Below are 1,153,433 nucleotides of genomic sequence, written 5' to 3'. Positions count from 1 at the left end.
GAAGCTGAAGAGGAGCGCAGGTGATGCCTCGCACGAAGGCGGCGGCGGCTGCGCCGAGGATGCTGCGGGGCCCAGGGATGTGGAAGCCACAAAGAAGGGCAGCGGGAGCAAGAAGGCGCTGGGCAAGCACGGCAAAGGGGGAGGGGGTGCCGGCGGGGAGTCCGGGAAGAGGAAGAGCAAGTCGGACGCCCGAGCCTCGGTGTTCTCCAACCTGCGGATCAGGAAGAACCTGTCCAAGGGGAAGGGCGCCGGCGGCTCCCGCGAAGATGTGCTGGACTCGCAGGCCCTGCAGACCGGGGAGCTGGACAGCGCTCACTCCCTGCGCACTAAGACCCCGGACCTCAGCCTCTCGGCGGACGAGACGGGTCTGTCGGACACCGAGTGCGCGGACCCCGAGTGCGCGGACCCCTTTGAGGTGACCCGCCCAGGGGGTCCCAGGCCTCCCGAGGCCGGGCCAGGGGTCCAGCCGGTCGCCGAGGATTTGGAAACTGCGGCAGGGGCGCAGGATGGACAAAGGACCAGCTCGGGCTCGGACACGGACATCTACAGCTTCCACTCGGCTGCAGAACAAGAGGATTTGCTCTCAGACATCCAGCAGGCGATCCGCCTGCAGCAGCTGCAGCTGCTCCAGGACGCCCGGGAGCCTGCAGAGACCCCCAGCGCCGCCTTCGCTCCGCCCGGGGCCTTCCTGGGCCTGGACCGCTTCCTGCAGGGGCCGAGCGGCGAGGACGCGGAGGCCCAGGGCGGTCCGCGCGCGGAGCAGGCGCCGTCCGCGCTCCCCGCCCCGCCGGAGAGCCCGGCCCCGCGCAGCCTCCCGGCCTCCGAGGCGCCCGGCGTCCCCGCGGCCCAGGCCCGTGTCACAGACTCGCCCTCGCGCACGGCCTTCCCGTTCCCCGAGGCCGGGCCAGGGGAGGGCGCAGACGCCGCGCCGGACACTGACGAGGAGGTCGAGGAGGATGCTTTCGAGGATGCCGCCCGAGGCTCTCCGGGGGAGGAGTGGGCCCCGCCGGTGGGGCCAGAGCCGCAGGAGCGGACGCCAGGGCCCGGTGTCCCCGCAGCGGCCGCCTCCCTGCCCGGCAGCCCGGCGCCCAGCCCGCGCTGCTTCAAGCCCTACCCGCTCGTCACCCCCTGCTACATCAAGACCACCACCCGCCAGCTCAGCTCGCCCAACCACTCCCCGTCTCAGTCCCCCAGCCAGAGCCCCAGGATCAAGAGGCGACCGGACGCCTCCCTGAGCCGGGGGCCCAGACCCGCCGTGGCCTCCGAGGCCGCCCCGGCCAAGAAGCAGCGGGCGGACGGGGGCCTCGCCGGGGGCCTCAGCCGCTCCGCCGACTGGACCGAGGAGCTGGGCGCCCGTGCGCCCCGGGCCGGAGGCTCGGCTCACCTGCTGGGGCACGGGCCGGCCGCGGACGGCGGCGGGGTGACCCCCGCGCTGGCCGCCAAGGCGTCTGGGGCGCCGGCGACTGCGGACGGCTTCCAGAACGTGTTCACAGGTGAGCGCGCCGGCCGGCCTCCAGGTGGCGGGTCGCCTGCCAGTCAGGGCCTCCCCCTGCCGCCCGCCCGCCTTCTGCCAGGGAATCCTGGCCAGCCCGTGCCCTCGGGGAAATGCCTTGGACAGACGCGTCGGTTCTGTTTTCTCACAGGGTGATAAAAGGGAGCGATTCAGGAGTATCTGTCCCCAGTCATCTCTACAAAGGGCTGCCCTGCTCATTTCCCCAAATATCGGCTGCTCTCCAGGGTTCTGGGTCCTTCCAGGCAGACTGACTCCTTTTGTGCCTTGTTAGCAAAACCACATTTTATTCCCTCCTTCCTGACTCGACAGCATTAAAAGAACAAGATTGTTTTCCTTCCGTTTTAAGGATCGATGTTGGAGACATAAGCCATTCCGTTACTTTACAAAGGTGATCTCTGACGGCTTGTATGTATGTGTGTATACGTGTGTACGCGAGTACACATGTACACGTATACACGTGATATATACTTTTTATCTTGCAGCCGTCTAACGGTACCTCTACTTTGTGAAGTTGAGCAGTCACCCCTCTTTGCTAATGCAAGCAAATCTGGTACATGCTACTAGAAAATGAAAACAGAATAGTATAATAGGGATGCTTTCATTTGGTTTCATGGTGCAATCAGAATGGCCTATGACAAGGAAGTAGTGAAGTTGAGGAGGCCAAAGGCACCATGTGGTCCAGCTGATACCTCTCTTTTTTACCATCTGTTATAGTCTAACACAGCTAAAACACAGCTGAAGAGTCAGTGTATGGTGGTAAATGTCAAGTAGTATAATGAATTTATCCTTTCTTATAGGCTGATTGGTCCCAAGGCCTTCCCTTAAATATCCATTTTTTTCCTGTATACTACTCTTAATTATTAAGTGAAATAGAGCGTTAGAATAGGAAAAAATACAAATTTTGGGGGCCAATACTAGTAAGTTTGTAATAAATATTTGAATAACTGAAAATTTCAAAAGCAATTTCAAAATCTTACGTTATTTAATAAAGAGGCTATCTGTAAAACACAGATGAAATTTCTCATTGGCTTTTCAGTTGGCTAGATGCTGTTGATATTGTGCTAGCTACTTTTATTGGCTACAATTTTATTTTCAGCTATGCACTGCTTTTATTTTGCATTTATAGAATCTTAAGTAGCTTCTCTATCTGAGCTTTGTTTTTTCACTTTCTTTCCTCCTTTTTCTTTTTTGTATAGTTTCAATACAGTTAAAAGGATATTCAGTTAAAAGGATATTTAGCCTTAAATCCATTAGATAAATTCTTAAAACAAAAACCAAAAGCAAACACACAGACCATTTTTGATGGAAGAAGACTGGAACATTCTTGAGTTTCTTTTTGAAGTCCAGGGGATTAAACTCAGGGCCTTGAGCATGTGGGAAAATGCTCTATTTTTGAGCAAAATCTTTGTGAATTTAGTGCTGGTGAGAAATCATGGATTTTCTCTTTGAGTCACATTTATTTACATAGTTTTCTCAAAATGAAAATTGTTCACTGTAATTATGATTTTCAGTGATTAATAATAATTGCTATTCCTAGTAGTATAAGACTTTGGAAATTTGTTTCATTCACTTGGCATGCACACACATGGACGAGCACACACACATGTGTGTGCAAACACACACTGGACAGCCGTGTTGTGCCAGGCAATATGCTAGATGGTAAGTGTTACACGGATTGTTTTTTTCCTGGTGCTGGGGATGCAACCCAGGGCCTCAGGCATACCAGGCAAACACTTTACCATGAACTGCATCCCCAGTCTGATACGCAGACTATTGAATCATGGTAACCTTTCACTGGGTGAAGAGGAGACACCAGTGAGTACCACCATCAGCGGTTAGAGGTAAAAGTCAGTGGTAGAGTACTTGCCTAGTATGTGTAGGACCTGCATTGCTTTCCCAACATCAGAAGAAAAATAAAGTCCAGTGTACAAGAATCTATATATCGGGGCCGGGAATTTAGCTCAGTTCGATCCCTGGTACCTAAATAAATAAATAAATAAATAAATGGAAATAAAACAAAGAAACAAAGTAGCCAAGACTTAGCACTTTTCAGCCTACAATATTAATCAGCCTTGTTGTGGGTGTGTGCATTAAAAAAAAAAAGAATCTATCTATCTACCTGTATATCTGTCTACAGATATGTAAGAGAGGGTCCTAAAAGCATCAGGGATATAGTGGTTTATCTCTTTGGGGTAGTGGAGAGGGCTTTTCAGATGAGGATTGAACAGAGTTCTGAAAGATCATAGGCCCTATAAAGGTTGAAATTTTGTTTCCTCTTAAAAATTATATTCTTGGACCTTGCATATCTTTTAAATTTCCTAGTGCCATATTCTCAAATTTGAAATTTAGGATCATAAAGGAACCCTGTGGTAGCACTTGGGTTTTGTTGACCTCTCCAAGCAGGTTTTTTTGTGTGTGCAGTACTGGGGATTGAACCCAGGGCCTTCACACTGAGCTAATCCCAGCCCTCTTTACTTTTTATTTTGAGATAGGGACTGGCTGAATTCCCAGGCAGGCTTGAGCTTGCAATCCTCCTGCCACATCCTCCCCAGCTGCTGAGATTACAGGCTGTAGGCATGTGCACAGCCGTGTCCAGGTTTCCAAGCAGATTTTTTATTGTGTGTAGTAAAAGCACAGGGTTAGCTGTTTTTGTGTGGACATTCCCTACTTTGTATTCGATAGTTGGATATAGCAGATATATTTTTGTATAGCAGCTTCATATATTAATCTCCTTCCTTCAAGAAAGGTTTGGTCAAGAAAAAAAAAATCAGTAGATTTAACCTAACCTGTGATTAAGAAGAAATGGTGAAAGAGGAAGAGGGGAAATGACTTTCTCAAGGTCATTCTGTGATTCCAGCAGAGGTAGAATGGAAAGTAGAATCCAAGTTTACTGATTCATGCCTGATCCTCTTGGTTATTTTTATGCAGCACTGTAAAGTAATATATAGAAGAAAAACTATTCTACAATGTTGTAGCATCTATCTATAGTATCTTCCTCTTATGGGATATTTTTTATTTCTGTTGCTAATGGGCACTCCTTTTGTGGTTGAATTTAGCCTTCCTTGGACTAAATGAAAGCTGATTGTTGGCCAGAGTGAATCAGATTCTTTTAAGGCAGCTTTCATGGAAACTCTTGGAGTAGTAGAAGGAATCCAGATCGACACAGGCCTCTATTTCTCAGCTGTTGACTCTTCCCTTGTCATCTGCCACATTTGCTTCTTTATCATACTCTGCTATTTTATGGGTGTCTTGGAAATTACATGGGGCTTGGGGAGCACTCTTTGTCCTTAGGGAACCAGTTCTTTGGCCTTTATTGTGCATGTATTTGGGCCAATTAATTGCCAGCTGCCTTGGAAGCAGGTGATCATTATACATATCTATAGGCTTCCATCAACATCTTTTATCTTTAAACCATAGAATAAAGGTTGTCAGTTCTGCAGGAAAGAACAGATGTTTCTTGCTTTTTACTGCCTTGCAAATTCAGGGAGAATATTCTGGTGAAGAGATTTCCATTTCACATGTTTGTGTCTTTTTTGGGAGATATAAAAACATTAGCAACGAGGGAGACCAAAACATTATCTTGTTTAGCTGTTAAGAAACTGATGATGTCTTAAGCCACTGCTCTTACAAACATCCCAATTAATGTGTTTGAAATATGTATTTTTCTGTGTTGAATAGAAAAGAACTGAGAGGTTTCTTTACTTTGTGGCTCTGGACTGCTAGTAATTATGCCCCACAAGATTGTGAACTTTTAACATTATTACATGATAATTTTTAGTGGTAGTTTTCATGACTCGATTGCACAGTGCTTGAATTTTGTAGGTGTAGGTGACAGTGGAACGCTGTGCAGGGGAGGGAGAAGCGTGGTGCTGACTCTGCCTCCTGTATCTGCCTCACAGTCCCTGTTGAAGCCCACGTGTATCAAATGTTCGTGGGTGAGTAAAGTGTAGTGATTCCTGGTGATAGGATTTCAAGCCACCTATGGGTGTGTGAGCCTACGACATTGGGTGTTTATTGTTATCAAGCAGACATGTAAGTTTTCTTATTTAATTATTAAACATGGACTCATATTATTTTGTAAAATATTTACTAAGTTAAATATAAAAAGGAACTTTTGTGACATATGTATGTATAGATATGTACTCTATAATATATTCTATGCAGGCCAAGACAATCCCATTTCACTCAGTGCTGCCCAGGCAAGTCAAAAGGTTGGACACTCATACTTTACACATTAATCATAGCAGAAGCCGGGTAATAGAGGTTTCTTCTTCCTTGTTTTTCTTTCTCTCCGTGTGTGTGTGTGTGTGTGTGTTGTGCTGGGGACAGAACCCATACTAAGCAGTTACTCTGTGGCTGACAGAGTACATTTCCAGCCCAGTAATACCGCCATGCAGTTGAGGTTTAGACATCGAACATGTTAAATACATGATGCTAAGACCCTTTTTTTTGCAGAGGTGGAGACGGAACCCAGGGCCCTGCCCACGCGAGGCAAGTGATCTACCACTGAGCTGTATCCCTAACCTGCTGAATCACTTTGATAGGACTCCTTCCAAAGTCAATTATGTGCTTATCTGTCTTCTTTAAAAGGCATGGTATAAAAATTTAATCTGTTTGAAAGAGTTTAATGTCATCTTCAGGTACATCATCTTATGAAAATGTTAGTGATTCCCTCAACAGCTATTTCAGGGTGGAGGCTGGTGGACTCAGCCTGCTGTTTCTGAGTTTTAGTGTTTTTATTGTTTCTCAACTCTTCCTCGCTGTCAGCTGTCTATTCTTAGAGCTATCTTTTATTTCTTCTCCAGCCCCCTGTCACACTTCTTCATGACTTGATTTTTCAGGTCAATTTTTTATTGGCTTGTAAAGCCTTCAATGGAGAAGTTAGTTTTACTTACTGCACTTCTACCAATGCCAGGCCCTATGTTGACACATTATATAATTTTCTGTAATCCTTACAACAGTCTTGAAGTAGAGTTGTTTATCCTCATCTTTCCTAGGAGCAAAGCAAGGCTCAGATAAGTGAAGTAACTTGCTTAATGGTATTAAGCTAGTAAGTGGCCCATTTGGGATTTTAAAAAACAAACCTGTGGTTAATGTGTATAGAATAAAACCAAGTGGATCATTGAGCTTCTGGAGGGCTACTTAATAAAATGCTTGGAGTTTAGGACTTGGATAGTGTGTGACTCTCATTTTGGCCTTTCTAAAGTTTATCTTGATTTTTGTATCAGTAAAAGGAAGACCCCGCTCCAGGAGTACACATTTGCTGACATGGCTTGTTAATTCATTATACTGAATTTTTAAAGGCCAGGAACATTCTGAGTTCTATCAGTAGCACTTGACAGAGTACAGATGTCCAGTTAATGTCCAATAAATGAAAAAGTTAGAACTATCCCTGATACATACAATATCTAGCTATAAAAAGAAAGGGGTTATAGGATGCTATCCTTTTCTCTAAATATTGCCATACTGGGTTCTATATATCAGAAGAGAAGGTAACTGCATTAATGGAGACTGGGGACAATGTTTTTAAGTTATTTTAGTTTGATCTGAAACATCCTTTCTTATGGTTTCTTTTGAGATGAGTTCTCACCATGGTACCCAGAATGACCTTGAACTCAAGATCTTCCCATGTCAGGCTCCTAGGTAGCTGGGATTACAGGCATGTGCCACTGTGTCACACTCTTGCCCATGATTTCCTTAGGTCTGTGGCTTGGATCAAAGTCAAGTGCACCAATAGCTTCCGTGATGGATTTTAATAACTGCCTTGTGAACTGAGAACTGGCCTAGTTTTAAGCACATTTAAGCGTTTGGATATAAGCCACGAGTATCTGAAATAGAATAGATGCTTCTAATGCTTTTTCTTCTGATTCTATTAAAAAGTTGCTGAAAAATATGTTGATGATGGCAGCAGAAGTCATTCTAACTATTATTATCATTTATATCCTAGCTTGGCTATTTAGGAAAGCAACTCTCAGATAAATTTTCCTCATATGTATTAAGGTGAAGAACAATTTGACATTAGTAATGTTAAGATTAAATGAAATAGTGAATATAAAGCCCCTATCACTTTGCCTGCTACATTGAATGCATTTAATTGGTGCTAATTACTTTTCTGTCCTGATTTATTTTCTTAATAAACTTCATTGTTCAAAGTGAGCAGAGCCAAATTTGTTATAATTGAACCTACCAACTCTGAAATTGTATAAAAACTTGGCAGGATATAAATTGACCAGATGTTGATTGAAAATTAATATTTATAGTCACCAGATATTTTGATTTGTTGGGGGGGATTTTTACATGTTATGTGATGTTTTCCTTTTATATGATTGTAAGTATTTTCCTCACTTTATTGGGAATTTTCAGGGGGTTAGGAGAAGAAAAACATATGATGGGGGTGTGGCTGTGAGCCTGAGGGAGGGTGATGCCGCCTTCGACAGGAGAGGGCGGAGAGGAGGGGCAGCGGCTGCCACCCTCAGTATTGATGTTCTGCAAGCATCTGGCCACAGCCGCCTGACTTTGCAGCCTTCTCCTCCCACGATTCCTTTCATAAACTACTTTAGACAACTAATCTACTTACTGTTCTACGAACATGTATTTCTTTTTCCCAACTTTGTGCCTTTGTCTTGCTGTTTTATGCCCTTGGAACACACAATTTGTCTCTCTTGATTTAGCATCTGAAAAGGGCTTATTCCAATTTCCTTTTTTGCCTCTTTCCCAGCTAGACCCAACTGGCTGTCATCTCACTGGCTCTGTACTTCCTGTCTCCATCACATTGCATATGCTCCTTGGACTGAGGAATTCTTTCAGTCTTCTTTCCTGTCTGCTTGCCAGATTCCATCTGTCCATCATCTCCTCGTCTATCAATCCATCCACATTTATCTACTCCATGTCTTGCTGTGTGCCAGACAATCTGATAAGCACTGAGTAAACTAAGTGTCTTGACGAATATTTGTTCATGAATCTTTTTGAGGTGTTTATACTGGTGAGTTGGGCATTCAGGCTTCCTAATGACAACTAAGACTAGTTGAATTTAAGCTTAAAATGGCTAACTTATTTGGGCAGTTGAAATTAATTATTTTTATTGAGGTGTGTTTGAGTCAGTGATAAAGGTAGAATGATAACTTTGACAGAACATGTGTTGAGAAAACATCTATTCTTGCTTCTGACAGTTAATTTTAAAATCATAATTATATTTCAGTTACTCTGAGCTTTCACACATATATACATTTCCCTGAGCTACATTTCCTGCATCAAGTATAAATTTTATTGGTAATGGTGAAAGCAGTAAAGGGAAGAGAGAAAATTCTGTTCTTCTCTTCATTTTTGGTTTTGGATTATAAGTCATAATGAAATTTAGCATTAAGGGGCCATTAGGAAGAAACAAATGAGTATTGCCTCTGAGTTAATAGTTATTGGATGTAATTTTAGCAACTGTGAAAACTTTTATAAGGCTTTTCAACATTAAAAATATAAATATATGGAAACTATGATGAATCAATTTGAAACTGTAGTAATGTTAGGTAGTTATTAAAATTATAAGAACAAAGTAACAAAGTTACTAGATGCTATAGAAAGACATTAATCATACTGCAGAGTCATTATTCTTTTGACAGGTACTCTCCTCTGGATAAGAAAGGGGGAAAATGATGCCTTCCACCTTTACAGAGTTGTACTTGGAAATGTTGATTGGGGAAGAAAATTTCCGCTAAAATTCTGTAGTTGACTCAGGCTCCAGAATACCTTGGAACAACTGGAAGCTTTATTATCAATCATGCTCAAGCTGCAGTGGGCTGAAAATGGTCCTCTTGAAATAACATCTTGAGAAGCATATTGTAAAATTATGCTTGAAACTATTTAGATTATCCAGTTGAATGTCTTTGTACATCAGGCAAAAGTTCCTTGTTGTAGTTCTTGGTAATACAGTGCATATGTATGGAAAGTAATTCTGTGCCATTTAAATGTTTGTTTTAGGTCTCTAGGAGGGAGAAGAATGTTTGTTAGTAAGCCCACAGAACATTCTGGCAAGGGTTCAGGCTGAGAAGTCTTTCAATGTACTTTCCTTTTCAATTTTGCCACTGGTTTCCTATAAGGCTTGGGCCATAATTTCTCACCTTTATTTTTGGTGTGTGTGTGGTACTGGGGATTAAACCTAGGAACTTGTACTTGCTTTGCTGCTGACCTATACCCTCCATCCTTGTACTGATTAACACTTTGGTTTCTTAAAGGAAGAGACTTGGGATGTTGCTCATTGATAGTATGCTTGCCTAGTATGCATGAGACCTTGGGTTCTATCCCAGGTGCTGCCAAGAAAGCTGCCTCCTCCAAGTTCCTTTGAACCCATGATTTTAGAGAGGTGATGGTTCCACAGGTGAGGTTAGATAGAGAGGTTCCACTATTTCTGCCTAATAGTGGTATTGTGCATGTGGAGAGTGCTTCTTTCTTGGTAGAACTGAAGAAAATCCTTATGCTAGCGAATCTATTGATCCCATGGGTAAGGATGCTTTGGATTTCCATAATGGTGGTGAGAGCAATGATACTTAGACCTTGATAGTTTTGATTAATTTTTGGCTCAGGCTGAAAGGGATTTGGAATGGTTGGACTGTCATTATCTAACATAAATGCACGACCTTGTGTTTTTGAACGCTGAATAAGTAATTTTGTATGATAGATGATCCTGTGTTGTGAACATATATGAAAGGTAAAGCTACGCTGTATAATGTGTTACCTGGAGACTTAGACAAAATCAAGTCTTTCTAGTATGGGCACAGAATACTGAATAAACCCTATAAGATTCATTCTCAGCAGTGAAAGTCATCTCCTACTCTTGGATGAATTACAAGCTTCACATTTTTTCTCATAGTTTAAACTTCTCAATACAAGCAGTGCTAAGTGTTTGACTTTAATATATTTGTTTTTGTTTTATTTTCAGTTCCCCTACTATGATATGTGTATATATATATATATATATATATTTTTTTTTTTTTTTTAGTAAATTCTTTTATTGGTACATTGTAGGTATACAACACAATTACATTTCTCATTGGGAATTGTACCTTTACATGATGCATCTTGGTTCTTATTTTTTTCCCATTCCTAGCCCTCCCTTCACCCCCTCCACCCTTCCCTATTTACAAAGACTTTATTTCCATTTTTCCCATTTCTCATCATTTTTCCTTTCCCTTCTTTCCTTTCCCCTGCCCCTCCCACTACCCCTACCCCTTTGGACCTTTTCTTCCTATTTTGCATTATTGATTATTCATTCTAATCATTGGTACATTTTAGGTATGCAATATAATGACATTCATCATTGGAAATTTGTACCTTTACATAGTCTCTCTTGGTTCTTATTTTTCACCCTTGCCCAGCCCTCCCTTCAACCCCTCCAGTCCTCCCTATTTACAAAGATTTTGATCCTATTTTTCCATTTTCTCATATTAATCCCATTCCCTTCTATCCTTTCCCCTAGCCCTCCCACTTCCTTCCCCTTTGCCCCTTATGATATGTATATTTACTCAAATAATTTTTAACGAGTCCATTTAGAAGTTTGCCTTGACATTAAAATTTTCTTAGGAAATAAAAAAATTTAAAAAAAGTTTTATTGGCCTTAAACTAGTGCAGCTTAGTGAAAGCTATTAAGAAGGACTAGATGTGAAACCATTTCAGGATCCATTATAAATGCAACTCTTTGTGGAGGGTTTTGTAAGCAGTCTCTTCATTAAGATACAAGTTTTCTTTTAAAAGAATAATAAAAGGAATGGGATAACAATAAGGATAATCTTTTGCAACACATTTTTCAAACTATATATTTGTACATAATCGGCCCCTCTTTTTTCTGTAGACTAGTACTTGCCTGTCTGGAGAAGTTATGTAAACTTCATGGGAAGTGTTCATATTGCAGCTGCCAAGATGTTCTACAAGCCAGTTATATCTTACTGTGCTCGCACTGCTGGTTCAGTTACATGGCTTTGAGGGTGGAAAATGTTTGGAGAGTATCCTGGTAGTTTATCTCAGGATATAGAATTGGATCTACCTCTATTCTAATTTTAGAAAAATTCAGAAGTTTGTTAACTCTTGGACCCAGTGTTTTGGGGTAGGCGTAGATGGTAGAACAAGAACTGCCACTATTTATATGGAGAGACATGTGATTGGGCTGAAAATGTGATACAAGTGGAAAAGTAATCCCAGAAGCCTTTATATTTTGATTTGGACTATTTCTCTGAGGTGCTTCATTTGACTCTAAATTCACAGATCATTTTCCTGTCATTTGTTTTGGGATAATAAAAACTGGGTATGTGATTTAGGTTTAGCTTTTGGGTACACTTATAAGGTTCAGCTCCCAGTTTCCTTTTGTAAGTTTCTTCTTGGTTTCTTTACCAACTTTAATTACCAGTAGACTGCTAGGTTTGTATCTAGCTCCTCTCTTCTGGGCACCAGAGGCATTTCAGTTAGAGACCACAGGGCTAGGGGAGGCATTGTGACTAAAAGTGCATTTATTATTTTCCCACCCTCGAAATACCCTTTTCCTGGGCCTCCCGATTTAGGTACTGCTTCTCAGCCTTGCCATATTATCTGATTCCTCATTCTTTTCATATGTCACACCCAGCTAACCTTCCCATTTTAATGTCTCTTTAAAATGTCTGCAAGTTTCTGTTCCCACTGCCTCTGTCCTTCCTAGTTCAGATCACTGTCACCAGCCTCCTCACCATTCTCCTGACCACAGTTTGGCTATTTTCCAGTCCATTTTTCACAAGGCAAGAGAGTAAACTATTTAAAAAACACATTTAGGAGCTGGGGTATAGCTCAGAGATAGAATATGTACTTAGCATGAATGTGGCCCTGCCTTCAATCTGTAGCACCAGACTCTGATAAATAGAATAAAATAAAATAAAATATACACCTGAGCTAATAGTCCCAGTTTAGAAACATTGCAGCGATCCCATTTTACCCCAAGTTAAAGTTTAAATTCTTTTTTTTTTTTTTTTTTCGGTACCGGGGATCAAACTCGGGTCCTTGAGCATGCGCAGCAGGCTGCGGAAACCACTGCGCTACATCCCCGGCCTTTAAATTCTTTTATATATGTCAAATATATCAATATATCGCGTGTTCTAGATCATCATATTGTTAAAAAGAAGACCTTACTACATTTAACAGAGTTTGAGTGGAAAAAAAAAAGACTGATCAATGGAGTAGCACTCAGGACAAAAAACAGTTCAGACAGCTTCATCCATAGCCTAGGGCAGGGGGCTATGTTTAGCCAGAATGGAGGTAACATACAGCAATAGCCTGTTTGGGTACAAATCCATACTTGCCTTATTTGGGTATATTTTGGTAGTACTCAGTCTATGGTTGGTTGGATGTTTGGTTGCTCTGATTGGCCAAGACTAGGGCCTGGGATTTAGTTCAGCGGTTTTGCCGCCTGCTGCGCAAGCGCAAGGACCTGAGTTTGATCCCCAGTACCAAAAAAACAAAAAACAAAAACCAAAAAAAACACAAGACTTGACTATTTGTTGTACTTCCAAGTTAAATTGTGGTTTGTTTACATATTAAGTTAATTATTGTTCCCTGCATATGGAAGCAGATTCAAGATTAATTTTAATATGTAAATAATATATAACAGATTACACACATATGCTTTGTATAATAGCCATATAATACATATAATGGGTGTTATATGTGGTTCAAAGTGCATTCAAATTTAATGCTCTGCAGCTTTTTTCTCTCATTGCTCAATCTCTACTGCCCTTCAGCCATCTCTTCAACCATCTAAATACTCTGATTTCTCTGCGGATATCTCAGGTTCTTTCTAGTATCATTGACAATATTCTCAGGAGAAAAAAATTCCATTCAGTGATGCTTCTCATTTCATGATAAAACACCCTTCATTAGTCCATACAGAACTCTTCATTTTGTCCTTATATTTGCACATTTTATTTCCCATTCTGAGACCCCAATGGACATAAAAGATTAGTTTTATGAATTTAGTATCCTTGGAATCATGTGTATTTTTGTAAAGTATGTAGTATTTCTGTGTGTGTTTATTTTATCCAAATACAGTACTCTTGAGTTGTAGATCTCATTTGTTTTTTAAGTGTCACTGCCTTTGAAAAAAAGATCTACACATTTTTCTGGGTAAATTTCTTAGTAGCTTATTACTTCTTACTGTTACATAGTATTCCAAAGGGTGAATGTTCTGCTGGGTTGTACAACAGCAGGGGGCGCCATTCACCTTTCATGGTAGGTGCTTAATGTTTTTCCTAGTCTTGCAATGCTGTAGCTCTGGGTGCATTCCCTGGATTTTATTTAAACGATTGTGCAGTGACATCCATCTAGATTCCCTTACTTCTGAGGCTAGCATAGAAAATGCTCTGAGAAATATGTATATTAAGGAGTGAGATAGCTCAATCATACAATAAAGATTTACTTAATTTGTGTAGGTATGGTCAGATTAATTTCCAGAATGTCTCCTCTAGTTTATAATCCATTTGCACAGTAAATTACCATTATATACATTCCACTAGTCCTAGGAGGAAAACTTGTTACTGTTCTACTTTTTAGTATGTGTTTATTGGGTGATGAATGCCTTTGAGAAAACCTGTTTTTTTTTTTTTTTTGCCATTTGGTTTACCTTTCTGTGCATTGCCTGTTCCTATCCTTTTGCTTTTTTCTGTAGGGTTTCTTGATTTTTCTTGTTGTTCACAGGTGTTCCTAAGATGTTCTAAATCTTCTCCTATTACCAGTGCTGGAGGATGAGACATTATACAAAGCCTCCTTCTTACGTTAGAAGTCAGGTATTTAAAAGTGACATTTCTCATAGTCCCTTGGAGGTTTGAGTTTCAGATGTAATTTATGTTTTATAATTTTGTACTACACATAGAAGGCCGTGGTCAGGTCTAAGTCTTCCATTGTTTCTACTGGCGATCACAGCTGAGGAACTGTCCAGCTCTTTCAGGGCAATGTTGGCAGGGTCTTGTGTTGGGCACTAAATTTGTGGAGGGCCTGGGTGGGGCAAGGTGTGTCCGTGCAGCTGGTATGCCTGGTGGCAGACATAGCACAGTTCTGGGGCCAGTAGTAGAGGTAGACCTAGCAGTGGGGTTTCCTGGTCAGGCAGGCAAGGTGTGCTTCTAAGGCCCAGGTCTTCAGACCATAGAGGAAGTAGCTGCTTCTTTAGTGGCCTGGTCCTATGTTGTGGCTTTATGAGTAGTTTCTGAAAAGATATAAGATCCTTTAATACATGCTGTCCAAGATTTCATAAACCTAAGTCATATCCTACAATAGATTTCCTCATGTTTAAAAGATTTAGAGTAGATTCAGTTGTATGTAATTATTGAATTTTGACATGAAGAAATGATCTTAGCAAATACTATCTGCTAAATTTTATGCTTCAAAAATTTGTGGTGTCCTTGGTTGGACAGAAATACTTAAATTTTATATAATTCAATTTATTTCTAACTTACGATTTGTATTGTTTCTCTCATTTAAGAAAGTTTCTTTGACTCTAAGGTAGCAAAAATCTCCTCTCTCTAGTTTTCTATTATAGCTTCATCTTTTACATTTACATTCTTTTTTTTTTCTTTTGGTACTGGGGATCGAACTCAGGACCTCGCACTTGCAAGGCAGGCGTGTGCCACTGAGACAAATCCCCAGCCTTACATTTATGTTCTTGGTTAGAGTCCTCTTCAGTATATAGTGTAATGTGGGAATATAGTTTTATTTTTCTCCACATGGCAAAGCCAGTTTTTCCTGTATAATCTACTAATTTTACTCAGTGACTTTTGATACCACATTTATAGCATTCGTATATATAGATAAATCTGTTTCTGGGGTTTCTGTTCTTTCTTTTTATGTGTTGTTTTCTGTTTTCAGCCAGTACCATATGCTTTTTGTAAATGTGACTTTGCAGAGAAGTATCCCTTTTTCAAAGTTGACTTAATCCTCAATATGTACCTTAGATGTAGTTGTCCATGTAAATTTAGAATAGGCTATTGACTGTCTTTAATAAATCCTAATGGCATTTGGTTGGATTTTCATTGAATTGATAAATTAGGCTGAGGATTGTTATCACTTTTATAATATCAGCTAATCAAAGAATATGAAGGACTTTCTCATTTATTGAAATTGTCTTTAAGTCCTTTTAGTAGCGTTTAGACTTTTCTCTACAGAGGGTTTGTGTTTTCTTTGCTGACCTGGTTTCCAGATACGATTTTATCACTAATAGGATGGCTGTCTTACTTTTATAAGACTTCTAGTTGTTGTTGGGGTAAAGAAATGTTTTTAGTGTCTTTTAGTTGTAAGTATTGTATGGTGTAGCTCATGACTTTCTTTAAACATGAAGTTTACTAGGTAATATAAAGTCATGAGACTTTAAAGGCAGTCCTTTTATTTTTTTTACAGCACAATAATTTAAACATAATCATATATAAGCACTAGGTAACTCTGTTGAAATTATTGTGGCTTTCTTTTCAGCATTATACATTGTCATTTTTTTCTGGACATTCCATGTTGTCTTTTGGGACTCAGAATCCTAAACTCCAGAAACACTAACTTTTAAATTTAGGAGCTTGTGTTATACATTCAACATTAATAAGAATCTTTCTAATTACTTTAAATATTTCAAAAGCACTATTTAAACAACTGTATATTTTATCCAATCAGAAGAACAGCCATCCCTGAATATCCATTACTTCTTTCTTTCTTTCTTTCTTTCTTTCTTTCTTTCTTTCTTTCTTTCTTTCTTTCTTTCTCCCTTCCTTCCTTCCTTTCTCTCTCTCTTTCTTTCTTCTTTTCTCTCTCTCTTTCTCTCTCTTTCTTCTTTCTTTCCTTCCCTTCTTTCTTTCTCTCCCTTCCTTCCTTCCTTTCTTTCTCTCTCTCTCTCTCTCTCTCTCTCTCTCTTTCTTTCTTTCTTTCTTTCTTTCTTTCTTTCTTTCTTTCTTTCTTTCCTTCTTATTTTTTGCTGTTCTGGGATTAAACCCAGAGCTTCACATGGACAAAGAACATACCACCAAGCCACATTCTACTCCTGTCATTTACCCTTTGTGCTGCTTTTTAAATACTTCCATATTGTGTTCGCTTTGGCAGCACATATACTAAAATTCATATGGTCATTTTCCCATCTAATCTTTGCTAATTAAGTGCTGTCCCTCCCCATGCTTCATATGCAGTCTTAGCATTCATCTTAGCATTCATTAGAGTCACTTTTATGGATTTACCTTGTACATAAATATTGTTATTTCTCTTAAAGGATTTTACTCCTGAAATTTCTATATATTTTTCCTTTGAATGTTGTTCTGTTTCAGGATTAAGAAACAAAAAAACAGCCAAAGCCAGGTGTGGTGGTGAGTGCCTATAGTTTCAGGTGCTTGAGAAGCTGAGGCAGAAGGATCAGTTGAGCCCAGGCAATCAAGACCATTTATGAGCAATAGAGTGAGACCTCATCTTTGAAAAAGTCCATAGCCCCTTATTATGTTCTTAACAATGGTGGGTAGTCATTGTCAGCGTTGTCATGTATGTTTTATGATACTCTTGGCCATTGTTTTGGGGGTTTTTTGGTGATGGAGATCAAACTTAGGGTTCTGTGCGTGTTAAGTTTGCATTCTACTACTGAGCTACAACCTCTGCCCAATTTTATTAGGTTTATTGACAAAATAAATAGATAAATGTAATAAACCTAATAGAACTCAGGAAGATGAGGCAAGAGGATCTCTTGATCCCAGGAGTATGAGCAACATAGCAAGACCCTGTCTCTTAAAAAGACTAGTGCTGGGGTGTAGCTCAGTGGGAGAGTGCTTGACTAGCACGCACAAAGCCATGGGTTCCATCCCAGCTCCACACAATGAAAAAGAAAAACAACAACAAAACACACATACATAAAAAGAAAACCATATCAACAACATATTTGTAGGTGCAAAAATGAATTTTAAGACAGATTATTAAAAGTAAACTATTTTTTGTTCAGTAAAATGCTGTAGTTTTCATTAGATGGAACTCATTATGTTTAGTGTTTAGTGTTTCTGTGACAAGTTGGTAGAAAATATATAGCCTGTGTTATGGCTGTATCTAGATGTCCCCCCAAACTCTTTATGTGGTCATAGGTGGGGCTTTTTGGAAGTAGCTAGATCTAGGGTGTGATACTGGAATTAAGGATGTTTGGTAACCTAATGGGTTTAGCACAGTTCTGGATGTGGATAATGGAAGCCCCACCCTGGTTGTTGATGGCATCAACCAATAGGCTTGCAATTTGGATGGAATATAAAGGGAGAGAAGGAAGAAAGATTGCTGCTGCTTGCTGCTTTGCTGCCTTCTGCCTGTTTTGCCATGGACTGTTTCTCCTCTGTGATGCCCCTTCTTCCATGCCACCCTGCCTTGGAGCCAGCTGACTATGAACAGAAACCTCAACAAACTATGAGCCAAATAAACCTTTCCTTGTTAAAAAAAAAAAGTGAATCATATTTTAGAGCATAAACCTCAGTATGAAATTCACACTTGATACTCTTCCACCCATGTATAAACTTATGCATCTTACTGAAATATTTAGGCCTTGATTTCTTTACAGGAGAAATTCAGGGTTTGAGCTAAAAGATTTCTAAGATTTTTCTGGCTCCACAATACTTAGGATTAAAAGTATAGTCATAGAATGTCACCACATAATTTGATCCTGATGACAAAAAATTATTTGTCTTTGGGGTCAATAAAAACAGAAAATTTATATGTATCATCATAACTAATAGGAACAAAACAATACAATGCGACAACAACAACAACAAAACCCACACAACTCTCCTGTTGTTTCCATGGGATGGTTTCTGTATTAAAAGTTTTTATTCTTGTTTAGATGGTTATTAACTCAGGAAAATACAGAGAGCACCAGGGATGCTCCTTGCTCTGTGTCATCATCACCAGTTAGGATTTTGTAGTCTGCATCTCTTCTACAAGAGTAAGATGCATTGACTTACTGTATTATTAGCCAAGGGCAGGGAGCATATTTTCTTTGTGATTGTAGCCTCTGGTGGACCTGTGACATTCTTTGACATATGACGGGTGCCTATATACTTGGTTGTCTTTGCTGCTACCCCCACCCCAATTCTACTAAAGATGTTTAATTAAAGTAGTATGTTCTAAACAGTCATTGTAATTAGGTTGTTAGCCCCTGCAGGGTGCAGACCGCATGGTCTGTTTCTTTTATGTCTTAGTGCAAAATGTTGGTCAGAAGCTTTTCCAGGAGTTGCTGGCTTACTCAGAAGTAGAAGGTCCCTGGAATAAAAATGAGGGGAGCAGAGTGTGTGTGTCCAGTTTTGGCACTGTCACTCTCCAGTCTTATGACCTCAGGCAGATTCTGGAACCTTCCCATTGCCCAGTGAGTTCCTTTGAAATTGGAAAGATAAATCCTTGCTCTGCAGAGACTGGGGGCATGGTCCAATGGTGGTGTGCGTGGTTAGCATGCCCATGGCCTCATGTACTCCACAAAACTCACAATAAATGTGGAACTGCCTTGAACATTGCAGAGTTCTAGCCAAATAAAAGATTTCTACTTTTTTTTTTTCAATGCTGGAGAGGTGAACCCAGGGCTTTGTGCATATGGAGCAAATGCTGAATTTTCTATTTTTTATGGTGTCACTGGTCAGAGAGCCAGTAGAAATCCAATCCAAGGATGGATGATTTCATCTCATTCTGCTAGAGGATTGCCAAGTTTGCTGTGATAATAAATAGTTCTCTCTACTTTCTAGCTGCTATTTCCATGTTTATCAAGCCCTGTGATTTTTGCTTATTAAGCTTAGAAAAGAGTTTGTATGTAGTGTATGACTGCAAAGCTAGTTCTGTGTGCTTTATTTTTTAATATCCATGATGTGGAAGTATATGTGGGAAGAGAGAGAGGGAATTAGTGCAGAAGTTATTGGGGGACATTAATGATTAATAAATTCTCTGTCACTGAATATTATTTTAATATGAATTTAATAAATATAATAAGAAATAATGCAAGCTTTAAAAAAACAAAATTAGGACTTGTAGCAAGCATGATTTTAGACAGTGCCTTATTAAAGTTTACTGAATATAAAAAAAAGCAATTCTTGGGGGACAAAGATGGTTTAAGCTATAATCACTTTGCTTGCTATCATACTTTTGCAGATGCTTTTAGAACCCACTTAATGATTTTCTTCAAGTTAAATCAAATTTTCATCCCAGATTTACAACAAAGAACATGTGAAGTGCATCTTCACAACAACAGTAACATTTACTGGCACTGTATGATGCTTTTTGTTTGTTTGTTTTTGCTTTTTTGAGATAAGGTCTGACTATGTAGCCCTGGCTGGTCTCCATCTCTTAGTCCTTCTGCCTTGGGCACCCGAGTGTTGGGATTACAGGCTGGGCCACAACGCTCACCTTATGTGATGCTTATTATGAAACTGCTTTCAGTTAATTCTCACAACAACTCTAGGAAGTAATGAGAACAATTAATTTCAGTTTAGAGATGAGGAAACTGGGCTGGAGGGTGTAGCTCAGTGGTTGAGTGCTTGTTTTGCATGGCAGAGGCCATAGGTTCATCCCCAGCACTTCAAAAAACAAACACAAACACACACACACACACACACACACACACACAAAGGCAAAGGAAAAGAGAGAGAGACAGAGACAGACAGAGAAGCACAGGATGAGAAGTATACTTAGAAAGTCTGAGTGACTTGTCCAGGGTGGTAGCTCAGCACCTGCACATGGTGATTAGAATCCAGGCAGTGGGCTCCATAGTTTCAGCTCATAACTGCTGCACTCTGCTTCCCCTCCTGGCCACACTTCATGAAGTCTGATTTCCTTTTTTTTTTTTTTGTACTGGGGATTGAACTGAGGACCTTGTGCTTGCAAGGCAGGCGTGGTGAGTAGCATGATTTCTATTGGTTGTATAGATAACCATCATGTGTATAAAGACATCTTAAAAAAAACTAGACAGTTATAATCTCAACATTCTGAAAAACTAAAGCAGAAGGATCACAAGTTTAAACTCAGCCTGGGCAATTTAGCAACTTGTGAGAGCCCACCCTAAAATAAAAAAATGGCTGGGGATGTAGCTCAATGTGAAGGTTTTATGTTCAATCTCCAATATGGGAAAAAATAAAAAACAGCTTTCTTACTAGCATTTATTGGTTTTGTATTCTGGGTGATAGCTATGCTGACTGTAGCAGCTGGAAACTTAATGTAGTTTTGATTTCCATTTCACTAATGGCCAGATGTTAAATATGTATCCAAATACTTATTGGTCATTTCTACTTCTTTTGAGAAGTATCTGTTCAGTTCATTTGCCCATTTATTGATTGGGCTATTTGATTTTTTTTGGTGTTGTTATTTGAGTTCTTTGTGTATTCTAGATATTAATGCTCTGTCAGAAGAGCAGCTGGCAAAGATTTTCTCCCATCCTGTAGGCTGCCTCTTTACTTTGTTAGTTGTTTTCCTTGCTGTGTGGAAACATGTTAATTTGATGTAGTTTCACTTGTTGATTCTTGCTATTATTTCCTGTGCCATTAGAGTCCTTTTCAGGAAGTCTTTGCTTGTGCCTATGGCTTCCAGCATTTCCCCTATGTTTTCTTCTAGCAGTTTTAAAGCTTTAAGTCTACTTATGTCTTTGATCCATTTTGAATTGATTTTTACACAGGGTGAAAGTGATCTAATTTCAGTCTTCTACATATGAATATCCAGTTTTCTCACATCATTTGTTAAAGAGGCTGCCTTTTCTGTAATATATGTTTTTGGTCCCTTGTCCAGAATTAGATGGCTGTAGTTGCATGGCTTTCTTTCTGTGTCCTCTATTCTATTCCACTGGTCTACACATGGGTTTTTGTGCCACTACCATGCTGTTTTTGTTACTATGGCTTTGTAGCATAATTTAAAATAAGATATGCTGATGCCTCTAGCCTTGCTCTTTTTGCTGAGGATTGTTTTGGCTATTCTGGGTCTTTTGTGTTTCCATATGATTTTTAGGATTTTTTAATAGTTCTGTAAAGAATGTCATTGGAATTTTGATGGGGATTGTGTTGAATCTGTAGATCACTTTTGCTAATATGGCCATATTAATAGTATTAATTTTACCATCCATGAACATGGAAGGTCATTCCATCTTTTAGTGTATTCTTCAGTATTCTTTAATTTTCAATGTGGAGGCAGTTCACCTCTTTGTTTACTTGATTTCTCAGTATTTTTTTGGAAGCTATTGTGAATGGACTTGTTTTCCTCATTTCTTAGCTAGTTCATTATTGATGTATAGCAAAACTATTGATTTATTTAGTGTTGATTTTATATCCTGAAACATTGTCTTTATTTTTGTACATTTAGTTTCTTCCAAGTTATTATTATTAATAATCCATGAATTATTATACCATGAACTATGCTAAGCACTTTAGATGCATTATCTCATTGGATCTTCACAATAATTCTGTGATAGGGATTCATAGTTTTCCAGTCGATCTTTTGATTCCACCCATAAATACTTATCTGCCATAGCTTTCCGAGAGTGAATTCCCAGATCAAAAGGGGGAAGTATTTAAAGATCATTGACGTATATTGCCAAAATGTCCCCTAAAACTTTCCCTGTCAGTAATCAGAGGCCACTTCTGGGTTTGGGGCTGCTGTGAATCAATATTGAGGGATACTGGAGGAAAAAAATGGTAAACACATTGCTCATGTGGTGGTTCTTTGAATTCTTATCTTTGTCTTCAGTTCTCTAACTTCTATAATGTAGTTAGAGTCTTTAGTGGTTACCCCAGGCATTCTGTCCAGATATGGTGGCACTTGTGCATACACTTTTAGTTGAGGTAGTCACAAAATCATACCCAATTTCAAGGAGAGGAGTATTTATACATTGGTGAGATTATAGTCAAGAATATGGAAAGAGTTGAGAGAGTAAGCCATAGAATGAGCCAGGAAACATGAAATTGTTGGGTTGACAATCTAGCAAAGAGAACTAGTGAGAAACTAGAGAGAAAATGGTTAGCAAGGTAGAAAAAATAGAAATGAGTATCCTGAAGATGAGCAAGTGTTTTAAGGAGTAGGAGACTATAACAGTGAAAATTTTACTAGTGATTAAGAAACGGAGTAAGGTGAAGACAAATATCATTGGTACCAAGTTGCTTACCAGTCTCTGTTGGATGATATGGATGGAAGTCAAATTAGAATGAGCTGAGCCAGGAGTGAGTGGGTGAAGATAGCAAGAGTAGATAATTTCAGCTAGCAGTTTTGATGTGAAGGAAACCAAGAAATGAGACAGTGGAGTGAGGAGCCATGTAGACCTAAGAAAAATTAGTTTTTCAGTACTAGGTACTGAACACAGGGCTTCACACATACTAGGCAAGCACTCTACCACTGAACTGCATCCCCAGACTGAGATATATTTTAAAGCGTGTTTGTGTGATACTGGGAATCTCTATAAAGAGGGAAGTGTTCCTGGTCCAGGAGAGAGAGTGTGTGGTTAAAGAAGCGAAGTTCTGAGCATGCCACAAAGAATTCCATTAGGAAGGGGGTGGGGAGAACTTGCTTTTGTTTTAGGGCGCATTTGCACTGCAAGGAAGGGAAGAGGGTGGATGCAGGTACTTACAGTTTGTCTTAGATTCTTCTATTTTTCTTGATAAATTAGAGAAGATCATTGTCTTATCATTGGAAGGGGTGGGCTGGCAGAATGTGTAAAACTTGAGTTTATTGGAGAATGTATAATACTTGTACTACCGGAGAGTGGAGGCTTAGATAAGAATGCAGAGCAGTGTTATGTTTGATGAAGGTACTGAAAACAGATGATATGTGTATCTTCTACTGTGTTCACTTGCTCAGGTGCAGGCAAAGAAAAAGTGGCTGGGTAGCCTGAAATAAGTTGTGGTTTTGTGAGGCAAATATGATGGAGGGAGAGGGGAGGGAGCTGAACTTTGATGGTAGGATTTAATTATAGCGGTGGAGCGTGGGACTTAGACTGGTAAGGAAGGAAGTGAAGACCGGATATGGGGATGATACATCATGTGACAGGAATAGCCACAATTAGTTCAAGGTCAGCCATGGTAGAGATGACGGGTTTGAGGTCTGTGTGGGGGAAGGAGCTTTAGACAGGTTTTAGAATAAGAGCTTAAAGGATAAAAGGTTACAGTTAAGGGTTAGATGTTTCATCCAGGCATTTGTACTTATCTTGATTCATTGACATTTAAGAAAATATAATGTATCATTCCCTCTTTGCCAACACTCCTTGAGTTCTTGGGCAAAAGGTGGTAAACAGCAAAGTCTGCTGAGATGGAGTTTGTATTCTACCAAGAGACAGACCACAGTGTTACCTAAATTCAAGGGCTAAGCTCTCTGAGGAGGAATAGGTGAACAACGGGGAAAAAAGATCAACAGGATGTGTTATTTTAGAAAGGGCAGTCAGGAAATTCTGTCAGTGGGAGTGACAATTGAGCAGAGGACTCAATGAGATGGAATGACTCATTCAAGTGTATGGGGGAAGAGAGTTCTGGAGCCAAAGTCTTGGAGAGAGGAGAGTGAGCTCAGTTTGGCCAAAGAAGAAGGGAAGCTTGTGGGCAAGAGCAGACAGACAGAGTGGGGAGAGGGCAGAGGGAAGGAGAGAAGCAGAGAGGAGTTTGCTTTTACCCAGAGGATGATTGGAAGCCACTGGGGGAGGGGCTGGAGTAAATTTTGGAATTCATCTCCTGGAGGTAGTGGAGCTCCTGATGATGATGACTGTATGCCATGGGAATGGGGTGGTGGTGGAGGAAATGCTAGCTGGAGACAGGGAACCATGATTTCAGATGAAGTTTCTATCTCAGTGTTGGATCACATGATGTCAAAACCAGTGCTAATGCTAGAGAGGCATGAGGAAGGTAGGGCAATGAGTCAGGAGTTGAAGGATGAAGTATTCAGTGAACAGCAGGGGTGAGGAGGGAATGAAAAGAATTCTGTAGATGGCCGAAAGGAAGAGGGGTAGCAAGTGACCTAATCAGTGGCAGGAGTTTTCAAAGGAGCTCATGGCTCTGAAGGACAATAATCATGTGGAAGTGTTCTTGGGGATTAAGGGAGTTTCCCACTAACTTTCTGTCCCTTAAATATTCAGCTTTTAAATAAAATGCCTTCACCTGAGAGGACCAAAGGACCAGGAAGTCCTCATGAGTCAGCCAGTTTACTCTTGATGCAAGGTGGTGACATTCCCTTTAGAAAGAGGTGAGGGTGGGCTTCTCAACCTGGGGCTATTTGCTTTCTGGGGGACATTGGCTGGAGACATTTTTGGCTTTTACAACTGGGAGTTGGTGATTGTGCTGCTGGCCTTGTGGTGACTGTGGATGCTGCCTAGTGACAGGTGGACCCCTCTCACACAGCACAGAACTAGCAGGTTCAAGGTGTCAGTAGTGTCATGGCAGGGAAACCCTGGACAACAGCTTTAGAGATATTTTCTCGTCCAAGAACTGGAGTTCCAGCGGGTCATAGTTCTCTCTTCCACATTATTCCATAACCTTTGGTAATTTTTGGCTCAATGTACACATACACATTCACTCCATCACATTTACTCACAGGTATACCAGACCCCATTTCCTTTATATTTTTGTTACACAGTGTGTGAATTGTAGGAAAGAACTAGAGTATTATTAGGGCTGTTTTCTGTCTTTTGGTTATATGTGTACAATGGATATACTGTTAGGATAATTAATCACTTGAGAATTGAGGGGTGTGGTTTCCTGGATATTTAGTTCTAGTTACGTATCATACAGGTAAACTTCAGTTCTGTTGGGGAAAAATCTTTTACTGCCTCTCAAAAAATGACTTGGAAGACCAAAGAGTGCTCTCTAATGACCTAAAGAAATGGAGAAAATAAAGAGACCTCTTTTGTCCTACTTTGTCATTCCAATTTTTGTTTTTGTGCCTGGGATTGGAGCTAAGGTCTCCTGCATGCCAAGCATGTGCTTTACCACTGAGCTGCATCCCCGGCCCTTACTACACATATTAAAGGCAGAGTTTTAGATTAGTTTTGTTTTACTGGCAGAAATAGAGAGAGACAGGAAGATTTCATGACTATTGACATGACTAGTGTGTTGACAAAATTATACATTTATTATGTTTTGAGTTTTAGTTGTTGTCACCAAAGTATAGATCTGTGCCTGGTTTTGGGCAGCTTGGAGCAAAGAATGAATTCTATGTATTCAAAGGTATTTTAAAGCAAAATGAAACCCGAGAATATGCAACTGCAACCTTATGTGGCTCACAAAGCCAAAAATATTTACTATTTGGCCCTTTACAGAAAGAATGTGATGATGTAGTCTGAAATTTCATTTCCAGTTCTGTCCATGTTGCGAATGAATCTGTGTCATAGAATGATAACATCATGTCAGTTCAGAAATCCCGCAAATTTATCAATGCTTTTTCTGTGCAGTTGGCCAGGTTTGCAGACTATATATATGCTGGCCATTAGTTTGTGTTTTAGTGAAGGAGGCTGACATTAAAAAAAGACTGCACAACCAATTAAACAGTTAACATGGTTAATTACAAAAATGCTGGGCACAGTGGTCCATGCCTTTTGGTCCCAGCTCCTTGGGAGGCTGAGGTACCTCTAAGAGGCTCATTTCAACCTAGGAACTGGAGAACAACTGGACAACACAAAAAAAGAAATGCTGTGCTCGCTTCGGCAGCACGTAATACAAAAAAGAAATGTTATTATAGAAAGGAGTATGTATAAAGGGTTCCAAAAGAGTATGAAAGGAAATCATTGAGGGATTTTCTATGCAAGTGATCTGACCTCAAGTTGAATCCATCAGTTAGATGGAGGAGCATCAGGTAAGAACTCAGGAACAGCTAAACACTTTTCTATTGTCTCTGTCATAGTTCATACATACAGAAAAAGTTACATTAATGCATGAAGGTTAGAGAACTAAGAGTGTCAAAAATACGTGAGGGAGCCCCGTGGTTCTCACCCCTGGCTAGAATCAGTGGTGACCAGTAAGGCAGTGATGGCCAGGGTTCCGGTGACTCTGTTCTTCCAGATGATTCTAAGGCACAGCCGGGATTGAGAACCCTGGACTAAGGAGACCCGGGTCCTCTAAGGTCCTCAGCCAGTGTCTTCTCATTGTGCTTCCCTTCTTGTGGGTCTCTTTTAGCAAAATAATAAAGAGTTGGGGTCCTGAGGAGCATCTGAAAACACATTGAACTTCTGGCTTTCTCTCCCTTCAGGATGACTTGGTCACTGACCAACTCTCTGCCCTTCTCATGGATCGGTGCCTTTGTCTGTCTGGTTGTCACATTCCCTGTCCTCCCCTATTGCTAAACCCAAGTCTGTGAATGTCAGTCACTGACATTTCTAGGCCCAAATGGTGGCACATTGGGTTACTGTTGCCTTAGAGAACCTTCTGCAGGGTAAACAACAAAAAAGGAGAATTGCTAATTAAATCCAAAAGGGAGGGGCCTTCCTCATCAGGTGGAGGAGGTACAGCTGGTAACCTGGCCCATTCTCTTGAGAGACAGGAGGTATTTTGGGGGGCTGCAACAACAATACCCTGTGCCCTTTCCTACGAGGTGTCTTCAGCCCCAGATTGCAGTTTTCCCTGGTTGGAGAGGGCCCTTTCTGCACATGTCAGTAGCCTTGGAAACAGAGCTGCTCGTTGCTTGTGTTTACCCTCTGCTCCCTGGAGAGTTCGCAGCCAGGTGATCCACCAGTTCTCCCTTCTAATGACTGTGTTTCCTCTGCAGGGCGGACTCTGTTGGAGAAACTGTTCAGCCAGCAAGAGAACGGGCCTCCAGAAGAAGCAGAGAAGTTTTGCTCCCGGATCATTGCCATGGGTCTTCTACTTCCTTTTAGTGACTGCTTCAGGGAACCATGCAATCAGAATGCTCAGTCAAGTTCTGCTCCATTTGATGTAAGTAGGAGAATTCACTTCTGTCTGTGAGAGAGATTGCAGTTAACACAGCAGTGGGGATGTGTGTCTGCCTGATTGGTTAGTGTATAATTTCAAAACAACACATGATGCAGACCTTTCTCCCCTGGGCCATTCAGTGGATCAGTAAATCTATTTCTACAGTATTACATATATTTGCCAGACCTCCTTTACCGAACAGATGGCCACTGAAGTCTTTTCTAGTCTGGTCTAATCAGCTATGAACTTAAGATTAAATTTTTTAAAAAAGTTTTTCATGATTCTAGGGATAGAACCCAGGACTAGGGTAAGTGCTCTTCCATTGAGCCACATCCTCAGCCCATCAGTAATGATTTTGAAGAGGCTCTAAGTCAGTATTTCTGACTTTGCTGATTATAGGCATTCCTTTGCAAGCAACTCCACAGGGCAAAATGCTGTTCCCACAGGTCATTGGTTTCCATGGGCCCTAAAGTGCCATTTCAGTGCGTTCCTAACTCATTAATGTACTAAATTGTTGTGTAGCAGCATCGTCTGCTTTCTTCCTCAGTTCCCATTCACCAAGAGTTAATAATGTAAAACAGTAATTCAAAAGGCATGTTTATTATTTATAATGAATATCAGTACAGCTGGATTATCACATTCAAGCCAGAGTATCACTGATCTTCTCAGGTACGTGGTATGTGTGTGACAGGGTTTGTGATGAGTATGCATCTGAAACCAGATATGTAAGGATTCTCTTATGTAAATTTCTCTTAAGAAAGGTGAAGATCTGGTTGGTTCCCTGGTACTGATGCCAGGATTTGAAAACTGAGAGCAGTCTTCACCCAAGCAGTTTAATTCCATTTGTTTGGTTGTTGTTAACTGCACCTCATCTCTTGTTAGCCTTCTACGACGTATGTGCTGCAGTTCAGACAGTGAACTGATGAAGTTTTCAAAGACAGGAAAAATGGACAGAAGCTGAGGTCAAAATGTGGTAGTAAATAATAAACTATAGCTGAGCAAGATGGCACCAACCCCTGTAATCCCAGCTACTTGGGAGGCTGAGGCAGGAGGATTGCAAGTTCAAGCACAACCTGAGCAATTTATAGAGATTCTATCTCAAAATAAAAACAAAAAGATGATGAGGGGACCTGGGGATGTGGTGCAGGGCAAAAGCCCTGGCCTTAATTCCCAGTACCGTTACAAAAACATTCTGTATTTGCCTGTTTTTCTTTTTCCTCTTCCCTACTCATGGTTTCCCTCAGTTTCCCTTCAGGATCTGCAGAATAAATCATAAAATATTCTGAGAACTTCTTGATTCTTTCCATCTGAAAGAAAATTCTCTGGTTATGGTGTTGCTTATGAACCTTCCTTATTGAATTTTTAAAAAAAATTTAAGTTTGTTCCTGTGGTAGTTAAAAAAAAAAAATCAGTGCTAGATAGATCTTTTCTTTCTATAGGAAGAATTGTATACTTTTAATTCTTTTCTGCTTCCCCCTCTATGAAAGATCTGTGTTGTCAAGCTGTGTTTTGGAAAATGTATCAATTAGACATGTTGGAATTATAAATAAATATAGTACAGATAAAGGGAATAGCTAGCTATGAATAGCACTTGACTTTTGATTAAAACCATTCCTAAGTTAACTTCAGTTTTCTCCCCTAAAGCTCAGAAGTTAACAGTCCTGTTAGTCAACAGAGTGGAACTGGGATAAGCCGAAAGGAATATAACCCCATTTCCTTTCTCTTTTAAATTGTTTATTACTTATGTTTGCATTATTGAGGATGAACCCAGGGCCTCACACATACTGGGCAAGTGCTTTGCCACTGAGCTACATCCCTAACCCTTCCCTCTATTTTTAAAATCTAGCTAGCCTAGCTCTTCTCTCTCCATTCTTTGTTTTTTGTTTTTTTTTTTGGTACCGGGAATCGAACTCCGGTCCTTGCGCTTTCAAGGCAGGCAGCAGAACCACTGAGCTAAATCCCTGGCCCTCTCTCTCCATTCTTATGTCATTAGCCATGTTATTTTGGAGGGCAACTGGGTGTGGCATAAAGATTGAAAAGCAAACCCACAAAAATTTAAATTCTTCTATGCTGTATGCAGTACTTTCCTTAAAATGGAGGAGTTTCTATCCCCCAGGATAGTGTGATTGTGTTTTCTTACTGTATTTGTAGTCCCCGCACAACATCTCTACTTGCCCACACCAAACTGAACACAAAACAAAAAATACATTAAAGGTACTTTCAGAAGAAGCATTGCTCCACACACTTAAATAGCAGCTCGGTAACCAAACCATGTACTTATTGGATACATGATCAAGGAATTGTTTCAAAATTCAGAGAAATAAGGATTCAGGGGCTGTGGAGACTGAGGCATCAAAATGGGATGGGGAAGAATATGCTTATCCCTGGGTAGAGAAGTTGCTGATAATTAGTCTTTCTGCTGATTTCCAGAAAATAGCTCCTGGGAGCATTTCTAACCAACAGTTCTCTTGACAACAGTTGCCCTACAAGACATAATACTCTGTAGGAATAAGCTCCTAATTGGCAATCTTCCCACCCTTTGACTGTGAAACTTTGCTCCCTTCCTTAACAGAATCTTACCTCTCTTCCATCTTCATGTACACATGAAATTTAAGCCAAAAAATTTTTGATGGGGATCTTATGGATACAGTTTGTGAATTGGCCTACTTCAGTTAACCCTTCTGATTGTAGTCTCATGTTATTTTATACATTCTTACGTCTATGACCTATCATTTTGCTTTATAGCATGCTATGGAAAATATGAAAAGACAATTTTCTCTTATATTCTAACTTAAGGATTTAAGAGGTTTAAAAGATATAAATAGCTCTGAGTGACCATGTTAATTTATTTACATGTTTCCCATATGCAGTCTACATGCCAGGTGTCAAGTTTTCACTGTAAAATAATTTAAAAAAAGGGGAGGCTTTCTGAAGAAAAGGAAAGAAAAGAAAAAAAGTTTGCAAACCAGGAATAGGCAGGGTTTGGGACAAACTGAGAGTGTGTTCCAAACGAATAAGGGTGGGGTGTGTGGTTAGCTTGTGTAGAAAAAGACCTTGACCAAATTTTTACTTATGCAAATGATGGATCAAGCATACTCAGTTCTGATTGGCCAGCTTTATGCAAATGCAGAAATATTCCTGATTGGTTGGTACTTACATATGACTGGACTGTGAGTAGTAGTTCATTGGTCAGATTCAGGTGGCACAATGAGACTTACTGGATTAGACTGTTTAACTTGGTAGTTGAAGCAGGAACATGGTCCAGACAAGGGCTGCAAAGCTGTGTTTTGTTTTTCTGGGAACATCCCATCAAATAAGGGCTCCGGTTGGAATTTTAGGCCCACTTGGGACCCTTCTTGGAGAGTTAACTTTTCTGAAGTTCAGATAGGTAATAGTTTAGGCTTCTGAAACATGTTAGCAATCTGTGAAATAAAATTCTTGTTCTCCTGAAGTGTATATCTTACTGGGGAGCACCAACAAATAATAAAAGCATAGATTAATTTCTATCACATTCTCACAAATGCTATGGAGGAAATAAGCCTGAGTAATGTGATGGAGGGAATGGCTGGCGTAGGATAAATACAGAGGGAGCCTCTCTGGGGACCCATGAGGCCACTTGTGAGGAAAGGTCATTCCAGGCAGCACCAGAGACCAGTTTAGGGAGCATAATGAGGCACAGCAGGAGGGGCTGGATAGCTGAATCCAGCCTGGTGAGCTGGGAATAGAAAGGAAAGATTTCAGGAGCCAGAATGGCAATGTTTTGAAAACCATGAAATGAATATAGATTTTTTATTTCAACAAAGTGTGAGCTTTTGTGAAGTTTTGTGTAGGGGAAGAATGTAGCTGCTTTATGTGTTGCATAGATTGCACCCTCTAGTCTTGAGATAATAAGAGTGTAGGGCAAGAGGTAGAAATAGTACTACCAGGTGGGCTGTCACAGTTGCTGAGTTGTTGAGAGGGAGGTGGTGGCAGCAGCTTGGGTGGGATGTTAGTCAGGGAGATGGAGTCAGTGATTTGTGATTGGTTCTGGAGGTGGCACTGCTGGGTCTTTTGGTGGGAGACCAGGGAGAAAAGAAATCAGGGATGACTTGGCTTTCGAAGTAGCTGGGTAGATGGAAAATGGTGACATTTACTGAGATAGAGAAGGTAGGTACATTTTTAGGAGGAAAATGTGAGGACAAAACTGGTGTTTATTCTATACTTTTCTTGAGGAAAATTCCATTTCTTTAGAAAACACGTTTAGCTTATTTCCCGGCAAACAGGGGTTTTCTTTTGGCTGAGAGGAATGGTGTTGACTTTATTAGCTGATCACAGTGAGAGCCATCATGCTTAAGACGAGTTTAGCTGTAAGAAAGACTAGGGTTGGCTTCCATAAAGCAGAAATTTTGAGTCCCTTGAAGGGCCTAATAATTGTTTTTTCTTTTTGGTATTGGAGATTGAGCCCAGAACTTTGCATGTGCTAAGCAAGTGCTCCATGACCAAGTTACTTTCCCAGTCCTTTTTGTTTGTTTTTTTGAGACGAGGTCTCACAAATTTGCCCTGACCTCTCACTTGCTGTTCTCCTGCCTCTGCCTCCTAAACGGTTAGAATTACAGGCATGTACCACCATGCCCGATTTAAGGGCCAGTACCTTTATTCCAAAGTCTAATTTCACTTCTGTTACTATCTGGAGACCTAGAAACTGTCAACTTCTTATTGCCTCCTAGTATTTGCCTTTAGCTTTTTGTTTGTATTTTGTGCCTCAAATAAGAGTTCTCAAGTAGAACTGTTCCAAAGCTAGCAAGAAACACACACACACTATTATTTGCTGCTTGGTAAGTTATACTGTTGAGTTGTACATTGTGTTTTTTTGGCGTGTGTGGTTAGAGGACTTTTTTTTCTTTTGGAACTTGTTCTAGTTATCTCTTATCATGATTGACATTTTTAGTGCACTTTCAAAATCTCTAAAAATAGTAAAACATTTGTAATCATCACATTCCTTATAATCTGAAGTTTCAGGCCATTGTGATGTGGCCTGTGGAGAAGCATGCTGGTCTTCAGTCAGCTGCCAACCATGGGCCCAGGGTCATTTCCTCTTAGGTATTGATGGAGCTCATATTGCAAGAACAAGTCCAGTGTACGGTTCCCTTAATACTGTTTTTCCTGCCTTTATAGCAAGATCCCTTTTCGTGGGTCATATTCACCAGCGGCTGTTTTCAAACCAATCACACTATCTTACATAATTGTTGATTACCCACTAACAAGCCTAGTTCTAGATTTCTTTAATGCTAACTGTTGGATATCATACTGTTTCTTTATAGCACATAAAATTAGGCAAGTTTATTTGGCTGGAGAATTTTTGTATGAGGATATGTTTATAGCTACTTGATCTTTTGTGAACAGATCATAAATGCCTGTCTGGTAGAATATTTTTAGGTGCATGCTTTTGGATTCTGGACTCCTTTGAGTTGGGCAGAGCTGCTGATTTTGCTAAATGTGGTGAACCCCGTGCTTACCTGATGAACAAGGGCTCTTTGGTGTGGTGTAGACAGCCAAGTATTTGGATGAACATGTGAATCAAGCTACATTTAAGACCAAGAAGACATGAAAATTCAGTCCACAAAGTCATAAAAGAAACTAGATCTTGAACTTGCTGAAAGATATCATTAGAAAAACCAACAGCAGACATTACTAGAAAACTAATGGCCAAAATGAAAACCCTTTTTTTCCCAACAGAGAAGAATACTTAGATGCTATTTGTTCAATTCCATGCAAAAAGTCTTTTCCTGAGAAACAGTGAAATCTATGACACTTCTTCCAGCTCTGAGAGAATATATATGCACATATACATATGTATGCAGTTGTTCCTCAGTATCTGCAGGGTATTGGTTCTAGGATCGTCCATAGCTATTAAATCAAGGCCCTTATATAAAATAGCACAGTGTTCACATTTAACCTATGCACATCCTCCTGTATACTTAAAATCATCTCTAGATTACTACATATACTGTAATATTTATAGCATGTGTACATAATATAGTGTAAATCTTATGTAAATAGTTGTTTAGGGAATAATGACCCCAAATGTGTCTGTTCATGTTTAGTACAGATGCAGGGTTTTGTTTTGAATATTTTTAATCCAAGGTTTGTTGAATCTGCAGATGCAGAACCTATGGATTCAGAGGACTGACCCTGCGTGTGTGTGTGTGTGTGTGTGTGTGTATGTGTGTCCGTGCACACATCTTGCTGTATTTTAATTTCTGAACACTTTTGTGTGTAATAATAACTTCTGGAAAGTTCTTATTTTAAATACGATATAAAATGGTAATTTTCAGACCAGCTTTAAAAATTGTTTTTGATTGACATTTCTTTTCCTTGTAGGTGTCTCTCTAATCTCAACCTAGGAGTCACTGGTATAAAGTCAAACTTTACCATAAATTATTTTGTAGCCATGTATTATGATTACATGTATTCCATTAACCAGGGAATCAGGTTGCAAAAATCTGTGATAATGAAGTGAGAAAAAGAGATTGAAACTGAAATCTCTTCCTCAGTTTGATTAATTTTATTTTATGCTTTAATTTGAAAGACTTAGAAGAGTTTCAAATTTCTATATTCAGAGAGCTAAAGAGCAGAGAGGCTAAATGACGAGCTGCAGCCCTACTCCCGCTTTACACCCTCACCGCATGCTCTTGTCTAGCTGGGCTCACTTGGGACATTTTGTCTTTGCTGATATCCATCTTTGACACTGCTGGTGCCTTCTGACTGTCACAGGTGAGGATTTAGCTTATGTATACCCCTTTCTCATCCCTCCCTGTTCTTCCCAATATAGTTAATATTGCTGTTGCCAAATTTTTGTTCCTTTAAGACAGTCTCACTATCTTTTTCCAGCCTAGTCTCAAACTCCTGAGCTCAAGCGATCCTCCTGCTTCAGCCTCACTGCCTCCTGAGTAGCTATTTCTAGTTTCTCTTTCATAATTCTTTGAACTTTACATAGCTATGCTTTTGATATTTTGCTGTTGTCCCATCAACTTTAGATAATATCTCTTGCCATGCCCCTTGCCTTATAAAATTAGGCTATTTGGCCTCTGCCTTTGCCCGCAGAGATTGAGCCTGCACCTGCTTCCTAGCTTCTACCAGGTGCACTTTTATCTTTAGGGTGTTCTTTTTTCATTTGGTACTGGAGTTTGAACCCAGGGCCTCATGCATGCTGAGCCTGGCTCTATCAGTGAGTTACATCCCTAGCCCTAGGGTATATTCTTAAGGCATATTAATGTTTTATGTACAGCTTTATTCTAAAAGTTGGAGAACATATGGACCCCATATAAATATAGCTTTGCAGAGGCAGACAGTGTGCTATGAATTCATTTCCTTCTCAGTATCTCAGTATCTCAATATCACAGGCCCCATGCAACTAAAAAAAGGGCACCTTCAAGTCCAGTTCAAATGGATTCTGCTTTTTTTTGAGTCAGAATTTCTTTAAGTTGCTCAGGCAGTTTTTGAACTTGTGATTCTCCTGCCTCAGCCTCATGAGTAGCTGGATTACAGGTATTTGCCTGGCTTTTAAAAAATGTTTTTAGTAAACAGTCACTTGCTCAAAAGTATTCCATATTTGGTTTGCATTAGGTTTGTCCCTTTCTTCCACAAGGAACACCACCCTTCCAGCAGAATGGAGTTTTTGATTGCTTTTTATTTTCTTTTTAAAGAGAGGAAATATGTACTTTTCTCCTATATTTTCAGTATATTTGAGTTTGCAAATCATTTTTACAATTTAATAGAATTCCTGAACTTCTTTTTTTGTCTTTTTTTAGTGTTGGCAATCGAACCAAGGGCCTTGCAGATACTAGTTGAGTGCTCTACCATGGAGCTACCCACTCCCCCAGCCCCTTAACTCTGCCCTAAGGCTATTAACCTCTCTTCAATTTAGATCAGGCTATTTGTTTGCCTTTTTCAGCTCTCCTTTTCTCTCCTTTCTCCTCCCTGCAGTTACTAGGAACACAGATGATAAGACTCTATTCTCAACTGGCTTTCAAGAATCAGACATGCAAGCACATTATTGGAGCCCAGGGGTTGAAATAGGATCCAGAGTCAAACTGTCCTAGATTTTCCACTTGGTGTGAAAATTTCAGGGCATCATTTCCCAAGCCCTGTGAAAAGAGGGATAATATAGTAGGTTCTGAGTGAGAGGAAGGACTTGCACATGATGAGGCATATAGAGAGTGTTTTGTGTTACTGTCACTACAGGTCATAATTATGATTGAGGCCCCAGTGGAGGTGTACACAGTAGGAGGAGCAAAGGGGAAGGGTTAACTGAGTCTCCTTGGTAGCTCAGGAGGTAGTGCTTGGGGCAAGACTTGAGGAATGAGTTTGAGTTTGCTACAGGGAGCAGCTATCAGAGGTTTGTACACAAGGCAGCACATAGGAAGGCATGGAGTTGCATGGGAACATAGTTTAAATGTTTCTGGAGTGTTAATTGGGAGAATGTGGGTGGAAAGGAGGCTAGACACGCAAACAAGGAATTTTATGTCATCTTAGTGATGCTTTTGAGTAACTTTGAGTAGTTAAACCATAAACAGATTGGCATTTATAAAATATCACTCAGCTAGCAGAGTGGAAAATAGACTGAAGAATGTTAAAATTAGTCTCTTGGCGATCAGAAAAGAGCTTAAATTGAAAGACAAAGCTCTAGGGATGGAAAGAAGCAGATATGAGGGATATTTAGGATTTAGAATTGGTAGGAATTGCCATTTGATTGGATGTGGGCAAGTGGAGTACATGATTCCTTTGCTTTTTTGATTTGCATGCCGGATAATCTACTAAGAGTCAGAATGCTAAAAGGAAAAGGTTTTAGGGAAGATGGTGATTCTTTTTTGGAAATCTAGAATTTATGATTATTTGGGATATCACAGTGGTAATTGATACAGGGCAAGGGAACTGATATTGCTGGCATAAACCGTAAGTTTTATGCTAAAAGATAAGCAAATCAATAGATTAAGAGAAAGTTAATAAATCCAAAGATTAAAGTTTTTGAGGACCATGAAGAACAGGTGTAGTGAGAATTTAGAGAGAACAGATTTACTGGAGATTGTGGCTGGAGAGAAGGATATTGATGTTTGGGATTTCAGAGGTCGAAGAATGTTCCATTGATTCTGAAGTCCAGCTGTTGTGGAGGGGAATATTTATTGTCGTTAGAATAGAGAGGCTCAGGATGTTGGCAGTTGTGGGTGGGTCAATATTGTGAAGCAGACACACATGACAGTCCTTGATGAGTGTAAGGCTGTACTGATGAGGCCGACAAATGTCTAAGATGAGGAGGGGTAGATCATGACACTACTCGATGCTATGAGTTTGAACTTGAAGAGTTTATTTAGCACAGGGGGGACTTGGAATTTTCTCTAGCTGGTTCTAGAAAGCTAGATTATGAGAACTTTTCTGAGGGGAAGGGGAACAATCACCTGTCACATTCAGTTGCCACTTGCTTGGATTATCACATTGACCTCTCCATTACCTTCTTGGGTTTGCCTGGTTTGGGTCTCTAGGCCACTTTTCCTTATGTACCCTAGTGGTTCTCTGTTCACAGGAATTTTACATTCCAGAGGACATTTGACAATGTCGGAAGATATTTTGGGCTGTCACAGTGTGGGGAAGGGCGGAGCTGACACCTAGAGGGTAGATGCTAGGGATGCTGCTAAGGATTCTGCAATGAACAAGACACCTCCTTCCCTCCCCCAACAAAAAATTACCCAGTATGAAACGTCAGAAGTGTGGCACTAAGAAGCCCTGTGATGTACATAGGATTATATCACTTGTTTTCTATATAAAACCTCTCATGGTTTTCCTGCCAACAGAAAGTCCATATTCCTTGGAATTCTATGGTCTTTCTCTTGCTTTCAATCTTTCCTGCTTCTCTGGCTCGTGGTACGCTTCCCTTTCTGCTCCTCTACTGTTTTCTCTGATTGTCTATATCTTCTCACATCTCTTGGGATCTCACATCTTTGGGATCCACTGATTCTGTTATTTCCCAGTTAAATTCTCCTCTGTTTTGGTGATGCTGCTCAGAGTTAGATGCCAACTCTATCAGACACCCTCTTTTACCAGCTGGGTCTGTACTTTCTCTCTCAAAGGACCTATTGCACATATTCTAATTGACTGTTCACTCTGTACTGTCCAAATGCAAATTAAATTTCATGTGAAAATGTCCTCTCAGCAGTGCAATGCTGTGTCCCTCCCTGTGTTTACCTGACAGGTCTCCCCAGAGTGGTGAAGAACGGATTCCAGTCTCAGACTGGGTGCTAATCCAATTTCCTCCACTTGAGGTTAGAACATTTACCCAGGATCATAGTAAATATCTTTTATGTGTAATAATAAGGTCTACTTCTGTGGTTATCTTGAAGATTAAATAAGATTAATTAATTTATAAGCATTTAACACAATGCCTGTCACATACTAAATGCCACATAATTATTAGTGATTGTCTAGGTTACTTTTCTCATTGCTGAGACCAAATACCCAACACTCAAAGTTAAAAGAGGAAAGATTTAGTGTAGCTCACACTTTGTAGAGGTTTCAGGTCATAAAGGCAGGGTGGCCTGGCAGAGGGGCATTGCAGAGGAGACACAGTTCATGGCGGGCAGAAGGCAGCAAAGCAGCAGAGTGGGGAAGAAGCAGCAGCAGGCCTGCTTTCTTTCTGGCCCTTTATATTCATCCAGGCTACCCACCCTTTGGGTGGTGCCACCCACATCCAGAGTGGGCCTTCCCATTTTCCACACTCAGAACTATGGCAAACCAAACAGAGGACTAATTTAGTAACCACACACACTTAATCCCAGCATCACACAGTCCAGATCCAGGTACATGTGAAAAGCCCCACCTATGACCACATGAGGCTTTGGGGGGACATCTAGACACAAGCCACAACAGTGAACATGTATTTTAATTATTATCATCTAAGTTCATATCACAGAGCCTGGCATAACCATTTGACAGAGATACCTTGATTTTGTGAAGAATAGCTTGAGTAGGGAAAGCTGTGGTGACTGAAGAGAGGAGGAACTGGAGAGTCTATTATCTGAAAGAATCAAGGGTTACCTGTATTTAGTAATCATGAAAATACTTTTTTGTTTTGTTTCGAAACAGGGTCTCACTATGTAGTTCAGGCTGTCTTGAACTCACTATGTAGCCCAGGTTGGCTTCAAACTCACAGCAGTCCTGCCTCAGCCTCTTGAGAGATTGCATTTTAGGTATGTGGCACTATATCTGGCTTCATGAGGAGAGATGAAAGATGTGATGAAATATGGATTTTCTTGGGAATTAATTGGCTTGGGAACTGACCCTATGTTGGATCCCCATTTTTGCTCTCATTGCCATCCTTTCTTATTCCATTTACTGTTCTCGATTTTATTGCTTTAATTACCATCTTCTTATTCCAGCCCTCACTGTCATACAGCTTTCTGGATGTAGTGGAGTGGATATGGGAAGACTAGGAAAGGCTATGGGATATGTTTATGACAATTCTACAGTGCTACATTTCCCTGGCTTTCTCTGTATGAGAATTACACTCAAATATTGGCACATGACTAACTTATTTAGCTCTCTGTGTTATATGTGCAGGGTCAGGCATATTTTGTAGATAATGTGGCATGAAGAAATGAAAGGTATCATTTTCTATAACTTCTCACCAAATAAACAAGGCCAATTAGCTCATCTAAAATTTCTAAGACAGAAAGAGGAATCAAAAAGGCCTGGAAATTGATTTTCTATGCATATATAGCATTGTTCTTCTCTTTCAAAGATCTCTACCATGTAGAACAAGTTTGGTGTTCTGGGTTAGATAATTCTCATGGGTAAAATTATTGATGAGAATAATCAATAAATATCAACTGGAAGACATTTTTTTACTATTTTGAGTTTTTTTCCAAGAGCCATTTTTATCCAATTTTATTTTTAGTTACAAAATAGATTTATTTCATAAAGAATATAAGTGGACATTTATTATAACATTTCAGTTTGATTACATTCTTTGAAGACTGTACACTTGTTCTATGGTTTGGAAAAATTGCCCTGCATTAGTAACTTTTTAAACTACAGGATTGATTGCTTGGTTTCAAATTATATCCTCTGTGCTTGCAATTGATAGTTCAGAGTAAAGTAGAAGGCTTTTAGGGTATATTAAAAAGTTGTTATTTTTCTAGATCATCTTTTTTCTTTTCTTTTTGGTACCAGGAATCGAACTCAGGACCTTGCACTTTCCAGGCAGGTGACAGAACCACTGAGTTAAATCCCCGGCCAGGATTATCTTATTTTTAAAAGGACTCATATTTGTAGCAGCACAATTTCTTATAGCTAAATCTTGGAAGCAGCCCATATGTCCATCAATAGATGAATGGATAAAGAAAGTGTGGTATTTATACACAACAGAGTACTACTCTGCCATAAAGATAAAGCCATTTGTGAGAAAATGGATGCATTTTGAGACCATAATGTTAAATGAAATAAAATCAGACATGCCAGTTTAAATATCACATGGTTTCTCTTATATCATTAGCCCAAGTTATAAAGAGCAAAATAAAAGAAAAATAATAGGCAGTAGGGAGATAGATCTTTCTCAAATAGGAAGGGGATCAACGAATGGAGGGAGGGAAGGAAAAGGCCATGAAAAAACAAATTAAGATGTGTTATGTATGTGTACCAAGGAGTTTACACAAGGAGTGTAAACATTATGTACTGCAAACAGGGACTAATAAAAAAGTTTTGTAAATGCTCACTCAAAAAAAACCAAGCACTCTTGTCACATATCTGTTTATCCCTACAGTCTGTTCCCAGGTCGTCCTCAGTGAAAGTTCGTGTGACTTCATGCCGAAGCAATGAGCATCCAAGTTTGTATACATACATGTTTAAGCACACATATTTTTAGCATTCTTTGAGATTATTGCTTAAGCTTATGGGTTATTTCAGTGTTCTGACCTGATATGTGCTGCTCTTGGTGTATTTATTTCAGAGGAGAAAACAGGTGCTTCCCCTTCTGTTATGTACAATTCAGAAGCATGATTGCAGGGCTGAGAGTAGCTCCACAGGTAGACCAGGTGCTCATTGTGTGCAAGGTACCAGGTTCAATCCTGGAACAACAACAAAAGAACTCCTCCCAACAAACCCCTAAAGAGTAGTGTTGTAAATGTAGTGATGGTAATTATTGTTTTTTCTCTCACCACAAAGCTTTCTGAGCTCGGAGGAAATGCTGCTCTTCAATACTCTGGTGGATTTTGAAATGTTTTCCAACCGTAAAGTTCATCGACGTTTAGAAAAATGGGTCTTAAGAAACACATTCTGTGGCAGTCACACTTTTCAAGGCAGGGACATACTTTCCTGGTTTTTGCACATTTGAGAGGATTATGCTGTTTTGCATATCTGTTTGCTTTCACAACTGGTACTTTTTAATCACTTGTTTGGGAAATCATGTTGAGTGACTCAGAATTCATTCTGAATTCACATGATGGACTGTTATGAAAATGAGTGAAAAGCCCAACTTTCCTTATCCTTTATCCTCTTACTCTTTTCTTATCTTTATTTTCTGGATATGCACTGAATATGAATTACTTCCTGTCAGTATGACTTGATTTCTTGTGGCCCTCAATCCTTTACCAAGAGCCAGGACACATATGGAGTTGGGAAGCTGGTACAAAGTGAAAGTGCAGGTACTTTGTACAAAGAAAGAATCACACCAATCAGAAGCTTACAGCACTTTCTTTTACCCTCTCCCAATTTTTCTTGGACTTTGGAAACCCCTGTATTTTGTAGATCAGAGGTTGTTTTTCTGTAAAGGACCAGATAGAAACTACTTTAGGCTTTGTAACTTTTTACAGATTCTGTCAAACTACTCATCCTGCCGTTGTAGTGTGAAATCAGCCACAGACAACATGCATTATATAAACATGGCTATGTTTCTTAAATAGAACTTTTATTTATGGCCAGATTTGGCTTGCAGGCCATAGTTGGCTGACCCCTGGTCTATGCTCAGGTAATATTCTAGAAAGTGAATTTATTCTGGGAGTTCGACTTTTCTCTGTCTAACCACATGTGTTCACCAGCTAGTCACACCCTATTTACTAAAACTGTGAAAAAATGCATACCCACTTCCTGTTCTTATGTAGCTTACTGTTTAAGAGGATCCTAGCAGAACAAATGCAGTGCAGAGTGTTTACTGGGAGATGGGAGTAAGTGTTGAGGCTGGGAATGGTCAGTGTGGATGGTGTGAAGGGGAGGCACACAGGAGCAGTCTTAGGAAAAGATGCCAGCTGACACCCAGAGCTCTTTCTGCAGCTTCTGGAGGGTATTGGGTGGAGGCGTGCGATACGATCAGAGAGAGTGTCCGGTGGAGCACAGCTGAGCGGTGTGCTCTGAGTGTGGCTTGAAGGCTTGCAGACCAAGGGGCTGTTGTCATTGGTAGTGAAGGACAGTGCGGTAGCTATTGCCCTCAACTATGAAGGAGGTAGGTAGTGCAAGATTATTTTATTTTAAAAAATGACATGTGGTTGCAATCCACCTCTCGTCCTTTTCATTTGAGGTACTGGGAATGGAATCCAGGCACTTCCACACTAGGCAAGTTACTGACCTCTAAGCGACACTCCCAGCCCTCCCTTTTTAAAGACTTCAAGATATCCTGAGAGTTGTACTAGTACAAGAGTCTCAGCTTTTCCTTTAAAAATTGTACATCTTATCTTTCTTCACATATTATGCAAATGGAAAATTAATAAAATAATCTTACTGGTATTTATGAATGAAATTTGGGATAAGAAAAGGAAGATCCTCAGGATACAGTAGACCCTTGACTTATGAACTTAATCAGTTCCGAGGGCTGGGTGGAACTCAAATTGGTGGTAAGTCAATACAGCTGAGGCCTGGATGTTTACCTGGGTACACGCTATAGATAACAAGAGGCAGATGAATCTTCCACTAACCTAATTAACCCAAGTTGTTTGTATGTTGTAACTTGAGGGTCCACTGTACTTAGAATAGTTTTATTACTAGTGCTAATTTCAACTATAGATAGAGCCAGAATCCCCTTCAGGGCTTGTTAAAATAGGAGTTATGGGGCTCCCCCTCCAGAGTCTCAGATTCAGGAGATCTGGAATGGGGCTTGAGCATTTACATCTCTAGCAAGTTCCCAGGTGATACTGTTAGTTTGGGGACCACACTCTGAGAAGCTTTGCTTTAGAAGACAGAAATGACAAGCCTTGGAGATTTGACTGATTGTATAACAGTGAGGGAGAGAGCAGACACAAGGAGGATAGTCTCAGTTTCTGGCTTGAGCAGTGAGGTACAGAGTGACTCTATTTATTGTGTATGAATGAAGAGGGAAGGGCTGGAGTATAGTTCAGTGTTATAGTACTTGCCTAGCCTAGGTGAGGCGTTTGGTTTGATCTCTAGCACTGCAAAAACAAAACCAGACAACTAGGAAAAGGAGCAGATTATGCACAATGTGAGGGCAATTAGTTTGGTTTAGGTCCTACTGAATTTGAGGCTATCCAGTTAAATATATGCAAAGAGCAATTGGTTATTTGTGTCTAGGGGTCAGAAGAGAGCTTCAGGAGAGAGAAGGAGGCATCTTCAGTGTGTTGATGATACTTGAAGCTGTTGTACCCTGGAAGGTGCCCATGGAGTCACAGAGTGAGGAGTGAGAAGGGTCTGGCCTGTGGGTCAACAACTGTACAATGTGTAGAGAAGAAAAAGCTACAAGGAGACCAATAAGGACAAGAAGAAATTGAAAAAAAGATGAGCATATTAAATGTTGCCAAAAGATCAAGTGAGATTAAGACTGAAAGCAGTCACTGAATTTGCCAAAAGCTGCTGTTAATATCCTCACAGAGAGGAGTTTGAATGGAGTGCTGAGAATGCTGTCGGGACTTCCACAGGCTGAGCAGGAGCACAGTATGGTGAGGAGATGGAAGGTGGAGTCAGTGAAGGGACTTGATTACTTCAGGAGCTTTCCTCTGTGTGTGTGTCAGGAAATTGGGCTTTTATGAGTGGGGAAGAAGTAAAGACAGCTCTCCCCCTTCGTAGCTTACAGCATATTTAGATGCTGAAGAGAGGGACCCAAATGGAGAAAGTAACACTGGAGATTGAGGAGAGAAAGGATAATTGATGACACGGGTGTGGAGGTTGGAGGAGCTACCACCTTGATTGGCTTTGGGATCTGCCTGGGGGATTGGTGGAGCACACTTCCGGGTGTATCTGGGTGTGTCCTGCTGCTGTGGCTTTGGGTTTATGTCTGGTCGCTTGCTCCTTCCTCTCTGGCATGCTTCGCCTCATCTGCTTCCTGGCCGCCATGAACCAAGCAGCTTTGTTCTGCCAGGCCCTTCCAGCATGATGTTCCTGCCTCACAGCCAGGTGACCTTCTACTGAATCCCTTTAAAATGTGAGCCACATAAAACTTCTCCTCTAAATTGTGAGTGTAGTGTCCTGTGGCTTACTGAGGAGGAAGCTAATACAATGTGGTTTTGAGGAACCAAAGGGCTGGGCCTGGGATGGAAATAAGAACATCTCTGTGTGTAAATAAAGGCAGGAAGGGGGCATACAGGCAGGCGACTTCTTGAGATTAAGAATACTACCTGACTTGGGTGTTCTCCATGAGTAAGTGCCCCATCCACACAAGATAAAGTGGGATAGATGGGGCCATGTGCTTAAAAACTGTGTGGAAAATGTCCTTATTTAAACCCCACAAAAACTGTAATGAGCACTGAGTAGAATACTGAGGGATGCTTCTGTAAAGCTGGATGAGGTGTGGATAATGAACTAGTATTGCCTCTGCCACAGACTTAGGTATGTATAGCACAGGCAAAGCGTTGGACTGGTCTTAAGTTGGCTTTCCCCCAGGTAGGTGTGTCTGAAGGTTAGTGAGGGTGGGAATTGCGGGTATTGGCATGGGAGTGGTCAGAAAGTGTGGACTACGGAGTCAAAAGCCAACCAGAGGTGGAGTTAATGGTCAAAAGTGGGAACCTAGGATTCTCAAGGTCTACAGGATGAAGAGGCTCAGATAGGATGTCTGTGGGATAGCGAGCGTGACCAGGTGAGTGGCCGAGGTGGTGTGCAGATGAGACCAAGGTACGGGCTGCTTCATTGACGTGGCTTTGTTGCCGTACAGCATCTCGATGAAGGGTCGACTTAATTTCAGAATCCGTGTTGGAAAATGTCCTTTAATAACAAATGCACAAATATAGACTGGTAATTCATACTTAGACTAAATCATACATGGAAGGAACTTTATGAATTGACAAAGAGAAAGAAGAAAAAATTACATTTGCTGTAACTATCACTAGAATATAAATGGTTTGGAGCTGGGTGCGGTGGCACGTGCCTATATTCCCAGTTACTCAGGAGGCAGAGGCAGGATGATCACAAGTTAAAGGCCAGCTGGGCCACTTAGCAAGACCTTGTCTCAAAATAAAATAGAAATAGGGCTGGGGATGTAGCTCAGCAGTAAGGTTCAATCCCTGGGTTCAATCCCCAGTACTAAAAAAAATTGGTTCTGCTTTAATCTTAGACTTTCTTTAGTAGGGAACTGGGGTAAAGGCCCTTGGACAAATGTGCCCTGCCCCAGGGTGGCTGGGAGACTCAGTCCTGTTCTTGTTGTGTTTGCATGTGCTTACTCTTGCTCTTTTGCTTCCCGCCTCTGTGTATGAATTATTTGTTAAGCATAATTCCCATTCTAGTCTGTAACCAAACTGCGGGGTATTAACAGTTCCTTTTCTTGGTAGGTTCATCTTTCTGGTGCTGGGGGTTTGAAACCAAGGCCTCGCTCATGCTAAGCACGTAGTCTCCAACTGAGCTACACCCCTATGTACTTTCTTTTTGGGCGTTAACAGGATTTTTGAAAATGTAGAGCAGCTGATGTACAATAGCTTCCAGGTTAAATGCATTGGGAAAAAACTCCCCTATTTGGCTGATGTTATTGATCTGTGATGTTCCCAGGTTCACACTATCAAACATGCTCTCAGGCTATGGGAAAGATGATTCAGTTTTAACTGCTTCAAGCCATGTGTCTGCACCAGGTACCCACTTGATTAAGTTTTTATTTTTTGTGTTGGAGTAATAAAATATCAAAACTGGAGAATTTAACAGTCACTTAATTTGGTCTAGGCACCTTAAATGGACAAATGAGAATACTCTAGAAAGGTGGAGTGACTAATCTGTGACCAAATTAGCTTTCAGAGAGCCAGAATTGTAGACATCTTTACTCAGGTTAATTCACTTTTCCTCCATGCCACGCTGTTTCCCATTAGAGGAAGAGATTTTCTTCCATTAAAAGCAGATTTTTAACTTTTCTCATGTTACAGTTGGCTAATGGTCCCTGTAATTAATTAACTGTAGTTGGGTAATGAATATTTCTTTCACAAACTAATCATGTGACTTCTGGATCAGGTGAAGGTGCCAAATGAAGAATCTCACATAGTTCTAGAGATCTTGGAAAAGGGTGTCCAGGATACTTTTAGCAAAATATTAGAAATTCAAAGAGAGAACTCAAAGCCTCAAAGATAAGAAGGCAACCTAGGAATGGAGCTTAGTGTTATAGGAATACCCTGAGAAATCTTCATGAAAACAAGGACAGATGACTGTTCTTTAAACACTATAGTGAAATGATAACTGTAGCAGGTTTTTGAATATTGCTTGCTGATAGGTCTGGGCGCTATCCTTGATTTTCCCCTTTAACACGAAAGAGGTTCCACCTTTCTGTTCTCAAGAGTTGTAATTGAATTGAGGAGAGATGTTGTGCTCTGACTAAGCTTAATGATGGAATTTTTTCCTGGATTGCTCATCAAGGCTTTGGTTAACTTCTTGCATGTAACTGAGAAACTGCTCAGCTGAGAGAGAGAGAGGGAGAGAGAGAGCAGAATCTTTGGTAGAATTAATGCTGTTTTTCATTTCTTACAAGAACTCTTTCATTATTCTTATTTGAAGAAAAACAATAAAAGACAACTTGAGTTGTAAAATGCAGATTTTAGACCAGGAAATGTAACTGAATAAAAATCCTATCTTTAAAAAAAAGTATACTGAGCTTAATCTTTTTTGATATTTATTGTACTCGTAGGCCTAGGCCCTGAGGTTTTTCTACTTCATTTACCTCTACATACTTATCAGAATTTATTATTGCAATACAAAGTGTTGTGAAACATTGAAGTTATGGCATCTTAAGATTGATAATAAAATAATAGTTTATGTATCTATCAATTTCAGACAACCTTAGAAATATTTTAAAAATTTATAATCTTGCCTATAGAATACATATTTCAGATTAAGAAGGTATTATGAAATACATATACAGATAAAATTATAGATTTTCATAGACTTTTATCACAAATACTAAATATTTCTTTAATTGTACCTTGTGTGTTTGTATAAAGTGAGAAAGAAACTACTAGTGTAACATTATTCCATTTCTTTGTTCTGTTCAACATTTTTACCACATTAAATTATTTATTGCAATATTCATTCTTATTTCCTCAGTTTGCACTGAAGAGAATATTAGGTTGACATTTCTTCTTGGCCTTTCTCAAAACTTACCAGTATAGCAACTGAGGTGCTAAATTTCTCTCAAAAATAGAACTCAGCCTCATTTTGGAAATTTCTTCTCAGTCACACACAGGAATTGAGTATCAAGTCCTCAGCACTGCCCTCTGCTGGTCACTTCAAATTATACAAGGTGACTTAATACTATTCATTTCCCAATTCACAGGGTTATTAGAAGACATTTAAAAATTTTTGTACTGTAAAATACAGTCACTGGAAAATTAGTTGTAGTAGTTTTTACTTTTAATATAAAAAGTACTTTCATTTAGGTAAATTTTTTTTTAAGTTGGAGAGAAATGGAAGTTCTACATATTGCTCAAGAAAATTTGTGGTTTTCTTTTCCCAAGTACAGAAGAAAACAGATATGAGTATAGTTAAGATAACAGTAATACTAATTTTTCTAAGGTGTGTAAATTCTGATGCTGATGAAGAAAAAGGTTTCCTTTTGTTCTTTTCTGACATGGTACTCCATGTTTAATATAACACACCTTTCTTTTTAGATAAAATAGATTTTTATTTAAATTGAATTTTCTAAAGAATTAACTCTTACTGAAATCTTTTTTCATGCTGACAGACTTGCACAAAATGGTACAGGAGTGTATGTTAAGATATCAAAGTTCATGAATACTTACAAATATGATGGACTACTGGAAATTTGAGGTCAACCATCCAACAATCATAGTCATAGAGTAGTGTGGCTAGAAACTGGCTAGTTTCTTTTGTACTCTGAGCTAAAAGGATTATTAAACATCTGTGTTCTCCTTAGCTATAAACAAGAAACTGTATCTTCAAGCAGGAGAAAAGGTCCTTTGAGCTACATGAAGCAGGGAAGGGATGTCTTGCTCACAACCCTCTTGGATGAAATCTCTAAGGTCACACTGACAATAATAATTTGACACTAAAATCCATGAAAAGAGTACTCAGGTAGGTGACCTCAACTGGTCTTGTTTCTAAACCGTTAACTATGGGACCTCACTGGTAAAGGTCAAGCTAAATGATGTCTACTGACTATTTTCGTAACAATAGTCACGATGTTTGAGCTCTTACATTACTAGGAATGGTATGTCATCCTTACAACACCCCATGGAGATAGTCACTTTAGAGAGAAGGAGACTGGTCCTAATAATTAGAGAAGTGATTCAAATCTAAGTCTGTTAAACTCTAAAATGCTGCTTTTAAGCACTGTGCCTATTATGCAGAAGTCTTTGAGTCTGTTTTAGAATAATCATTACAGGCGATGAATACAAATGTGTTAGCACTTCACAAGTATGTTCAAAGGCAAAGGGACAAGTTCTAACAGCAGCCTTTCCTTTGTCCCTGAGACAGAAAATAACATGTGGTAGAAACAGCATCGTGCTAATGTTGGTGGTCTTCAGAAATAACTTTTTCAAAGTTTCTACTTTATTCTTTTAGATATAGTTGAGCTCCGTGGATCAAAGTACTGCATGCGAAGGCAGACCTTGTTTTTATATGATGATATTACCTCTAGCCATAATGAGATCACATCCCAACTGCTGACTCTGTTCCTGGTCTAAGCACCAACTAGGAACACTCGTCTGTAAGCAGCAGAGCCTAGCACAAATCTCAGTCTCACTTCCAGCTTGCTTCCTGTATTCTAAGTGGTTGCTGACAAATTTTAAGGCTGAGTTTTTATTTTAGCTTCATTTTCTGTGAAGAGAGAGCCAACAGGCATCTTTAATATATGTATTCTGCTTGGTATGTGTTTTTCGGGAACAGATTGATAAACCTCACCTTCAGCTATCACCTTTGAGAAATGTTAGCTATGGGGTGGGAAGTCTGGATTTTGAGGATTGGGGAGGGGGGGGTCTTACAAAATTGTGAATGCAGTTTCTTACAGTATTTCATTTTGCTTAAGAAAATATTCATCATAAGGATTTAAATAGTCCCCACCCGTCCCAGCTTGACACTTATTGCTGTCTAATTGTAAGACTTAGTTACTAAAGAGGGTACGTCTGCCTCCAGGCAGAGCTGTGTGTTCAGCACCAGGGGAAGGACTGAAGGACTCTTCAATAAGTGCCACGTTTCCAAATAAACCCCCACTAACGATACTTTTCTTCTCCCTTTTCTTTTCTTTTCCTTTCCTTCTTTATTTCTTTTGTTCTTTCGTTCTTTTTTTCTTTTTTTTCCCATTAAGTTTATTGGTACATTTTCGGTATAAAATACAGTTACATTCATCATTGGGATCTTGTACCATTATCTGAGTCTCTTGGTTCTTATTTTTTTTCCCCTTCCCTTGCCCTCCCTTCACCCCCTCCACCCTTCCCTATTTGCAAAGACTTTGTTTCCATTTTTTTCCTCTTCTCATATTTTTTCCTTTCCCTTTTTCCCTTCCCCTACCCCTCACAATTCCCCTGCTCTTTTAGACCTTTTCTTCCAGTTACACAGTATCAGTTATACATTTTTTAAATTACAACATTAAGATCTAGGAGACATTACCACAGATTTTACAGAATTTAAAAGGATACAGAAAGCATATTACAAAAATCTTTTTGGAAATAAATTCGACAACTTCTAAGAAGTACTGTGGAAGGCAAATTAATGAAACTAACTCTGGAGGAAATACAAAATTTGAATAGCACCTATTAAAGAAAGTATATTCCTAGCTTGAAAACCTACCTATATGACAACAGCAGGCTCATAAACACTTTAACTGATAAATTATATCAAAGCAGAAAAAAGAAGGACCATGAACAGCTGTAGAATTTAGTCCAATACTTTTTCTGCAACTAGTGACAGGATCATATGGCTTTTTCATTTCCTCTGTTAAAATGATGACTTTTGGGGGTGGATCTTCCAATGCTGAACCAACACTGCCATTCCTATAATAAAACCACTTTCTACATCCTGCCAGATCTGACTTCCAATAGTTTGTTTTGTTAAACAAATTTCTATCTATGTTCATACTTTTTTCTTCTATTGTCTTTATCCAGTTTTAGGATTAGCACAATGTTGAGTTCCTAAAATGAGGGGAGAAGTGTTTGTTCTTTTTTTCTTTAAGATAAGGGGTTTTTCTACTCTGCTTAGGCTGACCTTGAACTTGTAATACTCCTGTACTGCACATAGCTTATCCTTGAAATTTCATATAAATGATTGACCTTTTACCTAATGTAATTAAAAAAAAATTTTTTTGTGTGGTGTTAGGCATTGTACCCAGGGCCTCATGCATGCAAAGCATATGCTCTAGCACTGAGCTACATCCCTAACCATTATTTTTTTAGATTCTCACTAAATTTCCTAGGCTGGCCTTAACCTTGTGAGCTTCCTGCTTCAGCCTCCCTGAGTAGCTGGGGTTAAAGGCATGTGGTTCTGAGTCCAGCTAATGGCCAACAGCACTTTTCATATTTCTTCTTGTGGGTGGATACCTTATGGGATCTGATGTCTACAATTTGTACATTAACTTTCCCTCTAATTCAGTCCTCATACTCTAGCCTTTTTAGCTCCAGTCTGAACCTATGTGCTCTTAGCCCCTTTGATACTATGAATGTATTTTTAAAAATATGGGTCTGAGTTGTAGGTCAGTGACTGAAAAAAAATCTGCTAGTATGCATGAGGCCCTGGGTTGGGTCCCCAGTAGCCCCACCCCAACCCTACTCCTGCTCCCATACCAGTTTTTTTCACTGCTTCCCTTAACTCAAAATTGGTTTCCTTTTGTACTATCATAGATTTTTGAAATCCACTCCTCTGCAAGTCCTTTCTCTCCTCTCCCCTCCCTCTCCTCCCTCTCCTGTCTGTCTTGACTCAGGGAGCCAGGAGGGGTGTGTCTGTGATGTGCAGCTTCTAAATACTTGACCCTTCCATTTCCAAATTTGTTCCTGTGGTTGTGTCACAGAGAAGCTTCATGCCAGGCTCTTCTCTCCCTGGGCTTGTCGCATATTCCTGGGCAGCATTCGAACAGTGGCCCTACCGTGTGTGCCTACATCAGATTTGAGCTGGAGGGTTAGGCAGACAGCCTCCCTAGGAGCTAATGTCTTGCTAGAATATCAATTTAGGAAGTTCTGCTTCTGGAACCCCTTGCTACTCTACTAAGCAGAAGTAGGCAGAGAGAAGTCTGCTACTCTTCTGCTATCCTCAGCCTCCTGACCTCCTGTAGAGTCTACTTGGCTTCTCACGACCTCCCACTTCCTTGTTCAGAGTGGGATTGGTGGAGGAAGCCGGAAAATGGTGACAATGAAACACACGACTTTCCGGGGGCCCAGTCTATGCCACCTCTTATTCCTTACGCTCAGCAGGCATTTTGTTCTGCACCATTTCTGCCTGCTCTCCGCTTTTCTCTGTTTTCAGCACCTTTTAGTCTACCTCTCAACAACAACGCAGCCTGCCCACTGTGACCTGGGAACTTTGGTAAATTTTACTGGGATCTTTGTAGTTTTGATATAGGGGGAATAAATGTAACTCCTAATCGGCTAGATGTCAGATACGCTGAGTTCATGTTCCCCCAAACTGAAGAATGAATTCTAAGGAACAATAGAGGTTAAGAGAAGGAAAACTTCATTGAGAGAGACAGCTCCTGAGAGACAGGAAGTGACACAAAAGTGGGTTGCCAATGAGTCCATTTCTTAAAAGAAGTTTTATAGAGCAAAATCACAAAGTGGGTGCAAAATCACGGGATGAGTACAATGTGGGACAAAACTACAATCAACCAATAAGATTGTAAGTGTAGCTGCTTAGTTAATATTGATCCAGTGGGAAAGTGGGTCACATAGCAAGTGTACATGGAGAGAGTGAGGATTTTTTAAGGAAGAGATGGATCAGGAGGTCCTGGTTATCCACTTGGTTGACTGATGCTTATCTAGACTTTATTGTACCAGGTGATACCAATTGTAGTATAATTTTCAATTTATTGCTTATCTCTTGGGGAGACATGTAGGCTTGGTCATGCTGTCTTTATCTTGAGCCCTATATCTTGAGGCGCAGCCTTACACAGATATGCCTCAGGCCACAGTTGTAATGTGTTCTCATTTTCTGCACTGACTCCCTCAGGGGGCCTAGCCCAGTTGTTGATTCTTTGTGCTAGTTCACTCGTGACTGAGTGACTGAGGTTTTCTTCATGAAATCTTTTCCTACACCAATGTCTTCAAGAGTTCTACCTAATCTCTCTTCCAGCCAGTTTAGTGTTTCTGTTTTAATATTTAGATCTTTGATCCATTTTGATTTTAGTTTAGTTCATGGTGAGAGATGTAGGTCTAGTTTTAATCTTTGGCAAGTTGAAACTCAATTTTTCTGGCACCATTTATTAAAGAGGCTATCATTCCTTCAGTGAGTGTGGTTGGCTCCTTTGTCAAAGATGAGGTGGCTGAGTGTGTCGAGTTATTTCTGCATCTTCTAATCTGTTCCACTGCAATCAAAATGGATCAAAGACCTAAATAAAAAAGCTTCTGCACAGCAAGAGAAACCACCAACAGTGTGAAGAGACAACCCACAATGGAGGAAAAGAACTTTTACCAGCTGGTCCGCAGACAAAGTTCCACTATCTAGAATATATGAACTTAAAAAATCAGACTCCCAAATTTAAAGACCCAATCCAAAAGTGGGCATCTGAAATGAACAGCCATTTTTCAAAGAAGTAGAAATAGCAAATAAACATATGAAAAAATGTTCAACATCTCTGGTCATCCAAGAGACGCAGATGAAAACAATGCCGAGAGGGTCTCCCTATCAAGCCCGAGGCCACCACCATCACTCTGCTGTAGGCCTCTTGGCTGCATTCATCCCCCTACTCTCCTACTCATTTGATACATTTTTGCATTGACCAAGTGAGATTTATTTCACTTTAATTCTCAAGCTTTGAGAGTTCTCCATTCCTGTGTTTTTTTTGGTAACAGATGCTGTCTTGCTGTGTTGGCCAGGTTAACCCTGGACTCCTGGACAAATGATCCTCTCGCCTCAGCCTCCCAGGTAGCTGGGATTACAGGAATGTGCCACCATGCCTAGCTCTAATTAAATACATGACTACATTTGAGGTGCTCCATACTCCTTGCGTCTCCTGTTTTATTTTCTCGACTCCTCTGGGAGGACAGGCGCACTGTTCCACTGCCCTTGGCCTGTCCCACAAGTCTTTGTCCTTCCCTGATTTGCTGATTTTCTCTCCTTTTCTAAAAGTTCTTCCTTCATGGTTTTGGCTTTTAATGTAGTAGTTTTTAAATGTTTTTAATTTAAAATTTTACTTTTAAAACACTTTTAATACCTCTCTTCTTCCAGGAACTTTTTCCTTATAACCCTACCCAAGGGGAATCTTATTTTGACAACATGTGTAGCTTTCCTGAGGCGCACGTTATTCTCTATTTTAGAGTCTGCTTATACCTTTTATATAGTAACCCATGGGATTTGGACCAAAGAACTTTTGGATTTTAAGTTTAGACATGCTTATTCACCCTGTAGCTATATGATTTTGAGTAAATTATTTAGTTTATTCCATCTCTACAATAAGGAAAGTAGAAGGGGTTTTGGTGAGGACCAGAGACAGCATCTGGCACTTATGCAGAGAATGTTGTGGAGTACATGGTAGAATCCCCAGTGAGTTTGAGTCTTGTATTTGCTTTGTACTTACCATGCAGCAGTGGACAGCTCACTTGTTTTGCATGAGCCTTGGTTCCTACTTGGTGACATGAAGAGTTAGTGATGTTTTCTAGGTCATTTCTAAAGGGGCTAATGGACTGACCTGCACAGAATGCCCAGCGCCATTTTATCCTTGATTTTGTTTTTATATTCATGCCAGCCTGACAGAATTCATATACTATATTATCTCATTTAGTCTTCCTTGGTTCTCAAAAAGCATTTTTTGAACTGGTTGTATTTTTTTTTTCTTATGGGCATGGAAGCCAGGGTTACACAGTTAAATTTCTAGAAGAAGATGGAGCCATGATTCCTTCCTTTGAGTTTCATGCACTTTTTATTAGATTTTGATAAAGCTAAGAGATAAAGAATTCAATAAATGGGCACATGTACAGGACCTTCCCATTTAAGAATAATACATTGTCCTGGTCTTGGGAGAGCTTGTATTCTAGCTGGAGTCTGGGGAGGAGACAGACAATGTGTGTGAGAGAACTCCTAGTTCAAACAGCAGAGGTCTTAGTACAAATACTACAAAGTACTGTGGAACACAGTAGTTAATTCTGCCTGGGGAAGAAGGCCCCCACTTTAGAAAGATGGCATTTCAACTTGCACTTAAAGGTTGAGTAGGAGTTTGCAAGTTGGAAAAGGCAAATTGTTTTGGGGAGGAGAAACTGATCTCTGCCTCAGAGGCCTGGAGCTCTGAAAGATCCAGATACATTCAGGAAACGGCGAACCATTCTAGTGGCAGAAACAAAGGGTGACTGTGAACAATGGAAGGAGACAGGGATGAGCAGACAAGCATCACTGCGGGCATCTGCACCTGCTTCTCAGCAGTACTAGTTCTATCTCTGAACCATTACAGGTCTTAGAAGCTTTACTAAGAAAGGAACCTGCTCATCTTTTTTTTTTTTTTTTGGTACTAGGGATTGAACTTGGGACCTTGCGTTTGTGAGGCAGGCAGTAGCACCACTGAGCTAAATCCCTGGCTCATCTTTGTTTTTTGTGGTACTGCAGATTGAGCTCAGGTCCTTGCGCTTGCAAGGCAAGCGGCAGAACCACTGAGCTAAATCCCTGGCCCTCATCTTTGTTTTTGATGAAGATGTCTCATTGCATAGTGAAAGGGAAGCTACAGGAAGCCATGACTATAAGAGATCACTGAAATCTTTAAATCTAAAAAATTCTGAAAGCCCAAAGGATTGGAATGAATGAGAAGGGAGTTCTAGGGCCATATCTGCCATGGGAAGGTTTGGTTTTGGTGACTGAATGGATATAGGAGGTATGGGCTTGTCAAAGATCAAGGCAGATTGAACGGGTAATATTTTGAGAAATAATTTTTGATGTTTCCTATTCTCAAAAGTTTTCATGAAGAATTTGCAATTTGTTAGTCCATAAAATAACTCCTTAATTACTTCATAGAATAAAACCTATCTGTATACTGGTATATTTAAGTCAATTAGATGCTTTAATTTTTTAAATGGTAGCTAAAACTTGGGATTTTTATAAATATGTATTGCTGAGGGATATACTGAAGCAGATCAAAAACTATTTGTTTAAATTCCAAATCGTTCTTGACTTAGAAAAATTTCTTTTAGGATATTAAAAATGTATTGACTACCTGCTCAAAAGGGATGTGTCTGCGGAGGAGTTTTGTTTTAATCCATCCCTGTTGCTCATGCTGCATTTCCAGTGGAAGTACGAGAGAGGGATGCTAAGTCAGGAAGCTGGTTCCGGTAATGGTGTGGGAAGGAAGCAGGAACAGCAGGTTTTAGTCTCTTTAATGGAGACAGTGAACATGCTTCATAGGAGAAATTTCTAAAAACTACCTCCAACAGCTGACTTAAAACAAACTAAAGCTCTCTGGCTGGAGATCCAGGTTCGTCCCAGGATGGTAGGGGAAACAGAACCTACTTTGTGGTGGGAGGGCCTCATGAAAAATAGAAAAGGTCTGTTAGGACCTGTATCAAGAAAAGATAAAGTGAAATGTATCGACCGAGAAGGAGTGGTAATTGAACATCTATCAGTTAGTGAGATAATTTAGATTATTAGATTAATGTGTGTAATTATCAATTAAATAATAGGAAAGACAAGAAAACTAAGTTTTTAAAACTACAACAATGAAAGATTTACACTGATACTTGAACAAACTTTTAAAATCATTAAGAAGAGTGAATAACAATAGTTACTAATTCTTATAGTTCATTTATTCTTTTCTTTGAGACAGAGTCTTGCTATGTAATCCAGGGTGGCCTGGAACTTGAGGTGACCCTCCCAAGTTCTGGCATTACAGGCATGTGCCACCAGGCCTGGCTCTTTTACTCTTAATTGTACTTTCTGAAATCTAAAAAATGAAAGCTAATAAAAACCTTTTTGTATGAAAAAAGACATTTAACTGCTAATTTTATAAGACAAAAGGTATCCTGACAGGATTCATTATTTATTTAAATGACAAGTTGTTGTTCCTATTAGTGGTGTATTAATAGCCAATACTGAAGCTATATTGCCATCTTCTGAAGCTATAGAAATTTTTATAACTAGTTATGTCATTTCCTAGTTTATTTGGCATGAATAGATGCTCATAGTTTCTGCCAGAGAACTGAAGTATGTGTGCAGGGTTAGTAATCTGTAGGAGTATATGGCTTCAGTTAAAACACTTTCTTACTCATAATTATATTAGTTCAGTGTTTTTCTTGGAATCTCAGTCACTGAGAAATAATAGCTTTGGTAATGGCTGTGTACCACTATCCTGTATGATTTATTTTCAGAAGTATTCTAATAAAAAGACCTAAACTTCTTGTCTAGATTATTTAAAGATAAAACTAGTAATGCTCCTAATAACTTACTAATAACTGTGGCTGGCATTATTTATTGAACACATAGTATATAATCGAGGCAGCATATTTGCAAAACTTATCTCATAATGTCCCTATGTTACATAGGGAAAATTGAGTTTCAGGGAGATTAATTAACTTGCTTAAGATTAAACGTAGGATCCAGGGCTTATAATTAATTTTCTTTAACTCCAAAAGTATTCCTTAACTGCCATATGATCTTGCCTTTCTCATTTTTTTCTTTCGACTGGATAGTTCTAAAAGATACTATAAATATTTAATTCAGTCAGGATGCCAAGTTAAATTCAGTTTGGATTTTTAAAAACATTATTTTTCAAGATTCCAGAGTATAAAGGCAACCTTCTAATACAGGAAAGCCTGTATGCTTAATTAGAAATAGGAAAATCATGCTTTGTTTTTCAGGATTTATATGACCTTGGGTAAATCAGCTACCTTCCCTGGGGGATGCTCAACACATTACTAATGTTATAAAATTTATTAATAGCACAAGGTCGGTTAGATATGTTTTCTCACTAATATCTAATTAGGAAAGAGACTTTTAGGGTTGAGTGGGGTTTTTTTCCTCTTTTCATCAAGGTCAAAACAATTCAGGTGTCTGTAGAATGGAAATGAACTTCTAAATATAGGTCAATTTTTTTTTCTTAAAAAAAAGCATGTAACTCCTCTTCTCCTGTAACTAAATTTGATCTACCTGGTGAGAAGCTCTTCCAGGGTACGTCTCAGGCCTTCTTGTGAGGGCATTGCTGACCTAGTATAACCAGCCCACATTTTGTGCCTGACTGATTCATAATTAACTTTCCTCCTGGCCTCTCCAACATCTCCTATACAAATCCATATTCTTACAATGTCTGGGTGGTAGAATTGGACGGGCTTAATATTGTTAATCTACTTTCATTCTGATGTAGCACCTCTTAAAAACCGAGCTAACTAATACCACAGTTGTATTCTTAATATTATATATTCTTTAGTTTCTTAATTCTTACTTTCCTCCTCATGATGACCCCCCACTTCCCAACCCAAAACTAAGATCAGGCAGTGCAGTCTCTAACCTGGCTTTCTTTGCTCCTTTGATGGTGGTAGTTTGGTGCATGGTTACTGTTCAGTTTGATGTGTCTGGGGAAGATAATCACTGGATTACTCAGTTGCCATTTTGCTCTGCCACTGAGATGTAATTTTAAAGGCTTTTGATTATTCCACTGTATGTACATACTATTATTTTTATTCATATTTTTATTTTTTGAAATTGTTTCTTTTTGAATGTGAGTAACATTGGAATAAATATATTCTAATACATGAATATTTTTGCTTATCACTGTTTTATTTTTCCTTTAGGAAGAACTGTAATAATCATTTCCAAAAGGTTCAGTTTTTAAATTCTTTTGTTGCTAAATTCCTTTCAAGAAAATTTCCAGTCTCATTGGTAGTGATATTAGTGCTTCCTTTGAACACAACCAAGAAAATACCTTTATGTTAACCTTAAACATTTCAGTGACTCCAGCTCACCCTGGGAATTGATCTTTTTGGTGTCATTTTATTATTCTTTTGTGTTCATCATTGCAGTATACCCTTCTAGTTTTAGAATTCTTTTAAAGTGAGCTAGAGATGCTTTGGGTGATTGCATTTATGTATTCTAACTAGAATTGCTTAACTGGTAATATTATACTGTTGAATGTATGAAGATTGCAGCAGAAATATAAGTTAAAGGTGTGAGGATAATAGTTATATAAAAAATTTATATGGTGGTATCATGTGAACCATGATTACAACTACATAAAACATTCAAAGATTAGGAAATAATGCACACTGCAAATGCTGTTGCTTCAGTTCTGATTAGTTATTTCTGTTCTTATCTCCCCCACTTCTGACCGGTTCTGTGGAGTTGTGATAATTCTTTAAATAATTAATTGATAAATCTGATCCAAAATATTGTGAGTTCAATTCAGTCTACTATCAATATAACTTATTATATTCAGTCTTCCATCTTATAAATGATTCAAATAAGTTAAAATCAATAAATAAATAGACTTTATATAATTCCCCTAATAGTGATAATGTCTTTATTCACACATACTCCAAAGATTAGTAAGAATAGATACAATGAAAGCAATAAAAATATACTGTCAGAGAAGAAGTTAAAGAAAAAAGAGGGAAAAACATATATTCTGGAGCCCTAAAACATGGGTCAGGTAAGGCATATACTTATTGCAAGTTTTCTGATAGCCATATGAAAAGCAGCTCTAATCAGTACAATGCATGTTGTCCTTAAGATTAAACACACATACATACACACACACATGCACATGCACAAACTAAAATGCCATCCATCTGTTCGAATTCTCTAGGCAGAGGTGTGAAATTCTAACACCAGAGATGAATATCTTTCTAGCGCACCTACAGAAAATATTATGTAAGAATGTGGGCATTTTGGGGGTCTTCTTCAGTAGACTGGGCAGTCTCAGAGGTCACAGCAAGCACAGTCTGCCTGAAGCAGTTCTGTATGAATCAGTATGACAAGAGGTAGAGCCCTCTCTTAGCCTGAGATAGCTTTTACATAATGCCATGAAAGGTCCATTTAAAAGTGTTTGGTGTTCCACCACTCCCAGCCCAGAGGAGGGGGCTTCCTGGCTGCCTTTCCACTGCTCCCAGCCAAGAGGAAGGGGCTTCCGGGCCGCCTTTCCACCACTCCCAGCTCAGAGGAAGGGGCTTCCAGGCTGCCATCCCACTGCCCCCAGGCCAGAGGAAGGGGCTTCTGGGCCACTGTTCCACTGCCCTCAGTCCAGAAAAAGGGGCTTCCGGGTCACTGTCCCACCACCACTTGCCTAGAGGAAGGGGATTCTGGACCACTATTCCATCACTCCCAGCTCAGAGGTGAGCCACATGGGCGCCAACAGCACTCCCCCACACCCCTGGTCAAAATGAGAAGACATGTAAACAAGTCTCAAAACCAGACTTCCAGGTCACCTACAGCAACACCAAAGGGAAATGAGATGGAATACTCTGATACTCAACCACCTGGACTCCCTGAACTGGCAACAAAAGAGGATCTGAAAAAAATGAAATAAAAAATAATTTTTCAGATAGCAGCAGAGATCATGCTTGTAGTGCAAGACATGATTAATAAATCTAGAGAGGAGCTCAGGAACATGATGGAATCCCAACATAGGAAGCAAATGGAATCCATAAAACAGATGCAAACAGATTTCCAGATTAAAAACTCCATTGAAAATCTACACAGCAGAATGAGCCAATGTGAGGACAGAATTTCAGATATAGAAGACAAGATTGCAATTAGTGACCAGGAAAGGAAAAATTGCTTCAAAATTATAAGGGACCATGAGAAATCAATCCAGCAGCTGCTAGACGTTGCAAAGAAGAATAACAGACTGCTCAGAGTCAATGAAGAAACAGGAGAGAGTGCAGATGACATAAAAAAACTTTTTACAGAAGTAATGGCAGAAAACTTCCCAAGCAGGGGAAAGGAACTTGACATACAGATAAGTGAGGCATATAGGACTCCAACTAGACTTGATCAAAAAAATTTACACATAGGCATATAATTGTTAAGATTCCAGAAACCCAACAGAAGAACAAAGTTCTACAAGAAGATAGAGAAAAGAAACAAATCAAATACAAAGGAAAGCCCATCAGAATCGCAGCAGACTTTTCAACACAAACCATCAAGGCAAGAAGAGCTTGGAGTGGCATATTCCAAGCCCTAAAAGAAAACAGCCTCCAACCCAGATTGAAGCACCCTGCAAAACTTTCTTTCAAAATGGATGGAGAAATAAGATACTTTCATGACAAAGAGCACCTTAGGAACTTCATGAATACCAAACCAGCACTCCAAAGAATTTTACACAATATCCTAGGAACAGACATTGAGGATCACAACCCCAGGAAGCAAAGCAGAATGAACCCCTCTGGCACGACAAGAAATTAAATGTAAAGGGGGAGAATCCAATAAAAAGAAAAAGTCATGACAATGATAAGTCAATATATATCAGTTATAACCATCAATGTTAATGGCCTCAACTCACCAATCAAAAGAAATAGACTGGCAGAATGGGTCAAGAAGCAAAATCCAACAATATGCTGCATACAAGAAACACACTTAATTCAAAAGGAAACTCATAGACTGAAAGTTAAAGGGTGGAAAACAATACTCCATGCGATGGGCACCTGAAAAAAAGCAGGAGCAGCTATCCTCATTGCAGATCAAGTAGATTTCAAACCAACACTGATTAAGAGAGACAAAGAAGGACACTACATCCTTGTAAAGGGAACAATCCAACAGGAAGAGATGACCGTCATAAATATCTATGCACCAAACACTAGCATGCCCAACTATATACAACAAATACTAACGGATATGAAAAGTCATATATGCACTAATACAATTGTAGTGGGGGACCTCAATACCCCACTATCACAAATAGATAGACCAACTAGACAAAAAATAAGTAATGAAATACTAGAACTCAATTGAACTCTTGAAAAAATAACCTCAACAGATGTTTACAGAGTGTTCCACGCCACAAAATCAGAATACACATTCTTCTCAGCTGCACACAGGTTGTTCCCCAAAATAGACCACATACTCGCACATAGAACGTATTTAAGTAAGTACAAAGGAAGTGAAATTATCCCCTGTATATTATGGGACCATAGTGCGATGAAATTGGAGATCCAAAGCAGCAAAAACCTCAAAAATTTCATAAACACGTGGAAATTGAACAACACATTTCTGAATAACCAATGGGTCACAGGGGAAATTAAAGAAGAAATCAGACAGTTTCTTCAATTAAATGACAATGACAGTACAACATATCAAAATCTATGGGACACAAGGAAAGCAGTCTTATGAGGGACATTCATAGCAGTGAATACATATATTAGGAAAACAGAGTGAGCCCAATTAAACTACCTGATGCTGTACCTCAAACTTCTAGAAAAAGAAGAGCAGGACAAACTCAAAGCTCATACAAGGGAAGAAATTATAAAGATCAGAGGAGAAATCAATTCAATGGAGACTAAGACAACAAAACAAAAAATTAATGAAGCCAAGAGGTGGTTCTTCGAAAGAAGAAACAAAATAGACAGACCCTTAGACAAGTTATCAGAAAAAGGAAAGAAAAGGCCCAAATTCATGCAATTAGGAATGAAAAGGATGAAGTTACAACAGACCCAGCAGAAATCCAGAGGATCATCAATACCTACTTCAAGAACCTATATGCCAATAAGATGGAAAACACAGAAGAAATGGACCGATTGCTAGATACATATGAATTACCAAAGTTAAATGGAGAAGACCTAAAAATGCTAAACAACCCAATATCAACCAATGAAATTGAAAATGTAATTTAAAACTTACCAACTAAGAAAAGCCCAGGTCCTGATGACTTCACTTCTGAATTCTACAAGACATTTAGAGAGGAACTACTGCCACTACTGTTTAAAGTATTCAATGAAGTTGAAACGGAAGAAAGACGCTCAAATTCATTCCTGGAAGCAAGCATCACCTTGATCCCCAAAGCAGAGAAAGATCCAACTGAAAAAGAGAACTATAGGCCAGTCTCACTAATGGACATAGATGCAAAAATCCTTACTCAGATACTGGCAAATAGATTGCAGAAGATCATCAAGAAGATCAGGCACCCTGACCAAGTGGGATTCATCCCAGGGATGCAGGGATGGTTCAACATACTCAAATCAATCAATGTAATACACTATATCAATAGAGCCAAGGACAAAAACCATATTATTATCCCCATAGATGCGGAAAAAGCATTTGACAAAATCCAACATGCATTTATGATAAAAACCCTACGAAAAGTTGGAATAGGCAGTCTGTACCTCAATCTGATAAAAGCCATCTATGAAAAACCAACATCCAGTATCATACTAAATGGTCAAAAACTAAAATCCTTCACACTGAAATCAGGAACAAGACAAGAATGTCTACTATCACCACTCTTGTTCAATATAGTTTTGGAAACATTAGCCACGGCAATTAGACAGGAGAAAGAAATAAAAGGAATAAAGATAGGAAAGGAAGAAGTCAAATTGTCATTATTTGCAGATGACATGATACTCTATATAGAAGACCTGAACTCTACCAAAAGTCTTCTAGACTTAATAACCAAATTCAGTGGAGTAGCTGCATACAAGATCCACACACAAAAATCAATAGCTTTCCCCTACATGAACAATAGACTCACTGAGACAGAAATAGGGCAAATAATTCTTTTCACAATAGCATCCAAAAAACTGAAATATGTAGTAATCAACCTAATGAAAGAAATCTAAGACCTTTTCCCTGAAAACTATAGCACTCTGAAAAGAGAGATTGAAGACAATATCAGAAAATGGAAAGACATCCCTTGCTCCTTGGTAGGAAGAACCAACATAGTGAAAATGGCCATGCTTCAAGAACTGCTATATAGATTCAATGCAGTCTCAATTGAAATCCTGGCAGCATACTTCATGAACCTTGAGAAAACAATCCAAAAATTCATTTGGAACAAGAAGAGACCCAGAATAGCAAAAGCAATTCTAGGTAATAGAGACATGGCAGGGGGTCTCACAATCCCCAACCTGCAACTGTACTACAAAGCTACTGTGATAAAAACAGCATGGTACTGGCAAAGAAACAGACCTGAGGACCAGTGGAACAGATTAGAAAATGCCAAAACAACTCCAGACACACTGAGCCGTCTCATCTTCAATAAAGGATCCAAACACCCTCACTGGAGGAAAGATAGCCTCTTTAATAAATGGTGCTGGAAAAATTGGGTTTCAACTTGCCAAAGATTAAAACTAGACCTATATCTCTCACCATGCACTAAACTAAAATCGAAATGGATTAAAGATCTAAATATTAAAATAGAAATGCTGAATCACCTGGAACAGAGGTTAGGTAGAACTCTTGAAGACATTGGCATAGGAAAAGATTTTATGAACAAAACCTCAGTTGCCCGTGAACTAGCACAAACAGTCAACAAGTGGGATCTCTTCTTATTAAAAAGCTTCTGCACAGCAAGAGAAACCGCCAACAGTGTGAAGAGACAACCCACAATGTGGGAAAAAATCTTCACCCACTTTTCCTCAGACAAAAGCCTACTATATAGAATCTAATAAAGAACTTAAAAAGATCAGACCTCTCAAATTAAAAGACCCAATCCAAAAATGGGCATCTGAAATGAATAGATATTTCTCAAAGAAGTAGAAACAGCAAATAAGCATATGAAAATATGTTCAACATCACTGGTCATTTGAGAGATGCAAATGAAAACAGTGCTGAGATTCCACCTCCAGAAAGAATGGCTGTTATCATGAAATCAACCGATTACAAATGCTGGTGGGGCTGTGGGAAAAGAGGAACCCTGCTCCACTGCTGGTGGGAGTGTAGACTGGTGCAAGCACTGTGGAAATCAGTATGGAGATACCTCAAAGAACTAGGACTGGAAGTCCCATTTGACCCAGCTATTCCCCTGCTTCCCAAAACAATTAAAAGAATCATACCACAGTGATATATGTGCACCCATGTTCATAGCAGCACAATTTCTAAAAGCTAAAATTTGGAAGCAGCCCAACTGCCCATCAACTGGAGACTGAATAAAGAAAATGTGTTTTTAAAAAATAAAATGGAGTACTACTCAGCCATAAAAAATGAGAAATTAGAGACATTTAGAGCTAAATGGATGCACATTGAGGTGATACTCTTAAGTGAAATAAATAGGACACACGTGTAAATACTGAAGAGTTTCTCCAGTGTGAGAAACTGAAAGTGTAGTTAAGGACTGAAAAGTATAATAGATAATGTGAAATAGGAAGAAAAGGGGCAAAGGGGAAGGGGAAGTGGGAGGGGTAGGGGAAAGGAAAGAAGGGAGTGGAATTAATATAAGAAAATGAAAAAATGGAAACAAAGTCTTTGTAAATAGGGATGGAGGGGTTGAAGGGAGGGCAGGGGAAGGGGAAAAATAAGAACCAAGAAAGATTATGTAAAGGTGCAAATTTCCAATGATGAATGTCATTGTATTGTATACCTAAAATGTACCAATGATTAAAATGAATAATTAATAATGCGAAATAGGAAGAAAAGGTCCAAAGGCATAGGGGAGTGGAAGGAGTAGAAGGAAAGAAGGAAGAAGAAGGGAGGGAAGTAGAAGGAAAGGAAAGAAGGGAAAGGAAAAATTATAAGAAACGGAAACAAAGTCTTTGTAAATAGGGAAGGGTGGAGGGGGTGAAGGGAGGGCAAGAATGGGGAAAAAATAAGAACCAAGATGCATCATGTAAAGGTACAAGTTGCCAATTAAAAATGTAAATGTATTGTGTACCTAAAATGTACCAATAAAAGAATTTAAGGAAAAAAAATAAAAGTGTTTGGGAAGAAACCAAAGAATTGTGTACTTTGAGGTAAATTTGTTTACACTTTTTTCTCTCATGCAGATTTTTGCTATCTACTAGGAGACTGTGCTTCCTGGAGTGTCTGAGTTATGGCTGCCATATTTTGCCACTTGAATGTGGGTCTGGTGGGCTCATGGACAGTGGAAATAGAGTAGTGGGATAGCATCTTATAAAAGAAGTTATCCAGCTAGTGTTTATTCCCATGTAAATGCACATGGCACCTCCACTCACTTGTGGGTCAGTCATAGATGGGAATGGCTACCACTCCTGTCAGACGGTAATTTATATTCTGCATTAATGTACACATTAGTGAACTATAAAACATTCTCACTATGGCAGTACCAGAAAGTTGATGATCTGAAAAAAAAAAAAATATATATATATATATATATATATTTTTTTTTTTTTTTTGGTACCAGCTATTGAACTCGGGGCCTTGTGCTTGTGAGGCAGGCAGCAGCACCACTGAGCTAAATCCCCGGCCCTGAACTGAAATATATTAAGGTGGTAGGCAAATCCTCATCTTAGCTATAAAAATTTCTGTGAAGCATTCTTAGAACTTTGAATATTGTTTCATTCTAAATAACAATAAATATATAATTAAGCTGTATGTGGTTTATAGCTCATTTTGGGAATTATTATTTATAAACTTGTTGAAAGATGAGGAAAAAGCTGCTGTAAGTAACTTGTTTTTCAAATATAGTGAGCCCATGGGCTATTTATGCTACTTAGATTGTGGTATATAAGATTTTGATGTAGATTGGTTTATTTATTCTTTGCTTTTGTTGCCTGTGCTTATGTTGTCATATTTAAGATACTGCTAAATTCAATGTCATTAAGCTTTCCTCCTGTTTTCTTCTAAGAGTTTTACAGTTTTAGATTTTAGATCTTATATTTTGGTCTTTGACTCACTTTGAATTAATTTTTATCTAAGAATTTACTTCATTTTAATGAAAAAAATCTTAAATAAAATTTTGAAATTTTGCCAGACACAGAGACATTTATTAAGCACTCAACAATAATGCTCACAAGAGCCTATAAAGGCCTTCTGAGAGTTAGAGTGTATCCAGCTTGCTACCTGGGTAGGTGATTGATCAAATCTTCCATGAAAAATTCACGTGATATAGACAGAGGAGGCAGCATTCTGTGCCTCATTGCTGGCACTCAGCAAGGAGACATCTTCCTAAACTTATAACTACATGCAGCACTGTCAGGAGGGCTCCCTTTTGGATCGGTTCTTGGCAAAGTTTTAACCTTTTTCAGTTATGGGGATGTTGGCTCATGTATCAGCCAGGCCAGTTTTCTCCAATAAGAGCTCATATCTAACATTTATCTTATTAATTAAATAAGACATGGATTTCATAAATGAGAAACCTTCTGATATTCATTTGGCAAACAGTTAAGCTTCTGTTGTAGGTCAAGTTATGAATAACTGAAAGCAGTATGAACAGCTGAAAATGCTCAGCCAGATCTGAAATGTGATCTTTTCTGATACAGTCCTGACAACAGCAGTCTGAATTCACAGTGAGGGCCAGTGACTGTCCATCAACTTAAAGTTTAAGCTAACTGGTCTATACATTATATTTTACTTTTGACAAGAAAGATTGTATTATGAATTTATTAATTTATTGAACAAATTAAAGAAATGTAACATCTTTCCATGGGTTAACTCATTTACTTTATAGTCTTAACCTGGTGATTATTGTATATTTTTGTTTTCAGTTTTTTCATCTCTATTATATTGGTATTCTCTTTGCTTTACTTGATGCTGATCAAAAAGTATTAGGGAAATATACCTGGGTGAGGAAAATGTCAACAAGAGAATATAGGGCTTACATATGCACCCTCAAATGGCTAAACATGTCATTGTTCTGAAGTCCCAGCGAACAGTTTTCATGATATTTTCAGGGCTCAAAGTGGCCTCCTTGGTGAGATTTTGTTTGTCTTCTGACACTAGGTATAGTACAGTCTCCTCATCCCATCCAAGTTCTGTAACCTCCAACTAGCAAGGCCTTTCTGTGAGAGAAGGTCTAATTCCTTTATTCTTGGCAGATTCATTTACTTTCTCGCAGTTTCTCTCCCAAACAGTTTCCAACCTGACTCATGTTAGGTTGGGCCTTTTGCTGTTGAAGGCAATGAGCTATTTCTGTCTGCACAGCCTGTACTCTGACTTTCCCCCTAGTGTATTAGCAGTGGGCTATCACATTCAAGTGAATGAAAGATTCCAGTTTAAGGAATCCTCTGAGTGCCTGGAGTGTTTTCCCTCTCAATTCTTTGCAGGCCTGTGTGGCCTCTCCTTCCAAAGAAAGAGACTTCGATTTTACTATTAAAAAGAAGTTGGCACAGCACAGTTACAAAATGAAATGACTGTGTGAAAGAATGGGTATCTTATGAATCTCCACAGAATGGTATAAGATGCTGTTTTAATATTTTGTATTTTATGCATATTCATGCAATTTACATAGAAATGATTTTGCAATTTATCAGTCTTTTTTCCTTATAACTGAATTAACTACATATATATATTTGTAATTTTCACATTTAGCAAGATCAGCTTTACACCTGGGCTGCAGTCAGTCAACCCACACACGCCCTGGATTACTCGGAAGGGCAGTTTCCCAGGCGAGTCCCGTCTGTGTGGCCAGCATCGAGACCTCCAGATGAAGAACTCGAGCCTAAGGACGCTAAGACAGGTAGGAGTCCGGGCAGCAAGGGCTCTGAGAGAGTACGATGCAATCGGTACATACAGTACTCACTGGGAGTCTTACGAAGTTGAAGAGTTTTATTCCTCACTTTTGAGGTTGCTGAGTTAGAATGTTGGGGAGCAGGAGCCTGGAGTTCTCCGGCAACTGCTGCTACACTCAAGTTTGAGTGTTCTGCCTTCGCACATTCAGCTGGAGCTATCATTGAAGATGCAGCCCCACCTCCTATTTGAGCTAAGATGGCCCTAAAGAGGACTTTCTGCCCCTGGCCTCTTTGCTTGGAATGTCCTCACTTACTGCTTTCTCTGGCTTTTCTTAACCGTTGTCTTTACTGTCAGAGATAACTGGAAGTAGCAAGATAAAACGTTTCTTCTCTCAGGTTTAAATAACTTTAAAAAATATAAAATGCATATGTAATTTTTTTCTTAAAAATTTTTCTTTTTGTTTTTTCTCTGGGTTCTTTTTATTGTCTTAAAGTATTTTTTGCTGTTGGATGGGAAGATTACAGGAGATTAGCATCATCTTTATTTGCAGGAGCTCAGTAGAATGATGATCTCCAAGCCTGGTTCTGGGCACACATTTTATATTGTCATACAGAATTGAGGATCAGTTTAGTGTAACAGTGCTTTATGGAATTTGGTTGCTTTATGCCCTTTTCTTCATTTTGACACCATAAATTCTTAATTTTCTCTTGGTGGACTGATCAGGACTATTGACTCCTGAGTGAAGAGTAAATAGAAGGGCATCACTGTTGTTCACTGATCTCATCACAGCAGATTTTCATAAATGGTAGCATGGGTATAGAGTTAAGGATTTTGACTCTCTGCCACCCCTTCATTGGCTTATTGAAAGAAAGATATTCACAGAAACTTAATTTAGACTTGTAGTAAAAAAGAATTGCATAATAGCATGAAGCTCGGGTTCTGCCATTTATCAACTTTAGGAATTTAGGAAATTTCCTAAATACTGTACTCTAATTAGTCACCTATAAAATAATGATAAGAATACCATCACAGGGCTATTTTGAAGATTTTATGGGTTGATAAAAATATTAAATGTAGAATGCAGTGCCTTGCTCAGTGTGTTTGCTGTTATTATAATTACAGTGGACCCTTGATTTGCGAACTCAGTTCATTCCTAAGGGCAGTTGTAACTCAAGCTGGGCAAATGAAGGCTCAGGCTCCTCTACACAGCCTTCGAAGTCTCTCTCCTGTATACAGGCAGATCTCAGTGTCCTTAGAGAGACATTGGCCCAAGATTTCTCAACTAACACCACACAGGAAAGGATGCTGTAAGCTTCCTTTCAGAACTCTTTAAGGGTTGAATCTCCATCTGAGACCATCTGGAAACACAAGGGGCCAGCATTTGGGTTGAAACTCAAGACTTTGTTCATAAGTTAAAATTAAAATTCTGGTTGTAACCCAAGTTGTTCATATGTCAGGCCAGTCATAACTTGAAGGTCCACTGTATTTTATATCATCTTTTTACAAGTTCCTTTAAAACCAGTGATGACCTGTAGTGTCCAAGGTTTGCTAGGCCCAGCCCATCCTGTTTTCATCCCAGTCTCTTGGGGTTGGGGGGTTATATTTATTCCTGTCTATTTTCCACCAGTGCACTGTATGTGAGAGCCTAACCTTAGCTCTGTGTGTCCCTTTTAACATGTCTAGTGCTTTTGAAATTGTGCTTAGTATTTACTAGGTGAGCTCTACTTCCTGAAATGAACAGAAAATGAGGCATAGGATATAGAACATTTGTTCTATCATAACTTTAAAAAGTTGTGAAACATATTACGTTATTGGTCATATATACTGGAAGAGCACTTAATTCAGAGTTGTTTGAAAAGCATCATCTGAATTTTAGTTTGAAGATGACAGTTGGATGTCAGACCTTTTTTCTTTGTTATTTGATGTAGCTTGCAAAATGCCAGAACAAGTCATTTCTAATACAATAACTTGTCTCTTTTTAAAATATGCATTCTTGAAGAGGATGATGGAGGTAAGTCAGAAGTAATTCATTTTAGCGCGTTATTTTTCTCTAGCTGATCTGTTATTCACCCGGAAGCCATAGAGCATTCTTGTGTCCAAAGTGATCAGAGGTTGTTTTCTGAACTTTTACTGCTGTGACTTCATGGCACGCATTTGGAAGGACCTTTCTGTGTTCAGTCTCATTCCCAAGGAGCCATGCCGTTCTCTGTCTTCTAGTCAGTTCCAAGAGGAAGAACGCCAGTATTGCAGAGAAAACCTTGCAGAAAGACTAAGGTTGTCTTTTATCAATTGGGAACTTTGACAATGTAATTATTAATAGTATACTTATGGTTACAAATTATTCTTAAGTGACAGAATGATCAAATGGCTAAGTGCAACATATGGTCCCTTTCAATTTTAAATAAGAGCTCAATGACTTTTTTTTTCTTATCAAAGAAGAAAGTCTTTCCAGTGCATCTTAGAAAACTGAGAATTTTTGCCCCTTTTTGTCCTTCACTTTACATAAAACATTGGTTACTAATTCACATGTCCAGATAATTCAGATTTGTGGTACTTGCCTCTTCCACCTTTCTCATGTATCTGACTTTAGTTTTTCCTTAATCTCTTCTATGGAGGATTTTTGCCCCCACTTTCACATGCTGATGAAAGAACTGACCTTTATAAGGTGCTGAAGCCAAGGTGAAATCTCAGGCCCTTTTCTCACCCATGAGTTGTAGAAGGGCTGCTGATTCCTTTGAATCTTTTGCTTTCCTCCTGGATCCCTGTGCAATTGACATTGGTTCCACAGGTGGGATTATGGTGTATAAATTGATATTTAAGTCTGTGGAATACCTCAGACTTAAGGCTGGCTGGAAAGTAAGTTAGGAAGTAATTTGCTCCATTGCTGTTGGTGATGGAAACTTGGATAACAAGAAACCTACCCCCTTCCCCATAGTTTTCTTTTCTGGAGTCTTATGATATTTTATTCATACCAATATCATTTGAATTATTTATGTAATATAATTTTCAGTTTATGTATATTTGTCTTCCTATAGATTTTCAGCATTTCAAGAGCTTTTGGCACATAGCTCATACTTACATATTTGAGTGAATGAATGAAGATCTTTCATTGGAAAGATCTAAATATGTAAAATATCTACTCAATATATGAATGCAAGGTTGGCGGGAGAGTTTTTGTGTGTGTTGAAACAGTTCCTGGACCTTTTTTATGGGGTTAAATTCCAAGCTTCAAAGATCATCCAATTGATTGACACAATCAAAGAGATAATTAAGTTGAGCTACCAAGTTTGATGACACTAGAAACAAGGTGTATGGATATGAACAGGGACTTGCCCATTCTCATGTCATCTATGGAAAATCAAGTCCTTTATCTTTCTTTAAAAATGGACATGGCCAAGAGATCAAATAGGTGATAGAGTTCAAAGCTGGGGGTCAAATCTGGGGCCTCTTACATGCTAGGCAAGTGCCCTACCACAGAACTGTGTCCCTTCCAGAGGACTGATTTTAGGAAGGCAATCCAGGCACAGAAAGTAAGAGAAGAAAAAAAAAAATATAGATAGGGCTGGGAATATAGTTCAGTAATACAGTACTTGCCTAGCATACATGCAAGGCCCTGTGTTCAATCCCAAGCACTTGAAAAAAAGTACATATGTACACACACACACATTTGGATCTGGTAGAAACACAGCTGAATTTTTTTCTTTAGAAATCTTAAAAAATTTATGTACTGGCTGAATGTATAATAACATATGCTTGTTCCAAGAACATCTGAACAGCTTATAAATTTATGTGGTGTCCATAAGGATCGCAAAGGGAAATGGATCAAACCAGAATGGATTTAGGATGAAACAGTAAAGTGCAGCTGAGATAACCTAACACACTGAAGCATAGATCAGAAAAATCTGCAGTTTTTAGAGCTAATTTGGAATTTATCCCTTAGGTTAAAAGCACACAGGAAATGTGAGCAATTCTGTATCATCTTCAGTATCTAAGAGATTGAAAACAACAGTCACTCACAAAAGTACAATTTTTCTGGTCTCTAATATTTAAAAGAAATCACTCTTATGGTTCCTAAGCAAAGAGATTGTGTGATGTAATCCAAGCACAGTCTCACTGGCTCGCTTCCACGTTTTGTCCAAATATTTTAACACATGTTCATTTGAGGTAATGCAGGGATTCTGTGAGGGACCAGTGGTGAGTTGACAGTGTTCTACATCTCTGAACTTGCACTGAATCATGGTAAAATGTTCTAGAATGGACGGACTGTATCTTACAGAGAATATTTTTGTGTGCAGATGCACACTTTTTTAGATGGGATAAAATTGGCCTGTATTTTCCAGCTATGTAGGTAATTCCTGCATGTAAATACCTTTTGATGACTGTTAAGTAAGCAAGTGGAATATAGAGTTGACTCCATTTAGGAAAATTTAAATGTTAGAGCCTATCTTCACTTGTGGAAGAACATGGTGTATCAGAATTTAAAATATCTACCATTTATTAGGCAGCCAGATCTGAGGCATGTTAAATTGAATTTAATGAATTTGATTTCAATTAAATTGACCAGATTTCAGTCAGATTGATGTATGCTATAATTTAATGATTTTATGTACACACCTTTTTTTGTGGAGCTGGGAAATGAACCCATGCCCTCACACATGCTAGGCAGGCAGTCTGCCAATGAGCTATGTCCCTAACCCTTATGTAAAGGCATTTCACTTAAAACTCTTAAATGTGAAACTGCTCAAGACTACTTAATTCATTTTTAGAAGGCATATGTTGTAAATACTTAAAGGGGCAGTTTAATTTATGTTTTTAGCAATGAGGCTAAAATCCTACTAGATATGCCTATCTCTTCGATATAAATACAGTATAAAGTTCATCCAAGAATGTTTTCTTTTATAGTGATAGGTTTATTTTATGATAATAAAAAATCATTTCTGAAACGAGTGAAATTGTATGTAACCTAGAAATTTAGATTATGCCGAGAAATTTCTGAGGTAACTTTAAAAAAATGAACACTGATTGTTTTTCAAGAGTATTCTTTCTCCTTTGCTTCATAACACTTTTTTCTAACCAGTAGTGAGGTTTGAATCCCAAATCTCCGACATGCTAAGAAGACACTCTAACATTGAATTACACCCCTAGCTCCTAGATTTTTTTTAACATTCTAACTTCTTAATTTTTAAAAACAAGGTTAGTAAAAGAAGTGGTAGTTTTAAATGTACCTTTGAATTACTCTAACTCGGTTGCTTTTTTACAAAGAACCATTCTAGTCGATGGATATTTACTAGAGACTGAGTCCCAGAACTGAGGTGAAGGCGGTTGTGGAGAGCGCCCGGGTTCCGGGAGGAGGTGTGTCAGTAGCAAGAGCATCAGTTTGCGTGGGGCCACTGTTGATCTGAGCTGTGTGGATTCCAGCACTGAGCGGCTCCTCAGGTCCACCTGCCCAGGGAATCTTGTGTTGAGCTATTTATTCCCCATTTCTTCCCAGTGTGCCAGCATCTCTGTACTCAAGCACTGCAGGCTACTTTGGTGATTCTTTTGCTTTTTAAAAATTCCTTTTGCAGGGCCAGGGATTTAGCTCAGTGGTTCCACCGCCTGCCCCACAAGCGCAAGGACCCGAGTTTGATCCCTGGTACAAAAAAAAAAATTCTTTTTGCTTCCTATACTTTTCTATTTTCTCCGTTTCTCTTTTATTGTCTATTATTTTCCCTTTCCTTCATTTTTTCTTTCTTTTCATTGTTCTCATTTATTTTCCTTTTATCTTCTAGTAGTTACTCTGTACATCTCTTTCACCTTAAAATCTTTACCCTCTAAAACTCCTCCTACCTTCCAGTTTATGATTATGAATATCTATTTTGATATATAAATTTCTCTTAGATATTTCAACACTTAGATTCAAGAAAATAAAGAGTGTACATTGAAAAGAATGGAGAGGGGGAATCAATTCTATTCTGGAAGTTACTGAATTAGAAGGAGTGATTAAAATCTACCATACATGTTTGAAAAAAAAATTATTACAGTAAAAGACACATTGCCATTAATCTCCCTGAAAATACTCTCCCTCACTTTGAACACATTATCCCATCATTCTTGCCACTTTCTGAAGCAGTTCTGGCTGTCCTCTATGTATCTGTTCAAGGTGTGATTAAAAAGGCAGTGAATGCTGCTACCAAGTGCCATCCAACAGAAAGGCAGCCTTGTGAAAACATTACACTGTGTCCTCATCCACTTTCTTCATTGAATCTGGCATCTTGGGGTTTTGGCCTCATGAGCATAATACAAAGACATTCTGAATTGGTTCAGGACATCAAGAGAGCCATGACAGTATAAGCAAAGACACTGAAGAAAGAGGACCTCCAGAACTGCTTTAGAAGTGGCTAGAACAATGGAATAAGTGTTTTTTAAGTGTGTGTGTGTGTGTGTGTGTGTGAGAACTTTAATAAATACCAACAGCAATGTGTCTTTTCTGTAAATTTTTTTAAAAAATGACCATTTATCATATTTTTCAATTATGTCTTGTAAATGAAGGGTAACTGAAAATTTGGGTATAGGTGTTGAGAATATTTGGTCCCAATTTTTCTAGCAAAGACCAGGAATTTTTTAAAAAATGTGGGTCACCAGGTCAGGGATTATAGAAAACAACTGGGAAGGATTTCTAATGTAAAGCGCAATTAGGGTGCCACTAGGAGATCCTTTGGGCTCATATTGCACTATGTAAATAGAAGAGGTAAAGAAACTTTCCTACATGTGTACAAAGCCAGGACTGGGTGTGTTGGAGAGCATTTGGGAGTGAAGAACACCAAAAAACAGGAGTGTTACTTCATTATTAGTTGCTGACTGGCTTGATGTCAAAGATCTTCATTTAGATTTGGCTTTGTTAAAGTCTGATGTCAATTCAGATTGTAGATTTGTTTGCATAAGAGGGGAGATAGAGCCAAGGAGTGGGGCCTGAGGATACTGGGGAGAAGGAACGTCCTGGGAAGGAACAGCAGACGCTGTGGTTTTGGTGGCCCTGGGGAGGGGACCTGGCTGGTATGTTAGAGGATGACAAGCTGGCCAGGGTAGCTGGAGCGCAGTGAGCAAGTGGGGAAAGGTGCAGGCAGTTGATTAGGAAGCATGGGCTGAAGAAACAATGCTCAAAGGCCTCTGTCAAGGCTGCCACTCATGTGAGTACAGTGAAAACTGTCATGGTAGCTTCACAATCTGTTATGCTATTTAGATAGCAAATGCCTTTTATTTTTCTGTGGCACTGTGACAGCCCCAATGTTTCTAAATTGGGATTGTTGCAGTGATCATGGCTAGTGACTGCTGCATCTTGTGTCCATTGTCTGATCTGCAGGCTAGGCAGGTAAGGGGGAGGAATGTGATAGTCAGGAGACATAAACACTCATTTTCATCTTGCCACCTACTATGCTATGGAGCTTAGGCTCCTTATTTACCACGCTGCGAAGGGATGAGAATTAGTGGTTTTTATACTCTGATCCATGGAACTCTGGGGATTCCTGAAAGCTTTTTTATTTTTATGTTTTTAAATTTGCATGCAAGCTTCATTTAGGAGAAGATATCCTCTAGTTTAAACAAAAATCCTATGCTTGGTTATCTCTTAGGGTTTCCAGCACGATGATTTTGCAATCTCACAGAATCTCAAATGACAAAAATACAAAAGGAATAAAGAGGTTTATTACTGAATTTCTGTTAGTAACAGTATTCCTTCCTTGTCATGGAAACCAGAGGTAGCTTGTGAATAGTTTTCCAAAGGCTTTTGAGATGCCATCCTTCAAGCCTGAGGTGGCTTCCATTGTTGTTAAGATTTCCTGACACAATACAAAAATTAGCAATCGAGAAAAATAGCTATGATTGATGTGCAAAGAAGGCAATAAGACTATTCTAGTTTTTAAAAATAATGATGAGTGTTATTATATGTGTGTTTTATCTTACAAAGTTTTTCTATTTTTATAATCTATTAGTGTAACAATTGCAACAGATTGGATGTTTTTGGTACTTACGAAGATATATTTTACTGAAAGTTTTATTTTTTGACTGAGGAAAATGTTTATTTTTCCTTCCCTTTCTTTTAAACTATTGACTGTCTGCTTCGTTTCCTATCCAGAATCTCAATCTGCTATTTTGGAAACTCCAAAAAAAGCTTCAGATGTTGTTCAGCAGGTAAGATCTTATTTTGGTGTTGAATCACTGTTTTATTTGTCTTAAAATTGTGATAGGCTCTGTGGTTTGTCTTCTCATCTGCCCAGCTGGCTAGGCCACCTTTGTTTTCCTTAGTCTGTGGGAACTCAGTCAGAAGGCAGAAGGGGATGTTTTCTTCCATTTATATTTTGCAAAGAAATCAGCTTTGAAGTGGAACTGAGCACAGGCTTTTCAGAAGCTGCATCAATGGGCCCAAGAATGGGGCCCAACAACTGTTTCCAGCAGGAAACTCGCCACATTCAGGAGGCTTCTGTGCTGAAATGCACCTCATAGAATAGAAGCATGGATACTCTGAAAAAAGGAGAGAGAAGCCGTCAAAGATTTTTGAAATCAAATAAGATTCCCCTCCCCCTTTTCAGAGGACAGTGCTAGGGATATGACAAAGGGCCTAGTGTATGCTCAGCAAGTGCTATACCACTGAGCTATAGCCACAGCTCCTAAGATTCTTAAATTGCTGTGGTGGATAAATATTGATGTCTGTTCAATTTCTGTGGAACTCTTTTCTCTATTATTAAAGAAGCCAAATTTTGTCTGTTTCCTTTCTACTCAAATGGACATACTGTAAAAAAAAATTAAGACAAGAAAGTAGACATTTGTTAGGAACAGTAATTTTGGATAGCAATTGCTGTTTGGGATATAAAACAAAACTTTAAAAACTTCTAAATTTAGTTTTACTTTCACCAACTATGCTTTTGAAAATAATATTATATTAGAAATCAACAGAAAGAAGATATGTTCCGTTCTATTGAGTGTGGTCTAATAGGAAATAAGAGTACTTGTACCTAGGTTCTACACCAAGATCTGTTTCTGGTTAGTGTGTGATGATATATGTAGCTTATCTGGGACATAGTGTTCTTTTCTGTAAAAGAATTGGTGATCTTTGGAAATTTCACTGATTTCCCCTTTACAAAGAAGTCTTTCATCATATATGAAAGTTGTGCTCCCCCTGGAGGAAGAGTAGGGGTACAGCACCAGCTGAAAATTTGGTGCACAGGTAACTTTAAAAAAAAATAAAGCTAGTAGGTTATTACCTTTAAGAGTAAAGCTACGCTTAAAGATAGTGTCATTTAAAAATAAAGCAAGTTTCCCCAGCATTTTTTTTGGTCAGAGCAGAAATTTGCAACAACCTTGAGAGGCATGGTGGTCTCAGCTGTTGGTTATTAATTAACTTCAATGATTAGCCATGGGGGGGGTTAGGAATCAACATTTTTCCCTCAAAATATCTTCTCATATTTTCATTTTTTGGGTAGGCAAACATAGCTAAATAGATTTTTCTGAATTCTATGTCTAGAGCATATATGACTGAATTCTTTATTATATAAGCTAATGCCAAAGAGAACCCAGACATGAAGTATTCTATAATGACAATAAAACATGAGTAACATTGTTCTCTATATTAAGATTACAATTATAATATTTTATGATATATTTCCATGTGCAAAATTACAGAGTGATCTTCTGTTTTTCTCAAGCTATGTAGCATAGCACAATATCTTGCAATAAACAGAAAACCTAATGGACTGGATGATTTAAAACAGACTTAAGGATGAAGTAGATTGAATAAATATCACATCTTATCCTTTCCTTGTTGGCAGTGAAGTGTCTAGAAGCTGGGAAGTACAATGAATTGAGAGGTAATGATATTTGGAAGGAGTTGAGGTTAAGCACTCAACAATGACATTGCTTTTGGAATCATTGGTCTTTTGTCATAAGATTTTTTTTTTTAATGGGCTGGCTCTTTAAATGATACAGGTATGTACATAGGAACCTAAAGTGGCTGACCATAAAGGGATAATAAGGAACTAGAATTAATTATCAACAACTGTGGTTTTTCCTCTGCATTCCTCTTTGTAATCCTTATAATAATCCTTTAACACAGTGTTATAATTCTTATAAAGAAAATGATTCCTGACTATTATTATGCCTACCTGCCTATAGCAGTTAAAAGTAATTTGCTTAAAGCTTTAAAATTGATGAAGGGTAAGGTTAAGATTTGAGTTTATGCATCAACTTTTATACTTCCACTATGATAAAAATTTGTACTTACACATGAATAGTCACCTTATGGCTATTTAGGGCAATCCGATTCCAAAACCTTCAGATGGATGAGAAATTTATTAACAAGCTTTTCTTTTAATTTTAAACTATACCTTTTATAAAAGCCATATGTCAAGATACATTATACAGTGATATAGGTGCATTAAACTATGCATTTTGAAGTTGTTATGACTTAGATGTGCTAGTTTTCCCTGCAAAGCACCTTGCTTTTCTCTCCTCGGTCACTAGATGGCAGCTCTGTATCTCTGTAAAAGAGCACTGCTGAAGGACATGAGAGGTGCTTTCCGCCAGCTTGCTCAGTGTGGATGGACGAACAAAGGTTGCCTGGTCTGTCCCCGCTGCCTGCGTTGTTCTGTGGTCGGACGAGGAGGTCAGGTCTGCCTGGTTAGCCCCGCAGCGGAGCTGGAAAGCCCTTGCTGAGCTTTTCTTCAGATGTGTGCTCGGGCACCTGTTCTCTTAATTGGAGCTCATTGGAGTTTATTGAATGAATTTTGACTTTTATTTTCTCCCAGTAATTAATAATTCTGAGAATTCAATACCCCTTTGAAAAAAACACGTGGCTCTTAAAGCTTATTTTTTTCAACTAAGAGAAATCAAAGGATGTAGTGTTTCCAGCTTAAAGTGAGTGCGACTGTCACTCATGTGAAAGGAAAGGAATACAGCTGCTTCTTAGGTACTTCTAAGTATGTCTTATAGAATTAGGTTTTAAAATAAAACTAAATTGTCTAGGTCTCAATTTTTATTTATGTAATTTTTATTTTTAAAAATTTTGAGATGGGGGTCTTACTGCATTGTCCAGGCTATCCTCTAACTCCTGGGCTCACGCAATCCTCCAGACTCAGCCTCGAAGTAGCTGGGACTGCAGGCATGGACCACTATACCTGGAACTTAATGATTCTTTTAAATTCAAGGAACATGCTCTGAAAACTCTGCGCAGTATAAAGAATTATGGCAGAAAATTGAAACCGGAAGCTTAATTCTTTTATTTTACCTCTGGTATTTGAAATGCTATTTAAACTGTAACTACTCTTATATTCCATAGCATATAAGTAGCTAAAGCTCATTTGTCTTCTCCAGAGACATTTGTTTTAAAGACTCGTGTATGCAGCATGCTTTACCTGATTGCCTCTCAGGTTTTAGCTTATTCTTTGCTTTTAAAGCAATATATAAAATGTTTTGAAGCATTTTCCTAAAACTCCTCACATATTTCTAATGTAAATAGATTACTTGGAAGATAAATAGAATAAAATTTTCATCTTTCAGAACTCTAGAGAAGGAAAGATAATATTAATTTAAAGTTGAATGTCTACACTTTACAATGTAATGAATAACCATGTCTATTACAAAGTGCTAGATAATAAGAAATTGAACAATACAAACTGTCTTTTTCTGGATGTTTTACAATTTATATGCTAATAAATTCTCAAGTGTCAGAAAAATTTTCTGCTCACATCAGTCCTACTGTGTTGCCTCAATGTCCAATTCAATTAGAGATTTATTGAATTGACTACTATTTTCCATTTAATCTCCTTAAAGTATATGTTACAGTATTCTTTATACGATGGCCAGTCAGTATAATTTTAGTTTCAGAGCATCTTTAGGAACAAATCAAGAAAACACAGGAGATTAAAGTGCAGTAGCTTAGTTGATGGTGCCTGAGAGAAGGCATACAACTTTCTCATCATAGAAAAGTTTGAAGAGTAATAGAGCATTGCTTGGATCAAAAAAAAGGTGCAGGGTGAAAGTGTTTCTCAAGATACAAAGATGGAGACTTGCAAAAATAAGCCATTTGAACTGGGGTGGAATGTAGTGGATATGCAGAAGAGTAGGTGAGAAAACATTTAAGGCAAAGTTCTTCTCAAACATAAGAGAAAAAAGTTAATATAAATTGGCCATTTCTAGCCCCAAATGCTCCAAAATCTGAAGTTTTTTTGAGCATCAGCATGACACCAAAGTAGAAAATTCCTCACTATAAAATTTTGTTTCATTCATAACTTTATTAAAAATATTTGTATAAAATTGCCTCAGGTTATTTTTATATGTAGGGTATGGTATACATTCAAACATCAGTGACTTTTGTGTTTAGGTTTGGGTTCCATTCCCAAGACATATCATTATGTATGTGCAAATATTTCAAAATTTGAAAAAAAAATCTTTGGTGTTATAGATGGTATGAGCTACTTTGTGCCATGCCGCAGTATTAATGAGCTATGCAGAAAGACAGCTGGTCAAGCATCTGATCTAAAGAGACAAGGGAGCTCATAAAAGTTCTTTGTTTATAAAGGATGCTAATCTCTTTACCTGCTGACCTATTATTGTACAAGATATTCCTGGTAAATACTGAAGGAAATACAAAGCATTCTAAGACAACATCCCAGCTATTTAGAAGCTGAGAGCTGAGTTAGAGAGCTGTATCACTTTCCTATACATGAAATGATTTGCCAGATACAATTCTGCCAAGATACTCAGTGTGTATTTTGTTACAGACTTTAAAAATGGGAAAGTTGTTGAGAAACCTTCAAGACTGTTTCAAAGGAAAGGGGCTACTTAGTTCAACTCCTTATTTTGGAGAGGTGGAAGAAGAGAGTGAAAGCACAGATGTGGACAGAAAGTGGGCACTGGGTGGAAGGTGGCCCGTGGCCCATCTGCTGCGAGGCGCACCTCAGCTGACTCCTGTGGCGACCCGGCTTGCTTTCAGCCCCTGGGTGGCCTCTGCATGCGGCTTGGCAGTGCCTCAGCCCCCTCTTATCTGGATTCCTGCACAGTCTCCTGATAGGCCTCCCCACTTCCAGTCTTAATCCCTCCTAATCTCGCCACAGTGCCTCCAGAGTTATCTTTCTGGAAATCCAAATTTGCTTCTGTCTGATATCTGCTTAGAGTCATTCAGGGGCTACTCATAGCTTTTGAGAAAATATTCAGGCTCTTGATTCTGATGTACAGGGTTTTCTCTTGGCATCTTCTGTTTGTACCTTATCACTCACTATTTCCTCTGGTTTGGCCTTAAAACATACCCATGTTTTCTGAAAGCTTCCTGCATATCATCTTCATGTGTTTCTTCTCCACGAAATTTATTTACATATACTTGTCTTTGTGTTTCGCCCTCCTTTAAAAATGTCTAACTTCTGTTAATCTAAACTCATCCAACTTCTTAGATACTATTGCTGAGACTCGTTTCCGTGTCCCTGCTCTATGACCACCTATAAATGCTGAATTATCCAAAGACACTGAGCTCCTTAAGGACGAGACTGTCCCTACTTTTTTTACTCCTCCAGTGTCTAATATAGTACCCAACTTTTTCTGAGAATCCCAGAAAAAAATGTTCAGTGAAAGAATACGTGTGAGACCACACTGATGAGAAACTCTGAAGGTGCATTCGGAGACCAGTTTACCTGGGCATAAATCCCAATTATTGCACTATGAACCTAGGAGCTGCCAGAGATAAAACCAGACACTAGTTAAGTGTTAACGACAGATTTTAATCAACAATAACTATTGGAGTGAAGAAAAGAGTTGTTGTAAACTGAACTCAACTTTGATTTGAGGTAACAGGATTTTAAAGGGAAAATGAGGGAACAGAGAGGAGGGGGAGCAGAAGCTCAGGAGAGTCAATCTTGGGTTTTCATACATAAGCACTTTAAAGGGTGCTAGGGTCATCCTAGAGATGTGGCTTTCAGTTAGTAGAAACCATGATAGCATTTTCCTCAAGTCTTTCTAGACCAAGATTGGGGCCTAGTTGAGAAGAGGGCTCAGAGGAGCCTGCCTAGAGTTTGAGATGAGAGAATCTTTGTCAGAATATTTTAGTCTGTTTTCTGTTGCCACAGAAAACAATACCACAGACTGGGAAAAAAAAATAGAGATTTATTCAGCTTACAATTCTGGTGAGTGGGAAGTCCAAAAGCATGTGGCTGGTATCTGGCAAGGGCCTTATGGTATCAAGCAACATTGGTAGAGGGCGGTGGATGGAGACACAGAGCAAGCATGCTAGCTAGGCCTTGCTCCTTCTTATAAAGCCACTAATGCTGTCAAGGTCCCCCCCCCCCCGACTCCTGTGACCTCATCTGACCCTAATTACTCCTAAAGGCCCTACCTCCAAATGGCTCTTCTGGAGATATTTAATTAACTTAATTTGGAGATTAAGTTTCCAGCGTGTGACTTGGGGATATATTGAAACCTTAGCAGAACTTAAGTAGAACTGCTAATGAAATGTAATTTATTAAAGTCAGTTTAAAATTTATTATTCTCCTCAGGGAAAGTATTTTATTAGGTGCTTTATCTATAAACTGGGCATGATAATTCCTATCTCATACAGCTTTTGTGGATTTTAAATGCATTAATTTATGTAAAATGCTTTGAAGAGCTTCTGGGATATTAGTAAACACTCAAAATGTTAGCTATTTACCATTATTGTTGCTATATCTGAACAATACTCTGGTTTTAAAAGTCGATGTCATAATATAAGCAGTCCTTATTATTCATAGATTCTGTATTTGCAGACTTAAATTCTTGCTAAAATGTATTTTAACCCCCAAATCAATACTCCTGTGCCCTGGTCATTTGCAAACATGCACAAAGTGGTAAAGATTTGTTGCACCTCCCAGTGAGGTCGAACAAGCTCTGCTTTCTTGTTTCAGCCTTATTCTGTAAGCAAGTTGCTCTTTTTGCAGTGTGTTTAGTGGTATGTTTTTCATATTTTGGGGCTTTTCCCTGGTGACTTCACTGTTTAAAGTGGCCCCAAGCTTAGTGCTCAGTGTCTTCCAGTGTTCTTAAACCAGGAAGGCTGTGATGAGCCTTATGGAGAAAATGCATGTATTTAATCCCCACAGCACCCCTGTGCAATAGGCTTGGCAGGTAGTGGATTAGCTACATTTTTTAGGCCAGTAAAGCCCCTATGAGCCAAGTAGAGAATTTAACATATCCTGTGTGCAGCACCCAGAATGTAAGAATTTTTGAATAAGGAAGTATCAGGACTTGATAATAGCTAAGTAAAAATTACTTGGCAAGGGAGTATATTTTTGGTTGGAAGGGGGCAAGTAGAGACAGTAAGGGAAAACAGCACCCTTTAAAGTGGTTATGTAAACTCTTAAAGTAACTCCATGCCATGATGAGAATATCAACCTATGTGTTTATGTGAAGCAGGAAAAATAGCAACCAAAGACTGAAATAGTGTTTTGGTAACTTTTCCTACCATATAAATTAGCCTGTGGTTTCCCAAGCGTGGTCCCTGAGCCAGCAAATTGGCATCAACTGGGAACTGGTTAGAAATGCAAATTCTTAGACCTGACTGACTCCAGATTTACTGAATTGCAAACACTAAGGATGGCACCCAGTGATCTGTGTTTTAACAACCCCTCAGCCTGGGGTGATTTTGGTGCACATTCAGCTTGAGAGAAAACAGATTATAAAATGATTTAAAGATTTTAGCAAACTGAAGTAAACAAGGCAGGAGGGTATCGTTTTGATAGAGGATAGACACATTTTGCATTTAAGGAAAAGAGCAGGATAATCAAATACAGTCGCAATAGCTAAACTCACAGTATGGACGTGAAGCACTAATGAGAGAGAAAAACTTGCAGTAATCAGTAGAGGTGGGAAATTGAAAATGTAAAACCAGATGATGTGTCCCATTAGACAGAAAGACGACAGTGGGGCCAAAATGAATTCTTCACTTCTTGCCCCAAACCCAGGGACAGGAAACACAGAAAAATAAGTGGGAAGGCAGGAGTGTAAAATTATAAAAGATGGTGATTAACAGTCTGATTCTTTATAACAGCCAGGGTTAAAGCTACAGTTTTTGGCAAAAAGGAGATTATTAGCAATCCTGAGAGAACCATTCCTGCAGGGTGACAGGGGTAAAAGGCAGCTGCACCAGCCTGGCTAGTATTCCGAATTCATGCCATTCGATTTTCCGCGAGCTTTATTCTTCAGGAAGTTTCTTTATGACATTTAAGAATAGTTAAGTGTTAATGCAAGGAAAGTGCTTAGAAGATAAAAATAGAACAAAAATGATCTGCTCTTTATAGCAGCAGATCTTTAAAGGAATGTGAAAATGTGATAAAATAATGCTTTTCTTCCTTGATTATTTAGGTCAGTTAAGTCATATATTGCTTTTAGCGTTATGGTCCAGGACATTGCACAGCCCTTGTTCAAATAACTAGAGACAAAGTTCAGAAGCCATGAGAGGGAAAACACAGCAGGTTCCCTCTTTTCTGCTTTTTCGTTTTTCTTGACCCTCTTTCCCAAACATATTACTTCCACGGAGTTGATTCACTAGTGATGATTCTTTTAACTTTTACATCAATCTGTTTATCAGCTACGGTGCTAAATATTTGTGATTTCTAACTTATATCTCCCTTGTTCCACTTATACTTTTCACACAGTGAAGGTCTTGGAAAAATTATTCATTCCAGTTCAAGAACATAATTTTCAATAGTTCATTATTTGTTTCCTTATAAAGATTCTGTAGATGCCATTTGAGTTTCCTATGTATGAAGCTTTTCTTTTCTGTTCTATGTTCTACTATTAAAAAGCCCTAGATGAGTTATTTATAGTTTATCATGTTTTGATAGTTCCTTCTTTCTTAATTTCCTTTTAAACCTGAAAAATTTTTACTTTGTTTTGATACATACTCATATCTATTTGAAAGCTGGATTTCTTTTACTATAGAATCATTTCTAGCATGTGTTGGTTTATTGTAGATTTGAAATTCTATTGGTTTATTCCAAAACCTTACAGTGCTTTAGAAGTTAAAACATAACAGAGAATTTCTATGCATCAATGAAGAGTAAGATTCCTATTTTATAGATGTCTACTAAAGTTTCCTAACCTGCCAGTGGTAAATCCTTAGAACTTAATAGTACTTAAAAATCTGAGTATGGTAGAAAATAAATTACAAATCTCTTGCCAAAATTTACAAGGCAAACTATTAGTGTTAACTTACCAATAAGCAGTTTTTTATTCTAGACTCTGAAAGTATTCTGTGTACATAATAAACGTAATAAAGTTTCATAGATGAGCAAATTAACTTTTCAGCAAAAGCTTTACTTGAGTGTATCTTGGCTTCCTTCTTGACAGTTGTAACCTTAATGTTACAGCAATGTTTTCTTTTTCTGGGAATCAGATAATCTTGCATTTGGAAAAATGTTTTTGGTGCATATTTTATTTTTCAATGCAATTTGTATTTCATGATATGCAAGTGTTCAAACAATTTATAAGAACTAACCATCACCACCCACATATAAGGTTATTCAGGAATGGGAGAATTTTGGCTAACTTACTGTGTATAATTATTGAGCCAAAGTGGATGGCAAACTCTACCACTTTTAATGATTTAGGGTTTTGAAACAATATTTTAAAATGTAAGTAATCTCAAATACTACTTACAGTATATTACTTATTGTGTTGACTAAAAATATGTTTCTTTCCTCCATTTATAAGGATCTACTCATTACATAAGTTCTGTACAAAATTGCCAAGATCGTGTTTTTCCATTTCACCTTTTAAAAAAATTATTTAATTTTTGTTTGTAAGAACCATTAACATTGGGTAAATGGTTGCACAAATTCTCGAAATGCTGAGTGTCTTTTTGAAAAGTGAAGTCCAAAGATAATGAAAGTAGATTTCTCCAGTGTCAAGTCCCTTGAGAATGTGATAGGCCACCCTCTAGCTGTACCCTGGAGGGACTCAGATTAGATTCCAGGAACTGGACAGAGGACAGCAGGCTCCTAATTTGAGGGCTTTCTGTGGACTTCTGAGCACCTGGCAGTCTCTTAGAGATTAAATCTGGGCTTTGTCAGTGGGTGGGGTCTGCGCATCTTTTTTTTTTCAATTAATTTTATTGGTACAATTAGATATACATAATGATGTTTTCTTTACTTCCTGTGGATTCATTTCTTTCTTTCTTTGTTTTTGGTACTGGGGATGGAATTTGGGACCTTGTGCTTATGAGGCAGGCGGTGGAACCACTGAGCCAAATCTCCAGCCCTACTTCCTGTGGATTCTGAGAGTAACATGTTTGACTAAATGGTCAGAGAATAAACATATTTTTTCTTAATGATCAATATTTACCATGTAAATTTCTTTATAAATCTCTGGGAAAAAATAACCCTTAGAGAAAATAGCTCTTAGATGCTGACAATCAAGGCAGCCTTCTCCAGGGAGCACTTGAGAAAAAGTCTCTGGTGACACTGAGAATTGGTCCTCTCCAGAGCCAACCATGCCTTAGGCGATGGCCTAGATAAGGAAGGCCAGATAAGATTCTTGATGACTCTCAGCTAAATTCAGAAACAAAAATTCTCCATACATTTGGCCACCTTAACAGTGGTTGGATGGGTTTATTTTACAAGCTATTCAGCTAAGGTTTGAGATGAGCTTAATTGCTGTTTTCCTGGAATGGAAAAAGAGAACTGTAACAGTTGTTCAGGGCCAGCAGTTCATGGAGCAGGTAAAGATAGGCCTTCCAGGAGGATGAAGATTCTAGCAAATTGAATTTTTTTTCTTGCTACAGTGAGAATAATGTGAGAATCAGATAGATAATCTCTCCCCCCAGCTTTTCTTTTGTGATATCCATCTATAAAACTTATCCATATAAAAAGTTCTCTATAAAAATTTTAGTCTTTTGTTTTATAGTTTGTTTATTGTTATCTTCAAGGTTCTTTATCTCTTACCACCTTCCTGGCACCACATGGCTAACGCTGCTCTATCATAGATTTGGTTTTGGAATTTTAGTCTCTTACGGTTTGCTCTGTCATTTCTTGGTTCTAATTCTTATTGTATTTTTCCATTGGAAACCTTTAAAGGTTATAAAGTATATCAGTATCTTATTTTCTAGTTTTTTATTATTATGTGCCCTTAACTATCTCTGTTTAAAGATAAGTAAAATACAAAACAAAAATACATATTAATAATAGACCAGTTATTAAATCAGGTTTAATCCCAACTCCCCCCTCCCCCCAGACCATCTGTTACTATCCATTTGCTTTAGTTTTGGCACTGTGAGTTTACCCATGATTTTAGGGTGTTTTAGGCCATATGATAGAAACATAATGTAAGGTAAAGTTGCTAATCTTACAGAAGGTGTTGGATTTCTTAAAGGCAGGGAAGGTGAGGGTGGAGCACTTGAATCACATGCAAAGTAACTGATTCATGAGTACCTGGCAGAGTTAGTTAATATGGCAAGGGTGATTATGTGACAGATATATTTAAAAAATGAAGCTGCGCATTATAATTGTCAAAGGCCATTGGAAATTAATGAGATTCTCAAATATTACCAAAAGATGACCACCTTTTCATAAACTTTTCATATATGATATATCATAGTATCATATATTTCCCCAAAAGATTTGCAGTGAGAATAATTTTAAATCTAAGAATTTGTATATGCTTCTCCAGTGGTACTTGAGTTCATGATTGCTTGTGTTTCCAAACAATTTGGTTTGCAAACAGAAGTGTTTGGCAAAATTTTGTTTTTGTTTGCAAACTCTACATGGGGTGACAAACATGATCGTGGGAATCTTTTCCACACAAACACAAATGTGGCCAGCTTTTCTAAAATCGCAGAACAAATTAAGTTTGTGAACTAAGATATTACTATACAATAAAATTATTTTTAAAATAAGATGATACAGGTACTTAGTTTTAAATTTCTCTAAGCGGGGGAAAAAACCGAGTATTTTTCACAATTTATTCTGAAATATTGGTATCTGCTTATATCAGTAAAGTCTTGTTGTAGGAACCAAAAAATATGCCAGGCCTATTAAACAGAAGGATTTACTACAAAAAAATGTTCTTAGAGAAATTTGGAAAGCTTAAAGAGTCTGTTTCTACACTGAAACTTTCATGGTCTGCCTGGCAGGCTAAAACCTTGGAGATAAGTTCTGTGAACTGGAGAGTGGATGTTGGAGTGTTGTCCCAGGGAAATTCAAATTTTCACGTCTTCATTGGGAACAGAACAAGTAAGACACAGAGGAGCATGGTTCTCACTTCTAAACCTTTGTGTGACTAGGTCCGTCTAATTGGTTCAACCTGGTTGCAGAAGAGACTGTAAATGTAGTTTATCTTCCCACTTCAGTGTATAGAAGGAGAAGGGGTAGAGGTTAGGAAAGCCACTTAAGCATGACTGAAGTTGCCTGGAGTGGATTCCACTTAAGCAACTGTTCTAGCCCACCCTATTCTCGTGGATGAGAACTGGCCCGAGGCGTTGTGAGCCCAATGGGTAAGGCAGATGACCCAGACTCGCACAGAGTGCAGTGGTCCCAGGCAGCAGCAGGACCAGTGAGTCCCCTCAATTTGGGTGAGGAGTAGGGTAAACACATATTGGTTAGGAGAAATATTTATCTCATGCTTATATCAAAGAGTCAGGGGCGTTCGTAGTAACAGGCTTCATAGTAAAGCTCCATATACCACTCTCATGATTTTTTCTGTTTATAGAATGCTGGGAAACAATGCAGGGAAAACAGACCAGGGTCACTCATGGGCATTCGTGGTGGTAAGACTCAACATGGCTGCAGTAGTGCCAAGCTGTGTTCCTACACAACGTTTTTTCTGGTGCCACTTATCCTGTGTAATAGGATTCTCTTTTATCTTGTGCTGCCTATGTAAATTAAAATTTATAAATCCTGGATATCATTCTAGTGCCTGTACTGTTATATCTGTTGTCAATGGGCTCAGGATCTGTGTTGGAATAGCGGGCCTGTGAATGTGGGAGCGTCAGCCTGTGGAGGATGGAGTGTAATGATTGCTACTGTGCTAGGTCGTTATGGCTTAAGCTCACTTTCTTCATCACGCATTTTTGTGTGTTGTTTTGCTAAGTGTCCTAAATTTTTACACTTTTTTTTTTTTTTGGTACTGGGGATCAAACTCGGGTCCTTGTGCTTGCGCAGCAGGAGGCAAAACCTCTGAGCTAAATCCCTGGCAATACTTTTAAACTATTTATTAATCTATGAGGAAAAAGCACTGGCCTAGGTAATAACATTTAAAAATTGAGTTTTGGAAAACTCTCCCAGAATCTATTTCTGCATGTCATTAAACAGTTAACCTTTCTGTATGATAAGCATTAGTAGGAAAATAAGAGCTCTAGTTACATAACAGGATAATCAAAGAAATATTGATCAATGATCAACAGTCACTTCTAACGGTACACTGGGAAGTTAACATAATCTGTACCTTTAGCTAATCTAGACTAACAATGAAATATTGAATAGTTGTATGGAGTTATATCAGGATAAACTGGAACACTACTATTTTGTCTTTTGTTTACTTGTATTTACTAGCATCATAATTAGAGAATGGAATTAAGAGTGATCAAATAGGATATTAAAAATGTTTATAATAGTCATTTCTTTTACCATGGACTACTTAGAAAATGTAGCACAATTTTCTATATCCTTTTGTTTTTTGTACCAGGGATTGAACTCGGGACCTTGCACTTTTGAGGCAAGCGCCAGAACCACTGAGCTAAATCCTCGGCAATTTCCTAAACTGTATATTATAATATTTTAATCTTCTATGTAGACATTGGTGAAAAATAATGACTGATATATGTGTGTGTGAACACTTAATATGTAGTTTATCTTAAAATATAGCCTGTTTAAAGTGTTCATCCTTATAAATTGTGGAAAACCATCAATTATCACTTTCTGGAATGTCTTGGGTAAAATACTAAAATTGTAGTAAGCATGATGTAAGTGACATGACACGCACTCATAAGGTAACTGCTCATGTTCTTAAAGATGTCAAAAATATTTCAGTTATTACAGACTTAATATTTTGAAAAAAATTTAAGGAATATCCTAATAGCAAATATTCCTAGGGAGGAAAGAAGGTTATCTTAGAAATAAACTGTGGCTCAGAATGTCCTTTTGTATTCTTTGTCATCTGTTTGTCCTTAATATTATTTGTATATGAGATAAATAAGGAACTTACAGTCTGTGGTAGTACGTGTGAACCACTGTAAAATCCAAAGGTTGAAAAAAGGGAGCACAGACATATTAACAGTATCTTTCTGTGGAACGATCTCTCTGTAAACCAATACAATTGTATTTAATTTTATAATTCTCTTTCTGACATTTGGAGTTGTCCTACTTTCATATTTAACTGTTTCTGTCCTTGTTCCTCCTCAGGAAGTTTTTGACATGAAGTCTGAGGGACAGGCGACTGTAATTCAGCAGCTGGAACAGACCATTGAAGATCTGAGGACCAAAATAGCCGAATTAGAGAAGCAGTACCCCACCCTGGACACGGAGGTGGCTGGCAGCCATCAAGGGGTTGGGGATGGAGTGACATTCTCAGATGATGTCTGTCTGGGAGTTCTCAGATTAGGAAGAAAGGATGGACAGCATCAAAGAATTGTACAGGCAAACTCAATACAGACTTCCCCGACAGAAGAGGGCGGGATGCTGGTGCTTCCATCTGTGGGCTCTCCGGGGCCGCCCGGGGCTGAGAATGGGGAGCCACCCGCTCCAGCTTCAGCTTCTGGACCTCAGACGAAATTCTGCTCCGAGATTTCTTTGATTGTGTCTTCAAGGAGAATATCAGTACAGCTTGATGCCCATCAGCCTGTACAGGGTGTATCCCAGCCTCCACCTCCTCCATCCCTTCTATTGCCTGATGCTCAGGGACAGCCTGGGTCACAGCCCTCCGTTCCTTCTCTCCCCACTGACTTTGAAACCAGCCATGAACACTCTGTTGTCTCCTACTCTGGAAACAGCTACAACATCCCACCCCCACCGCCTCTGCCTTGCACAAAGTCCTTCAGCTCCATGCCTGGCCTGGGCGTGGAGACTCTCCCACCACCCCTTGATGTGACAGTGCCTGCTCTGCCCAGTACAACAGTCCCCCTACCACCTCCTCTGCCAGGTTCTGAAATGCTGCCACCCCCTCCTCCCCCTTTGCCTGGTTGGGGAATACTTCCTGCCCCTCCCCCTCCCCCTCCCCCTCCCCTTCCTGGAGTGGGAGTACCCCCTCCCCCTCCCCCTCCTCCCCCCCTTCCTGGGGTAGGATTACCTCCTCCCCCTCCCCCTCCCCCTCCCCTTCCTGGAGTGGGAGTACCCCCTCCCCCTCCCCCTCCTCCCCCCCTTCCTGGGGTAGGATTACCCCCTCCCCCTCCCCCTCCTCACCCCCTTCCTGGAGTGGGAGTACCTCCTCCTCCTCCTCCTCCCCTTCCTGGAGTGGGAGTAGCCCTTCCCCCTCCCCCTCCTCCCCCCCCCCCCCCCCCTTCCTGGAGTAGGATTATCTCCTCCCCCTCCCCCTCCTCTCCCTGGAGTTGGGGTCCCTCCACCTCCTCCATTGCCAGGTATGGGTATTCTGCCTATTCCTGCCCCACCTCTGCCTCCCCCTGGGGCAGGAATTCCCCCACCCCCACCACCTCCTTTGCTCCCTGGATCAAATCCTCCACTCTCCCCACAAGTTGGGACCAGCACTTTACCAACACCACAAGTTTGTGGATTTCTTCCTCCTCCATTGCCAAGTGGGTTGTTTGGATTAGGGATGAATCAGGACAGAGGGAGTAGGAAGCAGCCAATAGAGCCTTGTCGGCCAATGAAGCCTCTTTATTGGACAAGAATTCAACTTCATAGTAAAAGGTAATATGAAAACAAGCTCATCTTTGCACAGTTTGTCAGTATGAGGAGAGCAATGTACTATATGGCTTTTGGGAAAAGTACAGTTTAATGTATTTTTAATGTATGTATTTTTTAAGCTTTTGTGTAGATTTTTACATCAATATTTACTGAAGCAATTTGTCATTTAAATTTTCAAGCTTTTCTCAGGCAATATCAAAGAGATAAAACAAAAAATTTATATCTGTAACATAATAAATATATAAATAGTATATATAATATTTTAACTATACAAAATATATCACTACGTGTATCAGCATATGAGAGGTACATGTATCCATCCATCTGTGGTTACTGACATGTCTGTAAGGACAGAAAGATCTATTTTTCTTTGCATATATGCTTTGTTTCCTGCTTCCAGGACTGATCGCTGCTCATGCCTGAATCCAACTGAAACATTGCTTATATGCAAAATGAGTAAGGGTTGATAAGCAAGACGCTTTTAACCCAACTATTTTCCATGCAAGAATCTATGCTTTGCTTTCACTATTTAAATTTTCATTTCTTACAACAGTGTAAAAATCTAAATTAAATCTTTTTTCACACTGACTCCTGAGGATGGTGTTGACATCCTCTAAAGGCATAAACTTGCTTAACTATTGTGTCAGTTCATAGAAGTCATTTTTTCAGAAACATTATATAAAAATATAGCCACACTCCATGTGTGAAATAATTTAATTTTGAGAATTTCATGGCCCTTCTACAGATGATTAGGGACATATGGTGAAGTCATAAAATCAGAGTTGGGAATGATGATTATAAAAGAATGTTTCACTAGGTTTGCTGGCGGCACACTGCTCCTCCAGGCCTAGTCCACAGCCTGGTCCTCTGCTCCACTGGGACAGTGCTGGGAAACTTGGCTGGGGAGGGGAACACATGCATTTTAAACTTCCCTGGCCTTCTTCCTTCTAATTTATGATTCCCTGAATTTACTTTGTAAATCAGGGTATTTACCAGGTTCCTTTTCATTTTTTGTTAGTTTTCTCTTTACTAAATCCTATCAGGAGGCAAGTTCATTCTCTGTGTAGAAGTCATGTCACTTATATATGCTGATGAATCATTTTAAATTGTGCCCTAAACTCATTTTCTCTAGATACATGATATAAAGTTGTTTTGTTTAAAAAAATACATTTACCCTTTTCAGGTGGTACTAAATGCCAGATAACAGTGGGGGGAGGGGGGATGGAGGGATAGAGGTGCCATCCTGAAAGTATCTATTTAATCCAGGAATAATCTGCCAGACAACCAGCCAGGATGGATTGTGAGATGTCAGGTATATCTTGCCTTTGGAGTCCACTCTGAGAGGGATCTTCCTCTCATGTTTTTATACAGTGATAGCCGAGAATTACTGGAAATTATTTTTAGACAAAGGTTTAATTGTAATGGACGGTATTTTAACTTTCTCTTCAAGGTGATAAAACATTCTTCTTATCTCTCTCTCCCCTCTTCTTCCTCCTTGGCTGCCCTGCCCTTTCCCTTCCCCCTTTGCTTCCCCTTCCCCTTCCTCTTCCCCCTTTCCCCCTTCTCCCTCCCCCCTTCCTTTCCCTTCTTTCCCTTTATAATCACTACAGTGTAGTTCTATTTGATAGCCCTTTGATTGTTCTTTTGCTTAACTTTAGAGATTCCAGTCCTTCACTTATTTGGGAAAAAATTGAAGAGCCATCCATAGATTGCCATGAATTTGAGGAATTATTTTCTAAAACTGCTGTAAAGGAGAGAAAGAAACCTATTTCTGACACCATCTCAAAGACGAAGGCCAAACAAGTGAGTATTCCTGTGCTTTCCGAGATTGGACAGGGTTTCTGGCAGAAGTGTGAACTTTAATTAGAGAAAAACTTCGAAAAGGTTGTGTGTTGTGGACTTTATGCAAATTGTAAATTTTAGAACATGCAGTTAAGTAGGGCCAGCCCAAATACAGCAGCAAGTAACCTACTTCAAGTGATAATGTCCTCTTTTATTTGGAATGTTATAATACGTATTTCCAAAACTCTCTGCCATTGCAGAAGTAGTTGTATAGAAATAAGTTTTTGCTTGATTGAAATCTGAGTGCTAATGTAGGTGGAAATAAACAATGGGCAGAATTAGTGATAATGTGATTGATATTTTGCTATTAGATATTAGGATTCAGCCAAACAGTCAAACTGTACTCAAAATAGAGAAAATCTTAGATCTACTTCTCACCTTTCCATTCTAGGTTAGATCCTTTGATCTAACTTGTGACATGAGTCAGAAAAGAGGTGAGGACCAGCTAACGGTCCTTTTGAATTTTTTTCTCCAACCTAGAAGTTGTAGCTAGGAACATGATCCAGAGTTGTTGCCATTGATACTTGTTTCAGAGCAGAAAACCTCCTAACACCTGGATACTGCCAAATCCAGCCAGGAAAAAGATAGATTTGAATGGGAGAGCCAGACTATTGACTGGTTGTAGGGATAGGCTTGCCCCAGACCTTTTATTATTCTCAGAAGGATGCAAACCCAATCATGATGTAGTTGAATTTTTCAGAAATTTTTATTGCATTACAGCTGGTTTCTGATAACCTTAGGTCAGTGACTATAGTAAATGAGATTGTACCTGACACATTGTAGACAGTAAGTATTTGTTAAGTTAACAAGCTAGCTGATTGAGAGTGGAGGACTTTATAAATACCCATGACTATGCCCAGCAGTGATTAAAAGCCAGAAAATCATTCATGTCGTAACAGTAAGCTCCAGGTGAAAGTGTTAGTGGGAATACAGGAAAATGGAAAATCACATTTTCTCTGGTGGAGATGCAGAGTTTAAAACTCTTCTGTGGTGTATTTGCATGTAGTGCTCTCAGACACTCATCATATCTCTGCTCATGGACTGTGGCAGAGATGGGAAAGCTGCTTGGGCAAGGAGACAGGATGGAGAGTACAGACATTGAGGAGAACCAGACAGCTAGAATTGTCACTTGACAGTGGGCAGATGTGGCACGGGAAATCTCTTGTTCAGGGACCAAATTTTCAGAAAGACGAACCATGCCTTCCTCAACTTCCAATTCCACTTTTTATGCTAAGAGAATTCAGATAAAGAAGATGTCTCACATGGTGTCTGAGACTGTGATTTCATGCTCTGTTTGGCCTAGTAGTCAGTTTTTAGCTTACTGAAATATGATTAATGTCTCATCAAAACTTCAAATTCAAGTTGGAGTGAGATGACCTCTTTGCATGTAATCAGCACATCTGTATTGAGCATCACCTCAGCATTATCACCTCTGTGATTAAGACATTTCATAAACTGTAGGTAAGAAACTGCCAATGTTGTAATTTGCACTTATTGATAGTGACGCTACTGTCGACCTTCAGCTTCAGACACAGTTTATGAAACCGCATGCATCATGACTCCTGATAAGCTTGTTCAGAAGTTCCTTGGCCTGGGTCTTGGTTCTGAGCTCTGCATTTCAGGTCTATTTCTGGAAGGATAAAATTATTTTTCTTTCCTGTATGGTAGGAAAAAAGTGCTGCAAAATGATGTATTACTGAAGACACATAGTTTTACTTAAGTTCATTCTATTGAGAAGAAAAATCTATTCCTTTTATTTCCTTGAGATGTTTAGAATTTCGTTTAAGGAAAGTGTATTTTTTGGGATGCATGTGAAGAGTTCCCTTTTTTATGGGAAATGTATACTTATTGTATGTGCAGACATTTTGGTACCTCATGATTCATTTCCAGTAGCATTAATAGCCTTTAATGCTGTGGCGTATGTTTATGGCGGTAGTTCAAGCGATTCTTCTTATATACAGTGGAAGCTGGAAGTTCTGTTTTTCTTTAAATATTTAAAAATAGCCAAATAATTTTTCTGTGATCTGTCTTCTTGAAAGTAAGACTGTGGTTGAATGCACTGGTATTTAACGAGGTGTCTGTGCTGTTTTTACTGTCATGATAGGGACATTTTCAGGATGATAATAGGAGATTCTTCAGTTGGGCACATTGCCCTTTCCCATAAGGAGACAGCGGGCTATTCTCCGGACAGTCAGGCTAGTAGTAATGATGAATAGCTTGTATTTAAAATCCCCCTTCCTCAAAGGAAATAATGACAAAAGTATTTATATTTTTCTCTTGAAACATATATTTAAGTTTACTCTGTGATGATTTCTTCATCTGTCACTTATTTTGAAATCATACACATCAGGAGAAGATATATGGTAGTTAATCAGACTATAATGTGATACAGTTGTTCATAGGCAAACAAGTGTGACACTTATACACCAGAGTTACATATTAACTTGCTATGTAACAACTCTATCTCTTGAGGAATAAAGAGGAAAATAGAAAAAGCAATCTTATATTATGCCTATGTTTAAATACACACACGCACACACACACACACACACACACACACACACACTTGCCCATTTTTAAGGAATGCTGTAGCAATGCCAGCAAACGTTTAGTCTACCCTCTTCTTTATAGTCAGCACAATCAGTGATTGTTAATGTGAGTAAAAATTTTAAATCACCTCAGGATCTTCCGTGACCAAATAAAGATTAAATTAAATATAACCCAAGCTTAGGAATAGGAAAGACAAGGAATTTGTTTTGGAATGAGTTTGGTAATAAGGACTGCCTCTGAAAGAAGTTTCTGGTCAGCCCTGTGTCTGTGGTAGGACACATGGTGGTAGGAGTAACTAATAGAAATTATGACAAGAACAATAACCATGGAAACCACAAGACGCACTGTACGAGTTGTCCACCATGTGCCAGTTGTTCCTAGTGCTTTGCTTGTGCTAACTCACTTAATCCTGACTCCTGTGAGTCAGACACCATCATTCCCAGTTCCCACTATGGACAGCTGAAGGGTTAGGTGGATTCCATGATGTTTCCATCCTGGGAAAGGACGGAGTGAGAGGTCAGACCCCAGCCATCTGGCCCCAGAACCTGTGTTCTTCCTAATTAAGCCATAAATGTGCATGTGAAATATTTATGTGACTATCATATTTAGTTTATATAGAGACTAGAATGCATACTTTAAAAACAATTTGAATTTGTATTGTTTTTCATATATGCTCAATTTTTAAATAACTATAGTTATGCTTATGAAATTTTATGTGGAAACATTTTGAAAAACATTTCCATATTCTAACAAACTTTGACAAGTACATAAACTATGATGCGACCTAACATGACATTTGCCCAGTTAAATAAAAGTTTATCTGAATGATATGAGCTTTGGACACATAAGCCTCTGTAAGCAGTAAAAATAAGGGCCATTGCTCGTGTGGCATATAAATAGTGGTTACAGTAGCAGATAGCCACTGTGGTGAACCTTCCCCAAATTTCAACCCACGATACTTTTTATTCACCCCATGACACAAAAGAACCAGTTCCATAAAATATTCTTTTAGTAAGTAATGTTTAATCATGCTTAAAATGTCTGCAAAAAAACATGCTACTCATGATGTCAATTTGCACACAAAGAAGTTAATAAGACTGAATAAGAAGAATCTGTGTTATTTTAAATATACACCACCAACATTTGTGCAACCATTTAATGCCACACAAATGAATCTCATTCTGGGTTTCTTCTATTTATCAGATTAAAATACTCTGCCTGAAGAATTAGGGTAAGAACTATTTATTGTTGGGTTTCAGCCTCTGGGAATATGATTAAAAAATGGTTAAATCTGCTGTTTATTATAAATGGGAGGGGGAGTAGTGAAGGGATTCTTTAGAATCCATATTTAATACAGATGTTAAATGTTAAGGAATTGGACATTTAGTATCCTGTTTAACCTTTCCATTCTACCTGATGACCTAGTCTCTAAAAAAGGTTTTTTTAATGTAAAAATTCATAATGATAATGAGAAAAGAAGTATTTATCATTCAGCTGCTTTCATACGTTATGCATAATGTAATGCCCCTAAAGATTCTTTTATGAAGCAGTAATTTCCATTAAAAGGCTTTTTTCCTGCTGTGTTGAGGAATTAGGGGGAATATGCGTGCCTGTCGCTGTAATACTGAAAGCTACAGAAAGGAAAAAAGAGGGGTTCTATTTTATCCGTGCATCTCTACTTCAGCTTTATTCAATTATTACAAGTATTCATTTTTAGAATTTTGAAACTATGGTTTATTATAATCAATGGAGATTTCAGTGTTCACAAGGTGATAGGCTGAACAATAATCTACGAAGTAAAAGTCTAGATTTTTGTATTGGTTTTTAATTTTTTTAGTTGTTTTGGGAAAGGTATTTGGTTGATTTGGACAGTTATATTTGCCTTTTAGGGTGATGACCTAAAATAATGCCTGAAACACCAAATATATAAGAAATTAATTTAGATTTTTTGGGAGGATGCATAGTAAGAATTTGGTACTTTGAAACTTTTAACATCTGCTTTTAATAGAGCACATTCCAATTGCAAGCCTTAAAAATGTATTTACGTAGAAAACCACATCAAAATACAAAGCTATAATTAGACAAACATAGGTCTTGTGGAATCTGGATTTGTTTTAGATGTTGAAAGATTTATTATTTTTTTGAAGATGTTATTCCTATAACTATTTGTAGAGCATACCCAATCAATTCAAAGAATAGAACTGTAATACCTCTATTTTTTTAATTGCATTTCAGCCAAAAAATTTTTATATTTCTAAGTAAATGACTTTTTAAAAAGTCAACAGCCTAATAAGGAAATGTAATTAAGCTAATGATCCTTGGCCTTGGTAGATTTTGTATTAGGGAAATTATTTTTGATTAATTATACTTAGAATTATATAAAGCTTAATCATAATGCCAAAGGCTAATTCTTTTAGACTTTATATTCATATACCATGGTAGTATTAAGATTCTGTTGCATTAGATGGAACTATAAGGAAAGTGATACTGAATTTTAATGTCTGGGACTTCTGTTTATTCTGATTCATAGAAACTGAAGAAAGAGTATGGAATAGAGTATAAATGCTGTACTCTTGGCATAGATTATTTCTCAACACAGCCAGTTAGAGTACAGCAGCTGTTTTGGAGAGCCTCAGAAAGCTAAAGAGAGGAACCTCTCCTTGGTTCCTCTGGGGTCCTTCTGATCTGGTTGCAGCAGTTTATCTATTTCAGCAGGAGAGTAGCAAAGAAAACGAGCTGAATATACCCGAGAGGGTGTAGAGATTCTCTGGAGGACTAATTTATTACATCCAAAAGGAAACAGTTATTAAATAATTCAAGTGGATATTCTTGAATGAGTCTTCAGATTCTACACTACACATATAAGATCATAAGTGCTGTGGGTGGTCAGGAATTGGATAGAGTGTGTAAACTGATGTAGGATAAAGGGGACACAGCTTGAAGTGGGCCTTGAAGAATTTATTTAGTTTAGATATGCACAGAAGATTAAGGGATGATTTTTGAAAGTGATGCAGAGTAAAGATGTCCTTGGAGCTTATTTTAACCCACAGTAAATCAGCCAACATAGCAGGCTTCTACTGTGTGCTCCTGTCTAAGACCTTCAGGAAAGTGAATGTGGAGCATTTATATTCTTTTCCTTTAACTGAATGTTTCCTTCTTACCCTCCTTGCGAGTTTTCAGGATTGTCATCTTAGAAATAAATGAATTTAGGGAAATTGGACTGAAAGTGATTTTTCTGTGTTATGTTACTAATAGCAGAATGTATGTTTCTTTACCATGGACAGCAACAGGATTTTGGATAATCCCAGAGAAAAGAAGGATTTTATTCCTTTTCTGACTCACATAAGTAGAATTATGATAGCTCCAACCTTTTGACTATGGGATACTGATATGATTATACATAGTGTAATTCATTGTGACTTAAGATGAACAACGGTTTTGATTATTTGAAGACACAAATTTCAGACCTACAAGAAAAATTCTTTTTTTTTTAAATATAAAAATTAAATTAGAACATAAATGTCTTTCTTTTTCAATTCATATTTGTAATGGAAGGTTTCAAATATTTCTGCTTAGTTTATTTGGTCAAGTGGTAATATGTGGGTCTTCAAAATTAAATTTGTAGCTTGAAACTCTGTGAAGTATCACTTTAAACAATTGTTTAGAGATGTCTGTGGATAGAGTGAAGAGCTTGATGGATATACTTCTCAGGAAAACAATTTAACTGGTGAAAATTGTAACAAAAATTCATTTAAGGTATCTGATAATTGTCTTAAGGGCATACAGGATATGGAGAAACAAATATTCAAGTAAATCTACTAAAACACAGTAAGGAGAGTGAGAATCTGTGACATTTGACCCACTCCATTACCAGCTGCCCCCAGAATTCCTCCACTTAAGTCATATGCAGCTAGAACACATGGTCTCCCGCTCCTGTAGCTCTGTTTATGGCCATGGTTTCACCCTAAGAGAGACAGGATGCTAGAATTTATGGTTTCTTCAGTCCCCTGTTGCAGAAGCTCTACTATAGGGAGGTGTGGAGACAACCCTGGAAAGAGACAGCCAAAAAGGGCTCACTGGGGACTTCAGCAAACTCTAAGAGTCAGGATGGCTGAGCACAGTGCTGGACTGGACCCATTCAAGAACAAATCAGAGCAAGACGTGGGGCACACATGAAAGCATTCCCTGTCCACACCCAGACTCATGAAAAACTAGTGGAAGATTCACTGGCACAAGTCCTAACCTTATTTCTTTCCAACAGTCACTGAAAAATCAGCTACCGAGATCCAGGGGCAACTTCTAGGAAGCCAGTCATACTCATCCCCAGCAGTCTGGAAGCTGCATGTGCACAGGCTGTACTCTTAGGAGCAACTGGGAGTCAGGGGAAGCCAGGCTACTAGCTCCTGAATGAATGTGGAGAAAAAACTAAACTCCCTAAAATATGAAAAGAGCCTCCAAGGCAAATTTCCCTCCAGATAATGGTTAAAGTCTAAGGAGTTCAGGAAACATAAGCACAATCTTTGACTAATTAATGGCTCATGCCTACCAGAAGCAGACAGGCTGAAAGAGAAATAGGAGGGAAAATGTATGCAGGAATGTTAGAGTGCACGGTGAGGCAGATATAGCCTAGCTAAGTCATTAAGCAAACAAATGACAGAAATGAGCTATAGAATAGGGAAGGGAAAATGAGCATTTGGGATTGTTATACTATGTTACATGAAATGATCAGTTTTCAAACAAATATAAGACATACAAAAGAAACAGAAAAGCATGTCCCATATATAAGAAAACAAGCAGGTAACAGAAACATTTGAGGGGCCCAGATACTGAGCTTAGAGACAATTGATCTGTGGTGGCCAAAGAAACAGTCAGCAGATTTGAAGACAGACATATTTGAAGAATGGAGAGGGAAAAAGACTGAAGAATGACATCCTCATAAAAATGTAAAACATCATAAATTTTCCAGTATATATGAAATGCATCAGAAGGCAGGTCAGAGGGAAAGAGGCAGGAAAAATACTTGAAGATATAATAGCTGAAAACATCCCAACTTTATGAAAAATATTAACACATCCAGGAAGTTTGATGAATTACATGTAGCTAAAAAAAGACTTACATTCTGATAGATGATAGTTAAATTGTTAAAAGACAAAGATAGAAAAAAGTCTTGAAAGCAGTATAAGGAAAACAATACATCACATACAAAAGAACCTCATTATTAATAAAAGGCTTACCAGAAATTTTAGAGGCCAAAAGACAGCAAGATAACATTAAAAGTGCTGAAAATGAAAAGTCAATCTGTAATGTGGTATCTTGTTAAAAATTTTTTCAAAATTGAAAACAAAGACATTTGCAGATTTAAAAAAAACTTACAGAATTTGTTGATAACACACCTGCCTTTCAAGAAATGCCAAAAAATTCTTTAACCTGAAAGTAGATGACATAGGCAGTAATTTAAAATCACACACACACACATACACACACACACACGCACAGAACAAAAATTCCCAAAGAGTTATGTTAACATGATTTTGTCTACACAAAATACAATTAGATAGTTCCTTTCTTTGTTCTTGGCTGATTTTAAAAACAGCTGCATAAAGCAATATTTATATTATTGGACCTGGTACTTGTAAGAATGTCATATATTGGAGAATAACAGCACAAAAGCAATGGGTGGAAACATACCTGTAGTAGAGTTAGAAAATGACATCAGATGGTAATTCAAACATACAGGAAGAAACAAAGAGAATAAAAAAGGTAAATAAGAAAAGTAATATAACAAACTAATTCTCTTTCAACTTTAAGAGTCAAGTTTATAAAGTAATAATTACAATAGTTTGAACCACTTGTACACACATTCATACATAACATGTATGTGTTCAAGTTCAAGAGACAACTATATAAACTAATAATTGTACCATTTGTACACCCATTTACACACATGTATGTGTATGTAGTGTGTTTAGTTGTAATAGCATAAAAGCGTGGGAAGGGGCTGGAGGTGTGAAAGTAAAATTTCCATGTAAATTAAAGCAAGTTAAAGATCTAAATAACGTGAATATGCTATGTCCACAGATGGCAATATTTAATATTAATGAATATCATTTAATATTAAGATGACAGTACTCACCAAATTGACCTGCAGATTTAACACAATGTCTAGCAGTATCCTAATTTTCTTTTTTTTTCTTTTTAAAGAAATAAGCTGATCTTGAAAATTCACATGAAAAAGTAAGGGACTTAAAATAGCCAAAGTAATGCAGAAAAAGAACAATTTTAGAGGACTCATACTTTCTGCATACCAAACTCCCTAATTAAAAAATTTGAACCCCTCTAAAATCTGTAACTTTGCCAGAGCCTTTTGGATATTTGGATTGGTGATGCTTTATTTGTAACGTCTTTACAAACATTCTAAAATCAGAAAAATTCCAAAGGCTGAAATATTTGTTTCCAAGCATTTCAGTTAAGAGGTATTTAACTTGTGCACAGATAGACATAGTGCTCATTGGAATAATTTCAGAGTCCAGAAATAAATCCTTACATGTTATGTTCTACAATTTTTGACAATAATACTAAAGTATTTGAAGAGTAACAATACAGTCTTTTCCATAAAAGGTACTGGGACAACTGGATATGCACATTGAAAAGAATGAAATTAAACCTCTAGCTCAGGCCATTAGCAAAGTCAAAATGAGCATATACTTAGATGTAACAGCTAAAATTATAGAACTCGGAAGAAAACTTAAGAGTAAATCTTTATTACCTTTGTTTCAGCAAAGGTATATTAGCTATGACTCTAAAAGCACATATGACAGCATAAAAAAATTAGAGTACATAAGAATTAACAATTTTTGTGCTGCAGTCAATACCAGAAAGAGACAGAAAATCCACAAAATGAAAAAAAATTGCAGATCATGTATCTAATAAGAGATCAATATTCTGAATATATAAGAACTCCATCAACAACAATCAGAAAATAGGCAAAGGGTTTGCATCAACATTTCTTCTCAAAGAAGATATACCACTGTCTAGTAAGCACACGAAGGATACCAAGCGTTATTATTAGCATTAGGGGAATGAAAATCAAAACCACAGTGCAACACAATTTGACATGTCCTGGGATGGCTGTAATGAGAAAGACCATAACCTGTGTTAGTAAGGATGTAGGGAAATTGGAACCCTTACACATGGCTGGTGAGAATGTAAAAACTGTTGAGCCTTGGGTTTCAATAAGAATTCTGATTCTTATCCTACTAATGCTCTTATTTGCCAGTAAATATCTACATTTCATAAAGAAATAAGTATTTCCCGGTAGCTCTGGTTACCAATCAATGAAATAAAAATCCCAGATGATAATTTCTGGATAAATAATTTTTCAAGTTCAAAAGATGAATTCAAAAAATGTTCTCTGAAAGTGCATGGTTAAAAGTGCAAGCTACTTTAAAATTTTAAAGAACAATAGAATTTTATAGGCAAGCATTCCTTAACCTTTGGAGAAGAAATTTAAATCTTTACTCTTTGTTTGTGATAGAGACTAATGAGAAATGACCTGTGATTTTCTCTTCAGAAATCTGCATCCTGGCAATATAATTAAAGGCCCTTAGGAAACCCTACTGGCTTTCCAGCAAGTGCTCACGGACAGTAGCCAGAACCCCCCGAGGATAGGTTTGCTGTGTTTATGGAGGTTGGCTCCACACTTGGACTCATGTTTGACTACAAACTGATTCATTGTTTGCTTTGATGAAAGAAGAATATTTCTTCCTGGTCCTCACACTGGAAACAGGATTGGAAGTAACGTCTAAGGGCCTCTGTGTTCCTAACTACATGTTGAACGGACACATGTGAGGGAGATTTGCACACGTCAACCTAAATTTAAGTCAATTAAAATGGATCCATGCTGCCCCCTGCCAGGTGCAGTCTCCCCCCCCCGCCCCAGGCCTGCTACCCTTCATCCTCCTTTCTCTTTCTCTCCCCTGCTCAAGACACTGCCTTCCCTCCTGTCCTCCTGCTCCTTTCTCTTTTTCCTCTCTTTCTCTCCTCCTCCCCTCTCTCCTCTTTCTCCCACTTCTTACCTTCCCTCTTAACCTCCTTTCTCCTTTCCTTCTTTTTCCTTCCTTCCTTCCTCTCTCCCACCCTTGTGTGGTGATGGTATTTGATAGAGTTTGATGCTTTTGTGGGAATCAACATCCCTTGCACTTCACAAATATAAAAATGTGACATATATATATATACACACACACACATATATATATAGTGAGTGCTTACATTAAAATTGATTATAGTAAAAGCTACATTGCCATTAATCAACCCCTGAATACTCCCCCTCCCTTAAAACATCCCATCATCCTTGCAGCACTCTCAGGTAGTTCTGGAGAGTCCTCTTTTATGAGTGTCTTTACCAGGTGTGGTAAAAAGTATGGTGAGTACTGCTGCTGCGTGCCATCCAATGGAAAGGCAGACTCATGAAAGTGTCACAGTGTATCCTCACCTACCTTATTCATGGATCTGGCATTATGCAACTTCTGGCTCTTCCCTAAAGTCGAAAAGATCATGAATGATGAACACTTTGAATCAATTCAAGACCTCATGGTAGCCCCAACTGTGTAACTCAAGACTCTCATGAAACAAGACTTTCAGAACTACTTGAGAAAGTTGTAAGAACAATGGGATAAGTGTGTTTGAAGTGAGGGGGAGGATTTTGAGGGGGATTAATGGCACTGCGTCTTTTACTATACCAAAAAATTTTAAAAACTGAAACATTCACTCTATGTTTGGAGCACACATCCTACAGAATGTATGAAAATTTGACCAATACATATTGATTTCTTGATGAAACAGCACTCTCCACAAAAGTATCAGGTGTCAATTTGGTGCTCATAATAGTACCAAGATAGTATATTGTTTATATATATTTAGTCTCAAAACAGAGGAAATGACTCAATTTGATTGTTCTATTGAATCTTTTCATGTGGTATTATGCCAGGTTTGAAAGTGAATGAAATACCAATGCTATCTTTATATAGTTGACAATTTTTAACCAGGGTAGGAAGGTCATTTTAAGTAATTATAAACTTTGCTCCCCAAGATTTGTGGGAAAAGAATTTGAAAGAAGTATAAATGAAGTTAAAATGAGAGCATAAAGGAGTTGAGGTTAGCTTGGGCTTGCAGAGGACTCAGAGTATTTTCTTCACTTTTTCTGTCACCATTAAAGTCATTATGTTTTGGGATGTTTATTATTAGAAATATAGTCAAAATTTTCCTTATTCTACCCATATGGCAATCTTTTTGTGTGTACTGTAGTGTATTTCTCCATCTGGATTCTAATTTATTTTTGGATTCTAATATTGTCACTAAAAAAATTCACAAAATACAAAAAGGGCACTCTTTATAGTTTCTTAACCCTTCTATAATTAAAAAAAAACCTCATGATTTTTTCTTTCCTTACTTTGTTTGTTACTTACTTTGTTGTATAACACTGTTGATATTAGTTACTCACTGTTGATATTACTTACTTGTGGCCCTTTTCACTGAGGTTTTGTGTACTTAAATCAATTACCATTATAAATAAAGATTTTTGGTAATTAGGATGGAATTTCTCTTGCTCCTTTTCTAGTGAAAAAAATGAAACTAGCATATTCTTCAAGGCCAGTAGAAATCAGAATTCAAGTTGAGATCCATGTGAAGCCCAGTGCTTTTTAAATTATCAGCCTTTCTTTTATGGCCTAGATCAGTACAAATTTCCGTAAAAATTGGCTTTGAACAAATCTGCCATTTTAACTGGCAAGGAAAGATAAAGTAGTTTTGCTTTGAAGGTTAGTTTGTAGTATTCTTCTGGTGATACCAAACTAACTCAGCTTATTATTATTTTTTTTTTGTAAGTAAAAACTTTCCCATTTTAGTAATGCCAGCTTGTTTCTGAATACTGCCACATGCAATGCAGGTAGATAAGGAGGCATTTCCAAAACAAGGAAACACTCAAAATACTCTCTCATATGTTTCTCTTTGCATTACACATTAAATTTTCCAAAAAATAATGCAGGGAAGCCAAATTAAGACCAAAACAAAATTTTCCTGTTAAAAACAATTAGATATATGATTCTCCATTTTCTATCAAGTATGCAAAAGTTTGGTTATATTTCAAAATATGATCATTGTAAAATACAGATGAAGGAAATAATTAAATGATAAGGTGGTTCAGTTTATTCAGAATATTTTGGTGACATAGTAAATAAGAAAATAGGTGTTATACAAAATATACAATTTTAAAGCACATTGTACTGCTGACTAAATTAGAATTGTATATTTAGGGGGAAAAATACAGCCTTTGAATAGAGATTTAAAGGCATAGATGTTTGAGACCTTGAGCAGTTTAATCTAGAATAATGTCTGAGGGCCTTGGAGTGGCAGTGGTGATGACTGGAGATAATGATTACATTTTTGAACTGGTACCCTGGTTGACATTTTAAAATTTAAGATTTACTTATTCAGAAATTTTCCACCTAAACAGAGGAAAGCACTTATGTAAGATGATCCTCTTTGGTATTAATGTGATTCAACAAACGTCTTCATGGGCAAGAAATAATGGTTAGGAAAAAATCCTCTTGTCACATTATCAGCTCTTTATCATCCTATGGAGTTTGCTTCCTTAAATAAAAAAAAATCCCATTCTCCAAAGCATTTGCAGGTGGTACTTGAACTAATTTTTCCTCATTGCTTTGTTTCCTTTATGGCAACACGGTCCACTGCAGCAGGAAATGGCATCACCTCTTTTCTGCATTTTCCACGAATATCTCAACATATCTGTAACTGAATCTCTTCAACTTACCCGTCTTCCTAATTTGAAATCATTCAGCAGTATGGAGTTGAAAGCTTACTTTAAACTGTTCATTTTTTTTTCACCCAGACCATGTCAGCACCCAGTATTTCTGAATGAGTGCAGCTCTTTAACGATACTTCAAATTTCAGATGAAGAGTTGATATTCTTTTTTCTGTATTCCATGCTAATATACAATTCGCACTTTGTGGAAAGCAACCAGTATTGCATGCAAAATTCTAGAATGAACATATAACACATGACTCTTATAAAACCATAATTTGTTGTTTTTAGTTTGCTCTCTTTTTGAAAAAATCCAACATAATAGGTAAAGTTTGCCATTTTTGAGGTTACTAATATGGTTTCACAGATTTCTCTGTCCTCTCTCATAAGAGTCTGCTATACATTTTCCCTCCGGGGCCACCCAGGATTATACTCCATCTGTCATTGTCATCATTGTCTTTCTTACTCATCTTACTGTGTTCTTGTTGTTTTGCTCATATTTTTATTTTTATTTTTTCCTATGTTTACTCACATTGATACTGTATTTTAAAAATGTGAGCATTTGTAAATTTCCAGTGGTTGATGTATTGTTCTCACTTTTTAAATTTACTCATTAACTATTAGGCCCTTCGTCAACACACTTTATTAGAAAGCTGCTATGTATGGTTCTAACTTCAAAGTTTGTTTTCTTAAAGCATGTGAAATAATGTCTCTTGCTAAGGATCATGTTTTAAATTTTTTATTTTGTTCAGGCTTACTCACAGAAGTCATTTGGATGGAGTAATATTTTTATGAAAACTCACGCTAAATTTCAGAGTAAAGCAGAAAATAAGCTACTTGTTCTGAAAACTCAATAAAATAATTTTATAAGGAGTGGAACCAAGTCCTAGGGATAAATCCCACTCCCCTTGTGTATGTGTATAAAAAGAAGCAGAAGCAGGCAGATCTCAAACCTTGCACGTTGACCTCCGCTCCGCCTTGACGAGCCCAGTAGGCCACTGCAGTGGTCTGAGAACTTTGGAGATGGGTTCCTCAGAGCTATTGGCAATACCCACTGTCAACAACAGACTGTGCATTTCATAATTACTTAAAACCTGGAGCATATATCAGTGAGCTTTCAGGTGGAGAAAGGGATGTGGGTAGGGATAGAATTGCAATGGGACATGGATTCATTTTGTTCTTGAATCCTGTTTACTCAAGGCGGCCAGTGATAATCAGTTCATTCCCTTTGACTCATTTCAGTCAGACTTCCTTTTAGCCCGTAGAGCCAGCTGGTATTTGTAGGGGGACAAAGCAGGAAAAAAAAAAGGCAGAAAAAATTGGAACAAACTATTGAAGTTATTTTGCATTAACAACCTCCTCAGGTGACACTCAGCCCCTATCCTCGCCATGGTACTTACCTTCTTCCTGATGACCCCTGAAAAGAGGAGCAAAGGGTGAGAAGGGCCAAGGAAGTGTTACTCACTGGGCAGAAGTTCTGTTGGAGAAGATATCAAGGGTGTAGAGATCTTCCAGAAAAGGGAAGGCCCATTGTAGAAGAAAGGGGAACAGGCCCTGGAAGGGTGAGTGTTCCTGAGCAATGTACGTGAAGATGCCCTTTCTCGCCCCAGCCAAGTCTGATTTGCATGTCTGTTTCTATTGTGCCACAGAGAGACGTATTGGTGCTTGCCATCATTGGGATACTGGACAATAATCACGTAACTTCGGCTTTAGAAGATGCCTGAAAATCTTTCTGTAGTCATGAAATAAATAAAATAGTAAATAAAATAAATAAAATAAAAGATATGTGTGCATCAATCTGTGCACAAATTAGTTTTAATTAGTAAAGCATGTTAGTCAGATGAGAACAACTTCCTCTCTTCCCTGTCATTGTTCTGAGACAGACTCAGATTGATTCTTTTTTCCCCCTGACATTACTTTACACTGCCTTTTGGTTTCCCACTCGGAAACGGGAAACAGAAAAAGAGAAAGATTGAGATATTGTTGTCAATCAAGAATGATTCCTTCTTGTCTCGGGATATCCTTACACACAAGTCGAGACATTGCCCAGATGTTGTCCTTGGATGACTGAAGAGAGGAACTTCTTGGTCAAAATATCAACCTAGGATCAAGTTAAAATTGCCCTGATACTCATTTGTTTTTCTTTTAAAAGACTCGTCATTTGTATCATCTTTTGATATGTTAACTCTATTATCTTGCCTCATAAATCTCAAGCCTATCCTGCTTTTCCGTGGTGGAAGTCAACCAATACAGTGGATCCCCGAAATTCAAGGGGGTTACATTACTAGAGCAACTGTAAATTGTGAAAAACTACAAATTTCATATATGATCAGAAAAATGCCTATTTTTATAGTTTAAATCCTTAATATGCTATGTCTCCTGCAGTCATGTGATTTAATTTAACAAAATACTGTGTTAACAAAGCCTTAGAAGGTGCAGGGCATTTTGGTGACATCTTAGGGATCTTGAGGCTTTCAGGAAAACAAAACTGAGAACATTCCAGAGAGCTACAGGTGGTACAACAACCTGTTAAGATACAGGAAAGCTGGTGCATCTGAGGGAAATGGTCACACCCAGCAGCCAATCAGCAGCAAGGAGAACTGAATAACACTCTCGGATTGGCTACTTGCAAACCTCCTACCCCCCCCCCCCAAATTGTGGAGGATATTTGCAGTTTCTGCAAAATTGCAAGACTTTCTGCAAATGCTTATTAGTTAGGGTCTAAGAAAAAATCTGAATGACTGTGGCCACGAACTTTGAACCGTGACTTTGCAGGGGTATAAGGATCCATCTCTACACTCCTTCTCCTAACCCAGTATCGAAGTTGGATTGGCAGAAAGAATACTACCCAGAAAGTCTGGCAATTTGTTCATTAGTCACTCTTGATTTTCCATGTATTTTCTTTTTAAAGTGTCTATAAGCTTTAAAACTTTAGGTTATTATGTCTACTATGTGATATGTATGCCCCCACCTTCCCAAAACTTTTCGGTAAATACAGTGGTATTTGTTACACGAACTTGCCTCTTTCCATGATTCTGGTTGCAAACTGAAGTGGATGAGAACCGAATCAAATTTCCCCATAAGGCCACCTTCCCTTCACATTGAGCCATGGCGTAGTGACATAAGGGAGTTTCATAGGAGCAGTCAGATACCCAAGGATTCTATATGGCGTTAATTTACTTCATAATGTTTAGTGAATAGAAATTGTGTGCCAAGTACTGAGCTTAGTACTTGAGCTTTGTAAGATGGAGTAAGAGATTGCAAAATAAGACTGGACTCTGAGAAGTCATAGTTGAGTTAAGCATACAGAATTCCACTGGATACTTACGTTTCTTTCTTGCTGCCTTGAACTTGAGCTGGGAGAAACAAATTTTTATAATCCCAAGTCAGTCTCTGATTCTAAAATTGCTTTTATGTGACTTCTGAATGAATCTTTTTTTAAATTAATTTTATTGGTACATTTTAGGTAAACAATATAATGACATTCATCATTGGAAATTTGCACCTTTACATAATCTCTCTCGCTTCTTATTTTTTCCCCATTCTCCTGCCCTCCCTTCAACCCCTCCACCCCTCCCTTGAATGAATCTTTTAAAAGATCGTCTGTCTCCTTAGGATTTTGATCTGGTTTCACTTGTTTTCTCTGAACACCTGACCCTTCTAAACACTTTCTAGGGGCTAGATAGAATGAACTGACTGGAAAAATCCAACCCAGAAACAGATATTTCCCAGTAGTATTTTATAACGATGCTTATGTACTTACAAATGATTCAAAATTACTTTCAAGCAAACACCAATATGTAGCTGATAATAACGTTACAGGGAAAATAATGCTCAAATGAAAATGGTGATTAAGAAGAAAGGACTGAGTTGAACATTCAAAAGTTAGCACTGATGTGATTTAGGTCCCCATTAGATATTTATTGAATAGATTTATAGACTATTGAGAGGTGCTTTACACTGTCTATATTTATATCCACTGCTTCTGAATGCTCAGCCAGTGGTTATGGATACAGTTTCACTGCCGAATACCTCATTGTATCTGTCCTTTGCCTGTGTGTCCACTGACATGTTTAACAGCTTCCCAAAAGATTTATCTTCTTTATAGCCTATTGGGTGATATATAAAACTTACTTAGTTCTATGATTTTGTTCAAAGATATTAAATAATTTTATCATCATGATATTTGTAAGTCTTTACAAAAGTTATTGGAAAGTAAGAAGCTCTACTTGTTTATTTCATGAATTGGTCTCCTGAATTTCCAAACAAGTACAACTACTTTGAAAAACTGCTTGGTAGTAAATACTGATGTTTAATATATATACACTGTGGCCCATTAGTTGTAGGAATTGTATTGTTTCCATGTGTATGTCTGAGATAAATGAGTTCCTGTGTGTATAAAAAATATGCATGTAGAAATACTCATAGTGACACTGTTTAAAATATCTCTAAACTGAAAACCTTAAAAATATCAATCAGTATTGAATGAAAGAAGAATTTGTGATATAATGACATGGTGAAATAGTACACAGTAATGAAAAATAGCAGTCTACTATTTCATTTGACAACATTGATGGATTTCATAGACAAAAGCTCATATAAACAGTATGTTTGCATTTATATGTGGTTGATGAACAGTCAAAAGTGATCCATGGCAACAAATCAGAATGAGATTTTAGAGAAGGGATATTGGTAGGAAGGAATGAATGGAGCCTTCAGGAATGCTGATAATGTTCTGTACAGTGATCTGTGTGACAGTTACAGGGTGTGTGTGTGTGTGTGTGTGTGTGTATAACAATTAAGTGAAGTATATACTTGAGACTTACTACTTCACTTTAATGATACTTTAATATCAGTGCTTTAAAAACAGAAATTTCCAAGCAGAAGCCACTTTACTGAAACTATTTATTGAATAGCAAAATACTAATTTGAGGCTTGGGAAGAGTAGAGTTGAAGGTATCTTCAGAGATGAGCAATGAATGATTTGGCTATTGTTGGATCAGGATGTGATAGGATTATTTGGTACCATGTGAAACATTTCTTTACATGGAATTATTGAAGGAAAGAAGCTTACTAAACATATGATCTCTGAAATCGACACCACTAGAAAGTCTGTAAAGACTTAAAGTTGCATATTGAAACTTTCATTCTCTAAAAATGAGCACCATAAATCAGCTCACTGTCAAGTCATTGTTATCTCTTTTTCATTTCTAAACTCTAGGAGGTCTTTGGAAAATCAGCCAGTGCTTAGTCAGTATGTCATTTCCAAAAGTAAAGATTGTAGACTTGCAAGAAAACTGGAACTAGCTTCCTCCATATGGCAGGAAGAAACTCAGTTTTTGCTCTTATATCTTCATGGTGCTTAACAGCACTTGCAGATTCTGTGGATAGAGCCAGAAAGCAAGTCTCATTCCTACCTACAAAAGGCCACAAGGAAATGTCAGTTTAGCACCAAGAGAGCAAAGAGAGAAGCAGAAGGCTCGAATACTCCACAAATTGAATACCTATTTGTGAAATCATTAAAAGTTTACCATGCCATTCTGAATGATGAATGTATGCTTGATGGATCATTGGTTACCTGAGTACTTCTCCCCTGTAAAACCACTTCTTATCAAGTTTATCATTGGCATGTTGGTGTTATAAGAACAAAAGAAGGGGACTATCTTGGTTTTTATTTGTTTTTCATGATTTTCCTGAAATGGAGTAGTACCTAAGGCAGAAGACTCAAATGGGCATTATTGTCTAAGGTTTGCTTTTTTAGCTAACGATATGGAAAATAATTTATTCTCTTTATGTGTTATCTGTCCATTAATTTTATGTGGTAACACAGGACATTAAGGAGATAGGAAAATGAGGCGCAGTGTGAGATTCCTCCGCAAAAGTGTACACTTCATGGCTCCGTGAGGCTTAGAGGTCCCGCAGGGTAGTGGCTCAGAGGCGGGGCCCGGGGGCCAGGCCACCAGGGTCAGGTTCTGGCCCCGCCCCTTCTTGGATATGTGTCATTGAGCAAGTCAGTGCAGCTGTAAAATGTGGGCTGTAATGTCCCCTTCTTCACTAGGTTTTTGTAATGATTACAGGAATAAGAAGAGAAGGTCCTTTATTATGGGCCTAGTAATAATCTCTCAATACGTGGTTGCTGTAAACAACAATAATAAATATGTAAATGTTCTCAATAAGTCTTTTATTTGCTTATATTTTTCATTAACATTAACTTATCTATATCCCGTCTCTTATTTGTGATGATTAGCGTCTCCCATTGAGATACTGAAATACAAAATGGGTATCCATATTTTGTAGACACATTTGATATCAAAGTATTGTTTATTTTTAATGTTTTGGTGCTGAGGATCGAACCCGGGGCCTGATGTGTGGTAAGCACGTGTTCTACTACTGAGTACAATTCCAGCCCTGATATCCAAATATTTTTGGCATGATAATGAAACTTTGAGATGATGTACTTACTTAGAACTTAATAGTTTTCAGATATTTTTATTTTAATTATAGCCTGTAATGCTTTGGAGTGAATTTTAAATGCTAAAAATATGATGTAAAAATTGTAGATAAAACACGTATCTAAAATCAGGTTTTAGAAGGCTTTCTTAAGAGAAGAATATAGTTCAGCAGTCTTGCATGCAATCAAATAGATGAAACATTGCTTTCTGATTACCAAGCTGTTTGAGCTGGTGAAGGGCCAAATTATATCTTGCATATATTCTACATGACAAAGCTAGCTAGTCTGGCAAAAAGCTATGTTCAGAGAATATAAAAGAAAAGATTGTATATTGTTTTAAATTCATGGAGTTTAAACATTTCTGCATGTTTTCTCTGTGTTTTAGAAAAGTGGAGAGGGATGGAGATTTATGATAATTGGTTTTAATTAGAAAAGCATTTTCTTTTAAGAACCATGTCATATTCATTTAAACTTTACTGTGCATTACTGTAATTTTTTAAAATGAAAAATGAACTTTGTAAATGCCACCTATTAGAATAAAAATGTTAATAATATAAATAATGCCATCTTTCATCCATCTTTTTTTTTTTTTTTTTTTGGTACCGGGGATTGAACTCAGGTCCTTGTGCTTGCGCAGCAGGTGACGAAACCACTGAGCTAAATCCCTGGCCCCTCCATCTTTTGGGATTACTTTAGACTTTTGCTTTTTAAAATTGTTTTTTGTTTGTTTCATTTTTCTGGTCAAGATCATCTTCAAAGCTCCAATTTTATCTAAGAAAGAAGTTGATAAAAGCAAGAAATTGAATTTCTAGTTCTTATAAATTTACCCCTTTAAAAACACATACAAGGCCAAAGATGTCCCCCTGCTCTTTCGTTGGTGGGTTCCTGTGCTGGGTGTTGTGCTCTGGCACCCGCATCTGATAAGTGTGTGTGGAGGCAGCTGAGGGGGCTCAGGGCGAGGGCAGAGGAGCAGGAGAGCTTTGGAGGCAGACTTAGCTGAGTAGAGGAAATCCTAGCCTCCCTTGTGTCTTTTTTCTGCTTTGTTTTCAGTTTTTCATGCTAACCCTCCATGCCTTTTTCTGTGAATCAGTGCAGAATAGTTATTATCTGGGGAGGTGTGTTTTGAGTATGTTTCATGCGCCAAACTGTAGGTTGTATCATTCCTCCATTCAACTTGACTTTATTTAACAGGCCTATGGCTCTGCTCCTCTTTAGCACTTTGCTTTCTTTTTAAAAATACATTTATTTATTTTGGTGCCAGGACTGAATCCAGGGCCTGACGCATGCTATGGAAGTGCTTTATGACCAATTTAGATCCCCAGCCCTAGTAGCTTGCCTTGTAGAAATTAAACCCAGGGTGGCTGATCTCAGTAGGAAAGGTAGGTATCACTCTTTTTGTTGTTGTTGTTGTTGTTGTTGTTTGTCTTTTTGAGACAGGGTCTCATTATGTAGCCCAGGCTGGTTGAACTCACAGTGATCCCCCTGCCTCAGCCTCCTGAGAGCTGGGATTACAGGTGTGTACTACCACACCTGGCATTCATTCTTTCTATTTGGATACACCTTCCTCAAAAATATAGGTCACATAAGTCTTAGTTTTCCAAATCACTTTTCTGTAACATACATTTATGTTTTTAAAAATGTCTTTTGTGTATGACTTGGCTGCTGATTTGACAGTGATTTTTAATGGCATGTTGAACAGCAGAAGATGTGAGAGAGAGATGTTATTTTCAAGAAATAGTGGAGACCCAGATGGATAGTAATTTTTACTGGATGAGGAGATACACAGTGCTACTGAGTTACTTGCACATGTTTGAAATTCTTGCTTCCAGCTGATTTGGGAACCAGGAGACCAGTATTAGGATGATGGACCAAATGAGAGTGAAGGCCAGAACTACAAAGATGGTGCTAGGAGAGGTTGAAACAAGGAACACGCTCAGCATCCAGATTCTAAAGCCGAAACACAGCTTTGTAGACTGAAGTCCAAAATATACACCAAGAAACAAAAGGAGTAGTGGCACAGAGGGCAGGAGATGGCCAGCTCTCAAGTACAGAGACTTTTAAGGGTAACCTTCTCCAGATTCCACGGCTGTCAGTTTTCTCCTTCTGAGTCTGTCAGCCTCAGATGCAGCCGGCAAAGCAGGTAGGTAGCTCTCACCTGAGCCATAGATGGACAGCTGTGCCAAAAGGCACGTCTGAGACCCAGTTAAGAAGCAGGTGAGTAATGCCTTTGTAGACTGTGCTTTATTCCTAAGGTTGACTTCTAGATTCTTACTCAGGAAGCGATGTCAGATGGCTTCTCACTCATTAGCACACTGTGCCTGTTTTGTTTCTGAGATTGTGTGTAGGCTGCCCAAGTAGAGAGGATTGTCTGGTGCCAACCAGATAGTCTGGAGATACCACTCCTGGGCATGGTCAGTGTCAGGGTGTTCTGTGGCCTGCTTGGCCTTGGAATGCTGCTGGATGCCTGTGAGGATGCCTGTGAGGTCGGCCACCCTGCCCTGAGGCTTAATGTTAATCTGAGCAGGAGAAGGTGGTCCTGTAAATAAGACTGCAGCCCTCCTGGCTGGTGGGCGTGGACTAAAGAAACCCTGATAACCTCTTGCTCTGCAAAATCCCATACAGGCATTCTTCACTTCTGAGTGTAGATGAGTTATGATCGAAGATGCCTGGTGTTCCATGAGTTACTGTCAGGTCAGAAAAGGCAGTTTATTGGTTCCTGATTCCTATTGGGTCAAAAATCAAGAGAAGAATTTTTTCAAAATAAAAACTTGAATCCAAATGAGAGGGTGATGAACAGAATGCCTAAGGAGTTCTTAGGGGAATAGCACTTTATAAATCTCCAGTAGGGTTGGAAATTAGCCATTTTGTGAGTTATTTGCTCTCTTAAGTCTGGGTGTTTATTCCTTATAACTTTCTATTACAGCGTTCCTCTTCTTGGAATAAACTAAACATGATAATAATCTTACATAATATAATCTTGCATTTGCAAGATGTTTTATACTTTATAAATATTTGGCATGTTACATATGTTTATCTGAAATTATGGGAATATGGCATATGGATTAATAACTGTATTCTCCAGATAGCAAAATTGAAATCTGCAGGCAAAGGAATTTATCTAAAGCTGCACAGCTGCCAATTTAGGCACAGACCTGGCCTGAAATTGCAGAGCTCTTACCTCTACACGGGTGCAATCATTGGATATCTTGAGGTTGGAAACTGGTCTCTCGGTGTTTCCTCCCATTCTTAAGCCTCTCACTCAGTTTGTTTTTACTGTTTCATATTTGTTCACATGCTTTTTGCTTGTTTCTCCCTAGAATGTTCTTGGCTGCTTTGTGCATCTGTCCCTGCTTGAGAGCATTGCATACCATGTGCTCAAATATCTGTGTGAGAAACAGCTGCTTTTACATTGGCTAATTCTTCTCTGAAATTTACCTTTACCTAATCTCTATGGATGACTGTTCTTATCTTACTCTACTTAGAAAAGGATTTGCCTTATTGAATCTGGCCACTTATTCCTCTAATCTAATATCTAGTTTCCAGCAATTCCATGACACACCATTTCAGAAGAAAGTAGTATCCTCCCCTAGCTAGGAATTAGGAAACAAAACTCTTGTTATGACTCTGCATTAGATGGTAAGCAAATTATTCAGTTTTGTTCCTTAATGCATGATTTCACTAGACTGCAAGGAGCTGCAAGAAACTTCAAAGTATCTGCACTGGATATTTAATGTGGATCTCTTTGATGGATCATTTTAATTATCTAGTATTCTGTATAACAGAATACATTGCTTTTCTTTTCTCAGTTTCAAATTAACAACAAACATTATCATTGGTTGAACAAGAAATTATTTAAATGTGGTTTTGTTTACTTAATAAATATAGCTTATTTCATCTTTCTATTTTGTCTTGATGTGATTCTGAGGCAAGTTATTTATTAGCTTGTAGATCTTGACTTTAGTAGTAGAATCAGAGCTCAACCATTATTTGAATATTTCCTTTTCAGTAGTTCTGACATCTGCATCAGCATTAGCTGTGGCATTGTTAAGTGGATTTTTCCAGAGTTCTATATGCTCATGGGTGTGCATGCGAACACATACACACACACACACACACACACACTTTCTAGCCTAGAGAACAGACACCTTTATCTGAGTAGCTACCTAGGGGCCAAGTTGTAGTGCAGTGGTAGAGTTCTTACTGAGAATGCATGATGCCCTGTATTTGATCCCTAACACTGCAAGAATAAGAAAGAAAGAAAGAAAGAAAGAAAGAAAGAAAGAAAGAAAGAAAGATCAAACCACTACCAAGAAAAAGCTCACCTTAGTGATTCTGACCTCCAGCCAGAGTGGGAATAATTTTTCTAATATTACAGGGGGGCTTCTGAGATGGGAATACTTTAAATAAGGTTTACTTATTCAACACACATTTAAGTGCTTGCAACATATCAATTATTGTTCTGAGTACTGGAGTCTAAGTGGTGTGATACAGTCTCTGTCTAGAGGAGCATATATTTCAATGAAAATAGCCTCACTCATTACTGTAGCGTGTGTATATTGTAGTAGGAGAATATACAGTTCTGAGGGTAAAGAGGCTCCTAAGCTGGCCCCCGGGAGGTCATCACGTTGAGGAAAAACATCCCTGAGATTTGAGACTTGAACATTCCCATCCAGTGAGTAGACAGTTTGCTCCTTTGGCAGTGGAGAGTAGAGCAGAATTACAAGGGAGCACCACATTTCCGTTAAACGGGAGAGACAGTGTGAAGGCTGAGAGCAGCACTGGGATCCTGGTGGCAGAAACCCAGTTGGCCTGCACCTCTGGGAAGGGGTGGTAAGAATGTCACCAGGGTGGTGTGAAAGAGAGGACGAAAAGATAGGGAAACCTCAGGGAATTTGCTATGTGGCTGGATGCGAGTGACGAAGAGGAAGGAGGAGTCAAAGGCTCCCGCCCTGCTGAGTGGGGACATGGTGTATCTGACTGAGATGTGGGGATTGTGAGGTGGGATTGTTTGGGGGTCTTCTTGCTGGTGGCCATCTGTGCATTTGCCCCAGTATTTAGTGCGGTGCCTGGTGCTGAGTAGATGTATTCGTTGGAGTATCAGTTTGGCTGTCTCTGTCACGAATTACTTACTTTCTGTCTTTCATGAAGAAGTCTAGGTAGGTAACTGTCCAGAAAGGTATGGTGGCTTTGTGCTATTATGTTGTCCCTAGATTCATTCCCCCACTTTTCTATGACTTCATCTTCAGGGAGTGGAGTATGGCTGAGGGGATGGCCTATTACCATAATTTTGCCTTCAAGCCTGATAGAAGGAAAGTAGAGAGCAACAAGATTCCTGCTGGAAGCTGCATTTTATCACTCTGCTGTAGTTTACATTTTAATTTTTTCTTTTTAAACTTCACCCAAAATTACACATGTTAAAAGCTTGGTCCTCAAGGTGGCGCTGTTGGGAGATTAAAGAGGGGGGTCTAATGGGCCATCTTTAGGTTATCAGGGGCTACTCTAGAGGGGACAGTGGGATCCCAGCCCCTTCCTCTTCCATTCCTTTTTAGCCATAAGATAGTGGTTTTCATTTGCTGTGTGCTCCTGCTATGATGTGCTACCTCACCACAGGCCTAACCAATAGGCCAAGCAATCTTGGACTGAAATTTCTACAACTGTGAACCAAAATAAACCTTTTCTTTTTGGGAGGGTACCGGGGATTGAACTCAGGACCTTGCACTTGCAAGGCAGGCGGTGGCATCACCGAGCTAAATCCTTTCTTCTTTTAAACTGATTAACCTTTTCCTCTAATAAGCTGATTAAGTATTTGTTATAGTAATGCAAAACTGACTAACACATTTGCCCTTCATTCCACTGTCCATAACTCATATAGCTATAACAAAGTAAAACATAAGCTGGAGAAAATGCTGTATTAATAGTCCAGCCATAATATCCAGTTAAAATTCTGAAGTTCTGTTGCTAACGGATGAAGAGATTTTGTGGGCCAGGTTCTTAAGCACAGTATTTGCCACAGTGGTCCTGCATTTTGTAGAATGTAAGTGGGTAGTATTTGGTCATGTGGCATTGAAGGCCTCCACATGGAAGTACCCAGGAGGTGGATTGTGATATGGAATGGTAGCTCAGAAGAGTGAGGTGAGCATGAGATGTAAATAGGCGAGGTCATTGCCTAAGACCATGGAGGTACTCATTAGAATGTTGAGAAAAGCAATAAAAAAGAGCCTGAGAAAGCCTTGGTGGGAGTACACATAGGTTAGGAGGCAGGAAGGGCAAGCGAGAAAAGTAGTCCAGGGACTAATTGGAAATATTTGGAGAAGTAACCAGCTAAAGAATTGAATTTTTTACCAAGGCAGGATAAAAAATGGATGAAATGATATTGTGGAAAGGAAGAAAAGTTAGGGAAGATAAAAAAACAAAGAAAGATGGAAGGCTCAGAGTATGAGGAGAGAGAAAGACTGTTGAAGGTGTCCAAAAGTTTCAGCTACAATTTATGGCATGCTGAAATTAGGTTCTATCCAGAGCATCGGATCCAATGGAGCATTCTTCAGAGGAATGTGATCTGTTACAGGACAAAAATTTAGTAGAGGTTTCACTAAAGATATGGAAATATGTCATGAGTAGTGATTGTACTTGACCGATGACATTGTAATGGATTATTTATGTTCTACTCTTTCTGTGCTGAAATTGACACTAAAAAATAATTTCTATAAATGGTAAAAGAAATTATTTTAATTACTATAAATAGGTTCATTTGGGTTAGTTTTGTAATCAGCAAGTAATGTGAACCATATTTGATGACTAGAAAAATCTCAAACATAGTCTGGAGGGTACAGGATTTGCATTTTTAGTGGTTTTATTCTCTGGAGCATTATAATGTGATGGAAAGGAGATTTTGCTCAGGGAAGAATCTCAAATTCTGGCATCTGTATTGCATTGTTCCCCTAAGCATATTTCTGACTTGTTAATGCTTATGCTAATAGGGAAAAATTTAGCATATAGTTATTTTTTATTTATTTTACTGAGTCAGAAAGGAGGCCTATTCACCAGCCAAAGAATCTTTGACACAGATAGCATCTTTATCTTTTATTTGTTTGAGTTATATTTTGAATTAAAAAAAAATAGGAATCTAGTTCCAGGCTAAATGAGTTTTGTTTTTTATTTACGTGACTAGACTTCTTTTTTTTTTTTTTGAGATGGGAGTCTCACTAAGTTCCCTAGGCTATCCTCGAACTTGTGATCCTTGGTCTCAGCCTCTCCTATAGCATGTGCTACTGTGTCTAACTTGTTAGATCTTCTGGACTCAGTACTGCCCGATAGAAATAGAAGGCACTTTAAAAATTTTAAAATGTAAACCATATATATAATTTTAATATCTCCTAGTAGTCACATTTGTGAAATGTATGAAGAAATGCATGAAATTAATGTTAATATATTACATAGAATGCAGGATATCCAAAATATTGTTTGAACTTGTAATCAATGTAGAAAATTAATGAGATATTTGGCATTCTCTTAAAGAAAACCAAATCTTTGAAGTCTTTGTTTATTTCAAGTTGTTCTTTGTTGGACAGTGCAGTTCTAGAGATGTGAAGAGAAGTCTTGTTCTCTTCTCATTTATTTTGCAGGTCTGCCCCTAAGGATTTCTCCTAAACTTTTATTGTTAATGACATCAGACACTGACTCCAATAGGCGTGTATAGTGTATTAGTATTGTTTTAATTTTTTGATCACTTTTAGGAGGTAAAGCGAATGAATGGGAAATAAGGGTCTGTCTTTTCTTTTCTATAGTACTTTGCTTTCAGTGTCACCTGAGACTTCTTGGTTACATTTCAAAGTACTGAGCTGGGAGTGTAGCTCACTGGTAGAGCACATGGTTAGCCTATGAGGAGCCCTGAGTTCAATCCTCAGTGCCAACAAATAAAAAACAGATAAAAAATAAAATTACTAGTGGGCAGTTGTATGAAGAGCAAAATGAAGGTAAATTTTCTTACATTTTATGTTTTCTTTCATTAGCCCAATGCTTGCTTTGGTTTCCTCTCTATTCCTTTTTCCTGATGACCTGTGTTTCTGGGAGTTTTCCTGGGCTGACATGGAATGGAGGCAGCAATGCAGATGATCTTTCCCATAGGGACCTCTGAGAAGTTGCAGGCTCAACAACAGTTTTTCTTTTTTCTTTACTCTTAAAGTTGTTGAGAAGGCCTGGGAATCATGAGTAGATCTGGGGTTAAGATATTCATTATTGTCCAGGCTCTGCTTCCTTGTATGCTCTCCTTTGTGCCTGAGGAAATACTAAGTGCCTTTCACACTCTACTAGCAGAGGGCTTTTTTGTAGGTCCACTATCCATCTCCTGATACTGTCATAAAATAATATATAATATGCTATGTAAAAAAAAAAGTATATATATATAACTAGAAAAAAAAACCCCAAAACAAAGACCTATAAATCTAGGTTTGGTGGTCAAAACATTGCTCCACCAGGTTGTTGTAAAATTTCTAGCATTTGCTCAGTTTCTGCTCACATTTATTCTTTTGTGGATAAGTGACAGAGCTGGTGGACTGGAGGTGGCCCACCATCCATGTTGTGAGTAGATAACACTGATTTACAGCTACAGTAATCTCCCTCTGGATCACTCTGTGACAGGGCTCCTCCATTTTACATATCAAAATGCAGGATCAAAGAGACTAAGATATGCAGGGATTTGCAGGTGCTGGAGGTGGAAATCAGGCCCAGACTTGTAGCGCCCCCACCCAGGGTCTCTGGTAGAATTAGGGAAAGGTATCTCTTCCCCGAGCCAGCTGGCTCTGCCTTTGCTCCACACACTGTGTACAACACAGCCTGGACCATGATACCCATGTAGCTCTGCTCAAACACACCTGCGCCCTCCCTGCCTCCCTTTGTCAGACTAAAAGGGCCTTTGGGAGGAGAGAAAGTGGAGACCAAGCCTCTTTTCATCACTATATTGTGCATTTTCACAAAATAGCAGTGGAAGGTTGAGGGACATTCAAGTTGGTGGAAATGACACATTTTTAGTATTTCTAGAAAGTGCAAGTTTGCAATTATGCTTTGGGGTACTTATCACTCAATTCCTGTCTGAGACTATTGTTAGAAATTTCCTTATACAGTCAGTCACGTAATGGAGATATAACACATCACCGAAAAATAAATTAATATGTAATGACCTCAAAAATACTTGGGCATATATTCCTCTTATCCTTGCTGCTTTGGTCATTGTACTTCTATCATATCTTCTTGGCACTGGTTTAGTACATAAATGGAATTTTAAAAGATATAGACAGTGAAAATAGACTGAGGATATTAATGCAGCAATCACAACAAAAATTAGTTAATGTTAATTTTAAATATATTTGTAGCTCTGCAGCCAAATTATGTTAACTATAATAAGGTCCTGAAAGTTGTGACTGGGGCCAAAAAATATGAACATTTTGGTTTTGTTCTCTTCATGACCAGCTGTTGCACCTGGTCAAAGGAAATGTCTCACTGGTCACATACAATGCCAGGAAAAGAAATTAAGTGGAAAAGTCATTCTAACCACTGAAAAACTACTCTGAGCCAAATAGGGCCTGATTTTTTTTTTAAATAATTACATGAGAGGAAAGAAAGAGCAGTCATTCTCTGGAAGAATTAAATAGAATCATGAATGTATCAGTTTTCTGTCTTGGTGCGATATCCACATTAGTATCTCAATGGGGTGAGGTAGTCAGTTTAAGGTAAAAGCTGCCAAACATGTTTTCTTTTGTATTTAACCTCTTCTTGCCATCATCTATTGCCATGAGCGCTCCACTATATGCTAAGCCACGGCTAAGCGCACTCGGTGCGCAATCACCTTGATTGTCCGCTGCAGCCCTTTGCAGTTGATGCCTTGCTTTCTGAGGGAGGGATCCCAGGCTTTGGAGCACTGGGGCAGCTTTTCTGAAATGTACTAGGAAGTGAGTTGGAGAACCGAGGCCCCTCACGTTCTGTGCAGTAGAGCACTGGCATTGTCTGGGAGCTTATTAGAGACCCAACCTTAGCTCCATTCACACTTAAACATCAGTATCTGTGTTTTTGAAAGATCCCAGGCAATTTAGGTAGAACTGAAGTTTGAGAAACGTTGCTTTATTTTACAGAGTCGGTGCTCATAATCCCTGCACATTCTTGCCTCCCAGGAAGTCTGAGATAACCTCCTTAAGAGAATTCACTGAACCTGATGTGTCTTAAGGAAGATACAAAATAATCTCTTTTTTCCTGATCATAGTCTAGCTCTGTAGATTTCAAATTTGTTAATTCTACGTTTTCTTCTTTTTGGCTAAGTGATTTGAGATCTAATCTTAGAAGAGTCTATTCTTGCTTCTCCATTGTATCTGTCCTCACTGGATTTTAAAAAATGTTCAATTTGATAGCTTCCTGTTGTTATTCAGGACATTGGAAAAAAGGACACATGGCAGTGGCTCATCATACAAAGGTTGAGTTGCCCTGGGGAATTGTGGCATCTATCTCTTTATTAGGCCTCTGCCCTCTCCTGCTTATAGGACTTCTGTTAGGTGATGGATAATTATCACTCTGCCTATTTTCTTAGGTATTGAAATATTAAATACACTTTGTAATTGAGTACATTTAAGTTACAGTAGAAAAAGCAGCTTTCTTATATGAAAGGTGAAGCATTTTATATATCCTTTTAAGGACTTAACCCTTAAGCATAAGCCACTCATGTTTAAAAAATAAAAGTTAAACATCAAGAAACTGCATGAAATATCAGTTTTAGAGACATAAATTTTTGGACGTAAGTTTGGAGCATGGACAAGAAACGTTAAGACTGGATCAGTGGTTCTAGAATCACTGGGAGAGCTTTTAATGCAAACTAAAGTTTGCCACTTGTGTATGTGTTGATGAGGAGGGTTGTGATACAGTGCCTGAAACTTGGAGCTTTAATAATTTTCTGGATAGTGATGATGATGTCCTCTGAACCAAAGGATACGGATTAAGAAACACCAGACTAGATTTTTAGAAGATGAATTAGAATCTTTTGCATTCATCTATGCAGTTTATAATATAAAACTGTACACTGACAAGAGAGGAGGAGGTTTGGCTTTTAAAGATGAAGAGAAGTTATCACTGACTGGACTGGATAGCAGAGAAGAGTATGCAGGTGAAGGGGAGGCAAGAGTCTAGATTGATTTCTAGGTTTCCAGCCTTGCTGTGTGGGTGGAGAATGATGGTACCTTTCCTCAACATACTCAATAAAAGAGGAGGAGCCAGCTGGAGAGTTTAGTCTTAGACACATAAAATGGAGATTGATGTGGGTAATTTAAGTGAAGATATCATTTAGGAAAGTACAAGACTGCTGAGTTGAAGGTGCAGGCATGTCTATCCATACGGGAGAAATTACAGATCCTGAAGAGAATAAGGTGCAGAAAGTCGGACTCTGGGACATGCCAATGTAAGGTGAATTTAGAATAATTCACTTTCCAAAGGACTGAAAAGAACTGGCAGGAGCTGTGGCCTGAGAGTTTCTATGAGGGTGTGACCAACATGTCGGTACTGCCGGAAGTCAAGTGATGTATGGACTCACATGTGCCCATTGCATTTTGGACCAAAAGATGATAGGAAACATAGTAAATGCAATTTTGTCAAACAGCACGGATGGGACCCAGATTGCATTTGTCTGAAGTTAGAAACCATCTTTCAGGACAGAGTCTATGTGCCTTCTGAGCTCCTTATTTAAGATTTCTAATTTTTCAGTTCTAAAGAAAACAGTGCTAGTGTTAGAAATGCTTTGCTGAATTAGTTGGTGCATAGTTAAATAGTAAGCTAAATTTTCTAGGTGAAATTTAATAAAATGTTTAAAGACCAAATTTAGAATCAAATCTAATATGTAATTTTTCCCCCTTGACACAGCAGCACCTCTTGGAGGTATTGTCCCTTACCCCTGGAAACTTTCAGAGACAGCTGGGGAGGTTTTATGGTTGGTCTTTCTAAAAGTGTTTTGTTTTATTCCCCATCCCCGTACCTGCTGGGGACTCAGAATGCTATTATTGCTATTAAGAATATTATTTTACTCTGTGATTTTGTGTGACAGCTGGGTATGGTTATTTTATTAGTTTCCTGGTTGACCCAGCTTACAGCAAAAAAGCAAGACAAGGTCAACAAAGGTGATAGTTGTTACGGCAGCTGTCACTTCTAGTAATTTAACCATAACCACTTTTCTTTCCTTTTCCTCTAATGTTTTTCTAAATAGATTTAAAACAAAACAGAGTAAATAGAAATCGCTGTCCCTCAAGGATCAGGACCTGGGATGAGTTTCATAAGCAAGATTTATTGGTGGTGTGTTAATGTCTGGAGAACACGGTTTAAATGTGACTGTTCCATAGCAGCGCGCCCACCTCTGTCCCCAGACCTCCTGGGGTGTGTGCACTGACGGTTCCGGTCTCTGGACAGCCAGACCTGAGATTGAGCTGATGCAGCCCTTTCAATCTGATGCTTTCCTCCCTTATTAATTAGTTGGAAAGTTCTCCACAAAATGTGGGTCAAATGCAGAATAAGAGGAACTGCCAGTAAAATAGCCTTCTAACTGACCCAAATAAAAGCACATTTCTGTCTTATGGTACACCTGATCTGACCTAACAGATTCTCTGAGTGCATACTTTTATTTTTCCCTTCACTTATTGACCAAGTTTTCAAAGGTCAGTGTTAAAAACCTAACACTTTCTAAATCATGGGCTGCAAATGATCAAATGTGTAATTGTTATTTCACAGAGACCAGACTTGCTTCCTAGACTATTAGAAATTTTACTTGTTGACAGATCATACTCTTACAAGACTGATAAAGCACATGACTTTGAGGTCGATGGTGAATACCGGGAGAAAGATGGTAGATTTTTAAGATTTATTATAGATAGCCAAGCTCTTTTGAAACATTAAAGAGTGTTTTGAATACTTTAAGTAATGACATAGGTATTTTCTCTTATTTTTTTCATTTAGAATTAAATGTCTTCTTATGTATATTGGAGTTAAAGTTAACATTTTCCCTTTTTTCTTTGTTTCTGGAGCAGGTTGTCAAGTTATTAAGCAACAAAAGATCACAAGCAGTTGGAATATTAATGTCTAGTCTTCATTTAGATATGAAAGACATACAACATGGTAAGTGGAAAAATAAAAGCTCAGCTTTTGAATGCTAAATTTGGGCAGAAGGATATTATGTTTGGTGGTAAAAGTATGTCAAACTTATTTGTGTATACTGAGATTAGTGTACTTCCCATAAGTGCTACCAAACTTTCTCCTGCAACTGTTTCTCGAAAGGCTACTATTAATTAGACTTTTCTTTCTTGATATACCTTGCTGAGAGCCTCTTTTTCACATGACATTATTATCCTCATATTCTGCTGTAACAGAGCACCAAATACTGGATAGCTTTGAAACCATACACATTCTTTCTAAAAGAGGCTGGAAGTCTAAGATCAGGGTGTAAGTATGGATGGGTTCTGGTGAGGACCCTCTTTTCAGCTGCAGACTACCACTTTCTCCTTGTAGTCTCACATGGCAGAAAGAGGGCAAGAAAGCTTTCATGGGTCTTCTTCATAAGAGCGCTGATCCCATTCATGAGGGCTCCCCTCTCAAGATCTAATCAGCCCCCAAAGACCCACCTCCTACTAATATCACATTGAGGGTCAGGATTGCAACATGTAAACTATGGGGGAAACACAAATGTTGAGTCCATTGCAGATATATTTAATCTGTTATGAATAAATATTTAATTTTTATATCATATGATACAGTAGTCCTACTGTGCTCTGTAACTTTGTTAGACCTTATCCAAGGTGTTTACTTGTGGATATTACACTCAAAGAGTTATTGGTAAATACTAGCATGAGCCAGACAGTGGGGGTTCTCAGCCGCTGAAAATAATGCAGAAGATTCTCTGTGGGAGAGTCCAGTTGGTTGAGCCTCGAGTCTCAAGAGTTTGATGAACTAATATAAAGAAGAGATAGTTAACTTAAACTTAAACTTCCACCCAGTGTGAGAGTTACAGGGAAGCCTGTTTCACTTGTCAGTTTAAGGATAGTCTTATGATTAGAGATTTTAAATAGTAAACTAGATTGCCATATTTCATGATTAGCTGAAACAAGTTTTCAAGAGGCCAAATGACCATTGTCTCAGATGTCTTTAAGGAATTCGTTTAGTCCTCCTGTTAGAAGATACTGAAAAGCTAAAGCAAATTTATTATATTTAACTCTTTAGGGTGGAAAACTGGTCCCTCTTCTTCCAGTTACGTGGGACAACTACACATTGCCAACCTCTGGGCTTTTCTACTATAGAAGGATTGAAATATCTTTTTTCTAATGACCACCAAAGATGATTTCAGATTATCTTTTGCCAATTTTTATTATTAATGGTGTCCAGATACATTGAAGCAGTAACATCATGATCTTTCATTATTTCTCTTAGATTGTTGTTTTAAGTTATATTTTTAAATAGGCTTATGACATATTTTCTGTGTTTGGAATTAGGGTGGTTTCTAACATTTTCTAAATGGATTTAGTGTCAATATTTTAATACTTGAATTCTACCCTACGGTTGACAGGAATTCTGGTGCCATTTCCCCTATCACATCTATGCTGAGAAATATTGCTCAAAGGTCCATAGTGGAATTAAATTTATATTCTGAATGTCCCTTAAGATGCCTAGGGCCTTAGAATAGATTTAAAGCAGATTGAATTATCCTGTGGAATGCCAGTCTACCTATTAAAGAAATATGGTTTCAAGTATAATACAGACCTTATAAATCATGAAGACATTTAACTGGCTTTCTAGCTTCCCCCTTTATGAATGTGGATTCTATTTGTTAGGCCAAAAGTATTGTGTGGAATAATTCATAAATAGCACAAGAGTGGTGTGTGCCCTGTCAATTGATGAGTAACTCTTAATCGCAATGTAAGTTTTTATTAAATTGTTTTGATGGCGAGGAGACTTCCTCAAGCTGAAACATTTCGGGTAATAATCATAGAAGAGAACGCCAAGGCTGGCGCCAAGAAAGTACTTGGTGTTTCTAACACTGGCAGATGTAGCCCAGTTAAGTCATAGAATGAAATCTGAAAATAATGATATGGTCCTTTCCTTCAGTCAAGTATTCAGCTCGGGTTGAGCTAATAATGAGAACCTTATGAACAAAGGAGTCCGCCTGACAGCTGTGTCTGTGGTACAGCCAGCAAGAGTTCATTGAAAATTTGCTTGCTTAACATGCAACACGAACAAGAACATAGCATGAATGTCAGTCGTTAAAGGGTCACACAGAATTATGCATAAACTTTATCCTATTAGGATGTGAACTGATTGCCTGAGTCCCTTTGAAACTCTGTGCACCATTTTCTACAAAGCAGCTGCCTTCAAAGTCTGAAGAAGGAAGCAGTTGTGATTTCTGTGGACAAAGTTCTGTTCTGCCTCAGTGTGTTGTCTGGAGCCATGGTTTCCATGTGGGAATCACTTGTGGCCTCTAGAGTAAACTCTACTTCTCTCAGGATATGCCTCCACGGAGAAACCCACAGAAGCATAAACACCATTGATTTGGGATGTGGGAGCAGCCACAGAATTTACCCAGACCTCCAGTCTCATTTTATAGAAGAGCAAACTAAGAGCTGCCAGTGGTCCAGTGTCTTTCTCAATATTGTGCCTCTCGTTAATAGAGTAGGTTGAACTTGCGCTTGGGCCTTCGTTAAGTGGACCTGTTCTGTGCCACTTCCCCAAGGCCCTGCTTTTGCTGTGACCACTTCTGATAGCTCTAAAACCAAGAATGTACCTGTAATGTTGTTCTACTGAGTGATTCCAAACCTCCAAAAATGGAATACCACACCCCCCCCCCCCCAATCATTGTTCGGCCCTGCACAGGTCAGTTCAGGTAGATTTGCTGTTGCATTTCACAGTTCTCGCCCTCACTGTAACTTTTACACACACAAAGTTAATTGTCTGGGGGCTGCCTCGCTTATAATTGCTGCATCTATTATTTTCTTCTTCCTTGCAAACCTCCAGAAAAGCCTATAGTTGAATTTAAAATACCTTTTAGAGTGATGAGTGTGTAAGGCTTGGGTTCTAGGTTCAAATCGTCTGCACCTCTCAAGTGAAGAATCTGACTTAAAGTGCCTGCCAGAAGGAATTTGCCTTTTTTGGTGCCAGCACCCAGGGGCACTGTAGGTTGAAGATGACCTTAAGTCAAGCTTCAAGGATTCTTCAGAAGGTACAAACTGCTCTTCGGCTTCATGCATTAGTTTCCAGCAGTCTGGAGTCTGTAGCACTTTGAGCACCACTTTATTGTGGGGAGGGTCTAAAGCCCTACTTTGGGTGGGCTCTGGGTTTTTGTATTTGGCTCCTGGCCCTGTGACACTGTCAACAGAAAGTTCAGATTTGTGGGGACAGACACAAGGCCTGAGGACAAAAGGGGTCCTGAGCTAGATCACTTCTTTCAGTTCTTTTCTTCCCCTTTATGGGGCATGATAATTCCTTACTATTTAGACACCTCTTTGGTGCCTTTTTGATGATTAACAAATATATCCTACCTAACATTTTTAGTTGTTATTGGTGGAAGGATTGATTCAATGATGTAGCCTCTTACTTGCAGAAATTGATTTCATGCATGTGCCCTATGGCTTTGTAATGGTAGTTTAGTTTTGGGAAATAGATTGATATTTTTATACAGAATTCAGTCACACTTCAGGGATCAATGTGGTATTCACAAATCTTAGGTCCATATTTTAATTTTAATTTTTTTTATTTTTTGGGTTTTTTTTTTTTTTTGGTACTGGGTATCAAACTCGGGTCCTTGTGCTTGCGAGGCAGGTGGCAGAATCACTGAGCTAAATCCCTGGCCCTTAGGTCCATATTTTTAAATAATAGGAGCTGCAAAAGAATTTCAAATTCTGTAAGGCTCAGCTTTATCCCCTACCTCGAATATCCATATAATTTATCATCCCAAATGGGATACTTTTTAGTAACTGGACAGGTGTGCTATTAACAGTATCACCTGGATACCAGGTGTTACCTGGAAATTTTGCAGGTACATCAGGATTACGGTCACTGTACTACCAGATCAAACTGAAACAAGTTTCATATCTAATCCTCCCTCATGACATCAGTATTTACCAAACAGGTATTTATTAATCATGAAGAAGGAAACTGTTTGAAAAACTTGCTCTGTAAAGTTGAGGTTCTTTGCCCCTTGTCTTTTTATTTTTTGGTACCAGGGATCGAACTTGGGTCCTTGTGCTTGTGCAGCAGGCAGCGAAACCACTGAGCTAAATCCCTGGCCCTGCCCTTTGTCTTTATGGGTACTCACACCACAATTTTATCTGAAAGGTTTGCTCCAGAAGGGTGGACACACATCAAAGAGGTAGGAATCTTTTTTCTTATAGTTTGGACAAGGCATGTAGAAATCCAACTCAACCCAAATGTTGATCCAGTACTATATAGGTTCTAAGCCTCAGACAGCTTCCTAAAGATCTAGGCTGTAACCTCTACTAGATTCTCATACTCTTATCTACTATGGATGTCTGTGACTATCTATGCAGAGAGGGTATGGCTGGAGTATTTCTAAGATATCTGAATTAACCCACATACTTTGAATTACTAGTTTCACCAATGACAGCTGATTTTATACATTAGTATGCTAATCAAAAGACCTCAGTTGTTGATTTAGATAGGAAGAGCTGAGCAGTTTGCCTTAGCTGCCTCTGCTGTATCGTCTTTCAGACACAGTGCTGGGCAGCCATCCCTGGGGTGTGGACCTTATCAGTAGGACAACTGACTACCCTTCAGCTGAAGCTTTAACTGGTTTGTGCATACTGTTACATTCCCTCTTCAAATGTATTTCAGAGTAGGCTATAGGTACTGTAGCAAGGGATGCCTACTATGTATTTTATGACCCACCCATAGCAATAAGCTTCTATATCCTGAAGGGATGGCCCTGATTCTTTTCTATATTTTAAAGAAATAAAAAATGCCCTGCCCTGTCTGTAGTGAACTGAATTGCGGACCTGAGGTCAATGCATGGTACAGTATGTCCTAATTGAAATTTCTGCCCTATTAAAGCATGATTTATCAAAATCATGTTTCTTCAAGTTAAATGGATATAACAAAATATAATTTATACACCCAATAAAAATTATAGATTTTAAGTTCTTTGTTCTCTAAGCATAATGACTTCTTTTCAAACACATTTTCCCCACAAGGAATGTAAACATTATGTACTCTGAACATGTACTAATACAAAAAATTTTTTCTAAATACACATGCATATATTTAAGCATTCTTTACAAGGACAGTAGATATGCCCATGAATTTAAATCAAATTCCAGTGAAATCTCAGTTTATTAATTGGAATACCACACTGGAGCATGTGTCATGTTGCTGTTCTCTTGATTTGTCTTAATCTCTTCCAAAAGAACTTAGAACTAGAATCATTATCTTGATAATTATCTAGGAAGGAATTACTTAAGGTAATAGGTATTAAAATGAAACTCACTGTTAAGCAGGATATATATTCTAAGATCATACATAATCAGATCATTTCAGTGGTATGCAGGAAGATGAAATTAACTGTTGGTTTGAGTTTTACTTCTTTCCTTCTTCCCTCTTCCTTCTAGCACTACTACTGATCATTGTGTAAAACAGTGCAGAAGAGGAGAGTTAATTACCATTTTACAGTGGAAGGAATTGAGGCTTATAGATTAAGCCTGCCTAGAATATTAGCTCGATAGGGCCAGAATGGGTGATCAGTTCTTTAGACTCCTAGTTCAGCTCTGTCTGCTCTGTGGATTGTGTTAGCTTATTATAGACAAGGGCATGTGTTACCTAACAAAATGAGAGTATGCAAAAACAAAACTGGCAAGATGACACAATACTTTTGGTCACCATTTGTTTTGTGTGTTAGAGTTATTAAAACATTAGAAAATATAAATTTAGCAAATTCCATTTATTACTTTCTTATCCTAGACAAACTCTCCAGTTTACTTATTGACTATTTTAGAGAAAAGAAATTGTGAATTGTTTTCACATATGTGAATTAAATACGGAAAAACTTTTAAGGAAATTATACATGAAGTTGCCTGTTCTTGATTGAACCAAGCAAAGGCAGCTGAAATATTGACAGAAAAAGCAATCTAGACTATGCTCACCAATGAACAAAAGCAAGCTGTGAGCATGTATAAAATGGGTATAAAATGTACTGTCTCTTTTCTAGGTCAGCAGTTGCTCAGAGAGCACATAGGAAATGAAAGGGCTACCTTTATATAGACTTTAGGGATGCTTGCTTTCAGTTTTTACTCACTCTTTCATCATGTTCTTGTTTTTTACCCTGAGCCATTTCCCCAGCCTTTTTTTTGTTTTTGTTTTTAAATTTTGAGACAATGGCTCACTAAATCACCCAACTGGGCTTGACCTTGCAATCTTCCTACCTCACCAGCCTTCCAGAGTTCTTGGAATTACAGGCGTGCATTACCACGTTAGGCACTTGGCACGCATCCCTGGGTTTTCCGTCTCCTTTCTACTGGAGAATAACAATAGTTCAGAGAGTAAGTTCAGGGCACAGCGCTTGGATTTTGTTATGAGACTAATTGATTGTGTTAAATTCATATGTTAAAACCTAACTCCCAGTTCAATGGTCTTTGGAGATGGAGCCTTTGGAGTAATTAGGTTTACATGAATTTATGGGTGGTGGGGCCCCTGTGATAGGATTAGTGCCCTTCTAAGAATTAGAGAGACTAGACCCTTTCCCTCCCCCCTTTCCTCTCTCTACCACACCCCCCCCCACCATGTGATGCAGTGGTGACACCTATGGCATATGTGCCACAGCAAGCTGTAGCATTGAAAGCTCTAAAAGGTTCGCCATCACTGAGTGATGACTCAGCCATAACGCAGCCATCTACAACTAGAAGAGTGCCTTCACTAGGAATTCCATCTGCCAGCACCTTGGTGTTGGACTTCTAAGCCTTCAGAACTATGAGAAAATAAACTCCCCTTGTTTAAGCTTCCCAGTTTTTAGTGATGGTAGCCTGAGCTGACTGAGATCCATTTGAATCCCAGATCTGCTGGTGGCTGATTTGCTGAATAAACCTGATTACTTCGTATCTCTTTTCTTCAGTTTCCTCTCCAGCAAAGAGCTGTGAAATGACTCCCTATTTTAAGCACTCAACCTTAGTTGTCCTCTTCTTCCTGAATTCCTTAGGAAATGAGCTAAAAGTCTATAGGCTTTAGAGTTATTTGAAATTTAGAGCATGAACAGCCAGCAGGAGAGAGCCTTATTCTTCCTCCATCACCTTGAATAGGTTTGACTACAAGCATTTGTGAGGAGACAGAGGAGGGAGGAGAATGCAAGAGGTGTTCCTTCTGAGGGAATTAGGGGGGAGATGAGAGGGCAGAAATGGAGTTTCGGTTCAAGGGGAGGATATCTGAGTTCTATAGTTTGGGTTTTCAGCCAGTGTTATTGAAATGCTGAGTTTAGTACTGGCCTGCCCCCCATGTCTGCTTTCTGAATGAAGATAAATATGAGAATTATTTATATTAGCAGCTCTTAGAAGTTGAACGTGGCTACGTCTTTGAACTATGGTTTATCTGTAAGGAGGGCAGTTTGTTTTGGAAACTTGAAAGGCTGAGGTCTCTCCCATGATTGTGTGGTTTCTTAAACATTGTGCTGTATGAGTCAGCCGCACTCTGCATGTAGCACTCTGGGCTCTGGGTGGCACAAGAGTGAACACTGTGACAGGGTTTGGCTTTGTCAGGAAATGAATCCTGGTGTGGGGGACAGGAGTAGAGAGGCTAAGTAGAGATCCAGAGGCTTCTGTTTCTTCCTTTGACATCTTATGTTTTCTGGGAGTTAAACTATTTTCTAGCCATGAGTATAATGTGTAAGAATGCCTCTTTAAAAATCTGGGACTAGCCTTTCTGAATTCAAGGCACTTTGAAAGATTGTTTTATGGTGACTTTTTGCACGTGTTTGGATAACCTGCACATCTAGCAGTTCTTTCTCCTGCTGGGCTGCCACTGAATAATGTTTTTCATATGAAAATTTTCTACCAAACAATTTGTAGATTACAAACTCCAGGTCTTTTTTCATAGTTTCTGGTTTCATTCTTGCAAACACAAGCCTTTTCACTGGACTATTAATTACCATAAGAAAGTTTATCCATAATCATTTGTTTATTTTTGTAATATTCTCAAAAATTGCATTCAGTGTGGGGAGTGTTGCTTTTTTTCCCTCCACTAGGTTTTCTAGTGTCTGGTTTCTTTATAGCTCTGAAGTTTACAGGGGTTGCTTAGAAATTGCTTCACTGTACTTGTCTCCTGCCCACCCTTTTTGTTAACCTTTATGTTAAATGTTTTCCTCACATGGGATATAGAATTTTAAGACCTGTTTATTATATTTATTGAGACATTAAAATGTAGTAGATGCTGTTGGAAGGGTGACTGAATGGTTTTCATTGAAATGTAAAGTCACTTAGAATTAGAAATTTGAGAAGAATGTGGGCTGCAGTGAGCTTGTTTAACCTTTTCATCAATTGTAGCCTTGTAGTGGAGAAAATACATGTGAGGTAGTATATTTTCATTAAAACCTAGTTTGTGAAATTTAATATCAAACACACTTTAATTTAAAATAAGGGTTGATTACCCAGAGTTTTGTTATATAAAAAGAAAGATCTCATACATCATTTTAAGTCACACAGAGATTATTATATCAGGATAAACTGAATTATTATGTCTTTCATTGCAGGCTCAGCAAAAAATAAAACCCAAGGTTAAACTGAACTTATATTTTTATGACATTGTTCCACATTTGGGCTTATTATATTGCTATGGTAAGAAGGAACATACTACTTGGGGGCTGTACTGAAGCTGTGAGAATGGTCATTCCTTACCTTCCTTGTACTTGCTATGTGAATTATATATCATTTATTCATTTGTGTGTTTACCTTTCCTACCCTAGAGATCCTCCCCTGGAAGGAGCTCTGTGAACCTGGAGACTGAGCCCCCTTCAGCCCAGGGCATTGCCCCCTGTAATAACAATCCCTGGGTGGTTGTTGACTGGATTACCGTGGACCACGTCGGGGTCTGTGTGTAGGGAGAGCTTAAATCTGAGTGGAGAGCACTTTGTGTGAGCTCAAAATCAATGGCATCAGCTTTGATCCTTGAATCAATCTGTGTTAAGCATAGGTTCTGCAAAAATATTCTTTTTACATGCTCCTTGGTGTGGCATTTGGACTGGTATTTTGGGAGAAGCAGAAAGCCCCTTGATAACGGGAGTTGTGTTTGTCTAGCATCTCAGAGTGGACACTTGCAAGATATTTTCTTGCCTTCTTCATCCATCAAATGAAGGGAGGATCTGAAAGTGGAAGAGGAAGAAATGATTGACATTTTCTGCTTTTCCCTTATTGAGTCACACATGTCCTATTCCTACCAAGGGCATTCTAGAAACATTACTGCAGTGATTTCCCTAAGTTTAGTGTGCTGAGACAGTTGATCAAATCCTAAAACACCAAGGGTATGTTATCTTTTGGCAGCATTGCAGTTATGTTATGCCCATGGTCACTTTGTGTCTTCTATGCTGGTCAAACATGAATACAAGACCTCTAGTGTCCCAGTACCACTTTGCAGCCAAATACCAATGGATACATTTTAAAATTAAACAAGTTTTTACTAAGATTCTTAACATGATTAAAAAAAATTGTACAGTTTAAAGCTTAAAATGAAAAAAGAAATACATGGGTTCCCTGCTTCCTGCATGAACTTTGTTTACCTCTGATGTGGATCACAAAGGAAAAGTTTTCTTCTTTTGTTTGAGCCATTGGAGAATAATAACAAGCTAATTTGAGGAAATGTTGGCGTTTAGAAGGAGACTTTGCTCTCAATATTACTGACACCATGAAATCCTTATGAATCCTTATGAATTGTTGTAAAAGAAATTTATGAATTGATGGGATGTTAAAATAGATTATACTGGTAGTGCTATGTTTTATGGTTCCAAATTTAAAGATTTGCAATTGCTGATAATAAAAGCTAACACTCCTGGTCATTACTGTATATGCCTGCAACCACTCTCGTGAGGTAGGTGATGTTATTATCCCCAGCTTATGGGTGTAAAGCCAGTCACAGAGTGGCAAAAGAATCTCAATCAGCAAGTGGTAAGGCTGTGATTTATACACAGGCAGTCTGGATGCAAGGCTGTGCTCTGAATTCCTGCTGTATTTCTAAGAACACTAAATGCCATTGATTGTATCAGAGACTTAGGCTAAAAAATGGTGCATGACTTTTTTCCCCTCCATGGTTCTTAATTACAAAAAGAGTGTGTTGCTTGGGGGAAGTGGGGAGGAGGGAGAGAAACCCAGAGAGAGAAAAAGACCGCTGCTGTGCAGGCTGCAGAGGGGTTATTTGATGAATGTCTTGGAGGATTTACTATAAAATTTCTCCTATTATCACTAGCTGCTGTATCTTCTAAGTTCTGTGACTCCAGTGATACTCAGGTTTGCATTGCCACATGTGAAAGGCGCGGGTATCTCTGTGTGGCAAACTTCTGTACTGATTTCAGCAATGAGGAGAAGCATTTGTTCAAGACTATGATTACCTTAATGAAATATTTTCTCTTAATGTTAGGGTGGATGATAGGGACTAATTTTGGTATTGGCTCACCAGTCCCTCTTCTCCCCATGTAGGAAGATGTCAATAGTGAATTAATACCAGGAAGGGCGGCCATGCTTCATTCATTCCTGCTGCCTCCTTTCCTTCCTTCATTCCTTCCAACCTTTCCTCATTTGGCCACTCCAGTATTTACTGTGTGCTTACTTTGTGCCAAGCTCCATTCCTGGCCCTGGGATACAGGAATAAAAGCAAAAAAGACAATCTGTGTCTGTCAGAACTTATTTTCCAGTGGGGGATAATTTTTAAAAATAAAGGAAAATATGTGGTATTTCAAATGGTGGTAAGTACTACAGGGGGAAAAAAACAATGAAAGAGAATAGAAACAAGGAACACAGAGTGAGAAGTGAGACAGGAGGTAGGGAAAGACCAGGAGGAGGCGACATATGAAGGGTATGAAGATAGGAAAGTCACAAACGTCTAAGGGAAGAGTGTACTTGAGAAAGGACCAGTTAAGTGGAAAGGTCCTGAGGCAACGTCCAGGGACATTAAATGAGCAGCATGTTTCTGAATGTGCCTGAACATAGTACTTGGGGGGAGGGAGTTAGAGATGTATTTTGGGTAAATAAGGCAGGTAGGAGGGTGGATCATATAGGGCCTTGCTGCATTTTAAGAACTTTGCTTTTACCCCAACAAAGAAATACTTTTAGAGGACTTAGGCAGAAGAATCTGATTTATGCCTTTACCTTTGCTCTGCTGCTGCATGGAAGATAGGGTTGAATAAGGTAGGCAGGAGGACCACGGAGGAGACTATTATAGCAATTTAGATGCAAGATGCTAGTGGGTAGATGAGGGTGGTAGCAGTGGGGGTGTGTGAGATGATTAGATTCTTCATATGTTTGGAAAGATAGAGGCAGCAGGATTTTCCAGTGGATTGGATGTAGAGTGTACAAAAAGAAGATTCTAGAATTACTGGCCTGAGTTAATGAAATGATGTAATTGCACCTACAGTATTATCAGGGACCTTAACAAGAGTGGTTTGTTGAAGTGGTAGAGGCCAAACCTTGTTTGCTGGAGAGTGGAAAGAAAGCAATTTGGAGAATCCAAGCTTAGACTTTTTGTGAGAGGAGATGCATTAATCTGGTCTAGTAGCTGGTGGGGGAAATTGGCCAAGAAAGGGTACTCTTATAGGTAGACAGAAATATAACTTGCTTTTAGACATGTGAATGACCCCTTCTGAATGGGAGAGTCAAGTGTGTTGATTTGCTAACATTGATGTAAAGATAAGCTCAAAATATTTATGTTTATAGATAAAATACTACTAGTAATCAAATACAGATATTTTCATTACCAGTTTGGTGGGCTGTTAATAGCATTGAGACTTTGTCATAACAGCCATTTGGAAGAGAATACAAGATGAGTTCTCTATGGGAACCAAGTTGATATTTCCTTTGAAAACAAACATTCCTTTTAATTCTTAGACTTAAAAAAATCATTTTAAAGTCTAGTATGAAGAGCTTGTTTTAGATTTGTTAGCTCTCATGTTCTTTAACTGTTGTATCTGAATTCAGTTACAGATGCCATCCTTTCTTCTTGGTTTTTTAAATAAATAGAGGGACAAGGCATGTTTCTTAAAGATTATGCCTTACCCAACTTGATGTACCCAGGTCTGCTAACATTACTTTATTTGTCTGAGTCAAGGCTTTCGAAATACTCAGATGTTTGGTAGATGATAATGGAAGAATATTGAGTTTACTTAAAATGAAACCCAAATATTCACTTAAATCTTCACAGCATTGCTGTGTTTTGAAATACTGTATTCAAAATGATTAGAAACATTTTATTTCCAAAATGAACTGAACATTTTAGTTCTAAAAATGCACAGTTTGTACTTTTAAGACAAATTATTCATTTATTTCTAGTTCCAATTTACTAATTAGCAGTCTCCTGAACCTAATTCCTATGATAGTATACATGTGTTCATGTTTATTGTTAAGCAAGCGCCTTCTTTGCAAATCTCAATGTACAACATGGTAAGCAGGCATCGGGGCTCCTGGCCTCATTGCTGCAGGGCAGTTTGAAGCAGGAGTGGAGGGTCAGTTGTGTTTTGGTGATGAACTTGGAGTGTTGTATCCACTCATCTGCTACACATAACCCAAGGGCAGGTGTCATGGGGACACGATGTCACTTTCCCAGCATCTGGGAGTAGTAATTTCAGAATACTTAGTGAAAGGCTTGAAATGCTGAAATATGATGAAGTCTGGGGAAGTTGCAACCCTTAACTCTTTTATTCTATGCCAAAAAGGATTTATGAAAGAGAGAGTGGGTATTCCTTGGTGGTAACCAGGCAGGAGAGGACAATATACTTCCTCTCTTCAGCTAGAAGAGAAGGAAATGAAAGGAAATGTGATGTTCTTTAGGATATTTGTTAGTTGGAAATTGCTGCTGTTTCAACAAGGAGGATCATTATTCAGCTGAGATTAAATTTTAAGTAGTTTGGCAAAGTGTTTTAGTCACTAGTAACTATTTCCCTCCACATAGATATATTTGAATTGACTCTGTCCAACTTGAAAATAAGAAACAAAAACACAAAAGGATTTTTATGATAGATCAACATGAGCTTGAAATATAATTTACTCTAGTTGGGGAAAGGGAATGAAAAAAGACTTAGTATTGCAAGATGGAGCAAATCTGTACTGAAAATACTGGTTGCCCCAGGTAGGTTAACCCTCTCCTACATTGAGTAGTTTCTATCTGAAGCTTTTCCAAGCAGTGATGCCCAGATTATATTTTTAACTTTTACATACATTGCCAATGACTAAGGGATGTTAGGAAGCTCTTCCAATAAAGGTAGTTTTCTTTAATTTAAAAAACTCTTTATAAGCCATGAAAAGAAGATGGATACAGCTTCCCCAATTAAGTATGTATTTGTGAACCATTGCAATTGGAGAAATGCTGAAAGTCACTGAATTTTTAAGCTAACAAAGAAGAAAGTAGCTTTGAGAGAAGCAAAGTTGATAGCCCCTTTGTCAAGGTGTTACACCAAAGCAGGGGGTATTTACTGAACTCTGGAGAATGAAGTGTGAGGATAGGACAGTGGACAGTATCTGTCCAGCAGTTGGCTTTTCATTCATCAGTCACCTGTGGAAGTTCAATTAATCACTGGGTTGCCAAGTTAATTTTTGTTAGAAAGGAGCATCATGTTGGGTATATAACACCCAATGCTTATTTTTTAGAAGTATTTCTATTGATGAGTTACTAATTTCAATTTTATAACTTTTATTATATTAAACAATGTGTACTTCAGGAAAATATCAATAAAATGATGTATTGAATATTTAATATTCTTGAATGTTTATGAAAATCATCAAAATTTTCAACATCAACTAGTTTTTTGTTTACAAAGTTTAAAAAATAACAGAAATGAATTCCTATATGAACTACAATGAAAAGACAAAACTCTACAACAAAAGTAATCTTTGCTCAGTTATCATACAGAGGTGGTTTTCACACATGAAAGCAGCATGTTTCATACAGATGTATCACTTAGACAGCACATGTATTTTGCTTTCCTGCCTTTTTTGGTAGGACATACTTGACGTCTTGCTGATCTTTTCTTTTGTCAGGAAGATCTTATTATATTTACAATGCGTACTTAATGGAAACATAAAATATCAAAAAATAAAGTATTAATTTTTTAACATGTATTGAGTATGTAGAATAAACATCCACATTTTCAACATCAACTGTTTATAAAACCTAAGAGATAATATCAAAAATAAATTGTTACGTGAACTACAATGAAAATACAAACAAAAGTTTACCATAGAAATAATCTTTGCTTCAGTTGTCATACTCATGGAAGTCTTCACACATGAAAACTGCCTATTTCATACACAAGCCTCACTTACACTGATAGCATGTATATCTTGTTTTCCTGTCTTTTTTTTTGTGGGGTACAGTTGACATCTTTTTGGTTTTTCATGGTCACAGCAGGCCTTTGTGATGTTGCACCTGCCTCTATTAGATCACTGGTGTGTTGCAGAATTTTTTTTGCATAGTTCCTTGGGAAGAAGCATTTTGTTCTTCCTCTGTTGTAAGTGATCTTGAATAAATTCCAGTCCCAACTGTCTAAGAAAATCTCTCCATGGTATTTTGGACTTGTTATTTTCTTTGTAAACTATAAAAGTATTTATGTCACACATGTTAGGATAGAGTAAAACACAATCATTGGCCAACACTTGTATTTTGAGTGACATCTTAGTTGCTGCATAATTCATCAACAACATCTGTTCCTTTTTGGTTTTGTTGTAAAAAGGTACCATCTCTGGCTTCAATTCTGTCAAGGTTGCTCTGTCAATCTTGCCATTGTGGTACAATATTGACAGCAGTACTACTTTGTTTTTCTTTGCCATATATGACGTCAGTGTTATGTGTGTCTGAAATCCAATGATTGCACTATACAATTCTCTATTTTGAACTTGCAACATTCCATTCAGAATTTCTTCTTTGCTCTTGTGAATCGTTCACACACTGGTCAAGTTATGCTCTTTTAGCAAATGTAACATCAATTGGCAACTGGTAAACCAATTGTCAAATGTTACATTCTGATTACTTTGGGAGATAGAAGCAACAAGTCTGTTTAAATTATTATTCAGTTTATTACTACACAAATAAGGAGCTGGTGGCTGAGTGCCAGGATAAATTTCTAAATTGAAAATGTAACATGTATGTCTTACCAAAAAAGACAGGAAAAAATTGTATTTTCATTGTAGAATTTCTTCTGGTGTGGGAGTATATTACCCTCCATGATGCCCAGTGACTCACTGAAAAAGTAACATGGACCCTTAGATGAGTGTAACACACCTGTTGACACTTTTGCACACGTGCACACACCTTGCCGTTCATTGTGCCAAGTGGTTTAACATAAAGTTCACTTCCTAATTAGAACAGGGCCAGCTTCATCTTACATTTGAAAACTTGCTATTGTACCTAGAACAAGTCTTTATTCATTAAAAGCACATCAGAGAAATCCTAATATTTAAAATTCCTCCCATCTTTAACTGATTTCTCATTCCTCTAGATAATGAAACATTAATTCTTATATATATTGAAAGAGAAGAAAAACCTTCTTTAGTTGAACAAAGTATGACTTAACACACAAAACTGATGCATCATATTCTGTTTGTATTAACTAGATGTTGATCTAAGAAAATGTGAAATTATTCCAAAAGGTTCATGGTAAATATTACATTGGGTGTTATTTTTTTCCCTATTTTTAAGTGTTTTAGAAAAGTAGTCTTGAAGGATTAGCTAAGGTCCCCTCTATAATATACAGGAAGGCATTGCCACAACACATTTAATTTGGGCATGTAAGTGTTAATCTTCTCTGTCATATAAATTTATAACTGACTTTTCTATGTTTTTGATGCATTTTTGGCTATCAGCAACCAAACCTCTTAGTTCTGTCCCCTACTCTACATGTCTGCCCAGATATAAATGCTTAAATATACTACTAACTGCTTAAATCTACTAAAGAAGCTGACTCTGAATTATGTTTAGGTGAATTATCTTAAAAAGAATTTTTTCTTTAAAACTATTATTATAATCATGGTGTTTATAACTAAACTTTTCTGTTTTGAATTTCGTTTCAAAGTGAGACATGTTTGTGTAGAATTAAACTGAAAAAATGATTACTATGAGCATGAAAGTTTTTTGGCATAAGACATTTTAGATTCCTGATGGATTCTGGACTTATGGAACAGTCTGTAAGCCTACATTCAAAATAAAATTTTGTCCTGTTCCTCTTTTAGAGCATGGGTTAGAAAACAGTGGCAAAATGTGATCACAGAGTTAGGGTCCTATTTCCAGGGGAACTCACTAAGCTCTCTTTTACAAGAGTGTAAATGTTTACCTAAGCAAGAAGGTGAAGTCTGCTATGCCCAATAAAGGACATTTTGCAGTGCTGGTTTACGGAAAACATTCAACAGACAGTGGATGTTTTACACAAAGTACAGTGCGTTGTTTGAAACTATTTGCTCATCTATACACTATGCTTAAAATAAACACTATCTGGGAATATGCCAGTCTTTTTTTTTTTTTCCTACCTCCCTTATTCCACACCCTAGATTTTGTCACCTGCCAAAGTCAAATAAATCTTATCTAAACAGTTGAGATAAGCACTGAGTCTACCCAGCATGGTCAAATCAACAAACCTCTCCAAAAACAGAAATGAAATACAATATCACTAGATTAAACAGTCTACCATGGCAATCATGTTTGCATTTAAAGATTTTTTACTCCAAAAGGATTACAGTCTTGGTATCCATTTTTTTTCCCCCTGCCTAGACAAGAAGGCGACATACCGACTCAAACAAAATGCATTTGTTCTCTAACAATTTAACTTGTACAGTTCTTATAAACATGGCCCATAGGTGTGTGAAACTTCCCGACTTAATCAGTAACTTATGTCGTTAACCTTGTATAAGCAAGTGTGTTTGAGACGTACCAGTGTTGGATTGTGTATCAGATTCATTTTTTTCCCCCAACAGGAAAACCTTTCTTTCTGTAGCCCGAAAAACTTCTGGAATTCTGGCCTCTTATGTCTTTACCTTACAGCAAAGCCTCACCATGTTAAATTTCCTGAAAAACAAAAGACAACATCAATAAATGAGATTTTCTAAATTATAAAATATTATAAAAATGTAATTTTCTTCCTTTTAAAGGGACATAGCACTGTATTTTAGCTGTTTGCTTAAGAAAGTATAAGCTCTACAAGGATGACCAATGCCAGTTTTACCACTGTGCTCCTGAAATTGAGAAGACCTGACTGAAATTATGAGCTCTCTGGATATTTTTGAATGAATGAATATGTTTTCAAAAAGATATTGTTGCCTTTGCAGATGAACACAATTATTCTGTGTGTTTTTGCATCAGTTGCTGATATTTACAGGCATGTCTCTAAGGTGAATATATTTGTCCCAGTGAAATTGTTCCTTTTTATCATCCTGCCATTTCATTAGCAATTTTTAATTTATATGTGATAAGGAAAGAAGACATATCATTCTGTCACTATCACTTTTTGGAAAAATGCTTCTCAGGTATTATCTACATTTATACATTTCTTATTGCAGAGCAATTTATACACTGCTGATTAAAAATAACTAATTTTTCCATTGTTTTCAAAATGGATCTTCACGTACGTTAGCCACAGCCTGCCGTTAGCCCACGTTGATATAGATGTGTGATTCCAATGTGTTGCCATTCTTTTATTTTTAAGGTTGAAACAATATGAATGTATCTTATTATTTTCTAATGTACACTTCGTTTAATAAGAGCAAATATATCTGCAATGATACATTTTTAGATGTTTAGAGAGGAGTAAGAACTTTCCATTTTTGCATGCCTCCTATCACAAAGACTGTGTTCCATAGATGAATAATTTCTAACTTTTGCAATAACCATTTAAAGGAGATAGTAATATTACTTTCAATATACCCATTTCCCATAGGAACAAACTGAGGCTCAAAGAGCTTACCAAGTCTCTCCAAGATATACAGCTATTTAGTCACAGGTCTGTGTTTTCAGTTCAGGTTTGTTTGAATTTCAAAGCCCAGGGCTTAAGTGTCAAGTAATTTTGGAGAACGCCAAAACTTTTGAGTTATTTTGTTAAATTAACATTGCTCATTAAACACGTTAGTGTATACATTAGGGATTTGAATGAGAAGCACAATAATAGAATTTCAAAGTTTTAGAACTATAAGAGAATGTCACTATTTTAATTTGAAATAAAGAGCAGTAGTGGTATATTTGCCATTTAATTTTGATGGTCTGTAAATGATAAAAAATTACTTGAAATGTTATTCAATAGCTTATGTGTTTTATGTGTTGGGTAAGAATGCCTAGCTGCATGTTTTGTGGTAAGATTCCCGCAGTGCAGTTGGCCCAGTTTGTGTTGTTCTGCAAGACCTCCTGCTTCTAGGTGCTTCAGTGTGCTCAGAGGTGGGCTCACAGGAAAGGCAAATGCAGGGCTTCTGCATCACATTATCCGGTGTAAAATATGGCAGTGACTAGGATAGCAAGTATCTCCCTCTCAGAAAAGCTACTTTTCATAAGCTATTGGATATGTTCATCTAAGCAAGCAAAACTAAACAGAATTTTAAAAATCGCTTGACTGCATCTTTAGGAAATTATTGTCATGTAATTCATTTTGACAGTTTTTTTTTTTTGGTAACTTCCCAGGTGTGCAGATTTTCAGTTGGGGATTAATGCATCAGTTTTTCCTTATAAAGGATTGCTGGTTATGATTCTTGCCTCCTCTGTGATCAAGTTGCACAGTGACTTGAGGCTTGTATGCTTTATTAACTTCGAATAAATATTCGGGGGTAATAATTCTAGACATTTCTACCAAACCACTTTTTCCCATTTCTTCTTGCTTTTCACATCTCCTTGCAACACAGTCAGGGCAGTACTAGGAATGCCTCGATGAATAAAAACTGGCCATTTGTGTTCGCTACAGATGTGGAGGAGGAAAGGCAGGTTCTTCCCTAGAAATGCCTGTCTTTTGGTCTTTATTGCCATGCCCATGTTTGTGCTCGTGGTACTGTTGGCAGCAGGTATTGTTGCCCATACCAGCATGTGGCATTTGCTTTTGCTTTGTCAGAAGATTATGCTGCTGTGGAGTTATCAGACGCAGTAGGCAAATGTATGATTTGCAGTCTCTCTCTTCAGGTTAGCTCTCACAGCTTCTCTCTGAAGGCTTAGTAATGACTTTCGTTTTTCGTATTGCACATTTCTTTGCTTGTCTGCAGTATGCAGGGCACTCTTGTGGGAGCTTATGGTATCTAAGAAAAGACCACTTGTCAGGCTCTTTAAAATCTCCTTGGAGGCACAGAGCACATATTTTTATACAAAATAAGGAATCTGAACTGTATCAGATAGCTTTTCTTTATTTTAAAGAGCAGAACTGAGAGGCAGTGGAGTTCATTATGAGCCAGGATAGTTAGGGAGTATTTCAGAGATTACCTAGGCTGTAACTTGCAATTGCTATTTTGTTAGAGATAGCAGTTTGTCCCCATTAAGAAGTATCTTTTCTGTTTAATAGGAGTGCACATCACTTCTCTTTGCTTTCTCCTTTCTTTCTTCATTTTGCCTAGAATCTGAAAGTGATGGGTGGAGCTATAGTGGCTATTATCCCATATGAGGAAACAACATTTAAAAAACACCTAAAAATTTTGACCCTAATTTAGTTTTTAGCCTCTGAATCAATGTTGCCTATCTCAGGTTTAAGTCGCTATTTACTCACTCTTTTCCTCACAAAAGAAAATAATTTTTAACTGATGGAAACACATTTAACACTTTTTCCCTAAATCATGAAGTGGGTATTGGTCCAGAATCGATTCTTATTTGAAATCTCTTTATCACCACAGGCAAACAGTTGCCCACTTCCCTCCTGCAGTAGCCTAACATGAGCCAGTCTCTTAAACTGGAGGGAGGACAGAGTTACAAACATACACAAACAGGGATAGCTGTTCTCTTTGTCTTTCACTTTACTTCCTGCTAAATTCAAAGATGATGGAATTCAGCTCTGATTTCTGATTAATTCCTCCAGAATTTACAGAGGATACTGTTTTTGTAAACCCCCCCCCCCCAATTCTTCACCCTCATGTGTCAGTTGTCCTCAGTTTCCTAGTGTTTGGTCCTATAAAACTCAAAAGACAAGCAGGAATAAGCAGAGGGAACTATTTCTGTTATTAGATAAGGCTTGGAGGAGAGGATAAGCGGAACAAAGTTTTTAGGTTACAATCTGTCTTGTAGTTTCAGATTCCGAGAGTTTTTAGGAGGCTTATTTTAAGGAGCAGGCAATTTCATGCGTGAGTGCTGTGAACAGAGACAGGGTGTGTGGCCAGGCTAGAGCTGAAGCAGGTCCTACATACCTGGCATTTACGTGATTCTGTAGTTTCTGAGCTTGTGAGGATCCACTCTCATCAGCTGGCCACACTTGCTTTTGTTTTTATCTTAGACTTCTATTATTTGGACATTGGCCTTCTGGAATTGGTCTAATTTTCTGAAATTTTTATCTTCCTTTTCTTTTTGATCTACTTTTCAGATATTGTTCCATGTCTATTTCCAAACTTTTATTTCTAGTGCTATGTTTTTTAATGTCTGAAGAATCTTTTATCAAATTAGGCGGATGTTGCAATAGATTGGGGAATAGTCAGGAATGTCTGGGAAGAGAGTGAGGATGGTGAGGGGATGTGTTTGGAACATAGAGCCAACAGGATTCACGATGTGTTGGTTTGGGCTATGAATGAAAGAAAGGAATAAAGGGTGGCTCTTCTGAGCGCATGGAGGAGTCTCCAACATGGGACCCAGGGTGTATGAACAGAGTGAGTGAACCTGTTAGACACCCCAGTGGCAAAGCTGAGAGGGCACCAAGTCAAGAGTCCTGAGGAAGGAGATCAGAGACTAGAGATGAACGTGTGGGAGTATTGCCTGACAACCATGTGACCAATGAGGCCAGCAGTATGTATGAACAGAGGCAGAAGGGATGCCAGAACTGAGCCCCACAACCATCCAGTGTAAGAGATTGGGGAGAGAAGGAGCCACCAGTAGAGACTGAGGAGTGGCGAACAAGTTAAGTTGGGGGAAGAGAAAGAGAGTGATATCCTAGAAGCCAAATTAAACGTGGATATCAGGAGGAAGGAATTTGTAACTGTGTCAAATGCTGCTGGGAAATGTGTACTTGGATTTCACAACGTCTAAATCATTGTTGACTTAGTACTCAGGACAACAGCTTAATTTGGGTTGAGATTAAGAAGGACAGGGGAGAGAATAATGTGAAGACAGCAAGGATTGTGACACTTTGTGTAAGGTGGGGTTTTAATGCCTTGTTTTTTTCTATTTCCTATTTGTGGTCTCTAATATCCCTGCTAGGTCTTCTATAGATGATTTGATCCTTGACTGTCTATGAGAAGCCATGAGTCCTCAGTAGATCTATTAGTGTCTGTATTGTTTGGTCTTTCCTTTGAGGTGGTGAGATTCTTTGGACACTTCTCATTTATGGCCTGGGAAATAAGAGTCTGCTTGACCTCAAACACCTTCCTGAAGCCTGGCTTGGAGGGGAGGGCTGGATTCTGTGTTCAGCATGCAGGACTGCACGTGGTCCCTCTACCTTCAGCACGATTCCCTGTCCTCCAGCTCTGCTTGCTCTACTTTTGCCCGGAGACTATATTTTAACTTCTCAAGAAAAATCAGATTGACAGGAAGGGAGGTATTTTCAGAATGAAGATGTACCTGACTCTTGTCTCTTTCTTCTTCACCATATTGTGAGTTGTTATAATGTAGATGGGGAACATATGTATCTCCAGCTCTCCAAAGTGTTTTAGATGGCATTTATGAAAGAGTTAGTAAATATCATCAAATCAAATCACAATCATTCACCCCCTCTGAAAGGTGAAAGCTTCTACACAGTGAAATACACGTTAACTCTTTACACGGGCCTTTCTGTTCCCAGATTTGAAAGTCTAAATGACAGGTAACTTGCAGTTCCTTAATGAAGTCCTTTAGGGAATGTTGCTTCCAAGTGTCTGGGGTAAGATGAGGTACCTGGGACCATCTTAAATGTGAGGATGCTTCTGTTCCATGTTACTTAAGATGGGTTTCTGCTCAAATAAAGGTCTTTGCTTCTCAGCAATTTGAAAGGTTAACTTCATCTTAGCTTTCATTGCGGCTTCTGAATTTCAGTGGGGTACAGATGGTTTCTCTAAGCCCTTATACTCTTTCTTATTTTGTCAATGAGAAGAGGGCATGAACTGTAAATATGGGCTGACTTGCACTCATTTTGTGTTTAAGCTTCTGCTGACTCCACTTCTCTTCCTATATACCTTAGCCACAATCAGTCCTGATGGTTTCGTTGTGGGCACTTGTTTAGTCTCCCATGTTGCCATCATTGTAACTGAAACTGTAGTTTTTTTCCTAAGAATGTTTCCAACTTAGTTTGTCCAAAATCTCTCAATCAAGATTCATATTTGAAGAGATATTAATGAAATATTTTCCATATAGGAATGTGAAAGCCATTATAAAAATAATACTCTGTACATTTGCTTTGTGCATGGCACTGTCATGAGCATTTTGTTTGGCTGGTACTTTATTTTTATTTTTTGATTGTTGTTTATAGGCAGGGTTTGGCTATGTTGTCCAAGCTAGTCTCAAATTCCTGGGTTCAAGCGATACTCCTGCCTCAGCCTCCTGAGTGCTGGCACATACCACCATGCTTGGCTTTACTTAATCTTCTGTTAAGAACTCTGTAGAGTATGAGCTCTTCTCAGGTCCAATTTGCAGATGAGAAAATTGAGAAGATACATGCTATACAGATAAGTCCTGGAGCCAGTTGACTTCTGTGCCCACTGTTTCTCACTGCCTCCCAGTACTGCTTGTGAGGTGACAGGGTGACATGGCTTAGTACTGTGTGTTTTGTGTTTTCAGACTCTCTGATGGCTAGAGGGAAGTTAGTTGCTTATGAAAGAATAACCAGAGTGATCTCCTGGAACAGTCAGTTTGGCTAGTAATATCAAAGCGCCCATTGGGAACAATTACTAGCCTCAGTCCATTTCATCCCTTCCAGATTCAAGGAAAATATTTTCCCGAGCCTCTTACGAGCTAGTCTCTTCTAGATACAGTGAGGAATCAAGCATGACCATGCAGTTCTAATAGAAATCTGTGTCCACATTATCTCATATGTCTCCATGCCTCTATTATATCTCATATCATCTCTATCTGTAGAAATTAGGAGGTTTGGGTGATTTGATAGGCTAGGCCTGCATGAAACGCCAGGTTTTCTGTCAATACCTTTGTTCTTCCCACTGAGTCGTGAAGCTTTCATGTGTCTTTTGTCAAGTTTGAGCCTTATAGGAAAGTAAAAACATTCACCTAATGAAACACATACAGGGTAAAGAGAAATACAGGGAGAGAATCCCAAGTTGGGACTTGAAGACTCAGGAACAGAGAGCCATAGGTTGGGAGTGTGCTGTGGTGGGGGACCTCTCAGGTGGCCCCCCCCAAAGATCCCACCTCCTTGTGCTCTTGTGCAATCCCAAGCCCTTTTATGGGGCGGGACTTCAAGACTCACAGTGAATAGAATATAACAGGAGTGGTGGTTTTCCACTTCCAAAATTAGATTATCAAAAGAAGGACGCTCTGTTTTGTGTGCCCTTTGTCTCTCACTCAATATCAGCTATGGAGGGACCCATTCTGGCAAGAAACTGGGATAAACTTCCAGCCAATAGGAATGAGATGCTGAGGCCCTCAGCATGGGGAAGTGAACCCTACCAATACCCCGGGAATGGGCTTATGAGTGGGTCCCCCTCCGGAGCCTTCAGGTGAGACATAGCCCCAGACAACGGAGTGATTGCTGTTTCATTGGAGACATTGAGCCAGAGGCACCCAACTAATCTGCATCTGGATTTCTAACTCACAGAAACTGAGATAATAAATACATGCTGCTTAAACCCCTAAGCTTTAGTATAACTTGCTATGCAAAGTGGGTAGCTAATATACTGAAAATAAAAACAATGAGATTTTCTATTTTGGGGGGGGGGCTCTACTTACATTATGGCAGATCACACAGGAAAGATTAAGTCTCAGAAGTCCACACTGTCGGGGATAAGTGTCCAAGGATGGGACAGGGAAGAGACCATTGATCACAGCATGGAAATGGCTCCAAAGCTGGAGAATGGCACTAATGTGATTCATGGTTTAAAATGAGGCACTCAGCAAGAATAATCATATCATGTTGAATTACGATAATAAAGTAGCCTACTTTATCTGGCTTCTAAGATATGTAAAAAGATTTGCAAAGTTGGTTACTAATGTTTTATGTTTTGTTTTAAATCCATTTATTTTAAGGTAAATTCTTAAAATATATCCTTTTCTGTGCAATTCTTTGAAAGCAGAGAAACAGGATTCATTTTATCGTGCAGTCATTCACACCAATACATTGCTTTGCTTTCTGCTCTTTGGTGATTTAATACTGTTGTAAGTTAGAATAAGACACATGTCCCATATCTCTGGTGTTGAAGAAGATGGAGAGGGAGGAGCACATGATGCTAGCAAGGACCAAGTGGCAGGCACTGGACACCTAAGTGCATCTGCTGTCTATGGTGTCATATGTCCAGTGTGAGACTTACTTCCTATAGTAAATCATTGGTTGTTTAATTGCTTTTCTGTAATTCTTTTTGTGTCATGGAATATTGTAAAAATCAAAAGCATTTTTGTTTCTGTTTAGATTTTGCGTTTTCAATTTTTATATTTTAGATTAAAGTTGACTATTTGAGTTCCAAAATGGATGATTTTACTCTTCATTTTGTAACAGCATGGTTGTGTTACTCAGCTTTTTATCACCATGAAAAAATACTTGAGAAAGTCAACTTAAAAGTGCAAGAAACAATTATTTGGCTTATGGTTTCACAGGTTTCAGTCCATGGTCTCCTGGCCTCATGTTTTCTGGGCCTTGGAAAAAGCAGAACATCATGGAGAAGGGCGTGGTAGAGAAAAGCTCCTCACCTCTTGGCAGCCAGAAAACCAAAATGAGGAATGTAGTCAAAGGACAGTTGTGTCTTTTGTGAACTTTGCTTGAACATGAATGATTTCATTGTGTTTCTTTGTGTTGCTTCTAGGATGAAATCTTACACTAAGTTGGCTAAAGCATTTCCTTCATATTTTTTTTGTTAATCTGTCACTTTATCACCTAAGGAATGTAGAGAATTACTGGATTATTACTGAGCTGATGAATTCTAAACTTTTATATTTACTGTTTTTTAAAGAGATTCTTTATAAATCTAAATGTAGTAATTCTATCCATACATGAATTTACTATCTTGTTTTTTGTGCATTTTTGTTACATATTCCCTCAGCAAAAATTATTAGTCTCTTTTAATTTTTGAAATATGGCCAAATATAGTTGGATTCAAATTTAGTTGGATTATGCTTTTACTCTTTTGGAACATTCTTTGTGTTGTCTTTGCCTTACATGGTTTGTAGAATAAGAAAACTTGCCTGAGAATCTTAATCAAATTCTTAGATTTGTATTTGAGATCTCTTTTTTGAAATTGAGGTAGTGGATTATTATTAGAGTGGAAGTATCATGTTTTACTTGAGTACTATTGGTTGGTGCATTTGGGCTCTGTTCCCAGAAATGCTAAATTTCCTTGCTTATATTTCTCATCCATCTTTTGCTTCCATTTCTCACTTTTTTCCTTAATTCGTTGTTGGGATTTTGCCAGAGTCAACCAGAAAAAGTCTCATGTACTTTAAGCTTTCAGAGAAGAGAACTGGTAAAATGCCTCAGTAATCAAAATAAATATATCTAGTTTGTGATTATCCACATTGTGATTTTTCTCCTAGAAATCTCTAATCCACAAGAGCGTCCTTCCCTGGCTACTTGGCACAGATCCATCTGAGTGAATTTGCCTTGTTTCTGGCCAACATGCATGTGTGAAATGCAGAATGATTTTAATTAACCTATCCCTAAGCTTGTAATAAAATGTACCTACTCCAAAATACAGCATAACATTTCCTGGCTAACAAATGTATGTAAAGAGCATATTCCTGGTATCTGATGATCTATTCCACTTCTTCTTTATATAAGGAAGTTTGGATAGTTTGTATTTTAAGATCTATTTTTAGGTTGAATCTATGCTAATCTTGATATCACTATCAAAGAATTATCCTTTGATTATTACTCTTCAAGGAATTATAATAGGAAATGTACCTCTCATTTCTATCCTGAGTCTGTCAGTTTAGTGATTAGATTTAATCTTTGGCAGTGTTTTTAGATAAATTGGCAAGTGTGAATATTTACCAGTACCTGTATAGAACTAGCATGCAGCAGTTTCAGAATGATTTGCCTATTTTTCTGGTAGTAAACAGGGATTTTTCAAATTCATTCAGTGGAGTGGTGAAAGACAGATTTACAGCTTCTCTCTGACCTTTGACTGGGCCTATTTCATGGGATTTAGCACTTGTGGAGCAAGTGAAGGCTTTAGCATTTGACACCAGGCCCATTGAAATTCCTGGCACATGGTCTTTGGAGTGGGGCAGTGGAAGCATTGAAGTTAGAATCCCGATACCCTCCCACTGCTGGGTCATGAACATTACTAAGATAGCCCAACATCTTTTCACAGGTGGCTTATAGCAATTTATATTCTTTGTTTTGTCTTTTTTTCCCCGCAGCTGTTGTGAACTTGGACAATTCTGTGGTTGACCTGGAGACTCTTCAAGCTCTCTATGAGAATGTGAGTAATAGAAGGAATTTTATGTGTGAGTATAAAATACATGCACAGTACCTGTCTATGTACACATAGAGGCTGGTGGTTTTAATACCCTTCAAGGAAATGCGATATGAGTACATTGAATTTACATAAGTAGGGGTTTGTTGCCACACTTTTTAGGAAAATATTAGACAAATGTGTGTGCTCATGTTTTTAGAGACTATAATTCCAAATATGTTGTTTGTGAGGTCACTCCTGTTCCTTCTTTTGAAATAATAGTGCCCATGTGGGAGTTAATTTGGGCCAAGCATAGTTCTGTGCACCTTACACACATAAATGCACACACACACATTCATAAATTTTAAAATATTTAGTTCATAAAGAAAGATTGAATGTATTCAAGATGTATAGCCTGCTGATTTGATCTATATATATTATGTGATCCTTGCCATAATCAAATGAATATATCCATAAGTACTTATTATGTACATTAGAGTTCCAGAACTTATTCACCTTATAACTAAGTTTGAAAGTTTGTGCTTTTGGCTAATATCTCCCTACTTCCCTGACTTCTCACCCTTTGACAGCCACCATCATACTGCTGCTTCTGAGTTTATTATTTTAAGATTTCTTATCTTTTTGTGCCTGTCTTATTTCACGTAGCATAATGTCCTCCAAGTTCATGCATGTTGTTGCAATTGGCAAGATTCCCTTCTTTCTTATGGCTGGATAATATTTCCTGGTGTGTATATGTACTACAGTTTCTTTATCATTCATTTATCAGTGGGTACTTAGATTTTTTCCATATCTTAGCTGTTGTGAATAATGTTTCAGTGAATATTGTGTTGCAAGTATGTCTTCAACATAATGATTTCACTTCCTTTGCACCTCTACGAAGCAGTATTGGTGGACACATGAAAGTTCTATTTTTAATTTTTTTGAGTAACTTCCACACTGTTTTCCCAAATGGCTGTATCAGTTTATATTCCTACCAACAATAAACATGGGTTGTCATTTCTCCACATATTCACCAACACTTATCTCTTGTCTTGTTCATACTGGCCATCCTAAGAAGCGTGAAGCGTTATCTTGCAGTGGGTTTGATTTGTATTTATCTGAGGAACTATTATATCTAGGAAAGAGTCTCAGTGTGGTCCTATTTTGTCTCTAACACAAACCTTGGAGTTCTTTTTTTAAAGTTTACTTCTACTCTTACTTATGATCTGCCTGGTATATAAGCTTGTATGCTCTTTGGGGCATAGCTTTAGTTACTTCTTGGCTTTTCTGTTTCAAGTCAAAGAATTCCTGGCTCTGGGAGGTGCATGTGGTGGCAGGATGAAGGGTTTTTTTCTTTGACTATTCCTTTGACAATTGTGTGTGTGACCTGTTTGTCCACTCTTGAATTAAATCCTTTGAAAACATGCATTTGTGGTCTCCCCTGTGAGCTTGAAATCTTTGTAAGAGAAGTTATTTCTCATAGTGCATCATATAGAATCTATCAATTGAGCTTAGAGTTGTTACCCAGGTAGCACAGTGAGCATAAGCATTTGATGAGACCAAGTCATGAACAAGGACTGAAAAGGAAGGTTCAAGTGATTTATCATATTGTTCTCATTATACGCTAGAAAAACCTGGAAAAACCAATTATGTATTTAGTATATTAGTGTCTGAGTGCAATGAATATTAAAAACATAACCATTTGAATGCAGAGAGTTTCTGTTTCTCTTGGCTCTTTTATACTAACCCTCTCACAACCAGGAGGGCTATATTAGTCAGCCTACTCTTTGTTGCTACCAAATGCCAGACAGCTGCAACTTAAAGGAAGAGAGTTTTAATTTGTCTCACAACTTCACTGGGTTCAGTCCATCGTTGGTGGACATCATGGTGAAGCAAAGCTTACTTGCTAGTAATCAGAAGCAAGGAGGAGGAACTGTACCAGAGAGGAGGGAGCCAAAACCAGATATAGTACCCAAGGTCACAACTGTTTGAGCCACCCAGACACACCCAGAAGTGCACTTTACTGATGCCCTGGGTAGCAATCAAGCTAACCATCCAGCTTAACTGGCCCAAGGACCATGTGGAAGAGGTGAGGAAATACCAGGGGAAAGGAATTTATTCAGCAAATCATAATGAGCTAAGATGTTAGGATATGTGTATTTATTTATCTTTCCTAAATACTACATGTGCATATACATGTGCTTGTGATTGCATAATCTGTGCTCACACATATATGTGTAAATAACTGTCTTATTTAAACCTAGTGTATTAATGTGTGAAAATAGATACAGAAAAAATATAGAGAATTTCATGTGATTATATTCAATAGTGATTTTAGATATTTTGATAGCTTTTAGTCTTTCAAAGTAAGTTAATTTCATAAAAAATTCTGACCATGGGATAACTACGCAGCTACTCAGAATTTGTACCTTTTTAAAAATTGTTCTTTGCAATATTTAAAAACTTTAAATATTGTAAATTTTATGCTTTTATATGGTACAAAATAATATTATGATTAATGAATCAATTACAATGATTGATGATTAGAGAATGCAACAGAGTAGTTGAATTAAGCTTATATATTAACCATCTCAATTATCTGTTGTTTGTGGGAGGAACATTGGAATCTAGTCTTCTGACAGTTTTGAAATGTGCAGTATATTTACCACACTGTGTAATGTATCTTTAACAAGACTTATTTCTGTTTAAATGAGGCTTTATACCCTATAATGATCATTTCTCCATCATCCCCAGCCTCTTTCTCTCTTTCTCTTTCTTTCTCTCTCTTTCTCTTTCTTTCTTTCTTTCTTTCTTTCTTTCTTTCTTTCTTTCTTTCTTTCTTTCTTTCTTTCTTTCTTTTCTTTCTTTTCTTTCTTTCTTTCTTTCTTTTCTTTCTTCCTTTCTTCCTTTCTTCCTCCTTTTCTTTTCTTTTCTTTTCTTTTCTTTCTCTTTCTCTTTCTCTTTCTCTTTCTCTTTCTCTTTCTCTTTCTCTTTCTTTTTTCCACAGTACAGGGATCAAACTCAGGACCTTGCTCTTGCCAGGCAGGTGCGGCACCACTGAGCTGCATCCTCAACCCACCACCAGCCTGTATCAGATAATCACCATTCTACTTTATGCTTTTTTGAACTCAAATGTGAAAACTGGACATATTTGTCTTTCCGTGCCTGGCTTATTTCACCTAGTATAATACTTTCCAGTTCCATCAGTGTGGTTGCAAATGATAAATTTTCTTTGTCTTTTAAGACTTGATAGTGTTCATTGTGTATATGTACCACATTATGAATACTTATGTTGATTCTGTTAACTTGGTTATTGTGAACAGTGCTGCAGAGAGTACAGGTATCTCTTCCACATACCTATTCATGTCTTTTTCTATAAATACCCAGAAGTGGGATTATTGGGTCATATAGTAATTTTATTTTTAGCTCTTTGAGGAACATCCATATAATTTTCCATAATGGCTCTACTAATTTACATTTCCTCTGATGGTATACAAAGGCTCCCTTTTCTCCATGTAATCACCAACATATATTATATTGTCTTTCCTCTCTTCATTTGTGGCCATTCTGGCAGGTGTGAGGTGATAGCACATTGTGGTTTTAATTTGCATTTCTCTAATGATTACTGATGTTGAACAGTTTTTATTATGTCTGGCTATTTGTATGTCTTCTTTTGAGAATTGTCCCTTGCCCATGTTTGAACTTAATTTTTATTTTCTTTCTATAGAGTCAATTAAATTTCTCATGTTTTGGCTATTAACTCCTTACCAGATATATCCCCTTCCATATTTCATGTATTTGAGGTCAGAATTTGTATCACTTTGTAATATATATATATATATATATATCCATTGATGCTTTTGTTAGCTATTTTGTTATTATAGTTTTATTTTTTAATCCTCATACTATGGATAAAATTGCTTCGCATACCATGGTTACAGTCTTAGAAAGTTCTGGTTATGGCTCTGTATTACCTAGACTATTGAGTTTTATGCTTATGTATGATTGCGTTATTAATTAGTGTCTTTTGTTTCAACTTACAGAATTTTTTGTGACAATTGCTCTTGGGGAACATATTTACCTTGTGTTTGTCAAGGTTTTATGTATTTTCCTTATAGGCTGCTCAGCGATTTACTGATCATCATACTGAGACACTTATGTATAGGTTTCTTGTCTACTGCTGCATAAAAATTTTTTGATTGGCTTTGATTTCTGATAGATTATTTTGTGTTTAAGGAAACTTTTTTTGAAGTTGATTGGAGATCTTTGCACTTCTTATACCTGGATGTTGGCATCTTTCCACAAATTAAGGAAGTTATTATTTTCAGTCATTATTTCTTTAAATATGCTTTCTGACCCTTATTCTTCCCCTTCTTAAACTCTTATCATGTACTGGTTAGGTGTCTTGATTGTTTTCCATAATCCTGAAGTCTTTCTTCATTCTTTTTATTTTTATTTTTCTTCTTTCATTGGATAATTGCAAATGTTTTGTCACCAATTCAATTCTTCAGCTTGAGCAAACCCACTGTTGCAGCTTCCCATTGCATTTTATAGTTCAGTTCTTGTGTTTTCTCTCTAGGATTTCCTTTTTTAAATGACTGTTTCTATTTCTTTGTCAAACATTTTTCTTGTTTGTCATCTCATTTAATTAAATCTCATTTAATTTTTTTTATCTCTGTATTTTATAGCTCACCAAAGTAGTGGTCATGGATCCAACTTCAGTTAGGGCTCATTGTTAGAACTTTGTTAGTTTCTTTCAACGATGCCATGCTTTCCTAAGTCTTTCTGTCTTTGTACTGATGTTTGTGCATTTGAGGAGGCAGACTTCTACAGATTTTGCAAGGCTATTCTTTGACAGGGCTAGATCTTCACTATTTAATCTTGCTTGTGAGTCTAGATGGTAAAGCTGGTAATGACTATGGGTAGGTAGCCTTGCTTTCAGGTTTCTAGATCTCCATATTGCTTTCTTTGCTCTGAGTTTGGGTCGGGCACCTGTCTGTGCTCTGCACTCAGGCTGAATTGCAGGATGCACATTGTGTATACTCCCTGGCTGGAGCACATGGCTGTTTGAGTTTAGCAATTGGAGAGCATTATGCGAGTGGTCTTGATGTTAGGTGAAGTCACTCACTGATCAGGACACATGGGATCATCTGCTATGTTCAATGGAAATGTACAGTTGAAGTTTGCTTCCATGACTCAGTGGAGCTTTGGGGTGCATTTTGAGTCTTGACTGAGTACTTTTTCAACTCCCAAATATGGTGGAGCTAGCCCCTACTCTTTGCTCTAATTCCCTGCAGCAGTATTCATCTTCCTCCGGTGAGGTCCTGAGCTAGGGTTCAAGGATATTTTCCATCTAGAGAGTCAAGCCAGATAAAACTTCTGTGAGCGACCAGCTCAGCTTTCCAGAGCTATACTTTTAGCTAGTAGTTGATTGGTGCTATTACTGGTGGGTAAACAGAACTACTGCCAAGATCTACTTGCTGGCTGCTGTGGGTTCTGGCTCCTTGCTTTGTTTGTATATGACCCCAGGTTGTCTGACTGTGCCATTTTCCCTTGCATTCCACATGAGGTGAGACCAGAGTAGGGTTCTTCCAAAGCATCTTGGAATGCTAGGGAAACTGGATGTTCACTTCTGGTTCTATTTTCCCTCTGTAGAAACTATGGGACCAGGGAGTCCTCTCTGTGTGGGTCCTATGCTGACTTGGGTGAGGGAGTGATGTAAGGTTGAAATGAGAGTGTTTCTCTTTCTTTATTTTATGGACCATGCTGGTAACTCTGGGATAGTCTCAATTTTGGAGTCTTTCAGCAAGGCTTTCTTGTTTGTGTATTGCTGCTAGGTGAACTTTCTGTGAGGGCAGTGAAGGCTGGGCCCTCCTGCTTTGCCGTCTTGTTGATCTCACCATATTTAAGGTCTTGTAGTGACACCGTGAAGACAGGAGCTGTCTGTTTGAGCTCCTATAGCAGAACACCACAGACTAGGTGACTTGTAAAGAACACAGATTGATTTCGTACAAGTCTAGAGGCTCATTGGTCCAAGATCAAGGCACTGGAAAATTGGTGTCTGGTTAGGGCCTGCTTCTTGGTTCATAGGTGGTCATCTTCTTGCTGTAATTTTACATGGTAGTGGGGCAAGGAAGCTCACTGGGTTCTTGTGGAAGGATTTTAATCCCACTCAAGGGGATTTTGACTTCTGAACCTAATCGCTTTTCAAAGTCCCTACCTCCTGATACTGTCACATAGGAATAAGATTGCAACATAAGAATTTGAGAGGAACAGGATCACTTAGCTGCCACTGGTTCAGTTTGTGGTTTTGTTTTTATTGTCATTGAACTTGATGATTTGGTCTTTCATTGTGTTAAGATAACAATTACTTTTGGGAGTTATTTACAGTAACATTAGTTTATGTTTTATTAGGCTAGGTTCTTTGATATCCATTTGCAATACAGAAACTTGAAGAATAGATAATTGTATATAGCCTGTATACAAATAGAACTCATATGTGAATTCCCAGCTAATATCCAACTAATATCTATTAAAATACAATTCCCTAAATTTTACTATGCTATTGCTACCTTAAAACAGACTGCAATTTTGTTACCATATAACACAAATATGGGTTCACATATCCTGCCTTTCCTCTGCCACCCTAAATCACACAAGGTCATACCAGCAAAAGTTCTGGTTCCAACTACATAAAAGCCATATGGTTACTATTACCACAAAGAGGGATTGGGATTCTAGGTACTTCTTTTCATTTGTAATGTACTGAGTAAGGGAAGTCCAGCAACCCAATCTTACTACAATAGAAGGTTTATGTTTTCTCTAAACTGTTTAATATGTATTAAATGATTGTTGAATGATGAATGAATGAGTCCTTTGAAATAAGAGCTAAACAAAGTAGAACAATTTGATGAGGAGTGACTCGAATTCTTTTCTCATGCAGTCTCCCATATTTCTAACTCAGGAAAATGTCTCACTACCACCTTCTCTTATCTAAAAGTTCATATGATTATCTTGGTACCACCTTATGTTTCAACCAAAGACCTCCAATCCTTCATTTTAAGGAACATGTTCAGATATTGCTCAGACTGAGAAGAGAGGGAGTGGTGAGAGAGGGGAAGCAAAGGAAGAAAAGAAAGAGGAGAGAGATCTTTTCATTGAAAAATATTTATACAATGCTAACTATACAACAGGCACCATGTTAAAGTTTGTGTTATGTGGCTGGGGATTTAGCTCAGTAGTTTCGCCACCTGCTGCGCAAGCGCAAGGACCCGAGTTTGATCCCCAGTACCAAAAAAAAAAGATAGTAGTAGCCTCTGTCCTTTGATATCCAAGAGTTTAGAGAGGAAGGCACTTGGTAAGTATTGTTTTTTATCAGTCACATATACACATTCAGAGAAGAAGGAGAGATGGAAATGTGTAACTGCAGATATGGTAAGAAAACATCGTCAATAGGGAAAGGATCTGTGAAGAAGGGACATTTGACATGAAAGCAGGAGTTAGGCAAGGAGAAAGTGGAAGTGTTCTCAACAGAGAGAAATGTTTGTGCCAATATTAAGAGACAGGGAAGAGGAATTAGCAAATTCGAGGAGAAGGTTAGTATGAGTAAAGTAAAAATGGGCAGGAGGAAAGGATGTGGGAGCAGACAGTGGCTAGATTTTACCAGTAATTTTAGGATATATTAAGATGATTATGGAATTTCTGTTTTTCCCTTGAATTCTTTCAGTTCTATTTTATGTATTCTGAGACTTTCATACTAGGCACATACATATTTAGAATGGTTTTATTTTTCTGTTATATGTTACTTTTGTCATTATGAAATGTTTTTCTTTACTCTGATAAGACTCTTTGTCTTGAAGTTTAACTGATATTTAAACTGATATCAGTTCCAGGTTTAAAAACTGATTACAAAGTTTTTCTTACTCTGTGTATCTTCAGCTTACTGTGTCTTTATGTTTGAACTACATTTGTAGGCAGTATATACTTAGTTGTCTTTTTATTTCTTAATCTTTTCTGTCTTGCATAAATTGTCAACATTTAATGTAACTATAAGGTCTATCTTTTTTGTTGTTGTTACTCAGCTTTTTAGTTACTCTGATTGCCTTTTCTGCCTCATTTTGGATTACTTACATGTGTTTTGAGTGTATTTATTTATTTATGTGAACTCTGATAAGTTTTATTAAAAATTATTTTGCATGGTTTACTTTTCACCAGTCTATTCCAGCATGCTATTTTTTTGGAAAATTTTTATTAGTGCATATTAGTTATACAGGATAATGGGTTTCATTTTGGTATATTTATACATTTTAATAACATATTTGATCATTTCCACCTTTTCACTACCCCCTTCTTGAAGCTTTTTATTCCCCAGTACTGGGAATTGAATCCAGGTCCTTGTACTTCTAACCACTCTAGCACTGAGCGACATCTCCAGCCCTCTGGTTTGCTTCAAATGATATTAGAATCACCAGGATCCATTGTGCATGCTCTGTAGAACTTTCCACATTCTGTGCCCAATTCAATGTTACTACTGTGGTAGATGGGGACAGTTTTGCCAACATGGTATAATACTTTTAGAATTCCTCAAAACTGGGAGTTGTTGATAAGGAGGAGCAATTTCTCTTTGCCCTGTCCAATCATATTCAGAGTCTGCTTCTAACTCAGCATGTACTTTTCACTTTTTATTGCAAGTTAGCCTAAGTTGATCAACTCTAGACTTCTTTAACATCTTGGTGGCCACCATCTTTGTACCTTGGGTGTGGATGGGATGGCCCCCAACTGAGAATAGCTGCCAGGGTGGCTGGGGAGAGAGGAAGGATTTCTCCCAATGCAAAATTCTTCCCAGCAGAATCAGTATGGCAGGACGTATATTTTAGTGGTGTTCTAGGAATTGCAATATTCATGTGGAATCTTTTGTGAAGGGTGTATAAGGTTGGGGATTAAACCTAGGGCCTCCTGCATGCTGAGCACTGTCTATCCTGGTATACTTACTGTTTTAGTCGACACATGGGTAGCATCTAAATACACTTACAATTCCATAAGGCATTGCTTCCATTTTTGTTCTAAATATCCATATTAAAATAACTTAAATATAGTCTTTTTATGTTTACCTACATTTTCTCCATTTCTAAAACTTCTTCATTTCTAAAGTTAAGATTTATTTTTTCTTCAATATTATTTCCCTTCAGCCTAGGGATACATTTTTAATAATTTTTGAATGCTAGTATTTTCAATAGTAAATTTTGTTAATTTTCCCTATTCTTAGATGTCTTTGTTTCATCTTTATTATTGAAGAACATTTTTATTGGACATAGAAATCTGGGCTGACAATTTTTAAATTTTGACATAGTAAAGATGTTCCATTTACCTTCGGTCTACATGTTTCTGATGAAAGTCTGCCATTATTGTTATTCCCTAAGTAAAGTGTCATTTTCTTCCTTCTGTCTGATTTTATGATTTTCTTTTTGTCTGATTTTAATCGATTTTTATGATATATCTCAGTGTAGTTTTGTCAATATTGAGCTTGATGGACTTCCTCATTCTGTATGATTGTTTTCATATTTGGGAATTTTTCAGTTTTTAAGTTTTCAACCTTGAAATATTATCTCTACCCTATTCTCCCAATTCTGTCCTTATGACCTGAATAATGACACCTTAAATCTTAGATCCTTAAGATTCTATTCATTTGATTTTTAATTTTTTTCTTTCATTTGGATATTGGATACTTTCACTAGCTCTTTTCTTTGTTATCTTTATTCAGCCTATCCAGTAAAAAATACTTATATTAACATTATAATTGTCTTTCTATAATTCTCTGTAATTTTTAATAGTTCTGTATTTTGAAATTCCTTGTCTTTAGAAAAAATTGATACATCTTTTGTTACAAGTTGAACAAGTTGTGTTCAACCCTAGAAATACACATAGACAAACTAAATGATAAACCAGAAGGTGCATCCAGAACTTGTACTACATGGACCTCTCAAAAAATAGGACCCAGAATTTATAAAAATTCTTACATCTATCAAAAACTCAAAAAAATTCCAAAAGATATGAAAAAACAATTCAAAGAAAAGTATGCTTGTTTGTCCAGTATACATGTGAAAAATGTGTATTCCCCATAGTAAACAAGAAAATTAAAAGAAAACATCAATGAAATATGTTTTTATCTCCAATTAAAAAGCCTCACAGTATCAAATGTTGGTGAGCATATGAAAAAATCTAGTAAATTTTATATGGTATGTTGATATAAATTGGTACAACCTCATTGAAAAGCAATTTTAAGCCAGATATAGGGCTGCGTGCCTGTAATCCCATCCCCCTACTCTGGGAGGCTTAGATGGGAGGGTCATAAGTTTGGGGCTAGCCTGAGCAACTTAACAATTTAGGGACACCCTGTATCAAAACAAAAACTAAAAATCGCTGGGCAGGTAGTTCACTGTGAAGGCTCTGGGTTCAATCCTCAATACTGCAAAAAAGTAGGGAAGGAAGGAAAGGAGGGAGGAAGGAAGGAAGGACAGGTGGGCAATTAGGCACCATATAATAAAATGTTCACATTCCATGCAATCTACAAATTATACCTGTAGTTGTTTATTGTGGAGAAACTCTTAACAGCAGACTGCCAAAGGTATCAATAGGTTTAACACGTGGGTCCACTCAGAATTTTCGGATATCTGAGTGCACCTATCAGGAAAATCAACCTAGACTAGAAGAACTAGGAAAATTAATGAACAGTTTGAAACTGTTAAAGTTTAAAATAATTTGTTTCACATAAACAGTTGAGCCTTTTTCATACTTCTCTGTGTTATATATGAATATAAATATAAATACAGTGAAAATAAAAAATGATCATATTACCATTATGCAATGTAATGTAGAATAATATTTTCCATATGGTTAAAGATATTTGTTTTTCTTATTCTTTTAATGACTTAAGGAAACCAGAAAAATAAGTATAGAGGGAAGAATATGTCCCTTCTCATTCCCAGAAAATAGCTGAGTCTTTTGTGTTCTGAAGCTAGGCTTTCATGCTTCAGGTGGTCTTTAGGGACTTTGGTGTTTAATGGTCACAAAGAGAATTTGCTTTGTGTTCATCTATTGAGAAAAGCTGGTTCTGAGAGTTGAAATGACTGAGATGCTCAAATCTTCATTGTGATTTTTTTCTTCATACAATTTCACATTACTATCTAGTGTCCTTTCATCTCATCCAGCAGAATTCCCTTGTCTAGTAGTAATGAACTCCCATAGCTTTGTGTATCTATGAATGTCATAATTAGTTCCTCACTTTTCAGGGGCAGTCTTACTGGATATAGATAGGATGCTTCACTAATTTACAGACCTTTTAACATTTTTGTTTGTTTACTTTTATGTTTTAATGCTTTGACTATATCAAGATACTACTTTCTGGCCTCCCAGGTTTCTGATGAGTAATGTGCTAATCTCTTGTCTGTAACAAATTTCTTCTTTTTTGCTGCTGTCAAAATTCTATCTGTTACCATGTTTCTAATGTTTTAGCATAATATATTTCAAAGTGGTTCCCTTTGGATTCATCTTGGAGTTTGTTAAATATCTTAGGAGTTTATCTTCACACCTTTTATCAAATTTAAAACTTTTTTAAGCCACTTTCCTAACCATTTTCTATTCCCTTTTCTCCTTCAAGCATTCCCACAATGCATGTTTAGTTGGCTTGATTGTGTCCCACAGGTGCCTCAGGCTCTTTTTACTTTTCTTTAGTCTTTTTGTGTTTTTCTGACTTGACACTTTTCACTGTCCTGTCTTTCAAGTTTATGGACCCTTTCTTCTGCCTACTCAAACCTATCTTTGAGTCCCTCTACTGAATTTTCATTTCCGTTACTATATTTTTTAGCTCCAGAATTCCTTTTTGGTTCCTTTTTTAAAGGTTTTCTTCCTCTTTGTTGGTACTGCTATTTTGAACATGCATCTTTTTCTTTCTTCACATCTTTCTTTGGTTTTTTGAGCATGTTTCAGATAGTTGTTATAAAGTTTTTGATAGTATATCTGTTAAGTCATTTTAAGGGACAGTTTCTACTGACCTATCATTTCCCTTTGAAATCCCTTCCCTGGGGTTTATTAGTTTTTGGTCGTCGTCATCTTCGTCATCGTCATCGTCATCATCATCGTCATCATCATCATCATAGATTGTCTTTGGGCCAAGAGTCAGCCTGTGATGTAAATTTAGTCTTTTCTGAGCCTACACCTTCCCCAGGAATGTGTTGATCACATTCTAATTTTTCCCATATATGCAATCATTTATAAGTTCCTAGTCTTTGGTGGCTGGCTCCCAAGGAGTGGCAAGGAGAATAATGAATGACAGATAAAAGAGAATTCTAGACCTTTAAGTCTTCTAGCAGTCATTTAACTGGACAGCAAGGAACTTGAAACATGGAGAGTTACAACTATACTAGCCAACCTCTACTTGCACACCTTTGTACTGAGTCACCACTGAGCAAGAGAATCATGATGGCAGGTAAGGCAAGGATAGGCTGATTGAGGCTGGCATTTTTTAGCTCTAGTTTTCAAGGCTGATTATTTTCCAGTTAGGTCTTCTTTTGGGGGAAGCACAATCTTTCTGATATAATATGAGTTTTGCCCCCCAAAAAGAAATTTAATCATTTTTTAAAACATATGTTTCCTAGTATAGTGTTTTCCAAATTGTATTTGGTGAAACACTATTATTTTTATAGTCTGTAGTAAAAAACATATTGCATAGTCAAATAAGTTGGGGAAAATGTTAAAGAGAAAAAACCAAAACTGCTCAGAGCCTCAACACATTCCTAATTAAATGGCAGTCTTAAAATGAAAGGTGTTGTTAACTGAATCCTTCTTTCAATTAAATTATTAATAGAACAATAGTATTATATATTCTCAAAAATGCTGCTATTATGCTGTTGAAATAAATCCTGACTTGAAGAAACATATCTGTGGTGTAATGTCAAAGAATGTATCTATTTCATAGTTAATAAGTTAACACAGTTACTCTTTTATTTATTACCAAATAATAATGTACATATCCCTTTTAAGTATTCTTCCTTCCTTAAAAATATTATTTGTAAATATCACAGACTAATTATTCCTATATGAGCCAACATTATGAGAAATCAGTATAATTGCTTTCAAATCCTTAAATGTTAAGTTTTCTAAAATAGATGGATTTTTAAAATACTGGAGGCTATACAGAAAGAAAATATCAATTTAAGGGGAATTGTGCTTGCCCAGGGTGAAGGGTACAATTTTATTTTATTTTATTTTATTTTATTTTTTTATGTTGAGAGAATGTTTATTGAATTAAATTACACAGTTATTTAAAAATCTGTAACTGATATACATTTGATTTTTAAGTCTGTAAAAGGTCAACACAAATCAGATTTACATACAACCTTCAACTGCAGATAACACAAAGTTTCTAAGTGAGAAGGGTACAATTTTAAATATTATCATTATTTAAAAGATGCTATTGGACCTAGAGATAGCAGAAAATGAGGAAGAGAAGCCATTTGGAAATGTAGGAGGCAAGGCCCTATCTGAAGTGTGGGAAACCATGAAGGCCCACACAGCTGTCCTAGTATGAGGGAGGGAAATATGTTGGGGCAATTAGAGATATATTGGTGATACCAGCTCTTCTAGTACCTTGTAGGCCTTTATGAGATTTTGACTTTTATTTTGAGTAAACCAGAAAGTTCATATGGGGTTTTGAGTTGAGGACTCATGTTTCAGAAGGAAAACTGTGATGCTAGAGAATAGACTAGAGGAAGAATTCTTCAGGAATTAAAAGATGATCATGGCTTAACTTAGATCTCAGTGGAAACAAGGGAGCTGTGTTGAGAGGTGGTCTAGAAATATTTCTGGATTCTAGAAATATTTGAGGAAAAAGCCAATGGACTTGGATGATAGTTTGAGTATGGACTGTGAGAACAAAAGAGGAATGGAGAGTGATCTCAAGATTTTTAATCAGGCCACAGGAAGAAAGTGTTGCTATTAACTTATAGGTGGCAGTGGTTTGGCGAAGGATGGGGAAGTTAGAATTCTGTTGTAGTCCTGTCAGGTGTTGGTATCTGTTCATCCATTCAGATAAATTTGCAGGAGTCTAGTAGCTTGAAGATAGAATATGGAGGAGGAGGCTCTACTATTAAGTAGCCCATCAGTATGGGTTCAGTTGTGGGACAGAATCAGCAAGTAATATAAACAGGTTAGATTATGAGATTGCATAATTAACCTATGAAGAGAGAGCACAAGAATGTAAAGACACCTGTAATGGCATCCTAGGGCTGAGTGAGCATACCCAAGGATGGATGGGGGTCTGCTCTCTAGACTGCATGTATATCTCACAGGGAAAGGTGTAGTTGTGGCCACTGGCCTGCATGGGCCATAATTGGTCAGTGAACTCTGAGTGAGCAGGAAACAAACTCCTCCAGAACAAGCAAATTACAGCAGACGGTCAAGCGTACAAGAGTCAAAATGTGGCAGTGGATGTGAAGCCTGGAGTTTACAGTATCCATGCTGACAGGGTCCTGTCAGGGTTGAAGGCACACATGAGCCATGGCTGGGTCAGAGCACAAGCAGACGTCCTCATTCAACAGCAGTGTAGCAGGGTGGAGAAGAGGCAAAGCAGCACACTAGAGCTGGAGGAGGAGCCCTCTTCTTCCTGTAGTCCATCTGGTGCTCCCTACTGACAATACTTAATTTTGTGCTCATTGTCGAGGAGGAAATGCTTAGCCCTCCCAGTCTAATATCTCTGAGTGGGTTCCAGAAGTTAAATTGACAATTGAGAAGCAGTAACTGGCACAGATTATAGAAAAGTTTGAAGTTTTGTGAGTTATATCTCATCTAGCATGTGAGTTGCATATAATGTATGACTTTGTATGGCATGAGTCTTACGCATACTTCCAGAAACAAAAAATCGATGTGCATGTTATTAGACGTGGCTTAAATCCTTGCTGGAAATATTTTAAACCTTATTGTTTTGGTATAATTATAATTCTTAATATCAGTTTTGAAACAGTGTTTGAAAGGTGTCTGAATGAAATCTTCACTTTGTCTTAGTTTAGTAATGGCATTTGAGAAAATATGTAAATTTTAAGCAGGAAAAAACTAATGTTTAAATTCAATTTTCGTTATTCAATATAAAAGGAATAATCTTATTTAGTTTTCCACTACTTATCCTTGAGGACAAAAAAAAAAATACCGCTAACCTGAATCTTTTCCCATAAATACATGCTTTCTTTTTGCCAGATGCTTAAATGTCATTGGACTGTTTTAAAGTAGTTCTATTTGATCTCTGTGAAACAGATGGAAGTATTTGTTATACAAACCGTATTTAGAATGTAATCTTTTTTCTCCCCTGATTGCATATGTTTGGCAGTGAGCTTTCCCTTCTAGATGTGAATGAATTTTGGGCAGTCTCCAAATCTAAACACACCCTAATTTCAAAAACCACAATCCTGAGGGCCCAATTCCTGTTTACTGAGGAATTAAAACCTAGTGAAACCACATAGTTACTAAATACAGTATATCCTAGTGAGTTTTTAAAAACAAAAATCTTCATAGTTTATTTAGGGTTATTGACTATCATTAAGTTCAGAGAGTGAAGTCTTTTCATAAGCAGTATATAATATTTACAGTTGGTTAAATATGTAGCTTCCGATTCTTAAAATATACTCTTTCTATGGTGTGGTGAGTTTTATGGGTTGAGTGGGGAGGGAGAGACTGTGGGGGTAGGGAATAAGTGAGTAGTTGGGACATACTCCTTATTTTTTCTTTAATGCATTGAATGATCAATGCCATGTAAAAATGTGTTTGTAAAAATATCCACACATAACTATCGGTTGAATTGTTATCAGGAAAGTTTCAATTTTAAAATTTCATACTCAGGAAACAAAATTAAAAGTTCCAAGACCAAATCAAACCTTGGAAGTGAAACCTACTAGAAGTTCAGTTGAAGAAAAAATAAAAGATAGGAAGGGGAAAAATATTCCACACCCCTTTGTAATTAAACAGTTCTAATCCAGTTAGAAGAAGAAAAAAAACCAGATAGGGTAGAAGGAATTAGAAGTCTAAATTTACACTTCTGAGGATTAGATTTCACAGGCATGCTTTATAGTTTGAGTAATCTGTACTTAGGGAAGTAGTTGACATACTGTAAACTTTAATCTAGAAGAGGGATATACTGTGTGTCACATGATATAGCATCCTCAAAAGTGTATACCGTATTACATTAATGGAAATGAATTGGATTAACCATCTGTGTCCCCATAACTTTCTAGAGGAATTTAATTGATTCATGTTTTAAGCAACATTTAATCATCAGTTTCTTCAAACAAAAATGAATGGAGTATTGACTTTCTCCACATAGCTGTTTTAAAACCATACTCTCATATTTCATTGTTTTATTGAGTTGGTTCATAGAATCTCTGCAAGTGTGCTCATTTTCAACTATAAACGTGCTTAAGGTGAATTTCAGAATTAAAAACAAAAAAAGCTTTAGATCTTGAATCACTTACAGACTGACTCCACAGACTTAATAAAAACCAGGAATTACATTTCTTTCGTGTTCATCTAGGATGTGATATTCCCTGCCAAATCATAAAATTATTGACTGATATTTTGATAGCTATGCTTATTTTGGATAAACCAACTGTACCACATGAATTCCTGGAAAATGAGAGTTAAATGATTAACACTGCTGCACTGTAAATATATGGAAGTAAATGACATGTCATTATTCATACAAGTTTTCTTTTTGTTTTAATAGAGTTTAGTTAGATCAGTTGATATCCAAACTGTTGGTTTATTGTGCAGCAGTGAGTGAGCATTTTCATGGCCAGTGCAGAGCTTATGGCCATTTGCTATTTGCAGATAGGTGCTCTGACCACTGCACTTTCACATTTGTTTTTTGGTTTTGAATGGCCTGGCTTCTTTACCGTCCTGCAGCTTTCTGCCCTCTCAGAGGCTACTTGGCCTCTCTCAGTTTCTGAAAACTGCAGATGTCACCACTAGAAGAGAATTGGCCAAAGGTGTTCTTTCTTTCTGTCTTTCTAGTAAGTGCCTATCAAACCTTCATTTCTCATTCCTTCCTTTCCCGGGAATTCTTCTGTAGATTGCACTGCACTGTGCATTGCAAAATGTACTTCATTTTCAGAGCACTTATCAGCCTAGACCTTCCAGACATATTCCTTTGATTATGTTTGACCTCATCTTCTCTAATCTCATGAAATCCATACCACCACCACTACTAAGGATTGTATTTGCCTCACATATATTAAGTGCTACAAAAATATTTGCCAAATAAATGCACAAAAGTGTTTATAGTACTTAGCACACTAGCTTAGACAAGTTTTCTTAAATAGAATTTCTTTTAAAGTATCAGATCTTTTTAACTCATGATTTTCAATTGATGGTATTGGTTCTTGAAAGAAAATAACTCTAAGATTAGATGTTCTGCTAAGTTAATTTGAATGTCAGTTTTATGTTTAAAATAAAGACCATTTCTTTTTTGCCATTGTTTTAGAAAGCAGAGTCTCTTAGACCATAATATAGAATCTGTTACCTCAAGAAGGATGCAGTTGTTGACCAAGTAGGATTGGTGCCCTCGGTGCTTATCTGCTAGTACATCAAGATTAACATCATCTTTATGTGTTAGTGATGGTGATTAAAAAAGAGATTATTTTTAGAATTTTATGGCACTTCTAAGTTTTGATATTTTCCTTCTCCTTAGCCACCATGGTTTGAGCATGATCAAACCAGACAGCACAATGATGTATTCAGTTATTCTTCCCTGAACTCAGTGTCGCCTTACATACAACAGCTAACAATGGCTTTATCACTTCTGGTGAGATCTTCCAAAATGATGAACCTCTGAGAAAGTGGAAGAATGACTTCTTAGATATATCTAGTGGCTTAATTCCTGGCAATCTCTGTGTATATTAGTATGTATGTTAAAATATAGAATAGTTTCATAGTCATGTGTATTGGAAAATATCCTGAAAAATGTTTTATGTTACATTGCACATGCTTTATTTTCCAACTTCTAGATTTACACACGGTGTGCTGCTGACAAATACACTGGCTACCTTTACCCATCCCTACCAGGAGAGCATGGTTTTGTTGAGCAGCTAAAAATGCATACATACATTAATATGTAACTCAAGTGCTAACATTTTATGAAAAAAAATAGAAATATGTTATTTATTAAATAATATACAAAATATATTATAGGGTGCTTCAAGTACTATTTCCTAAAAAAGGACAGTAGATCACAAAAGCTGTGGGAACTTGGAGAAGGAAATACAGCATCCTTCTGAAGCAAGAGCTCAAGAATTGCTTAAGTAGGAGGACTAGGGGGAATGTTGCTGTAGTCTGCCTATGGCAAGGTCATGTTCTCCTGAGAATGCTGGCCTACCTATTGTGACCTTCAGTTATAATCGCTGACCTGACCAGATTAAGAAATGGCTGTCAGAGTAGTAAAGTGCACTTCTGAATGTGTCTGGTGGGTCACTGGGGTGACCTCGGTGTCTGTGTCTGTATCCTCCTGGACATTTTTTATCTGGTGCTTCTTCCAATCCACTCCACTTTCCAGCCACTGAGAAGTGAATACCTTTCCTCTACCATGCCCTTCCACCATGATGTTTCTGCTCTGGAGCCAGTTAACCAAATTAAACCTTTCCTCCTTTCAATTTTGAGTGTCAGATAATTCATACAAGCAACAAAAACTTGATTATGCATTACTTATAAGGCAGAGACCTATGTATCTCAGTGTGTACTGACCTGAAATGAAGAGAAACTCAAGGTTTCCATGACTTGAAAGAAGAGAAGAAAAAAGACTGCTACTGTTGTCCTCACATTCTTTAGAAAAGTAGATGGAGATTAAATCCTTAATAAATAAAAAATATTATTTCTGGAATATTTTCATGTTGGCTTAATCCTAGCTTTGATCCCCGCTGCTATTTTTTTCCTCATGTTTTAGTTCTAAATGTAAACCTTGTTCAATAATGGAAACATTTGTTTGTGCCTCTTTTTATTACAGCTTCTTTTGGCCCCTCAGGAGGGGCCTTCAGCAGAACATGACTTGTACATTCTTGTGTGTGGCATTGAATAGTTTATAAGTTCTCGGTCTCTCTCCACCAACTATTGTTTTTATGTAAATTCTACTCTTCCATGCCCTCTTGTTTCTCTCTTTGAGAACCTTAGCAAACCTTCTGGCTTGGTGAAGTGCAGAAAGTGTTTCTAGCATACTCACTCTTTTAATAACTGTTCAGTTTTTCAAGGAGGACAGTCTCTTCACACACACACACACACACACACAGACACACACACACACACACACTAAACATTTTCCAGTAATTTTCCATGACGGCAGACAAGCATTAAGGGAATGGTGCAGTTGGCCAGCAAACATAATAAATTTTGAGAACATGGAGCCATTAATGTTCCCTAGACAATCTTGCAATTCTTTTATTCTTCTAGTGTTACAGGAAGGTATTTGAATTTAGGACTATTGTAGTTTGTGTAGGAGACATTCAGGCTTGGCCTGTGTACAGTCACATAAAGGGGTGTCCCCACCCCCAGTGGTAGAAAATGTGACTGTTACTGTAAATGCCTGCTCAAAACGGGTTATTTCTAAAAGTTGGTAAATGGATCCTAGTCCTGACTTGAACAATAAAAATATGGATGGTTTTAATGTATTATAATCAATAGAGTCATCAGCCTTTCCTCCTTATTGCCCATGATTACAACAACTGAAATTTAATGGGGCAATAAATTTATTAAAAGAATAAGCAGTCAGCTCTCGTAATGAGGTTATAGAACTCCTGTCATGTTTTGCTGCGCTGAGCTTATTTAGAAAGTTGAGTGATTCCAGATGGTATCTCATCTGTATTTTGACTCTGAATTTTTTGTTTTCTTATATGTTTGCCAACATAAAGTAGAGTGTTCAAGACTTTCAGGTCCTTGAAATGTCATTCATCCATTGAACATGCACTTTAGGTTGCTATAATGCATATGACTACGATTTTGCAAATTCTCCTCAGCCCTCAGCATGTAAAGGTATTAATGTAGTTTGCCTGGGGAAGAAAGACCTGTGTGGCTGTAGTGTGAGGGTATGTGGACCATAACAAGTATATCTCTTGAAATGCTAGTTTTCAAGATTAACTGAAGTATGAAGTATACAACAAATAGTATATAGACCATTCATAAATTCTCAAAAGTATATTTTAAGTGGTCCCTTAATACTATGTATTTTTCCTTAAAAGTGCTAGAAAGTCCTCAGTCCAATACATGAAGGGTTATTTCATCAATAATCTAATTTATGTATATATTTTTAACTATTCAAACAAAGTGAGAGAACATAACCATGAGGTCTAACATTTTTGTTACCCAATATTTAAATTTTAATGGTATCTGTGTGCCACTAAGTGTTGATGCTATTAAAATCAATATTATACTTGCCTCTTTGAAGAACTTTGGGTACACTGTAGATGACAAATGTAAAAGTAAATGATTATAATTTACTGTGGTAAATGCTAGGATAGAGTTCAGTAGCGAGATGACAATTATTGAAGAGACAACAATTACTGAATCCAGAGGAAGCTGGGAAAGTGTTCCTAGTGAAGCAATGTTTGAGATTGTTTCTAAATGTTGAATAGCAAAGAAATAAGGATATTCCTAGGAGATAATGCAGTATGACCAAAGGTATAGATGTAGAAAATCATTATGCACATTGATTATTTTTGTTGGAAAGCAGTTCATAAGAGAATTAGAATTGGAGAGGGGCAAGGGTTGAGACTAGCAGGGATGGATGTGGCCAGATTGTTCTGAGATTGAGAGGGAGAAGTCTTTGAGATTATTTTCAGGATTAGACTTGACAAGAAAAGTTGCATAACCAATGTGGGAGGGGGATGACCATCAACAAGCTTCTTTCTTGGAATTTTGGAATGGATGGCCATACACCAAAGATTGAATATTGAAAAAGATGAATAGATTGGGGACTAAATGGAATGAATGACCAACAGGCCATTTTGGGTTTTCTTTTCAGCTTTTGTCTTGAAATAATGATAAGTTCATAGCGCAGTACAAAAAGAGTACACTGTGGCTCTAAGTAGCCCTCACTCAATTTCCCTCAATGGAAACATCTTACAAAACTATAGTTGCACTATCAAAACCTGAAAGGTTACATTGGAATGATCCATGGATCTTCATTAGATTTCGCGAGTGTCACATGCACTCTTGGGAGACGATCACCACCATCAAGATACAACACTTTTCCACTCCCACAAAGATCCCTTGTGATACCCTTTTTAATCATGCCACTACCCTTTTCCTTTATCTTCTGTAAACTCTGGCAGTCACTAGTCTATGTCCATCTCAGTGATTTTATTTTGAGACTGTAAACAAGATCATGTAATATGAAAGCTTTTGAGATCAGTTGTTTTTCATTCAATATATTTCATTTGAGACCTGTCAAAGGGTTGAATGTATGAGTAGTTCCTTTTATTTTAAAGCACTGTTCTATGATATCAATAAGCCAAAATTTGTATTTATCTTTCATACTTTAAGGATATCTGGATTGTTTTGAGATTTTGGTTATACAAATAAAACTGTGATGAATATTCATGTACATAGTCTTTCATGTGAATTTAGGATATTTTTCACTTGATCTTAGCCAAAAGGCCGAGAAGCGATTTTTAGGATTTTTTTTCTTTGGAATAATATCCTAGAAGTAATCATTGCTTTGAACATTAAGTACATGTTCACTGTAATTGGATATGGTGGCATACACCTGTAATCCCAGGAAGCTGGAAGACAGGCAGAAGGATCACATATTTGAGCCCAGCCTCGCCTTATTAGCAAGACCCTGTATCAAAATAAATTTAAAAAATTAAAATGGGTTAGGGATGTAGCTCAGTGTAAAAGCCCTGGGTTCAATTTCCAGATCAAAAAACAAAAAAGAGTATATGTTCAATGTTTGAAGAGACTGACAAACTATTTTCTAGAATGGCCATACCATTTTACATTCTCAACAGCAATATATCAGAGATCCAGTGTTGTTATACCCTTGGTATGAGCATTGTTTTTTGTTCTCACTATTCTTATAGGTTTGTAGTGATATTGTTGAGATTTTAATTTGCATTTGCCCAATGGCAAATAATGCTGTCTTCTCAAGGGCTGGTCCTCTGTGTATTCTCTTGTGAAATATCTACTTACATGTTTTGCCCAATTTCTGTTTAGATTGTCATGCTCTGTGGCACCAGCTCAAAAACCACCTCATTCAGCCTTTTGCTGTGGACCACCCTTTTCCTATTCTGTTGGCCGGAGGAGGGAGCCATGATCCTCTCCTCCCATCCCCTCCCCTCTCCTTCCCACTCCTCTCCTCTCTCCTCTTTTGCGTTCCTTTCCTATCTTCATTCTTCCCTCCCTCTCTCTCCCTGCCTGCCTTCCTTTTGCCTGGGTATGCTGGTAGTTCCGGTTCTCCAACATCCCGCCCCCCCCCAACTGAATTAAATGAGAAGGAAACAGAAAAGCCACAGTGCTCACCACCATGCTACTCTTCAAGTTGTGAGTTTCAGATGCAACTTCTGGGCCTGAGAAGACTTGTTCAGCTCAGTGAAGGGCTAACATGAGAACAAAAGTCCAAAGGATCCAAAGAGTGAACAAAAGATGAGAAAAGAAGTCAATGTATCTTCAAGCTATTGTATTGGAAAAATAGAGGGAGAAAAAAAGGGTGGTGGAAGGATTCAAGATGGGGTTGATAACACAGATGTTATCCTTGTGTTCAGGGAACTTTCTAATGTAGGTATGAGGTCTTACATATTCATTAATAGTTGTGTTATATGTTATAAAGGAAAAGTGCATTTGTACAGTGAGGATAAATTAGGATTCAGCATGGATGAAGAAGTTAAGGGAGTCCAGTTGAAAACAGAGAATGAATGAGCTGAAGTAAGGAGGTAGTAGACGTAGGTGAGAGGTTAGGGAATATGTTAGCCACTGGGAACAGCATTTATGAAAGAGACATCTGATTTATTTGAGGAACAGAGAATGGAATGTACCTAGCAGGTGGGATGATGGTGTGGGATGGGATGCAAAGAGAGGCATAGGGTGAACCAGGTGGGTTCCTAGGGATAGCAAGGTCTGTGGTATTATTCTAATAATAATGATTGGCTATAAACAGCTTTAAGTGGGGTGTACATGTTTTGATTTTCATCTTTTAAAAAATCACATCAGTGATATGAGAGAGAGCCAGGGATGTTTAAGTAGCTTGTTGGTAGTATTTTGGACAAAGATAATGGCACCGAAAGTGGATCCAAGTTATTGATTCATGCATGAGGTGTGGAAGTGAACTACAGATGTGTCTAGATGACCCTCAGCTGTCTGGCCAGATGACTGGATTTCCAGTTTACTGGAATGAAGTCCACCGAAGGTTTGGGGGAAGAAAACATGAACTTAGTTTTAGATCTGATCTATCCAAAATGCTTCTAAGATATCCAGATAAAAACACTGGAAGGAAGTTGCCTGTCTAGGCATGGAAGAAAACATGGGCATGGCAAGGGAACATGAGCTAAAGGTACTTGTCATAATGTGGGTAATGACCTGGTAATAGCACATGAGAGGGGTCAACGGAGTGGGGAGAGGAAACCCACACGAAGTGGAATTAATGTGACTCAAGGGAGAAATATTAGTAAGGATCACTGGTAAATATAAAATTGACAGAAGTAATGGTGCTTGAAGAGAGAGGCAAACATTTAGCATAGCTCTTTTGTAAAATTTGAAAGAAGCTGGAAAGCATTTGGCCGGGCTCAATGTTTCCACTCTGTGTTTCTTAGAGGTCCTTAGAGGTCCTTGGGGGATTACAGTTTGTCTCTTCTCATACATGTAAGTATAGACACACACACATTCACACACACACAAACATTTTGTGATGAATTAAATTAGATAACCACTGTTAGGCAAAATTAGTCTTTTCAACAACATAATTTCTAAGAGTATTTAGCATCATGAATCTTCAAAATGGATGTAGTATACAGTTCCTAATAAATCTCTGGACTCTATAAACATTCTCTGGAGTACCATTTGAGAAACATTTGCTTAGTAGTATCATAGATTCAGGCAGCAGAAATGCATATTAATATTCCTTCCCTCAAATCTCTTCCACTCTGAGGAAGTAATCATTTTTCCTCACCATTGAAATACTAGAGTTTGGTGGTAGGGGTTCTCTGGTTCTGGGGTGGTGGCAGTTAAAATATTTGGTGGGATTTAGTGATAAGAGTAAGAAATCTGGGTCTCTGATGGCAGTGATTAGGCAAAGGAGGTACCTGGGGTTTAGGTATGATGATGGGTGGCTGTCATAAGCATCAGGTTAGCAGCAACTGGAATCTAATTCATTTATTAGTGCATGCAGTAAATCTTGAAAAAGGGGTATTCTGGTAATATCTCCTGCAGATAATAAGGATGGGAATAGAAAATGGTATTCAGTTAAAAAAGGGAAGAGCCAGAGATAAATCTTGTAGTACTAGAGACAGAAGTGATCTCATCTTAGAAGAGACATCCCAGAATGGAAGTGACCAAGGGTTGGACCAGAAAGCTTTGTTAGTTGAATGTTTGCAACCTAGACATTCTTTCAATGTTATTAATTGATGTATGTGTGCCAGAAGAATGAACCTATTTCAACAAATGACTCTCACCACTAACAATAAAACTCTAAGTGGACCACTAGCATCCTCTTCAAAGAGAAAGAGCTATGTATAATTTTCAAATCAGTAGAAGAAAGTAGCTATAGAAGGGTCAAGCTAACCACAGTGCTATTATGAACAACTTGGTATGTTGTGTGGTAGACTTTTGCTTGACTCTGAAGTTCAACACATATATATTTTAAATCTCCAATATCCATTGTAATGCCCGGTAAACACTAAGCCTTTGAATGAATAGATAAATCAGTCCCTGAAATTCATCTTTTTAAAAACCTAACCCTTACGTTTATCTCAAAGAAGAACATTCACTTTGGAGGTCAAAACTGAAAATATCTAGGTAACCTCTGGGTTGTAGCAGACATTTCAATCATTGACTTGAAATAAGTTGTATAGTTACAGAGAAGAATAAGAATTTGAGGCCTTAGCAGGTAGAAAACAACAGACTTTTGCTCGACCTCTCACAATTTTGCAAGAAGAATGCCACAATGAGGCCAGAAACAACTGGTCATTGAGTATTAATGAAGAACAACTGTGCAGACTTTATTAGCATTATCTAAAAATCCTATTATATTTTAGACCTTATTCTTGTACCTTTATGTATATTCTGTATATGTTGTGTGTTATGGTTTGGATCATAAATGTCCCTTAAAAGCCTCTATGTTAAAGACTTGGTGGTGTAACCTTTGAGTTGGGTCCCAGTGAAAGACAGGTCACTGAGGACTATGTTTTTGAAGGAAGGATATTGGGACCCCAGCCCCTCTCCTTTCTGCTTCCTGCCATGTGGAAAGCAGACCTTCTCTTCCAGTGTCCTCACCATGATATGCTACCTTTCCACGGGCCCCAAAATGAGAGAACCAATTAACTTTGGACTTGAAATCCACAAATGAGGCAAAATATACCTTTCCTCTTTTAAGTTGCTTGTCTTAGACACAGTATGAAGTAAAGGTTCAAGTAGATCTGTGTTGAATGGCTGTATAGATGAGTGAACTCACTTGTACCTTGGCTGGGCACAGGTTTCTTACTTATCTGTTTCTATATTGGTATCTGAAAGGACTTATTCTATTCCATGTGTGCTCAGCTATCTGTTTTGGAGTTCAGTTAACCTCTTGATCCTTGTTCTACTTTTCGGATGATGATAAACAATGAGCATTATCTGCATATCGTGTCCTCAATGTCTGAGTGTTTCTTATATTACCTTGTCCATATTATTCTTATTCTTTGTACCTTCTCACTCTCTGATTTGGAAGGTCATCATCTTCTCTTTATATAATTTTTTTTTCCTATTCAATTACTGACTTAATTTCTCAATGTTAAAAAAAATCCTGACTGCTGATTATATACCATGAGCCATATCAGTCACTATGACATAGAGATACACAAGACCTGGTCCTTTTCCTCAAAAAACTTCAATTCCAGTCAACAGAGGAAGCGACATATATGCTTTTCAGTAAGACATTGTGGCAAGTGCAGCATAAAACAGAGCAAGCAGCAGGGTCTGTGTGATCCTCTCGGAGAGAGACTAGTATAATGCTGTCAAGACCGTCAGGGCGGGATTTCCAGAAAAGGTTATATCTGAGCAGAAGCAAGCCAAGATGAAAGAGGCGTATTCCAGGCTGAAGGTCTGAAGTGGGGGCATGCGTTACAGGTAGGTGCTGGTGACTTCAACTGTGACTAGGAGTACAGGAAGCACTTCTGCAAGAAGCAGGTCAAATTCAGCAGGAAGTCAGTGAACTTAGTTCTCCACCTGTCTAGAGTCAGGGGGATTGTCCACTCCGAGCTGCTTCACACTCTTTTGCTCCCTGGACATGGGTGAGTGGTTTAGCCAGGCTAAGCACCTCTGCCATGATTGCTGCCTCACCACCACCCAGATCCATGTGGTCAGTTACTTAGGAGTGTAACCTCTAAAACTGTGAGGTGAAAGAAACCTTTCCTCTCTATAAATTCATACTCAGAAATTTACGATAGTAATGAAAAGCTGACTAATATGGCGGGTAAAAATGCTGAACCCAGCATAAATCAGAGCTGTGGCCCGAGTAAGCTGTCATTGTGATTCTTCACCACTAAACACTCTCATGGGGGGAAAAGCCAATTTCTTTGATGGCACAGTAAAATTCATTGATTTTATTAGAACAACTCCTGAGAATATATCTTGTTAATATTTTATGTGACACAGTAGAAAGTACACCTGAAGTGTTTCTAGTAAATGGCAAAGTGCAGTAGTTATTTTGGTAAAAGATATTTTGCATAATTAAGTTGTGAATTGAACTCAGTGGTTTTTTATTTTTTATTTTTTGGACCGGGGATCGAACTCAAGTCCTTGTGCTTGCGCAGCAGGCGGTGAAACCACTGAGCTAAATCCCCAGCCCCGAACTCAGTATTTTTTCACTAAAGATCATTTCAACTTGAAAACTTAACTGGGAAATTGTGTTTATTCATGCCTTCATATTTGCTAGACATTTTCTTGAAACAAGTGTGCCAAGAAAAATAATTCACGGTATTTGTTGCCAATGATAAAATTCAAAGTTTAAAGCAAAAATTTAGAATGCTGTAAATCTCATGTCTTCCATTGTGAGATTGACAGTTTCCCTATATTTAAAGACTTATTCTGATGAGCTTGTGGATGGTATTTAAGAATTGATATTATTTTTAATATCCTAAAATAATATATACCAATATTTAAGGTTTCTGTGTACCTCAGTGAATCAACATTTGCCAGATGACCATTTTTTCTTTTCTTTTTTTTTATTTTGGTATCGGGGATCAAACTCAGGTCCTTGCACTTGTGGAGCAGGTGACAGAACCATTGAGCTAAATCCCCAGCCCTAAATGACCATTCTTATTGGAGGGCAGAACAATAAATTTTTATGTAACATAAAATGTTAATTGATACGATTTTAGATTCTATATCACAACAGTGTAGGATCAATGAAGAATACCCACCAGTGTAATAAAATCTCCAACATATTAAAGTGCTATTCATAGCTAAAAATGTAGAAACAGATACAGGTCCCAACTATTAGACTGACACTAAACCAAAAATCTATAACATTGCCTCTCTCTTACTATAAAAGTTTTTAAAATCAAGTATATTTTTCACATTAACATGTAATGGGTTTTTATGATTATTTTGAGTGCTGTAAATATGTCAAACATTTCTATTTAGTATTTAATATGGTAAATATCAATGGGTATAATCCAAAAATTCCCCAGAATTCTTTGAGGTATTAAGTAATTTTTGGAGAATAAAATATCCCAAGAAAATTAAATGTATGAAAAATGCTTTAGTAGACAATCTTGTGTTTGTTTCTCTCTGACCTTGTACTCTTTTATGATCCTGTGATCCTGTATTAATCTAGTGCTTGCAGAAAGAGTCTGAGGCAGGAAGGCCACAAGTTCAAACTCAGCCTGGACAACTTGGTGATTGAGACCCTGTCTCAAAATAAAAAATGGAATGGGGATGTAACTCAGTGCAAAAGCCCTGGATTCAATCTCAAGATCCCCAGATATATATCTCAGGGGTCTGGAGACTAGGAAGTCTGTGAACACAGCACTGGGATCTAGTGATCTTGCTATATAATGACATAATTATGTACTGTTATCTTGCTACATAATGACATTATTCTGATTTTTCTGTCACGTCTGTACTGCCCCCCCCCCCATACTGTTCCTTGAAAGCCCTCTTCAAGATCTGACCTTGCTAGCTTTTGCCTTTCATTTTCAGTGATCTCTTCATTTGTGGCTTAAGGGTAAGCGCTTCATGATTATTTCTCTTTTGCCTTAGCAGATCTCCAGGAATACTTACAGATTCAAAGTATCTCAAGTTCTCTTAAATGTCATTGTCATGCCACCATTACTTAGTACCACTAAAGGAGCATCCATCACATTCTTTTATGCCAGTTTGTTCATTTCTCTGCCTCCTGTATGGATTTCTTGAATGCAGGAGCTGGGATCTGCTAGTCATTTTTTTCCTCCTCTCTGTAACAGACAAGAGGCAAGTAACTGTCATTTGCTGAATGTAGAAACTCGAGGCCTGTCCCACTTTCATATCACCCACCTGGTAGATATCCCTGCCTGGACATTCCAACACATACGTTGTTGTGGTGGGAGGTTTTTTTCCCCTAAAATAGTCTCAGATTAATAGGAGAGAAAATAGACACTTGACAGTTATGATTTAAACAATTTGTAACTATAAGTAGTGGTTTGGTTTTTCAGCTAGCTCACAAATAACTATTTTAAATCTTGCATTATAAATATAGTCAACAAAATTACAGTTATACTATTTTCTTGTGGATATATTTTATGTACATGTACCAACTCTGCACAAGGAGTGTGATAATTACGTACTACAAACATGTACTAATAAAACTTTAAAAAGCGATAAGTATTCACTGTATAGCTACAATTTGTTGGAATGTATTATGGTCCATTTTCTGTGGCTGTAAGAAAATGCCTGAGAGTTAGGTAATTTACAAAGATAAGAAATCACTTTCTCCAAGATCCAGAGGTCAGAGAGTCCAAGAGCATGGCAGCAGCCCCTGATGAGCATCTTCTTGCTGTATTATAATGTGGCAGAGAGCAAAACTTGGTGACACAGAGCAAGCTTGCTAACTTGAGCCTTCTTGAAAAGCCATGGATACCCTTCTGCGAGTCCAACCCTCATGCCCTTATCTAATCATATTTTTCTGAAGTAATTTGTTGAAAGGAAAAATTAAAGTGATTAAGGGTATACAGTATACATATAATGACTCTCAAATATAAATGTACATGCATGTATCCACAAACACATACATAGATCTGATCCTCATAATTTGTGGATTTCATCCTGACAAATTCATTTCGGTAATATATAACTGTAATCTCGTGCTGGTTTTCAGCTGAGATCAAACCTGACTACAAGTCATTTCTCATGCAATAAACAAGTGTTGTTTTTGCAGCCCATTTATTGCCACAATTTTGTGCTTTTTGTTAGTGATTTTGCTAGCCAAGGTAATTCCCAGTAATAGAGCTGTAGTGTTGTCTTGTGTTCTTAAAGACAACAGTGCTGTGATATACCTTAGAGGGGGCAGTCTGTGTGTTAGGCTTTGTTGAGGCATGAATTGCAGTACTACTGGCCATTTAGCTCACCATTACTGTGGAAATGTCACACTGAAATGCATTAACTTGCACAATTAATATGTGTTAATAAAAATTTTAAAACAACATTTATTAGTCAGCAATATATATTTTAAAGGCTTCTTTTAATCATAAAATATTATATGGTCATTGCTTAATGAAAATGTGACCCCTGGGGCTCACAGAAACCCAGGGTTTCCTTTAGCAACATGTGGGCTGATTCACTGCTGCCATGGGTTGGGTATTGTCTGAGTGTGTCCCCTAAAGGTTCAATCTGGGAAATGATGAAGTGTCCCCAGCTCACTGAGGGAGTGCCCCTCAGAAGGGATTAAGGTAGGTCTCCTGGGACTCCTGAGCGCTCACGAGATCCCTAAGCTTTCTTCAGAGCAAGCTGTTCGAAGAGCAAGGACACCCACGAATCACTCTTTGATCTTTGACATTTGATCTTTGGCAATCACATACATTCCCACTATTTGCTGTGGGACTCTCTTCACAGCCTATACCTTGCTTTTGGACTTGCAGCCTCCAAAGCTATGAGGTAAATAAGCCTCTCTTCTTTATAAACTTATCCTGTTACAGTTATTTCATTATAATGATAAAAATGGACTAATACAAGTATTCAGTACCAAGAATAAGAATTAACTTTCTGTGTATGATAGAGTGAGAGTGATAGAGATTACTGAGGTGGAGCCAGCTATGCTCCAGAGAGAAAAAAGAAAAAGAGAAGGGGCAGCATTAATACAGACAGGAAGAAAGAGTTTCTGGGCCATAAATAAAGAGACCATCCCCTCTGCTAGCCATAAAGTATACTGTCAGTTGAGGGCAGTTTTGTTTCTTCCTGGCAGGAGCAGAAATGACCTGTTTTGCTGTGGTACAGAAATGTTCTAGTTTGTTATAGAATACAGAGCATAAAGAGCTATGTAGTCACTTGTTCCTGTGTGCCCAAGAGTCTGGGAAGTGACTACAGAACTATCAAAGTCACTTTGTTCAGGAGACACTGGGGAGCAATTTTATCCTTTCTCTTGTGCCCCTGAACTTTTCTCAGAGAAAGAAGAAGTATTAATATTTTAATTATATCAACTGAAAACCTGCATTTGGAAATAAAATTCTATTATTGGAATTATTATTAGATTATTATTATTATTGGAATTATTATTGGAATTAACTTGGCCATCATTTTTCTCTTATACCTGCCTCTTGAAGCTTCTGTTAGTTAGTTTAAGATCTAGACTAAGTTACTAGATTCATGGAGTGAATTTCTAATCTTTCAGCCCATGCATCAGCACCTAGGTAGGTTGGGTCCATGTCAGGGTATCAGGAACAAGGTATTTTGTTCAAGTAACAAAATCAAGCCAGTAAACATAGTAAGTTCACCAGATTATAGTAAGATGGATTTCTTTGTTTCTGATGAGATTAAAGGTATAGAATATGGGTGAATTTGAAGATAGCAGATAACCAACTGTTCTAGTAGAAGCTATAATTTCCTCTATTAAAAAATCTTATGTGTTTTATTTGGGTGTTGATTTGTATGTCTTAGCAGCAACCCTTGGTTTGTCAGTACTTTTAGCTTTAATATTCTTTTATAATATTACTATGGTCTTTTGTTTGCCAGTGAGATGGGTCTTGTGATTTTGGCGGGGGGGGGGGTTCTTGTCATTTTTAAAAGTCTTTTTTTTTTTTTTTATACTGGGGATTGAACTTGGGTCCTTGCGTTTCTGCAGCAGGCAGCAAAACCACTGAGCTAAATCCCCAGCCCTTAAATGTCCATTGTGCCATGTGGTTTGAAGTGATACTTTGATGGTATCTGTGGGCTGGCTCTTCAGGAAACTGAGAAGTAAATGAGGTGATATTTACTCCCTTGAAATTTTTGGGGAGGACCTCAATAAATGGGTAGGGAAGTAACAGCACTAGGCAATTGAAATTCTAGAAAAAGTTTCTTAAATTTGGGGGTAGCCTGGGATATTTACAATAAAATTCACCTCTTCCTTTGTGTCCTTTTGATGCATCACATTGCAATGACCAAATGTATCAAACTGTCAAGGATCAACTCTTCTCTTTGGTTAATGTACCATCAGTTTAAAAAAAAAAGGATTCTTTTAAAGTACCAAGTCTTTGTTAATCCTATGAACTGAAACCCTACATTTCAAAATAACCAGTAAATAAAAAACAGAACGCTGTAGATGATGCCTATTGAGTCTCAAGAAGTCCATATTCATACCCTTTAATGCATTTAGAAAATGTACTATTGGGGCTCTTTTACAGCATCTTTGTGAGTCACAAAATAAAGTCAAATGCAAGTGAAAATAGTTTAAGTGGTTTTTCTTTTTGGTATGGGGGATCGAACTCGGGACCTTGTGCTTTGTGAGGTAGGCAGCAGATCCACTGAGCTAAATCCCTGGCCCCTTTAGTGTTTAGGAAAAAGAAATAGATTTGTGTTTCTTGAAGCTCTTAAAAGCTTCTACCTTATATTAAAAATGTGCAGAATCTTCGCCCATAAAGAAACAAATTTAGGATGTTAGATTTTTAGTTCACAGCTATAAAGAGTGAAAGAAGATATTTAGGAAGAAAATAAGCCTGGAGCTATTTTTATATCAAAAAGCAAGTTCAGCAAAAGGATCAAGACCTTTTATTTATTTATTTATTTATTTATTGCTTAAATTCTTTTATTGTTACATTTTAGGTATACAATATGTTTACATTTATCATTGAGTGCTTGTACCTGTAGATGATGCATCTTGGTTCTTATTTTTTCCCCATTACCTTTGCGTCCTTTACCCGCTCCACCCTTCCCAATCTACATAGTCTTTGTTTCCATTTTTTTCTTTTCTCACAATTTTTCCTTTCCCTTCTTTCCATTCCCCTTCCCCTCCCACTTCCCCTACCTCTTTGGACCTTTTTTTCCTTTTATTTTTGTTCCATGTCTTAACAATTTAATTGCACTTTTCTTTCTCCAATATATGAAAAATTCAGAACACAATGATTGTACCAGTTAAATAAGTTATAAAAGTTTTAGGATCGGTTCACTTCCAAATTTAATTTGATTGATTTCAGTATAAGAAATACCATGTTAAAAGGAAATTGTTGTGTTCTAAAGGGCAATAAACAGCCAAAATAAGGAAAACTATTGTCTTAAAACATGCCAGAATGAATAAACATTTTGCAGATCACTAATAGTCAATAACATTATTTGAGAGCTTTAGGGATGATCTGGTTTGTATTAAACATATTTACACTTTAAAATGTTTCATGAATTAAGTCAAGCTTTATTACCGACAGATGCTAAGAAATATGAAAAAATAGAGTTTTGCTCTATTAAAATCATCATTATCTAAGGGATGCAACCAACCAGATTCTGAAAAACTGCTTGGCTTTTGTTTTTCCAGAGAGCACAGTCAGACGAACTGGAAAAAATTGAAAAGCATGGCCGATCCTCCAAAGACAAGGAAAGTGCCAAGTCTCTGGACAAACCTGAACAGTAAGCATGCCTCCTGAGGACCCTGGGCAGGGCATCTGGGCTGGGTGGGCTCTTACCGTTTAGGAAAAAACCATGTCTTGAGTGCATAATTGTTATTAATAAGATGAGGACAAACGTGTTTCTATGAATTATATTTTACCTCTTAACTTGGCTTTATTTCCTTAGGTTCCTTTATGAACTGTCACTAATCCCCAACTTTTCAGAGCGAGTGTTTTGCATCCTGTTCCAGTCCACATTTTCAGAAAGCATTTGCTCAATCCATCGCAAACTGGAATTGCTACAGAAATTGTGTGAGGTGGGTCTGGTCCCAAGAGAGCTGAACTTGAGTTCCGGTATTTAATTTTGTTCAATCATATTCATATATCAAAAAAGTGTTATTTACTCTAAGTACTCATTAAATGTGAGGGGGCAGCAATCCCACCAAAGGGAATATTTTGTGATTGAGCTGTAAGATCAAAGTACATGTTCAGATTGGCGTGCAAGGCTGTAGGACGATATTGTGAGTGTGTGGCTGGTGTGTCTGGCCTCCCAAGTGTTCACTGTTCATGGCCCTCGCACACATCAGACTTCCAAATGAATGCAGTTTGAAGCCATGATATTTATTGTCCATTTTTTTTGGATTGCCCCAAACAAACTTTTATTGTTTGTTTTGGCCAAATGATTTAGGAATGGACTCAACAAAGGATAAACATTCCTCTGGAAAAAAAAAAAAGACTAAATGTTTGGCAGAAATGACCAGTATTAACATTTAAAACAATTTGTCAAAAATGAATAGGACCATTTGTTCTGATTGTATTGAATTATTTTGAAAAGTGGAAAAATATTGTCAAAGACTTTTTCAAAGAAAATTATGTGCACATGGGAGGTAAATTTAGTGTTCTCAAAGAAGCGAGTGTGATCTTCTTGGGGGTACACCTAAATTTTGAAATTAATCTTTACAACTATTTTTTATTTTCTACAATTTACACCAATAATTTATATTATTCTCCACATCCAATTAGGATGATGTTGATGGTACTATTTCATAGTAGTTTGTATATTACACCCTTATTTGTTTACCTTGAAATTACATGGTGGCCATGGCCTAAATTGGCATCTCTCAACTTACAAAGCTTACCTTTATGCTTCTTTGGTGGTGCAGCCTTTTAGGGTTTCTTTGGAGACCCTGCTTTAAAAATATACCTAATAAGAGGAAAGTGTACTGTGGTTATAAACCAAAACAATTAGCATAATACAAAGAGGTGGCGTTGGTCTTGGATGATTGAAGTAAAACTTTGTATAAGAGAAAAATTGTTCTTATCCTGTATTACAGACATTAAAAAATGGCCCAGGGGTTATGCAGGTTCTGGGTTTGGTTCTTGCATTTGGCAACTACATGAATGGTGGAAATAAGACTCGGGGACAGGCGGATGGCTTTGGATTAGACATTCTCCCCAAGCTGAAAGATGTCAAAAGCAGTGTAAGTATTTTGTATCAATGGATGTAGGAAAATTAAGGACATTTTGTTTGATGTTTGGTTTACTAATAGATTTGACTATAAACCAGTGGTAATGAATACTTCTTTTTAATCTAAGATCAAAAGTTTCTTTACGTTCTCAACTAGAGAAAAGCACACTATTGGATATTTGAGGTTTAAGTGAATAATAATGTTTCCTAAAGTGAATAATTTTGAATTCTATGTCTAATGATTAATTATAATATTTTTAAACAAAAGTAAGTATTTTTTCAGTCTATTTTCACCAAGTTTGCTAGTATTTATCTTTTTGGAATCTAAGGGCTAATCATTTTCAATGAATTAGATAGTTTACCTGTTATTTTATTTATTTATTTTTGTTTAGGCAATAGAGGCCAACAGCCCCATGTGTTGAAAACAAAACAAAGATAAATAAAAATAGTCTGTAAATAACAATATAAAAAATAGCCTGCTTTTCTGCATATTATTTCTTCCCTTACACTGGTTTGTATAGGAACATCTAAGCCCTTTTGCAGTCCAAGTTATTTTTTGTTCTACTCTTACAGTTGTGTTTGTTTAAAATTAATATCTAAGAGATTGTAAGAGTGTCAATGGAAATATAAGGTTCGAGATGATGGTTGGAATCACAGACTAAAGTCTGGGCTGGTAAACTGAGAAAATAAAAGAGCTATGTTTCTCTGATAAGAGAATCATCACACAGAACATTATGATGAAGGAAATTATGATCGCATTTTAAAAAACTAAACTTAAATAAACTTATTGAGATGAAAATATGTAGGATTATTTGTCCTGCGTAATGCAGCAATCTTCCTTGTAAGAGAGAGAGATATTTATTTTGGTTTCTTTTGTCAGTCAAAATTTTGTTCATTCATTTTATTCATATGCGTATATGTATACATTTGACATTTTTCTGTTCAGCATCTATGAAACACTAGACACTGCTTACCCAAAGCTGAATAACACATAGTTCTTTCTTGGCATATTATATTTGTGATTTTTATGGTTATTAAAATAACAATATATATTTCAAATGGGCTTGTATTTGATTATAAGCACTTTCATAGGAATAAACTTTCAATATTTGGAACAAATAAATCTCATTTGTTAAAAAAACAAATCTGGAGTTTCACTTAGTTCATTGAAAAGAAAATTTTGTGTTATTATCTGTTTGTTTTTCCTTTGCAAGAGCAAAACTTTTTTGTCTCTGAGTAACTACTTCAAAGATAATGATCTACAGTGTATTAACTATTGTTACTCTTACTATTTTATTATGAAAATTTTTATTTTGAAGAAAATAAAAATCTATTTTTCAAACATTTGATAGTTTAAAAATATTTCTCAGTAAGTGCTTGAAGTGAAACAAGTGCTGTAAATGACATTGGAGTAATATAACTATATCAACATAATGTTCCACTTATAAAAATGGATCTGAAATATATTCTGGTAATTCTAATTATATATGAATAAGAGATTATTTGTATGTTTTGTATTGACTTGCTTTTCTTCATTCTTCTATTAAATCTTAAGAATTTAAATAATTCTGGAGTAATCTAGGAAAAAATAAATACTGAATCAAGGAACAAGATTTATAATTTTATTTATTTATTTATTTTTGGTTCCGGGGATCGAACTTGGGACCTTGTGCTTGCACAACAGGCGCTGGAACCACTGAGCTAAACCCCCGGCCCCAAGATTTATAATTTTACTTGCTGTCTCAAAAGAACTATGTATTCTTCTTCTTCTTCTTCTTCTTCTTCTTCTTCTTCTTCTTCTTCTTTTTTTTTTTTTTTTTTTGGTATGAGGAATCGAACTCAGTTTGTTGCACTTGCGCAGCAGGCGGGGAAACCACTGAGCTAAATCCCCGGCCCCAGGAACTATTTATTCTTACTGAATTGATTTTTCCCCTATAAAACAAATGTAGCTATATCTACTCAGTAATATTTTTAGACCTTCATGCATAGAGCCATTACTTAGATCACTCAGAATTTTCTCTCAGCATGCCTATGAGCAGGCTTTTAACAAATGCTTTATTAATTGATTCATGTATTGTTAACCGTTTCATTGATTTACAAGTTAGAAAAAAGAATGTTAAGTTGCTTAAATCATTTTACAAGCAAATTCTAATGAGGGAAGTCACTAATGAATACATTCCTATCTCATGTCAAACTGAATTATGAAGTAGTGTTAACTATTTTTATAGATAGAAAACCATGGCTAGGTCTATTAATAGAAAAACTGAGACCAATTAAATTTAACATAGTTTGCCTGAGCAAAACAAGTTCTAGAACCAGGTAGCATTTCAAACCAAAGATGATTCATAATACCCTATCCTGTTATACTATGCAGGACATATTTATAGCCAGAGGAAAGGAAGTGACATACAGAAACAACTGGATTGACTGCAGCTGGCAATTACCTCATATGTATCTGGTTTGGCAGCTTTCATTCTCTGATTGGCTAGAATTTCTACTGTCATGATTGGCTGAGACTCATTTGCTTGGTATAAGCATATGTACTCAGGTTAGGTTGCAGTTTGTATACACATCTAGCTAGGTTTTCATTTAATATGTAGGGGTGCCACTCTGGGACAATTTTATTACCCATGTATGGAGATAGGTTTAAGCCAAACTTGCTTCAGTTTAACAGATCAAATATTTCAGAGACTTTAGTTTGTATCATAGGATTTTGATGTTAAATATATGTGTGTGTTTATATTCAGTCTTTCAAAGTTAAATTATCTACATCTAACTTGGAGCAAAGCAAAAAACGTTATTAAAATTAATGCATTTAGGGCTAGAGATGTGACTCATTGGTAGAACACTTGCCTCGAATACTCAGGGCCCTGTTTGATCCCAGCACTGCAAAACAAAACAAAACAAATCTCTATAATTGCCTAGTATGTTCCAGGGCCTGGGCTCAATTCTCAGTACCGCAAGAAATAAAAAAGAAGGAAAATAAGCCTCTAAATGTACAGAAAGGAAATAAAAATCCAATCTTTAAAGACTGTTATATATGAAACAATTTTATATTTTTAAAATATAGAATTAAACAAGGTGTCTTATTTACAGCTACATGGGTATTAATTTCTCAATTTCATTTGCTGATATAATGAATTATAATATGTATTGGTGTTTTAAAAGCTCCCACTTATCCTGAAATGATACTATTCTGTTTCCTTAGTATAAATGCTAATGAGCCTCAAAGTTAAGAGTTGGAGTGATACCTGTTAGTCTAGGTATAAAGAAATGCTAGTGATATTTAATTATTTCATTTAAGGTAGTAATTATAGAACATAAAAGTATTACATTAAAATTTCTAAGAAAAACATTAAATAAAAAACTTATAAATTGAATGAAATTTCTGACCAAGGAAGGTAAAATTAGGAAACTACAGTTGTCCTTGCCCTTATACAACTGTTTCCCCTTGAAGCTTAGATTGAAACAAAGGAGGAAAATCTATGCTATTAAACTTCTTAGATAAAATGACTGGGGCAGGCATGTTTGGTGGCACACAACTGTAATCCTAGCACTCTGAGAGGCTGAGGCAGGAAGATGTCAAGTCCCAACCCAGCCTAGGCAACATAGCTATAGACCTTGTCTTTAAAAAAGAAAGTGCTGGGGATGTAGCTCAGTGTGAAGGCCCTGGGTTCAAGTCCCATTGACCCCCCCAAAAAGACTGAGACAATTCAAAATGTAAAACTTCACATTTCATTCTAAATGTCTGTGTGTGTGTGTGTGTATATATATATATATATATATATATATATATATATGGATTCAATGGAATTTATTTTAATAATGCATACTTAATAATTTTTAAATTATATTGTTACTAACTTTGATCTTTCTGCCTAGGACAATAGCAGAAGCCTTTTGTCATACATTGTTTCATATTACCTTCGAAATTTTGACGAGGTAAGACCATTTTTACAGAATTGCATTTTGTCATTCTTTGTTGGGTGATTAGGTAGTGTTTTCATTGTTGTTGCCTGGTTTTGTTTTCAGCATTGCTGCCACTGTATGGTTTTTAGTTGTATTGACACTGATTGGTTTAAAAATTGTGCTTTCTGATTAGGACGCTGGAAAGGAACAGTGTGTCTTTCCACTGCCAGAACCTCAGGAACTTTTTCAGGCCTCACAGATGAAGTTTGAAGATTTTCAAAAAGATCTCAGAAAACTAAAGAAAGACTTGAAAGGTAATTTATAATCTTGAACTTTTATTTTTAGTTTATTGACATAGTTCTTATATATTCAACATTTTTTTTACACTGAATGTGGCTCATGTTAAATTTTTTATTTATGATCTTTGAACAAAAGATGGCAGCTTGAGCAATGTTTTTGAAGGAAGTAAATTAGTCTTTTATATCTGTGTGGAACAAAATTTTTTATGGCAAAAGAAAAATTTTGTCAATATTCTTATTTTTTTGCTGTTGAAAAAGCCACATATTGGACATTTAATTATTGAATAGTATTTTGCTCATTTGAATAACAATCTATTTCATCAGGACCCAGTTTGCATCTTGTTTTTATTTTATAGCCAAGAACATTTGAACATTCATCATTTTATGGCTGGACACAAATCATGTCACTGTTAAAAGATAAATAGAACCTGCCCACTTTCCCTTGGTATGTTTCCCCAAGATTGTGTGGCTTGTGAGCTTTCCTGGAAACATAGTATCTTCTTGTCCATGTATGGTAAAAAAAACCCCACATATGTGTATATTGTTTTATTGTCTGTCAAGCCTTACACTAAATGATTTTGATAATAGCCTGAAATTCCTCACGTTTCTAAATTAAAAGTAACATTGCACAGGAGCAATTAGTTTACAAAAATTTAATTTTCCTCAACAAAATACCCTTTATCCCCCCTAACTCTATTAGTATAGGCAAGGAGTGAATATATTTATGGGAGATTTTCATTTGATATTGTCTTGCCAAAGGAAAAGTACTAGGCCTGTTTGCCCTGTCCAGAAAAAGACCTAACTTTTAATTTAATAAATTCAATCTCGATTTTGAGATGTGTTTATCCAAAGATGCTGATCTGTAGTAAGATTCATGGAGTTGTTTTGGTCACAGTTCCTTTTACGTGTATTGAACTCAGTCAGTGTAACACCATTATGTTTGCTCACAGTTCTCACATAGCATAATTCATGTGAGGCATGTGCTAGGTGCTGGGTTATACAAAGGTACAGCCATCACTTTTGAGGAGACTGAAATTCTGCCACATAGATGTGTTTGGTTCCTTCAAACCTTACACATAGGTGATCATGGACACCAAGAAAGACTGGTGGGGCTTGGTTTCTTTTTATAATCAATAATACTAATATAAAACTATGTTATATTTGTGTATTATTATTATTATTATAATTTGTATTTAAATTAAAAGTGAATTCCTAAAGCAATAGAAAATAGACCTTTGGGGTAGGGATATAGCTCAATGCAGAGTGCTTTTCTAGCATGCATGAGGCCGTGGTAGTTCAAACCCAACACCGAGGGGGAAAAACCAACAAACTTTTGGCTGTAGAGATTATCATACTTCAAAATTATGTCAGATATTTTTGCTTGCTGATAAAATTTTACACACACACATGCACACACACACACCCTCATGTGGTGCTAGAGGCATTTCTATGGGATTTGGAAAATGTTTCATACTTTGATCAGTATTCAGCTTTGCAAACCAGGGTTTCATAGTTTACAGATGATTTGATAAATGCAAGGAATAATAATCTTATTACCAGGGATTCATGTTTGCTTTAGTTGGAGTATCACTTTGGAATACTACCCTGCTTTCTCTTAGTGTCCACATGCCTGCTTTCTCTAGGTATTAAATCTACCTGTAGCCACGAAAATGCCAAGTTCTCACAAGACTTGGAGCTGAATAAAATGAGCTGACACTACCTAATCCGCTTTATCAGTATGGATAGCCTCTGCCTCTGAATAGTGTTGCTGTGTATTTTCCACCTTGGCAAATGTGATACCTGCAGAAGACTAACTATCAAAGAACATCATCTTAGAAATGGTTGAGTGCCTCAGAAGGCTAAGGAGATGATTTTAAACATGAGAGTTCTAAATTTATGTAGCGAAACGGTGAACTTACTGAAAGACCTATCTTCTCGGTTAGCAAGTGTAATATTTGCCTAGTACAGGAGCTTCCCCAGTTTGCCAATAGGTTATAATAACTCCATGGCCTAGAAACGGGCAGATTCATGACCAAATGAATACAAGAACTCTTGGGTCGGGTTAAATTGGAAAGGAATGCAGAGTCTTGTCTAAAAGAAGGGTTTGCAGCAGTTTTTAAATTTATTTGACCACAGAACACATTTTTCATAGAATCTGTGGTGTGTTCTGTGGTCAGTGTGACATATTAGAACTAATTTTGGGAAATGTAAGCCTGGTACTGTGTTAATAACAAAAGCCTGCACTTGCTCTGAGGAGTTTAAAGCGAAGGTGGGGGAAATGAAACTATAGTTCATGAAATAATGTAAGTATCTATTACTGTTAAACCCTGAGGATTAAAGATGACAAAAATCCTAATTTCTCTCTCTCTCTCTCCTTTTTTTTTTCTTTTGCTTTTCCAAATGTTATGGGATGAGGAAGGAAACCTTACAAATCAAAATTAAAATCCAATTGCCAGGGGCCGGGGATTTAGCTCAGTGGTTTCGCCGCCTACTGCGCAAGTGCAAGGACCTGAGTTTGATCCCCAGTACCAAAAAAAAAAAATCCAGTTGCCGGAAGCTAAAGATTTATGAATAGAGCATTTCATATTAATGCATAAAGTAAAGCAGTCTCATCTATTTAGGAATAAGATGGGTACAAATAGATATATAACTGGTCTGTGTGACCAATTGTATTTTAGATACAGTGATAGTTCCTTAAAAATAATGTCCACTTTGATCAATGTAGCTTATTTAAATGATTTCTTTTAAGTGATTAAATGATAATATTCAGTTAAAAAGAATCAGCCTGCCCACGTATTTTCCCCAGAAGCATATTGATTTTAAACTGGCTTAAATATGTAAAGCATTTATCCAAATACTTTTCATACAATAAATTTCTAGTCAATATCAGCTATCTGTAATTCAATAAAACTAGTGTGGGTAGACAGAAAGCTATCAGCATGGAATCTCTCATCTACTGTCTCACCATCTTTTTTTATTCATTAAATTCATTGGTACATTTTAGGTACACAGTACAACGACATCCGTCATTCAGATCTTGCCATTTTACATAATGTATCTTGGTTCTTATTTTTTCCCCATTCCCCTGCCCTCTCTTCACCTCCTCCATCCCTCCCTATTTACAAAGACTATTTCCATTTTTTATATTTTTTCCTTTCCCTTCTTTCCTTTCCCCTACCCCTGTAGTTTCCCCTTCCCCTTTAGACCTTTTCTTTCTATGTCACATTATCAATTATACATTTTGATCTTTATTTACACTTTCAGTTTCTCACACCAGAGAAACTATTTGGTATTTACACATGTATGTTGTATTTATTTCACTTAAGAGTATGGCCTCAGTGTGCATCCATTTAGCTATAAATGTCTCTAGTTTCTCGTTCTTTATGTCTGAGTAGTACTCCATTTTATAGAAGAACCACATCTTCTTTATCCAGTTTCCAGTTGGTGGGCACTTGGGCTGTTTCCAAGCTTTAGCTATTACAAACTGTGCCACTAAAAACATAGGTACACATATATCGCTGTGGTATGATTCTTTTAACTCTTTTGGGAAGATACCCAGCAGGGGAATAGCTGGGTCAAATGGGACTTCCAGTCCTAGTTCTTTGAGGTATCTCCATACTGATTTCCACAGTGGTTGCACCAGTCTGCATTCCCACCAACAATGAAGAAGGGTTCCTTTCTCCCTGCCAGCATTTAGGTTTTGAGTCTCTAATGATTCTTAGGCAATTTTGTTTTCAGGATATCAGGAAGGATAACTGATTAGATCAGTCATGACACCTTAGCCCAAGTGATACAACCAGCGTAAACAATAGCATCAAACACAGCTTAAAAAATTACAATTTGTGGTAGCTATTAATCTGTCACCTTTAACCGGGTGAACTAGATCAAAATCGAGGACCAGCCAAACATATGTTTGTAGTAAATAAACCCTTCAATATGGCAAATTTACCCTTCAGGGTGAAGACTTAGGAGTTTGGGAGGGAGAGAGAGGTAGAAGGAGAGGAAAAGGTTAGAAGTGAGGGCAGAGGACACAGTAACATCACACAGACTTTGGGAAACTGTTGAAGACAAGAGGAAAAGACAGTGAAGGAACAAATAAAACCAGAATAAACTAACAGCAATAGGGAAGCTAGAAACTGTGTTCACTTTCCTATAAAAATAATGACAATTGAGAGAAGAAAAAAGAAAAAAAATCCAAAATAGCACAGGAACAAAGAGGGAGAGAAATGAAGAACAAGAAGGGAGGGAGAGGGAAAAAAAGAAAAAGAAATAAATTTTTTAAAAAGGGCTTCCTTCAGGGTATGTCTCTGTTGTCCTGGTAGACAATGTGGGCCACAGTGTGCAGGTCTAAGTCAATTAGTCTCAGCAAGCCAGCAGCAGACCCCTCAGATTCAGGCTGATTTCTGGCTGCAAGGCCCAAGCTGAGCTCCCTGACCTCATGCTGGATTGAACTCTGCAAGGTTCTACTGCAGGTTCCAGCTGCCCTGCCCCCTAAGCAAGTCTGGGTTCTAATGGGAGGTGCTGATCCCTCTGACTTACCAACCACAAGGTGGTCTGGTGTGCCTTTATTGCAGAAATTCTCTTCACTTTCCAGTGGTCTTGTTTTCATCAGGGAACCTGAGAAAGGCCCTCTTTCTGTTGTTCACTTCTGGTCTCAGAACAATGGCCTTTATGACCCCCCACCCGCCTTGTGTGATGGTCTGGGGTGGTCCTGGGCATCTGCACAGCTGTCTGGGGCTCACCATCTTTTGTTTCTGCCTAGAGACTTAGATGTTATTTCCAAGGAAAGGCTGGGGAATAATGTGTTATGGCTTAGACATTTTAATAATACAATGGAATCACATTTTAGCATTTTATAAAAACCTCCACTGTTATTGGTTTTCTCTACTTATCCCAAAGATTTCCATAGCTCCTCAGAGTGCTCCTGAGCTCAGTGACTCATAGTTTGTTAAGCCACCTGATCTGCTCTTGCTCTCTTCTGGCTGGCAGCAGCTTTTCTTGATGTAGTTATGCCAGATGATGACTTCTATCCCATCACCTTCCTCCGGTCGGAACTGCAGCACTTGCCACACAATTAAATCAACTTGCACCAAGCATTGAGTTACCAGAACTGGCCAGGAATGTTCTCGTACAAATTCTTCTTTGTGTCCTCAGTCTGTGTGCATGTATGTTCACTTCAGTTAGAAATTTGTTTAAAATGCATTAACTGTATCTTCAGATTGAAGAAATATCTATCTCCAGAGATATGTAAGAAAAATCAGTCTTTAAACTTAATGATTATTAACAACTGTTAGTTTATAACTATTACATTGAAAAATGTATATTTAAAACAACCAATGGATCACAGAGGAAATTAAAGAAGAAATTAGACAGCTTCTACAAGTAAATGATAATGCCAATACAACATACAGGAATCTGTGGGACACAATGAAAGCAGTTCTATGTGGGAAATTCATAGCAGTGAATGCCCATATTAGGACAACAGAGAGAACTCAGTTAAATAACCTAATGCAGAACCTCAAGCTCCTAGAAAAAGAAGAGCATAACAAACCTAAAGCTTGTAAAAGAAAGGAAGTTATAAAGATCCAAACAAAAATCAATGCAATGGAGACTAAGAGAATGACACAAAAAAATCAATGAATCGAAGAGCTGATTTTTTTTTAAAGAATAAAATCGATAAACCTTTAGCCAACCTTATCAAAAAAAGGAACGAAAAGGCTCAAATCCATGCAATTATGAATGAAAAAGGTGAAGCCACAACAGATCCAGCAGAAATTCAGAGGATCATCAATACTACTTTGAGAACCTGTACTCTAATAAAATGGAAAACACAGAAGAAATGGACAGATTCCTAGATACATATGAATTGCCAAAATTAAATGAAGAAGATGTAGAAATTCTAAACACCCCAATAACAATGAGTGAAATTGAAAATGTAATAAAAAATTTACCAACAAAGAAAAGCCCAGGTCCTGATGGGTTCACTGCTGAATTCTACAAGACATTTAAAGAAGAGCTATCACCATTACTCTTTAAACACATCAAGGAAATTGAAAGGGAAGCATGGCTTCCAAATTCTTTCCTGGATGCAAGTGTTACTTTGATTCCAAAACCAGGGAAAGACCCAACCCCAAAAGAGAACTACAGACCATTCTCCCTAATGAACATTGATGCAAAAATCCTAACAAGATACTGGCAAAAAGAATACAGAGTATCATCAAGAAGATCATGCACCCTGACCAAGTCAGATTTATCCTAGGGATGCAAGGATGGTTCAACATGCATAAATGAATAAATGTAATACACTATATTAACAGAGTCAAGGACAAAACCATATGATCATCTCAATCGATGCAGAGAAGGCATTTGACAAAATCCGGCACCCATTCATGATAAAAACACTACAGAAAATTGGAATAGAAGGTCTTTATCTCAACCTGAGTAAGGCTATCTATGAAAAACCAACAGCCAACATCATACTAAATGGTCAAAAACTGAAAACTTTCATGCTAAAATCAGGAACAAGACAAGGATGCCCACTATCACCACTCCTGTTCAATATTGTTCTGAAAACATTAGCCATAGCAATTAGAAAAGAGAAAGAAATAAAAGGAATAAAGATAGGAAAGGAAGAAGTGAAACTGTCATTATTTGCCGATGATATGATACTTTACATAGAAGACCCACAAAACTCGGTCAAACATCTAGACCTAATTGACAGATTCAGTAGAGTAGTTGGATACAAGGTCAACACTCAAAAAACAATAGCCTTCTTATACGCAAATAGCAGGCCCATTGCGAGAGAAATTCAGGAAATAATTCCTTTTACAGTGGCATCTAAAAACATGAAATATCTAGGAATCAACCTAACAAAGGAAGCAAAAGACCTCTACACTGAAAACTACAGCACTCTGAAGAAGGAGATTGAAGAGGATATAAGAAAATGGAAAGATATCCCTTGTTCCTGGGTAGGAAGAATCAATATAGTGAAAATGGCCATACTTCCAAAACTACTATATAGATTCAATGCAATACCAATTGAAATTCTAGCAATATACTTCACAGAACTAGAGAAAACAATCCAAAAATTCATTTGGAACCAGAAGAAACCTAGAATAGCAAAAGCAATTCTAGGCAATAGAGATATGGCTGGGGGTATCACGATCACCAACTTGAAACTCTACTACAAAGCTACTGTGATAAAAACAGCATGGTACTGGCAAAGAAACAGACCTGAAGATCAGTGGAATAGATTAGAATATGCAGAAACAACTCCAGACATACTCAGCCACCTCATCTTTGACAAAGGAGCCAACCACCCTCATTGGATGAAAGATAGCCTGTTCAATAAATGGTGTTGGAAAAACTGGATTTCAACCTGCCAAAGATTAAAACTAGACCCATACCTATCACCATGCACTAAACTAAGATCCAAGTGGATAAAAGAGCTAAATATCAAGTCAGAAACACTAAACTTGCTGGAAGATAAGTTAGGTAGAACTCTCAATGACATTGTCATAGGAAAAGACTTTATGAACAAACTTCAGTAGCAGGGGAGCTAACACAAAGAATCAACAACTGAGATCTCATCTTATTAAAAAGCTTCTGCACTGCAAGAGAAACTACCAATAGATATAAGAGATAACCTACAATATGGGAAGAAACTTTTAGCAGCTGTACCTCAGACAAAGGTCTACTATCTAGAATATATAAAGAATTGAAAAAAATCAGACCCCCCAAATTCAAAGACCCAATTCAAAAATGGGCATCTGAAATGAACAGACATTTCTCAGACAAAGAAGTAAAAGCAGCAAATAAATACATGAAAAAATGATCAACATCACTGGTCATTTGAGAGATGCAGATGAAAACAACACTGAGATTTCACCTCAACCCATGAAGAATGGCTGCTATCAAGAAATCAACCAATAACAAATGCTGGTGGGGGTGTGGGGAGAAAGGAACCCTTCTCCATTGTTGGTGGGAGTGTAGACTGGTGCAACCACTGTGGAAATCCATATGGAGATGCCTCAAAGAACTAGGACTAGAGGTCCCATTTGACCCAGCTATTCCACTGCTGGGGATCTTCCCCAAAGAATTAAAAGAATCATACCACAGTGATATATGTGCACCTATGTTTATAGTGGCACAGTTTGTAATAGCTAAAGTTTGGGAATAGCCCAAGTGCCCATCAACTGGAAACTAGATAAAGAAGATGTGGTTTTTTTTATAAAATGGAGTACTACTCAGCCATAAAGAATGAGAAACTAGTGTCATTTATAGCTAAATGGATAAATCTTGAGGCCATACTCTTAAGTGAAATAAATAGGACACACATGTGTAAATACCGAATAGTTTCTCTAGTGTGAGAAACTGAAAGTGTAAATAAGGATGAAAATGATTAAAACAAATAATTGATAATTGGAAATAGGAAAAAGTCCAAAGTGTAGGGGTGGCGGGATGGGAAAGGGAACAGGAAGAAAGGAAAGGAATAATTATGAGAAAGAAAAAAAAAAATGGAAATGAAGTCTGTAAATAGGGAAGGGTGGTAGGGTTGAAAGGCACATAGGCAATGGGGGGAAAAATAAGAACTAAGATACATCATGTTCAGGTACAAGCACCCAATGATAAATGTAAATGTATCATATACCTAAAATGTACCAACTAATATATAAATTAAAAATAAATAAATAAAATAAAAATTTATATGTATATTTAAGACATTTTCTTTTTTCTTTATATTTGAGAAAAAAAATAATGAACTTTTTAGAAAACACCCTCTTCCCAGGCCTTGTACATACTAAGCACATGCCTTATCACTGAGCTATACCCTTAATCACTCAAAAATAACTTTTAAAAATTATTTTAAAATTAGTGTCAGCTTTGGATAGGTACTTTAGAAGATATTGAAAAATTTAAAGAAGAAAATATATTTACCTGTATTCCTACAGTCCAGTGTTAAATCATATTTATATTTTGTTATATTTCTATCTGGTGTGTGTATATTGAATATCATGAATCATACTTTTAGGATCATGATGTATATGTTTTTTACAATTTTTATCTACTTATTCTCTATGTTATAGAAGGATAATTGAATTTATTTATATTTGCATTCTATTTTCTTGGTGGGTAATCTATTGCCTTGATAAAGTGGTCAATATTCCCTCCTTGATTCCAATAATATTTTGGAAATTGTAGTCTATTAATTTATTGGCTGGTCAGAAATAATAACTATAAAATTGTGTAATATGCTATTAACTTATGTAATTATGTGTTTATCCTTCCAAATAAGAAGAGACTTTAAAATGGTTTAATAATTAAGTGCTTTCCATTTCCCTACTCCAGGATATTTTCAGACTTTGAGTACTATAAATTTCCTTTCAAATTGCTATTTTAGAATCATTAAGTGATAACATTTATGCATATATTTAATGAATTAGTATGTTGAATATCATTTTCCCTCTTTCTGAAGTGGTATTCTTTCAAAGCCAGTTAATAGTTGTTAAACTCTTTTTCCAAAAATGTTTCCTCTTATTCTTTTTTTTTTTTTTGTATTAAATTCTTTTATTGGTACATTGTAGGTATACAACACAATTACATTTCTCATTGGGAATTGTACCTTTATATAATGCATCTTGGTTCTTATTTTTTCCCCGTTCCTAGCCCTCCCTTCACCCCCTCCACCCTTCCCTATTTACAAAGACTTTATTTCCATTTTTTCCATTTCTCATCATTTTTTCCTTTCCCTTCTTTCCTTTCCCCTGTGCCTCCCACTACCCCTACCCCTTTGGACCTTTTCTTCCTATTTTACATTATCAATTATTCATTCTAATAATTGGTATATTTTAGGTATACAATATAATGACATTCATCATTGGAAATTTGCACCTTTACATAGTCTCTCTTGGTTCTTGTTTTTCACCTTTGCCCAGCCCTCCCTTCAACCCCTCCAGTCCTCCCTATTTACAAAGATTTTGATCCTATTTTTCCATTTTCTCATATTAATCCCATTCCCTTCTATCCTTTCCCTTAGCCCTCCCACTTCCTTTCCCTTTGCCCCTTTTCTTCCTATTTCACATGACCTATTATACATTTAGTCCTTATTTACACTTTCAGTTTCTCACACCAGAGAAACTATTCAGTATTTACACATGTGTGTCCTATTTATTTCACTTAAGAGTATTGCCTCAATGTGCATCCAGTTAGCTATAAATGTCTCTAATTTCTCATTTTTTATGGCTGAGTAGTACTCCATTTTATAAAAAAAAACACATTTTCTTTCTCCAGTCTCCAGTTGATGGGCATTTGGGCTGTTTCCAAGTTTTAGCTATTAGAAACTGTGCTGCTATGAACATGGGTGCACATATATCACTGTGGTATGATTCTTTTAATTCTTTGGGGAAGATCCCCAGCAGTGGAATAGCGGGGTCAAATGGGATTTCCAGTCCTAGTTCTTTGAGGTATCTCCATACTGATTTCCACAGTGCTTGCACCAGTCTACACTCCCACCAGCAGTGGAGCAGTGTTCCTCTTTCCCCCCAGCCCCGCCAGCATTTGTTATTGGTTGATTTCATGATAGCAGCCATTCTTTCTGGAGTGAAGTGAAATCTCAGTGTTGTTTTCATTTGCATCTCTCGAATGACCAGTGACGTTGAACATTTTTTCATGTATTTGCTATTTCTACTTCTTTGTCTGAGAAATGTCTGTTCATTTCAGATGCCCATTTTTGGATTGGGTCTTTAAATTTGGGAGGTCTGATCTTTTTAAGTTCTTTATAGATTCGAGATAGTAGACCTTTGTCTGAGGAAGAGCAGGTGAAGATTTTTTCCCACATTGTGGGTTGTCTCTTCACACTGCTGGTGGTTTCTCTTGCTGTGCAGAAGCTTTTTAATAAGAAGAGATCCCATTTGTTGATTGTTTTTACTAGTTCACAGGCAACTGAGGTTTTGTTCATAAAATCTTTTCCTACACCAATGTCTTCAAGGGTTCTACCTAACCCCTGTTCCAACTGGTTCAGAGTTTCTATTTTAATATTTAGATCTTTAATCCATTTTGATTTTAGTTTAGTGCATGGTGAGAGATATAGGTCTAGTTTTAATCTTTGGCAAGTTGAAACCCAATTTTTCCAGCACCATTTATTAAAGAGGCTATCTTTCCTCCAGTGAGGGTGTTTGGCTCCTTTGTCGAAGATGAGATGGCTGAGTATGTCTGGCGTTGTTTCTGCATCTTCTAATCTGTTCCACTGGTCCTCAAGCCTGTTTCTTTGCCAGTACCATGGTGTTTTTATCACAGTAGCTTTGTAGTAGAGTTGCAGGTTGGGGATTGTGATACCCCCTGCCATGTCTCTGTTACCTAGAATTGCTTTTGCTATTCTGGGTCTCTTCTTATTCCAAATGAATTTTTGGATTGTTTTCTCGAGGTCTATGAAGTATGCTTCTGGGATCTCAATTGGAATTGCATTAAATCTATATAGCAGTTTTGGAAATATGGCCATTTTCACTCTATTAATCCTTCCTACCCAGGAGCAGGGGATGTCTGTCCATTTTCTGATATCATCTTCAATCTCTCTTTTCAGAGTGCCATAGTTTGCAGAGAAGAGGTCTTTGATTTCTTTTGTTAGGATGATTCCTAGGTATTTCAGTTTTTTGGATGCTATTGTGAAAGGAATTATTTGCCCTATTTCTCTCTCAGTGAGTCTGTCATTGGTGTAGAGGAAAGCTATTGATTTTTGTGTGTTGACCTTGTAACCAGCTACTTGACTGAATTTGGTTATTAAGTCTAGAAGACTTTTGGTGGAGTTCTTGGGGTCTTCTATATAGAGTATCATGCCATCTGCAAATAATGACAATTTGACTTCTTCATTTCCTATCTTTATTCCTTTTATTTCTTTCTCTTGTCTGATTGCCATGGCTAATGTTTCCAGAACTATATTGAACAAGAGTGGTGATAGTGGACATCCTTGTCTTGTTCCTGATTTTAGTGTGAAGGATTTCAGGTTTTGACCATTTAGTATGATATTGGCTGTTCGTTTTTCATAGATGGCTTCTATTCCAATTTTTTGTAGGGTTTTTATCATAAATGCATGTTGGATTTTGTCAAATGCTTTTTCTGCATCTATGGAGATAATCATATGGTTTTTGTCCTTGGCTCTATTGATATAGTGTATTACATTAATTGATTTTCGTATATTGAACCATCCCTGCATCCCTGGGATGAATCCCACTTGATCAGGGTGTATGATCTTCTTGATGATCTTCTGCATTCTGTTTGCCAGTATCTTATTAAGGATTTTTACATCTATGTTCATTAGTGAGATTGGCCTATAGTTCTCTTTTTCAGTTGGATCTTTCTCTGCTTTGGGGATCAAGGTGATGCTTGCTTCCAGGAATGAATTTGGGAATACTGCTTCCCTTTCAATTTCATTGAAGAGTTTAAACAGTAGTGGCAGCAGTTCCTCTCTAAATGTCTTGTAGAATTCAGCAGTGAAGCCATCAGGGCCCGGGCTTTTCTTAGGTGATAAGTTTTTAATTACATTTTCAATTTCCTTGGTTGATATTGGGTTGTTCAAAATTTTTAGGTCTTCTTCGTTCAACTTTGGTAATTCATATGTATCTAGGAATCTGTCCATTTCTTCTGTGTTTTCCACCTTATTGGCGTATAGGTTCTGGAAGTAGGTATTGATGATCATCTGGATTTCTGCTGGGTCTGTTGTAGTTTCACCCTTTTCATTCCTAACTGCATGGATTTGGGCCTTTTCTTTCCTTTTTCTGACAAGGTTGACTAAAGGTTTATCAATTTTGTTGATTCTTTCAAAGAACCAACTCTTGGCTTCATTGATTTTTTGTATCATTCTCTTAGTCTCCGTTGCATTGATTTCTCCTCTGATCTTTATAATTTCTTCCCTTGTATGAGCTTTGGGGTTGTCCTGCTCTTCTTTTTCTAGAAGCTTGAGGTTCAGCATCAGGTTGTTTAATTGGGCTCGTTCTGTTTTCCTAATATGCATATTCACCGCTATGAATTTCCCTCATAAGACTGCTTTCATTGTGTCCCATAGATTCCGATATGTTGTATTGTCATTGTCATTTAATTGAAGGAACTGTCTGATTTCTTCTTTAATTTCCTCTGTGACCCATTGGTTATTCAGAAGTGTGTTGTTCAATTTCCAAGTGCTTATGAAATTTTTTGAGTTTCTTTTGCTATGGTCTCCAATTTCATCGCACTATGGTCTTATAATATACAGGGGGTAACTTCAATTCCTTTGCACTTACTTAAACATGTTCTATGTGTGAGTATGTGGTCTATTTTGGAGAATGACCCATGTGCAGCTGAGAAGAATGTGTATTCTGATTTTGTGGGGTGGAAGACTCTGTAAACATCTGTTAAGTTCATTTGTTCAGGAGTTCGATTGAGTTCTAGTATTTCATTACTTATTTTTAGTCTAGTTGATGTATCTATTTGTGACAGTGGGGTGTTGAGGTCCCCCACTACAATTGTATTAGTGCATATATGGCTTTTCATGTCCTTTAGTATTTCTTTTATATAGTTGGGTGCACTAGTGTTTGGTGCATAGATATTTATGATCGTCATATCTTCCTCTTGGATTGTTTCCTTTACAAGGATGTAGTGTCCTTTGTCTCTCTTAATCAGTGTTGGTTTGAAATCTACTTGATCTGCAATGAGGATAGCTGCTCCTGCTTTTTTTCAGGTTCCCATCGCATGGAGTATTGTTTTCCACCCTTTAACTTTCAGTCTATGAGTTTCCTTTTGAATTAAGTGTGTTTCTTGTGTACAGCATATTGTTGGATTTTGCTTCTTGACCCATTCTGCCAGTCTGTTTCTTTTGATTGGTGAATTGAGACCATTAATGTTGATGGTTATAACTGAAACGTATTGACTTGTCATTGCCATGACTTTTTCTTTTTGTTGGGTTCTCCCCCTTTACATTTAATTTCTTGTCATGCCAGATGGGTTCATTCTGCTTTGCTTCCTGGGATTGTGATCCTCAACGTCTGTTCCTAGGCTATTGTGTAAAATTCTTTGGAGTGCTGGTTTGGTATTCACGAAGTTCCTAAGGTGCTCTTTGTCATGAAAGTATCTTATTTCTCCATCCATTTTGAAAGATAGTTTTGCAGGGTACATCAATCTGGGTGGAGGTTGTTTTCCTTTAGGGCTTGAAATATGTCACTCTATGCTCTTCTTGCCTTATGGGTTTATGTTTAGAAGTCTGCTGTGATTCTGATGGGCTTTCCTTTGTATGTGATTTGTTTCTTTTCTCTGACTGCTTGGAGAACTTTGTTCTTCTGTTGTGTTTCTGGAATCTTAACAATTATATGCCTATGTGTAGATTATTTTTTGATCAAGGCTATTTGGAGTCCTATATGCCTCACTTATGTGTATGTCAAGCTCTTTTCCCCTGCTTGGGAAGTTTTCTGTCATTATTTCTGTGAAGAGATTTTTTATGTCATCTGCACTCTCTCCTGTTTCTTCATTGAGCCCAATCAGTCTTATGTTATTCTTTTTTGCATCATCTAGCAGCTGCTGGGTTGATTTCTCATGTTCCCTTATAATTTTGAAGCAAGTTTTCTTTTCCTGGTCACTAAGTGCAATCTTATCTTCTATATCTGAAATTCTGTCCTCACACTGGCTCATTCTGCTGTGTAGACTTTCAGTGGAGTTTTTCATGTCCTGGAAATCTATTTGGATCTGTTTTATGGATTCCATTTGTTTCTTATGTTGGGATTCCATCATGTTCCTGAGCTCCTCTCTAGATTTATTAATCATGTCTTGCACTAGGGGCACAATTTCTCCTGTTATCTGAGAAATTATTTCTGATTTCTTTTTTTCCAGATTCCCTTTTGTTGCCAGTTCAGTGGGTCCAGGTGTTTGAGTATGAGAGTGTTCCATCTCATTTCCCTTTGGGGTTGCTGTAGGTGATCTGGAAGTCTGGTTTTGAGACTTATTTACATGTTTTCTCATTTCGACTGGGGCAGGGGGCTGTTAGCGCCTGCACAGATTACCTCCTCTGAGCTGGGTGAGGTGGGACAGGGGCCGGGAGCAGCGGTAGGGATGGTGACCCAAAAGCCCTTTCCTGTGGGCTGGGAGCAGCCGGAGGGATGTTGGCCAGGAAATCCCTTCCTCTGAACCAGGAGCAGTGGGATGGTGGCTCAGAAGCCCCTCCCTCTGGGCCAGCGTGGTGGGAGGGATGGTGGCCCAGAAGCCCCTTCCTCTGGGCCAGGAGCGGCGGGACAGAAGGTGGCCCCAAAGCCCTTTCCTTTGGGCTGGGAGCAGCGGGAGGGATGGTGACCAGGAAGCCCCTTCCTCTGGACCAGGAGCAGTGGGACGATGGCTCAGAAGCCCCTACCTCTGGGCCGGGAACAGTGGGACTCAGTACCTTGGTCTGGTGGTCTGGTGTCCTCTGCGCCTTGGTAATGTGGAATCAGGTGGCTGCCTGTCTGCAGTGGGGTGATCCGGTGTCTTCCGCGTGACTCAGGACCTCGGTAGGGCGTGCACAGACCTGCCTGTCTGCAGTGGGCTGATTCGGCATCTTCTGCGTGACTCAGCGTTTCCTCTTATTCTTGAATGATAGTTGTGCTGGATATACAATTCTAGATTGACTTATTTTTCATCAGTGTTTTGAAGATACCTTAGTTTTCTTCTAGGATCTCTTTTTACTGATTCCTATTTTCAGTCACTATCATTTTTTGTAGAGAAGCTGTCTTATTTCTGATGACATGAATAGCTTTTGCATTACCCTTTTATTTATCTTTGGCTTTTCTGTTGATATGTATAGTACAAAAATATTCTTTTCATATTTTTCTATTTGATCCCATACTTAGAAATTTCAATTTAATGACTAACTCCTCAATGTTTTAGCACTTCATAGCCACTGTCTTCTGAACTTTATTTTATCATTTTTCTCTTATTTTCCTGAACTCCTTTTAGATGTACATTGGAGTAGCTTGGTCTACTTCTCCATCTCTCTTAATTTTTCTTTCATAGTTTTCAAATCTTCCCTTTCTATTATAATTTTCATGCATCTTTACTATTGTCTTCTAACTTATTGATTTTTCTTGATTCTATCCAATGTAGTTTTTACATTATTCATGTAGTTACCTTGACATCATGATCTAAGATTTCTAATATACTTCTATGATATTTATTTTTTGTTTCTAAAACAGTTTCTTCTTATTATTTTGAATATTGTCTTTCTTTTATCTCATTGATACTTTTCAGTTTTGGTTCATTTGAAATGAATTTATCTTCCACTTATTGATTTTTCTAAGTTGTCTGTCTACTCATTTCGAATTCTTTGTGGTGGTAGGATGTTGATTTTAAAAATGTGTTAGAAAGTTATGACCTATGACTTAGATCCAGCTTTCTTCCCTTTTTGATGGTACTGGGGATTGAATTCAGGGGCACTCTACTACTGAGCTACATCCCCAGCCCTTTTATTTAGTTATTTTTTTGAGTCAGGATCTCACTAAATTGCCAATTCTGGTCTCAAACTTTGATCCTCCTGTTTCTGCCTCCCTGGATTCAGACTTATTATAGGTAGAATTCAGTTGGAACACAGTCATGCCCAATCATGTGCATATTATCTTTGACTGCTTTTGTGTTACACCTACAGAGTTAAGTAGTTGTGACAGACTATCAGTCTGTCTCTCCCACTTTTCCCCATTCCTGACCTCCAAATCTTTTACTGTTGATCTTTTCAATTGCTTTAACTTGGTCTGCCTTTCATACTCAGGCCATCACAGCACCTGTCCTGTGGCAGTCATGGCAGGTTGACTGCAGATCCAGTCTACAAGCTAGTGAATGCCTTGGCTGAGCTCTTGGCTAGAAAGCTGTCTGAAACTCTTGCTACCCCAGGCATACAGCGCTCAAGGGCTTAGCCCTAGGAAGCAGTGAAGTGTAGTTGTTTTCATCCTCCTTTTACAAGCTGGGAGACTGCTCATAGTGCTGGGTTCCATTAGTGAGACCTGTTTAGTTCCCTCCAGGGTATGTGGGCTGTCCTTATCCCAGTCCCTAGACTCACCCAGACTTTATCCTCCCTTCCCACTCATGGCCTACTATCTTCCTACTGCAGCCAGGTTTATTAACTTGAGCTTCTCTACTATTTCTGGGCCACGGAAGTATGTACATTTTAAAGAAGCATGCTGTGTATGCTTAGTTTCCTCTTATGTTATTTTTCACTGATGTGCTCTCACCAGAGGGAAAGCTCAGTCTATAAACTTATCATTAACTATTTGATAAGACATTTATACACACTTTTATATCACATTTTTTCTCACTGGAAATTATAGAAGAAACATTTTCCCATGTGATTTAATATATTCCAAAAATTACTATGATGGTTTCATAATAATTCATCTTATGATTATGCTGTAATTTAGTAATTTGATTCTTGTACTGCATTAGTCTCTGTAGTTTTTAGCCATCTTAAATATGTCCTGTTGAACACTCTTATTCATATTCTTTAAAATTATATGTCCAGTCATTTCCTTAAAAGAGGTTCTTAGATTCATAAGTACTATATCAAAGGCAATGAAAAGTTTTTCAGGTTCTTGATGTTACCAGATGTTATCAGACACACTTCTAGGAAGGTAATGTTTAATTTAAATGAGTGGATTGTTTCTTAGACTAGAATAATGAAATGCATGAGTTTTTGATCACTGAGGAATTTACAGACATTATATTTTTCAATACTTTAACTATCATTTAATAGATATTTACTCTTCCCACCACTCATAGACTAACAAGAGGACTGGTGGTGATAGGATTAACAAGTGTTTTTAAAACATTATATTAACAAAATATTATAGAAACAGAGAAGAGGTACCTGGAAAATTATATTTAAATTGCACTTTGAAAAATCAGTAAAATTTTCTCAGGATGGAGAAGAAACAGAAATTTAGGCATGCAGGAAGATGAGCTTGACCACAGGCATCATCTTGTGGCTCTTTGAGCTTTGCTTGTCTATTGATCCAGAAGACAAGAGATTTCTCAATTGGTATCCAAAATATTCATATCTGAGATGTAACTAATTTCAACCAAATTCGCAACCAGGGTCAGGATTGTGCACATGTATGGTTTAAAAGACTTCCCAGCCAGTGATTCTGGTGTATCTTTCAAGATGGCTTACTGCGCCTACTGTGGTCAATGTTTTACATGTATTGACTCATTTGATTCCTATGACAGGGATATTGTCATTAATCTTCTCTTTAGCGGTTAGGTAACTTCAATGTTAAATACCCTGAAAAGGACACATACTATGAGCAGTGGCTGGATTTAAAACTGGGAAATCAGACCTGAAGTTTGTTCTCTTAACTACAACACTAAGATCACTTCTTTTTGGGGTTCAATGAATGGAACCTTTCAGGGAAGGTTCAATGTTGAGTATCCTTAGCTCTTTCTGTTTTTTTGGGATTTTTTGGTACCGGGGATCGAACTCGGGACCTTGAGCTTGCATGGCAGGTGTGGGAACCACTGAGCTAAATCCCGGCTCCTTAGCTCTTTCTTAGCACATACCTGATGTAACCTGGACTCAGTATGTGAATTAATAATGTAATGACAAATAGCTGCTAACATGTGATATAACTAAGCACAAGGTACCCAGGAAAGTACTTCTAGAGAATGTGCAATCATCCTCATGAAGGGTCCTTTGGATTTGATATTGCATTTATTGGTTAGCCTTGGGAATGTTTTTAAGCAAGGAGACAACACACTCAGACACACTTTGAAAGGCTACCTCAGGTGCTTGGGAATGACTGTTTAGGGTGGAAACAGGATACTTAGCCAGTCAGAGATGTTGAGGGCATGAGCTAAGGTCCTTCTGGTAGGAATGAAGAGGAGGAGGTGATTTGTGGGTCTTTGGAAATACAGAGGGTCTGGATTCTGTAATCACACTGACACACAGTGAGAGGAAGAAAGAGGATTTTTAGCTTGAATGCCTAGAGCCAGGCTAAAACCCTTACAGGAAAGAAGGAAGATGCAAAGGAATGAATAGCTTTGTTTATACCCTTCAGGACCAGAGGAAATTATGTCAGAAATGAAATAAAGAATAACAGGCAATAGGAGTGCGGGCAATCATTTTGTGGCTTGGTTAAGATCACAGCTCCAAGCGGGGTCCACCTGAGACTTGCACTTGTCACATAGACATCACAGCAGACTGCTACCCATGGACCTCAGTTTTGGTATGGTGCACTTCAAACACTGACCGTGGACAGTGAGTTCCATAGTTCTTTCCTTTAAATCTAGAATTGCTTCCTGCTAAAAGTCAGGAACATACTTAGCATAAAAATGTACAATGTAAAAGTTCCTATTTTAAGAAAGATTTTAATTAAAATATAGATGAGAACCAGAGTCTTTTAAATTACAATGTGCTTTAGATGTGGAATATGAAAGAGTGGGAGGGATGCTAAGTGAATAATACATTAATTGCTTGAGTTCATTCTTTTTATATGACGTTTCTATAAGCTTCTATCTTTGGTTGCATTATATACATATATGTCTCATGTAATGTAAATGTTTATAATTAGAGTATGAAATTTTCACTTTTACATTCTTATTTAATATAATAGAGCCACATTTTCACTGCATGTAATATTAGTTGCTGGAAATATCAATACGTATCCAGCATGCCTCTAAAGTATTGAGCCTGGTTTTATTTAAGTCAACAGAATTTATCCAAATATGTTCTCCTAAAAGGCAATTAACTCAGAACTGACATTTATTGAGCTCTTTTTATTGCCAAGATATTTTCCTTGATGTCTGGAGGGAAAAGATGAATGATAAATGATCCTTGTCCTCAAAGAATTCACCACATATGTAGTTGAAAAACCAACTATACAAACATGATTGCACCACAGTATAGTAACTGAAGCAGAGTAGAAGGTAAGCATAACCCTGATTTTACCTAATTGCTTAGGGAAGGCTGGAGTTAGATGTTACCATTAAAATTGAGTCATGAGGTATGAATACTTCACCAGGTTAAAAAAAAATCTGGAAAGGAAATTTGGATAGAGGAATCACCAAGTTCAGTAGAATGAGATTGCTGCATTCTTGGAATTTCAAGCAATCCTACATAACTCAAATACTGGCTGAGTCCATGGAAGTAGAAAGTGATAAAACCATAGAAGGGTGTAGTGGTTAGAACAGGAAATCACATATGGGCAAGGTGTGTGGGATGGGGCAGAAGAGGAGATAGATAGTGTTCAGGCAGAGGAAATGTCTAAATGTCCTAGCATTCTTGGAACACCGTGAGCATGAGATGAGAGCAAACTTTTCTGACCAGGGAGGCTCTACAAAGGTCACATGCTGTATGAAGTGTTTACATTTCACCCAGTGTGCTCCTATCCACTGAAGGGGTTTATTCAAGGAATTGAAGTGATATGATTTATGTTTTGAAAACTCTGCATCGGGAAGCATAGAATTTGTGATACTATTTGGGAAGGAGCTCAAGAGGAAAGTGATTTTGACCTACAAGCCAGAAAGAACTAAACTAATCTTTCTAATTTTAGGTGCAGTAAGGATAATAGAGAGTAGCTTTTTAGAACTTTTTGTATTCTAGTGATATCTAAGTGCATCACATACGCATATGTATATATGGATGTGTGTATATCAACTTGTTTTAAGTTGTCCCTGTGGAAAAGTCATTCTCATAGCCTGAAGCATCACCCTTGGCACTTTTTTACATTCAGAGATAACTTTTTAGTTTTCTAATTGCTTAGTGCCAAGGGCAGCAGTCATGGTGTGTAGTGGCATCAGTAATATGGTAGAATAACTAGAATAACTGTTCCATTACCTGTATAAATAATTTGCTCTTCACCACCCCATGAATTGGACACTATAATTATTCTCATATTGTCAATGAAGAAACTGAGGAGGAGAAAGCCAGGATACAAAGCTGAACTACAGGGACGAGGCTCTTGGCCCTGAGGGTGGGCTGCTTTTCTCTTTGTTGTTGCTGCTGGGAATAATGAGGATCACAACAGTGGTGCTAGTTTGAACTTCTATAGCTCTTTCTGCATTCCAGGTGTGGTTTTAAGTGCTTTCCATATGTCAACTTATTTATCCCTCACAGCAACAGTAGGGTACAGTTCTGTTCTTGCACATTTCAGATGAAGAACTTGAGGACAGGAAAGCTAACTACCCCTTTGGAAAGTCACAGCCCGCATGTTTTACTCAGGTGTAACCCACAGACTGGCTTTGGGCATGGAGGTGCATCCTGTTTGAAACCATAGTAAGTTGTGTATTGAGGATGATGAGAAGTTAAGCATTCTCTTACAGGAATAATTATTTAAACAACAAAATAAAAAAGTCACTACAGTGTTCTTTCATTCATTTGAATTTTTAAATTTAAATTTTTACATAGAAATGTTACATACTGGGTGGGTACTAATTAATGTCTAATACGGTTTGTGATATTTAAGTGAGGTTAAATATACTCATCTAAAACATCATTTTTTTATGATGAAAACATTCAAAATATTTTTTCTACATTTTTGAAATGATCAGTACATAATTGTCTGAAGTCACGCTATTATACAATAGCAACCAGAACCACTTGCTCCTAAGTATAACTTAGTCCTCATTCACTAGTCTTTCTTCCTCCTTCACTCTACTCATCCTCTGGTAACCACCATTCTAATTTGAACTTCTATGAGATCAAAGATTCTACACATGAGTGAGATCACTTAATACAGTGTTCACTTTGAAAATTTTTTCTGTTGAAGACTACACCTGTTAAACACCTGATATACTTACATAACCATTCGGCTCTGTTTAGCCTTGTTTTGAGATGTAAACTAGTGAACTCAGAACAAATACAATTTAAGGCAATGAAATTGCCCTGTTCAAACTAAGGTATTATGGAATTTGTATGTGCGTGGTAACTCTGCCCTCTTTCAGTTATAGTTATGTGATAAGTAACTATTTTGAGACTAATCAATAGACATTTGATTGTTAGATATAAGGTTTTTCTGTAATCTATCTTTCCTATAAAATGGTCTAAGTAAATAATATACTTTTCTTAGTATGAGTTAGTCCTAATTGTCCACCACTGGCAAGACTAGAATATTTTGAGTATTTCCTAGAAGTTGTACAAGATTTGTGTTTATGTATTCATTGTGCTTTCCGTGACTGGCAGCACATGTTTGCTGGGCACTTGTTCTGGGGTATTTGTGCTAATTAGCCAAGATGGTAACAGATTCCTTTCAACTCTTGGCTCTTTGATTCATTACTTCTCATTCCTTGCTCATTCTTCTACTTTTGTCTTTTATACCTTCAACTACAGAAACTATTATTATTTCCCAAATTGAATGGACATATTATTTCAACCCACATCCTACGTGGTATCTCTGTTGCATGTGACTCACTCTTTATAACTCACTAATTGGTTGGCTTCTTTAGCCTCATTTCTTATGATTTTCCTCTTAATGTCTGACTTCTTTCTCAGTCTTCTTTATAGATGGCCTGTCTTTCTCTACTACTTCATAAAAGTTAGTATTCCTCAATATTCAGCCTTGACTCACAGCTCTTCTCTCTGTCCATGACTTCCTCAAATGATCTTAACTATATTCAGGATTTCTCTCACACTGATCACAAACTCCCACATTTAGTGCTTGATGGAAAACTACACCTGTGCATTCCACTGACACCTCAAACTCAGTGAGTTCAAAACCAAGTTCACTTTCTTTCCTCTGAAACCCACTCTGCTTCTGCATTCTCTGTCCCCATGCCACCGAGCTTTAGATCCTGTCGGCATTGTTCATCCTCTGCTTATTTCTCTCCTCAGTATGCATTAGAATTATCATAGTTTTATGGGTCTTAACACTAGGCATTCATTTCCTAAATGGCTTGGGTGGATCCCTGGCAGAACGTTCTGAAAGAACTCTTCAGCTGATTCGTAGGTTTGCCTCTTCCTTGAGAACCACTCACATTCTAGATAGTTGCCTTCTGCTGCTAATTTTAAGCTCTAAATATTTTTTGAGTCTGTGCTTTTCTGTGGCTTTTGCTTTTGTCTGTTCATTTGCTTGTGAGAGAGAGGTGGTGGGACTAGACAGCATCTTTTTGCTCTCGTGTGTGGTTTTTAATTTTAAAACTGTTCATTTTTATTTGTATCTCATAACTATGAATTGTCAAGTACAGTTTCCTAATCTTTCCCAATATACCACACATATATAATGGCAGACAAGGTCTCATGAGAAGTCTTCAGTTTTTTAATTGGGAACAACATCACATCAACATTGTATCACAAAGTAATAATTTCTAGATTATGATTATTTTTAATGTGTGAAAATTATTTTATTATCTGCACAAATATACAAAGTAATCCATTTAAAGGAAAAAGTGATAGTAAATTGTGAGAATTGATGCTTTTCTATTAAAACAGTATTAGGTATAAGTCCAATATTAAAATAGTATTACAATAAGATAGTATTAGTTAAAACTCATTACGTGCTTAACTTTAGGTTCTCTGATTTCAGTCATTATTTTTCTTCTGTATTATCTTCACTCCGTATATGTAATCTTTAAAAATTTTTAACATAAGCCAGAACTTATTTAAAAGAATATCCCACAGTATTTGTATATGGGCTATGTAGTAACTCTTCATTTTTAATTTATTTGTATCATTCTTACTGTCATTTTATATGCTATAGAAAATGACCTGCAAGTTTTCTACTGTTATGATGATATTGTCATTTTTTTATTAGTGCATGTTTGCAATACAGAATAGTGCTCGCTGTTTGTTTTGTGGTAATTGGTACATATATATCATATATCTTGATCATTTTCTATTTCTTACTCTATCTCTTTTACTCTTCCCTTTCCATTCTTGTGTGTCTTTTGTTTTGTTTTTTGCTGTTAAGCAATAACATGAAGAGATTGGGTTTTCCCAGATCATTTCAGTGCCTGGGAGGTGGAGAGCAACATTTTATTTGGTGGTATAGATTTAGCAGGTGAAGTTTAGTTCTAAAACCAATGGTTGATTCTGTGGTACCCACCACTCAGCATAGGTCTGATTGGAGCATAAGTAGCAGCTCCTCTGGTGGGGCAGTTCCATGGGGTTTTTTTTGTTGGGATGGTTAGATTTTTGTTTTGTTTTTTTTTTCTCGTAGTCATTTCTAGAGACTAAGTGTTGGGTCCAATTTCTGTACTTATATCTATTTTGTAAGCATCTCATGGTCTGCATTTATCTGCTTTAAGTAGCTAGAGTGGTTTCTTCCCCCCACCCCAATTAAGTTTATTGGTACATTTTCGGTATAAAATATAGTTACATTCATCATTGGGATCGTGTACCATTACATGCGTCTCTTGGTTCTTATTTTTTTTCCCCTTCCCTTGCCCTCCCTTCACCCCCTCCACCCTTCCCTATTTGCAAAGACCTTGTTTCCATTTTCTTTCCTCTTCTCATATTTTCTCCTTTCCCCTTTTTCCCTTCCCCTACCCCTCCCAATTCCCCTGCTCTTTTAGACCTTTTCTTCCTGTTACACAATATCAGTTATACATTTTTTAAATTACAACATTAAGATCTAGGAGACATTACCACAGATTTTACAGAATTTAAAAGGATATAGAAAGCATATTACAAAAATCTTTTTTGAAATACATTTCACAACTTCTAAGAAGTACCTTGGACGACAAATTAATGAAACTAACTCTGGAGGAAATATAAAATTTGAATAGCACCTATTAAAGTATATTCCTAGCTTGAAAACCTACCTATATGACAATAGCAGGCTCATAAACATTTTAACTGATAAATTATATCAAACAAAGCAGAAAAAAGAAGGAACACTTCTCCCCTCATTTTAGGAACTCAACATTGTGCTAATCCTAAAACTGGATAAAGATAATAGAAGAAAAAAGTATGAACATAGAAATTTGTTTAACAAAACAAACGATTGAAAGTCAGATCTGGGAGTATGTAGAAAGTGGTTTTGTTATAGGGATGGCAGTGTTGGTTCAGCATTGGAAGATCCACCCCTAAAAGTCATCATTTAAACAGAGGAAAGGAGAAAGCCATATGATCCTGTCAGTAGTTGGAGAAAGAGTATTGGACTAAATTCTACAGCTGTTCATGGTAAAAGTTAGACTAGAAGTAGAATAGAAACTTCTCAACAGATTAAAGACATATACTCCATACTTCCAGCAAGAACACCTTATATAAATGGAGAAGATACAATGCTTTCTCCTTAAGGTGGGGAACAAGGGCAGATATGCTTAGTCTTTATCTTCCCATTAAACTTTGAAACCTAGGCCCCACCAAAATAGTCTGGCAATAAAATGACATAACTAGGATAGAATTGGCACGGCAGAAGCAAAATCTTTATATGGAGATGAAATGATCATCTACAGAGAAAATATTAAGAAATCTCTAGGAGCCCCTAGAACTTGTACTTGAATTTAGCAGGATTAGAAAACACAAGGTATATATAAAAATTCAGGTCTGTGTATACTTGCTATAAATGAAGAATTGGATATTGAAATTTAAAAGTTATGTAGGAGTGCAAAGGACCTAGAAAAGTTAAAAAAAAACAATGCTGGAAGACGTTTAGTACCTAATTTTAAGACTTCTTCTAAAGCTATAGTAATCAAGGCAGTGTTGGTGTAAGGAAAGACATATAGATCATTGGAATAAAACAGAATCTAGAAATAGAACCACACATATATGGTCCACTGAGCTTTGAAAGATTATTTAACAGTAGCATTTTATAGAATATAAACTCAATTCAAGAGCGGAGGAAGAGTTAGTGTTTTCAGCAAACGGCACTAAAACACCTGGTATCCGTATATAAAAAATTAACCTCAACTCTTTTTTTCCATACATGAAAATAACTTGAAGGGATCTATGAACCTAAATAAGAAAGCCTAAAAGTATAAAACTTTAAGAAGAAATTATAAGGGAAAATGTTTATGAATTCAGGGTAGGCAAGAACTACCTAGGATACAAAAGACGTGGTGTATAAAAGAAAAAAATTGATAAATGAGATTCCATCAAAACTTAGAAGTTTAAATGACATCATTAAAATGAAAAGTAGTCCTTAAACAGACCATATTTACAATGCATATAACCTATGAGCAGAATAGATAAAGAACTCTTACAGCTCATTAATAGACAACCCAATTAAAAAGTAGACATAAGAAGATGATAAATAGCCAGTATAGCACAAGGAAAGATGTGCAACTCTAGAATCAGAAAAATACTAATCAGTACAATAATAAGATTGAATTATACACTCATTAGGGAGATGAAGTTAAAAGTTTTAAAAGCCTTGTCATGACTTTTTCTTTTTGTTGGATTCTCCCCCTTTGAGTTTCATTTGTCATGCCCAGTGGATTCATTCTGCTAGGTTTCCTGGGGTTGTGATCCTCATTGTCTTTTCCTAGGATATTGTCTAAAATTTTTTGGAGTGCCAGTTTGGTATTCATGAAGTTCCTGAGGTGCTCTTTATCATGAAAATATCTTATTTCTCCATCAATTTTGAAAGATAGTTTTGCAGGGAGCATCAATCTGGGTTGGAGGCTGTTTTCCTTTAGGGCTTGAAATACATCACTCCAAGCTCTTCTTGCCTTGAGGGTTTGCATTGAGAAGTCTGCTGTGATTCTGATGGGCTTTCCTTTGTATGTGATTTGTTTCTTTTCTCTCACTGCTTGTAGAATTTTGTTCTTCTGTTGGATTTCTGGAATCCTAACTATTATATGCCTATGTGTAGATTTTTTTTGATCAAGGCTAGCTGGAGTCCTATATGCCTCCCTTATCTGTACGTCAAGTTCTTTTCCCGTGCTTGGGAAGTTTTCTGCCATCACTTCTGTGAACAGTTGTTTTTGTGTCACCTGCACTCTCTCCTCTTTCTTCATTGACTCCAATCAGTCTTAGGTTATTCTTCTTTGCATTGTCTAGCAGCTGCTGGGTTGATTTCTCATGTTCCCTTATAATTTTGAAGCAAGTTTTCTTTTCCTGGTCACTAATTGCAATCTTATCCTCTATATGTGAAATTCTATCCTCACATTGATTCATTCTGCTGTGCAGACTTTCAATGGAGTTTTTAATCTCTTGGAAATCTGTTTGTATCTGGATTCCTTTGTTTCCTATGTTGGGATTCCATCATGTTCCACAGATCCTCTATTTTTTTTTTATCTCTGTCCTCTCTAGATTTATTAATCATGTCTTGCACCATGAGCAAAATCTTCGCTGTTATCTGAGTAATTATTTCTGATTTCATTTTTCCCAGATCCTCTTTTGTTGCCAGTTCAGAGAGTCCAGGTGGTTGCGTATCAGATTGTTCCATCTTGTTTCCCTTTGGGGTTGCTGTAGGTGATCTGGAGCTCTGTTTTTGAGGCTTGTTTATGTGTTTTCTCATTTCCACGGGTGTTGCGGGGGGTGCTTCTGGCACCCACGTGGCTCACCTTCACTGCCCTAGGAGCTTGGGATGGCAGCGGGGGAGCTTCCTTCTGGGTTCTGGGACTGGCTCAGCTTCTATGCCCTAGGAGCCTGGAATGGAGGTGGGGCGCTTCCTTCTGTGTGCTGGGACTGGCTGAGCTTCTCTGCCCTAGGAGCCTGGAATGACGGCGGGGAACTTCCTTCTGGGTGCTGGAACCGGCTGAGCTTCTCTTAGAGTGGTTTCTTTTTGGAAAGTGAACCCTGAATAACATAAAAATAGGTTTTTGTGGGAAACAGTTTGGTTTTGGAAGAAAGACTTTTCTGATCTAACTAACCTTGTTTGTTCTCCTTTGTATCTGTTCCATGGCTTCCCTCATACTTGTTGAAGTAGGTTTATAGATACCAGTGAAACCTTCTGCAAGATCATAGAAAAGGAATTACTCTAAATTGTGATTAACATTGATTGAACTTGGAAACTTATATAAATTATAACTAGAGTATTCCAGTTACCTAAAACAATAACCACACTTCTTATGATCATGGTTCATTTGAGGAAGTGTTGTATGTGATGTTCTCTGTTTATCTGACTGAGATAATGTTTGCTTTGTCCCATGATGTTCCTTCCACGCTGGGGATAGCATTAAAGTGTGGGGGCCCATTTTCCAGTGGGAATAGCTGAGAGATTTTTGTTCCCTCTTTCCTCTGGCTAGATTTTCCTTTGTGTTTGGAAGCTCAGTGTATGCTTTCCAATATTAGCCCTTTAACACGATGCAAAATCTTTTTGGCTTAGAAAACTCTTTAAATTAAACAAAAGTTGACATGATTGAAATTACTCAGTTATGCCAACAGTCTCCTAACAAATGTTTTTTAAAAGTTGGATTTGACTGTAATGCAAGTTTTCCAGGAACTCTATCTTTGGTCTGTTTTTAATAATGTTTCTAAATGACCCTTTAAAATTAAAAAAAAAATTTATATAGTCACATACCAATTTTGAAGATGATAAGCACTGGCCAGGACAATATGTTGCACAACATGATGTGCATAGTTAAGAGAAGAATGGGATCCAATCTTCTAAAGAAATTTATTTATTCTTTATATATTATCTCATCACATTGAGTACATCCATATGCAGTATTGACTATGTAATAATATATGTGAGAATTATACACATAATAAGAATATATAACCCCAAGAACTAGACCTGTTATTTTTACATTTAACCAACATACCCTTCCTTTTTTTTTTTTTTTTTTTTTGGTACCAGGGATCAAACTTGGGTCCTTGTGCTTGAGAGGCAGGCTGCAGAACCACTGAGCTTAATACCCAGCCTGTTATACCCTTCCTTGTTAATATAATAAATAAATAAATCCACAACCACCCACAAATAATAATACAGACTTTATATCATAGTGAAGAGCTCTGGATATTTGGATTTGGGTTTTGGTACACTTTGTGATAGCACAATTCAGCTACCTCCAGAGATATAATATCCAAATTAAGGATATTCATGACCCTGGGTACATTGAAACCATTTTCTTTCATGCAAGGATTTTAATACTTCTGTATTTCAGACACACACAGAGATGAATAGGGCAGCCCTGGGCTTCAAGGAATGTGAGCTGTAATTAGGGACAAAGATAAATAAATGCAACAAGACAATATCATTAACAACTGTCATGTTTTATGAGATTCTGAAAGCCAGATCAGTGGTTAGCATTGAAAGTTCAGCTTCTAATTGGACCTCAAATAATTTAAGAAACTGGCCCAAAATTACATAGCTAGTGGTAGAACTAGACTTGGATTCAGTTCTATTCTATCCAAGCTTTACTTTTATTTCATATCATTCACATGTTCTGTAGAAAAAGAGTTACAGAGTTGAGGGCAAGATCATCCTTTTTAGCTTAGGGTGGCAGTGGGATCAGAAGCTGGGTACAAATAGATAAGTGGAAGTATGACGATTGATTGTAAGGGGTAAAAATATGTCAGATGGGTAAATAATGTGGATAAGGCTTGGGGAAATTTGAATAATATGATATTTTACAAGTTAATAAGAAGTTCTCTATGAAAGGAGGATGGAATTAATTCATCCATGCATCCCACAGATAATTAATTAACTGTTAGATGCACATTTCCTGTTAGAGGATATTATGAGTACTGGCAACACAATGGCATGAATAAATTGAGAATGCTAGGAGATGTGTAGAGGAGAAATCTGTCCTTAATGAGAGCGGATTTGTTCTGATACTCACTGAAGACCTGAACTATCAATCATGGGCTTAATATTTTTTACTTATTTTATAATTGCACACATTTTCTATGAATATTCCTGGAATGTTTTATAGCAACCTCTAGTGATAGCATTCCACAGCCAGTGTACTACACAGTTTTCTGCTCAGCATGTGGTTGGGAAATCTAATGAACAAAACAGCTTAGTAAGGAAGATGTGGATGGATATTGCTGGAAACACTCAGATACTGGGTATATATTTTCCATGGCTCTTCTAGATTAAAAATTCTATTTGATTCCCACTGGGTACAAGAAATTATACTACATAAGGTAAGGGAGAAAGACAGAGGAACCATTTTTATGCTTGCATTTTTGTTAAGAATATAGTTCACACAATTGGGCCAAGGATATTTGTAAGATTAAGTGAAAATCAATTTGTAATACAAAAAAGACTGAAGGGAAATTATTATAGCATGCATTTTCTTATCTGCTAAATGTCTTGTTGATTAAAAATTATTGAGTAAAAATAAAAATCCAGAGAAATTTTGGTGGACTTTATCACAGACAGTCTGGTTTCCTACTTAATGAAATCTTTCTTTCAGGCACGTGACCCATGAGACAAACTTCTGCCAGTTCCTAGTATTAGGGTATTTTTAAAATATCTGGTGCCTCAAGACAGTCTATAGCATCATGAATAAAAAAGGCGGTTGTTAATTCTAGTTTAAAAATTTTTAAATGGAAAACGAACTAGTTGGGATCACAAGTCAAAATATTAATCTCCCTTGCCTCTAGACTTTAAGTTTTGAAAATCAAGCCAAGTGAAAGTGACTAGATATTATATATTATTTTTCCACACTGACTTAAGCTGTTAGGCACTAGGAATTATGACATGATCAAGTATGTCCTTATTATTCAGCTGGAGACATTCAAAATACAGAATGGGGCTCCCACAAATGATATAGGTCACGGGAAACTGACTTCAGTGTCTCCTCATCTGACTCATGTCTTCCACCAGCTAATTTCTGAATAAGCCAGTGATGAAGTACCCCACATACACACACACCTCACAAGGCATGTGACTTCACTGTAGGAGTTCCCTAAATGTTAGCCATCCACTTCACATTGAGTCCACATCCCTTTTTCTAACTTTTGCTCATTCAGCTTTGAAGTAAGTATGACTTTGAGACCATACTTCAGCTTTTAAGCTGCTACTGTATTTCATTATAGATTTCTCTAGCCTGAACTCTGCTGTTTTAAAACAGCAACGAGAACTACTATTTGTTGTACATGCACTTACACATCCCAAGTTCAGTTTTGGGCATTTTTAAATACATTTTGCTCAGCATCTCATTAATGTGAGAGATTTCATTAATCTCACCGTCAGGTAATGCAGCTAAGGTCCTCAGAGGTGAGATAATTAACTTCCATCCCAAGGTGCATTCTGTGGGTGGATGAAGTGGAATTTAAACTTTGTTTGCTAGATTCCACGATCAAGAATATTTCCATTTCTATAGGTAATTATCCAGCCATTCACCCTTTCAACAACGTTTTGCCTGTGTCAGGCACTAGAGGTAAAAATAGGAATATGACAGGTTTTCTCACCAGCAGTTCAATCTAGGAGGGCAGAACAGAAACAATTACAAATACCTTGAATACAATGTGATAGCTGATGTTGAATCCCACTTCCTTAACTTATGAACTCAGCAAATGTGGGCATTTTCTTTGTACTGTATTTTTCCTCTGAGATAAAGTGAGCATATGAATAATATACTTCCAAGGGGTTTTATGAGGATTTAATGGGATAGTACATTTGTAAATCTCTTAGAAAGAGTCCCTGGCACATAAAATTGCTCAGTAAATAATAGCTTTAACTCTATAAATACAGGATGCAGTGGGATCACAGAGGGAGATGCCCAGGCCTGTCTGGGAACAGGTGGCAGAAATGAGGGAGAGAAAGGGGTGTAGGGAGGTGAGGGTTGCCTTTCAGGGACAGTTACATCTGAGCTAAGTTATAAAGTTGTAGTGGGAATTGGCAATTTAAAAGTGAGGGTAAAAAAATCATTTTAAGCATAGAAGGTAGCATGAGCACAGATATGGAGATGAAAATTGCATTTAGTCTGCACAAAATATCAGTTAATAAATGATTTGAATGTTTACCAAAGCCTACATTGTAGTAAGTACTATAGTTCATATTGAAGGCCTTGAAATTGTTCTTCTGTTCCTCTAACAACAGTGTATAGCTGAAAGTGCAGAAGCTACTGAACAGCTTTAGGCAATTTGTCGAGTCTTGTCTGAATAGCTTTGAAAGCTAGGAGGAGGACCATAAACCATAGGTTTGTGTAATGTTGGGGCTAGGAAACCCAGGTGAAGGGTTTTTACAGCAGCCTTAGTAGGAGGGATGAGGGTTTTTGTGCCAGAATAGACCAAGAATTCAGAGAATTGAGCCAACTTAAAAAATATTTATGGGGGAAAAACCGCAGAATTTGAGGGTAAAGAAAGTTACTCAGGAATAACTCTCCTGTTTTGGCCTGAGTTTTTAGGTTAAGTAGTGGTCCCACCAACAAAAGGAGATCAGGGAGGTGATAAGTTTAGAGAAGGCAGTAACGAGTCCTGTGTGGAAAATACTGAGGATTTGATATGGGCAGAAGTTTAGTATGTGTGTCTGGAGCAATAAGATAGCTGAACGGAGGGTATGGATTGGGCAATCTCTGGCATCTTAGGCGGGAGATTGTGCCTGGGGAGGGAGTAGAGCCAGGAGGGAGAACTTTAGATGTTCAAGTCTGGCCTTAGATTTTACTAAGCCAAGTTTTCTCTTACCTTGGATGGAGAAAATGTGTACAAACAATATGGGCCTTCCTGCATTCCACTGCCTAGACAAGTTAATGACCTGGTGGCAAGGGGAAATAAGAGGAAAAAACACTTTTATAAAGAAAAAGAAAACAAGTTAAAGAGCCTAAGAATGAAGTCTTACAGAAATGGCAACCTTTCCTTAAGAAGTTGCATTTAGTTTGCACAAAATATCAGAGTACATTTTCCTGAGGCAAATTTGCGTCTGACAAGTATTTCAGCGTTCAGATATGTACCTTTTTTTTTTTTTTTTTTTTTTTTTTAACAGTTTTGGGGTTTGAACCAGGGCCTTCATACTGAGCTATGAAGCCCCCCAACCTGCCCTTTTGTTTGTTTGTTGATAGGGTCTCCCTAAGCCAACAAGTTGGCCTGGCTGGGCTTAAACTTGTGATCTTTCGGCTTCAGCCTTATGGACTGCTGGGATTACAGGCATGATTCACCATACCCAGCCTCAGATACATATTATACTTTTCAGTTTTGAATTTCTTCCTTTCTGAGTTAGATTTCTTGCTATCACTATGATGCCAGGCACTGCTTCAGAAAATTTTGTAGATATGCTTCTTAAATAGCCCAAATCGGATCTGTAGACTGCCTAAAATATGATGTCCAGACATGGTAGGAAGATTAACTTTGATATCAGATGAGGATTTCAGCTATGAATCTGGCTTTACAGTATACATAGACCCTTGAGAAAATGAGTGACTTACTTGAACCTTAACTTTCTCGGCTGCCAATGAGGGTAATAATGCCTACCTTACTAGCATGTTCTAAGTATTAACTTATTATAGATGAAAAGCTCTTGGCAGATAATAGATACATTGTAATTATTGGTTTCTGTACTAACATTACAAACACTGTTGGTTTTTGTTTTTTCAGAAATTTGGACTTCAGGAATAAACTTGTGTTAGAAGTCAGTTGATGAAAAAATGATGAAAATAGTTATATATGATGGCTGTACTATGTACTAAGCACCATTCTGACATTTTACATCTATTAACAGATTTGATCCTCGTACCTGTACTGTGAGGCATGTTCTAGTAGCTTGCCAATTTTATAAATAAAGAACCTGAAGTTCAGACGTTTGGCAAGTGATCAATTTGGAAGTGAGAGAACTGTGTGGATTCTGAAGAATTTCTTTTCATGATTCTCTGAAAAGAAACCTTAATCATAGACTTCTCTTGTTTCCAAAATACGTGTGCCACATATGTCAATTAAGGTGGTTAGCAAGATTTTCTAGCATTAGCTAATATGTTTGTAAAATTGTTTTAATGCTCCACTAACACCATGACACTCTAAACAATGTGCCTCTCTCATTTCAGCCTGTGAGACTGAAGCAGGGAAAGTGTACCAGGTCTCCTCCAAAGAGCACATGCAGCCTTTCAAAGAAAACATGGAGCAATTTATTATTCAAGGTAAATTTCAAAGAGATGCTTTGTTTTGTTTTCCTTCCTCTTCTGCAGAAAGGTAGAAGGCATTTTTTAAAATACACATTGAGTTGAAAGGGATTATTTTGACATTACAAACAAAACCAGATTTGGTTTAATCATGAGTCACAGAGATGTGAGAGACTAGCAATTTGTTGAACATGCTATTCTGTAGATAATGCTCCTATTATTGTTGCTTTTTATTGCATGACAGTAAGTACACTGGATAGTAATTAAAATAGCTCCTGTTTATAAAGACATTAAAATCCTGGGCTTTATGTTATAGAAAATTAGATATTCTTTTGAGTTTTGACTATACATATGACCTCAGTTCAATCTGGTATTTATTTGGTTTGTCAAAACATTGTACCCAAAGAACAAAGCATAGGGATGTTTTTCAAATTTCAGAACATTATTTGCTATTTTTTATAGGATCTACTAATACCTCTACATATTTAACACCTTTCTTTGAAAGCTTAACATCTTTATAAATACTATCTCATTGACACTTCCTACATTCCTAAGAGATAAACAGGAATAAAACATTTCAGAAGATGCTAAAGAAATGTTTTTTTTTTTAAAGGGAAAAATCTACTAAAAGCCCTGCTGTTTGAAGTCATTGAAACTTACAATTATATTAAAACATTTACTACTCAAAACATTTCAACTTTGGAATGTTCCATCTCCTCTGCAGATCAGATTTGTATCATGCCATGCTCTGGGAAAGTTCCTGCTCTTTCAGGAATTCTCCTAGAGGCTAACATGGCATGAGACTAAGGCCAAGTAGCACTCTAACGGTTGGCTCCGTCCTCTGTGTATTAGGCTATGGTTTTTATAGTTTATTTAAGTGTCATTAATGATGATTTACAATGAATGAGTCATGTTACAATTGGATTAAACGTAAGCACAGCTTTTTTTAGATGGGAAAAAACTTTAATCATGTAAAATAATCATGAAGATTAAAACAGAACTCTGTTGAGGTTCATAAATCAAAGTGATTGTCATTTTCAAATTCAAAGCTCCTGGTGGAAAACATACTGATTTCCTAAAAAGGCCTTTGACCAAAATCGCTAGTCCTGTAGTTACACATGATAGGACCTTGTAAACTCATTTTGTTCTTATGGGTGATTTTTTTCATCCGCTGAAATTTTAGGATCAACAATGTGTAACTTTAAAAAAAATTATATGTAACTTTTGAAAATTATTTTGGTAAGAAAATGGAATATTCACTTGTGGCTTGAGAGACTAGGACTTACTAAAAAAGAAATCAAGAAATTTACTCGGTTTCATATTCAAAATATAGCAAATGTTACATATATTGGTTTTCACATTATGTGACTTATTATGAAATTTTATGAACTTATATCTATATCTCTATCTATCTATCTATCTATATATTTTTTGATACCAGAGATCGAACTCGGGTCCTTGCACTTGCGAGGCAGGCGGCAGAACCACTGAGCTAAATCCCCAGCCCATGAACTTACATATATATATTTTTTTTTCCTTAAATTCTTTTATTGGTACATTTTAGGTAAACAATACGTTTACATTTATCATTAAGTGCTTGTACCTGTACATAATGTATCTTGGTTCTTATTTTTTCCCCATTATCTGTGCGCCCTTCCCTATTTACATAGACTTTGTTTCCATTTTTTTCTTTTCTCATAATTTTTCCTTTAACTTCTTTCCTTTCCCCTTCCCCTCCCACCACCCCTACTCTTTTGGACCTTTTCTTCCTATTTCAAATTGTCAATTATTCATTTTAATCATTTTCATCCTTATTTACATTTTCAGTTTCTCACCCTAGAGAAACTATTCGGTATTTATACATGTGTGTCCTATTTATTTCACTTAAGAGTATGGCCTCAATATGCATCCATTTAGTTATAAATGTCTCTAGTTTTCTCATTCTCTGTGGATGAGTAGTACTCTATTTTATAGAAGAACCACATCTTCTTTATCCAGTTTCCAGTTGATGGGCACTTGGGCTGTTTCCAAGCTTTAGCTATTACGAACTGTGCCACCATAAACATGGATGTATATATATCGCTGTGGTATGATTCTTTTAATTCTTTGGGAAGATACCCAGCAGGGGAGTGGAAGGGTCAAATGGGACCTCTAGCCCTAGTTCTTTGAGGTATTGCCATACTGATTTCCACAGTGGTTGCACCAGTGTGCACTCCCACCAACAATGGGGAAGGGTTCCTTTCTCCCCACACCTCCGCCAGCATTTGTTATTGGTTGATTTCTCATAGCAGCCATTCTTTCTAGGTTGAGGTGGAATCTCAGTGTTGTTTTCATCTGTATCTCTTGAATGACCAGTGATGTGGAACATTTTTTCATATGTTTATTTGCTGCTTTTACTTCTTTGTCTGAGAAATGTCTGTTCATTTCAAATGCCCATTTTTGAATTGGGTCTTTGAATTTGTGGGGTCTGATTTTTTTCAGTTCTTTATATATTCTAGGTAGTAGTCCTTTGTCTAATGTACAGCTGCTAAAATTTTTTTCCTACATTGTAGGTTGTCTCTTAATTCTGTTGGTGGATTCTCTTACACTGCAGAAGCTTTTTAATAAGATGAGATCCCAGTTGTTGATTCTTTGTGCTAGTTCCCATACTACTGAGGTTTTGTTCATAAAGTCTTTTCCTATTCCAATGTTTTCAAGAGTTCTACCTAACTTATCTTCCAGCAAGTTTAGTGTTTCTATTTTAATATTTACATCTTGAATCCACTTCAATGTTAATTTACTGCATGGTGATAGGTACGGGTCTAGTTTTAATCTTTGGCAGGTTGAAATCCAGTTATTCCAACACCATTTATTAAATAGGCTATCTTTCCTCCAATGAGGGTGGTTGACTTCTTTGTCAAGGATGAGGTGGCTGAGTGTGTCTGGAGTTGTTTCTGCATCTTCTAATCTATTCCACTGATCCTTGGGTCTGTTTCTTTGTCAGTACCATGCTGTTTTTATCACAGTGGCTTTGTAGTATAGTTTCAAGGTGGGGATTGTGATACCCCCAGCCATGTCTCTGTTGCCTAGAATTGCTATTGCTATTCTAGGTCTCTCCATGAACTTATATTTTTATAGGCTAGGTTATAAGAATTTTTTTTATTTGCTGTTTTTTTTTCCTTTTTGGTACTGGTGATTGAACTCAGGACCTTGCGCTTGCAAGGCAGGCAGTGGCACCACTGAGCTAAATTCCCAGCCCCTTAAGTTATTTTTGATGACTAAATCTTTGTCATTTTTTAGAAATAAATAGTGAAATTGTATTTTGTAATCTATTTGGAGTTTAGAAATTATGCTTTTACACCAAAGATGATCAGCCATAGTGATAATGTTTGAGAATCATTGTTGGTGAGTCAGTGGTCAGGTAGAGGCTTTTGGAATTTGTGTAGTGTTTGACACCTAGGGAAGATAGGACTGCACAGTCATATTAAATAAGTATCTCTTTAGATTTTTAATGATTTTCCAAGAAGGACATTTAACCTACCATTATGAAATATGGATATTAGCAATTTTATACTTCTGTATATTAAATAAAATCATTTGTATCTCAAGGATAATCATTTACTTTTTGTAAATATTTTAAGTAATAAGTGTTATTTATAAGTAAAGCTAATGCATTAGTTAGCTTTTAATTGTTGGACAAAATACCTGACATTGACAACTTAAGGGAAGAGAGATTTAACTTTGGCTCATGGTTTCAGAGGTTTCAGTCCTTGGCTGACTGGCTCCAAGGCAGAAACATCAGGGCAGCAGGGAATGGCAGAGTAGAACTGCTCCTTTCGTGTTTGCCTATAAACAGAGTACTGTAAGAGCACCTGAAAGGAAGGGGTCAGGGACCAGATAAAATCCCCAAGGTCACACATTCAGGATCCACTCAGGCACACCTAGAAGTGAGATTTACTCTTCCCCTAGGCAGCCCTCAAGCCAACCAAGTCAACAGTTAAAATAAACCATAATAGTTACTCACTTTTTGCCATTATGTTGAACAAGATAAGTCTGTTTTCACAGTTCTTCTAAGGATTTCAATTGCCTTTTTATTTTTTGTCTTGTCCTACTCAAATGTTCTATGACTATTTGTTGATTTAAAATATTTGGAGCTAGAGATGTACCTCTGTAGTAGAGTACATGCGTAGCATGTGTGAGGCCCTAGGTTTTATCCTTTGCACCACACACACACACACACACACACACACATTTTTTAAATTGTTTTCTATGTGTCTGTGCATCTTTTGGATATATATTACAGCAGAGAGTAAAAAAATGTATGTATCTTAATGGATCTTACATTCTGGATTATCTGAAATACAGATGATAACAACTTAAACCACAACAGAAAATCCTTTGGAAAACGGATTGGCCTACTTTGAACATACAGTAAAAATAATAGATTTCAAAATATCTGCCTCTTAAGATAAATCTTTATGAAAGTATTAATTTTTGTCCCCATTTTTCTAGTTATCAGGGTAAAATTCTAAAATCAAATTTATAAACTAGACAAAATACCACAGTAGTACAAATAATGTATGCCAAATCATTGCTTATATTCCAGTTTTAACAGTAATAAAATAGCACTCTTACATCAACCTTTGTGTTCAGATAAATATCTAGAGGCATATTGTTTTCACACCCATAGTCAAATCTTTGTTAACGTGCTTTGTTCTCAAAATCTAAAATCTCTCAAATAATCCAAGAAACAGACTACATCTGATACTGGCTGAAAGTTCTTATTGCATAAATTCCTGCAGTATAACAGATACTTCTTTATCCTCATAATTCAGCTATTGTGTGGTTTGTGGACCACATTCTAACAAGCATTGTGGATTTCACCTAGCCCTGAAACTCATTGGTTCATCCAATTTGTTCCCTCTCTGTTTCCTTTGTTCTACTCAGTCTAAGATTTCATGGTTACTGTTTAAACTCCCCTTCCTCGGGAATGTCCCTCATTTCTTCTCTAAAATAGACAGGTTTTAGGGATTTAGTCCACTGCTGCAAGGCGTTCATTGTTTGTAAAGGCAGAAACATGGAGGAAATTGAGACAGATGGGACCTTAAAGAAGGAGGCCACTTAGAAAATAGTTATGGTAGACTGTTAGGGAAACGAGGAGCCCTGTGGTGAGAGGTGATGAGAGGGGAGATTTAGGGGAGTCTAGCAAGACAGAACCAAATGGACATAGATGATTGTTACATGTATAGACTTCAGGTCCAAGTGGCAGGGAGAGTGATGTTACTAATCACTGAGATGAATACAGATTGAATATCCCTTATCCCAAATGGTTGGGAGCAGAAGTGTTTCTGATTTTGGAATATTTATGTAGAATTTACATGTCGAGAATCCTAATATGAAACATTCAAAAGGCTCCAAAGTCCCACACCTCAACAGGATTTTGAGCACTTTTGATTGCAAGTTTTTGGATTAGAGGTGCTTAACCTGTGTAGGAAAATATTTGAGGTATAAATATGATCACTTAGGAATAAATATATCAGCATGCGTGCCCTATGCAGAGGTGGATGGATGAACTGGACTCAGCATAGAGGTCTGCAATTGAGAATGAGACACCACAGGAAATGACTACAGAGTAGAGGTCATCTGTCACCTAGGATGAAAAGAATAAATAGGGCTAGGGATAGTATTTTGGGGGAGAATAACATCCACTAGGATGGACAGAGAAAAGCACCTACAGGTGTTACTAGTCAGGTAGGAAGGAAACTGAGAGAGGCTGTTGTGTTGGAAGCTTGAGTTGGGAAGAGTTTTAGGAAAAAGGGAACGATGATAGTTGTGTGTGTTCAAATGGATTACACAATATCTAGGACTGTAAGCATGAGGTTGTGGCTCATCGATTACCTAAATAGAGTATGTGTCTTGGGTTGACATAAACATAAGCTAGTTTTCTGAGCTTCAATATTTTAGATAAGTGGGGAGGTAAAATGATACTCTGCAACAATTTTTAAAGTGTGTTATTGAGGGACAAGTGTAACTGAAGCCTAAGTGTTTGAACTGTTTAATCAAAGCTACTATAATTTAGCTTATTATTAATTTTTGTCATTATACGTGATGAATTTGATTTGATGCATTTGTGAAGAAAACTAATTCTTAATCTCCATATTATTATTCAGCATTTATTTGTGAATTCTGTTAAATTTTGTGTACCTTTTTTCAGAGTAGTACCAAACATAGGAAGTAAAAAAAATCAAATTGAGTGTGCTACAGAACCTCATGATTTTTTCCAGAACTCAGCATATTTCTTCCTTTCCCCACCCCCCTCTTTATTTCCGAATTCAGTTGTACTCTGAACAAGGTGCACATGCAATACCATATTTTTGTTGACAAGCTATGGAGGACCTTAGATGTATTGGATTTCTAGTATATATCTATCTGTTTGCGTTGAGGTCACTGGGAAAGAAGTAGGAGCCAGGTTCTCTTTGCTGCCTTTTTTACACATATGACATATTTTGATATGTGTATACTTTAAAATTTAAGAAAAAGGGAGCGTGTCTCTCCCAATGCTAATAAATAAAGTCCCTACTGTGATTTTTATAAATCAAAAGTAGCTAATGAGCTTTTTCAAGAACCTCATTCTCCCTATCTTTCCCCTTTTCCAAACATTTTTTCTATAAACTAAGTGTAGTAAATTGGAGCTGAACAATTCCAGTGTGGGAATAAAACCAAGATGAAAATGCATAAATCTGTAATCACATGCTTATAATTAGAAGAGTGTTGACATCTCAAGCCTTAAATATACAATCTTTACTATTGGTAACACTATACTTAACGATGAAGAGATGGTGAAAGCAGCAGTTGTTCACTGGGCCAAAGACTGTCGAGTCGGCAGAGATGAGGATCTTCCATCAGAAATGTATCCATACCACCCTTACAAAGTTGTTCACATTCAGTTCAGAGTGACCATATTTGGTGTTACTTTTATTTCTGTTTCTGAAAATATCATGTGAAAACTTTTTGCAGGAATGAAAAAGGTAAATTTGATTTTTAAAGTAATCTTTCATTGATCGTTCGCAGTTGAGAAATAAGCATCATTGACTTATAAACAATTGTTTTTACTCATCATCTATGTGATAATGTAATAACTATTGAATCTTAATACTATTTCTGCTGTGCTAAAGAAAGAACTAAACCCATTGATTCGCTTTGTGATTTTAATTTCTTAACTCTTTGGAGCAGTCTGAGCAGCCATAATTAACCCCATTTTACAGTGAGAAAGGTATGGTTCAGAGGGCTCACTCATTAATGGACTAAAATCACACAATAGATGGCTAAGTCACATTGGAACCAAGACTTTTTAAATGAACTGGGAACTATATTAAGTTAAAAACTGTAATAAAATAGGATAGAGCCAAGAAAATAGCAGATCAGCCAATTGTGTAATATCAGGTGGTAGAAACTATAAATGACATGTGAGATATTCAGTTAGACAAAATAATTCCCCAGTTGGGGCCAGAGATTTAGCACAGTGGTTCCAGTGCCTGCCTTGTAAGCTCAAGGTCCTGAGTTCAATCCCTGCTACAAAAAAAAAAAAAAAAAAAAAAAAAAATCCCCAACAACAGGACTAAAAAATGGAAAAACTGTGTAGGTGCAGCATGCATGCATACACCATTCACCAAACCGATAAAGCTCTTCCTTTACTATATCGACAAGCAGTTTCATTTTAGATTCCATTGTACTTTTTCTGTCACTGTTAATATTTGAGAAACAAGGGCCGGGAATTTAGCTCAGAGGTTTTGCCGCCTGCTGCGCAAGCGCAAGGACCCGAGTTCAATCCCTGGTACCAAAAAAAAAATTTGAGAAGCAAGAATTTGAAGTGATTCTCCTGAAAAGAACAGTTGGTATCACCACTTCTTCCTGCGCGTTAGAGTTCCATTATCCACAGTCCTTCCTTCTGCAGGTGTGGCTGAGAATTGATCAAAGAGCCTGTGAGGGAGGAGTGAGGGAGAATCCACCGCCTACACTTGGATACTTCTGCCGACACTACAGGCTAAATATCTCTGCAGCACATCCAATGCTGTATCTTCAGGACCTAGTAATAACAGACTCCCAGTAAAGACTTAGTTCCCCTAAGTGCCGGGGATTTAGCTCAGTGGTTCCGTCGCTTGCCTCGCAAGTGCGAGGACCCGAGTTTGATCCCTGGTACCAAAAAAAGATTTAGTTCCCCAATGAAAGAATGAAGAAATGACTGCCATTTCCATTCAAGGCCTTCAGTTTTTCTGCTCCTGTGTTCGCTGATATTGTGAATGTCATTACTATTCATGTGGTTGTCCAGAATGGGAAGTTTGGCCTGGTTCTTTATTTCTTAGTGAATGAACAATGAGAATATTTAAGTACTTCCTGCATCCATTAAAAAATTCAGGTATATAGTGGAATGTAAGTTTTCCTACTCTTACTTTCCTCCATTTTAACCAACGATGTTTCATTTTTATCCTTTCAGAGATAATTTGCATATATAAGCACATATGTACATTTGTTTTTATGTATATTTTAGTAGTGTATACATGTACAATTTGATTCTATGACTCTTGCTTTTTAATTTTTATCACGAAATATTTCTTATTTATCTTTTTTATATTTTATATATAACAGAGTAAATGTATATGCTTGGGTATATATAGGTATATGCATACATATACATACATATAATGAAATCTTGTACGTAGTTTACATTCATTTTATGTTTAACACAAAAATAAATATAATATTTTATCATTTATACTATCTGCATAATAAATTGATTCTTATTATTTGCTGCAGTTGTGTTTTACAGAGTCACCGTTGCTATGAACACTGAATTAGGGAATATTGAACTATTGCTCCTAGATACAGGGAAGACTGTGGTCACATTTTTGTCAAGTGGTCAATACATAATTTGTGTTATATGCTTCTACTTCTAGGCAAAGCCTTTTAAAATCTTCTTGCTATTTCTCTATTGTTTTTCCTATTGATGTGTCTTTTCATATTGTATTAGTTTTGGGTGGGTTTTTTTGGTAAATTTTATATATTTAGGAAGTAAATCATGGTCAGTTACATTGTTGCCATTTCGCCCACTTTGGAGCTTGTCTTTTCACTTTTCTTCTGCTGAGCATTGATCAAAATAAATTTTTAATTCTATGTAGTGACATTTATCACCCTTTTCTTTGATTATACATAATTGTGTCATATTTAAGAAATTCTTTCTTACTATAAATTTATGAAGATGCTCGCCTGTATTTTCCTGTAAACATGACATAGTTTGCTTTCACAGAAAGCAAATCTATAAATGGTTTCCATAGGTTTTTTTTCAATTTATCTAAATATGATTTTTATTTATGGCCTATAATACAAATCCAATTTTTGTCATATAATTTTTAGTTGCTCAATACCATGCCATGAATCAGCCATCTTTTCTTTATTAACATACATGCCATTGTTGTCATGTAGACATTTCCCATGTTCTTCTTGGGTTTTTTCTGTACAGTTTCATTAGCCTATTTCCATTATTTATTCTCTTAATTTATTCTGTATTACTGCTTTATTTAGTGTAGACATCTGTAGATATCTGGAAATGTGGAAAGGCTAGACCTTCAGCTTGTTCAGGAAGCTTGTATCTCCACTTAGTAATTTATCCTTCTATAATTCTAGTCTTAAATTGTCAAGGTCCACCAAAATAAATCTATTAGGAAAAGTGACACAATTACATATATGGTATGCATGGATCAGACCAGAGAGAATGACATGAACATGGTATGTTTTAATATCTCTTTCAATATCTACCTAAAAAGTTTCAAAGTTTTATTGTTTTCACATTTTTTGTAGATATATTCCTGAGGACATTAGTATTTTTGTTATTGTATATTTTGTGAATTACATTTATTTTGATGTATAAAACTTTAATTATGGTATAAATTGTATACACCCTGTACATTTGCTAAACTCTTATTAATTTTACTAGTAATTTTGGATATTTTTTAGGTTTCCTCTGTAGATATCACTATAAATAATGACAATTTTATCTTTTGTTTTCTCGTTTCTTTTTCCTAACATTTTTTTTTTCTGGACATAATGCTGTGGCTACTCCCTTTAGTGTAATATAGACAGGATTAATAGAAATGTCCCTTTGCAAAGGCGCATGACTAGACGAATAGAAAGAATTCTTTTTTGGTCATTTTTGTAAACCAATTACTATAAATTATTTGAAGGTTTTATTCTCATTTAATTTTTGCTCTCTTCTACTTTAAAAGTTATATTCTTTTTTTCTTTAATGCATAGCTATATTTTAACACAGTTCTTGTTTTTATGAGGCATGCAGTATATCTTAAAATTCATGTTCTAAATGAAACTGGTTACTGCAATGAAGCAAATGAACATATTCATCATTTCACACAGTTACCCTTTTGTGTCAGAAGTACCTAAAATGTACTGGCTTGGCAAATCCACAATATACTGTCCAATTATTTTATTATATAGTCCACATACTTACATTATATCTCTCAGTTTACTCAGTATGGCAACTTTGTATGCTTTCACTCTTTCTACTCCTGTGTACTTGAAGAGTTTTGTTTTGATTTGTTTTATTTCATTTTTGCTCTTTTGAGATTCCACATATAAGTGATATCTTGCATTACTTTCCTTCCAGTTAACGAGTTCTTTATCAAAGTCTGAAGCTGCTATTTTTATTTCTCTTTAAACAGTACAAGTCCTTGAAATATTTTAACATTGTTCTCACCCACTTACATGCCATTCTCTTCCAGTGTTTGTTCCATATTCTGTTTCAGATTCCTACAATACAGAATTTTGTCTTATGTATTCATTTTTTTCAGTTTAACTAGTACCATTTGCTTTGCCCACCATTTCTTCATGTTATGCCTGCCTTCTAAGGTTGTTTTCCTCCTCTCTGAAGTTCACCCTTTAAAAGTCGCTTTGGTGTAAACTTTGGACTGTAAATCATTGTGTGTTTGGAAATATCTTTATATCACACTTGTTTCTGAGAGATAGACTTGCTAATTATGAAATTCTGGGTTCAAAGTAAATTCCTTTCAGCTGTCTGGAAGCCTGACGCCTCCCTTCCCTTCCTGGTTGACAACTCTCCTTGGGTCCAATTTTGTTTCTTGTTTTCTAATCTAAATTTTCTCTCAGGCCCTTTTATGTTTTTATATTTCTCATTATGTTTGTTTTGGCTAATCATCGGGAGGCTCTACCAACTAAGAATTATTGTAAAGTAAATTCTTGCCTTGCATTTCAGAATCATTCATTATGCATGGGGGCCCAGTGCAGCGTGATTGCCTAGGGGGAATTAGGGCTCTTAGGTGAATGGATCCTGCTTCTAACCAGAGCTACCATGATGTGGACATATTTCCTCAGAGTCTAATTCAGTGAGGTGATACTTTTTAGTTTCCTCTTTCAAGATGTTTCTGGACACCTTGGAGGATACTAGGCCTGTTCAAACTTTTTCTGTGTGGCCTTTGAAAAACAGAGTTGCTGGGTTTAGTGATGCTCAGGGGCAGAGCTAGTTTATGCCTCTTTGGAATCCTGCTCCTGTTTGTTTTAATGGCCTCAGAGAATTTTCCTTATTTTTTATCCAACTCAGCCATGCGTTCAATTTTATTTTAATCCACCTTTTTATGCTCCTTGTTGTGAAACTCTTTGGATATCTATCTAACCCATTGTACTGTTGAAAACAGAAGTCTATCTTGTTTGTTCATATTAAAGTATTTTTAAAATCATTTGTACCAGTATGTTCTTCCTAATGACTTTATACTCTTCCATTGTAAAAATGCACCAGAACTTATTTGCTAGTTTCTCTACTTATTAGCCTGTTTTTTCCTACCACATTGCTTTCAAAAGTAAAAGATTATAGTGAATAAATGTATATATTTCTTACAATGCACACTTAAATAGTACAGCCCTAAATGTTGAACTACTGGGTCAAAACAAATATTAGCCTTATTGTTGATGATTCCTTTTCTCATGTGCTCTTCTCAACCTTGCTTTCCTCACCTAATCATTACGAAGTGTTGCGGATTTACTCATACATATCTGCTTCACTCTAATCCCACTGCATTGACCCAATTCCAGCCCCAAATAATCTGTTGCTGTTATCATGCCAATCCCTTCCTTTTCTTGTCACTATCATTCTCTTAAAATCCAATCACCGACAACATCATAATAACCTGCACTCTTATGGAAAAGACTGAATTGTCTTACAGTCATGTTAAAGTACGTGAATATTCATGAGGATGTAGACATGTTTAAAATATTGGTATAGCTAATATCCTTTAAACTATGACATATATATGTCATGTATATATATGATAAATCTAAGTTTTTTTTAAATCTTAGGTTCAGGCTCCTGAGTTCATGACTAGGACATTTAAAATTTTTAAGCCTTTTTTTTTTTTTGGTAAAAGCAGGTCTGACGTAGTCCTAAGAATTTCTATAGTTTTCCATTTCTGTAGTTACTTAGGAAATACCAACATGTTGATTCAGAGGAAGTACCCATAATAAACTTAACCATGTAGAATTAACAAATTTTCTGATTAGTGTCTAAAATCTGCCTGTTTCTTGGCTTTCTGCTCCATATACGGTATATGTTCTCCTTCATGTTATTTGGTCATTTGGACCCCTAGAGACATAAATGCTGAGGGAGTGTCTTAGTTACTTTCTCTTTTGCTATGACAAAATACTCCACACCCACAATTTAAAGGAGGAGAGGTTTGTTTTGGCTCCCAGTTTGGAGACATTACAGCCCATACTCATCTGGCTCTAAGGTAGTTTCAGCATGGGAGAGGGGCACGGTGGAGGAGAGTGCCTCAGGACAGGTCAGCAGGGAGGCAGTGAGTACAAGAAAGAAGAAGCAGGAAAGAGGTGAAGCCTTCCAGGTCACTGCCCCAGTGACCCACCTCTGACCAGATCCCCCTCCTAACAACAAGTCACCTATGAGTCCCACAGCCCAGTCACCTCCCCAAAGCCACACCTGTAAGTGCATGAGGCTTTGGGGAACATCCAGATATAAACCCCAACAGGGAGTATGTCAGTGTAGGGTGTCTCTGGCTGCCTATCTATACTCTGAAGATAAACACCATTGTGAAGCATGGAGCCATGGCACCATGGGTATATAGGTATAACTTCCCCTTTGTGTTGGACATGACAAAATTCTTAGAAGCATGTTAATACATGCAAAAGGTCGTGTAACTTGGTGGCAGACAGTCTCATCTCATATGCCCAATCTGACACCCAGTGTCCTCCTGAACTCCGTTTTGAGGATAATTCTCAGATCTTACCTGGATAAAAGAGTATCTTGAGTAACTGATGATGTTTGTCATGAGGTAGAGAGGGTTGAGTAGTAGTATTTTTTCCTCTAATGTTTGTCATTTTTAAAATTCATAAGTAATTTTTTCTACATGTAGATACATTATATATTTCATATATTTTGTTATATATTATATGTTTATATGAAGGATATATATGTATATAAAATTCATAGAAATTATTATTAAATATTTAAGGAAAGCCATACCTAAATTATTGGGGGAGAAGAAATTTTCTATTTTTCTGAAGATATTTTTAAAAGTTTTAATAATTAGATATTTTAGTTGAGTCGGGGAGAATGGTTACAAGACATATCAAAGAGCTTTCATAGATTCATGGAAATGTTCTTATTTAATTAAACAGTGAATTTAGCTTTATTTATTGCTACAAGTAGGGAAATACCTGCCTTTTGGACTTTTCTGTTCTCACTGATTTCTCGAGAATAAACCTCAGAAGAATTTCCTTCCCCTCCCCCTCTCCCCCCTCCCTTCTTTCCTTCCTCCCTTCCTTAATTGCTTAATTCTTTTGTCTTCTTCCTGCCACCCCTCCTCTTCTTCCTTCTTCTTCTTCCTCTCCCTCTCTCTCCCTCCCTCTCTTCCCTCCCTTTGTATTTAAATTCTTATTGTAGATCATCTCACAGGCTTTCTCATCTTGGTCCACCCTACCTTTCCATATTATTGTGCTGGTTTCACAACTTCTGAATGTGCCTTAGGTCCTCTCTTCCCTTCAATTCATTCTGCACCTGCAATAATGACCTCCCAGGACCTGTGCAGAAGCCTTCATTGCTTCGATAGTGTTCAAATCTTACCTGTCCTTATCCCTATCGTCGTCCCATCCTTACTGATTTTTCTGTCTAATTGGTTCTAACAGTTAATGAGAGAAGAGGATTGAAATCTCTCTACAATTATTTATTATCTATTTTTCTTTTTAATTTAAACAAACAAGGGACTTTGTCTCATTTTTCTTTTAGTTTTGTCATTTTTTGCTTCATATGTACTCCAAAGCTCTGCTTCGGAGTACATACACAGTCAGATTTGCTATATCTTCCTGTTGAATTGATCCCATTCTCCTTATACCATGTACCTTCCTTTTCCTGGTAATTTCTGGTTCTGAAGTCACATTTATCTGACTTTAATATAGCCACTTCAGCTTTGTTATAATTAGCATTTGCCAGTATTCATTTTTATTCTTTACTTTTAATGTAATAAGAACATATGTTTATATTTTAAAGTTTTTTTCTCTAGAGTATATAGTTGAACTTTCCTTTTCTAATCCAGTCTAATAACCCCAGCCTTTTAGTTGGGATATCTAGTCCATTCATGTAATTATCGATATAGTTGGGTTTTAAATCTTCAGTTATCTATTTGCTTTTTTCAAATATTTGTTTCATCGTCTCTTTTCTCTTTTTAATTCTTTTTTTCCCTTCTTATAGATTGGTTGAGTGTTTTTGAATATTCCGTTTAATTTCTGTCATTGGCTTATGTCCTCTACATCTTTGTTTTGTAGTTTTAGTGAGTGCTCTAGTGTTATGTCCCTTGAATTTATCACTATCTTCAAATGAAGTTATACAACTACTTCATTTGATATCAGAACTCTACCACAATATATTTCCATTCTCCTGCCTGTGGTTTGTTTTCGTATTTCATTATACAAAATTATAACTAAAATATCTTCTTCCTACTTTTTCAACCTCTCAGAGCTCCCGTCTATATTTCCTCAACTCAGCAAGACTGGTTGGCTTATGTGGACTTTCTGTTGCAGGTCCCATGATTTGGAAATTGTTTTTAAGCAGAAATTGAGGAAAATTGAAGAATCCAACAGAGATCAGAGTCCTATGTTACTTGTCCAGTATATAAAAGCTGCTCTTTATCATATTTTATCCAGTCTTCTAGCTGATTATAGTAAAGGCTTGAATTTGGTTCCTGGAGAGCCCAGAAGCAAAAGGGCCTTTCCACTACTTTAGATGAAGCTCAGCTCAGTCTCCTTGGCTTTGATTATTGGAACATCACATCATAAAAGGCTGGACCTGCCTCTGCACAGCTTCTTTTGACAACTATTTTCCATCATATTTCTCATCTTTTATCTTTGTTTTCTTTCTTGATACCGTGATCTGTGGTGCACTTTTGCTTCTGAGCCATTTTCTCACTGCTTTTGTTCACTGTCTGCAGTATCTACTCCTTGACTTGCCTAAGCCCTGCTCATTGTGTTAGTTCCTTGTCTTTTTGTCTAACTTCTCTTTCAGCAGCCAAATGGATATTTTCCTTGATTGTGCTCATAAGTAACTTGACAATGTTAGGACTTTGAAGTTAGCCTGCACCATTTTGAATCCTGTCTCTTGCATGTAATACTTCTGATATCATGATTAAATTTTTGAATACTAATTTCCTAATTGTAAAATGGAATAAATATAGTGCCTTTCATGTAGAGATTTATTATTATGGGTTATTGTATATAAAAAATTAGAATAGTAATAATCCACATCATGAATATTAACATTCTCATTTAGACATGTCCATAACATCTACATAACATTAATTATCTCTGTCCTCTTACCATTTTCTTGAAGGAAAAGACTATATAATATTTATTTACATATGAGCCACAACAAAGTATCCAAAAAAATGTACTAGATCTGAAATACTGGCTGAAATACTGCTATGTTGTTGTGTGGCTTTTTCTCCTAAGATAGAAGTGCCTTAGCCTCCAGGCATTGTTTTGGCAAATAAGATTAGGAACAAAAGAAAACTCATCAGGAGGAGCTTTTTTTAGTTTTCAGATTTCTATTTTAAGCCATTTGTGTTTTGATATTTTGAATTAGTAAGTTGGAATTAGTTGTTATTGCCTTTAATATTGAAAGCTCAATCTTAAAGCATGAATTTTCCTATTTTTAGTTAAAGACTCATAGAGATTTTTGTTTCATCTGAAGGATCCTAATGTAAGCTCAGCTTGATACTGCAAAGGGAGTGTTCTTGAATTATCTGCTTCGCTGTGGTGTTATTTCTTGGTAAAGAAAAAAGAAACGAATTACCCTATGTATGCCATTATTTTTATGCTGCATTTGTGAAGATCCAGCACAGATTTGCTTAGCCTTTTCTGTAGATTAATGTGTAGCTTTTACATATGATTTGCTATGAAAGATAAGTGGAGTTAACAATTTTTCTAGTTGGAGATCAACAACTCTTTGACCTTACTGTCTACAGAATGTGAAACTCATTTACGCATATAATATTTGCCCAAATCTTTTCCACTTTTGTGTTTGATGTAAAGATTTAGAAAGAAATTTCACTATTACTTTAATAAGTACATTAGGCTGGGTGATTAGTAGTGCATGGATTTCCTGCATTGTAAAGTTGGTCAAAAGCTGCATATATCAAAATTTTGAAATATGCATGATTTTTTTATATTGTGTATTTTTCTTGAGTTTTTAATAGCAAGCATTAATATATTTATATATATGTGACTTTCTAGAAACAAATATGTATATATATTAATGTACAAAACTGAAATAACTTTCAGTATTAACTAAAAGATTGTTGTGAATTATTGCTAAGACCAAGTTGCAATTTGATACTTCACAGATACAAGCTTACTTCCTCCCAAAAGTATTCTATGGCATTTATTTTATTTTCCCAAGAACATTTGCAGTGCAAAGAAAGGGATGCATTGGGATTTAGCTTTTTCTTTTACAATCTAAGGAAAGATATTTGGATAGTCATACCTTGATATGTACGAACTACCTAAATTTACTTGATTTTTAGTTCATTGTCAAAAGGAGACGTATTTGAAAAGTCACAAAACTAAAGCAATATATCTGCAGTTAAATGGCAATTTTAAATGACTCAGACAAAAGGCACTGCATCTGTCTAAAAAATAACCCATACTGGCTGCACTTAAAAGCAGTCAAAATGCACATTCATAGCTAATTATAAACAAAAACTAGTTAACACTTTAAATAAAAAGAAAAATAGCAAGAAGATTTAGAGCCTAGACAAGCAGATGAAAGGGTTCTGAGTTGCTTTCCATCTGATATTACTCAAATGCAACTCTGTCTCCAATTACCTGGGAATATGTGGTATTCCCTCATGAAAGCTCAAGATGAGAAAGGGCGTCCATTCCGTGCCTCTGCTTACTCACAATCATTTGGAACAAGTTCAGCAGAAATATTTCACATTGCAAAAGAGACTGGAGCCAGACGGTGACTACAGACACTAATCACAGGGTCAAAATATTAACTTAGTAGGACAGCAACCACCGGGAAATATTTGCGGAGGCAGAGATTTTGGGGGAGGAAGTATTAATGCTGTTGGAGAAGGCATCACCAAATGCCAAAGTGCTGAAATAGGATCATTAAAATGCTATTTTTAACCATGTTCAGTAGAATCAGACCTAAAGGATAATCATATCCCTTTACCCTAAAATAAATACATAGGTGGGGAGAAAAGTAACCAAATAAGTAAGTAAAGATTGTGTCCTAAAAAGTTCAGTGGTTTTTTTTGGTACCGGGGATTGAACTCTGATCCTTGTGCTTGCACGGCAGGCAGCAAAACCACCTAGCTAAATCCCTGGCCCCATCAGTGTTTCTTTTAATGTCCCAATTTAAAGGGTTTCTCTGCCCCAAGTTGCACATCTCTACCACTTGAGATTTGGGGGGTTCCAGGCAACATTATCACTAAAATGACAGTTAATTTCTAGGGCCCACTGTTAAGGCTTATATCTAGGTGTTCCCCCAAAGCCTCAAGTGGTCATAGGTACGAAGTTTCAAATGTAGCTGGATTAGGGTGTGTGAATGTAGATGAAGAGTTTGACACTGGGATTAAAGGTGTGATAGGGAAGCCCCACCCTGGGTATGCGTGGCACCAATCAATAGCCTGGATGGAATACAAAGAGACAGAAAGAAGGCAGACTTGCTGCTAGTTGCTTTGCTGCCTTCAGCCTGCTATGCCATGAACTATTTCTCCTTTGTGATGTCCCTCTGCCATGCCCCCCTGCTTTGGAGCCAGATGATTATGGACTGAAACCTCTACAACCTCTGAGCCAAAATAAACCTTTCTTCTTTTTAACTTTGGGTGTTTGATATTTTGTCTGAGCAACAAGAAAAGTAAATAAGATACCCAGTTTGCCTCTGAGAAGTAGCAACTGACTAATCAGTTTCTAGGGTCCATTTTTCTCTATATTTTAAGGCCTATTGAAATAAAAGTTTCATATTCCCTAGAGATAATCTGTATAAACCACTTTTTACTTTGCCTTTTTTCTTATGTTATACCACTCCATTCTTTCCCTTCGAGATCAGTGGAGAATTGATTGCTTTATTTCACTGTCTTGATTCTCATCCCCCACACTAGTTCTCTCTTCAGTACCTTAAATTGCAGAACATTTATTTGGAAGTGGATCTCAAACATCAAGATATGATTGGTTACTACAGTATGTTTGGGATTAAAAGGTCTGTTTTAAAGTAGTGTTGCAGACTTTTTTAAAACATCATTTTGTCTTTTGGATTTTAGCAAATTCTCCCTAAATTGACCAAAATACTGTCCTCTTCCTTACAGCAATTTTATTTCCTGCTATAAGTATTTAAGAATTTTAAAAGTCTACAATGCCATTAGCCTCTGCTTGTGCTATACATATTGGGAATTCTCTGTTTTAGATCTGTTTAAACAACCATAGATCCAGATGTAGTTGCTTAGGTTTGCAATCCCAGATACTAAGAAGGCTAAGGCCGGAGGATCACTGAGCCCAGGAGTTCTGGGGCAGCATAGCAAAACTCATCTCAAAAAAGAAAACAAAAACACATCAAAACCAGCACAAATTTAGTAGAAAAAAAGAAAAAACCTATTAAATATATTTTAGAGTTATTGCTAGATTTTGTAATGCTCTTGGGCCATAATTTCTCCATAGTGATAAGGAAATATCATCATTTTAGCAGAGTATGTGTCTAATTCTGCATCTAGATTCTGTGTAGAAAAATTAAAAAGATTTATGATGCTTCCACCATGGAAGACTTTTCCGATTTTGCAAGCAATGCATTTCTATTGTTTTTAGTAGTAATGGTGACATGGAAATGACAGGAAGGACAAGAAAAGTATTGCTCTGCCCCAGGTGATTTATACATTATATTATTAAATGATGCAGCAACTTAATGAAAATGTATTATCCTGCTTTAATGATCAAGAAGAGGCATTTTACCAAAGTAAAGGTCACAGTTGTTAAAATCTACAACTTAGTGGCTCAACCAGAATTCAAATCCAGGTTTGTCTGACTCGAAATACAATATTTGAGACTTGAACACTGCTACGCAGGCTCTGGAAATGAATAGTAAAGTGGTAAGAACTCCTTGTTAGGAAAGTGTAGCCTTTATGGTGCCACGTATAGACGTGCTTACTCCCTGAGACCTGAGCTCTGGGTGGCCCTGTGGCACTGATGTGGATTAGAAGTCATGCAGACACCTCTGTCAGAGATGGTCCAGGCCACCTGGCTGGGAGGTTTCCTATTAGTCTTATTGTAAATGTTTTGCTAGTTGTCCTGCAGTACTCTCATTATGACTGGTTCCGAGGCTGTGGTCTTCAGTTGATGTGTCAAAAAAGAAATGAACTATATTCTCTGTGCATGAGGAAGTTGATCTTATTTGATATAGCAAATTGAAATCTTTTATATCTCTTTCATGTAATTAATTTAGTATAGTTATTTATTTTGGTTTTTGTTTTGTTCTGTTTTGTTTGCAACACTGGGGATTGAATTCAGGGCTTTCACACTGAGGTACATCCCCAGGTGCCCCTCTCCACTTAATTTTTTATTTTGAGACAGGGTCTAGCTAAGTCACTAAGTTGCCCAAGGTGGGGTTTAAGCTGCAGTCCTCTTGCCTTAGCCTTCCAGAGTGCCGAGATTACAGATGTGCACCATAAAGTAAGCTCAGAGTACTGTATTTTAATCACATTTAGTGGTAGCAGATTATAGGTATGTAGGAAACTGTTGCTAAAAAGAACACTGGCTTTCAAAACTCTTCACAAAACTGGCAGTGTCATCAGGAATTAACTGCAAATAATTTTTATGTTTCTAAAAAATAGGTTAGGAAATTAAAAAATCTACACAGATGTATATGTTATATATAGAAAATCACTGTATTTTCTGTGTCATAAAGCCACATCTATATATGTCACAGTGGCAGCTCACAGCCTGTGCAAGTTGTTTCTCAAACTGAAAAATGCAGATTTTGAGCAGCAAATGCACTTACCTTGCATGTATCCTGAATAAATGGTAGTTATTTATTTTTTCAAATAGTATCTTAATTTTCAATGATTAAATTATATTCAGTTTGATATGTTCATCCCCCAAACCTAAAGCAACCATGCTCTCTGTCAGTAGGTTAGTATCTTTACTGTGTTTTAAAAAATTGTGCAACAGAACAAATGTTGCACAAATGGTGCATTTGTACAAGCAGTGTACTGGTATCTCAGTGTTCCCAGCAAAACACCAGTTGCACCCCAACTATTCAGAAGTTTTTCCTGAGATTACCATACAGAGGAAAATCTGTTCAGTTTGACTCTACATCAAGAGTTGAAACGTAGACTCTAATGTACTTTCATCTCTGTTTCGATTGTTTATTAAAGCTGATTACAGTTTCGATGTACAAATTACCTTAGCTTCATAATCATGTAAAAATAATGGATAGTAGAGAATTTCTAAGTATTTTCTGTGATTTTAATTTGGCTTTTTGGTTGTGGTATGGCTCTTAGGTTTGCCAAGAGAGTCTTTTTGTTTTATTCCTTTGGTATGCATTAATGTTCTGCCACACTGGATTAAAGCGAGTTTTATTAAAAAGGCCAGATTTGTTCATACAAGGAAGTAAGAGCTGTTTTGGTGCACATCATAAGTAACCATTATGAACAAGTGAAATTTACTTTACCCCATTTATCACAACTTAGGAACATATGCTTTGAAAAGCTACAAGTATATGCTTTCTTTATCTCCCGATACTGTTGAAACAAAATAGTGTTTGACTTAGTTAAACATAATTATGTATTCTATCACTGAAAGAATTTTAAGATCATCAAGTCCAAAATTTTCAAGAGACATTTATTTAGTCTCTACTAATTATTAGAGGAATTACGTCAAATATTTTGTATATATTAACAGAGTTATTTTATTTGCCTAAAGTCACATGTCTAATTTTAGTGACAGAATCAGAAACAGGATGCTGATTTCTGGCATATCATTCTTGTGTATTTTAAGTTTTATAAACCATTTACTTGAATCATAAAGTAGTCCAGAAATTCTTTCTTCTAATCTCAGTCTTGATCATTGTATTTTACAAAGAAAAAAAAAGTCCTTCCTGAAAGTGGTATGCATTATGGTGCTTTTTAAAATTTTGCCTTAAACAATTTTTATGTGTTTCTAGAATTGTTTCTGGAAGCAAATCATGTTTTATGGTAGACAACCCAGAAGAGATTTTTATAAGACAGTGTGTTCATACTGGAGACTTTTCAAAGCAATATCACGGAACATGTATTGTGTTTTTTAATATGGCTAACAATTGACCTGTAAGTTTATGTAAGCAATCTAAAGTACAAAAAGGGAAAAGAAAGAAAGAAAAATATTCCCTTGCTGGCTCAAAGGGAGCCTTGTTAAATCCTGACAATCCTGGCAAAGCGTGGAAGCATGGCACTCAGTTATGACTTTGTAGATGCTGTACAGACCTTCAAGAAAATACTGTCTGAAGTTGTAAACATTAACTAGCCCAAGCTGTACTATTGTGTTGTGAGTAGTGACAGAGACACTTTAACAATTCCCAAGTGACTGTGAGTTTTCTTTAAGGTGCACACTTCCAATTTTGTTTTTATAACCAGCTTGCCTTGCTCCATTTTGTCTTCTAATTTCTGCAAATGGCTACAAGTGTGACCCAAAAGGAAATGATTGTAAATAAAAAGACAACTTCTTCATATGCATATGTGCATTTTATCTCATAACTCAAGTGATTTCCAAACTGTGGGTCACCGACTGTGAAATAAATTTACCAGGTCACAATTTACCTTTTTAAAATCTAATAGTACATATTTCAAAATATCAAGATAGTATTATGTGAAATAACCATATGTTTGCAACTGTTGTACCAAATGTAATGTAGAAAAAACAGGTAAGGGTATGTGTGGAGTAATATATAAATTACACAATGCTTATACATAAATTAAAAGACACTACCATACTTTAAATGATAGATTCTTAAGCAACTTTAAGCAAATTTCATTTTTGAAATTTATACAAAGTTGTTATAGTGAGTAAATGGGTATCCCACCCCACCACCCGCCCGTTTCAGAACAGATCATGATCTGTTTACTTGTGATCTCTGTTACAAAGAGCTCCATTGCAGAGTTCACAGTTCTTAATATAACTCAAGAAGGTTAGTTACCATTTGTTTAGTTTTTGACTTGTGTTTGCATCTTTGCTTGAGAGAATTGTTTTTAACTAGTTGAACTAATCATTGGCATTTAAACACTGACACATTTGATGTAAACATGAAATTGGTATTTTCTTTTCTCAAGTTACTGTGACTATTGTTAGGATATGATTTAGAATTTGAAAGTTTTTATTGATTATGTAATATACCAAATCTGTGTTGATATAGTAGTGTCAACTTAATTAAAATTAAATATGCTCACTTTAATTATATGTATCAGTGACATTCATAGATTTAAAATAAATTTCTGGTCAGGATGTATTATAAGTAATAGTTAAAATAAATGTCATATTATTTAGATCATATTTTTCTTGAGAAAGTAAACTGTTTATCTGTCTCACATCCTTTTCTTCATTTTCAGCTAAAATTGACCAGGAAGCAGAAGAAACTTCACTGACAGAGACTCATAAATGGTGAGAAATTGCTTTCTTTTCATATAGCATTTCTTCTCAGGATAGGCTAGTAAAGTGCTTAGTATATTTCATCTCAAACAAATTATTAATTTACTTTTTATTTTCAAGCATAAAACAAAAAGAAATCCCATACAATGGTATATTTGATTTCCAAAATGAACACTAAATTTTATTTTTATGACTACATAATGTATAATTCCATGGAGTACCAAATTACTTTTAGCAGCATAGCATCTTCTCTTTCAGACAATCAGGCATGTTCGGGGTGGGGCGTACGGCTGTAGACTAGCATCTTCCCTTTCAAATAAGGTGTGGACTGTGTAAATGCAAGAAGGAATTTTTGCAAGAATAAAGGTTGATGAGTTTGATTATAGAAAACTATTGAATGCCTGTTCTCAAAAGAAAAACCCAGGGCAGAGCTTCCCCTGGATGCACTTTCACTTCCAGAGTGAAATCATGGGTGAGCAGAGACAAGTGTATCAGAAATCTCTCTGCTTTTCTTACTCAATTATCTTTTCTCCTTTTTCTCTCCATTAGTCATGGTTCTTCAGAAAAACAAAGTGTGTGTTTGAGTGTGTGTGTGTGTTTGGAGGGAGGGAGAGAGAGAGGTGCAAGTACTGGAGAGAGACATTGAGAGAGTTTGAGAAAGAAAAATTGAGAGAGAGTGAAAGATTTATTTTGTGGAATTGGCTCACATGGCTATAGGAGCTAGCAAGCCTAAAATTAGCCAGGCAGGCTGGCAATTCCGTAGGAGTTGATGTTGTAATCTCAAGTCTGAAAGTAGTCTGGAGGCAGAATTCCTTTCTACGTGGGAACCTCCTCAGTCTAAGGCCTTCAACTGACTGGATGAGGCCCAGCCATGTTAGGCAGGGGAATCTGCTTTTCTTAACATCTGCATTAATCACATCTAAAAACTGCTTTCACAACAACCACTAGACTGGTTTTGACCCAAAACTGGGCATCATAACCTAGCCAAGTTGACACATAAAATTAACCATCACACTTTCTAAAGAGAATCTGATTATTCTCTAGGGAAAAGTTTTATTGAAGAAGTTCTTTGTCATTGCTTTATAAGGTGAGATCCTTACCTTTGGAGGTCTTGGTGAAGACCAGTTGAAGAGGGCCCTTGTAGCTGCATAGTACAGTAGCAACAAGCTGAATGGCCAGGCAGTCAAAATTTTAAGAGAAAGAACAAGGGAAGAAGGCAGCAGAGAAGGATCCTTCAGGGATCACAGGGGCTACTAGAAGTTGGGAGGCTGTGCCTAAGCATACTAGGCTCCACCTGCTCATGAATATCAGATCAGGATGGGAGCCCAACCATGTCAAGACCTATTGCCTCTCTGACCCTTGGGATTTCTGCACAACCTCTGGCCACCCATTGGCTGAACAATCAGCTATTCTGACCCAGGGGAACTCCTGGGAAAGCAGGCTTTAAAATAAAATCACATATTACATTCCTGTATACAGTCTTGCTAATACTTACTTACACAGTCAGTGTAACAGCATCAGCTGAGTGCACGGCCTCTAACCCCACTGTTATGAGCAGGCTGAAGCATTGAGGGAATGGTGGACTTTGACTGAGATTCTAGCATTCATTTCTCCTTCCTAGCTGAAAGGCCTTGGCTATTTTGTGTACCTTCCCACCACCAATGGTGGATCACCAAATGTGCTCTGTACTTTTTTTTTAAAATTAAATTCTTTTATTGGTACATTGTAGGTATGCAACACAATTACATTTCTCATTGGGAATTGTACCTTTACATAATGCATCTTGGTTCTTATTTTTTCCCCATTCCTAGCCCTCCCTTCACCCCCTCCACCCTTCCCTATTTACAAAGACTTTATTTCCATTTTTTCCATTTCTCATCATTTTTCCTTTCCCTTCTTTCCTTTCCCCTGCCCCTCCCACTACCTCTACCCCTTTGGACCTTTTCTTCCTATTTTACATTGTCGATTATTCATTCTAGTCATTGGTACATTTTAGGTATACAATATAATGACATTCATCATTGGAAATTTGCACCTTTATATAGTCTCTCTTGGTTCTTATTTTTCACCCTTGCCCAGCCCTCCCTTCAACCCCTCCATTCCTCCCTATTTACAAAGATTTTGTTCCTATTTTTCCATTTTCTCATATTAATCCTATTCCCTTCTATCCTTTCCCCTAGCCCTCCCACTTCCTTCCCCTTTGCCCCTTTTCTTCCTATTTCACATTACCTATTATACATTTAGTCCTTATTTACACTTTCAGTTTCTCACACCAGAGAAACTATTCGGTGTTTACACATGTGTGTCCTATTTATTCCACTTAAGGGTCTCGCCTCAATGTGCATCCACTTAGCTATAAATGTCTCTAATTTCTCATTTTTTTATGGCTGAGTGGTACTCCATTTTATTAAAAAAACCACATTTTCTTTCTCCAGTCTCCAGTTGATGGGCATTTGGGCTGTTTCCAAGTTTTAGCTATTACAAACTGTGCTGCTATGAACATGGGCACACATATATCACTGTGGTATGATTCTTTTAATTCTTTGAGGAAGATCCCCAGCAGTGGAATAGCGGGGTCAAATGGGACTTCCAGTCCTAGTTCATTGAGGTATCTCCATACTGAATTCCACAGTGCTTGCACCAGTCTACACTCCTACCAGCAGTGGAGCAGGGTTTCTCTTTCCCCACAGCCCCTACAGCATTTGTTATTGGTTGATTTCATGATAGCAGCCATTCTTTCTGGAGTGAAGTAGAATCTCAGTGTTGCATCTCTTGAATAACCAGTGATGTTGAACATTTTTTCATGTATTTATTTGCTATTTCTACTTCTTTGTCTGAGAAATGTCTGTTCATTTCAGATGCCCATTTTCGGATTGGGTCTTTAAATTTGGGAGGTCTGATCTTTTTAAGCTCTTTATAGATTTGAGATAGTAGACCTTTGTCTGAGGAAGAGCAGGTGAAGATTTTTTCCCACATTGTGGGTTGTCTCTTCATACTGTTGGTGGTTTCTCTTGCTGTGCAGAAGCCTTTTAATAAGAAGAGATCCCACTTGTTGATTGTTTGTGCTAGTTCACGGGCAACTGAGGTTTTGTTCATAAAATCTTTTCCTACACCGCTGTCTTCAAGGGTTCTACCTAACCACTGTTCCAACTGGTTCAGAGTTTCTATTTTAATATTTAGATCTTTAATCCATTTTGATTTTAGTTTAGTGCATGGTGAGAGATATAGGTCTAGTTTTAATCTTTGGCAAGTTGAAGCCCCAGAATAGCAAAAGCAATTCTAGGTAACAGAGACATGGCAGGGGGTATCACAATCCCCAACCTGCAACTCTACTACAAAGCTACTGTGATAAAAACAGCATGGTACTGGCAAAGAAACAGACCTGAGGACCAGTGGAACAGATTAGAAGATGCAGAAACAATGCCAGACACACTCAGCCATCTCATCTTCGATAAAGGAGCCAAACACCCTCATTGGAGGAAAGATAGCCTCTTTAATAAATGGTGCTGGAAAAATTGGGCTTCAAAATGTGCTCTGTACTTGTAGAAGCATCTTTAGGATGCAAACCCCTAGCCTTTTATGTCATTTCTTTTTAATGTTTAAAATGCCCAAATATGTCTTTATCTACAACACACAACCACCACTAAAATTGCAATAAAACACACGCAACACACACTCCCTCTATTTGACCTCTACATATTTCAATTGCCTCTGAAAGAGGAGAGCCAGGAATATGAATTTATTCAGGCTCATACCTCCTCAGTCTTCCATCTCTCCCTTTATTTTTATTATAGGTTATTCTTATTATGTTCTGTGTACCATGTTACCAGCAGCCAGATGAAATCCATTTTGGAGCCAAGATGGTTTATAAACAGACTGATTCTGCTTGATCTGTTTGTTTAATTAACCTCAAAGTTGATCTTCCTTTTCTAGTCTTCTGTTAGCCCTTTAACCCTGACACAGAAAATACACGGGCAGGTTTTTGTTGTATGATGCTAGCAATGCTTAAAAGGTTTTCTTTTACTCTATACCCTGCAGGAAGAAGCCTAGTGACAAACTGGCAACAAATTAGCATACTTTGATTCTTAGAAATGGTTCAGAGTCATTTACAGGCTATCAGATGCTTTATGGATCAAAGGATGATCATATAGTGACCACACAGCTTTTCTGTACCAAAAAAGAAGTTTCCCAAAAACGTTTCCCGAAGGATCTGGAGCTAATTTAGGACTTCTTATGCTCACCAAGATCACCGTGAAAGAAGGCACGGTTGTGTCAGGCAGGGACTGATTCTTGACATGTTCTGAGTGGATCTCTATTACTCAAGAAGTACAAGTAGATAAATAAAACACATTAAGTGCCTGTGCCGTAGCTTCTTCATTTGTAAAAGGAGTGAAAAACTTCATCTCTCTTTCCATCCTCTTAGGCTGTAGGAATAGAATTCCTTGTTTTTTGCAGTAGGCTAAGCTCTTCCAGGGTGGCGGGTAAGAGACCTTACCAGAAAGGCCTTATTCTTGTGAAAATGTTCCATAAACTGACATTGTCAACTGACTCTGAAAGGAATTCTATTCATTTGTCTTGATGTCCTAGCACTTTTTTAAAAAAGTCCATAGTAGAATATTATGTGTTCTTCATATCATTTTATGATTTCATAACTAAAAATATCCAAAAGAAACAATGGTTTAGTACACCTTTTTTAAAAAATCAGATCTTTTTTCATATTTTACACATTAGCATCATAGTTTTATGTGCTAATTCTGTTTATGCATGCATTTTCCTATTAATCTAAAAAGTGGAAGTTGGAGCTCCTATTTCACGAGAACAAAATATATAGATTTCAGTAAATACTTTGAACTTGTCAATTCTCTCAAAAAGGAAGGCAAATAGGCAAATGAGGCTTGAGCCATATCCAAAACTCAAATAAAAATCATATGAATATATTCTAATCTTCAGATGATTTCATTGGGCAAGCCAAACTATCATATTGTATTACAAGATGGATTTCAGCAGAATGTTGTTAAAGTTGGCTATATCCCCACTGTGTGTGTTTGTTTCAGCTTCAGCTTTTATTTTTAATTAGCATACCTGGCTTTCTTCAATTGTGGAAAAGTATCACCAGACGAAATGTGATTAGTTTTATTTTCTCACAATTACTTAGTATCCATGTCACCTCACAGGTGGAGAATATGGAAATTTTGGATTTGCCTAATAAATGATTATTTCCTTATATAAATTTAAAGAATAAGGAAGCTCGGTGTTATAAAATAGACCTATGCATACTCTGAAATATTTATTACTTTGTAATATGTTTTTCTTTGAATTTCTTCTGTTATTTAAATTCCATGGGTAAAACTCCTATCTTCTGACTTTTGAAGTAGAATAAGGACAAGTTTTAGAAACAGACTTGATTCCAGCTATCTGTTGCTTTAATTAAATTTATTTTTGGCACTAGTAAAGCAGATAGAAATTACTAAAAGCAAAATATGAATTATATTTTAACTATTACATTATATAACTTATTCTCATTAGTTAATTTAGGTGATATTCTGGGCAAAGGGAATTAAGGTTAAAATTGTATAATACTTAATACCCACCCTCTGTGAGCAATGGCAAACAAAGTAAAATGTATGTACCACTAACACTATTTTAAGGGATATTTTTCTAGGTGTTTTGTGATTTTTTTTCCCCCTAGAGATTAAAACATTTGTTTTGATGATGTTTATATTTTCCAATAGGATATATATATCATATATATATGTGATATATATATACACACTAGGATATGTATAATATATAATATATATATTCTGAAGTTTTATATCAAATTGTTTTAAAAAATTTTACAATAGAAGTCTTTCCCTCCTCCAGGACCCAAAAGGAACTAGAAAGATTAGCCCTATTTCCTTTCCCTTCCCTCCCCTTTCTCCTCTCCCTTCCCCTTCTCTTTCCTTCCCTTCCTCCCTCCCTTCCATGTGTATATGATACTAGGGATTGAACTCAGGGCCCCATGCCTGCTAGGAAGGTGCTTTACCACTGGCTGTATCCCACAACTCTTTTAATCTTGTGATCATACCATAAGACCATAGTGAACTTGTTGAATAGAGAAGCAATCATCACAATCATACAGAAGTAATAAATTTATGTTCTTTATTTTAGCATTATTATATGATGAGCATTTGACTGCATATTTTACAAATATATTAATTACCTCATAGAGTCTTTTAACTCTTAAAGAGAATACACTAGTTTCCCTTTTTTCTCCCATTTCACTTCAATATTAGCAATGGCAATTGAAAATAAGCAGCAATCAAAAGTAAGAAATAGTGATAGAAGAAAGCACATTTTAAAAGAACTTTAAATCACACATTTAAAAAAAATAAATACTATTTCTACATGTACTATTACTTAAGTGATATTTCACCAAAGCTAAGATTGTATAACAAATGAGTTGAAATGGAAAATAAATCTTTCATGCAAAATAAGACCATAAAAGAAAGAAATAAAGAAAGAAGGAAGGAAAAAGGAAGGAAGAAAGAGGAATGTTGGTTCCAATGGTTTCATATAGAATGTAACTGTTCATTCGTCATGGGAGAGAAAAATATTTAATCAGTCCTGAACTGATGCACACATATTTTATCATGTTTAGTGACTTTTAGAGTGTCAGTTTGTAAAGTGTTTATCCAAGGAATGGACTTCTGGCACATGGATAAAATGAAAAGTGAAATGTTTAGTTCATAATAGGCATATTTTCCAGAATCTTTCTGAACAACTATCTGGAGATGAATAGAAAGACTACAGGTCTTTGTTTATCTGTCTCATGCTGGCAGACCACGCAGGCTCCAGCCTGGTATTAAAACTGAAGTGACACGGAATGTCTTTGCAAAACCCCAAACAATGACATCATTCCCTTAGCAATATTGATAAAGTACAACAAAGTTGGAGTTTGTTATTTCCCAATTTGGATTTCTTAGTTAACTACTATCAATCTTGCCAAAAGATCTACTGTCTGGAGACCCACCAGAGGAAGGCTTTCTGACTCAATGATAGAAATCTGTATTTTGTGCCTTTTCAGGCCATGTGTTAAGTTTTAGGTATAGGACTTCTCTTTGTACAAATGGGGTTTCTTCTGAGGCTATCTTATGTAAATTTTTACAAAATCCATTGACCTTCAACAATGTGACAGCCCAGGATACCCTTTGTAGATTTCTTGGCCTTTGTCAGTTATAAAAAGAACATTCTGAGATGGTGGTATCTCCTGAAATTTTTGCCTGTTAGCTTTAGAGCATTTTATAGGATTTCAGCACCTTTTGCTTCAGAGAATATTTGTGTGTTTCTTCCAGTTTGTGTTGATAATTGTATGGAAAAATGCACCAAGGAATGTTTGACTTTTTAAAAAGTTTTACTGTAAAAATGGAGACTCTCCTGTTGTGTAGGATCAACTTTCTACTCCACTTTTTAAAAATGTAATCAGATCAGACTAATCTCTAAAAGCTCTATTCTTCTCCAAGTTGATAGAGGTTAGAATTACTAAACTTTTGTCCCTTAAAGCTAAGAAAAAAAGTAATGAAATCATTATTCTTTTACTGAGGATCCTGATTACTGTGTTCTTAAAATGAATGGTATAGAAATGGAGAGGAGAAAATAATGAGAGAAAAAAAGGATATGATATTCTGCTCACTATTTTGTATTTTTTTTTATCTTTGTTGTATTTTTACAACATAGAAAGTACAGAAAAACAAAAGTTAATCACTAAAGTTATCAGGTGTATTTAATTTACTAATATGATTTGTTAGGGTGTACAACTTGAGAAAATAGATTTTTAGCATAGTAGATATGTCAGGAAAACTATTTAAATGAAAGTAGTCTGAGGTCACTCTCAGAGAAGAGAAAGAGAAAGATTTTCTGAGTAGAATGAAACATAGAAAATGAAACAGTTACTGATTTTTCTACGTGCACATTTCATCAGGCAAATTAGAAATCTGCCTTAACCTGGGTGTAGTGGTGCATGCCTATAATCCCAGAACTCAGGATGCTGAGGCAGAAGGATCACTGTGAGTTTGAGACCAGCCTGAGCTACATAGAGACACCCTGTCTCAAACAAACAAACAAACAAACAAACATGCTTTAAGAGGTTCTTCTTAGTACTCCTTTAGATACAGGGTACAAAGAACCATGTTAAATTGTTACAGCCCTCAAAGCATTCTCAGAAGCCGCCAGAAATCAAGGTAGAAGTTGGCAACCTCCAAAGGGGCAGAAATGAGGCTGAGAGATGGAAGCACTCTCTGTGCCTCCATTTTCACCTCATCTTGAAAATAAGGGTAACAGAAGAGTACTTGGCACACGGGAAGCACAGAATAATTCTTTAATGGCATTCTTCCTTTTGGATGTTTATCACCAACTTCCCACTATTCAGTCAGTATTTTCTGTAGGTGTGTTATTGTGAACTCTTGAAATAGTGAATCTGTTGGATTCCTGGACACAAAGAAGCCATGAAGAGCACTGGCTAATCCAGTGTGGGCAATGGGTAAGACAATTTTTTTAAGTCAGTATAAGGAACTAAAAAAAATAGCACATTAACTTTTGGGGAAGGAAGAAAGGACTAAGGTAATAATAAGGCCTATGAATGTAGCTATCTTGCAAAGAGATAATTTGGTGAAAATATTGAACAATTTTTTACATTGAAATTTTTCTTTCATTGTGAGAAATTTTACATCATAAAACTCTTAAAATTTTACATTACAAAACTCATTTTTTGACTTCTATTATTTTTTTCTCTCTCTTTTTTTTTTGGTACCGGGGATTGAACTTGGGTCCTTGTGCCTGCAAGGCAGGCGGCAGAACCACTGAGCTAAATCCCCAGCCCTTGGCTTCTCTTATTGCATACATCAAATATGGATGAACTTGAAGAGTAGCATGAGAGTAGCAGAATTTTTTGACTAACGTGTCATCGCCTGTCTTGAAAGACAATGTAGTTGTGAGCTTGGCTCAGTGGAATTACAGCTATATTTGCCTTTGCAGACTTGAAATCAGAGTTGGAGCAAAGAAATAACCACACAAATTCTACTCTCAATAGGTGGATCATCTGCATAGAATGTCAAGGAAGTTAGTGATGACTTTTAGGTCCATGGCAGGCACAGTCTTTTCAGGCTTAGTTTCCTTCATTTACTGTGAGAATTCAGTATGATAGTGTAAATATTGCATTCAACACAATAACTAAGTATGTAAGTGTCCACTACATACAGATTTTTCCTCCTCAAAATGTATGCATTTTTCACCTTTCAAACAGCAATTTCCCTCACTGACCCAAGATCTCTACAGCCCCTCGCCTTTCTCCTCCACCCTTGAACAACCTCTACCCATCTGGGTGAGAGCAAGGCCACACTCCCATTCTTGGTCACAGAGAATCCCAAGGAGAAGCATTAGCATATTTGCAGTGAAAATACACTTCATTCCCCTGGTTATACTGTGGCATGGCAATTTGCATCTATACTGATTTTTTTTATAGAGCAAAAGGTTATTACTGGCACACAAACCCCTATATTATCGTGAATTGATGTAGGTTTTGCATGCTACTTCCAGAAGATTGGCAAACCCTATTGTGTACTATTTAAACCAGTTAAATAGTTCCCAAAGTGTCTTTGGGTTATTTTACAATGTTATGAAAATATATCCTTGCAAAATAACTTAGAGTCTTTTTTGTTTGTTTTTGGTTGTACTCTTTACATTGTTAGCAGTAAATTATGAGGGTTTTGTGGAAGGAACACATAAATTGATTAAAATTATTCTACTTGAGGATATTGTGATTAAGTTAAAGAGATTGGGAATACTTGACGTGGTTTACAGAGTTGATTTAAGAAATACATGGGAAATTAGGCCAGAAGACCCTGTCTCACTTAAAGTCCAAGTTCATTCCATGCTCTATGTTACAGAGAGAGAGCAGAGAATTAAAAAGGCAATAAGAACAACAGAAGATAGAAGATAACTTCCAATAAATTGAGAAGGAGGGATTAGAAAAATAACGTGATAAAGACATTATAGCAGCTTCTTTTCTCTCTAGTTTTTCCTAGAGTGTTGTAAGTGAATATTCAGGGGCATGTCCTGTGTCTTTCTTGTTCAGTTGCCTAAAATTTAGACTTCAGTTTTCTAAAGTTGATTTTCATTTTAAGAATTTAGTGATAACCAAGCATGGTTGAATACAGGTAACATACAAGGCGTGATTAAAACTACACTGAATGTTTAAGTTTTAAAAATTTGTTATAGTAAAAAACACATTGGTATTAATCCCCTTCAAATGCTCCCCCTGGCTTCAAACACACTTACCCCGCTGTCCTTGACACTTTCTAAAGCAGTTCTGGAAGCCCTCTTTTGCGAGTGTCTTTAGTTTGGGGTATTGTGGTTGCCTCCATTTGCTAAATCGATTAAAAACATTGACCTTTCATCATCGTTTGGACTTTGAGGAACAGTCAGAAGTTGCAGGTTGCCAGACCCAGTGAATAAGGTGGATGAGGATAAGCTGTAATGTTTTGAGGAGACTGCCTTGCTGTTGGATGGCGCTCAGCAACAGCATTCACGGTATTTTTCAACACATCTTATAAAGACAACAAAGAAGGCTTCCGAACTGCTTCAGAAAGTGGCTAGAATGATGGGATAAGTATGCCCAAAGTGAGGGGGCATATTTTGAGGGGGATTAATAATAACATATCCTTTGCTGTAATATTTTCTTAAAAATTTAAACATTCACTATATATTTTATCACACCATGTAGATACAATTTACTCATTGACTTAGAAAACTTAAAATATAGATCCATTAAAATGGAACTGAGAGATGTTTTGACTATTACAACTATGAATCAAAGTGCTTGTATCGCCAAAAGTAAACAGATTCTTTTGCTTCTTTTGAAGGTTCTCACATCCTTCAGAGATGTCTCGGGAAGGAAATAGCACCATATAGGTTAGCATACATACTTCACATACTTCTGTTAAGGGTCTTCTAATTTTAATTCTCGTGGATATGAAACGTAGTTCTCATGACTTTCAAAACGTACAACTTACCTTTCTTTTATTCTTTGATTTACATCTCATTATTCTTGGCTAGATAAGAATAAATTCAAATAATATTCTAAATCCCTCAACTTTATTTGAAATATGGGTTTATCAACTCTAGTCAAAGTGTACTAGAAACGTGAGCAAATGTATATTTAAGAAATTCAATAATGTTAAAATACTTTTAAAGTAAGGATCTGTAAATTATCACTTATTTTAATGCTGTTTTGACCAAAGAAAGTACTGGTTTCAAAAGATAATTAAATATCAAAATCCAAAACTTGATAGCTTATTCCATATATAAAGCTTAGGATATGAGGAAAAATGAATTTAGTGAATATAATTGTAAAATTTACCACATAATGAGTAAAGGATGGAATTACTTCTCTCCCATGTAATAGTATATAAATCAGAAGAAAAGGAGAAGGCCTATAATTAGCTGATATTAAAAATAGATGTAGAAAGATAGTGGCATTTTTTTCCTTTGATAATATTTTAACTCCATCCTAAAATAGTAATATTCAGGAGCTAGATCATATGCAAAATCACTAGTGGTAAGGTTTTCTTTTTGAAATACCTCATTGGGGAAATCTAACAACCCCAAAATATTGCTCACCGATGAGAGCAGCAAAATTAAAATAATTTTAAATAATTGAAGCAAGATTTTAAGATTCAGAGGGCAAAAATCAACTGTAGCTTAATTTCATTCTGCTAGAAGTAGATGTGGATTTCTGGAAGACAAGAGCATGTCTAGATCTCTAGATTCTTATTTCTGATCATCAGCCAAATTTTAAAAGCATTAAGAAATAAATGTTAAAGCTGAATCTTTAATGAGAGGAACATATTGGGAAATATTGATAGAATTTAAAATGGAGAGAATCTTTGCCAGCATCATAGTCCCAGACTATTGATGTTTATTTTTAATCTCTGTAACTTATTCTTAAATGATTCATTGTCATTTGGTCTTCTAAGTAACAAATTGCAGAGGAAGCATACTAATCAAATTAGTTGAGGAAAGTTTTTCCGAGCTTCTTGTCCTCCATGTATTTTTCCACACATATACTACTGCTTCATTTAACTTTATATTTTTATTTCTTGCAAAACTGGTACGTGTAGACACAGTAGAATAAGTCACTTTATATCACAGGCTTATAAAAAAACCCCCACAGCCTCTTGCCCTGCCTTTCCCTATACCCTCGTGTCTCTTAAATGTTTCCTCTGATGCTATTTGCTGTATTTCTCAGCATTATATTTCTCCTACTGATTTTTCATTGTTTATTCATTTAGCCATTATCTGTCAGCTTATGATAATAAGACATGTGATTTTAGCTTTCTCTCTCTTAGTTCCAAGCCCACTCACGTCTTCCTCTTCAGTCTTTTAACGTATGAGTTTATATTGCAATTTTTAGATAGAAAAGTTGTATATAAATATATTTTCAGACATATACATCCTCAATTTATTCTTCCTTCACCCTTGGTTGATAGTTATCCAACGTCCCTCAGAAAAGAAAGCATTGCTTCATGCTTCCTTAGTCTTCAGGATTCCTTTCAAGAAGTCTAGGAGCATTCTTCCTAATGGATAGCAAGTCTTGTATGAAACGTGTAAGTTTCCCTATGTTCCTAATATGAAAGTACATGTCTTGGGCCATGGTGTGTGCCTTTTTATTTACCATACTGGAAAGTTTCTGGTTTTTTGTTTTGTTTTATTTTGTTTTGAGTCTCATGTGTTTCTTTTCTAGGATTTCTCATGTGAGTGATTAAGAGGGTGTTTCTAAAAGTGAGAGCGAGATAAGACATTTGCGTTCTGTATGAGCCTACCATGTAGCAATGCTGAGTATTAGTTTGAGGCCAGCCTGGGCAACTTATCAAGACCATGCCTTTAAAAAAAAAGGAAAAGAAAAGAGAAAAAGCTATGTATTTAGTTCAAATGTGTTGATCAGGGAGGTACCATGGCAGGTGACTGGGCATTGTATGTCGTCATCACAGACACATAGAAGCAGAAAGTGGGAGAGTGTAGCTGATGACCCCAGGAGATGTGTTCACAGATTTTCAGCAGCTGAAGACCAAAACCTTGGAAAATGCCACATCGAAGTTGCTACTGGAGAAAAAGGATCACATGACACAGAGCACGTCAATTCAAAATGAAAAAAAGAGAGAAAAATAGATGACATTCAAAAGTAGCAGAAAAGCTCAAAAGAACTGTGAAGTGTACCTACAGACAAAATACTCATTTATTTTAGTTACAAGAAGATAATGTGCACGCTTATCAAAGACTGTTTTATTTGAACTTAGGCTCAGATGGAGTCACTAAATCAGAAGCTATATTGCAGTACACAGAAGAAAAGAAGAAAGTGGAAAATCTGAGGGCAAGTTGCTTTTGTCAAACGTTTGCAGAGGGACAGAGGGCGGGAGACAGGCGATGTGTACTGTGTTGTTAAAAACACATTTGGTTGCTACCCACACGGATCTAGATAAATGCCATAACTGGAGAGAGAATCTGCATTTTAGTATAGACAACTATTGTAGTCATAAAACACAGGAAAATGATGATCTAATTACTGGAAGTTATCCGCAAGAAGTTGAATAAGTGATGTCAGGAACTTCAATGGGAAAAAAAGGTGTGGAGCAATCCTGGGAAACAATGCTTGGAAAGTGTTGAGAAGGGCACGGCAGGACAAGAACTGGGGAGTCCCCCTGTCTTCCTTCTCTGAACTTGAGAGCCTAGGGGGCCAGGAATGTGAAGCTTCAAGTGAAGAATAGTACGGGTGACATGATTTTTGTATGGTTGAAGACATGCTTTTATTTAAAAAGTAGCAAACAAACATATTAGAAAAAGAAGATATAAAAGGCTTTAAGAATAGTTAGTAGAGCCAGTCAGTGTTGGTGGTTCTGGAACTGCAATCCATGGGGCTGGACACCGGTACAAGAAGAAGGGGAGTTGGGCATGGAAAGATTGATACTTTCGAAGCCAGTGTGCTTAGCAACGAAGAACAGTGGGCTGGACTCTCCTACAAGGAGCATAAGAATGGGAGAGCTTCCTGGGAAAGTGCTACTAGGTTGGCCAGCCCTTCTTGCACGTTGCTGTAGCTCAGCTTTTGCGGATTGGCCCCTGAGACCTGGTGCTCTTAACTGCCTTAGGATGGCTAGTGTGATCCTGCATTTCTATTGAGAGAAGACATAATTTCCTGTGAGTGAAGAAAAATGGGAAAACCAGCTGAAGAACAGAAGGGCATCTTCAGGCTACACAATAGAATATAGGAGAACTATCAGACTTACCCAGTTGCTTATATTACCTTAAAATGGCATCTCTGTAGTGGTCTTTTTAATGGTAAGAAATCAGAGGAGTTAGGCCCTGTTGATATGGGCTAGAAATGGAATGATATTTCCTTATATTAAAAACTTGCATTAATGTCTTCAAAAATGTCAGAATGACAAAGAATCCAGCTAGCTTCCAAATATTTCTATGCTAGTGCTTGTTTTCCCCCTCAACAGCTTCCATAAGGCTCCTTACTCACTGTTATAAAAAGCATATTCTTGTCAGTAGGACAGTGCTATGCAGCTTTCAACATGCCAGGCATATCTTACAAATATTATTGGGCTAGTGAAGCGAGATGTAGCCAAGCACTGAAAGTACATTTAAAAATGCTAAATGCTATTTGATTGTCATTATTTTCTTTGCCTATCCTTACATCTCTGAATTTGCCTCAGGTAAAATTTTAGTTTTTGTGGTTTTGCTTGTGATGAGTTCTATTAGCTATGAAGCTAGGAGTTTGCTCATATATTTCAAATTGTTAATGTAACAGGAGCCAAGAGTGTGTCTTCTTACACTTATTGTGTCCTTTTCTTACATGAGGCCTGGGAGGGATTTGGAGATTTTAGCCAACCAGTTCTCACAAAATTCTTACAATGAATGAGTAGGGTAATTCTTAGCATCCACTTTGGAGATGAGGAAATAGAGGGAAAGAATATCGCTCCTGTTAAACTATTTCTCAGGCTTTTCTCATAGTTGAATGTTATGTGACTCGTAGTCCATTGAAAAGTTCTGGGATTCATTTATGACATTTAAAGCCAAAATGAATGAAATATGGTGTTTGTAGAGATGTTTTGCTACTTAATTCTGCCAAATAATAGTCTGTCCTTTATTTCTTATATTCTTATCCTTTCTACCACTCCATAACCATATAAGGATAAAACTAGCAATATATTAAAATATTTTATAAATTGTATGGTAACATACAAATATAAGATATTTATATTGATATTATGTATATGTATTATTGCTTACCTCAGTGAAAATTAAAGCAGACAGTACAAACAAGAGTATATGTGAGCTTATAGAAGTCTACTTTGAGTCTTAATGGGGAAGACTTTTTTAATCTAAAAGTGGAGGCCACCTACAGTAGTAGAGGTATTTGGAAGGCTACTGGGACTCTACCAGGGCTTTGTACATATGAAATACACTCCCTTTCCCTGAGCTACACCTCCAGCTCCATAGTGGTAGACTGACAGGAAATCTGTTATATATAAGAAGAACTTGGTTATCTACCTAAATCTTTCTGAAAATTAAACCTAAAAATAGATTCTTACATTAGAAACATTATAATCTCCCTGAGAAATAGCTTTAGGATCAATGTAGCATAGAGTACATAACATTGACCCCAAGGCATGCTATTCTAAACAAAAATGGGTAGGAAGAGATGTAATAAAGTTTCCCCCTGACAGGTGACATCTGCCTTATGTGCATAATAATGCTGGCAGTATCGGAGTCACATGCCTCCACTGCATGTATGGAGCTGATGCTGTGAGCACCTGACATACCCGGGGAAAGCCTTAAGTATGAGACAGCAGTGCAATAAGAAGCATTTGTTTAGAAGTATGCTTGACATTTGCAGTGCAAAGCAGTAAATATTCATTGAGTGATTAATATGGGTAAGGACATCATAGCTACTATAAGAGCTACAAGCTTTCTTTAGACAGATCCCTGTCCTAGAAACACTGCCAACATCAGCTGGCACACGGCATTGCCATATGCCTTCCTCTAGGAATACCTTTTCCCAAAATACTCTTGCTTCACAGCCCCTCCAGCCTCCTCATACTTCGGTTCTCCCTGTATTTCTCTGCACAGCTATCCTGCTCAGCCCCATTGTCATCTGTCAGCCCACCCAGCCTGGAACCCGCTCCCCCTCCTTCCTTCTGCATATGCCTGTCTTTTTCTAGTCTAGGGAAATACCTACCCCCTAAGATGCCTCTTCTGAATCCCTTTGCCTGCTGCACTCCCTTATAACCATTAATACATTTGCCTCATCACCACTTAACCAAAAAAGGAAACAAAAGCAGCCCCTTCTCTATGCATTCTCTTTCCTACAAGAGTATAATAGAAATAGAAAAACTAACCAACTGAAACACAAAAGAACTGGAAAATAATTTTTTTAAAAACCAAAATAGCGGGCCAGGGATTTAGCTCAGTGGTACCGCACCCACCTCACAAGGACCTGAGTAATTCTTTGCATTTGTAGATTTGCTTTAGGGTCCAAAGGACCCAATATGTATAATTATACTGATAGTTCTTGGATACAGTGTTCCACTGTTAGATTTAGTGTTTATACTTGTTTACTATTTTAAACAGACTTAATAAAATTCTTCTAATATTCTTTATCTTTCCTGATTTTTTTCTCTTTGTATGTAACAGTTACTAAGAAGATAAAGACTGACTTGATAAATATGTCACTTTCTTCTTAATAGTTCTGACATTTTTGCTTTGTGTATTTTTCCAATGTTTTTGTTTCATATATCCAAATTTAGAGTTGTTCTGTCTTCTTGGTGAACCAGATCTTATTTTGAATCCTTTTTCTGGTACTGTTTTTTGCCCAAGTTTCTACTTAACCTGCTGTCAAAATAAGTGTATGTCAATGCTTTTTGGAAAGCATTTGTTATAGCACTTTCACGATTTTGTTTTTAAACTTTCTACGTCCTTGTGGGGCATATTCCTACTGCCTGAGAGTATAAATTTCAACTGTGTGCTCGGAAAGTGGACATGGGCCACTGGGTAGGTCCTTGGGCGAAGTACACGAGCTGTGCCTTATCCAGGGTTCCATTATTGTCTGCCCCTGAGAGCTGCCACACAAATGGACTTGATATAATGCAGCTGTGAGTCTCTGGATAATGATTTCTGCTTCAACCTTGTGTCCCATAGTCCTTAAAATGTCTAGGTATTTGCCCGGCGTGTATAGTCAGCTGAGTGGTGGCTGTGGGTTCCACCGGGGAAGGACTAGGAGAGTCCTTCCAGTGCATCCTTGGCACAGAATTTCAGGGTCTTTCCTCATGGAGACTTAGTCCCTTTGTCAGTAGACTCTGGTCTGAAATCAGCTCAGTTCTGGGAACTGATCAAGGAACCATGATTTTCTTTCAGAGCAACCAGCCTCATCCTCCTGGCCCTCCATTGTTGCCTTTTTCTTTAACTGCACATGTAGAGAAGGTAACTGTGGCAGAGAAGCAGAGGGAGCACCAGAGTTTGAGGAGGCTGGAGGAGATGTGTACTTGTTGCTTGCCCCAAAGGGTGTTGTGCTCTATGAACCATCTCCATAACACCCTGCTGGTCAACTTTCCTTCGCTGCCCCTTGCTTTGTCAGTTATTAGGGTAATTATGGTCCTGAGCTTCACCACCTTCCTTTAAGGTCCCATTATCCCAGCAGATTTTAATGAGCCTAGCTCTGTGTGCTTGGCCTAGCCACATCATGGCCTGCAGCTCCAGCTGCTCTGTTCAGTAGCACTGGTGCCCAGAAATTTTTATATATTTTGGTTCGAAATACTTTCTAATTTCTCTTGAGACATCTTCTTTGACTTAGGGAATTATTTATTAAATGATTTAGAGATATTTCTGTTCTTTTATTGATTTCTAATTTAATTTCGTTGTGGTCAAAGAGCATACTTTGTATATGTCAGTTCCTTCCACTCCTTTTCATATTCTCTCATAATTATGAGACAACCCAAGACATTTATAGAAATTAAAGCTGATACCAATATGTTGAGTGCACTTTGTGCAAGGCCAGCCAGTGCGAGACTGTGGTGGCCATCTTGTCCATTTCTCCAAGCTCCTCTATGACATTTATGTCATGCAACTCAGACGAAAGTTTGCAGTAGCTCCTGCCTAGAGAATTTCTTTCCCTTTTAAACTACCTTGTTAATTTCCTAACTTTGACAAGTGCGCTATAATTATATAAGGTGTTAATATTCAGGAGGCTGAGGGACGGATATATAGGAATCCAGGTATATCCAACTTTCAGCCCACAGGCCATATGCCCTATTTTTTTAAAAAAAGTTATAAAAACAAATATAAGAAGTAAAGAAAATGTTGTTCTTAATATTCAGCAATTATATATTTAATATGTAGCTCAAGACAATTCTTCACTCAGTGAGGCCTAGGCAAGCCAGAAGGTTGGACATGTGTGTTTTTAAGTTTTCTGTTAATCTAAAAGTAATTCAAACTAAGGCCATAAAGTAATAACTCAGAGCTCCCAGAATTTGGAGTTCTATGGAGGGAAAAATGGAAATGATCTACTTAATTCTATTTTTGTAGCTTCAATCTTAAAGAAAAAAAGCTCTCTCTATTAATGATAATGTCTTATTTTCAAACTTGAGTGAACATAGTAATAATTATTAGATTGTTTAATAACATAGAATGATAGAATGAAAATTGCTGAAGTCCTAGAGTTAAATTTGAGACTTCTGAAAAAGAGTAGAGTGGGAAGATGGTCCGTGAAGCCAGATTAAAAATTAAATACATAGAAACATTAAATTATAAAGCAAGTATACATAAGTAACGGCTTTCCATGAGGTTGCATGCCTGAGAGAAATATATTTGAATGAAGAAATGTGCAAATGTTTTTTGAGATCAGAGGAAGAAGCCAATAGAAAAGGAGAGATTTTTTAGATATCAGAAATAGGAGACAATGGTTATGAAACTTCCCTAAAAGAAGTATTTTGTAGGGTGAAGACCATACAGGTTGAGAACTTGGTCTCAATTGAGAGATAGTGAAGGTTTTCTCCCCTCAGAGATGACTGTGAAATTATATATAGAAAAAAATGAGTGCTGAAAAATTACACAAATTAGTAAAGTGCAATTTTTATGAGAGATTTTATTCTTCTGTGCTTAGAATTCAGAGGATAGAAAGAATGGTGGTCAGTTGAGAAGAAAATATGGAATGTTTACAAGCTGTACGTGGTGGATGAAAAAGAACTACCTTAACATTGTTGATCATAGTTGTAGAGCTCCTGGGTTTAAAAATTTTTCTTTGTTGCTTGATCTTTAGGATCTGCGTGGATCCCATTAAACATTGTCTGCTGAGGGGCAGTCTGTTCCTGAAAATATGTTACGTGGATTTTCAAGCTCCTCTTCCATTTTTTTGTATGAGCTGCTGCTTGTGCTTGTGTGGAAATACCTTTTTAATTTTCTAAGAGCAATTGGCTACTTTAGATCACATTAATTCTGAAGGTTGTAAATACCTTTGTTTTTTGTTTTAAGAGAAAAGAAATGCCAATTTATCCTTTTACCATTCTAAATTCCTTTGATGTTTTTCATTATCTGGAGCAAAATCATTAGCATAAGAGTATGCTTGGTATATTCTTTTTAGAAGACCAGGAAGATCCCATCAAAGATCCTATAGTAAGGAAAGAAAGGGGATTTGTCCTTCCTTACTGGAGCAATAAAATATGTTACACTTCATGTGAGTTCCTATGAGGGGTGAAGGAAGGAGGTGGAAATGAAGAGCATGATTTAGGGTTCAAAAACTGCATTTACTTGTGGAAGGCTTTTACTGAAAATAGAACTTTCTCTTGAGATTTTAGCTTATTTCTGAAGAATAATATTACAAAATTCAACATTGCACAATAAAAAAGCAAAAGCAATGGAAGATTTATAGTGATCATCCTTGGCAGTTCACTTGCTCCCTTGGGCTCGTGTTTAAGACTAAGATACTTTATGTTCTGGGTTCTGTTTCTATGGACTGAACTGAGTGATATATGTGCAGTTCTCATTCTGTGCATAAACTCTATTTGGTACTCAACCTCTTTGTTATACTCCAGAATACAAATTATGGAGAGAAGAAATTAAGAAGAAATATCACTGAAGAACCAGGAAAGGCAGACCCCTAGGTCCACTTAGACGGGACCAGGACTGAATTCCACCTTTCTGGATGCCCATCCTGATCATAGATGTGTGCATAAGAAATGACCAAGCCTGCCCAGGCACTTCATGTCTACCTGGACCCCAATATAATTATAACAGTGCCTCAAAATAGCCTGAACGGCCACTTGGCAGTTGAGCTAAGTGGGAAGCACTTGGTACTAGGGCTTGTTGGCATTAGTGTTTGAGAGAGAGGAAATTAATAAATGACCCATTACTGTCTGCACAGGGCTTAGAGAACTAACCAGACATGAGAATAACTTCTCAAATTTGAATTGTGATTTAGCTGTGCTGATAACTGTATCTATATTTGTGGTGGGAAAAAGCAGAGGTTGAATTAAATGAATTTACTCCTTTCAGCAGCTCTCTAGCTTAGTTGTTCACTGTGATATGTCTGAAGTAGGTGCCAAGAAGACTGTATATGTATGTGTCTGTGTGTGTGTCTGTGTGTGTGTACACAAACTCTACATCATGAAATAAGAAATAGTCTTATGAAATAGAGTCAAGACAAAAAGATGTTATTTTATATTATTCATCTTTCATGTGATTCCAGAGTAAAAGGATAAATGAAATGAGCAGATAAAGGAAGTCCCCCACTCTGTTGGTGGTCCCCTAGTAGACTAACATATTGCCATCAGTTTTAATTGATGTAAATGTCCTGTGTTATAATTATGTAAGGGTAGAGGAATCCTTCTCATTAATTTCTCTATACGAAGAATAAGTTCCAGGGCTTGTCATACTCTGAACACACCATGAAGGCTGAAGGAGAACCTTCTGTGCTGGCTGCTGCAACAATAACATGCCCATCACTTGTAGATCTGACTGTGTGCCTGGAAACCCCATGAAATCCGTTACACACTTGAGTTTGCTTAATCCTCACAAGGATCTGGTTAGCCAGGAAATGCTGTCATCTTCTTTTTAAAATTGAAGTAACAAACCTCAGAGAAGGTCCAACCTGGACAGAGCCAGAACTAAATCTTGGTCATTAAAACCTAAAAACCTCAGGTTATAAAGAAAGAATGTCCTAACATTTCTCCCCCTACAAAGTTTCTAAAAATCAGATTTTTTTCTTCCAGAAAGGTCTAGGCGACTTGTTCAGCACACAATCATTCTTTAAGCTAATATTTATTAAACGAGTTCTCTGTTCCAGGCACTGTTCAGTTGCTAGGGATAGTACTACTGGAAAGGGGCAAAACCCTTAAGACATGGGGCCTCACAGTTGGAAGTTAGGTCATTAATGGCCTGCCCCTCAAAGGGGATATTGGAATCAGGACCTCCTCTTGCTCTCTCTTTGCTTCCCTGCCTTCATGAGGTGAGCAGCTTACTCAAGCGTACACTTCCTGCCATGATGTGGTGATTCACCACAACCCCAAAAGCAACAGGGCCAACCAACCATGGACTGAAACCTCTGAAACTGTGAGCCAAGAAAACCTTCCCTTTTTATAAGTTGATTTTTGTTAGTGATGGATAGTTGACTAACACAGAGACCAACAGTTAACAACTATAGAAAATAACTTTCATTTTTCATGACATAGAATACAGTGGAGGAAAAAAATGAGGACTATGTTGGAGAATCCAGGGTTGCACTTTTACTTTTACTTTTCACGAGAACCTCAATCGGGAGTAACCACCCCCACCCCCCACCCCCCGCCGCAAAGATCTGGAAGAGGTGAGAGAAACAATCACATGGACACCTGGACCAAGACCCTTATAGGCAAGTGAAGAAAAAGAGCAATGTAAGAATGTCGGGCACAAGAAAACACTAGGGCATGAGGAAGATATCAAACAGTCCTTTTTATTCACTGTATTAGTTACTTTTCTATCATTGCTGAGCCAAAATACTTGACACCCAAAGTTAAAAGGGGAAAGGTTTACTTGGCTTACAGTTCATAGAGGTTTCAGTCCATAATCAGCTGGCTTCAAGGCAGGGATGACAAACAGGCAACGCAGAGGAGAAACACCATGGCGCACACAAGGTAGCAAAGGCAATAAAGAACCTTAACAGTGTCTTTCTGCTCCTTTTGTCTTATTCAGACTACCTAGATTAGGGCTGTGGTTTAGTAATCATACTAGTGGTTTAGTAATCACATGCCCTTAATCCTAGCATCACACATTCCAAATTTAGCTATCTTCCAAAAAGACTGCATGAGGCTTTGGAGAGATATTTAGGCACAAGCCACAACACTCACCAATTAAAAACGAAGATCTACTTTTGTTTGGCTCATTTCTCCACTTATTAGAATAATCACATTTGGAGGGGCACAAAGCACTTAAGTTTTACATGACTAAAAAGTCATCACAAATTCCAAACTTTTTAGCCGCAGATATTTTACCTCTAGATAAAAAGCTTTCAAAAAATCCAAGTTAGCTTAATATACCGGCCCTGAACATTTAGGGACTACACAGTTGTAAATGCCTATACTTCCTTTAAGAGGAATCCAGCACACAGGGACTGAAATGTATGCAGGAGTGAAGCAAACGTTGTGGAGAAATGTGAGCTGATCCATGTGACACGGAAGCAGACAGTGTGCACAGAGGCTATGCAGGCCTCATGGGCCATCCGGGCCTACACGACCTGTGTTGCCCTAGAGAATTAGAAAAGCACAGTATCAGACATCAGAAAATAAAAACACCAGAACCCGGATGATTCTGGAAATCAGCCCATGTTTAGATTGCTCAGCCCCAGTTGCTTTTGTTGCCCATGTTGTTCTTATCTATAGTCAAAATCCTTTCCAGAGCCCCACACCAGAATGTGCTCCCCTTTGTTTTTTTAAGGTATACTTCATGCTGCTGAAGAGTAAATACTGGGAGATATTTATCATTTTATGCATGTGATCACGTACAGGTTTACCCTTCTTGATGCTTATATTGTATAGTAGAGAAACTGAGCACCAGTGAACATCTCACAGCCTCAGTCTGGGTCAAAACATGGCAAATGGCTTTGGTTTGGATTTTGACTTATGTATATTTTTTAACTCAGTGGCAGTGTTCTTTAAGAAAGCCATTGTACAGCAATTTTATTTTTATCTTTGCCCTTCCATGTATAGTGCCTGGCATAGAGTTACAACCCGTTGGCGTATGAGTAAATAAAAAGCAGTAGTGCCTTCTGCTAGGACTGTGATGGAATAGAGACCACCTAAATTGTTAGCCTTCAAAGTTTTATATCCAACTTGACAAAGTGAGTGCTTTCATGGATAGAAAATAACTGACAGTCATAACTGACTATTACGCCAAGGTAAACAGAGCAATCTTCCATATAACCCTTCATCTAATTTCAATGAATATCAATTCATAATCAGCTTTCTTTCATCTCGACTTTCCATCTCCCTCTTGTTCTCGCCCATATTATTTTTGAAGCAAATCCCCAAGACATCTAATTTTATCCATATATATTTTAGTATATATCTGCAAAAAGTAAGTCCCTATAATAAGTTGCCCTCCAAGTGTCCTTGCTATTTTTCTTGAAATTTAGTTGTTGAAGAAAATATATCATTTGCCCTGTGGAATTCTCCATAATATGGATTTTCCTGAATCTATCTTGGTGGTGTAGTTTACTATGATCCTCTCTCTTGTATTTGTTAGAGACTAACAGTTATGAAATACTTGGTAAGTTTCAAGCTTAATTGTTTTGGTAAAATCACGTCATAGGTGGTGTGCTGTGCTCTATCAAGAGAAATCATGTAATATTTGTATGATATTTCCAACTTTTGATAATATCCATATATATTAATTTGTATGATTTGTAAAATAGTGACCTTTTGGTAATTTTTCTCGGTCATTAAGTGAAATGGTTTTTTCTTTAAAGAAAAATTTTCTCTCATTTGACATGGTTATTCAGTTTGGTTTGGTTCATATAAGAAATGTATGATTCTTTATGTTAATTTACTAATTTTCAAAACAACAAGGTGGATTTCTAGCATCCTCCAACAGTGAACAAGTTGTTTTAAGCATTGTAATGACTTCAGAGAATTAAATATATTTGATGTGTTTCAGTCCATTATAATTGATGATCTCATTGGTATACAAAATGTTCCATCTTTTTTTTCCATTATGTTTATTTGTACATTTTAGGTAAACAATACAGTTACATTCATCATTGGGATTTTGTACCTTTACATGATGTATCTTGGTTCTTAATTTTTCCCTTTCCCCTGCCCTCCCTTCACCCCCTCCACCCTTCCCTATTTACAAAGACTTTGTTTCCATTTTTTTCCTTTTCTCATATTTTTTCTTTTCCCTGCTTTCTTTTCCCCTACGCCTCCCATTTCCCCTACTCCTGTAGACCTTTTCTTCCTGTTTCACAATATCAATTATACATTTTGATACTTATTTACACTTTTATTTTTTTACACCAGAGAAACTATTCAGTATTTACACATGTGTGTCCTATTTACAAAATCTTCCATCTTTACATTTACTTTTTTTTTTGGTACTGGGGATTGAACTCAGGACCTTGCACTTGAGAGGCAGGCATGGTGCCACTGAGCTAAATCCCCAGCCCTTACTTTTTTTGACATGACTCTTTCTTCTATTTTCTATAAGACACTCTAGGTGCATCTTGTAGATTTTTCCTTACACCTTGTTTGAACTATTTCTTCAAACATTTCTGGGTCTACTGTTTGGAATGGTCTTTAGAGACAATAATTTAAGTCTCCTGTTGTTTTTGTAGTTGTGACAGGACTTGACAGTGGACAGAACTAGAATTACAATACATTGTAAGTTCATACTAGTACTTGGAATTCATTCTTAACTGTGAGGTTTGACATTCTATGTCCCTTTATCATGCTGAGAATCTTGATATGCTAATTCCATGTACATGTCTTTCCTGCCATTTTTTTCTGAAGCCCGTTCTTAATAAATTTCTGAGTAATTGACAATGAAAGTAATATTCCTTGAGTTATTTCACAGTGAAAAATTTTCCTGTGACCTTTATAATGGAAAGTCTGTTTAGTGGGATTTTAAATACTTGGTTCATCAAATATGTTTTTAATGTTGTAAATAGGTCACTTCGTTATCTATATGTGGAAATGTGTGATAGTAAGACTGTCTGCTCTATAATGAACTTGGTCTTTCTACATGATGATCAAAGGATTTTTTCTTTTTCCTTGTAAGTACAGAAGTTTTACTAGGATATGTCTCAGCTGAAGCTACTGTCATGCGCAATATATAGTTTCATTATTTTTATTTCAGGAAAAATTTCTGCAATTATAATTATAATTTATCTCTTTACTGACAAAAATTATTTATAATTACTGTGTACATCAAATTGTTTTGCAACATGTAAATTGTGGAATGGCTAAATCAAGCTAATTAACAAGCATTACCTCATATACTCATATACTTACATATGTTTAAAAAAACCTCACTTCTTTGCACTGAGAACACTTGAAGTCTAATCTCATCAGTCTTTAAGAATGCAGTTCATGGTTACCAAGTAGAGTGATCATGTTTCAAAATAAATCTTTTTTAAATTTATTCCTCTTATCTAACTGAAATTTTGAATCATATTTTCAATATGCCTTGTTTCACTGCTTTGGTTGCTTACTCTGGGTGAAGTTTTATTTTTTTAATTTACACATAATAAGTGTACATAATTTTGAAATACAACGTGATGGTCAAATCAAGTTACTCAACATATCAGCTGCCGGGCCGGGGATTTAGCTCAGTGGTTCTGGTGCCTGCCTCGCAAGTGCAAGGTCCCAAGTTAAATCCCCGGTACCAAAAAAACAAAAAACACATACAATATATCAGCTGCCTCAAACATTTATCATTTGTTTGTAATAAGAATATTCAAAATCCTCTCTTGTAACTATTTTGAAATAAAATCGTTAACTATAGTCACCCTATGGTGGTGTTGAAGGGAAATTTATGTCTCTTACCTAATTTTGTACCCTTTGACTAACCTTTCCTTTTACCTCTAGCTTCCTTGACTGCTGATAACCGTTACTCTATTGTCTCCATATATAGAATCAGCCTTTTTTCTGGGGACTTTCATAGTATACTTGTTAGAATTTCTTGTCTTCTATACTTGTAACTTTTTGTCAAATCTTTTTTTCCTGTTTTCCCTTTGATTTTTAGAGTATTCTTTATTTCTTTTTCCCTTAAGACATTATGTGTTGTTCTCATTAACTGTTGTGTTACTTCTAGTCCAGTTTGTATGTGTAAAATGATTTTATAAATGTCAGGTTCCTTACTAAGTCCTCTTGCCTCCTCATTTCTGAGGTTTTTTTGTATGTTGAATTATTTTTATTTATTTTAAGGCTATATTTCTATCTTTTACATTAGATTACTTATCTTGTATTGAGTGAGGATAAATTTTTCCATACAAATATTGAGTTGTTCTATCAAGATTTGGTAAAGACCTTTTCCTGCATTTAATTGACTTACTATATTTGTCAAAAATCAAATGACTTCATGTATGAGAGTCTCTTTCCAGATCCAAATACAAACGGTAATCGGTTGATTAGTGTAGCTTTAGAACTATAGAAGTTATATAGTAAAATCTCTCAACTTCATTTTTAAAATAAAAATAGTTTGGGACTATTATAGATGTTTTAACTTCCCGCATAAAGTCTAGAATCAGCATCAATTTCTATTAGTCAGTTTTTCTATTACTGGTTAAAAAATACTTCATATTCTCAAATGAAAGGAGGAGAGGTTTATTTGATACATGGTTTCAGAAGGTTCAGGCTGTGGTAAGCCAGCTCCTAAGCAGAAGAATTTGGCAAAGGAGTCCTCATTTCATGGTGGCCAAGAAGCAGGGCAGGGTAAGAGTACCAGAGGGAGAAGGGCTAGGGGACCAGATATATAGTACCCAAGGTCTTTCCCTCATGACCTATTCAGACACACCCAGAAGTGTGCCTACTTCCCAAGGCAACTCTAAAATCAATCAAGTTGACATTTCAGCTTAACTATCACATTCCATCCCCTTGTTACTTGACACCCAAACATATCTCCTCAAAACATACTTAATCTCCAAATAAACCCAAAGTCATAATTCCACCTAAAATGATATAATTATCTTGCATACAACCAAAAACACCTAATGCTAATCTCCAAAGTCTCAACAGTTCCAGCATTTCTAAGAAATCCAAGTCAAAATGTCCTCTGTGACTCAGGGCAAACTCTTAGCAAGCAATCTCTGTAAAATTCAAAAAGTAAGTTAATCCCAAGATATAATAGCACAGGATAAACATTTCCATTCCAAAAGGGGGAATAAGGGAATAGAAAAGAATTAGACCAAGGCAAGACCAAAACCAAGCTGGGAAAACATTACGTCTTATAGCTTCATGTCCAGCATCTGAAGTACATGATGGTAAAATGTGAGTTCCACAGTACTTGGGCTGCCCAACCCCTATGGCCTTTCTTGTTACAACTCACACAACTTCTCTCTTAGAGTGGCTCCACTTGCTTCCTTTGGCTTTGTTTGGAAAACATTCTACATTCCTGGTATCTCCACCTTTCTGGGGTCCCACTGCACCTTTGGCTTCATTGCCACAGCTTCAGATATATCCTTTCTCAGGGCCATGTTGCCTGGCATCCTAGGTCTTCCTTTAAAAATGGTTGGAAGCCTGCATGATAAGACAATTCTGGAAAGCCTCAACAACTGTTGTTATGTGGATGACACCAAGATCTTTCACCAGCTTGAGCAATAGCCAGGGCATCTTGGACCATGGCTGCAGCAGCCTCTGAATGCCTGAATAGCTGATCATGGTGAAATAATTCCCAGGCAACTAATTTCCTCAGTATCCCTTTTCAAGCAGGGGGTCCAGAGGCTCTCTTCTCAAATGAATGATTTACAGTTTTGCACTCTTGATACTGCAGCTCATGAGGTCTTGCTGATTCCTAAGATGGCCTTAAGGAATCTTTCTTCTTGTCTTGGTTCAGAATACTTCATTTCTTTTTAATGATGCTGTTCTCTTTAGCAACTACATGCTTCTTTTGCAGCCCAAATTTAAATCTCAAGGATTTCTGTTCTAAGTTTTGCTCCCTATTCTCATTCTACATCTGGCTAAAGGCAGTCAGAAGTACTAATGTCACAACCTGAACATTGGGCTGCCTTGAAATTTCCCCCGCCAAATCAATTATTCCACCACTCATAAATTCAGCCTCCCACAAAGTCTCAGGACATGTGCAAATGTAGACAAGACTTTTGCAAGAGGGTAACATGTCTGGCCTCCATGTCTTAATCAAAGCCTCCTTCTTAACAGAAATATGAGCCTGACCTTTACTTTCCACATTCTCATAAGTATCCTGGTTTTCTGAGCTCCAGCTAGAATTACTTACGGGGTCTGCATACACTAATTAATTCGTTCTGCTTTCTCTAAACTTTTAAAAAATTCTCCTGCAAACCAACTCCAAAGGCTTCTGAATCTTATGGTAAGGTACAGTTACCGCAACAACACCATCTCTCTCATACCAATTTTCTCTATTAGTCATCTTTCCTATTGCTGGAAAAAATGCTGGACACCTACAGTTTAAAGGAGGAATTATTTATTTGATTTCAGATTTCAGAGGGTTTACTCCATGGTCATCTGACTCCAAAGCAGGAACATCATGGTGAAAGGGCTTGGCAGAGGAGTGGCACTCACCTCATGCCAACCTGAAGTAAAGCAGGGAAACAATGCCAGAGAGGAAGGGGCCAGGGACCAGATATATTACCCAAGATCAAGCTCCCATGACCTTCCTAGACATACCCAGAAATGTGCTTTACTAATCCACTAGTCAGCTGAAAAGCCAGTCAAGTTAATGATCCAGTTTAACCCTCTTAGTTACTTTAAAAAAAAAATGTTTTTATCAGGATTGCTTTTAATCTACAGAGTAATTTCAGGCAAACGGATCTTAACAATGATGAATCTTCTAATATAGGAATATATTATAGTTTTCATTTACAATTTAGGCTTTCTTTAACTTCTCTCAATGATATGTTGTAGTTTTTACACATTTCTGTTTGATTTATTGTTAGTTAATTTATGTTTTGTGATGGTAATGTAAAATTACAGTTTCTCCTGTGGTTGCATTTCCATAGAAATGCATTTGATTTTTTCATATCTACCTTGAAGTTTACAGGGTATATATTAAATTATTTAGTTCTTATAAATTCACTTATTAGTTCTAATAGGGATTTTTTGTTTATAATTTTTATATAATTTGCTTTGTATACAAACATGTTATGTATGTATATGTATAGCAATAATTTTCTTTCTTTCCAGTCTGTCGTTTTTGTTGTTGTTTTTTGCCTATTAATTGGCTAGAGATTTCAGTACAGTGTTGAATAGAATTGAGAAGAGCAAAGATTCTTCTTAAATTATAGGGTTAAAATATCCAGTACTATATTTGATTTGTTAATGTTTTATTGAAGACTGTTTTGATTATGTTCATTGAGCACAGTATCTTTTACAGTTTTTAGTGTCAAGATCAGGATAATGCTGGCCTCATAAAATAAGTTGAGGAATGTACACTCCTCCTTAGTTTTCTGAAAGTGTTAGCATAAATTTGACCTTATTTCCATATCAAATGATCATTAATTTACTGTGAAACAATTTGAAGAAGTATTTGGAGGATGGAGATAACTTTGATTACAAGCTTCTTAAAATAAATGTCATACTTATTTTAAATAATTATTAAAAATAATTTTAATTTCTTAGATATGGAACTATTTATATTTTCTACCTCATGTCAGTTTTGAAAGTTTTACTGATTAAGGATTTGTGGATTTCATTTATAGTCTTAAATCTATTGGCATTAAATTGCTTATAATATCATCACATTATCATTTTAAGCCTATATAATCTTTAGTGACTGTTTTCATCTCTGGTGTTAGTAATTTCTATGTTCTTTCTTTTTTTCTTTATCAGACTTAGTAATTTATAAATTTTATTAAATTTTTCATTAAATCAACTTCTGATCTTCAGCAACGTTCAGTTTTTCATTGTTTTATGCTCTTCTTATCATTTCATTTTTTCTACATAGTTGACTTTAAGTTACTCTTCTGGAATTGAACAGCTCCATCACTGATTTTCTAACATAGGCATTTTAAAACATAAGTTTCCTTCTAAGCATTATTTTATCTGCACCTCACACATTTTGATATTTTGTTTAATTTTTACTATGTTTGAAATATTTTCTGATTTTTTTGATGCATGTATTATTCATAATAGTTTCACTTAATTTTCAAATTGGAGATTCCCTAGATGTTATTTTTTTGTTTCATAATTTATTGCCACTGTGGGCAGAGAACGTACTCTGGATAATTTCAGTCCTTTGAAACTGATTGAGACTTCTTTTATGACTCAGCATATGGTCCATTTGATGGATGCTTTCTGTGCTCTGGTAAATCCTACCATTGACTATAATGTTCTACAACTTCTAGTTAGGTCATTTTGTTGATAGTCATATTCAGATATTCTATATCTTTAGTGATATTTTTGTCTAGTTCTGTTAACTACTGATATAACATTGTTAGAAATATCTAATTGTGCTTGTTTTAATTTTTCTGTTTTTGTTTTGTTTGCTTTGTATATTTTGAAATGCTTTTATTAGGTCCATATAGATTAAGGATTGCTATGTCTTCCTGATGTTCTGATGTTTTTTCATGATGAAATGATGGTCTGGTAATGTTCACCTTGACATTCACTTTGTTTGATGTAGGACACGTGGACTCTGTTATCCTCAGTGTCTAAATGGCATACCTTTCTCCATTGCAGTGATTTTTCTCTTGCTCATTTTTGTATGAAATTAGTTTTACTGAATTTGTAGAAGGAAGAGATGCCTAAAGATACTTCCCAGATTCACTGCTTTGGAATCTCCTCGTTTATTACATTTGTGCAGTGAGTTTAAAAAAAAAAAAACCTCATACTAAGATTTTCCCACTTCGGTTTACCAACATTTTCTATTTCCTTTATCTTGAGTTTATCATTCACTATTCGAGTTATCCTAGGCATTTTGCCTCAGTATAGAGCTTTGCTACAGAAGGGAGTTTTTCTTGGTTAGTACTATGAGTTCTAGATATCCCACATTGCCCCTAGCCCTTTCAGAATTACCTTATATAGATCCTTTCTCCTATTCCAGGAATTAGAGTTTGTAAAACTCCTTCACTTGGAGTTCTCAGGTTGACCCTGACACTTTTCTGGAATACCTGTTTGGGAGTTGGGAGCTCTTCTGTGTTTACAGAGTCCCTCTGTGGCTACCCGCTGCTTCCTTCTATCTGGTGATACTAGCACATGGGTTTTATGTCATCAGTGGTTTGCCCCTACCTATGTGTTTTCTGGGGGCTGGTGGGCAAATTGGATACCTAGTGCCTGTGTACTGTGCTCTCCATGTCATAGTCTCAAGTGACACTTGTTCCTTTACCCTAATCACTTTGAAAGAAGTAGCTATGAACTTGTTTCTTTTTATTGAGACTCATGCCATTAGTTTCACACTGACTCCAAAGCACTGTTAGATATTAATTTGTTCACAGATTTGTAAAATTTTGCACCGGCCGCATTTTAGTGGCAGTTTCTTGCCTCTCAATAGAGTTAGTACATGTACTGCTATTTTGTTTTATAACTGTCGAGGTACTTTTCATTAATGACAACCTTTTTTTCTACCTACGGATAAAGAAACTGAGGCTCAGAAGTTAAGTTCCCTGCCTAAAGTTATGAATGTTATAACAAATCCAAGAAAATATTATTTAATAATTAAAACAGTTGTTAGTATCAGAAGCTCCTGTGCATACCGAGAACTAAGAAATATTTTCAAGGAACATGATCACATAAGTATCAATTAGTAAATCAGCTTCAGTAGAATTAGTTAAAAAATCATTAGAAGATACATTTATTTAACATGTATTATAAAATATACATTTTTAATTAAAATAATATGCAATATAAATAAATTTGTTTTGTGTCAAAACATTCACTCATGCTTTGGAAATTATTGTTTCCCTTTGAACTTTAAAACAATTATTTGATAATATCTGCTTTATACTGGTGAAGAAGTTAAAACACAATGATATTGGTTCACTCCTGTAGCTAGTTATAAGGTCAGGATTTAATATCCCACATCTTTGCCTTCTAAATCCTACATTTTTACCTTTATACAATATTCTTTGTGGTAAAACTTTCAAAATGTTGCAAGACTGCTGAACAGATGAACCAGCTATTACAGCTCTGATATATCTGTTCAAACAGACAAGTTTTGCCGTGTAACAGTCAATTTGATGAAGTCCAAGTATCAGAGAAATGATGAAAAAGAATAAACAAGCAGTTGAAGGATTTGATGCTTAATTTCAGCCTAGCTGGTCACAAATGCCTTTCTAGCATATAAGGAAAATGACCAGTTTTCCCAGGAGGATACATGTGTATACTTTTTCAGTTTTAATAAAATATGTCCAAGATATATCTTAGACCATTTATGCTTTCTGGGCAGTTTTAACTGTATCAGCATAGTCTGCAGACACATTCTAATGTCATCACCATTGCTTGTGGCAGCCAAATTCTCAAATGCTCTATTCACTTCCCAACCTGCCTTTCAGAATAAGTGACTATGCGATGTCATTTTTTTTCTGGTAGGCCAACTAGGGAGAAACATATAATTCCTGAGACCCTCAAATATGATCAGATTAGTATTGTCATCTCTTAGGATCTCAAAACTGGTGTTCCTAGGAATTTTGTTGCTCAGAGAGAGCCACAAGGCAAGTTTAAAAATAGAGCAGATTAGTCACACATCAGTAACCCATATTGGGGTGGCTCTGAAATTTTATTTCATGTGTGGTGTTCAATCTCCTTTACCTTTTGAGCAAACTTACCTTAAAGGTCATGTTTTTAAATTTTTTTGTATAACTTTTCATAGTAGGGATTTGAAATCAACTTTATGACGAGCTAAATACAGAGATGTGTATTACTATGTGTATGTATTTTTTAATCATTGAGCAAAATCAAATTGCCTGAGAATTTGTTACTTTAGAATAAATCAGATTGAGCTTTGTGCAGCAGAAATAGTTGGGGCCTTAGGCCAAAGTAAAAGAAAAGGACAAGGATTGTTCGCATGGCATTTCTGTATGCAGCATCTCTGGCCTCGCTCCAATCAGCTGTCTGGACTGGCATTGTCAACTTTTGGCAGGGACCTTTTCAGGGTATTATTCATGGGACTTTGTTACATTTTAAACCCACCATTTACTGGTTGTATGTTCTTTGTCAAACAACCCTGTTAGAACACCTGAGCCCCATGTAACTCAAATATGTTGCAACCTCTGAATTACACCTTCCAAAGACTGACCCTGATGTCAGCTTCTGGTCACAGTGCTGACTGCCATATTGGTATCTGGTCAATGATAGTACCATGATCTGTGGTGGCAGACTTTGTCAGTGTCTCTTAGGATTCTTGCTTCCCACAGCAACCTCCCTTTCTAAGCAATTTAGGAAGATAAATAGTATACAGACAGTATAACATAAAAATGGAATACATATTAGTTTGGGGACAAATGAGTGATATGTTTTCTTTTTAGAGTTTAGAAAAAAATATAGGTTCACCAGTTGTAATATGTCTCAATTTGACTACAGCCCCATTTCTAAAATGCATCAAACACATACCTATTCATTGAAAATGGAATTGGATTGGGGTATTTATCAGGAAATAGAGAATTCTTATCAGCTGCTGCTCTCTGTATCCAAAACTCTAACATGAACCCATAAAGAACTACTGTTCATACGTGAAGGCTTAGAATCCTCTTGATAATAATAATTGTGCATGAATGAAATCAGCACTTGGATGGAGAGAGAACATCCCATATTGGAAAGTAATCATAGCTTTTATGTTCTTGTGTGCACACACTTTGACAGCTTTTTGGAGACTACAGCCTATTTCTTCATGAAACCAAAAATTGGAGAGAAGGAGGTGTCCCCAAATGTTTTCTTCAGTATCTGGCATGAATTCAGCTCTGACTTTAAAGACTTTTGGAAGAAAGAGAATAAACTTATTCTACAAGAGAGGTAGGTATTTTCATTTGCACAATGGCATTTACAAATGGGTGTTTTATTAGGTGTGACTCTACTGGGGCTGCCAATGTTTATAGCCTGAACGAAAAATTAGATGGCCCTCACCCTGGGATAGCAACTCAAAGAAGGTGCTCACATTTGGCAGAATTTAGAGTTTGAATAAGAAGGGTCAGTTCATGTCTGTGATGCTACAGAGAATAGCTAGGAGTGGGGTGGTTTTCCAAGACTACTGTCTGATAAAACAACTTCTGTCATGAAGAAACCACACAAATATGAGCCGTATAAGAAATGTTGATCCATCTTGCTGGGATACTAAACCCGTCTACCTCTAAAGATGGACAGCAAAGACTACAAAGGTAAGAGGAATAGTTTTTTGTTTGTTTTCACTCAATCCATGTGATATAGTTACCATTCCTGTCAAAATTTCAACCAGACATCTCCAAGAAACACAGAGAATATTTTTCAAATATCTTAATATTCTTGTGGAATCACTTTTTTACAATAATGTTTGCAGAACGAAGGGGAAATTTCTTCCCTTAAATATGTGGAATAATGTCTCTGATTATAAAATTCCACCAAAATAAATATTAAGTCATGAAGAAAGCTATCCCTCCAGGGCAGTCTCCCCAAATACCAGACTGTAGTAGGAAAATAAAAAGGAAACATAATCCAGGCTTTAAAGCAAACCCTAATACTAAACCCATTGCTGCACTTCCTAAAATTTCTTTGCTAGCAGTGACTTTGCTTTAGATCTTTAGAAAATTTAAACCTTGAGGGACTTGGCTCATCACTGCTACAAAATTCCAGTTTTCTGTTTATTGTCTTTTGTTTTAGTTTGCTTACCTACAAAACTATGTTTACCTAGATTTTGATATCTTCTTAAATTAGATTAAATTAATTGCTAGCATTCACCGAGTAGACAATGGCCAGACTTTTGCTCACTGTTGTCATTACAGCCATACCTCTCTTAATCATGAGGATGCATTCTGAGAAGTACATTGCTAGGTGATTTCATGGTTGTGTGTACATGACAGAGTATGTTTCATAAGACAGCTACACACCAGTGATAACATAATCTTATGGGTCCACTGTCATATATGCAGTCCATTGTTGACCGAAGTGTTATGCAGTGAATGACTATAATTTCTTAGATTCTATAGATTTGTCATAGAAGAAACTATACCTCAGTGTATAGCAAATAGGACAAAAGAGCAGTTTGAATAGAAAGAAATCACTCTAAATATCACCCTAAACATGATGGATTGCTTCTGCCTCAAAAGACATCGCTAGGGGATAACATAAAATTTGAGATTTTACTCAACCATCATCACTATAGGTAGGAGAGATAATTGCTTAAAAATAAGCAATCATTATCCCTTTCCCTCAGACTCATCCATATGTTAAGTGATTTTACCAAAAAGGACTCAGGTTAGAAAATTGTAAAGAAGAATCTTTTTTTAATTTTTAAAGAAGGAGCTTTGTAACCATAGAACATTGGGCCCAACCTAAACTTGTTTCCCTGGAAAAGGACCTGAAACCATTTGCACTAAAGTTCATAATGGAAAGAGTAGTATTTCATATTGCACAATTATTTGCATCATACCTGGGATTGGAGACCTAAAAGAGAAAGGAAACAGTGAGGTTTTGGCATCAACAAGATAGGAATAAGCCCAAGAACAGCTGTCTGGATACACATTAGGTAAGTGAGTACGTCACAGCACAGGGTAAATGCAGCAAGGACATAAGGACCCCAAGGACTCTCATTGTTGCTCTCCTCTGTTACCATACAGAGCATAAAAACTATAAGATGCCTCTGGGAGAAAACACTGAGACTGATTTGAATGTACAGCTGCCTAAGTGCGTGCATAGTCTCTGTCCAACATGTGCTTCATGGGAGAGAGTTGTGTGTCTAGGAAACGGTACCAACAGCAATCCTCTTTGATGGTATTGTATGCATCTGACATCCCCCGAATGAGCTTTTCTTCACTTTCTAACTATTTCCTAACATCAGCCAGATCCCTCCTTGATGCTTTATCCTGTACTTGTCATGTCTTAGATATATGCTATGGCTTTTGGCCTCGTGCTTGGCGACCTTTCGTTCTGGCAGTATTGTGAATTGGCAGAATATGTGAGTGCTCTTCACTGCAGACTTCTAATTTTACTAAATCATTTGCTTTTAATAAAATACTAAAGAGAAACATGTGTCACGTGTAACTGCTCCTCTGTCCTTTGCCTTCCAACATCTATTGTGCCTCTTGGTAAATAATAGTCAGACTGCTTTGAAAAGCAAGATTGTTGGTGTGAAGGGTTTGTGGGGCAATTTCTTTTCCTTAGTGCAAGACCAACTACATAGGTTCTGGGGAAGAGTGTAAAACAAAAAATATGGGGTCCTTGGGCCAGAGATTTAGCTCAGTGGTTCTGCCACCTGCCTTGCAAGTGCAAGGCCCTGAGTTTGATCCCTGGTACCAACCCCCCCCCCCCAAATGGGGTCCCTTCTTCAAAAATTAACAATTTCAGAACAGCAAAGTATTAAATCAAGCCGAGAGCTTTTCTAAGAGCTGCACCTTGGGTGGCTGCCCAAATGCACAACCTCGTGGACCTGGTCTTGGTACCATGTATTCTGTAGCAGCCAGAAGGGTACTGGAAGGACACACTGAAGGCCCCAGGACATCCATGGGAAATGAGGATGTGATAAGTTCAGAGTGTAGAGTTTCCTGTCCAGTTACCACTGGTGTGAGTAGAAATTAGCATATGTATTAAAATATTTTTGAAAACAGGACAGGTAATTTGGGGAGTTATTTGAACTTCTGCCTACTTCTTATTTATCTTCTATTTTGCTCTTTATATTCTCTTATAAGAGGTAGCATTTAATCATTTAATCATGAGTGTCTCACTTATTTCACTTAACATTATGTTCTCAAGTTGCATCCATTTACATACAAATGCATCATGTTTATCTTTCCTTGTAGCAGAGCAGTACTCCATTGTGTATAAATACCACATTTTCCTTATTCAGTCATCTGCTGGTGGACATATATGCTGTTTCCAAGATCTAGCTATTATAAATCATGCTGCTATAAACATGGGTATACATATATCCTTGTAATATGCTGATATTAACTCTTTTGGGAAGATACCTAGAAGAGAGATAGTTGGGTCAAATGGAGTTTCTATTTTTAATTTTTTTAGGAATCTCTACACTGATTTCCATAGCGATTATACTAATTTACCTTTCCATCAACAATGTAGAAAAGTTTCTTTAGCCAACATCCTTGCCAGCATTTGTTTTTATTAGATTTTTTGATGATAGCCATTCTTTCTGGCATATGTTGGTATCTCAGTATAGTTTTAATCTGCATTTCTCTAATAGCCAGCATTCATTTTGGCTATTTATTGTTTGATTGGATCTTTTATTTTGGGGAATATAACTTTTTGAGCTCTTTATATGTTCTAGATATTATTTTTCTGTCCAAGAAATAGCTGGAAAATTTCCATTCTGTAGGCTGTCACTTCACTCTGTTGGTGGTTTCCTTTGCTATGCAGAAGCTATTTCACTTGATACGATCCCATTTGTTGATTCTTGGTGTTATGTATTGTGCCACTGGGGCTCTGTTAAAAAAGTCCTTGCCTATACCTGTGTCTTCAAGAGTTGTACCTATTTTGTCTTCCAGCAGATTAAATGTTTCTGTTTTAACATTTAGATCTTTGATTCATTTTGATTTTAGTTTAATACATGGTGATATGTGGATATCCTCATATCCAGATTGAGTCTGTTTTTTTAAATGTCCTCTCTATACCTCCTCCTCTTTTCTACTCCTTCGTTCTCTCGCCCTTCTCCCCCTCCTCTCCATCTCTCTGCCTGTCTGTCTCTGCCTCTCTCTCTCTCTTTCTCCCCCCTCATTGTCCCTCTCCTTCTCTCTCTCCTCTGTCCCCTACCTTCCCCACTCTCCTCTGTGGGTTTGCTTATTTTTCAAGCCAGGCTATTCCTTTGGCAGTGGACTCATGGCCATCAGCCACAGCTATGGCTTGTATTCTCAGAACCCATGATTAACTAACCTAGAAAAATCTCAGGGGTCAACTCCCAATGAGTTGTCACCATTTGGGGATTTGCCACAGTGGCCAGTGGGAGGCTAGAGTACCACAGACAGCTCAGCAGTTCACAAACTCAGTCCTGCAGCCAGGGGTTACCACAATTGATAGCTGCCTTCAGAGCACTATCTTTACAGTGAGGAAAGAATAGTTTTCTCAGAAAAATAAGTTATAATATATTTACCTAATTAATCAAGCTTTTAAAAGTAAACCAGGTAATTATCAAATGTCTTAGCCTTGGTAGATACAACCTGAAAGATGATGTTAGTGGTGTTCTAAAATTTTCCTTTCTGATGAAGTTTTCTTTGTTCTAATTTAGTATTTTTTAGATTGAATAGTATCTCTAAGGTTTAAATTCCTGTATAAAATTTTCTTACCCTTTTATTTCTAATTGGCGTCTGACTATAGAGTGGTAGTAACTCTATTTTCTCACTTTGTCCTGATAACCAGTATGATTTAGTTGATATAGTTCTTGAAATGATGAATTTCTACACATGCATCTTGAGTAAATCTGTCTTTCTAGCAGTTGTGGTTTGGAAAACATGAGGATTTTTGTAGTTTGCTCCACTATTTACTACCTCCAGAGTCATAGGAAGTCATTCATAAGAAGAATCATGGCTTCCTAACCAGCAAAATGGAACTGATGCAATGTTATGCTGTGCACCAGCTGAGATAATACATTAACACATGCAGCACAATAGCCACATGCTAGATGTTCAGTGGCTGTTTCTCCATCATTTAATATAAATGACATCACAATCCTGGCTCCCCACAAGGTGATGGAGTGTACTGATGTTCATGGTAAGCACCTTAAGACATAGTTTGCAGGTACAAGGTATTACTGTGACTCTCTGGTACTAACATAGTCACTTTGTTTTTGCTGGGAGAAAATACACACCAGTAACTTTTTTTTTTTTAAAGATGAAAACCTTTCATTTTAATGAAAGCAAGACAAGTCATTAATTTGACTTGGAGAGATATAGAAAAAATAACTAAAATAAAACAGTATAAAAGCAATACTACAGTTTTTTCTCAATATTTTTGGGATCTCAAGATAAATTATGAACCAAAACACTTTGTATTCTAAAGCAATTGCTCTCCACAAGAATAATGTGGTAACTAAAATAAGCCAATTATTATTAAGCTTATTATTAAGGGAGAAAAGCAACTTTGTAGGAAAATGAGGTAAACGTGTAAGATGGCTCAAATACAGAAAACAGAAATGTGGATGCTCAGGTGTAGGAAGCAAAGGAAATAGAAAATCTTACAGATAATTCTACTTTGAAAATATTACCAGGAGAAAGCTGGTTAAAGGCTCAAGACAGATGTGGCTGGGCCATAGATGAAAGAATAAAGGAGTGGGAGGCCATATCCAGGACACAGTCCACCCTCAAACTCCGTCTGGGGGTGGCAGCACCCAGATTAGCAATCAGGTCTGGTGAGGAGGAGTCCGGAGAACACATACTCCCAGGAAGGGCCTGAAGAAGCCCTTGCTCCACAGCGTGGAGGCCTCCACATGGTACTGCCAGTTTATCTTTGCCTGGAGAAGGTCCCAGACCAGGCCACCACAGCGAGACCACCTTCAGAAGTGACACTGAGACATAAGATCAGCCATGGGGGAGCCAGCCAGGGATTCTTAGGGAAAGTTAACCTGTTTCCTGTAAGGGGGAAGTGAGCAAATCTAATTGCTTAGAACTGTATAGTTCTAACCAGCACTCCAAAAAATTTTAGACAATAACCTAGGAAAAGACAATGAGGATCACAACCCCAGGAAACCCAGCAGAATGAATCCACTGGGCATGACAAATTAAACGCAAAGGGGGAGAATCCAACAAAAAGGAAAAGTCATGACAAGGCTTTTAAAACTTTTAACTTCATCTCCCTAATGAGGGTATAATTCAATCTTATTATTGTACTGATTAGTATTTTTCTGATTCTAGAGTTGCACACCATTCCTTGTGCTATACTGGCTATTTATCATCTTCTTATGTCTACATTTTAATTGGGTTGCCTATTAATGAGCTCTAAGAATTCTTTATATATTCTGGTCATAGGTTATATGCATTGTAAATATGGTCTGTTTAAGGACTACTTTTCATTTTAATGATGTCATTTAAAGTTCTAAATTTTGATAGAATCTCATTTATCAATTTTTTTCTTTTATACATCATGTCTTTTGTATCCTAGGTAGTTCTTGCCTACCCTGAATTCATAAACATTTCCCTTATAATTTCTTCTTAAAGTTTTACACTTTTAGGCTTTCATATTTAGGTTCATAGATCCCTTCAAGTTATTTTCATGTATGGAAATAAAGGGTTGAGGTTAATTTTTTATATACAGATACCAGGTGTTTTAGTGCCGTTTGCTGAAAACACTATCTCTTCCTCGGCTCTTGAATTGAGTTTATATCTATAAAATGCTCATGTTAAATAATCTTTCAAAACTCAGTGGACCATATATATGTGGTTCTATTTCTAGATTCTCTATTTTATTCCAATGATCTATATGTCTTTCCTTACACCAACACTGCCTTGATTACTGTAGCTTTAGAAGAAGTCTTAAAATTAGGTACTAAACGTCTTCCAACACTGTTTTTGTTTTTGTTTTTAACTTTTCTAGGTCCTTTGTACTCTTACATAACTTTTAAATTTCAATATCCAATTCTTCATTTATAGCAAGTATACACAGACCTGAATTTTTATACATACCTTGCGTTTTCTAATCCTGCTAAATTCAAATACAAGTTCTAGGGGCTCCTAGAGATTTCTTAATATTTTCTCTGTAGATGATCATTTCATCTACATATAAAGATTTTGCTTCTGCCGTGCCAATTCTATCCTAGTTGTGTCATTTTATTGCCACACACCAGTAACTTAAAGGAGGAGGGGTTTGTTTTGGCTTATAGTTTTTGGAGAATTCAGTTTGCAATCTGCTGGCTCCAAGACAGGAAGACATGGTGGAAGGGTCTGATGAAGGAAAACTGCCCTCTCGCAGGCAACATGGCGGCCAGAGAGCAAAGAGAGCAAGGAGGAGCCTGGGACAAGAACATTCACTACCTGTTCTGGCCTCCAATGGCCTGCCTCCAACCAGGCCCCACCTCCTAACAGCAATCAGCATGGTGCCCCCTTCATCCAGTCACCTTCCAAATCTATGGGACATTTGGGGAACAGTTTAGATCTAAACTGTAGCAGTTACTTTTGTGATTAGATAAAATGTCTTGATCCAGGGTCCAAGCACGAACTTTTGTTTGGAAATGTTAACACAGCCTCTCCTTCAATATTCACATGGACTCATTAGTTTGTTTACAAGTCAGAAAAAGTATTTTCTTCTTCCATTTAGAGCTAGGGATATGCAATTGTTCATGAGAAATCCTCTTTTTTAAAAAGATCCATCACGAAAAACACAAAACACGTGAAAATAAAATTTAAAAAATGTTTTTCCATTCGACTATATTCCCTAAAAGCTGAGGAATACACTAACATTTATTCTGCCAAGCATCTCTCTAAAGGCCTTACAGAACGTAGTTGTAATATGTAAGAAAATGGTCAAGCTTCATCTCTTTTTTTCCTGAAAACCTTAGCATTAGTGTCATATGGCCATTAACGAGGCCCTGTGGAATTAGGACAGCAAGAGCTGTATTAATTAGAGGAAAGGAGGTACCAATTGGTTGAGACTGTATGTACCTTTGACCTTGACTAAAGGACTGTGGGCTAGGTTCTCAGAGGAAGAAGTTAGTACTCCTAGAACAACCTCCCCTTTCACTCCTGCTTTATTGTAAGTTGGACTCAATTTTCAGAAAGAGTCTTCAGCTAAATAACTATGTGAAGTTTTATTTGTAACTCTTTAATCATTTCATATTGAACTTCAGTAGGCACTGAGACATTCGTGTTCATTTGAAGAAGGCTTCATCTTCCTTGATCTAACAGGCTGGCATTGGTGTGGTATAATGTGTAGTGGAACAAACCAAGAGGGAAATTAATTCTACACAGAGGACTTTTGACAAGAGCTTGGAGCCAGCATAGGATTTTCACAGGCGGTTCAGAGAGGTGAAGGTTATTTTAGGCAAGAAAATCTGGCTCCAGCAACTGGCCTGCAAACCTCATAATGCCTAGTATGGCCTATCATAATTTCATTTTTAATCATCTTGACATTTTAATTTAATAAATCAGTTGTGACATTAGCAAGGGTTATGTTTAAAGTGTTGTCTAACTTAATTTACTGATTTATTTTACTTTGAAACAGGTAGTCTTTGATGAACCCAGAGGAAGGATAGCTACTTCCCTAATTGCACAAGCATGTAGCAATCAAGACTGGTTTCAGCTCAACTGAAATCTGTAATTAGGGGAAAATGATTTGAATGTTTGTCCTTAGAAGGTTATGTGTTGCATTGGAGAATGCCTTGTGCCATGCTGACATTTCCATTTCCACAATTTGTGTTCAAGTGAGTTGTATGATCAGATTTATATATTATATTAGCAGAGTAAGTTTAAAGAGACCTCTTTCACAGCAATTGAGAATCTAAAGAGTGGAGATAAGAAAATATTTATTTTTATGTAATAGCAGATTTTGTGGATACTTAAGTCCCTCTGGAACTGCTCTGTAGTGCTGTGTCACTGCAGGAATAAGTGACTTTGGCCTGCTGTATACCCTTTTCTCTCTGATACAAGTTTCTAGAGAAGTAACCCATAAGAACAATGTCTTCCTAGTGCCAACTTTCTAGAACTATCTTTTGGCAGGACACTTGGCAAAGTAGACACTCAAAATAGTGGCAAATGGAGGCTCAGAATGTGTAGGGGATCTCATCTGCATTCCCGAATAATAATGTACCAAGGGATAATAGACAATTCATCCAACAATTATTTACACTCTACAATGTACTTGACTATGTGGATCTTACCCTCTAACCAGAGAAGGAATGATAAAAAATAGTAACCACATACTCAGATTATAACTTGAAGAGATAAATAGTGAACCATTTTGCAGGATCACAAGAGGAAGAGGTTCATTTAGAAAGAACCTCTTTTTCAAGGAGGCAACATTTGTGTGACATCTAAGAAGTTTAAGGACACAGCTGTTGAAAGGGCAGCATAGGTATGTAAGCATTCCAGAAAGAGGGGAGGGATGGTCAAGGCACTAGGCCAGAAAAGATTGAATGCTCTCAAGAAAGATGAGGGTCTGAGTTAAATTTGATGAAGTAGGCTGGGTCCTGATCATTCAGACCCTTATAGGTCGCAGTAAGAGGTTGAAGTTCATTATGCATGTAATTGAAAAATTATCAAATGGTTTTTTTGTTTTTAGAAAGGCAATAAACAGATAGGGTTCCTGTGATGTGAGGATTATTGGTAGCTGCCACATGGTAGTAGTTTGGAGAATGGTAGTGGAAGTAAGTTAGGAAGTTATTAAAGTTGCCCACGTGAAAGATGTGACAGTCTAGACTGGCATGAAGACAACAGAGATTGTAAAGAGTGGGTGTATTTGGTGTGTATTTTAGAGGAATCCCCATGTAAACTTGGTGTTTTTGGGTTCCTGGCTGGAGCAGGTTTGGGCATCAAAAAATTCTGTGTCAGCTCAGATACTGTCAAGCTAGTATTAACCTCTAGGGTTAGGGTTAAGGTTAGGGTTAGGGTATTAGAGATCAAGAAAGAAAGCTCCTCCTCTGTTCACATTCCCCACAGTTCCTTCACATCATAATGTTTTTCCATGCCATCTTTGATCCCTTCCAGTGGAGCAATTCCACAACAGTGAATCCACCTTCCTTCTCTGCTTCACAATTTCACTCCATTTCTGTTCCCATAATTGGGAGTGAGGATTTGGGGAAACAGAAAATGTTTCTTTTTAAAAATTTGGAGCCTAGAGCAAATAATGGACAATCAGATACTAGTCATGGGAGATCAGGAGGGAGGAGCTTGTGTCCATCATGTTCTAGGTATTAGTCTCTTAAAAAATAACATCATGTAGCTTATAGGGGCTGAAAGCAAGTTCCTATACAAGCTAAATGTTATTTTAAAGAAGTAATTTGAAATTTCTTTAGGATAATTACAAGTAATGTCATGGTTATAATCTGTTAGAAGGTGACAGTGGATCTGTTGGATTTGTATAATATCACATTAACAAGTTCTTAGGTTTATATGAACAGGTTTGAAGCTAATGACAGGTCTTAGGCCCGGACATGTTGGTAGTTATTGTATTTGACAAACAGCCCTCTGGTCTCTGGTTAAGATTTAGAAACAACTTTGATAAGGCATTAAATTCCATTTTAAAAAGAATAATTTATGAAAATATGTGCTGAGTGTGTCAAGAGTGGTTGTGGGAGTCATATGTCCAAAAATGGACATCAAGGTTGAGTCACTTTCAGAAATTTTAATATAGGGCAGTATATATTTCAGCATATTTCAATATAAGACATACAAAGAAAATAAGGTAATACCTGTGTGTTTTAGAAAGTGAAAAATAAGAAAATAAGTAGGATTGCTGTTGTTTATCTCAGGTATTTGTTAGAATAACGGAAAGCTGATTAACACATTTCTGAATGCCTGTCACCACCTCATCTGCTCTCCCTGACCTTCCCAGGACTTCTGGTCACTGTATGGATCCAATCCCTTGGCCTTTTGACTCTGGTTCTTCTTGGGGCTTTTGCTTCTGTTTATCGTGCATAGTCATGATTAGAAACTAGAACACAAGGTAGCTCTTAAGTCATGGGAAGAATTTTGACCTTATAGAGAGGTGGTGTCTCTTGAGGCTGACAATAATAGAGAGGGGGTTTTTATATTGTGCTTACACTAGTGGACACTCAGTGAAGATTAATCATGTTGATGCTCAAAACTGGCACTAGGGTTATAGTGTGGCCTTGGATATTGACATTTCTAGCCAATTCAAGTGTCCATCAAATCAGCTACAATCATCCTAACAAATTGGTATCACATAGCTTAGGTTCTTTGTTTTAAGTAGAAAACCATTGTCGAGTTTCTCTTCCTTAAAGTGAACTTTAAATCATCAGTGCCATCATCATCACTAGCTAAAATATATTTCTTTCTTTCTTTATATTAGTTCCTTGGTTCGTGAACTCAATTCTCTCTCCACAGTTCTGGTCATGAACTGAACTGGAGGAGAACTGAATCACATTTCCCTATAAGGTCAACACTGAACCTAAACATTGAATTTGATTCAGTTCTCGTCCAACTGTGTGACCAGAATAATGGAAAGAATAGAGTTCGTGAAGCAAGGTGCAACTATATATATGTGTGTGTGTGTGTGTGTGTGTGTGTATTTATTTATTTATTTATTTATTTATTTATTTATTTATTTCAGCTTTATTGAGGTATAGGTGATAAATAGAAATTGTATGTATTTAAAGTATACAATGTTTTAGATAGATTGATGACTGCTAAAAAAAGCCATTTAACATATTCATCACCTTAGTTGCCTTTTGCTGTGGTGGTGGTAATATTTTTGTGGTCTACTCTCAGCAAATTTCAAGTATGCAATAAATGTTATTAATTAGAGTCACCATGCTTTACATTGTCTCCTGACCTAGTCATTGTATAACTGAGAGTGTGTATTTTTAATCAATATCTCCCCATTTCTTATATACGTTATAAATTTACTTCAAGATCAAACTCTAAATGTTTTTAGTATTTTAGGAACTATGATTTTGCAATTTTAAGAGTAACAATGTTACAGAGCCAAATAAATGAAAATAATGTAATTAATATATTTAATATAATTAAATATAATTATAATATAATAAATATAATTCCTAAAATAATATAAAAACTTTTCTTAAATGTACACTTTCTAATTACAACTATAATGATAATATACAGATTATATTGCAGAGGTTTTTCTGCTCAATATGTTTTAATATTTTTAATTGAATCTCATGCACATTTTTATCTTATTGTGTCCTATTTAGATTCATGTTGCTGTTCTTTCCTAAGATCTACAATAGAGCACTTGGGATCCCTAATACTATGAATGTCTTTCTAAGTCTGAAAAGTTTGTTTAATCAACTTCATCTGTCATTTTATCTGCTGGCAATGTGAAACATTCTCTAAATAATCCATCAGCATTGTCTCCATCCTCTCCTTGGCCTTGGCCATGTTCCACTTCCAATTGATTATAGAGGCTGCTCCCTTCCTTAAGGACTAGCATTTAAGCTGCCACTAGGATGTCACACACTGTATCTCAATGAAAGAGTTTCTGGCCAACTCGTCTCCACAGCTCATTGATCTCTCTTTTTTAGAAAGACTGGTATGTCTCCTTACTGAGTCCTTCCTGGAATGATTTAAAACTTGATGCCAAGCTATATAAAGTCCTGTTTCAATAGCTCTGCCTTCCCACAAAGGGCGCACAGACCTCTCCTAGCCTGAGCTGCCTCTGACATTGTCTTGTGTGAAATTAGCTAATGGTTATACCGGGCAGAAGGGAAGGGAAGGGTAAGAGGCTAGCAGAGGCATTCTTGTGCTCATGCACCATCAGGAAGTAGACTTGCCTTACTCTTGGAGTTAGCCAGGTTTGAGCTTTGTAGCTTTTTATAAAGAAATACTCATTTTGGCTAAGCAGTCTTGATGAGGACAGAATTCTGTCTCTGCTGGTCTAAGCCTGAGGCAGCTTTGCTGTGAGCAAAATAGACCCAGTGTCATGAGGTCATTCCCTTCTCTTCTCAGGTGTCACAGAGCTCTTCTGCCCCTGGGGTGGTTCTGGGGTGAGCTGGGGCATCTTCCCCAGGACTAGTGTCCTTGGGAGGAAAAGCCAGCAGACTGCAATAAAGAGGGCTCCCTGCTTGCTCCCTGAGAGGGTCTTGATCCCTTGAGCTCCAGTAACCCAACAATGACTGTTGTCTCTCAAAATTAGGAGTCATGGGAAATAGAACTATGGGAAATAGAAGGAGGTACACTTGACTTAGTATTCTACCAGGGTAAGCCTAATACAGGATTAGGTATAGCAGCACTCAGTAATGAGACATGATTGAAATGCAGCAATGTTTTTCTACAAATAAAATATTTTCAGTTACATTAATGACTTAGTATTTTGCTCTGTATATCTAAGGTCTGTTAATATTTCTGTTTTATAATATGGGCACCTAAGATAGGCTGCATTCTTCTTTTTCTTTTTCTTTTTTTTTGCTTAAATTCTTTTATTGGTACATTATAGGTATACAATACGTTTACATTTATCATTGGGTTCTTGTACCTGACATGATGCATCTTGGTTCTTAGTTTTTCCCCATTACCTGTGCACCTTTCACCCCTCCACTCTTCCCTATTTACATACTTCTTTTCCATTTTTTTCTTTTCTCACAATTTTTCCTTTCCATTCTTTCCTTTCTCCATCTCCTCCCACCACCCCTACCCCTTTGGACCTTTTCCTGTTTCAAAGTATCAATTATTAGTTATTAATCCTTTTAATCCTTATTTACACTCAGTTTCTCACACTAGAGAAACTATTCGGTATTTACACATGTGTATCTTATTTATTTCACTCAAGAGTATGGCCTCAATATGCATCCATTCAGCTATAAATGACTCTAGTTTCTCATTATTTATGGCTGAGTAGTACTCCATTTTATAAAAAAACCCCACATCTTCTTTATCCAGTTTCCAGTTGATGGGCACTTGGGCTGTTTCCAAGCTTTAGCTATTACAAACTGTGCCACTATAAACATGGGTGCACATATATCTCTGTGGTATGATTCTTTTAATTCTTTGGGGAAGATACCCAACAGGGGAATAGCTGGGTCAAATGGGACCTCTAGTCCTAGTTCTTTGAGGTATCTGCATATTGATTTCCACAGTGGTTGCACCAGTCTGCACTCCCACCAACAAAGGAGAAGGGTTCCTTTCTCTCCACACCCCCACCACCATTTGTTATTGGTTGATTTCTTGATAGCATAGGCTGCATTCTTATCACTTTAAAAGATGATATAAATTGAAAATTAAACTATATAGACATTTACTTTTAAGCCATTGAAAATTCATGATAAATAAGCATTCATTCCAACATTAAATTGGCCAGAATAGAAATTTACAAATGAGAGTCACCATTACTCTAAGATTTAATTTGTCAAAACAAAATGTGTTGGAGATGAGCTTCTAAAAATTGCTGAATAAAAAAAGAAAAGTACAAATACTCTTTAATCTTTAAAATATTCTATTTATCACTATGTATCTAGATAACACATATTTTGCAAAAGTAAGACTTATTAGAAAAAATGTATTCATAGTAGATCTTAATTTTATTAGATGGAATTATTTTTAAAAATTAACTTTTAGAGTTCAAATTCTAATAGCCTAGGGGTGAACATTTTTGGAAAGTTTGATAAAATTCCATTTGGCCACTTTAAAGTTTTCCAAGTGTGTGGGGGAGGTAAATAAGTTGAGACATAGTTAGAGAAAAAGTGTATTTCATCAGTTAAAAGAATTTCTGATGCCCACAGATAACTCAAAAGCTTTCATTTTAAAAGTCAGACTAGATGTCAGGATACTGATACATTCTTAAACATGTGCTGTTTTTGAGACAAAAGCACTCATAATTCTGTATAGAGTTTATACTTGGATTTATTTCCTGCGACTTTGGATTCATTTTCTCAACATTTTCACTTTATGAAGGCCAAATATAATAGGAAGTAAAAGGCTGGGCTTGTAATTAAAATGACCTGGCTTTGGTATGTCTCTGGAAGTACTTAATCTTCCTGAGCCTCAGTTTACTCATCTGTAAAGTGAGATACTGACAGTACCTAACTCCTGGAGTGAATTAAGTGACCCACTGAATATAACATCTTGAGCACGGTCTCATCTGTAGGAACCTCTCAGCTAACAGCTACTGTCATCATCATTAATATATTAACATTATTCATCAGGCAATAAACTTACCATTTGATTTAAAGCTAAAATTCATAGAAGCCAAATTCTACCCTATCAGTCACTCTTTCTTAAATTTATATTACCAAAGCTGAGTTAAGGTTCTGCCAAACAATTTGAGAAACTATGTAATCTCAGTCAACTTTAGTTTTCTAATTTGCACAACTAAAATAGTGATCTGTAAAGTAGTAATGATCTCTTTGGTATCAGAGCTATTAATGCAAGATTTCTAATACAGTGAATAGCTCATCTCAAGTACTTAATATTATAAGTAGTACTACTGAATTTTTAAACTCTTAAATATTATTTTAAGTATTATATATGAACCTAATGGTCTTCCCTTCAAGTGTAGAACTGTGGGGAAGAACTGGGAAGAGAGAAGGATGAGAGTATTAATTGAAGCATAGAGATAGAAAGGTTATTAGTGCTGAAAACGGAAGGTGTAGATCACATAGAAGCTAGAAATCAGTTGATTTTTTAATTTTTTTGTACCAGAGATCAAACTCAGGACCTTGCACTATCCAGGCAGGCGTGGTATCACTGAGCTACATCCCTGGCTAGAAATCACTTGAAATAACTTCCTTGCCAAGGAGGGGAGCCTATATCTTCTTCAATTAGCAGTGCTTTCTACTACTTAATAATTAGAACTGAACCAAAGATATTCTTACCCTGGAACTCTATGTGTTCATCAGTGTGAATTTATAACAATCATGTAGGATTTTTTTTGCCAACTCAATTAACCACTTGCTGATCATCTTGTTAAGATACAGTTTTCAGTCTCTTAGAGTGTACATCTCTACTTACAGCACAATTGTATCGTGAGCCTTTAAAAGACAAATATCATGCCACTTTGGATCTCTTTAACATCTTGATCTTCTTAGTTAAGCATTAAGCGAAACTACCAGCATAGCATAGGACATAGAAGTTGGAGCTGGGTTTATACAAAAAAGAAACTCAGCCAGGAACTAATGGCTAACTAATACTGATGGCAAATCAAAAATGACTGTGGCAAAGCAATGTTTTTAATATCATGGACAGATGGCTGGATGAGGAGCTAATAGAAATTACACAACCATTCTGAAAAGAATATAAACCCAAGTCAGTGAATGATGTTATTAAAAGGAAACCTCTCTACTTCATCTGTTAGTAGTAAAGAAAATAAAATTACTCATGGCATACTTTGCTACTGATTACTGTGCAATAGGATGTCCCAAATATTCAGATGAGAACCAAGCACCATGCTCAAACTCTTTAACAAAGGCAGAAACATGACCATCAGAATTCTGGTGGACACTAGTAAAGAGGAAAAGTGTTGACTTCTATGAAATATGATGAACAATTATTAAAAGTTGCATAATGATGCTGATCTTAGAAAATCTAAAAGTGAAGTGTTCCCATTCACACTTTTAATTATTCAGAACAGTCTTCCATTTTCTACTTGAATGTTTAATCAATTCTCTAACAGGAATAATGGAACTGACAAACTCTTAAGGTAAAAATTGTAATAAAACTAGATTCATTCCTAATTTTATAGTCCAGACTTGTCTTAGTCGCTTTCTCATCTCCAGGACAAAATATCTGGCACCTGCATCCTAAAGGAAGAGAAGGTTTTTGCACCTCACAGTTTTTAGTGAATTCTGTCCATGATTGCCTTGCTTACCAGAAATGGTGTGGAAGAAGGGCTTGGCATGGAGGAAAGTTGCTCAGGTGATGGAGCCCAGGAAGCAGAGATCGAAAAAAGGAGCTGGAGAGGGAGATAAACCTTTCCAGTCATGCCCTCTGTGCCCCGCCTCTCCTGACCAGGCCCTACCTCCCAACAGCACACTCAGCACTGAACCCATCAGTGGATGAGGACAGCAGTGCTGTGATCCAACCACCTTCAAGCACCCCACCCCCGAGTACAGGGGAGTTTTGGGGGACATTCCAAATCCAAGCCACAACAAGAGTCACAATCTCTTTGTCTACAATTTGGATACCCAAAAACCTAGGAAACCAAAGTTTATTCATAGATTTCTAACAAACTTATCCATCAGCAAAACCTTAACTTTCATGAAGGTATTCATAGTTTTTACTCATCCCACTTAGCATGAAAGTTCTTATGCTTAATACGGAAATACTGATATACGTTTGATTATTCCATGCTATGCGAGAGCCTTTTGATAGTGTTAAATACCATATTCCTGTCTAAAATTGGAAAAGTTCTGAATTCTGTAACCCATTTGCTGCAAGGGTATGGGAAAAGGACTACAGAATGAATAAATGTCTGGTTAACTGAACTCACTGGCCCTCATTTTCTAAAACCACAGAGATGAATCCAGTCCCTTTTCCACTTAATGAATCTTCTGATATTTTGGGTTAACTATGAAGATGCTATTTGGTGTTCTGTTGCCTTGACATAATATCCTAGTTTTATTAATTGTTTTGGAGTCTCTTTAGTATCCTGTTTAGCCTGGGCTTTGTAACCTGATATTTCAGCTATTCCCTTTCTGGTACCATGTTTCTTCACATGCAGATTACACATCTCAACTTCTCATCGCTGCCCAGACCTAACCTTTTACCCTTCTTGCTCTGGGAGCAATTCTCCAAGCTGTACCATTTTAAAATCAGTATTGCCCAACCTGATGTGCATTCCCTAAGAAATAGATGTTCTGAGGCAAATCTTGGGAAACATGAGGGGAACTGGAAGTCAGATTTTCATTTTCCTGTAATTTTCCCCAGAGTTCTGCCTTCCATTTTCTCAGAACCCTGAATGCCACTTCTGTGTTCTTGCCTCTGAAATTAGGACTTGTCCACATACTTTACTGGGCCTCATCAACATGTAACTGGAGTTGTGAAGAAAACCAAATCTCTGGCCTGGTGGAGTTTACGTGATAGTAGGGACAAGTCATCAGTAAATATATACTGGAGTCCTGATAAGAAAATAAAATATTTTCAGGGAAAGACATTATAGGAGGTGAATGGTTTTATATAATCCAGCCAGACAGTATCTCCCTGAGAAGCGTATAAACAGGACTTGAAGGAAGTGAGTGACACTTGTTGAAATATGGAGGAATAACATTCCAGACAGAGGGAGCACCAAGTGCAAAGGCTGAAGGAGGAACATATTTGATGAGGAGCCAAACTGACTAGAACAGAGTAAGCAAGAGAAAAGGAATAAAATATAGGCTCAAGAAGGAGGCCAAAATGTGTAGTCTGGTGAGCCGCATGAAGACAGGACTTTGATAAGGAGGGCACACAGCAAGTCATGTGCAATGAAGCTAGCTAGTATGGGGAAGGTGAGAGTTAAGAACTGACCTTTGGACTAGGTTTTTGGAGGAACTGGTGACACCCACAAGTGCAGTCTCAGTTCAGAGTAGTTAAGCAGAGATACAGGCAGCTTTTCTCAGGAGTTTTGTTCAGGTAAAGGATTGCAGTAGAAGGGGCACTTAGCTGCAGGGGGAGGTGGATTCATGTTTTGTTTTGTGAGGTTTTTGTTTTTTGATGGTAGGATAACAGGCATATTTGTAGCTAGATAGGAATAATCCAGTAGAGGAAAAATTGTGACCTTTATTTTCCCTTAAAATGTGTGTCTTCTTGATCTATTCCTGTCTTCTATCTCCCACATCTTATTCCTTAATTAAGCCACTCTTCCTCTTGCATAATTCTAAACTATTAGGATATAAACAGCTTTATTGTCCTCTTTTATGAGTTTTGTGAAGAGGAAATTGGATAAACTCTCTATAACCTAATTTCTTTGTCTTATAGCCCTTGAGTTCCCCCAATATTGCCCAAAAAAGTCTTTCCAAATAATAAGATACAAATGATCTAAATGTATCAACCTTGCTACAGAAAGTGTCACAATAAAAACCAGTGTATATTCCAACAGAGTTTAAGTTTATATTGCACTAGCTATAATCAAAAATTTTCTGAGCAACTTGCAAAAAAAAAAAAAAGAAAAACCAGATTATGAAAATATCTTAATACAAGTGGAAAGAGTAAAAGGATGTTTGCATGAAACATGTCAAATGTAGTAAACAACAATATTCTTCTATAATAAAAGATGAACTTTGCTGTCAAATATGATTTTGTAATGGTTTTGGCCATCATGTATGGCAGGAATTTGTTTTATTTACTTTCATAAGTTTGTGACACTAGTGATTATTGTTTTACCATTTTGAGGAAATCTAAAACATCCTTAGCATGTACAAAAAGGACATGATCATTCTTACACGACTTAGAGAAACCCACATCAACTGAGCTACTTTTGTAAATTCCATGGAAATCTAAGTCTAACATGGAAATAAAAGATTCAAAAGAAAAACTCATTTATGTTTTCTAAGTCATAGATTTAAAAATCAGTGATATACAGTGTGATCATTTTAATTGTTTTAAACCCACAGGTCATGATTTTTTAATTTTTAAAATTAATTTTATTGGTACATTTTAGATATACATAATGTTCACATTCATCATAGGGTATCTGTACCTGTACATGATATATCTTAATTCTTCTTTTTTCTCCAATCCCCTCCCTTCAACCCCCTCTTCCCCACTTTATTTACAGTTTTGGTTTCCTCATCTGTAAAAAACTGGTTAACAATATCTGCCTTATAAAGTCACCCTGTCGCTCCTTTAACATAGTTATTTACTGTAAATTCACTAAGTATCCTCTCATAAAGCCAAATTTTCTCTACCTGGTCCACCAGCATCCCATGAGAGATTCTTTAAATATATGAAATGAAGATAACTTTAGAAATAAGTCATTTATCTTTCCACTAGCCTAGGAGTTACTGAGGATAGTTTGGCATGATTTCATGTTGAATTTTTACAGTCTTCTTATATTCATACCCTGAACACAGAATCGGTTCCCATCAAGATGGAAGAAAGTATATAATATTCTAAACTATTTCATGAATTTAAATTTTATGTACATTCATGCAAACCAGATTGTTATTTGCAGATGGAATTATAGTAGCAACTCAAAAGTTAAGGCAAATAAAATTATGGCTAGTTTAAACAAACTGTGAATGGGATGTCTAGCTGCTTTGCTGGAGAGATGTAAAAAACAAAATATTTGCATCCAATCCCTAGTTGTTTGCCAAAGTTATTCCTGTGATTTTTTTAGCTCAATCATAATTTGCCTACACATCATCGTACATTCATTGAGTTATTTTTCAAACATCTAGTGAACACTTGGCTGTGTGAGCCTTAGCATTAAACTCTGGGAATATAAACGTGACTATACATGATCACTCAACTCAAGGAACTTACTATTCAGAAAGGGAAAATGATAGATAAATAGCCATAGGTATTCCTTAAAATAAGAATCTGAACAAAAGTGTGTAAAAATGTAGAGTATTGCATATAATAACCCTGCCTAGAGACACTTTGTATAGAAAGCTAACTTCACTCTTGAATGACCTGTGGAAGAACAGAGGAAGAGACAAAGAGACTGGGCTGTCCCTGGGGAGCAGAGTCAGCAAAGATGTCTCTTAATGGTGGGGATGCCCCTATATCAATGGAACCCAGGGAACATTGCAGACAGTGAAAGAAAATATAGCAATGGTTCAGGTGACATGAGAAAGCTTGACAAACAGGGACAGTGGAATTATAGAGGTTGGGACAGATTTTAAAACCATCGCCAAGGAATAATTAATAACAGAACTTGTTAATTACTTGTGCACACATAGAGGGGGTGGTGAAGATGGAGAGAAAAGATTGAAGCTCCCCTGGGAGCTCATGAATGATTATGAATACTTACGCCCTTAACCAGGACTCAGGTGCGTGAGAAAGAAGACTGTCAATGGGGAGCTGGAGCTTGGGTGAAAGGTCAAAGCTAGAGGCATGCATCTAAAAGCCTTTGCATACAGAAAATAAATAGAATCACAAAATTGAGATGTCCTGTAGATACCGTAGAGTTAGATTAAAGTCTTGGGGTAAAAATAACATACGAGGGGTGCTCAAGACACAGGAAGCAGCAAAGGAGATTCAGGAACCACATCGAGAAAGATAGTTGGAAACTCAGAAATTCCATTAAGTTCCAAGAGTGAGAGAGTTAAAGGAATTAGAATCATATGAACCACTGCAGAATAATTAACATAGTGGAGGAAAATAAAAACTAGAAAGTGGCTGATAGAGTAGCTTGTTAGGAAGACTATTGACAGCTATGTGAAAAAACAAGAGGTAGATGTGAATGATGATGCTAGTTGTGTGTATGTGTGTGAATTTTTTGTTTTGTTTTAATATGACATGACTTCATTGGCCCATTTTTATGTCTCTGTAGCCACTTTAAAGTTACAGGGGAAAGGTGTCACATCTGAGTTGGCTCATCCATGAATTACAGTGTTCTGGATCTTAATATAATCTTAAATAGCCATTAAAGAGATTCAAGTTACAGAAAAACAATTAGATTGGTTAGCTGTGTTTTCCTATGAATGAATGATCCTTTCTTCTCTTCACACTTATATGCCCCATACAGATAGTTTCAGGAAACACTGATACAGATAACCTGTACTTTTTGGCTCTTTATTTTTTTAAAGGAATTCATCTGCAGTTTTTGGAACAGCAGCATAGATCATGCATATCTAACTGTCATGGAGTTATAGATTTTGGATTACAAATATTCCTCAAACCTTAGCTTCTGTTGTTGAGAGAAGGGACTGACTTGCCTGTGTGTCTCTGGGGAGTGAGTGGAATGTGGTGTGTGTGAGGCCCCTGTGTTGGCTTCAGCCCCCTGGGGCCATGCAGCATCACATCCTTCTGCATTGCCATCATCACTGAGCCACGTTCTTGCTACCTCACCACTTGCTTCGAGCACTATGAAAGTTTAAGATTGGTTTTCTTCCCATCAGGAACTGCGGTCGTGCTCAACTGAGTTCTTATCTGTTACCACTAGAGATTCAAAATGCAGCGTTTTCTCTGAAAAGGTGAAAACTCTCAGCAATGACATTCAGAAATATGTGCCTGAGGAAACAAGTTCATTTTATTTGTAGTAATCATAAAAAACATTTCAGTTGATTTTGTTTTCATAGCATTTCAGGGTTTGGGGTGGGGTGTGTGTGTGTGTGTGTGTGTGTGTGTGTGTGTGTGTGTGTGTGTGTGTGTGTTTTAAGGGATTATGATAATAAAAGAAAGAAGACAGAGCCAGAAACAAACTTCCAAAAGTCACCTTTAATTGCTCAAAGCATCTGACACCTATATTTGTCTGGAGTGGGAGCCACAACCTCAAGCCAGCAACCCCAAACCCCTTTGTTTAGAGTCTGTGCCTATGGCCTTCCTCTCTCTTTTGGGTAAGAAAAATTAAAACCTGTAGGCAGACTTGATGGTGTTATGTTTCAGCAGAGTACACTGTGAATGGTTATAATGGTAACTCTGTCTGCTCTTAGCTTACTAGAGAACATCTGTCTCCACTCTGTCAAGAATCCTAGACCTGTGGCATCTCTGCTCTGTGCTGCCCCCAAATGTCTCCAGGGACAAAGGTGGTGACTCCCAGCATGCTGAGCTGGAGCCAGCAGGAAGTAGATCACAGGCTGCCACACATACAGTACTTGAAGAGACCTGATTAATAATGTTTAGTAGCAGGAAAGTGGCTCCCTTTCTCATTCCCCTGAAAGAGGAGAGCATATCTGTTTCCCTGATAAGATTGAGGCCAGCTTGGCGTTTGCTCTGGAAGGTAGAAGATGGCTCTGCCTGCAGGCTGCGGGGACATCTGGTTTCTCTTCTCTGTGTTTGTGCCAGAGCGTAGCTCCTTGCTCATCTCGCAAGCTGTTTTTAAACTTAATCACGCTAAACGTTCTGTATATGTTTGCCTGACAGTAAATGGGTCTGGGGCTAGAGAGGGACAGTGCAGAGGGAAATATATCTTTATTAGGAGAGAAATGCGAAACCTCTCTGTTTGGATAAAAATGCTTATTGTAAATGAATTTAGTTAGAATAAGGACACACTTTGAAAATAAAAAATAATGGAAATATAAAACTAGTTTTAACAAATTCTATAGAAAGAATGATTTTTTATTCTCCTACTTATATCTGCCCTTTTATCTTGTAAACTTCAGAAATATTCTGATTCTCCTGAAGTCAAATTGTCTTTGCTTAATAACTTCTAAGCTCAATGTCCTAAAACCAAATGACACTGTTACCACTTAGGCTATTTATATGCAAAGACTCAAATTCTCTCTCTCTATATATATTTTGATTTCTTTTAGTTTCTCTTTAGGTAACACAGACAACTTTCTTTTTTATAAGGTAATTTTTATCTAAGGATCTTTTTCAGTTTATGCTTTACTAATTAAAGATGTTTTGTTTGTTTTGGTTTTGCTTGGGATCAAGAAACCAGTTTCAGCTAGGGGATAACCTCAGAGTCAGAATCCTCACTGAAAGCTTTGCTACTTCTGCTGTTGGTGGGTCTCTGGACACTGCAGCCTCCAACATTATCGATTAGTGGCATCACACATCTTTACCTTGATAAACTTGAATTTCAGGGTTTTCCATTCATTCTAGAATTCCCTTCTGTCCTTAGGGACAAACTACTGATGCCACAGGTGGGGGGTGCAGCATAACCACGTATGCAATATCTCAGAAAGCAATACTCTTAAAAACTCATAGCTTTTATGGCTCCCCATAAGTTAGCCTCCTGCACGCCACCCTCAGCCTCCCAGCCACAGCTCTGCACCCCAAAGTATATGGGAGTTGGGACGTGGGAAGAAGCCTCGTGGCAGCTAAAATTCCCACCTTCAAGTTCAAGAACTCCTTTCATTTAGCTAGAACTAAACTCAATCTCACTAGTCTAATTTGAGGCATCATATAAATCAATCCAAATACCTGTTTTTCTCCTATAGAGAAGATAGAAATCATCACAAGGAGGTTCTACTTAAGGCAAGCATGCTGGCACTAGTGAGAATGATCACAACCTAGCATCCCAAGAAGAAACAGAAAATGTAAAAAGCAGAGCTAGCAAAGTACAGGCTGCTGGGACGTTGCATGACTGTCTTAGGAGACTGGCCTTGTATCAGCACATTTAAGCAGTGATTTGTCCAGTGTGACATAAGACACCAAGTAAAGATTCAGTCTACTTATGGAAAAGAACAACTTGATTCATTTAAAAAGAACTTTATTCTAAATTGGTTATATTAAGATTGGTCCTTGAAGGGAACATGTTACTTTTGGACAAAAATCACTTTCCTACTATTTGTCACCTACTCTTTGTCCAATGTGATACCATGTATCTTTTGGTTATTTTCTTATAACAAGACTTTCCCTTAAATGGAAAGCCTCATTTTCTTTGATTACTATTAGTCCTCTTTCTATGGGCTAAACAGAAGGATAAGCTTAAGGGATACGTTTGAAATTTATTCAGCATAGTTTTCTTTGTGTAGATGCATAGACAAAGATATTACAGAAAAAAATTAACATAAAACTTCATGGCCACTATCTTCCATTTAATATCCTTCTCTTCCTCCTAAAAGATAATTCTGCATTTCCTGTTTTCTAGTCTCCAGTTCTTCTGGTGGTGTTTTATTTTTCCTGCAATCACTAAAAGTGATGAATGAGGAGTTTCTTTTCATTATCCTATGATTTGATCTTGCTCATCTTTTTCTTCTATCTGGATTGCTAATTGGAAATCATAGCTGTTAAAATGAGCCTATCACAGATGTCATCCTAAAATTTCTACTTCCTTCTTTAGGTCCTTTATAGGGCAGAATCTTGATTAACAGATGTCCAGGCAGACCGTTTTTGGGTGAATACAACCATGTTGAAAAGAACAGATCTTCATAAATCGCATACAAGATCTGTCTCTCTCTACAACACCCATAGACCCCACCAAGACTGGAGATTCAACTCAACCTCAGGCAAAATTTGGAAGCTTGTGGACTGCCTTCATTAAACCAGCCATAGTTGCATCTCTCAGGCTGCTTTCTCTGTGGGGATGACTACTTTTTCTCTTTATAAACCAAGTGTTCCTCTTTTTACTTCTATCCTCCTTCCCAAATGGGACATATTAGTCATTTTTTATTTGGAGTTTTAAATACAGTCTCCACCATGCCTTTTCACGTAAAGCCTTTGGTACCTTCCTGTGAAATGAGCACCTTTTTCTAGCTCAGTTTCTGAAGCATTAGGCATCATTGAATGAGGGGTGAGGTAGGAGGAGAAGAGGACAGAAGGCTACAAGTGGTTACTCAACAAGCCTAACCACGCAGCTGCCTACCTTCTTCATGGTAGTCCAGGTAAGCAGCCACTGCTATCGACAGCTGGCTCACCCTCTCCATACTGACTTCTCCCTCTTTGTTTTTCTTATTTTTGCCAGTTCTAGCAATGTATCTGACCTTTGGGGACACATTCTTTATTCCTGTCTCAACTGTGGGAAAAATTTCTTGTCAGAGTTGTATTGAAATAAAACTGGCCTTTGGCAAAAGCAGCATTTGCTAGGAAGCTCATGGGCATTGGGAACCAAGTGCTGAAGTGAGCAAGTTTGTGTGCACTGGGTTGTGATTTGATGAAATGAGGGGTAAGGACGAATTGTCCTACAAGGTCAGTCGGGCTGAACTTGTGGGAGTGTTACTACATCAGTCACAGGGTGCTGTCTCTCAAAGTGGGGCCCACAGGCCATCTACATCAACTTCTCCTAGGTGCTCATTACAAATTTATCCCATGGAGACTAGGGCAGAATATATAAGAGTGAGCCTAGAGAACTATATTTTAACAAATTCTCCACCAATCTGCTGTTCCTAAATGAGAAGAGCAACCTGTTTGACATCCTGGTTCTCTGTTTAGCAGCTCCCTGGAATTACTTACAGATGCATATCTAGAGGGGCTTAGGAAAAGGTAACTCACTCACCTTTGTCAGACATGTAAGAATCTGAGACAGAAACCAGCCAGCTGGAAGTCTGAGCTTTTGTCTCAAGTAGTATGGGGCTCCTATGGCCTCCCAAAGGAGAATTGTTCACAGTTCACAAAGTTCAGTGTGGCATCCTTGACTCTGCTCAACTTTTGCATATGTTCTTCTGGACTTCATATTTCTTTTCTTTTCTCCTCAGGCTCATTTTTGCTTTCCAAGCTAAGTATGAACAACTAATATTTCTCATTTATCCATGGCTCAGCTATCAGCAAACCCAGAAAGACTTTCATATCTCCTGCCCACCACCCTCAGGAACCTCATCCAGGAGAGTTGCACCTTATACAGATTTAGGTGCTTTCTTTAGTACAGCATTGTCAGTTTCTTGCCTGTCTCTCTCTTTCCTATTAGTCACTGAGTTTAATTGTCCTTATATAACTGAGCTGCACCCAGGGCCTGATCTGGAATCATGCTCTATAAATGCTTGTCAAAGGAATGGATGAGCCAGAAGGTCTTGTCAGGCCCCCTGACGCACATTCCCCTCAGTTTGCATTGTCTGCCATAAGAAATGACTGGATTAACTTGTGTGTAAAATGAAATATGTTTGTATTAGAATCAGCTTCCTGTGATTCTTACAAAAATGTGTTTTGAGAACAAAACAAATAGGATAGGGAGAAAACTGGGGTGCTTTAGAGGATCTAAATACTTGTGAAGTACATTTTTTTAAATGCCACAAAATGCTTTAAAGAACTTCAAGTAAATTTAAGAGAGGATCTACTGGATTTTGGCTAAGTGCTGAAAATAAGTTTCCTTAATTCCCTATCCAAATACTTCAGTTTAAATTTACTGGTAGCTATTTCAGAGGAAGATGGGGACTCTGCCATCCTCAGTTTGTTATAAAGAAAATGTTTTTGTCTTCAGATGTTTATAGGAAGGATTAAAGGCAATTTATGGCTTGAACAGAAAGTAATAAAAGTGGTAACAATGGAGTATCTTCTAAATTGTCATTTTCTGGAATTACTAACAATCTCAACCCAGCAGGCATTTTACATCTAAAAGGAATTATGTTCATTTGTCATGCTTTAACATAAACTATGACATCAATCTTGAGCTGCTAACCTAGATTGTTTCATTCTATTGTTTAAGATGAAGGATTGAGTCAGTTGTAGGGAAGATGAATTCTGTCATTAGATCATTTGCTACAAATTCAAGAAATATATTTATAATTTATCTCAGAAAATTGGTCTGGGAAATCTACATGAAATGTATTTTCATAATATCAAGCCACAGCCTGTTTAGTTTTTCCAGAAATGCTTCATTTTGAATTCCCTAGGGGGAAAAAAAAATCACAAGAATTAAAAAAAAAATTAACCTGCCAGGTTATTTGCCTTCTTGCAGTGTTCTTTTTTGTAAAAGAGCCCCAGGTTACAAGATTTCTTGCTATTTGTTTAATTGAAGCAACGATAGCTTCTTTATGTTACTTTACAATTTATGAAGAAATTTAAAACTGAAATTGTATTCAGTCTGTGCAACAAGTATGAGTAGCAATAATATATTTTACATGTAGCTGAGCCCTTTTATTAATTGAGGGAGTACGGAGCTTCAGAGTTGTTAGGACATTATCAGTGTCAAATAATACAGGACCTACCTCCAGACAGCTTCCTCTCCAACTATACCTCTGGTGAATCCAATGCTATTTTCCTTGAACTATGAAATCCTAGAAATGTTATTATTGCTTGTTCTTTTCTGTTATCGATTGAATAATGATTGGTTCCCATGCTTGATGAATCTCAAGTTTTAGACAATGCCCAAGTATTTATTACAAATGACTTTTTTGCATAGTGTAGTGTAGAAAATGAGTCTGAAATAATCTTAAGTTATATAAATTTTATATAATATTCTTTAATTCTGTTAATGGTTCTGGCATTATGTTAATATTTCTGATTGATGTATTGGTGCCAATCCTGGGTATATAATCAAGTCAATTTCCAGGCTCAACTTCATCCAGAGGTTGAAGACACCAACAGTCCATGTTTTATGTCAGTGTCAGACACCATATGACACTTCTCCAGTAACTCAGATCTTTAGTGGGTTGTGACTTGCACACTCATAATAGGGTGCATCCCAGTGATCTATGTAGGTTTCTGTTTAAATCTATTTTCTTCTCCCTGCTCAGAGTAAAAGAAGCTGAAGAAGTGTGTAGGCAGAAAAAAGGAAAATCGCTTTATAAAATAAAACCAAGACATGACTCTGGAATTGTAAGTATTCAACTTTTTTTTATCTTGTGATTTTTCTTGACTTTGAACCTTGTCTTCACAGTGCACACAAGTTCAGTAATTTCCCTCTTAAATGGTGATAAATGATAAGCTTCTAATTTCAAGAATCTCCTTTTCTTTAAGCCTTTAGTCGGACTCAGAAAGTTAAGAGAATCTCAATATGCAGTATTCAGAACTTAAGATTATTAATATAGTAAGCATGTGCATGTGTGTGCACTGCTGGAGACAAGAGATCATCTTACACCTTGTTCATTGCACACGGATCACAACCCAAGGCTGCACCTGATGCCAGAGTGAAGTACTATGGGATTTACTGCAGTGAGATCTAAAACACAACGGGAAATCCATCATACAGTGTTGTGCTTTGCCGGGGGTGCTCAGACCTGATCAAATGGCTCTACAAAGGTGGTCCCTAGGTTGAGTTCAACAAGGGAATATAAGTTTCCTCTTTGCTCATTTTTTCCTTTATAAATGCCAGATTGTGCACCCTTGGAGAGAAGAGCTAGGTTAAAATGACATTTTCTTTGCGATATTGTAGATGTTTTGTATAATGTTTTGAAGGGATCACCAGTAAATGGTGCTGTTTTAAATAAAAAGTTAACTTAGGCCTCTGAACAGGAGCATCTTTTATTGGATTGCTGTAATGTGGCCTAAATGGAAAAGCCATCAAGTTAACCCAAATTGAAATACAATTAAATAGCCCTACTCAGAGAAAGGTAGGAGTTATATCTTCATTTAAAAATCTTATTTTCCCTTCGGTTTTTTCTGTATCCAAATTAATCTTATCTAATGACAGTTTTAATCAGATTAAAGTTCAGTCATAAAGCTGAATTTAATAAGTTAAATTAGTTAACTTCAGTCATGTTGCTATAAGACTACAAGGGAATTAAAGCACATAAACCATGAAATGAAGAACTGATTATGTTTTCATATGTATAAGTTTGTATATAGGATCAAGAATGAGAAAGATCTTTTGGCACTCCTTCACATCAGTCAGAAATTAAATTTTAAAAGCTTTTTTTCTCTCAAAAATATTTGGTGATTTGTCTTGGTAAAATTCAAAAAGATAAGGCAGGCCTTCCTTATATTTTTTTCCTTCAAGGATTGGTGGGTCTTTAATCTTTTCCCAGAGAATTTGACAAAAAGATCTTATTTGATCTACTCTAAACTCTATACTTCTAAAAACTTTTCTTTCTACTATAACTCTTATCTGGCATGTTTATTTTTAGAAAGCAAAGATAAGCATGAAAACCTGAACAGGGGACAGAAGGATGAAAATGAGTCACTGCAACAGCTTCCACAAAATTCAGCTGACCCAAGGGTGGGAAGGAAACTACATCATTCTGATCATTTTTCCTCTTAGCCTCTTGCATAATCTTTGTGTTTTCTAGACAGTTCACCAATTGTTGAATTTTAGTGTATATTGATCAGTGGAGACCAATGGAGAATTGCAAACCTTTTCTTCTTGTAAATGTTTATGGCATCACATTGACAGCCCCCAAACAACGTGTGCAGGCTACAGTGTCTGCACCCGCTCTGCACATGCTCAGCGTTAGCCTCTAGTACCCTTCTGTGAGACCCTTCTTGTCACGGCAGAAACACTTTGCTTTCTACTGACAGCCAGAGCTCCACATCATTGCATTTAGGTTCATGGAGAAATGTTATTTCAAGTGGATTGTTTGTATCTGTTTCATGTCTACTTATAAATTTTCTATTTTAAAAATCTAAGTACCATTTATATATCATAATCAATACTTCCCCAACTCTTGGATTGCTCTCCATAGCTATATATTTGTGAAAGAAGATTATCATTTTTTAACTCAAGTCAGATACTGAATAGAAAAACACATAGCAAAAGAAAAAATAGTTTCCTGTAAGTTATTTAACATAGATGGAATCAGAGTTTTCAGTTTAATGAGAGCCTATAAAAAGCTTAACTGCAGCAGAGGTAAATTAAATCAAGGGTGTGTCTCTCCTTAACTTTTACTTTATACTTTACAAGGAAAATTTCACTCAGTAGTTTGAAGGAATTTAAATAAATGATGCAGATACAATTGCCAAACATGACTATCATTAAAAAAAACAGAAAAGTAAAACTGGGGGATCAACTGGATCTATGTAGAATCTATTAAGAAAACATACTTCCTTGTGTATTTTGACATGATTGAGGTTATCATGGTGAGTTACAGCAGGTGATTAAAGCTAGAAAGTGAGAATATAATGATTCATTATCAAAGGAAGTCAGGAAAGGATTTTATTTTACTTTGAGGAAAAATACATAAACCTTCCACTCATTCCAAGAGTATTTTAAAATCAGCTCATGATACATTTTGATGCTTATATCTAACATTAATAGTTGTTTTTATTTTTACTGCTATTAATGATATTAGTTGAGAGTTATGGTTATAGACAAAGGGGAGAATCTATTGCTTTTGCAAACCAATTATGGAAAGCAATTTTAAAAAACTAAAACAATGTTCTAAATCATGACTATGTTTGTATTTATGTAAAGTATTGTATCTTACCTTTTGGTTCATAGTTTAAGTGCACAGAAACAGTAGTGGTTTTCTTCTGTTGTTCTGTAGTTTTCCTGTCCCCTCAGTCCCATCAATGTGTATATTACCATTCCTCAATGAAGTAATAGGGCATTTAACAAAAATCGCTCTGTGCAATACTGTATGTAGTGTTTCTATTTCAATTTTTTAGGATGTTAATTTATATGAAAATAAAATGAATAATAAAATATTTTTGTGTCTGTCCTGTGCATGTTGCATAAGGATACTTGGAAAATAACAGCTGTCTTAGTCACTTTTCTTGTTCTTGAGACAAAATATCCAACACTGCAACTTAAAGGAGGAGAGGCTCAGTTACAGTCCATGGTCAGCTGGCTCCAAGACTGAAACTGCATGGCAGAGGGGCATAGCAGAATACATGGCTCTGCTAGGAAGCAGTGAAAGATGGGAGGAGCAGGGAGGGATATTAATCCTTCCAGGCCACGCCCCCAGTGACCTGCCTCTTCTCACCAGGCCTGACCTCCTATGAGCACATTCACCTGCTAAACTCACCAGTGAGTGAATCCACCAATGAGTACACTGCTCCCTTGGTCAAATCACCTTCCAAACACATGAGACTTTGGAGGGGATATTTCAGATCCCAGCCATCACAACAGCCACCATATTTAACATTTGAAGGGAGCGAGGACTGAGAGAGGAGTGAAATTAAGTTAGTCTGCAGATTCATATATACAGAAAACTTGCACACTATTTCGTGGATCCAAAAACTTAATTTTATCAGAGATACTTAAATTAAAAATCATGATGAAATATTTACTTTTTTGTGCCTAAACTAGGGTTTCCATCCTGAGCTTGCAAAACCTTCTGCACATTTCCAGTTGGGTGTCTCATGATACCTTAAAAATTCATGGTGTACAAAGCCAAACTTAGCTTGTACTCTTGTCCCTCCAAATCTGATCATTGTTCTGTATTACCTATCTCAGTGAACAAAGCCACCACACACTCATAACCTGAGTTAGGCTCTACATCTTACTTTCCCTTTTGTTGCTACTGATTCGATCACCAGGTCCTATTAGTTTTGCATGCTTAGTATCTCTGGAATGCATCCATTTCCTGCCAGTTCTCCCATTAAAGTTCTAGTTCAGAACCCTAATGAATTGCCTTAATATCCTACTGATTGTTCTCAAATTCCAAGATTGTCTTTGCACCAATTTTTTGCTTACTGTGAACCCAATTTTTTTCTAACATACAAATCTGCTAATCTGAATTTCTTGTTTAAAATATATAAGTGGAAATATACGCTAAGAACATGACCTCAAAATATTAACCAAAAGCTTTACTGCGGCTGAAAGAGTGACCTGGTACCTACCTTACATCTTGAGCCACATGTCTTGATTTAACATCTCTTGAATTCCAGCCTCCAAACAGACTAAAACACTTTTAGTCCTTTCATGTCATACTATTTCTCAACTGCTACAATTTGAATGTACACCCCCCCCCCCAATTCAAGTATTGGAAACTTAATCCCAAATGCAAGTGTTAGGTGACAGATACATAGGAGGTGCTTGGATGGTGAGGGTTTTAAAGATATCAAGGAAACTGCTGTATGCTTTGAAAATAATGGGCACACAGAAAATGTCCTGTCCTCATGAAACTCACATTCTAATAGGGGAGACAAAAAATGGTGTGAAATTATGTCAGGTACTATGGTATTTAAATAGCATGACCAATGACTTATTCTTCAAACCAGAACACCTCTGAGTAACAAAAGCTGGAATATGTTGTACTCCCCACCTTCCTTCATAATGAAGTATTTCCTAGCTGGAAAGGAGTGACTACCTTCTCCCCAGTCCACACCATGTGCAACTAACTGCTGATGGAAAAACCAACAAAGATTAGTCAAGAAGGACACTGGAGACAAACTCGTTTTGAAAATACTATGCACAGTGTTAGCAAATGTCAGGAGAACCAGGAAGAAGAGTGGGTTATTTCTGGAAGGCTAGGATGATCACACACAGATGGCCATTGTCTATTATGTGAGTATGTAAAAGTAATGTATATATGAATTATATTCATCCAAATGTTAAAACATAATTTAGACAACTCAACATCATTTTTGAAGAAAAAAGTATGAACAATATGACTATGTTCTTAAATGATTGAATACTTCAAGGTAAAGTCAGCCCTGTGCATAATGGAGAGGTATTTGAAGTATTCCCATTAGATCAAGGGGGCGTGTGTGTGTGGCTCAGTGCTAAAATGCTTGCCTAGCACCACAAACAAAAAGAAATAATCTCATTAAAGTCTAGGAAAAAGACCAGCATGTCTACTTCTAAAACTGCTATTTATCACTATTCGGGTGATGAATGAAAACAAAGGCATATGATTGAAATGGATGAGATAATTTCTATTTGCTGCTGATTAGATTATATACTCAGGAAGCAGAAAATAATACTATTGTATCAGGGGATGTAGCTCAGTGGTTCTGCTGCTTGCCTCACAAGTGCAGGGTGCCGAGTTCGAGCCCCAGTACAAAAAAAAAAAAAAACTATTATAGAAAATAATGGGTTGTTACAAATTGACTACACCAAAAATTAAATGTATAAAAATCAAGAACTTTCATGTATGCAAACAATATTTACTACCAAGAAAAAATTGGAAATGCCCCCTCCTCACTCACTTGCAAAGGAACCCAGAAGTGGAGGTGTGGCTCAGTGTTACAGCATGTGCTTAGCATGTGTGAGGCCCTGGATTTGATCCCAGTATAGGGGTAAAAAAAAGGAAAGGACAAAGGAAACAGAGAGAGAGAAACTGAGCAGCAAGGAAAAACTTAAAACATAAGTGATCTGTAAGATCTTTATGCAAATAATTGAGAGATCCACAAAAATTAAAAGGCACTGATAATGTCAGCACTCCCTAAAGAGATCTATGAAATTAGTGCAATCCAAATAATAATACCAACAGAATGGCTTTTTGGAGAGGCGTTAAGAGAAGTGGAGAAAGGGCAGGAATTGGGTTGGCTTCAGAGTTCATACATAAATAACAGTCAAAAAATTTGGGGGGCGGAACACTGGAAAGAGGAACTGGGTCCTGTTTATTAAATATATTTAAAAGTGACAGCGTTTGTAATAGCAAAATATTAGAAAGTTCTAAATAATGAAGTGATATGTGGGCTTTAAAAAGAAAAACAGAAACATTTTATGTATGATATAGAAGATGTACAACATTTTGTTAAAGGGGAAATCTGTGAAAAACTCATATCTTTGTCATTTTGGTGTAAAAAGAAATAAAAAAGTATATATCAGTGATGGCAAACCTTTTAGAGCTTTCAATGATACAAACCGCCTGCTGTGGCTTGTGTGCCACAGGTTTGCTACCACTGGTATATATGGTACAAAAGTATAGATAGTGCACTCTTATTTGTGTAAAAATGGGTTCAAGGTGATTACTGAATCTCTAGAAATGGATATACATAGAATTTCTCTGGAAGCACTACAAGAAACTGATAATATTGGTTAATTCTGGAGCAGTAGCAAAACTGGGATTTGGGAGCAGGGAGAGAGAAGAGAGTAGGTTCTTCACAGTGATTTCCTTATATTCTTTTGGATTTGGTATAATGTGAGGAGTAAGTCAGTATAAAAATATTTCATAATTCACTTTTTGGATTCTCATTTGTATCTCATTTCAAATATCAAACAACACCCATCTGGTCAATTCAAGAAGACAGTGTGTCTGGGGTAGTTTATGGTGCTCTGAGTTGCTACAGCAACTCTATCAGCAGAACTCTACCAGGAAGATTAGGAAATTTCTCTCCCTGGATCACCACACAGAGCCATTTGGGAAAGTTGGAAAGCCAAACTTGTTTTTCTGTGGCAAGAATGAAAAAATAAATAAATAAAAGCCAGAGTGATCTGTAAGCACATTTTTTTTTCTCCCCTGGTGGTCTAAATGCCACAGTACCATTAGGTTTTTTACTTCACAAAGAAGCCCATTTTGGTATACCTTCTGCACACCCTCCTACTGAAGCTTTGGAGTTCCTTCAGACTGCCCTCATGCACTCTGTGGATGCTTTAATCCACAGCTGTGCTCCTGTTACACAAGCTAATGTTCTCTAGAGAATCCATGCAGTGGACCATAGGGCCAATTTCCACCTTACAGGCTAAACAACAGTGAGAATCACCTGACAGTGATAGCTTCTTGGAGTCAGAAACAGGTAATAAGTTTAAACCACTTCAAAGAAAAGCCATGTTAGAATGGCTTCACTTAATCAGACCTCACCATGACATTCATTATTTCATATCCACTTATTTTGCTTTGTAAATGCTGCCTGTAAATTTCAGCATCTCCTTAAATTAAGGAGCTCCGATTTTTCAAGCAAAAGGTGAAAAATCAAAAATTTCAATATTCAGCTTATGTAATACCATGATAGATACAAAAACACACGCCATTAATGGGGGCCTTCCAGCACATGAGAAAACAGATGCCATTGGGTGCCTGTGGTTGCAAAAATTATATATTCTTAAGCTCCTCAAATAAAACAAAAAATAAAAATATAAATGTACTGCAACCAAAACAAAAAGCAAGACATTCTAAATGTAAATATTTGTATAACTCTCCAACCTTGCTAAACTTGCTAAAGTTCCCAGCATAAAACTTGAAGTCTCCATTCAACTGACTATCTAGTACCTTCTCCCCACAAATTAGCAACTGCATCTTTTTGGATAGCTACAATCTTATCTCTTGGGAGAGTGCCCTGGCGACAGAATTCTACAGATGAAGGTGATAGTTAGGAAGATATCTTAGTCACTTTCCTCATGGCTGGAACAAAATACGCAACACCTGCAACTTAAAGGAGAGGATGGTTTTGGCTTAAGGTTTTAGTCTGTAGGTGGCTGGGTCCATGGTAGCAAGGCATGGTGGAAGGGGAAGGCAGACAAGAAGCAGAGAGAGAAGGGAGGAGCTACATCTTGTCAGGTCACACCTGCAGTGACCCACTTCTTCAGACCAGATCCCACCTCCTAACATGAAGCCACCCCACAGAAAGTCCGAGTGCCTTCCAAAAGCCCTGCCTATGAGCACAGGAGGCCTCTACAGGATACTCACATAGATATCACAACAGAAGATTCCCTGTGTGTCTACTTGTTTTTAATTTGGGGGGATGAAGTCTTGCTAGGATGCCCAAGGTGGCCTTGACCTCCTGGACTGAAATGGTCCTCCTGCCTCAGCCCCCCGAGTAGCTGGGGCTTCAGGTGTGCATCGCTGCACCCAGTGGTGTGTGTGTTCACGAAACATACTTCCCTTTAGGAATATGAACTGCAGATGGAGGGCAGGCTGTCAGCATTTAATCAGGAAGAAATGAAAGAGAGAAAGAGCAGAGAGAGGCGAAATGGAGGAGCTGAAATGCTGTGTGGCAGCAGAGAGTTTCTGGAGGGAGAGGGTGTAGGCTAGAAGCACTGTCCATAGCAAGAGGGGAACCACTGAAAGAAAGAATAAAAGGTTCCACTGTTGACTCAGATAATAAACAGGCAGACTTCACCTGAGGAATGCAACTCATTTTCTGTGATGTTTTCTCCTCTTCCCACTCTTAAAGGAGTATTTTTTCCAGGTTACTCTGCCCTTTATTCATCTATTTTCCCTCTATTAGATGTCTCATCTATGTTCATGGATCATTTTGCTTTGATTATCTGTTTCTGCATGTCGAGCTTCTCACTCAAATCCTAGTCCTATTTCTTCAAATGGGGGTGAAAATTTCCTTTAGATAATTTCATTCTCACTGCACACCTAACACCCATCAAATCCTTGTCATCTTCATCTAATATCAGGTCCTCACTCAACGTGAAATAAGAAAAAATTGTTCAAAAGGAAGGGGGAACTAGAGAGGTGAGAGGGGAAAAGGAAGGAAGGAAAAAGAAAAAAATGAGAAAAGGAGGAAAAAAATGGAAACAAGGCTTTTGTATATAAGGAGAAGAGGGGTTGAAGGGAGGGGAGGGGAATGGGAAAAAAAGAGGGATCAAGATACATCATGTACAGGTACAAATTCCTATGATGAATGTTATCATTATGCATACCTAAATTGTACCATAAAATTAAAATAAAAAACTCAAAGTTGTATAGATGAGCTCCTAATCTTTTGACATACTCCACTTCTGTCCCCATAGTCTACAAAAATTTCCATTCTTATCTCTTCCTTTCATATCCAATTCTATAACCACGTCTATTCCTAATCACTAGTCTGTGTTCCTACAGGAGCCAATGAATTGGTTTGTCCAATTCTGTTCCTTCCAATTGCCTTGTATATCTGGACTTAAATAACCTAGATCAAATCTGTCCGTGATTTGGTACTTCCTGTGAGATCAGGTGGAATTTCCTCTGCCTCTTTCAAGGACCTTTACATTCTCTACTCTCTGTCTCTTCCCTCCTCCTATGCCCTTCCCCACAAGACACACTCCAAGGAACTATATGGTACTCTGCCCAAAATCCTCTTTAAGACTGATCACGCATCTCATTTCATTCCATCTTCCGATTCCTACTGAAAATATCATGTCCAGAGCACATAGTTGGGTTCCTCACTGAGAGTTGCCCTTACTGGAGGGAAATGCATGCCCCCATTCTGGAGAAGACCTATTGAATAGACAGTGACTGGCTGCTGTGAGTTACAAAGGCCTGTCCTCTTGAATCAACTTATAATGCTACCCCAGCTCCAGAACTCCCTGTTGGATCAGCAAGGCTTCACTTGCAACCAAATTTCTTTGACCTTTGCACAATCCAATTCTCTTCACTTTCTTACCAGTCTGGTCTATGTCCTGCAAATATTACCAATAACCTACTCACAACTCTCAGAATTTAGAAAACCAATCTAAGATAGATCCAGAAGCAGCTCAAGGAAGAGTACTGTAACAAGAGATTTGTAGATGGCTCATTGTCAGTCCCAGCCAGTCTGTCCCAGGGCATTGCTGCAGCTTTTCCCACAGGAGCGACTAGTGAAGGGACTTGCTGGCTTGTAGAACACCTTTGGTGCTTAAAAATTAGGAGGAACTGAGTGCCTATAGGGATGCTGGGGCTGGGTACCTATTTCCAAGCAGCATTGGTTGTTGAAGAGAAAATGAAAGGGTGATTAATGGCCAATGCAGGCAGAATGTGAAAGCTTCAGGTAGTGTTTTCTTGGAGCATTTCATTAAGCCCTAGTTCCTACAGTCAAAGGAAGGCTCTGGCTGTGGGAGTGTTGTTGCAGAAAAGTTTGCCTTGTCAGCTCTTACAAGTCTCCTGAGCGAAGATTAAGGTCATCATAGGGAAGAAATGGGACCCCTGCAATTGAGAGAGCTACACTTGGTGAGGAGTTGAAAATCTGAAGCTTCAAATTTCCCTGGACCTCATAGACCTGTAGTTAGGCTTATAGCCCCATTGGGAAGTGCTGGTGTGGCCAAGTAAAGTTACTGCAGGAGTCAGGAGAAGCAGCATAGGGAATGTGTCTGGAAGCTGCTGGGACAAAGAAGGGAGGAGAACATGAAGTTGGATAAGAGATACTCATCATCAGACATCAGAGACATCTCCCATAATTCAAGACTCAGCTCTGTGGCAAATGCCAGGAATTGTGATAATAAACTGTTAGCATGATTCTTAAAGGATGACAAAAGCTGTGATCCATGTTCAGTAAAATAAAATACAGGGGTTGCCATGGTGTACGGTGCAAAAAACGATCCAAAGGCCCAGGGAAGTAACCATGCTAAAGTGGATTGGCTACGTAAAGTTAAAAATGAACCAAAATAAACAAAACACTCAGCCAACTGCATTCCCAGGATGCCTGTGCTTGTGAGCGGAGAGGCAGTTTTGCGGAGAAGTTGGCAGTGCCTGTTATCTGTAGAGCAGGGCTAACTGTAGAAAGGGATGCTGCTATAAAAACAAGGCTCTTGGATGGATAGGAGAACAGCATGATCTCAAAATAATGTAAGCCAGGTTGTAATGCTCAGCTTTCAGAAGTAATGATCTAAATAAAATAAAATGAAGTTCAGTGTGAATGCTCTGGGTTCAGCCCTCCATTCCATTAAGAAAATAGACAAAGAAAGGTAGGCCAGATAAGGAGCTCGGGACTCAGGGACTATTCTGACAATCAGTTCCCTGGTTTGGTTTGTTTCACTGGATTTTCTAGACCAAATACCAGAGAAGCTAGTAACCCAGAAACACCCATGCATACAACCCCAACTACGAAACAGTACGGTTTTCCGTATTTTGCTTTTGGTAAGGTGGATAGACAGCCTGCTGCACTCCAGAAATAGTCGCCGACAAATTCAACGAGGAGGTGGCAAGGGAAGGGTTCAGGAGTATTCTGGAGCAGGCCTGATGATCAGCAATTTTTAATAGCATCATTTTTTATTTGACCTTATTGTTCTCTCTCACACAGACATTGATAGTCAGTAAACTTTCTAGGAATACATCCTAAGTTGTTCACTTGATGGCAAAAATTCATTTTCATTGACTTCATAACTTAAAAATCAGCCAGCCATGTAAAGTGGAATACCTTAAGCCAAAGCAGAATATCTGGTCCCATTTAATAAATGAAGATGAACTATTTCTCAGTAAGTTGGATTTAATTCTTTTGAATTTCATACAGTGAATCAACCATGTGCAATTTTATGAAGAATCTCACTTTTTATTGATCATTGCGTTTCTCGAATGGCAGATAGTTCAATTAGTAGAAAAATGGCAACATTGTGCAACTAAGAAGTGTTTAAATTAAAAAATGTCAAAACCTGTGAGAGGTTGAGTGTGAAAATGAATGAAACTTGTGACAATTTCTGGCCTGTGCAGGACACAAGAAGAGTGCATTGGCTGCCAAAGGGAAGGAGAGGCTTACAGTGGGCTTCTGCTTGCAGCAGTTCTCCGGGCTTCCTTCTGCAGTATTTCCTACTCAGAGAACACAGTGTGGATGTTCTGTCTCCAGCTGGTGGGGAGTAAGGCAGAAGCGCGGAAGTTCCCCAAACCAGGACTGACAGTCAGTCCCTCGACCTCCACTCCTTCAGCATCTGATTCTGATTCCTCTGGATGACATCAGGCCCCCAAGGAGATCATGTGATGCGGGCCAGGGGTTGAACTCACTGTGGCTGGACAAATCCACTCTGAACACACAGAACTCCTTTGCTCCCCACTGAAACAAGTTTAGAATTCCACTTTTATGGCACATCACACCAGGATCACATATAATCCTAGAGTATCTTTATTTGTTCTATAATTTAATAGGATACCTATAAAATAATTACATTATACTTATAGCTTTTTTTCATTTATAAACAAAACGGAAAACAATTAAATACATTTTGAGCCATTAGAAGGTAAACTTTATACATACAATAACCCCCAAAGGAGCTTCACCCTGCAGCATATCGTATTGCTTTCATTGCTACACCCACAATTGGGTTCCAAGAGAGGGCTCACGTTTGTATTCTGTGAGTTCCTAACTTACTCCTTCCCCTATCTACGTGGGTTCTGTGTTAATAAAATGATAGGGTTGACCTTGCGGTTGGATCCGAGACTCCCTGGCCGCCTTCCCACTCTCCTCCACCGACTTCCATTAGGATTTCCACACATATGGATTTCCTTCCTTCACAGCTTTTTTGAGTCTGACTTGAAGTGTTCTGCTAAATGCAAAACTCAATCCTGACCTTGTAAACCCTCTCTACTTGTCTCCATCCTCAGGTTCCAGCCCTCAATGATTCTTTTTTCTTTTCTGCCTCCCGATTTCAGGCTGTATATATGCATTTCTGAAGCCAAGATGCACTTCACAGGAGTACAGTCTGTGCTCAGGTGTCTTTTTTTAAACGGTAGTAGAGAAATAAAAATGTAAAACTTGTAGTGCAGCAGCAGGAAGTAATCACCAACACGCCACACTTCACCCCAAGCCTTGCTCTCCAGGTGACAGACTCTAGATCTGCCTGACTGGGTAGCGCCAGGAAGCTTCAGTCCCCAGAGCAGCTTGTGGAGCATCTCTCTCATTTACTAAGCAACCAACTCTTCAGCAGGAGCATTTGCTTGAAAGTTGCCAGCAAAACTTTTTTAGTGTAGTTGACTCCTACCAATGACAACTCATTCACATTTATTAGACCCCATGAACATCACTACAGGGAGGCCTTGCTGAGTCAGTTTAGCAAAGGGACTCAAAATAGGTGTAATCTGCAGGAAAATAAATTATGTCAAGGGACCACAACACAGAAACTTCAACAATACCTTAGAGTAATGAAAGGTGACCTAACGTTTGCTCAGTTTTTAAAGTCTATTCTTTGGAAAGGATACTAGTTACTTTCTCTAGGACTGTTCAACTAGATTACTATTTTCTATATATTTATCCTTTACTTCCTCCCGCATCACAAAGTGACTTGATTCCTTCTATTCTTAAATATCTCTTTATTTCAACAGAAAATGGTTTTTTTCCTTAGTATCATGGCGGTAAAAATAGTTCCGCCTCCCCCACATACGCACGTGAAACATTGTAAGGGGGTTAGCATGAAGAACTTCCCAGTAAATCTCCCTCCCTACACTCACTCATCCCAGCTCAATTTCTACATGTGCTGCAATGCTTTAGTACCTTCAGTGATGTAGTATTTAAAATAAAATCATGACTTTCCCCATCTCCCTGCCCAATCTAAAATAGGTGCATGGCAGTGAATTGCTGGCCAGGCATGACTTCTGAGTACAATACCTTCTGGGCAGATCATCACCTGATCTGCACCCTACTCAGAAGGATCCTGCAAAGCCAGGGTCAAGACACGTGAAACAATACATGGATAGATCTAGAATACTTTTTTTTTTAACAGCTCTTTACAATATAGGTCAATTATAAAACCAGCGTTAATATAGAGACCTTGTGTGGGATAACTGCAGCGACAATAGCATGCACACTAGAGTTCATCTCGAGTCCACAGGTGGGGACGGGGGAGGAAGAGGTGGTGGCGTCTGCAGGTGGGGAAGGCGTGGCCTGTCCGGACAGCGAGGCCCCCACTTCCGTGATCCCAGTTGCTCATGGAGTCTTCTTGCTGTCAGGTTTATCAGGAGACTCCCGTCCACCGACATCTCTTTCATGGACAGTGTCCACACCAGCGTCGCAGCAGCAGCCCAGGGCAGCACTGGAATCACAGGAATGCACGCGCCCCACCTGCCAGAGGTCCAGGGACCAGCAGGAGAAGTTTGAGGGGCTCCTCACAAGAGTGATGCCTCCATCGCACGGGAAGGAGCGAGCTGGAGTGTAAAGCGCGGCCAGAGAAATACTCGCCTCCACATGGTGGAAGCATCCAGGCCGGGGTCGCAGCGCATGCCCTGTGAGTCCTTTCTGACTGCCGGGTGGCGCTTTGTCACGCCTGAGCCACGACCTGGTTTGGACGCGCAGGCGGGGCCCCAGTCGGTCGGGAACACAGCAGCCAAGCGCCACTTGGGGTCCACGCTCGTGGCAAGGACTCCGTCAGCCCCGAGAGACTGGCCGCCCAGGGGGACGCAGACAGCGTGTGCGGGAGCTCGGGACACGGGCGGCGGCGGCGGAGGCGGCGGCGGCGGCGCGGAGCTACGTCCCGCCTGCTCACTGCTTGTCCGAGTCGCTCAGGTTCACGGACATGCAGCGGCACTGCTTCACCTTCTGGATCTTTTTGAGTCGGAAGGGCGGGTCGAGCCCCGGGCACTCGAGCTCCACGAGGACCGAGGTGACGCGCTGGGGCTTGCAGAAGGCGCAGGACTGGAAGGACTCCTCCTCCTTCTTCACGTGCCGCGGGATGTAGAAGGAGTTGCACTGGCCATAGCAGAAGCGGTTGAGGATCGTGCGGCTGCGGCAGCCCTCCCCGCTCACCGTCTGCCGCAGCGGCTGCGTCTTGCACCAGTCACTCTTGAGGTACTTGCGCTCCGTCACCACCAGCGCCTCCTGGCTGGAGGCCAGCACCTCTTTGATCTGGTGCTGCCATCTCTCCGAGTGGTTGCTGCTGCCGTCCTTGTAAGGAGAGGGGATGGCGCCTGCCGGCCGGTTCTTCCGGGCTTCAGCCGCCTTCACCAGCACGGCCACCAGGAAGAGGGAGAGAGCGAGCTTCCAGAGCATTCTGCAACGAGAGGAGAGCGTCAGTGGGCGGGGCGGGAGCGACGGAGCACGGCGTCCGCGGCTCGCTCTGAGCCTTTGGGTTTCTTTAGGAGGCGCAGTCAGGTGGGGCTGGCTGACTGCCGGGTGCCCGGGAGCAGCAGAAGTGAGAAAGCATTAAATTGTACCCTCGGACACAGTTGTGAGCTACCCTAAATAGGGCCCAGAAAGCAGAGAGGTCAGGAAGCAATTCATGACACTGTTAGAAAACATATAAATCGAATGACTACAGAAAAAACATTAAAGCAAACGCACTGAAGAATTCTCAGGCCAGCTGGGAGAAGTACCAGTGAAGGTCATCACCTAGCATGTATTGTTTTAATACAGGCCAATGCAAGCCTAAGGGCTTTGCATGCACATCTCATTTGACCCCCAGTTAGAGGTGTCTTAGGATCCTCTTCATGGGGAGATAAACTGAGACCCAGAGTCTGAGTCATCTGCCCAGGTTTGCAGTAACCGCCGAGCAGCCCAGGACTTGGGACCTGGCATCCACCTCGGGGCCATCAGTTAATCATGGATAGGCTGAGAAAAATTAATCAGTTAAAAGTAAAGGGAACATTCACAAGGTTTTCAAGAATGTGTACTGAAGTTAGAAACACACGTGGCTAAGAAAATTAATAATTTCTTCTGGCTCTTTATTACATCTAGAGAGTAAATAGCACTCAGCATTTAACATCTCACATAGAAGTTCAAGTCATTCGAAGGAGTCCTAAATTAGATTTGTATAGTGGAAAGCAATTCCTACATGTCAATTAAGAAATCTCCGAGGCCACATTAAAATTGTCTAAGGCCAATACAAAGGCTTTTTCCCAGTATGAGTATTAGTGACTGTAAGTTCAACAAACATGAGATTTGGAGAGAAATCCTCCTAAAACTTGTCTTGTATGAGGAAAACCAAATTTTCACTTGAGTGAAAGATGGACTTCACAGTTCAATTCACATTTTTAATTTCTGTATTTTCATGAATAATCAAGGACCAATGACACCTAGGAAAGGAGGTGACTCTCATGTCATTGTACTACTGTGCCTCCTAACATGATCCTTGTTATCAGAGTCAGCATCATTATTGTATTCATTCTTTCTCTTTGTATTTTGCTATTCATGGAACTGCACAGATTTCAGTTCATTAACATGCATTCTAAGATGGACAAATCAGTAAAATATTATTTGGTTATATAGTATACATTGGTTATATTGTATTTGTTAGACATAAGCATATAAAATGACTGAAAATTTAATATTATTAGAAACTTCAAATTCTAAGCTAATACAGATATTAACATTAGAGTAACTAATATTTATTGGTTCTCAAAACTTATCAGACATTATAAATTAGTTTCCTTTCATGTGTGAATAGGGTTAATCATCAGAGTTCTATGAAATAAGCTCAACTACTTTCCCCCATTTATAGATGAGGAAACTGAGGCAGTGACAGGATCAAGATCACAAAGCTGGTATGTGAAATATTTGAATTCAAGTATCCCAGCTCTGGACTCCTGGGTCTCCCTGAGTGTACCATAGCTACGCTAAAATTATTTTTGCTGTCACTGTTACTAGTCTAGGTCACAGCAATAAGAGGCTCTGCACATCAACTATTTGTGAAGTATTAATTCAAGAGTGCGCACTGTGATAGGCTTTTTGAATTCCAGTATCTCCCTGCCATGTTTTGGACCTTAAATGCCCCCAAAGTTCTGCTTGCTAAAGGCTTGGTCCTTAGCTTGGCACTAGTGGAAGGTGGTGAAACCTTTAAGGGGTGGGACCTAGCAGGTGGACTTAGGTCACTGAGGGGGTACTTTTTAGAGATTTGGGGACTCCAGTCCCTTTCTCTCTCTTTTTCTCTTTGTTTCCCAGCCAGCAGGAGGTGAGCAGATTCCTTTGCCACACATTCCTGCCCTGATCTTCTGCTTTACCATAGGCCCAAAAGCAGTGGGACCAACCACCCATGAACTGAAACCTCCAAGATTTGAGCCAAAATAAACCTTTCCTCTTTTTAAGTTGATTATCTCAGGTATTTTGTTGCAGTAAAACAAAGCTGAGTAACTCTAGCTCTCATGGCTCTAAGGAATGTGAAGGTACAAGGAAAAAGCTTGGGTTGTGCTTGGAGAAGAAGCGGGAGGAGCCTAGGAATAAATAATTAAATGAGTCCTCTAAAATCCAAGTAGTATTCTTCCAGGTGCTGATACTGACAAAATCATGGGAGTTGGGTATTGTCGGTGACATTGGAAAAAAGGCATAAAAAACCAAGAGCAGAGAGGGGGAAAGAATTTTCCCTTTTTCTTCTCCTCCTCATCCTCTACTCTCTCTTCTTTCTCCTTCTCTTCCTCCTCCTCTTTTTTCTCTTCCTCTTCCCCCTCCTGTTCTCGTCTTCTTCCTCTTCCTCTTCCACCTCTTTCCCCTCCTCCCTCTCCCTGTAAAAACCTTTTGTCCAACACAAGTACTGAAACTTTAAGGCCAAGTTTTTAAAGGGTTTTTCTCACACCTCCTTCGTTCCACACATGAAGTGTCATATGAAAGTGACCACACTTCCAGCAGACTTGTGGCAAGCACTGAGTATTGGATTTGCTGAGCATACATAGCTTATTATGTTTGTAAAATGATTTGTGATCTCAGTTGCCTCTTAAAAAGAAAGTATTTTGGTTCCATTTTAATAATTTCTGAAATTATTAACATTCTGAGTAAACACAACCAAGAGTTTGTGAGTCCCACTAGGCAAGGTTTACAGAGTCCACCTGGTCCTCAGCTCGGGGTTCCTGCCACAGCTTCACATGCACTTTGGAGAAGCTGGCAAAGGCGTGCTCTGGTTCAATAGGTTCAAATTGCCCTCGAGGGAGAACAGAGCTAAAACATGTTCAGATCAATTTGGGACAAAAACTCTTCATGTCAGCGGCATCAGATGTGGTGATCAGCAACATGCATTATTTGAATGCTTTCAATCAGTTTCAGAACATGTGGTGCACATCCCTAGAAGTCGTATGTCACAGGCACTTGGAAATAAGAGCAAACCTCCAGGTTGCAGGACAAGAAAAAGATTCTGATGACATCCAGGTGACAGGGGCCAAGTCAGGCTCTTCTCCCTCTCCTTCCTCACAGCTCATTTCTTTTCTCCTTGACACATGATGACAGCAAGCTCACCAAGGATTGGGCATCTCAACAGCAGGTAAGCAGGCAAGAGGTGCTTCTGCCATAGCTACTGTTAGGATGTGTCTTCTTCACTTCAAGCAGTTAAGCCAGCTGTGGCCAGTGGCACTCCCTGGCCCTTGCTTGTACAGGTTCATTGCAGGAGAGAATGTGCACATGCCTCTGTCTTCCCCTTAGCCAAACTCCCTGCACACTCAAGCCTCCCAGACCTGAGATTATCCCTGCAGAGTCCTGCTCTGTCCTGAATCCCTTTTCTATTCAGAGAAATGCCTGACATACAATTAACCTCTCAGGAATGTTGTCACGACTGCCAGGAAAGACAGCATGAGGATACTTCATTTTACTTTCACATCTTGTGTTTGGCTTGTATCAGAAGAAGCTCGTAAATAAATTCTGTTGGTTTTATTAACCATCCTTCTGGCCTGACATTGTTGGCATTTTGCAAGGGGTGCCAGGACTGTAAATGCTGATGGCCTAAGCAGACTGCGTTGGCCAAAGTTGATTGTGCTACAAGAGAGGTAGTGGAAGGACTTTCCTCTGAAGTGAACGCCCTTGGGCCTGGCCTTTGTAGATACAAGAACAAGGGCTGTCCAAGCCAAAGCTGTCTAGCATCTAGGCAGCTAAATAGTCACAGGCTTCCTCTGTCAGCCCTTCCTAGACACATGAAGACCTGAAGAGGAGCTGTACAATAGAGCAGGACAGCTTCCTCACTGCTAGGAAAGGACACCGCAATGCAGGTTCACCCATCCCAACAGGTACATGCAAATGAGAAAAGGTCACAGGTCATGGGTGCAGTGAACTCTTGTACTCACTCTAGAGTGAGCTTGTTGTGGTTTAGAGGTCCGTGTAAGGCAAGACTGGGCTGTGGAGGAGTGGTGAGTGGGATGGGAGCTGAAAATTTTCTGTGACTTAAGGATCCCAGCACATCATTAGAAAGTTGGAAGAAATCACTCAGGGCTAAATATTCATAGATGCATGTGAGATAAACTTGGTCCCACCACCCAAGTGAAAACAGACTCAAAACCAAACCAAACATCTAAACCAAAGCCCCCAACAATGTTGAACACTGGGGATTATTTTTATGAGTTTTCTATTGCCACAGCCTCAACAACTAAAGGTACTTCCTGTATGATTTTGATTCTAGGCTGAGAGGGTAGTGATTTAACTCCCCAGCTAACGCTCTAGTGCCAGACGTGGGGTTTTCATGGCTTCATGATCATCCTCAAAGCCTATGACTGCTTCTCTGCCGAAACCGCTTACCTCCCCAGCAACTGTAAACTGAGGCACACTATGACCCACAAGCCAAATCCAACCTGAGGTCTGTTTGTACAAAAGAAATTGTACTGGAACACTGCCATGCCTTTTCATTTACTTTTAGTCTATGGCTGCTTTGTGCTGTAAGGGCAGAAGCCGTAGTGGAGTCAGTGACCATAATGCTCACAATGATGAACATATTTACTATCTGGCCTTTTACTGAAAAATTGGCCAAGTCTCACTCCAAAATGTCCTCTCCAATTCAGTTGTGGCTTTCTCTTTAGAGATGAGCTCTTTTGCCAGAAAAAGTACCTTTCCTTCAATTTAAAAGTTTTAAACTATGAAACAGTTCAAACGTAAGGCAAGATAGAAAATATAACAAGCTTTATTTTATTCACCACCAGGATAAAAGTAATATTGATCTTTCTGATATATATATATAAATTTCTAATATATATATATTCCCTATATATATATTAATATTGTCCTTCCTTCTCAGTTCTCTTGCTTTTGCTGAGATGACCAGCATTCTGCAGTTGGTACATATCATTCCTGTTGACACTTTCACTGCTAATGTTTTACGAATGAGTAGGTGTTTGTGTGTGTAAAAAAAAAAAACCTCTCCATAAATACGATCACACTCTACTTTTCTTTTGCATTTTTAAAACTACACATTTGAGATTTTATACAAGTGCGTGTTTGCAGAAGTCTCTTGGCTTCCTTGGCTGAGTAGTGAAACCCTACTTACTCATTCATCTTCCTCAGGAACAGCTGGGTTGCCTCCACTTTTTTCACTATTGCCAAGAGTGCCACACCGAGCTGTTTTTTTATGTGTTTATTTATACTCATCTGTTAAAGTTTTTCTAGTAGAGACTGAGAAGTGGAAATGCTGGGTCATAGGATATGTACAATTTGAGGTTGACTCAGTTTTGCCAAGTTGTTTTCCAATTGCTCACACTAGAATTCTTTCTGGGTAGGACATGAGTCCCTACTGCTGCACATACTGACATACTCGGTGTTACCAGATTTATTACTTTCTGTGTATCTGAAAAGTAGAAATCCCATTCTTACTACTTTAATTTGCATCTTTCTGATCAGAAGAGGATTGTAGCTCAGGTTGCAATACAGTGGTCCTATGTCCAAAAAGAAATGATTTCAACTTATTTGAAGTGAGAGAAATTCAAATATTAGAAGAGAAAAAAAATCAGAAGTACTGACTATAAATCTTCTGCAGTGTCATGAAAAGAATGGGAAGTGGCTAGCAATTTCGAAGCAGAAATATCAGGGCATCCCACATGACTCAGAAGGCTGAAGTCCAAATGGATTCATTTGCTTTTCCAAGTGGCTTTGACTGAGTGGAACATTGACCATCATTTTGTTCCAGGAGAAATTTAATTTCATCTGGAAAAATTATGTTTTGAAAAAAGATTTTTTCAACCAAAGAAAAGATGATACTGTCATTATGTACTTTGACCTCTTTTGGACAGCAAGTATATTATTTGGGAATTTGTAATCAAAGCGCCTAATCTTTGAAGAAACTCTTGGGTAAGTTCAGGATAGGAAATGTAACTCTGAGGCAGAATGGCAGCAGAGCAGCATAGCCAGGAAGGAAAACGCTTTGGTAGCTGTCGAGTTCATGCCCACAGGTTGCTTCTCTCGAGGCCGTGTCTACTTGAGAATGGGAGGGGGAGTGTGATTTCGGAACCCTGAGCTGCCCATGCTATGACCCTTCATGACTCACTTCCAGGCTCTTCTGGGTTCCCTTCTGAAAAGTGGTGTTAATGGCACTTGCTATCCCCATACCAAGTCGCTATTATGAGGCATGTGGCACTGAGATCAAGTCAGAATCCAACAACTCTGCACAAAAGAGAATCATGAGTTTTATTTGAAAGGAAGAAATTAGGAGTGACCTATTAAGGATTTTATAGCTAGCGATGTTGTTCTCTGCAGCCATCAGGCAATTCTAATTCCTTCTTCCTCCTCTTCTTCTTCCTCTTCTCCTTCTTCTCCTCCTCCTCCTCCTTCTTCTTCTTCCCTACCTCCTCCCCCTTTCCCTTCCCCATGCCCAACCCCCTCCTCCTCTTCTTCTTCCTCTTCTTCTTTTCCAAATAGAGATTTGAAGTTGTTGCCTGAGAGACCAGTCATGCTGCAGTGATTCCACACTCCAGAACCCACTTCCTCCACCCAGCCTGGGACAGCACTATATGCTCCAGGAGAGCTAAAATACCAGAATTCCACTTCTTCCTTGGTAGTAGAGTATAGATTTCCTGTCTATGTATACATAAAAATTAGAGAGGTCTGTCTAAAATGCTTTGAGCAAAATCAAAAACATTCTCTCCATGTACTCCATCAACTTCTCCTGTTCACTCTTATTTCAAGCTGCTTCCTTTTGCTTGTTATATCATAGTTCATAGGTATAGTTACAGACAAACTGGCACCATCATTTTTACTTCCTCTCAATTTCACAAGATTGTATTTTTTCTTTCTCTTCAGTCTTTCAATCTCATTTCTTGATTTTTCTTTTTTCACTTTCCACTGAAAGGCTGGAGTTCCCCCCAAGATTTTCCCATAATCCTTCCCCCCCAAGATTTTCCCATAATCCTATCTGCTTATTCCTCACATTCCTAAGAATTTCTTTCATGCCTATAACTTTACTCTGGTTATGACTTTCAGACCCTAGACTCAGCTCTGCCAAATATTCCCCAAATGTCCCATAGCACTTCAAATTCTGCATGTTCCAAGCTTTATCATATTTCCCCACTCACCTGTGCCTCTTCTGACAGTTCATATGTCAATGAACAGCACAACATTCATCCTTTAATTTATGCCAAAAAGCTGAGATTTAGGGGAGACCCTATTAATTTACTGAGAGCCAATATCCCTACTCTTTCTTGTTAACAGAGCCACAACTTTATTCAGATATAGGGTTCCAAATTCTCCATAAACACTTTCACATACCACGGAGTGGAAAGTTGGTTGGTCCAAGCCAATTATCACACTCTCCTTGAGTATAGCTCACTTTGGAATGGGCTCTGATCGCAAGTGTGCTGAATAAGATGTATGGTACAGTCCCCCGTTTGTTCCCCAGAATATTAGGAAAAATTCTTATTTATTTATTTATTTATTTATTCATTCATTCATTCATTCATTTATGGTTGTAGTCATGCAGGGATTTGATGCCTGAGGCTGTGACAACCTCCATGAGTTACCTCCATGGGATGAGAGTCAAATATTTTCATAATACACAGTATACAACACAAAATGGAAAGCAAATGCACTCTGGATTATGTTGTTAAGATATTGAATTAACCAGCCCTGGAACTGCTTACTTCTGTTCTTCAGTTTGTGAGTTAACTCTTTCATGTTTAAATTGTTTTTCCTTATTAGAGATTATGCTAGCTTTTCTTTTCACATGTGAAATTCATCAGCAAAACCTCATTGTCTTTCATGACTCTCTTCTACATCTTACTATTATTACTTTTGTTTAGGTTCTCAGTCTCTTCCCTGACCTCCCTGCCTCCAGGCTCACAGGCCCTTAGATCCATCTTTCAGACTCCTATCAGAATGAACATTCTAACACTGCAGCTTTGTCTCTATTGTTCCTTTAAGTCAATCCCTTTAAAATTTTCCTGTCATTTACAAATTCAAAGTGCCTAGACTTTCTGTGATTTTTTTGTCTCCTTTGTCTCATCATAGCACCCTATTGCCTTACACCTTACATTTGAAACCCACGAAACTGTGTTCTACCTTACAAAGGTGTTTTCCATCTCCAAACATTTGCACAACTATTTCTTTTGCCTGATACATTGTCTTCCTCACCACTGTTAGTCACTGAGGTTTCATTTGAATGTTATTTCCTTTATGAAATCAGCCCAGTTCCTTTGCCACAATAGTAACCACTCTATTAGAACCACAGACACCATGTAACCATTGACTGCACATTTCCACTCCGACATAAATGTACTTCATTGGAAATCAAGGGCATTCAGTCTTTGCTTCCCTAGTGACCTATTGTGGGTCCAGAGAATAGTTTTGAATGTTTATTAGTGTATGAATGAAAGACTGATGATTGATTGGATTTTACCTACAGTGGCATATATTTTTTGAATTATATTTTGAAACTGTAAACGAGCTTGAGACTAGGTTAACTTTTCATAGCGGTGGTATCTTGTTTACCTTTAATCCGAGTAATTTAATACATATCTAGCCATCAAAATCAGAGGTAAACACAACTCTTAAAGTGGGACATTTGAAAAAATGTAATAAGTTATTTTTGCAGTTTCCTATCCTCCTTCTGTTGCAAAGTGCTGTCCATTCCTCCTTGTTCCTTGGACCATTGACCTAATGTTCTTTTTTATCTCTCATTTTAACTCTTACCCCAACTGTCCTGGAAAATAGTCTTCAAAGGGGAATATATGTAGTCCTGGTGGTTACCTACAGGCTTTCCAAGGATAGGTTCAGAGGAATCAATATTAATATCTTCCGTCCCCATCTTTTCCTTCTCTTCTAAGAGATCTGCTTGCAAAGATGACTACCATGGGTCGAGTATGTGATCCTTCCTAACTCTAAGCCTTCTCTTCTGCCACTTCACCACTGAAAGTGTTGACTCCCACACCAGGCTCTGTTTTCATGGCACATTGCTTGTACTTTTTCTTCCTCTTAGAAATAAGTAGTATTCATTCACTAAAACAGACATTACAAAATATCATTCACACTGCAGCCATCTCTTTAAGGGAGGTAAGTCACTGTAATTTATGTTTCTGTATATGGTAATTATCTAGGCACATTTATAATATATTTATGCTATTTTTGATCAAATACTGTTATTTGTTCTAATGAACAATCACATGAAAAATTTAAATATTTCAAGCTTTATGGCCACATGAAAACAATTAAACTTACATGCATGTTTTTTTGCTAGAGAAAAGAATAATGGAATGAAAAATAAAAGACTTTCAAATATAAAGCCTATTAGGAAAATTAGAATAAAATATGAATTTAAGGAGAAAAAGAAATACAGTGGTACCTTGGTTCACCAACCGAATTCTTTGCATGATTCTGGTCACAAACTGAATTGGTCAAGAACCGAATCAAATTCAATGGTTAAGTTCAATGTTGACCTTATGGGGAAATTTGATTTGGTACTCATCCAATTTGGTTTATGACCAGAATGGTAGAATTAGGTTCTTGAACTGAGGTACCACTGTACTGAAAATTTCCTTTAAAAGAGTATTTCTACCTGTATTTTTAAAAGTATGTAATAGTGTGCACAAAATAGCTATGATACTTAGATTTCTCTAGAGACATTTAAAAGACTTTATTTTGAAATATCTAGTTTTTGATATTCTTTACATGACATTCACTGCAAACTTTAGACATCGATTAAAATGTATGAGAGAAATTATATAGACTTAGAGGTCAAAAGAGTTGGGAAACAATACATTAATGCATATTAAACTATTGTATAGTTAAGTATTGCTGGGCAAGAATAAGGCATCCTAAGTTCTATAATACCTAAAAGTCTTATGTCCACATGTAAATGTTATGCAGAAAGACCTCAGGCTTGATTCCTCTCTGATTTACTCACTCATGTCTCTCAAATTCTGCAACCTCTCTTTCCTGACAAGTTTTTCAAAACACTCTGTTGACTAATGGGTCCAGAGAGGACTGGAAAATCCCATATTTAGTAATTTAATTGAAACAAGAAGTCTAGTTCAGTTGGTGTGAAGTCTCAGTCACCCTGCCTTTTCCAAGTTAGCTGCTATTGACAATTGATGCTGAATTCACACAAATTAGAGGGCGAATTCAAGGCTCTTAACCAAAGAAAACAAACATAATCAGAGACAACTAGGAGATTTAAAACATGCCAATGGATATAGAGTTATGGAAAAAGTGAAGGCAAAAGTGTTGAAAACATATTAAAAATGAATAACAAAACCAAAAGCACTTTCCATTTGAGTCCACAATAGAAAGTACTTGTACTAAAGTTGTATTCATTCATTCATTCATTCGTTCATTCATTCATTCTACACACTCTATGCACTTCCCTAGAGTTTGAGATACAAAGAGGAATAAGATACTGACCTCTTCTTGGGAATGAGATTAAAAATTTTGTTGGAAGTATGGAGTACATGTCTTTGACCTGTTGAGAAAGTTCTGCTCTACTTCTAGTCTCCTGAACAGCTGTAGAATTTAGTCCAATACTCTTTCTCCAACTACTGACAGGATCATATGGCTTTCTCCTTTTCTCTGTTAAAATGATTACTTTTGGGGGTGGATCTTCCAATGCTGAACCAACACTGCCATCCATCCCTATAACAAAACCACTTTCTACATCCTGCCAGATCTGACTTCTAAGAGTTTGTATTGTTAAACAAATTTCTATCTATGTTCATACTTTTTTCTTCTATTGTCTTTATCCATTTTTAGGATTAGCACAATGTTGATTTCCTAAAATGAAGGTAGAAGTGTTCCTTCTTTTTTCTGCTTTAATTGTTTGATATAATTTATCAGTTAAAATGTTTATGAGCCTGCTGTTGTCACATAGGTAGGTTTTCAAGCTAGGAATATACTTTCTTTAATAGGTGCTATTCAAATTTTATATTTCCTCCAGAGTTAGTTTCATTAATTTTTCTTCTAAGTTACTTCTTAGAAGTTGTCAAATTTATTTCAAAAAGGATTTTTGTAATATGCTTTCTATATCCTTTTAAATTCTGTAAAATCTGTGGTAATGTCTCCTAGATCTTAATGTTGAAATTTAAAAAATGTATAACTGATATTGTGTAACAGGAAGAAAAGGTCTGAAAGAGCAGAGGAATTGGGAGCGGTAGGGGGAGGGAAAAAAGGGAAAGGAAAAAATATGAGAAGAGGAAAAAAATGGAAACAAGGTCTTTGCAAATAGGGAAGGGTGGAGAGGGTGAAGGGAGGGCAAGGGAAGGGGGAAAAAAAATAAGAACCAAGAGACTCATGTAATGGTACAAGATCCCAATGATGAATGTAAGTGTATTGTATACCTAAAATGTACCAATAAACTTAATGGGGAAAAAATATAAATAAAAGTGCCTATAACCCTGGAGATAGGGGACTTGGTAATTTGGTCTTAGAGTAATTTATGAAGGAAATAACATCAGCATGAACTAAAGAGTAACAGGGACAGAAAATGAGAGAACATTTTAGATATTTGGGCTATGACTTTCTGAAGTGATTGAAGGGACATGAGGGGGGAAAATGTAGGCATTGGCTTCAGCCAGTTGGCTGATGCTGGGGCTGGGCGGGTATTATCATCTGAAGATAAAGCAAGAAGATAAGTGGGCTAAGGGTGAAAGTCTGGCAGCAAAGGCTGCTGGAAGTCAGGTGAGGTTAAGTCTGAAAAGTCTTCCTGGACGGATAGGTGTGGGTGACAGAGGAGTGTCGGATATGGTGGGGCAGGGGGGAGCAACTTTGCTGTGGGGGAAGAAGTGAAAATGTGTACAGAATTCTGTTTATTATTCTTTACAACGTTGCTGACAAACCCTAATTCATCTAGCTTTTCAAATATCTAAGAGTCTACTCTGAGTGAGGTAAGTGAAATAACTGGGGAAAATAAAAAGTATTTTCTTTCTTCTTCTTTTCTTTTGGCACTGAAGATTGTGTTGCCGCTGATTTCCACCCCTCTTTGATTTCAATAGCTTTATTGAGATATAATGAACATATCACACAACCCACCTCTTTAAAGCATATGATCCCAAGCTTCTTGGATTGCTCACCAGGGCCTTCAGAACCATCAGAGTCATTCCCCACTGCACCTCAAACCCCACCTGTCCTCTTCCTCCCGGCTGCAGACAGTTGCTTATCTACTTTATATCTCTCTATATTTGCCAATTCTGGACATTTAAAATTTTTAGTAGTCTCTGGATCATAAGAGATTGAAAACTCAAGCTAAGTCATCTTGAAATGCTGAATAAAATAAGGCAAGTGCCAAGCTGGTGCCTGGATTTGAAGTTTCCTATGCTTTTTCTGAGAGTTTTTATTTGTTTCCCAAAGAATGAATCTTTTTCCAGCATATCTAACTTACTAGTTCTTTCCAGTGGAAAACTACATCAAGGTAGAGACCAAGTCTGTTTTGTTCACCACCATATCCCTGGAATTTACACAAGTCCTGCACATAGTAGATGACTGATAAATATTTATTGAATAAATGAATGAATATCTAATATTTTGAGAGATTACAGATGTTGTACCACCAGAGTATAACTGATATTTGAGAAGAAGAAAGGCTGGGAGGTTCAAACATCATTCCTTTGCCTTTTATTTGGGAAATAAAGCAAATTTAAGTATACCATTCATGCAGCAAATATTTACTGAATGCACATGTGCTCGTGATGTTTGGTGTCCATTCTGTTTTTTATAACTCTGTTTAGATCTTTCCTTGGATCAGCCTAATTATAAATAATGTAAATAAAAAGGACTTCTACTGAACTTTTGAAGTATTTGTAGAGAATGTTTCTTGTTAACATCAAACAAAACCTCTTATACCTTAAAGCAAGCTTATCAAATATTTTCTTATGTATTGTTTCCAAACACAAGTATTGGCAAATTTTTCCACAGAAAAGTTCTAGTAATAATACCTGTTATGGGTATGCAATTTGAATTCAATAAAAGACTCTTTTTCTTTTATATGTAGTCCTCAAACTTCATGATGAACCAGCCACATGTAAGAACATGTTAGAAATGCAGACCTCAGATGCAGACGCTGGGAAAATTCTGATATTCAAGGTCTGAGCTTGAACCTAAAAAATTGCATTTTTCATATGCATCTCATGATCTGATAAACAGAAGCCAGATTACTCATCTAAAATGTGATTATCTGGTCTCTGATCCACCAACCAGGGTGAACTTCATTAATTGTATCCTCATTAATAAAGACGAGAGACTAACACAATGACACATATTAATCAGTGTTAAAGTTAATTGGCATTTAGATTCAGTGCCTCTTCTTTCATGGAGGAATTTCCCCTTGTTTGGAAGAGAGGACTTCTTTAGTGATTTATGACAGGATGGTGTGAGGGAGACAATTTAGAAGTAATTGTGATGTGTGTTTCCACTTAGGATCCCTTTCTTGTCATGCCTGTGTGCTGGGGCCTCCATAAAGCCAGGTCAGGAGAGAACTCTGCACAGGCCCAGCCCACAGGGTGTGAACTGGGGACTTAGCTCACTGCAACACAGATGTTGTGAGGTTGACGTTCATGTACACACACAGGCTTGCCCAAGAACCCATCATTTGAGGCTCCTGACAACCCTGCCTCTACTTCTACCTACTTTTCCACAACATCTAAGTTTCTTTCAGGCAACACACATTGAGTGCGAAGCTCAGGAAGCTGAAGGGAATTCATATCCAGGTATCTGTTATGAAGAAGGAGCCACATGAGGAATTACATATATTTAATATGAATAAGAGCATGTGTACTTGGTGGTACAGGTACCCATGGTGATAGTGATGAGGTGACAAGAGACTATGCTCTTTTTTTTGTTATTTTAGCACTGGGATCGAGCCCAGGGCTTCAGCCTAGTGGTTACTAAGTAGAAAGCTCTGCCAATGAGCTACAACTCCAGCCCACAGACCATCACTTGAGATGCATGGAAGTCAAAGGTAAGCCCTCCTGAGCTTCTCCTTGGCAAGGCGAGGGCCAATGAACATATAGGCAATGGTGGTGGGGAGTATTCTTCTGACTCAATACATACTTTCATAAAAAATAACAACTTTAGCTTTTAAAAAACGGAATGGCTTTCAGAATAGCTAAGTTCATAGAGACAGATTACAGGTTGGTGCTTGCCAGTGTCAAGAGGTGAAGAGAACAGAGGTACCTGTTACTCCATACTGGGTTTCCTTTTCCAGCAGTAAGAATGTTTTAGAACTAGATATATCTGATAGTTGCAAAATTTCGCAAAAGTACTGGATGTTGTGAGTTGTGCACTTGAGGGTGTTAATTTTTTTTTTTTTAAGAGATGGATTGCCCAAGCTAGACTCAAACTCCTGAGCTCAAGTGATCCATCTGCCTCAGTTTCCTGAATAGCTGGGTCTAAGGCATGGCACTACACACTGGGCAATGGTTAATGTTATGTTGTATGAATTTCACTTCAATTTAAAAGAAACTAAGGAATTTACTGAAATGGAGATTTTGCTTGTTTTAAAATATTTGATGAATATAATTCATTTTGTAGTTAAAACATAAATCAATAGAAATCAAATATAATTGTAAGAAACAAAATATATGAACTGATTCACTGCACTTTAAGCACTTTATCTCTCAAAGAGTATGTAAATAAAGGTGCTGTGATTATTCTTCAAGGAGACAAAAGGAGACCTCTGCTTTGGGCAGAAAGTGGCACTATGTATGATCCAATTTAATGTGCTTTATTTAAAAAAATCTTTACAATTCATTTTATTTAATCATAGTTTTGTTACACAAATTTTGTTAGCTATTTGTAGAAAACTTGGGGGAGTCAGAAAACATTTTGAATGAAATAATTTTCATTGCCATTAATCAATTTTGTTGAATTTAGTTTTCATTGAAAGTAATGTTCAATGACTCTGTAATCTAACATATATGAGTGTTCATAGTATTGAATTATTCTTCCATTTAGGTAGCTTCTGGTTTTCAGTTTTACAAGAAATATGGCTATGAACACTTCTGTATGAGCTACCACATTGCTGTAGTTTGGATCTCAAATGTCCCACAAAAGCTCATGTGGTTAAGTCTTGGTCCTCGTATGATATTGTTGGGAGGTGGTAGAAGTGTTTAGAGGTTGGGGCTCATGGGAGCTCTGCAGGTCATTGGGGTGTGCTCTAGAAGCGGACTGTGGGATCCTGGTCTCTTCCTCATGCTCTTTTGCTCCTGGCCATGAAGTGAAAAGGCCTCCTTTGCCATGTGCTCCTATCATGATGTATCACTTTGTCACAAGCCCAAAGCAACAGGGCCAATCAGTCATGAAGGGAAATCTTTAAAACCATGAGGCAAAATAAATCTTTCATCTTTTGAAAGTGATTGACCTTAGGTATTTGTTATAGTCATCGAAAGTTAGCATACATATTACAATAAATACCTAGAAGTAGTACAGTTGGTCACTAAGAGACCACTGGACCATAAGATTTGATGAGTTTGAGTATTTGTTTAGGAAACCAACTGTCTGTGGTCCAGGCAAAGATGGATGATAGAGGTGCTGCTTCTCCCGGAAGCCTGAGGCTGGGAACCATACCCCAGAGCTCCTGGTCAGGCTAAGGCCCCTGCAGATGAGATGGAGTTGAGCAGAGGCAGGGGAAGGAACACTGAGCAACTTCCCATCTTCTCAGTTCACATGTCAAACCAAGGTAATTGTAGGTTTTGTTTACTTGGGCTGTCGTAAACATAATAGGTTGTTGAAGACCCGTCACTGTGTCTGTGCAGAAGAGTAATGAGGAGCAAAGAAAAATAATTTGGAAGAAGTTGTTCTCAAAATAAATTCAGAAGAATTTGCTGGTGAATGACAAAAGACATATGAATAAGGCACCTGTATGAAAACGTCTAGGGGTATGTTAAATAAATCCAGATTGATAAGGGAAAACTGGGCATAGAACAGTACAATCTCCTACAATATTTATACAAAATAAAAGATGTAAAAGAGAAGTGTAATTTGTGGGGATAAATTAATAAGAGGCTATGTGCTAGAATAATTCTGGAAGTTCTAACTAAAATTTCTACCTATTTTCTTACTATCAGGGACTTTTCCTCTTTTCATGATTTAATTACTTGTTAATATTGATCAGAAATTCTTAAAGTGTGGTTTCCTGACTAGTACTAGTTAAAAAATGCATATTTTGCCATCCATTCTACCTCCCAACTTCACTAAATCAGAAACTCTTTGGAGGAGATAGGTGCTTTGCAGCACATAAATCTATATTTTAACAAGCCCTCCAGATAATACTGAAGTTTCCTGTTACATAACTTACTGGCCAAAGATTTTAATTGCATGATTTTAATAATCAGGTGCAACCTATTCCTTGCTAATTACAGCTCCTTCATACTCCCCTGACACATTGATTTAAAAAATAATAAAAGTGAAAGTAATACAACATCTGACATTTCATTTATTTTTAGCCATATATAAAAGGAATATAAAGTTTTCATGTAAAATAGTCACATTCATAGTTTTTTGCCAGTAAACTTTTTTGCATATTTTTCTTAAGTTATTATATGAAAAGCTGAGAACTCTATGCCTTCAACCTTAAAAATTCATGAAGAGAAGGAGGTATCAATGAAGAGAGGGAAGGAACAGCCAGAAGTGAACAAGGTACATAAGAAAAGAGTAACATCATATAAATCGAAAGAAGAGGTTTTAAAGAAGGAGTGGTCAACTCTTTGGAACACTGCTGAGATCAAATAGGCAATGAGAAAAATGTCCCAAGAACTTGGCAACATGAAGTCACAGTCCACATTCATAAGAGTGGTTTCAGCAGAAATATTTAAAAGAAAAGCTATATTCAACAGATAGGAGTAAAGAATGCAGAAACAGTAACTTCATGTCATACCTTTTGTGCAATTTGCTGTGCTTGACCATGAAAATGATGTGGTACCTGGCATGGGGAAGGGCCATATTGCGCAGCTAAGGAAGAGTCATGGATAATTTCAGCACAAGGGGTGTGTGGTTGTACTTCTGACACAACAAATGATTCCAACAAATCCCATAGCCCTCAACACTCAGTATGCTCTTCAAAGTCTGATCAATTCAATAACAACTTTCTCCATTCACCATTTCGATTGTTTATTAAATATTTTTGATTAAATGGATTTTACAAATCAAATTTTAGCCTCAATTTTCCACCTTAAAATTTAAAATAGTAATATCTGTTACTTACCTTTCTGCTTTTAATGAGGTCAAAACACTTCAGAGTTAGATGATATCTCAGAAGTGCCTTAAGTCGCTTGGGCTATTCTCTATCAGTGAGGCTTTTGTTATTTTTCCTCATTTACTCATTTCCTTTCTCTCACTGGGAGAGCACTTTTGAGATTACATGAGGTTGGGATTTATGAGTTAAACAACACAAATACTTAACACAAGCACTAGCACTTGAAGAAAAAGGGATTGGGGTCATTGCAAAATATTGTAAATTTTGGGACTAACAATTTGGTTTTGTGGGTTTTCTTCCTGAGGCTGTGTTCCAGAAAGGGCAAGAAAGGGTAAAACTCATTAGTGCATCATTATCTTTTGTCTGAAGGAAACAATGTGTGGTTTCTGCGCAGCCCACTTGGTGTTTGCATTGGTCCTGGAAATATTTCAAACCAACTATATTGTTTGAACAATTCCCCATCTTGAACATGAAAGGAACCACCACTAAACCACAAAGTTGATGCTAAATTACTAGGTGATGACTCCTCTGGCTCCTAAAGGTTTCTAGATCTCAGTCATTGAAATCATGGATCTTTCTTCTAATGAGAAAGATTTAAGCCTTTTGGGAGACCTCCCATGCAGTCCCCCTCCCCATGCCCCCAGTGTGCTCCAAGAACTTCTGAGAAGTTTGGTTTAGAATCAAGGTCATTGAGTTTTCTCCAACCCTGATTCTTAATTTCAGTTCTTTACAAACTGCGAAGTATTCCCAGGTCAAATCTGAAAATTCACAATTCTAAGGAACTCTATAATGGATTAATAGATTTGATGATGAAAATCCAATCTGTTTTTTGTTTATCAAAATGAAACATTAAATAAATGTTGGTGATTTTGTTTATAGTATGCTGTTTCCCCTGCTTTTTTTTTTTAACCTTCCTTGGGGATTTCATTAGACTTTTTAAAAATGGTGTTATCAAAGGAGCATTTATGAGGAAACCTTAAAAACACATTTGGGAAGAAAACCTCTTTCACAGAAAAATTCAGTAAGTATGATACCATATATTGTGTTTCTCCAGAAGAATGTTTTTTGATTTCCTTCTTGAATTACAATCTCTTGTCTAAATTTGAACATCAAAAATAGTGAATCATCTCTTGACTTATATTATTCCCCAATTATGAGACTGTTTCATGGTTTAATGTCAGAAATCCAGGAAACTGTGGGTGCCAAAGGGTAATAATGTATTAACTGAACCTCAGTTCTAAACCTGAATTGTGGGGTGCTATTTTTATTATTACTATTATGAATCCCACAGTATGGTTCAGTGATGTATCATTTATTAGAAGATGGTGGTCCAATGAAGTCCTAGATCTAGACTGCTTGGGCTCCAACTCCATTTCCAACACTAATTACTAGTGAAAATTTTAGCAAAATTTTAAATTTCTTTGTGTCCTGGTTTCCTCATCTACAAACTGAGAGAGAGAATGGTATCTATTCATAATGTTGTGACAAATATTTAATAATGTACTTCATATAAACCTTCTAGAATAAGTCAATTTCTCAATAAATATTTGTCAAAGGAATGGATTCCCATTTTCCAGATAAGAAAACTGAGCTTCTACCATTATTAAGAGCCAGATTTCAAATTTATGTCTGTCTGAAAAAAAAAATTCCAAACAGATCATGACTTCTCTTTACTTTTTTGAATTTAACAATATTGCTTTTGAACTATATCACTTTGAGTAACTAAGGAAAGCCATAAAACAATATCTCAAAATCAAAATAAACCATTATTGTGCCTTCTTGAAATTTTCAATAAATTTTAAACAAGGAGCCTCATTTTTTTGTTTTCTCTGGGTCCTACAAATTATGGAGGTGATCCTGCATGGAATTTTACTTATTTGGAAGTTTTATCTCACAAATGCAAAAAGGACTGAACTCCCCAGAGCTCTGTATAGGGCTGATAGTGATGCCATGTCAACTATAGTATGGATTCTTACTCCTCATTGGACTTAAGGCACAAAATAGCATAATATTTTAATAAAACAAGCAACAAAATTCTCTTACATCCATTGAGCAAGTCAGACTTAAGAGCTTACAATATGTTTAAATAAGTGGTCCTTGAATATTTTTCATGTCATGGCACATGCATACATGCAAACAGATACAAACAAAGAACTCAAATATCTCCTGGGGGTGAGCATGTGAGTTTGTTCACACCTGGAAACAAAGAATCTGGGGGCTTGGCTGTGCCAGGATTCCCCTGACCATCCTGCATTTCTGTGCTCAACACATTTATAATCTACTGGAGACAATTCAAGTGCCTAAGCACCCAGGATAGCAAATTCTGCTTCATGGAATTCAAGAGAAAGTCCTTGATTAAAAAAAAAAAACTATGAACTACTTGAAAATGATGATTCTGAAACATGAAGTTAGAGCTAGAAACACACACAGTGCCAGTAGAAAGAAGGAGTCACCCCCTAATTCCCCAGTTTTCAGAAGCTCGGGCCCTATATAGCGCCATTCCCAGCATCTCAGAGATGTGGAGACAGCAAACGCAATACCTGAGCAGGCAGCAGCCTTTGGAATCCATGTTCTCTCTCCACTTTCTCTATCAGGGCAAAATTTCATTACCCCTGCAAAGTGTGCCTGTTAAACTCCTTTCACATAAGCCGAAGAGCTAATTTTCACGTACTTGAAAATAATTCAGGCTGTAATCACAAAAGAGTTCTATTCCTGGACAAGCAAGGGATTAGAGAGATGCCAGCGCAGAAGTGGAAACTTCACTTTTGAAATATTGTCACCTCTCAAATTCTACTGTGGATTGGTGAGACAAGCGAATTAAGTCATTTGTAATAGATAAATAATAACTTTTCTTGATATATGTGCTGTTTTTTTCTTTTAAAGGACAAAAATTTGAACAGAAAATATGCCCTCAGTTTATGTTATGTAAAGAGAAATGTGATAATCCAAAATCAACATATGTAAATGTTCATAGCAGTATTAACTTGTAAAACTGAAAATTGGAAGCAACCTAAATAGAAGAACAATAAGTACTTTGAACACACATATGTGTTAGATTATATAGACAGTGAAAATTACTTTTAATGAAAATTGAATAATTTCAATGAAAATTATTTCAGAGAATATTTTCTGAATTCTACAAATTTTCTACAAATAGCAAAAAGAATTTTTGTAACCAAAATATAATTATGTTAAAACATATTTTTACTCTTTTTTCCTCTTTAGCTACTAACTCTTCCCATGTCTGAAGTTCAAAGTTAATAACTGTAGCCTATTTCTGGATTTGCTGTCTGTATGGATTCATAAGAAAAGATAACTAATGGAAACTTATGCTTTGACCAACGAATTCTATCTTATATAGAAACATACACTTCACTAAAAGAAACACCTTTTTCATGATAACAGTTTCACTCTGCTCTTACCTACAAAATCTGTGCTTTTAGTCACAAAAGGTTTTGGATGAAAATTTGTGCACATGATTTGGCATTACTAAAACATCACTAATTGGGAAAGAAATACTCTTGAAGTACATACTGTCTTTTGGAATGACAGCATGTTTTTATTTCTTGATGAATTTATTTCTTGGTAAAATGTTACTTAATTCTTCTCCTAGGTTTTCAGGGGGCATTAAATTTTTGTTGTTGATGGTATGTTGCTTTTTCAGGTTTCCTGAGTTTGGGGGAGGAACACAATTGCAAGAGGTCTTAGTGGAAGCTAAATCTTAGGAACCTTTTTTATATGTATTAGAGCTCATAACTATATGAAGGAATCTTGCAATTAATTAATTTTTTAAAAAATAAGGTAGTTTTGGAAGATAGGAATCACTTCTTAGGTTTTTTAAATGTAAACTTCATATATTAGTTTAAGGGAAATAAAGGTTAATAATATAGAGTCATTTCCTTATACAATGGATGCCTCAGATTGAGCACATAAATATAATTGATAATTTCCCTTTCTCTGCTCAAAATAATAGCTCCTTGATGATGTCACTATTTTTTGGTGTCATCTTTATTTTCTTTTGCTTTGAATCTTTCTTGGTAACAGAACTTACTTTTATGACTATCATTTTCCAAAAATAAAATTACCAAATTCTCATCGATAAACCAATAATACTAAGTTGCTATGTTTATTTTTAGACTCTTGGTCAAGTTAAACTGGATAATAGTATATATGACATTCACTTAATATAAACACATTTTAAAAAAATCTAAAAGCCTTATACAGTAATTAATTTTTCCTCCTTCATCCTTTTATATCTCATGGTTTCCAAGAAGTAATCCATATAGTTTATTAAGCACAAGGAACAGAAAGATACAGTTCTTTTTCTTGATTATATAATCAACTTATTTCCATTTTTCACCAAAGAAACTTAGTGAAAAATAAAAAAGAATAATGTGTCCTAAAAGGGCATCAACTTGTAGTAAAAAATTGCTCTCCAATTTATAAAAGCCAGCACAAATGCACTCACTTCGGGAGACGCCTTTTGTGTGTGGAGTATTCTGAGTTCTGATTTGTTATCTCCTTTGCCTGAATTTCTCTCCCTCTGCATCCCCCTCCCTTCTTCTGGTGACTCAACACCATTGTTCTGAGTTTCCTTGGGCTAATTAGCTCTTAGAGTCTTTGAGTGTAGGAGATTCATCTTCGAGATGGGCCCCACTAGTCCTCTAGTCCAGTCTCCTTCCAACAGGACTCCCAGCTGCAGAGTACGGTGGGACAGATCATCACCCTGAACCCAATTCTGCTTTCCCAGAAGAGTTACAGCTGAATGAGATTTTAGGACACTGTGGTGAGAACTCAGCTTACAGATGAGCCACTCCAGAAGCAGGTATAATATGAAATTTCCCTTTAGTGTTTTTCACTAAAAACAGATTATCACTTCACTAGGTACAATTTTTTAAACATGGATTTGTCTTTTAAAAGATTTTTTAAAAATAATATTTTGGTTTACTGAGCCCAAAAAGGTCAATGTTTTTTGTTTGGTTTTTGTTTTTTTGGCTAAATTTAGCTTAAAGCAAACAATCTGATTCAGTATCCCATCCTTTGAATTTTTTGAAAAATTGAAAACACAGAATAAAATGCAGTACCAGATAAAACTCTTCAAGCTGTGGTTTGGGTAGGATTTGATTTTGACTTCATTGACTCCACTCTGAGCCCCTTGCTTTCTTTCCTTCCTGGTGCTTCAGGTTGCAAAGGCTTTTGTATCTCCCGGGCTCTGTGTTGTGAGTAATGGAGCGACCTGGAAATGTTGACACACTGACTTTTGCATGCTCTCTCTGTGCCCTGGCTTCTCATTTTTATACATTTTAAATGTGAAACAGGAAAAGGCAGTAAGAGTCCCCAAAGAGGCCCAAATGGTGAAATGACATGTGTTAATGACATTTGTTAGAATACTGTCTATTTATCAAGGAGAGTTTTCCTAGGGCGTCTCATTTTGTGCTGAAAGTGACCAACACTTTCTACTTCCATGGCCAGTGATCTTTAAGACATATTGGTGCTTGCATAGGTGATGTTATTTTGTGTAAGGCATGTTTTTAAAATATAATTTTAAATCTCAGACAATAATTGAAATGTCATAGAAAATTTCAAAATGGAAAGAGATCTTTCAAAAGCTTATACTAAAACGAAAACTTAAATTTTGAGATGCTTTCCCTGAATAATGAAGCCTGGGCAATGTCCTATCTTGATCCAAATGAACTTGGCTTCTGGCACATTAAAGACCCTGCTGAATGCTTCAACTTGGTAAAGCAGTTTTGCCATATTGGCAATTAAGAGAAAGGGTAGAGATTTAATTCTAAAGATAATTTTACCAATCTGCTGATATCTAGTGTTGACACACAGCAGGAGTCATTCATAATGACAATTTACAGTAGATTTATGAAATGGCTCTACTGAAATCTTTAGAAGTCCTTAGAGAAAGTCACCATTGTCAGAGTTTTCTAATCAAAAGGCACCTCTACACTATCAGTTCCTTTTGCAGGAATGTTTGTCCTTGCCCCTGAGAAAATGTTGACTTACACATTTGTAACTTTTAGTAATTTAGGTTGCCATTTTCTCTGGTGTTTGCTAATACCAAAGCCTGTTTGATCAGATACAATGCATGGCAATTTATGCTCCTATTTTTTTCTATCATTAGGAGAACCTTTCTAGGACAGTATGCTTCATCTGTGTTAAAACAATCAGTACAAGCATCCTTGACCTTTTTAAAAGAACAAGTAGCCATAAGTGAAGAAGCAAAACAAACAAAATCAAAGACTTTTCTGTCAATCCCCAAAAGGCTTTTGTTTAAAAATGATTCAACAATGGCTTTTGTTTTGTTTTTTTTAAGAAGACACTGAAATTTACTTCTTTTTAGTATGTAGTACACATACATCCAGGTACACTACTTAATGATTACAAAATGGAATAAAGTGAAAGGTTTAATGGAATAAAGTGAAAAGGTTTCTATCCATTTCTGGTTGCTAGCTCAACAGTCATGTAATACAATCAGTTTCTGATCATCATTCTAGAGTTCCTTACCCTCTATGCACACATATTTTGGGATAGAATAATTTGTTGGGGGGGTTACACCTATACATTGTTAGTAGTGTGCAGTAGCAGCCCTGGCTTCTACTCACTACATAGCCTCCCTCCGCAGATATGATACCAGAAAGCTCCCCCAGACATTACCAAATGTCCTTTGGGGGAACACTTAACAGTACATCCTAAATAAAGCTCTTCCACAGTACCTAAAGATTATTCTCCCTGTTGGGAGAGCCGTGTCATTCCTTAAATGTACTGTGGGAATTTATTTAACTAGTAACTTACTAATGATCTTTTAGGGTTTATTTTTGTAGTCACATTCAGGGAAGCAATGAAAAATCTCATACATAGGTCATATTATTATATATAATTTCACCTTTAATATAAATTCTTAGAAGAAAAATTGCTGGGTCAAACGCTATGTGTGTTTGTCATTTTGATAGCTACTTCCAAATAGCCTTCTTTGAGGTCATAACAATTTATATTCTCAACAACAATACATTCTTGCCAACACAGAATGTTATTAACATTTGGAATTTTGCCAATATCACAGTTGAAAAACGGTGTCTCGGTGTTCTTTTAATTTTTACTCCTACATTAAGAAGGTATGTAATCTTTCCTTTGCTTAAGATCAGTTTCTGAATTTCTCTTCCTGCAATGTCTGTTTATATCTTTTACTCATTTCAATTGACTTATAGAAGATTTTACATATTAGGCTCTATGACTTGTCCTACCATTATTTTTCAACTCAGTTTTTGTCTTTTGATTTACTTATAGGACAAAATTAAGAGTTCAGGAAAAAATATATATGAAAATGTAGGAAATGATTATGGAAGCCTTTTGGATAAGTGAGAAATTATAGATTGTTTAATAAATGGTACTGGCACAACTGAAAACTCATCTGTAAAGTACAGTAGACGTTGGTTCCTATTATATCACTATAAACTTCTCATAGATCTAAGATTAACTATAAAGGAAAAATATCACAAGAAGCCATAGAAGAAATATTATTTTAACAGTCTGGTTATGGGGAAGGCCTTCTCAAGAATGACACAAAACAAAAAAAGCCATATTAGATTGAAATGTGTTTACTTTTTGATGACCTTTCTTTTGAACCCTTTTTTCCTACCACAATTTTCTGAACTAGTTCCAAGACAAAAATAGACATATCAGCAGGGACTCAGCCCATTTAGCTCGAGCCCAAAGTGACCTCCTGATAATATTGTTGAAGCAATGAGGTTTAAGAGCTAGAGTAGGAACAACTCAGAGCAGTGAGAAGCCTATGCATGGGATTTTGGATCAGGAAAACCTGGTTCTCACCTTCTTCCCCAGCTACTAAGCAACACTGTGACCTTGGGTGGTTCACACAATAGTTCTGCGTCTTTGTTTTCTTCACTTTCTCAGAAACATCAGCTAAATTAGATGTGATAAGATATGTGAGGCACCCAGCAAATGTAGACTAAATAACTAGTACTAATTCTTTCAGATTGTTTACTAGCTCCTGCCTATATTCCAAGTACAATCTGAGCAGCAAGTGTTGCCTTAATTTCTTCTCTCAATTTTCCTTTCTTGTACCCTGCTGCTGAGTCTCCACTTAAGGATGTTCCATGGTGTGAATCTTAAATGTTCCCCAAAGCCCATTTGTTGAAGGATTGTTCCCCATCCTGTGGCACTGTTGGGAAGTGGTGGAACCTTTAGGAGGTAAGGCCTAGTGGGAGAAAGTTAGGTTATTGGGACATGCCCTTGGAGGAGATATTGAGACCTCAACCCTTTCCTCTCTCATTGCTTCCCATCCTCCATGAGGGGAGCAGCTTTCTTCCTCTACCATGCCCTACTCTCTTCCATGATGTGCTGCATCACCACAGTTCCAGAAGTAATGGAGTCAACCAACAGTGGTCTGAGATCTCTGAAACCATGAGCCAAAACAAATTTTTCTTCCTTTTAAGTTGTTTATCTCAGGCATTTGTTATGGTGACTGCAGCTAGACATAAGATATGTTACGTGCAGGGCTATGGTTCCTTTCCCATCTTCTCCATGGAGTCTTTTGTGGGAGCTATAAGCATCAGATCCTGGTTCTCAGTCTGATCCATGAGGGAGTTTTCTAGGACATAAAGATATGGCAAAGGCTCTGTCTCTGAAACCCATAATCTTCTTGTATTTGCTTCCTTTTGCTGCCAAACCTGGCCACTTAAAACAGCACAGATTAACGGATGTTGGGAAATGGGAAGAAAGTGTTCAAATGGGAAGGGGAACAAGAAAGGAGGGAGGGAGAAAGGAAGGAAGGGACAAGAAAAAAGAAGTGAAAATAGATGGAAACAAAGCTTTTGTACATAGGGAAGGGAGAGGGTTGGGGGAAGAGATAAAATAAAATAAAATTTATTTTTACAAAACAGCACAGACCGATCATCTTATAAGTCAGTAAGTTAGAAGATACAAGGGTCTCACTGGGCTAACATCAAGGTGTTCAAAAAGGCTTTGCCTTTTCTGGAAGTTCTAGGAGAAAATTCATTCTCTTAGCTTTCCTACCTTCTAGGGGCTGCTCACATTCATTATTAGTGTACTGCTTTCTCCATTTTCAAACCAGCAAGGTTATGTCACTGGCTATTTTTTAAATTAATTTTAAAAATTGAGACATAATGGCCACTCTTTTACAGCCACATTTCCATCTGCCCACAGGCGGAAAAGATTATCTTCCTCAAAGGACCCACATGTTTATGTTCCAGGACAATCTTTCCATCTCAAGGTCTTTAACATAATCATAGTTGCAAAGTCCTTCTTTTCATTGAAGGTATCATATTCACAGGTTCCAGAGATAAGGACATGGGTGTCTTTGGAGGGGCACATTTCATCTACCATGCCTCTCTGACAAGACTCTGGGACCCATGTGGTGTGCAACCCACCCTCACACATTAGAAGGCATAGTTTATGATCATGTCATGACAGTAAATACATTATCTGGGCCACTTGGAGTCATTATTTTGCAAAATTAAAGTTTTTCTTACAAATACAACCCGAGTTAAACACGCTGCAGAAATCAAAGCAACTCAATCTTTATCCTGCCTTTAACACTAATCCAGCAAGCCCTTAAAGCCATGTTCTCCCTGGCTTGCTAGCCCATCCAGTCATCCAATCCAAAGGGTCCTCGGTGCAGCTGCTGGCCTCGGTGCCATGGCCTGGATCAGATTACTCCCGCCTCCTTCTCTAACTTGGCTCCCTCCCAAGAAGAACTTTGATTTAAATATTCTATTACTGTTCTATCAGGCACTCTCTGACTCCCATCTGTCTTTGAGGCGATTCCAAATCTCTGTGCTTACATGGATGTGCCTTGAAGAGCATCGGACAGACAGATGAACATTGTTCTTCCAGTGTTCCAAAAAAGTTTGTGCTCCAGTGAATGTCCTTCAGTATTTGCACACAGTAAAACAAAAGGGATAACGGATGTTGCCAGGGTAAATATTGCATTTCTAAATGACTTTTCTGGGCATTTGAAGAGATGGCCTAAATGCACTGGCTCGTGAGAAACTTGAGCCTCTGCAATGGGGTCAGCTATCTTGTTACCTTTTAACCCTATTAGCTGAAGTTCCACTAGCTAAGCAATACTTACTAAATGCAATCCTCAAGGATGGTTGAGAAGTCAGGGAAGAGAAGCAGAAAGAGTCAATGAACAGGAAAAGAAGAATGAAGTCCACTTTGGGGAGAAAGTACATCTTTGAAGACACTCACTTGTCTCCATAACATGTTATACTAAATCTATTGGGATTTTTCTGCTTAGCTTTGTGTCCAATGTGAAATGCCATCAATTTTTATTAAGGGAAGGGAGAGGTAATCCTAACAGGTTTAATAAGATGCACAGTTGTTTACCATCATATATCACTCTCTATTTGTAACTTGTAAGCATTTGTAAGTCTTACTGGGAGTCTTTAATGCTGCATAATGAAATTAGGACAATTTTATATCATCAAAGTGGAGTAGTATTAATTTTAGTGTCTTTTTAAAAAATCAACTTTAAGTGTATGTACCAAGGTTTTACTAAAAATAACTAATTTAGGACAAACTAAAAGAAAGCAAAGGAGAAAATAGAAATATTTTATAATCCTGTTCCTCTATTGACAGTAGGAAATGTTTTGATTGTGAGTGTTGGTGTGTATCTAAGAGTTCTAGGGATGAAGAAGAACAAATGAGGCAAATGTAACAGATCAAGAAAGAGGAGGAATTCAGCTGGAACAAATTGTCATTTATTCGAAATCTCTTATACAGCTACAGAATAATGTCCATGATCTCTAGTTTTTATCACAGTACAAAAATGTGAAACCGTTACACCTACTTCTTAGATAAGCACAGTAAGTCTTCAGTTATTTGTTTAAGATCACACAGTCTCTAGGATGTGGAGACAAAAGTCAAACCCAAAAGTGAATTCCAAGTCTTTGCTTATTCCATTACACAACATATAAAATTACAATAATCACCATGGCCTCACTCTGGTTTCATAGCACTGTGGGAATATGGAATTATAGAAAGAAAAACAAGAATAGAATAGAAAATTTAGAGAAAATTTTCCAGAGAGATGCAGAAAATCTGGATAAAGAAAACACATCTATAATAGTTAATCCTTGATGCTAGGTGTCTGACACTGTGTTAACATCTTACACAGGCTGTTTCATTTAACTCTAGTAAGGAAGTACAGCAAGCTTCCTGTTCTTTTGTTTTATTTGAGGAGACAGTGACTCATGGAAGTTTAAATCTCATTGAAATAGCTATATGAATATCAAATTTTTCTCAGAGGAATATATTTGCCTTTAAAATGATAAGATTTCCTATGAGAATTTGAAATTTCAGAGATTAGATTTTTTTTGGTACCAGGGATCAAACTCAGGACCTTGTGCTAGTGAGGCAGGTGATGGCACCACTGAGCTAAATCCCTGGCTCTCTGGGATTGGATTTTACTATGTGAAAGTAGGTGCTCAAAGATATTTCTTAAATCAGTACGTTCTAAATCCCAAATGGCAATGATTCTCCCCAGCCTGTCATTTTTTTATCTATTTCCAATTGCTAATATTTTTTAAAAATCACTGGCTACAAGAAGAAAGTTATATCTGAATCGAAATGGAAGTATTTTAAGAATGGGTTAAACTATTTACTTTGAATAAACCTAAGTGCTACACTACTATGTTAACTTAATTAAACAAGTTGATTTAATAATTGACACCAAGAGTTTTGTATGGTCAGTGAAAGACTGAGACAAATTTTTCACTTGAAAAAAAATAGCATCTTCCTGGCCCTCCATGCACACGCAAGTGTTCTGGCTTCTGATTCTAGCACTACCAACACGTTGCCAGGGAAATGATAAACAGCCTGCCTACTGGGGTTTTATGACTTTTTAGCCTTAGAACAGCTCTTTCCATCCAAGTTGAGCATTAGATTTAGCATCAAGCTTTGCCAAAGCCACATCAAGAAGAATCATTTAACCTGAATTATTTTCCATCTCTGTCTGCTACATCCCCATGAAAGGGCTCCTGGGACTTTCCTGAAGGGAGCATTTGATGGATCCCTATATTCAACGGCCAAAGGTTCCTTAAGGTAAAATATGATCAAAACTGTTTGGATTTGTTATGCTTTATTATCTGACCATTTCTAATAATGACACAATACTTTTAGGTTTAATTTGGCAGGCAGATGGGGTGTTGAGCAGGAACTCTTCAGGATGTTCTGGTCAGGCTGAGAGGACAGAAACGAGACCAGTGATGTCACTGTAATTGAACTTGAGCCTCTTGCTAGAATCAGTTTAACCACCAGATAGAATTTTCTTTTTAAAAACTGCCAATGATCATAGTTTTTTTCTTATAAAGTTTGCTAAAGTGGTGGCTGCACATTTGCATCGAAGAATTTAGGAAATGACAATAAGGCACAGATAATTGGAACCACGATGAACACAGAAAAGTAGCAGGACATTTAATAAAATAGCAGGGGCATCCCATACTGCCCTCATAGCCTCAGGTAAGGAGCCAACCATCTCTTAGGAAATGACTTCCCAGCAGAATAACCCGTGTGGGGTTCTGTCCTCCAGCAAAATAGTATAAATATATACCTGACACATCTCTTATTCAATATAATAAGCAAAGAGGTGTTTCAGATGAATTTTAAAAACAAAGAACAGAAACAACCTAAGCCTGCTCAGAACACCATTACTCATGAATTTCAAACATTATCAGAAAGTCCTACAATTATACATTTAATGATTTACGAAAATGGTGTGTATTGTTTCCATAAACTTCCCTAAGCTCTCTGGAAGTAGATGTATTGCTATTACACTTCTCAAGTGATGTCACTGTACCCTTAAACCCCCTTAGATGGTCTTTTCCAGTTTTGTTGTCACACACTATAGGACAATGACACTATTGTTGTTGCCTGTGTAAGAATAATTTACTTAATAAGCAAACACACAAAACCCTAATTTTCACTATTTGAGGACTCTGAAAAGATACTCTTAGGACATAGGTTATCTTTAATGGTAATTCACTTTTCAGTCAATATAAGAAATACAGGAATTGAAGTTAGAAGACCAAGGTTTAGTTCTAGATACCCACTGACCATTTGATAACTTCCTTGGGTCCCAGTTTTCTCAGAAAAGAGAGCAAATAGCTCAATATTTCCTAAAACACAAATCTCTGTGTGCTAGTTTCATGGAATAGTAAAGAATTCTATAACCAAATAAATTAAGTCAACCAGGGTTAAACAGAGCCATAGAAACTTCTTTTCGGAAAGACTTAAGTGTGACTAATGTGATGTGTGAGTCTCTAAAAGAGAGTTACAGTGTGCAGAATTTCCTGAATTCACAGACAATGGAAAAGACTAGTGTTATAAGCAAGGTCATACTTTGAGACCTGCCAGACAAGATGATTTCTGGGTCTCTTTCTTGTTCTAAATTCTCTGATAATCTTTGGTACACACACACACACACACACACACACACGCACGCACACATGCACGCACACACACGCATGCAAGCTATTCTCCAGATACATTTATACACCTAGCTGCCAACATTCAATTATAAGACTCTTTACTCATCTCAAAATCAAATGGATCACATGTGGCATGAGAAGAAAGATACCTTAAAATCACAAGGCATACAATATGCAATTCTGGGAGGAACATTACACTCGGTTTCAGTAATGGTTTTCATCACTCACTGCTCTGACATAGAACAATCCTAAGTGAAATTACTCTTTTAGGAAATAAAATATTGAATAGTATATAAGTTAATGTAACAATAAACTGCAGTCCAGGAATTCTTAACACAGGCATCATGTATAAAAGGCTCCAAGTCACATGCTATTCTTTCTGTTGTATTTTGCCTTGAATATCATGGACAAAAATAGGGTTGTGCAGTTTAAAGAGTTATTTACTTTGTCTAGTAATAAAATTCTTATGAACAATATTAAAAAGTGAATGAATTGAATGGAAAAACACAACACCCTGGCCTTTAAAAAATTTCAGAGCATAAATAGACAATTATATAAACTTTGAAATGATGACAGACATCTAGGAGCCTATGTTATTAAGGGTTGTATTTTATTCTGTTAAGTCTTCAGTCGGATTTGGTGACAAATAATTGAGATAACTGAACTTCTGACCAAGAAATTCATGGAACTAGGAAACTCCCCAAACCAAGGAAGATTTATTTAGAAGCTACTGCTTAGAATCCCATAAGAGGAAGAAATATCCTCAGCCATATAACATTTTTCCACCTTTTTCTGGAACAAACTGATATTTTTATTTCATGTTCTTTCAATTTTTCTCCATTTCTATTTGTGGAGATTTCTTTACACTAGCCCACAACAGTACCTCAAACAAATTGGAGATATAATTAAAATTTTGATGTTTATGAAAGATCTCTTAATAGGAGAAGCTCAATATGGCTAAAGCTAGACAGACATGGTGAGATTAAACATGATCACAACTACATGCCAGTCCTGGGAAATGTGTCTGCCTCAACTCAGCATTTACACTTACTGTAATTTTAATCAGATTTGCATGTAATAGTGTTTCATAATTTTCCACTGAGTTTTTTTCCCCATCTCTGGAAACAAAAAAACTTCCAAACAAAGGAAATTAAGAGACAGAAGAGCATAGTTGGTGTGGTTATGTGACAAGATCATTTTATCTTTCCTGCTCCCTAGCATGGACTCACAGTTCCCTAGCATAGATTCACATGCTCTTATTTTTCTTAAAATTTCATTGTCAGTGAGTTTCTTCAATCCAAGTAAATGGAAATGGCAGCCAGGGGTAGATAATTTGGTTCTAATCCTGGATGGTTATCAACTAACCTAGACCCTAAACATTTTAGAACACTGTTTCCCTATGCAAAAGTGAGGACTTTGATTTAAATGATCTGTATTGTCACTTCCATCTTTATAAATCAATGAGTCTTGAACTTAGTGACAATTTTCCAAAGTTAACTCATTGTACAATCCATCTTCATTTTTGTAATGACCTCTAAATAAAAGACTAATCAATTTAGAGTACAATTTAAAGTAATGTGACAGACTTGGGGAGAAATAGTGATAAGTGACATTTACTGAGGACAAATTTTATGTCATGTGCTCTGATAACCACTTTATATACATTATATTAATTGATCCTTGGAAGGATTACCTCAGATATGCTTTGTCATCATCATCTTTGTTACATATTACAAGTAAGGAAAGAATGCGTAGAGAAGTTAAGCACCTATCTAAATATAAACAGTGAATAGGCAAAGCTAGGTTCTTTAATCTCTAAGGTCATGCTAAAGGCAAGCAGTTTACTGCTTATAGCATTTTTCTTTGAGATGTATATTTGTTCCCTTAACATTCTCTAAATCATTAAATTTTGAGCTTTGTTTGTATTCACTCATTTATTCAACCAGTAGCAACTAAGCACTTATGGACAGCAGGTGCGACAATCAGTACTATGATGCAGAGATTACAACATAAAACACACCCAGAAAGAACTTAGATTTATTGACGAGTACTGCTAGAAAAGTAATACTTAGAATACAACATGGTAGGTGCCACGAGTTATAAAGATAGATATAGAGATGAGGGATATGGGAGTGGACATCAGGGAAATAAAAATTGGTTTCAATAGGAATTCTGAATTGGCACTTCGAGAACTAGTAGAAATGAGCTGACTGTGAAAAGGCTGGGAAAGAGAAAGGTGCCCTACACAAAGAGCACTGGTGAGTTGAAGGATGTGTGAGGACATTCTGTTATCCGAGAAGGGAGAAGAAGGCTTCATAGTTGAAGTACAGAGTGCATGACCAAAAGTTGGAGATGAATCTGGGAAACTATAATTTGGAAGTCCTTAGTTTCCACAGTAAAGCTGTAGATCTCTATTTTAAAGATGTTAGGGAATCCTTTGAAAATTTTAAACATAATGTAGTTATGCAATGGGAAAGTCTATTTGGTAGTAGTGAAGTGGTACAACTGGGGCTGTTGGAGGAACTGCACCTGTCTACAAGTAGGAAGAAGATATTGAATCTACTCCAGTATATGTAGCCCCCTCCCAAAAGTTGAAGTAGAATCAACTGTTGGGACATGGAGAAGGAGCAGAATTTGAGACCTGTTTGGAAGATGGATAGGAATGATAGAAAGGATTTTGGGGGTTGAACAGATTGGCTGTGGAGAGAAGGATCTATGATTATACCTCAAGGATTTTTGACATGGCTGACATGGTGAGTGGGGAGGGCTTCATTCTTGGCAGGCTGGTCTACAGAGAGCAAAACCTTAGACAGATGCTCAATTCAATCTGCAGCATGTCATTCTTGAGTTGTCCATGAAGTTAGTGCAAAGGGTAGATGTTCCTATTATATGCCAAATAAGACATGGTACTAGTCTACAATAGTATATAATTGCAGGAAAGATGGATTTGTAAATATAGATAATTGGAATCAAATGTGTAAAATTCACCAAAGTATTTATTAATGGGGTAGAATGGAAAGTGTATGGTGTTGAGTAGAGACCCAGGGTAAACTTGAGTAGGATCTTAGATAATGTAAAACAGCAGTGAGAGATGTCAATGTGGGGGGAGCAGCATAAGTAATGAGAAGGGGCATAAAAGCAGTGATTGGGGGTGAAACAGCCATTTTTGTGGAAGCATTAAAGGGAAAGTAAGGACTGGGTCATGCCCAGGTCTGCAGGTGCCGTACTCAATAGCTTGGATTTTCCATGAATTGTTAGGAGACATAAAAGCATTTTGTTCCAAGAAGTGAGAAGAGTAAATCTGCAGTTAAGAAAATGCAATAAAATGGAAGATAAATTGAGAAAGGGATAATGTGAAATGAAGGAAGCCAGTTAGGAAACTATGGCAATCACCCAACCCAAGGAGGGGCTGCGTAGGATAGGTGGGTGAGACAAAGAGTCAGAAGTATACTTAGAACAGCAGGAACTTTGTGTTCGGGAATCTGGTGAATTCAAATGCTGAGTTATTGATTGGGGAAGGGAATGTGGCAGTAGGAGTGCATCTTGGTGTGAAGGGAAGGGTGATATGCTGGCTTCAGTACACCGTGGTATGCTTGAGTAAAGACCTTTAGCAGTTATAATATCAACCTGAATGCCAGGGAGAGGGACTACTGAAAATGATGGATTTTGGAGTCTATAACCAAAACATATTTAGTTCAATATAAATGTATCAGAAAAAGTATAATAAAACTGTAAGCATTTACTACATGTGGATATGATTACTGTATTCTTTACATTAATGGACACTTAATATCCATTACTATTTGAGACAATAGTCTGAGCAGATATCAAACTGTTTTAATTGCAAAGGTGATAACTGAACTCAGTGAGATTATCTGACTTATGCAGAGTTATATTTTTAGTAAAGCATCTGTAAGAAATTCCAATTCAAGTTATATCTAGGTCCTCAAAATTAGTGTTGCATTTGTTTTTTAACTGTACCAATTCTTTGAGTTTTTAAAGAAGAAATATTATAAAAAGGAAAGATTGTAAAAAGTAGAGAAAGAACCAAGAATGATATCCTTGGGAAACCAGTGTCCAAAAGATGTAAAACATTTATCCAGGAAACACTGGGGAGAAAGATTGAAAGTAAAGCCTGTTCAAGGCTTCTCTGCAAACAAGAGAAAGAAAATTTCAAGCAAGAAGTAGGAAATGATCTGTGGGCTAACAGAGTAAGATAAGGATGAAAGGGAACCTGAGTTGGAGACATGTAGGATGTGAGTGGTCTTACAGCAATGTCACCCCAGCAAGTGTCACAGAAGCTAAGTTGTAAAGAACCAAAGATTGACAAAGATGTGAAGAACTGAAGCCATAATACAGGATATATTTGTAAGAAAACTGATTAAGGAGGGAAGGCAAAAATTTGGGCTTCAACTGAAATGATTTAAAGGAAGGTAGCCCCAGTGAAGATCATCTGTTATTTATTCACTTATTCACTAACTTATTTGAGTGGGAGTATATTTAAGTATATATTTAAAGTTAAGCAGGAAAATCTATCAGGAAGTAAGAAGTGAAGTTTAAATCATGTGAGCATATAACAAAGAACATATAATTATAAGAGCATGTACCAAACCCTAAATCAAGGTCTATAATGGAATGGGAAAAAAAGGCGTGTAGCCTAGTGCACAGTTAGATGTGTTGACTTTAAATTGGTCAATGGTTAATTTATCTTTGACCCTAGAGGAAATATTTCCTAGGATGGAGGAGTAGGAGATGCTAAAAATGTGGGTTGGGAGTTTAAGGAAAATCTGTGGCTGTGGATCTGGAAGTCATCTGTAATTATGTACATGTGGATAAAATCTCTTAGGAATAAGGTGAATTTTAGCAGAGCTAAGCAGTGAACCTTGGAGAACTAATACTTTGGGTGAGCAGAAGTTAGCAAACTTTCAAAGGAGATGAAAAAGTATGGAAGGAGGAGCACCAGAGAATCCAAGCAAAGCAAGCGCTAAACAAGGCGCGAGTGCTAAACAAATTGACAAGCCACCACATGTTAAAAAAGATAGAGCTGAAATGACCAATCAGTTCATACCAATTACATCCCTTTGTTACAGCACTTTCAGTTATGCAGTGGGAGAGAAAGTAAACACAGGTGTTTTTGTTTTGTTTTGTCTTTTAATCTCAGAAGCCAGAAATTGTAGCCTCTCTTCCCTTCTCTCCCCTCCCTCCTTTTCTCCATCCTTTCCTTCCTCCTTCTTTCTCTCCCTTCCTTCTTCTGTCCCTTGTTTCTTTCTTTCCTTTTTTAATTTTAAATTTAAAGTACAACCTATATGAATATATTTAAACACTGAGAGGAAGAAAAAAGAAAAGAAGGAAGAAGAAAATAGAGAGAGGAGAAAGAGAGGAAAGAAAGGACATGTTGGACAAGCTAGCTACTCCATCTTCTGAAATGAAAAGTGAGGAGAAAAATAACTGCAGTAAGAGATAAGCTATAAGGATGAGGGAATTCAAGCTTCTCTACACAGAGAAGGAAATGGTTCACCTCTGGGAGCTTAAAAAGCAAGTAGACTGGTACTGATTAAGAAAGGGGCAAGAAGCTATTGTCTAAAGACACAACAGAGGGAGTCAGTCATGCCTGCAAAAAGTGAGAGGGTATTGCTCTATTATGAAAACAGAAATCATCAATGATATAAATCGTCCAAAATGCCCATGACTTAATCAATGATTTTCATAATGTTCTGTAGAAGTCTGATTTAAACATTGGACCCCAATACCTCCAACGGAATACCAACCCCCCCAAAAGATAGCATTTTGTATGATTAAAACTAAAGAAACATTAAACCTCAATATATTTCACATATCTGGAACAGCAGAATTCAAAGAAGTACAAGTCAATAAATAGAAAGAGGAACAAGTTGAAGTAGGATTGTCTGGAAAGTAAGATTTCTTTGACATGCTGACCTTTAAATTTAACTCTTATTGTCTATCTACTACCCTAAAAAGTTCAGGGATCAGATTGGATGCATTCCTCAAATGCTATTTCCTATGGCTCTGTCTTGATGCTCAAACGCTTTGAAAAATCTTCTTCCTGGGTCTTTCTTTAGTAATTACTCCCCTAAACAAAGCCAACCTCTTTAAGTAAAACTATCATCAAATATCTTCCTTAGCTTTGGTAACCTAAAAAAAATTTTTTTAAAGTGTGGACTAATTCAATGATCTCTTTGCCTACATTTGTATGAAAGACATATAAAAGCTTTTTATAATGGTGTTTGGTAGAATGAATGTATTTAATTAATATTAGCCATTCACAAAATGTTAAATTGAGCAAAATACTATGTGTGCATCTCTCCAAAATGAACACCAAACTTGGCACAATGGCTCAAAATACTTTGAAACATCTCTCAAATGAACCATTTTAGATACTGCATTTTAGAAATGAAATAACAGTATCAGATCATTGGCAGCCAAGTCATTTTCCCAAGTACTGATGCCAAGCACATGGCAGACGTCCACTCTGGGTGGATGTAGATCAGAAGGGGCAGAAACACCATCTCATGCTTATAGAATTTCAGAATTAGAGACATTCTAAAGGGGGAAGTTAGCCTCATTTGCCATGAGAAAGCCGAGCCATGTGCACTGAACTCCTTCCCTTTCCTTGCTAGCCAGGCACTAGTCATTCCAGCTTTATTTACCATCCCCTCTGGATTCCTTAGAACAGCCTGATGCGTGTCAAATTGGTCAAAGCCTAATGCCTCGCTCCAATTACAATGGCTAACTTACAGTCTTCCTGTTGGTAATACTTCTTTCTATGTGCTTGACTACTTGGGATTTTGGCCCCATTCCCCAGATCTATTCTTTGAACTTGCTTGAGTGAAACATCTACCTACTACTACTACTAAAATATCTACCTACTACTTTCAGAGCAGAAGGGAGCTGTACATCTCACTCTGCTTCAACCCACCTTCCCAAAGTCCAAACTTTTCCTATATTATTAGATTTTACTATGTCCTCTGATCATTCAGAAGGTTCTCAGGGTCCTTAACAAAATGAATACATGAATTGATACATAGTTTTAAAATATGCACGAGAACTTCTAGGACTTTGAAAGACTCTCTTGAAATAATGTATTCAGGCTCTCTGGAACACACAATCCTTATACACATGGTGAAGAAAGACTTGGAGCTAATAGGCTTTGGAGGGTGGAAGGAGGTAAAGGGCAATTGGCTTCTCATGTTAAACTGTGTGTAACACGGATGAAGTGGAGATTTTTAAACTACAGTGTTATTGTAAATTTTCCAGTAAGCTAGATCTCTGAATTGCAAATACTGGAAACCAATTCTGCCTTCCTGCTTCACACTGACAGCGACACTTTGCTTACCCACATCTGAGATCCTGTGGCTTTTGATTCATTCTGTTGTTGATGCCTCCTCTTTTGTTTTCTCAAAATGTAAATATTTGTTCTGTCTGCATTCTAATTGCTAGTCTTGGTGTCTTATTGAGTATGAGAGCTGTGGTAACTCAGCTGCCTCAGGATCCCTTGCTGTGTGCTGGGATTTCATGTCTTATGACATTAGTTGGCAGAGCTAACAGCCACCCTGTTCCTATGCCCCTGACTAAATTGCAGTTATGTCTCTAATTGAAACCCAGTATTATTTTATTCCTTTCTACAGAGAGGAAAACCAGAACTATCATTCTGTACACACACAGCAAACCACAGGAGCCTGGGTGAGGGTCTGTAATGACAGGGCCTCCTACACAGCACATTTGCAAGCTTTCTACTAATTACTTTAATTTTCTTTGTCTAGACTAACTTATTGCATTGAAGGGTTGCTTTTCTAGAAGGGGATTGGGGGACAAAGAAACATCCTTAGTGCTTCAACTCCTACCAAACAAGGAGGGGTGAAAAACATGAATAGTACCAAAAGCAAAACAAAAAACAACACACACACACACACACACACACACACACACGATTTGTCTTTGAATGGGCTAGTAGGCTGTTTCTTGAAGCACATCTTGGTTTCAAATTGCCCAGTTGGGACATTGTGTTCTAATATGATTGGAATTACTACTATTAACAGCAAAGAACACATGAAACAATATATGTTAAAAGAAAGGTATTTTTTTCCCAAAGAAATCTGTAACTAAGGAAGGAAGTGCTACTTCTCAGTTCACTGCCTCTCAGCACTCTGGACATTACTCAGTGATGATAGCTCTTCTCTGTTTGTCCCTCTGTTTTTGTGGCACCTTCCTCATTTGGCTTTCCTGAGTGAAAGAAAATGAGCTTGTCCAGAACACCCTCTTTGGCTCGTATTTGTGGAGAAGACTAAGAGAAATTTGGTATCTCAGCTCTAAACCCTTTCAAAACTTTCCCTGGGTAAAAGGGTTGGATTCACTTCAATAAGAGCAAACTCACATTTTTGCCACTCTTAAAAGCCTGAGTACAACATGAGCACTCATGTTTCCAGAAAGCATGGCCTTGGGAAGAGAGACAGGAACTCTAAAGGGGGCTGTGAACTGAAAGGCCACAGGGCAAGTCTAGCCCCCTCTGTGCTGGAGCTGCCTCTGGTTCTACACACCAGAGCCCTGCGAACAGTGGGACTGGCTTGGGCCTTAGAACCACTTATCCTGTGGGACATCCTCTTTAGCCAAATCCTCCAGTCCTGGTTGGCTTACTCACTTTCCACCCCTCCCTGCCCCACTTGCCATGTTCAAAAACTGATTGGTTTCCCAGGATACGATGATGGGTTTCATTTTACTTCTGTCTTTTGTTTCCATTATTCAAGGGTCTATTCCTTTTCAGTTTGGTTGAACTGATATTTGGCAGTGCAAATCTCAAAGGTATTCATTTGTTTGTTTGAGATTTTGTTTTATTTATTACCATTTTACACATTCTTTGTACATGTTAAGAATTTTTCTTTTTAAGAGAAAATATATGTATACATTCTCAAACTGGATACAAATTGATGAAGCAATGCAACATGTTTTGTTTTTGTTTTCCCTTTTGATACTGGATATCGCTGTGTTATACAAACTAGTGTCAAACTCCTGGGCTTAAGTGATCTTCCTGCCTCAGCCTCCCCAGTAGCTAGGACTCCAAGCGTGTGCCACCACACCCAGCCCTGATGCTGAGTGTTGTTTGTAGTAGGGGAAGGAGATGACTTGGGGTTTCTAAATCTGAGGGAACCATTGAGACAAAGGTCATAGAGGGCCCAGGATCTCTTTCTTTGTAACTGGCCCTAGGTTTGGTGCAAATAATGTGGGCTTGGACAGGTGCAGAGTTGGCAGTGACTATTGCCACCACTGTCCTCACCACTGTCCTCACCATTCATTCTCCACACACCTACTCTTTTTCTGGGAGAGAAAATTATGTTTTGGTGAGCTCTATGGTTTTCAGCTGGGGAGACTCTTCCTTGTTCCCCAGGGGAAATCTGTCGATATTTGCAGGCATTTTTGACTATCACTCCCAGAACGGCTGCTAAATCTAGAAGGTAGAAGCCAGAGATGGTGCAAAACATTCTACAGTGCACTACACAGTCCCCCAGGAATAAAGAGTCAGCGTATCCCTTGTTGATGGGATCCAGATTGAGAAACGATGGGTCCAACAGACTGACTTGCAATCCATTCAGACCTGTAGACTCAGAGCTCCAACCACTTTATAACAATTGATTCAACCTTTTAATTTCCAAAGAGTTAATGCATTTTTCTTATAATGCTGGTTATTTTTCACTCTGTTTAGACACAATTGGAATCATCTGATGATTCGGCATAAGACGATTTATGAACCAAGCTAATCTGCCAGAAAACTTTGCTTAGGCATCTATGGACTACTTCCCTGTTGTTTTCCAAAGCATGTTGCAGATCACACCATCCTGAGTATTTGACTATAATTTTATTTCCCAGCCTTGAGTCCCCTTGGAATGTTCTACAGTCAAGGAGAGTAAGAAGAGACAGTGTACTGCAGAATGTGTTAGTTGATGAGTCCCGCAGCTCTCACACACAAAAATTCATGTTAGTTTTAGGACCGAATATACCTTTTTAAATAAAAGTGATATTTAATGATACAGACTGTATCATTAAAGGAAACTTGCTATAATATTAAATATACTCTGACATTGATCTTTCAAAAGAATTGCTGAATAATTACATTTCAAAAGGGATTGATATGTAAGCTTCACAGTTTTTTTCCCTGGGACTCCGTGTCTATCTAAGATACACCATAGATACTATGAGGCTATCATGATTTTGAAAGTATGTCACTTGCCTTTCTTCGGAAACAAGAATGGAAATAAAGGTGATTCCTATTTTCAAATGTTCTAACTATGACTTTAAAACACTATATCAAGCAGAGTTATGTAGCTTCTGTTATTATACAAAAAGTGATTTCATTCTTATATTTTTTTGCCATTTTTCAAGGTTACCTATATCCTTTTCAGGTCTCTTTTGATTGATTTGTTTTGTGATCCTTAAAGCTTCAACATATGTGTTTTTAGTATCTCAGGTGCAATGACTCTATTCTTTCTTCCTATATATATGACCAGTGCTGTTTTATATATGATTTATGTATGTGTTATAAAGAACTAAACTATTAGAACTCTCTGGATGTTCCTCAAGCCTATAAAAAGTTATTCAGTTCTCAAAGTTCAAAATCAACATTATCCATATCAAATAATTTCATAAAAAGATAGTAAAACTGAACATTATGAATCATTGTAGTACATCCTGACCATGACTACTTTGCATAAAGCTAAACAGAAACCACAGAGTTGTTCATTTAACAAAGTAATGCTTATTAATTGGTTATTAGTGTAAGCATCAATAAATAGTGTTTAATGCAGAACAAATCAATTTAACTGCTCTCACTGACTCCATGGCCACCTCCAATTTCTCTAAGTACAATTTGTTGCTTAGTCACTTTCATTATCCACTTTGTGAACGTTTTACAGCTCCATTCCAGCCGTCTGTAGAGTAGGAACATCAGCACAGCATTCCAAGATTAGAGTTCTTCAATGGGATGACTTTGTTGTATTTCTCTCTGCCTCAACTCTTCTACAGTACCCACCATCGATTTTGCACATAACAATTAATCAATAAGTAATTGTTAGATTGAAATCAATTCAGTAGAGGTAGTGACTACAGAGAACTTACAAATGATAGTATTTCTATCTGTGTCATAAGTTGTACATCTTTTTTTGTAGATTTAAAAAATATACCACAATATGCTATCAACATAGTCCCTGGTATCTTTTGGGAGTGAGAAATAAAATAAAATTTTCATTTGATTAAAAGAAAGGGTTACCAATCCATAAATATTAAACACCTGCCATGTCTGCTTATTGTTTTAAAGTATCATCTTACACATCAATGTCACAAAGAGATAACTTGTCTTTCATGTGCTTATAATAGAGTTAGGAAGAGAGAATGCATGCAATGCATGGCAAAAGAAAGGAATAGACAGTGCTGCAGGCATGTGAATAAGAGAATTGACACCAAAAAGTACTGTGTACAGCCTAAGGAGGGAATATGCTGATTCATTCAGCCTTAAAAGGAAGAGAGGGATTTAGGAGGAGTCTCTGCTGGAACAGGTATTCTTGGCCAGAAATGTGGAAGTTGGAATGCACCTAGCATAGTTGCAAAATGAAAAATACATAAGGAAAAGCATCTTGAAGAAAAAAGTGAAAGAAGGTCAGAAAAGATGCAGATGAGGAAGGAATACAGATAGAAATTGAAGGAATTAGACTTAAGAATCTCACACACCAAAGAAATTTAGATTTGATCTTCATGAATGAGAAACTCTTTAGCATAGCACTCATGTTCATGAAGAGGTGTTTTGGGAAGATTAATATGGTAGTTCAGAGAAAAACATTAGGAACAGAAAAATCCTTGCGAGAAAATCCTAACTATATATTCATTATATTTATAAAACACCCACAAGAGGTCAGGCACCAGCATAGAAAATGCTAACTTGTTAGCTGTTGAATAAATAGAGAATGCAAAATAAGTTATTTGTTCAGAGAAGAAAGAAAAAGAGGTAAGAATGATAAGTTGTTGTAAAGGCTCATCAGGATTTGGTGATGAATACTTTTTTTAAAAGGCAGGACTACATATGTATTTTTGTTTTGTTTATATAAAAGGCATAGAAATGGGATCTTGCCTTTCAATCTTTGAAAACATCTAAGATTTTTTTTTTTAACTCCCAGAATCTTTCCAAATTCCTTAGATTTAATTTCTTAGCCAATTGATATTCCATGGAATTTGGATGTAGTTCTCTTAAAGCACTTATCATATACTGGTCCATATTGTATTATTTTTGTACAGGGTTCAAAAGCTGCAGGTTAGTGTTGATGGGAAAATGATGTTTCAAATAATTACATTTTAAGGTTAAGTTGGTTTTGGCAAAAAGTATATATGAATCTAGGTTAAGATATAGGCAAGCTGAAGTAATTGCAGGGGTCTCAGCAAGAGGCATCTGATTTATAGGTAAAGATGAAGAATTTTAGATTGTAGTTTCAGGAAAGGTGACTTTTTAGATCATGAGAATGGATAAGAGCCTCAAGAGAAAAGTAAAATAAAATGACTGTGGATAATAAGTGCTCACATCCAAGAAAAGAATGAGGGGAACAGGTAAAATGAATAATCTTTGTTTAGAAGGAAAACTTCAAAATTAAAAAGATAACTAGTTCCATGAAGAATAATGACCAAACACCACACATTTGGATTTGGTGTTTAAGAAGTCATTGGTAACCACTTAAAGAGATCAAATGGAGATGTCAAGGGTATGATTAAAGTCAGATCCAACTGTTAAGAAGTAAAACAAGAAGTGTGTAGATAGTTAAGAAGGGTGAATATAATATGTCAATTATGCAGTGCAGCTAAAGAAATAAATCACAACAGGGCTAAGGAAAGAACATTTTTAAGATGGGGTAGGAGATTTATAAGGTTAAAACCAGTATAAAGTCAAAGATTTCAGATAAAACAAATATGCATCAGAAAATATCAAATTCAGGAGAAGCCAGTAGGACTGAGATGACTGGGAAGGTTTTGCCCATGGTAAACAGGAGAATGGCTCTTTCCTTGAGGTAAGTTGCAAGAATGAGAAATCCACGAAGCCTGGATACATGCTTGGATGCTGATAGAAAGATGTCACTTTGAGTCATGCCCTTTGAGTCAGAAGGGAAGGGACAAAGAAGGTCCAGATCTCCATGAATGGAAAGCATGGTGGCCATCAGAGGAGAAACACATAGGACAGACTCTGTAAGGAAAATAAGGAATGATTAAGGGACAAATTAAAGCTATATGAACACAGGCAAATTCAGAAATTCATAATTTGCAAAGGAATTAATAGCACAATTTCCTATATTTCTCCAGCAATGCTCAGAAGACTGAATAAATGTGGGTGTGACCCAGAACTGCAAAAAGCATAAGTAAAGGCCAAATAATGAGATGGGGGGGATTTAGGGAGTCATGGGAAAATGGAACAGGAAAAAATGCAGCATCAAATAGAAAGCTAGGAAGGATCTCTGTGGTTAAAAATGAGAAATAGAAATACACCAATAAATATCTTCAATGATTTATACTCTGACTCTCTTCCTTTATAATGGCATTTCCTTTCCCACATTTACCTTGAAGACTGATCTGTTGAGTCACATTGAAGAGATTTTAATATTTTTGTTATAAATTTATTAATTCAAAATAGTTTTCGTGGCATAAGACAACCCAGTGAATGATCCACAGCAGATATTACACTGACATATGCAATAAATGGAGATTTCAAACATTTCGAATCAGTATCACTTAAGTTTCTTCCATATACATTTGGACAAACTGAAATTACTAAAGCAGAAAAATGAAGATCAATTAGATTGGAAACTTGGAATTTAAAATGAATAATAATTTTGGGAAAAAACTCATGGCCAAAAGAACCCACTAAAATTCTTCCAAAATGGACTAAATATTTCTGAATGTTCTTTAATTTGATTTATTCTGTTTTATGCTTAAATTGGGCTAGTTTCTTGTCTTCTTTATGCTTTCTGTGGAGCTAATCCAAACACAGAATCTTCTTAAGCATTAGAAGGAATTTTTCATTTGGATCTCTTCCATGAGGGTTCATAGTTAGATCAAATATTGGTTCTTAGGAATGAGATGATTGTGGATCTTAAATGATTGTGAGAGCAAATCTATTCTTGTTGAAAACTCAGTTTATTGATTTTGAGTATTGAGATCTAATTGTCAACTTAAAAAAAGGTAACTCAATGAGATGTACTTATAGCATGCAAGAAAAAATAAGAAGGAAAATCACAGAAATAAGATCATTCTTTCCTTTTTCCCTTCTCATGCTGAGTCCAGCACTAGGTGAAGATATTGAAGGGAAATGTTTGTGGAATTGAAAAGGAAGGGACAAAGAATATCAGAAGGTCAGTTTTGTGGAGCAAGACAGATTATAGATTATGCCACCTTCTTGCAGATCCTGTAGATCAAGAAAATGATGACCTCATGCAAATAACAGGATATGTCTAAGACTGTGTATGTATTTGGTGACTAAAGCAGAACTATAACTCACTCTTTCTTGTACTATGGTGTCTCTCATAAATTTCTCTTAGTCTTCATAGTTCATTAACGGGATGACCTTCTGCAGAAAGCATAGATTTTTTTTTTTTGCAGTTAATAGCACCAGGACCCCAGGGTATAGATGACTATGAAATGATATATAATTCAGTCCTCTGATTTCAGAAGCCTGTGGAACTAAAAATGCTCTACTAAAGGAGTTTCTGGCGTTTATCTGCCCAGTTTTTAGGAACTTTCATTCTTAAAAATGCACATTTTCCTATGTAGAAAGCCAGGTTATGTGTCAGAAAAATTGGTCTTGTCACAGACTTGTGATCCAGAGGCTGTGTGATACAAGATCCAATCTTTCTGACCTCAGGTCTGTAGCAGAACAGTAATTCCTTCTATGCCACTTTGATGTGGGGGATGTGCCTCATGAGATGGTGTCTTTGAAAGTTCTTGAAAAATTCATATGTAAGGTGATATAATATTAAAACATTCTTTCCCAGTTATTAATCTCTTTTCTTGTGTGGTCTTTCATGGATATTAATAATGGTGACCATATTTTATATATTTGAAGATTCTTAAGCTCATTTTAAGCATTTCTATCCTTTTCATTTCTTGTATTAAATACCACGAAAATATCTTCTAAGAAAGAAATTCAGTGGTATTTCTTGGAGACTCTACTGGAAATTATGTGTGGCCATCTGATCTCAGAATGCTTTGATGCCAAAAAGCAGCAGAAGTCTATCAGAAATCCTGACGTCTTTGAAGTGTCTATGTCCTGACACTGAGCCAAAGTGATCCTTGAATCTCAAGGGAGACAACTGGTCTTTTCAGGCATCATTTAAAGCTACACAAACCTAGTGGGTTTGGCTAGTATGTAGCATAAGTAAAAGGAAAGGTGCTTTCCATCTTGACTCTTCCATTGCCTAAAAGGGGAAACCAGCCTGAGTGTGGGAAGCTAAATTATTCTTCAATTCTCTTGCATCTGGGGGGTGTGCAGTTTCAGGATCACAGAACAAATGATGAATGAATATGTTATTACCATTTTCTCACTCCCCAGAAATCAAGTTATATAATCTATTTTGATATCTTTACAAGGGTACCTACATACCAACAAACTGGTCAGATGCATCAAATCTGTTCCACTCAATGTGAAATATAGATGTTGACAAAATTTAGTAGGTTTCCACCTTTAATTAAACATAAGTTCCCAGCTAGGAACCATAGACAAGTTCATACACTTCAAACATTTAACACTTCGAGTTTAATGTGATATAAGGTCTCAGGGTCATCACCATTTATTTATATAAGGAACACTTTGGAGATGAATTGAACTTAAATGCATGTGAGGTTATACGAAGACATCCTGCACAAGAGCCTGTACAATCCAAAGCTGAATTCATATTCCTCAGTGGCTAACATCTGAATTCTTATCTTTACAGCTTTTGGTGTTATAATTTTCCTCATAAAACTCCACGGGAAAAATCCCCACAGATTTATAGAGAACAAGAATCTGTTTTAAAATGTACTGACCAAGAAAAAAAAAATGAACATGAAAAGCAAATCCCAAATGTGTGAATGAACCCTCAGCCAAGACTGAGCACTCAGCCCTGAGCTGTTGAAGGGCCTGCCTCGATCCAGGAGCCAGTGAAGTCCTCAGCTTCTAAGGTTAACAGCACTAGCAACTACTGAGTTAGAGGCCACACATACTCACAACCTGTCCTCTCCTTTCTATTAGTGCATCTTCTTTTCATTGTGGAATAAAACAGTGGCGTATGATCTATCACTTTCTAGGATGTTTGGACGAGTCTCTAGAGTTGGCAGCTCTTCCTCCAGTGCCACTGATGGCCCCGGAAGGAAGCTGATGTTCTTTGTAACTAGCTGAAAGGTGCTTCCAGAGCAGATGGCTCTCACTGCTTCATAAAAGTGGAACTATTGTGGCGTCTTGGTACTCTCACAAGTTCCATGAAACCAGATGATACGACGAATTGGAGCTATGAACTGGAAGTTGAAAAATTAATTTGTTTTGATTCAAGTGAAAGAGAGAAAAGGAATGATTTTATTTGATTTTCATTTTGCAAACAGAGAAGGCAGAAAATTGTTTGTCTTTTTAAATATACTCTAAACTGAGTTTTCAGTGATACACAATTAGGAGTAAATGATAAATATGGAAACGACCTAAAGTGAAAATTACATATTAGGAAAGCTGTCCTCGTTAGCTATTTCCCTCTTTCTTTCTTTGGGGTTCCTATTGGGACTCTTTTCCAAAAAAGCTGTTCTTCCTTTGCCAGTTCAGATTGCATTCTGCAGTAATCTTTGGAGCATAAACCTTTGACAAATTAAAACAACAACAACAACAACAACAATGATGACAACAACAACACCTGAGTTCTTCCATCTGTCAGCATAAAAATGAAACTTTCCAGGCCCCGCTGGATCATTTTTCTTTGCAACAGGTGTCCTTGGATAAACTGTGCTTCCCCTTCCTGGTAATATTGTGATTTTTATCAATAATTTCTGAGATGATTAATGAAGAAATTATTAGTGAGAATTTAATGACTCTGGAAAAGAAATAAGAAAGGTGCAAAAGATTGACTAGATGAATGAAAGAATAAGTTAATGTGTTAAAAGAAGTATTTATCTGGCACTTTCTATGTATAAAAATGGTGCCAGAAACTGGAGCTGCAAAAAAAAGAACAAAACATATATGGTCCTAGCTTGCAAGAGCACCCAGCCTATATGGAGGCAAATAATTCCAAGAAAGGCCAATAATTTCCCTACTCTAAGAAGCCCCCCAAAACCAGAAGCAATGGTCTCTGCAGTCACATATGCATTTCTCTCACTTCACACACATCTAATGAAGTTCGTCACCTTGTGCCTTTTACTGTAACTATTTTAGGGTTTAGCCTTTCTCTATCTGACTTTTCTTCCACTTTACTTGATTTCAGGTTCTTTTCAGAGCAGTAGTTAGGTCTGATTCGTCTTACTCTCCTATCATAAGTACTAGTGTATATTACGCAGTACCACAATATGATATATATTGTTTTAATTTGAATGTGTCTCTTTTATCTGACTCAAGAAAGTGATCAAGAAGTAGAATAATAGAGAAGGTGAAGTGGGAAAGAATATTGTTTTTTGAAATTTTGAAGCTTTCAGCAACTAAAATTAAAATTCAGATTTTAAAATCCCTAATTGATTTTTTAAAAAGTAGGATTGCAGATGATTATGGAATAAATTAAATAAATAAAAAGGAATGTATTCATGTTCTACAATTTTCAAGTAATCCATAGTCATGAGTTCTATTTGTTAAATTTTCAGTGTTAAGTTGGTAGATATGTAAGAGTGGTCCAACCTCAGTCCAGGAACCCTGTCCACATGAATAGATGAAGAGATGAATGAATGAATGAATGAATTTCCAACCCCAGTTGAATTTATCCTAAAAAGCAATGACTCCCATGAGTGGATACTGACATAGGCAAGCACATTTGCATAGGCAGAGTACCAGCAATTATGAAATTATTACACAAAAAGTGCTTTTTTTTTTTTTCACATTTGTCACAAAATCAACAGAACTGGGATTTAAATTTCACAATTTGCACAATATTTTTCATGCATTCTTAACAATTTTTATCTCATTCCAATAATTACAGCATGTTTGCCTTCTCTGGGAGTTTGGGTTGGCATATTTTGTTCTTTTTTTTCCACTTCTCCCTACGAGTTGTGCTAATCCTAAGAATATTTTTTAACTTAGAAATTATTACTATATACTGGGAGGACTTAGTTTGTGAAGTTAAGAATGCAAGATTTGGAGACAGGCAGACCTGCTTTTCTTATTCACTGATTGTATAATCTTGAGCCAGTCACTTTGCCTCTTGGGGCCTTAGTTTTCACACCTGTAACACTAGATTGTTGTAAGGTTTCAGTACAGTTGATACACCTAAAACACTTTACCTGGGGCCTGGCAGCAAAGTATGAGACCAAAAGTACGAGTTATGATTATTGGCAGTGTGGAAATAAACAGGCATATGTGGTCTCTAAAATTGACTTAAATAATTTACATATTTGTAAAAAATTGAAATGCTTAGGACCAAGTGAACTCAGAGCTTAGTCATATACAATGAAACACAACTGTTTGGTGTGCACTCTGACTCACTCAGGATTAAAAAAAAAGTCGTACATTAACTAGAATCAAGTGCACGCAGCAGGGAATGTTGGTGTCATACATATTTTGGGTGTAGATGATATCATTAGGAGAAACTTATCAGATCAAGAGATTGTGTAAAATGGGCCTTCAATGATTTGAGGGTTTAAAAAATTTGTACTGGAAAGATATTTAAAGCATGTTATCCATTAGCCGCTCACCCCAGCTATCCTTGGAGAATAGCATGATTGAAAACAGATGCAAAAACTGCAGCTAATTCATAATTCCCACAGAGTAGACAGATTTTAATTGCCAGGATATTTTAGTCACCTTTGATTTAATAGCCTTGGCTCTTATTTTCCCTGTTGGATTTATTTTTCTTTTCTTTCCTTTTTTTTTTCTTTTCTTTTTTTTGGTACCAGGGATCGAAATCAGGAGCTTGCACTTTCAAGGCAAGCGACAGAACCACTGAGCTAGATCCCCGGCCCCATGTTGGATTTATTTTTCTAAGATATGACAAAAATTAACTTTGTGACATCTCATGTAGCTTATGTTTCTAGTAGAGTATATCCTAATAATGCAGACTCAGTACCTGCTGAAAATGCTGAGATTGGTGATAGCTGTCAGCTACTATTGAACTCACGAGTTTTCTCTTTCTTTAGCTTCCAATACCCTCAAGTAGCTTTCAATAATCTATTCACTGAAGTTATGTGTTATGTTTGAAAACTAAAATTATAGATAAAGTTGTAAATCAAATCTTTTAAGATGTTTTTATTCTTTATAAATTCTATAATATGAAATCTCTGACAATTTCTGGAAATTTTGCCAAGCAAATAAACAATAGAAATTAAAGTTGTGCTCTATTTACAGACAATAAATTGAAGTTTATAAAAACTGTCACTGCAGTCCATAAAGGCCCTTAAACATATTAAGAAGAAGAAGAGGAGGAGAGAGAGGAACCCAAATGAAAAAGCAGAATAGACAATAGCAATAAACTTTTGGAGGTGCAAGGATGACCATGGGTGATTCTTTGAAGAATGGAAGCCAACAGGGAACAGTAAAAAAGAAAGGGGTACCTTGCAGTGAAGGATGTATTTGAGGCTACAGACTAGGAGATTAGTTGGCCATCTGTTTAGGAAGAAACAACATTTTAACACCCCTATCTCCTTGTGAGGAAGGGGATGGTTCACTTCAGAGGATGCATATATCTATTTGCTGAATATATACACACATATTACACAATGCATATATATGGACATATTTATATATGTGTTTACATATATAAGTGTATTCATTCTTTGGAGATGGTCATAGAAGATCTCTGGATCACAAAATGCAATTAAAAAGTGAGATCAATCCATGCATATTGGCACATGGTTATATTCCCAGCATTTTGGGGGGCTGAGACAGGAGAGCAACTTACCAAGACCCTGTCTCAAACAAACAGATACCCTGTGGCCATGTGCTTAAAAGAGTGCAGCCCAGCAAAAGTTTGAATACTGAAATCCCCAGGCTCCTTCCCCAATTCAGCTCTCAGAAGTTTGCAACCAGCCTTGTACTCCCAGGCCAGTAGAGAAATAGTTTTCCTTGGGAAACCGAGTAGCACAATGAGGAAAAAAGGTCTAATGATACTGGCTTTGGAGCCTCCCATAACAAAGAGCCAAACTAGATCACTCTGCAATATAGGCCACCATCAGTACAAGTCTACTCATTAGAATCCTGCTTCAAATAAGCTTTAGTACTCTAATTTCAAATACTAGCCACAAACTGCCAAGCATCAATTAGCAAACAACTGAGGAAATCCACTAACATTAAAGACAAAGCCTCAACCAAGCCAACCAAAGACAAAAACAATTCACAGGGGAGAGGGCAATATTCAGCGAGAAGAAAACTTCAAAATCTCCAGATAGAGAAGTAGCATGCCTTTTGGAAAAATGAAAAAGATACTAAAAAAGAATTATTCAAAGAATGAAAAAGAGTTCTTGGGTATACAAAAAAAAATTAACAGAAATAGGAAAAATCATATAAATTGAATGTTAATGTTGAAAAAATTTCTACAAACCCCAAACAAAATGACAAAAGATGGATAGTAGAGTTCAAAAAAAATTAAAAGAAGAATTTAAAAATTAAAATTAAAAGAAGAAGAAGAATTTAAAGGACACTCCAAGAGCTCCAAGGTCATACATTTGAATAAAAGGACTTATAAAAGAGGAGACCTCAGGAAGCAGAGGGGAGGAAATCATCAACAAAATCATTAGAGTGTTTGAGCACAGAAGAATCTACCAACACTCAGCATAGCAAGTTAAAAATACATCCCCAAAGCACATTGTTATTAATTTTCAAAAATATGATCAAGAAGATCTCAAATTATTCCAAAAGACAAAAACAAGCAAAAACACAAATATCTTCCATGTTCCCTTTCTGGGGAAGCTACCAGAGTGTTCTATCAAACTAAGGAAGAAAACAAGGAAGAAAAGATGGAGAGATCCACACCAGAGGGAGTGGTGGTGGAAGGGAGCACTCATGAAGAGACTCCAAGATGACTGCCAAGCAGCTGCTGGTGCACATCCACCATGCTGGGAAGTCAGAATGAACCACAAAGATTATCTCAGGAAGAGAAAACAAGAGAATAACTTTCTGGTGACTAAGGGGATATGCAAGTATAGTAATGGAAATTTTGAGGTGGAAAAGATAATAAAATAGAAAAAGGAAAACTGAGGAGAATTACTAATACAGGGAATACCAAAGGTTGTTCTGAAAAGAAAAATAAGTAACTATCATATATTGTTTTTGTTGTGAATTATAGACACATATTCATAACATAAAAATGTAAATTTAAACAAAATACTAGTATTAGGAAGCTGAGAACATGTGGAGTATATGTGTGTTTGGCTGGTTATAGTGACTAAATATGAGGAGCTCAATTCTTATCTTTCGCAGTAGAGAATGAGTAGATAATGCCAACCCCAGAAAAGTTAATGTCTTAATATGTCTTATATAGAGAAATAGAAGTAAATATCAAAAGAATTATCTGGAAACAGAGAATAATTGCTTTTGGGAGCAGAACATTTGAAGGTGTATTGGCAGCTAAGGGAGAACTGATTTCAAGTTTTGTAGAAAAGACTGTGTTTAAACTATGCCAGAACAACTTTGATAAAATTTTTTAAAAAATCTTGAAAAGAAAGAAAGACCTGAAAAGCATACATGACATTCAAATTGCACAAATTACTGACCTTGGAAAGGAATATAAGACATGAAAACAATAGACAGAAGAAGGCAGATTCTGTATTATAATTTATCTGTAATAATTAGTGAGCTCTATTGATTTCCATTAATCAGAGGGTAAGGGGAACAACTGAAAAGTGGGAAACAGACACCTCATTATTGGCTAGATCAGTGGTTTTCAAGCTTGTTAGTATCAGAAGTCATTTTGCTCTTAAAAAATTATTAGGGGCCCCAAGAAGTTTTTGTTTGCATCACTTATAGCTGTCATATTTTTCATTAGAAATTAATATTGAGAAAAATTTTAAATATTTATTCATGAATTCTTTTAAAATAAATTCATGCCATGTTTTATGAAAACTATATTTCTTAAAACAACAAAAATTACTGAGAATAATGACATTCTTTTATATTTTGGCAAATCACTCTTAATATGTGTCTTAATAGGAAACAGCTGCTTATCATAGCTGATTTTGCATTCAATCTATTGTGTTGTTATTTTGGTTGAAGAATATGAAAGAAATCTGGCCTCATACATATATAATGGTCTAGACTTCCTCAGTACTTACTGTGTATATTCTTCGGTAAAACCCCAAAACTTGACAGGAAATAATTTGAATTCAAATGTAGAATGTAAAATGCTACTAGTGAACTTCACCCATTGGTCTGTCATGCACTTCGAGTGAATCTTTTACTCAAGTGTGGTTTTTCCCAACCATCAGCATTGATGGTCTCATTGAAGCATACAGACCTTCAAAATGTTGGCACGTTTCATACACAAGATGAAAGAAATCAGTCATTAATATTACCACCAATCTCATCAGAATTTTGTAACTAATGACAAGCTGTTAACCTACTGGCAGCAGACAAAAGTTTTCAAAATTCTAGAATTTTCTTGAAAGATTGAAAAATTTATTACAAATACTGTCAGTTGCTTTTTTCTTTTTTTTTTGGTACCAGGGATCGAACTCGGGTCCTTGCGCTTGCGCAGCAGGCAGTGAAACCACTGAGCTAAATCCCAGGCAGTCAGTTGCTTTTTTGAAGTGATAGGCTCCTGTTATGGTTTGTGTTTAGATGTCCCCCGCAAAGCAAGTCCCATGAGGTGGGACTTGCTTTTTCAGAGGTAGTTGAATCTAGAGTGTGTGAAGCTGGAATTGATTCATGATGCAATGCTAGGGTCAAGGGCACTAGGATTAAGGGTGTAAGTGCTACCTGCCCTAATCCCGGTGGTCTGAATAAGATAAAAGGGGCAGAAAGATGCTGTTAAACCCCCTTGTTGCCTTGCTACCTTGTGTGCGCCATGTTGTTTCTCCTCTGCAATGCTTGTTTGCCATCCCTGACTGGATGAACTGAAACCTCTATGAACTGTAAGCCAAATAAACCCCTTCCTTTTTAACTTTGGGTGTCAGGTATTTTGTCTCAGCAACAAGAGAAAAGTAACTAAAAGTAACAGCTCATTTTGTTAAATTTTGAAAAAATGTCTCTTAAGTGCCCATGTCAATGGCAAAATGACAAAAAGACAAATAATGTCTCAGTATTTATGAAATTATGAATGCTCAGAACATGTTTGAGGACTTCTGATCTGAACTGTAAGCTCTTTAAGAGATGGGATTTATTCTTACTCATCTTTGTTTCTCTAGGTCTGTATTCAGTACTTTACCGGTGGTTAAGAAAGCAAAGGAATTGAACTAAACTGCGTGAGGATTGCTGAATCAAACAATAATTTATGTGGGAAAGGAGTAGGTAAATTAATAGGAGACCAAGATGATTTGAATAACAAATTTAAATTTCTATTTTTTTTTTTTTTGGTACCAGGGATCAAACTCAGGACCTTGTGCTTGCGAGGCAGGCGGCGGAACCACTGAGCTACATCCCTGACCCTAAATTTCTATATATTATTACTGTGTGTACTGTTCTTAAAACTCATCTTTTGCTTTAACCCTACCTCCCCCAAATGGCATCATATTGTCACAGCATAAAATAGCAAAAAGCTAAGCCTTGCATTCCAGTTAACCCAACCAGCTAACATTAATGTCTCCGTCCATATCATCCAAATTAACCATTTGGCTTCTTTCAAATATCTGGCGATCCAGTCCCCACTCACCAGGTACCATCCTTCACTATTCCATAGTCTATTTTCCCCTAAAATCCCGCTGGTCTGATCCTCTAATGATATGTCCCTTCTCTAATCAACTATTTAAGAAAGGTTAGGTCTTACAACTTATCATTTTATATATAGACAATCAATTGTTTGCTAATTGATGCATATGTGATAAGCTTATTTTCTAAGATTTCAATTTTTTGTAGTGTGAAAATTATCTCTTTCAAGGTGAGACCAAGAAGGAAAGAGACAGGTTCCATGTGTGTCTTGTGGGCTAATAGTTACTCTACAATCTGTTGATATTTATTTTTCTTGCAGATCCCACATTAAAAAGGTCTAGACTCCAGTTAGGTCTTTAATAAACACTTGTAGAATAATTGATTGCAAAGAGCAAAAGCTGTTATTTAGGAAAATAGTTACTTACAAGGGAGTTAAAAGACATGAAAGACTACATGTGCTAAGTTTGAACAGCAAAGCCAAGCAGTTTGCTGAATTCCAATTTTCCAAATGATTTCATGACCTTTTATTTGTTTTATGATAGGTCCAGGTAAAAGGTAGAAGGAGAGTATACTGTTAACGCAAATTAAACCTTTGTTTCCATTATCAAATGACTTCATATTATATAGTTCTTTACATAATAACAAATCAAAATTTCTCAAACTCACTCATTTCAATGCCCTGATAAGAAATTTCTGGGAAAGAATTTTTTAAGACATTTCTTGAAAACCAAGGCAATTTTGTCATCAGTCACACAAAATAACCCTCACTTAGAAAATAAAATAAAACAAAAAACTGCTACAGGAACTGTAAAATGGAAGAACGTATTGATATTTATTAATTATCAAATATATGGATAATTTTAATTATTTCATCTTTGTTTAGAGAAAAGGTAATTGATGTTTTAGAAGAATAAGAAACTTATCCAAAATCACAGAACCAGAGCTATGGATTCTGTGCTGGGAATTAGTGTGGTCTGAATCTCAAAGCCACACTATTTTCGCTCCACTTCTCAAGACCACTTCTTATAAGATGTCAGATAAATAGCCTGATGAAAAATTAAATAACTAAATTCCCAACAAGCCATGAAGTAAACATCAAGCACACAGCTCTGTTCTTTCTTGCAAATGCAAAAGACAGCAATGAATCCTCTGGATGCCGTGTGTGTTTGGGGTGAGGGTGATAATTTGGAAGGCAGGTGATGCAATCACTGGCTTTTTGCTGACTCAGAAATGTCCAGCAATGGTAACCATAAACAGATGGTCCCAGCTCTCTATTCCTTTTGTGAACCATATGACCTCAACTCGACCAGTCCACAGGTGTAGAGCTGGATGCCCTTTTACCTTGTCTGCCTGATAAAATGATTGAGATAAAATGACAGGTCCACCTGTAAATGTTCGAGACAGCCCTGCCTCTGAGACATAGCCATTTTGTGCTCCCAGGGATTACAATTCCTACACTAACAGGTGGTGTCAGAACTCAAAACCTGATCCTCCAGGAGCTGTTTGGTGTTCAATTTCCCCTCTCACTGTAGGTGTAATCCACACCCTCAGTTTAGTATTTCTCTATGGGAAAGACACCAAGAGACATAATCCTAGAGAATGTCCTGGGATTTCCAATATCACTAGAGGAAATTATTTAATCTGTCATAGGGCTTTCCTCTTAGAATTTATTCTACAGACCACTGGGGAACTGTCAGGATTCATTGTGTGTATATATTTGCAGGCACAAGGACATATTTGTTTTTAATTCAATGTCTCTTTACACATCTACTGCAGTATGCTTAAAAGTTAGAAGACTTGTGACTCAAGAACACAATGCCCCTCAGGCTAAATTCACCATGGATGGCTTCTGTCTGTTATTGCATATAAAGGTACAAAGTAAGTTAAAAAAATCACTGCACAAATATGTTCTGTAACATAATGGCATAGCAAATTGATTCAGACAAGAACAGAATAGCTGAAGATGTGTGCCCAGCTATTAATCTAAGTGTGAGATAGAGTTGCTACCTTTTGTCTGAGTTTCCCAGGATGTTAGCCAAGTGGGGTCCCCATGAATATTAGGTGGTTTCCACAGTAGCTGCCTAAGATGCTTGATGACTGACAGTCACCGATGGAGGTAGACCTGGTATCCCATCATTCTGTAAATCTCTGTGTCAGCGGGATCATATATCTTGATGACATATTTTAGCTCATCTCTCTGTCTCCCACCAACCTGTTTCCTTTATCCCTGCTTCTTTTTTGTGTCCTTGTTACATCAAACTTATCAGCAGACATATTCAATAGCCCTTCAGCTTTCAATGTTTGGGGATATATTAAAGGCAAGATCTCTATGAGTACTCAGTGATAAGGTTTTGAAAGTTACCTGTTTAGAGAGAAGTGGAGATTTGACAATTTGAATATCAGCCTGTACATCCACTGTGTTCTCTTGCTTCCTTTTCCCAGAGGTGGACTAAGGCTCAAACTAGTGAAACTGTGCCTCGGGGACCCCTAGGCACTTAGCAATACATGCACATGAACTTATGGTTTTGAAATTTTTGCAAAGATAAGATATATTAATTGCAATTGATTAATACAGAGTGTCCATCCACTCCAATCTGTCCAAGTCCTTGTTTTCCTTTGCATTAGATGGCCCTGTGTGATCACAGGCACATTTTGTATTTTACATCTCTGTAGCACATGAAGTGGAAAAATACTGGTTTGGGTTTGGTAGAGTATATTTATTTGCTTCACAGTCAGTACTACCCATGTGTGAACTAGTCTTCAAGCATTAGAAAGCATTTCAGGAATACTATGTTGACTTCCTTTTTTGCCAGAGTTCTATAGTTGTAATTTGGTATTTTGTTCTTTAAAGAGGATCCCTAAATTGTATAAATTTTAGACTCTACCAAATCTGAATCTGCCTTTGACTTTCTTTTATGTATTTTGATATTTACCTTGTGCTAATATTTTATTCTACATGGATAAATGATACCTTTTTCTTGAATACATGATTGTGGGGTTTGGGGATTAGCTTTATGGAAACTTCTGTCATTATCACACCTTTCTTTTTGGAGGTCAAGACAAAAATCTACTCAGGAGTTATTTATATACTAATCCCATATTGTCATTTGCTTATGAAATGATAACATCAAATTAGCAAAATTAAAATTGAGAGGCCCCCAGTACAGAGCAGCAGAGCCCCATCCAGCACCAAGGAGGTGAGCTGAGAAGGGACTAGCAGCACACCTCCCCTCCACCCTGTTGGAATGAGAAGACACATAAACAAGTCTCAAAACCATACTTCTGGATCACCTAAAGCAACCCCAAAGGGAAGCAAGATAGAACAATCTGACACTCAATCACCTGGACTCCCTGAACTGGCAACAAAAGAGGACCTAGAAAAAAAATGAAATCAGAAATAATTTCTCAGATAAGAGCAGAGATTGTGCCATAGCACAAGACATGATAAATAAATCTAGAGAGGACACAGATTAAAAAAAATAGAGGAGCTGAGGAACATGATGGAATCCCAACATAGGAAACAAATGGTATCCATAAAACAGATGCAAACAGATTTCCAGGAGATTAAAAACTCCATTGAAAGTTTATGCAACAGAATGCCAATGTGAGGACAGAATCTCAGATATAGAAGATAAGATTGCAATTACAGACCAAAAAAAGAAAAATTTCTTTAAAATTGTAAGGGACTATGAGAAATCAATCTAGCAGCTGCTAGACGATCCAAAGAAGAATAACATAAGACTGATCAGAGTCAGTGAAGAAACAGGCAAGAGTGCAGACGACATAAAAAAAACTGTTCACAGAAGTGATAGCAGAAAACTTCCCAAACAGGAGAAAATAAATTGACACACAGATAAGGGAGGCATATAGGACTCCAAATAGACTTCATCAAAAAAAATCTACACATAGACATATTATAGTTAAGATTACAGAAACCCAACAGAACAAAATTCTACAAGCAGTTAGAGAAAAGAAACAAATCACATACAAAGGAAAGCTCATCAGAATCATGGCACAATTCTCAATGCAAATGTTCAAGGCAAGAAGAGCTTGGAGTGACATATTGCAAGCCCTAAAGGAAAACAGCCTCCAACCCAGATTGATGTGCCCTGCAAAAAGATCTTTCAAAATTGACTAAAAAATAAGATACTTTCATTGCAAAGAGCACCTCAGGAAATTCATGAATACAAAACTAGCACTCTAAAAAACTTTAAACAATATCCTAGGAAAAGACAGCAAGGATCACAACCCCAGAAAGCCCAGCAGAATGAATCCATCGGGCATGGCAAGAAATTAAATGCAAAGGGGGAGAAACCAATACAAAGAAAAAGTCATGACAATGATGTCAATACATATCAGTTATCACCATCAATGTAAATGGTCTCAATTCACCAATTAAAAGAAATAGACTGGCAGAATGGGTCGAGAAGCAAGATCCAACAATATGCTGCATATAAGAAACACACTTAATGCAAAAAGAAACTCATAGACTGAAAGTTAAAGGGTGGAAAACAATACTTCATGTGACAGGAAACTGAAAAAAAGCAGTAGCTATCCTCTTTGCAGATCAAGTGGATTTCAAACCAACACTGATTAAGAGAGGCAAAGAACAACACCACATACTTGTAAAGGGAAGAATCCAAGAGGAAGAGATGACAATCTTTAATATATATGCGATCAAACATTAGTGCACCCAACTATATAAAACAAATACAAACAGACATGAAAAATCATATAAGCAGTTACACAATAGTAGTGGGGGAACTCAATACCCCACTGTCACAAACAGATAGTTCAACTAGACAAAAAATAAACAATGAAATACTAGAACTCAATCAAACTCTTCAACAAATGAACAGATGTTTACAGAGTGTTCCACCCCACAAAATCAGAATACACAATCTTTTCAGCTGCACACGGGTCATTCTCCAAAATAGACCATATACTCACTCATAGAACATGCTTAAGTAAGCGCAAAGGAATTGACCTTATCCCCTGTGAATTATCAGACCATAGTGTGAGGAAATTGGACATCAATAGCAAAAGAAACCGCAAGAATTTCAGAAATACATGGAAATTGAATAACACACTTCTGAATAGCCAATGAGTCACAGAGGAAATTAAAGAAGAAATCAGACAGTTCCTACAATTAAATGACAATGACAATACAACGTATCACAATCTATGGGACACAATGAAAGCATTCTTATGAGGGAAATTCATAACAGTGAATACTCATATTAGGAAAACAGAGCAAGCCCAATTAAACAACCTGATGCTGAACCTCAAGCTTCTAGAAAAAGAAGAGCACGACAAACCCAAAGCTCATACAAGGGAGGAAATTATAAAGATCAGAGCAGAAATCAATGCAATGGAGACTACAAGAATGATATAAAAAAATCAATGAAGCCAAGAGTTGGCTCTTCAAAAAATAAACAAAATTGACAAACCCTTAGCCAACATTATCAGAAAAAGGAAAGAAATGGCCCAAATCCACTCAATTAGGAATGAAAAGGGTGAAATTACAATGCACCCAGCAGAAATCAGAGGATCATCAGTACCTACTTTGAGAACCTATACACCAATAAGATGGACAACACAGAAGAAATGGATAGATTCCTAGATACATGTGAATTACCAAAATTGAACGAAGATGACCTAAAAATTCTAAAGAATCCAATGTCAATCAATGAAATTGAAAATGTAATTAAAAACTTACCAACTGAGAAAAGCCCGGTCCTGATGGCTTCAGTGTTGAATTCTACAAGACTTTTAGAGAGGAACTAATGCCACTACTGTTTAAACTCTTCAATGAAATTGAAAGGGAAGCAATACTCCTGAATCCATTCTTGGAAGCAAGCAATACCTTGATTCCCAAAGCAGAGAAAGACCCAACCAAAAAAGAGAACTACAGGCCAATCTCACTAATGAATATAGATGCAAAAATTCTCAGTAAGATACTAGCAAATAGAATGCAGAAAATCATCAAGAAGATCATACACCCTGATCAAGTGGGATTCATCCCAGGGATGCAGGGATGGTTCAACATACGGAAATCAAACAATGTAATACACTATATTAATAGAGTCAAGGACAAAAACCATATGATCATCTCCATAGATGCAGAAAAAGCATTTGACAAAATCCAACATGCATTTATGATAAAAACCCTAAAAATAATTGGAATAGATGGTTTCTACCTCAATCCGATAAAAGCCATCTATGAAAAACCAACAGCCAATATTATACTAAATGGTCAGAAACTGAAATCCTTCACACTAAAATCAGGAACAAGACAAGGATGTACACTATCACCACTCCTGTTCAATATCGTTTTGGAAACATTAGCCACAGCAATTAGACAAGAGAAAGAAATAAAAGCAATAAAGATAGGAAACGAAGAAGTCAAATTGTCATTATTTGCAGATGACATGATACTCTGTATAGAAGACCCCAAGAACTGCACCAAAAGTCTTCTAGACTTAATAACCAAATTCAGTAAAGTAGCTGGATACAAAAATCAATAGCTTTCCTCTACACGAACAACAGACTCACTGAGATAGAATTAGGGCAAACAATTCCTTTCACAATAGCATCCAAAAAATTGAAATACCTAGGAATCAACCTAACAAAAGAAACCAAAGACCTCTACTCTGAAAACTATAGCACTCTGAAAAAAGATATTGAAGAGGATATCAGAAAATGAAAAGACATCCCTTGTTCCTGGGTAGGAAGAATCAACATAGTGAAAATGGCCATACTTCTAAAACTGCTATATAGATTCAATGCAATCCCAGTTGAAATCCCAACAGCATACTTTACAGACCTGGAGAAAACAATCCAAAAATTCATTTGGAACAAGAGGAGTCCTAGAATAGCAAAAGCAATTCTAGGCAACAGAGGCATGGCAGGGGCTATCACAACCCCCAACTTGAAACTATACTACAAAGCTACTGTGATAAAAACAGCATGGTACTGGCAAAGAAACAGACCTGAGGACCAATGGAACAGATTAGAAGATGCAGAAGCAACCCCAGACACACGCAGCCACCTCATCTTCGACAAAGGAGCCAAACACCCTCACTGGAGGAAAGATAGCCTCTTTAATAAATGGTGCTGGAAAAATTGGGTTTCAACTTGCCAAAGATTAAAACTAGACCTGTATCTCTCACCATGCACTAAACTACAATTGAAATGGATTAAAGATCTAAATATCAAAACAGAAACACTAATCTGTCTAGAAGAGAGGTTAGGTCAAACTCTTGAAGACATTGGTGTAGGAAAAGATTTTATGAACAATACCTCATGTTGCCTATGAACTTGCACAAATAGTCAACAAGTGGGATCTCTTCTTATTAAATAGCTTCTGCAGAGCAAGAGAAGCTGCCAACAGTGTGAAGGGACAATCCACAGTATGGGAAAAAATTTTCAACTGCTGTCCCTCAGACAAAGGTCTACTATCTAGAATCTATTAAGAACTTAAAAAAGCAGATCTCTCAAATTTAAACACCTAATCCAATGATGGGCATCTGAAATGGACAAACACTTTTCAGACAAAAAAGTAGAAATAGCAAGTAAACATATGAAAAAATGTTCAACATCACTGGTCATTCGAGAGATGCAAATCAAAACAATGCTGATATTCCATGTCACCCCAGAAAGAATGGCTGCTATCATGAAATCAACCAATAACAAATGCTGGCGGGGCTGTTGGGAAAGAGGAACCCTGCTCCACTGCTGGTGGGAGTGTAGACTGGTGCAACCACTGTGGAAATTAGTATGGATATACCTCAAAGAACTAGGACTGGAAGTCCCATTTGACCCAGCTATTCCCCTGCTGGGTATCTTCCCCCCAAAATTAAAAGAATCGTACCACAGTGGTATATGTGCACCCATGTTCATAGCAGCACAATTTGTAATAGCTAAAACTTGGAAGCAACCTAATTGTCCATCAACTGCAGACTGGATAAAGAAAACCTGGTTTTTAAAAATAAAATGGAGTACTACTCAGCCATAAAGAACGAGAAACTAGAGACATTTATAGCTAAATGGATGCACATTGAGGCGATACTCTTAAGTGAAAGAAACAGGACATGTGTGTAAATACCGAATAGTTTCGCTAGTGTGAGAAACTGAAAGTGCAAATAAGGACTAAAAGGTGTAATAGACAATGTGAAGTAGGAAGAAATGGGGCAAAGGGGAAGGGGAAGATGGAGGGGTAGGGGAAAGAAAAGAAGGGAATGGAATTAATATGAAAAAATGGTGACAAAGTCTTTGTAAATAGAGAGGGATGAAGGGATTGAAGGGAGGGCAGAAGAATGGGAAAAAAATAAGAACCAAGAGAGATTATGTAAAGGTGCAAATTTCCAATAATGAATGTCATTATATTGTATACCTAAAATGTACCAATAAAATTAACTAAAAAAATAAACTAAAATTGAGAACACCTTCAATTTGCCAAAATTTGACTATAACATCATTTCATTATATTTCATCTTTCTCATTTTCATTGTACAAACCCTAAGATGATAAATCATTTTGGAAAACATTTGGGTAATTAAAAAAAAAGTTAAATCAACACAACGTATAATCTTGTCACTCCACTCCGAGGCATTTAACCAAGAGAAAAGAGAGTATTCTTCTAATGAGAGCTGTACCAAAATGTTTGTAGAATCTTTATGTGTAACAATCCAAATGTCAGGAGGTGAATGGATAAACAAATTGTAATAGAGTCATCCATTTTTAGGGCAAAAGGAGTGAAATATGGATGCACAACATCATGGGTGAATTTCAAAATAATCACTTGAAGTTTAAGAAGCCAAACATACTGGATGATTCCATTTCTATAAAATTTTAGAAACTCCAATGGACCATGATGAGATGCCAAATACACAAGAAAAACTTCTGTGGATGATGGCTGTGTTCACTATCTTAGTTGTGGTGATATATGTCAAAATTGTACTTCTTAACTAAGCATAATTTATGTTTATAAATTATATCTCATTAAGGCTTTTTAAAAAGTGCAACTGAAATTTTTGTCATTCCTGAAATAGGATGTTATTTGCTCCCTGATGGGTTCATGGCAGGTACACTAACATACATTCCACTATGTGTTTACCATTCAGTTGGGAATCTCTTGTATTCTTTGGATGCTTCAAGTGGCAGCTGTTTAGTTGATTTTCATAGGCATTAAAATGCTTTTACTGGAAAGTTTACTGCTGTTGGATCCATGCTATTGTCATTTTAAAACCAAATTAATTAAGAGGTACAGTTTTCATGAACAAATCTCAGAAAATCTTTTAAAAACTAAATCAATTAGGATATAGTGGTTTTGTGAACAAGTCTCAGAAAGTCCAGGAAACTAGGGAAGAACAAATATGACTCCTTTTAATGAAAGGCCTAAGATTCTTATTGTCCACTTACAACAGTGCTGTATTGATCAAATTATTTTCTGTGAAGAAGGTTTTAATCTTGCCAGAGAAGATACTGTTTATAATTTCACTTTTTTTGTTCATTACCTACATAAAGGCATTCCGGAAAACAACAGTGTCAAGTGACTGATCTAAGTAATCCGGTGTCTGTAGGTAACATCACAAAATCTTTTTGAGTAAGTACATGAACTAAATAATATGTACATAAATGTGATAATCAGCACAGAGCCTTGCTTTTTCTTCTATATATTTACATCACTATACATTGAGCTTAGTGGTTCATTTCCTGTGGCTATAATGAATAGAAATTGACTATGATTTGGGAAGGAAATAGAACATTTGTTAAAGAACTGGAACACCCGGGTTAAATACCTGTACACCACCATTCTCTCCCATATAGTATTTCAACATTCAGAACATTTTAAAATTATTATCTTTGACAAGGATGATTTTGATACTGAAACAGTGCATCTATAAGACAAAAACCAAAGCTCTTTTTAAAATCTAACATTCATGTATTTTCTCTACTTCATGTGAAAAAATGTTATTCATTGATATTCTAACTATATTAAACTCAATGAACAGCAGAATCTAGTAGTAGAAAAAAACTCTAGAATAGGAAAATTTGGGTTTATCCTAAAAGATTAGGTGATTTTGTGCATGTTTCGTCCTCTGCAAAGCAAGAGCTGTTTGAATGGACGGATTTCTAAGATTCCTCCCCAAGTGAAAATGTCTGATTTGCACTATCTATAGAGAAAGATTTAGGTCAGGTTCTCCTTTGGAATGTTTGATAATTCTTGTCTTGTGGCAAATGTTTTAAGACTTCTAACTGGGCCCTCATATGGTACCACCAGTCACTTTCCACTTTTCAAATGGAGAAGTCTGAAATTAATGATTTACTTAGGCAGTAGGATATTAGGAAGCCAACTGCTAGCACTGGACTCCCTGTCAATCTTCCCATTGTGGAGACATTCTGACTGCCAGGACCTGCCACCTACGTCAGCATGGCCACTTGAAATTGGCTGATTCCAGAAAGGAGTCTGGTTACCCCCACAGGGGCCCCCGGAGGATTTTGGCACCTTTGGATCGAAGATGTAATCAACACTGAATTAATGATAAATATGCATCTTCTTCCTTGTCTCCTGTCTTCTCTAGTTTTATTTACAGGTAGACTATTTCAACAAATTTATTAGGAACAAATGAAGCCCAGCATTTTTATATTTGAAAAGATATGCTTGTGCCATTGGATATTTAAACAAATCTTGTGATTTGCAGAATCCTATGCAAATTATGTTGTACATAGTTTGTAAAAAAAAAAAAACTTCAAGCAGTATCTAATCAGAAAATCAAGTTTTACTATTGGTGTGTTCCTCTCGTTTTAATTATAAGAGCCTGTGAATCAGTAGTACTGGAACAATAATAAAAGTAGTTGACACTACCTGGCAGATAAGACATAGAATGACCTCTAAGCTTTATTCTTCTGCATTCTATGATTTTGGATAAACCACCAGTAGCTCAAATTACCGTGAAGAGTACAAAATCTTCCCCATATGCTGACAAGTTACATTCTCATGTCAACAAAAGGGAAGCACTGCATATAACTAGTCCATTTGTCTCCCACTGAACTTTATCTTTGAACTAATGACTATACAGAGTTAAAACCAAACCATTTTCTACAATTTTGAGATAAGTGTTACCCATAATTCTTATTCCTTGATAATGCCTTGATTTTCTTAGTGAATTAGCCAAAAGTGAAACCTCCAGTTCAAAGTTTTTGATGGAGAAGCATAAATATCTGAGGCAAGCAGATAATTGAAGTAGTTAGCTGAAAAGTGTGATTGGATTAAGCATTGGCTTTTACCTACTAGTCAGCAAGTATGTGTAAGACAATGCTATGGAAAAGGATTTTTGTCTGTGATAACACAGATAAATAATGTTTATCTGACCTGAATAATAAACTCTTGAATCTTATAATTGCTCTTTTATCAAAACAGTGCTAAAAAGAGCTGGAGCTAGGAGAGGCAAAGTGAGGCACCAGCCTTCAGTTCAAAATTTGAGTGAGAACAAAAAATACTCAGTAATTAAATGACAAATAAATACTAAAGAAGAGAAAAAAGACAAAGGAAACACTGGATGTGAATGTGGAGAAAAAATCCATGATGAATGAAATGGCATAATTTTGGTTATAAAATTAGTTTTATGGGTCATTTTTTTGTTTTAGTTTTTGCTTTAAGTTTAGGCTATACATCTCTATATAGCATTGTTGCTGACATTGTCCTTATTTAAAATTGCAAGATTTTGTCCATCTCACATGTTTTCCAATAAATTTATTATAAAATATTGTGTTAAATTTTATTTATCTTGGTTACTTAAATTTTGTCACTGTGCTACATCTTGTGTGAGAGGTTCTAGTCTTGCCCCTGTCCCCACCCTGACTTTCTACAATCTCAATGCCTAATGTGAGGTATGAAATTCCAAAGTCACACAAAATAAGAGTGGTGATGTAGCACTGGATTCAGCACTGTGTCTTACTAGGCCCTCATTTGAGGACTGAGCTTTTATGCTTTCCAAGAGGCTAAGGAATCTAACAGCTCTGCAGAAAGGTCCCCTCCAGTCTAGGCCCTTCTATGGCCTTATCTAAAGATCTCAGAGCTGTTATTACCTTTTACAGGCATACAGGAAAGAGTCAAAGGCCACAAATTCGAGATATGTTTAAACTTTTTGTTGCTGTAAAGTAAGACTCAATCCTAAAGCAACAGTATAAAAGGAACTGGTAATGCAAAAAAGTATTATCTAAGGAGTAAGTTTTCAGAAAGGAACCCACTTTTGCCTAACCTAATAATCCAGGTTCTCTTACATAACATGTGTCCTTTTTTCCCTGGCCTTTCTCCTATTTATTTGTGTGGTTCAATCGAGAGTTCTGAGATACAAGTGCAGAGTTTGAAAAAGGAAGGATGCTTTTCCTTTGAGCCAAGCTAAGAGAAGAAGGAAATGTAGAGTAATAAAGAGAAATGTTTACTCGTAGAAGAGGAATACTGTAATCAAGTACTTCCAGGTACATTTAGAAAGGTTACAAAAGAGCTAATGTCAGAGAGCCTAGAATTCAAGAGTTCGGTGAAGTAGGACCCTGGGATTGACAGTGTGTGTGTGTGTGTGTGTGTGTGTGTGTGTGTGTAGCATGGAGAAGAAGAGGGCAAAGATGAGTAGATGGTTTTGTAATAATCTTTGTGGTTATTGTGAACTATGGTTTGGATAAGTGTCCCCTGAAGGCCCATGTACTGAAAGCTTGGTCCTATGGTCCCCAGCCTGTGGTGCTGTTGAGAGGTAGTGGAAGCTACTTTGAAGTCCTCTGTCCTAAGGTGCCATGTCCTTAATGGAAATATTGACGTCCTGTCACTTTCCTGCTCCTTTTTTGCTTCCCAGCCACCATAAAATGAGCAGCTTCTTCTACCATGTACTCCCATCATGATGTGCTACCTACCTCATGACAGGCCCAACCAACAGGGCCAACCAAATCTGGATTGAAATCCCCCAAATTGTGAACAAAAATAAACCTCTTGTCTTTTTTAACATTGATTTTCCTCATATATTTCTTATAGCTACACAAAGGTGACTAAAACAGTGTGTCCTCTAGTCAACAAAATAAGGATACAGAGAGGAGTTCTCCATATACAAGATCTATTGAGAGACATGCCTGAAATTGAAGTAATATTTTGAACATTATGGTGCTATAAAACTCCTTGACTTGTCTTCTTTTTTAAAATTTAACTATAACAATATTTACCCCTTTGTATTAGCTAAGCATCTCAAGGTCAGTATTGCTTCTACATTTCACCTTTATCTTTTAATTAAAAGTTGGCCACAAGTTTTATTCTTTTTGTTTCTAAAATGGAGGATAAAAAGCCAATGGTTTTCAAGAACCAGGGAGGTACAGGTAAGCAGGCTGGTAATAGGGGTCATGGTTAAACTAGAAAAAAATCCTGTCATAAAGCTGTCTGTTACTCCTGACTTCCATAAAATGATGAAAAGTAGGTCTAATTTTGCTAGATGTACTGTTGGATGGGAAATCTTTATGTCTGCCAAAATATAATGTCTAGAATTTCTCATGTTTATTCTATTTTTTTCCATAAAAACTAAGTCCATGAGAACATCCCTCCAATGGGAATAGAACTGAGATTGCACAGGGGAAATGAATATGAATCTAAGATTTACTTTGTAAAAAATTTACTTTTTAATAATTTACTGGGAATTTTTTAAAGGATAACTTTGCTTTTACATTTCATATGTTGTTGCACTTACTGTTAATATGTTGTTCACCCCAAATATCATGACATCAAGATTGTCCATTAAAATTTTTTTAAGCTTAATAGGAAAATCAATAACAATATCAGAGGTTGGAAATTATGTTGGGCTATGTTGGAGAAAAGGGAAGAACAAAATTGTATCTAAAAAATCACAGAATGTTATTAATGGGAAAACCCAAGAAAGGATATTTGCCCAAAATAAGATTAATTAACCAAATTGCTATGTGTGCTATGAAAATAACTTTCAAAGCATTTCTTCCAACTTCCTCCAGTGGCAAACAACCACACATACACTGCACAAAATAAATTCTCTGGAGAACACAGGCAATAAAGGAAATCCATAAGTTTGATGGCATACAAGGCAGTATAGAAGTTTCACTAGAAATTCGAATTTATAGCTAACTCAGTTTAATTCACTGGAACCAGGAAGAGAATTGTCTGGTTTTTGCAACTTAGTTTGCTGCTCTACTTCATTGTCCCAAATGTAAGTTTTTACTCGTGTTGTAAATGGACCTGCCTTCTCTTTCTTGACTGAACTTCCTAGTTTGACTTGGAGAATGGAATGAAGTCTTTTTGACATTTAGTCACGTTATTTAGCATCATCAGTCATAACCCTGTTTGGGTTTTAGGCAAGCCACAAACCCTTCAGAATTATAGCTTTTATTTGGCTTGCTTTGGTTTGGTGACCAAAAGAAAAAAAATACCCAAAACAAAACAAAACAACAACAACAAAAATCATGCAGCCAAATTAATCCATAACCCTTTTGGCTGCCAAGCAATGCTGATTAACTTATTTATTATTGTGAGGGAACAATGAAACACAGAGGTGGGGGAGCAGTAAAAGAACATAATCCTTAACTAAAATATTCAGACTAAAATTTAAAAAAATTACTTTTTGAAATAAAAACAACTTAATACTTGATCCAGATAGAGAAAAAATTAGACATTAAGACAAACTTTTTCCTTAAATTTCAGATGCCTCAATTAGAATGAAATTAAACTCGATGAGTTAAATTTAACCTGAGTTAAATTTAAATTTTATGAGTTGAGGTTTATTAAGCTCTGCCAGTTGCTTTTACATTAGCTCACACTGTTTAATTTTTAAACAACTGTATGTCAATATTGTTAAAAACAGTACCTGATAAAACTTACTTGGACAGATTTTTAAATTCTGTTTCCTATGTCTGTTGCTTAGTAAAGTGCTACATGATTCTCCTTACTCATTTCTATTATTTATTTAATAAACAGATCAATAAGATTCATATTTGAAACATTTACACAAATTTTCTGAATTATTTTTTGTCTCTAGTCATAGTAGGTGCCAAAATAAGTTTTTAGTTTAGACCGGATCTTTGTATTTTCTTTTACAGGGTCATGCAAAGCAAGGATCTCTTCTTTAACTGAGCTTTGAAAACATTCCTGGCAGTGTCAATATCAAAATAAATAGAAGTTCAATTCCTGACAATGAACATGGAATTGAGTCGACTATAAAAGTGATGTTGTCGCAACATATTTCAACAAAGAGAAGTCCTAAAATTGAAAACATGCTTTTTCTGTCATGTGTCATACAAGAAAAAAATGGAAAAGAAGGAAATCTTAATGTGTTCCTAATTTAGATTCCTCTTCTTTACTATAAACATAACTTTCTCCAACAATGACATGCACAAATATATTATGCCACTCTTGAGTACTGAGGACATTTCTTTTTCCTACTTTGGTTCCCACCAATTATACATTTAAAAAGAAGGATATATGTGTGTGCATGTGTGTGTGTCTGTGTGTGTGTGTGTGATGGTGGGAAGTGGATCTGCTATTTACATGCATGTTTTTCTAAACATAGTTTTGATCTTAACTTGAAAACCAGAACATCACAAAACATATTTTCTTGAGAAATTAGAGTTTGAGATATTAGTCTTACTGTCAAGATTATGTTTCAGTTAATTCACAAGCTAGTGAATTGCCTAGTTAACAATATTCACAATTTTTAAATCATAACTTTTAGTTACTTACATGTGTATTTTGTATGAAATATTTTATAATTTTAACCAACAAGTTTATGGAAATTCATAATGAAAATGAATCAAGTGCAGAGGAAATCTATGCAACCAAAACTACAATTTTAGAATAATTGAACTGAATAAATCACTAACTCCCAAAAGACAAAATATGCAAGAATTCAGTCTCATTTCTTGAGAGTAATTCCTAAGTCTTTGCGATATATGACATTAAATTCAGCTTTTGGGAGATGTGTTTCATTTTTCTCCATGCTCTGATTTTTGGGGTGGCTATTCTCTTTCTCATAGCTTGTTCATTTTAAAAATGGGTGTACAAATACTTGCCACTCCACTGTTTTGTCACACAGGACTTTTTGAACAATGCTCCTGATTAATATGTCATATTTCCCAGGCAATTATTTTGTTTTGATTTGTTTCCAACTTGCCTCCACCCAAGCCCTGAGGCCTCAATTTCACTGCTGGTAAAATAAATGAAATTTGAATTATTAACAGATGCTATGCCATAAATTCCTGTGGGATCTAGTCAAAAGCACGGCAAAACTTAAGGCTGCTTATGAAAGTTAATAAGATAACCATCTATAACAAAAGATCTTGGGGGTAAGCACCAGGGTGAGAATGACCACACAAATAGTCCACCTGCCTACTCACAGAGACACAAGTTACTTCATTACCTTTAAAATTGTCCTATGAGAAAGATTGGGATTGGAGTGAAAAACATCCCTCACTCTCAGGTAGGGCCTTGTTATGGTTTGGATGGGGTTTTGCTTGCCAGCTGATGGGCTCTGGGAATGTGATTGAACCACGAGGACAATGCACTGCATCAGTGCATTCATCCACTAATAAATTCACAGTTTGATGGCATAGTTAGGAGTAATGGAGACAGGGATTGGAGCCTAGTTGAAGGGGGTAGTCATGGGTCACACCCTTGGCTACTATATATATCTTGTTCCCAAGACCTTTCTCTCTTGCTCTTTCTTGCTCTCTTTGTTTTCTGGCTGCTGTGTGGTGAGCAGTCTGCTCTGTACACACTCCTGCCGCCACGATGTTTGGCCTCACCACAGGTCCAAAGTAGTGAAATCAGCACATCATGGACTGAAACCCTTGAAACCGCAAGATAAATCTTTCCTCCTTTAAATTGATTTTCTCAGATATTTTGTCATAGTGCATTTTTGCTAATTTAGCAGATGTCTTTCCCTCAGACACTCATTGTCAGGTTATTAGGCCTAAAACTTCACAGGCAGGGACATGATCTCCTCAGGCCACAATTGTCAGATAAACCCACTCTCTCTGCTACCACTGATGGTAGAGAAGGTTAGAGGAAGGTGAAGTCTAGTAGGTTGTGGAGAAGCCATGGCGGGTTTTAACACTGTACAATAGGATCCCTGGTCTCTGACTAACATCAGAATTCATTAATTCATTTTAAATTTGTCATCTTCACTGAACAAACATTTAAAGACAGATACACATTGGAAAGAGCACAGATTTGATGTCAGAAGAGCCCGGTGACATTATACAGAACACTTCTGAAGCTTACTCTCAGTTCTTCACATATAACAACAGGATCGTGATTATTCCTACTTCACCGGGGCAATGTGAGAATAAAGGGAGCTAAGCAATGAGAGCACTTGAAAGAGCAAACATTCTTATTTTCACATACAGGATGTTGTGATAGAGGTTATGGAAATGTAACATCTTTAAGACACTTTTTTCTCTCAGTAAATGTGCAATCTCATATGGGTATTGACTTCTACAGGAATAACCAGTGAATGTCACTACTGGATGAAACCCTCAAGGAGTTCTGAAGGATTCGGACTGGGGTCATCAGGAGAGGTTCATGGCACAGCATGATGGCATGTCATTTTGGCTTTGAGCTCTGGTTAGGATTTCAGCTGACAAATTCCACGAGAACAAGAGGGTATTTCTGGGAGAGAGAAGGACATGAGAAGTGATATAAGGTTCAAAGAGTGGGAGATGTGCTTTGTAAAGAGTGCATGCCAGTTTGCCCAACATTCCATCTCTGCATTGAGAACACACACGTACAAGTGGTAGTGTGGAGGCACAGATATGAAAACAGAGTGGCTTATGTCAGACATACATACTTGTTGGTCTTCAGTGATACTCTTGTAAATCTAAAGCCCAGAATATCTCTGGAAATGCAGAGTCTCCTTCAAGATATTAGAATTGGACTAGTTTTAAAACAGTATAAAAAGTACATGTTGATGCTAAAATATTTCACAGTAATATGTACATAGGAATGAAATGTGTATACTTAAGTTAGGATTTTTAAATTTCTGTTCTCAGCCTGTTGAAAATAAAAGTGGTTTGAATATTCACAAGCTTTTTTTATAACAATGATCAACTAATATTTTCACCTGCTGACATCCTTCCTGAAGATATAAGTTCTTCTTTAAATAATTGAAGACTTGCTTTAACAAAAAGTTTATAGAAACATTGCCTTGACTTGTGAATTACTACTGCAAACCTAACTTTCATAGCAAAATTGTAGCATAGTTGTAACATATTCAGGATATTGTCTACCTTACATAAACATTTGTACCTAAGAAACTGGAAAAATTGGTCTTGGGATGTAGCTCAGTGGTAAAGCATTTGTCTAACACATGTGAGACCTTGGGTTGGAGTGAATTCTAGCATCAAATTTTTGAAACAGATATTTCTGCCTCTTTAAAGGGAGTCAATGATGGAATACACTGTTAGGAACAGAAGCTTTGATGTTGGTGGTTCTCTAAAATAAAGCACAGTTGTCCTCTATATCTGCAGGTTCCAAATCTGTGGATCCAACCAAAGCATTTCCAAATTATCTGGAAAAAATTCTATCTGTACTGAACATGTGTAGACCTTTTCTTGTCATTTTTCTCTTGACAAAAAAACATAATAATGATTTACATAGCATTTACATGGTATTATGTATTATATGTATAATCTATAGACCACTTAAAGTATATGGGAAATTCTGCATAGTTTCTATGAATAGGATATGCTGTTCTGTATAAGGACTCCACGGATTTTAGTATTCATGGAGGTTCCTGAAACCAATCCACCAAGGATGCCAAGGGACAACTCTATTCACACTAATAATTTACTAAACACTTCAACGCTTTCTACTCAAAGCCTTCAAGATGATTCTGGAAAACAGTAGTTCACAAACTTCAGAATCACTTGGACATTCATTAAATCACACACTGCAGGGCTCCATCTTCAGAATGAATGTATCAGGAAGTCTCTTCATACCAGTAATCCCCCCACCTTGGTGTTACTATGTTGCCCAGCTGGTGTTGAACTCTTGGACTTCAGTGATCCACCCATCTCAGAATTTGGAACTACATGTGGGTGCCATTGTGGCCAGCTGGATTCGCCTTTCTTAGCAGTGTTTGGGTGATGCTGATGATGTTATTCATAAAATAACACTTTGAGAACCACTGCCATAATTTATTACATGAGTAAAAAAATATAGCATTCTTCTTTTCTTCTTACATTTTCTTATTTTAATACACATTCATATTTTTACTGAGATGGGTTATTGTCTGACTTGAATAAAATTGCATTAAGAAACCTGATATATATAACTATATATATATATATATATATTTCAAAGAAAAACTAGCTTTTGAAATAGTACTTGACTTTTAGATTCCAACAAACAAAATCTACTTCTCAAAAAGCTATTTCTGTATTCCATTCTCTCTCTCTCTTTCAATATACACATATGTAGATATTTGCTTTATGAAAACATCTTTCATTTTCTTTCTCTTGCTTACCACACCTTCTAATTCTCTTTTTGTGGGATTTTAAGATTTCATTTCACTTGAGTGAACCCTAAGAAACATCTTTTCCTGTATCTACCTGCACCTTGGCTTGTAATCTATAATTACATTCAATCACCATTTGAAAGTACAATTTCTGGAATGTGGTGACACTTTGGAAATAATTCTTAGTTGCAAAAATAAGTTGCTTAACCAGTATAATATGCATTAATCTCATGGAGAAAAAAGAGGGCAAAAAGAGAATGAGAATATTTTCAGCCTCAGTAAACATCACAGTTATCTAACTACATAAAAATGCAGCCACGGTTTAGAAAAAATATCAAAATATGACAAATAGCCAATGACAGACTCCCAGGTTCCCTCCCTAACCAAGCCATGCAGCTGGTTTCCTCTGCATGCAATGGCATCAATGTACCCGGCCTCGGTGCCTCTTTTGAGGGCAGAGTTGTATTAGCCTCTGCAATTTGATTCTCTTCTATTATTATGCTCTGATCCCCAGATATGCTTCGTGTAAACCCTACTTTCAAAATTGCCTTCTTCTAGTCTCTTTCTCCCTGTGTCCTTCCCATTTGCATTTTTCCTGTGTCTACCTCTTTTTGAAGCTGACCTCTGCCTTGCACCCTTCAGAACGATGCCTTCCCCCTTCCCCACACAGGGTGGTACCAGGAATTTGTGATGAGAACATGTGGGGTCTGTCACTGCCATCATCCTTTTCCACCATCCCTTCTGGTTTGGAAAAGAAAGAGCAGAGAGTGGCCTTAAAATGAAGCTCTGGAGCTGAGAGTGTCCCTCCTGGGTGGTTAGGGCCTTGTCTTACATGAGTGAGCCCTGGGTTCAATCCCGAGCACCGTAGCTCATCCTCAAATAAAAAGCTCTGCATCTCAGTCCACCTTTCAGCCACAAATCTTTATCTGAAGATTTCCTGTTTGTAGTGAGACTCAAATTGGATACTGTAGGTAAAATGTTCTGTCAGTCTGACCTGGGTCAGGGCTGGGACCAGGGTGACTTGAGGGGGGTGGGAAGGGTGACGAGTTTCAGGGGACAAACATTCTCCAGCTCTTGCCAGGGCAGGGGAGGTGAGGTGGCCTCTCATTTTTCGCCTTCAACTAATTGTCATCTGCGACTCAGCTGTGACCAAAGGGCTGCATTCTTAGCATGAAGGACTGCAGTAAATGGATAAAATCCTCTTGTTTCTCTCAAGGCAGATGTACTTAACACAGACTGAAGCCTCAAGATAAAAGAAATAAAGTTCTTAATGGAGGATCCTCTCAAAAATTTCCAATGGATACGTAATAACCTACTTTTCCTAGGAAAGAGCCCAGTCCTTGGTTTGAAGAACCTTGTGCTCAGAGTGCAGGGCCTTGCACATTTAAGAAGAATTTGCAGCTAAGGAGCTCCTTCTCAGAACCATTTTCCCAGTAGGGCCCTCAAAATAAGTTTTAAAGGAATTTTATAATATTTAATTCAGAACCCACACTAAAAAATAAAAAACAAATAAAACCCGCAAAAAAACTTACATCCCAAAGCCCTTTCTACAAGTTATTTTAGAAACTGTTATGCTACACAAGTAGATTTAAAGAAAAATTCTCTCTGCCTCATCATAACATTAAGACAAAGATTACTGCAAGGTGACAAAGCTAAATCATCTCCAGAGGATAAAGTTACTTGCTCACTAATAACTATTACCTGCCAAGAACTAGTATGCTATTAATACTTGTAAAGCTGCCTGGAATAGAAATCCGTTACTAGCAAAAGTGCAAGTCCATTTTTATTCTAGGTAATTCATCTAAGTTGACTTTCTCCTGATCACTGTGTAGCAGAAATGGATGCCGACTCTCCCTTTCCTGTGAAGCACAAACAGATCTTAGAGAGATTTCTCACTCAGTGACCTTAGAGCAACAGTCCTCCCTCTTGTCTATGCCTCTTTGGTGTTTGGTGACTTCTCCAAGTGCAGATGCTTGTCCAGGACAAGCTTATTAGCAGAGTTTACACCTAGTACCTGCCACCGATTTGTAAGGAAGGAGTTGGAGCTGGGGAGAAGAGCCAGGGAAGATTCGGGAGCCATGCTCCCCTAACCCAAAGAAAACAACAAATAACCACACTCCACACCCACATGGTGATTATAACAGAGATTACAGAATTGTGATCAGTTAGGTTTCACTCCCATTCCTCAGCTGCTTCCTTCCAGGAGAGATGAAAAGGCATTTATGTTGCCATAAATAAGATGGCTTTTACAGAAGAAAGTTCAAAAGTGTTGGTTTCAGTTCTGTATCCAATATCTACTTAAGACACCTCTGGCCAGGAAACTACATGGTTGGAGGTGCCTTTCCAGGGTCCCAGTCAGTCTTGCTCTTCTACTGAAAGTACATTAAACTTGAAAAATGACAGACTGCAGTGGCAAAACAGAGAAAGGACTTAATATCTATCAGGTAGCAAAACAATCAGTGGAGAAATTTTGAAAACATGTGACATGAAGACATTTCTGAATCGAACCGATTTTACATTCTAACAGGATTATTATTATTTTTTTTTGGTGCCGGGGATCAAACTTGGGTCCTTGCGCTTGTGAGGCAGGTGGCAGAATCACTGAGCTAAATCCCTGGCCCTCTAACAGGATTATTTGACCCTATGCTCAGGTTTGGTTATTTTTTTTCTAATCTGAAGCTCATACATTCTTAATTATGCGATCAATTAGAGAAAAATTAGAAAAGATAGATGAGCAGAAATGAAAATCATTGAGAAGCCTACCACCCGAAGACAAACCCTGTTGAAATTTGCACTGTATGTATAAATATCTCCTTTTAGACTTTTATGCATATTTGTATACACATACATTTATCCAAACATTTGTCAACCTGTGTTCTCACTTTCATGAGTTTTTTTGTGTAAATACAATATTCTTATCTGCATCACATTACTTCGTGTAGATATAATCTATGGATTTATTAGATTAGATTGAAATATACTATCATAAATGGCATCCTTATCAATCCAGATATATTCCAAAATGCTTGAATTTCTTTTTATTGTGAATGAAAAACTACTGATGCTTAATTTTGAACCCACTCAAGTAGTGTTGGAGCAAAAGTCATCAGTCTTTGCCTTGACATGTACATGAGTTGGATCGGAAGTTGTCAGTTTCTCCATATCCCCTCCGTCCTTCCACCCTTCCTGTGTATTCTGCCCTGGCTCTCTAGGACCAGCACCTTCCTATTTGATGGAAGACAGCTGTCAAACTGCCATCTGGAACCACTGTGCCTGTGAGCACAGGTTGCTGGAAGGGCCTGGGAGCTCATTTCCTTCCAGAAATGATCTTTAACCACTGACTGACAGGTGGGGGTGGAGCGGTATCTCAGCGCCTTAACATCTAGGCAGGGTGTGTACATGGTGTATTTTGCCCTGTGTTTCAGTGATGCCCCACTGGCCTCAGTTTGCCAACTGACTTCTGGTTTCAAATGCAGCGTCTACTGACTGCTTTCCTTCCTTCCTTTCCTTCCTTGATCATTTCTTCTTGCAGCTACCCTTATTTCCTGCCCTTTCCATTGCATTGCTTGCAGTGAAGTCTTGGCTTCATGTTTGCTCTGGGGATGCTCAAACTGACATTTGTTGTGGTATTGTGATGGCAGAGACTCTAAGGGTGTGGCCTGTGGCTGTTAGTGAGGTATTGTGGGAAATCATCTCATCATCAAATGGAAATGCATTCACACTCCACATAGCAATGTTTCAGGGAACAATGATGACATAAATTGTAACCCTAAGACTATAATGAAGGATGTAGCTGTCATACTTTTTAGCATACCACATTACTCATGTTTGTCATGATGCTAGTGTCAACAAATCTACTGTGCTGTCAGTCATATAAAAGGATACCACATACTCTTAGGTACAGTAAAAAATACTTGATAATGACTACAAATGACTATATATCTTATTTAGGTATTTACTATACTTTTCATCATTATTTTAGAATGTACTTCTACTTATTTTAAAAAAAAAAAAGCTTAAAAACAGCGGGTTGATTTTATGTCAGCATCCCATGCTTACCTCGTCTCTTGACTGCACCGGGACACTGTGTGGCGTCTAGGTTTGTGAAAGTGTTCTCTATGATGTCATACAGTGATAAAGCCCCTTACAATGCATTTCTCAGAGGCGTCCCTGTGCTTAAGCAGCACGTGATTGACTACCGTTCTCCTGTCACATCAGGATGGCACTTCATACATTCACACAGAAACAGCACATCGCAGGCCTTCTTTACTTTTCACATGGCAAAACTGTAGTCTTTTTGAGTATAAGATTTTTTTGAGTATGCAAGATCATGAGATAATTAGAAGTGGAAGCACTCTCAGAACCGATGCTTTCTGACTAGATAACTGTACCTCTACAAAACAACACTAATGTGCCAAAAGTGAAGTTGAGTTGGGATGAAAACATTACCTGAATTAATTTTAGGAAGTCTAAACGTTAAAATGTAGAGCACGGTAGTCCCTCCTCATCTCAGGAAATAGGTTCTAAGACTCCGGTAGCTGCCCAAAAAGTCAGATAGTATTGAACCCTAAATATGTTATGTTTTTAAATACATAGATTCCTATAGTAAATTTTAATATATAAAATAGTCACAATATGAGAATAACAATATGGAAAAACAGAAAAATTATACAAATATACCTCAATAAATTTATATGAATGTGGTCACTTCTCTTGAAAGAATCAAAACAAATGCTATTATTTTTGGACTGCAGTTACTTGTTTAATACCTATGTTTCCTTCCTGATCTTCCTTTTCACCTCTCATCCCCTTTCTGTTACTTTCCAAGTACCTCTTTCACTTTTTCTTGGCACCAATGGGTGAATTGTTTCTATAAGGCCCTACTTGAGATGATAAATTTAACAATTGCCATCTAGTGGAACTTTGGTAAGTTGTATTTATGGAGGAGAGTGATGTGCAGAAACAGGTATGGTTCAAACAAAGAGTGTGGTAAGCATTCTAAGACAGGTGCAAAGTCCTTTGGGAGGACAAAGGAAGGAAAGAAACTCTGGCAGAGGGAGAGGGAAGCCTTTCTGGAACAGGTGGCTTTTAAGCTGAGTCTTGAAGGGTGGGTAAGATTTCAACAGGTGGATGTTGGTATGGGAGAGGAGGAGAAAGGAGCAGCACCAGCACAGAAAATGTGGTTGGTTTTTTTTTACAGAAAAATGCAAACACAGAATACTCAAGCAGAGTGCAGGGGATTGGCTCACAGGCACATGGGCAGAGGTAGAAGAGAGGTGTGCATATGATTACATAGGAAAGGACTTTTCCCCTAATTCTTGGCAGTTTCTTTCATTTGATGAACAATGATCTGTGAGCAAGAGAGTGTCATCATTACATCTACATTTTAAGGAAATTTATGTGAAGATGCACTTATTATTAGTTGCTCTTCATTGTGTTGTACTCAGCCATTCATCTAATACAGAATAGAACTTATACAGAGTAACACGGGGTATGGTCCTGATACATCATCCAGCCCTTACCTCCTTTCTGGCCTCAAAGCGGGTCATCAGATCGTCCCACTTCCATTTGCACACTAAGCTCTGAGCATACTTGTCTTGTAGAAGTTCCTAGGACCTGGACCTGCACTTTTTTGGAGCAAGGATTTTGTGCTTATTCTTCTACTAGGTGCTTGTAATAGATTTCTTTACTGGGCCTTTGCTCCAAGAGGAATTCTCTGCCCACCCAGTCTAAAGTGATATGTACACTGTTCTCTACAGAGCAACTAGCAGCATTAAATATTGTTATTTTAAGTATTTATTTTTCATTCTCTACCATTGTAATTGGCTTCATGAGAGCATGGATCACATAGTTATCATCCTCTCAGGTCTTCCCAGAACTTGGCAGAGTGACTAACACATAAGGATTCAATATGTACTTGTTAAATGAAAGAATTGAATGAAGTAGAAGTAATTTGTTAGAAAACTGGAAAGATGTTACATTGCTCAGAGATATACCCAAATAAATTAATCAACATCTGTTGATGGATACTGCGATTGAGGACTGTGGAACCTGCAGGTCCATGTATGTAGAATAACATATCTCTGGCATTCTTTACTTAGTTAATTGATATATCATTTTTAGGTGGAATTTCTTCTTGGTTTGTTTGTTCTTTCTTCTCCACATCTCCTACCTCCAACATTTTCTGACCATTATTTCAACTAAATGCTAGGCTTGGTGATTTTCCTAGTGACCTGGAAATGGATTGCTCTTTTGCAGATGACCATGGATTGGATTACCCAAGACCTGGTCATAAGTCACGATTTGCTGAAAAATGAGGGAGTTTTTCGAAGTGGAAGGGGCCTTTGGAGGTTATCCAGCAGCTTATGAAACAGCTTCAGCAGCCAAAATAGTAAGCCAGTACCTTTCCTGGCAATCTAGTTTCCTGATTTACTGCAAGGTATGGTGCTGTTTATGATGCTTTTGATGGAAAATAAATGGCTCTTAATTCTACTGTATGAAGAACTTCTTATTCAAAATATTTGAATATGGTTTTCAGGCTATGGTTCTTCAGTTGGCTATAAAATTTCACAGTCTTATTCCAAGGATATAAAATCCATTGATAGGAGCCTCCACTTAGGCTATAACTGGAAGAATTTGAAAGGCTGAGGCTACAGCTGAGAGGCATTCGTTTTTAACACTGTGACCAAAAATACCTTTAAAAACGTATAAGTTGTTCATACAATATTAATGTATAAAGTTAGGGAGGTTTGATTTGAGATGACTTTTAAAATTAAATCTCACTTGGAATATGAATGAAATATTACTAATTAATACATCCCATGATTTCTAGAGAGATGCAATCAGAACTATGAGATTATAATTTGTCACATTGGTTCAGATTTTAAGAAACAGTCTAATAAATTTTTACTGTGGCAGTGAACATCATGAGATACCTTCACAACAACAGACTTTGATATTTGAGGCATTTATTTCCCTACCTTTTGAAAATACTTGCACCAAAAATATTGAAACCTAATTAGTAGTTAAAATTATGCTTTTTATTTAGCTTTAAAATTCAAACAGGTGGAACTCCAGTATTTGATGTTATCTGACAAATAGGATTTGCTGATGTCTGTCTTGATGTATTCCTTGATTGGATGCATAACATGGAAAACTTGCAACAACTCTGAAATATAATACAAACCTCTTTCTAAGAAAAGCACAACTCTGCATATGATCATGTATTTATGTCCCTCAAAAGTGTTGAAAACTTTTAGGCCTTCCCTTGGTTTTTATTGCAGAGACAGGCAGACTTCAACACACAGGTCCATTGCTGTCCCTTACATATTGGTGTTGTAGGGGCAAATTTGTTCCCCTGGCCCATATGCCAAGCTGTAAGGCTCGGCACTTTGCTTGTAATGCTCTCACTTGCTTCTCTGCTCCCTGAAGAAATCCTGGGAACTTGTTAAGGCCCATCTGAATTGTCACCTCCTTTGAGAAGCTTTCCTTTCTCTTGGATTCCCTATGCATAATGGGGAAAGGTATAAGGTTTCTTTGTGCTCCACTGTCACATGGCTCCTACCTCTTCCAGGACATAGATTTTGGTGTCCTCTACCTGGAAGCAGTGAAGTATGGTGCTATGCCCTCAAGCTTTGGAACTTGAACCTGGGACAAGTTCATCTAGCTGATGAGTCTCATTATTCTGATTTGAAAACCCTGCACTACTAGTTCTTGGGATTTGATGAAAAGTGAATGAGATAATGAACAAAAATCAGTTAGCAGAGTGTGTGTCAATTAGCAGAAAGTTCCCAATGAATGTTGATTAGCACTATTACTATTTTTTAAAATTAATTTTATTGGTACATTTAGGGTATACAATATAATGACATTCATCATTGGAAATTTGCACCTTTATGTAATCCATCTTGGTTCTTATTTTTTCCCCATTCCCCTTCCCTCCCTTCAGCATCTCCACCCTGTCCTATCTACAAAGACTTTGTTTCCATTTTTTCTTTTTCTCATATTAATTCCATTTCCTTCTTTCCTTTCCTACCCTTCCCACTTTTCCTTCCCCTTTGCACCTTTTCTTCCTATGTCACATTATCTACTACATTTTTAATCTTTATTTACACTTTCAGTATCTCACACCAGAGAAATTATTCAGTATTTACACATGTGTGTCCTATTTATTTCACTTAAAAGTATTGCCTCAATGTGCATCCATTTAGCTATAAATGTCTCTAGTTTTTCATTCTTTATGGCTGAGTAATACTCCATTTTATATTTTTAAAAAACACATTTTCTTTATCCAGTCTCTAGTTGATGGGCAATTGGGCTGTTTCCAAGTTTTAGCTATCACAAATTGTGCTGTTATGAACATGGGTGCAGATATATCACCTTGGTATGATTCTTTTAATTCATTGGGGAAGATATACAGCAGGGGAATAGCTGGGTCAAATGGGACTTCCAGTCCTAGTTCTTTGAGTATCTCCATACTGATTTCCACAATGGTTGCACCAGTCTACACTCCCATCAGCACTGGAACAGTGTTCCTCTTTCCCCACAGCCCTGCCAGTATTTGCTATTGGTTCATTTCATGATGGCAGCCATTTTTTCTGGAGTGACATGGAATTTCAGCATTGTTTTCATTTGTATCTCTCAAATGACCAGTGATGTTGAACATTTTTTCATATGTTTATTTGCTGCTTTTACTTCTTTGTCTGAGAAATGTCTGTTCATTTCAGATGCCCGTCATTGGATTGGGTCTTTAAATTTGGGAGGTCTGATTTTTTTAAGTTCTTCATAGATTCTAGATAGTAGACCTTTGTCTGAGGAACAGCAGTTGAAAATTTTTTCCCACATTGTGGGTTGTCCCTTCACACTGTTGGTGGTTTCTCTTGCTGTGCAGAAGCTTTTTAATAAGAAGAGATCCCACTTGTTGATTGTTTGTGCTAGTTAATGGGGCAACTGAGGTTTTATTCATAAAATCTTTTCCTATGCCAATGCCTTGAAGAGTTCTACCTAACCTCTGCTCCAGCCAGTTCATCGTTTCTGTTTTGATATTTAGATATTTAATCCATTTCAATTGTAGTTTAGTGCATGGTGAGAGATATAGGTCTAGTTTTAGTTTTTGACAAGTTGAAACCCAATTTTTCCAACACCATTTATTGAAGAGGCTATGTTTTTTCCAGTGAGGATATGTGGCTTCTTTGTTGAAAATGAGATGGCTGAGTGTGTCTGGAGTTCTTTCTGCATCTTTTAATCTGTACCACTGGTCCTCAGTTCTGTTTCTTTGCCAGTGCCATGCTGTTTTTATCACAGTAGCTTTGTACTATAGTTTTAAAGATGGGGATTGTGATACCCCCTGCCATGCCTCTGTTGCCTAGAATTGCTTTTGCTATTCTGGGTCTCCTCTTGTTCCAAATGAATTTTTGGATTGTTTTCTCCAGGTCTGTGAAGTATACTGCTGGGATTTCAATTGGGATTGCATTGAATCTATATAGCAGTTTTAGAAGTATGGCCATTTTCACTATGTTGATTCTTCCTACCCAGGAACAAGGGATGTCTTTTCATTTTCTGATATCCTCTTCAATATCTTTTTTCAGAGTGCTATAGTTTTCAGAGTAGAGGTCTTTGGTTTCTTTTGTTAGGTTGATTCCTAGGTATTTCAATTTTTTGGATGCTATTGTGAAAGGAATTGTTTGCCCTAATTCTATCTCAGTGAGTCTGTTGTTCGTGTAGAGGAAAGCTATTGATTTTTGTATCCAGCTACTTTACTGAATTTGGTTATTAAGTCTAGAAGACTTTTGGTGCAGTTCTTGGGGTCTTCTATACAGAGTATCATGTCATCTGCAAATAATGACAATTTGACTTCTTCGTTTCCTATCTTTATTGCTTTTATTTCTTTCTCTTGTCTAATTGCTGTGGCTAATGTTTCCAAAACGATATTGAACAGGAGTGGTGATAGTGTACATCCTTGTCTTGTTCCTGATTTTAGTGTGAAGGATTTCAGTTTCTGACCATTTAGTATAATATTGGCTGTTGGTTTTTCATAGATGGCTTTTATCGGATTGAGGTAGAAACCATCTATTCCAATTATTTTTAGGGTTTTTATCATAAATGCATGTTGGATTTTGTCAAATGCTTTTTCTGCATCTATGGAGATGATCATATGGTTTTTGTCCTTGACTCTATTAATATAGTGTATTACATTGTTTGATTTCCGTATGTTGAACCATCCCTGCATCCCTGGGATGAATCCCACTTGATCAGGGTGTATGATCTTCTTGATGATTTTCTGCATTCTATTTGCTAGTATCTTACTGAGAATTTTTGCATCTATATTCATTAGTGAGATTGGCCTGTAGTTCTCTTTTTTGGTTGGGTCTTTCTCTGCTTTGGGAATCAAGGTATTGCTTGCTTCCAAGAATGGATTCAGGAGTATTGCTTCCCTTTCAATTTCATTGAAGAGTTTAAACAGTAGTGGCATTAGTTCCTCTCTAAAAGTCTTGTAGAATTCAACACTGAAGCCATCAGGACCGGGCTTTTCTCAGTTGGTAAGTTTTTAATTACATTTTCAATTTCATTGATTGACATTGGATTCTTTAGAATTTTTAGGTCATCTTCGTTCAACTTTGGTAATTCACATGTATCTAGGAATCTATCCATTTCTTCTGTGCTGTCCATCTTATTGGTGTATAGGTTCTCAAAGTAGGTACTGATGATCCTCTGATTTCTGCTGGGTGCATTGTAATTTCACCCTTTTCATTCCTAATTGAGTGGATTTGGGCCATTTCTTTCCTTTTTCTGATAATGTTGGCTAAGGGTTTGTCAATTTTGTTTATTTTTTGAAGAGCCAACTCTTGGCTTCATTGGTTTTTTTATATCATTCTTGTAGTCTCCATTGCATTGATTTCTGCTCTGATCTTTATAATTTCCTCCCTTGTATGAGCTTTGGGTTTGTCGTGCTCTTCTTTTTCTAGAAGCTTGAGGTTCAGCATCAGGTTGTTTAATTGGGCTTGCTCTGTTTTCCTAATATGAGTATTTACTGTTGTGAATTTCCCTCATAAGACTGCTTTCATTGTGTCCCATAGATTCTGATATGTTGTACTGTCATTGTCATTTAATTGTAGGAACTGTCTGATTTCTCCTTTAATTTCCTCTGTGACTCATTGGTTTTTCAGAAGTGTGTTGTTCAATTTCCATGTATTTCTGAAATTCTTGTGGTTTCTTTTGCTATTGATGTCCAATTTCCTCACACTATGGTCTGATAATACACAGGGGATAAGGTCAATTCCTTTGCACTTACTTAAACATGTTCTATGAGTGAGTATGTGGTCTATTTTGAAGAATGACCCGTGTGCAGCTGAAAAGATTGTGTATTCTGATTTTGTGGGGTGGAACACTCTGTAAACATCTGTTAAGTTCATTTGTTCAAGAGTTTGATTGAGTTCTCATATTTCATTGTTTAGTTATTGTCTAGTTGATCTATTTGTGACAGTGGGGTATTGAGTTCCCCCACTACTATTGTGTAACTGCTTATATGATTTTTCATGTCCGTTTGTATTTGTTTTATATAGCTGGGTGCACTAGTGTTTGGTGCATATATGTTAATGATTGTCATCTCTTTCTCTTGGATTGTTCCCTTTATAAGGATGTGGTGTTGTTCTTTGTCTCTCTTTATCAGTGTTGGTTTGAAATCCACTTGATCTGCAAAGAGGATAGCTAATGCTTTTTTTCAGTTTCCTGTCACATGGAGTATTGTTTTCCTCCCTTTAACTTTCAGTCTATGAGTTTCTTTTTGAATTAATTGTGTTTCTTGTATGCAGTATATTGTTGGATGTTGCTTCTTCACCCATTCTGCTAGTCTATTTCTTTTGATCGTTAAATTGAGACCATTAACATTGATGGTTATAACTGATATGTATTGACATCATTGTCATGACTTTTTCTTTTTGTTGTATTTTGTCCCTCCTTGCATTTAATTTCTTGTCATGCCTGATGCATTCATTCTGCTGGGCTTCCTGGGGTTGTGATCCTCATTGTCTTTTCCTAGGATATCGTTTAAAATTTTTTGGAGTGCTGGTTTGGTATTCATGAAGTTCCTAAGGTGCTCTTTATGATGAAATTTTCTTATTTCCCCACCAATTTTGAAAGACAGTTTTGTACGGTACAGCAATCTGGGTGGAGGTTGTTTTCTTTTAGGGCTTGAAATATGTCACTCTATGCTCTTCTTGCCTTATGGGTTTATGTTTAGAAGTCTGCTGTGATTCTGATGGGCTTTCCTTTGTATGTGACGTTTCTTTTCTCTAATTGCTTGTAGAACTTTGTTCTTCTGTTGTGTTTCTGGAATCTTAACAATTATATGCTTATGTGTAGATTATTTTTTGATCAAGGCTAGTTGAAGTTCTATATGCCTCACTTATCTGTTCTTTTCCCCTGCTTGGAAGTTTTCTGCCATCACTTCTATGAACCATTTTTTTATGTCATCTGCACTCTCTCCTATTTCTTCATTGACTCCGATTAGTCTGATGTTATTCTTCTTTGCATCTTCTAGTGGCTGCTGGGTTGATTTCTTATGGTCCCTTACTATTTTTAAGAAATTTTTCTTTTCCTGGTCACTAATTGCAATCCTGTCTTCTATACCTGAAATTGTTTCCTTGCATTGGCTTATTTTGCTGTGTAAACTTTCAATGGAGTTTTTAATCTCCTGGAAATCTGTTTGCATCTCTTTTATGAATTCAATTTGTTTCCTATGTTGGGATTCCAACATGTTCCTCAGGTCTTCTAGTTTTGTGTCAGTGTCTGCTCTAGATTTATTAATCATGTCTTATACTATGTGCACAATCTCTGCTGTTATCTGAGAAATTATTTCTGATTTCATTTTTTCCACGTCCTCTTTCATTGCCAGTTCAGGGAGTCCTGGTGGTTGAGTATCAGATTGTTCCATCTCATTTCCCTTTGGGGTTGCCTTAGGTGATCTGGAAGTCTGGTTTTGAGACTTATTTATGTGTTTTCTCATTTCACCAGATGCAGCCTGCTGTGTCTTTGTTGAGGTGACTTTTTGGTCACCCAGTGTCTTGAATTCTCAGGAAGCCACTGAGTAGCCATTACTCTGCTGCTCACTAGTACATCAATTCTTTGGTTCAGAGTGGTGGCCTTCTGGATCCCTGAGCTGACTTGTTGTCTTGGCAGGCTTCTGGCTGGGGCCTGTGCTCACTTAGAATGGTATCTAGGCATGCCTCTCACTGGGGCCTCTATGTAGCTGTTGTCTGGGAAGGCCTTTGGCTGGGGCCTGTGCACCACAGTTCCTGTTGTTTGCACAGGCTTCTGGCTAGGGTCTCCAACCACTTATCAATGGTAGTGGGGCAAGCCTCTGGGTGTTGCTTGTGTGCCTGTGTAGCTCTTCTCCAGGTGTGTCCTTGGCTGTGGCCAATGGTATGGTAGGCCTCTGGCTGAAGCTTGTGCACCTGTGAAGCTCTTTTCTGGGTGGCCCTTTGGCTTGGGTGGGTGTGCCCAAGCCTCTAGGGTCAGGGTGGAGCCCTGGCTGGGATGTGCCTGCAGCTGAGCTGGTCTGGTCCACACAGCTATTCCCCAGGATCTGGACGCACTTATGGATGGAATGGCGGGCCTCTCAGCACTATTACTATTATTAATATGGGTCACCTATGTGTCTTTTTGTACAAGACTATGAGCTTCCTTTGGGGATTGGGTGGGAATCTTTAACAGAACCCAGCCTCAGCCTAGCACTCAGTGGATTCTCATTGCTTGCAAATGAACAGATGAAATTGTTCCTGTTGTCTGTTAAATGACATATGTGATTTGATGAGGATTCTGTTATCTGAAAGGGCTGATGCTGCCTTAGTTACCAGACTTGTCCCTTGTTCGGTGTCCTTCTTTGCCCTGTAGTGGCTAGGCCACTGCTTGTCCTCCAGTGTGATTATAAATAGCACCCTCTTTCACTCTTTGAAAAGCAGTCTAGTTTGGATGATGAACGTATGGTCACCAGGATTTTGAGAGGAGTTTCATCAGCTTGATTCCCAGAAATTGAACTCCTCACTAGCAATGCACACACCACATTCAGCAGCCATTGCTAGGAGCAGCCAATTTTTGCACAGAATTGAAGACCTTTGTGCAGAGAAAATGTTCTATCAATACAGCTGATAAAGGAATGAAAGGATGAAAATTGGGTCATTCTTTATTGTTTTTCCTGGAAATAAACTAGGGATGACTATTGTATATGAGTCTAAGTTTTTTGATAAGATAACTGAATGGGAAACCCTGCCTCCCATATAGAATGAGTAGTGGCATAATCCCAGCTGGTAGAAGAGTTGAGAATTTAGCAATAAATCCAAAACAAGATATAAGAGAAAGAACTCAAGAAAAAAAAAAACAAAGATTATATATATTCTTTGGCATATCACTAAAAAATCATTTCTTCAGGGAACGCTATAGTGAAATTCCATGTATAGGTTCTGAACAAACTATATATATATATATATATATATATATATATATATATATATATATATATATATAAAATATGGCATAATGTGTAATATATGAGATTAATAGAATATATAACACATTATATATCATATATCCCTAATGTTTATATAGCATAAACTATCTATCTATCCACACAATATGAGATTTTAATATACACTGAGTTAGCCCCTAACAAAATGAAGTCATTGTTTTCTTCATCACCTCTAGTCTCCTTTCTTAACCTCCTTTCCTTTATTAGGGTGTGGCCTTTCCCTTCTCTGTGTACACTTTCCCTGGTACCCACTTCTTCCTCTGAAGATCTTGGCAACCCAAGGCTTTTGGGGTCAGTGTTCAAATATCCCAGCAGTGTGTTCTTTTCAGATAATATTCCAAATTTTGGAATGAAGGGAATGAATTCCCATGAAGGGAACCTCAGGCAGCAGAAAGGCCGCTGGGAAACCAATCTGGGAATGAGGATAGCTCCTGGAACTGTCAGGAGGTGGCATATGGAGTAGATGGAAAGCACAAACTTTGGAGTCAGGATGAATCGGGTCTGAATTCTGGTTCTTGCTATTGGTAATGTGGCTTTGGGCTTTCATTTGTATGAAGGGGGTAATAATAATACTGACTCTCAAGTCTGCTTTGAGAATTAAGTGAGATTGTGCTTATAAAATCCAATGGCTTTCCCAGGTCATGGGGTAGCATGAAGGTGAAGAGAAAGAGCTTTGGTGGCAGACAGACAAAGGACCTCATTTTGCTAAAGGGGAAACAACTTGACACCCCATCTTCTGAAGCACAAGGATAATAACACTTTCCTCACAGGGTTGTTGTTAAGGCTTACATACACTTAAAAGATTTACCTCAGTTCTTGGTATAATAAGCACTAAATATGTTGTGGCTATTATGACAACAGTTATTATTCAGTTATTATTAGTTGTTCTCTTCTCTCTGACTTGATGACAGGCATTACTTTTGTTGTCATTGTTACTATTCCATCAACAACATTCCTAAATTCATTTGAGAGATGGATTTAAAAAAATTTGCATACAAGGTAGAATTCTGAATGTAATCAGTTATTTCATATATTTGTTATATGGGGAAAGCTTAGCCAGTGTTTAAGAAATGCATTTTTTTCCCAATGGAAAGTCAGGGAAATGTAAAACCATAGAAGGACAATTTAACTTTTATTGTCCCATTTGCTACTGACCAAAGGTCACCTGCCCAAAATAGAAAGGTGAAAACCTATTTATAATGCCATCTCAGGCTGCTGAGTACAGACAAAAGTGCTCGGGCAAGCCCCTGTTGTGAAATAGGATTTCAATTCAGTTGCCTGTAGTCACCTAGATGAACCCAAACTTATGCTCTGAGAGGAAAACAAACATTTGGTTATCTCCTTGGGCAAATTTGGAGGAGAGAAAAAACAAAAAGACAGGAATCTGACCTTTTGGTAGTTACTTTCCCCATCCTGCATTCTGGCTGGTGCACAAGTAAATAAAGGCTGGAAACTACGCGCCTACTCTGCCATTCCTTCTTATGATCTTAAAATTTAGCCAATGCCAGCTATGAAATCAGAAACAGAGTATTACTGCTCTACCATGGCACATTCCCTTCTTAAGATCCTTTTTTCCAAAGAACTACACCTGAATGTGACTTGCCTGGATTCCAAGAATCTTTTTTTTTATGATTGTTGTTATAGTCCTTCAGGAAAAGCCAGGAATGAAACCAATGCCTCTGGTATGCCACAAAATACAGAAGCCAAAGCTTGCAGGATGCAGTGCCAAAGGCAACTCCTGAGCCACAGGTGAGCAAATTAGAAAGATATTTTAGTTGCTACCTACTGTATGCATTTACTAATACTTCAAGGAATGGGGAGAAAACTGCACAGTGAAGATGCTGTAGTATCACAACAAAACACTCAACTACTGAAAAGATGATGTGTGAGAGCTGTAAACTTCTGAGGAGAACAAGCACAACATGTCTTCCAGGATGACATGTGCATCATAGTCCCTGTTAAACTAAATGAGTGATTCAGATGCCTGTTTTCACCTGTTCTCCTTTTATTTGCTCAGAGGTGCACCTCACTATTAAATGTTGCTGTTGCTTGCTTGCTTATATGTTTATTTCTCCTACAAGTCTGGGTACTGTTGGAAGGAAGGGGCTATACTTTATTCTTTTTTATATTGCCAGTACCTGGCTCATTGTAGAAACTCACTGTTTGTTGAACATATAGAAATCAGAACTCTGACAAAATAGGGAACACATTCTAAGCTGACGACTAATATATGGGCATCACCTCTGACTTTGTTATATTTAAATAATTAGAGATCCTAGCTTTCAAATCAACATGCTTTAAATTTATCACTCTGTGTGTGTGTCTCTCTCAAAACATTTTCTAGGCAATTACCCTGTGCCAGCTACTAAGGGAGTTACACAGATGGAAAAATAATCTCTTTCCTGTCCTTTAGTGCTATTGTTAAGTCTGTGTCATGCATCACATTAATATATTCAGAAGCCATCTCAATAAATATTTGAGAGTTTATTTGATAGTTCTGGCTGTCATTTGTGACTGAAAATCAATTCAACACTCCTGCAGTTAATGTTAGCTATACAACTCCAAGCCTCAATCAGCCAATGTTTTAATCATATGAATACAATCTGAGTTTTACTGCCATCAAGAAACAACAGGAATATCTAATGAAGAATTAGGAATGCATATCAACTTTCACAGTGCAGTTTGGAGATAATGAAAGTACACTTCTGTGCTCTCAAGAAAGGGACTTCTGGTAGCCAAACTATTGTTCTAGTATGTGGTGAGTCGACCCCAACAGTCTCTGTGCCTTTCATCTTTTGATTTCTAAAGTTATGGGATTTTGCATGCTATACTGATAATCTGGAAAAATGTACGATCCCTATACAAGTAAATTTTCTGTTAGTCCAAGAATAATTATTCATAGCAAAAGCACCTGTGGGTACATATCACCCTTATAAAGACCGGAGATATTTTTTACAACTGAGGATTATTTTCTTCCTTCTACATATCTGTATGGTGCCTATTCAGACATCACTTGGTCTTTCATTAAACTCGAAGTATAGAGTTCAGAATTTTTGCTCCAAATTTGGTTAAAAAGAACTTGGTATTAGAAGTTGTTTTAATCTTTCACAGTGCAATTACTTAAAGTCAGTGGTAGGTAACCTCAACTGGACAGGGCTGGCAAGCAAAGACAAAGTAGCCATGGAATATGGCTTTTGTCATGAATGTTTTGCTTCATGTTTTCCCTACTGCCTGTCGCTTTCTCCTCTGGAGGCAAATGTCTGCTTGTCTCTGTAAGGAATAACACTTGCTCCATAGTGAAGAGTCCATCTGGCTGCTGACTTTCATAGTCCCCTAGGGACACCATTTGAGAGGATGCTGTCATCCATCCATCCATCTCTTTTTCCTTCCACCCAATAGACAATATTTGAAGCATCTATTATTTTTAGGGAGTCCATTCTAGGTAAAATGGCTGGTTATGTGGATGTATAATTCTAGAAATAAAAGAGGGAAAGAGTGTTCAAAAGCAGCATTGTACCAACATGATCTGGCTAGAGGCAGGATGATGTTTCCAGGGAATGACCTTCCTTTGACAAACGGGAGGGGAAAAGTTCTGGATGCGTTCTGACACAGACTCATTTCTATCCCTGAATCCTGTCCAGAGGCTGCATTTTCTGGTTAAAGGGATTCAAAGCATGATCCAATGAACCACACCAAATGGGGCATTTGGACTAGAAGAGACACTAGTTTAGGGGTGGGGAAAAGTCTGAGCACAGGTATCACAGCAATGATCCTAACTCCGTTCCAATCTCTTGCTTCAAACAGAAGGGAAGAAGAGTCATTACTATTACATACACGAATAAAAAAAAACCACAATTCTTGGAAACCTGAGAAAGAGCATCAAAGGGTCCCATTGCTACTTTGTCAGTCACACAAACTGTGGATCATGCTGGGCTTCTACAAGTAATTCGGACAATTTTAATGGATCTCAGTCTCAGTCATCCAAGCTCTGGGATTTGGCATTGCACTGAGCAGTAAGAAAAACTATTCAACAACAACAACAATAAACTTTGCTGCATTAATATGAAATTTTTCTATTACCTCAAAGAGAAATGATTTCTCCCCAAATTTGGTACGTATCCTGTGGCCTGTACCTTGGACCTTTGTGAAATTGGTCTTGCAACAGTTTATGTACCAATGACTTAGGTTCATCCTCGGGGCAGATGATTTAAAGGAGCAAGGCATAGTAGAAAGACTCAACAATGAATTAGGAAACCTGGTTCTAATGCTAGTCCAACAAACTAGCCTGCAGTCTTGAAACGCATGCAACTTTTTGTGTCATCACTTACATATCTGTAAAATAAGGATACTAAATAAGTTACTTCTTTAGAGCTTGAACATTCTAGGAGCTAGAAGACATCAAACATATAACAAGTGTCAGGGGTAAAGACAGCAGAAGGGAAATCATGAAAAATTGTGTACTATGATTTCCCAGAAGCACGTCAAGATCTTCCTTGGGAGTAACATTTTCCTGCTCCAACACTCAAGACATCTTATATGTCCACACTTTCACCAGCATTATCCACTTTTTCCCCTGTGTTCTTATTATTTACATATATGTCTTGCTTTTCTCATGAGCTTTAAGCCACTTACTGGCTGTTTGAAGTTAGAAAATTTATTAGACCACAGTGAGCCTCCGTTGTTTGTTGGTAAAATATGGACAGTAGAACTGTCTTCAAGAAGATGTTGTAAAATCTTAATAAAATGTGTTAAAATACCTACACTATGCAGTATGTGATCAATAAATCCTCTCTTACCTCCTTCATGTTCCCTTTTAGTATAACCAGTACCTTTCAAAACAAGTTCCATGACTATTGCAGAATAAAGGGGACATTTGTAGGAACTTCTTGGCAGCCTTTAATAAGGAGGTGTTCACGCCACCTCAGCATAAGTCCCAAATAAAACACTTTACCTCTCTAGAAATCTCCAGAGCCTGCCAAGACTCCAGAAATGCTGAAAGTTATTTGCTGTCAATGCTTCCATTGAGTTGAATGAAAGAGAGGCTGCTTGTTTTATCATCAACGGATTCTTTTCTGAGGTTTATAGTTGTGTACTTGGTAGTCTGGAATGTAGCATTATGGCACAGGATTACTGCTCTCCTTCACCCCATCCCATGATGATATTTAAACTGAATAAAGTCAGAACTATTCTTCACATTTTTCTTCCTTAATTTGTTTAAAAATGTATAAAGTCATTGATTTCATAATAATGGTGACCTCTACAAAGTCATTCATTCATTTATTCATCAAACATTAAGAAGCACTCAGCACAAAAGAGAAGAGAAGAACATGAAAAGAGAATTCCAACATAGCTGGAAGCTACAAGTGGAATACCATCCAGACAGGTTCTGACTCCTTGGGATACCAGCTACACCTGATCCACTGTGGCCTTCATCCATCTGATTCACCCACTCAACAAGAACTGATGTTTGAGACCAACAAGTAACAAATACAGAAATGCAGGGTGTGAGGTATGCCCCAAGGGACTCTTCCTTCCTTAGGAAGCCATGTGGCTCAAAGCAATGCAAATTCAAGCTCTTTTTCCCTTTGTCTTGACCAGAGAGAGCCTCAGTGTTGCGTAGCAGTACTATAAGGATTCCACTTTATAACAGATGGATGAGTCTCTTCAATGATATTCCATTCATCTGATTCTCTAAAATAAGACTTTATTGACTTACATGGTGACCTGTTCCTTTCAGGGCAACTTCAGGTATTACAAAGGTTGACATCTAACTAGCCAAATTTACCATTCGGTTGAGGGAAGTTTTTTACAGCTTATACCTCATGAGCCCCTTCTGGGTGGTTGAAGACTACAGATTTCTCAAAATAATGTTTTATTTGTTTTGTGTTATGGTACTAGGGATTACACCAGTAAACTTGCACATGCTAACATGTGCTCTACCACTGAGCTACATACTCAGCCCTCAAAATAATGGGTTTTTTTCAATTTAGATAGCATATCATATTACAAAGATATATATGTACATATATAAAAGAATAAGAGTTTTTCATATATGCATAGCAAAAGTATGATAAAGAATTACATGGTCTTTTTTTATTTTTTATTTTTTTTTGGTACTGGGGATCGAACTCGGGTCCTTGCGCTTGCACAGCAGGTGGTGAAACCACTGAGCTAAATCCCCAGCCCTACATGGTCTTTTTCAATGAACCATAATTTCAAAGTAGTGATTTAAGTATAAGTGATGTTTTGAGATATCTTTTTAAACTAGAAAGTGATATGAACATACCTTTGGTTTCTATTGATGAAAACTCCACAGTTCTGTTAATACTACTGTGGTTTGTTCAATTTATAACTGCAGAGAATGTGACATTTCAGTTACAGATTAATAGAACCTCCAAAACGCAATTTTTTTCCTCAACCAGGTTCACAAATTCTCTTGAATTCTCATAGACTCCACCCTCACAGTAAAGAACACTTGTTAGAGAGATTTTCTAAAAATCTGCCTTCTGAAAACCATATAGAGGAAAAGTCCTGTTAATCTCTCCTGGTTCTCAAATAACCTTATCACTTTCCTCTGCATGAGCAAGACTTCGTTAATTTTCTGTGATCCCAGAAAGTTAGCATACATTCCAGATTCTTGTGACCAGCCCACCTAATCTCATAGGAATGAAAAATGAACTTGTAGGAACACTTTGGCATCCTCTAATAATGAATAAATTTTCTTTTACTTGGGAAAAAAATATCCCAACATAGTTGATTTAATATTTTAAAGCCTAAGCAATATGGCTTTTAAAGAGGATTGATTTTTTTTGGGGGGGGATTGATTTTTAATAAATTGACTTTCTTACCAAAATGACCATTTAAAACAGTTAAGGAGGGCCGGGGATTTAGCTCAGTGGTTCCAGTGCCCACCTTGCAAGCGCAAGGTCCCGAGTTTGATCCCCAGTACCAAAAAAAAAAAAAAATGGTTAAGGAAGTATGACTAAAGAAATAAGTAACACAAGGCAAAAAGAAAAACTTTCTGAGGTTAAATGATTGAGTCTGTCATTTGTTTAGCCTCAGACAGATGTGTATGTGTGTCGAGGACCATGTCTTCCAGCAGGTAATAGCACTCCCAAATTTTAGCTCTACATTAGGTATCAGCAGATTTACATCAGATAAAGTTCATTATCTACTAATTTTGTGCTGAACAGTAAAATGATGACTATAAAACAACAGTCTGTCTTCAAGGGAAAGTTTAAAATGTAGTGAAAAATGTAAAAATAATTAGACAAGGAAGAGTAAAACCACACCAAACTGAAGGGGGAAAGTTCTTGGAATAATGTAAAGAAAATATTTTGGCTATTATAATAAACAGACTTAAGGTATCAAATAGGTTGATAGCAAGGTAAAAATAATAATGTGGATTTCAAACATCATCATAATTATTAGGTTATTGTTTGTGTTTCCAAGTAGTATTGAGCTCTTTAAGGTAATCTATCTGTCTTCTTCACTATTATAACCTACAATCTTGCACATACTTTGCATATTAGACAGTATTTTCTTAATAACTATTCATGCATAGGTGAATAAAACACAATATATTATAGAAAAGATAGAGGAGATGGGTTTGAAACTCACTTCTGATTCCTGAGACAGAGGACTAATATCTAGAATATATAAAGACCTCAAAAAATTAGACCTTCCAAAATAAAAGACCCAATCAAGTAAAATAAATAGACACTTCATAGAAGAGGTATGAATGCCTAATAAGTGCATAAAGAAATGCTCAACATCACTCACTACTCATTAAAGAAATGCAAATTAAAACAACTCTGAGATTCCATCTTACTCAAGAAAGAATGGTCATTATCAAAAAATCAAATCATAACATATGCTAGTGAGACTGCAGGGAAAAAGAAACCCTTCTATATTGTTGGTGGGAATGTAAACTAGTAAAACTTCTATGGAAGTCAGGGGCCAGAGATTTAGCTCAGTGGCAGCATGCCTGTCTTGAAGTGCAAGATTCTGAGTTCGATCTCCAATACCAAAAAACAATAAATAAATGAACACCTTCTATGGAAATTAGTATGGAGATGCCTCAAAAAATAAAAACAGAAATTCCATTTAACCCAGGTATTATCCTTAGAGGTATCTTCCCAAAAGAATTAAAGTCATCATGCAACAGTGGTCCATGCATACCCACATTCATAGCAGCACTATTCATATTAGCTAAGTTTTGGAAGCAGACTATAATATGTCTATCAACAGATGAATGGATTAAGAAAATGTGATATTTACACACATTGGAGTACTACTCTGCCATAAAGAAAGATAAACTTGAGTCATCTGCAGGAAAATGGATACACCTTGAGTCATAATGTTAAGTGAAGTAAATTAGACACACAAGCTTAAATATTACCTGGTTTCTTTTATATGAGAAACCCAAATTATAAGTCATAGGCAAAATAAAAGATAGATAATGAGAAGTAAAGAGATAGATCTTTCTTAAATGGGAAGGAAATCACAAGATAGAGGGGGCAGGAGGGGATGGAAAGGGAATGAAAAAGAGAATTAAGGTGTGTTATCTACATGTACCAACTCCACATGCACGAGAAAGAAAGAAAAAAGAAAGGAAGAAAGAGAAAAGAAAGAAAGAAAGGAGGAAAGGAAGGAAGGAAGGAAGAAAGAATAAAGAAAGAAAGAAAGAAAGAAAGAAGGAAGGAAGGAAGGAAAGAAAGAAAGAAAGAGAAAGCCCACTTCTGCAAAGTACTTGGTTGTGTAGATTTTTGAAAACCCCTAAATCTTAGTAATCTTATCTATAAAACAGGGATGATAATGATGATATTAGTTAGGATTTTTGTAAAGATTAGATAATACCTACAAATATTTAGCAAGTAGTCATCCTTGAGTCACCTATTTTGACACATGAAAGTATGTGGGACTGATGTTCAGGGCTGGAGGGAAGCGCAGTGGTATGCTCCCACCGTCTCATTGTCAAGAGGGAGCTGGGGAGAGAATGGAGGCTTGCCAGAAGGGTGGGAAATATGGAGACAGGCCCTGTCAGCTGAGTTTTCCAGAATAATCAGATAACTCTCCCCTGGGTCAAAAATGTCTTAGTGTTTGAGCCTCTAAAACAAAGCAATGTTTCTCCCCTGCTTCCTCTAAAGTTTATATTATCTAAGATGACAAAGGTGAGATACCTTAAGTGTATTTTCCATATTTTTTAGGGGAGATTGAAGACTTGAATATGTATGTTGAAGCTCCACATTTCTGCGCTGCTCAAAAATTCTCACAAGGATCAATGAGGGGTGGTCTCTATGGGTGGAGGATATGGCTCCTAGGCATGGAGCACGCCATTATCAGTGGGGCTAAAACTGATGCACTTACTTTACTCTCAAGTATAAGGCTTGAGGGATTTTTTTTAATGTGTCTATAGTTTATCAAATAGATGAAAAACAACTTGTCATTTATACTCCTCTGAATATGAATCTAAAATAATAAATATTCAATCAATCAAGATTTAAATCACATATATAATTTTAATCATTTTGTGATAGTTTACTGTTATAGAAAGAAGTGTATTGTTATCATTTGTGCATATGTGAATGACTGGGTTACATGGCAATTAAATGCAAGAGTGATTATGAATTTATCCTTCTATATTATGCTAGCAATAACCACAGTATTTATTATTACTACACAAAGAAGAAGCTCAATAGTATCTGTTAATGCATGCTTGTATGATTGTATGGCTATATTCTCAATGCAATGTTATGGTTATCACAAAACCTCAAAACAAAGCTTTCAGGGTGTGGTGAAGACTGAAACAAATAATAATAAAAAATGTGTCTACTGTAATTTGGTACATGGAATGCATTCAACAAATGCTAGATGAATCTTAATTTTTCAAACGATTGACATGAGAAAATTAAAAATCACTTGAAAATTTGATAACATTTAGCAGTAGTAAAGGCAGTTGGTAGAGAAATCTCATTATAGAGCTGCTGGATTTTTATTAACTCAACATACTATGTCATGCATTTATCATCTTTCCCAAAATGCTGCTACTATAGTTAGAAAATATACCACATTAACCAGTGTTCATGTTATAATTGCATTCAAGCAGAGGGACATGGCTAGTTTTCCATGGATGATAAGATTAGCTTCCTCTTGGCCCTTTCAGTCACAGCTGTACAGCCAGGTTGAATATTTTTCATGCAGACCGTGTTTGTGCTAGACAAAGTCAACTTAGCATTTCACGTGAGCTAGCCAAGTGTTCCCCTGTGCAGCATGCTGTCTTTTTCCCCTTCTCTCATTGTTTAAATAAATTGTAGAGGAGAATTGTAGCTTGGAACTGCTACTAATCCATACCATGAAAGTCATTTTTGAGAATGTTTGTGTTCTTAACCTCGCATCCTTCAAAACTCCCCATTCAAGAGAACTTTTCAGGAAGTCATTTATTTCCTTTGTTTCTAATTCTCTTGCATTCATAATTCAGAAATGGCTCCTTAATGAAACATGCCCTCATGTTTATCTTCTTATAAAGGTTATTGTATTGGCCAGAACACAATGATCAAACTTACCCTGTTTCACTTCTTAATCAGCACCATAACTTCCAAGGAATTTCCCCTTCACCAATAAGACTTTTGTAATTGAAAAGTAATCTTTTAAAAAAAGAAGATAGAACCTGAATTTTCTCTGATTATGGGAAAAGAGTTGAGAAGTGCTACAATAAAAACTGAAAACTAGCAATGGAGATGCTTGATCTTACACTTTAGGTGATTTATTGTACAATTCCACCCTCCTCCCCCGGGGTCTAGGACTTATTTCTCTTTCTTATTTGCTGAAGCCCTGCTATTGCAGCATAGTGTGGTTCTGTGATGACCTCGGGTGAATCTTTCACAGCCATCCCAGCTTTCCCACTACTAGGGCTATGTAGTTCTAGATAGTAAATGGGAGTGCAGGGGAGGCTAATCTGATTGAAAATGGGGGAGACACACTGGCCGACCTTTCTGCCCGGACACCAAAGAATCTTGACTTTGTCCTGGAAAAAAAACCTTTCCTTTTATTCAAGGACACTACACCTCCCAGCAAGTAAGTAGCACCAGAGAAAGTAGACATCAGCGCTTTCAAGGCCTAATTCAGGCACACAAGCTGCTGACCCCAGGGGCCAGCTCCCTAACAGTCCTGGAATCCACCACCCTGGAAACCTCAGAATCACTCTTTTTCTTGACAAAGTCTTCTTGACTCCCTCTCCCCTCAGTGACCATCTGCAGCCCAAAGTCCCGTCTGCCTTCTCTTCTCTCACGTGTAACCTCAGCTCTCCCTCCCCCAGAAAGCTGTTGCTCTGGGTCTCTCAGATGCGGTTCTAAAGCCCAACTCTAAGCATTCTCCTAGGACACTCACATTCAATGGTGTGCAGTGAGGCTGTGGAACTACAGACAGCAGAGACCAGGGTGCTCCTGAAGCAGGTATCTCTAACCTAGCTAGGTGAGGCTGAACCTCTGAAAAATTATCACTGCACTTTAAGGACCTCCCCTTTAAGAGTGTTAATTCTCACTTCTGTGAACACTGTAGTTTGTACTTTAAATATGACTCACCTCTGAACATAGCAATGGTACAAGAAAACAATCTGTTACCTATGAGTTTTAGGAGAGTTGGACTGGATTTAGGATGGACTATGTTCAGTCACCTGTGAGGTCCTAAGAGGTAGATTTGTTATTCTTATTTTTTAGCACATGTCAAACTCCAGATATCACTATGAGAAGCTATGCCACCCTCCTCTTCTGAAATCCAATTCTCTAGGATTCTGAAGGTATAATTGATTGTCAGTGGATAAAATACATTCTTGTTTCTGTAAACTTGTATTTGAGACATGCTTCAAGGCTAGGTTTCCTGGCAAAGTAGAGCATAAACATTTCCCCTGGAGAGCCAACTCCAGAAATCCTGTTATTTCTTTTCCTGTTTTCTCTGTATTCCATTTCATTTTCTCTCACCTATCTCCTGACAGAATAAAGATAAAGGCTGCTTGAATAGAGTCAAAGAGTGAAGCTCATTAAAAAGACAGGGATATAGAGTTCAATATTAAATAGGTTGTTGTTTTCCTTATTTTGCCAGGCACCATCAATTCTGGAAACCAAACTCCAAATAAATCCCTCGGATGGTGTTTCCCTTTTTAAGACTTTGGACTCTGCTTTCCTGAAGAAGGAGGTTACATACAGTTGGACAGACATTTTTGAGTCATTTGAAGATTGAAGTCGCTTCCTGGTCAAGGACGAGGCATCACTTTTTCAGAGTCTGCATGCTGCCCTCTCCTGGCTTATATGTGCAGGAGCTCAACATCACATCAAACACATTTATTTTAGCCCCACACCTCTGTGCCTTACACCTGTGAGCGCAGAGGAATGTATTTAAAATATCCCAGACATCTCAGAAAAAGTTTATAATTGAAGCTGATTTGAGGAAGTCAATTCATTATTCCTTCGGCTCCAGGATTTATGAATACCCATCCACCATTATACTATTCCACTTCAGATCTTTGTTCTCTAACCCCTCTCATTCTATATCTTCATAACTCGCACATGGTTCTGAGAATCAACTCTGCAAATCAGTGCTCCACCAAGGGCTAGGTCCTGACAATCTTTTGGCCAATCAAAGATATCTTCCCTTCTAGAAGTGGTAGCCATGGGAATTATGCTGGAATTGTGCATTAGTGTTGAGATGAAGAGCCTGGAGACTTTATTTTACCTAATCAAAATTAATTCTACACATTATTAGGTCAGTGTGTCCTAGTCACAAAGACAAGGGAACTATGTAGTAGGAAGAGAAGCAAGAGAAGCAGCTAATCAAAGAAGTAGATGATACCATAGGTCTAATTTACAATTGCGCATCTTTCCCTTCTGAATAATTTGTCTTAGGTTAGTCCTTTTGAAACTTGTCTTAACCTCAATACTGGGTACACTTTCTTTTGAAGCAAAACATTTATTGGTATATTTCAGATATACATAATTATAACACTCATCATTGGGAATTTGCACCTGTACATAAGAAATCCTGCCTCTTCTTTTTTCCCATCCCCCCTGTCCCCCCAGGACAAGAAAAAAAGTGAAAATCGAAGGCAAAAAATGGCAGCAGAGCTTTTCTATATAGGGAGGGGAGGGGAGTAGGCACACTTCCTGGTTGAAATAATTCATTTTTATGCTCCTAAATACTTAAAAGGCCCTAATACTGAGATCGCTTCTCCAACCTGGCACAACTGTGGTAGTACGAACGTGCCTGGCCTAATCTGCCGTGCACCTGCCCTTCTGCAATCTCTCAGTGTCTGCCCTTGACCCAGGAAGGCCAGCCCTTTCCATATCAACAACAACCCAGGGCCCAGACTCAGGCTCCCACCATTCCTTTTCATTAGAAGAGCACTAAGGAAGAGTTATTTACCTTAAGGAGATTTAAAGGCATGTACCTTGTTTAAACTTTGCCAAACTTACAGCCCTAAAGCTGTAGCTGGCGATACTAAGATTTGTAGAGAATGAACCTACTTCTCTTGGTGAAGAACAACACCATGAAACAGTGAATAATTATTGTTTATATTTACCCTTGAAAAGCCCTCTTTGTCTCATAGTCTATACAAAGTCAATATGTTCCGCCTTACAGTTGCTCAGTGAATATCAACATGCCCAGCATTGCTTCAGAGTTTGGATGCTAAGGGAGAAATTGATTCCAATTTACTTCAGATATTTATAGAAGATTGGCAACTACTCATAATAATACAAAACTACTCTTGTAACTACTAATAAAACTTAGTACAGTCAATTGATTTATATTTATTTTAATAGGTATTAATAGGTGTTACAAGCAATTTCCTTTTTGCTGTAAAAAAAGAAAAATATTCATTTATAAAGTTAAAATGCTCTCTCCTAAATATAATATTGTACTTGCCATGTCTCTTCTTTGACACAATTTTTAAAAATACTTTGCTAAATAATTCACACCTGTGAATGGGCAAAAAATGATGTTTTCATGACTCCAGGGTAGTACAGCTAGCTGCTTTTACCTTTTTTGTATTTCCCTTACTGACAAAAGAACATGTTAATTTGACCCCCCAAAAAGTCAACATAAATCCTTCATTGTGATACCTTATCTGGCTTGCAGGCACACAATTGCTCTGAAAATCCAGTACTATTGGAATGGCAAGTTGATTGTGAATTAGTGAATGGTATGGATTTGATCCGCTGAGGATAATGGTATTTAGACTGAAGATAACGTACTTGATTCTCCTGCACCTGCTGCAGTGAAACTGTCTTATTGAACTAGAATCCCAATGCATAGTCTCCACTGCAGAAAAAGGACTGTTTATAAGGATTCAGAGGCAATTGAATACCAGGACATGGGGATTGCCCAAACCAAGACCAATCTTTTAACTGAGCTTTATTCAGTCCCCTCTGGCTTTTCCAGGGAAAGATCAAACTCATTAAGCAATATTAATTTAATCACAAGTAATTATCAGGGGAGAAACATTACATAACTGTCTTCAAAATTGTGAATCCAACATGGTGAAATCCCATGGAAAACAAATTTGTTTTTCTTTCTTTTCTCATTTTTTTTAACAAATTCTTCACCTCAAAAATAAAAAAAATAAAGAAACAGGCAGAACTCTACCAGTTTAATAAAATCACACTCAAAATTGACATTCCTTACAGGTATCAAATTTACTACGTAGTTCTCCAATTCCTAACTTTTTAATGGAGTCATCTATGAGAGCTAGAAACTCATCCTGTTTGGGGATGAACAATGAAAATGCATTTTTAACTCATCAAAAAGGTAAAAAATAAAGTACACAGGAAAAATCACCAACAGTCACATTGAAATATATCTAGCTCTCTTATCTCTTGTCTGCCTTCAACCACAGCAAAACGATCCAGTGATATTAGCCTACGTTGGCCTTATGCCTTAAAAATCAAAACCATGCCCAAGTGGGCTGTAGCTGCATTCCCAGAGGAAGGCTAGTACCCGATTAGGCAGGTGGGAAACGTGTAAAGACTGCTTTCTAACACTTAGACTGTGTGGGATTTGCTCTGGGTCCTCACTATTAATGGAAGTCGGCGGGAGATATTTCTAGGTTGCATGACAACATGCAGGTATTGGTAGCATTTGAAAGAGAGAGAATACAGTCAGGTTTAAAGGTCCTTGCTTTCCACCTACGCATAATTCAATAGCTGTATAAACCTGGTGGCCCCGGAATGCACACTGGCAGGATCCGGGAGATCTTCACTGAGGCTTTCTACCCGGACCAGCCAGGGAACAATGTCAGTTCATTCCCCTCGCCTGGGGCAGGCAGGAATCAGGGACCCCTTCTGTGGCAGATTAGCCATGACAAGCTTGGTACCTGCAATGACGTGATGGAGCCTCCTCCTCGGGCCCCTTCTCTCTCCCTCGCCTTGGGGTGATATAGTCCACAGCGGGGTCCAAGTCGGGTCTCCCGCGGCCGCGCTCCGAGGCACCGCACACGGAGCCCAGCAGACGCCCATAGGAGAAGCGCGGGGCGCGGGGCCGCGGGAGGCGCTCGGTGCCAGCCCGGCCTGGCCTGCAGACGCGAGCGCAGCCCGGCAGACTTCGCTCTGACTCCTCTTGCCGCTGCACGGGATATTATCACGGTCTGGGATTTCTATTGGCTCCCAACACCAAACAAATCACACCAGCTGCCCCCCCTTCTCCGTTTCACTCAGCGCTTGTTTCTCATCTAACCCACAAACATTGCAGCCACACACTTCAGTCGCTTGCAATGTTTCCCCTTTCCTCCTTCCAGTCTGTGGATTTACAACCCTGTGGTCAGCTCTTAACATTTTTTTTAGCAGACTTCCAATCCAAACCTTCTTGTTTATGTAGAGAAATTCTCCATCCCCTAAACCCGCAAAAACCACTCATTCCCTTCAGATCTTCTTCCTACTTTTGTAGATGGGCTTGTAACGTGGAGAGTGTAGAAAGCTTGTGTGTGATATCACACACACACACACACACACACGCACACGCACACGCACACACACACACACACACACGCCAGGCTCCTTTTGTTGTGAATAACTGAGACCAGTAAAATTAAAAGCACGCTGAGCCTCTTATCCTAAGTGAGAGTTTAGCTAATAAAATCTTGAATGAATTCAGGGCGAAATAGTCATTGCTTGGGTTTGCCTTCTGTTCCAAAGAGCATTTCGGTCATTATTATCCTTATTTTTGTTTATTAAACGCAGAGGCCTCTAATGCAAATCAGATTCCTCAGCGTCCAGAGAATACCGGACAATGCCATGCGGCCAGTTCTTGTGCTCCACAGGCTTGGTGTGTCCCATCAGAACTCAGTGAGGCCTGCTTGCTCCCCCGTTTTATTATTTCCTGGTCTTCCCTCTCCCTTGGCCATCTCAGGACTGAGACACTCACTGTCATTCAGTAGCCGAAGAAGACTATTCAGACTCTGCTTGATAAAGGCTCCCAGATGCTAACTTGTCATCTGTACATGTCAACAGAGATAAACATCCGGCCCCTCAGTGGGGAAAGGGCCCGGAAAACTCTTCTGAGACCTCACCTACCCAGCAGGGGAAATTCAGAATACAATCACTTTTCACTGTGTTTTATCATATAGACCTTCCCTTAGTCCACCCCCCAATCAATCTCACTGGCGCTGGTGGCAATTTTAATAATAATTATTCTTGACCAGAAGCCATTGCTTCTGAAATCATGGAGCTCTGTTAGGATATTTCACTTGAATTTTTTTCCAGCATTATTCCCTTTGCATCCTACTTTTCATTTGATACCCTGGTTCCAGCCAACTCACAGCACAGTTTTGTTACAAAATCACAAGACATAACAATTAGTTTTTTGAAATTTCTTATCACCAAACAGACTACCTGTTCTCTTTTCTTACTTGGACACATCCCAGGAATTCTGAATTGTGGTCTTAGTTTCAGAATGGATCAACCTGAAATCAGCTGAAGTTGACAAAAGAAATGCAAAGCAAAACCACATTTGGCTGTTGGTTCCCGCTAACCACAGAGTGGCTTCAAATGGCATATCTGTTTATTACTTAACAACTCTAGCCCATTTTCTTTCTTCTGGTAGCCAGCTAAAAAGATGGTACTGTCATACATCTTTGGATGTGTACAGTGCACTTCTTTAACCAGTCTGATAGTTCTGAAAAGAAAGGATTCTCAGATAAGATTTTCCACATTTTACAGGTGGAGAAACAGTGGGAGAATAATAAAGTGACTTGCTGAAGGTAGACAGCAAACAAACCCAGGAGACTGGATGACTGCGCTCCTTATCTTTTTTAGATCACCTTTTTGTAGGAACTATTCAGATCAAAGGAAAGCAAAGAGTTAAAAGCAGCAGACTCTGATACCTGCCTCCTTTGCTCAGAAAAGCTAATAATTCACGAAATCATGTGTCCAAACTGGTGATTAATCAGTTTAAACATTATTTCAGAACTGGCCATGATATTTTCAGAGAAGTTACCAATAATTTGTCTTAAAATTACCTTTCTAGAAAAAAAGACAGTGACTGGTTAAAATAAAACATAGCCAGCCAGGTCATTATATTTTCTGTATTTTATTTTCAGGGCTCATTATAGCTCTCCATATCTCTGGAAAGACAATGTAAGTACAGACATGAATAACTTAAAGTCACAGATAAATCTTAAATTTTATTTTAGGTAATAATTCAAGTTCTTTCCTCCAGTTAATGAAGAGAAAAACTAGATGATTTAAGAGATAATTTCTTATGCCCAATAAGTAGCATGATTAGGGGGAAATAAATCATGAGTATATATTCTATATCCTTTTGATCATTTGCTACTTTAAAAATACTTTTTGGAGGCATTTCTGAAATGTTATGTGTAGTTCATTAAGCCCTTCATAAATGACATAGACATTGGTACTAATAAAAACTCCTGTGTCTAAAAATATAATAGTAATGGACTGCAATACAGATTAATGACAAAACAACCTTATTTTATTTTCACCTCATTCAGTCATATCAATATCACCCTGTTTACTTCTCTACAGCACTTTTACAGGAAAGAGTCACAAATTGGCATGTATCTAGGGGAGGTGGTAGGACAGTGATTTCGGATATTATAATTTCTGAGAATTGCTGGAGAAAACTGGTAACTTGTCTTAAAAAAGAACATAGGGTGAAGATAGTAACACATTTTCAAATATTAAATGTGGTGAAGAAAATGTGTTTTACATCCATCTAATGCTTCAAATGTGGTCATTTTCATCAATACTGTCACAATTCATTCTTTAAATGACTGCAGGAGAACCAGAGGATAAATATTAGTCAGTTAATTTTATTGATAAAGAAAATTTGACTGATAAAGTCACCTGATTTAGTCGTGTTTATGGTGTGAGAGGCTAAGAACTGGAAGTGGATTCTGAGCCTTGAGCTTTTTCCCTGTAAAATAGGTGGGGAAAATTCACCGTGGGGAAGGACTTCTTACAATTAAAGTTTTTCAAAAACGGAAACAATTTCCTGGCAAACTAATGATTTGGAGATTTAACGTAAGTTACTGAAGTGGTCAAAAAAATACAGTCATCTAAAGAGATTATTAAAACAGTGGTAAAGAGGTCAGATTTATTTAAATTTGGAAGCATTTTTTATTTTATTATTGCCCTTTAAAATATGGTAACAAATTTCTAATTTTATTGATTGATCTTCAATAAAGCATAAAAAGGTCACAGTTATGATTTGAGTATGGACTATGAATGTTGATAGATGATTTTTTGCCCTTGTTTTGACATGCCTATATTTTTCTATGGTGAGTACATATAATTTGTAGTAAAAAATAAGAAAGCAAAAGAGCTTGTAATTCTCCCTGTAGAAAGATGTGAGATTTCTACATGACTATTATTCTGAAGACTTACTATTGTAAGCATTTCCACTCTTACAAGCAACATCTTGATTTTATCTGCATCCTTTCATTTATTTTCTTTCTAATCTAGATTAGATGCCATCCTAATGCTAATATCTGAGTGTCTTTTTCTTTAACTTATCTATTTGTTGAAAATCTATAAATGCTTTTGTAGTCCTTTTATAGCTATAATTGTCTTCCTAAGGTTATCATAGCAGTTCAAATTTAAAATTATTGAATGATTTTGATATATAGTTTAACTTTCTTTACTTTAATGGTTTTTAATTATTCCTTCATCAGCTATCAACCTTTATTTTAGAGAAAACCAGAAACTTTATTGTTAAAGTTCTATATTCACACCACAGTCTCCACATGCAATATTTATGATTCATTGATATATATGAATCTATACTCTCACCACCCATAAATTTCAGCTTTTTGTTTGTATGGAATAATATTTATTTCCCTTGTGTCACAATAGTCCTGCCCAAAATGTATAAGAATGATTTATAAGAGTTTTACAGGAAAAAATATGCCCCTTCCTGTGTTGCAGAATAAACTCCTTAGCCATGAGAGTGCCATCTGTCATGTTTGTGTCACCCCAGTGGAGCAGAGAGCACAACCCACAGATGAACTTGGGGAATTAGTAGGAAAGGGAATGACCACATTTTCAGCTCCAGCCCCATATTTTCCCTGAAGACCCAGGGAGCAGGTGGTGGTGAGAGTCTGTGATTCATTAGCCCATGCTTATTATATGTCAGCAAGGCCTCTGCAACTGTACCCTTACCTCTGAGGCATGGATGGAAAGATGTGCAGAAGGTGAAATCAGAGCAGGGAGACGTCAAAGCCTATAACCTCAGCACTCTGGGAGGCTGAAGCAGGAGGATTGTAAGTTTGAGCTCAACCTGGCAACTTAGCAAGACCCCAACTCAAAAATTTTTTTAAAATGTTTTAAAGGACTGGGGATGTAGCTCAATGAGAAAGCCTTAAGTGGTACAATCCCTAATACTGCCAAAAGAAAAATAAAGGATTATAATCATCCCTTTCTCTCTGGGAAGGATTGATTTCAAGACTTCTATGGATACTACAGTCTGAGGATGCTCAAACCCTTATATAAACTGGTACATTATTTTCATGTTACCCATGTGCATTCTCCTGTATACTTTAAATCATCACTGGATTACTTATAATGCTGAATAAAACATAGATGCTATGAAAATAGTTATTATAGTACATCATGTAGGGAATCATGACTAGAAAGACATGTATGTACATATTTATTACAGATGTAATCTTAAAAAAATATTTTGCCTCGGTCCTTGGTTGAATCCCCGGATGCAGATGCAGATACAGAGGGCTGGATGTGTCCACCTCCTGCCCTGACTGAGGTTGGCAGTTTGCCTTACTCTGGCCATTAGAGTAAGTCCAAAATTTACATGTGTGCCCTTGTGTGGTCTACCACAGCCCTCCTTCTCTTCAGGAGTTCAGTAGGATCCTGGGGTCCCTGAATGAGGACCCACACAGCAAAGCTTCGATCCACCTGAGACACATGGTATAAGGGGAGCGGTGAGTAGGCCAAGGAGATTTCTGGTCATTTCTTGACTGCACCGCAACACAATCTAAGCTGAGTGAAAGCACTTATTTCTATGATCACTTCTCAGGGACTAGAGCTCTTTTGCATAGATAAATCCAGTATGATTGTTAGTACGTAAATATTCACTTACCTTAGTTACACTGGGTAACATCCCATGCAGTGAAATTCCCATTAGAAAGTGAACAAAATCTATTTTAAATTGGGCTCATAAGTCTCTGTTCCATGGCCAGCCTTTCTTCATCTTAGATCCATATCTTTCTGAACATTAATATGTTCCTGGGAATCACTTGGCTACTGTTGCTATAGCTCATTTCCAGAAAAGTGCTTACAGAGGATGCTCTGGGTTCATAACACAGAGGAGTGAGACACTGGGAGAAGCCTGTGGCTGGCTGAATATCCAATCTTTTGATCCCTCTGGGTATATCTTGCTTCACCCCTTCTTTCTTCAAATGAGTTCTCCAAGTAGAATTATGTCCCCTAGGAAGTACGATAACAAAAGTAGGTTCATGTTTATCAGTCTGTTCATAAGTCAATTTCCACATCTGTAAGATGGAAGTATGGATACCAGTATGAACCATCTGATTGTTTTAAAGAATTACCCATAATACAGAAGCAAAATGTTTTAATTTGCATCTCTCGAATGACCAGTGATGTTGAACATTTTTCATATATTTATTTGCCATTGGTACTTTTTCATTTGAAAAGTGTCTATTCATTTCAGATGCCCATTTTTGGATTGAGTCTTTAAATTGCTTGATTTTTTAGGTTCTTTATATATTCTAGATATCAGTCTTTTTTTGAGGAACAACTGGCAAAAAATTTTTCCCACTCTTTTGGTTGTCTCTTTACTCTGTTGGTGACTTCTTCTACTGTGCAAAAGCTTTCTAATAAGATGAGGTACCAGTTGTTGATTCTTTGTAATATTTCCCATGCAATAAGGGTTTGTTCATTAAGTCTTTGTCTACACCTATGTCTTCAAGAGTTCCACCTATTCTCTCTTCTAGCAGATTTAGTGTTTCTGTTTTAATTTTTAGATGGTTGATCCATTTTGATTTTAGTTTAGTGCATGATGAGAGACATGAGTCTAGTTTTAGTGTTCAGCATGTAGAAAGTGAGTTTTTCCAGCACCATTTATTAAAGATGCTATCTTTCTTCCAGTGAAAGTGTTTGGCCCCTTTGTTGAAGATAAGGTGGCTGAGTGTGTTTGAAGCTGTTTCTGCATCTTCTAGTCTGTTCCACTGATCCTCAGTTTGTTTTTTGTGAGTATCATATTGTTTTTAATCACAATAGCTCAGTAGTATAATTTCAGGTCAGGGATTGTGATGCCCCCTGCCTTGCATTTGTTGTCCAGAATTGTTTTTGCTATTCTAGGCCTCTTCTAGTTCCAAATGAATTTTAGAAACGTTTTCTGTAGTTCTGTGAGGTATGCTATTGGTATTTTGATTGGGATTGCACTAAATCTGTATAACAATTTTGGGAGTATGACCATTTTTACTAAGTCGGTCCTTCCTACCCAAAAGCAAGTGAGCAAGTGAGATTCCATCTCACTCCAGAAAGAATGGTTATTATCAAGAAATCAATCAATTAAAAATGCTGGTGAGGATGTGGGGAAAAAAGGAACCCATCTCCACTATTGGTGGGAGTGTAGACTGGTGCCACCACTGCGGAAATCAGTGTGGAGATTCCTCAAAAAATAGGACTAGCGGTTCCATTTGACTCAACGATCTGCCTTCTTGGTGTCTTCCCAAAAGAATTAAAAAAGCATCATACCATAGTGATATATGCACACCCATGTTCATAGCTGCACAGTTGGTAATAGCTAAATCTTAGAAACAATACAAATGTCCATCAACTGATGAATGGATAAAGAAGATGTGGTTTTTTCATACCATGGAGTACTACTCTGCCATAAAAAAGAATACACTTGAGACATTTATTGCTAAATAGATACACCTAGTGACTATACTCTTTTTTTTTTTTTTCCAGTACAGGGATCAAACTCAGGACCTTGCACTTGTGAGGCAGGCATGGAGCCAGTGAGCTAAATCCCCAGCCCTGGAGACCATACTCTTATGCGAAATAAATCAGACACACATGTGTAAATATCCTGTGCTTCTCTGGTGTGAGAAACTGAAAGTATAAATAAGGTCCAAAATGTATAATAGATATTGTGAAATAGGAAGAAAAGGTGTGAATGAGAAGATGCACATGGGAGGGGGCAGAGGGAAAGAAGAGAAAAGAAAAAGAGGAGAAAAGAAAGATAAAATGGAAACAAAGGTCTTGTAAATAAGAAGGAAAAGAGAGGTAAAAGGGAGGGGAGGGGAATGGGAAAAAATATGAATCAAGGTACAAACTCCATACAATGAATGCGATCATTACGTATATCTAAAGTGTACCAATAAGCTTAATGATTTTAAAAAAAGACAAAATGTTGAGCAGTGGCACACACAGTTGTGTGTATGCTTCCATGTTTTCCTTCATGCACTTCCTTCCTTTCTTTCTTTTTTTATGTAGTTTTTAAATTTGCAAATACATGTCCTTCCTTGTAGGCTTAACTCAGCATCACCATTCCCTGCACCTTTCCGTGTTTCTGGCAAGACAGCCATTCTCTCTCTCCACAGTCCTTCTCAAGGAAAGACTCTCTTGTCCTGTTATTCGTAGTGAACTTCATGTTGGTCCCTAGCTGTTTGCTAGCTCCCTAGGAAACAGGGTTGATATCACCATGGGAGACAGAGTAGCTGTGCAGTCAAAATCAGAGGATTCCAGACTCAGACGGCCCAGGTTCAAAGCCCGACTCCAGCAGCATCTTTGTGCCTCTCTTCACCGCAGTTTGCACCTCTGTAAATTAGGGTTATCGCGCTTTCTTAATAATGTTTGGACAGGGCATTTTTCAATGGCACCACTATTTTATTCAGCACAGTTTTGGGTAGTGGATATGAAAATAGTGTTTGTTAAGTGAAGGAAGGATTAGTGGTACCACTACAGTAAGAAACACCACTCTCCTCTCTCTTCTGATATATTCTATACAATGGTCAGGTTGTCTGCCTGCTGCAGAACATCCATTGATGGTATCTCAAAGCAGCTTTTGAATATGTGGGAAGATGCTCTGGAGAGAAATTTTTATCATTTGTTCTTTTGAATAATAGGAAATATTAATTTTTAATCAACTCCTGTAAACGCTGATAGCACATAGTGCTACCATTTCTTAAACCCTGGTCCAGCTTATCTACCAAATAGGTCAGGTCGCCATCTCCACCACAGAGCCAGAATGAAAATAAAACAATCCTCAGTGTGGCTTCTGGTCTCCCCTACTCGCATTCCTGCTGCCTGGAAGGACCCAAAGCAAATGTTCCTGATATATTTGGAAGAGAACAAAAGTTAGCATGGAACAGCATTTGACTTCTGTCTTGTGTTAATGTGAATCTTAGGCTATCCTGCACAAGCTTCCGAAAGCAACATATCTCCCTGTGGGATCAGTGACAGGGGGACAGCTGGCCAGCCTCAGAGTGAGCTTGGCCCCATAAGGACCGCAAGGCTGCCCTGTTAGAAAAGCAAGGGCCAGGGGCTCCTCCCCAGCTGGGGCCTTTGTAGGGCCTTTCTCATCAAGCCATGTGACATAGCCAGGGTCACAGAGTCATGGACCCATGGGGATTTGGTAACAATAAGATTCTGCCCGCTAGTTCCATGATCTCAGAAATTCATGAATATTAAAGAAATGCATGTGACTCATCATAAGGAAATATTGATTAATCCTCTGTAACCAAGTGTCAGCACATTAGGAGTTAATAAAGTGAACTAAATTGATAGGCAACATTGATTTCTAACTCAGGCAGAAGAATGAAACCTTGCATAGGTAAAGAAATCAAAACCAGTAGAAACACCCTGTGACCTTGAAAGGTCTGACATCAGAGTTTTCTTTGGCTTCATAGTAACAAGAAGATTCTTTAATATTCACTCATTTGCATAGATATGTATGTATTTATTGGCAATCATCTTTAAAGGCTGCAGTATGCAATCCAAATTAAGGTGACATTCCAAGGTCTTCATTTAATTCACATTATAAACCTGAGCACCTTGGTCCTTCACCATTCTGCATCATTTTGAACAGAGGGAAATATTCTAGTTCCTTACCAGGTCCCAGCTTATTTCTGCACATACTTTCTTAAATATTCCAGGCCTTAAAGGTTTCCGTGCTCTGGACTCATTGTTTATACGTATGCAGTTGGCATTTCACTGTTTCCTGTATCTTAGTATTATTTTATTTTAGAATATTTGTTATTGCATAAAAATGATATTAATACTCCAGCCCACCTGCCTTATTATCCCAGTATATCATGACCTCCTGAGGGCCAGGGCCTCATGTGCCAGGTGGGGTCTCCATGACACAAATTAATAAGTGTATTCCCTAAGCATGAGAATATACCAGCTGCCACAGAATGCCAAGTACCCCAGCATTAGGTCAGTTCCAGAGATGGGTTCTACAGTCCATCTTCCTTTCTCCACTGGATCTGTTTCCTAGCTTCCCTAACAAAATAACACAAACAATATGATTGAACAACAATAAAACTTTATTTGCTCACAGGTCTGGTGGTTGGGAATCCAAAATCAAGGTTTTGGCAGGGCCACCCTGCCTCTGAAATCCCTGGCAGGATCCTTCCATGTTTTTCCCTGCATTGAGCGGGTAGTTGTCAGTCCCTGATGTTCCTTGCTGTGCACAGCAGCATTTCAATCTCTTTCCCTGGGCCTTGTGTTACTGTCTTCTCCTCTGCTTTGAAGAAAGACAGGCACACTAGATTCAGGTCCCCTCAAATGACCTCATCTTACCTTGACCATATTTGCAAACGCCCTGTTCCCATGTAAGTTTACATTGGCAGTAACCAGGAGTTAGGGTTTCAACATGTGTTTGGGTGGGGGACATAATTCAACCCTAACACCCAGTGTCTGCTGTCACTGGCTCTGCCCAAGGCCTCTTCCAGTGGCCTCCATGCCTCACTTGTATCTGACCCCAGAACTTCGGTTTCGGGCCCCAAAGGAAATGCAAATCCACTCACTGTTTCTCAATTTTGTTTGCCTGTGATAAGATGCATCTTAGACAATGTCAGGAAAAAGAACTTAGATTACCATGAAAGAGTTAACTCCGCAGCAGAGCTGGCAATGTGGGGTGGGATGAAGCAAAAGCAGTGACGGTGAAGAGAAGAGTTCTGACACCCATTCTAACAGGCATCATCATGGTCGCACGGGGCCACTGAGTACATCTTCAAATGAGAAAGATTTTCTCTCCTTGGCTGTTAAAGAAATGCAAATTAAAACAACACTGGAATTCCACCTTACTCCAGAAAGAATGGCCATCACCAAGAAATCAAATAATAAAAAATGCTTGTGAGGCTGCAGGGGAAAAAGGAGCCCTTCTGTATTGTTGCTGGGAATGTAAACTAGTACACCATTATGGAACTAGGCATGGAGATTCCTCAAAAAACTAAAAATAGAAATCCCATTTGACCCAGCTATTCCCCTTCTAAGAATCTTCCTGAGAGCGTTAAAGTTATCATATTACAGTGATACATACATGCCCATGTTTATAGCAGCATAATTTATAATAGCTAAATCTTGGAAACAGCCTATATATGCATCAACAGATGAGTGGAAAATAAAATATGGCATGTATATATAATGGAGTACTATGTTGCCATAAAGAAGGATAAACGAGGCATTTATAGGAAAATAGATGCACCTTGAGACTGTAATATTAAATAAAATAAATCATACACACAAGTTTAAATATCACATAGGGTTTTTTATATGAAAAACCCAAAATATAAGTAAAGGGCAAAATAAAGGATAGTTAACAGAAAGTAGGGAGATCTTTTTCCAGTGGGAAGGGGAAAAAGTTGGAGAGGAAGGAGGGAAGGAAAAGGAAAAAGATTTGAAAAATAATCAAAGAAAAAAATGGAAATAGAGCTTTTCAAATGCAAAGGACATTAGGGTTGGAGGAAGAAGGGACAGATGGGAGAGGAAGGGATATTAAAGAATTAAAATCCACTGAGTATAAACTCCCCGCAATGAATGTCATCATTATGTACTGCAAACATGTACTAATGAAAATACATTAACAAAAAAAATTAATGAGAAAACAAAGATTTTCTTTCTTCTATGCCTGTTGTAGTGTGAGATGGTTTTATTTTAAAGGGGAGCCCAAAGATGCTGTCTTTAGATTTGTCAGTCCTGTGTTGATTCCAGTGTCTCTCTGACATCCTGAGAGTTGTGTTCACTTTGTAGCATCTCCAGTTTCAAAAACATTCAGACAGACATATCCAGGGAGTGCGTCTGACTTTGATATTCAGCAGGCATCTTCACTGTCACAACTCTCATATCAAATGCTCAGCAGGGTATTTTGTTAATGAAATGCATTTGAAACCTTGAGTTTATCAGCTGGAAAATCAGAATCAGCCTTTTAATTTCCATCTCTAGCTGATATTTACCTGGACTCAACGTCTGCTAAAGTTTTATGTCATGGGAGATTTACTGAATGATACCTCATTGCATGTTTGCTTGAATGGGAGTAAATTAAGAGAAAGAAATAACATCTTTTTAAAGGGACTACTGAGCCCTATTTGTGTTCAATGAATGAGCTCACCTAAGCTCAACACATTAGCCTACATGTAACTTTCCCCATTTTATAGGTAAAGAAATTAAGTCACATCCAAACTGTAAATTGAAGAACGATGAATTCAAGATTTCCATACACCAGAACTCACATTTTCTACTTTATAATAAACCTTTTCATTAGAAAAATAAGGCATTCTTATTGTTAAGCACTATGATATAGAAATGTAAAGATAAAAGAAAGCATAATAGTCTTTTTTAAAAGAAAAAGTTCAACCAAATTCTGTTAAGAATTTATTTGAGCAAAAAGCTAACTGGGCAACACCCAGAGCCAGAAGATGTAAAGTTTTACTCTGACACGTGGGCGATACTTACAGACAGAACATGGGAGTAAAGAACAGAAGGCTTGATTGGTCACAACAAGGTGTCACCTTAGTTGGACCGGGTGTGATCAGCTGACCACTTGTCATTGGCTAAAGCTTGGGTACTTGTGTCACTCAGATGTTTTTGTACTTCTATGTCAGGTTTTCAGTTTGTTTACACACCAAAACTGGTAGCAGTTCTTAGAACTCTATTTATGGATTTAGGCTCAGGTCAAACTTAATTTAAAAGTCACAATTCCACCATTATTAATGTTCTAGTATTACCTTTGTTGCCTGCTCATTTGTGCTTAATTATGCTTTATACTATGTATAAAATTTCCATATCACTTTTTTATTTCATATTATAATTGAACATTTTAATGACATGTAAGTAAAATAATTTATAAATCTATTAGTGATTATACAATTCTGGATACATTTTTTCTTTCTTTTGGTGTACTGGGGATTCAACCCAGAGCCTTCACACTGAGCTATATCCTCTGTTTTTAATTAATTAATTTTTTGAGTCAGCATATCTCTAAGTAACTAAGTCTCTCAGGTGAGGCTAGAAATTGCAATCCTTCTTCCTCAGCCTCCTACAGTGCTGGGATTATAGGCTTGTGCCACCATACTTGGAAAATCATAGATGCATTTATCCAACTCCTCTTATTAGATACTTCAATTATTTTCATAATTTTGGTATTATAAATGCTATGGTTTGGATCTAAAATGTCCCCCTAGATTATTATGTGTGATTGGAACCGGGGGTTCTATGCTCATCAATGGACTCATCCACTAATGAGTTCAGTAGCTGTTAGGAGGTGCAGGCTGCTTGGAGTTGGGTCTTGGAGGTTTGACCTCCCTTCTCTCTCTGCTCCCTGGCTGCTGTGGCTTGAACTCCCTTTCCTCCACCGTGCCCCTCTGCCATCCTGTTCCTGCCCTGGAGCAAGCTGAACACAGACCAACCATGAGACCAAAATAAACCTCTCCTCCTTTAAGTTCTTCCTTAGACTGATTCCTAGTTATCTGGATTTTTTGGATGCTACTGTGAAAGGTATTTTTTCTCTAATTTCTCTATCCGTGAGTCTGTTATTCTTGTGCAGGAAAGCTATTGATTTTTGAGTGTTGACTTTGTATCCAGCTATACCACTGAATTTGGTTATCAAATCTAGAAGTGGAGCTCTTGGGGTCTTCTATGGAGAGTATCATGTCATCCACAAATAATGATAATTTAACTTCTTCCTTTTCTATCTTTATTCTTTTATTTCTTTCTCTTGTCTAATTGCTCTGGCTAGTGTTTCCAGAAATATATTGAGCAAAAGTGGTGACAGTGGACATTCTTGTCTTGTTCCTAATTTTAGAATGAAAGCGTTCAGTTTTTGTCCATTTAGCATGATTTTGGCTGTTGGTTTGTCATAGATGGCTTTTATCAGATTAGATAAAGACCATCTATATCAATTTTCTGTAGGGTTTTTTTTTTTATCATGAATGGGTATTGAACCTTGTCAAATGCTTTTTCTGCATATATCGAGGGGATCATATGCTTTTTTGTCCTTGACTCTATTAATATGGTGTATTACCTTTATTGATTTGTGTATGTTGAACCATCCCTGCATCCCTGGGATGAATCCAACTTGGTCATGGTGTATAACCTTCTTGATGATTTGCTACATTCTGTTTTCCAGTATCTTATTGAGGATTTTTGTATCTATGTTCACTTGGGAGACTGACCTGCAAATCTCCTTTTTGGCTGGATCCTTCTCTGGTTTTGGAATCAGGGTAATGCTTGCTTCCAGGAATGCATAGTGAGAAAGTGACTAAGACAATACTGTTTAAAATTTTTCATCATGTAAAAATATGCATACCACAGGCATTTTAAAAGATAAATTATGAGAGGTGGCTGTACATTCTTGTACATTCAACTTTTAGTTAATACTTATTATCTCATGTTGATATCCTTAATCACCCATTATAAACAAAATTTAGGGTTTCTTATATCAATTGACATTTTCCAAACAAGAGTTCTTGGCAATGTCTTCTTTAACGTTTATTTCTGTGTTTTCTTGTTCATTTATTAATTGCTGGTCAACATCAGAAGAATGCTCAAGACAGAGCCAAATATACTGAGAAACCTCAAGTGTTTCTATAAATCACCTATTTGCATCTGTACTTTGTTCTACAATCCTGAATGATTGTACCATTCTGCATCTTCTTGTCTCTAAAAAGAAATGCTAGATATTTTCCGAACTCCAGCTCATTTCTGTGAGAGATCTTATTTATTTCTATAACAGGAAGTTTTGTGAGCAGTGTAAATATTTTATAGCATTTATCCTAATTATTTTACTAAAATGAAAAGAATATACAAAAATGAATACTGATCACTGGGAAATAGGAAATGGAAGTTATCAGATACAGCCAAAGTAGCAAAATTTTGCCCTTATTCCGATCCTTCCCATGTTCCAGTTATTTGTGTTTAATAAGAAAGGGAAAAATTAAAGCACATGTGTGAAATGATGAAAATGCATAATAAAAGATAAAATCTAAAAACTGAAGTACAGTTGGAGATGTTTCACAATTTAATGATTAAATTAACAGGAACTTCCTCTTAGAATTGTTATCATGTGGTCTGTGGCCTGTCTGCATCAGATAAGACTAGAATGCTTTTCAGTAAGGTAAATATCTCTGCCTCAACCAGAGATAACAGCTGGAAATAATAACAGCATTGAAGCAAATTCTCTGGAAGAATCTTAGCCACTTTTAAATCTAAGAACAACTGCTCTGAATACTTATTTTCCTACGGTCAGCCTTTATATGTTTGTCAGTTAAATGGGTTTTCAGAAATGTGTGATAATGTCAAGGAAAGTCTCTGGTACAAAATGCTGTTGAAGGGTATTCATATACATATCTGAAGTGCTTAAGCACTTATTTCCACACATTGCCATCCCATAATGTAGGAGATTACCATTTCTTTTTAGCTGTATCCTTCATTGAGTGGTAGTTTCCTGTGCCCAAGTTGGATTTCTTATTTGTTTGTTGTTTCCTATTTTTAATGAGAATGATTTGACAATCAAGGGTGTGTTTTGTTTTGTTTTTTAAGTTATGGATGTGTCTAACCATTTGATGCATTATAGTTGCCTCTTGCCATCTGGGCATAAGGGGAGTGCATGGCCTTGTGGTTTGGAAGCAGACACACTCCAAGGGGAGACCCTGGCACAATCCCCCAGGTTCAGTGGTGTTTCCATTGGCACTGTTGATGCATTTTCTCCAGTGTTGGTTGGAACTGTGTTTGCTATTCTGTGAACTGTTTATTTGTGTATGTTTTATTTCTTTAACTTTTAAGATCTTAGTATTTTTATGAATCTAATTCTGTAGCTCTGCATATTGTAATTTTAACTCTTTGTCACATTTATCATAAATACTTTCTTAGTATATTGTTCTCCTGTAACCTTACCTGTATTATTTTGGAAATACGGCATTCATGTTTTAAAATATACATTGTTAATATTTTAACATATTTCTTTCATCATTTTACAATTTTAAATCCATTTTCCCTTTACAGATGGAGCTGATTTTTACTGTATTTTCTTCTATTAAGAATAGTAAAATTGTGGGCTGGGGATTCAGTGGTTCCACTGCCTGCCTTGCAAGCACAAGGTCCTGAGTTCAATCCCTGATACCAAAAAAAAAAAAAAAAAGAATAGCAAAATTGTGAAATTTAGCACTTTAACTTAATAAAAATTGTTTATTAATGCAAAGTAAATTTTACATGATGTTAAGTACATATTGACTAAATTTAATTTAATTTAATTTAGATGAAATGAGTTTTATTATATAGTAAAGGGGGTGGTGTATGGTGGATAATATTTCACCACAGATATGCTAGATTTTGCATATATTTAGATTTTATATATAGTTCTCTATATATGTGTACATACATATGTAATCGTATTATGCATGCATGATTCCCTGGTTTAATCTACTCTTAACTAGCACAATTCTGGTCCTGATCTTATTGCCCATGGTGACTTTCACAGGAACCTTGACATTAGTAAGCAACTTTGGTTATTTTCTTCCTAATTTAATAATAATAACGCATTATCATTAACATAGTGTCTCCCCATTTGGTGTAGGATGGATTGTTGGTTTAATACAAGTAGATACTTGTCAATTATAGGAAAACTTCTATGGGTAAAAGAACAGCTTGGAGATTTAGTCAGTGTGGTCTCTTTCTCATATTTATCATGTATAGTTGTAACAACAGAATATGGAGAGAAAGAATAGATTCAGTGCTCAGCTTTTGAGTTTCATATTAGATCTTCATTTATCTTCCAAACCAGATCCTTTCTGATTGGGAAAGGAGGCACAGTCATAATCATGATGGGCCAGATGTGGTGGTGTACACCTGTGATTCCAGTCCTCAGGAGACTGAGGCAGGAGGATCACCACCAGCTCTAGGCCAGCCTGGGCTCCGTAGTGAGTTCAAGACCAGCCTGGATTACATAGCAAGACCCTGTGTCAAAAAACAGAAACAGGGCTGGGGATTTAGCTCAGTGGTACCACCCCGTCTCACAAGCGAAAGGTCCTGAGTTCGATCTCTGGTACTGGAAAAACAAAACAAAACAAATTATGCTGGGACAGCAGACAGAAACCTGGATGGTCTCCAGATAAACAGAGGCTTACAGTGACCCTAACTACGGACAATAAGTTGGACTAGTATACAAAAAGGTGAGAGAAGAGTTTTTCTGTTGAAGGAGAGAAAAAAGTTCTCCACGCTGGCAAGAAGCAGGCTTTGTCTGAAGGAAAGCAGGGAAGTTAGGAACTGTTCAGTACCCTTCAGAACATGTCCAGAGCAGATGCTTCAATCCCTGTTAGAGGCTAAATGACTTGAGGACAGAGGGACCTGTGCTTCATCCTGTTGAATTTAGGAAGGCAAGCAATGTCCCAGAGTTAATCTTATCCTCTGAGTCTGTAGCTTGCATGGCTGCAGGCAGAGGAGGCTCCACCCTTGGGCTGTGGCCACTCTTGGGCGACACAGAGAGCAGGCGAAAGAGTGAGGGCTGCATGTGGAGAGCAAAGCACCTCGGTCAGAGAGCAGGAGGGGAAGGCAGCCTGGAGTGGGCAAGAATAACTTGTTTCAGGCAATAACAGGCAGGGGCCGACCATGGAACAAAAATGTATGTGACAGAATTCCACCGTACTTAGATGATAACTCTAATAAAACTGTAGATGTATCGGGAGAAGGATGTGTATGGCATCTTCAGTCATCCACTAACCCCAAAAAAATATCCTCCTCACCTTTTCCGTCTCCTTTTCCTTCAGTTTAATGTCCTGTATATCTGATGACTGAGTCCAATTGTGATGCTTTTAAGTCTTTTTTTGATCTCTGTCCCCAAAGCCGTTACTCTAGCTCATTCTACCTCTCTCATACACTTTTACAATAACACTTTCAGCCACTCCTCTCCCCCATTTCAGTGGTTCTTAATGTTTTGGTGACCACGGAACCCCTCCAAGAGTTGACTGGTAGGCAGCCATGAGCTACCCAACATGGCGGCTGCTTCCACACAGAGCCCCAGAGCCTTTGGACCTTGGCTTGTACAAATGGAGCTGCACTGGAAGTGCTGGAGGCACACTTGATTTCCGAGGGAAAAAAGAGTGTGAATAAATCATTAACTTTTAAATGATAATGTTGACATAATAATGCCTTGAATAGATTGAGTTAAATGAATTATTAAAATTAATTTCACCTTTTTTTAGTTTTTTAGTTAAAGATTACACATGTGACTTGCATTATATTTTTATCAGGCAGTGTCAGCACAGATCCTTTCTTTAGGAAAACACACAGTCACATACACAATGTAAGTACATATGTTGGTGTTGCTATCCATTACCTTATTCAGGACTAGTGGAATTGAGGTAGAAAACTATATATAGCTTTTGTCTGTTCAGCAGTTCTCTGACAGGGGTTTCAAAAATTAAATATAAAAATGTCATGGGTGTGGCTTAAAATATTGAACAAATATGCCATTGCTTACAGATGAGGTATAAGTTTCTGTAATGTTATGCTCAAGGCTCTTCTCAGTATGACCTAACTTACTTTTCCAGCCTCTTTCCTGATGCATCCTGACAACACACATACATCTGTTCTCCAGCTCCTCGAAACAATTTGATTTCCTCTTAAACAGGCATCCGCATGGCTTCCACCCTTTCCTCATCCTCTGCTCTCAGCTAGGTATGCCCTCCTTTTAATTTTTCACCTGTCTAAGACCTCCTCATTCAACAAGGCCCTGTTCAGATATCATTTCCACTTTTAATCTTTTTCTGTCATCAAAGATTGAGTTGGTTGCTCCTCTAGAGTGGGTCTCATTGCAGCTTGCTCACATCACTGTTATGCCAGTTTGCTTCATGTTGCAGCCATGTATATACTCAAATCTGGGTACTTAACATAGACACATGCACTCTTCCCATAGTGCAATTTAGCCCGTGATCCTGAATATTTCATTTTTGCTTCTGCTGTGTTTTACATATGGTGGTTATGCCATCAAAGTTTGTTCATTGAATGAAAAGAGAAATCCTAGAACAAGTATAACACATGAGAGCCTCCGTAAGTTAATGAAGGAACAAATTGTGTCAATAGAATAGTAGAAATGGAAAAGGAGTCCAGTTTCAGGATTTGTATAGAGGAAATAAGAAAACAGAAGACCAAAGAACCCTTTGAATATACATGACAGAAGTAAATGGTGATCCTGGATACGAGGAGGGGAGGGGTAGAATTACTGAGAAAATTGAGATGAAAAGTAAGGAAGCTGAGATTAGTTAGGTCTCAGGCAATGGCAGTGTCCATAGGAAGAGGTTCCAGCAGACAGCAAACATGTGACTTTGGAACTTGAGTAATACTTGGAAACTGTTACTTAAAATTCGGGGATGAAGCTAAGGAAGAAGATGAGATCAAGGGAGAGAATATGTGGGGAAAAAGATAATCATACTAGCCTGCTTTTTGTAACTATGATAAAATACTAGAGATTGGGTAAGTTGTAAAGAAAATAGGTTTCTATAGCTCATAGTTTCAGAGACTGAAGGTCCAAACAGCAAGGTGTCAATTTTGGTGAGGACCTTATGTAAAAGAGAGAAGTAACACTATGAGAATGGAAGCCAGAGACCAAGGAGGGGCCAGTCTTGCTCTTTTACGATACAGTCTCAAAGGTCCTGCAAGTTCCCTGAGAACTACTTCAATCCCTTCCGAAGGCAGCACCCCCAAGCAAGACCTAACCATCTCTCACTAGATTCCACATCTTCAAGGTTCCCCCCACCTCCTCTCCTCATCACAACACCGGATATCAAGTCTATCACACGAAAACCTTGGGGGCGTAAACCACATCCCAACCATAGCACTAACCAAGGCCAGAGACTGGGGTGACACATATATGGGTTGGAAACAAGAAGTGAACCCAATAAACAAGATAAAGTCAAAGAAGCTAGAGGCAAAGTATTGCCCATTTTATACCTGGATTTCTAATTGCAATGGTCTGGGAATTATAGTTTTAATCCTTTCATCCCCCGCAATATTGAGAGGCCAGTTTAGAAGAGAGAAGAAATCTATCCCAAGTGTCATTGGACCTTACCCAATACTTTGGGATTAAGAGGTTGCACTGAACTCTTACTAGTTTTAGTAAAGTAGCAAGTTCTAAACACAGACTGGATAGGTAAGAAATGAAGAATAGGAAGAGCAGCAATAGATACAGTCTTTCTTTTGGGGAGCACTCTTTTCTTGAAAAATCTAGAGAATCTCCTAATGATTAGGCCTCTGGATGCCAATCCTAGTTCCACCACTTGTTAGCCATGTGATTCCAAGCAACTGCTATAAGCTCTTGGATTCTCTATTTTCACATTTGGAGAATGAGGATAATACCAGTATCTGTAGGATTTACTGTGATCTCTCTTCTTAGTGTTCACAACAGTGCTTGCCCCACTGCAACATACAGGGAGTAGCTGCCCTTAGCATTAATTCAGCTTCATGACTTGTTGAATTGGATCCCTCTGGTTATCAGAAACACCAGTCTCTTAATGGAGTGAGATATGAGGGAATATCTGCTAGAACTGCCTTAACAATTCACTACAGATTGAGTGGTTTAAACAGCAGGAATTTATCTTCTCCAAATTTTGGAGGTGAATGTCTGACTTTAAGGTATCAACAGGGCTGGTTTGGTCTCGGGCCTTCTTGGCTTGCAGATGGCTGTCTTCTCCTTACGTCTTCACAGTGTTTGCTCTGTGCATGTCTGTGTCCTAATTTCCTCTCCTGTAATGACATCAGTCATTATGATTCCAATAACTTCATTTTAATATAATCCCTTCTCCTTTTTACCCCCCTGGATTGAACTCGGGACCTTGTGCTTGTGAGGCAGGCAGCAGAACCATTGAGCTAAATCCCTGGCACGTAATCCCTTCTTTAACAACCCAAATGTAGTCACATTGTGAGGTACTTCAAGTTAGGACTTCAACATATGGGGGGCATGATTCATCCCATAGCAAGTGTTTTGGGCCAAAGAACAAAATTCTCCATCACTTAATTTTTATTCATTAGGGAGACAAATTTTGAAGCATGGTAAAGGACTAAAAGTAAAGTCCTATCAGAAGAAGGGCTCAGAAACTCAGACATGTGAACTACTACTACTATAAGGAAACTGTACTTGCTGGAAACTGGAAGTCCTAGATGTGCATCCTAAGCACTTCTCTCCCCAACGCCATGCTCCCTGGGCCTATATGTGGGCAGGAGTATATGCACTACCCAGGATGTCAACCTACTGAGGGCCAAACTCCAGGAGTGGTGATCCTTGTGTCCTCCGGCCCTTCTGCTGCCCAGTGACTTTGCAAGTCAGTATACACAAAGTATGCATTCATTAAAGGTTTATGTTTCCAGGACACTTAGGTGATAAAGGATTCTAAGAGCTCCAACCTAATGTTCTTACCTACTTGACACAAACTCCTCAACAGCTCTTTTCATGTCATTCTGAACCTCAATACCTCTTCCTGTACCAGAATGATTCTTACCGATTCTGGTATTTGGGTATTGGATTGAATTGTTCTCTTACTTCACTGGGGCTGAAAGCCAAAGAAGTAGGTGGTTTTATAATAGATATTGAAAAATTAAAACACCAGAGGGTGAGGCTATCACACAAGGACTACTTGCTACTGTATACTTGCTCCAATTCTCTACCAACTCCTTGTAAAACCTGGGGCTGAAATCTTCCAGCCCAGGCCCTACAGCTGCTATCACAGTAGCCTGTACCACACATGTGCCTGACATATGTGGCTGGTTAATAATGTCTCTTAGTCTTGCAGACTGTCTAGAAGATGCCAGATTTCCCTAGCTCCTCTATCTGCTGGACTCTCTCTCACTGAGTCTCCAGAGGCTATAAACACAGCTATCTCTGTCTGACTCCTTCATGACCAGGGGTGAAAGATTCTAAAGGTGGAATGTACTCATTCTGCACAGGTGATCTATCAGAACAAGGGCCCAAATTAAACAGTAAATCACTTCTTTCACCGTTGTCTTCTGGGAGGCCAGTAGACTTTGGAAGTTAAGGGAAGAGATGTGAATTCGATCTCCACCTCTGTCTGTCATTTCTGGGTATATAACTTTACTTAAGTTACCTGACAATCCTGCTTTTATTTTCCTTGTCTTTACAGTGGGGAAAATAGCAACCTTAAAGCTTGGTATGCTGATTAAGTAAGAAAATGTAGGTGACACTAGTTATATAGTCTGTGGCACATAATACGTACTTAACACATACTAGCTTTTATTAGTATTATAGTAGTAGTATTAGCTACTATTATCCATCTTGGAGGAGGACGGGAATGAATGTGGGGAAAGCAGCTGAGAAATAAGCTTTTGGTTCTCATAAAGTACCTGGTGTTTGGCTCTTAAGCTTCCAACTTGGTATGCTACACATAAAATTCTTTTCAAATGTCTCATTCCTGTTTCACAGTTCATCCTTATTATATAAATGCACTCAATATTTTTTCTCACTTTTCCATTTGAGTTTTATTATTATGAAAAATTTGTGCATATTAAAAGTAGAGAGAATAATATAATGAGTGGCATTATCTATAAGTCACATTACAAAGCACAGTTGAAGCCGACTGTACAAATGTGCACAATTCCTTAAACTTCTCAGTCTCACTTTCAGGCTTTCAATCTTATATCCTACAAACTGTTATTCTACCTTAAAATAAAAATTCTGTCTGGAGTTCACTATTTGGATAAAACTTCACCAAAATGGTAATTGTATTAATACTTCATAAAGGAAGAAGGCAAAAAATAAGGGGTTGAAAAACTTGCAGCTAGGCCTCAGACTCAAAGCTTTGTATTTTCCTGATTAGGATTGTCCATTTATTCTTTAGTTAGAGAGAAAACTGTCATTAGTTTTCTCTCTCCCAATGTATCAGGGCAATATTTTTGAAACTCTGTTCTAACCCATTAGTGAATCATGAAACCAATTTATGAGTTATGACCAGCATGATTTAAACTAATGAAACAGAAAAAAAGTAGAACCAGAGAAGCAAGGAAAAAAAATATCTAAACCTGCACAGTAAGGTTAAATTTTATGGGAAGCTTGTTTCAGACTTGTTGACGATTACATATTTATATATGTATATCCCTTTCCTGTACAAAATTACATTTCTTCCCATAGGATCTAGCTGGGAGGACACCCTGAGATTTACCACTGTAGTAGACTTTACACTTAGCAGCAGAGCTGCTGTCTCATCTTCACTTTTGGAGAGAAGGAAGCAGTGAGGACAGAGGACAATATTAAGTCAGAGCTTCAAGATCACAGATAGAGCCGGGAAACTGGAAACCCTAGATGTACATCCTAAGCACCCCCCCACCCCCCCACCCCCGCCACCGCAAGCCCACAAGCCACCCACTGCCTGGCCTATACAAGGACAGAAGTATTTGCACCAGCAAGAATGTTAACCCTTTGAAAGCCAAGTCCAGTCACAGGGAGCCTTCTGTCCTCTAGCCTTTCTGCTGCCCGGTGATGGTTCACGTTAGTATGCACAGTGCCCATCTCACAAAAGGCCTGTGTTTTAAGGACACCTTGGATTTGTTTTAATCAGGTATCATAAGTCAAGCAGACATGGACACAATTGTCATGCAGGAAAACTCTGTCATACTTACAAATCTCTAGGAACAGCGGACAAGGCCCACCACTCAGGGCCACACGGGAAAGCACCGAGGTCAGGCAGGAGGCACAGGGGGTGAGGGAGGAAACACTGTGTTTCCACAAGCAGCAGAAGCTAAGCAGGTTTAGCATTAGCTGGTTTGAGAAATTTCCGTGAACTCTGGGATGTGGAGGCTCTTTCTGGTTGCCCAGTGCAGGTTCCTGGGGTGATGAGAACAGTGGATAGTAGCTCTGTGTGACAGCCCTGTCAAAGAAGTGGGTGGGTGTGGGATTTGCATATGAAAAGTGGGTTTCTGGAATAACTGTGTCTACAGCTGGGAATTTGTTAGCCCACAGTCAACAAAATCCAGATGTTGTCAAAGCATCCAAAACACCGGGAAAAAAGTGATTAATACAGTTTGTGAAATAGGGATGGAGTATATGTGGAAGTTATTCTGTGGTACCTACTTTGTGAGACAGAATAGACTGTCTCCTATGGATATGACCACCTTGGTTTTTTTTTTTGGTACCGGAGATTGAACTCGGGTCCTTGCACTTGCGCAGCAGGTGGCAAAACCACTGAGCTAAATCCCCAGCCCTCACCTTGGTTTTTGGTGTATGGTAGGTGCTCAATTTCTTCCCTTTGCATTAAAATGTAATATAAATTTGAATTACTAGATATAAACTAGAGTAGTTCCTATAGATAGGTGATTCCTTAGGACATAATTTTCATCACACCCAAAAGTTGTAATATTATTTAATGAATGTCCCAGCACATGTGAAAGTGAGCTCTTTTTTTTTTGCTTAATAAGGCCAAGAAATAGTAATGGTTTATGCTTGTTAGGGTTGACAGGTAAAATATAGAATACTCAACTCAATTTGAACTTCAGACAGAAAACATAATTTTTTAGTATAGCTATGTCCAGAATGCTGCATGATACATAGAGTAAAAAAAGGGAAAAATGCTGTTTTCTTAAAATTGAAATTTAACTGAGTAGCCCATACTTTTTTTTTATTCATTAAGTTTATTGGTACATTTTAGGTATACAATACGATGATATTCATAATTGGGAATTTGTACCTTTACATGATGTATCTTGGTTCTTATGTTTCCTCTGCCCTCCCTTCAATCCTCCACCCCTCCCTATTTACAAAAACTTTGTTTCCATTTTTCCCTTTTCTCATATTTATTCCTTTCCTTTCCTCTAGGACTTCAACTTCCTCTTCTCCTTTGGGCATTATCTTCCTATTTCATATTATCTATTATACATTTTGATCCTTATTTACACTTTCAGTTTCTCACACCAAAGAAACTATTCAGTATTTACACAGGTACGTCCTATTTATTTTACTTAAGAGTAGGGCCTCAATGTGCATCCATTTAGCTATAAATGTTTCTAGTTTCTCATTCTTTATAGTTGAGTAGTACTCCATTTTATAAAAAAAAATACTCACATCTTTATCCAGTCACCAGTTGATGGGCAATTGGGCTGTTTCCAAGTTTTAGATATTACAAACTGTGCCACTATGAGCATGGGTGCACATATATCACTGTGGTAAGATTCTTTTAATTTTGAGGGGGAAGATACCCAGCAGAGGAATAGCTGGGTCAAATGGGACTTCTAATCCTAGTTTTTTGAGTTATCTCCATACTGATTTCCACAGTGGTTGCACCAGTCTGTACTCGCACCAACAGCAGAGAAGGGTTTCTTTTTCCCCACAGCCCCACCAGCATTTGTTATTGGTTAATATCTTGATAGCAGCCATTCTTTCTGGAATGTGGTGGAATCTCAGCATTGTTTTCATTTGTATTTCTCAAATTACCAGTGATGTTGAACATACTTTCATGTTTATTTGCTGTTTCCACTTCTTTGCCTGTTCATTTCAGATGCCCATTTTTGGATTGGGTCTTTACATTTGAGAGGTCTGATTTTTTTTATAGTTCATTATATATTCTACATAGTAGACCTTTGTCTGAGGAGCAGCTGGTAAAAATTTTTTTCCACATTGTGGGTTGTCTTCACTCTGTTAGTGGTTTCTCTTGCTGTGCGGAAGCTTTTTAATGAGATGAGATTCCAGTTGTTGATTCTTTGTGCTAGTTCATATGTGACTGAGGTTTTCTTTCTTTCTTTTTTCCTTTTTTTTTTTTTGGCCAGAAATAATTACCTTTATGGCTGTGTTTTTCATCTTCCATCCATCCATAGATCCTACTCACAGTAATATGAGCCATTATAAATTAACTTTAGCAACTTCTCATGTAAGTTTTGTCTAAGACATGTGGTTTCCTGTTCAATCTCCTCCAGGAAGTTTTCTCATATAAGGTGCTGTCTGAGTTTCAATTAAAGTCCTGTTTAAATCCTGGTCATCAATTTCATAATCTCAATCTTTATCAGACCAATCAGTAAATGTGTTTTTTCATCCATTTATTTCATCTCTTCATCAAATAGAGAATCAAGTTCTTGTTATTGTTCTCCTGAAAGACACTACTGATTTGATCCTTCTTTAGGTATAGGTATTAATTCCTTTAATTTGACTGGGGACAGGCGATGCCTCTTTACTTCTATCCAAGGTTCTGAATCCAAGTCAGGTAAACTGGTAGACAAACCTCTAACCATTGCTTGAAGACTACTTCTTTCAGTATTTTCCTTTGGAATCAAGGGACTTCCAATTCTTGGAGAATTTGGGGCAGACTCTGATTGTGAGCACAAGGCTTAGCCTGATATGAACCCTGGACAATCAATCGGTTGAGACAAATCTGTTTGTGGTGTGATTCATGGAGCAGGGCCTGGGATTGGCCATTTTTCTGGTTCTACCCTTTTTTTCATTTTATCGTCCATAACTTCAACTTCTGTGCTATCCTTCAGTGCCTCTAAGATGAGATTAAGGTTCGTGGTGAGTGCCTGAACACAGCGAAAACCAGCAATCAGAGAAATAGGCAAGAAACCTTGTTCATCCATTTTTCTCTGAAGAAAGAAGTCTCGTTCCAAATTTTCTATACTCAAGGAATATTCAATTTGGAGTTTAATATATTCTTTAAGCAGTGTTTCCTCCACAGGATACAGCTGTACCCCTGTCCCGTCACCATAGTAGCGCATCATACTGGCATTGAATCCCCTCTGAGATGGCTGATCAGTCCTTTCTCCGAGTTCTCCATAACCATACGTATACTCAGAGTCCAGTCGAGGACTGCCTCTTCCTCTTCCCCATCCTCGGCCTCTAAAGGACCCTCGGACAGTGCCACCCTCACTTCTCACACTGGAGACTTCATCTCGATCATCTCTTTTTTCTCTGTCTTGCCTCCAACTTCATGTATCATTTCTCCTATTATTATGTGCTGACTTATTTGCTTCAGTTTGACACCTTGAGTTATTCTGGGATCCAGGTCTTTCTTGGCTGTCTGGCCTGAGATCATCTAATGGAGCGGTACCCACTTGTGCTAGTTAGCTCTGTTTCACTGATTACTTGATTGGGCCTCATCCTCACTCACATTTTCACCAGGACCATTGAATTTTGTTTCCTGGTTTTCTTTACTCTCACTTTTCAACCTTCTGTTCTTTTTCTTTTCTAATTTGTGGCTTCTTACTTCCTTGGCTTAGGATACTCTGAATCCAGTGTTCATTAATTCACTTGGTTTTGGCCAAAGAGCCATATAGCTGAAATCACTGACCTTGTTGGATTTCTTTGTCTTAAGTATTCCTGCTTTTATGGGTTTTGGGGCACTGAGCTCTGCTTCCAGGGTATCGGGCAGGGGTGGTGACAGCTCCATCGTGGCGGGGGGCAGGTGCTGCTACAGCTTTTGGGATCAGGGGTTCTCTTTAGGCGTCAGAGGTTGCGGCTTCTCCTCGGGACCGGCCGTGGCCAACTCCTCCTCGGCGTCCTGGGCCTGTGGACCCCACGGTGGTGGAGGGGTTGAAGTCGGCGGCTCCCCGTCAGAGGAGCCCCCAGAGCTGCGTGCCTTGTGAGCCAGGTGCAGCTCTGGGGGCGGCATGGGCAGAGCCGCCTGAGGCATGCAGCGCCCTAGCACCACAGCCGGAGACCAACTGAGGTTTTCTTCATGAAATCTTTTCCTACACCAGTGTCTTCAAGAGGTCTACCTAATCTGTCTTCCAGCCAGTTTAGTGTTTCTGCTTTAATATTTAGATCTTTGATCCATTTTGATTTTAGTTTAGTGCATGGTGAAAGATATAGGTCTAGTTTTAATCTTTGACAAGTTGAAACCCAATTTTTCCAGCACCATTTATTAAAGAGGCTATCTTTTCTCCAGTGAGGGTGTTTGGCTCCTTTGTCAAAGATGAAGTGGCTGAGTATGTCTGGAGTTATTTCTTTATCTTCTAATCTATTCCACTGATCTTTGGGTCTATTTCTTTGCCAGTATCATGCTGTTTTTATCTCAGTAGCTTTGTAATATAGTTTCAAGTTGGGGATTGTGATACCCCCTACCTTGTCTTTGTTCCCTAGAATTGCTTTTACTATTCTAAGTCTCTTCTTGTTCCAAATGAATTTTTGGATTGTTTTCTCAAGTTCTGTGAAGTATGCTGTTGGAATTTCAATTGGGATTGCATTGAATCTATATAGCAGTTTTTGAAGTATGGTCATTTTCACTATGTTGCTTCTTCCTACCCAGGAACAAGGGATGTCTTTCCATTTTCTTATATCCTCTTCAATCTCTTTTTTCAGAGTGCTATACTTTTCAATGTAGAGGTCTTTTGCTTCCTTTGTTAGATTGATTGCTAGATATTTCACTTTTTTGGATGCTATTGTGAGAGGAATTGTTTTCCTAATTTCCTAATTTCTCTCTCAGTGAGTATGTTATTTGTGTACAAGAAGGCTACTGATTTTTGAGTGTTGATCTAGCTACTTTACTGAATTAGGTTATTAAGTCTAGAAGTCTTTTGTTGGAGTTTTTTGGGTCTTCTATGTAGAGTATCATATAGTCAGAAAATAATGACAGTTTAAATTCTTTGTTTCCTATCTTCATTTTCTTTATTTCTTTCTCTTGTCTAATTGCTGTGGCTAATATTTCTAGAACTATATTGAACAGGAGTGGCAATAGTGGACATCCTTTTCTTGCTCCTGATTTTAGCGTGAAAGATTCCGTTTTTGACTGTTTAGTATGATGTTAGCTGTCAGCTTTTCACAGATAGCCTTTATCAGGTTGAGTTAAAGACCATCTATTCCAATTTTCTGTGGGGTTTTTATGAATGGGTGTTGGATTTTGTCAAATGCTTTTTCTGCATCTATTGAGATGATCAGATAGTTTTTGCCCTTGGCTCTGTTAATATAGTGTATTACATTTATTGACTTGTGTATGTTGAACCATCCCTGGATCCCTGGGATGAATCCCACTTGGCCAGGGTGTATGATCATCTTGAGGATTTGCTACATTCTATTTGCCAGTATCTTATTGATGATTTTTGCATCTATGTTCATTCGTGAGATTGGCTTATAGTTCTCTTTTTTGGTTGAGTCTTTCTCTGCATTTGAGATCAAGGTGATGCTTGCTTCCAGGAATGAATTTGGAAATATTGCTTCCCTTTAAATTTCACCAAAGAGTTTAAACAGTAGTGGCAATAGTTCTTCTCTAAATGTCTTGTAGAATTCAGCAGTGAAGCCATCAGGACCTGGGCTTTATTTGTTAAGCCTGAAACCTCAGCAATGGTGGGAGAATTCTAAAATTGACCCCCATGATTCTACACCCTCATCTCTGGAACCCAGGAGCTGCCACTTCCATGGTCATGTGTTATACACAGCTTTGTAGGCCACAGTTATCTTAAGGTAGGAAGGTTTCTCAGTGAGCCTGAGCTAGGCACATGAGCCTTTAGAAGCAGAGTTTTCTCTGGCTGATAGAAAAGCAGAATGGAGGAGAAAGTCAGAGAAATTTGGAATGTTCACTAGTTCACTAGTACTCCAGGCTCCGTGGCTGGCTTTGAAGATCAAGAAGGCCCAAAGAGAAGGAATGGGGGCAACTTGGAAGAACTAAGGGCAGTCCTTAGCTGACAGCCAGTAAATGAAAAAGGACTTCAGCACCAAAATTGCAAGGACCCAAATTCTGCTGAAACCAGAAAGAGCTTAGAAATGAATTCTTTCCCAGAGCCTCCAGATAAAAACTGAGCCCAGCCAACTTCCTGGTTTTGACCTTTTGATATCTTGTGTATACCACCCAGCTGATCCTGGGTGGACTTTAGACCTAGACAATTGGGAGCTAATATTTTGTGTTGTTTTCAGCTTCTGTGTTTGTGATACTTTTCTAATGCAGAAGGAGAACATGAATACATCTAGTATTTATACACAATTTTTTTTCTCAAAGTACCACACATACATATTTTCAACTTGATTTTCAGATGCTCAAATGGACAGGATGGATCATATTGCAAATCTTTGGATTATATTCACTTATATTCAGACAAATTAATTTTCTTGCCAGAGGTCCTCTAGTTGTAGAAGCACGAATAGAAACCAGGCTACCAGGAAGATTTTTGAAACTAATAAATGTTGAAATGAAATACCTGAATGGAGGCACAGATGTTTATAAAACTTTAGAGGATTTTCTTTATTCCTTTATTCCTTTCTCTTTTCTTTCACTTTCTGGATGTGGAGTCATCCTTTTGAAGAGGGGCTTCCCTTGCTCAGATGTCCAGGACTTTTTTTTTTTTTTTTTGCGGTACTGGGGATCAAACTCAGGACCTTGTGCTTTCGAGGCAGGTGGCGGCACCACTGAGCTAAATCCCCAGCCCCAAGACTACTTTTCTTAAAAAGAGAGCTTTTATAGAGATTGAACACTAAGGAGAAAATCAGCTTGAAAGTCCAAAGTTGAAGGGCTATCAAGTATTAAAGTCTATACACAAATAATGAGCATAATATTTCAAAAATTATTTTGTTACTTTGGTTACAGAGATAGTCAAAATCTTTGTGTGTGTCCAACAGTCCTATCTAAGTAAATTTCAAAAGCAGCCTGCCCCACTTTTCAATCTGTGCTACAGTCGGTGTCTTAAGTTTTCTGGAAAGCCCCATGTGGTAAAGGCTTAGTCCCCAAGGCGATGATACTGGGAGGTGGTGGAACCTTTAAGAGATGGGGTTTTTATGCCATTGGGGGTGTACCCTGGGAAGAAATTGGGGATCCTTGGTCTCTTTCTCTTTCTTTTCATTCTCTAGTCATAAAAGGAACAGTTTTCTCTGTCACATGCTACTGCCATGATATCCTGCTTCACCAAAGCCTAAAAGCAATGGGGTCAACCTATCCTAGCCTAGAGCCTTTAAAACTGTGAGCCAAAATAAATCCTTTCTCTTTCTAAGTTGATTTATCTCAGGTATTTATTTTATTTTATTTTATTTTTATTTTTATTTATTTTTATTTTTTTGGTACCGGGGATCGAACTCAGGTCCTTGAGCTTGCGCAGCAGGCAGCAAAACCACTGAGCTAAATCCCCGGCCCCAATCTCAGGTATTTATTACAATAATGGAAAGTTGGCTAATAGTTTACATCGGTGCATGGCTGAGGACTAGGATTGAGGAGGTGAGCTGCAGCCAATCCTCCAGTCTTTGTGGCATTGAGAACATAATCTGTGTTTCACAGAGAAAGCAGAAAGTCTAGAGCCTGCCTGAGTTGGCCAAGGATTCACCCTGCTCACTTTTGCCTGCCACACCACTGCTCAGCACAGCACATGGCTCAGCCACAGTGTAGCCTGGTGACCCACAGGGGCCACCTCAGGGGGCTCCTCAGAAGGGGGTTCACACCATTTGCCACTACCCAGCTTCCTCTGATTCAACAAGCAAACTTTCTCTACTTCCAAGATCCAGTTCATGATCGAGAGTGTCAATAATTCTTCTTCTATGCTTCTTTGGACCTCATAGTTAAAATCATAAGCTCCAGTGGTCTCAATAACATGGGTTGATATGCTGTATCTAGAATTAACAATCTTTAATTTTTAGAAAGATGCTTAACTTCTCCAAGCCTTAGTTTCCACATTTGTAAAATTGGAATTACACCTAAATTCATAGGGCATTGGGCCAGAATTAAATAATGCACAAATAAGGTTAGTATTATGCCTGGTATATGTTATATTTTTAATGATTGCTATTCACTCTCTTTATTGATATTATTATGACTTTGTTGTAATTATCTGTTCATTGACATTTCTTTCCAATAAGGCAAGGAGCAATTCTGGAGAGCAAGATTTCTGTGAATTTCCCTTAGCATTTGTCCTGATATCTGGAACATTATAAGCCATCAATAATTGTTGCTAAATAAATGGATCTATAAATCAACAACTGCTTTGAAGTTTCTCCTCTGGAAAATATGTTTATATGTATTTTTTAAAAAGGGAAAATATGCAGTGGGTTGGGGTAAGGCCAGAGGTTTTCTTGTTGTCATTTTTTTCTTTAAATACAAGTCCGAGACATCACATCATCAGAATCCACAAGAACTTCAAGAAAAAGGATTTGATGGCATGCCTTCTAGATATATCACATTAAGTGACAGAAAGCCAGCTGCATTCCCTCTTATCCCTGTTTACAGTGGCATTGTGCTGACCAGCTGTGGCAACTGCCCTGTCCAATGCCTTTTTTTTTTTTTGGTACCAGGGATCTAAATCAGGACCTTGCACTTGCAAGACAGGAGGCAGAACCACTGAGCTAAATCCCTGGCCCTCTCCAATGCCTTTTTTGCCTTCTCTTTGCCCAAAGTCTGTTTCCCTAATTTTATCTCCACCGCCAACACAAGAAAAATTGCTGCCAAATTCCAGGCCTTGTGGACATGCCAGCATGGTGTTAGCTGATATTTTGCCTGAGGTATTGGAGCCATGTGGGTGCACTTGAACAACAGGAAAGCCAAAATGATTCTCAAAAGATTCCAGAAATTACTTTTGGAAGCACATTTTAAAATTTTCAAATTGTATGTAGGTGCAATAAGAAAAGCCTGCAAGCATGTGCACCCATCTTCAGAGTTAGTCTCTCTCATGTCAAGTGTGTGCTTGTGACAGGGCTTATGGTTTCCAAGTGTCTGGTCTGATGTCCTAAATTATGTGTGTCACCACACATTTCTACATACTTCAGTGCAGTTTTCTGTTCTACATCATTATCCTTAGAAAGTACTTTTACATGTTTGTGTGTGTGTGTAGGAAGGTGGTGCTTGTGGTTGAGTTATCAAAATATCTCATGGATTTTTTTTCTGATTTCTAGAAGTGACTCATGTATTTATGATTTTCATGTTGAAAAGATTCATTTGGTTCCTGAAAAACCAGTCACTTATGCCTAGAGGGGATACTTACAGATATTTGGTCAATAAATATTCGTTAAGCATTTCTGTGCACAAGACTGTGGTGAGAATTTTAGACAAATGCACAGGGCTATAAGGAATATAAATCCGGTTGTGTATGATTATCCAATATGCAAGCAAAGACAGAAATCATGCAAGCTACATAGCATGTGCTACCACACCTCATTTCAAACTCAATGTTGAAGTATGGGCAGGATTTTGATTGGTGGAAGAGAAGAGATCTGGTGGAAGAGCATTCACAAAAGGTATACCAAAAAAGAACAGAGACAAAGCTGGCACATTAGCAGACTGGCTCAGTGATACCTGCAGGCTTATTTGTTCAGAGTAAATCTTTTATGTTGGGAAGTAACGGAGGGAAATTTACAAAGGGGCCGAGAGTCACTAGGAAAGGACAAGAATGACAACTGTAATAACAAAGCCTTATTACTTTGTGGGTGGCTAAAAGGAAAACAGTGACTTAGGGCCTTTCGGGGAAACCAACACCAAAACCAAAGCAAAATGAAAACAGCACCCCCAAGATTCAGAAAAAATAAGTTGGGGAGGGAAGTACTGAGGTTTTGTTCATAAAGTCTTTTCCTATGTCAATGTCTTCAAGAGTTCTACCTAACTTATCTTCCAGCAAGTTTAGTGTTTCTGTCTTAATATTTAGATCTTTAATCCCCTTCAATTTTAGTTTAGTGCATGGTGATATATATGGGTCTAGTTTTAATCTTTGGGAGGTTGAAATCCAGTTTTTCCAACACCATTTATTAAAGAGGCTATCTTTCGTCCAGTGAGGATGGTTGGCTCCTTTGTCAAACATGAGGTGGCTGAGTGTGTCTGCAGTTGTTTCTGCATCTTCTCATCTATTCCACTGATCCTCAGGTCTGTTTCATGCCATTTTTATCACAGTGGCTTTGTGGGATCGACAACCGGGATCTGATCTTATTAAAAAGCTTCTGCACTGCAAGAGAAACCACCAAGAGACAACCACCAAGAGACAACCTACAAGGTGGGAAAAATTTTCTAGCAGCTATTCCTCAGACAAAGGACTACTATCTAGAATATATAAAAAACTTAAACAAGTCAGACCCCCCCAAATTTAAAGACCCAGTTCAAAAATGGGCATCTGAAATGAACAGACATTTCTCAGACAAAGAAGTAAAAACAGGAAATAAATATATGAAAAAATGTTCAACATCACTGGTCATTCAAGAGATGCATTCAAGAAAACAACACTGAGATTCCACTTCACTCCAGAAAGAATGGCTGCCATCAAGAACTCAACCAATAACAAATGTTGGTGGGGTTGTGGGGAGAAAGGAACCCTTCTCCATCATTGGTGAGAGTACAGACTGGTGCAACCATTGTGGAAATCAGTATGGAGATACCTCAAAGAACTAGGACTGGAAGTCCCATTTGACCCAGCTACTCCCCTCCTGGGTATCTTTCCAAAAGAATTAAAAGAATCACACCACAGTGATATATGCATACCCATGTTTATAGCAGCACAATTTGTAATACCTAAAGCTTGGAAACAGCCCAATTGCCCATCAACTGGAGACTGGATAAAGAAAATATGATTTTTTAAAAATAAAATGGAGTACTACTCAACCATAACGAATGACAAATTAGAGACATTTATAGCTAAATGGGTGCACATTGAGGACATACTCTTAAGTGAAATAAATAGGACACACGTGTAAATAACCGAATAGTTTCTCTGGTGTGAGAAACTGAAAGTGTAAATAAGGATTAAAATGAATATTTGATAATGTGAAATAGGAAGAAAAGGTCCAAAGGGGTAGGGGGAGTGGGAGGGGTAGGGGAAAGGAAAGAAGGGAAAGGAAAAAATATGAGATAAGAAATAAATGGAGGGGCCAGGGATTTAGCTCAGTGGTGCCACGGCCTGCCCCGCAAGCACAAGGACCGGAGTTTGATCCCAGGTACCAGAATGAATAAATAAATAAATAAATAGAAACAAAGCCTTTTGCAAATAGGGAAGGGTGGAGGGGTTGAAAGGAGGGGAGGGGATTGGGGAAAAAATAAGAACCAAGATACATCATGTAAGGGTACAACTTCTCAATGATGAATGTAAATGTATTATATACCTAAAATGTACCAATAAAAGAACTTAAGAGAAAAAAAATAAGTTTGGGGGGATCATTCAGCTTAGAAACACCCTGAGGCCATTCATGAATCAAAAGAAGAGCCAGGGGCCAGAAGAAAAGAACAGGGATTCAGTGACTATGGAACTCTACATCTCCATCCATTTCTTTTGTATTTTCCCATTTTCTAGCTGTACTATTTGCTTCTAGTATGCAAGTCTTTGCAGTTTAGAATCGGAAACCACTGTAATCCCAGCTATTTCTTCATATCATGATATTAGTGCCACAACTGCTTCTTGTTCAGCTCCAAATCAAGGAATATAAAGGTTGGGCTCTGATTTACTTGGTTTTAATCACATGACTATCCTAGATCAATCACATAAAAATGAGAAAGGTCTTTATGATTGGTCAGACCTGTGTCACATGCCCACTTTGTGATAACTGAGAAAGCTGTCTGGGCAAATATAATAACTTTTATGATTCACTGCACTGTGCTGCAAGCTTTATTCATTCATGAATTAATTCACTCATTTATTTCTCTGATTTTCATTGGAAAGACAGTGGAGAACCATAAAAGAGTTTTTAGCTAGTAAGTAACCCAAGCAAAGCAGAGGTTGTCATGATCTCTAGGATGGATTGGATGGAAAAGAGGATGTTGTTCAGACTACTGAACAAAAAGTGACAAAATTTGTCCAAGATGGAACACTATGAAGAAAGAGAAAGAAAGCAACATAGTGGATACTAAGAAGGTAGACCAATCACAGAATGGGTAAGACTGAGATTGCTAGGAGGAACTGAGGAGTCAAAGATGACCCTGGTTAGCCGAGATGAAAAGGATGAGTACGGTAGTATTAATTGAAGTTGGGAAGCCAAAATGAAAATGAGATTGGATAAGGAAATAGCATTGTAAAATAATCCTGTCCTGGAAATGATGGATTTGAACTGGTAACAGTGAGACTTCTTGTAGACAGCTGCAGCTTGCTCAAGAGGAAACTGAACTGAGGATTTCCACTGGAATCATCAGAATAAAAGATGCTTGAAAGTATGAGGGGGGATGGAAATTCCATGGAAAAGGATATAGAAAGAGAGGAACAACAACAGCAAAATAACACAGAACATGTGTCAAAAAGAAGAAAAAAATTGTTTTTGTAGTGCTGAGGATGGATCCTAGGATCTCAAGCAAGGTAGGCAAATGCTCAACTACTGAGATACATCCCAGTACTAGAAATTCTTAGCCAGTTATGATCCTTGTTATAGGTTGAATTGTGCTCTCCCCAAAAAAGAGAGAAAAACTCTTGTTATGTTGCCCAGGCTGGTCTTGAACTCCTGGACTGAAGGGATCCTCCTGCCTCTGTCTCCCAAGTATCTAAGACTACATGCATGGGCCCCTAACCCTTGGTATCTGTGAATGAGACCTTATTTAGAAATAGGGTTTTTGCAGATAAAATTAGGTTAGGATGAGGTCTTTAGGGTGTAACTTTAACCCAATATGACTGGTTTACTTATAATAAAAAGAAGTATGGCATAGACCTTGATGAAGGGGAATGATAGCCCTGTATAGAGGCAGAGATTCGAGTTATGTTCCCACAATCCAAAGAACACCTGGATCCACTAGAGCTTGGAGAAGACAAGGAAAGTTGCTCTCCTAGAGTCTTCTTAGGGAACATGGGCCCTAGCACCTTGATTTCAGACTCTGGCCTCCAGAAATGGATACAATACATTTCTGTTGTTTTAAGCCACCCAGTTTGTAGTAGTTGGTTATTGCAGACCTAGAAAACTAATACAGCTGGTTTGATACACTGTACTCCCTCCTTCTCCAACTTCAAAGCTCTACCTATTCTTCAGAGAAGTAGGAGAAGGATAAAGCATTATCTCCAGAGAGTGGATTCTGATGCCCAAGTCAGCATCTTGCCATCCGTGGGCAACCAGTGCCTGCTGCTGTGTGGATGCTGTGTGGTGACACCCTATTTGCTACATTTAAGTTCAAGGTAAATGAAGCCCTTTCTCCTTCCTTTTTATCTCTACACTCAGAAATGCACACTCTGAATATGACCTGTTTGTTCAAGAAATATCCCGTGTGTGCATAATATCATAGATGGTGTTACTTTCTTGCTAACACATAAAATTCTCATGGTGCAGAATGGAAAGTCCATTGTCTGAGAAGGGTGTGGTCACCAGCTTCAGTTTCACTAAAACTCTTTAAAAATGTTTTCTTTTATTTTTTATTTTTTATTTTTTATTTTTTTACCAGGGATCAAACTCGGGATCTTGCACTTGCGAGGCAGGCAGTGGAACCACTTAGCTAAATCCCCGGCCCCTAAAAATGTTTTTAAATGACAAGGTCAGACTATATAGTTCAGGCTGCCCTTGAACTCAATCTATAGGCCAGGATGGGATGGCCTCGAACTTGCAGTGATCCTCCTGCCTCAACCTCCCAAGTGCTGGGATTATGAGCTTGTGCTACAATACCCTGCTAAATTCATTTCCAATGCAAGAAAATTAGGAGATATTCCAGGTGCTTCTAAGGTCCTATATAAATTTTGAAAAAGGACACAGAAATCTTATTTTGGAGTGATTCAAGACTGTAAAGTTTGGAAATTAGTTTTCATTTACCATATCTAAGGATAGAATACATACACTACTCTCTAATAGCTCAGACAAGTATGAAGATTCAGAAAAGTCTTCAATTTGGTAGAAATCATTACGGGATTGTTACATATTCAAAGATAAAGTGTAAATGGAATTTAAAAGGCTGAGTAAGAAAATCCTCCTGGTCTCCTATGTCTATCATGAACTGAACAGTTTTGTTCCACCATGCTCTTCTGCCATGATGTTTCTGCCTTGGAACCTGCTGTTCATGGACTGAATCCTCTTAAAACGTGAGCCAAATTAAACTGCCCCTCCCTTATGAGTTTTGAGTGTTTCTGTCCAGCCACAGCAAAGTTTATAGATATAGTCAGGGAAGGTCCAATGTATTGCTTATGATTTGGAGTCTTTCCTTGAACTCCAAAATTTGACCTCTGTACTAAGTTGTTTTAGGAACCAAGATATTGTGTAGGAAGAAATGAGAAGTGTTTTGTACATATCATTTTTAAATGTCTGTAAATGTTTAATACTCTGGTACAGATGCATTTAACATCACCAAATTAATGAAGTCAGCCAGAACACCCTACAACTGGGGATTTGATGAAGCAGTTCTAATATTTTGCTGCTCAGAGAGTGGTCTCCAAAACTTTTGCAGTGAAAATTGTATTCATATAGCATTAGCTCTCATTTGTGGCAGTGATAGCCATTCTTGCATCAGTACACTTATCATTGGAGGAATTACTGGAGTTCGAAAGGAACTTAAGAGTAGTTTTCTTTATTTGTTACTTGTATATTGAGGATAGTGTGATTTTCAATACAGGACCTACCTATTTCACTTACTTATGACTACATTAATTGAGTCAAAAATAATGCTTAAGTACCAAATGTTGTATAGGAGATCTAGTACAGACTGGAAAATAGAGAAGTGAAAGAACTGGTCAATCAACAATTACACTAGAACATTATAATAGATGGAATAGAAAATCTCAACAAAACAGTAAAAGAACACACACTGTATTAGTTACTTTCGAGTCACGGGGGCAAAATATGTGACACAGGCAACTTAAAAGAGGAGAGGTTTATCGGGCTCATGGTTCTTTTAGTCCAGGGTTGGCTGGCTCCAAGGTAGAAATGCCATGTTGGAAGGGCATGGAGGTAGAAAGCTATTCACTTCATGGCAACCAGGAAGTAAGAGAGAAGAGGAGGGGAAGAGCCAGGGACAAGAATACATCCTTACAAGTCACATTGCCAGTGACCTACCACTCCAACCACGCTCTACTTCCTAACAGCACATGAACTGTTAAACCCATCCATGGATGACTCCAATGAGTGTAACACTCACATGATCTCATCACCTTCCAAACACATGGGAATTGGGGAACCTTTTATATCTAAACCATAACACACGTTTTTGTGAGATGGCTCTTATTTTTGTCCTTAAAGTGTTTTTACCATCTGCATCATTTGAATTACTTCAATTCTTTAAAATGCAGTTTCTTAACCCTCTTGTCATCCAATTCCTCTATGCTTTACAACCAGAAGAGTTATCCTGGACTAAGAATGAATTTCTTATTGATGGCATTGTATTGACATGCAATGTAGTTATACCACAGTGACATTATTTATATAGAAATCGCTTTTTGCTAAAAAAAAGTTTCATCCATATTTTTTCTCTCCTCTCATTTCTTTATTTTCCTTTTCTATTCTTTCGCACACACTTAGTCACACACATGGTGCCACTCTGTGACACATATCCATCCCATTTACTCTCTCACATGCTCACTGTCACGGGCACAGGCACATTTGCATCACTCATTCTGTCACAATCCCTTTCACACTGAGTTTCTCACTCTTAAATACACATGACCTCAAATTTGTAATTTTCTACAGATGTACAGCATCCCTGGAGACACATCCTCTGTCCTTTGAGCACATAGACTTTCTCCAACAGTCTTACTCTTGAGTGCACACACCCACATCTGCAGCCACTCAGGCTTTTGTGTCAGGCCTCTCCCACAACTCGGGTGTCTCACTGGAGCTTGTAGTAGGGACAGGAGACAGGAAGGGTGGGGGAGATACCAGTAAGTCATCTGTCCTCCACCCACTTTTGCTTTGTAATTTGTTTTCTTGAATTTCTTTCTTCCTTCTGGTAAGTAGAGAGAGAACTTGCTGAGTAGTTTGGTGTGGCTCTTTCTAAGCATAGTTGGAGTGGTACTGAGGAATGGGCATGAGAAGGTATTCTGGGGACCTTCAGAGTGAGGTCACTGGGAGGGTCAGAGAAACACTTCATGACCCCCAAGAGAAAGACCCATCTCACTACACAGCTACTCTTCTAAGAATTCTTACCACTGGGAATATTCTTTGAGCTAAATATTACGGTACTGTGACTCTACTAAACAAACTGGGTCTCTAGGAGAGACAACATGTCAAATTATTAGAAATGATTATTGAGTCTTAATCTACTCCAGGGGTTGGTAAAGCCTTTGTGGAAAGGACCATCTAGAAAATATTTTTAGGCTTTGAGGACTCTGGTCTCTGCGGCTATTATTTAACTTGACTATTACAGAGTGAAAGCAGCCACAGACAACACAAAAATAAATGTGGGGCTGTGTTCCACAAAACCTTTATTCATAATATCGAAACAGAGAATTCTGTACCAATTAAGCTGGTGGTCTCAAAACATTGAAGAATGAAGCTGTGAACCGAAAGGAGGAGATTAGGAGAGATTTTAGTGGAAATAAGGAGAAGTAGAAAGGGTCTTGGTTTCTCCAGGAGGGGAATCTGAAAAGTGGAATTTCCACATGGCTCCTGGCTTCAGAACCTTTTGTGGATAAGTGGAGCATGGGAGTTGCTCAGGCTCTCTAATCCTAATCAGCATGTAGAGTTTTTGTATTTTAGTTCCTAAAAACTCAGGCACTTAGTAGAAGGGGCTAGAACTCCCTGTAGTAGGTAGGGGGCTGCATTCCATGTTGCCTGAGAAAGCTCAGTCTTGGTCCAAAGTCAGAGTTCATGCTGTATTCTTATTTTAATTCTTATCAATAGGACTGATCACCAAGCTCTCTCTCTCTCTCTCTCTCTCTCTCTCTCTCTCTCTCTCTCTCAGGCCTTTTCCCTAGGTAGCTGCCTTATTCACAAGCTAACTAAATAAACTTTTTTTTTTTTTTTACAAAAACAGACAAGGTTGTATTTGGACAATGATCTATAGTTTGAAGACTCTTGATCTATATAGATAATACTATGTTTCCCTCTGATTCTTTCTTTCTTTGGGTTGCCATCTTACTTAAAAATGGCTGCATCAAGTTTTCATCAAGTTTGGAAGTTTTACGATAGGTAAACATTAAAAAATCAGTTCTACATCATGAAAAAAATTATATTTTGGTGGCCTTACAGCCATGCTAAAAAGATAAGAGATCATTTTCTAAAATAGTGACTGTATCACCCCACAGTACCCAGTAAATGGTTTATTTAACTATGAGTCTCAGTTAGATTTTCACAAGAAGGCTGCTGCTTTGTACTTGTGCTACTCTGTAGGATGTTCCTAGTGTATTAGAAGAAAATATACCAGGTAACTAGGACATTGGGAATAGGTGAGGCCTTAGTGTCATGTCTAAGAGGGACACACTATCATAATATGATAGGGGACTAGGGACTAACATAAAGTATCCGGGGCACACAAAGAAAGGGACCAATTCTGACTCCAGCAAAAGATATTCCAGTTAGTTTGTTTTTTTTCTGCTCCAAGAAAATTTCATCTGAATGTGTCTGGTTTTTGAATGAACTAGTTATACAGTAAGAAATGGACACTAGAGAACAAATGTACTAGAGATAGTCCATATGAGTAGCTGCAGATTTGCATATTGTACTTTTCATTAGTTTTCTCTTGCTCTTGAAATACCGTTTAAGTTTGGCAACCATTTCTGAATAATAGAATAACAGCAAAGCTGTTACAAACAAAATTTATGCATAATGACATATTTACACATATACTGTAGAAAGAAAGAGAAATGCAGATTTGTAGAGATGTTTTTACAGAAAATATCACATTTGTGTATGTATATATGCATATATATGTGAATGTGTATGTATACATACATGACATAGAACACATTTGCCTAGAAAGTACAAATTTTAAATAGTGATAATTTCTGGGCTGTGTGGGACTCCCGCACTACTGTATTTTCTTTTTACCTATTTCTCTCTTTCTCCATCTCTGTCTCTTTCACGTTTCCTGTGTGGACAAGTGTTAGATTTATAATTTAATAGGACAATGAGGATATTTCTAGTTAAAGTAGTACTACTTGGGTATGGTGATGCACAATGGTAAATCCCAGCTACTTGAGAGATTGGGGTAGAAGGGTGGCAAGTTCTAGGCTAGCCTGGGCAACTGAGTGAAACTCTGTCTCAAAATTAAATAAAGTAAAAAGGGGTGGGGATGTAACTCAAGGGTAGAGTGTTTGCGTGGATGTGCAAGGTCCTGTGTTCAATCCTTTGTACTACAAAATACATAAAATAAAACAGTTACTAAACGTTTAACAGACATGACTTCAGTTCTGAAAAGAGGAATTTGTATGTGTCCTACTTTTATGTAGCTTACCCTACTTTCTTTGCCCCTTTCCAGGTGGGTTGTTTGGATGATAGCTCACTTCTAATCATGAACCAAGAATGCGTTTTATCAAGCACAGGTATAAAACCTTGTCTACTACAAGTAACGTAGTAGACTCTGGGAGTACAGTTGACAATTAAGGAGAAAGAAAGTTGATTTTGGAAGCAATGTCTTCTGCAATTTTAGGCACATTACTTATCCTTTCTGAAATCTTGCTTCCTTATTTCTGTTATAGAATTAATAATACATACTTTACAAATGTGTAAATATTAAATGACAGTTTATAGAAAATATCTAGCAGAGCCTGCCATGTGGTCTGTGCTGAAAAGTTAACTCTCCCATTGTCACTTGTTAATTCACCTCCAGAAACAGCTGTATTAAGAAGACAAGAAATGGGTCAAAATACCATCATCAATATTTCCCATTCTTTATTTTTCCCCATATCCTAAGCCATTTGCCTTTTCTTTCTCTCTCTCTGAAAAGCAAATACCCAGATGTCAAGGATATCCCGGAGTGGGAAACAGATGGCAACCCCTTCTGTACATTGAAAGGCCGATATAATGTTATTTTTAAATGAAACTCTAGAAACAACATTTGAAATAATCCAATTGCTCTTGATAATATCATATTTAAGAAGAAACCTTGGTTCAGACAGGTTTCATTTTAAAACAGATATTTGGCTTACTGCATATAATATCATTTCCCCCTTGTTCAAATTTCCCAATGAATCATCACCTCCTTTCTTGTCTTCCTATACCCAAAAGATCACCAGTATTTGCCTATGATCCAGTTTCCTCCTCTGGAAGATTGCCAATCTAATGTGAGCACGTTCTGTGATTCTCAGTTTTCTACATGTCACTATGGGTTGGTTGCTCATTGTGTAACCTGCCATTTCCCAACAAGGGGTATCAGGATTTTAATTGTAGACATAGGTATTAATACAGATTACGTGATTTTTTTTCCATATTAAGGAGAAGCAGTTTCAAACTCAGCATAACCCAAACAGCTTTAAACTTTCTTTTCCTCTATGTATTTTCTTCCGTGGTATCACATTCCCTCATATAACCCACTGCTATGGTTTGGGGCCAGAATGTCCCCCAAAGGCCTCATGAGGGGCATTTGGGAGGTGATTGAATCATGGGGCAATGCAGTTGCCTGCTGTTTGGAGGTGGGTCCCTGCGGTGTGACCTGGAAAGGTATATCTCCTTCCCTGGACCTCCCCTTCCTTCTCTGCTTCCTGGCCTCCATTATGCTCCTCTGCCATGCTGTTCTGTCTGGGAGCCAGCCAACCATGGCCTGCAACCATGAGCCAAAATAAACCTCATCACCTTTAAATTGTGGCTGTCAGATATTTTGTCCCAGAATGAGAAAGTAACTAAGATGCCCCATCATGCAACTGAGCATGGTCCTTTGTTGCTTTCTTGCTCTTCCCCATATCCAAATGGTCACTTTGTCCTTTCCATCTCTGTCACCAATGCCCAATTCAGACTCTTCTCATCTTCTATCTGACAACTGCAAGATCAGCTTCCCAACTAGTGTCCTTGCTTCTGGCCTTTATGCTCTCATATTCATCCTTCACATCTATTCTGTTACCGAATGCAAATTTGTTGGTGAAGCTTGATAGCTGGGTAGCTGTGACTCAGGGTCTCTCAGGAGATGACAGTCAAGCTGTCAGCTGGGGATGCATCATCTGAAGGCTGGCCCAGAGCTGGAGAATCTACTTCCAGGCTCACTCATGTGGCAGTTGGCAGGAGATTTCAGTTCATTTCCGTAGGGCGTATCCATGAAGGGCAGCAGGCTGTCCCCAAAAGTGAGTGATCTGAGGAACTGGGGGAATGCAATCCAGATGAGGATGTGGTGTCTTTTATAGCTTAATTCCAGGAGTGACACACCATCACTTCTGCTGTATTCTATTGGACACAGTGACCTATCCTGCTGCAGTGCAGGAAGGTATCTACAAAGGTGTGAATCTACAAAGGTATCTTCAGGAAGAGAGGATCTTTGGCATCATCTTGGAGTCTGGCTAGCACAAGGAGCAGGCATTCTCAATGTTCCTAATTTCTTCCTGCATAAATGTTCTATTTTCCCTGCTCCTAAGGGTGTTTCTATACCTGAAAGTCATTAAAAGAGGAAAAAGAGTAAACTATATAAAGTCTGAGGAAACCTGTCTAATTTCTGAAAATTGTTGAGGGGGAGTTTTTTGTTTTTCAGAGGGAGAAGACAAGAAAAGTGTGAGACACATTTCTGCTAATATTATTGGTTCAGCAGCACTAACCAAGTTCTATTAGGGAGCCAACAATAAGGTATGTGTTATTACTATGCTAAAGGCTCACATTTGTGATAGTTAGGCCTTTTCCCAATGCACAGTCATCAGACATGTAACCCATGAATCCCCTGAAAGAATAGAAAGGGAAGTAGTGGCACATTTATAGAATTGGACTGTGATAAATAGGAGGTTGGAAAACAATGAAAAACAGCAAAAATAGTTTACTAGGGTTCCTAAAGGAATGGTGCCAGGCTCAGTGCTCAAAAGGAGTTCCATCAAGAGAACAGACAACAGGGCCAGGATTTAGCTCAGTGGTTCTGCTGCCTGCTTTGAAAGCGCAAGGTCCTGAGTTCGATCCATCCCCGGTACCCCCCACCCCCCCAAAAAAGAGCACAGCCAGCAGATGCAGCACGCAGCATGCTCTGTTGACAACAGTTCTGCCAGCTGGACTTGTAAGGTTTTTTGTTTGTTTTTTGGCTCATTTAAAATATGATTATTTCTCTCATTCATATACAGTGTAACCATAAGGCAAAGAGTGGCAATGGTTTTCTGAAGGAAGATGAAGATACACTCGCTCATGGGCAACTTTTGTCCCTCCCTTCCTTCCCTCTCTTCCTCTCCCTTCCTTCCTTCTCCTTTTCCCTCCTTTCCTTCCCTCTCCTTTTCCCTTCCCCTTCCTTCCTCCCTCCCACCTTCTTTTCCAGGACGGATGCGGCCCCTCTAAGGAGCTTTCCCTGGTGCGCTGTGTTGCCTGTACCTTCTCGGTCTCTCTGGTCTCACTTTCCCTCTCAGGCTTACTTCATTTTCCCCAACTCCCACCTTAATAGCTCTCAATCTCATCACTCACCCAAGCTGTATTGGAGTAAGATAATAAAGAGCTTCAATTTAATATAGCTGAAACTTCCACCATTGGAAGATTTTGTAAGTGTCTCAAAGAATTTACTTCCCTCCAGACTATCCTAGAATTGAGGAAAAAAAATCATGTTGTCAGGTAGTTTCCTCCTTAATTCAAAACCCTCTACTTATTTCAGAGAAAATAGAATTCACTTATTCGTTTGATTATATATTCAGTGACCCATGTGCTTTTGTATCCTCTGATAACCACTTAAAGAATATTTTTGAAGAATATTTGATAATAGATGATTCTTTGCAATAGATACAAATAGCTGCACCCTATGTGCCTTGTTATTTTTTACCATAAGATTCACTTTTATACACTATCTGCCAAGAGACTGTTTCCTGTATGAACTAGGAAAACAAAGATAAATAAGCCATAATTTATGTTTCTAAGTATTCTTTTTCTTTCTCCACAGCCTTTTTAAGTGCACTTTTCATCATTTGCTTACAAGACCTATCTGAAAAATACATCAAAACAAATATCATTTAAAATTATTAGTTTTAAAATCTAGTGTGTCTCTGAAATCTAGAAAAGCCATCCTCCCCACACATATCCCGCCCCTCAAGATAACTCTTAGGTATCCTCTAAGGGTCAGTTTACAAGTTGCTTTCTCACTGGCTGGATGCTTAGTTCCTATATTTCTGCTTTTCTTTTCTTTTCCTTTTCTTTTTTTTCCTCTACTTCCTTCCTTCCTTTCTTCCTTCCCCTCTCCCTTCCTCCCTGACCACTCATAAGTTATACCTGTTGAAATTTTCTATTTTCCTTAGCAGCAAAGCCTCACACAGAAGGCTCTTGTTGTTTAGCCTGTCTGCTTTGATTAGGTGAGTAAATGTAATATGGAATGAGCAGGAGTTGGAAGTCATTTTGCTTTGAGTTCAAGCCAATTTCTCTTAACCATTTTAAGTAGGAATAAAGCTGACATATCAAAAGCTATCTGATTGCTGAGTCTATGCCTCACATGGGTCCCGATTCTCTGGAGAAGTCTCGGTTCAGTCAGATTCCACAGTTACATGCTCTCATTACACCACAATTCTTTGTGATTCTCTTATTATTCTTTTACAATGTCCCTCTCTCTTTTTGACAGAAAAGCAGAGACCTTAAAAGTAGGAAGAGAGGAGCCAGATCTTCTGGATTTAAATTCCAGCTGTGCCATTTACTACTTATATAAACCTTGGCAAGTTACTTAAACTTTTGTTTTGCTTTGTTTTTTTGAGACAGACTCTTGCTATGCAGGCTGGCCTTGAACTCTCTATGTAGCACCTAGGCTGGCCTTGAACTTCTGGTGATCCTCCTGCTCCAGCCTCCTGAGTGCTGGGATTATAGGCATGTACCACTGTGCCCAGCTACTTAAACTTTTATAAAAATAGTTTATAGAAAAATTGAGTAGAAAGTAGTGACTCTCTACTCCTTTGTTTCCCCTCCTTTCCCCTACAGTTTACCCTATTATTACCATCTTGCATCAATGTGGTACATTTTTGTAACTGATAAGGTAATATTGATGCATTTTAATTAAGTAAGTCCACATTTAATTTAGGATTCACTCTTTGAGTTGTACAGTTCTTTGGTTTTTCCCAAGTGCATAATTTCATGTATCTGCTATGACAGTATCAGGCAAAATACTTTCCAGACTCTAAAACTCTCTTGTGCTCCTCCTATTCATGCCCCTACTTTGCCTCCCCCAACCCCTGGCAATAAATGGTCTTTTAAATGTCTCCATAGTTTTGTGCTTTGCAGAATATCATATAATTAGGACCATACAGTAAATAGCATTTTCAGACTGTTTCTTTTCACTTATTAACAAGATGTACTTAAAGTTCCTTAATGTCTTAGTGGCTTGATAGATTATTTCCTTTTAGTGCTGAATAATATTTTATCATATGAATGTAACACAGTATTTATCCACTCACCTATGGAATAACATCTTGACTGCTTCCAAGTTTGGGCAATTATGAATACAGCTGCTATAAATATTTATGTGTAGATTTTTATGTAGATGTAAGTTTTCAAAATATATGTGTAAATATCCAAGAGAGTGATTACTGGAATGGATGATTATAAGACCATGTTTAGTTGTCAAATTGTCATCCAAAGTGGCTGTTACCATTTTGCATTCCCATCAGCAAAGAATGAGAGTCCTAATACTGCAGTCCTTGTCAATATTTATTATAGCCAGTATTTTAGATATGAAACAATCTAATAGGTGTGCAGTGACATTATTGTTTAAATTTGCAATTCTTTAATAACATTTGATGTTTAGCATTTTATATGATTATTTGTTGTCTGTGTATGCTATTGATGAGGTGTCTGTTCATATGTTTTCTTTCTTTCTCTCTTTCTCTCTTTCTTTCTTTCTCATTTTCTTTTGTGTACAGCTGTCCAGTTGTTCTAGCACCATTTGTTGTAAAGATCCTTTCTTCTTTAGATTTCCTTTACTCTTTTTCAGAGCTCACTTGAGTACATTGTATGGATTGAATGCTGTACTTTCTGTTCAAGTACCCTGATGTGTTGTCTATTCTGTCAGCAATATCACAATGACTTGATTAGTGCAGCATTTTATAAAATTTTGGTTAGGTGGCTTTAGTCCATCAACTTCTTTCCTCTTCAAAATTGAATTGGCTAATTGTGGTCTTTTACTTTTTGGTATACACTTAAAAATCAGTTTATCAATGCACACAAAGTAACTAGAGATTTTAATTGCAATTGCACTGCATCTACAGACCAATTTGAGAAAAACTGATGTGTTACCAATAAACATGGACTACCTAATTTTTCTCTTGTTCTATTTACTTCAATACAATTGTGCAGTTCTCCTCACATAAATCTTATATCTATTTTCTTAGAGTTATGCTGTGTTTGTTTATTCATATCTTCATTCATTTATTCTTGGTGCCAATATAAATTGTGAGCTTGAGTATATATTTTCAGTACTAAGAGCAGAACCTAAGGGTGTTGTAGTACTAAGATACATCTCAGGCCTTTTTCTATTCTTATTTTGAGACAGAATTTCACTAAATTTCCCAGGCTGGTCTCAAATTTTCAATCCTTCTGCTCTAGCCTCCTGTGTGGTTGTGATTATAGCTGTGTGTCACCATGCCTGGCTGTGCTGTGTTTTTTGTTTCAAATTCAAATGTTTATTGGTAGCATATAATAAGCTAATTGGTTTTTGTAAATTTTTGTATCCTAAAAACATGCTACAATTGCTTATTAGTTCCAGGAGTCATTTGTCAATTTTGTTTCAAAAATTCTACATTGTCATTTCAGCTGAGAAAAAGACAGTTTTATTTTTGTTGTAAAAACAACTTTTATTTTCATTTTATCTTATTGTATTAGCTAAGATTTCTAGTACAATGTTACATAGGCATGATGAGAGGGAATATTTTGTCATGTTCATATTAGGAGAAAGCACCCAGTTGTTCATAATTAAGTGTATTGTCAGCTGTAGGCTTTTTGTTTTTTGTTTTTTGGTAAAATATTTCCGACCAAGTTGAAGTGGTTCATTCCATTCTTCCTGCATTTGTTGTAATGATCAAGTGAACTTCTTCTTTAGTCTGTTGGTTTAATAGATTATATTAATTAATTTTTGAATATTGAACCAACCTAGCATACCTGAGATAATTTCACCTTGTCAGATATAATATTTTGTTGAAGATTTTGTATCTCTATACCAAGAGATAATGGTCAGGAGGTTTCCTCTCCTGTGATGTCTATCTTGTTTTGGTATTATGGTAATGCTGATCTTATAGAATGAATTGGGAATTATTCCCTTTATTTTCTAAATTAGTTAATAGTAAATTGGTGCAATTGTTCCCTAAGTGTTTGGTAGAATATGCCAATAAAACTATTTAAGCCGGAAGTTTTCTGTTTATTGTTGACTCAATTTCTTTACGAGACATAGGCCTATTGAAATTATATATTATGTATCCCGTGTCTAGGAAAAGATACCATGAATTAGAAGAGATGTCACTGTGGCTAGTTTCTATATCCATTCATTAGGGATATGAGACAGACAAGTGACAAAAGAGACTCACATTATAATATTTTATATTTTTCATGAATTCAACAGATTATATAATACAGGTTTGAATCTACTATTAACCTATTATGGTGCTCGCTTCAGCTGTACATATACTAAGAACACACTATGCAGTATAATGGCTTCTCTCACCAGCTCTGTCATAAGTTCCCATGGGGTCCTGGGTTGTCTTCGTGTTTTGCTGTGCGATGTCACTGAAACAATAGAGAATATCTCATAATTCTTTTATGAATGTTTTGTCAGCCCAGGCAATTATGAACACAACAGGGAATATATCTAGAATTCCTTATCTGAATGATTTTCCATGTCAATGTGAAGACAGAAAAATATTGAAAAAGGGTTATTCTCACCATTTCATTACCAATCATATATTTTTGGCACTACTCCATCTAATGGTTAGAATCAGAAATTTTTTAATTGAATGTTTCACCCTCTCCCCCTTCTGGGTTTATTTTGTTCTCATTGCTTTTAAAATTAATTTCTCTTATATTGTCCAATCTTCTCCATTACATTCTATAAATGATAAGAGTTGTCTGAAGTTGTATCTCTTTGGTTTTACAATTTTGGCCATTTGTTGAGGTGTTTTCAAAATGGCAGACATACAATAAATGGAAATATAATCTATGCTTTTTTTAAAAAAACGTTAGATTTTGCTGCTGTAAATTTACCTTTAAAATTCCTTTCCATGGTGAGTAATAGGGAAGGCAGCCTAGAAGAAAAATATTTAAGACTTGCTCAGCATCTCATTCTGTTCACTTAATTATACTGTTACTTGTTCTAGAAACTAGTGTAGTTTACAAAGCTGTATAAATTTCAGGAATATTTTATGCAATAAATAGAGGATAAGCAGAGAAAGCAAAGATAAACCAGGGCATAATGTGGAGATTAAGAGACAAAAGTAATAATAAATATGGATGTTCTTACTGTAAGGGTACAAATTGGCCCTCAATTTTCCAGTAGGAATTCCTGAAAGATAAACTTGCATAGTCACCAACTTCATAATTATCTATCAGACCAAACACAAACACTTTGCAGAAGCACACCATTAAAACTATCACTGAGAAACTAGAACAAAATGCCCACTCAAGATTATCCTAAAGATTGTTCAATGTGATGTACAAACACTGTTAGTATCAACACAGTGGTGCAGGGCACCGGACTCGCTCATATCATTAGAATGAAAATGGATTTCAGTTCATGTACTTTGGCTGGAGGTCAGGATGCCATCCTCAAAATTATACCTTCTGGCTAGTCTCCCTCCTTAAAGGTATGAGTTTTACAGTAACCGGAGAAATGATTGCGTGTACTCTTAAAACTCTTTCCTGAAAATTGCTTCTCTCCACAGTCATTCATAGATGTTACATTACACAGCACTGGGTTGAGATCAGTGACTAGAGACCAGCGACAATGTAGTGGTCTCTGTTTTCCTGGCCCCACATGCACTTCTCTGTACTATCCCTGTATGGACCCTTTTCTGTTGCACTTCTGTTCTATAGCATTGGCTTTCTCGTGGGTGTCTTTCCTTCCCAACTGTCTCACATAGTTCTCCCGATGAGCCCCAAAACTTCCCTTTGATCATATTGCTATATGCCTATGATGCTTAAGTGGTTTTCCTATTACTTGATTGAGAGAACTCACGAATCTTATATTGGTATTTAAGATGTTTCATAGACTCACCATTACAAATCGCAACTCCCTGCACAAACCTTTGAATTATCTGTGAGTATTTGCCATCGCTGAAAGGTTTTTTTTTTGCTGTTTTTCTATTCTCTGTCCTATTTATTCATCCCCTTTGCACAATTCATGATCTACAGAAAGCACATCATACCTCGAATCTCATCTCAGATCCCAGTTTCATCTTCATCCTCTGCATTCTGATACAGCTTGCACCTTTCAAGGGCTTGCTCTCACTCCAGTTTTCCTTTCACCTCATTTCAGTGGCCCTCCCCATGCTCAGTTGTACTAGCCATTTCCGCCACCAGGACCCTCTCACTCTTTTCCACCTTGGAGCTTTGGTCCACCCTTTCCCATCTTCTGGGATGGTTGGCCCTTGACTCTTCACAAGACTGTAGCTTTCTCAACTCTCAGGAAATCCTTCTAATAACCTCCTTTGATGAATCTCACCCAAGTGGCTCTCTCTCATCATTCTCCAATATATAGATTTCTTTATGTTTGCCTGTATTGTCTGTCTTTCTTCTCTAGATTGTGAATAACAAAAGGCAAGCTTGTTCAATGAATGAATAACATATATCATGTATGCTGTATGTTGAAACTGTTTTATTAGACATTACAACTCTTCTATACCTAATACAGCATGATACATCAAAGATAAGTGATAAAGATGATTGTTGAATTCATTTGACTGGCTTTCTCCTCTTCACAGTTTATAAGAATGTTGAGGGCAATGATAATAATTTTTATGCCCTCCACTAATTTCACAAAACATTGCACATTAATCAGTGCAATTAATTAGTGGACTATATTGCTAATTATTTTTATTGAATCAATAGAGAAAACATTAAATTGTGGAAAATACTTTGCTTTTTTTTCTTCAAGGAAACTACTATATTAAATGTCTAAATTAAAAGTATGCTATTTTAGAATAGATTACCGTAATGAGTCATAATGCTACCCATGTACAATGAAAGTAATAAATTTTAGTGTATGCATAAATAATAAGCATGCTTATGTAGCACTGTATATTTTTGACAATGACTCTATAAAACTATTAGACCAATCATCTTCATTTTCTTCTCAAAGGAGCATATTGTCATTGCTACTCTTTTCTTCAGAATTCAATGAGTATTATAATTTTTGGCCATATATATCACACCCCCAAAGTGTCCATATTAAAAAGGCATTATTTTGTTGTTTGGTTATAATGAAGTCCAAAGTTGAACATCAGAGTAGTTGACAGATCAATTAAATAATGTAGTGGAGTTTTGGAATGGAGAAACAACTGAAGTAGTTTTAAATTGTGGCTTTATAATATGCAAGTTTTGACCCCAAGAAAATAACATGAATATTTTCACCCACAGTTTCCTTCTCTCTCACCCTTAAACTTGTAGAGAAGATCATATATTTGAAGGAGTATCATGTAATTGCCTGACACACAAGTATTAAGTACTATTTTTCTAATAAATTGTTGGAGAAACCTCAGTAAGAAAATGAGTTATTATTTCATGGTTTCTCAGTTATCACAAATCAACTAACTTATATGAAGAAGTAACTGTTAGGTATGTTGATTTTTTTTTTTTTTTTTTTTTTGCCTGAAGACACAGTTGTTGTCAGGTTTGGTCTTTTTCCTCAAACGTCCTTGCTAGCAATACTCTTGAGCACACAACTCCACTTTAAAGCTATAGAATATCAGATAAAGAGCCATCCACACATCTCTTCTCATCTCCAATAGAATATATTTTGAGCCCATTGAGCATACCTGGAGCACGTTTGTTCTACACACTGAAAAATCCACTTCATTTTAAAAATAGCTCTTCATGATACAATCAATCAAATATTCAAAATGGTCTGCAAATGTCAGATATGTGGTCCATGCTCCACCAAAATGGAGTAATTTTCCATCACTTGCCCAGCAGTTGAGCCAAGAAGATAGCGAATATTTATAGGCCTATCCCAGGGTGCTAGCTAACAGAGGGCCTGGGCCGCCTCTCAGAGAAAATAAACAAGGATCGCCTACACTTTAAACCTGCCCAGTGTTTCTCAGCCAGCTTCTCTTTCTGTTCACAGTGATTATACATACAGCACTCATTTGTGGCCACATTTGGATTGCCCCCTGTTAAGTTATAACAAATGTGTTAGAGGACACAAGAGTTGTTTTCCTTTCTTTTGACTGCATGTTTAGATTACACGAATCATTTTGTTTAGGCCATCTTTTGCTCCTTGGTTTGCTTATCCTAACTCAAGAGGCCACCACAATGTTTGCTTTTCTTCATTAAGCTTTTTGAACATTTGCAAAGGATTAGAACAAAAAAGTATTTAAACAGTAGAATACATAAAGCCGTAACAAGTAATTTCATCTGAAATCAAATGTGTAACTTTCAAGACTTGATGTTGAGAGATAATGGATTTTATGAGATTCTGAGATCTTGCAGAGTTTGATTTTTTCTTTGAATATTTCATCGATTATGTTAATAAAATCATATCTGTTGTGATGATTTTCTGAGCATGTTGTTTGTTTTTCTATTGTTTTAAAGTTTATATGAGTCCTTGTGACTTGTCTGACAGTTTGACAGCTGGGAGTGATCTTAGAATTATCCTTGTAGTTCAAATTCCTCGATCTACAGCTAAGGAAACTCAGGTTCTGGTAGGTTAGGAAGGGACATATCCTGGAGTCCAGCGATTGTTAGTGATAATGTAGTGTGTTTTTACCAAGAAGAGCCTCCTGGCTTTCCTCATAACATTTAAATCTGTTCCATGGCACTGGGTTCATCATTTAAAAGTAGTGTGGAGTGGGAAGGAAAACTACTATCAACAACAACATTCTTTTTTCTTAAAAATCTTAAGGAGTAGTTTTAACATTTCTTTTATAATTAGTTTAATTTTTGTTTTTAACCTTCTCTTGGTCATAAATACCATTTAAGAATCTGTAAAAAAAAACCTCTAGACCGGGCTGGGGATTTAGCTCAGTGGTTCCGGTGCCTGCTTTGCAAGCACAAGGTCCTGAGTTAGATCTCCAGCACCAAAAAAACCGGAAAAACAAAAAAACTCAAAACTCTAGACCATCTTGATAGAAAAACCCATATATACATGCAGAAATTCACAATCAACTTCATGGAATCCATAGACTCCAGTTCTTAATTCATTTATATGATGAATCACAAGTGTTTATCAGAACAATGGTGGTCTATTTATATGTCTATATTTGAATCAATTTAAATATTTACTGCAATTTGCAATGATGTGATGGTTATTGAATAAATGGTAGCCATTATTACTAAGAGGAATATTAAAACATTACAACATTACAAAGTAAAACAATGGACTTAAGAGGAAACTGAATGCACTCTGCACAAAATTGGTTTTCATTCCTGTGATCTCACTGTCAGAAACAATCCATTTTGTGTCAGCTTCAGCTCATTCAAGCAAACAGATTTCGTTTGACATGATGGGCTCCTTTGTAGACAACACAGAATAAAGATTCCAGTAATTCCCTAACATATATCTAAAATATAGTGACAGCAAATGTTGTTGACCAAAAGGTGGGAATAGGACATTATAACAATATGTGTTTTCTGATATTCAATGGCTAAAATGAAATTTTTGTCAAATTGTGAGGTGACTTCCTGGGGTAGGAAGCTGATTTGAAACTTTCAGAGTGAGGCTGGGTAAACCAAGTTAGTATTCACCACAGATTCATACTTTAGATCTCAGGGCTGCCATGGAGGAAACACTTAAGGATATAAAGATGTGTGACAGATCAAAAGTACCCCAGTTAGTAACTTCTAGTCTAGGAGAGGTCCTAATATTTGTCCCATCATGATACTAAAGAATACAGGAAAACCAGCATAATAACAAATAAAAATGTCCACATGGCAGTTTTACTGCCTAAAATGCCAATTGAGTTTGATTTATGCATGTCTAATAAAAAAAATTCAGATGCCAAAAGTAGTCCACCAAAACAGAACAAGACTTGTTGCATGAACTTAGGTAGAAAAATATTTAATTTTTCAAAATATTCGTTCCTCTCTTTCTACAGCCTACAGACTAACTCAGAAAAGAAGCAGAGAGGAAGAGAAAGACGGAGCAGGTGTTAGAGCATTGTTTCCTCAAGGGGAAAGACTTACACATAAAGGCGAAGATATGAAGGAAGGAAAAAGCCAATGGAAGTATTTGTTGATAACTGTGGTTTTCAAGTACTTAATTTTCTTTGTCACCAGGTAGTATAACAGAAGATCTATTGTCACTACTTGCTGAGTGATACTAGGTGAGAGAGAGCTTTCCAGACTTTGCAATTGATTGAGAGGGTTTCATATCCATTCAAATTCTTTTCATAAAAGGAAGAATAGATTAAACCAGAATCAACATGCACAGAATAAGCCAAGAATGATCCAGGTAAGGAAATAAGATCTTTCATCATATCACAAAAGATATGTCATATGTAATAAAATATTACAGAGCCAGAGCACATGACTCTCAGCATGTTGTAGAATCTGAGTAAGACTTGCTCTTGTTCTGGAAAAAGATTTTGGATAATGACTGAACAGTTTGGAAGGATGTAAGATACAACCTGTATATACAGAAACTAAACTGTAAGAAGAAAGTGATTTGAAATAAAGAGCTGCAAAAGATTAAAAGGAGACTAGGTGAGAGAAATGAGAGAGACAAGAAACTAAAGAGCCAATTCTGTATTCCACGTATATGGTAGCTAGAAACATGAAATGAGAACTCAGAAAAATAAATCAGTAGCGTTGGAAACAATTGTTTCCCCTTTTGGGAGTTTAAGAAAAATAAAACTCATGAAAGTGATCAGAGAAAAGATATTGTGGTGAAATAGTAGGTAGTATGGGCCACAGCATCCCTTCCCACTGATCATGGGCTAAGGACCACCTTCCATCAATCTTTAAGGGTCTAGGTCTTGCCTAGGGACCTGCCTAACTCCCAATAGCCACAGTGGGAGTAGTAGCCACAAATCAGTTTGGGGGGAAATCTCCAACTCAGGCACAGGTGCAGAAACACCTCAAGTGTCCAAAAGTTATCTCCAGCCACCAACAAACACATTCTCTACTCATCCACATGGGTTGTTGTAGGGAACAGGGAAAGGGAACATTACCAGAACTTATGCAGTAGTTCCTGGTCTCCTGTGAACCACAACAGCACAAGGCAAATTAAAGAATAAAGACAGGAAAAGAGACAGAGAGGAGGTTGGTTTCTGGGCCTGATCAACACTGCTCTGGGCAGCACAGACGAAGGCACCCTCAGCTTGTCACTATTTATTGGGGTCATAGGGAGTAACAGATGACTCAGAGGGTGGGGATAATCCTAAATTAACAAGGATTTATAATTGGAGGAAGTATCAGATGTCTCAGAGGGTAGCAGTAATCCTATGACCATAAGGATCTTATGCTGATGAGGATCTTAGGTCGATGGGAAGCTTATGTTGATTAGGACCATAAGATAAGCAAAGACTTCTTATAGTCTTTGGATAGGTGGATAAGTTAAGCTGATAAGTTAGGTGGATAAGTTAGGTGGATAAGTAGGTGGATAAGTTAAGTTGATAAGGAATTTGTCCCTCCCCAGGTGAAATCTTTCTCTTACTACTCAGTTCTCAAGGAACCAGGATGTCTTCAGTTGATGGAATCTTGCCCTTGAGTGTCACAGCATCATAGGACCACTCCAAAAATGGAGTTATGTTTTGGCATGTCATACCTGGCCTGAAGGCAAGATGACTAGGCCTAATCATAATTTAATTGTGAAATGATTTTTCTCCAAAATTATGGAGAATGGCTCCCAACAGGTTGCATCTCATGGATACAGTTATAACAGAATGAATAATAGGAAATGACACGCACAGTTAACCCAGAGGATGTGACAGCTTTGATATCAAACACACTAGGGACAGCCCTCTGTCTGGAAAGAATTTAGACTATTGACCAGAAATAAAAGATTCCTTTCTTCTACCCTTGAGGCCCCGTGAACCTTTTTGCCAGTCCACACGGTGTACTTCTTTTCTGTCTGTGTGTCTTATCCAATTCTTTGTTTGGGACACCAAGAGCCTGGAAAGAAGTCACACAGTGCTCTCTATCCAGTAACAGTGGGTCAGAGAACAAAGACATAATCTGGGCATAGAGCATCCTGAAGGAAAATGTTCCCAATAATTATAAGCAATACTCACAAATGAATTTGAGGAAAGTATCCGTCCTTAGAGAAAGTCTGTATTAGTAGACTGAAAAACTGACAACATTCCTTGGAGAAAAAAAATACATCATAAGGGAAGCACACTAGGCAAATTCAGGAAATAGAAAAATAAGATAAGGTGAAAAATTTCCAAATGTTTAGGCAGAGACAATAAAGTGTTTACTTTGAAAGGGGCATGTATCAAACTGACCACTAACTTCTCCATGCAATAGAGGGTTTTACGCATTTTTAATTAAAATGTTATGATTTAGAATTTTATTTCAAACCAAACTGACTTTTCTGTAGGAAAGACCGAGAAATACATTCTCAAATATATTACCAGTGTATTTGAAGAACACTTGAAAAAGTCAAAAAAGTCAAAAGATACAAATAACTCTAGTTGAAGGAGCTATCATGCAGAAGACACAAAAAATAAAGATTGGAGAATGTGGGATGGGGGGTGCTCTAAAACCCTGTTCATGGGGATGTAAATCAGTACAGACAGTGTGGAAATCAATATAGAAGTTTCTCAAAAAACTAAAATTAAGAATAACTCATGGTACAGCCATACTACTTGGTATATATCCAAAGGAATGGAAGTCAGAGATAATAATAAAGTTAACAGCAAATATCAGTGAAACAGCAAACATAATAGAGAGAAAAATCAATAAACCCACAGTTGGTTTTTTGAAAGGCCTAATAAGATATATAAATTACTAGGAGGATAGACAGCTTTAGAAAAGAAAAGTATAAATTTTCAGTACAATTACAGGTCCTACAGATATTAAAGAAGTAAAAATGATTCTACACATGCTAGGTAGACTTAAGTACCAAAACAAAAAAAAACCCCAGCTTTTCATTGACTCAGTATGGGATCTGATGAATTTGATGGAGCTTAGCAAACTAGGAAAAAAATTGAAGATGGAGCAAGTCTCATAAAATTATGAAATATACTATATTTACATATAGTGCAATACAATTATACTATAATAGATCATATAAAACTATACAAGTAAAATTATTAAACAGAGAAATTTTAAACAACTGAAATAACTGTGAGGATAAATCATGTTCATATTATAAAAAGTTCATATAAAATTGGTTTGTAGATCAAATACAACCTCTGCAAATTCCTGTACTTTGTTCACATGTATGAAAAATTCTTATTGAAATGAAAAGGGCAAGCATAGGTGAGTTAGTTTTAGAAGACCAAAAACAAAGTAAAAGGACTCGTACCAACAGGGCTGGGGATATTCTTAAACTCTATTATAACAGTATTGTATTGTTGAAAGTACAGATAAAGAGAACAATGAATAGTATAGAGTGCAAAATCTGTTCTGCTCACATTTAGTCATTTAATTTCCAGTTAAGTGGCACTGCACCATGGGTAGAGATGAGGGTCATTTAAAATACACTGTGCCGAGTAAGCCATTTCTATTTGACTCTTATCTCACTCAATATAAATTTAAAGGGAGGTGGATCATCAGTGTAAATATCTTTGTAACTTTGGTGACAGGTAATTGTTTCTTGAATATCAACAAGTATAAAATTAAAACTTGATGGATTGGACTTTATTAAAATGAAAAACTGCTCATTGACAAATACCACTAAGTAAAAGGAAGCCACAGCAGGACCGGGGATTTAGCTCAGTGGCACAGTGCCTCCCTGGCAAGCTTGAGGTCCTGAGTTTGAAACCCGGTACCAAAAAATAAAAGTAAGCCACAGTGTGGGAGATGATACTTAGTAACACATGTAAAGAAAGAAGTCATATTTAAGGCTATATAATGCAATTTATGAATAAACAAATAAACAACAACCTAATAGAAAAGCAAGGAAAAGGTTGAAATGGCCACTTTACCAAAAAGGATATTCACATGAGAGATTGTGAAAAGGCCTGTTACATCATTTCTCATGGGAACCTTGGCTGCAATTCTACAGCTCATCTACCATGGTGACTAAAATAAAAAGGAGCAACAGCAAGCACTGGCAAAGATATGGAGCAACTAGGATTAGCACACCTGTTGGAGGACATGAAAATTGACACCATCACTTTGTAAGATGCTTTGATAGCATCTGAGTCTCCCCATGTGTTAAAGGCTCGATTCCCCAGCCTGTGGTGCTGTTGGGAAGTGATGAAACCTATAAGAGGTGGGGCTTAGATGGAGAAAGTTTGAATATGGGGGAGGAGTCCTAAAAGGGATTGTGGGACACTGACCTCTCACCCCCCTTGCTTCCTGGTTGCCAGGAAGTGAGTAGCCTCCTCCAATAAGTGTTCCTGCCATGTTGTATATTGTGTTTTCACAGGCTCAGAGCAAGAGGGCCAGTAGCCATGGCTTGAAATCTCTAAAATAGAAGACAAAATAAACTTTCCCTTCTTTGAAGTTTATTACCTCAAGTATTTTGTTATAGTGATAAAAGTAGACTAATACAATATCTACTGAGTATAAGCAATTCACTTTACACTTGTATAGTGACAAGGAATTCTCAAAAAAGTTGTCTGATTAGAGTCTAAATATAAAAATTTACCCTATATTCTGAGACATAGCTGGAATCAGTGATGGGTGAGGGTGCTGCTTGGCTTACCCAGGTAATCTGCATGTGCATGTCAACTCAGGGGTTGGTAACAGCCATTGTGTGAAGACAGGCTTGACAGTAAGCTTCAGTAAGTGTTTGGGATTGTGCCACAAAAAGTTTTTCATGCTCAAAGCTTAATTAGATGACAACAACTTAAAGAAATTGTCTTATATTGTAAAACACATCACTCCCTTCTGAAATCAAGGGTAAAATTAGTGGATACCTGAATTGTTCATTCATCTTTTCTAAAAAACTGAAAGGTCACAATGTTATTGTAGTTTTGAAAGCAAATGAGAAACACTAGGTTTCCTAAGTGCAGATCACCTCTGTAAAGAAAACAGAGACAAGGAGGCCTCTCCAACATGCAAAGGACATTCAGCGCCAGGATGATGCCCTTGCTACATAATGGAAGAAGCAGATTAGGGGAAAGTGCACATGCTGAAGGTGGTACTTGGAATTCACATCAGATGCCCTGCTCTTGAGTAATTTATGCTACTTGTGATAAATTGAAATTGTCACAACTTCAAATTTAATACTTTCTTTAGCTGGTACAAGGAGAAAAGTTTAGAAAATACCTCAGTTGGCAGTCAGTGCAGGTATCAGGCTTGACCATGTTTCCTTTAATTTCCAGCCAAATAAAAGAGAGCTTTGGTCGTTGTTTTGTTTTGTTTGCAGGCCATACCCAATATCAGCTATCCCAATCTACCACACCAACCTGTAATTAGCCTTTGTCCTCGGTCTTAACTCCACAAAATGTCAAGGAATCAGACACAGCTGTTTTGGTCTCAGTTTTAACATGGAATTTGTACTCACAAAATGCCATTCTCACTTAAATCTACAGTATTAGGCTTTTTTTGAATCTATGCACCAATCTACAAACCGTCAATGAATGCTCAGTCCTCGTTTTCTTTCTTGCGTCACACGGCCTCGTGGTCTGTAGGAGGAAGAGGGTGACTGGGTTGTTCAGCAGTGTTTCTCTTTGACTTTGTTGTTTGGTCAGTTAAGGTTAGGGAACTTGGAGAATCTACCAATAGAGGTTAAATTGATTGTGCACATATTTGTTTGGTACTGGGGATCCAACTCAGCACCTTGCACTTGTGAGGCAGGTGGTGGAACCACTGAGCTGAATCCCTGGCCCAGACTATGAAGATCATTTTAGGGTACCCCTCCCTGATCATCACGGAGGGCACCAATATGTCAAGAGGGTTCACTTATTTCTTATTCTCAAGGCATTGGCAGCTGTTGCCTGCATAGGCAACCTGCAGTCAGGGCTCACTACAGTGAAATTCTGAGGTTTTTCACTCATCACTTGATTCTGGCTTTCAGGTTGGGCAGGTCACAGCAGAAAGACAGAAAAGCAATGCTAAGCAGCAAGTCAGTTACAAATTAAGTGGTTCTGCAGGCTTTTGCTGCTTTGCCCTGAAATTTGTGTCTAGAAAAAAGTGGATCCATGCTCCAGGCCCAGCATATGTTTCATATTTGCTGAATAAAGTTTTGGTACCTCTGCTTCATGTTCGCTGATTTCCCATCTGGGATGTGAATCTCTTCTTTTTCTCTGAACAACAGTAGTAAGTCACTGGGCTCTTCCTGTTCAGATTGCTGTCCTAAAGCCACTGGAACTCACTGGCTTTGGAAGTGCTCTCATTTTTTGTTTTTCTTCTTGCTCCTGCAATGTGGCCAGACACCTAGACCATTCCCACTGCAAAATATGATTGAGAAAATAGTCTAGAGGCTGGGAGATCTTGCTTTGTGCCATGCCAGGTAATTTAAGTAAAAACTGTAGCAATGACACAATCAGGTAATACTTTTCCAAGATCTCAATGATTAAAAAATAATGCTACCAATAAATAGAGATAGAAGAAAAAGAATGTCCATGTGCTTAAGTTCAACTTCACAATGGATAACATTTAGAATTTATCCCTTCTTGTTATGTTACCCACCATCTTTTCTTAGCACGTGATTTATCCATATTTTTCTTTGAGGCTAGTTGGGAAGTACAGCAACAAGCCATCACTGATATTTCTGTAGGAAGCAGCTTATGTTTCCTCATGAATAACTTTGCTTCACTCTACCTTTTCAAAGATTTGCAAAACTCATTATAAGAAAGAAAGAAAGAAAGAAAGAAAAGAGAAAACAAGAACAGAAACTATTCTATATAGGAATTATTAACCTGTTGTAGAGGCCAAATAATTATATTATCAATGAAATTTTAGGAGCCAAATGCAAAATCATGTATAGGTGCATGTGTTTATAATTCTGGGCAGATGCATAGCTTTCCTCACATTGTCAAAGTAATTCCAGGCTCCCTAAAGTTTAAGAGCGCCTGCAACGGCAATTGTGTTTTCTTCAAAACACACCCAGTCTCTGTTTTTTATATAAAGGACTGACATTTGAAATCTCTGCTGCTTGCCCAAGCTACCATCCTTTTCTTTTTCTTCATTAAGTTATTTAAGGTAATCATGTTGGAATCATGTTGTGCTACATTTTGTGTTTTTTATTCATTCCTGCATAAGTCTGGGTGACTTTCAGAAAAGCAGAAACAGTATTTATCCTCTCATAGTACTCTTCTAGGGCTGGCAGAACAGTGTCTGCTCACCCCAGTTTTTATAGGATTTTTTTCTTTTTTGTCAACACTTATCTGTTTGTGCAAAGCTTTTGAAACATTCATTTTCCCCTTCTCTCTCAAATATCTTCAAGTTCCCTAGTTCAGAGAAATTCATACAAATTGTGCCTTCTCTGGGAATTCTATGAATTCCTCCTCTACTTTTATCCACCCAGTCTCATGCACAATAATAGTTTCAAAGTTACTGTAAGGGATATTTGCTTTCATAATTTTCTTCCATTATAAAAGCAAAATATCCTTTCATGTACAGAGAACATTAAATGTATAAAGAATCTGCTCTCCAGTTCCAGGGAGCTTTTCTGGACTCCAGTAATTGCAATTACTATATTTCATTTACAGAAGAAAGATCTAGTCCCCTCAACTGATCTCCTACTTTTGATTAGAGAAAGACCACAAAGCCACTTAGGTAACTTAGAGACTGACAGTATTCACCAAGCTTGTACTTAGTTTAGCCAAAGATACCAGCTGAGGGTCATTCATGTTTTTTTCTGCCAGTTCTCCTGGGATTCCTTATCAGTAATTGGGCCAGAGGACAATGAACTGGAATAAAATTAGAAGTTTGAAAATTAGACTTTTTCAAAATGCGTTAAGGTGTTTTGAAAGACTATTGGGGAATATCTCTCAGTGACTTAACTTCTTTCTTTTTTGACAATGTGTTCATATTTTTATTATTTTATAATGTGTCTATTGGGAGAGATGGAAATCAGTTATTTAACTAAGACCATTCATTTTCCTAATCAGTTAATTTTGCTGCTGGGAAAACAGAGACTTAGCCAAATAGTTCATCCTACTAGTGAGGCAGAGCAGAAGAGTTCATTAGAAAAATGTGCCTTATTTCCAACTTTTGCTAAAATTCTGAGCAGCTCCAAACACCTTAACTTTGTTTCACTCAAAAATGCACTTGAAAGTGTTTTCTTCAGAACAACATTTTCTTTATTTGATGTTCTTTCTATGAACCCCAAATTTGGAAATCCATTAGCTGGATTTTTGGTAAGATGATTGCCCTGATAGTCAGAGATAGTCAAGGCCAATTCATGTAAGTCTGAACTTCAAGTCAATGAGCCAGTCAGGAACATATAAAGGTTACAAATACCATTCAGTAATGAAGTTATTTTAAACAATTTGAACTCAGGGAGTTAGCGTTAGGCTCTGTGCTTCTAATATTGTACAGGCCCAGTCTCATGGAGAATTTAAGCTTAAATAACTTAACTTCTCAGTATCTAATTAAAAAAAAAAACCCTGAATGATCAGCCAAAGATTTATGCTGGTTGTGAAAATTAAACTGGGCTGTCAGTCCATTGAATAGAGAAAGTACCACAGAAGAAATTTACCTTCTAGATCTTAGCACAAAGGCGGAAGGATACAAGTTATCTAATAACCCACAAACATAAGAAAAACTGCCTCACCTCACACTGGTTGTTCCTGTTGGTAACTTAAAATCTAAACCTAATCAAATCCCCAAATCCCAACATCACCGACAGTGCTTACAGTTTACTGATCAATGTAGATAAATGGCCCCATTAATGTCAGGGCAGTTATGTTTGTCTGAAGAATATACGTCTGTATTTCAAGTTGCATTATCAAGTCTATCCATGGGATAAGAGTTGTTTACCTTCACAAATTCCAGGCTTCTGAGCTGAACTAAACAGGGCAAGTTGAAAGGCAGGAGCTCAGAGCAGCAGTACACAGTCTTTTAACAGCTTGTGGTCTGCTAAGGCCAAGTTAGTAAAATCTAGACTTAGCTCTCAGCTCTTGGGATGAGGGCAGTGGGCCCTCAGGTCTTTTCTGCTACCTACAACCTCAGTTGAAGCCCCTGCAAAGCTGATAGCTGCAAAGTCTAGGGAATAATTCTGCAAAGTATTTTGTGTTGGATTAGTATCTACAGATGTGGGTCCAAGAAATTGCTCAACAGCTCATGAAGGCCAAGGACGATCTGCCACGACATGAGTGTCCCACCCGTACTAGGTCACTTCAGGCACAAGGCCAGTTTGGTCTGTACAGCCAAACCCAGACTTCTCTCCTATCATCTTGTTTCCAATTTGTTGCGCTTCTATGAAATGAGGTGCTTCTTCATCATCAGGTCAGGCAGAAAGGTAGTGACAGAGTAAGAGATGGAGATCACAGAACTCTAACAGATCAGCACCCAATTTTGCCTGTGCTGTCTTGGACATGATCTGCAACCCACATTTGGACAGTGCAGCAGCTGCTTGCTGCCACCTGCTGTATTCCCTGTTGCTAGCAATCATGAGACCAGGACTCACCACTCAGGGGATAGAAAGGAAAGCAGAGGAAGCCAGAGATTGGCAGGGCTCTCATTGCCCAGGAAATCCCCCCAGTAGTGTAGTTATGGATTCATGTCACAAAAGCAGCCACTTTTCCATCATGAATGGACAACAGCAATTTTTTTTCAGGACAGAAAATAGGTTTTCCTTTATCGTAACACATGGTTATGCCTTCCACATTATAACTATGGAGGGAAAAAGAAATTGAATTGTGCACATTCAGGTTTAATAGAATTTAAAGTGTCTACCCTCTTAAACTTCTTCTGGATAAACAATGGATCAAAATAAAAGAATTCATGATGTCTAAAGATTCTTTGAGTAAGGCTCAAAGATGCATATTTCAAGGTGATCAAGATTTCCTGAAAAAACTATCACGTCATTCTCCTTTCCTTCCCAATCTTTTGTTTCTGTCATTATGAGATTCTTTAAGTGACCCAATTTCCTTCTGGCAACCTAACTTCCAGATGCCCACTCCAGTGTCTTCCATACTAACTCTCAAGTGAAATGAGTAAAATGAAATTCACCAATGGTCTTTGACTTAGAAGCTGTCCTCTTCAGCTTACTCCAAATCCAGTTTCCCCAATCTGCTTCCAGTCTTTTCAAAACTCTGGCCCTTTCATGGCCCTTTCACTTTTTACCCTGTGCCTACTATTTTTTGAAATTAAAAAGGAATACTGAGATTTATTCACTCTCATTGTAGGCAGTAAGAATGAATCTAAATCTGGGCATGAACACCTTGTTTTTCTAACTCTGAACTAATTTCTTCTCTTTTGTTAATTTACAGTTTCAACACTGATGACTCTGCTAGTGACTTATCTAGAAAATCTTAATTTTGCCTTTCTGAATGTTGGCATTCTCCTTCTTAGCACTTTTTTCATGAGATAGAAAGGTTTTACTCCATAATGCTCATCACCTAACCTATGCAAATTCTATAATAGAGGTTACAGAGTAAGTAGAAGAGCATAACCATGCAGTGGTAACATTTGCCTTTGGGAAGTAATGATTTGTATGACTTTTATTGTTGGGTTAACATCCTCCAGCCACATTTGCAGGATCTAGCAATATGTTTTTAAAGAACTATACTATCTCTAGATATTTAACTGATACGGAGGCTCAGGTTTACATAGGGTAGTGTTAAATATTTCTTTTACAGCATGTCACTAACATAGATCTGTCCTGGGCCAGGATTTAGCTCAGTGGCACAGCCCCTGCCTTGCAAGTGCAAGGTCCTGAGTTCGATCCTCGCCCCCCCCCCCCAAAAAAGGAAAAAAATAAAAAGAATAACATAGATCTGTACTCCGAAGTTTGATTTGTTAGCTAGCTAACATCAGGAAAACAGAGGACTTGATGAGTAACTTGATATCAGTGACTGGGTGAGAAGTTAATCCCTTTATTAAGTCTGAAAGACAGTGTTATGGGGTAGAAATGAGGAAGCAGTGCATCACTGGCAGGCTCCTGTGATGTATCCATGTACAAATAAGGTGTGGGCCTGTCCAAGAAGCCACATAGCCAAAGGTATTGAGGAAAGTACATCTTTAAAGACAATCTTCTGAAAGTTCCTATCAGGTGTCTTCTTATTTTATAAGTGCCCAACATTATAAAACAGACCAATAGAAATAGAATGATAAAATAAGAACAGTGTTTACTTAAACTGTGAAAGTTTCTCTGAACGCTGTTATGTGGTAATATAAACTATTTCTTATTTTCTTGCACTGTTACTGTATTCCACATAGGTTAGGTTCATAATATTTATTGAACACTTTGTTTATATATCTCCCTTACAACCAGACCATAATCTCATCAAAGAGAGAGACTATGCTTTTATCTCTGTGAATTTCCAAGTCATAATGCTTTGTGCATGGCATATGCTTAGTAAATGTTCAGTGAATAAATGAATTAAGAGTTTCTTATCTCAAAATAGATGGCAGAAAATAAATATACAAATCTGAATTTTAAGAGAGGACAGCAAAGAGTTGTGCTAAATCCTAGTGTAGATACTCTAGGCCAAGATTGGAATTCCAAACTGGATATGTAGATGCACAGGCATAAACTTTACCTACTCAGGAGGCTGAAACAGGTGGGTTGCAAGTTCAAGACCAGCCTTGTCTACATGTCATCATTAAAGTGTGAAGTATTTATTGAATTAAAAATAATAAAATTTATTGTTATGCCATACATTGTCATTTATGAAGACAAATAATAATAACTTACCTTTATTGAGACCTTATATCTTACCATATATATTCAATCCTCTTAACAACCATGCTACTATATAAAGATGAGGAAACTGAGGCACAGTTGCCTGATATCACAATCCAGTAAACGTCCAAGGAGAACTTAAATTCAAATAATGCAGAACCCAATTCATAGGCTCCTAGGATGCACTTTCCTTCAAACCAGCCAAGTGGGGAAGGTGGTATGATCACACAACAACACAGAGAAAAGCCCAGTGTCCCAACATTGGATATCTGAGAAGCCAGAGGAAGGGATAGATGGAGCACTGTATGCATTGCATCTTTGATACTCTCGGGGTGATGAGGTCCACCACTTGACCACTCCCACTGGAAGCCCATTTTCTCTTCCTTGTTCTCTCTTCCATTTTACCAGCCTTGGTTTTGAATGTCTCCATATCCCGAGGGAGGTGTCATGCAACTGCAGAGTATGCTCTTTCCTAACTCCCTGTCATACATGCATGTGCATCAGTGAGGAGCTCTGGCACTTAGGAACAGGAAGAGAAGACTTGAATGTTTCTATTTCTTTCTTTTATAAGTTTCTCTACCTTCTATTTGCCCTTTTCTACCTATCTTTTTTTCTTTTTTGAAGTCATTTACCCTTTTCAAAACTGTCAATATATCACATTTATTAAGACATCTTCTTGGCAAGAGATCAATCAATATTTATAGGATTTTGGTTTAGTGTTCATTAAGTTTATCATCAATACCAATGTATTTAACACATATCAGAACTACTTTATAATGTAGTTCAGCTCTAATATTTATCATGAAGTTGATATAGAATGTGTCCCTAAATTCTTTTGTCAGCCAATATCATTATCGATTTCTCTTTCATTTGAATTTGCCCATTAGAAATTATAATTTTCATAAAAATTTGAAATATATCATTGAAATTACTTTGCACATCATAACCCCTATGTTTAAAGATCAGAGCCATACTACTGAAAAAAAATCATTACTTACTTGCTTGTTCTGTTATTCACTAGATACCCAGAAAAGCAACAGTGGCAGCAATAAGTTCAGGGTAAAGAGATTGGGCTTGCAGAAGTTGGGCTAAAGATATTCTAATGAGCTAAAACAAGAATTGAAATTGAAATTGACACAAGAAATCAAGGCATCTCATAGCAGTCATATTTTGCTTATTTTAGACACAATGTGACACTTAACTAAATAATTGGATTAATTTAATGGCTACATTTAATTTGCATTTTATATTAAAATAGCATGGATGGGCCAAGTAAGTGCTTCCTTGCTGTGCTACTAAGAGGCTATATGACTTTATTTTTTTTTATGATATGTATTGGCCCAAATAAGCCTTACAAAAAAGTCTGTCCCTAAGAAAATGTTTCTCTGTTCTCATTCTTTTTTTTTCCCCATTAACTTTAATGGTACATTTTAGGTATAAAATACAGTTACATTCATCATTGGGATCTTGTACCATTACATGAGTCTCTTGGTTCTTGTTTTTTTCCCCTTCCCTTGCCCTCCCTTCACCCCCTCCACCCTTCCCTATTTGCAAAGACCTTGTTTACATTTTTTTTCCTCTTCTCATATTTTTTCCTTTCCCTTTTTTCCCTTCCCCTACCCCTCACAATTCCCCTCCTCTTTTAGACCTTTTCTTCCTGTTACACAATATCAGTTTTACATTTTTAAAATTACAATATTATTTTATTATATTATATTATTTATATTATTTATCATTTATATTATATATTATTATATATTATAATATTATATTGTATGTATTATAATTATTATATATTATTATATTATATTTATTATATATTTTATATTATTGTATTATTATATTATTATTTATATTATTTATTATATTATTTTTATATAATATTATTTTTAAATTACGAAAAGACAATGAGGATCACAACCCCAGGAAACCCAGCAGAATGAATCCATTGGGTGTGACAAATTAAACGCAAAGGGGGAGAATCCAACAAAAAGAAAAAGTCATGACAAGGCTTTTAAAGCTTTAAACTTCATCTCCCTAATGAGGGTATAATTCAATCTTATTATTGTACTGATTAGTATTTTTCTGATTCTAGAGTTGCACGCCTTTCCTTGTGCTATACTGGCTATTTATCATCTTCTTATGTCTACTTTTTAATTAGATTGTCTATTAATGAGCTCTAAGAATTCTTTATATATTCTGGTCATAGATTGTATGCATTGCAAATATGGTCTGTTTAAGGACTACTTTTCATTTTAATGATGTCATTTAAAGTTCTAAATTTTGATGGAATCTCATTTATCAATTTTTTTCTTTTATACATCATGTTTTTTGTATCCTAGGTAGTTCTTGCCTTCCCTGAATTCATAAATATTTTCCCTTATAATTTCTTCTTAAAGTTTTATACTTTTAGGCTTTCTTATTTAGGTTCATAGATCCCTTCAAGTTATTTTCATGTATGGAAGAAAAGGGTTGAGGTTAATTTTTTATATACGGATACCAGGTGTTCTAGTGCCATTTGCTGAAGACACTGTCTCTTCCTCGGCTCTTGAATCGAGTTTGTATTCTATAAAATGCTAATGTTAAATAATCTTTCAAAACTCAGTGGACCATATATGTGTGGTTCTATTTCTAGATTCTTTGTTTTATTCCAATGATCTATATGTCTTTCCTTACACCAACACTGCCTTGATTACTGTAGCTTTAGAGGCTATATGACTTTAAATATATTACTGAATTTCACTGTACATTTTTTCTCTTTCTGATAGCTAAGGGACTTGGAAACAAAATTCTAAGATTCTATATGAAATGATGCAGAGAATTTAATAAAATTTCTGACAATGAAATAATTAAGAAATTATAATGCTCTGCAAAAGACAAGAAAATCGAGTAACATGGATATTATGAATTATTCTCAGTAATCCAAAAAATAATGAAAGAGAATGAAGGAGTTACAATTTTGAGTCAAAGCGTCATAGGTTTAAGCCCTACTCTGCCACTTCTTAACCGTGTGATCTTGAGCTACTTAACATCTCAGAGGCACAGATACCTCATCTATACAACTGAGTGTGGCCCTTACCACACTGAATTGGAGTATACATTAAAGTAGGGTGTGCACACTTAGCCATTAATAGAGGGTTAGATATAGAATCAACTCCTAATAAATGAACATTATTCCTATCTCATAAGGCTTAAGGCAGATTACTGCTCTTTAAAAAGTAGAAAATTATAAAGTCATCGTTAAATTTTATTTTCTCAAGATTATTTCATCCATTACTTTTAATTAAAGAATTCCACAACATTTGAATCAAGGTATAACCAGAACAGTGTTCTGTTACATAAGAAATATCATGTTGATTAGTTTGATTAGAATTTTATTTCTATATTTTATGATGAAAAATTTTAAAAAATACAGATCTTCAAATAGTTGCATTAAAAAATACTTGTGTACTAACCACCAAAAATCTACACTGAGGGGCTGGGAATTTAGCTCAGTGGTTCTGCCGCTTGCCTCACAAGCACAAAAAAAAAGTCTACACTGAATATTTTAATATATTTGCTTTATCACTTTTATATCTACCCACTTTTCTCTCTATCCATCTGATGGGGATTTATTGCTAAATTAAAATGCATTATTTTTATTAAAAACCCAAGAACAAAAACAATAAAAATTAGAAATATACTTCTCCCTACAGCCAGACCAAAAGAAATAGTAAGTTTTCAAAACTCATTTAAAAAGATGATGTTCCATATTTTACAAAATTTGTAAATCATTTTCTCTTTGACAACTGCAATTTTATTATAATTCTCTCCCACAATGAAGAATAGTTAGAACTGCAGAACTTTATTATATTGCAAAATTAGAGGGTTTAACAGTCACAACAAAATGCACGTATGTGTCTTATTTTTATATCTGGGAATAGTTAATGAATTACATATTCTACATTCTATAAATATTATCTTCCAAAAATATTTCATATAAAATGAAAATATCATCTTTCAAATGACATACTTTGATACCTATGTAATTTAAACATTGGGTGAAAACATCATCTGGGGAAAGCCTTTCTCTGCAAGTTCAAGTCCAAAGGCATCTTTCAATTATCTGTTCAATTATCCTATTTTGACCAATTAAAATGTGTACTCACTGAAAATTCCTATGACCATTCTGTTAAGACACAGAGTTGACTATGGCTCTCTTAACATTTTAGCTGGTGCTATCAAAAAACCCACTTTGCAGCACCCTGCTAATCCTTCTAGAAGTCTAATGTTCAAGGGCATCTTTCATTTCAGTTAAAACTATCTGTGCACACCCTGTTCTCTACAATATTTCTCTTTTTTTTTTACTGTTTTTCACTGTTACTCCTTTTATTTTTATTTTCTTCCCCTTAAATTTATTGGTACATTTTAGGTATAAAATACACTTACATTCATCATTGGGATCTTGTACCATTACATGAGTATCTTGGTTCTTATTTTTTTCCCCTTCCCCTGCCCTCCCTTCCCCCCTCCACCCCTCCCTATTTGCAAAGACTTTGTTTCCATTTTTTTCTTTTCTCATATTTTTTCTTTTCCCTTTTTTCCTTTCCCCTACCCCTCCCACTTCCCCTGCTCCTTTAGACCTTTTCTTCCTGTTACACAATAACAATTATACATTTTTAAAATTACACTATTAAGATCTAGGAGACATTACCACAGATTTTACAGAATTTAAAAGGATATAGAAAGCATATTACAAAAATCTTTTTTGAAATACATTTCACAACTTCTAAGAAGTAACTTGGAAGACAAATTAATGAAACTAACTCTGGAGGAAATATAAAATTTGAATAGCACCTATTAAAGAAAGTATATTCTTAGTTTGAAAACCTACCTGTATGACAATAGCAGGCTCATACACATTTTAACTGATAAATTATATCAAACAATTAAAGCAGAAAAAAGAAGGAACACTTCTCCCCTCATTTTAGGAAATCAACATTGTGCTAATCCTAAAACTGGATAAAGATAATAGAAGAAAAAAGTATGAACATAGAAATTTGTTTAACAAAACAAACTCTTAGAAGTCAGATCTGGCAGTTTGTAGAAAGTGGTTTTGTTATAGGGATGGCAGTGTTGGTTCAGCATTGGAAGATCCACCCTCAAAAGTCATCATTTTAACAGAGGAAAGGAAAAAGCCATATGATCCTGTCACTAGTTGGAGAAAGAGTATTGGACTAAATTCTACAGCTGTTCATGGTAAAAGCTATCAGGAGACTAGAAGTAGAACAGAACCTTCTCAACAGATTAAAGACATGTACTCCATACTTTCAGTGAGAACGCCTTATATGAATGGAGAAGATACAAGGCTTTCTCCTTAAGGTGGGGAATAAGGGCAGATATGCCTACTCTTCACCTGCCCATTAGGCTTTGAAACGTAGGTCTAAACTAAAATAGTCTGGAAATAAAATGACACAATTAGGATAGGATTGGCACAGCAGAAGCAAAATCTTTATATGTAGATGAAATGATCATCTACAGAGAAAATACTAAGAAATCTCTAGGAGCCCCTAGAACTTGTATTTGAGTTTAGCAGGATTAGAAAACACAAGGTATATATAAAAATTCAGGTCTGTGTATACTTGCTATAAATGAAGAATTGGATATTGAAATTTAAAAGTTATGTAAAAGTACAAAGGACCTAGAAAAGTTAAAAAAAAAACCAAAAGCAAAACCCCAAAAAAACAAAAACAGTGTTGGAAGACATTCAGCACCTAATTTTAAGACTTCTTCTAAAGCTACAGTAATCAAGGCAGTGTTGGTGTAAGGAAAGACATATAGATCATTGGAATAAAACAGAGAATCTAGAAATAGAACCACACATATATGGTCCACTGAGTTTTGAAAGATTATTTAACATTAGCATTTTATAGAATACAAACTCGATTCAAGAGCCGAGGAAGAGACAGTGTCTTCAGCAAATGGCACTAGAACACCTGGTATCCGTATATAAAAAATTAACCTCAACCCTTTTCTTCCATACATGAAAATAACTTGAAGGGATCTATGAACCTAAATAAGAAAGCCTAAAAGTATAAAACTTTAAGAAGAAATTATAAGGGAAAATATTTATGAATTCAGGGAAGGCAAGAACTACCTAGGATACAAAAAAACATGATGTATAAAAGAAAAAATGGATAAATGAGATTCCATCAAAATTTAGAACTTTAAATGACATCATTAAAATGAAAAGTAGTCCTTAAACAGACCATATTTGCAATGCATATAACCTATGACCAGAATATATAAAGAATTCTTAGAGCTCATTAATAGACAATCTAATTAAAAAGTAGACATAAGAAGATGATAAATAGCCAGTATAGCACAAGGAAAGGTGTGCAACTCTAGAATCAGAAAAATACTAATCAGTACAATAATAAGATTGAATTATACACTCATTAGGGAGATGAAGTTTAAAGTTTTAAAAGCCTTGTCATAACTTTTTCTTTTTGTTGGATTCTCCCCCTTTGAGTTTAATTTGTCACACCCAATGGATTCATTCTGCTGGGTTTCCTGGGGTTGTGATCCTCATTGTCTTTTCCTAGGGTATTGTCTAAAATTTTTTGGAGTACCGGTTTGATATTCATGAAGTTCCTGAGGTGCTCTTTATCATGAAAATATCTTATTTCTCCATCAATTTTGAAAGATAGTTTTGCAGGGAGCATCAATCTGGGTTGGAGGCTGTTTTCCTTTAGGGCTTGACATACATCACTCCAAGCTCTTCTTGCCTTGAGGGTTTGCATTGAGAAGTCTGCTGTGATTCTGATGGGCTTTCCTTTGTATGTGATTTGTTTCTTTTCTCTTACTGCTTGTAGAATTTTGTTCTTCTGTTGGATTTCTGGAATCCTAACTCTTATATGCCTATGTGTAGATTTTTTTTTTTGATCAAGGCTAGCTGGAGTCCTATATGCCTCACTTATCTGTATGTCAAGTTCTTTCCCCTTCCTTGGGAAGTTTTCTGCCATCACTTCTGTGAAGTTTTTTTATGTCATCTGCACTCTCTCCTCTTTCTTCATTGACTCCAATCAGTCTTAGGTTATTCTTCTTTGCATTGTCTAGCAGCTGCTGGATTGATTTCTCATGTTCCTTTACAATTTTAAAGCAATTTTTCTTTTGCTAGTCACTAATTGCAATCTTTTCTTCTATATCTGAAATTCTATTCTCACATTGGTTCATTCTGCTGCACAGATTTTCAATGGAGTTTTTAATCTCCTGGAAATCTGTTTGCATCTGTTTTATGGATTCCATTTGTTTCCTATGTTGGGATTCCATCATGTTCCTCAGATCCTCTATATTTTTATCTGTGTCCTCTCTAGATTTATTAATCATGTCTTGCACCATGAGCACAATCTTTGCTGTTATCTGAGTAATTATTTCTGATTTCATTTTTCCCAGATCCTCTTTTGTTGGCAGTTCAGAGAGTTCAGGTAGTTGAGGATCAGATTGTTCCATCTTGTTTCTCTTTGGGTTTGCTGTAGGTGATCCAGAAGTCTGTTTTTGAGGCTTGTTTACATGTCTTCTCATTTCCACTGGAGGGGGGTGCTTCTGGCACCCACGTGGCTCACCTTCTCTGCCCTAGGAGCATGGGATGGTGGTAGGGGAGCTTCCTTCCAGGTGCTGGGACCGGCTCCTGTTACTCCATTGCATGGCTGGAGGCTCTTGTGTGTCCTTTCCATCAGACTGCAGCCAGTAGAAATCATCTCAACAATATTTCTATGCAAGCTCTACCCCTCTGTAGGTAAAATCCCCTAGGATCTGAGCTTTTTCTCCAGCTGGTATCGATTTCATCGAACCCATTCTTGTTCTCTAATTGCAGGGCCATTGAGATCGACAATTTCTTGTTGCTGCCTTGCTTCCTCTGAAGGCTCTGCTGTGCAAAGAGAACCCTCTGTTTCCCCCAGAGAATGCTGACCCAGAATCCCTCCCCCAAGCATCACCTTCAGTGGGAGTTGGTCTATTTTAGTAGAAATGACAGAGGCTTTTCAGTCAGTTATGCAAAAATGCTCACCAGGTTCTTATATTATGCCAGGCAGTGCTTAAAGAACTAGAGTCCCAGCAGAGTAAGGTGCATGCTTGCCCTTATACAGTTGACTTTCATTCAAGTGAGAGAGACAATAACTATAATAAGAAACAGATGAGTGAAATGTCTAGGAAACACCAAAGACCTCCAAAAAAGAGTGTAAACAATGATTAGGATAATTCTGTTCCTGATAAACACAAGGAAGAATACAAGGCCAGGTAATGGAGGGAGGGGTTCAGTAGAGCAGGGGATGTGACCCTTCTGGGTAGGTAGCATCTGAAGTTTTAGCTGGATAATGAAAAAATCCAGCTGTGAGTGCACTTACCAGGCAGTTAAGGAGGGGATAACTCTCAGCATACTGATCTTCAGAATGTGACAAAGGTTCCAGTTCAGAGAGTGCTGAGATTGACCTTCAACAGGATCAGTGAAGTCCACTCCACTGTATAGCAAGCAGAAGGAAAGACAGGGGTGGGTGCTGACTCTGGTGCTATAGGGGATATGATGGTATAACAGGAAAAGAGTTCTGGATGAAGCATGAGATGTGGTCAACATCTGATAGTAAGGAGAATGAAGGTACCAAAGAGAGGGAGTGAGAAGTGACCAGGGCAGTGTGTAGAGATTAGAATGATTTTGTTGAATACCTGTTTTGTAATGGTGGTCTTAAGTGTGAGATGCATCCTGGTTGAGCTATCCTGGTGTAACTCCTATCAGGCCATTTTCAGCTCCTCTACCAAGGGTATGGAGTGAGTAAATAGTTCTAGGGAAATTCTAAGCCAGTATGACTGCAGGAAGGGCACCTACTGGAGTAAAGGGTGTTTGTGAAGAAACGGTTGTTGAACTGGCTCATGGGAGCTAATCTGGGTAAAGAAGTGAGAAGAGATAGCTTCAGGGTAGTAAATAGTAAAAAATGATAGAGCAAATGGACCAGATAGTTCAACGTCTGTGAAGATTTGACAGAAGGTGAGAAATACACAGTTAGCAGAAATGAGTGTAAAGTAATGTTCAGATATAAGATGTTTAGAATGGAGGAGGTTTTAGGTATCAATAGGAATAACAGTAACAATAACAATAATAGTAACTTATTACTGAGTACTTATGAATAGGCACTTACTAAGAGGTTTATGCTTATGAGCTCATTCAAACTCTATGACACCTCTGTGAGTTAGGAACCACAGATACATCCATTTTAGAGAAGGAATTGCAGAATGAGTCAATGTGTTCAAGTCCCATAGATAGAATGTAGCCGAGCTACTTTACAAAATGATAAGCAAAGTAAGGTGCGACAATATGAGTAAATGATCAAGGTGGTGTGAGAGAAAGAAAGAAAAGGACATAGACCAAAATCTAGGGTGGAGAAGAATTCATCCATACAGATCTTAAAGTCAAGAATTATGAGAAGAGCAGTAGCAGCAGAAAAAAAGAAGTCAGGCACTAATATTCATCAATACTGACAGCAATTAATTGGGATATAGAAAAATCATAACACCCAGGAGATAATGAGTGGCAATTTCTGATCACCCAAGATTCAAGGAACCTGGGTGCTTTGAAGGACAAATGGTGAGTATGTTAGAAGTGGCATTGAGGAGCAAGCAAAGGCTGTCCTATCTCTAGGGCCTAAGAGTATGGAAGTGCAAGCAGCTTCCTCTTGAAATGGTCATGGAGGAAGCAGGGATTTCAGGGACAGAAAAGTTTTGGCTAGTGCCAGTAAATGAAGGATGTTCAAGGAAGAGTTTGAGAATATTGAAATTTTCCATAGGGCACCATAGAAAAATTAGGGAGGGTAGTTGATGGGGTCAGACTGGAGGAAAGACAGATGTATGTGGATGGACAGATGGGATGTGTATGGAATGACACGTAGGGCCTGAAGCTTGGACTTCTAATGGAGTAGAAGAGAATGAGGTTGGAGGTGTATTGGAGAAGGACGGAGACACATGAATGAAGACAAGCAGATCGGTCTTTCTTATGGCTGGCATTCAGAGTATGAGGCCTAGGTCCACCCTAGATAAGTGGTTGACTTTGGTCAGGACATTTAAATTTTCTCATTATAAATTGCATAATAATACTTAGATTTCATAAGAATAATTATGATGAAAGGATATCATATATATGGATTAGGTACACTAAAAGAATGAACTGTGATTATGATGATGATAGTATAATATTCTCAGAAATCATCACTTTCTCTTCATATTCTGGCATGTTTTTACTATTATGTCCAGCATTATGGAACTACCTTGAGCTAGGAGTTGGAGGTGTAATAGCCTTAGAAAATTTTTCAGGAAAAATTGTGTAGTTGAGCAGTAAGAGTGTAGGAATTACAAATAAAGTTGATGTGAGAAAATGCTAGGCCATTCTGAGGCATAGGAGCTCAAAAAACCTTTACTCTGCAATCAGCGTGAGCACTAGAGCAAAAGCATTTGCACCAAACATATGGTTTCTGGTATATTATTCTGAAGCCTTCATCTACAGAGGCTCTCAGAAAGAAACTAAAAGTGTAAACAAGAATCAAAAGTGTAATTGATAATATGAAATAGGAAGAAAAGTCCTAAAGGAGTAGGGGAATTGGGAGGGGTAGGGGAAAGGAAAGAAGGGAAAAAATATGAGAAAAGGAAAAAACAGAAACAAAGTCTTTGTAAATAGGGAAGCGTGGAGGGGGTGAAGGGAGGGCAGGGGAAGGGGGAATAAATAAGAGTCAAGATACGTGATGTAAAGGTACAAGTTCCCAATGATAAATGTAAATGTATTGTATACCTAAAATGTACCAATAAACTTAATGGGAATAAAAATGAAAGAGACAAGCAGATATATATATATATATATATCCGGATATATATATATCCAGATATATATATATCCAGATATATATATATATATATATATATATATATATGGAGAGAGAGAGAGAGAGAGAGAGAGAGGGAGAGAGAGAGGGAGAGAGGATGAATGAGCTATCTTACTGTTGCTATGGTCTTGCCTTTTCACATTTCCCTGACTGGAGTAGTTACAGATCAAACTGGAAGGTGGCCTTTAGCCTCCTGCGTCCTTGTCCTCTCTGACGCACGCATGTTTTATGTTCAAACCATTAATTACAAGTCAAAGAAGGAGTAATTTTTTCTTTAGGAGATTATTGATATTTTTGCTAGTCTTTACCTAGCAATTTTTCTTCCTTACAAACTTTTCCTTTGTGCATCACTGAAATATCCCATTAAGTGTGATGCTGATAGAAATAGAAGCAGCAGAAGCAGAGGTAGCAAGATATATAGGCTTTATAAGGGAGAATACCATGGTTTCAATTCTGTCCTCACTATTTAGGACATTGGTTTTTTTGGAAACATTTTTAACCCTTCTGCACTTCAATTCTTGTGACAAGGGAGTACTTATATACCTGAAAATCTATGGTGAATATTAACAGAGATAAAGAATGAGGGGATATCTATAAATTTCCTAGCACATAGCAGATATTTTTAAATGTTTACTATTTATATGCATGTTTATGGGTGAATAAATAACGTCACCCCATGGTATCTGGGGGACTCACCACAGAACCAAGATCCTTGAATGTTTCAGTCTCTTATATAAAATGGTGTAGGATTTGCATATCATTTACACACATTCTCCTGTATATTTTAAATAATCTCTAGATTATTTATGGTTTCTAATGCCATGAAAATGCTATATAAATAGTAGTTGTATTGTTTTGGGATGATGAGAAGTAAGAAGTCTGTGCATTCAGTACAGAAGCAATTTTTTTGAATATTTTTCATAGTGTGATTGGCTGAAGAACCCGCAAACACAGAAAGTTGATTGCACAGGTGACGTTGAAACATAAATTGTTGAATGTAAAAATGCCTTGGTAATCACTGTTCATTGAAGCTCAGTGATTTCTGAGCAGCCTGGATGATGACAGTGGCACACCTATCAGTTTATTTTATATATACATCAATGTATATGGTGGGAATAAAAATAGGAAAATATATACACATGCCAAAAAAGCAAGAACAAAGTTAGTATGAAGATGTCAATGAAGTCAAATAGCTCAGAAAATGAGGTGAAGGGTAAATAGAGAAAAATTAGAATCCTGGGAAAATTCATGGAAAAGCAGCATTAATGGCAAAAGAAAAGAAGGAAGGAAATGCATATTGCAGAAAGACAAGACCACAAAACAGCCTGGCACAATGAGAGGAGAAAGCGTGTCTAACAGAAATGAAATAAAGCCAGTGAAAATAGGACTCATGAAAGAAAAACTACTGGAACAAAATAATTGAGTAAGAATAGGAAAATCGATGAAAGTTATTCAGAACAAATTTTAAAATCTTGTATTATTAACGCAATAAACCATCTTAATGTGAGAATTAAGACATTTTTTTAAAAGGCTGTCAAACTTTCTTTTAAAATTTAAAAGAAGTACTCAGAGTCCCACTGATATCGTACCTGACATGAAAAGTTGGGGGTAGTGTTGTCATCCACAAATACTGTTGCTATTTGATATTTGATTTCTTTTGAGGTCAGAATTTCATCAATTTTTAAATTTCAGTTTAGATAATTTGGCTGCAATTAGAGTAATATGAATTTGTTTAGAGTAAGTTTGCATGTTCTTGTTTAACTGTATCGCTTGTGATTTTAAAAGTCCTTGACTGCCAAGAGGAGATGCCAGTACATTTTCCTTGGTTTGGCCTTTCCTGAGTTTATCCCTCTTCATAGACATAAATCTGGAATGGGGCTATGCATCTCAGATATTTGCATCCCTTTGCTCTCTCTCTGCAATATTTAACCACTGGTCTTAGTTAAATCACCATATGAATTTACTGTGGTCACGAAATGGAGACAAATGGCTGCCGTGAAGGGCAGCACTTTGACACTGTTTTTTACATGATGTCACAAAGTACTTTGACTAATGGTAGGTTTTTAAGAGGATGTTCATTCCAGACTACATGCTTACTTAATCACTACTCATCTTTCAAGTCTAAGCTTAAACACTACTTCATCCAGGAAGGCTTTTCTGAACCCCTTTGGCTAGTTGAGACCACTGGTTTATGCTTCCTTAACACCTTACTTTGTAATGTGTGCTATTTTTATAATTATGTACTTGATATAGAACTTCTCAGCTCAACTACATAATAACAGATTCTGTGACTTGTCTAAGGCTGAAAGTCCAGCAGATAACACCTCTGCCTACCATATGGCTAGCACGTAGTAACTACTGTTTCAATGCACAAATTAGTAAATGAATAAGTGAACAAATGTGTAGAATACAAAGACAGATTTGAAAGTGGTATGAATCACAAGGAAAATCTTCCCTGTCCTTTCTGTTCTTCCAAGCCATGCTGTAAGGCTGATGAAGTAGGCAATGTATGTCAGTTAGTCTTTCACAGAGACACGGTAAGACTACCCCATTACAGACTTGTTTTCGCCGCAAGGAAAATGTTCATTTCATTGAATTCATGTTAGTTCGTTAGGACATGTTATGATTGTAAAAAAATATGCATTTTAATTGAGATTCAACCTAAGTCTCTATCACATCAGCTCCTCATAATTGGTTTCTTCCTAACTTAGGCTGATGTCAAGTACGGTATATTGGATTCCCACCAGCACATAAAGAACCGGGGACTTTATCCAGTCTCCAGTTGATGGGCATTTGGGCTGTTTCCAAGTTTTAGCTATTACAAACTGTGCTGCTATGAACATGGGCACACATATATATCACTGTGGTATGATTCTTTTAATGCTTTGTGGAAGATCCCCAGCAGTGGAATAGCAGGGTCAAATGGGACTTCCAGTCCTAGTTCTTTGAGGTATCTCCATACTGATTTCCACAGTGCTTGCACCAGTCTACACTCCCACCAGCAGTGGAGCAGGGTTCCTCTTTCCCCACAGACCCACCAGCATTTGTTATTGGTTGATTTCATGATAGCAGCCATTCTTTCTGGAGTGAAGTGGAATCCCAGTGTTTTTTTCATTTGCATCTCTCGAATGACCAGTGATGTTGAACATTTTTTCATGTATTTGTTTGCTATTTCTACTTTGTCTGAGAAATGTCTGTTCATTTCCGATGCCCATTTTTGGATTGGGTCTTTAAATTTGGGAGGTCTGACCTTAAAGAAAATGTGGTTTTTTTATAAAATGGAGTACTACTCAGCCATAAAAAATGAGAAATTAGAGACATTTATAGCTAAGTGGATGCACATTGAGGGAATACTCTGAAGTGAAATAAATAGGACACACATGTGTAAATACTGAATAGTTTCTCTGGTTTGAGAAACTGAAAGTGTAAATAAGGACTAAATGTATAATAGGTAATGTGAAATAGGAAGAAAAGGGGCAAAGGGGAAGGAAGTGGGAGGGCTAGGGGAAAGGATAGAAGGGAATGGGATTAATATGAGAAAATGGAAAAATAGGAAGAAAATCTTTGTAAATAGGGAGGACTGGAGGGGTTGAAGGGAGGGCTGGGCAAAGGTGAAAAATAAGACCCAAGAGAGACTATGTAAAGGTGCAAATTTCCAATGATGAATGTCATTATATTGTATACCTAAAATGTACGAATGATTAGAATGAATAATCGAGAATGTAAAATAGGAAGAAAAGGTCCAAAGGGGTAGGGGTAGTGGGAGGGGCAGGGGAAAGGAAAAAAGGGAAAGGAAAGAAGGGAAAGGAAAAATGATATGGAAAGGAAAAATGATGAGAAATGGAAAAATGGAAATAAAGTCTTTGTAAATAGGGAAGGGTGGTGGGTGTGAAGGGAGGGCTAGGAATGGGGAAAAAATAAGAAGCAAGATGCATTATGTAAAGGTACAATTCCCAATGAGAAATGTAATTGTGTTGTATACCTACAATGTACCAATAAAAGAATTTAATTTTTAAAAAAAAGAACCAGGGACTGAACTCTCAACATCTTAAAGGATCATAAGAATCTTTCAGGTTGCTATAAAGATCCAAACTGTAGCAGGCTTGGACAAAACCAGAGTTTATTCAATGAAGCATCTTTGAATACAATTGGAGAGGAAACTTAAGGGATTGACAAGAGCTACTGCCAACAAATCTTGGCAGATGAAAGAATTTTCAGTCACAAATAAAGCTCTGATTTTTCTGGGGAAAATCATCAACTGGCTCCCTCAATGCCTGTGAAACAAAGTCCTTAGCACAGTGCCCAAGTCTTTCCCAGTATCCCTAGATCCCTTTCCCTCTTCTCATTGTCACTTCCAAACATTTTGCAGTCAGACCTCAGCAGACCAACACATAATGTTCTTTTCCATTTAGGATCTCTATGAGAGACCTTCGATCTTCTCCAGAGGGAGGCTGTATTTGATCAGTGAATGCTATATGAGTTTATCACACAGAACCTCGTTAATATGTATCATTGGTAAATGTTAATAAAAATATAATAAAAAGAATATGAAAAAATTTTCTTTTTGTAATACCCTGTTCTCCAGAGAAATTCATACTTATCTTCTAAGATCCACACTAAATATTTAAGTGCTGAAGGAATGATCAATATAGGATTATTCTAGGGGGAAATTTTAAATTGGTTATGAAGGATATGACACATTATCAGAGAGGACAGGGTACTTCAGGTGGATAATCAACAAAGCAAGAATCAATAGCATCATGAAGAAAGAAGGAAAAGAATGTGGCAGAGAGGACATATGAATGCTTAACTAAAGGGGAATTCTAGTTTCATAGCTCAGTTTCTTAACAAATTGACAAAGGGAAGAAAGGAGAGAGAGAGAGGGTAAACTAAATCTACCATGGCATGACAGACCCTACATATAAATATTTATTTGGCCCTTATTCCCTGAAAGGTCAATGATAACTTTCTAGGATAAAGATAATTAATAATAACAAAATCATCAAGTACATAAAATTCTGGATAAACCTAAAGCCTCTAAATCACCCCACAGAAACACAGAACAAGTCTAACACAGGTGAGGGCTACCTGTGTGTCCTCCTTTTTCTCTCTGGCTTATTGCACAAACATCCAATTTCATCTGTTTTGTGGCCCCTCCAAGGCTGATGCTGTGGATTCAAACTCTTTGGTGAAAGCCTGACAGGAGGTGACCTGTAACATGGACAGCTGAGCACAAATTCAAGTCATCAGGTAACAGTAGATTACCCCTCCCTCTACCTGCTGTGTCTCCAAGGCTAAAATGAATGTGTCCACGGGATTAGAAAATGTCTAAGTGAAAGTAACTGAAGTAATTTTCAGGAGGAAGATGTTATCTGGCAGAATGTTTTTCTTCGTTTTGTGGAAAATTTTTTATCTTAGAACAGACATACAAGAAAAAAAAAACATGTATCTTCACTTGATGGTGTCCTGGATAAAATGAACAAAACGCAGAGATGATGTTTAAAGTCAGAATTTTCATTCCACTCTTTCCCAGACAGGATTACTTAAAACATTGATCATGAAGGCACCAGCCTTTGTTTGCTAAACTTCAGAGTTTAAAATAAACAGTTCTCAGTCCCCTCTCTATCTCCCTTTTCAGCCTTCCTACTGAGCAGAGTTGAGTAGCACATTCTTTCTCACTAAACCAGAAGCAACAGAGCACAGAAATTCTACTCACAGTTTTAAAATAAATTACTGGGTACAAAACTAACAATAACAGTCCCATACCTCAGCCAGCCAATCAAATGTTTTGTACAATTAAAATGCAGGCACAGTCCCAAATCCCAGATTTATAAGAAATAATATTTAGATGCTATTAGAATTTTCATTTCACCAAGTAAATCCAGTTCACAAGCTTTTATCTTCAAGAACTGAAGCTTTTCTCAACAGCCTTTGCTACATATCTGTGCAGTCAGGTTCTCCTCATTTCATGATGAACCATCATCTTTTCATTTCACTCTGGAGTCTTGTCTCCATTTTTTCTTCACTTTCATTTTTAATCGGATTAAAAAACAGCTACCTCCTTTGAACTGCATCTGATTTGGATGTCAAGAATCTTCTTTCTCTAGTCCCCATGCCACTGAACATCGTCACTCCTTCCTCCTGCATCCCATACTGTTCTTTCCCACACCAGTTCTCTTCCACATATCCAGGGCTTACCTATCTATATATTCTTGCTGATTATCTTCGTGGACCACCAAGTCTGAGAGGTTTTCCTCTGCTAATCTCTTTGCTCAGAAGTCTTCTGTAAAAAGGAATGGTTCCAACCACTCCTTTTTCACTTTTTTTGCCACTGTTATTTGACAATTTCTCTTATATTTTACTCAATATCACATTTTCCTCCTCTTGTCATTTTTTGCTTTTATGCTTGTCAAACTAATTAGGGTCAAAGGACAATATTGGTTCTAAAGAAGTTTCTTATCTAATTATATAGTGTATATTCTAAATATAAATCGGTTGGTTGAATCTGGTTCAGTTCAAACCTTTAAACAAAACCTTTATATTCCATTATTTTCAAGTTTTACCAAACAACAACACAGCACACTACACACTAATTTTTCTCATCTTCCTTTTCCTAACATTGACTAAACAATGTTTCATTAAGACAGATCAAGTTAAAAAGAGAGCACAATAATGCGGAATGGGAGTACTGAGGAGATGAATTCTCACATTCAATGTACCAGAATAAATTAGTTCATAACTGTTGAGATATAACAACAAATCTCAGTCAGTGGAATATTTCCCAAGTTGCAGTCCTTTGGAGAAGAGATTCTGACTGCCAATAGCTTAAAGGCCATTTCTACGATTGCATACCCTGGCTCCACTCTCTCTTCCTGCCATGTTGTTCCTCCCTCTAGCCTGCTACCCTCTTCCCCTCCATCATTAATGCTCTGATCTATAGACTTCTGTGCAAAGAACTCTTTTCTACTTGTTCAGGAACCATACATCCAGTAGTCAGCGATCAGAACCCTTCACACATGAAGGGCTGGCTCGCGGGCTTTTGAGGTACTCTTTCCAGTTTAGAATCGAAAGAAAATCAAGTATGATGCCAATAGATACTAAGTTAAATAACTCTCTGCAACTAACTTTGATAATTTTGATAAAGGAGAATCTATTGAATTTAGATTTTGAAACTGTCTTCGCATAATTTGCATGATGTCAAGTAATTGCAGTAACATCAACTTGGGTTTGTCTGGGAGGCACAGTAATATGTTACATACAGCAAGATTTTGGTTTAGAAACTAATCTCATTACTGCATTTGCAGTCCATTCTACTTCATCCTTATCCCTGTATTATTTTGAAGTCATCCTTCCTCCTAGTTTATTAATTCTTCAGGAGAATTGAAGAAAGAGATAGCAACTTCACTAGAAGAATTCTCACTCACAGGCTCTTAGAACTTCCAAAAATTCATAAAGGACTCTCCAAGCTGCTATTTAACCATACTTCTCACTTTCCAAGCTTGCTTTCCTATATCTTTCCAGGCTCTGAATCTATGCCTTCTCCAGGAATATTTCAGGTCAAATAAACGACGAATGATTACTTACTGTCATACAATCTCACCCTGTCTCAGTGTGTGCTAGACTTTCATCTTTTTTTTTTTAACTGAATAAAATGCTCTTTTGCTTAAATATAATTTAAATGCAGCACTCATTTATTTTGCTTAGTGATTTGTTCATAGGGCTTACAAGGATCTCATCTGGTTCAACATCAGTTCCCTGTCTTAGGTCATGGACATCTCCACAGAGGAAGGAATTCTATAACTAATCTTGAAAACCAGTTACGTGACATGCCTCATGCATGCTATTTTTATACGCAGTCTGACCTTAGTTTCCATTGAATGGTACTATGTTCAATTTTATTTGCACTGTACAATGTCTAGTAAATCACAATGGACAGATGTATATTCAATCCTCCTTTGGGGTATGGTCAGGATGATGATATCCTTTATTAAAACAAAACAAAACACTACTAACAACAGCAGCCAAAACAAAGCCACAGATCATGCCTCCCAGACTGGAAGGAATATCTTTCCAGAGAAAAAAGAAAAATCTCTTTCAAGGGACTAGGGCAGTGAGTGTCCTTGGGGCACATTGTTTTCTTGCAACCTAAGTAAATCTGACAGAAGCCTTCAGTCTTCACGTTGGTTTGTACTCTTCACTGTCTTAAGCGAAAAACTAAAGGGAGAATGAACAGGGGCCCACAGTTCCCCCAGGGCCAGGTACCCTCAGAGTCCTCTGCCTTTCTGTTTTAACGTTAACAGAGAAATGGTTTTCCCCAAATCCTTTCTCCATAGAGTTGTTTACATCCTGTTCCCCTTTCAACGTGTTTTCTTCCCCTTGGTCTCAGCCTCCCTCCCCCACTCTCCTATTCAGGCCTCTCTCTGCAGTTGGCTGTAAAAGACTTTGCATCTTGGTTTGGGGCTAGAGTAACATCAATTCCAAGCACAGCAGGCAGGCTCCAAGCCTGTCTAGTTCCGAGGGGAGCTGTCAGAAGCAAGGCTGTCTCTGTGTAGGAGACCAGTGCACCAGGGGAAGCCACATATTTCAGACCCTGAGGGGAAAGAGTCTTGGCTCCACAGTGACGGACACCGGATTCCACAGCCTCTAAACAACACAGAGCTGGAGTTCGGTGAAGCTTGCACCCTGCTGCTGGGAGGTGGCACTTTTTACATTTTGGCTGGACTTTGGTTCTCCCTTTCTGTAGACATCGAAGCCCGTGATTAATGATGGGACTCAGGGATTTGAAAGTTCTGCAAGTGCTCTGTGGTCTCCAGGGAAACTGGTGCCAATTCAATTAAGTCCATCATGCAATATCGTGTCCCTATTAGGCACTTGTAACTGAGCTAGGTATTTGGGGAAGAGAAGACGCAAAAGAAGCAAATGACATCATCTCTCACTTTCATAATTGCTGTGCACATTAGAAAGGATACATTTAAATTCAATGATTTGTGACAGTAAAAGAGAGTTTTAAGAATGGAATGGCACATATATCAACTAGAGAATAAATTCCCTAGGTATGGGTGAAAATATTGTCACATGTCCTACAAAATGTGTCGTTAGAAAAAGAAATAAAAAGGCAGGGAATAAATTTCACTTCCAAAGCAGGGAGTGTTGTATGTACAATTTTTTAAAAAAGCTTAGTCCAAATAACCCACTGGGTAGATAATACTAGTGTGGGAGGAGGCTGGTTAGAATTGCTTGTAGCCCACTGGAATAGTTGGGATCCAAGGCTTCAGAGTTCAATAGAATTGGCTTAGAGACTGTGTCCAAGTTACCTCATCTCTCTGAGGCTTAGTTGTGAAAGAGGATATAACAGCACCTCATGGTGCTACAGTGAGAATTAAGTGAAATAAAAGCTGCCAGACCAGCACCCTGCCTGCCACACTTTGATGGCTCCAGCAGTAACACAGCCACGGGTGAGCCAAGGAGAGAGGAGAAGGGCAGTAAACATAGAAATACCAAGACCTGTGTTCCAGAGCTCACTTGGTAACCGGCCCATTGGGTGGTAGTGAGTAACTTGATCACAAGGTGGTGACATTTTCAGCTCCACCATCGTGGTGTCCTTCAAGCTGATGTCACCTTTCTTGGACTTCCCCCCTCCAACCAGGTAGAGACAATGTCACTGGGAAATCATTGGAAATTTTCAGAAATTGCAAGACTTCACAAGATCTCTGACTAATGGGATTTTAGTCCTGTTTTCCCAGGGAGAGGACTAGAGTCTTTTCTAATCTCACATTTTTCTGTGTGATCAGGAAACTATTATTATTCTTTGCTGTCTCTGCATGCTATTAAATAGATGCCAAATTCAACTTGGCATTTCACAAAGAGAAGCAAAGTTTCAGAAACACAGACTGAGTTGAGATGTAAGACCTTTATGCATACATAAAACATTGAAAAACTTTTAAAAACGTCAGGCACCAGGAGAAAATAGCTTATTTTTAGGTGCTCAATTCAGTGCTTACTTAGTAAGAATTTAAGAGCTGTGAGGTGAGTTCTCCAGCCCCTCCCTTTCTGTGTAACAATAAGAAGCTGGATGCCAATTCTGAAACAGTCCTCTTGAGATCTTCGTGGTGAATGTGGATGGAAATAGCTTTTCTTCCACCTAGTTAGGAGGAGCTGGCTTCTATTTAATGACCCCAAGGTAAAACTAATTAGGAGTTTGTATGAATGAGGCTCCTAAGATCTGTGGTCCTACCCATTGCCACAGCAACCATATGTAGCCTTCTCTTTTTCGCCATTAACATTTTAATGTATAGTGCCAAATTAACCCCTAGAGACACTGCAGCAATTCTCTTCCTCAAAGGTAGGTGAACAAAGAGTCCACAAGCCTGAAGAAAACATTATTTTCCTGGGTGGGTGGGAAGAATGGAGCAAAAGTTAAATTGAATGAAAACAAAATTTTGCATTCTCTCTGAGACCCCCCTCCATGTCCCCCCCAAAGATTTATGCTTATCACTAACTCACGTAACAAAGCCCAGGGTGTCTGTGTTGGTGGGGGATGGAGGGAAGTTTGCAAAAACTCTGGAAATTGGATTTGGATTTAAATTTTCTAAAATAAAAATTTACCTCAGAGGAACTCATAATCATGAAATGGTATTCTCATATAACATGGCCAGCTTATTTTTAGTAATATTTACTGTATTTTCAAAAATAAGAATATATGTTCATTGTAGACAGTTTGAGTAAAATAGACAAGAAAAAAGAAGACACTTGATAGTCTCAATACCTCAAAATAATATTTTATTCATAGACTCCTGATGTAGTATATGCATATATTTCAGATTATAGTTAATAATATATATATATTTAATATACAAATGTATTCTTTTTATGTGTGTTCTACTTTAACAAACTTAATAAATTGTGAACATTTACCTGGACACCAAATATTCCACTATTACATACTTAGCAACTTTTTTCCATCCTACAGACTTCATAATTAGTTTTACTTGGGGTCATTAAATAGAAGCCAACTCCTCCTAATAAGGTGGAGAAAAAGCTAACCCCATCCTTACTCTCCACAAGATTTCAAGAAGACTGTTTCAGAGTTGGGCCCTGGCTTCCTACTGTGACAGAGCAAATATTTTTGTTTTTGAACCACAAGGTCTGTTATAGCTACTCAACTGTGAAGCAATTGGGAGAAAACAATTTCAGATAATAAGTAAATGGATGAGCTATTTTATTCCTATAAAATTTTATTCATAAAAACAGGCAGTGAGCCAGAAGTGTTCCCTTTACTAGGAGACCATCTTCATTGACAGCATAATGATTTCTTTTGGGGCCGTACTCAGATAAGAATATTTCTATTGCTAAGCAATAAACTTTTTCAGCATATTTACCACATGTAGTTTTTGTAAGTAAATCTTTGTGTGTATCTATATATTTCTGAGAAAAGAAAGTCAGAGTCTGAGGAATGGGGCTCCACAAAAACACTTATGATGCATATGGGAAGAGTGCCCTTCATGGCTATGGCACTTTCTTCAGAAGAGAGAACAGCTGTGAGGTTGCCTAGCAGTGACAGGGTGTAGAGCATCTAATGACAGGAAAGAGGCTGACTATGACCAGACCCAAAAATTCGAAGACGGAAATGGCAACGAAACTCACCAGTTGTCATTTTTGCAGCAAATATTTTTTTGTGATTTTTTTCTACTTGGGAAGCTTGACAATATTATTCAGCCAAATTCATTCATCTCTTCCTCCACTGATTCATGTTAAGAAAGTTTTCCAGTTTGAAATGTTTTAAAACATGCCCTCTTAGCTGGGTGTGGTGGTGCACACTTGTAACCCCAGCACTCTGGGAAGATGAGGTAGAAGGATCCCAAGTTCCAGCCCAACCTGAGAACTTAGCAATTTAGCTAGAACCTGTCTCAAAAACAGATGTTTTTTAAAGGGCTTGGTTTGTAGCTCAGTGTTACAGCCATTCAGGATGAATAAAAACATCATGTTCATCATTTATATAATACTGTATGTGCATGGGTCTACTTCTAAACTGCATATGCCATTGCATTAGCTTTTGGTTGTTAATTTCATCGTAGCAGCTGTAAAGAAAAGTCACTGAGACTGGCATTTTAAAATAATTTCCCAGCCTGAGTTTGCATTATTTATTATGATAATTTTTCAGTTGATATGTTGGGGTTTCTATCACATTTCGCTTGCTTTTATTTATGAATATTTTCCTTTTTCTCATTGTGTTGTAGAGTGATTTTCAGAAAAATTTTAAAGTGATGCTGTTATGAATGATTATATTCCTTCTTACGTACTTCAATTGGCACTATTGTTTCTGACATTCAGTGTGACATTCAGTGAGCTTGGCTTTTTTGATGTAGATGTTTCATCCTGGTAAGGAAATAGCCTTCTGTTCATAGTTTATGAAGAAATATTTTAAAAATTATAAATGGATTCTATCAAAAGAAGTTTTCTTTCAAAGTGGGCATATGGTTTCTTCACTTTGATTTATTGATATGATGAAAAATAGTAATATATTAAATAATATCAAACCATTGGAATTCAGATGTTTACATGTATGTTCATAAATAATTTATAATTTTTGAACATTGGGAAAAACTTAAAATATCTTTTTCTCCTCCTATATTAAGTAAAAGAAAAATAAGCTGTAGAAATTTACATTTACATATAGTATGACTTTATTTTCCTTTTGCAAAAATACCCTATATGTACATGCATATATTTGCATAAATAAAGGGGAAATTGTGGAAAAATGCAAATCAAACCATTGATTCTATTTATGTAGGGGGAAAAGAGAATTAGAAAGTAGAAGGGGAGTCTATTTATGTAATTTATGTATTTCTGTATTATTTGCGTTGAACAAATGTGTGACATTGTGTGGTAGTTCTGTAATAAAAGAGCATAACACATTTTTTAAGAAAGAAAAATGTTAAATAATACAAGGGCTGAGGATGTAGCTCAGTGATTGAGCACTTGCCTAGTGTCTTAAAGGCCCTGAGTTCCATCCTCAATATTAGTAACAAACAAACAAAAATTAATAACATACTCATGACAATTTCATCTCTCCTAAGTAAAGTCTCAAGAAACTTATATTCTGGTGCTTTTTGCTAAGAAAATACTTCTTTTCTCTTTAATACAAACCTCTGAAAAATAAGGTATCCCTATTATTTTACAGGTTTAAAAAAAGGCATTGTTCCCTACGTCTCTAGCAATTGGTGTCGCTGGTATTTGCATTAAAGGTTTTGCTATTTTGAATCCACTTTCTGTCATCTCATATCACCTGGACCCTCTTGATGGGTTTTTCGCTGCCATGTGTAGGCTAGGTTTTGTTTCTATTAACTTTCACGTCCTGTGTCTTTGTATTCTGCCTGTCTTTGACACAAGGATCTGGTGATTTTCAGACAATCACATCTGGTACTGCTTTATGGATAGGGGATAGAGAATTTGTCATCTTTTGCCTTCAGAACATATAGGAATTATGCCTACTAACATAGTAATGACTAAATTATAAAGATTTTTCGTATTGCTTCACTTCTACCTATCCTCAGTCTCTGAGACAGGAGGGGTAATGCTAAAATATGGGGATTCCCGTTCTTTACCCATCCCCCACCCTCTGCTCCCTCTTCCCGGTCCCACAACTTCCAAACCTTCCCGTGTGACCCTCATTAATTGCTCTGACCTCACAATATCCCTCATTTGTTCCCCAGAGTATTGCCTTAGATCTGTAGATCACTTTGATTACTTCCACATCTGGGATTCGTCATACGCTTGTGTTAACCATGACCATGTGCAGAATTACCCAGCAGGATTTAGGAGACACTCAGTCAGAAAAATCATCCCTACTAAGAACAACATCTGGAGAAAATTAAGAGAAGATACTTTCCATTGAGAATCTTTTGGAAATGTATTTATGATGCAGAGACAGACAGACATTAGCACACAGGCAGAGCAGAGCGGATGGATGCCCTTTCTCTCCTGAGGGCTGAGGAGGAGCGATGCTTCTTCAGAAGATTCCCAAATTAATTATGCACCATAAATGCAAATGTCTGGCAGAGTCACGAATAAACAAGGGATTTTCTCAGAAACGTCTTGTTTAGAAGCAGGCGTCGTCTCCAATAGAAATGTCTCCGTGGGCTTTTCTGGTACCATGTGTGTGAACAAATAAAGATTCTATAAAAGGGAGAGGGGAAGTGGGCCATGTTTTCCTCAGTTGGATCACTGAGTATCTCCAACTATTTTTCCAAAGCTTAGGTTTGGCAAAAGCCAAAATGGGCTTTGCCAAGCATTTTTCTCTTAATTTTTAAATCCATGTGCATTAAGGGAAATTTAATCCGTATGTTTCTGATTCATTTACACTTAACTCATCAAAATACTGTTTAGTTAGAGTCACTTGGCCCTCGACAAGACTTAAGAACTGGAGGCACATGGATACACATGTACATTCACACAAAGCGGATCCACAAGCACACAGCCTTGGTTCCTTAGACTCAGCGATCACTTTCTTTCCCTGAACCCATATGCAAACGGCTATGTCTCACTAAGTCATGGGTATTTAATTTTATTTAGCTCTACAATTACATTTAAACTTTTTTTAACTAAAAAAGTTACCGTGCAATTAAAAAACATGCGTTTCTTCTGAGTGTATTTGAGATGACTAATTTCAGGATTCTGCATATTATCTTCATTCACAGCCATTTTCCTGGTTAAGGAGCTGATGTTACCCAATTTAGTTTTCAGTGTTTCTTCCATGCCACACATAATGTATAAATGCATTACTGTTGTTGTTATTGTTTTATTATTATTTTTTATTATTATTATTATTTGCAGTGCTGGAATGGAATCCAGGGTGTTGTGGATGCTAGGCCAGTGATCAACTATTGAGCTATACTCCTAGCCCACATTAACTTTTAAGAAATGGATTACAATAGTTCAGAGAAGACCAATAATGAAGCTGAAGATTTAGAAGAAAATGAACATAACTCCATGGACACTGGGACTAAGGAAAGCTAAGTAACATACGTGAGAGTGAAGAATTTGGGAGACTATACTAAGGTTTTGTTTTAATCCTGCCACACCTGAGCATAAAGAAATGATTTACTTGCAGCCAAGATTGTAGTGCACATTTCAGAGGACTTTGTGAAATTAAACATTGCAAACTATTAAAATGTATTGTTAAGAGAGGCAGCAAAATATGTGAACCCATCTAACAATATGTCTTAAAGTAGTATGACAAATTCCAGGACATCTGAAGGCCTATGAAATTCTCATCTGATACATATATTTAATAAGTTCCATTTTCCTATCTGGAAGGTAGGAACTTAGGGATGTAATTAAGGAGGGAGAAGTGTGCTCAGATGGTTTAGTAGGTGTTGATTACCTCTATTCTTTACCCAAGGCAACTAGTAGATATTTGGGGAAATCAATTGTTATGTTTGTAAATATACATCATAAGACCCAGCCTTTTGCAAAAACATGCTTGTGACTGGTGACAGCATCTTTCACAAAAGGATCTGTTTTTCTTTCCTATTGTTAATATGACATCATTTTTCCACCCTCAATTCTCCACAATTGTTTTTCTATTCTTAAGGAAAAGTCAATTATTTAACTGTGTCTTTTTTCCCCCCTTAAATTCTTTTATTGGTATATTTTAGGTAAACAATACATTTACATTTATCATTGGGTGTTTGTACCTGTACATGATGTATCTTGGTTCTTATTTTTTTCCCCCATTACCTGTGCACCCTTCACCCTCTCCACCCTTCCCTATTTACATAGACTTTCTTTCCATTTTTTTCCTTTTCTCATAATTTTTCCTTTCCTTCCCTTCCTTTCCCCTTCCCCTCCCACCACTCCTACCCCTTTGGACCTTTTGTTCCTATTTCAGATTATCAATTATTCATTTTAATCATTTTAATTCTTATTTACACTTTCAGTTTATCATGCTGGAGAAACTATTTGGTATTTACACATGTGTGTCTTATTTATTTCACTTATGAGTATGGCCTCAATATTCATCCATTTAGCAAAAAATGTCTCTAGTTTCTCATTCTTTATGGCTGAGTAGTACTCCATTTTATAAAAAAATAACATCTTCTTTATCCAGTTTCCAGTGGATGGGCACTTGGGTTGTTTCAAAGCTTTAGCTATTACAAACTGTGCCACTATAAACATGGGTGCACATATGTCGCTGTGGTGTGATTATTTTAATTCTTTTGGGAAGATATCCAACAGGGGAATAGTTGGGTCAAATGGGACCTCTAGTCCTAGTTCTTTGAGGTATCTCCATACGGATTTCCATAGTGGTTGCACCAGTCTACACTCCCACCAACAATGGAGAAGGGTTCCTTTCTCCCCACAATCTGTCAGAATTTGTTATTTGTTGATTTCTTGATAGCAGCCATTCTTTCTGGGGTGAGATGGAATCTCAGTGTTGTTTTCATCTGCATCTCTCAAATGACAAGTGATGTTGAACATTTTTTCTTATGTTTATTTGCTGCTTTTACTTCTTTGTCTCATAAATGTCTGTTCATTTCAGATGCCCATTTTTGAATTGGGTTTTTGAATTTGGGGGGGGTCTGATTTTTTTAAGTTCTTTACATATTCTAGATAGTAGTCCTTTGTCTGAGGTACAGCTGCCAAAAAATTTTCCCACACATTGTAGGTTGTCTCTTAGCTCTGTTGGTGGTTTCTTTTGCAGTGCAGAAGCTTTTTAATAATATGAGATTGCAGTTGTTGATTTTTTGTGCTAATTCCCATGCTACTGAGGTTTTGTTCATAAAGTCTTTTCCTATGCCAATGTCTTCAAGAGTTCTACGTAACTTATCTTCCAGCAAGTTTAGTGTTTTTGTCTTAATATTTAGATCTTTTTTCCACTTCGATCTTAGTTTAGTGCATGGTGATAGGTATGGGTCTAGTTTTAATCTTTGGCAGGTTGAAATCCAGTTTTTCCAACACCATTTATTAAATAGGCTATCTTTCCTCCAATGAAGGTGGTTGGCTCCTTTGTCAAAGATGAGGTGGCTGAGTATGTCTGGAGTTGTTTCTGCATCTTCTAATCTATTCCCTTGATCCTCAGGTCTGTTTCTTTGCCAGTACTATGTTGTTTTTATCACAGTAGCTTTGTAGTATAGTTTCAAGTTGGGGATTGTGATACCCCTTGCCATGCCTCTGTTACCTAGAATTGCTTTTGCTATTCTAGGTCTCTTCTGGTTCCAAATGAATTTTTGGATTGTTTTCTCCAGATCCATGAAGTATGCTGCTGGAATTTCAATTGGAATTGCATTGAATCTATATAGCAATTTTGGAAGTATGACCATTTTCATTATATTGGTTCTTTCTACCCTGGAACAAGGGATGTCTTTCCATTTTCTTATATCCTCCTCAATCTCTATTTTTAGAATGCTTAGTTTTCAGTGTAGAGGTCTGTTGCTTTCTTTGTTAGATTATTTCTAGATATTTCATTTTTGGGGATGCCATTGTAAAAGGAATTGTTTCCCTAATTTCTCTCTCAGTGAGTCTGCTATTTGTCTATAAGAAGGCTATTGTTTTTTGAGTGTTGACCTTATATCCAGCTACTCAACTGTGTCTTTTAAATTTAACAGCACGTAGTCTTTCTTCTTGTAGTTCCCATTTTAAAACAGACAATTTTTTTCAGACTCTCTGAGACTTTAATTTTTGAATACTTGTGAGTTTTTGTAAGTATTTTTCCCAAGTGAAATTATATTGGTTTACTTCTGCTTAGGATTAAATACTATTTATATTTCTCTTCCAAATCTTGGAAACAGAGTACCATATAATGGGCTTTATAAAAGAAATGCACTTAATAGCCAATTAGATTAACTATCAAATCTGTTTGTGGAAAAAAAGAAGAATCTCGTAATGGTTTGATTTCACCAAACTACTTTGTATGCTTTTATTTTCTTTTAAAAAGTCTTATTACAGCAGTTTAAATTCTTCAAGTTTTCCCTCCCATTTAATGGAAACCACTATTTTCCAGGGAAATGGAATTAAAAAGGATGGTATTTTCTTGCTCTGTAAAAACCTGTACCCATATGAACATAGATTCTTCATTGACATAATTTTACCCCCATTTATGATGTGTGGGATTAGGGGAGAAAAGATCCTACTATTCTTAAAAGTAATGACAATAAGAAATTCAGCACATTCAAACTTCACTTCCAGTCTGTCACTTTCACTCATCCCCACACGAGGGTAGTTATTTCTGGTGTCCCAAGACACCCCTATGTCCCAGGCGGGGGGCTGGGCTGATGGACCTGCAATGTCTTTCTCCCTTTCCCACCAGCATGTCTCTGCTGAGCCAATGAAGGATGCTTCTAAAGGTAACAACAGGATGCTTTCTTACCTGTCAAAATCATTCACTTGTTATTTCATCATGAGCAATAATAACAATACCTATTATTGACAGAGTGCTCAGCACATGCCCGCACTTTATAAAGATGGTAACATTTTAATTAAATGGACAAACGCTGCATGCTTGGGGAACAAATTTAAAATTTGTATCTGGATCTATTTTTCCTAGTAGATTGGGAACTCCCTGAAATCAGGGATGATATTTTATTCAGAATTGTTTATTCTGTCTTATTACATTGACATGCTATTAAAAATACCCATCAAATCCTAATAGAGGTTAATTGTTAATATAAAAGTTATAACTCTGAAGTTTTGAGATGGTATCCCCTCAAGTAGAAAAATGTGGTTCTAAGACCAAGAGAGATTGATTCAATATCATACACCTATAATATAGTACACATTAGGCTCCATTGTTGTTTCATTGAAGAATTTATTCTTTACTCTTCTTTTTTTCTGGTATTGGACATTGAACTCAGGGGAGTTCTGCTACTGAGCTGTGTCCCCGGCCTTTTTTCACTTTTTATTTTGAGAAAGGGTTTTGCTAAATTGCTCAGGCAGACCTCAACCTTGTGATCCTCCTAGGATCCTACTGGGGGCCAGGCACTATTTCAGGTGCTGGAGATAAAGTAGGGAACAGAGAAGAAAACTTATTTGACCTCAGAGATCTTACAGTCTAATGACAGGAAGACAATAAACAACTGTATAACAAATAAATATTGTATTTGCATAATGGGTCTGGTAGAGAAAAATAAAACATTGTAAGAAAATAAATGCAAGGACTAGAGGGGAGGAATGTATTGTAGTGTGAACAAAGAAAGCTTCACTGATCGGGGATTTTTTGAGCCCAAGTATGAGGAGAGGGGAGCTGTTGGCCAAGCTAATGTCTAAGGGTGAGTGTTCCAGGAAGCAGGAACTGCCCTAAAGTGTCCTGAAATGGGAATCTGACTTCTCAGGAGTAGAGAGAGAACAGTGGGTAATGACTACAGAGGGGATGGAGCTAATCATGCAGAGATTTTTACTTAACTGGTGCGATGGAAGGTGGAGGGCTGTGAACAGGGTGCAGATGGAGTGCTCTGACTCAGTTCAAAGAAGCATCCTGGATGCTGTGTGCAGAATTGACACAAAAGGAATGAGAAATAAATTAGAGGACTTTGTAGGAAGCTGATGCAATCTTTCAGGTGAGAGAAGCTGATGCTTGCACTGGGGTGTTGTGTTGGACAAGGTAAGAAATGGTCTGATTCTGGGTAAACTTTTCAACTTGAGCCAGTGAGATTTATAATATATTTGAGAGTGTGAATTGCAGCAGGAAGGGAAGAAACAAAGAATTCCATAATTTTGGAGCTTAAAAACTAGAGTTGCAATTACTGAGATGGAAAAGAAAATGAGGTAGGGGTAGAGATCATTAAGGTCATCCATCCAAGAGCACCCTAGGCAAGGCCTGATGCCATTGATCCTACTGGTAAAGATCCATGAGCCACTTCTCAATTGACACTGCTTATTAAATAGATGGAGAAAAGAGGAGTAAGGGAAAGGTGCCAGTTTCCTGTGATCCCTGCCCCACACCAAAATAATGACCCAAGAAGAAAGGAGGTGGGTGTCGGTAGCAGGCATGTAAGATGGCTTATTGCAGAGGTGCCAATTCTTAACTGCAATGCAGTAGTCACAACTGAAGGACTTTCATACTCTGGTGTTTGTGGAACTCTCAAGGCAGCTACCAAAGCCAGGCATGGTGGTGCAGGCCTATAATGCAAGCACTCTGGATTGGGTGAGGCAGAAAACCACAAGTTGGAGCTCAGCCTAGGCAAAACTTTGCAATTTAGAATCTGTCTCAAAATTAAAAAAAAAAAAATAGTACTAGGATGATAAGCTTCCGGCCCAAAAGTCTCATGTTTCTCATTCAAAAGTGAAGTTAAATGATAATCAGAATAGGAAGAACCAGTGCAGGTGCAGGCCTTCTGAGTGTGCACAGGAACGAAGAAATGAAACTGCATTTCTTTATGCCTGCAAATTCAAGGGACCTGAGTTGTGATTCTGCTTCCCCCACAGAGCCCCTTGCCAGCGTCCTCAGCACTGACGCTTCACGTCATAGTCTAACTGTTGAAGCCAACTCTGGCAGCCTGGTGGAGTTATTGTCTCCTCAGGAAAGGCCACCAGTGAGCTTACTACAGTGACATTTAAGCTTGGCTTTCCAGAGCTTCAGAGGTCTGATCTAAACCATAGCAGTAATCACCTCTCTGAAAGTTGGAACCTGATTCTAAATTTAGCCAACGTTGCTCACTGACCACAAGCCTGGCCTCCCAAACTTCTAGCTCCTGGTCACAGAGCTCTTTGAACACACGGACTTCACAGTCTGTCCGTAAAGTCACTGCCCCAAAATGGCTCCCTATGAGCATAGTCATCTTCTTGTGCCCACACCTACTCTTGTCTGGACTCCTTGACCTTGGCGAATTTCTACTCTACTCTCATCTTGTTTATGTTTGAGGACATGATGCCTGCAGGTCAGAGGCCCTTCTTTGGGTGGGCTAATTGAAACTTGATGGATCTAAGATGACTGCCAGAGTGACTTCATCATAATTCTATCTGCATGGTAAATGACAACCCCTTCCCCATGAGAACTGATGATTGCTATGAGGACAACTGGAAACAAACCGTAAAAGTAATGAAAAAAGGTGGTGCCAAAGTCACACAATATCTCTGTCCATTCCTAGAAAAGACATAAATATTCCTCCCTTTGATTCACCCTTCCTTCCCTCTCATTTCTTTTACCCTATATCTGGAAACAACTGACCCCCAGTGGTTGGTCAGAAACAATTTGTGAATTTATCTCTCACCTTTCCTATTCTTGGGCAAAAATAAAAGCCTCCTTCAACACTAATTTTGTGCTTGGTCTTGTTAGTAACCCCATAATTTTAAGAGGGGAAAGGGACCCAGTTTGGAGTAAAAAAATTGGTAATGGGCTGGGGATTTAGCTCAGTGCTTTCTTTCGCTGCCTGCTGCACAACCACAAGGACCTGAGTTCGAACCCCGGTATCAAAAATAAAAATGGTAATAATCTTGGATGAAGCAATATTTAAGCTTCAGACAAGAGAGAAAGCCTGATGCCAGACCTGCCCATTTCCTGCTCTAACATTTCTTTCAAGGGTAAGTGGCCCATGTTAAATGCCCACTAACTGGTGTAAGCAGTGGAAGCGCTACGGTTTAATGAGTTCCAGGGGCCACTCTTCCTTCCTGCACACCACACCCACATCTGCCTTGTGATCACATGTAGGAATGCTTTCCCGATCACTCGATAGGTGTATTTTTGGATCACAGGGCCCCTAGAAGCCTTACTCTAGCTCATTTGTGGCAGAGGTTTCTGACTCAGAGGAACTTGGGAGGACATTATGGGAAAGTTCCTGAACATTTTGGAGATTCAGAAGACTTCTTCCAGAAAGCATGAACAGCAACGTGAATAATGTCATAGGTTATTTAGAGTGACTCAAAATAGCCTGCCTACAAAGCAGTTCAAGATCCAGTCATGGTTATTGCCTAAACTCTATGGTCTGTAAATTCAAAATCTTAGAGCAGGTCATGGAGTCTCTCAGGGCTGGGCCTGGGTTGGAAAAATACATAGAGCACTATCCTACTTGGCAACCATACAATATGGAAACCAAAATGGCATCCAAGAGTGAAGGCTGGCAACACTTCAAATGATGAGCAATTCATGCTTCCTGGAATTTTCTCTCTGACCAGAAAATGGGGATAAGAAGGGAATACAGATTTCTGTGATGATCTTTCTATTCTAATATAGTCTCCAGCTTGGAATTATGATGTTCTAAAAGAGAAAACAAACAAAACCAAAACAGAGTCAAAGAAAGTCTGGTATGATCACATATACATGCAGTGAATAGCACACACACTTAAGATATCTGTATTTGGGCTTCAAAAAAATAAACTTTTCAATCTATGGATTGATAACTCCATATTAATTTGTTAATTCAAACAGAGAAAATTGCTTTCATTCTCTCCTTCTGCCTATTCAATAATAAAGACAATATGGTGAGCTATTTTGCCCTAATTAGAAAGTATAAAACTGAGGATAGTGATTTGATGCTTCTAACTTTTGGTTATAGGAATCTGGCAACTTAGCTTCTGTTTCATGTATGAAATGAATATTGTAATATTTATCTTTCAAGGTTGCTGAGAGTACAGCAAAGCTTGAAGCATTTTGTAGAAGACTCATCACATAGTATCATGTAACATAGTCATCATTGTGGTTGTTACTAGGAAATACGGACTGCCCCATGGCTCTCTACTTTTTTCTAATCCCCTTTTCCCTTGTGAAGTGACTGCCTGGAACTCACATGCCTGGGGACCAAAGTCAACTAACTCAGTCCCTCGTAGACAAGCACCATACACGTCGGTGTGGCTTCTATAACTTTCACTCCTCATCTTTTAATCCAGTCCCACTGAACCTGACAGTCACAGGTACAGACAATGTTCACAAATTTTCCATTACGTCAACTTGAACAAGGGTAGATCTGTCTCCTTTAGTTAACGCCAAAATGTCAACTGGCCACTAGATGTCGGGCTTGTTAAATAGTTACAAAGGTATTATCCTGTCACCCCTAGGAGTTGGAAAACACTTTTATTTTTTTCTTCTTCTTTTTAAGGAACTTTTCAGTAACCCTGACAACATTCCATGAATTTCACATTTCCACATGTTTAGAATGTGCCGATATGTGGATCAATTTTATGAATTTCCCAGTTGGTGATTCATTCTCGTCTAATTTGCCTTATGCAAAGACAAAATTTCAAAAGCAGATTGCTGTCTTTTCAGTCGTGTAATGGAATTGCTGATGCATATGTGTCTGGTCCACGGATCCAGGTTGCATGGAGGAGTAAGGACAACTACAAAAGTGCTATGGAAATCAGATGTTGATCATGGAGACCAGGCTGGGAGAGTGACCTAACGGCATGACAGCAGGGACAATAATAAGAGGCTGCATCTAAAACAAAACATCTACTACTCTGGTTTTATTTTTTAAGCCAGTAAATGTTCTTTCTTAGCTCTCAAGGCTCTTGGAATGAAAGATCTCTTCTTTTCCTTTAATTGCACTCAACCCTGAAGCTGCCAGTGAGTCTGGCATCAGGAAGGGGCTGGTTAAAGAACCAGCTCTCAGGGGACTACTCGTAGAGCTTCCTTAGCTTAGTCACTTTAGTGTGTTACCTTTAGTTCACAGCTCTTCAAACATCCTCCAAAAAAGATGATGGAAATAAGCCATAACATGATCTAGGAAAGAGTCAAAGAAAGGGGCTGGGTTTGAGGACACACCTGTAGTCCAAGCACTATGGGAATCTGAGGCAGGAAACTCATCAGTGAGTTCAGCCTGAGCAATTTAGCGAGGTGCTGTCTCAAAATATAAAATAAATAAAGGACTGAGGATGTGGCTCAGTGTGAAGACCCTAGGTTCAATTCCAGTGCTGAAAAATAAATAAAATATAATAATAAAATAAAATGCAGCTTCTCTTCTTACACTAAATCTTGAGCTCTAAACACTTTTGCTCTCCTGTACAAATGGAAATAAACAGACCCATACCAAGGGTTTAAAGATCCCCCCCCTCTTTGATTGCCAGTGTATGTGGCCCTCCGTTTCCAGGACGGCGCAGGCTGGACAACTGCCACCGTGTGTCTGAATGTGGGGAGAACATGGGTTTTGGAGCAGACGCATCTGCGTGCCTCTTCCAGCTTTCCTCAACTGCTAGCAGGGAGAGTAGCTTTTACCAAGGAGCTAATAAAGCAATTGCTTCCTGCCACACAGGGAGTTATCTTTTTATTCTCTTAACCGTGTTCTTGAAGGGCAGAAGTTTTAAATTTTGACAAAATTCAATGTTCTTTCATGCTTCATGTTTTTGGTGTCATATCTAAGGAATGTTTGCCTAAACAAAGGCCACAAATATTTTCTTCTGTGCTTAACTCTAGAAGTTTTATTGTGTGTGTTTTATAGCTAGGTCTTAGACACTTATGAGTTAATTATTGTGTATGGATTGAGGTTAACTTTTGTTTGTTTATTTGCTTTTTGGTTATTTTTATACACGGATATCTGATGGTTCCAAAATGTTTTGCAGAAAGGACCATCACATCTTCATTGAATTACCTTTGCACCTTTGTCAAAAATCAGTTGTCAATATATGTGAATTTCTTCCAGTTGATGAATTGGATATCTCAATATTAAATTAAGCCTTCCTTTCTTAACTTCATTCATGGTTGAAGTTTTCAGTATGCAGATCTTTCAGATATTGTTAATTTTGCTATTTCATTTTTATGCTGTTATAAATAGTATTTTTAAAAATTCAATTCTGATCATTGCTGCTATATAGAAAGATAATTGATTTTATCATAACTTTATAATATATAAAACATGCCATTTTTCCTTTAACATATATAATTCAGTATTTTTTGTATATTCATAGAATTGCACAATTATCACCACCCTCTAATTTAAAAAAAATTTTCATTACTCAGAAAATCTATTCCGTATTCCCACGCTCCTTTCAGCCTTTGGCAACCACTAATCTAATTTCTCTATTTGCCTATTTGGGATAGTTCATTCTCTATTTGGTGAAATATTATTCTCATATTTTCCTTAATTCTTTAGACATGGTTTCCTTTAGTTATTTGCCACATTCATAATAGCTAAGTCTTTTAAGCCTTTGCTTAGTAAGTTCAACATCTGGGCTTCTTCAGGGACAGTTTGTCTTGGTTTTGATCTTGTTCCCTGTGTATGGGTCATACTTTCTTGTCTGTGTGTATGTCTTGTCATTTTTGGATGAAAAGTGACTATTTTGAGTACTATATAGCAACCCAGGAAATCAGATTCACTCCACTGCCCTCCTCAGAGTTTTCTGTCGTTTGTTCTTGCTGTTGTTATGCTGTTTGTTTTATGACTTTCGTGACTTAATTCTGTATTTTTTGGCTTGTGCAGCTACTAACGTCTCTGAGCTGTTAGCCTAGTGGTCAGCTAAAAGACAAGAGTTCCTTAAGTACTGTGTTAGTGAGTTTTCCCTCACTGTAATAAAAGAGGTCCAATGGCTTTTAGAGGTCCTAGTCCATGGTTGATTGGCTCTGCTATTTTGGGGCCTCTGACAAGGTAGCACCTCATAGTAGGAGCCTGTGGCAGAGGAAGCTGTTCACTGCTATTGGGAAGCAAATAAAGGAAAGGCCCGGGTTCCCCATATTCCTTTTGAGGGTGTGCTTCCAGGGATTTAACTGCCTCCTTCCAGGCCCCCACCTCTTAATGTTTCCAGCACTTCCCAATAGTGCCACAAGATGGAGACCAAGTTCTTATCCAAACCATAGCAAATGTTTTGAGCTGATACATTTCCAACCATTTGGTGAGCAGCTTAGTGTGTGTGTTGGGCCTGGTTTGAGTGCTCCAGCAGGTAGTTTTTAATTTTACCTTCAGCTTCAGTTCCTGGTCTCATAGAGGCTCATGGTCTGTCAGAGATGAGTAATTGAGGCTTCTTGGTTTTCCTGGCATATGCCAAGCCCTGTACATGTGTATGTTCCTGTAGATTCATGGGAATATGTTACACCTTTCAAAAGCTCCTGAGAGAAATCTTATTTTCTATATTTATTCTCATTGAACTCATTTAAGTCCCCACTGGTATCATCACCTAAGGCCACTGTGATGTTAAGCAATTTCCACTAATTGTTCTTAACAACACCAAACAACTGGACTATTCTCACAAACTCTGAGTCAGGTCAAATGAGAAGATATAGGCTGGGGACTCTGCTTAATGGCAGATCCTTATCTAGCACAGAGGAGGCCCCAGGTTCTGGGTTCTACCCCTGGCACAGCATTTTAAAAAAGTGTAAATAAAGAGATGCTCTGAAAATGGAAACTCTCAGGGAGCTACCAGACAATCCAAGTGACATTTCTTTTGTGGTTTTGCTGTTGGGACACTCTAAACCCACTCCATCCCATCCAGTTGCTTTTAGCCTGTTGTTTTTCACTGTAATTATGAGACATTTGGATTTCAAGGTTACCCTGGAGCTGGCAATAGGGAAATGGGAAAAGAGTAAGTCAAAATACCAAATGCTCATTGTTCTTACCAAAATTCAGTTGGCTTCCTTACATAAATGTTCTTCCAATTGTTGCAAGCCTTTGGTTAGCTTCCAGAGTTCTGAAAAAAATTGATTTTGATGATTTTTGCTAGTGTTTTTTTGTTGTTGTTTTTAATAGAAGGTCAGATTTTTCTGAGGTCTTTGCCATCCTGGAAGTATTTCTAATACTATTGCTTTTCATATACAAATCTTTCAACTTAGAATCTTGCCAAATTCACTAATTAGTATCAATAGTGCCTCCCCCCACGCCTACCTGGGGATTGAAGCTAGGGCCTCTGCATTGAGTTACATCCCCAGCCCATTTTGAGATTCACTAGTGACTCACTAAATTCAATTTGTAATCCTCCTGCCTCAGTCTCCCAGAATGAGGGGATTATAAGTGTGCACCATCACGTACTACTCAGTAGCTTCTTTTGTAGATTCTATCAGTCAAAAAAGGTGGGCCAATGAATGAGAAAGATCTTTTTAGCCTCCTGTCATGCTCTGGGAATAAGAGCATCAGGGTAAACAGAGAGGTTAGAAGTGTTGGCAAACATTACCTTGGCTGAAAAACAAGGACCAGAGCCCCTCTTTATTTCCTGTCCACATGTTATAAACTCTTCTGGGCACACTTTACTCTCAAGGAACAAGTTCGCCATTATTTCTCTTTAACAGCACGTGGCTACGGGAAGCAATTTGAGATTTTAAAGCCTGCCTGGAAAAAATGCTCAGTCTACCCTGAAGACCCAACTCTTTTTCTAGACTTGCTAGAGTAGATCAATCCCATGGTTTGGGTTTGAGCTTATGTCGTTTTTGCTTTACCTAGCCCCTGTCTTCCTATCATTCCTCTGAAAGTTCCAATTGCAGAGCATTTATAGGACTATTTTCTGGTTAACAGTCATTAAATCTTTTTTTTTTTTGGTACTGGGGATTGAACTCGGGTCCTAATAGCCATTAATTCTTAAGAGAAACAAATGCTTTCTATTTGCATATATACAAAGATACCTCTGTTTTTCTAGAACTCAGCAGAGAAAACATGACTCATTCTTATGACGAGACCACTGTGGGAGAGTTCATAAGCAGAGAAAAATCTAGCTGTTATTTTTTAACCATTGGAACATGGTTTAATACTCCAGTGGACTGAATGTTAGAAAGTCATGTGACAAAGTTTTGAAATTGTGACCTTCTGGGAAACGGGAGTAGTGAAAGGTTGGATGATAAATACTCAAACATGGTTATATAGAAGTAATCATTTCTAATGGTCTACAGAATAATGGGATGACTGCAGTTCATAGTAAAGTGAAGCATTCAAATGCTCCAAACACAAAGAAATGATAAGGAAATGGAAACAATTATTTCCCTGATTTGATTAGTAAATATTGTATAAATGTATTATATATGTATTGAACTATCTCACCATGCCCCATAAACATGTAGATTGTTATGTTAATAAAAATTTCTTAAAAAGTGTTTAAAGAGATAGAAAGTTACCTACCTTGATTTGATCATTATATGCTGTATACATGTATCAAATTATCACACTGCACCTCATAAATCTGTACAATTAAAATGATGATAAAAAAGAAATTATGATATCCTCATGCGTGGTCATAGAAGAAAACACTGGATGCAGTAGTTAAAGGCAGTGGTTTCACTTTACCTTTAAGTCCCGAGGACCTTCCCAGTTGTACCTGCTTCACTTCCATGCCTCAGAGGAACTTCCCTGATGAGAACAGCCAATGAGCTCAAGTTAGACCTAAGTTTCTCTGAGGATGGGTGGTGTCATGTGCCACTCCCTTCCGGTCATCTTGAGAGGAGATGATGGATCCAAGAGTCTTGAATCTTGAAATCATTTCAAAATTAGCAACCTGGTGAAGTTCAATCTTTTTTTTTTTTCAGTGTGCAGCAATTCATGCAATCAGTTATTTGATGGTCCTGATTTTCTGAATTTAAATCCATGTTTAAATTGGTCAAATAGGTGGTATGCCTGGATGACAGATACAGTAAGAAAATAAGGTATGCATGAACTAAAGAAAGAACAGGTATTGTTCTCCAAGATCTTTGCCTTATCAAGATCAATGGCTAAGAAGCTCAAAAGATCAGAGCTCTCTGGCACATGTTCTCCCAGAAAGCATCATGTCTTCTAGTCTCTGCTCAATTTATTTCATTACCTAGTTATTACCTATCCATGTTTAATGGACGTAATGTGTCAGATGTTTTCTGTTCCTTATTTACTAAGTAGTATCTTTAGTTCATTGCTCTTTTATGTCACAAATTCATCAACAAATGACAGAATAAAGAAGATGCGGTATTTACACACAATGGAGTAGTACACTACCATAAAGACAGATAAACTTGGGTCATTTATAGGTAAATAGATGCACCTTGAGACCATAAAGTGAAATAAATCAGACACACATGCTTAAATATCACGATTTCTTTTATATGAGAAACACAAATTATAAATAAAGACAAAAACAAAAGATAATAGGAAGTAGGGAGATACATCTTTCTCAAATGAGAAGGGAATCAAGAGATATAAGGATGATGGGAGAGGAGGGAAAGGGGCTGGAAAAGGAATTGAGATGTGTTCTGTACATGTACCAACTGCACTCAAGAAATGTAAACATTATGTGCTGCAAACACATACTAATTTTAAAGAAAGAAATTTGAAATTTAAATAAATAAATAAATAAATAAATACCATGTGGATGTACAGGTCGCATGCAGTGACTGCAGTCCTTGTGTCACCTTGGGACTGGCACTGAGGAAGTTCCCAAAGCTGAGATGAGGAACCTAACCCACCCTACCCATAAACACAGGATTACAAGTTTGCTGTCTGGGCACAGGATGTGACCGTGAGAGGCTTGGGAAAGAGACATTTCAGCATTCACTCCAAGAAATAGAGTGTGAGCTCTCAAGACAGAAGCACACTATTTTCCAGAACTGGGAAGATTTATGGTTTTCTTGAAGAAGTGGAAACCCCAGGAAAAGGTGACCCACCCCCCAGAAGTGTACTGGACTGTATTACAAGTAGAAGCCCCCTTCTTTTCCTCCTCCTCTTCTTCTTCATCTCCTCCTCCTCTCCCTCCCCTCCCCCTCCCCCTCTTCTCCTTCTCCTTCTCCTTCTCCTTCTTCTTCTTTTCACTTAAATTCTTTTATTGGTACATTTTACGTATACAATGCATTTACATTTATCATTGGGTGTTTGTACCTGTACATGATGTATCTTGATTCTTCTTTTTTCCCCATTACCTGTGCGCCCTTCACCCCCTCCACCCTTCCCTGTTTGCAAAGACTTTGTTTCCACTTTTTCCTTTTCTCATAATTTTTCCTTTCCCTTCTTTCCTTTCCCCTATCCCTCCCACTTCCCTGACCCCTTTAGATGTTTTCTTCCTATTTCAAATGATCAATTATTCATTTTAATCATTTTAATCCTTATTTACAGTTTCAGTTTCTCACATCAGAGAAACTATTCAGTATTTACACATGTGTGTCCTATTCATTTCACTTAAGAGTATGGCCTCAATATGGATCTATTTACTATAAATGTCTCTAGTTTGTCCTTCTTTATGGCTGAGTAGTACTCCATTGTATAAAAAAATACATTTTCTTTATCCAGTTTCCAGTGGATGGGCACTTGGGTTGTTTCAAAGCTTTAGCTATTACGAACTCTGCCACTATAAACATGGGTGCACATATATCGCTGTGGTATGATTCTCTTAATTCTTTGGGGAGATACCCAGCAGGGGAATAGCTGGATCAAATGGGACCTCTAGCCCTAGTTCTTTGAGGTATCTCCATACTGATTTTCACAGTGCTTGCACCAGTCTGCACTCCCACCAGCAATGGAAAAGGGTTCCTTTCTCCCCACAATCTGTCAGCATTTGTTATTTGTTGATTTCTTGATAGCAGCCATTCTTTCTGGGGTGAGATGGAATCTCAGTGTTGTTTTCATCTGCATCTCTCAAATGACAAGTGATGTTGAACGTTTTTTCATATGTTTATTTGCTGCTTTTACTTCTTTGTCTCATAAATGTCTGTTCATTTCAGATGCCCATTTTTGAATTGGGTTTTTGAATTTGGGGGGGGTCTGATTTTTTTAAGTTCTTTATATATTCTAGATAGTAGTCCTTTGTCTGAGGTACAGCTGCCAAAAATTTTTTCCCACACATTGTAGGTTGTCTCTTAGCTGTGTTGGTGGTTTCTTTCACAGTCCAGAAGCTTTTTAATAAGATGAGATTGCAGTTGTTGATTCTTTGTGCTAGTTCCCATGCTACTGAGGTTTTGTTCATAAAGTCTTTTTCTATACCAATATCTTCAAGAGTTCTACCTAACTTATCTTCCAGCAAGTTTAGTGTTTCTGTCTTAATATTTAGATCTTTTTTCCACTTTGATCTTAGTTTAGTGCTTGGTGATAGGTATGGGTCTAGTTTTAATCTTTGGCAGGTTGAAATCCAGTTTTTCCAACACCATTTATTAAATAGGCTATCCTTCCTCCAATGAGGGTGGTTGGCTCCTTTGTCAAAGATGAGGTGGCTGAGTATGTCTGGAGTTGTTTCTGCATCTTTTAATCTATTCCCTTGATCCTCAGGTCTGTTTCTTTGCCAGTACCATGCTGTTTTTATCACAGTAGCTTTGTAGTATAATTTCAAGTTGGGGATTGTGATACCCCCTGCCATGTCTCTGTTACCTAGAATTGCTTTTGCTATTCTAGGTCTCTTCTAGATCCAAATGAATTTTTGGATTGTTTTCTCCAGGCCGTGAAGTATGCTGCTGGAATTTCAATTGGAATTGCATTGAATCTACATAGCAGCTTTGGAAGTATGACCATTTTCATTATATTGGTTCTTTCTACCAAGGAACAAGGGATGTCTTTCCATTTTTCTTTTTTCCTTTTCAATTTCTTTGATGAGTATAAAGAGTAATGGTGATAGTTCTTCTTTAAATGTTTTGTAGAATTCAGTAGTGAAGCCATCAGGACCTGGGCTTTTCTTTGTTGCTAAATTTTTTATTACATTTTCAATTTCACTCATTGTAATTGGGGTGTTTAGAATTTCTATATCTTCTTCATTTAACTTTGGCAATTTGTATGTATCTCGGAATCTGTCTATTTCTTCTTTGTTTTCCATTTTATTAGAATACAGGTTCTCAAAGTAGGTATTGATGATCCCCTGGATTTCTGCTGGATCACTTGTGACTTCACCTTTTCATTTTCAATTGCATGGATTTGAGCCTTTTCTTTCCTTTTTCTGATAAGGTTGACTAAGGGTTTATCAATTTTATTTATTCTTTCAAAAAAAAACTCAATTCATTGATTTTTTTTTTTGTATCATTCTCTTAGTCTCTATTGCATTGATTTCTGTTCTGATCTTTATAATTTCCTCTCTTGTACGAGCTTTGGGTTTGTTATGCTCTTCTTTTTCTAGGAGCTTGAGGTTCAGCATTAGTTTGTTTATTAGAGCTTTGTCTGTTTTCCTAATTTGGGCATTCACTGCTATGAATACTTTGTGTAGAACTGCTTTCATTGTGTCCCATAGATTCCTGTATGTTGTACTGGCATTATCATTTATGTATAGAAACTGTCTAATTTCTTCTTTAATTTCCTCTGTGAACCCATTGGTTTTTCAGGAGAGTGTCATTCAATTTCCATGTGTTTGTGGGTGTTTCGTGGTTTCTCATGCTATTGATCTCCGATTTTATTGCACCATGGTCTGATAATATACAGGAGGTAACTTTCAATTCTTGTACATTTACTTAGACATGTCCTATGAGCTAGCATGTGGTCTATTTTGGAGAATTACCCATGTGCAGCCGAAAAGAATGTATATTCTGATTTTGTGGGGTGGAACACTCTATAAACATTTATTAAGTCCATTTGTTCAGTAGCTTGGTTCAGTTCTAGAATTTGTTGTTGATTTTTTTGTCTAGATGATCTGTCTATTTGTGATAGAGGGGTGTTTAGATCCCCCACTACAGTTGTATTAGTGCTTATTTGGTTTTTCATGTCCATTAATATTCGTTTTGTATACTTGGGGGAATCTGTATTTGGTGCATACATATTTAAGATTGCCATCTCTTCCTCTCGGATTGTTCCCTTCACAAGTATGTAGTGACCATCTTTGTCTCTCTTAATTAGTTTGGGTTTGAAATCTACTTTGTCTGCAAATAAGATAGCTATCCTTGCTTTTTTCTGGGTTCCTGTGGCATGGAGAACTGTTTTCCATTCTTTTACGTTCAGTCTATGAATTTCTTTTTGAGTTAGGTGTGTTTCTTGTATACAGCATATTGTTTGATGTTGCTTCTTAATCCATTCTGTCAGTCTATTTCTTTTGATTGGTGAACTTAGGCCACTAACATTGATGGGTACAATTGATAGATATTGACTCATCCTTGTCATGATGTTTTACTGTTGTTGGCTCTTTTATTTTTTATTTTTCCCCCTTTCCCTTTAGTTTCTTGCCTTGTCTGGTGGCTTCCCTCTGTCGGGCCTCATGGAGTTGTGACCTTCATTGTCTTTCTCTAGGACATTGTTTAGAATTGTTTGGAGTGCTGGCTTGGAGTTCATGAAATTTCCCAGGTGTTCTTTGTCATGGAAGTATTTAATTTCCCCATTGATTTTGAAAGATAATTTTTCAGGATACAACAGTCTATGTTGGAAGTTATTTTCTTTTAAGGCTTGAAATACTTCACTCCAGGCTCTCCTTGACTTGAGGGTTTGTGTTGAGAAGTCTGCTGTGATTCTGATGGGCTTTCCTTTGTATGTGATTTGTTTCTTTTCTCTAACTGCTTGTAGGATTTTGTTCCTCTGTTGGGTTTCTGGGATCTTGACTATTATATGTCTAGGTGTAGATTTTTTTTTGATTGTGGCTAGTTGGAGTTCTATATGCCTCATTTATCTGTATGTCCCATTCTCTACCTCTGTCTGGGAAGTTTTCTACTATTACTTCTGTGAAAAGTTTTTTTTTTAATGTCAATTTTACTTTCTCCTGTTTTTTTCATGGACTCCTATCAGTCTTATGTTATGCTTCTTTCCATCATCTAGCAGCTGTTGGATTGATTTCTTGTGGTCCCTTACTATTTTTAAGAAATCTCTGTTTTCAAGGTCACTAACCACAATCCTGTCTTCTATATCTGATATTCTGTTTTCACATTCGCTCAATCTGTTGTGAATACTTTCAATGGAGTTTTTAATCTCCTGGATATCTGCTGGAATCTGTTTCATGGATTCCATTTCTTTCATATGCTGGGCATTTATGGCTTCCAGTATGTTTCTGAGCTCATCTATTTTTTTTTTTATCTGTTCTAGAGCCTCTAATCATTTCTTTCACTCTGCTCACCACCTCTGTAGTTATCTGGGGAATTATTTCTATTTTGAATTTTTCTAGAGCCTCATTCATCTGTTTTGTTACTTCCTGTGGTATCAGTTCAGGGTGTCCAGGTGGTTGAGTATCAGACTTTTCCACCTCATTTCCCCCAGAATTTGCCTTTTGTGGGGTGGAAGTCTGAGTTTGTGATTTGCTTAAATGTCTTCTCATTTTTGTTTTTGGTATTGTCCTTGGTTTAATTCCTGGGTTGATACTCCGAAGTTGCTTATTGTAAGTATCTTTGTTGCTTGTAGTTAGAACATTTATGGAATGATTGCTTCTCAGAGGTGTCTTCCAGATATAGCTAACTTTAGGTTTTGAGTCTCTAATGGCTCTGAGGCTATCTCATTTTCATTATACCAGGATGGACAACTGATAAGATCAATCACAACACCTTAGCCCAAGTGATATAATCAGCAACACAACAGCATCAAGTACCTCTTAGAAAATGACAATTTGTGGTAGTTATTAATCTATCACCTTTAACTGTGTGAATTAAATCAAAATCGAGGACCAGCCCAACATACGTTTATAGTGAATAAAATCTTCAATATAGCAACTTTACCCTTCAGGTTGGGGAGTTAGGAGTTGGGGAGGGAGGGATAGAGTGGTAGAAGGAGAGGGAAAGGTTAGCAATGAGGCCAGAGGACACAGAAAGATCAAGCAAACTCTAAGAAACTGTTGAAGACAAGAGGAAAAGATAGAATGAAAGAACAAAGACAAGAAGAGAACAACCTAATAGCAATAGGAAGGCTAGAAACTGTATTTACTTTCCTTTAAAACTAATGACAATTGAGACAAGGAAAACGAGAAGAAAAGAAAAATAAAGAAGAAATCTGAATTAGGATGAGAACAGGAACAAAAAGGGAGTTGAAGGACAATGTGGAACAGTGAGAGAATGAGAGTGAGAGAGAGAAAGAAAAGAGATACACAAAAAGAAGATAAAAAAATAAAAATTTGAAAAGAGTAGAAAAAAATAAAAATTAAAAATCAAAAATAAAAGAAATAATTTTGAAAATAACAAATAAAAATGAAGAGCCTCCTTCAGGGTATATCTCTGCTTTCACAATAGACAGCAAGGGCAGCAGTGTGCAGATAAAAGTCAATGAGATGAGTCTCAGCAAGCCAGTAGCAGATCCATGAGATTCAGGTAGATTTCTTGCTGCAAGTCCCAAGTTGAGCCTCCTGTCCTCCTGCAGGTTTGAACTCTCCGAGTTTCTACTGCAGGTTTCAGCTGCCCTTCCCCTGAAGATAGTCCAGGTTCCAATGGGAGGTGATGATCCCTCCAACTTACCAAGTATGGTGGTCTGGTGTGCCTTTATTGCAGAGTTTGTCTTCACTTTTCCAGTGGGCTTCAATTTTCATCAAAGAGCCTGAGAGAGGCCCTCTTTCTGTTATTTACTTCTGCTCTATCTTCTGGAGCTCAGGACAATGCTTTTATGACCCCCTGTGCCTCTGCAGTGTGGAACCACCTACCAGCACAACCAGGAGGCCAGGGGCAAGGGGGGGTGCTGCAGGTGCTGGTTGCTGGGGGTTGGGGCACAGGTGGGATGGAGCTCTGCTCCACACAGCCAAGGTCCTCACCATCTGCTCACTGGTAGCTGGGGGGGTGGGGGCCTTGTTCCTCTTCTTCCTTGTTCCTCTTCTTCCTCCTGAGGAAGGAAGAATTTCCTCTTCTTCCTCCTCCTCCTTCTTCTTCCCCACCTTCTTCTTCTTTTGTTTTTTAGATAAGTAGTTTGAACATTTCTTGGATTCTTTCAACACATTCCTTTATCTTAGGAGCAGGTTCATGCTTTTTACTTTCTCAAGCCAAGTTATGGACTGTAAGTATTCCTGAGGAATTTTGGGTGTGATGAGTCTGGAATGAAGGGAGCCTAAATTTAACTAAGCAAAAGCTGCTATGGGTCACCTTGAGTGACTTCAACTGAGTTGCAAAGTTGCAGTCTTAAAACTACATTTTTTTAGTTGATTTCCTTGTTTCCTATTTCTTCTACACTACCTCACTTGAAGCCCAAATCTAAGCATACTAATCTGGAGCTTTCCATGTTTGGGATATTGTTTAGTTTAGTCAGTAATCAAGGAACTGAGAATTTAGGGCTTAGGCTTCAATTTTCAGGGAAAACAACTACAAGACTGAAAAGGGCCCTAGACTACTCTAAGTTGAGGTGCCATCCCTGAGACTAATCTACATTTCAATGCATCATGCTTACTAAAGCCCATCAGAGGAACTGCAGGTCCTATAAACTAATTTGTCACTCTTAAAGAGTTAGAAATAAAGATTTAGTATATTAGCTGTTCCAGTGCTAGGCATAAGCTATAAATGAAGTAAATTCACCCTTATCTTTAATAGTTTACTTTTTTCCACTACAGAGTACATTTCATAGGTAATTGTCTCTATTCTCTCACCTTCTCCCTTGGAAAGTTCAGGCTTTCTTCTTGTGACAGCCGAAGAATTATTTTTATTGTAATAATAAGGAATTCTACCTTTTCATTTTTATACATCTGAAATGCAGGGTATTTGAACACTTTAACATTCATTGATCATCTAGAATGAAAACATAGCAGCAAGGAAAGATCTAAGTAAACCATGCTAACTTTTTATTTAGTGTCAGGGCTTAGGGGACTTTTAGTCTTTCGGGACATGAAAGAATTTATATAATATTTGAAACTAATGAAGTGTAAATGTGTTTCAATATGAGTGTCTTTGCCTGTAGTGAAATAGAGAAAATACATGTTAAAGTTAGACAAGAAAACTTATGCATAATCCTTGACTTGGAATTTTCCAGTGTTAATGTTTTATCCTATTTAATTCTGAAGTTTTGCTGCTTTAAAAAATTATACATGTTAGGCATATGATTTTTTAAAAATTAAAACACTATAGCTAGAAATGAACTCTCACTTTAACAGCATAACAGTAATTTTGTCATAAAAGCCCATAAACATGGGTGTGTCACACCCACATTTATTCCTTAGAATATTTCTATTGATGAATTATCAATTTTAATTCTATGAATTTCATTATATTAAACAATGAGTACTTAACTAGAAAACACACAAAAATATCGAATTTTTAATAATTGTTGAGTATTTATTTAAAAAGTATCAAAATTTTCAACATTGACTATTTCTTGGTATAGGAAGTCTAAACAAGAACAACAAAAATAAATTCCTATAAGAACTATAATGAAAATACCAATAGCACTACACAAAAAAAATCTTTATTTTAATTATCACACCTAAGGCAATCTTTATACTTGATAACAGCAAGTTTCATACACACATATTGTTTACACTGACAGCACATGTATTTTGCTTTCCTGGCCTTTTTGCATATATTTGACACTTCACTGGTCTTGTTGTTTTGTCAAGAAGTTTTTATTACATTACAATATATAGTTGACAGGAACATAAAATATCAATAAAGTATTAAATTATTAATATGTATTGCAGTTTAGAATAAACATCAACATTTTCACATCAGCTGTGTACTTGTATACAAACCCTAAGAGATAACATCAGAAATGAAAAGTTATGTAAACTACAATGAAAATACCAATAGAACTCAACAACAAAAACAATCTTTGCTTCACTTTGCACACCTAAGGCAATTTTCACACATGACAACTGCATGTTCCATACACAAGTATTGCTTACATGGATATTACGAATATTTTGTTTTCCTTTCCTTTCTTGTAGGGTATAGTTGACATACTTTTGGTTTTCCTGTTGTCATAGTAGGTCTTTGTATTGCTGTACCTGTTCATCTGTCAGGTCACCAGTGTGCTCCACAGTTTTTTTGTGTGTAGCTCCGTGGGCAGAAACATTTTGCTATAAATGAGATCTCTTATGAGTTGCAGTCCCAATCCTCTAAGAAAATTTCTCTGCGGTATTTTGTACTTCTTATTTTCTGTGTAAATTATCAAACTAGTTATGCCATGCATGTTTAGGATTGAGTAAGACAGCCATGGGCCAATGCTTTGTGTTTTGAGTGACATCATAGTTGCTGTGTAACTCATCAACAGTATCGACTCTGCCTTTGGTTTTGCTGAAGAAAGTTTTCATCTCAGCCTTCTATTTTGTCAAGGTTTCCCTATCAATATTTTTGTCATGGTGCAATGTTGACATCAGCAGTACCAGTTTGTTTTTCTTTGCCATATATGAGGCCAATGCAAATCTTTCTGAAATCCAAAGATTGTAGTGTATAATTCTCTGTTTTGAAATTACAACATTTTATTTGGAATTTCTGCTTTGTTCCTGTGCTGGTCAATTTGTGCTCTATTAGCAAATGTAATAGCAGCTGGAAACTGGTAAATGAACTGTCGAATGTCACATTCTGATTAGTTTGGGAGACAGGAACAACAAGTCTGTTCTCAACATCATTCGGTTTATTACTATACAAATAAGGACCCAACGGCTGAGTTCCAGGAAAAATTTCTAAACTGAAAGCATAAGAAGTCTTTGTATCTACAAGGGCACAAATTTTTAAGCCATATTTTGACCCATCACTTTTCCATAGGTCTTTTTTATATTCCTGAAATTACCATGAGAAATCCCTGCTAAGTACAGGAGACCTATGAATGCTTTCAGTTCAGTAAGTGAGATGTCATAATAAATACATTTTTTAATATGGCTATTAGAGCATACAGAATGTTTTACTTGAATTTCAGCCTTTGTGTATTTCACAGCATCTTATAGTATTTCATCTATTACAATTTCTAACACTGAATGGCATTGCTGGCATTCTGTCCAATACATTTCACCCCTGCTGAGACCTTCACTATATTTTTGGACCTAATTCTAACATTGGATCTTTCCATTTGGTTGTATGACCATCTTGCAACATTTTGATTAGCCAAATATGTATACATATTGCTGTTTTCTTTGTCATCTGAATCAAGGAGGTCTGCATTCACTGCATCTGTATCAGTCAATTCTTGCTTCATTTCACTGTCACAGGAACTTTGGCTCACATGGCCAGTGTCAAAGTCATCATCATCATCATTATAATCATCCTACACCCACTCTACTCTTCTGTTATGAAAACATGTATTTTACCATAGTGGATCATCTTCATCAACCAGCATGAGTAATCTGATGATTCACTTTTGATCTCCAAAACTTTCAAATCTGGTTTTTCATGTGTCATTGTACTGAATTGGGCTACTTCCACCAGAAAAACCAAAAGAAAACTTTTTAAAAAACAAGTTCTAAAGCAGTGTGGGTGTACTATACCCTCTGTGATGCTCAGGTAAACATATACACCTATTGGGATAGTCATTATCAAAAAGATGAGAGATAGGAATATGGAGTAAAGGCAGCCCTTTTACACTGCCGATGGGGATGTAAATTAATGCAGAGATCATGAAAAACTATGAAAGTCCTTCAGAAAGTTAAAAATAGAGCTACCATATGATCCAGCAGTTCCATTACTGGAGATTTATCCAAAGGAAATGAACTCAATATGTCAAAGAGAATCTGCATTCTAATACTCATTGCAGCACTATTCACAATAATCAAGAAACAGAATCAACCTAAGTGTCCACCAAGAGATAAATGGTAAAGAAAATCCTGTACTTGTATGTAACAGAATACTGTTCAATTTTCAAAAAGAAGAAAGTTTTATTATTTGTGGCAACATGGATGAAACTGAAGGATATCATGTTAAGTGAAATAAGACAGACAAGATAAACAATATGTGATTTCACTTATATGCAGAAGCTTTAAAATTTTGCCAAAGAGTAAAATAGTGGTTACCAGAGGTTGGCATTGATGTTGGGGTAGGAACTGGAGAGATATTCATCAAAGGATATAATGTTTCAGTTAGGAAGAATAAGTTCAAGGGATCTATTGTCTATCATCATGACTATAGTTAATAACAATATATTACATATTTTAAATTTAAGAGAGTAGATTTTAAATATTCTAACCACAAAAATGTCGAAATACATAAGGCAATACATGGGCAAATCTGCTTGATTTGACTATTCCACAATTCGTTTATTATAAATATAATATATTTTCATTTTCAAATAACCAGAGCTTACATAATAAAAATAATAGATGAAAAAATCTAGTACTATTTTGTGAGCAAAGGCATTAATAAATAATATATGCCTTCCACATGAGATCATTTTTTTTTCTGTTTTTGGTACTGGGGATCAAACTCAGGACCTTGCACTTGTGAGGCAAGCACAGTGCCACTGAGCTAAATCCCCAGTGAAATCATGTTTTTTTTCTATCAATCTAAAAATCTTACAAGGATCTTATTTTTTAACTTTTAATTGACAAAAATTGTATACACTTATGGTATATGAACGAAGTGGAATGGTCAAGTCAAGCAGTTTTGCATATGTATTACCTCAGATACTTCATATTTTTTTCTAAACTCATTTGAGAGTTGTTGACAAGAAACTTTACCACCTCCAAATTCTTTAGTATGTTATTTCCCACAAAAAAACTATAACATTCTTCTGCATATCAACAATCCAGTAAGCAACACTGGAAAATTACCATGATTCATCTAGTCCATAAAACCTGTCAAGCTTTGCCAATTACCATAAATGTGCTTATAAAAAAGGATCCAACAGAATTATGCATTTAATTTAACTGTTGCTTCCTTCAATATGAAACAGTTTCTTAGTCCCTTTTCCTGATTTTCTTTTACCTCAATTATTTTTGAAGATTACAGGTCAGTAATTTGTATAGTGTTCAACAATTTTGGTTTGATATCTCCAAGATGACTGGATTCAGGGTGAACATCTTTAGCTGGATATCACAGAAAAAATGCTGTTTTCTTCTCACTGCATTTGTGGTAGGTTGGGACTTGATTTGTCCTATTGCTGAGTTTTGACTAAAATGGGGTGATAATTCATTTTATATTTCAACTTGAAAGGCTGCCCAGGTAGCTAGTAAAACATTATTTCTGGGTGTGTCTGTAAGGTTGTTTCTGGAAGAGATTGGTATTTGAAGTAGACCAAGTAAAATGATCTGCCCTCACTAATGCACATGGACCTCCTCTGGTCTGTGGAGAGCCTGAATCGAACATAATCTCAGAGGAAAAGTAAATTCTCTTTTGCTTGTTGCACTGGGACATCCACCCTCTTCTACCTTAGACACTGGAGCTCCTGGCTGTTACCCTAACTCTCTGATGAGGCTTTTGGGTAAGGACTAAATTGTTCAACTCCATAGTCACCAGAGGCAATTATATTAAATCTCCTTTTTCCAGTGTATGGATAGCATATTGGTTCCACTTCTCTGGAGAGCCCTGACTTACACAGATAGTATCTACTAGTCTTCTCCTTTGTAAATTACATATTTTCCATTTGTAATTAATGTTTTGTATGGAGGTTGTTTGAAAGCATGTACATATTCCATTTATCATAAAGCTTTCATTTACTCATTTATTTGCATCAAACAAACTTCAGGATTAGTGTTTTATTTATTTTCATTATTTTTATTAGGTAAGATTGATAGTTACCATTACTTTTTTTTTAATTTTCTAATTTTTAAATTTTTAATTAACCTGTAATAATGATACACAATGATGGGTACACTGTGACATTTCAACTTGTATGTAGTGTGTACTGGCCAGATTAAGGTAATTAGTATTTCCATATTTTTATCATTGCCTTGTGTATGCAGCCTTTCACCTCCTCTCTTCTAGTTCCTCGTAAATGATATACTATGTTGTTAAGAACTATACTCACCATTAATTATTGCATAGGCAGTGTCTCTTAATGCACAGGCTCTGTGCCTAATAAGACGATCTCCAGGGTCTCTATCTGGATTGTATTCTAAAGCATTACTCCAGATCAGGTCAATATCTCTCAAATAGTATTTCACAGTGAGATACTTGTGTAGATCCATTTTACTGATTACAGATGAAAGGTCAATTGGTTGCTTTATCACAGTGACATAATCGGGAACCTCATCAGGGTCAACAGGCTTAGTAAACACTCAGAATCATTTGTCGATAGCAAGCCTAAGTGTGACACTTCTTAGGAAAATCCTCAGTTCTCCAAAAGTATCTTCTTCTTGTTCCTCCAGTTGTTTCACTTCTTCTGCTGTCAATGGTCTTGGCTCAGGTGGTGGTGCTACTGGCAGGACCTCCAAGGCCTGCAAAACTGCTTTCTTTTTTGACACAGGAGGCCTAGCAGCTTGTTTCAGAATTAAATCTTCAAAGAATTTTGTCTGTTCTTCTTTGCCTGGTAACTGAACATTAAAAATCTCCCCATAATCATGGAAAAATAATTCTTGCACCTCTTCTGGCAGAGCAGAGTGGGGTTTGTCAGAAGTTGCAAGTAGTAAAATTGGAGGAAATAAAGGAATATTTTGTAATAAGGTGGTGAATGTGGCTTTGAGCGTTGGTCCAACCACTTCCCACCACAAGTGGGTATGTGGGACATAGACTATACTTGGGGCAGTTCTCTTAGCTTCACGAATCACCTGGGCACATGTTTCTTCGGGGGATGCGGTGCTGACTCCATAGAGAACAGGAATGTCCAGTGTGTAGACAGTGAACTTTTCCAAAGCATGAATGACAGCTGATGCCAAATGAGAACCTTGCCCAAATCCAGGTTTTCCCATGATTAATATTCTTGGTCGAAAAGACATGGGTTGGTAACAAGCATTTCTATTCAAATGAAGAAAATTAAAATTTTCTTTTGCTTTATGAAAGGGTTTTTGAGAAGGTCCATTTTCATAGACTGATGGAACATCATCATCACTGTATGCCAAGTCGCTGTCTAGAAGGAGACAAGAAATATCTGCACCTAGTGCTTTACTTTATTCAATTTCTGCGTGTGGAAAGACTGTAGGGCTTCTAAGACTTGGCCCACAGTACTCTGCAGGAGGGGCTTCACAATGGCAGACAGGGCCTGCCTAGGGGACACCACGGCTCTCTGGAAGGCGGGTACCATCCTCTGCACGGCTACCTCGAAGTCCCTGGCAGAGATGTTAACTGAAGTGAGGTCCAGCTGCAGCTTCTCACTAGTCGTGTAGATCTGTGGGTAACGCCGCCGCAGAGCACACAAGGCAGCTTCGGTGCATATGGACTTAATGTCTCCACCACAGTAACCGACACAGTTTTGAGAAACTTTGTGAAGAGATTCAGGAATCTAGGAAGAAAAGAGGTTGTAGCTCCTCCCGATACGCCCCATCTTACTACCATGTGATGCCAAAGCAAAATGCCACTCCTGCTGCTGACAGAAGGTCAGATCTAGACCAGAATGGAAAAGCCAAAGATTCTCACTACTCCCATGGCTTGCAGCACGCCTGCTCAGTTGAAAAGAAAAAACCGCAAAAAGTCAAAGTGGCACCGAGGCACTATAACAAAGCGAAGGAAGATTTCACAGGCAAGAGATGGCAGCCAGAGCACTGTGCATTACAGAGCAGACAGCGACACGGAGGAGGCTGGGAACACAGGAGAATCCTCAGAAGAAAATGAGAAGGAGCAAGATGCCTCTGGGAGCAAAACAGAAGTGGGAATTCACAACTCAAGTACTTACAGTACTGAGAATGAACGCAAAGCCAGGAAAGCTTCAGCGTGTGTAGAATTCAGAAAAGATAAGATTGTTTGCAACGGAGATATTTCTGGCTCTCAAATAATAATTTCTGACGAAAATGAAGCAAAAGACATACGTGTTCTGCAAATGACTCGAGCAAGACGCTCCCAAGTTGAGCAGCAGCAGCTCATCAGCGTTGAGAAGGCTTTGGCGATTCTCTCTCAGTCCACACCCTTACTTGTCGTGGACCATGAGCGATTAAAAAATCTTTTGAAGACTGTTGTTAGAAAAAGTGAAGCCTACAATATATTTCAGCTGGAGAATATGTACACAGTGATCAGCCAGTGTACCTATCAGCACCGCAAGGACTACAACAAAACAGCATTCCTTCGGAAAACGGAGCAGGAAGTAGAAGATTTCAATTGTTCCAGATCATGATGGCACCCTATCAAGTGCTTTTTATATTCAGATTCTATTTAATTTATTTTCATGTGTGCACAGAGTAACTGATGCAAGATGAAATCCCGCGTCTTAAAGGAACAATTGAAACAGGAAAACGTATTTGAACTTTCCTGGTAATTATGCACGTGTGTAAGATAACTGACAACACCAAGCTTGTTTGGACAGGCACTGCAGTAGTAATAGCTGTAGCCAGCTAGTAATGTAGCCAGCTTAATAAAGCTGTTTTGTGAACTGAGGCCTCCTGGCTCTCAGGAACACCTAGCTGCGCTGAATCATCCAAGTAAGCACCCGCCCGCCCGTCTCCTCTCAGTCTTCCCGATCACCGTCCGCTGTGGCCGCGCTCTGGCCACCTTGGCTCTGCCTTCGCGTCCCTTGCGCCTCAGTGAAACGCTGCAGTCCAGGCCACACCCTGTTCTCTGCTTGAGTATCCAAATTGAGGGTTTTTAGATAAACATTTTTATAATTCTAAAAAAAAAAAGAACTATACTCACCAATTGTGCAGGAAACACTAAAATTTACTCTTTCTGCCTAAGTGTTTGGTAACTGTTATCTAACCACCATGTACCCAAATCCCAGCCTCTAGTTAACACCATTCTACATTCAGAGCAACTTTAAAAAATTTCTACATATGACAGAAAACCTGCAGTATTTGTCTTTCTGCATGTGACTTATTTCATATAATATAACATCCTCTAGTTCCATTCATGATGCTGCTGATGACAGGATTTCATTATTTTTACGGCTGAACAATGTTCTATTGTATATATTCACCACATTTTCTTTATCCATTTACCCACTAATAGGCACAGATCCTGTATCTTGTGAACAGATCCTGTATCTTGGGAAGTAGAGCTGTTTCTTTGACATACTGATTTTATTTCCTTTGGATATACCCAGAAGTGGGATAGCTGGAAATGATGTATCTATTTTTAGTTTTTTGAGTAATATCCATATAATTCACCATAATAGCTCTACTAATTTACATTCCTAACAACAGTGTATAAGAATTTCCTATTCTCCACATTCTCATCAGCGTTTGTTATTTTCTGTCTTTTTGATAATAGTCATTCTAACTGGGGTGAGATTATATCTGATTGTGGTTTTCACTTGTGTTTTCCTGTTGGCTAATGATACTGATTTTTTTCCATATGATCATTGGTTATTTGTATTTCTTCTTTGGAGAATTTTTATTCAGATCAGTTGGTATTTCTAAATTGGATTTGTTCATGTTGGGATTTTTTTCAGTTCCTTCTGCATTCTGGATATTAATCTTTCAACAGATGAATAGTTTACAAACATTTACTCTCACTCTGTAGATTGTCTCTACTTTCTTGTTTTCTTTGCTGTGCACAATCTTCTCAGTTTGACATAATCTCAATTGCCTGTTTTTTGCTTTTATTGCTTGTGCTTTTGGTATATCATACAAAAAAAACCCTTAATTGCCTATCCAATGTCTTGAAGTACTTCCCTTAGATTTTCTTCTAGTAGTTTCAGTCTTACATTTAGTTCTTTGATTCATTTCACACCAATTTTTATATATGATTAGAGACAGAGGTCAGATTTTAATCATTTACATATGAACATCCAGTTTTCCCAGCACCATTTGTTTAGGAGTTCGTCATTTCTTCAGTGTACATTTCTTGTCATTTACATGAGAAGTCAGGTGGCTGTAGGTGCCCAGGTTTATTTCTGGGTTCTCTATTCTCTTCCATTAGTCTATGTGTCCATTTTGTTGTTGTTGATCAATATTAGCACCATTCTGTTTTGGTTAATATAACTTTATAGTTTGCTTTGAACTCAGGTGTTATTTTTCCTCTTGCTTTGTTCTTTTTGCTCAATGATTGTTTTGGCTATTTGGAGTCTTTTGTGATTACATACCAATTTTAGGATAACTTTTTTTTCTAGTATTGTGAAGAATATCATTGATATTTTGAGGAAGATTTTTTTTGTTATACTGGGGATAGAACTCAAGGTTATTCCATCTCTGAGCTACATCTCCAGCATTTTTTATTTTTTATTTTGAGACAGTTTCTAAGGTGCCCAGGCTAGCCTTGAGCTTGCAGTCAAGGGCTTGGCTCAGCTTCCCTAGAAGCAGGGATCATAGAGTTTTTCAACCATGCTCAGGTTGAGGGAGATTTGATTTACTCTATAAATGGCTTTTTGTAGTATGGAAATTATAATAATATTAATCTTTCTAATCCATAAACATGGGAGATATTTCCACTTATTGTGTCCTTTTCAATTTCTTTTATCAGTGTTTTGAAATTTTAATTGTAGAGGTCTTTGCTTCTTTAGTTAAAATTTCGTTTTGTTTTGTTTGTTATTTTTGAGACAAGGTCTCACTATGTAGTTCAGGCTGGCCTCAAACTCATTATGTATCCCAAGGCTGGTCTTGAACTCACAGCAATCCTTCTACCTCAACCTCTTCAGTGCTATGATTATAGGAGTGCACCATCATGCCCAGCTTCTTTGGTTAAAATTATTACTGAGATTTTTAAAAAATCTGGTAACTATTGTGAATGGAATTGCTTTATTGATTTCTATCTTGGCAAGTTCATTATCTGTGTATGTTGATTTTGAATCCTCCAAACATACTGAATTTTAAAAATAAATTCTAAGGTGTTTTTTGATAGTCCAGGTTTTTCTATATATAAAATCATGTGGTTTGCAAACAGGGATAACTTGATCTCCTTTCCTATTTGGATACCTTTTATTTCTTTCTCGTGTCTTATGCCTTGGCTAATACTTCAAATAATATATTAAATATGAATGCTGAAAGTGGACATCCTTATCTTGTTTCTGCTCTCAGAGGAAATAATTTTAGCTTTTCCTCAGTCAGCCTAGTGTAGGTTGTGAGTGGTTCACATATAGCCTTTATTGCTTTGGGGTACTTTCATTTTATATCTAATTTGTTAGCATGAAGCCATGTTGAATTTTACTGAATGCTTCTCTTGCATATATGGAGATAGTCGTATAATTTTTGTCCTTTATTCTATGTTCATCAGGGTTACTGGTCTATAGTGTGTGTGTGTGTGTGTGTGTGTGTGTGTGTGTGTGTTCTGAGCTGGTTTTGTTATTAGGGTGATGCTAGTCTTATAGAATAAGTTTGGAAGGATTCTTTCCTGTCCAACATTTTGAAATATTTTGAGAAGTATTGAAATTAGTCTTTAAATGTTTGATAAAAATTAAGACTGAAAATTTTTATCTCTGAGATTTTTCTTCATTAGGAAAAATTTTTGTTACTGATTCAACCAAGTTGACATTTGTTAATAGTATATACAGGTTTTCTAGTTCCTCATGGTTCAATATTGCAGGTTATGTAATGTCTAGAATTACAGTTTTTCTTTCCATCCTTCCTTTCTTCTTTCATTGCTTGAAATTCCTTCTTCATATTGTTTTTGCTATATCTTACAGTTGTTAGCATGCTGTACATATTTTCATTTATTTCAAGAATTTAAAAAAATTTCCCATTTCATTTCTTCATAGTCTCCTCAGTCATTCAAGGGAATATTGTTTAATTTCCATGTATTTGTAAAATATCTAAAGTTTCTCTTGTTTATTTCTAGTGTAAGATCAGAGAAGATATATGCTATCTTTGAATTTGTTTTGAAAATTGATATGTGTTTTGTGCCTGAACATATGATCTATCCTTGAGAATGTCCTATGTTCTGATGAAAAGAAGGCATATTCTGGAGCAATTAGATGATATGTTCTGTAGATATATGTTAGGTTGATTTGCTTTGTAGTATAGTTTGACCTCATTGTCCAAAAAATTGTTTTTGAACAATCTTCATATTCATGACATTGGGTATTGAAGTCTGACTATTATTGTATTAGAGTCTATTTCCTATTGTTTCTCAGCCTTTTGGCTAAGATCGAGTGTAGAGTCTATTTTTCTTTTAAAGTTAATATTTTCTTTATCTATTACTGAATGCTTCAGGAATGCATGCAAATGTAAGTGCCATTTTCTCTTGTTGAATTAATCTCTATCATTATACAGTTACCTTCTTTGTAGTTTTTGAGTGTCTATTTAAAAAAATTAATTTTCTTGGTACATTTTAGGTGTGCAATATAATGACATTCATCATTGGAGATTTGTACCTTTACATAATCTATCTTGGTTCTTATTTTTTCCCCATTCCCCTGCCCTCCCTTCAATGTCTCCACCCATCCCTATTTACAAAGACTTTGTTTCTATTTTTTTCATTTTCTCATACTAATTCCATTTCCTTCTTTCCTTTCCCCAACCCCTCCCACTTCCCCTTCCCCTTTGCACCTTTTCTTCATATTTCACATCTATTATACATCTTGATCCTTATTTACACTTTCAGTTTTAGTGTCTATTTTTTTATACAACATATGTATAACTATTCCTTTTTTGCTTTTGGTTTCTACTTTATCATGCATCTTTTTTCATCCTCTCACTTTCATTTTTTCTGACTTCACTGGTGGAGTCTTATTGGAAGGATATCATTTGGTTTATTATAATCCATTCAGTCATTCCATATCTTTTAATTTGGAAATTTAATCTATCTACATTCAAGATAAATATCAATAACATATCCTGTCATTATGTTAATTTTTTCTCATTGTTTGTATATCTCTTATTCTTGTCTTCCTCTCTTACTCATTTATATTTTTTGGTGGTTTATTAATGAGGTTTGATTCACTTTTTCACTTCTGTGTACCTGTCTTACTAGTGAGTTTTGTATTTTTGCATGATTTCATAATGGCATTTTTCATTTTATTTCTGGCATAAGACTCTAGTACTGCTTGTAGGGCTGGCCTGATGGTGATGGAGTCCCTCAGTCTTTGCTTGTCTTGAAAAGACTGTTTATGAAGGATTACTGTGCTGGCTATCGTATTCCTTCTTGGCAGTTTTTCTTTCAAAAGTTTGACTATAACACCCCATTTTTCTCTTCGTTTGTAAGGTTTTTGCTGAGAAGTCAACTATTGGTCTAATGGAGATTCCCTTACACATGACTTGATGCCTTTACTATTATTAGAAGTCTGCCTTTGTATTGTATTTTTGATACTTTGCCTAGAACATCCTTCAAGGATATTTTTGGTTGAATTTTTTAGGGTTCTTCTGAGCTTTTTGGACCTGGATGCCCATATCTTTCCCAAGCTTTGAAACATTTTCAACAATTATTTCCTTGAGTAGGTTTTCTATGCTTTTCCCTTTCTCTTCTCCTCTGGAACACCCATAAGGAGGTAAAGCTTGCCTGCTTATAGATATTCAATGAATCTCAAAGGCTTTCTTCATTTTTTTTAAATTTTGCTTTGGTTCCAGGTGGGTCCTTTAGTGTGGTGTATATGTAGATTCTTCACAGATACTTAATTTTGGCAATGTCTGCAGGTGTCTCAATGGCTTAAGCTGCACGGCTTATGGGATTGCACTGCCACCTGGGATGCAGTTCTTTTAGGTGGACCAGTGCTATATCCTGGATCTTGAATGTCCCCTATGGCCCATGCATAAAAGGTTTAGTATCTAGCTTATGGCTGTGTTGGAAGTTTCCCAAGAAAAACATAGTATCAATCAGATTTTTGTTTTTTGTTTTGTAGCAACTTTTGGATTCTTGTTTTGTGAGCTCAGATTTCATACATTTCCATTTCCTTCTCACAGAAAACCAACGCTGAACACATTTTGACTTGTCTGCTTAAGAAATACTCCAGTATGAGTAGTATATTTCCTACCCCATATTGCTGATAGCATGATTCCACACCCTTCTGTGCATGGGGGATGATACTGGAAACTGTGGCCATTGGAAACAGATCTGTTCTCTACTGACTTGGGACAAGTGCAAGGCTGTCCAGTCTCTAGTTATAGCAGAGTACTGTGTTTTCCACCTCAGCTTCTGGAAGACAGTATCTCCATGTATCCTATATGTCTCATACAGTCTACAATGAAATAGATCTAAGTGATCCTGGTCACTGCTGCTTACTTTCTGCTTGGATCTATACTGATAAATTGAGTCTCTGCTGGCCTGTGTACAGATATTCTTACCTGTTTAGGGACTGTTCGGACATATGACTGAGGTGCACTGTTTGGACTTGCAACACGCTGCCTGGACTTACAGCCCACATTCAGACTTATGACACAGGAATGTGAGTAACCATGAGGCCTTATGGTGGCTTCTTCTACAGTACAGTGTAGTAATTTTTTGCTGATTGCACTGTACAGTACAGTATTATAGTTTCATGTTCTGTTACAGTACTGCATGTGAGAGTTATGCAAAAAAAGCAAAGTCATCAAGTTGGGGTTTCCTTTGACCTTTGTTCTGAATATTGTAATATATCTACTATATACAATTCCTTATTTAGTGGCCATTTCTTTAATGATCTAGCTGCAGGAATGGAATTTGGTTGTTAAATGAGGAATGTCTGTGCTGCAATGTGACCTGCTAACTGTCCTGCTTCCACTTGATTGGAACCATAACCCAGCCTGAATTTGAGATCTCAGGCAAATGTCATAGCCATTGTATCATGGATAGAATCAAAAGGTTACAGAATCTTTAAGACATCCCATGCCAAATCATTCAGTCTTCCTATGGGATCATGAACATCCTTAAGGCAGGAGACTAGGGCATAGCAGACTGGCTGGGGAAGTAGGCATGGTCTGCTAATTGCAAAGTCCCTGGACACATGCACAGAACAGTTCCCAAAGCCCTGCATGTGGGCTTCTCACAAGAACTTAAACAAGTTTTTGATAGGAGGGGCTAGACCTGACATCAGCCTGAGGAGTGAGATAAACAAAAAGTCAGTCTCTATTGAGTTTGGGGCTCCTAAGTTCTTTCACAGCTGTCCACTCTCATGTTGTATACTTCTTTTCCTACTGTTATTTGGTCCAGACTCACTCTGCAGAGCATGTTTCTTTTCCTACCTTTAATAAATGTAAAACCTTGCTACCTTTTGTGTTTGTCTTGACCAATTCTTTGCTCAGGACAGAAAAAAACTAGAAACCACCCCCAAACCCAGTAATACTCTCTCCTTATGTAGTCCAGGAAACCTCTGGAAACTTGTATGTTGGGGACGGAGAGTTCTTGTACTTTGGTTCTAGACAAAAAAACTTTTATGAAATAGAAGAGGTACCTTCATGGGAGAAGAGATGGGACTCTGATCCATGACCTGTTACCCACTGAAGGTTAAGATATGTCCTTTTCCTCTAGTCTCTTTGTTAACGTTGTATAGAATGCATCTCTCCTTATTCCCTCCTCTTTTTGTATCAAGGACCAAATGGGCCATGGCAAGAGGGGCCCATCATGTCTCCAAAGATGAAAATCACACTGATCTATATTTTACACTAAGAGGAGATCCCATAAAACACGAGAAAGAAGTCTCAAAAACAAAGTGCCATACTCAAGACCCAGTGGAAAATCACTGCCCCTTAGTCCATTCCAGAGGTACCATAAAAATTCATCCCATTCTTTTGATAATTGGCCAGCCTGATCTGCATCAATTCTGTGTCCCCTTCAGCTGTAGCTTTTCTGGAAGTGATTCAGCAAGAGACTAGTGAGCACTCTTCGGTATTTTCTCTTCTTTCTTACTGAAAGCTTTGGCCTATAAATTCTTATTGCTAGGTCAGTTTCAATGTCTGCTGTCACTGAAGTGAGTTCTTTTGTGTGTCCTATATAATCTGAATCCCACAAACTGGGAAAGATAGGTAGGGTGTGCTGTGGGTTGGATATCAGATGTTTCCCAAAGTCAATGTGATAAAGGCTTGGTGGTTAGCTTGTGGTGCAGCTGGGACATAGTGGATTCTCTAGGAAGTGTGGCCTAGTAGAAGGATGTTAGGTCATGGGGGAGGACCTGGAAAGGGATATTGGGATCCTGGCCCTTTCATCTCTCTTTACCTCTTGGCCACCATGAGATAAACAGGCCTCCTCTGCCATGAAGCACTGTGCCACCGCAAAGCAACAGAGCCAAGAGTTCATGGAATGAAACCTATGAAACTATGAATCAAAATAAGCCATTCCTTTTCATAAGTTGTTTACCACAAGTATTTTCTCTCAGTGATGGGAATTAGATTAACACAGCTGATTTTACCCCTGACATATTATTACTCACTACCATCTACTCTCATATTGGGGAGACACCCATAACATTTTCCATTCCACACACAAGTCAGGCTACAGATGCCTTTGGAAAAGTTCCTGCTATTTCAGGAGCTTCAGTATCTAGAATCCACTTCCTCAAGAACAGACTCCTGATTTGGCTCAGTATCACCCTTTGATCCAGATGCTTTATTGACATCAATGCTACTTGATTGATTCCCAGCCCTCCATCCCACCTGACATCACTCCTGGTATTTCCCAAGGTCTCTGATATCTTGATTCACTGCTCAGTTTTGGCCTCCTGAATTTCATCACTGTCTCCATGCCAGCTAAGACGTGGTTTTTGAATGAAACTTTTATCTTTTCACAATAATGACCTTTTAAAGAAAAAGAAAAGAGATGAAAGTAAGATAAACATTATTTCTTGGTACATCAGTTAAGTACCAAGCACCATATTTGCTGATTTATGTACATTATCCTAATCCTTTCAACCAATACTGGAGTTAGATATTATTAAATTTAAAAAGATATTACACATGCCCAATTTATTGAATTTCCAAATAAGTGTGAAATGAATAAGGTCCTATAACCTAATAAAGACATTCAGATTTATGAATCAATTTATTAATCAGGAAGTATTCCTGTCTACTCAGGCACTAATGACCTTTCTGAAAATGAAGTTATAAACACATTACATTCCAGCTCCAGGGAAATGTCCCTGAACATTCAAGAGTATATGCGAATTTTGTTTTAATCTGATTTTTGGACATTTTATGTTTGATACATTTTTTTAGGTGAGTTCTAGGATATAAAACTTTCAATAGAGATCCAAATGCTTGGTCATACAACAAAATGTATGTGACACTTGTGTGATACGTGAATTTATTTCCTTTCTATCCTTTACATTTCTTAAACTCTTCACTGTCACTCACTATTTCTTTCAGTGGCTTAGGGCATGGATTGATACCTTTGGCTCTCTCCCACTGATGTTGTACAGAGCTATTGGAATATGCAAACTAGTAGTCAAGCGGAACACTAAAACTACTCAAAATCCAATGTGTCCTTTCAAATGTGTACTTGTGTGTGGAAATAATCAATGCATGTACTAAAGTACATGGAATAAAATCATGTTGGTAGCCAAGATTTGTTTCTCTGAAATTATTTATTTATTGTTTCTCCAATAAATATATCAAAATTATTTATAAACCCTCATATAAAGAAAAGTGAGTATTCAACTAGGACAAAACTGAGTCTTGAGGGCGGGGATTTAGCTCAGTGGTACGGCTCCTGCCTCACAAGTGCAAGGTCCTGAGTTTGATCCCCGGTACCAAAAAACAAAACAAAACAAAAAAACTGAGTCTTGAGTAGCAAGATCAAGTTAGACCCTTGTCAAAACAATTAAGGAGGGTTTCTGCCTTCATTTCTTTTCCTGGTATCTGTTAGCAGACAGCTTAGGTAAGATTGCTGGCCACACTTTTATTATTCTGATCCAAGAAGAATATCTTTTGCAGACCCATAAAAATCATTACTGTAAATGGGATGACTGGGCCAGTGCAATTTAGAGGATTTACACTCACTTTTGCAATGTGAGTGTAGAAGCTCTGAGTTATTGGACAATAGTATTTAAGATGGTCTTAAGGAAGGGAAAGACTTCTTAAAAACTATTTTATTCAATGAAAATTTTAATTCTATGACTTACAGATGGAACAGTACTGGTGTGGGTGTGAAAGTGTTGATGAGAGCTTATTGGAGTTACCTGCAAGGAATTCAAAACTTTTCTTAGTGCTTCTCCTGAAATGCCATATTTTTGTATCTAAGTCTTGTCTAAATCATATTAAATGGAATCATGAGGCCACTTAAAGCATTTTTTTTTTTTGTACCAGGGATCAAACTTGGGACCTGGCACTTGTGAGGCAGGTGGCAGCACCACTGAGCTAAATCCTGGGCCCCCATTTAAAGGTTTTATGTACTTGAAACCAGAAACTTGAATGAACTTTTTTTGGGGTGCTGCTGGGGATCGAACTCAGGACCTTGCACTTGTGAGGCAGGCACGGTGCCACTGAGCTAAATCCCCGGCCCTTGAATGAACTTCTTAACTAGGAGTTCTTGATGTGGAGACACTTGGTGGAGGGTTCCCCTTTTCTGCTGTCTGTAGCCATTCTTTTGACCTTCATTTCTGCATGAATCCATTATTTGGAATTGCAAATTAGGTGGACAGCTAGGATTGACAACTTGGGAAAGATAGCCACTGATAACCAGCCATCTTTGTGCAAGGCTCATTGTTTACACACCATATTTTTTTTAATAGGTCTATTATTTTCCTTCAAATAATGTGTTTACTGAGTAGAGCTTAATGTAGCTTCAGTGCTGGCTGTGCAAGCCTGTCTTGAAGTCTATTAACTTACTTTGCATTTTATGTATTTTTTTAAAAAGCCATGTATGGATATAATTAAATTTTCTTCAACTATTTGCAGTATTTAGATTATAGCCTATATACAAATTTCTCCAATAAAGACTTCCATTTTGTGAGCTCTAGCTACCAGACTCCATTACTGATTGTTCACTATTGTTGGTAAAATTTTTCAGAATGTAAATTTACAGAAAATAATTAAAAAACATCAATAAGTTGATCACATTTTTTAAATACCCATGGTCTGCAATGTCTAGGTACGAACATAAGCAAGGAAGTCAGGCCTAGGTTCTGGCTGAGTGACTTTCAGTGTCGCTGATCCAGTCTTTTTGTGAGTCAACTTTCTTACCTGAGGTCCATGAAGGAGCTCCTGTTTAGTCTATGAATGTCCTGATATTCAGAACAAATGTTTCCTATGTGAGGGCATATGTGGATTTCACATAAGATTTTTACCAAAAGTTATGGATAGGGCCAGGGATTTAGCTCAGTGGTTCCACTGCCTGCCTTGAAAGTGCAAGGTCCCGAGTTTGATTCCTGATACCCCCCAAAAAAGTTATGGATAGGTGTAGTGTACCATGCCTTGTTGTCAGATTGCCTGGATTTGTATGCCAATAAAATTCAGAACATGCTACTCTAAAACATGAGTCTTAGAATGCTATTTTAAGCTGAAGGAATTTGAAAGATGGCAGGTATGAACGAGTCTGATTTTCTCTAGAATCAGATCTTAACAGCCTCCTATGAGAGGTGCCTCCACTAGACTTTCAGAAAAGGGGCTTCCTTACCTGTGAACATGAAGGGATACTAAGAGGAGTCTGGACACTCAGGCCTTACTGCATTTCCCTCAGTTTACCACCTGTTACGGTTTGTGTCTAGATGTCCCCCGAAAGCCTCATGTGGTCATAGGTGGGGCTTTTTCAGAGGTGGCTGAATCTAGAGTGTGTGACGCTGGGATGAAGGGTGGATGATTACTACATCAATCCACTGATTGGTTTGGCACTGCCGTAATCCTGGTAGCCTGAATATGATATAAGGGACAGAAAGAGGCTTGTCTTGTCCCTCGCTTGCTTTTGCTGTCTTCTGCCTGCAATGAACTGCTTCTCCTCTGTGATGCCTATCTGCCAAGCCAACCTGCCTTGGAGCTAGCTGATTATGGACTGATATTTCTACAAACTGTGAGCTAAATAAACCTTTCCTCTCTTAACTTTGGCCATTGGGTATTTTGTTTCAACAAGGAGAGAAAAGTAACCAAGACATCACCCATAACTCATATCCACTGGTCCTGTCATATTGTCCCATGACTCAGTACTCCATTTTGAAGCTAGTATAAAACAAGCAGGTTTAACCACTTTGCTTAAATCCTCCTTTCCTTATGAAGTTTCCCACCAAGGAAAACTTCTGTTAAGTAAATGATCATGCTTTTCTTTTGTACATCTATTTTTGTTGTTGTTTTTTGTTTTTAATGCAGTGCTGGGGGTCAAACTCAGGGCCTTACACATGCATGGCAAACACTCTGCTGAGGAGCCACATCGTAGTCCTGTTAATCTGTCTTTTGTCACAGAGTTCAAGTTGTGAAACTAGAATGGTAGAAGAAAAGATTTTTTTTCTTTCTTCTATAATCTTAACTCACCACTTGCCTGTGTGACTTCAAACAAGTTAATTAACCTCTCTTCTTCAATGTTCTTAAAATTGCAGAAATGATCTCAGAAGGCTGTGTGAGGATAAAAATGTGAGGATTTTCTGTGCATATAAAGTTCACAATACAGGGACAGGCCTTTAGTAAGTATTCACTGAATGTCAGTAAATAACATCTTATTCTTAAAGGAAACTATAACCACCAGAAAGTTAAGCAACACTGACCTCAGGTATTTTTAGAATTGTGCTTTAAAGAAAAAAATCAGTTACGGAGTTGCAAAGTCACACTCAAGCTTAATTTTAACAAAATATTCATTAGCAAAACATAGATACACATATTCATTACAAGGCAGAAAGACCTCCTTATATAGTGAAAAATATGGAGAGCCACATTTTTGTTGTTCTTCAATGGTAGGCAAAAGATCTACCTGGCCCCAGCTTGGCTCCCAAGTGAAATACTTCCAATGTGCTGCTCATAGCTGCCTCAGCATCCGAGCTCATCTTGCGACACTGACACCATTTCAGGGTGACAGTCTAATTTGCAACTCTATGGCTGTGACTGCTTTCTCATCATTCTCTTCTACATTTTATGCTGAAGACAAAAGCTACAAAAGCAAGGAGATTTTGCATCTTTTAATGAAAGATAAAACAACAATATAAACATACACAAATTTACAGAGAAGGGATCAACTTTAATACATTTGGAGTAAAAGGTGTTTCTTATTTAAATATGGTATAAAAATAAATGCAAGAAACATTAACCGAGAATGTACAGACAAGAGACAAAGACATGAGCTTGTTTCAGACTGTGAAAACACCGGTGAAGTGCAACTTTCTGTGCTAATTTATTGTTTAATAAATGTGAAGCCGTATGTATACATATTGATATATGCTTTTTTTCTTGTACAATTCTTCCAGTTTGTGACTGATTGAATTATCAGTGAACAGTGTGACTAGCAGAAGCTTTAAGAGAGAGGGAAAATAAAAAGGTTTTACTTCACTCAAACTTGTTAAAAAGGAAAAGACAACAGATCCAGCTTAGTAGAAGAAAGGAAGAGGAAGAAAGCAGACAACAGTTTGAAATGGAGGCATTGGGATGGCAAAGAGTCCCTTGGAGATGGCGATGCCTTAATGTACACACAAAAAAGAACAAGTCAGGTCCTCCGTTCATGCAACGTCTTGGTCTAATGTCCTCTGCTCCAGGTTACATCAGAATTACAGAGTATATGCCACGATGCCAGTCTTTCCATGCTACAAGGTGGTCCTTTTAGTAAGACTGAACAAGGCTTGTTAACCTCTTAGATGTGAGGGATTTCCCCTGGGAAAAAATATAAAACAAACAAACAAACAAAAAAGAAAGTATGATCACTGAAAACTTGCTTCCTAGCAGCACCTATTTATCACAGATGATTTTTGGCATAAAGATCCCACTGAATCACCCCTCCCCCTTTCTTGTAGGTTTGGAGATTGAACCCAAGGGGTCACACATGCGAAGCACATGCTCTACCACGGTGCTACATCCCCAGCTCCCGAAATTGAACCTTCAAGAACATCTTAGTCCAAACTTTATGACAAATCTTCCTCCCCCTCCCTTCTACCCCTGACACACCAAACAGAATGACCCTCCTTCCCTCTCCCTTCCCTCCCCTCCCAGTCATATCCTCCCCACTACAAACAGACTGATGGTTTCACAGCACAGATCAGCAAATCATAAAACATGTCCAAAAACGTTCCATCCAGGCTTAGCAATGAGGTAACACCTAGGTTCCAAATTTGTTCTACACACGTTACAGTAAGTCTTAGTAAGCTACTCTGAAAGATAACAATGTGAATGCATTCTGTGAAATAAGTGTTTCACTTACAAATATTGAGTAATTTAGAGGGTGTGATTTAATTAAATATGCATTTTTCAGGGTATAATTGGTGGAAACTTGATTCTATCCCCTATGCTCTGTTGTTAATAGAGAAAAGGATGCCAATTATACATTTAGAGACAAAAGTCTACTTACTCCCTATTTCAAACTGTTGGAATCTTTCTTTTCTTTCCCACCTCACTTCAAACTCAACTGCAGAAAAATTTGATATTATAATATTCCACAAATTATACTAATACAGAGTACATATTATTTTTTTAAAATCTTGAACACCAAGTTGTTCTTGTTAATTACAAGTACCCTAAGGAAGTAAGAAGTTTGACATTTTTTATCAGGATACAGATTATTGATTAGTGGTTTCTGTTTCACCTTTTATTTTATATGTTCTAGTATAGTATAGAATTAAACTTTTTTCTTTCCAGATGATAAAATAGTAAGGGAAAGTCAATAATTTCTGAGATATACAGTATTTTGGAAATAAATTATAGTCATGGCAACAGTCTTGATTTGCTAATTAATAATTAATGTGGCTCAGAGTTTGATAAAGAGGTCGGTGATGCTGGGAGAAAAATCATGACCCCTGGCCATTGTCTTACTCTACTTGAGGTGCTGTAACAAAAATCATAGACTGAGTGATTTGTAAACAATCGAACTTTATTTCTCACAGTTCTAGAGGCTGGAACTGCAAGATCCAGATGCTCATGCATCGGGGTTCAGTGAGGGGTCTCTTCCAGTACCTATGTAGTTCATTCTCATCATGCCTTCGTATGGTGGAAGGGGCAGAGAAGTTTCCTGGAGCCTCTGAAACAAGGACACTAATCTCATTCTGAGACTTCTGCCCTCATGACCTAATCACTTCCCCCTTCTACAACCATCACCCTGGAAAAGGAATTCAGCATATAAATCTGGGGGAGCACAAACATGAAGCCCATAGTAGCAAAGAAAAACATGCTTAAGAAATTATTAATATGCATAATTTATAATCAATACTTTTCTTTAAATACCACACAGTTACTCAGAAGGCTCTTTTGCGGCTGACATGAGACAGCAGTGAAAACCACGTACCATTTTCTCCTAATTGGCACAAAGGGTTCACAATAGCTTTCAGCAACTGACAGAAAGATGCTGAAATTTAACAAATGTATTTTCTGCTAGCCTATACTTTCGTCACTTATCAGAAGAAAAATAACAAAAGACAAGCAATGTACTATCAAAAGTCTCTACTTATAAACACTATATGCATTCCATGCCTGCTATCACCTTATCAAAGAGGCCCAAGTGAGCTTGCTCGACCCTTTCACCTGTAAGGACACAGGGAGAACTTGCCTATGAACTAGGAAGCAGGTCCTCACCAGATGCAGAGTCAGGTGGCACCATGATCCTGAACCTGCAGGTCCCAGAATTGTAAAAAATAAACTTTTGTTGTTTATAAGCTACTCAATCTATGGTGTTTTTGTTATAGCATCCTGAATGTGCTAAGATATAATTTCCACTTATGTGCCTGTTTCTTCATCCATAAAAGGAGGATAATAATATTTATTTTAAAATCTTGGTCTGAGGACTCATAAATCACTTAAAACTATTTTCAGAACATCCTATGTACTCAATTTATGTTAGCTACTATTTTATTACTGTTATTATTATCAACATTATTGTTTATATGACCTGTTAGGACACCCAGACCTAAGATCACTTTTCTCACTAAGAAAGGGAGAAAACTGCCAATGAATTGAAAGCTAAAATTATACTACTTTTTCACCCCCTAACCTGGGCAATATATTAATCAAATAATGTTGGGTTTATAAAGCACTTCTCCATACTTGAAGATTATGTTGTTTCTTATATTTACTACTATAGCTCCTGTGCTATTAATATAACTGCATAAGTGTGTGCATATGTTTATTCTGAGATTGAATAATTTATATTTAGAAAGGGTTTACTCTAATGCCATTTGTGAGATAAAGGAAAGTACATATTGGTTGAGGCAAGAGTGTCACAGAGTAGACACTAGAAGAAAAATACTAATATAAAAATCTTTTAAAAGTGCAAATCATTGTGATTTGTTTCAAAATTTTGCAAAGAAAAATGATTACAATGACATAGGAAGTCATTTGAAACTAAGTAATTTTTAAAAATTTGGATTATGGAAACTACTGTCATCTTTCTGAATTTGATAAAAAGAATCAGAGCTCTCATTCTACATTTCCTGATTGTTTGGTGTTTTTTTTTCAAATATCATAAGTCATGAAAACTACTAGTACTCGGCTTGGTATGCACTTCATTAAAAATGGGGTGGGGTACAAGTTTAGCTTGACCACCTCTTGTTCCAGGAAGTAATTTAAAAGCATTCTCTCATGGAAGTCCCTAGAGAATTGCAGGCCTGTAGTAAACCCAGGGTTTGTGATAATACAAGAATAATAAGCGGATGTTAGAAGAGCTAGATGATTGGCTGCAAACCACGTCTGGTTCACTTACAGGAAAGAAAAATACATAAGCCTTATTCTAGAATACGAATAAGCTATTGAGTCCACACTGCCAATTTTGAAAGTACTAAATCTAAAAGAACTGATCCTTTCTTCTAGGGAAGTCCATATTGGTCCCAATTTGCATGTCAGCCACTTTTAGGCACTTATTTGGAAGGAATAGCAAATCCATCCTGGCCAATCACCTCTTCATAATTTTTCCATGTTGAATAACCTGAGAAATGTTTATGGCTAAGTTCTAAAGTCACAATTCTAGCAACTAAAAGGACTAAAAATAACCTCATCCTCACCAATAGCAATTTTAAACCAAATTGGTCACGATGCCTCAATAATTCTGTGTGAATAATATCTATTTTTAGCACATGATATATATGGTTCGTGATTTTAACTATTACTTTCGCAGTCTACAGGAAATAGATTACATAGGAAATAGAGATCTTTAAGGAAAGACAAACACAGACTCTTAGGACAAACCAAAACTCAAGGTGCTGGGAGATTATGTGATATCTAATGGATAATATGCTAGAAAAAATAAGCATATAATCAGTTTCAAGACAAAATAAACCTGAAACTTCAACCAGCACCTAAGTAAATACAGAGCATTGTCATAATCTAAAAATACAATAATCCTATAAACAAAGAGAGTTTTCTAGTGTCACAATAAAATTTCAGCTTCACCACACCAATTTCTTTTTGTCTTACACACTTTGTAGAGATTTTGTTATAATTGGGGGGAAAACTCCCCAAATCAAAAATAAAATCCTATGTGTTTATTTTGAACTTTTCCAAGTAAAGAATAAATATTTAAGTCAGTTAGCTGACTTAACAAAATAAGTCTTGGTGTTGAGGTAGTAGCAGGAAGATGACTGGGAGCCCTGAGTCAGTAGAACTAAACAAGCAGGCCAGGCTCGGGTAGAGCGTGAGTGCTCGAAGCAGTGGGGACACTGAAGCGCTTTCCTCTTCCTCCTGTGGGCACCATAGCCACAAGGAAATAGAGAGAAGCCATGTTTGCTTCTGTGACTGAGCCCACATGTTTTATTACTGTCCTAAAAATACATAGCACTGAACAGACTGAGCAGAAATAAAGAGGTAGATTTTTAGAAGCTGTCCATGAAAGACTGACAGAAGAATAGAAGGTTGTCATGATCTTTTGGAGTTTTGTTTTAAAATCTAACCCCTGAACTCTTGGTATTCTCTTACAATTTCTATTTGTTTTTGTCCTGTCAGTGCCTTCATGTCTCTCCCACATGTTGCTGCTGACTCATACGCACATACTGGAAGGCCTCCTGGGCCTCAGAGGCCAGGGCGAATGGCTGGGAATCAGAAAGTGCACATCTTCTTATTGCCTTTCTCCCGGTTAAGGTGATCCGATTGTCTGACCAGAATGCCCAGCCCCACAGATATATAATTAAAAGAGCTGGCAGCATGCATGGTGGTAACGGTTTGCTGGCGGGCCAGAGACAGGAAATGCTCTTGTAAAAGGCTGAGAAAGGATGGACTCTGTTTTCTTACTCTCATGTTAAAGGTGCTTTGTTTCATTTATAAATGGCAATGTCTTTGCCTAGAATTCAAAATCATTCATTTCTGGCTTCTTTGGCTTTCTAAACTGCCTACTGTCCCTACTGTATACTTTGGCTGGCCTCCCGCTCTTTCAGCTGGGCCTCTTTCTGTGCACAATCCTACTCTCAAAGATGCACTTCTTATCCCTGTCCCTGCTGAAGCCTCTAATTCCCCTCTCCAATCTTCAGTTCTTTTCTCTGGATTCCTCTTGCCCACGAATCTGCACCACTGCGTCCACAAGCTACCTTGTATAACTTGTCAGTTGCCTCTCTTGGGGAAGCAATTGACAACTATTAAACAGCATTAATATTATAGATGTCACCAAATAACTGCTTAACTGTTTCCATGAGTTGAACTTCTTGGTTGGAAATTTTATTCCAATAATAAATTTCTAGAAAGCAGAGCAATAAGATTTGAATACTGCGGAATAAGCTACTCTGAACTTAGGGGAGAAGAGGCTTAGTAGAGTGAGGGACAGGAGTCCTTCATCCTAACCAACTAACAGAATCTAGGTATTTCGACTGGGAAGACAGTAAGAAGGAATTGAAGTGAGGCTAGGTGTTTGGAAAACTGCTCCCTCTTTTAAATGAAACCAGTGCTTCTAGATAAACTTACAGTGAGTGTATTGAAAAACAACCAAATTTAGAGAGTGTATATGTTCTTAGAACACTAAAGAGGAGCTCAAATTTTTGAGATTTAAGAAATAAAGAAAAAATAAGAACTCTATAAAACTGGCTCTATTTGTTTTTAACCTGTGTATTTAAATCTGATAATGAAAATCCCCTCCAGTGTTAAGTACTAAAATAGTTTATGAACACATATACATTTAAGTACTAATCACTAGCTTCTCTGTGTTTTGAAAAAAAAAAAGCAGAACAGCAAATACTTTCATTTCTTAGTTCAAAATATTTTCCCATATTAAAAGTAGTGGGTATCCTTTAAAGAAAATGTGAAAAACATAGTGATATATAAACAAAAAATAAATATTTCTTGAAATACAATTATTTACATAATAATATGCCATCTACTTTTAAATATGAAAATGCATGTTTAAGTTTTTGTTCTAATCAAACTGAGTTTATACTGTGAATATTATGGCTTATTATGAGTAACAGATTTAAATCATTATATTTTAATTAGTTACTCATATTACACTTTTTTTCTAAAATAATGTTGTCATTCAAACTCAAGGCATTTAGTAGGTGAGGGAATCTATGTAGAGAGATACAACCAACATTTAGAAAAAAATTATAAAATAGTTAAGAAAATATCAGAATATATTGCATCAAATGAGAAAATGTTTTACTTGTGAAATGTTTTTACTTCTATGCACATATAAACATACATACACACAATGTGTGTATGTATATCTATATTTATACACACAAACACATATGTAAAATGTATGGTCAAATGGATCAATGTGGGTGGCATCAAAAAAAAGATGAAAGCCACTGCTCTAAAATTCAATTTTTAGCATCTGCATAGGATTCTATCAGTAGTATGCCTTGAGATATTTAAGAATTCACAATTGTTGCACAAAGTGTGTTCCATATTTGCAATGAATATAGAATGAATGATGAGGTGAATATTCTTGTACTTGTGGGAACATCTGGGTTTTCTTCGGATTAATTTACTAGAAGTTGTATTATTTATTTAACGTGAGAGACTTTTTGAGGCTTTTGACATATGCTGTCAAATTAATTCTGTTCTGGAAAAGTGACAGTAATTCATGCTTCCAGGAACAGTGTATGAGATTACTTATTTTCTTACCGCTTTTGTAATGCTAGATATTGTTTTATAAGAAAATTAACCGGTTTGGAGGAACAAGTTATTGTATTGCTTTCTGAATCTTACTTGGCTATTAATAGCAATAGCTTTTTTGTTTCCTCATATATTAATAAGCTATTTGCATTTTTCTCTGTTAAAATTGCCTAAGTCTTTTGCTAAGTTTTCAATGGCACGTAGTTCTTCAGATTATTTGCAAAGTACTCCTTGTATAAACTATGTTAGATCTTTATCTGTTATGGACATGCGCATTTATATTTTTTAAAAAGGGTTTACCAGGTTTGAGGACAGGAGCTTGCTTTAAACAAAGGCTCTTGGGCTAAGTAAGGCATGCAGCAGTCTTTCATGGGATCTCTGTGGATGAGACAGAGAGAGATGCAGTTCATAACTAAGCAAGCAGCTATCTTCAAGGCACACTAATTATCAGAGCAGTGAAATTCTATCTTCCTCTCTGTTCTTATGGCATTTTAATCCGTAATGTGAATGATTAAACTAATGGAATTCTGATAAAATGCAGGCATGATGTGAATTTGATGATCTCTGCTAAAAGCTTGGGTAGCAAAGAGATACTCCAAATGTTTATGGAAAGCTATAAAGCTGAGCTGTGAAATTTAACCACACAATAAAATGTAGTGGAAAGGGTAAAAAACCAAATTTATACTAAAAAACACAAAAAAGAACAAACAGAAAATCTTGAAATGAGAAGACAAGACTGGAAAAAATGTAACCACAATACATGAGAAGAAAATTTAATGCTTTTTTAAAAAAAATTTTAAGCCCCACAACTGCACATGTTGCTATGGGTGGAGAGTAGGGCCAGGAAGCCAGGGCAGTTTTCAGGCCAGATTGTAAAAGGTACAGGACACAAAGTCAGGGAAGCACTATCCCCACTCCAGGGGGCTGGGTCACACCTCAAGTACTGTGTTCAGTTATGATTTAGGAGAACTACTGATGAACTAATTTAGAAGGTAACCAACGAGAATGGTGAAGGAACACGAAATTCTTAAATGAGAAAACCTTACAAGCTCACTTTTCAATGAAAACTCATTCAAATTTAATCTGATAGCAATTTTTAAGCCACTTTTACTTTACAAAGTCTTTTTAAGTGTTTAGCTTTGTTTTCATAGAAATATCTTTTTCTTTTCATACTCCAATTTCAATAGCTTATATGTATATTTTAATAAACTGTATAAATGCATGAATTTGATTACAAACAGCAATGGAATAGACACAACTGATTAAATACCACACAATTCAACTGAAGGTTGCAGACTGTGGGGACATAACTAGCTCATGACAGCTCGGCTGTGACATCTGTCAGGGGAGAGAGGGAAGAGCATTGCTGAATGTATGGCAGAGGTTTTCAAAATGTGGTCATAAATTCAGCTGCATCAGTATCACCAAGAATTTATTTAAAATGAAATTTTTGGATCCCACCAGAAAATAAGTGACTTAATTAGACTTTTCTGGTAGGCAGGGTCCAGCAGTATGTGAAGAAACTTCCCATGTGATTCTGATGCACCTAAAATGAGAAGCACTGATGTTTGGTACAGAGCTGTCAGGTCAGAAGACTTCTACCTAGATCATGATCCTTATACTGTATTGCTCCTAAGCTGTTGACCAATGAAGTGGGTGGTAGAGAGACTGATTCTAATTCAGTTTAATTGGAGGTCACAGAACCTGCGTTTTCCAAGTTCCTGGTGATTTTGAGATATGAAACATTTGAAACATTTAGAAAAATAGTGAACTAGCGATATTAACTAAGGGAAACAAAAGAAAACTTGTGTGTGGGGGGTGATGTAAATCACACTTTCAAGTAATTGATGGTTTATCCTTTATTTTGCATAATCCCAGGAAGCAGAACTAGAACTAACACTTGGAAGTTACAGAAAAGGAGCTTATGCTGAAAATAGAGGAAGAATTTCTAAAAAATGGAGTAGGCTGCCTCTGCTATCTAGGGGTATTGTATCTGTAGAACTCAGGAGCCTGCAAATGCTGGATAACCATCTGGCCTTGAGTCTACAGGAAAGACCCATGCAACAATTAGCGATTGGACCTGGAAGAACAGAAGCTTAAGTTCCTTTTCAATTCTGAGACTCTAAAAATTACATCATTCCCAACATCTGAAAGTACCCTGAAGATTAAATTTTAAAATTAGAGAAGAGAAAGACTTCTTAATGTTTTCTTTCTGGTATCAGCAAAATGTGCTTGCTAGATACAGTAGTATGTACTATGTTTCAACTGAACACTCTTGCTAATGGTGACTGCTCTTCCTCTTCATAGTAACTAAGCAATGTCTACTCTGTCATTTTTAAAATTGGTGATGAAATAGTGAAAGGAAAAAGACCTTTAATGGTAAAACAAGGTCCGTATGACTTGCAGAAGTGAAACAAGTAAGACTGGAACAGGTTTCTTCCCTCCAGAAATAATACAGCAGTGTAGAGACTGTACTTTCAAGTTCAGTTAATGCCATATCCTATTTATTATTAGTCTGTGCTGTTCTAAATTATGGATATAATTAATGCATTTAGGATTGTTGATGTTTGCTCCTATTACTCTCCTTGCTACTGGAAAACAATGACAAAGGCCGTCAAAATATGTTTTACAGACATGGACTATTGCCTAATTTGGGCTTGCTATATGGTCTACCAAAGGCATATGAAAAATGCAGTGTCTGTTGATATCCACATAAGACATTCATGCTCAGAAATGAACACAATTTAGAGAAAGATGTCTTTGTCTTGCTATTTTAAATTAGTTATGTAGTGTTGTTGCCTCTTAATATTAGCACATATTATGGAAAAGTAAAGGTTGCATCTATAGCTTTTCATCAATATAAGACCAAGCTTTCTTTTCTGAAAAAATTCCTTTGTAGAGGAATGCTAAGGAACATGCATTATACTACATGTGGCTTTAGAATAAGTAAGGAAAAATGAGAAATTGGCACCTTGGTGATGATATACAGCTGCCTACTAAGTGATCTCATAGCTAGAAATCATATATGACTCTTATTAGTGGAGATTAAATATGAAACATAAGAAGTCAAATTTTTTATCTATTTAAGTGCAATAGATATTTTCCTGGATGTATGAAACAACTTTATAAAAAACCATATACAAATGTTTTGCACTTAGACCACTGATGAACTTGTTTAACCCTATTAATTCTATTCACTACAATTTAATTCAATGAGGAAACTGAGATTGAGAATTGCTATCTGCAAAGTACTTTACCAAATGCTATAATGCAAAGTACACAATGATTCCCATATCTTTTTGCTTGTTACTATTTTGTATATCAGTGTGATACTCAGATTATATTTGAATAATAATTCAAGTATCAGCAAACAATCAAAGTGATAATGCAAAATAATGTGCTAACCACAGTATAATACAATGGTTAAGAACTCTAAGTGAGACAATTTGAGGCTTATTTTTCTGGTGCCTTCCAGTAAACTTGGCTTTAAAATGTTCTATTACAATTATTGGTGCTCCAAGTCTTCTTCCTCCTTATTTCTTCTATTTCACCACCCAAGTTTCTGTTATCATCTAATGTGTGTTTCACTAGAGAAGCTGTTGATCCTGCCAAATCACCCTCCTATCTTCAGGTACTCTGACTTCCTCTCCACTCTCGCTTGCTGCAGAGCTGAAGAAAGCCCACGCATACATCCAGAACATGGAACATCTCTTTGATTTCTTTCTGTGCTCTGCTCCTCTAATGGGAAACCTCCACCGTAGCCCTGGCCTTAATCTGTGGAGTCTTCAGACACTCTCTCTGGCTTTGTTTTGTATTCTCTCCTGCAGGGCCAGTTTCCTCCAACTAGTTATTGAGCAGGTCTCTTGATCAGGCCTCAGCTCTTGTTCACTATGCCTCCCATGTTTCCTTAAGAACAAGTTCTTTTCATTGGGCAGTTAGGTTTGGAGAGAAAACCAAGTTAGATGCATATGTTACGAGCATCTCCCAAATAGTAATTTTGGTTCACATCTGTCCCTTTTATAAAGTATAAGATTCCTAAGAGTAGGGGTTATATCTTATTTCCTATACATTTTCAGATACAGAACCAAGTGCCCTGACAAACAGTGAACACTCAATAACTATTTTTTTATTGGATAAAAGACCCTGGTAGTATCTGCACACATGATATTATTGGGCTATAAACTTTTCATAGGGTCTCCAGGATGGTCTCCAGCTGAGGCCTCAGCTGCTACCACAAACCTAGGGCTACATGATGATTAGAACAGTACTTCGGGAGATGCTGTTGACTTCTGCCTCTAGCATATGTAGTAGCAAAGAGGACATCCACACTTGGGGGTGTCTGCTCAGAAAATACATCAGCCCTCCTCAGGAACCTCCAGTTTCAATGGGTGCTGTATGACCAACAGCCACTACACAATTCACAGCTTCTAGGACAAGAGTGGCAATTTAAGAACTAATGATGCTACCAGGAGAAAATAAACACATACTGTCTGAAGTAAATTGGGCTACATGATCTGATACATTTCACACCAATCAATTTACATCATGCTTCAGGGAAACTAAAATTGTTTTCTTAGGCAAGTTATCATCACAACCAGTTGCAAAAAAATAAGATGAATAGCCACATCTGCCAACAACACAATGATAAATGAGATGGGTTTCAGATCCATAACAGAGAAGAAGAAAACAGTTCATTTTTGATCAGATTCAACTGTTTTTGCTGGTAATATCTATTGGTGGGAAAGTCCAGTGACAAGTTCAGAAATTATTCTCACTTAAGATGCTATGGGAATTTTCAAACATAGTCTGCCTATATTAATATACCTGTGATTCCAATTGACAAAATACATAGCATTTAGCTAGAAAAGAATATGAAGAAAATCTTCCTCAAGGTAAATTCACAGGGACATAGATATAAAAGCAAAACCTTCCTTCACATAATTCCTCATCTGCTTATCTAATGTGATAGATGTTTATATGAAGCAATCTCCTCACAATGGTGGATGTTTATGTAAATGGAGTATCTGACTCACTCCATGGAGGTCTTACTATGCTACAACTTCATTAGCATGAATACACTCTGAAATATGACCTTTCCAAACACTAAAAGGTTTGTATCTACTTCATTGTGGTAGAAACTGATATCATAGGAAATGAAAGTAATAATAGGCTGTCTTTTTATCTTATTTTATTATGTTTTGTTTGTGGTGCTGAGGATGGAATCAGGGCCTCACATATGCTAAGCAAAAGCTGTACCACTGATCTACAAACTCCCAACTAAATACCTGTTGATAAGTGAATGATCCAGGACTTAGCATAATGGTATACAAAGCAATGACATAATTATAACATGTGAGTTGAATCCTAGGCTACAGACCACTGTCCTTTATTGGTATTATTCATGTTGAGCAAATCCAATGGCAAGGATACATGTGCATTGTTCCTAGGCTTACAAATGCTGAACAGAGTGGCTCACAGTTTTCAGTGTTGGTGTTGTTTCACAGTAGAATTTACATTTAATAAAAACCAAGGTAAAAATCATTTAACTGGGGACTAGAAACAATCCAAGTGTGTTTGACAGTATCTTAAAAAACAACCTAAGCCTCCCAGAAACTGATTATAAGTCTTCACAGCTGAGGATCAGCTGGCAGGAGAGGCCTGTCATGAATGTGTATCACAAGTGCTTTTGGAAATTAGGGACACAATGTCTGACTCCCATTGTGCAAAGTTACTTTTCCCTCTGATGTGTGCTCTTTTGTTAGGGGAAAAGTAAAGCTAAAGGAGGGACAGAAAGAACAAAGGCCCACCTCCTTCCTTATAAGTTCGCATTATACTTACCCAAGAAATTCAATTTTTATGAATATATTGTAAGAAGAAAATCAGTATTTAACCTGAAGAACAGTTACATACCTCAATCTATAATAGCAATAATAAATAAAGGATAGTTTAAATATCCATCAATAGAGGATTAGAAAAATAAATTACGCATATAGCCATTCAAAGGAATTTTGTGTGGTTAAAAAGTGGAATCATGTAGAAGAATATGAAATTAGAAAATATTTACGTTGCATTTTAAATGAGTAAGGCATGTTTCAAAAGCATATTCAAATATTCAGTAATCCTATTTTTAAAATATTTACATATATTTGTAAAAATGCTAATTGGAGCCATGACTAAGTAGTGAGATTACAGATGGAGAAACTGAGGTTCAGCAGCTTAAATGATTTCTAAAAATTCACATTATAAGAAAGCGTAAGACTAGGTGTCACACCTAAATGTGAATACGTCAAACTCCTAGGCCTATGCTCATTTTATCACATTCTTCTACTCATATAAAATCTGCATAAGGCTATATGAAGTGTCAAGTCCATAATGAGCTTGGATAAAGAAGTTAATTTGCTTTAACTAAAACAACGGAGTAAAGAACTGAGTTTTGTATCTTTCTCATTTTGAATACTTCAAAAAAGTTATATGGTTCATATTTATATTTCTCCTATTAATAGGGTTAAATACAGACTTGATCCTGAAAGAGCAAACCTAGTCCTGCCCTTAACCTTTAATGAAGTAGGGTCAGAGGTGTAGCTAAGTGGTAAAGAGCTTGCCTAGCAAGTGTAGATCCTGGGTTCCATTTCCAGCACTGAAAAACAAAACAAAACAAAATAAAACAAAAACAACCCAAAAAACCTCTTGTGAAGTCTCCATCATTTCTCCTGGTAATTACATTGTAGTGCCCAGAAGATAACTAAAAACCTGAAAGCACTTTAAGGATCAGCAGAAGGGATGCTATAGCTAAGAAGCTTTTTTACTGACTGTCTAAAGGTTCTGCAGACAATTGTCTGTAGAAATATGATGAAACTATTCTCCAAAAGTGATCAGAATGGTCAATTCCTGGGAGTTCAACAATAACATTCTCTGCCATTCATTTCTACTCTTGTATCCCAAATCCAGGCTGATTTAATTTCCTCCACACAAACTAAGGAGAGGGGATGAGTCATAAAGTTGGCACTTGATTTATAAATCTTGACAGAAGGCACAGCTGATCAATCCTACTACCCTGTTTCGCCCTTATTTCTTATCTGTTCCTTTGTAAGATTTGTGTGGTACACAGATGTTGTAATAGTTTAACCACTGGAGAAATGGTATTAGATTTGGTGGTGGTAAGGAACAAAACTATTGTCACAATTAATAAACCATATTAACTTTGCCAAAATAGAATTAAGTCAACCTAATACAAGTAACATTTAAAGGCATAAAAGGACACAGTAATCTTTGAAAGACAGACCTTAAGAGACTTCTCCAATGGCAAGAAAAATAAAGAAATACAAGAATAAGTCACAGGAAATGAGATTTTTTTTGAGACAGCAGCCAAGGTGAAGGCATTATACAAACGTGAGTTATTCTTATCCCAGCTGTTTTAGACATAGCGGAAAGGATAAACATAATCTACAAAGAGTAAAAAATTTAAAGTAGAAAATGTTGCTACCAGTCCTGGCTCTAACACTTATCAACTGAATGTTATTGGTGAAGTGGCCTCTGCTCATTTCCTTCATTTGTTCATGTATGAAAGGGAGGTAATTCCTGCCTGTCTACCTCCCCTCCTGCAAGGATTGTTGTGTATGTAAACAATAACAAAACAAAATTAGCAAAGAAGAATGGATGTCCTTGGAACCCTGAAAATGCTATGCAACCCATAGCTGCTTGTCATAACTATGCTCTAATGAAAAGGTGGCTGGACAAGTTTTGGCTCTGGGATGAAACCAAAACAACTGATGCCATTCCTATGACCCAGGTTATTAAAATGCTCCTCAGGAAAATGTAAGTAAATGTAGATAAGATAGGAAAAAACTGAAAATGGGATCAAGCTGAAGAAGAGGGTGTCACTGAGTTGCAGGATTTTTCCTCCATCAGATGGAAGAATATCAAGGAGCAGCAAGGTGGGTTGGTGGAAAGAGAAACAATGCAGGAACAAAGTAAATTTTGTCATCTCCTTCAGTATGGGATTTTGGGCAAATTATGTGCTTCCTTTGACCTTTCAGTTTTCTAACAAAATATGTAAAATAATCAATATAATACCTACCTTGAAAGGTCAGTAAGTAATTAAATTAAATTAGTTTAAATAATATACATTGCTGTGTACAGAGCGGGGTACATGGCTGGTATCCAATGAAAGTGAGTTATTTCATTTTTCCAAGTTCCTTTCATAATATGCATGCATATTTTACCAACACAGGAAAATGTTTTGGATACTCTCTAACAGCCTGATTGCATCTCCCAAGACAACCTGAAAATAGGACTCCATTAAAATGTTTGTATAAGTTCCATCTTTCTCCATTATGTCTATCTGATTATAATATTCTCACAAATTCATCTTGTATTGAAATTATTCTGCAGAGTCTATAAAGGTGTCCTATAAGATTTAGTATATAAATACTTAGAGTGCCTGACACAGCTGCTGACTCTAAAAGTCATGATAATGTGGAGTAACACTCAAAAGAGAAAGCTGAGAGAGTTTTTCTAGTTTCCTTACTCCACTTCTTAGAGTAACACCAAAGCAAAATAGTCAATGAAAAGTGTCCTTTTATTTTCCAGAATGGAAAAGGATTAATGTATTCTGAAGTTTAGTTGAACATTATTACAATGCATGTGTATATATATGTAGGTGTGTGTGTGTTACTCAACTTCTTTTTCTTCAGTAATTTTAACCCCTGTTCTCTTCTTTTAAAAAGACTTTTGCCTTTCTTGGCCTACCGACATTCTGTTCATCCAGATAAAAGCTATTCTTTCTGGGAATTCTCAGATTACAAAGGGGTCCCACCTCTCTACCCTAACAGCAAGTAGAAACAGTTTACTTTTCTCTGTACATTGTAACATTTTCTTTAAACCACTAAGTACCTTTTCATTCACCCTTTATACCTTCTACATGTTCTCAAGATTTAAGTGGGTATTTGGGATGTAGCTGGTACTTGCATTGGCTGAAAATGTGACTGATCAACCTCAGCTTCCATTTAGTTTCCATTAATTCTCACTTAAAGTTTGCCATGTATGACAATGTGGTGCTATTTTAAGAGTTGGGAAATGGATCAGATTTGAGTTGGCATTAGAGAAAAGATAATTCTTTTACTTCCCCATTTAATCTTCCCCAGGTTGTGTTACTATTTTAATTATATCACAGAAAATTTCATTTTAGACTCAAAAACAATATTTTATAAGCACTACACTAGATAATGATTAATTTGAAATAATTCTTGAACAGTATACAGAATACCTTTTAATATCCTCTGGCTACTTTTTCCAGTAAAATTTTGGGGGATTTTTTGATATTGTCTTTATCTCTCCATGGTGACTTAGGAGACACATTTAAGAAAATTCTATTTTAAGGACAGAGATTCTAGTAGACAGAGCCAAAACTTTGTGAAGTTTATTGTATGATCAGTTCCTGGAATCCCTCATACTCCATCCCTTTAATTCATGCAGTCACATTGAATGTTCAAAGTACATAGCGCTGTTTGAAATCCTCTGTGTACAGTCACAACGGCAATACAAAAGGAAAATGAGAACATTCCCCACAACAGAGAACCGTGAAGGAAACTGAAAGCAAAAACTGTATCTTTGTTTAATCCAGTTTGCTTACACTTTAACACATATAACTCCACTTAACTGGCCATCACAGCAAAAGCCACAACACACACACAGCAGCAGCATGGAGCTAACCACACAACTCAATGGACAATACAGACAAACTTGAGTATAAACCAAGATTTTTCTACCTCTTTTCATAACAGGTTAGTGCTGGCCCTCAGTGTTGGTGTACAGTTTTTATGGCATGGGAAAATAGGGATGTTTCTGCCCTATAAAAATAAATGTGTTGAAGGCTTTAGTTGGTGCTTACACGATGTCAGAAAGTTCCAAAAGGCACTGGCACAATAACAAAAATAAATAAATGGAAAAAAAATCCCACAAACAAATATATATATATCACCAAAACACCATGGCAAGATAATAAGAAAACTCTGATAGGAAATCTACTGGTTTCCTAGATGACTTATGCAACAGTTTTCAACACATTATTGAAAAATAAAAAACAAGAAGGCATGCTAATGGGTCTTTGGTGGGGTATTTTCTTGTCACCAACCACTATTCACATAAAGTCTTTGGCTTTAAACTGCTCATTAGATTATTTTCTCCCTGCATAGGTAGAAAGCAGAGAACCCTCTTTGTTCTTAAACATTTAAGTCTAAGGGAGGGCTAAGAGTAAGAGCATAGAAATACACGCATTATCTTTAATAAGGAAAAGTATACATGGAAAAAAATATAAATATAATTGTTATACCTTTATTTAATGTATCATTATATACACTTCTTTCCGACCCATAGGTTCACACATACAGTTGTTCATGTGTGATGTTTTTACCAACTTTACAAAAGGCTGGGACGGAAAGGTAAGTAGGAAGCATGAAGTTCTGGAGGCAATATTTTGGCTGCTTTTTTTTTTTTTTCATTCTTTTTCATTTCTGGGAATTGAACTAAGGGCCTCACACATGCTAGGCAACTGCTCTAGCTCTGAGTGACACCCCCAGTTCTAGGACAGTATTTTTACTCTTACATCAAAAAGAAAAAAATGCTAGATGAACTAGCTAGAACTGGGCTAGAAATAGTGAAACTTGGAAAATTTCATTCCACTTAATGATTTGTAGTTCCTCATAAAAAATAAAACTTACCACATTCTGGGCAAATTTCTCAAAAGATGTTCTGTGATCCATTGAGTTTCCAGACTTACATGTATGGGTTGGGATAGGTGAAGGAAATAAGGGAACATTAAAAAAAAGGAGAGAGCGAGCAAGAAAAATCAAGCAGAGTGGATGATGACATGATATGACACTATGTCCACATTCTAAGTCACGGGGTCCCATGAAGGTAGGAGAGCTGTCAAGGGTGGCCTCTTGTTACTGGATGCGGGCTCTGCTTTCATTTTTAACATCAAAAGCTCTTTTTGTATGCAAACAAAATGGTATGATCTCCAGCAAAATCAAATCAAGCAAAAACAAAGTAGAGAGGTGAAGCTGTTATGCTGACATTTGCAAAGCCTGCACATTTGGAAATGTAGTGGCACAGCTTCAGAATTTCCTGCTAATTTTCTCTCAGGGTTAAATTTCTGTAGATAACATCATTAATTCTTTAGATCTTTCTGACAGGTGGAAATTCCACTCAAGCTGCCCAGTAATAAAGCCTTTAGTTGTAGTGACTGAGCACTTGAAATCTGGCTAGAATTTTATGAATTTTTCATTAATTAAAATTTAAATGTAAAAAGCCCCATGTGGCTAGTGGCTGCTGCATTGGACAGTACAACCACAGAATATCTATTTCCAGCTGCAAAGGCAACAGATTTAAAACAAAACTCATTACTCTAAATGTATGAATTACAGAAAACTATAATTTAGTCTCAGAATTTCAAGAAACTATAGATTAAGCTGGGTGTGATAGCGCATTCCTGCAATCCCAGCACTCTGGAGGCTGAGGCAGGAGAATTGCTGTGAGTTCAAGGCCAGCCTAGACTATGTGAATTAAAGGCCAGCCTGCATTACCCTGTCTCAAAAAAACAAAAAAGAAAAAGAAAAACCACTATGGATTATTTTAAAATTAAAAGATAATGAATGATATTAATGTTTCTGGCCACATTTTCCATACCCTGTTAAACTGATCGCATAAGGAGATATGGAAGTGAGACTTTGACCGTTTTTCTAAAAATGTTCATAGATACTATTTTAAGTGTATAAAATTCATCATATGAATATTAAGTAATTTGTGATAAAAGACAAATGAGAATATTCACTTGGAAACATTACTACATCCTGGCAGCTGTCACTGAAAATGGGGGTCTATTTTCAGTTATGAACATACAATCTAGTTTCTAAATAAATAAAATCCTCTTTAAACTGTTGACACTGTTCTTTTCTTTGCATTATTATGTTTTGATTTTCTTTAAACTAAGTTTATATAAGATTAACCTGAAACATGGAAAGAACATTTAATAAACTTTGTGAAGCATGAACATCTGCAGAAACAAACAAAAAGCAAAAATAATATAATAAGCAATCAGCAAACAAAAGCAACTTAGATGGTTCTTATAAAATGAAAGGTATGGGGGGAGGATTTGGAGTATGTTCACTTACCATTTATTCAGTATCCTGGGCCCAGCCTCAGAAATTAATCTATATGATTATAACTGAGAACTAAGTCAATAAAATGTCACAAAGAACCAATACCTTTTTCTTTGCCTGTAGAAGTTCCTGATAGGCACTGGATCTTATAAAACGTGGATACGAATCACTTTTCATCAGTTTGTAAATATGCTCCTAAAAAGAAATAATGGTTGAAATGCTCTTTTATTACTTCTTGGGAAAAATAAAATGCTATGATAAGAATGTCACATGTGGTGAAAGAAGAAGCACAATAGCAGCTAAAAGTAGGAATGATAATGCTGACGAGGATACCTTATGTTTGGAGGACGTTTAGATCTTCTAATTCATTATTTCATTTATGGATCAATGTTTAAACAAGCTTGGGAGCTATAGAGCAGGACAACCACATCCAGTTATTTTAAAAAATGGAATTTGGTTTATTGGGATATCAAGAAATAATTTCAAATCAAGTTATTGATTTATTTAGAACACAGGAGAATATAAATAAATCTGATCTTTAAAAATGACTCTAGGTCAAAATGGATGACATGAAGTTAAGACTCAATAATCATTCTGGATATCTTTGGCCTCCATACTTGCTGGGAGGCAGACAATCCAGACAAATATCTTTGGTACAAACTACAAAGAAAATTGTCATCCACACATACTCTGGGTCAGAACTCATTCTGAAAATAAATCTTGTGATATTTAATTGCTAAACCCAAAATTGTACTTTTATGTTTTCTTTTAAAAATTATTCAGTGAGCTGGGCATAGGGGTGTAAGCCTATAACCCCAGCACTCAAGAGGCTGAGGCAGGAGGATCACCGTGAGTTCAAGGCCAGCCTGGGCTACATAGTGAGTTCAAGGTCAGTCTGAAAAACACAGTGAGACCCTATCTCAAAAAAAAAAAAAAAAAATCATGCTGTAACAGATTATGTAAATATTAAATCATCCACTCCTAATAAGTCTGCAAGGTTCTATCTATCTATCTATGTATCTATCTATCATCTACCTATTTATCTATCTTTCTATCTATATTTTTTGCATTGATGGGGATGTTACCCAGGGCCTCAAGCATGCTAGGGAAGCATTCTACCATTGAGCTACACCCCAGCGCCCCCATTCTATTTTAATTATCAATGTTTGTTCACATATAAGTCAAACAAAGAAAAAAATGTATTTGTTCCATTCAGTCTTGGTCTTGGGGAGATTCTGTTCCAGTTTACTGCAGTTCAGGAAAGCTTAAATGCTTTTTGATCTTTCTAATCTACTGAAATATCAGTTAAATGTAGAGTTACAAATATTTGACAGTATCCTAGATGCCCTAATCATTTCTTGTTTGGAGAAAAACATATATTTTAAGAACTGCTCCCATTTGTTTTAAGCACACCAGTAGGAATTTAAAGTGAACTGGAATCCACTCAATGACATTCAGATAATCCTCAAAATCTAGCCCAAGGTTGAGCTTTAAGAATATGATAAACCTAGTTCTGCATTAAAATTTATTTGAAAAGTGAAAGAATATGTGGTTTTTGGAGTTAGGCTTTTTAGGATTCTGATCCTATGTTGCTCAAGATCTGCTACTTACAAACAGTTTACATTCAGATCAATTTGTTCATTTATCTGATCCTTAAATTTCTAAAATAAAAAATAGCATTACTGTGAGAATTAAAGAAATGATAAGTATCAGAGTTTGGGGTATATGTAGTAAGTGCTTCAATATTCTTGATTACATGGTGGAACACTTGTAGGTGCTGGCCTATATTAGTTAATTTAGTCCTTACAAAACCCCAAAGAGATTGCTAACCATTATTATATCCATTTTGAAGAAATGGAGGCATGAAGACCTGAAGTACTTGCAAGATGTCACAAGCAGACTCAGAGTGGAATCAAGGCAATTATTTCCAGAATCTGAGTTCTTAACTTTACATTGTATTTTTTTCTCAAACAATGTCAGGCATTGCTGGTATTATATCTTTGAAGACAGGATTTAAAAATCCATAAAAACTGGAGTTAAATAACTTAGCTTAACTGAAAAAAATCCAAGCTTAAGATCAGGTAGTAATATTTTATGTATGAAAACATTTCTTTTTGTTTTATGGAGGACCTTATTAAGCTAGAATGTTTTTTAGTGTCACAGACAGCAAAGCGATATTTTGGTAAAGATTTCGGGAAGGGCATCCCAAACATTTTCCCCACTGTGGACTCTTAGAAAAAGGCTTGACAAGTTTATCTTGAATTAAAAGAAAGATAAATCAGAAGAGAAATGAACAATAGGGCCTGAATGTTCATCTGCTTTCTGTCATGTGTCTTTGTAAAATGTAATTATTTCTCCATACAAGACCATGGTTTAGCTACAGGGAATGGCTGTCTGTCTGGTTAACTGCTACAACCTGTGTTAATTTTCTGTACAGTGGCTCACCGCTTTAAGTTGAAGCCAAGGAGAAATGCATTTTCTACCAAGAATGGAAATAGGAATGACATTTGTGTATATCCTTCTCTTCCATCTATATTTTATGTTTAGAAGTGGTGTTATTAAAAACAAGATACTTTCAGAATTAACATTCTTCTCCAAAAGAAGTTTAAGATATTTTGAAATATGTATGTTCGCATTTAAAGGCCACCTTTAACATATCATCAGGAAATAATATTCCCTTCCTTACAAGTTTATTTTTCTCCATAAGCACCAATGTTTTTCTCAAAAAATTAGAAATCTTAATTGTTTCTAAGAAAGCAATGAAAATTGTTTGAGAAAAGAACACTGAAAATTTGTCTTAGAAAGTTAAACTATATTTCCTTTAATTTTATTTCCATAGATTTAAAAACTTAACTTGAAAAATTAACATATGCCTGAATCTAGTTTTTCATTTTTTCAGCTGAGGAAAAACCTGTTTTGAATTTGACTAAACTTATAGATAATTTAGTTCTGAAAATTCATAATAATGCATAATTTAGGAAAGTCAGAATCTTAGAATCTACATATTGAAGATGCACAAATGCATAACACTGAGGTGGAGCCGTTGTTAGTGTTTGATCAAATACTGGGTGCCAAATATAGGAGAAAATAAAGTAAAAGTTTTCAAATATTTAAAAAATGCTCCTTCATGAAATCTCATGCAAAAAATATTTAAATTTATGAAATATGTAAAGACTTGAGAAATCTTTTCACTTGAAATGTGTTTTTTCCTAGATAAATAAGTTATTTTATATACAGTTACTACCTGAACTGAAAATATTACAAATATCTGATATTTACAAGTAAAAATAAAACTAAAGTTTCAGAGTCACCCACATCTAAAGAGTCTCTCAGTGTCATGCACCTACCTGAGCATCTTCAAACGTGTATCGTCCAGGTTCCTTTACATTTTGTGTTGTTTTGTCATAACTCTTAGAATCCAAATTAATGGCACTGGGGGCCCCTGGAGCCAGAAACTCTTGCCATATTTCCTGAACTCGAGAGGGCACTTCTCGAATAGGCCTTTTCTTCAGCTCTTCCACCGCCAGCCAGAATCTGTGCAATATATGACACAGGTTGTTTATTCTGCAGGCTCATGATCTGAAAATTCTTATAATATTTACTGACCATACTGTTCATTGTGAGTCACAAAAACAAACTCACTTTTTCTGAGGGCTTGCAGTATCAGGTCTGTATTGTCTTCCTCCCCAATAGTTGTATTCAAAAGTAAAATAATTCTTTGGAAATAAATACTGAAAACTATCTCTTTCAAGTGGTTATTATTAAAAATAGATCTGGCTGGGGATTTAGCTCAGTGGTTCTGCTGCCTGCCTCACAAGCGCAAGGACCTGAGTTCGGTCCCTGGTACAAACAAACAAAAAGATCTGCTGGAGCTCTGGTCCTATACAATCTTAATTTTGTGGAAGTAAAGTAGCACTGTTAGAAAAATCACTTATTAGGAAGAGGAATAAAAAGGGAATTCAGAGCGTGGACACAGAGTTTCTAATAAAGCAGGGTATTATATTGTATTCTTTGGATATTTTGTCAATATGAACAATGAAAGTTAGCACAGAAAGCCATTTCTGCTCTACCTGGTAAGAGGATTACCATGAAGCTTTCCTGGAGATAAAAGATGCCTGGACACAAAGTCAGAAAATGCCCTACCTGGAAAAATCAGGGCAATTAGCTAATTTTTGCAATTTATAGTAATTCAAAGTTACAGAATGACAAAAGCAGCAAACTTTTGCATGCAATTACTCGAAAAGTTTAAATATGCAGAGGTATCATAGCATTTTATAAGGTATGGAAAAACACATACTGACTCATTTCTGCATACATATTTACATAAAGAAAAAAAAATATATATATATATACCAAAAGAGCACAAGAGTATGATTTGCTTTGTAACAATAAACAGAAAAGTACAGAACTGATCAAGAGAAAGAAAGTTGAAATAACAAATATTTATTACGGTAGCAGATATCTTGCTATTAACACCCCACAAACTATGCTCTGTTGCTTTTATCCTGTCACACTTGTCACTTTCTGAGGCTGTTAGGGAAGTCCTCTTTCCTCAGTGTCTTTATGAGGTATGAGCAAAAATGCAGTGAATGCTATTGTGGAGTGCCATCCAAAAGAAAGCTTGGCTTGTGAAACCATTCCAGCGAATCCTCACCTGCTTTATTCACTGGATCTGGTACCATGTGACTTCTGCTTCTTCCCAAAAGTCAAAATGACCAGGAACAGTAAATGTTTTAAATTGATTCACAACATGAAGCAGTCATTACAGCACAACTAAAGATACTCAAGTAACAAGACTTCCAGAACTGCTTCAGAAAGCGGCAAGAATGATGGGATAAGTGTGTGTGAAGTGAGGGGCAGTCTTTTAGGGGGATTAGTGGCACTGTGTCTTTTACTATCATGAATTTAAAAAACCAAAAATTTAAACATTCAGTGTGGTTTTTCGATCATACGGCATACACTGAAAAGTTGTCACATCACCATAAATTTAAACAATGGGCTTAATTTTTTAAAAAAAATGACTCTAGATTTTATCCTTGTGGTTAGATCTAGAAATAATATTGAAAAGATAGATGCAGATATTTTAATAATTTGTAATAGAGAAAATACATGACAAAGGAGCTGTGAGTGTCCTTACTAGGCATGATCAAAAGTAAGGTGAATGCTGTTGCCAAGTGCCATCCAAGAGAAGGCCACTGGTTAAAACATATGCTGTGTCCTAATCCACCTTATTTACCTGTTCCCCAAAGCTAAAATGATTGTGAAGGGTAAATATTTTGAATCGATTCAGAACATGGAGGCAGTCGTGTAGAAGCACAGTATGCATACTCTATTGTCTTTGTCCCAATTTCTTCCCTTTTCTGTTTTCTTCCCCCTCTTCATCTCCTTCTTATCACCAGCTCTCAGCTGGAAGTCATTTCCCCTCATTTGGAAGTCATTCCCCTCATTTCCTTTGCTGATCTCTACACTAAGTTAGGCACTCCTCTGGACTTCTATCTAAACACTTATCATTTTGCATGGTGACTTGTTTTCTTGTCTCCATCTGCTACTAGGCTATAATTAAAATGAGAGCGGGAGCTGTATTTTTATTTGGCCACATGATGCTGGTAAGGCTCATGACTTGTTTATTTCCTTGTCACAATTCTCATGGCATCAGAATCTTTACAAAAATTTAGGGAATGAGAGGAAAACTCACCCTCCCATTCACTGAAATGCCAAAATTATCATGTATCTGCTTTAATTTGTATGAATTTTTCCACTTTATCATTAATGAAGTAACTTCAGTATGGAAAATGTTAATTTCTAGGCCCAATAAAAATTTTTAGCAACTACAATCTTGCAAAGGCTCCACCAGGAAGGGTTCCCATAAACTTGAAATAGAACAGGAAACTTCATGCCAACAATGCATGACAAAAACATATGCAGAAAACTAAACTCGTCCAAGTAATGTTTGTGGTCATCTTGTCTCTTCCTTGAGACATCTGTCAACTTTCTGCATATTTCTGAATGGTTTGGTATTGGTATTAGTTAAATCTCCTGAAATGAATATGACAATGCCTGGTGCTACTTAGTTCCAATGAAAATAAATGAATGCTGAGATCTTTCTATAAATGAATTTCACAGGACTGGGTAAGTCATGGAAAGGTGAAAATAGAGTATCCGATTTCAAAAGAATAATGAATGAAAGAGATCATGGAAAAACAGTTACATGTAGGGAAAAGTTATCACTCACTTAGATGATCTTATGGAGAGCTATTAAAATCCACCCTCATGTATTATGACATTAATGAAATGCTATTTCCAGATGCACCTTAAGTTAGAAAATTCCAAAAATATATAAGAATGTTTTTAACAGATGGGTAGAAGTAGTGTCTTGGCCTAATTAACAGCTTGATACAGCACTGCTCCCAACTGCCCCATGGCTAAATTTAAATGTGCAAAGTAAATGAGCAACCCCTAGAGTTTTATCTAAAGATACTTGATTGAGGTATCTACTCTCTTCCGTAACTTACTTATGAAGAGACAAATGAAAAGTTAATACTGATAAATAGGTTTTATTTTAATTTAACTATGTAAATACAATTGGCCATTCTCCAATTTGACAAACATTGGTCTAAGAGTTACACTTCTTTATGGAGTTCTTTTCAAAAGTACTAAAATAATACAGTTTAAAAAATCCAGAGGCAGTGTAAAAATAAATTATTATAAAGAATTGATCATGTTGAACAGCCTTTTCTTGGTTATCTTTTATCTCTTTAATTAGGTGGCAGAAATTCAATAGGTTCATAACATCCTCAGGTCACTGGTACAGAGTAATGACTGTGCAGTCCAAAACACCTAGACACATTAGATAGTGTCTCTCTGGCTTATGGCGTAAGAACAAAGCAGTATGTCTTACCTTAAGTTTTCTGAGCTGAATTCTGACTCTAGAAATTTAAGGAACTGTTCTCTCCCAACTGGGTCTTTCAAGGCTTCGTCCATGCCAAAACCCCATCGTTTTACGCTCTGCTGGCTTGGTTCTTTGCTATAGGAGTTAAAACAAAGCCAATATATTCCTTTCAGTATAATTCTTATTTTGTTATTACATTTCCCCTTTATGCCTTAAAGTTCCCATCATTATTTTTCAGAAAAAAAAATACCTCACTGATTGACTCTTTTCCATGAAATCATAGTAATACATGTTAAATTAATAATAAAGTTTATTTACTGATCATTATTTATTGATTTATTCAATATTTATTAATTTATACATTTATGGATCACTAGATGCTAAGTAATATATAGGTAAAGAGTCTTTTAGTTTTTTAGTAATTTTGAGAGATAAGTACTATTATTTTCATTGTATAGATGAGAAAACTGAGGCACAAAAAACATTCAAATTTTCCAATATCAGACAAATAATAAGGGGCAAAGCCTCAGACATTCTGACCCAGAGCCTCATTTCTTGACCACTACTCACTTCAGTGTCATGGTATTGTGCTGGGAAAATGCTTTGGTAAGGAAAAGGTCTCAATACTAATTTATGACTCTGCTTCAATTCATGTGGCCTAATCCTGGCTGATTAGTGACATGTTGGGGATCTAGCTTCCTCATCCGTAAAATCTATAACTCGTGGCTGAAGAGTCCTGGGCTTACCAAGTGTTGAAGATCCATAGCTGATAGTCCATAAATGTAATCTAGAAAAGTTCTTCAGACTACCAATCCTCCATTTGTACAGAGTCATGCAATGATCTTTGTATGCTGCTGTTAATATTGTTGCTATGATGCTTTCCTTATATAGCTCATGAAAAAACTAGGAGTCCGAGATTATAAGTTGGTTTACTTAAGTCAGTTTCTTAACACTTTCTCATAGTGTTTATGGTAAATTCAGTTGGTTGTTAAATTGAATTTATAAAGACATATTTGTGTTGGGCATAAGTAATTATGGATTTAGCATTCATTTTACTTGAATACACAGACATTTGTGACTATGTGGATTTTCAAAGAAACTTACAGCAATGAACTAAATTTCAAGAACTGAAGATATGAACACTAATACATCTTGAAACTTGTGGCTTTTGGTCACCAACATTTTACTCTCAACTTCCATGCAATCAACTTTTTCATTCATATTTCACATATGAGTGCCTTGCTTATTTCACTTAAATGTTGATCTCTAGTTCTATCCATGTTGTCATGAATGAGAGAATTCCATGTTTTTATGCCTGAATAGTATTCTATCAGTGATGAAAATATTAATACAAAATCAAATGCCTTAAGGTTCAAAAGCCATTATCTTGAACAAGAATATTAAATCATGGGCCAATGTAAAGAGTACAATCAGTTTTACAATCAATTATCTGTAGGACTCTTCCTAGTACACTCAGTCCTTGAAATAAGTGACGCATTTGGGAGGAAGAGAAAATGCCCCTTACCTTGCTTCAAGTTCCCAGAAAGTAGTATCATCAGACAGCCATGGGTTGGAAGGATCAGGTGGCACAAGAAATGGGTCATATTCTACATACTGTTCCGTATAACTTAGTAGACTAGGGAAAGAAAAATAAAACATTTCTGCCTGTTTCGTTTTCTCCCTGAGGATATGCCCAGTCCAAAGCAATGGAAACAATATAAAAATGTCTGGCCAAGGAATCGCTCATTTATAGAGGAAAGCACAATGGAAACTTTTCAATAACATACATGCAACAACTCATTGTACTTTTGGTAGAGAGATGTGGTTAAGGGTTTCATCACTCCATGCAAGTCAAAGTGAGGCAACTTGGAGGGCCATAAGGCTGTGACGGGTCCATTCTTGTCCTTGGTAAATCAGTCTGTTCACAGCAGAACTGATTTCAACCAATTTGGACAAGGAATTAAAAAGGATTTTTTTTTTTTTGGTCGGAAGTATTTATGGGAATTAGGTGAAAGAAAAATTACTGATAAGGATTTTTTTTTTAAATTCTGTACTTAGAAACAAAAGTAGGGAGGAAAAGATGTGGGAGAGGTAGGACTTGGCACTGCCGCAAAGTGAGAAATATGAATGCCATTAAGAACAGAGTTCAGTGAAGAAAAGGTAAATCTAAAAATCTGAGTTTAATTCAAATGCTGAAAACATTTAGTAATGAGTAGACTGTGAATGCTGAAACAAATTTACAAATATTCTCCAAGTTGCCAAAAACATAGCTGGTGTATTAAGTTTCATTTCTTTCGCCAAGAATGAAAAAATTTAACTCCTTGGGATTGTCCTCTGTATCTGATTTTTGACTGCACAAGTATTAGACCTCTAGGGAATTAAAACAATAATGATCATGCTGTCCTTAAACTATAACAAAAGAGTATTTTGAAAGATTTCTTATGTGCAAAAAGGCAGAAGAAAATAACATACTCATAGGGTTCCAATTATTTATTCCAACTCTTTTCCCTCTCCAAAGTTTTCTCACCATTTTTAATCCAATTTTTCTTGTGACAAATGTAAACTTTATAATGACATCTTGAATACTTACCTATCAGCAACTTTTGACATTTTTAACCGATGTCTATCTAACTGTATTTGCCAATATTTTATCTGAAAAGAGGATTACAGAAGTAGTTATCCAAGGAAAGACATCACAATTTTCATCTCTAAATTCTGAGAAACTGGACAGTTCTAAACCAGTATACATTTCTAAGTCAGTGAAATTTCAAAGCTGCAAAAAAAAATTACAGCAGAGGCCTCTAAGTTAATAAAAGATTAAAATCTATTTGAATGTAACATAACCAGTATATTTATAGGATGGTAACAAGTGTGACTATTTTGCTTACTTTAACAGCGTAACTTTATTTGGAAAGTGTTATGAAGATTTTAAACATTTTATTACCATGAATAATCAAATCCAGAATTACACTTCCTTATAAATATTTAATTCAAAAAGCAAATGTATTTTTTAATTTGATTCTATAATTTCAAAATAAATTCTACCTCCTGGTACTACCCCAAGAAATCATCAGTGATTTGTGTTTTGAGAATAATTTTATTAACTCACAACACAGGCTCACACGCTTATAAACAGATATGGAAAACTTCAAAAACTTTCCAAATTACTTTTCCTCATGGTGAATATAAATATACCACAAAAACACATATTGCATTCTTTAAAAAACCATATTATAATAAAATATCAGGAGAAAACAGTTCAATAATTAAAGCAACCAAGAGATAACTATTATTTGATATGAGACATTGGTGTTTGCATTGAAATATTTCTTAGAGCCAAAGTATTGATCAATGATTTAGAAAAATGATTTTTAAAAAAGCAGTGTATAACAGTGTTGATAGGGAAAAACTCCAAAAGGTTGACAAGAATAAGCATTTCTGTGATGATCATATTACATCATTAGATATGAGAAAGTTTGACCTAATGTGCCCAGCTTCTCTGCTGAGAATATTCTACCTGAAACAGGTGACCATACAAATTATCTCTCAAAATACCCACTATTAACATTCACTACCTGGTCTTCATGGATATTACTTTGCAAACCTTTAACAGATCATTTTATAGGTGGACCCACCTGTTGGTGTAGCTCATCTTCTGTAGGAGGTTTCATTTCTGGAGTGGGTGTGTGGGTAGGACTGTGACTTCTAATATCATTTTGTAAACCATAGACAGACTATATTAAAATAAAACAGTATGTTAGGACAAAAAAACCATTTACAGTGACAGAGTTTCTAAAAAGCAGATCTGTATTTTATATTCAGTATGTAACTCAAAGCTTATTTGATGAACCTTCTTACCAAAATCCAAAGGGCACTGCTATAATAAACATCATGTGCATGTAAAAATCGAAGTACAGCTCTTTAAAAATATGCAGTGAGATCATAAACATGAACAGAATAATTGATTATATGTAAAAATATGCTGAAGGTGACAGAACTTTGGGGCAGGCTGAGAGTACTAAATTGGGGATGATAAGGTTAAGTAACACTTAATAATTACTGATATCAAGATAAAACAGAGGTGGATATAAAGTAGAATGGAAATTTTAACAACCCAACAGAAGATAAACATAAACTGATTATTACCTAAGACTGCAGTGGAGTACTAACTGCAAGAACTGAGTTAAGAGTTTTGGTGTTTGGTCTGGTGGTATGAACAAAGACACCCCAGAGTGTTCTGCATTTTTCATCTCAACACTGGGCTGTAGAAGCTACCAGCTTGGCTCCTGGGTGCATCTGCAAACATCGGGGACCCCAAAGGCTTCAAATGTCTTTGGGATCCTTGATGCCGTAGTACTTCTTTATTAATTTGCCCAAAGGTGAAACCTACTATTTAGGAAGACTCTTTGTAAAGAAAGACCTGTTGGTTCCTGAGCATAAAGAAGGACCTGGAGGCTGAAGAGATAAAACACCATCCCCGAACTGAGGGGAGACAAATCCCAGGTCAGTGGAGCAGAGAAACCAACTTACTTTTTCTTTATTACCAAGTTATTTTTATTACTTTAAAACAAAGCATTTAATGTGTACTGTTGAGCGCTTTTCCTTTGGACATGAAGATGAAAGGCGAGAGCACAATAAACATGCCCGAGCCTGGCAAAATTAGAGTTGTCAGATAAGGTTTGCAGGGGAACTGCTGAAATAAGATAAGAGGAGACTGGACGCTTGTGACCCCCTTTCAGGCCCATCAGCAGTCTCACCAACTGCCTCAGAGTTCAAGTGTGCTTTGCTCCTGACCTACTTTCACTTGGACCTTACGTGCTTAACATTTTGTGCTAAATGTTTTGTTTCTGTACCTGAATCTTTTGGACTGGATATTTTCCCCTTCTGCGTTTCCTTGTAATTCTGCTCTTAGTGCTTTTGTTTTGATACCGGAGATTGAACTCGGGACCTTGTGCTTGCGAGGCAGGCGGCAGAATCACTGAGCGAAATCCCCAGCCCTCTTCGTGCTTTTTAAACAGATTCTGATTGGTATTTAAGCATTTTGATCATTCAATTCTAGACTATCTTGTGTAGGGCCCTTTAATCCTTCCTCCTGTCCTTTCTCCAACACATTAGAAGCCAATCCCTGTCACTGGCCTTTCATTTCAACAAAGGACTGACACATATGCTTTCAATTCACTGTTAAGAGGGTTGTGCTAAGTGGCTTGGCCTTGCTCTTTTCATTCCTTTACTCATTCATTCATTCATTTATTTTTTTAAACTCTTGCTATGTGCTGGAAACAGTGCTTGTTTGAGTGTAATTCTTGGGAATTTTCTTCCTGAAGCTTGCATAAGACTATTTCTCTTTCCTTTTAGATTGCTCAACTGAAGCAGAAAACAGACTGTGACCACGTCTCCCTCCACATGGAGGAAGCCAGAATAGAAAGAGAAGCAGAGAAAGATCCCAGGGGAGACTGAGAGCTCTGACCGGTGTTCAAGTCCCTGTGCCCAGCGTGGTGCTTGTCTCCTCCAAGGGTGTCATCCACTAGCCAGAAAATCCCTCTCAGTATTTAGTTCAGTTTGAGAAGAGTTTCCGTTGTCAGCAACTTTATGAAATCCTTTACTTAAAAGCAATTTTTGTACTGTAAGATATGAGTAGTTAATTCTGTCATGTCGTACATTAAAATTCAGATTTATACACCCCACAAATGGAAGTGAGGAAATGTTCATCTTTTAATGTACAAAGTTAAAAGCACTGCATTATTAACAGCACAAAAACTACATACCTAATCATCATTTTTCTAAATGTTTTCCCAGGATGTGGACATTAATAGTCACATATGCTGCTGACTATAATATTAACTGTCATAAAGTCCAAATGAAGATGTTGGGGTAGGGAAGGAAACAGGACACAAAGCAGCTTACTGTTGTTTTGAAATGTGAGTTCTGAAGGGACAGGAGCCCATCCAGAAAGTGGCTCCAGTCACTCATCTGCAAATGCTTTTTTGTTCTCCTCAAGGTCTCCATTCTAGGTCCCTCTAGCTATCATCATATAGAAGGATCTGGTCTGAGACGCTTAATGTTATGCATTAACTTGGCTGGGCTATGGTACCCAGATATGTGGACAAACATCATTCTGGATGGTTCTGTGAGTGTTTATGGATGTGATTAACATTTAACATGGTGAACTTTGAGTAAGTCAGATTGCCCTCTCTAATGTGAGTGGGCCTCCTCCAATTAACTGAAGGCCTAAATGGAGCAAAGAGTAGCCTCCCCTGAGTAAGGATTCCTGCCTCTAGATCCACAGCCTGGAGATTGGAACTGCATAGCTACCCTGGTCTCTACATTTTTTTGCTAGTGTCCTCTTCTGATTTTGGTCTAAGCCTCCATAACCAAGTAAATCAGTTCCTTCAAATTCATGCTCTCTCTCTCTCTCTCTCTCTCTCTCCACACACACACACACACACACACACCTTGGCTAATACACAACCTGATTTTAACATCAGACCAAAGAACTTTAGGCATATGATGCCCCTTGAAACTTGTCTAGATTAACTCAGTCTTCCTTTTGGCTATGTGACATTATCATTCTTTCTTAGATACTTCAGGGAATAAATATTTACCAATTTCCTTGTGCTTTAGTAAAGCATATTAAAATTAAAAAGAGATTTGAAAACTGACTAATCCTAATTCTTAAAAAGATCTCAAACTGACTATACATTTAAGCCTTCCCTTCCCATATATGGTAAACATGCTTGAAACTTAATGCCGAAATAAATATCCCAAAACAAAATGTAAAACAACCCCTGAAATTCTGAAGCACATAAGCTGGATTATGACATTAGGGATTTCCCGGGTCCTGTATTTGTGTTACGATATGTAACTGCAAGATACCTATTCCAGCTGACTTCCCAAGAACATAGCTCTTTTTGCTGAGAAGAGTACCTGTTTTCAAAGATTAGACATGGTTCAAGGTTTCATCTCCTAGGTAGCAGCCATGTAAGAGAGAGGGCAACCACACAGAAGCAAGGAGAGGAGCAGGGAGACAGCCCAGCAACTGTGAGGCCAGACTGCGCCACTTCTGGCTAGAATCTCTGATCACACAGCTGGCCTGCTCCACAGAGATAGAGGGTGGTAGAATAGACTGCTGCCTGATGTCAAGGTATTCATTGATAAAATACTGAAGCAGTTTAGAATCACCAGCCTTTTAAATTCCTTTTCTAAAATACAACATATAACAGGGTGAGTTGTGCCCCCCACACTAACATGCTAAATCTCTAATTCTATTTGGAGACTCAGCCTATGAGAAGTAAATAATGACTAACCAGAGCAAAAGTTCTCTCTTCCCCTCTCCCTTTCTCTCTCTCTCTCTCTCTCTCTCTCTCTCTCTCTCTCTCTCTCTCTCTCTCTCTGTCTCTCTCTCTCTCTGCAAACAGAGGAAAGGCAGTGAGGACACAGCAAAAAGGCAGCCAGGTTCAAGCCAGAAAGAAAGTCCTCGCCAGAAAATAACTTTGCCAGGGCTTTGTCTTGGGACTTGAGTCTTCAGAACTCTGCCATAGTGCATTCCTGTTGTTGAAGCACCCACTGTGTGGCATTTTGTGAAGTCAGCTCCAGTAGACTAATACATAAAAGGTATAGTCACATATGTGCTCAGACATGTGCTGTCTACCTGTTCCATTTCTATGCCTTTATGAAAGCCTGAGCTGTGGGAGCAAGGCCTTGCTTGCCCCAGGCACTGTGGGATACCTGAAGAGCTATATGTGTCCAGCACTTAGCCAGTCCAGTTACCTAGCATGAGCTAAGGTAATCTAATCTAACGTGACTATCATTCCTTTGCTGTTGTTTTGAGACAGGGTCTCAGTATGTAGCTCAGGTTGGCCTTGAACTTGTAGCAATTCTCCTGACTCAGTCTCCCAAGTGCTGGGGTTATAGGGGTTTCTGGCATCCATGGTGATAATTCAAAAAGGCAAGTCAATATGTGGTTTAGAGTTCTGTAGCCCTCTATGTACGACAGCATCATTATCTGTGATGATAATAGCAAATTTAACACTTCTGGTGATGAAAAGCTATAGTGATCAGGTTTTCTTTCAATTGTGGAAAGCAAGAGTATGTCTGCTATTTTCTGTTTTTCAGAACTTTTGTTTTTTTCTGGTAGTTTAGTGCTCTGCAGTCAGGCCTTGTCATTCTACCACTACTGAATCACAGGTAACTAGACTGCATCTTTGACAAATCAAGCTAATGTTCTGTAATTCCTCCTCTTATAGCGCTTCACCTTGGGATGCCTGGTGGCTTTTCCACCATTAAGTGCAGGCTGACTATACTCAAAAAGCAACACTATAAATGAATGCTTTTCAAACTCCCAGCAAGAACGGCAGGTGACGCACAGGTAAGACATTGGAGATTAACTTTTCACAATTCAGGAAGCAGGGAGGGGTGGCTTATTGTACTTTTTGGAGAATGGATGGCATTTCTGAGCCTTGGTCCTCTGAGCCAGTCTCTGGGACACTGCGGATGTGAACAGAGGATGGAAGGAGCTATGTGGCCTGCTGTGAAGACAGCAGCAAACAGGCTTGCTTTGGGCTGCTTTTGACTCTTTCTTCAGAGGGCTCCTAGGGGCACAACGTCTGAGACTGCATCTAAATGGGTTTTGTGGTGCTTTCCCATGGCTGCCTTATTCCAACATCAAGGTAAACTGTCTTAAAAGGAAGAAGAGACACGTGGGCCAGATTGGGATCTCTGAACATGATGCTGTGTATCTAGGGATAGAATAAAAGACAACATGAAAGGCCACAAAAAAATTTAGTTCAGCCTACTGCAGACACACATACTCTGCAAAGTGCTGCAACCACATAAAGAAAAAGCCGTGGAAAAGAGGGTTTGAGCTTTGTGAAATGTGTTTTTTCCAGCTATATCAACCTGTGGGCTGTGTCTTCAGAGTGATTGCTACAAGACAGAAATTCTTATGTACATCAGCCATTTCTCATGGAATGAAGAAAAATGCCTTTTCCTTGTATGGATCACTTTTTAAAAACTGTAGATACCATTGCATTTAAAATGTCACAGAATGCAGGATGGCTCTTTTCTCCTTAGTAATTCTCCCACAGAACAGACACTGAAATCCTTCCCTTATCTTGCAGGTGTGTCACAAAATTCTCACATTAGAAGGCTGGCTTCACATCCTCTCTGAAATTAAATACCTTTTAGATGACTTCTCTTTCTATAAAACTGCCCTTTTCTCATTAGTATTATTTTTACTCAAATAATCAGGTTTCCAAGCCGTTTCCTCTCTTGTGGGCCCTGAAGATCACACCCTTGTCCATAATGGAAGGCAGAGGGTCCTCAGTTTCCCTGCTCCCCTCTGGGCAGAGCGGGGCAGCATCACCCTCCTGCCTGAGACCCCGAGGGGAAGCCTGAGGAGAGGACAGAGGGCCAGGAGGAGCAGGGAGGGCAGACTCAAGCGCTTTGTGTTCCTGTAAACAAAGCACACACCATCCAGATCGGCACTGCGGTCTTCATCTTTACCTTCCGGGTTTTGTGTGGGTTTCTCATTCTGGACGACTTCTTAATGTCCACTTCCGTAGTATTTACACACCCGGGCTGGAAAAAGAGAGAGCCAAAAAGATGTTTTGGTGTGAAGGTTCTGGCCAGGAAATTCACCTGTGACTCGCTCCCGCAGTGACACAAGGCACTGGCAGTGCTTTCTCGGTGGCAACAGCCACTTCCATCAGCTGTCACCAGTAAGAGAATGTACTGCACCTAGCTTCATTCCTCACTTCCTGGGATCACTTCAACAAGACATCCACACCCCAAACTCCTCCACAGAGACAATCTTGAATAGCAACTGGCAAAGGCTGAGGAAATCTTCAAGTACGATCATCTGTCCTTCTGTCCTAAAGAGACTAAGTGACTAAAATGACAATTTAAATTATGGCAACACATAGAAAATGCACACTGAAAATCCTCCTTGAAGAACTATATTTTCTTTACACATCTGGGTCTGAATTAATTGAACTCTGAAACTCTTTCCATAAAAGCTAGGATTCTAAATTAATTTGACTTCAGACCAATTGGGATAATTAATAAATGGCTTCAGAAATTGTGCCAACCACTGAAAACACAAAGTAGAAAAAGTTGTCCCCCCACAGGAACACATCTGAATGACAGGTCAAAAGTGAATTAAAATTTTCATCGTCAAATTTCAAAGCACATGGCCTTTTAAATTTGATTAATGAACCATTAGCAGACATTTAAAATTCCTGCTTGAGCCAATTATTAACAGTACTGATTTTAAAAGCAAATATTATTAGAGACTGAACCATGGGGTCAGCTTTGTAACCCAGATTCCATCCCAGGAAAATAAAATCTACCAGGCTAAAATTCATCACTATGGATGAAATGGTTAAAATAATGAACTGATAAGCAAGACCAAGGATGCCTGAACCAGGGGCCATATAGATTCCTGTCATTTCTAAAGGGACACTTGGGACAACTAATAGTTAACCAGACCTATGATATCTAAATTATCTAGGGGACTTGGGAAGATTAAAAAGCTTATATGTCCACATTTATCCAGTTTTCTAAATAATTAAGGTCATGAGCTACAAACACTGAGTAACTTCTTTCAGAAGCCAGGAACTGTGGTGAGTGAAATATGACAGTGTTTTTTTTGGGGGGGGCACTCTTCTATTGATTTAAGAAATATTAATTTCCACATCTAATTAAGTATAAGATCTTATGATGAATGGTGAGATAGAGAAATGAAGGCATAATCCATTCCTTAATAACTTCCTAATACAAGACTGAGATAGAATAATCACAATATGGAAGGATAACGACTAGATAGAAGTCAACAAAGGATATTATACAACACAACATTTCAGATATCCCATCTTACGTACATTCTAGTGGTTTTCTCCAATATGGCTGCATAAATTTTTTTCTTTAATTTTGTTTTAAAGCATTTTAAAAAATCTCAACAAGACCATGTTTTCCTTTGTTGTTAAAAGGGGAAAAAAGTCAATTGTGTTTTTGAAGCATATATAATAGGTGCCACTAGCTGGTACCAGATCAACAAGAAATATTATATATAAATTGGTTTTCTGCATAACTAGACATATATTACCAATAAGATATAAATAACATTATCATTACCAAATAGCCACTCCATAAAAATGTTTAAATAGGTACTATTTGCTGGAAAGAGTAGTAAGTACATAGTATAGTCAGATTTAAGGAATAATAAAGTACTATTTACATTGGCCTAAAATGGAATCATAAGTCATTTCTAGCAATTCAAAGGTGAAATTATTTTCAACAAAAGTAAGCTGTGCTATAACATTATTGTAATATTATTTATTAGGAAGTCGAATTTAATATTGTGGGACCCATTTCTGAAGGGGAAAATGAGGATATCATTGAGAAATACAGTAGATCCTTGACTTATGAACTCAATTAGCTCCCAAGGGCTGGTTGTAGCTCAAGTTGGTCAATTGCCTTCAGAGTCTCTCTCCTGTATAATCTTAGGCCACACTTTCTTTTAGGCAGATCTCAGTGTCCTTAGAGATACACTGGCCCAGGATTTCTCAATCAATTTCACACAGGAAAGGAAGTTGTAATGTTCCTTCCAGAACTCTTTAAGGGTTCAATCTGTATCTGAGAACATCTGAAAACACAAGTGGCCAGCATTCGGGTCATAACTCAAGGCTTTGGTTATAAGTTTAAATTAAAATTCCGGTCATAATCCAAGTTGTTTGTATGTCAAGCCAGTTGTAACTTGAGGGTCCACTGTATTACTGCCACAGGGTTTCTGTGTCTTCATGAAGTCAGAATTCTTCATTCCATCACTGATATTTTATTAAAGAGATGCTAAACGCCATTTAGTTCCTTCTAGTTCTGTGTGTGTGTGTGTGTGTGTGTGTGTGTGTGTGTGTGTGTGTGTGGTGCCAGGGGTTGACTGGGGTTTCCTCACTCACGCTAAGCACCACTCTATCACTGAGCTACACCACAACCCACACGATCCATTCTTGTGCACTGAATAACAGAAGGTGCATTTGTGTAGGACCACTTAGGACAACTGTAGGTGATGAGCACCAGTGAGCGGTAGGACTGGGGCCAGCTCTCCCTAAATTCCACAGCTGGAGCAGATGACATCCTACAGAACAGCTGACTAGAAGAGATGTACACAATCTGGCAATTAAAAAAAATCTTGATTCTGGGAAAATTAAGATTTTAAGTGCATATATATATATATATATATATATGATTATTAGTTCAACCAAAATTGTATTAATGAACAATATATACATTGGAATAATATAGCATAAGTTTTAGAAACTCAATGTATCATATATTGTGCCTCAGTTAAAAATGATCTTTTATCCTTATATAAAGTGATTATAGATTTGAAAAGTGTTCAGTCTCAGACTTTTTCATGATTTTATGTTCTCAGGTAACTGCCAATCAATTCAGCCTCTGGGCCCTTCAATTCACCTGACCCCACCCCTTACCCACAGAGCTGAAGGAAGGCATTTGAGGTAGTAACCCCAAATTTCTTTTATTCGCTTTCTATAGAATTTGGTCATTTGACTGTTACTCAGTCTCGTTAGCTGGCAACAGATTTGATTTGGCTTCACTGGACGGTGTGGATGAGCCATGCATATCCAAGAGGCGGAAGCAAGAAAGCTATTGCTGCAACAGGGAAGCATTCACACCATGTCAGTTTGGAGCCCTGGCAAGTGGTTAGGTTAGATAGAATCACGGACTATGGGCAGGAATTTGGTTTAACTCAAAACATAAGGAGAAGCCAGTAAAAGGTTTTAAATAAGGTAATGACTTTATGTGATTTATATTTTTAAAAACTCAGACCTTATACCTTTTACAAAAATGAGCTCCAAATGGATCATAGGCCTAAACGTAAAAGGCTACACTATAAATCTTTTTTTTTTTTCCTGGTACCCAGGATCTAACTCCTGAACTTGTGCTTGCCAGGCTGGTGTGGCGCCACTGAGCTACATCCCCAGCCCATACATTATAAATCTTATGGAAGAAAATGCAGCAGAAAATCTGAGTAGCCTTGGGTTTGGCCATGATGTTTTAGATAAAATACCAAAAGCATGATCTATGATAAAAAAAAATGTAAGCTTAGCTTTATTAAAATTTTAAAAACTATATTCCTGGGAAACACTACTCAAAGAATAAGACAAATCACAGACTAGGAAAAATATTTGCAAAAAGCTTTTCTGATAAAGGATTTTTATCTAAAATGCATAAAGAACTCTCAAAACTTAACAATAGAAAGTGCACAATCCAATTAAAACGTGGACAAAAGATCTGAACACGTATTTTACTAAAGAAGATACACAGCTGGCAAATAAGCATGAAAAAATGCTTAACATACATGTCACTAGGGAAATGGAAGTCAAAACAAAAATGAGATGTCACTACACACCTACTGGAATGGCCCAGTTCCAGAACACTGATTCCACCAAATGTTTGCAGGCATGTGGAGACAGGAAATCTTGTTCACTGCTGGTGAGAATGCAAAATAGTACAGGCACTTTGCAAGATTATCTTGGCAATATCCTACAAAACTAAGCATACTTTTACTGTATGATCCAGCAATCACACTGATATTTACCCAAATGAGTTTGAAAATTTGCATTCACACAAAAAATACATAAATGTTTATAGCAACTTTATTCACAATTGTTCAAAACTTTAGAGCAACCAATATGCCCTTCTGTAGATGAATGGATGAAATGTGACACAACTAGATAATGGAATATTATTCAACACTAAAAAGAATGAGTTATCAAGCCACAAAAAAAGAGATGGAGGAAATTTCAAGGCATATTGCTAAGTTAAAGAAGCCAATCTGAAAAAAAAGCTATATACAGTACAATTCTAACTACATGACATCCTGGAAAAGGCAAAATGATAAAGACAATGAAAAGGTAAGTAGTTACCTTTGGGAGGAAAAAGGATGAATAGCCCAAACATAGAGGAGTTTTAGAGAAATGAAACTATTCTCTATGATATGATGGTGGTGAATACATGTTATTATACATTTGTCAAACCATATAGAATACACACGAGTGAACCCTAATGTAAATTATAGACTTTGAGTGTTAATGATATGTCAGTGTAGCTTCGCTGACTGTAACAAATGCACCACTCTGGGGAGGGGGGAGGTGGTGATGGAGAATGCTATACACGTGTGGGAGAAAGGTAGGAACTCTTTGTACTTTCCAATCAGTTTTCCTATAAACTGAAAACTGCTCTAAAAAATAAAGTGTATTAAGAAGTCAGTGAGTACACTGGGAAGACATGACCAGGGTAGGATCAGGGTAAAAGTAGAGGCAAGGGAACCAATTAGAAGATTATTGCAGGTACCCAGGCAAGAAGTTACAGTGATGTAGATTTGCATGTCATCATTAGATATGAGTGAAGTGATTGTGTGGAAATATATTTTGAAGCTGCAAAGCACAAACTGTGCTGAGCATAATGAGGGAAGGACAATCGTTAAGGATGTCTCTTAGTTTTTCACAACTGGGTGAATTGGTGTCATCTACCAAGATGGGAAAGCCTGTGAGAGGAAAAATATAAAAGCAGAGAGGAATGAAGGATGCTTCCTGGATTGTATTTACTTACACTGTTACACAGTTACTATCAAGATTCATGACTCAGAACTTTTCCAATTCAAATGTTTGCATAAAAATCTGTTCCTGGCCCATCATTTTATGCCATTGCCTTTTTGCATGAGCAATGGTAATATGAACTCACCACTCAATGTACAACATTAATACCTGGTGATCAATTTCCTGGCCCCAGGTGGAGCTGCCTCTTATTACTCAAAGCCTCTCTACCTCCCTAAATTCTCCTACATTTGTTCTACACATGCTCTTACTCTACTCTAGTTGAAATCAGAGCACTTCAGGGTAACATCTAGAAACTATCTGTGCATCTTTCAATGATACTCCTTTTTTATAGACAAGGAATTGTCATGCAGACACAATTAAAGACCGTCACAGTTCTCAAGGACAACTGAGAGGAGTCTAATCAGTAAGTTTACCTATGGCTTCTCTGCTATCACTGGGACTGTCCATGTTTGATGTTCAGTGTTAAAATACTTAATATGTTCCCAGCTACAATTACTTTGAAAGAAAACGTCACTAGGTAGAAGCTTTGTTGCCATAGTTACCCTTAGAATAGGGGCTCCTTGAAGAAAAAAATAAAGCCTATGGAAAGTATGCATGGATATTTCTTCCTCTTCTTCTTTTTCTTTTTCTTTTTTGTTTTTTTGGTGGTATCGAGGATTTAAACAACCATAGCCTTTGCACTGCACTATATTTCCAGCCTGTTTTTATTTTTGAGACAGTCTTGTGAAGTCACTAAGTTCTCTAGGCTGGACTCAAATTTATGATCTTCCTGTCTCAGCGTCTGAGAGTGCTGGTATTATAGGCAGGGGCCACCACACCTGGCTCCATGGACACTTCTTTTTGGTTACACCTGACCCAACCTGGTGTGCACATGGCTGAATGATACCCTTCTCTTTCTATGAACTTTATTTTACACAAAGCTGGCTTCAGTGTGAAGACATGTGAAGATTTTTCAATTAGGGGAGAAAAAAGGTTCCTCTTAGATTTGAGACTTAACACACATCTGCTCTCATTCACCTTCCTACCATGAACTGGCACACCAAGCTCTTTCATAACCATCACTGAAATTACATTTTGATTCATATTACGTTGCTCAACAGGTACAGCAGCCATGGAATGGTGAGCATCCACACCACTGTGGTTTATAATCAACAAAGACTTTTCATTGTTCCGGGGACTAGAAAGTCTAAGATTACAGTGTTTGGACAAGGCCTGACAACAAACTCACTTACTGGTTCATAGAGGGTGATTTTTTGCTGCGCCTTCCCATGGTGAAAGGGGAAGGGACCTATCTTGGGTAGGTATCTAGAATGGCATTAATCCCATGAATGAGGGCAGAGCCACTGTCATTTAAAACACCCTACCTCCTAATCCAATCACTTTGGAGGTCAGGATTTCAACATATGAATTCAGGAATGGAGCACTAACATTCAGACTGTAACACTTCATTTACAGGTCAGACACAGCGGGAAAGGCTTTCTGTAACACGTGCCTCAGTTCAGCAGGTATCTAAGATTAGTATCAAAGACACATTCTGCTGCACTAAACCTGATTTCAAAAAGGAGGAAAAGTTAAGTACTTTATTCATTATTGATGTTTGTAGAGAGGGTTTCAAAGAAAGTCCTTTTCTTGGTTATGTATTTATTGCAAGGAGCTAAAACTATATTTTATTTTCACCACAGGGAAAAATATCTTAAAAATCCCTACATACCTTTCCAGTCTTCCGCAATCACATCAGAACATGATTCGAGGTCATTATTGGAGCAGCACTATTTTGCTGTCCCTAAGATAGCAATGCCTGTGAGGCTAGATGGTCCTAATTCCTAATGCTTTCTGAGCTTTTGTGTCATTTTATGCCAGTTTTAGAGCCTCTGCCTTCTCTCAGTCAGTTGTCACTTTTGCTGCTCTTGGCGTCCTTGCCTTCAGTGACATCTGTCACCCATTCATTTTTTATTTAGGCTCTGATGCTAGCCAGGAAAGCTGGCACACACTTCAGCACAGGGTCTCATATTTTAGCAAAGACACAGTCAAAGCACATGAGTTAGAATGTGGGAGATTTAACAACTTTAGTTAAAACTTCAAGTTTTATTTCTTGGCTAAGTTTCAGACAGATTTTTATATTTGGGAAATATAAACACTGTAAAACATGAAATGTGGACAAATTCTCATGACATCTTTTATAAAACTTAACAGGACATTAGGTAATCAAGGGGTTTAGAGTCAGATGTCATCAAACATTTATGTGGAATTCTAAGATAGAAGACAGCATAAAGTTTAGAAACTGTGAGTTTGTTTGGTCCCCAAGGAATGGGAAGATTGGCAAACAATCATTTAAAACTTTAGCCACTTCATGTCATGCTCCTCTTCACATATCTATACACTTCTAGTCACACTTAGGATAAAAGGTGAACAACTGGCACTGTTATACAAGGTACTCTGAAAACAGTCTTCTGTCTGGCTCTCCAGTTCCATTTGGTAGCTCTCTTCTCTTGCTCACTTTGCTACAATCTCACTGTTATTCTTCCTTCTTGTTATGGCATATATCTAGAAGTCCCACCAAAGCCTCATGCACTCACAGGAGGGGAGTTTCAGGGAAGGTGGATTAAGGGTGTGGATAATGGAAGCTCTACCCTGGGTAAGGGTGGCACCATTCAGTAGGCTTGTAGCCTGGATGGAATATAAAGGGACAGAAAGGAGGCAGGCTTGCTGCTGCTGCTCACTGCTGGTGCCTTCTTCCTGCCACGCCATGAACTATTTCTCCACTGTGATGCCCCTCTGCCTTGTCACCCTGCTCTTGTTCCATCCAACTATGGAGTAAACTTCTATAAACTGTAAGCCAAAATAAATCTTTCCAATTTTTCCTTTGAGTGTTGGGTATTTTTTCTCAGCAATGAGAAAGGAAGATATTGCTCCTCACATGACCTAGGTTCTTTCCTTTGAACTAGCTGTTACCTCTTTCCACAGATATTGCATAGTTAGCTGCTTATCCTTCAGGTCTCATAGAGGCCTTTCTCAACTGTAGTATCATTGTCTTCCCATAGCCTGTCTGATGAAATTAAGATTAACATCTTGGATGCAAAAATCTTCAAGATGAAAATTAATAAAAATATAAATAATAACAGATGTCATATTGTGAAGTATTTTGATATTTTCAAAGTAGACCTATCATCTAATTTGGTTTTCTTTTTAAAAATTTTTAATATTTTTATTAGTTCATTTGCAGTACTTAATATTTAATTTCTTGTGGGGAGTCAGTTTTTTATGTGTATAAGACATCCCAGTTCCTTTTTCCATCCTTTTCTCATCCCTTTCTGCATCTCTTGATCTCCTTTCCATTTGAGAAAGAACTATCTCTCTACTTCCTATTATCTGTCAGGTTGCTCTTTATAATTTGATTTTCGTAAGTATTCTATAAAGTATTCAAATCAGCCACAATGAATCCAATTTTCACTAAATAATAACATCAACAACTCACATATTGGAAGGGAATATAAACATTTGCAAGCCAGGTCTCACATTCAATTTATGATTTCTTTGGACAAATTTTAGGACAAGAGCTGTCCAACCTTAAACTGAATGCTTGTTGTATACTTTCCTTTAAAATTGCCCTATTTTTTTTTAACTTAAGAGTGCAAAAAATTTCCCAATAAGTCACTTACTTAAAGGGCTATGTGATTTTGTTAAATGTTAATAATAACCATACAGAAAAGCACAAAACAATATAACTACAAAGTAGGTAAAAGCCTTGGAGTCAAAAACTTACCTAAGCTCTGTCCTCTCTTCTTTTATACTGAGAGTAATAATAACAGCATTGACCTTATTAGTGTATGAAATAACATGTGGAAAGGGGCCAACACAGTTCTTGACATACAGAATAAACTAAGCACATGCTAGCTTCTATTATTATTATTACCAGGAGAATAATTTGACATAAATAGTTACAATGGAGCCAAGGACTGAGACACAGCGGCTTGCTTTCTTATTTGATTTCAGATGATGTTTGTCAGGATTTGAAGAAGTTGCTACTTTAAAATGAACAAGTTGAGCTTTACAAATGGAGGAAAATCAAAGTTTAGCAATTTTAGTCCAAATATCAAATTTAATTATTCATATTTTAAAATTAAAAATAAAATTTATTTCAAATGGTACATAAAATCATAAACATTGTATGTAGTTATGGGGCATCATGTAATGTTTTGATACACATATACATTGTGTAATGTTTAAATCTATTTCCACATATCTACTTCCTCAAACACATAATTTTTTATGGGTGAAAATATTTAAAATCCTTTCTATATATTGAAATGTATAGTACATAAACATTACCTATCATTGCTCTACTGTGTAATAATACACCAGAACTCTTTAATCCTATTTAACTATATCTTAGTACCTATTCATCAACATTTTTCAACTTCTCAGCTTCTATGAGATTTAACAAATAAACCAATAAGCATCTTTTGAGAAAAAAATCCTACAGAGGGGAAGGGGAGTGAGTGTAAAACTCAGCTCATTTCACATTTCTTCAGACATAGCAAGTTAATATATTTGATTTTTTTTTGTATGGCAGTTTCCATTTTCCACTTCTCAAAAGATTAACTGCTAACATTTGAAAATATTTAATGGCAAATATCTTCAGGTTTGGGTTTTTGATAATGAAATAAAATTTATTTTGAAAAATCTAGGCACTGATTTTGAGGAAGTACATGAAATTACACCAGAGAGTTGGGCAGAGGAGAGCACTGATCTCAAGAGTTGATGGTACCAACTCTCCATAAGGAATGAAATCATTATGTACTGCAAACATGTACAAATAAAAAATTAAAACTGAAAAAAATGTACTGTTGGTATCCTGCATAGTACTGTCTGGAATGAGGAGAGAAATTATATATTTTTTTTATTAATTTAGATTGCTTTTAAATTTGTTTTTCTTTAAAAAATTTCATTTAAAGAAGACACCTGACATCAGATTAAAAGAATATAACTTTTCTTTTTTCTTTAAAAGATAAAATTTGTACATCTGGGGGAAACTAAATGAACAGAAAAGAACTGAGGCCAAATAATAAGTGTTCCCTGTGAAATGAGAGTTTATGCTAGTTCTGTCAGGACTGACAGACTGAACACACTTCTGTTTGTTTACCTAACCCTTAATAGAATATGTACACTTGCATGTGTGTGTTTGTGCACACTTTTAACTTTTAACTTTGATATGATTTCAAACCAACAGAAAAAAGTACGAAGTCTTTCAAAGAACTCCCATGGCCTCTTTATTACAGTGCCCCAGTTGCCAACATTTTGCCCCATTTACACTCTCTCTGTCCATTATTAAATGATTATCTATTGTCCCTCTTTACAGGTAAAGAGAACTTTACTTCATCTACTATGTATAATAGAACCAGCCAGGAGAGCTGGCTTCTCAATAGCACAATAAAGACAGAGGCTGCCTTTCCTAAGAGCAGTCCAGACATCCAGATTTTTAGGATAGATCAATGCTCTTCTCTATTCTGTCCCAGAGAATCAGCTGCTAACCTTTAGAATCTTCCTCCCAGAATAACCCCAACCACTATGTGCATCCTCCCATGGCAGACGAAATGGGACAGAAATCTGAGCACATCGTTTTTCAACATTTGCCAATCCATGGGATACAGAAGCACTGATTTAATAATAACAGAGAAAGAGTTTTATTCTATCTCTACCCATGGCTCACATAAATAGCATCAGATATTATATAATGACAGGACACTGTAACCACAAATCCATTCGGGAATAAAAAGAATAGAAGATAAAAGATATAGCCAGGGAGTAAAAAAGAACAGTTTCATTGATAGAGGCTCATGACAACCACATTGTCAAAATATTTTTTAATCTAAAGGAACAGATGGAAATAATAGACAGAAATGCTGTTCTTTTTATGTGACACAAAAGAAAGATTTAAATTTGGATTAATGCAGTTTTAGGCTTTCTAAAACAGTTAAATCCATCAGGAATGAGATCATGGACTATTGATAGAGAAGAGTCATGGGCAAATTTGACCATCACAGACAGAAAACTGCACATTCCTATATGTTCAGTCTGATTTGTTTCTCATGAATAGCACAAAAGTGACAAGATTATAACAGGAATATTGCAGATATCTTTCCACGGAAATGTTATAGAAGCTGTTAACATTTTCCTATAGTTTAAATTTTGAATGAATACTTGAAATTATGCATGCACATTACAGAATTAAAAAGAAACCTTACTATAATCTACAGAATATAACATCTTCTGGTTCAAGCTCAGAAGCAGACAAGGAAGTTTCTAGGAAATACCTTTACCTGTCACATTTACACGTCACATTTTAAATACTGTGCTTGTTTTAAAACAGGATACTGTTGGGGCCGGGGATTTAGCTCACTGGTTACGCCACCTACTTGGCAAGCACAAGGACCCAAGTTTGATCCCTGGTACAAACAAAACAAAACAAAACAACCCCCCCCAAAAAAAAACCCCAGGATACTGTGGCTGATATTTCACTGCCTCTCTGAGATGTTACAACACAGTTATATACTGCCCTCTGCCTGCCTCAAAGATCAAGCAGACAGGGAAGTACAGTAGACCATCTAATAAATGAAAAGCTCAATTAATCTTTTCACTCATATAAAATAAAAACGAATTAATGTGCACAAAGCCAGACCCAGACCTGGTGCAAGATAGTATCCTCTTGTGCATGATGAATTGACAAAGAACTATTGCAAGCTACTAAATAGAAATGATATGGGTTATGGAGCACAAGTTAGGCTTAGTCATAATTAAGCATTTGAGTTTTAGCTGTACCACAGGTTGCCAAACTCAATTTCTTAAAGTCTTGCCTTTTCTTGTTTGTAAATTAAAGATAATCATTACCTACCCTACAAGATCTCTATAAAGAATAAGTTATGTAATGAATGTAAAAAAATCTGACAGAACCTATCTAGTCAATATTAATATAGGTATAGACAGTAACCCACGTGTATTGTTGTGTGCTTATGTTGCATGGTCAGAGCATGTGGATGACACACATTTTATGTGTGCCTCAGTGGATTAAAATCATGTGGACACGGGAATGGTTTGATCAGCTTAGAGACTATGCCAGCCATCACCATGCCTCAGGACAACTGACTCAGATCTGGTCACTGATGTTGTGACTCAAATATAGAGCCTTGTAACAGAAAAACCCATGTCCTATTATAGTAAGGTACTGTGTTCAATGTCTTCCAATAGGGTGTAATTCAGGATGAAGGGGAGCAGATATTATTCATTCACTCATTCAAAATATGCCTACTGAGTCCACTATGTACCTGGAACTGGACTGAGGACTGAATATAGAGTCAGGGACAAGTGAGTCATAGCCTGTCTTTTTTTAAAAAAGGACGGTCATTACTTCACACTGTCATCTCCTTCACAATAATAAAAACCAATTACATAATGTACTTTCACATTCATCTCGAGAATTTTATTTTTCTCAATATTATGAAAGGAATTATTACTTTGTTCAACTCTGCTTAAAAGTTGTGGAAGTGAAAGTTGAGCAAACTTACACAACTCATTGAAAGTTAATATGGGTAGTAAGAGGCATTCTTTATTCTAGGAATTACTCTTCCATGTTCTTCCTCTGGAGATTCAGCAGAGAAATCACTTGCAGAGCCAGGAGAAATGTATACTCTCAAGCCCCGCCCACATATCTTCTCTACCTTCTGCTTGAGAGAGGTGATTCCAGCAGCATTTGTAGGGATCACTCATTACCATGGCAAAGATTTTGCTAATGCTGGAGCCTGACCTAGTTTTCATTTTTTCCACCAAATTTCCAAATTTTTTCCATTTGGCCAAATTGTGCTTGGGTAGCCATCATCATAATCCTTAATGACTTCCTCCAGCTTCTGGTTTTCACTCTTGTGTGTAGCACTGTCACCCCCACATTGCACAGGTTGGTCTGTGTCACTAATGGCCTATGGAAGAAGACATAGCATGCCACCTCCAAGATGAGGCTATAAAATGAGTTTTTAGACACGATGCTTTCTCTGTATTTTGAGGTGACAGAGGGAATTACATCTTAGACACCCCTACAGAGAGTTCCATGTGGCCAGAGGCTAAGCCATGTGACCTGCTTCCAATCACCATATGGATGAAGATGACCATCAGTTCCTTCAAACAACTACAGCCCTGGCCATCAAGAGAGATCTTGAGCTAGAACTACTCAAAAGAGCCCCCCCGTGCATTCCTGATTCTCAAAAGCTGCATAATAAATGTTAGTCACTTTATGCTGCTAAGGTTTAGGGTAATTTGTTAATAGCAATAGATAACTAATGTAGTCATTCTTCAAATTATAACTCCAGCTCTTCTGAGTCCCACAAATCTTCCTGATCTTGGCAGGTATCACTACTTGCAAATCTTTCTGAACTTCCTTACTGCTTGCCTTCTGGTGTTCTTTCAAAAACATGACTTGATTATCAAGATAACTAATTACTAACTACTCAGGAATGATGAATATGTGCCTGGTATTGTCCTAAGCAATTTACATATATAATTCTGAATGTTCTCAATGTCCTTTGAGGTAGCTAAGTTATTGCTATTTCAATTTAAAATGATGGGTTTGAGACTTGGAGGCATTTTGTAAATTATCTCACAAGAAGGGAGCTGGAAACTGAGCAACATCTTTTAAGCTGGAATAGTATCTACTGAATGCTGCAATACATAAAATGATCATACCTGGGCTTGTTCCTCCAAGTGTTCAATATTTGAGATAAGGAACACATAAGTGCATAGAGAGCACCATGTGTAAAATTGATGTGTAGAGGGAAGTGTGAATATTTAATGTATTATTTGAGCATTTAGCTCATGATAAAATGTTGCCCTCCACATACTTTTTCTACCTGTACTCTCCAGATTAAAGAAACTATAAATTCTTCACAAAGTTTTCTGAATCATGAGTATACTAAAATCAAGTAACATTATCACTTGTTACAATAAAGCTTTTATTAGAAAAATTAATAAGAAATCTAGTTCAAATCCAATCACTTTTGAATATGCATGTTCAAATCCTAATTCAATATAAACACACAAAATCCAACATCACGTTAAAAACCAACACCTCATGACCACGTTAGGATTATTTATTCTGAGATTTCAAGGATCATTTAACATTAACAAGTCCATTCATAGGATTCACATATTATTAAAGGATTAATGGACAAAAAGTATAACAATTTTTTTAAATGTCTCATTCATTCTTATTTATAAAAACAAAAATACAGTACAACAATGGCTTTCTTTCAAGGGTTGTGCAAAATCAAAATTATTTTCCTAAAAACACTAAGAGATTATTTGAATTTCTTACAACCATTCTTTTTGAGTGTAGAGTAGGTGATCCTACAGGTTGCTTGACAGATGTCATGTCTGAGGACAGACCAGAGCAGGAGATGGAGAAAACAGCTGTCTATCAGGGCGCTCAAGATTCAAGCAATGTGTAAAAGTATACAACAATGCCAATCCTGCCAGTAACTCCTTTTGGAAAATATGCCCAATTTTTCATTTAAGTTATGCTGATTTTTTAATTAAATCATTGTCTTCTTACTATTTTATGAAGTGAACTAATGTTTATAATTCCTCTTTATAATTTTTAGTACGATACATACCACATAGGGCTGGGGGTGTATCTCAGTGTTACAGCCCATATCTACTACACATGAGCACTAGGCTTTGATCCCCAAGACTGCAACAAAACAAAGCCAAAACCATAAAAAAAGAGAAAGGGAAGGGAATTTAGCTCAGTGGTTCCGCTGCCTGCCTCGCAAGTGCAAGGTCCTGAGTTTGATCCCCAGTATAAAAAACAAACAAACCATAAAAAAAACTCTTTGGGATGCATACAAATTTTGGCAGTAAAAAGGAAAAATATCAAAATGTTTGAAAACCACAGCTTTATAAGATAAAAATTAATATCTACTTTCTTAATTGTATGCATAGTTTTAAAAATATTGAAAAGAACAATCCATTTATAATAATAATAAGATTTAAAAAAATAACTAACATGAAATGTATATAACTTGCATGGGAAAATAAATTCTAAGTTTTCTATAAATTTAAACTAGCCCAATTAAAACCCCAAAATGTGTTCTGAGCAAAAAGAGCAAGGCCAGAGACACTGCAATACCTGATTTCAAATTATAATACAAAGCCATAGTAACAAAAGTAGCACAGTACTGGCACAAAACAGACATATAGACCAATGGAATAGAATAGAGTACAAAGGAACAAACTCAAGCAACTAAAGCAATCTGATTCCTGACAAGGCCAAAATACTTCTGGAAGAAAGGACAGCCTCTTTAACAAATGGTACTGGGAAATTGGATCACCGTATGTATAAGATTCTCAGCTTCCCTATTTCTCAGCCTTGTAAAAAATCAACTCAATATGGATCAAACCTAGATATGAGGTCTGAAACTTTGAAATCAATAGACAAAAACATATGTGAAACACTTTTAACACAGGCAAAGATTCCTGAGTAAGACTCCAACAGCATAGGAAATAATAGCAAAAATAAACAAATGGGAGTACATCAAATTAAAAAATTTCTGTACTGCAAGGAAAACAAATCACAGAGGGAAAAGACAGCCTCTAAAGTGGGAGAAAATATTTGCCAGCACCTCTTCTGACAGGATTAATATCTAGAACACATAAAGAACAAAAAACATTTACCAAAAAATTATATAGTCCAATCAATAAACTGGTAAATGAATTGAACTGACACTTCTGAAAAGAAGTATAAATGACTAATAAGTAAGTGAAAAATGCTGAGCATCTTTAGCCTTTATGGAAACGCAAATCAAAACTATATTAAGTTTCCATCTCAACCCAGTCAGAATGTCTATTTTTTTTTTCAGAATGTCTATTTTTAAGAATACAAAAAACAATAAATGCTGGTGAGGCTGCAGGAAAAGGAAACCCTTCTATACTGCTGAAGGGGTGTGTGTGAATCTTTAGAGCCACTATGGAAATCAACATGGAGGCTCCTTAAAAAACTAAAAACCTATGTGAGACTTTTCAGGGGTAGCTTGTTCTAGGGTGTGTGATGCTGGGACTAAGGGTACATGATTACTGAATTAGTCCACTGATGGATTAACCATGGTTCATAGTGTGCTCCTTTCAATTCAATGATTTTAAGTTTACAATATCTTCTTGTCACAAATAGTTATGTTTCCCACTCAATTATCTGAAAAAATAAGTGAGTCAAGTTAATTTAATTGCATAAACAAATAACTAGGACAACCCAAAATGAGGAGCCAAGAACATGTGGTTGGGGTGGAGCTGCAAGGGTCCAGACTTAGAAGACATTAAAGCACGTTAAAATCAAAAGTGAGATGCAGGAGATGAAATCTCCAACCCACAGGATGTTAGGATCTCCTCTTCCATTCCTTGGCATATCACCCTGCAGTACATTCAAATAATAATATTCCTTGTTTTCTCTCCTTTTCTCTACTCTAAATTTTCTAGCATAATTCTACCATGCAGTGTGAGATTGCCATAAAAGCATATTTCTTAAAAAGATCCATTCTCCTCTGACTTTAATTGTTTGTTTCATTCAGCAGTTATACCCCGACCCCCTTCCCTCGGGTTGTCTTAATCACATTTCTTCAGGACTTGTCATGGTTACCCAAGGGCCTGGCTTTGGTGGCCCTGAGTTAGTGGAAGGAGCATAAGCTGCAGCTTGGACACTTGCATCCATGCCTGGGTCCCCTTAGATGAGACACATCTGGGGAACAAAACAACACTCAACTTTTCTGAACTTCATTTTCCATATTTGTGAAATGACACAGCATAACAGGGTGTGTGAGCATTAAAAAGGAAAGGCATAAGGGACCATATTCCAGTAGGGCTTTGCCAAGAGGTAGGAAATGTGTCCCGAGTAAGAGCAGTATTCCTGGCCCCAGACCATCTGCCTTTAACACTAAATACTCCACCTGCAACTGAAATGACCCATTTCTGAGATTTCTTATCCATAAAGTCAAAAAGATAACAATGCTTCCTGAGGTTGCTGTAATGAGTGAATGAGCTAATTTATGTAAAGCGCTAAGTGGTGGTAAATTTTCTCTGGGCTGTAGGAACCTAATTGTTGCTATCATCATACCATCTCCTTTCCCAACTGGCCAAAGGGAGAGACACTGGTTCTCCCAATACTGGCTCTGCTCTGTAGGAAGGGAGCTGCTGGGACCCAAATCCTCACTCTCCTCCTTCATAATCAAAGGTAAAACCAACCTACCAATCAAAGGTTGAACCAACCAAAGAAAACAAAGCAACTAACAGTGTAAACATCACCTTTCTCTGTCTCTAAAGCACATAGGGAGCTCAAGGCTTCCCAGTATTACGTTGTTGTTGTTGCTTAAGTGACATATTTAAGGAATTTGAGACTTGATAAACAAAAAGACTAATTTTAGGTCATCTCGATTACAAGGAATATTATCTGTGATTACTCTTGTCAGCATGTGTTGAGGGCTAGTGGTGAGATATCAAGCATTAATAAGGTTGCTGAGGTTAACCACACAATTATATAAATCTTTTCTAGCACATTTTGAGCACTTGAAAATGAAGACATAAAATGTAGGATACCATATAAATAAATAAGATAACTACATGCATAGTTTAAGCAATTTATAGGCTTGATTTTCTCAGAAAAGAATTACTAAATATATTCTTTCCTGAAGAAAATTTAGTCTGCCTTGGGGAATATATCTGAGTTATAATTACTTTTCTTAAAGTTAGCAAATAAAGAACAGTCTTAACAGAAATTACAGGAGTGGAATGGATACAATTTTAGAGGAATTTCTTCAAGATAATCAAATATGTTATCAACATGAAGTAAGTATAGCAACAATTATACTATTTTTTTATTATGAAACTTTTAAACATAAGATGGAACTTCTTGATCCAGATTCATAGAAAAGCTACATTTCCAGGATTGAAGTGATGAAAATTATTTGAAAATTTATCCCCAGGAAATTTATTTCTGGCAATAGTAACAAGTGTCAGAAAAAGGAGACTCTATTACTTGCAAAAATGGGTTCAATTTTTTGAACTAAGGGACAATTGACTCAATGTGCTACCAGATTTCAAAGCACATTATCCATCTTAGAAATGGCTAAATACATGGTGATTATCATGAAAAAGAAGTAAGATGAAACAGATCAAGTCAAGTTGAGGCTCCCCAAATACTATGGCTAGAGGACATGAGAGACATGAGTCATGTCTACACCCAAATAAGCTCCTGACCCTGTGGAAGCTGCATATCCTTTTCCCGGCACATATTCAAACTGCACTGGGCCAAAGCATGCCACAACCTGTAGTTTATATGCTAAGAGGCATATTCAAAGGGAACATTTCAATGCCATAAATCAGAGTAATCTCCCTTTATCTCCTTTCTTTGCCCAAGAATTTCTTTGTCCTTGTTCTTCCCTGCTTTCTCTGAGAATTGCCTTACATATATTCTTTTAGTTACCCAATCCTTTTTTTTTAAAACAAGGCAGCTTGGTAGCTGCATGCATCCAGCCTAAATGTTTGACAAGCAACTGATGTAACCCCTTTCTCCACTCATAGTTCTTGTCTTCAAACTTGTTTGAAATATGTAAGACTCAGAACACATATTCAGCCTGCCTGAGTTTGTATCTCCTGAGCTGCAACTCTGAGCAGCCCAAATAAACTCTTTATGTCTCAATCAATTTGTGCCTCGGTTTTTCTTAGGGGGTCAACAGTATGGAATGATAAAATGATTCAGGCAAGGAAACACATCTGGAAACCCCTTTCTGGAGCTACTTCAGAAAAATGTCATATATACATCTTTGAGGCTGAATGAGATAGACAGTTTAGAAAACAGGTTTCACACGTGTGAAAAATCACACCCTGGTCTGACTAAATGCCACAACACTGCCAAAAGAAAATGAGATTTAACTTTGCATGCAAAATAATAAACATTAGTCACAGGAAAAATTCACTCAAGAACAAATGTCACTCTCAATAATATAACAAGTAAACCTCAAATTCTTCTTGTTTCTCTATTTCTTGTTTGGTTAATATCAAAGTCTGTAATACATTGATTTAAAAATCTGAAATGATAAAAAAATGTACTATTTCTTTTCATTAAAGTAGTTGGAATACAATCCTGTCAAATTTCAGCCTGAGGTCTTTCAATCAATTACATTCCAATTTTGTTTTTTCTTAATGAAAAGACCTGAATCTTAGCAGCAAGGTCCAAGTGGTGGTCTAGGGAAAGAAGCCCTTATGCTTTTCAACTGTGGATTATTTAGAAGACTGATTATCTCCCTGCTCTGTGATGTGATACACTGCGTAAATAAAAAGATGAAAATATTCTTCATTTAGACAAACCTGTCTCTTTTTATCCAAAGCAAAGCAGACCAATTCTACTCTTTTCCAATGACATCTGCTCAAATACTTGAAAGTAATGGCATCTAACATGTTTGCCTTAAACTGAATTTCTCATATCCTCCGACTTCTCATAAATCTCATTACCCTCCTTCTCCCTTCCCTATTTTTCTCCCTGTGCTCCAAAGATGGCCAGCACTTCTACAGGTTACTCCAGAGCAGTGCAATGCCTGGGATGGCCTACAAAGAATCAGCCATGTGCTGACCATTTCCGGGCATGGCAGAAGCACACCTACTCTTGGCCCAGGAGGTAGGGGTTAATTGCAAGGATCTGAGAATAATTCATCAGGCATAATTATTCCAAGTATAAATGTGACATGATTCTTTTAGAAAATTAAAATTGCCTATGATATCAGATGCCCTAGAATAACTACCACCAACATTTAGTATATGCTCCAATTGTTTCTCTAGGTATCTATTTAAAAAATAAATTTGGGACTATATTGCATATAATTTCAAATGAAATGAAATCAAACAATTTCAACTCACAAGATACAGATTCTCTCTGTATCTTTAAAATGTTTTTGAAAATCTCATTTTAAGTTATATTATCTTATGGATATAGCTTAATCAACCCTTACAGTTACTTACGTTGTTTCAGAGTTTACCCCTCGTTATGTTTAACTACTTTAATTTCTTAGCATAGCTTTGGAAATATTAACCTACTAGTGTAAAAGATTTCAGCCCTTTAATTTAGATTGGTGGAATTATTTTTCAGGAAGGTCATATCAATGTAAAAAAGTGTCACAGCATTCAGGAGCACTTAACTTGCTATTGCTCCTGCCAGGATCACATATGATTAATTTTAATTTAAAATACATAAGAAGGAGAACAAGAGATGCAGGGAAGGAGAGAGCTGAGGGGAAGGGGACGTGAAAAGAATTAAGATGTGTTACGCACATGAACCAACTCCACAGGATGAGTATGAATATGTACTAATAAAAATCAAAATTAAAACAAAAGTACAAAATGAAAAATCACTGGCAGGATTTCCTGGGCACTACTCATGAGGAGAAAATTATTTCTCATGTGGAGCATTAGGTGGATCCTTCAAAAAGACTTAAAACATGAGTAAAACCCTTTTGTAGAACTCTTTTTTCCTCCTAATTTTTACTGTATCAATCATGCCAAGAGTACATTCACCAACAAGGCAAACAAAAGCAAGTGCACTAAATAAACAGAAAACCAATAAACATGCTTCACTGTATCCTATTTAAACATTTTGACTATACAATGTATAAAGACACACAATGAAAGAACCAGCAGCTTTTCTACAAGGATGGGCCTGACATTAAACAAATAAAATTCATGTGCATCTGCTGATATCATCGAATGCTACTGCTTTGTCCTTGTGGTCAGAAATTATGTCCGGTTCATTACTCTTCTTGTAATAAGCCTCCTATTTCACTTTGTAAAAACAGTTTTGTCTATGTTTTTTAAAAAAGTCATAGATTGTTTATGGGCAATTTTATGTTTACAGATAATTTGAGATGAGTACAGTACAGGTAATTTTCCTACCTTCCCTTCCCTTAGCCAGTGTCCCATCAATTAACATCTCACATTAGGACAGCACATCTGTTTCAATTGATGAACCAACACTGATGCATTATTATTGAAGCACATATGTTAAAAAGAAATCACTCTTAAAAAAATGAAAAGAAATCACTCTTGGTGTTGTACATTCTATAGGTTTGACAAATGTATAGTAACATGCATCCACCATTAGGTATCCTAAGACATAATTTCACAGTTCATTGCCTGCTCTTCCTATTCACTATTCCCTGCACTCCCCCCAATCTCTGAAAACCACTGATCTTTTCCCTGTATCTATAGTTTTGCCTTTTCCACAATGTCATAAAATTGGAATCATACAACATATAGACTTTTACTTAGCATTATACATTTAAGGTTCCCAAATGTCATTTCCTGATATATTGCTCATTACTTCTATTGTTCAAAAGCATCCTAATGTATGGATACACCACAATTTCTTGTGCAGGACATTTTGGTTGATTTTAAGTTTTCATATTTATGGTTATATGTGCAGGTTGTAGGCTTTTGTGTGCATATAATTATTCAATTCTCTGGGTTAATATCAAGGAGTACAAATGCTATACCATATAGTAAGAGCAGGCTTAGTTTCATAGAAGACTTCAAAATTGTCTTCTAAAATAGCCGTTCTCATTTTTCATTGCCAAGAGCAAAGAATGAGGGTCCTTGTCACTTTGTCTTCACCAGCATTTGAGGTTGCCAGCATTTTGAATATTCATCATGCTAACAGGTGTGTAGTAGTATCTCATTATTATTTTAATTTGAAATGCCCCAGTGGCATTGAAATAAAATGTTGAACCTCTTTCTGTATACTTATTTGGCATCTGTGTGTTTCCTTTGTGCACTGTCTGTTCAGATCTTTTGCCTATTTTTAATTGTTCTTATTGTTGAGTTTTAAGAGGTTTTGCATAATTATTAGTATACCAGTCCATTATCAGCTACGTATTTTTCTAATATCCTAGCTGTGGCTTATATTTTCATTCTCTTTAAGAGTGTGTTTCACAGAGAAAAACATCTTAATTTTAATGAAGTCCAACTTAATAATTACTTTTTTTATAGACTGTGCCTTTGATGCTGTACAATGTTACTGACAAACCTAACATGATAAAAAAATACGGTCACCAACATTTTGTCCTTTGTCATCTTTTAAGATCGTCACAGTTTTGTACTTTACCTTTAGGTCTGTAGTCAATTCTGAGTTAATTTTTGTGAAGGGTGTAAGGTCTGTGTTTAGATTAATTAATTAACTTTTTCCATATGAGGGTCCAGTTGTTCCAGAACTGTTTTCTGAAGACTATCTTTTCTTTACTGAATTGGCTTTTTTTTGGTTAAAAATCAGTTGACTATACTTGTTTGTGTTTATTTCTGCGTTCTCTATTCTGTTCCACTGATCTATTTGTGTGTTCTTTCACCAATACCACCCTGTCTTGATTAGTGTATCTTCAGACTAAGTCTTGAAATCAGGTACTGTTAGTCCTCTAGCTTTCCTATTTTTCCATATCATATTCTGTGTCTTTTGATTTTTCATATAAATTTTAGAATCAACTGTTAATATCTATAATCTGGTAGAATTTTGAATGGCATTGTGTTAAGTCTATACATCACCTTAAAAAAAATCTTGAAAATATTGAGCTTTCCTATCTGTGCACAGGGAATATCTCTTCACTTACTTAGTTCTCTTTTTTAGAACTATTTTATTTACAATATTTAATTCCTTAATAGTAAGTTTAGTAGTTTTCTCTATTGATAGTATAGTATTATCTTAGTTTTACATCTAAGTATTTTATTTTAGGTGTTACTGTAAATGATAGAATGTTTTTAATTTCAAATTGCAGTTTTTCATTGCTGAAATACACATAAATATTTGACTCATGTGTATTAACCTTGTATCTTGAAAATGTTACAGTTGCTCATTAACTCCAGGAGGTTTTTAATTGTTATTGTTGATTCTTTGGTATTTTTCTACATAGACAATAATGCCATCTGTGAACAATGACAGTTTAATTTCTTCCTTCCCAATGTGTATATATCTAATTTTCTTTTCTTGTCTTATTACATTAGCTAAGATTTTAAGTATGTTGTTGAATAGGAGTAGTGAGGGAATATTCCTGCTTTGTTTCTGAATTCAGGGAAAATATTAATCTTTCACCTTTAAGGGTGATATTAACTAGATTTTTTTGTTGCTATTTTTTTATGAGTGCATTCTTCTCTATTCCTAGTTTATGTGTTTTTACCTTGAACAGCTGGTTTAATGCTTTGCCACATCTGTCAATATGATTATATAATTTTTCTGTTTAACCTGTTGATATAATGGACTATTTCAATTGATTTTCAAATGTGAACCGGCTTTGCATACCTGGAATTCTCACCAGGTTGCAATGCTTAATTCTATTCTCTCTCTCTCTCTCTCTCTCTCTCTCTCTCTCTCTCTCTCTCTCTCTCTCTTTCTGGATTATTTGATATGATATCTCAATATTTAGTTGAGGATTTTCCCATCTTCATTCAGGAGAGGCATTTATCTGTGTTTTTTTTTTCCCTTGCAATAGCTTTGTCTGGTTTGGGTGTTAGGGTAATGCTAGCCTGACAGAAGGAGTTAGGAAGTAGTCCCTCTGCTATATCTTGGGGAAAATTGATAAAAACTTTGTATAATTTCTCGCATAAATATTGGCTCAAATTCATCAGTGAACCTATCTGGGCAGGTGGTTTTTGCATTAGGTTATTAATTATTTATTCAATTTCTTTAATTGAATAGAACATTTGATCTTACTAACAGGTATGGTCTCATTAATGAATGCAGGCTCATACATGTTACCTATTTTCCCGGTGAGATTTGGTAGACTGTATTGTTTTCTTTCTCTCAATTTCGTCTAGTTTTCAAATTTGTGGGCCTAAAATTGTTTAGAGCATTCCTCTACTACCTTTTTATGCCCATAATATAAGTAGTGATGATCTTTTATTGCTGATATACATAATTTATATTAATTAGTCATTTTTCTGAATTAGTAATTCTTTTCTTAGATTTATGGCTAGAGTTTTATTGATTTTTTTCAAATAGCTAGCTTTCAGTTTCATTGATTTTCTACATTTATAGTTTGCCAGAATATGGTATTTCTTCAAGAGTGTTCCATGCACATTGAGAAGAATGTGTACTCTACTGCTGTTGTATGAAATATTTTAGAGATGTCAGTTATATCCATCTAATGGTTCTGTTCAGTTCAACTATGTCCTTTGTTACTTATTTTCTGTTTTCTTGGTCTATCTGCAGAGGAGTGTTGAAGTCTTCAAATATAGTGGTGTATTCATCTATTTCTCATTGCATTTCTATCGGTTCTAAATTTTCTTTGCTTTAAATTTGGATTTGTCTGAAGTTTATACAACTACTTTAGGTTTTTTAAAATCTGTATTAGCATTTAACTGTATATGAAAAAGGATTTTCATATACATACCCTCCACATACATTTGTTTTACTAGAATGTTTCATATTGATTTATTTGAAGAAGAAGAAAAAAGAAACATATTGAGGGAGTTTAAACACTTTTTCTGTTGTTATGGGACTATAAGCTAGGAGGAAGAAAGATAAGAGACCTTCCTCATGGATATCAAGTCCTCCTTGACCCTCATGCTCTCCTCTGACAAACAGATCCTGCATCAGGGCTTGGTTACCTTTAACTTAATGAGTCTAAAAATTAATTCTATATCCCAAAACATCCTTCAGACTTTGATTCTATGTCTATAACTATTGACAAGATCTCTCTCCATCTGGATGTCTTGTTGTCATATTCAAGATGCTCTCATACAAATTCACTTTCCAAATGTACATTCAATCTTAGCAAAATCCTTTGAAAAATCCCATATTTCTACCATTTCCTCAATTACTCACACTCTAAATTTTGCATTACATTGTGGTCTACAAAATACTATGCTTAGGTTCTGAGAATTTTAGACAGAACCTTTGCTTTTCAAAAGACCACAGTCTGACAAATTTTAAAATAAGTGCTCTGAGAAATGCCAGTGAAACCACTAAAAAATGCTAACATACAGGATAAAAACGCATTAGATATAGAAGGCCTAAGTAAATCACCTATTTTTATCATTTTGCAATTAGTATTTGCTTAACTTGAAATCAGGGAGAGCTAGATAATAATTATTTTATTGTGAACATTCTGATGAAATATATTTCCATCTCTCTCCTTAAGTATTTTAATTCATGAAGTCGTCATTGAATATTTAGCATGCATTTATTCCTAAACTAATGTCTTGAGGTTAAAAAATGATGGTGATCTAAATTCTTAATGTTGGGAGGAACTCTAAAAATTACTAATCTCATTCTCTATTCAAATAGGGCCTTTCCTCCACTCTATTTCTGTATCATTATTTCCAATCTCTACCTGAATTCATCTTTCCTATTATTCAGAGTTGGCCCAGATTTTAGGAAGCTTTGACATTAGTGTGCAGACTACATAACCTCCCCTGACAGATATTGTCTGCAAGGTGATGGGTATCCCTAGGTCAGAGCCCATGGTGCCAGAAAGGTGTCCTGAAATCTGGACTTTGGAGAATTGCCTATGGAATGAAAAGAATACTTGAAAACTACAAGTGAATTATATAACAATATACCTCTAAATAGCTATATAATTTGTGGAATATAGCTAAGTATTTATGATTTCCTCCCAAAGATGAATGCATACAGCCACAAGCTCATTCTTGCTGCAGCCCCTTCCTCTGCCTGGAGCCACACTACTTCCAGCTTTTAGCTCTTTTTTTTTCTAGAAATTCTCTCTATCTATCATCTATCTATCTATCTATCTATCTATCTATCTATCTATCTATCTTGATTCTTCTTTTTTTCATTCCTCTTCCTTCCCTTCAGCCCCTCTTCCTTTCCTTATTTACAAAGCTTTGTTTCCATTTTATCCTCCTATTCTCATTTTTTCTTTCCCCCTCCTCCCTCCTCAGTTCCTCTTTCCTTTTGAACAATTTCCTATTTCACAATATCTATTATACATTTTGATCCTTGCTTTCAGTTTCTTACATCAGAGAGACAATGCAATAATTACATATGTGTGTCCAATTTATTTTACTTAAGAGTATGGTCTCAAGGTACATTCATTTACCTAGAACTGTCTCAGGTTTATCTCTTCTTTTTGGCTGAGTCGTACTCCACTGTGTATAAGAATCACATTTTTTTTAATTGATTCGTTGGCTGACGGGCATTTGGGTTGTTTCCAAGATTTAGCTATTATAAACTGTGCTGCTATAAACATGGGTGTGCATATGTTGCTGTGGTATGATGCTTTCAATTCCTTTGGGAAGATACCTAGAAGGGGAATAGGTGGGTCAAATGGGATCTCTAATCCTAGTTTTTTGAGGAACCTCCACACTGATTTCCTTGCCTTTAGCTCTTGCTTCACCACCAGTAGTTGTGTATATGGCCAAGTCATTTAAAATACCATGAACAGCTGTCTCTCTTCCCATAAAGCAACTGGCACAGTCATACATATCTCATGGTGCATTGGTGACTATGCCCATAAAATGATTCCACTGTACTGTGAGTTTTAGGAATAAGGACTGTGTTTTAATCATTTTCAATTCCAGGCCTTAGTACAATGTCTGGAACATACCAGTACAGAGTAAATGGTATCCCTACATGATACTGCTTATTATAGGAAGGGTGACATGCTCTGTTTCATGAGTTTCAATTCAGCTTTTCAAGAAAACAGGCATTAATCATTCTAGGAGCAGGTAGCTCCAGTACTGAGGCACGTAAATTAAAAAACTGAGGACAAACATCATTTTTATACAGCTCAAGAAGTTCTATGGACAGTCCTTTTAAAGGGTCAACACAATCAGGCTCATTCAAGGTACACTGGTTGATAAACAACAAGAAAGGCCACTTGTGGTAATTCATGCATTACCTTGAGCTAGGGGGCAAAGTGCCAGTTCCAAAATGAAGGCCTAAATAAAAATACAAGCATAAATAAGACTGAAGAGCTCAGAGAAGGTCAATAGATTAGCCATCAGCACCATGATAACCACCTGTCTTAGGTCAAGTCAGCCCATTTCATACAAGGTAGCCCCCAAAAGAAAGAATGGAATTATAAGTTGGAGGCAGAGAGTAGCTGTTAGGGGAGTGGCCTTAGGAATTGTTTTTGTTGAGACCTCTGAATATAAAGGAAGATTGTAATTCATCTCGATTGCATTCTGCTTGATATGTAGACATTTTTGAAACTGATTACATGTGGGTGTCTCATTTACTGTATCTAGCTAGATTCCATTTTCCTTGTGCTACCCATTTTGAAGATATTGTGTGCATCTCTTCAAAACGGAAGTAGACATTTTTTATCCACATGCCAAATGATATGCCAGCTGCTTTTATACATTCAATCTCACTGAACTTTCACAACATGGCAAAGAAGGTATGCCATTTTCTAAATGAGGTTTCTGAATCTCAGAAGATAGATAATTATATAAGTTAGGCCTAGTCTATAACATTTCTGGCTGCAAACACTGCTTCAAACTTTTTTGCAGATCTGCTATGGCTACTGGCCTTTGGTTGACATGATGAAAACTGGAAGATGACACAAGAGGACTATCTCCTGCACTCCAGAAGAGAGGGTGGTATGCAGGCATAGGCTCTGGCAGACCCTGTCTTGTATTCTCCTGCATATAGAATAGGGTTCGACATTTCTCAAGTTGAAATATTCTGGCATTAGAATGCAAAACCTGGTTTCATTGATCCTGTCTAGAAGATATTTAAATTTACCAAGATGACAACCACAGGGCAGAAAGATTCTTTCAATGACTGCCACACCAGGACAGGATATGAAGAGAAAACTCAGTTACAGGGATTCTTATTCCACTTTAACGCTGCAATACAGGATTTCAGGTCCAAATGTATTGATATAGGGTTAATTATAGCAGCTGCAGAGTTCATTTCTAGAGATGAACATAACACATAAACACTCTTGGGAATTATCACAAATACTGCTATTTTTCCCTATGCCACTTCTATTTTGTGGGTAGTTATCTTCAAAAATACTTATTGTTTATTAATTGACTACAATGAAGAGAGATATACCTTATGCATTTGACTGAGAAAACAGCCATTGAAAGATTTTTGAGGCTAAGGGCCCTGTCTTCATCATTTTTATCATTTATCACTCACTAAGGACTCAGAAGGCTCAAGACAAGATAAAAGGATCTGCATGGCAGACATGGTCTTCAGATAATTCACAAATATCTGAGACCACTTTAAAATGTTTAAACTTTAAATCTGCTGGTAGGTAATGCTTCTAAAGTAATGCAAGGAGTTGTAGTGTAAGAAAAATAAATGGCTGAAGGTAGAGTTGATTTAAGTGAATGCCATTCTCAAAGGCACAGAGACAATCTGGAGAACCTTTGGAAAATAATCAACATAGTCTTGCATATCATCTTCATGGTGGATGATATAAGGCTCCTCATAAGCATCTTCAAGCTGAATAAGGGAGCTACAGCTAACTGCTTCCAGGTGGCTTCTGGAGCTGGGCTTTCCTTGGGTTGACTTCCTACTTCGAACCCTTGGAAGGGACATGGCAGGGACTTCGAGGACACTCACTGTGCTCCTTGCTGATGGCCAACAGGGAGGACAGGAGCCTGACTCAGGTTACAGAGAGAGAAAAGACTGTGGACAGATTCTGTTTAAACCAGGACCACACAAAGGATAAAGGACCAGCTGAGTCATTCTAGGCAAAGGAGCAGGGGGTGAGTCGTGAGCAGTTTTCACATTCTGAAAGCTTGAGTATGGAATGGCAGTGAGTGGCCAGGGGAGCTGAGGAGTTGTGAGTCCTCTTAGGTTCCCAGGAAGGCCCAGGTCAGGTAAGCTCAATGAGGCTACAGATGGGCCACCAGATACCCAGGAAGCATAATGTGGATATACATGGCAACAGGGTGCACTGACTGGTTTCTAGAGGTTGCTTAAAACAAACACACAAATAAAAATCCTAGTTCATATTCTTGAAAAAGCTTTGTGTGTCTTTATAATCTTTTTTCACTATAAGTAATAAAACTCGAACTGAATTTTGAGTAGATAGAGCCAGTTAGTGATCAATTCTGTCTTGAAAATTGAAGAGTGAATTTAAAATAGAATTTAACAAATGCTTTGCTATTTGAAATTGAAATACATATACAAACAAACCTTTGGAGTCTTTCTATGTTAGTCTCACTCTGAAGGTAGTTGGGAGAAAAATTTTTAGGTATCCTTAAGTGATTTTTCTTATTATTTATTCTAGTAATATTTATGTAAATATTATTCTCTACTACCTTGTCTATGTAAAATTGATAGAATAAAAAGATACTGCATCAAAATAGAAATAAATACATGAGGCTAGACATGCTACCTTACAGATGCTCATAATCATGGTTCCAGTAAAGTTTTCTGATATCAATTAATTAAGGGCATTCAGTCTTTGTCATGCAGAGGCAAACAATGTAACATTACCAAGGAAGAAAAAATAAGTTATTATATTCAGATCCGATTCTACAACATTAAAAGTACAAGCAGATTTGAATTTGAAACCACACAAAATATTAGTCTGTGAAAGTCACCAATAAGTGATTAATAGATTTTTTTTTTAAAGAAAAAAATAACATTTGACTTATCCATTCACCGTGTAGCCAAAAACTGTAAACAGCCACAAAACCTGCTTTATCTCAGTATTTTTCCTTTAAGTGTTTCTAGCACCACCAAGCACTTCACATGCCAAAACTGAGTGGGCAAGTGATGTCATGGTAGAAAGCTGCATAGTTTTATACATTAAATAACACTACTGAAGTCTGATCATCTCCCTGCAAGTGGCAAACTTTACTTAACTCATTCACCGCAAAGTGTGGGATGCACAATGGAGAATCCCAGGCTTTCCCTTGCTCTCCCGGGGTACCCTCACCTGTCACAACTGAAAACAGGGATTTTCGAGAACAGGGCTGCGTTTGCTCACCACAGGTCTGTGTACATCCCAGAATGCTCTCTCTTGGCTATCAAGGATTTTCCTTTCAATTTTGTCTCTCTTCTTGTCCACTCTGTCAACATCATAACAACCAAGAATAAGTAGTGGTAAGTGGAGTGTCTCTGCATAGAAGGCAGTAATGTGAACAATTCTTCCAAAAGACTCACAAGGACTCACTTTGCTTGAGCTTCCGCTTGCATAAAAATGAACTCCCACTTCCGGGCAAAAGCTCTCTGCAGCCTGGCCAGGCTCTCCTGAAAGGTAAGCCACAGGTGAAGACACTGTAGTGCTCCTTTTTACTACTCTCTGCTAGCTTTCTTACTACATGGATTTGTGAAGAAAACAAGTACAGAATTCCTAACATCCTAAGTGTCCTCTGGTTCTAAATGACAAGTATGCTCAATAATTCAGCTAATCCTCATATTAACAGTTGTGACAGTTAAACTGAATTGTCAATGTAACTAGCTTCAGAGCCAAGGGACTGGAACGCTCACTTGTGGGTGGGTCATGGAGTGTGACCTTGAGCACTATGTCACTCTGGGCCCTTCCTCTCTGGCATTGTTCCCCGACTCTGCTTCCACACTGTCATGAACTAAGGTTTTGCTCCACCTTTATCTTTCCACCATGATGTTCCTGTCTTGGGGTCAGTAGACCATGAAGTACATCCTCTGAACTATGAGCAAAAATAAACCTTTCTTCCTTTCAATTGTATATGTCCAGTATTTGGCTTCAGCAATGGGAAAACTAATAAAATAGTTTTAGAAGGAAAAGAAACAATTATTAATTTTTGTGAATGATATACCTTAGAGAACACAACTAAAATCCATTACATACCAAATATTGAACCCAGTAGGTGCTAAATACTTAAATTACCTCATAGAGAAAAGTATTAAAGACATTGCAATCTCCTGGGTTTTTCTGTGCCCACCTTACGGAGGAACAGGAAAATGATACATTCATACTGCTGATTCAATCTGTGCATTCAGGTCCTGGCAACAATGCAAACCTTTCACAGCCCAGGTCCCATTTCTACACCATGCATTGAATTCAGCAAACCACAACATGGCAACCATTTGACCAAATTACTCTCACTTATTGCATTTCCCCATGTTGGCCAACATGAAGGTTTCACAGCAAAAATTATTTTCATTCTCATTGTTTGGATATTTCTTTTTTTTAGGAGTAGTAGAAGTAGTAGTAGCAGTAATAATTGTAGTACTAGGTATTAAACATAGGGGACTACACCACTGAGCCACACTTCCAGCCCTTTTCATTTTTTTATTTTGTGACAAGGTCTTGCTAAGTTACCCAGGTTAGACTCAAACATGTGATTCTTCTGCCTCAGCATCCTGAGTAGCTGGGATGACAGCCCCACACCTGCACCTGGCCACTGAAGTATTTATTTTAAATCTTTATAATTAAGTCAAATTCTGAAAATAAAATATGCTTCCCCCTCCTACACAGAGAATGTGTACTTAGAATCTCACCATCCTCAACGTGAATGAAGTGGGGAAGGAAGACAAGGACTTTTAAAGCCATTGTGCTGCTTGATCCATGATTATTAATCCTTACGATTCATAAATGCAGAAAGTCAATGAAGGGAGTGCCCAGAGATGACCAGAGCCCTTATTCCCTTTCTTTTTATACCTTTCTTTTCCAGAAAGTCCTTGGTACTTACAGCTTCATAATCTGCCAGCTCTAGTCTTGCTTTGTTTTGCATTGTTCTCTTGCAGAGGTAAACCGCTGAAAGGAAAGAACAAAATCAGTCATTTTTGCCTGGTTCTTAACACAGAGGCACTATAAATAAATAAAAATATATCATTACAAACCAAGACAATTGTCACTTTTCCCCCAAGTTGTAATTTTCTATTCTATAGAAAATGGTGCCTTTTTTAGACAGAAATAAATAATTGTGGAACAATATTATTGAAGTTCAAACATAGTATCATTTATGATGTCATAGTAAAGAGACATCTTAAACAACTTGGCAACCATTTCTTTAAATGGTTGTAATTTCAACATTCTCAAAAAGAAGTGGGGATAAAGCCTTTTAAAAAGGACATCAGCTAAACTTAAAATCTAGATACACTAATGAAACTACTTCTTAAAAAGGAATTATATGAAGAGGGAAGCATTATTGTCATATTTAATTGTTTTTAGATTCTGCTGTCAGCTTCAAGGACTTGCTAATGTAAGCTGATGGCTTCTTGACATCATCGTTGCTTCATTTCACAAGAGCCAATAATCAATCAGTTGTTTTGTTGCTAGAAAAAAAAGGGTAATAAAATACCTCATCTAGCTAAAATACCTTCCCCTTGCTCCATTTTCCTGAGAACTGTCCCTCAGCTGCCATATAAAGGCCATCATGGCAGCAGCCTTGACAGGAGACAGAGGGAGCAGAGGATGGTGACAGCAGCAATGTCTGGAATAAATTTCTTCAGTTACTTCAAGGTAGCCTGGTGACTCTTACGATATCAAGACAAACAAGGTCTTCCAGTAGAGCTTCAATTTCTAGAATATTCTTACCATTTTTTCCATTAAATGATATTTGAGTCAATGAAATTCAACATAAACTTTGTTCTAGATGCTGAGTAAATCCACTGGTTGAGGCATATTAAATACTACTTTCTGCAAGGCTAGGTCTGTGGGGATGCTTACAAATAACACCTTTGCACTAATCTGTATTAGCCTTAGTTTTGGATAAAGAAATTCAATTGGTATCCCTAAGGAAAAATGATATGCAGAAAATGCAAATGTTGGTGATTATTTTCTCAGTTTTTGTCCTCTAAGGTTTCTCGTATGAAGGTCAAGGCAATCATGGCATGATGCTAACATTAACTACAAATGCAAGAACCCTGTGTATGGTTTCAGAACACATCATTCTACAATTTACCATTTATTTTATTTTCTACTAGTATTAGTAATTTTCAGAAACCAAACTTCAAAATCAAAAGTAACACGGGATGTTAATTTTGATTATTCATAGTTCACACTCAGTCCTGAAGGAACTTTCTCTAGAGGCCTTTGTGACTGTAACAGAATAATAAGATATTCTCAATGGGTACTATAAGAAATTGTACTATATGTGCAATATCCCTGAAAGTGTCTCTTCATAAAAGGTTAAATCTTCTTAAATAATCTCTAATTTTAAAAAATCAGCTTTCCCATAGAATTACCTTTAATCAAATCTTGAGCCCAGCTAAGCCCTTCATCAGCTAGCTCTCCTCTGTGTCACCTCCACAGTTCTAGTCATCTTTTGTTCTTTCCCAAATCAGGGCCCTTTTGGTAAACACTTCTCAACTCAGTAGGTAAATAATAAGTCACAGCAGGAGTAGGGAGAGGTATTTTTTTAAAAAATCAGTTTTGATGAGTGCTCACAAAGAAAGCAGGTGTTCTGTAATATGGTATCCTATCATGTAACTAGAAAATTACCTAGGAAGACAATAAAAGTGTGGTCAGAAAGTATCAGGCATAGTGTAAAGGTTTTAAATATATTTGTTGAATGAATGAAATGACTAAATATATGAATTAACAGGACATTGTCAGAAGGAGCTATTTAGAAGTCAAACTAACTCAAAGGATAAAGTGTTTGTAACTACTGAATTCTTTGGTAAAGAGGCAGAAAGATAAAAGTAGAGCTTAGCAGAGTAGAGAATAATCTGGATGCTGTTGAAGATGGAGTAAATTTGGTTAAAGGGTCAACCCTCAACGGTTGAGAGCAGACACAGTTGTAGTATGCTGGCCAATACAGAAAAAAACCTTCATTCTTTATCAACAGGGAGTACCAGAGTTGGGGAAAATGTGGGTGAGGTAGGGGGCCTAAGCAGAAGATAGTGGATTCCAATTAGGATTCAATTGCAAATTTCTAAATTCATCAAAGAACAGAGAAATAAGATTGCTTATGCATACTCAGAACTATGGCTGGGGCCAAGTGTTTTGGTAGTGATCTTTCCTTATTAGGCCAATAAAAGTGTTGCATATGGTGTTATGTATGGATGTAGGCTCAGATACAAAGAATGAATCTTTTAAAACAACCCTTGAATAGTTTCTGCTCTGCCAAATACTGAAAATGTCAATTTACAAAAAGCCATTTCTGTGGTTCTATTTTAAATATTTCCTATTATTGAGGACTTCATTTCAATTCCAAGTTTAAATCTATATACTGCAGTAGGAAATTATAATGAGACAACTTTGAGAACTTGGTAGGGTAATTTCACAAGAGGTTCTGCCACTATGTAAAAGAAAGCTTGAAAAGTCCTAATGTTCTACTCTTATTTAAACAGTTGTGTGATAAAAGCATAGAATTTGGCTTACAGGAAACTTAGAATTTAGATGGAAAAGTTAAAGTTTCTATATCACATCTTGGATTGAATAGAAATTGAATAGAAAGTGAATGCTGGCACTAGGTTATTCCTTTAATTTCATTACATCTATGAGGTGCAGCAGTCTCTGTGAAAATGTTGATGTCCATAACAAAACTTTTTAGTGTCACACCACACAGATCAGCAAGAATATCACCAAGATTCCAATATCAAAGTATGGAAAAGACATGAGATACTCAACTTATAACCCAAGTAAAGCAAATGAACTTACCTATCATGATACAACTCTATTAAAAATTATAATGTTTATTCTGTAGGATAATTCTTCTTCCTCTATTCTTGAATTTAAAAATTCAGGCAATTTCTACAATTTTGTTTTTCATGCTTGGGCAGTTCCAAGAGTGCCAAGTTACTGCAAATGTCCATCTCAAATAATAAACTCCAAGCAAAGCTCCAAGCTGGGTTTAAGGCTGGGGTCTTCTCCTGTACCCACCTGTGGCTTCATTCTCCACCTGGCTTTTCTGTTCCTCCCTCCCCACAAACCACCAAACAAGGCTTCTAATCCTTCTGGGGTTGGAGAATAGGGATAAAGGAGAGGAAATGAAAGCATTTTTCCTCATTGGGGTAGATCTTTATGATATTTTATGCATAACTTCAAACAGATTGTGAAAATAAGAGGCTAACTAATAAGTAATTGAATTTCTATTTATTTTTTAAATAGACAAAGGTGCATATGTTTATGTTGTACAATGTTATATTGGGATATATGTATTCACCATGGAATTACTAAATAAAAACAATTAACATATATATTACCTTACACACTTATTACATTTTTGTGATAAGAACATTTAAAACTCACTCTCTTATTAACAGCTTTTAAGTATATATGTTAACTGTTGTCACCATGCTGTAGACTAGATTTGCAGAACTTATTCCTTCTAATTAAAACACAATACCTTCTAACCAATGTCTCCCTATTTTCTGATCCCTACCTATAGCCTCTATAACTTTCATTTCACTCTTTCCTTCTATGAGATCAATTATTTTTAGAATTTTTACTTTTTAAAATTCTACATAGGATTGTGATTACGTATCTGTCTTCTGCATCTTTCTTATCTCACTGAACGTAATATCCTCCAGGTCAACCCATGTTATTGCACATAACAGAATTTCATCATTTTTAAAGGCTAAATAGTATTCCCTTATGCATATGTGCCACACTTTCTTTATCCACTCATCCATTGGCTGATACCTAGGTTGAGTCCATTATCTTTATTATTGGGAATAGTGTTGCAATGAATATGGAAAGCAGATACCTCTTTGACATACTGATTTCAATTTTTTTGGATTACACCCTATAGAAGAATTGCTAGGTCATACAGCAGTTCTATTTTTAATTATTTGAAGTACTTCTCTACTGTTTTCCTTAATTACTACACTGATTTATATTCCCACCAATAGTGTACAAGGGGCTGCCCTTTCATCACATTTTTGTCAAACATTTCTTTTTTCCTTTTTGATTTAAGTAATTCTTAAGAGTTGTGAGGTGGTATCTCATTGTGGCTCTAATTTGCATTTACCAAAGATGAATGATGCTAAGCAACATTTAATATATCTTTTGGGCATTTGTGCATCTTCTTTTGAGAAATGTCTACTTGGGTCTTTGCTCATTATTTACATGGGGGATTTGCTTTTTTGCTTATTTGATAGCACTATGTTGATCTAGCATTATTTCTCTCTAGACTTCACAGAGACTTTATGTTTATTTTTACTTCTCGAGGTAATTTTTTGTGGATTCTATGGAAAATGCTTCCTCTTTCATCCCTATGGCTCTCCCATTACTCTGCTTTTATGAAGACTGACTATTGCTATGATCCTTGGATTACAGGGCCATATGTGTAAGATGCTATGTGCTCTTCTAGGCTGCCCTCTTGGACAAGGACAAGTCTCTTACATAGTCTAGGACAAAGCTGTCTCTTACACTGAGCTTAGATCATGCCTAAGGAAGCATTCAGACATTCTTTGCCTTGAGTGAAGGCCACAGATCATAATCATTTCCTTTTTAACTTTTCTGTCCATGGCTTGACAACTTGCCTCTTGCCCTCTTTAATTCCATGGCCTGGAACTTTATGGCCTATTGTGTTCCCATCCTTGACTAATGACTCCTGTCAAGCACTGTCAGCAGTCCTTTGAAGTCTCTCACTGGACAGGAGGTGAGGGATGGGCACCCCAGGCTCCTTCTCTTGAAGCTGGTAGGAACAAGGTCCCGCCAACATCCAAACAGTTACAAAATCTGACCTCAAGCCACTGTTTTGCCTTTAATATGCTCAATGTGAGCTAAAAGCAAGTACCTGATGGTTTGTATTTCACTGCAGCACAGCTCTTACATAGCTGGTCAGGAGCCACTTAACAGTGTGGGCGGATTTCCATGTTAACGTCTTGTTACAAAAGTCACATTCCCTCAGCTAAATGGTAAAGATGTTTTAGTGAGGATAACTTATTCTCATGGTAAGAGCATGAAATGGTGCTGCTGGTGGGCATGTAAACAGGACAATGCTCTTTGGAAAGAGTTTGACAGTGAGTAATAAAGCCTGGAGACATTTATGACCATGGTTCTACTACTTGCTTTTCTAGAAAAGTAACACATGAAACAATGGGGAAGGCATACAAGCCTAAGCCCCATGTTATGGAATAGAGGAACATAACAGGGAATGGGAAAGGAAATCATAAACATCCATTCAAGGAGATGTAAGACCATCATTCAAACAATGTGTACGAGCTGTTTTACCTAAAGTGTTGAAATATTTAAAAACCTTAAATCCCTCACTGCAAAAGTTCAGATGCTACAGGAAAGAAAATTAATGTAAATATAACAATATCACTATAATGTCACTACTGTTATTATTTTGCTTCTAGATTTTTCTCTTACATTTTGGATTATATTATATTATGGATTTTCTCTTATATTTATACACACTGACATACACATAAATATCTCTCTACAAAATCTATCTACATATAGTTACTTTAAATGTGGTCCAACTCTAAAATGAATGCTATCTTACAAGCATTTTCTTTAATGCTACACTGTGGCTAACATTTCATTTCACTAAGTGCTTTTCTGTAATACTTTAAAATATTCTTTTATGCGAGTCTGGAGTTGAGATTTACTATAATTTATTTAAGTAAGCCCTTATTGTTGGACTTTGGGTTATACCCATCTGTTTGTTATTATCTATTGATATATATATATGTATATAGCTTTTTAGAAATTGCTCATTTCCTGAAAGTACTGTTACTGAGTCAATATGCACCTTTCAAGCCTTTCAATGCTTATAGCACCTCTTTCCCATTTTTCCTCCATGCAACTTTTCATCCCTTAACATGTAGCTTATGCACTCTTTTTTGCACATCACTTCTTAGTTGGTTTCTCCTCCCTCTCTGTGAGGACAGAGTTCTTTCCTTGTTGTGTTCACTAATGGATCTGCATGCCTAGAACAGTGCCCAGCACATAGTAGATGTTCAGAACCCATTTGCTGAGTGGAAACATAAAGTTTTATTGACCATTTGAGGTTTTTGGACTGTTTTGCTTTGGAGAATTAGCTAGGCATGACTTTGCCGATTTATTTATTGGAGGATTTGACTTTTTTGTTGTTTTATATTTAGAGGCTATTAGTAGATTAGAGGTTAAAAACTACATATATATGAAACACATTTTTTCCCAGGGTTTTTGGAGAGAAGTTTAATAAATAATACAGACAAATTCAGTACACTTAAGTAGACACTGATTTCTTCATATACAAATGTGTATATGCACTATATATATAAGCTCTATGTATGTATATAAATACGCTGCACAGCAATACGTTTCACAATTTGTTGTTTTTCATATTCCTATATTAAATAGTTAAGTTCTTTTTTATTTTTGTTGTTAAAAGTAAAGATTCCTTAAAGGTTTCTCTTACTATCCACCCCTAGACCTTATCAGGAGTTTATGGTGATAGGCACAATTTGAATTTTACGATACTGCCAAATATCTACAATAACACTCTTCTGGCAAGGTATGAATATCTTCACTTAAATTTGATTTGTTGCCATTCTGGCTTGAGAGAAGGCTGTTAAAATCCAAAGCTTTCATTATCTTTCTATCTCTGTTTTCTTATATTTTCAAATCATAGATTTTAATGTATATAATTTCTATCAGTTGTTTCCTTCACTAATCGAACACCTTTTTATTTAATACTTTTTTTTTAACTTGGGGTTATTTTTCATTTGGTTAGTACTGCAACTGCTAATTTCATTTTTTACTTGTATTTGCCAGGCACATATTTGCCTCACCACCTGCTACTTAACTGAGTCAGTTTGCTGTACTTGTTTTTCCTTCTGACAGATGTTCTCAGATTTTATTTATGACCTAACCTAAAGATACTTGTTCTTTTAATAAACAAATTTAAATATGTCTGTGCATTCTTGGAACAATTGTTTGGTGTTCCTTTCTCATGTCTGTCTGTCTGTCTCCCTCCTTCCCTGCCTCCCCTCTCTCTCATTGTATTTCCTGTATTTTCTACCATTTTTTATTATATAGAAGGAGTTTTCCTTAACTCCAACTTGAGTAAATCAAGACTAATAAACCTTGTTACCCTTCCCATTAGTGGCCATTCTTATATCTTCAAATAAATTCTTAAATATATATATATTTTTGAATTTTAACCACTGAAATTAAGACAGTTCCTAATGCCTCTCCCCCTACATGATGAAAAAGCTACATAGGAAAACTTCCTTAAACATCCTAAAACTGTAATGATTATATTTTATTGTATACTTTACATTAATTATTGTACTCACATTCCATTTAGAAATGCACTTATTTAGATACTAAAGGGAATACAGAGGAAGATGGTGTCCTGCAAAACTAAAGCCAGAAATATGTTTTTTTCCAGTTTATTCGTCTGTGCTTTTAGGTCTAAATTTGTTGAAATTGTTCTATCAGGACTCAGATCCTCCCCAAATGGTGTCTATTACCTACATTGGACTTCCTTCTTGCCCATGGTTTCCCTGGATGTTTGGCCACTTGTTTGGAGAGAGCCTGCTGTACTGGTCACAGGGATCCGGAGAACAAGGGTGCTAATCTTGGTTTTCTGTTCCAGCTGTTCACCAGCAGCTCCAGCGGTTCCTCAAGGGTGCTGCTGCACTGCTCTCCTAGTGTCCCCCTCTGCTCTTAGGCTTGCCCCCAAATGTCTGAGAGCCTGTGCTGACTTGGGGTAAATGGGGCAGGTTTTCCGCCCTCCTATGATTGACTCATGTTTCCAGCCCTCATAAATAGATACCAAGAATCATTAATGGGGCTGGCCATGATTTCATCCTATTTTGAAAAAGCTTCCATAATTTCTTAAGAAATTATAAGTCTGATACCACCATATCCTTTCCCTATGGCTAAATGCTACTGATTCCAGAAAAATGTTAATATTTCAAAGTGGTACGTGACACCAATCTCTAATTTCCACTCTGCTCTAAAGATTTCTTCTATTCATTCTAGTTTTGCTTTTATTGTTTTCTTTTTATTCTGTGCAGAAGAAGGAGGAAGCAACCATGGCAAACTGGAAATTACGTTCTGTTAGTCAGTAGTTACTCATATCTCCTCCAAACCCAAATATATTTTGTAATCAGAGCTGTGCTAAATGAATGTATGTTTAAAACTTCTAGATCTTGTATTTAAAATATATACACTGAAATTATCCTTCATTTCACTGTAAAGAGATAACTATCTTTAAAAAACAGGATTTCCAAAATAATTTTTCAAGTTATTTTAAATTTAATGTCAATAGAGTACTTAATATCAAACATTGATTTAAAGATCTGTACTTTAGCAATGCATTTACAGCAATGAAAAGTTACGTAATAAGGATAACACAGAGAATTTAGTTTTTTGAAATGTGTGACTCAACAGCAACTCAAACCTTAATTAACTGCAAGGGAAATGAAATCTTCATAGACAAAAACAACTAAAGATAATATCATAAAAGGATTTTAATTATTTAATTTCCTGATGTATATTCATAATGACTGTGTTAATGTAGAGTAGGAGTAGGAATTAGTTACATGGGATCATAAAGCCTTGAAAAGTCAAGATAGAAAGCTCTACTAAGGAAACTGAGAACCTGGGCTGTGGAAGCTTTTAAGCAGGCTCTTGGAAGGTCTAGTCCTTTGGGACAAAATACCCCTTCAGGAAAAGGAAATGCTATTTCATGATTCTGCCCCCAGCCTGCATATGGCTCTGCTCTATCATAAGGTGTTCACATGCATTATCTAGTCTAGAGCTTGGACCAACTATCATGGGAAGGAGGCATCATTACTTTATTAACTAACAGAAATAAATGGTGAAACCCAGGAAGCTGAGTCCCCTCCCTGGGCCAAAGAAACAGTGAGTAAGCTGCCATGGGGCACCTGAGTCTCTGTGGCCCCGAGCAGATTCTTATGAAACACAACACATGAAGACAGTGGCGATGAAGGGAAAGTTCCAACTGGCCCCAGAAATTGCTGGACAGGAAGAAGCTTCTGTGGGTTGAGTCTCATTTCCCACATGGGTCCATTTATCTGCATTTCTTAGAATATTATTTTCCAACTGAAGATCCATTATTGCCATTGTGAATCTTTACCCCTTTTCACCCAGCTCTCTGCATTCATCCATAACCTAAAAGATAAATTTTGTGTCTGTTATCTTAGTCTAACTGCTTAAATTGTCAAAGAAGAAAAACAGACCCATTAAGTTAACTTTATTTTCGGGCAAAGGGGGAGCAAAAATGATTAAAATGCAAGATTAAGATGCAATATGTATAAGTACTAATGCCCCAAGATAAACATAATTAAGTATCATCAACATATACTAATAGAAGTATATCCTAAAAGTTTCACTTGTTTTCCTAACATTCATGAATTTTAATAACTTGCAATTCCTTATGTGGCTTCAGATATATTTTTCTCCGAAAATTTACTTTCTGAATCTCTCTTAAAAATTACATTTAGGGCCGGGGATTTAGGTCAGTAGTTTCACTGCCTGCTGCGCAAGCACAAGGACCTGAGTTTGATCCCTGGTACCAAAAAAAAAAAAAAAAAAAATTATATTCAATCCTCAACTATTTGATGGTTCCAGATTTGTTAATACCTACTTGATAAAGTTTACCTGTAGCCTTCAAGTCAGTAACTTATGGTGTAGCTCACAGTTATTCACAGCCACTTGTTCTGGCAGGAACTTAAGTGGGCTCAGTGCATGTTTCCAGCTGAGGCCAAACATGGTGCACTGCTTTCTTGTTTCAAAGCTCCTACTGTAAAAGTGTCATGTTTGTGGTACATGTTATGCCACATTTCTCACATTTGTGCTGCAGAATATGTGTGTTAGGTAAGCTTTGTTCAGGCATGAGTTATAGTGCTGCTGGCCATGACTTCAATATCAATGAATCAACAATATTTATTAAATAAGATGTTTTGAAATAGAAACTCACGTAAACAAGGCTGTCTGTTGCTGCCAATTGACAAAAATGTCAGAACCAGAGTCATGCAAGAACCTTTTCTTGTATTTCCCCTAGGACCAATGATTCAAAATTCCATAATTCAGTTTTCAAAGTAACTTTATAAAACACTGCTACTGAGAATGGTAAGAATCAACCATGTTTCTTTTTTATTCCCTGTGCTGGAGAGCAGTGACTAATATGAATGTTTTCTATAATAACAACAATATGAGTAAAGCTCTTAGAGGCAGTGATCTACAATAACTCTGCACTTTTCATTCTTTCATATGTAGCATTATTGTCTCTTTTGTTTATAGTACTTTGAGTTTAAAATAATAGCATACTTTTAAAAACGTAGCAGAGTAAGAATTACCATTTCTAAACCACTGTTTCAATCAAAATGATGAAAATATTGACTTTCAAGTAAATTTCCCAAGCATTCTTAAATTTTTGTTATTCTTATTTAAATTCATCAACCAAATCAACTCTTTTCAAAGAACACCTCAATAAACCATCCAGTGGAACATGATGTCCAATGGATTAGCCCAGGGGTGCTGCATAGCTTTCACATGCATTACTAACATGTGTTCATGGATTCTGTAACATAATCACAACTGGTGCTTTTAGATATCTATAATTTATTCCTCTCCATCTCCCTCTCTTTTTTTGTGTTTTTTGTTTTTTGTTTTTTTGCTTCTGAGATAAAAGGAGAGATATTTAGGCAGAGTGTTAAGCTGTTACAGCACAATAAACAGATGAGACTGATGATCCTAAATTACTGGCTAGATTACCTAGGACATCCATGTCATATTGTGCTCACTGTCTTATCCTCTTATCATTAATGTGGAAAGAATAAAACAGATATGCTAAAAGAAGCTATGGTATGGTAGAGAAACCAATGGTTAGTGTGTATGAAGATGTGGGTTTTAACTGCCCTCACTAGCTGTGATTTTGAACAAGTTGCTTAACCTCCTTGAGACTCAGTTTACTCAGCTGTGTAACAGGAATAAAGATAGCTGGTGTGTCTATTCCGTACGACGGAGGCTAGGATTATCGGAGGGGATGTGTTGAAAATTGTTGCATTAATTACAAAAGAAAAGTAATATATGGAATTATCCTATTTTTAGTTCACTGGAGAAATTTCTACTTAAAAGAAAATTATAGCACATACTTTTATAAATTAAAAATCTTTATAAAAGCCTTGTTGGAGATGGATTTTTATATAAAGTTATTGGCTTTCTTATTTCTAGTGAAAATCATAATGAGAGACAACTGTTTCAGTTGTCAGAAGTCTTCTCCTGCCATGAACTAGCACTGCCAAGTATTTTAAATAAACTTAACCACGTAAGTCTTGCTACATCTGGAATATCCTGACCAACCACCTTGAAATATTTTTAAAATTTTATCTCAAAATAATTTCAGTTTTAAACATATGACAAGTTTGTTTTATAACAGGCACTTTAGTGTCATTGAATTACATTTTCTATGAACAATTTAGCTTTTCACTCTTTTTATTCCCTCATTTTCCTTATTCTTATTAATTCTTGTTTTTTTGTTACCCAAACCCTATATGCAGGGAATCAACTGGTCAATCAATATTTTCTATTAGCAGCTGTACCTAGGTTGCTGGGCCATGTGGAAAGAAAAAGATAAAAAACTATTTTTTCTATTAATTTATTTATTCATTTAACAAATATGTGCTCAGTGCCTACCATGTACAAGGCTCTGCCTTAGGTTATGATGGGAGCAGACAGGGCTCTGGCCTTAGTGAGGTTGTATTCTACAGAAACTAAAGCAAAGATGGATTAGAGAGGACAGAGAAGGCAGTGCTTCTAGACCTGCATATGCACGGTGAGGTTGGGTAAGGGCTGAGGTCCTGGACCTAGGGACACCTTGATCCCACCCTTTATTTGAAGAGGTTGCCACCCCACTAAGTATTCCTCTGGCCTCACCAGGCAAAACTAAAAGATTATAGCTTAGGAACTCTGAGGAGAGAAGGGAGCCAGTGGGGGTGATTGGATGAGGCTCCCAAGTATCTTCAGAAAACAGAATATGTCTCCTGCCTGATTTAACGATGATGACCTCTTAGGCCATTGCCTTTCTTTTTATTTACTTATTTTGGTATTGGGGAAAGAGTTCAAGGCTTTATATATGCTAAGCACATGTTCCATTCTAAGCTATACCCCTGTATGCCCTTCTTTTTAGAAGATTATGACAATATTAATAGTATCTTGAAAATAATATCAAGGATAATAATAATAATAATTATAACAACAACTAGAATTTGCCATGTGCCAGGCACTTTTATAGTAATTTATAAATTAACCAATTAATTCTCCCAAACACTCTGTGAAAAGGGTATGTTACTGCTGTCTTCTGTTTATAGATGAGGAAACTGAGGCAGAGAGTTCATATAACTTATTCAATTTATAGTTAATAAATGGCTATGTTGGAATTTGAACCTAATGGTCTGAGAAGAATAATTCTCATTTGGGGAGATATTCACTATGAATTCTTAATTGAAGGCGCACTTGAAAATGTAAAGTGATTTGAAGGGCAGTTTAATATATACTTCTGTTGGAATCCGGGACCCAGGATAGTCTGGAGAGTGGAAGGAAAAAATTTTTTAAAGTAGCCGGATTCTTGCAGGAAAAAAAGGGATTATGGTGAGAAAGAACTTTGCAAAACTGTTAGAAACAAGTAGCTTTGATTTGAGAAAGATGAAGTTTAATTTTTACCCTTAAAATGCACCTGTTTATTCTATCCCATTTTTCCCTTGGAATCTCTGCTAGGCTCATTTTGCTAAACATGATTCCTTGGTTGCTTCCAGGAGAGCAGGGAAAGTTGCCAGTGAGTGGAGTAGTGCTTTAGACCCACAAATGGGCTAGGAGTCACTTTGGTTAAGATTATGAAGAAATGAGTGAACCAAGCAGTTCCACAAACCCAAGAAAAATATGAGTAAAAGTCACATCTTACAAAGTTGAATAGAGACTCCTTTTTCAAAGTTCAGCTAAGTATGCCTTGTTCCTAGACAGGTGGGTCATGTGTCCTCTATGAGCCAGATTCCTGAGAAATGGGTATTCTGATGATTCTTTTCTGACTTCACTGGGTGTAGTTGTAATAAAGGAAATGACTGATGTAAAAGATTTTTTAAGACTTACAATGTATTATGCAAATGTGAGATTAAATGTCTACAGCATGACTGATTATCAGCTCACTAGTTAAGTGTAATTAAACATCTACATGTTAGTTTCAGATAGAAGAGAATGTATACTTTTAGAAAAAAATAGAATTTGACTTCATAAACTTAAAATATAACTTCAGTTTTTTAGAAAAAATCAAAAGCATGTTTGTGTTGATAATCTCTCCATAAAACATACATTTCTTTAAGGCATAGCTAAATAAGAAACAGATAGTAAATAGAAATTAAATAAATAAGAAATGGAAATGGGGGCTGGGGATTTAGCTCAGTGGTTCTGCCACCTGCCTTGCAAGCCAAGGGTCCAAGTTCGATCCCCAGTAAAAAAAACCAAAAAACAAAAAACAAAGAAATGGAAATGGAAGCATTCATTTTTCAAATGGAATATAGTTTTATATTAAGTTAAATGAATTCATTCAATGTACCAGGTAACCCTCTAAGTGTTAAGGTACAGGTAAAAAATTCAGACTGATGTTCCTAGTTTCTTATTTCCTTGTATCAAACAGGTAGGAGACATAAGAAGGTTAATAAAAATTACTTTTACTATTTCACTATACATTTCATAGACATGTGATTATTACTTTACATACCAATTTCGTGGGCAAATCACTCTCATACATGTTATCTCCTTTTTTCCACACTTAGCAGACAGGCTCAAGATTGATGATTTAATATATGACCTGGTCCTCTAATACTCCCCTGCCGTTGATTCAGCTGTACCATAAAAACCTTAATAACTAACTAAATCTCTTTTTTGCAAATCAGACACAAGGCCTTTTTCTTCCATCTTCTGGCACAGTGGAAATAAGTGGTAAGATGGCTTATCCTCCCATGAACAACGTTTCCATCTCGCAGTCCTTTCTCACGTTAGCTACCTGGCATCAAGATATTCTGGCCATCCTCCATATATTCTGTATCTGCTTTCTGCTGAAAAATCTTATCTGACTGTTCTCTCATGCTTGAGGTGGTCTCTTGGCTTTCAGCACTATGAGCCAAACCCAAGAATTCCTGAGTTGCAGAGATTAAAATGTTGGAAATTGTCTTCATTGATATGTATATCTTTAGGTCTAACAACTAGAGCTGAAATGATACTCTGGCAATCAGGAACATCAATGACATTTTTTTCTCTTTCCTGATTTATTTAGCTCATGGGAAATCTTACATATCTCTCCTGTAGTACATGAAAACAAATATTTAACCATACTTACTTAGCAATAGGCCAGCCTATTGCTTCTTTATAGCCTTCTTTATAAAATGTATTAAGTGTCACCTTACTTCCATGATGCACGCTATTGAAGAGTAATGTTTTCTGGCTCAAATACCTCAAAAGGAAAAACTGAAAAAACACATACTTTTAATTTGACTTTAAATGTTTCTAACATAAATTTTTAAATGTGCAAATCAGTAATTTCAGAGTATTATAAATATTCACACTTAAAAATAGGAACAGTCCTTGGATGATAGTTTGATTTAACATATTTTTTACTTTCCAGTGGTGAGAAAGCATTTAGTAGAAAACATACTTTGATTTTTTTCCTGAATTTTATTTTTTGCTAGTGATATGCAAAAACAATACTCTCCTGTGACACTGAACACAGGCAAGGAGCCATAGCTCCAGTCAGCCATGCAATCTGGAAAGAAAAGCAAACAATACTCAACGTTGTACTGTGTTGCTAAGCTATGATATTTGGTAGGTCTTTACAAGATGCATCCTGAGAATTGATTACCCATTAGTTTTTTTCTGTATCAACAATATATTTATTAATCAATATCTTTTTTTTAATTTCTGGTTTTCACAGGGAGATTTTTCTAATGTTTTGCTTTGTCCTATCTATTCAAATTTCCAATATCTTCACATATTTTAAAATAAATATTTAGTTCTCTTATAATTAGATAAAAGTAAATGCAATTAAAAACATTCACTCTCAGATTCTACAATTTTAACTCAAGAAATTTATCTTAAAAGAAATAAAATCAGACAAATGTAATTATTTGGGTCAAGATGATTCATATGGATTTGTTTATAATAGTGAAAAACTGAAAAGGCAAAACTAAGTATCCAAAGAAACAATGAGATATTGAAATGAAAAGATACCATTAAACATGCTTTTGAAGAGAATTGAATGATACAGTAAATGATCACAGTATAAGATCAAAGCAAAAACAAGAACACAAAATTATATTTTGCAAAATATGTATGTATTAAAAAGTAGTAAAATGCACAATACTATAATGTTGAGAGTACTAGCCATTCCTGAAGGGTTTTAGGTATTATCCCGTATTTAATTACAGGGAATAAAAATTACATTTGTAATAACATACAAGGAAGAATACTGGATGTTCTCATAGCAAACTCTAAGTTATCACAAATGCAGAATAAAAACTTTCCAAAGGAAAGACAAGATGAAGAGACTATGCTACACAGATCCGGTGAATGATAAGAACATGGGTTACACAAAGAAGAATCAGCTGGGTATAAAAGGAGAGGAAGCAAACAGACCTGAAAATTTGCCCATCATGTTGTCTGGTAGAACTTCTGGCAAAAATACAGATGTGATATTTGGTGCTATCCAATACAGCAGCCATTAGGCATATGTGGGTATCTTGAAATAAGACTAGGAGAGTGAGGAACTGAAATTTCAATTTAATTTAAATTAATTAACATTTAATAACCATTTGTAACCAATGGCTTCACTACTGGACAGCAGGGATTTACTTGACCATTTAAAGGTTATCACCCATTTATTTGTGGAAAAAAGATATTCCTATCAATATGTTTAACATATATTAAAAGTAAATACTTTGGGCAGAACTACTCATGTTATTTTCTCCACAATAAGGCTGATCTCATGACTCAAGGATCATGCAATCTTTAGCTTTTAATTACAAAGTTAACACCTATTACCACTCTGCATCCTCTACTTTGTTGCAGGTGAGCAAACTCTTAAGATTTTAGCTTCTCTGAGTCTAAGATATAATATAAATTATTCCCTCCTGTTGGAAGGAGAGCATGAGGATCGAGAAAAGAATTGAAACCAGTGAATATTTCAAATTAGTGAATGAATGAAAAGTAAGTGATATAATATCTTCTCCCAGAAAAGAATTCAACCTGGGAAAGTACAAGGCCCCTCCCCTCCCCTCCTCTCCCCTCCTCCCTTCTCTCTTGGTTCAGGCAGTTAAAAGCAGGGCCTAAGACATATCAGGCCAAAGTTCTACCACTGAGTTAGAGCCCCAGCCCTGACATTTCTTTCTTTCTTTTTTTAGAAAGGGTCTCGGTGTGTAGCTCAGACTAGCCTTGGTCTCAAATTCACAGCGATCCTCCTGCCTCAGGCTCCCAAGTGCTAGGATGACAGGTATGCACCACCATGCCTGGCTAGCCCTGACATTTCTTAAAGCATGCTTTGCTGCATAATTTTTTGTGGCCCATGTGTTAACAGTTCCTACATATACACATCCAAATGTGAAGAGTATGTATAAAATAAATGTATTTTTTCTGTACTTTGGAGTAAGTCTAATTACTCAGTCATAACTTGAGTACTTTTATGGAAACATATCTGCTACCTGTACTTTTACAAAAAGGATAGTATTTATTCTCTCTTCATATTTCTGTTTCTTTCAAATTACTCAGAAGTATTAAACAATAGAAACCTAAATTTTAGGGGGAAAAGCTCTCCTTTTAAAAGAGTACTTTTCCTCTAATTTGGGTCAGCTGGAAAAATGAAATCTTGCAGGCTGGTCAAAAGGTCTGGGAAAATTCATAGGCAATGCCTCACACAGACACTGATCATGAGTCCACCAAGCTGGATAACGCAGGACATAGCCTTAGTGTGTAGCAGAATAAGGGTCACATCGATATGAACATATTTGTACTAATACTGAATAAAAGATAATTCATCTTCAATCCAATTTCAGCACATAACATATAGTATTTAAAAATTAATATTCAAAGATCATACATGATTCTAAAACTCTGTAGTGAGCCTCCATTTTCTACCAGTAACTAACACCTTTGCCAGTTCATAGTGCAGAAAAGCCCATGAGGTACTAAAATGATGCACATCACTATGGTTATGAACCTTGAAAACTCAGAATGCCCACCTTAAATATATTTAAGTTTCCAAGGAAACCAAGGAAGATAACTCAAGAGAAGAACATAATTTGCAAATCAAAATCCACTTAAGATCATTGTCACAGCACTATGTGTTCATTGGTGCTTGACATATTTTTTTAGAAAGCTAGAAGAAAATCTTATGTTGATGAATCCAGGAATAATTGAGATGGTAACTTTCATTTTATTATCTATCTGCTTAGTTAACATGATATGTGTCAAACATAATGAATAATGTGTAAAAGAGTCCTTTGGTACAAATGAAGATTTTGTAGTATATTAATTAAGGAGACAGGGGGACCAGAGAGAACCAGCAGTCTGTGGCGGAGAGTACAAAGAGGAAAAAAGGGAAAGTACTGATTATTAATGATTGATGTTCTATTGGGTGTAAAATGGAATCTGATTTTGAGATCCAGTTTTATAGATGTAAAAACTGAGGCTCAAAAACGTTAAGTTTGACCAAAAGCCACAGCTATTAAATACTGAGCCAGGATCTGAAGCACAGTTTGTCTGATTCCAACGTACATACTATTACTTTATGCAGAAGAAATGAGAAAGTGCTATGCATTCAGGGTACCCTGTGGAAGCATTTTGGCATGGAGTTCAATTCCTGAGTTGTGTGTCCTGGGTGCACTCTACTAACACTTACTGAGCAACTCATGGTATCCAAGGCTTTCAGTAATTATGAATTGTCAGATTTAGTCTTGTTAGGCATGATATAAAATTACTCTGAACATGCCAGCTGGGGCTTTGAATATGAAGCTAATTTCCCAGGATCTGTCTGGCATCTAGCATGGTCCTACTATCCACAACACAGGTTTCAGGGAAGTCTTTTGTGTGGATTTTTACTAGAGTGGATTGAGGGATAGAAATACGAGACGGAAACTAGGATCTCTAAGCAAATATCTATAAAGTTCACCCATGGCTGTGCTGAGTACTTTGGAAAGAGGCTGAGGATCTGTTTGCCTTGCAAAATCCTCATGTGACTGTGAATGGCCTGCACAGAAGCCCATTAGATGCCCTCTCAGGGTACTGCACCCATTTGGGATAGTATTTGTCCCTGTAAGTGTACTTAGCAACTACAAAGCAGTGTTCTGGTTACGCCATTCCCAGAAGTCCCTCTTGGTACATCTTCTTTTTTTTTTTTTTTCTTAAGTTCTTTCATTGGTAAATTTTAGGTTTACAATTCGTTTACATTTATCATTGGGTGTTTGTACCTGTGCATGATATATCTTGGTTCTTATTTTATCCTCGTTATCTATGTGCCCTTCACCCCTCCACCCTTCCCTATTTACATAGACATCATTTCCATTTTTTTTCTTTTCTCATAGTTTTTCCTTTCCCCCCTTTCCTTTCTCCTTCCCCTCCCTTCACCCCTTCGTCTTTGGACCTTTTTCCCTATTTCAAATGATCAATTATTCATTTCCTCTTGGTACATCTTAAATCTAGCATATTTTATAGGATGGTTTGAGTTGAGAATTCAACGTGTCACCTGGGCAGAGGTATTGCTAGTCTTCCCTAGAACCTAAGCAGAGACATTGTTCTTCCCAAGCTCATAAGATACATCTAAAACAGAAATAGATCTGAGGAATCTTTGCTAGCCTTGCCCTTTGCTTTGTCCTCCAAGGAATCAGCCTGAGATATATCACTGGAACTTGACAAATACCACAGTGATGCTATCACTGGAGCTTTTATTATAACAGCTAAGAGCATCCAAAAGCTTCACAAAGAAACCAGCATGTTATCAGGGTGATTTAGAAAAATATTTCTTGGCTTAAAGAGAATCTTCTTTAACAAGAACCTGACACCTCAAACTTAGCAAGACAGTATAGCCTGGGTCAGTCCCATAGAACACAGCCTGACATTTCTCATTCCATAAAAATGCTGGAAATACAAGGGTGTAACACATTTAATATATGGAATGGCCTGAGAAAAGCTGCAACCGGTTAAGAACATGTTATAGAAAATATTCACTGAATATTCTACTGAGTAGGCATTCATGTTTCTTCCTTTTTATTATTTTTCCAGTGACTTCCCAACTTTGCCAATAGTGGCAGGAGTGGCCTTGACTTGGTGGGCCTGAAGCTCTCTGAAATTCAGCTGCCTCACCTTTATCTGAGATGACAGAACTGGATGACTTCGCGGGGTCCCTCCAGTTCTGACATCCATGCTTGGAGAGAGTCAAGGTTTAACAGCATCACTGAGATCTTGGGCAAGGAAGTGTCAGAGCATTCAGTCACAAAAATTAAACTCTGCCTCCTCCTCAGATTTTTTTCTCCTTTGTTCCATGTGACGTAGAACAATATAAATTTCCCTTATTTCAAGACAATGTAGAAAGAAAATACTAAAGTTTCTCCATTCTCTTTTTGCTGAATGAAATGAAGAACTCAGATATGTACATCGCCCTTTAAATACATTTTAATTAAATATTTTTGGCAAGTCATTTGAGATTAAACACATCATTCAAAAAGTCTCTCTAACAAGTCAGAGTAGTTTTTGTTTTTATCATGGTCATCATGACTAGCAATTTCTCCTTAGTAAAATTTTAAATGAGGCTGTAGTTATTAGCTTACATAAATAGAAAGATAGATGGCTAGATAAATACACTTCTTAGTCCTCTATTAGGATAATGGAAGGTTTGCTTGTACTGACACTTTCAAAGCTTTATCTCCCCTCCCCCAAGGAAAAGGTCTACCTAAGGCAGAATATTTTCATCAGAATACCTTTTCCCTTACCTGTAAAGTAGATATTATTATCAGAATTACTATTCTCCAAGTATCCTGCCTTGTCTCTTGAAAAAGGCACTTAGTTATCTGGCTCAGTAATTCACAAGAAAACTAGGAGTACAATACCTTTCACAAGGAATCAGGACTGGGAAAGTCTGTTAATCCAAACAAACCCCAGATCCATGGTCCTCGGAGAGAGGCCTGCAAAGAAGTCCATGGCTTTGTAAAATGACTGTAAAATGACTCAAAGCTTAGAGGCTTTTCTTAGTTTTTATGGGGATATGGCAAATAAAAGTTTAGACATTTGGAATGCACAAACTTAAATTAGCTTGTTAGCAGAGTGTATTGAGGTCTTTAATTCAGACTTTCCTAAGATATATGACTGTCACATAACACTTGGCAATGTCACAAAGTTCCAAATACCACTTTGCAGTTGGTAACGGGGATTCTAGGTTTTTCCAGGAGGATAGTTTTGTACTGGTCCTTAGTGTTGTTTTGAGTTGATCATGATTTTCAGAGACAGATGCTCATGACTTTAAATTGAAAAATAATGTTTACTTCATGTCATTCCCCAATGATTCAGTTTGTTATAAACTGTTTGTTTAATTACATAACATGAAACAAAACATAATCCCATAGACAGCATTCTTTGATTATAACTTCCAATAACTTCACAAGTAAACAAATGAACACATTAGAGTTTAAATGTGAGTAATCCACACTCCCTTTTTTGAAAAAATTATACTTTCCTTGTGTAGTCACATCCCTATTCCACAAATCTGCCTATATCGGGCCACTTTACCATTATCACTGCTATTTCTTTGTTTACCTAACATTTACTCAGAGTAAGATAATAGAACTATAGTCTTCTGCCCTACCTAAATTGTCATAATCAGAATGGTTTGAAACTTAGCTCTAAATTATAGAATGGATGAAAAATATCACCCAAACAGTATTGCCAGCTAAAAATCTGTTCCTTCCTTTTCTTTCCTAGGCAAGAAGCTGAATATCTATGCCAGACACACTGGTTATCTCTCTCTTGTTCAATCTCTTTCTTCATCGAAGCTTCCCTTTAATTCTCAAACAACATAACTCTCTTCCACACTGAACTCTATACCACTGAGACATGGTGCCATATCCATCATGTGAGCATGCCCCCCTTCCTCGATCTAGCCACACATCCATTCACCCAACCAATATCTCTTTTTCTCACTTCATTGTCAAATACTGGGAAAGTCTTTTAAGCTTATTACTGTCTTCGTTTCCCCATTTTACATCCCCATTCTAACATCTTATCTCCCTATCTTTGTTATTCCCGCATTGCAATTTTTCTTTTGGTAAGTTTTTCTTAAATGTTGATATTATCTAAGTTGATATATCTAGGTTGATGTTACCGATGAGTCATCTCTGAGTCTCACCATATCATGTCCTTCTGAATAGTTTCATCCATGACCTGGCTTTAAACTTACACACTAATGACTCAAAGGTTTTCCTGTCCAGCAATAGCTTCAATCTTCTACTTCATGGTTGCATGGCCACCTACACACTGGGCATTTGTAGCTAAACATGCAGCTACCTATAGATGCTCTAAATAATGCCAAGTTATGCAAATCCAAAGAAAAGCACTCATTCCCAGGGGATCATGAATGAAAGGCAATCGTGATAGAGTGAGAAAAACATAAAACTAAGTCAGAAACCAATCTGGGTTGTGGGTTCCAATCCTGACTCTGTCATCTTTAGCAACAGAGTAGGTCCTGTCTGAATCTTCATGTTTTCATCTGCAGAATGGGGCTAGTAGCACCTGTGAGAGATCAACTTGGAGGATGTATGTGAATGTCTTATGTAAATAGTTGAGTGTTATTCAAATTTCTGATATGCTTTTACTTATTATAGGGTTGACAAATAGCCATAACCATTCAAAATGAGACAAAATGTAAAAATATCAGAAATACTAATATATATTTAATTTGTCCTGGTAAAACTAAATAAAAAATGACTGGTTTTCAAATTTTAATGTACTTCTTCAGAGCTTGTTAATAACATCAATATTTGGGCTGACGTCTGAGATTTAAATGGTTGTAAAAGAGGCCCGGATTCTGTACTTTAACATTATCCCTATTGATACAGGCAGGGTACAGCCACACTTTGACAAAGAGTGAAATGCACTGCTCTTGAGTGATGATCAATCCTCAAAACTCCACTCTAATAACTTGCAAGGTCATCAGAACTGGTTCCCTCTTAGGAAGTATGTTGCTTATTTTTAATGGATTTCTGATGAATTTCAGTGCTTTCTAAATTCAGTCTCTAACACAAAACAATCATTCCATCGTACCCCAAACACACACACACACACACACACACAAATTTATATATGTACATATGACTGATTATGACTTCACGAATGAAAATTTTCCTGTTGAGTAAATAATGACATAAAGCCACAAAATAATGCAAACACACATCAGACACTTAAGCGTTGACTATTCACTGGTACAAAATGTCAAGTTTTTTCTCTTTCTCTTTTCCTATCCTTACTGATAGGGTGAGATAAAGAAAAGTCTAAAAGTCTATATACTCCTAAGGAAAGTAAGGAAGGAGCCAAGATAGTAGACAAGAGCACACATCATTCAGTTTTCACCTCAGCATCCCTGTTTCAGCACAGGGGAAAACAAGCAGCAAGATGCTCCCCAACTGGTGGCTCAGTTAATTGATGAATCTATTTTCAGTCCAATATAGAGCATCTAGAGATGGAGATCAGTAACGAAGAATCAATTTCAAACATATTAACATGGTCTTCACTTTATTTTATAGATATCTCAATTAGGAATAGTTTAATTTCCACTTGAATAACTGAATTATATTATAGGGATGTTGTAAGTATATATACATTTTTTTTCTTAAATTCTTTTATTGGTTCATTTTAGGTATACAATACTTTTACATTTCTCATTGGGAACTTGTACCTTTACATGATGCATGTTGGTTCTTATTTTTTCCCCATTCCCAGCCCTCCCTTCACCTGTTCCACTCTTCCCTATTTACAAAGACTTTGTTTCCATTTTTTGATTTCTCATAATTTTTCTTTTCCCTTCTTTCCTTTCCCCTGCCCCTCACTGTACCCCTAGCCCTTTGGACATTTTCTTCCTATTTTGCATTATCAATTATTCATTTTAATCCTTGGTACATTTTAGGTATACAATATGACATTCATCATTGGAAATTTGCACCTTTACATGATCTCTCTTGGTTCTTATTTTTCCCCCTTCCCTTGCTGTCCCTTCAACCCTTCCATCCCTCCCTATTTACAAAGACTTTGTTTCCATTTTCTCATATTAATTCCATTCCCTTCTTTTCTTTCCCCTACCCCTCCTACTTCCCCTTCCCCTTTGCCCCTTTTCTTCCTATTTCACATTATCTATTTTACTTTTTAGTCCTTACTTACACTTTCAGTTTCTCACACTAGAGAAACTATTTGGTATTTACACATGTGTGTCCTATTTATTTCACTTAAGAGTATTCCCTCAATGTGCATCCATTTACCTATAAATGTCTCTAATTTCTCATTTTTTATGGCTGAGTAGTACTCCATTTTATTTAAAAAAACACATTGTCTTTATCCAGTCTCCAGTTGATGGGCATTTGGGCTGCTTCCAAGTTTTACTTATTACAAATTGTGCTGCTATGAACATGGGTGCACATATATCACTGTGGTACAATTCTTTTAATTCTTTGGGGAAGATACCCAGCAGGGGAATAGCTGAATCCAATGGGACTTCCAGTCCTAGTTCTTTGAGGTATCTCCACACTGATTTCCCTAGTAGTTGCACCAGTCTACACTCCCACCAGCACTGCAGCCATTTCCTCTTTCCCCACAGCCCCGCCAGCATTTGTTATTGGTTGATTTCATGATACCAGCCATTCCTTTCTGGGGTGAGGTGTAATCTCAGTGTTGTTTTCATTTGCATCTCTCGAATGACCAGTGATGTTGAACATTTTTTCATATGTTTATGTGCTATTTTTACTTCTTCTTGTGAGAAATGTCTGTTCATTTCAGGTGCCCATTTTTGGATTGGGTTTTAAATTTGGGAGTTCTGATCTTGTTAAGCTCTTTATAGATTAGAGATTGTAGGCCTTTATCTGAGGAAGAGCAGGTGAAGATTTTTTCCCACATTGTGGGTTGTCTCTTCACACTGCTGGTGGTTTCTCTTGCTGTGCAGAAGCTTTTTAATAAGAAGAGATCCCACTTGTTGATTGTTTGTACTAGTTCCCAGGCAACTAAGGTTTTGTTCATAAAATCTTTTCCTACACCAATGTCTTCAACAGTTCTACCTAACCTCTGTTCCACCTGGTTCAGGATTTCTATTTTAATATTTAGATCTTTAATCCATTTCAATTTTAGTTTAGTGCATGGAGAGAGATATAGGTCTAGTTTTAATCTTTGGCAAGTTGAAACCCAATTTTTCCAGCACCATTTATTAAAGAGGCTATCTTTCCTCCAGTGAGGGTGTTTGGCTCCTTTATCGAAGATGATGAGATGACTGAGGATGTCTGGAGTTGTTTCTGGATCTTCTAATCTGTTCCACTGGTCCTCAAGTCTGTTTCTTTGCCAGTACCATGCTGTTTTTATCACAGTAGCTTTGTAGTATACTTTCAAGTTGGAGATTGTGATACCCCCTGCCATGTCTCTGTTACCTAGAATTGCTTTTGCTATTCTGGGTCTCTTCTTGTTCCACATGAAATTTTGGAGTGTTTTCTCAAGATTCATGAAGTATGCTCCTGGGATTTCAATTGGGATTGCATTGAATCTATATAACAGTTTTGGAAGTACAGCCGTTTACACTCTATTGATCCTTCCTACCCAGGAGCAGGTGATGTCATCACATTTTCTGATATCATCCTCAATCTCTCTCTTCAGAGGGCTATAGTTTTCAGAGAAGAGGTCTTTGATTTCTTTCATTAGGTTGATTCCTAGGTATTTCAGTTTTTTAGATGCTATTGTGAAAGGAATTATTTGCCCTATTTCTCTCTCAGTGAGTCTGTTGTTCAGGTACAGGAAAGCTATTGATTTTTTTGTGTTGATCTTGTATCCAGTTACTTTACTGAATTTGGCAATTAAGTCTAAAAGACTTTTGGTGGTGTTCTTGGGGTCTTCTATATAGAGTATCATGTCATTGGCAAATAATGACAATTTGACTTCTTCATTTCCTATCTTTATTCCTTTAATTACTTTCTCTTGTCTAATTGCTGTGGCTATTGTTTCCAAAACTATATTGAACAAGAGTGGTGAAAGTGAACATCCTTGTCTTGTTGCTGATTTTAGTGTGAAGGATTTTTGACAATTTAGTATGATACTGGCTGTTGGTTTTTCATAGATTGCCTTTATTAGATTGAGGTAGAGACCATCTATTCCAATTTTTTGAAGGGTTTTTATCATAAATGCATGTTGGATTTTGTCAAATGCTTTTTCTGCATCTATGGAGATAATCATATGTTGTCTGTCCTTGGCTCTACTGATATAGTGTATTACATTGATTGATTTGCATATGTTGAACCATCCCTTCATCCCTGGCATGAATCCCACTTGGTCAAGGTGTATGATCTTCTTGATGATCCTCTGCATTCTATTTGTCAGTATCTTATTAAGGATTTTTGCATCTATGTTCATTAGTGAGATTGGCCTATAGTTCTCTTTTTTGATTGGGTCTTTCTCTACTTTGGGGATCAAGGCAATGCTTGCTTCCAGGAATGAATTTGGGAGTACTGCTTCCCTTTCAATTTCATTCCAGAGTTTAAACAATAGTGGTAGTAGTTCCTCTCTAAATGTCTTGTAGAATTCAGCAATGAAGCCATCAGGACCTGGGCTTTTCTTGGTTGGTAAGTTTTTAATTACTTTTTCAATTTCATCGATTGATTTTGGGTTGTTTAGAATTTTTAGGTCTTCTTCATTCAACTTTAGTAATTCATATGTATCTAGGAATCTGTCCATTTCTTCTGTGTTGTCCATCTTATTGGCGTATAGGTTCTGGAAGTAGGTATTGATGATCTTCTGGATTTCTGCTGGGTCTGTTGTAATTTCACCCTTTTCATTCCTAATTGCATGGATGTGGGCCTTTTCTTTCCTTTTTCTGACAAGGTTGGCTAAAGGTTTGTCAATTTTGTTGATTCTTTCGAAGAACCAACTCTTGGCTTCATTGATTTTTTGTATCGTTCTCTTAGTCTCCATTGCATTGATTTCTCCTCTGATCTTTATAATTTCCTCACTTGTATGAGCTTTGGATTTCTCCTGCTCTTCTTTTTCTAGCTTGAGGTTCAGCATCAGGTTGTTTAATTGGGCTTGTTCTGTTTTCCTAGTATGTGGATCCATTGCTATGAATTTCCCTCTTAAGACTGCTTTCATTGTGTCCCACAGATTTCAATATGTTGTATTGTCACTGTCATTTAATTGAAGGAACTGTCTGATTTCTTCTTTAATTTCCTCTGTGACCCATTGGTTATTCAGAAGTGTGTTGTTCAATTTCCACGTGTTTATGAAATTTTCTGAGTTTCTTTTGCTATGGATCTCCAATTTCATTGCACTATGATCTGATAATATACAGGGGATAACTTCAATTCCTTTGCACTTACTTAAACATGTTCTATGTGTGAGTATGTGGTTTATTTTGGAGAATGACCCATGTGCAGCTGAAAAGAATGTGTATTCTGATTTTGTGGGGTGGAAGACTCTGTAAATGTCTGTTAAGTTCATTTGTTCAAGAGTTCAATTGAGTTCTAGTATTTCATTACATATTTTTTGTCTAGTTGATCTATCTATTTGGGACAGTGGGGTATTGAGGTCTCCCACTACAATTGTATTAGTGCATATATGACTTTTGATGTCTGTTAGTATTTGTTTTATATAGTTGGGTGCACTATTGTTTGGTGCATATATATTTATGATTGTCATGTCTTCCTCTTGGATTCTTCCCTTTACAAGGATGTAGGGTCCTTCTTTGTCTCTCTTAATCAGTGTTGGTTTGAAATCTACTTAATCTGCAAAGAGGATAGCTACTCTTGCTTTTTTGGGGGGTTCCCATCACATGGAGTATTGTTTTCCACCCTTTAACTTTCAGTCTATGAGTTTCATTTTCAATTAAGTGTGTTTCTTGTATGCAGCATATTGTTGGATTTTGCTTCTTGACCCATTCTGCCAGTCTATTTCTTTTGATTGGTGAATTGAGACCATTAACATTGATGGCTATAACTGATATGTATTGACTTATCATTGTCATGACTTTTCCTTTTTGTTGGGTTCTCCCCCTTTACATTTAATTTATTGTCGTGCCCGATGGGTTCATTCTGCTGTGCTTCCTGGGGTTGTGATCCTCATTGTCTGGTCCTAGGATTTTGTCTAAAATTTTTTGGAGTGCTGGTTTGGTATTCATGAAGTTCCTAAGGTGCTCTTTGTCATGAAAGTATTTTATTTCTCAATCAATTCTGAAAGATAGTTTTGCAGGGTACATCAATCTGGGTTGGAGGCTGTTTTCCTTTAGGGCTTAGAATACATCACTCCAAGCTCTTCTTGCCTTGAGGGTTTGTGTTGAGAAGTCTGCTGTGATTCTGATGGGCTTTCCTTTGTATGAGATTTGTTTCTTTTCTCTAACTGCTTGTAGAACTTTGTTCTTCTGTTGTGTTTCTGGAATCTTAACAATTATATGCCTATGTGTAGATTTTTTTTTTAATCAAGTCTAGTTGGAGTACTATAATGCCTCGCTTTTCTGTATTTCAAGTTCTTTTCCCCTGCTTGGGAAGTTTTCTGCCATTACTTCTGTGAGCAGTTTTTTTTTTTTTTTAATGTCATCTGCACTCTCTCCTCTTTCTTCGTTGACTCTTATCAGTCTTATGTTATTCTTCTTATCTTCTATATCTGAAATTTTGTCCTCACATTAGCTCATTCTGCTGTGTAGGCTTTCAATGGAGTTTTTGATCTCCTAGAACTCTGTTTGCATCTGTTTTATGGATTCCATTTGTTTCTTATATTGGGATTCCATCATGTTCCTCAACTCCTCTCTAGATTTATTAATCATGTCTTGCACTACTAGCAAAATCTCTGCTGTTATGTGAGAAATTATTTTGGATTTCATTTTTTCCAGATCCTCTTTTGTTGCCAGTTCAGGGAGTGCAGGTGGTTGAATATCAGAGTGTTCCATCTCATTTCCCTTTGGGGTTGCTGTAGGTGATCTGGAAGTTTGGTTTTGGGACTTGTTTACATGTCTTCTCATTTTGATGGCGTGGGGGGTTTGCTGTTGGCACCCACGCAGCTCACCTCCTCTGAGCTGGGAGCAGTGGAACGATGGCCCAGAAACCCCTTCCTCTGGGCTGGGAGCAGTGAAAGAGTGGCCCAGAAGCCCCTACCTCTGGCACAAGTGTACATACATCTGTATGCATCCACTAATATACATTATGTCTATAGCTACATGTAGATATTAGAGTAGAAGAGTAAGTCAGTGTTTTAATCTTTGCATAAGTAAAAGCTAGAACTTTTAATGGCTTACATCTTTAATTAGGAGGTTTTGTTTCTTGATATGACAAAAACTTAGCATATTCTATGAAAGAGAATAATATGAGTCATAATTTTCATTCTTTAAATGCCACAGATGCTAGTTATTTTAATGAATAGTCTTAGGTGTCTAAGATAGTTCTCACTTTTATATTCATAAATACGTTTTTGTTTAGCTTTTAAGAACATGTTTTGTTTATTAAAATTAATTCATGGTGAATATTTATTTTATAAACTAAATTAAAATTACAATGCCAGTGATACTCTGTCTTACAGTTAGCAAAATTAAAACAAAGACTTTATTTTGTCTTAAGAGAGTCATTGACAGGCCATTATTTTCACAAAATAAGAGATTGTACTACCACATTTCTACTGAATAACTGGAGATTTGGGTTTATTTATGATTTCAAAATTTCAATTGTCCCATAGAACTGCAATTTTGAATGACAAGACATTTCTGAAAAAGTTCAATCTTTCATTTTTCTTTCTAGAACCATCTCTAATGTTGTTCTAGGGCATAACAATTTAGAAATATCCGTTGACTGGGACAGTTTTGGGGCCAACAGTTTTGAATATTAATATACTAGACATATTCTTCTCAAGATGATGGTAAAATATAGTCTGAAAACATGTAAGGCTTACTAGGGCTCTACTTAGATAAACAAACTTTTGCTTTATTTCCTTGTACTTTTATCATGCCATTCCAATTGAGATTGTTGGATTTCTGTTTCTTTTCCAGGGCAGCTCCAAAGCTATGGGACATTTCCCACAACAATAATGACCGAATTCTACACTTTCCAAAGCTCAGCAGGGAAGAGAGAAAACAAGGAAAATGCACAACCTCAATATCCAATTACTCTCATATGTGAACTTAGAGAGTATCTTAGAATGAAATATTTAAGAAAAACAGAAAGAAAACTAAAAACAAGATGAACATAAGCCAGGTATGGTGGTGCATGCCTGTAATTCTGGCATTCTGGGAGGCTGGGGAAGGAAAATTGCAAATTCCAAGTCCACTTTTAGATAATGCTGTATCTCTCATTCAAGAGATGCAAACTAATACAACAGGGAGATTCCATCTCATTACATTTCTTGTTATCAAGAAATCAAACAATAACAAATGCTAGAGGGGATATGAGTGAAAAGAAACCCTTCACTGTTGGTAGGAGAGTAGACTGGTACAACCACTGTGGAAATTAGTGTGGAGATTCCTCAAAGCACTAAAACTAGAGATTCCATTTGACCCAGATATTCCCCTTTTTGTTATCTTTCTGAAAGAATTAAAAGCATCATACTATTGTAGATAGATAAAGTTAATGAGATATCTTGTAGGCAGTTAGACAGGGCGGCCCTCAAAGCACCAGCCCTGGAGGAGCCAACATAGAGAACAATTGAGGCACATTCACTGGTTAGTATTATAAAAAAGAAATGAGGCACTACTTTCCCTAGAGATAGATAGCAGTGATTGATATTCTAAATGGGAAATTCCTTGTATGTGACTTGTTTGCTCATTTGATCCCTATTTAATCAATATTACTGGGGTGTACTTGTAATCTTATTGATTGGTCATGGTTTTTCCCCACCTCATGCCCACCTTGTAATTTTCCATTGGGTCTTACAGTTTTGTCCCACTTTGTACCTGGTTCACCTCATGGCTTTGCCATAAAAAAAACCTTTGAAAAAGTGGGATAGGTTGACAACTCACTTTCAGATCCCCCTTCTGTCTGTCTTAGAGAAGCTGTCTTTCTCTCAATAAATTTTTTCCAACTCTTAACCTCCATTGCTCCTAGAATTCATTCTTTGATTTTAGAGAACATGAACTCCTATTTTGGATATTTAGCAGATTTAGGAGTTACATCTATTTCCCCTACATCAATACCACAGTGATATATGCACACCCATGTTTACAGCAGCATGCTATTAATTTGTAATAGCTAAATCTTGAAAACAGTCCAAATGCCCATCAACCAATGAATGTATACAGAAGATGGGGTTTTTTTATACAATGGAGTACTATTTAGCCACAAAGAAGGAGAAACTTGAGACATTTCTAGGTAAATGGATGCACCTTGAGACCATACTCTTAAGTGAAATAAATAGGACACACGTGTCACATTTCTCTGGTGTGAGAAGCTGAAAGTGTAAGTAAGGACCGAAATGTACAATAGATATTGTGAAACAGGAAGAAGATGTTCAAATGGGAAGGGGAACTAGGGAGGGAGAAAGGGGGAAAGGAAGGAAGGAAAAATAAAAAAATGAGAAATGAAGAAAAAATGGAAAACTTTTGTAAACAAGGAGGAGAAGAGAGGTTGAAGGGAAGAAAAATGGGAAAAAAAAGAAGAATCAAGATCTATCATGTACAGGTACACATGATCTCTGATGAATGTGATCTTTATGTATATCTAAAATCTACTAATAAACTTTTTTTAATTAAAAAAGGATAATGGGTATTATGAGCAATTTCAGCCAAAAAATTTGATATCACAGATGAAATGGAACAAATTTTTTTGAAAGATACCATCTACTAAAACTCACCAAAGGAGAAATAACTAATCTAAACAGCCTATTCCTATTAAAGAAATTGAAGCAACAATTAACTTATCAAAACAAAAAACACTTAGCTCAGACAGCTTCACTAATGAATTCTACCTAACATTTAAAGAAACAATGATAAAACTGTATAATCTCCCAGAGTGCAAAACTAGAAGGATCACTTACCAACTCATTTTAAAAGGCCAGAAATACCCTAATATCAAAATTATAAAGAAGTGATTATACTAGATGAATATTTTACGCAAATACATGCAAAATACCAACAATAACAACATAGTTTTGAAAAGTATACATCATGACCACATATATATATATATATATGTATATTCCAAGTATACAATTTAAAGTTCAATTAATCTAACTCATCCCATCAGAAAGCTTAACAAAGAAAGATCATGTAATCTTATCAATAGATGCAGAGAAGGCATTTGATAAAATCTAGCTCCCACTCATGCTTAAAATAAACTTCATCAAATTAGGACAATAGGGAGACTTCCTTAACTTGATAGAGCACTTACAAAAAGACAACTGGTAAATTCAAAGGAATCAGATGCTTTGTCACTAAGATCAGTAGCAAGACCATCCCCTCTCATCACTGCTACTCAACACTGTACTGGAATTCTAGGTACTATAAAAGAAGAAAATGAAATGAACATGATTTAAAATGAAGAAAGATTTTTCAAAGACATGTTTGTTTCCATAAAAAATCCTAATGAAACAACAAAAAAGTCCTAGACAGAAGTGACCTATATATAGTTAAGATTGCAGGATACAAACCTCATTTGCTTTCCTCTATAACAGCAATGAAAAGGCAGAATGTGAAATTAAAAACACAAAACCATTTATATTGATACAAAAAGAAATATTAGGAAAAAACATAATAAATGTACAAGATATGTGCTAATAAAGCTATAAAACTCTGATAAAACAAATCAAAGAAGGTAGAAATATATAGTCAATATACAGAAAGAAAATTAAATATTGTGTAGATGTAATTGTTTTCAAACCTGATCCATAGATTCCTGGCAAGACACTTTGTGGAATCAACAAATTTCATCTAAAGTTTAAGTGGAAAGCAAAGGACCCAGGGCAGGTTACAACACAATATGAAAAAACCCACAAAATCAGAGGATTGACACTATCCAACTTCAAGATTGTCTGCAAATACAGTCAATACAGTGTTCTATTGGCAAAAGAACAGAAAAAAAAAAAAAAAATCAGTGAAGCCGAGTAGAGATCTAGCCTGAAAGTAACAGGGAATTCAATGGAGAGAACAGTGTTTTTAAAAAATGGTGCAGGAACAAATATATAGCCACATACAAAAAACTGAGACTCAGATTTTTACAACTTTATTGACTTAAAATGCAAAACTACAAAAGACCTAGAAGATAATCTGTTTTTCTTTTTGCATTTTTTGAGAGCGAGTCTCCCTATGTAGTTCAGGCTGGCCTTGAACTCACTATGTAGCCCAGGTTGGCCTTGAACTAGCAGTGATTCTCCTGTCTCAGCCTCCTGAGTGCTATAATTACAGGTGTGCACCACCATGCCCAGCTAAAAACCTAGATGGTAATATAGGAGAAAATCTAGATGACTTTATTTAGCAATGACTCTTTATAAACAACATTGCAAGCATGATTTATGATAGAAACAATTGTAAGCTGGATTTTATTAAAATTAAAAATTTGAACTGAGAAATACAACAGTAAAACAAAGAAAGACAAACTAAAGTGTGAGGGAAAACATTTGCAAAACATATCTGGTACAGGACCAGTATACAAAATCTACCAAAAAACCCAACCCCCCCCAAATAAACAACCAAACAAAAAAACAAAAACATAAAATTCAACAGTAAGAAAAGCACAACTGAATTAAAATATCTGAAAAGAAATCTCAATTAAAAAATACCCACTTGGTATATATACATACGAAAATAGTTCCACATCATATGCTATTAAGGAATTGCAAATTAAAATAATGAGATTGCACATCTATTACAATGATTAACATTCAAAGCATGGAAAACACTAAATAGGGTGAGTATTTGGAGCAGGAGGAATTCATTCATTCCTGGTGGGAATATAAAATATATAAAATGGTACAGTCACTTTGGAAAACTGGTAGTTTCTCCCAAAACTAAAGATATTCTTACCATTTGATCTACTTTCTTAGGTATTTTCCCAAAGAAGTCGAAAACTTATGTCTTGAAAAAATCCCATTCCCAAATGTTTATGGCAGCTTCAGTCATATGTGAAAATGTGATATGTGAAGATGTCCTTCAGTGGAAGACTGGGTAAACCATGGTATCTTTATACAGTGGAATATTACTTCATGATTTAAAACAATCAGATATCCTGCCATGCAAAGATGCAGAAGAATTTAAAGGCATCTTGTTAAGTGGAAGAAGCCAGTCTGGAAAGGCTTTGTTCTGTATGATGCCAACTATATGGCATTCTGGAAAAGGCAAACTACGAAGCTAGTGAAAAGATCAGTGGTTGCCAGAGATTGAAGTGGGAGAAATAGCAATAGGTAGAACAAAGAGGATTCTTAAGGCAGCAAAACTATTCCATATGAGACTATAATGGTAGGTAAATGTTATTATACATCTGTGAAAACTCACAGAATGTACAACAGAATGATCCCTACTGCAAATCATGGACTTTAGTTAATAATTAATGTCTCAATATTGGCTCATTACTTGTAACAAAAGTGCTACACTAATAAAAGCTGGTAATTATAGGGAAAATTGTGGGTGATAATGAGGTAGAATATGGTAACTCTCTGTACATTTTGCTTAGCTTTCCTGTAAATCTTACATAGCTCTAAAAATGAAGCATATTAACTTCCAAAAATCTGTCCTAGAACATGGTTAACTCTTGGTTTAGAAAATAGACATAACAGGGGTGGATATGTTAAAAGTAAGTGTCACAGGTTTGAGAAATTTTATAGAGGACTATGAAATAGGACTATAAAGGTTCCATGAAAGGTCATGAGATAAGCAATTGTGTAAATTAAATGGCACTGGAAAACAAGCGGGAAGAATAAAATTTTTGTTAATGAGATGGATAAATTTGAAAGGATTGCAATATTTTAAATCAAACAATAATGTCCTGTATTGGCCAGCTTTCCTGTTTGGTACAAATTATCCAACACCCACAATTTAAAGGAGGAGAGATTTAATTTGGCTCATAGTTTCAGGGGGTTCAGTTCATGATTGGCTGACTCTCAGGCAGAAATATCAAGGTGGAAGGGTATGGGACACCAACAGTGCTCAGTTCGTGGTGACAGGGAAGCAGAACCCTGGGGAAGGATGGGATCAAAAAACATGCATACCCTCCAAAGGCACATTACCAGTGACCCAACTCCACTGTGCCCCATCTCCTGACATCACATTCAGCTATGAATATCAGTGGACTAATCCGTGGATGAGTATAGAACCCCCATGAGCCAATCACCTCTCCAGGAGTCTTTTAATTCAATCAAGTTGATGATCAAGACTAACTGGCACATTCCCGCTTTTTCTTTTAAAGGAAATTTTTTCATTCCCCCAACATCTTGAACTCCATTTTCCAACATTATATATAATAGAATTATGAATGTAAAGATATTTACAACACTCTCATTTTGTCAGATATTCAGATATAAAACACAGTTCTAAAGCCATATAGGCTATCAATTGGACTTTGGAAATTGATATGTTTTGAAGCTATTTTAAATAACTACGCATTTGGTACCTTCAACTGATGACAAGTTCCTTGTCATCCCTCCCCTAAACACAAAACACTTAACACAATAGGCTTTCTACCAATAGTAATTGACCAATTTAAAATCTATCACCCAAATAAAAATTATTTAACTCAAAGCTGCTGTAATTATATCAATATGTAATTGCTATGGTTGGACAACTAGATTTTTTTTTTTGGTACTGGGGATCAAACACTGGTACTTGCACTTGCGAGGCAGGTGCAGTGCCACTGAGCTAAATCCCAGGCCCTAGAATATTTTGTTTTGACTGGTCTTTTACTACTATTAATGGAAAATATATTGACTCTCCATATCCTTCAATATTATTTTAGCATGTTCTGATAAGGCGAACTTACTCCTGTCTGGTGCTTAGGGTCACCAAGCATAATTTCTCTCTATAGGCTTGAAAGCCTTCAGTACATCTTGGAGGAGTAGATGGGCCTTTGGTTAAATATTTCCTGGGTTACAAATCTTTATCCTACCAGGTAATGCAAAGTGTTGACCTATTTTCCTTGCTGAAAGGCTCTAATGTCGAGAGTAAAGATTTCTTCTGTGACTGCCTGGTGCTTGTTTCGGTAGTAGAACAATAGAAAATTCTTGCTCTTACACACATGGTAGTGTTTCCATACTAAATCTTTTTTTTTCCCTTCTTACTAAATATTCTTAGTTCCTTCAAATTGTCTTCATTAAGCTAGTTTTCAGTCTTTAGATGATGACATGTTCTTAAAAAATTCTACATTGTCATGAATATCTTACTCTATTGCCTAAGAATAAACTATAATATTAGCGACATTAGCACTAGGATGAGGTAAGGGAGACAGTTACCTCTGGAGCAAAATTTAATAGACTGCCAAAAATCTCAGGGCTCAAGATAACCAATATTTGAATGCAATATTTGCAAAAAATAAAAACATTGATTTTTAAAAGTCCATGATGAATAAAGTAACAATATTTTAAATAAAGATGAGGCTAGGCTTTGTATGGGATACAGAAGCTGAATATTACAAGTACAGAGACACTTCCAGTCTTTATTGGAAATTTCATTTTCTTGGAGTTACAATCCAATTTGGACACTGGAGATTCAATTTTCCAAAGGAACCAGCCTAACAGCATTGGAAAATGAGTGCTCATTTCAAGGATGCCCAATGTGCAACATGTGTAAGAGATACCACTGACAATCCTGTCTCTGGTCTGAGGTTGCTATCACTAATACTGCCTCTACTTCTCACCAAAGTTCTCTTGAGCTTTATTGCACCTTTGCTTCCAGCCCTCACTACATCCTTTATGCCACATTACTCCTGATGATGCTTATACACCTGGGAAAGCTCATTCCTAACTCCATCCAAACTGACATGTGTTGGAATGATTTTTTTGTAATTGTATGAAAAGTATTGGAAATCTCATCCTACCTGATTTTCAAAAACTGCAGTTTACAGATATGTAAAATTTGTCATTCATACTGGCTTTTCTTAGACATTGAATATAATCAATGCATTACATTTTGCCATGAGACCAAGGTAACCATGGGAAAAGCATTTTTCCATGTAAACTGATCTTTAGAGGTTTATGTTCTGTAGAACCTATCTCATAAATTCAAGTTGGTGATAGAGACAGAAATTGGGATGCTAACAAGCTGTAGAAAAATTGTTCTTTAAACATATCTTAGGCAACAAGCACCTCTTTGCCCCAAAGTTGTCTTAGAAAATACAGCCTAAGTAGGCACCATTATTTGCACTTCACAGCCCAAGTATCTAACACCATCAATATTCCCTTTTAAAAAAGAGTCTAAGTTTCCTAACAGTATATTTTAAACTAATTACAGTGGGAAATCCAAAGTTAGATGATTCAAATTGCCTCTGTAATGTACTTACACCTAAAAAAGAAAATCATAGAAGATGAAACATCATTGCCTGCAGGGAAGATATAATGTCTGAATCACCTTAATTTCTCTTCTTCTCACTCATCCCCTATAACATTTTATTAAATATTTTTTCTTCATTTGAATATAATCCATGCAAGATAGAGGCAAACAAAAATATGTTTCTTCTGGGGCAAAGCAAATATAAAAATCACAGAATATGTCTACATTTAGGGAATAAGAGGAATTCCAGATTTGGGGAGAAAGTTTAGAAGATGAGCTCTTGTGAAATGAGCACCAGGAAGAGTTAGTGTGAAAGTGAACGACATTAATCATGTTGGGATTATCCACTTTAAGGGATGTTTGTTCTATAAATGATTTGCTGTAAGCCATGATGTTCCCCCAGCTCACCACTGAAGCATCGATCTACTACAAAGGCATAAAACATGACCTTTAGCCGTGATTATTCTAACATATTTATGAAAAACAAGGAAGACAAATAGAAGAAACATGAGAATAAGAATTCTCTTTTCAATAGGAAACAGTAGCAGTGTCCGTGATGGACAATGACAATGATTACAACAAAACAACAGTTTTGATTTATTGAGTATGTGAGAGGAACAATACCCACTTACTAATGGTTATTAGTTTGAATTATTTCAACAACATTAGGAATTCAATATTGTTATTTTTGTTTGAAAAGTGAGCAAACATAAGCTCAGAAATGTAACACACCACCTCAAGTCATACAGCTGATATACAGTTGTCATGGTAGTCAGGCTCAGATCTCTCTGCCTCTGTCAGCTGAGTCTCTTGAAGTCCAAATGCAGCTGTTCAGGTTCTCTCCACCAGACTGCCTGGTCCCTAAAGAGTCAATCCCCAGACATCATCCCAGGTTTGACAAAATGCTCCAGTAATTTCTCCAACTCACACCTACAAATCAGCATTTTTTTTCCAACTTCTTTCTCCAAGGGCCTCTGTTTTGAGGAGTGTGGTATGGATCAAGAAGTCAGCATTTCCACTACTGAAAGGAATCATCTATGCTATAAAATTATCAATATTCTGAGTTTTAGATTTTTTTTCTACAAAGTACATTTGAACCCTTTGACTAGCACCTTTGATGAGCTACTAAATTCAGTGTTCTACAGTGACAAATCTGAAGGGCAGCTCCTTTGGTTTTCCACAGGTTTTCCCTGGTTATTCTACTCAAAATGGCTCTCTAGGACCAACGCCAAAGAAAGCCAAGTTGCTGTGAAGCATCTCACTAGCTTTGGCCATTACATAAGATTCTCTTCTTCAAATGCTTATCCTGCCCCACCAGCTGACAAATTCTTTCTGCCTTTCAAATCCAGTTCAAATATTAACAAACCTTTTGTCAAGCATCCTGAAGCCCACTTCCCCTGAGTACAGTCAGCCTCTCATTCTTTTGAATTTCCATATTATCACTTTGCATTGCCACCACTACCTTCACTTGGCACTCTGTAACTCTTCATGTGTGATTCTTCAGTTTTGTCTAGCCTATAAACTGACTAGTTCAGATGCAGCAAAGCCATAGCCTGTAAGTTGGACACAACTGTGTAATATTAAAAATATACTCTATTTTAATAAGGAAGTTTTGTTATTTATATACATTAAGTATATTATATAGTTTGTTTGCAGCCCAAGATAATTTCTCTTCACTCAGTGTGGCATAGGTGTGCAGATAAAATCCATCACCTTTGTTATCCCAGTAATTACTACAGAGATTGGCATAGAAACAATCCTTAGTATTTGTTTAAAAACCATAAAATTTTGTTTTTGAAAACTATTGCCTTTTGGAAGATGTACTTATTAGGAGCAATTTTTTTTCTTTGAGGAGCTTAACTGAAATCATAGCTGTTGAACCAAATTTATTCTAAGTTCCTACAACTTGATTTATTAGGATTAAATCTGCTATTGTACCTTTGTTTTTGCTTGCAGTTGCTGCCTCCATGCTTAATACCAACTTCCCTTCATACAATCCAAGATGTCTCACATAACAAGGAGAAAAGTGGGCCCTTAAGAAATCAAGGTACTTGCAAAGTCAAAGCCTAGTGGGAGAGCTGAACCAGGGATCTGGCTCCCTGAGACCTTTTGTTATTCTTTCTAGTAATTCAGGGTACTATGAAAAAAATAATAATAATCTTTCAAAGCTAATTTATAGCTCTTTGACTAAAGAAATTTTTCTTTAGTACTTGCAGGGAGCACTACACCATGGAAAAAGTTGCCACCAAATAAGCCAAAAAAGGTCATTCATTAATTCAGTTTTAGGAATATTGATCCCCTATTGTGAATTGTGGTTTAGCTCTCTTAATGAAAAAAGCAATAAAATGCAAATACACACTCATCCAGACAGATTAACAGTCAATACTAAAAGGATAAGATATTGCACTGACCATAGTCTGTGTTTTCTGGCTCCCAGCAATTTGATGGCCAAAAATAAGGTGTCTGTGGGGGAAAAAAGGAGATAAGCCAAAGTTAGATACATAAAAATTTGATAGTTTCTGGTTTATGAACTGTTTATCTTCAGCAATTGTCTTGAATAGTTTACTAGTGATATGTGGTTTGCAATTCAGAACAAATTACCAGAGAGACACTGTAAGGTTTTTATCCATGATTAATTTGCTGGCCAATTATTTAGCCTCCAATTACTTTGCTGACCAATTACTAGCAGATATTTAAAATGTCATACACTTGGTGTAATTTCATACCAGTGGGCATAAAAGAAAAAGATCTAATCGCATTTTTCAAACAAAAGTTTCATCCAGAGAGATCTAAAAAGAGAATATTATTGAGCAAGACCTGAGATGAAATGTTTAAATACATTATACTGTTTTTATACATCACAGATTTCATCACTGCCTTTGATAGATCCAAAAAGCTCAAATGACAAGAATCTTTGGAAGATGAGCAATCATTTGCTCGTCTCCATTAATTACATAATGAAGCTCTCAAAATTATCCAGCCAGATTAAAGCAACTTTTTACTTTCACTTTACATTTTGTATTAGTACATTTGCAATACATAATTCTCACATTCCTTATGTGGAGCTTGTACAGACACGTGAACATATCACATCTTAATTCTTTTCTATCCCCTTTCTCTTTCCTCCTTCCCTCTCCCTCCAGCTCTCGATCCCTTTTCCATTTGAGAAACTTCTACTTCCCTACTTTCTATTATCTTTCATTTTGTTCTTTGTAATTTGAGTTTCTCGTTTAAGAGAAACCTTGTAATAGTTAAGCATGTGTCTCTGATTTATTTCACCTTATATTATGGTCTCAAGGTTTTGAAAACATTCCTTCATAAAGTCATTTATTGCTCTAAAGTTTTAACCACACAAAGCACTACTACCATCTTAGTTGATTGATGTGGCTAACCATAGGCAGAATTCTGATTTTGGTAAAATTCTAGAAACTGAATGACTAAAGTAAGAAGAAAATGTCTGATCAAGAGAAACCCATTATTTCCGGTTCACTGCTTTGGTACAGAGGGCTCCCGCTCTATGGCTCTGACTTGCTGGGTATGCGGGGTGGGGGGTGGGGGGTTCGGAGCCCACATGAACCAATGGCATCACTCCCGCAGTGGCTGGGGTGGGTGGTGGAGGCAACGTTTCTGGACGTCATTTAACCAAGAAAAAAGGTGGAGACCACATCCCAGAAAGGTGGAAAGATTATCTCCCAATTGGACAGCAGATGCCTGGGACTCATTCCATTGCTTTTAAAGTACCTTTGCAAAAGAATTTTAAAGTGAATCTTGCTCCAGAAGAACGCTTTTCTCTTTTGGATCTTTGTAACAAAATCCAAGAGCAAAATGAAGAGCTTGGACTGTTTATTGATTTAACATATACTCAGCCCTATTACAAATCAGAAGATTTGCCAGAAACTGTTCCTTATTTAAAAATTTGTATAGTTGGGCATCAGGTGCCCCCGGATGACACTATTTTCAAATTCAAATGTGCTGTTAATAAATTTTTGAAGGAAAATAAAGATAATGACAAATTTATTGGTGTCCACTGTACCCATGGTTTAAACAGGACTGGCTACCTCATCTGAAGATACTTAATTGATGTAGAAGGCATGAGGCCAGATGATGCAATTTAATTATTCAATAGGTGCCGAGAATATTGCATAGAAAGACAAAACTACGTTGAAGATCTTCAGAACGGTCCTGTCAGAAAGAACTGGAATTCCGGTATATCCAGATCAAGTGGTTTTGAAGACTCTGTGGAACCAGTCCACAGCAATAACAAGTCTATTAACCATGGACCGAGGTACAACATACAAAATCCAGAGTTTTCATATCTAGTACTGGCAACAATCAGTCAGAAAATTTTCACAAACTCAGAATGTTTACCAGAGAGGTCCTGTGCCCTTCCTGGCCCTGCTGGAGAGGACTATTCACAAAGGAGATACTTTTGGAATATGAAGCCAGATGGCAGTCAAGCAGCTCAGAATAAGAGGTGGTATTCTGGTGGTTACCAGAGACTATCTGCTCCAGCCTATTGGGGATGAAACAAGTGATACAGGCCTGTCCCGGAATTCTACCTGGTGAACAGAGCTGGACTGAAGAGTGCTGGAGTGATTTTCAGTAAAAAACAGGTCAAATTATTTTTCAGGTCAAATGAGGTTTTTTAAAATAACTTTATTGCCTCCTATGTGTTCAAGCTTAAAGGAGAATTGTGATAATATTACCTTGTTGCTGATAAATTCACATTAATTATAGCAATGCAAAAAAGTCATTCCAGTCTTAAATTTTTTTAAAGGAAGATATTTTAGATCTGATGAAACTATTAAGAACCTCCCTTGGAAATTATTTTTTAAAATTCTATCCTTTTTTCTATATATTTCCTTCTGATTAACTTGTGAGATGAGTATGATTATGATTAACTTGTGATATGAGTATAAATTTTTAGTGTTTCTGTTATGTTTTGTTGACCCAGTCATTAAGGGTATCTTTTTTCTCTAACTGTTCAAACTTTTACTAAAATCTACCTAGAAAGACAGTTTCTTTAGAACCTAGTCACTATTTGTATTAGTTCTGATATTTTTGTGATTAGGTATTTCTTAGGCAGTCAGTATTGGGATTTCACTAACTTCCTTGTACTGAATTTCCAGATGTGCCGTTAAACACAAAGATGGATGAAAATGTTAGGGATTGTTAATTGGGCAATAGAGATAGACTAACCAGCATGCTGGTTAATCAAAGGATAATTTTCCTGACAGGGTAAATGTCATCAAAGGGGTTGAACTATCCAGAAAGCTTGAAAACTTTTATAGATTTATAGAGGTTGCTCAGTGAATGGAGTTAAGATATGACCACAGGTTTCCTGGAATATCTGGGAAGACTGTTATTCCTCCTCTTTTGAACATAACTCTCTGGGATCTTTCTCCAGTTGCCTCTTACACTGGAGTGGTGATTTACCTCAGGAATACACAGGTAGATCACTTGAGAGGATGTTAATAATTTTTAGTTGCAGAGGAAGCTAGAAATCTTGGCTTGCTTGAGAAAGTATCTAATCATCATGACACATAGTAAACTTCAGCAAATATTTGAGGAATACTTGGGCAACTCAGATTCATTTTTTAAAGCCTCTTAATTTTGAGGATTTGTATCATAGAGTGTCTAATACTGTATATGATAGTTGTTTTATATATGAACAATGTGTGGAACCTGACCTTAACGAAGTACTGTAACTCAACTGTTCTCCTTGCCTGTATCTAATTTGGTCACGTGGCTCTACTTTATCTAAGTGATAGCTCACAAGGCTTTTCTCTGCTTGCCACATAAAAAAAAAGAAAAAGAAAATCCCATTATTATCCTTAAGATTTTATATTTTCTGAAAGACTGTTTCTAGCCCTGCCAACTGGACCTGCTGGACTCCAGACAGTGAGGAAGCAAGAAGACCACCTATTTCTGCACTTACCAAACCCTACTCCTTGAGATGCCAACTCCAAGATTCAGTGGAACAATGACTGCAGACATTAGTGTTGTGGGATTCATTGTATTTATTAATTAAATGTATGAACAATCCATGTGCAGTGAGTGTATTTGCAGTAACGTCTGATTACCTGATAATTCTCTTCTCTAGAAGAGTGATTCTCAAGGAGGGGAGGGAAATGGGTAGTTGGGGAGATCTGCCTGAATCTCTGGAAGAGCAGGTCTTTCTAAAGCACCTGAGTCCACAAGGGAACTTTTTACCTACCTTCCACTCTTTTTTGGCAAATACTGCAGTATAATAATAAAGAAGGCTATTAATATTAGTTTTGTGCACATAAGAACAAAATCACAGCAGGGATTTTAGAAGAAAAGACTGAATCACTAGAGAAGATATTAAGCCTTATATGGACAATGCGCATACCCCAATCCTGCTTGACTCTGTGGGAGATGTAGCTTTGAAGATTTATTTCTTATAAATAAAACTGGGTCGGGATTATAGGAAAGCCGGAGGGAGATGAAGTAGCTAAAAGCTTGCTTTCATGTGAGTTGCTGGTTTTGAGCTACTTCTCCTAGAATGCATTAATCTTTTTGCAGTGCTTCTTTATTTTGTATGCATATCTATTTATCTGATGGTGTATACTTTTCCCTTCAAAACCATTAGAAATGTTCGCAGCTATGTTCTTGGAACTCATCTTTATTTTTATCATTTGCCTTAGCAAAAATTTCATGACTGTAAAAACAAACGGTGAAAAATCTTGTCATGTGATATTATGTGGAGATCAATATTTTTCACTAATATTGGAAGATTTTTTCCTTAGGGAAAAATGTTTTGACTTAAAGTAACAGATCCCAGAAGAGAGTAACAACCTCTGATAGTTTGTCAAAAATTAAAAACATACTTTTACAGTTCTCGACTTTAGGATTTTGGGGGCTGGGTACCAGGGATTGAACTCTGGTCCTTGCGCTTGCCCAGCAGGTGGCGAAACCACTGAGCTAAATGACTTTAGGATATTTAATGCACAAGTGTCTCTGTTTTTCACTGCTGGCTTACGTAGTTACCATAAAATTTATCAGAAACTCTCCAGCCATTTCTCACTGAGCTTTGGCACACATATTGATAGGAAGACTCATGAAGGATATCTGCATGGAGAATCCTGTCTGATCTCAATTCCACTTAGGAAAGAATGACTGGACAATTGCAAGTTTATAGTGAATGCAAAAATCAAGTGATTAGATCACGTACTAAGACACTGAGGCAATTTTACTCTGGCAGGTAAACGAAACAGAGAATTCTGTCTGTCTCAAATGCATGCCCTGAAGCCTCTGAGGTTCCTGATGGCGGCTGCACTCACCACCATTCAGTAGATGTGTCATGTAGACATGACACCATAAGCTTCCTATTTTACTCCGTAATTAAAAAAAATCCTTCAGAGAAGCTGAATTTCAGTTCATCATAATGAAGACCTTTCTGCTGCTTGGAACCAACATAAAAATGGAAGTGAACACCCTGAACAATAATATATCTCCTATTATTAAAGTTGCTTGAATATACATTGGTTAACGTCTTAGCTGGCATTAAAGTAGAAATTTGATTAATTCTGATTCTTCTGTTGTTGATTTTTAAAAAATAATTTTAAGTTTAGAATTCTAGTAGATTTACAAATATATCCTATTTGGATGTTATTGTAAATGTTAATGGATTATTAAATTATGGAATATTAAATATATAATATTAATAAATATGATTTTAATATACTTGTACATATAATGTATATTATGTATCCTATCTATAAGCACATTGAAATTAGTAATCCTCTCCCTCTACCTTGTAGTTATTTAATTCATAGATCATTTGTACCTATTATCTTGATTTGTTCTAAAGTTCTTTAAAACATCTTTCTTCTCCTGACCGCACAGTTGTCCATTCCTAGCTTTGTTCATCAGACTCATGAGCCTGATCAAGACATTTTAACCATATCTACCTACCAATTTCAGTCTGGGGAATGACAAGAGCCAAGCTAAAGGTTTCATATTATTACTGGCTGAAGTCGTCCTCATTTAGACAAGGGCCATTCTATAGACTACTGTATAATGCTTCCCTTAAAGATTCTTTTGCATATGGATGGTCTTACTAACAATATTGATTGTGAAGATGAATACAATTCTTTATTTTCATAAACATTCAATAGTCTTTCCTTCAGAATTTGTGAGAATTTTGATAGTCCTAAAGTTTATTTCTAATTTCTTTGAGAATTTCTTTCATAAAATTAAGATTATACAAAAATACAATCCTTTAATAGTAAATAAGATCCTTTAAAATTATGAAGTAGTTTATGTATGCCTAGTTATCAACAATGTATCTGCTAATCACCAATACTTCTTATGTAATAAAATGTTAAACCTTAGGAATGCATGTTACTTTATGTAATACTTCTTATGTAATAAGAAGTATTCTTATGTAATAAAATACTTCTTATGTATTACTTCTTATGTAATACTTCTTATGTAATAAATACTTCTTATGTAATAAAATGTTAAACCTTAGGAATGCATGTTACTTTAACTTAATAATAAACTGTTTTAAGCTACCATTACTTCAAGTTTATCCATATAAAGAATAAAGCTGTATTATTTTAAAACCTTTTTGAACTAAAAGTTTAAAGTGCTTTACTTGAATATTATCACAGTTAATGGAGACTGCTTTAACTTCAAGAAATTCAGTACAAAAGCATCCTATGATTGTTTGCCTTGGGATAAAATCATCCAAAAAAAAAGTGGCACTCAGACTGTTTATGGAAGTCAAAGATCTTTGACAACATTTTTAAGCATATTTCCTCTTTGTTATAACTTTCCTAAACAAATTTTAGTGATTCAAAATACCATTCAGTCACTTCTTTAGAAAAAGAGCATTTAATAATACATAGAACAAGTGAGAAAAATGTTCCAGTCTGTGAAAGGTGGGCAATCAGGAGAATTCTCCAGCAAATGCCTTCTTCAGCATGCTAGAGTTCAAGCAGTCTGTGTGCCTTAATTTTATAGGCTAGAATCCCTCAGTCAGTTATGAATGATCCACATCTAATGAAATGCAGAACACATCCAGGTAAATCATTGTGAATTCAAAAGTGCACTGCACCCAAAATGACTGAAATTACTCCCCAGTCGTTTCCTCAGAGGGCGACTATCTGTCTCGTGGACGTGACCTGACTTCTACAAGTTTATATACTATCTTAGGCATCCTCTTGTCCTGGAGAGTGTACACACAAAGTGCTGGGCATGTCAGTTTTTGCAGAGCTGCAGAGGGGCCTCAGACAGTCTAGGATTTTTATACTTAGCTAAATTCCACCCTGAAGCTTCCAGTATTCCCATAACAGGATTCTGGGAGTGAAGATGGTCTGGGATCACAGATCACAGGTAGGGACCAGACAGTAGTAAATTTAATTATATCTCCCAGCTTCTTTCTTCTAGGTAGATATAACTTGAGACTCACTTCCTAAATTCTACTAAGTCACTTCTTAAATTTTTCAGGCTTTCTATATAAAAGGAAACTTCAATCATTACAAAAGTTGGCCTTCACAAGTCAACTTCACTGAACACACCAATTTTTCTCTGTTTATTAACTTTACTTCTTGAGTTTAACATTAGTGCCTAATTAGCCTAAGTCAATGTTTCCAAAAATTTTATTTAAAAAGAATAAAAAACAAGAAGTTGGCATCTAGTTCTCTGTTAAAGAATATTTTCATTTCAACTTACTTGAAATCGGTAAAAAGTCCCATCATCCTTGAGCGTGAGAACGTGATCCGAGATCGGAAAGAAGTAGCCATGGGCAGCCATTAATGTTCCCAAATGTAGTGCCTCCACTGTTTCAGGAAAGAAAAGGGGGGAAAGGAACATATAATAGCTTTAAAAATTTATTTTAAAAAGTTTTATTGTTGATTTACAATAGTGTGATATTTTGCCTGGTTCTTTTTGAGCACACTCTTGCATCCAAATTCTTGACATACCTGGCTTTAGATCCTTTCAGTTCTTTCACAAAAGGTACTAAGATGGATTTGGTCATTCCCAGTGACTGTACAGTGACCCACCTCATCCCAAGATCCCAGCCCATGAGAAGACAAAGTTAAGGAACAGATGAAGAGGACTCCACTCAATCTTCAGAATCTGGCTCCCTGATTTATAGAAGAGATGTGTGTTTGCTCTGTTATTATTCTCCCACAAACAATTCCAATGGAACTATGTAGCACTTAAAACATTTAAGTCTTTCACTTGCATCACTCCTTTTCCTGTAATCCTGACTATCAGCAATTTTTCTAATGATAATGGATCATTGTTAGATGATGTTAGCAGGGAATGTTAAGGCCGGACCATCTGTGCTGCACTGTGCGCCTATCACCCTGTGATTGCCCAGGACAGCTTCTGCTATTCCAGACAGGACCTAGAAAAGGACTAGCAAAAAGTTTATTTAACAGCTATATTCAGAGTACAATACTGAAATATTCATACTTTACATAGTAGGCAATAATTCCTTTCAACAAAAGTGCTAATAAATTTTGGTCAGTACAGTTATTACCACATTTGAGCAGAGCCAACATAATGTTTACTAACTTGAAGTCTAGAAATATGGAACTATGCCAAATAGTTTTCTAGTCCAAGATAAAATGTGTATACAGAAAATACCACAAATGATAGATTTATTTATCTGTTTAAGTAACTTTATATACAGTTCATTTATAGATGCATTTGTTTCTTACACAAAAAGTTCAAATGATTCTTTTAACTCTAGGAATCTTACAGAAATTCCAAGACTATATGGATCTATGTCTATCTCCGGCCATCAAGCATGAGAAGCTTTTACACCTCAGCAAGAATTGCTCACTACGTTGCTTGTTATTGTGTGCCTGAGCATATGAATTCTCCGTTGCCTCCCCTCCTAGCACCTATGTTGGCTAATAATTACTTGTTCAGTTTTTCATCTGTTGTGGGGTGCCACGGTGCTCCTTGATATTGGTAATTTCCAAATATTTTAACTGATCATTTCTTGTACTTCCAATCTATCACCACCTTGTTTTTGCTGATAATAAAGAATAACTGCCAATCAACTTCTTTCCCATGTCTCTGGAAGACTTATTAAACATGTTTGTCATTTTCACCACACTCCCAGTCAAGTCCATGTACACTATAAATACAGGTTCCTTCAATTCAAAGTCAAGCCCTTCTAAAAGCACATTCTGCTTTTGACAGAATAGCCGTGTGTCTTTATAAAAGCTCAAGCTGGTGCGGTGCTGTGGGAGGAACAGTTTGAAAACACCCACCATCTTTTGTTATCAAATTCTCTGTGCCTATCCACCTGCTACTAAAGGTAATAAACATGCCTGCAGGCCTTGTGTGAGAATTACATAAGTGAATTACATGCAATGGAGTTGCAGTGCTGCTTTGTGTGTAGTAGCTATACAATACATAGTTGTTATTGTGCTTCATTATCTCATTGCTGAATGAGTTTTACTCTTCTCCAGAGTACTTCAGGTAAGTCACTTTCATAAATTTGCCTTTAACTAAGCTTACTGAGGGAAGCCAACAGTTCTAAATAGCATCATCATTTCCCTATCCCCTTCATTATTTTTGCAATGAGTGTAAAATTAAAAGTGCAAGAGGATCGATGAGGATAGCTGGGGTGTAACAATGGGCAGGTGCTACAGCTTTGGACAAGTTCTGAGCCCCTGGAAAACCCTATCAAGGAGCATTGGAAAGAACATCACATGATGTCCATTGCAGGTTCTCCAATCAAGTGGTTCACTTATCTTCTTATAGTCATGTACATTCATTTTAGTCCCAGATTCTGTGGCCTGGGAAAATGGTATTAGCATACTTACCAGCAGGATAGAAAGACATGTCACATGAGGAAAGTTGTAGATTATAGGTAAACAAAAGGAAACTGAGTTGCCCAGAAAGCTAATAAAGAGCATCTGAACTCTAAGCATAGGAAAGAATGAAACTAAAATAAAACAAACTAAAAAATCAAAAATTTGGATGCTAAAGTTCTAATGAGGATCAGAAAAATGTAGTGAAACTGTGAGGCTAGAAAAATATTAGAAGCTAATGGGCATCAGAATATTTTTGATTGCCTGTATCTCCTTAGATACTAACTCTATTATAACTCACATACTTGCAGGGGACAAGGAGATTGCTTGCAGGTTCTTTCTCATGTGTCACAATCAGGCATTAAAAAATCCTTGTTGTTGAGAAAAAGAGTGAATTGGCTAGTAATCTCTACTTCCGTTTTTGAGGTAAATGCTCTGTGTTTTGTTTGAATTGATTACATATATTCTTTGACACTCCCTTCAATAGATACATAAATTTTAAGACTTTAACATAAAGAAAAATTTGTTTTGATACTTTTGGATCTTGTCTTTAATTTAAAAGAGTTATATTGGCAGGGATATATTTTTATAAGATTAAAATTTAGTTTCTAAGTAACACATACTTCATATGTCAAGTAAAATCAAACCATTTGATTTAATATTTAAGAAGACTGACCTTCTAACAAGGCTTATGAAATGATTTCAAGGTCTTTGGTGAGAGAATAACCTAGAGAGATTGAGATTATAGACGTTATAGTTTCCATTACAAGACCTCCAGGAAACAGCTCCAGGGCAAAATAAATAAGAAAAATTAGGAAGTTGAAGGATTTTTATGCTTTAGTTAAGCCTATACTCTCGACACTTCACTTGTCAATAGAAAAAGTAGCTACTGAGTCAATATTGATTAATGAAAGAACAAGTACATTCATGAGTAGGTGGCCCATAAAGAATATGAAAAACACAGCACTGCATGGAAAAATGCCAAACCAATTATTCTGTGGTGTAATTATGAGCAACTTGTTCAGCTCATCCAAAACAATGGTAATGCTCATATTGGTTTTTTTTACATTTTTGTACATTTTTAAAGTGAGGATATTATAGATATTTTGTAGTGGAAAAGATAATAATGATACTAATGGCATAAATATCAGAAAAGGATCTTAGAGTAGCTTGAGGTCGTGTTTTCAAGGTTGACTTGTTTATTGTTAGTGGTAAGCATGGAGCCACACTTTGGGATCCCATTGCTCCTACATTTCAGCCCTCCCTTAATTTAATAAGAATTTGAAAGACCAGTGATAGCTTAAGAACAAAGTACAGAAAGAATTTAATGACTAATCCACCAAGATCGACCTCCAAAAATGCCACACCAGATGGCTTGGCAACATTAATGCTGCTCACCAATATAATCACTAATTAATCTGTTAGTCACTTCACTCACACAGCTAAAGTTCAACAACAAGCTTAGTAAAAAAATTCTAGTTCATTTTTTATTTGGATGTTCAAGACATAAGCAAGCTCAGAAATAAAAATCCATCTCCAAATAACTGTTACTAGGTGAATAGTCTAGTGCAGCTTTGCTAAGACTGATGCATTCACAGCACTACTACTCAAACCCTGAAGCAATAGAATTATCAACATCCTTTAAAAGCAAAAAGAATTCTTCATAGCATAATTTGCTTTTGAACACAATTACCTCAAAATGTTAGCAGGATGAAAGCATGTTATAAAGGAGGATTGAGTTCTTCAGTGTGAAGTGCCCTATATTTATGATATAATTTCAAAACCAAGTAACATTCTTCTGTCCAGAGACACAATACCTAGCAGCTTCAGTGCCTCCCAAATATTGTCCATAATATTGAAATGATAGAAAAATATTTTTGAGTCAAAAAATAATAATCAAAATAATTCTCACTAAATCCTATCATATGTTGTTTACTTTTATGTGCATAGATTAAGAAATCAATTATTTTATATCCAACACACAATATAAGTATAATTATTGTGTGGGGAGAAGTACTTTAGAATGAAATCTATAGAAAGAAAAATGACAGTGGATGATATATCAAGGAAATTGAAATGCTAAAAAGTAGACAAAGGTAAGTTGCTTAACAGTAAAATAGCAAGCATTCATCAAGATGATTCTGAGTCATAAAGGAAAGATTTTGTTGGATTTATTACACAAGAAGACAAAGAAGTGGTCATTTCAAAAATCCATCACAATATTATATATATATTTTTAGAAATGGCACTTGAAAAGGCAAAATCAGTCATGTGGAAAAATCACATATGAAGAACATTTTATTCTCCAACAAAGCCAAATGAAAATAGACCATTACTATTTTTAGGAATTTCTTAAGTAAGTATATTTTCTCAATAGTTAGGAGTTAGTTAAAGAAGTATCTGGGCTCATCTCTTTTAAACATATTTCCACAAAGGAAAATCAAAGGCCATTTGGTTTTTAGCAATCATCCATCAGGTTACTGAAGTGAACAGTGAATGATAAGAAGGTGACAGAAAACAGAGGAGATAAAATAGATTTTATTTGAGGGAGCATTAGGTAATTAACAGAAGTAAATACTTTTTTCCAAACAACACAGCAAAGTATAGAACTTGTGCCCAGGTATTTCACTTGCTAGCTGTGTGAATTAGGCAAGAGACTTCATTCCCTGGCCTTGATAGCCTTCTCTCTGAGATAAAATTAATGAAGTACTGGTTTCAAGGTTAATTGTGAGGATCAATGGAGATAATATTTATAATGCATGTAAAACACTGATTGCAACATTAAAGCTCTCCAAAGACATGAAGTATGATGAACTGGTATGAAGCAACATATCCAATAGCACTTAAACTAGTTCAGAAGCTCACAGGGAACCTAGTAGCTAGTGTTAGTCTAGGCTTCCCAGTAATACTAAACATTTCTAATTCAATTCTATTTAATAGTGATACATGCATAGCTATGCTTATAGCAGCAATATTCACAGTGGCTAAGTTGTGGAAACAACTTAGATGTCCATCAATGGATAAATGGAAAAATAATATGTGGCATATATACACACTAGAGTATGATTCAGCCTGTAAATCTTGTCATTTCCAGGAAAATGTATTGTCCTGGAGATTATCATGTTAAGAGAAATAAGTTAGTCTCCAAAGTTAAAAATCACATGGTTCCTCCCATATAAACAATCTAAAGATAAATAAAGAAAAATAAACTTAAAAAGAAAGAAGGACAGAAAACTATAAGGTGGTTTTCTAGAGATAGGCAAGTGGACTGGGGGAGGAGAGTAAAGAGAGTGTGGTAATAGGGATGAAAATAATCAAAATATGTTATATGCATGCAAAAATATGCCATAACAAATCTTGCTATACTCTATATTAATACAGATCAATAAAAAGATCTCCCAGGTGATCAAGCTAGTCTTTTAAGTCCCAATGATGAGTCTTATGGCTTGTATCTGAATGTCCCCCTAAAGTCTCATGTGCTCACACTGGGGCTTTTCAGAGATGGCTGGATCTAGAGTGTGTGACACTGGGATTAATGGTGTGTAGTACTGGATTACCCCACTAATTGGGTCTAGGTATGCATAATGGGAAGGCCCGACCTGAGTGTGGGTGGCACCACCCAAAAGGCTTGTAGCTTGGATGCGATAAAAGTGAAAGGAAGGTTTGCTGCTGCTTGCTGCCTTCTCCCTGCTCTACCATTGACTATTTCTCCTCTGTGATGCCCTTCTGCCTTGCCACCCTGCCTGAGAGCCAGCTGGCTATGGACTGAAACCTGTACAAACTGAGAGCTAAAATAAATCTTTCTCCTTTAACTCATGGGTTTCAGGTATTTTGTCTCAGGAATAAAAAAGTAACTAAGACAATGTGTCTGCTCTGGAATATTCCTATATTTTTTCCTAGGCAGCAAAGAACAAAACCTTAAAGAGGTGTCTCATAGTTAGGGGAAAAGATTTCCAAATGCAATACATTCTGCACATTAGAGTTTAACAATCCAAAACATGAATAGCAGATGCCACAAGAACCCTCCTGGTTCAGGACAGAATTGGAAGGACTGATATGAGGACATACAGAACCTGACTATGTTGAGGAGGGACAGGAACAGAGGATGTCCAGCTAGTAGTGAGAATGAAGATGAATTATTAGGAAAGAATGATTTTTCTCTGACAATTAAAAAATTAATATTAAAAATTAACATTAAAAAAGCAGTTGAGCCGGGTGTGGTGATACATGACTGTAATCTCAGCACTCGGGAGGCTGAGGCAGGAGGTCACCGCAAATTAGAGGTCAGCCTAGGCTACACAGTGAGTTCAAGGTCAGCCTGAACTGTATATCAAGACCCTGTCTCAAAAAAAAACAAAAAAAAAAAACCCCAAACAAGCAGGTGATCGTAAATTAAGGATCCTTGTCGCACACAAGAATTAGACTCACCTACTTGCCTAATATTAACATTATACCTTAGATAATTTTTCAGATATAAGGAACAATGTTGAAATTTAAAAACCACCTATGTAATATTGGTGTAAAGAGCTCATTTAAGATCTATGTTATATAAACTATATGATATCAGGAAGTTCATTCCCCAGACTTAGATATCCCACAGCATAAAATGAGCGGCATTTTCGTATGATTCTGTTACATTTATTTGGCATAGGTATAAAATAGTATTCTGATGAGAGAAAAATCATGTTGAATTCATCCAAGCACATTGCAAGGAAACTATAAGACTCACAAGAGTCAAGTCAGTAATGAATTATAGTGGAAAGCAACATTACATCTGAAATTCAGCTCTGCAAAATTTCCATTGGTTTAACTGAACAAATGTGATGGAAGCAGGTGGGGGCATCCAGTTAACTTTTTAATAGACGGCGAGTATCTGCAGCATGTGTTGCTTACATCAGACAGAATACACTCCCCAGAACAAGGAAATTTGCACATGAGGAGAAACACTCAACTGCAAGTAAAGGTTCTTGGCTAGAGCACTAGTTTTGTTCCAGTCTGCATAGAATGAGTAAGATGTTTTATTTTTCTGGTCCTTAAGAGTTGACATTTGTAAATGTGGCTGTCAATCATCAAAATCACTCAAATTCTCATTCAAACACAAGCTGGATGTTGTGGCAGACAACTTGACACCTTTATTTTGCCTCCTGTGTTGAAGGGAAATTTATTATTTAATAAACATTTTTGCCATCGGTCAGGTCCCAATGAGCCAATAATAAATAAAAATTTCAAATGTGAAATATGAGTGGATTTTAATTTCAGTTCTTACAAATCAGTTTTCAGAATGATCAAAGGATGCTACAGTAGGGAGTTTTGTTTGCACAGAGCAAATGTATTGCTTATTCCAAATACATAGGAACTGGATTTATGTGTCTATTCAATTTACATATTTTGAAACACTCACTGTATAATATACATGTTTTAAATCAACACTGAGAAATCAATAGCTAATTAATATAAATAATACTTTTTTCCAAACAAAGGCTGAGTATGGAGTTTTAGCCAATAAAAAACTTCTATGTGAGAGACTTCTTTGAATGTATTTGGATTTAAAAATCAATTGTCATTCATAAAGAAAAAACAACATAGTCTTCTGTTAATATGTGCTAATAGTAGCTCTTCTAATGAAAGAAAATTAACCATCATTAAGGATAAGGTTAATTTTGTAGTTATAGCTTTGGTTATTGAGAGTCAGTTATTACATTTCAAAACAAAACCAGATAAAATGTACTTTTTTGTTTGTTTTTTGGAAATAAATGCTTCAACTGAGTGAAAAGCATAAGACATCAAACTGTCCACAACTGTTAAATGATCTTTATATGACAGTATCCTTTAAAGAAAATCTCAGTTTGCATAAATACAGGTACTTAACAGTTTTTTAAAAATCTGTGTATATATTGGTATATGTGTGTTTCACAGACCAAAGTAATCTGGAAATAAATGACTTGTAGGAATACCTAGATTCAAGCACAGATTGCATCCTATGGACAAACTGGCAGAGGCTAATTTCATCAAATAGTTTACTAAACCAGTTGTTAAATTTATTAAACAAGGCATATTAAATTTTTTTGCTTGCTGTTTTAAAACTAACACATTTCATCCCCAAGTTGAGTTTAATTTTAAGAATCAGAATGGAAATTATGACCACTGCATAACAATAGCAATATAGCAGTTTCAGAATCCATGAGGAAGAAACATGTATGAGCTAGTAGAAAGATTAACACACATCTCCCAAAATTTCTCTATTTTTGTGCAGAATTTGTCAGAAGCTTTTAAAAGATTAAAATCATTTAGCCTTTATAAGCATATAATTTTGTAAGATTTTTTTAATAAAGTGCAGAGAGTGGACAGTCTATTTCTAGAATTCAAATCAAGAAATAGCAGATGAAGTGGTAGTAATGGTAAAGATGACTTGATGCTCAGTGGGTGGAATCTCTGTCCACTACACTTAATATATTTCTGCTCTTGATGGAGAGAACAGAGCATCACGTGTCCGGACAGTGGTTATGCTCCTGTCTTTGAGCACAATGTCCTTCTGTATATTAACTCTTCTTTAGTTTTGGATATTCAAGTTTTTAACATTTTCACTGTACGAGAAACGTTCTTATGAGCATGAAAAATCTGTGTATAGCATACATCTTCAGAAGGACCTTTCCCCTGGATTCTCCTGTTTTACTTTCCACAGCCTTTGTGCCATCTCCACTTGAACACTGAATAAGCATCTCAAAGTCATCATGTCAAAACTCAATAGTTGAATTTCACCTCAAACCCACTCTTCTCAGTCTTTTCAATCTTACTTAAATTCAGTGCTTTTCTTTTCACTGCTCAGACCAAAAAGCTTGGATACTTGATGCCTGCCTTTCTTCCACTCATCACATCCAGTTCACAAGCACATTCGGATGATTCTACTTTTTGATTATATCTGCCCACTGATCAGCTAATCACTTCCATCAGCACCAGGTGCCCACTCCAAGTCTGTACTATCTCTTGGCTGAATCACTGTAGTAACATTTAAAACTGTCTTTATACAAGTCCAGCTCTTTGCTACAAGGATTATTTAAAACTGTGCATCAGATCATGTTGCTCCCAAAACTCTTCATTAATTTTCCACATTTCTTAGAACGGAGCTCATATTCCTTTGCTTGCCCTTATAAGACCCTTTGCAAAATGGCCACCAGTCACTTCTCTGTCTTCCTCTCATGTTCCCCTCCCCTTCACATACCCTGCTCTAGCACACAGACCTCCAACTCACCAAGTGTGCACATGCCCTACAGCTTTGATTTGCTGTCTCTCTGCACAGAATCAGCACTTCCTGCAGAATGCAGACATCCTACTTCCCTCCTTCAGTTAGACTCAAGCCAAAGCTATCACAATAGAGACACCATCCCTTACTACATGGCATAAAACAGAATTCATGCTCTACCTACCTTTCATTTGGCTTCCATTCTCATATAGTATTCACCAGTACTGATCCCATAATTTACCTATTTGTTATTTATTATTAATCTCTTCCAATGAATCTCTTAAGCTCAATGTAATTAAAGCTATTTTTGTTTGTTTGGTTGTTTGATTTCTCTTTGTTTGATCTGCTCTCTTATCAAGTGGCTTCACTTCTGGAATATTGCAAGGAACTAAAAGTATATTAGCAGGGCAGGGGATTTAGCTCAGTGGTGCCATGCCTACCTTGCAAGTGCAAGGTCTTGAGTTCGATCCCCGGTATCAGAAAAAAAATAAATAAAAATAAAAGTATATTAGCAAAAATGGATAAATGAATCCTACATTGTTTCACCGGACAATTTTTAGAAATAAAATAATGGAGTTAAAAGTTACACAAATTTTCAAAGTGTAGCTACATATTACATAATCAATTTTAAAATTTATGTAATTTAAATTCTTACCTCCAGAGTCTTGGTATTCCTATAAACTTGTGAACCACTTGGCATTATAATTTATTTCCTTTTGTTCATTTACAAGGAAAAAACAGTATTTTTCCTTATTTTGAATTAATTTGAGTTGTGTTTTAATACATTTAATTTTAACTAAAATGAATACATAACCTGACTCACAATGGTTCAACTTATGATTTGTCAGTTCTATAATGGCATGAAAGTAGCATGCATTCAGTAGAAATCATACTTTGCAGTTTTAATTTTAGCCTTTTCCTGGGGCTAATACATGAGTTTTTAGTATGTGTCTTAGTTATTTTTTCATTGCTGGAACAAAACTCCTGACACTAACAAGTTCAAGGAGGAAAGGTTAATTTCAATTCATAGTTTGTAGAGGGTTCAGTCCAGTCAGCTGGCTCCAAAGCAGGGTGGTATAGCAGAGGGTCATGGCAGGAGAAAGAGTTCATGGCACAGCAGGTAGGAAGCAGAGCAACTTCCTTCTTCTTTCCCTTTTTATTCTATCCAGGATACAAGCCTGATTGTTGGTGCACTGGCATCCAAGTGCACCATATAAGGGATGGCGCACTATCCAATAAGGGATCCCTTATCAATAAGTCCATCATTTACACCCAGAGCTATGCTAAACCAATCTGTGGACTAATCCAGTATCACACACCAGTGATCTGACACCTCCCAAAAGCCCCACCTCTGAGTGCATGAGGCTTTGAGGGACATCTAGATACAAGCCATGACAGCATGTTTATTGTATGCTATGCTAAGCTTTGATGTTCATTAGTTTACACGTAGTCATTGTATTTCTGACACACTTAGTTTTTGATGATGGGTTGAAAAGCATCTTTATGTATAGCAAGAATGAAAGAAAAAAAAGCATTCAGAACTGTCAAGAAAGGAAGGATTTTAGACTAGTGATGAAGAGTGAGGTTCTTCAATTTCCCTTAATTCTCCTAAAAAGTGCTCTCCCTTTTAATTCTTCTCACCCATCAATCTTAATTTATTTTCTAGGCTTATATTATATAACTAATTAATGCATTTACACTCCTTTCTTATTTCTCCTTTTTGCTACAACATCAATTCATACTGGAATTTAACGTATTCTATAAGTCTCCATTTACTCACCATCCATCCATCCATCACATAATCATTCAGTTGGCTTGACTTTGGGTATTTATGTGCTATGGATTGGAGAGTGAATTTGACACTCTCTCTTCCTCCACCCTTGCAAGACTTACAATGCAGTAAAATATACCATGCTTTGAAAAGTAAACAATGGTTTCCACTTTTACTGGAGACAAGCAAAGAGCTTAGCAGTTGTCACTTACATCCTTCCAACAAGAGAAAACTGAGCAAGCTGAAAATCAAAAAACTTTTCCTGGACCAGAAAAGCAAATTCCACACTCACATCTGCAGAGACAAACCCAAGCAGAAATACAACCAATGCCTCTTCACTTACTTAGAATTGAAAGCATTGGCCCATAAACCAATAGAACACTAGCATAGCTGTTTGATAAGGAGCTTGAAACAGTGTGGACCAGTTGTGAGTGAAGAATGCTAGGAGCTATTAGTCTGGCGGGAAGGGGGCACATGCTCTCATGGGAAAGGTTTCCAGGAGCCCCCCCCCCCCAGTTTTTAGGGTGAAAATCTAAAAAGGTCCCTCATAGCTCTGCAAAGAGGGATAGAATCAATCATTGTGAAATATGCTCAGAGATTTTTCTATAACAAAGGCCTCTGTTCCGAGAAATGCTATTGCCTACCTTATTCTCACCAGGGAAAGGATCTTCCTACTGCTAAAATTAATTTTACGGTTTCTATCTTATCTAAATGAGAAAAACATAACAGTTAACAAGGACACAACTTCAACAAAAGTTTTGGAAAGCAATAGCTAGGGAAGGAAGAAACCTGAAGAAAACAAGGGATCTACACCAGTGGGAAAAACTTGAGAAATTCACAGCTCCAGGAGACAGGACCACTGAAACACTGAGCCTTAACTGGAAAATGACAGAATTCTTCTGTTCTCCAACACCTTGACAGCAAAACTATGGGCCACTGTAAAATAACAATCGATCACAGCTGAGAGTTGTAAGACACAGCTGCTCTCTGAGGCAGGACAGTTAGAGAAGTTTCAAGTCCAGAGAATAGACAAAAACAAAAGCACTACAGGAATTAGAAACCTCTGTCATATTCAGTTAACGTTAAATACAGACCAACAACTAATCAGTTTATCGTAACTCACCACACTAAAGGGCTCAGTTCCTATTTCCTGATAAACAATGTCCAGCATTCAGAGAAAAACAACAAGGCATGTGAAAAGGCATGTAAGGAAACAAAATTAATTATCAGAACCAAACCCAGAATTTGGACACGGAAATTAAAAATATCTATGATTGGCTGGGGATTTAGCTTAGTGGCACCTTACCTGCCTCGCAAGCACAAGGTCCTGAGTTTGATCCCACCTCCGTACCCCAAAAAATCTGATTAATTTATTAAGATTTCACGTGGAAAAACTGGACGTCACGTAAAAATAGATAAATAATGTAAGCAGAAGATCCTAAAAAAATACCCTAGGAAAGAATTTAAAGAAGTTCTAGAAATATAAAATTCTACAACAAAAACAAAAAAATGCCTTACAGTGCTCAGACTGTACAGGCAGAGGAAAGGATCTGTCATCTTGAAGATAATTCGTTAGAGACCATCTAAACTGAAATTCAAAAAGAAAAAAAAAATGAAAGAGGAAGGAGAAAAGAGGCATCCCAAAACTTTGGAATAACATCAAAATTGTAGCATAACAAATTGGAACACCAGGAGGAGTGGAAAGTCAGTATAACAGAAAAAATATTAAAGTAATTATAGCTGAGAACTTTCCAAATTATATGACAAACACCAAACTATGGATCCATGAAGCTCACCGAATACCAAGATAAACAGCAAAAATCTAAGCTGACATATCATATTCTGACTACAGAAAATAAAAAGAAAATTTAAAAATTCAAATATAATGAGTTAGCTATAGAAAATAAGGATATAAATTGCAGTGGGATTTCATCAGAACTCATGCAGGCAAAAGAAGAATGGACTGAAATATTCTAAATATTGATAGGAAAATCCTTACTCACCCAGAATTCTACATCACTGACATTATTCCTCAAAAAATAAGGAGAAATAAACACATTCAAACAACCAAAAATTGAGGTAACACATCACCACAGGGCCTGTGTGCTGGTTGAAATGTTTGTCCTTTCCAAAGATCACACCGACATTTAATTGTCACTGTGACAATACGAGAGATGGGACCTTTCAGAGGTGTGAGGGTCATGGAGCTGCACATGTCTGAATAATGCTGTTATCTGGAGGTGAGCTCCTTATGTCAGAAGTAAGTTACACCCTCTTCCTTCTTTTTTTGTATTAAATTCTTCTATTGGTACATTGTAGATATACAACAAACACAATTACATTTCTCATTGGGAATTGTACCTTTACATAATGCACCTTGGTTCTTATTTTTTCCCCATTCCTAGCCCTCCCTTCATGCCCTCCACCCTTCCCTATTTACAAAGACTTTATTTCCATTTTTCCATTTCTCATCATTTTTCCTTTCCCTTCTTTCCTTTCCCCTGCCCCTCCCACTACCCCTACCCCTTTGGACCTTTTCTTCCTATTTTACATTATCGATTATTCATTCTAATCATTGGTACATTTTAGGTATACAATCCCTCTTCCTTCTTTTGCTGTCTCTCTTGTACTCTCTTTCTTCTTCTTCTGCAGCAGGATGCAGCAAGGAGGTTCTCACCAGAAGCCAGCTTCTTCAACTTGACTTTTGCAGCTTCCAGACTGTAAATCACTAAATTCCTGATTATTATAAGCAGCCCAGTCTGTGGCACTCTGCAATAGCAGCACAAAATGAGCATGGTAACTTGACTTGTCCAAAACTTTAAAAGTTTTTCAGGGAAAAGGAAAATAATATATGTCACAAACTTGAAAATAGATAGAAAAGGAAGAACACTAGGGACAGAATGAATAAAGGTAAAATTGTTAAAAGTTGTTCTCTGATTGAATGAAATTAAAGTAGAAAATCAATATAAGGAAGTCAGATGCAAAGTCTCCCAATAAGAGTAAATTAGGCAAAACAGTTCTTAATAACTCATGAGTCAACGAAAAAATGACAGAGAAATTAAATATAATTTTGACATACAGTGCTAAACTGATTAAATGTGTAAATATAATTTATCCAAACATGGATTCCGCAGCAAAGGCAGTACCTACAGGGATATTTATAACAATAAATGCATATATTAGAAAAGAAGAAGATATAAAGCCTTAACATTCTACCTTACTAACGGGAACCTAGAGAAAGAAGAGAAATAAACCTAAGTCAAGTAGGAACAGGAAAAAAAAAAATTACAGCAGAAAGTGATGAAATTGAAAACAGGAAATGAATAGAGAGGAATCCACAGAACCAAAAGGTGCTTCCTGGAAAGGATCAATGAAATTCACAGACATCTAGCAGTGGTTAACCATGAAAATAGAAACCTCCCCACAAATTATCAATATTAGAAATGAAACAGTATTCATCATTAATGACCCGTGGCATTAAAATAATAATAAAGAAACACTGAACGACACTATATTAAAAAATTTGATAATTTACATGAAATAGACCAATTATTTAAAAGATTAACCACCAAAACTTACCCAAGGCAAAATGAGGAAGTTTAATAGTCTTAGCCCTATGATAGGTATTGAATCATAGGGCTAAGACTATTTTGAGTAGTTTAGAATTATTTAAGAATAATTAATAACTTTCAAAAAGAAAGCAATGAGCCCAGATAGTTTTACATCTCCCCCAGTAAACAGATGTAGAGGCAATAAGACTAAGTCTTCTATAAATACTGAAACTAGACTGAGACATTATGAGAAAGAAAAATGATAAACTTTTCTCTTATTGACACAAAAAAATCCTCAACAATATATTATCAAATATAATTCAACAATTAATAAATATAAATCTAGGCCACAAATGAATTTATCTCAGATATGCAAGCATATTTCAATATTTTAAAATCAATGAATGTAATCTATGATATGAACAGGCTACAGACGAGGAATTAAATTATCATATCAATTAGCTCTAAAAATTATTAAACAAAATCCAACACTTAGGAGATAGATATATTTACCTTGATTTGGAGAAATAGTCCATGTTCATTCATTTGAACACTCAATACTTCTAAGATCCAATTAATTCTAATTTGAGTTATAGATACAGTGAAATACTAAACAAAATTTCAGAAAGCTACTTTTAAGATTCTGACAGAATGATTCATATGAAGGGCCAATGATCCAAAATAGTAAAGATAATACTGAGGAATAAGAACAAAGTTAGAACTGTCACACTACCTGATTTCAAGACTTAGATTTAAGCTCTACTAGTCAAGACAGTATGGTACTTGCTAAAGAATAGTCGAGTCTCAATAGAACAAACTAGAGATCCCAGGTGTAGGCCTACATAAATTTAACTGATTTTAGGTAAAGAATCAAAGATAATTCAATTAAAAATGATTGTCTTTTCCAGCATTGTTTGTTGTTCTACATAACCAATTGTTGTTTGTTTTTTGGTACCAGGGATCGAACTCAGGACCTTGCACTTTCTAGGCAGGCGCCAGAACCACTGAGCTAAATCCCGGCCCCACAACCAATTGTTATGTACAACATGATGAAGCTAGAGACAGACCTTTCATAAAAATTCAAAATGGATTGTAGCTCCAATGTAAAATGCAAAATTGAAAACCTAGTATAAATCATCCCTATCTTACATCCAATTTACAATTTCTCAACTTTATGATGGTGCAAAGGTGTCACAAATTTAGTAAAAATCATACTTCATACTTTGTTTTTTCTGGTCTACTGACATGTAATGTGTATTCTCACACACCCCCAGTAGGCTGCATGATCAGAGTTATGTTACTAAGTTATGATTTTGGTAACTTTGAGTGTATTTTTAATTCATTTTGGCTAACAATATTTTTATCTTATTAAGTCACCATCTAATCCATCAATCACATTCCTACGCATTTACCCAAATAATTGGACAACTTATGTTTGTGCTCACAAAATCCAACACATTACAGAGATTTTACAGAGATTTTAGTCACATCTTCAAAAGCTAAAAGTGACCAAGATTTCCTTCAATAGGTGAATGAGTAAACAAACTTTGCATCCACACAATAGAAGCTTACCTAGTATGAAAAAGTAATGTAGTTATCAACAAGTCACCTAAAGACACATATATGTCTATATACATATAGACATATATGTGTATATAGACATATATATGTAACATATATATGTGTGTGTACATATATATGTACATACATATAGATTTTAAATACATTTTGCTAACTAAAAGAATCTGGGTCCAATTTCTCAGAAGAATAAGTACAAACAACCAATAAATACATGAAAAAAATGCTCAACATCTTTAGCTATTAAAGAAATACAAGTCAAAATTACATTGAAATTCTATCTTACCCAGTCAGAATGGCTATTACCAAGAACAACAACAAAAACTAATGCTAGCCACGATGTGGGGGAAAAGGAACGATTATACATCATTGGTGGAAATATAAATTTGTACAATTACTACAGAAAACAGTATATGCTTCCTCAAAAACTAAAAATAGAACTACCTATATGATTCAGCTATTTTTAAGGCTCTGTTTACAATAGCTAAGTTATGGAATCACCCTACATGCCCATCAAGAGATAAATGGGTTAAAAAACGTGGTATACATAGGAGTGTCTTTAGTTGTGCTGTCATGTCTGTTGGGATATCCTGAACCACTTCAAAATGTTTACCTTTCATGATAATTTTGGCTTTGGAGAACAGCCAGAAATTTCACTGTTCCAGACCCAATGAATAAGGTAGATGTGAACACACTGTAATCTTTAGGATCCTGCTTTTCCATTGGTTGGCACTCAGCAGCTACATTCACCATATATTTTATCACAATTCCAACTTGCAAAGACAGAAAAGAAGACTTCCAGAACTGCTTCAGAAAGTGGTAATAAAGATCTGATAAGTGTATTCAAAGTGAGAGGGAATATTCTAAGGGAAATTAATAACAATATATGTTTAACTGTAATAAATTTTTGAAATTTAAACATTCTTTGTGTATTCTGATCACCCCTTGTACACAATGGAGTAATACAGAGATTGTCATGTGGAAAATAAGCCGGATTCAGAAACTAAAATATCACATGTATTCTCACATATGTGGAATCTAGGGAAAAAAAGAAGAAATGAGGGAAGAAGGGGGCCTATTAGGAAAGGGGAAAAGGATGAAGAGAGGGAGGAGGCAGGTAGGAAAGTGCTATGGAAAGTAGATATAACCAAAGCATATATTATGCCCATATAAAAATGTCACAAAGTCAGTGCTTGATACAATTAATATGACAATAATTACAATTTTACAAAAAGAATCCACTCTCTAAAAGCTAAATATTTTGTGATTCTATTTATATGATATTCTACAAAAGTATAGAGATGATAAGCAAATTAGTGATTGCCAGGGATTTGTCAAAAGGAGGATTAAATAGGTGAAGTGCAGGGAAATGGGGAAACTATAATGTGTGAATGTAAAAGTAAAAATATATCACTGTGTATTTGTCAAACACATAGCATTATATCACAGAAAGCAAACCTTAGCATATACAATTAAAAAATCATGCAGGGATCCAAGAGTGAAATTGAGAAAATGACAAAACAATATAAGTGGTATTACACACGTGTGAAAATATCCACGAAGAAAAGAGGAAGGGGAAAAGTTGGTGAACTAAATGACTTTTGAAATGCTTTTAAAGACTAAGACAAAGGAAACCATTCATAAGCACTATGCTGTGGTTGATAATTTTTCACTTTAGGGGTACAAGCTAACAATTCTGATAATCATTATATATGAATACTTGAATTGAGCAATTAATGGATGGCAAATGGTGTAAACTATGTTTCTTAAAAATTGAAGCAAGACATTATAAACAAAAGACTAGACAGAATGACCCATGAGGTAATGTTCACCTTTATATAGACACAGATGGCTACATATGGACATTTTTATAAGTAGCTATATATGAGTGTTAGTTCACATACATATATTTCCTTCCTCTGTCAAGTGAAAGAATTGAAAAGAAACTGTATCCAACGGGAACAAGTACACCTATATCTCAGTTTGTAAAGCTGCACTTCAATAAAAGGAACCACAGGCTCTTGGAGAAGTGACTGAATGTAGAACTATGGCAGGAAACGTCAGTGAGCCAGGAGCATCTGGCAGTACCAGAGAGTAAGGAAGGGCTAAAAACAAAATTAAAAACTACTTAAACAAAAAATCTCACAAGGATAGAGATAAGCCAAAAAGACACAGGAGCCAACAGAAAGAGTTCCCAATGGTCAAAGAAAAATTAAGTAGTATTGGATTACATCTCAAAGTATATTTTAAAAAACCACACAGGTTAACGTGGCTATACAGAAATTATTGATTAATAACCGAATAAATAGGGAAGAAAGACAAAGCTATTATACCAAAGAATCCAAATAATTTAGATAGACAGATACTTCACCCCAAACAAGGTGGAACATAATCTCCTACTCCTTCAGTTTGGGTTATGCTTAGCAACTTCTTTCCAAAGTGATTATGGAAAAATGGAGGCTAAAGTGTACTTTATTATGAATTTTACATCAGCAGTGAAAAGTCATGTTCATAATATATGCCCTTAAACACAGATTACTAACTAAAAGAAGACACTCTAAGAAGAATGTTGATTATATGAAGCCATTTATACAGTATTCTGGAAAAGATAAAACAAGAGAGATGGTAAACACATCAATGCTGCTCTGATGTGATGACAATGGTGCTTTTTCCTCTGTGGTAAAAATAAAACCAAAATCCCAGTCTAATGATGAAATAAACCATCAAATCCCAATTCAAAGACATTTACAATATTTGATCATTACTCTTCAAAATTCAAGGTCACCAAAGTAAGGAACATCTAAGAAACTGTTAGTGTCCAGATGAGTCTGAGGAGGCATGAAAATTAAATGCAATGGATTATCCTGAGGGAAATCTGAGGACAGAAAACATTATTAGGTTAAATACAAAGGAAATCTGAATAATGTAGCAGTATCAGTTAATATTAACTTCCTTAATTAATATTAACCAATTCAGCTAATACAAATATTAACTTCCTTAATTAATATTAACCAATTCAGCTAATACAAATATTAACTTCCTTAATTAATTTTAACTAATTAAGTTAATGTAAATATTAACTAGTACAGGATTGTTTTGTAGGGTAACACATGTATTCTGCTAAAGTAAGAAAATAATAGGAAAAACTGGGGTTCTGATATATGGAAACTTTGTAACATTTTGATTTTTCTGTAAATCTAATGGTTTTTTTTAATGAAAGCAAATTACAATAAAAAAAATCACTTTGCTGTACAACCTGTTATAAAGGTCTGTGCAGGAAATTAAAGAAACGAGTAGAACAGAGAAGTTAGAGGATGCTTTACAGAAATAGGTGCTTTTCCTTGAATAAAGGCTTGAAGAATGAGTAGGAAACTAATAAAGGAGAGGGCATCGAAAAGCAGAACAATGCATGCAATGGCCACACGGCATGTGGTGGCTGGACACACCACGGAAATGCCCTTTATTTGGGAGAGCAGCAGGTTAGAGAAGGGGGCAGGGCTGGGTCCTGAAAGTCCTTACTCCTACTTGTAGCTCTGAAGAAGGGGGAGCCTTTGAACAGGTTAAACTTGGAAAGCACAGTTAACACAATAGTAATAGCTAGATTTGTTTGTTTCTACTGTGTTCCAGACACTGCGTTAGATACTTTACTTGCATGAGCAATAAGACAGAATTTATTCTTCAAAAGATTATTCTCCAAATCTGGAGAACAGGTTGGAAAGTAGTAGGGCTGGAGGTTTCTTGGGGAAGTAACCAATATGTCTGTTCATCTTTGTGTGTGTGCATGTATGATTAATTTTTTATTAGTACATGTTTGCAGAAAGACATACCTTGATTGCAGTCTTTGTCTGCTGTTTATCACCCAACTCACTGCATCAACTTTCATTCTTCTTGCATAAAGAATTTAACCCCTAAACAGACCAGCCCCAGCCCTACCTTGACATCACATACACTAGTTCTTCCAAACTGGATCACAGTGACCTAGAGCAGGCCAGCACACTCTTCTGAGCCTTTCTTTTGGCATTTATGAATATCCAGGAAAGGCTGTTTCTTTCTGATGGTGGGTTGACTCAAATATACCCCTTCCTCACTAGACCTTTCAGATTCCTCCTTAAGCTCTCCTCCAATGAGCCCTTAAGGCCTGATATTTTCTCATACAACTAATTGTTCCCTGGGATTAGTCTTTCCTATGATTTCATAGAGATCTTAAAGGATAGGAATTCTGCTTAAACTTTTTAATGCCTCCCTGACCATGCACTTTCTTTTTTTCCTTTTTTTATTTTTTATTTTTTGACCATGCACTTTCTATCTGATATGTTCAAAATATATTATTTGAATGGAAGATAAAGAGAAATTAAACTTAACTTTTAAGAGAAAACACTTATTTTAATTTTCTTTGACAATTATAATAAATGCACATTTTACTTTGATACAGAATCTGATAAAATTTTGTTTTATTTGAGCGGATATATTACTTCGGATTAAATTCAAAGAATCAGTGCTTTGATTAAAACTGCTGACTTGATAATCATTCTGAGAATACATTTGTATATAAGAATTTTAAAGTTGTTATTTTGTATCTAAGATAAATCATACTATTTAACTTAACAAGTCTTGAGAATTCGTTAAATTTCTAAACCATACAGTATAGAAAACTTCAAATGCCATCTCTTCCTTTTTTCAGAATTAAATTTATTTTTTGCTTCTAATTGACAGGTAAGTTGTATTTGTTGTATACAACAGGACATTTTGCAGTATATTTACATTGCAATGTTTAAATTTGGCTAATTAACATATGCATTACATCACATAATTAGCATGTTTATGGTGAAAACACTTTTCATCCACTTTCAAATATCTTAAAAATATACCATCATTAGCTATAGTCATCATGCTGTGTAGCAGATCTCTTGAACTTATGACTCCTATTTAACTATAATTTTGTATTTGTGACCAACATCTCCACAAAAATCCCATTACCAACAATAACTTCTCCAGCCTTGGTACCTACCATTATATTTTCTACTTTATAAGATCAACCAGTTTACAGTCCACATATGTGTGAGATCATACAGTATTTGTCTTTCCAGGCCTGAATTATTTCACTTTGTGCAATGCTGTCCAGGCTTAATCATGTTGCAAATGACAAGATTTCATTTTTAAAGGCTCAATAGTATCTATATTCTATATCTATAACAAAATATCTAGACCTATTTCTATATAAATATCTATATCCTTCACAGATATGTACGTGTATATTTATATATTCCAAATTTTCTGTGTCTTCTTACCCTTTGGTAGACACAGGTTAATTTCATTTCTTGGCTACTATGAATAATGCTTCAATGAATATAGAATATCTGTCCAACTGATTTCATTTCCTTTGAATGTGAATCTTGTAGTGAGATTATTGAAACACTGAATCATATGGTAGCCTTATTTTTAATTTTTTAAGGAACTTCTACACTATTTTCCATAATGGCTATACTAAGTTACATCATCTTTGGTTTTCATTATCATCTAGTGTGAACACAAAAATTATTTCAGCCTGAGAGCCTACAATTTAAAATGCAAGTACCTGGTTATATACATATGAAATAGGAAATGGCTACAATACCTTACTCTTCTTCCAGAAGGCTTTCGATCCAACTTAAAAATCAAGCTAAAAGATCAGTGGACCAGTGTGAGCGGAGATGAGACTCAGGGACTTGTTGCTTACCTGTCCCTCCTCAGATGATGCTCCTGAACCTATGTGCTCCCTTCATTCTCACATGGGAAGCTATGCTACCTTTCCCACCAGTAGCCTGAGAACACAGACTGAGAAGACACTGACTGATACAAATTCTAAAACTAAAAATTTATAAAAGCAACACAGCTTGAGACCTAATTATACAGAAAAAGTGCAAGTTATCATTTTTCACATACAAATGCTATTAATGATCTTCAGTTAAATTACAAAGATATCTGACTAGAATGGTATACCAAGGGCAATTATGAATAAAGGGAGGATGGTAGGATCTATTTTAATTATACTGACACTTAAGCATTTTCAGAGTTTGAATTTGAAGGTTAAGAGGGATTTTGAAATTGGGATAAAAAATAAAAGCTATGAATAACAAATGGCAGGTTCCAGAAGTTCTTATTCATATAATCAATAAGACAACTAGTTATTTGAATCATTCATTTTTTGTAACTAAAATGATAAAAATAATAAAAATAGTCTGTAAAGCAAAGCATATAAATATAGTCAGTTTGAACATAAAGAGAGCAAAGTTGCTGGAAAAATACTGGCATCAAGGAAATTAAAATATAATACTTTCACTTAAAGATTATGCAGTAGTTGAAAAACATACAGTAACTGAGAAATGAAAATTTCACAATGATGCTTGGCCTCTCTTTTTTTTTTTTTTTTTTTGGTACCAGGGATCAAACTCGGAACCCTGTGCTTTCGAGGCAGGTGGCAGAACCACTGAGCATTTAAATCCCCGGCTCTGGCCTCTCTTTTTTAATCTCTGCCACCTTCTCCTCTCTTTCAGATAATGCAACAATGATATCAATGCCCTGGTGACAGGTGTTTGTACAGACAGAGAACATTTTGTTTATCTTTCTGTTATGGTTTTGATGAAGAATGTCCTTCAAAGGTTTATTATTTAAAGGTGGTACTTCTGGAAGATGATTCAATCATGGGGACACTAAACTCATCAGTGGACTCATCCACAGCTAAGTTCATACCTGAATGTGCTACTGGGAGGTGGGGCTTGGTTAGAGAAGGTGGATCCCTGGGCATATGACTTAAAAGTGTATATCCTTGCTCCTGCCACTGCCCCCCCACCCACTCTCTTTCTCTTCCTCTTTCTGTTTCCATCTGCCATGAAGTGACCAGGTTTCCTTTGTCATGATTTTCTACCATGATGTTTCTGTTCTGGAGCCAGCCAACTGCAGACTGAAATTATAAGCCAAAAGAAATCTTTTCTCTTTTAAGTTGTCTATTTCAGTTGTTCAGCCCCAGTGGTGGAAAGCTAATACATTAGCTTAAGAGTAATTTATTATAAATTAATAGGGCTGGAGATTTAGCTCAGTGGTTCCGCCGCCTGCCTTGCAGGTGCAAGGTCCCAAGTTCAATCCCCAGTACCAAAAAAAAAAAAAATTTAATAATGTATTATAAAGTATAATATAGTTATTCACTTTAGCTTTAATTAGGGTCTTTAGAAGTTTACTATTAATATGGTATTCTCACTTCATGAAAATTATCAGACTACTGAGGTATCAAAATACACTAGGAATTTGTTTGACAATATGCTATCTATTGGTGTACTCTACCTCACTTTAACTTTGTAGTGTCTTTTGTGATATCTATAATGACAAAGTGTAATGGGGTATGCCTAATGGTTCAAATGGCATTTAGTGCTAAGTTGGCATCTTTCTGAGGAGAACAGTTTATAAGGGGAAGAAATCTTTCAAGTACATTTAAAGGCAGCAAGGAGTTCCACATTCAGAAGTCTTTATATTGAATCTGAACTTCCACATTCTATCTTTAATGGATTAATATATTGTACAGAAATTTCCACTTTATCAATGCTCAAATATGCCACTTATTCCTCCAACTCTGAGTTTGTCTTTAATACTCTATTGAGCAGACAGAATTCATTTGACTTGAACTCTATCAATGTTTTTCTCACCCACATTGTGTATCGTGCATGCCCTAAATTTACTCTGTCTCATTTCACAAGAAAGGATATTTGTCTTCATTTCTAAGACTGCATATATACTTTTAACCCATTTTTCCTCACTAATATGAAAGTTTTGCTCACTAAACAATTTTAGGGGCTGTATTCCATCAAGTAAACACTTCCTGAGAATCACCAAGCTCTTTGTCCTTGCTAAATTGCTTTTATCTGAAGGTCCTAGCAGTATAGTCAAAGCTTCCTTATCGTTAAAGGGGAAAGTAGAAAGAGGGGGAGAAATAAGAGACTGAAAATGAGAGAAAAAAGATAGAAGGGAGAGAGAAAAAGGCAAAGAAACAGAGAATGAGAAAGAGAAAAATGAAGAGAAAAGGAAGAAAAGAAGAAAAGAAGAAAAGGAAAGGGGAGGAGAGAGAGGAAGCCAGAGAGACAAAGACAAAAAGAGAGAGAACAAGAGAGAGACAGAGGGCTGGGGATTTAGCACAGTAGTTCAGGTGCTTGCCTTGCAAGTGCTCAGTACAGAGAGAGAGAGACAGAGAGAGAGAGAGAGAGAGAGAGAGAGATACTGCCCAAGTACTACCCTACTACAATACTGCAATTTGTTCCCTTCCTGTTGAGGTCCCTGCTCATGAAAGAGTATTCTTAGGTATGCATGTCCCTCACTTACAATTACCCAAACCTATACCGGCTCATTGTATTCTGTCTTCTGTCCCCATAGTCTACTGAATCTGCTCTCTCCAAGGTCACCAACAATTTCCTAGATGAGAAGTCATTCAGTTCCCCTACCCCCAGCTTCTCTTAAGCTACCAGTGAGCCTCTTCCTGAACACCCTGACCTCCCCTTTCTGGCCACTCTGCTGCCTTTCCCTCTCTGGCGCCTCACCTAGTCTTCCTTAGGGATCTCCTTCCCTCTATGATGAAAGAATTCTTAAACTCTGTCTCCACAATGGTCTCCTTCTCCCTTTGTCTCTTTTTATAATATTCCTTCCTCTTTGGCAGGCTCACTTAATTTCAAAGTTTGATTACCAAACATACAGCTCAGTCATCATTTACTCATTTCATGAAGAAAAATACTGAAAAGGATGCCAGTCAATTCTTAAGAAGTTTGCAGTTTACTTAATGGATATTTGGTTACACAGTCTCATAAATATTTCCACAGGGTAAGGCCAGAGTGTTTTGGAAATATGTTTCAAACAACAACAACAACAACAACAGCCCAATCTAATATTGGGAGTTCTGGGCAGTTTCCTGAAGGAGTTGATATTTAATTCAAGTCTTAAATGAAAAATAGAAATTAAAAAGAAATGGGAGGTTTTAAGCAATGATACAAGAGCACACAGCAATGACATTTAAGAAACAGCCAGCTAGTTGCGGGCTGGAAAGCACAGGGTAGGTTGAGGAACTGTGATCTTAACAGATGTGATGATAACTATGGTTACACTAAAAAGAGCTTCCTGTTCAAGTTCAAAATGTGGGCAATGTGTCCCCAAGCACCTGGGCTTGTCTGGCTGAAATTCTTCTCAAGGTTGTGGTTAAATTGTCCATTCATTTTCCAGTTTCACCCATTAAATTCCCAAGGGCTGTGGCAGATCAACAAAAGTTACTGAATCCTAGAAGAAGCATGATTAGATATGAGTTTTAGAAAGATCATTTCTGATGCAGAGAAATGAATGTACTTGTGTGTGGCAAAGAAAGAAGCTATGGTTTTCCCTAGGTATCTATGGTTCATTGGGACTAGGCCCCTCTGCAGATAGAAAAGTCTGAGAATGTTCAGTACACTGGTATAAAATGGCACATATATTTGCGTGTAACCTATCCACTTCTTCCCATATACCTTAAATTATCTCTAAATTATTTAAAATAAAATAAAAGGTAACTGCTATATTACCTTGATCAAGGAATAATGACAAAAAAGTTTGTACATGTTCAGTATAGAAGCTATTTGAAGAATTTTTTGATTTACAATTGGTTGATCCACAAACTCACAAATCGCCTTGTGAAACCCACAAATATGGAAAGCTGACTGTATAGGATTTAAAATTCTGGCAATTCTTAGTGAGATGTGACTGCAGTTAAAGAGAGGCAGTGGGGTGAAAGATAAATGGACAGATCAGAGAGAGATTTACAAAGCAAAATCTACGTAGATTTTTGGAAAACGATGTCAGTTTTGAAACTAATAAATATATAGGTGACTGTCAAACATATATGTGGAGCTCTGTAGTAACTCGTTGGACCTGTAGGTCAGGAGCTCAGAAAGGAGTCTAAAATTTGCACTGCAACTCTGATGTAAGCAGGGAAGTGGGAAGATTCAAGTCTTCTCGCCTCCCTTAACTTCGCCATCATACTATATTCTCTAACATCCTTAATACCAGACTGTAACCTTTCAGAGGAAATAGAAGGTATGGTGCTATTCTTTGTCTGTCTTGACATTCTACTGCTTTCAAACAATTTCTCACTTCACACATTTCCTTTGTTGTTTTGGCTAACTTCCTGATGTATGGCCTAAACCATGGGCTCTCTCCTCTGTGTGGAGCATCTAGTTGGTCAACATCAGATAAAACTCTCCAGAGTTGGAAAGATTATTACATTGAATTGTAATTTTTACCTCTGCATCACATAAGAAAATCTTTTAAGCTCTGTTTTATTATTCTCATGTGCTTATTTCTTAACTCTTTAATAACTTCTGTGTCTCTGAGTCAACTCTCTCTTAGGTTCCTAATGTCGTCAATATTCATGGCAAATAACATCCCAAAAAAGCCCTGTTTAAGATGCTGGGAGAATTTTCTCAACATTTGCATGCTATAATCAAGGCAATAGCTATATTTCTGCCTCAGTCTTCATTTGGAAATTCTGCACCTCGCTGCCAATTTGCATGCATCTTTTTCTCTGACTCTGTGCCTGAAATAGACCTTTTGGTAAAAATGTCTCTGGGCTTAGTTACACAAGGTGTTCCCAGTCACATAGCATTTCAGGTTCCACCTGGAAGCCATGTTCCCAGAGTTTTCACAGAGTGAGGGAACATGTAAAATGAGTGTACTTTTAGCAAGGATACAAATAGAGAGCAAAGAGTGTCAGTACAAGCAGCTGCCATAGGTCCCTCTTTCTCAGCATCAAGAATGTGGAGGGCTTAGCAGCTATCAGGTACTTCCTGCTCCACTCTGTGCTTGCATTTCTCTTCTAAATGGTCAGTCAAATGACAGCAGGGATGTGAGGCCACGATTTCCATAACTAAATTTTAGTTGGAGTTAGCTTTAAGTTTGATAAAGCAAGCACTGGATAAAAAGCTTTTTATACTTTCAGTAATTTTTCCAGTTTACAGAAGTGACCAAAAATGTATTAAGCTATCATTGGACATCTGTTAGTAAATTAGGCATATATACCAAGTTTAGGGGCCCAGTTGGGAGCTGGAAAGCACTAATAAAACTCATAGTGAATGTTCATAAAGAGACCAGGCAATGGGAATTTACCCATTGCAAAGGGACAAGATGTCCTTTGTTTTTAATGGCTTCATTACCCACCATACTGAGCAAAAATATCTCAGAAGAGCAACCCTGGGCTTTGTGTGATCCAACCACTCAGCATTTTCATCTTGTCTTCTGTTTTTACTGCCATGAACCTGTCATTCCTGAAGAGTTGACCTACTCTTTCCCTCTGAACTATAGAAAAAGAAATGTCTAGAACTGATATTTTTAAAGTGAGAAGTAAGTGATCTGAGCTTGAATCATGTTTAAGAAAATAGAATACCTGCAGGATGTCAAGATATTTTCCAATAGCTTTAAATTTTCTGAAACACTCACAGGGTTAAAATCAAAGCATCATCCATGCTGTCATTTCACTTGACATGACATAATTTTAGACCTAGAGATAAATATCCAACTGAAGAATTTTAAAAATGATTTTTTTGAGATTTTCATGATGATATTGCTATGGCTGGGCTTGGACTTTCAAGAATGCTGCACCGCTTCAACCAGCACATCATATTTTCTTCCAATAGTAGCTAATATTTTCTCATAAAACCATCTTCCATGGAATAAAAGGAACTTACTTAGGCTGTTAAGAATATTTAAAGTATTTTTCTGCAGTTGGGTAACATTTTTCCTTGTTTTTGTTTAAATAAAAACAGATTATTGGAAACCTATGGATGATAATCCTGGTAAATTTCATTTTCTGTTCCATAGTTTCTGTGATGTAGAGGGCCATGGACAGCTATAGTTTTTGACTTTGAGGTAAACCTCTAACAAGATTTTATATTATGAATGTGGAGAGGCCCTATATTTTTAAGTGAAACACAGGAGATAAGAGCAACTTATTCTAATATCAATATTCTCTTTAAGTATATTCAATTCAATAATATCTACTGTGCACCAGTGTGTGCCATGCACCATATAGGAGACAGAGATAGACCAAAGAACAAATTAAAACCTTTTACATACAAAACACATATTTTAGTGAATGTGACTTAGACTGGGGTAAATGTCCTGAAGTCTAGACTGTCATGTGACCATCGGGGGAACATACCTCCAACAACAGGGGTGGTGTCTGTCATGTCAAGATGGCCTTGGAGGAGGTTGATCTTAAAATGTGCTTGGAAGAGGTCAATTTGAGAGTCAAGTATGAGAATGCAGAAATTGTGGCTAAGAGTAGGAAAAAGAAAAAATTTATTTTTTTCTCTTTGGCTAGGACCTGTTGGCTGAATTTCTGAGCTTGAATATACCTAGAATACTCTGGATGCTGGTGATATCTACTACTGTCCTTAGACATGAAACCCATGGGGAAAACCTTCTATAGGACTCAAGAATAGATCTAGGCTGTGAAGCAACCATACTTACTCCGTGGGCTGTATTTTCCTTCTACTCTCACTGAGACTCAAGTAAGTCTTGTAAAGGCTGGAGTCTGAGAGTGCACAGGACAAGTCTGTGAAGAGGAAAAGGCTTTATAATACCCCAGGGAGGAGCAGTACCCTTGCCCAGGGTCAAACTAATGGCAGCAGAAGGTCACTGTGACAAGAAACTGTGATCCCACACAGGCCATGGAGGACACAGCAAGAGTGTGGGCATCATCAGCAAGTGAGCAAGTGGGGCAAAGGGATGTGAGGTGCTGGCTCATGAGTGGCCCAGGAACATGATGAGATGCACAAAGGCAGGAAGACATTGAGTGGGTGGAGTTCAATAATAAAGCCAATGGGGGCTCAAGTCTTCAACGAAGAACTATGAGTTCTTTTCATTCTTTTCTTTTAAATTTTCTGTATTTAGGAAATGACCTTGGGTGAACTTATATTGAAGTTTAGAATTCAATATATTTTTAAGGTAACTATGCAATATAAGACACTATATCTAACATATGATCTTATCCTTATTCAAGGGCTACTGAACTACCCACCAAGCAGTTCTGAGGGTCATTTGAAGAAATACACAAGAAGAACCTGGTAGGTCAATTAGTAAAGGCCAGTGGGCCACCACAAGCTGCTAGAAGCAGAATACAGAAGAGCCATGTCAATCATTTCTCACACAGAATCCTAGGCCTCTGCAGAACACACATGTATTCACAGATGACCCTCAGGAAGGGAAGAATCAAATGTTGAGTTTGCTGAAACAGCCAAGTAACACTGACAACTTGAATCATGATGCTTCCTTAGCCGAAGGACATTCAGTAGACTCAATAATGCCCCATGGATCAAAAAGTCTGGTTTCAACCAAAAGAGCAATTGTTGACAGAAAATGACATGCACCACAATCTGAACATGTGTGAGCATGTACCTCCTGTGAACAGAGTGAATCACAATTCTACATGACACACATAATGTTCTCTAATGGGTCTCAAAGCCCAGGTATTAGTGAACACAACAGGAAGCAGGACTACTGAATAATTCAAGAGAATCCAATCACTTTAATTATACCATAAATGCAAAATTTTAAATGCATTTTAGTCTTACTAGACTGGAAGACTCCCTTGCTTAAGGGAAGCTTCTCAAATGAAAATAATCATGTTACAGTCAAGTTTCTTAGATCCATTGTTTCAAAAAGGGTCATATTTTTACTGTTAAAACAGTAATCTATATGTGTGGTTTGTGACCAAATGAGAGTGAAAACATGGGTGCATTCATACCACAGTAGATCATATTCATATTACAAAGCTATCAGTATTCTTACACTACTTTCTGTACTGCTGTGGCTAGTATTTCCTATTATTTTTAGTCGTAATGAAAGAAAGTTTTATGAAATATGACTTAGAATCAGAACAAGTAGCATTGTTCTCAACTCAAATTCAGAGGGAGGAAAACAACAAGTCCTCAACTAGGAAATTAAAAGTATTGTGTTAACTTTAGTAAAAGAGAAAGGGGGCTTGCTTCAAATACCTCTTATACAACTGTCTACAGCCCCTTCTAGATAACAGATATAATCACTTACATTTTCCTGTCATTTTCTGCAATCTTGATGAATAAGTACATCTTTAGATGACATCCTATGTTCTAGGCCTTATTAGCTTTATCAAATCCCATTTACTTTTCTTTGTTGTATTTTTCTTGCCATTTCCCTTCTTCCTTCTTTTCTTATTCCTTTTCTAAGAAGTTTGCTTATGCCATATTTTTTTTCTCAAAACAAAAAAATTCAAGTAGGCTTATACAAGGAATATGTGTATACAAAATAATTAAATGGACAGTGAAGAACTAAAAAGAATAAAAAAAGCAAATGGGCCAACCAGCTACTGGAAGAATTAGAGAATATGGGCCGGGGATTTAGTTCAGTGGTTCTGCCACCTACCTCACAAGCACAAGGATCTGAGTTTGATCCCCGGTACCAAAACAACAACAACAACAACAACAACACCAAAAAAACAACAAACCACCATATGCAGAATTAGAGAATACCATAAGAAAATTACATTTCTCCATGTGGTCTGTGGAGTAACCTTCACTTTTGTTTTCCTAGTGGATAGTGAAGAAACACCAAGTTCTGCAATAATAGGAAATGTCTCTAAGTGAAGTTAGACAACCATTTAAAACTCTATTGAACCCCAACCTCGTTATGATTGTCCAAGTTCTACAAAAGAAAAAGACAGAAATTCTAATTAGGTTTCCAGCTATTCTTTGTATTTGCCTTAATTACCAGTAACTCCAATAAGCAACATACAAAAATAGTAAGTGAAGAGGATAAAAGTTAGAGAGAGCATAAAGCTCTGGAACTGGCATCTACAGGTGCATGTGCTGCCCAGTACAAACCACAAAGAAAAGGGAACTGGGATGAACAGACCATCGCCCCAGAGCTCACATGAACACGTGTCCAACACACCAGGTATGAATCCTATATCTACTCTCAGCTCTGCCCCTCAAAGTCTGAATCTACATTCTTCACCATAAAGTGAAGCTGATACTCTTTGTCTAGAGCTGAACATGTTCCTGTTTCGAAATCAAGTGTATATGGATTTGATTACTGATTCTCTCATTATATTTTTAATATGAAACATAGTTTTCTTACCTATTACCTAATCATGAAGTTTTCTGTTTTTCTTTTGAAGAATGACATATACCAGATTCTCAATGTGGTGCATGACACATAGTTGGTGTTTGGTAAATGTGAGCTTTCTTGCCTCTTTTCTACTTATAAGAATTAAATAGGAGGAAAATATTGAATGTGGGACCTGGGGATCCCCATAAGTCGATACTGATGTTTGATAGTTTTCTTTTACTGCACTGATATAGTAATAGGAGCAGGAAGCGAAGGGAGTCAAAAGTCCAAACTAAAAAAAGACTATCAATACATCAGTAAAGATGACTTGACACTGTGGCAGACATGATGTGGGAAATATTCTCTAGTAATAAAAACTTCAATTTGTGGACTTCAGGAAGACTTTTCAGTGCACTCTGGGTTTGGAGTTTTAGTGTATAGACAACTATATTCTAGTCCATGAGAATACTACTCACTTGTTTCATTAAGAAATGTGATATTTAAATGCAAATGCAAACTACAAATAGAGAAGGTGGAAAAGAAGAGTACGGCTAGCTAAGTCAAATGAAACAATTCCCAACAGACTGGATGAGACTGGATAGCACTCAGTGGTGTAGACTACTTGGAATGGCAGACATCATAGACTAACATTTGCAGACATTTACTTTCCGCCTTGCTAAAGCGCTCCCAGGGAGATGGAGTCACCCACACCCAGTGCTACTAAATGTACAAGGCACCACAACATTTTAAAAATTGGGGTTTACTATAGACCAGTGATGGAGAACCTTTTAGAAATGAAAGTCCAAACTGCAACCCAAAACTCACTTATTTATCTCAAAGTGCCAACACCGCATTTAAAGCTGTGTACTAAGGTTTTAGTTTAGAAAAAACAACTCATACGTTAACATATTTTGTCTTAAAAGTAAAACAAATAATACATGTGTCATAGGATCACCACCATTGCTATAGACTAAATCACAGTGTCTTCCCCATTTCATATGTTGAAAGCTAATCCACAATGTGATACTAATTGAAGGCTGAGCCCTTGGAAGGTGATTAGTTAATCAGATGGGGCCTCATCAATGGATAAAAGGAGCCCTAGGGAGCTTCCTTCCCTCTGCTATGTGACGCCAGGTTGAGAAAACGAAGGCAGCAATCTATGAACATGGAAGGGGGCCCTCACCAAACCTCCCAGAGCCTGGACTCTGAAGTTTCCAACCTCCAGAACTGTGAGAAATAAATGCTCCATAGTTTGAGTCACTTGGTCTATTGCATTGATTATTCCAGGCTGAAGGAACATAGATGGGGCACCCACAGAATTTTTACACAAAGGAATTGCTTCTTTGAAAGGAAGCTAATGATGCACTGAGATGAATACACAAAGGAAACAATGGCCCTTGTTTATCTCCCATAAAACAATGAGAACATATAGAATTCCCTGTATACATGAAGCCCTGGCTGCAACAGCTGAGCGTGTGTTGAGAGCAGGTTAAGTGCCTTAAGACAGGAAGAATTTAATATTTTTCCTTTGATTATTATTTACAACCTAAAATGCACATTTCCAAGATAGGTGCTTGGCAAATATTTATTATCTTGAAACTAGCTCAAACTAATTAATCTTGCTGAAGGCTCTGATTCATGACTATTTGTGTACTGTCATCAGTGTTAAATGATGCTTTAAAAATCCATAGTGTTTTCATATGATAATTTTCTAAAACTGAAACAATAATGAAAGGGTCTCTTTTATTTATTTCATATTGACATGATTACTTGCAGAATGCAAAATAAAATACAATTTTTTACAGGCTCATAAGGATCACAGTGATTGTATTCAAGGCTGTTTTACATGCTTCTATCTTCTTTCTGTCCAACCAAATTAGTTTGAAACAATCTGAAGAACATACAGAAAAATTCTTGTTATTGAACCTACAATACATATGGGTTGAAATTCGTAGAAAATGCTTCTAATGAAATGATGTGGCCAGAATATGGAAATAATACGTCAAATCCAAGAAAATCAATTAGATTATTCGAAAGGGCAAGGGTAATAGGTCTTCTGGTCAGATGGGTCTTTGTCTTTCTCATAGCAGCCAAACATTGATTAAAAAGCAAATCCAGGTCTGAAATAACTGCTTGGAAAGAATTATATATGTAAAGATTGGGAGATCAAAGTTCTACTTCAAGGTTTTTATGCTAATTTGGGTAGTCACAAGCTCCTCTTTGTTGACTGTCCAATTGCAACACAATGAAATGTCTGTCTGGCTATTTCATGTTGTGATATTGATGTGATAAAAAAAATCTTTTAAAATGGTTTATGGAAGATGAAGGCACTTATCAAATCCAAAACATTATCAAGGATAACAGAGACATTCTATTCTTTCTCAGTTCTGAACCATCCCCATGTTCCTAGGGCTATGATCATATGGGAAGTCTAACCAAATCTCTGGAGTACAAAGGCTATTTGTAATGGAATTTTATTAAATTAACCAATAGAATGTAGAGTGCTTTGTTCAGAAGATTTGTGGCAGGCTTGGAAAGCAGAAGACAGACTTTCTGCATGACAGTGGGAACAAAGGATTGATTTAATTCATTCAGAGGTAATTAAGTTATTCTGAACCAGTTGTTAATGTGTAAGTGAAACATCTGGTTGACTTGCTTGAATGTTGATTTTTACTGGTATTTTTTACAACAGATATTGTTTCATGAAGTAGACTTTTGCAATTATTTAAAATTAGGTTTTGATCTTGGATACATATTCATCATATCTTTATCTGTATTTTAAGACATTTTTTAAACACTGGGGTAAATTAGATGATGAACAATCCACTTAAATTTCTTCTCATTTTTTCCCATTCCATTTAGGAGAGCACAACTGAATGATTGATTGCTATAAGTCTGATAAGTTACTTAAGCAAATTCTCTTTAGTAAAAAAATTAAGTGATTATTGAGAACTGATTGACCTTAGCACTTTGGTCAACGGCTGGAGAGAGTATAGAGTACATGTCTCCTACCATTAGGTTTCTTAGATTGAAATGAAGTAATAAGAGCAACATACATGAAATATAAAAATGAAAATATAATTAAACACCAAACAGGTGGAGTAGAATCAAATGTTATATTCTTGTCATTCATGGTAGAGAAAAGCAAATGGAACCCAAAGCTTCATGGGATAGATTGTGTTTGAAGGCTAGTATAAAATTATATGTATTTTTAAAAAATTCAGTTCAACATGCTTACAAAAAGTTAAAAAGCAAAAAAGTTAAAAAGAATCCGGCTAATTTAAAAATGAAATCAGAAATCTGGCCACTTGAATGTTGACTCATTTAAGCATCATAAAACACAGCATTGAGGCATTTTTCAGATGCACAATAACAACAACAAAAAGCAGATGTTGAGAGAAATAAGCCTGACTCAGAAAGAAAAATATCACATGTTCTCCCTAATGTGTGGAATCTAAAAAAGATGACAAGGAAGTGAAGGAAGACTATTGTTATATAACAGGAAGGGAAGAAGAGAGAGGATAAGGAGGTGTAAGGAGAGTAGTAACAGGGGGTATAAATATGACTACAATACATTATATATATTGACCCCTCCAATCCAAAACATGTGCAAATTGTGGCAGGGGATGTAGCTCAGTGGTGCTGTGCTTGCCTGGCAAGTGTAAGGTCCTGAATTCGATCCCCTGCACTGGGAAAAAAAAATTGGATTTTGGGGGAGGGAGTATTGAGAGGGTGATTAAAGTCTGTTATCTGCATGTACAGATCTGCCAAAATAAAACCCATCAATCTGCATAACCAATGTGCACTAATTATAAAATGTAGAGGAAGAAAACAGAAATTACTGTGCTCGATGCCCATATCTAATAAATGCCTGACTCAGGAGTTCAACTGGAGCCTGTCTGAAAAGCTCATAACCTCTGCGATGTCAGGATGCCTCCCAAGGAACACTAGAATCTCAAGAAGCATAGGACACATGATGGAGAGAAAAAGAAAGAGGAGGTAAGTGTCACTCAAGGGACACAGGAATGTATAATGTTTCATGATACTCAGGCTCATAGTGTAACTCATTCCAAGTCCTAGCTACTCATACTCCTCGTTTTGGTCAGTGTCACTTCAAGAGCTTGAGCACCATCATTGAAGGATGACCCTTCCAGTGAGAGACAGACAGGATTCCAAATGAGTAATGTCATAAAAGACTACTTTTGTTATTGTTGAGATTGTTGATACATCTATAATTTTATGACAAGCTGTGGAAGACAAATTTTGTAAACCTAACTCAAAAGATAGCAGACATTTTATGGAAAAATAGATATAAAGGGCAGAGGAAACAGAGATGTAGACAACTTTTGCATTAGTAGCCCCAATTTGTTCACATAAATCTATATCCACACCCTTACATAATACTTCTCTAAACTGGCTTTGGACTTGATCACAGCATTTGGTTTCATGGGTGATACAATAGTGAATGTGATGCAAGTGAAAACTCATGGTAAGCTTGGACATCTGAGAACCAGTGGTAAGAAGCTTGTACTAGCAGCTGTGGACGAGAGAGTACAAAACTTCTAGCTGACAGCCTATGACAAGCAGATAGGCAGATATGCCAAAAAAAATCTGAAATCATCCACACACCAGCTGGCTACACTGTATCAGAGAGCAAAGTAGGAAACAGTCAAGCAGCCCCAGGCCAGAAGACTTGATCAGCAGAACCACAGAATCAGGTGCTAAATGAAATGACTGTTTACTTTAAACTAAAATTATTTTTTACTTTAAGCTTTGGGATGGTTTTTCATATAGTAAAAGCTAGTTATTTCAGACAACTAGAAAAACAAGCAAAACTTATCATAGACACTAAAAGAGTAGGTGTTCTTACTTTCCACACAGATCAAGAGGGACCATGAGAGACCATGATGTAGGAAGGACTGCATGGGCTACCCAACCAGGAAGAGTTTTGAAAAGCTTCAGATAATCCCATGTGTCAGAATGTCAAGAAAGCAGGAAATCTCCTTCATGTACCTGACAGTAAAATATAAAAATAGCAGGAGATTTTAGGAAACATGGTACACTTTACCAGTGTGAGGTAGGATCACTTGCAATGCCTTCATAATTAGCCTGGCCTAGGCAAGGTGTGTCAGTAGTCAGGAAGTAGCTCTGTTAACAGTGACAGTAACATGGAAACACCTGAATGGGACACCAACTTAAGACATGAGTAATAGACATTATAATTCCCAATGGATGATGCGATAGTTTATGTGTGAATTTGGCTAGGTCACTGTACACAGATATTTGGTCAAATACCAATCTAGATGTTGTTGTGAAGGTACTTTTATATAAGATTAATATTTACATCAGAAGACTTTGAGTAAAGCCCTACTATAATACAGAAAGCTTTCACCTCATTACCCAAAAACCTTAGGGAAAAAAAAGGCTGACTTATTCTAAGGAAAAGGTAATTCTCCTCTAGAATTGTCAACATCAATTCTTGCCTAGGTCTGCAGCCTGACAATTTGGTCTACAAATTTCAGACTTCCCAGTCTCATATTCATGTGAACCAATTCCTTAGTAAACTACACACACACACACACACACACACACACACACACACACACACACACAGTTATATTGTCTGGAGAACCCTGATTAGTACAGGTTATTAAATGCTATGGATATACATTTACCAAGGGATAAATCTTTCCCCCAAACATCTTCCCTTTTCCAAAATTATTATGCATCAATTTTCCTTTCTATGAAATCAAAATAGCCATTATATTTATCATCTGCAGTCTAACTTTAAGACCAATGCAATGTATTCAGTGTATTACATTTTCATAGATGAAAAATGCATACATGCAAAATACATGAAAAATAAAGGCATATACAGATAACTTCCAGCTTCCTAGCGATGTGGTTGAAAGGTACTAATACAAATAGCAATTTATGGCACGATGGCATCATAAAATTTAAAACTATCAACGGGTACACACAAAAATCACATCAATAGAAATTGTGTTGGCACTAAAAATTAAGGAAGTGCCAAAGCAGAGTCTGCCAAAATCTAAGCAATATACCCTAGATGGAGCCAGAATGCAATACCCTCCTGAGAGAAAACCACACTCCACTACTGATTGCAGAAGATTCTAGAAGAGCAGTCATCAAACTTTTGGCACCAGGTTTCTTGGAAGACAGTTTTTATATGCATGGGGTGGGAGTGAGGGATGATGGTTTTGGGATGATTCAAAGGTGCCCATAACCCAGATCTCTCACATGCACAGTTCACAGTAGGTTTTGTGTTCATATAAGAATCGAATGCCACTGAGATCCCGGCAAGCAATAGTGTGGACCAGAGCTGCGTGGCTATGGCAGATCCCAGCCAGGGCCCCACCCCAACCGGGGTGGCCTGGGCATACAAACCCAAGCCAAAGGGCTGCCCAGAAAAGAGCTGCACAGGCGCACAAGCATCAGCCAGAGGCTCGCCCAGATACCAACCCCAGATATAAGGCTTATCCCTAGTAAGTGTGTGGAGACTTTAGCCAGAAGCCTGCTCAGACACCAGGGTCTGGGTACACAGCCAGGAGCCAAAGGCCCTCCCAGACAACAGATACAAAGGGGTCAGGCCCTAGCCAGAGGCACACATAGATACCACCCAAAGTGTGCACAGGCCCCACCCAGAAGCCCACCCAGATAACAGGTCAGCTCAGGGAACCAGAATGCAACCATTCTGAACCCAGGAACTGGTACACTTGTGAGCAGCAGAGAAAAGGCTGCTCAGTGGCGTGCTGAAAATTGAAGACCACTGGGTGAGCAAAATGTTGTCTCAACAAAAGCACAGCAGGCTGTATCTGTTGAAATGAAAAGACACATAAATAAGTCTAAAAACCACACTTCCAGATCACATAAGGCAACCCCAAAGGGAAACAAGATGGAACAATGTGATACTCAACCACCTGGACTCCCCAAACTGGCAACAAAAGAGGATCTGGAAAAAATGAAATCAGAAGTAATTTCTCAGATAACAACAGAGATTGTGCCCATAGTACAAGACATGATTAATAAATCTAAAGCACAAACAGATAAAAAAAAATAGAGCACCTGAGGAACATAATAAAATTCTAACATAGGAAACAAATAGAATCCATAAAATAGATGCAAACAGATTTCCAGGAGATTAGAAAATCCATTGAAAGTTTGTGCAGCAGAATGAGTGAGTGTGAAGACAGAATTTCAGATATAGGAGATAGGATTGCAATTAGTGACCAGAAAAAGAAAAATTGCTTCAAAATTGTAAGGGACCATGAAAAATCAATCCAGCAAATTCTAGATGCTGCGAAGAATAACATAAGACAGATTGGAGTCAATGAAGGAACAGGAGAGAGTGCAGATGACTTAAAAAAAACTGATCACAGAAGTAATGGCAGAAAACATCACAAACAGGGGAAAAGAACTTGACATACAGATAAGTGAGGGATACAGGACTCCAAGTAGCCATGAGGAAAAATAACTATACATAGGCATATAATTGTTAGGATTCCAGAAACCCAACAGAAGAACAAAACTGTGCAAGAAGTTAGAGAAAAGAAACAAATCACATACAAAGGAAAGCCCATCAGAATCACAGCAGACTTCTCAACACAAACCATCAAGGCAAGAAGAGCTTGGAGTGAAGTATTTCAAGCCCTAAAGGAAAACAGCCTCCAACACAGATTGATGTACCCTGCAAAATATCTCTCAAAATTGATGTAGAAATAAGATATTTTCATGACAAAGAGTACCTTAGGAACTTCATGTATATCAAACCAGCACTCCAAAAAATTTTAGACAATATCCTAGGAAAAGGCAATGAGGATCACGACCCAAAGAAGCCCAGCAGAATGAATCCATCAGGCATAAGAAATTAAATACAAAGGGGGAAACAATCCAACAAAAAGAAAAACTCATGACAAGGATAAGTCAATACATACCAGTTAAAAGCATCAATGTTAATGGTCTCAATTCACCAATCAAAAGAAAGAGACTGGCAGAATGGGTCAAGAAACATCCAACAATATACTTCATAAAAAAACACATTTAACTCAGAGAGTGCAGATGACATAAAAAAATCTCTTCACAGAAATAATGGCAGAAAACTTCCCAAACAGGGGAAAACAGCTTGACATACAGATAAGTGAGGCATATAGGACTCCACCTTGATCAAAAAAAATCTACACATAGGCATATAATTGTTAAGATTCCAGAAACACAACAGAAGAACAAAGTTCTCCAAGCAGTCAGAGAAAAGAAACAAATCACATACAAAGGAAAGCCCATCAGAATCACAGGAGACTTCTCAACACAAACCATCAAGGCAAGAAGAGCTTGGAGTGACAAATTCCAAGCCCTAAAAGAAAACAGCCTCCAACCCAGATTGATGTACCCTGCAAAACTATCTTTCAAAATGGATGGAGAAATAAGATACTTTCATGACAAAGAGCACCTTAGGAACTTCATGAATACCAAACCAGCACTCCAAAGAATTTTACATGATATCCTAGGAACAGACATTGAGGATCACAACCCCAGGAAGCAAAGCAGAATGAACCCATGTGGCATGACAAGAAATTAAATGTAAAGGGGGAGAATCCAACAAAAAGAAAAAGTCATGGCAATGACAAGTCAATACATTTCAGTTAGAACCATCAATGTTAATGGTCTCAATTCACCAATCAAAAGAAATAGACTGGCAGAATGGGTGAAGAAGCAAAATCCAACAATATGCTGTATACAAGAAACACACTTAATTCAAAAGGAAACTCATAGACTGAAAGTTAAAGGGTGGAAAACAATACTCCATGTGATAGGAACCCAAATAAAAGCTAGCTATTGTCTTTGCAGATCAAGTAGATTTCAAACCAACACTGATTAAGAGAGACCAAGAAGGACACTACATCCTTGTAAAGGGAAGAATCCAAGAGAAAGAGATGACAATCATAAATATCTATGCACCAAACACTAGTGCGCCCATCTATATAAAACAAACACTAACACACATGGAAAACCAAATAAGCACTAAAACAATTGTAGTGGGGGACCTCAATAACCCACTGTCACAAATAGATCAACTAGATAAAAAATAAGCAACAAAATACTAGAACTCAAACTCCTGAACAGATGAGTTTAACAGATGTTTACAGAGTCTTCCACCCCACAAAATCAGAATACACGTTCTTTTCAGCTGCACACAGCTCGTTCTCCAAAATAGACCACATACTCGCTCATAGAACATGTTTAAGTAAGTGCAAAGGAATTGAAGGTATCCCCTGTACATTATCAGATCATAGTGTGATGAAATTGGAGATTCATAGCAAAAGAAACTGCAAAAATTTCATAAACACGTGAAAATTGAACAACACACTTCTGAATAACCAGTGGGTCACAGAGGAAATTAAAGAAGAAATCACACAGTTCCTTCAATTAAATGACAATGACAATACAACATATCGGAATTGTGGGACACAATGAAAGCAGTCTTATGAAGGAAATTCATAGCAGTGAATACTCATATTAGGAGAACAGAGCAAGCTAAATTAAACAATGTGATGTTTAACCTCACACTTCTAGAAAAAGAAGAGCAGGACAAACCCAAAGCTCATACAAGGGAGGAAATTATAAAGATCAGAGCAGAAATCAATCCAATGGTGACTAAGAGAATGATACAAAAAGAATCAATGAAGCAAAGAGTTAGCTCTTTGAAAGAATAAACAAAATTGAAAAATCCTTAACTAACCTTATCAAAAAAAGGAAAGAAAAGGCCCAAATCCATGCCATTAGAAATGAAAATGGACCCTGCAGAAATTCAGAGGATCATCAATACCTACTCTGAGAACCTATAATACAGAAGAAATTGACAGATTCCTAGATACTTATGAATTATCAAAGTTGAACGAAGAAGACCTAAAAATTCTGAACAACCCAAGATCAATGAAATTGAAAATGTAATTAAAAACTTATCAACTAAGAAAAGCCCAGGCCCTGATAGTTTTATTGCTGAATTCTACAAGACATTTAGAAAGGAACTATTGCCACTACTGTTTAAATTCTTCAATGAAATTGAAAGGGAAGCAATACTCCCAAATTCATTCATGGAAGCAAGCATAACTTTCATCCCAAAAGCAGAGAAAGACCCAATTGAAAAAGAGAACTATAGGCCAATCTCACTAATGAACACAGATCCAAAAATCCTTAATAAGATACTGCCAAACAGAATGCAGAAGATCATCAAGAAGATCATACACCTTGACCAAGTGGGATTCATCCCAGGGATGCAGGGATAGTTCAATGTATGCAAATCAATCAATGTAATATACTATATCAATACAGCCATGGACAAAAACCATATGATCATCACAATAGATGCAGAAAAAGCATTCAATCAAATCAAACACCCATTCATGATAAAAACCTTACAAAGAATTGGAATAGACAGCCTCTACCTCAATCTGATAAAAGCCATCTATGAAAAACCAACAGCCAATATCATACTAAATGGTCAAAAACTGAAATCCTTCATGCTAAAATCAGGAAGAAGACAAGGATGTCCACTATCACCACTCCTGTTCAATACAGTTTTTGGAAACATTAGTCACAGCAATTAGACAAGAGAAAGAAATAAAAGGAATAAAGATAGGAAATGAAGAAGTCAAATTGTCATTATTTGCAGATGACATGATTTTCTATATAGAAGACTCCAAGAACTCCACCAAAAGTCTTCTACACTTTATAACCAAATTCAATAAAGTAGCTGGATACAAGGTCAATACAAAAATCAATAACTTTCCTGTACCTGAACAACAGACTCAGTGAGAGTGAAATGGGGCAAACAATTCCTTTCACAGTAACATCCAAAAAATTAAAATACCTAGGAATCAACCTAACAAAAGAAATCAAAAACCTCTACTCTGAAAACTATAGCACTCTGAAAAAATAGATCGAAGATGATATCAGAAAATGGAAAGACAATCCTTGCTCCTAGGTAGGAAGAACGAACACAGTGAAAATGGCCATACTTCCAAAACTGCTATATAGATTCAGTGCAATTCCAATTGAAATTCCTGCACCATACTTCACGGACCTGGAGAAAACAATCCAAAAATTCATTTGGGACAAGAAGAGACCTAGAATAGCAAAAGCAATTCTAGGCAATAAATACATGGTAGGGGTGTCACAATCCCTAATGTGCAACTATACTACAAAGCTACTGTGATAAAAACAGCATGGTATTGGCAAAGAAACAGACCTGAAGACCAGTGGAACAGATTACAAGATGCAGAAACAACTCCAGACACACAGTTACCTCATCTTCGACAAAGGAGCTGAATACCCTCACAGGAGGAAAAATAGCCTCTTTAATAAATGGCGCTGGAAAAATTGGGTTTCAAATGCCAAAGATTAAAACTAGACCTATGTATCTCAAAATGCACTAAACTAAAATAAAAACAGATTAAAGATGGAAATATTAAAACAGAAATACTAAACCGGCTGGAAGATAGGTTAGGTAGAACTCTTGAAGACACTGGTGTAAAAAAAGATTTTCTGAACAAAACTTGAGTTGCAAGTGAACAGCACCAACAATCAACAAGTGTGATCTCTTCTTATTAAAAAAGCTTCTGCACAGAAGAGAAACCACCAACAGTGTGAAGAGACAACCTACAATGTGGGAAAAAATTTTCACCTGCTTTTCCTCAGACAAAGGTCTACTATCTAGAATATGTAATGAACTTAAAAAAATCAGACCTCCCAAATTTATAGATCCAATCCAAAAATTGGCATCTGAAATGAACAGACATTTCTCAAAGAAGTAGCAATAGGAAATAAACATATGAAAACATGTTCAACATTACTGGTCATTGGAGAGATGCAAATGAAAACAACACTGAGATTCCACCTCACCCCAGAAAGAATGTGCTATCATGAAATCAACCAATAACAAATGCTTATGGAGCTGTTTGGAAAGAGAAACACTGCTCCACTGCTTGTGGGAGTGTAGACTAGTGAGTTTTTATCCACCTTATTCATGGATCTGGCAACAAGCAACTTCTGGCTCTTCCACAAAGTCAAAATGACCATGAAAGGTAAATGTCTTTAATCGATTCAGGACACTGAGGCAGCCATCTCAGTGCAATTAAAGACATGCAAGAGTTCTTTCAGAACTGCTTCAGAAGATAGCAAGAACAATGAGATAGAGCCTTCTGCAGATAGGCAGGTCTGCTAGGCAGGTCTGCTCATGCCCTACCGAGGTCACCAGTCCTGAGGAATACCCTGAATCAGCCTGTGCACCAGCAACAATCCATTGGACCCCCTCCCCTCCTATGTACAGCCACCTGGTTCCACACTACAAAGACACAGAGGACACTGGACCACCAGATCATGGTACTGAGTCCCACCGCTCCCGGCACAGAGGTAGGGGCTTCTGAGCCACCATCCCACTGCTCCTAGTCCAAAGGAAGGGGCTTCATGGCCACCATCCCTCCCGCTGCTACCAGCCCAGAGGAAAGGGCTTTTGGGCCACCTTCTGTCCCGTTGCTCCTGGCCCAGAGGAAGAGGCTTCCGGGCCAATATCCCTCCCACCACTCATGGCCCAGAGGTAGGGACTTCTGAGCCGCCTTCCCACTGCATCTGGTTCAGAGAGAGGGGCTTTTGGGCTACCATCCCTACCGCTGATCCCGGCCCCTATCCCATCTCTCCAAGCTCAGAGGAGGTAGTCTATGCAGGTGCCAACAGCCCTCCCCCTAGTCGAAATGAGAAAACACATAAATAAGTCTCAAAAACAGACTTCCAGATCACCTACAGCAACCCCAAAGGGAAATGAGATGGAACACTCTGATACTCAACCACCTGGACCCACTAAACTGGCAACAAAAGGGGATCTGGAAAAAATGAAATCAGAAATAATTTCTCAGATAACAGGAGAAATTGTGCTCCTAGTGCAGGACATGATTAATAAATCTAGAGAGGAGCTCAGGAACATGATGGAATCCCAACATAAGAAACAAATGGAATCCATAAAACAGATGCAAATAGATTTCCAGGACATGAAAAACTCCATTGAAAGTCTACACAGCAGAATGAGCCAATGTGAGGACAGAATTTCAGATATAGAAGATAAGATTGCAATTAGTGACCAGGAAAAGAAAAATTGCTTCAAAATTATAAGGGAACATGAGAAATCAATCCAGCAGCTGCTAGATGATGCAAAGAAGAATAACATAAAACTGATTGGGCTCAATGAAGAAACAGGAGAGAGTGCAGATGACATAAAAAAATCTCTTCACAGAAATAATGGCAGAAAACTTCCCAAGCAGGGGAAAAGAGCTTGACATACACATAAGTGAGGCATATAGGACTCCAAATAGCCTTGATCAAAAAAAAATCTACACATAGGCATATAATTGTTAAGATTCCAGAAACACAACAGAAGAACAAAGTTCTCCAAGCAGTCAGAGAAAAGAAACAAATCACATACAAAGGAAAGCCCATCAGAATCACAGCAAACTTCTCCACACAAACCATCAAGGCAAGAAGAGCTTGGAGTGACATATTCCAAGCCCTAAAAGAAAACAGCCTCCAACCCAGATTGATGTACCCTGCAAAACTAGCTTTCAAAATGGATGGAGAAATAAGATACTTTCATGACAAAGAGCACCTTAGGAACTTCATGAATACCAAACCAGCACTCCAAAGAATTTTACACAATATCCTAGGAACAGACACTGAGGATGACAACCCCAGGAAGCAAAGCAGAATGAACCCATCTGGCATGACAAGAAATTAAATGTAAAGGGGGAGAACCCAACAAAAAGAAAAAGTCATGGCAATGACAAGTCAATAGGTTTCAGTTATAACCATCAATGTTAATGGTCTCAATTCACCAATCAAAAGAAATAGACTGGCAGAATGGGTGAAGAAGCAAAATCCAACAATATGTTGCATACAAGAAACACACTTAATTCAAAAGGAAACTCACAGACTGAAAGTTAAAGGGTGGAAAACAATACTGCATGGGACAGGAACCCGAAAAAAAGCAGCAGTAGCTATCCTCTTGGCAGATCAAGTAGATTTCAAACCAACACTGATTAAGAGAGACAAAGAAGGACACTACATACTTGTAAAGGGAAGAATCCAAGAGAAAGAGATGACAATCATAAATATCTATGCACCAAACACTAGTGCACCCAACTATATAAAACAAATACTAATGGACATCAAAAGTCATATATGCACTAGTACAATTGTAGTGGGGGACCACAACACCCCACTGTCACAAATAGATAGATCAACTAGACTAAAAAGAAGTAATGAAATACTAGAACTCAATCGAACTCCTGAACAAATGAACTTAACAGATGTTTACAGAGTCTTCCACCCCACAAAATCAGAATACACATTCTTCTCAGCTGCACATGGGTCATTCTCAAAAATAGACCACATACTCACACATAGAACATGTTTAAGTAAGTGCAAAGGAATTGAAGTTACCCCCTGTATATTATCAGACCATAGTGCGATGAAATTGGACATCCATACCAAAAGAAACTCAAAAAATTTCATAAACACGTGGAAATTGAACAACACACTTCTGAATAACCAATGGGTCACAGAGGAAATTAAAAAAGAAATCAGACAGTTCCTTCAATTAAATGACAATGACAATACAACATATCGAAATCTATGGGACACAATGAAAGCAGTCTTACAAGGGAAATTCATTGCAGTGAATATGCATATTAGGAAAACAGAACAAGCCCAATTAAACAACCTGATGCTGAACCTCAAGCTTCTAGAAAAAGAAGAGCAGGACAACCCCAAAGCTCATACAAGGGAGGAAATTATAAAGATCAGAGGAGAAATCAATGCAATGGAGACTAAGAGAATGATACAAAAAAATCAATGAAGCCAAGAGTTGGTTCTTTGAAAGAATCAACAAAATTGACAAACCCTTAGCCAACCTTATCAGAAAAAGGAAAGAAAATGCCCAAATCCATGCAATTAGGAATGAAAAGGGTGAAATTACAACAGACCCAGCAGAAATCCAGAGGATCATCAATACCTACTTCCAGAAACTATACGCCAATAAGATGGACAACACAGGAGAAATGGACAGATTCCTAGATACATATGAATTACCAAAGTTGAACGAAGAAGACCTAAAAAGTCTGAACAACCCAATATCAACCAATGAAATTGAAAATGTAATTAAAAACTTATCACCTAAGAAAAGCCCGGGCCCTGATGGCTTCACTTCTGAATTCTACAGGACATTTATAGAGGAACTGTGGCCACTACTGTTTAAACTCTTCAATGAAATTGAAAGGGAAGCAATACTCCCAAATTCATTCCTGGAAACAAGCATCACCTTGATCCCCAAAGCAGAGAAAGACCCAACCGAAAAGGAAAACTATAGACCAATCTCACTAATGAACATAGATGCAAAAATCCTCAATAAGATACTGGTAAATAGAATGCAGAAGATCATCAAGAAGATCGTACATCCTGATCAAGCGGGATTCATCCCAGGGATGCAGGGATGGTTCAATATACACAAATCAATCAATGTAATACAGTACATCAATAGAGCCACATGATTATCTCCATAGATGCAGAAAAACCATTTGACAAAATCCAACATGCATTCATGATAAAAAAAACCCTACAAAAAAGTGGAATAGATGGTCTCTACCTCAAACTGATAAAAGCTATCTATGAATAACCAACAGCCAATATCATACTAAATGGTCAAAAACTGAAATCCTTCACACTAAAATCAGGAACAAGACAAGGATGTCCACTATCATCACTCTTGTTCAATGTAGTTCTGGAAACATTAGCCATGGCAATTAAATAAGAGAAAGAAATAAAAGGAATAAAAATAGGTAATGAAGAAGTCAAATTGTCATTATTTGCAGATGACATGATACTCTATATAGAAGACCCCAAGAACTCCACCAAAAGTTTTCTAGACTTAATAACCAAATTCAATCAAGTAGCTGGTTACAAGGTCAACACACAAAAATCAATAGCTTTCCCGTACACGAATGACAGACTCACTGAGAAAGAAATAGGGCAAATAACTCCTTTTACAATAGCATCCAAAAAACTGAAATACCTAGGAATCAACCTAACGAAAGAAATCAAAGACCTCTTCTCTGAAAATTATGGCACTCTGAAAAGAGAGATTGAAGATGATATCAGAAAATGGACAGACATCCCCTGCTCCTGGGTAGGAAGGATTAATAGAGTGAAAATGGCCATGCTTCCAAAACTGCTATATAGATTCAATGCAATCCCAATTGAAATCCGAGCAGCATACTTCACGGACCTTGAGAAAACAATCCAAAAATTCATTTGGAACAAGAAGAGACCCAGAATAGCAAAACCAATTCTAGGTAACAGAGACACGGCAGGGGGTGTTACAACCCCCAACCTGCAACTATACTACAAAGCTACTGTGATAAAAACAGCATGGTACTGGCAAAGAAACAGACTTGAGGACCAGTGGAACAGATTAGGAGATGCAGAAACAACTTGAGACACACTCAGCCATCTCATCTTTGATAAAGGAGCCAAACACCCTCACTGGAGGAAAGATAGCCTCTTTAATAAATGGTGCTGGAAAAATTGGGCTTCAACTTGCCAAAGATTAAAACTAGACCTATATCTCTCTCCATGCACTAAACTAAACTCGAAATGGATTAAAGATCTAAATATTAAAATAGAAACTCTGAACCAGCTGGAACAGAGGTTAGGTAGAACTCTTGAAGACATCGGTGTAGGAAAAGATTTTATGAACAAAACCTCAGTTGCCCGTGAACTAGCACAAACAACCAACAAGTGGGATCTCTTCTTATTAAAAAGCTTCTGCACAGCAAGAGAATCCACCAGCAGTGTGAAGAGACAACACACAATGTGGGAAAAAATCTTCACCTGCTCTTCCTCAGACAAAGATCTACTATCTCAAATCTATAAAGAATTTTAAAAGATCAGACCTCCCAAATTTAAAGACCCAATCCAAAAATGGGCATCTGAAATGAACAGACATTTCTCAGACAAAGAAGCAGAAATAGCAAATAAATACATGAAAAAATGTTCAACATCACTGGTCATTCGAGATATACAAATTAAAACAATGCTCAGATTCCATCTCACTCCAGAAAGAATGGCTGCTATCATGAAATCAACCAATAACAAATGCTGGCAGGGCTGTGGGGAAAGAGGAACCCTGCTCCATTGCTGGTGGGAGTGTAGACTGGTGCAACCACTGTGGAAATCAGTATGGAGATACCTCAAAGAACTAGGACTAGAAGTCCCATTTGACCCCGCTATTCCACTGCTGGGGATCTTCCCCAAACAAAAGAATCATACCACAGTGATGTATGTGCACCCATGTTCATAGCAGCACAGTTTGTGATACCTAAAACTTGGAAACAGCCCAAATGCCCATCAACTGGAGACTGCATAAAGAAAATGTGGTTTTATAATAAAATGGAGTACCACTCAGCCATAAAAAATCAGAAATTAGAGACATTTATGACTAAGTGGATGCACATTGAGGCGATACTCTTAAGTGAAATAAATAGGACACACATGTATAAATACCGAATAGTTTCTCTGGTGTGAGAAACTGTAAGTGTAAATAGGGACTAAAATGTATAATAGGCAATGTGAAATAGGAAGAAAAGGGGCAAAGGGGAAGGAAGTGGGAGGGCTAGGGGAAAGGATAGAAGGGAATGGGATTAATATGAGAAAATGGAAAAATAGGAACAAAATCTTTGTAAATAGGGAGGAATGGAGGGGTTGAAGGGAGGGCTGGGCCAGGGTAAAAAAATAAGAACCAAGAGAGATTACGTAAAGGTGCAAATTTCCAATGATGAATGTCATTATAATGTATACCTAAAATGTACCAATGATTAGAATGAATAATTGATAATGCAAAATAGGAAGAAAAATTCCAAAGGGGTAGGGGTAGTGTAAGGGGCAGGGGAAAGGAAAGAAGGGAAAGGAAAAATGATGAGAAATGGAAAAAATGGAAATAAAGTCTTTGTAAATAGGGAAGGTTGGAGGGGATGAAGCGAGGGCTAGGAATGGGGAAAAAATAAGAACCAAGATGCATTATGTAAAGGTACAATTCCCAATGAGAAATGTAATTGTGTTGTATACCTAAAATGTACCAATAAAAGAATTTAACAACAACAACAGAAAGAACAGTGGGATAAATGTTTTTGAAACAAGGGGTATATTTTGAGAGGGATTAATAGCAATATGACTTTTACTGTAATCTATTTTTAAAATTAAAATATTCACTATATGTTCTGATCATTCCTTGTACTTAGTGTTTCTTCATAAGCAGCTCCAAAGTAGTATCATTTATTTCATGGATTCAGCCACCAAAATAACTACCATAATGTCAGCTACACAACCATGTTCAATTCAGTTCAGAACTGTTATCAAATTGATTCATTTTCTGTATGTATAATTTGTTATATATTCAGAACAGTCACAGATGTTCTTTACTCTTCTTAAAACTTAGTACATTAGGCTTTTTTTGGATTCAAAGCAAAGCCAAATCAAAAAATTAAAAAGTAATTTTCAGCCTATTATACATGTGATTTAAGAATGTATATTTCTTCCTGGATATAATTCACTTTATCTCTAATAGTGATTGTTCCTCACCAGTTTATCATACTGTATTTGTAAATACTTTCCTTCCTTCTCAAACTGTTACTGAAGTACATGCTCAGTATTTACCTTACAAAAAAACTTTTAAATTCACTTAAACTTTTGATCTATAATATTCTCTGCCAATCAGCACTTCCTAGTTACCACTGACTATTCTATTCCAATCTGTCGTAGGTGCCAAAGCTTATACAAATCAGGCAAGCGTTCCCCTGGGATGGGACTGAAATGTGAACTCTGTAAGAGTGTGCCTTTGTTTACTTATAATCATCTTCTATTTTCACTTAGAAATAATATGATACTGACAATAGCTGATTCATCTTTACTTAATTGTTTTAGACCCACGAAACTTGCTAGGATAAGTATTTTAAAAACTCAAGTGAGCAAGGGGTGCAGACAGGCCTGTATGTACAGGATTTCACTGGCATTTTCTGATGTTATCTCACAATGAGGAAAAAATATGAACTTTGCACCTCCAGGTACTGAATTCCAAAAGACCCTGAGGTGGTAATCACAAGAGGCCACAAAACCATGCTGAGCTCCTTTCCACTTGAGGAGATGGAGTGTGCTGTGGATTAGCGCACCTCTGTCCTTCTCCACTGTGTCATTCCGGGTCACTGCAACCTCCACTTTTCAAAGCTATTGTTTTTGCTTCTCGGCATTTTCTATAAACAACAGAGAACTTCCTGTTTTCATTTCAATGATGTGAGTTTCCTGCCACATGTGAAGGCTTTTTTCAGTATGTTTTTGAAAGTCATTAAATATCTTGTATATGGAGCCATTTGTTACAGACAATGCAAATATCAGGGGGAGAAACTGCTCCTGAGCTCTGGAAATTAATTAGTGCTGTGCTGCACAAGTGACCTGATGTCCACGGAGTTAATGAGTTTGTGACTGAAAAAGGAGCATTGAACAGACATACATATACACATGCACACACGTGCACACGCAAACACACACACAAACCCACACACATGCACACACACACAAACATACACACAATGTTCACCTGACAAAAATTTAGAATTAGAAATATTACTTTCAAACCTCTTTTAAAAATAGTTAAGGCAAAATTATATGTTATTAAGACTTTTTTTATGTTTCTTACAAAGAATAATTTCAAGACTTCATAATCACTTGCTATAAATTATATATACAATTAATTGACATATATTTAATATATATATAATTAATTACATAATTGACTATAATTAATACACATATCATCCATTCTATAATAACCCATAACCTCAATCAAATAATGTAAGATAAGACATTAAATATGTAAAAATATACTAGATTCTAGCTGAATATATGTTGACTGACATAAAATTTGTGTAAATGCTAAAAGCAGAGTTCAAATTTAATTATACCTCCTTAGGAGGTTTGCTTGCTTAGCATATTAAATAGCCCTGAGAAAGCATATTTCTTAAAGCCACAAAGAAAAAAAATTCTAGCAATGGGAAATGATTTATTTACCTGGATCTTCTATAGTTAAGTTCTTTATTAACCACTGAACAATGTCTGACCCTAGAAAAAGAAAAACACAAATAGACGTGAACATTTTGCTTATACATGTCAACTTTAAGAATGCTCCACTTTTGGTACTCACAGCAGTAAAAAATTTTCTAATTTTTACAGTAATAGTTGGAGTAGTAAAAATGCCAAGTGTGAATATATTTCTTTAATAAGCCAAGGTGTACCCTAATACATTAAATAGATTTACTTAAATATATTTGAATATAAACATAGGTATAAGCTAGTGAATTATTAAATGTATTTAATAGATCTATTTACACATAAAGGTTTAACATATTAGTAATAAAGTGATTTATTTATCAAATAAATGTTTACTGAGTGTTTACCATGTTTCAGAGATAGTTTTAGCATGGACTAACCAATGCTTTATAGGATAATCCTTGTTTCCTTTCAGTTGTTCCTTTTCATCCTTGCCCTCACTGTCAAGCCGAGCCAGATTTGCTTCTAGTGTTTTAAAACTCCTGTGCATTTTAAGGGCTCTGTGTCCTTGTAGCACTCTGCTCTCAGATTGACATGCCTTCTCACTATTTTCAAGATCCCTAAGATTCAAGTTCCCTAGAATTTTTCTTGGCTTTCATCTTTATCTTCTGAGTTTACAACACTTGCCATGAACCCTCACTTGAATCTCTGTGGCCTTTTATTTCTGAGGTGGATCACACAACTGAATAATTGTTTATTTGAATAAAGCCAGAGAGGATGGTTCTCATATTCATCTTTTGCTTGATAATGTGTGATGAATAAAAAACATAAGTAAATATATTTCCACTTCCTACAGAAGAGAGTGTCTGCAGAAAACATAATGTTTGAACTAGATTTTGAAGAGTATATTGTGATGTATCAAAATAGAAATGTAGTCACTGAAGGGCCTATGAAAAAGTTAAAAAGTAGAAAATAGTACATCTTCTATATATTAAGTGCTGGTAATTTTGAAGTAATAAAATTGTTCCCATGGCATTCAGCAGGTCTAGAATATCAGTGAAGAATCTGGATTGTGCCCCTATAAGTAAGGCAGAGAAAGAGACATGCAGTGTTTTCAGCAGAAGGATAACATCAAGTGGCTTTAAGGAATCCAACTGGCATTATATGTGGCCTGCCTTAAGCTAATCAAAAGAAAGTGGAGCAGTCAACATTTCTACTAGTTGTGATCCAGGACTGCAGGGATGAGGTCTGGAACTAGGTAAATCAGAACAAAACCGGTGATTCGTTTCAGGACTTTATGGCTAATTAGATGTGAAGGTGGAAAGTAGGAGAGACTAAATGGAAAGTCAAAGATTCCAGCCTAAGGACATTGATTAATAGCATAGGGACAATATGAACAAAAGCAGGAAATTCTGACCGAGAAGCTGATTTGCTTTAGATACTAATTTGTGTTTAAATTTGTTTCTTAGTATAATACATTTCCACATAAAAGAGGAAAACTGAAACAAGAGGTTCTGGCAGAGGAGTTGATTTTCTTGAGATGTTCATTTATATTTAAATTTGATTTTTGGCATAATTTATTTCTACTTAAAAGAAGAAAACTACGTAAGTATTACTATGTATATAGTTCATAAGCTGTGTCACTGTGGCTGCATGAATGAAACTGCAGAGTGAACTGAGATCTTATCTCAACCTCTCTGGGAAGTGGCTAAAGTTGCTGACTACCAATTTAGAGATACAGCCAATGAATTATATTAACACTGGCAAAATGGTTCTAGCTGCTTGTGATAATACACTTCTAAACAAAGTTTAAAATAAATTTGGTTATCAAACTTGACAATCATGTCCTAAGAGTTATGGAAATATTCACATCCAACATCAGTTTCAATATGCATACATTTTAAAATAACTTCAAGTGTTGAATCTTACGCCTACTGTTACAGTTGCTCCTTTCACAACTGTCTTTGATTTAAATTCATTTAAGAAGATCCATTCTTCTAAGTCCCAAAGGAAGCTTTACTAAGCAGCCCTAAGGGTAAACAGGGAACTAGCCTATTCTCAGTCAAGTGCTGGGGTTGGAGGTAGCTAGGTGGTTAATAGCAGAGCCATGCTTACCATGCAGGAGGTCCTGAGTTTCATTCCAGCACCAAAAAGTAAATAAAATAAAATAGTAAAGTAAAATAAAATAAAAGCATGCATGTATTACAGTGTATTGTGTAATTGTGTATATCTTTATATTTTAAGTAAACCTGAGGGATGGTCACCCTTTTAAAAATGAAAAAAGATGACTCATATTTTCAAATATACTTGTAATAAAGGCTTAAGAAATACAAAATCAGTCCCAGGTATCCAAATCATATGTACCATCTTCTGGGCACCTTGATTAGCTTTCTTATAAAAGAATCTAATTAGAGAATACATGTGAGCAGCCACTGGAAAATTCTCATTCTTTTGAAGACAGCTAAACATTAATCCAAATACTTTTAATTTTTTAGTTGTGAAAAAGATTTAAAATTGCTTTTAGAGAAAGTTTTTTAAAAATGTTTTCATTTCTTCCTCCTTTTCTTCCTTATTTCTTTTTTCCTGAGCAAAAATAAATATAAAGATGCCTAATTTGAAACTACATTAATTACAGGCGTAAAAATTTTTCTTACCCTATTTTTGCATATTTCCATCACAGGTGTATTCTCAGTTCACCTTTGAAAGAATCAATTTAATGAGACTTGACCAACTGTCAAGCACATGGTAAAGTTCTTTGATTATTGTGCTATCATGCCAAGAAATTTATAGTTTTAAACTGTGACATTATGGAATTTTTTGTTGTGAAATGCATATCCAAAGTCATCTTATTCACCTGTTCTGCACATTCACTCCCTGAGGAGACAGAGATCTGGAAAGAGCAAAAAGATTCAGTATCCTAAGGGAATCAGAATATTGCCGAGAACATGCTACCATAGGGCCACCTTGAGAAGTGGATTCAAATGTAAAATGCAGCCTTGCAGCCAGGATAGGTATAGAATGGAACATCACCTTTCCAGCAATTTCCAGGTAAACATATGTTTAATAAATAAATAAATGAGTAGCTATCCTAAGATTTTTCATGTTTAAATATGAATGCTGAGTTTTTCTATCTTTATTCTGAAGAACTAAAGGGAACATGCAGTTTTTTGACCCTTCACTTTGACTACAGCCTACGGCTAGTTTTGCCCTGATTAGTGTCATTCTCCTTTTTTGAGTTTTTAGGGGCATATGTTACTGTTAGAGTTACAAAGCTATGTATTCTCTCTACTTAGCAGAAGCGGCATAGGCTATATGATTAAATAATCCTAGTAGTATGTGATTTTATATTAAACAAAATAAGCAAAGTTCCTCCTCACAGTAATGCTCACAGTTTTCCACATGCCTTATTGTTTTTGTCTTCTATGATTTTGGTAATCTTTCTCCATCCTCATCTCTTTTCCCCATGGCTAATCCCAACTGACATCCAATTTAGACATTAGCTACCCTAGAAAGCCTATTCTTTCCTCTGTGAAGCCACTTTATTAAGTAAAGTGTTTCTCCTCTTTGTCCTGTAAACATTCTCATAATTCATCTCATTTCACAATGGTTTCATCATCCTCTCTTTATGTTTTAGCTCTCTTTTGCTTTGTCCCTAGGAAGCAGGAAATATATGTTGTTCATCTTTGAATCTCAAACACCCAGACTAGTGCCTGACATTTACAATGAAATCAGAAAATGTTGAAAGAATTGATGTATGAACACTGAGACTCTCCTTCCCAAGTCCTACTTTTGGAGAGTTTACCAAAGGATGGCATGCCTTCCACAAAGAATATTCTATCAGTATGGCATTTTCAGCTATTATTGTAATCTTTCATAGAAGTACTCACTTGCCTTTTCTAGGGCTAGCTCATAACTATAACAAAGAGATCAACGATAGTTGGGCATCAATATTGTTTCCCCTCCCATGCTATGGACTACCTGGTAAAACCCTTCCCCATCCTGCCCTAAGGCAGGAACAAGGCTGCACCAGGCTCTCTCTTGTCTGACACTTCTGTTCCTGTCCAAGTCCCTCCACAGATGGGTGGTGTACCTCCTCAGGCTAAGTGTCAACTAAAGCTATGCACATGCTGGACTGAATTTGAGGTTCATAGCAAACATTAAGTATTCATTAAAAAGGAAAACACTGCAAAAACTTTTGTAAATATGATAAAGGAGGACTTCATAAGCCAGCCAAAATGTTACAAATTTGATTTGTATCCTTTACAAAAACAACTTTTCATAACTTCTGCTAACATCATTAATGAAAATGTTGGCTTTTAATTATAATAAAAGGGGCTCATATTATTCCTATGGCAGAGACTGATCTTTGCAATGTTTCTCCTTAAGGAAAATAAATAGGCCATTTGCACTGCCTGCACACTCTTGATGCTTCAGGACCACAAAGACACAATGATGGCCATTTGATTATACTTTTATTTAAAGAATACCATAAATAGCCCATATTTTTGATAGAATAACTTCTTAAAATCTCTTGCAAAATAAAAGATATATCTCTAGAAAATATTTTACAATACTACTCTTAGTTTCTAGAAATGATCATCACGTAGCATGTAAGAAACACTTGTGCAATTTCTGAGGAAGTCTGGCTATGGACCTGCACTTTTAGTTACAAGAAGAAAAGACTGGAGCAAGGCAGATTTATTCATCCATGAGTCCTGAGAGAGGAAAGCTGTCTTACGCATCCATTCCTCCAATTCTCTTCCTCAACACAGATTGTCACTAAACGTTTATTGGCGATATGACTCAATGTTTATAGGCATATACTGTATGTATAAAGGACCCAAAATGCCCAAAATAATCAGCTCTAGCTATGAGTAGCATTTCATGACAACCAGTGTATCTCTAATAGTCATTTTGAAAATTCTTCATGCAAAAACAACTTTAACTGAATTAATTTTTAAAAGCTGAAAAAAGTCTCTAAGATTTGAGAATTAGAAGGATTTAAAAAAATCTAACCTATAATACTTTTGAAAAGTTAAAATAAGAATTTTCTTTCAATCTTTAAAGTATTTAGTTTGTAATTATCTAAGATCAACATTTTGTTTCTGACACTTGTGTTCCCATTGGCCAACATATCATATTCAGAGTTTAAAAATGTGCCTATCAGGCCCTTGTCACATCTGAGTATTGAAGAATGTAACTTGCAACCAAAGGAATAGGAGAGACTAACTTCAGTCCAACTGAATCTGTGTTTGCTAAACAACCTGCTGATCCAATAAAGCTCAGCACTGGTGAAAATCTAGATATTATTAATTAATTTTCTAAGTACTGAATCTGTCTGTCTTTGGTCAAAAGAGGGGTCTGAAAAAGAGAAAAGCAGCTTCTAGCTTCTGGGAGCAGACTGGGGCCTCACAGCAGGCAGATTTTTCTGTTAAACATGAACAATTTCATAGAACATTAACATCAGGTCACTCTATAACCATGATCTATGAAGACAAGAACAGATCTGAACACAGACAGAACACAGACACAGTCCATGCCAAAACTAGCAGCTGTAATCCATCCTAGCCAATATGAGTGATGGCTGCAACCAGTCCCACACTTAGTCTTTCTTCCCTTTTTCATTTTCTCCTCCTGCCCATTCTTTCTCTTTATGGTACTGGGGATTTAACCAGCAACCTTCACATGCTACACAAGTGTCCTACTACCAAGCTATACCCTTAGCCCTACCATGCTCAGCCTTTCTAATCTGTGCCTGTAGATAAAATGCTAATACATTTGTACCCAATCATAGAGTAACTCCTATTGTTGACAGCTTCCAACCTTAAGCAAAGTCTCCCAGGTTTTCAAATCTTCTCCAAAAGTACCCAAATGCAAATGACATAATAGGTTCTTCTTAATAACTGATACAGAATCACTCCATGATTCCTCCTTCTGTGCATTTTCACTCATGACAACTAGTAATAAACTAGACTTTGTTAACTTATAAGAATGTTGCTGATGGTCTTAGGCTAGAGGGTAACAACTGTTTCAAATTTTAAAATGCTAATATCTAAAATTAATAATATAGCTGCACAGTTTGTAATAGCTAACTCTTGGAAACAGCCCAAATGCCCATAAACAGGAGATTGGATAAAGATGTGTTTTTTTAATAAAATGGAGCACTACTCAGCCATAAAGAATCATAAACTAGAGACACTGACAGCTAAATGGATGCACATTGAGACCATACTCTCAAGTGAAATAAATAGGACAGACATGTAAATACCAAACAGCTTCTCGGGAGTGAGAAACTGAAAGTGTAAATGAGGACCAAAATGTATAATAGATACTGTCAAATAGGAAGAAAAGGTCCAAAGGGGAAGGGGAAGGGGGGTGGTGAGGAAAAGGAAAGAAGGGAAAGAAAAATATGACAAAAGAAGGAAAAATATAGAGACAAAGTATTTGTAAATAAGGAGGGGTGGAGGGGGTAGAAGAGAGGGAAGGGGAATGGGGAAAAAACAAGAACCAAGATATATCACGTACAGGTACAAATTCCCAATGATGAATATGACCATAATGTATACCTAAAATGTACCAATAAACTTAATGAAAAAAACCAAAAAAACAATGACAACAAAATTTGAATTTCTTCAACAGGCCACTACTGATTGTAAGAAAAAGTGTAAAAATGTAAATCTATGAATTGAAAGACTCTGCCAAAAGATGCCTGAAATCAAAGGGAAGAGATACGTTTGGGCCTCAAAGACAAATGGAAGCAGTAATCCTGATGTTTCTCTCCTGATCTCACCTTGCCTCTCTTCTGGAAATCTTTATTTCTACCTAAAAATAGCCTCTCTTCTTTCCTCTCCACAAAATGGGCCATGAAGGCTCATAGCTCCTGGGATTACATCTCTGCAACTGAAGCCAGGAAGCAATTTGAGGCTGAAATTGTGTAGTCTTAGTTTGTAGCTCCTACTGAAGGGTCTCAGCTGCGGGGGAAGTATGTATTCCTCTATTCACCAAATGTAGTGAGAAAGGCAGGATTATAATAAATAAATATGGCGGTATTGGTTGGTAGGATGGAGAAAAACATTTTCCAGCAAAAATGGATACTACCAGACAAACAATGGATGGAAGCCACAGCTTTCTTCCAGTTTCTGCAGCTCTTATATTTCTATCGGAAACAAACAAACAAAAACAAACATACAGCAGAAACAAGGTGGAGCTCAATAGCATAACGTCAAATTTTGAATAAAATGAATATGCAGTTCTGTCTCGTTATGAATACAAATGGGATTTGTTCTATAGAATTATTATATTCCTGAAAAGCAAAGTGTGAATACACTTTTACATGTGACTTAAGACAAATTTTATGTGCATTAAAACAACTACTTAATGGAACTTTGTGGTGTGTTTGTGATTGTGTGTTTTTATGAGTGAGTATACTTTTAGGTAAAAGAATTTACTTTTTGAAATAATGAATTAACATTTACAGAACTATTTTTCTATAACTGTATATATGAAGTAAATTTAAAGACAATTAAGTTTTCATATAATTGAAATAAACTATTAATCACAGTTTGAAACTCAGTCAAACTTATAATGTAAAGCGCATCTTCTAATCATCTATAGCTAACATTTATGAAATCCAAAGGCTGATGGAAGCATAATAATCAACACAAATATGATTCATTTTGGTAAATATGACATACTTAAGTTTACCTTAAAGAAAAAACAAATAATAAAAAGAATCAAGATGGTTTTGTACATGTACCAACTCCACATATGGAATGTAAAAATGTACTGCAAACACGTACTAATAAAAAATATAGAGAAGAGATTATTTAGATGTATTTATAGATATAATGGCAAAAACAAATTATCTGGTTGATTATATTTTCCCAGATTGTTACTCTTCAGAGTTCTATGATCCTTTTCCTGAAAGCAGAGTCAAAGAAAATGCTGAACACTGTAAATACAACTTGAATCGGCAAATCATGGGAACAGAAGCCCAATATTCATTATCATTACCACTAGTGTGCTTGGAGGGTAGGAAGAGCAACAATGTTTTTCCCTACCTTCTAACAAAATACAATGAAAACAAATTAGAGATTGGGGATAGAGCTCATTGATTGCTTATTGAGTTGATATTTAATCAAGATTGTGGGAGTTTAACTGGATTTTTAACCTTTGTTGTGTAACTTTTAAAAACTCTAAAAATATTCAGGCATAAAGCAGGGATTTTGGTGTTCTTCAAAGTCTAAGCAGATTTACACACAGGCAGCAAAACCAGCAAGGCAGCAAAGATGAGAATAATGAGGGATAAATGGCAACTGGAATGAGCCCAAGGATTGTTCAGCACTCTTTCCCACAGCTCAGGATGATACTGATGAAACACAGCAAGTTTTGAAGCAGGATTTAAAAAAGAAGGAAAAACAAATTTCCCCAACCAAAGCAATTCCCTCTTAGATTTCCCCCTCCCTACGGCTGTTGTTCTTTGACAAATAAAATTAGTAACTTTGTTCCTGTAAGTAAGGTTTCACAAACAACTGTCCTCATAAGATCCTGTTTTATACCCACAAAAGCCACCAAGATATGCTAAGTTACAAAACCATCACAACTTGACTAACTGCCTTTGCTCTGCTTCTGTCCACAAGTTTTGTGCTGTTAAGCAGACAAATTTCCCTCCACAACATGTATAAAACTAGAGCCCTTCCTTTGTTCTGGGCTCAGCCTTTGGACAAGAGTCTGCTGAGCTGGTGTGCACCTAAATAAATCCTCCTGTTTCACCCACTGGTCTCTCCAATCTCTTAAATTCTGAAACATTTCCTCCAAATCATGATAGAAAATATTTCCATCACCACAAAGACGAAGCATGATGCCCACCTGTGGTCACACCCACTCATCCATTAGCAACCACTGCTCCATTCATTCTCTGTTTCAACGATCTTGGGAACTCAAGCATGCTATGGAAATAGAGACATAGAGTATGCAAGCTTTTTGACATTTTTTTTCTGTTCCACACAGTATCATTCTCTGGAATTTATCTAGAGATATCATAGCAACAATTTTTTTCTGAGAATTATTATGTGGGATGGAAAAATTACAGCATGTTTTATCATTCCCTTGTTGAAGGCATATAGGCTCTCACTTTTGGATATTATGGAGAAAGATGCCATAAACATTTGTGTACAAGCTTTTCCATGAATATAAATCATCATTTTCTCTGGAATAGATGCATCTGGGCATCATGCTGGATCTTTGATGCTGATGGATCTTTCAGTTGATGGATTAATAAAGTAGTTATATGTTTAATTTTTTTAAGTAGTCAAACTATTTCCCAAATTGGCCATGGCACAGCATTCTGTGAGTGGTTCAGTTTGAAATTCTTCAAATCCTTGCCAGCACTTGGTGGTGTCACTACTTTTTCTTTTAACCATTCTAGTAATATATGTTGGTACACATTGTGGTTTTAATTTGCATCTGCCTGATAACTAATGGTGCTGAACATAATTTCATATACTTATTTGATGTAACTATATCCTCTACTCCAAAATGTGACTTCATATTTGTTGCCCTTTTCTAACTGGTTATTTTTATTGTTGGTTTTTGGACTTCTTTATTCTGTCTTCTCCTTCTCCTTCTTCCTCTTCTGCCCCTTCCTCCTCCTCTTCTTCTTCCTTCTTCTTCCTCCTCCTCCACTTCCTCTTTCCTTCTTCCTCCTCCTCCTTTTTATTCCTTCTCCTTCTTTGCCTCTCTCTCTCTCTTCCTTTTCCTTTTCTCTCTACCCTTCTCTAGCACTATTTCTTGAAAATCTTATCTTTTCTTAATTGAATTGCTTTTCTACCTTTATAAAAAATTCATTCTGCCTATTTGTGTGGATCTATTTTTGTGTTCTCTAAATTTCTGTATCCTCTATTCTCCCTGATTAATATTATCTCTCCAGTAATACTAGTGTTGATTACTAGTTATATAATATCTTGAATATATAACATGAAATAAACCCATCCTACATTATTCTTTTTTGCAAAATTATTTTACGTATTCTATTATCTTTGATTTCCTTATAAATTTTAGAATAGTCTTTATCTACAAAAATTCTCTCACGAGAATGTTGACTGGAATTGCATTGAACTTGTACAACAGGGAGAAATAGACATGTGTATAAGGTTAAATCTTCAAATTTGCAAATATAGCATGTTTATTTATTTACCTCTTTTATTTCTTTCACTAACATTTTGAAATTTTCAGCATGTAAGTCCTTTATTTCTTTTGTTAAGGTCACACTTAAGTGTTTGATTTTATATTCACACCTAAGTATTTAAGTTTGGAGTGATTGTAATGGTACTGTATTTTCAAATTTAGTATACACACATTGTTGGGATATATAAGTACTCTTATGGTAACTGATTGCACCCCTGAGGCTTCTCATTGCTGGGATATAGAAACTCTATTAACTGTGTATCCTGTAATCTTTCTGGACTCAATTTTTATAGTTTTAAGTTTTTTCGGTAATAATCTTTGGGGACATTTTAGGTAGATATCATATCAATTGCAAATAATGTAAGTCTAAAAATTTTCCCTTTCTGATATGTATGTCTTTTATTTCTTTTCTTGCCTTATTTCCCTGTCTAGAACTATCAACCTTATTTAAATAAATAAATCCATCCTTGCTTTGTTCTCAATTTTAACAGAAGTATTCAGTCTTTCACCACTGCATATAATGTAACGTGAAATGCTTTTGTAGGCGCTCTCTATAAGTTGAGATAATTTTACATATTGAGTAATAGTTCTCGTCTATTCCTATTTTTGAGAATTTTTATATTGAGTTCTGAATTTTTTCTACCAATTTTCCTATCTTGGTGTACATGACCATATGATTTGCATTTTTATCCAGCTAATATGGTGAATTACACTGAATAATTTCTCAATATCAGCCAGCCTCTTCAACCATGGAGTCAAATTGCTGGTGCCCTGGAGTAGACAGATCCCTGACCATAAACCCAGAAATGAGAAAAGGACACCTCTGCCAGCTTTATACTTGGATAGGCATGTGAGAAGGCATGTGGTAAATTGTCAGAAGAACCACCATGAGGGCTGAACTGGAACGCAGAAGGCATGAGTCAGATGAAAGTTCAGTAAGTAACAGTTAAGTCAATGAGAATGCATTATGGACAGGGACAGAAGTAAGAGACAAGATATGAACATCTGGGTTTAACTATCTAAATGAAACTTTGTGCAAAAGTGATTACCCTTCTGGTTCCAAGAATAAAATTCTGACAATGGTACCAAAACCTGGCTGCTTATTGTAAAGCCCAGGAATTGGGATTCCCTTACATTGTAACATTTCCAACAAAATGTACATGTATTTAAAAATAGAAGGCAAAAGCAACAGATCCTATTGTGTTCCTAACTCAAACACACCAGGTGAAATTCCCAAATGGATTAAGAACCCTGCTCTGTGATGATCACTCCCTGACAAGTGCAGCGCTCAAAAAGGAACAACTGCTGCTCATGTGTGATATGCCATGAATTAAACTGAATTGTAGGATTTTTCTTATTGTGTTCTTCTCCCTAGAGGCCAAGAGACAGAATTTAAATTAAGACCCATAGAAAAGAGCTTAACTTGTCTTTTAAAAATGCACACACACACACACACACACACACACAATGTTAACATTTATAAGACAGGCCCCTTTGTGCTTTTGTGACCTTCAAATTAATGTTTTTCTTGGCCAAAGCACCAATTCCTGCTGATCCTATCAGTGGGTCTCATCTGGGAATCTCAGCATCAGGGATGTCCTGACAGGGAAAATATGCAGCCTGCACCAGTGGGAGAGGTCTGAGCATCATCAAACCTTGATCTTCTCATCAAAAATGTTGTCAGCACCTTTCTTCCTACATGCTTTTCCCTCTGTCAATGTGGCCCCATGCCTGGTAAATCTGTATAATAAGACAGTTTTCATAAATCACATTTAATCAACGCACAGATAGTTTTGGCCTCTAACCAGGACTATTATGTGTTTTATTTTAACTAAACTAAGTACATAACTCTAGTGAAATAAATGGAGATTTTGTTTTGTTTCAAGCAGACAAAAACCTTTAGAACAGTGCAGAAGGAGTCTGCTTTCTGGGAGAGCTAATTCTTTTGGATGAGTTAAGAAAAAAAAGCATTTTGGTTTTTAATCTTTTTAAAATTCTTGTATTGCAATGGTCCACAGAAAGTACTTGTTTTATGGTTAAAAAAGGAAAAGTGCTCATCTTTCAAAAGTAATACTGTTAGGGTTGGGGTTCACAAGCAGAAGCACACATCTGCTATTTTCGTTCAACACTGCGGAAGAACTTCAGGGAATGGCAGACAGCAAAGCAGGATAACTTCAGTAAAGAAGCAATGGAACTTAGCCGTATCTAATGGAGGAAGAACTTTGAAAGATGGGAGAGATGGAAGAGTTCTGAGGTCCCTTGAGTTTTGTAAATGGAATCCCAGTATAACTTAAGACTTAAGTTGTTTGTCAGGGACTCTGTGCAGTGGGAACTGAGGGACCTATAGATGTGAGTGATCAGTTACAAACAACAGCAGCAATGGGTAGAGGGAAGGTGGCCTCACACTGATCCTACTAAGAGAACAGACTAGGAGATACTGCCAACTGAAAAGCGGATGCAGCTAAGAAAGAGGGCAGGACCCAAAGACATAGCAGGACATTACAACTCAGTGAAGGCTAAAGAACCAGAAGCCAGCCAAGTCCAAGATTCCTCTTCAAATAGCCTACCCTTCTGCACTGGAATGCTGTTCAAGGAAGGAAAACAGAAGTGTGCTTGAGAAGAAGCTTTAACTTAAACGACAGTCACCAGGAAGCAACTGAGTAACCCGAAGTGTTCCATTATACACAACAGGCAAGGTCCAGAAACATTTCCCATCTCTCTCTATCCTTCTTCCTCCATCAATAGATGAAATGGGGCACATGAGGAAGTTCAGATCAGTTATGCAGAACCACAAGTTGTCATCGTGTAGTTATGGTCAATTTTAAACAAATTACACTAGGGACCTGAAAGGGATACTCACAGTGCTTCATAGCTCTGAAAGTTTGATTACTACCTCTTCTCCACTGTTGACAAAATGCCATGCTATAAATATACCTCCTCTCACTCATTTTTGCAGAACAAAAGGAAACAACCTTGTCAATACATTTGAGAAGTTGCTTACCAAAAAGTGGAATAGAGACATTACATAAAACCAGTTCCTCAGGGTCATGCTACATAATTAAAATGACACTCCTATATCACATCAGTAAGGTACATAATGACAGAAGGGACAAAGCAAGCTAACGGCACTCCTGCGAGTCAGCACAGTAAGGGGATCTTTCAGCTTGATAATGTAATTATTCTTGTTAAATCCAATTCTCAGTAAAATCCCAACAAATGGCGTTAAAAGCATAATGCCCTTCTAAGGAATCTCACTACCACTGGGCATTCACTTAATAAGCTGTAGCAAAGGTCTATTCCGGGTAATAGACTCTAAAACACTGTCTCTAGAAAGGTCTGAGCTGTCAAATTTCAGATTTACATCACCAAACATATACTTTCACCTCTCTTACTCTCTTTGTGAAAATATTTTTTTCCATAATCTTTCATTGTCAGTAATTTTCAAGTTTTAAATCTTAAGATGATGACAAGTACCTACCTATAAATACTACCTCAATAGTACCTACCTATAAAACCCAAATCACCTCCATCTATGCATGCTCTAGTTTTATAGCTAACCCTTTGTAGAGTCCATGAAGAAGAGTTGCAGCCTATATTAAATACTAAGCAATATTTGATATGTAAATTAGGATATTAATTTATGATTTATCTGTGCATTATATTACTTTATATAATGTTATCTCAGTGTCAAACTGTAAATATTAATGGTTCACATAGCACTTCATAAGTTTTAAACTCAATGAACTAATGTACAATATATTACTTGCCTGTGAGTATCTATAGAATTGAACTTTTTGCAAGCTCTCTCCAGTCATTATGGCTGTGGCGACAAAGTAGTTTAAGACAGCAAATATTACCGGGCCAACCATGTAACTGTACAGTCATTTCCTAAACATGCTCAACTCATTCGCACATTTATTCATTCACTCACTCATTCATTCATTAATATTCTCTGAATATTTATTATAGTCAAGGAAATACCATGATACTCAGATACCTATAACCACATGAAGGAAGTAAAACACTTTCATAAGTACAGTTAAAATTTTCCATATGAGTGGTAGAAGCAACTATGAAGATCTTGACAAGAAATAAAGCCTTCCTAGCTTTGGTAATTAGAGAAAGCATTTCAGTTGTTCTTAAAGAATGATAAGGTTTTTTTAAGAGACTGAGAGATGAACACCCCACATTGAGAAAAGAGATCTCTATGACTGTCATAAAAGGCACAATTTTTAATGAAATGGACAAGTAATGCAGTTTAACTTGGATACAGGGAATGAATTAGAGTGAGATAAGATTTTAAAGGTTGCCAGATTTCAAAAGATCCCTTCACTCTGGTATGTTCATGAGCAATGAATCATGAGTTCAAAAGTTCTGTCATGTTCATAATTCACAATTAAGATATCTCTAAAGTTCCACACTTTCAAAAAGTTCTGTATTTTGCATTTAAAGATGAGAAAAGCCCATGATCTTTCTCTACTCATGAGAAAGCCCAAGATCTTCTAAACTAATCCTTTGGAAGCCAGGGGAAAAACCATGACTTTTAATGACTCATTTCCAATTTGCCTGAACTTCTGTTTCATTATACTCTTCTGCTAAAGACTCTTTTAGGCTCATTATTCTGCTACAGGTTACAAGGCAAAATATAATTCAGAATCATTCAATAAAACTTCTCATTCTAAAATCAGAGTTCTCAATGTTTTCTCATTTTTGCTAAATACATAAAATGAGCCCTGAGGATGTAGCTCAGCAGTGCGGTGCCTGCCCACAAGTGTGAGGCCCTGGGTTTTACCCTGATATAAAAAAAAATCAAAGACTAAAACAAGAGTAGCAAAATTCAATTTGTCTAATTGTAATCTGCACAATTTAAAAACTGAATATAAACTTTTAACCTTTTCACTATTAAAGCTTGATTTCATAGACATTTGTTTCCCAGATGGTTCACAACCTTATACATTCTATTTGCACTGATTGACTGATTGATTGATGATTGCAGCTCTATAGCTTGAAATGAGGGCACTGCACATGATAGGTAAGTGCTCTGTTACTGAGTTACACCTCTATCCTGACTTTGCAAATTTTAGAATAAATAATTGATCTCATGCTGATTGATGGTAGTAAATAAGTACCTACCTCCATTTTATGTTAATTTTCTCAAAAATTTAGTACATTGCTTTTTCCATCACCATAAAGTGAATTTATGTAAATTTAATGACAATTATATATTTAGAGTAATTTCACTTAAACAATTTATCCTGTAAATAAGAAATTTTAAAAAATTTTCCTTTTCAGTGGCCAATTTTAAGATATGTGTTACAAGAATCAGCTCAAATCAGAAAAAGACATGGACTTGTTCAAATTTCCCAGTTGTCCTTTCTATAAATAAAGGCTTGCACTATACTAAGAACCTCTATAAGAACATATGCACAGAATGCTACTATCTCTTATATCAGTTAAGCCATTTGTTTTAGAACCAGGTTTTAATTTATTAGTTACCAAAAAAATGCTCACTTAAAATTTAGCCTAGAATTTGGTAGACTTACCTCATAAGACTAAAGTGGAAATCATTTGTAGGGTATAAGGTAGGGTGGGCTAATATGTAGTATGAAAAATGAGGAAAGGTTGGAGCCTACTCTTATCAAACCAAGTTTAAACTCCTCAGCAAAAGCTTTCAAGAAAACTCATAATAACATCCAACAAGGAGATGAGCTTCAGAAAGTTTACATGACTGTAACATATATCAAGTTAGGGAGAGACCTGGGACTAGAACATTTTCTCTTTCTCATATGTAGCATTTATTTAGGTCTATATTTAAAGTAGAAGTTTCGGAGGATGTTGTGGCCTAATTCTTTTAGTCTCATCTGATAATCTCTATCTTTAGGTGGCATGTTCATATTATTCATATTTAAAGTGATTATCAATAGATTAAGAACAAAATTTATCATCATTATACCTATTTTCTACTCATTGCATTTGTTATTTATTTCCTTCCCTTCTATGACTATTTTTTATTGAGCATTTTATATGATTCTATTTTATCTCTTCTTGATGTATAATTTATGCTGATTTTTATATTTTCATGTTTGCACTAGGACCGATAATATAAATATTTGAATAATCTAAATCTGCCTTCAATTAACACTACAATAGTTCATTAGAACTACAGGAACCTAAAAATAGAAAATTCCTATATCATCCTGTTCCTTTGTAACACTGTTGTCATTTAACTCACTTATAAATATACTACTGCCCCCCAAAAGAGTACTACTATTATTGCTTTACAAAGTTGTATTTTGGATAAAATATATCTATCTTTATATTTTCATTTATCCTTTCCCGGACACCTCAATGTTTCTTTGGGTACATGCAAGTTTATAACCTGTATCATTTTAATTTTACCTCAAGAACATCTTTTTTTTTTTTGGTACTGGGGATTGAACTTGGGACCTTGCACTTATGAGACAGGCAGTGGAACCACTGAGCTAAATCCCCGGCCCTCAAGAACATCTTTTGACATTTCCCATAGGGCAGGTCTGAAGGCAATAAATCCGTTCAGTTTTCATTTCTCTGAGAAAGTCTTTATTTCTCTGATATCTGTAATACATAAGTTAATCAGACATACAATTCTAGGTTGGCAGATTTTTCTTTCAAGGATTTATTTATTTATTTATTTTCTTTCAAAGATTATTTCAAATATTAACACTCCATTCTCTTCGTAACTGCACACTTTCTGATGAGAAGTCTGCTGTAATTGCTATCTAAGTTTTTCTATAGATTAGGAGGGTTTTTGCTCCCCTCTGGTTTCCTACAAGATTTTCTATTTGTCTTGGATTAGTGTAGTTTGAATATAATATGCCTGGGTGTACCTATTTTGTTGGTTTTTTTGTTGTTGTTTCTTTTTAACCCTACTCATCTTTTTAAAATTTGTTTGCATTAGAAACTTTAACATATTAATCATGATTATTTAAAATTGTTTGTCTTATAATTTTAATATGTTTCATATTTCAGTATGTTCTTATGATTACTTTGATTCTTTCTTTTTTATGTTTTTTGCATGCCTTCTAATTTTTTACTGAAAGCTGCATATATATGGTAACAGGTAATAGAAACTGAGGTAAACAGTGTAAGGATTTTTGTTAATCTAGCTATGAGTTAGGATGTGTTTAACATTTGTTGGCGGTAGTGGTAATCAGAGACTTCAAATACCATTAGGATTTTGGTTTTGTTTCTTATTGTCTTGAGTTGGGGCTACTTTTGGTACTGCCCTTCAGAAACCCTGTGTCTTGGGGAACACTGAGTACTGCAGGTTTATAGTATGCTGGTGGGTAGAGTACAGGGGAGCCCTCTAATTATCTTCTAAGCCTCATGCAGTGGGACTGTTTCTTGGGGTTGTAGCCCTCAAAGGTGCTCTGTCACTCTCTCCTTATGGCATTTAGGGTTTTCCCCCACTGTCCTTACTCCCTTACCTGGCTTCACTGTTCCCTATATATTTGCTCGAGGTCTTGTTCCCTGATGGTTATAGATTTTCTTTTCCTTTCCTTCCTCTGCTGAGATAGTGCTGGAGTGTAGCAGAATGCCCCTCCCTTTACTGGGAAAGATTTCAGAATTGCCCTCTGGACAAATCCCTTTCTTCTGGAGACTGAGCTTTTGTTACGGAAAACATCTGGAGCAATTTCTCTTCCCTTCACACTGCCAAGGTCATAGGGGATCTTTCCCAGAGTACTTTCTCACCAAGAGTACTCTGTGCTTTCTGAAAGGGAAAGCCCACAGTGTGAAGGACTTTACAAGGCTAGGCTTCCCAGGAATTTCTTACTCTTATTCTAATCTGCCTTGAGCCTCCAGCAGTTCATCAAAGTTGCTATTTAAATTTTCCTCAGATTTAATGTAATCCCAATCAAAATACCAATAGTACTCCTCACCAAACTAGAGAAAACAATCCTGAAACCCATATGGAACCAGAAGAGACCTAGAAGTGCAAAAACGATACTGGCAACAAGAGTGAAGCAGAAAGCATTACAATCTTGGACTTCAATTTATACCACAAAGCTACAATGATTTAAAAAAACACACCATAGTATTGGTAGAAAAACAGACATATGAACAGAACAGTTTGTAGATATAACTCCAGGAACATTCTTCTATCTGATCTCTGACAAAGGGGCCAAAAACAAACACTTGAGGAAGGACAGCCTCTTTTACAAATAGTCTTAGGAAAACTGGCTACCCACTTGCAGAGGACTGAATATACACCCATATCTCACACCATGTATGAAACTAAAATCAAAATGGATCAAAGATCTAAATGTTAAAAACAGTCTGCAGGAAGATAAAATAGGTAAAACTCTGAAAGATAGCCAGACTTTCTGAACAAAATCAAAATTTCACAACAAACAGCACCAAGATTCAACAAATGGGATTATATCAAAATAAAAAGTTTCTGCACAGCAAAGAAAATAACCAAAAGGGTGAAGAGACAACCTACAGAATGGGAAAAAGAACATTGGCTAGCTATTCTTTAACAGATGACTAATATCTAGAATACACAAAGAACTCAAAAAAAGTTTGACCTCCCCCAATAAAAGACCCAATCAAAAAATGGGCAGCTTAAATTAATAGACACATTTTAGATAAGGTACAAATGGCCAATAAATACATTAAAAAACTCTTCAACATCACTGATCATTAAAGTAATGCAAATTAAAACAACACTGAGATTCTACCTTACTCCAGAAAGAATGGCTATCATAAAGAAATCAAATAATAACAATGCTGGCAAGCTTCTGGGAAAAAGGAACACCCTTCTATATTGTTGGTAGAAATTTAAAATGGTATAGCCATCATGGAAATCAGTATAGAGATTCCTGAAAAAACCGAAACTAGAAATTCCATTTGACCAGCTATTCCCTTCTAGGTATCTTCCTGAAAAAGTTAAATGCATCATATTACAGAGACACATGGCTACCTATCATTACAGTAGCACAATTCATCATAATAGATAAATCTTGGAAGCAGCATATATGTCCATGAACACATTAATGGAAAAAGAAAATGTGCCATTTATATACAATGGAGCAGTACTCCGCCATAAAGAAGAATAAACAAGGGGAAGTTGGAGGGGTAGGGGTAAGGAAAGAGGGGAATGGAATTAATATGAGAAGATGAAAGAACGGAAACAAAGTCTTTGTAAGTAGGGAAGGGTGGAAGGGCTGAAGTGAGGGCAAGGGAATGGGGAAAAAATAAGAATCAAGATATATTATGTAAAGGTACAAATCTCCAATGATGAATGTCATTATATTGTATACCTAAAATGTACCAATAAAATTAATTTTAATAAAAAGAATAAACATGAGCAGTTTGTAGGAGAATGGATGCACGCTGAGACCAAGACACTAAGTAAAATAAATCAGAAACACAAGCTTAAATATTGCATGGTTTCTCTTATATGAGAAATCCAAAGTATAAATACAGAGCAAAATGAAGACAGATAATAGAAAAAATGGGCTAGATCTTTTGCAAAAGGGAAGGAGACCAAGACACGGAGGGAGGGGTAGGGATAGGAGAAAGGGAATGAAAAAGAATTAAGATATTTTATGTATATGTACCAACTCCCCACAGGGAATGTTATCATTATGTAATGATGTACCAATAAAAATAAAAAACTTTGAAATGTTCTTTTGAGTTAACAGAGCTGTGCCAAATAAGCAGTTCTTCATGTGCTGTCTCTGAGTGAGCCTGTCTCCACAGTCTCGGTGACAGATTAACCCAGGACCTCAGTTCCCTGAGGCATACAACAAAGGTCATCAATTTTTAATTTTTTTGAGGTTTCTCCTGTTTTCAGAATGTGAGTTGTGACTTCAAAGCTCTTTGCATATTGGAGATCAGAGTGAAGGTCTCATCTCTTCTTACCTGTGAGAATGTTAGCAAGTTACTAAATCTTCATTCATATTACTTTTTAAATCCGATAAAATGAGTATAAAATGACTAGCTCTATGAAGTCGCCAAGAGACGATAACCGATAAAGTCATCTAAAACAAAGCCTGGCGTGAAATAGTGACTCGGTCAGTGCTACCCCTATCCCCTTTAATGCCATGTAATTAACGTGACTCAATTAAAAGAAATGAATTACTGATTTACCAACTTGACTTTGAGTAATATAAATATGGCACATGTTTATATTTAAATGGATTTTATTTTATAATAAGGTGTCAACTAACCATAGCTAAACAAAACAGAATAATCCAGTGAACTGCTCTCTCCAGCAATGTGGACAACCTAGTCAATGCGATATGCATGTTTTAGTTACCTAGGGCTGCCACAAAAGTTACTCCAAACTTGATGGCTTGACTGAATAGCAATATACTCCCTCACAGTTCTAGAGGCCAGAAGTCTGAAATCAAGGTGTTAACAGAGCCAGGCTTCTTCCAAGGCTCTGAAAAAATCCTTTCTGGCCACTTCCAGCCTCTACAGATTGAAATTTTCTCTGTCGGCTGCATAACTCCAAACTCTGCCTCTGCCTTCAAATGGTCTTCACTGTTTATTTTCCTTTCTTATCTTTTACCCTAATAAAATTTATTGCTCACCCATATAATTTAGTATGATTTCCCTGAAATCCTTAATTTAATTCTGTCTGTAAAGACCTTTTTTTCCCAAATAAGATCAAATTAACCAGTCCTGGGGTTTAAGGTGTGGACATTTAGGGGAGAGGGTAACTTAAAACCCTCTAAAATAAATGAGCTAAACCAATCTCAGTTTTATCAAAGAATTAATCTTAAAGTTCCACATAAAGTTCTAGATTGACCTCCAAGAAGAGGGAGAAGTGTTTTAATTCTTTGACCAATATACTAGATTCCATGATACAGCTATCAGAGGTGGAGACTCAAGCACACTTGATCAACTGTATCAGTTTTTCTCTCAAGTAGATCACAGTATTTTTTTCAAGGAGGCAATTTTGGATTGAATAGACAGGAATCAATATGCTTCTTTCGCTGTAAATGGGAAATTAACACAAGTGTAATCCAGTTAATGTCTACAGTTCAATTACAAATGCTGACAGAAAGACTCACAGTATTAGTAGAACTTCTTATTAGGGCTGTCAACATCACAGTACTGCCTCATCATCTTATTCTCTTTTTGAAATTTCAATCTCTAGAACCAAGGAAGTTCTATTTTGCATGCATCAGTAGCAATGAGCAATTTACACTTAGCTATCCTCTGTAACAGGACACCAGCTGTTCAGGAGTTCTCATTCTACTGCGATAAGCAGATTTGCTGTTTTACTCATGACTGGTTCAGTGCACACACCAGGGCAAGTGAAGGACTGGGTACAGAGGACAGCCAAGAGACAATAACAGTCTATTTCTAAATAAACAAAAAAGGTTATTTCAAAATTCAGCTTACTGTTTTCATTTCCAAGGTCTATAATTCATTTTTAAAGTGTGTGGATAGTCTCTTGGACATAATGGTTTGGCTTCACTTATGAGCATATGTGTAGCATCTAAGAAACAAGCACACTTTCAACTGGTGCACACCTATGGCTTGTTTTAGAGTGCCAGAAAGATGGACTCACAAACACTTATTCTGTTTCAGAGTAAGAACCAGCTGTTCCCTGACTCAGTGACATGTGGACACGTTTAGATTCTCTATCCGTAATTTTTAAACCTATATGGAGAAAAAAAGAATTAGGAGGGTGGACTGCTAACTAAGTCCTGGTTATTTTTATTTGCTATTCAAATTCTGTGTGAAAACATTCCTAATGGGTATGATGATATTTCATTTTTGTTCTTTATGAGACCTATTTAATTACTTTCCATTACCAAATAAACACTAATTGCTTAGTAGCCCACTTTGATAACCTTAGATTACTTTTCAATACATGAGCATATTATCTGCTCACATAAATGGTGGGGATAATGGTTGGAGGTGGGTGACAGTCAGCAATGAGGACAGTAGCTGGGTGCCAGGGGCTACTCTCTGATCACTGCACATTGTGCTGAGCTGCAGGCAGCAGGCTTCAATGCAGAATAGGGAACTAGGATAATAAATTTGCTTCCATTGATTGAGACCTGATTATACGCAAGGCTTTAGATATTAAAGACCTCCTTATCTAAACAACAGCCTACAAGGTGGGTATTTTCAATCTCAGATCACTTATGCTCAGGGTGAGGCTTAAACTGTTAAGTAACTCACTGGTAGGCTCCTGAAGTAGGTTTATTTGACTCCTAACACCATGCTTTTAGTAAAGGCAAAATTTTGAGACATCCTAAATTTAATTACAAAGTCAAGAAGGCAGAGTGGGGGAGAGACAAAGGAAGTTAATTAACAACTAATGGCTGAAACCAACAAGAGCACATTCCACATTCACACATGTATGTCAAAATCCTGACAAACTTCCAGGCAGGCCCATCGCCAAGTGCAACAGTGTCCTCCAGTTCATGTATAAACCTTCCGTACTACCTACCCCAACCAACCCAGAAGTAACAAGTACCTCCTCTCCATAAAGGACTGTCCTGCTCTGCACTGTCCCATGCATCTTACCTACAGCCAATGTTTCAATGTAAGTAATTTATGCTTTAATTCCTCACAGTTTTGTTTTAAGAGTGCTCTTAGCTCCAGCATATTTCTAGATGCTCTCTATCCCTGTTGCTGGTAGTGAGAAGAACTTGTTCTGGTCCTTTTCTGGCTAACCCTGCATTGGCTCAGTGAGACCTTTCAGTTGAAAAAAGTTTTGGTCTCAAGAATTTTGACTTAGTACCGTAAAACATGGACGTAATGTGAATCATAAATGATAACTAATACTTTTTGAGCACTTATGGCATTATTTTTATCCATTTACATAGTTTTACTCATTTAAACATTATAACAACATATAACATTATAAGACTTACACAGAACGTTACATGTTGAGCAACATAGCCTTAATAATTTTTTCAGCTTGATTAAACTTGGAGAAAGTAATTCCCTGACTCTAGATCTAGAACCTCCCTTCTTAAGAGAATTTACTTTTGAAAACTTATAATTGTAAATTCTGTCTCTACTCCTCTGAATTGTAACATTTTAAAAAACTTCTTGTTAATTTAGTAGCCCACAACTGTCTTTTTCAAGAAGCTGAGAGCCATCCTTTTGAGAAGTAATTATCAATAAAGTTAGTGTCTCCCAGTTTCTAAGGGAGGGTACATACATGCCTAACTTGATCCAAACTGTAATCCAGTCACAAAGATATGAAAAAATTCATTTTCCTTTCAGGTAAGGCCAATTGGCATGTTCTGTGATACCTGCCACCTCAGATCTTAAAAACTTTCCCACTTTTTGTTTTAGTAAACTTGAGTTCTGACTACATTCTACTTTCTGTCTCTTATTGCCAGAACTGTCTCTTAGGGCCAGAACTAAGGTCCTGGCTGTATCTTTATGATTCAAAGGGAAATTGTACACATGCTCACGGGACCATGGGGAGGCAGGTGAACCTTAGTACCTTCACATAATAGGAACAGGTACTCAAAACCTGAAAGCTGTGATTATGGGGAGGAAAAAGGAAATATGACTCATGTCAAGTAGATCTGACTGGATCCAGGTAGTAGCTCTTGGTAATCCAGAAACCCTAGGAAATGACAGTAACAGTGTGTGGGGCTTATACTTACTCTCTTTCCCGGTGGCTGCATGGGCTACAATACCCTCACTGTACACACTGCTGTAGACCCATTTTCATCTATCAAACAGAAACCATAAAAGGTCTTTGAAGGATGGTGGGATAGTATGACAGTGACATTTCTGAATAATATTCTATTACTGTTAAAGGCAAGGAAAAAATGTGAAGTGACCATTGGAAAAACAATAAAGTCAATTCTAAATATGAGACTGCATTGTACAGCAGAAAGTTTAGGTTTCTTATAGAATATAACGTGAATACAGAAAACAAAGGATATTGTGGAGAAAGATGTGTATCAATGCTCAAAAAGTCCTTGAAGCTCATATATTTGAAATGCCTATGCATAATTTTAACTGGACATATTTAGGTCTGTTTTGTATTGTGCTCATATAAGAAAGGCAAATGCCATATTCTCACCCCTCTATCAAGGACTAGAGTAAGTCAGAGACTGTTGATTGAAAATTAAAATGCTAATTGCTACCCATTTTAATTTTTGATAAATTCCTATAGCGAGATACTGATTTTAGAAGCTTTCAAGTACTACAATAGCTTTCATTTTAGTGAGTCCCTTGGAGTTTGTCCCTGAGGTCAATTGCATTCTGCTTCTATTATCAGAAAATCTAAAATGGTATCTGGAAGAATAAATACCACCCATTGGTAGAGAAAACAAATTTGAACTTATAGCTGAGTTGTTTTTTTTTTTTCTTTTTGGCACCGGGGATCGAACTTGGGTCCTTCTGCTTGCGAGGCAGGTGGTGGCACCACTGAGCTAAATCCCCAGGCCAAATTTGAACTTATAGAAGGCAAAGTTTCAAGTCATATAACATGTTCTCAAAAGCAAACAAGAAATTGAGGATATTAGCTGTGTTGGATTTCAGTTACTGTAATAAAATACCTGGAACAATTTATTTTGGATCACAGTTATGGAGATTCTAGTCCATGGTCATTGGGCCCCCTTGCTGTTTTGGGCTGTAACAAGGTAGCACATTTTGGTGGGCGTATATGGTGGAAGAAACTGCTCCCCTCAAGAAGTCAGAAAGCAAGACAGACAGGAAGGAGCCAGGGTCCCTATATTCCCTTGCAGGGTACAACCCCAGTGACTGGACTTCTCCTCCCAAGGTCCCGCCTCCTAAAGGTTCTAGCACCTCCCACTAGTACTGCAAGCTAGAGACCAAGTCTTCAACCTTTGGGGAGCACTTGTCCAAACCATAGCACTTGTTTTTACAAAAGTTAAAATACATGATGTTGTTGATAATCCAGCAGTTAGTAGTAGTAGTAGTAGTAGTGGTAGTAGTAGTAGTAGTAGTAGGTAGTAGCTGTAGTAGCAGCAATAGTACCAGGAACAGTAGTAATGGTAGTAATCAGATAGTGCTATCTAAGCTTTTTTGTATTATTACATATATGCAGCATTTTAATCTCACAATGATGCTTTAGAAGTTTAAATGCTATCATTACCTCAGTCTATAGCCAAGGAAAAGTAAAACAAAGACAAGTTCAGTCACTTGTCCAAGGTTACATGGCCAGAAAGCTAAGATATGAAGCAAGCTTATGACCCCAGATTCATGCTGAACTAGCTGAAGTGCTGAGTGCCCTGCTAAAAGCCATCAGAAGCAAACTGGAGGAGGGAAGACTGTCTTTGTCCTCTATTTATGCTTGGAGAACCAGAGAGATGAAGCACACTCCAAAACGGGAAATTCTACAAGGTTGTCTTTTAATGAGGATACTACATTTCATGATAAGAACATGTCTACCGCTGGAATCATTTCCAAAGAATTCACTTACTTAATAAAGCTATCAGAGGTGAAAGCAGAATCCAAATGCTCAGATAGCTACCAGCTAACTCACAAAATCAATATGTTTTAAATATGATTGATAGTGCACTAAACTTTCAGGAAGTGAGGGCAGGCTGGTGCTTAAACTGAATTATAGTGGGATGACATACCTCTCAAATGAAATACAGTCTAAATTCTTTATGCTATCTGTGTAGCATATAGTAAAAATACCACAAGGTAATGTAGGTACCCATCCTAAATGTAGTGGTACTATATGTATATTGTCAACTTATCTCTTAAATATATTATTTAACTACTCCATTGCACTCAGAACAATTTCTAAATAATTCACTGAACAATCATTTGTTTATTGTCTACTTCCACCATTTGAATATAGCACTGGAAGGACAGGAACTATATGCTTCTCCTATTATATTTTGTTTATCCAGTATCCAGCAGAGTACCTAACACAGAGAGTACTTGATAATATTATTTATTGACTGAATAAATATAAGGCAGTTTTCTACACAACAGAGAATTCTTAATTTATTCTACTAATTTGTATTGAGCTCCCTTTGTCAGACCCTGCTCTGGTCACTAGAATGTTAAGAGTGAACCAGACAGGCAAGGTCATACTCTGGTGGCACTTATATTACAGTAAAATAGATAGACACCTGTGACCTATGCATAAATAATATTGCAGATATTGTTAAGTACTTTGAAGGAAATCAAAAGCATCTGGTGAATGCAATATTAAATTGAGTGGACTTAGAAGACCTTCCTTCGATCCTAAGAAGACATTTACTAATGCATAATGGGAAAACCATCTGTGGAATTAAGAAATGGTAAGTGCAAAGATCTGGAGGCAAGAATGAGCTGTCCTGTTTGAACAAAAAAGATCCATGTGTATTGTAGTAGAGGTGAGGGAGAATGGAGAAGAAACTTAAAAGTGAGTGAGGACCTTGCATTTTAGACCAGCATAAGGAAATTATTTTTACTCTAACCACAGGAGGAAGCTGGTGAGTGATCTTAAATAAAAGAGAAACATTTGACTGCATTTTAAAAGACTGCTTCGCTTGCTACGTGGAGAATGTCTTAAGGAGAAGAATGGAAGTCACAGGTCCCATAAAAGTGATGTAGTATAGTGTAGAAATGATGTGGTGATGACAGAGATGAGAATGCTCTAGGTTTTGGTATTCTTTTAGTGACAGAATCAATGGAACTTACTGATGATGGGGACAAAGGAAAAGAGAGACAGATAAAGGAGACTCTAGGTTTGGGTTTGCAGAGCTGAGAGATAGAGCCATTTTTACTGAGATGTAATATGGAGGAGAAAAAGGATGGCAGGATGGGAATAAAGAACTGGGCTTTGCTGAGCTTTGTTAAACTTAAATTTAAGACATGTTTAATGTCCAACTATTTCAGGTATCTAGGAGAATACAGAAATTTTGACATGATCAACATACAGAAGGCACTTGAGGCTGTGTGTGCCCATTAATCTTCACTGTCCACTTGACTGGATTAAGAGTCTACTGGGTTAACTTACTGAGTTCATAGCTAAATAGGCTATTAGAGGTGGGGCTCATTAGAAGAAATAGGTCATAAAGGAGGCATGCCCTTGGGGACTATATCTTGTCCCTGGCTCCTTTCTCCTAGGGTTTTTCTAACCTGCTCTGCTACCTAGCTGTCATGAACTGAGCAGTTTTCCTCCTCCACACCTTCTCTCCATGGGTTTCTACCTTGGAGCCAGCCAACGATGGACTGAAAAACTCTGAAACCATGAGCCAAAATAAACCTCTTCTTCCCTAAGTCATCTGTGCCAAGTATTTTGCCCTAATGGTAGAAAGCTAGGAAATGACAGAGATACATAACTTATTAATTTAGTGCAAACCTATACTAGTTGGCTGATTTTCAACATAGATGAGAGAAAATGGCTTTCTGAGGGATGCTACAGAAGGAAACATATCATTTGTAAGCCTGGCTACTGGGAATGGGCCATGTTATATGCATGGCACCAGAAGTGGTAGATGAAGATAGCATAGAATCATGGATCCAGCTTTCTCTCCATTTCAATACCTGCATGTTATGGTTAATAAATTTTGCCATGGGACTCCACCACAGACAGTTCTGATGATGTTGATGGATAGAGTTTTGATAGGTACTGGAAATATGATAATTATTTTCACCAAGGAATCATTTTGTTGAATTGAATTTACCTGAAAGTGTCCACATCAAGTTATTTGGTAGAATAGAGTCTGGAACTTGTGTTCAGTTTATAGAAACAATTACAACTATGGTTTATGAATATCCAAGGTTTTTGTGTTGCAATGCCACACATTAATGCAGCTAGAGATTATGTATAGTTACAGAATACATGAGAATCACAGTACACAGTCCCATGCCATTTTGACACAGGATTTTGCTAGAGACCGATAATGAGATGTGACTGAGATAGCAAGGTGGAGCCATAGAAGCTGACCAAAGACAGTGTTTCAATAAGGAGATGCTGCTGCCAAGTTGAGCAAGATGGAGGCCAAGCTGGAAGACCAGCAAGTGTTTGGGTGGCACAGTGAGTGGAGTTGAGGGTACAGATAATGTTTGGATAGTTTTGAAAGCAGAGGATGAGTCCAGAAACAAAACACGCCACAGCAATCTTACTTTGAGGGATAGTGAGATGGGACATAGGAGAAGACACTCCCAAAAACCGACATCAGGGTTACTGTCAAGTGGTATCTATGATAGAGAAGAGTTAAAAGGAAAGCAAGAGAGGGCTTCAAAGGATACTATTTCTGTGATGAAAACAGGCTAAGAATGAGGGGTGGGAGGGAGAAAGGGTGTTCCATGCAAAGGGCTTGTACCAGTTATCTTATTGTCAAATCGATAGGACTAAGAACTGTTGCAGAGATGACTGAATGGTGTGGTGCTACACTCATTGGTAGTTTAATCCACCAATGTTCACAGGTGGATGTGCTGTTTGGAGGTAAAGTCTGGCTGGAGGTGAGTAACTGAGAATATGCTTTTAGAGGTTGTTATGGTTTAAATTTAGAGTAGTTGGGCTGGGGATTTAGCTCAGTGGCACCGCACCTGCCTCGCAAGTGCAAGGTCCTGAGTTCAATTCCCAGTACAAAAAAACAAAAACAATAACAAATAAATTTAGGGTAGCCCCAAAACCTTATGTGTTCAGAGTGGGGCTTCTAGAAGGTGACTGGATCATGGGGGCAGTACAGCTGACTTTCTGTTAGCAGGTGGGGCCTGGTTGAGGCAGGTCACTGGAGATGTGACATGGAAGGGTATATCTCCTTCTCTAGCACCTCTCTTCTCTTTCTAGTTCCTGGCTTCCACAGGATGAGCAGTTGTTCCTCTGCCACAGCCGTTCCTCCATACCATTGAGCCACAGAACCAGTCAACCATGGACTGAAAACATACGCCAAAATAAATTTCTCCTTTTTTTTAAAGTTGTAGATGTAGATTTTGTGTCTCAGCAATAAGGAAAATGACTAAGACAAATTTTGGTACTAGAGAAATGAGGTCATCACTCTGTACTTGAACATGTAGTTTAGAAACATTTGGAATTGTCTGGAAGTGAATTGGACAGGTTTGGAAATGCCAGCTAGAGAAGCCCCAGAATGCTGTAAGTTGAGCTTGATGGGACATTCTTGTTGGAGCACAGAAAATCATAATGGTGAAAGATACACAGACAGTAAAGACTGGGCTCAGGTTTCAATAGGTAACAAAGACTCCACTGACTATTGGACTCAAGGCCATGAGTGTTACATTCTTGCACAAAATTTGTCTATATTTTGTCCATGTCCTGAGACTTTGCAAGAGACTGAGATTAAGGACAGCAGACTAATCTGGTGGAGGAAATTTCAAGGCAGTCCAACATTCAGGCTGTGGCATGAGTACTGCTGGCAGCTTTTAGCCAAATTTATAGTGAAAATCAGGATAAAAGGGTAGAGCTAAGTAATTAAAAAATCTTGCTGGTGGCCAAAAGGGAAGTGTCTGTAAATTTGGGACAAAAGTTAAGGCCTGAGATGCTGGGACTGAGCAGGGCATGGTTGCTGAAAAGATCAGCATTTTTTAAAAGCCAAGTATTTTGCATCAGGACATAAAAAGATGCCTTGAAGGCACCTCAGGAATCAGCAAGACTTCACTTTTCAAGGCTCAAGGTTGCAAAACTGTAAAACTTCTACTTGAGAAAAGAGGCCCCAGCTTCCCTGCTGGAGAAGGGCCACCTAGTGAATTGGTTATCAGGGATTCAGTACTCAGATTATCTCAACACTTAGAGACAGCTGCAGCCATGGTCCAAGGGGTCCAGGCTACTGCTTGAGTTGGAGTCAGATCTTGGCATCATTCATGTGTTGCTGGTTTTACAGGCATGCAGAATGAAAGAGCTGTGGTGTCAGGGAGGCTACTGCCCAGATTTCAGAAAAAGATTTGGGAATGTGCCCCTGAGAGGGCACTTTGTGATGCTATCAGAGTGGAGCCAAAACTGAAGTGGAGACTCTAGGAAGCTGGAGATGTCAGGAACACAGAACATCTGTTAAGAAAAGCCAAAGGCAGTGAGTAAAGCCACCCCAAGAGAGAGGCCAGGAGGGCTGCCACCAGCAATCCCATAAGGGAGAGTTTTCTGGAGGATGGTTCTCTAGGGTAGTAGTGTGAAATTGTTGGAAAACAAAACAACAACAGAAAAACAAGAACCTGGAGGAAAGCATTCTCAAAGGTCATGCAAATCAAACTATTTCATGACATAAAATTTCTATGGGGAAAAAGTAACAATCCAGGAAAATACATTGCGCCCAATTTCTTTTAGCTTTGGGAACAGGCACCAATATTCATTTTCATTGCTATTTTATGAATTTTTCTTTAAAAAACTATGTAATTTTATTTGTTTTAAAAATAACTAAAAATCTAGATTGAAAACAAAGCCTGACATGGGGCTTAGAATTGTGGCTAAAGAAGACTTTGTTGACATGCCAAACACTTTGGAAATGGGTTGAAGTACATCTGCTAAAGAACCTATTGCTGCCATTTGAGCAGAATATTCTGAGTGCAATGACATATGCAAAATAAGAAATTTAATATTTTAAGCCTTTAAGAAGAATGTTACAACATCTGACTTAGAATAAGTATCATGATTATTCAATTACCTTGCATCCCAGGGTCTTATTTACCATCAGCTTTCCCAGCATGCTCATCTATTTACTGCTAAATTAAATAATTCTCCCTAAAGGGGATAACATACTCTTACTGACAGCTTGTTCCTAAGCTCTAGATATCAAACCACTGACACACAAACATACTTTACAGAAATGATTGCTTATGTGCGTCAGATCTAATACAAATAGTAGCTGCATTAGTCTGAATTTATTTCATATTACGTTTCTCTTTGGTGATATTTTCCCTTTACAATATAGCTAGTTGTGGAAAAATGTGGAATGAGTAGGCACAAACAACATACAGTTCTATTATACAGTGATGGGGCTACAGTTTCTCCTGATGGTTCCTGTAATGACTCCTGACTCAACATTATGGCTTCTATGTTTGTCCAAGATTATTCAAATAAACTATTATACTGAGAATAAAGATTACTTTTCTTAGGTTACCAATTATTCACTGATGCTTGGCAAGTTATTTAAAGAAATAAGTTAGGTGTATACACTTCTTGCTCTATTAAAGCAATGGCAAAATTACCACAGGATTAAGAGTGATTAATTTTATTCCTTTAAATCAGCCAGGGTATGCTGAGACACAACAGGTGCATCCAACACAGACTGACAGACATAGATTTCTACTTTCCCACAGAGTATGGAATAAAATTGTTAGTCTAGTTTTGTGTCCAAATAAATTTCATATGTACAAATGTATTTCATGTATACATTCATATATAGAGATAGCCTTCTGCATCTCTGAGTTCCCCATTTGTGCATTTGACAAACTGCAGATGGAAAATACTAAGAAGAAAATTGCAGCTCTACTGAACATAAGTCTTTTTATTATTATCTAAACAATACAGTATTACAACAATTTGCAAAGCATTTGCATTGCATTATATATAAGCAATTTAGAGATGATTTAAGCTATATATCAGGATGTATACAAGTTATATGCAAATACTATGCCATTTTATGTAAGGAATTTCAGCATCTTCAGATTTTGGTATGGGTTCTGGAACAAATCCTCTATGAATGCCAAGAAACAACTGTACATACAATTACACACACACACATGCGCACACACCCTTCTTCACACACCAATCTACTTAGCTCCATCTCTTACCCATTACTCAAACCCAAACCTAGAGTCTTCATGCCCTCATCAACAAGTCCTGTTGGCTCCATGAGTAAAAGAATCTCAAAACTCGATTCATTTTCATCTTCTCGTCACTATCTCAGTCTAAACCACAATTACTTTTTCCCTAGATTACACCACAATCTTCTGAGAAACAGCAGACTTCCTGGCTTATACTCTTCCTCCTTAAGCCATTCTCTAATAGCACCCAAAGTCATCACTAAAATCCTCTCTAAAACCCTCCCCACATGGTAGTAATGGTGGAGCTGGGAGTCCAAGGTTGAATGGCAGGTTCAAGTGGGCCAGGCCAATACACACCCTTTCCCTTGACCAAGGAACATGGGGAGACCGCTGTACCACAACACCCCTAAACAAGTCACACTAGACAGATTCTTCTAATGAAAAGTGCAAGTTCTGATATCAAATGAAAGGGGAAGAAATGTGTCATAAACAAAAATAATGGATATGTGTCACATGTTCATGACCAAATTCTAATTGTACTAAAATAAGAAAAATAAATGTATATCAAAATTTACTTAAGATAAATATTGTTATATATTTTAAGTTTCCTTGTATTTTACTGGTCTTTTGAATTTTTTGCTGTTTTGGTGTTAAAATGTCCTTTCTTTTAATAGATTATGGTGATAACAAGTTACACTTTTCTATTCATGTCTTTATTTGGCAAAATAAGGTCAACAGCACAATGACAGTCCCCTAACACATTATTTAATTTTATTTGTTCATACCCAAGCTTTTGGGAATTCTTAATTTAGAACATTTAATTCCAAAGTGTTTTCTAAACTGTGATTGGATTTGCTTTGTAAACAAAACAAAACAAAAGCAAAAACAACATAAGTTGTCAAATATGCTCAGAAGTGTTAACTTAAAAGATATTTTGTAAGAAGGATCCTTACTATAGGAGTTTTCACAGCCTTAAAATGTTAAAATATATTGTGAAACTCAAAAATGAAGATATGGTATACAGCATAACCTATAATTACATGACCGAGAAACTCTTACTGTGAAGAACAGTAAGTACACACTTGTTCTGGGAAATGTTAACTCATGCAACATTTGACCTCACATTTAATGTTTGCTAGTAAGTATCAAAGCATCATTATTGCTTCTATGGAAAAAAAAACAAAATCAAGGGACACAAGAGAAATTAAGATGCAAATTCAGAGATTTGTGTCATGCCACCTTGAAATACAATGCTTTTTATAACCTAATCTGCATCTTTGTGAAAAATAATACCATTCACATGCTTATATTTCCCCAAATAACTCTGAAATATCAAGTCATTATATGAATTTGAAACAGCATCTTTAGACATTTACTAAGATTATGTAACAATCTGTAGTGAGGTTAGAGTAACTATCAAGTATCATGGGGCAAGGGAAGACAGAAAATTATCTCCTTCCAAGCACTAAATAAAAAAGATGCTTGGAAATGAGTTAAGGAACAGGATGTTACAAAACTATTGTTCCTGCACCTGTAAATTAAAGGTGACAAGGTTCATTTGATGAGTTACAAGACTTTTCTTCAAAAGGAAAAAATAAATACTCTTTGGAAATACTGAATAACATAATGTATCTTGCTGTGAAAATATGCTGATTACATAACAGAAGACAAGTAATTTTACAATTAGCATTGTTTATAAATGTCTTATATATGTCATGTATGGAGGGATAAATGAGGTTATGATTTAGTCATTCAAATATAATTTATTGAGGGCATACAAAGAAGTGAGAGAGCCAATATAACAACTACGCAAATAATTAAAACAATCATAATGATGGATTGTGCATAAACATTTTATTACTGATAGAAAAATGGTTAAGAAACCATGGAACAACACTCATTTAGGAACATAGGGATATTTATCCATTCTTTTCTTCTACTCCTCAGTTCTTCTCATGCTCAATATAGATGTTCCTGGCAGAATGAACTCCCTTTTAAGAGGGGAGCCAGTGAAAAGGAGGGATTGTAGAGGGTGCTTATGCTGTGGACTCACAGAGCAAGAGGGCAAGGAGTAGGTCTCAGGATATAATGAGGGAAGAGATCATCCCTGTTTGGGGTAGTGACTGGTGGCAGGAAGCTACAATAGCAAGAATACACAGAATCTCTTAGGCCACAGTATACAAGGATCAGGTTGGGTGATCAACACTTGCTCTGAAATTAAGAAAAGTGATGTAAAGGGAATGTCTGAGTTCGCTTCTGGAGATTCCAGGCTACATAGTTCCTTGAAAATGGAAGAAAATAAAGACTTGGACTTTCTCCAGATACACTGTCTATTTTTAGCACTTGAGCACAGTGATGGATAGAGGGGGTTAAAAAGTACAAAGAATTCTGAGATCATTTCAAAGAAGGATCCATAGGAATTCAGAGATGGAAACATTTCTGACTGGGATAATTATGAAGATTTTCAGAAATTTATGGCTCAAAAACACTCAAAATAATTATGTAATCTGATTTCTTAATGATATCTCTCAGAGTGACTGAGGATGCCAAGAATGCAGTAAAATATCTTACTAACGTTATGGCCAGATCAACTTACCCATAACTCCAACCCTAGCACCACCACCACCTCTAGCACCATCATCATCACCATCACAGTCAGCACCACAAATATCACCCCCACTCACCTCCTCGTGATTATCACTGCTGCCATGTTCACGCTCACCATCAACACCATGGCCACTGTCATCACCATCACAACTGTAGCAAACATTTATGGAATGCCTACCATTTTTCTAACCTCATGACATGAATTAACTCTTTAAATGTAAACATTTCTTAAAACTCCAAATAAAATATCATTTCCTCCTAAATATATCCACAATTATCTTCTTATCCAAAGAGGTTTGCTCTTCTTCTGTACAGTTCTTTAATGGAAAAATTACTTTCCACCTTAGAGTACAGATGGGAGAATCTTCGACCTTCTTTTATACCCAGCCCATTAACTTACTAGTAAATGCTCAGTAAACTTTTTTTTGGGGGGGGGTGGATACCAGTGAAAAAAAATACAATGGTAATACCTGAAGGCATAATATTTTCAGTCTAAGTCTCATTTTTTAATTCAAACATATATTTGGATATATTTTTGAAGAGGTCAATTAATATTCAACCACTTATCTCAAATTATATGTCTTTAAATTTCTCAGAAAGTAAAAAATGGACTGGGGATGTAGCTCAGTGGTAGAGAACTCACTTAGCATGCACAAGGGTCTGGATTCAATCCCTAGCACCACACCATAATAAATAAATAAATAAATAAATAAATAAATATCAAATAGACATTTAAAAAGGAAAGGACAAGTCATATATGAACCTTATGCTACTTGTGACCCAAAAATAAGAGATAATCATCAGCATATTGAAAGAAACAAGTACAGGATAACTGTGGTACTGGATATTTATACAATATACTTTTATTTGAAACTTTTGACAGCATCTAAATAACTCAAAAATGTATCATGGAGAAAATGATTTCGCTATAATGGGTGGCTGCTACAGTGATGGTTATCTTTTGTAACATTTATTACCTCCAAAATATGTAGCAGTGCCAAGATCTAACTCTAAATCTTGTGTTTATAAAAGTGGTGTACATCCTATTCTAAAATGCCTTTGTTCAGCACTGTCTGAACAGACAATAGAGTTCCCTAAGAAGCTAGCTAAAGTACATGACAAGCAATTTACTGCATCATCTGAAAAATATGTATAATTATGAATAGGAATTACATTGATGACCTAAGCACTCTGTAGTAGGAACTAGCTAGAATGATCTTGGATATATAAGCTATATAGGCCAAGGTACTGTTCCAGTTGTCTGTGGCAATGTCACAGAGCTCTAGCCAATATAAAGTAAACAGAAATTTCCAGTCCTGGTCCATAAAGAATTTCCACACGTGGATTTCCAAGCATTTTCCTGTTGCACTCTACTGAGAAGTATGGAGATCATGGGAGGCACATACTTAGCTTGACACCACATACACACAGACATACAAGGGTGTGAGAATTTGCATACACTCTCATGGACAGAAGACAGAAAAGGCTTGAGCTCCTGAATCACAACTAGGGACATATGTTTAAGACTCTATATGAACACAACATCAACTATCATAAAAAATCACTAAGATCTGAAGGTTTATCTCAGTGCAGCTAAGAGAAGAAATTAGCATCTCAAAGTGAGATATTGCTCCAGTAGAAGTCTTAAATTGGCTTGGTAGTCATGGGGTACATAGCTAGGAAATAAGTATCAAAGGCTGAAAAGATGGAGATTGTGGTTATTTAGGGACAAAATATTCGGTAAGTCTGTTATATGCATTTGGAAGACCAACTATATGTTCAATTAGCTTGAAGGTTTAGATTAAAGAGATGGGAGAAGTGCCCGCCAGTGTGGCCCAACCAAAGGGAGCCGCACAGGGCCCCTCCACTGCTGCGACCCTAGGGCTCTGTGCCGACCCTGCCTGGCATGTGGGATGCCCAGGCCACTGCGAGGGGCGAGGAAAAGTCAGGGTTGAAGCCCCGCTGCGCCTGGGCCGCCATCCCTGAAGAAATGAGTGGTGGCTTGGCTCCAAGTAAGAGCACAGTGTATGTGTCCAACTTGCAATTCTCCCTGACAAATAACGACTTATACCGGATATTTTCCAAATATGGCAAAGTTGTAAAGGTTACTATAAAGAAAGACAAAGATACGAGGAAGAGTAAAGGGGTTGCATTTATCTTACTTTTGGATAAAGACTCTGCACAAAACTGCACCAGAGCCATAAACAACAAACAGTTGTTTGGTAGAGTGTGAAGGCAAGCATTGCTATTGACAATGGGAGAGCAGCTGAATTCATCCAAAGGCAAAACTACTTTGATAAATCAAAGTGTTATGAACATGGGGAAAGTGGACACTTAAGTTATGACTGTCCAAAAAACATACTCAGAGAATGTGAGCTTCCAAAGAAGAAAGAAAAAAAGAAGAAAAAGAAAATTGCTCATCAGCCCGCTGCAGACAGGCAGGTCTGTGCACACCTTACCTAGGCCCTGAGTCATGCAGAAGATGACAAATCACCCCGCTGCAGACAGGCAGGTCTGCCCACACCCTACCGAGGTCCGCAGTCACACGGAACACACGCCAAATCAGCCCGCTGCAGACAGGCAGGTCTGTGCACGCCCTACCGAGATCCTGAGTTTCACAGAAGACACCAAATCACCCCGCTGCAGACAGGGAGCCACCTGATTACACAATACAAAGACGCAGAGGACACCAGACCACCCAACCAAGGTACTGAGTCCCACTGTTCCCAGCCCAGAGGTAGGGCTTCTGAGCCATTGTCCCACTGCTCCTCGTCCAGAGGAAGGGGCTACCCGGTCACCATCCCTCCCGCTGCTCCCAGCCCAGAGGAAAGGGCTTTTGGGCCACCTTCTGTCCCACTGCTCCTGGCCCAGAGGAAGGGGCTTCCGGGCCACCAACCCACTGCTCCTGGTCCAGAGGAAGGGGTTTCCCAGCCACCATCCCTCTGGCTTCTGCCAGTCCACAGGAAAGGGATTCTTTTGGGTCACCATCCCTACTGTTGCTCACAGCCCCTGTCCCAACTCACCCACCTCACCCACCTCAGAGGAGGTAATCCGTGCAGGCGCTAACAGACCCCCGCCCCAGTCGAAATGAGAAAACACGTAAATGAGTCTCAAAACCAGACTTCCAGATCACCTACAGCAACCCCAAAGGGAAATGAGATGGAACTCTCTGATACTCAACCACCTGGACCCACTGAACTGGCAACAAAAGGGGATCTGGAAAAAATGAAATCAGAAATAATTTCTCAGACAACAGGAGAAATTGTGCCCCTAGTGAAAGACATGATTAATAGATCTAGAGAGGAGCTGAGGAACATGATGGAATCCCAACATAAGAAACAAATGGAATCCATAAAACAGATGCAAATAGATTTCCAGGACATGAAAAACTCCATTGAAAGTCTACACAGCAGAATGAGCCAATGTGAGGACAGAATTTCAGATATAGAAGATAAGATTGCAATTAGTGACCAGGAAAAGAAAAATTGCTTCAAAATTATAAGGGAACATGAGAAATCAATCCAGCAGCTGCCAGGTGATGCAAAGAAGAATAACATAAGACTGACTGGAGTCAATGAAGAAACAGGAGAGAGTGCAGATGACATAAAAAATCTCTTCACAGAAATAATGGCAGAAAACTTCCCAAGCAGGGGAAAACAGCTTGACGTACAGATAAGTGAGGCATATAGGACTCCAAATAGCCTTGATCAAAAAAAATCTACACATAGGCATATAATTGTTAAGATTCCAGAAACACAACAGAAGAACAAAGTTCTCCAAGCAGTCAGAGAAAAGAAATAAATCACATACAAAGGAAAGCCCATCAGAATCACAGCAGACTTCTCAACACAAACCATCAAGGCAAGAAGAGCTTGGAGTGACAAATTCCAAGCCCTAAAAGAAAACAGCCTCCAACCCAGATTGATGTACCCTGCAAAACTAGCTTTCAAAATGGATGGAGAAATAAGATACTTTCATGACAAAGAGCACCTTAGGAACTTCGTGAATACCAAAGCAGCACTCCAAAGAATTTTACACGATATCCTAGGAACAGACATTGAGGATCACAACCCCAGGAAGCAAAGCAGAATGAACCCATCTGGTATGGCAAGAAATTAAATGTAAAGGGGGAGAACCCAACAAAAAGAAAAAGTCATGGCAATGACAAGTCAATAGGTTTCAGTTATAACCATCAGTGTTAATGGTCTCAATTCACCAATCAAAAGAAATAGACTGGCAGAATGGGTGAAGAAGCAAAATCCAACAATATGTTGCATACAAGAAACACACTTAATGCAAAAGGAAACTCATAGACTGAAAGTTAAAGGGTGGAAAACAATACTGCATGGGACAGGAACCCGAAAAAAAGCAGCAGTAGCTATTCTCTTGGCAGATCAAATAGATTTCAAACCAACACTGATTAAGAGAGATGAAGAAGGACACTACATACCTGTAAAGGGAAGAATCCAGGAGGAAGAGATGACAATCATAAATATCTATGCACCAAACACTAGTGCGCCCAACTATATAAAACAAATACTAAAGGACGTGAAAAGTCATATATGCACTAATACAATTGTAGTGGGGGACCTCAGCACCCCACTGTCACAAATAGATAGATCAACTAGACTAAAACTAAGTAATGAAATACTAGAACTCAATCGAACTCTTGAACAAATGAACTTAACAGATGTTTACAGAGTCTTCCACCCCACAAAATCAGAATACACATTCTTCTCAGCTGCACATGGGTCATTCTCAAAAATAGACCACATACTCACACATAGAACATGTTTAAGTAAGTGCAAAGGAATTGAAGTTATCCCCTGTATATTATCAGACCATAGTGCAATGAAATTGGAGATCCATAGCAAAAGAAACTCAAAAAATTTCATAAACACGTGGAAACTGAACAACACACTTCTGAATAACCAATGGATCACAGAGGAAATTAAAGAAGAAATCAGACAGTTATTTCAATTAAATGACAATGACGATACAACATATCGGAATCTATGGGATACAATGAAAGCAGTCTTACAAGGGAAATTCATAGCAGTGAATACACATATTAGGAAAACAGAACGAGGCCAATTAAACAACCTGATGCTGAACCTCAAGCTTCTAGAAAAAGAAGAGCAGGACAAACCCAAAGCTCATACAAGGGAGGAAATTATAAAGATCAGAGGAGAAATCAATGCAATGGAGACTAAGAGAATGATACAAAAAATCAATGAAGCCAAGAGTTGGTTCTTCGAAAGAATAAACAAAATTGACAAACCCTTAGCCAACCTTATCAGAAAAAGGAAAGAAAAGACCCAAATCCATGCAATTAGGAATGAAAAGGGTGAAATTACAACAGACCTAGCAGAAATCCAGAGGATCATCAATACCTACTTCCAGAAACTATACGCCAATAAGATGGACAACACAGAAGAAATGGACAGATTCCTAGATACATATGAATTACCAAAGTTGATCGAAGAAGACCTAAAAAGTCTGAACAACCCAGTATCAACCAATGAAATTGAAAATGTAATTAAAAACTTATCAACTAAGAAAAGCCCGGGCCCTGGTGGCTTCACTGCTGAATTCTACAAGACATTTAGAGAGGAACTGCTGCCACTATTATTTAAAATCTTCAATGAAATTGAAAGGGAAGTAATACTCCCAAATTCATTCCTGGAAACAAGCATCACCTTGATCCCCAAAGCAGAGAAAGACCCAACTGAAAAAGAGAACTATAGGCCAATCTCACTAATGAACATAGATGTAAAAATCCTTAATAAGACAATGACAAACAGAATGCAGAAGATCATCAAGAAGATCATACACCCTGATCAAGTGCGATTCATCCCAGGGATGTGGGGATGGTTCAATATACGCAAATCAATCAATGTAATACACTATATCAATAGAGCCAAGGACAAAAACCATATGATTATCTCCATAGATGCAGAAAAAGCATATGACAAAATCCAACATGCATTTATGATAAAAAACCCTACAAAAAAGTGGAATAGATGGTCTCTACCTCAAACTGATAGAAGCCATCTATGAAAAACCAACAGCCAATATCATACTAAATGGTCAAAAACTGAAATCCTTCACACTAAAATCAGGAACAAGACAAGGATGTCCACTATCATCACTCTTGTTCAATATAGTTCTGGAAACATTAGCCATGGCAATCAGACAAGAGAAAGAAATAAAAGGAATAAAGATAGGTAATGAAGAAGTCAAATTGTCATTATTTGCAGATGACGTGATTCTCTATATAAAAGACCCCAAGAACTCCACCAAAAGTCTTCTAGACTTAATAACCAAATTCAGTCAAGTAGCTGGTTATAAGGTCAACACACAAAAATCAATAGCTTTCCTCTACACGAATGACAGACTCACTGAGAGGGAAATGGGGCAAATAATTCCTTTCACAATAGCATCCAAAAAACTGAAATACCTAGGAATCAACCTAACGAAAGAAATCCAAGACCTCTTCTCTGAAAACTATGGCACTCTGAAAAGAGAGATTGAAGATGATATCAGAAAATGGACAGACATCCCCTGCTCCTGGGTAGGAAGGATTAATATAGTGAAAATGGCCATACTTCCAAAACTGCTATCTAGATTTAATGCAATTCCAATTGAGATCCCAGCAGCATACTTCATAGACCTCGAGAAAACAATCCAAAAATTTATTTGGAACAAGAAGAGACCCAGAATAGCAAAAGCAATTCTAGGTAACAGAGACATGGCCATGGCAAGGGGTATCACAATCCCCAACCTGAAACTCTACTGCAAAGCTACTGTGATAAAAACAGCATGGTACTGGCAAAGAAACAGACTTGAGGACCAGTGGAACAGATTAGAAGATGCAGAAACAATGCCAGACACACTCAGCCATCTCATCTTCGCCAAAGGAGCCAAACACCCTCACTGGAGGAAAGATAGCCTCTTTAATAAATGGTGCTGGAAAAATTGGGCTTCAACTTGCCAAAGATTAAAACTAGACCTATATTTCTCACCATGCACTAAACTAAAATCAAAATGGATTAAAGATCTAAATATTAAAATAGAAACTCTGAACCAGTTGGAACAGAGGTTAGGTAGAACCCTTGAAGACAGCGGTGTAGGAAAAGATTTTATGAACAAAACCTCAGTTTCCCGTGAACTAGCACAAACAATCAACAAATGGGATCTCTTCTTATTAAAAAGCTTCTGCACAGCAAGAGAAACCACCAGCAGTGTGAAGAGACAACACACAATGTGGGAAAAAATCTTCACCTGCTCTTCCTCAGACAAAGGTCTACTATCTCAAATCTATAAAGAACTTAAAAAGATCAGACCTCCCAAATTTAAAGACCCAATCTGAAAATGGGCATCTGAAATGAACAGACATTTCTCAGATAAAGAAGTAGAAATAACAAATAAATACATGAAAAAATGTTCAACATCACTGGTCATTGGAGAGATGCAAATGAAAACAACTCTGAGATTCCACTTCACTCCAGAAAGAATGGCTGCTATCATGAAATCAACCAATAACAAATGCTGGGAGGGCTGTGGGGAAAGAGGAACCCTGCTCCACTGCTGGTGGGAGTGTAGACTGGTGCAACCACTGTGGAAATCAGTATGGAGATACCTCAAAGAACTAGGACTGGAAGTCCCATTTGACCCTGCTATTCCACTGCTGGGGATCTTCCCCAAAGAATTAAAAGAATCATACCACAGTGATATATGTGCACCCATGTTCATAGCAGAACAGTTTGTAATAGCTAAAACTTGGATACAGCCCAAATGCCCATCAACTGGAGACTGGACAAAGAAAATGTGGGTTTTTTATAAAATGGAGTACTACTCAGCCATAAAAAATGAGAAATTAGAGACATTTACAGCTAAGTGGATGCACATGGAGGTGATACTCTTAAGTGAAATAAACAGGACACACATGTGTAAATACCGAATAGTTTCTCTGGTGTGAGAAACTGAAAATGTAAATAAGGACTAAATGTATAATAGGTAATGTGAAATAGGAAGAAAAGGGGCAAAGGGGAAGGAAGTGGGAGGGCTAGGGGAAAGAATAGAAGGGAATGGGATTAATATGAGAAAATGGAAAAATAGGAACAAAATCTTTGTAAATAGGGAGGACTGGAGGAGTTGAAGGGGGGCTGGGCAAGGGTGAAAAACAAGAACCAAGAGAGACTATGTAAAGGTGCAAATTTCCAATGATGAATGTCATTATATTGTATACCTAAAATGTACCAATGATTAGAATGAATAATCGATAATGTAAAATAGGAAGAAAAGGTCCAAAGGGGTAGGGGATGGTGGGAGGGGCAGCAGAGGGGAGAGAAGGGAAAGGAAAAATGATGAGAAATGGAAAAAATGGAAATAGAGTCTTTGTAAATAGGGAAGGGTGGAGGGCGTGAGGAGAGGGCTAGGAGTAGGGAAAAGATAGGAACCAAGATGCATTATGTAAGGCTACAATTCCCAATGAGAAGTGTAATTGTGTTGTGTACCTACAATGTACCAATAAAAGAATTTAATACCAAAAAAAAAAAAAAGAAAAGAAAATTGCCGACCCGGGAGAAATTGAGGACATAGCAAAAAGTGAAGACAAAGGGGAAGACCTCGCTCTCAACAGTCTCAGCCAAGCCATTGCCTCCCCGCAAGCCAAGATTGAAGAACAGAACCAATGGAAACCCAGTGCAGGGGGCCCTCAATGTCAGAGGATTCACCGCGCCCCAGGATAAAGAAGAGCACATACTTCAGTGATGAGGAAGAATTTAGTGATTAGGGTTGTATAATGTAGATGTCAGGAAAATAAAAACCATCTGCAGTACAAATTATTTGCCTATAGGAACGTTTAATATCAAATATTTTTAACATAAAATAGTGCATAGAAAATAAAAAATAATTTTTAAAAGTATCATGTTTTGAGCTGGGTTTGGTGACACACTTTCATAATCCCAGTGTTCTGGGAGGTTGAGGCATGAGGACTGCAAGTTGAACCCCCGCCTGGGGAATTTAGCAATTTAGCCAGACCCTGTCTCAAAACAAAAGTTAAAAAGTTACACCAAGAATGTAGCTCATTGTGAAGGCCTTGGATTCAATTCCCAGTACAAAAAAAAAAAAAACAAAATCCTGTTTCTACCTTGCCTTAGTATAGTACAGACCTAATATCTCTAATTCTTTTTTTTTCTTTTCTATTTTTAAACACAGGGTCTCACATTGTAGGCTGGCCTTGAACTTGCACTGTGTAGCTATATAGCTCATTGTGTAGCTATATAGCTCACTGTGTAGCTCAGGCTGGCCTCAAATTTCCAGAAATCCTCCTACCTTAGGCTCCTGAGTGATGGGACCACACCCTGTATAACATCTCTAATTCAAAAACCTAAAATGCTCTAAAATCCAAAACTTTGAGCACCAATATGATTACTCAAGTGGAAAATTGTACACCGTGCAACTATAATTCATGTACAACATCACAAAAAATACTATATTTTTGCCTTTGGGTTATGTACATAAGGTATTTATGAAACATAAATGAATTTCATGCTTAGACTGAGGTTCCATCCAAAAAATAACACATTCTGTATATGTACATATTCCAAAATACTTCTGGTTCCAATTTTTTGTTGTTGGTTCGGTTTTTTGAGACAGAGTCTTGTTGTGTAGGTCCGAATGGCCTTGAACTCCATAGTAGATCACTGCCCTCAGTCTGGCAGCAATCCTCCTGCCTCAGCCTGCCAAGTACTGGGATTAGAAGGTGAGCACCACGGAGTACTTTGGATAAAGGATACTCTACTTGTACTAAAACTCATTATTTGTTAGTAATAATCAATCTTGAAAATAACTAATTTTAATAAAAACAAAACAAATACTACCATAGTAATGCTATTGTTATCCTATAAAGAGGTAGGTATTAAAATGATTTATTTGAAAAATTCACTGTAAATGCTTTAGTCATGTCTCACTCATTTATAAGTACTTTTGAAATAAATTTAATCATTAAAACAAACTTCATAAAGTGAAAAATTAAGTGGCTTATTAATAGTATTCTCTATAACTTTTCAAAGGGATATTGTTTTTAAATATGGGTGCCTCATCATCTTACTTTTAGCTTTATCCCAGTCTAGATGTATAGAAGTTGTAAAGATCCATAAAATACCTAAGTATAGTGGCACACGCCTGTTATCCCAGCACTTGGGAGGCTGAGGCAGGAGGATGCTATGAATTCCATGCCAGCCTACACTATATAGTGAGTTCAAGGCCAGCCTGAACTACAGAGAAAATCCCTGCCTCCCCCAAAATCCATAAAATATAAGGTAGATCTAACAGGTTTATAACCTAACACAGCAGGTACCTACCTACTTTGCCTATAGTAACAAATTCTGTTCCCAGAAGCAACTACTTTGCATTGCTTTACACACACACACACACACACACACACAGCCTACAGTAAAATGCATATATTTCTGTCAATTCACAAAAGGATAGAGGAGGATTTTCAAACCCATAATACTGCCCCTTTGCCTTACTCCATCTCCCCATTGTGGCTATGTTAAAATTTCCATTGGATCCATATTAATGTTTCAGTTTTTGTAGAAGATCTTGTGGGCATAGTACTTTTAATTTCATGTATTTATTACATTTCTTTGTATTTATGAGTAAATCTTCCTGTAATTCTGTAATTGGTTATATAAGAGGGATTATGGAGTCTTTAATTTTCTACTTTGTATATTTCTGTACAGTTTAATGCTTTGTAAGAACACCTACATTTACCTTTTTATTACTAAAAGCAATAAAATATTTCCATTTTGAAAAAAAAATAAAGAGATGGAGAAAGTTAGAATATTAGTGTGTATTTGCTGCTGTTGGCTGTCATTGGCAAGTTGCTACAATACAAATAAATAAACATAAGAGCATTTTAAGGCAAAAATTGCCTAATTCCCTGAGCAATTGGAGATCAAGTGCATTGTAGAGTTAGAAAATCCAGACTGTTTATATATAGCAAAAGATAAGACTGAAAAACATTTTTGAGCAAAAAGGTATTTCAGTTCAAAGAAATGATTCAGACTTCCAACAGAGACTTTCCTATTCAAGTTTGCACTTTCATAAGGCCACAACATCCTGAGAAAGAGAAGCTGAGAAAGAGAAGCACTGGGCCAAGAGAAGAAAGCAGATTATACAAGTATACTTAGAAAAATGGGGAGTATAAATTCTGGCATATGGAAATGAATGGAGGAACAAACATCAGAAACTCAGAAGTTCTTGAGAGAATTATGCTTGCAGAAAAATCTTGAGTCTACTTTTGTTTTTAAGAGACAGGACCTTCCTGTGTTGTCCAGGCTGTGGCCTAGAAGTCCTGGCTCAAATGATCCTCTGGCAAGCCTCTGAGTAGCCGGGATTAATGGAACATGTCATTATGCCTGGCAAAGCCTGAATTTTAAAAATTTGAATGCTTGAACACTAAGACAACATTCAGAACCTCAATCCTATACCAGGAAAAGATAAGCAATGAAAGTCAAAGATGGACTGTGATACAATATCCATTTCTGATGTGAGTATAGAGAATGAATGACAGAAGAATACACCTATAGATTAGGATCTAATCAACAAACCTTCCCTACTTGTAAGGTTAGGAAATTTACAATACGTGGTCAACAAGAATCGAGTTGCTTTGGTTCAGGAAATGCTGTCTACCTCCTATTCTTCACTCTTGCTAATGGGATTTATCAATGTACTTATCCTTTCTCTGCTGCAGGGTTGAAGAGCAGGGCTGAGGGAGGGAATAGCTAACTTGTGTTTCTGTTCATAATCAGTCCACAGAAGCCATATCTAGTTCTGACAGATGGCTGAATACCACAGGAAGATACCTACTCTTTGCAGAGAAAGACTGGCATAATGAACTCTGGTTTATCTTTGGATAATATGTAGAGTGTTATACGTATGAGAAGAAAAAAAATAGATATTTGGAAATCAAGGAGTAGACTATAGAAGAAACTGGTTAGCTGATCACAGAACTCATTTCTACTTTTGCTTTGGCATGCAATGAGATCAGATTTCTTACAATCTTTTGCAGTCAGTTGTCACCTTGTAACTGAGCTCCAGTCCTTGGGAATGAATAAGTAACATGCTGCTTTCCAGGCCTGCACATGATCTTCCATACTCTTTACTCTTTCAGCCTGATGCTAACAAGCCAGAGGCTTTTAAAGCTATCTGGTGACAAGGGCAGAGCAATCAGATGTTTAATTCATGAATCACCATTGGGAGGTGAGCTGACCACTAATCAGGAAAACCTGCCTGAGAATCTAAATGTGAAATAAATAAACTTCTATTGTGTTAATAAATAACACAACAGGACCTTTGCTATTACAGCTGATGGCATTACCCTAAAAATACAGCCATACTTGTCTTTAAGGAGATTGAACATAAAGAATTTCAAGGACCCAGCTGCTCTATTTCTTTTTTTTTGGTACCAGGGATTGAACTTGGGACCTTGTGCTTGCAAGGCAGGTGGGGAACCACTGAGCTAAATCCTCAGCCCTGCTCTATTTCTTAATGTGAACAAATGCCTGGGATAATTAATTTATGAGGATGAAAAGGTTTATTTAGTTGCACTTATAGAGGCTTCAGTCCATGACTGGTTGGCCTCATTGCTTTAGGCCTGGGGTAGCACATGGGGGAGGGGCAGTGAAAAACATCTGTTTGTAGCCGGAATGTTCCTTCAAGGGCACACCTCCAATGACCTAAAGACCTCTCAGTAGGCCCCACCTCTTAAACATTCCACCACCTTCCAACAGCCCCAATCTGAAGACAAAGGCATTAACACATGAGCCTTTAGAGGGACACTTAAGATCCAAACTATAGCACTGGCCTAAACCCCATTAGGATGGTACTCTGCGAAGGACAGAGATGAGTAATGTGGACTCATTAAAACAATTTACCTCTACAGGAAAACTGTGAAGAAAAACCAAGATGACCATAATCCCTTTTGACTATTCTTGGCCTTTTCATGTTTGCTATATATAAAGTCCATTCATTGGCAAACCTCCCATTAAATCATGATGAGACAAAGCTACAAAAAAAGCAAAAAGGAATTGTTTATGCCCTAACCACTAGACTAGGTTCATTTTCCAAGAGTTTTATTGATTTTGACAAATGTGCTTCTAAATATACTTGGCACGCACAGGCGCAAGTCCTTAATGAACAGCTTTTCCTACAGAATGTCATTTTTCCAAGGTTCTTTTATAAACGATTTGACATATGTAGATGATCATGAAAAAGTATATAGACTCACACTTTAACTTTACTTAAAAATCAACTTTCCTTTTCTCAGAAGTCTTATCCTCCTACTATAAATCTTCCCTGTTCTGTTTAATCAGCAAAATATGCGACTTCCATAAGACCACGTAACAAATAGTATGCGTGTCTTTGTGCATATCATCCAATCAAGTAAGTAGTTCATACAGATATAAGACTGTGCTAAGACTTGTGATTTGAGTAAATTATGAGTAATCAGAAAACAACATGCTTTTAAAGGTATCTATTATTATGCATATAACCTCTGAAAGTGAACTGAAAGAAAAAAACTTTAGGAAATAGCAATACTTTTGAAATACTAACAAGCAGTGCATTATTTTTATTGTTTTAAATTTTTAGTTTTAGTAATTCCTTTGAACTGTGAAATATTACTGAGAAGTACATTTCACTCTGGTAATCTTTCACTAAGGTCAAATTAATTCCAATTTCAAAATTCAGAGTTTGGTGTTACAATTTTTTTCCTCACCAACTCATTTCTTATATGAAGAACAAGACTTGACGAGTTGAAGCTTAAAGAAAACCACCTTGCTGATAAAGCTTATCTGACTTTATGTCTATGGGGTGGAATGCAGGCTAAATTTCTTGTGAATACTTTACTTAGGAATGACCCAGGGAAATGCTGTGGGCCTGCCCTCCACCTTGTTTGTCAGCAGCTCCAAACACTGACACTGTCTTTAGTCACCATCATCTCCATCTAGTGGCAAAGGCATTTTTTCTTCAAATCCCAAATTCCCACTTTGCACAATCTTCCCATGCAGAAGTCATCTGCAGAGACAACCTTTTTTGGTCTAGTTTACTTCTAAAATGTCAACCATGGGCCCATGTGTCAAAGGCTTAGTGCCTGGCTCAGTGTTATAGAGAGCTAGTAGAAACTATAAGAGGTAAGGCCTAGTAGGAGGTCTTCTAGCCCTAAGGGGTGTCTATCCTTGAAGAGGTCAGCGGGACCCTGGCCCTTCCTCTTCTACTCTTTGGCATCTCAGATATGAGGTGAACAATTTTGCTATTTTATATGATTCTGCCATGATGTATCTCTCCCTCCCCTACCAGACAAATCATGAATAGTAATCTCCAAAACCATGAGCCAAAGTAAACCTTATTTCTCTATCAGGTGATTTGTCTCAGGTATTAGTTACAGTGACAGAAAGCTGAGCAAAACATGTATCAGGCATTACACGGCAAACCAGATTTAAATTACATTAACAAGGGCCCTGGCCATGAACTGAATACTCTTTTTGGTGAAAGAGAGATGATGATGCCTTTTAAGAACAAATTGCCCTTCTAACATTTAAACTTATTAAGCATTGAGAAAATACCTCATTTGTTGTTGTGTTCCTAGGACTTGTCAAATACTGAATTACAGTGAGCTGCCTATAAATATCTGTGGGATGATGTAGAAAATAAGGAAGGCTGCATGACATCCCCAACTAACCATAGGGACTAAGACACTGCAATGGAACACCTGTTATTTGTAATTAACCAAAAAGATGGATCTCCCCCATGATGCAGAGACAGAAAGCTCTTAGGAGCTTAGAGGAAAAGGGTGATGGCTGCAGTTATTTTCCAAGCAAGTCCTGTCACACGTCCAGGAATCCTGTGAGTATGTTTCATATACAATCTATACATGGAAATGTTCACAGAGATGTTTCATGCTTGCTATAGAAAATGCAGGTAATACAAAAAGGGGATTTTGAAGAAGCAAAAAGCCCCAGAAATCCACCATTCAAAAAATAAAACACAAAACCAAAAAGAAAACACTTCCATCGATAATTGTGCAAGCATCATCCCCAATAAATCTTTATTAGATTTATCTGCATCTATGCTTCTTATAATATGCTTTCTTTTTGTTCTTTGCTTCATAAATTTTTTCCTCTGATGAAGTGTTTATGTTTCTTTTTAATTTTACCAGCAGTTATTTTTCTAAGTTTAAGTAGAAATAATACTTTCTTTTGTGTAGCCAATATTTCTGATGCATATTGTAAACAATTATATGTTCAAATGATTTTAATGTTCATTACTAGTCCATTCATTCTGTAAATGAGTTTTTAAAATTATTATCAGTAAGTTTTTTAGGTTATATCTTCTAGTATATTTCCTAAATCTTTGAAAGGTTTTGACTCTTTTATTATTAATCACATATTTCTATTTTATTTGTATTTAAGCAATGATTTAAGTGATTATATAAGACTTCAGTTATATTATTTTGACTCAAGTTTTGTACATGTCACCAAATTGGTTTTGGAACACAGTGACTCTGAGGAAGAAGTTGGAATTCAGGCTAGTTTTTAACCTTGATTATATATTTTTTTGCATGTATGGTTACAGATATATTGTTAGATATTTGCATTTAAGTGGACTACCACTATTGTCTTGATGTTCCTTGCTTTGTAACACACGTGCCAGGAACACCCTGAATTATGTTGGTCTACAGATTTTGATGAAAAATTTCTTTACAGAAAACAGTTTTGGGGGCTTTTTGGTGCTAATATTATTTTTAGTTATAACAATGATCCATCTTGATATTAATTTCTTGTCTCCATATCTATAACCTTTGCTCTTATTAAATAAGTTACAGGGGAAGAATTTATAGTGCTTCCTTACACAAAAGAAATGCTCAAGATATTAATTATTCTTGTATGTAACTGCTTTAACCTCTCCTTTCCCTCTAAATTTTGGCTGATTTTCTCAGTCTCCCTCTCCTCATCGCCCATTCAACTCTATAGCACTGATTTTTTTACTTTGAATTTCTAAAGACTTTTTCATTTCTTCAATAACAATCACTTTTCATTTCCTTAATATGGCCAACAGTCTTTACATCTATCTCACTTGAGTTATTATTTCATTTTCCATCCCTTTATTCTCAATTTTGGTGATATTCTTTAAATTGTATTAAATTCACTCATGTCCTCAAACAGTACTGTAAAATTTATTTCTCACTCCTTAAGTAAAACCTTTTGAAATGTGTTCTAAAATCAACCTCCTCTCTTTCAGTCTTGGGCTACATTTTGCAACAGTGTAACCTAGGCAAAATATTTTAGGTCTAGGTACCTTTGAATGCTTAAATTCTCAGTGCTTTACATCTTCCCTCTCCTTAATCTTTTCATCTGACCTCAATTGCCCATGCTGATAGACCTTTTTATCAATGTGGTGTCCTCCTAAAGATGAACAGCCTCAAATGGATGCTTTACTTTCTCTGGAAACTTCTTTCTTCCTGACTCTTAATCTGCCATGCTCCTGACAAGCAGCACAGAAGTTCACAGGCTTAGAGTCAGCCCAGGCTCAAAGTCAGGACTTTGGAATAATTACTGCTCAGGATTATTAGTGCTATATTTTAAGCTGCCTTATATCATTTTGTGGCTTGGCCTACAAAATGAAATGCTATTAATATTACCATCAATATGGGAAAATGTATTATATTCAACAGACTGATGAGATCACTTTTGAAATAACACCTGGTGTTCCTTGGGCATTTTTTGTATTTTGTTTAGCTTCTTGCATGTCTCTTTCTCTCTTGAAAGTTATAAGCCCTTTGAAGGAAGAAAATATCATAATTATCCTTTTTATTATCCATGTGGATATTTCAGAAAACATTTCTTTTAAAGTGTTTTATTTTTAATAATAGCTTCTTACCGGGTTATCTCATCATTTTCTATTTGTTCAGTGAACAAAAATTCTGCTATTATAGGCAGGGTGTGGCAATGTGAGTGCTTCCAAATCCCAATTAGAATTCACCACAGGAAGATGTTTAAAGAGCTTTGGGCTTCAAAAGGGAAAAAATGTAAAAAGATTTTCCAGAAACAGTAATTACTGACTAAAACCATTAACAACACTATAAAATACTAAGTGAAAAATAAGTTTTAGCTCCTCAAAGGCTTAGCTTAAGTCATTTCCTCTAAGAAGATTTCCCCAACTACTTGGGCCATGCCAATTCCTTTAGACACACCATCACATTCTATTCGTAATTCTGTCTTCCTATTGACCACATTGCTTGAAATTATCTGCACATACGTGACATACCCAAGAGTAAGACAACACCTACTGATCTTGGTAGCCATGGTGCCCAGGTGCTATGTATGTATACAGATTAATCTCCCTGGAAGGTAACTTGAATGATCTCTATCTCAATGATAGATGTGTAGATAAAAGTAGTTTTATGTTTCTCAAGTTTTTACCTCATTTGTAGACACAATGTTTCAAGTTTCTCAAGTTTTACATCCTAAGAACAGATAACCAGTGTGTCTGCCAGGTTTGAGGGGCAGCTATTAGTGGAGGTGTTTTAGGCAGAGCTTGGGACACACAAGCTAGAGGATCCACAGACTTATCTGTGAGGCTGACTGGAATGCAGGAAAGAGAGACAGAATCAGTTCAGGATGGTAGCAGAGACTGGAGTCCAGTTCTCAAGGGGCCACCATGTAGTATCATGAAATGCCAATTCTGAATCTGATCTTCCTTGTCATCATGAAGGTGCACTTGTCAAAGTGAGAGGATAGAAGATACATTATTAAACATTTTTCTGAGTTTGATTTATAACTTGGATGTATTTAAGCCTAGGTTATGAGGGTCTGTATTAGTACTGTTGTCTGGAAATGTTAGAGGTGGGTCTAGATACCCCTGCACTGGAGATCAAGTGGGAGGGAGGTAGCACTTGCAGATTCAAGGCAGAAAGAGCAGAGATCAAAAAAGAAGCTCTGAGATGAGAAAAATGGAAACTCAAACATGTCTGGCTAAAACCGTAATCCCCTTTGCCATGTGACCTAAAATAGTCACAGATTCCCAGGTTTAGTGTCATTTTTCTATCTACTACAGACTATAATCAGCTGAAATTTGGTTGTGCTCACTCCTTTAGATTCTGTACCGGGCAACTCCGGAAGAATCACACCCTCTAGCAACACTGAAAGGGACCCTGGAGAAAGAGAGGAAGAGAGGGAGATGGAAGAAGCCAACCAGACAGATGCTTTGTCATTTGCTTCTTTGCTTGGTCAGTTGATCTCTCTCTCTCTCTCTCTCTCTCTCTCTTTCTGGTTTGGGTATTGAATACAGGGTGTCATGCATGCTAAGTATGCTCTCCACCACTGAACCACACTCCAGCATGTTTTTTGTTTTTTGGAAAGAGCACTGATATTTGAAAATGAGTAGAAAGCAGTGCTTAGATATAATCTAATCATGTCATGCGTTTGTCAGAATATAATAATTTCTTCACCCTAATTCTCACTATCCTTTGCTTGATTTGGAAGACATCTACCTATATTTGACTAAATGTGGGAAGTACAAAATACATACTGTTTCTTCCTAAAGGAATACAAACTTGAAGAGGAATCCTTTATCATAAAGTCGTCATACTGAACATAGCTTTTGGCTTTCAGGAATAAAATTTAGATTGATGTCACAATGAAGTAGTTCACCAGAACTCAGTGAAAATTGGGGCCCAACTAAACTTTCCAAAAAGAGTTTATGCAGCCCTTGTTGTTCTTCAATCTTTCTCATTTGTTGGCCACACACACACACGCGCGCACACACACACACAATCTCAGCTGTCAAATATCTACAATGAGGTTATTCTGGACAGACATACAACCCACACAATCAAGCCTTTGGTCATCCATCTGCAGGACCCTCTGCAGTGTGAACTTATATAGACTGGCTAGCTTCACTGCCACAATATTGTCCATGCTGAACCTAGACTTTGGAGACTTTTCCCAAAGGGATTCCTTTGGGGAATAGAAAAGTTATATAGTTAATCTTGACAATTTAAATATAAAATTCTCATCATTACTGCCGACAAAAAATATAGCAAATTTTAGTAATATTACATTATACCATTCAGCCAACTATTATTAGATTGTGAATATACTTTTAGCCCTCCAGATTTACAGACTGTACAAACTAGGGATCAAAAATATTAGAAAAAAATGCATCTGCACTGAATATTTACAGACATTTTCTTCGTGTCATAATTCCCTACATAGTACACTAGGAACATTTTTATACCTTTTACATTGTTATGCATTACAAGTAACTAAAGAAGGTTTAAACAATACAGGAGGATGTATGCAGATTATATAGAAACATGATACCATCAGTTGGTATCAGTATCTTGAGCATTTGAGATTTTAGTGTCCACAGAGCTCCAGGAACCCATTCCCCATACTGAGGATGACTGCATTTAAATAATTTTACTTTGCCAAGAACTTACTTAGAAAAGGTGCTTTTAGTAACATGACATTTTTAGTTAAAACAAAAAAACTATATACTCTCTATCTCTTCTTTTGTGTTTGAGATTATTTAGTAATTTATGATTGTCATACTCAATAAACAGCCACTGAAGTCATGATATAGTAGACAGAAAAGAAATATAATACAGTAGAGTAGAACTGGATTACAACAGACTTACAATAAAGTTAGAGAATACATAAAACTGGGGATTCATAAACAAAGAATAATTTAAAATACAATTAAATTATAAACTGTGATAGGTCAGCAAAAGGGAAGACCAGTATCCAATAAATGTCAGAGAGAGCATCTCTGAGGAACAACCTTGTCTAAAATGCAAAGGCTCTCACACAGCAGGTAGTCAGATTCCTGCATGGCTCCTTCCATCTCAGACAGACTTCAATGCAAGGTTTCAGTCCTCATCCTTCTCACCTCCATCTCCATTGATTCCTTAGATGACAATATCCAGTGCCCTAAGGCACAAAGATTCCCAACAGATGTCTGAAGCCAATCTCCCCTTCAAGCGCCTGATATGAAGACTCAACCACCTATCTGATAGATCCACATCCATGTCTTGTTTGTAATTCAAAGATGTAACATGTCCAAAATAAGACTTTTTAAATTCCATTCTCTAATCTGTTTTCCCAATTCAAAATGCCAACATTCATCCAGTTGCGTAGACCAAAACTTGGTATTATCTTTGACTCTTCATATTGCCCACATCCAATTCATCAGAAAATTCAACAGCTTTTTATCCTCTGCACTGTCTCTGCCTTGGTCCAAGCACCATCCCCTTTCTCTTGACCAAAGCAATCTCTTAGCTGGTCTCCTCACTACCAACAAGCAGAGTTATCTTTTCAGAAACTTCGATTAGTTCTTTGCAAGAACTTATTTTAAACAATCCAGTCATTTTCCAAACTAATGGACTACAACCCACACTTTTTAAATATGCTCTGGAAGACCCCATTCCAGTAAGTCACAACCCATTAATCATGATATATAATCATGGGAGATCATGACATACATTTCAAGAACATAATAGGATAGAATGAAAATTGCCACCACTCATCATATGTAATAATAGAATTATTTTGTGGTGTTCTCAAGTTTTTAAAAATCAGGCTACAAAAGATAGGGTGTCTAATTCAGTGATGACCCTGTCTTCCTGGAAATGGGCTAAGGGTTCACCCACAAGACCCTACCATCGCCACAACTGCCACCACCAGCAGCAGCACCACCACCACTTCAAATGACAATCATAAGCCAGGTTGTGACCCACGCTTTTGACTCAATGGCTATAAATCAAGATTCCTATGACTCCTTCCTTGGGTTCAATTAATTTGCTACAGCTTTTCAAAGAACTTAGGGAGATAACTTTACTTATGTTTGCATATTTATTATAAATGATACTAAAAGGATACTGATGAACAGCCAAAGGTGAGGTTTACACATAATTATCAGAAATAGGTGTCCTTAAGTATTTGTTGAACAAATAAAGCAAATTAAGTTTCTGTACTTTCTCTTATGTGTTCTACCTTCCAGGAACCACTGTATGTGCCACTTTCCCAGAAGCTCTCTGACCCTGAGTCTTCTGGATTTTTATGGAGGCTCCACTGCACACATGAATAAGTACAGCATTGGCTGGTGATAACCAACTCAACCTTCAGCCCTTCCATAGAAGTGAATAAGGCTGAAAGTCCCAACCCTCTAATCACATGGTTGGTTTCCCCGGCACCACCCCACATCCAGAGGCTGTCCAGGAGCCCCAGCCACCAGTCATCTCCTTGGCATACAAAAAGACATTTTCACCTTGGAGATTCCAAAGGTTTGGGGAATTCTGTGCCAAGAACACAATAAAGGTCAAAATGTATCTGTTACTCTAAATGGCAATATCACATTAGGCTACATTTATTTGTCTGTAACACAAAACATAATTTTTCATATGAATTGTGGCAAAACAAAACAAAATGTATGCAAGATCCAGACTACAGGATCTGGCCCATTTCTTCTTTAATCTTGTTTTACATGAATACATTTCTTATTCACCTTACTACAGTCTTACTAATGTTCATTCTAAACTTCACCAAGCAACTTCATGCCTGCCTCAGTATACTTTCCACCCACAAGTTAAAGGGAGAAAGGTTTATTTTGGCTCTCAGTTTGTAGAGGTTTCAGGCCATAGTTGGCTGGCTCCAAGGTAGGGTGGTATGGCAGAGGGGGACCGCAGAGGAGAAACAGTCCATGTCATGGTAGGCATAAGGTAGCAAGCAGCAAATAGCAGCAGCAAGCCTTTCTTTGCCTTTTAGCCCATCCAGGCTGCAAGCATTTTGGGCGATTCCACCCACACCCAGGGTGGGCTTTCCCATCATTCACACCCAGAACTTGCTAAACCAATCAGTGGACTAATTTATTACCACACACTCTTAATCCTAGTATCACACACCCAGCTCCCAAATCCAACCAGCTCTGAGAAGCTCCACCTATGAGCACATGAGGCTTTGAGGGAACATCTAGATACAAGCCATAACATTTATACAGACTCTTTCCTCTGCTTGGAATGACTTATCCCTAGATTTGCACATGGATAGTTCTTTCATACTAGTAGTCATATCTTTATTCAAATATCACCTCCTATTAAGCATCCTAATGCAAAGTAGCACCTTCATTCCAGTGCCCCTCACCCTGAGTATCCTCTCATCTTGTTTAAGCTTCTTCTTAGTGCTGTATCCATGTTCCCTCATTTATTTCATTTTACTCATTTGTCAGTGTCTTTGATTTCTGCTTCACTCTATTAGACTTTAAACCCCCATGAGTTCAAGGACCACTCGGTCTGTTTACAACTGTACCTTCAGTGCAAACAAAAGTGTTTATCATAAATAGGTGTCTATAAGTATTTGTTGAACAAATAAAGCAAATTAAAGACATTCTTCCTTTCTGAGGAGACATAACTGGGGAGATCTGCAGTCTCTCTTGAGCTTCTTGGGGCTCCATTTAGAAAAGTGGAAATAGTAGAATTAGTATTCAAAATTCCTCCCTTTGGCTTTGTGTTCAGTCAAAGAGGCCATTCATTTCAGCACATTAAACTGGTAATTATGGGGCCTGGTTTCTCCTTTCTTTATGTGGAAGGAATAAATAGTTATTATTGAATAGTCATTTAATAAGCAGTGGTTTCTTTCAGAGCAACCATTATTAACACTGCATAAATACGTATATAAATAAAGCTATTTATTTAAAACTAGAATCAAGTGACTTATTAGATTCCATTTCTCTTCTCCTTTCCATCCTGTGTACAACCTGGTCAGAGTGTGGACTCCTTTTCTGCCTTCGTCCTCATTGATGTCCTAGCTCATGCTGAAGAGCACCTCAGTGCTAGGGTTAAAAAAAACTCTGTAACCCACGGTAATTTCATTCCAAGACAGCAATTTTTTTATGGCATTACAGATTTATCTACCATTAGTGTTGGCACAAAATAACGTTTTTAGTCAAACTGATAATTGTGTACTACATGTATTGTATACGTATCGCTTTCTCTGAATTTTCAGAGAAAAAAATGGAACACATTTTGTTTATAATAGAAAAACAAGACAAGAAGTTCAGTCTCTTAGTCCTGATCTCAGCTCTCAACTTAACTAGCTGAAATTTCTGAACAAGTCGTTTAAATTCCTGGAGCCTTAATTTTCTCACTTGTGCAACAAGAGGGCCAGTTTAGGTAAAAACTTCTCTTCAGTAGGACTTATTGTATCCCAAGCACTATTTTAAGTTGGTCCTCAGTCCTCATCCAAACCTCATGAGGTAGGTGGTATTATTACTTGAGACAAATTTAGTGGAGAGAAAAAAAGTAACATAGACAGCAAGTGGTGGAGATGGCTTAAACCTAGGTAGCCTAACTCCAGAATTCACACTCTCATCTACCTGTTTTAATACAGGATCTCTATTCTGTCCATCTCTGAAAGTTAAATTAAGTTGTGAATCCCTGAATCGTAAGTCAGTCTATCTGCATACTCACTCCATTTTTCTAGTTGATTGGAACTACGTAAGTGTAGAGATTACACCAATCTTTTAATAAACTGGGACAGCAGGCTCAGTGCCTTGCATGCAGTAAGTGTTGAAGATCAACTTAAAACTGGTCAGGAGTTGAGGTAAATTCAGGCAACTGTTTGGAGACAGATGAAATTTAAAGTCTTTTCTGAAAGTCTGTGATCCGGGTATTGAATATTTTTGAAGGAGTCAGCCCTTTTTGCACAAATTTACCTTCACTCATACCTCAACTTACTGTAATGTGATTCTCCTCTCCATTAATGCCATTGAATCTGTTCTTGCTGAAGTCACCAAGCAACTTCAAAAGATATTTCTCACGGTGCTGGGGATTTGGCTCAGCAGCACAGTGCCTGGCTTGCAAGCGCAAGGACCTGAGTTCAAGCCTCAGTACCAAAAAAAAAAAGATATTTCTCATAAAAATTGATTGCATCTCCTAAGAACATTGTAATTCATTTCTACCCCTCTTCCTTGAAGTCTTCACTTTCCCTGAATTGGATGACAAGCATTGTCCTGACTTCTCTGCTGCTGCTTAAGGTGCTATACTTGGCATTTATTTTAGAATCCACTTTCCCTGCCTATACCAATCACACTAGTATCTCATGAGGGTCTATCACATGCCCTTCCATTCTCAGTTCACGCACTTTCCTCTGAAGATCTTATTTCCTCCCTTGGCTTTGATCTACCATCCATATGCTAAGGCTTTTTAAATCTATACCTTCAGCCAAGATCTTTCTCCTGAGCTTCAAACCTGGTATAGTGGTACGTAAGAATAACTTACTGTAAAAATACTTCAGAACAGAATGATATGTGTGTAGAATGGATTAGTTGGATTTACATATCCAAATAAGAAATCTACACTCTAAGGATGGATAACTAATATCTGATATAACTAATACTAGATCCATAGTCTATAGGTGTCACTATAGCTGCTTTATATTCTGCAACCACATTCTCTCCCAGAGAGCTTAATTACATAGCAATACTAGGAATAATATTTTGTTTGTGAAATGAGTGATGCATGTTATGTATTTGCCTATATAAAGGACTGCATAAATATCTGGCAGGCCCAACAGCCTGTACCTTTGAAACATCACTCAAGGTCATTATTGAGTGAAACCATGTGGCTCCTATTTCACAGCAAACATATTCCAAGTACCGCGTGGAGAGTATCTTATATATTAAATTCAGCATGTACAAAACTAAACTGATCATCTTTGCACAAACTAGTTATTTTTTATATTTTGTGTGTATGCAGTACATAGACCAATATCCATTCAATAATCTAAGCCAGAAATTTGACAATAGTTTTAACATCTTCCATTCTCATTATGTTGGCAGTCAATCAAATACCAAGCCTCATCACCTGAGTAATTCTCAAATCCTTCCACTTCTCTCCATCTCTAGCACTTCCCTAGCTATGTCACCAGCTCCACTCTCCCCTGCATTAGTATAATGTCCTGCATTCAGTCTCCGCCCTTGTACTTTATCTGCTACATATGAGCCAGACTAGCACTTAAGAAATCTTTATTCTAATTTTATTTTAATTACATATGGTAAAATAAGGGTTATATTCAAATTATCTAACAACAGCTAGCAGTATAGGCACCAACCTGTGACAACAAATGGCAAACCCATTTCCAATGAAAAACAATGGTAAATCCAGCTTTGAACAAGCCATGCTTTTCCGGCAGCTCCATTCACTCTTACTCTTCAAATGCCACTATATTGTAGATCTGGCATGTTGGTGTTAATATTTTTAATCGTTTGCATCTTAATTGTGCTTGACATACAGGAGACTATTGTTATCGATGAATAAGAATGGGGAAAAATCAATTAATCAATAAGCCAATATTTTCAACCTTGTTTCTAAAGCCCTGGTTCCTATACCAATCTTTAATGTAAGTTGGGAGTGGAGAGTAGTGTGGAATTTATGGAAGTGAAGCTTACCCTTAGTAGTTCAGCATTAAATCATATTTATTGCTTTCTAACTCTGATACTGAACCCCAATTTGCACCTATCTGCCTCTTTCTATGTGTCTTTAGGATGATTCTCTTCTCTTTCCAGTCTAATAAACCCGCTCCCCCTACTCAGTTTCCTCATAAAGACAGGAACTTGGAAGTTTCCCTGGGGCCTATGGATTGATAAGCTGGATTTAGTGTTACTGATTTTATTTCCTACCAATTTTCAGTGAAGTTTAATTCAACAAATACATATGGATAAACTTTTGCAATAGAATAATGAATGAGTCATATTCTCTTTCATTAAGAAGTGACTTTATATTAGTGAAAAATATGCAGTCAAATGAGTCATTTAAATTGAAGCTTTGTTGTCCAACGGTCAGCCTAAGCTCAGCATGACAGAGGACTAGGACATTGAGGAAAAAAATTAGAAAAGTTTTATATAATTGATGTAAAAAGAAACAAAACAATCACCAGTGAACAAGTTCCGAGCTTTACAGACTTCTTTAAACTTGTATTATTACTTAATATTATTCTAATTTCTATTATGTGCATTACACAATTGTTTTGTGCTCCCAATAAAAGATATCTCTAAAGTTTTACCCTATACCTAATAAGTTCCAAGACAGAAACATAGGTAGAATGCCATGAGAGCATACAGGAAGATAGTTAAATCAACAGAAGAAGGTGAGGATACAAAACAGGTAAAGAGAAGGCATTTCAGAGGGAATGATACCAAAACTAAGCTTTAAGGGACAAAGTAACCAGGCAAAGGTTTGGGAAGCTGGGAGAGGTAAGCTACCACTTGGTGGGATGTACTCATCACCTTGGGTTAGGTCCCCCAGTGCCACCTATTGGCCTAGACCATCATCTGTTGCTCCTTATTTTCTACTATATCTGCTACAGCAAACCTTCACTTTCTGCCTGATGCTGCATCAGTGTCACCTAAGAGGTACATCTAGTTCCAGTTCCCATGCTGGGCTCTATCCAACATTCAAGATTCACAGCCCATTTATTACATCCCAGTAAGGCTAGTTTGCTCAGTTTCCATTTTTGCTCTTCCATCAATAATCACCTGCACACCTGTCAGGCACTGAACAAATGTCAACTTACATCATCAGTATCTCAACACTGTATCTCAAAGTTTTCTTCTGTAGATGTTTTCCAATGGATAGGAGCATGCATCTAAAGGGTTTTTTCCTTCTCTTTCAAAGTGGCCAGGGCAATTTTTAGCTGCATGTTTATAAATACACAGCCAATGAAAATAGGTATCTGTAAGGCACTTCGTAACTAAAGTCATCTAACTATGATGGTAAATTTCTCAGCTGACTGATTCCCATCTCTCTTTGCTTCACACTGTCCTATTATAACCTCAAATGCTGAGTAGACAAATACTTGAAGCTTTACTGAATCTTCATTTAGTTTTTATTTAGCCTTATTACCACATGATTTCTAACCAACATCAACTTACTTGAAATCTTTATCAGAGTGAATGCGGTGGGAAAATTACAAATTATTCAAATATCTGGATGGAATTTAATAGTTTTGAAGAAATAGAGCATTTCATGTGGGAGCAATATCAAAATAGATGACCTAAATCTAAAGTTGTTTCACTAAAATCTGCACTTACTGAAATGTCTCCTGAGGCTGCTAATAATTTCCAGCCCTTTCTGAAGAGAAAAATAAACAACTATAGTCCAGGTTTTCCTTAAAGCTTTTGCTCACCTATAAATGTTATGATATTTCATAAAGTGTGTTCATTGGACCACTTAGCCTCCAGCCTAAAAGCTCTAAAAAAAAAAAGGCTTTTTTGGAGAAATAACTTTGGGAAACACTACATACATATAGACCTAGTTTAGAGGTTCACAGGGATGCTAGCATATTAAAAACTATAGTACACAGGTACATACAGTACTTATGGTCTGTAAAACCTTCATTTCACAAACATATTGGAGTACAGAAAAACTTTCCCCATCGTTATCAGCATCACTCCGGAAAATACTGAATTGGGAAGGGCTCTCTTGGCCCCTCCACTGTCCTCAGGCATGCATGTGTTTGTTGTGTAGTCTGTGGCACTTATTTCAACCTTCTATAGTAATTTAAAGTGGGGACATCTTTTTGACATTTGTTGTATCTGACTTTGGTAAATGAGCCCAGAGGTAGACAGTTCTTCATACTAATCCTTTACTTTCATAACTCTTGTGTGAATCTTCCCAAGTCTGATCATTGTAGCAGTTATTACTGGCATGCAAAAGAAACAAAAATAAAAATCGAAATTCTAAGGTGTGAGATGTTAGCCCTGAACCATAATGCTGTAGTCTCAGCAGACACTCCATAACTAGGCTCATGGAGAATACAAAGCGGAGGTTCCAGCCCCATACATACTGACTCTGTATTCTCCTCTAAAAAAGGCATCACTAGTCTTTTTTTTTTTTTTGGCTTGGATTAAGGCCCGACCTACCACCAGGAGAGCAGCAGGTCTCCACACTGAGACTCAGAGCACAATGACAGCTTCTCAGCATGTGAATCCCAGGAGAGGGTGATTTAGTCTATAAGCCTCAAAGCAGCTATTTTAAACACGGAGCTTGTTCTCTTTAAAGTTACAGAATTTCAGTCATTTAAAATTCCTGTTTTCACTTGACTTTCTTTTTCTTTCCACCCCATTTTCTATTTTCAGAAGGTGCTTTGAAGTAACGAGTAGGTAAATAATCCATAGGGTTTCAACATTACTGCTCACCTGAGTTCAAAACTGGTGAATTAATCTTGCTGAATATTATTGCAAGTAGTAAAGAAATTAAGTCACTAATAAGAAACGTAGGCATAGAAAATTCAGATACTGACCCATAACACCCTTTAATTTTTAAAAGAATCTTAGCACCATATATACATTTAATTTATTTTTGCCCTAGACTCATATATTGTGTCTTGTCCTGGTTTCCAACATGGAAAAATTCCTTGCAGTTATAATATAATTTACCTATCCACCCATTATTGACAACTTATTGTATACCAGGTACTGCTTTTTATGACATTGACAAGCATTTGCTTTTACAGTCCTAATGATATTTACTTGTTTTGATGAATCTAGAAAATTTTGTGACAAAATAGAGAATGCTAATACTTGAGGGAAATCAAATAAGGGACAGACTGCCTGGGTGGCATTTCTCAAAAAACACCTATATCTGAGTCAACTGCAATGTTTATTTAATGCATAGTCTCAGAGACCCTGGCCAAGACACAGGAACCTGCAATTACATGAAGAGTCAGTGTTCTTTGGGCACCAATAGTGATACAGGATTCCCACTGGTGTGGAAAAAAAACGATGTAACTGGTTTTGCTCTGCCACATACATGCTCCTGCCATAATGTACTTCCTTGTCACAAGTTCCAAATAACAAGATAAACCATTCATGTACTGGAACCATCCAATCGTGTACTATGAGCCAAAATAAAACATCTCCTTTTACAATTTATTTTTCTCAGATATTTCACTATGGTGACAGAAAGGTTACGAGTACCACTTCCCTTGAACAGCAAGTTTTTCATTTATTGACCTTCCTGTATAATGTCTTTAGGGAAAAAATGGATGTCACTGCTAAAATTTCTTTGAAAAAAAATCACTTCTGTTAAGTATAATGCCACTAGAAAACAATACACCTGAGATTCTTTAACTATCCTGTCACATTTCTTGGATGGCATAGCAAAGAATGCTTGGGTTTTGGAATCAGGAAGGCATACAGCTAGTATGCATGAGTTATATTAAGCTTGACAAGCTAAATAATTGCCATAGATCTTGGTTTTCTCATTTACAGTATGGGGACATTAACAGAAACTAATGACAGAAACTAATGACCAGACTAAAAGACTATCTATAAAACATCTGGCAAAAGGACTTGGCTTACTTCAAGACCTCATCCTTTCCTAATTTTGCTAGCTTTTATAAAGCAGTCATATAAGCACTATTTTTTGTGTATATTTTGAAATGCTGTTCTTGAAGATATTGGGCTTTATATTGCTACACCAAATATTAAATTTCTTTTAGAATTGGTTGCCATGATCAAGTTCATTTCTTGGACTAAAACATGTTTCCATTTTATAACAATGGTAATTATTTAAATGACCATATTTCTAAGTTGTTTATATTAGCCAGCTTTCCCAATGCTGGCACAAAATGAACACACTTATAACTTTAAGGAGAAGAGGTTTGCCAGGGATTTAGCTCAGTGGTTTCGCCACCTGCCTCGCAAGCACAAGGTCCTGAATTTGATCTCCAGTACCAAAAAAAAAAAGAGAAGAGGTTTAAAGCTGGTAGTGGTTTCAGAGGGCTTAGTCCACATTTGTCTAACTCCAAGACAGATGCATCATGGCAAAGGGTGTGGTAGAGCAAAGCTACTCTGCTCATGGCAGTTGGAAAGCAAAGCACAGGGGAAAAGCACCAGAGAGGAAGTGGCGAAAGAAGAGATACAGACTCCAACGCCACACCTCCATGACCCATACACACATACCTAGAAAGTGCTTTATTTATTCCCTAGGAAGCTCCAAGCCAACCAAGTTGACAATTAAAATTAGCCATTACACTCCACCCCTTGTCAACTTGATACCCAAATACATAATCTTACTTAATATTTAATCTCCAAATAAAGACAGTAACAAATTAATAATTTCACCTATTAATAATTTCATGTTACAACTATCCTGCATACAACAAAAATCCAATAATCCCTTCCACAAAGTCACTAACAGTTCCAGTATTTTTCAAAAGTCCTAGTCAAAGTCTGCAATGAAACTCTGTAAAATGGATAAAGTAAGTGACTTAATCCCATGATACAATGGCACAAGGTAAATATTGCCATTCCAAAGGAAGAAATAGAGGAATAGAAAAGAATGGACTAAAGTAAGACTGAAACCTTGCAGGGCAAACATTAAGTCCTGTAGCTCCATGTTTAGCACCCAAAGCACAGCCCACATAGTTTCACCCTTGGGCTGGTTTCACTTGGTGCCCACAGCTTTTCTTGGCAGACATTCCATAGTCCTGACATCTCCAATTTCCTGGGGTCTCACTACACCTTCACCTTCATTCCCATAGCTTCACATATTCTCCTTTCAGGGATACACTGCCTGGCCTCCCAGCTCTTCCTTTGAAACCTGAGTGTAAGCCTTCATGACCCAACCACTCTCACATTCTGAATGCCTAATAAAAACACCATCCTATAGACAATTCCAAGGTCTGTTGTCAGAGAGGGCAGCAGTTGGGCCCCCTTGGACCATGGTTGCAGTGGCCTCTGATTGCCTGGCTTGCTGAGGATGGTGAAATGAATACAGTGATACCTTAGTTCATGAACTTAATTCTTTCCATGCAAACCAAAATTCTTCCCTTGCAAATCAAATTGGACAAGAAACAAATCAAATTTCCCCATAGGGTCAACTTGAACATAATCATTGAACTTGATTTGGTTCTCATTCAATTCAGCTCATGACCAGAATCATGGAAAGAATTAAGTTTGTGAATGGAAATACCACTGTACTGGGGAACTAATATCCTAAGCAGCCCTTCCCAAGCAAGGGCCCAGGAACTCACTTTGCAAATGAAAATTTTTTACTTTTGTACTCTTCAGCCTACACTGGGTGGGATCTTACTGATTCCTGAGGTGCTCTCAAGACATTTTTCTTTTTTTCACAGTGAGGGGGTGTGGTTTTACGGTAAAAAGTATTTTAAGAAAGTAAAAAGTACATATAAATTACCTAAGTTAAAGTGCAGTATTAAATATGTTAAAAATGAATAATGAAATTCTTACTTGTCTTATGAAGAAAACTCTTCTAACATCTTTATGTAACTTTGACTTTGATATCACTAGTAATTCTATTTTACTCATGCAGACATTCCACACTTAACCTCCTTGGACTGTGTACATGATTAAATGGATGAACAACCAGACAGGCATATGTGTTGATACATGTTGGATGTAGACCTCTGAAGAGTCTAGCCCTTTCTCAAAAGGTTTCCACTTAAACAGATCATGCTGGAGAAGAGACACTTCAGCTCAGGTTTGTTCTGATTTCCCTAGCATGAGCAATGTTTATGAAGGAACATGGGAAGGACTCTTGTTAACCTTAGTTGAAGACCTCATTTGTTTCCTTCTTCCTTATTCTAGGTTCAGCTATTAAAAATTAAACAACATGAGACCTTGATTTAATATTTATAGTTGGAAATTCTGCAGCCTCAACACATCATTTTCACAGACTTCTTCTTTCCCAGAGGTCCTCATCTATTTAAATAAGATCAACTGCTCACTTCTTCTTCCTTTGCTTCTCAAATCAACATCACATCTAAGACCCACTTAATGACACTCACTGAAGCTTTTAAATTAAGGCACTTGATGGACTGAGAAATAAGAATGACAAAATTGAAATCTATTTAGATGTGTTATGCAGAACATTACTGCAAGACTTTTTAGATGCTAAAGTGACACCATACTACTTGACCTGTTAGTTAAATGTTAAGGAGCCTCTGGAACCATAGAGACAAATAATTAACTATTTTGCAATCAAAAGAACAAAGAAATGTTTTCTTTCTGGACTGAAATTCAGTGTGTTCTACTTTGCATAGCTCAGCATCAGGAAGTCTGGGTTTCTAAAGGATTTAACTAGTAGCTGTGTGAAGTTGGTAGTTATGTGTTATTAATTCTTAATGTTCCCTTTTCCAGTTAAATGGTGCAAGAATTAGATAAATCTAAGGAATGATTTCTTATGTGTTGGAGTTTCACTTAGTTGTGTTCTCCTTTCTATTTCAACTTTAAAACTTTTGGCACTGTACTGTGTAGATCACATCTCTATTCCCTACTAGACTAGAAACTCCTTAGAAATAAGGACTGTGCCTTTCTGAATTATGTATCTCACAATCTTAGCTTGACACTCAGTATGCAATCCATTGATATTTGCCAAATAAGTGAGGAGAGCATGGACAGCTCTGGGAATTATCTTTTAGGGCTTTGAACACTTTTATACTTTGTTAGTGAACATAAAAAATAGATATTGGGCTGGGCATGTAGTTCATTTGCCTTGCTCTACCACTTGGGGTTCAAACTCCAACACCAGAAAACTAAAAACAAAAACAGAAACATATTGAGAAATGAGACCGTTTATAAAAATAAAATCTGAAATTAGAATGATAAAAATGTGTGTTTCCTAACTAGTTTCCAGCCTAATGATCTGAATGCATAGGTAAATGGTCCCACGGGATGAAAACAGAGAATAGTTCTGATGAAATATGTCTAAAGGGTAGAGTCAAACAGCAAAACTCCACAATTAGATTTCTCAAAAAGGAATAATATAGAACGGACCAGACTTGTCAGCAACTCCTGAGTTTTGTTGTTTGCCACAAGTTGCCCAAAGCCAGTAGTCAGGCAAAGTTAAGAGAAAAGCTAACACAGCATTCAGCTGCATTAATTGAGTGGGTCAGTATTTACAGTTTTCTTTGCTAAATTATATACTACATATAATTGAAGTAATCATTTTTTAAAGATTCATGTCATAGTAAATAAGAAAAGCTAAGTAAACTTGGACATTGTAGATTTCCTTTTGCTTTTCATCCTTTGTTTATGATAGCTAATAACCACAGCTAAGACTTCCTGCATATTTTAATATCGATTGAGTACTAGGGTAATGATTACATATTAGCACACTTAATATTTACAATAACTATTGCTATCTTATTTTTTTGAAGATGAGGAAATATAAACACAATAAAATTTAGCAAGCTATGTGAGGTCACAAAGTTCATGAGAGGAAGAGCTGACTATAATCTAGGGAGCATGGTTTCAGGGTCTATACTGTAAATCACTCTCTGTATTGTTTCTCTTCAAAAGGTGCTAGAAATGCAAGATGGAGAAAAATAGCACACTTCATTTTGGAATCTTGACAAGTAGGAGAAAGATGTTTAAAATATAGGAAGTATGCTAAGAAATTGATATTCCCCTCCTCAAATCTTGGTAAATGTCACATCCTTTTAAATTTAACAGATATCTGTAAGGATTTTCCAACTGGTGGTGCATTTTTGTATGACTTAATAATTCTGATTTTCCCTGATTTCATTTCTCCAGTGACATACTGCTGATGGTGGCATAATTTAAAAGCATTCCCAGGCTTGGGATATAGTCAAGAAAGTGGTAGAACCTTTGCCTACCATGCATAAGGCCTTGGGTTCAATTCCCAACACTGCAAAGGAAAAAAGGAAGAAGAATTACCACCTAGTGGTAGATTCTTTGAAATACAACAGATACCCTAGGGTTACTCCAATACTTCAGACCAATGAATAATAAAGGAGAAAATTATAAATTTCAATTGAAACCTTTGCATTTTAGCAAATCTTCCTTATATACCTAAAAGCATTACTGAATGACAATCCTAATGTCCAGAAGAAGTCATACAATGATATCAGATCTCTGTGGGGAGAAGGGATAGTATATTACTTTTCTCATTTACACAAATTTTTCACATACTGCTTTTTGCACTACTGAAATTGTACACCATCCAGAAAGGCATATCCAGAAAAAGATGTTGAGAAATGTATTAAAATTCAGGGGAAACATTTGCTGATTTATTTTCAAGATATCAGGAAATATGTTAATCAAGCACTGTTGACAGACACAGGATTCCAGACAATCTCACTGAAGCAGAAGAAAGTGACAAAAGAAAAATAATGAACTTGTATTTAGAGGAATTTATATATCAAGTATACATTATATTTTGGTTATTTAATTCTCACAATATTAAGAGAAAAGGAATATTCTCATTTTAGTGATGAGAAACTGGTTTTAAATACACTAGGCACCTTGCCCAATGATACCCAAAGTCAGGCCCATTTTCTAGAGACTCAGTCCTATTCAAAGAAGGGTGGAGTCACCTGTTCACGGATGATTATCTACAGATCTGCTCCTTGACACCAAAATGAGGTGAGCAGAGGGAACAGAGTTGAGGATTATGTATGAAGAGGGGATGTAACATCTGGAAATGTGAATAGACAAAGGTCCACTTGGAGCAGCTGGATTGGCTCATTTTATAAAAGATAAAAATTGATTGATTGCTTGTTGCTAGCTTGCAATGCTTGATCAGACAGCCCTGCCAACCAAATAAACCTGTGAATTTCTCCACAGCTGGAGGAAAATGTAAAAAAAAGGCTATAGCCAAGAAGTCATTAGAGTAGACCAAACAAAATCAAGTTTTTTATGACTTGCCACTTTTTGAAGCTAGGGAATTAGAAGTTTTTTAATGCTAGTCAAGGAATTGTTTTTTGGCTTCACTGCTGAACTGCTTTTCAAGTTTACCTTGACCTAGAGATGGTCTCATAAAATCCTTTACAAAGCTGTGAAATTTTTTGTTTTCCATGGCCTCCACTAGGGCTGGACAGAGTTCAGTCTGCAAAAGAGAATGGCTGCACTGCAAGCTGCACTGTGCTACTTAGGGGGAACAGAGGAAACCCAGAGGATCTGTAGAGTGGACCAGCAAACGGCAATATTTACATTAGATATGGAATTCTGCAAGCCATTGTGTGAAAGGGTCATGTCAGCCCCACAGAAGGTCATATTTGAGTAGCTAATCTTCAAGTGCAGCTTAGGAGGGGAAACTTTGTGTTTGGAAGAAAAAATGGAGAGAACCCACCATAAGCACATAACTAAAAAAATACACATTGCTTCTCTGAGACTTTGGTGAGAGGACTGGGTTTACAATACAAACAAAAACAGTGAAAATGAATTTTTTAAAAAACCTCCATGTTCTGCCTTCTTTTAATCTTTACCAAATGTATTTTCTAGCAATCTTTGTGGCAGGTGTTATTTTCTATAAAAACATAACATACATAAGTACTTTTGGTTTTTCTTACTTCCACAGGAATTTCACCTTCATTTACAGCTGTGGGACATATTCTTCATTAAGTTTTGTGTCCCTTCCTGAGTTGGTAGTTTTGGACTGTAGTGATGGTATATTAAGTACAAGAATATTGCTCAGAGCCAGTATGCCTAGCTGGGTATTTTGAGATTCATCATATAAAGGAAAACATATCCATTCACAGATTTTGTAACATTAATTTAGTAGACAGTTTATGATTTCTGTTAGGAAATAATCCTCAACAGAAGTCTAGATTAGTCTAAGAAAAATGTATAACATGGTTTAATTACCAAGTTCCTCAGTTTCTGATTTGTATATTTTAGAATATGTATGAGATTAAAAATAATTACAACTAAGTAAAAATATGCTAGGTCTGTGTTCAAGTTTTGTTTCTATATTATTAGCAGTGAAATTTTGGTCAAGATATTTAAGATATTTTTGTTTTTCACAATCTTTTGTTTGCTGTAAAATGGGAATAAAATCAGCTCTGCTTACCTCACTTTGCTTTTAAAATGTTCGTGAAATGTTTGCTAATTTTAAACCTGTGAAATGGTTTCTAATTCTTCGGTACTAAATTAATTTCAAGTTATAATTTTACTAAGAATATTGTATTTTAATTATGTATCCCATCTATGCATACTTTAATTTCCCTATGTGATTCAACTCATCAGAAACATGCAAAGGACAATTCATCAAAAGTCAAATGGAAAAAATAGGATGAATATTTAAGTCTGAATCCTGACTCTTACTTTCTAATGTTTGTTGTTACATTATAATTATTTCCCATTTATGAATGAACATGGGACCAGATTATCTACCCAGATGAAGGCAATATGAAAGATGGAGGAAGGAAGGGAGGGGTGAGAGAATAACAGAGGAAAAAAGAAAGCAGGGAAGGAACAAAAGAAGGAGAGCGCAAAGGAGGGAGAGAGAAAATCTCAGTGCAAGTCCCTGGGTTCAACTCCAGTACCATCACAAAAACGATGGGGTATGGAGTATGTATGTGGTTAGCATGTCTATGTAAAAGAAGTGAGTGAGACTTAACCCTGATCTTAAGTAGCTCACAGACCAAAGGTAATAAAATAAGGATTCCTATTTGCATTTGATAAAAATTAAAATAAAATTCTTAAGATGATGATGGTAGCAAATGTAAGAAGCTAATAGTGACTTTCCTTTATTGCTACTTCTGTGGGTTTGGAAAAGGAGAGGAGATACACTTTACTGGCAAGTTTTCTATCTGTCATGAGAAATTCCCAGTTCTATTGGATGAAAAGAGCCTCTTAATTTTTGTCTCAGCAATATGTTTCAAAAAACATAGGTATACAAGGTGCCCACAAAGAAATTATTATTGAAGAGCTAACTACCTATGACAAATGTACACTTTGAGTACAAAGGCAAACTAGTTTGGTTCATCAAATATTTTCTGAACATGTATCAGGACATTAATATTTGCTATAAGGGAAGATAATACACAGTTCTGACTTCTTGTAGTCAGTAACATGGTGAAACTCTAGTGGATGTGGGTAAATCTTCAAATCTATAGTGAGAACAAGAGTGTCCATTCCCAAAGCTCTGTCTTACATGCTATGGATTTAATTTACTCTTCACCATCCTTATAGATGCCATCTTCCTTCTTTGAATATCTGAATCTGAGTCAAGTTCTCCATCCCATAAGTAAAAGTAAGATGATTAACTGTCTTTGTCTCTTAGATTGTTTTAATTTTAACAGGAAATTGTGCTTTATTTTTGCAAACTAAATAAATAAAAATATGGCTGGAGATTTAGCTCAGTGGCACCACACCTTCCTCAAGCACAAGGTCCTGAGTTCAATCCCCAGTACTTAATAAAAAAAAAAAAGAAATTATTGAGCTTAAGAAATAAAAATATGCCCATTCAAAGGAAATTTTCAGATTGAGACAAAAATGGAGGAGTAGCGATCAGCAGAAAAATACAGTCTCTGAGATCTGGAATCCAGACATCAGTAAAATAACCTGCCAAAGGAAAAAAAAAGTAATGATCAGCAGAAAAATACAGTCTCTGAGATCTGGAATCCAGACATCAGTAAAATAACCTGCCAAAGGAAAAAAAAGTAATGATCAGCAGAAAAATACAGTCTCTGAGATGTGGAATCCAGACATCAGTAAAATAACCTGCCAAAGGAAAAAAAGTAGACTTTCAGAAACTGGGAGTGAATTGACTGAAAAATAAGAAACTACAGAGAAGTTGGAAAAAGGGACCACAATGCAGAGAAAAGAACACAGATGTCTGGAAGTTCACCCCGAATTTCAGGGAGGGAACTTGTCTTTGCAGATTTTGCAGATGTAGGGTCAGGAACAACAGGGAGAAATAACAGACAAGGTCAGCAGCATTAGCATCCCCACCAAAGCCCATGGCTATTGTAAACTCCAAAAACAGCATAGAGCGTTACTCTGAAAGAGCAGATTTTACACACCCTCGGGCAACAGTTAGAGAAGGAAACCAGTAACGCACCTGCCATACAGAGATTATTTAGTTAGGTGCTGTTTTGAGAAAGGGTTGGTTATTTAAGGCTGAGCCACACAAAAACTACAAAACAACTTCATTTCAGGATTCCCAGTGTTACTCTCCCACAGTGACTGAGTGAGAGACAGTCATAAGAGATTATCACAGACAGGGAACAGGCTAGACACAGAAAGCCTGAGAAGCTTAAGCTCAGGCCAGGAAAGGCACAACTTCTGCCCTCTATGCTAAGAAGCCAGGGTCCACATGTAAGACTTTCAGAGGTGGCTAGATCTCAAAATGCTGGCATTAACTGTAGAGGTCTGCTTGAACCCCTGCTCTGGTACCTACATCCAGCAGAGATCAAAGGTGTGATTCCTTTCCACATCTACCAGCATGAGTAAGGACATGCCTAGGCTTTGATGGTTGTTGCCACAGCCTGGGGTGAATGGATAGAGGGGCCTGTGGAGAAGAGGGGAACCTTGCAACCCCACAAGACAAAAAGCTAGGAGGAGAAAACAATGATTTGCTGGATTCCAAAACTGAATATCCTGGAAAGAAAGTATTCATTCAAATATACAAAGGCAATTTGGGGGGGGGGGGGGACTCTTTATTTTCCTCCATTGGTTTTTTTGGGCCATTTGAGTTTTTGTCTTTTTCCCTTTTTTCACTTTTCTTTTTTCTTTTTAATTCTTTGATTTTTTACTTTTTCTTTTTCTTTCTTTGTTTTCTTTGTTCTTTTCTGTTTCCTTTTCTAATTCTATTAATTTCCTTTTACTCTTTAATAGATACTCCTTATCTGACTTTCTTTCATCTTTCTTTGCTTCATTTTTCAAATGTTTTCATTTTTAATTCTCACATTCCCTACCTCCACTATTTTTGCTAACATAACCATTAAGCTTTATTAATCTTAAGATATTTAGTTAACTTTATGCTATTACTGTTAGTGACTGTATAGTTGTTTCATTTAGTAAATATTTACTGTATGGCAGTATTTGGTGTTCCTTAATGTTTTTACAATAATTATAGATCTTGGGGCTGGGGATTTAGCTCAGTGGTTTCGCCGCCTGCTGCGCAAGCGCAAGGACCCAAGTTCGATCCCCAGTACCAAAAAATAAATAAATAAATAATTATAGATCTGTTTTCTCTGGTTAAGGGTAGCATATTGGCTGTTACAGTATGTCAATATTCAATTTATCTTCAATGCTATTATTGTTGCTTATTTAGTTGCTGTTGCCAGTGTAGAACAATTGCTGATATTAATAGAATTTCACCATATGCCAATCTCCAGATCGCCTTTGTGTCATTAATACAGTAGTCCCTTCCTGGAGAACTGTGTACTGGGCCAATTACACTGCATTCTTCCCTCCCAAATTAATGGAGGTGGTTGGATCTTGGGACAGAAGCAAAGGCCTTTAGTTAGCCATGCCCAGAGTGCATCATGTAACAATAGATACAAATTAAGAAGATCTCCACACTAGCAACAAAGTCTTTCTACTCAATGTGCCCATAAACTTCAGCACAAAACAAGCAAAAAACAATAGAAACATGAAAAGACAGGACAACAAAATGCCCCTCAAAAACATCCAACTCTCCCCAAACTGATCCCTGGCATATTGAGGGAGAGGAAATTAAAAATAATACACCTGAATTATTCAAAATGACAAGTGATAAAAATATATTAATAATGTGATTGGTAAGCTCAAAGAAGATATAATTACATGGATATTGGACTTAATAAAATAATGAATTTACAGAGGACCCTAAAAAATTAGATGAACAAAACAAAATGATACAAAATATGAATGACCAGTTCAGTCAAAAATCTGAGTCATGAAGAAATAGCAAACAAAACTCCAGGAGATTAAAATTCTATTGAAATTATGGTCAGTAGAACCAATCAATGTGAGAACAGAATGTCAGAATTAGAATACAGGGCTGATATCTGCAAGCAATTACTTAGAGATTCCTATAGAACAACAAGAGAACATGAAAAATGGCTCAAACACCTGCTAGATGACATAATGAAGACTAATCTGAGGTTAACTGGATTTAGAGAAAAATCAGAAGGTATCGCCAATGAAATATAATACGTTTATATAAATAATAGCAGAAAATTTCTCAAATATGAGGAAAGAATTAAACATACATTTAAGTGAGGCTTATAGAACCCCCAAAGAGTCATAATCAAAAAATAACTTCTCAATATATTATAATCAAAACCCAGGAGTCCAACACAGGGAAAGAATATTAAAAGCTGTTAGAAAAATAACAACAATTCAATTATAAAAGTAAACCCATTCGAATTACAGCAGACTTCTCAACACAAACTTTAAAGGCCAGGACAGCTTCTAATGAAGTGTTTCAAACCTTAAAAGAAAAAAATTTACAACCCAGATTAATATAACATATCTTGCAAAACTAACTTTCAAAATTGATGGAGAAGTAAGGTATTTCCACGACAAAGAGCACCTTAAGAAATTTATGACCACCAAATCAGCCCTCCAAAAAATTCTCAAGGGTGTCCTAGACAGAGACAATGAAGCAAACAACATCAAAATGTGTAACAGAATTAATACATCAAGCAGGGTGAGCAGTTAAGCAGAAGAGAAAAAAAGGAAATCAGCAGCAGGAAAATAAAGCAATGACAGAAATAAGTCAATACTTGTCAATAATAATTCTCAATGTGAATGTTTCCAATTCCCCAAACAAAAGACACAGATTGCCAGAATGGATCAAGAAACAAAACCCTTAAAGGGAACAATTCAAAAGGAAGAGATGTACTGAACACTGGTACACTCAACTTCATAAAACAAACACTACTAGACATAAAATATTAGATAAACATCACCACAATTATAATGGGGACTTCAATACTGCACTGTCACATATATATCAACTAGACAAAACAACAACAAAGAAATATCAGACTGAATCATATGTTTGAACACATGGATTTAATAGATAATTACAGAGTGTTCCACCCAACAAACAGAATACACACTCTTCTCAGCAGCACATGGAACTTTCTCCAAAATAGACCACATGCTGGCCCAGAAAGCATGCATAAGTAAATGGAGAAGAAATTATACCATGCATACTATACGATCATAATTCAATGAAACTAGCAATCAATGCCAAAAGAAACCACGCAATTATGCAAATGTATGGAAATTAAATAATACCCTCTTGAATAATCAATGGGTCATAGAAGAAATCAGGAAATAAATTAGACATTTCCTAGAATTAAATGATAATGCCAGTATAACTTACCGGAATGTATGAAAAACAATAAAAGCAATGCTAAGAGAGAAGTTATAACTGTGAATGCCCACATTAGAAAAACAGAGTGAGCCCAAATAAATTACCTCATGATGCCCCTCAAGGTCCTAGAATATAAAGAATAATCCAAAGCTTGTACAAGGGAGGAGATTATAAAGATTGGAACAAAAATTAATAAATTGAGACTAAAAACACAATGCAAAGTATCAATGAATCAAAGAGCTGGTTAATTGGAAGTATAAACAAAATTTACAAACCATTAACCAATCTTACCAAAAAAACATAAGACCCAAATCAGTGTAATTATCAATGAAAAAAGGCAAAATCACAACAGATATAGACAAAATCCAGAAGATTCTTAGCAACTACTTTGAGGACCTCTATTCCAATAAATTGGAGAATCCAAAAGAAATGGATAGATTTCTAGATACATATGAATTACCAAAACTGAATGAAAAATATAGAAACCATGAATAATCCAATAACAGGCAATGAAACTGAAGCAGTAATAACGAAAACTATCAACTACGAAAAGCCCAGGACCCGATGGATTCACTGCTAAATTTATAAAAACTTTAGGAAAGATCTAACACTAATATAGTACTCCTCAAACTCTAACAAAATTGAAAAGTGAGAAGTCCTCCCAAAGTCATTCCTAGAAGCCAGCATTACCTTGATTCTAAAATTAGGAAAGAAGCTGGGCTTGGTGGAGCATGCCTGTAATTCCAGCACTTGGGAGGCTGCAGCAAGAGGATCACCACAAGTTTAAGTCCAGCCTATACTACTACATAGTAAGTTCAAGGCCAGACTGAGCTACATACCAAAGCCCTGTCTCAAAAAACAAGACAAACAAATTAGAAACGAACCCAACCAAAAAAAGACAACTGAAAACTACAAGTCTTTAATGAATATATATCTTTTAAATCCTCAACAAGATACATTAATGGTTCTGTTCATGAACACTTCTGAGAACAATTTGGTTCTCAAGCAGAAGCATTCGGCAAAATTTTGCGTCTATTCCTAAACTCTGCATCAGGTATCAAATATAACCACGACCATCTTCCCCAGAATTGTGGAACAAATTAAGTTCATGAACAGAAAGGTAGCACTGTACTGACAAGCAGAGTGCAACAAATCATCAAAAAAATCATACAGTACATCATGACCATGTAGGCTTCATCCCAGGGATTCAAAGATAAAAACAATCAAAATAACCAAATTGGTGTGTCAAATATACAAAGAATCCTTAGAAACAGGTAGGGCTTGAGGAAGAAAGATACATAAGAGGGATGCATTATTCAGAACTTTGCTACCCGAAGTCCAAGTTAACCTAATGAAAATAAAATAGGAATTGATTGTCTCAGTAACTGAAATGCTTCAGACACAGTTGGTTCCAGGTACTCAAACCTGTTGATAAAACCAAATTTCAGTCCATTTGTTGGCTCTGCTCTCCTCTGTGCTGACTTCACTTTCAAATTTTACTGTTGGGTTTATACCTACCAGTTTAGCAATCCACACAGATTCTCTTTGATGTCTCTAGCAAAAGCAGCAGCCATGAGTCTGATTTGCCAAGTCTGGGTCACAAGCCTCCCCTCACACAGATTTGGATTGTCCCACTCCAACTATAGGGAATGGGTATGAGATGGAGTTGTTATCTAAAGAGAACCCGAGAAAATGGTTCCAGCAAAAGAATGACAGCTTCTAGGCCAAGAAACACCATAGCTACAATGGACACAAGAAAATATTAGCCTGGGAGCTTTGTCTGCATCAAACAAACAAATCCCAAACAAATCTTTAAGTTCTGAGAGGAGTCAAATTGCTTAGCACTTTGGTGTAGCTGTTTTTCAATTATTTAATGTTCTTCTACCACATTCATCTCCAGCAACCGTGAGCACTCCTCTCTAGCTAAAAGGCCTCCTGACCAGAAAGGTTGAGAGAAATATCCAATAACCTCTACTGAAAGGGAAGAATATTTATTTTTACCATTCTGGTATTTGATCTTAATTGCTTTCAGCTTGGAATGACTTCAGTGAGATTTGTACATTTGAAGGCTGCCAAAAAGGGAAGGGGGAGCAAGTTAAATATTAAAGAAAAACCTCCTTACTCTCATTCAAAAGAGGAGGATGCTTTAAATTTTTAAAGAAAATGTTAGTTCTATTTTTAACTCCCTTTTGGGTTTTGTAACGCTTAGGCTAAGATACGGAGAAATAGGTCAGGTAGCAAAAACATTTTACAAGCAAAAGATTTTGTACTTGGGAATCATTAACTCTTTATTAACAATTTTTTGCTAAGGGAAAGAAGACAGAAAGCAAACTTTCCATAGGCAATCAAGGTCTCATCCATTTAAGAATTTTTTCCATATTTGGAAGACTTTTAAAAGTGAATTTGTTTTGAAGGACAAAGATCAGTAAAACACATGATCTCATGTGTCATGAAAACCGTCTTTCTAGAGTCACCAAAGGAACCTGTTGTCTGAAGATACAAAAATGTGGTTACCAAAGTGGCTGGTGGCCACTGACTGTATATACTGTTACATAAAGTTTGCTTCTCAGACATTTTTGCAAGATCAGCACAACTCCTTTTAAATGTCTATCTTCTAGGTTGACTTTTAGAATGACACAACTATCACCAAACTACTGAAAATTCATTTGAAGTTACAAATTTCCAGATTCCAACTTGCAACGGCTTGACATTCAACATATCCTAAGATTGGGACTGAGAACAGAGCAGCCCACCTGGAGGATCCCATGAAGAGGCACTGAGGTGTGGGTGATCTGCCTTTGCCAAAATTATGCAACACAGATTATTCTGTTTGGTTCTGGCTTAATGTTTCTTAGATGGAACTTTTCTAGGATGCTCTTCAATCTCTCACTCCTTCTCGTAGAGTCCTTCTTTGACTACCTTGGCCTTCCTCATGAGTTCTTTCTCTTACAAACAGGAACAACTGAGCCCTGAATGACAGATATACTATCATTCCTTCCTAATTATTTTAAATGTGAAATTTTGCTTTCACATTGAGAATTTTAAGAGTGCTAGCACAAGCACTTGTTCATTTGATGCCTCACTCTGGGGTAACCTCTAAAAAGGCATCTAGGTGTACTGCCATTCTCCCTAGAGAGCTGGATTATAGTGTTTAACAAACTTTTAAGTCCCTATGATATTAATGACACAAGTGAGAATTTACTGTTCAGACCAATCATAATTAAACCTAGTATCACATGAAAGTGAACTTAATTTAGGGTTTATTCATTTATATACAGTCTGAGGGCATAGTATGTGTTTAAAGAACACATTGTCCAAATCTCTGCTACACCTAATGGTCAACTGCTTTTAGTTTTCTTCCTGGTAATTCACTGCACATTAGTTTATTCAGTATGAGAATCAAGCATTCTACATTAAGCAAAGGGGAAAATAAAATTATCCTTTCTGTTCACACGGTAAACTCTGACTTTGTACCAATAATTCCATAAACTCCAGCTAAGGAGAGAGGTCCATCTAACAGAGCAGAGAAAAAAATGAGCAGATCAATTTTGTAACTTCTTTTTTCTGCCTCTCCCTGATCCAATCCAACCTTGAATCAACTGTTCCTCTCTCTCAACAGAATCCTGTATACAGGTGCAAAATGAGGTTAGCTCAGAATCTTTCTATAAAAAATGATTCCTATAAAAAATGCTGCATGAGGATAAATTTTTGAAAGTACCCCTAATATTTCTCCATAAAAATCAGGACAAAAGGTAGTTAGGCCACATTGTTATGTTTACACAGAAAGTACAACTGTTTCCCTGGAAACAAGCTGGGCATTCATGCAAATGGATATAGGATCACAGAAATCTGACCCAAAGAATAAAGAATAATGAGAGCGACAAAAATGGCTGAGATGCAAATATGTTCTATAAGGATCAGTAATAACAGCTCCTCAGATGTTGGTATTTGGAGAGATTCTGGACAGGTCGAGATCTGGCCCAGATTCTGAGAACATTCTGTAGTTTCATTCATGACTGCTGCTGAGGGTCAGGAAGGGGAGGAGAGAGGAACTGTGGTAGAACACCCTCAGGGCAGCAATGAGGCCTTTATTTTTTCATTTTTTTTGTATATACATTTATTGGTACATTGTAGGTGTTCAACAGAATGACACTCATCATTGGAGATATGCACCTTTACATACTCTCTTGGTTCTTATTTTTTTCCCCTTCCTCTACCCTCCCTTCAACCCCGCCATCCCTCCCTGTTTACAAAGACTTTGTTTCCATTTTTCCATTTTCTCATATTAATCCCATTCCCCTCTTTCCTTTTCCCTACCCCTCCCACTTACCCCTCCCCTTTGCCCCTTTTCTTCCTACTTCACATTATCTATTTTACCTTTTAGTCCTTATTTACACTTTCAGTTTCTCACAGTAGAGAAACTATTTGGTATTTACACATGTGTGTCCTGTTTATTTCACTTAAGAGTATTGCCTCAATGTGCATCCATTAAGCAATAAATGTCTCTAATTTCTTCTTTTTGATGGCTGAGTAGTACTCCATTTTAGAAAAAAACCACATTTTCTTCATGCAGTTTCCAGTTGGTGGGTATTTGGGCTGTTTCCACGTTTTAGCTATTACAAATTATGCTGCTATGAACATGGGTGCACATATATCACTGTGGTATGATTCTTTTAATTCTTTGGGGAAGATCCCCAGCAGGGGAATAGCTGGGTCAAATGGGACTTCCAGTCCTAGTTCTTTGAAGTATCTCCATACAGATTTCCACAGTGGTTGCACCAATCTACACTTCCACCAGCAGTGGAGCAGGGTTCCTCTTTCCCCACAGCCCCATCAGCATTTGTTTTTGGTTGATTTCATGATAGCAGCCATTCTTTCTGGGGTGAGGTGGAATCTCAGCATTGTTTTCATTTGCATCTCTCCAATGACCAGTGATGTTGAACATTTTTTCATATGTTTATTTGCCACATCTACTTCTTTGTGTGAGAAATGTCTGTTCATTTCAGATGCCCATTTTTGGATTGGGTCTTTAAATATGGGAGGTCTGATTTTTATAAGTTCGTTATAAATTGGAGATAGTAGACCTTTGTCTGAGGGACGGCTGGTAAAAATTTTTTCCCACATTGTGGGTTGTCTTGTCACACTGCTGTTGGTTTCTCTTGCTGTGCAGAAGCTTTTCAGTAAAAAGAGATCCCACTTGTTGATTGTGCTAGTTCACGGGCAACTGAGGTTTTATTCATAAAGTCTTTTCCTACCACAATGTCTTAAAGAGTTCTACCTAACCTCAGTTCCAGCAGGATCAGTGTTTCTATTTTTATATTTAGATCTTTAATCCATTTTGATTTTAGATTAGTGCATGGTGAGAGATATAGGTCCAGTTTTAGTCTTTTGCAAGTTGAAACCCAATTTCTCCAGCACCATTTCTTAAAGAGACTATCTTTCCTCCAGCGAGGGTGTTTGGCTCCTTTTTCAAAGATGAGGTGGCTGAGTGTGTCTCGAGTTGTTTCTGCATCTTCTAATCTGTTCTATTGGTCTTCAGGTCTGTTTCTTTGCCAGTACCATGCTGTTTTTATCACAGTAGCTTTGTAGTAGAGTTGAAGGTTGGGGATTATGATACCCCTGCCATGTCTCTGTTACCTAGAATTGCTTTTGCTATTCTGGGTCTCTTCTTGTTCCAAATGAATTTTTGGATTGTTTTCTCGAGGTCCATGAAGTATGCTGCTGGGATCTCAATTGGAATTGCATTAAATCTATATAGCAGTTTTGGAAGTATGGCCATTTTCACTATATTAATCCTTCCTGCCCAGGAGCAGGGGATGTCTGTCCATTTTCTGATATCATCTTCAATCTCTCTTTTCAGAGTGCCATAGTTTCCAGAGAAGAGGTCTTTGATTTCTTTCGTTAGGTTGATTCCTAGGTATTTCAGTTTTTTGGATGCTATTGCGAAAGGAATTATTTGCCCTATTTCTCTCTCAGTGATTCTGTTATTTGTGTAGAGGAAAGCTATTGATTTTTGTGTGTTGACCTTGTAACCAGCTACTTGACTAAATTTGGTTATTAAGTCTAGAAGACTTTTGGTGGAGTTCTTGGGGTCTTCTATATAGAGTATCATGTCATCTGCAAATAATGACAATTTGACTTCTTCATTACCTATCTTTATTCCTTTTATTTCTTTCTCTTGTCTAATTGCCATGACTAGTTTTTCCAGAACTATATTGAACAAGAGTGGTGATAGTGGACATCCTTGTCTTGTTCCTGATTTTAGTGTGAAGGGTTTCAGTTTTTGACCATTTAGCATGATATTGGCTGTTGGTTTTTCATAGATGGATTTTATCAGATTGAGGTACAGACTGTCTATTCCGATTTTTTGTAGGGTTCTTTTCATAAATGCATGTTGGATTTTGTCAAATGGTTTTTCTGCATCTATGGAGATAATCATATGGTTTTTGTCCTTGGCTCTATTGATATAGTGTATTACATTGATTGATTTTCTTATATTGAACCATCCCTGCATCCCTGGGATGAATCCCACTTGATCAGGGTGTATGATCTTCTTGATGATCTTCTGCGTTCTGTTTGCCATTATCTTATTAAGGATTTTTGCATCTATGTTCATTAGTGAGATTGGCCTATAGTTCTCTTTTTCAGTTGGGTCTTTCTCTGCTTTGGGAATCAAGGTGATGCTTGTTTCCAGGAATGAATTTGGGAGTATTGCTTCCCTTTCAATTTCATTGAAGAGTTTAAACAGTCATGGCAGCAGTTCCTCTCTAAATGTCTTGTAGAATTCAGCAGTGAAGCCATCAGGACCTGGACTTTTCTCGGTTGGTAAGTTTTTAATTACATTTTCAATTTCATTGATTGATATTGGGTTGTTTAGAATTTTTAGGACGTCTTTCAACTTTGGTAATTCATACATGTCTAGGAATCTGTCCATTTCTTCTGTGTTTTCCATCTTATTGGCATATAGGTTCTGGAAGTAGGTATTGATGATTCTTTGGATTTCTGCTGGATCTGTTGTAATCTCACCCTTTTCATTCCTAATTGCATGATTTGAGCATTTTCTTTCCTTTTTCTGATAAGGTTGGCTAAGGGTTTGTCAATTTTGTTTATTCTTTCGAAGAACCAACTCTTGGCTTCACTGATTTTTTGTATTGTTTGCTTAGTCTCCATTGCATTGATTTCTGCCCTGATCTTTATAATTTCCTCCCTTGTATGAGCTTTGGGTTTGTCCTGCTCTTCTCCTTCTAGAAGCTTGATGTTCAGCATCAGATTGTTTAATTGGGCACGCTCTGTTTTTCTAATATCATTATTCACTGCTATGAATTTCCCTCGTAAGACCCCTTTCATTGTGTCTAATAGATTCCAATATGTTATATTGTCATTGTAATTTATTTGAAGGAGATATCTGATTTCTCCTTTAATTTCCTCTGTGACCCATTGGTTATTCAGAAGTGTGTTGTTCAATTTCCATGTGTTTATGGAGTTTTTACAGTTTCTTTTGCTGTTGATCTCGAATTTCATCGCACTATGGTCTGATAATATACAGGGCATAACTTCAATTCATTTGCACTTACCTAAATATGTTCTATGAGTGAGTATGTGGTCTATTTTGGAGAACAACCCATGTGCAACTGAAAAGAATGTGTATTCTGATTTTGTGGGGTGGAACACTCTGTAAGTATCTGTTAGGTTCATATCTTCAATAGTTTGATTGAGTTCTAGTATTTCATTGCTTGTTTTTTGTCTAGTTGATCTATCTATTTGTGACAATGGGGTATTGAGGTCCCGCATTACTATTGTATTAGTGCTTATATGGTTTTTCACGTCCATTAGTATTTGTTTTATATAGTTGGGTGCACTAGTATTTGGTGCATAGATATTTATGATTATCATCTCTTCCCCTTGGATTGTTCCCTTTACAAGGATATAGTGTCCTTCTTCGTCTCTCTTAATCAGTGTGGGTTTGAAATCCACTTGGTCTGCAAAGAGGATAGCTACTCCTGCTTTTTTTGGGTTACGTCACATGGAGTATTGTTTTCCACCCTTTAACTTTCAGTCTGTGAGTTTCTTTTTGAATTAAGTATGTTTCTTGTATGCAACATATTGTTGGATCTTGCGTCTTGACCCATTCTGCCAGTCTCTTTTGATTGGTGAATTGAGACCATTAACATTGATGGTTATAACTGACACGTATTGAGTTATCATTGTCATGACTTTTTCTTTTTGTTGGATCCTCCCCCTTTGCTTTTAATTTGTTGTCATACCCAGCAGATTCATTCTGCTGGGCTTCCTGGGATTGTGACCCTCATTGTCTTTTCCTAGAATTTTGTCTAAAATTTTTTGGAGTGCCGGTTTGGTATTCATGAAGTTCATAAGGTGCTCTTTATCATGAAAGTATCTTATTTCTCCATCAATTTTGAAAGATAATTTTGCAGGGTACATCAGTCCAGGTTGGAGGTTGTTTTCCTTTAGGGGTTGAAACACATCACTCCAAGCTCTTCTTGCCTTGATGGTTTGTGTTGAGAAGTCTGCTGTGATTCTGATGGGCTTTCGTTTGTATGTGATTTATTTCTTTTCTCTAACTGCTTATAGAACTTTGTTCTTCTGTTGGATTTCTGGAATCTTAACAATTATATGCCTATGTGTCGATTTTTTTTTATCAAGGCTAGTTGGAGTGCTACATGCCTCGCTTATCTGTATGTCAAATTCTTTCCCTCGTTTGGGAAGTTTTCTGCCATCACTTCTGTAAACAGATTTTTTTTGTCATCTACCCTCTCTCCTGTTTCTTCATTGACTGCAATCAGTCTTATGTTATTTTTCTTTGCATCATCTAGCAGCTGCTGGATTGATTTCTCGTGTTCCCTTAAAATTTTAAAGAATTTTTTCTTTTCCTGGTCACTAATTGCAATATTATCTTCTATATCTGAAATTCTATCTTCACATTGGCTCATTCTGCTGCATAGACTTTCAATGGAGTTTTTAATCTCCTGGAAATCTGTTTGCATCTGTCTTATGGATTCAATTTTTTTCCTATGTTGGCATTCCATCATGCTCCTCAGCTCCTCTATTTTTTCATCTGTATCCTCTCTAGATTTGTTAATCATGTCTTGCACTATGGGCATGCTCTTTGCTGTTATGTGAGAAATTATTTCTGATTTCATTTTTTCCAGATCCTCTTTCTTTGCTAGTTCAGGGAGTCCACATGGTTGAGTACCAGAGTGTTCCATCTTGTTTCCCTTTGGGGGTGCTGTAGGTGATCTGGAAGTCTGGTTCTGTGGCTTGTTTACCTGTGTTCTCATTTTTACATGTATGGGCGGGTGGGGGGGGAATGTACCTCGTGCCTCTGTGGCTCAACTCCTCTAGGCTCGGAGCCTTGGCACTCCTACCCGGAAGCCAATGAGGCCTTTTTAAACCACAACTGGGCACCATGTTTACACAAAGTCTGATCCTCCTATGGCTCTCCAGCCATTGCTCTTCTGTTGTTTCCAGGAGCTGCACTGCTTCCTTCCACCATAGCACTGTCCTTCAGCACTGCCCAGGATGCTCCTCACTTTTCTTTCACCTACACTGGTTAAGTAGGCATTAGAGGAATGAACCAATGGCCATAACATATTCTAAGTCTCAAAATAAATAACCACTACCCATATCACCTTACCCTGAAAATTTCTTACTGGACTGGTTTCTCTATTTTAAAAAAGGGCATTTTCTAAATTAAGTACAGGATGAAATATAAAAAAAGAATTTCAGATAATTTCATTATATCATATTATGCTAGATTATGCAATTTTTCAATGTATAAGGAATCAGAAAGAGACCAATGAAATGTCATATATATATAAAATATGTATATATATATATCATATCATACATAGAAATGTGTCTATTATATAGGACATAATGTAGTACATATAGTTTATACATGTTTAAATAAATATATATTAATTAGATACATTTACTATTACATATAATACATATATAAAATATTACCACTATCTGTGATTTTGCTGAATTAGATATGAGAGAAACCAGAAGAACACACACCACAGGAATTTTACATTTTATATATTATTTGAGTTCTGTGCTGTGTATCTTGTAAGTATACATTTCATAAATGTCATAACTGATACCATGAAAACACAGATCACTGGGCCAGGGATTTAGCTCAGTGGTTTCCCTGCCTGCTGTGCAAGCTCAAGGACCCAAGTTCAATCCAAAAAAACACAGATCACCAAAATACATCATATATAATGTAGTATTTTTCACTTAAGTATTATATGATACAAATTGCATAATAGCTGGTCGGTGTTTCTGAATATACATTTACACAAATGTATACGTATATACATACACATATATAACCCTAATCTTATCTATAAAACAGTACTCTTTAATCCTGTGTGTTCCATATATATTAGACTGACCTAGATTCAGATGTCGGTTCTTTTACTAACCAGTAACACCTAAGACAAATGACTTCTTTTAACTTATGGAGATAAGGCCAAATACAAAAAATATATATGTATTTAAAAGTTAATATTTGCTAAGTTCTGAGTATAGCATAAGCATTCAATAAATGCTAGTAGTTGCTATGACAGCTGTTATAATTGAAACATTCATAATTATATTTACATCAGAGACAGAGCTGTCATTTAAAATACAGTGTTCTCATTTACATCACAAGAAATAGGACTACAATCCAGGTCCCTTCTCTACCAGTATGTACTCCTCCCACTATTCCAGAGTGGCTTTGAGGAATATTCACGCTTGAATGTGAGAACACCCAATGTTCTAAAAATTAACTCTAAAGCAAACAGTAAAAATTTAAATTGGGTGTGTTTTGGGGCTCTGCTGGTATCTGAAAATCGTGTACAATCTCCTTGATCTTCATCAAGAAGCCTAAATGTGTACTTAGCAGCACAGCAGAGTAGCCATCTTTTTAGTGTTCCCTGGGGAAAAGAAAGCACTGCCCAGGTCAGCAGCAGGGAGAATTAGGCTGAGCACTCTTCCTGAAAAGCAAAATCCACTGTGGCTGCACCTGAATGCTGGAGACACCATCAGTCCTGTTCTTCGTTAACACTTGCTGGATCATCCACTGAGTGTACAGCAATGTGTACCACAGGGGATGCTTACTGAGAGAATATTCTTGCCTTTGGGGTGCTTAAAGCTTCATGTAAGAATTCTATCACTCTTGAGGGAAAAAAGTCAGGTAAAATAAATTCAATGAAGAACAGAGTGGTAGGGAAAAATTTTAAAAGGTGTGAGGGGTACAGAGTGATTAATGGAGACCAACCTGGGTATGAGAATGTGATGGGAGTAAAAGTTCTTTCTTTCTTTTAAAATTATTACATGTGTTCCAAAAACAGAGAAAGATACAAAGAGAAAATGAGGCACTGTGGTCATGATAAAAGATGGTGTCAACAAGTTAAGTCTCACAGATACTTCTGATATATTGGACACTAATTTATTACTGCATAAAAACACATGCATTTTAACTCAGTTGTCAACATTTATTCACTCTTGAAGACAACAGAGACTTTAAGTTCTCCTAACTAAATGTCTGTCCCTAGGGTTAATTTTAATCTACTCTCAAAAGAAAGCAACATTAATGTACTAATTCAAAGAAGTAAAGTTCCCCCCCAACCCCCAAAAGCTTTTCATAAGCAAACTGTCATTTCTCAGATTTAAAAAAAACACTCATCCATGAACAGAATTAAACTTTTTAGGCCTGTTGCTTTAAACAAATGGCAACATTTGTGAAAAACAATTTTCAGAGTAAATCACCACAAAATGAAAATTAGGATGTCAATACCAGTTAAATTTCCCAAAACAAATTTGCAAGATTGCCTCTGACTTTCATTATTTTATCCTTTCAGTAATATCCCAGATGGCACAATTCTCTGAGTATGACATCATCATAATAAAGAAATTAGTTAACAAAGTCAAAATGTGACTTACTTTAAGAAAAAAGTTAAGACCTAGCGGCATTAAGTTCAAATGATATGGTATAAGAACAATTAACCAGGCTTTTGTCTCCCTAGAAGATCTGAATTTGATATACAGTATACATTTATTTGTTATGAAGAATAAAAGGTAGGACATATTAAGAAGAGTTAAAGGCTACAAGGCTATTGAGAATATGAGGATTATTATCATTTAGTAAAACATCACAGTTAAAAATTCAACAAATATCTTGTTTATCTACTAAGGAAAACTCATGCCAGATGTCACAGCACATCCAACACAGATAATTCCTTGGCCTTGTAGCAGATTAACTAGTAGGAAAAAAATATCCAAATCTGGGCTAATCCAAGCCTTTGAAGCTGGTAATAAAGTCACATTTACAGGAATGATAATAACTGTAAGGATGTTTCCATAATTGCTCCATTATTCTATTTTCTAAACACTGCTTAGACAATGAATGATGATATCACCATACAAATTAAGATAAAGCTATAATATACCATTTTCTTCTTGCTCATCTGTATATATGCTATCCATAGTTTTTAAGGCTTTTTGAACTATTTATATTTTTAACACATGACTGCTAACAAGTTCTTAGGTTATACAAATGAATAATAGCTCTTTTACATCCAAAAGTTGCCTTCTCAACAGATGCCCTTTTATTGAAACATTTCCAAAATGGTCATGAAATTGCCTCAAAATTAATTTATGGAATAGGAAGCCTATATTCATATGGGTTTTTTATGGAGTTTCTTGGTACATTTTAGGTATACATTATGATCACATTCATCATTGGGAATTTGTACCTGTACATGATGTATCTTGGTTCTTTTTTTTTCTCACTCCCCTACCCTCCTTTCAACCCCTCCATCCCTCCCTACTTATATAAGGTTTTGAATAGGAATAAGATGATTTTATATTTCTCTCCCATCCTCCCCCCTTACATAAGCCACAGATGGTCTTGTTCTCAAAGAAGCATGCTTGAACAGTGACTTTAGGGGCTACCTATTGGGTGACCCTCTGGCCTCTTCCATGTTCACTGACTACTAGTTCTGAGTCTGTCCTCCCAAAACTTGACCTTGCATTATTTTTATAAATGTGTTACTTTCCACATAAGCTAAATGGACTTTTCTTGATAACTATCTGGAAATTCACATATGTCAATGTCCTCATCTTTTTAAATTTTTCTTTCTTGGCTTGGATTTACACTTTTTTGTAAAATTTGACATCACCTATAAACCCAAAGATTCTTATAAACATAACATTTAAGTGCTAACTAAGGTAAAATGCAACATCCTCTGGGGTTCCCAGACTTTTAGGAAGCTGTTTGTTTACATCTATGCAATGTTTTCTGCCTTCTCCATATTGCTTTTTAACCATGCCAAAATAGTCCTACATTATCCATTACCACAAGTAGTCCTTTTTTTATAGAAATATATTATACTTTTGGGAAATAGTAAAGTACATCAATTTCGCCTTTCCCCAAAGTCCAAAACAGAAGTTATATTTTTGGTGGGGCTCAATATTTCTTCATAGGATATGGCTATGTGTTTTTATGAACCATGTCAGATTGCCATATAGGGATGAGTGAGCCAGAAGTTCATCATTTGGTTCTGGGGTCTTTTTCAGAGAGTTTCCCAGGAATAGAGATACAATATTCTATAGCTACTACAGAATTTGTCACTGAAAGTTTGGTATATTCCTCCTCATCATGATTTACTCTTAAACTCTTTATATGCTCTGAACCACCGTTCATCAGAGATTTATTTACAGATGTTGCTCAGACAGCAATACAATGATTTGGTATTGTTGGAGACTCAGTCTACCAAGACATCCCAGGGACAAGCAAGTGTGTTTTCAGTAATGGGGAGTGAAATATAACTAGTCCAGAAAATCAACACAGTTGGTAACCAGAGAAGGTTTTATCTGTAGGCTTTGATAGGCATATTTATATATTTGGACAGAACTCCTGCCTTGGAATTATTTTGAGGGCAAGAGTCCAACTGAGTTTGGGAATAAGCCTGTTTGCCTGATTTAGAAAGAACTCAAGGCTATTACTGAATTCACACAGTAACTCAATGGAACTCACAAAAGTGTCCAATAATTTTTCCTATTCAAAAATCATTTCTAGTCCAATAATATTCAGTTAAAATATAAAATATAAATTTCAGATGTTCAGAAAGCATTACAGTGAAGTGACATCACTATGTACTGTTACCCAGGAAGAGGAAACCCTTCCTGAGTCTAATTTATGTGTAATCATAAGAAAGCTAATGCTAACATCAAAACATTCTGATATTCCTGAATTGGTATGGTTCTTTCAAATACACCAGTGAAAATAAGTCAGAGCTTGCTTTTCATGTGGTTCATATGAAACTGCCACATCACACTGTAGAGCTACTTCTGCCATTTTCCAGTAGGATTTAGGTATTAGAATGATCTAGAACACATGTTTAAAAGAGTCCCAGTGGCTGAGATGAAAAATTACTATCTAACCATTTCCCAGTGCTACTTTACAATAAGGAAAGAATAACAGCAATCAGGTGTGAAGATTCTTTCATAACAAAGAAAATACAAGTATCAATTTGTCTCTGACATCTTGGCTTCTCTGTGTAATAACACTGTCCAAGTCACTTTATCATAGCTATCAGAGAAGATGTGTTAAAAAAAGATAACAAAAAAGGACTGACATTTTACAAATATTCTTGTATCTTACAGATCTAGTTAACTAATATCTCTTGTTTTCTCCAAGAATTATTTTAAGAATTGAACATCTAAAACTTAGTATATTTTTCTTTCTGATTTACTTCTCATAAAGTTTTTCTTTGTATCCTTGAATTTGCTTTAGGACACTATAAAGAAAACAAATAGTAGCATAATTTCTGAGAAGATATTTTTTAATTGTTTTCAAGAGTAATATTTCTATTTAAATTTATGTAAAACCTATAGCTGTTATTTCTATCATGAACAGAAAACAAATTTCACAGGAAGTCATCAGTTTCAGAAAGGAGTATCTTAGAATCATCCTAGAATTACCTAGGTAGTCTTACAAGCGCCACCAAAAATATTACACATTACTTATTCTGATCATTTTCAAACTGACTCTGAGTAAAATCAGGGTAAATTCATCTAAGGCATCTTAGAATTTGTTCTCAAAAATATTTAGATGCAAAGTATCTCTTTCGTAAAACTTGCATTGGCCCAGATCATTTTACTAGGCTTGTTCCTTTCACTATTTACCAGTATAACTGACTATATGACAAGTTGAAGCCTACGCTGATCATCACTCCAGGACACTGATAAACATTCATGCAATCCTTACAAGAAACAGGACATGTCCAACTTGTTACATTTAAAGCCAACTTGGCTTTTTACACTCATATACTGTCCAGTTTTATGTATGTGGCTGAAAGCAAGCCACCACAGAGAACTGTGCACACTGTTAGAGGATCAAAATGAAATACAAATGATTATTCCATATTCAACTATCTGAAATGTAATGGCTCTTATTTTTATGCAATTGCAGTTAAGTCAACGAGGCACTAATAACAGCTTCCTTTGTTATCCAGTTTAAGGGGGGTTAGAATGGGGTCTAGAAAATTAAAGATGCACCCTAAGATTTGAGGGGTCTGGGGTGTAATTTAGTGGAAGAGCATGTACATAACATGCACGGGGCCTGGGTTCAATTTCAAGCATCAAAGAGAACGAAAATAATGAGTCCAACCACACCAATATGATATAAATGCTATTAGACAAATGTGCCCATAAATTTTGCTCTTATCAATTGATAGTAAGCCACTTGTAGTACAGCATGCTAAATGTGAACAATTCAAATGCAGAATGGAAGTTGGAAATGAAGAATAACAGAAAACGTGCTTCTTAATTATCAACAGGACTCGATAAAAAACCTTTTTAAGTTAATCAAAGAAGGCAGAAACATAGGAATCATGGGAATGGCTGACTTACAATTTTGGACCATTTCCTTCCCTATTTACAGTCCTTGGTCGTCTGGAGCACCCCCCTCCCGGCCTTATGGCTCTTGAGGGCTTTTTTTTTTTAGTAAATTCAATCTCAAAGGACACTCAGGAGCATTTTTATTTGATAGCTGACAGCAAGCAGCTGTACAGACTTTTGAGATCTCACTAGGCTGCTTCAAAAGCATGGTCAAATTCAAATTTAGTCAAAACCTATGTAATTTGAAAGAAACTAAGAAGAAAACTCTGGTTTATTTCCTGCTTTGGCTTACACTGGAAACATAGTAACTTCCTAGTCAATCCATGGGAGGAAACGAAACTCCCAATTGGGGAAGCCCAATTTTTTCCATGATCGAACAAAGGAATGAATAAATATCAAGAATATGAGTGCTTGCTTCGGCAGCACATATACTACAAAGAATATGAGAACAAGGCAAAGGGAAAGAAGGGAAAAGAAAAAAATATGAGAAAAGGAAAAACATGGAAACAAAGTCTTTGTAAATACGAAAGGGCAGAGCGGGTGAAGGGAGGGAAGGGGAAAGGGGAAAAAATAAGAACCAAGATGTATCATGTAAAGGTACAAGATCCCAATGATGAATGTAACTGTATTGTATACCTACAATGTATCAATAAACTTCATGGAAAAAAGAAAGAATATGAGAACATCATGGAGCATCAGGTCATTCAACAAGTTCCATTTTTAGATAGGAGTAGTTATGGTGCTAAATATCACTAGAGATATTACCAGAGGTTTGGTCAAGCATTGGCTTTATGCTTATACACCAGGAAAATAGTGATACCATCTTTCTCATACTCATTTCCAATCCACAGATAATCCATTTTGAATAAAGTAGACTAGTGGAGAGTATAGATTCCATGTTCTGACTAGATTGCATTGTTCAGACTCAAATCATTGAAATTCTTATCTCGGGGTGACAGACCTTAAGACAACACAATGTCAAAAAAAAAGAAAACCCAGTGTCATTTATACAAGAGCTTTATGATTCCCTGGATCATCTTCCCTTGGATTAAAACAAATAAATACATGATAAAAGCTTTATAAATGAGAATATTAACAAAATCTTTATAAAATTCCAAATAATTTACAAATGTCCATAAAGCCATATAATTACAGAAGCATACCAATAATATCACTAAAAATTACAATGATTAATCTTCTAACATGTTTAATGAACATCTATGTCAGATGCTACTTTTGGCAGTGGGATTACAAGAGTGAGCATACAGAACCTTCTCACAGTTTATGCTATCGTCAGGAAGACAATCAAATACTATCATTAATAAGTTTATAATTATCAAATGGAATAAAGCACTGTGAAAGAAAAGAATGTAGTTCTGAGTGCTGGTAACAAAAGAAACTGCTACTGATCTCAAATAAGTGGATCAAACCTGGGCAAAAGGGAAAAAAATAGGGAGGAATACAGACAAAGAAAAATATGACAGCAGTGGGAAACGCCTACAAGACAAGAGGGAACATGGTAAAGACACTATTGAGAAGTCACTTAACACTGGAACTAAGAGAGCTCCATGAGATGAGATCTGAGAAGCAGTCAAGGTTAGAAGCACACTGGTACTCGGAGGTGAAGGGATCACAAAACCTCAAAGTATGTCATATGTCACTTTAGCACACTATTGTTTTGCGCTAAAGGCATCTAAGAAACAGAAGATACAGGAAGGGTTCCTGCCTTCCCCCTTTCTGCCTAGAAGCAATAAAAAAGCTTCCTGTGAGAAAGGTACCTCCAGGCACCAGGAGGAAGAGAATATTTTATTATGAAGATGAAGAGTCCACACCATGATTGAGCCCCCATAAACAAAACTTACTAAAGCAACCTTTATCTTCGATTATTTTCTCCAGTGCAGTTCCTACTCACTGTCCCACAATTGGCTGTCTCCAAAAGCCCAAATCCCTTTCCTTTTTCTACCAGAACTCATCCTGCTTTTGTTAAAAGGATATATAAACTCTCAAGTCTATTTTGGGAGACTTTTCGTTTCTTTACTATGTAGCCCTCCATGCCATATAAAAATATTAATAACAAATAAAATATATATGCTTTTCTTCTCTTAACATGGCTTTTCTCATCTTAATTTGCAGTTCTCACAAACAGATGATAAAAGGGTAAAAGGAAAAGTTTTTCCACTCCTATAGTGGTATTGTTAAAGATTTTGGGTTTAAACTAAAATCAGAGAAAAAAATCAATTGGTCAGATTTGCAATTTTAAAATACCAATCTGGCCATCCTTGGAGAAAACAAGGATGAGGTGCACAGTGTAAGCTGAAACTGGTTAGGATTCCACAGGGGAAGAGAGATGATAGTTTGGACTAGAACAATAAAAGAGCAGATGGTCATAAGTCCAGATATTTGATGGCTACTTAGAAGAAAATATTGACAGCACTTGTTGATAGAAGAAATAGGAAAACGGGAAGTGACAGAAAGAATATCAAGGTCACTCTAACATTTCTGACACATGAAATCTTTACTGAGGCAGAGAACAGGGAAGAGGATGAGGGTAAAAAGATGAATCTCATTATGGACACCTTGAGTTTGAGGCTTCTCCAGATATTCAGGTGGGAGTACTGTATGAGAAGCTGAACCTGATGGAGTTCAGAAAAAAAGTAAGAACTAGAGACCTACATTTGGAAGAGTGCATAAAATTGGCAATTAAAGCCAGGGCCCTGGGTGGTATTGCCCTGAGAAAGAAAATGAAGTGAGATTTTCATTGATGTTTCACCATTTCAATTACCTTGTAAATGTTGTAGTCTATCATGTTCTCTTAGTCTATTAATCTATTTTCTCCTCTTTCCTCTTCATAGGGTTCACTGAATTTTGAATTTCTATGGAAAGGAAATTTGGAGATCATTAGGTCTAATTTCCAAGTTTTGGAGATGAAGAAATTGCAGAGGCTTCCTCAAGGTGACACTGACCCCCACAGGAAACAAAAATGCAAGTCTTTTTGACAAATACTCTTAAAGGGTTTCCACCTGGAGGGGTGCACATTGGAGGACAAAAATGAGAGTCCCTGGTACCCACAGACTCCAGATTTAGATGTGTGTTTGTTAGTCGTGCTGAAACAACACAGGTACATTGTGCAAAAACAACCCAAGTGGTAGTGAGAAAGGGAATGGGATTTTGGAATTGGATCTGCTGTATTTGTATTAATATTAGTAAACTGTGCAAAACTGGACCAAAGCTTGAACCCTCTGACTCTCCATTTCCTTCTCTATGAAGTAGAAATAAACAATTCCTTGAAACGTGAGGAATAAAACTAATATACTTGAAGACATTAACTACTTAGTGTATCCCCAAATTTCTAACTAATATTTTCCTCCAAAGATATCATAAAACTAACAAATCCTTACTATTATAATTTTTTTCAAAGGCTCAAACTCTTGCAATATTAAAATACTGAAAAGACAATATTCTTTAAATATCAAGATTTAATGACTAATTATTAAATGTTTTAATACTCTTAAACTCTACGAAGCACCATGATTATGGACCAATATCTACACCTAAGTAATATTTCAATTTAACTATAATGTAATATGTTATCTAGAAATAAAGTACAAAAACACACTATTTAAATATCTTAAGTAACTGAATGCTTATGTTGCCAATTTTAAGTCATTCAAGTATACACACAGTTAAGATAAAGAGCATAGTTGTAAAATACTATCAATAATGCACCAAATACCCTTAAATCTAAAATTAATTATTTCCTCTTTTATTCATAAACTTTGGTGCTCCTGGATTTGGATTTCTATTGTGCTTACATTTGAAGTTGAAATACGAAAGAATATTAGCTGATATGAGTATCATAGCTAGCTTTACTAAAGATTTTCAGATGAGAAATGAATAAATATTGTTACAGGATATGAATTCTAGTGAAATAGTATACAAGAATGAGACTTATGGGATTATTTAGAGAAAATCTTCAGCAAAATCTGCAGATATATTTATAGCTTTTTGCTTTGAAGAAATAATTGTGTAAAAAATGGATAAGCACTTTTATGAAAGTATTAATATTGAAGCTTCAGTGTGCATTTTATATTGTGATGAAATACTTCTGTTCAAACGTAGCCAATGTAGCCACTCTTGAATAGGGAGGTTTGGGGGCAATATCACTCCTTAATACATCTCAGATAATTCTTCAGGACTTCTTTATTATCTGCCTCCCAAATATGACTTTAAGTAATTTACAATATTAATGCTCCCCTCACTAAATTAAAACAATAGAAAAAAACCCTCTAGCAGAAAAAGAAAGGTATATATGTCAGTGATGATGAACTATGAATGGGACATTAAATTTAACATTTAAGTTCCCGGCATCTAGAGAAAAAAGAAAAAAGAAAGTATGTATACATTTCTTATTGCTTTATAAAAAGAAAAAGTAAGGTTTTCTCCCCAAAACAAAAAAGTTTTAGTAGTTTATTATCGAATAAATGTATTTTATTGATTTCATGAGAAATTTAGAAAATGTTAAATAAGTATCTTTGATTATAACCTTGAAAAAGTTATAAAATACTATGTAAATAATCATCAATCTACCTAGTCTCAAAACTTTGATACTGTTATACCCAAAATTCATAAATATGAATTTCTTTTATAAGTTAAAAACATACAGATCAGGTTCATTGTTGGAAATACATTTGGAAAGTTCTGTTACCACAACTGACTTTTTTCTCTCTGCTAACAGATCTCTTCTTAGTCTACTATAGCAGAAGGAAATTTAGTGTAATCTCTAGTAAAACTAAAATATTAGCCCTCAAAGCTCAGTAGAGTAACTGGAACACTATGCATTTGACCAATGCTTTTTGAATTAAAAAAAAATCTAGAGGAAAAGAGCATGTATCTCACACTAGCATATGCCAATCTCATTTTTTAAATCAGTATAAAAATTTAAATCAGTCCAAAAGTATTGATCTGCTTATTCCACTCCACTCCTAATAACTTAAAAGGTCTACAGTTTGAGTTTGAAAATTTTCATTCCTACAAACTCCACCTCACATCAATGAATCTGATGTAGCCATGCTCCAGATCAATATCCCATCCAACCTAAAATGTAAACTTCCCTTTTACAAAAATATGTATCACACACACACACCTCAAATGAAGTACTGAGAATCTCAACAGAGTACCAAGTGAGAGAGATCTGATGGGTCAGGCTCTGATCAACATCCATGACTGCCCTATCCCTTGAACTAAAGGTACCAGGTCATTTATCACCAATGAAGCTGCCTACACTATCTCTGCAGCTCAGAAGCAATTCTAGGCAGAGAAAGCAATGGTTATGATGGGATCCACCCAAGGACATCTTCCCTCTTGACTAGCATAGAGATTCTGTCCAAAGATTGTCCTTCTGGTCTGCAGACCATGAAAATTAGATGGCTGACATCAACAAACCCAAAACCAAACATTTAGAAAAATCACAAATTTTAGGGGGAAAATACATTTAGCAGAAAAAAAAATACCCAATCTATTAATAGGTATTTTATATTTATAAGAGGATATTTTGACATAATTCTGGGTCTGGATACTAGACCCACGGGATGAATTGCGTCATTCATTCTCAACACAGCTGTTTTTCACTTTAAGTGAAGGCATAACTTGGTTGCATGACATATATTTACTTTTCAAGCATGCTGTTACTTGGTTGAACTAGTAGTAACAGCCCTGTCAAATAGCAGTTGGTATTCATCAATCTTAAGAGTTTTCTGGATCTTTGGGCTTGACGGTAGAGAAAGTAGAAAAAAACTCCCTGCTCCCTCTTTCAAGTAAAATTTTTTTAAAAACTAGTAGATAGACTGGATAGAGGTGCCTTGATTGAGATCAGACTGCAGAAAAGATGCTCAAAGCTTTTGAAAGTAAACCAGAAATATCTGCACAAGCAACCTGGGTGAACAGGAGTGACACTTAGAGCCTAGTCCACCCCTGCCACCTGGTATCTGAGGGTGCACTTAAGGCAATGCCTCTTGTACTTCAGTGCTAAAAAATTGAGGTTCTGATTTAATAGATCTGGGATGGACCCACATAGCGCATGCCTAGTAAGTTTCTAAGTAGTATTGACACTCTTGGTCTATGGACCATGCTTGGAGTCCCAAGACATTAGAGACCATAAACTGGTAACGTGAAAAAGTGGGATGAACAATATCTGAGATCTTTCTCCTCTGTGGATAGATTGCTGTATTCATGATCATACTACTGTTTCACATATTACAGGCTTTCATCACAGCTTGTTTCTGACTCTACTAAATGTGATGAACTTAGCAGATTGTTGGTTTTATTAGTGGCTTTGCAGAAGAATGAAAGGAAAGCTCCAGAAGAGAAAGAAGCAGCAGGACAAGCCAGAAAAACACATGCAGACAGCAAATGGGGCCTAAAATGACAGTGGAATTAACAATACCCAGGGATTACAGTAAAGATCTGGGACGGGAGATTATTCAAAATTACTGAAAAAAATCTAGTACAGTGGTTGGGACTGAAGATCATCATAATTTGAGGATATTATTATGAAGAAGCTCATAAATATACATAACACAAGACATACCAATTAAATAAATAGTAAAGTATCTAACTGAACTGAGAGGCAGGGGGCTCTTGAGAAGTCTAGGGAATAGAGAATTATAATTCGAACAAAATTGCATTAATATGAAAAATGTCACTGATGTGCTCTTTATTCAGTACCTACCACTATTGCTTTATATCAGTGAATATTAAAAAATGGTAATAGTGGACATCCTTGTCTTGTTCCTGATTTTAGTGTGAAGGGTTTCAGTTTTTGACCATTTAGTATGATATTGGCTGTTGGTTTTTCATAGATGGCTTCTATCAGTTTGAGGTAGAGACCATCTATTCCAATTTTTTGTAGGGTTTTTATCATAAATGCATGTTGGATTTTGTCAAATGCTTTTTCTGTGTCTATGGAGATAAGCATATGGTTTTTGTCCTTGGCTCTATTGATATAGTGTATTACATTGATTGATTTTCTTATATTGAACCATCCCTGCATCCCTGGGATGAATCCCACTTGATCAGGGTGTATGATCTTCTTGATGATCTTCTGCATTCTGTTTGCCATTATCTTATTAAGGATTTTTGCATCTATGTTCATTAGTGACATTGGCCTATAGTTCTCTTTTTCAGTTGGGTCTTTTTCTGCTTTGGGGATCAAGGTGATGCTTGTTTCCAGGAATGAATTTGGGAGTATTGCTTCCCTTTCAATTTCATTGAAGAGTTTAAACAGTCGTGGCAGCAGTTCCTCTCTAAATGTCTTGTAGAATTCAGCAGTGAAGCCATCAGGGCCCGGGCTTTTCTTAGTTGATAAGTTTTTAATTACATTTTCAATTTCATTGGCTGATATTGGGTTGTTCAGAATTTTTAGGTCTTCTTCGTTCAACTTTGGTAATTCATATGTATCTAGGAATCTGTCCATTTCTTCTGTGTTTTCCATCTTATTGGCATATAGGTTCTGGAAGTAGGTATTGATGATCATCTGGATTTCTGCTGGGTCTGTTGTCATTTCACCCTTTTCATTCCTAATTGCATGGATTTGGGCCTTTTCTTTCCTTTTTCTGACAAGGTTGGCTAAAGGTTTGTCAATTTTGTTGCTTCTTTCAAAGAACCAACTCTTGGCTTCATTGATTTTTTTGTATCGTTCTCTTAGTCTCCATTGCATTGATTTCCCCTCTGATCTTTATAATTTCCTCCCTTGTATGAGCTTTGGGGTTGTCCTGCTCTTCTTTTTCTAGAAGCTTGAGGTTTAGCATCAGGTTGTTTAATTGGGCTCATTCTGTTTTCCTAATATGCGTATTCACTGCTATGAATTTCCCTTGTAAGACTGCTTTCATTGTGTCCCATAGATTCCGATATGTTGTATTGTCATTGTCATTTAATTGAAGGAACTCTCTGATTTCTTCTTTAATTTTCTCTGTGACCCATTGGTTATTCAGAAGTGTGTTGTTCAATTTCCACGTGTTTATGAAATTTTTTGAGTTTCTTTTGCTATGGATCTCCAATTTCATCGCACTATGGTCTGATAATATACAGGGGATAACTTCAATTCCTTTGCACTTAGTTAAACATGTTCTACTTGTATCTCTCACCATGCACTAAACTAAAATCAAAATGGATTGAAGATCTAAATGTTAAAATAGAAACACTGAACCAGTTGGAACAGAGGTTAGGTAGAACCCTTGAAGACATCAGTGTAGGAAAAGATTTTATCAACAAAACCTCAGTTGCCCATGAACTAGCACAAACAATCAACAAATGGGATCTCTTCTTATTAAAAGGCTTCTGCACAGCAAGAGAAACCACCAGCAGTGTGAAGAGACAACCCACAATGTGGGAAAAAATCTTCACCTGCTCTTCCTCAGACAAAGGTCTACTATCTCAAATCTATAAAGAACTTAAAAAGATCAGATCTCCCAAATTTAAAGACCCAATCCAAAAATGGGCATCTGAAATGAACAGACATTTCTCAGACAAAGAAGTAGAAATAACAAATAAATACATGAAAAAATGTTTAACATCACTAGTCATTCGAGAGATGTAAATGAAAACAATGCTGGGATTCCACTTCACTACAGAAAGAATGGCCACTATCATGAAATCAACCAATAACAAATGCTGGCGGGGCTGTGGGGAAAGAGGAACCCTGCTCCACTGCTGGTGGGAGTGTAGACTGGTGCAACCACTGTGGAAATCAGCATGGAGATACCTCAAAGAACTAGGACTGGAAGTCCCATTTGACCCCGCTATTCCACTGCTGGGGATCTTCCCCAAAGAATTAAAAGAATCATACCACAGTGATATATGTGCGCCCATGTTCATAGCAGCACAGTTTGTAATAGCTAAAACTTGGAAACAGCCCAAATGCCCATCAACTGGAGACTGGATAAAGAAAATGTGGGTTTTTTATTAAATGGACTACTACTCAGCCATAAAAAATGAGAAATTAGAGACATTTATTGCTAAATGGATGCACATTGAGGTGATACTCTTAAGTGAAATAAATAGGACACACATGTGTAAATACCGAATAGTTTCTCTGGTGTGAGAAACTGAAAGTGCCAATAAGGACTAAATGTATAATAGGTAATGTGAAATAGGAAGAAAAGGGGCAAAGGGGAAGGAAGTGGGAGGGGTAGGGGCAAGGATAGAAGGGAATGGGATTAATATGAGAAAATGGAAAAATAGGAACAAAATCTTTGTAAATAGGGAGGACTGGAAGGGTTGAAGGGAGGGCTGGGCAACGGTGAAAAATAAGAACCAAGAGAGACTATGTAAAGGTGCAAATTTCCAATGATGAATGTCATTATATTGTATACCTAAAATGTACCAATGATTAGAATGAATAATCGATAATGTAAAATAGGAAGAAAAGGTCCAAAGGGGTAAGGGTAGTGGGATGGGCAGGGGAAAGGAAAGAAGGGAAAGGAAAAATGATGAGAAATGGAAAACAATAGAAATAAAGTCTTTGTAAATAGGGAAGGGTGGAGGGGGTGAAGGGAGGGTTAGGAATGGGGAAAAAATAAGAACCAAGATGCATTATGTAAAGGTACAATTCCCAATGAGAAATGTAATTGTGTGAATGTACCAATAAAATAATTTAATACAAAAAAAAAGGTAATGGATTTTCAGGGTTTATTCTCAATCTGTATGTCCAATCCTACTTTTCAATTATGATCTTAAAGTTGTCAATCAAGAATTTTTTCATAGCTCCCTGTCTTCTGAGGTCAACACAACCCTCAAACCCCAATATCTGGACCTGCTTATTTGCTATTCCAGTGCTGATTCTGACACCCTCTTTCTGTGGTTGGGGTTCTTGGATCCTGGTCTTGCCTGGATCCTGGCTAATGGGGAAGCATCCCACTCCTTCCACAGGACTCCTGTCAAGCTCCTCCCACTCATGCTCAGGATCTTTCTCCTTCCTCTCTCATCCCTCACTGCCACCAATTTGGTCCATCTGGCCTGGATTCTTCCCTAACTTATCCTGTGCCATGACCTACCACTTCCCAATCCCCACACCAGAGGCCTTTATTGCTTTGTGAAGTCACAGCACAGATTTTTAACCCATAACCATCCATTTTTTCTTGGATTCCTCTAGCCACTTCTATCCAAACCTGTAATTACCCTATTTCTGGAAATGATTCCTTTATCTCTCTCTCTCTCTCTTTTTTTTTTTTCTTTTTTTGGCACCAGGATTGAATTTGGGTCCTTGAGCTTGCGAGGCAGGTGGTGGAACATCTGAGCTAAATCCCTGGCCCTCCTTTATTTCTTGATCAACCAATTAAAAACAAAAATGTTGGGCCATGTCCTCTTTTCTCCTGCATATTTGCCAAATCCTCATGCTTTTCCTTCTTCAGTGCTTTAGTTCTTGGTTGTCAGAACCGTGGGCATTCAAACTATTCCTGCAAGAACTTTGCACATCTCAGAATAACTACAGCCCTGGCTTAATGCCTATTAATCCTGAGCACATTCACTATAATATTCTATACAGAAATTGTGACTGTCCCTGTAAACCCCCCATATGTCAGAAATTAGATTCCTTTGGTTGGGTTTCAGAGATCCTCAGTCTGTCCCAGTCCCTGTCTCTCCTCCCTGTTCCTGCAGTCTGGTCACTGCTCAATTTGGCAAGCACAGGTGTCAGTGGCCATGGTCCCAGGGTGACACGATTGCACATCTTTCAAATTCACCACATCCCTTGGCTTGGGAACCTTTTCCTGACTTCTCACTAATTTTTGGACTATCTTAACTTCAATGCATGATCTATTTGATATTGTTTCATATATTTATATTTAATATTAATTCTGTTGTTTTCTCTTATTTCACATTTGTTCACCCTTTACAAACTAAGTTAAACCAGGGCCGTGACTTTTGGTTTCATGTTTTGTTTTACTGTCATTTCAAGTATTTATGAGGAATAACATATTCAAGAGTTATTGACTAATAAGTTAGAGAGTTGAACAGAACATGGCTGGAATACATTTTTGAAAGTAATTATATGAAAGGTACTGGAGAAAATAGAGCTATGCTGAATGCACACTTACCAGAGAAGACACTAGGTATCTTGGAAAGAAAGCTTTTGACAGTACGGATAGGAATTCCATTTTTTTCATCTTGCATGCGTGCTATGACATCTTCCATCTAAATGATAAAGTAATGAAAAACTTTAGAAAGTGGAACTTTTGGAGAACAATTAGTTCTCATAACAATGTTGTACCAAGTTTTCATAACTACAGTACCATTTTCTTTCCTTCCTAGAATCTGTCACATTAATATTTCAAGTTTGGTTGACAGAAGATGGAAAAAAAGAGCAAGGAAAATGCCATTTGGAGGTTCATTCACCTACTAATAGGAATTTTGTGCTTTGAATATTTACTCTCTCCTGGTTTTACACTCTCTGGCTATAAAAGTTGAGACAAAAAAGTGTTTAGTTTTGAAGTTGTCAGAAACTACTGTTACAGCAGATTCACCCCTGATTAACATTATCTCTGTTGAACTCAGTGTGAAAGGAAATAGAAAGCTTAAAAGTATCTGCTTGGATTCCTCTTCAAGCAAGAAAGTTTTCATGACTTGATTTACCATTAAAGTTCTGCAACCTGCCAGGAAATCATCAAGATCAGATTGGCAGGAACTGCTGTTTCACTTGCCTAGGCAGTGACTGATGTGAGATGAAACACACACACACACACGCACACACGCACACACATGCACACACGCACATGCACATGCAGAGTAAAATGAATGGTCAAGTAGTGGATTCTACTGTCTCTTTCTACCTTGTTTTTTTTTTTTTTTTTGGTACCAGGGATTGAACTCGGGTCCTTGTGCTTGCGCAGCAGGCGACAAAACCACTGAGCTAAAACCCCAGCGCTATACCTTGTTATGTTCTCTTTTGCTTTGAAATTTTTTCACAGTTCTAGTGGGCTGCGCTTCACGAAGTCTAATGTAGAACTTTGTTCTAAACATTTATTCAAATCATAACCTCAGACTTTCCTCAGGTGTTTTCTACACCTGGAGAAGTATTCACATGTAAAAAATACCTCAAAACATTGGTACTGGATCTAAAATCCATTCATCCGTTTATTCATTCCACAATCACCCACCAACTACAGGTCAGACTCACTGACGGGCACTTGGGATATTAAAATGACTATAACACCATTCCTGGCCTAGAGAACACATAGTCTGTCGTGAAAACTCAGTGAAAGTTGGATAAAATTTGGAGTCTAGTCAATAACACTGTGCCAACATCAATTTCCTGTTCTGATAATCATGTTATGATTATATGAGAGGTTAAAATTAAGGGAAGCTGAATAAAGGGTCTATGAGAATTCTGTGTCACTTTTGCATCTTTTCTGTAAGTTTAAAATCATTTCAAAGTGAAAAGCTAAAAAAGAAATGCAGACTAAACTTTGTAGCAATGAATTATACACCCTAAACTTTATATCAATGCAGCCTCAGAATTATTTTCAAGTCGAAATCCAATTTGCTTTGATAAATACCAACAGATTTATTAAGATGAGAAATAACTGGGGAATAAAGGAAAAATGAGTTTTAATAAAAAGTATATTATGGTCTGCATGTGACTCTCAGCACTTCTAATTATTATTCATGCTACTTTGAGCAAATAATTATCTTCCTTAAAGCTTAGTTTCCTCATCCATAAATTTGTGGTAATAATACTTATGAAAACTCCTTTAAAATGCTCCTTGTGGCTCTGGGGTTGGGGCTTGGGTGAGGTAAAGTATTTTGACGTTAAATGTACAACACATATGATGCCTGGTTCACAGATAGAACAATAAATATTGGACTTGAAATATCCACATACTTGTATAACCCTGATATTTGGGGATTTTTTTCTCCATCTTCATGTATCTTAACATATGGAGGGAGCACCATTAGCTTCATCTCCTTGCCTCTTTCTGTCCCTAAACTTGCTCCCTAAACTTTTCTGGGGAAGCTGACTGACTTATAAGACAGTCAGGAATAAGTTGGAAATGAGAAGGTGACCACAGGGCCTATCCTTTTTTCTTTTGGTTAGAAGCCCACATCCAACTCAGCTGATGGATTAGAGGTCCACTCCAGCAGGTAAGCTGGCATGTTCAGGACTGTGTTTACAAAGCAAAGCTTCTCTGTGTACAAACACTTCAATAACAAACTTTATTACCAGTCAAGGACATTTTGTGACTCCTACATATGACTATCTCTTCAGTTGTTGTTCTCAGTTCAGAATTCAAGTAGGAAAGGAGGTGTTTTTAATCAAGCTTCCAGAATTCCACAACAGTAATCAAATACCCCAGTTATTGATAATAATAAAGATACCAAAAGTACAAAAACATGAAAATAGATATTGTAACACAACTCTATGTTGTCACTATTTGCCCTTGATTCATGTGACTCAATGTTCAGAAATGGAGAATAAGCTGCTTTGCTTTGCTTGGTATCAGCCCCTAAACCCTTGTATTATCTGCTTACTGGTTTAAACTAGGCTGGATTAGAGAGACATGGAGACTTCTGACTCTCACTTTAATCATCTCAGCACTCAGGGATGTGGCAAACATCACCTCTGCTGCCGAGCTGAATTAAGGTACATAGCAATGGTGCTTTCTCCATAAAGGTATATCACCTATCGTTTCATTAGATTCCAATGAAACAACAGTAGGAGGCTAGAAATTCAAAGTGGCTTCTGTGGCTGTATTTCAAAATCTTCAACTTTTTGAGCCATAATTTCTATAATAGAAAAAAAATTAAATTCTAATATAAAAATAGAATTTGTGTTCTAGACTGGAAATGTGATGATGGAAATATATTCAGCTCTTCATATTTTTATTCAGTTGTGATTTATTCATGAACCTTGTCATAACCTAGAACGAGCAAGCAAACACAAACAAAACAGAGCAACACTAACCAAAAGCAATGGCATCAGAAAAACAACTCCTTTTCTAAAAACTAAAATCGGTCACAAAACCACATATAAAAGCATATCCATCTTATCTACTGAAGTTCCTTCAAACATTCATTCAGCCTCAATTTTTATATTAATCCTGGCTTTATATGTTTGATGATGTGCTTTTCTACTTAGCAACAGAAACTGAGTGAAAAAGAGAATGCTAAAAACAAGGAAAGTACTAGAGCAAGACAGACACAAGAGGCATGCGAGGCCTCAAGAATAACTGATAAATAGTCAAGCTCTGTCACTATTTACTTTAAGGCAGAAAGATATATGGGTGTGTGTGCATGTGTGTACGCGCATACAGATACACACTTTTCCTACTGTCTTTGGGGAACTGATTCTAGGATTTCCTGAAGATATCAAGACTCACATATGCTCAAGTCCCTTACAGAAAATGACACAATATTTACATATAACCTATGCATATTTTTGTTTGTAATTTAAGTCAACTCTAGATCACATAATACCTAGTACAATGTAAGTACTATGTATATGGTTGTTAAACTATATTGTTTAGGGAATGACAAGGAGAAGACAGAGTATTTTTAGAATATTCTTCATCAGTGCTGGGTTGGATTCACTGATATAGAACCTGCAGGCACAGAGGGCTGACTCTGTAGGTGTGTGAGTGATGTACCACATACTATATGTTTATACAGACATATATTCATAAGGATGCCATTGAGTGGTAAGGAGAGTGTTTTCATTATCATAACAGGCTTCTGAGGGTGAAGACAGGGAGCCTGGGATGACAGAATACTGAACATGGATAAGGAGAGCTGGCTTGCCATGAGTCATTGAGGTTCTCTCTGAATCTTATTTTCTTTATCCTTTCTTTATCCTTAAATTAGAAGCAGGTCATCTGCAAGTTTTCTCCTAGCTACAAAACTACTGAAGTCTGGAAATAATCATCAGTGTTCAGAAGTAAGTAAGTTTCCTTATAAGTTAAAGACCTGATTCCCTGCCACAGACAGAATTGAGGAAATTAAATTAAATAAGAGCCTTCTACAAATGTATTCGCTTCTAGCTGTCAGCATGTTTTAATTTCAATATAAAAATGAAGTGAAGAGCATGCACTTAGGCCAGTGAGGCCTGAGTTTGAATCTGTGCTACTCACAGTTAAATGAATAAATAAGTTGGTTCATGACCCTAAAATTCAGTTTCCTCATCGTAAAATGGAGATGATAATCACCTGTCAATTATAAGGATTAATGAGACAATGCTAACTAAACATCTACCATACAGCTATCTCCGTCCTCGTCCTCATAGTTTTCTTCCCTCCACTGTATCTGGAAACCACAGGCCCTTTTTCTTTTACAGTCCAGCTGCCAAAGACATGTGTGGTCAAGTGCCAAATATTTATTAGAAGCAGGAATTTCTCAAGGAATAAGTAGACAGAGATGCTTAAGAAGTTCTACCTTACTTTGCTTATAGAAGACTGGGTTTATGTTGACAATGTTATTAGAATCAAGAACTACATAAACTGATGCCCTGCCGAGGTCCTCAGTCACACAGAACACGCCGAATCAGCCCACTACAGACAGGCAGGTCTGCCCATGCCCTGCCGAGGTCCTGAGTCGCACTGAATACGCCGAATCAGCCCGCTGCACACAGGAGGGTCTGTGCATGCCCTGCCGAGGTCCTGAGTCACACAGAAAATGCCGAATCACCCCACTGCAGACAGGCAGCCACCTGCTTCCACACTACAAAGATGCAGAGGACACCAGACCACCAGACCAAGGTACTGAGTCCCACTGTTCGCAGCCCAGAGGTAGGGGCTTCTGAGCCGTTGTCCCACTGCTCCTGGTCCAGAGGAAGGGGCTTCCCGGTCACCATCCCTTCCGCTGCTCCCAGCCCACAGGAAAGGGCTTTTGGGTCACCATCCCTACTGCTGCTCCCGGCCCCTGTCCCACCTCTCCCAGCTCAGAGGAGGTAACCTGTGCAGGCGCTAACAGACCCCCGCCCCAGTCGAAATGAGAAAACATGTAAATGAGTCTCAAAACCAGACTTCCAGATCACCTACAGCAACCCCAAAGGGAAATGAGATGGAACTCTCTGATACTCAACCACCTGGACCCACTGAACTGACAACAAAAGGGGATCTGGAAAAAATGAAATCAGAAATAATTTCTCAGATAACAGGAGAAATTGTGTCCCTAGTGCAAGACATGATTAATAAATCTAGAGAGAAGCTCAGGAACATGATGGAATCCCAACATAAGAAACAAATGGAATCCATAAAACAGATGCAAATAGATTTCCAGGACATGAAAAACTCCATTGAAAGTCTACACAGCAGAATGAGCCAATGTGAGGACAGAATTTCAGATATAGAAGATAAGATTGCAATTAGTGACCAGGAAAAGAAAAATTGCTTCAAAATTATAAGGGAACATGAGAAATCAATCCAGCAGCTGCTAGATGATGCAAAGAAGAATAACATAAAACTGATTGGGCTCAATGAAGAAACAGGAGAGAGTGCAGATGACATAAAAAAATCTCTTCACAGAAATAATGGCAGAAAACTTCCCAAGCAGGGGAAAAGAGCTTGACATACACATAAGTGAGGCATATAGGACTCCAAATAGCCTTGATCAAAAAAAATCTACACATAGGCATATAATTGTTAAGATTCCAGAAACACAACAGAAGAACAAAGTTCTCCAAGCAGTCAGAGAAAAGAAACAAATCACATACAAAGGAAAGCCCATCAGAATCACAGCAAACTTCTCCACACAAACCATCAAGGCAAGAAGAGCTTGGAGTGACATATTCCAAGCCCTAAAAGAAAACAGCCTCCAACCCAGATTGATGTACCCTGCAAAACTAGCTTTCAAAATGGATGGAGAAATAAGATACTTTCATGACAAAGAGCACCTTAGGAACTTCATGAATACCAAACCAGCACTCCAAAGAATTTTACACAATATCCTAGGAACAGACACTGAGGATGACAACCCCAGGAAGCAAAGCAGAATGAACCTATCTGGCATGACAAGAAATTAAATGTAAAGGGGGAGAACCCAACAAAAAGAAAAAGTCATGGCAATGACAAGTCAATAGGTTTCAGTTATAACCATCAATGTTAATGGTCTCAATTCACCAATCAAAAGAAATAGACTGGCATAATGGGTGAAGAAGCAAAATCCAACAATATGTTGCATACAAGAAACACACTTAATTCAAAAGGAAACTCACAGACTGAAAGTTAAAGGGTGGAAAACAATACTGCATGGGACAGGAACCCGAAAAAAAGCAGCAGTAGCTATCCTCTTGGCAGATCAAGTAGATTTCAAACCAACACTGATTAAGAGAGACGAAGAAGGACACTACATACTTGTAAAGGGAAGAATCCAAGAGAAAGAGATGACAATAATAAATATCTATGCACCAAACACTAGTGCACCCAACTATATAAAACAAATACTAATGGACATCAAAAGTCATATATGCACTAGTACAATTGTAGTGGGGGACCACAACACCCCACTGTCACAAATAGATAGATCAACTAGACTAAAAAGAAGTAATGAAATACTAGAACTCAATCGAACTCCTGAACAAATGAACTTAACAGATGTTTACAGAGTCTTCCACCCCACAAAATCAGAATACACATTCTTCTCAGCTGCACATGGGTCATTCTCAAAAATAGACCACATACTCACACATAGAACATGTTTAAGTAAGTGCAAAGGAATTGAAGTTACCCCCTGTATATTATCAGACCATAGTGCGATGAAATTGGACATCCATACCAAAAGAAACTCAAAAAAGTTCATAAACACGTGGAAATTGAACAATATACTTCTGAATAACCAATGGATCACAGAGGAAATTAAAAAAGAAATCAGACAGTTCCTTCAATTAAATGACAATGACAATACAACATATCGGAATCTATGGGACACAATGAAAGCAGTCTTACAAGGGAAATTCATAGCAGTGAATACACATATTAGGAAAACAGAACAAGCCCAATTAAACAACCTGATGCTAAACCTCAAGCTTCTAGAAAAAGAAGAGCAGGACAACCCCAAAGCTCATACAAGGGAGGAAATTATAAAGATCAGAGGGGAAATCAATGCAATGGAGACTAAGAGAACAATACAAAAAAATCAATGAAGCCAAGAGTTGGTTCTTTGAAAGAAGCAACAAAATTGACAAACCTTTAGCCAACCTTGTCAGAAAAAGGAAAGAAAAGGCCCAAATCCATGCAATTAGGAATGAAAAGGGTGAAATTACAACAGACCCAGCAGAAATCCAGAGGATCATCAATACCTACTTCCAGAACCTATACGCCAATAAGATGGACAACACAGAAGAAATGGACAGATTCCTAGATACATATGAATTACCAAAGTTGAACGAAGAAGACCTAAAAATTCTGAACAACCCAATATCAATCAATGAAATTGAAAATGTAATTAAAAACTTATCAACTAAGAAAAGCCCGGGCCCTGATGGCTTCACTGCTGAATTCTACAAGACATTTAGAGAGGAACTGCTGCCATGACTGTTTAAACTCTTCAATGAAATTGAAAGGGAAGCAATACTCCCAAATTCATTCCTGGAAACAAGCATCACCTTGATTCCCAAAGCAGAGAAAGACCCAACTGAAAAAGAGAACTATAGGCCAATCTTACTAATGAACATAGATGCAAAAATCCTTAATAAGATCATGGCAAACAGAATGCAGAAGATCATTAAGAAGATCATACACCCTGATCAAGTGGGATTCATCCCAGGGATGCAGGGATGGTTCAATATAAGAAAATCAATCAATGTAATACACTATATCAATAGAGCCAAGGACAAAAACCATATGATTATCTCCATAGATGCAGAAAAACCATTTGACAAAATCCAACATGCATTTATGATAAAAACCCTACAAAAAATTGGAATAGATGGTCTCTACCTCAAACTGATAGAAGCCATCTATGAAAAACCAACAGCCAATATCATGCTAAATGGTCAAAAACTGAAACCCTTCACACTAAAATCAGGAACATGACAAGGATGTCCACTATCACCACTCTTGTTCAATATAGTTCTGGAAAAACTAGTCATGGCAATTAGACAAGAGAAAGAAATAAAAGGAATAAAGATAGGTAATGAAGAAGTCAAATTGTCATTATTTGCAGATGACATGATACTCTATATAGAAGACCCCAAGAACTCCACCAAAAGTCTTCTAGACTTAATAACCAAATTTAGTCAAGTAGCTGGTTACAAGGTCAACACTCAAAAATCAATAGCTTTCCTCTACACAAATAACAGACTCACTGAGAGGGAAATAGGGCAAATAATTCCTTTCACAATAGCATCCAAAAAACTGAAATACCTAGGAATCATCCTAACAAAAGAAATCAAAGACCTCTTCTCTGAAAACTATGGCACTCTGAAAAGAGAGATTGAAGATGATATCAGAAAATGGACAGACATCCCCTGCTCTTGGGTAGGAAGGATTAATATAGTGAAAATGGCCATACTTCCAAAACTGCTATATAGATTTAATGCAATTCCAATTGAAATCCCAGCAGCATACTTCATAGACCTCGAGAAAACAATCCAAAAATTCATTTGGAACAAGAAGAGACCCAGAATAGCAAAAGCAATTCTAGGTAACAGAGACATGGCAAGGGGTATCACAATCCCCAAACTGCAACTATACTACAAAGCTACTGTGATAAAAACAGCATGGCACTGGCAAAGAAACAGACTTGAGGACCAGTGGAACAGATTAGAAGATGCAGAAACAATGCCAGACACACTCAGCCATCTCATCTTCACCAAAGGAGCCAAACACCCTCACTGGAGGAAAGATAGCCTCTTTAATAAATGGTGCTGGAAAAATTGGGCTTCAATTTGCCAAAGATTAAAACTAGACCTATATCTCTCACCATGCACTAAACTAAAATCAAAATGGATTAAAGATCTAAATATTAAAATAGAAACTCTGAACCAGTTGGAACAGAGGTTAGGTAGAACCCTTGAAGACATCAGTGTAGGAAAAGATTTTATCAACAAAACCTCAGTTGGCCATGAACTAGCACAAACAATCAACAAATGGGATCTCTTTTTATTAAAAAGCTTCTACACAGCAAGAGAAACCACCAGCAGTGTGAAGAGACAACCCACAATGTGGGAAAAAATCTTCACCTGCTCTTCCTCAGACAAAGGTCTACTATCTCGAATCTATAAAGAACTTAAAAAGATCAGACCTCCCAAATTTAAAGACCCAATCCAAAAACAGGCATCTGAAATGAACAGACATTTCTCAGACAAAGAAGTAGAAATAGCAAATAAATACATGAAAAAATGTTCAACATCACTGGTCATTCAAGAGATGGAAATGAAAACAACTCTGAGATTCCACTTCACTCCAGAAAGAATGGCTGCTATCATGAAATCAACCAATAACAAATGCTGGCAGGGCTGTGGGGAAAGAGGAACCCTGCTCCACTGCTGGTCGGAGTGTAGACTGGTGCAACCACTGTGGAATTCAGTATGGAGATACCTCAAAGAACTAGGACTGGAAGTCCCATTTGACCCCACTATTCCACTGCTGAGGATCTTCCCCAAAGAATTAAAAGCATCATACCACAGTGATATATGTGCGCCCATGTTCATAGCAGCGCAGTTTGTAATAGCTAAACCTTGGAAACAGCCCAAATGCCCATCAACTGGAGACTGGATAAAGAAAAGGTGGGTTTTTTATAAAATGGACTACTACTCAGCCATAAAAAATGAGAAATTAGAAACATTTATTGCTAAGTGGATGCACATTGAGGCGAGACCCTTAAGTGGAATAAATAGGACACACATGTGTAAATACCGAATAGTTTCTCTGGTGTAAGAAACTGAAAGTGCAAATAAGGACTAAATGTATAATAGGTAATGTGAAATAGGAAGAAAAGGGGCAAAGGGGAAGGAAGTGGGAGGGCTAGGGGAAAGGATAGAAGGGAGTGGGATTAATATGAGAAAATGGAAAAATAGGAACAAAATCTTTGTAAATAGGGAGGAATGGAGGGGTTGAAGGGAGGGCTGGGCAAGGATGAAAAATAAGAACCAAGAGAGACTATGTAAAGGTGCAAATTTCCAATGATGAATGTCATTATATTGTATACTTAAAATGTACCAATGATTAGAATGAATAATCGATAATGTAAAATAGGAAGAAAAGGTCCAAAGGGGTAAGGGTAGCGGGAGGGGCAGGGGAAAGGAAAGAAGGGAAAGGAAAAATGATGAGAAATGGAAAAAATGGAAATAAAGTCTTTGTAAATAGGGAAGGGTGGAGGGGGTGAAGGGAGGGCTAGGAATGGGGAAAAAATAAGAACCAAGATGCATTATGTAAAGGTACAATTCCCAATGAGAAATGTAATTGTGTTGTATACCTACAATGTACCAATTAAAGAATTTAATACCAAAACAAAAAAGAACTAAACTATGAAAAAATATTTAGAACAAATTGAAAATGAGATTGTGCCCATTTTAGTCAAATTAAAAATGTCTTTTCTCTCAGATTTTCTTGATGAATTTGCCTTTTTAGGTTTTTTTTTTAGAAAAACAAACAACTGAATTGAGTACTCTTTGCAAAACTAATCTTTGTATCTATGCAAATTAGTTCACTACATGTGATAAAAGTAAAACAATATTTTGCAAAGTAACTTTGAGAATAGCTATGGCTCAGTGTGTTCAAAAATTTTATACCTATATTATGAAATCATTCACATTTGAGTTACTAGTAAAATTCAGCAAGAAAAACTTAGTTTTCTCTTAGATATGAATTTACTGAGGAAAGAAATTTAACCTTACTCATCTCTGTATAGTCAATATCTAAAGTGCTTGCCATAACAGATGCTAAATTTAAAAAATAAAAAAATGAGAGTGGGCTGCTGAATTTTTTTGAAGCCACAGCCACATGTTTCATTTTTCTGAGAAACTCAAAGCAAAAAGTTAAAGTAAGCTTTGGTCTTGAGAGATGTGAAATGGTATTTTTTTCTTTCTATCTAACATTTGGTGAAAAAATAAGCTAGAGGCAATAATAGTGGGACCAAAGAGCTCCAAGTGTTTGTTGTACTCTAAAATACTCTTATTTGGGGAGTTCCATTTCATTTAGGGATTCTTCGGTTTATGTGTTAGAGGAATTTCTTCTTTCATTGCATTACAGCAAATCAGTGGCCATTTGTGAGACTATCTCCCTGTTTGGAGGTATGACACTCACATTGACTATGGTATATAAGCTCACAAGATGAAAGGCTCTACTGAACTACAAAACAGGACTCTTTTTTAAAAAAAATCATAATTAGCCTTTCCTTTGGAATAGTTTAAATGTTACGTCCATGCTTACGATGTATTTCAAACACTGCTCAGGTTAAACGGTCCTCACCCACACTCTTGGGGCATGAAAGAGGGAGCACATCTGCAGACACATTTCTGAAGACTCATTAATTATTCAAGAGGCAGACAGGGCTCCCACGCACTGATGAAAAAGAAATCATTGCCTTGAATCCTTCCTAGTTCTCCACTGTTCTCAACAACAATGGGAGTTTAATTGAATTGACTTGTAGCTATATTTGCCAAAATTTTACCACAATATCATTACTATTGATTTCATTAAGCCAGTAGCTTCACAGAGACACCCTCACTGTAGATGAAAGATTGAAGTAAAGTTAAGACACTCTGTACTCTGTAGTTCTGAAAGAGAAACAAATCGATTAAAATTTCAAAGGACATCTTCCAACTTCTTATAGCAATCCCTCATTAATCACAGACATTTGGAGACACAAATAAGAGATGAAGGGGGCATACTGAATGGGCTTTTTCCTATGTATATATATTTCCAACTTATAGTGTGTAACATCATTTTAAGTGTTAGGTATGAAAATGAGAAAAATGATCATTAAAGTGCTTCCTGGATTTCTTAGGCATTTAGGTGGTGGCAGGTATTACATAATTTAAATCTGCCTGTAATTCCTTTTTATTTGGGAAACCTTTCTAAGGAAGAAATGATTTGCACTTTTGAATTACACAAATAAACCAGAGTTCATCTCTAATGAAAGTTAAATAAGAATAATGAAATTAAAATTTGTGACACAAACTGTTTTTTGCTTCAATAATTCAATTAAAGCTGCTTCTAATTGATATGATTTCCCTCACATTATGCTTGATGGCAGACAGTATCTTAACTCAGAATTAATTACTCTTCTTATATGGAAAAGCTGCTATTATCATTAATAATTACAACTAAAAATATAAACTAGTAAAATCTAGTTACATGTAAATCTGCCCTAGTTCATCTTGAACATATATTTATTTCTCAAAAGACAATGAGTAATTTAAAAGTTTTTTTATGGTTTTTACAGAAATAAAGGAAGATTTTTTTTCACATACACATATTTTTGTTGTTCTTCAAGTAATGCATTTCTTTCATTTAACTCAAAGAATACAATCTCTACTCAAAATAATAAACAGATAAACATTTTTAAAATGATGCTCATTATGTTTGTTCGAATTATTTGAGTTCCAAGTGACAGAGTTCCAATGTAAATCATCACAAACAAAGTTGAGTAATATGAGATGTTTTCTAAAACTCAAAGATGCGAACAGGAGCTGGCCTCAGACACAGCCCCCTTCAAGACATCCCCCGCCGCTACCTAGTGGCCTCTTTCTTTCTGGCCCTGAGTTTTCTCTCAGTTCTCCAATGCAGCAAACATGACTGCCCAGACCTTCTGCTGTTTACAGTTTATAGGCCAGGAAACCCACTCTCATTCCTGTATTTGAATTTCACAGCAAAATTCCTGACCTAGAATGCTGGAGGGGATGGAGCTGGAAGGGGTGCTGGGCAGACAAAAGAAGGATGGCTAATCATTGATTGCTTGATTCAGTCTAAAAACCTACTGAAAAATGGAGAGATAGAGTCACATGGTAGAAAAAATAAAAAGACCAATAAAACAATAGAGGGGAGAGAGAGAGAGAGAGAGAGAGAGAGAGAAGGTTGAATACTGAAAGAGAACAAAAGAAAGGCAAAAACTGATTGAGTAAAGGACTTTGGGTAGACAAGCAAAACCACTGTAGGAGTTTTTGCAGCTAAAAAAGAGAGAAAGAAGGAAATAATGTGGCCAAATACCATACTTGGCTAATTAGTATAAGTTTTTGGCCACAGTAGTTTTACCCAGGAGATAGAATATGGCAACATGAAAGAGTAACTTGAGTTTCAGAATTCTGTTCTTCGCACCAGGTGTCACTTCTTTAGTTTTCTGAAAGACATTGATGGTGAATCTCTATTGCTCTGAGTTGGGATAGTTGCCAATGCCCCCTGCAACAATGGAGAAAGACTTCATAGGAAAGAAGACACTAATTGTTTAAGCCAGAGGATAGGCAGGATAAGGAGATGGAAAGGGGAGGAAGAGGCAGAACATGTGAATACCTTGGTCCATTGCTTCATCCTAGGCTTCAAGATGGGAATGAATACAACTCATGTAGAATAAAGCCTTGTATCGGAAACCTTCTTCTCCCCCTGCCCTTCCACCACCACAATTTTAATCTCTCTGAAATGTGCCTCTGTAGTGATTCTCAAATCCATTTCTACCTTTGTGGCTGTTAAAATTTATAGGCAGTCATTGGTCTGGACTGAGCTCCTGCACCAGATCCAACAGATCCAACAAAAATGTAATGACTCACACTGAAGCCCCACATCTCCAAATGGAAACCAAGTTGTTTATCAATTTTTTTTCTCAAAAACTCAGGGGAGAGAGAAGGAGAGGGGGAGAGAGAGGAACAAGGTCCATTCTATTTTATAGGATGAATTGTTGCCCAATACTAGAATGGCAAAAAATCTAATTAAGATCTGTAAACTAAATTTGTTTTAATATTTCTTCGAGACTATCAGTTTAGTTCTCTTGAAGCTTATTTGAAATTCTCTCCTACGTGGACTTCTTGGGTATTGCATCGGTGCACCCATGTTAGTCTGCTCAGTTGACAAATCTCATAATGAAACTGGACAAACAAGTGTCCACATTTCACCTCTTACTTAAAATTTCCATTGAAATGACAATTGCATAAATTCTCTGTAAGTGGTTCCCCAAACTTCTCCATAGTATGATCCAAAATTGTCATTCTAGTCTCATCATTTGCTACGTACCATACCTCAGGCTCCAAACACTCTTGGCAAGCATTCATGTCTTCATCTTCTCACACACTATACCTTCTTCAGTGTGACCTGCTCTGTTCCATCGGTGCCTATAGAAATCCAATTTTACTTCTAGGAGCCCTTCAAATTTTACTTTCTCACTGAAGTCCTTCTTTATCCCTTCCCCTATCTTGCTCATTCCTATTGAATAGAATCATAGCTACTTTTGAATTCCTTAACATCCTTATTTGTCCTTCTTTCTTGATATCTACTAGAGACCTTCTTTTCTATGACTTAAGTTATTTATATGCATGTGTATCATTCCATTTCAATTATAAATGCTCTGAAGATTTGCATCGATTTTGTTATCTGAGGCGTGGGCTATAAGGGAATTATGGAGGACTCTTAGCTTTCACTTTATATATGTTTGTATGATTTGTTTTGTTTTACCATGCATATATACCTACTGCACAATTATTTTCCCATATGTATTATTTAATAATTCTCATCTTAATAGGATTAATAACTTAAACATCAAATCTTTTATTCAAAAATCTATTATAACACATTTTGAGGTCAAATATCTCCAAATGCCTGTTATACTACCTGTAAACATTTTGTACAATTGTCAATGACCTTCAATAACCCAGCTGGTTGACCCAGGAATTATCTTTAAAAAAAATCTTTTAAATTCAGACCTATTAGATTAAATTGTTTATATTCCTTTTCTTTTAGTCACATCTCTTATAAGCCCAGAAGATGAAATCAATAGCCTTATCAAATCAATAGTGTAATAAAAATAGAGCAGAATTCCTCACAGAAGCAAGACATTTCTTACGGACATTTTATTGACACAAGTGCTCAATTTCAGATGAACTCTTCTTTCTTCTTAGCCTCTGGAATCAACTTGAAATTCTGCCATCCTCCAGGGTTTAACAAATATAGACCAAACATTCCTTAAAATTAACTTTATCAGTGGATATTTAGAAAATAAAATATCTAAAAACAGCCATTGATTTGGATGAGAGAAAGGCAGAGAATACAGAACATGCCCTGGATTTACCTAATTTTCTTGAGATTCTGGCAAGAAAGACAAACAAAAGATATCAAGGGACTCTTGGCTTCACTGGCCATTTTATAACATTCTCACCAAAGGAAAGGTCCCTCAAAATACCTCCATGCAGAACAGTAGATCTATGATAGTTTTGGAATGGAAGAATTATTCCACTGTTTCAGTTCAATGTAGTCTTGGCTTCTTCCAGTAGCCAGTAATGTCTTTGCTGTACAAATTTTTCTGAAGTCATTTACATTTCCCAGATCCTGGGTAATGCATCCTGTGTGTAAATTACCAATCACCTAAATACGTGTGTAGTTCCTATTATTTATTACTTCTGTTGCTCAAGTTTAAAAGAAGCCCCACCATCTCAAGTTTCCAGAATTTAGTTACCAACATCTTATTTACCGTGGTCACAATATTCATTAGTCCATAAGCTCTGATTCTGAGTGTTGCATCCTCCTTTGTATGATCAGCAGGCCCAGCCAGCCATATAGATCACTTCCTTCAACAATTGCTCCCTACCCACTCACTGGTATTTGTGAAGAAAAGCTGATCAGTTGCTGGTCATTGAGCAACACAGACCTACCTCTGGACTTGTGAAATCAATGTCCTTCCTTGCTCCAACTCCTTTCCACTTATCCAAGTCCTATGATGAGCAGAACAGCAATATGCTTCCCATTCATCCCTACACTGAAAACCAGAGAACAGGGATATATAAACACTAAGTAGTAGTCCCACCTCTGCTATCCTTACAAATGGACTGAAAAAAACAAACTCAATCAGTGCTGAAAAGAAAGCTCTGTTCCTCACTGTACTTCACAATTTAGAGGATGCCACATTTGTGAAGACCTTGGAGACACTCTGTAAATATGCAAACTGATCTCCTGAAAACTTTGACAGCAAATGGTGATTCCATTCATTTCTGGAAGCTTTGCCCCTCATCCTTTCCTTAGCCAAGATTTCTTCACTTTTCCTCACATTTCTACCTAAAAAAAAATGTTTGCCATTGTTTCCTAGGTACTTATATCTTAGGAATCTTTACAATTTTTTAAATATTCTATTACAATTTAAAAACATTCACATCTGCTGAAAAGGATTAGTGCTACCTGAGAAATACATTTCATCTCTTAGGAAAAAGATTACGTCAAATTTATCAGACACATTAGTGTCACTACTGTCTAACTTTACTACAGAAAACCTAAATGGCTTCAAAAAGATTTGGAAGAATTTATGAGAGACAAAGACATAAATGGCTACAAAAAGAAGACAGGATTTAAATCAAGAGGCTTCACACCCACCATTTCAGCTGTTATATGAAAATACAAAACTTATCGCTTCTCGGCCTTTCAGCTAAGATCAAGTGTAAAATACAAAACTTAGTTATAATTTGGCACCTATCACAGACAGTCACAAATCCTAAAATGTACTCAAGTCCCCTCATTCATGTGTCCATAAACACTCATATTCATGAGCAAGAATGCCATAATATATCACACTCAAGTTTAATATTCATGTTTAAATATACAGAAAGATAATAAAACCTAGAATTTGTTTTACTCCCTCCTTTGTTCCTCTGTGCCTAATTAAAAAGCTCTCACATCATCAGGCCTACTTAGTTCATACTTTTGGCTAGAGAATAAGGTGGGTTGATATCAACCCAATAAAAATAAACATAAGCAGATGGGCCTGGTGTTTTATCATTTTGTGAAAGATATCACCATGCTTCATTATTTCCACAGGCCAAGGCAGCGTCTCAGAGAACAATTTAAAGAAGACAGAGGTGTGAGGTCCTTTCCAAGGATGAGTAAAAATAGCTTATCTAATGTTTCACTGACATACAATTTCACCTAGGTTGGTCTCTGCTTTTGTAAAAAACACAAAGAACTTTCAAAGAATGCCATGCCCCACCCAACTGCTTTTCTCAACAGGAATTCCCTTAGAGAATGAAGCCCTTCAGAATATCAAGACCACAGTTATCTTTCCAATTCTTGGAAGGTTGATTCAAGACTAGTGTCATTCCAGAGACATGGAGAGATGTTAATTTATTACATGCCACAGATGCCTCAGACCACTAGGACTGACTCTGCTCACTTAGGGCAGAAGCACTGTTCCTAGCAGGATCTAATCAACAAGGCATAGATGCCCCAGTCTCCAGCTCTGCTTCCAAGGAGAGGAAACATGAAGATGCTGGATTCAGTGTAGGCAGCAGGGCTAAAATACATAGTTTTAGTGACAAGAAATATTACTTAAATAATTTACTTTTATGATGATTTCTTTGTATATTAAGACCCGAATATATGTGTGGGATCATTTTTAATATTCTTGCAGGAGTGTCAAAAGGATGATCTTAAGGTCTTTGCCACCCTATATGACAGCAGGGCTTAGCTCGGTCCACCCAGCCAGCTTAGCCCAAGAATTAATGACCTGCCTGAGACTAATTTTTCAAAGAAAGGGAAAGGATTATAACTTGATGGTGAGGTAAAAGCACTGACAAAGGACAAAAACATAATCATCCCAAAAAAGGAAGAGTCATCTGATACACTGAAAATAAGTACAGCTATTGCCACATAAGGACCTACTGGTCAATGACCGACTGCATCGGTGACTGGTTCCATAAATCCAAAATGGTGAAAGTCACCTGTCATCTAATGACTCTTTTACCATCACAGCTTCACAGGGAGGCAGTGGAACACAATATATAGTAATACAAGGCACGTGTCTGTGGTGATGTTGATGCAAATAAGACAACAGCACCGCTAGCTGTATAAAAGCATAGTACAAACAATTATGACTAGGGTATAATATCTGACAATGATAATAAATGATTATCTTATTGGCTGTGTGTCTTTTATACTATACCATATTTTCTATTTTAGTGCTGGGGATGGATCCTAGGGCTTTATACATGCTAGACAAGTGAACTACATCCACAGCCCTACACTATAGTTTTTGTCATTATTTTGAAGTAGTCACTTCTACTTAAAAAATGTTTACTGTAAGACTGTACACTGTTGGTAGCAGATGCATACATCTCATGATTACTCTGCTTTTTTATTAGTGCATATTAATTAAAAAAACAATGTGTTTCATGGTGGCTTATCAGTGCATGCATATAACACACTAAGCTCATTTCCACTCCTTATTATTTCTCTTTGCCACCTACCTCCCCCCCATTCCCTTTGTCTTTTCTAGTAGTCTCCCTTCTACTTTCATGTAGTTTTTTCCCTCCATAGAATCCACAGTGGAGAGGAAACACATGATATTTGTTTTTCTCAGTCTGGCTTATTTAGTTGACTTTTGATGACATCTTTTGGTGGGGGGGCACTGGATTTACTCTCATGTGGTTGTATCCATCCTGGCAGGAGGTTCTGCCTATACACAGCCTGGGGTGTAATGGATTACAACAGTGCAAGTACACTCCATCATGCCCTCGGGACATTCCCCATTGGTCAGTGATGTATAGCTATATGTGTGTGGCAATGTGCTTATTCACCTTATAGGTTTCATGCTTTTCAAAGTTTTAAATTGCTTTCTGCTGCTGCTGAGTCTGACCTTTTTCTCTGCATGACATTCTTGGTTTACTTATTTCATACACTGATTTTTAAATTTCTAATTCCTAGAATTCTTTAGAGATCGATGAGCAAATCGTAGAAAGGCAAAAGGAAAAGAGTTTTCACTTTAATTATACTCTTGCTAGGGCTGCCAATTCAAGGCACTACAAAGTTAAAACGGATTTTATTTTTGAGACACATTGGAACAGCCATATTGATCTTTCCTGCTCAGTGAGTAGTGAGCTTTAAACAGAAAATTCAATGTAACTTTTCTGATTCACCATTTATATCTGGAAGGCTGGAGATAGGGATTTGGCAAAATCACCTCCTTACTGCTGATCCATCTACAAAAGAAAGCTTTCCAAACAAGACTTAGTTACAGCTATTCATTCATCCGGCCATGCTCTCTCGAGGGAAATCAGGACTGGTGGTGGACTCATTTATACAAAGTCCAGAAGCAAAGCAGGTCCAAGTCCAATGCACAAACATTTAACTTCTGATCTAATAACTGGCCCTTTTATATCCCTCATCATTTTGTTTTCCCCTGAGTCCCAAAGGAGTCAGAATGTTTGGCTTTTTGCATCCTGACAACAGTTCTCAATGATTCTATCAGAAAATGCATTTTAAAAAAAAAAGGAATGTGCTTTTCTTTTTGATAGGTAGCTGTGACTTATTATCTTATGGTTGGAACATGGAGATCAAAAGGTCCTGGCAGCGATGTTGAATTATTTAAAATGATTTTCCCTTTTGATGAGCATTAAATCCCACAGAGACTCTGAGATAGTTTGAAATGCCTTCTAATGAGTGTCAACAATTTCTGCATGTCTCCACCAGTCAAGACAGCCTTGCGAATGTTTATTCTCCATAGCTGGGATAATGACAGACAATTTAATTTTTTTTATTTCTCTTAAGAAAAAATTAAAATATTGACTGTATTTTAAAACTGCACCACTTCCCTTAACATTTTGATACCCTCACAGTTTACAACTTCAAGAAAGAAGTGTAGAAAGAATTGTCTTTCATGCTTTGCAGAACCATGTTCAAATCTTGAGTCTGTCATTTTCAGGATGATTTCAGGAAAGCAACTGAAGCTTTCTGAAACTCTGTACCCCTCCCTGTGAAATGCAAGCACTGCTTCCTGGATGTGACATGTACTGGTGAACACGGGCTCAGACTCTAAAACGACACTATTCTGGGTGCGCACTATACTGAACAGAGACTGTCCTATTTGCTGAGTGGCTCTGATGACTCTTTATTTTCTTCTTATGACACATTCTGTACTACATTACAGTTGCCCATATGTATGTCTTATTCTCTTTTAATGGACGTTTCTAGAGGATCAATACTGCTTTAATCATATCTATAATCTGAAGAGTACCTTTTAAAAGACTGAATGCACAAAGAGACAATGGTGAGGCCACATATGACCAGCCCAGGGAGCCAAACCCCCAGCTCAGCAGCAGAAAGCATATAATGGTCAGGACCCTGGGGGTGACTACCAGGTTCCCTAATCTTTGCCCCTACTTCTAACTCAAGACAATCCAGAGAAAGCTAAAGATGATCCCTTAACCAGCCACATAGCTTACCAAATTCCAGCACCCACCACCACCATGCCAGCAGCAGCTTTTTGTTTATTCTAATTTGGGTGGCCTCCATTTATGTCCACCCTTTTAAACATTTATTTCTCCCACTACATTCCTAAGAAGGACATAGGGTCGATCTTCATCCAAAATGATGCCTTTTATAGACTAAAAGTCTCCTTCCTGTTCTAACATTCTATGACTATAGATGTTGAAGTCAAATAAAACAGTGATTTAATCACTAGTTGAACAAGTGATCAGAAATACATTATTGCCCTGTATAAGAACAGTTTCTTCTGAGCTTCTAAGGAAGTTCTCATTTTAAGTTTTTATACTTTAGAAGCTCAAAAAGGCTAAGCTAATTAAGAATATTGTACTGTTTAGTTAATAGCCATTGGTACAAAGTTAGATGATCTCTTTTGGGAGACATTTATCCTTCTACTAAATGTAAATTCACTTTTCAAAAATGCACTTGCCTTCTTTATGGGCCCTGAATAGAAGAATCAGTGGTGGAGAGACGATTCTCCTGCCCAGTACACCAGTACTAGCAGACAACATAATGGGAGAGTGGTGGCTTACACCCAGCTACCTCTTCCCTTCGTGATAGTCCTGGGCACTTGTTTGGCATCAACTTCCCTTGGGGAACATCAGTATTCTTTATTCTTCTATCTAAAGGGCACTCCTTGTGTCATACTAGTTGGTATTAGGTATTGATCAGCATGAGAGATAATGAATATACCCTACCTAAGAAATCTGTGAAGTTAGAAAGTAGAGTCATATGAAATCAAATCTTATGTGACCTATGCTTAAGCTACTCTAAAATTTTCATTATATGTGTATTTTAAAAAACTTCTGTGGTTGGAAATTTTAGACACAAAAACAACCAGAATACATTGAGTCCTCATGTGCTCAGTTACAACCCAGTTTTAAGAATCATCAAATTATTATGTCAACATATCTTTTAAATGGAATAGAAGCTCTTTTTACAAAAAAATATTATTTAAGAAAATGTGTACTGACCACATGGCATGGATGCCACATGCCATGTGGCATCTGAATCCACACAACAGAGGTGCCAGGGGGAAGATAAAGGCCCTGGTTATGAGCCCCAGAAGATAGAGCAGAAGTGAACAATAGAGAGGGCCTTTCTGATGCTCCTCAATGAAAATTGAAGCCCACTGGGAAAGTGAAGAAAAACTGTTCAATAAAAGCATACTGGGCCATCATGGTTGAATTCGGTTCATGATCAGCAGCAGCAGCTAAGGCAGAAACAGCATGATGGGAGGAGATGGCAACAGAAAGCTGCTCCACTCACGGAAGCTAAGAATCCAAGAGAGAAAAGAGGAGCCAAGATGAATACACTCTCCAAAGGCATGGCCTCAGTGGCCTGCCTCTACCAACCAGGCCCTGCATCCTAAGAGCATATTTAGCTATAAACTTAGCAATCACTTAATCCATTGATGAGTATAGCACCCCTGTGATCCAAACCCCTTTGAGAAGCCCTACATATGAATACATACAACTTTTCAGGGATAGTCTAGGTCTTAACCACAAGAATATATAAAAAGAGGGCTGGGGATTTAGCTCAGTGGTTTTGTCACCTGCTGCGCAAACACAATGACCCGAGTCTGATCCCCGGTACCAAAGGAAAAAAAGATAAGAATATATAAAAAGAAATTTTCATTTCCACTTTATGTTTGCATTACACATGCACAGACATACAAATGTGCATGCGTGTGTGCGCGCACACACACACACACCATTGCAAACAAATTATGTTCTCAAAGGATGAAACATGAAATTTACTCATAAATGTTATGGCTACCAATGTTTTAAAAAAAATGCATTTTACCTTTTTTGACATCATTTGTGATATAAAAAATATGCTCCTCTCTTTGAGGATGTAACCAAAAGAAAAACACAAATCCTTCTTTTGAGTACCTAAACAAAGAGAATTTAAGAAAGGTAATTCATTACACCAAGATTTCAAGAGGCTGCAAAAGTAACTGGTATACAGTGAGACAAACCATAGGTCAGCAACAGTAGAAAATACCTATCCTTCCTCCATTTAAGGTGAACAGCTAAGAAAGTTACTGGGGCCCAAGTGCATGTTCATGTGAAAGAATTTGGAGCCCAGCAGGGCTTTTCCCAAAGGGACTGAGTCACAGGAGAAATAGGGCCTCGGTGGAGTTTCTGCTGAGGGGCAGCAGAGGCGAGATCATTTCACAGGCCCCTGCCCCACTCCTGGCTTCCAGCCTGTGAGCAGAAGACTCCCAGTGGTGAAACTCCACCAAAAATTATGGAACCCAAGAAACCCTTACAGCAAGAGTCTTCCAGAGAGCACACAAGAGTCAAGCAAACAGCAGAGGCCAATCATGCCCAACAACTGAAAAGAACTAACAGAGGAAAATTTATTTAAGACACATCTATTTTTTTTTTTTTTTTTTTTTTTTTTTTTTTGGTGCTGGGGATTGAACTCGGGTCCTTGTGCTTGCGAAGCAAGTGGCAGAACCACTGAGCTAAATACCCAGTCTAAGACACATTTTTAAACATATGCTGATTTAGCTTTCTTTCCATGAAGATTCTGAAAACTTTCTGAAAATTGCACCAGTAAATATTTTAACTCTGAAATGATGATTCAAACATAGGGAAGGCTTTATAGTGAATTCTCCTGTACATGGCCATACTACATATTTGAACTTAATCATGTAGATAAAGAGGATGTTTGATTCAAAGTGTAAGGGTAGTACTAGTAGTGAATAGGAGACTATTTTGTAAAATTCATCAAAGGACAATGGAGAAATGGGCATTAAGAAAGAAAAGTCCTGTATTTATTCTCGTGATTCTTTGCAAATCTTAACATTAACCAAGGGATAAATACATTTGTTATTTTTGTAAAAAAAAAAAAAGAAAAAAAAATGTGTGCTGATTTTTCCATTAGAGATGAGTCTTTTCTAGCAAGTCTGGCTGGGGCCTCCTAGTTCCTCCTTATGCTCTGAATACTTTGGGGAACAGACTTGACTTTATTTAATCTTTTCTAACTTTTTTATCTCCTAAAAAACTCCAAATGTATGGAAGAAAAAGTAAATGCAAAAAATAACACTTCATGTACTAATAAAGTAAGATTTGCCTTTTTACTTGTATATAGTTTTCTTAATTTACTCCTAGAAACCATGTATTAAAAATAAAGTAATGATTCCTAACTCCTTTTTAGACAAAATTTTCAGAATTAGGCAGGGCTCGAGAATGGACTCAAGGCTGCACAGTTGGTGAGAAGGGAACCTAGTGAGGCATCAAACCAGGCATGCTTGCTCCATACAGCAACGGAGAAGGGTATTTAAAAAGAATACTATAAAAAAGTCAATTCTCTCTTCGAATAAAATATAAATGTTCCTGCACACAGTCTCCTCTCAGGGGAAAGCTTGGGAAAGGACTTCTATCATACTAGAAAGTTCTATCTGATTGTGTGCAATGATAACAACCCTTTGCATTTCAACCAAGACTCTGACATGCTCTCACTGCAAGTTCTGCTTGTCCTCTTACATTCCTTGGGAATTACTGCTTGGATTTACAGCATTTTAAAAACAAAACAAGACCTACATCATTCGATCCATATGACCGTTGCTGAAATAAACATGTGATGATTCTAAGTGCCTCACTAAAATGGCTAGTACCTGTTATGAATCTATCATCTAGTAAGGTTGAATGCTCATGCTGGTAACAGGAAAGGCGGGAGGAATGACTTCCTAGAGGACAGAGCTTTCATTTGTGCTTTGAACACTGAATGCAAATCAGATCAGCCAAGAGGGAGGATGGAAGCAAACTGATACATTTGACCAGCACAGGTAGCTTATGCAGTGATATCTGTAGGATAAAATGGAAAAGTATGATGTACAGATGGATGGAAATACAACAGGAATAATAAAATGAAGCAACCACAGAACAAAGAAGTGGCAGTGCAATTCAAATCAAATTAACCTAAGGTCAGTGTAGAGAAGCCAAGAAAGATAAAAAGTCTCTCATGTAGGAAATCAAAGAATGACATTGGGAACAAGGATCACTGCTGCAGAGAACCAAGACACACGAGGTCACAATCCAGGCAGTCAGGTTAACACAATTCTCTCCTGAAAAGGCTTTTTAGAGTCTCAGGGCAAACTACAGTAACAGCCATTTTTCATCATGACCAGAATATTCACATCTTCCTACAAGCACAAATTTACTTGAAATAAAACTTTTACTAAACAGTGTATATCCTTACTATAGGCAGTAAAGCATGTTATTTTTCCATGTTATTCTATTACATTAAAATAAAAATATTACTTACAATTTTCTCAACAGCTTTCAGGGCACCCTGGTGAAACACAGCTTAGCTGCTAGTTTCTAAAAACTCTTCCACTGAGTACACACCATGGAACATATGGTAGTAGTTTGCATCCTTAAGATTCACCAAATCAAACCATAAAAACAACAAAAAAAATCCCAACAATGCTCTCTGTGCTCCTCTGGCAACCACCTCATCTCATTCCATTTAAGGCCAAATCTCTTCTCTTCTATCTACAAGGAGTTTGTCAAACCCAGGGTTTTCAAAGTTTTTTAACTCAGAATCACTGTACATTTAAAAAATTATTGAGAGCTATAAAAATTTTTTCTTATCAAATGGTTTATATCTACTGAAATTTAACCATTTTTGAAATTAAAATTGAGCAATATAAAATGTAATTTTTATTAAAATTTTAAAATAAATCTATTATATGATAATATAAATTCTTATCATGAATAATTATTTCACCATGAATACTTAATGACAGGAATGCTATTATTTTACATTTTTGCAAATCTCTTCAACATTTGGTTTACAAGAGAGCTGACTTTCACATATATTTCTGCATTCAGTTGATTGCAATATATTACATTCATTGAAGGAAATCCATGTCACACTGAAAATATCTTGAGTACCACCACTCCCAGTGCAGAGGAAGGGGCTCTGGGCTGCCATAACACCACTCCCAGTGCAGAGGAGGTGAGCTATATGGAGGACAACAGCATGCAACCCACTGAGGGCCCCTCCCCTGTTGAAATGAGAAGACATATAAACAAGTCTAAAAACCAGACTTTCAGATCACCTACAGCAACCCCAAAGGGAAATGAGATGGAACACTCTGATACTCAACCACCTGGACTCCCTGAACTAGCAATGAAAGAGGACCTGGAAAAAATGAAATCAGAAATAATTTCTCAGATAACAGCAGAGATTGTGCTCATAGTGCAAGACATGATTAATAAATCTAGAGAGGAGCTAAAGAACATGATGAAATCCCAACACAGGAAACAAATGGAATGCATAAAACAGATGCAAACAGATTTCCAAGAGATTAAAAACTCCACTGAAAGTCTACACAGCAGAATGAGCCAATGTGAGGACAGAATTTCAGATACAGAAGATAAGATTGCAATGAGTGACCAGGAAAAGAATAATTGCTTCAAAATTGTAAGAGACCATGAGAAATCAATCCAGCAGCTGCTAGACGATGCAAAGAAGAATAACATAACTCTGAATGGAGTCAATGAAAAAACAGGAGAAAGTACAATTGACATTAAAAAAACTGTTCACAGAAGTAATGGCAGAAAACTTCTTTAGCAGGGGAAAAGAAACTGACATACAGATGAGTCATATAGGACTTCAACTAGCATTGATCAAAAAAAATCTATACATAGGCATGTAATTGTTAAGATTCCAGAAACCCAGAAGTTACAAGCAGTTAGAGAAGAGAAACAAATCACATACAAAGGAAAGCCCATCAGAATCAGAGCAGACTTCTCAACGCAAACCCTCAAGGTAAGAAGAGCTTGGAGTGACATATTCCAAGCCATACAGGAAAAGAGCCTCCACATTGATGAACCCTGCAAAACTATCTTTCAAAATGGATGGAGAAATAAGATACTTTCATAACAGAGAGCACCTTAGGAACTTCATGAATACCAAACCAGCACTCCAAAAAATTTTAGACAATATCCTAGGAAAAGACAATGAGGAACACAACCCCAGGAAGCACAGCAGAATGAATCCATCAGGCATGACAAGAAATTAGGTGTAAAGGGGGAGAATCCAACAAAAAGAAAAAGTCATGACAATGATAAGTCAATATGTATCAGATATAGCCATCAAGGTTAATGGTCTCAATTCACAGATCAAATGAAATAGACTGCCAGAATGGGTGAAAAACCAAGATCCAACAATATACTGCATACAAGAAACACACTTAATTCAAAAAGAAACTCATAGACTGAAAGTTAAAGACAGGAAAACAATACTCCCTGTGACAGGAACCCGAAAAAAAGCAAGAGTAGCTATCCTCTTTGCAGATCAAGTGGATTTCAAACCCACACTGATTAAGAGAGACAAAGAAGGACACTATATCCTTGTAAAGGGAAAAATTGAACAGGAAGAGATGACAATCATAAATATATATGCACCAAATGCTAGTGCACCTAACCATATAAATCAAAACTAATGGACATGAAAAGTCATATATGCACTAACACAATTATAGTGGGGGACCTCAATACCCCACTGTCACAAATAGATAGATCAACTAGACAAAAAATAAGTAATGAAATACTAGAACTCAATCAAACTCTTGAACAAATGAACTTGACAAATGAACACTTACACAGTGTTCCACCCCACCAAATCAGAATACACATTCTTTTAAGCTGCACAAGGGTCATTCTCCAAAATAGACAACATACTCACTCATAAAACATGTTTAAGTAAATGCAAAGGAATTGAAGTTATCTCTTGTATATCAACAGACCGTAGTGCGATGAAATTGGAGATCAAAAGCAAAAGAAACCACATAAATTTCATAAACACAGGGAAATTGAACAACACACTTCTGAATAACCAATGGGTCACAGAGGAAATCAAAGAAGAAATCAGAGAGTTCCTTCAATTAAATGACAATGACAATAAAACATATTGGAATCTATGGGACACAATGAAAGGAGTCTTATAAGGGAAATTCATAGCAGTGAATATTCACATTAGGAAAATGGAGAGAGCCTAAAACAACCTGATGCTGAACCTCAAGCTTCTACAAAAAGAAGAGCAGCACAACCCCAGAGCTCATACAAGGGAGGAAATTATAAAGATCAGAGCAGAAATCAATGCAATGGAGACTAAGAGAATGATACAAAAAAATCAATGAAGCTAAAAGTTGGTTCTTTGAAAGAATCAACAAAATTGACAAACCCTTAGCCAACCTTATAAGAAAAAGGAAATAAAAGGTCCGAATCATGCAATTAGGAATGAAGAGGGTGAAATTAGAACAGATCCAGAAGAAATCCAGAGGATCATCAATACCTACTTCTAGAACCTATACGCCAATAAGATGGAAAACACAGAAGAAATGGACAGATTCCTAGATACATATGAATTACCAAAGTTGATTGAAGAAGACCTAAAAAGTCTGAACAACCCAATATCAATCAAAGAAATTGAAAACATAATGAAAACCTTACCAACTAAGAAAAGGCCAAGTCCTGACAACTTCACTGCTGAATTCTATGAGACATTTAGAGAGGAACTACTGCCACTACTGTTTAAACTCTTCAATGAAATTGAAAGGGAAGCAGTACTCCCTAATTCATTTCTGGGAGCAAGCATCACCTTGATCCCCAAAGCAGAGAAAGATCCAACTGAAAAAGAGAACTATAGGACAATCTCATTAGTGAACATAAATGCAAAAATCCTTAATAAGATAATGGCAAACAGAATGCAGAAGATCATTAAGAAGATCATACACCCTGACCAAGTGGGATTCATCCCCGGGATGCAGGGATGGTTTGACATATGCAAATCAATCAATGTAATACACTATATCAATAGAGCCAAGGACAAAAACCATATGATCATCTCAAAAGGTGCAGAAAAAGCATTTGACAAAATCCAACATGCATTTATGATAAAAACCCTACAAAAAATTGGAATAGATGGTCTGTACCTCAATCTGATAAAAGCTATCTATGAAAAACCAACAGCCAATATCATACTAAATGGTCAAAAACTGAAATCCTTCACATTAAAATCAGGGAGAACACAAGGATGTCCACTATCCCCACTCCTGTTCAATATAGTTTTGGAAACATTAGGCATACCAATTACACAAGAGAAAGAAAAAAAAGGAATAAAGATAGGAAATGAAGAAGTCAAATTGTCATTATTTACAGGTGACATGATACTCTACATAGATGTCCCGAAGAATGCCACCAAAAGTCTTCTAGACTTAATAACCAAATTCAGTAAAGTAGCTGGTTACAAGGTCAACACACAAAAATCAATAGCTTTCCTTTACACAAACAGAGTCACTGAGAGAGTAATAGGGCAAAAAATTCCTTTCACAATAGCATCCAAAAAAACTGAAATACCTAGGAATCAACCTAATGAAAGAAAGCAAAGACCTCTTCTCTAAAAACTATAGCACTCTGAAAAGAGAGATTGAGGATGATATCAGAAAATGGACAGACATCCCCTACTCCTGGGTAGGAAGGATCAACATAGTGAAAATGGCTATACTTCCAAAACTGCTATATAGATTCAATGCAATCCCAATTGAAATCCCAGCAGTATACTTCATGGACCTTGAGAAAACAATCCAGAAATTCATTTAGAACAAGAAGAGACCCAGAATAGCAAAAGCAATTCCAGGTACCAGAGACATGGCAGGGGGTATCACAATCCCCAACCTGCAACTATACTACAAAGCTACTGTGATAAAAACAGCATCATACTGGCAAAGAAGCAGACTCAAGGGCCAGTGGAACAGATTAGAAGATGCAGAAACAACTCCAGATACACTGAGCCATCTCTTCTTTAATAAAGGAGCTAAACACTCTCACTGGAGGAAAGATAGCCTCTTTAATAAATGGTGTTGGCGAAATTGGGTTTCAACTTGCCAAAGATTAAAACTAGACCTGTATCTCTCACCATGCACTAAACTAAAATCAAAATGGATTCAAGATCTAAATATTAAAATAGAAACGCTGATCCAGCTGGAACAGAGGTTAGGTCGAACTCTTAAAGACTTTGGTGTAGGAAAATATTTTATGAACAAAACCTCAGCTGCCCGTGAATTAGCATGAACAATCAACAAGTGGGATCTCTTCTTATTAAAAAGCTTCTGCACAGCAAGAGAAACCACCAACAGTGTGAAGAGACAACCCACAATGTGGGAAAAAATTTTCACCTGCTGTTCCTCAGACAAAGGCCTACTATCTCAAATATATAAAGAACTTAAAAAAATCAGACCTTGCAAATTTAAAGACCCAATCCAAAAATGGGCATCTGAAATGAACAGACATTTCTCAGACAAAGAAGTAGAAATGGCAAATAAACATATGAAAAAATGCTCAACATCACTGGTCATTCGAGAGATGCAAATGAAAATAACACGGAGATTCCACCTCACCCCAGAAAGGAATGGCTGCTATTATCAAATCAACCAATAAAAAATGCTGGTGGGGCTGTGGGGAAAGAGGAACCCTGCTCCATTGCTGGTTAGAGTGTATACTGATGCAACCACTGTGGAAATCAGTATGGAGATACCTCAAAGAACTAGGACTGAAAGCGCCATTTGACCCAGCTATTCGCCTGCTGGGGATCTTCCCCAAAGAATTAAAAGAATCTTAGCACAGTGATATATGTGCACCCATGTTCACAGCAGCATAATTTGTAATAGCTAAAACTTGGAAACAGCCCAAATACCCACCAACTGGAAACTGCATGAAGAAAATGTGGTTTTTTTCTAAAATGGAGTACTACTCTGCCATAAAAAATCAAAAATTAGAGACATTTATAGCTAAATGGATGCACATTGAGGCCATACTCTTAAGTGAAATAAATGTAAATACTGAATAGTTTCTCTAGTGTGAGAAACTGAAAGTATAAATAAGGACTAAAATATATAATAGATAATGTGAAATAGGAAGAAAAGGGGCAAAGGGGAAGGGGAAGTGGGATGGGTAGGGGAAAGGAAAGAAGGGAATGGAATTAATATGGGAAAATGACAAAATGGAAACAAAGTCTTTGTAAATAGGGAGGGATGGAGAGGTTGAAGGGAGGGCAGGGGAAGGGGGGGAAAAAAGAACCAGGAGAGAGTATGTAAAGGTGCAAATTTCCAATGATAAATGTCATTATATTGTATACCTAAAATGTACCAATAAAATAGTATTTTTTAAAAAAGAAAATACCTTGAAAACGATGAGAAGTTTTATTAGTCTTGTCAGGCCACTGAAAGTACTTTTCTTTGCTATTATACTAATTTCTTAGTTTAGTTGAGCTGTAGAACCTGAACCCTTTTCATTGACATTTTCACACTCTTAAAATTCACTCTTCTATTTTATGCTTTGAATAGATCTTTTACCTAGGAATAGCAAGCATTGATTATTTGGAAAGTACTGATTCACTGACTTATTCAGGTTTCTCAAATGCTTACATATTTCAATATAAAATATCAAAACTGGCATTTGTTAATATCACCACTGATCTCATGAGAAATATCTTTTAGTATTGAGAAGTTGCCACGCTCACCTTGACAGTTACAAGTTTTTCAAAATTCTAAGTTTCACTCAAAAGTCTGAACTTTGCTATTGGCAACTAATACTGTCATTTGTTTTTCTGGATGTGACAGGCTCAATTTGTTCATTTTTTTTAAAAGTCTGCCAATTATCTATGTTTGAAACAGCAGAACTGTTCCTCCACTTAATCATTCTAATATTGATGTTCCATGAAAAAGGGACTAACTCAAATTGCAGCTCAAATGATAGCACAGTGCTTCTTCTGGAGATACCCAGACTTCAGCATGCAGTCTTTACTTTTTTAAAGCCATCTTCCACCCTGGGACCATAGTGATGTAATGTGTTACAAGCACTGTAAATCTTATCCTTTCATTCTCTTCTGTCTTCAGGACAAGTTCACAGGCCTTGACATATTATACACATCCTGCTTCAACCCCAATGGAAACTCCATGCCTTTCTTTCCTTGACACAATGAAGTTTCAAGTCGTTTTCCATGTGAGCCCTCCTCATGCCTCCAAGCCTCAGTATGGGCTGCCTACTTGGTGAAAACTGGCTGATCCTACAAGATTTTGCTTAAATGTCAATGGCTTCAAGGAGCCTTCTCTCGCATCTTACTCTCTGCATACCTCCACCACAGTACTTATTATTTCAATGTTTATAGCTTCTTTATCTGTCTCTTTCATTGAACTATGAATTTCTTAGTAGAAATTTTGTTTTGTACCTTAAACAATTTACCTCAGTCACATCCGTATGTATGTTCAAAATATACTTGCTAAATTCATGAGAGTTAGATGTCCCCTGAGCTTCATTATACTTCCTGTGCATGGACAGAACTGGTCTCAGGCCTAAAAAAGCCTATGCTTCTAGGCAAAAGGGGCAGCTGGCTACACCAGTAAAGGGTACACCTGACAGTAGAGCAACAGTTTGCAGTGTTTGCGTAGATAGTTCAGGAAATACGACATGGAGGGTTTAGAGTGGGAATACACAAGGTAGGGTATTTTAAGTAGGTTAAGTACATTTGCTTCGTATCACAGTCTGAACTTTGGAGAAAGATGAGAGGAAATGTGTGTGTGTGTGTGTGTGTGTGTGTGTGTATCTTGGTTCATGAACTTAACTCATTCTACAATTTTGGAAAATACGGCCAAGTTTGTGTTTGTGTGGGAAAGATGGCCATGGTTAGGTTTGTCACGAGATGCAGAGTTTGCAAACAAAAACAAATTTTCCCAAACACTTCTGTTTATAAACCAAACTGTTTGTGAATAAGAGAATTCATGAACTGAAGTGCCACTGTGTGTGTATATATATTTTTAAAGACCTATTAGAATGCTTTGACCCCAGGTCTCATGTGTTGTGATTTGTCAACTTGACTTGTGCAAGAACCACCTGCCACAGTAGTAAAACTCTGGTGTGTTTATGGATGGTTGACATATAGGCCACAAACTGAGGAAGGAAGATCCATCCCAGATGTGGGAGGCACCAGCCAATAGGCCTATAGCCTGGATGCAATAAAAAGGGAAAGAAAAAGGAAGTCCCTCCCCTTTGCTTCTTCAAAGAGCTCTGGTTCTTGCCATTGCCTTTGCAAGGTCATCTCCAGTTCCTTCAGGCTTCCAACACAGACTCTTTAGTTTTCCAACACAGACTTGCACCAGACTCTGCAGTAAGCTCCAGGCCTTCAACTTTTGACTGGATCTTCCAGCTCTCCAGCAAGCAGGCAGTCATTTTGCATTCTTCTACCCAATTCAGCAAGCAGCCATTGTAGGCCTACTTAATAAATCCTATATATAATCATATATATAATACATATATTATATTAAATCTGCTCCTCTAGTGAACCGTAACTAATACATGTGTTAACTGCCTTGAGTACTTCTCTATAGATTATGAGCTCCCTGTAGGTTGCATTCTTTACTCCATTAAATATCCTTATCTAGGCCTCATGTGTCTCTCCAGGCTCTGAAATACTCAAAGAGAACAGATTTGGACAGGTAATAGTTGAGATCAGGAAAAGGGAGTCAGTGGCCAAACTTTTTGTGAAATATTAGGTGAAATAAAAAAGTTCAAACAGATGTCTCCAGCATAGACTTCTAGGCATCTTAAGTTTTAAAACTTGCACCAAAGTTCTCTAAAAGAGAAATGTAGTTTGCAGTGCTTCCATAACAGTATTCTACAGAATCTTTCTGAAGGAGAACTTCAAGAGCTATGCTTCAGCAGGACATGCTTGGGAGACCCATGGGTATGGGAAGGAAGGAAGGAAAGAAGGAAGGGAGGGAAGGAGGGAGGGAAAACTAGCTGGAACTAAAAAAATCACTAAGAAATAATAATAAAGCTTTGAAAATTTCTTTGAAAATATACCCTATATTTGATGCAGCCACACATAAAACCTGGTAAGCTATGGCATGACTTCCTAGTATAATACATTAGCAGAGGGAGTTGTCTGGAAGCTCTGTGTACTAATCAACAGCCTTAATTCATACAGTTACAGCTGGACTAAGCAGAGGGAATGCCACCCTTCCCTCCACTCTAATTATGCGCCACAACCTGGTGAGACTAAAGCTTTTGCTGCTTCCTCAGAAACAATCAGTCAAAACCTCAGAGCCCAGATAATAGAACACAGCTTTGGGTTCTGATGCCAAAACGTTTTGATCATACTAAACCCCAGTATGATGCTGACTTATCTACCTGCCTCTTCTGTCACAGCAGCACTGGACTGGGCATTCTCTGGCCCCACCCCTGAAGAGAACCTGCCCCTGTTGAAGCCCTAGGGCTTGTGCCCCTGGAGGGAAGCTTGAACCCGAGGAGAAGAGGAAGGGGAGCTGCCACATGCTCCATTATGGTTCTGGATTACTGTTTATCAACTCATCTTCTGTGTACCAATAGACTGGTAAGGCATGAAGAAGCAGATTATATAACGAAGTCAGAAGTTTCTTCAGAGACTAAAGCTTCTGCCTCTTTCCAAGACTCTGGACAGAAAATGCTTCTGACCATGCTAAGTAATTTGCCTCAAGCATGCTTTTTTGCTTCATGAACTATAACCCAGATGTCAGCTGAGGACTCTGTGCCCTTGTGATCTATTTATGGTTGCTCTGACCTTCCAAATGGACAGTGTGAAGGAGACTTCAGCCACCAGAGATTACTGAAAACTTTTTTCACAGCTCAGCTCTATCCAAGCATATGGCCATCGCCAGCACCATACTGAGCCCTAACTCAGGCCTTCCACTGGTCTCCACAAAAATGCAACTCACTAAACATTTAGGAAGTTTTCTAGAATTTATTTAATATTTGAGGGGACAAGGAGAAGTTACATTCTACTGCACAGGGTTTGAATTTCTCTAGGTTGCTCCAGTTGTCCAGATAACACACACACACACACACACACACACACACACACACACACACCTTCCCTGTAGGACCCTGAAAGCCTTGGGTCCCTCCTCTGCCTCCTGCAAAACAACTCCTCTCACTCTCTGTTTTTAGCTTTCCCCAAAGTATGATCAACAAGGTCATTTTTTTTTTTTTAAAAAGGGAGTTCTCTATTTTAAAAAAACAAATTCCTATGCAATCTCTTAGAAAAATAGAATGAATTTCCTAGTTTTTCAGACTGAAACAATTAAGACACACAGTAGGTGCTCTAGGCAAATATGTATTTATTGTCCCAAGAAGGGTCCTCCCCACTGTGACCCAGTAAGGAAGCAGCGTGGGGCTCAGGGACAGCTGGTATTCCTGTCCTATGTATAAGGATTAGAGCAAGCATACATTTAATCCCTTCCACTACAGACATCTTATTCCCTCTTAGGAACCTAAAGTGCTTTCCCACATTATGTCACTCATCCTCACAGCTTCTCTCTGAGGGATGAAAAACCCTTATCTCCAACACACAAATGAAGCAGAGCAAGATATAAGTGAAATGACTCCTGAGGCTTCCCACAGGGAGGACTAGGCAGAACCCGGGACCCAGCGTCTCCATGGAGCCATTCTCAAGTGTGCAGTCTATGTTTCCTCACACAGAGCTTTCAAATGCTGCTGCTTCTGCTCTCCAAATGCCACCCAAGTTTCCCAGTCTATGCTCAGTGAGGGCTGATGAGGCATGGGAGTGCAAACAGCAGTGCTAAGTGAGCTCTGCTACCCTGGCTTCTGACCCAGGGAAAGACAGTGTCAGGGTGCCCTACTCTCAGCCCTGGAAAAACAGAAATGCTAAGTAACAGTATCCACCTTTCAGGGTTATTATGAGGAGTGAATGATTTACACCCTCCTACCCCACCCCCCACGCACCTACTAGACTGCTCGGGAAAGGGCCCAGCATGGAGAAACACTACGTAAGTGTTAGCCATAATTATTTCTTCTTTTCAAATTGCACATTCCTTAATTGGAAACCTTAAATTGATTTCCTTTTTTTGGGTGGGGAGTATAGTTGACAACATTGCCTAACAGCAGAAACAAACCTTCCAGGGTCCTAAGCATATATATGATTAAAGCCAGTATTATTCAATCCTATTGTTCACTTCCCTTCTCTCCCTTCCCCTTTCTTCTTTCTTTCCTTTTTTCCATCTTTCCTCCCTCAAGTCTTGTCTACATTTCTACTATATGACAAGGAACATATTAGATTAGGTATAGTAGCAAAGATAATTTAAAAGACAGTTTTGACCTTAGGATCTTATGTTCTAGGGAAGATGTGTACACAAAAACTTCACTTTCAATTCAATGTCGAAATAATTTTACAGAAAGAACACAGGAGAAGGGACATTTAATTCACCTGAAGCTACCAGCATAGCCTTCCCTGTAAAGGTGATGTTATAGTTGAGTCATGAAAGATAAATAGGAGTTTCCCAAATAAAGAATATTTATAAGGTTTGAGCAATTTTTTAGTGATATATATAATTTAAGTTATATATAACAATTATAAAATATAACCATGTACTAATCATAAACCTTTCTTAAACTGTAAGGATAGAAAGCATATAGAAAACAATTGTACTAAGCTAGAAATAAATTACTAAATCAGTTAACAATGTTATCAATTAAAATATCAGTAAATGTTTAAATAGCACTGACTACAAACAGTTGCAAAAAGATGTTGCTATAGTTTGGATCTGAGATGTCCTCCAAAGGCCCAAGTACTACTGGCTTGGTCTTCAGCTCAGTCCTTTTTGAAGGTGCTGGAACTTTAACAGGCCTAGGAGGAAGTGGTAGGTCATCACAGGTGAGCCTCCAAAGAGAACTATGGGGGCTAAGGATGTAGGTCAGAGCACTTGATGTAGGAGAATTAGAACTCCTAACCTGTTAGATGCCAAATCTACTGAGTTCTGAGTTCATGGCCCGACAACATCAAGGAATGAAGACAAGAACTGAAGGAAGAAATTAGGAGAGTTTTACTAGAAATAAGGAGAGAAGAATAGCTTCTGTATTTCCAAAAGAGGTCCCAAATGGGGTGGCCACCGAGGTCCTTTGTCAGGGGTAATTTATACAGCAAAATCACAATGTGGGTAAAACATGGGTCAGACTACAATCAACCTAAAGGATTACAAGTAGAGCCGCTTAGCCAATATTGATGTAATAGGGAAATGAGTCACATAGCAAGGGTACATGGAAAACACAAAGGCAAATTTGGGAAGGGATAGGTCCAGATGTTCCGGTCACCTACCTGGGCAACTGATGCCTATCTGGACTTACTGGACCAGGTGGTGATAGTTACAATACAATCTCAAATTATTATTTATCTCGTAGGAAGTATGTTGGCCTGGTCATTGCATCTTTATTTTGAGGCCTGGTCTTCTTCAGATATGTCTCCAGCTACAATTCTGATGTCTTTATTTTTGTACTGATTTCCTTGAGAGCCCAATCCCTCTCTGACTTTATATTAATTTCTATCTAACTTAGCTGCTTATAATACATTCACCTACAGTACAGGAAGTCCTGAGTTTCATCCCAAGCAACACATACAAAAAAGAGTATGAGGCCAATAGACCAAGGATTAATATCTTCAAACCTGTAAGCCAATGAAAATCTTTCTTTATTTCAAGTTGATTGTTTTGGGTATTTTGTTACAGTACCAGAAACCTGACATAGGCATTTATATTTATGCAAAAGCATACTTTTAGAGATTTTTTCTCTGCAAGTGATTTAACATGTTTCATAAATATATAAGATAATTCATTTCAACTAGAATAATAAAATTGAGCTTTGCAAAGTATAGCTGAATAGATTTGAAGGGGAAATACAGAGGGACATGTTATAAAATTATTTTATAAAGCAATTTCTCAGAAGTTGATAACTTAGGGCTGGGGATTTAGCTCAGTGGTTCTGCTGCCTGCCTTGAAAGTACAAGGTCCCGAGTTCGATCCCCAGTACCCAAAAAAGAAGTTAGTAACTTAAAAGCTATTTGAATCTGCAGAATAACAAAAAAACAGCTATTCAAGAGGAGCACATAGGAAATTTTGTGTAGTTTGTTTTTTGTTTTGTTTTGTTTTGCTTGTTTCTTTGTTTTAGCTTTGGGTTAATTCACATTTCTCTTCCTGTACTGATATGTTTCCTTAGGCCCAGAAAGAAGGCAAATTAGAACTCAATATCTAAATAATGATATTGATGTCCCTGTAAAGAAATATTAACAGAAGGACAACTACTTTAAATACCAATTGGCACTGTGAAGAGGGGTAATTAAACATAAAGAATCTCTCAAAATTGTACCTTTATAGCTTTGAAAAGAATTTCTGAAACAGACATGATAGAAAAAAATGACATTTTTATCTTCAGTCTTTATGATATTGTACAATAAAATTTACTTTAAAACTACCATAAAAACTTTGCGTGTTCAATTAAGGAAATTGGCCATTAGAAACAACAAAACAGAGCTCAAAATGCTTTAAGCAGTAAAGGGTTTTTTGATTTAAAATTACCCCCAAATTAAATCCTGTGATAGAGTGACTTCAGATTTAATTTAACCAGATTCTTGCCATAGTTGTACTCTCTATCAACATGTGACTTCATGGCCACAATATGGCTGCACGGGTGCCCAATGTAACAAATGTCCAAAGGTAACAATGGGGTCTCTTATTTTTTATTCCTTTAAATAGGCTTTCCAGCACCCACACAGAAGTCCTTTCAGCTCACAGAATTAAGTGCATTTCATAAGCCAATTACCAGCAAAAGAAATACCCGCCCACATCAAACATACTTCTGGGTTCTACATAGTAGTAATCAGAGCTACCAGGTGGAGCCCATGAGTTTGCATTTCCTTCAAACTCCCAAGTGATGCTACATTTGTTCTTCCTTTGCACACCTGCACTGCCTTAAAGCTTGAACACCCATATCAAATGAAGCATAAGTTAGCAAAAGGGCAGGAGAGATGACTTTTTAAATAATCAAAGTTCATCCTACCTGCTTCTGTACGTATTTTAAGTTTGGTCTCAGAGTTTCTCTGTACACAATGAACTGAAACATAATTTGTTGTATAACCAGACCATAAGCTTTCTTTTTGATCTCTTCCTAAAGGAGGTAATTTTTCCATTAATTAATTAATTTTTCATTAGCACATGTTCGTAGTACATAATGTTTACATTCCATGCGGGATTGGTACATGCACATAACGCATCTTGAATACTTTATTTCATCCTTCTCCCTCCTCCATCCATCTCTCGGTCTCCTTTTGGGGAGGGGTACACGTTTTTCAATACATAACGTTAACATTTTTTGTATGGAGTTGGGTTACATACATGACATATCTAAATTCCTTTTTTCCTCTCCCTTTCCCTCCCTTCCTCCTCCTGTCATCTTTTGATCTATTTCCCCTTTTAGAAAAATCTACATGCCTACTTCCTATCCCCTCTCTATCTCTCTCTCTATCTCTCTCTCTCTCTCTCTCTCTCTATTTACTTTGGGTTTCTTGTTTAGGAGGAACCATATGATATTTAAGCTTGTAACCTCTTCTTGTAACAAGTAGCTGAGACTCAACCAATTATACGGGGCCAACTCTTCAAACCTCCTTCAAATAAAACAGGCACAAGCTGTGACCAAGCAGGTCGCCTCTTTACCTCATTTTCATTTCTGTGTGCCATTTCTTTTTTTTTCTGGCTATAAATATAACCTGCCCACATGGAGTGGGGAGCCGGAGTGGGGGCATTTTGGCCCGGTCTGTTCTGCTGGTCAATTCTAGAATCATAAAGCCAATTAAGATCCAAACTAGATTTGTTTAATTTGGTCTTATAACAGTATTACACCACATTAAAGATATGCACAAGTTTCTTCTGGGTAACTTCAGAATTGTAAGTTGTTGATATTATGTCATCACTCTGATATATCTCTCCAATGCTATTACTAAGGCAAATTTAATAGAAAACTTCTAGCACTGATCAGCAATTGCACCTTCAGATTGTCAGTATGTCATTACAGATGGAGCTATTAAACTTCTGTGTGGAATGCACACTGTTTGGCAGACTTTTAAAAAGCAGAAAAAGTGGAGGTGGAAGTTAAAATTTTTCTAGCCCAACAAGAACCCACTTGGTAACCACTTATACATAAAAAGCCCCCAAATAATACACTCCACCAGATGTTCCTTTAATTTTCCAAGGATTAATCTGAGAGTTAATTATTCATTTTAAGTGATTAACAACAGCAGCAAAAAAGCACTAGGCTCTAAACCAGTGTTTTTTAATTGTATTATGGAGCATTGTTCATTTCCACTTTTAAGAACTAGAATCCTTTTGACATGTTAAACAAAAAATCTAGAATGAATTTGCTTGTCTGCTTGGCAACATTTGAGCAAGTAATTACTCCTACAGTCCTGCAGGCAGCTTTCGATTGTTCCTGTCTGTTGGTGAGAAGAGGGACAATAAGAAAAATGCTAAAATGAAATTCAGTAATGACTTCATTCCAAAAATATATCTATATATTTCTGAGTCAATAACTCTAACTTTTTTCTCATTATGTATTGAATTGTTAACAACAAACAGTGGAAAACACAGTGAACTGAAACACAAAAAATCTGAATTTTGCAAGTCATTTCCTTTAGTATTGTTTTCCTTACTTGAGCTATTAAAGGTTTGGATTGGGTATTTTGGTTTCTAACATTCCTTCCAGATATAACCTAAAAGTGACAATTCCTTTCTCTGTCCCATCTATCTTTGAGGATAAGTGTGAATAGCAGTTAAATGTGAACTAAGAGGAGAAAGAGATTTAATTACAAAATGAGAGAAAACAAGAGGTCAGATAATTCTGCTCTTAGGAAGAATTGGCTATAACATGATCAAGTTGGCAGCAATTTTGAAGCAACATTAACTGAATCACAGAGATTTATTTAAAACCAATTTGAAGAATGATTTCTTTATGACAGTAGTATGATTCACATTTCATTTTTAAAAACTGGGCAAAATATATTTTCCTCCTTTAGACTTTATTCTTTGTCCCTTAAAAATAAAAACACCTTCCTAGAGTCATGCATGAGTCATACTGATCCTCAAATTAAACTAAACAGTCACAGCACACAAGGGACAAAGCCAAATGATTATTTGGAAATGTAAGAGAATTTGAATCTCTGCTCATTCACTTGAATCTAATTACCGAGATGAAGATGTTGTTTTACTCTTTCTAGAATAACAGTTCTCAAATTTGAGCTTCCATCAAAATTACCTCCAGGGCTATAACCAGGACCCCAAAGAAGAGAAGGGAACCCACTCAGGCTCTGGACTTAACATTTCAAAAAAGCATTTCCAGATGCATCAGTGAGAGGCACAGGCAGATGTATTAAGCAGAGTTAGTAAGAGAAAATGGGAAAAGGACAGGAACTTGAAGAGATGAAGTTGGCACAGCTCTGGGAGAAAATATCAGACTGGCCATCAACAAAAGGAAGGGGAGAGCTTTTAAGGAGCTGAGAGAAAGGGGCAGGTCTGGTTGATCATTTTCTCAGTTCTGATTTTGCAAGATGTCTCTGATAGAAGTCCTTATTTTTGAATGGGCAACTTGGTCTCCATGAGATGACTGTTTTTGGCTACGGCATTCTCAGTTTTGTAGAGGCTCTGCTGGAACCCAGGGTGACCTTAGGTTTAGGAGAATGACTGGAGACTTCTGATTGCTCATTGATAGTTGAATGGAAATCTTTTAGTGTCTTCAATCTTTTTGGGGGGCAGGGGTGGGGGACAGAATTGCGCTAAGTAGTCCAGGGTAGCCTAAAGCTCTCTATGTATCTAAGGATGAGCTCAAACTCACAGTCCTACTGCTCAGCCTCCAAAATGCTGTGATTATAGGAGTAGACCACTACACCTGGCTAAGACGTTGGGGGTTTTTTAGATATATGTTTGGAAGTGGGGACAGAGAATGAATACATAAAAAGCACTCAGTGGTTGATTATTTTCCCAGCATGCATGAGGCCTTGGGTTTGATTCCCCAGCACTGCATAAATATTACATACATACATACATATATACATATATACATAAAATAAAAGATAGCTGTTATGAAGCTACAGGAATTTTCTCTTGTAATATGACTGCCTTCACATGTCTTTTTTCCTTTGACTATCCCAAATTTAAGCAATACAAATAAATGTACAAGGTAGAGTTGATTATGCATAATACATACTGTTACTTCACTGGTTAAGAAAAAAGAAAAGAAAAATACTTTGACTCTTTGCCAGTTGCCCTATAATAAAATGCAGAGGAAATATTTATTAACCAAGCAGAGGGTGGAAGACATTTTATTAATGGTTTACTTCATTATATCAATTTGAATTATATTAAATATCCTGTTAAGAATAGATGATGCTTAAAAATACAGCAAACTACATGTGAAATCATTATCATCATGGATTCCACTTAATAAAAAGAAAGAAAGGGGTGACAGTCTATTAGTATTGACATCTGTCTAGGCACTGCTAGGATTCAGGAACCAGGGATGCTGATCTCCTTTTGATAAATAAGAGTTCCCATGAACACAATTTAAACTTCTTTGAAAGCCTGAGAACAATGTTATCTTTGCTTTTATGTGTCAAATGACACAAAATAATGAGATAATGTGAAAGACTTGGAGGAGGGAGCTCCACATTTTTTTTCAAGTGGAAATTCATAAGAATTTGGTTAGAATGTGACATTAGCTTAAAGGAATGATTTCTCCATTTATACACAGAGTAAGATTTATTCATGTATCTGCTCAATAATCATTTCTGAAGCCCCTATATTGGGCCAGATGTGCTGACTGGGGATAAAAGAATGGGTATTACAGACAAGGCAGACCTCTGTCTTCATAGAGATTACAGTCTACCAGTTATAAACCAAAACCATAAACACCTGGCAAAGGGTAATCTTTGAATCAGTGTTTGGGTAATTATAGATAAACTAATCACAAAACAAATTAAACACAACTGTCCTGAGTGCAGGACACCAGCAAAGCCCTTGACAGGATTTAGGGAAAGAAGGGGTGTGTATTAGCTCAGAATTTCACAGAATACAAGCAATTTCCAAGTTAAAAGCCAGTTTTATTATTAAAGTTTGTCAATCATCCAATTCACTGCAATGAATTTTCTCCAGAAAAATTTCTGAAAGACACTGAAATGCTATAATTGTGCTGTATGAGATTACAGCAAAATATAATACATTGTAAAAATATAATTTTATTATAATACAAATGCTGTAAGATTATTATACCAACTGAAACACTATATTGATAGGATAGAAAATATGATAGTAATATTCAATAAAAAGAAAATAAACCATTTTTGTATAAAATTGAATATAAACAAAAATAAATGCAACAGATACATATATGAAGATAAAAATAGAGGAAAATATTTCAAATAACTTTGAATATATCTCTTTGACCAATTTAGTGGGATATATAACTCTAAGAACAAAAAAAACACTGAAAACAAATCTCAAATTTTACTGCTTGGTTTGTTAATAAACCTATTAATATGTTAGTAGTAATACTGGCATTCTAATTGCGAGAATGTCTGATGGTTGCTGAACAGCAGAAAATACAGTATCAGGCCCGGCCTAAACCAACAGGATAAAGCAAACAGGTTGTTTTCAGCAAACAACAGCAGCTTCTCAGTAAATAGGCCAAATGGACTCAAAACGAAGTATACAACCCCATGGCACCAAGAAGTCCAATAACTGTGTACACACCTGAGCAGACCGTCCTTGGGCATCCAAGTCATTGTCATTTCACCCCAGATTCCTTAGCCCCTTCAATACCTATATAAGCCTAATTCCTTTCCTAGTTACTTACTAATCTCTCTTTCCTAGTGTTAGCCCATCATCCTCTCACAGATGAAATCTCTCCCAGCTAGCTGCTGCTATCTCTCTTTAATGTCACCCCATCCACACATGGATGTGATAAACTCAGCTTTTTCCAGCTAGCTGCTAGAATCTCTTGATTTTAGTCCCTGGTAACTGGAATAAACTTTCCTTTCAAAAGCCTATTTTTGTTTTATTTTTGTTTTTGGTACTGGGGATCGAACTCGGGACCTTGTACTTGCGAGGCAGGCAGCAGAATCACTGAGCTAAATCCCCAGCCCTCAAAAGCCTATTTTTGACAAGCGGATTCTTCATAACACATAGGACATGTGTGAATATTAGTCTCCACAGTGTTTGGTCTAAATATAAAAGAAACAAAAAAATTCATTATAATTTATCTCAATATTTTAGTATTAAATTTGATGGAAAATGGTGTTATATAAAGAAAATTTATATTTTCCTCTTATGGTTCTTTCTGCTGAAAGGCCTGAGAAACACTGCTATAGTAGCAATGGACAAAATCTCATTTCTTGATCCTGATTACTAAGTAACATGCCCCACCAGAAAAACATACAGCTGATTCCATGTTTAGGTCTGAACAAGGTGAGTCTGTAACAATTAATTGTGCCAAAGACTACCTTAAGCAAAATAATTAAATTTTGCTACCTATAGCAAAATAATTAATTTAACTTGAAAGAGCATACATGAGTTCACAATAAAAGAGAGAAGGTGGGAAGGTGAGAAATGAGAATATGGGAAAGTGGCAAGGAAAGGAAAGTTAAAAGTAAGTCTACAATTATAAGCATTCCATCCTGCATGGTTGAATACAATAGCCACTAGTCACATGCAACCAGGTAGATTTAAATTTTGAACGACGGAAGTAAAGTAAAAATTAAATTTTACATATGGCTGGTGACTACTGTCTTAGACAGCACTAATGGGGACCACTTCCAACTTCATGGTAAGTTCTATTGGATAGTGCTACTCTAGACCTAACTTCCAAGCTAAAGGGAAAGCAGGAAATAGGGAAATAAGGTAAATGACAAAATGAAGAAACAAGTAAATGCAAATGACAGGATGATATGAGATTTCTACTACACTCCTGGCCTGGACTCTTCACCCAGAAAATGTGTGTGTGTGTGTGTGTGTGTGTGTGTGTGTGTGTGTGTGTGTGTGTGTGTGTGTAGAGTTTTTGATTTAAAATTATTTAAGGGCAATCAAGTGCAATGTGAAACCTTGAGTGAATATCAAATTTAGAAAGAAACCTGGAGGAATATATTCCTTAGAGGCAAAAAAAAGAGGCAGAAGTCACTCCTGTGGTTGGTTATAAAGGACCTGAGGGGAAAGTATTCTACATTTTCCCAGAGAGGGGAGGAGCTGGAGGTAAATGAACGGGAGAGCATTGAAGCAGGGTGCTGAGAGGTGGAAGAGAGTCATCAGAATCGGAAAGCGAAGGAAGTTTATGATCTCTGCCACTTCTGGGATGCATCTCTCCTTTTTTCCAGCACTACTTTGAGAAGAATGCCTGGTGTTTACTTAAAAGGAGAAAGCCGATACTTCAAGGCTCCCAGACTAGGAAAGACTCCTGCAGAGAAAAGCTGACTAATGAATGGGAAATGGTCAAACAACTCCATTGACCAATTTGTAGGAGTTAGGAGATTTGTATGGAACCTGAGCTACTGACCACTGCAATTTAAATGTGGCTTTCAGGTCACATAAAGATACCCCAGTACAAGAATGTCTACCTGTGTATTCTATAGGAAAGGCCTAGAATGGTCACCCCATTCTTTGTCAGTGGTCCATGAAATTCATAAACACCCTTCCCTAGATATGAAGTCTTGGAAAATCAGCAAGAGAACACTGAGAAATCAATAATCTTCACCTGAGGGAGATTAAACAGCGGTAAATACAGATATCATTCTGTTTGATTGCTTTGTAAGAACATTTTGGGCATCTACTGGTTTTTTCATAATGATGAAAACTAATTTTTTTGTAAAGATATAGTTGTGGCTAGGGGTATAGTTCAGTGGTGGCAGAGTGCATGCTTAGTGTTTTGAGTCCTGGGTTCAATCTGTAGCACAAGAAAAAATTATACTTGAAAAATGGAGACGTTTATTGACTGTGGACAAAAACTATCAAGGAAATAAAGAGTATTGTCAACAGAGTGTATGAGTCTTTTTGATGAGAAATAAAATAAACCAAATCAAATCTATTAGTCCACTGAATTCCTTCACTACTCGGATAGTAAACCTGATTCCAGTGGATGAAGGTGGATGATGGAGAAAAGATAAAGAAGTTTTGTTCAACTACAGGAACATCTTGTAATAGTTTAGAGTGTCTAGACACTCTGTAAGCTCCAAATGGTGTGAACAATTACTTCAGGAACTTTATAAAGGGAACAGACCTCAAAGCTCACCTCCCAGAGATTCTGATTTAGCCAATCTGAAACAGGGTGCAAGAATCCTCATTAATTCCCATTGTTCCCCATGCTCTCTACAGTGACCACAATGGAGGCTTTTGTTGGACAGCACCCTGTGGAAACTTGTTCCAGTGTTTTGGAGATTAAGGGGCGAGGTCCACAGCATAGGAGTCCCTGTCACTCCGGAGCCCTGTCCCAAATCACACAGCCACCACACTGCACTATCACACAGTAATAGATTGTGTTGTACACAGGGCAGCTGCTACTGAGCTCCAGTCAGAGAGCCCAATTTGTGGAACCGAGAATCTCAGAGGCAGACAATAAAGCCAACAGATTACCTGAAAATGGCCATCCTCTCTATTTTTACAGAACAAAGAAAATGTTTTTTCCCTCCTGCTTTGTTTTCATATTTATCTTTGAGGACTGCCTTTAGTTTCAACTGAAGTGCATCTACAAATGTGTTTTTAAAAATGGGAATCATACTATTCTCAGTTTTTACAATGCTTTAGCATCCAAATTATTTGCATAAAAATGTCTAATTTTCATATCTTAGAGCTGGGAGGGCCTCAAAGAAGCTGTGGAGATGAGTCTTTTGCTAATCTATTGGTTGCCTGGATCATCACTGGACGATGTGCACTGAAGCAAATATGAAATTCCATTACAAACCTAATGCATAAAACAATGTCTGTTAAATTTACCTGCCATGGCCTGCTCTGCTGAAGAAGTTTCCAAGGGTTATATGGTCCCTGAGGGTCCCATCCAGGCATCATTTCTTCTGAAAGTTTCTCCTCACCTGAGGACCTCCCGCTCTTTCTAAGTCTGGGATCAATGCTTCTTAAAGATCACTCTAATGGCTGGGGATTTAGCTCAGTGGTTCCGGTGCCTGCCTCGCAAGCACAAGGTCCCAAGTTCTATCCCCAGTACCAAAAGAAAGAACTATCTCATGACCAGTGGAACAGATTAGAAGATGCAGAAACAACTCGAGACACACTCAGCCACCTCATCTTTGACAAAGGAGCCAAACACCCTCACTGGAGGAAAGATAGCCTCTTTAATAAATGGTGCTGGTGAAATTGGGTTGCAACTTGCCAAAAATTAAAACTAGACCTATATCTCTTCTCTCGCCGTGCACTAAACTAAAATCAAAATGGATTAAAGATCTAAATATTAAAATAGAAACTCTGAACCAGCTGGAACAGAGGTTAGGTCGAACTCTTGAAGACATTGGCGAAGGAAAAGATTTTATGAACAAAACCTCAGTTGCCTGTGAATTAGCATAAACAATCAACAAGTGGGATCTCTTATTAAAAAGCTTCTGCACAGCAAGAGAAACCACCAGTAGTGAGAAGAGACAACTCACAACGTGGGAAAAAATCTTCACCTGCTCTTCCTCAAACAAAGGTCTACTATCTCGAGTATATAAAGAACTTAAAAAGATCAGACCTCCCAAATTTAAAGACCCAATCCAAAAATGGGCATCTGAAATGAACAGACATTTCTCAGACAAAGAAGTAGAAATGGCAAATAAACATATGAAAAAATGTTCAACATCACTGGTCATTCAAGAGATGCAAATGAAAATAACGCGGAGATTCCACCTCACCCCAGAAAGAATGGCTGCTATCATGAAATCAACCAATAATAAATGCTGGTGGGGCTGTGGGGAAAGAGGAACCCTGCTCCACTGCTGGTGGGAGTGTAGACTGGTGCAACCACTGTGGAAATCAGTATGGAGATACCTCAAAGAACTAGGACTGAAAGCGCCATTTGACCCAGCTATTCCCCTGCTGGGGATCTTCCCCAAAGAATTAAAAGAATCTTAGCACAGTGATATATGTGCACCCATGTTCACAGCAGCATAATTTGTAATAGCTAAAACTTGGAAACAGCCCAAATACCCACCAACTGGAAACTGCATGAAGAAAATGTGGTTTTTTTCTAAAATGGAGTACTACTCTGCCATAAAAAATCAGAAATTAGAGACATTTATAGCTAAATGGATGCACATTGAGGCCATACTCTTAAGTGAAATAAATGTAAATACTGAATAGTTTCTCTAGTGTGAGAAACTGAAAGTGTAAATAAGGACTAAAAGGTATAATAGATAATGTGAAATAGGAAGAAAAGGGGCAAAGGGGAAGGGGAAGTGGGATGGGTAGGGGAAAGGAAAGAAGGGAATGGAATTAATATGAGAAAATGACAAAATGGAAACAAAGTCTTTGTAAATAGGGAGGGATGGAGGTGTTGAAGGGAGGGCAGGGGAAGGGGGAAAAAATAAGAACCAAGAGAGTATGTAAAGGTGCAAATTTTCAATGATAAATGTCATTATATTGTATACCTAAAATGTACCAATAAAAAGATATACAGTTAAAAAAAATCACTCTCATGGGCTGTGTTTCACCGGCACCCCATCTGTCTCTTTTCCACAGTGAACCCTTTTACAGGAGTTCTTATATTCCCTTGATCTTCACATTTCTAGGGCCTGAACTGAAGAGTAACACAAAGTCTACATTAAATATATTACATTAATGACTTATAACCAAATTAAAAGCACTGAGCTTTTACTGCCAATCTGAGATATGTAGGATGTTATTAAAATATTTATGTGCTGTTTCCATTATCATGTCTTATATTTATAAGATGTCTTTTATGAGTTTGAGCTTCCAAGTTATATAATCACATCAGACTCTAAAAATTCAACTGGCATAACTTCCTTCACAGGCTCAGACAGCTCAGGCATGCTGGGCATTAGGCTTAATTCCTGATGCAGTGTGCTGAAACTGACACACGTCTGCTTGTAAACACTGATTTTTAAATTCTCACAAATTGTGTAAGCAGTGGTTAACTGATATTTTAATTGGTTGCTAACAACTGGCAATAGCAGGAGTATTCATACTACTGCAAACACTACAAATCAGGACTTTTTCCACAGAGCCAGTCCATCCTAATGAATTGCCAAAAAACATGCTTCTATGGTATGCCAAAGTAATTTGAAGACTACCATTTGGAAAGATAATGGAAATAAATACCATGGAATCAGAGAATAATAAATTAAAATACAATCCAGCATTGAACTTAATATAACCAAAAGTCAGAAATTTTAACACTGGTAAAAAGGGGTACACGTGTCAGAAACAGGAGCTGTCAGAGTCCTCAAACATTTCTGAGAAAGCATCGGAGAGGAGGCAGAGAGAGAACAGAAGACTGAGAAGAAGAGGAGAGATTTAAGGATGTGGAACCAACAAAGTACAGTTGGGCAACTGGAGCTAAAAACCCTAAATGTGTAAAAAGAGGGTGAAGAGGGCAACTGAAATAAAACACAACATGCAGCATGGCAGAAGAGTCTCACTTTCAGCTATAACAGAGTCCTGGATACCTGGAATTTAACCACCGCTATAACTGCACGGGCCGTGTCTCCTCTTCATTTCACTTGTCTTGCTTATTGTCTGTATTCTCAATTTTAAAAAACCATTTCCACCTTTTCCACTTATTGCTTGAAGTAAGTACTTCTTTAAAAGCTTTGGGAACTATTTCCATTTTTATTAAACAGCTTTGCAGTTTTTCTCCCATAATATGCTTTTTTAAAAATAACAAATCTTCATAATCCAGATTAGAGCTAAATAAATGTACCTGGCATTAACCAAAGTACCAAGTTTGGGCTTTTTCCTATAATACATGATTCAAAGCCATCTATATCACTCAATTCAGGACCAAAGAAAAAGCAAAATATTATTAATGCTTAAAAATGCTTCAAATTTCTGTCTCTTCATAGATTTGTTTTGTCTGGACATTTTATATAAATAGAGTCATAGAGTATGTGTCAAGCTTTTCTTACTTCACATAGCTTTTTTTAGGTTCATCTGGTTTGCAGTACATCGGTAAATTCTTGTCCCTATTCTTCCCTCCACCTCTCTCTGCTGTGGCTTGAAGGTCTCCCCAAAAGTTTTATTCCCAGTGCGGCAGCATTAAAAGGTGAGGTCTTTAATGAAGGATTAGGTGATGGGGCTCTGCCTCATGAATGAATCACTGACCTTATCACATGAATGAATTCAGATCTGAAACAGAAAAAAAGATGAGCTTGGTCTGATTTTTCTCTCTCTGTTACAGGCTCTCTTGGCGTGTGTTAACTTCCTCCATTATATGACAGAGCATGAAGGTCCCCACCAAAGGAGGCCCCTTCTATTTATAGATTACCCAGTCTCTGACATTCTGTTCTAGCAACACAAATGAACTAAGACAGAAAATTGGTTCCAAGAAATGAAGCTGCTACTGCAACAAATACTCTCAAAAACGTAAGTAGTTTTGGAACTGGCTATAGGGAAGATGCTGGAAGAGTTTGGAGGAGCAAGCTAGAAAAAGCCTAGATTGCTACAAATGGAGCAAGAGCAATTCTGGTAAAGGCTCAGATGAGGAGATGCAGGGAAAGTCTCAATCTTCTTACCAATTATTTAAGCAATCATGACCAAAATGTTAGTAGAAACATGTATGGTAGAGCTCTGATAAGGTGTAAGATAGAAAGAACAAAGCAATGGAAATTGGAATGGAGGTTATCATTGTTGGATATTTGCAAAGTATTTGGTGCACTTATATCCATTTCTTAGAACTTTATGGAGAACCGAAGTTAAGAACAATGAATAATACTACATAATGGAAGAAATATCTAAACAGCAATGGATTCATCCTGTTGCATTTCTACTTTTAACCACAAAGAGTGATATGTGACTGAAAATAAATTACTTCAAACCGGAATTTATAATTAAAGGAGAAACAGAGTGGGAAATTTGGAGAATTTATAATGTGGCCTTATTAAGAGTGAAAAAGCATTTTAGGGGAAGGATTCTAAGGATGTGGCCAGTCTACTATTCACTAGAGATTAATATGGATAAAAAGAACCCAATGACTATTCAAGAAGACGTGGAAGAATGACCCCAAAGCCACCTCATGGTGAGCTCAGACCTCTTGGAAGGCAGATTAGTTTCAGAAGCAGGGCCTGGGGTTCCTTTCATGGGCTTACGGCCCAGAGTTCCACTGAGACTCTGCTCCTTGGATTCCAGTGTGTAGCCCTTGGCCATTCCAGCTGTGGCTTTGCCCACAACTCCAGAGAGTAAATCTGATGGCATCCACGTGTTTTCAAGTCTGTACATTCAGAGAACGCAAAAGCAGTGGGGCATGTTTATCTTGACCTCGGTTTCAAAGGAGCTTTGGGCTCAGACAGGAATTTGCCACAGGGGTAGAGCTACAATTGAGTCCCTACTAGGACAATGCCTAATGGAGCCATGGAAGAAGGGTCATCTCCCAAGACCACAGAGCTGCAGAACAGCCAATCTGCAGTGGCAGCCTGGAAATGCTGCAGCAGGGACTCTAACCTGGGATAGCTGCAGTGCAAGCTGAGGTTAGTAAAGCCATAAGGGTGAGGGGTGAGACTGTCTGTCAAAGAGTCAAAGGGTCAAAGGAGATTACTCTCCAGTTTTAAGGCTTAGTGTTGCTTTTCTTCAACTCATTTAGACCAGTTACCCCTCTTTTCCTAAACTATTTTACTTTTTGAATAAAAATACCTATGCAATGCTTGTCCTACCATTATAGTTTGGAAGTACATAACTTGTATTAATTTTGCATGCTCATGGCTGGGGGAATCAGCCTTGAATTATGCCTTGAATCTTATCTGATGTAGATGAGACTTTGGGCTTTAGTATTTTGAGTTGATAATGGAACAAGTTAAGGTTTTGGGGGTTGATATGAAATGAATGTATTTTCTATGTGAAGATATGAGTTGGGGCCAGGATTAAAATGCTGTGGTTTGGTGTCTCCTACAAAACTCCTTTTGAAATTTGGTTCCCATTGTAACAGAATTAGGAACTGTGGCCTTTAAGAGATGAAGAAGACATGACCACCTGCTGTCATGAGAGATTAGTGCTGTTGTCATGGGAATGGTTCAGTTATCATGGCAGTGAGTCCTGATAAAAAGGATGAGTTTGGCCTCACTTTTCCCTCACACATGCGGTCTCTTGCTTTCTACTAAGTTCAGATGAGTGAGAGGGTCCCAGATGTGACCTTTCAATCTTGGACTTCCCAGCATCCAGAACCATGAGCCAAACAAACATCTATTATTTATAAGTTCCCCAGGCTAAGGTATTCTGTGATGGCAGCACAAAATAGGCGGAGAGCCTCTCTTTCTTTTTCAGACAACATACCTTTGCACAGATGCACCACATTCTGTTTACCCCCTCACCAAGCAGAGCAGTCACATGGATTGTTTCCACTTTGGGACCATCATGAATATGGCTGCAATCAATACTAATGTGCAATCCTTTAAATAGTCAAATATTTTTATCTCTCAGATATCTAGGAGTAGAAGTTCTGGGTCAAATGGTAAAATTTTTATTAGGTTTTTAAGAAACTGCCATCTGATTCCCAAAGTGGTTGCACATTTTACATTCCCAGCACACATTTCCATTTTGTGAGGGTTCCCATTGCTCCATATCCTGGCCAACATTTGTTATTTTCTGTCTTTCTTTTAGATTAAAACAACTGTCATGGGTGTATAGTGGCATCTCATTGTGGTTTTGATTCATAATTCCCTAAAGGCTCATCATCTTTTTATGTGCTTATGGCATTTTTTAAAGAAAATATTCACTTCCAGATATACTGACTCAACCAGTCTAGTTAATCTTTGTCATTATAACCCATTTTGTCTCAATTAACATCTATAGTCTTCATCTCAGTGCCAGTTCAAGTAGATTCTTTAAGTCAATGGTGGCCAATAACCCTCTTGCTTCTGTGTGCCAGCCCTTACATGAACAAACCCTGCTAGATGTTCTTGGCTCTCCTCACCTCTGCTCCGGGCTCTAAGGGCTGCCTCCACTCCAGAATACCTTATGTCTGGCTTCTGACTGGGTGGGTATAAAAGCAGGAGGAGAGCAGGATTAGAGAGCATATTTCCTCTACTCCCTTCCGTATAGGCTGCAATTTGGAAGTGGCTGCTGCCTTTCCCATCCCAGTTGTGAATTCTTGCAGGCAAAACCCTTTCCTGAGGCTGGATCCATTTGACTGCTCCCACCAAGAACTCCCTCCTCCAGCACTGTCAGCCCTAGAGGGGCTAATGGCTTCTAAGGATGAATGGTGCTTTATTCTTCATCTTCTGATGAGTCCTTTAATGATGACCACACTTTGGACAGAACATCTTTAATTTTTATTTTCTGAGTTTGTCTTCTCCTTCCTGTTAAAGCTCTGCATAGTGATGAGGGTGAGAGTGTGCAAGGCTTTAGGGACCCAATGCACCCAGTGTGTCCTGAATGTAAGACATGGAGTCAAAGGAGATTATTAAGATTTAAGACTTAATGTTTTCACAGTTGGGTTTTGGGCAGAAGTGTTAACCCTTTTGGAATTAGAATGTCTATGCAATGCCTGTCCCACTATTACATTTTGGAAGTGCATAATTGCTACTGATTTCACATATTCACAGCTAGAGAACTCTGCCTTAGGGTTATTCATGACTTGACTATCACCCAGATCTGATTAATAAAACTCGTTTCTAAAGTACAAGACTACTACATATATGCATAAAAATAAAAGGTTAACAATAATGATCACCGTAGTTTCTTTGGACATGTTTGATACAAGCTATCTACTAGTGTCTATTCCCCCTGATCTTGTGGCATTTTCTCTTTGGGATTTGTCAACCCTACCTTTCTTTGAAGTCACGTGCAGCAGAAGATAATTTTAGCTGCTTTCACCCCAAATAGCATCAAAATTTAAAGACCACATTTTTCAGTTTTCCTAAAGTCATCTAAGCAGCTTTTTCCAATCCAAAGGAGTATAATTATTCTAGGAGAGCCAGTGTGTTTTTATAATTGATGTTCTCTACCCAACTGGAATTAGAGGTTCTCTGTCTAAATTCTCTACTAATGGGGGATAAGATGAGGAGTGAGAAGATCAATAGAGTTCTTATCACCAGCGCCCAGGAGGTGAAGCCCAGGAGGGAACATCTATAAGGCAGTACCAGTTGGTCCTGCCAAGCTATAGACAAGGGGCTGGGAACCCCCAGTGCTGAAACCACCTCCAATACCACACTCAAATGTACATCTTCTGCCCATGTTTTTTGAAACAGGGTCTTACTATACAGTTCACTCTGGCCTTGAACTCACTATGTAGCTCAGGCTGGCCTTGAACTCACAGGGATCCTCCTGCCTCAGCTTCCCAGATGCTGGGATTAAAGGTATGCGCCACCATGCCCAGCTGGATAGAATTCTTAAGGCAAATGAAGGGGACAAGGGAATCTCCAAAAGAATTAAACCACTCACTTATCTGGAATACCATCATTGCTATGGTCTGAATGTTTGTGTTTGACCTAAAATTCATATATTGATACCTAATCCCCCATGTGATGGTAACAGGAGGTGGGGCTTTAGGATATGATTAGATCAGCAGTGGAGAGCCCACCTGAATGGAATTAGTATTCATATAACAGGAACTTGTTTGCCTCTTTCAAAATGTAAGGATACAGATACAGGGAGATGATGCCACCTACAAACCAGGAGACAATCTCCACCAGTCATCAAATCTGTGGGTATCTTGACTTAGAACTCCCCAGTCTCCAGACATGTGAAAAATAATTTTCTGTTGTTTATAAACCACCCAATATGATATTTTGTTAGAGTAATGTGAATAGACTTAGTTAGTAATGTACAGGTTTTACTAATTTTCCAAATTTGTTCTTATAATGTATCCAGAAATAACCACGTTTCAAACTGACTACTTCTAGAAGATGAATTATGTATAGCACTTGTTGTTAAAAATTCATATTTTCATGTGGTGGATATGTTGTTTATTTCTCTGGTCTGTATACAAAACTTTTCTGGCAAATGTGTCCACATGCACAAGTGCATGAACACACACACAAACACACACACACACACACACAATACAGGTAGGACCCATTACTTTTGTTAATTTCACACCTTAAGGTGATACTTGGCAAAAAAAAAATCCTTATCAGTAAGAATGTGTAGACATTATTATGACTCACTGAGGCCCTGAGGTTTAATCACACAGGCAGCCTTGTGAACCTCTGTAAAAACAACACCTTCCTTGGGAAGCCAAGGCAGGGCGTGATCCTGCTGAGTGGTGCTTTCAAAGAGCCAATGCTACTCAGCAGAAATCTAATCATCTCTGTGGACATGCTGTCCTGGGCCTGCCTAGATAAGTGCTGTTTATCTTACTGTATTTGCAAGATACCCACCGTGGGATCCTGAACTTGGGGTTTGAAATCTGCTGTACCCATGGTAGCAAGAAGCCTGCAAAGCAGAGCTGCCAGCCAGCCAATCCCACAGCCGCTTGCTGGGCAAGGAACCCTGCAACTCACTGAGTCTGCAGGAGTACAAGTGATCATTGGTGATCATTCCTCCTCGTCACTCTCTTGTCCCTCTTTACTCTCTTGAAATCTTAACCTCCCAAAGAACCAACTGAAATGAGTCAGGAGGTTATGGAAGTTGAGAGAGCTGGGATGCTGTGTGTGTGTGTGCATGTGTGTGTGTGTGACTTTGCTCTTCCCTTTTTCCCATTCCTACTCTGCCACCCTAAGCTTTAGTGTCATTTATAAAATGTGTTATATACCTACTCACTTTAGTCAGAGACTTATACCTATGACGGGGACTATACAATGGGAGAGCAGTGACAGGAGCTAAAGCTTTCCACTGGAAGCAGGCAAGCGTTTCACTTTTAGATGAAGGTCAGATTAGACAGCCTTCAAGGTTCTGCCATTTAAAAATTCTACTAAGTCATAATCTCACTCCCTATCTAATTAGCAGTTCCATGGGTGATTTTAGGATGAAATTTGCATTTTCCCACCTGGTTCTCAATATTCCTTCTCCATTTTGAAGAAGATACAAGTTTTAAGATCTTTCTCACTTAAATTCTCCTGTAAAGGGAAAAACAGAAGCATGGAAATCTCATAATATGGAAAAACCAAAATGTTTTTATCAGGTGGCTGGAAGCAAAGGTTGGGGTGGGTGGAGTCTGGGGACAGGGAAGTAAATACACTTCCAGCTGAAGCACTTCCAGAAGCATCTGGGTAGGCACAACATTGCTCCATTGTCCTAGCTCAATAAAATGTTAGTGTCAAAAAAAAAATCTGCGAAACCTGATCTGATCACTACAGCTAACCCTCTGACCATAAATGATTCATTCAGAAAACAGCAATCCTCTCCTTTCTCCCAAGATTTCTCTCATTGCTCTTTTCTCTCAAAATAATGACTTTGTCCATTTGGGCTGCTATACAAAAAATCTAGTGACTTATAGACAACAGAAACTTATTTTTCAGTCTGGATGCTGGAAGGCCAAGATCAAGGTGCTGACAGACTTGGGGTCTGATGAAGACCTATTTTCTGATTCAGAGAAAGTGGCTTCTTGTAGTGTCCTCACATGGTAGAAAGGATGAAGGGCCTCTCTTGGGACACTTAAAATAAAGCACTAATTCCATTCATGAGGACTCCACCCTCACTGCCTAATGACCTCCCAGAGGCCCCATCTTCTTACCATTGAAATCAGCTCCAGCCTGAATGCAAATGGACATAAATTCCTTAAATAACATAGAGCTAAAAATGTTCTTCAAGATCTACTCAAAGACAGTTTGCAATCAGCTTTTCAAGAACGGCCATCCACAGAAGCCAGTTCGACTATGGACAAGGACGTTTTCATATCACAAGTTCAAGATCTCCTATATAAACATGATAAATCCCACAAAAAGGAATACACAACCTGAGAGAAATCATGATGACCATCAACACCTGTGCAAAAGAATCCTAAAACTGCTCCCTTTTGCTAGCCAGTCAATAGGCAGCTTATTCCTTCTCCCTTCCTATAAACTCTCCTCCTATCACTTAATTAAGAGGCAGATTTGAGCTTTTGTTTAACTCCTTCCTCTTTGGTAGTTAGATCTCAATAAAGAGCTTTTTCTTCTTGCAAGAAACCTGCACCAAGGCACTAGCCCTGTGAGGATCATGAATCGAGTCCTTGCTCAGCATTACTATTACCTGGAAAATGAGGATTTCAACATTCCAACTTTAGGGGCACATAAACGCTCAGGCCATAATAATGCTCTTTTTCTTTTTCTTGTTGATAGCTAAATTTTGAAACTCTGCCTGCACATTTATTTCATACTAGAAGCATCCCTGGTGTTTATAATCACTACTTCCAGCCTGCCACATGGAACTAATAACACATAGCTGATTCCATTTTCCATCAAGGGCTTCCTCCAGAAAGAAATTATTCTCTGGCTAGTGAGGGAAATAAACTAGAGATTATTATTAAAATCAGGCAATGATAATATGAAGAAATTAATCCACCCAGTTCTTTTCCTACCCCCATTCATTTTTATCCAGTATAATCATTTCTTATACGCCCCAAAGAATAATCTAAATTAATTTCAATGTAGGAAAAGTTTACACCACCATAATGGTTTGCTATTATGAGCAAACCTTAACCTAGAGACTTCACCTGGAAGTAAGATTATTTTCTTAAGTTTTGAATGAGTATAACCCAGGGTAGCTCACATTACCTTTCTCTATCTTATTTTCTACCTTCTTTAAAATAATTTCTTTCCTTCTCTATATTTTAAGATTCAGGAAAAAATAGGAAGTTATGCTGACAGAAAAGGGAGTTAGTGATATGCATAAATGATGCAGGCAATCACAACAATGTTATCAGTTGATCACATTGTTTCAACATAGAATTTCTATGTAAGCTACTAGCAAATACATCTCTGAATCATTTTGAGAATCAGTTCAAAATTCAGTCCAGAATTTTCATTTTAAAATTTCTGGCAGGTTAACTATCCCATTATATATGTAAAGAATGTGGACACAATAATGCAAAGAGAGTCAAAAATGTGTTATTTTCCTGCTCTTTAATATACTTCTCATTCTATTTTCCAGAACGTATGTTAGACATCACAAACTGTAAGTATATGTACTTACAGCTTCCCCTGTAGTATTTGTTTCAAATTTTCTATTGACTTCACTTCCATTTAGCTAGTGCTCCACTTTGCATCTGGGTGTCTCCCAAAGACCCATGTGCTAAAGGCTTAGTCCCCAGCTTCATATTATGGGGTGGTAATGGAAACTGTAATAAGAAGTCTTCTAGTCTTTGTGCTGTTGAAAGGGACTGTGGGACCCTGTTTTTGCTTTTCTCTTTCCTTTCCAGGCAATATTAGGTGAGCAGTTTGCTCCACCATGCATTGCCGCCATTATGTGCTGCCTCACCACAGGCTCAAGAGCAGTGGGGCCAAGCAACCATGCACAGATACCTCTGAAACCATGAGCCAAAATACTCCTTTATTCCTTATGAGTTGATGAGTTACAGTAAAATAAAGATGAGTAACAAAGTCAGATAGTAATGAATAAATTCTACTGATAATTATGGTCAGTGTAACTTAGAAACCCTTCCACTTCTCTATGTACACCTTTCTCATTTTTATGAACTATATTTTATTACCTCATCCTCAACATGCAGCTCAGTGCCCAGTTCCTAACACAAAACAGGCTTAAATTAGAATTAGTTAAAATCTAAATGACCATAATGCCAAATGACAAAAAAAAGCTCTTCATTGAGCTGTGACCTAAAACAAACTCACTTCATTTGATATTTTCATCATTCATAAAATAATAACAGATAGATGAGACCATAGGATCCTAGTCATTTGGGTCAACACTAGAGTTACTATAAAAATCTGAAAAGCCATATGCATTCTAAGCCTTATGTAAACATTGAATACATTATTTGCCATATCTATGTGTATATATGTATACAAATACACACATAAGTCAAACATATAATAGCTTTACATATATGTACATTTTCTGCATAAGAAAACCTGTTAAAAGGATTATTTAATTTATACATTTTTGTCACTATGTATTTTCTTAATGAACACAAAAAATGAAATTACAATTATTTTTATATGGTAAAAGATATCATACTTTAACTGGCTGTTACTGGATTAGATCATCTTTAATCTCCACGAGACTTTGCTAGATGGAAAGCAGCACAAATATTTGTGATTCTAATTGAGTAAAAAACAGAATATATCCCTCAAGTGTATATTGCAGCTACATAGCCAACAATAAAATGGAAAGTGAAAATACAATTAGTTAACTTCATTAGTAGATGACGTGAGCATATTTTTTTTACTTCTTGTTTGGCCTTGAGCCCCCTCCTATGGCCTGCTACAAAGGCCCTCTTCTCCTGAGTAACTTCTATACCCAAATGGCACTTTTCCCTTTGTACATTAAGCTGTTAAGCTATATCTTACAAACTAGCAGTAGCTGATAAATCTCAGTTAACCATACTCTATACCCATAGTGCAGTATCAATAAATATCAGGGGAGTTGAAAATTAAGGCCAGAGGGGGCATCCACTGCATATGCAACAGAGATTGATAGTGGAAGAGGGAATGAGAAGCATTTCTTCTGAACCACTCTACTCTGCCCTGCAGAGACCAAAGGTACAACCAACCTTGTCCTTGGATTACAAATCAATATGAGTGAATTAAAAATAATGTGGACTATAAAATGAGAGATTGTAAAATGGTTACAACTCATGGGAATATAAAGTGTTGTGACCAATAAAACTACATTTGGTGCAACATTCAACCCATTCATAGAGATGTATGTTTTTACTCTGTTATTTTGCAGGGAGATTTGAGAAGAAATGTGTATATGGTAAAAGCATTACAATAAAATTATTTCAATCTCAGGTTCAGCTTAGGGCTCAATTCTTTACCTTCCAGAATTTGAAAACAAGATGGCCAGGAAAAAAATGCATGACTGTTAGTCTGTCAGTTCTACTGAGGATACAAAACTGATATCCATATTCAGTTTCAAAATGGTAGGTTTGGAAATTACAATAGTTTATTTAGATACATTGTGCTATGAGTCCCTTCCCAGATAGAGTGTGGGTTATTTTGCCTCTCCCCTCGGTACTAGTGAAAAATTTGGAAATACTCCTATGTACTCCCTAGGACTTGGAGACTATTAGTATTCCACAGAAACAGAACCACTGGGAGGGGGTGAGAGAGATATGATAGATGATAATGGACAGACAGATAGACTGTAAAGAATTTATAAGAGAAACTGGTCCACACCAACATAGGCCATAGGCCGAGAAGTCCCATAATAGTATGTACAAGCTGGAGAGCTAGAGGAGTCAGTGATGTGGCTCAGTACAAGTCCAAAGGCCTGAGAAGAAAGGAAGCTAATGATGTAACTCAGTCTGAGGCCAAACGCACAAGAGCTTAGGGAGCCACTGGTGTGAGCTGTGGATTCCAAAACCCAGAGAACATGGAGTTCTGACATCCAAGCCAGAGAACAAGGTTGTCTCAGCTTTGGGAGAATGTGAAAGCAAACACGGACATATTTTTTCTGCCTTTTGTAACATGTAGACCCCAAGGGATCTGCCCACATGGAGGGTAAATCTTCCATAGTTGGTCTACCAACTCATATGCCAGCCTCTCCCGAAAACACCCTCACAGACACACCCAGAAATAATGCTTCATCTGCTGTCTATGTATCCGTCAATCTAGTAGAGCTGACACCTAAAATAAACCATCACAGAGATTAATGTCTGACTCATGCCCCCTCCCCAAAAAAATCTAGGGCCAGGGATTTAGCTCAGTGGTTCCACCGCCTGCCTCGCAAGTGCAAGGACATGAGTTCGATCCCCAGTACCAAAAAAAAAAAAAAATCTATGGGACAAGAGATAGTGGATGACAAGCTCTCCCTATGCTGGCCTGAGAGAGCTGCAACCTGTGCCCCAGAGCCTCAGAGCAAGGGAACACTAAGCCTCTCAGACCCTGTTCTGAAGGCTACCTCATCCTGCAAGCAGACTCCAGATGGAGAAAAGTGAATGGGTGTCACCTGGTGTTTTGGGGGTGAAGGACCGTGAGCAATTAACAAAGAAAAGAACTTTCACCTTTGTTCCACATGGCAGGTGGGAGATATCAAGTGATCTGAAAGGATGGGTTAAGAATCATTTTGGATATGCACTCCAGGGGCCACAACACTGGTTATATCTAATGAGATGACTCTATTTCCATTGCCGTGATATTTTAGTTAATGGGAAGAATTTCTCTTCTATTAATATTAAGAAACTTTATCTCAGAGGGAAAGGTACATTTTCACACTGGCATCTGCAGGTATGGTGAATGGAACATAGGTGTGGTAAATTTCATTACTTTATTCCCAGCATTCAGTTCGGTGCTCCAGTGCCCGACACAGAATAGGACCAAGTAAGAACCAGCTGAAGTATAAATAATGATCATAAGCCATTATATCATTCTTGATGCCATGTGGTTTTGTCTAAATATGTTTCCTCTCTCTTCAACTGCAGACTAAGCCACTATAGCAAACTATGCCAATGGCATGCTCATTTCATCAATACAGCTATTCCAGAACATTCTACATGCTTGCTTTTTATGTACAATTTAATGTGTGGCCCCAAAAGCAGCATTCTCATTGATTCCAATGAGTAGCATAATGGAACACTGAGAAAGAAGTTTCTAATATCTGAAGCCCTTTGACAGCTAAGAAAAGAAGACTAAAGAACAAACCAAAGTCCAGAAGAGGAAGGGAAAAGAAGAGTTGGATATCAGTGCCATATATGTTTGATATTTTAAACTCAAGCTCTGGAACAAAAAGCCTCCAGTATAAAAATATCAACAAAATATGATATCATAATACCATTCCATGTACGTTATTAAAAACATATACAGGGCCCAGGTAATGTCTTTTGCATCACGATTGAAAATGTTATTATTCATTAAGGACAGAGCAGTGGTTCCCCAATAAAGGCTCTTCAAGTTATTTAAAATACTGAGAATTTCATCAATAGCAGTCGCTATTTTACAACTCTTTCCATAAGCTCATTGAACACTGTAGACGATTTTGGTCACAATACAGTGTGCTTCGGTCTGTCTGATACTGACACTCGTGCTCCTTACAACATATCTCTGGCTCACCACTACCTGAGAATGTGATAGAAGGAGGCCACTATGACCTCTGATGGTCAGTGGAGTCACAGGACCACCCCTGACCAGTAAGTTGGGAGTAGGAGAGACATGTCTCTTCTGCCAAGTGAGAACACAGATGTGCTATTGTGAGAACATTTCTCCTCCCACACAGGCCTGCAGGGCTCCGAGGACCATGAGAAGCAGCAACCCCAGATGCCTGAGTCAGCCATGTGATCACAGGCAGAGAATTAGAAATCCTTCTTTTGGGTTTGCTCTTCATCTCGCTAATCTTCAGTTTCATCTTAGTCCTTCCTTTATTTCCAGTGCCAAGGATCAAACTCAGGGCCTCATGTATGCCAGGCAGGTGTTCCACCCCTAAGTTACAACCTCATCCCCAGCTCTTTCCTACATAACTAAAATCTAGTAACTACGAAAAGAAATTATGATTTCTATTCAGACATCAATCATATATATTCTGAGTAAATTATTATTTATAAGTAAATTATTTATATGTTAGCCACTGTTCTAGGAAATATAATTCCTACACACACACACACACACACACACACTAGGTAGGTACGTAGGTAGAAAGGTAGGTACATAGGCAGCCAGGTAGATAGGTAGGTAGGCAGGTAAACAGGGAGGTAGTAGGTAGTAGGTAGACAGAGAGATCTTTTCACTGAAGGACTTTGTAACACAAATCTGAGAAATCCAGTCAGCAGACAACCTTCAGCTGTGTCAGGGATTGTCCCCCGCTGCAGAGAACTGCCCCATGCAAGATTAAACACCTTCCTGGTGCCTCACAGTCTAATGACATAGTCAACAGTCATTGTAAAGACATTGTAAAGACCTGCTGTTTCTGGCTTCACTTGTGATAGCTCCAAACTTCCCAGAGGATTCTGTCATTGGGCCTGCAGTGCAACTCAACTTCTCTATCTCCTCATTCTTCCTTCCTTCCTTCTCCCTTCTAGATGTAGGACACAGGATATTTCTTCATTAACATCCTATACAGTCAGCTTCTTATACATGCTTACAAACATATACACATACAAATGTGGACATGCATTTTTTAAAATAAAACATTCCTACCAAGGGGAAGCATGCTATTGATCAGTCACTTGGGGGGGGGCAATTTGCATTCTTGTGCCACTGGAAGACTGGGGGAGAGAAGGAAAAAACAGCCTAACAGAAGCCTGAAGGTAAGTTCCATTTTGCTTTGCTCACAGTCCCCCTCCCTTGCTTCTACCAACCTCCAGGAGCACCGGCCAGCATCAGCTCCTGAAAAGGCAGGTGCTCTGACATACGTCAGGGAAAGGAAAGAGGAGCTGAGGCTGGAAAACTTTCAAAAGTAGGCAAGGGACTCTCTTTTAAAGCCTTCCCTCCATGACTCACAGCATGTTCCTTGGTTTGCTAGGCGATAAAAAAAAAAACACCTAATATTAAAAAGTAGTTCATTGCTGTTGTGAGAATCATTTGTATTTATTTAATAAAAACTGCTTTTAAGCAATGGTTGTTTCTCACCCATGAAGCTTGGAAGTAGATCCATCCAGGAAATTTAGGCAGATGTTCTAGATGCAGAGTCAATCACTATTGTCAAGAGTCACAAGCATTGGCCCATGGACTAAATCTGGCCTGCCACTTACATTTCTTTGCCTGATTTTAGGTTCTTCAATGATTCAAAAAAGCATAATATTTCATGATATGTAAAAATTATGCAAAATCCAAATTTTAATGCCCATAAACTTATTAGAACACAACTCAATCATTTGTTTACATTTTGTTTATAGCTATTTTTGTGCTACGACCATGGACATGAAAATGGTGAGACACACCAGAAGGTCCACAAAGCCAAATATATTCACGATCTGGCCCTTAGTAAAAAGACTTCGGTGGCCATGGAACTATGTGATTTGGGGTTCCACAGACACAATATAGAATCTCTGCTTACTGGCATACACCCTGTTGGACACATCTACATATATCCAGCCTCTTCCAAACACGGAACACTTTCCACAGAAGTGCACACTGATTTACAGATCCCCCCTTGGACTCAGTTCAAAGTCTGTCTTTCTTCATATCTTTTTAGTTCAAAAATATCTGCCTTTAGTATGGAACTATAGTTCAGAAAAATAGTATATTTTAAATTAATGGAGCCATGTTAATGTTGAATAGATGAATGAACAGAGGGATACATCTTTTCACATGTGAGCATTAGGGAAAATGTAACAAATATGACGATACCTGTTTTAATGCAGAGTATTTCAGATCTGCCCAAAAACTAAGGCAGAAAATACATCCCTGAGGTTTTCCCTAATAGTTCCAGAATTTCCATTTATTCCTAAGTTAGTGGCATAACACAATTGCACTTGCTCCTCAGATACCTGAAATTCTAGGGTCAAAGATATCAGAAGATTAGAAGTACAATTTTCAGTCTCAAAATCACATTGAAAGTCAATTAAACAAAAATGGCTAGAGTTCCTAAATGCACTGTAAGTCATGAAAGGCAATTCTGTCACAAATCCATCCCTGAGGACATTTATCTACCTCTCCATGTATCAATTTATTTATGCAATGTTTCTCAAAATAGCACCCAGGAGCTTATGTCTAATTCTTATTTTTCAAGATATATTGAGCTTTATGCAGTATACAAACTCTACAAACACCATATGGAGTTCACAAAGGAATGATAATTTTTAAAAATATTTTATGTTATTTGTGAACACATAATCCATTTTTATTACATCAGTTGCTTACCTAAAAAATTATAATGCTTCCTTTCTGCTTATTATGGTTTTAAAGCCTTTTATAATTTAATATCACCTGATCTGTCCAACATCATGCTCTATTACCCCAATCATATCACCCTATGTCCCTCATTTGTTTCACTGTACATCAAAACATTTATGCTGGCTCCTACTCAGCATTTATTTTCATTAACCCCAAGTCCTTTGTAGCCAGAATCCCTTTCTTCCTTCCCTTAATGACAAAGACCTACACATCCTCCTAGAACAATCTAAATGTAGACAATTTCCAACTTCCTCAGGCAGAAATAATCACTCTTTCTATCCATTTGTCTGTCCATCTACCCCTCTACTCTTATTCCTTAATGAACAAGTGTATTGGGAAAATTCTCAAAAGTAGACAAAAGATGAGCTATTTTGATGGGTTATAAGGATATTAAGATATGAGCAAAGTAGCATCTTTAATAAATGGTGCTGGAAGAACTGGGTTTCAAATTGCCAAAGATTAAAAGTAGACCCATATCTCTCACCATGCACTAAACTAAAATCAAAATGGATCAAAGATCTAAATATTATAACAGAAATACAAAACCTGCTAGAAGATAGGTTAGGTAGACCTTTTGAAGACATTTTGGCGTACGAAAAGACTTCATGAACAAAACTTTAGTTGCACAAGAACTAGCACAAAGAAGCAACAATTGGGATCTCATTCTATTAAAAATCTGCACGGCAAAAGAAACCACCAACAGAGTGAAGAGACAATCCACAATATGGAAAATAATGTTTACCAGCTGTTCCTCTACTATCTAGAATATATAAAAAAAATTTTAAAAATCAGACCCCCCTCCAATTTAAAGACCCAATCCAAAAGTGGACATCTGAAATGAACAGACATTTCTCAGACAAAGAAATAGAAACAGCAAATAAACATATGAAAAAATGTTCAACATCACTAGTCATTTGAGAGATGCAAATGAAAACAACACTGAGATTCCACCTCACTCCAGAAAGAATGGCTACTATCAAAAAACCAACCAATGGGGCCGGGGATTTAGCTCAGTGGTTCTGCCACCTGCTCTGCAAGCACAAAGACCCAAGTTCAATCCCCGGTAACAAAAACAAAAAACCAAAAAAAACCAACCAATAACAAATGCTGGCAGGGCTGTGGGGAAAAAGGAACACTTCTCCACTGTAGGTAGGAGTGGAGACTGGAGCAACCACGGTGGAAATCAGTGTGGAGATACCTCAAAGAACTAGGACTGGAAGTCCCATATCACCCAGCTATTCCCCTGCTGGGTATCTTCCCAAAAGAATTAAAAGCATCATATCACAGTGATATATGCACACCGATGTTTATAGCAGCACAGTTTGTAATAGCTAAATGTTAGAAACAACTAAAATGCCCGTTAGCTGGTGACTGGATAAAGAAGATGTGGGGTTTTTTTATAAAATGGAGTACTATTCAGCCATAAAGAATGATAAGCTAAAGACATTTATAGCTAAATGGATCCATATCAAGGCCATACTCTAAAGTGAAATAAATAGGACACACATGTGTAAATACCGAATTGTCTCTCTGGTGTGAGAAAATGAAAGTGTAAATGAGGACCAAAATGTATAATAGGTAATGTGAAACAGGAAGAAAAGGTTCAAAGGGGAAGGGGAAATGGGAGGGGCAAAGGAAAGAAGGGAAAGAAAACATATGAGAAAAGAAGGAAAAAATGGAAACAAAGCTTTTGTAAATAGGAAAGGGTGGAGGGGTGGAGGGGAGGAAAGGGGAATGGGAAAAAACAAGAACGAAGATATATCATCTACAGGTAGAAATTCCCAGTGATGAATGTGATCATGACGTATACCTAAAATGTACCAATAAAGTTAATTTTAAAAAAACAATAAGAGCAAAGTGCTGTGTGCCACACACACACAAAAAAAAGAACATAGAAGACAGACACATCATCTTGGAAAGAGGCCAATTTGGAAAGCATTTCTGGCACTAAGAAATATATAATGTTAAGCCCATGCAAGGCAAGGCACATGGAGAATGTGAAAGGGAGAAGGTGTCTGATCTGGGCCAAAGGCACAGCAAGTGGAAAACTAGGGAACTTCTAGAAAAGGCTAAATCAACATGGCAGGAAGGAAGCCTTCCTCCTGAGCCATTCTCCCCAACTTTTGATAGAGTACCTAGAAATTCATATTATCACTAAGTAAAATTGACCTGAGATTCTTGTTTTAGCTTTTACAGATGAGTTTTCTCTCCTTTGTAATCTGTCAGATATACGATTTCATTCTGGACACATATGGGGCTAGGTGTTATCATGGAAGGGACTTGGGGAAAGCAACATTCTACCACCCTTGCCTGATTATCTTGTGATGCAGACTATGACTGAGCTCATGGTATCAATAAAGCACCTTTATTTGAACAGCCCAGAGAGCTCTGCGTAAGATCTCACTCTCTTTACAAAACTCATATCTGACACTTGAAGATAGATAGAATTGACTTCCTCTTTCAAGTGAAGGAAAATGAGTGACTCTTTGCCAGAATGGTGTGTAGAAAGATGAAATGGGAAGAAATCAAGAATGAAATGGGAAGAAATCAAGAATTGGGCCACAGGATGAATGTTTGGATTTAAAACAGAGTAACATTTCTAACTGTTATAACATTCGTGTTCACAAAAATCAGTATGCATCTCACACAGTGGTTGTTTATACATATTATCATTCATACCTTAAAATAAGAACTATTTCACAATGGTAAGCAACCAACTTAGAATTAAAATAGTGATTACTCAATTTGATATCAAAATGTCTTGGAGTGTGGAAAAGCTGCATGTTTTGTGGCACAGTTCCAGCTTAAGTCTTTTCATAAAATTTGGTTTACCTTTTTCTGGCCTTATCAAATCATCCAGGCTTCACCATGGATACCAGGGTTTTTCAAAATGGATTTGTATTGTTGTCACACTTTGCTGGTTTAGAATAGGAAGAGATATGGTGGATGATCCATTTTGAATTTAGTGAGACATAATATAATGACACTCATAATGACCTGTAGAAAAAATTATATATTCACCAAGGAAAATACCCTCTCTCGGGAGGAGTTTTAAAATACAAACCACATTATTTCAAGGTTGTGTCTGCATACTCAGCTGTAGCTTCAATATAATTTTTATGGAACTTAGCCATGAGATGGGACATAGTTATCAATGAATGCATCCACAAGTAGCAGTCAGAGGATCCTATAGGTTTTCCCACCGCACAAGGAAAACTATTGCACTAACAAGCAAAATCTCAAGTAGGATCTGATCAGTAATTGTCAATTAACCACTGGTGGTTTGTTTGTTTGTTTGTTTGTTGTAGTTCTGAGGATTGAACCCACGGGCTTCTGGGATGCTAGGCATACATTCTTCTGGTGATCTACATACCTTCTGCTCATGAGTAGCATTATGATTAAGATGTTTACATCAATGGCATGGACTATGATACCACTAGAATAATAACTGACAATCCATTTAATGCTTATTTCAGTAAATGCCAGGAAACTTGCCTAACAAACACTGTATGTATATTACATTATTATTTCATCAAGTATCCATTGTTATTATGATCTCTATTTTACAGATGAAACAAAACTGCATCTTAAAGTTTTAAGTTTCTTTCCCAAGTTCACGCACCTAATATAAACAAGGGCAGAATTTTTATCAAGGTAGTCTTACTCCACTTGTAAACCAGTTTCCAGTGCATCAGTGAGTATTATCTTTGTAAACGCCTGAATCATGTTTATAATGCAGACCTAGAGTTGTCACAATGGAAAAGCGCTATTACTTTAAAATATATGCAATAGATAAAGAGTTCGACTGTCTGACTGTCCTAGGATTTACCACTACAAAAACCTTATGATAGGAGCAAATATGTGCAGAGTTGCATCAGAGAGAGACTGGCCTTCGGGACAGGTAGGCATAACCACTGTGGCTCAACACAGCCAACAGGTTAGGAAATGGGTTAATCAGAGGAAGTCAGGAGGACAAGGGGCCTGAAGCAAGCCTTGGCAGTGACCTTGATTTCAGTGAAAATGGGTTGACTCAGCTCAGTCTAGACTCAGTGTAGCTTTTCCTAAGGTGGACTGTCTAGTGTCCCTTTCTTAAAATACACAGCCACCAGTCCACTTTCATTTTATCTGTAGGGACAATTTGGACTGATAAGACACATTTCCAATACCACTAACAATTCTATATTTCAATGCAATTAATAAATTCTGCCCTGATTTCCATGCCAATGCATTTGCATGCTGAGGGATGCATGCTCTCCATGAGCAAACCACATCAGAGCTCTGATTCTTCAAGGCTGGGCCAGCCCCTGGGACACAGTGGGCTGACCTTGAAGCCACATTCAGTGACTCCTTGACAGGAAGACAAAGGCAGCCTCTGGCAACTCCAAGACCTCCCCTTGTGTCTCATTAAAAACTCCCTAACGTCAAATTAAATCCAAATGGAACTTTGATTACAACACACCGGACTGAACATCTTGAAGGCAACAATTTTTTTCCAATTACCTTCCTATTAGTTCTCTACACTTTGCCTGAGACCTACCACTCTTTAAATAAAATTTCATTTTGGTCAGGCACAAGTAGCACAGACACTGGACAGCAGAAAATCAAAGTACACTGGCTCAGTTGGAAATTTAAACATGATGGTCAATGCTAGTCATAACGATCTTTCCTGTGGGCTGAACCTGGAAGCCAAGACCAGAGAAAGGTAAAAGAATGAAAAGCACAGCAAGACTCTTAACAACATGCTCAGTGGGATCTCCATAACAGACTCCAAGTTCTCAGTGCAGACGGGCCCACCAAACAGGACTTACTTTTAAAGAGATATCTCACATCAAATGAATTCACACTGCTCTGAACACACCGAACACAAAATAATGCTTGGTACTCTTCATTTGTCAGGAGCTGGACTGTCAAGAAATATTAACTTCTGTGAAGTTTTAAGGATACATTCTATTTGAGTGTAACAACCAGGTAATAATGTATATATTTCTATAGTAGGAATTATCAGATGAAGTCTTATCATTGTCTTCTTATATAAAAAAAATTTATAGCACAAAAAGAGACATAAAATGGAGATAATTTACAGATCCAAGGTCAAAAGAACACACTAATTGAAGGTATAAACAGTGCTTAGTGAAGGAGGAAAGTAGAGAGAATGTGGAAAAGGTTTTAGTGTAAGGGTGTATAGGATACATGAATCTCAAAGTCAAATGATTGGCATCAATACTCACTTTCAAAACAGTGAAGTTTGGATCCAACAATTACACTTAATATCTTCCTTTCCTTTTGGTTAGAATCTTAGTTGGTGGGACCTAGCATATTGTTCAAGATATTTTCATGCAGGAAAATCCACTAGCATAACTTCCAAAGGCTTTATACCCTGAACAGAGCAGATCTGAAGGTGGTGCCTAGGGCTGCCAGCTTGACCTCCCCTCCCAATTTTTCTAGGGAGGCCAAATGACTGAATATTAATGTGAAATTTTCCACATTTAAAAAATACTGTTCAAGCCAAACAAAATACATCCACTAGCCAGATTCTGCCCATGGGTCACCAGTCTGTAACTGTCACATGCTAATATATACTTGGGAACAATAAATTCTAATACGACATCATGGTTTTTTTTCAGCTGCCTTATAAGTTACTACTCTAGAGGGTGCCAATAGTTCTTACCTAATCTGATCATCATTAGAAGTTTTTCCCTTCAATGGCCATAACCATAAACACAGAGCTGACCTATACCACCAAGTTACCATCATGTACAGTCAAACTGCCACAACATTCCATTCAAGTCTTCAACTGACACTGAGTAAAGGGTTCCCTCCTTCTCTTTGTGAACTGTCATCTTTTGACGGACGTATTTCAACCTAGCTACTAACACCACAGTACATGGTAAGTAGTAAATTTGTATATGACTTGATTATTGGACACAGCTATATATATATAATATATATATATATGAATACATGAGATGAATAAAATACACAAATAAGAGTTTTTTAAACTACCAATTAAATAATTTCACTCCACACGTATTTAATGATTGCATACCATGGGTCAGACTCCATGCCACAGCGTTTATAAAGACAAATTTAGTCCCACTCCTCAAAGGCTTACACCAAAGAATGGGAGTTCTCAAAGTTTTTTTCCCAGCTCAAAACCATCAGAATCATCTGCTAAGAAAATTGGTAGAAATGCAAATCTACTGAGCTGCTCAAAACCTCCAATCTACTGACTATAAAACTGGGTTTAGGACCCAGAAATGTCTTTTTACAGGCCCTCCAGGAGACTCCTATGCAAGCTCATGGCTGAGCAGCACCCTTTTAGAGGACAGCTATGGTGTAAAAGCCCATGAAAAATATAGCTGTTATAACAAACTACCACAAATCCTATGGTTCAAAACAACAACAAAAACTTGTTTGCCAATGGCCCAGAGTCCAGAAGTCAGAAATTAAAGCATCAGCAGGACCACTCCTCCTCCAAAGGCCTAGGGGAGACCCTGCCTTGTCTGTTCCAGCTCCCGGTGGCTCCAGTGTTCCTTAGCATTGAGTAACATAATTCCCATCTTCTCCTCTATTTTTACATGGTATTTTGCTCATGAGAGTCCTCTCCTCTTTTTATGAGGATGTCAGTCATTGGATTTGGGGCTCATCCTAAATCCAATATGATTGTATCCAGATCCTCACTTAATGGCACCTGCAAAGACCTCATTTCAAAACAGATTCCTGTTCTGAGGTTCATGGTGTACATGAATTTTAAGGGGACAAAACTCATTATAGAACGGTGAGCATAGCAATATAACAACAAGGCAGTAGATTTTATTTCTTCGTGGTGACAAACTCCCTCCATTTCTTGGTCTCCATCTCATTTGCAAAAGATATGGCTTTATTTTTCCTATTATCTATCTTTTATCTTCTTTATTTATGTTTTGGGTTTCTCAAATAAGAGAAACTATGTGACATTTAAGCTTGTGTGTCTGATTTATTTCACTTAACATTATGGTCTCAAAGTGCATCCATTTTCCTGCAAAGAACTCAATTTTATCTTTCTTCATAGCAGAGTAGTACTCAATTGTGCACAAATACCACACTTTCTTTAACCATTCATTTGTTGATGGAACTACAGGCCACTTTCAAGACTTAGCTGTTATAAATTGTGCTGCTATAAACATGGGTATGCACATATCACTGTAATATGATGTTTTTAATTCTTTGGGGAAAATACCTAGAAGTGGAATAGCTGGGTCAAATGGAATTTCTAGTCTCAGTTTGAGGAGTCTCCCTACCGATTTCCATGGTGGTTGTAGTAATTTATATTCCTACCAAAAATGTCAAAGGGTTCTTTTTCTCTACAGTCTTTCCAGCATTTGTTATTACTTGACATCTTTATAATAGCTATATTTTCTGGAGTAAGGTAGAATCTCAGTGTTGTTTTAATTTGCATTTCTCTAAAAGCCTACAACACTGGAGATTTTTTCATGTATTTACTGGCCATTTGTAGTTCTTCTGAGAAGTGTCTATTCCTTTTAGCTGCCTATATTTTTATTGGGTCTTTCATTTTTGGGGGGTCTAGTTTTTTTAATTCTTTATATATTCTAGATATTAGTCCTCTACCAAAGAGTAGCTGGCAATTTTTTTTCCCCATTCTGTCAGTTGTCTCTTCATTCTGTTGGTCATTTCCTTTTCTGTGCAGAAATTCTTCAATCTGGTATTGATTTATTGATTCTTGGTTCTATTTCTTGTGCAATTGGAGTTCTGATCAGAAAGTCCTTGCCTACACCTATGTCTTCAAGAGTTTTACCTATTTTATCTTCCAGCAGAGTAGTGTTTCTTTTTTAACATTTAGATCTTCTTTTGGTTTTTGGAGACAGGATCTCATTATGTAATCAAGGCTGCTCTCTACGTAGCCCAGGTTAAACTTAAAATCCTCCTGCCTCAGCCTCTGGGATTATAGCTGTGTGCCACCATACCTGGCACCATTTAGATTTTCTGTACAAGCTGTTCCAATCACCACTCAGTCTTTTGCTTCCAATTAGTTTTCAAAGATTTGAAATAACAAATTTAATTTTCATTTCTATGCCTTTCTCTCTTGCCTTTCTCTTTTTGTCATGTAGGTAAAATTCTCCAAACTAAAAACAAAGCATATATGAAAAGAGAAACCTGGACTCATCAACCTTGAATTTTATAATTAGATACAATTATCATTTGATATGTTTTTGTTCTGGACAACTTTGCTATCATTCTAAAAAGATACACATCAGCTGCTTAGAGAAAGAGGCCCTGAAAATCTCCTATGCATTTATTTTTATAAATATTCACTATAAAGTTACTACGTATATGAAGCACCATGATGTGGTGTATAAAGTTCCTCATTTCTGCCCTTGAGGTGGCCATGTTGAGGCAGAAGAGCCAGGCTGGCAGAGAGCTTATGCAAATATAAATGTGGGCTGATGTGAAAAATTAAAAAAAAGTTGATGAATACCAGAAGACAAAGCAGAAGGTGACTCTCTGCACAGTAGGTTGATTCTATATTTGTGGCACACACAGGTGATCACTCTAGTTTTAGGGATAAAAATTAACATTTTAGGTAAACCAATATTACTTTTACAAGTTTAGAGTTCTGTGCTCTCCTTTAATTTTTTTTTCTTTTCTTTTTTTTTTTTTGGTACCAGGGATCAAACTCAGGTCCTTGTGCTTGCAAGGTAGGTGGTGGAACCACTGAGCTAAATCCCCGGGTCCAACCCTCCTTTAAATTTTATTTCATCCAAGCCCACAGAAGACTCAATATTAGAAGCAATAATGTCATTTTTTTAGACTAGTGAGAGGTGGCTGATAATAGGAATAATCTAATTATAGAAGCAAAGAACTCTAGGGCCATTTGACAGTTTAATATAAGAACTACCTGCCCTCCAAACATCTTTTTTGGTGTTTTTGAGACAGAGTCTCACTATGAAATTCAGGCTGGCCTTCAACTCACTATGTAGTCCATGCTGGCCTCAAAGTTGTGGCAATCTTCCTGCCTCAGCTTCTCCAGTGCTAGGATCATAGACAAGTGACCCCATGCCCAGCAAGTCCTCCAAACTTTAATCATCAAGAACATATTATTGCTTTGCCTGACACTTTATAATAATAATAATTGAGTCTTTACAATAACTGTAAATTATGTTCATTATGTTCTACTTAATAGAAAGAAATTCTTCAAAATTTCATTCATCAAATATATTATGTTCTCATAATGTTAGAAAAATCAAATATTACTATGCTAATAAAAACATCATTTAACATCTGAATAGTTATTCCCATTCTCCAAAGTCTGTTCTTTCTTATTTCTCATAGTAACCCTTTAAATCAGACACTGCTCCCATTGGTGCCAGAGCACATACATCCTCCTATTCTTAATCATATCAATAACCGAGTTTTTGACTACTGTAAAATTTTTTCATTTATCCATGTGTCTACTCAATGAACTCATTTATTGAACATTACTTCATGAAATAAAATGCCAGATAGTTTAAATATAAATGTAAATCTATAGTCAAAGTATGCCATGATTAAAAAATCTTCTGAAGTTGGGCTTCATGGTAACAAAGGAAGCCTAGAGGATTTGACAATCACTTTATCATGAAATACTGCCTGTTACTGAGTTATACATGGGAATATCTTGGAAATTTTGAGCACTGGGTTGAATCTGTGTACAATGCATGAATGAGACAGACACATGACATGGGAAGAATACCCGGAATTTCTATGTGTCCTTCAGATAGTTAACTAATTTAAACAACATGGGAATATGTTTTAACCACTCAGTTCTGTAGGTGAAAAACAAAACAAACAAATCAGTCAAAGCTAATGCATCCTCTACACAGGTGGATGGACTGTATTTTTACATGGTCTATTTCACTACTGTGTAGATTTAGTGTTTGTGCACTTCATGAAATGTCCCACTTAGTGGTTAATCCCAGAAAAAAAGAATTTTACCTTCTCAAACTAATACATGGAAAATTGTGGAGTAGAAAGGTTAGATGAGCTGATTATGCTCAGACAAGCCCTTAGCAACATAGGGTTTCTCTGCCAGAAATCAATATGTATTAGAAGCCACTTTTCACCATCCTACTGTTTATATTGTCATTTCTATGTTGTCAAGGTACAGTAATATCTCGGTTCACGAATGCTTTTATTTGCAAACAGTTTGGTTCACAAACAAAAGTGTTTTTGCAAATTTTGCTCCCTTCACAAATTCTGCGTTGGGTGACAAACACAATCGTAACCATCTTCCCCACACAAACACAAATGAAGCCATGTTCCCCAAAATCATAAAACAAATTAAGTTTGTAAATGAAAGTACCACCATATATGCTGATTTTGTCTTCTATTTTCTAATACTGTCAAGTTTTTTTGTTTGTTTGTTTTTTAAAAGAAGGTACAAACATATTTGCAATCTAAATTCCAGAGTCTTTCTTGACATTGCTACTTGTGTACTGGTTGAATGAACACATTGCCCTGGATAAGAAAATGCAAATCAAAAGTAATAAAACTGAAAAATAAAAGAGGTATTCTATTCATGATTTGAGATAGTTATATTCACTTTCAGAAAAAAATAGCACTTTAAAATCCAATATATAATACAAATAGTAGGGCAAAGAATAGTGTAATTATTGGAATTTGTACCATTTAAAAAAACTCAGTGACTACAGTTAAAGTACAATCCATAGGAAAAGGGTATGTGGACAAGTTAAATTCACAGCGGAAAGAATTACTCGGGTTTTAAACCAACAATCCAAGGACAAAGCAAATCTGGTTCTATGTCTAAACGCAGCCTTGGTTTTGATAAGTCAGTTAATTTCCTGACAACTTTGAAAACTTTAAATCATTGCCATCTTCAAACCTTGAGAAATGAATCATTTATTTCTGTCAAGTGGAAAAGGACAAAATCAGCAGGGAATTAAATTTCATTTTCAAACAGAATGCAATAAATACAGAATTATTATGCTATTAGGTTTCAATACTCCCTGCAGTTTCTTGGATCTTGAATGTCCCCTAAAGACCCATGTGTTAAACCTGTCACCTCAGGGTTCTACTACTGAAATGTGGTAGACCTTTAAGAGGTGGCGCCCAGTGGAAGGAAGTTAGACCATTGGGTGCATGCCCTTGAAGGGGACTATGGGACCCTGGTTATTTCCAATCCTTCCTTATGCTTCCTGGCTGCCATGAGATGAACAGCTTTCTCTACCATGTGCTCCCGCCACAATGCACTGCTTCATCACAGGTCCAAAACCAACCTACTATAGTTTGAAATCTCCAAAGGGAGCCAAAATAAACCTTTGCTCTTTATAAATTTATTTATCTCAGGTTTTTGTATAGTAACAGAAAAGTTGACTAACACATTCCTTTAATGAACACAAAAGGGAAGGAATTTTAAGGCTACCTGTGTCCAGGTCTTCTTTCTCTGAAATTTTTGCAATAAGAGGGAGCCAAGGAATTTGTTTGGCATGACTATTTGGTCCTAGAAAGGAAAGCACAGATGTCCTATCACAAGTTTTTTCTTTAGAGGTTAGCAGCCCATTAGACCATCTTAGTGTGTGAAATACTACAGCTTCTAAATTATACTCCTTGAAATGAATCATACAAGGGAAATACCATTATCTTAATTTTTCAGATGCATAGACTGAAGCACAAGTTTTATATCACTTATCAGTCAGCATTCATAAAATGAAGGCCCAGAATTTGAGGTAGAATTTGTGAACTCCATTCTCTGTCCTCTGAGCTAGCTCATTTCTTCCAGTGAGCCTTGATACTCTGCCTGAATTTTCCTTTTCTTTTCTATACAAATAAAGGGGCCTATCTTAGGAGGCCATTGTTATGAATGTTAAATATCATATATAAACATGGGTATTTTACAGCCAAATATTTTCACTCCAATTCCTATAGAAAGTTGATTGGTCTGAGAGAATAATGAGTATTCAGGTTCAGATTAGTTATTTTATTGGTAATTGGAAAACTACCAAAGTTTGCGTCCTATCCCCTCCCCAAGACTGCCCTCTCCCAGTGAGTCCGGAGAATCCTGAAGATTTACAGTAAAACATACAGCTCTGAAGTCCACATTTCCATCCTCCAAGACACACTCAGCCACAACACTTAATGTAGGCTGGAGGGGGGATAAGTAAGAAAACTTTACTTATACTTCTGAGTCAAGTTTAGCCTGACAACCATACTCTTCAGAGAGTTTTACCAAAGGTGAAAATTATTGCCAAATCCATTGACTTCATATGATCAATATGCCTTGAGGTCTACTGGAAGCAAACCAAAGAAAAATATGACCACACAACTCTTTTTCTTGGACAGTTTGAGGACCCTCCCATTGTTATTTAATGGTTCTAAAACAAAACCCAATTTTGAGCTTTGCTGCAGTATACTGTCTTAAGGAAAATGAAAACCAGACATGGAAAACCTCCACCACTTTGCACTCTGCAAGAAGCAGTTTTCATATGCTATAATCAGAGTCAATCGCAAAAACAAAGAAACAAACAAAAGAACTTTTGGACAAGAAATTTTTACCCAAAGTACAATATTATTAGAAGTCAATGCTTCCATTCTTGATACAAGGTAAGAAACTGCTTTATTCAGATCCACTACAGATTGAGGATGAACCATCAATACTGATAAGAACTCAGTGTATATCATGGCTTACCCAAAGAATACTTTTATTCTGAAGATCTCAACTCAACCACCCTATCTGTAAGGCTCTGAACTGTGCACTTTCCGTGAAGCATTTTAATTAATCCTCGTATGTCCATTAGGTGGGGCTATTACTGTCCCCATTTCATACATCAGAAATCAGATAATGGAGTCAAAGAAAGAACATAAACAACATTGAGCTATCTTCAAAATTTAGCTTAAGAGAAGGCACACTGGGAAAGCTCCTTCCTTCTTGCCCACACACTGTGATCCATAGGAAGAGGACTCCTGTGAGGTGCACTTCTGTGAGCCTGTGGAGAGTGCTTAAAACCGAATTTCAGGGTCCCTCTTGTGTATGTGAAGGTGAAAATATTTTACGTGTGTTTCTAGACTCCAATTCACAGGAAACATCAGAAAGGAGATATCCCCCAAAAAAAGAATGCATTCCTGCCTCCTGTTACGCACTAGCAGCATGTAAGATTCCCTAGGATTTTTATATCACAACTAAAAGCCACATATAGAAGAGAGTGATAGGAGTTGAGTTAGTTGCTCCAGCACAATCGCTGCGCCCATGGCTCGTTTCCATGAAATGTGTTTGGCTCACTGGGTGTCAGCTTTCAACACACTGTCACCTGTGTAGCCTCTTTCTAAGGAGGAGACCAGACTTTGGCTCAAGGTTTATGAGTTTTCAAAGATCCAGGGTGCTTGGAGACTAGGAAGGGAAGTGGACCTCTGACCTAATTCCAGAATGTTACATAGGATGTAGTTAAATTCCGTAATATTTCAGGAGGAAAATAACTAGAGTACAAAGAAAAGAGTATACAAAGCCATGTGGTACCAGAGAATTCATCACAGAGGAGAGAGAGGGCCTCAAGCTGTCAGTAAAAGTTAAATCCAGAAAAATCCATTTAGGGATCTGCCTAAGAAGATATACATTTATTTAGTTATGGGGCAGATGCAATAGCTGGGGAAGAACGAAAAGAGCAGTGTTGCAGGGAAAAGAAACTGCCATGATCAATCACATTGAGACAGGAAGGTATGGCAAGTTCAGAGACTCATTTAGCAAAAGGTCAGGAAGAGTCAGGCCCGCAAGAAGTAATCTATATGTGATATTATAAATCTTCTGGAGAAAAAATGTCACTCTTAAGAAATCAAACATTAAGATGGATCAATCACAAAGCTTAAACTGAAGAGAAGAGGGAGGGTTTCATAAGTGGATTTCATGAGTACAAATCTGTCCTCCAGTCTATTCCTTCCATATATTCCCATCTGAATTCTGGAAAGGAAGGGGGATGGCAAAATTATATGCACAAAACACTAGAAAATGTTAGAGGAAGCATAAAGTAAAGTGAATACTAGTGAGAGAGAAGAGTTTTTTTCTAATTCTGGATGATTTCAGAGAACCTAGGATTCTTGAAGCATTTTCAGAACAAAGTACTTTCTTGGCATTATTTTCAATAAAGAGACAGCAACAGCTAAAAGAAGCAATAGTGAACATCACAGCACAGTTTTAGAATGCTTTCATCACCCGGACAGGTTTTACTGTGCTTTTCTGTGGTCAGTCAGTACCACACCCCGCCCCTATCCCAGGCCAGAGGTCTACACAGGTGATAACTGTGCCTATAAATGTGCCTTTTCCAAAGGTGTCTTAGAAATGAAATTGCATAATATATGACTTTTTGTGCTTGCTTTCTTTCACTCAGCACAATGTCTCTGGATGTTCACCCACATTTTAATGTATCAATATGTTTTCTTTCTCATTCTTTTTTCTCTAAATGGCATTTTATTGTATCAGCATACTACATTTTATTTCAGTTGATGGACATTTAGACTGCTGTCAATTTTTAGTTCTTATAAATAATGCTGTTGCAAATATTCAAGTTCAATCTCTATACAAATATATATTTTTTGTTTTTCTTGGAAAAATACATAGGAGTATAACTGCTTGCCATATGGTTACTTATGATGAACTTTATGAGAAACAGCCAAATTGTTTTATAAAAGATCGGTATATTTTACATTCCTACCAATTTCTCCATAACCTTGCCAACATTTGGTTTTGTCCATGTTTTATATTACATCATTCTTGCTTATATACAGTGGCATCCCTTTTTACTTTTAATTGCATTTTTCTAATGAGTAATCATATTAAACATCCTTTCATGTGCTTATTTGCCATTTGTGTATCTTTTTAGTGAAAATGTCTATTCAAACTTTTGCCTATTTATTGGTTTTCTTTCTTTTTAAGTTGTAAGAAATTCTTACATATCCCACATACAAGTCCTTTATTAGATATATATGACTTGGTTGTAATTTCTCCTGATATATAAGTCTTTTTCATTTTCTTAATGGCTTCTTTTTAAATGGAAGATTTTAAGACTTTGATTAAATCCAATTTATAAGTTTATGCAAAATACTACAAAATGTATCACTGAAGATCTTTTTACCTAATTATTTTGGCTCTTTTTAAAACTTATTCTTCCCTGAACTCTATTTCTTGATCATCCAGGACTGGTGTTTTGGCTGTGATGATGAACTCCATGCTGGCTGACATAGAAATGTAGACAGATGATGGGTCTCATGGTCTTTTACATTAACTTTGTATTTGCCAAGTATTGTAATTCATTCAAATATCCACATGGAGACTTCAGTTCATTTAATCTCAATATCCCACAGACTGTTCTGGAATGCTAAAGACTGAATTATCTAGCTTAGAGATGAGAAATTTATGACAAAGTTATTTTCAAATATGAAAAATGTTGCAATATAAAAGAAAAATTCAATATAAACCTGTATATTCTTTAATGAAAGGGGGAAAAAGCAAGAATCGATGTCAGAAAGGAGAGACAAAGGAAAAAAATGAACAAAAGATAAATGTAAGAGTTTGTAATGTTGTCTAAAGTCTGAAGTTAGTTCAACACTGACTGAGATCTTACTAGAAATTAGGGACCATTAGTGTCACCTCAGTTCAGCACCATGACAACCATATGAGGCAGATAATAGCTCATTTATAGATGATGGTAATGAAGTGTGGAGTGATAAATGAGTTTTTCACAGCAATATTTCTAGTAAAGGAGGTAAGATTTGAGCTCAGAATTAAGAGATTGTATACCTTTCCTAAAGTGTCACTTTCAGACAGAAAAATCATTACATACTACTATAAAATTTTTCTTTTGGGAAAAGAAGGATATTTAGAAGAAATATTTCAATAGTTTAGAATAATGTAGGCATGTTTTTCAGTCTTCAGATACTTAAATGTGGTGTATCTTGATATATGTGGAATATCAAATACAGTACCAAATCTTTTAGGCTTATGGTGTTTGGTCCATTCCTTGGATGGACGAGGCCTTTATTAGTAAGTTTAGTATTAGCCAAACACACATTACCACATCTTTGTCTTGCCTCATTTTTAAAAAGAATCAAAAACTTACTTTCTATAGCTGTCTTCACCTTTAAGTATCTGCCTTCATCTAATAAAGGTATCATTTAGTTTAATTCTATTACTGAATTTAGTGTTAGATTACAAGATACAGACTAACAAAGACTTATTTCACCCACTGCACTATATTACCTGAAAATAATAATACATTTAAATTTTTATCTGACCTCCATTATAAAACATTCATTATAGTCTCTTTCATTTTCCCAAAAAAATCTCTTTAACAATTATTCAGAAAGTTATTCACAAGTTAGTATGTTAATTATTGATGACTAACTTACTTTTTAAATAGTTGAGGGTTTTCAGAAAAATGTATTTAATTTAATAAACATGAAATATGTATAAGAGTAATGGAAACTCAATTATAATAAATTTTTCTCTTTAGCAGAGTGTTAGCAAATGGTAATAGAAAATAATATAATTACCTACTTTCAATTCATGAAAATGTTATTTTAGGAATCTTATGATCATAGGTTTAGTTATCCTTTTCTGAAGTATTACAAAGAAAACGCACTTGTAAGAGTACAAATCAGTGACAGAAATGATAAGAATCGCCTCAGTAGGAGTTTGGGGAAATGGCAGGAAAGTACTAGGACTGATACTGAGACAGGAGAAACAGAGCTGCCATTCTCCAAAAGTGACTACTCCAAACACCTTGCAGTTGGCCTAGCTACATGAGGCATCCTGTAGCCAATCCAGGAGACATCTGCTTTGCCTGAAACAGGCTTCAAACGTGGATCATTCCTGGATGACTGTGCCCTGCAGACTCTCTGGATAATTCTGTCCTTCCACAGCCCTACTCAACTAGGTCCAAGAAAGGTCCCTTTCCTACTTATGACCGAACAGAGTCTGACACTGCACATTTATGAGCCTGCCTTTTTTTCCCCTTTATAAGCCACTTTCTTTTACCCTTAGCAAGTTCAGTTCATGTGCTGATCCCTCCTTAAGATGTAGCATAAGTCCTAATAAAGACTCTTCTAATGACATATTCTTGTGTATTCATGATTCTACCTTGTAAAGCATGCTAAGTTGGTACACTTAAAGCTGGTAACACCAAAGATCACTGGTGCCAAAAGTAGCCAGCAGCCAAGGCTGGTAACACTGAAGACAATTAGTGTCCACAGAATGGTAAAAGTGCAGTGGAGAGCTGTCAGGAGCTTCCATCTTTGGAGCCAGGAAGAGTTCCCGAAGCCTGCCTGGAAATGTTTACCCTGAGCAGCAAGGAGGGCTGCAGACACAAAAAGAACTGATAGTCACTGGCATTCAAAGCTTAGGGCTGTTAACACTAAAAGAGCCAATTTGGGATTTCTATACAAATTGAGCAAAAACCCTCAGTTGACCAGTAACATCTTGGAAATTCATGGGAGTACCCCACCATTAAAATGGTTCTAAAGAGGGTATGAAATTTCGACAGTTGTCAACAGGCTCAAGAAGAAGCTCATGTCTGATTTCCATCTTACGTGCAGCTAAGAATCCAAGCTAGCAAGTCACAATAATAACAGACCTCTATGATTCGGTGAAAACATTACTGTGTCCCCTTAAATAGCAAATTGATGACTTCATAAATGTGTTAACTTATTTAGGAAGAAAGATACAAGGTTTCTTTTCTATGACCACCTCAAATAAATGTTGCAAAATTATACAAGAAAATGGACACAAATGCTTCAAATGTTTAGAAATTCAGCAGGAAGTCAAACCATCACCAGAGCAATACAGAATTACATTTCATATAAATTTTTATCCCTGTCTCTTATGTTTTCTATAGCACAAAGAAACAAAACAAAAATAACCTATTATTGCTCATTTTATATTTCCAATTCAATGAAGTAGCAACGTTTTATCATTGTATCCTCAGTTTCACTTATGTATGCAACTGCCACACATTAAGTAAGGCCCACTTTAACACTCTCAGTATTATGATAAATATTGTGGAAGTTACAGAAAAGGCATGTAAAAGACATTTTCTCCCTGCTCAAGGGGCTCACAGTCCAGTTGAGGAGGCTAAGTTAAAACCCATGTAAAACAAGGAACTGTATGGGATTATGAAGTAGAAATCTTTAAAAGTCAAGAGAATTGGTCAGCAAGGGGTTATATCAGTCACATTACCCATGAATTGAGTTTTCTTCCCTATAAATCATTCACTACATTTTAACCAGGGATTTCATTGTGAGGTAAAGGTAGATCACATACAGTTGTAAAAAATGATACAAAGAGATTCTGCAACCTTTTACCCAATATTCTCTGAAGTAACATCTTCAAAACTATAGTATGATCCTATTTCTATAATTTTGTCAGTTTAAGAATGTTATGCAAATGGCATCATATAGTATAATTTTTAAAATAGTTTTTTTTTTTCTCACTCAGGATAACACTCTAGAGAGCCATCTGGGCTATTCTCCCATGGTATGGGTGTACCACAATTTCACTAACACTCCAGCCACTAAAAGATATGAATACTTTCCATTTTAAGCTGGTAAGAATACAGCTGCCATAACAAAAAAAGATACCTCTGCAAAAACTAATATAATTAATAAATGCCTGGTAACACTGACCATGCAAATATACATACATAGAAAGAGAGAGAGTTACAAATTTTACAGGCATTCAAAAGGTAACAGGAAGATATTTTGAACAGTTGTGTACTAAGTTGTTTAAACATTTATATAAAAGGGACACATTGCTAGAAAAAATATATACTAACCCAACTGACACCAAAAAAACAGAAATAATTTTATACATCTGAAGGGAAATGAATTTGTAATTTAAAACTTTTCCAAAGAAAATTTATAACCTAAATATCTTCATTAGTGAAGTTCAGCACACAAGTAAAGAAAAAAATGATGCCAATCTTGCATAAGAAATTTCAGGAAACAGTAAAAAACGTGGAACATTTTCTGGTTGTTTTTGAGAGGGTAAGAGAATCTTGATACTAAACCTGACAAGAAATTTACAAGAGAAATCAAAGACCGATCATTGCTATAAATACTGATGAAAAAACACTCAAATTTTTGCTAACCAAATCCATTAACATAGGAAATGATAATGCATCACAACCTTTTTTAGATTTATTTGTTCCAAGAATCAAAATTTGATTTAGGGTACAAAAAAATTAATTAATGTAATTCACCACAGGCAGAGAAAAAAGGGAAAAATTGTTTCAAAAAAATCATCTGTTAAATTCAATAGTTATTCATAATACAAACTCTTCACAAGCCAAGAATAGAAAGCAATTTTTATTTGAAAAAAGGTATAAAAATCTAGCAAATATACTGAATACTAAAATGCTAAAAACTTTCCCTTTAAAATTAAGAACAAAACAAAAATGCCAGTATTATTTATATATATTAGAAGTCCTAGCCAGTGCCATAAGGTAAGAAAAATACATGAAATGCATGAGAATTTTAAGAGAAGGAATATGATCATTATTTGCAGAAAATATGATTGTGCTCAGAGAGAATCCAAAAGAATTTGGTACTACAATATAATATAATACAAATTTCCTACTTGTCTCGTCAATATAGTTTCTAAGCTTATGTCTGTTTCTGGTCTCACTATTCTGTCTGTTGTTCTGAATGTCTGCACACCTTTTTCTCAGAACTTTTTAAATCATTATATAAATTAGGCCACAGGACACATTACTTAAGGATTTCTCTTATAACTGGGTATTTCTGAGGCTTTTATAATCATGAATAATGCTTCAAAACACATCTTAGTGTCTGTGACCATTAATATTGATTTCTCAAGTTCACTGGATTAAAAAAACACCTAGTAGATTAGTGAGGCATACTCTTGCATGTGTCTAGAAAGGGCATGGAGGTATGACTTTCAGAACTATATACAGTCCCTAGCCAGTTCCCGTCAGACACTGTTCCTCTGCTCTGCTTCTCGGCCACCATGAGCTCAGCTGCTTTGCTCTGCTATGCCCTTGCATCATGGCCTTGGAGCCAGCTGTCCATGGGCTGAATCCCTTTAAAACATAAGCCAAATGAAACTTCACCTCTTTTAAGTTGTGCTGATACTTTTTGTGTCCAGTAATGGGAAAACTGAGTAATGCAGAAAATTGGTAAGAGAAGTGAGGTTGTTACTGTTACTATACCTGACCATGTGGTTTAAAAGTCTTGGAACTGGCTAAAGGAAGGAGTTTGGAAAAATTTGGAAATAGGAGCTAGAGAAGCTCTAGAATGCTATAAACAGAGTTTAATGTGAGATTCTAGTCAGAGCTCAGACTAGAATGTTTGCAGGAATATGGACAGTAAAGGCCAGGTTCAGGAAGTTTTATTGGGGAAAGGATTCCACCGGCATTTGAACTAGATGCTGGCAGAAAATTTGTCTACATTTTGCCCATGTCCTGAGACTATGGGGGAGACTGATATTCCACTGGTAGAGGAAATTTCAAGACAACCCAACATTCAGGATCTGGTATGGATACCTGGCTGCTCCTTTAGCCAGATTTATTGTGAAAATGAGACAAAAGGCAGAGCAGAAAAAATTGAAACATTTCAATTTTGGCCCAGAAAGAATCGTATAAATTTGGGGCCAAAGAGGGTGTGGCTGCTAATGAGATTAGCATCACTAAAAAGAAACAAAGTAGCCTGGGAAGCACAAGGTCCCAAGTTGGATCCCTGGTACCAAAACAAAAGAAACAAACAAAGTATTTTGTACAGAGATGAGAAGAAAGATTCTTTGATGGCATCTCAGGAATTACAACAACTCTACCCACTGCAGACTAAGGGGTAACTAAAGTGTCAACCTTCTATTTGAAAAGATAGTCACTAGGACCCCTGCTCAAGAAGGGCCTACTAGGAAACTGGTCCCCTGGAATTCATGTCATTATGCTCAGCCACCCAGCCACTCAGAGGCCACTGCATCCATGGTCTATGGGAGCCTTGCTATTGCTTCTGCTGACAGCAGACCTTGGTGTTGTCCATGTGATACTGGTTTTACTGAAATGCTGAATGCAACAGTTGTTGGGTCATGGAGGTTTCCACCCAAACTTCTAAGGAGCCCCTAAGAAGGAAGTTGAAATGAAACCAAAGGTTCACAAAGTTGAAGAAGGAGCATCTACTAAGAAAATCTGCAGCCTGAGAATGGAGCCAATTCTAAAGAAAAGCTATATGGGCTGCATCCAGCAAAGCCAAAGGAGTGAGATCACCCAGGACCTATGAAACTTTCATCTCCACCATATGCCCAATGCTAGACATAAACTACAGGACTTAATGCTTGCCATGCTGGGTTTCAGTCTTGCTTTGATCTATTTTAGTTGTCTATTCCTCTACTCCTCCTTTTTGGAATAGGAATTTTTATCTTGTTGCTTGGGCTTATGTAACTTGTTTTTTATTTTTACAGATGTTCACAGCTAAGGGTTCACCTTGAGTCTCAGAAGAAACTTGGGCTTTTAAAAAATATATTGGAACTGCTGAAACTTTGGGAAAGGATTACTGGATTTCTAGTTGTACATGAAAGAGCTGTATTATATTCGGTGGAATTATGAACTTGATATTTATTATCTCTATTTGAGATTGAGTAGGTTAAGGAGATGTGTTTGGGTGTGAAGTTGATAAAGGATGGATTGTGACCATTAATCCTGATTTTCAATGCTACTGAATGAAGAAACGCCTAGTAGATTAGCAAAGCATGCTCCTGGGTGGAGCATGGAGGTGTGACCTTGAGTACTACATATGGTCTCTAGCCCAGTACTCTCTGGCACTGTTCCCCTGTTCTGTCTCCAGGACACTGTGATCCACACAACTTTCCTCTGCCAAACCCTTGCACCCTGAAGTTTCTGCCTTGGAACCAGCTGATCATGGACTGAATCCCCTTAAAATGTGAGCCAAGTGAAATAGGAATGCTAACTAATACACTGCCTGAACCTGAGTAGGTTCTTTATGTATAATTATTTCACTGGCAGTAAATACCAAAACTGGAATTACAAGCAAGAGGAATCAATATCTTCCAATTTCCTACTGTACTGGTTAATTTATTTAGAAAAAAAACTGGTACAAATTTACATTTCTATCATCCAAGTACAAGGTTAGACACTTCACTCAATTCTTTCCAGGTATCCCCCCATCTTTGTTAGTAGGTAAAAATCAGAATTTCTTTATATTTTTTATGATTATGAATCATTTATATGTTTTATTTGTCATTTGCCAATTTCCTAACATTGAATTCTTCTAAATAAAATTTTCTATCAGATCAGTCCTTTTATCAGTGCTATTTGTACAAAATCTTGCCAAAATTTGTCTCTGAAATGTTTTATGGAAAGAGCAGATAAAACTCAAATATGTGTTCCTTCCCACATCTTATATCACTTCTAAGCTTTAAGATTTATTCTTTATGAACTGGTTTTAAAAATATCTTTTCTTTTATAAATGACTTAACCTTTGAAATGATAATTTAGACCTTCTGAAGCTCATTTGTACTTATCAGAAAACAAAGATCCAAACTGATTTGAGTATTTTCAAGAAACAGGAACATTTTAGCATTTAGGTACTATCTCTTTAAGCTTAGCTTAAAAGCTAAACTTGAACTGGAGGTGTGATGAACTGGATGAACTGGAAGTGTGTTTCACTGCTGAGAAGCAACTCTGTCTGTCTGAATACCTGGAGATGTATCTAAATGCCTACAAATGTTTTTGTTTGTTTGTTTGTTTTTGTTTTTTGTTTTTTGTTTTGGTACCAGGGATAAAACTCGGGTCCTTATGCTTGTGAGGCAGGCAGGGAACCACTGAGCTAAATCCCCAGCCCATGCCTACAAATGTTTTTAAGTGGTAGATAATAGTTAACTAGGCATTTCTTTCCTAACAAATGCTTTTTCACTCTATTTGTTTTGAAAATAGTATATTACACGGGAGTCATAAAATTGAGCACAGAGCATATTATTTTCACATAGACGCCTATAGATTTTGTGTTTATTTAAAACTTTCTGTTTTCTTGTATCTTTGCCTGGTTCTCTTCTACTGGATATTGGTTTCCTACAAGTAAAGGAGTGGAGGGGCTGGACGTAGCTCCAGGGACTGCAGGCTGACATCATTCCATCATTGGTGACATTCCCATAGTAAGAGAACCTGCCTTTTTTGATATCAGAATTTAGAACTCCAGGGAGGTATTAAAAGGTATTAAACGTGGTAAAGCCACATGTTCACTTGTACAGTTTGGGTAGTGAATGAGGTGGGGACAATTGGCAACCCCAAGTGGGGACCAAACAGAATGAAAGAACCCTACTCCCCAAAAGAAAATAGGGTATTGCTCCCAGAAGGAAAAAGGATGATGACAATGAAAATAACAGCAGACAGGTACTAATGTTTTAAAAAAACATATCTATTCTCTTTTTAGCTGACAGCTAGTCAGTGGCATAATGTTGATGAACTGCTATCACATTTGAGTTGTATTGGTACCTAACTGTGACACCTTAGGAGACCATGCCACATGCCTAGGATTCAGCTCTTTCATCTGTGAAATGTGGCTTGCAGAAGTGCCTGCCTCCTCTGCCTATATGAAGATTAAATATAATTACACAATGTAGCAATTTCAGCCTATCAAAAGAGGAACTCATCTGTTCTCCCAAAGCCTTCTTCCTATATTATTCTATTTGATTATCTTTTTCAGACTTCTATGTACAAAATCTTGAAATGGTCAGTTTTCCCTTACTTACTTGCCAAGTCTTGTTAATTCTACTTGTATTATGTTTTTGGAAATGCCCTTTCCCCTTTCTTCTTCTCCCATGTGTCCAATTCATCTCCCATCTGCCCTATTTCAAGAATTTCCTGACTGATCTGCTATTCCCCAACCTCAATGCTGCAATCTAACTTTCTTCCTCTAATAGACTGGTCTTTCTAAATGTATGACTGATAATGACAGCCCCTGCTTCAGCTGTCCTACAGAAGATGTAGAATAAAGAACAAACTCCCTAACTTGTCAACCAGATTCCTTTTCAGATTATCTACCATGAACTAATCTATACAAGTTCCATTGGAGACTCATCAGAATATTCATGGTTTCTACACACCCAAAAATCCATATTCTTCTATCCAATTTTCTGCCTCTTCTGTGCTCACTAAAACAGCATATATCCTTCAGGGAAGTTTAAATTCCTTCTCTGACCCGACCCTCACAGCCAGAATAAGTCACCTCTTAATTTCAGACCCAACAACTCCTTTTAAAAAAAATACATAAATAAGAATTTAAAAAATAAAACTTCTCTGTTTCTACTTTGCACCAGGCATTCTAATAAGCAAGTTATACATTGTAATTTATTTAATCTCTATTAATTAGTTCTCCTAGCAACCTTGTATTTTATAAAAGAGAAACGTGGACTAATTAAGATTAAGTGATTTATCCCAGGTCTTACTGCAGCAGAGTAAATTTAGAATCAGGATCAGAATCCAGGGCTTTGAGATTCCAATATCAATATTTTTTTTGTTTTACAAAATAATTTCTGTAATTAGTTGTTTATACATATCTCCTTCAGAATATTGCAAGCACTTAAAGAGCTAATACTGTGAATAATCTATTTGGGTTCACTCCTTTAATCTTGCAAACACACACACAAATACACACACACTCACACACACACACATACATACAGCCTAGTTATGTTTCTTCCACAACAATTTGTCTCAGACGATGAGGAAGTGAATAAATTGTCAAGATTCATTCAAAAATACCCATTCAGTTCTTATGATAAATATTAATGACAAAAGGAGTATGAATATGTCTGTTCCCATGGAATTTTACAAAGGTAAAAAAGAGCAACAAAACAGAATCAGTAGCACAATCTATGAGTCTAGGAGTAGCTCAATTGTGAGGCAAACATAATTGCAGTGTATTTTCCCCTTCCTCTAATAAAAAAACAGGTCTTTCCATGCAAAGAACAAGGATAACTAATTTGAGCTACAGCACCAAAAACAGATGGAATCCATCAAAGAGAGTATGTATCCTGAAAGGCTTTGTTATGAATACTTCTCATGTTATCCTCCTGCCTGGAAGATTCTTTTCCTTTTGACTGTGATGCTTCTCATTCAAACCCAGGCCGTTAGTTCCATTCTGCACTGTCTTCCTGCATTGTTGGCTGCCATGGCCATTAGGGCACCTTGGTTCCTGCTTCTTTCCAGTGCTGGTCCTCTAGTCTCCCATTGGTTCTGTGAATACCTAATGCTCCAATCAATATCCTTTCAATCAACATTTTTCTGCTTAACATGTTCATGATAGGGCTGTTATTCATATATCTCACCACTGGGGAGCTCTGAACCACAGGTACTGCATGCATGACCATCCCCATCAGGTAGCATGGGACAGTCCATCGGGTGGGACAGGCTACCTGATGGGACAGTCGGCCATGCACCACTGGTGTGCAAGCCAGGGGGAATGTGTCAAACCATTCAAAGATTCTGTGGCATGAAATCAAGAACCCTGCCTTATAAAATTTCAATTTCTTAGTTAACGCACCAAATCACCAAACCACTGCCCTAATTCCTACATCTCTATTTCTTTCCATTAAAAAATAATACTCATTGTTTTTACAGAAAGTAAAGTATTCACTCATGACAAGTATATTTACAGATAAATACAGCAGTGGTAGGAAAAAATAATCCTAATCTTCATAGAGTTTAGAATACTTTTGATATTTTTGTTATAGGTGACCAAAGGATATAACGTGTGGTCTTGATAAGAAAGTTAACTGGAAACAGTTAAAATTTATCTTCCTTAAATATTTCCCAGAGGAAAAGCCTTGTAGGAGTGACTGTTGCCCTTTCAAAATGATCAACAATTTAAACAGATAGCTGAAATGTCAAAGTTCACCAAAAGTAAAAATTATAGGAATTTTTTGGTTTGTTAGACTAGAATTTAAAGAAAACCTGAGAAACAACAAGCCTATAATGTAGATACGCATGGAGAAGGAAGGATGGAAACATATATGGTCAAATATTTTTAGAAACAGCAAAACAAAAAAAAAAAAAGCACTTAAGAACCATGTTTAACACACAAGGAGAATGGATGATCATATTGAAAAGGATCCCAGAGGAAAAGAAAGCAGGAGAAAGAAAGGCCAAACTTCTCCATGTGTCCTCCAATCTCTGGAGTTATTATTGTATCCAGGGAGGGTGGGACAAGCATAGCTCAGGGTTGCTATGTAAATTCCTAAAATGCATCATGCAGGCATCACAAAGAGCAGGTGGGTACTGCACGATATTCTTCATGAATGAAGGAGAGATTTGTTAGGAAAAATTTAAAAATAAGGTAATTATAGAATTCCTTTACCTTCTTTCTGGAAAGCTAGTAATTGTGATTTCTGCCAATTTAGATTAGAAATGTTTAAAAACTAAAGAATCCAATTTAGAGTACTCTCTTTAAAAGTCAGCTAGATTTATCAACAGAAGAGAAGACTATTGTCTAAAGTGTCTTTCTGTTGTTTTATTCTTCTTCCTATCCTCTACAGAAAAAGAGTGAATACATTAAAAGAAATGCTAATGATGGCAAACTCTGCAGTTTTCACTAATGCTTTAAGTAGGCTTTTTATAGAACAGCAAAAAAGTGAACTATAAAGTAGATAATATTGTTAAAAAGTATCAACAATAAAATACTCCATCTGACTATGGCATGGGGCTGGGGAGGGTGAGTCATGTGGTATGTGAAAACTACAATATGATTTGCACCTGGGAATTTGTCTTTGTTGTAGTGAAAGTAACTGCAGAGGGACAGAGCTGACTGGTAAGTGTGAGGAGTGAAATTAGACCAGATGAAAGAGGTGCTTATTGTCCTTCCTTCCTTCCTTCCTTCCTTCTTCATTCCTCCCTTCCTTTCATCTATTCTTACTTTCCCAGTTTCCCCCTCTAAAGAGTAAGAATCGTGTATTCTTGGCTCACCACTGTGCTAGAATCAGAGTAGGCACTTACAGTTACATGAATAGTTTACCTGCGTATGTCATACAGAAAGAGAGCTATACAACCAGTCTATTCAATCAGCAAATATTTCTTAAGCACCTGCATATTCCAGGCATGAGAACATGAGACAGACGAGTTCACTCACTCACTGTCTTCATGCAGCTACATTTAGCCAAGGGAGACTGAGGATAAACAGACACCCTAGCAGACAAGAAAATTTCAGGCTGTGATAACTGCTGGGAATGAAATTAGAAAGGTAATGTAAAAGAGAGTTCTGATGGGCTTGTTCAAAATGGTCTATTGACCAAAAATACCAAAATAATCGAGAGACCTTTTCAGTAAAAATTTTATAATTTTTTTGTATCCTGTTCTTCAAGATCTTCAATACATCCAGAGCCAGTCACCCTTAGACTTCCCTTAAATGGAAGGTTCACTGACTTGCTGCACTGAAAATAAGAATGCCTCAATGCGTGAGATTAAAATAAAGACTGATATTTCCTGCTCTATGTGTTTTTGAGTTTTCAGTTTCCTTTGTCATCTGTTATTTTCTCTACAATAAAAACAGTAAATTTTGCATTGTGTATATGACATAATTTGCCCTTTGAGCCACATCATGCCTATGTCTAAGCAAAACCCTGATCCTGGGTCAGAATGACCAGCCTAGGCTTAGCAACATTCACAGAGCAGGAGGCATTTTGGAACCACACTAGGGTTCTGCTGGCAAGAAAAATAGGAATAGGACACCATTTCTGTTTGCTATGCTGCTATGTTCTCTATGTGTGTCCTACCTGGCAGATTGAATTTCCTCCCAGCACCTGCCTCAGATTTTTTGCCTCAGTGACAATAAGCACCTTCTTGATCTGGTCTAATTTCACTGCTCACACTTTCCAGTCAGCTCTGTCCCTCTGCAGTTACTTTCACTACAACAAAGACGAATTCCCAGGTGCAAATCATATTGTAGTTTTCACATACCACATGATTCACCCTCCCCAGCCCTATACCACAGTTAGAAACAAGATCCCAAACATTTTCAGCAGCGCTAAGATGTTGTGCAGCCAGCCTTCATGTTCTTTCAAACCTGCCTATGTGGTCATGGAAACAAGAGTAAGAAACCTTGAAAGATTAAAAATACAATGACTAGAGATATAGTTGGGTGAGGCAAGAGTCTTGTTTGCTTTAAGTACCTGTCAGGTGCTGAAGGAATTTGCTGAAGAGATCTGTGAGCACAGAGCTGGGAAAAAGGCCAAGAGCCTGCTTTGATTAACCTTGCAACCCTCCACCAGGACCTTTCTTCTCATAGCATAAATTCTGGTGGGCTCTTTACTGGCAGAGTGTCTACACTCAGAGAACATTAATTCTTAAGTCAGTGTCAACCTGGAGAGATGTCTCTTGTGATCTGCTGCAGGGCACTGTTCACGTTGACACTTCCAACAGTGATGTGACAGCCCAAGACATATAGATGACACACTTATCTTGTGCAACAGTACAGAGCCTAGAGGAACACAGGATGTAGTGAATAAGAGGATCTGGTCCAGATAAAGTGGCATAAAGGGAATTTAACAGCGTAATATTTAATAAACCCCACCTTAACTTCCAAAATGAAAAAAATTCATGAGAATAGGTGGGAAGAATATGATGAAACATTGATACAATTAAGATTAGGAGTTTTAATTGACCACTAATAATAGTAGTAATAATGATCATGACAATAAATGCTCACATTTTTAAGAGTTTACCATACACTAGGAACTGCTCTCATCATTTAAAATGTGTTAATTTATTTAATCTGTACAAAAAGCTTAAAGTACATTATTGTCACTCGCAGTCTATAAGTGGAGAAACTAAGGCACAAAGATATAAACAAAATGTATCAATGTAATATGATTGCCAAAAATATTAATGCAATCATGATGTAGTTTTAAGTGTCTTAAGCTCAGTATATTTTATTGATACTCCAGACTACCCAAAGGCAGGAATTGTGCCCCAGTTATGATGTTATAACTTATTCCTCCCATATGGAAATAACTATGTAAAATGAACTGTCCCTTATTATTTTGGAACACCCAAAATATGGTTATTTCAGGGGTGTGGTGACATCAAGCAAATTATAACCATGTAATTGGGGGGCAAGAGGTATTGATTAACTTTTTTTACATTTTTTTGGTATATGTTTGCAGCATACAGTGATTACATTCCTCATGGGGAGTTAGTACATGGACATAACACATCTTTTTTTCATCCTCTTCTCCTTAAACATATGACTTTGTGTTTTCAATAATTTCTACACCTATTTTTGCATTTGTTTTAAATTGCCTTCGGTACAATGCGTATCATAATTATATGTAATAAATTAACTGAAGATTTTACTTTTTATTTTCTTATATAATTTAGCTAATTTTATATTTATAAAGTTTATTTCAGGTATTTTATGTTTTATTTGAATTTAGGTTTTGCTTGCTTGTTGTTCGCTGTTATTTATTGTTGTAATTTCCTCCTAAATTCAGTTTTGGCCATTTTCCTTCCATTTTTACCATCTCATTATATGCCTACTTTAAAACTATTCATCATTGTTTAGTCTTCATTCCTTGAATTGCCAATTAGTCATCAAACAGCTAACAAGTCACTTTTAAAACATCTTTCTATCAACTCTACCTCCTTCTCAAGAAATTAAACTACAATCATGTAATTTTCAAAGAAAAAATTCTGTGTTTTACATTTATTTTAGTCAACAATTACCTTTTCTAGTAGATACAAATCATTTCCCTACATTTTAGAGAGACTGACTAACTTGCCCAGAATCTCAAGGTTCATGAGTGATGAGTTAGAATTTGCCCCAGGCCCTGTGTATTTGTTCAGTAAGATGCCCTTCTCTCAACCCTGACCTCACTGAAATGAAAGGAAGGCATAGTACAATATAAGCTGAAAATAGTTTCAATATCATTTGGAAAGCATGCCATTTCATTCCTGAAGAGTAACTTCACTGTGATATTGAGACATCCTTGACTATGATAACTGAAGACTCATCAGTCTTGCTTCAGTAGTAAAAGCTATGATGAGGACCAAAGAGTCATCATTCATGTAGGTCTCTTTTGTATCCAACAAAATAAATCACAAAAGATCCTGCAGCCAAGTCTAGTCTAACACACTGAGTTATCCTCATGTATCTGCAGGGAATTGGTTCCAGGTCCCCTCCCTCCATGGATACTAAAATCCAAGGATGTCAATTCTCATATAAAATGGAATAGTATTTGCATATAACCTATGCAGATCCAGCTATATACTCTAACTCATCTCTAGATTACTTGCAACACCTAATAAGATGTAAATGCTATCTACATGGTTGTTACACTGTATTATTATTTAGCGAGTAACAAGAAAAGTCTATATACATTCAGTACAGATGCATTTTTTTCTGACTATTTCCCCACTGGCAGTTGGCTAAATCTGTGGATGCAGAACCCAAGGATACACAGGGAAATCTTGTACTCTAAACGGTTGAATGGAGGCTAACTTCCTAGCTATAGTACCAGTCCTATTTCTACAAAAGAATCAAATGAGTCTTCTAGGAGGTGCAGCTAGAGGAATTTGAGCCTTCAAAATGAAAGTACCCCTATCTTCCACCCTGCTTTCGTTCAGGGAGATGACACAATGGAGTATCAGGGGTTTTTTGTAAGAAAGAAAACTGGACAAAGAGTGAAAAAGCAGATTTGGCTCATGCCCTGTTCTCAGTGCCTCAGTTTCCAAACCTGGGAAATCATTCTATTTTTCACAAGATTCCAAGAACCCAATAAAATTATGTTAGGTGGAAATTATTATGTGTATGGTGGCAAGTATTTAAAAATCAGCATCACTGCTAGTAATTCAACTATTTTAATCAATAAAAATTATAATTAACCATTATCATCACGTCTCCCTCATATCATATCAAATTTATACTGTGAGAGGTCAGACACATACAATCCTGGTTTATAAATACACTGCCAACATCCAACACACACCATTTGCCTATTTGTCATGTAGAATCACTGTATCACTGCTCCACACTCATGTACAAAGCCTAGGGAGCGGGCCTGGCTTCACATATATGTGACCTGGCCAGTCACAGGGCACTTTGTTCAGAAGGGCCTTGTGTTTAATTTTCCACTGTGCTCACCTTGAAACCATTATCAGTATTTGAACAAAGTATCTTGCACTTTTACTTTGTGCTGGACTTTATAAAACATGAAGCCAGTCCTGCCAGTATACATAAAAGCTGAGTCTGAGGTTCCCAGGGGTGGAGGAGTTTGAGAAAAGGTGAGCTCACTGGCGGAAGCTCCTGGTTACCTGTACAAGGAGGAGGCAGAGAAAGAATCTTAGAGACCTCGAATATAATTCAGACCCACTCTCCTTTTGATTGAAGAAATTGAGGTACCCAGAGTTTCAGCAATTTTCTCAAGCTTCCTAGCACACCAGTGCTATGTTCTCTATGTTCTGTCTAATAAATGACCCGGCCTGGTACATGAGCAGATACTGTCACAGAACTGTTTTGTGTCACAGACGTCTCTTTCCTAATCAGCTCCTCCTTTTCTACTGCTCTGTGGGCCACAGCTCTTTTGTATGGTAACTGCTTCACCTTTTCCCAAAGGCCTTGAAATCAGTCATGAAGAAAATGGAATGATCCATTATATCAATCTGAGTGTTATGGGGGGTTGAGGATTTGGGGGTTTTTTGGGGGGTTGTTTTTTGCCATTTATCTTCAGTTGTTGCCAGGCTGCTAGAAAAATGTACCTGAGAATAACCTTCAAACAAATGCTGTGTACTGTGCGTTGATGGTTCTGATTCAGAACACATGTGGGGTGTTCTGTCATCTATCTATTAAAATGTTTCCAGAGGATGAAGACTCATTGATAGATAATGTCTTGTTTACAAGTGCGTCCTTGGATATCAGATGCTTCAGTCACAAAGCATTTGAAATGCCTTTTGCTCCAATCATTACTTTATGTTCACTTCATATAAATAAGATCAGATTGTGAATGCAAATCATCTTTCAAGTTAGCTGATTCAGGCTGTCAGAACTCATGGAAAAATGATCCAGACAACAGGTGGTGAAAGTTAGCCATTAGACTGGGAACAGGAAATGGCACTGAAATATGTGTAAGAATTAGTCAATATCCCACCTCCCTGGTCAGTCACATTCAACGTGTTTGTAGTATTTTTAGGTATTCCTTTGTGAACTAGTCTTTTAGTTGTTGCCATAGTGATTGTGACATGCATTCTATTTCTGAATTTATTTTAACTGGTACATAAAAATATATAAATTGTACATATTAGTGGGGTACCATATAATCTTTGGATATATGTATACATTGCATGATGTTTAAATGAGATTAACATATTTATAGCCTCAAATATTTGTCATTTCCCTGTTGTGATATATTATTGTTACCTGCAGTCACCCTACTGAACAATAGCACTCTGAATTTCTTGTTCTTATCTAACTGCAACTTAGTGCTCACTGATCCACCTCTCCCTGTCCTGGCCCATTCCTCACACCCCACCCTCCCAAACTGTGCTAACCACCATTCTACCCTCAAATTCTATGAGATCAACTTTTTGGGACTCCACATGTGAGTGCGATTATGTGCTCATTTGTCTTTCTGTGCCTGGCTATTTCACTTAACACAATGATCTCTGGCTCCATCTATGTTGCCACAAAGACAGGGTTTCATTTCTTTTTATGGCTGAATAGTATTTCATTGTGGGTGTGTACTGCATTTTCTTTATCCATTTATCAGATGACAAACATTTAAGTAGTTTCTGTTTCCTGGCTCTTATGAATAGTCATCCAACGAATGTGGGGGTGCAGATGTCTCTTCCACATACTGATTCATTCCCTTGGATGTATACCTCACAGTAAGATTGCTGGATTATTAGTAGTTCTTAATTTTCTCAAAATTTTCATACTGTTTTCCATAATGGGTGAACTAATAACATGTATTCTTAGTTTATCACAGTTTTACCTTGAATTAATATTATATCTCTTGATATATAACATAAGACACTTTAGCAGTTTGATCCCATGCATAGACTGTCCTTTCATTACTGCTAAGTTTACTTCTACTTAGGCTATAATTCCACAACACATTGTCCTTAATTTAAATATGAACATTCTGTTGATTTTAAATAATTTAAAAATGAGTCTTCATATTTATATACACACCAACAGTATCCTTTATTTGTATTTATTTCCAGTGTATCTAAATTTCCATTTGGCATAATTTCTCATCAAGTGGAAGAACTCCACTTTAGCATTTCTACTACTATCAACCTCCAAAAATGAATTCTCAGTTTTTATTTACCCGAAACTGTTTTTATTGTGTGTTCCTTTAAAAACCACATTATCTTTAATATAAAATTCTAGATTGGGTTTCCAGCACTAAAAAAGATATCATCATTCCAGTTATTGTCAGTCTCAAATGTCCAGTGATGGGTCAGATATTTCAAACACTTCTTATCATTTTTACCCAAAAATAATTCTTGCCGTTTTTATTCACTGTGTTTCTTTTTTATCTGAGTGACAATAAGATATCCTTTTGTAGATGTGCCTAAGAATTTTTTATTTACTGAGATTCCTACATTGGTGGATTACTATTTTAGATCAAATCTGAATAATTTTCAAAGTTTCTTCTACTATTTTTTTCTGTCTTTTCCCTGTCAAGGGCTACATTAAAGCTATATCAGACTTTGATTCTGTCCCTTAGAGCACTGAAAATTTGTTCATTTTTCAAATCTGTTTTTTGGTTTTTTGCCTCATTGTAGATGATTTCTACTGTTTTCTCACCATATTGTTCACTTTCTTACTGTTGTTTTTAGTGTATGACTAATTTCATCCAGAATTTTTTTCTATTTTAGCTACTATATATTTCACTGCTTAAATTTCTATTTGCTTAGTTTTTTTCCTCTTAAATATTATTATTTTCCTGAAAATCATTTCTTTACCTATTATATTTATCTTTTCTCAGACTTTTCATGTATTTATTATAATAAAGTACTTCTCTGCTAATTTCAATATACACATTATGCATAGACCTATGTCTATTATATTATCTTTTCTAGGTGATGACTAGTAAATTTTTACCTGCTCTGGTCAAAATAACTTTGATAATATAGTGGCATTTTGATGATTCATTGTACAATTTTAGAATTTGTTACCTTCCTTTGAAGAATGCTGAGTTTTGTACTGGCCAAAATTAAATTATGATGAATCAACTTCAGTATATTGAGAGTTGATAATATGTTTTATGAGAATATGCTGATTTTGGTTAAGCTTTTAGTTTTAGGGAAAAATCACTCAGTTCTACTACAGTCATCTGTATCATTACTTCTTTCATATGAGATGGTAAATACTCAATGTTTAAGCCTATTGCACCACATATGAGTGAGGGAGATAATGTGTTTTTATGTGTAAATCTTTAAAAAAGGAAGAACGCTGTAAAAAGTGACATTATTAAAATTTCTAAAATTTTGGCTCATCTATTGGCAAGAATAAATTGCTGTGTGATTTATAAATTTAGAAATTCAGTGAAATATAAGAAAAATTAAATTCAGAAATAACTGAAGTTCACTTCTACCCAGGACTACTTGAAAAGTAAAACTCAATGTCTACACATATTATAGACACAAGAATTTGGAAAAGATTAAATGGAGACATAAGCTAATTTAAACTGGTAATGGTTCATCTCACTTGAAGAGTACAAACTTCACTAACCTTCCAAAGGAAAAGAAAGAAAAGTGGGGAGGACAACACTGCATCTTAATATTATAGATTTAAAAGACACCTGATTAAATAACGAATTACTATAATGAAGTCTTCAAATAGTGTTCATGAAAACACTTTAAATTCAGTTCACTCATAGAAAAATGTCCCTACCAACAAAAACAACACCCTAACAATACCTGAAGGAGGAGGGATGCAGTTTTCTGGAGAAGGTCTGCTCCGCTACAAAATGAATATGCAATAGCCTACTGTTCCCTTTGCACAGTTTCTTGTTCTTTGCCCTCTACTAATGCTACGGTACATGTTCACCCATCCCCTGGTATGGCCACAAAATCCAAGTCTGAACAACTGGCCTCCTGGTCAATGTAACTGATTTAGGAATGAGCTGGTTGCCCAAATAAATGGAAAGAGACAAAATCCTAGAAATTTGAAGTAAAAAGTTTGTAAGATGAAGTATTCTTGGAGGAGACGGCGCTCCTGCGGGCTGTGCAGCTGCGCTGGGACCCCGCGGTCATGACCCTGCAGCTCCCTGAGGCCAAGCGAGGCAGCCGCGGACAAAGGAGCATGTCGGGACAGAGGAGCGCCAGTCCCGTGGCCACCTGGAGGCCCCGCGCCTGGCAGGGCCCACCGGCACTCCAAGGCCGCCAGCTAGGCTGGTGCTCCCCACGTGGCCCGCAGGCCCAGTCCGCAGCATGGAGCCATCCAGGTGCCCCGGGGGCAGCACATTGCCACCATTGCTCCTTCTGCAGCTCACGTTGCTCGCCATGCTTGGAAGAGGAGGAGGAGGTGGTGGTGGCGGCAGTGGGGTCACGGAGCTGCCCCCGGGCTGCAAGCAGGATGGGTGGCCCAAGGGAGCAGCAGAGCAGAGGCACCCACAGAGGGCAGGGTGGTGTGCAGCAGCCTGGAGCTCGCACAGATCCTGCCCCGACACGCTGCCCAACCGCACAGTCACCCTGGACTGGAGTCATGGCTGAGAGGGGCCAACGAATGCCAGCCATGCACCGGAAGGTAATGGCCCCCCGAGGAACACACCGGATGCAGCTGGAGTCCATGGCACTCCTGCCACCACACACAGGTGCTCAGGCCTCGGGTCCAGCGGCCGCTGGGCTCAGCTCTGAGGCACAGCTACAGCTTCTGCTGTGATACTGAAGAAAAATTGTGAGAAGAGAAATCTTTGCCATATTTCTGATCTCAGCAAGAAAGATTTGTGCCTCTCATCATGTACAGCAGCGATGGTATCCATCAGTGTCTTGTAGATGTTCTTTCAAGGCATACTACTGAGAATGTCCATTAATGGAACGTTGCTCCAAGAATGATGCAGGCAGGGTCAGCTGAAGAAGCCACGATGTAACCAGACTCATGGTCACTAATACTGAAGATATGTGAAGTCTTTATATTCTGAGATGGTTCCTTATGCAGTGAGAATTGAACCAGGATGCTGATTTCTGTGATGACATCAGGGTCTGGGAGTGAGGGATACAAGGAGCTGTGCTGCCTCCTCCTGGACATCAGAGAGCCCCTGTGATGGAGGTGCAGAAGCCACACCAGCCCTAGGCACAGGATCTTGCTATGTAGTTTGGGCTGGCCTTGAACACAGTATGTAGCTGAGGCTGACTTCAAAGGCATATCCTCAGTCTCCTGGTGCTGGGATTACAAGCATCCTCCACCACATCTGGAAGCAGTTAACAATTTGCTGGCAACAAGTGACCTGATACTTTCTTCCTTACAAACGCTGCAGCTCCCGGCCAGTTGCACAGTCATGAAGGGTAAACAAGCGGTGCTCCGAAGGGGACTGTCCTGTAAGAGCTATCTTCTTCAGGTTCACGTCTTTGCAGATCCTGAAATCAAGATTTCAATAGCTCAACATTGCTGGCATCAGGTTGACCCTCACGTAGAAGAAATTTGTTATACAACTTTCTAGAGTAGGCCCAGGGACAGCATAGCCACATAAAATCCTCAGATGCACTTCACAGTGCAAAACAGCAAAAAATTGGAGGAGCAGAGCCCCCCCAGTGCCGAGGAGGTGAGCTGCGTGGGTGCCAGCAGCACCGCTCTCCCCCACCCCGGAGGCTGCGCTGGGACAGTATTTGGATCCACAGCACAGAGGCGCAGGGGGTCATAAAGGACATTGTTCTGAGCTCCAGAAGATAGAACAGAAGTAAGGAGCAGAAAGAAGGCCTCTCTCAGGCTCCTTGATGAAAATGGAAGCCCACTGGAAAAGTGAAGAAAATCTCTGCAATAAAGGCACCCCAGACCACTGTAGTTGCACACTGAATCAGGCAGGATGGTGTGTGACTGCAGTCCCAGCACTCTGGACAGCTGAGGTAAGAAGGTCACATGGTGCAGTCCAGCCCGACCAATTTATGAGTTAGTGAAACCCTTAGTGGGTATCTGAAGTAAAATGTCTGAAGATAGAGTTCACTGAGGAGATGCAGAGTACAAGCCCCAGTAATGCAAAAGTGAAAAACTAACAGACAGATGATAAATAGCAAAAAAAATTCACAGATACTTGGACAAAAATAACAGAAGTGGCCACTGATTTATTTAGTATGAAGAAAAAAATGTCTGTCACGGGCAGAGATGGGGGAGAGTCCCCACAGTCCCTGGCCTGACTCTCCCGATGACACAGAAGGTTGTGGAAGAATCAGATAGAGACTGAAAGCATAGAAGCAAAGTTGTACTTTTATTCAGCAAGCATGCAAGAGTACAGCTGCCTTCTCACAGAGAGACAGGCAGGGGTGCCCAAAACGGAGCCACCATTGCAGGGGGGCTCAAGATGCTGGTTTTTATAGCAGTTGGGCCCTATCCTGCCTCTGGGCTGAGGGTGCCACTACCTGATTGGTTAATGATTAACTTAGCTCATTACTAGGGACAACAGGGAAGGGTCCTTTCAGGGGCTCTTTACATCTTAGGGCCAAGGTTCTTTTTCCTTTTGATCTTAGAAAACCAAGCTTTGCAGGGTACAGCGTGAAGAGGAGGTGCAGCCTCAGCAGACTGTCAGCTTTTTATGGGTGCTTAAGACTGTTCTGCCAACTATCTGAACTCCTTTGGGGAGGGGCTCATCTCTCCCTGCCTAGGACTCTCTATCTCTACAGGGCTATAGGCTTTTCTATTACATGGAGACTCAGGTTATGGAACCCCAAAGACATGAGCTCACTTCCTTGGCAACATCTCCAAACAGAACGTGGAACCCTTGGTAATGGGTGTCACAATCTAGTAACAGCCGTCTTCCAAGCTCACTTGGCTGGAGACGGTCAACAGCGAACATGCTGAGCTGCTTCTCCACTTCAAGAGGCCACAGCCTCAGGACTGCAGGTAGAGAAAGTATCTGTGAAAGGTTAAGAACACAGCTGACTCCATCCAGACACTGCACAACTGTCACAGACACCCCAGGGTCAGGTCTCCCTGGAAGTGACCACCAGTGACCTACCAAAATCAAGGTACCCCAGTGAAGTCTCCCTAAACCCAAGTACCAATGGCACAGAAACTAGGAAGAGTGTAGGGCAAATATCACCAGGCCCAGAAACACCCAGTAGCTCTGGGCAGGCCTTCCTAGAGCTGGGCACAGAAAACCTAGAGAGTCAAAGTCCAGGAGGTAGACTGAAGTCACAGCCACCAGCCCCAGAGAGACACTGAGAAGCCTGGTGTACATCCATCCAGGCCTGGGCACCACTATTGGAAACAACTTCACAGAGCCTTGCAGAATTCCGGCCAGTGTGGTCCCTGCAGGCAGTCAGGCCACTCTCATTCTCTGAGCCCTGCCTGCCTGTTTCCCGGGGCAGCCAACCCGTCTATGGTCCCTTCTTCCCAGCCACCTCCACCACCCACACCTCTACCCGATCAGCTCTGATTTTGGGAAGGGACATCATGACAAGGTCTCTTGAGAATTCCATCCACTTTGAGGACCTGTGTGATAAAGATCCAGATGTGTTGTGTTTGGACAATAAACAGCTTTTCACCACACCCTGGGTAGAGGAGGAAGGAGACCTGTATGCTGTGTCACCTCAGTTGGAGTTAGAAGAGGCCATTAGGCTTTCTGAGCTAAAGAAAGATTCTAAGCTCTTAATTCATTCATCGCCTGGTATACCAGAACATCCTAAAGTGCCTTATCCAGGAGAAGAGAAATCCATCCACCACAAAGCTGCAGGCTTCTGGAGAAAGCTGTATTATGCCAATGGCCACACTTTTCAGGCCAAATGCTTCAGCAGGCAAGCTCACTGTGCTGTCTGCACAGACCGTGTAGGGGCACTTGGCCTCCAGGTGTATAAGTGCACCAACTGTAAACTCTGGGTTCACAAGTGCCACAAAATTGCCACAATTGAATGTGGGCAGCGTTCTTTACCATCAGAGCCCATAGTGCCAGTCAATCCATCATCCATGGCTTCAAACCCTGCACACACAGTGATCCCACATAACTTTTCAACTCATGAGGCTTTAGAACAAGTTGATGAAGAGAATGAGGCAGGGAACACCAGGGAAAGTGGCAAAGCTTCATCTAGTCTAGGTCTTGAAGACTTTGACTTGCTCCCAGTGATTGGCAGAGGAAGTTATGGGAAAATACTGTTAATCCAACAGAAAGAATCAAATTGTATGTATGCAATGAAAGCAGTGAAAAAAGAGCATGTCAACATTGATCAGATACAGAAAGAGAAGTGCATTCTAGAGCAGGCATTCAATTGTCCTTTTCTAGTTGGATTGAATGCTTGCTTCCAGACAGAAAGCAGACTGGTCCTTGTTCTAGATTATGTCAATGGGGGAGATCTACTGTTTCATGTGCAGCAACACAGATGGCTTCCTGAAAAACATGCCAGGTTTTACTCCACAGAAATTAGTTTAGCAGTGAACTACCTTCATCAGCAAGGAATACTTTACAGAATTTTAAAATTAGAAAATATATTGCTTGACTCAGAAGGACACATTAAACTCATCAATTTTTGCTTGTGTAAAGAAGGCTTACAGCCAGGAGACACAACCCACACTTTCTGTGGCACTCCTAATTTCATGGCTCCAGAACTTATAAGAAGGGAAGATTACAGTTTCAGTGTGGACTGGTGGAATCTCGGAGTCGTGATATATATCATGATGATTGGAGAGTCTCCATTCCATCTTGATGAGAGCTCTGATAACCCTTATGAAAACTCAATCAAGCATTTCTTGCAAATAATTTTGGAAAGAGACACTGTCATATCTCGTTTTCTGTCTGTACAAGCTGCAAGTGTCCTAGAGGGTTTTCTGAACAAGGACCCAAAAGAATGACTGGGTTGTCATCCTCACAGGGGCTTTGCTGATATTCAGGAGCATCCATTCTTTCAAAATGTGGACTGGGACATGATGGAACAAAAGCAGGTGGTGCCTCCATTTAAACCAAATATCTCTGAGTGATTCGATTTGGACAACTTTGATCCTGAATTTACTAATGAAACTGTCCAGCTCACCCCAGATGATAATGACGTCGTGAGGGAGCTTGATGGATATGAATTTGCAGGTTTTGAGTATATCAATCATCTTATGATGTATGAAGAAGGGGTCTGATCCCCATTTTTCAACTATTCATTTTGCTAATGTTCCCACTTAATGCTTGGGAAAACTTGTTACCAGCCTAGACAGAATTAACCATTTCAGAGATGTCTGGAAGCTAATTTTAATTTATTGTTTTGAAGCTATATTTAGATGTAACACTTGATTCTTATAGTCTATAGTAGAGAATATGGAATTTTTGTTCATAGATTAGATTTTTATGAACTGATTTAAATAACAGTGAGTCAATTGCTTGTTAACCACACTTGTACGTACATTCCATTTGTTGAGTGGGACATAATGCCTAATACTTTTTCTTTTTACTTATGACACAAGAAAACAATTTGTCTTTTCAGTAAAATATCTTACCTACGCTCGTTTCTCTCCAACCATTTTTGAAACTGACCACCTTTTGGGGTGAGTTTATACAGTCTTCAGGAAAATCCAAAAACTACCAACAATTGTGACTAAAAACACATATACTTGGATCTTTTTTATATGAAGAAAATACAATATACCACTACAAGCTTTGGAAAGGTAATAGTTCTCATGAAATGGGGCATCTGAAAAAGATTAAAAGATAATTTATTAAATGTTTATAAATTTTAAATTGTTTTAAATTTAAAACTAGATCATTAACCAAAATTAAATTAAACTAAGATTGTACCATTATAACTTATTTACATTTAGATGATGATGGTTAGTTACCTTTCACATCCTTGGCATAAAAATGCTACTGAAACAGAAGGATGATATATAGCATCCTAATTTTAGTTAATGATCTAGTTTTAAATTCAGAATGATTTAAAATTTGTGAACATTTAAGAAATTATCTTTTAACCATTTTCAGATGCCCCATTTCATGAGAAATATTACCTTTCCAAAGCTTATACTCGTGTATTGTCTTTTCTTCATATAATTTAGTTTGAAACTAATGAAAACATCAAAGGAAAATATTTATAGACATTTTCCTGTTCATTTCTGAGGCACTGTACATTTCTCTTAATGCCTAGAACTTGTTTTAAAACAAAAAGCAGTATTCACAACATAAACTTATAGAGAATTCTAACATGTCAGGAATATGTTTAGGATCTCGCTTTTAAGTGTTGCTCTTTTCCGTAGGGCATTTCAGAGTGTAGAATAATCACCCTGGGTGTTTGTTTACCATGTTTATTACTGAGCCAACACTAGAACTCTTTTGGACTTTTGAACCTCATTTTGAGAAACACTTTCTTCAAGATATTCTTTTGTCCTCCAGTTAAATAGTAGAAAGTATGTTCATGGTATAATACTTTAAGATGTTACAAGCAGAAATTTACAACTTTATGAACATTTTTAAACAAATTTTACATGAATGACTTCATTAGATACCTTCCTTGTTCCCCTCAACAAAATCTTATTGGTTTTCTGCCAATGATATCCAAATGATGAGCATTTTTCTTTGTTGAGGTTTTCACCATTATTCAGGGTGGTCTTTAGCTTTTCAATTTTTTAAGTAATAAGATTAACTGTATATTTTATGGAGAGCTGCATTACAAGTACGTTTTCAACTATTTTTGCAGTATTTAAGTGTTATGTCAGTTCTTTTCGTGTCATACAGAAATTGTCTCAAAATATTCTTTAGGGGAATAAGTCACTTTATAGTTAGAATGGTTGACATTCTGGTGTTCTAAAAAAATTATTTGCATAATCCTGTAGTCAGATCATTTTATGCATATGCAGCTTGGGTTAAATTTCAAGTACTGTGTTCAGCACTGGTATATTTACTGTATACATTTGTTTTGTTTTGATTTCTATCATGTAGAACACTGCCTTGGTCATCATAATGTAATCTGTGTTGTGTTCTTCTTTTTTCATGTTACAGCCTTTTAATAAAACATTTACTATAAATTCAAAACAAAGAAAACACCAAATCCTTAACTTATATTTTGACCTTAGCATGTAGCAAGTACATACATTTGGAAACTTTTGATCATTATAAGGTCCATATTTTACCATGTATGAAATCTTGATGTAATGCAATTATCACTATATTAAAAAACAGTAATGTGTCAAAAAAAAAAAGATGAAGTATTCTTCTTTTCAGAGGGGTAGAAGTTAGGATATATAGTTGGAACTAGTATGGTCATCTTGCTTCTTGCCACTTCTGAGAATGAAGTAATATAGAAAGAAAGACTCCTTACAACTTCATTTAAACCTGAATCCAGCAATTCTGATATTCCAGAACTTTCAGTCAATTGAACTATTCAGTTATTGTCAATAGTCCCTTAAGATAGTTCCAGTTGAACTGGTATTACAGAATGAATGTTTATAATGACTCCCTCCCAAAATTCCTATGTTAAAATCCTAACCCTTAGTGTAGCTCTATGTGGAAAAGGGGCTTTCTCAGGATTAGTGTCCGAATGAGAAGAGACGTCAGAGAGCTTGCCTTCTCTCCATCTTTCCATGGACACGCACCAAGGAAAGGCCATACAAAAACAGAGCAGGCTGCTTTCTGCAAGCCAGGAAGGGAGCCCTCACCAGAAGCTGCAATTTCTGACATGTTCATCATTGACTTCTATCCTCTAGAGCTGTGAGAAAATGAATGCCTGTTTAAGCAGTGATATTTATTTCCAGCAGCCAAAGCAGACTAATGTAGCTCAAGGCACTTAAAAAGGTAAGTCTTGAGTAATACAGGAAGTAAGGGTTCAAAGGCATGTTTGTATTGTGGCCTTGTTATACCAATTCACTCTATTAACACACTTCACTTCAATTAAAACCCAAATGACATCAAAGAACCAATACTAAGACCAGCAAAAGACTCCACTGAAAATGAAAATGTACCGTGCCAAAAAAATCCTCTCAAATACACTTTTTAAACTTTAATTTTCCCTTTTCAAATGGTTCACAGGCAAAAATCAATGTTTCTGTTAAACCTAAAGGTCTGTCCAATTATCTTATTGGCACCAATTATTCATTTAACTATACATACATTAAGCTTAAACTAATTACATTTCTCTCAAACCAGAGCCATTTCAGACCTGGCCATTCAAGATTATTTCAAACTTGGCACAAGGAACTAACACTGAAAGTGGCAATGAAGAATTTGTTTCTGCAGGATAAGCTTTCAGACAATTTTCAATTTTGCAAATTCTAAATCTCAAAAGAGCAAAGCTAACTTATTCAGCCAGTATATTCCTTTACAGGATTTTAGGAATTAATGAAAAGTAGGATTTATATGAAAATCATATACCTAATCAAGTTACATATATATAATTCACCCATCTGTGTGTCTACATGTGTTGTATACATACTATATGTACCTATGTGCATATACTTGAAAGTACTCTTCCTCACTCTTACATTCTAATAAACTTTAAGGAAGAAGGGCACACATGTGCTTCTTGCAAACATCTTTTTTCACTCTCTCTCTGCCCTCTGTCCAGATGGGAACCTTTTTTGCTTTAAGAAAAATAGAATTTAATATATCAAATGTACTCTATGAGATTCACCAAAATATCTCTCATCTCATACTAAGATCCATAAAATACATAGCAAACTGAAACTCCAATAAATGCTATGCTACTTCTAACCCATTGGGAAGAGGAACACATTTTCCTAACATACTTCAAAGTATACTTAACACATACCAGATATCCACTAGAGAAGATTATTTTGTAGACTCAACTAAACACTCAAGACTACCATAGGCCACAGTTGGTATGTTAGTCAGCTTTCCTTTGCTATAAAAGTACCTGAAACAAATCCACTTTCAAGGAGAAAAAGTTTATTTTGGCTCATGGGTTCAGAGGTTTCAGGCCATGGTCACTTGACCTTTTGCTTTGGGCCTGTGGCAGCACAGTACATCATGGCAGGAGCACATAGGAGAGGCATGTTTACCTTATGCCATCCCAGAAACAAGAAAAGAGAAAAGAAGGCGACAGGGTCTCAACATCACCTTCAAGGCCACCCCTGCCCCCATGACTTAACTTCCTTCTACTAGGCCCTACCTTCTGAAAGTTCTACCATCTCCAAACAGTGACATGGACTGGCAATCAAGCCTTCAACAAGTAGTAGGCCTTTGGGAACCATTCACAATCCAAACTATAAGACTTGGCACCAGGCTCATGTGAAATAATGGTTCCCAAATTTAAGTCTGCATCACATTCACCTGAAGGGATTAACTGTTGTTCTGGGTCCTTCCCCTTCCATCTGGGTGTCTGATTCTGTTAGCCTGTGGTAGGACCTGAGAATCAAAATTATTAACCAGTTTACTGGGGATGATTATGATGCTGGATTGACAAACTACTTTGCGAACCTCTGATGAAGGAGCCTAGGGCAGGAGATGCAGCTTTTCAGCAGGAAAGCACCAAGGGCTGCTGTTCCTTGGGAGTCATAACAGTTCACCCAGCTGTCTGGAGCTATGGGACTCAGATCCATCAGGTACGAGGACATCCTGATTAGAAGCCACATACCTTTTATCTTTTGTAGTAATTCTTCCTACTCCTATCACATGCACCTTAAGATTTTAAAGAATTCTTAATCCCTGGTCACATTCAACTAAAAGACCCTTTTACAAATACCAATGTCTAAGCCATCCTGCCAAACAATTAAATACAAATGGCTGGAGACAGGTTCCAGGCACAGAATGTTTTCAAAGCTCATCGGGTTTTTGTGGTGTTGGAATAGAACCAAGGCTTCACACAAAGTAGGTATGCTTACTATCCCCAAACTAGTCCCCAGCCCTCCCCAGGTGTTTCTGATGTACAGCCAGCAGTAAGAACTTTTGAAAGTAGAGTCTATCCCTGGAAGAAAATTATTTTTCTCTCCTTTTAAGTAGAGAAGGAAATACTGGGAAAGAGACCCTATGTTCTAATTAAGTAACTTGGTTACAGCTTCTCATGTACCCAACCGTGTTACCAGTAAGGCTGCTCTAACTTTGGGGCAAGGGACTCTTCATGTTATGGCAGTGCAATTATTAGTATTATTAATATTGTCAATATTCTTTACAAGTATATTAAGGACTGAAGTTCAACTGCATTAAAAAGGAAAAATAAATCAAACCTAAAACACAATTGTAGAGACCAAGATAAGGTCCTGAATTTCAATTTAAAAAGAAAAAACAACAAAGTGAATAAGACTTTACCAGTTAGTGAGCTAATATTTCTCTACTTAAATATGCAGATGTGGTATAGACTGGTTCTGCTCACCAACCCATTTCCTTCTTCCTGAGCACATACTGGACTATGTTTCCCAGCTTCCCTTGTGCTTGGGTAGAGCCATATGACTAAGGTCTAGGCATGAAATATGGGCAGATGCAATAAATGCCACAAACAGGTTTGTTTAATGAAAACTTCTCATGCATGATTAAGATGGTTCATTTTACATGTCAACATGGCCAAACTATAGTGCCAAGATATGTGGTCAAACCTTATTCTGGATGTTTCTGTGACAGTGTTTTGAGGTAAGAGTAACATTTGAATTGGTGGGTTTTGAGTAAGACATGGAACTCATCCAGTCCATTGAAGGCTTGGATAGAGTAAAATACTGACCTCTCCCAAATGAGAAAAAATTCTGTAGGTGATAACCTTTGGGTTTGAACTGCAACATCAGCTTTTTTCTCTGGGTCTCTAGCCTGCTGATGCATCTTATAGGACAAAGGCTTACTTGTCTGTATAGTCAATCACATGAACAAATGTCTGGACACACACACATGCACACGCACACATGCATGCACACATGCATGTGCGCATTCTAATTGGCTCTTTTTCCTGGAAAACCATGACTAATACAATGGCTTCTTTAAAAGAACTACAAAAATTAGAGAAGAGCAGTATATTAGCTGGGACAAAATACCTGAATACACAAGTTGAAGAAGGAGAGGTTAATGTCATGGCATCTGGGAAGCAGAGAGGAAGAGGCCAGATATAACCCCAGGCTGACATATAACTCAGGACTCACACAGACAGACCGGAAGTGTGCTTCACTAATCCCCTAGGCATCTCTCAAGCTAATCAAGTTGACCATCAAGAATTGCTACCATTGCGGGTAGCAGTGAAAAAATGCAAGCGATTTGGGTTGTTGTGCTGGGAATCCTCAGCCAACCAAGAATATCCACAATAGACTTGGTATAAGTGGGAAATAAACTCTCATTTTGTTAAGCTACTTAGATTTGTGGGTTCATCTATTCTAGCTGTTAGCATTAATCTAACTAATATAGCATATGTTAAATTAGATGACATTTACGTCTCTTGAAATCTCTGACATTCTCTAGCAATGTTCTCAAACTTAGTTGCACATAAAGATAATCTCAAAGCCTCAAAAAGTACTGATGTTTGATTTTTGTCCCTAGAAATTCATTCGTTTCTCAGTGCAGCCCAAACATAGAACATAAGTTCTCTGGGTGATTCTAACATGCAAATATATTGAAGAACCACTGGCCAGGTGATGAAAGTTATAAGAGAACCCAAGAGGGTTCTGTTGGCAAAAATTTTAAAATAAATGAACAGTGTGATGTGTTTTCACCATTGAACTATATACTACTATTGTTTTTCTTAGCGGTACCCAGACTACATTCATCCATTATCTCACTATCACAATTATTCTTCACAACAAATATGTTTTTAAATATTATGATTTCTGTGTTTAAGATGAGAACAAAATCTCAAATTGGGAGGTTAGGGTAACTTGTTCAAGTTCACATAAGGGCTACAGTTCATGATCTGAATTCCAAGTTATAATACTACCCATTATCCTAAAGACAATGTCTAAGATAGGTAAGAATCTCACTGTGCAATCACTGGACAAATACTTGGAGTATTGTTTTCAATTCTTAGAATCCCATTTTAAGGAAGATGATGGTAAATTTATGCTCGGAGAGGGGCAACTAGGTCGTTGGAGAATCTGGTAAGTGGTCATATAGGGCATAGATTAAAAGAAAATGGAAGGATAAGATCACAAAAGGGCAAAGTTACTTTGAATGTAGAGAATTACTAGAGAAACAAAACATGATAGTTCCTTAACTGTTGTCATGTGAAAGAGGAATTAGTTTGCTCTACTTATGTCCAGAGGGTTCACTATCAATTAGACACTTAAAAAAAGAAAAAAAAAGAAAGTCGGATTGCTATGAAGACCTTCCAATAAATGAGCTGATTTGAAAGTAACTAGCAGTGTTGCTGAGGGATAATTGACTAAGAAAATACATTTTATAGAAGTATTAAAATATGCTGTGTATATTTCAGAGTGTCCAATCCATTGAAATGTTGAAATGCACACTGAAAATGTGGTTCCTCCAAGTTGGAAATAAGAGAGACGGTTATGAAGGTCCATCCTGATCTTAAGATTCTATCCTTACCTATCTTTGGTTCCCCAAAAAAGCTGTTTGGTGGAATATCTGACCTAATGACTGGTAAACAAAATACACACCATGCATTTATGTAGCACATGGTTTCCAAAGCCATTTAGAAGGGAATGCAGTATCTACCTCTCCATCATCAAAATTAGAGAAAACTCATAGTAATAATTTACTTGGTTGCAGTTTGCTGAAGATTTCATAGGAGGCTAACTCTGAAATGTTCACCTTATTTGAATGTATAAACTACAAAACATATACAGTGAACAAGATGCTTCCTGAGACAGAATTAAGGCCCATGTCTCTCATTTTAAGCCTCTACTGTAATTAATCCATTTAGTTCTTTAAATCTGGTTGTCTCATTTCTTCCATGGAAAGCTCTTTCAAATAGGCCCACTACAGCATGGAATGCCTACACAGTTCAGCATAGTGATTGTGACATAGTAGGTTTGATCTGACTTGGAAATATATAAGTGTACTTTGCAAATACTGTAGATACAAAGAAGTTGTTAACTGTCCTACACTCAAAGCATAGCAGAGCACTGAAGAAAATATGTAATAGAGAAAAAAATTTATATGCTAGATTCTTATAATTAGGAAAAAATAAAAGAACTAGGCTTCAACTATCCAAATAATTCATGAAATTTCCCCAAAAGATGTTATATGGTAAATATACCAAGTGTCTTAAGGTACAATATGTCAGACCTCATCACTAATATCCAAAGAACTTTAGACGAATTTCCAAATTCTGTGCTCAGTTTCTTCTCTCATGAAATGAGGCAAGACACATAAGAGCAGGGAGGTGGGCTCTTATGTTCACTGCTATATCTCTAAGAACTGACACAAAGAATCTGCTTCACATGTATTGGCTAGATAATGAATGAATGAATGAGTAGGCTTTGTATATGAAATGTCTGAGGTGCCCTTTAGAGAGCTATTACAGGCCTCTGAGTGACTATGATATTTCCACCAAGTTTCTCTTTGGGCATATGACTTATTTAGTATTTTAAAGTTCATGTTGACAGAGAGGGTGAAAGTATGAACACTTTCTTGAGCTCAGTTATTTCTGACTTGTTAGGTACAGTTATCAACAGTGATAACAGTCCAGCCTGAGCTAGACATAAGCAGTAGCTGTATGCCAACTTTCAAATTACAGTTTCCATGTTACATTGGCTCTGTTTTGCTGCCACTGAATAAAGAGTGCCATTTAGTATCTATCAGTACTAAACAGTTGAAACCTCCTCAAGAAAGCTGATACCTTCCACAGCACTCTACCCTTGGGCTGGAGCCAGCAGAAAGTCTCAAGGCTTTGCTCAAGAGGTTCTGTTTTATCCACAAAGGCAATTCCAGGGCTGGATATCAAAGTGAGAGTGATGAGAGTTACAGCACCTATGTCATTTAAAAGTTCTTAACACACTCACTGGTAAAACAAGGGAACAGCATTAACCAAAGATCTGCCTTCAAAGTAAGAAAATCCACCTTGTCCTCTCAGTAAAAAACACAGAATATCTTATGAAAATATTAAACGCTCTTCAGAAATGTGCAAAGGAGCAATTACCCCACTGTCAGATGGTGCTACTCTTGAGAGGAGGCTGGAGGAAGGCTGAGGGCCTTGTCTATGAGCAAGTGCTCCTGCCTTACCTGAGAGAAGGCAAGTCTTGAAGGATGTGGCCATCAAGATGATGGGATTGGCTCAGTCTGAGTTGAGAGTGCTACACACTCGCCATTCAGCCAACCTTACCCAGCACCTCTTGGTGGCCCACCAAAGCAATACTCATAAGGACACAGTGAGATGGAACACCTCTACACTCACACCTTACACAGAAGCAGAAGTACAGGGGAATCGACAATGATTCTAACAATTCTAGTAATTACTAGGAGAAGAACATGGTGTTAGAATTTATATAATAGGGAAATCTGACCTGGTTAATCCCAAGAAGAGGTGACATGTGAACTGAATCCTGACAAATAAGCAGGAATTGACCATGGGAAGCAACTGGCTCCCTTGATAGAAACAGAAAGAAAGCTATTTTCAAAACTATTTGGGATCTGACAGCAGCAATGATTATCAGCTGACAATATAAATATTGGATGGACAGCTTTGGTTAGGAATTCCAAAGATGTTAAAATTCACTTACTTAATCTGGGGGAAAGCCTTTGAAAGGGGGGTGGGCTACCACAGCAAAAGCAAGACCACACACACAGATGTGGTGAGAGTGGAAGTACAGGGGTCCTAAGACTCATTTACTCCAAACTTCTCAGACCTCAATGACTACCCAACCAGGAAATGACAAAAGCTGAGCTTAGTAATACACACTGAAGTGGGATGAATTCCACGGGCAAAATAAAGCCTATGACAAAAGTTAGAGGGAGAAAGTAAGGTCTATTAGGTAGTAGGTTCATTCTTTCTTTCTTTTTCTTTTTTATTTTTTGGAGACAGGGTCTCACTATGCAGTTTAAACTGGCCTTGAACTCACTATATAGCCCAAACTAGCCTTGAACTCACAGCAATCCTGCCTCAGCCTCTCAAGTGCTGGGATTATAGGTGTGCACTGCCATGCCCAGCAGTAGTAGGTAATTTCTTTTTTTCTTTTCTTTTTTTTTTTTTGGTACTAGGAATAGAACTCAAGGAAGGACTCGTACTTGCCAGACAGATATGGTAGTAGGTAATTTCTATGGAGTCTGAAAGCCTAGGACAATTTTATTTGCCTTTAATATGCAAAATGTCAGATTTCAGGGTCAATAAAAGATCTGGGAAATGAAAAGTATAGGCAACTCTAAGAGTCTCAACAGGCAATATGATTTGATTAGCTGGCTATGCTAAAAGGAATATTCTATTTGGCATAAGAACTTGTATTATCATTATTTTATTTAATGTTGCAGCATATTGTGTTTTCTGGAATCCAGAGCTCTTTCAAAAATGTTAGGCCAAACATGATGTAGTGAAAAAAATTTACATATTCTGTGATCAGCATGAGGCTGATTTTATCCTTGAGTAAGTTTATTTATTTCCTACATGGCCTTACCCACAGATAGGAAAACTACAGATGGGAAGTGGCAAAATATAAGACGTTAATGATCTGGGGAAATGGATGGGGGAAAATGGAAATTTCTTTATTATTTATGCAACTTTTTATTAAAAAAAAGCTCAAAGTAGAATAACTTTTTCAAAAGAAAGAAAATAAAATGCCTGCCTTGGTAGAATTTTTTGACAGTCTCTGGAAAACACAATGCCTGGCACACTACTTAGAAAGCATCCACGTACAGTTTTCCTTTGTTACACTTATCGCTCTCACAATCCCAACTACCTAACCATGCCAGAGCAGACTGCCCTCTCACATGGAGTTCAGGCCTTGCTTTCTCTCTTGGAAAGAGTTATCCCATAAGGTAATTACAGGTCACCAGGTGTGATGGCACATCCCTGTAACTCCCAAACTCTGGGAGGCTGAGGCAGAAGGATCACCCTGCCTGGGCAACCTTGTGACCCAGCAAGACCTTGTCTCAAAAAAGGGATTGGGGAATGTAGCTCAGTGTGAAGGCCTTGGGTTCAAACCCCAATGTTTTTGTTTTTTTGTTTGTTTGTTCTTTAAGCTATAAGTTAACACATTGCAGCCAAAATATTTCTGAGAAAATGTATTTAAGAAGCAGACAATGGAAACTTTCCACAATATGAAATCTTTAAACCTTTCCTCTGACCTTTGAATTCTTGGCAGCCACAAGCTTTGCTAATGCCAAGAGCCTCCGTGTACACAGCTTGAGCTCAGCTAGCAGGCAGAGAAGGCAGACATCCACCCACTCTGGCCATCCAGGGCCATCTGTTCATGGCCATGCTCTCACTGAACGCTCTCTGAAGCTGCCTTCCCAAGCTAATTGAGCTGCTTTAAATATCTGAAGAGACAGAAATGGGTTTGTACCATAGATGGTTTAATAAAACATTTAAAGGGCTTTTTTTCTAGCAATGTAGTAGGCCACTGGCTTCTTTCCTCCTCAGGGAAATATGTATCTTACCACTTTATCATCAGAATTGAACTTGGCCCTGTCTGGGAATCCTGCCATAGCATCACAGGGCAAGTGAAGGAGAAATTTCTGGAAAATTCTCAGAACCATATAACACTGCCAGAGCAGATCATAAAATTCTAGGAACATTCATAAAACTTATTTCTGAAGATAAAGATGCTGAACATACAGAACAGCAATGGACTTGTCCTCCTGACACAAAACCATTGAGAGTATGTTCAAATATACAGTTGAGGCTCCACAAGAGGAAGCAGATACCCTCTGTGGTTCAGTAACGGAATGCTGCTCCATGGATTCTGATTCCAAGATGAGCAGTCTTCTTCAGGTCACAAAACCAATAACCTCCATCAATCCATGATCAAGGTTTTAAGACCATTCCTGCTGGCTTCTTATCTGAGGTCCTTACCTTGTCATTCTCAGAAATTTCCACATAATGCAAGGCCATAGTCATTAAATGCAGTAACTGGGACACACAAGCATTTTTCTAAAAACAATTGCCAGGTATGCTACAGGGCCCATCTTTGACCCTTATAGTTCTCTCTTCTTTGTGAGTGATGATAGTGGCCCCAACGCTTATTCAATGTGTCAGCACCTTCCAAATCATTAAGTACAATTATGTTTAATAAAGTCCTAGGGTCAAATATGGTTTGTTTTACTCTGATTCCTTGAAAATTAGTTTTCCTTGGATTTGCATGGGAATCTCTCAATCAGAAGCGTACATAATTAGGACTTGCTATTCTCCAGAAATACTAACAATGTAAGGTAATTAGTTGTGTAAACATCATTTATTCTTATTCATTGACACTTCTATATATCCTGGGAGAAACTGTTTATCTCTTCTACATCTTTTTTTCTCTGATCACTCTATTACTTATGACAGTCAATCGCTTGTTAATGTCCCCTGAAGATGTCAAATAACTCAGAAGATATACAGTATTCTCGGTCTTTAACTATAATCAGGCACCTGATCAGGCTGTTCTTGTCTACACTACTGCCCAGTGTTTGAAGCAAAATGTGATTCTACCACTGGGTTCCAGAATATCATTAAGGGGAAGACACTTCACATTTACAAAGATATTATCATAATAAATGAATTTTTTATTAGAACTAAAGGGGATACTTTAAATTTTATCAAATAGCCTGTTATATTTTTTTATGTCCTCAAAAGGGATAATGAATAGATGCTCTTTCATTTTGTGAAATGCAAAAATACTGGCAGAGCCTTCCCTGGTTGGCCTCAAGGGCCATTTATATCATCCTCTTACCCAAGTCATATACTATATTTTATGGACAAATTAATAAACTGGAAACCATTTCAGATCTAGTTTCATCAAAGGCAACCTGAGAAACAGGAGTGATTACTAGGCTAGTCAATGAGGGAGGAAAGACAGGGTACTGACTAAGAATAAAAGGAAGTATTAATAATCAGAGATTGAACGTGGGAAGATAAAGAAAGAAAAATGTATACATAACTGTTATTTCTCCATGTCCACTACTATGTCCCTCTCCACAAATTTGCTTTCTCCTTTCTCTAGCACAGCGAGGGGATCAGACCCAAGGTGGGCACAGCCTGTTTCCATCCTGAGTTTCTTACCTCCTTCCTACTTATAAGCAGACCTCCTAAGACCCTGGGGTGAGGGCTGCCCAATCCTAGCCTTCATGCCCTCCTCCTCTCCTGCATCAACTTGATTCCTTTTCCTGCAGATCACCCTTTTTCTCTTATGGTCAATATTACCACTTACATCTGATCATGTCATCCAAATCTACATTGCAATCCCTAAGCATTTCCCAAACTGCTGCTCATCGTAAGAATACTAATAATTGCAAATAGTTATGTAAGACCACATGCCAATAGCTATGTACCCTACATGTTTAAACTCATTTAGTCCTCAGACTTTATATGAAATAAGACCTAATAAAATGAGCCTATGATCTTCATTTTATATTTCGCTCTCACTTTAACCCCTCATTTTCCCCTATAATAAAAGGAACAAGCTCCAAAACAGGTCTCTAATTCTGCAAATTATCTTCAAACTCATCCTCTGCTACACTCCCATTGTTTCATCTCTAAAAGATAAATGCAGCCCTGGCCCATGCCTAATTACAAGTTCCCAGTGTCTTTCTACTATATCATTATCTATGCATCCACATCAAACTGATAAATACGAGTATTCAGAATCACTGTCCAAGCCCATTCCAACCCTAGAGAACCAGAATTGCCAGATTTAGGTCAGAACATGTATATATTCAGAAGTCTCCCTAGGATTTTGATTGGTATCTCTCACTCAAACCATATAACACAACTCAGTTGCAGAATAGCTTTATCATCTGTACAGAAATTCTTTGTGTCCGTTTGCAGTGAAGTCTGCTTCCCCCACTCTTAGGAAACCATTATCTGCTTTCTGTCCCTATAGATTTGCCCTGTTCTGTCATTTCATATAAATGTAATAAATATGATTAATATAATGTGATAAATTAAGCCTGGCATCTTTCCTTTTGCACAGTGACTTTGAGGTTATTTCATTTTGTCCCTTAACTTGGTAGTTTGTTCTTTTTGTTCCTGAATAATATTCCATTTTATGCGTGTACAGTCATTACCATTTCATAGACATTGGGATTGTTTGGCCCTTTGGCTACTATTAATAATTCTGCTGTGAACATGCTGGAACAAATTTTTGTGTGAACACACATTTTCAATTCATTTGGGTAATTTGTGAGGGTTTCATTGTCTCCACACCCTCACCAAAAATTCTAATTGCCTTCCTCACGTTAGCCATTCTAGTGGGTGTGAAGTAGTATCTCACTGTCATTTTAATTTTTTAATTCCCCAGTGACAAATAATTCTGGTTTAGTAGCTATTTATTATACTTTGTGTAATGTTGATTTGGGTCTTTTCCTCTTTTTAAAATGAATCATTTTATTATGTTGTAAAACTTCTCAGTGTATTCTGAATACGTGTATTTATCAGACAAATTATTTGCAAATACTTTATCTTAGACTGCAGCCTGTATTTTCATTTTCTTAATGATATCTTAAAAAGCAAATGTTTAGTTTTGACAAAATCCAATTTTTTTTCTTTTATGAATTGTGCTTTGGTGTCATAGCTAAAAACTCATTGCTTAAAAAAAGATCACAAAATTTTTCTATATTTTCTTTTAAAAGTTTCATAATTTTAGCTTCTCATGTATGATGTAAAGAATCTAAATTCACTGCTTTTCATGTGAATTTTGAATTGTTCCAGCACTACTTGTTGAAAAAAGACAAACTATACTTACCTCCGTTGAATTGTCATGACACCTTTGATAAAATCAATTAATCATAGACATAAAGTCTTAGTTTTGGACCTCTTAATTCTATTTCATTTCTTTGTATGTCTGCTGTTAAGTCAATAATCACACCACCTGATTAATGTAAACATATAATAAGTTTTGAATTAGGTAGCCTGAGTTCTGTTTATTCTTCTTTTAAAAACATTGCTTTGGATATTCTGGATCTTTCACATTTCCATATATATTTTAGGACCTGCTTGTCAGCTTCTAGAGTGGGGACTTAGGGATTCTATTAAATCTATTGATTAATTGCATAATTAACTATCTTAACTGTATTGAGTCTATCAATCCATGAATATATAGTCTCTTCCTTAATTTCTCATGCCTGTTTTATAATTTTCAGCACATAGTTTTTGCTCTTTTCTTATATATATTTCTAAATTGTTTCTATTTTTATGCTATTTTCATTGTGGAATTGCCCACTACCAATACCCAGAATTACAATTAATTTTGTAGGTCAATAATTTATATAAAATAAAATCTTATAGTCTATTTACAAGATTCGCATGGTGACATGAAAAGAATTTCATGACATAAAAATCTCTGCTTACTACTCCAATGTCATTTCCGAGCATCCATAACTCAGAATGTATGTTCCTTTAGCACTTTTGACACTACTCTGCAACCCAGTGATGAGTCTTGCTTAAATTTAACTTATATCTCAAGTCTCAGTTTATGCTTTACTTCATCCCAGAAGTCTTTTGCAATTTCTATCTGCCCTGCTACTTACCTTTCATTGTAAATTACACATATGTGTACACACTGTTATTCCTACATTGCATTTTAACTATAAGCAATTAACATCTTGAGAAAAGTGAGTCATCGGGGAGAGCAAAGCATACTAGCTATTCATAAATACCCATCTCCTTCTTCCAAAATAATGGAACCTGTAATACTTTTCTAGGCACACAACTACACAAGCCCTATTTCCCAGGCTCCCTTGCAGTTAAATGTCTAAGTATGATTGTGTTGGGACCAGTGAGCAGGAGTTTATGAAGCAGCTTCCAAAGGCCTTCTCTAAATAAACAATCAGTGCACACTTTTCCTCTTTTCCTTCCTTATCCCTTTCTCTCTGCAAGCTACAATCAGGCCTGATAGATGAAGCTGGAGTAGCCATTCTGACCATGAGGTGGCCTTGGTAATAAACACTCACACATGGCAAAACAGCAATAGTGGAATTGCCTGGGTCTCCATAGACCACCCTGGAGTGCCTACTTCCAGGATTTCCATGAGAAAGATACACTTCTCTCCACCTTACTTTGTTTCTTCAGGTCTGTAATGCCTGTTGCTGAACTTAGTCCAAGGAGATATACATGATATCCAACTGTCACTCAGTGCCTGGTGCTCTGCCTAACACACAGTAGGGACTTAACTGACATTAGCTGATTTGATGCAAAGGCGTAGTACAAGTTTAGGGCGGAAAAGCTTCATGAGATATCACTTTCCATTGCCATGCTACACTACACAGTCACCAAATCTATTTCCAGGATATGAAAGTTATAAATTCGGTATACAATTTGGCCTTCAGAAGACTCTCAAACTTACAAACTTAGCCTCTCAAATTTAAAATTAGATTTTAAACCTAATTTCTAGTCTATCATGAGACTAGCAAACTGATTTTTAGTGTAGCAGAAAAAAGCAAAAATATTCAATAATTTCATGGATATTCAAGAGACAGAAGGCTTGTAATAGACTATAATAGAATCTCAGAAAAATCACAGGACTGATAATGACAACAAGATTCAGCCAGCTAAACAATTTGACTCAATAGATGACAGAGCTGAAGTCCAGAGAGGTGGCATGGCTGATTCTAGGTCACACAAACACTGAATGGTAGAGCTGCTGTCACAATCCATTTAATCTGATTTCCCACTTGGTGTTCCTGGGAGGAGTTAGGACACCTTTGGTTATAGAGAGCAAACTACTAAGGTAAGCAAAAAGCCTTTTACAATCTGAGAATTTATAGGATCCAAAGCTTAGAACAGACAGGAACTAGGCAGCTCTGTTCCTGCCTTGTTTCCATGGCAATATCAGTACAGGGCTCCTGCTGATGTGACCAAGAGAATGAATGAATAAACTTCAACAATGTTTACTGTTCTTTTTTTTCATTCTGATCGTGGAAGGCTTTTTTTTTTTGTACTCAACATTCATTCCTCTCCTTCAATCCTCCTTGTTAACTGAGAGTTTGCCCCCAGAATAGTGGCTGAAAATTCCAGGCACCCATTTTTCCTGTTTCCCTGAACCCAGGGTAGGGGAATGTGACATCAAAGGAAGTAGCCTGAAGACACTTTGGGAAATGTTTGTTTTCAGAGTCTGTTCCCTGATGTTTTTGCCTACCCTTCATTTTCTGTTTTTAGATGCTTTTTTATTTGTTTACATGTCTCTAAAATCTACAGTGAGGGACTTTGAAATAAAAAACTAGAGAACTAAAAGCTAACTCCTTGAGAACAGTAGAAAGGAAAGTTACAAACTGAATAAACCATCTATGATATTACTGAGCCACCAACCTCCTGCCCCACCACTCACCCATCTCATCCAGATCTCTGGTTATGGGGCAGCCTCTATTTATTGCTCGGACACACAATGCATTCATTTATCTCCTGTTTTCAGCCTCAAAGCATCCCTGATAATGCACAGTTCAGGATTCTAAATCCACAGCAGGAAGTCTACTATTGAACTCTGTGCCTGCCTCTGGGCAAAAATGGGGTATGGGGGTGGGGATCCAGTAGAAGAAGCCTCTAGGACCCTCAAGCTTTATTTAGCATGAAGCCCAGCACCTACCTTCATGTGCCTTCCCACTGAAGTGCTGCTGGGAAAGACCAGCAGGCGAAGACCCCAAAACACTAACAGTCCTAGCACAATCATATACCAATAATCTATGCTGCTGACACTTTAGGAACATAAGTAACTGAACACATGACTATCAAAAAACAACTGGCCAATACATGAATGGATACACAGAAACACTTAGAATCGGTGCCCTAGACCAATTTTCATAACTGTGGGTCTTTTAATAAAGAAAAGAGGTCCATTTGGTTCACAGTCCTGGAGGTTCAAACTCATGACTCTGGTATCAGCTTGGGTCTGGTGAAGTCCTCACAGCTGATGGATGTAGGGGACCACCACACGTGGGAGAAGTCACATCTCAAAGACAGGAAGCCATAGAGTAATTCAAAGGCTGGGCTTGTACTTAAAACAACTCGCTCTCATGAGAGCTAATTCAAGGTTCCATGAGAACTATGTTGATTACTTCCAAGGGCAGCACCCTCAGTGACCAAAGGACCTTCTCCTGGGGCCCGTATCTTCAAGAACCACACCACTTCCCAACACCCCTACACTGGGGACCAAGTTTCCACCATGTGAAACCTTGGGGAACAAACTATATCCAAGCCATAGCAACCAGTTACTTTGTGCTTTCACACAGAAACTAATAAAAAGTAAAATGAATACAGGAAGACTTGTCTATATACTATGCAATATCACAATTCAAGGGTTTTATGTTTCTCAGTGTACAGAGTTAGGCAAGAAGCAAATTTAACCTGTCAAAGCCTCCTGGGTGATATCTGTTGTTTTAAGATCAGTAGTTTGGCTGTAACTAAAGATTTCTGCATATCCATCATATGTGTAATAAACATGGTGTTTATTTCTTGATTTTATACTTCTAATCCACAGACACATCAGAAGCCGGACGTAGTGGCACATGCCTGTAATCCCACCACTTAGGAGGCTGAGGCAGGAGGACTGCCATGAGCTTGAGGATGGCCTAGGGTACATAGAGAGTTCAAGACCGGATGGAACTACATAGCAAGACCCTGTCTCAAAAAAAAAAAATCTTGTGCCCATAGACACATCAGTTATGACAACAAGAAATATTTCTTATTAAATGATACACTAATTGCCAGCAAGCCATAAGCAAAGTCAAATTTGTACTGAGCATGGTTTCATCTGACAGTAAACAAAGATTGTGCAAACTCAGGTGGAAGGTCTCTCAGCATTATTATCATACTCAAGTTATGTCACTAAAGAACTAACATGAGCATGGTTGAATGTAGGTTAAAACCTGAATATATGGTTGAGCAAAAAACCTACAGGAAGAAATGTTTCCATAGATCAAGGATCAACATAGTTTTAGGACCTAAACACAACCCATCTGATAATCAATGTATAAAATTCAAGGAGCAAAGCCTATGTCTTGCTAATGTTACAAAGAAAAACTATCTTCATTTTCCCCCAAAGCTCTGTTTTGAGAGCAGGACAAGAAAAATGTATAGCAAGCACTCGTTAATGGTTTTTGGAGAAAATTATTTAACTGCGCAGGCAAGAGAATGTGCAAAACAAGAAAACAAAATATGGAAAAACATTTGCTAATAATCCAATTGCATTTGTTGTCTCTGTGAGAACAACTAAATGGAAGCTTCAAGATTCGGCCGTTATTTCTAAAACTTTCAAGAATTAGAAACTAATTCTGAAGCATGGAATTTTTAATCTTAGGTCAGAATATTTAAGACCAATTTATGATCAGGTTGCATAACTTAGGGAAAAGTTAAAATTTAGGGTCTCGACCCATACTCACCCCTGCTCAGATTAATAACAATGAAAATAGCACTAGGCAGGCAAATGGTACCAAGTTCTGACCAGCTGAGGGTCTTGTGCATGTGACCACATATGTACCAACAGCTTCAATCCATACACAGACACACACATACACACACACACCTGGAAAACCCTTGGGGTTCCCATCGGAACATGCAGAGGGGCAAGAGTGCTCTAAGAACCATTCTTTGCACACTTATTTTTCTAATATAAAAGCCACAGAAACTGAGATTCCACCAAACTTTCTTGGCAGAAGGAAGCACACAGGAGACACATTTTAAAAGCTTTATTGAGTGATTTATTTTCAATGAAAATATTTAAGTTTTAGAAATGAGAACTTTAAAAAATGTTGAGAAACACTCTCTGGTAGTGAGTATTGGATGGAGGTTCTCTAGGAGGGGTGAAGCGGATGTGGCCCAACAGCCAGGGCAGGTGCGCCATACCCTGTTTGCATAGTCTGTCTCTGAATACTGTCTTCCAGAGAAACTGATAAATGCTAAAGCCCTCAGATATCACTGTTTAATTATAATACAAGCAGGAGAGATGGCAAGGAAGATTTTTACTCTGCCCTAGTATTCTCAGAGAAATAAAATTTTTCTTGGTCTCCTCTGAGAACTCCAACGAGCTCAGGAAAGAGCCGATTAAACAAGAGCATTGCATATATCCTGAAATAACTAGCTTTCTTTGCATGAATTGAAAACTTCATCCACCACGACAGTCCCTGAGACTAAACCTGGAAGCTAAAGAATTTGCTTCCTTTGCTTATCTCGCCTAAAAATTCCTTCCAGGAAGGGCCTCAAAGACTAGAAGGGGAGGATGGTGCACATAGAGAAAGCAACAGCGCAATGCAGAAAAAGTGCTGTGAGAGAAACGAGGTGGAGGGGTTTGTGGGAGCCAGGAAGGCACAGACTTGGACCGTCTTGTACCATGCATGTGAATGCAGGTGCATGTATGTGCATGCATTTAGAGACCTGGGCGGAAGAGGGAAAAAGAAAAAGAAGCCATAGTGGCTACAACTTCTGAACACAGATACTCTATCTTATACAGATAGGTTTGTTTTTGGGGGGTTGACTGTCAACCCAACAACCCAGGAGGAACTACTTTGGGACTCGCTACATCTGTATCACCAAGACAGACCTCAATGACAACTTTATTACATACACTATTGCCCCAAGAAGTTTGAGAAGTACTATCTTCCCCTGTGGCAACTTCACTAACCCCTTCTTCAATCCAATCCACTAAATCTACTGAATGGTCCAGGAAAAGACAATATGTAAAAAGAGAAAATAAGATCTTCACAAAGCAAATATATGTATAATGTCTAGACATATTAAAGGAGGAAAAATAGACACTAAAGAGCCTGATTAATTTTTTGATATTTGCTATACTTTTAAAACTTCCATATCTAATTAGCCAAATCTCCAAAGAGCTTTTGAAACTCCCTGACTCTTTTGTTTTTGTCTGTATTTTGTTTTTGTTTCTGTTTTTGCTTTTTGGTGCTGGGGACTGAGCCTAGGGCATGTACTAAGCACTGAGCTATACCTCCATCCTCACTCTCTTTTCTTTAAACTAGGACATATGTGTAATACGTAATGTTTACAATTCTTGTGTGGAGTTGGTACATGTACATAACATATCTTAATTCCTTTTATTCATCCCCTTTGCCTTCTCTTCCTGCTCTTTCTGCCCACCTGTTTAGTCTCTTCCTTTTTTGGTACATGTTTGCAGTACATAATATTTACATTCCTTGTGTGGGTGCCACTATATTGATTCCATGTCATTAGCCTCTCTTGTTCAACTCTAGACAACTGCTTCTGATGCCTCTGATGCTTCTGATGCCTCTTTGCTTCCACTGCGGACGCCAGTCAGGATGTCTTCCACCCAGCAGACAAATGTTCTTCGTAAATTACATCTGATTGTGTCCCTGCCTCACCTGAAATCCTTCACTGTCTTCTCCCAACACCCTTTCAGAATCAAGCCCAACCTTCTTAGTCTCCTTTTGACGGCCTTTTACTTGCTCACTGTGCAATGTATGCTCCAGACAAAGGAGCCATGTACAACCCAAATATGCCATCCCTTTTTATTTGCCACTCCTCTTCCCAGGGATGAGCTCCCTCCTATTACTCCAGATCAGCAGTTTTCAGAGGGGAGCAGCAAGGAGCAGCAACAGGAACTTATTAAAAATGCAAATTATCAGGCCTCATCTCAGACTTCCTGAATCAGAACTTGCAGGGGTTGGGGCAGCACTCTGGAAATAAGGGCTATATTGCTTATTCCTTATTTGCTGTGCTTCAACAACAGAGAGGCTGAGAAGCATGCAAAGAATGAGCACATCCTTGACAGCGACATTGTCTCATGTTTAGCACATGTGTGACCAAAGTACACACCTCTGGGTCACTTTTTCATGCTGAAAGTGTTTCAAGGGGACTAAGTGGATAATGAGCAAGGCTCCCTCCCCGCAGCTTAAGAAGTCAATATCCTGAGGGTCTAGAAGGTCAAATGGCCCAATCTCATCACTTCACAGCGGATGAACATGGGGCCCAGAAAGGTGAAATGACTTACACAGTGCAGACAGATGGCTGTGGGAAACTAAAGTACTGCAGGAGGAAAGGGCCACATGGTCAAAACAGCTGAGCCATCCGAAGGTCACTGACACAGGCAAGTGCCTGGGTGGACACCGGGTAGCACCGGAAACGTAACTTACACTTACATGGCCCTGTGCAACTCCTGGAGCTGGCCCTGCAGTTTGGAAACTTGCCAACAGGTGGACGTCACACCTCAGTGGGGCTTACAAAGTTCTGATCAAATTCATCTCACGCAGCTAGATAATTTGTTCTTTAAACACGAGCAAAAATATTATATATATGAACAGGCATGTGTATATAAACACTGCTTGTAAGTAAACAAAACCTCTTAGATTCAAACTAGATTGCTACTTCGAAGATAATAATCATGTAAATGAACAGACCTCATAGAAATGTGATTCTGCTAATGTATGTCTACATGTTTGTGTCTGTGTGTATACAAATAATTAGGAATATAATTATAATATAACACTATAACGTTAACCATAGCATTATAGTGTTTTATAATGTAATTTTAAATCATAATGTTAAAACTAGATGAAATGCTATTTATTATTTGGAAGCAAACTTTAAAGAAAATAAATCACTGCCCTGCTCCCTGAGCCCTTTCTTGTGTTCAGAAGGCTCCTGAGGACTCAGCCTGGTCTCCTGGGCTGCAGGGAAGCCTGACATCAAAATGCCTGTGAGTTCCTTCCTACAGCTGTCATCACTTCTGTGTCTTCATCCCAGGTAGCCCATTTGTCCTCCCAGCAGGTTAGAGCTAATTAAGAGGACAGCCTCTGCTCGCCTCTCAGCTGCAATAGTCTGATTGCTGCCCTCCGGGCCCTCTGCAATAAGAATGCCTGCTTCTCTCTGGGGCAGGAGGGAGCCAGAGACTTGGAGTCTCAGTGCAGGTTTTTTTCTGCCCAATAAGAAGAGAAACTTTCCATTTGACAATTCAAGCAAAGAAAACAGGTCTTCTCAGACCCTGGCCCCAATTCTGGCTTTCTAATTAGGGGGTGAACACTATCAGCAATGCCTCAGCCAGTAAATATTGAAGCATAAATTGCTTAGATCTGTTTTCTGATTCATCTCCACATTCTATGGACTTCAGTCCCTCAAAGCCAAGATAGTACCTGTCTGTTCAGCTGGCCCTTGCAAAGGGGGCGGCAGAATCCTTCTCCTTCTGCCTCCCAGGAATGCTTGCTGACCCCATGGAAGAGCCACTAGAGCCACTTAACTAAACACTTTTGAGACTTTGGTGACCTCTTAAGAACTCTCTTAGCTGGGTGTGGTGGCAGATGCCAGTGATTTCTCCATTCTAGGAGGCTGAGGCAGGAGGATCCTAAATTTGAACCCAGCCTGGACAACTTAGCAACTTAGTAAGACCCTGTCTTAAAATAAAAAATAAAAACAAGGCTGGGGATGTACTTCAGTGTGAAGGCCCTAGGTTCAATCCATAATACGGAAGAAAAAGAAAAGAATTTTCTTCACTTTGCAGGTGTTGTGATTGTTAATTGTGATGTCAACTTAAATGGATTAAGAAATGATAGCGGATTAGTAGAGCACAGCTCTGGGTGTGTCTGAAAACTGAGGAGCTAAGACCCACCCGAGATGTGGTTGGCACCAACCAATTGGCTTGGAGTCTGGAGAGGATAAAAAGAGAAAGAAGAAGAAAGTGTGCCATTTTGCTTCTTCAGAGGAGCTCTGGTCTTCACCATTGCCTTAGGAGATTAGTCTCCAGCTCCTTCAGACTTCCAGCACACACTCTTAAGCCTTTCAATGCAAACCCTTTGGCTTTCCCATATGAACTAACATTGGACTCAGCAGTGAGCACCTTCTGACAGGACCCTCCAGGTCTCCAGTGTGCAGACGGCCATTTTGAATTATTTCACCCCCAATCCCACAGTTCCACAGGCAGCCACTGTGAACCTACTTAGTAAATCCTACACAGGTGTGCATGAGCCATATGGGATTCCTACATTCCTACTTTAATACCAGTGACTCAGACCCTGGAGCAAACTGATACCCCTGTCCTTTCACATTAAAAGACTGCTACTGGTCATGTTCCTTCACATGATTACTACCTGAGAAGCAGCAGAAGGGTGGGGATTTAATCCATTTTTTCTTCTAAGTAAGAATATATTTGCTAGGGTTGGGGATTTAGCTCAGTGGTTTCGCCACCTGCTGCACAAGCGCAAGGACCCGAGTTCAATCCCCATTACCAAAAAAAAAAAGGGGGGGAATATATTTGCTTTTTGAAATCTCTTTTCTAAACATTTATAATATCATTCATTTCTCTCATTCTCTTTTGCTGACTCCCTTCTCACTCATTCCCCAGCCCAACCTTGATTTCTTTTTTTATCCTCTAGAAAGTGATTTAACCAGAAGCCTGGTGCCAACATTTGAATTGAAGCAGCAGAGTTGATAAGAAAAACCTGAACTTGCTGGACATTTCATAAAGCATCCTGACACCTCCTGTCTCCATAGCTAATAAGTTACCATGAATCAAGGATTCTTCCTGCCTGATGCAGGATTTTGTAGGCCTTGGAAGAGCCTGAATGTTATTCTAAGTGTGGTAGGAAGCCACTGTTTGGTTTTTAGCAAGAAAATGACATGATTTGGATTTCACTTTAATCACTCAGGCTTCTAGGCAATACAAAAACAGAAGCAGAGGCCAGTTAGAGGACTACTGCAGTAATCATAGGCTCACATTGAGATAGTCTTTGTGTGGAGGCAAGAAGACAATAGTTCATGCCTTGGAAGGAGGAAACAAAGGGGTGGTAAGAAGGGATGAATCAGCTCTTACCACTTGAGCAACCAAATCTTTGGCGAATGAGATGGAGTACAGAGAGGTTGGAGAAATGCGGGAGAAAGAAGGAAATCAAGAGTTCTAGGGCCAGGGATTTAGCTCAGTGGTTTCGCCGCCTGCTGCACAAGCACAAGGACCCGAGGTCGATCCCTGGTACAAAAAAAAAAAAGAGTTCTCTTTCAGCCACATCATGTTTTAGATGCCCACTAAACACACAGGAATGAATGAAGACAATCACTTCTTTTTCATGGGATACCAGGAACCTTAAAACTCTGCCATTTTGGAGCATCTAGCAGAGACATTTTCTATTCCAAGAAGTAAATGCTTGATTTTGCCTTGGAGGCAGACCATCTTATTACTCAGAGAACATTTTTCCTGAAGGACCACGAGCTATGCAAATGTACAGCAAAGATTTTTTTTCTTCTGGGTGCAGAGGTGTTAGAAGCTCAAAATAACAGAGCATGATGATGTAAAAGAGATCATTTGTGGGGGGCAGAGAAACTCCGGCAGATTGTTTCCTTTTGAGCAAGACTGCCTGTCCAAATATGAATATTAATGTCATATACAGGTGTGTATTACTATTTTCTTAGAAAATGTGTGTGTCTGTAGTGATGAGATGTGGGTGAGGATTGGGTGGACTATTGCACAGAAGATCAGGAATTAATTCTCCCCCCCGCCCAAAATGGCCAAGAGCTTGGCTGGTGGCACTTGTTTGTAGTCACAGCTACTTGGAAGGCTGAGGCAGGAAGATCACTTGAGACCAGCCTGTGCAACAGTGTGAGACCCCCCACCAATCTAAAAGAAAAAAGATTATAATTCCAGTACTCTGGGAGGCTGAGACAGGAGGATCGCACGTTCAACCCTAGCCTGGGCAACTTAGTGAGACCCTGATTCAAAGGAAGGAAGGAAGGAAGGAAGGTAGGTTACAGCTCATCACAGGAAGACATATAGGCTACAGAGTTGGCCTGAAAGGGAGACATGATTGTAAAAAGGAATGTGACATCTATTTTCTCCTATTTGTCCTATATTTCTAGAAAATAACTCAAAACTTAGAGAAATACTTCAGTGCTTCATTACTGTGGTCCACGTGTTATGTGACTGAAATCTCAGACCATGTGCCTGTGGGTAAAAGGTGAAATTTCTTCTAAAGTAGATGCTTCCACTGCCCATGATCCTATGGAGAGGTGCTTTCTGGTATGAATACAAGGCCTAAGAAGGCACATCTTAAAGTATATTAAAGTAGAAGGAATAAAGAGGAGAAGAACAAATATTCAAGTTCTCAGAGATCTGAAGGAGACGTAGCTCTGGATTTTGGGTGCATAACATTTACACATGAAGAGTCACTTGAGGGTGGGTAAACTATAACATTTTTAAAAAATGAATATATACAGTAGTGTCCTGTCACTATTGCATTAAGAAGTATGCAAACACAATGACATATTGTTTCAGAATGGTATAAGATTAAAAAAGAGCTAAGAATTAATAAAAAGTTCAGGACAAGTAACTTTTTAGTGGAGGAAGAAAGTGATAAACTTGGGAGGGCCCCAAACCTGTATTTACTAATATTGATTTCAAGTATCTAGATGTTTATTGAAATTTTATTCTAGATGGCATGTATGATATATTCATATTAGCATTTCTATTTAATATTTTTAAAAGCTTTTATTAAAAAGAGTAAACGATTTTACTGAGAGAAATAAGGGTAAAATTAAATCTCACACTAGTGAAACAGGGCAAAAGTACTTACATTTTCTTTTACACAATTATATAATTGATACCACATTCATATTATTCTACTTTCAGCCTATGAACTGAAAAACAATGTCCTAAATAATACAGAAGTCACCAATGTAAGCCTGTTAATATTACTTTTTTTTTTGACACCTACATTCTACAAAGAAACTAAAGCATTTGAAATGTGAGAATAAATGTTGCTTGGAGAAAAACACCTCAGAAAATTATGCAGCAATACCTTCCTCCTCTACCCCAGCATCTTGCAGCAGCTGTCTACACAGGGTAAGCACCGTGCCTTAGTGCACTGTGCCACTGTACCTTGGGTCTCTTAATAAATGGCTGTGTAAGGAGTGTTTGCACACCTGTCAGATGGTGCTTGTCATTTGTCAAATAACAAATATAAAATCTGATAAGAGGGAAAAAAAAAACCTGTACAAGCCAAGAAAAATTGGTAGCATCAGAAGTCAGACATGCAGTGAGCCCTGTGACTATCTGAAAGGCCCTCTGAATAGCAAGTAGTCCTGCACTATTTGTTATTTTATTTTTCTGAACACATATTAATTGTGCATGGGAATGCGATTCAGTTGGATGTTCCCATATATCCATACAGCATGCACTGATCATTTCCATCTACCCTTCATCCACTCTCCCTCCTTTAGCATCCTTCCCAGGCCCTACTAATCACTATTCTACTTTCAAGTCAACTTTTTTCTTTTATATAATTTGCCACATATGGGAGGGAACATGTGATACATGTCTTACTGTGTCTGGCTATTTCACCTAACATGATGTCTTCCAGTTCCATCCATTTTGTTGCAAATGAAGGATTTTATTTTTTATGGCTGAATAATACTACATTGTACATACACACACACACACATACACACACACACACATATACCACATTTTTCTTACCCATTCATCTGATGAGGGCACCTAAGCAGATTCCATATCTTAGCTATTGTGAATAGTGCTTCCTGCATTTGTTAGGTACATGTCTGTCTCATCTGCTCACCTGAAAAGCAGGGACTCTGTCTTGATCATTTTTGAACTAGATGAGAAACACTGTAATTTACTCAGCATATCTATGTATAGGAGAGAAACACAGAGTCTGGGGTCACTCTAGCTACAGTTGGTCTCCCTAAGAGACAGGTGAAAAGTAAGTGTCCAGATGGCTGGGAGAGTGGTTCTGGTCTTGCCTGGACATCCATGGTGTGTGTTTTTGTTCTCTGTCATTTAGCAGAAACTTACCCCACTTTCTGATTCTGGAGGGATCCTTAGTGGCTGTAACATGCTATGAGATTAGCATCCTTTCAGGCATTTGGAAGAGAGAATGGAGAGTTTAAATGCCATTTGATAAAATTTTCTTGAACTGTATCTTAGTTTGGGTTGCCATAGCCTGGGTGGCTTACACAACAAAAATATATTTCTCACAGTTCTGGAGATTGGAAATACCAAGATCAGTGGCCTGGCCCGGTCAAGTTCTGGTGAGGATCCTCGTCCCGGGTAGCAGATGATGTCTCCTTGCTGCACCCTCACATAACAGAAAGTAAGCTGTGGTTTCTCCATCTTTTGGGGGGGGGGGTCAGGATAATTTTTTGTTTATTTGTTTGTTTTCTTTTTTCCATTAAGTTTATTGGTACATTTTAGGTATACAGTACAGTTACATTCATCATTGGGATCTTGTACCTTTACGTGATGTATCTTGGTTCTTATTTTTTCCCCATTCCCCTGCCCTCCAGGGCAGTGATCCCATGACCACATCAAAACCCAAGGACCTTCCAAAGATCCCACCTCCCAGTGACATCACACAAGAGACCAGTGTTTTAACACGTGGACTGGGGCCAGGGGGTCAGACATTCAACCCAGAGAAAGCTGTCATTTGAGGTTTGAATTGTATAGTTGAATTAGTTACAAGATGCTGTCTACTCTTTTTCTAAGACTAATATTTTAAATGAGTAAATTATAAATCTAAATGATACAGTAAAACCTATATTGTTTGGGATTTTACCATATGCAAAGTGCTAGAAATCAAGATTTCTGATATTTCCCAATAAATATTCAATTTATTCTTGAGGCTTATGCTAAAACTCACTGACTTGCTGCTGAATCAAGTGGAGTAGAGCCAGTTCTGAATCAGATGAGTCCAATTTCATGAGATATAAATAAATGTATTTTGAGCTTTTCCTGGGAACGAAAACCTTACAATATAGCATCATGGAACTTCAGAAATGTGAGATCATCCCATCCAACCATCTCCTTTCAGAGAAGAAGAAATATGGTCCTGGTGCAAGATAGAAGATGACTGTTGAAGTCAACTCTTTAACCCTGAGGATGTATAATCTTAGGGACCAGTTTGTTAAAGTTCTCACTATTCTTCTAAACAAGTGAACAACACCTTCTTTTGATTCAGATTACAGAATTATTAGTCAGCAGCTACTGTTTTTCAATTTGGATGATAAATGTGAAAGAGTACAGTGGAGTAGAGCCAGGTCTGAATCAGCTGAGTCCAATTTCATGAGATATAAATAAATGTATTTTGTGCTTCTCCTGGGAATGAAAACCCATCCATACTGTTTCACTCCTGAAACCAAATTTTTGTAAAAGGAGATTGCCGTCAATCCCTCCCCCTCATAGCATTGGCATGCCTAGTTAGTAATGCCCAGAACTGTACCCAGAGTTGTTCAACCCTGACCAAACGGAATTCCCGGAACAGACTGTCCATGACAGGAAGGGATAGCCAAGCCAAAGGCATTCTCGGGACAGACAGAAAAATGAGCAGGTTCTGGACTAGAGGGAACAATAAAAATGACAATAATTACCACATTTAAACTGGATGAAAGAGGAGAAAAGGAACTGCCAACAGCATTCAGGCAGTCCACAGTCCAAACTAAGGCAAGACTCAGTTTGTGAAAGATTTGCCAAGTGCTTCCTTCTTTAGTAGAAGCAGCAGAAAGGGCTCTGATTTCAGGTTTGACTGGAAAGAACGTGTTTCCTACCTTTATGTACTTTGCGAAAGTTCCCAAGTAGGTGATAACGAAGTAAACGAGCATTTCAAAACACAACTTGGGTTGTGCATCAGCAAGAGAAAAGAGATTTTGACTGAGACTTCAAAATATTTTTATGAAAATAATCTCTGCATTTTAAATTTTTGAGACAGTAGAGGGAGGAATGCACTAAGAAATCCCACTAAAAAGAGCAGAAGTTGAAAGAAATAACACAACTGGACATGTGACAGGTAGTTTCAGGACCTTTGAAGATAAAGGTAATGTAATCCTATAGCCCTCCCTAAAAATAAATTCATTGCAGCAGGCTGAACTATCTCATTCTTATTTGTGTCAGATTTCTTATCTTTGTGTCAGATGATATAGGAAATTAAGGTGCTGATAGTTTAAATTGTATGCTTACTTTAAAATTATGCATCTCTAAAATGGCTCTGGATGTTCAAAAAATTTACATCCTTTCTCCAAACCCATAGAAACTACTAACAATTCTTTCATGCTGAGCACATTTATACAGCACCTGGTATGGCTTCAGAGTGACTTCCTGCACAGATAAGTACCAAAGAACTGTGATCCACTGAAACATGCAACAGCCAATCACTGAGGACAAAGGCCCCTAGGAACTGCCAGAATTCCCTTCCCTCTGGTTACTTATTTGCAATTAACACTATTCCTTCACAGGACTATCTTAGTTCTGGCTGCCTTGGCAAAACAACAACAACAAAAAAAACATAGACTAGGTGGCTTACATACTGAGCATTTATGTTTTTCGGTTTTGAAACTGAGAAATCCAAGATCAAGGTGCTTCTGGGTCTGTGGTCTGGTAGGGCCCCATTCTCAGCTCTCAAAGGCTGTCTTTTTACTGTGTTTTCACATGGTGGAAAGCAAAGAGTAGAATAAGCTCTTCTTTCTTTTCTTTTCTCTATTTGTATTGAGTTTTTCCTTGTAGTCCAGGAAGGACTTGAATGCACTATGTGGTCCAGGGTGGCCTCAAATTCACGATCCTCTTGCCTCAGCCTCCCAAATGCTGGGATTACAGGCATGCACCACCACATAGGTTTCTTGTGTCTTTTCTTATAAGGGCACTCACCTCATTCATGAAGACCTCACACTCCTGACCTATTTACCTCCCAAAGACCCTAATTACTAATAGCATCACATCACAACACGTGAAATTTAGGGTTACAACATATTAATTGGGGGGAACAAAAACATTGAATCAACAACAAGGAGATTCTCAAACTTCTCCCATAAGCCAATATTCCAATTACTTTTAAATTGCTGCTAAAACAATGTATATGTGCATTACTCTCCTAAGCCCACTTTTTTAATCTATTTAGCTTTCTGCCCAAAATATCTTAAATTGATAATTTAGAAACAATAGAAATGCATTTCTCTGACTTCCAGAGACTGGAAAGCTCAAGATCAAGGTAGCAGCAGATTTAGTGTTTGGTGGAGCCTCGTTCTCAGATTCATGAATGACAACTCTTTCTGCCTTCTCCCATGGAGATGCACAAAAATCCTCCTCAAGCCCTTTTATAAGGACACTACTGCCATCTGTGAGGACTTTGTCTAATCTCCTCCAAAAGGCCCCACCTCTAACTATTGCTGCACTGCACACTAAGTTTCAATATGAACTTTGGAAGGACACAAATCTTCTTACTTCTTGATGGACACATTGGAACACCATCCAGAAAAGTCAGAGTAACAAACTGAGATTGTACCAAAATGAACCAGTCTATGAAATACAAATCTGAAATTTTTGAGGCTATGCCTTAAACAACCTAGGCAATATAGGAAAGTCACAGTCCCAATCTGCAAAGTGTTTATAATGTAAAGTAACAAAAAACAACATATTCCCCTCTAGGGAACTAAATTCTGTCCAAAATGTGTATAAAACACCAATTTTTAATTTGGTAGAGCAAAAGTAAGGAGTTTCTCTCCACACCTTCATTCTCCTCACCCCTCATTTTTCTACCCCCTTTGCAAGCACACACAAGGAAAAGTAAAACATATCTATTCTGCTGTCCTCATAGATAAGAAACCAGAGCCACAAAACAATGAAATGCCTTGCCAGACAGACTTCATGCAAAAGGTGTTGGCTACAATTAGAATTAGCTTTTACTCTACTGGATGAAACACATGTGGAAAGAACAGATTATTGTAACTTAAAATTAACAACTGACAATACAATGCAAGTAGAACAATGTAAACAGTACACATAAAGATATCAGATTCTAACCACCTACAAATTTGTATCTCCCCAGGACCTCACATATAATTAAAGTCTACTGACTATGCAGTGAAACTATCTCTGATAATTCTCACACACTGGGTTGTTAAATTATTTTTTTCATTTCATTCATCTAGTTTTATGGAAACTGGAAAGACTTCCCTTTCCTTCAGACACGGAACTAACTGCAGCACTTCAGGAATCACGGTGAATCCCATTTCCCCTGGGAAAATGAAGAAAAAGCCCTAGACATAATGTAGGTACAACAAATTGACAGGCAACGTGGGTGGGAGAGAAATGAGAAAACTCTTCTACACTAAAGGTCTTGTATGTTTCCGACGGAAGAACAGTGGAATTTTAGAGGCAAAATTTAATTTCCTCGAATCTCATAATTTATAATATTTAAGGCTATCCATGACCTTTTACAAGGCAATTAATTTACTTACATATTTAGTGGAGCTACATCAAACTTTCAGTACTTATGCATGCATGCCACATCGTTGAAGGAATGGAATTAAGTAGACAGCAGGAGGAAATCATAAAGTGTAACCCTTTCCTATGTAGCCACAGCTTCTTAATCCAAGCTTCCAATAACAAAGACCAAGGTCACCTAAGCCAGACCACTTACAGTCCTAACAAAGAACAGACACCCCTGGGAGGTTTTCATTTTGAATAGGAACCCCATGAAAACATCACAGAAGCCTTTAACAAGCAGAAATTGGGCGGGGGGCGGGGGGGCAGCGACTCACCTGATCTTCTATAGGAGGCAAAATGCAAGGGAGATTTTCTACACCAATGAACTTTGTCCAGCAATATAGTAATTCACAAATCCAGAGTGATATCCTACAGGACCTCAAAGAAAATGATTAGTCTAAAAGGTACACGTTCATTTGTTTTGTAAATTTTGTATTAGTACGTATTTACAGTACATAATGATTCCATTTATCCTGAGAAGTTTGTACATATACATGAGACTTATTCTTTTTTTGTCCCCTTCCCCTCCCATCCCTCCCTGTTCCCTCCAACTCCTGTTCCCCTTCTCATTTGCAAAAGCTGTTTCAATTTCTCTCTTCAATTCTCCCTTTTTAAAAATCTCTTTTCCTTTCTTTCCCTCCCCTCTCCCTCCAACTCTTGCCCCCTTTCCCATTGGAAAAGGACCTCCCTACTTCCTATTACCTATCTTTTATTTGCTCACATAAGAGAAACCATGCACTATTTAAGCTGATGTGTCTGATTCATTTCACTTAATATTAGGGTCTCTTAACATTAGGAAATGCATCCATTTTCCTACAAATTCTTCAAGTGTGACCTTCTTTATGGCTGAGTAGTACTCCATTGTATATAAATATCACATTTCCTTTATCTAGTCATCTGTTGACAGGCTGTTTCCAGGATTTACCCATTATGAATTGTGCTGGTAGAGTAGTGATGCTTCAAGACCATAGGACAACAACAGCTGCAGCAAGGGACCATATTTCACAGCAGAAAAGTTACAGACTTAGAGGTAAGAGCCCCAGTACCTTCCTCCACATCACTGTGGCCACTTTCCCCTCTTCCCACTCCATCCTCTAGTGAGGAGTACCAGTTCTACCAACTACTGCAATGGCCTTGTGTTTCAGAAAGTTGACACTTTAAATATCCTGTTCAGTTATCTCTGACAAATATTTACACAGCAGCAAATACATGGCAGACACTGTTCTCAGCAGAATACAAATTATGCAACACCCTGTCTTCAAGAAACCCACCACAAACGGACCTTCAGTGGTGACATTTAATGGTATGACAAAAAGAACCCATGAAGAATAAAGTTAGGAGCAAATTATAGGCCACTAAAATACAAATCCAATAGCAACGATATTCATTGATGTCTAAGAATGAAAGTATCAGGACAAAGAAAGCAGGACCCCAGATTCCCAGCCTGTTCTATCTGCATCCATCTCTGCATCACTGTGCTCACGATATGTGCCCCAGCTTCAAGGGGCACCAGTCTACATAATTGCCGTGCTTTAAAACTGTAAATGGGAAGGAACCTTAGAGATCACCTCCACTCATTCCCTCATTCCTAGCCCCCTTCTTAATACAAATTCCTAATCCCATCATTAATCTGTTGAATAGGGAAGACTAGAATGAGTAGGAGTCACCTGACTGCCAGTCCTGTGCTGTTCAGGCTGCACCACATGATCTCCCTCTTGTTTGCTCCAGAACTGGTCTACAGCCATCAAAATTCTTACTGCTCGGTCCACTGAAACCCCCCACATGCAGCATGATGCTCTTCTAACCATGATCTCACTCTGACTGAACTTTTATGGCTCGCACACCAACCCACGATGTTCCTGTCAATTATTCAATTGTTTCTTGAAGGAAGCTGTGACAAATACACCGCGGGTCACTGGAGGTAGGGGCACAGTGCTCCATACCACTCTGTTCTCGCATTCTGCTGGGCACAGACAAGCCAGCCCTTGACAGCTGCTTGGTGTTTAATCATCATTTTGTATATTCTTGCCATTCTGTCCATTTACATTAGATGTAACGAGTATGTGCTAGTTCCTGAAAAAAACACATCTGTCTTCAAAGTGGCACCTGCTCTACCCAGGGCAGCCCATCCAAGCATTTGTGCTTCAAAGTTCAAAAGAAATTCAACACAAGTATAGCTAAGGGAAAAGAGTAATGTGTGAGACAGTTGATTTTCTTATACTCGCTTATCTTGTTTTTCCAAACATCTGTGTAGACCCTGGATAAAGCACTTAACCCCTCTGAATCGTGAATATCCCACCTCTACTTAAGAAAATTAAAGACAATTGCGAATGTCAAGAACAGACCATGCTGATGCCCATTTTCTTATTCCTAAATTGTTCCTATTCCCTAAAATCAGGTACATCCTTTGTTGCATTCTACTAATTTCTGGGGAGTGCCCACAGATATCTAACAAGCTGGTTAAAAGAGGCATAAAGTGGGACTTCTCCATAGGACATTAGTGATTTAGCAAAAGATCTGCAACACAGAACTTCAAACCTCAAAGCTCCTATAATCTCAGCACTCAGGAAGATGAGGCAGGAGGATCAAAAGTTGGAGGCCAGCCTGGGGTACACAGCAAGTTCAAGGTCAGCATGAACTACGTAGTGAAATGCTGTCTCAAAACAAAACAAAAACAACCCCCAAAGAACTGAGGATTCATCTTCAAATGTCGTGGACTAGGACAGGCGCTGGAGTGGAGGTTTGGGAAGAGGACCTCCTGGTCCCTCCCACATCACACCACGGAAGCAGCAACGCATCTTGTGAAGTGCACATAGCAGGAACTGGAAGCCCTGGGTTCTCATTTCAGCCCTTCCTGAGTTTCAAATTGCTCCTCTCAAAAATTAAGGACAATGACTCAGTCACCAAAATCCTTTCCAGCTCCATCATTCTTTACCCCCTTATAACTGGACAGGTAGCTACAATGTTAATGGAAAATATCCATATAGTGATGTTAGACTAGTAGAAAACCATGGTGGTTGGCAAGACAAAAAAATTTAAATGATATGTTCCCTGATCCTTTACAATTTGTTTACAGATGAAAAATGAAAATTTCCAGTGGAAATTAAAATAAATATGTATTGCATAAACACTATGTGGCTATGCCAGGAAAATAGTGGGTTTTTTAAAAAAGGACATGTGGGAGAAAAAGATTTTTCAATGGAAATAAAATTATTATCAAGATGAAGACATGTTTTATGCACCCTGTTAAGTCTGAAGTATAGATCCTCACATAAAGGTGGGGCCCTTCTGCCCTATTCCATTCCTCCTTGACTCCTGCAATGGCTTGGTAATTCAGTGTGACTGGCAAGGGAGGAGGAAGAAGGCCTCTCTGAATTGGGTCCCAGATACTGCAGTCTATAGGTGAGATACACGTCTATGGCTAACGCCCATTGTCATAGCTGTAATTCTTCAGATATTTAGGGTTCCTTTTAAGCTCATGGGGACCCAGATGTTCTATGACTTTTTTCTTTTTTGGTACCAGCAATCGAACTTGGGTCCTTGCACTTGCACAGCAGGCGGCAAAACCACTGAGCTAAATCCCTGGCCCTGTTCTATGATTTTTTTATGGAAATGCCAAAGCATCTCACTGTCAATCCAATAAAGGTATATTTGATCTTAAGAGAATCATAACCAGGGCAGAAATACCTTTCAAGTGTTTCTTTCTCCAAGAAGTTCATGGACACTATCAATAATCTCAATAAGCCTCATGAGAGAGGCCATTTTACCTGTCCTTAATGCACAGCCCTGATGAAATAGAGCTCTGTTGTAAGCTTTGAGGAAAATCCCAAGCTTAGCTTAACCTTTCAATCAATAGTTCAGAATTGTGGCCACATTTCACACTGTTACTATTTTTAGTAGCAACGTAATTATAAACTCCCAGAGTTTAAACTGTCTGTGTCAGGTTTTGCCAAATGAGATCTCCCTGAGTCTGTCCCCCACCCCGGTTTCTAAACTGAGAGACTACACTTCAAGAAAGCCATAGCTACTGGAAGCCTTTGCTTTTGGTGTTTCTATTTATATTTCACTAAGAAAACCAATAACAAATGCAGGCAGGGCTGTGGGGAAAAAGAAATCCCCCTCCACTGTTAGTGGGAGTATAGACTGGGGCAACCTCTGTGGGAATCAGTGTGAAGATTCCTCAAACAAGTAGGATTAGAAGTCCCATTTGATCTAGCTATTTCCCTGCTGGGTATCTTCCCAAAAGAATTAAAAGAATCATACCACAATGATATATGCACACCCATGTTTATAGTGGCACAGTTTGTAATAGCTAAAACCCCAAAACAGCCCAATTGCTCATCAACTAGTGACTGGATAAAAGAAGATGTGGGTTTTTTTAAATAAAATGGAGTACTACTCAACCATAAAGAATGATAAACTAGAGACATATATAGCTAAATGGATGCACATTGAGGTCATACTCTTAAGTGAAATAAATAGGGCACATGTGTAAATACCAAATAGTTTCTCTGGCGTGAAAAACTGAAAGTATAAATGAGGATCAAAATGTATAATAGATAATGTGAAATAGGAAAAAAGGTCCAAAGGGGAAGGGAAAGGGGAAATGGGAGGGGTAGGGGAAAGGAAAGAAGGGAAAGGAATAAACATAAGAAAAGGAAAATGGAAACAAAGTCTTTGTAAATAGGGAGGGGCGGAGGGGATGAAGGGAGGGTAGGGGAAGGGGTGAAAAATAAGAATCAAGATACTCATGTAAAGGTACAAGATCCCAATGATGAATGTCATCATATTGTATACCTAAAATGTACCAATAAACTTAATGAATTTTTACAAAAGATTCCTCAAGGAGACAAGGAAAATAAAGCAATAATTGCCTTAAAAAGAAAACCAATATATTATAATATTACCTCCTTTATTTAAAAAGTCATCAGTAGCTCATAATGGACACACTTCCTGCAACTTCTCCAATTTGCTTCAGTCAGCAGCCCTATCACTGGGACCAAGTGGAATTGGTGGTGACCAAGTAGGAATCTATGTTGCTTTCACTGGAATGGCTTTAGAGAATAGAGGTATGGACTGGTAGGTAGAACCAATGGGGCAGGTGTTGGCACTTCTTTGTCTTCTTTTGTAAGAACACAAAGTAACAGCATCGCTCTCCACCTGCTGAGTATGCAAGGAGAGAAGAGACCACGCTTGTCTGACCTAGGTGTACTCCACAATCCCTAGCCCTGAGAGAAGCTGTGGCAGCAGATGGTCTGTGTGGAGACCACTCCTTAGCATATTTCCCATCCAGTAGACATTTGCAGAGTGCCTGGTACCTGACAGGATACTGAGGAGACAGCAGAGAAGAACCCAAAACACCAGCCCCACACAGCACCTATTTCCCAAATTGCTAATATGCTGACACTGCAAACTGAGGGCCAGACAGAGGAAAACAGGCCAACTTAGATGCTCTGCTACCCATGGGAAGTACAACAGGAACAAGTCAGAAGTCCTGGAACTTCATGTCATGGACTATCTCAATAAATGATGCTTCTGTGATTTTATGTAAGAAGTAGGACCATCCTAAAGTTCGTTTTTCATGTTGCTTATTACTAGCCGCAGGCACTACCTTGGATCTGAAGAGGTCTTAACAATTTATCTAACATACAGATCCCCGGTACCAGAAAAAAAAAAAAAAAAAAGACAGCAAATATATTATTGATCAACAACTTTTTTGGGGTAGTGCTGGGAATCAAAGCTAGGGCCTTGGGCATGCTAAATAAGCACTCTATTGTTGATCTATACCCTGAGCCCTGAAAAAACTGAAAACATCTCAGTCATGCTTTTCAGAATGCTGTTTCTGGTCACACTCAGCCACAGGGCTATGATCACAGTGCTTCCTAGCCTGAATTTCTTTGGCTGAACAATGAGGTGTCTTGAATGGACAACACTGAGGCTTCTGCCCAGCTGTACTATCTTATAATAATAAGGTATATAATAATGTAGTGAGTGGGACTGACTTTCTCCCATGATGTGATAAGTGACAATAAGGGTTTGTGAAGTCAGAGGGAAGGAAAGGAAAAAGGAAACACAGACACACAAACAGGGCAGGAGATACGGAAAAGCCCTTGTGGTACTGAAGTCTAAAGTGAGGTCTGGGAAAACCAGGAGGATTTCAAATGGCCCGATAGCAAGGTCTCGTCCCTGCAGTTAGATCCTCCCTTCAGCCCTTTGTATCTAGGCATTCACACAAGGCTCCTGCTTCTCCCAGAGTAGTGGTCTTCAGCTCCCTTCCAGCCCGGGCTTTATTCAAACAAGCCAATTATACCTGGAAGGTATCTCAAGCTTCTGTTCCTGCAAAGGCTGGCTCCTCCTCACATCCCCTGCTGTCAGTCTGTTCCCCAGTGCACCCTTCATGTGGCTCTGTGTGCTGTTGGAGGTGATAAATACAGGTGATTAATAAACTGCTGTTGAGGACATGTGCCCAGAGTTGGATGCCAAGTGTCTGTCCCTCTCTGTAGTCCTGAGCTAGAATCCTTTCCTCACCAATGTGGCGAAGAAAGGATAAGCACAGAGCAAAAGGCTCCTCTATGGAACAGCTGATTCTGACTGTATAGAACAAGAGTGACAAAAGGAATCCAGGACAGTGGACACAACAGAGGGCTTGGAGCCGGCCACATGAGTTCAACATCTGTCCAGAAGATGTAGAGTTCAGCACGAAGGCTGAGGTGGGAGTAGGGCTCCGAGATTTCCATAGATCAGACAAAATAAAAGAAGGACATGGACCAGTTACCAAGACAAGGACTGAGGCACAGGGAAGCAAATATAATGAGTCTATGACCATCAATCTCAGGAAAAAACAGAACCCTGATTACTCAGCTTGAATAACAGGTAAAAGATGAGCAACCAGGTCACCTTGATCCCAAGTTATCTGAGTGGTAGACTACAGCAATTTATATTCATCTCCCCCTTTCTCCTCCCTGTCTTTCAATAAATAAGACAGATGTGTTTCCAGGGACTGGAGCAGAACTGTAGAGGGAGTCTGAGGACAACTGGAGAGGAATTGTGAGCCATGAACAATTTAGCTCCTCACCTTGGGATTTGAGAGCCTCAGAGCTACTTGCCATTCTGCCCTTATCTCCTTTTAATCATGTTACTGTTTTGAAGATTAATGCTAAATTTTCAAGACTGGTATTCACATATTTTTAAAGCTATGTGCATAGCTCTGGTATTGTCCAGGTGTCCCATGATTTTCAAAATAATTGAAAGTGCCTCATTAGATCTGTTAGCTAAACCCCTAGGATTGGGGAATTCATTATTGTCAAGATCATACACTTTTTCCATTCTCTAATTTTTGAAAGTGGTTATCAGGATTGTTTTGGTTCTGTGACTGGTTAAATCTCAGCATTCCTTTTCCTTTAATTTAAAAATTCAGTCCAGTTTTTAATGTTAAACACTTATTCACTTTTGAGCTTTCTTATTTGAAGCTAGACTTATTTTGCTTGCATTGCCTTTCTCCAATATCTAAGCGTCTCTTGGTATCCTGGGGATGGGATCCATAACCTCCCACGAATACCAAAACCTATGGATGCTCAAATCCAATATATATAAAATGGCACAGAATTTGCATATAATCTATGGACATCATCTCATATATTCAAACCACCTCTAGATTACTCACGATCCCTAATATAATGTAGTTGTATTGTTTGAAGAATAATGATAGGGAAAAAAGTCAATACATGTTCAGTACAGATGTAACTTTTACTTCAAATATTTTCAACCTGCACATAATTAAATTTACAAATGCAAACTGCAGAGGGCCAGTTGTATTTACTGATGGCCACTGTGAGGTCTTCTTCCACCCTTTCTAAGACTAAGATCTGCCCAATTGATATTTATTCACAGGACACCTAATAATTACTAAGCATTAGGTAGAAACCTCAGGGTTCTAACAAAGAACAGAGTTTCATTTTAAGGAGTATAAGTATTCTTTCTGGATATAAAATGTGACCCCAAAAAACTTGTTAGTGAACTTTTCATTGCTATAACAAGTAGAGCCATCAGTGCCAGATCAGGTGGACCCATTGCTTTGGGCCTGGGGAAGTACATCAAAGCAGGGTAAAACCTTTCCTCATGCCTCAGAGATGGGAGGTAAACCAGCCCGGGTCCCATAGTCCCAAGGGACACCCCCAATGACGTGAAGATGTCCCATTAGGCCCTGCCTCTTAAGGGCTCCCAACAGCGCCACACTGGGAAGCAAGCCTTTATCATATGGACCATTGAGGAGACACTCACTATTCAAATGATAGCAAAAGCCAAGACAACTTTTCTTTCATCCTTTATCTAAAGCTCCTCAGACTCGAATCTAGGGTTATACTTATGAGAACAGTCCTTGAAGCCTCCGCTTTTATCTCCTGGTTAGACTGGTTTCTTGTGAACCCACAGGCCCAGCTGCTCTGCACTTGTCTTCAGACCTGCCTTTGAGGTTGACTGCATCTTTCTATGTTCCCAGGTCCATCTCCCTCTGTTTGCCCTTTCCCATTGTCTTCACAGAAGGATGCATGAAAGGTAGGTTTAGGGCTCTTGCCTGTCTGAAATGTCTTTACCCCATTCTCACCTTCCACAGAGGGTTGAGTAGGACCAGAATACGAGTTGAGATGAATGCAACCAGGTCACACCAGTGCCCCTCAGGACAGGACTGCTCCACTGGCTTCTAACATACCTATGCGCTGCCAAGTGCCAGATCCCATTCCTGTCCCCAGTCCTTTGTTTGCCCCTATTTTTTGTCTTTGGTGTCCCAAAAATTCACAATTCCTTATTGTCTTTTAGTTTTCAGTGCCCACCACTTGGCAGAACTTTCCCTCTGGAGACTCGTATTCCTCAGTTTGGGGAATTATTCCAACATCACTGTTTCTACCCACTTCTTCGCCCTCATTATCTCTGTCTGTCTCTATAGAACTTCCAGTAATCACATGCTAGAGCCCTCAGTTTTCTTTTCTCCCGTTGTCAATTTCTTTGCCTCTTTATTTCACTCTCTATCAGATTTATTCAACTTAACATTTAATTCTTCTATTTATTTTTAGCACTCATTTTTATTTTCGAAAAAACTATTTCAAGTCCTTTGATTTTTCTCTTTAGAATAGAATACACTGAACCTTCTATTATATCTCTGAAAATATTAATTATGAGGATTTTTGAGCAATCCTATTTATGTACTTTGTTAGTTTCTTCTTTTTACATTTTGAAATTTTTAACTTTTTTATTTTAGCATATGCCTTTCTTTCTAGAGGTTACAAAATCTCTGATGCTAAAATGTTTGTAAAATTTCTTCATGTCATTCTTATTTAAAATGAAGAGGTTAAACACTTGATGGGACCATTGCGCATACTGGTGGGCTTGCCAGCTGGTGGGCCTTAAATTGGGTGACATGAGAGATTTTTTACAGAAAAAAGTCATCATTTAGACTTTGCAAGTCATCCAAACTCCTGCCTGGTATTCAGCATTCTGGGAGCAGGGCAGGAAAGGGAGCCTGGACTCCTACTGTTCAGCATGCAAAGATCATCTTCATTCCTGCACTCAGCCCTATGCTGTTCCTAGCCCTACAGCAGGTTTCTCAGCCCTAACATTACTGCTAACCTTTGGGCTAGGCAACCCCTTGCTTTGGGGTCTGATCTGTGTGCTGGAAGATATCTACCAGAACCCTAGCTTCCAGATACTACATCCCAGGAGCACACACAAGTGTGACAATCAAAAATGTCTCCATGCATCAGCAATGTCCCCCAGTGTGCTTGGACTCCCTGAGAACTGAGATTTCCAGTTCTGTCTCTCAGTTATAAAGCTCCAGGCTCCTCTAGACACAAGACAAGGATGGCTGCTTGGAGCTAAAGGATATGGAAGGGAAAACAGGTGTCTGAACAATTATATGTGTAGATTTTCCTATTACTTTGCCTCATGTGCTCATTTGCTTTGCTGCTTGTGGGATAAGAAACCTCCAATCATGATGGCATGATGAGGGTCCACAGGGCATGTGTGGCTCAATGACAAGCTGCAGCTGGTATGTCACAGCTCTCTCTGCTGATCAGTGTCCACGCCTACAACCTCTTTACATAGTGCAAATATATGTCACCTCTAACTCACTCTGGACTCCTCTTTGCTGTTGACCTTGCCTTTTATTCCTTTTTACTGACATTTGTGTGGCCTTTTGGGAAAGAACAGAAATGAATCCCTTGTTTAATGCACATTTAACTACAAACCAGCACCATTACTTTTTAAATTTGAGCCCTCAATTTATTGTTTAGATAAATAACTAAGGAATTTCTTCTATAGTTATTCTAGAGAGTCTAATTATGCAGCATGATACTGATTGCTCACACTATACTTTTCCCCCAACTTACATCAACTAATTCGTGTTCCCAAATCAGTTTTAATTGTTTAAGGAAAATGGAAGTGGTGAAAGACCCCGAAGTCTCTTTTTCTAAATTTTTTTTGTAACCAGCCTAAAAACCCTTGTCTGAATATGACAGAAGGACTGTGGAGGTGGCATGGGTTGTAATCCAAATTGTAATCATTTTGGAGAAACATGAGCAGATGCCTCCTGGTGGACACACAAAGCAACTCCTGAAGGATGTCCGCCTATAGAAATTAACCTGAAAAGGGCTGGGTTCCACCATGCATTCCATCCCAAGAAGTCTTCCAGCAAGGCCTCCTGCCAAATTGCCATTTTCTTGGTGTTCTTTTGTTGTTGTTTTTGATGCTGGGAATTGAACTCAGGGTTTTATGCATGCTAAGCATACAGTGTATCACTGAGCTACACCCTTAGTCCCAACTGTACATTTTTATCAGATAGATTCTTCTAGGCAGTAAGAGTGGTAATATAATTATCACACAATTTGCCAAGGCATTTTCCAAGAAAAATTGCCAGATGTGTGCCTTCAGCTTGCATGCCCATATGCTCCTGGTAAGATTTAGAAAGCAAGAAAAAGGGAAAAGAAAAAATTAAGTCGGAAATGTTGCAAAGGAAAGAAATTTTAAAAAGAAAGAAAGGCAATTTTGATGATAGTGTGTGATCTGCTACTCTTTGAACCATAAATACCATTCCCTCCACCTAAATGCATCATCCGCATCCCCGATTAGGCGTACTGGTTTTTCAAAACTTAACCTATGGGTTTGATATTGCTGCCTGAACAATACAGGAGCAAATCCTGCAATATTGTACATCATCCTGGTCATTTAGGACTACGGACATGAAATTGTTTGGCAAATGTAGGGCCTTATGAAGCTGAATTAAATATAGCTCACTGTCCCCGAACCTCATTACTTTTGGCAGTGTATCTACTGGTAAGTGAAATGAGCTGAGCAGCACACAGGAGCAGATATAAATTTTTAAAAATAAACTCAGGGACCTTGAGACTTACAAAATCTTTGTTAATCCACTTCTTTTCCTTCGAACTCTGCATAAGCCTCACTCCTCCGGGAGGCACTACGTGCCAGCCCCACTTTCTCCACTGGCTCCGCCTACAACTCCTGCCCCGGATTCCTGACTCCTGACTCCTCCCACTCATTCTGGCTTTAGAGCGGTTGTCCCTCTCCCGTGAGACCAATTCCAATTCTCCACTTCAGCTGGGCCAGACAGAAAGGGGTTCTCAGTCTACAACACAAGCAAACCCAAGCCCTTGGTCTGCCTAGCACCATATTTTAAATTGGACACATAGCACAACAAAAATGCATTCATTCTATCTACCTTGAGATGCAGAAATAATCTCTAAATTTTAATTATCTTGCTTTTATTTTGGGCACTAAAAACCCTACGAGGATAAAACTTCATCCTAAATCTACTTAAGCTTCTTTTTAACAGACAAAATTTAATCCATACTCCCACAGCTTACATGAAAACAAGTAATTTTCTCTATCCTAACTTGTATAACTGAGTATACTTATAATACTTATAATTCAAATATCTGCCTCAGTTTAAAGAGAACAAGAATCAGTTGAGCTCTGGTACATCTGCTTTTTTCTCTTTGGGAAAGGTTATTGCCCTATGGCATGAGAAATACAGAGGATCTAGCATGGAGAATGACTATAAAATAACATTCATAGAAATAAACCTCCCTGTCCAGACATAGAACATCCCTTTCAACTCCTTCATTCTTCCTAATGTAAATATTACTGCCATAGCTGAAGCATTCTTCGTCTCATTCTCATCTGTGTAGAAAGTGAACCTGTATATTTTCTGCTGGTGGGAATTTACACTGCTAAAATACCTCCTTTATAATGTAAACTAAAGTTTCCTTAATTATAAACAGATGAAAAGGCAGCATAAAGGAGGACTGTTTCTCTAATTTTCCCCTCATTTGTGGTTTCCTGTACCACAGTTTCAGATATACAAGGTGACTACAGTTCAAAAATATTCAGTTGAAAATTCTAAAAATATACAATTTATAAGTTTTATATTGCACTCCATTTGGAGTAGTAGGATTAAATCGTTCACCATTCCATTCCATCCCACCTGGATGTGAATCATAGCTTTGTTCAGTACACACACACTGTATATGCTATCCATCCACTAGTTGCTTAGTCCATCCCAGTTATCAGATTAACTATCTCACTATCACAGTGCTTGTGTTTAAGTAACCTTATTTCACTTAACAGTGGTTCCACAGTGCAAGAGCAGTGGTGCTGGCTATGTAGATTTGCCAAAGAGAGGTGGAAAACTGAACGTACAAAAAATAACTTGAAAAGGCAGAGAGAGACTAATAGCTTCACATAACTGTTACACATGCATATTGTTATAATAGTTCTATTTTATTTTTAAGTTATTGTTGATAATTTCTTGCTGTGCCAAATTTATAACTAAACATTATCATAAGTATGTATGTATTGTAAAAACTTTCCATATACAGGGCTTAATCACACCTGTGGGTTCTGGCATCCACTATGAGTACAGGAACACATTCCCTGAAGAGAAGGGAGCATGTGTATATACAACTATATGCATATATACACACAGATGCATACATCTGTATGTGTTTGTATATATCGTGTGTGCCTGTGGGGGGGGGCCCTATTGGTTCTGTTTCTCTGGAGAGCCCTGACTAATAATTACATGATCTCACTTCTGCTGACCTCTCCAAATTATCTCCTACAGCTTCCTCCTCCCAGTTTCCTACTGTCCTCAAACATGTCATGATTTCTACCAATTTAGGACTTTTGCACTTTTTTCTTCAGCCTGGAGTACTCTCAATTATGGTTTATTGTGGGCTATGATTTTTGCTCAAATTATAGCAACTGGAATGGGCTTTCCTCGAACACCCTTTCTGAAAAGCAGCTCTAAACCCATCTGTAGTCATCTTTTTTTAGTTTCTTCCCCCCACCCCCCAGTGGTTCAGTGATTTAAATTCCCAGCCACCATCTCTTCAAATATTTCTTTATTCTTACCTTCCCTTCTCTTTCTCTAGACTCCAATTACCTAAGAATAAGCCATTTGTTATTGTCCCCAGCTCTCAAGTAGCTTGTTTCATTTTTCACTCTTTTTCTCTGGATTTTAAAAATTGGATAATTTCTATTTATATGTTCAAGTTTATCGATTGTCTTCTGCTGTCTCCTGTCTAGTATTCAGCTAACAAAATAAATTCTTTATTTCTCATATTGTACTTCTCATTTCTAATATAGCTATTTTAGATCTCCTCTATTTTTTATTATCTTTTGCCCACTGATCCTTTAATAAATCTCTATCATAATCTTTCTTGTAATTCCACCATCTGGTGGTCCACCCCTTGATCCATTTTTGTTAATTATTTCCTCTCTTTGATTTGAACCATATTTTTTGTTTCTTTGTACTTAATCAATTATTATTCTGGTTTAGAAACTGCAAATAAAATAGTATTAGAGTCTAAGATAAGTAGTAAGACTAAGCCTCAGAAAAGGATAGATTCTTCTGTCAGTGCTGAGTTAGATTGATCTGTTGTTGAAGCTGAGCTTAAATTAGCTTTAGTTGAATCTAGTTAACCATTGGCTTTAAAGGTCTTAAGATATTTTCAGGACTTTTTAGCAAGATTGAATATCTGAACATCAGAAAGTCTTTGGAAATATTGTTCCATTTTACAGTCCAGCTACCATGTGCCAGCTTTTTTGTGTTCCTGAACAGCTCTCTCTTTTTTGTTCAATACCATTTCTGGCTTTGATGTCAAGAAGTAGTGTTCTCTCTCAGCACTACTGCCCAACTCCTAGCTGTTAGCATCACTATGATGTATTCTGTGAAGGTCACTATTACTTTGGTGCAATTACTCTCAGCTTTCCTGTCCCTTTACCAGCCTTCATGGAGGTTTTGAAATGTACGTGATTATGGCCTAAAATGCCTCAGGAGAACTTTGCTCATCTCTCCTGCCCCTACCTCTGGTCTTCAGTAGCCCCATCTCGTACTTAAGAAAGTTATTCGTCATGCCTCAGGCATACATTAGTTCAGCAAACTTTCTCCAATCCCATCATTCAGCACTGTGCTGCTATGCACTTGGCAACACTGCCTGGAGAAGAGATGGCTGACAGACTCAGATTTCATGTACCTGCGGCCCCTAGGGTTCCAACCTCACATCCCAGTCCATGTCTGACCACGACAAGTTGCACTGGTTTCTCTTTACCTCTTTGTCTACTACTAACACACCAAGAATGAACATAACTCTGGGTGTCTTCTCTTATGGAAGTGTTGTATCAATTTCTGGGATATAATTCATTGTCTATGCATATTAATCCTGATAAGTTTGAAAGATAAATGCCATAGAATATCTGGTTTGATGTAAAGATTAGAGTAACTTTTGCAATTTCCTACATCTATCCAGAAGTGGAAGTTTCTCCATGTCCTTTTCTTTTGTACATTTTCTGCATCTTGACTGATACTAGTACTTGGTAACTGCTCAATAAAAAATTTGACTACATAAATATACAAAAAAGAAGTAGTATTAGACTACTAATTGGTTATATAAACTAAACATCTAACTGGACAAAGATTAAATCTCTGCCGAAGTTTTTGAAGAGGCAAAGACTAGACAAATAATAGAGCTATGTAAGTCATTTTTAATAATGTTACTTTAGTCACTTTCCTGTCACTGGAACAAAATACACAACACTCGCAACTTGAAGGAGGAGAGGTTTATTTGGCTCCTGTTTTTAGTTCATGGTTGGCTGGCTCCAAGGCAGAAATGGCATGGTGAAAGGGCGTGGGCAGAGGACAGCTGCTCAGCCTGTGATATGCAGGAAGAAGAGAGTGGAGGGAAGAGCTGGGGAGGCAGACACACCCTTCAGGTCAAACCCCCAGTGATCTGCCTCTTTCCACAACCAGGTTCCACCCATGAGCATAGCACCTCCATGATCCAATCATCTTCCAAAAGCCCCACCTCAAAATACATGAGGCTTCTGGGGGATATTCTAGATCTAAACCATAGCACTAGCATTCTATGGCAAGTTTGTACCTGGAAATATCGTTACTTATTATGATCTAGTAACACTAAGGTCTATATAGATTTTGCAGATGAAGAAAAATCAATGTAATCTATGCAGATTACATTATTATGACATTAACTGAGAAGGAAAAAGTGAACTCTAATGTATTTAAGAAGAAAATATAGAAATTAAGTTAGAATATTTTTTAATGGAAGGGTTGAACTGGTTTATTAACCATGACTCTTCCAGGTTTAAAATGACTCCAATTATATTACTACTAAAACTTCATTACTGCCCATGGATATGCCCTGTGGTTACACTTATCATTTCCTCCCAATCTCCTGATTGCCTGGAAAATCATAAGCCTCGGTTTACCCTGGTTCATGTTAGGTTGAGAAATTACACTGAATAATCTACATCATTCCCCTTCTAAAAATATGATTTCAGATAATATCACAACCGGAGCATGGAGAAGACATTTCCTTACACAGGATGGACTGACTATTCAAAGTAACTTTGTCTGAATAAATACGCTTCTGTATCATCTGGACAGCAACTTGGCTTTACTGGCTGAAATAAGAAACAAGGTCAGAACAGTCAGGGTATTAGAGAATACCGATGACATCAAATACCACCAGCAGACTAGGGTTGACTCTGCAGAGTAATTTTGCAGTCCTCCCTCACCATAAGCATTGAATATAACTGGCCTCCATTCAACTCTGCTGGGGGAATAGAGCAGGTCATTATGAAAATACTTCAGATTTGGCCACGGCCACATTAAGAGCCACAGTCCTGCAATAATGCTTTCACATGGGATCGGCAAAACATTGCTCAGTCAGTACTTACTAATTCAGATATGAACCAAGAAAGCTAATTTTTTCAATTTTAGGAAAGGTAATATTTGGCAAGAATAGTTTGTACAACAAGTCATTTGTATCTGTAAAAATACATGTTAGAACACACCCTTAACAGGATATTTGTTACCCTTCAGAGTGTGCTGGCTTCCTGTTCACACCCTATGATAGTTTAAAATGTTGACTGGATTCTTGAAAAACTTCCACGGTGGGACACACTGAGGGCCCTCAAGAGAGTCTTTCTCTTTTTCCTAGCAATTAAGATCAGCTGGCAGATCTTTACTGATGGTCCCCAGATGGGAAAACAGGAGTTAAGAGCAGGCAGTATATGTATCCATATAAGCTTATCAGGGAATTCCTTTCTCGCGTGATTTCACGGAGGCCTCCTTTGACAACAACTGGGAGAAAATCAAGTATGCAGCTAGGGTGCAAGCACAGCCATCCCAGAGAGTATTATAGCTTCAACTTTTTACCCAATTGCAACCATCTTGGTACATTACTCAAAAGAAGTACTCTAGCAAACAAAATCAAACCAGTTATGGAAAAATTTATTTGTTTACCAGGGTTTTAGCAGGTAAGGCAAAACCTACCCATTGTTCAGAAAGAAACTTAGTCATCTGAAGCTTTTGATGAATCTGACTAGGTGCCTTATATAGGGCTGTGTGAGTTAACACAGTTGAAAAGGGGGATACCATGCATCAGTTACTAAGTGTGAGATTGTATTGGAGATACTGAGGACATCCAATTATATTTATCATTTTCTTCCTTTTAAAGCTTCTTTCTGTTCTTCACTCTTGAACTGACAGTGGGGACATGGAGGTTACAGTGAAAACTGTGCTAAAGAATTTGAAAATGCCTGAAGTATGAGTCAGACTTGAAAATCAGCTCAGAATGAATCAGAGTGAAGACCCTTGGGAACCTCATTTGTCCTTTGCTCTAATAAAAAGCAATGATCAGAACAGTCTATGAATGGTTTCACCTAAGTAAAATTAATATGGGGCAACTCTTGCCCTCAGTATATTTGCTCTTGATAAAGCCTGAGAGGTGAATATGATTCTACCCAACCATTCAGAGATAGATCTTTCTGGAAAAAAAAAAAAAAGAAAGAAAAAAGAAAGACAGTTCTTTAAGCAAAGTAAGAAAGGGCTTGGAAGTGATAATTTTATTTCCAATTCTCAATTCCCTGTTTCATTTTGCTAAATGGGTTTAAGGAGCAATGCTGACAATCTGCTAAGATTTGCATACTTAAACAGCACTATGAATCATTGCAAGTCCCCTCTTTTGTTGCTTCATTTTAGCACAGTGAATGTCCAGACAATCAGTGTTTACCCAGCATCTTCTCTCAGATAAAAGTATTTTGAAGAAGAAAAACAAAAGACTGTAATGGTCCCTCTCTCCCAAGGGACTCACAATTTGCTACCTGGCCTATGAATATTTGCTTTTACACTGGAAGGCAGTGAATAAAACTGAAGAGTAAATCTAATCGAGAATCTTCAGGCTCATATAGAGAAGAATAAACAAGCTTATTTTATTTCTTTTCAGTTCTTTATTTTAATAAAACAGGCAACAATTTTTAAAAAGACAGAGGGGGGAACTGATTAATTATTTGAGGTATGTCTTATACCCCTGGCTAAGTCAATTTCTATTAGCAGTTTTTGTATGTGAAAATAAAACAAAATTTCATAACAAAATTTCATAACAAAATAATAGAATAAGAATAGTCAATTTACTATGTAGCATTATCTTCAAAATAGCTACTTGGAGTACAAGACGTAGACTTAAAAGATTCTTACACAAAACAGCACAAAACTCTCTTAATTCTATTATCAGTTTTTAAAATATAAACTAAGATACACTAAAAAATAGCATCCTACTGTTTTTCACTTAAAATATCTTAAAAATCACCCCTTACCATTAGTGTCAGAGAAGCAGCATTTCTTTTAATAGCGTCATACTTGTTCACTATATCCCACTGTATGGATTGCTCCAATTTCTTCTCTTTCTGTTCTAAATTTTTCTGTGGAAAGGCCTAAAGCTAGGCTCATCTTTTTCCATCTTATATATAAAAAACTTTATTTTTTTCAATTTTTATTTTATCTGTTTTGTTTTGTTTTGTTATGACAGGGTCTCACTTTGTAGTTCAGGCTGGCCCTGAACTATGTAGCCCAGGCTGACTTCTAACTCCTAGCGATCCTCCTGCCTCAGCCTCCTTAGTGCTGGGATTACAGGCATGCACTACTATGTCTGGCTTTTTTTTTTTCAATTTTTGAGTGTAGTAAATTTACTGGGATACTTCTTTACTTTAATCATGACATGTTAATTCTTTTGGGCACTCTAATTGGATACCTGCTTCTTTGGGTTATGAACATTTTTCTTGAATTTTATCTTTAGATTTTTCCCCATTTCATTATTTGATTCTCTTCTTCAGAAATACCAGACATTTGCTTGTTATTGCATTTTGCCTTCCATATTTATTATGTATAAAAATCCATTTAACCGTCTGCTCATGGTGTCTTCATTTTGCTTGCTTTTCTCAGAGCTGTCACACTGCATTTTTTGCTATATTCTCAATACTCTCTAATTGGCTTTGTGTTGTTTCTAAGCAGGAATTCACATGTGATAATTTAATTTCTGCCAGTCATTTTCTGAGATCAACCAGCTCATATTTCATCTTCTTCCACTGCTTCACCCTATCTTCCTCTTATAGGCATGCTTTAAGTTTTGATGAAAATTATTGCTTTGTATAAATTTTTTTAATATAGGTTAATATTTTAAACCCAAAAACCATCTGTTTTGGGAAGATTTTTTCAGATGTGGTATCTTCCGTCTGCCATTCACATTTGTTTTTTTCTAATCATTTCTATACTACTTCTGTCTAGAGCCACTTCTGGGCTCTTCTTGCCTCCCTGACCCTCAGTTTATCACTTGCCTTTGAACAAGGAGAGTTCTTCCAGGAGCAGGTGGTAGGCAGTGAGGGTCTCCATGGTGCAGGGCCGAGTGAGGCGTTTTCTAGAAACTTCAGGGGACTCACAGTGCAGATCCTCCCAAGTACAGCATGGCTGTGTCATTTCTCACTCACACCCACTGCTTACCTCTCCCTCAGAAGCCCACACACTCACCACTATTCCCAGCAGTGACAGTTTTATTGCTCAGACTGTGGCACCTACTTGGAAGATCTGTGTTCTGTTGGCTTTGCCCATGAACTGCCCACTTCAAGCATCCTGACCGTATCATTCCACACCTCTCCTTGACTTCCTTCCCTGCACTCGCCCACCTTTGTTCATGTTCTGTGGGTGGGGGTGGTAGATGACTTCTAGTTCGACTGAAAAAGGATCTGTTTCATATTTCTAATCTCTTTATTTTCTGAGGGAATAAATGGAAAGAGTGCTCTCTTTATTCCATCATAAAAGGACCACATAACATTAACCATTCACCACCAACATACTTGTACATGCCTTCCCCACAGATGGACACAATTAATGCCCACTCCAGCTGTTCCTTCCCCAGGCAAGACCATGGGTGATGTGGCAGGTAACAAGATATCACAACTTCCCCATAATGCAGCTGAGCACAGAAATACACTGAAGAGGGCAACCCACTTTCCGGTCCCCCTTCTATCTCTCTTAGGCAGAAGCTTTCTTTCTCCCGATAAATTTTTCCTATGCTTCACCTCCATTGTTCCTAGAATTCATTCTTTGATTTTAGAGAACACGAACTCGTGTTTCAGATATCTAGTAGGTTTGGGAGTTACACCTCTTCCCCCTGTATCATTTTGGAGGTCTTCCACCGAGATTACTAGTCGGAGGTAAGAGTTTGCTTTTGTTCCATAGGTTCTAACTTTGGTCTTTTTGCTTCATAGATTGTTACTTTTCATTTCACAGGCTCTGGTTATTTGTTTCATAGATTCTGGTTTCTGTTTCATAAATTCTGACCTTTGTTTTGCCTTTTGTTTCAAAAGTTTCTTACTTTTAAGTTGTGTGTTTTAAATGTTTGCAAATTTCTTGTCTTTCTTATCCATTGTCTTTTATTAAAATTATGTTTTATTCTTGTTTTGTATACATCGCATTTGGACTTAGTTGCTTAAAAATGTAAAATGGGTCTCTTATAAAATCGCCTCAGATAAAGACAGTTCAGCCTTTTATCTGTCCCTTACAGAATGCCAAATAGTGGTTACTCTGCCAGCTAGTAATTGCCTTTTGGGCAAATGCCACTCTCAAGCAGACGACAGGTTTCTCCAGCTGCCCTCTGGTGAACACCCACTCCCACTGACACCAATGGTGGGTGGAATGTTGACCAGATAGGCAACTGGGCTCCTTTCCGAGACAGACCTCTGGTTTCGTGGAACTAGTGGAAACTGAGGTCACAACTGAGGGGTCATGGCCAGGGCTACTCTCTGGCAGATACCCAAAGGTCTCTCAGAAGAAACTAGCTCCTGACAGCCTGTCCAGGTAATCAGCAGAAAATCTCCACATCTGGTCCCTATCTGGACTCCTCAGTGAAGTGAAAGGGGAACTCTGTCAGTGATCATCAGAAATCCTCTGTCTCAGAGTGATCTGAAATGATGCTGTCAGAACCCTTTCTTAAGCCTCCGTTAAGAGTGGAGCTACAGGTTTGGACTGCTTTCTCTATTACTAATAAGACAGACCTCTAGACAAATCTTTGATAAAGACTACCTGAACCTTTTCTCCCCCCCCCCAGGAATGGTCTTCATCATTTATGTGTGTAGGAAGAAAAATGCCTCTTCTGATAGGTTATGGGCTTTGGAATGTTGACTGTGGACTTATAAAACACTGTATGGTAATTTTGGGAAATGTTTAAACATCTTGAGCTTTAGTTGGGCTTTTTCTCTTGGCTAGTGAGTTAAAAACTCCACTTAACTTTTCAACAACTTGTTGGGAATTCATTTGAAAATCCCTTGTAGTCAGACCACTCCTCCTTCCAGAGTCAGACTAAGGCAACTCGAAACAACTGTTTTGTCTTACACTAAGGAAAATAGCAATCAGCAACTTGCATTTGTGTTTTTACTCATTAACTAGAATATGGGTCTATTTTGGTCAGCCTTTCTCTTCCTTCACGCATGCTGCACATAAGCTATGTAGATTGTGGCTGCTAGGAGGACCTATGAGTTTCAAATACTTAGTAAATTTAAAATGGACCTTAAAGGCGTAGCCTTGTCTTGCTAATAAAAGTTGCCTAAATGACTGGATAGACAACAAAAATTCCTCAGAGCTACCCTAGGGCCCAGGGCAGAATCTCTGACTTACCATCTCTGGAGGTGATCTCTTTAGCAGGAAAAGTGCCCTAATTTGACTGTTGACTTATTTTCCTCTCTCTCTTTCAAGAAACTAGACAGCAGTGGTTTAAATCTCTTGGTCTGCTAGCAATATGTCCTTCTCTAAACATGATTATTATGGCTGAAGTCAATTGTAACTTGCGCTTTAAAAGTACCTACTGGAGTAAGGATATGAGTTACCTGAGGAAGATAAGATCGCACGGGTAAAGGGTAGATAGTCCAGTCTGGTTTTATTTTCTGGTTCTCTCTCCAGACAGTAGCTACCTACCCTGGAGTGGTATAAACCTTGGAGAATGCCTTGGGGATGCCCTAGAGGGCACAGGAATCAAGCAGAGACTTATGAGATGCCATATTTGTTTCTCTTGTTTCAAATTGGGACTCTATATCTGAACCTCCTACTCCTTTGGAATATATTAAGGAGCAATTTAGTATTTCTCTATGCCCACATGTGGTGTGCCTATCTCCTAAAGCCAAGTACACAGAGCAAAGTACTATGATGCTATCTCACAATTAGAATTATACCGTAAAAGAGAGAAAATAGCCAAAATAATCTTATGTTGAGCAAATATAAATGTGGGCCATAGAAAACTAAGAGACACCTCACCCTTAAGGCATTCAGTACCTCTAAGCTTAAGGCTACTCCTCACCCTAACCAGCAGGTGCTGAGGGTGGAATTTCTAGGCCACCTATAATTACTCTCCATGAGGCTATATCCATCCTTAGCTAAGTTGCTGAGGTCCCTCAAAGGCAATATCCCTTGCAGGAAGTAAATGGCAAATATGGGACTACCTGTGTTCATGTGCCTTTTTCTCTTAGTAATCTTAGACAGATCAAATGAAACTTAAAAGTTTTCAGATGACCCTAATATGTACATTGAGGTCTTTAGAGGACTTACTCAGAACTATGGACTAGTTGAAAAAGATGTAATGTTGCTCTTAAATCAAACATTGATGTCTAATGAGAGACAAGTAGTATTACAAGCTGCTACTACATACAGAGACAGATAATTTAATTTTGGAAGCTCAAAAAGACAGGCAGCCAGGGAAACAACTAGTTTCTACTAGAACACAAGCAGTTCCTATACAAGACTGCCACTGGCCTGCAATTCAGATAGGAGATCAAATAGAAGACATTTTCAGGCATGTATCCTTGAAGGTCTAAAAAACAAGAGAACTAAGTCCTTCAATTATTTTAAACTGTGTGTTTATCAGGAAAAATAGGACATCCCTACATCCTGATTTGATAAAAGAAAATACTATAGTTTTTCCCAAGTCACAGTCTTGCAATATGTAGATGGTATGCTGTTATGTGCCCTCGCAGAACAGCTTTCTAGCCAAGACATCTGCTCTGCTGAATTTTCTAACAGACAGGGGTTATAATATTTCTACAACTAAGGCATAACTTTGCAGCCTTGGGGTAAAATATTTAGGCCTTATTATATCTAAGGGAACCCAAGGTGGAGGAAGAAATAATTAAACCAATTCTTTCCTTTCCACAGCCCAAGACTCCACAACAGCTAAGGAGATTCCTGGAAATCACAGGCTTTTATGGCCTTCAGATAGCAGGACATAGTGAGATTGCATGACCCCTCTATTAGCTTATAGAAAAACTCAAGAGACAGACACTTGGGGACCTCATTCCCAGACCGCACTCTAGAAGTTCAAACAAGCACTTCTAAATGCCTACCTACAGGACACCGTTTCAGTTTGTATATTAATAAAAGGTGAGACATGGCTTTGGGAGTGTTTCTACAACATCAGGGAGCTGCTCAACAGCCTGTAGGATATTTCAATCATAAATTAGATATTAGATTCAGAGTAATTCATTAAAAGGGTAAGTCCTAAACAATATAGTTAGAACACTTTTACTCTCTTTCAAAAGGCAAAAAGCAGCCATTCAGGTTCTTTGATTATTGGTTTAATTTTCTGCTTGGCAATACAGTTGGGAGTCAATCATAGCTTTTGTCTCTAGAGACATGTTTTGGTAAGGATTACAGATCCACTCTGGAAAAGCTCCTGATCTTAATTGTCCTTCTACCCCTGAGATGGTTAAGATTTAGTTCTTATGCCATACTTAGAGGCACGCTTCTGTCCCTTCTCCACTGCCCTGCTCCTGAGAAATAACGCAGTTTGATTAAAGGCACTTCCCTCCTCTGTGGCTGCTGGATTTCAAGACAAAGCTTCCAGAATGGTGAGTTTTCCCTCCCTGGAATCCTTCCAGAGCAAAGCTGACCTTCATTTATCACTGGGCCATATAGAAAACTGGTCTAGGTTTAATCTTGAAACTCTCAAAAGATAAAAGTGAAAGTTTTAGTTCAGATTTATCTGTCTTTCAGCCCTCGGGCAAAATTAGAGAATGGTAAGAACAGGTAACCTGGCTCTGGCCACTTCCTTGGACCTCTAGTCAGCTGCCACTGGCACTGGATGAGATAAAGTCTAAGGGACACCTTAGACTGGGCACAGAACAAGAGGGATAGATGAGGGGATGCCTTCTTTTCCTTTGTTTCTTTTCAAAATGGGAAAAACTGGGCTGCAGATTTAGCTCAGTGGTGCCGCCGCCTGCCTCTCAAGCACAAGGTCCCGAGTTTAATTTCCCCCGGTACCACACACACACACACACACACACACTAAGGGAGAAGCTGTCATAGGTAGATATCTGCAGCACAGCAGGTTGGAGCCTTGGCAGGCCTTCTTCCCTCACTGTTTTGAAATTCATACTTAGCTCCAAAGAGTGTCACCTACTCTCTTCTACATGCAAAGATGGCCTGAGCCGACCCCCACTGGAGATAGTTAAAATTACTTGTAACAGTCTGTCCCTTTAGAGGAAACAGCTATATGTGGCTAAAAGCAACCAAGAGAAGCCTGTGTAGCTTGGGTATTCCAGTCAGATAAACTATCAGCTTAGGGCCCATCTTAAAATGATCTTTGTTTTCACAGGAGTAGAAGATTTTTATTCCTTTTGATTCTTATTACAAGAGATCTCTGTTAACTGATTTACGAAGTTCTGACTAGTCTTTTTTATAATTATAAACCTAAAAATTATAAAAGTTATTATAATACATCTAAGTGCACTCTGGTTTATAAACAAATTGTCTTATGTGTGTGTTTTTCTGTCTGTTCAATTTGTTACAACACATACAGCTGTTGTGTTTGAGCTTTTTTCTTTTCGCATTTTGGATTTTTTAAGATGTTTGCCTGTAACTATAGATAAACGTCACTAAAGACATGCTTCTCCCAGGTTGCCCGATTATCCAAATAATGTCAGCTAGTTTTACAAATACAGCACCTATTGTTGTCTATATATAATAACTCATGAATCTTTCATTGGTCAAAAATAATGTGTTAATTGTTATGATCTGGCTCTCACAGGTGATCTAAAAACTTGTTAAGATAATCAAAGACTCTTGTGCTGAGGAAAACTACTAGACAGGACTCCCCTTGGTAAATAAAGGAGCGGCTGCCTGGAAAATAATTTATTCCAGTCTTTGTTCACAAAGGAGACCCCAATAATTTCCATAGCCTTGTGGAAATTACATTGCTACACATATTATTGTGATATGTATACATTGGTCATGGTCTAAGTTTTCTGTGGGAAAACAAGGTTTTATTTAAAATGTTCTTGGTACAAAACAAAATTAAATGACAAGGGGTTTCATATAACTGATGCTCATTGTTATTTCATGGTGTACTGGATATCACTCATGCCTTCCGGGTATACAGGTCCTCTAGGATACTGTTTATGGTAACGATCTTTGACTCAGGTATCTGCCTTTCTCTTGCACTCCAGCTACTTCTGATAAGAGGCACATGGCAAGCCAGCATGAGATAACCAGTCAAATAATAGTTATCTTAAAAACTTATGTGATGCATATGTTACATGTGTCACCACACTTAGGGATGTTCAGTCGCCAAACAGTTGAAGCAATTTCACACACTAAAATTAGAGGCTAAACATTATGAACTCCTAAGGTGCATTTATATGCCAATATGTATGTTCTCTTTAGATGGCATCCTACTAAGGGATAACAAATAAGTTTTCTTTATGTCATTTAATGTCTTGGGATAAGATGGAGGTGTTTGACTAAAAGATTATTCCATACTAAGATGGACATGTGTTACAAAGATGTCATCATGATTGTCATGCTAAAATACTATGTGTGGCTCTTGATATTAAGTTTTTCTAAACAATATATAACTGTGGTCTGTTAACATTTTACCAACCACGGTTGGTAAAATAACAGTCCTCTAACTGTGCTTTATACTTCAAAAGTGCCTGATGTCTTAACTATTATAATAGTTAAGCTCACTGCTCCTACTGAGATACTTATGTCACTGATCTTCTCTTCTGGGTGTTCAACAACTAAAGTTTGGAGACCAAAACTAGAAAGGTAACTGGGGTATGAGGACAGCCAGTATTCTGGTCCTGGCCTCTCAAGGTCAATAAAGAATCCAGGACATGAAGGAATCCTTCCTACAGGATCCTACATCTTTGGTAAGTCACTCAACATCCTGAACAAGGAGATTGCTGGGCACCAGAGGACAAATGTACCATGTGTCAAAGGAGGGTCACAAAGAGGGAAAAATCTCCCACACTTTGACTAAAAGAAACATGGTTGAGTAAGGCCATGACCCATCCTGATGGCTGACACTGACAGAGGAGCTGAGAGGCTCTATGCATGGTTCCAAAGTAATGCCTGAGGAGACTTAACTGACCTTGATAGATAGTAAGAGGTTCATACTGATTGGTCTCACTTTAACTTGGTCTTAAACACTCAGCAGAAAAGAATATCCAAAAGAGGTATAAAATAATGCCATAGTAGTAAAGCTAGATATAAAAAGGGGCTCCAGTCACTGACTCCTTCTGGCAGTTTCTAGCTACACCAGTAGCTGACCACGGTTATGGATCATTAGGAAAAAACTATGGTAAAATCTATAAGAGCTCTGCTAGAGTTTTAAATTTCTAAAGCAAGATTTGTTCTTCAAATTGTCTCTTATCTTCTTACAACTAAAACTGGAGAGATTTATAACAAAGTATCAGACTTTATGTATACATAAACTTTATCAATGAAAGAATCTAAAAGCCAGCAAGGTACAATCACTATTTCAATTTCTAAGTGCAACTTTCTCCCCAATCTGCCTTTCCATTCTAGTGTGCTCATGCTTAGATTATACATGCTCTATTTTCTTAAAAGTTTTGTTTATTCTTGCCTAGAGGCTGCCAAACTCCAAGCAGTCATACAAATGGAGCCAATGACAAATATGCTAGACTTCTTTTACTGGGATTCACCAGATGGACCTTGTAAACAGTTCACAATACTAAACTATACAATAAGACTTCTATGTTGGATTCTGAAGTCCCCTGGACTTCCTCCTTACCCTCTTTGTGGGAGGCTATTACTAGCTCCTCCTAGTGGAAACCCTTATTGGCTATATTCATAGCAATCCTGTCAACCTTATAATTTGGCCCATGTATTAACTGTTTCATTGGCTTTGTCTCCTCCAGACTCAAAGCTATATGGCTACCAAGATGACAATGCCTGGCACGTATCGAGGGCTTTAAATGAACTCTCTGTAGAGTAACTCTAACTGCTGATCACAACTATGACCCTCTTCAGCTGGAAGTAGCCAGAACAGTCTTTGCCCTTTGCTCCCTCACAGCAGTTACGGATACTTCTTCAGAGAGGGGAATATTATAGATAGGCAAGTTGATTAGATATCTTGTTGGCAGGTAGACAGGGCCTCCTTTAAGGTGCCAGCCCTCCAGGAGCCAACACAGCAAGGAACGAACATGGAGAACAATTGAGGCACATTCACTGGTTAGCATTATGAATAGGAAAAGAAGTACTACTTCCCCTAGAGATAGACAGCCGTGATTGATATTCTATAATGGGAAATTCCTTGTATGTGACTTGTCTTCCCATTTGATTCCCATTTAATCAATATTACCTGGGTGACTGTACTTATAATCTTATTGGTTGGCCATGGTTTTGTCCCATCTTATACCCACCTTGTAAATTTCCATTAGGTCTTATAGTTTTGTTCCACTTTGTACCCACCTCACATGGCTTTGTTGTATAAAACATCTCTGAAAAGTGGGTGGGCGGGCAACCCACTTTCCGGTTCCCCTTCTGTCTCTCTTAGGCAGGGCTTTCTTTCTCCCAATAAATTTTTCCTACTCTAAAAAAAAGAAAGAAATACACTAAAGAACATTAAAGAGAACTGGGAAAACACTTTACTTCGGTCAGTACCCAAGATAGCTAGCTCACAGAGCTCCACTTAGGGTTCCCGAGAAGAACAGAGCTCAGTTATTGTAAAGAAGAAGCAGTGATTCCCACTGATTTTCTTACTGTTTCTACATATGTTCTTTGAAGGAAGGTTAAAAACAAATGCATTCTGTGTAAGTGGACTCAATGCTGAAGCTGTAGGGGAAAAAATGGTCTTTTATCAATGATAACATTGACTACCCTTAACAGCAATGTTAGCTATAGGGCTTTTCTAGAGCTCTTAATCAAATTAATCAAACTGAAAGTTTCCATCTATTCCTCACTTCGTGAGAATTTTTTTTATCATAAATAGGTTTTGTTTACCAATTCTGCAGAAGTTGATGTGATCATGAGATTTTCCTCTTAGCCTTCTACTACAGTTGTTTCTAAAGGTCGATTTTCAACTGTTTAAATAGCTTGTGTCCCTGAAATAAACCCCATCTGGTCACTGTGTAGTTATTTTTATATTGCTGTATTACATTTGTGACTATTTTGTTATAAATTTTTGCATTTATACTCATTAGAGATATTGGCTATTGATCTGAGATTGTCTTTTTGTATACAGCCTTTCTTTGGTTATGGTATGAGAGTATTACTAGCTTTTTATAAATTAGGAAGTGTTGTCTCTGCCTGTTTTCTGGAATAAATTATACAGAATTTAGGGAAACCATCTGAGTATATACTAATTTCTTTGTTGAAAATTTTAAATTATTAATTTCAATAGTTACAGGGCTATTCAAATTATCTACTTCATACTGAATGAGATGTAGTAACCTATGTTTTGAGGAAACAGTCTGTTTTGTCTAAGTCATGAAACTTATGTAAATAGAGTGGAGTGTAGATTATTCTCATTATTATCTTCAGGGTTATAATGCTAACTCATGGATATTCTTGATATCAGTAAAACATATATTTTTGTATTAAATTCTTTTCTTGGTACATTGTAGGTATACAACACAATTACATTTCTCATTGGGAATTGTACCTTTATATAATGCATCTTGGTTCTTATTTTTTCCCCATTCCTAGCCCTCCCTTCACTCCCTCCACCCTTCCCTATTTACAAAGACTTTATTTCCATTTTTTCCATTTCTCATCATTTTTACCTTTCCCTTCTTTCCTTTCTCCTGCCCCTCCCACTACCCCAACCCCTTTGGACCTTTCCTTCCTATTTTACATTATCGATTATTCATTCTAATCATTGGTACATTTTAGGTATACAATATAATGACATTCATCATTGGAAATTTGCACCTTTACATAGTCTCTCTTGGGTCTTGTTTTTCACCCTTGCCCAGCCCTCCTTTCAACCCCTCCATTCCTCCCTATTTACAAAGATTTTGTTCCTATTTTTCCATTTTCTCATATTAATCCCACTCCCTTCTATCCTTTCCCCTAGCCCTCCCACTTCCTTCCCCTTTGCCCCTTTTCTTCCTATTTCACATTACCTATTATACATTTAGCCCTTATTTACACTTTCAGTTTATCACACTAGAGAAACTATTCGGTATTTACACGTGTCCTATTTATTTCACTTAAGAGTATCGCCTCAATGTGCATCCAGTTAGCTATAAATGTCTCTAATTTCTCATTTTTTATGGCTGAGGAGTACTCCATTTTATAAAAAAAAAGACACACATTTTCTTTATCCAGTCTCCAGTTGATGGACATTTGGGCTGTTTCCAAGTTTTAGCTATTACAAACTGCACTGCTATGAACATGGGCGCACATATATCACTGTGATATGATTCTTTTAATTCTTTGGGGAAGATCCCCAGCAGGGGAATAGCGGGGTCAAATGGGACTTCCAGTCCTAGTTCTTTGAGGTATCTCCATACCGATTTCCACAGTGGTTGCACCAGTCTACACTCCCATCAGCAGTGGAGCAGGGTTCTTCTTTCTCCACAGCTCTGCCAGCATTTGTTATTGGTTGATTTCATGATAGCAGCCATTCTTTCTGGAGTGAAGTGGAATCCCAGCGTTCTTTTCATTTGCATCTCTCGAATGACCAGTGATGTTGGACATTTTTCATGTATTTATTTGCTATTTCTACTTCTTTGTCTGAGAAATGTCTTTTCATTTCAGATGCCCATTTTTGGATTGGGTCTTTAAATTTGGGAGGTCTGATCTTTTTAAGTTCTTTATAGATTCGAGATAGTAGACCTTTGTCTGAGGAAGAGCAGGTGAAGATTTTTTCCCACATTGTGGGTTGTCTCTTCACACTGTTGGTGGTTTCTCTTGCTGTGCAGAAGCTTTTTAATAAAAAGAGATCCCACTTGTTGATTGTTTGTGCTAGTTCATGGGCAACTGAGGTTTTGTTCATAAAATCTTTCCCTACACCGATGTCTTCAAGGGTTCTACCTAACCTCTGTTCCAACTGGTTCAGAGTTTCTATTTTAATATTTAGATCTTTAATCCATTTTGATTTTAGTTTAGTGCATAGTGAGAGATATAGGTCTAGTTTGAATCTTTGGCAAGTTGAAGCCCAATTTTTCCAGCACCATTTATTAAAGAGGCTATCTTTCCTCCAGTAAGGGTATTTTGCTCCTTTGTCAAAGATGAGATGGCTGAGTGTATCTGGCGTTGTTTCTGCATCTTCTAATCTGTTCCACTGGTCCTCAAGTCTGTTTCTTTGCCAGTACCATGCTGTTTTTATCACAGTAGCTTTGTAGTAGAGTTGCAGTTTGGGGATTGTGATACCCCTTGCCATGTCTCTGGTACCTAGAATTGCTTTTGCTATTCTGGGTCTCTTCTTGCTCCAAATGAATTTTTGGATTGTTTTCTCGAGGTCTATGAAGTATGCTGCTGGGATCTCAATTGGAATTGCATTAAATCTATATAGCAGTTTTGGAAGTATGGCCATTTTCACTCTATTAATCCTTCCTACCCAGGAGAAGGGGATGTCTGTCCATTTTCTGATATCATCTTCAATCTCTCTTTTCAGAGTGCCATAGTTTTCAGAGAAGAGGTCTTTGATTTCTTTCGTTAGGATGATTCCTAGGTATTTCAGTTTTTTGGATGCTATTGTGAAAGGAATTATTTGCCCTATTTCTCTCTCAGTGAGTCTGTCATTGGTGTAGAGGAAAGCTATTGATTTTTGTGTGTTGACCTTGTAACCAGTTACTTGACTGAATTTGGTTATTAAGTCTAGAAGACTTTTGGTGGAGTTCTTGGGGTCTTCTATATAGAGTATCATGTCATCTGCAAATAATGACAATTTGACTTCTTCATTACCTATCTTTATTCCTTTTCTTTCTCTTGTCTAATTGCTGTGGCTGTTTCCAGAGCTATATTGAACAAGAGTGGTGATAATGGACATCTTTGTCTTGTTACTGATTTTAGTGTGAAGGATTTCAGGTTTTGACCATTTAGTATGATATTGGCTGTTGGTTTTTCATAGATGGCTTTTATCAGTTTGAGGTAGAGACCATCTATTCCAATTTTTTGTAGGGTTTTTATCATAAATGCATGTTGGATTTTGTCAAATGCTTTTTCTGCATCTATGGAGATAATCACATGGTTTTTGTCCTTGGCTCTATTGATATAGTGTATTACATTGATTGATTTTCTTATATTGAACCATCCCTGCATCCCTGGGATGAATCCCACTTGATCAGGGTGTATGATCTTCTTGATGATCTTCTGCATTCTGTTTGCCAGTATCTTATTAAGGATTTTTGCATCTATGTTCATTAGTGACATTGGCCTATAAGTTCTCTTTTTCAGTTGGGTCTTTCTCTGCTTCGGGAATCAAGGTGATGCTTGTTTCCAGGAATGAATTTGGGAGTATTGCTTCCCTTTCAATTTCATTGAAGAGTTTAAACAGTAGTGGCAGCAGTTCCTCCCTAAATGTCTTGTAGAATTCAGCAGTGAAGCCATCAGGGCCTGGGCTTTTCTTAGTTGATAAGTTTTTAATTACATTTTCAATTTCATTGGCTGACATTGGGTTGCTCAGAATTTTTAGGTCTTCTTCGTCCAACTTTGGTAATTCATATGTATCTAGGAATCTGTCCATTTCTCCTGTGTTGTCCATCTTATTGGCATATAGGTTCTGGAAGTAGGTATTGATGATCCTCTGGATTTCTGCTGGGTCTGTTGTAATTTCACCCTTTTCATTCCTAATTGCATGGATTTGGGCCTTTTCTTTCCTTTTTCTGACAAGGTTGGCTAAAGGTTTGTCAATTTTGTTGATTCTTTCGAAGAACCAACTCTTGGCTTCATTGATTTTTTGTATCGTTCTCTTAGTCTCCATTGCATTGATTTCTCCTCTGATCTTTATAATTTCCTCCTTTGTATGAGCTTTGGGGTTGTCCTGCTCTTCTTTTTCTAGAAGCTTGAGGTTCAGCATCAGGTTGTTTAATTGGGCTCATTCTGTTTTCCTAATATGCATATTCACTGCTATGAATTTCCCTCGAAAGACTGCTTTCATTGTGTCCCACAGATTCCGATATGTTGTATTGTCATTGTCATTTAATTGAAGGAACTGTCTGATTTCTTTTTTAATTTCCTCTGTGACCCACTGGTTATTCAGAAGTGTGTTGTTCAATTTCCACGTGTTTATGAAATTTTTTGAGTTTCTTTTGCTATGGATCTCCAATTTCATCGCACTATGGTCTGATAATATACAGGGGATAACTTCAGTTCCTTTGCACTTAAACATGTTCTGTGAGTATGTGGTCTGTTTTGGAGAAAGACCCATGTGCAGCTGAGAAGAATGTGTATTCTGATTTTGTGGGGTGGAAGACTCTGTAAACATCTGTTAAGTTCATTTGTTCAAGAGTTCGATTGAGTTCTAGTATTTCATTACTTATTTTTAGTCTAGTTGATCTATCTATTTGTGACAGTGGGGTGTTGTGGTCCCCCACTACAATTGTACTAGTGCATATATGACTTTTGATGTCCGTTAGTATTTGTTTTATATAGTTGGGTGCACTAGTGTTTGGTGCATAGATATTTATGATTGTCATCTCTTCCTCTTGGATTCTTCCCTTTACAAGGATGTAGGGTCCTTCTTCGTCTCTCTTAATCAGTACTGGTTTGAAATCTACTTGATCTGCCAAGAGGATAGCTACTGCTGCTTTTTTTCGGGTTTCTGTCACATGCAATATTGTTTCCCACCCTTTAACTTTCAGTCTATGAGCTTCCTTTTGAATTAAGTGTGTTTCTTGTATGCAGTATATTGTTGGATTTTGCTTCTTCACCCATTCTGCCAGTCTATTTCTTTTGATTGGTGAATTGAGACCATTAACACTGATGGTTATAACTGAAATGTATTGACTTGTCATTGGCATTTTTCTTTTTGTTGGGTTCTCCCCCTTTACATTTAATTTCTTGTCATGCCAGATGGGTTCATTCTGCTTTGCTTCCTGGGGTTGTGATCCTCAATGTCTGGTCCGAGGATATTGTGTAAAATTCTTTGGAGTGCTGGTTTGGTATTCACGTAGTTCCTAAGGTGTTCTTTGTCATGGAAGTATCTTATTTCTCCATCCATTTTGAAAGATAGTTTTGCAGGGTATATCAATCTGTGTTGGAGGCTGTTTTCTTTTAGGGCTTGGAATTTGTCACTCCAAGCTCTTCTTGCCTTGATGGTTTGTGTTGAGAAGTCTGCTGTGATTCTGATGGGCTTTCCTTTGTATGAGATTTATTTCTTTTCTCTGACTGCTTGGAGAACTTTGTTCTTCTGTTGTGTTTCTGGAATCTTAACAATTATATGCCTATGTGTAGATTTTTTTCTATCAAGGCTATTTGGAGTCCTATATGCCTCACTTATCTGTATGTCAAGCTCTTTTCCCCTGCTTGGGAACTTTTCTGCCATTATTTCTGTGAAGAGATTTTTTTATGTCATCTGCACTCTCTCCTGTTTCTTCATTGACTCCAATCAGTCTTATGTTATTCTTCTTTGCATCATCTGGCAGCTGCTGGATTGATTTCTCATGTTCCCTTATAATTTTGAAGCAAGTTTTCTTTTCCTGGTCACTACTTGCAATCTTATCTTCTATATCTGAAATTCTGTCCTCACATTGGCTCATTCTGCTGTGTAGACTTCCAATGGAGTTTTTCATGTCCTGGAAATCTATTTGCATCTGTTTTATGGATTCCATTTGTTTCTTATGTTGGGATTCCATCATGTTCCTCAGCTCCTCTCTAGATCTATTAATCATGTCTTGCACTAGGGGCACAATTTCTCCTGTTATCTGAGAAATTATTTCTGATTTCATTTTTTCCAGATCCCCTTTTGTTGCCAGTTCAGTGGGTCCAGGTGGTTGAGTATCAGAGTGTTCCATCTCATTTCCCTTTGGGGTTGCTGTAGGTGATCTGGAAGTCTGGTTTTGAGACTCATTTACGTGTTTTCTCATTTCGACTGGGGCGGGGGTCTGTTAGCGCCTGCACGGATTACCTCCTCTGAGCTGGGAGAGGTGGGACAGGGGCCGGGAGCAGCAGTAGGGATGGTGACCCAAAAGCCCTTTCCTGTGGGCTGGGAGCAGTGGAAAGGATGGTGACCGGGAAGCCCCTTCCTCTGGACCAGGAGCAGTGGGAGGGATGGTGGCCCAGAAGCCCCTTCCTCTGGGCCAGGAGCAATGGGACGACGGCTCTGAAGCCCCTACCTCTGGGCCGGGAACAGTGGGACTCAGTACCTTGGTCTGGTGGTCTGGTGTCCTCTGCATCTTTTTAGTGTGGAATCAGGTGGCTGCCTGTCTGCAGCAGGGCGATTCAGTGTCTTCCGCGTGACTCAGGACCTCGGTAGGGCGTGCACGGACCTGCCTGTCTGCAGAGGGCTGATTCGGCGTGTTCTATGCAACTGGGGACCTCAGTAGGGCGTGCACAGACCTGCCTGTCTGCAGCAGGCTGATTCGGCATGTTCCGCCTGACTCAGTAAAACATATTTATATTCTTGATTTTCTGGTCAATCTTGCTAAATATTTGCCAATTTTATAGACCTTTTCAGAGTGAGCTTGTTTCATTGACTTTCCTTTCAGTGTGATTAATATATGTTCTTATGTTTATTATTTTTTTTCTACTTGCTATAAGATTTTTTTTTCTTTTTCAAAGTTATTGAGGAGCTTAGATTATTGATTTGATAATTTTCCCATCTTCTAATATTTGCATTTAATGCTACAAATTTCTCTCTCAGCACTGTTCTGGCTGAATCTCACAAATTCTGATATACTGTATCTTCACTTTCATTTAGTCTGATATATTTTGAAACTGTTTCTTATCTATACTCTTCAATTTGGAAATATGTTGTTCTGTTGCCACATATTTGGATATTTTCCTGTAATCATTCTATTATTGAGTCCTAATTCTTTTTCACTGAGTCAGGAAACACATTTCACAGGGGTTTGATTCCTTATAATTTATTGAGGAGTATTTTACATCCCAGGATGTGGTCTATCTTGATATGGTTTCCATGACCATTTGAAGAAAACATTTAGACAGTCCTTGATTTGTGATGGTTTAACTCACAATTTTTTTTTTATTTTACATGATGAGAACATAATACACATTCAATAGAAAATGTGCTTTGAATTTGGAATTCTCTTTCCCCAGGCTAGTGCCATGCAGCACAACACTCTCTCGGGATGGTGGGCAGCCACAACATGCTACAGCTCTCAGGCAGGCAGCCACACAGTCATGAAGGTAAACAATTCACACAATAGTACACTGTAGGCAGTGTTGTGGAGCCAAAGGGATTCAATAAGGTGCATGAGATATCAACACTGTATTATAACACATTGTGTGTTGGGAGATTTTGCTCAACTACAGACTAACACAATTGTTCTGAGCATGTCTGAAATAGGTTAGTCTAAGTTGTGATGTTTGGTGAATTAACTGTATTAAATATATTTATAACATTCAATATTTTAAACTTAGGATGGGTTTATTGAGATGGAATCCTACTGTATGGTGAAGAGCATCTCTATATTGCTGTTGTTTTGTGCAGTGTTCTTTAAACACTGATTCAACATTGTTGGTTGATGATTCTATGTCCTTCCTGATTTTCTGTCTAGTTGTTCTATTCGTTTTTGATAACAGCTTTTAAGGTATACAGTTGTATGTGTGAATATGTATATTACTCTTTATCAGTTTTGCTTCACTTATTTTGTAACTGGGTTTTGATGCATAAACATTTGGAATTACTCCAACTTTGGTAGATCAACAGTTTGACCATTATATAGTATCTCTTTGTTTCTAGTAAATTCCTTTGTCCTAAAGTCTAATCTGTATAATGTTAATATATCTATTTCTTTGTTTATAACATATTTTTCTTTCTTTTAATTTTCAGGAGTTTAATTCTGGTGTGTTTGGCACGTATTTCTTTGGGATTATTCTGTGTGGAAGTCACTCAGCTTCTTGAATTTGTAAGTTTATACCTTTGCCACATTTGGGAAATTGTCAGCCATTATTTCTTTGAGAACTTTTCCGCCCATCCTTCTCTTCTCCCTGTAGGACTCTGATGACACAACTGATAGCTCTTTTGTTATAGTTCCATGGGTCCTCAAGTTTATTCATTCCATTTGAATCATTTTCCTTTGCGTTTTCAGATGAAGCCATTTCAGTTTTTCTGTCTTCCTATCCACTGATTCTCTTCTTTGCCTCCTCCATTCCGCTCCTGCATCCTTCCACTGAACTTCTGCTCAGTACTGTATTTGTCAATGCTAAAATTTACATCTGGTTGTATTTTGTTTGCTGACACTGTGTCTCCTTGCTGAGGAATCTTAGATTTGTCACTTGTTTTTTAAGTGTGACTGCACTGTCCAGTGAAACACTGTTATCATGGCTGCTTTAACATCTTTGTCAGGTGTTTCCAACACTTCTGTCATCTTGGTGTGGGCATCTACTGTTTTCTCATGCCTTTTGAACTTCCTGGTCCTCAGTACTGCTTTTCAATTGAAACACAGACATTTCTGCAATATATTATGAAACTTTGTAACATATTTAAATATTATGTTTTAGTTGTTTTCCTTTTGGTTTGCCATATGTTATGTTGGATGCTGCTCTAGCAGGGGAGGGGAGGATGTCACCTCCTCACTGTCTGCTGGAGACAGAAGTCCAGTTTTGCAGTTTGGCCTCCACTGACTCCTAAAGGCATGGGGGGGGGGTCACTGTTTGGTTGTTCCACCTCCCTGTGTGGTATCCACTGGGGATGTCCTCTTTCCCCCAGCAACGACACTGAAAATCCTGACCCTCTGCTAAACACGTCTGAGAGAAGCGGGGAGGGTTCCTTGTGGGCAGCAGGTAGAGGTTTAAGTGTAGCTGCCCACCTGGTCTCCCTGACACTAGTGACTGGGAAAGGAGACTCCACACCACTGGCAGGGACAAAATTTCTAGCACCCTACTGGGACTTCTCCGACCTTATGCCATGAGAGTACTGGGGCACCTTGCTATAGCCTAGTAGACAAGAATGTCTGGGGTCCCTCCTCAGCCTTTGCTGCTCTAGGTAAGAGTGAGGCTACAGCAGCTCCTGTGGTGTCTGGCTGAAAAGCACTTATTATCTTAAAGTTTCTGTATTTCTAGGCTACTCTTTTCCTGGTCCTTTGATTAGAGAGATCCACCTTTTGTTTGGAATTTGTTTTGTGTACTACTGTTGGCATTTCTGGGTGGTTTGACTCTTCTACTCCAAGTCTAGGAAATGAAGAGGTGGGGGAGAAAACCTTGGGAACTGATTAACACATCCCTCCACCTGTTCCACAGTCCCTAGTCAGTCTGGGATTTTGCCTACTCCTTTCATATTCTATTACTTTTTCTTTCTGTAGTATCCAGCCTTTTTAATTGTACTTAGAGGATCCAACAAGGAAAATTATTTCTATCCATCTTCTTGGAGTTAAGGATCTTTCTTTTTTTTTTTCCTAGTGATTTTCAGATTCCTTCACTTTTTTATTATTTTTTTCCTTAAATTCTTTATTGGTACATTTTAGGTATACAGTACATTTACATTTATCAATAGGTGCTTGTACCTGTACATAATGTATCCTGGTTTTTATTATTTTCCCCATTACCTGTGCGCCCTTCACCTCATCCACCCTTCCCTAATTTCATAGACCTCATTTCCATTTTTTTTCTTTTCTCATAATTTTTTCCCTCCCTGCTTTCCTTTCCCCTTCACCTCCAACCACCCCTACCCTTTTGGACCTTTTCTTCTTATTTCAAATTATCAATTAGTCATTTTAATCATTTTAATCCTTATTTACATTTTCAGTTTCTCACACTAGACAAACTATTCGGTATTTACACATGTGTCCTATTTATTTCAGTTAAGAGTATGACCTCAATGTGCATCCATTTAGCTATAAATGTCTCTAGTTTCATTATTTATGGCTGAGTAGTACTCCATTTTATTAAAAAGCCACATCTTCTTTATCCAGCTTCCAGTTGATGGGCAATTGGACTGTTTCCAAGCTTTAGGTATTAAAAACTGTGCCGCTCTAAACATAGGTGCACAAATATTGCTGTGGTGTGACTCTTTTAATTCTTTGGGGAAGATCCCCAGCAGGGGAACAGCAGGGTCAAATGGGACCTCCAGCCCATTTAAGTTATCTCCATACTGATTTCCACAGTGGTTACACCAGTCTGCACTCCCACCAACAATGGAGAAGGGTTCCTTTCTCCCTACACCCCCACTAGCATTTGTTACTGGTTGATTTCTTGATAGCAGCCATTCTTTCTGGGGTGAGGTGGAATCTCAGTGTTGTTTTCATCTGCATCTCTCGAATGGCCAATGATGTTGAACATTTTTTCATATATTTATTTGCTGCTTTTACTTCTTTGTCTGAGAAATGTCTGTTCATTTCAGATGCCCATTTTTGAATTGGGTCTTTGAATTGGGGGGGATCTGATTTATTTTCAGTTCTTTATATATTCTAGATAGTAGTCCTTTGTCTAAGGTACACCTGCTAAAAAAATTTTCCCACACTGTAGGTTGTCTCTTAGCTCTGTTGCTGGTTTCAATTGCAGTGCAGAAGCTTTTTAATAAGATGAGATCCCACTTGTTGATTCTTTGTGCTAGTCCCTGTGCTACTGAGGTTTTGTTCATACAGTCTTGTCCTATGCCAATGTCTGCACCAGTTCTACTTAACTTATCTTCCAGCAAGTTTAGTGTTTCTGTTTTAATGTTTGGATTTTTTATCCACTTTGATTTTAGTTTAGTGTATGGTGAAAGATAGGGATCTAGTTTTAATCTTTGGCAAATTGAAATCCAGTTTTTCCAACACCATTAAGTAAAGAGGCTATCTTTCCTCCAGTGAGGATGGTTAGCTCCTTGTCAAAGATGAGGTAGCTGAGTAAGTCTGGGGTTGTTTCTGTATCTTCTAGTCTGTTCCACTGATCCTCAGATCTGTTTCTTTGCCAGAACCATGCTGTTTTTATCACAGAAGCTTTGTAATATACTTTCAAGTTGGGGATTGTGATACCCCCAGCCATGCCTCTGTTGCCTAGAATTCCTTTTGCTATTCTAGCTCTATTCTGGTTCCAAATGAATTTGTGGATTGTTTTCTCTAGTTCTGAGAAGTATACTGTTGGAATTTAAATTGGCATTGCATTAAATCTATATAGCACTTGGGCTGGGGGATTTAGCTCAGTGGTGTTGCCACCTGCTACATAAGAAAAAGGACCCAAGTTTGATCCCCAGTATCAAAAAAATAAAAAATAAAAATAAATACATAAATCTATATAGTAGTTTTGGAAGTATGGCCATTTTCCCTATATTGGTTCTTCCTACACAAGAACAAGGGATGTCTATCCATTTTCTTATATCCTCCTCAATCTCCTTTTTCAGAGTGCTGTAGTTTTCAGTGTAAAGGTCTTTTCTTCCTTTCTTAGACTGATTCCTAGACATTTCATTTTTTTTTGGATGCTATTACAAAAAGAATTGTTTCCCCAATTTCTCTCTCAGTAAGTCTGTTATTTGCATATAATAAGGCTATTGTTTTTTGAGTGTTGACCTTATATCCAGCTACTCTACTGAATCTGTCAATTAAGTCTAGAAATCTTTTGGCCAAGTTTTTTGGGTCTTCTATGTAAAGTATCTTATCATCACCAAATAATGACAATTTAACTTCTTCCTTTCCTATCATCATTCCTTCCATTTCTTTCTCTTTTCTAATTACTGTGGCTAATGATTCCAGAACAATATTGAACAGGAGTGGTGACAGTGGGCATCCTTCTCTTGTTCCTGATTTCAGTGTGAAAGTTTTCAGGTTTTGACCAGTTAGTATGATGTTGGCTGTTGGTTTTTCATAGCCTTATTCAGCTTGAGATAAAGCCCTTCTATTCCAATTTTCTGTAGGGCTTTTATCATGAATGGGTGTTGGATTTTGTCAAATGCCTTCTCTGCATCTATTGAGATGATCATATGGTTTTTGTCCTTGACTCTATTAATAAATATAGTGTATTACATTCATTGATTTACGAATGCTGAGCCATACTTGCATCCCTGGGATAATTCCAACTTGGCCAGGGTGTATGATCTTCTTGATGACCCTCTGTATTCTGTTTGTCAGTATGTTGTTGAGGATTTTTGCATCTATGCTCATTAGGGAGATTGGCCTGTAGTTCTCCTTTTGGGTTGGGTCTTTCCCTGGTTTTGGAATCAAAGTAACACTTACTTCCAGAAATGAATTTGGAAGCCTTGCCTCCCTTTCAATTTCCTTGATGAGTTTAAAGAGTAATGGCGGGCCAGGGATTTAGCTCAGTGGTTCTGCCACCTGCCTCGAAGTGTAAGGACCCAAGTTCAATCCCTGCTACGAAAAAAAAAAAAAGACTAATGGCAATAGCTCTTCTTTAAATGTCTTGTAGAATTCATCAGTGAAGCCAACAGGACCTGAGCTTTTCTTTGTTGGTAAATTATTTATTACATTTTCAATTTCACTCATTGTAACTGGGGTGTTTAGAATTTCTATAGCTTCTTCATTTAACTTTGGCAATTCATATGTATCTAGGAATCTGTCCATTTCTTCTGTGTTTTCAATTTTATCAGAGCACAGGTTCTTGAAGTAGGTATTGATGATCCTCTGGATTTCTGGTGGGTCTGTTGTGACTTCACCTTTTTCATCCTTAATTGCATGGATTTGAGCTGTTTCTTTCCTTTTTTTTGATAAGGTTGGCTAAAGGTTTATTAATTTCATTTATTCTTCTGAAAAACCAATCCCTTGATTCATTGATTGTTTTGTATCATTGTCTTAGTCTCCCTTGCATTGATTTCTGCTCTGATCTTTATAATTCCCTCTCTTGTATGAGCTTTGGGTTTATTATGCTCTTCTTTTTCTAGGAGTTTGAGGTTCTGCATTAGGTCATTTATTTGAGTTTTCTCTGTTTTCCTAATATGGGCATTCACTGCTATGAATTTCCCGCATAGAACTGCTTTCATTGTGTCCCATAGATTCCTGTATGTTGTACTGGATTTATCATTTACTTGTAGAAACTGTCTAATTTCTTCTTTAATTTCCTCTATGACCCATTGGTTGTTCAGGAGGGTGTTATTCAATTTCCATGTGTTTGTGGGGGTTTTGCAGTTTCTTATTTTATTGATCTCCAATTTTAGTGCACTATGGTCTGATAATATACAGGGGGTAACTTCAATTCTTTTACATTTACTTAGATATGTCCTATGAGCTAGCATGTGGTCTATTTTGGAGAATGACCCATGTCCAGCTGAAAAGAATGTGTATTCTAATTTTGTGGGGTAGAACACTCTATAAACATCTATTAAGTCCATTTGTTCAATAGCTTGGTTCAGTTCTAGAATTTCATTGTTAATTTTTTGTCTAGATTGTCTGTTTGTGATAATGGGGTACTGAGGTCCCCCACTACAACTGTATTAGTGCTTTTTTGGTTTTTCATATCCATTAATATTTGTTTTGTATAGTTGGGGGCATTCATATTTGGTGCATATATATTTAGGACTGTCATCTCTTCCTCTTGCATTGTTCCCCTCACAAGGATGTAGTGACCATCTTTGTCTCTCTTAATTAGTTTTGGTTTGAAATCTACTTTGTCTGCAAATAAGATTGCTACCCCTGCTTTTTTCTGGGTTCCTGTCACGTGGAGAGCCGTTTTCCATCCTTTTACTTTCAGTTATGAATTTTTGAGTTAGGTGTGTTTCTTGTATACGGCATATTTCTGGATTTTGCTTCTTAATCCATTCTGTCAGTCTATTTCTTTTGATTGGTGAATTGAGACCATTAACATTGATAGTTATAACTGATAGATATTGACTCATCCTTGTCATGATGTTTTACTATTGTTGGCTCTTTTATTTCTTATTTTTCCCCCCTTTCCCTTTAGTTTCTTACCTTGGCTGGTGGCTTCCCTCTATTGGGCCTCATGGAGTTGTGACCTTCATTCTTTTTCTAGGATATTGCTTAGAATTGTTTGGAGTGCTGGTTTGGTGTTCATGAAATTTCTCAGGTGCTCTATTTCATGGAAGTATCTCATTTTGAAAGATAATTTTTCAGGATACAACAATCTAGGTTGGAAGTTATTTTCTTTTAGGGCTTGAAATACTTCACTCCAGGCTCTCCTTGAGTTGAAGGTTTGTGTTGAGAAATCTGCTGTGATTCTGATGGGCTTACCTTTGTAGGTGATTTGTCTCTTTTCTCTAACTGCCTGTAGGATTTTGTTCTTCTGTTGGGTTTCTGGGATTTTGACTATTATAAGTCTAGGTGTAGATTTTTTTGATCATGGCTAGTTGGAGTTCTATATTCCCCACTTATCTGTATGTCCAATTCTCCACCTCTGTCTGGGAAGTTTTCTACTATTACTTCTGTGAACAGTTCTTTTATGTCAATTGTACTTTCTCCTGTTTTTTCATGGACTCCCATCAGTCTTATGTTATTCTTCTTTGCACCATCTAGCAGCTACTGGATTGATTTCTCGCGGTCCCTTACTATTTTTAAGAAAACTCTGTTTTCGTAGTCCTTAATTGCAATCCTGTCTCCTATATCTGATATTCTATCTTCATATTCCCTTAATCTGCTGTGCATGCTTTCAATGGAGTTTTTAATCTCCTGAATATGTTTGAATCTGTTTCACGGTTTTCATTTCTTTCTTATGCTGGGCATTCATGGCTTCCAGCATGTTTCTGAGCTCATCTATTTTTTTTATGTTTCTGTTCTAGAGCCTCTAATCATGTCTTTCACTCTGCTCACCTTCTCTGTAGTTATCTGGGAGATTATTTCTGCTTTGAATTTTTCTAGAGCCTCATTCACCTGTTTTGTTACTTCCTGTGCTACCAGTTCAGGGTGTCCAGGTGGTTGATTATCATACTTTTCCACCTCGTTTCCCCCAGAATTTTCCTTCTGTGGGGTGGACGTCTGAGTTTGTGACTTGCTTAAATGTCTTCTCATTTTTGTTTTTGGTATTGTCCTTGGTTTAATTCCTGGGTTGATACTCCAAAGTTGCTTATTGTAAATATCTTTGTTGCTTGTAGTTAGAACCTTTATGGAATGATTGCTTCTCAGAGGTGTCTTTCAGATATAGCAAACTTTAGGTTTTGAGTCTCTAATGGCTCTGAGGCCATCTCATTTTCTTTATGCCAGGAAGGACAGATGATTAGATCAATCACAACACCTTAGCCCAAAAGTGATACAATCAGCAACACCATAGCATCAAGCACAGCTTAGAAAATGACAATTTGTGGTAGTTATTAATCTATCACCTTTAACTGTGTGAATTAAATCAAAATCGAGGACCAGCCCAACATATATGTATAGTGAATAAAATCTTCAATATAGCAATTTTACCCTTCAGGATGGGGAGTTAGAAGGAATTGGGGAGGGAGGGATAAGTAGCCAGAAGAATAGGGGAAGGTTAGCAGTGAGGCCGGAGAACACAGGTGAGAGATGGAAAGAGAAGAAAAGAAAAATAAAGAAGAAATATGAATTAGGGCCAGAACAGGAACATAAAAGGAGATGAAGAGCAAAGTACCACAGCAAGGGAGCAAGGGAGAGAGAGGGGGGGGGGGAGGTGAAAAGAAAGAAAAATGAGAAAAATAAAAATTTTTTAAAAGTAGAAAAAGAAGAGAAAAAATCAAACAGCAAAAAAATAGTGGTAATTTTGAAAATAACAAATAAAAGATAAAAATGAAGGGCCTCCTTCAGGGTATGTCTGTGCTGTGACAATAGACAATGTGTGCTGTGACAATAGACAATGTGGGCAGCAGTGTGCAGTTATAACTTAATGAGTCTCAGTAAGCCAGTCACAGACCCATGAGATTTAGGCAGATTTCTGGCTGCAAGTCCCAAGTTGAGCTCCTTGTCCTCCTGCAGGGTTGAACTCTGCAAGCTTCTACTGCAGGTTCCAGCTGCCTTTCCCTTGAAGATAGTCCAGGTTCTGATGGGAAGTGATGATCCCTCCAACTTACCAAGTATGGTGGTCTGGTGTGCCTTTATTGCAGAGATTCTCTTCACTTTTCCAGTGGGCTTCAGTTTTCATCAGGGAGCCTGAGAGAGGCCTTCTCTCTGTTGTTCACTTCTGCAGCTCAGGATAATGGCCTTTATGTCCCCTTGTGCCTCTGTAGTGTGGAACTAGGTGGCTGCACAGCCAAGTGGCCAGAGGCCAGTGGGGGGGCGGGGGGGGTTGTTGTTGCAGGCACCCGAGTGGCTACGCTGGCAGCTCAAAGATCTGTCTTACGTATTTTACATTCATTAATTTCATCCTCATAATAATCTTTTGACACAGAAATATTAACACCTCCATTTTATATATGAAGAAGCTGAGTCACAGAGAGGTTAAAGTCACACAGCTAATTGTGGCAGAGCCTACTTTCAAACCAAGAACTTTGGCTCCAGACTCAGTGCTGCCAAAGAGTTTGCTAGAATTCTTTCAAGTAATAAGTTTTCACAAGGAAGCTCCTCATCTGCCTTGCTTGGGCTGTCCCTGCAGGGCTGTATTCCTGATTATTTCATCATAGTTGAGAGTGCCCACCATAGAACGTACTTCACTCTTTCTGCATCCTTACCCACAAATATTCCCCAAGCTTAAAAGGTACAATGTTATAAATATAAAAATTATCACATTCTGTATTTTTGAAAGTCCAACCAAAGAGCTAATAAGAGCTCAAAATGAAAGCCATGAATGTAACTGTAATCCTTTTGTCCACTGATCACATCCTTTTGAATGCAATACTTGATTTCCTGACAACTCCTTGCTGGATTATATTCTAGGTAATAATTCTTTTGCATGCTCTTTTTTTAAGTCACTTCTATTCTCTCAGTCTTCATCCCAGGTCATCTCCATTCCTCTCAATATGGCATCCCCAAGTCTGTTACTTCTTCCACACTGTGCATTCAAGAGCACTGAGACGGAAAGAGCCTAGGATCATTTTACAGGTGATAACTAAATGACCTGGAAAACACTGTGCTGCTTCTTGGTAGTAAAACTAAGACTAGAACACAGTGATACATACCTCATACACATACCCTTCTTCACCTCTAATAAAGGACAGCAAAACAGTCTTATTTCATGTACAAAGTCATTTCCATTCCTTCCATCCATACTTTTTCTGAAAGACCACTAGAAGGAATTCCCATTACAAAAACAAAGGTGGGGAAGAAGAGCAGGGAAAAGAGATGGCCAATGGTGCCATCTCATAGCAAGCCTGAACACACAATCTGTTGGTCAATTGTGAAACAATATCAAACCTGCCTCACCAGCAGTAGTCCATTTCATCTCTGAGCTCCTTCTCCTCCTCTCCATCTGGCCCAAACTAAGATCTTTCTCTCAGGTCTTTTCAGCATCCTGAACAAGAGCCACCATGGCTTTCTGTTGCCAGCTCTACTATAGTAATTTTCCAGAAGCTTCTGGTTATGCCACATTGCTCAAGAAAGAGCAGTATCATTAAACTGACTTTACAGTTCCATAAACATGCCATTCACAGGCTTCTTGTTCTGTTTGGTGACCTACACCACCCACTGCAATCAATCAAGGTCATCTGATCTCACACCAAGTCTCTGCAAAGACTCTGCCTCAAGACACTTTTGTGCAAGCCTGCACAACCTAGATTTCCATGTGTTGTGATGAAATAACCTGTCCTTGAAGCTCAAAGTCCAACTAATACAGTATTTTTAAAGAAGCCGCCAGAAGCTAACAAATGTAGACATCACAAAATTATTCTAAACTGAGCAATGCTAAAGAAAAGTCATGATGCATGCAGGAGTCTGAGCACAGAAGGAGCAATCTCTACCCATTACCATAATGGACTCCACTGAAAGTAGAATCTTTTGCTCAGGGCAAAAGAGATAAAGGGAGTGCCAATGAGGTCATCTGCATAGTATATAATATTTAAGTCTATGGTTATGGTTTCCCCAGTTTAATTTTTCTGTAAACCACAGAATGTTCTGTAGTGATCTTGGGCAAAGGAGGATCTACCTGATTATTCTTAATTCTATAGATGTCTTCTGCACACACATGACAGATGGACTTCTTCTGTGTACATATCACAGGCACTGCCAGGGATAACCCCGTTCTGAAGCAAATAACTGAAAATACGTGATAACCATATTTTCTCAGAAAAAAAATCAAACTATATGAAACTGGACAGATTTTTTTAATGGGATTCTCCTAGAAAATTGGGGAAACATACTTGCAAATCAATTAATATTTTATGTGCTGTAGAAATTTGTAAGAAAAATTTCTGCAACATAGAAAGATTGTTTTGGTAAGGCAAAAGAAATCATCAACTGATCATGTATTTTATGTTGCCAAGTACTTGATAATTACCCATGGACTGAGTAGAGTTTCCAGTTACATAGGTAAAAACAAGAGAGGTGAAACATGTTGACTGAGATCACAAGAAGCTTAGGATTTGACTTTCAGGCACATGTTCTCTTTCTCATGTGGCCATTCTTGCTTCTTCATCTCGAGAGGTGTCAGGTGAACAGCATGACTGCTTCTTCTCAAACAAGGTTTCTAAAGAATGTCTCAGAAGCATCCCAGGCTCCTAGGGCAGAGAAGGTGGGACAGTCCCAGCACCCAGAAGGAAGCTCCCCCACTACCATCCCATGCTCCTTGGGCAGAAAAGGTGGGCCGGTCCCAGGACCCAGAAGGAAGCTCCCCCACCACCATCCCACACTCCGAGGGCAGAGAGGCTGAGCCACGTGGGTGCCAGAAGCACCTCCTCCCCGCCACTGTGGAAATAAGAAGACATGTAAACAAGTCTCAAAAACAGACTTCCAGATCACCTACAGCAACCCTAAAGGGAAAAGATATGGAACAATCTGATACTCAACCACCTGGACTCTCTGAACTGGCAACAAAACAGGATCTGGGAAAAATGAAATCAGAAATAATTACTCAGATAACAGCAAAGATTGTGCTCATGGTGCAAGACATGATTAATAAATCTAGAGACGACACAGATAAAAAAAATAGAGGATCTGAGGAACATGATGAAATCCGAACATAGGAAACAAATGGAATTCATAAAACAGATGCAAACAGATTTCTAGGAGATTAAAAACTTCATCAAAAGTCTGCACAGCAGAATGAACCAATGTGAGGATAGAATTTCAGATATAGAAGATATCATTGCAATTAGTGACCAGGAAGAGAAAAATTGCTTTAAAATTGTAAGGGAACACAAGAAATCAATCCAACAGCTGCTAGACAATGCAAAGAAGAATAACATAAGACTGATTGGAGTCAATGAAGAGGAGAGAGTGCAGACGACATAAAAAAACTGTTCACAGAAGTGATGGCAGAAAACTTCCCAACCAGGGGAAAAGAACTTGGCATACAGATAAGTGAGGAATATAGGACTCCAGCTAAGCTTCATCAAAAAAAAAACTACAAATATCCATATAATAGTTAGGATTCCAGAAATCCAACAGAAGAACAAAATTCTACAAGCAGTGAGAGAAAAGAAACAAATCACATACAAAGGAAAGCCTATCAGAATCACAGCAGACTTCTCAATGCAAACCCTCAAGGCAAGAAGAGCTTGGAGTAATATATTTCAAGCCCTAAAGGAAAACAGCCTGCAACCCAGACTGATGGACCCTGAAAAACTATCTTTCAAAATAGATGGAGAAATAAGATACTTTCATGATAAAGAGCACCTCAGGAACTTCATGAATACCAAACCGGTACTCCAAAAAATTTTAGTCAATACCCTAGGAAAAGACAATGAGGATCAGAACCCCAGGAAACCCAGAGGAATAAATCCATTGGGTGTGACAAATTAAACACAAAGGAGGAGAATCCAACAAAAAGAAAAAGTCATGACAAGGCTTTTTAAACTTTTAACTTCATCTCCTTAATGAGTGTATAATTCAATCTTGTTATTGTACTGATTTGTTTTTTTCTGATTCTAGAGTTGCACACTTTCTTTGTGCTATACTGGTTATCATCTTCTTATGTCTATAATTGGGTTTTAATTTTTAATTGGGTTGTATATTAATGAGCTGTAAGAGTTCTTTACATATTCTGGTCATAGGTTACATGCATTGTAAATATGGTCTGTTTAAGGACTACTTTTCATTTTAATGATGTCATTTAAAGTTCTAAATTTTGATCAAATCTCATTTATCAATTTTTTTCTTTTATACACCATGTTTTTTGTATCCTAGGTAGTTCTTGCCTAACCTAAATTCACAAACATTTTCCCTTATAATTTCTTCTTAAAGTTTTATTCCTTTAGGCTTTCATATTTAGGTTCATAGATCCCTTCCAGTTATTTTCATGTATGGAAATAAAGGGTTGAGGTTAATGTTTTATATAGGGATAACAGGTGTTCTAGTGCCATTTGCTGAAAACACTATCTCTTCCTCGGCTCTTGAATTGAGTTTATATTCTATAAAATGCTAATGTTAAATAATCTTTCAAAACTCAGTGGACCATACATGTGTGGTTCTATTTCTAGATTCTGTTTTATTCCAATGATCTATATGTCTTTCCTTACACCAACACTGCCTTGATTATTGTAGCTTTAGAAGAAGTCTTAAAATTAGGTACTAAACGTCTTCCAACACTGTTTTTTGTTTGGTTTTTTGTTTGTTGTTTTTTGTTTTTTAACTTTTCTAGGTCCTTTGTACTCCTACATAACTTTTAAATTTCAATATCCAATTCTTCATTCATAGCAAGTTTACACAGACCTGAATTTTTATATATACCTTGTGTTTTCTAATCCTGCTAAATTCAAATACAAGTTCTAGGGGCTCCTAGAGATTTCTTAATATTTTCTCTGGAGATGATCATTTCATCTACATATATAGATTTTGCTTCTACCTTGCCAATCCTATCCTAATTTGTCATTTTATTGTCAGACTATTTTGGTTGGGCCTAGGTTTCAAAGTTTAATGGACAGATAAAGAGTAAGCATATCTGCCCTTGTTCCCCACCTTAAGGAGAAAGCATTGTATCTTCTCCATTCATATAAGGCGTTTTTGCTGGAAGTATGGAGTACATGTCTTTCATCTGTTGAGAAGGTTCTGTTCTACTTCTAGTCTCCTGATAGCTTTTACCATGAATACCTGTGGAATTTAGTCCAATACTTTTTCTGCAACTAGTGGCAGGATCATATGGCTTTTCCCTTTCCTCTGTTAAAATGATGACTTTTGAGGGTGGATCTTCCAATGCTGAATCAATACTGCCATCCCTATAACAAAACCACTTTCTACATACTGCCAGATCTGACTTCTAATAGTTTGTTTTGTTAAACAAATTTCTATCTATGTTCATATTTTTTTCTTCTATGATCTTTATCCAGTTTTAGGATTAGCACAATGTTGAGTTCCTAAAATGAGGGGAGAAGTGTTCCTTCTTTTTTCTGCTTTGTTTGATATAATTTATCAGTTTAAATGTATATGAGCCTGCTGTTGTCATATAGGTAGGTTTTCAAGCTAGGAATATACTTTCTTTAATAGGTGCTATTCAAATTTTATATTTCCTCCAGAGTTAGTTTCATTAATTTGTCTTCCAAGGTACTTCTGAGAAGTTGTCAAATTTATCTCAAAAAAGATTTTTGTAATATCCTTTCTATATCCTTTTAAATTCTGTAAAATCTGTGGTAATGTCTCCTAGATCTTGATATTGTAATTTTAAAAATGTATAATTGATATTGTGCAATAGAAAGAAAGGTCTAAAGGAGCAGGAGAAGTGGGAGGGGTAGGGGAAAGGAAAAAAGGGAAAAGAAAAAATATGAGAAAAGGAAAAAAATGGAAACAAAGTCTTTGCAAATAGGGAAGGGTGGAGGGGGGTGAAGGGAGGGCAGGGGAATGGGGAAAAATATAAGAACCAAGATACTCATGTAATGGTACAAGATCCCAATAATGAATGTAACTGTATTTTATACCTAAAATGTACCAATAAACTTAATGGGAAAAAAAAGAATGTCTCAGAAGTCTGAAGAGTTTAGCAGATCCTTCTCCAAACTTGATAACCAAAACAACCTGCCTGCTTCGTGTTTCTGTAATTCCTTTCAGTCTCTGCAAATGTCCTGGCCAGCTATTTTTACTGTTGTCCTTGTTGTAGTTCTGTTTGGACTGCTTAATATGGAAAATAAGTCAGGCATCAAATGTTTCCTCCAGTAAAGGATGTTAGTCTCAGAGAGACAGTGGAAGTCAGCCTTTCCTTGAGACTCTTGGCATATCACCTGTGGTCCAACCCCTGCTACTCTATTAAACCTTCCCATCTACCTCTTTCCCTTCTCCAGTCAATTTAAACTGTTTGTTTGAAACTCATCATCCTTGATCTTGGCTCCAACACTTATTATAGCTTACAGTAAATCCTCTGTAGTGAACCTTCTTAACTTGCCAGGAGAGTATCATTAGAATTGATGCAATGGCTAAAGCAACATTTCATTTTCTATTTTAGAATTTTTAGAGTCTGGTTAGTTTCATTCATGCATGAAAATCTCTCTTTTACTTCAAATGTCACATTAGAAAGTAGAGTTTATGTGTACAGGTGTTTGTAAATGAGAAGTCTGTAATTTAGGGAGTGTATATGTAATAATGTCTCTCCCAGAATTGCTACTGGCAAGCTGATCAAGAGGAGAAACAGCAGCAGCTGATGTCAAAATGTGTGATTCAGATAATTTGAAAATCAAGTGGCATTCCACAGAATGTGTGCAAATTTCCCTCAGACATGGTCCACTAGCTACCAGATTGAAATTTTAAGATAATATATGAATGACTTTTCTGAAAAAAAGCTTATAAAAATAGAGTTAACTTGGAAAATTAGCATGGTTACATGTGATCCAAATATCTCTCTCATCATCCCACTACCTCAGAGTGCATAATACAAATCACTTGTTTCATTTTTATGTATGCTAATAGGAAGGAAATTGTATCCTGTTCTCATTTCAAGTCAGGTTGCTTGATTGATTAAATAAGAGGATGAACTCTTGTAGAATAATAAATAATCTACTCAACTGCACATTAACTGAACATCTTAGTATAAATTCATAAAGGAGGGGAGTTAGGTAGGACAGTAGCATAGAGGCTTTAGAACTGGTTTGGCCTGGATTTTGGATCCCAGCTTTGTCACTCTGCAGCTGTGTAAGTCTGAACAAATTACATGGGCTCTGCAAACCTCAATTTCCTCAACTGTTAATGGGGATGACAGCAGACACTTCACGGAACAGCTAGGTGATTACAAACTTGTCATTTACATACATACATTTACCTGCATGTATGAATTCTACTTATTAACATGCCTTTAGAACTTAGAAAAGAGATTGGTTAGCATGTATCCAATTGACCAGAATATAACAGCAGCATAAAAGGGCACAAGTATCAAGCAATGCAGAGTGAGTATTCACATTTGCTTCTACATATACTACTTTCTTGCCAAATTTAAAGAATTTCTAATTAGAAGGATAATGAAAACAATTTTGTCCTTAAGTAATATAGAGAGACAGATAGATGTCATGAACATAAATACAGATAAATGAGAGAAGCTAAAGAAAATGATTCTACATGCTGATACAGAATCCTTTGAGGAATTTCCATTGGTTACCAACTGCCGCAACTGGTCTGAGGGTCACAAGCTAGAGGAAGGAAAGGGCAAGATTTATCCTTCCCCCTCTGGCTTAGGAATTACTTAACAGTCCACCTAAAGAACTAGGTGCTCTGCATCTGCAGTGCAATCACTGAGAGAGCCAGAATCTCTGTTGTAGTCTCTCCTTCAATAAATATTATCCTGTCTACAGCCTTCTATGGAGACCAAATACCAAAAAGGAAATGAAAGATGTAAAGGAGATCATGTGGAAGATCAGCCATGGAATATGGTCTCTGCAAGGAACAGAGTGGCCTATGGGTGGGCTATGGAGAAGGGCCTTGCTAATAGGGGACATTAGACATTAGGGGACATTAGATTTTCCTGGACTTTACAATTTAGTCAATCAGAGAAACAAAGAGTGGAGGTACAAGAGGACACTGTTGAGATAACAGAACAGAGCAGGACAGGGCTAACAGATGTTCACAACAGCCCCTCCTGAGAACAGGCTATGCCAGTGATGAAGAACCTATGGCATGCATACCGGATCAGGCTGTGTGTTATTAGTGAAAGCTCTAAAAGGTTTGCCCTTTCTGGATTATGCACTCTCAAGCCAATACTAGGTGCACCATGGACAAGCCATGTACCCTGCCATGGCCACTTAATCTATCACAAACACTCCTCGCTCAAGGAAAAGGAAACCATACCCAAAAGCTTCAGAGAAGTACACCACTTTAAAATTATTTACTACACAAATCAGATGAGTTTGAATAAATTGTAATGCATCCACATAATACTTTGTATATGTTCGCACTCATGTTCTCAAGTAACATTTAATTCATCAGAAAATTCTTAGAATGTAATGTTAAGTGAAAAGAGCTTGATCTAAAATCTGTATTCACAGTGCTTGTCATTTTTACAAAACTGCACAGGTGGCACATACACAACAATGGAAATAAATTTAAATGTTATAACAGTTTCTTCATCTGTATAATGTGATTATGCAAGAATTTCAGTTCCTTCTTGCTATTTTTTCCTATTTTCTTCCAAAATTCCTTTGATATTACTTTCCTAATTTAAAACATGTTATGTTTCAAGAAAAAGAGGTAAGTTTATAAATGTACAGATAGTAGAGGTTTAGGAAGACTTCAAAACAAAGAGGAAATATCAGCGAAGACAAGTCAGTAAGGAAACACAAGCCATGACTGGAAAGTGTCCACAGAACTGAGGTATATGAGTGAACCAGGAAATAGAAACTAGGCTCAAAATGAAAAGTGCCTTCAATGCCACACTCAGGATCAGACCTTCTGTCCAGAGCACATATTCTGAGTGTCAGCAAGGGCTCTGATGGAGCTGTGTTTCTGGAGATTACTCCAGCAAGCAGTGTCATTAATTGGATCCGAGGGATAGGCTATTCTGATAGTCAAAGTGTCAGGCCACACCAGGCTGACCAAGTGGTCTCAGGCCCAAAAGAGAGGATAAGGTAGGTGTAAGTGCTGGGTATGAGACTCAACGAGTAGTTGAATATAAGTGGTCTGGAAGAAGAAAGGATTGAAGACACCCTCAAAGACGGGATTCTGGGCCACTGGTCAGGGATCTATATTGTTTACAAAAGTTGTGAGACTACGAGAGATTTATTTTGAATATGTTGATTTTAAAGTGTCAACAGAGTAGCCTCAGAAGATCCTACCTGGGAGTTGGAAATATAAATTTGCAACTTGAAAGAGAAGTCTGGGCTGGTGATATGGATTTGGGCATCATCTGTGCAGGCATGAGAAATGTCAGGTAATAAAGGAGACAGGTGATGCCGATCAGAAAGAGAAGGAGGAAGAGGAGGAGGAGGAAGGGATGCAGAGGAGTCAGAAAGGGGAGAGAGATTAGAGGACCGCACCGAAGAGGAGAGAAAAATAGACAATGGCAGAGCTCGAAGAAGCAAACAGCAAGGTGAGCCTGCACTTCCATGCCAGAGAGGCGCTGCGGAGAACACTGAGGAGAATAATCCTCCCTGCTCACTACTGTGCAAAGTGCAGAAAGGCTGGTCACTGAGAAACAGCTACTGGAAATGGTGATTAGAAGGTCAAGTGGCACAAAACAAAATTAAAGAATTTAAATCACTGTGTGTTATTGTGATCATAATAGATATTTCTCTTTGGGCACTGCCAATTTAAAAATGCACGTAGAGTCCAGTATCCTAAACATCAAGTTATTTCTCCTCATCCAGATGGACTGGAGATGCTCATCTTTTGAGTGCTAACAGTATGATACCATTATCACAGCAACCAAGAGAACAACTTTGCCTGTCACCAGCTACACCCAGTCTGTGGCCTGCCTGGGAATGAAAATGTCCTTTCAGACATCTGTCCAGGGGTGGGATTCGGTCTGGTTGCAGGTGTCTGTAAACACTGCCTTATTCAGAGTATCTTCTATAATTACTGGAATTATAAAGCCATAAGGTAGTAAGCAGGGAAGAGAAATTAATTCCTAGCTTCTTGAACTAAAAATATGTATTCATCAAATCCTCTTGGATTTGTTTGCATTAGTTGTTTTATTTCAAAGTCACAGTTTTACCAACTCTTTTAGCAAATTGAATCTTTCCTTAATATTAAAGAGAACACTTTTCACACCAAAATTATCCCTGCAAAAGATAAACATGTCGCCCTGCTCCGGTTTCAGCTTATCCACAAGGGCCAAACTAGGATGGGGGCAAGAATCATTCGTTCAGTCCATTCCACTTTTCAAATAAACTTACCTTCTTTTTATTCATTTCTATGAGCTGGCATAACATGTAAAAATTATTTGAATCTATCTTATCCATTTAATTATAGCTAGTAATAGTACTAAAATAAACAAACAAAATCTGCTTGAGAGGCAGTCCAGTTGAAGATCCACATTTCTTTCAATTATTAGATTCAGCAGAAATATACCATTAGTGCAATGAGGAGCTCTCACAATTCCTACTCATGTGACTCTGACCTTGCCACGGGCAAACTCTCCAACCCTCAGAACACACCACATGGGACTACCTGACCACTGAGCAAAGACGTGGCAGAATATTTCCAGCATCAATTGGATGTTTGGAGCAGAATAGTAGTTCCTGAACTCACATTTACACCCCAACCTTCACAATTTCTACTAGAGCTGTGGCCCACTTGTACTGATATGTATTTAATTTTTCTTTAAATTAACATTTTGGCTGGATCTCTTTCAAAATAATCATACAAATTGATCTTAGAGTATAAAGCAGGTAAACATGAACAGATACAGTGAAATTTACACCTCACCGGCATGCCAATACCTTTGAGAGTTCTGAAACCTAAAGATTTATTTTACTTACAATTTGAAGATTTGTAGCATATTATTTTTCTGCTATCATTCAAATAGCCTGTGAACCTATATTTCAATGAATGCTATTCTCAATATGAAACTCCTGTGTCAAGAACATTCGATTAAAAGGTGACAGGACAATTTGTTATAACCAGAGAGATTTTAGGCACACCAGTCTTATCACAGAATCTGGGCTACAGTCAGGCAACAAATTCAGCAGGTACTCTGGAATTAGGGATTCCAGAACCCAAGGACAAGCCAATATGGTCCCTAACACACCCGGGAGCAAGGTAGAAAAGCAGTAAGAAGGACTCAGGAGTTTAGGGATACCACAAGGGAATTAAAATGGGAAATCTTGGGGCAATGTCTTCTAGAAGAGCTCAACGTTGATATTAAAGAGAAAAGTACATTCTAACACATCAGAACAGCTACAAGGAGAGCTTTTCATTCCATTCCTTGTGAAGAAAACAATACTTTAATGTGAAATAATTTATAATTTTCTTCAAGACCTTGAGCCTGCAGGATTCAAGGGAAAGGGGTGTGTGTGTGCATGTGTGTGTGTGTGTGTGTGTGTGTGTTACAGTGTTGAGCAATAACAGCCCTGACAATTAACAAAGAGAGAAGAAAGGAGGTCTTGTCTCATATTTCTAATCTCATGCTCTAGTTTTTTGTATCTGAAATACCCCTGAAAGATCCATGTGTTAAAGGACCGGCCCTCAGCTTGTCCCTACCAAAATGTGATGGCACCTTTAAAAGGTGGAGCCTCATCAGTGGCCTTCTTGTTGTACGTGCCCTCAAAGGGGAAGTGAGACCCACACACACACACATGCCCCTTGCTCTTCTCTTTTTTTCTTTCTTGCCACTCCATTCAAACACAAACTCCTCACCACTGCCACCCAGCACCCCCATCAGAGGCCTAGAGATGCAATGGGTCTGTCTGATCCACTGGCTCCAAAACTATGAGCCAAAGTATGCTTATTCTTTTATAAAATGACTTATCTCAGGAATATGTTATAGGGGTGGAAAGCTAACACAACTACCAAACTTCTAGTCCTCCAGTTTCTTCATCTTTTTTTAATACTAACTTTCCACTTCTAACTGCTTGAGCAAAAAAAAAAAAAAAGTGGAGTATCCTTAACTTGTTGCTTGTCCTAACATCCCATATCCAATCCATCAACAAATTCTATTGGATCTACCTTATTAATTTACCCAAAATCCTTCTCCTTCTCACCACCTCCTTGGCAACCACCCTAAGCCAAACCCCTATCATCTCTGGCATGGATTACCGCAACTACCTCCTAACTGCTATCCCTGCTTTCAATCACATTCCTTTTAGCCCATTTTCTAACACAACAGCCAGCTGAATCCACTCATATATAAATCAGATCACAGCACTCTTCTCAACTCTCCAGGGCTGTTCCATCTCCATCAGGGGAAACACCCAAATGCCCTGGTAGTAGCACCACGGCCCCACATAGCCTGTTTCCTGTTATTTATTGAAGTGATCCCCTTTTCCAGTCACCACTGGTTATTTGGCTCCAGTCAGCTGGTTGTTTCCTGAACACAGGAGCCTCCCTCCACTTCTGGACCTTTCCAGCTCTTCCCCATTGGCCATGCTTTCTCACTTCGCTTATGTCTTCACTCAGATGTTAGCTCTCAGGGAGGGTGTCTCCCAGCCACCTTTTTTTCACTACCTCTTTTGTTTACCTCTTTTGCCCTCCAGTACTGCATTTACCCCCTTCTTCTCACCACCATCTAGCATGGTGTATACTGCATTGATTTTTTTGTGTTATTCATTGTCTCATCCTTTCAGAATGTGAACTCCATGAAGAAGTGATTGTTTTTTACTTATCTGTTGTATCTTCAGACTGTAGATTAGTATCTGGCCCACAGAATATGTTCAATGGGTGCCTGTGGGATGGGTTTATGGAATGAGGGATTTAAAGACCAGACAGATTATGATAATCAGTTCTCAGAAGGATCACAGCACCATCAGAGAACAGAGGTAAGAAGAGTGGGTTGACTTCAGAAAGGATACAGCAAGAATGTCTTACCTACACAGGGAGAAGATGTGAATTGTAATGAGATACATGAATACACAACCAATTAGCTTCTTTATATATAGCATGGGTAAACTTTGATTCTTCCACACTAATGCAGACCAAAGACATAATAAACTCCATGATCCTATAAATCTCATTGCAGAAATCGAAGAATTCATTAGCAACTAAGTGTGGCCATGTCACCAGGGAAATCAGCACCATTTAAAAACCTAACAGCATAATTTGCCAAGGTGAGGAAGAACTGCATAACAAAGCTTGAGGTGCTCTGGTCTCTGTATGAAAAACTTTCACAGATAGCTTCTGTTTTTATAAACCCTCCAGTCTCCCATTAATCCAGTCTTTACTAATTGGCTGATTAAAAGAGTTATATCATTTTTAAAATATCTTAATCCTTAGAGGCAAGTGTATAATTCTTTTCTACTGAAAAGTATCAAAGAAAATAGAATAAAACATCTACCTAAAGGCTTCAATGACAGTGTCCCATGAAATGGGAGACCTCTAACTCGTAGCAAAGTTTAATTACTACTAGATATAAACCAAACATTGAAGTAAAAGGTGGTATCATTATAAATGGCAAAGCAATATATTCATACTTTTTGAAAAAGGTCGATCAGAAAACCACCCTAATCATGTATAAAAGGGAAATGGAAAGCACAGGAAGAGCTGTATGCCAAGTTCACTTAGGTACCACTGGATCTGCAACCAAATCATTCTGCTCAACGGAGTTGGTTGGTCAAAAACCAATGAGACATAAAAGAAGAATCACAAATAAGGCCAAAGGACTCAAAGTGAGGATGATAAAGGAAAAAAAATGCATCTTCTCTGGAGATTACCAGAGAAGATGGATATTGAATCGATAATCTTGAAAAGAATTAACTAAGACCAGAAGACCAGCTTCCAAATCAAAATAGTGGTCTGGGTGAAGACTTGAAAGATGGGGTTTACATTATGTTTGAAAAGTTGAAATAAGGTCCATTAAATAAAGTCAGCGTTTTCCTGACTGACACACACTAGTTCTTCTGTCCCCACTTACGTCCCCCCACTTCAGGCAGACCTTCCCCCGCAACCCTGATGGTCCCCTCTACTATTGCTCCATAGCACTCCACACCACTCCCTGTGCCCTCAGGTATTATTAAAATGATGCTTAGTGTAAGAGTAATGAACCAAGATGCAACTTTAAAGAAAATTCTAGAGCCTACAGGGAGTAGATCAGAGAATCATCTCACACAGAATCTTCCCTAAATACTATCATTTCTTTCTATGTATGTCAAAGATTAAGCAAACACTTGCGCAGCTCAAGACACAGAGAGAAGCCATGCTGGCTCTTGGCTGGCAGAGCACTGTCAGTGAAGGCTGAGGCACTTCCAAAGCCTCCAAGGCTCTTAGCACCTAATCTTCCAAGATTGCATAGTCACTGGAGAAGGAGTTTAGTGTCTATTGTTTTCATTCCTTTCGTGATATTTTGACTACCTTAACATGAGCTTCTAGAAAGGAATGCAAAGGAAATACAGTAAGGTCAACTGAGCTGCACCTATTACATTTGGGAACATTCACATCACATTAACTCTGCATCCACAAACAAAAGTCTCCAAAACTCCATCTCCAGAGAATTAGAGTGGGAACAGCAATCTCTGCAGATGTGAAGAGCACTCTCCATCCACTTTCATTTTAACTCTACTGTCCAAAGCTTAAGTGTATGACCAGTCCCAAAGAAAGGGTAGTACATTTAAAGAAACACAGGGCTAACGAACCTGAGCCAGTGTAGTTTGAAAACCCTGGAGTGGCTTTTTCAACCTCTGATGCTTCGAGGCTTGTTAATAGTTGAAGAGAGTCAGTGTTCTCACTGTTCTGTTCTGTTGCCAACACTGACCATACTATGTGTGCCTCTTAGATGATAAATACATTTTTAGTTCAAAAATACTACCGCCTTAGTTACTGGAATAAATTTAGAGAACTTAAGAATTGATCTTGAACAATTCCAAAGACTTTTTTGGCATATCTCATTTCTAAGACCTTTGTATATAAACTCTGTCATCAGCTTTGGCTGCTATGGCAACTGGAATATTTCAGAAGTGATTTGAAATAAGGATCACCAAATATCCAACATCTTCTGAAAGAAACAGAAAAGACGATGAGATTTAATCCACTCTAAATTTCAAAATACAGCATCAATGTTCAGTCCTGGAATTTAATTATGCTTCTATTTGCAAATCAATAGATAACAACCTGGTACAATTACACAGAAGCATGGTGGAAGAGGCTTTCATGTTATTCCTTAACTAGTCACATTAAAGCATCATTTAGGTACTCTCCTCCCAGTTTTATTGGGTTTTTGTTTTTTTTAAAGAGACTATTTTTAGAGCAGCTTTAGGCTCACAACAAAACTGAGTGGAAAGTACCAAGTTTCCATATATTCTCTAACCGCCACACCAAATAAATCTCCCTATCAACATCTTGCACCAAAGTAGCACATTTATTACAACCTACAATGGTACATTATAGTCACCCAATATCCACAGTTTATATCATGGCTCACTCCTGGTGTTGTACATGTGTTTGCACAAATGTCTACTGCCATGTATCCATCATTACAATATCATATAAAGTATGGTTACTGCTCTAAAAACCATCTGGATTCCACCTAATTCATCCCTCCTACCTCCTTAACTTTGGCAACCACTGACCTTTTCACTGTCCCCACAGTTTTACCTAATCCAGAATGTCATATGATTGGAATCATACAGTATTAGCCTTTTAGACTGGCATCTTTCACTTGTAACATACATTTAAGGTTCTCCCATGTCTTCTCATGACTTGACAGTGCATTTGTTTTTAGCACTGAATGATACCCCATTCTCTAGAAGTACCACCATTTATTTATCCATGCATCTACTGAAGATACCATAGTCACTTCCAAGTTTTGGCAATTATCAATAAGCTGCTAAATATTTGTGCACACGGTATTTATCTGTGCATAAAATTGTAACTAGTGTGGATTATACCAAGGAGCATGATTGGTAGATCATATAATAAGAGTATGTTTAGCTTTAGAAGAAACTGCCAACTTTTTTTTTTTTTGAGGTGGAGTATTGCTATATTCTCCAGGTTAGCCTGAAACTCACCATTCTCCCACTTGAGCCTCTCAAGCAGCTTGGATTACAAGTGTACTTAGTCAACCATCTTTTAAAATCACAATACAAATCTGCATACCCAGCAGCAATGAATGTGAGTTCCTGATGCTCTACCTCCTCACCAATACTTGATGTCAGTGTTTTGGATTTTGGCCATTCAAATAGATGTGTCATTGCATCTTACTGTTGCTTCAACTTGTAATTCTCTAATGATTTGTAATGTTGGGCATCTATTCACATGCTGACTTACCAGGCCTGAGGGCAACACGGAATCTTGTGTAACAGAATGAAAGCGAGCCCTTCTATGACCAGTTGGCTGTGATATAACTCAAGAACCAGCCGTGGTCCTCATATTCGACACTGCAGAGCTCCTATGCCTGTGCCACTAAGATAATTCTGTTTCCTGGAGCAAAGAAAGCTGTGTGGAAATGAAAGATAATGCACAGTACAGCACTTAGGCACACACACTCTACAAATATGAAAAAGTATCAAACAAGTTCTCAAACTCACTGCCCATAACATTGAGGACATTTAGTATCATCAGAGGTTGCTTGAAAGTCTGCACAACAAGAATTGTTCTTCCTTGTGCTCCAACAAGGTGCTCCTTTGAACACTTAGGGATAATGGTTAGGGAGTCGGAGGTTCATCCACTCAGATGAACTGGTAGAGAAAAACCACATTAAGGTGTTTGTATATGAAAGACAGTGTGGAAATATGGGGGATGGCATGTGTACTAGATTCCAAAAGAACAGCATCTTCACTAAAATTGTGAATCCATTAGAATAATGACTAATGAAGAAGTAATTTTGCAAATAAATTAATCAAGCTTTAATTCTGTCTCCTCTTGAGGCATACTGATTTTTATTTTTAAGGAAGATTTCCATCTCCAAGTTTTTGTATAGGGACATTTAAAATGATCTTCTAAAGAAAATTTAAAGCAACGCGCACCATCTTTATCAATTTCAAAAGGTATTTCCGACAGCTCATCTTCCAAAAATATACTTTAAATGTAGTGGTCAGTACAGATAATATATCAGAAGTGTCAAGCAAGAGGAGACAAATTCTCTGACATTCACACATGGGACCAACAGCCTTGAATAATCACTATATTCCAGGTATTGTTCTAAATATATAAATATGTGAAGTTCAAGTTGATTTGAATCCATAAACTGGAATCACAAATAATATATGTAAATGATATGTTACATTAGATGATCATAAGTGGTGTAGATGAGGAGCTCTAGGGTAGAGCTGTGGACAGAAGAGGGCATTCTCTGAGGTCCTTTTTAGGAAGGGGACCTCGAAGCAGAGGTTGGCAGGAAATGAGATGAGATGTGTGGTCCTCTGAGGGAAGGTATTCTAAGCAGACAACAGCTAGTGCAAAGGCCCTGATGTGGGAACAGGTTTACCACATCATAGGTAGGAGTAGCAAGAGGCCAGGGTATGTGGGGCAAACTGGACCATACTGACTTCTCTGCTCTTCCTGCAGTGTGCCAGGCCTGCTCCCACCTCAGGGCCTTTGCACCAGCTGTTGTCTCTTTCCCCAAAGTGTAGGCCTTTTCAGTCACAACTGGGACTTTGGCCTATACTCAGAATGGGAGTAGTACCTGGAGCATTTAAACAGAAGACATGACATATTTTTTCATCATTTTATTCTATTTTACAAAATTTTAAACATTTGCAAAGTAGAGAAAAACACAATTAATTTCAGTGTTCCTATGATTCAGTTACAAAACCATTAACTCACAGCCTATACTGTTTAGTTTATACTCCTTACCTCACTCCCACCCAAGATCGTTTGAAGAAAACCTTGGACACTATGTCATTTCAACCCTAAGTATTTTAATAGGAATATCTAAAAGACAAGCACTGTTTTTGAATTTTTTGTTTGTTTGTGTGAACACCATTTAACACTATTGTCACACCTACTGTGGGCTGCAGCAGCTCTGACTTGCATGATCTATGAGCATCAGCATATGCGTCTCTTCCCCGTCAGGGACCCAGGACTTCAAGTGCATGGCTTGAAACTGCTATTGGAGGAACACATAGTCAATGAAAATCAACAAGCACTAAAATCAAGGCTTTTCTTTTTGGAGACCCAGTCACTGAATATTTACCACCACACCCCTGATTCACACTTACACAATTAAAGATGCTTACTTTATATTATCAGGTATCTACTCAGTGCTCATATTTCCTTGGTCAACAATTTTTTTTACTTCATATGTTTGACTAGAAATCAAAGTAAGATCCATACTTTATGGCTGTTATATATCTCTTAAATTTTATTCACTTCACAGGGTCCCCAACATCTGTCTTCTTTCTTTGCATTTACTTTAGTTATTATTGAAGAAACTGGGCTGTTTTTCCTGCAGAGTTCTCCACAGTCTGAATTTTGCTATGATTTCACTTTACCTGTTCCTCTGGCTCCTATAAATTGGTCATTAGATCTGGTAACTTGCTCAGATAAAAAAAAAAATCCATTCTTTTTTCTTTCAGGAAAGATTGGTTCACGGGCAGAGGGAGTATGAATTTCCACCTTGAACAATAGTCATGCTGGTTATGATTCTTTTTCCAGTGGGAACAACCCATTGATGATCGTCTCAGTGATAATATCTTGCATTCTATCACTGTTATGGCTAGATGTTCCCCCAAAGCTCATGCAGTCATGGCAGGGGCTTCTCAGAGATGCCTGGATCTAGAGTGTGTGGTGCTGGGATCAAGGGAATGTGATTACTAGATCAGTCCACTGATTAGTTTAGCATAATTCTGGCTAGGATTAAGGATGTGAGTGCTACACTCATCCTAAGGTGAGAATGCTGCAGAAGATATAAGGGACAGAAGGAGGGCTAATGTGCTCTTGCCTGCCTGCTTGCTGTGGACTGTTTCTCATCTGCAATGCCCTTCTGCCATGTGCCACCCTGCCTTGAAGCCAGCCGACTATGAACTGAAACCTCTACAAACTGAGCTAAATAAACCTTTCCTCCCTTAACTGGTGGGTGTTGGGTATTTTGTCTCAGCAACTAGAAAAGTAACTAAGATAATCACTTACCCTGTACTTATTGTTTAGAATATATCCAGAAGAGAAAAATTCACTGGTCATCTATTTAGCTAATTTACATTTTAAGAGGATCAGTCTGACAGCTATGTGGAGAAAAGATTGTAGAGGCAACTGTGAGAGCAGAGATGAGTTAGGAGGGTATTATAGTCACCCAGAAGAGCCAAGATCATGGTGAAGGTCAAGGTTAACTCTGGAATTGGGGAGAAGTAGATCCAACAACAGTTCCCAAGGGATTGGATTTGTGGGTTTTGCTATTTGCAAGTAGGTCAGGAGTCCCTAAGGGTTTATAACATGCAGGAGCAAGAAGTGCTGCAAGCTGGGTATAAAAGCAAATCATGCAGCAGTGGGGTGAGGTAGGAAGGGCAAAGCTTTGGGGAGACTTGACCATCATATTTGCCAATTTTAATAAAGACTGGGTGGAATATCTACCACTAAATAAGCAATTAAGGAAATACTATTGTTTTTGAAAGATGACAAAGGACATTAAACATAGCTGCTGGGAAAAAAAGATGGCTGCTGGCATAACTGAAAAATAAAGAGAAATTGATGAAATCTAAGAAAGCAATGCATTGTAAATATATGGGAGTTAAGGAAGGCAGTATCAAAGACCTACTTTAACCACTGTCATCAGTATTATCTTTATTATCTATATTTAGGTAGTTCATGAATTAAACCACATTTAGTAAGTATTATAAGTGGAGTCAATTATAACCTTCTTGATCTGTTCAAAAAAGTTGTTCAATTAACTACCAAGTTTGACAGTAAACTTTACTTAGTATGGTATTTAAAGGCTTTAAAATTTAATGTTTTCTCAGATTGATTCACTTTAGAAGTTTTTAACTGCTTTCTCTGCTACCTTCCCAAGTTTCAAATGAAATAATTTAAATGTGTATATTTTTTCTAGCACTTCTAACCCTGTGGGCTGGTTTTCCGTAAGTGATTAATAGAAAATGCATAACTGGAGAAAAGGCATTGGTAAAGCACTGACTCTGAACTCCTCCCAGTCTCCAGATCAGGTTCTGTCTCACTGACCACTTCTCTGCTCAGGCTCAGGCACAGTCACCATGGAAAATGAGGATTGAGGAAGGTGTGCAGGGCAAGGGAATGGGCATCTTCCTCTGGGATATTTATACAAAGGACAGAATAATCTTATAGCTGCATGGGCCACAGAGGTCTTCTGAAAAACCTCACTCTCCTGATCTTCTTCACAGAAGGAAGAAGGTATAGAATAATGTGACTTCCTCTGAGGCAGTGATGGAGAACCTTTTAGAGACAAGTGCCCAAACCACAACCCAATATCCACTTACTTATTGCAAAGTGCCAACACTCCAATTAAACTTGAATACTGAGGTTTTACCTTAGCAAAAACAACTGTTATCTGCTGCTCAGCTGCTCTGGCAACTTGGTTCATGTGCCGCACAGAGGACTCTGCATGCCCACGGTGGCATACATGCCATGCCATAGGTTCACCATGGCTGCTCTGAGGTCACCTCAACCAGCCAGTAGAAACAAAGGAACGGTTTATGAGTCTAGACCAGAAGCATGGAATTCAGACCAAAATAAAGAGAAGGTAAATTAGTATATGTTAGGATATTTTCCAAGGAATTTTAGGTAACTGTAAATACTATATTCTCTCATCCTCTTTCTCCCTCCCTTCCTCCATTCGTTCTCCTCCCTCTTTGTTGCTTTCACATAAACATATATCCTTACATGCACACATGCACATACATACACACTCCTAGAAACCTACTTTGGAACAGAAGAGGTTAACTGGTAAAATAGATGTTTTGTGACTGGCCAAGCCAGCATTTCCTTTCATAGCACACTAACAACAAGGTAATGAGATGGTTTCTAAAGGGGAAAGCCTGTAAAAATGAATAAAGCCCTTGGCAGGCAAATCAGTATTTGTTCATCTGTTAAGTGTGTTTTGCTTGAATAGATTTTTTATAGAAAGATTATATCTATTGTGTTTCTCACAGCTTAGTTATTTTTCCAGCTTTGTTATGAATGTGACCATTAAAAATGCCCTTCTTCCTGTCCATTGTCTATCCACAATTTACGGACTGTCATTGATAGGGAGAACCCTGAGAATATGCAAGATACTATGAGTGGGCCCTAAAAGTGGACTCTCTGATCCTTTCAGATGAATTAAAAGTGGTTAAAGGAAAACTTACTAAATTCAGTTGTCTATTCATAATGCCACAATGAAAGAGAATCTAATGGAAAATTGGTATAGCCAACTGAAATAGGAGATAAATAACAAATGAATATTACATGGATATAAACATCAGGCTGTTTTGAGTGTGTCAATTATTTGGGTGCTTCACACTGAGTAAAACCAGTGAGCAAGCTTTTGAATATATTTCTGTTATCAATAGTTTTCAACTGTTAAAAGAGCTTTAGATATTCACTGAAGCAAACTAAAAGACAGATGTCCTTTAGAAAATTAAAATCTAGGTATTGGTCATTGATCACCCATCCTATGGCATGCTTTTTGCTAAGCACTATGCATGAGTTATGTCAATACATAAAATTCTACAAGAGTAAGAATTCTGTTTCTATGTTGCGTCACTAGCACCTGCAGTGTCTGACAGATAAGAGATAGTTAATATGTTTGAATGAATAAATGAATGGAATATTTTTGCAGAGGAGTGGCTAGTCCCAAGCTCCCTGTCTGTAATGCAGTAGATATCCCTAGCAAAAGTCACATCACCCTTGGCCTCAGGGTAGAGAAACAGGAGGCAGTAAGGAAATGTATGCAATGAACTCTTCAACTGTATGGTAACACTTGGCTGTCTCCTTCCAACAACTGATTCCATCCTTAGGATTTTACTCAAAATATTTGTGCATATGGATAACCTCTCTGAGGTGACATTAGGAGTAACTTTGGACACAACATTCTTTATTATTTTTCAAGTATCTGTTTTAAGCATTGATGCCACTTGAGTACTATTATGGTTGCTAGGGAGATGAGGAGCATGCAGGGGCTGAGGGGGACTCTGAATGTTTTCTTTAGCTGGCAACCCAGGGCACAGTGACCAGAATAGAGAAAAAAGGCCAGCCTGGCCTCCCAGTCCAGTCCCCTGCACTCCATAGTTAGAAGTAGCCATAACCCTATATTGGTATTTAGCCTTGAGCCACCAAAATATGAGCCTAAAACAGCTACATTCTAAATATTTCAGTTTTATTTAACTTATCGATTACCAAGCTACATGAGGGCACAAAGCAAAGCAAGTTTGTGCTTTTGCACTGATATGGATTAAGCACCCAGGGGAAGCATCACACTTTAGACATCTGCCCTGCAGGAAGACAACAACAAGCCTCATAAACAAACAGAACAAGTTGCCCTTTATCAGCTGCTGAATTTCCTGAGCGACCAAGAAGGATTGTGCTCAGCTGTTGGAGTACTTTGGAAGGCCTGAGCTAGCTGGGTACTAAGTATTCTTTGAGTCTTCCATCATGGACTGGATACAAGTGCCCTTAATCTAGTCAATTTGTCCATGACTCCAGGCTGCTTTTTACAGACTGCTCTCCAGGCTTGTTCATTGATTCACACCACAAGTACTTACAGTGAGTCTACTGTTTTTGAGTCCTTTTAGTTTAATGCACACATAAAAGGCAGTTTGGTGAGAGGAAAAAGAAGAAAGCTTTATTAAAGGAAAGCTACCTCATACAGAACATTTTTTCAAAGATATCTGGAATATTTAAAAAATTTTAATTGACAGATAACTTAAGGATGTACATCTTTATGGGGACAGTGTGATACTTCAGTACATACTCACACCGTATTGATTAATACAAGATACATTATCCATCATCACAAACATTTATAATTTCTTTGCGATAGAACATGAAAAAATCTTCTCATCTACCTATTCTGGATTATAGGACTCAAAGTAGTAGGTTATAATCATGTTCATGGACTAGTTCCTATTAGTAACAGCTGTCCTTCCTTGGTTTCCTTTCCATCCTCTCTACAGAGGATAGCAATCATCTCTGTCAGAGGGACGTTAATGAATCAGTATGGGAACAAAGGAGCATCTCAAATGTCCCTCCCACCTTATGTCATTTGCTTATCTCTCCATAAGCTCTCCTGAGATATTCAAGTTATGCAAGCGCAGGATGGAAAATGATATAAATAAAGAACCTAGTGATCCATAAGCAACAGAAACTACTAGAATCATGTTGTAAACTGCTGTGAAGAAAGCTGACTACCAAAGCATTTTTTTCCGTTTTTTCAGTACTAGGCATCAAACACAGGGCCTATGCATGCTAGACAAGCACTCTTACCACTGAACTACAACCCCAATGCTCCAATATCATGTCTTTAAGTGCTGTGGCTTCTGGTGTTAAATGATAGACACTGACAATTTCCAGATTAAGACAATAAGCTCATCCTTTAAAGATTTACTAGAATGCAATATATGTTAGAGTTGGTAGAATAATAAAAGTCAGAACACTGTGTTATATTTTACAGCATCTTCCTATAAAGGAGTTCTGGTCTCTTGAAAATTTAGGAAAGGGATACAGATTGTGACATTTGATTCTCTGGCATAGGAGACAAGCCAAATTGCAAATGCTAGAATTACTCTCTATTACCACACTACACCTCACGTGTGCCTTGAAGTAGCAGTTTCACAAATCAGCATGATTGCCTCAGTTTAACAGCTCACCACACAAGGCTCAGATTTTATTCTTTTAAATTTAATTTAAAAGAATCAATTCGTCACTCTGGAATAAACATCTTTAAGAACTCTAGTGAGTGGGATGGTAACACTGTGGTCGATGCTCCTCAAAAGAATACATTAGTGGTTCCAGAGCAAGATAAGAAATGTGCCAGTCCAAAAATGACAGTAATGCTTTCCTGTGAGCAATTCCATTACAAGTGAATAAGGCAGACAACATGTTTGCTTCTTCTTAATATCTAAAAGGTAGATACATATTTCAATCGAAGAGCTAACTTTCCTTACAAGAAGAAAAGGAAACCAATACTTGTGTTCACTCCTCTCTTTTATGAAAGAAGTTAATAACCTGAGAAATCGACACTTGGCAGCAAAGCCATCTTCTAATTTATTCAAGTCAACCACTAAGAAACAGTAAAAGAAAAAAATAAGACCTAGATAAAGAAGGGGCACATGGGAGGAGGGTGTTTGAAGATGAGTCATAAAATAAAAGAAAAAGATAAACAACCTAAGAAGACAGAATGTACTCTTTTACTTATAGATCACCCTCTAAAGTCAAGAAAGTTGCCAAAATCTGGAACAAAATCATGGACATCATAAAATTTCCAGGGCAGGACTGTCCATGAAAAGGGGCTTGCAGAGTCAGAGTCACTAATGAGTGAATCATTCTTAACCTTTAAATGCCTTTTTCACTCAATTCAGAATTGCTGTCTTTATTATTCAATCTGTTTTACATGCAATTAAAGAAACTTTGATTTAAGATTCTTTGTTGCTGGTTTTTAATGCACTGCTAAACCAAAGGTATTCCTTTGGCTGTCAGAAATCTTTTCCCCACACAGGGTTAAGCAATGGATACTTGGAAGACAGTGGCCAAAAACATGAGCCTGAACCCTCTCTTCTCCATTCATGGGGCTGGCGGGTAGAAGGATTTCCCTGAGACAGAAGGTGTGGGTTTGAGTACAGTTCTAACACTGGCTAATTTTTGACCCTTGACCAGGTTTTCATTCTCTCTCATCTTTTGATTTTCTATATGTAAAATATTTTCCACACATTTCCACAAATAAAAAATGAGATAATAAAAATTAAGAGTATAGATTGCAAGTCATATTTTTTATTATGAGATATTTTTCTAGTCCCTTTTGAAAACAGAGTTAGCATGGGTACAACACAACACAGGCATTTCTAAAAATAATGCACAATGCAAAATTGTGCAATGAAAACCACAAAGTTTATGAGGAAAAAAACAGGGACACAACATTTTTTAAAACTTCACGTTACACATAAGAAATAAACATAGAGACTAAATAAAAATGGTGCACAGCTTTTTACATGCTAATTAAGAAATACATAAATACTGTTATAGTTATGAATTTTGAAGATGGTGTATGCTTTCCATCTTTAAAAAGATGTGAAAGTTGGCTTGTGGACATGGGCTCAAGATTGTGAGTCACCTTGAAATAGTGGAAAGAGGGTGGTCTGAAATTGATCTGCAGTGCCAGAGGAGGTGGGTGTGGCTTATCACATAGGTAGCAGGTTAATGTTTGCTGTATTTCCATATGGCTCAGTTCATCTGGATACTGTTGCCTTCATTCATTCACAAATGAAATCATGCACCAACAAATTGAAATTCACATTGCATGTGAATTTCATTCTAATATATCAATTGTTTTGGAATAAATTTGTGTTTCCAAATGAGCATTATGGTCTAACTGACTGTATCATGGGACATGTTGCCAAAACATAAAATGAAGCTCCAAATAAGTGAATCAATAGATTCGCTTTGCCCCTGCTACTTTGAAAGAGAACATACACAGAAGAAACAACTTGGTGCTGCTCGGAGCTTCTCTTCTCATCACCAAAGAGGTGAACATTTGATGCCTTGAAATTTTAAAGGTTGTAACAGTGAACTTCACCCTACCTGGGTCTTCTCAGCCTCACAAAATAAACCTTCAGCCCCACAAAGGATGTTTGATTAGGGAATTGAGATCACTAACTAGTAGATTACCAACCAAAGACAATTACTGTTTATCAATTAAAAGTATTTTATAGAAGTAGAGCACACATAACGGCAAATGTAGTAAAATAATTAAGAAGGGATGGTTTTGAGTATTACCTCCTTTTAATTTAATATAATGAATTGTAACTACATAATTTGATATTTAATAATGGCCATATTTAACTAATTCATAGAAAATTTAATAATTGGCTTTTGTGAAATAGTATTGATCCATTTTAGCAACCCACTGCAGCTCAGTGTCCAGTAAGCAACTTGTTAGGATGATCCCACGTGGGGGAAAACCTGACTCTTACTTTCTGCATTTTTTTTTTCTGTCCTGGGTCTCCCAGTGTGCATGAGGGAACTGCCATCGAAGATTCAGCTGCATTAAACCCTTAACCCTAGGCCAGGCTTCTTGCTTCTCCTGGGAGCCCATGACAACACTACATGCCCCACCAGGTAGAATTACAATGATGAACTTGCAGAGGAAAGACTATCATTGGCTATCTATACGTCAAAGACTGCATCCTTTATAAAACATGCAATAGATCTCCATTTCTCTTGTTGATGTGAGAGATCCATCTCCCTAGATTACTAAGGTTTAGGCTTCTGTTTCTTGCCCACTTACTGGGTGGATGTATTTTTAGATTCTGAATATATTTTACAAGGACAATAACATCATCATTCCTTCACCAAAGCAGAAGATAATATTTGGCAGTAAGCAATGCCATGCCATGCCATGCCATATGCCATGCCAGTTTTGTGAGATTCCCTTTCAAGGCCTTGACTTTCCTATATAAACTAAATCCTTTCTCGTGTATCCCACACAAAAACCACCCTGACACTGATGCCCTTGACTTTACCTTCTCAGCAGAGTTTGTGCATACCAGTTACTGCTTCCGTGACACGTTTTTCCATGTATTGTAGACATACCCTCTGCAGCTCAGGAATTCATAATCAAAGGGTATTTTGACAGACATGAGCAGGTAAGGACATACACGGACAAAAAGTTAAATTAAGTCAGGACTCGGGTAGCTCAGTAGTAGAGCATTTTCCTTTCATGTACAAGACCCTGGGTTCCATCCCTAACACCAGAAAAAATAACTGTCAATACCAGAATCTAAACATTAAAAACTAGTGGAAGCATCTCAGTTATAGTAATAATGACAAATTTATAGAGATCTATAAAATTTTACATTAAATACAAAATAAGGCTTGGTTGAAAATTATCAAGTGGAGGGCATAAAAGAACTTTAAAAAGTCAGTTCTTATATTGGATAGCATCTTAAAGTATTCCATGTGCATGTGTGGACTTGCCAGCATTTAAGTGCTTCCATCATGAGAGCACTGAATATAGAAGTGTTATTTTCCAAGCAGAAATGATCAACATTTATTTTTAATCATTATAAAGAAATAGGTATTTGAGTATTCAATTACTCATTCAATTATTCAGTTGTCTTATTTATAGAAAGCTGCATAGGCTTACTCTTTTAAAATGCAATGACATTTGACTTTGTTCAAAAATACAGAATATAGAAAGAGATGATCAAATAAAGGGCACTGGTCTATAAATTACTCAAGTAAGACATTTGGTTCATCTGTGATTTTTCAGATGATTCATCTGATCACTGCAATGATTAGTAAACAGCCTGAGCTCCAAAAGGAAGCTCATATAATGATAGCACCCACAGGTACCTCTCATTCTCTAAAAATTGTAGCCTCTCACAAATTTAACTTGGTTTGATGATAATATTTAATATGACAAGCCTCATCAATTGTCATTAAATGCTAGTTTTCTTCTCCATTTCTTTTTTTTTCTCCATTTCTAAAACAAAAGTCATTTAACGATGTCTTATTACAAAAATGTGACCTCATTTTGAGTTTTATTGTACTGTATGCTTTGGTTTATATCTAAAATGGCCCCCAAAGCCTTATGTATTTGGACGATGATTATATTATGTGATTATATTATGTGATCATTATCACTTATTGTTAGGGGATGAGGAATGGTCCAAAGAGATGGGTCACTGGGGCTTTCACTTGAAAGAGTGTATCTCACTCCCCAGTTCCTCCTCTCTCTTCTACCAGGCTGCCATACATGAGCAACTGTCTTCCACCAAGGCCCTTACACCATCCCTTCCCGCCTTGGAGACATCCAAATATGGACTAAAAACATGAGCCAAAATACATCTCTCCTCCTTTAAATTATAGGTGTCAAATATTGGGTCTCAGAAATAAGAAAGTGACTATGACAGATATTGGTACCAGAAAAATAATGTCATTACTGTGCTGCTACCTGACTGTGTGGTTTAAAAGCCTTTGGAACTGGTTTGTGGAGATAGTCTGGAAAGTTTGGAGATGCTAGATGGGGAAGCAGCCCTAGAACGTTATAAACCAAACTTGATGTGAAGTTCTGGTTGAAGCTTAGAAGATCAGAATGCTGACAGAAATGCAGACAGTAAAGGCCAGGCTCAGGAGCTTTCAGTTAAGACTAAGGACTCAACTGACAACTGGACTCAAGACCATGTGTGTCATCCCTAGCACAAAATGTCTACAATTTGTTCATGTCCTGAAACTTTGTAGGAGACTGAGATTAAGGGAGGTGGACTAACTTGGCTGAGGAAATTCCAAGGCAGCTCAACATTCAGGCTGTGGCATGAGTACTACTGGTAGCTTTCAGCCAGATCTATATTCAGAATCAGGAGCAAATGGAACAAATGAGTGATTTTTAAAGTATTGTTTCCCCAGCAAAGAAACTCCTGTAAAACTTGGGCCTGTAAAATTTCGGCCCAAGACAGCTTGGTTGTTGAAAAGCTTAGCCTCAAAAAGAAGCCAAATATTTTGCATATGGAAAATAGAAAGAATGTCTTGAGGACAATAGCAAGATTCACCCTCTGAAGGCTCAGGTGAAAACTTAAAGATTTTGCTTTGAGAAGACTGTCCCAAGGCAACCAGCTGGAGAAGGGCTGCCCAGGTAATTAGTTCCCTGGGATTTGGTACACTGAGCTCAGTCATCCAGGCACGAAGAGGCCTCTGCCACTATGATCCAAGGAGCACAGCTACTGCTCAAGCTGGTATCAGACCTTCGTGTCATCCATGCAGCGCTGGTTTCACAGGCATGCAGAATGCAAAAGTTGTGGGGGCAGGAAGGCTTTCACCAAGATTTCAAAAGGAGGTCTGGGAAACCAGGCCATCTGCCCCTGAGAAGGAAGTGCATGAAGCTGTGAGAGTAAAGCCAAAAGCACAGTGAAACTCCAGGAAGCCGGAGAAGCCAGAAATGTGGCACATTTGAGGAAAGCCACAAGGAGTGAGCAAAGCCACCTTAGGAGAGATGTCATGAGTGCTGTAACTGGTAAGGCCATAGGTACAGGACCACTCAGGTCTTTAGGAACTCACAATTTTGCCCAAGGTGCTGGACATGGTACAGAATTTAATATTTGACCTGCTGGGTATTGGCCTTGTTTTGGTCCTATTCTTTTCTATCCTCCTGTTCCTCCCTTTTGGAATGGGACTGTTTACCTTTCTTTATTTTTACAGGGGCTTATAGCTAAGAGGTTGTCTGAGTTTCAGGGGAAACTTTGAACTTGTACTTTTCAGCAATGCTGGAACTGTTAAAACTTTGGCAAATCTTAAAGATGGACTAAATACTTTTTACATAAAGAGATGTGCATGAGTCTTTTGGGGACCAGGGACAAAATATTATAGTTTACATCTAAAATGGCCCCAACAGTCTCATGTATTTGGAAGGTGATTTAATTGTGGTGTCAGTATAGTTGACCTACTATTAGGAGGTGAGCTCTGGTTAGAAGAGGCAGGTCACTGGAAACATGACATTTAAAAAATGTATCTCCCTTCCCAGTTCCTCCCTTCTCTGCTTCCTGACCACCATGATGTGACTACACTTCCTCCACCCAGACCCTTCCACTGTGCCTTTCTGCCTTGGTGCCAGCCAATTATGGACTAAAACAGCCAAAATAAACCTCTCCTCTTTTAAGTTGTGGCTGTCACATAAGGAAGTAACAAAGACACCTTATATCCATTAACTGTAGATATGAAATACTGATATGAAAGGAGAAAATACAAGAATGTATTAGAACATTACTGCCAATAGTGTCCATCAAATGTTGGCATTAAAAAATTTGTAACAAAATACAAAAAAATATTAATAGTGGTAATGTCTCTGAATGGAGAATTACAGGTGGCATTACATCTAATTTTGTTTTTTCAATGTTATCCAAGTTTCCATAATAATAGTACATTACTCTTGAGATTGAGAAATCAAAGTTTATTTTTAATAAGGATAGATGAAGAGAAAGAGAAAACATTATTATATTTCATATCACTCGCTATTTCCATGAAAATATTTTACAGTTATCTATTTTTCTGAAGTTTTCAAATGTTCAAAAGAAGCTATCTACTCTCTAACTACGCTAAACTAAGTGTGGTTCCCTGAATCATCTTGCTGACCCCAACTCTGTACCCTTCTTAAGGCGCTGTTTCTTTTCTCAAGTACCCTTCTCTGTGTCCTCAAGTAACTCCTAGTTTTTCCTTCAAATCCTTTTACAGGAAGCCTTTTTGAGCTCGCTGATGCATTATAAATGGTCATTCTTTGCAGAGAGCCCTGTATGCAGTCAACAGCGGTAAGCACTCTCACAGTGTAATGACCGCAGGAAGTGTGTTATTCCAAGTGACTTAGCACAATGCCCACTGAATAATAAGATGAATTAATGAATAAGCAATTTTGACATTTCCTTAATTTAAACAAAACAGTAGACCTTTTCTCTTTCTCTCATTTATGTAATGGGCTGTTTGACTAGAGTGCTAAACCAATTAGGTGTTTTGATACGTAAAAAGAGTTATTTACATAAACTCAATTCATTAATTTTATTAATAGTATTCATTCAATAAGCATTAACTAGTGGCACAGTAAGAGCGAAGTTCTGTGTTAAGCACAGGTATACAGAAGAGGCAAAATATTGTTTCTCCAACAAAATGAGAGAAAAAAGCAGAAATCGCAAATCTACAGCTATAGTAGAGAGTTCTTAGTGCTGTTCTGAGTCATGCATTTTTTATAGCAGTAAAAAGGAGGGGTGGCATGGGGCATGTAAACAAGCACATCCTGGTTCTAGCAACATATAAAAGTAACACGTAGCTGAGTCTACAGCTTGACTGGACAACTGCCTAACAAACACAATCAAGGTGAATAACCAATGTCATGTAATTTGACTGAACAAGGAAAGCAGCAAAGTCTGTTTTTATTAACACTTATAGGCTTACATTGGAAGACACTCTTACAGGAAAATGTATAAATTTAGAAAATTTTATGGAAAAAATTTTCAATTTAAACCTAGTGTCAATTTATTATTTCCCAAGTTCAATTCCTGAGTCCAAAGCTGAGCAGGAAAGAATGATATATATCCTCTTTTACTTGTACCACCATAGACATAGCCTTCTGGATTCCACTGTTGTGAAATAATGAAGTAATTTTTGGGTATCTAAACTCTGAATATTACCTTTCTTATCTTCCCAACAAAGTAACTGTAGAAATAAAGTCTGGCTTCCCTCCCCTTCCTCCCCCCCACCCCAAAAAGAAGCCTGAGTAGTTTTTCAACCCTACAGCTCTCTGTTTCCAAGCAATTCAGTGTCCCCAGCTGGACTCAAATTCATCTTTTTTCCACCTCACTCTGGCTCCATGTGGCTATCTATATTTGAAGTTGGGTGAGTACAACTGATTCAGTTTCTGAAGGCATAATGAAAAATTTCCACCAGCATCACAAGCTCAATTTTTAAACTATTTCAAATTCCATCTCTTCCAAACTTTTATTTCACCTGTTATGTATGCAGAACAAAATGAAGATTGTAGGTTGTACATGAGGTTGTAGTTGCTCCAATTATGTCTGAGAATTACCACATATATATTTACTCCCACCCATAAAGAACAATTTGTACCTGGAACTAATACCTATAATCCTAAATAAACATTTATAATCTATTCCACACATATTAGCCAGACAGATATCTTAAAACAGCTTTAAAATGTCTCCCTGGTTGACAGTGTATAATTCTAATTACTTGTGGAATAAAGTGCACACCACAGGTCTGAAATTCATGCTCTTCACAAGCGGCTCCAGTATAGTATGTCCCCTTTGCTAGAGCCACTTTTCACTTATAAAATCTACATCCTTTCCCAATACCTCCTGTTGTTCTCAGGGCTCTTGGACAACTCTCCCATCTCCATGCCTGTTCTCACAGGGTTTCTTCCAGTACACTTACCTTCTTCCCACTGCACCTATTCAAACCCAGCCTATCAAAGCCCTGCCCTATGTCACTTGTCCAGGTATTCCACCTGAGGCTCTGACCTCTGTCTTCACCACTCTTACTCTTCTGGTTTGCATCTGTCTTGCCACCTCTACCATACCGTATTCATGTTTAGAGCACCTCCCAGCAAACAGCCTACAATAAGAGTACAATAACAGAACTAGAGGTGAAATACTGGGTTTTTTAAAAATAACTGAGCAGGCACTTCATAATCATTTCTTTTCTCCACAAAATTGCACATATCCTCTACCATGACTTGAAATGTTCAGATATGTAAGACATTGGCTGGCTTTACACTCACCCTGTCACTGACATCACAAATTGTTTGAGTGGATGAATCTCTGATAGCAGCTTATCTGCCACTTGTTTATTTCTCATACAAAAGAGCATGAAAATATTCTATTTGAATATTCCTCTTATACAAACTTAAACAGGAATTAGCACATCTGCCACCCTATATTCAATTATTTGCTCTTGTGGGAAAACTGAGCTTTGATGAAAAGCAACCTCTCAGATGTTCTTTCTGTTCCAACTTCAAAAGACTTCAAGGTTCTTATTGCATAGGATGACAAATACCAACATGGCTACTACTGAAGATATTAGTTTGAAAGTCATTTTAGGCCCTGCAGTAGCTCAGTACCAGTGCCATAGGGTCATATCACCAACAGACTTACCTTTTACTAGCAAAATCTTCTACAAAATACAAAGTAAAAGCATTGTATTCATGAATCCCCACATAAGGGACAAATAAAAACAGAATCACAAATATCATTCAGACTGAATTTTTATGCTGCAATATAACAATATTCCAAAGGACACAAATCAATTTTGTAAAGCCAAGAAATAAAATAATTTCTAAATTCTACTAACAGAAAAAAATAGAAATATACATTTTATGAAGATATAAAACAAAAAACAAGGGATTTTACATATCTAATTTCATCATTTAAATTATATATATTCTTATACACCACAAACTTCCCAAATACAATAATTTGAAAATGAGGAGAGAAAAATTAAATTATCTGACTTTATGATAATATAACATATTTGATACTGTTATGTACCAATGAATATAACAAGCTCTGGCTAATATACAAAATTTTAAATATCATCTTTCTCTTAAATAGCAGTGCATTTCCAAGATACACTGTCCATCTTCTGTAAACGAAGAGGTGCCATATACAGCTTCTGCCATTTGTTACTCTTGCTGATGAAGCAGGGCTCCGAGGAGCAGGCTTATTACCTCCATCTTCTCCTTCTCCCTAGATCTAGTTATAGGAATAAAAAGTGTACTTTCACCTCAAGGCAGCCAATGCACAGACTGGCCAGTGACAAATTTATGTCCAGGTGTTAGAAGATAACCTGGGAAAGCACGTGCCAATTTCATAAATTTGGATTATGCAATCAGGAGAGTAAGCCAGTGCAAGTAATATTAAAAGGGAATTGAAAAGATAGAGGATAAAGGCTAATCAGTAGGAAAAAAAGTAAATGATGATGCTCAGAGAGAAGCAGGTTGCAAGAGAGCTGTCCAGGGTCCTGATATGCCAACCTCCTCATTCAAACAGACCGGGGTGTTTATGATTACTTTAAAATTCAGTTCAAAGTCTAATTCCACACAGTCTTATTACTTATCTTTACCCAAATAATTTGGATAGATTTCAGAATGCCATAATCAGATCATTTAACTTCCTGATATAATCCTGTGACACAGAGGTGCAGGGAAACAGTAAAAGTTTTGAGATATAATATTTGTATATTTTTATGGGGAACAGTATGATAATTTAATATATATTTATAATATGTAATAAGCATTTTATCTCAAAAATTTATCATTTCCATGTGTTGGTAATCTTCATGTTCCTCTTTTCTAGTTAATTGTTGTAACCAGTAGCTGCCCTATGTACTATAAAAATAGTAAACCAGAAGCAATAACTTATCTACAGCCTTTTGGTACCCCTTATCTTGTTGGTTTCTCCTCCCTTCATTATTTAATCTCTCTGAGCTTCATATTCTTAATCTGTAAAATTATATTAACAGTGCCTCAAAGAGTTATTATGAGCAATAACGAGCTGATGTCTGTGTAGTGCTTAGCACAGGGAGCCTTCAGTGCTGTGAGTGATGACTGGGACCACAATGATGGGAACAATGATGTTGAGTTTCTTTCCCATACTGGCTCAATGTACAAATAAAGAGGTTTTAAATTTAAGCTAAGTTTTTAGTTAATTAAAACCAGTTTGTTTATATAACTATAGTTTATAACTATTACAGTTAGCAGTTTAAACATAGGATGCACTGCCTTGGAGATAGCTAGGGATAGAAGAGACATAGATATGGAAGTAGCCCAAAACACCATTTTACTTAAAACCTAGACTCTTCATTTGTCTTCCATTACCACCAGTTCTAGATGTCTTATGTCCTGCAAACAGTATAGCTCATGCGTTCATTACCTCTCCTGGAGATTTAGCAAAGGCCATATCACTGGACCTCCTACCTTCTCACAGGTGCACCCTTTGGGCTGCATCAGAAGAAAAACTCATGGTCACCTCCAATTAAAACCTCTTCTCTGGCACAACATCATCTGCTCAATAAAGTCTAGATTCTCTATTATGACTTTTACAACCCTTCACAATCTGATCTCAGTTCCTGCCCACGAACTCCCTGTAACCCTTTCTCATACTCATTCATTTATTTGGGCTGTGTTTTACTTCTCTTTGCATCTGTCTTTCTTGGGTGATGTATGTTTGTGAGATGTGTTTTTGGGCTAACTCAAATGTTCTTTCTTTATAGAAATATCTCTTGTTGTCATATTCTGAACTAAAAATTTTCTTTTCTATGGCCACATTTTCATTATAATGCATCATATTATATTATGAAGGTTTCAGTACATCTCTCCAAAGAAAGCTGTGGGTATATTTTAAGTACAGAGGATGAAAAATAATTGTGAAAATCATAAATAGGGTAAAAGTGATGTGAGAAAAGCACTTGTAAGCACTTGAAACCATGCTATATCATATGCCTTAACGTCTGCATGTCCCAGCCTGCACCTTGGTTCTGAGGATATAAAAGCATTCCAATTATTCAGGGGGAAAAATCAAGTATTTAAATATCAAAGTTCTTCTCTTACTTTGATGCAGTACTTTCCCCAAAAGTTGGTGCTTTTAGGTACAGTCAGGTAAAACAACTAGATGTGAGGGCAATGCAAACTATTTTAATGAATTCTTACTAAGTGATCACAGTGATCCATACCAATAGGATATCCTTGTTCCTACTAGTTACACAGAAGTCACAATATGGCTCTCTCCACATTACACAGAACTGTAAATCCAAAAGTGCAGAATGACCATAGGATGGTGAAAAGGGTACTTATATGAGACTTTCAAGTGGAGGGAAGACTAAAGAACCTAACTAAACAACTTCAAGGCACCCATGTTCTTGAAACCACCTGTCAGATACAGGTGCACACTGCTTTAAAATCAACTTTTGCCAACTTTCACTTCAGTCCTATAGGAAAGCAACAACATATGTCTGTTGGCAAGATGGTCTCACTCCGCATGGTCAATGGCAACCCTTATTACAAACACTATTTGGCAGATACCACAGCATCACGATGGATTCAGATCTGATATTTGTTGTGCATGTGTCTTTTATGTTTTAGGACAACATTCTATTCACAAGCAACTCTTGTTTTTCAATCTCATCAAGATTTGAGAGAGGAGAGAAGGGAGGGAGGGAAAAAGAAAGGAGGAAACAGAATAGGTAATATCTAAGTCAATTACAGGAAAATTAATTTTTCTCACTTCTCCAGGGAAACAGGATAACCTAGAACAACTATTACTTTTTTCTTTTTTTTTCATAATGCTCAAGTATCCTCTACTCAAGAGGCTATGCTGTGAAGTAGCTAAAATTTATGGTAGCAAGGGTCTTCTGACAAAACAAAGCAATACCTTTGGTACTTCACCTAGCAAAAGTCAGCTTGCTTCCATAGTGACTACTAGCTTTCTCAGGAAAGGAATAAAACTCTTCACAGAATCAATAAACTAAGTTTTCTCTCTAGGATTTGTACCCAAACAGAGGTGTCTCCAGAAACTCATCTTTGGTTACACTATTAATTGAAAATTACTAAAGGAAAGAAAGAGTTCCTCACCACCATCCTCCTGGGATGCTTCCTCCTGAGGAAGGAACAAAGAATACACAGCCTGGCAACTTCTTGGGACCCTATACAAAGAATGGGATAAGGCACATGCTGTCTTTTGGGTATAAACGACCCTTTCCTCATGTGCACATCAGCTTATAAATGCACAGAATTCTCCACCTATCACCTCCTTCCTTCATTTCCCTATTGGAGTTTTTCTCCATGTATGGACAGCTCTGTCCACAACAGCTCTCAAATCTTGCACATATTTACTGTTTATACTTCATCTGATTCTTTTTAAAAATGTATTTGAGATTTACCTAAATTACTTGCATCACATTTTATTTTCTGAATACAAACAGAATAAAATAAATATGAAATAATAAAGTATGGAAGGTCAATATAAAGAAACCTCACATTCTAAAGCTTAGCAAATCCCAGGGAAGCAAAACTAATACTAGAAAAAGTAGAATCAAGACATAAGCACAGTTGGATAATTAAAATGTCTGCCACGTAGTCTCTTACATTCGGTTAGAAATTATCTCTGAACATCCTGTTTGAGGAAGAATGCAATTGGCTTCAAGACAAACAGTATCAGAAATGAACTTCACAAGACTTAATCTGTTTAAAATGGATATTTTCTTATTGCAATTGAGGGAAAAGAACTAGATAATCTGAAGTGTAAAAGCATATATATTATACATGAAAGGCAAGAAGAAAATCCTATGGTCTAAGTTTTCATAATTCAACCAAGCATATGGACATCAATACCTGAGATAACTGAACTTCATTATGTGAGTTGTTACTGTATTGACAGAACCAGCTGCAACAAGAATGAGATGCTCACATCATGTCTGTCTGAGAGGTCATGCCATTCGTTGATAAATGAGTTGATAATGTGAGAGAACAATTTGCTGATAATAGTTCTGATGATGGAAAGAAAAGGTCATTACCCTAGACCAGAATTAGAACTAATTAAGAATAAATTTACTTAAGAGTAATTAGGTTTTACAGCTATACATTTACAGGTATTTTGAAAGCTCTTAATGCTGAAATTCCTACAAGAAAAATAACTAATCAGAGATTTGAAACTACTTACTGCCATTTTCCCAATGAAATAATTAAGTTCCTAACTCCATTTCTTTTTATAGCTGTTTTTTTTTGCTTTGTGGTTTGTTTGTTTTTTTGAGACAGGGTCTTGCTATGTATCCAGGCTGGCCCTGACTCACTATGTAGCCCAGGCTGACTTCAAACTTACATCACATCTCCTGCCTCAGCCTCCCAAGTGCTGGGTTCTTTCAATGACACATTGTATTATAGGCTGAAAAGCAAAGTGAACACATTTTTCAAACTATAAATAAGGACATAAAATTTTAAAATAATATTTTAATTTGGGGGTTATTTTCATAAAAGCTTGCAATTTGTGCACATAAGTCACATTTGACTTTTCCTTTAATAACTTTTTGGGAAATTTCTGTGGAGTAAAAATTTTCACAGCAAAATCCTGAATGTACATTTGGCCAGAGAGATGGATCCTCCAAAGACTGCTCAAAAAACAGCTTACCAGGTTTTGTATAGCAATCCATTTATGTAAACTAACTTTCTTTCTTTCTTTTTCTTTCTTTCTTTCTTCCTTTTTTGTACTGGGGATTTATCACAGGCTCTCACACATACTAGGAAAGCACTCTACCACTGAGCTATTATTTCCAACCCTTTTTTATTTTATTTTATTTTTTAACATAGGATCTCACTAAGTTGCCCAGGCTGGGCTTGAACTTACAATCCTCCTGCCTTACCCACCCAAGCAGCTGTAATTATACCATATGGCACCGCACCTAGCTATGCTAACAGGTGGGTGGCTATGTTCAGACTCTCACTTTTGTCATTAGCTAGCAACACTGGACAAGTCACAGAAATTTCTAGAAAGATGTATCTCGTTATAAGTAAAGGAAACATTTACCTGGTCTTTTGGATGCTCTAAGTTCTGTGACTTTGCAGACTTCTAAAAGATTACTTGTCTTAGCCACTTCCTCATCCTTTAAACACAATACCTGACACCCGCAACTTAAAGAGAGAAAAGTTTATTTTGGTGAACTTCAATTCGTAGTTGGCTTGCTCCAAAGCAGGATGGCATGGCAGAGCTGCATAGCAGAGGAGAGCTGCTCATAGCATGGCAAACAGGAAGCAGAGACAGGGTGAAGGCAGGGGTGGGGAAGGAGATACATCCTTCCAGGCCACACCTAGAGTGATCCACCTCCCCCTTCCAAGCTCCACCTCCCAACATTATATTTAGCTGTAAATTTATCAGTGAACTAATCTACCTATCAGTATCATACCCTTGTGATCTAATCACCTCCCAAAAGCCCTATATATGAGTGCTTGAGGCTTTAGGGGGCATCTAGATGCAAACTATCACTATTCACCATCTACAAGCCAGTGTACAGCTGCTTACCTACCACAAACTAAAGGACCAGGTCCACTTGCAACCTAAAATTAATGTTGTCCTGGCTTTTGTGCCAATGCAAATTCATTTAGCCACAATGTAATGGCCAGTATTTTGAACAGATTAATTTAATCTGTCTAAATTTCAACCTTCCACACAGTCTCATCATTAATTTTCATCTGTATCGAGGATATCTGTTCTGTCCCACACACGCTCCAGTACGCTCGTTCACCTTCTAGACATGGCTATTTTGTGATATACTTGCTTTAATATCTTTTTCTTTCTTCTTGTAACACCCAGTTTATTTAATCTTGGGTATTTATATGAATGTTTCAGAAAAGGCTATATTTAACTTTTGTTATTTACCCAAAATAAATCTACAGGAGATAATTTCTGTTATAGAAACACTCTAGAAATAAAGTTGATGCTCAGGCAACTGGTCTACCAGAGATAGCAGGATTTTCTTTTTTTCTTCCTCCAGAACATCTGTGCACAGACTCATATCTAAAAGTCAACAACTAACATGAAGTACAAGGCATCACCACTCACCTTCATAGACAATATTCTCTCTTATTTCCCTTACAGGCAACATAAAGGGGTGAAAATAACCATCTTCTTCATGCATTCCTTCTCTTTCCACTTAACAGAAAGCCTTCATAACTATAAAACACCACTAACACCCTGTATATCCTTCCTCACTGGCCAGGTTTGAAGCACCCATTTATCCATTAATATTCTCAGGATTTTGACTGTAACCTATATTCATACCAAAACCTTTCATACCCAAAGTACACTAGTACACTAGTGTACAAAGCACACTACTGAGTTATGAATATAATCAACAGAATCACAAATCTTTTCCAAATTTCCCTTGACAGGATGCAATAATATTATCATCAGAAAAGAGAAAGAACCCATTTGAGAGGAGAAAAGAGCATTCTGTCAATGAAGGCTGTTTAAGAGTTTAAAATTTCCAAATTCTCATTAACCTAGTTAAAGTTGCTTAGGGGTCTTCATACATGGAATGCCCATCACTAAGAGTGGAAAACTTGCCTCCTTCCAGCATTCTCCTATATAAAATTATTTACAAAAGACCTAGTGGTTGTGATAAGGCAACAAAGAGCTAATCTTCCACAAAGGATTTGGTGATAACAAGTCATAAGTCCTTTCAATGTCATTCCATAATAAGCATAAGGTGTCTAATCATCAATACATATTTAAGAAATAAGTTCTCATGAGCCATTAATTGCTTAATAAAGTAGTGCCATCCTGGGTACCAGATAAAGGGAAGATGTTCTGTAGCTCTAGAAACTTGGATGGAATCTAGAAAGATACGTGACAAGTTTCCTATGTGATAACAGCAGATGAGATTTAGTTACCAAACAGATAAGGAGTGATCAAAAACATGATATAAGATAAAATTTTTTAATGTATTACAACAAAAGACACATTACCATTGATCTCCCTCAAAATATTCCTCCTCCCTTCAACATATTTATCCCATTATTCTTGCCACTTTCTGAAGCAGTGCTGGAAATCTTCTTTCACAAGTGTCTTTGTTAAGTGTGATTTTAAAAAATACAGTGAATTCTGCTACTGAGTAAAGGAAAAGAATACATTTTAAAACATTACCTTGTCCTGTGATAAAAACAGCATGATACTGGAAAAAAAAAAACAGACCAAAGATCAATGGAACGGACCAGAAGATATAAAACAATCCCAAACACATTCAGCCACCTTGTCTTTGACAAAAAGGCCAAACATGTTCACTGGAAGGACAGCCTCTTTAGTAAGTGGTGCTGGGAAAACTGGCTTTCCACATGCCAAAGACAAAAACTAGACCCATGTCTCTCACCATGCATTAAACTAAAATCAAAATGGATCAAAGATCTAAATATCAAAACAGTAACACTAAATCTGCTTAAAGAGAGAATAGGTAGAATTCTTGAGGACATGGGGGTAGGCAAAGACTTCATGATCAAAACCCAGACTGCATGGGAAATAATACAAAGAATCAGCAACTTTGATCTCATCCTATTAAAAAGCTTTTCCACAGCAAAAGAAATCACCAACAGAATGAAGAGACAACCCACAGAGTGGGAAAAAATTCTTGGTCCCTCAGACAAAGGACTGATATCTAAAACATACAAAAAATTGAGAAAAATCAGACTCCCCCCCAAATTTAAAGACCCAAACCAAAAGTGGGCATCTGAAATGAACAGACACTTCTCAGAGAAAGAAGTACAAACAGCAAATAAACATATGAAAAAATGTTCAACATCACTGGTCATTTGAGAGATGCATTTGAAAACAACTCTGAAATCCCATCTCACTCCAGAAAGAATGGCTGCTACCAATAAAATCAACCAACAACAAATGCTGGCAGGGCTGTGGGGAAAAAGGAACCCTTCTCCACTGTTAGTGGTAGTGTAAACTGGTGCAATCACTGTGGAAATCAGTGTGGGGATACCTTAAAAAACTAGGATTAGAGGTCCCATTTAACCTACCTATTCCCCTTCTAGACATCTTCCAAAAAGAATTAAAAGCATCATACCAGAACAATATATTCACACTCATGTTTATAGCAACACAGTTTGTAATAGCTAAATCTTGGAAACAACCCAAATGCCCATCAACCGATGAATGGATAAAAAGATGTGGTTTTCCTATATAATGGAATATTACTCAGCTATAAAGAAGGATAAACTTGAGACATTTATAACTAAATGGATACATCTTCAAGCTATACTTTTAAATAAAATAAAGACATACATGTGTAAATATCGCACTGTCTCTCTGGTGCAAAAAACTGAAAGTGTAAACAAGGACCAAAATGTATAACAGACAATGTGAAATAAGAAAAAATTGTTCAAAAAGAAGGGGAATCTGGAGAGAGTGGAGGTGGAAAGGAAGGAAAGAAAAAAGAAAAATGAGAAAAGAAGGAAAAATGGAAACAGGGCTTTTGTAAATAAGGAGGGGAAGAGGAGTTGAAGGGAGGAGAAGGGAATGGGAAAAAGAAGAATCAAGATACATCATGTACAGGTACAAATCCCTATGATTAATGTGATCATTACATATATCTAAATTGTATCAATGAAATTAAAGTTGAAAAAATAAGTAAAACACTAGCTTGTGTCCTCATCCACCTTACTCTTCAGATCTGGCACTGTGCAACTTCAAAATCACCATGAAAGGTAAATATTCTGAATCAACTCAGGACATTAAGGCAGCCACAACAGCACAACTAAAGACACTCGTGAAAAAAACACTTTCAGAACTTCTTCAAAAGAGGACAATTCCTAATAAACATATTTAAAGTGATTCAAAAGAAACAAAAAAAGAACGATAAGTGCATCCAAAACAAGGGGGAGTATTTTGAGGGGAATTAATAACAATGTGTCTTTTACTGTAAGAAGTTTTAACTTAAACATTAACCATATCACACCAGTATATAATGGGTTATAATTAGATTTTACAGCTGTACACTAGAAAGTGCTGATCAATGAGTTAATAAAAATTTGATAGCGAATTCTAACTATCATGGCTCTCTCATCTGATGTGATCCATTGTGAGTGACAGACATCATATATCTGAGTATGGAAGGTAATATATATATATATAAAATTTATCAAATTAAAGAAAACATGATGGAAAGCTGTACTGAATTTAATAAAATGCAACCAAACTGATTTGTGTATTGAGCCAGTGATCAGGGTAAAACAATCCTCAACAGAGAGCTTGAAGAGAGTCATACAGACGTTCATCTGAAAAATACCTAGTCTTCTTTTACTGCACAATCAGTATGAATTAAAGGCATGAGGGGATGATAAAATTTTTAAAGTTCCTGAAAACATCCATGTTTTAAAAGAATTACAGTGTCCAGTAAACAAGTGGTAAGAATTCTACTGTATGCTGCAAAAGTCAAGCCACTCCAAAAGTTTGATTTACTCATGGGACCTGCATTTCACCTGGACTCCAAAGACATGTTCTTTTTCACCACAGCAAAATAACATCCTGTTTCTATTTGTAAGCAATACAGGTTTTCATTAGCCTATCTCTGTTTAGTTTGGCTTTTCCATGATTCCTATATTAGCTGTGTTTTTCTTCGGTAGATTTTTCATTTTATTTTTAAAACTGTCTGCTCCAGGAAACAGAGCAAAAATCAAAAAATCAACTAATGAAGCAATTAAAATATGCTGACAATTATAGATAATCTCTACCAAAAATGAAAGAAATGGTCTAATGCAAGAAAGGAGGTATTTTCCTGGGTTAAACATTCCCTTACCCTTTGTGCTGCTGTTATTGAATGCAAAGTCTTCATTAAGAGTGCAAAACCTTTAAGCCCTGTTTTGAATGAATGCTGACAAAAAATGTCTTCAGACTCTATTGACTTTAAATCATGATAATACAATGTTTGAGTGAGCAGGCTTTTGTAAAAAGTCTGTTGGTGTCCTGGTTCTTCCACATACAGTTTAGCCTAGACATGTTCTTTAACATCGTCAAATCTGAGTAGTTTAATCACTAAATTATATGGCATATGTAAAGTACTCAGCACAATGACTCACACAGGAAAAAAGAGCGATATATTTTCACTATTATGTGGTTGCTATTGATACTGCTAGTTCACTTTTGCTAACTGAAAAAAAGTTAAAGAACAGGGGTCTAGCAAGTGTGTTTGATATTTTATTTCTATATTTAATTATTAGTTCCACATAAGCTACAAACTCTCTGAGAAGAAAGATGTAAATAAGCAATTATTCAGCATTAGAGCCCTGGGAAATTTTATTAGTGTGCTAGAAGTGTGACCAGCTATGTTTTACAGAGAAGGAAAATAAGCAATAAAGCTTATGGTGAGACAGCCAAAGGCAAGGAGTCTTAGGAAGATTCTTCATTCACAACACAAAGATTTATGGCAATGTAAGATGAAAAATGATCATGCTCATGAGAGAAACATTAATAAAATATTGGAGGAGTTCAGCACATTTGGGAGGAATTGGATGGGCCCAGAAATGTTTAAATTGTAGTGGTGCAGGAGAACAATCTTATCTCTAAAATTGTTTTTTGTTTACTTTTACAGCCCCATCTGTCTCCCTTCGACCTACTCTCTCCTCAGCCCGTTACAGCCCTTACAGGTTTTTTGTTTGTCTGTTTGTTTGGGTTTTTTTGGTACCAGGGATCGAACTCAGGACCTTGCACTTGCGAGGCAGGCAGTGGCACCACTGAGCTAAATCCCCAGCCCCAGCCCTTACATTTTTATGAGCTGATGTTTAAACATTTATTTCAAACATTACCATCTAGTAATCATATGAGGCAGACTAATGGAAGCTGTAAGCACAGAAATGGCATTAAGCAAAGCATTAGCCAGTTGGAGTCCAACCACAAGAAGCCAAGAAGGATAATGGATTCAAAAACCACACCAAGTGAGACTTGGTTAAATAGAATAGAAACATTAATCCTGGAAAAAGCAAGACTAGGAGAAGCCATGATTGATGTTTTGGTATAATTTAAGTCCTCTTGTATGAAAAGAAAATTACATATACTATATAAATATTAAAAAGTGTAAATGAGAACCCATAAGAGTGCCAGAAAAAGAGATTAATGTGAGGAACTAATTATAATGATTTGAGTTGCCCAACCACTTCTTCCACTTCTAATAAAAGAAGTAATTCAGAAGAGGGAAAGTTCTCACATGCTGGGGAGGAAGGGATGAATTAGATGACTTTCATCCCCTTCATAGTTTAAGAGGTTTTGAAATACCTAAAACAATGAAACATTTCCCTTTTAGAGAAAGGATCTAATCAACAGCAGGAAGCTGTTTTGAAAACTTGGCTGTGATTTTTACCTCCCATTTGCATATCTAGAAGCATAAAGTATTGGCGACTTGATCTTCCTTGGAGAGTTTAGTTGTAATGGTCAATGAAAGAATGCTTCCTGATTCTCCACACAAATCTATATGAACAGTAGTAAGGGAGAAAGTTAAAATTCCAACTTCTGAACCACCCAGGGAGGTGTCTGACTATGTGAATGTGATAGATAGGCTATGTCCTCACCAGATGTAAAGTTTTATCTTAAAATGATGAACAGTGATGTCAGGTTGTGCCCAAAAGGATAAGAAATACAAGGTCTAGAGAGGAAATTCAGTAGATGGAGCTTAGAAAGAATCTCCAAAGCAAATGGAATCAATATGAGAAAATGAAAAAATGGAAACAACGTCTTTGTAAATACGGAGGGCAGGGGAATGGGGAAACAATATGAGCCAAAAGAGATTATGTAAAGGTTCAAATTTCCAATGATGAATGTAACTGTATTGTTTACCTAAAATGTACCAATAAATTAATAATAAAAAAAGAATGCCCACAGAAGATCACCAGTGAGTCAGACCAGACCAGGAGCTCCTTAAAGGCATCATCTACTACAATACTGTCATCTGCCTTACTTGCCACTTTCCTCTCAAGGCCTGCTACACTAGGTTTTGACAGAAAAGCACAAAATTGGTAAAATGGCTTTATTAAAAGTGAAAGAAATCTCAAGTGGAAATTTGCCACAGGTAACCTAGCAAGGCTAAATAGAAAATACAATATTATAATTTTGTGAACATTGTTTGATTCTACATTTGAACAAACTAAAAGCTGTGAGCACAAAGGAACTTGCTCAGAAATCTGGGTGAGTTACTGTATATACTCTTGAGAAGTGTTTCACTCCCCCACTCTCCATAAAAAGAAGGAAGGAAGAAAGGAAGGGAGGGAAGGAAAGAAAAAAAGGGAAGACAGAAAACAAATCTCTAGAATAAGCAGATGAGAGGTAAGAGTGAAATTTTTTCAGAATTCTCAACTTCTGGACTGAAGTCATGAAAATGTGGCTGAGTTAAAAATCTTGTTCCCTTAAGGAATAATCAAAGTTTACACCAATCACAAAGCAAAGGTTGAAATGGCTAGATTCATCCCCAGATTTATATCTCCTTGTTGCTCGAGGGAAATGAAAATGCAGAGTCCCAAAACTAGAGCCATGGGGTTGGCTGCATGATTAAGACAGTTCCACCCCCACGGGATTCCCAATGATATCCCCACTGCCCCCAAATCACCAGTTCCTCTGAGCTCCTTCCCCTCTCAGGGCTCCCTCCTGGAGGGGTACATTCTACACAGAAGGGCTGCTGTACACAGTTAGGATGCTCTATTTATATCTTAGAGGAATACACCAGGAAAGGCCTACAGAGCAAACTGAGTATCCCTTCTCCAAAGAAGTAGTACCCCCTCAATTCATACACTTCTCTCTCCATACATTACTAAAAAGCAGCATTTTTTAAAAAATTAGCATCAGCCAGACATGGTGCAATATGCCTGTCATCCTAGCACTATGGGAGCCTGAGGCAGGAGGATTGTCAGTTTGAACCCAACCTGGGCAACTTAGCAACTTAGAGAGACCCTATCTCTTAAAAAAAAATTAAAAAATTAAAAGGGACTGAGGCTAGAACTTGGTACAAAGACCCTGGGTTTAATCCCTAGTATCCCACCCACCCTGCATACACACACAGAAGAATTAAGATAATCCATATATGTTTCAGTTTCTTTAAATGCAGACCATTCTGTATTGTTATTAAAGAAGAAAGTGCAATTTTAAAAAGGGTATTTCTTAGCAAAAGGCCCTACACTAGTTCTAGTTTTAGAATAACTTCAAGAATCAGTTGAGTTATGCAGATTTTCTGACACACATGATGCAAAATAAAACAAACATTTATTTCCACAAGCGTTGTTAAAGTATGACATATTAAGATCATTAACAGTCAGCAGGCAGGGGCAATGAATTTTGCCAACTTAATATTCTAAACAATCAAAAATAATATGCATGGGGCAATTAGTTTCCTACACATTGATTATTGTGCTCTCCATTAACTCTAACCCTAACAAGTAGGCTAAACCAAGTAAAACTAAAACAGCACAGCAAGAAACCAGACTGATTCCACTTCTAAGGGGAAACTCTAACCTTAAAAGATTAAAGTTATCTTTCAGGTTACTGAAGGATCCCAGGAAGCTATTTCAGGACCCTAAATTATATCCTGAAAATTTAGCAATCTATAGAAATCATCTTTCATTCAACTACACTCTTTACACACGTATAAATTTAGGAATTAAGAATGATTGTCCAAGAAAGTCAAGTCCAGGAATTTCAGATGTACTCTCCACATTCAAGGACTTAAATGGTATTCAATGCTTCTGGAATTGGAGGAAATGCAATCTCTATTAATTTAACAAGTTACAGCAAACTTAAAACTGCCATTTTTCTCTGAGTTTGCAGAAGTACTTATTAATAAAATATTAGTTGACAAATGTATTGAATCTGTTGTGAACATTTAAACCTCAATTATAATTCTACTTCCCTTCATATATTCTTTAATCTTTCAGACATTTATTAAATATCCACTAAATCTGCCAGGGAATATATTACTTTCTTATGAGGATAAAAAGAGAATCACAAAGAGATCAATCTTGTGTTTCTTTGTTTTTTCTAGTACTGGGGATCGAACTCAGGACCTTGCACTTGCCAGGCAAGTGCAGCACCACTGAGCTACATCCTCGGCCCAACAAAAAGATCAATCTTAAAGAACTGAAAAGATTAAAAAGCAAAGACACACACACACACACACACACACACACACACACACAGAGCGATATGCTGATAGATGCTCACCAACTAGCTTTTGGAGTATGAGACAGAGGAAGGAGTTTTTGACTTGTAGCATTTGTCAGTTCCCATGATGTGATTTTAAAACTACCATAGCTGTTTTCAATCTTTCAGCATCAGTGAACATGACTTTGTGGAGGTGGGAAGAGAGATACAAGCCTGTCTAAGCTAGTTCTCATGAAACATGATCGATGTAGACATACGACTGAAATGAGTGTGTGTACACTAACCAAACAGTTGTTTACAGTTGTTATCTCAGGCTAGTGAGATTATGGCTATTTTTTCTTTTTAACACTTTTTTTAGTACCCAACATAATTTTACAAAGAATATTTTTTAAATCAGTACAAGCAGCAAGATTCTTATCCCAAACCACTCTGTCTAGATAGCGTTGGCATTGCTTAGACTTATCTGAAGAGTAGAAAGGCTAAAATATTTTGAAGGCACATTAGATTAAGCTTTACAGCTACTTGATCTTGTAGAGCTTTGAAAGAGAATTCTATATCAAGTGTCCTACTTCTTAGAGGCATCATAATACTTTATTTAGCTCTCAGTCTTCATGAGTCCCACCCCTATAACTATGTAACTCTCTCTACATTCTACAACATGAATTTGCGAAGCCTGCTCCCACCACATATTCCTTATTTTTTTTTTTGTACTGGGGAATTGAACTTACATTCCTTTATTTTTTAATACACGGTTTTGCTAAATTGTCAAAGCTGGGCTCAAATTTAAAATCCTCTTGCTTCAGCCTCCCAGAGTTTGGGATTATAGACATGCACCACCATCCCCACATTCTCAATCACTTCAAATATTCCACTAGAGAATGTCTGTACATGAAAGAAGAGGAGAGACATGGAAATAAGGAGACAGACTATCAATGAGATATGGGAATTCAGGCAAAAATGTTATCACTTCTGGAGAAACATCTAGACAGGACTGAATGGCACACCACCTGCTTGGCTTTGTAGTTCTACTTCAACAGTGTCTGCAGCTGTAAATACTGATTCCTTCTCCAGTTTTCTTAAAACGCACATGCATTTTGCTTTGGAGCTGAGTATCTTTGCCTCATCCTCAAAACTCTCTTTCTCTTTTTATTTCTTATAGCTACATAAACTCTTAACCTTGTAATCTTAAAAGTCATTTATATTTATAATAACTTAATATAAAGAGCAGGAAGTATTGTGGAAGGAAAATAAAACACCTTATTGCTTGCATAACGTTTTAACATTTCCAAAGCACTTCCATTTGAGATATCATATATAATTGTCACAATAACCCTCTGAAGTGGAGTATTCCTGAAACAACATAGAAATCCCACTGGTTGCTGGAGAGATTTTCTCAGCACATTTCATTTTGTGTCACCGAGATACAGCAGCTGGACACAAAGTACACACACCCAGATGATGAGCACAACATAGGCGAGCACAGTTCTGCTCAGGCTGCCCATTTATACCACATTCTTCTCCTTAGTGCAGTCTCATTAAATGTTCAGAAAAAGGTTTAGAAGTCTTAATTGTACATTTCTCTCAGGTATTTGCACAGTAGCTTCCCCTTATCCACGAGAGATACATCCCAACACTTCCACTGGATGCTAGAAATCAGGAATGGTACTAAAACTTATAAAATATTTTACGTTTACCCTATATAGTATTTTGTTTACCCTATGAAATATATATACCCTATTATATATTTTTCTTATATGACATGCCTATGATAAAATAATTTATAAATTAGGCACAACAGGAGACTAACTGTAAGTAACAAAACTGGAATAATTACAACAATATATTGAAATAAAAGTTATGTGAATGAGGTCTCTCAAAATCTCTTATTATACTGGGCTTACCCTTCTTCTTTGATGATGATGTGAGATGATACAGTGTCTATGAACAAGAAGAAGGGGAATATTCTAGGAATTGTGAAGTAGGACTAGGAAACTACTGACCATCTGACAATATAACAGATGGTGGACTGCCTGCTTTGGGTGATCGTGGATCATTTTCTATGCAATATTTTCTGACTTTGGTTGACAACAGGCAACTGAAGTTGCTAAAAAGTGACCTTGTTCTAAAGAGGGACCATTGTACAAAACAGATAAGCAAATGCTACAGGAGTCAGACCCATTTCATGCTAAGAATGTCCCTGGCCTTCCACCTGCAAATTCTGATGCTGTATTATTATATTTCCATCATTGTGACTAAATATCTGAGAAAAATAACTTATAAAGATGAAAGTTTTATTTAAATTCATGCTTTCAGGGGTTCTGTCCATGGCCACTTGGCATTGTCACTTTGGGGCCAAAGCAGAAATGATGGTAAAGAGCATGTAGCAGAGGAGATTGCTCACCTCATGGCAGCTGGGAGGCAAAGAGAAGGAAGGGGCTGGGTTCCCTTATCCCCTTCAAGGGCACAATCCAATGACCTAACTTCCTCTCCCCATATTAAACGTTCTACCATCTCCTAATAATGCCACTGGCTGGCAACAAAGTGTTTAACAGATAAGGCTTCAGGGGACATAATGAAACCACAGCATGTGCTAATGTTCTTCTGGTCATGTTCACCTAACTCTTTCATCAAGTCATCTTCTCATTAGTTAAAGCCTTGTGTTTACTGCATTATTTCTTCATTTGTAAGGAAGTTAACATGTTTTCATAGCTGTGATAATATTTCTAATAAGATTCCTGTTGTTTTTGTTAGTGCTTAATTGTAACATTAAATGTTTTGAGTGGTTAAAATGCTTTTGAGTGATCTATTCCAATTCTAGTTCTCTCAAAATGCCACTTATTTTTAGTGTGTGATTTTTCAGAATATGAGATTTTTTTTAAAGAATACATGCATAATGTTATTGTAGAAATGCCTGTGTTTTGCTTTGTTATGTAAATATATTTTATACATCTAGGCACTGAAAATTGCAGGACTTTACTCTCTTCATTAAAATACAACCCATCTTAATGCTATTGTTGATGCTGATTGTATTACTCTGGCCAGAGTGACATGATTGTTCTAATCAGTTCTCCTTCCTGGCATACCAAGACTGAGATTCCTAAGGGCCATTCCACACTCAAAATCAAGAGGCCAACTGAATGTGGAAGACAATCCAAGAAGTAGTCATTCTGTAAGGGGTCTAAAAACTAGCAATAAAGATACTTGCAATGAGCAATTTAAAAGCATTAACCAGGAATTAAACCAAAAATAACAACAACAACAACAACAACAACAACAAAAAGAAATGAGAAGACACCTAAACAAGACTCAAAACCAGACTTCCAAATCACCAAAGGCAACTCCAGGGGACAAAGAGGTGGAACAACCTGAAATTCAACCACACTGACTCTGTGAACTGGCAACAAAAGAGGATCTGGAAAAAATAAAATCAGAAATAATTTCTCAGATAACAACAGAGATTGTGTCCATAGTGAAAGACATGATTAATAATTCTAAAGCACTCACAGATAAAAGAAAACAACAGAGGAGCCCAGACACATGATGGGATCATAGCAGAGGAAACAAATAGAATCCATAAAACAGATTCAAACAGATATACAGGAGATTAAAAACTCCACTGAAAGTTTACTCAGCAGAATGAGCCAATGTGAGGACAAAATATCAGATATAGAAGACAAGATTGTGATTGGTGACCAGGAAAAGAAAGATTTGTTAAAAATAGCAAGGGACCATGAGAAATCAATCCAGAAGCTGCTAGATGATGCAAAGAAGAATAACACAGTACAGATCAGAGTCAATGAAGAAACAGGAAATGGTGCAAAAGACATAAAACACTACTCACAGAAGTAATGGCAGAAAACTTCTCAACCAGGGGAAAAGAATTTGACATACAGTTAAGTGAGGCATATAGGACCCCAACTAGCCATGATCAAAAAAATTTATACCTAGGCAAATAATACTCAAGATTCCAGAAATACAGCAGAAGAACAAAATCCTACAAGCAGTGAGAGAAAAGAAACAAATCACATACAAAGGTAAGCCCATCAGAATCACAAAAGATTTCTCAACACAAACCTTCTAGGCAAGAAGATCCTGGAGCAAAGTATTTCAACCCCTAAAAGAAAACAACCTCCAACACAGATTGATGTACCCTGCAAAACTATCTTTCAAAATTGATGGAGAAATAAGATACCTTCACAATGAAGAACACCTGAGGAATTTCATGAATAACAAACCAGCACTCCAAAAAAATTTTTTAAAAATCCTAGGAAAAGACAATGAGGGTAACAACCCCACAAAGCCCATCAGAATGAATCCATAAGGAATGACAAGAAATTAAATGCAAAAGGGAGGGGATGCAACAACAGGAAAAGACTGTGACAAGGATAAGACAATACATATCAGTTATAACCATCAATGTTAATGGTCTCAATACAACAATCAAAAAAAACAGACTGGTAGAATGGGTCAAGAATCAAGATCCAACACTATGCTGCATACAAAAAACACATTTAATTCAAACAGAAATTCATAGACTGAAAGTTAAGGGGTAGAAAACAATACTCCATGTTAAAGGAACCTGAAAAAAGGCAGGAGTAGCTATCCTATTTGAAGATACAATGGATTTCAAACCAACACTAAATAAGAGAGACAAAGAAGGTCACTACATCCTTGTAAAGGCAACAATCCAAGAGGAAGATATGATCATCACAAATATATATGCACCATATACTAGTGCACCCAACTACATAAAACAAATGTTAACTGACATGAAAACTCAAAGAAGTACTAATACAGTAGTAGCGAGGGATCTCAATAAGCCACTGTCACAAATAGGTAGACCAAATAGACAAAAAATAAAAAATAAAAATACTAGAACTCAACCAAACTCTTGAACAAATGGACTTAACAGATGTTTACAGAGTGTTCCACCCCACCAAATCAGAATACACATTCTTTTTACCTGCACATGGGTCGTTCTCCAAAACAGACCACATACTTGCTCACAGAACATGCTTAAGTAAATGCAAAGGAACTGAAGTTATCCCCTGTATATTATCAGATCATAGTGCAATGAAATTGGAGATCAAAAGCAAAAGAAGCCAAAAGAACTTCATGAACTCATGGACGTTAAACAACACTCCTGAACAACCAATGGGTCACAGAGGAAATTAAAGAAGGAATTAGACAGTTTCTACAATTAAAGGACAATACCAGTATAACATATCAGAATTTATGGGACACAATGAAAGCAGTCTTATGAGGGAAATTCATAGTAGTGAATGCCCATATTAGGAAAACACAGCGAGCTCAAATAAACAACTGAATGCTGAACCTCAAGCTTCTAGGAAAAGAAGAGGAAGACAAACTGAAAGCTTGTACAAGGGAGGAAATTATAAAGATCAGAGCAGAAATCAATGCAATGGAGACTAAGAGAATGATACAAAAACTTAAGAAGTAAAGAGTAGGTTCTTCAAAAGAATAAACAAAATTGACAAACTCTTAGCCAACCTTATCAAAAAGGGGAAAGAAAAAGCCCAAATTCATGCAATTAGGAATGAAAAGGGTGAAATTGCAATGGACCAAGCAGAAATCCAGAGGATCATCAATACCTACTTTAAGAACCTATACACCAATAAGATGGAAAACACAGAAGAAATAGACATATTTCTAGATACATATGAATTACCCAAGTTGAATGAAGACCTAAAAGTTCCAAACAACCCAATATCAATCAAAAAAAATGGAAAATGGAATTAAAAACTTACCAATGAAGAAAAGCCTAGGTCCTGATGCCTTCACTGCTAAATTCATTTTTTTTTTTTGATTCCAGGAATCAAACTCGGGTCCTTGCACTTGCACAGCAGGCAGTGAAACCACTAAGCTAAATCCCCAGCCCTTCACTGCTGAATTCAACAAGACATTTAGAGAAGAACTATTGCTACTACTGTTTAAACTCTTCCATGAAATTGACAGGGAAGGAATATTCCTATATTCATTCCTGAAAGCAAGCATCACTTTGATCCCAAAAGAAAAGAAAGACCCAACTGAAAAAGCAAACTATAGGCCAATCACCCTAGTAAACATACACACAAAAATTTTCAATAAGATAATGGCAAACAGAATGCAGAAGATCATCAAGAAGATCATACACTCTGACCAAGTGGGATTCATCCCAGGAATTCAGGGATGGTTCAACATACACGAATCAATAAATGTAATACACTAAATTAACAGGGCCAAGGAAAAAAACTATATGATCATCTCAATAGATGCAGAAAAAGCATTTGACAAAATCCAACATCCATTCATGAAAAAAGCCTACAGAATTGGAATAGATGATCTTTATCTCAACATGATAAGAGCCATCTATAAAAAAAACCAACAGCCAGGCTGGGGATTTAGCTCAGTGGCACCATGCCTGCCTTACAATCACAAGGCCCTGAGTTTGATACCCGGTACCAAAAAAAAAAAAAAAAAACCCAACAGCCAACATCATACTAAATGGTCAAAAAATGAAAACCTTCACACTAAAATCAGGAACAAGACAAGGATATCCACTATCACCACTCCTGTTCAATATAGTTTTGGAAACATTAGCCACAGCAATTAGACAAAAGAAAGAAATAAAAGGAATAAAGATAGGAAAGGAAGAAGTTAAACTGTCATTATTTACTGACAATATGATACCCTACATTGAAGACCCAAAAAACTCTGCCAAAAGACTTAAAGACTTAATTGACAGATACAGTAGAGTAGCTGCATACAAGGTAAACACTCAAAAATCAATAGCCTTCTTGAACACAAATAACAGTTTCACTGAGAGAGAAATGAGGGAAACAATTCCTTTCACAATAGTATCCCAAAAAATGAAATATCTAGAAATCAATCTAATGAAGGAAGCACAAGATATCTACATTGAGAACCACAACACTCTGAAAAAAGAGATGGAAGAGGATATAAGAAAATGGAAAGGCATCCCTTATTCCTGGACAGGAAGAACCAACATAGTGAAAATGGTCATACTTCCAAAACTGCTCTATAGATTCAATGCAATCCCAATTGAAATCCCAACAGTATATTCCACAGAGCTTGAGAAAACAATCCAAAAATTCATTTGGAACCAGAAGAGACCTAGAATAGCAAAAGCAATCCTAGGAAATAGAGACACTGCAGGGAGTATCACAATATATGACTTGAAACTATACTACAGAGCCACTGTGATAAAAACAGCATGGTACTGTTTTTAAGAAACAGACCCAAGGATCAGTGGAATAGACTAGAAGATACAAAAACAACTCCAGACTTACTCAGCTACCCCATCTTTGACAAGGAGCCAACCATCCTCACTGGAGGAAAGATAGCCTCTTTACTTAATGGTGTTGGAAAAATTGGATTTCAATTTGCCAAAGATTAAAACTAGACCCCTATCTTTCACCATACACTAAACTAAAATCAAAGTGAATAAAAAATCCAAATATTAAAACAGAAACACTAAACTTGCTGGAAGATAAGTTAGGTAGAACTCTTGAAAACACTGGCATAGAAAAAGAATTTATGAACAAAACCTCAGGAGTGTGGGAACTAGCAAAAAGAATCAACAAGTGGGATCTCTTCTTATTAAAAAGCTTCTGCACTGCAAGAGAAACCATCAACAGAGCTAAAAGACAACCTACAATGTGGGAAAAAATTTTACCAGCTTTGCCTCAGACAAAGGTCTACTATCTAGAATATATAAAGAACTCAAAAAAAATCAGACCCCCCAAATATAAAGACCCAATTCAAAAATGGGCATCTGAAATGAACAGACATTTTTCAGACAAAGAAGTAAAAGCAATAAATAAACATATGGAAAAATGTCCAACATCATTGGTCATTCAAGAGATGCAGATGAAAACAACACTGAGATTCCACCTCACCCCAGTAAGAATGGCTGCTATCAAGAAATCAACCAATAACAAATGTTGGTGGGGTTGTGGGGAGAAACGAACCCTTCTTCATTGTTGGTGGGAATGCAAACTGGTGCAACCACGGTGGAAATCAATACGGAGATACCTCAAACAACTAGGATTGGAAGTCCCATTTAACCCAGCTATCCTTCTGCTGTGTATCTTCCCAAAAGAATTAAAAGAATCATACCATAGTTTATATGCTCACCCATGTTTATAGCGGCACAGTTTGTAATAGCTAAAACTTGGGAACAGCCCAAATGCCCATCAACTGGAGACTGGAAAAAAAGATATGTTTGTGTTTTTTTTTAATAAAATGGAGTACTACTCAGCTATAAAGAATGAGAAACTAGAGACATTTATAGCTAAGTGGATGCACATTGAGGCCATACTCTTAAATGAAATAAATAGGACACTCATGTGTAAATACCAAATATTTTCTCTTGTGTGAAAAACTAAAAGTGTAAATAGGATCAAAATGTATAGCTGATATTGTGAAATAGGAAGAAAATGTCTAAAGGAGTAGGGGAAGTGGGAGGGGTAGGGGAAAGAAAAGAAGGGAAAAGAAAAAATATCGAGAAAAGGAAAACAATGGAAACAAAGTCTTTGTAAATAGGGAAGGGTGGAGGGGATGAAGGGAGAGCAGGGGAATGGGGAAAAAATAAGAACCAAGATATAACATGTAAAGGTACAAGATCCCAATGGTGAATGTAACGTATTGTACACCTAAAATGTACAAATAAATTAATAATAAAAAAGAATGCCCACAGAAGATCACCAAAAGATCACATCCAACAAAGTAGGCACTGCACAAAGAGCATCTTCCTCTATATACACAGCCTATCACATCAATAATCAACTTCTATGCTCAAAAATAAGTTTAAACTTTCTTTAAGTTTTTCCTCTTACTTCTAGCATAGTTAACTGACAGTAAAAATGAATCAGAGTATTTTTATTTCCATTTATTTTTGACATGGGGAAATGGCCACCTTTCCAAACTTGAGTTTTCTCATAGAAAAAAATAATTTTTAAAAATTCAATAATAGCCCATCAATTTTGTGAGCTCATGCCATATATCTATATTTATAGGTGTATAAAAAATAGATACCCACAAAAAAACTACTTATAAGTCAGTTGACTCTCTACTTTTTGGATTGTAGGATGCTCTGACAAAAATCTGTTATATCATTACTGATTATCCCTTCATACTGCTAGAAAATTCTCTTGCATCTAATAATTGCTCAATAAATATTTGCTAAATTACATTGAACAAAATTCATAATGTAACTCAGAGACTTTTAATTAAATTGTTTTTTTAAAAAATAGATTTTTCCTAACGACCAAACATATTGTCCTTAAAATAAAGTAAGAGAGTTGATATTCTAAATAAAACTAGAGTCCTTTCACTATCTTAAAGATTAAAAATAAAAGGCACTGGATATAGGTGTTCAATTACTCAGAATTCAATTAGGTGCAAGTGACAGACAACCCAAAATAAAGAAGAGGCAAGTTTTTTTCTACATAAAAGATTACACAGGCAAATCAGGCTGGTATAGTAACTTTATAATCATCAAGGATCCAGGTTTTCTCTTAAGTTGTTCTGCTATCATGAATTCTTAGCTTCTGCCTCCTGGGCAAAATGATTACATTTCCACTGGCAGGAATAAAGGAAGAAAAGTAATTACCTGCCCTTTCTCTGAAAGCACTTCTTAGACATCACTTCCCATGTGTTCACATCCCATTGGCCAGAATCTATCCTATCACTGTGCCCAAGTGCTTGTGAGCCTGGAAAATATGATCTTTACTCTAGTGGACAAGTGATTAGATGAAAATGGAGAGTGCTATTACTACAAAAGAAGTAAAGAAATATAAAGGACAGAGAAGTTTATCCATTCTAAAAAGTGACATGGAGCTTTTAGTCGACCAAATCAATATGGAGCAAGTAAATAAATTAGTTTCTAATAAACTTTCAGAGCAAGAATATCACATGAGCTTCAAAACCACAGATAATGTTAGTTAATGAGGAGAGTTAGAACCCATTTCTAACAGATAAATTGCTTTTGATTGAATCCATTACAATGCTCATACCAAATGATCTATATACTAAGGCTTAATACAAAGAATTTCAAATCATGAAAAGAATAAATAATGCATTAACACCAGGATATAAGACGAATGGAGAGACTCATTTGAAATTATCTTCCTACACTACTCTGGTTATAATCAAATGCATCCCTTTCTTTCCTTCAGAATAGAGTGAATGCTCTAGAGTCTAATATTGTCTAGTATCAAAGGCATTGAGAATAAAACAATGGAGAGATTGAACAGAGCTCAAAATAAGACACAAATAATAATTCTGAGAATCTGAGATACTCTGTAAAGTATTTACAAGATTCTTTAAGAGATGTGGGTTGCCGAAGTCATCCTAACATGCCTAGAAGCAGTTACTTCATAGATTCAAGACAAATAAAACTGAAGTTACTTTTCAGTGTGTTATTATGCTAGGTTTTTATTAATTAATCTTCATCACTGCCATCACCCCAAAGGGTCAGTTACTGAGGTTTCATTCTGAGGCCCGAAAGGTAAGGATAGGAAGGTAAAAATAAGCAAAAGATAAAAGTACAGAAATTATAAGAAAAGAAAAACACTGGATAGTGACTTGGAGCTGAAAAAAAAATAGGAGAAGCAAGAAAACAGAGGAGAGACAGAAGAAAGAAGGAAGGAAGGAAGGAAGCAAGCTAGTGTGCAAAATACCCATGACAGAAGGAGGAATGATACATAAAGTGGTAATAGAGCAAAAGCCAAAGGAGAAATGAAAGCCCTTTTCACAGGAATGGCTCTGAACTGGGGTGCTCCTTTTAGGCCACAACATTTAGTAGGGAAAACTGCATTTGAATTAACCAGCATTTGGAGGACATCCACTACGCCAGCCTTATTTGTTGTGACCCAGATTTTACACATTAAAACACAAAAGGTCAAAGAACCACTCTGTTGGAAGCATGCAATCTTTACAAGGTAGATCAGAACTTAGCTTCTTGTGATGTCAAATTTGATCCTGACACTATCACTGTGAAGCAAGAATCCTCTTCCCCACTTCCCACTGAGGTTCAAAGAAAGTGATTCATCAAAGGGTACCTTGAGCCAATTTGAGTTTTGGGTCTGCAAGCTGCTAGATGTGTTATGGACAAGTCACTTAACCTCTATGAAAGCTGTCTGTGAAATGGAAATTAGTATATTATTAATATTATGCAGATATTCAAAAATGTGATCATATATGTAGATATATAACGTAAATTGAAAAATGTAATTCATCTGTTATTACAAAAGCTACAATGTTCAGTGTAAAATATTATAGAGTTTCAAGTACTGGGTCTTCCTTAACACATTCTCACTGGCTGGAACTACAGGTGGTACATGCATAACTGTCCCACTGGGTGGCATGGGACAGTCCCATCAGATGGTACAAGCCAAACGATGGGACAGTCATGCATGTATGGCTCTGCTGTGGATGTGTTAAACATTATGATGGAAGATGTGAGAAGGAGAAAGGAAGAAAAGGAAGGGAAGGGAAGAAAAGGAAAGAGGAAGGAAAAGAGGGAGGGAGAGGAAAGAGAGAATAGGAGGAGACAAACCCAGTAACAATGAGCATCACTGTGCTTATTATGCACCAGGCACTGTGCTAAGTCTTTATTCATTTAATCTTCACAGGAACTCTATGAAACAGGTACTGTTATTACCTCAATTTGCAGAGAAAGAAAGAGTTGAAGAGATTTAGTAATTTGACCAAGTTATGGCTAGCTGGTGGCAGAGCCTGGATTCAAATCCACATTGTCTAGAATAGGAAAAAAATCTTAACTCTTGTAATACCTTGATATTACTCAGCTAGAAATAACAGTCGTATGGGAAATAGTGGAAATCATGATAATCGCATCAGAAGCAGGGTAAGAAATATTAAACCCATCATCACACCAGTAAGTTCAAATACTATCCCTATCAAGAAATTCAACAAATGTTATTTTAATGCTCAATGGTAATAAGGGAGATTTCAGTAAATGAGAGTAATGTTAGTTAACTGGAGTGCTGCAAGATGGGATAAACCCTCTCTGAAATTACTTCAATTACTAATGAAATTACAAAATAGGTTATAGCACAGAGTTCATCTTTCCTCAGTGGAGCTGAGCTAATAAGTAAATGAAAAGCAATTTAAAAATTTACAAAGACTTTAAAGACCTTCCCATTATAAAAAGCTGGATCAGAAATCCAAACAAAGATATCAGAATCTAGGTTAGACAAAAATCTACATGGTCAAGTAGTCTCTAGGTCAAAACTCTTCCTAATTAAGGATAATTCAACCTGCCTTCTTAAATAAAGCTCACAGATTCTCCAAACAAGATAACTTGTCCAGAAGCACATGAAAAGAAACTCAATCGTTATGAAAATGCAAATCAGAGCCCCAGTGAGATACCACTTCACACTCATTAGGGAGAATATTAGTAAAATAAAACAAAAAGATAGAAAACAGAGCTGGTGAGAATGTGAAGAAACTGGAACACTTGTGAGGTGCTTGTGTTACTGAAAATGGTGCAGCCACTAAGGAAAACAGTTTGGTAGTTCCTCAAAAACTTAAGTATCACACGACCCAGCAATCCCATTTCTGGGTACAACCCAAAACAGTTGAAGGCAGGGACTTGAAAAGGTATCTGCACACCCATGTCCACCACTGTATTAGTTACAATAGCCAAAGGTGTAAGTAATCTACATGCCCACTGATCGATTAAAGAATAAACAAAAGATGGTATAGATGTACAAAGAAATATTATTCAGCCCTAAAAAGAATTTCTGGCTCATGTTAAAACATGGACGAATCTTTAGGATGTGTTAAATGACATAAGTCTGTTAAAGAAGGACATGTTTGAATAATAGAATCGGGAAGTAGAATGGTGATTGCCAGCTGGTAAGGAGAGACAATAGGGAGTTACTGTTTAATGGATACACAGATTCAGTTTGAGACATGAGGAAAGTGCTAGAAAAGGACTACACTGGTGCTGTTTCTGTAACAATGTGAATGTACAAAATGCTACTGCACTACAGATGTAAAAATGATTGAAATGGCAAATTTTATAGTATGTATACTTTACCACAAAAAGGAGAATAGATGCATTTGCACAAATATTTAAAGCTCATAAAATAAGCTTTGTCATTACTATGAAGACCCAAGCCAATAATTTATTTACCTTCATCTTCTTTAAAAGTAAATTAGATACACACTAAAGAATTTATATCCTAAATGATATATTCGCTACCATTTGCTTTAAAATAATCAGCTGGAAATAACAGAAGTGAGGAAGTATATACAGAACAAGATTTACCCATGGTTAATTGTTGACACTACATAGTGGACACATGAAGGTCCTGTATATTACTTTTCTACTTTTTCATGTGTTTGAACTATGCCACAATGCAAAGCTCTAAGTACCACTTACTGTATATTGATCATATAAGACATTTTTAAACAAAATAGCAAGACCCAGTAAGGAGCAACAAATTCTAAAATATGTAAAAGCAGGAAAAATTGTAAAGGGAAATGTTCCTTTAATGTCATCACTTCCATTTGTTGGGAAATCCAAGTCCTTTTTTTCCCTTTGGACATTCACAATTAATATTAACATATATTTAAGAATGCTTATCAAAGATTTACATGTACTATTCATGTAATCCTAACAATAACCTATTATTCTCATTCACATTTTACAAGTAAAGGAACTGAAACCCAAAGAGATGAAGTAATTTGACTTGTACTAAATGTGTTTTAACCCAGGCAGTCAGACTGTAAGCCCTTGAGTTTAACAAGTACATTTCTCCAGCAAGAAGAGTATCTCTCCCTCCTTTTTTTCCACCTAATTCAAAGAGTCTCACTATCCTGAGTTGCCAGAACTAGGGAGACCTGATTGAGAGCCTATGAAAAGAGATATTTGGCTTTTTAGGTGATAAGATTAACATTTGTCTGACATTAAATCTGCCTCAGTAAAATCCTGAGGATTTTCAACATCAACATTCACTTAGCTCAGTTTAGCTCATTTTATTAAGCCCTTACTGGCAAAAGCTGTTAGACCTTGGGCACTATGCTTGGCACAAAACTGCAACCAGAAGATAGAGATCAGCATAATATTTACTTCATAAACCAGAAGACCAAAAATAAATATTTTCCTATCACCCAATGCTTCCCCTTTTGTGACATGAATCACCCTCTGCTAAGATGGTTGATACTCATGTTCACCACTGCAAAATAAACTGTAAGATGGCTCAGATTGTGCCTGCACACTTCACAGCCCTATCCTCTGTGCTTAGCCAAAGCTGGATGTGTAGTGTACATTATGAATGGAATTGAATTCTGAGTATTGTCTCTATTTACTAGTCTATCTAGCCACATACCAAAGAGGCAAAAGAAGGGTTGGTGGCCCAGTCATAGTCATTCATTCATTTTGCATTCATTCCTCTGTGCACTTATAAAACCAATATTCAGGAATACCTATTTTGTGCCAGTGTTTGAAGGGCTATGGCACAGCCATGAAAAACAGGTGTTTCCCCCGTCACAGAGCTCACCAGCTCTGCAACTAATTCCTGAGTCAATCACTGTCTGCATGAGTCAGTTTTCCACCTGCTTATTAGGAAAAACAATACTAATAGCCAACATACATTATTTATTTTTAGGAAAATGGGTCATATATGTAAAAGGCCTAATATAGACCTAATATATAGTAAGCCACAACAATGAACAAAAGCCTTAAAATAGCATGCTAAGTTTAAAGTTTAGAACAAGTGACAAAAGACATTGATTTCCAGAGGAAATGAACCTAGAAAGGTTGAAAGAAAAATATTAGCAATAATATCATCAACTACATGTTAATATTAGGAACACATATTCTGTACGGTAATTTATTTTCCTCAAAATCATTTAGCCTACATCATCTAAAGTAGTAAGGGTAAAAATTTTACATAGATTTCTGTACTGGAGAAAAACTTTCTACTGAACCAACGTAGCTTACATTGAGAAAGCTACGTGGCCAACAAAGGTTATGGAGACATGCACTGTTCATGGCATCTTCCAGCAATGATCCAAGAGGGGAAATCAACTGGGCTTCTAAGCCCCTAACATCCATGGGGACACTCAGGGGTAGACTTGTCAGGATGCCTTTGGCAAGGTTTATTCATGCAAGGAAACTAGGAGAGATTAAGAAACATGCTCAAGCTCATATAGCTACACAGGGCTTGGGGTCAGAATTCACTTCCAGCCCTTCAGATTTAGTCTTCTGATCCTCCATTGTTTCCATCTCTGCACGGGTTGTTGCTTTTCTCTTAAAACCATTGAGAAAAAAAGCAAGAAGGGGATAAAGATTTCCTTTATACCCCAATTTTAAACTCTCCAGAAAGATTCCAATCTCTTTAATTGCTTTTTCCCAGAATCTTCTGGGTTTTTCTTCAGTTTTTTCAGGAGCTGGAATGGCTGTGTTGTATCTTTGAGATGCAACAAACCAGAGATTTGTTAAAATGCCTTTAACATCAGCAAATTATGGTGAACCCCTGCATTGTATATTTATGGTGTGTGAATGGTTTTTTCTTACTGAAACACAACCTGTATCATCTGACCTAGACAGAGCCACCCACTTCAGACCACTGAAAGTTTCAAGAACAACAGCAAATAATCAACTGAATGGAGAGTCAACATCATTTATCATATCTGCCATTCTCTTGTCAGGACATGGTCTTCCTTGAAAAGCTTACTTCTGTTCTATTCTTTTTAAAAAGTCACTTGTTGAGCTCTCCCTTGTTTTAAGTACTACATGCCACATGTTAAACTAAGTAAAACATATTCTTTTATGTCTTCTCTTGCATTCGATGCTATTTTTCCAAAGTCCTTTATTCCATATCCAATCCAATAGTTACTACTCACATGGAAATTTAAATTGGAATTAATTTAAATTAAATTAAATTAAAATTCACGTTCTCAGTAATCCTAGCCACATTTCAAGTGTTCAATTTCCCCATGTGGCAAGTGACTGCAATTCTGTACTGTGCACGTATGGTCTATTTCCATCATGTTAGAAAGTTATACAGGACAACACTGCCACTGACTTAGAGCATCAAAACCTGGAGCTTTAGAGTCCAGTTGTACTTCCAGCCAGAATTAAGTAAGAATGGAACTGCTAGCTGAATAGGCCAAACTAAGTCTCCAATCTGATTACTCCTGGGGTTCCAAGAGCTAAATTATAGGTCAAAGGAAGAAGACATCTAATCTTTTTAGAGTGGGCGATTAGAGATTCTGGTGTAATTCATGGGTATCCAGGGAGCAACCAGGATGTTGATTACTCATCGACACTGAACTACAAACACGGACTTATTGCACTTGTTTACTTAGTTGGAGAGAGCACATCAAAAGACAAATAAATAAAGACCTGAGTTCAAATTGTGTGACCTTAAAAAAAATCATGTTACTTCTCTAATCCTAAAGTTCATAATCTGCAAAATGAAAAGGTAGGTAAATTCTGAGTTCCCTGTCACCGCTGAAATTCCTAGACCCTAAGGCTTTACTTTGTTTACACAGCACCAAAGGAACTGTGCAGATTTCAAAGAGATACAGATAAAACTAATTAATAAGGAGGAGAATCTAGCTGCATAGGCTAAACAGTGTAAAACAGGGCATTGCATGTGTCCTGAAAACAGCATTATCAAAGCATCCTACAGAAACTGCCTCTTTATACTACTGGAAGATATGAACTGGAGGTGTTCACTGTTTTCACTGCATCAAAAAATATAGCAACATATCCTACTTGGCATGGTGCATACAAAAAAATTTAATGACTTGTCAAACAAACAGTAATATGACAGTATTAATTATAATAACAGGTATTTTTTTCAAGACCTAATATATGTTAGGCTCTATGCAAGACACTTTCCCTAGGCTCTCATTTTATCGTTAAACAGCCCTATGCAGGAAAATTTTTCTTTTTTCTTTTCATCACTTCGCAGATAAGGAAACTGAAGTGAAAGGAATTAGGCCCTTACCCCACAGTCACAAAACTAAACAGTGGCAGAAGTGAGCCTTAAGACCAAGCGTAACATTCTTTTCCCATTTCAGCATCTTGCCTCCTTAAGAAGACTTTTACTTGCTAATCACCAGGAAAGACCACAACTAAAAAGGCTCTCAGTCTTCCTAAGAACCCAGCTAATTGCACAAAGCTGCCATTTTCCTTTAAATCATTTTCCAAAAAACACGGTAACAATTTACTTTTCCAGATAGACACCTCAGCCAAAATATTTTCTAGTCTAGACCAAGAGGACACACTTCACAAAGCCACAATAGAACCTATGATTGTCTATCACGGTTCCAATGTTCTCAGACCTTTGCTAATTGAGTTAGACACAAGACAAAGGGAATTACAAAGAAGGCAAGTAACATTTTCATATTGCCATGGGCAAATGGCAGAAAGAAGCAGGGCCTTTTCTTCCTAAGGAAGTAGATATCACTCTCTCACAATTATCTTATAATTAGATGATATTTTGTAGGATATGTCTTTGTAAGTCTGACATTCAAATGTCTCATCACTACTTGTTTCAGTAGGAAACAAGAGCCAATTCTATTATTTATTTTCCACAACCCTGTTTTCAAGGAGATTTCATACTGATTAGGTCACTAAAACAGCCAAATCCAAAAAATTTCCAGATTCTCTGCAGTGATCATATTCTATCACCCACAGCACCTAAAAATATCCTGCTTCCATCACTCAATGAACCACAAAGACTATTAGAAGGCAATAAAATCCCTAGATAGCTTCTCTTCTATACATCTATGCTTTCCTCCAATCAATTATACTCAAAGAGATTAGAGATGCAAAATGAAGAAAATAAAATTTGAGCATCAAATCCTTATCCTAATCCCACAAACAGCACTCCCAAGCAACAACTGGTGATAAAAGAGCTCAACCGTGGAAGGCTTTCCTACTCCAAGCTCAAGTTAATTATTACCTCAAATTCATCATTAAAGCATCACCCATAAAATGCTTCCATCTACATCTCAGAGGAAGCCCCAGAGCTGGGTACTTGTCTGGGTACTTGTCTGGGTACTTGTCAGTGTTTGTTTCACTGAGGGAAGGACAGGTCTGAATATATTTATGGCAGTTAACATCCCTTGCTTCAGAAAGTTCTTTCCCATAATCTAATTAAAGAAGATACTGCACTTCAGGATTTTTCAGAAATGGTAGGACAATTTTATTGGTGCCCATCTCACACTGGAGCCCCAGTTTAGAAATCTGAGGGGTTAAAGGCCCATGTCTTTTGTGATGATCTATTTACACTCATCCTTTCTTTTTCTATGGGCCCTTATCTTGGTGTCACCTGTGAATGATCTCCACTCGACTCACATGTAGTAAACTCAGACAGATCAAGGTAAGTATGGTTTAAAAAGTCAGATTGCTTTTTACAATGGGAAGTTGAGTCAGGAAGCAGCAACACCCTTAAGGTCGACCAGATGGGCAATCGTGCCAAGATAAACACACTGAGTTTGCATAATAAATGGTGGCTAACTCATCACAAGGACACCCACAACATCTGTGGCCCAGATTCTTCAGAAGAAATCAAGCCCCTTCTTTCTCTCAGGTATGTCTGCTTTCAAAGATCAGACTGGCTTCAAAAACAAATTTCAAAAATATCTAGGTCAAGCCAATCAGCACAGTGACCTCCCTAGTGAGACACTGGCTCCCTTTATCCTTCACGTAAGAAAGTCCCATGTTGCTCTTCCAGGATGGAGCACCCTTAGCCCTTACATACTAACCTTGTGCCACTACCACAATGTGACACCATGTTCCGTGGAGAAGGACTTGTCTGAGTGTCTGTCTGTGCACAGAAGGTCTAAAAGAAGGTTGTATCTGTTCTCATGGCCCAAAGATAGCGTTACTTTATAAAAGACACTGTTTTCTCTTTTATAACTAACATGAACAGTATCTTAGCCACATTTCTATCTTTACCCTTATGCCTGTGAAGGGGAAAGATTAAAAGAAATAAATGAAAGAGAAATAACTAAATAGAAGACAGAAAGGAGAGGAGAAAAGAGTACCATGAGGGAAAGATGAGGAGAGGACAGAGGTACAGTGAACATGATAGGTTTGTTATTTCCAAAAGCATGTTCATTCCAGGAAGATAATCAGTGAGGAAAACATTTTCATTTTCTTTTCTGACAGCTGGGACATCAATTGTTGCTGAAATAATATCAGAAATTATTGGACATCTTAAGCATTCTTGCTAGGGCGAAGCCAGCTCTACAGCCCACTTGAAATACTGGCCCCAAGGTGCCCTAGAAATTTTGTTTCTCCAATATAACAGTGTCAGCTGCAAGACTGAAGTGATGTATACTGTCTAGGGGGCAGCATGCTGGCCAGACACCAAATCTGGAGTGTGACTCCCTGTACTCTGGGTTCCAGCTTGGCCATCCTTTACAGCCAATGCTGCCCCATGAATAAGAGTTTCCGCCAAAGCAGACTGATACCGGGAATAGTGCTTAAGATCCATCAACCCGAAATGAAACTCAGTTCTGACTTGTCACCTCCAAATGCTTCAAGAAGCTGGTCTGAATCCAAGGTGAGTCGGAACTAGCTGAACTCAAGGAAATTACTTCTAGCTCCCATCTAGTTAGGGCCTGTCTGAAGGGAGCCTATAAATCACCAAGAATAAAAATGTTTGGCTTCAAAATTGTATGCACCTTTAAATCAGACAACCTAAATAAATAAAACAACATAACCACTCTTAACCAAAAAAAGAGAGTATGATAAATCAAAGAATTGGTAAGGCAAATACTTCATCCAGAGGGATTTTTAAAATGTGCCTCTGACATCAGATGAACTTTACAGAGACTCTCATATTAAGCCAAAAGCTACTCGAAAATATCTGAGACTGACTTGCAGGTAACCATCCCTGATCATGAGGCAGCTTTCCTGTGGCCAGGAGCCTTCACTATGGCTGTATTCACCCTGCCTCAATGAGTTTCATTCACTAGATATTTTTCCTCTTACAATCACTAGAGACTTCTCCAGAGAAAAAAGGCCCCTGGATTTTTCCATTATTTGGAGGAAACTCTGCAAAGTATGTGAGGATAATTATGATGGAGAGAGACATTAGACAAACAGAAAAAATTCACACAATCCAGCTTTTCTGTCTATCCCAATTTGTAAACACTCACTATTTCCTGTGTCTCCCAGGAGTGTTTGTAAGACTCATTCAAAGCCTATGGAGATAGAATGAAAGCATCACATACTTACTTTCTGTATGGATGAGAATCCTGAGCAGCAGTGAGAATATTAGGAATGCTGCTTGTTTAGAACAACTTTCAAGAACTATACTTCAACATGAAGTAGAAATAGAAAACTTACATGAGCCAATAAAACAGAATTTCTTTCTCTACTCTCTGCTGTTTATTGAGCAATGTACTGCTAAGACTAAAGTTGTTTTCCGAGCCTTTGCTTGACTTCCTGATTTATAAGCACTGTAATATACCATGCCTATTCTTTTATGAAGGTCAATCAGGTGAAATATCCATATATATAAAGACATATATATATATATATTCAACCTATACCCTTCTCCAATTACATAAAATTTGGCCTCTACCAAGAAGATACTAAATAGAAAAACTATACAAAATACAAGGGGCTCAGCAGTCACATGAAATTCATAATGCCACACTGTATGCGTCCACAAAAATATAGGCTGCCTGACTTGGTAACTGGCAAATGATAACCAAGGAAAGTGCATTTCTTTATAAGGTATTTGGTATTTATTTATAAATTATTATGTATAGCACAAACAAAAGCAAAAATATATGCTCAGACAATAAAAGGGAATATCCACAGAGAATGAAAGGATTATCGACAATTGAGCACTGTATATAGAATTTAGTGATCTGATTATTTTTTCCAATGATGATTTATCAGGAAAACTTTTTCCTGAAAAATAAAGGATATTTGTCATTAACCCTAAAGAAAGAGGTCACTAAAGGTAAAATGATTATCACAAGCAGTCCTAAGCTTAACTAACAATAGTACTTTAAAATATGAAGTATTAAATTCTCTCCATGAAATCATCCTAGTCTGTTAACTTAAGACTAGAACTAATAGCAATTTTAGGCTATACAACAATTTATAAAGTCAAAATTAGCAACATGACACCCAGGTACACTAAATTATCAAATAACTCTTTCTAAAATCCCTGCCTTCTTATTTTATTTGTTCTCATGACAACTGACTGAATTAGACATGTTAGTTGACGTCATGTTACATTTATTTCTAGTTAAGATAACTGTTACATGTCCAATCAATTCATTCATCCATCTTTTATAGGGAAAACGACAGCAAACACTGTACAGTTACTTGACTTAACAAAAAATATCCAACCACTATAATTTTCCATCCAGAAATCCATATCTACCCCTTGAATACACCCAGAAGATAGAATTTTAAATTGTCACATCTTGTATATAACAATATTCAGATTTGGACCAAACAACAGAACATCGTTTAACTTATTTAAAAGCAACTAACTGCCACCAAAAATGTTTTTTCTCAGTGCCAAATCTATACAGAACAAGCAAGTATCCAGTTACTTCAATCCTTGTAGGGATACAATAGTAATAATTTAGGCTCCAGTGGATTATTTTCTTGATTTATCCATTTGGATAAAAAGACTAAAATCATCAACTAATCCCTAATTTTTTTCCTCTCATCATACTATGTTGTCCCAGACGTACCTAACTGCATTCACAGGTACACAAAACAGTGCCATCCACAAGGCTGGAGAATAAAACAGCTAGCATTATTTATGCCAGGATGTCAAGCATCTTCTCATTAAAGCAGTAACAATATTCCCCTCCAGCACATATTAAGCATCACCTTTAATGGTTCTGGACTACAAAGTTCTGACTTCATGCAGGTCAAGGTGGCACAGAGCCTTTAATCTTTATTCATGAGCAGCTCAGATCTCACTGGGAAAACAGATGCATGCTCATCCTGGACTACAATGTGCTCCCTCTAAACAAAACCTTTAGCAATTTTTGTAGTTTCAAGGTATGATTTCCTTTTTACCATGGTTGATGTTAACTAAAGAAATATTGCTCAATAAGCAGTCCACATAATATGCTAAAGTTATTCCAGTATAAAATGCAATAGAAACAATTGGTACAGAAGTTACATAAAAGATACTGCATCCTTAATTTGAGTAAGATTGTTGATTATAACCAAAATGAAGTTACCTAAGCAACCACTCTGAAGTACGTGCAATATCCAAATGCATCTTAATTACAGTGGCTCAAGATCTAAAGTTTGTTTCTGACAGGATTGCTATTACATGCATAAAGCTGTCATATCTATTTGTGGGGGAAAAAAACCCTGTAGAATATAAACACTTTTCTGAATGGCATATGACACTAGAATATAAATACCTGCATAAGTAAAATAAGAAAAATTATAGAAATAATATAAGTGAAAAATAAGGCTACCACCAAAAAAACCCCAACAGATACAGGTGTTTAGTAGTAGTGAAATCATTAAACCACATACATTCACACATATACAATCACTTTTGCTACAGAACTGCAAAGTGGTCTGTTTTTATTTCTAAAACGTAGTAAGGCTTATTTAATTATTATAACCTAAATATTTAGAAGGAGTATAAGCAAAACTTCTAAAAATTATGATGGATATTATTAAATCATGTATAAAATATATATATGCTGCCCAAACTTGCTGTTATTGCTAATGACAGATTAATCTATGTAAAATCAACAAGGAATGTGCGAGGCTTCCTTCACTTCCTGTGTATCTACACATATGTGTACTTGAGAATGTCAGACCATTTTCAAGGATAGTATGTCATCATTGGTGATTTGGGAAGCCACAAGGCCACAAAGTTGATACACACTACCACAGGGGAACGGGGAGGTCAAGAAAGTCACAAGTTACCCATTTTCCAAGAAAATGAAGAAATTCTTACCTTTCTGTACACCAGCATGTTGGGTGATTCATCTGCCACCCCATTGCTGGTCTGCCCATAATTATTCCCCTGGGCCATGTCACCCAAAACTTGGTCAGCTCTCTGATAAAGAATTACCAGTCTGCCCTGCAAAGGGTTACAGAGACTTCAGTGAGATTCTCCTGGTCGTGTTTACGGGGTCTTACTGCCCTGATTCATTTCGTATTTCCAGCGCCCACCCCACAAGGAGCATGCTTACAAGCTGGATCTGGCTGGAGAAAGTAACGCAGGACATAGATTTAAAAATAAATAAATCAAATGAGTTTACACCTGTAGTGCCCCTGGGAATTGTGACAAATTAGTCTTCCAGTTAGATATAGTCATTTGGCTACGGTTTTAGTTGACTTCCTTTCCTGGATACTCCGTTTACAAAGTAGGAGATGCTCACCCTAGCAACCCATGGTTACCATTCCACAGTACTGAGACTTCTCTGCTCTCCCAATACTTACACCTCCACTGGAAGAGGCTTTCCCAGCAGAGTGGACAGGCTGCACCCAAGGCAGACACTTTCTCCCAGGTTTGGGTGTAGTTTCCCACATGCAGGAGCATGGGAGAGGCCCCGTTCCCCGCTTCGTTCTCCAGCAAAGTGTTTCCTCCTGATTCCCCGGGTTCTCCCACACAGCGCCTGGGTGTACGCTTCGCCTACTCTCACCCGCCTCCGCTGCCAACCGGGGCTCCTCTCCTCTCTCACCCCACTCCACTTGGTCGGTCAGGGCGCAGTTTGCCTAATCTTTGCAAGAACACATCCCAAGGTGTCCAGGCACCAAGAACTGGTGGGAGGGAGGTCAAGCCTTTGGGCAATTACCTCACTCACCCAGGCAGAAACCTAACTGCAGAAGCGTCCAGGCTGCCAGCCGAGGCAGGGAGCAGGCAGCCCCAGCTCCCTCTCCCGCTCGCCTGGCAGCGGCAATGGCAGCGGCGCGACCGGAGCCCGCAGCAGGTTCAGCACCGCGGAGCGCGGCGAGCGCGCGGCGCCCGAGCCCAGCCCGGCGCGGGGTTCCAGGAGCGGCCGCCCTGCTGCGCAGACCGGGGCGCGGGCTGGAGCAGGAGGACTCGGGCGGCGCCGCCCCCTCCCGCCCGCCGCCTCCATTTACCTCCTCGGCCAAGGTCACGGCCCGCGGCGTCGCCCCTCCCGGGCGGGCTGAGCGCAGGCGGTGTCAGCTGGCGGCGCGCGGCGCGGCGCAGCAGGGCAGCTTCATCACACTCGGCGGATGCGGATGCGGATGCCGCGCCGCTCCTGCCCTCGCCTCGCGGCTCCGCCACCGCCACGCTCGCCGCCGCCCGTGACAGGCGGCTTCGGCCCCGCCGCTCGCGCCCGCGCCCCGCCTCCTCCGCGTCTCCTCCCGCGCACGGGGCCGCCGGGCGCGCGCAGAGTCGACGCCGCCGACCCGTGCGCGCGACTCGGGGGAGGCCGGCGGCGACGGTCACGTGGGGCAGGGGCGTCCGGAGGAGCCGGCTCGGAGGGGCTGGGCTGGGCCGCCCCCGCGCCGCCCCCGCCTCGCCCCCGCCTCCCCGGCCTCGCCGCTCCGTCGCCTCCTGGGACTGCGGCCCACGCGCCCCGCCCGCCCCGCTGAGGTGGAACCCGAGGCCGGAGCTTAGCGCCCAGTGTAAGCCGGAAAGGGAGGACGGGCTTGGCAGTGCAGGGGTGGGTGGTGGACGGACCGACGGACGACGGACGGGTGGACGGACGGGTGAATAAACGGGGCCCTTGCAGCTGGCAGGCTTTATCACGTGCCTGCCGGCTCCGCCGACGGTGCTAGGGGAGCAGGTGATTGATGATGTTGTCCTTAAAAGAACAGAGAGGTATTGAGACGTCCTCGGACTGAAAGAACGGTGAGACTCAACGAATCTCCCCGCACCCCTGGCCCTTTTCCCTCGGGCTTTCACAGCTTCCTCCTAAAGTGGAAAAATGGGAAAGACTTGGAGGCTGCCAAGCCAAAGTGGAAACCTCGGTACCTGTGAAATTAAAGCAACATCCTAATGCCCGGATTCTTTTAATAGAAGATGTTCAGAGGAACTTTATTCTCTCCTACTCACCCTGCTAACATTCACAGAAGGTCTAGATGTTCAGGTATCTCTGAATTATTCGTCAAGTTGCTGCCACGAATTCTGTAGCAGCAGGAGGACTGAAAGAGAAGTCATCTTTGCCGGGGTTGTAGTAAACGAACATGTTTCCAGCTTTCAGAGACAAGTTTGGGAAGCTGCAGATACCTCAGACAGTTTTCTTGCCTCTGCTGGACAGGGTGCGGAGAGCAGAGGGAGGGGAAGAGAAGCCAGCGCTTTCTTAACCCCATTGTCTAAGCAGAGTAGAATGTACTCGGGTCAGAAGTGCAATTCATGTATACCAAAACATTCCCCCATTCCTATCCTTCCCATGTCAGGTCTCACCCAAAGGAACGAATATTTATCCAACTTATCCCCTGTTCTAAACGCCACAGGACGAAGCTCACCGACCCAAACTATTTTACTCACACCCTAGTCTTACCCACGTCCCACTCTTCCCCGATTCCCCAGATTTTCTCATTGCTCAGCAAAATCCCCTTTGTTTCAAGTCCTGTGACTATTTCCTTAGCATTCTTGCCATAGCTGAAACCTACTGCTTCCCCCTTTAGTCCCTCTCTAGTCTCCTCTCCTCAGTCTACTCTTGGGAAGTTGCTGTAATTTAGATTAATAAATTTGGAAAGAATAATTATGCCTGCTTGCTGGGTTTGTCCATTTTCCTCCTAAAAGGGAACTTCTGGAAGGAAGGTTTATGACTAGTTACTGTGCCAGGCAGGGCAAGTATTAGGAGGAAGATTCAAGCAATAACATATTTCACTATTTTTGCTACTTGTATTGTTAATTCTCATTAGACAACTGAGTGTATGTTGCTGTATATGGAAAATTATGTGTAGGAAAATTATGTTCATCACCTTAACATTTCCAAGATTCACACTTTTCAAATGTAAACTGAAGCAGTTAGACTAGATCTCTGAAAACCCATTTGACTTTAGATTGATCATAAGATATTGCTGTGTTCCCTTTTGTTTTTTTCTCCAGTGTAATGGGGACCTTTATATTGTAAATAAGAAAAAAAATAGATATTGTAAGGATTTTTTTCTGTTTCTTTCAAAAACCACATAAATATGGCGTAATACCCAACTATCATCATCCAAAATTTGTTTTACCATTTTCCTCGTGAACCCTTATGTGTTGTAATATTCTAAACAAATTAAATTATAAAATGTGACAGTACAGCCATTATACACATCAGATAGAATTTCTGAGTAGCAGATAAAAGACCTGTAACCTCACCAAGGTAATATAATTCCAGCCCATACAAAGATGTTTCAAGGCCTTTATTTCCAGCTTCAGCAATCTTACCTTGAGAAGGAAAGAAACTGTATTAATATCTTTGAAATCTAAGAAATAGTGTCCATTTTTGCAAATAATTAATGTTACAGAAAAATCTGAATTGTGACCTACTGACACAGATTCCTTTTTCCCTCCTTCTGTCATTTAACAAGTACTTATTAATTGTGCAGAAAGCCTTTCTCTGTTTCTATGAAGAACATAAAGAAATATAACGACTGACTTTTGCCCCTAAACAGTCTCCAGTCCAGTGTGGACGATAAGATTGTGCCTTTTTCCTCATAACTCACATCTTCTGCAATCAGAAAATCCTGTTGGCCTTACCTGAAAAACATACCCACAGTGGGGTCACTCCTCAGCATCTCCTCCACCCCTGCCCTCCTTTGTGCCGAGAGAGCTGATCTGTCCTGAAAGAAGCCAGCGGCCCCCTGTCTTCTCTGTTGGTGTCCCTTCCCATCTGTTACTCACGTGGCAGAATGATCATTTCAAAATTAAATCAGATCGCTTCTCTGCTTAAAAATTTCCAAGACATCCTGTCACCCAAAGTGAAAGTTGTCTTTAAAATGCCTACAAGGCCCTTCAGGATGAGGTCACTTCTGACCTCGATTCTTGCAACTCTCCTTCTCACTATGTTCCAAGCACACTGTCCCCATGGACAGTCCAGGCATGCTGACACCTCAGGACATTTATCCGAACTGGCCATTCCTTCAGCCTGGGATGCTCTTTCCTCAGATGTTGCTCCCTCTCTTCCTTGAACTCTGTATTCAAATGACACTCTCTCATTGAGGCCTACTCTGTCGGTCTTACCTAACTCAGTGTATCCTCCCTACATATTCTTCCCCCCTCGCACTGATTTTTTTTCCATTTAAAAATACGTATCCCCTCTAACATAACTGTACAATTTACTTCTCAACTATGTTTGTTGTCAGTCTCCTCCTAGAATTTAAATTCCATGAGATCAGAGATTTATTTTCCCTCTCCTATTCCTGACTGTATCTCAGGGGCCTAGTATAGGATTCAACATATATGAGGCTCTCAAAATTATCTGCTGATTTATTGGATAAGAGAGTCCATGAACACAGTTCTATTTGAACCACTGGGTAGAGTGGAAGAACCCAGCCAACAGCTTTGACCTGAACTGAATTAGCATCAAGTTCCACAGTGGATAGAAACGACACACTCTTCTCTCACACTTCCTATGCACCACAAAGGGAAGGAACAATTTTTTTTTCCCACCACACACTCACTTAACAGAGGAATGCTTTGAGGACTAAATAAATGGTGACATGGAGAAAGCATTTTGATTTTCTAGGAGAAAGCATTGAATTAATTTGAGGCTTTTTATTGTGTAAAAGGATGGTAAGTAACAAGGGGCAGGTACAAAGAGGAGAACAGTGTTGAGAATGCTATTCCTAGTACTACAGTGGCATTTGATAGGATCACCGCTTTAAAAGTGACATCAGCAGGGAGAAGAAAAAATGGTTTTGGAATTCTTACTCTAAATGGCAGATTTTTAAGAAATTCTTGTATTTAACTCTCAATTATTTACAGCACAGTATGCTCGTTAATAGATTATTCTCCACTTTTACAATCCTTTCCTCCATTTTGTGGGGCATCTTCCTGCTAATTAAAATTTCCATTCCCATTTCAGAAGCCTGGAAAAGGAAAAGGAGAATTCAAAACTAAGATTTGTCCTTACCGTGAGTTTATTCCTCTTTCTTTCCTGTTAAGATAGATGTTGCATTTCGGATTCAGAGTACTTCCAAAATTATCCAACTTTTAAATGTTGTAAACTTCTCCATTAAATGGCAAATTAACTGAGCACTTTTGATGAGTGAGAATCTGAATAATATTCAGGAAGGAATACCAAAAGTGCTGACACTTTTTCCTGCCCTTTTGACATGATGTAACTTTTGACACTAGAGAGTGTCAAAAGGTTTAACCTTGACCCCACTGCCTAAAATTTAGGAAATAATGGACAAATGACTTGACCTATTTAAGCCTCAGTTTCTTAAACTCTAAAAGGTGTTCAAATTACCTGCTTTGTTTTGTTCGCCTGTGAAGATGTTTTACTCCAAGGTATATTATTCAGCTTTCTATCACTATTAAGAAACACCTGAGATGATTAACTTATAAAATTTTGGAATTCATCAAAAAATTTAAATTCTCAAGAGTTTTACAGAGCATGATAGTGTTATGGTTTGGATCTTAAATACCCCCATAGGCCCATGTGCATAAAAACAATGGGTCTCCCAGATCATGGACTAGAAACTCCAAAATTATGAGCTAAAACAAACCTTTTCCCTTCCTAGTTGTTAATCTTAGCCACTTGGTTGTAATAATGTAAAACTAACTAGCAATGAAGAAAAGAAAGTAACAAAACAGCTTCAATTTCCTGAAACGAGTGAGCACGTAGATGCATAAACTGGATTGATTCTCACAAGCTACCCACAGGAAATTTCTAAAATTCAACAAGTGTTTATTAAGTCCCTACAGCATACCAAGCATCATGGTACTTTCCCATGGCTGAATCCAGTAGGAGAGGTAACATGAAAGTTTCTGGAGTACAGATGTTAAGGGTGTGTGCATGCAGTTTTGAGAGACACAAAGATGAGAGTCAAGCACATTTTCCATGACAAGGGAACATTTTAACAGGGTCTTTAAAATTGATAAGGCATCTTCCAGATGGAGAATGAGGAAGGGCACAGCAGCATATCATGGGTGAGATGACATGTCCCAAATTACAGAAGTGTGAATGACGGTGAAGGATTACTGGAGAGCAAGTTTGGTATGGATGGCTTCAAAGAGAAGGAGTGATCTTGATGGAAGTGAAGTTGTCCTGTACATATCGGGCAGACTGTTACTGAGTTGTTAAAGAATCTGTAACACTGCTAAGAGGTTTGGGAGGGGGTGGAACCTTGAGCAGAGCCTACTGGGAGACATGCTGTTCCTTAGGGTCATGCCCTTGAGGGGCAGAGTGGGAGCCCAGCCCCTTTCTCTGCCTCCTTTGTGCGTCCTGCCATGTGGTGAATGCTTTTGCTCTGCATGGTGTGCTGCTTCCCACCCCCTTACCAGTTGTTGAGTGTTGAGTTTTGAATACTTCAAGAGAAACATGGTGAATATGGAACCAATGAAGGTCCACCAACCACTTGTAATGGCTGACGAGGCCATTTCCTCTGTCAATGTAATCTCCAGATTGACAAATGAAGATTATATTAAGGCAATATATTGTTCAGCAATGCAATTCACAGGCTCTTCCATGTTGATTTTGCAAAAATGATGGTGAAATAAACATTTGAGTAATAGTTTATTGGACTCAAACTAGTAAGGCTGACAGAAAGAGTGCTGATTAATTTACAAAGACACACTAGAAATGAGGACTTCATGCAGAAGATTCAGGGTTTTGTCCTCAGAATGCCCCTGTTCTTTTTTTGGAGGGTGTAATCAGGGATCAAACTCAGGACCTTATGCTTGTGAGGAACTCAGCGGAACCACTGAGCTAAATCCCCAGCCCCCAATGTCCCTGTTCTTACTGAACCTGAAAGCAGGGACTCAGGTAAGGAAAAGGGTCCCCAAATATATCAGACTGATAAATGACACAAAACTATGAGACATAGCTAATGCATTGGATGATGGGGTCACAAGCAAGGAGACCCCATGATTGGAATCAGTGTCTTTATAAAAGAGGCCTACAGGAGCTTGTTTTCCACTTTTGCAATATGAAGTTACAGTGAGAACACTGCCATCTATGAGGAAATGGGCCCTCCCCAGACTATGAATCTGCCAGCACCTTGATTTGGGTCTTCCCAGCCTCCAGAAGGTGATAAATATTTGCTGTTTGCAAGCTACCCAGTTTGTGGTATTTTTGTTATAGTAGCCAGAACATCCTCAAGACAGTGAGAGAGGTTTGGATTAATACCAAGTCTAGGAAGGACAAGATATGATTGGCGTCAGTTCAAATGGAAAAAGATACTTGGTTTTTGTTGGTTGTGTTTATAATTGAAAATAAACTCAATATTTTTTCCAAAAAGTACGTTTGCCCAAAAAAGAGATACTACAGTCACAACTGCATTGCTGACAATATAATGGTGAAGAAGTATAGAGCACATGAATGGGAGTGTCAGAAACTGGGCCCATCAGAGCACTGCTCTGTACAGACACCTCCAGAACACTGGATGTCAAGTGGCAAGGACATAACCTTCCAGAATCAACCCTTTCCTTATAGTCTGCCTCCATCTCTGTGATGTAAAATCCGTAAGCCAGGGAATTCTGTCCTGTCTTCTCATTGCATGCCCAGGGCCTACACCGGTGCCAGGAATGCAAGGTGTGCATTCACTGAAGGAGTGGCTCAGTCCATCTGGAGGAAAGCGGTGAGGATGGTGAAGGGACTTAAAGCCATTCTGATGATGGGGAAGAAAAGAGACATTTTGTCCATGCAGGAAAAGGCTTTGGTGATTTTGGCTAACTATCCTAAAACATTAAAGGACTCTGAGTCGGAAAGAGAATCAAATATACTCTTTCAACCCCCAGAGGACAACTTTAAATGTAATTGGTAGACATTTCAAGGGCGATATTCCAGTTCCATACAAGAAAGGACTCTCTAACAAGGTATTCAGCATGGCTTAATGTGGAAATGAGCCACACAGCCTTGAAGGCATCTAGGGGAAAGCTGACAGCTCCCATCCTGCTGAGGGGTTCTTGTTACACAGAGGAGGCCGATTTTGGTGGCCACAGACGTATTTCCAATTCCCTTATAGCCTGACTATAAAATAAGATGACATAGAAGAAAGTAATTTGAAACCTAAACACTACCCTTTCCCCATTATGACTTAAAATTATTTTGCCATGACATTAAAAATGACAGGAAATGGCCCAGGGATTTATCTCAGTGGTTTTGCCACCTGCCTTGCAAGCTCAAGGACCTGAGTTTGATCCCCGGTACCAAAAAAAAAAAAAAGACAGGCAAGAAGGAGCCAGGAATTTAGCTCAGTAGTTCTGGCACCTGCCTCGGAAGCTCAAGGTTCTGAGTTCGATCCCTGGTACCAAAAAAAAAAAATGACAGGCAAGAGATACCAATGATACATTCTCTCACTGAGTTGATTTTGGGCTCTGGCGGTACCAAGGAAGTCCTCGTGAGGGAGAGGGGACTTATTTGGCCTTGAACATGAGACAGATGGGAAGGGTGCGATGATCATGGCTAAAGGGTGAATGTGGCAGAAGCTACTTAAGCTTTTAGTGCACACCGAGAAGTATTTGTTATCTTTTATCATGAGATGGGTCTATAATGCTCCTGTCTTAAATGTTTTCCCATCAGCACCTTGCACGTCCTCAGAAGATGTAAAATCCTACCATGGTCAAGGTAAGAAGGCACCTGCTCACCCCAAGTCAAAAACTCACTTGTAGTTACTTTAGTCTTCTTTCCTGTAATTCTCCTATTCTTATACATTATACTTATAAATGTTCCCTAGCTCTTCAAGTTGATCAAGCATATTCCTTAGCTCTTTACACTACCGAATTTCTACCATTTTAATTTCCTTTTAAGAAAACATACCAAAAGAAAAAAAAGTGAAGAAACTGAAATGTTTACATAAACTATGTAATACTCTTCTGTGATTTATAGAAAAACTGTAAAAATGTATTTGTAAGTTAACTATGCCTATCAACTTTTTAGAAGTCACCACTAACATAAAATGTTGTGATTGATTGAATCACTCTATGGTGAAAAGCTTAGCGACCTGAATTAAGTTTCTATCTGTATTTCATAAACTTTTCAGCTTTTTTGTTGTTTTTTAGGGAGTGGATATTTTTGTGGGGGTTTTTTTCTTTGGTTTGGGGGGTTCTTTTTCTTTTGGTTGTTTTGGTTTGGTTTGGGTTTTTGAGACAGGTTCTCTCTATGTAGTTCTGGCTAGGCATGAACTTACTAGTAACCTAGGCTGGTCTTGAACTCATGGCTATCCTCTTGCCTCAGCCTCCTGAGTTCTGGGATCACTGGCATGCTCTACCACACCTGGCCTCAGCTTTTAATCTACCTGACAAAGGTGGGGTTTTTTCCAATCCTCCTTAAGCATTAGACTCTGACTTTTATTTTTTATTGTGAAAAATTCCAGGATAAAATTTCAAAGTATGGAAATCAATGGTATTTACCTTTTACTAATAGAGCCCATTAACTAAATATTTGAACAAAGAGATTTTTCAAGGCTTTTTTCAAGATTCTTAGCCTAATCTATGTCTGTCTGGAAGCTGTTGCTACCTCAGCAGTAGTCCAAGACCCTAGAGTCATCTTTTTTTGCCCTTTTTGTCTACTAAACACCTGTCACTGACCTCCCCAAACACTGGAGTTTTTAAATTCAGCAACTTCCTATTCCTTGATTGGCAAAAGAGTTTTTGATTTTGGTTTTTTTCAGTTACCTGGAATTCAATGTGTTGAGAAAGAACTGAACACATTTGAGGGATGGGCAGAAGGAATACTGTGACTAACAGTGTACAAGTTATGACATCTCAGGCCTTCAGATTTATCTGGCTTAAGGCTATCTCTCCCTTCTAGGACTTGTACATGGTGCATACAAGATCTGGTCCATCCTGAGCACATAATTTTCCATCCCAAGGAAGCATGAGAGGAGCTCCTATATGTGACTGAGACAAGTCTATCTTGGCCCAAAGAAAAACATTTATCCTAGGGCGTCTTTCAGAAAAGAGGATCCAAAGCCTTTTAATTGAGTCACTGCAGGTGAGGAGAGGCCTAGAAGCTGTCTCTGATGGTTCCTGCTGATTCCAAAGCACCTAGCCAGAAATAGCACTGTATTATCAGAAGCACTCGATGCTTTGTACATTAAGCATCTACATGGTGCCGGACAAGTTTCTAAATGTTCATAGCTCAAGTACACGGAGAATCATTCAGACCCAAAATAGGAACACAGAGAGCTACTGAAGTACCTGGGAGGATGAGCTCCACTCTTGTTGGCTCATTTTCTTTGCTCCAAATATCTGTTCCTTAGCTTCGTATTCTCTCCCTCTCCTCTCTCCTTTGATGGTTGCCTCTAGTTCTTTACCTTAAAAACCACCATTGCACTAATAACACCCCATTTTCTCCCCTGAGCGACAAGTTTATATTTCTGTATTCTTTGCATCTTCATTGTAAAATTCAATAGACATTTCTATTTAAACACGTCAAAAGCACACAGAAATAGCTTCATACATCTTTAGCCATCTGATCTTGGACATAGAGGCTAAAAACAAACACTGAAGAAAAGATAGCCTCTTTAACAAGTGGTGCTGGGAAAATTAGATATCTACACACACGCAAAAATTAATCAAGACCATATCTCTTACCTTGTACTAAAATCAAATCAAAATGGATCAGAGATTTAGATATAAAAACAGATACACTGAATCTCCTGGAAGATAAGAAAAACTCTTGAAGACATAGGCATTGGCAAGGACTTTCTAAACAGAACCCTAGTTGCACAAGAATCAACAAATGGGATTATATCAAATGATAAAGATTCAGCACAGCAAAGAAGACAACAGAATGAAGAGCCAGCCTACAGAATGGGTGTGGGGGAGTGCTGCCAGCTATAAAGAACTCAAAAAAATTAGACCCCAAATAACATGAGACTCAATTAAAAAATGGACAGTTAGACACTTCACAAAATAAATACAAATGACCAAAAAGTACATGAAAATGTGTTCAGCATCTTTGGCCATTAGAGGAATGCAAATTGAAACACCACCATGGAGATTCCATCTTACTCCAGTAGGAATGGCTACCATCAAGAAAGCAAATAAAAACAAATGCTGCGAGGTTGTGGGGAGAAAGGAACCCTTCAACATCGTTGGTAGGGATGTAAACTAATACAACCATTATGTAAATCAGTATGGAGATTCCTCAAAACACTAAAAATAACAATTTCACTTGACCCAGTTATACTTCTCCTGGGTATCTTCCTAAAAGAATTAAAGCATCATATTACAGAAATACATGCATATCCATGTTTATAACAGCACAATTCACAATAACTAAATTATAGAAGTGGCTTATATGCCCATCAACAGATGAGTTGATACAGAAAATGTGGTGTATTTACACAGTGGTGTACTAAACAGCCATAAAGAAGGAGAAACTTGAGCCATTTATAGAAAAATATATGATCTTGAGACCATAATGATAAGTGAAATAAATCAGACACAGAAGGTTAAATATCACATGACTTCTTTTATGTGAGAAATCCAAAATATAAATAATTTAAACAGCAAAAAAGAAGATAAGAAACCATGAGAGATGGAAAGGAGATTTGAAGAATAAGGGAAGAGAGGAGGGTGGAAGGAAAAGGGGACTAAAAATGATTGAGATGTGATACCCATCTCCACTAATGCCCCAAAGAAATGTAATTATTATGTATCACAAACATATACTAATAAAAATTAAGAATAAAACAGGTCAAAAATAGAACTATTAGTTTTTCTACCCCCAAATTCCCAGAATTACTCATGTAAGTAGAACATTCCCTACCCAGTTACATGGGCAAAAATCTAGGAGTCATTCCAATAAACTTTAATTCCTTTTCTTTACTGTTTTATGGAATCCTTTAACAAGTCTTATTAGTTTATCACAGAATAAATATCACATCAGAATAACTCAGTTCTCCTACCTTCTCTGTCACCTGCTAGACTAAACCACCATTATCTCTTACCTCAACTAATTAAGTAGCCTCTCAGCTAGTATTTCTGCTTAACCACTTTAGTGCATTCTCTAAATAGCACACCCAGTAAAATACACAGATCAAGATGTTCAGTTGCTTAAATCCTTCAATAATTTCCCGGTGTCCTTAGAATAAAACCCAAACTTCTACCTGTGACCTACAAAATCCTACATCATCTGGTTCTTCATCACCTCTCCTACTTTATCTTGTGTCACATTCCTGTGTAAGTCAGCTTTCTGTCACTATAATAATTACCTGAGATAAGTTACAGAGCAGAAAGGTTTATTTTCACTCATAGTTTTAGAGGTTCCTATTTGTGATTGGTTAGTCCATTACATTTTGGCCCTGTAGTGAAGCAAAACACATCCTGGTGGAAGACATGTGCCATAGTATAACCACTCACTTCATGACCATAAAGGGACAGAGAGGAAGAGGCAGGAGCACCATTATTCCCTCAAAGGCCCATCCACAATGACCTGCATTCCTCTCACTAGACCCCACATCGAAAGTTTCCACTACCTCTGAGAAGCATGAAATTGAAGACGAAGCCATTAGCACATAGGCCTTTGAGGGACAGTTTAGATCAAAGCCATTGAACTCCCCCTTTGCTCAAAACCCAAGGAATAGGTCATCTCTATCTTATACAAGGTGTATCAGAGACTAGAAAAAGAAAACGTCTGACAATAAATGAAGCTAGTATGACCTGATATCAAAACTGAATAAGAACAAGACCAGAAAAGCACATGATAGATCAACTTCACTTAATCTTAACAGTCATAAAATAAATGAAAAATGAGTTTATTAAATATAATGTATATTAAATACATCCTGCCTATTTCTACATATTGTAAAGGCTATCTACTAAAATGCAAGGTTGACGATATCAGAAAGTCCTTTAATGTAACATACCAATAAATAATTATTGGGGCCCAGAAAAATGATACCCCAGAACATGGTGCTTTGGCATGCTAAGGACTTTGAACTGAAGGTCATTGGAAGGGGATCAGAAGTAAAATTTCTTTCTGAGCTTCCCTCCTTCTGTCTCCTGATCTCTCCCCACATACACTAAGACCGTGCATAGAAACCAGAACTCCTCTTCCCCAAAGCCACACACAAAACCTAGAAATATTCTATAACATTCACTCACCCTTCGGTGTAAGACCCTGATCCCAGAAGGGACCCTACCTTGTACTTGAGAAGAAGCAATGCTGCACAGAGAGCCCAAAAGAACCTGGGTAGACTGCTTCCCCTAAGTTTCCCCTTCAATCTATTGTATGAAATATTACCCTTTTTGTCCACTCACAGTTCAACAGGTCCATTCATCTAATCTAAGCATAAAAGTTGAATTTTCCCTAGGCTGTTCTGAAGGCTCCTATATCATGTGAAACTGACTAAATAAATGTGTCTCTGTCATGCTTTCCTCTTATTAATCTATTCTATTAACCTATAAGGAGTGTTAACCATGACCCTTCAGAGGGTTGAGGAGAAATATCACACCTTTCCTTTCCTACAACATTTAGAGAAAAAAATCCATATGATCATCCCAATAGATGAATACATTATCCAGGACAGATAGGCTATGCTGCAACTATAGAAAACTACAGGATCTCAGTGGCTTAAAATAAGAAGAGCCTGTCTTTTGCTCAGGAAAATCAATGTAATGTATATAAAATACATCATATATTAAAAACAGAAAAATTACAAGTCATCTCCTATTTTATACCCTTGACATAATAGTACAGCCTGGTTATGCTTATAAAGCAGCAGAAAGCACAGTTTCTACTCCAGTGAACATTCTAGTCTCCAGTCCACTTGTAAAGAATGAAGTGGCCCAGAAATGCCATCCTCTAATTATCCCTGGTAAAGCTACAGGCTTTTGTCATACTTTGTCTCTCCTGATGAAAGGCACGTTCCCAGTGAGGTAGCCTCTGCCCTAAAAATGTAAAGGCATTGAGAAACATGTTCTATATCTGTGCAGGGGAAAACATGCCCTTTGGAATAAAATAGAAATGTGCTCCATGGACCAGGAGAGATATGGAGCCTCTTGATTCCACTTTCCTAAAATCCAGAGTGCAGGTTCTTCATCCACCTCCACAAGGGTGGGAGGGTGAGTGTGCAAGAGGAATAGACCAGGATGCAGCCCACTTAGGCATGTTATAGCTGCATGACCTTAATTTTGCTCACCCCCAGGGTCCCCATTTGAAACAGGCGGGAATCATACCACCTGCCTAATACTATGGTCATGGAATAAGATGTGATAACACCTTTGATCATCTGACATGGTGTCTGGCACAAGTATGGACCTCATTAAAGAATAGTTCCTTTTTTCCCTCATTTTCTTAATAGAACAGCTTTATCCATACCTGAAGTAAATCTTGTTCTCTGAAGCAACTAAATTGAGAGCAAGGTTAACAAAAAGTGGCAAATGTCATTTATCCTCTCTGCTAATAATTATACCATTAAAAGGATTTTTGGAATCTGGCACACTTCTGAGTGATGTGCAGATGACTCATAACAACATTTATAAAGTTCTTTGGCCTTCTTAGGAAAAAGATATTAAATAAGTACAAGCAAAGTTCCAGTCATATCATTCTTCAGTGGAAATGCCATACATAACCAACCACATGCAAACTCTCTAATGTATTCTTATTTTCCTTTCTATATTATATCCCCAGGGGATCCTTGGGTCCATATTTAGCAAGACTGTCTCTGTCACCAAAAATAATGGAACACCACTCAGGACAACCAACATTAAAAAGGTAAGGAGGCGTGACAGATAGAAAACATTAGCTGCTCCCAGGAGTAGACTTGAAAAGAGATAGCAGGAAGCTCTTATGGAAACTTGCTTGAAAAGAATGGTCATCTTACCTTGATCATGAGTTGAATTTAATTATATTATAATGCCACAGTCTAATTCATTTTTCTAATGCAGTATCAAGAACACTCAGTGCCATTTAGTAATCTACAGAGCCCTTTAGTGATCTAGAATGGATTAATGCCCATTGGCATTGCAGTTGGTTTGGAGTGAATGAAAATGTACCCTTTCAGCACTCTGGGTGAAAAATAATAAGAAGTCTTTGTAGTTAAACAAAAGCCCTCAAATGCCTGCACTTACAACCTCATTTCCAGCATGGTTGAGAAAAGAGCAAAGCCACTGACCATTAGTCTCTGATCAGTGTGAAGAATGCTGCTCCTTGTCCTCCATCTTTATATGTCTTTGTGGTAACACTTGATTTAATGGCCACATCTCTGAGCTATCTGTTTCTATAACCAAGACATAGCTATGTACGTACACCATTTTCTTCCAAGGAGCATGACTGGGCTAAATTTCACATCAAAAAATTACAGTTAGAAAACTGGAAAATTAAAGAGGAGGATGAAAAAAATTGTAAGCTCATACAAGCTAAGAGAAGACAGAAATACCATAACACAAAATTCTAGGAAATCCTTCATACCAGAAGGATGGCCAGAATTCTACAAATTCTCTTCATGAAAAGCAGGGACATAAAATATCTGAAAAAAAGAATGATAGAAAAATACACATTGAGAATAAATTGATATTAGTCTGCTGCAGACAGGCAGGTCTGCGCATGCCCTACTGAGGTCCCGTGTCATGTGGAACACGCTGAATCAGCCTGCACCCTGGCAAAAATCCACTGGACACCCCACCCCACCCCACTCCTCTGTACAGGCACCTGGTTCCACACTACAAAGATGCAGAGGACACCAGACCACCAGACCACGGTACTGAGTCCCACTGTTCCCAGCCCAGAGGTAGGGGCTTCTGAGCCACCGTCCCACTGCTCCTGGTCCAGAGGAAGGGGCTTCCTGGCTACCATCCCTCCCGCTGCTCCCAGCCCCTGTCCCACCTCTCCCAGCTCAGAGGAGGTAATCCCTGCAGGCGCCGACAGCCCCCGCCCCCAGTCGAAATGAGAAAACATGTAAATAAGTCTCAAAACCAGACTTCCAGATCACCTAAAGTAAACCCAAAGGGAAATGAGACGGAACACTCTGATACTCAACCACCTGGACCCACTGAACTGGCAACAAAAGGGGATCTGGAAAAAATGAAATCAGAAATAATTTCTCAGATAACAGGAGAAATTGGGCCCCTAGGGCAAGACATGATTAATAGATCTAGAGAGGAGCTCAGGAACATGATGAATCCCAATATAAGAAATAAATGAAATCCATAAAACAGATGCAAATAGATTTCCAGGAGATGAAAAACTCCATTGAAAGTCTACACAGCAGAATGAGCCAATGTGAGGACAGAATTTCAGATATAGAAGATAAGATTGCAATTAGTGACCAGGAAAAGAAAAATTGCTTCAAAATTATAAGGGAATACGAGAAATCAATCCAGCAGCTGCTAGACGATGCACAGAAGAGTAACATAAGACTGATTGGAGTCAATGAAGAAACAGGAGAGAGTACAGATGACATAAAAGATCTCTTCACAGAAATAATGGCAGAAAACTTCCCAGGCAGGGGAAAAGAGCTTGACATACAGATAAGTGAGGCATATAGGACTCCAAATAGCCTTGATCAAAAAAAAATCTACACATAGGCATATAATTGTTAAGATTCCAGAAACTCAACAGAAGAACAATGTTCTACAAGCAGTTAGAGAAAAGAAACAAATCACATACAAAGGAAAGCCCATCAGAATCACAGGAGACTTCTCAACACAAACTATCAAGGCAAGAAGAGCTTGGAGTGGCATATTCCAGCCCTAAAAGAAAACAGCCTCCAATCCAGACTGATGTACCCTGCAAAAGTATCTTTCAAAATGGATGGAGAAATAAGGTACTTTCATGACAAAGAGCACCTTAGGAACTTCGTGAATACCAAACCAGCACTCCAAAGAATTTTACACGATATCCTAGGAACAGACACTGAGGATGACAACCCCAGGAAGCAAAGCAGAACGAACCCATCTGGCATGACAAGAAATTAAATGTAAAGGGGGAGAATCCAACAAAAAGAAAAAGTCATGGCAATGACAAGTCAATAGGTTTCAGTTATAACCATCAACGTTAATGGTCTCAATTCACGAATCAAATGAAATAGACTGGCAGAATGGGTCAAAAAGCAAAATCCAACAATATGCTGTATACAAGAAACACACTTAATTCAAAAGGAAATTCATAGACTGAAAGTTAAAGGGAGGAAAACAATACTGCATGGGACAGGAACCCGAAAACAAGCAGCAGTAGCCATCCTCTTTGCAGATCAAGTAGATTTCAAACCAACACTGATTAAGAGAGACGAAGAAGGACACTACATCCTTGTAAAGGGAAGAATCCAAGAGGAAGAGATGACAATCATAAATATATATGCATCAAACACTAGTGCACCCAACTATATAAAACAAATACTAACGGACATGAAAAGTCATATATGCACTAATACAATTGTAGTGGGTTACCTCAATACCCCACTGTCAGAAATAGACAGATCAACTAGACAAAAAATAAGTAATGAAATACTAAAACTCAATCGAACTGTTGAAGAAATGAACTTAACAGATGTTTACAGAGTCTTCCACCCCACAAAATCAGAATACACATTCTTCTCAGCTGCACATGGGTCATTCTCAAAAATAGACCACATACTCACAAATAGAACATGTTTAAGTAAGTGCAAAGGAATTGAAGTTACCCCCTGTATATTATCAGACCATAGTGCGATGAAATTGGACATCTATACCAAAAGAAACTCAAAAAATTTCATAAACACGTGGAAATTGAACAACACACTTCTGAATAACCAATGGGTCACAGAGGAAATTAAAAAAGAAATCAGACAGTTCCTTCAATTAAATGACAATGACAATACAACATATCGAAATCTATGGGACACAATGAAAGCAGTCTTACAAGGGAAATTCATTGCAGTGAATATGCATATTAGGAAAACAGAATGAGCCCAATTAAACAACCTGATGCTGCACCTCAAGCTTCTAGAAAAAGAAGAGCAGGACAACCCCAAAGCTCATACAAGGGAGGAAATTATAAAGATCAGAGGAGAAATCAATGCAATGGAGACTAAGAGAATGATACAAAAAATCAATGAAGCCAAGAGTTGGTTCTTCAAAAGAATCAACAAAATTGACAAACTCTTAGCCAACCTTGTCAGAAAAAGGAAAGAAAAGGCCCAAATCCATGCAATTAGGAATGAAAAGGGTGAAATTACAACAGACCCAGCAGAAATCCAGAGGATCATCAATACCTACTTCCAGAAGCTATACGCCAATAAGATGGACAACACAGAAGAAATGGACAGATTCCTAGATACATATGAATTACCAAAGTTGAACTAAGAAGAACTAAAAATTCTGAACAACCCAATATCAACCAATGAAATTGAAAATGTAATTAAAAACTTATCAACTAAGAAAAGCCTGGGCCCTAATGGCTTCATGCTGAATTCTACAAGACATTTAGAGAGGAACTGCTGCCATGACTGTTTAAACTCTTCAATGAAATTGAAAGGGAAGCAATACTCCCAAATTCATTCCTGGAAACAAGCATCACCTTGATTCCCAAAGCAGAGAAAGACCCAACCAAAAAGGAGAACTATGGGCCAATCTCACTAATGAACATGGATGCAAAAATCCTCAGTAAGATAATGGCAAACAGAATGCAGAAGATCATCAAGAAAATCATACACCCAGATCAAGTGGGATTCATCCCAGGGATGCAGGGATGGTTCAATATACGCAAATCAATCAATGTAATACACTATATCAATAGAGGCAAGGACAAAAAACATATGATTATCTCCATAGATGCAGAAAAAGCATTTGACAAAATCTAACATGCATTTATGATAAAAACCCTACAAAAAATTGGAATAGATGGTTCAAACTGATAGAAGCCATCTATGAAAAACCAACAGCCAATATCATACTAAATGGTCAAAAACTGATATCTTTTACACTAAAATCAGGAACAAGACAAGGATGTCCACTATCACCACTCTTGTTCAATATAGTTCTGGAAACATTAGCCACAGCAATTAGACAAGAGAAAGAAATAAAAGGAATAAAGATAGGAAATGAAGAAGTCAAATTGTCATTATTTGCAGATGACATGATACTCTATATAGAAGACCCCAAGAACTCCACCAAAAGTCTTCTAGACTTAATAACCAAATTCAGTCAAGTAACTGGTTACAAGGTCAACACACAAAAATCTATAGCGTTTCTCTACACAAATGAAAGACTCACTGAGAGAGAAATAGGGCAAATAACTCCTTTCACAATAGCATCCAAAAACCTGAAATACCTAGGAATCAACCTAAAGAAAGAAATCAAAGACCTCTTCTCTGAAAACTATGGCACTCTGAAAAGAGAGCTTGAAGATGGTATCAGAAAATGGACAGGCATCCCCTGCTCCTGGGTAGGAAGGATTAATAGAGTGAAAATGGCCATACTTCCAAAACTGTTATATAGATTCAATGCAATTCCAATTGAGATCCCAGCAGCATACTTCATGGACCTTGAGAAAACAATCCAAAAATTCATTTGGAACAAGAAGAGACCCAGAATAGCAAAAGCAATTCTAGGTACCAGAGACATGGCAGAGGGTATCACAATCCCCAACCTGCAACTATACTACAAAGCTACTGTGATAAAAACAGCATGGTACTGGCAAAGAAACAGACCTGAAGACCAGCAGAACAGACTAGAAGATGCAGAAACAACGCCAGACACACTCAGCCATCTCTTCTTCGATAAAGGAGCCAAACACCCTCACTGGAGGAAAGATAGCCTCTTTAATAAATGGTGCTGGAAAAATTGGGCTTCAACTTGCCAAAGATTCAAACTAGACCTATATCTCTCACCATGCACTAAACTAAAATCGAAATGGATTAAAGATCTAAATATTAAAATAGAAACTCTGAACCAGTTGGAACAGAGATTAGGTAGAACCCTTGAAGACATTGGTGTAGGAAAAGATTTTATGAACAAAACCTCAGTTGCCCGTGAACTAGCACAAACAATCAACAAGTGGGATCTCTTCTTATTAAAAGGCTTCTGCACAGCAAGAGAAACCACCAGCAGTGTGAAGAGACAACCCACAATGTGGGAATAAATCTTCACCACCTCTTCCTCAGACAAAGGTCTTCTATCTTGAATCTACAAAGAACTTAAAAAGATCAGACCTCCCAAATTTAAAGACCCAATCTGAAAATGGGCATCTGAAATGAACAGATATTTCTCAAACAAAGAAGTAGAAATAGCAAACAAATACATGAAAAAATGTTCAACATCACTGGTCATTCAAGAGATGCAAATGAAAACAATGCTGAGATTCCACCCCACTCCAGAAAGAATGGCTGCTATCATGAAATCAACCAATCGCTGGTGAGGCTGTGGGGAAAGAGGAACCCTGCTCCACTGCTGGTGGGAGTGTAGACTGGTGCAAGCACTGTGGAAATCAGTGTGGAGATACCTCAAAAAACTAGGACTGGAAGTCCCATTTGACCCTGCTATTCCACTGCTGGGGATCTTCCCCAAAGAATTAAAAGAATCATACCACAGTGATATATGTGTGCCCATGTTCATAGCAGCACAGTTTGTGATAGTTAAAACTTGGAAACAGCCCAAATGCCCATCAACTGGAGACTGGATTAAGAAAATGTGTTTTTTTTATAAAATGGAGTACTACTCAGCCATAAAAAATGAGAAATTAGAGACATTTATAGCTAAGTGGATGCACATTGAGGCAATACTCTTAAGTGAAATAAATAGGACACACATGTATAAATACCAAATAGATTCTCTGGTGTGAGAAACTGAAAGTGTAAATAAGGACTAAAATGTATAATAGGTCATGTGAAATAGGAAAAAAAGGGGCAAAGGGGAGGGAAGTGGGAGGGCTAGAGGAAAGGATAGAAGGGAATGGGATTAATATGAAAAAATGGAAAATAGGAACAAAATCTTTGTAAATAGGGAGGAATGGAGGGGTTGAAGGGAGGGCTGGACAAGCGTGAAAAATAAGAACCAAGAGAGTCTAAAGGTGCAAATTTCCAATGATGAATGTCATTATATTGTATACCTAAAATGTACCAATGATTAGAATGAATAATTGATAATGCAAAATAGGAAGAAAAGGTCCAAAGGGGTAGGGGTAGTGGGAGGGGCAGGGGAAAGGAAAGAAGCGAAAGGAAAAATGCTGAGAAATGGAAAAAATGGAAATAAAGTCTCTGTAAATAGGGAAGGGTGGAGGGGGTGAAGGGAGGGCTAGGAATGGGGCAAAAATAAGAACCAAGATGCATTATGTAAAGGTACAATTCCCAATGAGAAGTGTAATTGTATTGTATACCTACAATGTACCAATAAAAGAATTTAATAAAGTGAAAAAAAGAATAAATTGATATGAGGTGTGGTTGTACTAAATAAAAAATTTATTACAATAAAAGACATGTCATCCTTAACACCCCTCAGGATACTTCCCCTCACTTTGATAACACTCATCCCATCTTTCTTGCCACTTTCTGAAGCAATTCTGGAAGTCCTCTTTTGTGAGTGTTTTTAGTTATCCTGTCATGGCTGCCTTGATGTCCTGTATAGATTCAAAATGTTCACCTTTCATGGTCATTTTTACTTTGGGGCGCAGTCAGATGTCACAAGGTACCAGATCTGATGAATAAGGTAGATGAGGACACATCATAATATTTCACATGCTTGCCTTTCCGTTAGATGACACTCAGCAGCAGCATTCACTACATTTTTGATCATATGTCATAAAGACATGAAAGAGGCCTTTCAGTACTACTTCAGAAACTGTAATAACAATGGGATACGTGTGTTGGAAATGAGTGGAAGTATTTTGACAGGAATTAATGGCAATTTGTATTTTAATGTAATTTTAAAAATTTAAACATTCACCATAAACTTTGATCTTGTAAAATTACTTTCTTCCAAGAATAAATTGTCTGCTTATCTTGTTGAAACCGATTTTGGAACATTTTTTAACACATGACATTTTAATAAATAACACTTTGTCTTCTGAGGGAAGGGGGAAAAATGAGAATATTTTTTGTTTGTTTTTCCATTTAATTTCTTGGGTCTGGTTGATAGAATCCCCTCAAAAGTAATCAATATCAAATTCCAGTATATTTAATCCCTTTAAGGAGATCACAGAAAAAACTGTAACAACCTGTATATTCTGATGTCACTATGAAGCATGCCCATCCCTCTAATTTCCAAACACAATCTGAGAACAGAACTAGAACTTATACCCTACAAAAAAAGAGCCAAAGATATGTGTTCCTAGTTCAAAAGAACTGCAAATGGCCTTAAGAATATGAAAAATGTGTCTTGCCTAATTGCTAAGTAAATGCAATTTAAAACTATACTGACTACAGTGTGTAACCTCAGTCATATATCACTTTCCACAAGTTCTGTCTACAAGATAAATTATTTGAAGTTGAATTGTTGGACCCAAGACAGATATTTCATTTTGGTAAATATTCCAAATTCCACCTCTGTAGGTTGATGTCCATAGACATTGCCTCTATATTAGCTTTCCTTCTGCTGGACAAAAATAACTGATGTTCACTGCCTAAAGGAGAGGTTTATTTGGCTCACAAGTTCAGGGAATTCAGTCCATGGTCAGCTGGCTCCAAGACAGGAATATCATAGCAGAAGTGTGTGGTGGGGCAAAGCTTCCTAGTTCATGGCAACTGGGAAACAGACAAGGGAACAGTGCTAGAGAGGAGGCATGAGGAATCAGATATAGACCTCAAGGCCACATTTCCATTGCCCACTCAGACACACCCAGAGCTGTGCTCCACCAATCCCCTAAGTGGCTCCCAAGCCAATCAAGTTTAACCATCACATCCACCTAGAGACCCACCAAAGGGTCTCTTTCACCACATTTTTGACAATTCTTTGTCTTACATAAGAAAACATGATAGCAGAGAATTCTTCTGAATATAATTGATGTTCTCTATTTGAGTCATCCAAAGAATATGGCAGATTATTCCAAGAAGATAACATAAAATAAGGAAAAAAACAAACAGATAGTATAAGATATAGCCACCTAAATATAAATATAGCCACCTAAATCTGGTGTCACAGCTACATGACAAGGTAGAAAATTCTAGTCAGCTTTACCCTTTTTCCTAGCCTTTCTACCAATTACAAACCAGATGTGAACTTTTTGTAGCCCATGTAACTACTTTAGCCCCAGTATCTTCATTTGTTAAATGACTGGGGTTTTTTTGTTTTGGGGGGTTTTTTGTCTTAAATTCTTTCATTGGTACATTTTAGTTATACAATACCTTTACATTTATCATTGGGTGCTTGTACCTGTACATGATGTATCTTGGTTCTTATTTTTCCCCATTACCTGTTCCCCCTTCACCCCTCCACCCTTCCCATTTACATAGACTTCATTTCCATTTTTTTTCTTTTCTCATAATTTTTCCTTTCCATTCTTTCCTTTCCCCACCTCCTCCCATCACTCCTACCCCTTTGAACCTTTTCCTATTTCAAAGTATCAATTATTAGTTATTAAACCATTTAATCCTTACTGAGTGTTTTAAATCATCATTAAAAAGCAATCACCCAGGGGTTTTATTGTAGGTTCTAGTTATGACTAAATGATTGAAAGGAAATCATCACAAAATTCATTTTAAATAAAGCACAGAATTTAAATCAACTTACAAAATTTTTAAATTGTGCATCTTGTTGTCTAGTTGTGGGATGATAATTTCACTAAATTCGTCTCACGAGATAGAATTTTATTTTCTTTTGAGTGGGAATGAGTTTGTTTCACAATTTTTTCAAGTTCCCCAGAAGATAATTATCACAAAATCATTAACAAAATGCATTAAAATTATGCATTTAATACATCAATTAACAGCTAATAATAAGTTCTATATATGGGAATTGTTTCTAAGCAACTCTCAGATGTAAATATCTAGCAACAACAATGCAGGTTAAAATCCAACAGTCCTCAGTCATGCTGAGTTTTTCTTCACTCTCCAGTAATTACCTCATTTACTCATAAACTCCAATAACTTAAAGGCTGGAAATTCTTTTTCACAAAGCAGTAGTATTACAATCAAAGGCTGACTTCAAGCCAAAAGCTATTCTGGTCATTTAAGGCTACAGTTTTTCCTAGTGAAAGAAAGCAGGCAAGAATGTTTTCATCAATTAAATACATACAAGGGGAATAGAAAAGCATCAGGGACCATAAATTCACTTCTTTCCACCTAGAAGAAGTGCAGTTGGGTGTCATGCAAGGCCACAAATCAAGCCCACCCCCACTGCTGTGTAACCACAAGCAAAACTTTTCATGACCAGTGAGCAGAGCAGAGCTAGCCCCCCCAACACACACACACACACACACACACACACACACACACACACACATTTGGAGAAATATGAAGGGCCACAGAGTACTAGAAATTCTGTCATAATAGTGTTTTTCTTTACTCTCTGCATTAGTCAGCTTTCTATTGCTATAACAAAATACCTGATACAATCAACCTTAAAAGGGGAAAGCTTTATTTTGGCTTACAATTTTGGAGGCTTCCATCCATGGTTGATTGGCCCATTGATTTTGGGCCTATGGCAAGGCAGCACACCATACTGGGAGGGTGTAGAAGAAGAAGTTGCTCACCTCATAGACCTGGGAAATGAAAAAAGGTAGAAAGGGCTGGAGTCTCACTATCCTCTTAAAGGAAGGCCTCCAGTGACCTAGATTTCTCCCCCTGGACCTGACCTTTCAAAGGTGCTACCACCTCCCCAAGAGCACACCATAGGTTAGTGGCCTTTAACATGTAGGTTTTGGGGAAACACTTGTCCAATCCATAGAACACTGCTTGCCATAAAATGTCTTTACAAGACAAAAACTACCTCCAAGGAAGAGTTATTTTTGGAATCCGGAAACCTTAGAGAGCTCTCTAACAGGTTACTTCAGTTGGATTCTTGGTACTTGTCTAAAATAACATTCTACTTCTATCCCTCAAGTCTCAAAGGACTCAATAAGATCAGGTCATTAGAATTTACTGCCAGATCCTTTATGTTATGTTGGTACATCTCCTAGCTTGAATCCCAATCAGTTGTATACATTCAGAAACAATTATGACTGTTTTTAAAGATAATTCATAACACAAGCAAAAAGAATGTGTTCATTATAGGCAGAAATGGGTCAATAGTCTCATATCATTTGCTAAGTGTTAGCACAGCTTAAAATATTTTAATATCTATTCCACGTTTTACCTTGTTCTTTCTCTTTCAATCATGTCAGGTTTTTTTGAATTTTGAATGTGAAATCACTTTTATTTCTTTTTCAGTCAACTACTTCAACTTTAATCTTCCAGCTAAAACATCTGTGTTTTATACAGCCTTCAGAAAGGCAAAGGCCTTCTTGAAGACATGTTCTGGATCAACATTTTTCACTTGAAATGAAAGTACAGAAACCAGAAGAGACCTTGAAATTCTCATAGGACTAGAAAGACAAATTTGGAAATGTGAGGACACAAGATTCCAAAGAGAAGAGACGAATAAATAACTGAACACTTGGAGAGCCAATTTTCCCTCTAAGAATTTTCCTATATCTGAGATGAATGACTTGAGAAGAGATATCCTCTGAAAAGCATGGCATTTATTTTCTATAGTCTCTTTGTAATATAAGAATTGAAATTCAGGATTTGCCACAGGATGCACCCCCACCACCACTACAGTGAATTAACAGGTTCTCAGAAGAAAACACCAAAAATCTACATCTTAAGATCTGATATGAAAAAGTAGGTAGCCTTTCAAAAAATAAAACATAACCTTGGTTCAGGACAGTTTCTGATTAGAGTAAAATCACAAGCCACATTCTATATGCCCAGCTGAGAAAGGGTAAAGACAATAGCAAAATATTAGCTGCTGGCTTTATAAATTTTAGTATATAATGCCTGTTTTTAAATTTGAAAAATTATTAAGCATGCTAACAGACAGGAACATAAGATTGCAAACCAAGAAAAATGAAAAAGGGAAAAAAAGACCCAAATATGATCAAGATAGTAACTTAGCAAAAATTTTTAAGTCACTGTGTTAGCATGTATAAGAATATAGAAACAAAGATGGAGAAAATGTATTAAGAGATAGGCCTTCACCAGAGTTTTGTCATTTACTGAAAAAATGTAAATTCTGTAACAAAAATATTATAATTGAAATTAAGAATCTAAACAGATCTATTAACAGCAGTTTTGACACACAAGAGAACAAAATTACTCAACTGGAAGGTATATCAACAAAAAATCAAGTAGAAGAACTGAAATGAAAAATGAAAATAAGTATCAAAAAGAGTGAAACATATTTGTGCTACACAATGATGGGTTCTAAGAAAAGAAGTAGAAGACATGCATGGAGGGGAAAAAAAAGTATGAGAAATTTCTAAAACTGATCAAAGAATTCTAGAATTCTGTATGCAGTAAAATTATATTTCAGCTGAGCACAATACACACTCCTGCAATCCCAGTTACATGGGAAGATCACAAGCTCAAGGCCAGCTTGGGTAACTTAGTGGTACAGTATGTCAAAAGGAACAAAGTAGGGGTGGAGGATATAGTTCCAGTAGTAGAGAGTCTCTAAGTTCAATCTCTAATACTGAAAAAAAAAAAAGACTACAGACAAACGAAACTTCCAAAATGAGAGGAAATAAAGACTCTCTCAAATAAATAATAATTGAGGGAATTTCTCACCACTAGACCTGCTTTGCTGGAAATGTTAGTAGATGTTCTCTACAGAAAATGAAAATGGTACAGAAGTACTGCAAACTCAAGATAAATAAATTAAATAACACATAATCACATAGTAAAGCCTTTTAATACCAAAGATAAAAGAGAAACTTTAAAATCAACAAAAGAAAATGACATATTACTTAAAATGATAACTAAATTATCAATATAAAAAATGAAAGCCAGGAAACAACAGAATGTTTCTTAAAGTGCTAAAACGAACTTAACTGCTAACTCAGAATTCTGTGACCAATGAGAATTTCTATAAACATTATTTTAATAAGGGCATCTTGAGAAAAAAAATCAATTCATTGTTAGGAAAGATAGTAATGAAAGAAGAAATAAAGAACACTAGAAAGAACAATTATATGTGTAAAAATAAATGAATATTAGAGCCAGGGTGGTGCATGCTTGTAATCCCAGTACTCCAGGAGGCTGAGGCAGAATAATTGCAAATTTGAGCCCAACCCAGGCAATTTGGAGATTTACTAAGACCTTGTCTCAAAATTTTAAAAGTAAAAAATTTTTTTAAAAAAGGACTGGAGATGCAGCTCAATGCAGAGGACTTGCATTCAGTCCCCAGTGCCACAAATAAATACTAGGTTTAAGAAAAAAATAATATTTTGTGAGATATAAAACATATGACTGTGTAACTATTTGGGAGAGAATTAAATGACATTAACATGTTCTAAAATTCTAACATTACTGGCTAAATGATAAATTGCTACTATTGGACTTTAGTAATTCAGGGGTACATGTTGTAACCTCCAAGCTAACCACTAACAGAATAATAAAATAATGGATATGTATCATGCTAGTAGAGGAGAAAGGGAAATAATTAAAATGTTTCATTAAGACATTATTATTATTAATTAATATATAAGTAATAATGGAAGCAAAAATGGACAAAATTGAGATGTATCAAGTAAGAAAAATATCATAGTATAAATTCATATATAAATAATAACAAAAACAAAAATACCAAGACTATAATTATTTAACTGGGTCAAAAAGAAAATAGCTCAACTATATGCTACTTATAAGAAACACACCTTAAATCTAAATATAAAAAGGCTGAAATAAAAGAGTGGAAAAGTATTTACCATCCAAATAGTAACAGATAGTACCACAAGAAAAGCTAACATAGTCTTATTAATTTAAAAAAGTACACTATAAATAAACAGCATTATTAAAGAAAAACATAACAAATAATATATAACAAACACATAAATCAAAAAATTATATCAGACTTCTCTTCAGAAGCCACATAAGCAAAAAGAGAGTACAGTGAAAACCTTTAAAGTCTTAAAAAGAGAAAATCCACCAACCTAGAATTCTTTATCTAGTGAAATTATCCTTTAAAGTGAAGAATGAATAGACTTTCAGGTAAATGATTACTGGAGGAAATTCTCACCAGTAGATCTGTCTTGTGATAAATGTTTAAAGAAGTTATTGAGAGAGAAAGAAAATGATATGAATCAAATACTCAGATTTACATAAAGAAAGGAGTGTTACAGAGACAAATAAAATAAAATATTTAATTTTTCTTATTATTAACTGACAAAAGATAACAGTCTGTTCAAAATAAAAATAGCAAAAATGACGATGATAGCTTATAGATAAGTACAGGGCTGCAGTGTTCTACGGGGTGAGAAGGAGGAATTGAGACTTCTCTTACAATACTTGTGGAGAAAAATAATGTTAACTGAAAGTGGACTTAGGTTAGTTGTAAATACATATCGCACACTGTACAGCAACCAATACGTATTTTTTTGTTTGTTTGTTTTGTTTGGTACTGGAGATTGAACTCAGGACCTTGTACCTTCGAGACAGATGCGGTGCCACTGAGCTAAATCCCCAGCCTCAATATGTAGTTTTATAAAAGAACTACAATTGATATCCTGAGAAGAGAGAAAACTGAATTATTTAAAATACTAAATAAAACCAGAAAAGATAGAAAAATAGAAGACAAAAAAAGGACAAAGGCAATCAAAAGAATGAAATTTCAAAATGCTAGATACTAACTTAGCCATATAGATCATTACATGTAATATAACTGATCTAAATATATGAATTAGAAACTACCAGAGAGCCCGGTGATGGATTGTGTGCTTGGCTTGTGTAAGACCCTAGGTTTAATCCCCAGCACCCCCACACACATAAGAAGGGAAAAGGAAAGAGACAAACTCCAAACATTTTAAGAAGGAATAGCGCTGATCTCACACAAACTCTTTCTGAGTGTAGAAAAAGAGGAAACTTTCTGTTTGTTTTGAATCCAGGATTACCTCAGTGTCAAAATTTGAAAAAGACATTATCAGAAAAGAAAGTTAGGATCAATGTTGCTCATGAATAGATATCAAAGCTTCAACTAAATAGGCAAGTAGAATCAAGTGATTAAAAATAACATTTCAAAAATATCTGGCTTATTACAGGAATATAAGAATATAACACTCAAAGATCAAGATAATTCATCATATAAAAATGAAGAAAAATTAAATGACAAATTTCATAAATTCAGAAAAACAATCAAAAACCCAATACCTATTAGTAATAATAATGAAAATAATAAGCAAAACTTGGAAAACTCTAAAGAAATCTTTCATAACCTGAACAGAAATAGCTCTAAAAATTCTACAGCAAGCATCATCTTAATTATGAAATATTGAAATATTTTTCCCTTGAGATAAGGAATGAGCCAAAGATGTTAGCATTGTAAGAAAGTCCAAGCCAAGGCAACAAATGGAGAGGGGGTAGATATAAAGACTGAAAAACAAGAAATATCCCTCATTACACACAGCCAATATGATAATGTATGTAAAGGCACAAAGGAATCTGCAAACTATTTTAAATAGCAAATGCATTTAGCAATATATACCTAATACATAAGTTGACTTCATTTCCGAGAATTGCCTCTGGCTTTGCAAGGCAGCATCTCCCTGCTCAGCCCTGGCTGACACAGGAAAGCTAAGGTTGTCAAAGATTCAGGACACTTTCCTCCTTCACCAATGTATTCATCACTGCCTTGGGGAAATGGGCCTCCCCTAACTCCCCTGGGAAACACTGTGAAGTGGTGGTTTTGGAGATCATCCTAATGTTCCTCATCCCTGAGCCTTCTGATATTTCCTCAATCTTAGCCCAAGGAAATTCTGGCATTTCCATTTTATTTCATCTCACACATTGTTAAGCCTGAGAATCAAGAAGTTATCAAAAAGAAAAGATATGATCTAGCTTCAGGCAGATGTCTTTGTTTAAAAGCTTTACCAATATGCCAGGCCTATGAATCTTCATCGAGTTTATAACCCATCCTGTGGCACACATGTGTTTCTCCAGAAGAAAATATTAAATCCTAAGTTGGGGATGAATTCTTTCCATGTCAATAAACTCACCCCTCTTCATCCTGCTTCAGTTTCCTCATTACCCAAGTCTCACATCCTAAATAGTTCATTTCATGCATATTCTCTCGTTTCCTCCTGGTGTATATTAGCCATGCCATGCAGTTTCTTCTGGCATGTTTTGGCTACTGTTCCTTAATGCAAAAAAAAAAAAAAAAAAAAAAAAAACCTTTTCAGGTTTTGCTGAGCTCTGACTCTGTTGTTTATTGGCCTGAAGTCAATGAGTAGTTGCGAGGATAGAACTTGGAATCTAATAGATTGCACGTGACCTCATTCGTATGAGTTTCTGACAATTTCCAGGCAGGGAAAATCTATTCATCTCTGGCAAGGGGAAGAAGGGTTCTTTGTCTGCCAGAGTATTTAGGGGTAATTTATTGATATAAGCTGTAGACTATTTGGGAAAGGACTCCCAAATGTCTCCATGCCAGATCTCAAGGTTTACTATTTTCCTATCATGGCTCTGACTTTGACATAGGAAACTTGGGGAAGCAATGCATTCAGTCTTTTTTCCAACAGCTACACTTATAATCAGATCCTAGATCTGAAATTTCAACAGAATGAGCTCTCAGGCTGCTGAAGGGTCCCTAATTTCAAATTACAAGCTGAATATTTCTTATTTGAAATGCTTGGGACCAGAAGCATTTTCAACATTGGATTTTCAAATTTTGGCATATTTGCATATGCATAATTGAGATATCTTGGGAATGAGACCCAAATAAAACATGAAATTTATGTATGTTTCATACATAACTGATACACATGGCCTGATGATAATTTTATCCAGTATTTTTTTTAGGACATCTACATTTTAGCTGTGACCTGTCACATGAGGTCAGGTTTGGAATTTTCTACTTTATGGCTTCTATTGGCACTCACAGGGGTTTGGATTTTGGATTGAGGATGATCAACTTGCATTCTTTAAATTGGCAGTTGACTACTATTCTGGAATTATATTTTTACATTTTTGCAAAATTTTCAGTGCTGCCCAAAATACTCAATACATCTAGCAACTCTTAAAATTATTCTTGCCCTACTACCAACCTACTGCAGCACCCACTCGGTCTCTCATGTCCTTCCCTTCCTCCTGCACTTTTGGCACATTACATGCCTGAAGAGTTTTACCATCACACTTACTCACACTTTTTACTTTCAGACTGGTGGGAAAACCATTTCCAGAACACCTCCTGAGTATCTGCTGCCAGCACCTGAGCTCCCTGGGAGAGCCCAAAGCAAGGGCTTTAAGCCTATGTACTTTATTCATATCAGAAGCACAATCCATGAAATCAAGAAAGAGGGAAACAGAAAAGAAGGGAAACAAATGCAACATTTTTTTATGGCCAATTTGGTGACAGACTCTGAGAGAGTTATTTTTCTCTTTTACATGGAATGTCTCCAGGCAGGATGTTGGGAATCTCTGTGTTTTGGAACAGTTGTTGTGGAGAAGAAAGGAGAATCATGTACCTTCTGATTTTCTTCATTTTTTGGCTCTTAGGAAATCAAGTTTCACCTCCTAGGATGTGTACTTCCCACACCTTAAGCATTCTGATCTTTTTCTCAATTTTAGACCAAGGAAATTCTGGCATTTCCATTTTATTTCTTCTCAGACATTGTCATATCCTAGGTTCAGGAAGTTATCAAAAAAAAGAGAGAGAGAGATACAATCTAGCTTCAGACAGGTGTTTTAAGAATCTGTTGGGATAGCCAATCTCATAGTGGACCACTTTGTCTGAGTCCAGAAATCATAAAAAAAATCAGAGCCTCTGAACCTATTCAGATCCGGTTTGGAGGCCAGTACTGCAGTGGCTTTCATTGTGCTGGGAACAGTGGAAAGTGTGAGAGCCTGGTCCACCCCAGGCCAACTGAGACTGCCAGCAGTGTTGACAGTCAAGGCTGCAGCGCTGGGGCTCTTCGTTAAGCTCATGGCCAACCAGGAGGCAGGATTAGCTAAACAGATCTGGGGAGACACAAAAATTGGGACTGACATCTTTACCATTTAGACATCTCCCTAATAAACATCTTCACAGGAATAGACATGTCCTAAACTGAACCCATTATTTATACTCAAGTATATCCCTCCTCCCATTGTGCTCCCTACTCAAGTGACTGTCACCACCATTGTCTTATTCACAAGATGCAAAATAGGGGCCATTTATCTCAAGTCTCTGTTACCTGCAATGTCTACATCAAACCAATTCCCATATCAATCTAATTTCTACTTGCTTAATTTCCAACCCACTCTCTCCACAGTGTTGCTTCCACCTCCATCCAAGTGTGTGATTCTTGCATTTGTTAATTACAAGACAATTATAAAACAGTATCTTATCAGGTTTCATTGTCTTCTTTCTTGCTTCCATTTAATCCATTCCCCAAGTGAAGAGGCAGTGGGAGAAACGTATGGGTTAAAAGCACACACTGGAGTCAGACTGCATTCAGTTTGAATCTAGCTCCTTTATTATGGGTAGGTAAACTTGGCCAGGTTAATTAACCTGTCTTTACTTCAGTTTCCTGTTACCTGTAATATTCAGGCAAGAGAAGAGCAGCTAAAAACGTTCTCCAAAGGGAGAAAGTATGACCCTTAATTAGATCCAGCTTCTGATCACTGAGGATCAAAGTGTTTTAGGGATAGAATTGTACATTTATATTGTTTTAGTTTTGCCATAAGATCTGTTGGTCACAGGGTTCTCCTGTAAATATCTTTAAAAGACCAATCACATGGGCATTATCTGTACTGTAAAAAGTGCTCTTTTGCATAGCCTTTTTCAGGCTAGTAATGTGACTGCCTATTTCTGAGTCAGGTTTTCTCTAGGGCCTAGGCATTCCTGACACAGTCTATTGAAAAGTGGCAAATTCAGGCAAATCCAAATGCTTGTATTAACTTTTAGTGCCATCATTTGTGCTATAAGTACCTGGCTCAGAAGGCATACAAATGGCAAATACAAATGAAGGGTATTTTCAAAATTGAAGTCACTTTAGAATGCATTTTATTTAAGATATTTGTAGGAGAAAATAATTTTTAAAAGGCAGGTTGAAGGAGCTGAGTAACTGCCTGGGTGCTGGCTCTAACAAATGTGACAAATAAAATGGCTAGCACCAAGATTATAGAAGGGAAGGTCATGATTTAGAAACATACACTGACAAAGACGAGGGATCGTGGAGGTTATGTCTACTGAACCCTTCATTTTGCATGAGATATTGTCTCAGAGAAAAGGGCCAATGCTTCCCAGTTTAGCTATGCATTGGGCCCCTGGAACTGCCGTGACATATCACCACAGAAATTTATTCTCACACAGTTCAGGAGCCCAGCCGTGTGAAATCAAAGGGTCAGGAGGGCCACGTTTTCCCTGAAGAGCTGAAGGATGAATCTTTCCTCTTCTCTTCTAGCTTTTGGTGACTGCAGGCATTTGGGGCTATGGCCATGTTACTCCCATCCCTGCCTCTGTCTTCACATGGCTTTTCCTTCTATGGTTCTCTCTCTGCCCTCTACTCACCTTATACGGACACCAGTCATTGAATATGGAGCTTGTGCTAGATACAGGATGATTTCGTCTTGAGGTCTCTAACTACAAACTTTATCTACAAAGATCCTATTTTCAAATAAAGTCACCTTCTGAGATGATATGATGAATTCTAGAGGGGAGCAATACTCAGACCTCTACGGAGCACACAAGCTCCTCCTACAGGATTATTTATGGACCTGAGGGAGCATGGATGGATCCTGAACCTCTCCCAATATCCTAGGCCAGAGGTGCCAAACTTATGGCACACATGCCACAGTGGACTATTCGTGTCACTGAAAGCTCAAAAAAGCTCACCATCACTGCCTTAGGCACAATTCATGCATAAATGTTAAGTCAGACTACCCAAATTCAAAGTATATTGACCCCGACAAGTAATTGGTTTTTTTGGCAGTCCTGGGGATTGAACTCAAGGCCTTCACGCTGAGCTACTTCCTCAGTCTTCTCATAAAAACATTGTTCTTTTGAGACAGGGTCCTGTCAAATCACTGAATTATTTACTTAGAGCTCAAACTTCCAACCTTCCTGCCTCAGCCTTCCAGAGTACTGAGATGACAAGTGTATGTCACCACACCTGGTTAAGTAATCATTTCTATTCCTCAGTTTCCTCAGTTACAAAATGGTGACTATATTATTGTCCTGCTTCTGGGGTCCTTACAAGTTTCAGCGAGGATAAAATGAGATAGCCTAGGAGGAGCACTTAGCTCCAAAGCATGACATAAATATTAGCTACTATCAATCAAAGCCATCACTGATGCTTTGGAAGGATTTATGTAGTGCACGAGATAAAACAATCATCTTCAAAGTTTTGTGGGAAGTGCCATATGGCAGCTAGCTAGTTATTCCCAACCAGGTCTACCTTGTCATAGGAAAAGACCTGACCTCCATACCAATACTTGCAGTGGAACTTCTTTGTCAGCTCCAACCTAATCTACCTGGCTAGTGTTAGATTTTTGGACCTGATTTATATTTGGAGACAAAACTCCAGAATCGGGACAGAGGCACAGATGAGTAGAAATGTGCAAAGATGCCCAAGGTAGATATTTCCAGAGACTGGGCTTTAAAAGGTGGTATTCCTCAGGCATTTCTCCATCTCTGAGTTGAGTGGCAAGGTCTTCCTGAACAGCTAGCAGGGGAAGAAGCTGGGATTAAGACCAGAAGGATAGGGGGCAGCCAGGTGAATCCACTGGTAGCAGTTTGAAGCCCAATGGTGGTCTCTTCAAGAAAGACACAAGACTCTGTCAAGATCACATGGTACCCATTGAGTCCTGGACTTGGATGCACTGACCCTCATGGACAATGTGTGTCATTCCTCAGATCTTCTTTTATAACAAAAGCAGCTCATTCTCCCAACTCTTGGGAAATCTGCTCAAGCTAAACACAGCCTCCTAGCCTAAAGCCACATGCTCTCCCTGGGTGTAGCTCATATCCAATGTCTGCCCCAAGAAGAAGAATATAAAGACATGGCCCTTGCCATGGGCAGGACAAGTGTGGAGGGTCATGCCAGCCAGAGCTCCTGCAGGAGGTGAGGTTTCTATTGCAACTACAAAGCAGGTCTTGCTTCCTCCCCTCTCCGAAAGTGCTAATCCTGAGATCAGCCCAATAAAACTGACATGCAAACTGCCATCTCATTCTGACACCTATCTTAACAAAACCCCTGAGAGGCAGGGATTTTTTTCAACCTCAATTTATAGATGAGAAAATTGATTCCAAAAATCAAACAAACTTTCCAAAGACATACAGCTAGTGAGTGGCAACATTTGCCTTTAAGCCCAAGAATGTGCAACCCCAAAGCCCCTGGTCATTTCACCCCAGTCTCTGCCTTCAGTGAGTCACTAATAATAAAATAGATATTTTTAACATTCTCAAGTGGAGAAAAGCAGGACTATAACCACACTGTTATAGGGGTAAGATTTGCATTATGCTCTCCCTGGCTTGCTTAAAACACTATTATTATGGCTGTGGTTCTTTTTCACGTTATCTCATTCAATAATGGTTACTTAATTTTTTTTTTTTTTTATTAGCCCACTGTGTGCTTAGGAGCAGGCTCCAGTTTCCTGGTAGTGTTTGCCTGGCTCCTTCTAAGCTTGAGCCATCTGTTCCTGTCCTGGTGGATGGCATTTTTTTCCCCAGAAATTTCCCTGCTTTGTATTTTATAAAGGAAGCTGGCATAGGTGATCTACTATTTCCCTCTTCCTCCTCCTCTTTCTCCTCCTCCTTCTCCTCCTCCTCTTCCTCCTTCTTCTATGAAAAAGAAAACTGAGAAGAAACCTTAATGAATGACACAATGGCTGTCTCCATGCCCTTCAAATTATGTCATATGATATTAGCAGAAAATGTATCATGTTTGGATTGAGAACTGTGATCAACGTGAAGCAGTGAAACTGTGCAGTTAATTGAACAGGATTTGTTAACCCAAAAGACTTGGGTTTGAATTTCTATTTTAACACATAATAGTGACATAATCTTGGCTCCTTAAGTTGCTAAACTGCTGTGAGAAATCTTCATATATCTAATATTTATTATTTCATGCATGAAGATTTTTTGATATACACACATCAAGGGTTTAGCATAGTGCTATAAATACCTTAGACAGGCTCCCCGCTCGGCCGCAGGCCTGGCCCTCAGCATGGAGCCATCCCGGCGCCGCGGGGCTGCATGTGCGCCACTGCCACCACTCCTTCTGTGGCTCGGCTCGCACTGCTCACACTGCTCCCCATGCTGGGAGGAGGAGGAGGAGGCTGTGGTGGCGGTGGGGTCCCGGAGCTGCCCCCCGGGTGCAAGCACAAAGGGCGGCCCTGAGGGAGCAACAGGGTGGAGGCGCCCGCCAAGGGCAAGGTGGTGTGCAGCAGCCTAGAGCTCCTGCAGGTCCTGCCTCCAGACACTCTGCCAAACCACAGGGTCATCCTCAGACAGAAGCCATGGTACTAGCATTTGAGCTCGTCCAGCACCCTCTGTCTCAGTGACTTCTTTACTGCCTCCAGGGCCTCTGGGCTCTACACCCTCCTCCAGCATTTTATTCTTGACCTTCAGGCACTGGAGTCATAGCTGAGAGGGGGCAATGAATGCCAGCCATGCACCGGAAGGTACTGGCCCCTGAAGAACACACCAGCTGCAGCGGGAGTCCATGGCGCTCCTGCCACCACACACAGGTGCTCAGGCCTCAGGTCCAGAGGCTGCTGGGCTCAGCTTTGAGGCACAGCTACAACTTCTGCTGTGATATTGAAGAGCAGAGAAATCATTGCCATATTTCTGATCTCAGCAAGAAAGATTTGTGCCTCTCATCATGCACAGCAGCAATGGCATCCATCAGTGTCTTGTAGATGTTCTTTCAAGGGATACTACTGAGAATGTCCATTAATGGAATGTTGCTCCAAGAATGATGCAGACAGGGTCAGCTGAAGAAGCCACGATGCAACCAGCGTCATGGTCGCAAATACTGAAGATATTTGAAGTCTTTATATTCTAAGATGGTTTGTTATGCAGTAATAATTGAACCAGGATGCTGATTTCTGTGATGACATCAGGATCTGGGAGTGAGGGGAGGACAAGGAGCTGTGCTGCCTCCTCCTGGACATCAGAGACCCCCCTGTGATGGAGGTACAGAAGCCACACCAGCCCCATGCACAGGATCTTGCTATGTAGTTCAGGCTGGGCTTGAACATAGTATGTAATTGAGGCTGATGTCAAATGCATATCCTTAGTTTCGCAGTGCTGGGATTACAAGCATCCTCTACCACATCTGGAAGCAGTTAACAATTTTCTGGCAGAAGGAAACTCCCCTGCTGCTATCCCACGCTCCTAGGGCAGAGAAGGTGAGCCGCGCAGGCTCCAGAAGCACATCCCCCCACCCATGGAAATGAGAAGACACATAAATGAGCCTCAAAAACAGACTTCCAGATCACCTACAGCAACCCCAAAGGGAAATGAGATGGAACAATCTGATGCTCAACCACCTGGACTCTCTGAACTGGCAACAAAACAGGATCTGGGAAAAATGAAATCAGAAATAATTACTCAGATAACAGCAAAGATTGTGCTCATAGTGCAAGACATGATTAATAAATCTAGAGAGGACACAGATAAAAAAAAAATAGAGGATCTGAGGAACATGATGGAATGCCAACATAGGAAACAATTGGAATCCATAAAACAGATGCAAACAGATTTCCAGGAGATTAAAAACCCCATTGAAAGTCTGTACACCAGAATGAACCAATGTGAGGATAGAATTTCAGATATAGAAGAAAAGATTGCAATTAGTGACCAGGAAAAGAAAAATTGCTTTAAAATTGTAAGGGAACATGAGAAATCAATCCAGCAGCTGCTAGATGATGCAAAGAAGAGTAACATAAAACTGATTGGAGTCAATGAAGAAACAGGAGAGAGTCCAGATGACATAAAAAAACTGTTCAGAGAAGTGATGGCTGAAAACTTCTCAACCAGGGGAAAAGAACTTGGCATACAGATAAGCAAGGCATATAGGACTCCAGCTAAGCTTCATCAAAAAAAATCTACACATAGGCATATAATAGTTAGGATTCCAGAAACCCAACAGAAGAACAAAATTCTACAAGCAGTTAGAGAAAAGAAACAAATCACATACAAAGGAAAGCCTATCAGAATCAAAGCAGACTTCTCAATGCAAACCCTCAAGGCAAGAAGATCTTGGAGTGATATATTTCAAGCCCTAAAGGAAAACAGCCTCCAACCCAGATTGATGGACCCTGCAAAACTATCTTTCAAAATGGATGGAGAAATAAGATACTTTCATGATAAAGAGTATCTCAGGAACTTCATGAATACCAAACCAGCACTCCAAAAAATTTTAAACAATACCCAGGAAAACACAATGAGGATCACAACCCCAGAAAGCCCAGAAGAATTAATCCATTGGGTGTGACAAATTAAATGCAAAGAGGGAGAATCCAACAAAAAGAAAAAGTCATAACAAGGCTTTTAAAACTTTTAACTTCATCTCCTTAATGAGTGTATAATTCAATCTTGTTATTGTACTGATTAGTATTTTTCTGATTCTAGAGTTGCACACCTTCTCTTGTGCTATACTGGCTATTTATCATCTCCTTATGTCTACTTTTTAACTGGGTTTTTTATTAATGAGCTGTAAGGGTTCTTTATATATTCTGGTCATAGGTTATATGCATTGTAAATATGGTCTGTTTAAGGACTACTTTTCATTTTAATGATGTCATTTAAAGTTCTAAATTTTGATGGAATCTCATTTATCAATTTTTTTCTTTTATACATCATGTTTTTTGTATCCAAGGTAGTTCTTGCCTACCCTGAATTCATAAACATTTTCTCTTATAATTTCTTCTTAAAGCTTCATACTTTTAGGCTTTCTTATTTAGGTTCATAGATCCCTTTAAATCATTTTTATGTATGGAAATAAAGGGTTGAGGTTAATTTTTTAGATATGGATACCGGGTGTTCTAGTGCCATTTGCTGAAAACACTATGTTTTCCTTGGCTCTTGAATTGAGTTTATATTCTATAAAATGCTAATATTAAATAATCTTTCAAAACTCAGTGTGCCATATATGTGTGGTTCTATTTCTAGATTCTCTGTTTTATTCCAATGATCTATATGTCTTTCCTTACACTAACACTGCCTTGATTACTGTAGCTTTAGAAGAAGTCTTAAAATTAGGTACTAAACGTCTTCCAACACTGTTTTTGATTTTTTAAACTTTTCTAGGTCCTTTGTACTCCTACATAACTTTTAAATTTCAATATCCAATTCTTCATTTATAGCAAGTATACACAGACCTGAATTTTTATATATACCTTGTGTTTTCTAATCCTGCTAAATTCAAATACAAGTTCTAGGGGCTCCTAGAGATTTCTTAATATTTTCTCTGAAGATGATCATTTCATCTACATATAAAGATTTTGCTTCTACCTTGCCAATCCTATCCTAATTGTGTCATTTTGTTGCCAGACTATTTTGGTGGGGCCTAGGTTTCAAAGATTAATGGACAAATAAAGAGTAAGCATATCTGCCCTTGTTCCCCACCTTAAGGAGAAAGCATTGTATCTTCTCCATTCATATAAGGTGTTCTCACTGGAAGTATGGAATACATGTCTTTCATCTGTTGAGAAGGTTCTGTTCTACTTCTAGTCTCCTGATAGCTTTTACCCTGAATAGCTGTGGAATTTAGTCCAATACTTTTTCTGCAACTAGTGGGAGGATCATATGTCTTTTTCCTTTCTTCTGTTAAAATGATGACTTTTGGGGGTGGATCTTCCAATGCTGAACCAACACTGCCATCCCTATAATAAAACCACTTTCTACACACTGCCAGATCTGACTTCTAATAGTTTGTTTTGTTAAACAAATTTCTATCTATGTTCATACATTTTCTTCTATTATCTTTATCCAGTTTTAGGATTAGCACAATGTTGAGTTCCTAAAATGCGGGGAGAAGTGTTCCTTCTTTTTTCTGCTTTAATTGTTTGATATAATTTATCAGTTAAAATGTACATGAGCCTGCTGTTGTCATATAGGTAGGTTTTCAAGCTAGGATTATACTTCATTTAATAGGTGCTATTCAAATTTTATATTTCCTCCAGAGTTAGTTTCATTAATTTGTCTTCCAAGGTACTTCTTAGAAGTTGTCAAATGTATTTCAAAACAGATTTTTGTAATATGCTTTCTATATCCTTTTAAATTCTGTAAAATCTGTGGTAATGTCTCCTAGATCTTGATATTATAATTTAAAAAATGTATAATTGATATTGTGTAACTGGAAGTAAAGGTCTAAAGGAGCAGGGGAAGTTGCAGAGGTAGAAGAAAGGAAAAAAGGGAAAAGAAAAAATATGAGAAAAGAGAAAAATAGAAACAAAGTCTTTGCAAATACGGAAGGGTGGAGGGGGTGAAGGGAGGGCAGGAGAAGGGGGAAAAAAAGAACCAAGATACTCATGTAATAGTACAAGATGCCAATGATGAATGTAACTGTGTTGTATACCTAAAATGTACCAATAAACTTAATGAGGAAAAAAAAACCAATTTGCTGGCAGCACGTGACCTGATACTTTCTTCCTGATAAATGCTGCTGCTCCCAGCTGGCCACACAGTCATGAAGGGTAAACAAGCAGTGCTCCAAAGGGGACTGTCCTGTAAGAGCTATCTTCTTCAGGTTCACCTCTTTGTAGACCCTGAAATCAAGATTTCTATAGCTCAACATTGCTGGCATCAGATTGACCCTCATGTAGAAGAAATTTGTTATACAACTTTCTAGAGTAGGCCCAGGGACAGCATAGCCACATAAAATCCTCAGATGTACTTCACAGTGCAAAACAGCAAAAAAATGGAGGAGCAAAGCCCCCCCCATTGCTGAGGAGGTGAGCTGTGTGGGTGCCAGCAGCACTACTCTCCCCCCGCCCTGGTGGCTGCCCTGAGACAGTATTTGGATACACAGCACAGTGGAGCAGGGGGTCATAAAGGACATTGTTCTGAGCTCCAGAAGATAGAGCAGAAGTGAGGAACAGAAAGAGGGCCTCTCTCAGGCTCCTTGATGAAAAGGGAAGCCCATTGGAAAAGTGAAGAAAATCTCTGCAATAAAGGCACCCCAGACCACTGTAGTTGCACACTGAATCAGGCAGGATGGTGTGTGACTGCAGTCCCAGCACTCTGGACAGCTGAGGTAAGAAGGTCACATGGTGGAGTCCAGCCCGACCAATTTGGTGAGTTAGTGAGACCCTTAGTGGGTGTCTGAAGTAAAATCTCTAAGGACAGAGTTCACTGAGGAGATGCAGAGTACAAGCCCCAGTAATGCAAAAGTGAAAAACTAACAGATAGATGATAAATAGATAAAAATATTCATACATACTTAGATTTTAAAAAACCAAATAAGTGACCTCTGATTTATTTAGTATGAAGAAAAAATGGCTGTCATGGGTGGAGACAGGGGGAGAGTCCTCACAGTCCTGGGCCTGACTCTCCCCGACAACACAGAAGGTTGTGGAAGAATCAGATAGAGACTGAAAGCATAGAAGCAAAGTTGTACTTTTATTCAACAAGCATGCAAGAGTACAGCTGCCTTCTCACAGAGAGACAGGCAGGGGTGCCCAAAACGGAGCCACCATTGCAGGGGGGCTCAAGATGCTGGTTTTTATAGCAGTTGGGCCCTATCCTGCCTCTGGGCTGAGGGTGCCCCTACCTGATTGGTTAATGATTAACTTAGCTCATTACTAGGGACAACAGGGAAGGGTCCTTTCAGGGGCTCTTTACATCTTAGGGCCAAGGTTCTTTTTCCTTTTGATCTTAGCAAACCAAGCTTTGCAGGGTACAGCATGAAGAGGAGGTGCAGCCTCAGCAGACTGTCAGCTTTTTATGGGTGCTTAAGGCTGTTCTGCCAGCTATCTGAACTCCTTTGGGGAGGGGCTCATCTCTCCCTGCCTAAGAGTCTCTATCCCTACAGAGCTATAGGCTTTTCTATTACATGGAGACTCAGGTTATGGAACCCCCAAGACAGGAGCTCACTTCCTTGGCAACATCTCCAAACAGAACTTGGAACCCTTGGTAACGGGTGTCACAATCTTGTAACAGACGTTTCCCAAGTTCACTTGGCTGGAGACAGTCAACAGCAAACATGCTGAGCTGCTTCTCCACTTTAAGAGGCCGCAACCTCAGGACCCCAGGTAGAGAAAGTATCTGTGAAAGATTAAGAAGACAGCTGACTCCATCCAGATGCTGCACGACAGTCACAGACAGCCCAGGGACAGGTCTCCCTGGCAGTGACCACCAGGGGCCTACCAAAATCAAAGTAACCCCAGTGAGGTCTCCCTAAGCCCAAATACCAATGGCACAGAAACTGGGAAGGGTGTAGGGCAAGTATCACCAGACCCAGAAACACCCAGTAGCTCTGGGCAGGCCTCCCTAGAGCTGGGCACAGAAAACCTAGAGAGTCAAAGTCCAGGAGGTAGACCAAAGTCACAGCCACCAGCCCCCAAGAGACACTGAGAAGCCTGGTGTACATCCATCCAGGCCTGGCACCACTATTGGAAACAACTTCACAGAGAGCCTTGCAGAATTCCGGCCAGTGTGGTCCCTGCAGGCAGTCAGGCCACTCTCATTCTCTGAGCCCTGCCTGCCTGTTTCCCTGGGCAGCCTACCCGTCTATGCTCCTTTCTTCCCAGCCACCTCCACCACCCACACCTCTACCCAATCAGCCCTGATTTTGGGAAGAGACATCATGACAAGATCTGTTGAGAATTCCATCCCCTTTGAGGGCCTGTGTGATAAAGATCAAGATGTGTGGTCTTTGGACAATAAACAGCTTTTCACCACACCCTGGGTAGAGGAGGAAGGAGACCCATATACTGTGTCACCTCAGTTGGACTTAGAAGAGGCCACTGGGCTTTCTGAGCTAAAGAAAGATTCTAAGCTCTTAATTCATTCATCATCTTGTATACCAGAGCATCCTAAAGTGCCTTGTCCAGGAGAAGAGAAATCCATCCACCACAAAGCTGCAGGCTTCTGGAGAAAGCTGTATTATGCCAATGGCCACACTTTTCAGGCCAAATGCTTCAGCAGGCAAGCTCACTGTGCTGTCTGCACAGACCGTGTAGGGGCACTTGGCCGCCAGGTGTATAAGTGCACCAACTATAAACTCTCAGTTCACAAAAAGTGCCACAAACTTGCCACAATTGAATGTGGGCAGCGTTCTTTACCATCAGAGCCCATGGTGCCAGTCAATCCATCATCCATGGCTTCAGACCCTGCACACACAGCGAACCCACATAACCTTTCAACTCATGAGGCTTTAGAACAAGTTGATGAAGAGAATGAGGCAGGGAACACTAGAGAAAGTGGCAAAGCTTTATCTGGTCTAGGTCTTGAAGACTTTGACTTGCTCCCAGTGATTGGCAGAGGAAGTTATGGGAAAATACTGTTAGTCCAACAGAAAGAATCAAATTGTATGTATGCAATGAAAGCAGTGAAAAAAGAGCATGTCAATGTTGATTGGGTACAGAAAGAGAAGCGCATTCTAGAGCAGGCATTCAATCATTCTTTTCTAGTCAGACTGCATCCTTGCTTCCAGACAAAAAGCAGACTGGTCCTTGTTCTAGACTATATCAATGGGGGAGATCTACTGTTTCATGTGCAGCAACACAGATGGTTTCCTGAAGAACATGTCAGGTTTTACTCCACAGAAATTAGTTTAGCAGTGAACTACCTTCATCAGCAAGGAATACTTTACAGAATTTTAAAATTAGAAAATATACTGCTCGACTCAGAAGGACACATTAAACTCATCGATTTTTGCTTGTGTATGGAAGGCTTACAGCCAGGAGACACAACCCACACTTTCTGTGGCACTCCTAATTTCATGGCTCCAGAACTTATAAGAAGGGAAGATTACAGTTTCAATGTGGACTGGTGGAATCTTGGAGTCGTGATATATATCATGATGATTGGAGAGTCTCCATTCCATCTTGATGAGAGCTCTGATAACCCTTATGAAAACTCAATCGAGCATATCTTGCAAATAATTTTGGAAAGAGGCAGTGTCATATCTTGTTTGCTGTCTGTACAAGGTGCAAGTGTCCTAGAGGGTTTTCTGAACAAGGACCCAAAAGAACGACTGGGTTGTCATCCTCACAGGGGCTTTGCTGATATTCAGGAGCATCCATTCTTTCAAAATGTGGACTGGGACATGATGGAGCAAAAGCAGGTGGTACCTCTGTTTAAACCAAATATCTCTGAGTGATTCGGTTTGGACAACTTTGATCCTGAATTTACTAATGAACCTGCCCAGCTCACCCTAGATGATAATGATGTCGTGAGGGAGCTTGATGGATATGAATTTGCAGGTTTTGAGTATATCAATCATCTTATGATGTATGAAGAAGAAGGGGTCTGATCCCCATTTTTCAACTATGCATTTTGCTTATGTTCCCATTTAATGCTTGGGAAAACTTGTTACCAGCCTAGACAGAATTAACCATTTCAGAGATGTCTGGAAGCTAATTTTAATTTATTGTTTTGAAGCTATATTTGGATTTAACACTTGATTCTTATAGTCTATAGTAGAGAATATGGAATTTTTTGTTCATAGATTAGATTTTTATGAACTGATTTAAATGACAATGAGGCAATTGCTTGTTAACCACACTTGTACATACATTCCTTTTGTTGAGTGGGACATAATGCCTAATACTTTTTATTTTTACTTATGATACAAGAAAACAATTTGTCTTTTCAGTAAAATATCTTACCTATGCTAGTTTCTCTCCAACCACACTTTTGGAACTGACCACCTTTTGGGGTGAGTTTATACAGTCTTCAGAAAAATCCAAAAACTACCAACAATTGTGACTAAAAACACATATACTTGGATCTTTTTTATATGAAGAAAATACAATATACCACTACAAGCTTTGGAAAGGTAATAGTTCTCATGAAATGGGGCATCTGAAAAAGATTAAAAGATAATTTATTAAATGTTTGTAAATTTTAAATTGTTTTAAATTTAAAACTAGATCATTAACTAAAATTAAATTAAACTAAGATTGTACCATTATAACTTATTTACATTTAGATGATGATGGTTAGTTACCTTTCACATCCTTGGCATAAAAATGCTACTGAAACAGAAGGATGATATATAGCATCCTAATTTTAGTTAATGATCTAGTTTTAAATTCAGAATGATTTAAAATTTGTAAACATTTAAGAAATTATCTTTTAACCATTTTCAGATGCCCCATTTCATGAGAAATATTACCTTTCCAAAGCTTATACTTGTGTATTTTCTTTTCTTCATATAATTTAGTTTGAAACTAATGAAAACATCAAAGGAAAATGTTTATAGACATTCTCCTGTTCATTTCTGAGGCATGTACATTTCTCTTAATGCCTGGAACTTGTTTTAAAACAAAAAGCAGTATTCACAACATAAACTTATAGAGAATTCTAACATGTCAGGAATATGTTTAGGATCTCGCTTTTAAGTGTTGCTCTTTTCCGTAGGGCATTTCAGAGTGTAGAATAATCACCCTGGGTGTTTGTTTACCATGTTTATTACTGAGCCAACACTAGAACTCTTTTAGAATTTTGAACCTCATTTTGAGAAACACTTTCTTCAAGATATTCTTTTGTCCTCCAGTTAAATAATAGAAAATGTGTTCGTGGTATAATATTTTAAGATGTTACAAGCAGAAATTTACAACTTTATGAATATTTTTGAACAAATTTTACATGAATGACTTCATTAGATACTTTCCTTGTTCCCCTCAACAAAATCTTATCAGTTTTCTGCCAGTGATATCCAAATGATGAGCATTTTTCTTTGTTGAGGTTTTCACCATTATTCAGGGTGGTCTTTTGCTTTTCAATTTTTTAAGTAATAAGATTAACTGTATATTTTATAGAGAACTGCGTTACAAATATGTTTTCAACTATTTTTGTAGTATTTAAGTGTTATGTCAGTTCTTTTCGTGTCATACAGAAAGTGTCTCAAAATACTCTTTAGGGGAATAAGTCACTTTATAGCCAGAATGGTTGACATTCTGGTGTTCTAAAAAAATTTATTTTGCATAATCCCATAGTCAGATCATTTTATGCATATGCAGCTTGGGTTAAATTTCAAGTACTGTGTTCAGCACTGGTATATTTACTGTAAACCTTTGTTTTGTTTTGATTTATGTCATGTAGAACACTGCCTTGGTCATCATAATGTAATCTGTATTGTGTTCCTCTTTTTTCATGTTACAGCCTTTAAAAAAAACATTTAATATAAATTTAAAACAACAAAAAAAGAAAAAAACCAAATCTTTAACTTATATTTTCACCTTAACATGTAGCAAGTACATACATTTGGAAACTTTTGATCATTATAAGGTCCATATTTTACCATGTATGAAATTTTGATGTAATGTAATTATCATTATATTAAAAAACAGTAATGTGTCAAAACAATAAATACTGCACACACATGCTCAAAGTTATCTGTTGATATGTACAAAGCAGAAAGGAGAAATTTGAGCTCTATTAAAAAATATTATATGATATTCAGAGCAAGTCAATTAAAGGATAATCTGAGTTCTAGGTGGGAAACAGTCTTAAGAGAGCTTCTAGTGTGATATCACACAAGCATCCATTCTTTCCAAATGTTAACATTGCCTCCTTTCACAGGGTGTAGGCATAGCTGGCTTTTTTGAGATCTCTTCAGAGAGACAAAGCCAATAAAGTGATCAGTCAAGAGCAGAGCAGAAACAGCACCTGTAGCTTTACTGTATCCCATACTAAGAATCAGAACGGATCATTTATCAGGAAAGCATTAGCACTGAGTTTTGATTTTGGAGTTTAAGGATACATTTGCTTAGTTGGTCTTCAATATATTGGGACAACTGGTTGCTCAGTTCTAAGGGACCTGCTGAGGAAACACAACATATTTGAAGGGTGTTTTTCCAGGGGAGGCATGAAAAGGCAAAACTTTAATCCCTCAAGTCTTCTTTCCAGGTGCTCAAAATGTCATCCTAAAAGGTGGGAGCACTCTGCACTTTAGGTTCCATATGTATGGACCTTTGTGACATTAAGAGGTAAGCCCTGGATCTGGATGATTCCACAAAATGTAAAAGATATTCTGCAATTAAGTAAGAAAACATCAGAAAACCCCATAAAAATTGAGCAAAAGATTTAAGCACTTCACAAAAGGGGACATTTAAATGGTTGGCAAACATATGAAAAATTGTTCATAATCATCAGTCATCATATAAATGGAAATTAAAAGCACAAAGAAATATAGCTGCACAACCACTGTAATAGTCAAAATTAAAAACACTGAAGAGATTGCACGTTGCTGTGACTGTAGAGCAACTAGAACTCTTCTATGATGGTGTCCAGAATGTAAATTGGTAAAATCCCTTTGGAAATTGGTCATATATTCTAAAGTTGAGTATGTGCCAATTCTATTATTCCGAAATCACTATTTGAGATATATATATAGATATATATATATATATTTCACTTAAACATGCATACAACGGTGTTTGTCATCAGATTACTGCAATAATCTTAAAGCAGGGTTTCTTGACCCTAGCATTATTGGGAAGTTGGATTGAATAATTGTTGTGGGCTTTCCTGTGCTTTGTAAGATGATTAGCAGTCTCCTGGCCTCTACTCATTAGATCTCAGCAGCAACTCATAACTCATAACAACCAAAAATATTTTCAGATATTGCCAATGTCCACTGGGGTAGTAAAATCATCCATAGTTTAAAGTCACTGCTCTGAGTTAAAAACAATTCAAATAGCTATTGTTATAATTTGAATATGGTTTATGTATCCCCAAAAGTTCATGTGTTGGGAACTTGGTCCTCAAGGTGGTGTTACTGGGAGATGGTTGGAATCTGTGGAATATGGAGCCCAGTGGAAGGGCCATAGGTCATTGTGGGCATGCCCTGGAAGTTAGTTCTCATGAGATGAGGCACTTTGGTTGACAGTTCCAGCTGAGCTATCACCTGTCTTATAGCCAGCATCATCTGCCAGACATATGAGAGCCATCATGGATGCCAGCTAGTCAAGCTCCATGTGACCATAGCTGATATCTGACTACAACATCTCTAGAAACCCCAAGCAAGTGTTGTCCCACCAACTCCTCCAGAATTACTGATCCATAAAATCACAAAGAAAATAAAATGGTTGTTATAGTCTCCTACTTTAGAGATTATATTTTAATGCACAAATTATAATCAGAACAGGAACAATCACAATTTCCTTCCAAAGACAGCAGTTCAGTCCAGCTGGGCTCAACCAGTAGGCATTGAATCCCTACTATGCAGCAGACACTGTACCAGGAGCTGGAGATCAAAGATGATAAAGTCATGGTCTCTGCCTGATGGGGAGTCAGCTATGTTTTGAACAACAAATGCAAGAATGAATGTAGTAAGATCACAAGCAAGAGATGTACAAATGAGGAGGTGGTTGGCTATTTCCTAGAGGCATCAGTGTGCAGTGGCTTTGGAGTTGTTCAGCCCAGGAACAAATTCCAACATTAACGCTACTTAATGCTACAATCTTGCACATACTGCCTGACCTCAAGCTTAGTGTGTCCTTCCTCACAGAGGGAGTTTCCTTGGTGTGACACTCACCCCTTCCCAACAAAGAAGCACCTTCAACTAATTGGTGATTCTGGGACATATGGTGAGCATGTGCACCAGCCCCTTCTTTCTGTTTCCTTTGGATTCTGGCTGCAACAGGACCCAGGAATTTGCTCTAGCCCTGCGTCCTGTTGGTGGGAGTTTGCCTCCTATAGTTGAGATACAGGAACTGCAGGGGAACAACCTGGTTTGTATCTGGGTAAATCGGTCTATTAGAATCCCAGATGCCACAGATTTAGTCTAAATAACATATTTTAAATATGTTCGTATTCTAAATAACAGCTTCATCATTGACAAAACAGACACATGTCTACCATATGCTTCCTTTATTTTTCTTTTTTTCAATCAGGTCAATATTTGGGCAGGAAGGAAAGTACTTTGTTTTACTCTATTATATTGAGCCAGAAATCTGAGAGCCACACTGAAATAACATGGCATGGGTTTTTAGTTTCGGCCAGGACATAAGAATGTGGACTGCAGTGAGAACATAGTCTTGACCCTGAGGACCTAGAGAAGCCACCCCGAGGCTCTTACAACTCTGCACTTATGTAGCTTTATCTGTCTTTACCAAGGTATGTGGGTTAGACCTTTGTCACAGCCTCATGGGAGTTTTTACCTTGGTGGTTCACATCTGCTTGTGGCAGCTTTGTCCAAAATGAGCTGCTGTTTCTATAGAGCCTTGTATTTATTAGAGCTTTTGAGAACTGTATAAGTGCCTCACCGAAAGCACTATGTGTTGTGGCATGCTAGTCACCTTAGCTTGACCTTAAACTAAGGAATGATTTTTCTAAGCAGTTGTAGCTGAGATAAAAAATTTCACTTTAGAATAAAGAAAACCTTTCCATACATAAGACTTTCGGGCATTTGTGGACAGAAAAAAAAACTGCTGCTTTTAAATTTCAAGGCAGCTGCATTCTAGGTGTACTGAAGACACTAGGGAAATTTACCTTTAAATTATTAATGCCGAGCCTAGTTGAAGAGTGCTAGAGCCATTGCCCAAATTCTATTCTGCTTTCAGAGCCAAGGAACAAATAGTGAATGGATGGGCTTGAATGTATAGCCTATCCAAAGGCTGAAGGTTTTTTACATACTGAAAAGGTGGCTGTATGAATTTCAAGGAGATGTAGGAACTTGAAAGTTTTAGAGAAAGAAAAGGCCAGATAAAGCTGTTAAAGTATTATAAAGACAGGAAATGATTCTAAGAGGAAAAGATAAACAGCAGAGCTGTATCCCACCTCTGTAGGAAAGTGGCAGAGAAGAAAATGCTCTTCGGCTCCTGGATATTGAGGTAAAACAGCAAAAACTTTAGTCTTTGCTAAGTTCCAATGCTTTGAAATCATCCACAGCAGCTGCACGAGAGGAAACAGAAGTGTAGGATGTGAAAAACTATTCCATAGCAGGTGAGTTTCACAGGTTTAAGCAACTCCTTAGGAAAATAAATGGCCTTGGTCATGTAGTATGTGGCTGGAAGACATGCTGAAGAGATTCTGGCATTCAGCCCACTGGGCACAGCGCATGCCCAGGTCAAGACTCCCCAGAAGCATGGGTTTACAAAAATGAAGGCACATGGAGCAAAGTGAATAGCAATAGAACCTCAGGCAAGACCCAGCTGCTCGGTAGTCATCCTGGGAAACTGCCTGACTGCAAAAATGTAGCAGTGCCTCAAGTGTTACTTAAATGCTATATGGAAAGGGGAAGTTACTTTTCAGCATTAGTTAGCCCCGTGGCTCTAATAGTGTGTGGGGGGGGGTTATATTCTTTGGTTGATACTTTATCATTAAAGTGTGATAATATTGTCAGCTACTCTCATTACAGAATTTAAGAAAGTCTGTTTGGAGATGAAGCTGGATATGATTTGGGACAGCAAACAGAACATGGACTAGAATATAGTCTATTGCTTCCAGATCCTTTCTGAAGATTCCAAATTCTCAGATGCTCAAGCCTTTTGTACAAAATGGTATGCATACATATGGTCTTGATTACTTATAAAACCTGACACAATTTAAATGCTACATAAATAGTTATCATGCATCATGCTGTATTGTTTGGGAAATGATGACAAGAAAAGGCTGTACCTGTTTAGTATTGATGTAACCATCATAAGCCTAAAACATGCTAACTATGTGGTCCATGGTTGAAGAGCTTGCACATACAGATAGCTTATTGTGCAGAGTAGGGAATGACTTTCCTGTCTTAGAGTGTGGACTTAGAGTTAATTTCATTAATGGTCTGATTCATTTCAAACTTCTTTGAAAGTAAACTATAAACTGTCCTGCTGGGATCTGGAAGGCTATAAAAAGAGAAAATGCTGAAAGCAAGCCTGTCCTGAAAAATCACTGACTTTCTTCCCAGGGGTGGTTAAGTTCAATGGGCTTCAAAAAAATAGAAAGTAAGGAAGTTTGGTGAATGAATACTGCTTCTCTGCTCTTGGTATCTGCTCCCTGTTGAGGGAACTCACCAGTGGGTCACTCCTGGCCTCTTATCAACCAAGGATGATTAGTGTGGAGTGAGAAACTGGAAATGCGTAGTTCAGGACCATGTTTTTCTATTTCTCTTCGGGATGGGACATCTCCAGGAGCCATATCTTCCCTGTGTTCTGCCAGGAATTGGAAGGGATCAGAAGGTGGAGTCTTAGTCACTTTTCTGATTGTTGAGTAAAATATCCTATACCCTCAACGTAAAGGAAGAGAGATTTATTTTAGCTCACAGTTTATAGGAGGTTCAGTCCACAGTCAGCTGGCTCCAAAGCAGGGCAGTGTGACAGATGGACATGGCAGAGGAGAAAACAGTCCATGGCATGCAGCAGGAGGCAGCATTTCTTTTGCTTTCCCTTTTATTCCATACAGACTACATGCCTGTCATTTGGTGCCACCCACACCCAGAATGGGGCTTCCTGTGTTAAAACAATCTGTGGACTAATCCAGTTATTGCACACATAATCCAGTATCACACACCCATGATCCAGACACCTCCCATAAACCCCACCTATGAGCACATGAGGCTCTGGGGGGACATCTATGGTAGATATAAACCATAACAGCTGGTGATCCATCACTGTGTATGGTTGAAGAAACAAATCTGCTGGGGCACCAGCAATAATGGGCAACCAGCTGCAGGAAATTAAAAGGGGAAGGACAAGAAAACTGTATTCCAGCCAGCTCCTAAGGAACTTTCCTGAAAGCCATGTCACAGCAATAGCCCCTCATTGCAAGGGAAGCTGAAAAATGTAGTCTGCTAACTGAGTATAGTGACACCCCAAACAAAACTGGGTTCTTACTGGTGACCATGGGAGAATCCATGTTGAATAAGGAGCTAGCTCTCTGGCAAGGAACTCTTAGTAGAATCTCCTGAGGGAGAGTTCAAGACAGCTTTTGCCTTCTTACTAAAATAGAATATGTGTAGGCCAAATAGCCCTTTGCCCTTCTCTCGTCTTAGTGTAGCCTTCAGTGTAGAGTGATGCCAAGAGGGGCAATGGTCCTTATGTAACATTCAGTAATGAGCATGAGGCAAAAGGATAAATGGAAAATGAATCACAAGTTTTCTGGCCTTGTCATTGTCAAGTTATTGAACCAACACTAACAGCTACTTATCTCCAGTGGTCTTATTATGTGAAAAGTCCTGTTTGTGGAGTCACTGGAGTCACAAGTTCTGCCTTCAGGTAAATATTCATAACTATTATAAATTCAAAGCATTCGTCTTTTGCTTTTGTGTTTAGCTTTGTGTGTGCGTGTGTGTGTGTGTGTGTGTGTGTTTTGGTGGAACAGTGTCCAAAAGTTATAGCTGACGCATTTATTCCTCATAGGAATCATAAAAAGTTTGAGATAATGTCAATATAAAAGTTTTACTGAAGATCAAAAAGCTCCCTAGAATTCATTTAATCCATTTCCATGACTATATTATTGACATTTTCTAAAGAAAATATCCTCTGCAGACATTTTGTATCATCTCAAAACCTATATATATATATATGTGAGCAGAGAGTTTTTATTCATCCTTAATTAGCATCTTGCTGAATTATAAGTCATTTTCCTCTGTCCTGGCCTCAGCAAATACTGTGAACAGATGTTCTACCTCCCTTGAAAAAAATCTGATCACTCCTCAATGACTGTAATTAAGTGTCACTCCAGCCTTCTCTCTTGGCAAAATTCACTCAACTCATTAAAACACAGGCCTTGGAGGGCTAACATTTCAACCTTTTCGGGCATCACTGTCATGCTGGTCTGGACCCCTTTCAAAGCCTTCATATTTTACTTGTGTAACTTGTCAGATACCAGAAAGAAATATGAAAAATAAAGGCCTGGTAAGTTCCTGGAATTCGGAGGAGAACCATCTCAAGCTCCTTTTGTGATATTCTAGCCTTGAAAATATTCCTCACTTGTTAACATTTCTCATAAGGTTACATGTTTCTTCTTTGTTATGGAGAATTCTCACTGTTCATTAAATTCTTCTGGGGAACTTTAAAAGCATATTAATATCCTGGCCCCATTCACAAAGATCCTGATTTCAGTGGAAGAGGGCAGGGTTTCAGCAACTGATATTTCCTTAAAGTTCTGCAGATGTTTCTAATGCATATCCAGGTTCCAGAATAAGAGACCTATTTCCTCTTGGCTATTCTTGAAATTTCATCATTGCCTTCTCTTGCTCTTGCTCTGTGAATCCCATATAACCCATTAGGAACTTGCTTCCCATGACTTTACCCTGTCTACAGATAATTTTACTCAGTTCTTCCCTACCAGAGTAAAACCAACAACAAATGAAACCATAAAAAAGAAAAGTTAGCCTTGTTCTGAAAACTCCTCTAGTTATCCCATCTTTTTCCCTTCATTGGCAAGAGGTATAGTTTGGATGTTTGTCCCCTCCGAAACTCACGATGGAATGTAATTGCCATCGTAACAGTATTAAGAAATGGGTCTTTTGTCCTTCCAGCTCCTGCCAAAGGAAGACAAAGTGCCACTGCCCTCCTGAGGTCGCAGTATCTGCAGTCCTATGTGATGTCAGAGTTGCCAGGCCTGCCTTAATCTTGAACTCCCAGCCTCCAGAACTATGAACAATAAGTTTTTGCTATTTGTAAATTATCTTTGGTATTCTGTGATAGTGGCACAACATGGCCTAAGACCTACAACTACTCTTTCTTTGTCTTGCATTTATCTTCAATTCACCTGGCTTTCTGCACTTCATCCCTTCACCCATGCTGTAAGCTGTGAGTCATTGAGGTGCCAAATCTAAGCACTCCTTATTTTGCTTTACTTCACTTCCTGGTACAGTTGGAATTATTGTCCACCTCTCTGAAACCCTTCCCTCCCCTGTATTTAAAATCACACTCTTTACCTATCAGTCTGCTCCACTGGTTTCTTTGTTCAGAATGTTCAGAGTGTCAGTGTACCCCAGGTAGCATCCTTGCTTCCCCCTAAAATTTCTAAATACTCTCCCTGAATAATCCTAGTCCCTCACTGACTTCAATACTCTTGCTAATGTGTTATAAATACACCTTATTTCCAGTTTCCCAAAGTTCCATACCCATGCAGCTAATGGCTTTCTGGCACTGTAATATCTGGCCATAATTCCACAGTTGATATCTACAAAATGGAATTATTTTCCCCTCTTCAAGCCACCCGTTTTCTCTTCATTTTATAGTTTTTAATTAATTTCCTCATCTTTGTTATTAGAACCACTAAAAACTCAGACATTAAAAGCGAAAGCTCAAGAATCATGTAGCTTTCATTGCTAGACTTCTCTGGTATTCTGGACATTAAATCTCATTAATTCTGTTCCTTAGAGTATATCTTGAAATTTCCCTCCAATACTCATTCCTTAGTCTAAAACCTTAGTTCAAAATAAATAAATATATTTATTTTTTTCTCTGACTTGTCTCCCTCTTATCTAGTGTCCTTATAATCCTATTCCACTCAGATGCTAGAATCATCTTTATAAAATAGGAATTTGGGGCTGGAGATTTAGCTCAGTGGTGTCGCCACCTGCCTCTCAAGTGCAAGGTCTCAAGTTCAATCCCTGGTGACCCCCTAAAAAATAATAATAAAATAAATAAAATAGGAATTTGATTAAATAATTGCCAGAGTGAAGTACTCCAAGTGCTCTTAACCTCATGTAATACACCATGAATTTATCCTTCAGGGACATTCATGGTTTGCTTTTTCCTTATCTTTATTTTTACCTTGTTCCCCTCTCTTTGATACAATTAAATCTTTTGGGGTTTTCTAAACAAGTCATATCTTTATATCTCAGCACATATTTATTATTCCCTTGCTAGGAATATCACTAACAACCCCTCCTTCTCACAAATCCCTCCTCATCTTTTATGGATAGTAAGCTCTATGACGGCTTTCTTTTTATTTTTTTATTAACATGGATTCTTTGTATATATTAATGGGATTCAGTGTGCCATTTCAATACAGGCATATGGTATGTAATGATTAAATCCAACCTTTATCCACCACCCTCCAACAACCCTTCCCAACCTCTAGTAGTACTGTCTACATTCAGGTCTACTTTTTGTGTAAGTGGAGGGGTACTGAGTATTAAACCCATGGAGTATATTTCCAGATTTTTGTATTGTGAGACAAAGTCTTGGTAAGGCGCCTAGTCTGGGCTCCAACTTAAGATCTTGCTGTTTTAGCCTTTTAAGTAGCTGAGATTATAGGCATGTACCACCATGTCTTGCTTTTTCTTTTAACTTCTACACATGAGAGAGAATATGAGCTACTTGCCTTCCTATGTTTATTTTTTTCTTTTTCACTTAATATACTATCCTCAGTTCTATCCACTGAACTGCAAATGACAGGACTTTGGTCTAGTTTATGGCTGAATAATATTCCTTTAGGAACATATGCTGTATTTTCTTTAACCGTTCATTTATCAGTTGACACTGTAGTTAGTTCCATATCTTGGCTATTGTGAGTAATGCTGAATTTAAAAGTAGGTGTGCAGGTATCTCTTTAATATGCTGATTTCATTTTCTTTGGATAGCTGGAGTAGCTGATTCATATAGTGGACCTATTTTTACTTTTTGAGGAACTTCTGTACTATTCTCCACAAGGGTTTTACTAATTTACATTACCACTAATACTGGTGAATGTTCTGTTTTCTCCTCATTTCACCAGCATTTGTTCTTATCCCCGTTGTATCTCAGCCCTCAGCGTACTATCTGGAAGATGGTTGGTGTGCAGTGAGTGTTTACTGGGTGCAACCTTTCCTGCTCACCCCACTTCCACTTTAGGCAGAGTCAGATCTAATAGCTATGGTCTCACATCACCATGTAAACACAGCAACAATAACAATCATCCCACTAGATTTTAATTATTTGTTTGAGTCCCCTATTGAACTATGAGCTCTTTGAAGGAAGAGAGTGCATTGTGCTTGCTTTTGTATTCCTGCCACTCAGCAAAGTCTGATCAGCATAATAGATACTGCTGATTTTTAAATAATTTCATTAACTTATTCATAGAAGTGGCAAGATGGATGGATTGTATTGACAGCTAAAAACAATAAATGTGCAACTTTCAAAAAAAGAGACATCTAAACATTAAACTATTTTTAGTGTATATATAATAGGCTTGAGTATATACATAGTACAAAGGTATAAATTGTTTACAAAAAGAAACTTACAGGATAAATTTTCACTTATGTATAATGGGTGTGAGATAGAAAATTTCTGGTCATCTCAGGACATGCATAATAAATTATCTTTATTTTGTTTGAGAGTGCTTAGTCCCCTGAGTGACTATTCTCATCCAGAAGTAAATCATTTCTTGGGCTGGTTTTGGATAGCTATATGGAGCAAGGTTGGTAGATAGTTTCTGGAATCAGAATTCTATGATTTGAATCCCAGCTTTATTAATTAATAGGTTATAGGATGTCAATACCTACTTTTTAATTTATGTTAAACTGTGATGATTAATTTTGTGTCAACGTGCCTAGCTCATGAAGTACCTCAATATTTGTTTGAACATTGCTCTGACTGTGAGGATATTCTTGGATGAAATTACATTTAAATCAGTAGACTGAGTAAAAAGCAGAATGCTTTCTGTGTGGTGGTTAATCTTGTCGACTTGATTGGCTTGAGAAATAGAAAAGTGCACTTCTGGATGTGGGTGGGCCATGTAGCAGTGAGACCTTGGAAACTATACTTGGTCCCTGGCTTCCTCCTTTCTGACTGTTCCTCTGCTCTTTGCTATCTGGCTGCCATGAGTTGAGTAGCTTTCTTTGACTGTGCGCTTTCCCCCATGCTGTTTCTGCCTTGGAGCCAGTCAACCATGAACTGAAACCTCTGAAACCGTGAGCTAAAATTAAATCATTTCCTTCATTAAGTTGTGTACGTCAGGCATTTTGTCCGAGCAACAAAAATGGGACTAATATATCCTCCATGATGTGTATAGGCCTCATCCACTCAGTTGAGAGCCTGAATAGAACAAAACAGTAGGATACAGGCAATTCCTTCTGTCTAACCTCCTTCGAGCTGAGACACTGGGCATTTTCCTGCCTTCAGAGTGAACTAAAACGTTGGCTCTTCCTGAGTCTCTAGCCTGCCATGTTTTAGCTTTCCCGGGGCTTTGGTTTAACCATGAGCAACTTTTGCAAATCTATATATGTATATAATATTTATATATATATATATATATATATCATATCCAGATTCTATTTATCTATTTTTTTATCTATCTATCATCTAGCTAGCTAGCTAGCTAGCTATTTATCTATCTATCTTTTTTTCTGGAGAACCCTGGCTAACATAAAAGCAAAATGGTGGTGTAACAGGGATGGGAAGATTGCTCCCATTTTCATGGATGTTTTTCTCAGAAGATTAAAGAGGAATGAAGAAGTACATAATCTAACAATGCTACTTAAAGTAAAGGTTCCAATTATTTTTATTCATGCCAGGGGGGCTGGGGGGGGGTGCTGTATTCTGCTTGACCTAAGTAAATTCTTAGCAGTGCTTTCAGGTTCAGGCATTCCAAATTTGGGTCCACTTGAGGCTTGGAAGACTGCTCTGTTTGAAAGTGCTTCTTTATAATTTCTTAAAATGAAAGACTAGCTATCAGAGATACATTAAAGAGATCAACAAAATAATTTCAATTTTTATCTAGGTAAATAACATGTTGTTGCTTTTCTTGTGCAGGATTCAGTTATACCTTCATTAAACAAGGAGACTCTGTTTTTAATATCTCATTGTTAGAAATGCAATTAGCAAATTTAAAACAATATATGGAAGGCAAATAAAGGTCTCCCCAGACTGTGGAGAATCTAACAGGCTTAATTGTGGGTGTTTGGGAGGGCTGAATGGTGGCTCCCATGGCTCACTAAGCTCGGCTTCTCTCTAGTTAACAGAAATATAAAACTGTCATACCCAGACAATTCCTTTGAATAGCTGGCACCCACATCTAAACCCAGACTCCATAGTCTCATGAGTTACTTTTCTCATACAGGTTCTGTAAACAGACAGAAGGACAGATGACCCAAGATATTAATTTCTGCTTACCAACTCATACCTGCCTCTACACAGGGTGTCAAGAAGATGAAGAAATGTCCCGTGGACTCTTCCACCTATGAACTCCAATTTATACCAAGAGATAATTACCAGAATGTACCTGAGCCAAAACAGAGTGTACTTTGCTGGACACAGATCCTAGTCTGCCCAGAGATAGCACTACAGGGATAAGAGAAGGAAGTTTGAAGGGCAAATTACAAGTGCTAGTTGGCTCTATCTATCTATCTATCTATCTATTTCAGAAAAATAAAAGCTCTGGAGGCTCTACCAATAGATTTCTACTTTTACTTCATTGATCAGAGGCTCATATGGCCATTCCTAGCTATCAGGAGGTCTGGGAAGCGGGCACCAATAATGGCACTTCAAAGAATTTCTTTACTAAATGAGGGACTCTTTTGGGTTGACAGTTAGCCAAGTCTGACACAATTGACCTTTTGCTACCTAATATTTACAAATACCCTTGTTTTCAAGGTAGAACAAACTCAGCACCAGTTCCCAAGACCACAACTCCAAAGCCTAGTTTAGTTGCTTCCTTCAGCTGTTCAGGGTCTCCAGGTGCAGCTTTTCCATCATATCTAGCTGAAACTTCACATGGGCCTGGTTAACTGAATAAGAAATTCTCTTTCCCAGCACACACAATATTTAATGGCAAATAACTAAGGGTAAGTGGAATATTAACTCCTGCAATCACTGGAATATGGTTTTGGAGTGTCCTCTGAGGCTTTCTGTACTGAAACTGAATTCCTATTGTTGAGGGATCAAGAGGGTGGAAATTTAATCTGACTATGGTGTTTAGATGTGTGGCCTTTGGGCGGGATCAGAATTAGATAAAAATCATCAGTGTAGAGCATCCATGATTGAATGCTAATGGCTTTATAAGAAGAGGGTCAGATACCAAAAGATACAGACACACATGTATGTTCTCTGTCTCTTACCACCTGACACCCTTTGTGGCCTCAGGACTCTGCCTGCAACAGGGCCATCATCAGATGGAGGCCCTTGAGGCTCCACTGTGAGCTACATAAATCTCTTTTCTTTATAAAGTTCTCAGGCTCAGGGAATTCACTATAGTAATGCAAAATTGTCTGATGTGACTCCTATTCAGAAGGAAAAACAAAAGAAAGGAGGCCCTGTCCCTGGGCAATTCTTCCTTGTCAATTGTCATCCATGATCACATGTGAAGCAGGTATTGTAGATCATTTCCTTTTAGGATCACAGATATTTGGGCCCAATTCCTATTATTCTAAACTTAGGGTAAGGAATGGCATTAGAGGTTTAACAAGGGTTCCTAGCCTTTGGTAATGTAATTCTTTTAAAATCTAACAGAATTTTCAAGCTTGGAATGATTCCTCTTGGTAAATGAATTTCATATATGAATAATTATAAGTAACCTGCTGAGGCCAGCAGATCAGTAGGTAATCTTTATCCACTGATCTTTGCCTTTTGCTCAGTCTTTTATCCAACAGCTAATGGCTAATGCCTTGTGGTCATTCAAAATAGTGACAGGGAGATGTCAAGTATAATGCAAATTTGTATTTTTCTTAAAAATGCTTAAAGATGCTGGATGGGAAAGTTCTAAGGTACCAACCTATTAAGCCTACAGATTTGCTGTCACTCTCCTTGCCTACTCAGTTTGGTAAGAATAAATTTCTTTTTAAAACTCTGCAGTACCCAAAATAAAAGATTCTCAGTCAATTTAGAAACCAGGCCGCAGGTAAAGAATACATCCCCCTTTTCTATTTGAAGACTGGCTAACTGTAGTCTGAGTACAGATTTCTCCCTCAGGAAAAACATGTATAACCATATGCTAGGGTTTTGAATTTTTTCCTACTACTTATTCTAATAGCAAAGCTGCCATGGCACATGGTCTGTATCCCAAAGAACAGCAGGTGACAATCTGACCAAATGGTTGGCTACCATATCAGGGCCACCAGATTTGCAACCCAAAATATCCGAGACCACGCTGTCCAAACCTCCAGTTCCTCCACTCAGCTAATTCCACATTTTAGAATCTTAATTTCAGGATCTCATTCCAGGCAGAAAATTCTATGTCCAGTGGCAGGCGTTAAGTTGCAGAAACTGAGTAAATCAGCAAAAACATAGCGCTCATAACCCAGTCATAGAAAGGAGCTGTGGATGCAGATCTCCTGGTGGAAACACCAGCATTTCTTATGCTAGGATCATACCAACCTTTGGGAAGAGCATCTTAAGCACGTGCTCTAATTTATTCCTCACAATAACCCTATGTTTCAGGTGGTACATTCATGTTCCCATTGTAAAGATGAGTAAACTGAGCCTCACAGGCCATGGGATCTGCTCAAGTTCATCCATTTATGAAATAGTAAAACTGAGATTTGAGCCCAGAACTGAGTGATATAGAAGGTAACTCTTCTAATCACTTTAGTCATTCAATCTTAGGGCAAAAGTGGACCACAGAGGACCAAAAGGAGAACTACAGTGCTATTCAGGGTGCCTGTTGCCAAGTTACAGCTGTGACATAGTGGTTACATTGTAGAAAAAGATAAGTCTTTCACACAAAATAGAGCCAGCAGTAGCCCGCCATAAGTCCCAGTAGCATACAATGCCCCCACAGAACACAGATTTTTTTATTTCCATGGACAGCCTAGGATATAAACATTATCTGAAAATAATGAGTCAGGCTTCCTGAGCCATATGCTTCACCCTTGAGCCAAGACTATGTCAGCACTGCCAAATGCTCCTGCGAGCCACCGACTCACCACAGGAAGATCATAGCTTCTGGGCCTTGAATAGTGTCTGAAGACCTGAGGGAGATGCCTGACTGAGGTGGCTGACAAGATTCATATAGGCAAGCCCAGTGGGTTACTTGCTTCCCTCTCAGAGAAGGGGCTAGGCAGCGTTATTTCCCTCCAAATGCAGTAAAAAGATGAAAAGGAGAGGAGGATGTCTTCTTTCTGAAAAGAGTGATTAATTTGGCTTGGAGTTGCTGCTGGTTTTCAGGTAACAGATGCACAAGGACATGTAGGAATCCATTATTGCTGGGCCCCATGTTCTCTGTTTGCTACAGGGAGAAGCTGACCTGGCTGAAGGTAGTGCTGTTAAGGGATTGGACCACACCATTAGTTTTTATCTAGTCAGCAGATGTTAAACTCTGAGAAGGGAAGGGAAGGGTGCGTGTGTGTGTGTGTGTGTGTGTGTGTGTGTGTGGTGAGCATTTCCCACAGTCTTTCATGTAGTGATGGTGGCTTTGCCATTTGAGTTTTTCAGAGCCCTGAAATTTGAAGTGGTTTTTATTCATTATAACATTAAATTCCAGATTAGGATAGAACTAGAAATGGACAGATTTTTGTGTAAAATTGTTATTTGAATGGTATTTTTATGCTGTACACACACTCAAAGATATAGATAGATGATAGATGTAAATAGAATTATATGTTAGCTAGAAATATTTATCTATATGTGTTTATCTATGCAGTGCCTGATTGGGATAAGTGTCCCCCAGAGGTCCATGTGTTAAAGGCATGGTCCTCAGGCCATGATGCTAGCAGGCAGTGATGGGGGAGTTTAGGAGATGGGAGTCAGTGGGAACTCTTCCCACTATTGGGAGCAATAACCCTTGAAGGGGATATTAGGAGCCCAACACTTCCTTTTCCTCTCTTTCTATTGTATTCCAGCCAAGAGGTAAACATTTTTACCACACACTGCTACTGTGATGTGCTGCCTCTCCACTGGCCCAAAGCAATGGGGCCAACTGATCACAGGCTGAAATCTCCAAAACTATGAGGCAAGTTATAGGCCAGTTATCTCAGGTATTTGTTACAGTAATGGAAAACTGACTTACACAAGAAAAATCTATACATATATGGATAACATTTACACACGAAAAATATAGACACAATCAAAGAATATTGAATAGGCATTTTTAAAATTCACTGTCTAAAAGCTGTCTTTTTGGGAAGAGGTAGAAAAGTGCAGTTTCTCTCTCCCTCCCTCCTCTCTCTCTCCCTCTCCTTCTCTCTCTTTCTCCTCTCTATCTCTGTCTATCTCTCTCTTTGGTGCAGTGATTACCTTTGGTCTCTATGGCACCAATTTTTATCTTATGGAACTCCCATTCCCAATGGTGTTATCCTCTCACTTTGCAGAGCTCATAGGAGTGAATAGTATGGCTCAAGTACAACCACACCTCTCTGTCTATAATACTTGTATCCCTAAAGGGAAAATGTCAATTCTGAATAGTTAATAAATTGGACCATATTTTTAACTGTATTTAAAAAAATCTTACCTTTTAAAGTAGTTAGAATCTTGGAAAAATGATCATTTATTGACTTATTATTAAGTATGCCTTTGTATGTGCTGGATTTATTCTTAAATCTTTCAAATACATGCTTCTCCTGCAAATCTGAATCCTAAAAGTGATTTCACAAGATCAGTATGAGCAAAGAAAGTCACCAAAAGTAATTAGTGGTGACTCCAGACTATTCTGTGTCTAGAAATGTGAGGATTTCTAAAGTTCTGTCTGATATGTTCCTTAAAATTAGCACAGTAAGGAGAGGCAGTCAATGTTCCAATGATATTCAGTTAGTTCTCCAGAGCCATGGTATAGGTTAAAACGTTAGAGAAGGGACTAAACAAGGGTCTTGTTAGAAAGTTTCCATTAGAGTGATGCAACCTTGATTTTGAAGTTCTTGAGCACAGAGGGTATGCCTGCCTGCCCATGTTTATATTTCTGTTCCCAGCCTGGTTATTTAAACTCAGTAGGTGCTCAGTGAACATGGTTTTAATTTATATTTAATGAATATAAATAAAATTCATGCCTTAGGCAAGAAGGAAAGGAACATCAAAGCAATAAATATAGCTGTATGAGAGTAGGAATGTCTTGCCTTGTTGTTTAAATTCTACACTGGGGGAAAGAAAATGTTTGGCACAAAAGAACACAAGACAGCAGCAAATTGACACATTTATTTGGAAGTTATTCTATTCAGCATATCTTGGATTCTTTAAGTGAAAACAGGCAAAAGAAGAAAAGCAGTGAATACAAGAAACAGTCAACAAATGTTAAAAGACCCATGTAACTGTTGACAGGCTAAGAAAATGTGAATTAGGCCCAAAGTCTTTCATTTATTTATTTATTGGACACTTACTTTGAAAGTTGAAGTTTTATATTGGACTACAATTGGAATCTTTTGGGCTGAATTCCATTTCTGAAACTGAGATCTTTCCACAGGATGGAGAAAAGGGATGTACATGAAAGAAAAGAAATTTAGAAAACAAATTTAGATGAAGACATAAGCTTCCCAAATCGGAAGACACACTTTCCTTTTCTAATCACTACTCTATCCCTTGGGTCATATGTCCATCTCTATATTAAGTTTCAGGCTTAACTTAGGCAGCTGTTAGTGGTTCATCTTGGCATGATGAAATTTTGCCATGGTTTTGATTAGATATGGTGAGCACACAACCATAAGTTAGATGTTTAAACTATTTCAGTCATTCTCATCACAGTCATCTTTTAAACTTGAACCAGACATTTGCTCCAACACCCTTAATGGATCCCTATTTCAGTAGAGTAAAATGAAAAGTCCTTCCAATGACCTTCACATGCCTGAGTCTGAGTATCACTTTCTCTCCCTGACATCAGCTCATTCCCCCCCAGTCAATTCATTATCCTTAAAAGTCTTCCAGTACCCAGCTGCCCTCTTGCCTCCTTTATATCTTTCTAATCCCATCTTCTCAATCATTGCTCCTTTTAAAATACCACCTCCCTATCCACAGCAAATGCAAATCTCCCTTTCTCCACTCTCTTTTTGTCAGATAATTTATTGCCTTTATACCATAGAATATATTTATTATTAGGTTTATTGATTATTTTCTATATTTCAATCATTAGAAATGAGCTTTATTAAAGAATAGATTTTTTATAATTGATGTATTCCAAGTACCTAGAACACTATCTGACATATACATAGCATTCAATAAATAGTTGTTGAATCACTGCATGGAAAAGGAAAGAATATATTTGATATTTATTATCATTTGTTAAGTGATATCAGAAAATAATATGAAATATGAATTAATTATAATTGATTTTCAAGATGTTGGGCTTTATGTCTATATGTTTAAATTCTATGTTGTACTGAGGTAATGGAGAGAAAACAGGCTTGAGAATCATCTACAGCTATGTTCAAATTGTAATTTTGCTACTTATTAGCTATGAAAAAGTGAGATAAATTTCCATGAGTTTTAGCTATCTCCTTTGTGAAATGGCAGTGTTGTAAATATTCAATGAACAACAACATGTGCAGTAACACATGATACTATTGAGTTTCTTCATCTTCACTTTCTCAACCTCTCATCAGGGACAGCAAGGATGTGTGGACCACAGTGAGTCCCCAACCCTCTGTGCAAGGGAATTACGAAGGAGATAGAGTGAAGGTGGAAAGGACTTATCTCTTGCTCTCTTGCTCTTCCGTGTGGACACTCAAGAATGAGACTAGAAAACAATAGCACCTCCTACCCAGGCATGTGGTGGAAGGAGTCAGGGACCATACATGGGCAGGGCAGTGGACATTTCCACTGCTGGTCAGAGCCAAGGAAACCTGAAGAATATGGCATCAAAGTGAAAACAACCTGAGCCTAGAGTCAGAAGCCAAGTGCTAAGTCAAAGAGAGGTGAAGGGGTCAAGCACAGTGAGGTTGAATGTGGAAAGAAGGAAGAGGGAAGGTCCTTATGAGTGGCCCAGTTGTCATGTCCTGCAGCTGGACTAGGAGGACAGGATGCATGTGGTGCCTCTAGAAGTGGGTTGGCCAAGTCTGTTAAAAAGTTCTGTAGACCCAGAACCCACAAGGAAGCTCCCCCGCTGCCATCCCAAGCTCCTAGGGCAGAGAAGTTGAGCCAGTCCCAGCACCCAGAAGGAAGCTCCCCCACCACCATCCTAGGCTCCTAGGGCAGAGAAGGTGAGCCAGTCCCAGCACCTGGAAGGAAGCTCCCCTGCTGCCATCCCAAGCTACTAGGGCAGAGAAGGTGAGCCACGTGGGTACCAGAAGCAACCCCCCAAACCCTGGGGAAATGAGAAGACATGTAACCAAGCCTCAAAATCAGACTTCTGTATCAACTACAGCAACCCCAAAGGGAAACGAGATGGAACAATCTGATACTCAACCACCTGGACTCTCTGAACTGGCAACAAAACAGGATCTGGGAAAAATGAAATCAGAAATAATTACTCAGATAACAGCAAAGATTGTGCTCATGGTGCAAGACATGATTAATAAATCTAGAGAGGACACAGATAAAAAAATAGAGGATCTGAGGAACATGATGGAACCCCAACACAGGAAACAAATGGAATCCATAAAACAGATGCAAACAGATTTCCAGGAGATTAAAAACTCCATCGAAAGTCTGCACAGCAGAATGAACCAATGTGAGGATAGAATTTCAAATATAGAAGAAAAGATTCCAATTAGTGACCAGGAAAAGAAAAATTGCTTTAAAATTGTAAAGGAATATGAGAAATCAGCTGCTAGACAATGCAAAGAAGAAAAACATAAGACTGATTAGAGTCAATGAAGAAAGAGGAGAGAGTGCAGATGACATAAAAAATCTGTTCACAGAAGTGATGGCAGAAAACTTCCCAAGGAGGGGAAAAGAACTTGACATACAGATAAGCAAGGCATATAGGACTCCAGCTAGGCTTCATCAAAAAAAAATCTACACATAGGCATATAATAGTTAGGATTCCAGAAACCCAACAGAAGAACAAAATTCTACAAGCAGTGAGAGAAAAGAAACAAATCACATACAAAGGAAAGCCTATCAGAATCACAGCAGACTTCTCAATGCAAACCCTCAAGGCAAGAAGAGCTTGGAGTGATGTATTTCAAGCCCTAAAAGAAAACAGCCTCCAACCCAGATTGATGTACCCTGCAAAACTATCTTTCAAAATTGATGGAGAAATAAGATACTTTCATGATGAAGAGAACCTCAGGAACTTCAAGAATACCAAACTGGCACTCCAAAAAATTTTAGACAATACCCTAGGAAAAGACAATGAGGATCATAACCCCAGGAAACCCAGCAGAAAGAATCCATTGGGCATGGCAAATTAAACGCAAAGGGGGAGAATTCAACAAAAAGAAAAAGTCATGACAAGGCTTTTAAAACTTTTAACTTCATCTCCCTAATGAGTGTATAATTCAATCTTATTACTGTACTGATTAGTATTTTTCTGATTCTAGAGTTGCACACCTTTCCTTGTGCTGTACTGGCTCTTTATCATCTTCTTTTGTCTACTTTTTAATTGGGTTGTCTATTAATGAGCTCTAAGAATTCTTTATATATTCTTTATATAGTCATAGGTTATATGCATTGTAAATATAGTCTGTTTAAGGACTACTTTTCATTTTAATGATGTCATTTAAAGTTCTAAATTTTGATGGAATCTCATTTATCAATATTTTTCTTTTATGCATCATGTCCTTTGTATCCTAGGTGGTTCTTGCCTACCCTGAATTCATAAACATTCCCCTTATAATTTCTTCTTAAAGTTTTATACTTTTAGGCTTTCATATTTAGGTTCATAGATCGCTTCAAGTTATTTTCATGTATGGAAATAAAGGCTTGAGGTTAATTTTTTATATATGGATACCAGGTGTTCTAGTGACGTTTGCTGAAAACACTCTTTTCCTTGGCTCTTGAATTGAGTTTATATTCTATAAAATGCTAATGTTAAATAATCTTTCAAAACTCAGTGGACCATCTACATGTGGTTCTATTTCTAGATTCTCTGTTTTATTCAAATGATCTATATGTCTTTCCTTACACCAACACTGCCTTGATTACTGTAGCCTTAGAAGAAGTCTTAAAATTAGGTACTAAACGTCTTCCAACACTGTTTTGGGTTTTTTTTTAACTTTTCTAGATCCTTTGTACTTCTACATAACTTTTAAATTTCAATATCCAATTCTTCATTTATAGCAAGTATACACAGACCTGAATTTTTATATATACCTTGTGTTTTCTAATCCTGCTAAACTCAAGTACAAGTTCTAGGGGCTCCTAGAGATTTCTTAATATTTTCTCTGGAGATGATCATTTCTTCTACATATACAGATTTTGCTTCTACCTTGCCAATCCTATCCTAATTGTGTCATTTTATTGCCAGACTATTTTGGTGGGGACTAGGTTTCAAAGTTTAATAGACAGATAAAGAGTAAGCATATCTGCCCTTGTTCCCCACCTTAAGGAGAAAGCATTGTATCTTCTCCATTCATATAAGGTGTTCTCTCTGGAAGTATGGAGTACATGTCTTTAATCTGTTAAGAAGGTTCTGTTCTACTTCTAGTCTCCTGATAGCTTTTACCATGAACAGCTGTAGAATTTAGTCCAATACTTTTGCTCCAACTGGTGACAGGTTCATATGGCTTTTTCCTTTCCTCTGTTAAAATGATGACTTTTGGGGGTGAATTTTCCAATGCTAAACCAACACTGCCATCCCTATAATAAAACCACTTTCTACATCCTGCCAGATCTGACTTCTAATAGTTTGTTTTGTTAAACAAATTTCTATCTATGTTCATACATTTTCTTCTATTATCTTTATCCAGTTTTAGGATTAGCACAATGTTGAGCTCCTAAAATGAGGGGAGAAGTGTTCCTTCTTTTTTCTGCTTTAATTGTTTAATATAATTTATCAGTTTAAATGTATATGAGCCTGCTGTTGGCATATAGGTAGGTTTTCAAGCTAGGAATATACTTTCTTCAATAGGTGCTATTCAAATTTTATATTTCCTCCAGAGTTAGTTTCATTAATTTGTCTTCCAAGGTACTTCTTAGAAGTTGTCAAATGTATTTCAAAACAGATTTTTGTAATATGCTTTCTATATCCTTTAAAATTCTGTAAAATCTGTGGTAATGTCTCCTAGATCTTGATATTGTAATTTAAAAAATGTATAATTGATATTGTGTAACCGGAAGTAAAGGTCTAAAGGAGGAGGGGAAGTGGGAGGTGTAGAGGAAAGGAAAAAAGGGAAAAGAAAAAATATGAGAAAAGGAAAAAATGGAAACAAAGTCTTTGCAAATAGGGAAGGGTGGAGGGGGGAAGGGAGGGCAGGGGAAGGGGGAAAAAAAAGAACCAAGATACTCATGTAATGTTACAAGATCCCAGTGATGAATGTAACTGTATTTTATACTGAAAATGTACCAATAAACTTAATGGGAAAAAAATAAAGAAAGAAATTTCTTCCCTTTTTGGATTAAAAAAAAAAATTCTATAGAGAATGGACAGGGGGACTCATGGCCATGCCACACCCTTCTCTGGCAGTCTGTAGTCTACAGTCTGCAGTGATACTCTCCTTGCATATCTATAGACAGCTTCCAGGCCGGGAAAACTAGGGGAAAAGGCAGGTCTGCGGACTATTACTTCTCTTCTTCCTTAGGTCAGAAGGACTATTACTTCACACTCTGAAGCCAGAAGGAAAATGAAAATGAAAATGTGATATTCAAAAAAATAGATTAAGTTTGAGCCAGTGCTCCAGTGTTTCCATGGATGCAATGAGCCATCAACAGCACATCAATAAACAGCTGTTTACTTAGTAAATGCCCTTGGTACATAAGCCAGCCACCCCCACCTCTCATGCAGATAGCCTTTCCAACATTCAACCTCTCCTCTTCCCCACTAGGAGTGGTTGTGACCACACATTGCACTGCCTTGATTGAATGGATTTCTCAGTAACAATCACTATAAAACCAAGCATCATTTAGCAAGCTGAAAATGAGGCTCAGAGGGAACAGTATCCTCTCTTAGAACCATGGGCCTAGAATCTGGTTCTCATTTTGCAGGGTCAGGAATTTGATTTTATAAAATCACTGAGGATGTCTTATTTCTACTAAAATTGATCACAAAACTAAAAGCAGACTTGTAGATTTGGAAGGAATCTTAATGATCACCAATGTCAGTAATCCCCCAAAGATGTTCCATGAAACATTAGTCCCTCAAGATGTTAATAATTTTCCCTTTGGGGGAAAATGTCCATGATGAAGTAAGTTTAGGAAACACTAGGATAAATAACATTAAGCATAGTTTACTGCAATATTCACAATCTATTACTCTAATAGTCTATACAAATCAAAAAGAGAACCTCAAAGTACAATGTACTGTATCTCCAAAAACTACTTAGCCATAAAATCTTCTTTACATTGAGCATCCTTTTTCTCTTAGGAGACTTTATGTATGTGTGTGTATTTTAGATTTATAAAAAAATTGCACAGAAAGAATAGAGTACCCATATGCTTCTTAACCTTCCACACTTACTTCATTGACCTTAAAATTAACATTTTTGTAACCAGTATTGATGCGTTATTATTAATTAAAAGTCCAAAGTTTATATTACAGTTCCTTTTTGGGGCTTTACATAAATATAATGATAATCTACCCACCATTACAGCAGCATACAGAGCAGTTTCACTGTCCTAAAAAGCTACGTTCCTCCTGTTCGTCCCTCCCTCCTTTCCCTGAACTCTTTACAATTGCTGACTTTTTACTTTTTCCATTGTTTCCCTTTTCCAAACTGTCACATATTTGGAATCACTTAGAATGTAGCCTTCTCAAACTGGCTTCTCTTACTTAGTAATACACATTTAAGTTTCATTCATGTCTTCTAATGGCTTCATAGCTCGTTTCTTTTTATCTGTGAATATCATTCTGTATTGGTTAACCTTGATTGTCAACTTGATTGCCTTGAGAGATACTTAGGAAATTAGTAAAGCACACTTCTGAGAGTGTCTGGATGGGTCATGGGACCATGACCTTGAGGACTATATTGAGTCCCCAGCCCCTTCCTCTTGGGCTCCTGCTCCATCTCTTTGTTCCAGATACCATGCGTTGAGTCACTTTCCTCTACCATGGACTGAAACCTCTGAAACTGTGAGCCAAAATAAACTCTCCTCCTTTATATTGTGGATGTCAAGTGTTTTTTCCCAGTGAGGGGAAACTTGACTAACACACATTCCATTATACAGATGTAGCACCTATTATTCATTGTCCTATTGAAGACTCTCTTTGTTGCTCTCAAGTTTTGGCAATTATGAATGAAATGGCAGTAAACAATTATATGCATGTTTTTATGTAGATAAAAAATTTCAATTCATGTGGGTAAATACCTAGGAAAGCAATTGTTGGATCATATGTTAAGAATAGGTTTAGTTTATTAAAA

The 1,153,433-nt window shown here is 37.4% G+C and overlaps 3 protein-coding genes, 3 long non-coding RNA genes and 4 pseudogenes across 21 annotated transcripts in view; 6 read left to right on the top strand and 4 right to left on the bottom strand.

Moving 5' to 3' along the window:
* Positions 1-313,728, top strand: part of Fmn2 (formin 2) — a 313,847-nt gene extending 119 nt beyond the window's left edge. Inside the window, 19 exon segments of the mRNA XM_087194309.1 lie at positions 1-1,493; positions 27,197-27,363; positions 67,273-67,420; positions 75,527-75,582; positions 89,796-90,871; positions 90,873-91,256; positions 92,912-93,056; positions 125,962-126,049; positions 152,750-152,811; positions 185,972-186,063; positions 186,229-186,358; positions 187,376-187,522; positions 191,392-191,451; positions 191,612-191,732; positions 225,498-225,590; positions 248,708-248,759; positions 282,794-282,943; positions 310,884-310,965; positions 312,213-313,728. The exon segment at positions 1-1,493 is cut by the window's left edge and continues 119 nt beyond it. Coding sequence (XP_087050435.1) covers positions 1-1,493; positions 27,197-27,363; positions 67,273-67,420; positions 75,527-75,582; positions 89,796-90,871; positions 90,873-91,256; positions 92,912-93,056; positions 125,962-126,049; positions 152,750-152,811; positions 185,972-186,063; positions 186,229-186,358; positions 187,376-187,522; positions 191,392-191,451; positions 191,612-191,732; positions 225,498-225,590; positions 248,708-248,759; positions 282,794-282,943; positions 310,884-310,965; positions 312,213-312,239 — 4,573 coding nt within the window. The 3' untranslated portion in view covers positions 312,240-313,728.
* An 8,956-nt stretch (positions 313,729-322,684) lies between these two features.
* On the bottom strand, positions 322,685-430,155 carry Grem2 (gremlin 2, DAN family BMP antagonist). The gene is made up of 2 exons (XM_021265463.2): positions 429,726-430,155; positions 322,685-325,564 (listed from the first exon to the last, which is right to left on the bottom strand). The coding sequence occupies exon 2, from the start codon at positions 325,561-325,563 to the stop codon at positions 325,057-325,059; it is 507 nt and encodes a 168-aa protein (XP_021121122.1). The 5' UTR covers position 325,564; positions 429,726-430,155; the 3' UTR covers positions 322,685-325,056.
* Positions 430,156-431,837: 1,682 nt separating this feature from the next.
* LOC147823082 (uncharacterized) lies at positions 431,838-437,411 on the top strand. Its single transcript, XR_015444435.1, has 3 exons — positions 431,838-431,982; positions 435,991-436,091; positions 436,819-437,411. It is a non-coding gene; the product is annotated as an uncharacterized LOC147823082 (long non-coding RNA).
* An 18,160-nt stretch (positions 437,412-455,571) lies between these two features.
* Positions 455,572-460,758, bottom strand: LOC101713135 (la-related protein 1B pseudogene; annotated as a pseudogene).
* Positions 460,759-544,149: 83,391 nt separating this feature from the next.
* On the bottom strand, positions 544,150-550,033 carry LOC147823081 (ATPase family AAA domain-containing protein 2 pseudogene; annotated as a pseudogene).
* On the top strand, positions 550,026-550,904 carry LOC101702433 (ATPase family AAA domain-containing protein 2 pseudogene; annotated as a pseudogene).
* A 12,736-nt stretch (positions 550,905-563,640) lies between these two features.
* On the bottom strand, positions 563,641-1,084,214 carry Rgs7 (regulator of G protein signaling 7). 16 transcript variants are annotated; one of them, XM_087194092.1, is made up of 19 exons: positions 1,083,997-1,084,214; positions 1,082,864-1,082,989; positions 1,052,889-1,052,916; positions 831,766-831,862; positions 729,172-729,222; positions 677,626-677,732; positions 670,335-670,386; positions 631,048-631,112; positions 629,547-629,623; positions 629,361-629,442; positions 599,252-599,326; positions 593,386-593,484; positions 592,341-592,402; positions 591,276-591,386; positions 589,760-589,885; positions 586,209-586,395; positions 582,967-583,056; positions 580,471-580,551; positions 563,641-564,340 (listed from the first exon to the last, which is right to left on the bottom strand). In XM_087194092.1, the coding sequence occupies exons 2-18, from the start codon at positions 1,082,920-1,082,922 to the stop codon at positions 580,477-580,479; spliced, it is 1,443 nt and encodes a 480-aa protein (XP_087050218.1). In that variant the 5' UTR covers positions 1,082,923-1,082,989; positions 1,083,997-1,084,214; the 3' UTR covers positions 563,641-564,340; positions 580,471-580,476. The 16 variants fall into 16 exon arrangements, with proteins under 16 accessions (XP_087050218.1, XP_021121129.1, XP_087050217.1 ...); XM_021265470.2 differs by lacking the exon at positions 1,052,889-1,052,916 and having other exon boundaries at positions 599,219-599,326; XM_087194091.1 differs by lacking the exon at positions 1,052,889-1,052,916.
* LOC106010077 (RNA/RNP complex-1-interacting phosphatase pseudogene) lies at positions 671,315-672,458 on the top strand (annotated as a pseudogene).
* Positions 1,084,215-1,084,394: 180 nt separating the features above from the next.
* Positions 1,084,395-1,085,591, top strand: LOC110350948 (uncharacterized). Its single transcript, XR_002397909.1, has 2 exons — positions 1,084,395-1,084,509; positions 1,084,702-1,085,591. It is a non-coding gene; the product is annotated as an uncharacterized LOC110350948 (long non-coding RNA).
* A 1,749-nt stretch (positions 1,085,592-1,087,340) lies between these two features.
* Positions 1,087,341-1,113,106, top strand: LOC110350949 (uncharacterized). Its single transcript, XR_002397910.2, has 4 exons — positions 1,087,341-1,087,953; positions 1,091,568-1,091,612; positions 1,097,628-1,097,711; positions 1,108,273-1,113,106. It is a non-coding gene; the product is annotated as an uncharacterized LOC110350949 (long non-coding RNA).
* Positions 1,113,107-1,153,433: the final 40,327 nt, after the last annotated feature.

Source organism: Heterocephalus glaber, unplaced genomic scaffold, assembly GCF_053883595.1.
Source record: "Heterocephalus glaber isolate CG9 unplaced genomic scaffold, H.glaber_assembly_v1.0 deba00001600, whole genome shotgun sequence".
Classification (NCBI taxonomy): domain Eukaryota; kingdom Metazoa; phylum Chordata; class Mammalia; order Rodentia; family Bathyergidae; genus Heterocephalus; species Heterocephalus glaber.
The sequence above is the reverse complement of the archived record's forward strand: the minus strand, read 5'-3'. Positions and strand labels throughout refer to the sequence as shown.

Excerpts from the sequence above, each read along its gene's own strand:
- Grem2 (XM_021265463.2), bottom strand. The coding sequence starts at position 325,563 with ATGCTCTGGAAGCTCGCTCTCTCCCTCTTCCTGGTGGCCGTGCTGGTG.
- Rgs7 (XM_021265464.2), bottom strand. The coding sequence starts at position 1,083,441 with ATGTGGGAAACTACACCCAAACCTGGGAGAAAGTGTCTGCCTTGGGTG. Across the intron at positions 1,082,990-1,083,351 it reads AAGCCTCTTCCAGTGGAGGT|GGCAGACTGGTAATTCTTTA; the intron begins GTAAGTATTGGG and ends AACCCTTTGCAG. Across the intron at positions 589,886-591,275 it reads TTCTGGGAACTTGAAGCAAG|CAAAGAACCAAGCCAGCAGA; the intron begins GTAAGGGGCATT and ends TAACTCCTATAG.